Source organism: Megalopta genalis, chromosome 5 (genome assembly GCF_051020955.1).
Source record: "Megalopta genalis isolate 19385.01 chromosome 5, iyMegGena1_principal, whole genome shotgun sequence".
NCBI lineage: Eukaryota > Metazoa > Arthropoda > Insecta > Hymenoptera > Halictidae > Megalopta > Megalopta genalis.
The window spans coordinates 31,164,145-32,317,577 of NC_135017.1; the positions used below are offsets into that span (position 1 = coordinate 31,164,145).

The 1,153,433-nt window shown below is 34.5% G+C and overlaps 6 protein-coding genes and 1 long non-coding RNA gene across 22 annotated transcripts; 6 read left to right on the forward strand and 1 right to left on the reverse strand.

The window, feature by feature from the left end:
- The first annotated feature begins 12,228 nt into the window (after window positions 1-12,228).
- Window positions 12,229-14,148, forward strand: LOC143259534 (uncharacterized). The gene is made up of 2 exons (XR_013033530.1): window positions 12,229-13,401; window positions 13,492-14,148. It is a non-coding gene; the product is annotated as an uncharacterized LOC143259534 (long non-coding RNA).
- Window positions 14,149-49,809: 35,661 nt separating this feature from the next.
- Tat (Tyrosine aminotransferase) lies at window positions 49,810-144,754 on the forward strand. Its single transcript, XM_076522335.1, has 11 exons — window positions 49,810-50,207; window positions 92,290-92,394; window positions 94,574-94,641; window positions 109,586-109,744; window positions 120,131-120,322; window positions 122,496-122,578; window positions 129,274-129,343; window positions 132,973-133,101; window positions 137,652-137,735; window positions 141,380-141,478; window positions 141,555-144,754. The coding sequence occupies exons 1-11, from the start codon at window positions 50,066-50,068 to the stop codon at window positions 141,714-141,716; spliced, it is 1,293 nt and encodes a 430-aa protein (XP_076378450.1). The 5' UTR covers window positions 49,810-50,065; the 3' UTR covers window positions 141,717-144,754.
- Window positions 89,631-99,159, reverse strand: LOC117227925 (C-type lectin domain family 4 member M-like). 2 transcript variants are annotated; one of them, XM_076522336.1, is made up of 5 exons: window positions 98,875-99,159; window positions 96,426-96,673; window positions 91,352-91,425; window positions 91,150-91,278; window positions 89,631-90,909 (listed from the first exon to the last, which is right to left on the reverse strand). In XM_076522336.1, exons 4-5 carry the CDS (start codon window positions 91,157-91,159, stop codon window positions 90,638-90,640), a joined length of 282 nt encoding a protein of 93 aa, XP_076378451.1. In that variant the 5' UTR covers window positions 91,160-91,278; window positions 91,352-91,425; window positions 96,426-96,673; window positions 98,875-99,159; the 3' UTR covers window positions 89,631-90,637. The 2 variants fall into 2 exon arrangements, with proteins under 2 accessions (XP_076378451.1, XP_076378452.1); XM_076522337.1 differs by lacking the exon at window positions 96,426-96,673.
- A 24,010-nt stretch (window positions 144,755-168,764) lies between the features above and the next one.
- LOC143259535 (uncharacterized) lies at window positions 168,765-171,903 on the forward strand. Of its 3 annotated transcripts, none has more exons than XM_076522340.1 (2): window positions 168,765-169,114; window positions 169,289-171,903. In XM_076522340.1, exon 2 carries the CDS (start codon window positions 169,332-169,334, stop codon window positions 169,989-169,991), a length of 660 nt encoding a protein of 219 aa, XP_076378455.1. In that variant the 5' UTR covers window positions 168,765-169,114; window positions 169,289-169,331; the 3' UTR covers window positions 169,992-171,903. The 3 variants fall into 3 exon arrangements, with proteins under 3 accessions (XP_076378455.1, XP_076378453.1, XP_076378454.1); XM_076522338.1 differs by having other exon boundaries at window positions 168,767-169,081; XM_076522339.1 differs by having other exon boundaries at window positions 168,767-169,077.
- A 9,888-nt stretch (window positions 171,904-181,791) lies between these two features.
- On the forward strand, window positions 181,792-182,798 carry LOC117227931 (hemolymph lipopolysaccharide-binding protein). Of its 2 annotated transcripts, none has more exons than XM_076522342.1 (3): window positions 181,792-182,073; window positions 182,157-182,297; window positions 182,361-182,798. In XM_076522342.1, exons 1-3 carry the CDS (start codon window positions 181,935-181,937, stop codon window positions 182,660-182,662), a joined length of 582 nt encoding a protein of 193 aa, XP_076378457.1. In that variant the 5' UTR covers window positions 181,792-181,934; the 3' UTR covers window positions 182,663-182,798. The 2 variants fall into 2 exon arrangements, with proteins under 2 accessions (XP_076378457.1, XP_076378458.1); XM_076522343.1 differs by having other exon boundaries at window positions 181,793-182,073; window positions 182,169-182,297.
- Window positions 182,799-253,548: 70,750 nt separating this feature from the next.
- Window positions 253,549-969,711, forward strand: LOC117227927 (neural-cadherin). Of its 10 annotated transcripts, none has more exons than XM_033483477.2 (38): window positions 253,549-254,260; window positions 378,954-380,332; window positions 384,900-384,944; window positions 399,578-399,769; window positions 401,148-401,394; window positions 405,171-405,390; window positions 409,495-409,771; window positions 411,066-411,661; window positions 413,845-413,991; window positions 419,616-419,807; window positions 421,320-421,352; window positions 426,046-426,236; window positions 443,723-443,912; window positions 454,635-454,817; window positions 468,694-468,883; window positions 920,388-920,531; window positions 924,925-925,040; window positions 926,738-926,902; window positions 927,202-927,339; window positions 928,163-928,349; window positions 932,181-932,414; window positions 937,894-938,066; window positions 940,135-940,284; window positions 940,374-940,679; window positions 945,398-945,671; window positions 945,788-945,996; window positions 946,818-947,150; window positions 947,549-947,758; window positions 950,698-950,969; window positions 952,719-952,924; window positions 955,975-956,117; window positions 956,898-957,509; window positions 957,848-958,148; window positions 958,915-959,104; window positions 959,339-959,580; window positions 959,995-960,210; window positions 960,306-960,461; window positions 963,304-969,711. In XM_033483477.2, the coding sequence occupies exons 2-38, from the start codon at window positions 379,024-379,026 to the stop codon at window positions 963,411-963,413; spliced, it is 9,099 nt and encodes a 3,032-aa protein (XP_033339368.1). In that variant the 5' UTR covers window positions 253,549-254,260; window positions 378,954-379,023; the 3' UTR covers window positions 963,414-969,711. The 10 variants fall into 10 exon arrangements, with proteins under 10 accessions (XP_033339368.1, XP_076378464.1, XP_033339372.1 ...); XM_076522349.1 differs by lacking the exon at window positions 421,320-421,352 and adding an exon at window positions 427,568-427,758 and having other exon boundaries at window positions 426,046-426,240; XM_076522344.1 differs by lacking the exon at window positions 253,549-254,260 and adding an exon at window positions 340,786-340,803.
- Tert (telomerase reverse transcriptase) lies at window positions 867,643-871,495 on the forward strand. 3 transcript variants are annotated; one of them, XM_076522350.1, is made up of 11 exons: window positions 867,644-867,817; window positions 867,903-868,060; window positions 868,191-868,732; window positions 868,811-869,136; window positions 869,219-869,412; window positions 869,731-869,981; window positions 870,072-870,265; window positions 870,352-870,576; window positions 870,650-870,900; window positions 870,981-871,118; window positions 871,202-871,495. In XM_076522350.1, exons 1-11 carry the CDS (start codon window positions 867,762-867,764, stop codon window positions 871,222-871,224), a joined length of 2,358 nt encoding a protein of 785 aa, XP_076378465.1. In that variant the 5' UTR covers window positions 867,644-867,761; the 3' UTR covers window positions 871,225-871,495. The 3 variants fall into 3 exon arrangements, with proteins under 3 accessions (XP_076378467.1, XP_076378465.1, XP_076378466.1); XM_076522351.1 differs by having other exon boundaries at window positions 870,352-870,531; XM_076522352.1 differs by lacking the exons at window positions 870,981-871,118; window positions 871,202-871,495 and having other exon boundaries at window positions 867,643-867,817; window positions 870,352-870,526; window positions 870,650-870,721.
- Window positions 969,712-1,153,433: the final 183,722 nt, after the last annotated feature.

Sequence of the window (1,153,433 nt, forward strand, 5' to 3'; positions counted from 1 at the left end):
ATCTATCTATCCATTTATTGATTTATTTACATTCGTTATTCCGTTCGATTGTTAAATATTAGACATTTTTTTAGTTACTAAATAAATATTCATTATATTAATGTCATATCTATTTTTTTTTATATATCTATATGCTCAAAACGTTTCAATGAACTTTAGTCTATTTAACCTATTTATACGTAAACAAATATTTGTAGCTTGTAATGGTTAATTAATATCCAGAAATTCTTTCAAATTAACGTACTTCCTTATGCCCTGGTTTTTTGCTTTAGTCATCGATTATGATAAAGATAATATAAAGAATTAAAAATTAAGTAGTATAAACTTTGATATGGTTTTTAATTCATTCGATATGGACGATATTAACAAAGTTATCAGAGTTTAAATATTAAGCTGCTTTTATGATAGTCGTGTCCGCCTTTTCGGTTTAAATGGACTACTGTGCGGGGGTTATTATTACGGCATCACGTTAATTCTGATAATGTTTTTGCAGATGAGGAACTTTTGATTTTACACTGATTTTATATACATAGAACATATACGTGTATACCACTCGCTCACTTATACCGCGCGCACACTCGGGCATATACATACATGCGTTCATACAATACCTATTTACAGGTGTTGCGATAAGGGCAATTTCGGATTTATCGAGTTACAATTGTAAATTTATCGAGTCACAAATTCGTATAGTAACTTCTTTGATTATTTTAAAAACAACTAACTCAATTGCCACGGTATTTATAGTTACAAAAGTTGTTCGAAATTTTTGCTAACGGTAACAAAATACCCCCGAGTTCTCGAGATATCTAACAATATATAGTTTTTGTCCTCGATTTTGAGAGCAAGGCCCATTCTTTTCATCCCGTAAATGTGGATAATTTCAAATATAAAAAAATACGTGTCAAATGTCTTTCAACAAACTGTATTATACCAAACTCTATTATACTAAACGCTCCCTTGTGAGTACAATAAATTTTCCCTAATAGTTCATGTTAGAGGCTTGCTTACATTGTCCCTGCGCTATTCCTACGTCTATATGCTGTAGAAGTCCGGCATATTTCTGAGGTGTTCTGTTTATAAGCAGTCGCTCAGCAAGCAAAAGATCCGGGTTCGAATACCGGGTCTCGATCTATCTGATCGGTCGACTCCATTTTCTCCCATAATGCGTTATTCCTACGCCTCTGATGTGGCACGCGACGCCACTCCTTTGACTCAAATTGCCGGAATGATAACTCATAATACAATAACATACCTTTTTTAATTTTAACATTTCAAAACTGAATTTTTCTTACAAATTGCTGGTAGTTTTCTTATTAAAATGAGACCTAATATAACGTAGTTTGAGCACATATTTCTGATTACATACAGTGACTCGCATTAATATTCGGACACGATATTATTGGAAAAATTATTGCTCCTTTTTATTGTTTATGATAGTTCAATTGTTTGTAGAATCAATTGTTTTCTCATGTAATAAACCACTTCTTAAAGTAAGTAGGAACATAAATTTTGTTTATTTATTGCACATGTTCTTTTGCATAATAAGCGATAAGCAAGATTGTGACAAAATTTAACGACGCAAAAATATTCGAACAGATGTTGTCATCTTAGATGCCAGAGTAAAATACTGTACTACATTGACAACGCCGCTAACACACATTGTTTATAAACAAATTTTATAAACAAATAAAAATTCGTTGTGGGAACTCGGTACCACAGAAATTATTGGTAATATCATACCCTTTACTTCTGAAAATGGGACGAAAATGAAGAAATACGTCTTTTGAAATTCGACAATTGGTTATTTATCACAAGGAAAAGGGAAAATCATACAGAGATGTAGCCAAATTATTAAATATTAGCAAGATTAGTGTGGCAGATATTACACGTTGGTACATTCATGAGGATTGAATCGATTTAATCCCTCAGAAGGGTCGTCCAAAATTACTAGACTCTCGCGACCAACGCAAGATAATAAGAAAAATAACGAAAGATTCTGGACAAAATGCTACAAAATCATAACAAAGGAGTTGTTCGTACAATCTGGGAAGAAGATTCCTGAACACAGTGCGACAGGTATTAAAAACTTATGTAATTTACTTTAAAACTTATGTAAAAACTTATGTAATTTAATTTAATCTATATGGACCCGACAGTCAAAAAATGGTGTGGCGTAAAGTAAATACAAAGTTAAACGTTTCGAATTAAACACCGACAGTGAAACACGGTAGTGGGAGTGTAATAGTATGGGGTTGTGTCTTGTCTGTAGGTGTAGGTGAACCAATTTTCATCGATGGTATTATGGACAAAATGAAGTATTTGGACATTTTTTAAACAAAATTTAATTGCAAGTGCTATAAATATGGGTATACGTACAGGTTTAAGTTTTGTCAGGACAATGATCCTAAACAGAAGACCAGAATTGTATAGGAATATTTATTATACAATTGTCCAAAAGTACTGCATCCTTCTCCTCAATCTCCTGATTTAAATCCGATTGAAAATTTATGCGATCAATTGGACCGCAAAATTCGTACAACAACTACAAGGACAACAACGGAGTTAATACAACGTTTGTTAGACGAATGGAAACGGATTTCACCGGAGTATTTAAATAAAATCATGCCCAAGCGATTACATAAAGTAATAAAACAAAAGGGTCAACCGATAAAATATTAATATTATGATAACGTGATTAAAAAGATTTTCATTTTATATAAAATTAAGGTAATTCATTGATTGTCCGAATATTTTTGCAACGTTAAATTTTGTCACAATCTAGTTTGTCGTTTATTATACAAAAGAACATGTACAATAAATAAACAAATTTTATGTTTCTACTTACTTTAATAAGTGCTTTATTATATGAAAAAACAATTGATTCAATAATACTATCATAAACAATAAAAGGGAGCAATAATTTTTCTAATAATATCGTGTCCGAATATTAATGCCAGTCACTGTAAAATAAAATCAATCACGATGTAATTGAATAAATATGGTCTAAAGCATGTTGTGATTGATATCATTTGAATTGGAAGAATTTGACCAATATGTTAAACATTTTTCATGTATAAGAGATTAGAAATAAAAAAGTTAAGGCATCGTTTAATGCCACCACTGGCCACCACTGGCCACCACTGGTATTTACGTTTGTCGCTGACCCTAATAAAAACCCCCGATTTTTATTGTCTCTCTTTCTCTCTCTCTCTTTCTCTCTCTCTCTTTCTCTCTCTCTCTTTCTCTCTCTCTCTCTCTCTCTCTCTCTCTCTCTCTCTCTCTCTCTCTCTCTCTCTCTCTCTCTCTCTCTCTCTCTCTCTCTCTCTCTTTCTCTCTTTCTATCTGTCATGAAATGTCGGCAACTAAAACGGCGAGCCGCGAGGCTCGAATAATCGTATCTCCTCATCCCAAATTGTTCATTTTTGTTTAGAAGCTGAGGGACAATTGGGGAGAATTTACTGTACTTCGTAAGTTCGAAGAGGCTTGCTATAGAAAAGGAAGCAAAGGGCCTAATTGATATGCCCGAATTTAAAGCCACTTTGGATTTGGAAATTCAGAAAAGTTCATAGAATAGTATCTCGCAAGATGACGACATTCAAGACACGTTCTACTTATCAAAATATTGGCAATTTACAAGTTATCGCGGACTCGTTCGAAACCAGGAAACCTCACACCTCAACACTTTCAAACCTGGTTGAAGGAGGTATAATTTCCACATACTGATCCAAAAGCATGTTAATACTTGAACCGTGGACAGGACATTGTCCAAATCAGTTACGGTACTTGGTTCCACAAGATGAAGAAGTAGAATTGTTCATGATTTAAAAAAAAGAAGAAAACAGGGATGATACAGCCTTAAATGTGTTTGGATTCAGAATTTGGAAAAATTTCATACGGCCATTCTCTGATAGTATAAGTCTTCAAGAAAAGAATAATAATTATAAAATTATTAAACTACAGTTATTAACATATAAGCAGTTTTCTTCGCCTAGATTTAAAAATCTTTTTCGATACGCATGGTATAAAAGCAGATATTTAGCAACATGTCCCGCATTGAAAGTCGAGACAACTCAAAAAACCCCATCTGTTCTTCGAACAATATCAATCATCTGTAGCATACAGTTTCTCCGAAAAGTCGGTACTTTCTTTAGAATTTAATATTTTATTTCATTATAATCCACAGTTGATCACGAGAAGACAAGCTATCGTCTAATACACATAAATTCTTTTCTTTGCATGCTTCGTCAAGTCGAGGCATTTTACCAAGTTTATTGCCTGCTACGGTTAATACTTGAGACAAGCGAATTCTCCGCGCGTATCGCTCGAAGGTGCGAATCGTACCTGCGGTTGACCGTTAATGTGGGTGGTCATTTTTCCTTTTCATATAATTTTTAAACCAATCAATCAAGGCGACAGTTTCGCTTACCCGACCAAAAAATGTGTAATCTACGAATCCGCTTGTTCTATTTTCAATTCACGCCTACACCGAAGTTAGCTTTGTTTATTTCCCCATTTTGTTAAGTAAAAGTTTTGAAATATATATATATTATTATACATATTCCAAAACATAATATGCACTGTATATATTATATAAAATACATATTGTATATATTGTGAGTATTGTATTATAAACAAACGTAATGTGTGAGTATCAGTAACTCTGATTGTTAACCCTATCACTTGAGAGAATCATAGGGAATCGTGCGAATGTGTTCGAAATACAACGGAAAATAAGTTGGAAATATACGCGGAATACGCGGGAATATACGCGGAAAAACGCGACACATCCAGGTGAATTTGAAAATCCTGTAGACTACTGTTGTTTTGGAAAAGAAGATAATATGCAAATATGTAATGTTTGTGAAGAACCCGCATTTATGCGATGTGCTTGGTAAGAGTAGGATCAGCGTGGTAAACACGGAGTTCACTTTTGCAACATTGTTGCCAAACACAGACCATTTAATTAATCCTCGACAAGTTCACTTTCACATCACTACCACAAAATACTGGCCACTTAATTAATCCTCGCTAATCGGGAAAGATGTGCGAATGTTCTTTGGATTTCTCTCTTTGTTTTTTGCTTTAAAATTAGGAGTCTTGAAAAGTGCCAATTAAGTCCAGGGAGTGCAGTTGAATTGTCTTAACCTGCGTTAAGATTCTGTGGCCCTGAAAAGAGCCGTTTAATGTTATCTATTTGCTTCGAAATGCAATCCACTTGCTTCAAGACATACTTTGCACGTGCAACTATTTCTTTGCAGCGTATCTGTTCGGATGTTTGCGACGGCATCGTGTATCCTCGCTATCACCTCCTCGGCGCTATCGACTGGCATCCGGTACACCGCATCCTAAAATGACTGTTTGAAAAAAGTACATGAAATTAGTTTAAAGGAATATTAAAATATATAATAATAAATTGTAAATGTCATTATTGAAATTACCTTGAGGTAGCCCCAAAAATAAAAATCGTGGGGATTCAGGTCTGACAAAGCTCTCTCAAAATTATCATCGAGAAGGCTCAGATAAAAAAGTAAAAAAAACGGGAGTTTTCTTACATTTTCTTCTACTCTAAGTCATAGAAATATTTAAAAAAGTAGTATTTTAGTTATTGTACAGTGTACTAATTCGTCTAATATTTAGAAAAAAAATTGAAGTCATTTAGAACAGTTTTAAAACAGTTATATCGTTTTAAAAGGTGTGCGGACCTTAGCTATACAGATCAAAAAAGGTTTTTCGTTTTTTTTTACTCACCCCCCCCCCCCCCCCGCCCCCTATGTGCTACATGGTGAAGAAATGTGTTCCAAATTTCGGAGCAATTGGACAACGGGAACTTGTGCCGCATTGGAGTCAATGTTTTTAAATTTCTATTGTTAACGTTAATTTCAATGTAAATGTTCCACTGTTTTAGAGTAGTAAATATATTTTATTGAAAATATAATGTCTTACATGTATATAATATTATTTAAATTTAATTTCTAATTATACGTTAGAATAAAACTAATTGATTATAAATATCGGTCGTTTTGAGTGATTGGTTAAAAAATTGTGGGCAAGGGAAAAGGTGACCGCTCCGAACTAACAGTCACTTGCAGGTATGAATCGTACCTGCGAGTGAATCTCGCGAATAATCCGCGTGTCTCGAAGGTTGACCGTCGCAGGTAATAAGACTGGGGAAAAAGATATTGCCTTGGGTAATTGGTGTTGTGCTGAAGGTAAAGGGAATACGTAACGGTGAGAGAATTTTGGCGACCAGGTGTAGGCAGCGTTGAAGGAAATATTACAGGCAGGAAATAACGGCTTTTTTTTTATTATATTTTGGTAATTTTCGGAATCTATTGTATGGTAGGGACGGTGTTGGGTCGAGCGGTCGAGCCGCGTATGCTTTATTAATATAGATAGCTTCTATATACTTTTAACGCGGAACATCCGTATTGGGTCAGAATCTGATGTATGTTTTAACTTGATTTATACTCAACCCAGGGCAAAGCAGTTCAGAATCTATATTTCATTTGACTTCGAATTAGCTCACGTCAATTCAACTCAGGGAAAAGCAGTATCAGATCTATGTTTCACTTGACTTCAACTCAGGGCAGTTTAGATCTATGTTTGAAATCAACTTCGGTCAGGTCAGATCTAATGACAGGACCGAATGCCATCCGGCAGGTCACCTCGGTCCGCCCTGTTCTTCCTAATTTAGGAGGCAGACTCGAAACAGCGCGACGACTGCTCAAACAATAACACTGTCCGACAAAATCAAACTTTTTTTCTGGGTTCCTATAGCCACTATGAAATTCTTGTAGAGCTTCACTCCCTGAACAAGAATCCGAAAACCGAATTGCTCCATCACCCTCAGTTTTTTAAATAAACGAACTTTTGTAAAAACCCAAAATTTTCGACAAAAATGAGGTATTGCATGAAAAGTACAAACGCTAGAAAGTTCTAATCAATCTCAAAAGATAGAGGAAAGTTTTCCGAATATAGTGGTATGCAATTTATTAATTGTTTTTGGTCATAAATAGCAATAAATTAATGTCAAAGTTTAAAAAAGTGTCGACGTGCGCAGTTTCTGCGCAATGTTTTTGTATTTTTACGAAAAGTTTTTTGTTCGGCACGAAAACTCTACCCAGGATCGGATTCTGTAGACATTTCTGAAGAAGAAACGGCCCGGTAAAAGTGTCGGAACGATATATATTTCGAGTAGATCGAGAAAATGTTCGACGACAACATGTACACGACGTTTTGCCGCCATGAGCTTCGCTGCTCGCTTCTATCTGTCCGACAGGGCCGAAGCTATGGGTAATCAACACCGATGGAGGGATCCAATGGGGCACCCACTTAGCGTGTGGAGCGTGCCATTTTTTTTAGTACTTCAATATGCTGTCTTCTTTTACATATTTTTATGGATAATAATCACCAAACTGTGTTGGCACTGTGACGCTAAGGATCACGGCATGACGGAAATTCGTACAAAAGAAATCCGTATAATTCGAGATGTCAGCAACGATCAGGCGATTCATTCGTTGAATCTAACGAATTTTCAAACTTCGACCACGCTCGCTGTATTAGCGAAACTATTAATGGAGACAAGAAAGTTCGCGGCTGGACAGTTCAATGTTTCCGCTGAAACATCGTCAAGCACCACCTGCACCCTGCACCACGAATTAAAGTTTAAGTGCCGGAATGGGAATTACGAACAGGAGAGTTCGTAATTGATTGTGTAATCGTTAATTTGATTAGATTTGATATATTAAGAGAAAAAGCAGAAGTTAATGGTCGAAAAAAATGACAAACATGTAGTAGTTTTCAAGATATTCAAAGAAACATTTTAATGCAATAAAATTGAAGTTCTTCATTTAATTAAATTAAAATTAAAAATTGAAATTCTACGATAACAATTACATTTTCTATGTCCTTACGTTTCGTAAATCCTAACCAAATTAAGTAGATGTAATAGCTTAATGCAAAACTTAATTTTTAAATCTGTGCAAATATCATAATTCTATCAATTAAAAAAAAAAATGTAATTCTCACTGATGAATAACTTTACTAAAATTGAGTTGAACGACTTGAATGTTATTAAAATTTTTAATGGAACGATGAGTACAATTTTACAAAAATTGCAATTGGATGGAATGACAAAAGAATACAAAAATATGCTTTTCAACTTTTTTTATTCGAGCTTGTAACAAATATTTAAACATTATGTTTTGTAGATCTCGTCGTCTTAAAGGCATTTATTTATATGTATTTATTTATAATTATTATATGTATTGTTATATATGTATTTATTTATAATTATAATGTTATAGTTTTTCTTTAATTAAGTGTAATAATTTTAGTTGCATAAAATCTCAAGCGTACATTTCTCCTTTCTTTAAATAGCCAATTTCAGTGTTGTCTGTATAAATGATTATGCATTTATTTTCGAAAATCATTAGCATATTCTTATTGCATAAACGGTGATCTGAAGATATGAAAATTACAAAATACAAATATGTAGAAGTTCACTCAAGAACTACATATAAGTAGAATAATAATCCGCATTTTGTGTGTAAAAGAACGTAAATTGATACGCTCTCTCCGAGGATTCTAATTTACCGATCGAATAATTCTGATTTAGAATTTTTAAACAATCGATTTTTCTTTTATTACATTTTCTAAAAGTATATGCTGTCGAAAATATGTCTGCAACAAGATTTGTTTGAATTCGTAATACGTACGAAGTTTCAGCTGTTGCAAAGTGCATGCCATTATAATTTGTTTAGAAATCTGCGGTGTTTAAATGAACTGAAACGATGAAAAGCAACAGAATTTAGGCAATTCATACGTTATATTGGCCCAGTAGTTTTGTTGAATAATTTATGTAAAGACAGATATATGAATTTTCTTTTATTCATGTAGCAATTACCATTGTATCAAATTCAAAATATTTGGATTTTATTGACCACGCGTCTGAATTATTATATTATTTTGTTAGAACATTTAAAATATTATACGGATCTGTTTGAGTGTGTGTGTGAACATTAATATATTTCACAGTATACACAATCTTATACCCATTGCGGAAGATGTCAGGAATCATGGGTATCTTGATAATATCAGTGCATTTCAATTCGAATATTTTTTACAAACCATTTTAGAATCTATTAGAAAATAATATTATAATATTATAATAATAAAAATAATATTATTATAATAATAATCTATTAGAAAATAAAATAATATAGGTATATGGAAAAATGTAATATTTTTATAAAAGAAAAGGTAACATGCGATGAATTTCCTTTCTTTAAATATCAACATTTCAAGTGAACATTAATAAATAATATTGGAATTATCAAACGACTGTTGTACTTTCAAAAATGTGTGTATGTGGAAATATCATTCTGGTGAACAATTTAATATTATCAAGCGAACAATACACGAAATAGTTGGTAGAAAATGTTTGTTCCGTCCTTCAACAGAATTTTCGTGCTGCTCTCCGGGACGAATTACCTTTTGATCGAATTAAGTTTTTCGAGCCGTCTTCTTTCCGGCAATAAAGTCATTACTGCACTTTCAAATAATGCACACCTTCATCGGCAGCATTCTTTATAACGGTCGCTAGCACGCACCGCTTCGGTCGCCCGTCCAAGGGTTTCTTGCTGCCTGCGGCACTGCGTGCTACGTCACTTTAACATCCCCTTCCATCACGATACTGGCCAATCAGCTTCTAGTCTTCTGTCCACGAAACAGTATAAAAACTCGAAACCGATGCTTCTCTTGATCAGTTGTCACTTGTCAGTTCACTCATCAGTTGTCATTTGTGGGTTCATCGTCGTTTAGTCTTTAGTCATTCGTCGGTCATTGGTCAGTCAGTGTCAATTAAACCCAGTCATTCTCGTTCATTCGGTCTCTAGTCCGCGACTAGAGATTCATCAGGCACGCGCTGTCCATCATCTTTAATTAGACGAACGGCGATACTAATTAATTCCGTCGCTTAGCGTAATGGCCTTACAACTCGAGAGATTTTGTAATCGCGGGGTTTCAGTATCGGGTTCATTCGCTGTGCACCCTACATATTTTTGGACCTCCGAGCCGGATTCACTTAACTGTGGACGATCTGTGAACGTGAATTCCACCTCAACAACGGCAATACTGTTCGTGATAGTGACATATGGTGTTAGTGGTTCATCGTTTCAAGTTATCCTAGTCACACGACATACCGGTCTCTTGATTCAAAGGGCTGCTATTTTTATCTTTCACCCGGATAGGGGATCTTACATGTTTTGGTCCTTCGAGCCGGATTCACTTAACTGTGGACGACCTGTGAACGTGAATTCCACCTCAACAACGGCAATAGTGTTCGTGATAGTGATATATGGTGATAGTGGTTCATCGTTTCAAGTTATCCTAGTCACACGACATACCGGTCTCTTGATTCAAAGGGCTGCTATTTTCATCTTTCACCCGAATAGGGAATCCTACATGTTTTGGTCCTTCGAGCCGGATTCACTTAACTGTGGACGACCTGTGAACGTGAATTCCACCTCAACAACGGCAATAGTGTTCGTGATAGTGACATATGGTGTTAGTGAATCATCATCTCAAGTTATCCTAGTCACACGACATACCGGTCTCTTGATTCAAAGGGCTGCTATATTTTTATCTTTCACCCGGATAGGGAATCCTACAAGTTTTGGTCCTTCGAGCCGGATTCACTTAACTGTGGACGACCTCTGTGAACGTGAATTCCACCTCAACAACGGCAATAGTGTTCGTGATAGTGACATATGGTGTTAGTGAATCATCAACTCAAGTTATCCTAGTCACACGACATACCGGTCTCTCGATTCAAAGGGCTGCTATTTTCATCTTTCACCCGGATAGGGAATCCTACATGTATTGGTCCTTCGAGCCGGATTCACTTAACTGTGGACGACCTGTGAACGTGAATTCCACCTCAACAACGGCAATAGTGTTCGTGATAGTGACATATGGTGTTAGTGAATCATCAACTCAAGTTATCCTAGTCACACGACATACCGGTCTCTTGATTCAAAGGGCTGCTATTTTCATCTTTCACCCGGATAGGGAATCCTACATGTTTTGGTCCTTCGAGCTGGATTCACTTAACTGTGGACGACCTGTGAACGTGAATTCCACCTCAACAACGGCAATAGTGTTCGTGATAGTGACATATGGTGTTAGTGGTTCATCATTTCAAGTTATCCTAGTCACACGACATACCGGTCTCTTGATTCAAAGGGCTGCTATTTTCATCTTTCACCCGGATAGGGAATCCTACAAGTTTTGGTCCTTCGAGCCGGATTCACTTAACTGTGGACGACCTGTGAACGTGAATTCCACCTCAACAACGGCAATAGTGTTCGTGATAGTGACATATGGTGTTAGTGAATCATCATCTCAAGTTATCCTAGTCACACGACATACCGGTCTCTTGATTCAAAGGGCTGCTATATTTTTATCTTTCACCCGGATAGGGAATCCTACAAGTTTTGGTCCTTCGAGCCGGATTCACTTAACTGTGGACGACCTCTGTGAACGTGAATTCCACCTCAACAACGGCAATAGTGTTCGTGATAGTGACATATGGTGTTAGTGAATCATCAACTCAAGTTATCCTAGTCACACGACATACCGGTCTCTTGATTCAAAGGGCTGCTATTTTCATCTTTCACCCGGATAGGGAATCCTACATGTTTTGGTCCTTCGAGCTGGATTCACTTAACTGTGGACGACCTGTGAACGTGAATTCCACCTCAACAACGGCAATAGTGTTCGTGATAGTGACATATGGTGTTAGTGGTTCATCATTTCAAGTTATCCTAGTCACACGACATACCGGTCTCTTGATTCAAAGGGCTGCTATTTTCATCTTTCACCCGGATAGGGAATCCTACAAGTTTTGGTCCTTCGAGCCGGATTCACTTAACTGTGGACGACCTGTGAACGTGAATTCCACCTCAACAACGGCAATAGTGTTCGTGATAGTGACATATAGTGTTAGTGGTTCATCATCTCAAGTTATCCTAGTCACACGACATACCGGTCTCTTGGTCAAACGGCTCCTGTTTGGTAACAAAACTGCCGCCAATCTAAGAGTGTTCGTAAACCATGTGCAACAGCTCATGGATTACATCAACACTTCAACTTTGTGGGATAATAGGGCTATCGGCGAACTACCCACATTAAAAAAAATAGTAACGTGCCAGGGTAATACCTCATTGGGTGGTATGGAAATTTACCCATCTAATTTAAATCAAAGCAGATAAAGATTGTATGTTTTGATAACTATTCTATTTATTGCTAAACAGTGACGTATACAAAATACAATACAAAAAGTCAGTAAAGCAGTCTACAGTAATCCTCGTAATCGTACATCGAAACCGTAAAACGTGTTCATAAGCCGTATTTATTATAATATAATTCCGGATCGTTATCTGTATCTTAAACCGCAATCGTGATCGTAGCCGTGTTCGCAAATCGTAATCGTAATCGTAATCATGAGCATGATCATAAATTGCGTGTCGACGTTCATCGCGATCTCGTTCTGCTGTTGCCTGTGACCTGTGAGCGCATCCTTTTATTGGTGCGCTGATCAACCGTTACGAGTCTTCCTTCGAATTTGTCTGTTCCGTTCGACCAGTGTCTAAGGCTTGTCGAACGTCCTAGCAGCGTCGCGATGTTTAGGTCGCGAGCACCGATCGGTCAGGGTGATTTTGGAGATCGCTCCGAAATCGCAACGTATTTGCAAATGCTCTGGTGGTCAATTTTCGGCATTAGTATCCTCATTATTAGTTTCCTCATTAGTATCCTCAGCATGCATATACATATACAGAAAGGGGTGATTCCTGCGTTCATTTGAAGTAACTTTTTTCTTAGCGAAAATGCTATTCGCGGCTTTGCTTATGAGTTATCAACGAAAAACAGTGACCAATAAGAGACGAGATCAGTTGTCGCGGGGCGGTCCATCCGACGAGTGCATGAAGCCCAGTTCCGCTCATTGGCTCGGTCTTTCATTGGTCACTGTTTTTTTGTTAATAACTCGTAAACAAAGCCAAGGATTGCATTTTCGCTAAGGCAAAAGTTACTTCAACTGACCCCAAGAACCCCACATTTTCCGATTTTGACCATTTTTTGGTACACCCTGCATAATGACATCTGTCACAGTTGACTAGAGTGCTACTCAATCATGTCACATCAATTTCGTTATACTTTTCAATTTTAAACAATTACAATATAATGTGGAGTCGCCAACATGGACAGTGGTGCCTGGACAATGCTAACAACGTGGATCGCAGGAGATCTCTGCTATTGGCCGCCAATGACACAAAGTCGTTTTTAATAAGAGCTATTAAAAAATTGAAGCCTTTCCGTACGACGGGATTCCAATATAGGGTGAGAATTTTTAGAAATGCCGCTTTTGATAAGTTACAATTATTGTACACCATAAATGTAGAATTACAATATGCCATTAAATGCTTCTAGACGATTTTATGACGGCTCGAAGGAAGGCCAAAGCAGCGGAGAAGATCAGCGACCTACAGTTGGAAGTTGAGTCCAGGACACCGGGTGAATACTGGTAAGGATGACTCCTTCATTAATGAGGAGTCGGCGTTATGTCTGCCACCAAAATTAAATAAACGGGGGAAGATAGGTATGTATTCTGACGTTGCCGAAATGTGACGTCACTCTTCCGTTAGTCGCGATGGTAGAGACCGTCTTTACCAAAGGCATTGAAGGATTTAAAAACTGCAGATTTCTCACTGTTTTCGGTTAAAATCGTGATAGAATTGCGATCTTTGTGATCCTTAATTTGTTGTAACTCATAACATCGTGAACCGATTTCGATAAAATTTTCAACGTACATATAAGGTACCGAGATCTACGAAAGGCGTCTAGTAAATTTTCGTTATAGGGTCAGATAAGAGAGATATTTATTTTTTTGTCATTCGAAATAATAGCAAAATTAAAAAAAAAAATCATACCAGTCACCGTCTAGTAAACTAGTCCCTCTATCATCTAAAAAAAAATTTGAGCCATTTAGTTCAGTTTTAAAATAGCTATTGCGTCTTAAAAGGTGTACAAACACTTTTGTAGGACACTGTGTAACGAAAACAAGAAATAAATATTACGATATTGGAACTGGATTCTGGTTATATTTGTTTTTTCCTTTATTTTTCATAGAGAATTAAATTTCTGTGAAAGTCATTTTAGCACGGTCAAGCCCTGCGTTTCTTTAATTTGATGTGTATGTGTGTGTGTGTGTACCACCTCTAGTTCGACACTTTTTCACGGTTACATTTTTGTTTCTCTACATCAGGGGTGTCAAACTCAAAAGCTAACTTGGGTCAAATAAACAATGCTTAACTTTAATTAACAAATATTTTTATTTTGACTAATACATTTTAATAAACATATATAAAGTTAAATTATTGTTTACGCCCTGATACTTGACATCTCTTCTCTGATACTATCTTTCCTATTTCGGGAGAAATTTTATTGGCCGAGACTACTTTCAAAATTTCTAATTCACATTTCTATTTTATTTTTACTTTGCGTCGGATATATTGACTGGGCCGCAAAAATGTTCATCTCGGGCCGCGAGTTTGACACCCCTTCTCTACATTAGTATCCACATCGAAGAGTAAACACATCAAAACAAAGAGGCGCCGTGACACGTCGCACTGGCGCACAGTGGGCCGGATCGAAGATTTTAATGACTTTTTGACAAAAATCTAATTTTCTTATATTGATGACCAGTCAATTTTTTTTAATCGCTTGTTAAATGTCTATTACCCTCGAAAGTGGAGATATTAATAAAAATGATCATAAATTGTAACAGATACGACAATTTAAAGTTGAACACTTTGAACACTACATTTGACGCAAAAAATATACTTCTTTGTCTCGCAATGTCCTGACGAACCTAATTAACTTTTTCCTTTGCTTTCTTTTTTAACATTAGGAGGCAATATTTCTCGTTAGGAAACAGTAGCTTAAATTAAGATTTTTGTATCCCACATATGAAAAATATAATGTTTAATAAAATAGAAAAAGTGTAAAAATTCTTTACATCTTTTGACATCCAAGGAATCACGGTTTCGGACAAACTGTATATTTTCAGAATACTCTCCTCTACATAATTCTGTAAAAGTTACAAACCAAGACGAACCAGATTGCAAATTATTACGTTTTAAAGATATCAACTTTACGTTACTTTGAGGTTAAAGATATCTAAGATAATCTCTCTGTGTTCCAGTCGATATTACAGAACGCTTCTTCATCTCTAAAAATCGGCAGATATTTAAATTTTTTAATTATTCCATATAACATGAGAAATATAAGTAAACGAAACAAACTTTGTGTTTGTAAACGTTTTCCCGGTGAGATCGAACAATGAACTGTTAGATCTACGGAGGTCGTAAATCTCCGATTCAATCGTGTATGACACCGAGTCTGCGCGATTCCCTATGACTCTTTCGAGTGACACGGATGGTAGGTTGATAAAGAATGGTTTTAACACTGGCTGATATCAATAACACTATATTTTAACATAACATAACAATTTTTAGAATGAATTGAGTTGATGGTGAGACTATCGACAGAGTCGATATATAGATATATATAGATATAGATCGATATAAAGTCTGTTCGTTGTCTGATTTGCGTTTTAAGAAGATTCGTTAGGGGTGTGAAGTTTTTAATGAGACACTCGGATTTACTGTTTTTTCAAGTTTTCCGGATCTAGAAAGGGAAGCGGTCGTTTCGATTGATTGGTAAAAAAATTGCGAGCAAGGGAAAAGATGACTACCCCGTACTAACAGTCACTTGCAGGTATGAATCGTACCTGCGAGTGAATCTCGCGAATAATCCGCGTGTCTCGAAGGTTGACCGTCGCAGGTAATAAGACTGGGGAAAAAGATATTGCCTTGGGTAATTGGTGTTGTGCAGAAGGTAAAGGGAATACGTAACGGTGAAAGAATTTTGGCGACCAGAAGTAGGCAGCGTTGAAGGAAATATTACAGGCAGGAAATAACGGCTTTTCGGATAATTAGATACTATTGCTACGGTCGCTTATTTGTTTGTGGAAAGACGCTTGCAGTACAGATGGGGTCATTTGGTAATTTTCGAAATCTATTGTATGATAGGGACGGTGTTGGGTCGAACGGTCGAGCCGCGTATGCTTTATTAATATAGATAGCTTCTATATACTTTTAACGCGGAACACTGGTAATCTCTGAACAGATTCTTTACCAATTAATCATGGTAGGAGTTTTCCATCCAAGTGAACAGTTATATTTGTCGGCAAATGTCTTGGAATGCTTCACGTAATTGCACACCTTGAACTTTCAGTACCAAAAATGATCAAGTATGATTTCCTTTACAATAGTAAAGTGTCTGGTTAGTATCTGTCTGTTCGTTGTCTGTTTTGCCTTTTAAGAAGATTCGTTAGGAGTATGAAGTTTTTAATGAGACACTCGGATTCAATGTTTTTTCAAGTTTTCCGGATCTAGAAAGGGAAGTGGTCGTTTTGATTGATTGGTAAAAAAATTGTAAGCAAGAGAAAAGGTGACCGCCCCGAACTAACAGTCACTTGCAGGTATGAATCGTACCTGCGAGTGAATTTCGCAAAGAATCTGCGTGTCTCGAAGGTTGACCGTCGCAGGTAATAAGACTGGGGAAAAAGGTATTGCCTTGGGTAATTGGTGTTGTGCAGAAGGTAAAGGGAGTACGTGACGGTGAAAGAGTTTTGGCGACCAGTTGTAGGCAGCGTTGAAGGAAATATTACAGGTAGGGAATAACGGCTTTTCGGATAATTAGATACTATTGCTACGGTCGCTTATTTGTTTGTGGAAAGACGCTTGCAGTACAGATGGGGTCATTTGGTAATTTTCGGAATCTATTGTATGGTAGGGACGGTTTTGGGTCGAGCGGTCGTGCCGCGTATGCTATATACTTTTAACGCGGAACAGTTTAGTCGTGGATTCATTTTTAGAAATACGCAAATCAATTCAATCAACATCTCAAACATCGTAATAGAATCACGGAGTGTTTCATTCCGATCTACTCATGAAAGCACTTTCTGTTTGCTATCGATTTTTCAATATTTTAACAAAATTTTACATCTTGTTGTTTATGGAAGCTCATAAGACAGGTCTAAACTACACCCTTATGCAGGTGTTGCTCTTCTTCAACATCTATATTTCTGTAGTTATTAAACGTCACAAACAGAATGATTTACTGATGTCTTGTTCAATGTTCATACTTCATTAACGATTTTGTTATACTTCCGAGTTCGTCCGATTATTTCTATTGGTACCGAAGTATTCGGAAAAGATTCGCGATTACAACGGCATTAAAATTTTGTCGGAATCGTCCATATGATAGGCTTACAGCTAATTGAAATTGAAATGTCGCAGTATTTTGCGCGACAGTTCGAAGACTACAGTTTTTAATGTTATTTATTTGAAGTTTATTTGTTGTTTTTTATTATGTTATGTTATGTTATTTTGAAGTTTATTGTTTATTGTTCATTATTTGTATATCTATCTATCCATTTATTGATTTATTTACATTCGTTATTCCGTTCGATTGTTAAATATTAGACATTTTTTTAGTTACTAAATAAATATTCATTATATTAATGTCATATCTATTTTTTTTTATATATCTATATGCTCAAAACGTTTCAATGAACTTTAGTCTATTTAACCTATTTATACGTAAACAAATATTTGTAGCTTGTAATGGTTAATTAATATCCAGAAATTCTTTCAAATTAACGTACTTCCTTATGCCCTGGTTTTTTGCTTTAGTCATCGATTATGATAAAGATAATATAAAGAATTAAAAATTAAGTAGTATAAACTTTGATATGGTTTTTAATTCATTCGATATGGACGATATTAACAAAGTTATCAGAGTTTAAATATTAAGCTGCTTTTATGATAGTCGTGTCCGCCTTTTCGGTTTAAATGGACTACTGTGCGGGGGTTATTATTACGGCATCACGTTAATTCTGATAATGTTTTTGCAGATGAGGAACTTTTGATTTTACACTGATTTTATATACATAGAACATATACGTGTATACCACTCGCTCACTTATACCGCGCGCACACTCGGGCATATACATACATGCGTTCATACAATACCTATTTACAGGTGTTGCGATAAGGGCAATTTCGGATTTATCGAGTTACAATTGTAAATTTATCGAGTCACAAATTCGTATAGTAACTTCTTTGATTATTTTAAAAACAACTAACTCAATTGCCACGGTATTTATAGTTACAAAAGTTGTTCGAAATTTTTGCTAACGGTAACAAAATACCCCCGAGTTCTCGAGATATCTAACAATATATAGTTTTTGTCCTCGATTTTGAGAGCAAGGCCCATTCTTTTCATCCCGTAAATGTGGATAATTTCAAATATAAAAAAATACGTGTCAAATGTCTTTCAACAAACTGTATTATACCAAACTCTATTATACTAAACGCTCCCTTGTGAGTACAATAAATTTTCCCTAATAGTTCATGTTAGAGGCTTGCTTACATTGTCCCTGCGCTATTCCTACGTCTATATGCTGTAGAAGTCCGGCATATTTCTGAGGTGTTCTGTTTATAAGCAGTCGCTCAGCAAGCAAAAGATCCGGGTTCGAATACCGGGTCTCGATCTATCTGATCGGTCGACTCCATTTTCTCCCATAATGCGTTATTCCTACGCCTCTGATGTGGCACGCGACGCCACTCCTTTGACTCAAATTGCCGGAATGATAACTCATAATACAATAACATACCTTTTTTAATTTTAACATTTCAAAACTGAATTTTTCTTACAAATTGCTGGTAGTTTTCTTATTAAAATGAGACCTAATATAACGTAGTTTGAGCACATATTTCTGATTACATACAGTGACTCGCATTAATATTCGGACACGATATTATTGGAAAAATTATTGCTCCTTTTTATTGTTTATGATAGTTCAATTGTTTGTAGAATCAATTGTTTTCTCATGTAATAAACCACTTCTTAAAGTAAGTAGGAACATAAATTTTGTTTATTTATTGCACATGTTCTTTTGCATAATAAGCGATAAGCAAGATTGTGACAAAATTTAACGACGCAAAAATATTCGAACAGATGTTGTCATCTTAGATGCCAGAGTAAAATACTGTACTACATTGACAACGCCGCTAACACACATTGTTTATAAACAAATTTTATAAACAAATAAAAATTCGTTGTGGGAACTCGGTACCACAGAAATTATTGGTAATATCATACCCTTTACTTCTGAAAATGGGACGAAAATGAAGAAATACGTCTTTTGAAATTCGACAATTGGTTATTTATCACAAGGAAAAGGGAAAATCATACAGAGATGTAGCCAAATTATTAAATATTAGCAAGATTAGTGTGGCAGATATTACACGTTGGTACATTCATGAGGATTGAATCGATTTAATCCCTCAGAAGGGTCGTCCAAAATTACTAGACTCTCGCGACCAACGCAAGATAATAAGAAAAATAACGAAAGATTCTGGACAAAATGCTACAAAATCATAACAAAGGAGTTGTTCGTACAATCTGGGAAGAAGATTCCTGAACACAGTGCGACAGGTATTAAAAACTTATGTAATTTACTTTAAAACTTATGTAAAAACTTATGTAATTTAATTTAATCTATATGGACCCGACAGTCAAAAAATGGTGTGGCGTAAAGTAAATACAAAGTTAAACGTTTCGAATTAAACACCGACAGTGAAACACGGTAGTGGGAGTGTAATAGTATGGGGTTGTGTCTTGTCTGTAGGTGTAGGTGAACCAATTTTCATCGATGGTATTATGGACAAAATGAAGTATTTGGACATTTTTTAAACAAAATTTAATTGCAAGTGCTATAAATATGGGTATACGTACAGGTTTAAGTTTTGTCAGGACAATGATCCTAAACAGAAGACCAGAATTGTATAGGAATATTTATTATACAATTGTCCAAAAGTACTGCATCCTTCTCCTCAATCTCCTGATTTAAATCCGATTGAAAATTTATGCGATCAATTGGACCGCAAAATTCGTACAACAACTACAAGGACAACAACGGAGTTAATACAACGTTTGTTAGACGAATGGAAACGGATTTCACCGGAGTATTTAAATAAAATCATGCCCAAGCGATTACATAAAGTAATAAAACAAAAGGGTCAACCGATAAAATATTAATATTATGATAACGTGATTAAAAAGATTTTCATTTTATATAAAATTAAGGTAATTCATTGATTGTCCGAATATTTTTGCAACGTTAAATTTTGTCACAATCTAGTTTGTCGTTTATTATACAAAAGAACATGTACAATAAATAAACAAATTTTATGTTTCTACTTACTTTAATAAGTGCTTTATTATATGAAAAAACAATTGATTCAATAATACTATCATAAACAATAAAAGGGAGCAATAATTTTTCTAATAATATCGTGTCCGAATATTAATGCCAGTCACTGTAAAATAAAATCAATCACGATGTAATTGAATAAATATGGTCTAAAGCATGTTGTGATTGATATCATTTGAATTGGAAGAATTTGACCAATATGTTAAACATTTTTCATGTATAAGAGATTAGAAATAAAAAAGTTAAGGCATCGTTTAATGCCACCACTGGCCACCACTGGCCACCACTGGTATTTACGTTTGTCGCTGACCCTAATAAAAACCCCCGATTTTTATTGTCTCTCTTTCTCTCTCTCTCTTTCTCTCTCTCTCTTTCTCTCTCTCTCTTTCTCTCTCTCTCTCTCTCTCTCTCTCTCTCTCTCTCTCTCTCTCTCTCTCTCTCTCTCTCTCTCTCTCTCTCTCTCTCTCTCTCTTTCTCTCTTTCTATCTGTCATGAAATGTCGGCAACTAAAACGGCGAGCCGCGAGGCTCGAATAATCGTATCTCCTCATCCCAAATTGTTCATTTTTGTTTAGAAGCTGAGGGACAATTGGGGAGAATTTACTGTACTTCGTAAGTTCGAAGAGGCTTGCTATAGAAAAGGAAGCAAAGGGCCTAATTGATATGCCCGAATTTAAAGCCACTTTGGATTTGGAAATTCAGAAAAGTTCATAGAATAGTATCTCGCAAGATGACGACATTCAAGACACGTTCTACTTATCAAAATATTGGCAATTTACAAGTTATCGCGGACTCGTTCGAAACCAGGAAACCTCACACCTCAACACTTTCAAACCTGGTTGAAGGAGGTATAATTTCCACATACTGATCCAAAAGCATGTTAATACTTGAACCGTGGACAGGACATTGTCCAAATCAGTTACGGTACTTGGTTCCACAAGATGAAGAAGTAGAATTGTTCATGATTTAAAAAAAAGAAGAAAACAGGGATGATACAGCCTTAAATGTGTTTGGATTCAGAATTTGGAAAAATTTCATACGGCCATTCTCTGATAGTATAAGTCTTCAAGAAAAGAATAATAATTATAAAATTATTAAACTACAGTTATTAACATATAAGCAGTTTTCTTCGCCTAGATTTAAAAATCTTTTTCGATACGCATGGTATAAAAGCAGATATTTAGCAACATGTCCCGCATTGAAAGTCGAGACAACTCAAAAAACCCCATCTGTTCTTCGAACAATATCAATCATCTGTAGCATACAGTTTCTCCGAAAAGTCGGTACTTTCTTTAGAATTTAATATTTTATTTCATTATAATCCACAGTTGATCACGAGAAGACAAGCTATCGTCTAATACACATAAATTCTTTTCTTTGCATGCTTCGTCAAGTCGAGGCATTTTACCAAGTTTATTGCCTGCTACGGTTAATACTTGAGACAAGCGAATTCTCCGCGCGTATCGCTCGAAGGTGCGAATCGTACCTGCGGTTGACCGTTAATGTGGGTGGTCATTTTTCCTTTTCATATAATTTTTAAACCAATCAATCAAGGCGACAGTTTCGCTTACCCGACCAAAAAATGTGTAATCTACGAATCCGCTTGTTCTATTTTCAATTCACGCCTACACCGAAGTTAGCTTTGTTTATTTCCCCATTTTGTTAAGTAAAAGTTTTGAAATATATATATATTATTATACATATTCCAAAACATAATATGCACTGTATATATTATATAAAATACATATTGTATATATTGTGAGTATTGTATTATAAACAAACGTAATGTGTGAGTATCAGTAACTCTGATTGTTAACCCTATCACTTGAGAGAATCATAGGGAATCGTGCGAATGTGTTCGAAATACAACGGAAAATAAGTTGGAAATATACGCGGAATACGCGGGAATATACGCGGAAAAACGCGACACATCCAGGTGAATTTGAAAATCCTGTAGACTACTGTTGTTTTGGAAAAGAAGATAATATGCAAATATGTAATGTTTGTGAAGAACCCGCATTTATGCGATGTGCTTGGTAAGAGTAGGATCAGCGTGGTAAACACGGAGTTCACTTTTGCAACATTGTTGCCAAACACAGACCATTTAATTAATCCTCGACAAGTTCACTTTCACATCACTACCACAAAATACTGGCCACTTAATTAATCCTCGCTAATCGGGAAAGATGTGCGAATGTTCTTTGGATTTCTCTCTTTGTTTTTTGCTTTAAAATTAGGAGTCTTGAAAAGTGCCAATTAAGTCCAGGGAGTGCAGTTGAATTGTCTTAACCTGCGTTAAGATTCTGTGGCCCTGAAAAGAGCCGTTTAATGTTATCTATTTGCTTCGAAATGCAATCCACTTGCTTCAAGACATACTTTGCACGTGCAACTATTTCTTTGCAGCGTATCTGTTCGGATGTTTGCGACGGCATCGTGTATCCTCGCTATCACCTCCTCGGCGCTATCGACTGGCATCCGGTACACCGCATCCTAAAATGACTGTTTGAAAAAAGTACATGAAATTAGTTTAAAGGAATATTAAAATATATAATAATAAATTGTAAATGTCATTATTGAAATTACCTTGAGGTAGCCCCAAAAATAAAAATCGTGGGGATTCAGGTCTGACAAAGCTCTCTCAAAATTATCATCGAGAAGGCTCAGATAAAAAAGTAAAAAAAACGGGAGTTTTCTTACATTTTCTTCTACTCTAAGTCATAGAAATATTTAAAAAAGTAGTATTTTAGTTATTGTACAGTGTACTAATTCGTCTAATATTTAGAAAAAAAATTGAAGTCATTTAGAACAGTTTTAAAACAGTTATATCGTTTTAAAAGGTGTGCGGACCTTAGCTATACAGATCAAAAAAGGTTTTTCGTTTTTTTTTACTCACCCCCCCCCCCCCCCGCCCCCTATGTGCTACATGGTGAAGAAATGTGTTCCAAATTTCGGAGCAATTGGACAACGGGAACTTGTGCCGCATTGGAGTCAATGTTTTTAAATTTCTATTGTTAACGTTAATTTCAATGTAAATGTTCCACTGTTTTAGAGTAGTAAATATATTTTATTGAAAATATAATGTCTTACATGTATATAATATTATTTAAATTTAATTTCTAATTATACGTTAGAATAAAACTAATTGATTATAAATATCGGTCGTTTTGAGTGATTGGTTAAAAAATTGTGGGCAAGGGAAAAGGTGACCGCTCCGAACTAACAGTCACTTGCAGGTATGAATCGTACCTGCGAGTGAATCTCGCGAATAATCCGCGTGTCTCGAAGGTTGACCGTCGCAGGTAATAAGACTGGGGAAAAAGATATTGCCTTGGGTAATTGGTGTTGTGCTGAAGGTAAAGGGAATACGTAACGGTGAGAGAATTTTGGCGACCAGGTGTAGGCAGCGTTGAAGGAAATATTACAGGCAGGAAATAACGGCTTTTTTTTTATTATATTTTGGTAATTTTCGGAATCTATTGTATGGTAGGGACGGTGTTGGGTCGAGCGGTCGAGCCGCGTATGCTTTATTAATATAGATAGCTTCTATATACTTTTAACGCGGAACATCCGTATTGGGTCAGAATCTGATGTATGTTTTAACTTGATTTATACTCAACCCAGGGCAAAGCAGTTCAGAATCTATATTTCATTTGACTTCGAATTAGCTCACGTCAATTCAACTCAGGGAAAAGCAGTATCAGATCTATGTTTCACTTGACTTCAACTCAGGGCAGTTTAGATCTATGTTTGAAATCAACTTCGGTCAGGTCAGATCTAATGACAGGACCGAATGCCATCCGGCAGGTCACCTCGGTCCGCCCTGTTCTTCCTAATTTAGGAGGCAGACTCGAAACAGCGCGACGACTGCTCAAACAATAACACTGTCCGACAAAATCAAACTTTTTTTCTGGGTTCCTATAGCCACTATGAAATTCTTGTAGAGCTTCACTCCCTGAACAAGAATCCGAAAACCGAATTGCTCCATCACCCTCAGTTTTTTAAATAAACGAACTTTTGTAAAAACCCAAAATTTTCGACAAAAATGAGGTATTGCATGAAAAGTACAAACGCTAGAAAGTTCTAATCAATCTCAAAAGATAGAGGAAAGTTTTCCGAATATAGTGGTATGCAATTTATTAATTGTTTTTGGTCATAAATAGCAATAAATTAATGTCAAAGTTTAAAAAAGTGTCGACGTGCGCAGTTTCTGCGCAATGTTTTTGTATTTTTACGAAAAGTTTTTTGTTCGGCACGAAAACTCTACCCAGGATCGGATTCTGTAGACATTTCTGAAGAAGAAACGGCCCGGTAAAAGTGTCGGAACGATATATATTTCGAGTAGATCGAGAAAATGTTCGACGACAACATGTACACGACGTTTTGCCGCCATGAGCTTCGCTGCTCGCTTCTATCTGTCTGACAGGGCCGAAGCTATGGGTAATCAACACCGATGGAGGGATCCAATGGGGCATCCACTTTTCGTAAATAATGTTTGAATTCTTTTTAGTACTTAAATGTTCTGTTTTTTTTTACATATTTCTGTGGATAATAAACATTGAACTGTCCAGCCGCGAACTTTCTTGTCTCCATTAATAGTTTCGCTAATACAGCGAGCGTGGTCGAAGTTTGAAAATTCGTTAGATTCAACGAATGAATCGCCTGATCGTTGCTGACATCTCGAATTATACGGATTTCTTTTGTACGAATTTCCGTCATGCCGTGATCCTTAGCGTCACAGTGCCAACACAGTTTGGTGATTATTATCCATAAAAATATGTAAAAGAAGACAGCATATTGAAGTACTAAAAAAAATGGCACGCTCCACACGCTAAGTGGGTGCCCCATTGGATCCCTCCATCGGTGTTGATTACCCATAGCTTCGGCCCTGTCGGACAGATAGAAGCGAGCAGCGAAGCTCATGGCGGCAAAACGTCGTGTACATGTTGTCGTCGAACATTTTCTCGATCTACTCGAAATATATATCGTTCCGACACTTTTACCGGGCCGTTTCTTCTTCAGAAATGTCTACAGAATCCGATCCTGGGTAGAGTTTTCGTGCCGAACAAAAAACTTTTCGTAAAAATACAAAAACATTGCGCAGAAACTGCGCACGTCGACACTTTTTTAAACTTTGACATTAATTTATTGCTATTTAGGACCAAAAACAATTAATAAATTGCATACCACTATATTCGGAAAACTTTCCTCTATCTTTTGAGATTGATTAGAACTTTCTAGCGTTTGTACTTTTCATGCAATACCTCATTTTTGTCGAAAATTTTGGGTTTTTACAAAAGTTCGTTTATTTAAAAAACTGAGGGTGATGGTGCAATTCGGTTTTCGGATTCTTGTTCAGGGACTGAAGCTTTACAAGAATTTCATAGTGGCTATAGGAACCCAAAAATCGTGTCGGACCGTGTAATTATTGGGACCTAGTAGCGGGTACGAGAGAGGTCCGAAAGTCGAGGAAAAGTTTGGAAATCCTCCCCATTTGGAAGCATTTCGCGCTAAATAACCCGAGTCCCAACCGCGCATACGACCGGGCCAGGGCGAGCCAAGGGCCAGGCGTTTATGGCGGAATAATGAAGACCTAAAATAAATAACTGGCGACCACGTGCCCAGCTACGGCCAAAAAAATGTCGTTTCGAAAATCAGGGTGACAGGTATACACCCTAGCTATTAAGGATACAAGGCACATGGCCTCCGTCATAAGCCCCGGCTGGACAATCCTCAATACCCCACTTGGTGGCTCATGCTTCTTTTGAAGTTTGCGCGGAATATGTCCACCCGGCTCCGCTGTCCCTGCAATCCACCACTCCTTTGTGATAAAAATTATATTGCAATTTCCTCACTGTCGGCGTTTGCATTTACAGAGATTCCTCCCGTAACCTCCGCACTGTTTCGTTCGCATTTCCGCCGCACTCCACGAAAGCCCGAAAGATACGATATTGTTCCTGCGACGTTGACTCGATGAATTGTTATTGTTAACCTTATTACTCGAAAAAATCATAGGGAAGTCCGCGAACGTGATCGGTACGTAAATACTCTGGGAAACACTAATCTCTCCACAACATAACAATTATGATAAATCTTGTTTCGGCTGTAATTTTGCATTGAATTATATTGCTAATAAACTAGCTTCCGTTATCAGGAACGGTGCAAGCAAATGTGACTTTCGCGTACCTCGCGGATTGAATCTCACATTCGATATGAGTCTCGACGCAAAAAAATTTGTATGTATGCATGCATGCAGGACGTTAGGTTTAACGACGCGACGCGGAGACGGAGATGAACCTCCGACGGAGAAAATCCACCTAAGAACATCTCGTTTCGCGCAGACCGTGTAAAATGGGTTAATCTTGATTCCTGAGAGCGCAGAAACTGATTACCTTATGATTACATTCACCAAGCGCATCGATCCTGCACGGCAGTCTACCTTAGAACACAAATGCACGATCCTAACAAAACTCATTAATCATTCAAAGATGAGATTCGAATTAAGACAAAAATTTGCATTGTATTTCCTGGGCGAAATAGATCGCCTTGAAATTCGCGACGGTGAAACTTCGCGGCAATATATCAATCGTACTTGTCATCTCGTATACTGTGCGCGCGTGAGGTCGTACGCGAATTATGCGAGAATCAGGCAGAGAACTTCATCGGAGAAATGGAGAAGGATGCTGTTTAATAGCATTATCTTTGATAATTGTTTGTTCAGTTTACCTTTTCGGATTTATTTCAAGGTATCGCAAGGCGTTAAAATCTTAGAAGAAGCCTACGACGACGTATTAAATATTGACAGGAAATTAAGAAATCGTCGTCAAATATTGTAACGCGAATCATCTTTAAGGTGTTCGAAAATCGTTATTGCAACCACGATGTGACATATTCGCAGTCTCCGACTAGGTACGACCGACAAAAGAGAAACATCTGTTTCGGAAGAAGAAGAAGGACGTACACCTGCTACCACACGGACCTTACGTAACATGGGCCCCCACCACGCACCTGCGGAATAGAGCAGCATGTTTCAGAAAAATCCCTTTAACTAAAATAATATCTGACTCCAACCATATTTTCAATTGACTTCAACCAGGCAATTTACAAATACTGCAGTTACGAATACCATTTTGAACTACCTAAGGAGTATCCAGAAGCTAACTGGCGAAAGCTTGGCGAAAAGATTATAAGTTTCCGTGCATAACTATATCTCATACCACTGTCATATCTCAGGTCTCTTGTGATTTCAACACAGGTAGGGAAGACCGGGGAAAAATGAGGCCATAAAAGTTGGAAAAGGGATATAAAACGTTTTCTTAAAAAGATACTAACACGAATTTATATTATAGTCTCTATATAATTTTAAAATATCATATTTGAAAAAATATCCTTAAAGTAGTTTTAAAACTGGAGAGATTTTATTATGGTGCAATGAGAGTCTGAAAAAAACAGAATATAAAATTAGAACTTAAGCATATCAATGAATTATGCTGAATGAACTGTTTAACACATTCATCAATTTGTGAATGAGAACAATGCTTTGAAACACTTTTAGATAGTTATATTTAATAATAATATCACTAGGTCGACAAACTTTGGTTGAGACATACAGAAGTTTCAGGTTAGTTTTATTATCGTTAAATCACGTCGTTCACGCATTTTTCGTCTGCTCTCCAGTGCAGCTCAGCTTGCCCCGCTCAATTTGCCCCCAATAGCATGTTTATCATTTCCCGATTACTTTAATCATTTTTGAGTTATTATACATTATTATTAATAAAAATATTGATATTTATGGAAATCATGAACACACACAAATGAAGTTTTTAATTAAATTTTAAATAAATAATTTATTTATTCGAATTCAAATTTCTAGAAAATTATTGGTGGGAAGTACTGACACTGTATTGCTTTATTTATTTATTAAATAAAAGTATCATTATAATTCAACGGATATAATTATCAATGTATTGATCAATCAATTTAGCCTATGTGAAATCAGTCTTAATTTTTTAAATAAGTATTGAACAAAGTTCTCTGTGCCAAAAGGCTCAATATGTTACAGTATACATTATGCTAAAAAATGACTTCAGAAATTTAGGTTTGTGAAATCATTAGCAATGACCCTACTGAGTGAAAATATAGGCTGCCATATTATAAGTTCAGCGGATCTTGACTACTCTGTCGAAAAAAATACTTTTTATAATAATCTAATAATAATCTTACTGTCGTAAGAACCTCAAAAATCGTGACGATAGCTCCGTGCCAAACCGTATACAGGGTGTCCCAAAATTATCGTATTTCCGAGAAATGAGAGGTACCTGAGATCATCTGAAGCAACTTTTTCCTTAACGAAAACGTAATCCCTGGCTTTTGTTAATGCTCGTTAGTGCTTCTTGTGAGCTTCGAGCTTGGTGGAATTTTGCACGTGGTGTGCCGTCTGGTTACTAAGTTTCGGATCGAAGTGAGATTCAGGCGATAGCCGCGTCCTAACGTTACCACATATCAGGCCGGCTAGCCCGAGGCAAGAATCTTGAAAATCAAGGCGAATCTTGTGTGTCTGACTAGAGGACCGTGGTCATACCTAAGATCACCTCGGTCCTCCTTACTCTTCTTAACATAGGGTTTATGAATCTTATGAATATAATTAATATAATAATAATTTTATGAAGTTTATGAATAGCAATTATGGACCAATCATTGCAGTCCCAAAAACCGTGAGACGGCCCCAAAACGGTGAGCCGGGAGTTAGCAGAGAGAATGGCAAACGGACATCTGCGAAACATTCCGCGCTGATGGCCTACGTACCCAAACAGTGACAGACCCAACCGTACTTGACTGGACCGTAATTAAGGAACAGGAGACGTTATGACGGGGCCGCACGTGCTCGGCAACGGTCGTAAGACTGTTAACAATTCCGATGACAGACCCATACCGTTGGGTTACCTAAGCACATGGCCCTTGCCATGAATCCTGGCCACTTGGCCGCAACACTCTAATACGTCTGTAAATTTTCGTTTTCAGCGACATGGTATTTCACCGACGATGTTTATACATCGACACATTGAAATCATCGACAAATGTTGCATCGAGAATGTGTACATTTTGAGAAGAATTGTAAAAACAACCTGCATTGTTGGCACTGTGACGCTAAGGATCACGGCATGACGGAAATTCTTACAAAAGAAATCCGTATAATTCGAGATGTCAGCAACGATCAGGAGATTCATTCGTTGAATCTAACGAATTTTCAAACTTCGACCACGCTCGCTGTATTAGCGAAACTATTAATGGAGACAAGAAAGTTCGCGGATGGACAGTTCAATGTTTCCGCTGAAACATCGTCAAGCACCACCTGCACCCTGCACCACGAATTAAAGTTTAAGTGCCGGAATGGGAATTACGAACAGGAGAGTTCGTAATTGATTGTGTAATCGTTAATTTGATTAGATTTGATATATTAAGAGAAAAAGCAGAAGTTAATGGTCGAAAAAAATGACAGACATGTAGTAGTTTTCAAGACATTCAAAGAAACTTTTTAATGCAATAAAATTGAAGTTTTTCATTTAAATAAATTAAAATTGAAAATTGAAATTCTACGATAACAATTACATTTACTATATGCTTACGTTTCGTAAATCGTAACAAAATTAAGTAGATGTAATAGGTTAATGCAAAACTTAATTTTTAAATCTGAGCAAATAACATAATTCTATCAATTTAAAAAAAAAATTATATTCTGACTGATGAATAACGGTTCCAAAATTGAGTTGAGCGACTTGAATTTTGTTAAAATTTTAAATGGAACGATGAGTAGAATTTTACAAAAATTGCAATTGGATGGAATGACAAAAGAATACAAAAATATGCTTTTCAACTTTTTTATTCGAGCTTGTAACAAATATTTAAACATTATGTTTTGTAGATCTCGTCGTCTTAAAGGCATTTATTTATATGTATTTATAATTATTATATGTATTATTATATGTATTTATTTATAATTATAATGTTATAGTTTTTCTTTAATTAAGTGTAATAATTTTAGTTGCATAAAATCTCAAGCGTACATTTCTCCTTTCTTTAAATAGCCAATTTTTCAGTGTTGTCTGTATAAATGATTATGCATTTATTTTCGAAAATCATTAGCATATTCTTATTGCATAAACGGTGATCTGAAGATATGAAAATTACAAAATACAAATATGTAGAAGTTCACTCAAGAACTACATATAAGTAGAATAATAATCCGCATTTTGTGTGTAAAAGAACGTAAATTGATACGCTCTCTCCGAGGATTCTAATTTACCGATCGAATAATTCTGATTTAGAATTTTTAAACAATCGATTTTTCTTTTATTACATTTTCTAAAAGTATATGCTGTCGAAAATATGCCTGCAACAAGATTTGTTTGAATTCGTAATACGTACGAAGTTTCAGCTGTTGCAAAGTGCATGCCATTATAATTTGTTTAGAAATCTGCGGTGTTTAAATGAACTGAAACGATGAAAAGCAACAGAATTTAGGCAATTCACACGTTATATTGGCCCAGTAGTTTTGTTGAATAATTTATGTAAAGACAGATATATGAATTTTCTTTTATTCATGTAGCAATTAACATTGTATCAAATTCAAAATATTTGGATTTTATTGAGCACGCGTCTGAATTATTATATTATTTTGTTAGAACATTTAAAATATTATACGGATCTGTGTGAGTGTGTGTGTGAACATTAATATATTTTACAGTATACACAATCTTATACCCATTGCGGAAGATGTCAGGAATCATGGGTATCTTGATAATATCAGTGCATTTCAATTCGAATATTTTTTACAAACCATTTTAGAATCTATTAGAAAATAATATTATAATATATATAATAAATAATATTATAATATTATAATAATTTTCGGAATCTATTGTATGGTAGGGACGGTGTTGGGTCGAGCGGTCGAGCTGCGTATGCTTTATTAATATAGATAGCTTCTATATACTTTTAACGCGGAACACTGGTAATCTCTGAACAGATTCTTTACCAATTAATCATGGTAGGAGTTTTCCATCCAAGTGAACAGTTATATTTGTCGGCAAATGTCTTGGAATGCTTCACGTAATTGCACACCTTGAACTTTCAGTACCAAAAATGATCAAGTATGATTTCCTTTACAATAGTAAAGTGTCTAGTTAGTATCTGTCTATTCGTTGTCTGTTTTGCCTTTTAAGAAGATTCGTTAGGAGTATGAAGTTTTTAATGAGACACTCGGATTCAATGTTTTTTCAAGTTTTCCGGATCTAGAAAGGGAAGTGGTCGTTTTGATTGATTGGTAAAAAAATTGTAAGCAAGAGAAAAGGTGACCGCCCCGAACTAACAGTCACTTGCAGGTATGAATCGTACCTGCGAGTGAATTTCGCAAAGAATCTGCGTGTCTCGAAGGTTGACCGTCGCAGGTAATAAGACTGGGGAAAAAGGTATTGCCTTGGGTAATTGGTGTTGTGCAGAAGGTAAAGGGAATACGTGACGGTGAAAGAATTTTGGTGACCAGATGTAGGCAGCGTTGAAGGAAATATTACAGGCAGGAAATATCGGCTTTTCGGATAATTAGATACTATTGCTACGGTCGCTTATTTGTTTGTGGAAAGACACTTGCAGTACAGATGGGGTCATTTGGTAATTTTCGGAATCTATTGTATGATAGGGACGGTGTTGGGTCGAGCGGTCGAGCCGCGTATGCTTTATTAATATTGATAGCTTCTATATGCTTTTAACGCGGAACACTTTGTAACATTACAATACGAACGTACTTGAATTACTAGTGGGTCCTCGTAACCAGTGTGGCTGCAATAAAGTACGCGTCCCAGAAAAAGTTCTCTTTATGCATTGTATGTAGTTGGTAAATTTCAACAGTTCGAACTTTTGATAATATGTAGAGTACGTTAATTAATCTTACCATTTTGTTATTGTTTCAATAAATCTGCAGCTTCAGGATTTAATGCATACAGAGACCTTTTTCTGGGACGCGTACTTTATTGCATCCACACTGGTTACGAGGACCCACTAGTAATTCCAGGTACGTTACTATTGTAATGTTACAAATAGTTTGTAGCATTATATTTAAACAATTTTTTTTCACAAAAAATGTCAATGAAAATTAATTAAAAATTATTGTTTAACAAATGTAAAAAAAGTTAATTATTTATAGTTGAAAATAACTATTTTTTAAATATTGTTGGTGAAAATTTCATTACAATATCTTTGCAATTGTTTAAAAGTCATAACAGAATGTCACTGAATTTCTCGATCCAGCCCACTGTGCGGCGTGACCACATTAAAATGACTTTTACAGAAATTTAATTCCTTATCAAGAATAAAGGGAGAAAAATATAACCGCCGAAAAAAAATCGAACCCACATTCTCCGGATTTGTGGCCCAATGCCTTACCCACTTAGCCAGTGCAATACGTGGATTTCGTTTCTTGTTTTCGATATCTAGACACACAACATTAAATATCATTATACATAATGCCCATTCACGCAAATGCTCGAACATAACACAAGTGATTTTCAGTTTGGATTCATTAAAAAAAATTTCATTGAAATCGGTGACCAGATGTTCGTGACCCCTCCTTGCAAGACCTAATTATATGTACAGAGTAGGGTGGGAGTACGGAAGGGCAGAGCGATCGCTGCCGAAAACCGCGAGAAACCACTGCCGAGCGAACGCATGTCGCGTTCCGACGTTTTGTAAATCGCTTGCGAACTAACCCAGTGCCCAGTCAAAGTGTTGCGTGCCTTCGGGGTTACCACCAGGCCGACGATCTGTCAGGAACATGGCGAGTCGCTCTTTGTAATCTTTCGTGATTTTCCTTTCGCGTGCGATGGGTCGGAAAATATAGTGTGAGGAAAGTCGTGTGTGTGTGTGTGTGTGTGTGTCTCTCTCTGTATCTTGCGTTGCAGCGCTTCACGCCTCGCCAAAGCCGCACTTCACCGGAGGTGACGGTACGTTTCGTTTTGAATTAGGTTGTAATCGCGTTCGGAAGTTTTCCTCGGGGAATTGCGTCTCGAAAGGAGAAATGTAACATTCGCCCTCTCATTTGGCGTATCAAGAAGGTTAAGGAATTCGCGAGTACGCGTCTGCGCACCGGCGCATAGAGATTTCCTTCCGTGGGCGGAGGCGATTTCCATCACGTTCGCATTCGTTTCTTGAAGAAGTACAGTAAATTCTCCCTAATTGATGCTCAGATTGTACACAAAAATAGACAATTTGGGATGAGGAGATACGAGATACGGTTTATAGTTACCGATTGACAACAACTATAAAAATCGAGCCGCAAGGCTCAAATGATCGGATTTCCTCTTCCCAGATTGTCCATTTTTATGCACGATCTGACCATCAATTAAGGGGAATTTACTTTAGTTCCTCAAACAGTCAATTGTATTCGCGCATAACATCGGCGCTTTGCAATTTTGCGTCTCTTTGAAACCGCTTGTACCGTACCGTGTTGTATTGGAAAATGACACCTTTTCGATTGACCAATTCTGGTCGCTTTTCCTTGATCGCTGCATTCAATTTGTCCAGTTGCTAACATTCGCGGATAATAAAAAATAACATAATAATAATAATAATAATAATTTTATAATATAACATTTACGGATATCATAAAAATGGGAGTGAGAGACATGTATAACTGAAATCGGCAATTACTTAGTTGCCAACCCAATAGTGCGGCCGCAATAAATTCTCGTTTTTTTTGACAACTTTGCGCTGTGAACAAACGGCCGTCACCAAATTTGTATATAGAGCGCGGGTTCGCGGCCTCGTAGCCGACTATTTTATAAATTTGACGAGACGTCCGTAATGGCTGTGTTCGAACCCTTGCCCTTGTCGCGTCTAGTTTGATTTATAATAAGTCGGGGTTCACATTCGGAGATCGAATTTTGTGTTTCGTGTTGCAATTTTTCAATGCCTAGCCCCCTAACAGTCTTTTGTGCGTTTCGAATTGAATTTCTGAATATCGTGCATTATGTCAGGTGGACCACGTACCTACTACTGCAGTGCTTGACCCGGTCTAAGGACCTGTTTAATCCCGGAGTTGCCCTTAATTTGCGACTGGGGTGTGTATACTAAAGAAAAGCACTCTACAAACCATTGTATAATATTCACAGTTGTATAGTATTCGCTTCTTGTAATTAGTATTTCTTTGAAATCAAAGTATATATTATTTTCAGTTGCTACACATGCTACGGACGAAGCATTCTCATCAAATACATAAGAGGAAGGAAATGTGTAGCATAGTACTACTGGTAAGTTAGAGAATATAATATCTTTATTATATTTTTATATTTATATATTTTTCAAGAATATAATATCTAACAAATAATCAACAGAAAACGAAGCAATGTCAAGTAGCTGCAAGGATGCCAGTCTGCCTTGAAAATAAACAAACAATACAACAAAGTCACATGATGAGGAGCATGTTAGCAGATTTAACAGATGAAGTGCGGAAAAGTAGGTCCAAAAAAGATCTTACAACGTTTCCCGCAATTACAATTTCCCCTTGGTACAGAGGAGGATAATGTTACACACACAATTTGAAGAACATCTTTAAGATGTCCTGTATGTCCTACACCAGACGTCTTAAAGACGTCTCTGGGCTATCTGGGTATGTATTTCCACGTGTATTTCGCAAGTTCCACTTTACCGATTGATTTTTATCGCACGAACCACCGTTTTTAAAAAAACATTCTTTTTTTATATTATCTTAAAAATGTTACAAACATAAAAATATCGAAAAAATAAATATTTCAATTTCAGAGTGTCGCCATTTTTTAAATTATCGAAATTTTTCATTTATTGTGTCTCACACTATAGTCTTACTCATACTAAACAAAATATCATTTTGTTTGTTTGTTTGTTTGTTTGTTTCAAATTGACGAGACTGGCGGAATCATGCACACCAACATGACACTCTTTTCCTAAAATATTTTTGTTTAACCAAACGCAGCGTATGTAATTTTTATTACTGTTGTCAAATAAAAATAGTTTTTTTACTTTAAATGTTATTAAATATGTGTACGAAAATACATATACAAAAAGTCTTATAACTTCGTTGGATATAATCAATTCCGAAAAGACCGAAGAATCGTACTCTAGACCAGTACACCTCTTTAACAGTTTGTCTGCCATGCCATGACACGTCTTTGATTATTTAAATTTTAATATTCGAAATATTTCCTTAATCTAAAATGTATTCTCCTTCATGTAAAGGCTAATAAAATCTGTGTTCCCACTGCATCGGTACAGATCAATCAGGAAGGGTAGTTGGCAAAGACAAACAAGTTTGAAGTATTTCGTATTTCTTCAGTGTTATTTGAGAAGGGTGCAGTTCCACTCGATAAGCCAAACGCTATGGCAATTCGTTTTTCATTCGCATGAGGAATAGTTTTGGTCCTAAAGTAGAATCTGGGATAAAATTCCTAAAATTCTCTCCCAATAATACTATTAGCTCATATGTATCAATTGATGAAAAGAATACAACTTCATAAAAAGAAAAGTTTAGATCTTAAATTTTTTATGAAGTAAACACTTTCTTATCAAGTTTTTTTGTAGCAATTTGTTGCGATATAATAAAGAATCAGAAACTTTAATTTGAATAATATTTTTGTCAGTTTATTGCTTATACGTGGGAAATCGAAAATAATTATATGGAGGATTGAAAAAAATTAATTACTTCTCTCCAAAGTAAAATTAAAAAAGAAAATGTTTATCCCAAAAATTACTCATTAATTATGTTACGAGCCGAGGGCCAGGCAGCTTTACGTGACCGAAGGTTGGATGCGATTTTGGAGTTTTGGTAAGGGAATTGCGTGAACTAGCCGATGTCTATCTCATCATCGCGGGGCACCACTAGATAGGATAGATTTTTGTGAACTAGTCAACGTCCATTTCATCACCGGGGCGTCACTAGGTAGATGAGATTTAATGAACTAGCTGATGTCTGTTTCATCACCGAGGCGCCACTGTTAGGATAAATGAATTCGTGAAGTAGCCGATGTCTATTTCATCATCGGGGCGTCACTAGTAGGATAACGTGAAGTAGTCGATGTCTATCTCATCACCAAGGCGCCACTATAAGGGCAGGAGTTTGGTTACCTCGTAACTTTTTACAAAGAAGAAATGAAGATACATCACGAGCGGTAATGGTATATCTCTGTGGGTACGTATCAACTACTGCTTCGAACCAGGAAATGGGATAATTGAATTTAAAAACTTGATAGACTGATAAAAGATAGTACAGGGTTCCCCGGAAAGAATCATCCGATTTCAAAAATTTATATTCTAAAAAATTACACACAGAAAATTATAATTCAAACACGAATATAACGGGAAAATGTATGAGTTTTTGTTTACAAGTGTTCAATATGACTTCTTTTCGTTACACGTATGATATCATTGCGATATGAAAGTTCTTGCCAAACACGGTGTAATGTATCTCTGGTAATTGTTTGTACAGCATCACAAATGCGTTTTTTCGGTTCATTTACACTTGTAGGTAAAGGTGGTACAAAGACAAGATCCTTTACAAATCCCCAAAGGAAGAAGCCGCATGGGGTTAGGTCGGGTGATCTCGGAGGCCAACTGTGTAGAACCATATTATCGGATGAACTGTGACCAATCCAACGGTTTGGTACATGAGAAAAAAATAATAAAAAGTAAAACTCGCACATTTTCCCGTTATATTCGTGTTTGAATTATAATTTTCTGTGTGTAATTTTTTAAAATATAAATTTTTGAAATCGGATGATTCTTTCCGGGGAACCCTGTATATTACAAACTCTCAGTCTAATATAATTGTACGTGTTTGTGTGTAACACGGATTCTAGATCGCGGACCCAGTTTGTCGCACGGGGGGCTTACAACTTTGTAACGATGTACGTACTCGGTTGAAATGAACTCGAAACTCGAAAGAGAATCAGACTCAATCTCGCTAGCGTTCCTTCGTCAGTAGTTGACTTGAAACTAAGCTCGATTTTTAGTCGCATTTGGGTCCTTTGTATACCCAAAATTTCCTTGGAAATGGTAGTATCCATATGTGAGCCGGTTCTGGTAGGTTCGTCATCGTACCCCTTCAAAGGTACTTGACTCACAATATACTACAGAGCGAACCCGCTGACTGACGCCAGCTTGGCGTAGGAAGGAATATGAAGGAAGGAATATTCAGGAAGGAATATGAAAAAATACGTCGAAAAATTCTCCGTAATTATATGTTAACAAATTACCTCTTTTTTAAAAAATAAAACTGTAGAAAATAGCTAGGATTTTTTTGCATGAGAACATCAAGAGTCATTAATCTTGGCCCCATATGCAGGTTCAGCGTAGCTATCCTAATTTAAAACATCGCATTTGTTTCAAACAACTGTAACATAAATAATGAAAACTTAAATTGTTTAAACTGACAATATTTTTATTAGATACTTTTATGTATCCACTGTAACCATCCAAAATATTATTTTCATCGGTTTGGTAGTTCAATGGTTGTGATTGAATGAAAAAAGGTTGACACTTTATTTCACAGTACAGTTCAATTAAAAATTTAGAAAATTATTAAAATTTCGCGTGGGTCGACCCGTGTTTATGGTCGGGCTTGGGATGTGCCAAGGATTGACCGTAGCAGCTAATAAATAAGAAAAGCGTTATGTGTCAAGGTTACAAAACATGAGGAAATGAAGGACTTGATGTAAACTCACCTCTGACTCGACTTTTGACAAACAACTGTGAGCATTAATTCTGTAAAATACTAAAAATTATAAGAGGAAGTAATGGTTTCTCCAAAATACTGCTTGCTACGAGTAGATCGACAATTCATCATCGGGTAAACGAGTGTAATGCAAATCGGATCATTCGGAAATCGTAATTGCTTCTTAAATAAACCAATATTTTTATCTTTAAATAACGGTATTGAAAATAACAACCTGAAGTAAATGACTTCAAGTAGTTATTTTTTATTTTTATTTGAAATAAGATTTGATCAGGCTGTGTAATATATAAATGATGTCGAACTTTCTTGATCAAAGTGTCTTTCTGTATGAGTATGGTTGTCAGATATGCATAGGGACAACATGGAAGGATTATTTGTACGGGACTGCTCCGATAACGGAGAAGAGGCGCAACGAAGCCAATAGCTTGACTGAAGAATATCGACATTTGGCTTTTCGTACCATTCAGCATTGACCCAAAAGGCAAAAGCCAAGCCATCACTGTGTCATTAACAGTAGATTTACGGAGCACAAGAAACAGCTGTTTCATATTAGTTTATAAAAGCAACAACAAGACATTTATTCTGATTTTTAAAAAGTGTTATTGTAACATTTGCCGTAAGTAAATTGAATAAATAATTCATAAATGTATCTTTACGATATGAATAATCGTAAAATAAAAAATTAGTGTCTCGCCATTTTGACGGGTTGGCCCAATTGGTAAAAGCCAAGCCAGTGGAAATGAGCCGTGGCAAATCTACCGTAGCATTTTTTACCTTTCTCTGAGAATCACATGCGCCCTACGAAGAGTTTCCCAGAACCGCAAGTTCAGGTTCAAGTAAGGACCTCTTGGCGGTCCCCTGGAACGTATAATCAGTGGTTCCAAGGAACTATACTACGTTCAACGAGAACTGTCATAAAATGTAAACAGAACGTTCATGCAATCGGTGTTGCAATTGTAGCTGAGTGGCTGTTGGACGATGATACTCAGAGACGGATTTTAGAGGATTTCATGTAGAAGGGCCCGAAAATTCTGATTCGGTCCAGGTCCGATCACGTGTCCTTCGCGTGCAGGTGTTTATATTGTGTGCCAGTTGTTCTCGTTAAACGAAGTACATATAGTGGCGATTCTTTGATGAAATAAGCATTGGCTAGTTCACGTATATCCTACTTATTGTTAGTAGTTAGTGTAGATTCCGACAGACGGACAACACGTGACTCACAGAAATGCAGATATAAATCACGTCATTGATGACCGAATGGAATACACTGTCCGACAAAATCAAACTTTTCTTCTGGGTTTCTATAGCCACTATGAAATTCTTGTAGAGCTTCACTTCCTGAACAAGAATCCGAAAACCGAATTGCTCCATCACCCTCAGTTTTTTAAATAAACGAACTTTTGTACAAACCCAAAATTTTCGTCAAAAATGAGGTATTGCATGAAAAGTATAAACGTTAGAAGATTCTAATTGGTGTTAAAATATAGAGGAGAGTTTCCCGAATATAGTGGCATGCAATTTATTAATTGTTTTTGATCCTAAATAGCAATAAATTGATGTCAAAGTTTAAAAAAGTGTCGACGTGAGCAGTTTCAGCGCAATATTTTTGTATTTTTACGAAAAGTTTTTTGTTCAGCGCGAAAACTCTACCCAGGATCGGATTCTGTAGACATTTTTGAAGAAGGAACAGCCCGGTAAAAGTATCGGAACGATGTACATTTCGAGTGGATCGAGAAAATATTCGTCGGCAACATGTGCACGACGTTTTGCCGCCATGTCCTTCGCTGCTCGCTTCTCTCTGTCCGGCAGGGTCGAAGCTATGCGTAATCAACACCGATGGAGGGATCCAATGGGGCACCCACTTTTCGTAAATAATATTTGAATTTTTTTTAGTATTTCAATGTTTTGTTTTTTTTTACATATTTCTGTGAATAATAATCACCAAACTGTGATATATTTCACACAAAAAATCACACCAGAGTATTTGGAGTTGGTAACGAAAGTATTCTAACACTAGCATAATTTTGACTTCTACGCCATATAAGTAAATGAATATTTAAATATATATTTAACGATATGTTTCAAGAAGTTTAACGTTTTGAAAATGATTATTTATTATTTTTTTTATTTATATATTTTTTTATTTTTATAATTTAAATATAAATTATCGTTATAATTTTAATGATAAATGTATACATGATATACTTGTAATTCGAACAAATTCAGAATAAAATGAATATTTTTTGTTCATTATTTTTCTTTTATTATTTCTCCATTTTTAATTTATGATTCACAGTTTGGCGATTATTATCCATAAAAATATGTAAAAGAAGACAGCACATTGAAGTACTAAAAAAAAATGGCACGCCCCACACGCTAAGTGGGTGCCCCATTGGATCCCTCCATCGGTGTTGATTACCCATAGCTTCGGCCCTGTCGGACAGAGAGAAGCGAGCAGCGAAGCACATGGCGGCAAAACGTCGTGTACATGTTGCCGACGTACATTTTCTCGACCTACTCGAAATGTACATCGTTCCGACACTTCTATCGGGCCGTTTCTTCTTCAGAAATGTCTACAGAATCCGATCCTGCGTAGAGTTTCCGTGCTGAACAAAAAACTTTTCGTAAAAATACAAAAATATTGCGCAGAAACTGCTCACGTCGACACTTTTTTAAACTTTGACATCAATTTGTTGCTATTTAGGACCAGAAACAATTAATAAATTGCATGCCACTATATTCGGGAAACTCTCCTCTATCTTTTAACACCAATTAGAACTTTCTAACGTTTGTACTTTTCATGCAATACCTCATTTTTGTCGAAAATTTTGGGTTCTTACAAAAGTTCGTTTATTTAACAAACTGAGGGTGATGGAGCAATTCGGTTTTCGGATTCTTGTTCAGGGAGTGAAGCTCTACAAGAATTTCATAGTGGCTATAGAAACCCAAAAATCGTGTCGGACAGTGATATCAAAAAGATTTTCCTGACAGTTTCCCACTCCTCAACCTAAACTTCCTCAGACACACCCCCCGCCCAATTGTAAAACGCTACATTCCTCTATTCTTAATTAATCACGAAACAACAGAGCTGACGACGGACAGAACATGACGCGAGACAGACAGAATTCAAACGCATTATCAGAGCAGAGAAATCCCGAATCATTGTGCAGATAGACCAGACTCAGTGTCTCATATTACACTACTCAGGCGCTTACAAGGGAAGGACCCCAATTGTCCGATTTCGACTCTAACGGGTCTTTGCAAGGTGATATGATATAAGTCCCTAATGACATGTGTAAAATATTAAGTATAGATATTCAGTAATTTTAAAGATAAACAATTAAATTTTCAAAATGTACCATGAATATACAAGGTATCCTATAATTATGTTAACACCCGAAAAGGGATGATTCCTGAGGTCATTTGAAGTAATTTTTTCCTTAGCGAAAATGCAATCCGCGGCTTTGTTTACGAGTTATTAACGAAAAACACTGACCAATGGGAGGCGAGCTCGCTTAGCGCTAGGCGACCGAGCCAATCAATGGAACTAGGCTTCGACCGCTCGTTGGCTCGAAGCCTACGGAAAGGCTTCAATTTTTTAATAGCTTTTATTAAACGACTTTGTGTCGTTGGCGGCCAATAGCAGGATCTCCTGCGATCCACGATGTTGGTATTGTCCAGGCACCACTGTCCATGTTGGCGACTCCACATTATATTGTAATTGTTTAAAATTGAAAAGTATAATGAAATTGATGTGGCATGATTGAATAGCACTCTAGTCGACTGTGACAGATGTCATTATACAGGGTGTTCCAAAAATTGCTCAAAATCGGGAAATGTGGGGTTCTTGGAGTCAGTTGAAGTAACTTTTTCCTTAGCGAAAATGCAAATCCTTGGCTTTGTTTACGAGTTATTAACAAAAAACAGTGACCAATGAAAGACCGAGCCAATGAGCGGAACTGGGCTTCGTGCACTCGTTGGCTGGACTGCCACGCACCAACTGATCTGGTCTCTTATTGGTCACTGTTTTTCATTGATAACTCATAAGCAAAGCCGCGGATAGCATTTTCGCTAAGAAAAAAGTTACTTCAAATGATCGCAGGAATCACCACTTTCTGGGTATTAACATAATTATGGGACACCCTGTATATGTATACGCATGTGCTGAGGATACTAATAAACTACTGTTGGAGCCGAAGATTGACCACCAGAGCATTCGCAAATACGTTGCGATTTCGAAGCGATCTCCGAAATCACAACACCGATCGGTGCTCGCGGACTCCTGTGCGTTAACCTCACTCGACATACGTTATGCACTGGTCGAACGGAACAGACAAATTCGAAGGAAGACTCGTAACGGTTGATCAGTGCACCAATAAAAGGATGCGCTCACAGGTCACAGGCGACAGCAGAACGAGATCGCGATGAACGTCGACACCCAATTTATGATCACGCTCACGATTACGATTACGATTACGATTTGCGAACACGGCTATGATCACGATTGCGGTTTACGATACAGATAACGATACGGAATTATATTATAACAAATACGGCTTATGAACACGTTTTACGGTTTCGACGTACGATTACGAGGATTATTGTATACTGCTTTACTGACTTTTTGTATTGTATTTTGTATGCGTCACTGTTTAGTAGTAAATGGAACAGTTACCAAAACATGCGAAAAAGTGTCATCGACACAACAAACGAGCGTTGTGTCAGATATTTTTGTGTTTTAACTGTATGTATGACAATTATTATTCAGCATCGTGTATACCGCGCCTGCAATAAACTTTTACAATACAAAAAATGTGTATCACTGAATGGTAAATCCCGGATCTTGGATTTACGCCAACGCAACTTTGACATTTTTCATCTGTGTTGATGCTATATTTTGAAGTAACATTAATTGTTTATATCGCTAAATCACTGACTATCTACATCTAATATTTTACACAGATCATTAGGCACTCATATACTATCACCTTGCAAAAACCCGTTAAAATCAACGTCGGACAATGGGGATCCTTCCCTTGTTAGTACCACCTAGTGCATACTAAGAGAGGGCAACACCCAAACAAGTGCTGCCTTCGTATACAATAACCGTTCATAAATCCAAGAAAATCCTAACAAACATCGGTCATTTATAATTGCTCAGCCCACGGCTCGTAACATTCATTAACCACAACGTTATTCCACCTTTCTAAAAGGATTTCAAGGCTACTCTTCCAAAACTCGCTTGTCCGTGCTGAAAAATAGTCCTCCAGTATCGTTCTAACCTCGTCTATGGAATTCATAATCTTTTCCATTTAAATAATTTTGTAAACTCCAAAATAAGTGATAATCCCATGAGACAAGGTCCAGCGAGTACAATGGATGGGGCAACGTTTCCCATTGAAACTCCTTCCAGCTTTTGTGATGTCATCCTGTATGCGGTCGAGCGTTGTCCCGATGGAACAATACCTTGCGCCTTGAGACAAAAGATGATCGTTTTCCTTCCAACGGTGGCTTAAGTCGCTCAAGTTGCTCGCAGTAGATCTCCTTTGTTATCGTTCGGTTTGGGTTTAAGAGTTCAAAATGGATTAATCCTCTGACATCCCATTGAATCCATAACAATACCTTGCGTGGGTGAAGACCTTCATTGGCCTGCTTCAAGAAATTGAAAAAAATCGCCTTATTTATGGGATAACTAAATATTTAATCAAATTAAAATTCAGGCGTTAAATTGTATGACATCTGTTATGATTTTGCTTTAATGGGCAATGGGGACATGGCAATAAAATACATCTTAAGACTTCAGCGGCCGCTGACACAAGAGTTGTGCCTTGGCACAAACTGACCTTAATGGTCGCTGGTACCACATGTGTATCAGTGTATTCAGGAAAATTCGCTACGCAAGGAGTGGGGGCAGACGACGCATGCGTGAGATTCCCACACAGCGGCGTAACGCGTCTACAGAGTAGCACCTATTATATTGGGTTGGCAACTAAATAATTGCCGATTTGTTCAATGAAATAAAAAATTTTTTTACCTGGAATGAAGTTTAATCTGTAATGTATTTTCCATTTTGTTCGATGACCTTTTGCCATCTGACAACTTGAAAATTCCACGCTCGTAGAAAGTCTGATCCTTTTCGGCCAAAAGCTGAGTTAAGTGAGATTTTACAGCGTCATCATCATTAAAAGTTTTACCATGAAGGGAGTTGTCCAGGGATCGAAATAAGTGGTAATCCGATGGCGCGAGATCAGGGCTATATGGTGGGTGTAACATCAATTTCCAATCAATATCCATCAATTTTTGCCGAGTGGACAAAGACGTGTGCGGCCTAGCATTGTCCTGTTGGAAAATGACACCTTTACGATTGACCAATTCTGGTCGCTTTTCCTTGACCGCTGCATTCAATTTGTCCAGTTGCTAACATTCGCGGATAATACAAAATAACATAATAATAATAATAATAATAATAATAATTTTATAATATAACATTTACGGATATCATAAAAATGGGAGTGAGAGACATGTATAACTGAAATCGGCAATTACTTAGTTGCCAACCCAATATTTACGTATTGGATAAATCATGGTCTGTAAAGTGTTAATACGGAATATAAAAAATATGTTGATTCAACGGTAATAATAAAGGTTGAGACACAGTAGCGCGATGCGTCCAGCCGAACAGCGACGCGCCGAGCCGAGCAGCGAAGGGAAAAGAAATTGGTTTATATCAACCAATGCTCCCTTACGCAGAGCGCAACTGAACTCCCGACATCAAATTTTCGAGGAAGCATTTGCTGCTCGTCGCTACTCGACTCTGCGCATCGCGTTAGTGGGCTTCGGCCTTAATGCCGTGGACTCTACTTGGATTCTCACGGTAGATAAGCCACATTCCGAACAAGGTGAAAAACAGTGATATTTATAGATTGGTGATTCCGAGTTTTATTTATATACTTGTCCAGAATTTCCTTTTTTCATTGTGTCGACGGGTGACGTTACTGTTATCTTCATGTCGTCAACAACATCGATTACTTTTTCAATACCTTTACGTTTTGCGATTCCTAATAAAATTAGGAAGATATAATAGATTAGCGTAAAAATTCATTTTGAAATTTGAACAAATGATTCCATCTACCACATACGGGTGACGCGGCAGTGAACGCGTTAATGGTTAATTATAATTATAGGAGGCGCGCGGTTTTTGTTTTCTCTCACTGACTTGTTGTCTTCCCCAAGCGGCCATGCGACCCACGCATCTTTCTCATTGTTCCATAATTAATCGCTGTTACTCGTCTTAAAATTCTTTAAGTGTGTTAATAGCAAATGTGTGTTATTATTCAAAATTTTCTGGCGTCATGAAGTTTGATATTGTACACAGTTTTTCCATTAAATGAGCGTACAAATACAATTATTGTCGGGCTACTAATATCATGAAAATTCTGTGAACTTCAAACAATGTAAATATTAATAGATCGGATGTAAAAAATGACTATCGCAATAATTAGAAAACAGACATATGTAGCTTTCGAAAGTGTTCGAACATTTAGATCACAGTACTTTTTTTAAAATTGGAACTTTCTCAAAAGTGTCTTATATTTTTTTGAGATGGTCGAGGTTCTAATTTATTAGACATTATCTACAAATGTCTTTTTTAAATTGCAATTGCTTCAAATGACAAATAAAATAAGAAACTCTCGCTTTTTAACATTTTCATCTGAGCCTGTAAGAAAGAAAATGTGTTTCATAAACTTCAGTAACTTATGCGAATGCTGAAAATTTCATTGAAATCGGTCACCTTGACATGTGCCGTAAATAATTAAAGATTACGAAAATTATAGCTTTGTCACGATGCTCGATACTTTGACTGTCAGAAATGTGCAGTTTTTTAAATCTTTTAACGATCGTGGTTTGACTCTGCGTTAACCGATTTCGACTTTTCGGCGTCCATGTAAGTTACCAAGATATACAAAATGCATTTTTTAAATTTCCGTTACAGACTCGATTAAAAAAGTTTAAAAAAGTGAGTATTTTATCTTGTTTCGACATTTCAAGCAGTTACAATTTGGAGAAATAAATTTTTGGACATTTTCTAGTAAACTAGTCTCTTTTAACATTTCCAAAAATTTCAAGTCATTTAACACGAGCGCCGTGTCGATGAAATATGGATGACAATAATTTTTGACCAATTTTGAAAATTCATTTTCATTGTAATGAATTCGAACGAACTGAATTTCACTAGGATGTTTCGTATACGAAAGAGTCCTAATGTCATCCACTGTGATTAGTTTTAAATGGTTATAAAAGTTTAAATGGTCTTATGGTTTCGGTTTAATTAATTAATTAAACTGTTCTGACTTTTGTGGGAATTTTAGTGATCAATTGTGGGCGCTGAACGTGTTAAAAGGTATTCAAACACTTTCGTGAGCCGTTCAAAAAGCCAGATAAATAATGCGAGATAAACAGTATTAGATGCGAGATTTGAAAACACAACTGTAGCAAGGCCACTATCCTATGTAGTTGTTCGATAGCGAGAGCGTGATCACGTCTAGTGCAAATGATTGTAACTGGGAGTCTACGTAAGCAGCGAATTCATATGAATATCCGATAAAAGAAGGTGTGGTTCTCGGTCGACCAATCTGACCGGTTCAACCGTCCTCCATCCTCCAATGGAACACTATTTTCGCAATAGTTTGTTTGTTGCGTATTTTCCAGAAGCATCGAGCGTTATGTTCGCCAGCATCGTTTTCCATAACGTGCTGTTTCATATTGCGTTTGAAAATATTGCTTATATAAGCAGGAATTTGCAAACTGATTTTACTAACTTTCCATGACGTTGGAACATTTTATTGAAATTAATCTATGTCCACGTGTCACATATCAGGATCATGTCAAGTTTATTTAAATTCACGTGCCTCGAAGCTGCAACTAAAACGCGAACGTTCGTTAATAGAATTTCCAGAAATACATATCTATGTACCACTCGCTTTCGAGTGATATTAACAATTTTTATATTGTAACAATAGATCAATTGTTTTACATGTGTCAGCATACATGCTGTACGATCGAACAAGCATACTTTTTAACTGTTTCTAGATTGTGTTAACACATCAGCTGAAACGTATCTTGAAAATAATCAGAGAACATTTCTTATTTAATATTTTATCTATCGGAAGCCAGTTAATATTTTCAATTGCTAAACTAAGAAGAGTTTTAAACATTTTTTTCTACATAATAATCTTAGACGAAATTATTAGGTTATGTCAGTAGCAATAACTAGTTGCTGAAAGTGTTTTATTGACTTTGAAAAATCAAGATTTCTAACAATTAGGAGTTATTAATTATACTCTTAAAAATAACGAAATCATCGCTGATAAATAATGTGTTAAGATCACATATTCCAACTTTGTACTGTTTTTAGATGAAGTTAGCTGGTGATATACGAACAAATTATCAACAGTGAAGGTATGTTTTTCATTATTTATACATAGGATGAAATATTTTTTGCATATGACGGAGTGTTCAATAACACTGTTTACAGCACTCCTCATAATTAATAGTAACGAAAAAATGTTTTCGATAAAAGTCAATCAGCACGAAATTCGAATATTTAATTCTGATTTTGTGCTATTTTAGTAAACGCGAAGAGTTCAACCACTTGCAAAACTTTGATCACCAAAATGACCCTGAATTCCGGAATCCGGATTCGTAACTACGTCAACATCTTCTTAATTTATTAAAGCATTAGGTCACATTTTCAGCAATAACACGTGTAGGACCAACAGACCGTGAAAATAAGAATTGCAAATTAATTTTGTGTGATATTTTATTAATTCTGTCATTATTATTCTACATACATATATTTATATATGTATGTTATTATTATTGATTCTATTAATATTTAAATTCTTGCAAATAAATAAGTTTATTTGTTTGAAATCTTATATGAAATCTTCTATGCGATAGATATGGTTGACACAAGAAATCATGACATTTTCATATAAAGAACTTTTAGAAGTATAACAGAGATTCTCTTATTCGAAGGTTTATTTTTTCAAAATTCTGATACAAAACATTCTGTTATTTAAAAATTTCGTTGAAGTTCTCTACAAGGTGACAATGTATGTAAATAATACAATAATTAGATAGTAGAAAGTTTAGATACTAAGGAAGTCTCTATTGTATTACAGATGGTAATAATTTGTGAAAAGTAACTATCAAATATTATTTCTTTAATGTACGTTATAAAATGGCACAACAACATTGACAGTCAGCATGGAATTCTTATATGAATTAAAAATACACTGCTAATTTTTCCTTCTACATTGTTGCCGGTCGCTACGTCAAAAATTATCTTTTTTATTATTTTTGTTGTATCTTTGCAATACAATACTCTCTACTTTTATTCATATACTGTAAATGTTATGCAAATTCGTAGTTTCGATGACATTCTGTTTACAAAAAAAGATTAGTATTACACAAAAGGTTGAGTCGTACATTGAACAATTTATTAAATTAAATGTGTAGATACATGTATATAGAATTTTTGTGAAACATTGTATTGTCTTGTATTTTGTACATCAAATGCGCTATCCACAACCTATTCATTACATAATAAAATTATATTCATTCGTATTATAGACAACAATACACTAGTAAACGAAATTATAAAATTTCGTAAAATTGATGAAGTTATTATCTTCCCATCAATCGTACAAAAGTTAGAGTACAAAACGTGACTTGCTATTTAATCCGGATTTTTACAATATGATTTAGTAAACTGTAACTTGGAAAAAATGCTTGCAGTTCATTCATGAGACTAATCCCATACTTTTAATTAGACCTGGGTACATTTGAAATAACATATTTTGAAATAATATTTCTAATTACATGTTATTTTATTTCACAATAACATTACTTGAAATATTATTTTAGATAGCATGTTATTTTATAATTATTTGACATAATTATTGTAGATAAGTGTGAAATTCTTCTTGGGAATTAATAAGGTGATATCATTATCAGCTCTGAGTCTGTTTGCACTGACATTCTTGATAGCATTTTTACAAGATATAAGAACCGATCTGATTATGTTAAATAATTATTTCATACTATGTAATATTTTTCGCGATAATATTAGATGAACATGGACAAAAATCTCTTAAGGATGAACTTTTTGAGAAAAGAGTTTTTTTTGCTCCAAGGAAACTAATGTAAGGATTTCTTAAAATACTATTTTTTTGTTGCATATTATTTTGAGGATTATTTCTCTTGTCATATTTGAAGTAAGAATATAACGAAATAATTGATTATTTTAAATTACTATTATCTTACTATTATCTCAAATGGATAAATATTAATTTTTATTGTCAAATAACAGCGTTGAAGATAACGGTTCGAAATTAATTATTTCATATTTTTATATGAAATAAAATTTACCGAAATCTGCTTTTAACGGCTTAGTTGTATGTTCCGCATTGCAGTGAATGTTTTGAAGTAACACAGTCTCTCGAAAAAATCAAAATCCAATTTCTTTCGTAGTTTGAATAACAATCAGGAAAATAGCTCGCGGCTGTTTGTCTACGCAAGCAGGGAATCCGTTCAAATTAATTATGAAAGAAGGTGTGGAATCTAGTCGACCAATCAGACCGGTTCATTCGTCCTCCAGCCTCCGGTGGAACATTTCGATTATTGGCGAACCTGAAACGATCTTGTCTCAGTGATGGAGTACCACTTGGACCAGAACCGTCGTTCTTTGATCTTTCGATCATTTTTTCACACAACGACAGCATTAATTATAATTTAACTCGGCTTGATATAAGTACAGACTATATTCGGAGTGTTACATTTTGAATCGCGCGAGCATTTAAAGGCGGGATTTTTGAACAAGGCATTATCAGCTCTGGGCCCAAGATGTCCGTCTTGAGATCTCGTCAACGATGGAACGTTCAGGCGTCAGATATAGGAAGGAGCACACACAACCCCATACGATCCATTGTGGAGAACATCGTGATCGAGCCAAATTCTACGAAATCCATGATCTCATTATCTATTGGTGAGGTTTGATTTTTTTACTTTATAATGTCCGTACTGTTTTAAAACCTTTTATTTTAGGTAAAAACAATGTTTACCAAAAGGATTTTCTGTCAATAATTTTGCAAAAAATGTTTTTACCATTTTAGTATCGTTCCCGATCATTTTAAGAAGTTTTGTGCATTGATTTCGTTGAAATTTTTTTTTTATCCGGTGTTTAAAGTCGCATCAACCACCAGATGGGTTATTAGCGACTCTCGTTGAAATTGTGGAAGCAGGTACGTTTTTTGACAAAAACAATGTGCGCGAAAAAAATTTTCGGTGATTTTCAGTTAAAATAGCCAATTTTGTGAAAGATGATTTACCACAGTAATGTCACTTTCTGCGTTACCGATAGAACCCTGCTGTTCGAATTGATCCGTGAAAGCACCTTATAATTGATGAAACAATTGGCCATTAAACATAATAAGACACGAACGTGACTCGTTATTTTTCTGTTTTGGTCATAAAATTGGACTCTCTGTTGATATTATAAAGCTAGCGATTGAGTTTATTAAAAAAGCTCTTAAATGCCTCTTTCATTTTTTTTGTAATTAAGTTATGTCATCAAACATTGCTTTTATCTAAAAAAAACTGTTTCCAGAATTTCAGTAAAATCGATGAATAGAATTTTTCAAAATTACAGGGAGTGACACTAAGATGATAAAAACATTCTTTGCAAAATTTTGGGCCTTAAACTTCCAGCGATGGAAAATCCTTCTGGCAAACATTGATTTTATCCAAAATGAAGCTATTTGCAAAATTTCAGCCAAATCGGACGTGATCGGTCTTCTGAAGTTTCGCTAATGCTCACAAAATGCAACAAGATAAATGCTAAGATTATTTGGTCCTAGCTTAACTTCCTCTCGTTTCTGTCAAATAGCACAAGTATTATGTACAAGTACTATAAATTCTCCCTAATTGACGCTGAGATTATACACAAAAATGGACAATTTGGGAAGAGGAAATACGATTATTCGAGGCCTTGCGGCTCGTTTTTATAGTCACCGATGTCAACAACTATAAAAACGAGTCCCAAGGCTCGAACAATCGTATCTCCCATTCCCAAATTGTCCATTTTTGTGCACAATCTGAACGCGAATTAGAAAAGATTTATTGTAACAAGTTCTTTTATTTATTTATTGGTAAAAGAAATAATGATTTTTTACAAAAATAATTACTTTCTGATTGATTTGTAAGAATGACATAAGAAAAACAAAATAGTATTTCATATTTCACGATTTTCCTCTACTCGGTATTGCTTACGATTTTAACACTATTTTCCAAAGGGTTACAAAGAGAAAACATCTTTCAAATTCTTATTTATCACCATTTTTATTAGAAAGAAAGAAAAGATCACTCCTAAAATTTTAACTTGAAATTATTTTCGAAGTTTAATCACTTTTCCTCAATTACCTTTTCAAACTTTTCTATAATGATTGGTAAAAATAGTATTAAAGTAGAATTGTTCATTTGTGAGTAAGCTCATTTTCCACAAGTTCTACCTAGACGTCGTTTTCAACAAACGTGTCCTGTCTAGTATGCTGCTCGTTTTACAAAGGAAAATCACCGGAACGGAATTTGGCAAACCAACTCTGCACTCTGCTTTCATTTACAGTATTTTAGCCAAAAGTTTTATTTCAGTTACCGGTGATTCTTGCAACGTTGCGGCCAAGTTTGTATTTGTATAAGAAAACTATACGGGTATCGGTTAAATCTATAATTACTAAAAATTACTTACGTAGCGTAAAAAATTCAGAATTCCGAAAAACCTTTTTCAAGACAATGTAACTACTGTAAAGACGGCCATAATTGTTCATACATAAAAATCGGTATAGACATTATCCGGCAATTTCATTTACACTAACTTAAGTGTGTATTCTAATGTGAAGTGCGTATTTTTAACTTTGTTAGAGACTTCTTTACGAAGTAACTATTATACCTTTCAACGACGTTTTAAAATTTCTTACAATAAAAAAAGCTTTAAATTAGTGGCACTGCACACTCTCAACATAGTCGCTTTTAAAAAAAGTCATCTCACGGTGTCCATGACTCCGGCCATTCTGATTGTCTAAAATAAAAAAAACGTGAAAGTTTCTTAATTAATATGAATTTTGCTATAGCAGGTAGTAAAACAAAAGGAAAAAGTCGATAATTAAAAAAATGGCGATACTTTGAAATTCGATTATCGATTTTTGCATGTTTTGTTAAACTTCAGAGACCTAAAAAATAGAAAAGAAAATAAAAAATTTTCGTTGACTCTAGTAGGGTCTGTAACACTGTCCGACAAAATCAAACTTTTTTTCTGGGTTTCTATAGCCACTATGAAATTCTTGTAGAGCTTCACTTCCTGAACAAGAATCCGAAAACCGAATTGCTCCATCACCCTCAGTTTTTTAAATAAACGAACTTTTGTACAAACCCAAAATTTTCGACAAAAATGAGGTCTTGCATGAAAAGTATAAACGTTAGAAGGTTCTAATTGGTGTTAAAAGATAGAGGAGGGTTTCCCGAATATAGTGGCATGCAATTTATTAATTGTTTTTGATCCTAAATAGCAATAAATTAATGTGAAAGTTTAAAAAAGTGTCGACGTGAGCAGTTTCTGCGCAATATTTTTGTATTTTTACGAAAAGTTTTTTGTTCAGCACGAAAACTCTACCCAGGATCGGATTCTGTAGACATTTTTGAAGAAGGAACGGCCCGGTAAAAGTGTCGGAACGATGTACATTTCGAGTGGATCGAGAAAATGTTCGTCGGCAACATGTGCACGACGTTTTGCCGCCATGTCCTTCGCTGCTCGCTTCTCTCTGTCCGGCAGGGTCGAAGCTATGCGTAATCAACACCGATGGAGGGATCCAATGGGGCACCCACTTTTCGTAAATAATATTTGAATTTTTTTTAGTATTTCAATGTTTTGTTTTTTTTTACATATTTCTGTGAATAATAATCACCAAACTGTGATATATTTCACACAAAAAATCACACCAGAGTATTTGGAGTTGGTAACGAAAGTATTCTAACACTAGCATAATTTTGACTTCTACGCCATATAAGTAAATAAATATTTAAATATATATTTAACGATATGTTTCAAGAAATTTAACGTTTTGAAAATGATTATTTATTATTTTTTTTTATTTATATATTTTTTTATTTTTATAATTTAAATATAAATTATCGTTATAATTTTAATGATAAATGTATACATGATATACTTGTAATTCGAACAAATTCAGAATAAAATGAATATTTTTTGTTCATTATTTTTTTTTTATTATTTCTCCATTTTTAATTTATGATTCACAGTTTGGCGATTATTATCCATAAAAATATGTAAAAGAAGACAGCACATTGAAGTACTAAAAAAAAATGGCACGCCCCACACGCTAAGTGGGTGCCCCATTGGATCCCTCCATCGGTGTTGATTACCCATAGCTTCGGCCCTGTCGGACAGAGAGAAGCGAGCAGCGAAGCACATGGCGGCAAAACGTCGTGTACATGTTGCCGACGTACATTTTCTCGACCTACTCGAAATGTACATCGTTCCGACACTTCTATCGGGCCGTTTCTTCTTTAGAAATGTCTACAGAATCCGATCCTGCGTAGAGTTTTCGTGCTGAACAAAAAACTTTTCGTAAAAATACAAAAGTATTGCGCAGAAACTGCTCACGTCGACACTTTTTTAAACTTTGACATCAATTTGTTGCTATTTAGGACCAGAAACAATTAATAAATTGCATGCCACTATATTCGGGAAACTCTCCTCTATCTTTTAACACCAATTAGAACTTTCTAACGTTTGTACTTTTCATGCAATACCTCATTTTTGTCGAAAATTTTGGGTTCTTACAAAAGTTCGTTTATTTAAAAAACTGAGGGTGATGGAGCAATTCGGTTTTCGGATTCTTGTTCAGGGAGTGAAGCTCTACAAGAATTTCATAGTGGCTATAGAAACCCAAAAATCGTGTCGGACAGTGTAATCAGACATGTACTAAATGCGTACCCAAAATTTTGAGCATAGTTGTTCAAGTAGATTTTGAGATATCGTGGACACCGTTCTGAAAAACATAGTTTCGAGAAAAATGCCTTTAAAGTTTAGTATATCGATAATGATATAAGGTCGTCAAATTTCAAAAAGAAATTTATTTTTTTTCAAAAGTTCACAGTAGAACATAACCCCTTAACATCATATAATCAGAATTTTGGAAACTAATTGCAATACGAGCATTTGTTTGGTGAAGAAATAATTTGAATCTATGAGCAAGATTTATAATTAACACGTGTCGTGCCGAGCTGTTTTTACTCGACCCTTAAGACTGGTCACATATATGTTTACAAAATAGTTTATGACAAATTTAGAACTGAAGAATTAATTTTTACTACAAGAAAAGGGAATATATATATATACAACAACGGTTATTAATACATTTCGAAATGTATTAATAACCGTTGTTGACAATACATGATTGACATCGATCGAAGATTTTTTTTTATTTTTTATTTTTTTTTAGTTGATTACTATTCCTATTCTGAATTTTTGTTATAACTTCTTAATATAAAGCTCTATATGATCTATGCTTACATAACATTTTTTTCTTACTTTGTGCCATAGAATATACTGACAAAGTTTGAACATTAAAACCTGGGACACCCTGTATATATATATATATATATCTTATTATGCCCTTTTGTTGTAGTAAAAATTAATTCTTCAGTTCTAAATTTGTCATAAACTATTTTTTTAGCGCATTAAGTAAACATGTAGGCATGTACCATCGGTGGAACACGTGTCATAGTGTTAACTGTTGAAAAGTAATAGATTGATCCGTATGTCGAAAACTTTTTACTTTTTAGTACCAAAAGCATTTTATGTAGAAGGGAACCGTACGCAGGAATCGAACCCGGAACCTCTTTTGCTTGGCAGCCAATCGACTAAGTCACATAACTACGAAACTTCTAATTTCCCCATTTCCGTACACGTTGTTCTTGGGAGGTCCTGATCCTTACAATAATAGCGATAGGTGTGACACAGACTTCGCGACATCTCTCTCTCTCTCTCTCTCTCTCTCTCTCTCTCTCTCTCATTAAACAGCTAACAGTAAACTAAACTTAACAGATAAAGTAAACTATAAATTTAACAAGTTATAATTGTTATATTTTTCCAAAAATCAAGTGTAGCAATGTTGGAAAAATGTTCTCTTAAGGAATTTGTAAAAAAGATAAAGATACCACTTATGTATTGCAATGTCAAGTATTTGAATTAGAGAATAAAAATATAGGAATACAGGAAGATTATCATTTCGTAACACTTTAATGGTGTACCTTTTTCACAAAAAAATAACTAAGTATGCTTAGGATAATTTATAATTTTATTTATTAATTTTTTTCAAGATATTTTTTAAGGTACACCTTCTGAATGTATTAATTCTCCTATAGAATTTAATGAAACGTGTGAAAATGTTATATTTAATTGTCAGAAACTAAATAGATAGTTAAATAACAATATTTATACTGTGAAAGTGTAAATGGACCCAAGTCCCACGGTTGAGTGTTAAGAAACATTAAATAACTTGTATTAATGTCATGTACTGGCTGCAAGTCTACTTTATGGTTTCGTCTAATTAGACTTTCTCTACAATTTTTCTTTTTGTTAGATAAATTGAAAAACGTTCACTTTGTGTACATTTAACCCCTTGCACTACACTTACTTTCACAGCTATATTGATTAGCACTGTTTGGTCCTGAATAGAACAAGAAAATTTTTGTTCCCACCCTTTCATGAACTTTCATTCCTAGATTTTTATAACAGAAGACTCGAATTTTGTTTTGATTTAGAAGTGAAGAATAGCATTCATATTTAGAATGTTATGTATGAATTATTTTATCACGAGTTTGACTCGTTGTTATAGTACAAGGGGTAAAGTACCCTGTTAAACTTATACATTACACATATATCTTTTGCACTCATTATTTATAACTTATAAATATTATTACTGTTATAACATAATATGTATTTATGCTTCCAAATTTTTATTTATTTTAATTTACTCTTTTGAAAACAATACTTGAGAAATATGCGGAAGTTTCACATTTTAAAAAGCGATTAAACTCATATTAAACAGGTATGTGCTAATTGATGATCTATCGCAAATCAATATTAATTAATTATCTGTTAATAATTTGTGCTGCTGTTTACAATCAGGCGTTCATTTTCATTAAGACAATCGTGGTCGTCATATTTCATTGGAAATCATTAGTTATATTTCGCATACATAGTACATAATTAATTAAAAAATTAATTAATTAATTAATTAAGGAACATACACTCAACAATAGAATTAAAATATCACTAATTTCAGGCCGAAAAATTGTCAATCGTTGAACAACTATAACTCCGTTAATAGCAACCATAAAAGTATGACATTTTGATAAAGAGGGAATACTCGTTTTTAAACTATGCTGGACACAAACTCAACACATTTAAACAAACCGCACTTAAAATATATACTCACTTTATAATAACCTTACACTAATACACATGAAACACATACACATGAGGTATAGTCTGACCGTGCAACATTTTCGTAGTGTACCTTGTATTATTCTAATGCCAGCGGCGTATTTATTGTTTAAGCTTTGCGAAAAAAAATCGCTACCATCTAATTCGGCCTTCAAAGTAAAGGGGAATAAAGATAGACAAAGTTTTTTCCAAATTCATAAAGGGTACAACGAACATATACCCGCAAATTTAGAATTCTACAGTCATAGGGATGCATGATATTAAGAATTAGATTATGGTATTGTAAAGTAGAGACTTCAAGCTTTAATTTCAAAAGAAGCCATAATTTTATGATAGCTATTAATGGAGTTACAACTGTTCAATGATTGGCACTTTGTCGGCCAAAAATTTGCAATTTTTTAATTTCGCCGTTGAGTGTATATGTCAATTATAGTGACATATAATAATAAAACAATTATGCATTAATGAACAGAAAACGTCAAATAAATTTAATTCTTTTATTCTATAAATTTTAATGCGTTGTATGCTAATTCAGAAGTCGTTCTTTTGCGTCATCGTCAAGTTTCGAAAAATTTAATTTTGAAATCAAAGTAAGATTTGCAATGCTAAGAATTTTTAAAATTTTAACAGTTTTTTCAAATAACTTTACACACATTTAGATATGCTTAAATTTTGTTTAAAGAGAGCAAAATATCTATAATACATTAATTTTCTTGAACATTCTTCAGTTTATTTTACAAATTAATAATAGAATGAATTTTTATTCTTCTATAACCATTCAAGAAAAACAGGTTTCGATTGATAAGATAAAACGATGCAATATATTATGTTATGATTAGATTGCGGATTTTATGCATTTATGACAAAAATGAGTAATTAAAATTTAAAACGATGAAAATGTTGAAAGAACTTAAGGATATCCGTGTATTATTTTCAACTCACTTAAAATATTAAAGAAAGATTTAAATTTCTATCTGACTTCTTTTTGTTGCAATTGTCGAAACTATTAGTTATTATCAGTAATTTTCAATACCAACGGTCGTGTCATATTTAATGTAGTCTACACCTTATATGAAAACTAATAAAAAAACCCGTCTATAAATGTCAGAATTTTTTTCAGACAAATTGCGTCGGGATCCGAAAAAAATTTTAGAATTCCAGGAATAATACTGTTTTTCTAGTACCTTTCCTATAAGTCTACCAATTTTAATATTCATATATTCATGACTACTGGATTCATATCTCAATTTACAAATCCCAATTGGTACTCTGTAATTTATTATCATCGAGTTAATATCTTGACGATAAGAAATTAATATACTTTACTATGTTAGCATAAATGATGAAATGATCAAAAATTAATAATGAGAATAGAAATCAAAGCAGTTTTAGACGGACGAGTGGATTTGTCGATTCACGTATATTACTTCGTATCGATCATTCGTTCTTGCTGACAACCATTTAGTATTATTACAAAGTACAACTTTGTAAGTATATCAGCAAAACAAATACACTCTTGACTACGTAATTTTCGTCTTACTGTTAGTTTTTGTTATTTTCGAGCGGTACATTATTAATCTTTTGCACTCGGAGAATTTTTACCATATTTATTGGCGAAGTAGTAAGTAATGTTTTAATGAAAATATAAGATGTTGGAACGTTAGAAATAATTAGACAGTTTACATAAAGTCTGATAATAAAATCTTTTGACCCAGACTTTAAGAGATAAAAATTATTAATTTTGAAAGTACCATAATTAACAGCTGTTTTAGTATGTCCCCGGAGAAGAGACATCCGAGTGCAAAGTGTCAACGTTTCTAACTGACAAGAAAAGTGCAAACTCTTCGATTCAGCGATTTAGTTGAAAGCAAGGGTGGAAAAAGTTCTGGAACTTTTTAATAGGTTTTATTTATAGCTACTTATGGAACTTCCTTTCAAAAAACTTCTTGTTTTTAAATTCCAATCATTAAAATTTAATTTTTGAATTTTTCCCCAATTCAAACATTTCATTGACTTCAAATACTTAAATGTCTTCAAATTCATAATGTACTTACCATCGCTAACAACAAGTGACGAACTTTTGGAATATTATTTTCGACAAATTGAAACCGATGAATCAAATGTAGAAGATGACATTAACCTAGGTGCGGCTTTTACAGAAATTGCAAAATATAATCCAAAATGATTCCTATAGAAAGTAATTTATTAGATTATTGGGAAGAAAACAAATACTTATTTCCATATCTTTACAAGCTAGCAAATGCCATTCATAATGTCTCTGCAACAACAAGTTAGAATTTAGATAATTTAGAAAATATTTTACTTGTAAAATTAAATTGAATAACTACAGAGTGTTTTACATACATGTATGTATTTTGCATATTTTAATATTTTTGTTACTCTTACTGATACGAAAAATGTTTCGTGATAAATTCGTTTAGATCAATGCGAAGGATGTTATAATTTATGTTTTCTTAATCTCAAGATTACTTTTTATACTTTATCGTTTCGGTAAAAATAACTAAAACCTTGTTTGTGTAATATTGTCGTAGGGACGTTAAGAAATAAGAATCGCGTGCACCAAACATACGGTGTGTGTATGGATATGCGTGAGCGAAGGACGCGAGGTACGAAGCGAGTGTGTGTGAGAAAGAGAGAACGGCGGGTTTGAAAGGCGATGAGCGGTCACAGTCGTTTGGCGTAAGCGAAGGAGAGAGCGTACAATTGAAGTAAAGTGTCGAGATTTATAGTTTAACCGTTTGCGTACCAGATGGTTCTGAAAAAACAGGATCGAGAAGCGCCGAAGAGCGCAATAGCGTTCCTTCGATTACACTGTCCGACACGATTTTTGGGTTTCTATAGCCACTATGAAATTCTTGTAGAGCTTCACTCCCTGAACAAGAATCCGAAAACCGAATTGCTCCATCACCCTCAGTTTTTTAAATAAACGAACTTTTGTAAGAACCCAAAATTTTCGACAAAAATGAGGTATTGCATGAAAAGTACAAACGTTAGAAAGTTCTAATTGGTGTTAAAAGATAGAGGAGAGTTTCCCGAATATAGTGGCATGCAATTTATTAATTGTTTCTGGTCCTAAAGTAGAGAGATCCTGGGTAGAGTTTTCGTGCTGAACAAAAAACTTTCCGTAAAAATACAAAAATATTGCGCAGAAACTGCTCACGTCGACACTTTTTTAAACTTTCACATTAATTTATTGCTATTTAGGATCAAAAACAATTAATAAATTGCATGCCACTATATTCGGGAAACTCTCCTCTATTTTTTAACACCAATTAGAACCTTCTAACGTTTATACTTTTCATACAATACCTCATTTTTGTCGAAAATTTTGGGTTTGTACAAAAGTTCGTTTATTTAAAAAACTGAGGGTGATGGAGCAATTCGGTTTTCGGATTCTTGTTCAGGAAGTGAAGCTCTACAAGAATTGCATAGTGGCTATAGAAACTCAGAAAGAAAGTTTGTTTTTGTCGGACAGTGTTATGTGTCGAAAAAAGCCGTAAAACATAAAATAAAACGTTATGAATGAAAATATATATACTATTAATTTAGAATAGGTAACAACAAAATGCAAATTGGATTACTGACAGCGATGCGACGCGCGACGTATACATGCGTCTGAAAGACTGAGCACGTTTCGACAAATTTTGGGTGGGCCGTAAGTCGTCTGTTTCGGCCAAATGCTCTGGCTTTTCTCGACACAAAATCTGAAGAGCGCAAAAGTGGCTCGTGGTACGCAAACGATTAAGCAGCAAATTCGTAGTGTTTTGGCGTAATCAATTCCAAAAGCCAGAAAATGCCTACATTATTTTCTAGATTATTCTTATGTTTATGTTCAAGTAATCCAAAAAATGTAAATAACATGTATTAAATTACGTAATTTACCAATAATTACGATTTGTTTTTATTAGTAGTTCTATTTATATCGTAACAATTTTTCTAATAAGTGTTCTAAAATATGTTTTCATTCAATTTCTGTTATATGAATTCTTGAATACCTGATTCATAAGAACACTTTCACAACGATTCTTTACGACAAGAGCTAAAAATTCTACAGGAATAGATATTCTCTTAAATGAAAGATATACATAACTACTAACAGAATTTTTTCAGAAACGATAGATACTTGAATACACAGTACGACAATTAATTTTTAAGACTAACATCATACCTCAGCAAGGGATGGCGACATCTGTTGAGCGATAGCATCCTTAGAAAGGTCAATCATTTGTCTGTCTAACGCATCTACAGTTGCCCACGAAAGTGTTCGTACACTTTTTAAAACGCAATAACTTTTTTGAAACTGGACTAAATGACTTGAATTTTTTGTTTTTAGATGATAGAGGAACTAGTATACTAGACAATGACCAAAATGTCTTTTTTAAATTTTGCTATTATTTGGAATGACACAAAAAATTAGAAAACTCTCGGTTTTTAACTTTTTTTTATCTAATCTTGTAACGAAAATGAAAAAAATGGCTCTCGTAGATCTCGGTAACTTATATGCATGCTGAAAATTTGATCGAAATCAGTTAACCGAGAATCGAGCTATAGGCGTTGAAAGATTTTGAAAACTGCAGACTTCTTACAGTTTCTGATCAAAATCGTGACAAAACTGTAATTTTTGCTATCTTTAATTTATTGTAACTTGTGATAACGTCAACCGATTTCGATAAAATTTTCAGCATATAAATTACCGAGGTATACGAAAGACATGTTTCAAATTTCCGTTGTAGGCTCAAAAAAAAGTTAAAAAACGAGAGTTTTCTATTTTCTTTTTGTCATTCCAAATAATAGCAATATTTAAAAAAAAAATTTTGGTCATTGTCTAGTATACTAGTCCCTCTATCACCTAAAAAAATTCAAGTCATTTAGTTCAATTTTAAAAAAGTTAATATGTTTTAAAAAGTTATGTCAGTTCTTCCTGACCAAGTCTTTAATCGATGTTGAAATTGTATCATGGAACAAAAAGCGGTTATTAAAATGAACGCAACACTCGGTAAAAGTGCATCAGAACCATTCCGGTTGATGCAGCAAGTGTATGGCGATGCTTGTTTAAGTCGATGAAATGTTTTCGTGTGGCATAAACAATTTTTGGATGATAGAGAATCACTGAAAGATGATCAAAATACGGGAAGGCCAATTTCAATTCGAAAACCTGAAACGATTGATAAAATATGCAATTTTATTGCACATGACTGCAATGCTTTACTGAAAATAATGGAAGCGGCTATGAGCATCGACCGAGAGACGATTCGGACCATTATTCACGTCGTATCCGCCCGATTATCAAGATCCAGACAGTTGGACACTGCTGCACGACAACGCGCCATTTCACAAGTCACTCAATGTTCGTCAATTTTTGGCCAGAAATCAGGTCTGCGTGCTCAATCATCCACCATATTCGCCTGATTTGCCGCCATGTGGCTTCTCTTTATTTCCAAAATTGAAATTGAAGTTTAACGTGTGTCTTTTTGAAGATATTCCGACTATCCAAATAGCTTCAACACCGGAACTAAAGGCAATACCACAAAATGAGCTGAATCGTGCATTTGAATTTCGAATCGCTGCAAGTGTATTGAATTAAGAGGAGATCATTTTTTGAATAAAACAACATGAGATTTTGTTACTCTTAAAACTTAATTGTCACACTGTGTATAGTAGAAATGAACACAATATATACCCTTTTGAATCGCTGTAACAAGTGTATTGAAGCAAGAGGAGATTGTTTTGAATAGAACATCATAAGATTTTGTGTATTTTGTTTCGGCCGTATTTTATTGGGCCAGTCTCAAAAATTAATTATTGCACTGTGTCAGATTAGTCAGATCCTCAATACTAGTTGAACTATTTCCCCGACAGCAATTTATTTGAATTCAACGAAATATGTATGTACTTTGTGGCTATGGAATTGGGGGTGGGGGTAAAAAGAGTAATCTATATATTACGTTCAACTATCCAAATTGAACGAATTTGAATTGTCACTGGCTTGAGTCGTATCGATTGACTTGATCCTGACAGATTGGCGCGATCTAACGCGATTGGATTGGTCCCGGCCAAACTAGGACCGGCGATCTAAATCGAGCAACATACATATCGAAGCCTGTTTGCTCTTCCTGACTTGATCTGAAACGAACATCAAGTTTACAACACACAAGTTTATCGATTGAATAAAGCTGAAAATGTTTGGAGGTGCAACACTAATTATTAAACTGTAGATTTTATGAATTTATGGAAAAATATATGGGTAAAATACGTAAGCTTTACGGTATTAGAAAGATTTAAGAACATCGTTGCATTGCTTTCGACTTACGGGTTTTGCATTAAAAATTAATCCCTTCCAGGGTCATATTCATAATTTTATACTACAAATTAATCTTTCCGCAGATCATCTTCATCTTTTTGCAAATCAAATTAATCCTTTTGCATGTTTTATTCATCTTTATGCAAATAAAATCAACCCGGTCACCTAAGGAAATTGGTCGTCTTTTAAGTAAATTATTTTAATATAAATGTTATTAGAAATAATTACTTTAATCTTCAATAACTATTTATAAAACGTTATTAAATTTTTTAAAATATGAATTTTATTATAAATAATTACAAATAAGTAAACTTCAAACGAGACATTTTAGTTCGCAAAAAATTAACGAAACCTGCAGAAAGGTTAATTTTATTTGCAAAATAGTAAATACGTTATACAAGAGGAATAATTTTGAATCGAAAACCAAACAAAAATTACTAAAACGGAACATACATTTCTATTCAATTGGGAAGTTTTCATATTGCATAAGTCCCGGCTGCTGAACAAATAAACTTTAAATATCTGGAAAATTGTAAGATGCCGGCAATTAAGTTATGAGGAAAAGTTATTCATGATCGTGTCATTGACAGGGTATATTAAGATCATGATATTCGGGAGGATATTGCTTAAAATAAACAATTACCAATTTGTTTGTGTGCATTTTTGCAAGCTTTCTTTGCTAACGCACATAAATGAAATTTTACATTTTAACAATTGATTTAGCTCTATTAAAAGATCTAAATATATTTCATACATACTACGACTCCTATTAATATTCGAACACTCTTTCAAAGAGAATAATTTTTTGAAATTCTATAAAATGACTTGAACGTTTTTGAGGTATTGGAATGACTGGTTTATTAGACAGTGTGTAAAAAGCTCTTGTATAAATAATAAATAGGTGGAATGAAAAAAGCAAATTACAAAATTACGATTTACATTTTCTTTCTCCGAGCTTATAACGAAAATTTGAAAAACGTTTCTTGTGCACCTCAGAGATTTACGTGCATTGTAAAATGAAAATCTGTAAGAAATCTGGGTATTTTTACATCTTTAAATATTTACAGCTTGATTTTGTGTGAACCAATGTCGATGAAATTTTCGGCGTGCAAATAAGGTACGAAGATTTATAATGTTCATTATTTTAATTACGGTCCATCTAACATCTCAAAGAAAATTCGAGTAATTTGGTCGAATTTTCACCAATTTTTATCCTTGAAATATTGCTGGAATATCAATGAGGGTCAATGTACAGGGTGTAGGAAATTATATGTCGCGACCGTTACGTGTGACTCTACAACTTTAGATCTGCAGATATCTTATAAAATGTTGCCGCAAAATTGATCATAATCATCATTTTTAAGGTCACTTAACGTGTTACACAAACAGTGTGACTCTGCTATTATTTTATAAGAACTGTTTGGACCCATGATTCTTTTGAGTCTATTGTTCCCCCTAACGAGTACTACGCTATGAAATACAAAAAATTGAGTTTGGAATTTGTCATCAAGGTTATTTTTACGGAAATTTTTTTTATAAAATCTCCATCGATCATAAGGTGTAGAATCATGCTGCAACGGTCACAACGTATGCAAGAGGACAAAATAACCGTAATCATTCTTACCGACATGGATTTATACAGTTTTCAAATGCTTTTTTGGTTTTATTGTTTCCACGCCTCTTTGTTTCAAATAACTAATATTTTTTCATTGTTTTCTAGTTCAATACAATGTTCCTGATCAGATTAGGATTACACGGGCGTTTTACACGTTATGAGTTGCATGCCACGTTTTCTCCGCTGAAATCGAAATCGTTATTCTTTAAACGCAGGTGACTACACGATCGCTTTGCACGCTCTGACACTCGCCGATAGTCGCGTGCAGCACGCTCTGTGTAAAACGTTCTCCAACAATCTTACATAATGTTTGAATCTGGAGATCTTACGGACCGTTTTACAACTTAAAGTGTTTTATTTGTAAAATGTTCTTTTACCGCTTTCATAGTGGAGGTAAATGTATAGGACGGTCTAGTCAGAAGTAACGCTTATATCAGGGGTGTCAAACTCAAAAGCTAACTTGCGCCAAATAAACAATGCTTAACATTAGGTGGGCCGCAAAAAAAAATCAATGTTCATAGAAACAAATATTTTTATTCTGACTAGTACATTGTAATAAACATATATAAAGTTAAATTATTGTTTACGTCCTGATACTTGACATCTCTTCTCTGATACTATCTTTCCTATTTCGGGAGAAATTTTATTGGCCGAGACTACTTTCAAAATTTCTAATTCACATTTCTATTTTATTTTTACTTTACGTCGGATATATTGACTGGGCCGCAAAAATGTTCATCTCGGGCCGCGAGTTTGACACTCCTGGCTTATAATGTTAGAAATTTATAACACAAAGGACGATCTGTTCGAAATCTATAACGCCGAGGATGATTTTTTTCCAAGGAAAGTTCTACGGTAAACGTCGAGAGATCCTCTCGATCTCGATCCTCAGATCCTGCTACGGAATGTACTGCCGTATATTCCCATAATATGATCGAACCCCCGCCGTGCTTCAGTGTTGGAATCGTGTTATTCTTGTTGAACTCCTCATTCGGTTTTCGTCGAACAACTATTCTATTATCTCAATTTAATAAGTTAATTTTAACTTCATCTGAAAATATTACATTATTCCAAGAACCTTGTCGTCGCAATTAACATATTGTTTTGCAAATTCCAAATACTTGCGTCGGTTCACCTTGAAAATGTAAGGTTTCTTCCTCGCTATTCTACTGTGATATTCTTTATCACGTAGGACTCTGCGGACAGCTTCCGTAAAGATGGTTTGTTTAATTCTTAAAGACACATCCTTTGTTAATTTTGGAACACAGATTTTCGGATCAATTTTAATTTGTCTTACTATGTATCGCTCATCGGCTTCACTCATTTCATTTCTTTTGTCCAACGTTCTACTTTATTTCGAAGAATTCCACTGTATTTATAATTATTAATAATTTTCTATATTATAGAATGAGTCCCTAATTTTTCGTACAGGAATATCGGTCTCTGAAGTTCTTTTGGAAGACATGGTACTAACTTTTACTAATAAACAGTGACAAATGACAATCAAGCGTAACATAGTGACTAGAGAGACGGCTGAACAAATTCCAAATAAATAAAAATACATAACAAATTTCACAAAACTCAGTTCTTTTAATACTTAATTAATTGTACGCTCAATTTTTTTACGACGAAATGTGAGCATTTTTACACTTAGTGTGAAATATATATAAATAGATCCTTTTTAAAAACAGATTTTTAAAGAATTAACTGTTGAAATATCTAAATTACTTTTGAAAATGTCCGTTTCTGTTTATTTTCCTATTAATCATTATTGCCAACTTAAGTGTACGCTCAATTTGGTACGCTCGATTCTGGATTTTATGTAAGAAATTGTATAGCCTTTTTCTGTGCGAGAGACAAAACAGTACATTGGTCATAGTCGCAGCTTGTCAATAATACAAAGTATTTCAGAATCCATACTTCGAATTCCCAAAGGAAATACAATGTACATGTTATGTGAAATAGAATTAGAACCGAAATCCATAACCGAAACTCAGAACCGAAAATAACAGTTATCGAACCGAAACCGATATAAAACCAGAACCGATATTATATCGTATAACAGTTATGAGGACATTTCGGTTCTTCATAACTGTTTCAAGAACCGAAACCGATATCATAACTGTTTTCATTAGTTTCACACCTGACGCTACGTACATCTCAAGACCCCATCGTAAAATTATCAAAGACCCTAGTTCGGTTATTCTTTCCGAACTCTTTGTCATTTGTCGAGATGTGAAGAAAAATTAATAACAGAAGTATTTCACTTAATACAGTTAAAATGTTTGCTAAACTAATAATTTTTCGACATGCATAGGCCAATACTTTTTTTATACAAAAATATTGAGTTGCTATAATATGTAAAAAAATTCTATTTAATTCTTAACTACATAATATTGCTGGTCTGTGTGAAATTGGGAAATGACGGTTTCCTCAAGTCATTTGAAATAACTTTTTTTCTTAGCGCAAATGCAATCCGCGGCTTTTGTTTATGAATTATTAACAGAAAACAGTGACCAATGAAAGACAAGATAAACTGACGCGAGGCGGCCAGCCTCGCGGCCAGCCAATTTTGCAAATAAAATTAACCCTTTAGTAGGTCTTATTCACCTTTTGCAAATCAAATTCACTTTTTTGTAATTATTTGTAATCCAATTCATATTAGATTTAAAAATCATTTTACAAAAAATTATTGAAGATTAATGCAAATTAATTATTTGTAATGAAGTTTGTATTATTTTATAAATAAGTATAGTATAAACATAGTAAATTATAAACATATATGTATATATATATATATATATAAACAAAGTAAATTCATATTCAATTAAAATTTAAAAAAATTGAACAGAAATATTAAATTCAAAGATTGAATAAACGGCGGCCAATTTTGACTTATATGAAACAGTTAATTTGATTTTAAAAGAGATAGATTATGATCTACAAAATGATTAATTTATAATGCCGAAGCTTTATCTAATATTTTAAACATTTAAACACCTTTTTCCAACTTGTTTCAAGTCTTAGTAGCGTACTCGCTAATTACCAAACTGTGAATCTTTATGCAAAATAAACATTCTCATTCGCAAGAAACATAAGTCAAATATAAAGATTCCAAAATTGTTCTAATATATTTATTGTTTGGTTTCTTCCAAGTCAATTTTAGCGTGAATACATAAAATCCGCAGTCTGCTAAGCATACAGTTTCTAGTTATTGCGAACATTTACAAACAATTACAGATGGTAAAGTTCCTCTTTTATCCGAGTACATGATGAGCAGTGATGGGCAATCCACAATTCGTGGACCCCACTGGTCCTCCGACCACTAGTCTGCGGTCGGCAGTCTATTTTACTCTATTCTATTATATTGTATATAGGGTGTTCCGAAATTAAATGTCAACTCTTCGAAAACGTGTGGGAAATCCATAAACCAACTAAAAAAAGTATTATAGACATTTGCCCGTTTTTGTTCTGTTTTGAAAAGAGTTGCAAAAAGGATACAAGACAGATTTCGTTTGTGCACTTATTTAAAACACTTACATACACCTACGGACAAAAGTTAAGAAATCCCTTTTAAAACACAGTAACTTTTTTAAAACTGGATTAAGTTACTTGAATTTTCATTAAATGCTAGAAACACTAGTTTACTGTACAGCGTATAAAATGAATAGATGTCACGCTGCTAGGATCGATATTCTAAATCCATGATTTAGTGTCGTAATAATTAACCTTGACTAGTTTTTCAAGGTCAATAGGTTGAAAGTTTTTTTCTAATTAATAATTAATATAATTAATATTATATAATATAATAATAATATATAAATAATAAAAAATTTACTAAAATTTACTATATAATATTATAATATAATATTAATATAATTAATATAATTATATAACATAATAATTAATTTTTTTTAATGTAACGCTTTCAATCGGTATCAAAAAGCAAATTTATTAATAACAACCTGTTAACTGATCTCAACAAATTTATGAAAATAATTTTTAACTTTTTAACCTTGAAAAAACTAGTCAAGACTAATTCTGCATCTTGCGTATATCGTTTTTCACTAAATCAAGGATGTAGAATCGATCGATTGTGTATCATCGATAGTCATGATACTTATTTTGCTTACACACTGTATAATTACTGAAATACATTTTTTAAATTTTGCTATTACTGAAACGATAAAAAGAAATAGGGAACTCTCGTATTTTTTTACTTTTTTATCTGAGCCTGTAATGAAAATGTAAAAAATGTGTTTTGTAGATATCGGTAATTTCTATGCGTGTTGAAAATTTTATCGAAGTAGATTAACACAGAGTTCAGCTACAAGCGTTGAAAGGTTTAAAAATCTGCAGATTTCTCACAGCTATTGATCGAAAATGTCAAAAATCGTAGCAAAACTGCGATTTTCGCGATCTTTAATTATTTGAACTCGAAACAACGTCAATCGCAACTCGTACAACACGCAAGTTTTTAAATTTTCATTACAGACTTACATAAAAACATTAAAAAACGAGAGTTCTTTATATTTTGTATCATTCCAAATAACAGCAGAATTAAGACTAAGTATTTTTTTCATTGAACAGACCCTCGAACATTAAGAAACAATTCAGGTCATTTAGTCCAGTTTTAAAATAGTTATTGCGGTTTAAAAGGTGTTATATTATACTATAAACAGTAAATTCTCCCTAATTGACGCTCAGATTGTACACAAAAATAAACAATTTGGGTAGAAGAGGTACGATTATTCGTGTCTTGCATCTCGTTTTTGTAGTTACCGATTGTCAACCGCTATAAAAACGAGCCGCAAGGTTAGAACAATCGTATCTCCTGTTCCCAATTTGTTAATTTTTGTACAGAATCTCGGCGTCAATTAGGAAGAATTTACTGTATTCGTAACATCATTTTACTGAAGATGCTGTTCAAAATGTTGACCTCTTTCAGTAATGCAAGCATTGCGCCTAAAGTACTCTATTATAATTGCAGCTAGACACTACTCCGATGATATTCCGTGCAGTGCAGCTACTTTTCTGTCTCTCAGTTGCACTCTCGAGTTAATTAGCACCTTTCTCCACCAAAGCAGGATCTTAAAACCGGTATGATTTTGATACCGGTGTTACATTAACAAAACCTTGCCGAAACTGAATTGTCTGAATACCAAAACCAATAAACGAATTACCAGAAACCGAAATAAATATCGGTACCATTATTGTTTTCGTTTAGCATATACTAAGTTGAGTTTTTTTTAAAATACTTTTGTAATCCTCGAATTTTATTAGATATCACTTGCATAATAATAATGTGAGTATATTGTTAATACACTGTATTAACAGTATGACATTATGCCTGCAAAAAGACACTGTATTAGCATAACATAATTTTTTGTATTCGTTACGGATAATTTCTTCCATCCTTTTTATTCTAAAAAGACAAATAATAATAATAATAACAACAACAACAATAATAATAATAATAATAATAATAATAATAATAATAATAATAATAACGATAGCAAGCAGTTATGTATTATAATTGTAATATTTATTAAATTATGAAATATAAATGACCTTTTTCCGCTGCTAATTGTAGTAGTGAAAAAAGCATTAAATAATTTTGTTTAGCAAGAGCTTAGAGTCGCATCGACTTTAAGATCATTAGCGACATGTTGAGTTTTTTCTTTATATTTTGTGAAATAATTGGGTTCCTTCTAGGTAGCTGCTGGTATTATTTTGATACTTCGGAGAAGTCAAAGCGATGTTTGGGTTTAATCCATATTTATTTCGTTGGTTCTGGTATTTTCTGCACTCATATAACAGGTGCTGGATGGTTATTTGTTGGTTGCAGTTGTTACAGTAAGGTGGGTCTGTTTTGTCTAGGAGGTAATTCATGCGTGAGTATGAAATGCCCAAGTCGAGGTCTGTTCGCGGTTCTTGTTCACATCGCAAGTTGATATTACACTTGGTAGTAATTTTGTACTGTGTCATGCATTTTAGTCCTGTTGGCGTAATCCATATTCTGTTTCGTTCTACTTTTTCACGATTGAGATTAGTATGTCTTGTTATGAAATTGGGGTGCTGGTTTCTGTTAGACGATCTGTTGTTACTTCTTTTGCTATGGCGTCACAGCTCTTCTATTTTCTCTTATTCCTTGATGCGAGGGAATCCAGGTGTTTATTATTTGTTTGTGGTCGTTGGTGAATTTCGTATATGTTTCTTAGATAATTTGTGCTATTCACGTTTATTATAGCGTTAACCGAATATATAGAATCTGTATAGATTCGTAGCAGAACCGATAGTTCGTGATTATTATATAGGTTATCAAAAAGTTTTGTCGTGGTCAACATAAGTGAACTCTACATCCTCAGATATCGCTGGAGATCTGTTAAAAATACTCCTCGCAAGTGTCCTTGAGCATGATGATATGCAAGGTCAAACTTTTTTTTTATTGCATTGTATTCTACACATCACAGGAACTATGGGTCTCAAATCAATCCTTTACCAAAAAAAAATCGACATGTGAGCCGTTTATTTTGAAAGTGGCATAAGTCACTTTTTCAAACAAATCGAGTTAATGGTAACACTGATTACAATTGAACGGTATCTTTTCATTTTAAAAAAATTTGCAATCAATAAGTTGAGAACTATTGAGATTTGTTCGCTAATTAACGGCATAACAAACATGTTTATTTTGAAAGTGGCGTAAGTCGCTGTACTCAGGAAATTAATTGCGGGGCTTAGTGTAAAAGAAATAGAAACGTGTGATAAGTGTGTGTGAAGTATTGTTTTGAATTATTTTCAGTATTTTAAAAAAAATTGTGATCACTGGACTTATTTTTATAAGAGCGAAAGAATAGTGCAGTTTTGTAAATTATATTATATTGATAATAATAATATAATAATATAATAGAAAAAATGGATCCATTATACGCTGGATCTCGTCCTGTTTCTTCAGCAAAATACAAAGACATGATGGACTTGCTTAATTATATACCCCCAATATACCACAGTTATTTAAAAAATTTAAAACAAAACACGATTTCCGAGGACTTAATCACTCCTATTGATGACGAAAATTAAATTGAACTGATGTATTTTCATATAAATTACTTATACTTATGTTTCAAAATGTACTAATTATTTTTGTATTTTATGAATATTAAAATAAAAAATACTTAAATCAAACCTTTATATTGAATATGTTCATGATACAAATTATTATTATATATGTAATTTATTCAACAATTTTAGTAAATCACTGTCCTTTCAAAACGTCACTTCAGTAAAATACGTCGGACAAAATTAATATATGTGAGTCATTTTTCTGAACTATTTATTTTGAAAGTGGCTTAAGTCACTTTACCGTAATGAAAAGTGGTGATTTTTTAATGTTCATACGAAATTATTTATACTGAGAAAAATATCAGTATCCTGAGATAACAAATACAAGTAAATCTTCTCGAAAGTTAGCATCCATATTTTTAAACGTGTTAAAACGCAAAGCCTTAAATATATCGATTTAAAAACAAAGAAAGAGCAAGATCAGGTGATTTAGGAGGCCCAGAAAGTTGGTCCCACTTGACCAATTTGGGAATATTCATAGCTTTCACATTTCTTATATTTTTCATAACTTTTCAACATTTATAGACTTTTTGTTATAAAACATTTTCGTCGTATTTTTACTCGAAGAAAACACTCCTCGAAGTATGTTCGGAAATTGCGGGACACCTTGTATATTGTGTGATCGGATTTGCCATAGTTCCATATCTCTACGTCCAATTCATGAATTAAAACAGAATCGTGAATCACCAGTAGATAAATAATGTCGCAAATACACATGCAAGTATCATAAACAAGTGGACGATATAAATAACGATTCTTGGATTACTATAACTCAGGTATTTAATATCGTGTTCGTTATGGCCCAGACATTTGGTCTTGATGTTCGATTATTGACCGGTTGCACTGCGTGTCAGAGGCTGCTTACTATTATTTTAACCATGGTTTCCATTGCTGCTCGAATATTTTCAATAATAGTGGTTAGATCAATATTTTCTTGAAATTTTTGAACATTCCATTCTATTTGCATGAATATTCAAGATGGAATAGGTTTCTCATACCTAACTTTGAAGGATATTTTCTCTTCCTAAACATAAAAACGAGCAGCTATAAAAAGTAAGTGTCAAATATTTTTTGATATTTTACATACGTGCCAAGTTTTATTACGATCGTCAACTTCGAGTTGGTTGATGTTCCCTGTCAGTAGATACAATATTACTATCTATCTATCGATGCGTTTTTAAATAAATTTTGAACTTGAAACATACGAAAAAACAATTTCACATCTACACACATATACAATGAGTAATGTTAATATTCGCACCATTTTTTCAAATTGGGACAATGTCTTGAAGTTTTCTTAAATGTTGGAAGCACTAGTTTTCTAGACAGTGAATGAAAAAAGTTTTGCAAAAACTACAATTGGTTGGAGTAACAGAAAGAAATAATAGAATAAACTTTTTAAGTATTTGATTAATAATATTATGCTATACGTACTATTTATTTTCAATTCATTTTCCTCCGGGATCATAAAGTTTTCCCGCGGGGTGAGTACAAAAACATCGCATTTCCGCGAGAGCTAATTACAATAAATTCTCCCTAATTGACGTACCGATTGTGCACAAAAATGGACAATTTGGGATTTGGAGATACGATTATTCGAGCCCTGCGGCTCATTTTTATCGTTGTTGACAATCGGAAACTATAAAAATGAGCCGCAAGGCTCGAATAATCGTATCTCCTCTTCCCAAATTATCCAATTTTGTGTACAATCTGAGCCTCAATTAGAGAGAATTTACTGTATATTTATATAAATAAATATTAATTTATAAATTAATTTATAATTAATAAATTAATAGTGAGAATTTACTGTATATATATATATATATATATATATATATATATATATATATATATATTATTTATTTATTTATTATATATATATATTTATTATATATATAATAAATAAAATATCGTATAGCACAGAAAACAATATTTAAAGAATAAGTTAAGATAGTATCTCATGTAAACAGAAGGGCAATTAGCCCTTGCTTCATCATCTCTACTGATTAAGGTGGGTATAAAATAGCCAAAATCAATAGCTAAAATTTATTTAACAAAATAGCATATGGAATAAAATACCCTAGGATAAATTAGATAAAACAAATTGAGGTATTAGGTTTCATGCATAATTTTAACGACAACAAACTAGAATATATCGTCCTACATTCACAATAGAAAATTGATTCCTTTTGTCGGAAAATATTAGTTCAAACTGAAAAAATGGCTTTTTAAAATCGCAAAATGAAACTGGGCATATTTAAATTTACGTCAATGCCATCTTGCAATATCATCTTGTTCCGTCGGCAATCAAAGTACTTCACTCTTTAATGATGAGTTAATTTTAACAATCGCAAGTTAATTTGTGAAGTTATTTGTGTGTACGGGATGGGACATTTGAAACGAGATACCTGAATAACTCGCTTGTTTTTGACAATAGAAAAAAAAAGTATCAGACAAAAGAGCTTTCGAAGAGCACATTATATGATGTCAATAATTTTTATATAGATGGAGGCGTAGAGAATATGTGAAGACTTGTTTCTTTAAACTTGTTTCTTTATAAATCGGATAACTTAACTTTTTTCACATTCTGATAGAATCTTTCAAGACGAATACAATGACCTATAAGTGAGAATCATTCAGAGTCACACATATAAACTACAATGAAAGACAAATTCTTCTGTCGCGTTCAAATTTCCTTGTACTAACATGTGGATTTTGCTCTACAACGGCTAAAATGTTTTTTGCATTCATCTCATTAGCAACTCTTTTAACTCGATTGGGTGTTTTGTTTGCCACACTTCCCGTTTCTTACAACTTTTGTATAATATGTGACCAAATTGACAATGAAGGTCTAAAACGACCGGGAAATCTTTCATCATAGACACGCACTGCTTCCCTTATAACTTTACAACATTCGTAAATGAAAATCATATATACTTATCTGTATTTATAGAACGCATTTTTGAAAAGCAAATGTTAATGCAAAGTCGCAATTTAGTCGAAAGACAAACTAGTAATAGAATCCGTAGCTACAAATACTAGTACAAATGCGATTCAATGTGTTTACGTTCATGTTCTATGACTCGTAATAGCGATAACGAGAGGAACATATTAAAAACAACAGAACACGCAAGATATTTGAAAAATGTCTTGGAAGAATTTGTTTTTCATTGTAGTTCATATATTGTGACCTTGAATGACCTTCATTTATAGGTCACTGTTTTCGTCTTAAAAGGCTTTATCAGAATGCTAATAAAAAATTAGGTTATCCGATTTTAAAAAACAAGTTTGTCCTTCATATGTCACCTACGCCTCCACCTATACAAAGATTATTGACATCGTATAATGTGCTCCTCGAAATCAACCACCATTATCTGACACGTTTTTTTCTATTGTCAGAAACAAGCGAGTTATTCAAGTATCCCATTTCAAACGCTTCACTCTGGTTGCATGTATGCAATGTGCAAGTTCTATACAAAGTTAGCGAATATGCAATATATAAAATATGAAAGAAAAAAAATTTTTTCCATATCCTCTAATGATGAAATATATTTCAGTTAAAGCTTTATTTGTTTAATCCATTGTTTCTCAAATATGCACCTGCATAAACTTCCGCAGTCTAGTAATAAAGTAAGGAGTAGCGAAGGTGTAGCATGAAAAACGAGAGCAACAATATAAAATGCGAAAGGGTTATGAGTTGAAAAGTAATGAAAGTAATGAAAGAGGCGACGAGGTGCGCGAGTTACGGAACAAAAGAGCTTGGAAGCGAGTGAACAGATGAGAGGATAGGAGAGGTAGCAGTTAGGTCTGAAGCAGCAAGGTCTGACATCTAGCGGAGGGAGGAAAGGATAGGTTAGGAGAAAGAGAGAAGGAGGGATGATGAAGTGCAAAGGGAAATGCGATTAGGAAACGGGAAAAGGATAAAAGGAGCGAAGATGAGGAAACGAAAACAGGAACCTGAAGAAAGGAATAGGCCAACGTGATGAATGAAAGCACAGCGAGAAGGAAAAGAAGCAATACAAAATCAGCGAGGAAGTTGGGTGTCTTTCGAATTACATAAAGAGAAAATGGAAAAAAGTGAAATCGGAAGAATAGGAGAAAATAACGAGAAAATCTTCAAGAAAAACGAGATAAGGGGGATACTGGAGGAAACGCAACAATGGAATATTTGACAATTAACACCAACTATACTTTTTCTCACCACGTTATTTCTTTATTCTTCCAGAAAGTATAGACAACCTTATGCACGAAGATTACCTCACCGCGATCTTTTAGACTTTTCCTGATAGTCACATGCACCCTACGAAGAGTTTCCGAGGGTCGCTTGTTTATGTTCAAGTAGGGTCTCGTATTAAGAATGCAGATTGCCTCCTATACTTCGTACAACGAGAACTGGCACAAAATGTAAACAGAACGTTCGCGTGATCGGTGCTGCGGTTGCAGCTGAATGGCTGTTTGACGACGGCGCTCAGGGGCGGATTTTAAAGGTCCTCACTGAGGGCCCTTGTATACAGAGTGGCCTCATGTAGAAGGGCCTAAAAATTGTGATTCGGCCCTGCCAGCTGTTTATATTTTGTGCCAGTTCTCGTTGAACGAAGCCCATATAAAATTGAGTAAACAGAAATTCCAAGATACTAGATAGAACAAACTTTGGCAGTGTAAAGGAGCCACAGCTTCTCAAAATTGAAGTACTAACACTATTGTCTAAACTAAAATCATATATCTCGACAATAGTACTCTGACAAAATACATAAACAGAACAAACTCCCAACCCAGAGCAGTCGATGCAGAGATGTCCCACAGGGCTCAGTTCTAGGATCCATCCTATGTAACATTTACATGAATGTCATCTTAAAACCTTCTGAAACCTAACTAGCCATATAAGTATCCTGATGATACAGCCATTTTCTCCACCTCCTGGCAACTCACATATAGGTTACAAAATACGTATCAGAACACATAAACCAAATTACACAATGGGTTACACAATTTCGACGAATGAAAGCTATAGTTAAACGAAGAGAAAACATAAGCAATAATATTCCACGGGACAAACATCTCATATCTTACAAATATCCAAAATAAGATTCATAGCCATTCCTTGGTCGAGGGTTAGGTAAGGTATCTAGGACTTATCCTAGATAGCAAATTGAACTGGTCTCGATCAATAAATGACAGAACCCGAGAAACAAATCCTCTTATCAGACTTCTATATCCATTTATAGCCAAAAGCAGCCTCCTAAATACCAGTATCAAAAGAACTCATTACCTAACAAGTGCACAGTCAGTTCTCCTGTAAGGCTATCAAATATGTGGGCTGTAGCAGTCGATATCCATCTTAACGAAATCCAAATATTACAAAAAAGTTCCTAAGTATCATTCTAAATGCAAACAGACTCACTCCAACGAAACTACTACACAAACATCTAAACATGCCCACAATAAATTGGGACCGATTATGTCTCGAGTTTGGCAACACATAGAAAAAAGCTGTAGAGGAAAAAGTTGTTTTGCATGATGGTGTCTACTTTTCTGCGACTTCAGTCTTTTCCCAAGTGCGGCAATTTATCTGAAAATTATAAGAGAATTACAATGTAATTGAATTACAATGAAATTGGATTACAATGAAAATGAATTACAATGAAATTGAATTACAATGAAAATGAATTACTTTGTAATTATAATTCCTCGTGTAGTTGAATTGTAATTCTGCACAACTCTTGCCTGAATACCCTCTCTTAACCACGATGACAAAACATCAGTAATAGCAGATAAAGGTAAATACAATCCTACAACAATACTGTTGAAAAAGAAGATTAATACACCAAGGATGATCTCACTCTTATCCTATAAATATCTTACTACAAATAACACAACAGCAATTTGAAACTTTTTCATGTAATTAGGCAACACATAACTAACCATTCCAAGGCACAAGACATAAACTATTTCATATTAAATGCAGTTTATAAGATCGCATCCTCAACAAGGGGCATTTTCCACCCTATACAGAGTGTCCCAGATTTTAATGTTCAAACTTTGTCAGTATATTCTATGGCACAAAGTAAGAAAAAAATGTTATGTAAACATAGGTCATATAGAGCTTTATTAAGAAGTTATAACAAAAATTCAGAATAGGAATAGTAATCAACTAAAAAAAAAAATAAAAAATAAAAAAAATCTTCGATCGATGTCAATCATGTATTGTCAACAACGGTTATTAATACATTTCGAAATGTATTAATAAACACAGCTTACATAAACACAGCTTACATAAACACACGGCATGTGCTGATCTATTCAAGCCAATGCTCGCAGTAACAGCAAGTTGATTACTATTCCTATTCTGAATTTTTGTTATAACTTCTTAATAAAGCTCTATATGACCTATGCTTACATAACATTTTTTTCATACTTTGTGCCATAGAATACACTAACAAAGTTTGAACATTAAAACCTGGGACACCCTATACAATAGATGCCTTCTTGTGTGAGCTCTCTTACTTATTATTCATAAATTTCTAAAACCCCATTATTTGTACCTTTAGAAAAGAATTCAGGAATGTATCATTAATTGGTCGATCCTAGGTTTTAAGTTATATATGTAATGTTAGTATGCCTAGTAAAAACTCAAGGGAAAAGAAGAAAATATGCACATCTGGTAGTATCTTATGATCGATACCCACGCGAATACCGTATCGTAGAATTGAGCTCGTTACCATATAGTACACATAGTTAGGTCGTTTGAATCAGAACTCCCTCTCATTTCTCAAAGCGTAAAAAGCAAAAACGTGGAACTTAGAATCCGGGAAACACTAAATAATTAAACAATTGTAAAATCCTAAATCTTTTGGTGATGTGCTATATTTTAATACTAATATATCCAGTTCAATTCATTTGTTAAATAACATATTACGATTCCAGTTGCTATTAAAGTTCGCAACGATGCACTTTGCCATCCGAAATGATAAATATTATACTACACAGCGCGATAATTAATTTTTAAGACTAGGACTACATCTCAGCAAGCAGTGGCGTCATCTGTTGAGCATTAGCATCCTTAGAAAGGTCAATCATTTGTCTGTCTAACGCACCTAAGTTCATGCCAATCGAATGATAAATGACAAAGTTATAACAGTTCTTCCTGACTAAGTTTTTAATTGATGTTGAAATTCTATCATGGAACGAAAAGCGGTTATTAAATTGAACACAAGACTTGGTAGAAGTGCAACATTCCGGTTGATGCAGCAAGCGTATAGCGATGCTTGTATTCCACATATGTATTTCTTTCGATGATACACGGTAGTGAGACAGACACCAGCTAGGTCATCAATTTCTTTCTTTAGTGACGCCCCGTTGATGAAATAGATATCGACTAGCCCACGACATACAAAAATCCCAAAAATTAGACAAGTTTACGACCACGGGCAACTTTTTAGGTGTTATCTCGTGACAATAGTATAAAGATGGAAATGGAGAAGTAAAAAGATATGAGCACAATGAGATGAGAAAAGAAGGTGTGAAAGCAAAGACAACACAGAGAGAAGGAAAACTCAGAGTAGAAACTGACAAAAGAGCAATTAACGTGGATGTTGAAAGAAGAAATGAAACGACGGGGGAAAGGTAGAGCGATGTAGTTGTGTAAAAAGGCTGTGTAAAGACGGGTATCGACCGGAAAAGTATGTATAGGGCTGGAAGAACGTAGAACGGTGAAGAAGAGTTGTACTGACACCGTCGATTTACAAGATCTATGCGTCGAACTTAAAGCTAGAGATATGTAGAAGAGAGAGACGAAAGAATTCCTTGCTTCAAACGAAATCAGATTAAAGAGAGTATTGCGTTAAGGATTCTGGCCACCTCGAAATTTAGAAAAAAAGTCAATTTTTTTTGTTTGAAATACTAGTTTGAAGTCTTAAAAATAAATTGCAGAAGGTTCCAGCCTTTAAAACAAATTATTTTTAGAAATAAGAAGCCTGCGCGCCATAGCGTTAAACATATGAAAAATTACGTGCGGAAACTTGAAACGCGTTTTTCTTGAAACAGTATTTTCAAATACGGTGTGCAAGATATCTCGAGATCCTATCGACCGATTACTTTGAAATTTCGCAGTTACCTTTACTATAATGTATACTAGCGATTGACGATTGATTTTTGTTCAACTTTCAATCATTTCGGAAAATATGAATAAAATAGGTACAAATTTTTTGTACAAATTCGATAGTTCAAATACAAATAATTGCCGTTTTGACAATTTTCACAAAAATGAAAATGTATGATCGCTAACGTCTAGAGAATATACTCTAGTTTGAAGCACTTTTTAAATTTTTGCTCTAGGTAATTCCGTTTGGCACGAATCCTGCACATCGTCGAGCTATCTTAAAAAAAGGAATTCAGAGCGATGCCGTTTAAAACCTAAATACAGCAATTTCTTCCTAATTCGCGCTTAGATTGTGCACAAAAATGGATAATTTGGGAAGAGGAGATACGATTATTCGAGTCTTGCAGCTTGTTTTTATAGTTGTTGACAATCGGTAACTATAAAAACGTATAATCGACGAATAATCGTATTTTCTATTTCCAAATTGTCCATTTTTGTGCGCAATCTGAGAGTGAATTAGGGAGAAATTACTGTAAACGGCATTTAAAACAAAATTAACACTGTTCTGTAATAGTGTCATAGCTTTGTAAAATAAGTCATAGAAACTTATATCGATCAAATGTTTATTTCCTTTCAGCTGTCGTTTTAAAATATAAATATTAGGGCTACCGGAAAGTTCTGTCTGATAATGTCATTGCAAATTTCAATAGATATGCACATATTCATTTGAGACATATATTTTTGAAAAATGTTGCTCACAAATTGCCATCACGCTGGCAAGAGGTCATGAGTAACGACGGAAATTATATTGTACAATAAATATTACTAAATTTATGAAAAATCTATTATTTCCTTTCATTTCTCAAACGGACAGAACTTTCCGGTAAACCTAATAATTTTTGATCGAGTCAAAGTGATCGGTGAACGTGTATACCACGGGTAACTTGAGACGCGAATATGCTTGAAATTGTAAGTTAATGCTTTTTTTTATATAACAAGTAGCTTGATCGAATTAAAGTAAATTCGCAGATCGTGAAATTGAGTTGTGTGACTTTATTCGTCTACTCTCGGGCAGTGTAATGACAGGCGCAGGTGTGCGCACGGGCAATATTGGTCGTCACAGTCAATTAACTTTCCTTTTATTCTTCTCCCTTGAGCTTCACTGCAGTAGGATGCGTACTTCTGACTTGCATTTAATATGAAATAGTTTATGTTTTGCGGCTAGGGGTGGTTAGCTGTGTTATCCGCATCGTGTCTAATTACAGGAAAAAGCTTAGAAAACGTGTACACTTGTTTCGTTGATCTTGTGTTTGTGCGCTAGGGTGTTGTTACAGTGTGCGTGAAATTATTCTTGACGTAGTAATCTTTATTTTTAACAGTATTGTTTTAGGATTGTGTTAGGTCCACCGGAAAGTTCTGTCCGATAGTGTCACTTCAAGTTTCAATCCATATGTACATGTTGATTTGAGACATATATGACTATCTCTCTTTATCATTGCATTTACACACATGTACTCTCTTAAATAAAATGAAACAAAGATGTCTCATGTCATTATTAAGTGAGACGCGATCGTGAAAACATGGCTACCGATGATAATGCCAGACCACATGCTGCTTTGGCGACTCGTCAGAAAATCGCAGAGCTAGGCTGGGAAATTCTGTTACATCCACCATACTCCCCAGACCTAGCACTCTCCGATTATCACTTGTTTCTCTCTTTACAACACTTTTTACAGGAAAAAATTCAAAACTGAAGCTGATGCCAACCAAGCACTAGTTGAGTTCTTCGCCTCTAAAAATAAATCATTTTTTAAAAATGGCATTTACAAGTTGCCATCACGCTGGCAAGAAGTCATAAGTAACGATGGAAAGTATATTCTACAATAAATATTATTAAATGTAAGAAAATTGTGTTATATTTTAATTCAAAAACGGACAGAACTTTCCGGTAGACCTAATATTTACCTATGGCTGCTATTAGTGAGTTATTGTGACCGTGATTAAAGACTTTCGGTAGGAACGTGGTTATATAGTGTGTCCAGAAAGGTTGGGACCAAACTTATACTACAATGAAGTCAAATAGATGCAAAATGTTCAAATAAACTCGTGTTCGAAAAAGCTTTAGTGAAAAGATATAAGCTTTTAGAGATATTTATGATTTATTGATTATATTTATTATATTATATTTGTTATATCGGCGAAATAATTGTTGGGGATCTAAACGTGTCGGTGATATGATTATCGGACATCCAAAAGTGTCGATGAATGAATACAGTCGGCGAAATGCAGTGTCGATGATACCGTGTCGAGAAAAACACAGTCGGTGAAGTGAGTGTCCCGGGACAACATGGAAGATTTGTTTGTACGGGGCCTCCTATAACGCGAAAAGAGAAGCGACGAAGCCAATAGCTCGATTGAAGTATACCGACGTTTGGCTTTTCGTGTCGTGCAGCATCGACCCAAGCCGAAATGGAAGCAACCACCGCGTTATTAAGGCAGTGCAGCAGGCCCAATCGGCAAAAGCCAACGCAGTGGAAATGAACCATAAGTTAACGAGGTCTACAAAACACATTTTTTAAATTTTTGTTATCAGATAAAAAAGTTACAAACGCGAATTGTTTTTGCTATTGTAAGTAATAGCAAAATTAAAAAATAGTATTCCAGTCATCGTACAGTAAATTTTAACATCTCCAAAACTAAAATCTTTTAATCCGGTTTTAAAAAGGTTTTCTTTAACACTCATATCTTTTTAACACTCATTGCCCAGCCTGAATCGGTCGAGTTTTTCGTGGGGCCCAAATTCGCTAATTAGATCGTAAAAACGTAAACAGAACGATTAGTTGGAATAGCGGCAGATGCAATACGTTATTCGAAAGTTTGTAGTTACATTTGTATCTCAAATGAAATTTTTATAAATTACTTGTAAAATCTTATTTAATTAGTGACTGTCACTAGGGTGACAGGATCCCCGCGAAAGCATAACAATCACCTAGCTGTGGGTGACTGATATATCTGCCCCCATTGTATGCTTTACTAAACACAAATATTGTTTAGTAATCTAGTCCTAATATTTCACAAAAATTCCAATTTCAAAATGTTCGATTTTAGAACAGTCATTCAGCTTTAAAAGCTGTTCGAATACTTTCGTGAGCTACTATACGTATGTATTTTGATTCTTCAAACTTCGATATTGAGCGCGTTCGAATACTTTCGTAAGTTGCTGTACACAATATGATGGTAAGCGGGCGCTTTTGTGTCGGAAATGCAAGTTAGAGCGATTATACGAAACTGAACTTATAGGTGGATAACTGCGGCGAGCAGTATTGTTATTGTTATCGTTATTGCGATGTTTCTTGTTACTATTATAACTGTTCTTAGTAGAGAATGGGATGGTTATATGGCTCCCTACGTATGCTGTACTCACGTTCAGTCTCTCGGGATATCCACGTTATAGCAAAAACGTCTAATGGTACCATTCGTTGCAATCAGGGACCAGAACTGTTTATAATCAATATGAAAACAGTTATTGCATAAAAATTACGTTTTATTAAAATGTTTTTAGATATAAATAATAATTGTATCAGGGAAATTTGTATCGATTATAACTCTATTTTCAAATCCAACTATTACTTATAAAAATTTCCTAAAATTAAATTCTAGACTCTGTTCTATTCTCCCTTTGTTCAAACTAGAAGTTTATTTAACACTAAACTAACCGACCTGTAATGATGATTAGCGTGCATTGACTCATAAGAGTGAAAAGATGGAATTCACTTGGATTTTGTAAAGTTTTAATTATGAGACTTGTTTCAATAATATAATTTATTCAATCATTTTCCACGAAGAAGTCTCCAAAGTTTGTAGTATCGTAAAATAAAAAATCGGCCATTTTGACCGTGGTAGGTTTAGTGTTAAATTGTCTATCTTTATGATCCCTTAGGTCTCTTCCACCAGCGATTCGAGATTCGCAATTAATGGATACCGATCGTCCATGTAATCCAATGTGATCGTTCCGACAGGATTCTTCAGATTACGGTTCGCATTTTGTCAAACCGCTTACCCTTTCGTGTCTCATCAATATGCGCCCACTCGGTTCTCCCACTCTTCTGGCCGAGACTACCCGCGATCCAGGGGCCTAGTACTATAATTCATAATTTTGGAACAGTGTTTCCACTGCCACCTAGGGGGTAATATATTTGTACACACTGATTTTATTAGAATGTTCAGAATGAAAAAGAGTTCTCCACACACATGGTACATTTTAACAGCATGCTTTCCTATGAAGTGACTTTACAACAGAATTGTAAATGTGTGTGTGTGTGTTATTTTCTATAACAGCACTTTATACAGATTAAAATATTCCGTACGAAAAGCAAATATACAAATAAGCATTCTATAAGAGTTTAAACATCATATATGGTTTTACTTACTTTATGAAAAATACAATCCATGGACTTTGTTTATATTTTTCGTTGGTTATCTAAATTCTAGACAAAAATATTCTAGAGATACTCCAACAATTTGGAGCTGCAGAATCATCTTCTAAAATCCTGACTAATCATTTTTGCACATTCTATATTCGAGATTTTTCTTTGATCGATATGTATATAAAAAAATATTAAGCTTTCATGCCTAGATTTGCAAGCAAGGGCCGTCGACAAAGGACCGCCAAAATTTGGCACTGAGCACGGCATCCGATAGCCGACGGTAACTTTGATAACTAAATTTCAAAAATTGAAATTATAACCAAAATTTCACGCAACGTTTTTGTTCATTTTTACTGCCTCGCCTTGTTGGACAATCTATATAACAAACAATATTTGTTACTGATAGAAAACATGTTTCATGGATTAATCTCCAGTGATGTGAAAACAATGAGTCAGAAATAAACAAGGAGATCGAATTTTGGAATTGTCCCGATTCAGATATCAAAACATAAATATTTGATAAAGATATTTGAATTCAATGTTTCAAACATGGAGTTTAAAAGGAAACAATTTTTTCTGACTTTTGTTAGAGCATATTACTATCTCTTTTGTAAAGGTTCCAAAATAATCGACTTTTATAATACTTGTGAAATTCGGTTTATAATAATTTATACTATTTTTACTCTTCATCTGTGTAATCCTATTAGTTTATGCACACTTTATGTAAAAATGTAAACGAATTTACGTTACAAATGAAATTTTATTTCTACCTTTTGCTCTGACAGCGAAAGAGGATAGAAGTACGAAAAGAGGAGGAGTTATAATGAAAAGAGGAATTGATTTACGTGCCAAGATCAACCAGATTCCAGCAATTTTTCTGGTTCTACATAAGGAAAAAGTAATACATTTGTGAGTCACTTCTTTATGTTTCATGCTGTCATGAGCAATTAGGAAGAAGTAGGATCAAAATGAGTTTAACCGAAATGTGAACGTAAGAATTTGTGTATACATATAATACAAAAGTTTGCCACAAAAATATTCGAAATGTTTCAATATATGTCTATTTTTTTAATTGAATTTTTAAAGTTCTATTTCGAAATTACTACAATGTGTTAGCAAGATTTTATTGACTTAACAATGAATTGCGATCTACGGTTTTTTAATGAAAAAGATGGAATTGTCTTTAAAATTTAAGATCAAAGACAAACTTGTGTCAAGTAGGTAATAATGCATGATGAAAATTTCATCGAAATCGGCTAGTTCAGAATCAAGCTACAAGCGTTGAAAGATTTTAAAAACTGCAGATTTCTGACAGTTATTCGTTGAAAGTGAGATTTTTATATTCTTTTGTGTCATTCCAAGTAATATCATAATAACGAAAAAGCATTTTAGTCATTGTCTAGTTTGCCATTTAGTCCAGTTTTATAAAAGTTATTGCGTTTTAAATAGTGCCCGAAAACATATTTGTCCGCTACCTACACATATGATTGAAGTTTTATTAGTGCAATGAAATTCTGTGCAACTGGTGCTCATGAACTGCTGTCTCTCGAGTCCACTACCTCCACTACCAGAATTTTATTACAATAATGAAGCTATCATCGTAACTATCGAACCGAATATTGGAAGTTTGTCCATATAATGGTATATAGTTACTCACACATACAAAATTGAGCGTACACCTTTTAAAACGCAATTAACTTCTTTAAAACTGAACTAAATGACTCGAATTTTGTTTTAGGTGATAGGAGGACTAGTCTACAAAACGATGACAAAATGCATTTTTTAAAATTTTGCTATTACTTGGAATGACAAAAAAGAATTAAAAAAATTTGATCGAAATCAGTTAATTCAGAGTCGAGACATAGATGTTGAAAGATTTCTTCCAGTTTTTGGTCAAAATCGTGATAAAACTGCGATTTTTGCCATCTTTAATTTATTGTAACTAATTTGATTTCGATAAAATTTTTTAATTTTGTCTTTCTAAGTAATAGCAAAATTTAAAAAAGGCATTTTAGTCATCGTCTAATAGACTAGTCCTCCTATCACCCAAGAGCATTTAAGTCACTTAGTCCAGTTTTAAAAAAGTCCAGTGTTTTGAAACGTATACGCACAATTTTGCAAGTAAAACAGGCTACCTGAATAACTCGCTTGTTTGTAATGATAGAAAAGAAGGCATCGGGCCAAAATTGTTTGACTTCAAGGAGTACATAATGTGACGTGAATACTGTTTTTATAGCTCGAGGTGTAGAGGAGATATAAAGGTAAAACTTTTTTTTTAAATAGAAAGGATATAATTTTCTTTTCTATTTTGATTCTTTCTATTCAAGACGAACACGATAACCTAGAAATGAAGGTAACTAATGAAGGTACTAATTCATTTACTGACATACTTTAAAAGTGTTCACAGTAATGATGTATACATACATCGATGCATTTCCTAAAGCGAATCGTCATTCATCATAAATGAAAATCATACAGATATTTTCAGCTCTTGTGTCTTTGATCAATCTACAAACTGAAATTAGTAGAAAGCACAGATAATGCTATACGTGATTCAATATTTAACGATTACGAAATCGATGTGGACAAGACACCAACAAGCAGAGGAGACAATTCCAAGCAATTTATTTTCTATTACAGTTGATCTTGTGTGATCTCGAATGATCATCATTTATAAGTCATTGTGTTCGTCTTGAAAAGCACTATCAGAATATAAATATAAAAATATATTATGGCATTAAAAAAAAATCAAGTTAGATTTTTAAATCTCTTCTATGTCTGTACCTACAAAAAAGACATTTGACCTCATATTATATTTGGTTGGCAACTAAGTAATTGCCGATTTGTTCAATGAAATAAAATTTTTTTTTTACTTGGAATGAAGTTTATAATCTGTAATGTATTTCCCATTTTGTTCGATGACCTTTTGTCATCTCTCTGACAACTTCAAAATTCCACGCTCGTAGAAAGTCTGATCCTTTTCGGCCAAAAACTGAGTTAAGTGAGATTTTACAGCGTCATCATCATTAAAAGTTTTACCACGAAGGGAGTTGTCCAGGGATCGAAATAAGTGGTAATCCGATGGCGCGAGATCAGGGCTATATGGTGGATGTAACATCAATTCCAAACCAATATCCATCAATTTTTGCCGAGTGGACAAAGACGTGCGCGGCCTAGCATTGTCCTGGTGGAAAATGACACCTTTACGATTGACCAATTCTGGTAGCTTTTCCTTGACCGCTGCATTCAATTTGTCCAGTTGCTAACATTCACGGATAATAAAAAATAACATAATAATAATAATAATAATAATAATAATTTTATAATATAACATTTACGGATATCATAAAAATGGGAGTGAGAGACATGTATAACTGAAATCGGCAATTACTTAGTTGCCAACCCAATATATCTCCTTCAAAGTTAAACAACTTTTCTCTGATTCTTTTTTCTATCATTACTAGCAAGCGAATTATTTAGGTGGCCCGTTTTAGATGTCTCGCCGTCTGTGTATGGATCGGTGACGAATCAGATAGTTGCACAAGGGTATCTATCTGCTGGCGAGCAACGCAGATAGCCGACATACTCGTGAGCAGATAATGAGCTTCATAAGAACTACAGTTATCATGAAATCAGAATTTTTTAATCCAAAATACAGCAAATTCTCCCTAATAGTCCATGTGATGGGCTGGCTTGGATTGTCACTGTGCTATTCTTACACCTATACGCGTTATTCCTACGCTTATGCTATTAAGATTCGACGGAGTCGGTCAAGCGTGTGGTGAGGCCGCGACACGGCTCCTTTGACTAGGATTCCCGGAATGTCAATTCATAATACAGTAACATAACTTTTTTAATGTTAACATTTTAAAACTGAATTTTTTAAAACATATTACTGATAGTTTCCTGATTAAAATGAGACCAAACATGTTACAGTTTGGACAAATATTTTTAATGTACATAAAACAAAATCAATCAGGATGTAATTGAATAAATATGGTCTAAAAAGCATGTTGTGTTTGGTGTAATTTTAACTAAAAGAATCTCACCACACAAGATGCTAAACAAATTTTCATGTATAAGAAGTTAGAAATAAAAAAAGTTAGGCCATCGTTTCTATTCTAGCATTATTGTGTATTTGTATTAATGTACACCGATATGCTGGTTGCTGGCTTTTTAGTTTATCGACTGTCTCGATTTTCGTTCTCTCTCTCTCTCTTTCTCTCGCCTTTCCACTCTCTTTCTCTTTTAGTCTCTCTCTCTATCCCTTTATTTCTCTCCCTCTCTTTCTCTGTCTTACGATGTGTCAACAACCATAAAGGTGAGCCGTGAGGCTCGAGGTATCGTGACTGAATTGCCTGAGTTGTTTATTTTCGATTCTGAGCTGCGAGACTACTAGGGAAAATTGACTGTACATCTTAACGAATCTTAATAATTTTATTACGTAAGATATTGTTTCAAACTACGATAATCACGTCTTAAAAGCAACGTAACTGAGAGTAGTAAGGTGATTTGAAGTGTAACCCCTTGCTCTACAACCACGTCTGAGATACGTGGTCAGATAATCGGGTCAGAAATTATTACCACGTATGAGAGACGTGATCAGATAATCGAGCCAGAAATGATTACCACATATGAGATACGTGGTCAGATAATTGGGCCTGAAATGGGAGTCGTGGTGCGTCAGTCGGGCTAAATATAAACTAAGTTAGTTAGGCTCGTGTTAGAATAGAGAATATAGGTTTTGGGGTTTTTTGTTCTACATCATTTAACAATAATTATGTGCGAGGGAAGTACTCTCGCTTGTTTTGTAGAACTATAAGGGTATAATCGTATAAATGCTTATAGTATTTTGAATGATGACACATATTAAGTGGTTAACCTCTTCACGACGAAGGGAAACATTTTTCCCCATTTTAAAATTGGTGATTGTCGTATTTAATTATTGGTTATTTTTTGTATAAACCGCAATTTGCCAGCAACATGAAAAAGGCGGGAAAAATGAAAAGATGTGCAAATTGTGCTAAATGCTACATAGAAAAAGGACGCATAATATATGTACTATGTGTAATGTTCATCTTTGCTTCACAAAAGAAATTGCTTCGTAGAATATCATAATTAGCACATCATTTTGTATAGTAATTTTATTTTATAATTTTGTATTGTTTTAGTTAACATTTTGTTATAGTAAACGAATAAATAAAAGACATGGCATGGTAAGTCTAACCATAATTTGTATTACCTTTATTGTCCATTGGGAAAAATATTTTCCATAAAATTCCAAAAAAACTACACAGTGTTATGTATTTTCCTTACGATTTTTATTTATTGTACGTCCAAACGAACTAATGTAAACAGTTACAACTAATATTTACTCTTAGCAACCTTATGGTCCTGTAAGTGTTAAAGGAGGTGTTGAATGTACGCCGCGGTCTAAAAGTACCGACTTTTATAGCCAATATGCCTGCAAATTTTAGCGGTCGGTAGACCTTCGATTAAAATATACAATAACTGAAATCTTTTTAAACTATGGAACCCGACACCATTGAAATCAAAGTAACTCTGAGAAATTTGTACCAGACATAAAGGACGTAGCGAAACAGCGTAGAAGTGTAAAAGATGTAAAGTCCCATTACATACACCAAAATACTTTGAAAGATACCATACGGTCGAAGACTACTAATGTAGTGATTTTGTTCAGTATTGAAACAATACTGAATCTGTAGAGACTAGGAAAGGACTGAGCCTGATGAAGACAGAGAATATCGCGTACCGTACCTACAACTGAGATTATAACTACTCGCTCAACTCTACGACTCGTAGACTCTGCCTGCCCTTTTCTCAAAACGTGGCGATCGCATCCGCCGGGTCTCCGTCGCCAAGGGTTTTCCCATCTGACCCGGCCTTCGCCAACGTTTCTCTTTTATTACCTACCCTAAACACAAAGTCTTAGAACTACGGTCTTAAGCCTAACACTCCTCCTCGTCCTAAACATACCTAATAAATTACGATACTACACTAATTTATTGTAAATTATTATAAATTGGAGTTAAAATTTATTATATACAATTATAAGATTATTATACATATACAATTATAAGACTATTGAAACTTATATTAAACCTTTCCTGTTCACTAATAATTCGTTCGAAATTATTTAACACCTCACAAAACTAAACCAGCTTTAGACATGTATTTACATTCCGTAAGACGTGTGCGATTGGCACAACTTCAGTTTCGCGCAACCGTAAAAATGCTCGACGCGTGACTGACCCTGTTGTTTTTTGTGGCACGCGTTATTGAAACTTAAATCGTAGGGCAAGCGGTTAACACGACTTGTTTTCGCAGACGAACGCAAACTTGCCATCGTCCCCAGATGATGTTTCCGGAATTGTTGGGCTCGCCTTTAGCCCACGGATAATAGTCCAATTCATCGACCAACTCGTCGGTCACAGTCGTCCACGATCCTTCCTCAAACAGATCGTGGAAGCCTATCCAGAGAGCTTGCAATGATTTTCTAGCCAGCCGGCTTCTCAAAATGGCTTGCTTCTGCGCGGAATCTATCACGACCAACTGACCTATAAGATGAATGTCCTTTACTCTCTTCCTTTGCACACATGCCGTGGCTTTGCCATACCCAGTGCAGTCAGGAAAAGTGACTACGCGAGGCGATGCATGCGCAGGGAGTCCCGCACAGCGGCGTAGGGCGTCGTTTAGAATTACAATGTACACCCGGTAAACGCTCCACGCTGCTCTATGGGACTCCTTGTGCATGCGTTACCTCGCGTAGACACTTTTCCTGATTGCACTGGCCATACCTCCTTTCATGAGGCAAAACTTTCGAGCAGCGTTCCACGTTTTCCGGCGTTTATACAGCTTCAAAGTTCCTGCGCCCTTCGTTGCAAAGTAACCGCTCTTTTTCAAAAACGAATTTTCTAGAACCTTGGCTATTAAAAATTGTTGTTACAACGATGTAATAATCGTAATCCTACTAATTCTCGAAGCAAGTATAATATTCACCTTTGGTCCCTGTTCTTTCGTTCTTGGTTGATCCTGAAATGTCCGTGAGGACCTCATCAGTAGCATCGGAAACACTGCAATAAAAAGTGCGGCTACGGCAAATGTCAAAAACGACAGTGAAAGCTTCTGCATTTTGTCAGCGTTATGCAACGAGCCACGATCTCTCTATCGCTTCGATTATTCTAATCGGTTTAATTATTGTTCTAATAAATTCGGTTCAGCGAAAGTACATCGATCGCGATACGAGACGTTGCACTGAACTGGTTATGTTAGTCGCTTGGAAGAGATACTCTTATACTTCTATCGTCAAACTGATAATGCATAAGAAGTGATTAATTTATTACTTTGCGTAATCCCGAATGCAATTAGACAATATTTTTACGGTATATGTAGTTCGTTCTCCGAGAATGCCTGTGATTCAATGCTTATTTGCATTCAGTGATGCGCTTGAACAATTACAAAAGCGATATCCGCAAGACACCAATATGTAGAAAAAACATGTGACTTCAGCATAGAAGTGACTTGAAACGATTTATTTTCTATTATAGTTGATCTTTTGTAACCTTGAACGATGTGCATTTATACATGATTATATTTGTCTCGAAAGACTCTATCAAAATATACATAGAAAACAATATTATCCCACAAAGAATTATCCCTCTACGCCTCCACTTATAAAGAAAAAACTATTAATACGACATTATATACCCTTGAAATCGAACAACTATTGTCCGACACCTTTTTTCTATTAATAAAAATAAGCAAGTTATTCAGGTGGCTTGTTTCAAGTTTCAGGTGGCCTATAAATGTACGAAGTCTCAACAAAATCGGCGACCTCAATACCTTGTACTCTGCTTGTTAGTTTATTTTAGTTATTAAATCAGCTTTGTTTTTCTACATTCACGAATATGTTTTGATTACAAATTTTTATGTTTCAGGCGATCCAACGATATTTGGCAACTTGAAACCACCAAAGGAAGCGATTGAAGCTGTTCAAGAGAGCCTTGCTTCTGAACTGTATAACGGATACGCTCCAAGTACAGGTATTAATCAGCAACATTTTATTAATTTACGTATTAGAAATACCGATAAGTAATGACGTTTCCTTTTAGACTGAGTAGCGATTGTCACTTTGTTCATGGACGTGATTTATTATTTCATGACCTATGCACTAATTAAATGCATTGGCACATAATATGCGCATTGTGAAAATAATCTGTATTAAATGTTAAATGAAATAAAATGTTGTATAACTATTAAATAGCGACATTACTTATAGGCATCGCTGACACATTAGGTATTTGGTCCTATTAATCTAAAATTTCTGTAATTTTATTTCTTGAATTCTTCCAGCTTCATAACGTTTATCAAATCGTATATTTACGATTTGAAGAATCATAGTTTTCAAATAAGATACTTTAATGCTTTTTCAATTGCACATACTTCTCACACAACACACTTATGATACATTTATTGAATTTATTAATAAGCAATCCATAATAATAAGCTCCTCGATGAAAGTAGTCTCAAAATATTTTAGGTTTAATATTAAGAAATAGCTAATACTAGTAACATTTGAAATATCATGGATCATTCTGATGGATGTTTATAAGTAAACATTACTTTTGTGCAGACTACTAATAGTTTATATACTTTCTATGTACTTTCTACAGACTACTAATAGTCTAAATATACTAATCTTAAAATATCTTCTAAATCAATGATCCTTCGCAATAAAAAGTTTAGTACTTTTATGTAGAAAATAACGAGCTTTGATTGGTGCAACAAAAAATATGTGCTTTCATTTAGAGAAACGAAATTGACTTCCATATCTCCTTTAAGCATTGACATAGAAAAATGTTATTAACATCAGATTATGTGCTCCCTGAAATCATTCAACTTTTATTTGAAACATTTTTCAACATAATCAAAAGTTTGTAATACGTTTGACTGGATCGACTTGAATTGGTTTTACTCTGTATATACAGGGTGTCCCAAAAATGTCTCGCAATCCGAAAGTGGCGGGTTCCTCAGGTCATTCGAAGCAACTATTTCCTTTGCAAAAATTTTCTCCGAGGCACCGTTAACGAGTTATTAACGAAAAACAGTGACCAGTGAGAGGCGAGCTCAGCTGGCGCGAGGCGATCGAGCCAATGAGCGGAACTGGGCTTCGTGCGCTGGTTGGCTGGGCCGCCTCGCGTCAGCCGTACTCGATTCTTATTGATCACTGTTTTTCGTTAATAACTCGTTAACGGTGCCTCGGAGAAAATTTTTGTAAAGGAAGAAGCTGCTTCAAATGATCCGAGGAACCCGTCATTTCCTGATTACGAAACATTTTTGGGACATCCTGTATATTAAGTTTTCGTTATGGGAGACTGGGGGACTAGTCATACCATCTAAAAAAAGTTACTTGGTAAAATTTTAAGAAAGTTATTCCAGTTTAAATAGTGTACAAATATTTTTGTGTCCGATTATTTATTCGCCTCTTTCCTTTTCTCTGCAATCATTTTCTATCCTTGTCTACTGAGATGATGTCTCGTGAAATTCTAGACTCGAGGTGTTATGGTGTAAAAAGAGTAAGCAGTGTAATCAGGAAAAATAACTACGCAAGCCATCGCATGCACAAGGAATCAGAGCGTCTACTGGATGAAGATTGTAATTCTGAACTACGATGGCGACGTGACGTAGCGCCTCTGTCTGATCGTAGTGCAGAATTGTGATTACGCTCGGTAGACGCACCACGCCGCTGTGCGGGACTACCGTGCATGCGTCGTCTTGCGTAGTTATTTTTTTCTGTTTGCACTGAGAGTGAGTCTGGACAGTGTTGCTAGGGATAGTGAGATTTCGGTGCTTTTCAGGGTTGGGGGTAGGAGAGGGCTGCTATAATAGCAGCACGTCATTATCCCCTCCACCATGAGAAACACCGAAATCATACTGGATATGGCATAGGGATTTCGTGTAAAAGCTGTGCACTGCTGTACTACAACTACATTTGTATCTCTGCAATTGTAATATTAATATACTTATATAATATAATACAGCAATTAGTGAAATATTATATTATTATATTCATGGTATTGCAACATCGATATCACCTAATAAATTTTATATACAAATTTATTTTATATAGCACTAATATTTTTAGTATTATATATAGTATTTAAATTTATTATATATAGTATTAATTAACTGATAGCGTTACTAACCCGTTTCAAATTATAGGTTATCAGAGGAGTAAGGAAGCCGTTGCAGAATACAGTTCTAACGAATTTGTGAAAGTGAAACCTGAGGTGAGTGAAAACCCATGGAATTTATGATGAACCTATTATGTTACCTATTTCTGTATTTAGTATTGTATTTACATTAAGACATGAATTGTGTTTTTATGGAATAGCTTGTGCGCATAAAAATAAATTCGTGTAAATGTATATAGATATATACATGTATGTACTTATTATACTGTGGTGAAATGTAATTTTAACAAGAAGTCAAATTTTCGAATTGAATTATTTTTTGTATTTTAACTGTGAAAGGGTAAAGTAGTGGAATTTGTAAAATTCCATTATTCTAATTATAAAAATTGAATTCAATGCAAATTCAATGAATACGAGAAGATCATATATTATACATACATTGATGGTCAAAAGAGTATATCTCGTACATACTATACGTATATCTTGGAAACACAAAACTTTTAAACAGAGTGCAAAATTAAAAACTATATATCAAATAAAGTGAAGAGATTAAAAAGATGCAAATTAATGTAAAAATACGAATGAGAAGTGAGAATATGTGAGTAACTAAAACAGATTTTTCTTTATTAATTAATAGAGTTCTGCATATAATATTCTATTTGTCCGCTTTGAACTTCAATTGCAATAGCTAATTGTCTTGATGCAACCAAACTGTTATAAATTGTTTATAATCGAATATCATTCAATAAATTTATTTACTATTGTATACGTTTCAAGGTTTTCCTTGTAAATATTAATTTTTCGTAACTTTGAATCTAATGGTTCCTAAAAATTTTTAATTACCTTAACACATAACCGGTGTCGTAGTGTCTGGGAATGTACACACAAGAAGTATTTTCTCAAATAAATTAAAAAAATATGCTCGATGCCAGTTTGTATTAGAAACTGAAAGTTTAATAATATTGAATCACTTTGTTGAGGAGTCTCTCGGACTCTGCAACACCGCTTATGTAACAAAAGTGGGACAACACCGGTTACGGGTTGAAGTTGGGAGACTGTGCAGGAGAATTTAATTGGTTTGGAATGTGTTCTGTAGCGACCAATCTTTAACAATCTCCGCGGTAAGCTTTGTGTCTCGATCTTGTTACCTAATTGGAGTTACTATATTGCAATACTTGTTCGGTAATTGGAGTCTTCTAACACTTTCAGTAAATTCTCATTTTAAAATACCTAATTACCTGAATCTATCTGTAACACTGTTAATGAAAGGCAATTATTCGAAATCATAATTAATATTATAAATGATATTTACATTTTTTGGTTTTACTTTTGTGATCATCAATTTTTTGATACATACATCATATTTCGATACTTAAAAACTTGTTTATATTGTAATCTCTTACGTAAGCGAAACTTACAGTATTAAACAAGTTGCTCTGATATTGTGTACCTTTTAACTTTTATCGACACTGGAGAGCCAATGAACGTATTACACAACAGACATATTATTATGATTTGTGATAATGTGGTAGTCCATCGATTACTAACAATAATCGAGTAGTTATTTTTATTTATATTGTATGTTTCAAAATAAGTGACAATGTAAGTAAAACAAGAGAAAATTGTGTGAAATTCCTATGATAAATTGATAGAGCTTTCAAGAGTTGATCATCTGATTAGTATAATACATATAATTGTTATGCTATAATAGTGTATCTAACCAAAGTACAAATATCATCTGGACATTTAAAAATCGAAACAAACCGAAAGTGTAGATCCATTTCTATGTTGAAAACGCATTAGAAATATTTATTGTAGACTATGTATAGATTGTAATAAATGATAAAGTCGGCGACCGATCGCCACTGCGCGTTTCTCACCTCGCGCCTCATGAGATTCACGGTGGGTGGACTGATCAGCTTGTGTCTCGCAAGGAGGTTGCGGAGGACAAGAGTCGGGTGCTATAGAGCGACCACGGATCGTTGGCAGTTCGTCTTTGTTTATCGACAAGCATTCTTGTACGTCTATTTGATCCCAAGTTTGTTGTGTCGGCGTACTACAGTGCGTGTTGAATTTCTTAACAGAAACTAACTGAACTCCACTAAATGTTCAGAGGATTCCGAAGTTTCTAAAACAAATATCGTTTAACTTGGCTGCATGAATGCCAAAACAGTTTGAATAGGTTGAAATGGTATACACTCATACACGAAATTATTCGAACGCTTACGTTTATAACATTCAATTAATAAAATATATGTGATAAACTGAAGTATTTGATATAATATGACACATATGACAAGGGATGGGTCTTAAGACTGCGTAAGCAAAATTAGAAAATAATTCAACAATATATAGCGCTTTTACAGTACATTTATTGTAAACACGTACCAGAAATAGCTCACAAAAGTATTCGAACGAAACAATTAATAGTTATTTAAATTGAATAATTAAAGGTTTTAATAGGAAGTTGATCCACCTTTTACTTTTATAACAGCCATAAGTCTGTTTTCCATTGAGTGGACCAACTTAGAAGTGACATTAGCATCTATTGATTGCCATATTTCAATAATATTTCGTTTTAACGCTTCTTTCGAAGTAATAACCGTATTTCTTAATCATCTTTCTACTTCATCTCATAAATGTTCAATGGGATTTAAATCAGAACAATATATAATACCCATTCTTTGATTATTTTAGCGGTATGCTTCGGATCATTGTCAGACTGAAACCAATAATCGCTAGGTAAATTCAATTTTGATACACTGCTTTCTAAATTTTTTTGCAAAATTTTTAAGTATTTCGAATGTCCATTATCCCATCGATGAACACAAGGTTTCCCACTCCACTAGATTCCATGCAGCCCCAAACTAATACAGATCCATCATTGTGTTTTATAGTCGGTTGTAGATTTCGCGGTTCTAATTGTGTTCTTTTTCCTCCAAACACTTTCACGTCCATCGCTACCAAAAACGTTAAATTTACTCTCATCAGAGAATAATACTTTGTCCCAGAATGAATTATTTTCATAAATAAATTTTTCGGCGAATTTTAAACGTACAATTTTATTTTTCTTGCTAATAAATGGCTTTCTTCTTGGAACACACAGAATTAGAACCGCGAAATCTACGGCCGACTATAAAATATAATGGTGGATCTGTATTAGTTTGGGGCTGCATGGCATCTAGCGGAGTGGGAAACCTTGTGTTCATCGATGGGATAATGGACAAAACGAAATACTTAAAAATTTTGCAAGAAAATTTAAAAAGCAGTGTATCAAAATTGAATTTACCTAGCGATTATTGGTTTCAGTTTGACAATGATCCGAAACATACCGCTAAAATAGTCAAAGAATGGGGTATTATAGTATAACGTTCCACACGTGGTGCCACATCCACCGCAAAGTCTTGATTTAAACCCCATTGAACATTTATGAGATGAAGTAGAAACATGATTAAGAAATACGGTTATTACTTCGAAAGAAGTGTTAAAACGAAATATTATTGAAATATGGCAGTCAATAGATGCAAATGTTATTTCTAAGTTGGTCCACTCAATGGAAAACAGACTTAGGGCTGTTATAAAAGTAAAAGGTGGATCAACTTCCTGTTAAAACCTTTAATCGTTAAATTTAAATAACTATTAATTGTTTCGTTCGAATACTTTTGCGAGCCATTTCTGGTACGTGTTTACAATAAATGTACTGTAAAAACGCTATATATTGTTGAATTATTTTCTAATTTTGCTTACGCAGTCTTAAGATCCATCCCTTGTTATATGTGTCATATTATATCAAATGCTTCAGTTTAACACATATATTTTATTAATTGAATGTTAGAAACGTAAGCGTTCGAGTACTTTTGTGTATGAGTGTATATATATGAAACAGTATATTTTTTAAGTGGTTTAAGTAGTTTAATCTCTATTAGAATGTAAAGAAAAGATATATGGTTCTATTAAAAAAAATCGACGACCTTGAAATCTTGTAAAAAAAAGTCCCTTAGAAAATTGAATATGTTGAATTTTCATTTTATTTTTTAATTATAAGTTCAGTGGAGTTCAGTGTTCGCTTTGGTCGCATTTTGCCTTATATTAATAACGAAATAAAAATTGGCTGCTATTAGCTGTTACTGGAGAAATCATCTAATAATAATGCCAAAATGGCACGTGCCACGAACCATACCGTGATATATGTATATGGGCTACCGAGTTACGCTAGATGTTTTGAATAGGTTGAGTAAAATATCAATATTTCAAGTGTTCGCACTGTAGTGAAACTAATGAGAATAATTATAAAATATTTTTTTTTATTATAAACAAACTTTTGCTCACATTCACCAAGGCTTTTAACAGTTTTAATCCAACACCTCTGACTGTGAAGACGTTTTTGCCATAGAGTTTCCTCAGAAAGACGTCAAAATAGGGATTGCAAGCTGAGAGAATCAGCTTCCTGTTGCCGAAATTTTTCATTAACATACTTTCGCGTGGTTTCTCTCGTTTCTCTATATTCGCACGGTTTAAATATCACAAGAGGAAAACTTGGAGAAACAACACCGTTCCGTGCTCGGCGATCACTATCCGATCAACGCGGCTTCTTTTCACACAATAACCGTGCTGGCCCATACGAGGCTCGCCTCGTCTGGAATGTGCTACAGAGTGTTGGAGGGGGAACCCTAGTGTGCCGACGGCACTGCCATTAGAAATTGCCATTGGATTTCATTGCCACCATCCAATCCACTACTCATGACAGGATAGTCGATGTGGTGGAGCTGTATTTTCAGCATTTCGCAACGTGTGTAGAGCGATAGAAGCAGTGGCTCGCGGGTTACCTTGAAATCACCAACGATGTTTTTATTGACACGATTTCGCCGACATTGTTTGTATACCAACGCATTGAAAACACCAACAAATGTTTACATCGATTCCCGTTTCACCGCAAATGCTATTGTTAACACTTAGAACTCTTGACAATATAGAGTGACTTTGAATAATATTCTTATATCATGAGCTGTAAACAATAAGTGTGAGAAATCACAGTTTCTTAAATCTTTTAACGCTTGTAACTTGTCTTTGGGTTAACCGATTTCGATGAAAATTTCAACATGCATCGTTATGGGCTCAGATAAAAAAATTAAAAAGTGAGTTTTCTATTTTTTTTTGTCACTCTAAGCAATGGCAAAATTTATAAAACAATATTGATCTATATCTAAACAAAAGTTCAAGTCGTTTAACCTAATCCTATAAAAGTTATTGCGTTTTAAAGGTGTCCGAATATTAATCAGAGTCACTCGTACAATAATAAAGCTGTAATTTTTCCTGCGGTTTGTGTTCTTAAATGATGTTGATGAGAATTGAGTACGGTTTTTTCGATCCGGGAACTTAAACGGGACACTCGGGGCTATATTCTGCACTGTTTCAAATTTTTCAATATTGCTGTTCTATAAAAATATCACATTTCTTTAAAACAATTGCAAAACAAATAGTGAAAAAATAAATTGTTCCGACTAAAATTATTTTTCTTAGATGCACTTATGATTCTACTTTTACCACCAAAAATTTCATACACATCGGTTTGGTAATTCAATAGTTATGACTATATGCGGATGTTTATGTACATGTTGATTTGCTTAGAATAATATATAAAAATGTAGCGGACTGGCAACGTAGGAAGGAAGGAATTTTCGGACGTAGATTCTAGTCTTTCGGAGTGCATGCGGTAGGTGTCCAGGTCGTAAAATTGACGAAGTCCAAATCCTGCACCTTGTCGCTTGAAGTCCTCATAGGCGACGACTTTCTTGAATTGTTTTCTTGCAGATAATTGAGCCGTTTATTTTGAAAGTGGCATAAGTCACTTTGTTTTTGAGTCGATATATTTAAGGGTTTGCGTTTTAACACGTTTAAAAATATGGGTGCTAACTTTCGAGAAGATTTATTTGTATTTGTAATCTCATGGTACTGATATTTTTCTCAGTATAAATAATTTCGTATAAACATTAAAAAATCGCCACTTTTCATTACGGTAAAGTGACTCTTATGCCACTTTCAAAATAAACGGCTCAATTCTCCCTTCGGTTTGAAGCATGGGGAATTTTCCTTTCTTCAGCAATTCGGAAAGTCATCGACAAGGACAACCGTACAGTACATCCCTTGCCAGATGAGGGAAAACGTGCAACAGTCGAACCGTACAGATCGTGACGAACTTATCGCCGCGATATTTTCTAATTATTTAGAATCATTATCATTGTTGTCTAGTTATCGTTACTTTCCTTTGTTTACTGTTGTTATCGTTGTTTCGTTATTGTTATGTCGTTGTTACTTTATTCATTGTTATTGTTTTGCAAATATATATTTATGTTATTTCTTATATTACGCGCACTGTTGGACACACAAAATATTCACCCGCATTTACCTACAGAAAAACACAAAAATATATTTTATAATTTGCATGTTGCATATGTTTTACATATTTATGTTCAACCGTCCAGTGCACGGATGAAAATATTTCCACCCAAAATAAATGAAAAACAATATCCTCATGGGTCCGACAGACACAATCTGTGCATTTAAAGGTTAGAAACATATGCAACAACATATTGCGTATATTATTTGCCATATACATGTGGTGTATCATACTTAACTGAATCGTCCACCTTGTTAAATTAATTTAGTCAGTACATGTTTCATAATCGGATTAAGGTTGGCAGCACTTCTGTGTCAATATAATGCTGAATATACACGACAGCAAACTACGTTTACAAAGGTCAGTTGGTAATTATTCGGTTCTATTGTTGAAACGACAATATGAATTTTCTGCGAGTACGTTTCAATATTTCGAATATGCCGAAATGGAGATATAGAATTTCATTAATCAAAAATTCTCTGTATCGAAGACGATTCAAATTTCATTATTGATGAATAATAAAGAAAGTATTTATTGTCAAACATGCAATCAAAATGTGAAATGCGGTCGAAAATCATAATAAGTCGGTTATCAAATTTAGAAGAAATGCTTCCATCATACTGTAATTCAAAGTACCGTAAATTCTTTCTAATTGATGCTCAGATTGTACACAAAAATGGACAATTTGGGAAGAGGAGATACCATTATTCGTTTTTATATGTAGTTACCGATTGTCAATAACTATAAAAACGAGCTGCAAGGCTCGAATAATCGTACCTGATCTTTCCAAATTGTTCATTTTTGTGTACAAGCTGAAGGTCAATTAGGGAGAATTTAATAAGAAAAACATAAATAAAATAAATATAAAATATAAATATAAATAAATATAAATAAATATAATAAATAGAAATATAAATAATATATAAATAGATAAATGTTCTCACAGAAACTCGTTCGGAACTTTTTATAATCTCACGACCAGTGCAGTCAAGAAAATTATCTACGTAAGGCGACGCATGCGCAGGGAGCCCTGCACAGCAGCGTGGGGCGTCTACCGGGTGAACATTGTAATGCTGAACTGCGATGACGACACGATGCAGATCCTCTGTCTGATTGTAGTTCAGAATTGTAATGTTCGCCGGGTTGGCGCTCCACGCCGCTGTGCGGAACTCTCTGCGCATGCGTCACTTTTATGCTCATAGAAAAATTTGCAACCAAATTCTTACTACTGCATTATATACTTTCTTTATTCTTAACGCGTTAAGTGTTTAGTTCGTGCGTAGTTAAATTGTGGTATTTATTAAAAATTTAATCTACTTTGATCTTTATATAATTTGTAATAAGAATATAATTTATAATATAAAGACACGAAAATAATAAAGAATTAGATATTTCTACTGTTATATAATTTTCATTCTAATAAGTATTCATAGTGTTAGGGAAAGATAGTAACAATAGTACAGTTCAGCAATACAAAAATTATATATACATGTATTCTGCTTTTTACAATTTGTACAGAAAACGTTGCTACCGAAAAATTTCTCTACGAATCCAGAATAGTCCGTAATTATTTCTAATTCCGATGCCCTACGAAATTAGTGACATTCAGCATATATGTATATATAACCTTGCATTCATCATAAACGTATGTACAGTCAGTATACAAAGTATTCGTACACCTTTTAAAACGGAATAACTCTTTTATAGTTGGACCAAGCGATTTAAATTTTTTGGAGTTATTAGATAGATTAGTTTACCAGGCAATAGCTAACAAGTTGTATTAAAAACTTGCAACTGGTTGGTATGATACAAAAATAAAGAAATGATATTTTGCAACTTTCTTATTTGAGCCTATAATGAAGATTTAAGCAATGCGTTCTGTAGATCTCGGTAAGTTACATACATGTTAAAAATGTCATCTAAATCGGTTAACGCAGAGTCAAGTTATAAATATTCAAAGATTCAAAAATCTGCAAAATTCTAACAGTTATTGGTCGAAAGTATCAAAAATCGTGAAGAAACTGCGATCCCCGTAATCTTGAATTGTTTGCAGTTCATATCAAGGTCATCTGATTTCGATGCAATTCTTACCATGTCTACATATGTATATATTACCGAGATCTACGAACGAAGGCGGATTTAGGTATAGGCTAAATAGGTTATAGCCTAGGGCGTAGGTAGTTAAGTATTTGAGAAAAATCCCGCTTTAAGTTTTTCTATATACAGTAAAAAATTATATGACTTTAAGCTGTTTTACATTTGATTATTACGAATTAAACGAAAACTATTAATTATTTCCTATATATTGTATTATGAATCATTTGGTGGAGATTGACATCTTGTGAGAACGGAACAAAATTTATGTAATAAATGATAAAATGCTAAATTTAATATATTTTAAATGATTACGATTATCCTTCCTCTTATCTTTCCTTGTCATTGCGAGGCGGCAAAAATGTATTAGCCTAGGGCGACAAAAATCTAAATACCTCAAAAAAAGACTCAGATAAGAAAGTTATTAAAAAACGAGAGTTTTCTATTTTCTTTTGGCATTCCAAGTAATATCAAAATTTAAAACAGCATTTTAGCCATTGTTTAGTAGACTAGATCATCTAAAAAAATCATATCATTTAATTCAGTTTCGAAAAAGCTACACCTTTTTTCAAGTGGTTTTAAATATATGACCGCCACCGTATATAAGTTAACAAAATATATAAAATGCATTTTTTAAACTTACATTATAGGCCTGGATAAAACAGTTGAAGAAACATAATTTTTTAATTCTTTTATCATGACCACCAATTGCAATTTTTGAAAACAATTTTTTATTCATTGTATGATAAACTAATTTTTCTAACATCCCATAAAAATTTAGATAGCTTGGTCTAATTATAAAAGGTGTACTAATACTTTGTATACCGACTGTATCTAACACTAATGCCCTAAATATTTTACAACACTTTTAAGTTCAATCCATTATGTTACCCAATATGATTGACTTTTATGTACCATTGTCCAGAAACCAGAAATATTTCAAAATTGATCCGATATTAAAATTATGCATCACAGTGTATAAGATGTACAATAAGCTATAAATAACAGTTTCATTGCAATTTATTGTTTATCATGCTGTTTCATTTTGTATAAATGATTTATATGTATTCATAGCTGACAAGCATGAAACAATTGAAAACTGGTGTGGTGCCAAAGTTGTGCAATAATATTAATTCGGTAATAATTCGGTTCCGAGAATTTATCAAAAATTATAACTTTTACTATCTAAAATATTCAATCGTATATTATTGCTTTGTTTGACAAGGTAACAATTGTTACCAGGTGCAAATGCATACGCATGATTGAAAAAAAAACGATATAACTAGTTCTATTATATTCGGGATATTTATAATATCCTTATCAATACATGTTACATTCACTATTTAAAAAATGGTAATAAAACAGTAAATTGCGACATAATACCAGACATGATGTCTAGATAATTTTAGACAATTTCTCCCCTTTTCTCCACATAAACTATTGGTTCTTCTTTGCCTCTCGTGATTCTCTTCTTAGTTCTCCCTATACCGCTAGGTGTAGCTGTCTAGTTCCTTATCTTCTCCTACCTCTCGTCCCACTCAATCCCTTCCATTACCCAGTTCCTTCATTTCACATTCCTCTTGTCTCGTCCGATTTTTTATTAATCCTTAACCTGCAACTCGACATTCTTATTCTCTATTCGTTTCTAACTGGAAATCCTGTTAAATTTGTTATACTTAAAAAGTTTCTGCTATACGTTTGGTTTTATTTGGTTTTATTGAAGAGTATCGTACAATCAGTATACATTAGATCGTTCTTTGCAATTAAGTTTGTAACATTTCCTATAACTGTTGATTAATTTATCCTTCAACATGAAGTGGCGACTTTACGGCAAACCACGGAAAATATAAAACAACAAGAAAACGAATTTAAATATTTACGAATTTAAAAAATGAACTTTCTTCTGAAATAAATGGTAATACCTATTTCTTAATACAGGGTGGACCACGCAACATGATCAGCTTAATTGTTAGTGATTCGACTGGAAACGTTTTGTGCTACAATAACATGGTTTGAGGAGAGTTTTTAAGATGATTATATCAAATTTTTTGTTAACCCTTTTCCCCCCCGGAGTTGTCAAGGTTACCTTCAGTTTTTTATAGCTTGACCTACAAGTTTTTGTACCCATCGTTTAGGGGATGCTGAGATGAATTCGGCAAGCATCATAACATACAATTTTTTCAGAATGAAAACAAAAAAACACTAGGTCTACGGATAAAAAAACCGTGATAACTTCGGAAAGAAAGAAAACCATGTTATTTTAGCTTAAAAAGTTTCTCATCGAACCATTAGCATCAGAATAAATTGAGCTGATCACTTTACGTGATCCACCCTGTATATTACTGATTTTGTTTCTTTTTTATACTCTGTTTTGGTTTTTTCTCTTATACTTCTGGGTAAAGTGAAACAAACACTGCATGTCTATATAAATTTGTGTTAGTACTACATTATTACAGCGAGTATTGCGTAAACGAAAAAGATTGTACCTTATTTGGTTTCTACAGAATTAATTTCAAAAAATATTCTATTTTACACATCACGCTATATGGTCAAGTACCTGGCGTACATATTCTTAACCCTTCACTGGTATGCTGGGGTCGTGAGTGACCCTAACTTCGTATTTCTATTTTATTTTGTGGTGAAAGTTTAATTTTCTATGTTTTTATTATTTAGCTAAGAATCAAATACAACAGATAGTTCATCCAGAATTAGATTAACATATCTTTTTATGCTTTGTATATGGGTTTTATCATGACTCTAATGTACCAGCTATTATAAAATCGCCATACTGGTTAAGTGTTAAGAATTATAGTGGCTTCAAAAAATATTCACGCAATAAATTTTGAACCTTTTAAAAATTGTCGATATTTGAACTATTACAATGTTATAAAAAAGAATCGTATAATAGTAAACGTCGACTCCAATCCACATTACTTATTTAGATGATATAATGGATGGGAAACGAAACATATGCTTTTCATAAACAATGCTACAGTTTGAAACGTTTGGAACATTTTAAAACATTGGAAAATTTGTATTGCGACATATTGCTACACATATTGCTATGCCTTTGGTTTGTTTACTGGCATAATTAACTTTGTGTTTATCGAATAAGGCATATGAAAGTATTTATTCATTTGTTTTGCCTATTTTTGCATGAAAAATTTAATTCGTCGTATTCGATAAATATGAAGTTAATTACGCCCGAAAACAAACCAAAGGGACAGTAATTGTTCACACCACAATAACCGACTCCACTATCCCAGGTTTGCACATTGGAGCTTTCTCTTTAAAAACCTTTGAATATTGATCTACAATTCGTTTTATTGAGTTTTGCACGGAAGGTGTACTCTCTGCTTTTATATACGATCCCGAACATCAATTGGATATTCCGAAAACGCGGATTGCGCCAATCTCTCGATTTCTGTGGCTAGAGCAGAAATTGACTCCCCTTGCCGCTGTTTGCATGTTTGAAACAGGACATAATTCAATTTGATAAAATTTTTCTGTCCAAAACGGAACTAAAATGCCGAAACTATTTCGCGGGAGACAAAATAGTTATCAGCGGGAAGAGAAGTTAATACTTCCCGAGCTGAATCATCTAGCGAAGCGACTGAGACGGCAGCTGTCCTCGCCCCGTCTCAACCGTTTATATTCGCGACTATCTCGAATTGGATTTAGTACTCCTCCCATGACGTGGAACCGTCATAACGCGTCAGCTTTAACGTGTATCCTAAGGTAAATGTCCCAGTGATTGGACACACCCAGTGAATAGACATCATTTTACATTTTCGTTAATATTGAGCTTTGTATTAACAAGCAGGCTACTGATAAAACTAAATACAGTAAATTCTCCCTAATTGACCCTCAGCTTGGAAACAAAAATGGACAATTTGGGAAGTGGAAGTATGATTATTCGAACCTTGCGGATCGTTTTTATAGTTATCGATTGCCAACAACTATTGGGTTGGCAACTAAGTAATTGCCGATTTGTTCAATGAAATAAAAAATTTCTTTTTACTTGGAATGAAGTTTAATCTGTAATGTATTTTTCATTTTATTCGATGACCTTTTGCCATCTCTCTGACAACTTGAAAATTCCACGCTCGTAGAAAGTCTGATCCTTTTCAGCCAAAAACAGAGTTAATTGAGATTTTACAGCGTCATCATCGTTAAAAGTTTTACCACGAAGGGAGTTGCCCAGGGATCGAAATAAGTGGTAATCCGATGGCGCAAGATCAGGGCTATATGGTGGGTGTAACAACAATTCCCAACCAATATCCATCAATTTTTGCCGAGTGGACAAAGACGTGTGCGGCCTAGCATTGTCCTGTTGGAAAATGACACCTTTACGATTGACCAATTCTGGTCGCTTTTCCTTGACCGCTGCATTCAATTTGTCCAGTTGCTAACATTCACGGATAATAAAAAATAACATAATAATAATAATAATAATTTTATAATATAACATTTACGGATATCATAAAAATGGGAGTGAGAGACATCTATACCTGAAATCGGCAATTACTTAGTTGCCAACCCAATATAAAAACGAGCCGCAAGGCTCGAATAATTGTACCTTCTCTTTCCAAGTTGTCCATTTTTGTTTTCAAGCTGAGGGTCAATTAGGGAGAATTTACTGTAATGTTTTCCAAACATTTCTTTTTACAAGAGAACGGCCGTTAGTTTTGAGCTTAGAATAACGTTTGTGTAATATATATCTTTAATAATTCTGCTAAGAAAATCTAATCACACTTCTTAAGCATATAATTAATTTGTATTTTACATTTTTACAAGTATGATATTTATTAACTCGTTAAAGGATATAAAATCCTTACACCAGTCACGCCCCCACTTCGCTGCACGATACGAGGCAGCGAAGGCCGACTTATTTATTTTTGTCTACGCTGGTCGCAACTGACAAGAGCAAGTGTTTTTTATTTTCACGTATGTTCTAGCACTCAGAAAACTAAGCGACACGTGTATTTTTTATATCAGCGATAATTCGATTTAAAGGGGTGAAACCCATCTCTAGAAGTTGAACTTGTGACGAGAATAGTTGGAATTTCTCGTGAAAATACTAAACTCTTAAATTTTAATGTGTCTTTTGGAGAGTAGGTTTCATCCCTTCAAACCGAATTACCGCCGATATAAAAAAAAGACGTATATCTTAACTTTTGAGTACTACAACATATTGTTGTCGTACGTAGCGATATTTTATATATGATATTACAATACTAAATTATACACAATAGCAATTATATAACAGATATTTGATAACGATAAGTTGATCGCTCGATGGCCCGATCTCGACTCACGACTTTCCGTCGATACAATAGTTACGTTCCATTATTTCCTTAGGGGTATATTATTTCCTTAGGGGTAAATCCATCACAAGACAATATTACATTACAGCGACTTAATTTTGACAAGTCGATGTAACAATATGTTACAATGAAAATGATCAGAGAGGATCACTTGCAATGAGATACGATAATATTCGAATGCCTCTAAAATGATATAGCTTATATGCATGGTGAAAAGTTCATCAAAGTCGGCTGACCTTCATATGAGCTGTAAACGATTCAAAATCATAGAGATCGCATTTTTGTCATGATTTTTTACACATTTGGAAATCTACAGATTTTGACATCTTTCAATGCCTGTAGCTTGGCTTTGAGTTGACCGATTTCGATTAAATTTTCAGCATACGTATGTCTTACCGAGATGTACGAAACGCATTTTTTTAAATTTTCGTTTCTGGTTCAAACAAAAAAGTTAAAAAACGGAAGTTCTCGAAAATTGTGGAAATAATTTTTTAGCTATTGTCTAGTAAACTAATCCTTCTAACATCTCAAAAAATGTTGATCGTTTGGCCAAATTATAAAAAAGTTATTTCGTTTTAGAAAGCATTCGAATACTTTCTTGTCTCACTATACCGAGTGTTCCTTGTGAGTACAGCGGTACTTACTTACATAGAAAAAATGATTTCAGTACATGCACCACAAGACTTTACAATGATAAATTCCGGGAACATTTTTACATAATGTATAATAACAATAAAAAAAAACAAAAATTTTCAAGAGTCCTTAGAAAGGTTTAATCTATTAACGTATGGTAGATTTAGTCACAGGAGAAAATACCTAATGTTTCTAGAAACATTGTTTTCTAGTATTTTCGACAAAAAGCGTATTTCTAGTTTTCCACTTGCTATATGATATAAAAAGTTCTTAGATAACAATAAATAATAAATTGTGAAACTGGATGTTTTAAATTTTAAAGAGAGTCCAGTTTCATCGATATACAACGTGTCCCAAAGTTATATTACTTTCGGGAAATTCGGGGGATTCCTGAGGTTATTTGAAGTAATTTTTTCCTGAGTGCAAATACAATTCGCGGTTTTGTTTACAAGTTATTAACGAAAAACATTGACCAATGAGAGGCGAGCTCGACTAGCGCATGACGGCCGAGTCAACGAGCGGACGAAGCCCATTTCCGCTCATTCATATCGAAAACGCTTTTACAATTTCTATTTCTTTATGTTTGAAGGACGTGATCCTTTGCAGCGGATGTTCTTGCGCGTTGGATCTCTGCATAACAGCTTTAGCACGAGAAGGCCAGAATATCTTGATACCACGACCTGGATTTTCGATCTATCGAACCCTGGCAGAAGGTCTCGGGATCACCGTAAAATCATACGATTTACGTGTAAGTATAAACGTATGCTGCAAGAAATTTACACTCAGAGCTCCGAAACCTAGTTCTCACAGGGTTTCGATATAACCTTTCCGCGTGAAATATACTTGAATTAAGCGATCTTCCTTCGCATTTAGTGCCACTCTATGTATAATTCGAATGTAATTTAATAGCACACTGTTCATCTATGAAATTATAATATAGTATAGTAGTTTGAAGAAACATTGATCTTTAGCTGATACGCATTTTCAGTTTTAATGTCGTTGAGATATCTTACTCGTTATTAGAATTGAAAATATATATACATTCTCCTCCAAAAGTATTAGGACACTCACAGATAAATAAATAAATTTGAGAAACCGATAGGAAATTGTTATAATGTTTCAACTTATTTCAAAGTTAAGTGTATGAAACTGTAATAGCATATATAATATATGTATATATGTAATATATAAATTAATATATATATATAAATATATATATAATAGCATATAATATATATATATATATAAATATATATATAATAGCATATAATATATATATATATATTATATATATTTTATATATTTAATTTTGATTAAATTATTTAATAATTTTTCTAATTTTTCGTTGATATATTCACCGCATTTTTTAATTACTTCTTGGACTAACTTCGGCATCCGTTTCATTAGTTTGTCTATTATTTCCGGTTCTATTTGGTTTCATATACATATATTGTAGTAAAACATGTTTTTCCTTCTTGTTTTAAAGTATGAAATATGTTGATAATTACTTTGCATTAATAAGCATGTTATAAATCACAATAAATAATTAAAGTCTGAAAGTGTGTGTGTGTGTGTGTGTGTGTGTGTGTGTGTGTGTGTAACGTCGACAGTTGGGGTCGATTGTAAGAAATTTCTACGCCTGATTTTCTCCATCTTATAATTTAAATAAGTACCTATATTTATTAGGTTAACTAATAAATTTAAAATTGCTACAATTTAGAATCATAGATACAAAAGCATACGGAGGTGGTTAGGAATTTTATAGCGTAAGCATAAATGAAAAATGGGTCCAATGTTATGGCTGTTATGACTGGGTACATAAAGAGTGTCATGCTGTGTTACAATAATAAATTGAATATTCCTTAATGCACAATAAAACCACCGTGACTGAATAATCTCAGATAAGAGTGGGTAAGGGTTTGTACAATAATTTTCATTGCAAATACAATAGTTTATGTGTAATCGTGTTCTAAAATCAAAGTGTTACAACTGTCATCAGTCTCCCCTACTTTCAACGTTATGATGCCATAAAACTTAATACTAATGAGAATACTAAATGAGAAATTATAATTTATACTAAATCAGCAGGTGTCCTGATACTTTTGGAGGGGGATGAATATGTATTGCATAGTGGCTAATTTCGTGACTAAGGTGCGGAGGCTATTTTAAATAGGATTCTCGAGCGAGCTATGCTATTTTAACTCTCGAACAGTGAAAACATGATTGAAAACCAATATTGGATCGATTGTGACAGAAAATCGCATTATTCTTACATTGAAGCTAGGTTTCTGAGTCTCTTAATAGTAGCATTGAACAATTTGCTACCACAGAATCGAAAGCAGAAATTTATTGACCACGAATAAAATAAGTTGGTAATTTTGAAACTGATGCAACTTAAATACAAGGGGTTAAAAAAAGTATTCAATATTTATACGATGTATAGGACACACTGTACTGAGCGGAAAAGCCTTAGTAAATATAGGTCAAAAGGTCAACCGTTTCTGAGATATAAACACTTTTGTTTGCTAGTATAATGATTGACGTACTATTAACTTTTCGTAACCGAATTCAACATACTTGTCAAATATTTCGTCAGAGATGTGGAATTTTCGAGAGTAAGCACTTCTATAAGAAGATGATGCCAGATATGTATAGAAATGGAAGGAGGACACATGGAAAATCTTCTGTAAATTGATCGACCTTTTGGCCTATGATTACTAAGGCTTATTTACTCAGTACTGAATGCTCTATATACTATTTAAATATTGAATGCATTTTTTTAACACCCTGTATATTTCGTTTCGAGATATTTACACATTTCCATCCCAGCGTATTAAAAGTATTTTTCTATTATAGGACAAAATATTTTGTGAATTTTATGATTTTCCAACGTCACGTTTGTAGCATGAGAACATATCTTTTAAATACTTTAATCACTTACACCACTTTCAAAATTAATAGTGAATTCTAGTCATTGACTCACAGTAAACAAAAGTAGTGAATTTTATTTTTATTTTTATTTTTATTTTTATTTTATTATTGTACTAAAAGTAGTCAATTTTATTTAAAAATACGATAAACCAATGGATTTATTTATTTACTTATGCTTCTGCTAGTATTGTTTATTACATTTATGTTTTTTATAATAATTCGCGAGACTTTTATTTCCTGTTGCAAAACTTTGCACATTTAACTGATCACTTATTGCATATCAGTTAATATATTATCTACAGGCGATCATTTTATAATTTCCGAAAGTCCATAATTTACAGTTAAAAGTTGCTTAATAAATAGTTAGGTGCTTAGCTACTTGAGAGTTTCATTTTTGATAAGTTACATTTTCGATGCATGAAAATGTAAATGTACACTTCTCGACGAAAAAATTATCCTATTTACAAACATTCAACTCAGGTTTGAAATATTTTCCATTTCGAGAATGTTGAACCCTGGTATAGTGGATTTCAAATGCTGGAAAACTTGAAATGTGTGCTTTCAGAGCTTCAATTCTATGACTTATACCTTACATCACTGTCGAAATGAACGTGATGTCGCTGCGGATAAAACTGAAAATGATACAATCGTGTCATTGCTTACTCCACGGCTGTAATACAATTTTGTTTATAATATTGAATATATAATATTAAACGTAACATGAGACAAATGAAAATCTCGCTTGTTTTGGTTTTGTGACATATCACTTTTAAGATCATAGCCACAAATTAAGATGTGACTAAAGCTGATTGAATTCGTATATTTTAGGGGTTACTGTTACTTCGCCGACAATTACAGTAGTAAATTACTTGTTATTTTTATTTCATAAAAAAACAGCAATGCAAATGATATAGTAAACCATTTATTGTATTTATAATTTTATTTTATTCATATTTTATTAATAACAAATAAATACGTAATATAATATAAATTTTATTAACTTTACTAACAGATACATATTTAATGCGTAACATAATTGGAATCTGATTACTGTATGATATAAACATTATTAGCAAAAATCGGTGTCGGTGAAATAATTGTCGGAAATCAAAACGTGTCGGTGATATGATTGTCAATGAATAGAATATTGTCGGCGAAATGCGGTGTCGATGAAATCGTGTCGGTGAAATGATTGTCGATAAAATAATTGTTGATAAAATAATTGTCGGTGATTTCAACGGATCCCGTATTTCAGTTTATTTTACTTGTGCATTACAAATCGATATACATATACAGTAAATGCAAAAAGTCCACAGTTTCCTCAAGATATTGTAATTTTATTTACACGCTACTCCACAAAATTAAAGGTTTGCAAAATTGCTCATATTTAAATTTCTCCGTGACTTCAGGTACAAAGATTTAAAAATATTCGGGCTCTACTTGTTTTAAAGGGCGAAGTCTTTACTTTGACACCCTTGACCTCGGTTTCATCAAAGACCTCTTTTCATTGTAAAGCGGAGTGAGAAACTGAAGTTGCTTTCCTGCATTTAAAATTTGTTAAATTTAAACGATTTCACCGAGTTTAAAAACTGTTTTTCCATATTTATTTTGATGTTACCCTATAAAGCGAAGTCTTCTCTTTACAGTGATTTTTCAAAAATTGAATAATCATTTTGAAGTTATCGAATTAAAAAAGTTTTGCAAATTCCTAACGATTGTTTGAATTTGTATTTCAAAAGAACGAAAACAACCACAAGATTTTCACTCTGTTTTATAACAAGATAGGGTCTCTGAGAAAACTAATTGTAAGTTCAAAGACGTGAACTAAGACAGTCTACCGTTTATAATAAGCCCAGGTAGAATATTTTAAGACTTTTTTAACCTTTTAGGCACACGATGCGCCACTATAGTGGCTTCCGCGGATGTCATCTTTTAGAACGACACGTCACTATAGTGGCTTGCTCTAGTAGCTCACTCGCTTATCGTTTGAATCAAATAATCGTCTTCATATGCATTTTTTCACACTTCTTTCGTCTTCACATCGATTTACAACAGCCTACAGGGTGTCCCAAAAATGTCTCGCAATCCGGAAATGGCGGGTTTCTCGGATCATTTGAAGCAACTTCTTCCTTTACAAAAATTTTCTCCGAGTCACCGTTAACGAGTTATTAACGAAAAACAGTGACCAATAAGAATCGAGTACGGCTGACGCGAGACGGCCCAGCCAACCAGCGCACGAAGCCCAGTTCCGCTCATTGGCTCGATCGCCTCGCGCCAGCTGAGCTCGCCTTTCATTGGTCACTGTTTTTCGTTAATAACTCGTTAACGGTGCCTCGGAGAAAATTTTTGTAAAGGAAAAAGTTACTTCAAATGACCTGAGGAACCCGCCACTTTCGGATTGCGAGATATTTTTGGGACACCCTGTATATACAGTATCAGACTCCGTACAGTACACATCAGACTCTGCCGTCCAGAGAAATAGCCTCGCGCAGAATTCAGCCGTACCTAAAAGGTTAATGGTCGACAATTTTTCGGGGATAATTTAGTGTTCCCTTAATTTTGTGGAGGAATTGTATTATATTTATGATATGGAAAATATTGCTTATAGTTAGACCAGCAGATCTTTATGAAAATAATATTTGTTTAGAATATAGGTTAATTGATGGAACTTGGAGTGATATTTGTTTTGTCATTACAAGATTCTAAGAATATAGTTTTTATTTTGCATATTGCATACATTTTATATATTACATATTTTTTGAAATATTTTACATACAATATTATATAAACAAAGTGATCCACTTAAATTGATTCAGGCAAATATCTTGCAAACCGTAAATGATACTAAAAAATGTTTAAAATAAAATCTTAATGGTTTCAGGGGGTACATAATCTGATATTAGTATAACTTTTCTAGGCGTATGCGTAAAGAAGACACAAAGATCAATTTCATTTTTCTTTTAAATGGAATCACATAGCGTTTGTTGCATTAATCGATGCAGCTCGTTATTTACAATACAAGTGCACTAACAATGATGTATAGAAATGGAAGGGGGACACGTGGAAAATCTTCTGTAAATATCGAAAAGTCAGTAGCAATGAGATTTTGGAACAATATCCCAGATAAAACATTGAAACGTTGTTTTAACGTCTGAAATAAGACGTCTTAAAGATGTCCATTTTAGGGCGTAAGATGTTCCGACCTAAAATGGATGTAAAATGTACGTCTTTAAGACGTACATTGCTTATTGGATACAGTTGTTGAAAAATATAAAAAAATATAAAAAATAAAAACACCTGAATTTTCATATTTGCAATGATCCATATCTACGGATTAGAAAAAAATGGTTTCCACTCTCAAAGTCGATGATTTTGACCCTTAGTCGCTTGATGAATGTTCTGAAAAAGTAATTTGCTTAAATAATAATTAAAAAATAAAATTTGTATTCAGTTTTTCCTATTATTTGTGTATCCATTTTAAATTATTTTACCTCCACACATTCTTCATAATTTAAGATCTAAGAGACAATGTAGTATGGTATGAATTATGTTGTTAGTTAAATTAGAAGGAAAGAAGTCTACGAGAAACGATGGACTTATCTAAGACAGTTGATTCTTCGCTTTGTAAAAAGATTGCAAGTGAGTTATAGTACCTCGCCAGAAGCGTAACTATTTCTATCAATATTTGTCTTGTAGGTTTATAACTCTTTCAACGATCAGAGTGTTTCGATTTAAACCCTGCAAATTGTTAAACCGAAGTAAAAGTGAGTTCTCTATTCGTTTTGTCTGTTTCTTTGCTCCCCGACAGAAGTTTTAATGCCGCCCCTGTCCTCGGCACACCGCGAACTGTTTTACTTCAGAACAGTAATTAAAACCACAGTGCCGTAGCTTTCCTTGCCTACAGGAGAGTGGGTTATAATCTACAGGTTGACACTGATTATCTATGTATATGAGCCTGCTAGTACCTCGTATATATGGGAAAGCTAACACAAATACAACACTTTCTGCTTTGAAAACGGAAAATGACAATGCTTATTTTCCTTAACACTCGACTGCTGCCGATGCAAGGCTGAGTTACTTTTGATCTTTCTTTTGTGTAATGATAAACATATAACTTGCTTTTAGAGTATCGTATTTCTGCACTGCAAGAGTTAAATTATTCCACACTGGAATCTAAAGTACGTTACTCGTTTTTAGCGACGTTACAAAATTTTGTCGAACATGTCATAAATGTTTTGAAGAGACAAATATTCTGATAAAAAGCTTTTCTTTCGGATTATACAGGGTGACCCATTTAAATTGATCCAGTCAAACATTTTCGAAACCGTCGACGATACTAAAAATAAAATTTCAAACGAAATTTGAATGGTTTTAGAGTTTAGTATTTCATTTTTTTACGTGGAATCATATATTTTTTATTAGACTAGTCGATTCAGCTCGTCACTCTCTGTATAAAAATGCTAAGGCATTTATTGCGAAAAATCATTGGTTTAAAAGATATTTGAGTTTTAATATCTTTTAGAGTCCGAGTAAATCTTTGCATTCAGGCTGAAGGTTGTATTTTTGAACAGCAACTTTAGATAAGCGACTGCTAAAACTATGCATTACTAAAATTAAGATATCTTCTAAAACAATGATTGTTTAGAATTCGAAGGCAACAGGATTTATGGTGCAAACGTGACTTCGTAGCTGTTTTTTAAGCTCAAAAAGTCCTTCTCGGCAATTATGGTTAGTTTCGCATTTGGCACTATAAACAGGAAGAAACTCGAAATCGGATCCTTGGACTTTCTCCTAGCCCCTTGACTCTTTGGAACGTGAAGTGCACATGCGAACCTCAGGACAGACCAGCGGAATTAGGAAAAACACGAGGCCCCGAACTTTCGGTTTTTTAACAACCTAATGGGCAGTTTTTCCAACAAAATCCGTATTGGCTGGTGGGTGTTTCTATCGTGCTGAAACTCCAAGGTGTAGGGACAGAACTTCATCAGAAGCAAAACGAAACTAAACGAATCTCCCTCGCAGAGATCGGGTGTAGAACAAAGCACTTGACGGCCACTGTTGACAGCCATCTTTCGAAGCTCTTGCCGGCCACTGTCGACGGCTACCTTTCAAAGCTCTTGCAGGCCATCGTTGATGGCCACTTTCAACACACGATCGTGTTTTTGAACCAGCAAAATAACGCGACGCTCGAAACAATGATATTTTGCAATAAATGTCGTAGTATTTTTATGAAGAGACCGAAAAGCTGAATCGACTAGTATAATAAAAAATATATAATTCCATTAAAAAGAATAAAGTTGTACTTCATACGTCCTCGACGCGTTCACCTAGAAAAAATATTATTAATATCAGATTACGTGTCTCTCAAAACTATTGAAATTTCGTTTGAATTATTTTTTAGATTTATCGACGGTTTCGAAGATATTTGACTAGATCGGTTTAAATGGGTCACTCTGTATATTTTCTAAATACTTTTACTAGTACAGTGGAATCTCGATATTTCGAACTTCAATGAAATAAATCTTCGAGTTTCAGTTTATCGTGGACTTGGCGTAACGGAAGTTCGACAAACGAAAATTCGACTAATTTTACGACTTGAGAAAGCGTAAAGTAGGGTTCTGCAGAATTTCATTCGAACGATGGATAAGAGATAAAGATTCGTATAATTAATCGATTTGTGTAAAAATGATTACTTTTAAGAATTAAGTTTTCTTCAAATGTTGCATCGGTGTGTCACGCATATATGCTTCCCTAGCCATTGTGCATGTTGCTCGATGTCGGACATTACGCATCGGTCGATTAGATTGATATCGGAACTATTGTGACCACGGTATTAGTAGCAGAAATTGAACTGATTCTGAATATATTCGCATAACTATCTTCTTATAAAATTACGTAAAAATAAAAACCGTCATCAATTATTCGCATTATTATTCGAATAATTTTAGAATCTCTATTCTAGGAATTATAAAAAGTAAAGAACTATTGGAATAAATTTATAAGAATAGAGAGTAATTTATGACAAATAATGAGCAATTGTTATTCGAATAAAATATTCGGTCGAAGAGAATTCATTTGGAATCTGTTGTAAAAAAAGCTAAAACTCAGAGAAATAAAAGTGATGATCACAGATCTGTTGATTCTCTTGAACTGATTCACTGATGTGGTAGAGGTGAATTTCGATTTGTAAATACTAGAGTTCCTCTGAATTCAAGTTATGCAGGTAAGATAGATAATTTAACACACGATAAATGGCTAGAGTTGAAGAATTTTTGTATCGAGTTGTAGAGGTTTTTAATTTTTACAGCTAGGGGGGAGGGGGAGTAGATAAAAAAAATTTCAATTTATACAAATTTTCGTGTCATCGAAGTACAATTATGTAATTTTATTTCTTTAAACATCAACACTGATCTCACATTTAATGGGTTGATAATTTAACAAATTATCCAACATATTACTTTCACGTAAAAATATTAAAATTATATATGCAGAAATACTATAAAATAAGAAATACAATATTGAAGAGCATGAATTAATTAAATGAGGATAAAATTATTAATCTGATATATATGGAAGAGTAATTTAATAATAAATAAAGAAGATGAAGCGTTAAGTGCTAATATAATAGGAATAAATATTTTTGATAACAATGTTGGATATATAAATTGATTTATAACTACAAATGACGTAAATGCATATAACTAAAGGAATTTTGATATTAATAGGTAAACAGACTATTATAAAATAAGTTATATCTTTTATTGTTAAATATATTCAATAATATGAAGGGAATATTTCTAATTTTAATCATAATCTAAATATTAATAAAAAGTTTGTTTCTTGGATATAATTGTTTATACATAAATTATTTATAATAATTAATATAGAAGTTAATTCTGAAATAAGAAAGGATATAATTCTTAATATTTTTGAAATTATAGTGTAATATAATTGAAAAAGTTATTGAAGAAATCTCTAGTAAAATTCATAAAATAAATACATTATTTATATAAATTGTATTATATCGTCTAACAAATAGAATTAAAACATTAAATATACTAAATAATAAAAACATTGAATATTTATGTGATTTGCAACATCCAAACATATCGAAATCGAGAACAACAAACGTTAATACGAAAAAGTTTGTCGCAGATTTAATGAGGAAAGCATTAATGTTTATATGGAGATTTCATAATATCGTTTCAATCTGTGACAAATATATTATTGATGATGAGCTTTAAATATATAGTGTTAGACACTTTTTCATTATAAATAGATCATTAATCAATTCAATCTACTCTAAAATCATATAGAAAGTACACAAGATAAAGAAAGCAATTTGTATACGCGGCATGAAAGTTTAGAATACTTGTACAGCTTTTTCAGTTTAACAATTAAGATTACGTATCCTTTATTTTTAACTAACACAGTAATGAAGATCTTTGGAATTCTATACTACAGAATTAATGACCCAGAAGTTTTACCAAAACTTACCTTAAATACGTCGTCTCGTCTACTAACAGTGATTAGAGATAAAGGAAGCTACACCTAAATTACTTGATTAACAACGCTGTATCGTCAAAGAAATGTGTCGCAATAAATTAGTCTTTATTAGAAATTTTCTAAAGTTCCATGCCGCGTTTTTAAAGCTTGAATTTCAAATTGTTGTATTTTAATTAAGTGTATATTATTGAGTATATTAATGACGTGTAGACAATTATCTATTTTGTAAACATATTTTACATTATGTACGAATCAGTTTCCATAAATATTTAAGCAGCAACGATCACATATTTTCAATAGTTTTAATAATATTTCTACACTTACTAATATGCGGAAGGAAATATCTAGACCTATAAACTATACAATATCATCTTCATACGTTGATTTTAATTTTATAAAAATACCTTCAACTTTTGCTTTATTTTAATAACCAAATCTGAAAACATGTCATTTTAAAAAAAAAACGTTGATCACTTTGAAACGTTGGAACATTGACATCGAAGAGAAAAGTTCGTCTTATTGTAATATTGTATTAGCCTCTTTCGCTCGAAATATAGGTTAGCTGAGATATTTTATTGTCCTGGTTGCAGATAATAATTCACCTTGCATATGAAATGTAAAACGTTATATCTGTCGACTGCAAATGCAACGATAAAATAATTATGAGTTTGTTGATAAGTTGATTATTAATTTTCAGCCTGAGCTTAACTGGGAAATTGACCTAGATGACTTGGAATCGCAAATTGACGAATCGACAGCAGCCATCATTATAAACAATCCTTCCAATCCGTGCGGATCTGTGTTCAGCAGGGATCATATACTCGACATTCTCGACGTGGCCGCCCGTTACTATGTCCCAATTATAGCCGATGAAATTTACGAATACATGGTACGTGCTCAATAATCATCTGTTATAATAGCCAACAAATAATTTCATTTTTCATGAAAACTAACGCATATGCAGTCTCGTATAAACTAGTTTATCCAACGTAAAAGTGCGGTTGCATTCGTAATTAATTGTAATTCCATTACTTTGTGGTAGAGTTAGGCATTTCTCGACAAAATTTTACGATGACTAAAATTATGATTGACGATTAATCAGATTAAATTAGTCATTAGTTACAAATGTTTTATCAAAAGTAATTGCTTTCATTAGACGCGTTTGGCAACAATACTTTCATTAGTCATTATTACATGTTAATTCTTAGTTACGTTTATCGAGTCACGATCGTTGGTCATTCGTCATTAATAATTATATTAGTATTGAAATTTCGGGCACGATTTACCGAATAATATACCGAATAGAATAAGTTATCGGACAAGAACTTTGCAATTAGGATACTTATGAAGGCGAATTCTAATTTGTTTACTTAATGCATTCACTTATACCAGTATACTATTATGCTTATGATGTATAATTGTAAATTTATTTGTTGTATTGTATTTACATAAAATACCAATTTCTGTTAACTCCATTAAGGTAACTAAAATCATTTTCTGTTTACATGTAGGGGTACTTTACATATCCCTACGTATTATTAATTTTAGAGAATGGTTATACCTTCTCATACCTTCATATACTTTCATATACCTTCATATACCCTCATATACATTCATATACACTCATATGCATCCATACACACTCATATACTTCATATACATTCATCTACATAAGACACCAGTTTCTAACGTGAATTTTATTATGAATCAAAATGACCCTGCATTCGTCTCCCGCGACCGTCAAAAACCATTCGTCTTCCGAAAGTTAATATTTATTTTTAATCAATTTTTGCAGTATATATTAATAACTATCGATTACCCCTTATCACATTAATTAATGACTGATGACTAATTTAATCAAGTTTTCACGGATCACAAATGACTAATTAATGAATCATTAATGCGTAATTACTAGTCATCAATTACCGTGTATTTCAACTACGATTAATATTCTTTAATTACTAGTAGAGACTGCGGATTTTATGCATTTTTGGCAAGGGTAACTACGTCAAAAGGGTAAAGTTGTAAAAACAAACGAATTTGAAAATATTTTTATATTATGTACAACTTATTCAAATGATTAAAAGAGGAAAGATATTTTCACTTAGACATTAGTTAGATTTCCGATTACATTTTGTCCAACTTTGCTTTGTGGGTATTGTTTTTCCTTCTTCCCCTCACTATACCTTCTACCACCTTGTCTCTGTCTACCCCCTTCCACAACCTTTCTTTCTCGAATAGAATTAATTGGAGGACTAAAGTCAGAGATTCCGAATTAGGTAGTACTATGGCTGGTTCGAAGGAAGTCAGACTTGGTTTCCGGGATCTGAGAATGTCTAAGCTCGGGCTTCCAAACTACTAAACCTATACTGAAGAAGTACAGAGGTCCATAAGCTTGCGTCCATGGCTATAGAGTTCATCAAGGTCCTGATCTCTTAGTCCTGGTATCTGGAAACTTCGTATTTAAATATTGATAGAGATCGTCTGACGTAACAAAATCTAGGTGATTCAAATGCAATTGTAGAATTTACGTTGTTTTTACTAGACCAGGAGTTGATTTAAGGGGTCATGCTTAATTAAGAGTTTAAAAAATGGTGTTTCTTGGGAATTTTCTTCTCAAAGATATCAAATAAACAGTTAACTCAAAACTTTCAAGGTCACGATTCAACGTAAATTTTCGAGTACGAAACTTTCGAATTCGAAACTCTCGATGACTATGGAAACTTTAAAAAAATTACTGTAGAAGAAAAATATACTTGCTGGAAATAAATAATTCAATACTTTTGATTAATTACTAACTAATTTCAGCCTAACCTCACTTGTCTTCCTTAACCTATTTTGCTTATTTTGCTCCTTATCTCCAAGTCTAGTTTTTAATATTTTCTTCATTATGTCAAGGTTATACATGGCTATGTCTATATTATGTCAAAATTATAGAATTTTTTGCATTACAATGATTCAAAAAGACACGTAGGTGGCTAGCATTAGCTAAGAGTGATAGCTAAATGAAATATTATTTCTGAACTATTCCAATTAGTCGATGTTCTTTTTGCTTCTATTAGGTTTTTCCTGGGCGGAGTTTTTATCCATTGGCGTCGTTATCAAGCGAAGTTCCTATATTGTCCTGCAGCGGCCTGACAAAAAGGTAAGTTTCAATTGATTAAGTTACATCAGTATAATTTAAACATAATTACCACAATACATTTGTCAAGCTTTTGTATGTCTTATTTTATCGACTGAGTGTATTGGTATGGTCTGTACACATAGTTATCCAAGATTAATGGAATCAATAGTACTATTTGTAATGGCGGAGGAAATAAATACCAAATGACATCCATTGGTGACTAACGATGTAACTTAATGAATCTCTGCAAGGCTTACCTGTATTTGCTCAAAATTCAAAAAGCTAGAAATACGCGTTTAACATTGTTTTTAACCCTAGGGTATTAAAGGTATTGCATGGTTTAAGGTCTGCTTAAGTGTGGGTCATTTTGTATCCATGCAAGAAAAAATGCTATAAATATTATTTTTTCTGTTCGAGATATATTTATTTATACTATATTGTTAAATAATACGTTCAGATATTTATTAATGCAAAAATAAAATATAAGAAATTTATAAAAGAACATTGTTAGAATAAAAATACATGTCACTTGTGAGTGTAGTAAATTTTCCCAAATTGTTCCTCAGCTTGGAAACAAAAATGGACAACTTGGGAAGAGCAGATACGATTATTCGAGCCTCGTGACTCATTTTTATAGTTGCTGATAATCGGCAACTATAAAAACTGATAATGGTATCTCCACTTCCCAAATTGTCCATTTTTGTTTCTAAACTGAAGGGCAATTTGGGAGAATTTACTGCACTCTCAAGTGACATGTATTTTTATTCTAACAATGTTCTTTTATAAATTTCTTATATTCGTATTTCAACGACGTTTTAAATTTTTTCGGGACAAAAAAAACAGTTAAAATTGGTGGTACTGCATACTCTCAAACATAGTCGCTTTTAAAAAAGGCCATCTCACGGCGTCCACGATTCCGGTCATTCTGCTCTCCTGATATAAAAAAAGGCGAAAGTTCCTTAATTAGCATGAATTTGGCTATAGCAACTACTAAAACAAAAGAAAGAAGTCAGTAATTAAAAAAGTGGCTGATTCTAGTAGGGGCCGTAGTTAAACATGTATTAAATATGTACTTAAAATTTTTAATCTATTGGTCAAGTAGGTTTTGAGATATCATGGACACCATTCTGAAAAACATAATTTCAAAACAAAATGCCTTTAGTATATCGATTATGATATAAAGTCGTCACATTCTTCAAACAACCATAATTTCGTTAATTTTTGAAACTATATCCTTTAGGAATATGCAAAAAAATTGATTTTTTTAGAAGTTCAGACTAGAAAATCCCCTCAAACTCCATTGTTCTAACGTAAACATTAGCAGCTTAATTCTGTTATGTAAAGCGTTAAGAAACCATGTATGAAGTGCAAAGAATCCGGCGGTGGAACGTTTGTATAATTTTTGTTGAATATTTTTCGCATATAATGGTTTTTACATTATAACATTAGAAGAAAGTTTCAAAATTGAATCCTTATATTTCTTTTTTATTCTTATCAAAGAGAAGTTAATGATAACGAAAGTTGGAGAAAAAGAAAAATGGAGAGGATTATAGGCTGTATACATTGTATAAAGGGGAAATAGGCTTTTTTAGAGAGTGTAAAAAATCTTTACCACTATTGTCTTAAAAATAAACGTGACTCTAACCACAAGTAACAAACATTAATGCGCAGAATGCATTTAGTTTTCGCGGTTTATGAAATTAGCTTAATGAAATAATTCTTGCCAGTGACAATCACTGTCATTGCCGATATTTATACAAATATTGCATATTCTTCGTAATGCTTACGTTTTAATATTTAATATATATATTAAATATATATATTTAATATTTAATATATATTTTATACATTTAATATTTTATATATATATTAAATATTAAAACGTAAGCATTACGAAGAATATGCAATGTAAGATATTTAACATGTAACATATTTATCACAAAAGATAAATATCTTACATGTGTTTTACATTTCATTCAGTTCATTTTGCAACAATAGGTAAATCACGAATATACTTCACAAATCATGAAATTTTCATATTATATATCGTATCATCCATTTTGAAATCTAGTCAATATAATTTGTCTTTGTTCAGTAATATGGATGCAATCAATAATATTTTAATAAATGTAGACTGTGAAATAGAGCAATACCAAATATCAGATCTAAATTAAATTCCATCGTGCTGAACATATTGATTCCAGAATTCGGCTGCTATGGCCAGGTGACTATCTTGTGGACAAGAACAGCTTTATACAGGGTGATTCACGGAACTGTAACAAGCTATATTTTTGTTCTGTTTCGAGTTAGAAAAAAATGTTAGAGGAAGAAGATGAATGGTCTTTAAGTGATCATAATGTGAAATAAATAGTTTTCCCACAAGTGGACGCATAAAAATCATGTAAACATCATCGACGTTTTTCTAAATGGATACTTACATTTTTTTCGTATATATCGGAACCTTTTGTTATTCTGAGTAAGAAAGTGTTAGAGTAATATTATTGAAAAATGAATAGTTAAAAAAATTTTTTAAAAACATATCTTCATCGAAGTAAATGTTCAAACACCTTCCCCTCACATTCTAAACATTTAACACAACATTTTTTAATCGTTTTCATTACTGAATTAAGATGTTGCTTAGTTACTGCTCTGCAATGAACTGCAATTTGGTGTTTTAGATCTTCTACTGAATTAATTGGATTTGCGAGTACCTTATTTTTTATGTCCCCATAGAACAAAATCCAGAGTTTTTAGATTAGGCGAACGAGGTAGCCACTATTGGAGAACGTGTACTGAAGCATTTATTGGCATATGCAAGTGTAAGGAATTGCGGAACTATCCTTGTATTGTGCGCTGATGCACCATCCTGTGGAAGATATTCTAAATTTGATCGAGTTTGTAATACAACATCATGAAAAAATTTTTGTAAAAAGTCTTTGAAATTATTCATTTTGCGATAATATTACCCTAACACTTTATTATGTAGAATAAAGAAAGGGTTCAATATATGCAAAAATATGTATCTATTTAGAAAAACGTCCATAATCTTTACATTGACAAGAAATATGGTATAATCATCTTAAAGCTCTCCTTAAATAATGTTATTTTAGCTCAAAACATGTTCAATCGAACTATGGAATGGTTGATCACGTTCCGTGGTTCACCCTGTGTATTAATTATTAAAGTTAAAATTCTTAAACTTATACGACATAGAGATGAAAAGTATGTACATAATTTATGTATATATCCTGCATAGTTTCAGAATATCGTTTGTGCGTTTTCGACATATTTCTTACGTCTTCGTACACATAGTGTCCCAAAAATATTGTAAGCTTTTGAAAGAAGTGATTCCTGAGGTCATTCGAAGTTACTTATTCCTTGGCGAAAATGTCCTCCGCAACTTTGTTAACGAGTTATCTACAAAAAATACTGATCGATCAAAGAACGACTTCGATTGGTGTCCCGCCCATGCGATCAATGTTGCATCGCGCTTGTTATCGTGCCAGAACCCGCCAACCATACTTGATCTATGATTAGTCTCTATTTTTCGTCCATAACTTGTTAGCAAAGCCTCGGAGAACATTTTTGCTAACGAAAAAGTTACTTCGAGTAACCCGACGTGTCACCCCCTTCGAGGACTCACAGCAATTTTCGGACACCCTATATATTTCACCTGTATAAAAATCCCCAGTCTAGTCATCACCTTGTAAAAGTATAATAAATGAGGTTCGATTAATTTATGAAATTCTTGATTTATTTTTAAATACACATTAATATGCAGGGCGAGTCTCGCAATATGACGACATAAAATTGTTGTACGAAAAAATGTTTCAGATAGAAGTTATATGGTTTGCAGGGGGACATATAATTCTGTAATCAGTTTTACGTTGTTTTGTTTTTTCATCAAAATATGAAGGTCACCTTCAATTTTTTTAATGGAATGGTTTATATTTCTTCCTGAATTCGGTTAAAACATCGAATTCTACATAAAAAAGTATTACACCAAATAGCGTCTGAAATAAATTTTTAATTTTTTTTGTTTACATACAGAAAATATGCTATATGCTATGATGCTTGCCGAATTCGTCTCAGCATCCCCTAAACGATGTGTACACAATTATAGGTCAACTTATAAAAAATTGAAGGTGTCCTTGGCAATTCCAGGGAAGAGGGTTAACAAAAAATTTGGTACAATCATGTTAAAGTTCACCTTAAACTATGTTATTTCAGCTCAAAAGGTTTCCGATTAAACCACTAGCAACAGAATAAATGAGCTAATCACGTTGCCTGGTCCACCCTGTTTAATTTGAATATATAAATAAATAGAATCACTTTTATTTTTCTTACAAAGTATATGTTACTTTCTCATATAGATTCACCCTTCTTCATGATGTACATAGATATACGTTGTGCATATGAAAAATTAATAGTATTCTATAATTCCAGTAAGCTATCTCGTAGCTCGAAATTTAACCACTTAGCTGAGTCGATCTATTTTTAAGATCAATTTTGTATGCGTTTTATAGATCACACTGAGTGCAGTCTTTTTCGGCAAGTTGTTCCAGAAATATTTTTAAATGTTCGAAATTTATGAATATGTTTTACAAGGATTTTAACCTAAATAGTAGGAGAAGTATGTTTGTTGTAAAATGTAAAATTGCCATTTCCTTATCACACGTCGTCCGTAGTTAAAAGGTTAATACGGAATTTTACCAATTCAATGAATTACTAAAATGTTCGACGATGTTTTGTTTCTAAATACGAATGAAAGAATCAATGTCTTATTTGACATTCCCAATCATTAGTGTAAGTAACATGTAGCTGTTAAATAAAGTGGCAATCGAAATAAAATACGATTTCATTCAATATAATTTCATTACTTCAATAACTACATTACAAATATCGTAATCTACTATTATAAATATTGATTACGTATAAAATACGTAATCTTACATCTTTTTTTCAGATAGTACAAGATTATCATCAATTTTATTACAATTTTAAAGTGTTATTGTTGAATAATTACACTACTGTTCTAATCTATAAATTAATGTTTCCAGATAACGTAATGAACATTGAAATATTTATTTAATATGAATAAGAAATAATACGAATAAAGTAGTAAAATACGAGCACGGATCAGTTATGGAGTTATGGATCATCGTGTTCCATGTTCAATGTCCCTATTTTCGAATGTGCATTTTTCTCACATAAGCAACACATCCACACATATTCATAATTACAAAACTTGAAGCCTCTATTGAGTGTAAGATATGTTTTTTGTTGTTACATCTTTTCATTTATGCAGGAAGCGTTTAAATGATTAATTCATTTTTTCTTGTATTTGTTAATAAGAAACATATGTACTTTAAACTATATAACATTAACATTGTAAAAATCTATTCACTTTGGATGCAATTTTCTCTTGCTGCAATTTTTTTTTCTCCTCTCGGCTAACTTTTCTTTTCTTCCTGCAACTGTTCTTACCTTAAGGCCTTTTCCTGTTTTATTATTTGTTGCGATTCTTTTACTTACACGTATGTGACATGAACACTTGAATTTTATATACTATCTACACTCCCCATAGCGTAACAAAAAGAATTCAATTTATTTTCCATTCGCTGCAAAAAATGCGTTTAAGAAAACTATGCATGTATTTCATAAACTGGTACAATCAGTAACGACACTGTCCTTGCCTATTAAATACGAATACCAACTGTTAAAACACACGTATTCAAATAAACATTTCCTTTTACATTTGATTGTTACATAGCAGTATCTCTCTTTCTCTCTCTCTCTCTCTCTCTCTCTCTCTCTGTGTGTGTGTGTGTGTGTGTGTGTGTGTGTGTGAATGAATTACAGGTTGTTCCAAAAGTTACTCGTAATCGAGAAATGAAGGCTTCCTGAGGTTATTTGAAGTAACTTTTTCTTTAGCGTAATTGCAATCTGCGGCGGGAAACAATGGCCAATGAGAGGCGAGATCAATGAGCAGAACCGGGCTTTGTCCACTCATTGGCTCGGCCAGCTCGCGCCAGCTGTTCTTGCCTCTCATTGGTCACTGTTTTTCGTTAAGAACTCGTACATAAAGACGCGGATTGCATTTGCGCTAAGGAAAAAGTTACTTCAAATAACATCGAGAACGATTGCTAGTGACTTTTGGGACACCCTGTATAAAGAACAATGTTAAAAAATATGGATAGAATTTTTTCATACACTTTCATATGCTCTATCTATTTTTTTTCATCGTATCATTTGTATTTATGATACTGCTTGAGGATGGGGTCACAATTGGAGCGATGTTTCATAATAAATAGTTTTACCTTCATGAGATTTGGTTTCTCGTTTTATCGCTTACTGCAGTTATTGGTGTATCATAAATGCATGAAAGCCTGCCTTTATTAAGCAACAATCGATAGAGTTCAATACGAACGTATTAATCCGCCTACGCTCGACTAGTACTAAATTGTCAACTAATTCCCATTTCTGTCTGACTGTATCACGTACACGAGAAATTCACTTTTAAATACAGTGTTTCGAACACTTTAATCCGTCCTGTTAACAAATCCTACTAAACGAACTGCTAAATCGTTTTCCATTTTCTGACGGATTTCCCGTCGAGCTGTGGTCCAATCATCGTATCGCTCATCAAACGGCCGCATTACAATGGTGTTTCTGTTTCATTGAATTGTAAACGAACAATCCCGACGATGTTGCAGATTTTTAGTACCAGGTTGGCGTATGGGCTGGATAATCATCCATGATCGTGAAAACGTTCTAGAGAAAGAGGTGGGTAACAGAATGGCAAGTTATATACATGCCTACGCAACAGCTTGAAAATAATTGCTTCTTCGCTCGTATTGTTTCTATAACGAGGGCGGCCGCGTCCCGCGAGCCTCGTGCTTCTGCACGATTGGATTAAATTCCGTTGATTAAACTTTATCCCGTCATTAAAGTTCGCTTCTTGATACCATTCGCCTCGTCCTTAACTATACTCCAGGATTAATTCTGATACAAACAGAAAAAGGTTGAGTAAGGAATGGTCAGAAACAATGAATTAGGAAGCACTATATAGATGCGAAACGTAAAGACTTAAACTTTACTCTGTGGGATCTTTACGTACAGGGTGTCACAAACTTATACGGCGTGTTTCACGTAACTGTCGCCACGATTTCTCGAGCACTTCCGACAGTCTGACAAAAAAATGTTCTTAACAATAGTCAATCAGTTTTTAGTCAGCTACAGAATGCTATATAAAAAAATTCCAGAAAAAATGTTTTATTGCAAAAATCAAGGTCGCCTTCATTTTTTTAAAATTGTATTTTATATATTTTACTTCATATTATTGTAGCTTGTTGTCAAAACGAACGACCTGTTTTATTATAACCTCCCGGTGACCTTGACGTCAGACAAAGTGATCATCAATGAAGCGATGCTGCTTTAGCTGTTCCATATTTCGAATTGATACAACGTAAACTAAAACAATTTTCAACGAAAACATCACTTCAAAGGTTTCATTTTTTTTTAAGTCAAGGTCATCCGAAGGTCATGGTTCGTTCAATTTGACCTAACACGAGCTACTATAATATGAAGTAAATAATGTACCATGCAATTTAAAAAAATGAAGATGACCTTTATTTTTTTGGAATAAAACATATTTTCTGAAATTTGTTACAGCAATCTGTAGCTGATCAAAAACTGATTAACTTTTGTTTGGAACATTATTTTGTCAGATTGTTGAAAATGCTCGAAAAATTGTGGCGACAGTTACGTGGAACACCCTGTATGTCATTCGTTTGAGATTTTCCTGGCATTACTTCTTCTTGAATTATGACACTAGGTGAGAAAGTGATGTGTGCAAATTTGAAATCAATCGGACGACGAGTATTCAAATTTTTATGATTTCTTTGTATTTTCGATGATAAAGTATAAACAAAAACTTTTTTGTTTACAGTAGACGCCCGATTATCCGGCTCCGCTTTAATGGGCTACATTTTTTTAGAATGAAGACTATTCAGCTATTCATATTTCATGCATTTTCTTGCGTAATTCTTCTCATATTTATTAATCATTTTTTCATTAGTACTAAATCTCTGAGAACAGGATTCCGCATTTCTTTCCATTATTATCATCCCAAATTTAATAAGTGACGAAATTATCGAGTCTAACGTTCAACCAGAATTTATGGAAAATGAGGAATCAAATAATTTAAGAACTTCGAGTACAAATGGGGATGGCAAAGTGAGTCATGCAGAAGGAAATGAGATATGTTGAACAGCATGAAAATTCAATATCACATTAAACAGCGGAATTTTTTGAAGAATGACATTCAATAATGTAGCATTATATTAAATTTAGATGCTTTGATTTTATACATATATGTACCGTATGTAAATACATAAGTGTACACACACACACACACACACACACACACACACACACACACACACACTCGCGCGCGCGCGCGCGCGCGCGCACGCACGCACGCACGCACGCACGCACATTATTAAAAAGAATGAATATTATACATATATATCATTTTTTTCAATATACATAATCTATAAAACATGCTGTCAGATTAACCGGCCATTCGTTTATTCGGCCATAGTCTAATCCCGCAGGGAACAGATAATAGGGAGTCTACTGTACCATCAAATACAAGTAGTATATGATGCAGAATCTAATTCTCATGAAATTTTTGTGAGAGATGTTCTCCGAAAAGTACTTGACACGTATTTCTCTGATCGCCTTTTTCATTTCTTCAAAAAAAGCCGTGGAACCGTGACTTTCATTACAAGTAGCATAATTCTATGATGGGATATAAAATTCGTAATCAATTATGACCAATTCCTTAATTATAATAAAAATTGTGTAAAATAGCAATTTGAATTATATATATAGTAAATACCAATGAAAATAAAATATTTTCCACGGACCAAAACCAAGAGACATTTGTTAAGTGTTTGTAGAAAAAATAACTGAAACTTGTTTATTATTTAATTTGAGGTCATTTATCACGAAGAGATACGAATTTATATGATTAAAAAAATAGGATTAAAAAAATTTGTAATTTAGTTGCAAATAACTATTATAATCAACTGACAAAATATTTCCTTATTCGTAATAATTTGACTGCGAATTTTATACACTTATGACAAACATAAATAGATAGAATATAAAACTGTAAAAGAATAATAATAAAAGTAAAACTAATAATAATAAAACTATTAAAAGAATTTAAGAATATTGTTACGTTATTTTCAACTTATTAGAATTATTAGGAAAGGAAAGATATCTTCGTCCAATTTTGGTTTCATACAATTAAGCTAGACAAGTTTGATTTTGCATAAAGATCCGCAGTCTAGTAATCATTATTGATGAGGGGAATTATATTTCGGCTACTTATAATAGTTATTCACGAAGGAAATTTATTTCAATTGTTCGTGACATCTACTTTGGTTGCACATAACAGATATCAACGAGAGAAACTCTATTTTAGTTAGCGACGTCTAATAGTTAGCGACGAGGAAAAATGACTTCGGTAGTTGATAACAGTTATCTTATGATAGGAACTGTATTATTTATAATGTGGATACAGACACGAAACTTGGACAGAAATGTGTTTTGTCATTAAAAGGTCCTAAAATTTATTATGCATACATTTATTTTACATTTTACACGTGTATGTAATGTACTTGAACGAATTGAATTCATTCACTGTCTCAATGGTTGTATTCATATATTTCTTTTACCTTCCCAATGGTGTAACAAAAATGTTTTAGATATAATTTTATCAGTATTTGAAGATACAAGAAAGATTACAAGAAACGTTTTTTACTTAAAAACGCCGAGGTTATCTAAGATAGTGTATCTAGTGACAGTAAAAATTATATAAAACTGATTAAGTTAGAAAATAATTCTGATACAAGATGTTTTATAGCTATTTACTAGTTTCTTTAAACTGACTTATTTAATAACGCTAAATACGACAATATAACAATTTCATAATATTTATTAAAAAACTTTATGGGTCCCCTGTAGATAAGCAAGAACACACGTATTCAAGTTATAAAATCATACTTTTACAATGCATTTTGTATTGTTATTATATTAACGTAATATCATTTTATTTACAGAAAGGAAGATATTAATGAACTAACAAATAATCAGAGAGTAATATTCGTTGTGACGCATATTAATACCTTGCATTTAATTCGATAGGCGAACTGATAATTTCAATCGAATGATGTTACAAAATATTTCAATTTACAATTTGAATTAACATATCGTTTCGCGTAGTTATCTATAATGGAAAACTGGTTTATTAACATTACTTTAGCTGATGTAACAAATGTTATAATATTTTTCATTTTTAACAGGCACAAAATTTATTCAACAAAATTTATTTCTTTTTGTAGATACGAAAAGCTCTACACTGCCTCAGCCAGAGAATTATCGGTAGTAATACGATCATACAGGGTGCTTTACCTGCCATTTTGAGAAATACTCCGCAGACTTTCTACGACAACGTCATCCATACTTTATACGTTAGTATCTAATATCTCTAATTAGTGATGGATATTTAATGCATTTTGTACAAAACGTCAGTAATTTGAACTCTGCGCGTCCGAACGCCGACTATAATCGATGCTTAGAATATTATTAAATTCTGCATAATTTTACCGGATCTACGCTACTGTCTTCAGACAATTCACTTTGTTAATGTAACACACATACGTTATGGCACATGTGCCATAGGTAAATGGTTAATGTAATATTTGTCTATTGCATTGTGTTCAATCACTGTCTTTTGACATAACAAGACTTTATCAGACAAGAATTTATTTAATGTATGCAATACGTTCATATCTATAGGGTGCCCTAGAAGTCACTCGCAATCGCAAAATCAGGGCTTCCTGAGGTCATTTGAAGTAACATTTTCCTTAGCGCAAATGCAATCAGCAGCTTTGTTTACGAGTTATTAACGGAAAACAGTGACCTCCTAAACAAAGCCACGGATTATATTTGCACTAAGGTAAAAGTTGTTTCAAATAATCTCAAGAATTCCTTATTTCCCGATTGTGAGTAATTTTTGGGATACCCTGTATATATTAGGTCTTCCGGAAAGTTCTGTCTGATAATGTCATTGTAAATTTCGATAGGTATGCACATGTTCATTTGAGACATATATTTTTGAAAAATGTTGCTCACAAATTGCCATCACGCTGGCAAGAGGTCATAAGTAATGACGGAAATTATATTCTACAATAAATATTACTAAATTTATGAAAAATAAACGGACAGAACTTTCCGGTATACCTAATATATATATATATATATATATATATATATATATATATATATATATATATATATATATATATATGCTGTAGAAATCGAAATCAGTTGTGAACGATTATATTATATTTTTTTATATGTTATGTTTTATGTATATTGTAATATATTTATAGTATATTATATACAGGGTGGTCCATCTAAATAAGGCCACCTAAATATCTCCTCTAATTGTGAGGGTACAAAAAATATTTTGTATGCTATTTCAATGGTCTGGAAAAACCATCGTATTACAATAAAAAATTTTTTCTAAGGTAATTTTTAACGTAATTTTTACCGTCATCGATGTTCTTTTGCAAATAGTTGTATAATCTTTTTATTGCATCGCGTAACTGATGTAATGATATGTTTAGTTACGTACATTACACGACTTTAAAATGACCTTCGAGATCAAAAATTAAATGAAAACGATACATTTTATGTATTTTATTTTATTTTACCTTCGTCTCTATCGAGATTTTAGAGACGAAGACGTAGTTCGGGAATCTGTAAATATAAATAATTATGTTTACTATCACACTACGAATAACTTCTGACACCGCAAAAATCTGATCATTCTCGATCAATTCGTTAGTTTATCGATATTATCGTTCAGATATGATTCTGATTTATGGGAAAAGTGATTAGTGATTAAGGCAAGTTGTTCGATTGTACCGAGAGAAATTTTTTGGACGGAACTGTCCATTGCGTAGTACATATGGAAAGATGTCAAACATTTTTTTGAAAGTGGCAGTGTCAATTCGAAGAAGCGTATGCGAACCAATAGTGTTACGAACGAATTAAATACAAGATTTGTTATGGAAAAAGTTGCTGAAAATCCGCATGTTAGTACACGACAATTGGAACGGATAACTACTATTCCCAAAACAAGGATAGTACGAATAATTCCTAAAGAAAAATTTCATCCGTATCATGTGTCTCTCCATCAGGATCTTCAAGGACAAAATTTTGAAAATCGCCTGAATTTTTGTCGATGGGGTTTACAGTAGTATGAACGGGATGAATTGTTTTTTGAGAGTATATTGTTTACCGATGAGGCATCTTTCACCAATTATGGTCAATTAAACTTGAGAAACATGCATTATTGGTCATTGGAAAATCCACATTTCCATTTAACATTTGATCTCGAAGATCATTTCAAAGTCATGTAATGTACATAACTAAACATCAGTTACACGATGCAATAAAAAAATTATACAATTATACGCAAAAAACATCGATGACCTAGAAAACTTCGAAAAAAATTACCTTAGAAAAAAAATTTTTGTTGTAATACGATGGTTTTTCCAAACCATCGAAATAGCATAAACAATTTTTTTTTGTATCCCCATAATTAGAGGAGATATTCAGGTGGCCTTATTTAGGTGGACCACCCTATATAATTATATCATATTTTCATATATATTATTTGCGACTGAATCGTTCACAACTTATATCAACTAATTTCGATGAAATTTTATATATCGATATTAGTCGCGGAAATTACAGGTTTGTCACAATTTTTTATACTTTTATAACTGAAAACTATAAAAAATCTTTTTACATCTTTCAACGTCTGTAGCTTGACTCTGCGTTAACTGATTTCGATGAAATGTTTCATCATGCACATAAGTTACCGAGATCTACAAAATGCATATTTTAAATTTTTGCTACAGGCTCAGATGAAAAAGTTTAAAACGAGAGTTCTTCATTTATGTTTGTCATTCCAAGGAATAGCGAGGCACTTAGTCTAGTTTTAAAAAAATTGTTGCGTTTTGAAAGGTGTACGAATACTTTAGTTCGTTGCTGTATCTGACGACATCTCCAGTTTTTAATATTTCCAAATGAAGTATGAACGAATTTTATCCCGTATCAATGGAATCCATCTGCACTGTCAAGTTTCAATTTCTTTATATCGGAATTAATAATGTAGGAAACAATATTAAATTTAGAACATCGAATATATTATTACCTTACGATTTTAAAAATGTTTAAAATATATGTACTTGCATGATCCCAATTTCTACTCACATTCCAACAAGCGTACTCTAGTCTGACAGTTCTAAAAGCGTAAGTGCAAGCATTAATTATTATCTCATAATTTTAGTATTGCGTTTAAGAAGATGTTAAACAGTCAATCGAGAAACATCAAGTTCCCATTCAATTCCAATTTTTTGACAACTTTCAAAAATATTCTTTATAACTTCTTTTTGGACCTACCTTCCTTTCTTTTGCTTAGTATTGATAATTAGTAGAGCCTATAATTGTGCCTAGTGGAGTAAAAATAAAATTCGTAGAGATAATGGTGACTCAATAGATATAAATTGACATAAAAATCGTGTTTCTTATTATGACAGATATTTCTGTACTTCGATCCAATGATGAAGCACGCATTGAATTTGGAATCGATGTCATATTTTTGTATGTCAAAAGTTTTAAAGTATTTTAAGATAGCATATAAGGTGGCAGTTGCTGCCTTTTGCAACAATTTACCTTCGTGGATGAGGATTTTTCTCTCTCATGATCATATAAGCAGAGCAAATCTATTGGACTTTGAAGATAGTATCCAAATTGCTCTGAAATCGAAATGCTTCAATATCGATGTTGTTCTATCAAAAATGAAAGAACATCGTTTCTTCCAAAACCTGAAGTGACAATGTTTACAAAGAAATCCTTTCGTTTCATAATGAGAATATTAATTTATTTTATCCCATTCATTTTATACTTCATACATTCCTAATCGTATTCTAAAATATTCTATGATTATTTAAAGCCATGTAAGGAACGTCGGCGTAAATGAGTGGTGTTTAGGGTGTTCATTTTATTTTGAGCATGTATAATATCAATGTTATGGCTTAAATTAGAAAAAGATGTGCAAGTGAAAAATTTCATGATTTCATTCAACGAATATAACGGTGTCACGAAAAAAGTTAAAAAAATATGTCAGGTTTCACTAACATCTCAATAACTTCAAATCATTTGGTGTAATTTCAGAAAAGTTATTCTGTTTCAAAATGCATTTGAATATTTTCTATAATATGAGAAGTACAAACATCATCTTCATTCGTTATGATGTGCTTTTGAAGAGTGTCTCCTTGGAAGACCATTTGAAAGTGATTATACATGATCATATCACACATGATTGAATTTATCTTGAAAAAACCGACAATGAACATGAAATATTGGAAAATATGACCTCGTGGTAAAGATTTGTATCTGAATCACGATGTAAGGTGGATCGACTACGGTTGCCCTACCACAAAATTTCTGTGATGCTAAAAGTTTAGTTCCATGAGTTCCCGCAAGAGGTGCTACTGAAAAATCGGTGCTCACCAGTATATCACTTTCCTACATTATATTTGTATAAGTGTGATACTATTACGATAGTGTTGTAATGAGGTGGGTGCCGCATACACGCACACAATAGAAACTCTCACCAATAGTACGAATATTTTACAAAATCATCTCGCGGTCTGTATGAGAAGTAAATCTTTAAGATCACAGGGGTAAAGATGAAGTCTGTCCAGCTCTTCTTCTTATAATAATAACTCTATTAAAATAAAGATTCGTTTATGAGACAATTTCTGGTGTCATTACAAACAACGGAGATATTTCACGTGCACATGACAAATGAGTCACTCATAATTAAACTTGAAATGTTTCGGGTAGAAGAGTTTTAATTCACTAACTACATTTATTTATGTACGTAAGTTTAACAAACAATTGTTCACTTTAGTACCTTTATTCAATTTATATTTTTCAGAATCATTCTAAACTGGCGTACGATTGTGTCGTGAAAATTCCTGGATTAAAACCGATAATGCCAACGGGAGCAATGTACATGATGGTAATGTATGCACATTATAGTTAGTAGTATATATATAGTAATAGTATATATATATATATATATATATATATATATATATATATATATATATAATAATTGTGTTAGTATGTGACATACAGGCTTAAAATAACTGGTAAACGGTTTACTTAATGAAAAAAACGTCAAATGCGTTTTTATGTTTTTTTTTACGTAGAATGCGTGAACGTAAGAAAAATTTTGTTATTAATTCTTTTCAAGGTCATTTGAAGGTTATTTAAATTATTTTGAATGGAATACCGTATTTTTGTTTCGTTACAAAAAGATGAATTCAAAACATTATTTACGACTGATTTTGAAGTGACCTTCCAAGTCGTAAATCGAAAACTTTTTCGCAACAGATAAGAATAATCTTTTTTGATCATTTATTTATTTTGTTTATAGAATACGTTCAAAATTTTTTCCTTCGACTGCTAAACATTGGCGTACTTTCCTCTGAAACGATCTTTTCATAGCAACAGTATTTATTTCTGAGGAGACTACGCTAATATTTAGCAGTCGAAAAAAGAAATTTTGAGCACATATTATGGACGATCTCTAATACATAAAAGGATAGAAAAGCCCATCCTCATCTGTTGCACTAAAACTTTACCTTCTACGTCTTGGAAGGTCATTTTAAAGTCACTTGTAAATAGTATTTGAATTCATTTTTTTATGCTCTTTCATTGGAGCAAAACAAAAATACAGCATTCCATTTAAAAGAATTAAAATAATCTTCAAATGATCTTGACAAATTTAGTAAAGAATTTTTTTCTTGCGTCAATGCATTCTCCGTAAAAAAGAGCATAAAAAATATATTTGACTTTTTTTTTATAACGTCAACCATTTTTACATGTTACTTCAAACGGCATTTGTTGATGGAAACCCTGTATTTTAGCAATACCAATAGTTGAAGGGTTCGAAGGAATTAGCGCGTTTCTAGAAAAATTGTGTTTTGTGATATTCGGTAAGAAAGTTTCAATTCATTAATAAATAAAACCGTGCAATTACTTTTTCGTGTTTTTAATTCTATTATTGCGATATGGTGATTTATTGAAAATTATTTTTCGAAGAATGTCCATATATCTAAGAACTTTTTAGTTATATTTGCTCTTTTAAAGTTATATTTTGCCTATTAAATCTTCATGCTTTTTAGAATTGTTCACCGTAATACTTAGAAATGTCTGTATCGATGCATTCTTTTCTAATATAATAATTCAGTTACTAAAACCGACAAATGTAAATGGTACTTACCACTCTGATATTTTTTAAGGTAATCATACATCTTTCAATAAGTTGTTAACATTTTCTCGTTGACTTTACTAAATTTTCAGAACAGTTTTGCAGGCATTTTTTCCCCATATTAATTAATCCTCAATAATTCCGTTTGTATTCCATTATATTGATTTCATCTTTCCGGAAATATTCCGACAGTTATTCTATTTTATAATATTATTTGAATATTCTGAAACACTTATCTTGTGTATTTAATGTTTCATCTGGTTTCCTATCTTTTACAATTTATTCGTAATATGTATTCTTTGTACAAGTGGTGAAAGCTTGAAGTATAATATTACTAGACAGCAGATTTTTATGCCAAAATAATACAGCGTCATGTTAATGTTCTTTTCATTTTTCTGCTAACACATATTAATGAAGATATCGTTCAACTTATTTTAGTTTCACCATTTTATCAGATTTTTAGTAACTGACAATTTTATGTCTTTTTAGATGACGCACACTCTATAATGCATAATCGAATTGAGAAATATTATACGAATCTAAACAATACGAATTATGAGCGCCAAAGATGGAAAAAAGTGTTCTATGCTAACTGTCAAGATTCATTTGCCAGCATCGTCCTTATGCTAACATTTAATATTTTCATAAAAAATATACATTAAAACCAATATTTTATCCCCTTTCTTTGCTGGACAAAATGATTAACTTTTTTCACAGTCATTATACTCATTTCAGGAACGTAAAATAATAGTTATTTGAAAAATTTTTACGACAAAATCAGTAACAAAATTGTGTTTATTATTTAAGTTGATGCTGTTAATCGCGAAGTGTAAATGAAACTGTTCAGAAAACCACTCAAAGATTTGAATTTTTTATTACAAATGACAATTACAGTTAACCGGACATTTTACTCATTGCAAGTAATCATTATTGATGACGAAAATTCTATTTCGATCACTTGTAATAATTTTCGACTAAAGGAATTGTATCCGCTTATTAACAGAATTTATCAGTGAGGGTAATTTTGTGTTGGTCGTTCATAGTAGTTATCAGTGACAGAAACTTTATTTCAGTTGCAACAGTTGTCGACGAAGAATATTTATTTTCATTGTTCCTAATGGTCAACAATAAAAGAAATTGTATTTTACAAGGTACTAAATTGTTTCACATTCTATCAAAACGATTCCCAGTATTCGCACCAAAGCATTCTTTTGTTGCTCCAAGAAACGAGAAAATGAGAACATTATTGTGATGACATATTATGCGCAGCTGCGTAATAACTTTGTTATTGTTGTGGGATTGAAACAATTTACAACTTCAGTAACGTAGACATGAATTAACATGTCAAGCGTCAAGCCTGTTTTGTCTTCCTTTTCGATTAGCCCGCGTTATTAAATTCTGTCAATTCTTCAACCTGTATTAATAATACTTATTAAAAATTTTGTTGGTAACAAGTAATGTTTAGTAATGTTCTTTTATGATCACCAAATTATTTAAAATTTGTTTATATAAAAGAATATTATTTTTGAAATTTTTTCATTATGACTGACACGACGCTTAACGTGTTAATAAATTTATATGAACACAAAATATGCGATATGCTCCGTACAATGGCATGTTTTACTTGTTTAGTGCGTGTATTTATCCCCTAAAATATTGGCATATTTTTACGAAAAACTCTGTATAATATGTGACCGAAATTTAATTTCTCCCAACTATAACTACTATGCACGATCAAAACAGAATTTCCCTCTCAGATATTATTATATATTATGTTATAAGCATCTGAAATAAATGTTGTCCCAAGATAGCTGTTTCAAGCAAGTAGAGTAATTTCTTAAACAATAACTCTTTTAATTAACCCAAAGGAATGCTCATCAATAATGATCGTGACTAACGAAAATGTAACTACGATCACATATGACCATTACCTACAATTAAAAACTTTTGGATCAAAATAATAATTGTTCTTCGACGACTTTTTTCATATCAGTTATGACAGTTATGTTAATAGGTGCAAGAATTACTTATATTTGTACAGATCTATAATAACTATTACTCATAACCAAAACCGTTTGTATAAAAATAATAATTGTCTTCCCACGATTTTTTTTCATATTTATTGCAACAGTTATAGTTCGTGGCTAATTTGATCACACATTTGAATTTTACATTAAAATTAAAATAAAAGCATAGTTGCGCCAGGGAAAATGTTTCGTATGACTTTTTCAGTGCTAAATAAATCAATCAGAAGTGATCTCTTTCGCTGAGAAGTTTGTATAATTAACCGGGTATTGAGTGCGATTTATACGTGTTCGCGAACACGGGTGCCGTTAAGGCCGATCGGTCGCAATTTACCGGCTATAAATTATCCTATCGGTTTCCAGGTTTACATAGATCTACTCTCTTTTCCGGAATTTAATTCGGATCTGGAATTTGTGCAACGACTACTAATGGAGGAGTCCGTGTTTTGCCTTCCAGGCCAGGTACGCCGTTCAAATCCTGCATCCACTCGTCCAATGTTCACCGCTAATTACACGATTCTCGACTATTTTTTCACAGTGTTTCGATTATCCGTCCTACATGAGACTGGTCATTACGGTGCCAATGGATATGTTGGACGAGGCTTGTCACAGGATCCAGGAGTTTTGCGAAAAACATCATTACAAAACCGCCGAAGCTGTACGGAGGAACAATTTGGCCGACACAGAAATTCCTTACTGAAACGAAACACGCTTACAATGTTAACGAAACAAAGTTCTAACTTGCCAGTAACAAAGGCCTACGAAAGAACGCACGAGATAAGGGTTTGACACAGTTTGGCCAGATCTAGATATTTCTCCCACTCCACCCTTCACCTTCTACGACACTGTTCTCTCAACTTTCGGTGGCGAGCATCCCCACTCTTCATCCACATGCGCACGACGCAGTTTTAATCTATTCTCTTTCGTAACATTCTGCAATGCTGTCCTACCTTCCCTCAAAACAAAATGTAAATGTATATAGAATGTTCTAAAAGTCACTCGCAATCGAAAAATGAGGGGTTCCCGAGGTCATTTGAAATCACTTTTTCCTTAGCACAAATGCAATCCGCGGCTTTGTTTACGAGTTATGAACAAGAAATGCTGACCAATGAGAGGCGAGACCAGCTGGCGCGAGGCGGCCAAGCCCACTGGGCTTTGTCCGCTCGTTGGCTCGGCCGCCTTACGCCAACCGAGCTCGCCTCTCATTGGTCCGTGTTTTTCGTTAATAACTCGTAAACAAAGCCACGGATTGCATTTGCGCTAAGAAGAAAGTGATTTCAAATGACCTTGGGAACCTCTCATTTCCTGATTTTGAGTAAATTTTAGGATACCCTGTATAATATATTAAAATATATAAAATTCAGACGTGGCGATAATCTCAAATTTGCAATCATATCATCTCTGTCATTCACTATCATGCACGTCACGTCTTACTCCACGTGGCGGAGCCTCCAACAATTCGCGTTGCGTCTGCGCCTGCGTCTACGTCGTATTAGTATTGGGTTGGCAACTAAGTAATTGCCGATTTCAGATACAGATGTCTCTCACTCCCATTTCTATGATATCCGTAAATGTTATATTATACAATTATTATTATTATTATTATGTTATTCTTTATTATCCGTGAATGTTAGCAACTGGACAAATTGAATGCAGCGCTCTAGGAAAAGCGACCAGAATTGGTCAATCGTAAAGGTATCATTTTCCACCAGGACAATGCTAGGCCGCACACGTCTTTGTCCACTCGGAAAAAATTGATGGATATTGGTTGGGAATTGATGTTACGCCTTGATCTCGCGCCATCGGATTACCACTTATTTCGATCCCTGGACAACTCCCTTCGTGGTAAAACTTTTAATGATGATGACGCTGTAAAATCTCACTTAACTCAGTTTTTGGCCGAAAAGGATCAGACTTTCTACGAGCGTGGAATTTTCAAGTTGTCAAAGAGATGGCAAAAGGTCATCGAACAAAATGGAAAATACATTACAGATTAAACTTCATTCCAAGTAAAAAGAAATTTTTTATTTCATTGAACAAGTCGGCAATTACTTAGTTGCCAACCCAATAATAATAAGGGGGGATCTGTATTCCCCTCACTTTTCGTAATCTCTAGCCATACTGGTCTGACAAGTACTGAACAAGATAGAACGATCTCGTGAGCTATAGTACGATATTTTCTCTCATTGAGTTAGACCTTTGTGTAATTAAGATATATTACGCTGTTCAGATATAATTGTATCTTACAATTGTACATATTGGCTGAAAGAATGACCACAAATTCCTTTTTTTTCTTATTCACGTTAGCTGTATTTCATTGGTATATCATCCTAATTAAAAGTATGATACAACCGATCAGAGACAATATCAACGATTAAGATTAAGGATCTTTCTTTTTCAATGTTATATAGTTTTTTTTAATATTTTATAAATATAAAATAAATAATAGAGAGTAAACAACATTAGCTGCTGTCTTTGTTTACTTTCTTTTATATTGATCTTAATTCGTAGTTGCCAAATGATTGCTAGTGGTTTATTAACATAAACCTCGTTGAAAGTAGGTGTGACGCTGGCTTATGCTGAAATGAAGCAGCGAAAGTTTATGCACTTATGATATGTAATGAATATGCATGTATATGCAAGAATATGCAAACTGCATGCAAGATATATGTATGTATATACAGCATAGATTTGGCAAATATGCACTTACGTAGATACTAAAAAATTCGTAAAATTGTTTAATCAATGCATTTAATATTCTATACAATGTGAAGTACATAAAAATGTATTTAACATTACACGAACTAGTCTAAAAAATAATTATCTCATACATATTGTGTGTATTATTCAAATATTAACCTTATGATATTAAAAACAAAATATGATATTATACATGTTATACAAATATAACATTTGTACGTGTTTACTACTATATTAAACTCCATTAACTTTTTAATCTATTTACTGTATACATTTATAAAATATTAAACTTGGTTACCTTTAGGAAATTTTTATGTATTTGATTATTAATATTATACTATATATAACACTTCTAAAGAAACAATAAAGAATTTGTATTGTGTTTGTTAAGTTTCAAATATTGATATCAAGACGTTGTTTAATACTTGATGTACGTACCCTGATGTATATCAGGGTCATATACTACATGGTCATGCATGCATAGACGGCACAGTGATGTGATTGACAGACAACGAGGCTATGCGCGGCTTACCGGCAGTATGCGTTTGCAAGGCTATAAGGTAACAGTACCTGTTATGAAACACCGTTCAATTGTGACCCGTTTGTGAAACAGTTGCACAAATAATACAATAAAAAATAGAGAGAGCAGGTGAGGGTGGATGTAAAAATTCTACCTATATTTTTCAATATTCTTTTTTATAAATTCACTGACAACAATACTGTTACATAACAATCAACTCTAAACAAAAATATTTATTCGAATATAGGTGTTTCAAAACAATATGGAATATACTGTTTCATATTGTGTTTACTTCAATTGTTTCATTGTCCCGATTTATGAAACACGAGGACATGGTGCGAAAACAGTGTTCCACGTATATTAAGTAAATATTTCGAAGTTCATTACGTGATCTAGAAACATCAATCTATCGAACAGTAACATAAACATTCAGGAATAACACTTCTCAGTTGTAATAAAATTGATGCTGATCTTATACCTCCTGAAAAGCGTTCCACAATAAGTACTTTTAACTGTAATGGCTAGTGAAGCACGCCGCCCAATGGTACCTTATACCGAATAGTTGGCTAAAATGCCGTTTTCGAAATATTAACTGTTCGAATTCTCGCTGTTTTTCTATTGAAAAATAGAAATATTTTATTCAAAATATTATTTTGAAAATAAATTTTTGGAGACTGTAACTGTTTATCATAAAAAATGGGTAATAAATGGATTCCACAGTAGAAAAAATAGAGGTTCCATCGAAACGATCCAGACATCAACCTAGTTTTGAATACACTCGTAAGAATTGAAGTGCTGCTCAGAGAGGCCGTACTGCATGGGCCGAAACGAATGATAATCTGAAGGAGCAATGTCTGACGAATACAGTGGGTGGGGTAAGACATCCCAACCAAGTGCTTCTAACGTTTCTTAATGCTTAACCTCCACTAGAAGACGATGACTTTCAGCAGCAGACTTCTTGAGGCGGAAACAGAAAGGTAATGCTTCCCGCAAATGCTCCTTTTAGGTACGAAACCCGACATCTTTAATGGGATAGAAATTGTGTTTTATCCACTACGAACAAATGTCACGCACTGCTTATTGAAGTGCACTAACAGTACTCCATCAGCAGTAATTTTTCGCCATATTGAAATAGCAGAATTACTGACCTGTGTTAATTAACAGCGAGAATTAACTCACACAATTAATATGGAGGATGTCCTGGCATCGGTGATACAATTGCATAGTGGTTTATTCTACATGAAAACAAATCGGGGGTGCACAGCGAGTACTAAAACTCCGCGATTACAAAATCTCTCGGGTTGTAAGGCCGATTACGCTAAGCGACGGAATTGATTAGTATCGCTGTTCTTCTAATTAAAGATGAATAGCTGTTTTAATTTTGACGAATGAATTGAAGTACTATAAAGCACTCAATTCGATGGTCGAAGGTTGAAAGATTATCTGAGTAGTAGACTAGCGTGAGCTGGAGTCTACTGTAGTTGACTGAAGTTGAGTTGACTGACTAATTGAATAGTAGACTAGCGTGAGCTGGAGTCTACTGAAGTTGAAGAGTTGAGTGAAGTAGACTAGCGTGAGCTGGCGTCTACTGAAGTTGAAGAGTTGAGTGTAGTAGTCTAGCGTAAGCTGGAGTCTACTGAAGTTGAAGAGTTGAGTGTAGTAGACTAGCGTGAGCTGGAGTCTGCTGAAGTTGACTGAAGCAGATTGACTGCAATTCAGAACTTCGTTGAAACGGACAGCGCGTGCCTGTTGAAACAAAGTCGCGGACTAGAGACCGAGCGAGAATGACTGAGTTTGCCGGAAAGAAGACGGCTCGAAAAAATCATAAACTTAGAAATTGCAATGAAGAAGGCTATGGCTCTACGAAATTGAAAGCCTAACGAACATGACCTTCTGTCGATTGCACGTCGTTCGTTGAAGGACTGTTAATTTGTCTCGCTGAGCCGAAGATTCCCCGTCAATAAAATGTTTTTTAGGGATAAAAGAAAAAGGTAATTCGTCCCGGAGAAAGTTAGGCGGACACAGCACGAAAATTCCGTTGAAGGACGGAACACAGTGTGACAATTAATTTTTAAGACTCGATTAATAAAACACGATAGATACAAAATACACGAAATCTCATGTTGTTGTATTCAAAATAATCTCCTGTTGATTCAATGCACTTGTTATAGCAACTCAAAAGCAAGGTTCAGCTCATTTTGTGATATTGCCTCTAGTTCCCGTGTTAACCTTTTACGTACGGCTGAATTCTGCGCGAGGCTATTTCTCTGAACGGCAGATACTGTACAGAGTCTGATACTGTATATACAGTGGCGGGCTGAAAGTGGCGGGCAGAAAGTGGCGGGTTCTTCAGACCATTTGAAGCAACTTTTTCCTTTACAAAAATTTTCTCCGAGGCACCGTTAAGGAGTTATTAACGAAAAACAGTGATCAATGAGAGGCGAGCTCAACTGGCGCGAGGCGATCGAGCCAATGAGCGGAACTGGACTTCGTGCGCTGGTTGGCTGGGCCGCCTCGCGTCAGCCGTACTAGATTCTTATTGGTCACTGTTTTTCATTAATAACTCGTTAACGGTGCCTCGGAGAAAATTTTTGTAAAGGAAGAAGTTGCTTCAAATGATCCGAGGAACCCGTCATTTCCGGATTGCGAGACATTTTTGGGACATCTTGTAGAGTGTTGAAAATCGATGTGAAGACAAAAGAAGTGTGAAACAATGCATATGAAAACAATTATTGGTTCAAACGATGAGCGAGTGAGCTACTAGAGTAAGCCACTATAGTGGCGCGTCGTCCAGAGAGATGACATCCGCGAAAGCCACTATAGTGGCGTGTCGTTCTGAAAGATGACATCCGCGAAAGCCACTATAGTGGCGTGTCGTTCTAAGAGATGATATCCGCGGAAGCCACTATAATGGCGCGTCGTGCCTAAAAGGTTAAAGCTGTTTGGTTGGTCGGGATGTCTTCGAAAAAGCATCCCGTTAACTTCAATTTCAATTTTGGAGAAAAAGGGAAGCCGCACGGGGCCAAATCAGGTAAATATGGCGGATGATTGAGCACACAAACTTGATTTCTGGCCAAAAATTGACGAACAATGAGTGACTTGTGAGATAGCGCGTTGTCGTGCAACAGCGTTCAACTGTCTGAATCTTGATAATTGGGACCGATACGACGCGCGGAAAAGTCCGAATCGTCTCTCGGCCAATATTCGCAGCCGCTTCCATCATTCTGAGTAAAGCATCGCGGTCGTTTATAATAAAATTACATATTTTTTCGATCGTTTCAGGTTTTCGAATTGAAATTGGCCTTGCCGTATGTTGGTCATCCTCTAGCGATTCTCTACCATCCAGAAATCATTTATGCCACGCGAACACATGTGATCGACTTAAACAAACATTGCCATATACTTGATATATCAACCGAAATATTTCTAATGTACTTTTACCAGATCTTGTGTTAAATTTAATGACTGCTTTTTATTTCATGATATTGTTGCGAATTACTCCGTTTCTCCCGCGTCGCAGCATTTTATTTACAATATTTAAACTATAACACAACTCGATACAATTACAATTCAGATCTTTCAATTTGAAATGTTGCTCGTTCGATGGTCCAATCTCGACTCCTCGATTGTCCGTTGGTAACACTCTTCCGTGGCAACCCCTATCTTCTATTATTTTTAAGGAGTTGTTCACAACAGGGCAGTTTCACATTACAGCGACTTGATTTGGACAAGTCGCCGTAACAATATAATTTCAACAGTGATTAAAGGTTTGATCAGAAAGAACTGTCATAACATTGTCATTTATCATTCCATTGGCATAAACTTAGGTGAGGTAGACAGACAAATTATTGGCCTTTCAATCACGCTAACACACAACATATGCCGCCACTACTTGCTGATATATGATGCTAGTCTTAAAAATTAATTGTCACACTGTGTATATCGATTATAAATAGTACTAATATAATTAGTATCAACATGATGTTGCTCATTTCTGTCTATGGATTTACTGTGGATTGAAATGAAAATAAGACATGTAATTTAGTTACTAACTTCTTTTAATAATGCAAAACTGATTGAAAATACTCAATATTCAAAGTCGATTTCTACGATAACCTCAACTGAAAAAATTTTAGCTGTTATTTTAGAATTGTCTTTTATGTAGGATCATCTTCTCCTCGGTGGTGCCACTGTGTACAATATCAAAAGAGCTTTTGTAGCGCATATGTTGTATACATTTCAGAGTATCAAATGCCGTTTGAAATTTTCAAATATCGTGCATGGTTACTGCAAAGAGACCGTCAAAGTTGACGAATTCTCGTGCTTTGTAATACCTTAACCCTTTCGGTACGAGCGCCGGATATATCCTGCATCCATCTGATGATCAATATGGACGAGTGCCGAATACATCTGGCATCCATGTGAGCCATATTTCTGACATATTAGAAATTATTCTAATAACCGTTCGAGTCCCAAGCAGCGCTATCGCGCATTTTTCGACCGTGTTTTCTGAATAATCCCTGGGACTCAAACGGATAAAGTCTTTTCTTACAAGGATTCAGAAAAAACAGCTACAGGTATAATCGTCGTTTGATCTGAATTGATGTAAAAAATTTCAGGTTACATTTTTCTTCGAAACTTGTTCATAGATTTTAACATATTGTAGGCCCTTTACAGAATGTTTACAGGAAACAAAAGATTTAAAAACGGATTAAGCACAGTCACCACTTAACGCTTAAGAAGATCTTCGTATAATACAAAAGTGGACTGACCCTGCGTTATGTGAGCATTTTCGACGCGGCACCCCGAAGAGTGGGAGTGTCACGGCGGACAGCGCGCTCGTATCGAAAGGGTTAAATATGGTGGTATCTATCTTTAATGTGGCAAGCTAAAATTTGTCCTTGAAGAAACCATTTCTACAACACTTTACCATTAAAATATATGTTATAATTATTGGGTTCGCAACTAAGTAATTGCAGATTTGTTCAATGAAATAAAAAATTGTTTTACTTGGAATGAAGTTTAATCTGTAATGTATTTTCCATTTTGTTCGATGACCTTTTGCTATTTCTCTGACAACTTGAAAATTCCACGCTCGTAGAAAATCTGATCTTTTACGGCCAAAAACTGAGTTAAGTGGAAAATGACACCTTTACGATTGACCAATTCTGGTCGCTTTTCCTTGACCGCTGCATTCAATTTATCCAGTTGCTAACATTCACGGATAATAAAAAATAACATAATAATAATAATAATAATAATAATAATAATAATAATAATTTTATAATATAAAATTTACGGATATCGTAAAAATGGGAGTGAGAGACATCTATAACTGAAATCGGCAATTACTTAGTTGCCAACCCAATATTATACTTCCAGACTCTAAAAGTGTTATATCAGCTATAAACGATGTCCCAGCGATCAACGAAATCTTTATCCAAGTTCAAGAAACTCACCACAAAGTTTTTCAAAACAGAAATAAAATAAAACTCATGTTCCAGGCATTCCAGGAAATGTAAAAGTCGTTCGAGCTGCAAAAGAAGCCATAAATTCATCAGCTGACTTGATAATCTACAAATAATTTCACCAAAGATGACCCAATGCGTGAAACCAGAACAACTTATTCGTCTAACATTTTTTAGTATCATTAACGATATCGGAGATACTGCTTCGTATTATGATGAACATAGATGATGAATTCGTACTCAAGGTCACCTAAAGGTCATGGTATTACAGGTTATTGGATTCGTCTTGATCTTAGTTATCGCGACTTAATGGGAGAAATATGTAATTTGAAAAAACATCGATGACCTCAAATTCTAACAAAAAAGAATGACCTTGGAAAAGTATCGATGCTACCGTCACAAGTGCCCCTTCAAGCAGTGCAACTTTATACCGAAGAGTTTTCCGTAGCGTCATAAATAGGGGAGGTATTTGAGTATTCCCAATTAAGTGTCCCACCCTGTATTGATTCTTCTGTTTGTACACTAATAGATTGTACATCATTTACTTGTTTTTTTGTTACGCACAGTGATCGAACGATTCAATTGACAAACCCTATACCATTATGCGTTGAAGAGAATTCATCGCGCGATAACAACATATCGTACTTCATACAGAGAATTTTAATCGCATATCTATTTGTATGAGACGATACTTGGCGTAAATCAATATCTCATTAACCCATATGATTACTAATCTGTACGCTAGTAACTTCGGTACGCTTCAAGCACGCATTCAACTATATACTCATGCCAACGGTCTAATTAATTTCCATTTCGCACGGGCACGTTAAACTTTACACTGGCAGTCTGTCGCTAAACATACGAATTCTGGTTAATTTCGAGGCAAAATGTTTCCACTCGGAATTCTATTGCGCTGCGTGAGTAATACTGTTGCATTCCTCGTCTTAATAATTGAATTCGTCGGCATTGTCGCGCGAAATCAGTGGCACAAATTTCTCCTTGCCCTGTTAACGCGCCTTTAACAAATTATGTATACGGAACAACGAAAACGTTACAACGAACGTTACACGCCGCGTAATCGTATCACGTCTTATAATTAAAACAAACGGTGAACAACAGAGACAGGGTGCTTCGTTTGACGGCAATCAACTTTTTACCTGATCGATCGAATTTAAACAGATTATTTTGAAAACTACCAATTCAAAAAATATTGAGGAACTCTAATATGTTGTTAGCAGCGTTGAGCTCTATCGAAATAAAATATTATTCGAATAATTATTCAAAAAAAATTTTTATTGTATTGGGTTGGCAACTAAGTAATTGCCGATTTCAGTTATAGATGTCTCTCACTCCCATTTTTATATCCGTAAATATTATATTATACAATTATTATTATTATTATTATTATGTTATATTTTATTATCCGTGAATGTTAGCAACTGGACAACTTGAATGCAGCGGTCAAGGAAAAGCGACCAGAATTGGTCAATCGTAAAGGTGTCATTTTCCACCAGGACAATGCTAGGCCGCACACGTCTTTGTCCACTCGGCAAAAATTGATGGATATTGGTTGGGAATTGATGTTACACCCACCATATAGCCCTGATCTCGCGCCATCGGATTACCACTTATTTCGATCCCTGGACAACCCCCTTCGTGGTAAAACTTTTAATGATGACGACGCTGTAAAATCTCACTTAACTCAGTTTTTGGCCGAGAAGGATCAGACTTTCTACGAGCGTGGAATTTTCAAGTTGTCAGAGAGATGACAAAAGGTCATCGAACAAAATGAAAAATACATTACAGATTAAACTTCATTCCAAGTAAAAAGAAATTTTTTATTTCATTGAACAAGTCGGCAATTACTTAGTTACCAACCCAATGGTTACTATTTCTTTGTTCGCAATAATGTTTGTTCATCAATATATTTACAAATTTTTCAAGTAATTTATTTTCCAAATAATTTCGTTATTTGACGTAGTAATGCAAAATAACAAGTAACAATTTTTTGTATTAATTATATTCATTATTGTTAGTTATAACATTTTATTCAATTTAATTCTGTTCCATTCAGTTCTAGGTATTTCGTATCATACAACCATACTTTCACTACAAAGTTTATGTTTTGATGGCATAGCCTAGTTCTACGTATTCCATTTCGGTATAGCACTTGGCATCTTCTTGACTTCACTCGCAATCAGTTGCTGTTTGACAATCGACACTATAAGCAGATTAGTGTGTAACATTTCAAATATTGCAAACGGAGAAATCTATTAACGAATATAATAATGTACGTAATAATGATAACGTTGATGATTCGGAAAATAGACTTACTAAAAGGAAAGTGAAGTCATGTCACAGGATAACAGTGAACTGATAAAAATAGCACTGAGCAAACCTATTTCAGATGGAACATTTTTTCTGAAATTATTCCAGGAAAATCAGAACTACGTGGTACAGTGTCGAAAGTGTAAAAAAATGTACTGAAATCAAGGGTACGTTTGCGGCCACTTCAAATTTCTGCCAAATTTCTGTGGTTTTTCTCAATTTCACTCTAGTATACAGTGACCCAGAAAAGTGTTCGTACACTTTTTAGAACGCAATAATTATTTAAAAATTGGACTAAATGACTTGAATCTTTTCAGATGATAAAAAGACTAGTCTACTAGACAATGGCTAAAAAGCTTTTCTTAAATTTTGCTATTACTTGGAATGAAAAGAAAAATTAGAAACCCTGGTTTTTTAACTTTTTTATCTGAGCTTATAACAAAAATTTAAAAAATGACTTGCAGAACTCGATAACTTATATGCGTGCAATTTTAAAATTTGATCGAAATCGGTTAACCCAGAGTCGAGCTACAGGCATTGAAGGATTTTAAAAACTGCAAGTTTCTTACAGTTTTTGGTTAAAATCGTGATAAAACTGCGATTTTTGTGATCTTTAATTTGTTGTAACTTATAACAACGTGAACTAATTTCGATCAAATTTTCAACATACATATAAGTTACCGAGATCTACGAAAAACCTTTTTTTAAAAATCGAGAGATTTTTACATTTTCGTTATTTCAAGTAATAGGAAAATTAAAAAAGGAAGCATTTAAGTCATTGTCTACTAGATTAGTCCCTCTATCACCTAAAAAAGATTCAAGTCATTTAGTTCAGTTTTAAAGTAGTTATTGCGTTTTAGATGGTTGTGTTTTAAACACATTATTTTATTACTGAAACAAGGAATCAGCTTATAAGAAGTTTGAAAATTTAGTGTATTTGGCGGTATTGAATTTGAATACAGTAAATTCTCCCTAGAAGTCCCGGAGCTCGGAATTAGAAACGATAATCGTCAAACACACAGAGACGATTCTTCGAGCCTCGCGGCTCGTTCTTATAGAGACTCGAGGTAGTCGGCGAAAAAAGTACATAGTAATGCAATAATAAAACCGATGACTTAACTTTTTTATTTATAATTTTTTGCCACGATCCGAAGGCAATTCGGAGGCCACATACCAACTATAATTAATATGCTTATCATGTAAAAGAAGTATATGTTATCTTGCATTAATATTTAAAATAACGAAATTATTAGCAATTAAGTTATTTCTCAAATAATATTTTCGAATTTATTTGCATGTACGCTTAGTTCAAATAACCTTATTTGTTATCCTATTTGAGGTAAGTATTTTTCCTTCTTATTTGTTGTTTTCACTTAGAATAAAATATTCTGCATCCTGATTGTTAGATGGTGTAGGTGTAATTTTTAGATTTGCCAGTAGGTGGATACGCCGTAAATATTTTTATCGTAAATGAAAATAAAACAGCCTGCTGATCAGAATAAATCATCCGTGACTTATGGAATTACTCGATTTTTTGTTTTCCTACGCTTTGCAAACAAATTGATAACAAAATAATTACTATCTCTAAAGTATGAATGCTGGCGAAAATAATGAACATGACGTTTGGAGTAACGGCGGAGAAAGTTATACTTTCACTTAGTAAATTTATCTTTGATTAATGTTCATGCATTGTACAAAATAAATAATGTAAGAATATCTTAACCTGCTTTCCGACTGCAAATCATTTCTGCTTTTCTGAATCTTGAGATTGAAATTCATATTTATATGTATTTATATTATATAAATTATTATATATATTTATAAATATTTATATTATATTTATATATATTTATGATACGACATTTCCCAACGCATTCAATTTCAAAAATACGATGTATTCTGTGCACGTTACCAAAAAAAAGATTGTAATCTCGCTAAAGGGTATAACGGAATAGGATACGGAAACGTACTCCCTGAACAAATTGACTTCTGTTTAGATTTTTCGATAGACCACTGATTGAGAACCTTCTCAGGCAATTTTCAAGTCCTTACCCTTACTATAGGATGAAATCGGATTAATAAATTATGCGCCATTTCTTCCGTGACACTCAACGGAAAATTGTGTAAAAATTCATGAATTTTCTACTTTATAGGGCACAAGGCTCTAAATTTTTTAGAATTTTTCCCGAAAATATTAAAATGCTAATTTCAGAATGAAGCGATCGACATTTTTTCGCTAATAATGTCTTATTATGGTTATTAATGTGTATTTTTATCAGATTTTTCGTGGGAAGAGAGGGGGATAAACAGGATCGATAAAATTAAATACCATCGAAAATTGAAAAAATGAATGTTTTATAATGAAGTTTATTACACATCAGTTATGTATTAATTCTGTGATGAAAGGTCGACGTAAGCATCATTATTAATCTCTTTTAGATTTCTTTGAAATAATAATTCTCATTGAAAAATAAAAAAAAAACAGAAAAATAATTAAAAAAATAATTAAAAAATAATTAAATGGTATAAACTGTACATGCACAATAGCTTCTATAACGAGTGAGTCAAATGACATCAATTTTTTTACAATCAAGTAAAAACAAGTTACGTTTATTATATAGAATTTTGTTGATTATACACTTCCCCGTTCTATACTATCGACATAAAAATTTATTCGTTTAGTATTCATATAGAAACTGAAACTGTATACAAATTATGATATGAAATATTACTTGTACTTAACAATTAATATTTTTGTCGCCATAAATTCTAACATGTAATTCGTTTAATTAGAAGAACACTGTTATAATTTTTCAACTTTGTCGTTGGTCACGTTACTTTTTACATCACTATTATGACCAAGTCGCACAATATACTTTTAAATATTTATTTCAATTGATAAAGCAATGATCTCTAATCATATGAAACCAAAAAATATTATAAGTTTATTTAATAAAATTGAATTCTTTCAAATGAAATCGTAAACGTCTATCTCACTTTTGTATCGACCGTATTTTTATTAAATTAATTTGATAATAATAATAATTATATATTATTATTAATAATTACATTAATTATAATTAATATAATATAATATAATAATTACATTAATTGTAATTAATATAATATAATAATTATATTAATACTAATTCTAATTATATAATTATATATTATATAAGTATATAAGTTGAAAAGTCAATGGTGAAAGAGCTATTAAACTTAGACAATAATTTTAAATAAAAATTTTAAAACCTGTGTTTTCTTTTGATCGCTTTGGTGAGAATAGTGTTAAATTAAAATTTTTGAAGTTGTCTTTTGTCACCTTTCGTAAAAATGACGTCAAATTACAAGGTACGACTATACTCGGTGTACAGATTGGTTGGTTACATTTCTGTTAAAACAACTTTTTGTTTTTATACACAGGTCAGAACTAGAGATTTTTGAACTCCGATTGCACTACACATCACCTCTGATGGTCTGTAAACCGGAAAACGCAAACATCTCTCGCATTTCGTGTTGCATCAGTGCCAGAGGTGGTTTTATTTTCGTTGAAGACTCCACTGTAACTCGGCTGCTAACGAACGCGCACAAACCCGCTCATTTTGCCTCTCGCACCAGCATTATTATTCACCTGCGTGATACTGCTGATTACATTTGAATGACCGTAAACACTTGGCACAGCAGAATGAATTAGATCAGCAATTGCATCTTGATTTTCTTTGATTAAACAATGGAAGTGCTATTACCATCCATTAAATTATTTGTATTTTTTGTTATGATAATTCATTCGTAACGATCAATATGTCAAGGTGAAAATGATGCTTGATAGAATTTTATATAGGGTATCAATTTTTAAATACGTTCAGTAAAAAATGTGGTATAATGTGCTGTTTTATTATAATACTCATTGTATTCTTTTCAGCAACATAATTTACTGTATCCATGATTACAGTATTATTCTCTCCATAATGAACATAAAGATAGCTACCGTAACTGCCAAAATTATATCCTCACCATAGAGTAAAGAGAAATTGATACAAGCAACAAACAAAAATGTGTTCTACTAATTATAACACAAAAAAAGGAATTCTAGGTTATATTAAATTATAATTTCAATTATATTAAATTAATATTCTAGGTTATATAAGATTAATAATAAATACTTGATAAGTGAAAATGACTTTGTTATTTGAAACAATGCAAATATGTGTTACAATAATTCTGTAGAACGGAATGATAATTAGACTGCGGATTTTATGCAACTATGAAAAAATTGGGTAGTTGCAATTTAAAATAGTAGAAAGATTAAAAGAACTTTAAAATGTGAATGTATTATTTTCAACTATTGAAGAACGAATGAACTTGCTGTTTATACTTTACATTTATTTCAATTAACTCAGACAATTTTTATTTTGCATAAAAATGCACAGTCTAATGATAATAGACAGAATGATTAAATCGGAACACATAAATATCTCCATTAGCACTGGTTACATGAAAAATTCAAGAGAATAAAATTGTAATATTTCAAAGAGAATGTGTAATGATGGATAGAATTTCTTTACAAGGACATTTTTTAACAGATCTCAATTTTTTTCCAGTTTTCCAAGTATTTCTTTAAACAGAACCATATACTTTTTTGTTCATATCCATAAAAAGGATAAAATGACAAGTGTGTTATTGCATGTTGTTGCATTCAACAATTTTCAATTATGTATTCAGTTATGATATGGCGACTGTAATTGGCTTCTGTAAAACCTCTAACTTTTTTATAAGAAACATATTTTTTTACTATTTCCGCGGTAACTGCAGCAATGCATTATAGGAACGCGAGCATTACCTTGGTAAAAAAGGATTTAATGTACTTTTTACTGTTCAAATGAATTTTTAAATAAATTTTAAATAAATTAATAAATATCGCGCTGTTATAGGGTTACCGTCACCCTCGCCACCAGTAGATTAATTAGGTACATAACAGCTCTTTTTTTTTTTTTTTGGCAGTTACCGAATTCATCACTCGATTCGTAAAATTTAAGGTTATATATTCAAAAACGTCAAACTTATTTGTTCTTTTTGAATGAGATTACATATTTGCGTCAACGACCAACAATACTATGAAGAGATTCTATATTTTTCTATAGACCTTAACGAAACGTGTAAAAATTTAAATTACATAAGTGTCATAAACTGAATAGTTAAATAAGAGGACTTATTCTCTGAGTCCAAATAGATCCAAGCCTAGCTATCTGAATGTTAATAACTATTTACAAGTTAACGAACGTAATTAAAAGCACTTATTACAATAAGTTTTCCTCCAGTAATCTCTGTATTATATTTTTTTTGTAATTCGCCCCTATTATCATTTATTCGCCATATCGCCCCTATTATCTATAAGCCATATTCTCTTTTCTTCCAATCCTCTATAATTCACAGCACTGCCAAAATACGGATTAAAATTATAACCATGGTTATGATACAATCTTTCTCTCTTTCATTCCCTTTCCCGCTCTCACGTCCCACCCTCTCATTCTCTCACTCTCACTCTCTCTCTCTCTCTCTCTCTCTCTCTCTCTCTCTCTCTCTTTCTCTCTCTGACCCTATAATAATAATTAGTATTATGCGAGTGTATAATTATTGTATAATAAGAACTAATATTTGAAAGCGTAAATAGTCCAATTTCGACTGATAAAGTTCTCGAAGTTCACGAAAATGTCAAGTGTCACGTGAGAACCCATTTTATATGCGCTGACCTCATATTTACCATCTTAAGCAGTCTCTCTGCCATTTCCTGAAAGTTCCTCTATCATGACTAATGAACCTAATGTAATATATATTCAGTCAGAATGTCTTACAGTTCATCCAACTTTTTACATAATTTATGTATACAGATCATATCCGGTTATATTAATTTGCATAGATACATAGTAGATTGTAATATGATTGAACCGCAATGACGGTATTTACACTAGGATATGAATTGTTACTTGATGCACAATCAGATTGAAGTAACTGTATTGGAAAATCGATACCAACATGGAATAGGCGGCGAAGGTACATATGCATTTTAATCTACGTCACTGTATTACAATTCAGTTCAACCCGTTCCGCACATTTCCTTGGTTCTATTATACGATCAAATTAGAATTTGCTCTATTCCTCCTTTCTATTATCTGTAGCAGCAACAATATTGCTCTCATTATACATTCCTACTGTTCCATTCACCTGTAATCCATTGTTTGTTAGGTGTATGACTTTTAAATCCTATCATTTTTAGCTTCATACGTAGAATAACTTTTCGTAAATTTTCGGAAAAATCAGATAATGTCAATATTTACGAGTTGGAAATCACGTGATAGGTTTATCGATAATGATATTTTATTAATAACATTGAATACAAAATCGAATTATATATCGACTTTCTCTCACGTCGTTCGATTATACAATTATACCAATTGGACTATCTTAAGGATAGTCCTACTCAGTCAGAAATCTTGAAAGAATCAACTTTTGTGTTTTGGTTGTTAGTGAAACTATTATATTTCGAGAATATTATCATCTGAAAGTTTTATTGTAATCGGATAAAGTTTGACGGAGATATACTCGTCTAATAATTTAAGAGCTAGGACTTTAAGAACTTTACTGGCGAATATAACTGTTATTTTTGAGGAAATGAAATGATTAAAAAATAAACATTTAAGAGTAAACATAAGTTAAAACCTTAAATGCATTTTTCTCGAAACTACATTTTCCACATCGATGAAATTATCGATTTGGACGACATTTTTGCACCCTGTTTTTGATACAAAAAACATGTCTCTGAATGAAGGATTTTTTTTCTGTTGAGTATTTTGGTTTTTATAGTCTAAAAAACCAGCTATTTTTCAACAAAAATCAAAACTTTCACTTTGAATGCCTGCCACCTATTTCGAAATTTAAATTATTAACTGAAGAAATATTTTTCGTACAGGATTTCAGATAACCGTGAACCGAGTGAAGCTGGCCACCACGAGGTATATTTTTTTGGAAAGCTCTCGGGAGAATTGCCATAACTTACACATTTCTGAATATTTTTAAATAAAAACATGCATCTAGAAATAAAAAGCCTGATCTTTCAAATAAATGAACATTGGCTGAGAAAGATCTCAAAAATTTTGAGAAAACAATTCCCAAAAAACACCATTTTTCTTAACCCCTAACTGAGCATAACCCCCTAATAAAAATAGGATGTTTCGAATCGGAGCCACTAATATTTCAAATATTTATGTTATTTGTATTTCTTAGAAATTGGTTCACCTTTCAATATTATACTCGAATAAGATACTTTGAAGTTAGTAATTCACAAATCGAAAGTTCCATAACTGAATGTCCACAAACAGGAATAGACTACTTGATAATAGATCAGAATAATTGCAGTCTCCCATTACGAACAACTCTTTATGTTCTCTCTTCCTTTCTGAAGTAAATTGATTTAAGGTGCCATTGTTCTGTATACTCAGTGCGCCGAATCACAATAGGGGAAACATGGGTTGAAAATGTAGGATTACTTTCGCAAGGCATGACTTTACTCTCGGAATAGAGACTCGAAGCCTTTGTACACAATGTTTGTGCTCCGTTCTCAGAATCGTTATTTCTCGCTGAAACTGCAAAGAGGAAGGAACCCATCCTGGCTCCTTTTTCACTTGAAACTCTTCACGTCTGCCTACATAGTTCTCGGTTCTGTGCAGTTACCTACGCTCACAACCAATAGCTGTATGCTCATACACCGTGTACTCCTTTTTCCTAAACCTCGGTTTATCATGTCATTTATCTGTTTCCCTGTGGATTATGTGCTATTCGTAATTAGCTTCATCCGGTACCACGTGTTTAAAAATTATGACATTAAGGTTGATTGACGATGCTTCTGAAAGAACACATTCCAACACGCTATTATCAACTGAAAATTTACAGAAGCGATGAAATTAATTTTACATTATGTGATATATGTGTACATAGCTTCTTTAAATGTCAACGAGTCAAAATGTTCAATTTTTAACAAAAATATCAGTTTGCCCGAATAATGATTTTTATTTAGGACAGAAATACCATGAATGGGATATTACCATTATCTCAAAAATTATAAGATGTTTTATTAGAAAATTAGACTTGTTTTGTAATTATATTACGCATACCTAGTCACACGTAATATGAAACCGCTACCAGTTAATGGCAAACAATTCATTCTTTTTATGGTTGAAAGTAATTTTTTCCCGTAATGTTGTATGAAGTACTGTTACTTTTGACCGAGTTTTTATTTATTGCATTCGATTAGGTATTTCTTCAAGATTGTTACTATACAGGGTATCCTAAAAATGTCTCGCAATCCGAAAATGGCGGGTTCCTCAGGTCATTTAAAGCTACTTTTTCCTTTACAAAAATTTTCTCCGAGGCACCATTAACGAGTTATTAACGAAAAACAGTGACCAATGAGAGGCGAGCTCAGCTGGCGCGAGGCGACCGATCTAATGAGCGGAACTGGATTTTTATTGGTAACCGTACTTGATTTTTATTGGTCACTGTTTTTCGTTAATAACTCGTTAACGGTGCCTCGGAGAAAATTTTTGTAAAGGAAGAAGTTGCTTCAAATGATCTGAGGAATCCGCCATTTCCGGATTGCGAGACATTTTTGGGACACCCTGTAAGCAACCAATAGACTTTTTTTATTTTATTTCTTATTATTTCTTCTTCTTCTTATTTTATTTATTATTATTTATTATTATTATTTATTATTATTATTTATTATTATTTGTTACTATTATTTTATTATTATTTTAAACAAGTTAAAGTTTTAACGTTGTTTAATTAATAACCAAATTTATTAACAAGACGAACAGAACACGAATAAATCATCTTCTGCAATACACGATAAAAAAGACTTCAAACATATTAGAAACGTTTTTGAATCAAATTACTAAGAAAAAGCAAAAAACTAAGAAACAGGAAAATAGAAAATAAACTTTGTCGAAGAATCCGCAAAAAAGAAAAATTAAAAAGTGGATCACAAAGAAAGAAACACTCTCGAAGAATAAAAGCACAACAAATTCATGAACTATTACAGAAACTGGCTCAGGGAGGAAAAATATTACCTAGTGTAAATGTAATTCAAGAAGAAGAGCAAGAGATGATTACGTATGTCAACTTTGTAGAAAAACATATTTACAAAGCAATGAAGACTGGTGTCGGTGCAAGGTCTTTAGTAAATGTGAAAATGAAACATGCGGCATAAAATATGTCCCAAACATTTTTGCTTTATTATACTATTAATTTTTAGAATATTTGTTAAGACAATTTTTGAAATATTTTTATTCAGAAATTTGTGTTAATTTTTTTCAGTTTCTTTTTATCGAAAGTTTTATTTCGTGTCACAAAATACTAAAATCTGATATTAACCGAAGATGTAAAAAAAGATTTATGTAATTTAAGATCCTTATAAAAAACGGTACTTATAAGATTAATACCAAGATTATTTTATTTTGTTACGTTATATCATTCATGAATATGCCTATCCCATTCAATACAATCAATTGATGAATGGGAGAAAATGCACTTTAAAAAAAAATTAAAAGTAAAATTATCGTACTAAATGTCATTTGGTCATAGTGTTGTGGTCGTTGCATTGGACTTGATCTTAGCTTTTACATTATGACGATCAAAATTGCACACAAGTAAATAGATGACATTATTTTTTTATTAGATTTATAAATAAATTTGTGTGATTATTTGCCATTTTACTGTATTTTAGCTTTGCTTTTCTTTGTCACTTTGGGTAACCTTGAATGACCTTCATAATAGTTCATTGTATTCGCCTCGAAACACTCTATCAAAATGTAAGTAAAAGAACTTACTGTTCCATTTAAAAAAACAGAATTGACCTTCATATCTCCTTGACGCCTCCACCTACAGAAAAATTGGTAATACGAGATTATATATATATATATATGAGCCCCCCGATACCAAGTAAGTTTGGTCTAATGCATTTTCTCCTATCTTCAAAAACAAGCGAGTTATTCAAGTGACCTGTTTAAAATGCTCCACCCTGTATAAATGGAGTTCTACTGTAGTTCACAAACTTAAAAATAAAGCATTTACGGTGGAACCTGTTTTATGAATACCCGTTATGTAAACGTATTCTTATGTGAATTCTGTATTTCCTATGGCAATACTGTATGAAGACAAACGTCGTGTTTACTTCCTCTTGTAGGGAGTAATTATTGTTTTTTTGCTCAATTTGCTGAATATTATTGTCTTTTTTCATTTTGTATTCTACGTATGTGCAGTAAAGTCTCTCTAATTGTCCTTCAGCTTATCTACAAAAACAAACAATTTGGAAAGAGAAGATACAATTATTTGAGCCTCGCGGCTCATTTTTATAGTTTCCGATTGTCAACAATTATAAAAACGAAGTGCAAGGCTCAAATAATCGTATCTCCTCTTCCCAAATTGTCCAGTTTTTATTTTACAAGTTGAAGGACTATTGGGGAGAATTTACTGTAATTACAATTGTGGACAAAAATAAGTAGCCACATAGAAAAAATAGATGTGAATGAAATTTAAACAAAATATTATTATTCTAAATTTAAAACTTTTATTTATTCTTTATCCTTATAGTATATAGATTATTTAATAAACAATTCAAATTGATATCTATTTACATTATTGTGTACACAGACGACATTTAACGAAATAATCAGTTATTTATCGAGAGACTAAAATAAGTAGACAATGTTATCAAAAGGCAAGAAATGTAAACATGCTTTAGTAATTGGTTACGTTTGTATGCAATAACAATAAACAAAACTATTAGTAATTCAAGCCTTTTAGAGAAACGTTGTCTGTCAAATGTTCCAAAAATGTTAAAAACAAAAGAAATTTCAAATTGTTTCGGACTGCTGTAAAAAACTAAGTTGCTATGCGATATCACGAAAGTATTATGATTCTGAAGGCGCGGTAGAAAAAAAATTATAAAAAGTGTTCATTACGAAATACAGTAAATTCTCTCCAATTGTCCCTCAGCTTGTAAGCAATAAATGGACAATTTAGGAAGAAGAAATGCGATCATTTGAGCCTCGCGGTTCGTTTTTATAGTTGCCGATAATCAACAACTGCAAGAACGAGCCGCGAGCATTGGATAATTGTGTCTCCTGTCCCCAAATCGTCCGCTTTTGTTTACAAGCTGGGAGATAATTGGAGAGACAAATTCCGTGACAAATTCAAGAGATAATGAACGTAAACGATGTACCACTGTGCAAGAAGAGCTTCGAATTGTCCACAAATGATCCGCACAAGACAGGAACAATAAGTAGGAAATTGCACGAAATGCAATGCATGCCACAAAACTGAGCGTAAGTTATTTAACATAAAATTGATATTTTAATCGCTCCACGAATCGTCGACGTTGTAATCGTTACAAAGATTTCAGTACATCACGAATGCCACAGTTCACATTATCTTGAATTTCGTGTCCTTGGTTTAATAACCTTCTTTAAATGCAAAACCGTTTAACATTGCATAATATATGGTGAATGAACAAAATACTGAAGGAAAAAATGTCGAATGTTCGGTTTTTATTTGTTGTAACATTGTTCCACTCTTAAGAAAAATCAAACAACAATTGATAGCATAACTTTCGGTAATATATTTCTATAAAATTGATATGCCAAGAGCAACAAATTTTGTTTCCGATTTTTCTGTTTTTTTTTTTATTTCTTGTAACCACAGTTTAAGATGAAAAATCTTCCCGCTAGGGGAAAATTTGACCAATTTATCCAACTAGGCTCTTTGCGGTCAAAATTTGAAAATATCGAAAAAGTTTACGTTGAAAATCTAATAACCAGCGTTCCCAGCTGGTTAGAAGCCATAATCCAAGTAAAAGATGGCAACAATTATTAACAAAGTATTCACTTCTCTATATGTTTTATTTATCACGTAATTTATTGTGTGTTCACTTACTTTTGTTCCTCAGCCAAAAGCTGATTAATTATTAAATTATTAAATTATAAATAAAAATATAAATAAATATAATAAATAATAAATATAAATAAAATATATAAATAAAAATATTAGTTTAACTTTTCACTAAATTATTTATGTGTTGTAATAATACAGAATAAATGAAAATTAGATTTATAACATAAATGCAAATTCGATACAATTGTCGTTATGAAAAGTTTTAAAAGGCCCTAGGTTTTTACACACCCTATAGAGCGGTGGACAAATATGTGTGGATATCATTCAAGACGGAATAACTTTTATAAAATTGGATCAAACGCGTTGAATTTTGTTTCATATGCAAGAAATACCAGTTTACTGGGTAATGTACACAATAAAAATACCAATTGAGTGGAATGACAAAACGAATTTTTTAAATATCGTTTATAACCATTCTAGCAACTGATCGATAAGACCGTAATGTAGTGTTTCAAGACTGATTCGCTCCGTCTCTATTATTTGGAAGCTATTTCATTACAGCTGTAAGCACAAATCTCGATTATTGGAGCGCTGAATAGAGATTCCTTTGATTAGATTTATGTCTGCTCCTATTTCTGGCGTTCCAGATCTACTCTCTGTGGATGATAAATGGTAGACTTGGCTTTGTCGCAATGCCGTTTCCAGCATTTTCATAAAATTCCCGATTTCATCGTTTGAAATAACTTATCGCTACAGACTTAAAATATACCGTAGAATTTAATATTTCTGTAATCACATTATCCAAATTCCTGCATCATTTGTACCTAATAAAAAAGACATAAATATGTCAGACTACATTAATTAACGTTAATTATTTTGATGATAATAATAATAAGTCACGAAATATTTGACATAATAATAAGGAATTTTCAAATATCGATAATACTTTAGAAATAAAAGTTATTGTTTTTTAACAATATTGTAAAAATGTAAGGTTTGTTAATAGTTTGTTATTAATTACCAGATAGTCCTCAACTAACATTAATTTGTACTAAGAAAAAAAATATCACACGTTGAAGCAGAATAAGCATTGTAATGTTAATTAGTTGGAAAACTCTTACGTTAGCAAGAAGTTACGTGTGCACATAAATTACGTGTTCACAATGTGTACAATAAACTATGTGGCTGCGATCGATGCCTATGTATGTCCGTCTTGAGAATCAATTTATATGTAATTACCTACCTCAGCTTGCCAATCTCCTTAATTGAAGAACCCTCCATGAGCAGGAAATGTAGAGATGTTTAAGATAGCTGACGTCGGTATTGATGAAGGGTTGCGAGTAAAGGGGCGCGTCTTCCAGTTTTGGACTGCGCCCGAAATCACGTAGTAAGCACTAATATTCGGAGAGGCAGCTATGCAAGTCCATGTTTCATACACTTTTACATAAAGTAGTTCTGCGTTGATGGTAAAACAACTCCTTTTGGAAGCAGTTATTACATACAATGGTGTGAATAATTATAGACTCTCTCTCTCTCTCTCTCTCTCTCTCTCTCTCTCAAAGTGACTTTTACACTTCTAGCGATATTTAAACAAAACCTTAACGATATATCATATTTGTGTATTTCTATTTTTTATTATTTCAAATATAAAAATATATAAATATTTATATTTTTTTCTTGGTTTTTGTTTAAATATTCACAAAAAATGTAAAAATTAATTTGAGTTTGTAATTATTCACAGCGTTTCTCTTTTAGTTGAGTCATCCTGTATATTTAAAAAAAACTTAACAAAATGTGTTAGAATATTCCTATATTACAGAGAGAGAAATAATAGAAAATAGAAATATACAAATATAATATTTTGTTAAGTTTTCGTTTAGATATCGGTAATAATGTGAACGTTACTTTCAGTCTATAATTACGCACACTACTGCATACGGAGATGGATAACATTCGATTAGATAAAGTAATTATAGCACGATTGAATCGATACAAACTCTGCCCTTCATATTATCCGATTAGGAAACAGTTGTACCACACAGGGTGAACGACAATAACTTCATCAGTTCGAATATTTCATTTGTTCTTGAGAAAATGAAAAAAATGTGAGAGGGAAACATTGTTTGGTTTGAAGGGACCAATGTTATGATAAAGAAATATTTTTCTGAAGATCATAGTTTTCGCAATCAACGATGTCTAAATCTATTTGTATTCAACATAGCAGTATTATAGGTCATTGTACAATGATAAAAATATGTAGTTCTGTTTGCAACAAACACTTATCCTAATAACATTTGTCTCTCCGAATCTAAAAGTGTCTTACTTACTATTTTACTAACATTATTTCACATTATCGAAAACGAGTACAATATTCACAATGATCAAATAACCAGTTTTGTAGTGTTTCCGATATTCATGCTAGACAAATGTATACTAAAAATTGAGCCGTTTATTTTGAAAGTGGCATAAGTCACTTTTTCAAAAAAATCGAGTTAATGGCAACACTAATTAGAATTGAACGGTATCTTTTCATTTTTTTAAAATTTGCAATCAATAAGTTGACAACTATTGAGATTTGTTCGAGAGAAGTTTTGCTAATTAACGGTATAACAAACATGTTTATTTTGAAAGTGGTGTAAGTCGCTGTACTCAGGAAATTAATTGCGGGGATAGTGTAAAAGAAATAGAAACGTGTGATAAGTGTGTGTGAAGTATTATTTTGAATTATTTTCAGTATTTTTAAAAAAGTTGTGATCACTGGACTTAGTTTTACAAGTGCGAAAGAATAGTGCAGTTTTGTAAATTATATTATAGTGACCCTCCAGACCCGCCAGCAGATGGCTATAAAATGTTTTATAAACTAACTTTAGATGAAAAAGATGAATTTCTAACTTTGGATTTGTCACCAAAAAGAGGAAGAGCTAGGCGTTATTCACAAATAGAAATGGATCCGTTATACGCTGGATCTCGTCCTGTTTCTTCAGCAAAATACAAAGACATATATACCCCCAATATACCACAGTTACTTTAAAAATTTGAAACAAAACACGATCTCCGAGGACTTAATCACTCCTATTGATGACGACAATTAAATTGAACTGATGTATCTTCATATAAATTACTTATACTTATGTTTCAAAATGTACTACTTATTTTTGTATTTTATGAATATTAAAATAAAAAATACTTAGATCAAACCTTTATATTAAATATGTTCATGGTATAAATTATTATTATATATTATATGTAATTTATTCAACGATTTTAGTAAATCACTGTCCTTTCAAAACATCACTTCAGTAAAATACGTCGGACAAAATTAATATATGTCAGTCATTTTTCTAAACTATTTATTCTGAAAGTAGCTTAAGTCACTTTACCGTAATGAAAAGTGGCGATTTTTTAATGTTTATACGAAATTATTTATACCGAGAAAAATATCAGTATCCTGAGATAACAAATACAAGTAAATCTTCTCGAAAGTTAGCATCCATATTTTTAAACGTGTTAAAACGCAAACCCTTAAATATATCGACTTAAAAACAAAGTGACTTATGCCACTTTCAAAATAAACTGCTCAATTAGTGTTAATGAATATGAAAGTATTTAATAAACAGCAATCAATCAATCCTAGTGAGAGATAAAATCGCGAAAGTATGTAATAAATATATAATTTTGTACTGCTATTAATTAGAATCATGATCTCATTGATTTTGCCCTTGACTTATATTACCGATCTTAATCATCTGCCTTATGTAAACCATCTCATTACTACATCTAAACATCTCTGCCTTAGTTTCCGAGATATACATGCAAGCAAATATGTTTAGTCTGTCCACATCTATTCAACGCAATGCTTATTATTATGTTTATCATGAGACATCTATAAAATACACATACAGGCTGTCCCAAAAGTTACTCAGAATCGGAAAATGAGGAATTTCTAGTGTCATTTGAGGTAACTCTTTCCTCAGCGAAAATGTAACCTGCGGTTTTCTTAACGAGCTATTAATGGAAAACAATGACCAAAGAGAGGCAAGATCAGCTGGTGCGATGCAGCCGAGCCAATGAGCGGAACTGAGTTTCGTTCGCTCGTTGGCTCGGTCGCCTTGCGCTAGCCGAGCTTGCCTCTCATTGGTCAATGTTTTTCGTTAATAACTCGTAAATAAAACCACGGATTGCATTTGCGCTAAGGAACAGGTTACTTCAAATGACCTCAAGGACCCCTCATTTACCGATTGTGAGTGACTTTCGAAACACCCTATGTATACCGTAAAGGTATTTTTCCCTTGAATGTATATTTATGTAAATATATGTCGTTGAAGTCAAAGCTATACTAGTGTTCGAATACTTTCGTTAGCTACTGTACGCATTGTACAAAAAATTTGTCCAGAAAGTTGCATGCCATCGCGGCTTTGTTTCTTAAATGAGATGTCCTATCTTTTTACGGTAATTTGGAAGATCATTAATTTTCAAGTAAAAAAGCATTAGACATCTTTTGTTCTAAAGTAAATAATTAACGAGAAATTAAAGAAAGTTTTATCCGCATAAGATTGTCTTGAGAGATTAATGTCACCGAATGCTTCGCGAAGACGACGGTATTATCTAATAACATTTATCAACGTACTTTTATTCCCATACTGACGTCAACGATTTATGTGATAGAATAGCCGATAGATAAGACGATAAGAGTGCAATAAGAACTAAAATTGTTTACGTTGAACATTTTAATCTTTAACAAGTTTCTTATAGATGCTCAAAATGTTGCCCGTACGACTCTAGCACGTTACTGTATTCATGTCAACGAACACCATTTTTAACATCTATTAAACGAAACTTGATTAAAATTACAGTATTCAACATAAACAATTTTAGCACTTACCGTACTCTTATCATCTTTATCATTATCAATTTCTATCGCTCTCTATCATCCTCTATCACTTTCTACTACATTCTATCACTCCCTCTCTAGCAGTCTTATAGTTACCCTTAATAGACTCTCTTTCGACTTAAGAGCATCAAGATCAGTCCACGTTTCAGCCTTCAGTCAACATTATCTTCGATTCGACTAATGCAGTGAACTCTACTGAATCAACTAAGTCGCAAGTATTTCTGCAATTTTGTTGTTCAAATTCGATTGTAAGTATCTGTAACAATACGATTCAAATCAAGATAGTTGTGTCTCATTAATTTGACGTTCAACAGTACCGATCAATGTCGTTGCTTTCCGCAATCCGCGATCCGAACTTTTGAATCGCACTGTTTGGATATCGATGGTTTACTCGAGTTATCCAGTTTTCCTGATCTTTCCAGAATTGTCATCCCTGGTGGAAGTGATTCGTCAGCGCCAGTCACTATGGCCGCAGAAAACACACAACACCTGCAAATCCTCTGCAAGAGAAGGGCCGTTATAAAATCTCAGCTGACAGAATTCGAGGAGATCTTACGAGGATTCTGTGATTCTCCAGACATCGTGGGATTAACCTGCAGACTTCGACGTCTGAAGGAGGTTTATGCCCCCTTTAACGATATCCAAGCAGAGTTGGCCGTTCTACAAGAAGAAATCGAACAAGAAGAAGAATGGCGCACTATGGAGGAGCGATACATGAAAGCCGACATCACGGCACACAAGCTGCTGTCAGCATTCCAGACCGGAACCGAAGCCTCGGAATTTCTTGGAAACGCATATGGCGATGAGAGATTCATCGTCATACAGCACGCACATTCCATCGTGAAAATGTCGCCTATGACCGATGAAACGGCAGTCAATTTACGAAAGTTTGTAATGAACGTCAAGCACCATCTTACCTGTCTCGAGCAGTACAATGTACCACTTGAATCTTGTGACGTAATTCTTATGGCTATTCTGTTGCCCAAACTCACGAAGCGGACGAAGGCTGCCTTCATCAATACGCTCAAGGACGAGGAGGCACTAAAAACCCAGCAGTTACTGAAATTTCTCGTTCAACGTGCGAATAACATCGTCATACAAGAGCCTCACGTCTCATTCGCGTGAAACAGTATTATTTGGTAAATAAAATATGTTTATTCAACAAAGAATTGCTACAATGGTGATACTGGTACCCTAGTGTGATGTATGTACACTAGAGTGGACCTTAGCTATAGAGGTCAAAAATAATTTTGAGTTCTTCTTGACTCACCTCCCTAAATTGTGCTACACGGTGAAAAAATAATGTGTTCAAAATTTCGGAGTGATTGGACAACGGGGACTCTTGCCCAAAACCCTAAAGTTTTTAAATTTCTATTATTTACGATAATTTCAATATAAATGTGTACTAAATATTTTTTAATGAAAATATGACGTCTTACATGTACATAATATTATTTAAATTTAATTTCTAATTATACGATGTAATAAAACTAATTGAATCATCTTATAAAATAGTACATACTGGTTAATATACGGTTTGTTATTAAGGTTGAGTTGCTGGCATCTGGATGACGTCGCCGATAATCTTCTTACACTTGTAAAATGAATTGTTTATTATCTTCATTTTTCGAAAATAAGCTATTATGTGATAAGTGATATACAGTGATAAGTTTTACGCCTTATTCTGTACTACTATTTCGCTCACTCAAACGGAAGAGACTTTTTGTAAAAAATCAGTATTTATGTGAAATCTAGAAAAGAAATTGTGACTTTGTGATGAGATGAAATTTGCTATGCCAAAATATTAATCATATGCTTTAAATCATACGCCTCTTTATATCGAAAAACAATTTTGTATAAAAAAAAGCTAATATTTCACATTCTGGAATTAATACCATAAATGTCCACTATATTTATGTATTGTTACTTCACTTATACTTTTGTCAATTCCCTTATATTTGTAAAGCTAGTTGCAAAAATTGCAAATCTTTGCTTAGAGCATTTGCAGCAACTGGTGCAATAAACCACGCATAGATTTGCAAATTTTTTCAACAGCTTTACAAATATAAGGAAGTTGACAAAAGTCTAAGTGAAATAACAATATATATTAGCTATATATAAGCATATATCCATAATAAATAAATCATAAATAAATATGTTTTTAACACATAAATCACATTACCTATCCATCTTACATGGCGAAAAGCTCCACGGATATGGCATTTCCTTTTGTTAATGTTTCATCAAGGATTGATCGTATGCAAACAGAAATCCAATATTAATTTCTCAAATGAATCCAATATTAATCAAATATTAACTTTCATAAACATAAGTATCCTTTACATATGAGCCGTTTATTTTGAAAGTGGCATAAGTCACTTTTTCAAAAAAATCGAGTTAATGGTAACACTAATTACAATTGAACGGTACCTTTTCATTTTAAAAAAATTTGCAATCAGTAAGTTGAGAACTATTAAGATTTGTTCGAGAAAAGTTTTGCTAATTAACGGTATAACAAACATGTTTATTTTGAAAGTGGCGTAAGTCGCTGTACTCAGGAAATTAATTGCGGGGCTTAGTGTAAAAGAAATAGAAACGTGTGATAAGTGTGTGTGAAGTATTGTTTTGAATTATTTTCAGTATTTTTAAAAAAGTTGTGATCATTGGACTTATTTTTATAAGTGCGAAAGAGAATAGTGCAGTTTTGTAAATTATATTATAGTGATAATAATAATATAATAATATAATAGAAAAATGGATCCGTTATACGCTGGATCTCGTCCTGTTTCTTCAGCAAAATACAAAGACACGATGGACTTGCTTAATTATGTACCCCCAATATACCACAGTTATTTTAAAAATTTGAAACAAAACATGATTTCTGAGGACTTAATCACTCCTATTGATGACGAAAATTAAATTGAACTGATGTATTTTCATATAAATTACTTATACTTATGTTTCAAAATGTACTAATTATTTTTATGTTTTATGAATATTAAAATAAAAAATACTTAAATCAAACCTTTATATTAAATATGTTCGTGGTATAAATTATTATTATATATGTAATTTATTCAACAATTTTAGTAAATCACAGTCCTTTCAAAACATCACTTCAGTAAAATACGTCGGACAAAATTAATATATGTCAGTCATTTTTCTAAACTATTTATTTTGAAAGTGGCGACTTAAAAACAAAGTGACTTATGCCACTTTCAAAATAAACGGCTCATATGATCGATAACACGCTTCTCAAAATTACTTCATATACATGATGCCGGAAGGGAAATTATAATATAATACCGGCTCGAGTATTTGCTCTAAAATCACACAGATTCCTTCAAGCCGTTCCATGTTTGTCGATGTTGTGTCATAATGCTACAATCCTATCTATCAGTTTCCAATTCTCTAATAGTTCTGATATGGCGAGGGCATGTTCATTTTCAGTGCATCTTTCAATAGCAGAGATTCCTAACAGTTTTTCTTTTTCGTCATATGTGATTATAACAGATAATCTCTGAACAGATTCTTTACCAGTTAATCGTGGTAGCAGTTTCAGTTATATTTTTACAGAATGAACCGTTATATTTTTCGGCGAATCTTCTTGGTATGCTTCACGTAATTACGTTGTTCTTTCCGCTCGTGATTGACAGCGGAAGCGTCGAATTGAAGACCGATTAACAATTAAATCATCTAAATTATCCCCTAATGCTTCAGCAACAGCAAGTATGATGCGAAATGCATTTCGATCGCGTTGTCTACTTATTGGGTCCCTCTTGACTTTTTTGGTTGACTTGGTCCCGCGCTTCGTAAAAAAATGAGGCTCGTATATAACATAATCTTTGGGTATGAATTGTGTGAAAATTTCTGTATCAGTTCTCATTCTCCTTTTGAACCTCGCTCTACGAAATACATACCTTGAACTTTCAGCAAGAACAAAACCAGCAACGCTTGCTGTTACTAAAAATGATCAAGTATGATTTCCTTTACAATAATAAGATGAATTTTTGCGGAGGAAAAAGAGGAAGGGTACCTGCTAAGATTCATAAAAAAATGCATTCGTGTCTCAGGTAGGTGACACAGGTAACGGTACGGTTCAAACGCTGCAGTACATAGGAAGATAAAATTAAAAAATATGAAGTACATTATGGGAAGCAGTACATACATCGACGTTCTTAATATACATTTAAGAAATTGTATTCTTATTTTATAATCAGTAACCCCATATATTTAACATAAGGAAATACAAGAAATTGGCATGAAATCGCTGTAATTTTGAAACTTTGACGCCAATGCGGCACGGGTTCCCATTGTCCAATCACTCTGACATTTTGCACATGTAATTTTTTTCATCAAGTGGCATAATTTAAAAGGGTGAGACTAAAAAAGATCGCAAATTGAAAATTAAGGACCACCCTATTGGACAAGCATGTATATGACACGTGTCAATATAATTTGTTATCTTAATTTGTCAATGCATCTGAAGGAATTTGTATAGCTGGAATGCATTTTTAATTGAGTTTTCCCATGTTATATCAATATTAGCGGGTAAATGATTCAGAAAAGCGTTCTGATTTTACAAATTGAAGAAAGAGAAATGGTGGAAATGTCCAACTAAAGCTTGTCACCGCAGTAATAGGTGCCTTTACCCTACGTACCTATATCGATTTATATTTGAATCAAAATTGTGAATCTCACGCACCATTTGAACGCGAACGTAGCACATTCGATTTACTTGAATGTAAATGTACCCATTGTATTGATTTTCATTGTTCCACGAAAGGCACGTGATTTTTGTTATGTAAACATCTTCGTCTCCATGAAAAATTGTAGATCTGCTGCCGGCGTGTGCAAAGTCCATTATTTAAATTAAGTACAGGTAGTGCATCTCCTTTAACTCAAAATCCAAAATAAATCTAGTTAGGTACATTTCCATATCGATGGAAAATAATCGACGCAATGTACGATGCGTAACGTTAATATTCGGACACCTTTTAAAACGGAGTTAGTCTTTTTAAAAATTAGAGCAAATCGCTTGGCCAAATTGTGAAGAAGTTATTCCTTTTTAAAAGGCGTTCGAATACTTCTGTATTACACTGTACATACGATTAGAACGAATTATAGCAAAAATGCAACAGTATGTAGAATTTATTTTAGCGAAAAACTAAAAAGCAATTGAACGAAGCTGTGTATACAACTTTACAATTTATCCGTTAAGGACATTTGGAAAATTGAGTAGTTGGTATTTGGCGATAGTATCGCGTAAATGTTATTCTCGGTCGAAAACATCAGAGAAAGCATCATGTCTTTGAAGTAGGAGGTTTTTGGAGTACTTTCTTTGCAATCTTCTAGGCATGTAATGTCGTATAATTGATTTGCTAATTCGTCAAGACGACTGGTTAGTCTCAATTTATAATTGTTGCACTGTCTTGTAATTTCTCCTGTGACTGTTGTAATTTTTAGCTCTTTCATTTCTGATGTACCGCGGTGCATTTGTAATTGTTCTGAGGATTTTTGACTGCATTGTTTTTAATTTTCTTATGTGGCGTTTGGCAGCCATTAGGTTCAAAATAGGTTTCATAATTGATTTATGGATTCTAAGCTTAGCTTAGATCGTTTGCTAATAAATCAACATGAAAACAAAAGAAATTATGTTACTGTTGCAGATTCTAGACTGCGATGAAAGTATAGTATCAAGAATATTTTAATCGTCGGAAGTTGTCTTCCAGTTTAAGAAAAAAAGCAACAACAATCATTTCCATCGGAATGTGTGATATTCGTTGAAAAACTATAATTAATTGATATGAAAAAAATATATTCATTTCTTTTATATTTATGTCTATCGAGTGTAACTGTACAAAATTTTATAGTGTTGTTATTTTTAAGAATTATTTAATACAAGTTTTTGTGGCGATGCTTTTAAGAACAATACATACGAATATTTTATAACATAGGATTATTCTATTTTTATGTATACCATATAACACGTTCCAAATGTTGATTTTGAATATATAGTAATACTGCTTGTTGTAACTTCAAATAACGAAAGAAAAGAAGTGATATTTCGCGACTGGTGACCATTGGAACTTATCCAAGTTAGAATTCAGCGACGGTCTCCCTTTCGAACAGTTTCGGAAAAGCCGCTGCGGTCGATGCCTATTACGCGCCAGCCAGTTCATTTTGGCGGACGAAACAACTTGGTTCCCAGTGGTCAAATTTTCGTGAAAGTTGATATCGATGCGGTATTGATAAAACTACTATCGCAAAAAATTGTCAGCCGGATCCAATTTAGATTGCATTCGAATCGTTCTACAAGGAGACCTTTATACACTCGTGTGGAATACTATTGGTTTAACTTTTATCGGAATCCCTGAGAATGGTTACGCGTATACCGCGAAATTCGTCCGTTTCGTCACAGTCATAAAATATCACAGTACTTACTTCTGTCGTCGGGAATTTCATGATCTACAACGAGAATGTTTTACAACATTCAGTGCTAATTTTTCGTTAGTGATAATGTCAATTATCAAATCAAACAGTTTTCCTTCGTGAATTAGTACAGTGCCGAACAGAAGAATAACTCGACATTGTTTATATTGGGTTGGCAACTAAGCAATTGCCGATTTCAGTTATAGATGTCTCTCACTCCCATTTTTATGATATCCGTAAATGTTATATTATAAAATTATTATTCTTATTATTATTATGTTATTTTTTATTATCCGTGAATGTTAGCAACTGGACAAATTGAATGCAGCGGTCAAGGAAAAGCGACCAGAATTGGTCAATCGTAAAGGTGTCATTTTCCAGCAGAACAATTCTAGGCTGCACACGCCTTTGTCTACTCGGCAAAAATTGATGGATATTGGTTGGGAATTGATGCTATACCCACCATATAGCCCTGATCTCGCGTCATCGGATTACCACTTATTTCGATCCCTGGACAACTCCCTTCGTGGTAAAACTTTTAACGATGATGATGCTGTAAAATCTCACTTAACTCAGTTTTTGGCCGAAAAGGATCAGACTTTCTACGAGCGTGGAATTTTCAAGTTGTCAGAGAGATGGCAAAAGGTCATCGAACAAAATGGAAAATTCATTACAGATTAAACTTCAGTCCAAGTAAAAAAAAATTTTTTATTTCATTGAACAAATTGGCAATTACTTAGTTGCCAACCCAATATTTAAGCGTGGGAAACGTTCACTTTGTATACATGAAGAATTGTCAAACTTCACTCGATTGGGGAATAAAATTTGTATTCGTTATTCGCGAATGACGAATAAATACATTTACACGAAAAGTGTTCATTCGAATGAGAATAACATTTTTATTTGCTATTGGCCAATGACTATATAGAGTGTTCACGCTAAATCTAGTCAGCGTTTTTCTTGTAAATGTTAAACATTAGAAAAAAGTGATACAGGAAAAAGTTATAGATTTTTTTACCTACATTACTTTTCAAGAAATGATGGTGATCTACAATTTTTAAATGGAATGCTACGTTTTTTTATATCGCATGAAAACATGTGTCAAAAGGGATACATTTGTATACGATATAACGACCTTCAAGGTCACACAAAGTTTACTGATGACATTCATGCACAAAAAAATCATATTAAACATTTACTGTAATCTCAAATCGAATACATGTTCAATATGATTTTTTGTGCATGAATGCCATTATTAAACCTTGTGCGACCTTAAAGGTCATCACATAGTACACGAATGAATTCATTTCGGCACATGCTTTTATACAAGATAAAATATATCTAGCATTCCATTTAAAAAATTGAAGGACACTTTGATTTCTAAACAAAAAAATGCAGATAAAAATAATTACAGACACTGTTACATTGCTTGCAAAAAACAGTATAACTTTGTCCTCTTCCATTTTTTTCCAGTATTTACCATTTGCAAGAAAACGTTGGCTAGTGTAGCGTGAATACTCGATACAACTCTTGATTATATCGGGTGTCTCAAAATTACTGTATAAGCAGGAAATGAGGGGTTCCTGAGATTATTTGAAGTAACTTTTTCCTTAGCGAAAATGCAATTAACAGCTTCGTTTACGAGTTATTAACGAAAAACAGTGACCAATGAGAGGCGAGATGAGCTGGTACGAGGCGGCCGAGCCAATAAACGGAACTAGGCTTCGTCCGCTCGTTGGTTAGTTACTTTAAATGACCTCAGGAACTCCTCGTTTCTCGCTTATACAATAATTTTGGGGCACCCTGTATGTATACTGCATACTGTAAGCGCAATTCAATGAAGCAGTAACAACAGTTCTTTCTTTCGGAAAATAAAATAGATGTGTTTATAGTGCAACAGAAAACGTTTCTTAAAATATCGTCCTCTTTAACATATTTCAGGCCGTGCAGTTGGGTCTGTGTGTCCAACTTCGGCAAGTCCACCAATTTAATAATTTTATTGCAGGTAGAAGATAACACAATTTTAGATTCTCAAGGTATTGAAAATGTTATAAGTTTAGAAATTACACTTGATGATAAGAAAAGATAAAGCGACGAAGATAGAAAGGAAACATATAAAAAAGGTGAAAAGGAAAAGGAATGGTTGTCACTCTCGCGCCGCGAAGAAGAGCATATGCTAAATTAAACCGAGCTATTCAGAGAGATGATTGTACAACATATGACGAACATGTAGGCAGTACGCTATGATAACTAACGCCAAAAGCCAAAACAGTTGCTGAACATTTGATAAACAGCATGTTATTCGGTGCAACTGTAGGAAAATATAATATTGGGTTGGCAACTAAGTAATTGCCGATTTGTTCAATGAAATAAAAAATTTTTTTTACTTGGACTGAAGTTTAATCTCTAATGAATTTTCCATTTTGTTCGATGTTGAAATTTTAGCCTCGAACAAAAATTAATCTATAGTTTACTTAGTAAGATATCTTCAGTTAAGATATCGTTTTACATTTCGCCGGCTCCGTCAGCGGGCAGCGACGGTGACGTAATCTATATATATTAGATGCCGCGATACATCATCGCCGGTACCTTTTGATGTACTTCGTGCCCTAACCGTCACATATACAATGTAAGACGCAACAAATAAAACGTCTCTGATTGGTGGACACGACGAACCCAAAAAGAGTATAAAAGAAGCGTTTCTTCTTACCGGACAGTTAGTAGAGTTTGATCGCTCGATCGGTTTCGCTCATATACCTTCTCTCATTAAACAGAATAAATAAAGTCCTTTTTAAGCAAAGTATTAGAATCATATTCATTTTCATTCCATAATCCCAACATTCGATGACCTTTTGCCATCTCTCTGACAACTTGAAAATTCCACGCTCGTAGAAAGTCTGATCCTTTTCGGCCAAAAACTGAGTTAAGTGAGATTTTACAGCGTCATCATCGTTAAAAGTTTTACCACGAAGGGAGTTGTCCAGGGATCGAAATAAGTGGTAATCCGATGACGCGAGATCAGGGCTATATGGTGGGGGTAACATCAATTTCCATCCAATATCCATCAATTTTTGCCGAGTGGACAAATACGTGTGCGGCCTAGCATTGTCCTGGTGGAAAATGACACCTTTACGATTGACCAATTCTGGTCGCTAAATTTGCTAAATTTGTCCAGTTGCTAACATTCACGGATAATAAAAAATAACATAATAATAATAATAATAATAATTATTATTATTATTATTATTTAATATAACATTTACGGATATCATAAAAATGGGAGTGAGAGACATCTATAACTGAAATCAGTAATTACTTAGTTGCCAACCCAATAGTTATACACAGCAAGAAGCAGATTTAGTTACTGATATTTTATATATTGATAATATCCATAATGAACAACATCATTAATTAATAATAATACTAAACAAAATAGTAAAAGATAGTAAAATCTCACGCACAGTGTTTTATTAGTTAATTAAGTATTATTAATTAAGAGTGTTCACCTTTAATAGATAATTGTCTTCTTCCGCAATCTTAATTTTTTCTTCGTTTTCATCGATTACTTGAGGCTGTTACGAAATATTACAACTCCTGCTATGATTTCCAAAGATATGATGCACGTATTGCTTCGGACAAATTAGTTTCGTCTCAGTCGCATACAAACATTGATGACAGTACACGCGATATTGTGTGTCAATTTTTTTGTGCGACACCAAGATTACAGCACGATAAGATGGCACTGAATAACAAGTTTCATGTCACAGGTTGCATAGTGTTGTCTCAGTGAAGTCACGCTTTAATAGAAAAATATATGCCAAGATTGCAAATGTCGACAACAGTAGATAAGAAAGTTTATTCTAGATAGAATGAAGAAAAACAATTTTCATGCTTTACGAGTTAAACGTAAAATATTGCATTTGGATAAATTGATGCTTAATTTATTACGAGTATATCGCGTAGAGAGTCTATCTATATTAAGTTGCAAATGTGCGGCATCAGCAACATTTCGCAGGAGTGGACCAAGATTTATACTTTTTTAATTTTTATTTTTACTTTAGATTTATACTAATATAAATACTAATATAAAATACTAATAATACTAATAATACTAATAATACTAATAATACTAATAATACTAATAATACTAATAATACTAATAATACTAATAATACTAATAATACTAATAATACTAATAATACTAATAATACTAATAATACTAATAATACTAATAATACTAATAATACTAATAATACTAATAATACTAATAATACTAATAATACTAATAATACTAATAATACTAATAATACTAATAATACTAATAATACTAATAATACTAATAATACTAATAATACTAATAATACTAATAATACTAATAATACTAATAATACTAATAATACTAATAATACTAATAATACTAATAATACTAATAATACTAATAATACTAATAATACTACTAATAATACTACTAATAATACTAATATAAAATACTATTTTTAGATTTATTCATTTTTCGCACGAAGATCAGCGTTGGATACGAGAAAAAGTATCACGGTACTGCATTGGCGTCTGAGCGCTTCCATTGAATTAAGTGTGTGCGGTAGGTGTTTATCATACGCGCATCGCGATACAAGCAGCCTCATATGAGACGGGCCTTAGGGCACGCCATACTGCGTTTCCCGAGAATTGGCAGGAAATGTAAACCAAGTGTTCACGTCATCGATGCTATGGTTGGTTCTCGACCGTCGAAACTCAGGCACGCTTCCTTGCGGTTCAAGAAAAGTGCCACCGCATGATGTTTCATATCGTTCACCCAAAATCGAAAAAATTCCAAATTCAAATTGAAAAGAAGTTGAAATCCAGCAATGATTGGAATCTAAATAAATTACGTTTACGTAAGACATGCTAAAGCCTGAACTTTTGCAAATTATAAAATGGCAGAACATAAGAGATGCCTATGCAAAAGATAATGTAGCAAAGTAAAAAAATATGAGAATGCTTCCACACTGCATCCTTACCACTGCGAATTAAATCTAATCAAGATGATTTGGGCGCAAGTGAAAAATTTGGTACCAGCACATAATACAACATTAAAATTTTCGGATGTAAAAAGATATTACTTCTCGATTCTCTCGAAAATGTTACGCTTGAAAATTAGATGAGATGTGTGTGGGACATGTAATTAAAATTATTGAAAACAAATTTTGGTAACTGGGCCGCAATATTAACTCATTAACAGAATCATTTATACTTAATTTCAATTTTGACAATTTAAGCATCGAGTAGTTTTCCATATCTTAATTTTCATTTTGATTTATTTCCTTATTTATATTATTGTATTATGGCATTAATAACATTTAATTAACAATATCACATTAATATTGAGTATAAGTAATTTTTGGCCTATAGAAAATTAAGGGCCTTATTAAGCCCTACTAGGGCTTACGGCTTTAGTCTGCTAGCGGACAGCTGTAAAAACAGCTGTAAAATGTAAATTTTCTGTCATTTCTCGAACGCACTATAAATACCATACCAAGTAATTGTCCAATTGCATTCGGGATTTCGTGGAGTAATAAATTAATCACTTCTTATGCATTTAATTAGTGCATAGGTCATGAAATAATAAATCACGTCCATGAACAAAGTGACAATTACTACTCAGTCTAAAAGGAAACGTCATTACTTATTGGTATTTCTAATATGTAAATTAATAAAATGTTGCTGATTAATACCTGTACTTGGAGCGTATCCGTTATACAATTCAGAAGCAAGGCTCTCTTGAACAACTTCAATCGCTTATTTTGGTGGTTTCAAGTTGCCAAATATTGTTGGATCGCCTGAAATATAAGAATTTGTAATCAAAACTTATTCGTGAATGTAGGAAAACAAAGCTAATTTAATAATTAAAATAAACTAACAAGCAGAGTACAAGGTATTGAGGTCGCCGATTTTGTTGAGACTTCGTACATTTATAGGCCACCTGAAACTTGAAACAAGCCACCTGAATAACTTGCTTATTTTTATTAATTGAAAAAAGGTGTCGGACAATAGTTTCAAGGGTATATAATGTCGTATCAATAGTTTTTTCTTTATAAGTGGAGGCGTAGAGGAGATATATATATATAAAGGTTAAACTTGATTTTTCTTTGTGGGATAATATTATTTTCCATGTATATTTTGATAGAGCCTTTCGAGACGAATATAAGGTTACAAAAGATCAACTATAATAGAAAATAAATCGTTTCAAGCCACTTCTATGCTGAAATCACATGTTTTCTCTACATATTGTTGTCTTGCGGATATCGCTTTTGTAATTGTTCAAGCGCATCACTGAATGCAAATAAGCATTGTATCACAGGCATTCTCGGAGAACGAACTATATATACCGTAAAAATATTGTCTAATTGCATTCGGGATTACACAAAGTAATAAATTAATCACTTCTTATGCATTATCAGTTTGACGATAGAAGTATAAGAGTATCTCTTCCAAGCGACTAACATCACCAGTTCAGTGCAACGTCTCGTATCGTGATCGATGCACTTTCGCTGAATCGAATTTATTAGAACAATAATCAAACAGATCAGAATAATAAGGGGATAGAAGGATCGTGGCTCGTTGCATAACGCTGACGAAATGCAGAAGCTTGCGCCGTCGTTCTTGGCGTTTGCCATCGTCGCACTTTTCGTTGCGGAATTCCCATACGGTGAGGCTACCGATGAGGTTCTCGCGGATGTTTCAGGATTGAGCAACAGCGAGAGCAACGAAACCGAAGGTGAATATTATACTTGCTTCGGGGATTGGTATGGTAATGATTCAGTTGCCATGATCGCAACTATTGTTCAACGTTGTAATTAGAATTCTTATTAGCCGAGGTATCAGAAAATTTGTTTCTCAAAACGAGCGATGATGTTGTAAGAAACGGCGTAGCACCTCTCAAACTTTATAAGCGCCTGAGGACGTGGAACGATGCACGAAAGACATGCCAAAATGATGGAGGTATGGCAGGGTCGCGGCATGTTTGCAAGTAAGGGTAGAAAATAAAGGACATTCATCTTGTAGGTCAGTTGGTCGTGATAGATTCCGCGCAAAAAGTAGCCATCGTGAGAAGCTGGCTGGCTTCGGAGTCGTTGGAAGCTATCTGGGTAGGCTTCCACGACCTGTTTGAGGAAGGATCGTGGACGACTGTAACCGGCGAATCGGTCAATGCATTGGACTATTATCCATGGGCTAATGACCAACCCGACAATCAGTTCGGCATACAGCACTGTGCAGTTATATGGCGGTTGTGGCTACTAGATGGGGTGGACGACTATAGGTGCGATAGTAAATTTGCATTCGTCTGTGAAAACAAGTCGTGTTAAACTTCAAGTCTCCTTGCTGTCCAGATACGTTGCTCTTAAGACACGATTATCATACTTTGACCGATATTTTATGTAATAAAATTATTAAGATTCGTTAAGATTTATTTTGAATAAAGAAGTTTTGATTTCGTGATAACTGTAGTTCTGGTAAAGCTCATTATATCCGTTCGAGAAAGTAGCGGCGACCTGCGGCGCTTGTTAGTAATGATGGAAAAAAGGGATCAGACTTTGGGTGGCACATACTGCGAACTCAATAGTATTTTTGTAGGTGGAAACTTGTGTAGAGGAGATGTACAGATAAAACTGGTTTTTTGAATAGGATGAATTAGTTGATTATTTATAAAACGAATGTTCTAATAACAACGTTTATTCAAGGTAACGCATGGTCAACTGTAATAGAAAATAAATTGTTTGGAGTTACATATCTTTGCAGCTTGTTGGTATCTTGTTGATATCACACTTGTAATCGTTGCACATTGAATCACGTACAGGGTGTCCCAAAAATGTCTCGTAATCCGGAAATGGATGATTCCTGAGGTCATTTGAAGTAACTTTTTTCTTAGCGAAAATGCAATCCGCGGTTTGGTTTAAGAATTATTAACGAAAAACACTGACCAATCAGAGGCGAGCTTGACTGGCGCGAGGCGGGTCGGTCCACGAACGTATGAAGCTCAGTTCCGCTCATTGGCTCGGATGCCTCGCGACAGCTCATCTCGCCTCTCATTGGTCAGTGTTTTTCGTTAATAATTCTTAAACAAAACCGTGGATTGCATTTTCGCTAAGAAAAAAGTTACTTCAAATGATCTCAGGAACCACCCATTTTCGGATTGCGAGACATTTTTTGCATACCCTGTATAGTATTACCTGTGCATACTTTTGGTTTGAATTTATAGATTGATCAAAGTACATGACTGAAAATATTAGTTAGAGAAAACTCGATAAAATCGATAAGATTTTCGTTGAGACGCAAAACACACCTCACCAAAGGAGACCTTATCAAGGAGAGATCCTGAGGGTTGACGCTCACTTTTTGATGAGATTTGGTACAGTGATAGAGCTTATAAAACTGAATCCAATGATACCCGGTTTTTGTGGTAGACGGCTAATAGTTCTTGAGATAATTAATGTCAAAATTATAATAAAAGACCAGAAAGATGCACTGCGTCAACCCCGGGGACCTATCCTTGTAAAACACCTGAACTCGCCGCAGAGCTAGTCCACCAAAAAGTCACAAAAAACCGATCGAATTATAAATTTCATTTAATCTACGTACAACCGACTCCCGAGTATAATCCATAAGCGATACTTCATCAATTCTGTACGAGGAACATGAAAACGCTGCAAATTGCGTCTATTTCAATTTGTGCAATAATTTGAACTGTGGCCCTTATTCATTAACACTAAACCTACCAAGCAGTAATACTAACTGGCGTTTAATGCTTCATAAAAGTGAGAAGACCGAATTTATTTAGATTTTGTAAAGTTTTCATTATAAAACTTGTCCCAATAATGTAACTTATTCAAGTATTTTCCACAAAAGTGTCTCAAAACTTTGCAGAATTGCAAAATAAGAAAGCGGTCACTTTGACCGCGGTAGGTTTAGTGTTAACTTGACTGAGAAATAGTATATTCGCGTATCTAGGTAGTGCTATAGAAAGCGTATCTACCATTATCGATAGGCTATACGTCTATCGAATGTTTAACAATTTTCATTTGTAGTCGCCAAATTATGAGAAAATCAGTGCAATTGTATGCGGAACGATTTCTCGATCGTATTCATCCATCGCGTTTCCGTATCGGTACGAAATGCATCGATGTACAAGGCTATCATTTTGAACAATTGTTGTAGCAGTACGCCAATAAATAAATTGTGTAATCTTGGATATAGTTCCGTTTTTAAAAGAAGAACAAGTTTGGCCTTTGTATCTCCTGCCCGTTTCGACCTACAAGGTGTACAAGAATTAGAAACCGCCTTTCAGTTTGAACTTTCATACTCGATTTAGTAACCAAATGTCCCTCTCAGATATTGCAGCTCACGCTTCAAGGCATTCGTGCGCATTTGTTTCGGACTTTTGCCGAATTACGATAAACAACTCAATGCAAGAGGAGCTGGGCTTTAGCTACGGTCGAGTGCAGAAGTGTTTCGGTACGCTTCTGTTTACAGCCTAAATACACGTGTTTACTCTTCGATACCGCGTAGAGTCTCGTGACAGAGATTTCGATTGTGTGCCTGCTTTTCCCTACGCTTTAGAAAAGGCAGGCTTTATTACCGTCAAGGATCTCTTGCAGCGAAGCTCTACACCTGTGTACAGAATGTAACTTTGAACCGAATAGTTCAAAGTTACTCACTAATCATAATAAAATCTCTCCGAATCAATTGATGAAACTCTATCAAAGATTATATTTTTGCTGTAGGCAATCTAGTCAATTCTCGAAATATAAGACTTGCCTCACGAATCTCTAACAATCGTATCTGTGTATACGGTGGCTCCTATTAATATTCGGACAACTTTTAAAACGTAATAACCTTTTTTAGAACTGGACTATAAACGACTAGAATTTCTTTTAGATAATAGAAAGACCAGTCTGCGATACCATTACTAGAATGCTTGTTCTAGATTTTGCTATTACTTACAATGACGAAAGAAAATAAAAAAACTCTGAATTTTTAACTTTCTTATCCGAGCCTATAACGAAAATTTAAAAAATGCTCGGCAACTTATATGCATGTTGAAAATTTCATCGAAACCGCTTGACCTTTATATGAGCTGTAAACAATTAAAGATCGCAAAAATCGCAGTTTTGTTCTGATTTTTGACACTTTCGACCAATAGGTGTGAGAAACCTGGAGTTCTTTTAAATCTTTTGACGCTTGTAACTTGACTTTGCGTTAACTGATTTCGATGAAATTTTCTTAACACTATGCCGTCCGCAGATCTAAGATATGATTCTGTTGTTTGACGCCGGCATAATAGCGTGGAAATTTTAGATTTAGAAAAAAATTTCGAAGATGACGGTCATATAAATTCCTAAAATTAAGATATGTCATCCAAGAATTTTCGTACTTAATTCTTAGTTAAATAAGCACAATGCTATAGTTAGCTTGCTGCCTTTTAACACCTAAGAAATATAGTTCAAATGTTATTTCAGTTTTTTAAAATGCCACCAAAGTGGTACCACCGGCATACAACAGATAGTTTTTGCATGGCACCAGCGTGGTGCCACCGGACGGCATAGTGTTAACATACTCATATAAAAAAGTTAAAAAATAAAGGTTTTTTATTTTCTTTTGTCATTCCAAGTAATAACAAAATTGTAACAAAGTAGTTTAGTCGTTGTCTAGTATACCAGTCTCTTCATCATCTAAAAAAATTCAAATAGTTTAGTCAAGTTTTAAAAAAAGTTATTGCGTTTTAAGAAGTGTCCGAATATTAATGGGAGTCACTGTAACTAGCGGATAAAGATACTGCTGATTCGCTCACGAATTCACGTACGAAAGTAAACACCAAAAGCCATGAATTGCTAATAAGACCACTGATTATTGAATCCAAATGGGTCACGTTATCCAATGTCTGTCCCATTATCCTGCGTGAAGTGATAATCAGCAAACTCAAGAGCCTTTCAATCAACTGTACCTTGGCTATTATTTTTGTTAAAGTTTCTGAGCCTGGTTTTTCTTACGTCATGAGTTTCAGGAGACAGGTGTACATTGTACCCGAAGATGTCACAAAATTACCGGAGTGCCTATAAATTAACTGTGAACGAACAAATTACTGGATTTATATTACAACTGATAACTCTGCCATTTGTAAAAAAAGAGGGTCATATAGCCGAAGGATCACAGCCTACTTCATCAAGAAATTTAAACATCAGCGAAGATTCCATCTACATTCCAACACCATTGGCGATAACAAGAAAAAATTCGAAACCTATGTTCAGCCCTTTAAGGACAACACGAACGTTACTTTGCGACAATATAAGTTCTTTGTCTTCCTCTACTAATGCTATTGACACAACCAAGCATCAAATTGCAACTTTTGAAATAATTGTTCCGGCTTGCCATCCTACATTAAGAGAAAAGATAGTTAAGATTCAATCTAAATCACTTAAGAAGACGAGAAGAAGAGTTTCCAAAACATCGAAAGAAATTAATAGTTTAGAGACCAAGCTCCTGTGAAAAATATTCTCGGTGCTCACCCGGAATCATTTATTTTAACTTACGATAAACGCAGACTTTTTATATAAAGCTGCTGGGTACTCGAATATTCCTCAATTAGCTCGACAGTACACTTTCGAGATATCTGAACTAGTGAATATGTTGAAAGAAACTTACGTTTCTCTAACTGATAGAAACGTTAAAAACCGATTTTCCAGAATCATAAAAAAGTTACACATAAGTATGGACTGGAGAGAAGACTATTCCAGTGAGCTGGACTCTGAACGTACACTGATCGCATAGGAGGAACAGAACTCTGAACAGGTGATCGTGCTGCTCCTTCCCTTTCTTGAAGCCATGAACATCACTACCGATGTCCACAAGAAGATGTAAGTGCTCTATTCTCTATTGGAATACCCGAGGTCTCTACAAACATCGACACGAACTTCCAAATATTCTTAGAAATGTGAACATCTTTATTGTAGTTGAAACTTGGCTAAAGAGTTGTGTCTCTCTAACCTTTTCCGGCTTCTATAGGATGAGATTGGATAGAGATGATAGGCCAGGAGGTGGTATTGTTTTTTTCATTTAAATATCTATCATTTTTGATAATATAGTGAATTAAAAATAACTTTGAGATAGCAGGTATCCGTATAAATAGTTCCCCCCCCCCCCTTCAATCATCTGATAGCTTTCTACAGAGTCCCCAATTCTTGTATATCGGAATTGAATTGGGATAATTTATTTTCTGCCGTATCTTCTTTTGAATCATGCTTTGTGTTCGGAGACTTCAATATCTAATACGTATGGAATATGAAATAATATATAAAAATAATATATATATAATATAAAAATAATAATATAAATATAATAATTATATAATTTATATAATAATATAAAAATAATATATATATAAAAATAAAACTTTGAAAAATAAGTGGACAAACACCTCCTCAGATCACATCTCTAGCGCAGTCATGAAGGCTAACATTGAAAACAACCATTTCTAAAATTACCTCCCTTCTCTCCTCATTGAGCTACAACATGTCCTGATCTGAAAACAATCAAACATTAATACAAAATCCTGTGTTTGATTCCTAGATTAGTCTTTAGGAATTTAATTATGCCCCTAAAAAGTTGTAAACTCAACTCTGCTCCTGGTCAGGACTGTATTGAAGTTGATTTCCGCCTTCACTTACCCATTAAGTCAAATTAATTCTCTTTAATGAATTATATTCGAATAATGTTTACCCACTTACTGGAAAGATCACTTATCCTTCTTTATAAAGTAAAGCGACGGATAAGGAATGAGACCCGTTTCCCTTGTCTAACATATGTGCAAGCTCTCTGAAAGACTCTTAAAGACAAGACTTCAATGGTGGATTGAAACTAGAGACATCTTACCTCCATCTTAGACTGGGTTCAGAGTCGGTGGGTTATGCTCTAACAACCTTCCAGCTCTACTTCTATCAATTCAGAAAGCCTTTACGGTACAACGGGATGTTCTAGTATGTTTTCTGGATGTCAGTGGAGCATTTAATAATAGTGAACTGTATTTAGTTATGGAAATAACTTTAATACTTTTCGCTATTTCAACTTTCAATTAGAACTTTTATTTAATTAAAAAAGATATAAAATATCTTTTCTTTTCATGAGATGTCTGCGTTAACTGACACGATTCAACTCGGTAAAAACAATAATCATTAGAAAAGACAAAATACAAAATCACATGCCTTCACGATTAAATCATATCAAGTGGTAAATAAAAAACTATTTGCTAGATTGATTTTTGTATTCAACCCATTTGTTGAAATTCAACAGATAATGTCAATAATGATTTTCTCATAACCAAACTCAAAAACATCGGTTGTTCCAACAGATTCACTTCATTTGTCAAATTCCTCCTGTGAACGAAAAAGTCAAAGTGTCAAAATAACCAGTCAAAAAATTCTATATAGAAAGGTTGCTGAAGGCGTAATTTACTGAGCGATGGAAATTAAAAACTGACTGCAGTTAATGGAAGGCAGTTAAAAGTTACCAAGAATTATTAGGACGATTGATGTACCTAAGTATTTCAACGAGGCCAGACATATTCCTTAATTAAGTTATTTATTTATTTAGTATTTATTATTTATTACGCTGCTAGAACTCCGCATGGGCTCCGCGTTTTCATTTTTATTAACTTCATCATCATCACAGTTTTTTAGAATAATTAGATTCTTATATCACTGATTGTGGATGTATACGAAAAGGTAAAATTCTTTTTCAAAAAACAGATTGATATAGTTTTATATAGTCTTTCATTGTGCCATCACTAGATTGCTGATTTTATGCATTTACGACAAAACTGAGTATTTGTAATGTCAAACAGTAGAAAAAACATTTAATAATGTCAACATATTACTTTCGACCTACTAAAATTATTAAGGAAAGAATGCAACATTTAATGTGCTCCTATTTTTTTATATAGATGCATCATCAGTCTAGTAGTCATGAAGTTCATCACCCTACATACCAGGTACTCGATTTTAATTTCGAAAAAAATCTCTTCTAAATTAGAATTACTCGTACATTGCATATCATACGGATTCTCCAAAAAGTCCCGGAATAGTCGATTATTTCAAAAACAAAGCATTTTAGAAACATACAGTAAATTCTTCCTAATTGATGCTCAGATTGAGCACAAAAATGGACAATTCGGGAAAAGGAGATATAATTTTTCGAGCTTTGCGGCTCGTTTTTATAGTTACTGATTGTCAAGGCTCGAATAATCGTATCTTCTCTTCCCAAATTGTCCATTTTTGTGCATAATCTAAGCGTCAATTAGAGAGGATTTACTGAACTTCTTAACATTCTGATCACAATATTTCCTAAACTAATAGACTTTTAAACTGGAAAATCTTATTCAAAATTGGGCAAAATGATTTGAATCTTTTTGAAATATTCGTGGAAGTAACTTACTAGATAATGGCTTTAAAAAATACAGCGTAAATCGTAATTAGTGAGAATGAAATAGAATGTAAGACAGTGATGTCTTTTAACTTTTTTAACTGAAATTATAAGGAAAATTTGAACCATGTGTTTCTTGAATCTCGGTAACTTATATGCATGCTAAAAATGTCATCGAAATAAATACGTTAACGTTGTTATAAGCACATGCAATTAAAAATAGCGAAACCAGCAGCAGTTTTTCACGACTTACGATCAAAAACTCTAAGAAATCTCGAGATTTTTTACATCTTTCAATGCCTGTAGCTAGCTTCTAGGTCAACCAATTTCGATGAAATTTTCAGCATGCATATAAATCACCGAGACCTACAAGTTATCGTTATGAGTTCAGACAAAATGTTTCAGGAATATTTATTTATTTTCGATCGAATCGATTTTAACCCTTTGCACTCGTATCCAAATTAAAGAAAAATTTAAAATAGTTTTTCCACAGTTTTTTCACAGTACATATTTCCATTTCGTATAACCTAGTGCATTTTATACATATGAAATTGAATTTTGTGACTCATGCAGCAGTTACGCTTTTAACAGTTCATCAAATATAAACAAATTCGATTAATAATATTATATTATTTTTATATATGACACAAGAATTTTTAATAACGCCACGGAGACGTCACTCGAGTACAAAGGGTTAAATTATTGAACCATTTTAAATGGTGTTCGCATATGTTTATCCCAAACTGTATACATAAATAATTTACATATTAGTAAATATTACATTGCATACGTATATCAACTTAATGGTTCCAAGCGTAAGAAAAGTGCATTACGTTTTATCATCAGGCAGAATGCATCCTCGACTTACGCTTTGCATCTTGACGAGAACAGCCCCCTTCGTATCCGTGACGACAGACTTGTCCCGAATAATATTTCTCTTTTCGCATTAGAATCCCCACCAAAGTCATCCATCTTCTCCCGTAATAACCAGTGTTTCTCATGCGCGCATGCTGAAATGCTCTTGATCTTCAAAGCTAGGGACAACCCTTTACAGCGTAAAGTTTACGCGCAGACGGAGTAAGTGGATGAGGCTGCAATATTCAAATGCCGTTGATGTGGATTTTCGCGTCTGCGGTGAATGCCCCGACTTTAAGCATCCGGGATCTGCGTGGAAAATCTGGCCGTTCTGTGATGATATCAAGGCCTAACTAGTTTTAGAAACGATGCTTCCTTGCCGTCGCACGGGTTACAATATTGTCACGAAAGACAACAGCAGAAACATTGCTATTTAATGAGGAGGGAGAAAGAAGAAGGAACGGAAACGGCGAAACAACATGTTGGAGGAGATGAAGGAATTCAAGTACCTAGGATATTTGAGCCGTTTATTTTGAAAGTGGCATAAGTCACTTTGTTTTTAAGTCGATATATTTAAGGGTTTGCGTTTTAACACGTTTAAAAATATGGATGCTAACATTCGAGAAGGTTTACTTGTATTTGCTATCTCAGGATACTGATATTTTTCTCAGTATAAATAATTTCGTATAAAACTTAAAAAATCACCACTTTTCATTACGGTAAAGTGACTTAAGCCACTTTCAAAATAAACAGTTTAGAAAAATGACTGACATATATTAATTTTGTCCGACGTATTTTACTGAAGTGGTGTTTTGAAAAGACAGTGATTTACTAAAATTGTTGAATAAATTACATATATAATAATAATTTATACCATGAACATATTTAATATAAAGGTTTGATTTAAGTATTTTTTATTTTAATATTCATAAAATACAAAAATAATTAGTACATTTTGAAACATAAGTATAAGTAATTTATATGAAAATATACATCAGTTCAATTTAATTTTCGTCATCAATAGGAGTGATTAAGTCCTCGGAAATCGTGTTTTGTTACAAATTTTTAAAATAACTGTGGTATATTGGGGGTATATAATTAAGCAAGTCCATCATGTCTTTGTATTTTGCTGAAGAAACAGGAAGAGATCCAGCGTATAACGGATCCATTTCTATTTGTGAATAACGCCTAGGTCTTCCTCTTTTTGGTGACAAATCCAAAGTTAGAAATTCATCTTTTTCATCTAAAGTTAGTTTATAAAACATTTTATAGCCATCTGCTGGCGGGTCTGGAGGGTCACTATAATATAATCTACAAAACTGCACTATTCTTTCGCACTTGTAAAACTAAGTCCAGTGATCACAACTTTTTTAAAAATACTGAAAATAATTCAAAACAATACTTCACACACACTTATCACACGTTTCTATTTCTTTTACACTAAGCTCCGTAATTAATTTCCTGAGTACAGCGACTTACGTCACTTTCAAAATAAACACGTTTGTTATACCGTTAATTAGCGAAACTTCTCTCGAACAAATCTCAATAGTTCTCAACTTATTGATTGCAAATTTTTTTTAAATGAAAAGATACCGTTCAATTGTAATTAGTGTTACCATTAACTCGATTTTTTTGAAAAAGTGACTTATGCCACTTTCAAAATAAACGGCTTATTTATTCCAGTAGAATAGCGGTAGGGATGCTCGCATAAAAAGAACGTGCAAAAAGGCAAAACTGGTGACAGTTCAAACATGGGGAATAGGTCCGAGAAAATTTAGAAACAACTTCGAAAGAAGAATGACGATCTCTAAAAGTTTAGTCGAGAGCGTTCTATTTTACGCTGCAAAAGTATGGAGTAAGGGGACGAAAAAAAAACAGAAAACCTACAAGAAAAATATGCCAGTTGGACATTACGATTAATGTCCATTTGATAATTAGGTAATGTTGGTAAAAGAGCGATAAAATATGAAGAGAAAACAAGGAAATCAAGAACTCATAAAATAATACAAAAATGTTGCAAAGAGATAGACATACAAAAGGAATAAAATAAGTCGAATTGGGAAAAAACGAGAGAACAGTGCTACGAGAAGAAAGGAATGGATCTACAAGAAATTCGGATAGGAAGAAACGAAAGCATAGAGCAAGAGCTGTTCAACAGGCCTCGCAGCGGGCAAAAGTAAAGCTACGCGGCAAAGCTACGGGCAAGCGTCTTTGCGGAGAGGAGACGTGAGAGAAGAAAAAGCGAAGCATTTACGTCTTCATGCAATGCTTCCTTTCTCACTCGCACGCATTGCCGATCGTCCGATGCTCATTCTGTTTCACTCAATCTCGACGTAACCTACAATCGATCTCTGTCACCGCCTTTAGCCAACTAACGTGACGATCTTGGAGGGGAATCCCACGAGGAGCTAAGGAAGCACCGTTGCCTTCGGGAGTTGGGCCTAGAGCCCGCCGCTCGGTGTTTGCCTTGGACTGAAAATCACTGCCCGTACAGGGAAACTGTTGAACAGTCCTGACGTAGAGTATGCAGAATTCCTGACACAGCTAGTAATTATTACAGGGGTTATAATATTAATATATATATATAATATTATTATAGGGGTTATAATTAATCCCTTGACGTACAAATAAAACGGAATTTGTTGCGTCCGAGAAATACTATTTAATTTGGCTCAATTCAACAGTTATGTACAAGCTGAGAAAGAGAATGTTTTATTTTGAAATTTGGATTACTGATTTGTGGATGCAACTTTTTCGAGAAGGTGAGAAGATGGGGCATCTTGAACATTGTAAACAAACCAAAATTGACGCAAGAGTGAAGAAACTGAGTAATCTAATAGTATGTATACTATAGGTATATTGCACAGTGTCCGCCGAAAATAGCTCTTGACGAGATAGACTCGTCAAAGTTTACGATGGCATATGAAATGAATGACGATCCCAACTCGTCATCGTATGTCAAGGGGTTAAGAACAACTTCAGGAACAATACGAAATAATAACTGAGAACTAACAAATGGTATCAAAATATAAGGGAATGAGAGAGAGAGAGAGAGAGAGAGAGAGAGAGAGAGAGAGAGAGAGAGAGAGTTTCCCAAATCTCATTGGTCCAGTGATTTTCGTTAATAACTTTCGTAAACAAAATCGCGGATTGTATTTTCGCTAAGGAAAAAGGTACTTCAAATAACCTCAGCAATCCCTCATTTCCTAGAAATACCATAATTTTGGGACATCCTGTATAAAGTACGTGATTAACCTTTTAGGTACGGCTGAATTCTGCGCGAGGCTATTTCTCTGGATGGCAGAGTCTGATATGTACTGTACAGAGTCTGATACTGTATATTCTGTCTGTTTACATGAAGCAACTTTTTCCTTTACAAAAATTTTCTCCGAGGCACCGTTAAGGTGTTATTAACGAAAAACAGTGACCAATGAGAGGCGAGCTCAACTGGCGCGAGGCGATCGAGCCAATGAGCGGAACTGGGCTTCGTGCGCTGGTTGGCTGGGCCACCTCGCGACAGCCGTACTCGATTCTTATTGGTCACTGTTTTTCGTTAATAACTCGTTAACGGTGCCTCGGAGAAAATTTTTGTAAAGGAAGAAGTTGCTTCAAATGATCCGAGGAACTCGCCATTTCCGGATTGCGAGACATTTTTTGGACACCCTGTAGACTGTTGTAAATCGATGTGAAGACAAAAGAAGTTTGAAACAATGCATATGAAGACAATTATTTGGTTCAAACGATGAGTGAGTGAGCTACTAGAGCAAGCCACTATAGTGACGCGTCGTCCAGAGAGATGACATCCGCGAAAGCCACTATAGTGGCGCGTCGTGCCTAAAAGGTTAATCGATGATAGCTAGATTCAGATGTGGAAACGAGGAAAGAGGAAAAAGATATTGGACGAAAGAGGAAGAAAACGTATGTAGATTCCACAATGAGAAAACTGAAACCACCACAAATAACACTGTCCGACAAAATCAAACTTTTTTATTGGGTTCCTATAGCCACTATGAAATTATTGTAGAGCTTCACTGCTTGAACAAGAATCCGGAAACCGAATTGCTCCATCACCCTTAGTTTTTTAAATAAACGAACTTTTGTAAAAACCCAAAATTTTCGACATAAATGAGATATTGCATGAAAAGTAGAAACGTTAGAAAGTTTTAATTGGTGTTAAAAGATAGAGGACAGTTTCCCGAATATAGTTGCATGCAATTTATTAATTGTTTCTGGTCCTAAATAGCAATAAATTGATGTCAAAGTTTAAAAAAGTGTCGACGTGAGCAGTTTCTGCGCAATATTTTTGCATTTTTACGAAAAGTTTTTTGTTCGGCACGAAAACTCTACCCAGGATCGGATTCTGTAGACATTTCTGAAGAAGAAACGGCCCGGTAAAAGTGTCGGAACGATATACATTTCGAGTAGATCGAGAAAATGTTCGACGACAACATGTACACGACGTTTTGCCGCCATGAGCTTCGCTGCTCGCTTCTATCTGTCCGACAGGGCCGAAGCTATGGGTAATCAACACCGATGGAGGGATCCAATGGGGCACCCACTTAGCGTGTGGAGCGTGCCATTTTTTTTAGTACTTCAATATGCTGTCTTCTTTTACATATTTTTATGGGTAATAATCACCAAACTGTGAATCATAAATTAAAAATGGAGAAATAATAAAAGAAAAATAATGAACAAAAAATATTCATTTTATTCTGAATTTGTTCGAATTACAAGTATATCATTTATACAGTTATCATTTAAATTATAACGATAATACGATCATGAATAAATAATCATTTTCAAAATGTTAAACTTCTTGAGACATATCGTTAAATATATATTTAAATATTTATTTAATTATATGGCGTAGAAGTCAAAATTATGCTAGTGTTAGAATACTTTCGTTACCAACTCCAAATACTCTGGTGTGATTTTTTGTGTGAAATATATCACAGTTTGGTGATTATTATCCACAGAAATATGTAAAAAAAAACAGAACATTAAAGTACTAAAAAAAATTCAAATATTATTTACGAAAAGTGGGTGCCCCATTGGATCCCTCCATCGGTGTTGATTACGCTTCGTCCCTGTCGGACAGAGAGAAGCGGGCAGCGAAGCTCATGGCGGCAAAACGTCGTGTACATGTTGCCGTCGAACATTTTCTCGATCTACTCGAAATGTACATCGTTCCGACACTTTTACCGGGCCGTTTCTTCTTCAGAAATGTCTACAGAATCCGATCCTGGGTAGAGTTTTCGTGCTGAACAAAACACTTTTCGTAAAAATACAAAAATATTGCGCAGAAACTGCTCACGTCGACACTTTTTTAAACTTTGACATCAATTTATTGATATTTAGGACCAAAAACAATTAATAAATTGCATGCCACTATATTCGGGAAACTCTCCTCTATCTTTTAACACCAATTAGAACTTTCTAACGTTTCTACTTTTCATGCAATATCTCATTTATGTCGAAAATTTTGGGTTTTTACAAAAGTTCGTTTATTTAAAAAACTGAGGGTGATGGAGCAATTCGGTTTTCGGATTCTTGTTCAGGGAGTGAAGCTCTACGAGAATTTCATAGTGGCTATAGGAACTCAAAAATCGTGTCAGACAGTGTAATTAGTACTGGGGGGGGGGGGGGTCTCAGCATGAGTTGGGGATTTCGAAACAACGGAAGAAATGCGTAATATTATTGTCCGGTTATACAATCAATACAAATCGCTTAGCGAAATTGCTCGCATAGTGAATAGGCCAAGATCTACTATTCAAAGTATTATTGACTGATTTGGATCGCGAAAAACAGTTCAAAATAAAAGACGATCTGGACGACCGCGTAGAATAAACGAGTATGATCGAGTTAAACAAAATCCGTGTATAAATGCCGAACAAATTGCTACAGAGTTTAAAAACAATAATAATATATATGTCTCGGCTAGTACTGTGCATGATCACTTGCGAAGTAGTGAAAATCACGGTAGAGTTGCACGGAAATAATATTTTGTAAATGAAGTGCAACACAAGAAACGACTAGTTTGCTAAACAGCATGTTTAGAAAAAAGAAATTTTTTTTGGAAGAAGGTAATTTCCACATATGAAAGCAAATTCGAAATATTTAGGACAAAAAATCTCTTCACAGTATGAAGACAGAAAGGTATTGAGTTTAACAAAAGAAATTTGCGACCCACGACGAAATATAGCGGGGCCTCTGTATTACTCTGAGATTGCGTGAGTACAGCTGGAATGGGATCTCTATATTTTATCGATGGTATCACGAATCACAGTGTAGATTTTTGACATCCTTAAAAATCACCTTCATACTAGTGCAAATAAAATGGGACTTAATAACCGAAGCATATTGCACTTAATACTAGACAATGGATTTTATATAACACACCAAAATACTTGAAGACGCCGACACAGTTACCAGACATTAATCCGATCGAACATCTATCGAATTATCTGGAGAAAAAAATTCGTAATCGTAATATTACATGTAAAGAACTTATAATAGCTACTTTACTAGAAGAGTGGAGTAAAATAGAGCCTGCTACAACATCCAAATTAGTACATTCCATGCCAATAAGGCTCGACGATATTTTAAGATCAAAAAGCAATCCCACAAATTATTAAACCATTAAATATTTAATTTATTTTCATAGTTTTTTCGTTTGTTATTTAACTGTACGAATACTTTCTACGCATCTGTTTCTGAGCACATATCTATTTCTGCTGATATTTTTGTATTGCTGAAGGGAAATAAAATTCTGTTTACAAAAAATGTATTTTACAAACGTCTAAAAATATTTATTAGTTATTGTTTCCTCATAAAATTAACTACTAGCATAGATATACATAGTTTTACTTTGACTTGGTCACTGTACGAATAATTTCCACACCGACTGTAACTGCTATTTTTGAGGACTAGGAAATTTTCAGTTTGGTACGTAATTTAGTTTATTAGACCGAAAAAACGTAAACAAATTTTTAATCCGAAAACCACTAAGAGTGGAGTATGAAGTGCCAGTACATCAACGAACAAAAATAAATTGTAGGAAAATATTACTGTGCCGTGAGATAGTTCTCTGGAATATAGAATTATCAGTTTTTTTTACAATTTTTGCAACAATTTCAACACTTGTGAAGTATAAAGTGCATGAAGAAGAAATAAAATTTCAAACCAGCAATACACGTAGATTTGAATTTAAGATTGTTATGCTTTGAGAAACACATGCCGACCACCGCAAACATGAAGCAACGTACGAGGGTGAAATGCTTCGTCATCAAAAGGAAATAAATGTTTTCAAGGCTAGTATTTCAGCAGTAGATGACAAATATGAGCCTAGAATTGATGATTCCATATGAGTAAAAACTAAACATTTAAGAGTAAACGTAAGTTAAAACTTTAATCGCGTTTTTCTCGAAACCGCATTTTCAACATCAGTGGACAGAATATCTCGAAACGTACTGTATAGGTTTGGACGGAATTTTTGCAGTCTGTTTTGCATACGAAAAACTTGTCCTTGAACGAAGGATTTTTTTCTGTTGAGTATTTTGATTTTTATAGCCTAAAAATCGACAAAAATCGAAACATTCACTTTGAACGCCTGCCATCTTGTGAAAAATCAATATTTCGAAAAATCCTTCGTGCGAGGACAAATTTAAATAAATTTAAGAAAAGAGATATTTTTTGTACATGATTTTAGATAACCATGGACCGAGTGAAGCTGACCACCGCGAAGTATGTTTTTCTTGGAATGCCCTAGGAGAACTGCCATAACTTACACATTTCTGCATATTTTTAAATAAAAAAAAAATGCAATTAGTAATAAAAATCATGATCTTTCAAAGACAGTGAAAAGATCTTTCTCAAAACTTTTGATAACAAATTTCCAAAAAACACCATTTTTTAGAACTCCTAACTTAGCATGACCCCTTAACATGTTCAATAAAAGTCAAACGCATATATGACTATTCAATACATTTTTTAATGACTCGACAAATTTTGAAACATTTTTTCCTAGGAATTCCCATTTTCTGAGATAATTGAGTGAACTTACGCTGGATTCTGTATAGAATGGTAGTATGGAGGACACCCTATTATGTCATAGTTTATAGCCTAACGAGGCTAGGTTTATAGCCTAAAGTTCTGCAGTTTGTCAACGCATTGTTAGTCAAAAACATGTTACTAACTAGGACTTCAAGTACGTAGTCATGCAAGTTATACATTCGTCTACGTCTTGTAGACCAGTGTTGTCGAAAATTATCTTCCAAAATACAAACGATAGGACGTTTTTCAAAAACTAATCACTATTTCAATATTGAACCAAATGTCTTGAATTTGCTGATATGTTAGAAGGACTAGATCAGTAGATAGTGTTTAAACAAATTTTTACAATAATTTTAATGGGCTGAAATCACAATAAGGATTAAGAAATAATGCTTTTTAACTTTTTCTGCGGAGCCTAAAATGAAAATTTAGACCACGCATTTTGATTATAATACTTACAGCAGCGTAATACTTATAGCAGCAAATTAAAGATTAAGATGAATTGAAAGAAATTGGTAAAATGCCCAGTGATAGCAAATCTTCGCCAAAAGAAATACGATTTAACATCGATTCGTCCGAGAATACAGTAATTTCTCCCAAATTCGCGCTGAGATTGCGCACAATAATGGACAATTTGGGAAGAGGAGATACGATTATTCGAGCCTTGCGTCTCGTTTTTATAATTGTTGACAATCGGTAACTATAAAAACGAGCCGCAAGGCTCGAATAATCCTATCTCTTCTTCCAAAATTGTCTATTTTTGTGCGCAATCTCAGCGCGGATTAGGGAGAAATTACTATAATATTTGTTATGCTAATCAACGCATGAAATCATAGTGCAAGGGGTTAAACGAACTTATCTGTAAGTGTGGTTCTATAATGATTGTACGAAGCGCTTCTTCGAAAGAGGCCAATCCCCCACTCAAAGTCTAGAATAATAAATTGCGAGCGTATTACTTATGGCAAGATTTTGAGAAAATGAGTTAAAACCGGATAGTTCCAGAAGGCATGAATATAACAAGAAAAAAAGTGGCACTTTTAAACTGTGGCGCTTAATCTGCAGGAAGCGTGGGAGTACTAATAATGTTACTAAGTAGGAGTACCAATTCGAAATCAGTCGAGACCAATTTTGGAGTGTGTCTTTGATGACATTTATCAAAACCAAGCCATTTTCAAAATTTTCCTTTACGCTTTATAGAAACAAAGAAATTCAAGTGTTCTGTTTTTCGTTACTCTCCATGTACAGCAAAAAGTGCAAGTTTTCATTTAAAAATATTAATATGATCTTTGCAGGATGTTTCAAGGTGATTCCAAGGTTGAATAAATAAGGGCACCGCATGTGTCTCTTGACATTAATAACGATTGCGTATCATTGGAACATTTTCTCCTGCAATTCTCATTCTTCGAAATAGTTGAACGAACTAATTTCGTTGTTATGTTGTCGAACAAGCAAAAGTAATTTTAAAGCTTTGATATTTAAAATTTTTTCCATAAATCTTTACATCGAAACTACAAATTCATCTTATTGTACTCAAAGAATAGATATTTAAAAAAGATTGTGTGATGATCTCAGGAGAATATAAAAAATGGTTGAATGAATTATAGTAACCGAGCATCGAGTACCCGGTTGCCAACATCAGGGTTACCGGATATATTGCAGATTGTTGGACTATAAGTAATAAATATTTTAGACAGTCATTCCGTATGCCAAAATAAAACAAACAGTAAAGCTAACGAAATAACATGAATTTTTATATTTATTTTCAAATTAAAATCTGCGAGGCCAAATGCAGAATTTATTTATTAGGATGAACCACCATTTTTTAGGTATTTCCAATAATCTGTGAAGAAAATTTTTTAAATATAAATCAAATTACGTTCTTCCTAAAAAACGTAAGGCAAGTCTAACTTTAGTTAAATGACACCATATATTTTGAACTTCATATTACCTTGTGTTCAGGAATGTAGATTTGATTAACAAAAACGATAATGTGGACAATTATTTGATAATTTCTTAATCAAATTACATATTCGTAATCAATTACTAAAACTGGTAGACAAATGTAACAAAATAACAATAATACCGTCTCTGTTGATCGTATCTAAGTTTCTGAATTTAAAGTAATCTAAAAGTAATCGTATAGTAAATTGAAGCATTTCCCTCAGCTACAATATTGTGAAGTCAATTTTAAAAAATCAACATCACTGAAGAATACTTTCTTTTTAGTCTTCTTTCTGACAATTTTTCGCACATTTTTTACAGCATGTTGGTTAGGGTGTGCTACAATTCTGTTCTTGTGCTTAACCGCGTAATTGTTTACCTCTTCTGAGACCATTGGAATATTAAGGTCGTTTCATATATCTGAATTTCTTATGTACCAAGCTGCATTAGCGATATATTCTCATATTTCATAGTCCACACGGGCTTTAACTTGTTTTCCATGCCGAGCTTGGATTTTTTACTAGTCAACCAATACATTTGTCTCCTTTTTATTTGCACGTTTTCTATTACCGATTTAATGTGTTGGTTCCACGTAAGTCTTGCGTCCAGATGTAAGCATAAATATTTTGTTTGTTTTGTTTGGGGTGCAACAGCGCTGTTCAACGTAATATTTGGTGTATTCTATTTGCACAGTGTGAACGTGATGTGGTTACATTTACCAGGGTTACCTTTAAATTTTTAATCCATAAGCCATCTTTTTATTTTCTTTATGTGATTCTGAAGTATGTTTACTGCCATTTTTGGGTCAGAATGTGTAGCTATTACTGCAGTATCATCAGCGAATGTCAGTACTTTACTTAAATTTGTAATTGGAATGTCAGCTGTATAAAGAGAGTGTATAATATAGGTCCTAGGGCCTAGGGACTCTTCCCTGAGGTACGCCTGCTTTTATTATTTTTATATCTGAGTAGCTATCTTTAATATTCACAGTGAAGGTTCTGTTTTCTAGATATGATACGAGTAGTTTCTGTATTGGTTTCGGAAAATGAGTTTTTATTGTTTGCTCTATATAATAGTCCCTTATGCTAAACTTTATCAAACGCTTTCTCAATGTCCATAAAGAAGGCTGTACAATATTGTTTATTTTCTACTGCAATAATTATTTCGTTGACTAGTCTGTATAATTGTTCTATGGTGGAGTGTTTGTTTCTAAATCCAAACTGATGATCTGGCATTAATTTCTCACTTTCTATTATAGATTTAAGGCGACTGTATATTATTTTTTCGAGAATTTTTGATAATGTTGGAAGTAAAGATATTGGTCTATATGAGGCCGTTTGATGCGGATCTTTGCCAGGCTCAAACAACATCATAATCTGTGCTATTTTCCACGTGGATGGAAAGCACTGAATCCTTAGTATTGCATTGTAAATTATGGTTATTAAACGTATTGCCTTTAATGGAAGTTGTTTTAAAATTTTACCATTAATGAGATCCATACCTAATGATTTGCTGCTCTTAATGTTTTTGATAATCTGAAGAATTTCATCGTTGGTTAGTTTGGGTATAATATAGTGATTGTCCTGTAAGTCCACGTTCATGTTGTAGTTTTCATCGGTTGCATTTACTTGGTTGACTGTGTTATCGTTAATAGTCCTATGTGTGAAGTAAATACGTTGCATAAGTAGTTGGCAAATTCCTGTGCATGCTCTTGATCGCTTCTTGCCCATGTTCCATCAGTTTTTCTGATTGCAGGAACTGCTCTTGTTGATTTTTTTATTTTGTTTGTGGCCTTCCAGAGAGAAAAGTCAGTGTTTTCGTGTACTGAGAGTGATTCTAGAAGTTTTCTGAATTGGTCATTATTGTGGTTTCTTATTGCACTTTTAAGTTCCTTTGTTATTTTATTTAGATACTTTTTATTTCCAGGGTTTTCTTGTTTTTGCCAATTTGCTTTTGCCAATCTCTTTTCTTTTATTTTATCGAGAATGGTAGGTGGTGTTGCTTTGTTGTGTCTTCTATATGAGGTAGTTGCTCCAGCTGCTTCCTGTATGACATTTATTAGTATTGTTACTGCATGCTCAATATCAGCTGGTGTCTTCAGCGGGATATTGCAATTAATATTATTTTCGACTAGCAACTTGAATTTTTCCCGGTTGGTGGTTTCGATCCATAGCGAGTTCGTGTTATTAGGTTAGTATACAGGTTTACTAGTATATTCCATAATAAGTGGTATATGATCAGAAATGAGATCAAGATTAGCCTCTGTAGTCAGTTTACTCGTATTAAGCCCTTTTATAATCGAAAAATCTAGAACATCTGTAGTTTTGTTCATGTCCGATGTCCAATGTATTGGTTTTCCTACATATTAAGATTGCTATTTTATATGAATGTTTCTAATGTTCTACCTCTTGGTGTAATGATTCTATTGGGTTGGCAACTAAGTAATTGCCGACTTGATCAATGAAATAAAAAATTTTTTTTACTTGGAATGAAGTTTAATCTGTAATGTATTTCCATTTTGTTCGATGACCTTTTGCCACCTCTCTGACAACTTGAAAATTTCACGCTCGTAGAAAGTCTGATCCTTTTCGGCCAAAAGCTGAGTTGAGTCAGATTTTACAGCGTCATCATCATTAAAAGTTTTACCACGAAGGGAGTTGTCCGGGGATCGAAATAAGTGGTAATCCGATGGCGCGAGATCAGGGCTATATGGTGGGTGTAACATCAATTACCAACCAATATCCATCAATTTTTGCCGAGTGGACAAAGACGTGTGCGGCCTAGCATTGTCCTGGTGGAAAATGACAACTTTACGATTGACCAATTCTGGTCGCTTTTCCTTGACCGCTGCATTCAATTTGTCCAGTTGCTAACATTTACGGATAATAAAAAATAACATAATAATAATAATAATAATAATAATTTTATAATATAAAATTTACGGATATCATAAAAATGGAAGTGAGAGATATCTATAACTGAAATTGGCAATTATTTAGTTGCCAACCCAATACTATGACAAGAAGTAGATTTGGTATGTGATGGCCAGACGCGCCTCTTCCTATTAAGAATGTTAGTCTTCCCTAAGAATGTTACTCTTTTTCTTCGTCTTATTTTTGCGTGTAGAATCATTACTCGGCCGGTTGTGCCGTAATTTTGGATATGGTGGTCGTGACATGTAATTTTTATGTCGTTTTTAACATCGTTTTTCCTTCAAACGAGTGCTATAAAGTTAATATTGCGCGAAGTTTTTTTGACAGATCTCCACCGATCCAAAAGGGTAGAATCCCGCTGTGGTCGTGCGAAAGTCGCAGTCAACGACGTTCCGAATCATCAAGAGGAGAGAAATTTCGTTTCCATCGAACCAAAGAGAAAATTATCTCTAAGAAAACAGCTCAGGAAAATCATCGCCTATAAGGACTTTCAAACGACCAGGCCCAGGTTCTGGGTTTCATCACACATTTCTGCAGCCGAAAATTCTTTCTTTCCCACGTTGCGGATCCGCTGCAAAATCTTTATTTAATTGGTTTAAATTTCCTTGTATGTTTCAGATAAATCAATCGAGTAAAGCTATCAAACAAACGCCGAGAACGGCTCTCAAAATCAGATTAGTTGACCGTGTCGATATTTGTTGACATCAATAGAGCAAAACGGGCGCATTGAAAATTGAAAAAAGAACATGCATATCATAAATATCATGCTCATTATTACTTACCTCGAATAATGTATAACGATTGTTCTGTACGAAGCACAGTCTATTAAAATATTTAAAAGACCCGTTGGAGTAAATGGAATTAACAAATATGTTTACACCAAAAAAGCGGTTATATCGGAAGTTAGGGAATACACTAATCACAGACGAGGTATACAATTATATCTGACACCCAATGTATTAAATAACACGTTAAATGCCGAATATCAATTCGAAAAATGCACACAGTATCAAAGTCATTTAAGAAAGTGAAGCTAGAAAGTGAATAGGAAATATTAGTTCAGCTATTTTGTATTCTACAAATTCTAGTAACATTCAATTTGTTCAATATATTACAATAAAAATAAATTTCAAGATCCTAGTTAAAAATTCGGGTCTCTCATACGTGACTCACTCGACACTGAACGTATTAATCCTTTGTACTCGACTGGTGACCCTGAGGCACCACTAAAAAAAAAAAAAATTGTTACATCGCGTTCCAAAATAATTTTTATATTATCAAAGTTTAGATGTAAAAAATTGTTAAAAATCTAACTGTTGTATGAGTCACAAGACTCAATTTCATATGCACAAAATGCACGTTGTCACATAAAATGGAAATACCATAAGTCGGAAAAATTAATTTAGATTTACAGTTAAAATGGCTTCGAGTGCAAAGGGTTAATACAAAATTGGAATACACACAGACAATATCTTTTATAGGATATCTACATATAAGATGTAACGTGCCGCTATATATGGACACGCTGGTATACACAGGATTCATTGTAATAGTAATTTAAAATAAAGAATGTTGTGAGCAGTCAATAAATAATTCATTTACATCCGAAATCCACGACAAATGACAGTAGTTGCTTCGTTTTCATTTCCACGATCTATGTGTTGCTTGTACAATTTGGTACGAACTGATTAACTCCAACAATTAAATTGCTAGTAAAACAATTTAGTGCGATGAAGAAACAATGTTATCTTAGATAATGTGAACGCTGATATAATACATATCATTAAACAATAACCTTTCTTTTATTTTTAAGCAGCGTCATTAAACGCTAATATTTCTTTTATTTTTATGTGAACAGCGTCTCGTTTTACTGTTTGGGTTCAGGCTGCGGTCGATTTTAATGATTCCATGTTTGAGAGTCTTTTTAGTGTCTTTGATGAATTTATTAGTTTATGACTCGGGTACGGCAGAAGAGTATCGGCTAGTTTTCCTGAGAAAGTCAGCGTAGTCGTATCGCTCTCAATGGCACTTAACGTGGTCTAGGCCCGCACAGAGTGCCAGGGGTCCTCGACAGTATATTTTCCGTAATTTCCATGGAGTACAACGGCTGCCATTGTTCGTGGCATCACCGTTCTTGGCATCAGACTGCCGAGCCACCCCATCTCAGCCCCGGTAGACTATTTCTAATTCGTGGACCTAGTGTTCTACTATTTTAATAAAGGAACTAGCCGATTAAGATAGTCAAAATTGTTCTTAGAGGTTTTTTAATAACTATTATACCATTCGATAGCTGGTCAAGAAAAACTCATCTGTGTAAAATGTCAACCCTGTAAATTGTCTGTGAAGGTAGTTACATGGTAAACTTGAGTGTGCGCTTTTTTGTCCATTTCCTCCCTTCAGTGGCTTTTCAAAATTTTGAAAAAAATGTGGCTTATTCTGGCAATCAAGTTGCATATTATAGAATTTTTTCAGATTTTTCGATTGCAAGCTGCGGTTATCTAAAATGGCGAATGAGCAGAATTGGCTCGTTGGCTCGGCCGCCTTACGTCAGCCGAGCTCACCTCTCATTGGTCAGTATTTTTTGTTAATAACTAGTAAACGAAGCCGCAGATTCCATTCTCGCTACGGAAAAAGTTACTTCAAATAACTTCAGGAATTCCTCATTTCTTGGAAGTACCATTTTAGGATACCCTGTATATGCATGTGTGTGCGTTTGTATGAAGTATGAAAGAGTCATAGTCATGACATGAGCCGTTTATTTTGAAAGTGGCATAAGTCACTTTGTTTTTAAGTCGATATATTTAAGGGTTTGCGTTTTAACAAGTTTAAAAATATGGATGCTAACTTTCGAGAGGATTTACTTGTATTTGTTATCTCAGGATACTGATATTTTTCTCAGTATAAATAATTTCGTATAAACATTAAAAAATCATCACTTTTCACTACGGTAAAGCGACTTAAGCCACTTTCAAAATAAATAGTTTAGAAAAATGACTGACATATATTAATTTTGTCCGACGTATTTTACTGAAGTGATGTTTTGAAAGGACAGTGATTTACTAAAATTGTTGAATAAATTACATATATAATAATAATTTATACCATGAACGTATTTAATATAAAGCTTTGATTTAGGTATTTTTTATTTTAATATTCATAAAATACAAAAATAATTAGTACATTTTGAAACATAAGTATAAGTAATTTATATGAAAATACATCAGTTCAATTTAATTTTCGTCATCAATAGAAGTGATTAAGTCCTCGGAAATCGTGTTTTGTTTCAAATTTTTAAAATAACTGTGGTATAATATAATATAATAATATTATATTATATTATATTATTATTATATTATATATTATATTATTATTATTGTATAATATTATTATAGATGCGCATAGAAGCATTTCACCTGCTCTAATATTATATTATATCATATTATAATATAATATAATTTACAAAACTGCACTATTCTTTCGCACTTATAAAAATAAGTCCAGTGATCACAACTTTTTTAAAAATACTGAAAATAATTCAGAACAATACTTCACACACACTTATCACACGTTTCTATTTCTTTTACACTAAGCCCCGCAATTAATTTCCTGAGTACAGCGACTTACGCCACTTTCAAAATAAACATGTTTGTTATACCGTTAATTAGCAAAACTTCTCTCGAACAAATCTCAATAGTTCTCAACTTATCGATTGGAAATTTTTAAAAAATGAAAAGACACCGTTCAATTGTAATTAGTGTTACCATTAATTCGATTTTTTTGAAAAAGTGACTTATGCCACTTTCAAAATAAACGGCTCACATATCGAGAGAATGTGAACGAGTATTGTTAGGATCGACCCACTCGATTTGAATTCGAACTTGTGGAGGAACGGTACGGGAGGATTCACAGCCTAACCGTTAAGAAAGGGTGGATTGTATGTTACGAATTAGGTCACGATTAGAATGTATAACAACTTCGGACAAGTTGCCCTGGTTTATTTATAAAATATTAACAGCATAGACCACTGAGTCTTGCAATATTTTTAGCTGATCGAAATTACTAAAGGGTGTCGACCAAGGTTCATTCTCTTGAGTGAACCAATTATATGTCGACCGAAAGATATCGCTCACAAGGAGCGAACGAATGAAAAAAAAAGGAAATTATCAAAATCTGTCGACCGATAAACTTTAAGGTCTAATCGTAAAATAACGTAACGCTGATATCTTTAAACGAGAAATATTGCCTGTTAACCGTTTGCGTACCACGAGCCACTTTTGCGCTCTTCAGATTTTGTGTCGAGAAAAGACAGGGCATTTGGCCGAAACAGACGATTTACGGTCCACCCGAAATTTGTCGAAACGTGCTCAGTCTTTCAGACGCATGTATACGTCGCGCGTCGCATCGCTGTCAGTAATCCAATTTGCATTTTGTCGTTACCTATTCTAAATTAATAGTATATATATTTTCATTCATAACGTTTTATTTTATGTTTTACGGCTTTTTTCGACACATAATCGAAGGAACGCTATTGCGCTCTTCGGCGCTTTTCGATCTTGTTTTTTCAGAACCATCTGGTACGCAAATGATTAATGTAGAAAAGAAGCAAAGAAAAAAATTAATTAGGTTCGTCAGGACATTGCGAGGAAAAGAAGCATATTTCTTGGTGTCAAATTTAATGTTCAAAATGTTCAACTTTAAATTGTCATATTTATTACGATCACTTTCATTAATATTTTCATTTTCGAGGGTAATGGTAAAAGCAATAAAAATTAATTCGACATCTATATGAGAAAATCAGGTTTTTGTCAAAAAGTCACTAAAATCTACGATCCGGCCCACTGTGCATCGGTGTGCGAGAGCAAAGAAATAGCACGCGACTTACACAGATTCGTACGCACCACGGCGTTGTGTTCTAAAAGCAAGGGTTTGTCGAGACGACGGCCGAAAAGAAACTCAAGGAATCTGACCGCGAGCGATCGAGATCGAGCTAGGAAGCAAGCACAAGGACGTCTAGGCGTCGAATTTTGAATCACGTAAATTGGTAACACTAAAACTCGCGCTCCTGTGTTTCTGAGCGAGTTACGCGACTGACAAGACCTCGTGCATCAACCTCCGGGAAGCCCGTGCAGTCGAACGCAGAGACTGAATCTTGAGTAGTTTCGTAATATTGGGGGCCGAGAAAAGCCACGGAAACTCCCCTTAAAGAAATACTCGCACGAACCACATAAAAGCCGTTATGTAGTTCCATCAAGACGAAAGCCGTCTAACGATGGAGAGCTACGTCGGATAAGAAACTCGGTATTCGCCTAGCCTCCCAGCTTTTCCGTCTGAGCCCAGTCGAACAACGCGTTTCGATTTCTAATCGGAGGGACGAACCTGCTAGGTCGCGGAGAATCTAACAGTTTTCTCGCTAAAACAAAGGCTCGAAACAACGCGAGTGCGAAATATCGGAATGTCGGCAGCGTGAGGTGATGTTGTACTTACGGGTTGTACTTACGAACAAAGACTTGGTCACAATTTGTTATTAATACATAGATTTTTCTTTTGTTCCTGCTGAAAAGTTGTGCATTCATACCTTTATTCCTTATTTCTACATATACATACATATGTATACAGGATGTCCCAAAATTGTTTCCCAATCCGAAAATGGGTAGTTCCTGAGGTCATTTGTAAAAACTTTTTCCTTAGCGAAAATGCAATCCGCGGCTTTGTTTACGAGTTATTAACGAAAAACAGCGACCAATGAGAGGCGAGATCCAGCTGGCACGAGACGGCAGAGCCAATGAGCAGAACTGGGCTTCAGGTGCTCGATGACAAAGCCGCCTCGCGCCAGCCGAGCACGCCTCTCATTGGTCAATGTTTTCCGTTAATAACTCGTAAACAAAGCCGTGGATTGCGTTTTCGCTAAGGAAAAAGTTACTTCAAATGACCTCAGGAATTCCCTCATTTCCGGATTACGAGACATTCTTAGGACACCCTGTATAGATATATGTATACATATTATATTGTGTTGGCAACTAATTGCCGATTTCAGTTATAGATATCTCTTACTCCCATTTTTATGATATCCGTAAATGTTATATTATAAAATTATTATTATTGTGTTATTTTTTATTATCCGTGAATGTTAGCAACTGGACAAATTGAATGCAGCGGTCAAGGAAAAGCGACCAGAATTGGTCAATCGTAAAGGTGTCATTTTCCACCAGGACAATGTTAGACCGCACACGACTTTGTCCACTCGGCAAAAATTGATCGATATTGGTTTGGAATTGATGTTACACCCACCATATAGCCCTGATCTCGCGCCATCGGATTACCACTTATTTCGATCCCTGGACAACTCCCTTCGTGGTAAAACTTTTAACGATGATGACGCTGTAAAATCTCACTTAACCCGAGAAAGATAACCTACGTCGCAGAGGCGCCTGCGAAGACTGTTGATTTTTGTTAATTTTTCATAGAGGTCTAGTGATTTAAGTTTAAAATTACTTAAAATATAAAAAAATATAATATAAATGCATTTTATTTTTACAATAATGCCAAACCTTTAAAATGACTAGATTAACTTAAATAAATATCCATTGTTAGTATAAAATTGACGCCTTAGAAAAGCATGCGCCTCTGAAGCGTATGGTTATCTTTTACGTACGTTGTCATATGGTTATCTTTCTAGGGTTAACTCAGTTTCTGGCCGAAAAGGATCAGACTTTCTACGAGCGTGGAATTTTCAAGTTGTCAGAGAGATGGCAAAAGGTCATCGAACAAAATGGAAATACATTACAGATTAAACTTCATTCCAAGTAAAAGAAATTTTTTATTTCATTGAACAAGTCGGCAATTACTTAGTTGCCAACCCAATACATATACATATAATACATGTAATACTTATTATAATATTATTATGATAAGTATTACATATTTATTAGTATGACATTATTATATACAGAAGAAAATATGACGACAAAAATCATTTCGCTCTACTAAAATCTTGCTTTAGGCCACTGTATAATATATTCAAAAACATATATTTTCAGAATTCTGAAATTATAAAACACATATTTCTAGTCAGATTCCATTACTTAAAATTCCGCAGTCTATTTATCATAATTATTTAGTCTACGCGTAACATTTTTGAACTGTAAAATCACGTTCAATCCAACTGTTTGGAAATCTTTTGTAGACATCATTTCTCCCAATTAACGAAAATAAATCGCAGGACATTCATTATGTCGATACCACATTATTTGTCCTATGCATAACAGTGGGTATTCCAGTAAAAAGCCCAAGGTATTTCTAATAAAAGCACCATAAATATTGCTGGACGGGATTTCTATCGATGAAGTAGAGATCAATATATCGCCCATTGTACTACGCCATACGTTAACGGATCATTGTTTTTGGTATGTAACACGCTGCAGTCAATACGCATTTACTGGCAATTAATAGAAAATTTTATACAAATTAACGTGCCTGTGATTAGTAATCATATATGCATATATACGGAATGAAAAAGTAGACTACTTGTATTTGACGTTGAGCTTATTGATCTGAAATTGTACTCGAATCAAGTAATAACTATCGAGCTTCGATGATTGGAATAACCATTAATCCTTTGCCGTATCAGTTACTTCACAGTTACAATGCTTTAAACATTTTCGAAGAAAATTTATATTTATTTTGTTTCTATATATTTACTTGATTACTTAAATGTTGATGGTAAGAAAATAGCGTTTTCTATAAAACACGATATATTTACTAAATAGGAATAAAAACAGGATAAATAAAACCAATTGAAAACGAAACACTACATGGACAACTTAAGAAACAACTCTAAAACAACTTAACCCTTAAATGTATGATTTTTTGTTTTGAATTTTAAAAAATCGTTTTTATAGAAATGTAGTCATAGGTTACGTAAAAAATAAATAAAAAAATCTAGGTAATAATATTGAGTATTTATTGTGAAAAAAAGTTGTATATAGACTTTTGGCAACAATATGCGTTTATTACTAAAATTATTGTAGACGTAAACAAATGGTCATGTATTTATATTATCTATTAGTATAGGAATTTTCACATTATTTATAAATGAAATGCAGCAAAGCAATTGCGATTTTTGTTGTGACACAAAGCAACCTTGCATTTGATGCACTCAGTCCGTGAAACTCGAAAAAAGAAAATATCTCTGCAAGTAACACATTGAAGGTTATCACCCATCACATTCAAATGTCAAAAAACATATAACTTACTCGCCAAAAGTAATGTCAAGTCTTTTATTTCACACATGGTCTATTGTCTATTGTTATCAACGTGTGTTCGGAAACGCACATACTCAGGCTTTTGAATAAAATTAAGTGGAACTGGAATGTAGACAATTGGCAATAATATGCATTTAAGGGTTAAGAGGACTTCGAGAAAATGAACTACTCTTCACATTCGTCGCGTCGGTGCTATACTATTCAAGTACAGCCCACGCATCAACATATTTCCACCATACAGTTCCTCCTTCTTATCTGTACTCGGAGAAACCACGAGCACATCACTCGACGGACCATCATCATTACAGGTTGCAGGTTACAGGTTACTGATTACAGGTTACAGGTTTGTTTATGAATATGTGAGGGTCTTTATCAGGGCTTGGAATTAACTAGCACGCAACATGAGGATCGCGAGAGCTCCTCCTGACTTCCGTCGCATGTTTCGCTACCCGTTGATCGCCTAAATGCTGCACGCACACACGCACGCACGCACGCACACACGCACAGAGCAACAGGCACACGTGCCTGAGGTGCCCTGTGCCGAAAGAGGCAACCGCGGAGGACGAGACGCGCGACGCGAGTCAGGAGGCGTAGTTTCCGCGATCTGAATGTTGCATGCTGGTTAATTCCGAGCCCTGGACTATATCAAACCCTAATATACGAATATCTGTTACATCTCTGTTTACAATATACATCTTACATTCTAAATAACTTGTATACAAAAATATAATTATTACAATCTTGTAACATCTATTAACAAAAATATTGATATATGGAAAAATAAAAAGTAGAAAAGTATTTTTATCAAAATTAACTGTAATGTATTTTCCGCTATTTTCTTCCTTTATCTTGCTTTTTAAACCTTCATAATGTAACGCACGGAGAATTTTCCGACGAGTTTTTTCTTACTCCTTCCTGAAGGCGTACGCCAGGCTGGCACAAGCCGGCGGGATTCGCTTTGCATATCGTGAGTCAAGTACCTTCGAAGGGGTACGATGACGAACCTTTAGAATCCGGGGCACATATAGACACCCTCACTACCGTTTTTCAAGGAAATTTTGAATATATAAAGGGCCCAAAAGCGACTAAAAAGCGGGCTCAGTTTCAAGTCAGTTGCTGAAAGAGGAACGCTAGCGAGATTGAGACTGATTCTCTTTCGAACATTTCAACCGAGTACGTACATCGTTACAAAGTTGTAAGCCCCCGCCTATCCAGTGCGACAAACTGGGAGTGCGATTTAGAATCCGCGATACACTCATACGCATACAATTGTATTAGACTGAAAGCTTGTAATATACTATCTTTTACCAGTCTATCGAGTTGTCAAATTCAATTATTCCATTTCCTGATTCGAAGCAGTAGTTGGTATATATCCACAGAGATATACCTTTACAGCTCGTGGTGTATCTTCATTTCTTCTTTGTAAAAAGTTAGGAGGCAATCAAACTCCTACCCTTATAGTGGCGCCTTGGTGATGAGATAGACATCGACTAGTCCATGATTAATCCTCCCAGTGACGCCCCGGTGATGAAATAGACATTGGCAAACTGGGAGTGCGTTCTAGAATCCGCGATACACTCATACACATACAATTGTATTAGACTGAAAACTTGTAATATACTATCTTTTACCAGTCTATCAAATTGTCAAATTCAATTATTCCATTTCCTGATTCGAAGCAGTAGTTGGTGTATATCCACAGAGATATACCTTTATAGCTCGTGGTGTATCTTCATTTCTTCTTTGTAAAAAGTTAGGAGGCAATCAAACTCCTACCCTTATAGTGGCGCCTTGGTGATGAGATAGACATCGACTAGTCCATGATTAATCCTCCCAGTGACGCCCCGGTGATGAAATAGACATTGGCAAACTGGGAGTGCGTTCTAGAATCCGCGATACACTCATACACATACAATTGTATTAGACTGAAAGCTTGTAATATACTATCTTTTACCAGTCTATCAAATTGTCATATTCAATTATTCCATTTCCTGATTCGAAGCAGTAGTTGGTGTATATCCACAGAGATGTACCTTTACCGCTCGAGGTGTATCTTCATTTCTTTCTTTCTAAAAATTACGAGGCAACCAAACTTTAAATCTCTATCCTATCATACCTAGTGACGCCCCGGTGATGAAATAGATATCGGCTAGTTCACGAAACTCCTACCCTTATAGTGGCTTCCCGGTGATGAGATAGACATCGGCTAGTCCACGACTAATCCTCCCACTGACGCCCCGTTGATGAAATAGACAACGGCTAGTTCACGAAATTTCCAATCCTTATAGCGGCGCCCCGATGATGAAATAGACAGCGGCTAGTTCACGAAACATTTACTGTTATAGTGGTGCCCCGGTGATGAAATAACCATCGGTTAGTTCACGACACCTTATCATACCTAGTGACGTCCCAGTGATGAAATAGACATCAGCTGGGTCACGAAAACCTATTCTATCTCGTAGTGCCCCGATGATGAGATAGACTTCGGCTAGTCCACCCAATTCCCTTACCAAAACCTCCAAAATCACAACCAACCTCCGGTCACGCAAAGTTGCCTGGCCCTCGGCTCGTAACAACAATGACTTGAGTCTTCACAAGTCAGACACATTTTTATAGAGAATAAAATATCACAGACTGTAACTGTTGTAATGAATATGTGAAAATTCAATGGATAACAATTATTATTGTGACTTCATTTTTTTAGTTATGTTACATATCGAATAGTATTTTACATTTTATTTATTTTTCCGTCGGCTGGCAAGCGAAACGACAATGCATTTTGGGAACTCCCTAATCGCTCGTGAAAACGATCTTTGATGTAGTTATTATGAACTCCCTGGCTTTCTCCCATGGATAATTGTTAAATATTAGGGGGACCGGAAAATAATGTCGTTTCTGCGCATGTTTATCTGTTTGAATTTAATGTAAACAAACAACATAACTTTCCGGCCATCCTAATACATACCAGTCCGAAAACTAAGATAGTACAATAGCCTAAATATTCGATCGAGCGAACACCGCCGATTCTCACCCGTGGTATTGTTACTTGATTGGAAGAGAATACGCGGAATTGACATAGACAGATAGGAAGAGACGAAGAAGAAGATCCACTAATGCCCACTAATCACTCAATTAACAAATCACGGATCTCCATGCAACAAACTCGCGATCTAATTCACTAGCAATGGCATATATACAGGGTGTCCCAAGAATGTCTCGCAATCCGAAAGTGGCGGGTTCATTGAAACAACTTTTTCCTTTAGAAAAATTTTCTCCGAGGCACCATTAACGAGTTATTAATGAAAAACAGTGACCAATGAGAGGCGAGCTCAGCTGGCGCGAGGCGACCGAGCTAATGAGCGGAACTGAGCTTCGCGCGCTGGTTGGCTGGGCCGCCTCGAGTCAGCCGTACTCGATTCTTATTGGTCGCTGTTTTTCGTTAATAACTCGTTAACGGTGCCTCGGAGAAAATTTTTGTAAAGGAAGAAGTTGCTTGAAATGATCTGAGGAACCCGCCACTTTCGGATTGCGAGACATTTTTGGGACACCCTGTATATATCCATGCCAGTAATTAATTTTATGAGGAAACAATAACTAATAAATATTCTTAGACGTTTATAGAATATATTTTTTGTAAACAGAATTTTATTTCCCTTCAGCATAACAAAAATATCAATAAAAACAGACATATGCTGCTAAATAAATTAAATATTGAATGGTTTAATAATTTGTGGGATTGCCTTTTGATTTTAAGTCCTAAAATATAGCAGTTATATTCGTCTGTATCGTAAACTTTAGGAGTTCTTAAAGTTCTAGCTTTAAAATAATTAAATGATTATATCTCCGTCAAGTTTCATCCGATCACAATAAACTTTTCAGAGAATATTCTCGAAATGTAATACAAACAATCAAAACGAAAAAAGTGATTTTTTTAAGATATCTGACTGAGCATGACACCTTAAACTTCGGAACTATGTATCTTACGATGTCTTAACGATATTATCGATATATCAAATTATCGACGACTGTATCAATAGTCGCCTATACTTGGAGGCACGGAATTAATAATGTTTGCATTAAATGTGTTAGGTTGCTGTGGCAAACCGGCTATATGTATTTGATACATTCTACAGGTACATTTGATATGCAGTATTTAAATGCAGCGACTCATCAACTTTATAATTACTGGATAGAGCATTCGGTGCTCAGTTAACAGTTCGAAATAACAAAAACGTGATTTCACGTAATCTATAATTAGGTTGATTTGCAGAATAGATATTGCACATATTATACATAAGTAGACTTATGCATATTGCATACGCAAGGCAAACAACAAGTGCGATGTACTCTCGTATGCGCTATTAAACCTAAATATGCAAAACCCATGATGCATTATGCAAAAGTGCAAAATGAAAACTATATTTTTAGTATCTTAAAATCACTAAATACATTAGCATATTTAAACATCAGCTGTCTCTCCAAACATGTTAGGAGCACCCATTTGCCTTGAATACTTTAATAATAGCTAAAATTCAAAGTCAGACTTTTTCCATCGAAATGTGCAGCACTCGATGCGAAGATGAAAGGTCTCAATGGAAGCATAACACAATTGTTCTGATAAAAAGATTCTACGCTAGTTCGTCTAGTAGTTGACGCACAATACAACGCACTAGTTGTATTACGCCTGAATTCAATTTTGAAATTTACGGTCAAACCTTACCTCGACCATGCGAAGCATTTTAAAGTACACTCGGTCACAAAGATATTAAGACACTACGTTTCCGCTTTTCATAACAATTGTCAATATTTACATTTTTCTAATTTGGTAAAACGAAGTGTTTATGAAGCTTGACGCCTCCTTTTCGCAATCAATACTTCGTTTTTTTGTAACATACCTTTGCACGATATAGCCAGTAAGAAGTTGCAGACACGTTTTTATACTGAATTATTATAAATTGAAACGCTTCAAAAAACTACCATATATTTGAAGATGGAACATTCCCATTTGCAACACCAATTATATGTATACAGGATGTCCCAAAAATGTCTCGCAATCCGGAAATGGCGGGTTCCTCGGATCATTTGAAGCAACTTCTTCCTTTGCAAAAATTTTCTCCGAGGCACCGTTAACGAGTTATTAACGAAAAGCAGTGACCAATAAGAATCGAGTACGGCTGACGCGAGGCGGCACAGCCAACCAGCGCACGAAGCTCAGGTCCGCTCATTCACTCGGTCGCCTCGCACCAGCTGAGCTCGCCTCTCATTGGTCTCATTGGTGGTTGTTTTTCGTTAATAACTCGTTAATTGTGCCTCGGAGAAAATTTTTGTAAAGGAAAAAGTTGCTTCAAAGAACCCGCCACTTTCGGATTGCGAGACATTTTTGGGACACCCTGTATATGTAGAATTTTTTAGTCGTCCTGAGGTACATAAAAGGGGATTATCGCGGTTGCACAGGGTGATCTATCCAATGAATGACCCCCCAATCAATGAAAATTTCTTGTATTATATGAAAACGTAACGCGTATCATACGTGTTTTGCAATAAAATGTATACAATAGTTCTGTTATACACCTACAGATTTATGTTCTCAGAACATGTTTTGCCCATTATGGTGTGTACTATAAGCCATTAAACTTTCGGACACGTTTTTGTTAACTCCCTATATAATCAACATGCTACGAAAAATATTCCCGGAACACATTAGGATCACTTGCAACATATAATGTTGCGTGGTACATACACTCTTTTATTCTCAGATAAACAAACGGAATATAGGATCTTGCTATATCATTTAACATTTAACTACTAATCAAATACTAAATCTAATTAGCCCTCGATATTGTTATTATATTGATATTGTTATTTACACGGTTAGCCAACTTCACACATCCAAAAATTGAGAATACTATATACTGCGTCTTCTAATTTTGACTTTAGTCAAATGAACATTATACAATATAGGCACTATTACGGGCATAGATTAGAATGTAAATTTCTTTTATTTCTTTTTTCAAAATTTTTCATTTTCCAGGGCTTGCATCGCAAGTGTCGTAAAGTTCTAGAACAAAAAACCAATTTCTTTATTAATCTACGTCAAAATAGCGAAATAGGTACGTAAGGGTGCCTTAAAATATTAATTTAGACAGAAATTGTAAACAATTTTATGTGCTTCTTTTTTTTAGTGAAAATAAACTTCAGTTTTCAAACGTTCACCATTTCTGCTCCAACCAATATTTTCGAAATCTCCTACGTACTTCTCCAGCTATTTTAATGTAGATTACAAAAAAATATGTTTTTTTTTAATTTTAGAACGAAAATTACGACATTTGTACTGCCAGCCCCGGAAAACCACATGCTGCAGGTCGACTGCTGTAGTACTACCGCTATTTTGAAAAAAAGAAACAAAAAATATGTTTTCGTATTTTTCAAAACATGTACGAGAAAATCCTATAATGTTGGATTATAATGTTGGATAATAATGGATTTTCTATTTATGTTTTTTTCTACACATTGTAAATAGTTAAAGAAATACTTGATTGTGGAACTGCTACTGTGGCCTTATCTTTTAACTGTAGTTAAACAAAACTTTAAATTCATCTTTGTCAAAAATGGAAGTCCATTGTAAAACAAGCTGTCAAAGTTTTTCAGTATTGGATACACTCTACAAGATTCAGATACCCTTTCTCAAAAAACGATTCCCAATTCTAATGATTCTCTTTATAAAATTTAAAAGATTTCAAAAATCGGAGATAACCGATTCTATCAGTGAAAGGCTCAATTATCCAAAAATATTCTAAAAATTCAAACTAAATACAGTGGGTAAAAAAGGTAATGGGACTGCCTTTAGAACAGTATAACTTCTTTCAAACTGGATTAAATGACTTGAATTCTTTCGATATGTTAGAGGGGCTAATTTTTACTGTACAATTATTAAAATACTTGTTTTAATTTTGCTATTATGGGAGACCGATGAGGGTTCTAACATTTTGATGTTAGAACATGATTACATATAAACTGTCGTATTTACAATACGGCAATTATTGTACAAACCTGTTATCTACTTATCTGAGATTATTCAGTTACAGCGGTTTTGTTACATTAAGCAATATCCAAGTTATTAATAAAATACGAGAAGCGGGTGAAATGTTACAACATAGCATTCTTTATTTGCCTAGTCATTATAGCCACGACATTGGACCCATTTTTTATTTTTGCTTGTGCTATAAGGTCTATAGCCATATTCGTATGCTTTCATATCCATGGTTCCTTTTTTAGGTATTCTAATTTTTGTACGAGGCATTCTATAACACTAAATTGTAGAAATTTAAAATTTATTAATAAATCTAGATATAGGGAGGTATATAGGTACTTATTGAAATTATAAGATGTAGAAAATTAGACGTAGAGAAATCTCTTGCAATCGACGACGATTGTCGGTGTTACAATCGTAACATTCGAACGCACTTTTAAACTATAATTATAAATTGTTATTAATAACATGCTTATTAATGCAAAGTACTTGTCAGTATTTTTTTAGGACATACATAATTAGAGATTTGAAACTAGAAAGAACAATACGTTAAAAAAGCACTTGTATCACAATTTTAAAGAAAAATTAGCTTTTAGATATCGAAAAGTTATTTTCTTCCTTATGCAGATGTATATTTCATATTTACCTAAGTATGATTGATGAGTGTTCCAAATGACATGCCGATACTGCGGGATTCCCGAGATCTTTGAATTATCTGATTTGAATTTCCTGTAATGATCGCGCAACGTACAAGAATCCCCGAGATGATCGAAAGGGTTAAATATCGGCGATCGCAATACTTTTCCTTGCTATGCAAAGTTCCCAAGGAAATCTTCCGGGCACGACGGAAACAACGCGAAACTCCGTCAAACGGAGTCCAGTGTATAAGGGACTAGTTTACTGTACAATTACAAAAATACTTGTTGTAATTTTGCTATTATAGGAGACCGATGAGGGTTCTAACATTTTGATGTTAGAACATGATTACATATAATCTGTCGTATTTATAATACTGCAATTATTGTACAAACCTCTTATCTACTTCTCTGAGATTATTCAGTTACAGCGGTTTTGTTGTACATTAGCAATATCCAAGTTATTAATAAAATATGAGAAGTTATGTTACAACATAGCATTCTTTATTTGCCTAGTCATTATAGCCACAAAATTGGACCCATTTTTTATTTTTGCTTGTGCTATAAGGTCTATAGCCATATTCGTATACTTTCATATCCATGGTTCCTTTTTTAGGTATTCTAATAGCTGATCGAAAGGGTTAAATATCGGCGATCGCAATACTTTTCCTTGCTATGCAAAGTTCCCAAGGAAATCTTCCGGGCACGATGGAAACAACGTGAAACTCCATCAAACGGAGTCCATTGTAGTCTAGTCTCTCTCGTCCTCTTCCTCACTCGCGATTTTTTTCCCGACATTCTACTCTCCATTCTCGCTATGCTCCCACAACAGAAATCTCAAGACTTAACGTCACGGAAGCTCGCTCGACAGTGATCCTTTGTGATTCTTTTTTCGTACTCTTCACACTACTGATTAGCGGGTCTTAGCCCGATTGATTTGCCTGATCACGCGATACGGAATTCAGAACAGTCTCGCGAAAAGACATTACCTCTAGGCCGATTCCGACTTTTCCCAACTGCGGTCGCTCTCGGCGACCTGGAGAGTCTCCAACATCCTCTCAGGGCGCCTCCACACCACCCACGCGTCATGGAGCTCTTCCTTGCGGGGTGAGACGACTGCAGGATATCAAATGTGGACGTTATTCGGAACTCCGGTGTTTTATGGGTTGTGGTCCTGGTCATTTCCGAGTTAGTTGGTCTGCGTTTGAGGTATCCCTGGTCATTCGCCTGCGCGCGCGCAGGACGTTTCAAAGCGGCCGGCGATACAGTACGGTCCCATTGTAGCAGCAGCCCCGGGATGCCCTTTCGAGAGTTTGGGACGAGTACTTGGTTCATTCTTGTAATCTACGCTGGGCTCGGGCCGTGGAATACGAATAAGCAAGGCGCAATTACACCGAATTTTCCGCGGAGAGTGCTCTCTGGCCTGTGTCATGCTCGCGCGAATCCGGAGCAGGTGGTCCGGTCCCCTCCACTTGCGATCCCCTCCGCTAATAAAATAGCGAAGTGACGTCGCAAAAATTGTAACGTCACAGAGCCTGCAACGAAAATTAAAAAAAATACATTTTGTAGATCTCGGTAATTCATATACAGGTCGAAAATTTCACTGATATCGGTTGACGCATAGCCAAGCTATAATCACTAAAAGATGTAAGAATTACCTGGTTTTTGTTGAGATACGTGAAAAACTGCGAGTTTCGCAAAGTTTAAATGTTAACAGCTCACAATAACGTGGAATGATATGAATGAAAATTTCCATACGCATATAAGTCACTGGGATTTACAATATCCATTTATAAATTTTCGTTATAGGCTTCAAGGAAAGGTCCCCAAGTGTAACTCCGACTGTAATCCTGATGAGACTTTGCATTACGGTAGAACTTCAAATACTAAATTAATGGTACTTCCTTTTGAGAATAGACAGTTAATAGTGTTTGAGTTATTTGATGTCAAATTAATAAAGCACTGAATTTTTTCAGAAATATAGTACCTACTTCTACTTTAATTATAAGAAGCATACGAAGCAGTGTGGTACTTGTCGTAAAAATATGTAAAACACGAAAGTTGGAAGCATCGTGTACATCGAATGAAAGCTCGGCTTTCGTAGCTAGTTTTACTACAGATTCGTTTGTTCATCTCTCTCGGAAATGCCGCTTGATTTGTGTTCACAAAATGAGCTTGACAGTCGTAAGAGTGTCTACGAAAATCGGATTTGAAAAGGTTGCTTCGATATTTTGATTTGTGTGCAGTGACTGAAGAAGTACACATTCCGATTCCCTTTAAAACAGTATAACTTTTTTAAAACTCGACTAAACGACTTGAATTTTTTCTTAACATTACAGGAACTAATCACAGCAATCACTAAAAAACTTTTTAGTGACAATCAATGAACAACCGATCATCTGATAATCAAGATGCGTTCATAATAGAGATGTTCATAATAAAAATGAATAAGATATCTTAACACGTTGAGTGCCACGTCAGCCATCGGTGGCTGATAGTGAACTTTCCGTTTAGGCCACGTCAACGGTGGCTGACAGTGTAAAATATGATATAAAACTAAAAACGCGCTTGGCCTGACGGGAATTTCCTTAAGAATTGCGTGGCGTTCAACGTGTTAAATAAATGTAGATGAGAAATGTACGGACATACGTACAGATAGAAATTATACATATGAGCCGTTTATTTTGAAAGTGGCATAAGTCACTTTGTTTTTAAGTCGATATATTTAAGGGTTTGCCTTTCAACACGTTTAAAAATATGGATGCTAACTTTCGAGAAGATTTACTTGTATTTGTTATCTCAGGATACTGATATTTTTCTCAGTATAAATAACTTCGTATAAACATTAAAAAATCACCACTTTTCATTACGGTAAAGTGACTTATGCCACTTTCAAAATAAACGGCTCATATATACTTATAGAAGAAGAAATTTAATATTTACTTCAACATATCACGATAAATTGATGCTTGCAATTGATTATGCGCCGAAGATTGAATTTTTACGGCATCGAAACTTTGGTTTTGATTTGCCAAAATCAAACAATTTAATTGAAAGGTAACATTAAAATAATCAGCTGTATGTGTACCTCCAGAAAAAATGATAAAACTTTCACGTTAAATATCTCTATTAACTTCAGTATTTGAAGCGCTAGCAAACAAAACATCATTGTTTAATTTTTATATCATCTCAACCAATTATAGTTTTTGAAAACAATTTTTTAACCATTGTCTGGTACACTAATTTATCTAACGTCCCAATTAAATTCAGACCGTTTGGCCATTGCCATTTTGAAAGTTATTTAAAACTTATTTCGTTTTAAAAGATGTAGGAATGCTTTTTAGACAGACTGTATAAATTACTGTGATCTACAAAACACATTTTTAATTTTTCGCTATAGGCTCAGATAAAAAAATTGAAAAAGAAACGTGTGTTTTCTATTTCTTTTTTGCCATATCCAGTAATAACAAATTTAAAGAAAAAGTTTTTTAGTGATCGCTGTGATTAGTCCTTCTAACGTTAAGAAAAAATTCAAATCGTTTAGTCGAGTTTTTAAAAAGTAATACTGTTTTAAAGGGAATCGGAATGTGTACTTTTTTAGCCACTGCAGACGAATCAAAATATCGGAGCAGCCTTTTTAAATCCCATTTTCGTGGACAATCTTGCGACTGTCAAGCTTGAGCGTTCCATTTGTAAATTCATGCCAGCACTTGTACCCCATCATTTGCAGCGGTGAATGGTTGGCGGAGGGAACTTGAAACTCATGGTGCCCGCATCGTGACTCGTGACGCTTTGAATTTACAAGACCGCGTCGCCGCCGCCGCCGCTCCGTCTACCGGGGTGCTGAATGCGAAGAACGAAGAACACCAGCAGCGACCCCGGAAAAAGGGGAGAAGAAGGCGGCTGGGTGTTTTGCACGAGTGAGCAGACCGCGTGTGCCGCCTGCTGCATCCTGTGTTGCTGTGTTGTTTTCCATCGGCACGACGCGGCGCGGCGCGGCGTGGCGCGGCGACGTATGTCAATAATGGAAGTCGAAATAAAAGGTGGGCGGATCTCCCCGCGAAACTTTTGAATATTATCGGAATTCCTGAAGGAAAGTATATATTCATATTTACCATTGCTGAAGAGAGATTGTTACGATGTTTGTAAGCTACCGCAGAATTCTCTCTACATATGCTATTTCTTCCTCTACATAGGTATATAGAGCAGTATTTGTGTCCTCTACATATTGCTCGCAAGTATTATCAGCCCGAGGAACATATTTCTTCTGATTTCTCAGTAATATTAAAATTACAATCTAATTTTATATTAAGAAAGTTTGAAATTTTGGAAAAATTGAATTTTTTTGTCTAAAATAGCAGTTTGAAGTTTTAAAAATAAATCGCAAAAGCTCCCAGCCTTTAAAACAAATTATTTTTAGAAACAAGAATCTGATTCGTATAAGTGCGTGCCGTAGAGTTAAACATATGAAAAATTAACATATTTAAATCGGTAACATACTAAAAACGGTATTCAAGATATCACGAGATCTAACGAATCGATTACCTTAAAATTTTGCAGATACCATAATTTTTAATAATTTCAAAAAATATAAACAAAAAACATACAAAATTTTTTGTACGAATTCGATAGTTCATACACGAACTGCTGCCATTTTGATCATTTCCACACCGTCAAGCCATCTTAAAAAGAGGACTTCAAAGCGATGCCGTTTAAAACCTAAATGAACAGCGTTCAAAACGAAATTAACATTGTTCTTTTATAGTTCGTAGCATTGTAAAATAAGCCATAAAAACTTATATCAAATGTTTACTTCTCTTCTGCTGTTGTTTTAAAATATAAGTAATTTTTGATCGCGTCAAAGTGATCAGACCACTTAATCCAAATATATTATTTATTTTATTATATTTATATATATATATATTTATAATTTATATATAATAATATTATATATATAATTATATATATATATATAATATTAATATATTAGGTTTCCTGACTAGAGTGTTTCATAAAACGTAGTTCCCACTTCGTGAGCTGATTGCACACTTAGAAACAATGAAAAAAAGTCATGTAGATACATGTCCTATCTGTCTTTGTTTATGATATAAATGAATTTTATAGACAGATCAAACTCTCTAAGAATAAAAAAATAAAATAAAATATTTTTTATTGACTTTCAATAAATTCGAGAAACGCCAGATAAAAATAAGATTCGTGCAGGCTTGTCTTCAAACACATTGTGGTCATTTTGAGCATCTTCTGAATAGATAATTAAAACGGAATATTCATTATATCTCATAAACGAAGGCAGGATATAAATATTATATTTAGGGGATGGAGCTCAGATGACCTTGAAATTGAAATATGTTGTCATATGTTATCATTCGAAACAACTTTTGCCTGCAGATATTACCGTCACACAGCATTTGCTTCCGAGCTATTTACAAAAATAGTTCTATACCTATATGTTGCTGATAATGTATGAAATTCAGGCATTTTATAAAATGCCTGGCGTTTCTAGGCAAAGTATGAAGAGAATTAGCCAAGATTTATTTGCATAATAACCGGACTTATTTTGATAAAGACCCAACCCAAACCTAATCCAGACACTAATCCAGACCCAACCCAGATAATACCTAGGAAAAGTATATATAATATTAAAATAATTCTCGGATATTTCATACTTTGCCCAAAAACACGAGACATATGGTCGCGATGATGAAGCGACGAGGCGCGACGGCAGGAATGGGTTATGTCTAGCTTTGTACCGCGTATTTGTTTTACTACGTGCAAGTGATAATTTTACGAAAAACGCTACTGACTCTTATTTTAGAATGTCTGAAGAATATTTGGTAATTCTTCAGACCTATTAATAATAAGTAATTGTATCCATAAGGCAACCGGTAATTTACATATATGCAAATATATAGGATGTCACAGGATTTAATATTCACACTTCGTTTATCCTATGGCACTAAACAAGAAAACATGTTATGCAAAACATAAATCATTCAGAGCTTTATTAGGTCAATGTATTTTAGAGTAGATCAATGTATTTTACTACTTGACATGTTATTACTGCCTATTACTGGCAAAAATTACTTTAAAAATCTAAGACGATCTTAGATAGTAATTACTGCTTATATAAATACACTCAATATAAATATTGCTGATCTATTTCTGCCAACGTTCGCAGTAACAGCATGTCGATTACTATCACACTTGTATTCCATATTTTTGTTATAAATTTCTAACCCCCGAACGGCGGACTTTTCTGATAAAATATAACTATGTACACTCTCTCTTTCTTACGATCATTCATCTTTATATTTATCAATTTTTTCAACATATTTTTTATGGTATTCCTCCTAGATATGCTAGTTTTTCTATAGGCTTTGTCGAAACATATGAAAATTCCAGTCTGATTCCGAATAGACCCTAAATCCGCCATTCAAATGTTAATAAAGCTCTGAACGACCTATGTATAGATAACATTTTTTTATTACTTTGTGTCACGGAGAAAAAGTTTGAACATTAAAATCTGAGACATTCTGTAGAACTATTTCTGTAAATATCTCGAAAACGAAGGGCGTGCGACGGTAACATTTATAGGAAAGAGTTGTTTAGTGCGATGATCTTGACAACATATTTCAAGGTCATCCGAGCCGCCTCCCCTAAACGTCGTATTTACCGGTAATTGGTTATAGCTGCTCATAACTATTTTCAATGACAAAGATATTTTATTGCACAAAAATATTTTATGTACATTTCAGACGATTGTTTGCATGAAGAACTTACTGGAATAATTAAAACTCTGTTCATTGTGTAATGGCCGTAACTGAACTGGTTCTAAATTTCGAATGTCGGACATTATTTGTATTAAAATTTTAGGGTGGCTATATTAGATTGTAAAGTACGTTATATCTACGTCAAATGGTAAGATGATGTTCGAAATACGTATAAAGGTATTTGCCATTCTTTAAATATGTCATTCATGATTATGGTTGCAGTACGTAAATCTCGTTTTTGTTTTTATCAACTATATGTCTATATTTGTTCCGGCTTCGTACGTTATAATAAATTTCGTGCGTTAAAGCGTTGTAATAAAATTTACATTTCATTATAATTATGCCATTTAATAAAAACCCCATAGGTGATAACTACCTTCCGCAATAATATTATACGGTACTATATATATAAAACCATGTCAATTTGTGGTACGTAACAAAATTATGCTTCCTGTATATACAATGTTATTGTTTGCATTATGAGAAGTTATTTATCGGTAAATCGTAATTTATATCCATAAATATTATAATACTAAAATTAATGAAAATGAAAATACGTATTTAAAGCCGCGACAAAAACATAAGATATAATGTGTACGTGTACAAAGAGTAAATGCAAATGCTCATTTTTAAAATACGTTGCCAGCATGTACAATCGCATTTATTTTCTATAACCTGTAACAATCCTTTGAATATAGATCGATACTATTTTTTAATTGATTTCTGTTATAAGCAGTTTTAATTTTTTTTCATCCACATTTTTAATCTCTCGACGTTAGACTTCTTTCCATTAGAATGCGTTATACTTCATTAAACAGCATCCCTCAACAGTTTTCCATATTATTTGAATCAATAAAATTCACAGTCACGGTAAAATCTTCCGAAATCAACTTTAATATTTTTGTTTTGTATAACGCTGTATTCTGTATTATCTTGTTGACAAAATTTCCTTTTTAAAGAAAAGTAAACTAAGATCATACGAAGTCGTATTGAAAGTAATATTTTACATATTTTTAGAAATATATTTCTCAAAAAAATGACTCCATGTGTTTTTTCTTCAAACAAAATGTGTTAATTAATGGATACGTTCTAATGCCACGACAATGTCAATATGTATACTGTATATGATTATACTCGGCACGTAGTAATTTTATTTTTATTTAATTATTAGAACATTTCAAAACCAAGTTATCACAAAATACACAGTGTGTGTATATTAAATTATATATTATATAATATAATATATAATATAATATAATATAACATAATACATTATGTAATATAATTATATAATAGAATATAATATTGTATATTATATTATATTAGTATGATATCAGGCAGTTTGATCCCCACAAAAATAATTATAAGATACATTTTGAATGCTTATTTTTATCACATCTGCACAGATTCCTATTACACCACTTCATTAATGTAAATTATAGAACAACCAAGGTTGGAATTCATTGTTCGTGTGGTGAGTGTTACGTGAATGAGATGCCGTTGGAGTGCTAACGGAGAGTTGTTTATTTTGAAAGTGGCCTAAGTCCATTTATTTTAAATTCCAGATATCTAAGGATTTTGCGTTTTAATAGATTTAAAAATATTGGTAATTTTTGTGTTTCTAAATGTTATAGTCTAGAAGCTCTGCTGAAATAAGGTTATATATAATATAGTATTAAAATTATGTAGTATATATTATGTATGTAATATCAAAATAGCTAGCTCGATATTTTTGAAAATGAACTTAGGCCACTTTCAAAATAAACGGCTCAATTTTTCTTTGCATAAATTTTTTGTTGTTTCCTGATGGTATCATGTGTCCTTCTAAAATATTATATCATAATACTACTATCACCTACATGTCGCATTTAAAACACGGTTTTCTCTATTTAAACCACCAAGATAATAATTCCAATTCGGGTCCAAAATAAACAAATTCCATCCAATGCGAAATAGATTCTGCTGGAACTTATTCGAACGTTTCGTTCAACAAAATATGTGTTCCTGTGGAACGTTTACGACAAAAGTTCCTACCTCTTGAAAACTTTTTTATTAAATTTTCTCGTGGAACAGATAGTTTAGAATCTGTACATTAGAAATTCTAGTCGCACTGAAACTTTTAATTTCAAGATTTCGTTTATATCTGTTCTCATTGGAGTTTATAATATGTAAATATTATGTATTATAATGTATAATAATAATATTACATATTATAATAGTAAATAAACACAACGCAACGATTTCTTCCTAATGATTCGGAATCTGTTGCGAGCAAATGGTTTTTGTTCTTTAAAGTGTATAAATTGTGTCTACTGCAGTGAAACTTAACTTTGTTTCTTTCAGTACTTTGTGCAAATTAATAATATAATGAGTTTACTATTGTTATTAATATAACAATATAATGTTATATTAATAACATTATATTAATAACAATATTATTATAATATATATATATATAATTATATTATATTGTTATATTAATAACAATGTTACTCGTTCAGTAATAACTATTTCAATCGAAATTCCCTTCTCGTACCGTTCAATTTGACCATTTATTGGAGATAATCTATAGTTTCGCCTTTATAAATAGGAATCGTTATCGACTATTCTCATCTAACTTCGTAATTCTTGGATATGGTAATTATTAGGAATACTGCGGAAGTTCACACACTTGCGATATCTAATGAACATGCAGGCTACGGTAAATTTCCCCCAATTTTCCTTCAGCTTGTAAATACAAATGAACAATTTAGGAAAAGGTACATATGGAGATACGATTATGCACTTACGGATGGTTTCTTCTTTTATATTTCAGTATTTCTCGGTGCAAGAAATATACTTTATTTGTGGTTCTTCTACGAACCTACGATTTTTAATAACAATCTGACCAACTATGTGCAAATATTACTTTTTCTTAAACATTCTACTTTAGCATGAATGATCACTTGTACTATGAAATTTATACTAATATGTAGTACGTAATACAAACTAAAAGCTACATGGACCGTGTAAGCGACCGCCATTCATTATCACAAATTTTATGCAAATTACACGTAATCTAAATTGTAAATATCCTTGATGCAAAGATATAATTATGTCTTAAGTCTGCGCAAAGTCAAAGGCAGAATGACGATGCATAAGTACAGTGGCACAAAAAGGTCAATTATTTACATTTAGCGCACCTTTATTGTTAGAAATATTGTAAAAATTTACACTAATTTCTGCAAAACAAACGTGAATACTATTTGCACAAGATCAAGAAGAATATCATGTACTTTGTAATTATTATTGTTATACAATATTATTGTTATTGTTATGTAATATATATTTATTGTTACATATATTATTGTTGTATAATATATATAAACTCGTATCCGTTATTTCCGGTCATGTATCATGTATGAGAGGTTCCGTGAAATTACATTAATATTTAAGAATAACATCTTTTTTCTATATTTTTAAAGTAAGCGACCCTTTTACGATTGTTTTATTTGTTTATCGAATAGTTCTCACGGTATCCAAGAAAATATGTTTATTATTTACAACTTTACTGTTTGATCTCTCTAAAATAACTCTAACCTATCTCTATATAATAATCTTTGACACGCTATTGCGACACGCCATTATTGACGGGAAGTAAAATTACAATGTAATGACCAGACACGCCACTTGATTCCTATTCAATAGTATTATTTTTTCAACTTATATTTTCTTGACAACGGAGTACAGTAAATTGTCTTCAATTGTCCCTCCCAGCTTGTAAACAAGAATGGACAATTTGGGAAGAGGAGATACGATTATTCGAGCCTCGCGGTTCATTTTTATAGTTGCCGAATGTCAACAATTATAAAAACGAGGTGCAAGCCTCGAATAATTGTCCATTTTCGTTTACAAGCTGAAAGATAATTAGGAAGAATTTTCTGTACATGCAAAAATATGCAGACTGTATGCAAGATATATATGCAGCATAGATTTGGTAAATATGCACTTACGTAGATACTAAAAAATTCGTAAAATTGTGTTTAATCAATGTATTTAATATTGTATGCAACGTGATGTACATAAAAGTGTATTTGATATTGTACAAACTATTCCAAAAAATAATTATGTTAATAATTATATATATAAAATATGTATATAATTAAAATATATATAAATAATTATAATTATAATATATATAGATAAATAAATTATATATATATATTTATTTATATATATTATAGTTATAATTATTTATATAATTTATTTATGTACTTTTTAATTATATATATACATATAAATAAATAAATAAATATATTTATTTATTTATTTATTTAATATATAACTTTGTGGCATTCAAAACAAAATGTAGTATCATACATGTTATACAAATATAATATTTGTACAGGTTTACAACAGTCTTAAACTCTATTAACTTTTTAATCTATTAATCTATACATTTTTAAAGTATTAAACCTTTAAACACTATTAACTTTATACACTTTCTAAGTATCTGATTATTATTATACTAAACGTAATACTTCTATGTATTAGGTCTCACGCATAATTTAAGTGACAATACACATGTTTATTATATTTTTATATACCGGGTGTTTGGAAAATCGTGGTACAACCGGCACGAGGGTGATTCTACATGCAAAAATAAGTCGAGGAAGAGGAATAACATTTTTTTATTTAAAGTTCCGTTATCGAGAAAACTGAGTTGAAAGATGCGTTAAATTCGCGTGTCTTGTAATATGTCAAGAAGTAGAATTGATATATCATGACGGACGCACCAGTTGATTCCTATTCAATACTATTACTATTTCAACCTAATTTTCCTCAAAAACGAAGCCTTAAATAAAAAAATTTTGTTCTTCTTTCTCGATTTATTTTTGCATGTAGAATCTCCCCCTTGCCGGTTGTATCACGATTTTTCGAACACCCTGTATAAGTGACAACAAAATCAAAGTAGTTTACTCTTTAATGACGAGTTTATGTAAATTCTTACAATTTCCAAACTAACTTGTAGCGAAAGTTTGTATATGCGCGCAATATGCAACTTCTATGCAAAATATGCAAGGAATATACAAGAAAAAAAATATTTTTCAGATCCTCTAATAATGAAACATGTTTTAGGCAAAGTTTTATTTGTTTAGTTCGTTTTTCTAAAATATGCATTTTCATAGACTTCCGCAATCTAGTTATTATACCATAATTTTCAAGAACAACTCCATAAGTGAACTATGACGTACATGTATAGAACATAAAAGGAAAAAATTCTCTCATACAGCTTATTGTAGAGTTTTATAATAGTGTAGTATAGTACAGTCGCGGAGTATGTATTACCGTACAATGGAAAATCACATATTATAGAATTTACAAAAAGTAGACAATAATTAGACTGCGGATTTTATACATTTATACGAAATTGAACGTGTACAATTCAAAATGATGGAGAGAATAAATTAAATGGAGAATGCCAAGACATTAGTTTCAGTCAAATAAAATTATTAATGGATATGAATAACTTCATATTTACTTTCTACTTCCTGCAATGAATACAGAAAATTTTTATTTTGCATAAAGATTCGCAGTCTAACAATAACGTAGCTGGAAAAACGGCAATAGAAGAAATTCGATAACAGTAAAAAATTGTTTGAAAACGTAGTACTATCTGAAAAATTTTATTTTAACAATCGTGAGAATCAAATGTCGAGTATACATACATACATATCTACTCGATCATTGAATTGAAGGACTGTTGTAAAAAAAAACTCTGACAAATGTTTCGGGAGATACAAAAATATTTCCCAATGGCAAATTATATATAAAAAAAAAGTATAACAATATTTGCTATTTGTCGCATTAGTATCGAAAAAATCGTATTTGTTAGATGTGTGGAGGTATGTATCTTAAATTCCTAACTCGAATCTCGTTGAGAATTTTTCTTGCGATCAGATCACGATTACGAGAGTTCATCGATTCATAAAAACCTAGGAATATTTTACAAACGTAATTTGAGATAGGAATCTTTATATATAGAAAATATGGTAATTGTTCAGAGTAAAGTGGTGAGCCCCAACAGATGCTCGGCTAACGCGATCGACCAAACCGTTTTCAACCATCGCAATCACAACCAATGCAGTCACGAAAAGTCTCTACGCAAGGCGACGCATACACAGGGAGTTCCGCACGGCGACGTGTGGCGTCTACTGGGTGAATATTGTAATTCTGAATTACGATGGCGGCGCGACGCATATCCTCTGTCTGATCATAGTTCAGAATTGTGATGTTCGCCGGTGGATGCCCCACGCCGCTATGCGGGACTCTCGCGCATGCGTCACCTACCCCCACTCCTTGCGTCATGACTTTTCGTGACTGCACTGATCACAACCCAAACACACGAACATCACGTAGCAGAAACGAAGATTCTTCAGGAATAAATCACGGAATTGATAACACGAGACAATAAAACACTACTTCCACTGATAGTTTCCACTTTTCCAACGAAGACGATTTCAAACACACCTACACGCTAATAAGAAAATTTAATAACCATCTGTCGACTTCATATGTAACTAATTACAACAGAACCGAACCGACGACGAACACCTTATGGTAAAAAGAACTCGGAATTTGTAAGTAGAGCACAGATCACTTATTTATTCGTGAAAATGTATTTTTTCGCCTTCCAAATAGTTTCCATCCTCCCGGACTTCAAAACATTTTTCAAACGCTCAAGGAGATATAGCCTCCCACACCTTCTGCGAATTTTCTTTTATGACTTCAATCGACTGAAAGCGCCATTCCCGAAGTGGTGAATACGGTGCTCGACTTTTTGACCAAAAATTCACGTACCACGCTCAACGTGTGCGACAAAACATTATCGTGATGCAAAGTCAAAGAATTGTCTTTGCACAAATCTGGCTGCTCTCGACTAATAATTTCGCATAAATGCTTCATGACGCTTAAATAATAATCATTATTGATCGCCTGTCCATTCGGAAGAAACGTCGAATGAATTTTTTTATCATATTATATTTATTTTAAAATCGAAGATATTAATTTTTACCAGGCTCAATTGTTAAAGGATCAATAGCTGTAACTGTACGGAAAAATGCCGCATGTCATAACTTCAAAAAATTTCAGTTTATGCATGAATTAAGTTGTAGAATAAAAGATTTATGTATTTAGCAAAAAAAATCATGGAAACATATTTGATGAGGTCAAAAAAAGATAAGAAAATGAAGAAAATCTACTAATACGAAAAATTAACGATCAGAACTGGAAATATCCAACCGCAGGCAACGTGAAATTCGCATTTCAAATATTTTGTAAAATTTAGCAAAATAAAGAGAAATTTTCAAAAGGTTTTTCATCTTAAATTTAAAAAATTCTTTAATTTTGTTAGTATCTCTTCCTATATGTTTTTCAATCGAATTCGTAGGACGCATCTGCATAACAAATGAAACTTTTTTGGCGTTAAAGGGTTAAGCGATAATATCTCAGTCAGAAAGAAATCAAAACATTGCTCTTCCTTGCAACTAAAAATATATCGATTGGAAAAATGTGTCAGAAATAAACTATTTTTTACAGTTGAGAATTGTAATAGCATAATATTATTGTAATTTGTGTTAATGAATTTGATTAAAATATTCCAACTTGATATAAATATGTATGTACTCCAGTTGACGTATTATTGTGCGGTTCAATTATAACATAATTGATTGTTTTAATAGAATTACAATTTCCTCTTTGTTTTAAAATAATACTCTTAAATCGAAATTTTAATCATTACCTACATTAAATATGGTTTTCAGTATTCGATTGTAATGCATATAACTTGGTTAACGGGTTATTATATCATGCAACATAACATATTTCAAGTTATCTATTCCTTATAATTGACATAAAGTAAAATTTTAATATTATATCAAATTTTTAAGAATTAAGTTCTACTAATAGTGATGTGTTAACTACACTCTGTCACTGCTTTTGTCTGTCACGTTTTACATCGTTCTCTCTCTCTCTCTCTCTCTCTCTCTCTCTCTCTCTCTCATTTTACATACGCGAGTCACTGTAAAGTGGCATAAAAGGGACACTATCGTTTTAAACAAAAAAGATCTATATGACAATTCTACTTCTGCTTGGTATCATTAGAAAGGTTAAATAACTAACTATGAAGTCAGTGTAAAAGATATTCATAAACTGAATTTCAGATTTTTTACAAACTGTCAAAATTTATTTTATTTTCAATATTTTATATTTAAAGCTATAGGATTTATTTTAATGCTTCAAGCTTTCAGCTTCGCAATTCATCGATCTGTTCTTCCTAACATGCTCTTACAACTTGTAGCAAACGGAAGAACCAAAGACATAGATTTATTCGAAAATTTTACAAACTGAAACGTTTCTAAAACCATTGAAAAATTTATTCACGGATATATCGACAATGAATTTAAAGATCGCAGCCTCCCTTTTACAATGACCTCTCAAAACTTGGTGTACGACTTTGTTTTAGTCGTTTGATGAAACAGAAACGAGGAACAAGTTCGGTCGTGTAGAGCCCTCGTGAACCTTGTGTTATTGTAGATTAGGCAGATTAGACTAAACAAAAACTGTGTCATTATAGATGAGAGACTTTAATTTTGAAATGTATGTTAGAATTAGTATGAAAAAATTGTCCAGTGTATTTGCAGACGTTTCAATCCGTAACATTTTCCAGAAAGAGCATATCTCCAGTTTCTCACCTGTTACATGATGCAAAAACATGAACGATACGTTGCGTAAGCAGAAGTTTCCAGCTTCAAAATGAATCTGGTTAATACCAGAACGAATAATAATAACGAATAATAACGAATAATAACGAATGACGTACTTATATTCTTAGATACTAAAAGTCGATTTTCTATCGAAAAGTTTGACTTTTGGACCTATGTCGATCGGACATTTTTTACCTCTCTCGCTGAGCACCGTTTAGTCCATATAGTCTTGAAACACTTTTTTTCTAACACCCTGTATATTAAACAAAAATGATCAAATTAATAGGCTTTTTGTTCCAGATGGAAAAACATTTCGCAAGAAAGTTTACTTTTATTTAAAGTACACTACCAAAAAGGATGTTAGAAATTGTATAGATGACAGAAAAATGCACACTATTAATAATCAATAAAAAAAGTTGCTTCTATCATATTGCTCCGTTACTTCCTCAAAATCCCATTGTGAGTGGTCATTGTTTTGCATAATAAAAAGAAAAAAGTAATACTGTTTATTTATCTCTATGCAAAATCTACCGATTATTCTTGGTTTTTAGTAGCACGGAGAATGCAAGAGACAATATTATATTGTCGCGTTGTGTATATGCAAAATCGTACTAAATATTCTTGGTTTTTAGGAACACGTAAAATACAGTGGAAGTTCTACTATATCGTCACGGAGCGTACACGGGCCGATTATACTCGGTCCTGCGGCGTAGCGGCAAACGACTGGACCAAACAGCGGATTTACATAGAAAATATTCGGAATCTTTATTATTTGCTATTATTCAATTTTCAATTTGCCTGTGTTTCTAAATTCCTGTGGGTTTCTAACACGTTGCTTGCCACATCAGCCACAATTGAGTGCCAGTACGATGTGTTCAATCTTAAAAGTAGTTCACCTCTACGTTGATGGATCGAGTGTACCAAACTTGTTTGCGATTGTTGAGGATGTTTGTAACTCGCGCGAGTAAGCGGTAGCGAAGGCGATCGTAGATGACGCTGTTGTGGTCATCCGGTTCTTTCAGTAGTATTGGATACAAGAAAACGTGGCGATTGTATCGAAGCTAAAACATATTTATAATTAATATAATATTAAAAGCCTCTCTAACAGCGACCTGGGCAAATTTTATTTGAAATGAAAATAAGAAGTAACTATTTGAAATAATTCAAAATAATAATTAAATCGATATTTTCAATGTTGTTACATTTTTTTTTTAAATAAAAATAATATCGATTCATTTGGGATAATAAGATATTTATTTTCAATTCATGATCCCTCGGATTTAATTAACCGGGGGTATAGTCCTCACGCAACAAGAAAGCACTTCTGTGTTTACATTCCTTTTCTTATTAGTTGCGGCAGTGGAGCAGCTAGAAAGAGGGAGAATATGTAAACACGAAGGTGCCTTTTTGTCGCGTGAGGACTATAGATACATCAATGTCGCCTTTCGAGAGCGCTAAAATTTGATAGAATGTATTTTAACATACTGGAATAAAGTATCGAATAATAAGATAGAACAGTATCGATTAAGTTAGGTCAAATATAGTCAAATATAAAGGACATAAGAAAGATAAAATAAAGTATGATAAAATTAGTACAAAAATTGAGTTAAAATTAAAATTAAAATAAAATAAAGTCGAGTAGAGTAGATTTAAAACACAGGATGATATAAAATAGAACAAAATAAAATTAAAATAGAACAGATAAAATAGTAAGGTACAGTAAAGTACAGTAGCGTAAAGCGAGATCTAAATAAGCGGAACTAAGCTTCGTTCCCTCGTTGGCTCGACCACCTTGCGCCAACTGTGCTCGGTTCTCATTGGTCATTGTTCATCGTTAATAACTCGTAAACAAAGCTGCAGATTGCATTTGCGCTAAGAAAAAAGTTACTTCAAATGACTTTAGAAATGCCACATTTCCCGGAAGTAACATAATTTAGAGAAATTTCTGTGACGTCCATATACAATATATTTTTAATTTCTTGACAATGCTAAGAAAAAAGTTCAAATGACTTCAGAAATCCCACATTTCCCGGAAGTAACATGATTTAGAGAAATTTCTGTACCAACCACATACAATATATTTTTAATCTCTTAACAATGTATTTTAAGATGAATTTATAAATTTATATACTTTGCAATAAAGGCTTGTATTTTATTGTAATATAGTATATCAAATAACTAGAATTTTAGCGATATTTTTTATTCATTTTCATTCAGTAAAATTGTAATCTATTACGTGCATTGTTGTCAAACTCTCAGAAAAGATGAGCTTAGAATGCGCGAATTACTGGAATGGAATCACCAGATTTTCGAGTAATTTTCACAATGATGAAATGATAGCAAACTTATAAAAATAAAACTTAATTTAATCCATCAGTAAACCATGCTTATCCAATAATACTTATTTTAATACAAGAGTAATTTTCTATTATGTCAAACGTTCGATATGATAATGACATATATAATTTTGAAATTTTCTTTTGATATGAATAATTCCATTTTGATTCAACAGCTTCTTCTAGTTTACGAACACTTTAGCATTTATTATCCATGCTCATAAATCACTGAAGCAAGTTGGCATCAACAATTTTCGGTAATATTTACGGCTGGAGAATATGGAAGTCCTGGTAAAACAGATACATTTTCATTGTTAAAATGGGTTTCGACAAATTGTACAGTATGTTCTGCTGCAATATGATCTAAATGTGACCGATATGTGTCAGATATCAGTATGATCCCTTGTCAAATTCGAATAATTTATACTATTCATTTTTCCATGAATAAATTTTATTTTGGTGATATCGAACGTAGCGGTTGCTACCCAAATCATTATGCTACCAACACCAATACACACCGTACACTTGACATGTTCTCTTTTCATGTAGAATGAAAGTCGCCTTTGAAATACCATTTTGTTTCTTGCATGCCATTTTTACAAATCAATCGCAACAAATAACAGATTTTCTGAGCATTAGTTACATATTTACGCGACAGCTTAGACAATCTCACATTTCTAATATAATAAACAATTGTCAATATTGAAGTAATTTTGAAAAATGATAAAAAGCATCAAATATAGAGCATCGGGAATAAATACTGTATTTATTGCAATGAAAAATTTGATTTGTTTCTTTCAATACATATTTGTCACAGCCCTCTGGCTATGATTTTACATTTAATATACAATTAAATACAAAAATTAAAAAATAAGTAGTTTCATAAAGAACAAAAAAGAATATTTTTCTTTTCACTAATTAAATTTTTTGGTGTTGTAATATATTTTAAATAAAATTAAGTAAAAAGAAATAATTTCTTCAGACTGTGCGGTTGGGAAAACCTACCGTCTCGGTGAAAATGACCGGTTTTACATTTTTGATTTGAATTTTATTGTAATTGTGAAGATTCTTATATCTTAATTTTGGTTTTGAATTTACAACAAATTAATTATTTCCAATTTTCATAAAGTACCAGTATTCTATAATATGAGTGTAACACGATTTGTCTAAATTTGTAAAAATTACAAAGTTATAAATGTTTGAAGTACTGTTGACACGATATGTCAGTTCCCGTTTTTCAATTGCCTTGGAAATAGAGCATCTTCGACGCATATCTTGTTATTGCTTAGACCTTTAACAAGCTAAAAAGGACAAAATATTTAAAAAATCTTCAAAAATCTTTCAATTCAAAATACTATAATACCATTTTGTAAATCATCATGATCACAGTACTACTTCTATTTAGAGTCTAAATTTTAGACCATAGTTATAGTACATACACTAAAGAGGACAATTCCTTACTTTGTTTTAGATGAACAGAAACCCCGGAATAATCATGGCAATAGTCGACACAATTTTTCTAAAACGTTCTGAATAAATCATGATATAACTCACGTAATTTTGATTAATTTTACTATTAAAAAATTCATTACGTGCTTTAAATACCCATAAGTCAACGCGTCCAAACATAATGCAAAAAGTATAATAATTTTTCTTGCCTACATTCCAAGAAATTGTTTGTGAAGTGGCTTTCAAAGCCAGAATACCTCCTGAAACCAACTATCCCTTTAAAATTGAGCTTTTCTCCTCTGGAAGATTTCGTCACTTTCTTTTCAATGCACTCAATTTAGCAATATGCAATATTTGTAACATTCTTTCAATCTCTAAATACACACGAGGTGTCATGCACACCAGAAAATTAAAACAGCTGTCACGGTTAAACTTCATATTATTTCGGGTCCGAAAAATTAGTAAATATTCTTCAGAAGTTCTAAAGTAAAGGTGAACAGCGTTTTTCTTAAAAATATCACTGTTATGTAGTTAAAAAAATCCGGAAAGTTCTCGCTTCGTGACTTGTTCAATACTTCGAACGCGGCTCGAGTCCGTCCCGACCTTCTGTCAAAGCCTCGTGCTGCGGACTCTCTCGCGGACCCTCTCTCTCGCACCGTCACCTCTCATTGGCCAGTGTTTTTCGTTAATAACTCGTAAACAAAGCCGCGGATTGCATTTTCGCAAAGGAAAAAGTTACTTCAAATGACCTCAACTACCCCTCATTTTCGGCTGTTAAAATAATTGTGGGACACCCTGTATATCTCTATGTGCACTTCCCTCCAAAAGTACATATTAGGACACTCATAGAAAATTAAATAAATTTAAGGAACCAATAGGAAATTGTTATAATTCCTTCAATGTATTTCAAGTTTAATTAAGCTGTTACAAGTACATACATCTATATTTTTTATATTATAATAAAACTAACGTCAATTTTATAAAAAAAAATTAAATTTTCTTTTCGACTCATTTTTTAATTACTTTTTGGACTAACTTCGGCTTCCATTATATCAGTTCGTCTATTACTTCTGATTCTATTTGTTTGCATGCATGCTATAATATGTTTCGCATATTTAAAAAAAAGAAATACGTACGATATGAACTAGAAATACGATGCCATAAAACTTAATACTAAACATAATGTTACCTAAACTGAATGAGAAATTACAATCTATACTAAATCAGTAGATGTGCTAATACTTCTTTTTTGAGGCGGGGAGGGTGTACGTACATAGGTTAGTAGTTAATTTTAAAGATAACACATGAGTGTTGTTTTTTAGTTATGAGTGTAAATATAAGTAAAATAATGCTATACTCATACTGCATTTCAGTATTTTTCAGTATCATATATGTAATACTGTTTTATAACATAAGTCCACGTAATGGGCTCTAGTAAAATGATCGGCAAAAATAAATTTAAGACCATTTTTGTTTTCAATAAATAAAATATTACTTTCATTTATAATTATATATATATATATATATATATAATTAATAATATATATATATATTTATACACTTTCATGTTAGTATCGTTTCAGCGTCATGTTTGATAGTTGGTTCTAATATTTTAAAAGTCATTTTTAAAAGTCACAGTCAGTTTTCTATATACTTTTTCTATTCGTATGACATCCAAACACGCCATGCACGTAGGAGAATGTAACTTTTACAGAATATTTTACCCTTGCTTATATGCTCCTTCGCATAGAGTAATCTCTTTGAATTGACAGTCATACTGAAGATGTGCTTCCTCCTCGAAAATCTACTATGAAAATTATCATACTTCAAAATTCTTCTTTACACTTCAGATAACATGACATGTCTCTCATGAATAGTAATCATCTTTTACTTTGCAATCTGTTGTTTATTGAATAGAAAATGGTTATCTTTTATACTTCTCTTAAGTGTGCATCGAACCAAAATTCATTTTTCCCAAGAGTTTTTCTTCAATTTGTATAACGTTTACCCTCTTTATACGATTTAAAAATTGCTTTACACTAGTCATTCTTGTGTCTTAATCACTGGCTCAAACGTAATTTCAAACGGAATTGGACCGCAAAAACGGGATCAACTCCACTCGTGAAACAAACATTTTACCAGATTATTAAAATGAACACGTTCTCGTTGATAATTATTCTACTTTATTAAAATATGGATTGTGTGTGTGTGTGTGTGTGTGTGTCTGTGTGTGTGTGTGTATGTGTGTGTGTGTGTGTGTGTGTGTGTGTGTGTGTGTGTGTGTGTGTGTGTGTGTGTGTGTGTGTGTGTGTGTGTGTGAATAAAATATAGGTCATTGTAGTACATTACAAACAACTTTAGGTACGTAATTTTATTTAAATGAGATCTTTTCAAAGATGATAGGAATATCCATACTTGCACGAGTATAATAATAATAATAATAATAATAATACACGCATACAATTTCAAAATACTTTTTCCTAGTACTATATTTTTAACTCGTGACATTTCTCCACATGCTGGAAGTTGTCATTTAACACTGAAATAAACGAAACACGGTGGTTGGTTTTCATATAAAAAGCGGGGAAAGATCGGTTTTAAAATATATCCCCTTAATGCATAATTTATTCACTAGTAGCCAAATAAATATGTGGCTTATTTTTTACTATGACCTTTTTTACTATTTGTTCATTTTGGATACAACTACATAACTTCAATGTAGCCCATCTCCGAATCATTCTAAATTTATATCATCGTTTATAATTATTTTGTTCTTTGAAAATAAATAATTTTTACAGAATTTAATGTACTTAGTAGGTACTTAAATGATGTCACAGGACACATTTTTATCTTTCACATTTTTTGAGTTATGTTCAATTGAATATGTTGAATTTTCATTCCATTTTTTAATTATGAGTTCGGTGTTCGCTTTGATCGCATTTTGAAGAGTGATGCCTTACAATAATAATAAAATAAAAATTGGTTGCTATTAGTTCCTTTTGGAAAAATTATATAATAATAATGCCAAAATGGCACGTGCCACGAAGCATACCGTGATACCTATAGGCTACCGAGTTACACACACACACACACACACACACGCTAGATGTTTTGAATAGCTCGAGTAAAGTATCAATATTTCAACTATTCGCACTCTATTGAAACTAATGAGAATAATAATAAATTATTTTTTTGGATTATATGCAGACTTTTTTCTGCTCACATCCGATCCCGTAGATTATGAGGAAAAGAACGATCAAGAAATCGAAACCATTTCTCAAACAAACAATAGAGCTACTAGTTTCGGAATAATGTTCATAATATGAAAATAGAGAGGGTGTTCAATTTAATTGAATTGAATTGAAAACAAAAATTGTATGTTTTAAAAATTTGTTTATAAACAATTAAAACACTGCATTTTGTTTTCATTATCTTGCCCCCCAAAATAGCCTAAATATATGTACCAGTAATATGAAAAGGAAAAATAAAACTTAAATAATTAGTTGTTATGTGTTTTTTTACCACTTTTTGTATAGAAGCCAATCATTATGCGACGTTTGATCGAAAATATAACTACGTACGTATAAGATTATTTGTAATATTATTTATCAGTTTTTTTCGTCAAATTTTGTAAGGCAATTCTGGTATATATAGATAATATAATACTTATATATTTATACTCTCTGAGTCAAAATGAACTCGAGCCCTGCTATCCAATTGTTAAGAACAGAATATAAATTCTGACGTCTGCAATTTCATTTGATTCGTAGGAATAAAATTGCACAGGGTCATGTTGAAATGTAGAATAACTACAAAAGCTGCACAAATTGTCAGCTGCATTTAATAAATCATTTTTTACTGTTAATTTCGAGCGAATGGATGTACCGTTTCTTTTCATTTGCGTAGAATTGGGCTCCAACTGCATACACGCAGTTTCGTCGTTTTAATTGAACTGGTCCCGTTATTGTTTGTAATATTCTGTTGCTGCATTCTCCATTTAAATGCATGGAGCGTATTCTATTTGCATCCAAATTCCAAATTCCCGGTCGCGTTAGAAATGATAAGTTGATACGATGAGTCACAAAAGTATTCGAACATTCTGGCCTACGATGAAAGTCAAATTACGAAATTCAAAATACTTTTACTCTGGTAGTAACGTGTAAGCGTTGCTATAATAGTACATTCTAGGTATGCAAGATTTCAGACGTTGCAAATAATATATACAATACGAACGACACAGACGGATTCAAACAATTAATCCTTCACAGTGCTATGTCATGTCATACTGAACATTGACTTTTGCACTAATAGTTACACCTTTTGTTGATTTATATTATATTCATGAACAATGCAACTTTTACACGCTATACAGAGTGTCCTATTTAAGTAGACATGTGATTTGTAAAAAATAAACTCAAATGCCCTTTTTAGTCACCCCCCCCCCCCCCGCCCCCAAACAAAACATCATCTTGATTGGTAAATATCTCTTTCGGATGTTTACTGCAAAATTTTGATGAGAGACACACATGATCCTTCGATTGGAAGTGCACTTTTTGCTGATAATAGTATATGTATTTGCTTAAACAATTTCTTTACAATAAGACGTTTATTTTTACCCTTCTTGAACATTGCTTGCTTTTTTAAAGGTATTAAAACATCAACACAATACAATAATTGCGCTAAAGATTGAAATATTTAATTAGTGAACAGTATCTCTCTAAAGCCTTTAACTATACGCATAGAGTGAGCCACGAAAGTATTCGAATACCTTTCAATATGAAATAACTTTGCTGAAATTTGCCCAAACGGTTTAAATTTTTTTGGATGCCAGAGGGACCTTTTTGCTATAGAATGACTAAAAAATTGTTTTCAAAAATTGCAATTTGTTGAAGTGACAAAAAGATTGAAAACTACATTTTTTACCTGGGATTGGAATGAAAATTGAAACAATACATTTTCTAGGTCTCTGTAAGTTATATGCATGTCGAAAATTCCAGTTTTTCTCAATTTTCGACCAACAAAAATAAGAAATTTAGAGCTCATAACAATGTCAACTGATTTCGATACAATTTTTAGTATGTATATATAAGTGACCGATTTTGTTCTACGTTCAGATAAAAAAGTACAAAAATACAATTTTCTTACTTTCACAATTTCTGCAAAATTTTGTTTAGCCATAGTCTAGTAACTAGTTTGTCCAACATCTGAAAGAAATTTAGTTTGCTTCAAACCATTCATACATGAGTTACATATTCCGTTCTAAATGACGCTTGAATACTTTCATGGGTCACTGCATTTGAGGGAGTTAAAATCCCCGTAGCGATGTTAATCACATTTATAAAAATTTTGTTTGTAAACGTTAAAAATGCAAATGAAATATGTTGGATTTATAATGATTTATAATGATGTGATTTTAAAGGCTGTATACCACTCCCCCCTATAAATATTTAATTAACAGAGTTTAACATCACTCGGCACTCAGCATACATTACAATTACCAAAAATGAATAATTCATTCACATTCAAGTAGCTTCTTCCTCTCGTATCTCAAGCTACATTCTCTCTAAACATTCTTTCACGATTACTAATTCACAATAAAACACACAAAATAAGTTATAACTTGATTCTTTTGATTAAGAAATAATACACTTGATATCAGACAATAACATTCCTTGTTCCTTATGATATACGAATTTTTTCATTGAAATATGAAATGAAAAATGACATTTATGTAATTGACAAGACTTGTTGTGTTCTTGTATTTCCCTCAAATCACATATTACTTAATTTGAATCAACATTAACTTTCATTGATTGAAGTAGAAAGTATTCAAGGTACGTCCTACGAGCATTTTCGGTTAGTTTGAAAAGTACAGCAACTTCCATGAAACTAAATGGGCTAACGAAATTCTACTTTAGAGAAGCAAATGCTCGGATTCGAAATTAGCACAAGCGAATTCACATTTGTAGATCTACACAATAAACAATATTTTATTCAGTGCTATAAGATGTAACTATCCAGCGGATCTATAAACTTGTAAATATATACAATTGTAAAAATATACAATACGACTATGACAATAAATAAATTAAATATGATCAATAAGTTATAATCCTTTAAACATAATTACAAGCACCAGACATTGCGAAAGTTTCCATTAGAAACAAATAAAAGTGTTTAAAAGCGGTAAAAATATTTAAAATATTTAAAAATAAATGGAAGGTCAAAAGAGAAGGAATTTACAGAACGCCACATATTGCTTTCGAAATATTTCCTATTTGTTAGTATCTTCACTTTTTACTTTTTATGTTCTCACATTTTTGCGAATAAGGTACCGCGCATGATTTTCAAAACACATTCCCGAGATTGATGCACTGATGGAAACTATAAGATTAAATACTATGTTCATACGCAAAAATAAAAGTTATTATTTTTCAGCTTTCAAACCTTTTCAATTTTCTCTGACCGATTTACTGTTTCCCATGATTTTATTGTCTATCCAACAATTACAGGAAGAAAATTGTTTTCTCTCTCTAAATTGAAAACGATGAAAGAAGAGATATAATCAATTAGATCGTTCAAGAATGATTTTGGTCGTATTTTATTTTAAGAAGAATTATTTTTAAAATTAATAGAACCTAATTATTTTATATAACTGATAATAAAAATAGTCAATATTTTACAGAAAACTGTTAAGTTGTCAACTGTTAAGGTAAATCATATTTATGTACGTTTATAAAGAAGTATATATAAAACCATACACATTTTTTAGCATTAATACTTAAATTTAATACATATTCATTAATATTTTAATCTGTAAGTCTTTAACGCAGTCTATAGAAAATTACACAGTTTTTAAAAACTTTTAAACATCTCTCCTTTCCCCCTTTTTGTGTTTGTTTTATTATGAACAATATATTTCTACATGTTTAGGGTTATATCGAGAAATCATATTGAGCACACGAGTGTGTTAAAATACTTCAATAAACGTCACTAAAGATAATAGTAAAGAGTCTTACGTCAGGTGTGTCTAGCAACAATAGAGAAAGAGTAATCACAGGTGTAATCTACTAAAGTTCCTTTATACCATCGCTCGGAATTAACCAGCACGCATCATTCATATCGCGAGGGCTACGCCTCCGGACTTCTGTCAGGCGTCTCACTCCCTGTACGTGTGTGGCATTTAGGCGATCAGCGGGGAGCAAAACGCGTGACAGGAGTCAGGAGGTGTAGCCCTCGCGACCCTCATGTTGCGTGCTGGTTAATTCCGAGCCCTGCTTTATACCAATATGAATGGTTGTTTCGTGGAACAGGAAAAATGTAGATGTTCCGATTAAGTAATTAATTCGAGACGAACAATAATATAACCTACTTCGTGAGGTTATTCCTCCGTATTTTAAATCACTAAATTTTTATTTTAAGTCAAACATCCTTCAGATAACACAGATCATATAAAACCGAAGACAAATATCATGATAAAAATGAGGTTGTATTTTTAGAAACGTAGCCTTAGTTTATATAAATGGTAATTCGTATTTGCATTGGACAGATTTCACGCTGTACGAATTATTGGATTTGTTCTTGAAAACCATTAAATCATGTAAAACGTTTATTCGAACCACGTTTATTTGAAACATATTCATCTCAAAGTGAATCATGTTGCACATCTCCGTAACAAACTCTTTTTGCAATCAGGTAACCGTCTGATAACGCCGATTCGATGTTTCCTCTCATAAATAATCAAACGAAACGCGCCACTTTTATGCAATTTAACTGCAGAATATTTATTTCGCACGATGTGAATATTTGCTAATAGAGTGGAATTTATCTGCCGCCATTTTATAAATATAAAACCGACGGTGTTTGAAAATAATGAATAATAAAATTCTCGGAATTTATTGTGCCGCGCAAACGTGAAAGTAGAAAATAAATTGTATCAAGAAATGGGTGCTTAGGATTAAAATGAATAAGTTAATTGTACAAAATGATACTGTCCACTTGAAAATATTGTATATTAGTTTTCTCATAAAATGGAAGTTTAAATTAAACCTCGCATGCTACATAAAGCGAAAGTGTACTACGGTTAAAATTAATAATGCTTATTTCAGTAAATGTGGTCAATACACGTGTAACATAGAAATTTACTAAATTGGATTAACCAAAAATACAACTTATACAACCATGCCACGAAACGATATAAAACATTTTACTACTTTTTCAAAACACCACTAAATCCACTGCATATTTCATATTTCGATACATTCATCCATTCACACCTGCCTAACTACGATTAACTCTGAAATATTCAACAACTTTTAACCTTCAATCACGCAACGTATCGCGCCAAGTAGTTGAGCTAACCGTGTAACCTTTTCTACGACCAATATGTCCAAAAGCTTAGCGATTCAATCTTTTAATGCAGTGTATAAACAATTTTAATGATTGTACAATTGTTAAGTATCATCATGCGCATAAAATGTGCCCTCACAGGTGTAAATTGGAGAGAAAAAGTTGAGATATCGGGATATTAATTTTACGCGCAGGAATAAAACATCGTCCGACGGTGATATGTATTTTTGGCTTTCACAATTTTGCCGCTGGATTGTACTGTAAAAATACTGTAAAAATCCGTGAAATTTTGAACGGAATCGTTGAAAAATATAATAAAACCTAGTATATAGATTGAAGAATCTTGTATCAATATGCCTTAATAGGAAGAAGTTGTTACAAAAAATGAAGATATAATTGAGAATTTTATATTTATTTTTAATCTCCTTACATTTTATAATTAACCCTGAGAGTCACCAGTGTCTTCACCACGACATTCAAACCTTAAAGCTTATGAATCAAATTCTTTTAAAATTGCTTCAAGTGCTCTGTAGACCGTTCTTTTTTTCTAAAACCGTTCTTATTTTTAATTACCCTGCACTAAATTATTATATTCTTTTTATCAGGAGATGAAGCAGCATCGTTCATCAAGATACAAGAAAATCAAAGCGTTTAACCAGATTTACTCGCATACTTTTAAATTTGGAGATTTTTATTGTACATAAAGTGGAAGTAAGAATCACACAGGGAACGTAGTAGTTATTGATTCTTCTGTGTACCTATTTCCAACTGAACAAGACAAAATAATTCTACATGGATACGTGCCGATAATTGTAACATTCGTCAGACGTATTGATTACGAGGCGCCAAAGACGCTTATATGTTTATCTCAATAGACTAGTAAAAATTCGATCATGATACATATGCATAATCAGTAAGAAGAAGACACGTACACATGCTATATTGAACTTTATTGTATATAGGATGTCCCGTTTGAAGCAACGCACTCAATTATCTCCAAAATTACAGTTTGTTTCAAGAAACGCAACCTGTAATAGTCGCAAATTTTTGCTGGGTGGACGTGTTTCGGAGATTTTTTTGTAATGTTTTTTAATGTAACTGTATATTATCAAATTTATTGAATTTATAGTAAAAATTTAATTTTTATACAATTTCATAGAAAATAATAATAAAAATTGGAATTATATGTAATTCATGTATAAATTCAATTTTTGTATAATTTTATATATAAAAAAGATTGAAATTTTATATAGTTTTATATAAATTGATATCAAGACTTGATATTTCGTGTATTTTTATATAAATTTATAATAAAAATTGAATTTTTATGTAATTTTATATAAATTTATATTAAAGATAGAAATTTTATTTAGTTCTATTACTCCTTTATTAGATTCGGCTACGTGAATATTACAATTTTTCGATATTCTGACCAGACAGTAAAGTCGGACACCCGAATTTTACAAATATTCGAAGGTTTTTTTAAGGGTTTATTAACAACATTTGAATGCTTTTTGGTGTGAATAATTTTTTTGGATTAATATCTTCGCGCGCGCGCGCGCGCGCGAAATGTGTGTGTGTGTGCTTTTTTGGGTGAATTAACTTTTTTGGACATTTTTTATGGGAACAGAGTCCTTACGAATTCAAATACTTGATGCTTCCATATTTTAAATGATTTTGGGGATTATTTATTATTTTTTCCATTCTATGATAATGTACTAAAATCAATTTTTACCATTTTCTAAAATATTGATAATCAAAAAAGAATTTGCTGACTTCAGCAAACATTTGAACAAACCTTTGACGTGGCGTACCAAGCCCCTGGTTACTCATTGTCAAACTTTAAAATATAGATAGGATTACAGTTGTGCAGACTTAAAGATATTATATGTACAATAGACTTAAACAATAAATTTCAATAATACAAATATTTCATACTTTTGTCCAAGCACATTTTGGCCATACCGAAAATTTTACTTGAGAATTGATTGTAATATTCTACAAATATAATAAAAGAAGAAATAATACACGAGTTTATCCAATTTCTCCGGCTTAACGCTAAGAGGATCAAAAGTTCAAGACAATTCTATTGAAAAATTCGATTAAAAGGAGCACTATTAAAACAATCGATATCATAACAATAGTTTTTACATTGAAAAATTGTACAACTATTTCAATAATACAAGGTGTTCCATTAAATTCACTACAAAAATTTTATTCAATAAAGCAAAAAATATGTGAGATGTCAATGATTTATTTATATGAGTTTCAAGTATAGTTAATGCGATTAATGATTCAACACAATATCGTTCAAATGTCCACCATGGCTGCGTTTGCAAGAATGGATCCGTTTGAACCAAATTTTCCATGATTGCATCAGACAAATTAGCTCAAACATCACGAATAGTGGTTTCAGTGTTATTTCTCAAGTTACCTAAATTTTGTGATTTGTTGGCATAAAATTTAACGTAATCCTAGAGAAAAAAAAGTCTAAGGGCGTTAAATCGTATGAACGGGACGGCCAATTAACATTTCGACGAAATTTAGATTGAGTAAATTGATTGCTTCAGTCGTTGTATGAGATGTTGCGCTATCTTTGAAAATAAATTTGAATAATTTGTAGATGTTGTTCTAGCGTAAATTTTTTCATAATTAAATGGCAGAACACAACAAATAAAAGTCTGAAAAAAATAGAAACAAATATCAAATACATACATAACATAAAAATTTCCTAACAACATTAAAATTAAAATATCTCCTAAACTTTTAACATAAATTAATTGTATAACTCTCGAAACCATTCATTTTTATCTAAAACGTTTTTCATCACGCGTAATAACAGTGGCATAAATCTAAATGACAATATGTGGTGACCCACTCTGTATGTATATATGTGATAATAATAACGTCAATTTATATTATATATTATATAAATATATATAATATACATTTAATATATAATATATATATAATATGTAATATATTATATATTATTAATATATTATATATTATATATATATAATATGTAATATAAATTGACGTTATTATTATCACAACGTAAAAGAAAACTAAATATTATTTTCATTGATATATCACCGCATTTTTAAATTACCTCTTGAATTTATTATTTAGGAATCAGTTTTTGTAGTTTTTCGATTACTTCTGTTACTTTTTCTGTGTTTGATTCTGAGTTTCCATGCATTTCATATCATGTTTCACGTATTTAAAAAACATATCAGGAATCACACAAGGGCCGTGAATTTTCTGCCCAATTCGTAGCAAAGGAAAGTAGTTTTCGTTCAAGTAGTGTATATTACAAATAAAGACGTAAACCTTTGTATTACAAATATCCGAAAGAAAAGGTCTAAATTGTAGGAAAAAAAGGAGTCGAACCCGGATCTTTCACTTGCTGGGTTCTGCTTCAACCAATTAAGCTGTCTCGGCCGACCGACAATTAATTCTCTCTTCGTCCTCATAACCCAAACACCATAGAAATGCCGATTCCTACAAAATACCGTATTACGAAACGGTTCAATGGTACAAATTAATATGAAAATAACATTCTTAACTCTTTGCACTCGGATGTCTCCACTCTGGGGACATAACAAGGCTGCTTGATAATTATAGTACTTCTAGAATTAACAATTTTTATTTCGTATGATCTGTATCAATACAATTTTATAGCAAATTCTATATAATGTAAATACATTTAATATACATAATATACAGTGTGAATAACTTAACTCCTTCACCTGAATTTTTCTCATAAAGTACATGTTGCACAAAGAAATTTTTCCAACAAAAGTTGCTTGACATAAAAAGAAACGTACACCGCAACAATTAATTTTTTGCTATCTTCCTTCTTTATCAAAATATGAAGAATACTTGACAAAATATGAAACGCTTATGCATGTATCACACGCATTGCTTGATCGTTTATGGTGAAGAACATTTTTAACATTTTTTGCATTAAAAATCAAATAAAGAGTACCTCGACAAACATTAATTTCTGAAACGGAAGAACACTTTAATCATTTTGTATTCTGTATTTAATAGACTTTTGAATAGCATGATTAAATGTTTCACATTATGGTTAAAAAAATACTCAAAGTAACCATGATATTTTAACAAAACAGGAAAATAACAAAAAATCAATTGTTGCCAAGTTGCACAAGTTTCGGTTAAAACATATTTTTATGCAACATGTAGTTTACAAGTAAAGTTAAAGTGAAAGACTTAAATGACTCACCCTATATATTTTCTTGAAAAAGTTAATTACTACTTCAAGAATAAATACATTGAAAATGTTGATAGCTAATTTAAAGAAATTGTCCCAGTGCAAAGGTCTTAATAACATTGTTCATTTTAATAATTTCGCGATCAGCAGTCTGCATAAAGCATTTGTTTCGAGAACCCAGCTATCATAAAATGCTTCTCGACTTCTCTCATATTTCTACTCGCAACATGGACGTATGATATTGGAAAAATCAATAGATCTGCAATAAAAGGTCCGTTATCGCGCATTTCAGTGAAACCTCAAGCATAAAAATTAACCTCCCCTGGCACTGAAATTCAAGTTTTATAGTCAGCGGCGAAGATTGTATCGAGCAGTGTGGGAATGTCAATCTCCGTTCCTTCGCCGCCCTTATCACGGCCGACCGATATTTCACGAGTAACAACCTGAAATCTTTTACAGTCTAATCTCGATCATCATGAATGTGACACGGCAATCGTAAAACACCTGAACCGGCTCACGAACCCTGATCGTGGCTCCCACCCTGATTTACATAATTCTTCACGAGCGATTAACGTACCAGGGTCAGACGGTGATTCTTTGTTGGACGCATGGCGCACGCCGCACGGGGCCCGAAGCCGCCTCCTCGTGGCCCGAGACTCGGGACGCGGCATCATCATAATCTCCAACCCTAATCGCTCACGGTGGATCGAGTGACGCGCTCCATCGACGTTGACGACGTCGAACCGCGTGCATGACCGAAGCGCACGGCAGTGCACGGCAGAGGACAACGAAGAGGTTTCTCACGAGTAGACCGCGGATTTTATGCATTTATGAGCAAAATTACGTATTAATAATACGTCAACGTATTAAATTGATCCTATTGAAAAAATTTAAGAAAGAAGGAGAAATTTATATATGATTTCTGTTTTTCGAAAACGATGGAGACAACTTTTATTTTGTATAAAGATGAGACAGCCGTGCAGCCGAGTATCTCACAGATAATAACTATTTTCATTAATTTTTTTTTACAATTAAAGTACTTCGGGTCTCACCGAAGAAAATGAGTCTACGCGTGGATCTAAGCTTTGCAAAATGTTTCTATGGTAGAGATCATAATATTTTATAAATTTTTACGTGAACTAAAGCGTATACATGGGAAAATTAACTAAATAAATAAATAAATAATAGGGATGGAACGAACAATATATATCTTTTATCGTATCTGTTTAACACCTCGGATTCGTTTTACTTGTTATCAAATTTAATTTAACGACAGTCGTAATAATAATAAAAATAATAAATTTAAATACAACGAATTATTATTTACATCATTGATCACCTGGCTTTTTAAAACATCGAAGGATATCGGATATCGTTTAAATTTCATGGTTGTAAAAATCTCAGACTAGAAAAATACGGATCCGAAGTAATAAAAAAATAAACAAGTATTTTATGTTCCACAAACGTGAACATATTTTGCAGTTGAACTTTTGTAACAGATAATCGAATATTCCGGTAAAATCGACTAACTCGTGAGTAGACTGCAGATCTTTATGAAAAATAAACATCGTTTGCATCAGTTTTACTAAGTTTTAGTTAACATGCTCACATTGTTAGTTTCTTTTAATTTTTTCATTGTCCCATGCTCCACCTATACATTCTCCCCGTAAATGCATCAAAGTCGCAGTCTACTCACGAGATACACCGGTAATTTTCGTTTACCCGCGAATCTCATAAATCACAACTCTAATCCGAGCACAGCAAAGGAAATCAGAGCAGATCGAAAGAGATCGGAGCAGAGTAGAACAGATCAAAGCAGAGCGGAAACAGAGCAGGGCAAGAGTAGAGCAGAGCAGCGCAGAGCAGAGCAGAGCAGTGAGCAGAGCGTATCAGAGCACAGGACATGCGCTCGCGCGTCGCGCACCCTGCAGGGTCGAGGGATGATGATGACGACGCGGGTTCGGCGCGACTCGGAGCGGCGCGGAGCGGCGTCTGGACTGCTGGGGTGGGGAGGAAAGGCGGGGGTGCGATTGGTCGGAAAGAGAGGAAAGACGAGCGAGAGGGTAAGGTTGGAGAGGGAATGGAACATCGGTCGAGTGTAGATGGTAGGGGCAAAGAGAGAGTGGGGAGTTTGCACGCCGACCGGAACGGCCCCACCAAGTTTTATCCAACGATCCGGGAGGCTCGTCGAGGTAGTGGTCCGCGCCCCACAGCCGCGTCAACTCGAAACGCGTGTCGTTGTCGCGCTGCTGTCTGCGCTTCTCCGTCTTCTCGCTCCCTCTCGCTGCAGAGAAGCTTCCGTCTGACAGAAAAATCGCGAAACGAGTCCGGCTACGGGAACCATCGGACCCGAACGATCGGAAGTTCTTGAACACGAACCACCCCGGGGTTGGGGTGGCACGTCTTCTCGCTTTCCGGTCGGGAAGAGAAGAGCGCGCGATTCGGATAAAGAAAACCTGGCCGTACCGAGCCGCGAGGTGGCGAAGACAGGAGGCAACATCACTGAGAAGGAACATCCTCGTTGTCAGTGTCGTTGTCATCGTCGAGGATTTTCAGTTACGCTCAATGAAAATTCGTCGATGTACCGGTGCGTAGTGTGCCTGTGACAGGGCTAAGTTCTCGAACGTCCAACCCGGCATAGTAGACAGTGTACGGTCCGTCTTGTGTCGTGGTTGCGTTCGATCACATCCGACTGAAACGATCCGTTCGAACTGATCGGACTGTAAAACGGGCAAACTCGTTCGCCGAAGGGTACTCGGCACAGGTGCCAAGAGAAGTTTCCGGGAGTGGTTCCGCCAATTATTCTCCGCAGCGAAAAATTCGGCGATTAGCAGCTCCACGGCGCAAAGACATCTTCGGATACTCGCCACCTGGAAACCCGTACGTATTTTATAACACACCTGGCTCGGTAGCACCTAGTGCGGCGGTGCCATGCTATGGCCTCTCTCCTTAGGTTCTCTCCTACACCCCCAAACAGGTTATTGATTTTGCCGAAGTAAGGAGCCACGGATGTAGCCCGTACGCCCTGCGGCCTGCGACCTGCTCGTTTTTCCACCCCTTCGCCTCCTGTCCACCGTTCTCTTTATTTTACCATTTTTCTTTCTCGCTTGCGTGTCCTTGGTACTCGGCGGCCACCCTCTGACGGCGACACGAGCTCAACGCGATCTTTTTGACACAGTTTGACGAACGTGTCGAGTCTCCGTCCCTCGTTGGGACCTCCGGGGTCGTTTCGTCTTCGTTGCTTTCCGCGCGACACAGAGAGGAAGCGGCAAGCGTCGTCTTTTTCTGCTGGGGTGTTACCCCTCGGACCGTCCTCGAGGCTGCGGTGAATTCTTTCTCTCCTGTTCGCGCGATGGTAATGAAACGTAAATAGTTGCGGGACTGCGAAGTCACGCAATTCCGTAAGCATATTACGGCAATCGAGTGGTGTGCTCTTTGGGGGCACAACCGGAAACAACCGGTGTTGGCAGTCGGCACCCTGAAGCCTGGCTAAAGCCATACGTCGTTATAGTGTGTATCGCCGTGTCACTGAACTGGCTGAGTAGACTGTTGCAGTGGCAACGTGACTATACACGAGACACAAGGGCTGCGTGCGAGATTCCGACTGACAGTGGATCGATCGATCAGTGAACTTTTCGCTGCGAGGCACCGTCGTCGAAGCGATTCTTTCGGGAAAACGAAGCGTCGTAGTAAATCAATAGAAACCACGTGAAGCAGGACGAAAGATCGATCTTGGTCTCGCGCTCTCTCTTTCTCTCTCTCTCTCTTTCTTTCTCTCCCACTCTCCCTTTCTCTCGTTCTCTTTCCTGCGGATCATCCCCATCCCCCTCCCCCCTCTCGGCCTGCTTCTCCTATTTTCTCTCGCTTTCCTTTTTTCCCTCTCGTCGAATGATTCGCGCGTTTCGCGAATTTCCACGAGCCAACGGCGCGCGGCGGATCGATATGTCGGACGACTGCTTCGCGTGCATCTATCTTCCCGCCCGAGACGGAACCAAATGATTAGCGGCGATCATTCTGATAGGTCTCGTTGTGTCATTGTGTCCGATGGGGCAGACGGCTGCTGGCCTGCGTGCGACGTTTTCGAATCGTTTGAGTACCGTCGTGATCGGATTCGCTCGACTCCCGGCCGTTGTGCGCTCGTCAATTATGTAAGATTTGCCGAATTTCTGTTTATCGATCGGCTGGAACCGCGACGTTCCTAAATTCTTTATTCGCTCGTGCCCTCTCGGGGATCTCGTATTTCTGGCCGGTTCATCGAACGCCGGAGTATCGAACTCTTGGCCGGATTTTAATTGACGTTGACGTCCACGCGAAATGTCGCGTTTTCTATTCGTTACGCGCATCGATTTTTTCCACGTAAATTCGTTACTAGAAGTCGCGTGGAATTTTGATCTCGTAGTTGGATTACTTTCGCGGGGGAACTGTCGACTCGCAAAGTGTTCGAATATTATGGCGAGACTCGGGTATCGTCGTGTGTTACCGGAGTTTTGCCACGCTCGCTCGGGGAAATGCGAAGAATTTAGAAAATGGCTAGTCGTGAATATCTGAAGCCGTCCGAGCGTCTTTGACCGAAATAAGGCCAGCCGGTAGGCGTGTCCAAGCTACTCTCTGTCCACGGGGAAGTATATTTGTTTCTACACGGAAACGCGAACTGCTTTTAATACTTTCATTGTGACAACACGTTGTCATAGTAAACGATGCAGCGTTAATCTTAACCATCGAGAACAGGGAACGAACAGCGTAAGATTAATGATGATTTTAGCAGATCTTCTTGAGATATGCTTCCAATTGCCGTAATGTATTTCTATAATTGTTCCATCGCTGAACGACTTTTCTCAGATGGAAAATTCTCGCTCCACGTTAACACTAGATTTTATGGAGCACAAAAAACAGCTGTTTTATATTAGTTTATAAAAGTAACAATAAAACATTTATTCTGATTTTTAACAAGTATTATTGTAACATTTGTCGTAAGTAACGTATAAATTGAATAAATAACTCACAAATGTATTTTTACGACATGAATAATCGTAAATGAAAAAATTAGTGGCCCGTCATTTCGATGGGTCCCGTAAATCTAGTGTTAATACGTTTTCAGAAATTTTTATTTGTTTCGATTTTTAATATCATCCGGAGTCATATACTTTGTGTAGGTTCTAGTAGTTTTCAAATATTTATGTAAAATAAATTATGATAAATCTCTAGCTACGAGTTTTGTGAAATAAAATTCGAATCGACAACTATTATTGTAATATAACATATATATTAAACAGTTCTATAAAAACAATGGATATAATAATTCAAAAGTATTGCATGTGGTCAACAATGATAGCATTTGTTAACAAATGCAACATATTAACTGATAGCATCTGTTCTGTCGGTGCACGATGGAAATGTATCCTTCGGTATGTTCGAAATATCCAGAAAAAAACGAAGTAACTTTTAAAAATTATAGCCCTCGGGTTCGCGTGTCGAAATAGAGTAACAGGCCTTACTTTCACAGTAGCAGATGGCACAATACGGCCAATGACCAAGCGATGCAACGTGCTGTGGTCCGTGGAAGCCCGCCAGTCTCGAAATACGACGGAAGTAGTGTTAGGGGGAAGGGCTGTTTTCTGAGCAGTTCGTAGCCAGTGGTTCCGGCGTCTATTCGCTAAAATTCTGAAATTCTGTCAGCCGTGGAGTACCGATAAAAACTACGAACTACGTGAACTCCTTTTTTTAGTTATAATAGTTTCCTACTGACGTAATGGAAGCTGAAACAGAAACACAGAAAATTTCATGTGAGCTTCTTAGACAATTTTGTTATTTGTAGCGAAAAATTACCGCTTAACTAATTTTATTACATTAAATCAAATTTGAATAGCATAAGGAAAAGTTTGCGTTTGTTAAAAGAGAAAGATTAGTGTCAATATACAATAAAATAATTTTTGCACATAAAGAATCATATACTCGATATGACTATATCTTTTTTTTGTATTTATTTTACTTATTGTATTTATTCATTGTATGTATTTATTGTAGTCATTTATTGTATTTATTGTATTACATATTTATATATATATATTTTTTTGATATTAAGAGTTAGACTTCAGTTCTAAAAGTATTGTTGTCATTTCTCGAAGATATTTACAGTTATCGAGATGATGTTCGCTAAAGTTACAGTAATTTGGATAATATTTGTGAAAATTATGAAATATCCATTGCAAAACTGTACTGATAGGATCGTACGTGATGGAGTAAGTATATTTGTTTCGCTAAGGAACCAAGCTAGAGATGTGTCTGTAGATCAGCTATAAATTTTGATTAATTAATAAAAGAGAATTACCTGCTGTGAGTGACATAAACAAAAATATGGTTGCAGTAATGGAAGGTTCATCTCATTTTTGTGATATAACATCGTGTTTTATGTAACATTTCTGTGTTTTGTTATTAGTATGTGATTCATTACAATGCACTTAGTGAAACACATAATTATTTAAATAATATTATTAATATGGCTATTATATTAATGTTATAAAAATTTAGAAATTTTATGCGACATAAATACAAGTTGACTTAATATTATTGTATCAGCATTTAAAAGATTATCATAAATGCAATTAGAAATTTATTAATTACGAAGTAAACTTAGTTGTAAAACTTAGTTGTGTTAAAGTCAGAGAATATTTGATAGAAATAAGATAAAGGGATGATAATTCCTTTTACGTTAAAATTGAAATATTCCAGAACAGGGAAAAAATAGAGAGAACTCAGGATTTTCAAGAAAGGTTGATTCAAACGAAAAATCTAACAAAATCGTGATTTCGTGAATTTATCATTGTTTCGGCCATTGTACTTCGGCTGCAAAATTCGCTCAAACAGTTGCCAACAATGTTCATCCAGAATTATATTGCAAACTTTTACTGGATAACTATATTTCCACAGTAGTATTACACAGAAGGATTCATTAATTAACAACGAGACTAATCGTATTGAACGTTTAAAAGAAGTTAAAAGTTGTCCAATAAACACTTGATAACTTTTACAGACATTGATTTACTTTTAATTTTATAAGTTTAATCCTTATTACTTGTGTATTATCGTAAACACGAGAGTATTTTTAGAACTTGAGAATTTTTGAAAGTTTCTGGACTTTTATGAACTTTTCCCGAAAAAACGATATAGGAATATTCTGTAAATGTACAGATATATCCTTAAACTAGAAGAAAACACTTTTTAATTGCATTCGTTTAGTTCGCATTGGTCAGCGTACAATCATATCAACTTGGTCTACGTGAAAGCCCTCATTTGCGTGACGTGTAGCACCTGTCATAGTTACGCGAATGCAGAAAATGAATAATTTTCCTGAAATAGTTTATTTCTCTAACATGAAAAATGATCGTTCTTCATCGGAAAAACTGACAATATATTGCTAAAAAAATACATTTTATAAATAAAAAATAATAATATCGTTGGTGTAATAGTACCTGGACAAGCAAATAATAAATTGAACTGGCTTCGCTCGTAATTAATCGGTCAATTAGTTTTCCAGTTATCCGTCACGCTTGTTTCAATAAGCGATGTTTCGAGAAAATCACGTTTGGAGTTTCCAAGCTTTGTGTTTCGAACTCTACCGCATCGCGCTATAGCTATGGTCTGCAACTTTGTTATCTTTGCGGATTTGACCGTAAAATTTTAGCAGCTCACTTCTCAAATATTGTACTTTTCATTTATGGAAAATTTTCTCTTTAAACGATCTTTGAAGTACAGTTACACAGCGACTGTTCACTGAAAATTATGTTTATGTCAATTGAGAATATTTTATTTTATTATTTATTTTATGTCAATTTAGTGGATTTAAAAGAATGTAAAGCTGTATTGTTCAGTGCGATCCTTCTTCTTCTTTCATTTTTTATCGTCGCATTGACAGCCTGATCATTAGCGATAACATTTTAATATTTAACTTTCTCAATGAAATCCTGAATTTTTCATTGCATCCAATGATAGAAATAGTTATTTGTTTACTTGTTTATTTATTAATGCTTTAAACTAGATGGTTTATTTAGCAAATGCAGGATTGTTGCATGTACATATTTGAGTAGCTAAGGTTAAGAAACGTTATACTAATTAGGTACCCATATAAAACCATATTACCTAATATGGTATAATCAACTATAATGTATTTTTTTATTATGGTAGCCTGCATCGAATAATCGCACTATGAAATACAAATATTTTATACATGAAGTGCAATCAAAAGATTACGTGTAAGCTTAAATAAATGTAATTTATTCCCACTCATTTGAGAATGCATCTTTAGTAATTAGCTAGTCTCATTCAAATTCATTCATAATTTTCAAAAATTATAGGTACATAGTTAAATATCATTGAAACTTATAAAATCGATGGACATATATTTCATTATCACTTCCTTTATAACTGGTGTTTTGTAACATTTTCTAATAAAATTTTCAGTGTTCCATGTTATTCGTATGGTTTCTTCAGTATGAGCTGCATTGATCCTACAAAGTGAGACCAGCAGACTGAAAGTGTTTAAAAAATGTTGTTTCTGTCATTCCTCTGCTGATATTACGGGTCGTTCACGTGCAGACAAACATTCTTTGCTTAATTTCCTCGAAACGGCCTTTAGATATTTAAATTTCAGTATTAACCCCTTCCACGCCGAGGTCCATACGAAATACGGACCTATATCTTTTACACATTAATACGAAAATAACGTTATAATCTTCATAATAATACTATTATCATATAAATGCATCGATAAAAAAGTATGCAGTATTATTAACTATTATGTTACATATTGCAATATATTATTTAGGTACAATTCTTTTTCTTTATGTGGCTTTATATGAGGGGTCAAATATTTCGTTTATCTCGGCATTTTTCAGATTTTTATCAGTCTTTTTATGCCACCAGTGAGGCTAACCGCGTCAGCGAAAAACCGTAGTGCCGGCGGTAGATTATTTAAAAATATTTATTGTCACATATTCGAAATACATGATACATAGATATACTGTCGCCCTTAGTTTTTTAATTAGTCGCCCTTAGCATTTTTGCCTTATCTACTAATTTGCCATTTTTCAGGATATTTAAAAATATTTCGAACATCTAGTACATCTTTTACCGTTTAAATAACGTTATATACAACTTTATAGGTGCACTTCATAGAGTTCCAAATGCAATTTCATTTATTTGTTTCCACTTATTTAAGAATGATTTTATTAATTTAAAGCTTTATTTTTTGGATGATCAGAAATGTTAGTTAAGACAATTTAAGTAAGCAGGGCAGTTATAGTAGGTATGTACACATACATATATATTACATATGAGCCGTTTATTTTGAAAGTGGCATAAGTCACTTTACCGTAACGAAAAGTGGTGATTTTTTAATGTTTATACGAAATTATTTACACTGAGAAAGATATCAGTATCCTGAGATAACAAATACAAGTAAATCTTCTCGAAAGTTAGCATCCATATTTTTAAACGTGTTAAAACGCAAACCCTTAAATATATCGACATAAAAACAAAGTGACTTATGCCACTTTCAAAATAAACGGCTCATATAGCATATTCGGTCTTCATCAAAACGCACAAGGATCTCGAAAATTATGAACAATACGAACAAATATCTCCTGTGAACGTCTATATTTTGAAAGTGAACAATTTTTTGAAACAAGTCAATTAATGTTTTTCTTTTTTACACTTCCCAACCGGTTGTAAACCATATAATTCATATTTCTTTTTATCAGTAGTCGTTGCTCGTTGCTTGGGAGCAATTTTGTATCTGTATCGAGAATCAACAGGGATAATCGTCACGTTGCATCGCTTGAATTCTTAGCAAAATCGGTCCAAGCACGAACGAAACATAAAAAGTCGCAGGCAGAGTTATCGAGACATGAATTCATAGCCGTATATGTACAAACGCTGCGTGCTTCCCTCTCAGGCACGAGACACTGCCGTCTCCCGTCTCATGGAAATGGGCTCCCTATTTGACACTGACGACGCGCGACGCGCAACGTTGGCGTACTACACGTTCGTAGGATACGAGAGAACGAACAGAGACGGCCGACTGCGCGCGCGTGTGCCTCCGCGCGTGTGTAGCTGTGTCGAGGGCGTGCAGGCGCGCGTGTGTCGCGCGCACGCGCCGACCCGACGATTGGCGACGCTACGAGACGCTGCGAGACGTCCGCGTGGAATGCTCGCCTGCTCGCCTACCCCGAGACTCAGCCAGCCAGCCTCTCTCGTTCGCTTCCCCTTTCGTTCTTCAGGCTCCCTTCGGTTAAAGACTCTTTAACGTTTGTGTGGCGGCTAGCTTTCTAAGCGGCTACTTAGGTCAGAGTTCATCGTTTCCCGGTCGACGATCATGATTTCAACGGACGTCCGGCGAATTGCGATCACTTTGTCTCGGCTGCAGTTCGTGCTGGCTAAACTGTCCAACAATCGCACCCCGTCAAATCGAACATTTTTTGCCGTCGGTATCGTTCAATTTTAACCAGGGGCCTTAACTGTTATAATCAACATGGAAAAAGTCGTTGCACAACCATTATTATTTCGATTCAAATAACATGTAATATTTTATTGTTATTGTTATTAAATAACACGTTATTTTTATTAAATAACAGTAATAACATGTAATATTTATTTATTTATTTATTTACTAATTCATTTACTCATTTATTTACTCATTTATTTACAGGCCTTAATTAATTTAGGCATAATTAGTGCAGTAGACATTAGTACACTATAGAATGACATCCGTTCAGTTGCAATAAAGAAGAAAGTTTGTAGAAAAAGAAAAGAAATGACTCACTAAAATTTATTTAAAAAAGAAAGAAATTTCCGTTTCGCTTATATTTGTTGCAATTAATGAAGAAAATTTGTATTCTGCATAAAGATCCACAGTCTAATCATAATAGTAATCGTTCATTGGAATATTAGTCCGGTTACTTATAACTTGACAGCGAATCTTTATACAAAAAGAAAATTATCTCCACCATCTCTGAAAAAGAGAAATCGTATAGGTTAATCGATTTCGATCAAATTATCAGAATACTTATAAGTTATCGAGATCTAGGAAAAGCAGTTTCTAAATGTTTGTTATAGGCTGAGACAGAAAAGTTAAAAAACGAGTTTTTTTATTTTTTTGGCGTTCCAAATAAGAGCAAAATTAAGAAAAAGTATTTCAGTCGTTGTCTAATGGACTCGTTCCTCTATCATCTAAAAAACATTCGAGTCAGTTAGTCCAGTTTGGAAAAAGTTATTGCGTTTTTAAAAGGTGTCGAAATACTTTCGTGAACCTCTGTATGCTACCAATGTCCTCTTACGTGAGGAGAGCCAAATACATATGAGCCGTTTATTTTTAAAGTGGCATAAGTCACTTTACCGTAACGAAAAGTGGTGATTTTTTAATGTTTATACGAAATTAATTATACTGAGAAAGATATCAGTATCCTGAGATAACAAATACAAGTAAATCTTCTCGAAAGTTAGCATCCATATTTTTAAACGTGTTAAAACGCAAACCCTTAAATATATCGACTTAAAAACAAAGTGACTTATGCCACTTTCAAAATAAACGGCTCATATATCTTCTCTTTGTAATTTTCTATCTTTTTCTTCAATGACGTTTCTTTAAATTATGCTATTTGGGAAATCCCAGGACATTCGCTGGACACAGTGCACTCGGCGACTATATGCCGACTTAGATATTGGCGATTCTGAGAGATTAGTAGTTATTGAGAGGCCAAGGTTACTCGTTACGTTCTCAGATAAGGAAAGCTTAAATGTAAAATGTAATTGTTTTTATCAGAGTTCGAGATAAACTGGTAATTTCCGTCGTGAGAAAAAGTCTGTCGGAACTTACACGAATCGTTCGACAAAATGTCAGTTCATGTGGAACTTCTACGAAAAGAGTACTTACCATTCGGAAACTTTTTCAATAAACGTTCTCGTAGAACAGATATTTCAGAATCTGTACATTAAAAATAGCATGGAACAAATTCTTTTAGAACGTTTATTACAAATGTTAATATAAAATAAATAGAACGCCGCATTATTTTGTATTCGATTTATTTAGGAATATTATGTAATATTAATTGCGAATTAAAGAAACGACACGAAAATCGAATCGTAAGTATGATATTATTGTTTATTCGAAATACTGAATAAAAAAATTAATTTCATTTCGGAAGCAAAACGTTTTTTTGAATTTGTGGGACTTAAAATATTTCTGTAATAATTCAGTACAATCTTTACTTACTTCATATTTCATCTCCTCCCGATAATCTAATAAATGACTTTCGAAAAGAATTATTTTTGGTTCATAACCATTTAATAACCATTTAATATACTTATAATATTATTCATTAAATAATATTTGTGATAGTGTTTCAGACATTCTTTTATATTAATTAACAAAATATTTGTTTCTATTATAGACAAACATCTATTTTTGAATTTTATTAGATCTGGTCAAACAAACACTTTTAATCTCAAGAATTCTTTTATATCTATTTTCACTAACACATGTAACACAAAAAATAACAAAAACTACTGCATGTAATAAATTCCAATGTAGCATAAAAAGTTTCAGAACTTCTTCGAACTCTGGTACTTACGTATACTTCAAAAGTTAAAACGACAGATTCACTCACATCATTTGAGCTCAAAGTATTTGTATTTCACATACATACATTTCTTTCCAAGTAGCTGGCTCTAACTCGTGTGACATTATGTGAAACATGGCATCGACGAAGTATTCTGGGAAATTGAAGTCGTGCTAATATCACGTTTTCGTTGAAGTTGGTATGTGTGTGGTACAGGCGCAGTGGCCGCTCGATAAGTCGGAGCCCTTTAAGTGTGAACTTGTAACGCCCTGAGCTCACACGCACGCAGTCGAACAACGACGCGAGCGGAGCGTGCGTGTGATTGGCCGCTCAATAAGTACGAATCCTGCTTCGAAAATATCGAATCACTAACTGATCGAATAGGTACAATGCGTACTGATTTGGTTGAACTGTTTCGTAATAACGGAGAATGTATAATCGCCACCTATTGTCTCAAACATTATTGGCATTCGCTACAAATGAAAACCATATCAATTTTCTCTTGTACGGTACAACGCATTGTTATCACTGGACTGTGGATCTTTATGTAAAATAAAAATTGTTTTTTTTTATTGTAAGAAACATAAATTAGTTGAAAATGTCTTTTTTCCTTTAATAATTATGATAAGTTGGAAATAATATGACAATATCATCAAATTCTTCTAATGAACTTACAATTTTATATTTGAACCTATTCATTTTTGTCATAAATGTATAAAATCCGTAGTCTAGTTATCACTTTGGAGTATCGACTAGAAACACTGAGGGATTAATAAATTATCCGTCCTCGCTTTAATTATTCTAATATGCCATTGATCGTCACTTTCAACAATGTATTTCGTAGGATCATGTACAGGGTGTTCCGCATTTTTCCGTACGTACTTCGGCAGTGTGCTCTCCAAGTAAAAATAAGGCTAAAATGTTATGTAACAAAAGGTCCATAAATGCTTTGTTAAGAATTTTTGAAAAAAAATACGAAATATGATTTAAACGCTGTTAAATCTCCATTTCAAAGTGACACCCGCCTTTTTTGACATAACTTTGACATCGTCGAGATATTAAATTTATTGTTGATTTCAGTTGGTTGCGATCTAAATCCACATTTCATGCTTTTTTGATTAAAATACATAGCTGCAATTTAAAACAACGGGAACATTAGAAGAGTTGAAAAGAAAAAAGATTTCCTAAAATATATTTTCTAACACGCTCTTTATAGACATATTATTTTCTCTATAAATTCTAACGAAACATGTAGAAACGTAAATTCATTGTCAGAAACTAGATAGTCAAATATCAATATTTATACTCCGAGTCCAAATGGACCCAGGCCAGTTGTCCAATTGTTAATAAATTCAGCAAGTTGAAAATAATGTAACAGTTGCTCGAAAGTCTTCGCATGTTCTCATCTGTTTCTCATTTGATGTACTAATTTTTGCCATAAATACATAAAATCCGCAGCCTATTGATGATATTTTTTATCAATTTTGTAAAAGCTTTACCGATCGTCTGGCATCTGCCGACAACGGCAGACTGGTTATCTTCGCCAACTTCGTCTGTAATTCATGCAAAATCAAGAACAAAATTTCCATAGTTTCGCGAGTATTTCCGCTATCTGTCTTGCTGCCTCATAAACGAGCCATGGAGGACACTTTCGGAGACACAGTGTGTAGTTCCTCCGCAGGGACGCGTCTAGATATCTCCGGTGTACCGGAATGGTGGCGCAAACTTTGAGGACCGTTACCGTGAATGGCCGATTCTCTATGCGCTCGCCCCACGAGCTCACAAATTAATGTTTATTATTATTTATACGCACACGGGACCAAAGTGTTACTTCATATTACCGGCTCGCACGCTTTCGGAGGCATTTTCCGTGCTTTTGGTCCATTAAGCCTTCATGGTTCGCGTTAGATAATGGTTTCTTAGAAACATTAGAGAAAAAAACTACCATTCATACTTAATTTTCAAGTACTTAAAAGAGACCATTATTAATAGAAGTTTACATAAAGTCACAAGGATCCTCCTTAGGATGGTGCTTATTTTTCGAATTTTTTTTTACTTCTACTTTTACGTTCCTAAGTTGTGACACTTGATGAGGAAATGATGTCTGATTGTTTTACTTCGTTAGGGAATTTTTTGCAAAGAAACTATTATATCTTCTCTCCAATTGGCAAGGTTTATTTGCACGTATTTTAACGACGTTTTAAAATTGTTTGGAACAAAAAAAAAGTTAAAATTAGTGGCAGTGCACATTCCTAAAAATATAGACGCTTTTAAAAAAAAGTTTTACGGTATACACGAATCCGGCCATTCTGCTTATCTGAAATTAAAAAAAAAAAACGCGAAAGTTCCTTAATTAGCATGAATTTGGCTATAACAGGTACTAGAACAAAAGGAAAAAGTCAGTAATGAAAAAAATGGCTGATTCTAGGAGGGGCTGTAGTTAGACACGTATTGAATGTGTACTTAAAATTTTTAATCAATTGCTCAAGTAGGTTTTGAGATATCATGGACACCTTTCTGAGAAACATAGTTTTGAGAAAAATGCCTTTCAAGTTTAGTAGATCAATAATGATATAACGTTGTCGTGTCTATCATAACTTCGTTAATTTTAGGAGTTCACATATATGATTCCAGAGATGTATTTTTTAAACTATATTCTTTAAGAATATGCAAGAAATTGATTGTTTCAAAAAAATTTACACTAGAATACTTCCTTATCACTATTTTTATCGATCGTTTGTGTGCACCTATTTTTATCAAATTATTTACGTAATCTTTATAGGAGAAGTTGGACAATTAATTAAAAAAAAGCATGATCGAACTTAGGAAACAATGAAAAATTAAAATTTTATAAAAAAACTTGGTATAAATGTTAATTGGCAAGTGTCATGTGAAAGAACGTTTAGAGAGAAAGCAGCTTGAAATGAGGAATGAAGAAGATAGTTGCATAGTATTTGCAATGTAAAAATGTTATTTTCCATTGGTTAAATATTTATAGTTTATCATTATTTGAATTAAATTGTTGTAAATTCAATATTTTTGACCTCTTTGGTAAAAACAGTGTAAAATTAAAATCTTAAAAGGTGACTTTCGACTGCTTTGGTAAAAATAGTGTTAATAAGGTTAATAAGACCAAAATAAACTCAGAGAAATACTTGACCCGATAACTACGGTCCACATTGTGTCAGGCAATACGATTCACAAATCTGCCGGCGACAGGCAGATTTATCCGGTATTTTTCTTTTATCCGATATAACAATACGATAACGAATATAACTTCGCAGAAAGTGACAAATGTCAATACATAAGTCAAAGATCAAAGCATATAAGATAATTACAACATTCATTGTCATTACTCCAAATCTTTGATCACTTCTATTCCAACTGATTGCGATTCAGGCTTGGAACTTAAAACTTTCGAAGACCTCAAAGAAAAGCTAGGAACAATTGCGAGTAACTTTTCTGCTCTCTTTATACACATTTACTGGTAGTAATTGTATTCCAATAATGTTGGTCGGGTTTGCTTTTGCCCTGACCTTAATATTCACTCGAAATAAGCTTAAATAAAAATGTTCTTCGGTGTTCATTGCCAAATACGATGCTCTTGGTGCACAGGAGACTCCCTTATTTCCCTACAGAGTATTCATTCTATCAGGTTTGGTGTCAAAACTATCAGTTAAGTTCTCGATATAAAAAAGAAGTATATCACCGATCTATTGTCTGACAATCCTAGTTAACATGTCATCAAATTTTATTGGATTTCTTCTCATTTAGGGATTTGGCCTAACGACGAGGCTAATATTTTTGCGACAAGTATCACCACATCCGATTTCTTGAATATTTCCAAAATTCTACAGGGTGTCCCAGGTTTTAATGTTCAAACTTTGTTAGTGCATTCTATAGCACAAAGTAAGAAAAAATGTTATATAAACATAGGTCATATAGAGCTTTATTAAGAAGTTTTAACAAAAATTCAGAATGGGAATGGTAATCAACTTGCTGTTACTGCGAGCATTGGCTTGAATAGATCAGTATATGCCGTGTGTTTATGTAAGCTATGTTTATTAATACATTTCGAAATGTGTGTTAATAACCGTTGTTGATAATACATGATTGACATCGATCGAAGATTTTTTTTTATTTTCTATTTTTTTTTTAGTTGATTACTATTCCTATTCTGAATTTTTGTTATAACTTCTTAATAAAGCTCTATATGACCTATGTTTACATAACATTTTTTTCATACTTTGTGCCATAGAATATACTGACAAAGTTTGAACATTAAAACCTGGGACACCCTGTATAATCAGGTATTTATGACATTTCAAGAAAATAGTGTTCCTGCATATAGTTAAAATAATAAAACAAAATCAAGGTTTCTACAAAGGACAATTATTCTTTCAACATTTTCAAAATGATAAACATACATGTTTGATGATCATACACGAGCAATTAACTAACTAGTCAGTTCATTGTATCAATAAATAGAAGTTTTTTTGACCAACTGACATTGTCAATCTTTTTGTGCATATGTATATGTAACTGATCCTTCTTTTGTATGTGTAATATTTTGTAATTTTTTGTAAATCTGTAATATATTATACAATGTTTCAGTAAATCCCATATGAGATTTCAATTTTAAAAAAAGAGGCAAATGTAAAAAAGAAGAAAAGTTCAGAAAATGTCTGAAAAAAAGCAAAGTATATTGTTTAACCAGTTAGCTGTTTTTGACGAGTATACTCGTTATGAAAAAGATGGCAACATTTTTCAGAAACAGCTAACTGATTGAGATATGTAATACGCATTCGTTATAATCCTGTATACTGACCAGAATTTTTTACCGTAAAATAATGTTAAAGGATAACGTGTTCTACGCTGAAATAGTTAAACAGCAGAACGAAAAAAATCTCGAGTCCGACCGAAGCCCTAGGTTTTAAGTTTCAAAACCTGAAAATTATCGCTGAACACAGCATGCGTCCGTTATGTTGGCCGCGTTCCCTTTGTTCCACTAGCGAATTTATGAAGCCACATTTTCCATAGCCGGCTAAAATATTTCGTCGTTTATTCTGAAGTAATTAGAATGAAATGAAAGCGGAGATCCAGGAGAAACTTGTCCTTCCGCGGTGTAATTAATAGTTTGGCGAAACTGCAGTCTCTCTCTCTCTCTCTCTCATTCAATGTAAATTAAGAAGTAATCCTTTTAAGTTGCCCGTTCCGTATTTGTAGTGTAGCTACGCTATTAAACAATTACGTTTGTAGGGACAAACAGAACTTTCGGAATTCTACTTCACCTTTAGCGCGGAGATACCGGGATTTGTTCATGCGGAAAGAGATACAACAAATTTTACTTGAGGCGACGCGACGTTTGGCTCGGAAGTAGATACTGGTTTCGTTTATTCGTGCGAGGAACGTTGCTCAACGGTTCCACTCTGATTTCGATGAAATTTTGTGGGTTCAGAAAAGAACCAAATCTATAGGAAATACGCATTCTTTCCATCGGCCATTCATGCATGAGGCGAAACGTGAATGCACCTGTGAATGTTATAGGGTGAATTGTCCAGTGAACGAACGCTACGGCTGCACACTTGTTAAAATGAATATTCACAAATTGTTATTCAATCCTCAGAATGACGTCATAAACGACCTGTTTTACTACTAAATTCATGCATGAAAATACGTTAAATAACCAGTGAAAAAACAACAATTTTTAATGAAGTGATATGTTACTGGATAATATTGTACAAACAAAATCATTGTTTTATTGAACGCAACATAAAATACAAATTATAGATTTCAAGTAGCAATACGTACCTTGAATGCGTGGAACGGAAAAAATGGAAACGTGAAACAATTTATAAACGAAAAGAGTGTGATGGACGTTACTTTTTCATACATGGTATCCAAAGATGTGAGCTCTTTGAAGAGGTGAATCTTAAAGCGATTTGATATAACTTTTTCCTTAGCGAAAATTTTCTCCGCAGCTTCGTTAACGAGTTGTTAACGAAAAATGCGGATCAATCAGAAAGCGAGTACGGCTGACGCTGTCTCGCTCAAAAGTAAACGTGACTGCATTGGTTGCACCAGAACGCACCAACCCACGCATCAACGTACTCGATCTCTGATTGGCCCGCATTTTTCGTTAATAACTCGTTAAAAAAGCTGCAGAGAAAATTTTCGCTAAGGGAGAAGTTACTTCAAATCATCTCAAGAATCATCTCTTTCTAGGGCACGCAATATTTTTGAGACAACATGTGTAATACGGGAAATGTTATGTTCATTCAGTCGACAGATGATCCTAGTTTAAGTTTGAGATGTAATTTCACTTTTTTTATTTAACCCTTGGACAACAGACCATTTTCATAACTGGACAATTAACGAATGATTGCGATCGTCTTCAGCTTTATTCATCGACTTTTCAAAATATATTTTTTGTGGGCCTACTAGTCTTTCTGTTACATTAGTACAACAGCGATTTATTTATTTTTATTTAATTGTTAGTTATTTAATAGTTATTTAATTGCCGGAAATTGAGCAATTAGGTAACGATGTAAAAGCACTGGGGCAAAATATTCCGTTAATCACAGACAAGACAATTATCTTTACCACATTGTAATACGTCAAATCTACTGAACTGTATATACAGGGTGTCCATAAATAAATACTATTTGAAATAACAGGTAAATGGTTGACGTTATGAAAAAGAGAGTCAAATGTATTTTTATGTTTTTTTCTTTGTATAGGACGCGTTAACATAAGAAAAAATTGTTTATTAAATTGTTCAAGGTCATTTGAAGGTTATTTTAATACTTTTAAATGGAATACCGTATTTTTGTTTCGCTGCAATGAGAGAGCATAAAAGACGAATTCAAATACTGCTTAAAAGTGACTTTGAAGTGTCCTTTTATTTACATCGTCTATAGAGTCTGTCCAAAATGTACTTCCTTGACTCCTATATGAAGTAAATTCTCCCTAATTGACGCTCAGATTGTGCTAAAAAATGGACGATTTGAAATGAGGAGACACAATTATTCGAGACTTGAGGCTCGTTTTTATATTTGTTGATATTTGGGAACTACGAAAACGAGTCGCGAGGCTCGAATAATCGTATCTCCTCTTTTTCAAATTGACCATTTTTTGGTACAATCTCAGCGTCAATTAGAGAGAATTTACTGTATTAGTGTAGTTTTTTTAGGAATAATTATTGTTGCTGTGAAAAAAAATCGTTTGCCGAGAATACTACACCTACACCAATGTTTAGCAGTCGAAGGAAGAAATTTTGAACATATTCTGTTGAAAAAGTGATTAAAAGGTCAGAAAAGGCCATCCTAGCCTGTTGTATAAAAAAATTTTCTTTTTACGACTTCAAAGTCACTTGAAAATAATGTTTTGAATTTGTTTAGAATAATCTACAAATGAGCTTGCAAAATTTAGTAAAGAAATTTTTGTCTTGCGTTAACGCATTCTACGTAAAAGAACATTTAAAATGCACTGTACGCTTTTTTATTAAAGTAAACCGTTTACCAGTTATTTTAATCGGAACTTATTGATGGACATGCCGTATTTGAGAAGTAACTTTATGAGTGCCTATATCTGGCGGATGGTTTTATCTTTCATACTTCAGTATTTCTTGGTGCAAGAAATATTCTTTATTTGTGGTTCTTTTACTGTGATTTTTAATAACAATCTGACGAACTATGTGCGCATATTACTTTCTTTTTAACTTTCTACTTTAACGTGAATGATCACTTGCACCATAAAATTTATATTAATATGTAGTACGTAATAAAAACTAAAAGCTACATGAACCGTATAAATGACCGCCATTCATTATCACAAATTATATGTAAATTACATGTAATCTAAATTGCAAATGTCCTTGATGCAAACGTATAATTATGTCTTAAGTCTGCGGAAAGTTAAAGGCAGTATGACTATGCATAAGTATAGTGGCACGAAAAAATCAATTATTTACATTTAATGCACCTTTATTGTTAGAAATATTGTAAAAATTTACACTAATTTCTGCAAAACAAACGTGAATACTATTTTCACAAGATCAAGAAGAATATCATGTACTTTGTAATTATTATTGTTATACAATATTATTGTTATTGTTATGTAATATATATTTATTGTTACATATATTATTGTTATATAATATATATATATAAACTCGTATCCGTTATTTCCGGTCATGTTTCATGTATGAGAGGTTCCGTGAAACTGCATTAATATTTAAGAATAACAACTTTTTCCTATATTTTTAAAGTAAGCGACCCTTTTATAATTGTTTTATTTGTTTATCGAATAGATTTGTAATTAAAAAATACGCGTTTATGAAAACTGTTCTTTTACACCGTTTAGTTCTTGGGATATCCAAGAAAATATGTTTATTATTTACAACTTTACTGTTTTATCTCTCTAAAATAACTCTAAGCTAACTCTAATAATCTTTGACACGCTATTGCGTATACGAGGTGTTATGTAACTGGTGGTACGAGCGGATAGTGACTGATTCTAGGTCAAAAAAATAAGTCGTAGGAAATGAACAACATTGTTTTCATTTAAGCCTTTGTTTTCGAGAAAATTGAGATGGAAGATGCCTGGAGTTCGCTTCGCTTGTATTGTGACAGGAAGTAGCATTACAATGTAATGACCAGACGCGCCACTTCATTTCTATTCATTTCTTCATATTTCTTCAGCTTGAGTTTTCTCGTAAACGGAGTATTGAATGAACAAAATTTATTCTATATTTTCGACTTATTTTTTGTCGTAGAAACGGCGCCTATCCGGTTGTACCATTAGTCACACGACACCCTTTATATGACATGATTCCGAATTTCTGACATACTTGTTTCATTATACATATTATACAGATAAAAACGATTACAAACTGAAACGAAAGACTATTAAAACGGCGATGGTCAAACATTTAGGTTTTTATTTGTAAGAACCTCGATACGTTACTTCGTCTCAAGTCTACATTTTCGACAATTTTGAAAATTCAACTGTGGAACTCTAGGAATACATGTTTGAGATGTTAAACACTGAAAAGGTGCAATAAAGAGAAATGTAGGCTTAAATTATGGCTTCGCAATATTCGAGGTTAATTGTTAATTATTTATGTTAAAACACGATTGTGCGAATGAGTTTTCGTACGATAACAGCGTTATTCGCAATGGATCTCATTATTCGGTGAAACGAGTAAAGGACGCTGAAGGGGGAAAAGATATCACAATAAGCGACTATAAATTAAACGCCTCTGTCTTCTTGGACCTAATTGCTTATTCATCTCTTAACAACGACGGCACGCGAATCCATTGAATGAATGAGTCACTTTGTGTCTTCAATGGTCGTCATTTAAAGTATACCATAAATAATAATTTCATGCAAAGTACTTGGGAATCACACGCATCTTCTCTTGTTACATTCGAAGACAATGGTTTATAAGTGCAACGAATGTTACATATGCGTGTGGATGTTAGGTTTCACGTGCTTATTACGGGACTGTAATAACTAGGTACTAACAATAAGTCAATTCCATACAAATGCGATCAACATTCGATGCTAAATAAAACTTTCTGTGTGTAGCTTCTATGAAGTGAACCTTAAACGCACTATTTTCTTAGCTACATAAATTGTTACTTATTTATAGAAATTTACTAAAATATAAAGCTCATTATGTAAATGTAAAGTGATGAAGAAAATAGGGTGTAATGAAAAGAAATTTCGAGTTTTGACTTTGAATTTTCGTGGTCAAGATTAGTTTTGCTACAAGTTACTTACGTCAATATCTAACAAACGAAGGATGTAGAATCACGTTATGATAATCCCGACATATAATTTTGTGACACCCTGTACATGTTTGCGGTGTTCGACGCCTCAACGAAATTTTATTAACACTAGATTTACGGAACCCATCAAATTGGCGGGTCACTAATTTTTTAATTTACGATTATTCATATCGTTAAAGATTTATTAGTTATTTATTCAATTTATATGGTACTTACGGCAAATGTTACAATAACACTTGTTAAAAATCAGAATTATTGTTACTTTTATTTTACTCTCATTGTTACTTTTATAAACTAATATAAAACAGCTGTTTTTTTGTGCTCCGTAAATTTAATGTTAACATTGTCGAAGCTTACTGGCGAATGTCCAAAGCAGTGGTTTGGACATGTGAATAAGTCATGTGCCACTAAACTACTTTGTAAATACATACTTACGTATTTCTATATGTAGCCTGTTTATTTTATCCTGCACATTGGAAAATCTTCGTTATTTTTGCTAATATAAGAAAATGTGTCGGGTTAACCTTGTTTAGTTCAAGGATAAGAACATTAAGATTCATGTTATGCGAGAAACAAAATTATTTAATTCTTCGTTCAAGGACATTTAAAGTTTATAGCATCGTGTTATAAAAAATGTCGTGTTTAAACTGTGTAAAATATCAATGACATAGTCATATTCCAATTGAACTTGGATTTAGCCTAAGGAAACGTTGTATTAACTTAATCCAACATAAACATACGCAATAGTGACGCATTAGGTAACTGTTGTTCGGAACAACGTCTGGACTGTTACAAACAGTGGTAGGAGTCCCGGTTACGTTTGTGTATCTTGGATAAGTAGTGCTGGTGGTTCATTCCTCAAAGTCAGACCAAGAACATGTTGGGATCGCGTTGATCACTAACAAGGCAGAGCACTGGTTTGATTATAATTCTATACTTGATGTGTTATCCATTGCAATTATATATATTTATTATTTAATATAATAGTACTAATAGTAATAGTATTAGTACTATTACTATTACTATTAGTACTATATTAGTACTATTATATTAAATAATAAATATATATAATTGCGTAAAAATACTAAGGCATTTATTGCGAAAAAAATCATTGGTTTAGAAGATATTTGACATATCTAAAGACGGTGTTAGAAAATACGACTTTCAGCCTGAATGCAAAGATTTACTCTTGTCTCTAAAAAAAAAGAGACTAAAATTCAAATATCTCCTAAACCAACTGGAGATAACGAAATGTAGCATAAATAAAGACTGTCGCCTCTCGCTCGCCACTCGAGTTGCCCGCGAAACATCGTGGCGAGCGAGAGTCGCCGCTCGAGCGCAAAGGGCTAATTTCCTCGTATCGTTGAAGACAACAGAGTGAGACTGTTGCGTGACTTACCTTATAAGTAAATCTTCGGCGTTATGTTCATGAATTTCATAATACTCTCCCAGCAGGGTCTGTACTCTGTTCTTATATACATCCTTATTCATTGGCACATACGAACTTAAAACAGGTAAGATGGCTACCAAGGTTCATTGACCCTGTCGGCCGAGGAAATTTGCGGAAGTCGTCATCGATCCCTAATCTCCTCGAAGCGTCCGGTACGAGATGGGCTCGAGAATCGATGCTGCACTTGCATATTTTTCGTGAAGGTCCGTGACCTCGGAAAAGGTCATTGCCACCGTGGCATTTAGCACCCCATATTTCAGTGCAATAGTGCAGGACAAAGTCTTCTACATTCGGGGGGCGGGGGAGTGGATCGATTTTTCTCTTATTACATTTTCTCGGAGTTTGAATCCTTGAAAACGTGTTTGCGCAGCCATTTGACGAAATTTGTAAAATTGGCCGAGATGTAAATTCTTGAAGCGAACGGTTCTACGTGAAATATACTATACGGGGAAACTTTAAACACGTTTTCCTCGAAACTGTGTTTTTCAAAACAGTAACCATGAAACTTTGCACAAATATTCAGTAATTCTGTGGTTCGTTCGAACTAGAATTATTAAAAAATTCACATGCTCTCTGCTTTTTTCACACTCGCATAATTAAAAAATAAGTGTCCGATATTTTCTTTTCTTTTATCTAGTACCTACCATAGCGTACTCATACTCTAAAGGTATATTAGTCATTTTTTCATTTCTGGTAACAGAGAAAGTCTGAATCGTGCACACCATTAACTATGGATTTTTAGAAGGACGTTGAGGCTACGACCTGTGATACTGGTATTTTTTCATCTTTCGTAACAAAAATTTCGAGACACGTAATCCAAGGTTGTCCAAATAAACCTTATTAATTCCAAAACGCAGATTTTTTCATCTTTCGTAACAAGAATTTCGAGACACGTAATCCAAGGTTGTCCAAATAAACCTTATTAATTCCAAAACGCAGTCTTAATGATTCTTTACAAATCTACGAAGATATGAAAAAATCGAGCGAGGTACTAGAAGACCCCCTTAAACAATAAGAAAAATAGACAGTGTTCGATGTTTATCTTTATATGGTATTTGCGCATCGAGTAGCTAGGATAAACATTACCGTTTACTCAATGTTTCACTCAATGTTTAACTCGTGTGTGAAATTTAGAATGCGCAAAATTTGAGTTAAATTGATCCAGTGTCATATATTTGCGAGAAATAAGAGCATGGAATAAATTCAGTTCGTTGAATTGTTACAATTTATTGTTCCAATCACGTTTTATACTTGCACAATACAGCTTTAATATAAATAACTTTGCACTTACTCGGAATAGAAGGAAACGACTCTTCGTCAACAAACTTGCCGCAATGTGCTTCATTAGCCGTTAAAGAACTTGCGCACAACTTACGACGTTGTAATAAATGGCAAATGAAAAATGACTGTTATGTTCCCTGCTACAAGCCAATGATATCAAAACTTACTGAAAATAGTTCCACGCATTAATATTGGGACAACATTTTAAACAAAATTATTCTCTTAGAAGCGAATTGAATGACTTGTATTTTTTTGAGATGTTAGAGACTTTAATTTAGTAGGCAATCTCTACAAATTTTTTTTAAGCTGCAGTTGATTAGGATATAAGAAAAAATGAGAAATCCGCTTTTTTAGCTTTTTTATCTGAACCTGTAACGAAAATTCAAAAAATGCGTTTTTTTGATCTCGTTAACTTATAGCCAATTGTAAATTTTATCGAAATCTGTTAATGAAAAATTTTGTGAAAATGTAAAAATTTCTAGATTTCTTACAATTTTTGGTCGAAAGTCACGGAAAACTCGGATTTCGAAAAAATTTTCAGTACGTCTATTAGTTATCGAAATTAACAATACGTATTATTTAAATTTTCGTTTCAGACTCAGATAAAAAAGTTAGAAAGCATGAGGGTTTTATTCTTTTTTTGTAATTCCAAGTATGTAATAGCAAAATTGAGGAAGAGTATTTTAGTCATTGTACAGTAAACTACTCCATCTCCAAAAAATTCAAGTAATTTGGTCCAGTTATAAAAAAGTTATTCTGTTCTAAAAAGTGACTGAACATTAATGCGAGTAACTGTATGTATATACACAAAAATAGTAATCTCTTTGATCAGAAAATACAATATAAAATGCAATTAATATTAATATTTACTATACACTTGAGGATAGAAAAAAATTTCAGTTCAAGCAAAAGTTTAATTACGTGCCATTAGCCAACTCGTCGGGTGCTATAATATTTCATATTAATTTGGTGAATAAGGAACGGAGTCCTGAATTGTGGGAAGCTGCTTTACAAATTCATGAGTGCCGCCCATCGCAACCCGCATCACCTTCAGGATAGAGATATGAACAGCTGAAACGATGCACATATTTTGAGTCTTAACGCATTCTGAATGGACCTAATAGATTTAAGGTTGCTCCCTATCCCAGGAACTTGGTAGATCTGTCGAGTCCGTCTGAAAATGCGGAAAACTGCGAGGCGGCACGCGATCGATCGCGGCCATGCCACGGGTTCGCGCAGCATTATAACACGTCAAGCACAGAAACTTTGAACCCTCCTGGCAACAAAACGAAATAACGAATGAAACATGAATCCAATACAAAATATTTAGTAGTATTTTATTTTATAAAGTAATGTCTGATAATTAGGCTACGGATATTTATACAGTAAGATTTATTATGTGAGTAAGATTTTTACCCTTAAAAATCTCTTGCGCTGCTTTAATGCACACTGCATCTTTTGTTTTAAAGGCTTCGACCTTAGAAATTAATGAAAACTTTATTACTTCGTACAGAATTAATGGTACAGTTAATCTTAATTATCTAAATAAAACAATATGAATGATAGTTACGTCTTTGATAGCATGCACATGTCTGGTGTAAAACATTGCCGCCTCTAATTATGTTTCCCAACGCGTTAGAATCTAGTCAATCGAATATACAGGCTGTTCCACGATTTTTCAAGTACTTGTGATAATCTGACAAAAAAATGTTTTAACCAAAAATTGATCGGTTCTCGATTGGCTATATAGTGAAACAAAAGAAAATTGTCAAGGTCACTTTCATTTTTTTAAACGGCACATTATGTCTTTGACTTAATAGTATTGTAGGTCGTATCAAGAGAGATGAATTCAACGACCCAGTATACTATGTCCTTCGGATGATCTTGAATGCATAGAAATGAAAATCTCAACAAAAAATGACAATCAGTTTGAATGGGTGATAATAACTTGTATTTATTGTTGAGACTTGAAATTCTATCTTGACTATTAAGTGCAAAATATAAAATGCCATTTTAAAAAATGAAGGTAACCTTAACAATTAACGAAAAAAATGGTTTTAAATTTTTTGTTGCACTGTATAGCCAATCAAAAACCGATCAACTTTTGTTGTATACATATACTCGTCAGATTATCGCAAGTACTTCAAAAATCGTGAAAAGTGTAACGTGGAACACCCTATATACAAGATATGCAGAAATAAGGCACATATAATGCTATATATGACAAATAATGACAAAATATGCTATATATAAATTGTATACAATATAAATACAAAAGAAGATTATATTTTTGGGATAGAACAAATATTTGTCCAAGACCTATAAATTTATCTCTTTCCTATAAACATATGCATTTGCATGAACATCCGCAGTCTTATATTATATTATATTATATTATATATATTATATCTATCTATATATATAATATATATAGATATATAGATATAATATATAGATATATAGATATAATATATATAATATAATATAATATATATTGGGTTGGCAACTAAGTAATTGCCGATTTGTTCGATGAAATAAAAAATTTTTTTACTTGGAATGAAGTTTAATCTGTAATGTATTTTCCATTTTGTTCGATGACCTTTTGCCATCTCTCTGACAACTTGAAAATTCCACGCTCGTAGAAAGTCTGATCCTTTTCGGCCAAAAACTGAGTTAAGTGAGATTTTACAGCGTCATCATCGTTAAAAGTTTTACCACGAAGGGAGTTGTCCAGGGATCGAAATAAGTGGTAATCCGATGGCGCGAGATCAGGGCTATATGATGGTCAATTCCCAACCAATATCCATCAATTTTTGCCGAGTGGACAAAGATGTGTGCGGCCTAGCATTGTCCTGGTGGAAAATGACACCTTTACGATTGACCAATTCTGGTCGCTTTTCCTTGACCGCTGCATTCAATTTGTCCAGTTGCTAACATTCACGGATAATAAAAAATAACATAATAATAATAATAATAATAATTTTATAATATAACATTTACGGATATCACAAAAATGGGAGTGAGAGACATCTATAACTGAAATCGGCAATTACTTAATTGCCAACACAATATATATATATATATTGCAATATATATATATATATTGCACAGATATAATATATATAATATAATATAATATAATATAATATAATATAATATAATATATATATATATATATATATATATATATATATATATATTATATTATATTATATTATATTATATTATATATATTATATCTGTGCAAACTATACAGTAGAGAAAATGCCAGAACATAAAAACCAACAAGGAAAGTTACAAGCTATGTTAGGCAATACCTCGATAGCTTAACTTGTAGTTGTATAATTCCCTGCATCAATTTCGGAGAGGAGCATCTCTATAAGTTAACGCTTAACTTATTTTACTACCACTTTGAATTTGGAAGCACGCTACAATGTAACCACTAGACTGTGGATCTTTATACAAAATAAAAATCGTCTAAGTTAATTGCAATTCCGGGTCCACACTGGAACGAAGAGTTCGCGAGCACTTCGCGAGTACTTTGCGAACTGCTCGTAGATAGTTCGCGAGCTGTTTGCCAACGAAAATTTCAGCGTGTTCGCATTGGAGCTCCGGAATAGCTTGCAATCCGCTCGCAAACAGTTATAAGCTTGTTCGCTTTAAAATGCGTTAAATTGTTACAAACGCATCCCGACACATGCTTCGAGTTCGCGAACACTGCTGTTTGCGAACAGCAGTGTGTACCCGGCATAAGGAACGTAAGTTATATAAAAATCCTCTTTTAATATTAAATTAAAGTAAATTTCTCTAATGTCTCTACAGTTTTCTATTTGATATATTAGGTTAGTGGTAGTTATGAAATGTCGGATTTTTAAGTGAATATATAAAAGTGCATATCTTTTTTCAAAAGCTGTTTATTTAATCAAAATATGGTCCATTTGCTTCAATACACTTTTCCCAACGAGATTTTAATGCATAGATGCTTGTTTTAAAGAAATTCTGATCTTTAGAATCAATAAACTCTGATATGGAATTTTTCAGACTGTCTTCATTTTCACACTGTTTAGCCCGTAAAAACTGTTCTAAATGTTTAAAAAAATGAATGTCGGTTGGCGAAAGATCCGGCAAATAAGCTGGGTGCTGCATCACAAGTAATAATCCGATCGCAAAATGGCTCTCGATGAAATCGGGTTAATAATGATGAGCATACGTTCAGCCGATCCAGCTTATTTCGCTCGGTTAGTTCGTGCGGTACCTATTTATCCATTTTTTTCACCTTGCCAATTTCAGAAAGGTGTCGCAATATTGTGGTATGGTCAACTTTCATTCTGGTAGCAAGTTCCTTTATAGATACAGTTGAATTCGTTACCAGCAATGCTTTTAGAGCATCATTTTTCACAGACGTTTTGGGCCTTCCACGCGGTTCATTTTGTAGGGAAAAATAACCAGACCGAAAATTTTCAAACCAACGCTGCACTTTACGATCGTTACATTCTCCCAAAACGCCTGGTTTATATTGCGTGCAACTTTTGCAGCATTATTACCAAGTTTATACTCATATAAAAAAATTACACACGAATATCGTTTGAATTCACATCCTTACGAAATTCAAAACAAATAACAAAATGGAAGACTTTTGAGAAAATCTGCTTTGTTGAATTATGACTCTGGCAATGGACAGTACGACTATAAACGAGGTTACGCCAAAAATGAAAGCATAACGAAAACATGGAGACAAACGTTCACATGTAAAGAAAATCCGATATTTCATATGCACCATTAGTATCATCTTTCTCCGCAATTCTTTGATCAAGAATTAATGTAAACTTTATTCAATGAAACGGATATAAACAAAACTATATAATTATGTGTAATGATAGGTATATAAAATATGAAAAAGCAATGAACACGAAACACGTAATCCTCACGTGACAAGAAGGCATCTCTATGTTTACATTCCCCCTCTTACCTCTGCGACAGTGGTACAGCTTTCTTGTCGCGTGAGGACTATACGTCAATTTATGGAAAGGAACTCAGCAGCAATCAACTCGACATCTAATAAACCGCAGATCGTACAAGACGTATCGATGTATAATTAATATTGAGAACACATAACAATATTCACATCAGCTTAACACTAGAAGTGACAACATTTTGTTTGAACCATACGATTGAAAAATATATTACTGAATGACTGAATTATATAAAGCAAAAATAGCTTTCACAAACACGTGTATTTTTAATTTTCTATTATTTTATTTGGGAATATGATTAATGGAAATTTGTTAGGATTGTGTGTGAAAAACAATATGCCAATATTGATAAAATATTGCCATACAATAAAAAAAATACAATAAAATGATCACCATTTTACTGCTTACAAATACGGGCTTCTTCCACAGTATTCCCCACGATCTTAAGCAAAGACGTCGGATTTCAGCTCGAATGTTCTGCTGAAAGTCTTGAATTGTTCGAGATTTATTTACATAAACTCGTTCTCTCTTTCAAGTAGTCCCACGAACAAAAGTTTCGGAATCATCGAATCAGTTGAACGCGGTGGCCAAACAAATTCAACATTTCTTGAAATTTTCTCTGAGTTTTAACAATTGATTTATCACTGGAATAGAAAAGGTTCATCAGTTTTACTCCTTGCTAGACATCATACGTAGCCATTTTAATCTCCAAGGGGTGCTTTATAACTAACAAGAGAAGAAAATAGAGAAGATTGAAAATGAACAAGTTATGACTTCTTCAAACCATTTAGACTTTCAATGGCCACCCTGTATTATTTAAAAGTAATTTTAATTAACAGTAATCATCTGACAGTAATAGTGACTGGTGTGCAATTCCTCCTAAAAGTGAGAAGATCGAATTTAAATAGTTTCTGTAAATTTTTATTGTAAAACTTGCTCCAATAATGCATTTTAATTTGTTCAAGCATTTCCCACCAAAGAGGCACTATGTAAAACTGTAAAAAAGTAAGAAATCTTAACCGTGGTAGGTTTAGTGTTAAACATTTTCCCTGGGGCTTGTATTTAATACGATTTGATTGCTGGGCTTCTTCATTGAAAATTGTTGAGACGCTGCTATTTATGGCAACTGACTATGTAGAGTCAGTACGAGCATTGTTGTTTCAAATCGCAGCTGATGATTACGACGCAAGATTCGTCGTTTTCAGGACGTGGGTAACTACCTCCGAATTAGGACTGCAGCTCGTGTTGTTTACTATGCTTTATTCATACACGAATATTATTATAATATTTTTAAAATATATATATATATATATATATATATATATATATATATATATAATATAATAATTGTATAATAATTTAACAAAGATAAATAATTTTTTAACGTTTAACCTTTTTTTACGTGTCGTGTATATATGGTGGGACAAAACTCATAACTTAAACTCCAACTAATTTTCTATCTACGTATTCTATTACCTTCTTAAAGATAATACAAAGATACATCGATTGGCGCATACAAAATATATATAAGTTTGTTTTAAAAAATTAAAGTGATTTTAATTATTTCTAAAATAAGAATTTTTTTGACAAATACTCACTTTGTAATTTGTTGCCAATTGAATACTGATTACTTTTCGTTCGGAAACATTATTTTATGAAATCAGTGGAAATGCCAGAAAAATTGTGGCGAGCATTACAAGGTGTACGTTGTAGGTTACAAAGCTATGTAGAACACCTGAGCGGAGCACGCCTTAATTACGAATTTTACAATCTTCTTTATTTCGGTCAAATTCGGGCAGCTAAAATTGACGTCAAAATCAAATTTAATCTTCCTTAAATTAATATACCAAATACAAAAGTCTATTAACCATTACCGATGGTAATAGTTTGAAAAAATGTATCGAAAGGGACACATTTTTAATACCAGCCTTGACAACAGATTAGTGAACTTATCAACATTTTATACAAAATTTTTTTATTTAAACATTTCAGGTATTTGAATTTTATACGTTATGCGACATCCTATGCAACGGTCTGAATCACAGTCACACTCCTAATTGACCCTGAGCTTGGAAACAAAAATGTTCGATTATTGGAAACAAAAAAAAAACTTGATTATTTCAGTCTTGCAGTTCGTTTTTATAGTTGCCGATTGCCAACAACTATAAAAACGAGCCGCAAGGCTCAAATAATCGTACCTCCTTTTCCCAAATTGTCCATTTTTGTTTTCAGGCTCAGACTCAATTAGGGATAATTTACAATACTACCAACTACGTGCACTCACTTCGCAGTAACACCAACTTATAGGTCGTCTGAATTATTGCCTTTAGCTCGCATGGCCTTAATTGCTGATTCCTCCGGTATGTGCAGGTAGTTCATCGAGGAAACGAAAATCGGACGCTGGAGGACTTAACTGGCAAATAGTTGATGTTTCGATCGCGTCGAGCTGTTTTTCTTTACAGTTTTTCGCGAGCAATTTCTTGATGCGCTCCACCTTTACGTTCGGTCGACGCCTAATGGCCTCTGCTCTGGTTCCACTATCGAGCCCCTCTCAGCCAGAGCAAGCTTCAATTTGCAAGGGTAAGCTCGTCTTAAGATCAGTGAACGGAACAGCGTCGGGTCGCTTCAGCCTGCTGAACTACGTCCAACGCTGCGGACTTTCGTCAAAGGAATATTGCCTTCGAGTTGCTTCACAATCACGTAACCGCTTGTTACGCACACTACCGCTTCAGAATTTTTCTCTGAATATATTACAGTTAGTGTCGATCGAGTTGAGCAAAACGGGTTCGTAACCGGTCCAGCATCGGACATTTAGTCCGTACATTTTCACGCAATTTCTAATTGGCCTTCCAATTAGAGATGTGGCTATCGGTTGTCGATATTGTTTCGACGTTCTATCGATAATTAATGATATATCGATAATAACGATGAAATATCGTTAAAGCAAATCGGGAGACTGATCGCGTAGTTTTGACAGTATGCATAGTTTACGTATTGTAAATCGTAAATTATTGATTATGGACATAAATCCGTGCACGCGTTAATTAACCGATACTATTTTATGACGGGCTGATATATTCATAGAATTATTAAAATATCGTTCGGGTAAATGAAGGGACTGGATCATATAGCTTCATCCGGGATTTGAGAAACTTCTGGAAATTATTCGTAAGCTACATTGGAATTTATTATGTGCAATATTTTTTGAAAAAATTACTTATATTGTAGGTCAATAAGAGAGAACAGACAGAAAAATTCTTCACACTAAAAGTTTTGTTTTGACTAGGATTAATGAAATTTCGAAATAAAAGTTCGTCTATAACAAGAACAGATATTTTGTTGATGAATATAAAAAAAAGATATTTGAAACATAATAAAAAGTGTCATTAATGAATAAGATCGTGACAATATTAAATGATTATTCTGTTATACGTCAAAAGTGATTTCTTTCGACAGTAATTTATTAGATTATTGGGAAGGTAGGAAATGTAAAATACATATCTTTGCAACGCTGAAGTTTATACTGTATGACTATATAATTATTTAAGTCCTACAAATATAGGAAATCTCTTGCTTGTGAAATTAAATTGTTTTTTTTATTCAGTATTTGTAATAAAAATGTAACATTTTGATTTTTGTAGAGTTTCTTTAATCCGTAAATAATATTACATAATATCGTTAAATAAATCTAGCATACAATAATTTTGGGTTTTATTTATTTGATAGGGACGTTTGTAATGAACGTTTTCAAAAAATTTGTTTCTTTGGAACTTTTGATGCAGAATCTGTTCCACGAGAATACTTTTTGAAAAACTTTCCGAGCGGTAACAATTCTTTTCATAAATATTCCATAGGAACAGATATTTTGTTGAACGTTATTACGATATTACGTTTGAAATGTATTAGGTTGTACAGAATTTTCTTCACAACGGAAGGTACCTGTTTATTTCTAACCCCGATTCTTTCGAGATGCATACTTGCAAATTACAACTGAAATAATAAATTCATCATATTTTACTTTACTTTGATCATCTGAGCTTCGGAGCTTTCATTCATCTTAACGAAATCTTAACGATTTTATCAATATATCGAATTATCGGTAACACACCGGTATTATCGGTAAAACTTTATATCGATACAATTATCGATAAATACCGATAATACCGGTGTATTACCGATAATTCGATATATTGATAAAATCGTTGACTATCGAGTCAATAACCAAAGACTAACAGTAAGAAACAGAATTAATTGTCTGGCTAAAAGAGTAGCTACACAAAAAAATGAATCTTACAGTTCAGCTTAAAATAAATTGTTGAGCTCTGTTAATTTTTTATATTTCTACTAACTGTTAAAGAAAAGGGTCAAATGTTCCATTTAGAGTTTATATCAATCTTCTGTGAACGAATATCGACACTTCCTTTCAGAAGTTCTAAACATCTAATTTAATGATATACACAACAAAAGATTTTCTTTTTCTTATAAGCTTTTAAATTCCAGATGACATTTATTCGCTATACAGTAAAGTGAGTGTACTTAATAACATCTGGGATTGTCCGATAAACCTACTCGAAATAGGGAGAAGGCTAAATATTATAATAGTGGTTAACTTCGCAGCGATTGATCAACGCAATTAGTTGGCGGGGAAGCTTCCTTTTTATCGCTATAAAAATGTTGAAAGTACGTTTTTCCTTTATTCATACCAAGTTCAGTGATGTAGGCTTTTGTGTTACTGTTCATGATCCGCAACAAGTCTTCGCGAAAATCCGTGAGGAGAATGAGAATTTATACATTAGAGTTTATATTTATGTTACTCATTTCTTTAGTGAGAGAATCAACTAGCTAATTTACAGAAATATCAGCATGAGAAGCCACCTAATCTAATAATATATAACCAATATAACCAATAATATTTAATGCAGTCCTGTTCGTTTTATACGACAACAAAAGATTAAGATCATTTTTCTAATCATTGAAGTCTTCGACAGTCGATCTAATTCTCCGTGGAAAATATTTTTTACACTCCATACAAACATCGCCCGCGAAGCGTTGAAGATTCAAAATATTGTATTGAAATCTATTAGTTTCTCAAGAAAATCCAAAGGTTATAGCGGATGGAGAGAAGTAACATCATAATATCTATTTTAATAAAATTCTGGAACGTTGTCGCGATATTATTATTACATAATGGATCTTATTAATGGAAAGGAGGAGATATTGATCGCAATTCCTTCATGGTTCATGAAAGAAAAAGGTCGAAAACCTCACTCGTTCCTTATCACGCGACTCTTACACGAGAAAACCGCCTATAACATTCTGTTATTAAATTACTTAACGTATAAAAGCTAGATTAATTAATTTTATTCCACTTGTATGCTTACAAGTTATTTTTCAAGAAATATGAACAAACATTTATCAATATTTGCGTCTTAAAATTAGAGCTCGATGTAGCAAGCCGATTTGAACGCTTGTGGATTCGATTCAAATTAACTCGAAGCAAACCGACAAGTTCCATCTAAGTTGGTTCAAATTGACCTGAATTTTGAAAACATGTGATCACACTCAGATCTTGCAATTTTAATTCAGTTTCATTCGAAACGGCCACGCTTTAAAAGAGTATTCTAATTTGAAACGCGTATTTTTAGTATTTAAGATCTTTTTAGTTTGTACAGAAACATTTGCAATAAAAATTATACGGTATATTTATAAATATTTCAATTTAATTTCTAATTTATTTTTATCGAGAAAATATCAAACTTGAAGGACTTCGTGTTCTCGTATGCAGTCGTTTTTAAAAAATAGTTATCTCACGACGTCTGTGTTTCGGTTAACTAAAAATATTGACCAATGAGAGGCGAGCTTGGTTGGCGCAAGGCGGTCGAGCCAACGAGCAGACGAGACCCAATTCCACTCATTGGGGTCAGTGTTTTTCTCGTTAGTAACTCATAAAAAAGCTCATTTCCTGATTTATAGAGAATTCTAATTATATTATTAATTATATTATTATATAATTATATTATTAATTCTAATTATTAGAATTATAGAGAATTCTAATTATATTATTAAAGATTCAATCCTCCCAGAATTTCTCAAGTTTTTCGGCGTAAAACTTTTCCGAGGTGGTTGTTAACGTCGTCTAAAGAGTTTAAGTTCTTGTCTTCAAGAGAATTTAGCAAAGACCTGAATAAGTGGAAATCAGAAGGTGCAATGTCTGGTGATTACGGCTGGTGGGATAGGACATTCCAGCCAAACTCCAACAAGTTTTGTCGGGTAGTCAAAGAGACAAGAGGTCTGGCGCTGTCGTGATGGAACGCGATATCCCTCCTATTCGCTAACACTGGACATTCTTATTGAATCACTGATTTCACTTCATCCAGTTGTGAGCTATATTTATCTGAATTTATCGTCTGGTTGTGTAGTAAAATCTCATAATACAGGATTCCTTTCAAATCCCGCCAGACACGCAGCATTACTTTCTTCGGATGAAGAACGGCTTTTGGGGTGGGCAACGGTGGTTCATTTCGCTTATACGAGGATGTTTCTCACTCAACATTGTTCCAAGTGATGCACTTTTCAGCACTCGTGGCTATTTACTTCAAAAACGGTATGTTCGAGTTGTATTTGTACAGTGAATCGTAGATGAAAATACGGTCCAGCACATTTTTTGCCATTAAATTGCGCGGAACCCATACATCATAACGATTTATGTAACCGAGTCTTACAAAACACTCATGAATGATTTTTGATATTTTTAATGTCTTTGCCAATTCACGCGTCTTGTAGTGCGGGTTACTTTCGATCAATGCCTTTATTTGATCAATACTGGTGGAAGGGAAACAAAAGAGTTTTTAAACAAAACTGAACAATTTGGGAAAAGGACTGTTAAAACTAAATGTCTTGTATAACATATTCCGACAAGTGACACTTGAACTAAATTTACAAAAAAATGTGGTTAAGATAAATTTATTGTGCCTGACAATGGAAGAGAACAAATTACATTTTAGACAAATATTTTATTATCGCAAAGGCAAAAATGCCATAGAAACGAAAAATAAGATATATGTCATAGTAAATTCTCTCCAATTGTCCATCAGCTTCTAAAGAAAAATAGACATTTCGAGCCGCGAGGGTCGCATAATCGTATCTCTTCTTCCCAAATTGTCTATTTTTCTTTAGAAGCTGATAGACAATTGGAGAGAATTTACTGTGACACATGTCTTATTTTTTTATTTTTAAATATATGTCTAAAATGTGATTTGTTCTCTTCCATTGTCAGGCACAATAAATTTATCTTGACCACATTTTTTTTGTAAATTTGGTTCAAGTGTCACTTGTCGGAATATGTTATACAAGACATTTAGTTTTAACAATTCTGATATATTCAAATATATCCCAACGCCACTTACGAAAAATGAACACAAACTTTCGGGACAACCGAATAGTATGAGTATGAGTAGTTCTGTTGTTTTCGATTTGGTTACAGGCAGTGCACTGTCCCACAGGACCGCCATTACCCATATCTGCTTTAGTCTATGCGTTAGTTAGTCTATCCGTAGACTATGCGATACATTTAGTTTTAACAATTCTGATATATTCAAATATACCCTAACACTACTTATGAAAAATGAACACGAACTTTCGGGACAACCGAATAGTATGAGTATGAGTAGTTCTGTTGTTTTCGATTTGGTTACAGCCAGAGCACAGTCCCACAGGACCGCCTCTACCCATATCTGCTTTAGACTATGTGTTCCAAATGCATTGCCTTGACGTGCATATATATATTTGAATGTATGCTACAATAAATTAATGCTGTGACAGTAGGCTTCTCGATATATGAGAGACTCGGTACTCTCGGGGCAGAATGCACATTTATTGAGTGGCCGAGCACACATCGCATCGGTCAACGGGTGAAGACAATCTCCTTGTTAATTGTCTGTTACGTGTCACCGTGACTATATGTATGCGACATCGTATTCGTTTCAATTAGGCGATAGCGTAACGTATGTAGAAAGCTACCTAATTATCTCGTACGAAGCGAGGGACTTTGTTGCTTTCAAGAACACAAACAGGAGTTACAAATCACATTTCATTTGTAACTAAAGATACAAAATAGTTTAGCGACGGCTGTACTTGTGAACGTAAGTAGGACATTCAATATTTAAGGGATTTTGATCGCTTTGACGTGATGAAAAGTTACTTATATTTTAAAACAACAGCAAAAGAGAAGTAAAGATTCGATTGATATAAGTATTTATACAGTCAAAAATACTTTATTTTTTTTTTAATTTCAACACTAAACCTGGCACTGATAATATTTATTCGTTTCGGATGAGTAGATCTCATTACCAATTCATCTCAATGAAACCCTTATTTTCATGCTCTTTCGAGCAGATCAAATGCCGAGAATGCTATTGACTAGGTGAAGTGTCATTGTAAATTACAATGCGCTTAAAACGGTAGGATTCTCTTCGTGTTTGATGTTAGAGATGGTAGACAATTCTTGGGTGTATCCGAATAGAATTTGTTGAATTGAATGATCCTTAGAAATGTAATACGAAGGTGAGTGAACAGAAGGCTACTAAGTACTACTTAGCGATGCTATAGGTTTTCCAGGTAACGTTTAATTCAAGTAGTGTAAGTGAATGCAATTTACTGAGTGCTATCGACTTCAGGTACTAATTATAAAGTTTAATGTGCTCGGGGCGACGTTCTTGTTGCAGACAAATTTAATTTGACAACGTAAAATCAAGTTTCACAATGTTCGGGCGAATTAATCCAATTAAACTTTTCTGTTCTACGATGCGATTCTTTTTATAAAGAATTTTTTTTAAATAACAGAAATATCAATAGAAAGAAGGATTACTAAATTCTTCAATCAATCTATTATTTACACCGATCGCCATTAAAATGGAATTATTAAATTAAAATTATACAGGGTGTTCCATGCAACTGTTGCCACGATTTCTCGAACACTTTCGTTAATCAGTTCTTGGTCAGCTACAGGTTGCAATATAAAAATATTCCAGGAAAAATATTCTATTGCAAAAAGGCAAGGTGACCTTTATTTTATATTTTTTAAGTAGCATTGTATATTTTTTACTTTATATTATCGTAGCTCGAGTCAATTATCTGTTATATCATGATCTTTGGGTGACCTTGATGTAAAAAAAAAGTGAAACCAATGAAGTGATACTGCTTCAGATGTTTCACACTTCGAATTGTTAGAATGTAACAATTTTCAACGGAAACGTATCTATTTGTTGATTTCATTTTTCTTAACGTCAAGTTCATCCGAAGATCATTGTATAACATGTCGTTGAATTCGCCTTGACACGAGATACTATACGAAGTAAAAAATGTACCATGTAATTTTTAAAAATGCAGGTGATCTGGATTTATGTAATATAACATTTTTTCTGAAATCGTTTATATTGTTAGGAAGATTGTTTTCTCAGTAAAAGCCATGCAACTTTTAGCTGAAACATTTTTTCGTACAACAAATATTTTATGAATTATTTGAAGTCGTTATGTTACGAGACTCATCCTGTATAAAATCAGTTTCATAAAACTTTATCAAACCGCGTCACATTCACGTATTACAAAACCCATTGGGAATTATAATTGTGTTCATAGGACAGTAGAAATATTTAAGATAATTAGAAAATGACAGCGTTATCTTTCTGTATTTTCGTCACGGAGAAAGGAAATTGTGATACTTATCACGATAATAATCATCTAAACGATTACCTGGGGAAGAACCCTCATTATCGTTCACCCAAGAACCAATTTCTTTTTATACAATCATCTGATAGCTTTTTCAGTGCCTTCTACGATCGTGAAAGAACGGTATAAAATCCTGTGGCGTATAAAGAAGCCGCAACTTTCGGATCGTTAAGTTTTTGCCCGGTTGAAAATAGCGGTACGATTCTTGCAATAGCATTTACTTAAACGATTGCTATTGCAATAATAGTATTACATTGTAGATCTCTTTTCCCTGGAGGAGCAATGCGTTACTACAGAATTAAAATGAAACACGAATGAATTTCTGTAGTAGCGAATATCGTAAAAATCTGCAAATAAGAATCATAGATTTGGGTTTTTAATAGAAACAATGAAGTTACTTCTTTGTTTTTTTCACAAATCATTTCCTATAGATTCAAATCGAATTATAAAGAACATTGCAATTCGAATTAGCGTTCCTGTTAAAAATTGGTACATTATTAAATTGTAAGTTAACACTGGAATACTTTATAATATTCCATATTATATATAATATATATAATAATATATATAATATACCATATTCTCTTTTTTCGATTATTTAAACGTAGAGTTTGATGAAATTTTTTAAGTTTTTATACTATCTTAGATCAGTTTATTGAACGTCCTTGAAACATTTGACAAAATAAATAATGAACGTGAAAAATAGCTGAAACACAATTGTTGGCCATGAACGTATTTTGCATTTTACATTTTTTTTTGTATTTCGAACTACTTAAGAATAATCTTGATTTTTCACAATTAATGCATTTATGAAAATGTATATCACATATTACAGGACATACGAACCTTGAAACAAAATGCGAAATATATCAAATCCAAAATATAATTATATATTATAATTATATATATATATATATTTTATGTAAACGTAAATGCTTTGAATTTCTTTAGAGGATATCAACAATTTTTACAGTATAATATAGTACATCCACACGTAACGTCATCCTGTATTATCTTTCATTTAACAAAAACTGGTCCATTCACGCATTTCGTTTCAACCTAGATGGATCTAATTTTTGTCAAAAAATTCATAGAGAGTTCCTTGGAAACGCAAAGTTATCGAATGGTATGAAAACTATATTAATATATTGAACGTAAGAAGATAGCAGCTATTAACAATCGATACAAACATAACGTAGTAAAAGGAAATTCTGATATTTATTTTTTCACTAGATTGTAGATATTTACATAACTATGAAATATGTACACTAAAGTATAAGGAAACGTATAAATTAATGAGAACTAATAGAATTTGTATTTTTCGTTTAAAATGATAAATCTTTTGGCAAGTGAAAGATACTTTCTTGTAATTTTGATTTTTAGAAAATATCCTCTGAACACAGAAAATTTACATAAAAATCTACAATTTACTTATTACATACGTACGAAGTAAAGAGTTAGCATTTGAACACGGCATCGATAAACCTGCAAAGCCATCTTTATTTTCAAACATTTTTTTCGTCCACTTACAATAAAGAGTATGTAAAATATAATAAAAGCACTACACGTAAAGTTTGTTAACTTTCTTGGTAATCCTTTCAGTTATTTAGTTGAAAACAGTTATTACTTTTATTTATTTACGTCAGTTTTGTGGGAGGTGTTAAACATTGTTTAACACTGTTAAACATACTTGCAGTTAGTCGCGTTGTATCATCAACTATTTTATATTCATCGTATAACAATCAATTAAGTTATTTGCAATCTAGTTTAGTTTTTATTAACTGAATCAACGATCAAGAAATCTGTGTTCTGCGTCTTGAAAATTGTGAAAATTGTTCTGCACATTTGTTAAAAGTTTACAGTCTTTTGCCACATAAATCAATGTAATATACAAAATAGATCGAGAAACGATAATTTCATCTGTTAAATTTTTGTTGAAAATATAAAAGCATTTACTAATCTCATATTAATGTTTTGTTCATAACTATGGTTCGAGCACATGAATGTCGTTTTTGTTATTATCGATTATTTTTATATTAGCCTGGTTTTGTACGTTCGGTGCGTGATCAATTATGATAACGAAGTTCATATTATTATTATAAATAAGCCGTTTAATCAAAAGTCAATAATTTAGTTATGAAACATGTCACTTGTTATCATACATAATACATATTTTATAATTATATTTCATTCAAATCTTAATTGTCTGCATACGTCGCCCATGACCAAGGCTTTGAATATAATTATAATTTAACTGTAAACTTTTATAAATATAAGTTATTTAGTGAACTTTTAACTTTCGAATTATATCTTTTTCTGTTTTAAGTTAACTTTTACATTAACATCTTAATTATGTTATAAAAGTTCAATTTTAACAGTTTTTAACACATTTTGTACTTGTATCGATGCAAATTCTAAAGGAACATCTTATTTCGCAACAGACGTTTCAAAGTAAACTATAAAAGTTTCAGCTATTTTTTCAATTTGCTTAGCATTATTTAAGAAACTGTAAACAGAATAAATATCGATGGATAAGCAGCTCATGATTTTTATGTACTTATTCTACTGCAAATGTTTTTATACAACTAGAATTCTATGCTAACAATTCTGTATAGGGTTAGACAACATACAATAAAAAAAAACTAAAACTCTATCTGTAGAATGTTTCAAGGTTTCAATTCTAAACGATTTTGTATAAAAGTACTTTAATTTTTTCAAAACAAAATAACTGTTGCTGTCCAATTAGAATTTTTCCCATTTCCGTAAAAGTAAACATTTTCTGATCAGGGGAGACCGATGACGATTGTAACACTTTGATTTTAGTACACGATTACACATATACTATTGTATTTACAACGAAAATTATTGCACGAATCTATCTACCTCTACTTATCTGAGCTTATTCAGTTACAGTGGTTTTGTTGTGCATTGATGTGCATTGTTGTGCATTATTAAGTTACTAATAAAATATGGCAATTGATCTCGGCCCCGGGTCGGTTTTAACATAGCATGACATTCTTTAAGTGCCCAGTCATTAGAGCTATAACATTGGACCCATTTTTCATTAAATTTGCTTGTGCTATAATGTTCCTAGCCATCTTCGCGTGCTTTTATAATATATTTATGGTTCCTTTATTAATTTTTCCAATTTCTGTACGAGGCATTCTAAAAGTTTAGTTATGGTATTAAATTGTATAAAATTTAAATTTATTAGTTAACCTAATAAATATAGGTACTTATTTAACTTATAGGATGAAGAAAATTAGGCGTAGAAATCTCTTACAATCGACCCCGACCGCACTTTCAAACTTTAATCATGAACTGTTATTTATAACATTAATACAACTATCAACATTTCTTTAGGACATATGAAATTAGAGATTTAAAATATATTTGCCAGAAAAAGCACTCGTATCGCAATTTGAAAGCAGTCAGGAAAGTTAGCTTTTAGGTACTAAAAAGTTATTTTCTTCCTTATGCAGATGTACAGGGTGTCCCAGGTTTTAATGTTCAAACTTTGTTAGTGTATTCTATGGCACAAAGTAAGAAAAAAATGTTATGTAAACATAGGTCATATAGAGTTTTATTAAGAAGTTATAACAAAAATTCAGAATAGGAATAGTAATCAACTTGCTGTTACTGCGAGCATTGGCTTGAATAGATCAGCACATGCCGTGTGTTTATGTAAGCTGTGTTTATTAATACATTTCGAAATGTATTAATAACCGTTGTTGACAATACATGATTGACATCGATCGAAGATTTTTTTTATTTTTCATTTTTTTTTTTAGTTGATTACTATTCCTATTCTGAATTTTTGTTATAACTTCTTAATAAAGCTCTATATGACCTATGTTTACATAACATTTTTTTCGTACTTTGTGCTATAGAATATACTGACAAAGTTTGAACATTAAAACCTGGGACACCCTGTATATTTCGTATTTACCTAAGTGTGATTGATGAGTGTATTCCAAATGTCATTTCACAATATGTATCTCTCTCTGAACCGTGTAATAATATCTACCATATATTTTGAGATATTTAACGTGTTACAACTGTCATCGGTCTCCCCTATGCACAAATATGTGGAATAAAAGTTTCAGTGGATATATAACTGTTTTATAAGAACAAAAAAGTTCGAAGTCAAACACTAACTGTTACATCAGAACCAATTGAAAATTTAAACAGTTTCATTGAAGCCCTGTCCGTGAGCAGTATAATTAGCTCACACGCGCACATGAAATCTCTCCCAAGTCGTAAGACGCCATGTTCATAATCATATTCTTAACTTGTAATTCTCTCCCGTCTCCATTCGATCTCGCTTAGCGTTCTGCGACCTTGAACGCATCGAATAAGATCCCCATGGTAGATGTCCCATTGTCGAGTAACTAGAATGGGTAGATATTGAAACTAATTAGGGTACGTGTCCACACGCGAGCCAATAACGCGTCCGAAGGGTACGCGGCCCGGAGTTATGGGCAGGGGAGACATTTCCTAGACCGAGCTGTGGTACGTGCGATCGACAACAATGGCTAAGGGTGTCGAAGGGTCGCAGACAATGAGTCGAAGAGTCGAAGCGGGAATAGTTATTCGCGAGGGTGCCGCTGCAATTTTGTAAATAGGGAATAGTCGGATTATTCTAAGCAACGATGATTCAATCCCGGCACCCTGGCAGCTGCGCATTCTGTTGGGGTTAAAGTTACACACCATCCGAACCGTTGCGCGTTGTTAGCATTTCGACATGGACCTAACCTAGCCTACCTTCTGTGAACCGATCGTTTATCATGAGATCATGCGGGTCCACGGGATGAATGATCGTGGGAGAACAATCTCTTCCCTGGAACGTATTATTTCCCTTTTCCAGATAAAATTTTCATCCGCGAACTATGGCTTTGAACGATGCAGCCCCGGGAGTAAAAGTTCACTGGACAGACCGATAAATTGCTCACGGTAGGCGAGTCTCTTCTGTATCGATAAATCTGGGCATCCAGCGTTGCTATTGTTTTATAGAGATTTTCTGCATCCCCTAGCCTTTTTGCGAATTGGGTGGGAATGAACATTCCTTTGTTACTAATTAATTGTTAATACACATACAGGCTGGTTCAGTGAGAATTAATAACTGAATGCCCCTGTTATTTTTGTTGTTGGAAAGGACACTTTATCGACGCTGCGAGGCTCGGGTCTATTTGAACTGAAAGTATAAATATCATTATTTAACTAACTAGTTTCTGACAAGTTTATCTAAAACTAAAAACTTCTTATAGAAACATTTTCATAATATCAGGAATTGTAAAAAAAAATTAGAAACCTGTCATTTTGAGTGATCTACAGAAAAATCTTAAAATGTATGTTGGAAAAAATAATCGGAAGCATCCCCAATTATATTTTGGTCAAAAATATTCATCGTCTGAGAATTAATGGAAGTATTTTAGTTGAAGAAATTAAAACTAATAATTTTTCGACATTCATAGACCAATACTCTTTTATAGAAAATGTCGAATTCCAATTGATTTATAAAAAGATATATGGTTCTGTTTATATATATATATAAAAAGTGAAAGTGATTTTGAAATTATATAATTATATATAATTCAATTTATTTTATATAATTCGACTTTTCCAGCTGCAAAACAAATATTATTACATGTAATAAACTTCTCCATACCGAATTGCTTCTGTTAATAAAGTTTTTACATATGTACATATTCGTATCTCTGAAAATAGCTTATATTCAGGCGTTAATTCTTACTGGACAACCCTGCATATTTTCTACTACTTGTGTGAGTCGCTCACCGCTGTTTTTGTTGTTAAATAGTCATTGCTAAACTAACTGCACTAAACTAACTACACTAAGCTTTGTGGAGTTTGAATCGCAAAAGTTATCTCCCAGGATGGAGATTTATTTTTCAGAAATATATTTCATTATTGTGATCGTAATATTTAAGTATTGCATGACTCACAATTGATCTATATATGTCCTTAGGTTCAAAAGAAATCCAGTTGGGGCCTTCATTCTATCTTTAATAGAAATTAATATTTTTATCTTTTGATCCTTTATTTGTTGTTCAACAAGTAATGGTAATACATATATGTGTTTTATATAGTTCCAATTTTATTTTATTAAATAATTATTCGATTTTGCATATTGGAGTTGAATCTATCATATTTAAACCTCATTCGATCAATTACTAAGGCATTAAACGAACAACTAACAATTGTGCTGTCTGCTGAATTGAGGATAATGGTATTAGTATATTAATGTATATGTTAGTTTATTATATGTTAGTATATTAATGTTAATATTAGTTTGGATAAATTATTAATCCATTGCGCTCCATAGTATTTTATTCCTCTTATTTCAGAAATTGTTATGACATTATTTAATTTAAGCGTACTCTCATATGTAACTTTGCAACTAAATTATAACAGTTGAGAAATACTACAATTGTTGTTACATACCGCATAATTGTGACATTATTCGTGAACATAGTATGAATCGGTAAAACAAATAACTATTAATAAAAGAGTCATTGTTGAATCCAGCACAGTGCTGCGTAAAATAGTATTTTAAATGTGCATGTATTTTTGAAAATAAAATACTTTATATGCACAAAAGAATGTACTTTTAAAAATAAAATATTTCATTCGTTGTAAAAAATTGTTAAGGCAATATTGCAAAGTATTTTATGTGAAAGGCACTGAAAAAAAATGCTTGTACCAAAGTTCGGAATATTTTAGTTATTTTCTCTATTATCATAAAATAAAATATCTTTATTTTCGTAAATCATAGTTTACAACATAATTATTTTTGTAATCTAAAACGAACGAACTTTCCTCTGCATTACAAGCGAACATTCAATATAGTTCTTCAATGAATACTTCGAAAGACATTTAATTTCATTTACAAATATTATGATTTCTTGTTTCTTATATCTCGTTTTACGTTACGTTAATCGTTTTCACGATTTATTTTCAGGTTAAGAACTGTGGGAGGTATTCTATTTTATTCTTTATATTAACAAAATAAATAATATTTGATTTTATGTTTTAGATTATCAAAATAAAATATTTATTTTTGTGCTTTAGCTTTAGGTTATCAAAATGAACTATTTCAGTTTACGTTTTACATTATCAAAACAAAATATTTATTTCAAGCTTTAATTATGAATTATCAAAATGAAATATTTTATTTTCTGAAATTTAATTTTCTATTGGAAATACTATTTCATTTGAATTGTGAAGAATCTATTATTGAAAATAGTATCTCTCTCTCTCTCAAATATTTTTTCTATAAATATTATGCAACACTGGTCCAGCACGACATAAGAGCACCAAGGATTATAATTTGAAATTGATAAAGGGTAATAATTTGAAATTGATAAAGGGTAATAATATTTAAAATTATTAAGAGTGTAAGATACCAACATTGAATCCAAGTGCTGGACGAAACGCTGCGATTACATCAATGTCACTTTAACGCATCCTGCCGACAGCGACATGCAATTTCTTGAATGAAATATATTTTGACTTGATATCGTTCATTATCATAAAACCCGAACCACGATTACAATCAAGCCGCTTCTATTTAGGTACATCCATTGCGGTGCGACGACCTCGAGATATAAATACGTACTATATTTCCCGCCTGAAATACGCTGAATAGTCTGAATAACTCCAAAACGTCTCATTGAAAGGCGACTCTTTCCGTGTATTCACATCCTAACGAAAGAAAGGGTTAACTTATGCCGGGACGAGAGGTAAATATATGCGAAGTCGATTTCACGCGTACTTCTTAGTGAATTTTCGAACGGAAATGTCGCCGGAGCCACACCAGTATGCATGGGAAATAGCGTTCGCAAACCCTCGCGTCGTCTTCAGAGACCCGTGAATTCTCCTTAGGTACGTGTGACGAATAAAAATGCCATAGGAAAGTTCTCACGAGTTAAGCGAAAATACTACATTGAAAATCAAGTTTTTTTAACACTAGAACTACGAACCAGTCAGAATGACTGGTTTCTGACGTACTCCCTTTACAGTTACTCGTGTTATGAAAGTGTTTCTATATGAGATTTTAAAAAATTTAAAAAGACGATTTAATTTATCGTACGGACAAAGGTTCAGAAACATATTGCACAGATGCACATTCTTGGGTATACTAAACCTTAAAATAGGATGAAGATTTGTATTATGTCAACGAAAATATTAACTTTATCTTTTTTTACAATTTTTTAATGTGTAATTTTTTTATTTTATTTTCTTTATTTTTATTATCTTTTTAGTTGTTCCTACTAAATAAATCAATATGGCAATGTAAACAATGCACAGATTTTGGATCATGTAAAAATCTATCTCACGTGTTAATAAAATAAATTGTTAGAACGTACAAAATGCAAGTAAAATAACTGATTCGCCATGAAAATGTAACAATTGCATTATGAATAATACTACACACTACACGATAAAAACGTATAAACAAAAATTCCATGATTAGAGACAAACTTGGTTTATCATAGTGTTAGAAATACTTAAATTTCTGTAAATGTTAAAGTACTCTAGAATGGAGCTGGAGAAAGAAATATTATTAAGAGAAAAGCTCAAAGTAATTTTTACATTGTTATCGATATTTAAACAAAAACTTCACAAAATTCTATTATTTCTAATACAGAAATATACAAATGTAATAGCTTTTCGGTCTTTGTTTAAATATCTGTAAAAATGTAAAAGTTACTTCGAGTTTATAATTATACAAAGGACTGTAGGTGGATCCTTTTAGATGACGCACCCTGTATATTAAAAACAAAACTTTAAAAAAGTATCATATTTACATGTTTCTATATTAGAAATAATAGAAAATAAAAATACATAATATTTTGTTAAGTTTTCGTTTAGATATTGACAGGGCTGAGGAAAAATGGATTTTTGAAATAGTAAATGAGATATAAATATTTGTACTTTCTTATGTGATACAGAATGGCAAATAAACATTTTTTGAAATAGTAATTACATATATTTGAAATGCTATTTTCATATGTAACTACTATATCGAGGAAAGTTTATTTGACAAATTCCGTATTACATGAAGAGGTGCAAACTGTTTCAAAAACCTATTTTTCACCAGTCCTGGATGTCGGTAACAATGTAAAAATTACCTTGAGTCTACAATTATGTGTACCATTGCATGTAGTTCTTCGAAGTCCTCTTTCACAACGGCAACAGACACAATAAAATTCAATAATACAAACGCACCGAACAATAATTGCGAGGGTAATGTTGCGTTATCGCAACGTTGAGTCTTAATGAGTTAAGCGGAAACGAATTTCATACCTGCTGGAACATGATCGCATACTTTCACAACGAACAGAGTACGCGCATACATACATATTTTGGACGGCAGCATGCGCTGGCGTGCAGCAGGCATCACGCATGTCCCGTGCAGCAAGTATCACGACATCGCGGGGTACTATAATATTGGTCACGCCATATGGCGTCGATGGAGCGTAAAGGGTCGCCGGTCCTCGAGCTCCTGAAAGCAGTTCGCTTACCAGTCCTTCACCTTGGTTCTCGAGAGGTCGCCATTACAAGGAGATCCCGCTCTTTTGTTCCAGCCACATCGCTCCGGTGTGTTTCGCGCGCATTCTCATTTTGCGCATACGTGCTCTCGCGCCGCGACGAAAGATCTTCACCTCGTCCTCGCTCCCCTGGGCAATTAACGCTTTTTTCCCTAACCCTCCCGCGAAGGGTTCATGTAAATGAACGGTAAACGACCGGCTACTGCAGGAAATATCGACTACGTGACCCCTTCCTGCTTCTTGCCACTTCAACCAGAAAAAAAACATCGTTTTGGACATTTTTCTAATATTTCTCTACGCGGAGTATACACGATATTTTTAAACATACAACGACTACAAATCGTATCCATACGGATGATTATTAGGTTGCGAATGTTTATGCAAAACGAAAAATTGCCTGCACCAATTGCAAGGTGCAAGAGCTACGTAAACCGTTGCTTTTCGTTACAATCATTTCAATGAGTTGAAAATGTGCCAGTGTTTTCAAATTACTCGAATACTCGAATACGAATATATTGTCATAAATGCGTAAAAACTGCAGTCCGCTGATAATTAAGAATTAATTTGAGGAAATGTTTCTAAGAGCTGAATCGAGAAGAATTAAAATTAAATGATAATTAAGAGACTGCCTATTTTCATGCATTTATGGTATATGCAAGTTTTTAAAATGCAATTAAACGTGCATATTAATGAAACTAATAGCATTATCATTCTACGTTCGGGATAAAAAATTTTCAAGTTAATGGAAGAAACTCTTTCTTTCATTAGATTTTTGTAAAGGTATTCATAAAAATAAGAATTTGCGAAAAGAACCGCAGTCTAATAATTAGTATCATTGGCGATTTCTCGCCGATTTTGAAACGCTAAAAATATACACGTTCTTAGGGTTACCATATATTTTAAATAACATTTGTCTATGTCTATACGACTGCCCTCGCTTTTCTGAACATAATAGAAACCGCGCAATAAACGAAATCATTGATAGTGAAGCTTAATTAACAAACAGCGTGACGATTTATTCAATTGCATATTCATGGTGAACTTCATATATGCTCTGGGAGTAAAAATTAGTCTTATAAACAATATGCTAATGTTGAGGGTTAGAAATATTACTCATAATGAAGATTTCAAGTAATAACCTGTTAAGCATGAATGTTATTCCGTTCTTTTGAATTTGAATAAAATTCTGTTCTTTTCTCCACAATATTTAAGTATTCAAGAAAATGTAGATGCACAATATAATTACAAATTTTCTTCTTCTAAGAAATTATTGTAATCGAAAAACTCATCATCATAAATAGAATGAAAATAGTACGGAAGGGGTGTATTGTACATGTGATGATGAGTATTGTACATGTGATTATGATTATTGTACATTATGTAGCATTTTTGATAAACATGTTATTAATCAAATTAGTTATACGATTTTTTTCTGGTAATCTTTATTCTGCATTTTCTATGCAATACTTATTTTTTAGTAAAATGGTAATATATCCTGTTTCAAAACGTGCCGAAATGTTTCAAAACTTCCCTCAATGTCATTATGATTGCGATTGTAAATCAGACCAATACAGTGCAAACATATGGTAAAACCATGATTATGTTGCAAGTTATTGAAAATAGTAAATTAAATCCTGCAATTTGTATTAAATGATGTTTGTACTGTACCTTGTAGCTGGCATTAAACGTTTCAAAACGCTATATATTTGTGTCTTTCGCATAATTCAAATTTAACATTTACATACATATACATTACAGCGAGTATAAATGCTCAATGGCTCTTTAAAGCGTTTCATTTACGTGAAATTGAAAATGTACCACCACAAAGTGTAGAGAAAATATTTTAGTTTTTATTATTTCAGCAAAAGTTGCCAATTTTATCTTTTTAAGCTGTTGTTGAAGATTTTTAACCGGTCAATACCTATTGTATTTAGTTAAATTCAGTATTCTAACCAAAAGTTTAAAAAAAAAGATTGTCATACATATTAATTGATTCAAGATAATTAATGCTAATACTATTTAGTAAATGTTGTTTGAAAATGATTTTTATATTTTTTTATATTGCTTCAAGTAAATGAGTAATGTACGCAGAAACAAAGGGGTGACTTACAAAATATTATTTTCACAAAATGAGATAGTTTTCTTTCCACTTAGAAGTGATGTGCTTAAGGTCTTATAAATACACATTTTTAAATAATAAATCATTAAATATACACTACATTTAACCGTTTGACTGCTGAGGAGCGCTATCAGCAGCCAAACGGTTAAATAAAGCATTTGAATGGCCCCTGTGCATGGTAGTCAGAAAAATAAGCTAGATTTCAAGCCGTTGGAGGCTATCCTCGTTGATTTGCACCGTACAGTGGTAAATCATTAGTTTAGGAGATGTATTCATTTTTACGTTGTCATCGCAAGTGTTATTGATGCAGGAAGTATCACGTGATATAAATAGTTAATCACATAATTCATAATATCGTTGAGTGTGTCATGATTTTCTAACAATATTACAATTAATATACCTCTTAAACCAATGATTTTTTAACCAAGTTAATACCGATTCGGCCGTCTCGCGTCAGCAAATCTCGCCTCTCATTGGTCACTGTTTTTCATTAATAACTCGTAAACAAAGCCACGGATAGTATTTTCACTAAGAAAAGAGAGAAGTTATTTAAAATGACCTCAGGAATCACCCCTTTCCGGGTGTTAACATAATTATGAGATACATACCTTGCATAAGTTATCGAGGCCTACAAAAGGCATTTTTAGAATTTTCGTTCTAGGTTCAGATAAAAAAGTTAAAAAAACGAGAGATTTTTATTTTGTTTTGCCATGCCAAGTGGTAGGAAAATTGAAAAAAGTATTTTAGTCATTGTCTGGTGGACCAGTTCTTTTATCATCTAAACAAAATTCAAGTCGTTTAGTCCCGTTTTGAAACAGTTATTCCGTTTTAAAAGGTGTCCGAGTCACTGCATATGCTTGTTATTTTTAAGAAGAAATATAAAAAGCTGCTTTTTTTTTTAAGCAGTCGGTAAACTTAGTATCAAGTGTCGCAATAATTACAGAGTTTCTCATATTCGATATTTAATTGAAACCTCCATTTGCATTTTCCAGCGATGCGTAGATAACAGGTTGCCCATTGTCAAGTAAGGTCCATTGTCAAAACTAAACTTGCAATCGCTCTACATATTCGAGTAATTCATGTCAAACGACCGAAAAGCAGGTTTTATGTATTGTTATCCTTTCCGATTGCTCTCACTAATAAACGTAGGACATTCTCTAGCGTGGAAAATATTCACTCCGACGGACCAGCTCGGTCTCAAAGCTGACCCTTCAAAGGGTTGAACGGCAGAATAACAGGATGTGAACGCAATCAACGACGAATACGCGACGTAAAAGGCGTCAGACACAATGACGCAGTGGATACGGCTCGGCTTCAATATTGTTTTCCTTTGATCCCCGACTAGGAAGGTTAATTATTAAAAGAACCAATTTACGATATGATGTAAAACTGAGACTGTCGTTATGATACGTTTGAAGATTAAATGCCACTTCAGACACCGAAATTTCCCAGTCAAGCCTAAAAATTTTCATTCTTTTTTTTCAGTCGACGAATATTTAACCCTCATCTGGCCTTCATTTTTCCAGCCTAATGTGTCTCTCGTATGTCAAATTGATGTTATCGTAAAAAATTAATGTGACAAGAAGCAAACAATTTCTTTTGCTAAATATTTTATTGAAAATAAAGAAAAACACATTTACGCAATGCTCGTTTCACATTTTTCACACGGAATGAAACGACATGCCGGAGAAACAGTTTTTTTTTAGAGTTTCTGCTCTGTCTTTTACTGTTGTTGACAATCTAAAATGACTACTGTATTCACTCCGTCCTTTATTGTTGTTCATCGTTCAAGTTTTCATTCATCGCTAGACTGCGAATTTTATGCATTTATTGCAAAAATTGATAAGAGAAATAACAGAATAGTGAAAACATTAGAAAAATTCAGGTGTATTCTTACACTGTTTCCTATTGATTAAAATTATTAAATGAACAGACACGTCGTTATACAATTCTTGTTTTATACAATTACTTGACAAAATTTTTATTTCGCACGAAGATCCGCAGTCTAGTCATCGCACACTTTCAATTTTAAATTCTTCCGAAGGTTTAGATCTGAGATTCTTATAGCTTCTTGGTATTTCTTCGACAATGAAAGAAATACCTTCTCCTGTTCGTGAAATTCATGTGTCAAATTAACACACAAGATACTTTTCCTAACAAATATTGTCATATCTTTACGTTATACGCTTTTTCATCGATAACAATAGATACTTATGCTTCTTGTTAGAAAAATAAAAGTCATAAAGTCCGAGATTAATTTTCCTAAAAATAGTAGAATAATATACTCTGACACTTGAAAATAGTGTCAAATCGACACCAGAAACGGATGAGAGTGATGATGAAAAAAAACAGATGAAAAATAACTTGCAATTTATAAAACACTAATCGAATTTTCGTCTTGCACGCTATAATCTTATACAGCATAGTCCAAAAATATTTTGTGTCATTCTGTAAATAAATTCTTTACCATTATCGGATCCTTTCGACAACAAATATGTCAAAACGTGATATATAATATGATACATAAAGTTCGTAAGTAGAATATTCGACAAATCTGAAACAGCTGAGAGGAATGCTTACTGAATTTAGAAACTGGACAAAGTGTTGGGGTTGACGTAGGGTAGTTAGAAGTTCTAATCTCAAGTTCCAATCTTAAGTTTTAACATTAAGTTTTAGTCTTAATATAAACACTACACTGTGTACACTTGAATTTGAATTTTTTTTAGATGATGGACTAGTATACTAAAAAAAATTACTAAAATGCTTTCTTTTTAATTTTGCTATTACTTGGAATGCCGAAAGAAGAAAAACTCTCGTGTTATAAATTTTGTATCGGAGCCTATAACGAAAATTTAAAAAATACCTTTGGTAGATCTCGGTAACTTATATGTGAGCTGAAAATTTGATCGAAATTGATTAACACAGAGTTGAGCTACAAGATTTAAAAAATTACAAATTTCTTATAGTTTTTAGTCAAAATCGCGACAAAACAGCGACTTTTGCCATCTTTAATTTGTCGTAACTCATAACAGTGTCAACCGATTTTGAATTAATATTGCTATTTAACATTTAAAATGTTGTATATAGACTTTCTGCATCAATTTTATAAAGCAGGTGTTGAATGAACATATATTCCTCGTTTTAGCAGTCTATAAATAATTTGAAATTAATGTAACAATATTCTTAAATTCTTTTTATATTTTGACTGCTCGGTATTCAATATTAATTTTGCCACAAAAGCATAAAATCCGCAGTCTAGTTATAAATATTTCTACTTTCAACGATCTATTAATCCAATTTACTAATAACACTATTCATCAAATTTAAACGTACTTTCTGAGTTTCAATAACCGGTCAGCGATTTTTTTAGATATTGATGCTGTAAACACGATTACGAAAGTAATTTTTCTCTATCACCTTAAATTTCTTAGACATTTAATTTTGGGAAGTTATAATTCTGTAGTCTCTGCCAAATTCGATGGCATACTTTTTTATAACACTCTAGTGATTCAAAGATGTTTAAACAGCGTTTAAAGAGAGCGAGACGAAATTAAGAGTGCGAGGTTATGTCAATGTATAGTTCCCACGCTACAAGAAGACACCTTTGCGTCTACATTCCCCCTCGTACTAGCTGCGGCAGTGGGGCAGTTAGTGAGAAGGGGAATGTGAACACAGAGGTGCCTTCCTGTCGCGTGAAGACTATACATCACTTGCTAGCGCGGACTTCCTTTCTCAAAATTTGTCAAAGAGACCTCAGAACGTGGAATTTATTTCTGCTTAACAAGTTAAACTCCACGATATTTTGGCTTTGTTAGTTTTGTCATCTTTGTGTATATTTCTAATTTTAAACTAAAATTAGAATTAAAGACAAATTTCCTTCCTCAACTGAGAAACATTACTCTACTGTAAAATGACAGTAAAAATGCTGCCAGATGTTGATAACTTATTTTATAATTGCATTCATGAGATGCGCCATTTGTTTGTGCTGTATTAAGCATTCCAGTTACAGTTTTACAGACATTTTCAATGATCAGTTGTACAGTAATTCGATGTATGTACATAGTTCAGTTTTTATATTTTTAATGTATCAATTATTATGAGTTTGTGTATTTTAAAATAACACTTCGTCATTTTTTCATCAAATATGAATTAAAAACAATACCTTTGATACCATAAATGCTATTTTTAAAAATCTGCCTCGCATGAACGTCGACTTTATAATTTGTAAAAATATTTTAAAGAACAAATCAGTACTGTCGAAGTGAAATATTTTCATTTAGTAACAATAATTATTGAACTAAATACTGTTTCGTATATAAAAAAGATCCTGCTATAAAAACTTACTCATCATAAATTGGGATTTATGTGTCGACGTTTTTCTTTGAAACGCTGAATTCTGCTTGCAATGCAAGCAGCGCGGCGTGGGTATATAGCATTTCGAAGAAATATACATAAGTCTTGTATATGTTCCGTGAACGCATTATTCTAGAGTTTGCTTTATCCACTTACCTTTCGGATTCTTATTCCACCAATAGCACTGCGAAGACAGGAAGTTACGGTAAAGTGGATCACGAAAGTTATCTAGAGACATGGCCTGATGGTGTTCGAGCTGTGTTATTACTTCCTGTGTTTGTTTCGCGCATATTCGACGAGTACTACGTCGAGTAACATTTAAAGCGAATAAATAATTGACACGCTTGGCGTTATTAATTATTCTCCACAGAGAAAATTTAATGACTCTTCTTGGCTCCCTTGAGTGGCTCGTTAAAGTATACTCCTATTAGGCATACACACCGCAAGAGATATTCATGACGATGCAGGTGTAAAATTCACTAGCAGTTAAAGTATCAATTAATCGGACTCTGATGAATATTATGCGAACAATTTTCAGCTTCGAGTGAGAATTTTTTCAGAAAGAAATATGACTTGCATTTCGTTTAATAGAATCAATTACAATTGAAATTACTTGATCGAATATTTTTATAACAAGTCAATTCCTTTCTCTATTCTCCGTTTACACTGGAATTTATCCGGACCTACAATATCAAAATAAAGTGGTGTGAACAATTACCGTTAACGTGAACAGTAACCGTTACACTTTTAATGATATTTAAACAAAAACTTAGCGATATGTAACATTTGTATATTTCTGTTTTCTATTATTTCTGATATAGAAATATACAAATATAGTTTTTTTCTTGATTTTCTTGGTTCTTGTTTAAATATAAAAATGTACAAGTTACTTTGTGTTTTAATTATTCACAGCACTGTAGGTGGACTGTTTTAGCTGAGTCATCATGTATATTTAAAAAAAACTTAACAAAATATATATGTATATTTCTATACTAGAAATAAGAGAAATTTGGAATATACAAATATAATATTCTGTTGTTTGGATATCGGTAACAACGTAAAAGTTATTTTGATTCTTTAATTATGCGATGTTCAAAGTAATCAGATTAATCTGTGGTATAACCCATATGCTAAACTGTACAAATCAATAGAGATGAAGTCTGGCATTGTAACCAAGTAACTGGTCTATTATCAGAACATTCATATCAATCTACGTGGTCCAGATAATCCAGGTTTTACTCTATATGAACCACTCAGGAGGCAAGTTGGTTCACATAATCAGATGTTTCATAAAATAGAAGCCAGTTCAGGATAAAGTGCAGTTAACCAGAATATACTAAAAAATTCATATAAACGAAATATAAAGGTTCAATATTATTAACTTGGTATATTCCACATTCCGCATATTTAATTTTAAAAAATGCCAATGTATTCTAAATGTAATCCATATTTACCATAAGACATCGAATATAGATATCGAAATATCATAGAAAGATATCATACAGAACGTAATTTAGCCTAGATTGTCTGAAAATAAGTCAGATGACCGGTGATCTAGTACAGGGCTCGGAATTAACCTGCACGCAACTATTACATTGCAAGGGCTACACCTCCTGACTTCTGTCACGCTCCCGGTGATCGCCACTCTCGGCTCGGAGCATCTCAGGCGCATGCGCCTGTTGTTCTATATGCGGGTGTGTAGCATTTAGACGACCAGCGGGGAGCAAGACGCGTAACGGGAATCGGGAGGCGTAGCCCTCGCAATCCTCATGTTGCGTGCTGGTTAATTCCGAGCCCTGATCTAATATATCTTATCCTAATTACATATACATATTCGAGCCTACAATTAAGAACATTTTCGCGCTTGTATGCGTGCAATAGAGGTTCTTTCAATTTAAGATTTTCTTTATAAATATTTGTCAATCTACCGAAGACACATTAAAATTCTAGTAATTTGTTTGCCACATTTTCTAATTCGCTAAAGCATACTCAATGACGTATTGGGGATTGAATTAATTTAATTTTCCATTTTGCAAAGATTATCTAGTTTCTTAATTGAAATAAAAAATTCGTAAGTAACATATCGTTTCACTTGTTTTACATATTGTATTTCTACCTATTGTTTTGTTAGATAGATAAATAAATAAGCTATGAAGATATTGGATATTATAAAATTCATAAGGTGTATACGTTCACTATCACTTCCCTCAAGATATTGTAGTCTTTAACGATGTTTGTGCATCGTTCTAAGCAGTAATGTCAGAAAATCCCAGTGCAGATAAGGATCATTTAAGGAGCTGATGTCACATAGACGTATATGTATACATGCATTGGCAAAACTTGCACACACTATACGCGGTGGATTAAGGTGTTAGGTATATCATTCGTGTTAGTATGTGACGTCAGTCCTGGGAGCTTCTAGAGACTCCGATATTAAGGAGAATATTTTTGTCAAGCTTTGCGACATTTTCATGAAACGAATTCTTTTGGAACAATTAGTATTCCTCGGCAGCGGTGGACTAATTTAAGCAGTTTCATGGTAATGAGAATAATTTGTCGACATTTCAAAAAGTTTTAAACGCAGCTCACAATATTTGTATTTCACATTTCACGTGTACTTAACATTAAACCTACCAGAAGATCAAAATAACAATCCCAATCAAAATGACTGGTCAATTCCAGAGAACTTTTATTTTTAAATTCTTAAAATTATAAAGAGATTTTCGATTTAATGAGTTTCTTAATTCAAGCATACATTGTAATAAAAGTAGCAGGTTATTTAAATAAATTTAAATGAATTCTTGTAATTCTTATAAAGCAACACATGGCAGGCATCTTTAGTGCTTGGTAGGTTTAGTGTTAAATAAAAGTCTGTTATTACTTTGCTGTAACCATCACACTGAATAATAGGTACAACAATTAGTACAGTTTTTCATGTATATGAAAATCATTCAGCAGTTTATTAAATACTGAAAATGAATTACTATAAAATTAAAAGGAATATCTTTTTTTAAATCTGTCGCATTTAAAGCTTATTAGGTATTTTTTAACTATTTCTTCATTATTCATCTGGCAGATTAATATTTGTATGTATAATATTATGCCCTTTGCAGGTAAGTGGCGACTCTAAGGCGCCATTAAAAATTGTTATATCACTTTTAAAAATAATTTTAATGTTACCAAACTTGTTTGTATTTAGAAAATTGTTAAAAGTGTTACTGTTGCATGAGTCACAAAATTCAATTTCATATGTAATGAAATACCATAGGTCAGAAAATCTATTTTGAATTTCGAGTTAAAATGGCTCTGACTGCAAAGGGTTAACATGGTCCTTTGTTCAATGAAAAAGATATACAGTAATATACAGGGCATCGCAAAACTATGGTATTTTCAGGAAACGAGAGGTTCCTAAGGTCATTTGAAGTAACTTTTTCCTTAGCGCAAATGCAATCCGTGGCTTTGTTTACGAGTTATTAACGAAAAACACTGACCAATGAAAGGCCAGTTCGGTTGGCGCGTGGTGGCCCAGCCAACGAGCGGACGAAACCTAATTCCGTTCATTTGCTCGGCCGCCTCGCGCCAGCTGATCTCGCCTCTCATTGGTCACTGTTTTTCGTTAAGAACTTGTGAATAAAGCCGCGAATTGCATTTTCGCTAACGAAAATGTTACTTCAAATGATTTCAGGAACCTAAAATTTCTCGGAGGCACTATAATTTTAGGATACCCTTTATACTTTACTTCAGCCTGGCAGCTAAGAAAATATACTTAATTTACATAAACCTAACCAATACAATTCTATCTTAAGGAATATATATCTAAGGAATATATCTTAAATATGAAGATACAATATAACACGAGGTACGCACGCCAATGAATATAAGTGCAATTATTTTGAACATTATGTTGACCTTTAAATTAATTATTATGATCGAGGACACAGCGATGTCCGCTTCGGTCTGAGAAAGCTTCATTTAATTTTCTGCTATCTCACTCAAATAATTTCATTGCATCATTCGATAAATTTGTTGCTTTAGCGTTGACCGGGTTTGGAAAATTCAATAAACAGACTTTCCGGTACGACACCGTTGTATACAGCATTAAATAAAACAATAGATTGGGTTGGCATATTACAAGTGGGCACGAGTTTACCGAAATCTTTCATAAATTCGTTCATCGTTGATATGTAACGGTTGCATCAATTCAATTTTGGTGCATTGCGTGAAATAATTGATTTAATATCGAATAAATAATGATTTAGTATCGAACGAGATTGGTCTCTGGAGATTTATTATTAAAATTTCGAAATATTAATATATATTAACAAATATGACACACTATATTGCAATGATTTCAAAAGAATAAATCAGATAGTATTATTATATATGTAGATATAGGAACTGAATAATAGGTGTAAATGTTTTAGTATTGTCATTTTATTATAAACTTTTATATTATCAGAATAGCGTTATAACATGTTCGTAATAGTGAGAAAATTGTAAACAAGTAACGGTTCAACCCTATTTCTATAGAAGGACTTTTAATAATTTCTATTTAATGTTATTTTTACCAAAGGGTAAAAACCATCTCTCTCTTTAAATAATTTTTAATAAAAATTATTAATATTATTTGTATTTAATATATATGTTCTATGGTTTCTATGTAATCACTTCTCGGCTTTTTTGTAGTCATCATAAAATTAATTTGGTAAATTGTATATAATACAAAATATCGATAAAAATAGTGTTAACGTAATTTTTAACAATTTCAACTGTCCAGATTCTTTACACTTCTATCTGTTTATCTAAGTTTTAATTTCGAGGGAGCATACCCTTCATTTTTAATACGTATTTTCTACATTAAAATTTGAAGTAATCCGTGCAAACCAAATGCAGGGCAGGAGGTCACTTGTTGTTTTAGAAAATTTTGCAGCTTTTCGTTTTGAAAAGCTGATTAAAATTGAAATTTTCAATACAGTATAAAATATATTTCAGATTCCTTTCTGCCCAAATATCTTGTTCTAGATGTTTCGTCTGTACGTGGTACTGGCGCAAACTGCATTCTGTTTTGTTGCATATGTAATTTATATGAATATAATACAAGTACGAGTCATATAATCTGAATGACATTCATTTAATACGAATATGATATGAAGCTATAAAAGTAAAACAAAAAGTAGATATTTCTTCTACTATTCTTTCTAATTTTAATCAGCACTTAACTCTTCAACGGTTATACACTCTGCACAAATTATGTACAATTTCAGTAGTGTCACAAAAAAATATAAAGAAACTTACCTTCATTACGATCTTTCGAATCCACAGTTACTGACATGAGACTAACTTAATGTCAGATATTCGTCTATTTTCTCTACATTATAAAAGGACCATTGTATTCGTTAAGAACAGACTTACTATGAGTACTACAATGCATATAATACAACGATTACGACAAGAGAAGCCAACATGTATAACTCTTTTCCTTTTGTACCTGACGACAAATAATATTCTTCGTGCAAGCATATAACTTGAAAACGAGATAATATTACCTACTTCACTAACAAAAGATATCCCCTCGTTACTTGTTATTTCCGTTCGTTTTAAGCATTGCCTATTCTCTTACTTCTTTCATTTAAATTCTGTTATACTTTTTCGATTCTTAATTACTTTTTCAAGATATCTCATAAAAAATATATTTCCACCAATGTCTATATATATATATATGTGGATGGAAAATGTAATGTTACATTTAAAAGTGTCAATATCAAAGGAACTCCATTAGAGTTACATTTTCATGCACACACAACCATGTGATGGTACATTAATGAATTCGTTTCTCCACACACTCTCATATAACATGAAAAAAATACGTAGCATGCCATTTAAAAAATTCAAATTCACCTGCATTTTTAGAAATATAATGCAGATAGAAAAGAATTACAGACACCATTACATTGCTTATAAAAAACAATATTACTTTTTACTCTTTCATTTTGTTCTAATGTTTACTAAAACGCTGGCTAGTGTTATTGTGAATACCCCGTAGGTGTGTGTAATTAAACGGTGTCAATAAATATTCCGTCCAAATATACAAAAAAAAACGTATAACCTACTATATCTCGTGTTATTTGTTATTAACGCCACTAGTACGTTGTTTAAATAAGGTATGACGCAGAAGTCGTTACAAAGTGAATGAACTCGCAATTGCAGTAATTGAATCTTCACTCTGTAAAACGAGTTCAGATAGATTGTTATTTAATTCGTTCACAAACTACACTCGAACCTCGATAATTGAAATCTCAAGGGGATAACTAAAATCTTCAAGTTACAAAGATTTCGACTTATCGAAGTCTTCGAATAAGAGGTTCATTCAAAAATTCGACTTGCAGTACAAGCGTGTACAAGAATTAATAATTTGCTGACACAAACCACACAAAGTATTTTTTTGCATAATTCCGTCCGCATTTTAGAAAATAACGGAAATAGTGCTTGTAGGTGTTCGAAATTCAGTAGCAATATACTTTTTATTTTTAGCTGGAAACAAAAATGCCTTATCTATCCACCTCTTTCATCGTTCCGATTTATATATCGCGTGTGAACATAGCATAATTTTATAAAATGAATTTTTTGCAACAAAAATTTGATCCACCGTGGTAATTTCGATATTTATTTGTAAAAGGTATTTCAATTGATATTTAAACAGATTTAAAACAAAACTTCAATTTTATTGTACGAGACAAATCGGCTCACTTCAATAAAAATGGGTATATAATCAACATCCGTAAACCTAGTGTCAAAAAGGTTCGAATTATCGAGATTCGACTGTAGTAACAACTTAAGTATCGTCTTTCCAGATGTTGACATAAACCACCAAAAAAAAGCATATGGAATCTAATTTAAAATTGTAGCAAATGCGTGAAACCTAAATTGTTCAGCAGTATTAGCAGCATTCCATTAAATTGACAAAGGATATCTGCTAGAATCGTGTATGCTCTGTTCAATCTTACAGGCGTTGCTCTCGTACCCAAGTTCCCACAGACACTTGTTTTTTTTATTCCGAGACGTGCATCGTCCGTCTAATTATAGACAGTACAATCACGTTTCGGATGTTTGTCGCACGTGCGTGGCTTGTCCGGCGCGAACGTTCTAAATTCCGAAAGTTTAAACGCGACAGAGGTGCCAGGTGCACAACAACAACCAGGAACTTTGTAGATTAACTGCTCCTAACAATAACTGCGAGAGTAGTAACGGGTAGTGGCGGTAGGAACGGCGAGGGTGGCTTTAGACGCATGGAACCGTTATCGATTGACGTCCTCGCTTCGTCCTCCCTGCCAGAACCGCCATAGTAGTCGCCATAGTAGTCGTCGGAACCAGCGCGCACCATCCTCTTCTCTTGCCTTTTCTCTCAATCAATTCGGGTATTTTCCTCTTCTTTCTTCATCCTATTTCTCGGTTCGCCCCTAACGTGTCTGTCCCTGCCTATGTCTCGTGCTTTCCACCACCTTGCGCCCGGCACCCTGCACCCTCCACCCTCTGCTCCAGAACATCCGCAGCGTCTCCTTCCTCGTCCTCCGCGGCGGCGAAATTCTGCGAAGATTCCCCGCCCCACTTTCCGTTTGCCCAGAGTTCCCGACGCTCTCGCTTCATCCGTTCGCAATCCTCTTCCCTGGCTCGGTCTCTTTCCCTTCCGTCTCTTGCCGTCTGCCATGCACTACCATTTAACCGCTCCCCTATCTCCCTCTCGCCCCGGCAGTATGCGGCGCGTCTCGGCGCTTCTCGGCGCTTCTCGGCACGTCGCGGCGCGGCACGACGCGACGCGACACGAAGCGACGCGGCGCAGCCCTTATACCATGTACAGTATGCACACCTATAGACACGGCTTCAAATAATTTCCCTGCAGCGAAGATGAAATCATGTACGTGACGTTCGAATGAACAAGATGTAGAAGCTATATGCTGGTATGATGTATCTGCAGTTTCGAAAAAGTGACACACCTATGTTCCAAACGTGTTAAGCTGGGTCAACGTTCGACATTAATGAATACGCGAAAATGTTCAACTTCCAGAAAACAAATTCGATTGATTAACACGTTGAATGCCACGCCGGTTTTACAGAAATTGTCCGTGGCGCCACGATGAATTTTCTTTTATGTGATACATATAATGTTGAAATATTATCTGCAATACATAAGTTACAGTGTATAACCATGTTTGACATGTTAATTGCGACAGGGGTCACTGTTTGAATTGACGATGGTAATAATACAAATTTTTAGATATTGACATTTGTTTTAAATTATATATATATTTCTATCAATTTGGGTGCGCCGGTCACCGGTGCCCCCCATGGCGTCACCGCCAAGTTAAGTGCCGGTCACCGGTGACCCCCGTGGCATTCAACGTGTTAAAATATAAAATATGCTTGTTTGGAGAATTATGATTTCGCAGGATGTATTTAAAGTTTAATCGAGACGTTGCTAAGAACAGTTTAAAGGAGTGATAAGCACAATACATAGATGTCTGAAGGAAAACTATTTATTTATAATTATACGTTAGCAAATAAAATAGTTTTCGTCAGTCAGCTTCTTAATCTATTGTTATTTTTCTGCAAATTCTATCCTATATATTGTAATATAATCGGATGTTACAATAATGGAAACTTTTTATTTTAATTAATTGTATAATGTGATTTAATTCTACATTATCGTCATATATATTCTCAACATGGTTACTAAATACCAGGGGACGCACATTATTTAAAATTGAAAGCATCTAAGGTTCGAACTTGAAGTCTGATGCCACGTCAGCCATTTTGAATGATCATCTTTTACCCCCTGTGACATAAGAGTGAATAGTTATTGTCGCTTCACCGGACTCTTGGATTTTCTATACTCGCACTATACACATCCTGTGTCTAGTATGTGTCTTAAAGTTTCAACTGTCACCTATAATATTATTTCTTCCAACAAAAACTCAATATGTACATGGAACTATATATACATGCCTCTCCAAAAGTATTAGGACATTTGCTTATTTAGTACAAATTGTAATAGTTCATTCAGTTTATGTAACGTCTGCAAATCTGCAATATGGAATCATATTGTTGAAAGTACACGTTAAGTTACAAGTGTTTGTCACTTACGCAATTATTTTATCCATTTATTGCATTTTGTTCACTTGAAACGTATCCTGAATTCATTTCGTACTCTTCGCTCGGTATCACACGCATCGATTCCCGATATGTTTTGTTAATGCATGGAATATACTACGTAATGCATGGAGACACAAAGAGTATCAGCAATAATCGAAAAACTAATAAAACGTATGCCGAAATTAGTCCAAGAGGTAATTAAAAAATGTAGTGGATAAATCGACGAAAAGAACATTTAATTTTCTATTATAAAATTGACGTTATTTTTATTATAATGTAAAGCACATATATGTATATAATACATATAATTAACTTTGAAACAAATTAAAAAAATTAAAGCAATTTCCTATCGGGATTTCGTAATTATTGAATTTTCTGTAAGTATCTTAGACCCGATTTGGTGTAATACTTTTTTTATGTAAAATTCAACACTTCGGAAGCAAAATAACATAAAACTGATTAGAATATTATATGTCCCTCTAGAAACCATGCAACTTCTACCTGATAACATTTTTTCGTACAACAAATATTTTATGAGTTATTTGAGGTCCTCATATTACGAAACTCACCCCGTACACAGTAAATCATGACTAAGGATCCCTATGCTGAAGTTCGAATACTTGTTGGAAACAAAGTTTCTTTTTCATAAATCATACCTTATTTTTTCGATTTCTTATTATATGGTTAACTATAATATATTGTATATCGCTATTAGTGTATTCTAATGTATTCTTAGCTTTAGATTTTATAATTTCATAATTTAAATTGAAATTTCATAACTTAAAAGGAACTTCCATAATCTAAAAGGAACTTCCATAATCTAAAAGGAAAGCCCATGATCTAAATTGAAATTTCATAATTGTTATTGAATTTTAATTCGAACAAATTATATTACCTTAGATATCATTTGAAATACTGCTTCAAAATCGCATGTGCGAGTGGTAGCCCCGCGTAGCTCTCACATCTCGTGTCAGCGTTTTGCTAGGCGCCCCGCGTCTCGCGACTCTTGCGCCTCTCGCGACGCGTCGCTAAGGAACCTCTCTCCATTTCGATCCTCCGTCGCCGCCGCGCTGCGCCGTTTCCCTGAAACCAAGTCTCTCTTCCTCTAGCCGCGACTTCCTCCTGCTCCCGCTCGTCTTTCCCCTAACCCCGGCTGGGGTTCGCGACGTTCGCTCCCTTCCTATAGCTCGAGAGTTTGTCGTCCTCCGCGTAGCCGTCTCACTTGGCTCTCCGCCGCGGGATTTCTTCCGTCAACCCCGACACCGAGGGCTCCCCTTACGGCGAGAGGCAACACAGACATGGAAACAAGACGGGGGAGACGCAATGATCGAGCAATGGAACGGTGTTCGCCGGGGTTAGAACGGGAGACCGAATCGGAGTAAAAGAGACAGGCTGGGGGGAGCGCGGGGAAAGAGAAGGAATGGTACCCAGCAATGGGGAAAAGAAGACAGACAAACAGCGAGCCGTCCTCCAATCAGAATCTTCCGAAATATTTTACGAGCTTAACTGCACCGGCGGCTTCTGTACGCCTGCAAGAATCGATGCTCGAAAATCAGACACCGAAGGGTAGTGACAGGTACTCGATTCTGGCCGCGTCACGGGCTTGAAAGCAATTTAGCCGTCTCGCGAGTTCGGCTGCTAGAAACTTAAAGATTTAAATTGAAATAAACGTAATTCGCCGCTCCGTTTTTAACGGCAGAAATACCCACTTTGGTGTAAGTGACGGGGTTTCGTCGGGCAGATGAGCGTTCGTCGAAGGAACGACGAACAGCGGAGTTTGAAAGTTCATATGAAATTTGAATTTGTACTGGTCATTGTATTAAACTCGTAGTGTATGGTTTAATGAAATATTATCTTGTCGTTACTTACGACAAATGCTGAACTGTTTATTTATCGCTCAACTTGAAATATTTGATTTTACTCGTTGTTACAATTTTTGGAGGTGTTATACTGTCACATCACAACGGAAGGATTTCATAAAAATATAATGGGCCCTTGTCCCATTTATTCCGTCGTTTTATGCTACTTTTATATTTATAAACGAATTCTGCGAGCGTGGATGATGTCAAGAGATCTGTAGTCGAAAATGATTAAAAATCATTTTCTAGGAGTATCTTCTGAAAGAATCGGCGGTTATATACTTACGACCACTTAAAAAATGGTATAACTTTTTTAAAACTGTACTAAATGAGTTGAATTTTTTTTAGATAACAGAGGGATTAGTCTACTAAACAATGACTAAAATGTTTTTTTTTTAATATTGCTGTTACCTGTAATGATAAAAAAGATAAAAGAACTCTCGTTTTTTAATTTTTTTAAGTAAATTTGTAACCAAAATTTAGAAACCTCTATTCGTAGATCTCGGTAACTTATATGCAGGATAATCTTGACGTTAGTTGTAAATAATTAAAGACCGCAAAGAGCGCAGTTTTGTCACAATTTTTAAAACTTTCGACCATTAACTGTCTGAATTCTGTAGTTTTTTTTAAACCTGTAAACGTTTTCAGCTTGACTCTGCTTTAACCGCTTTCGATTACTGAAATTTAAAATCGAATTTTTAAAATTTTCGTTACAAGCTCAGATAAACAAGTCGAAAAACATGAGTTCTTTCTATTTTTCTTGTCATTCCGAGCACAAGAAAAATTTAAAAAAAGTGTTACAGTCATTTTCTAACAGGCTAGTCCTTTTGTCATCTAAAAGAAAGTCAAGTCATTTAGTATAGTTCTAAAAAAATTATACCGTTTTCCAAGTGATCTTAAGTATATGTATAAATTTAGGAATTATAAGGGCTTGTATGATAAGGTCAGAGTTACGAAGATGACATAATCACACGAAGGTTCAAATATGATACGGCAAGTAGAGCGGTAGAGGATGAAACAGAGTTTGATAATGAGTTAAGAGTGAAATTATGAGTTTGCAGAAGATTTTGGGATGTTCGATAAGAAGATAATGGTATGACAATGATATGGAATATAACGTTATCATTGATAAATGATGATCGTGGAATAACGTTGGTCGACAATGATAAGTGATGATTATAGCAATAATAATAATAATAATAATAATGAAGATGATGATAAGAAGAAGAATAAATCTGCTTAGAATTAACGTAATGTGGTAGAATGTAACAGAGATAATGACCTGGGAACGTTGTTTTTATATATACTATACAGTTAACTGTGTACAGTTGATACTATTACAATAGATCCACTCTATTAATAAATATTGAGCCTCGAGTGTTTTTAGTTGGCAAGCTATTTAATCCTTCATTTTAATCCTTTTTTATACCGGCAACGTGGTTACCCAGTAACGCCATTGGCATTAGGGATCTTTAATTCACGTGTCTGCAATTGTTATTAATCCAGGAAATAAAAACATTTGAAAAGAATTCTGAGATAGAGTCACCTGTGCAAGTAAATGAAGAGTAAATTGTTATTGAATCGTCGATTTGTTTTAGTTATAGTTTTGTTCCAAACTATGATATAAGATTTAATGAAAAATGCGTCAAACGACCAATGAATGAACAAAATTTTTAATCGACGAACAGTGCTATTCCAGTCAATGATATTGCACAATTTATCATAGTTTCACATTGAACGCACCTTAAAATACAAATGATAGATTTCAAGTAGCACAGACTAAAATAACTGCTAATCAAACAAATAAAATGTGAAACAAATTATAAGCACAAACAAAACACCGTCTGCAAGATATTTGCAGACGTCTAATACAACTATTGCATAAATAATGTGAAAAGGTTACGATTGGATTATGAAAGGTTATGAAAAATCCGCAGTCTTGTTATGATAAACGTTCCTTTCTCATATGTATAAAGCGCTTTCATATAAGATCCTTCTTAATGAAGCCTCTAATTTAATATACATGCCATAGTTAAACAAGACATCTAATGTTTAATCAGTAGACTGCGGATCTTCATGCAAAATAAAAATTGTCAGCATCAATTGCAAGACATAGGACACAAACATAAACACGTTTTCTTCTTCTATAATCATTTCATTAAGTACTAATTAATACATTAACGTTCTTAGTTTTTTTAATCTCTCCATTGTTTTAAATTATACTTATCAATTTTTTCCCTATAAATACATAAAATCTGCAGTCTACTAATCAGTTGACTGTTGCGATCTCTTTGAAAAGTGTGTATCTAAAATAAAATAGGTTGCAGAAAATAAGCGATGACAAATATACTACCTAACCTAGATACTATATACAATTTTTTTCAGAATAATCATTTATATATTTTGGTTTGTTCGCTTCATTTAGTCTTGTCCTCCAAAAATTCAAAATATCTTAAAATTCACGAATACATTTTAGTTTTCACTAAAATTGCAATTTTTCATGACAAAATATTGCTATTTCTTCATGGCGACTATTCTCGTTAAAATCAGCTAAAGAAGAAATTAAACAATTTTCGCCTTACCCTAAACAATCCATATCGCCGGCGAAGAATTGAAAGGAAAGTATGCGTGCGATTTCATTCACGATTTTGTTCACGATTTCATTGGACAGAATTTTTGAACTTCAACGAACACACATCGAACACATTCGTGCATTTCAAATTTCTCTTAGGTTCTGCAACGAAGCTTGAAAGGAAGATAAAATTCAAAGATCGCGTTTCTCCAGATCTAGATCCGCGCAGTGAAATATTACCATTAAACAATTTCATGAATAGAAGAAATCTACTTGTGGCCGCGTGTGCCAGTTCGTTCGAGGCGTTCTTCCGCTTTTCTATCAAGAGTCACAAAAGTTAACTCGATAAAGTTGGTTTCCGATTCTGGAATCCGAGGTACCGAAAAAAGTAATTTCCGAGCAAACCAGCGGGGAGAAGTGAATCGGGTTCTCCTCGGCGCGGCGCGGCGTGCCGCCGGCTGATATTTCCTCCGCAACCATCAAGGAAGATATTTTCACAGAAAGACCTACCGAAAATTACGCTTTTCCGCCTCCGCCTCGTTTTCTCGCTGCTTAACCCAGTTTCTCGACGAGAGACACGCCTCGTTAGACGGCCTCTTCCACGATCGGCAAGAGTTCCGGTCGCGAGTTGTCGGAAGGTGTAATGGGGTCGACGGGACAGCGCGGCACCACACCGCGGCCCACAATGCACAGCACAGAGCCGCAGCCCACAACCCGCAGCCCACAGGCTTGCGCTTTCGAGATAATCGGAAATCGAAAATTCCCTTTTCCCGGCTTACGGTCAAGAGGCTGCACTTTCTCCTGTAACAGGCTATCGAACGGGGTCTACGCCAGGGAACCGATGCGGCGCTGCGCGGCACGGCGCGGCGACGCAGCGACCGGACTCATCGACGGCGAGGGCTCGCGATGCTTTCCGATACGTCAAGTATACAGGGTGCAATATCTTTCGTCGAGAACTGGTTCCGCTTTTCTTATCGTATGCCAGTTTGCGGGCACACGGTAGGCTCTCGGCACTTTGACTCGTTCACATGACTGATGGTTCAACCGATTCGGTTTTGTTCTAATTTGAGGTTGAAGCAGTGAATTGCATTTTTACATGTTTATTTAATACTTATCAACTAAAGTATCAGTTATTAGTCAACAGCTGATGTAGATATGTGTCACGCAATATTTTCTTTTCTTGCGTAAATTCTCTTTAGGGGGAAGAAACTAACCTACGAATATTCGGGTATTTTTTTATTTTATTGCTATAATTCACAAACTGTACAAGATGAAAAAATAGTCCTCGAACAAAAGTTACTTCTTTTACATAAATCTATCATGTAATATACGAAAAATATCGATTATTTGTTTATAATTTTTTCCAATTGTTTGAACAATTAGTGCCAGATAATAATTGCTTTCTTGATGGAGGCGACTAGACACATTACTAGATAATAGAATAATAGTCAATATAACACATTTTCGATCTGTATAAAACTTTTCGTGGAGAAAATATATGATTTATATTAAACATTTTTATTATTTATATTTTTTTTATATTTTTTATTTCTATTTATATACTACAGTTTTCCTTCAAATAGTTTCTCTGTGCAATTATATACTATGGTCGATGATCACATGAATATTTTTAAGTTATTTTTTTCGTATCAACTTTTCGATCCATTTTCTACCAAGAACACAATAATTTTAGTGGTGTGATGGAATATTGTCCGTAAAATAACTTGTTATTAATAGTTATTTGGGAATAGGAAATGAAAATATTTAATGAATTAACATTTGAATTCATAAATTTTTAGCTAATAATAGTACTATATAATAAATGCAATTTAATAACTTTTTGTGATTACAATGATTTATTCGATTAGAAATCTAATAATGTCAAAAAAATGAGCTATTTTGTAATACTTTTAAAAAATCATATATTTACAGCGATATTGCATTCACGATTAGAAATCCAATAATGTCAAAAAATGAGCTATTTTGTAATACTTTTAAAAAATCATATATTTACAGCGATATTGCATTCACGCTCTTATGTTACATACTGTATATGTATTTTAGAATCTTTTCGGAAGTTTATGTTCTGAACTTCGTAGTATGAGAGTTGGATATCCGTCTCCTTTTTTCTTCGAATGTTTCTAACTTCCTTTTTCATGTATGCGTGGACTGTCTTTAAAATTACTAATATGTTGTATTTTGTAATATGTAGAAAATTAGTACAACAGAGTTTAAACAATCTCATTGTAGTTAGTCACCAAAAAATTCAGAATTGAAAACAAACAAAGGGAAAACGATAAAATACTATGCATTGGTTCACAAAGCCTATCGGAATTCCTTTATTACATAAAAGCGAACGACAGTATTTCTATTTATACTACAGTTTTCCTTCAAATAGTTTCTCTGAGCAATTATATACTATGATCGATGATCACATGAATATTTTTAAGCTATGTTTTCGTATCAACTCTTCGATCCATTTTCTACCAAGAACACAATAATTTTATTGGTGTGATGGAATATTGTCCGTAAAATAACTTGTTATTAATAATTATTTGGGAATAGGAAATGAAAATATTTCATGAATTAACTTTTTAATTCATAAATTTTTAGCTAATAATAGTACTATATAATAAATGCAATTTAAGACCTTTTTGTGATTACAATGATTTATTCGATTAGAAATCCAATAATGTCAAAAAAATGAGCTATTTTGTAATACTTTTAAAGAATCATAAAAAATTGTTACACAAATTATAGAAAATGGGAATCCGGGATTCTCGTTATCGATACGGGCGTTACAGATTCGTGCTTTTGATATAATTCAAAACCATATGAATCATATGGTTTTATAGATATTATCATTCTCTAATCCCATTGTGTATTTTATGGATTTACTCGTTTTGTCAGTATATTTGCAGAAGATAAAATCGTATATCAATCATACGATAACGAGATATTGTTACCGTTCTGAAAACAAGGGAAACAAATGATTAAGACGAATGTCAATAAATAGACATTAACACTAAACATACCAAGCAGTAATACTAACTGGCATGTACTGTTTCACAAAAGTGAGAAGACCGAATTTATTTGGAGTTTGTAAAGTTTGTATTATAAAACTTGCTTCAATAATATAACTTATTCAAGCGTTTTCGACGAAAGAGTGTCGGAACTTTGCAGAATTGCAAAATAAGAAAGCGGTCACTTTGACAGCGGTAGGTTTAGTGTTAAGAATGTTAATAACAACTAATAACAGTCTTTACAAATAATTTGTAACTGTTCTTTTCTGTTTGAAAATGCAAGTCGAGGCCATGATAGCCAGACGATTGAGTCAGATTTCAAATCAAAGGTGTGGGGGTCGGTCACGAGACGCGCTAGAGTGCATAACGATTGAACATTATAATTCTAAGACCAGTGTATGCTATCGAGTCGTTTGTCTAGTCGAATACGTTGTCGTAGGTATAGCTCAGCATTACGAACGCAATTGACGCTGTTCGTTGTTAACACACGAGATAAAATGCTCTCTCTTCTCTGTGTTGCATGTTCTAAGGAAAAGTAGGAAATATGGTTGCTCTAGATTTCGTCGGAGCCACGATATCTTGTAACTGATACGTGCATTATACATTTATATTATTAATTTGTACCTCGAGAAATCTTTCTTTATATAGTATCACAACGTTTCAACATCATCTCTTCTCATAAAAGAAAAAGATTTAAAGCTAGGAATTGCTAAGCTTCGGAAAATAATTGTTATACCTGGAATAATTGGTATACCTGAAACAGGTATGCAAAACCGAAGAAGTCTTGCAATTGTTATACATAGTATACAGTAAATTCTTTCTAATTGTCCCTGAACTTGTGTACAAAAATGGACAATTTGGAAAGAGGAGATACGATTGTTCGAGCCTTGCGTCTCGTTCTTATAGTTGTACGAATAATCGTATCTCCTCTTCCCAAACTGTCCATTTGTTACCGTTCTGGTAACAAGGGAAACAAATGATTAAGACGAATGTCAATAAATAGACATTAGGAGAGAATTTACCGTATCGATTCTGATTTCTCGATTTCGGTTTTTCAGAACTGATTTATCGCATTTAAAGTCAAAACAAACGTACCTTGTAACAGTTATTAAGATATTTATAAAAAATATTATATATATATATATATATAAAAAAAATTTACGAAAGACATGTTTGAATTTTCATTGTAGGCTTTGTCATTGTAGATTTTAAAGCAGTTATTCTGTTTTAAAAGGTGTCCGAAAAGTTTCATCAGTGTTTTACATTGTAGAAAAATTTCCGATAAAACATAGCCGGGAATACTTAGAAACATTTATCTTTTTATTTATCAATTTTTGTCAACGTATTTTCTATGGTATTCTTTCTAGGTACGTTAGTTTTTCTATAGACTTTAATGAAACATGTGAAAATTTAAATCAATTGTCAGAAACTTGACATTCAAATATCAATTTTACCAGTCTGAGTCCGAACAGACCCTGAATCCGCCGTTCGTATGTTAAAAGAACGAAATGCCATTCATACTTAACAGGTTCTTACTAGAAATCTCCATCACTAGTCAGACTCGTCAAAGTAGGGAAAGGTTTACTGAAAGCTGTACAAAACCTTCGCGATTTCGCAGAAAGCCTCCTCTACACGTGGTTCGCAAATCTGGGTAAATTCCGAAGCTTGGGTAGAGGACTATACATGTAGAGCGAGTATACCAGAAGTAACTAAGATGTATGGAAGCAGAGGAGAATATAGGATGACGCGGAGGAAGCATTCCTTGTCTCGAGGAACACTCTTTTTACGTTTCTCTTACCTTTTCCGCGCAATGTGCCCGTAACGGTCCAGAAGAACTGGAAATTTACCGGGATTTCGGGCGTATTTTTATTTGAAAGTTTCCCAGTGTCTGCTCGCTCTAGGACAGAGATTTAATGTCTTGAGTTCCGAGGATGTCGCACGAGGAACTTCGTGTTTTTACGCTCGATTTATCTGCGTCTGCGATACGTTAAATACTCCCGTATGGCCGAACACGACGTATTTTTCAGAAGCTTGTTCCTCACGTGTGCCGCTACAAACTTTCGAGACTTATCTTTATTGTTGCTGTATGTATACATATGTATATGTATATGAACGTATCAAGTTTTGTAGCGAGTTTTATGCGTTTCCGATTCATCGAAGAACGAAGAAGGAAAGAAGATAAGAAAGATACCAAATAAATGAAGTCGTTCCGCCACTTTAATTTAGCTCTTTTAAAACCCAATATTGAATGTATCGACCTTTTATAAAAATTGATTTGAAACTTGTTCATTTCAGAGTATGGAAGAGGCTATTGTTATTTTAAATTCATGGTTTTCCGGGTTTATGATAAATACCAAGGTATACATACAGCTCAATGCATCTACTCAATATTGGATAAAAGCTACAATGAGCCAGCATCGCGTCATGGATAAATTCCAGTTCGAGTTGAATGTTTATGTAGTAAAATATTACATAAAACGTAGTATCTATACTGTTACTCGTTTCATAAATAGTAAAATTAATGTCTGTATAATTAGTGATAATATGTACAGTGGCAAGCATATAATAAGGAAATACATATACAGGGTGGGGCATTTTAACCCGAGAAAGATAACCTACGTCGCGGAGGCGCCTGCGAAGACTGTTGATTTTTGTTAATTTTTCATAGAGGTCTAGTGATTTAAGTTTAAAATTACTTAAAATATAAAAAAATATAATATAAATGCATTTTATTTTTACAATAATGCCAAACCTTTAAAATGACTAGATTAACTTAAATAAATATCCATTGTTAGTATAAAATTGACGCCTTAGAAAAGCATGCGCCTCTGAAGCGTATGGTTATCTTTTACGTACGTTGTCATATGGTTATCTTTCTAGGGTTAAAGAGGTTACCTAAATAACTTACTTATTTTTAAAGATAGGAAAAAATGTATTAGACCAAACTTACTTGGTATCGGGGGCTCATATATATATAATCTGGTATTACCAATTTTTCTGTAGGTGGAGGCGTCAAGGAGATATGAAGGACAATTCTGTTCTTTTAAATGGAACAGTAAGTCTTTTTACTTACATTCTGATAGAGTGTTTCGAAGCGAATACACTGAACTATTACGAAGGTCATTCAAGGTCACCCAAAGTCAACTGCAAGAGAAAATAAATTGTCTCAGAGTACTTTTCGAATACTTGTGTATCATGTGTGTGTATTACGTGACACGGGTCACGAAAGATAAACAAACATTCAATCACATTGTACGCTTATCTGTATCCTCAAACATTATTGGTAATTTTAAATTATCTGTTTTAGAAAATAATTTGAAGAAAAATTCAGAGATTTATACATTTCAGCGAAGGATTAGAAATGTCGTAAATATTTCTGGACTTTTCGTAATAAATGTCATATGGTCACAGTGTTGTGGTCGTTGCATTGGACTTGATCTTAGCTTTTACATAATGACGATAAAAATTGCACACAAGTAAATAGATGACATTATTTTTTGATTAAATTTATAAACAAATTTGTGTGATTATTTGCAATTTTACTGTATTTTAGCTTTGCTTTTCTGTGTCACTTTGGGTGACCTTATTCATTGTATTCGCCTCGAAACACTCTATCAGAATGTAAGTAAAAAAACTTACTGTTCCATTTAAAAAAACAGAATTACATCTCCTTGACGCCTCCACCTGCATTTTCTCCTATCTTCAAAAACAAGCGAGTTATTCAGGTGATCTGTTTAAAATGTCCCACCCTGTATAATAACTATTTCAAATTCGACCAAATGACTTTAATTTTGTTGAGCTGTCAGATCAATTAGTTTATTAGAGAATTAGGGAATTAGATTTCAATTGGATGGAATGGTAACAAGATTAAAGAACAATGTTTTTTGAACTTTTTTGCCTATAACGAAAATTTAACGATCTGCTCTATTTTTTGTTGAAATTCCTGTAACACTGCTATTTTCATGAACTTCGAAAGCTAACGGTTCATAACAACGTTAATCGATTCAATTAAATTTTCAGCACGCATATAAAATAGCGAAATCTAGTAAACGTATTTTTTAAATTTTCATTATACTCTCGGATAAAAAAGTTGAGAAACATCACTTTTTAATTTGCTTTACCATTCGAACCAATAGAAACCTAAACAAATGTATACTCGTTCTCTAACCAAATAGTCGGTGTAACATCCAAAAAAATTCATTTCATTTGGCACAATTTTTAAATAGTTATTAAATAGGTTTACGTACTTATATTTATACATATATTACTCTATTTATATGCTGACCACTGTATGTATACGGTAAACCACGACAGTGTTCAAACGCCTTTCAGTATGAAATCAATTCTTCCAAATTTGGACCAAACAATTTGTGTTCTTTTGAGATGTTAAAGGGAATAGTTAACAAGGTAATGTCTAAAAAATTGAATTGTAATTGGTTAGAGTGACAAGTAGTATATAAAAATTCTCGGTAACATATGCATGCTGAAAAATTCATTGAAATCACTTGGCTTTCTGTCAATCAATTTCGGTCAGAATACTTACAAGTAACTGAAATCTAAAAAACGTATTGTTTACATATTTTGTTTTTTTTCTTGTTACCACCACCAATTGCGATATTTGTAAAAATTTTTGTAGTCATTGTCTAGCAAACTAATACCTCGTACATTTCAAAAAAGTTATTCAATTTTTAAACCGTTCGGATACTTTCATTGCCCAATACAGTAAATGTTCCCTAATTGACGCTCAGATTGTGCAAAAATGGACAATTTGAGTAGAGGCGTTACGAGATACGGTTTATAGTTACCGAGTGACAACTCTCCTCTACCCAGATTATCCATTTTTGCACAATCTGAGCGTCAATTAGGGAGAATTTACTGTATTTTGTATTCTAACTACTTGATCAGTTTGAGAAAGGAGTTATTAAAAAATTATTTAATAATTTTGCAATTGGCGATATTTCCAAAATTTACATATTGATCGCCAATCCATATTGCAATTTTCAAAAAGTATTACAAGTTTTATTGTAATTATCATTTCCACAAAATAATGTAGACGTATCTATATTATGTCTACAATTTACCGATCAAAAACAAAAACTATATATATACTTCTCGATATTCTAAAAAAATTCGTCATTGAAGAGTTTTTGTTGCGAATATTGTAATATATAATATTCATATTTAATATGCAATATTCTTACACAATATGCAGTATTGTAAATGTACAATATTCACAGCTTGAACTCTTGAGAAATGAACGTTTTAAAAATATTGAGAAGTAATTTTTCTTTTCGATCAGTCAATTAAAATATGTATGAGCGTCGATCAATTAGGGCCCCCTCCTGATTATGGCACGCTGCCTACTCACAGCAAGCGGGTAGGGGAATGAAGGTGGATGTCATTAACGCACAGGTAGCATTTGTTTTAATGATGTGAAAGGCTAGAACTCGTTCCAGTTGTATTATCGAGCGTTCCTCAAACAGCGTCAACGAAGTTTGTGTCCTAGCTAATTCGATAAATCGAAGTTCGGGGAAGAACAATGGCCTGCGATCGTTTCACGTCACTAATCGAATATTAGCGTAGCACAATGAACGGCATCTACTTACGTCAGTATTTTCCTTAAGTGTACTCAACAAGCACGCCTCGATACTATATAGAGGGTATGCAGCAAGTATCGGTGATTACGCAATGCCGTTCGCTTTTCCTCGGTCGTTCTCATTTGATATTGCGTGATTTCAGCAAAAATCTTACCAAAAGATTGCACATTTTCACACAAATACAGACTTTTTGAAACGATTTAATTATTTAATGGAAACGATGAATGAACGAACATGCATTTATTCGGTTCTAAGAACTTCAAAATCTTTTTGAAAATTGGTCGTAGTGTCGAATGCATATAATTTTCTGTCATCGTTGGATGCACTGATGATTAAATTGCGGATCCTTATGCAGATTCTCATTTTCATATGTGATTCTACAAAAATTAATATTAATGAAAAATTTCGTTCGTCACCTAAAAAGTTGTGTATAAGTTTTCTCGATTTTTATAAATATGCACATGTCATAAATGCATAAAAATCCATATTTTATTTTGATGTGCATTATTTGTGTACAATATTCAACATTTATTTTTACGAGCTTTTATTCTAAGCAAAATGGAATATTAATCAATTGACTTTGTATACAAATTTGGTTATTTATAAAATCCGAAAGCTGTTCACTTCCTCCGCCAATTTCGTATCTCCTGGATCAAATTTTTCTCGTTTCGTGCAATAATTTGTGAATTTTATTTCGAATGTTTTGATAATCCGTGCTCCTCGACATTTCAGCAGCAATTTTCGATACTTCCAGTACTCTTGAAAATGTTTAGCCGATCTGATTCGCGCACTTGACTTTGTAGATTTACGCTCATCAGGTATTAAAATTCTATTTACTAAACAATTCCCATTACACGGCCGTCTGTGTTGTTACAAGATTTGATTGATTACGTGCACCAATAGCGGCCGGTGAAATACAATATTTGCCAGGCCAACGAACTCGAAACGTCAATATTGCAGGATACCTATAGGGAGTCGGCTGTTATTTCAGGAGGAAGGAATCGATCGCGCGTGCCTGGTCCGATGATCGTTGTCTCCCTCATTCAGTGAACGTTGCGACCTGCGCCCCGGCTCGGAACCCCTCATTAACCCCTTTCAACGATTCGAGTACTCGCGATAATAACCCCTGTTATTACCGGTTTTTTGGCCTCCCTTCTCGTTGTCCGTTAAACGGGCATTTTGCCGGCCAGACGGCCACGTCACTTTCTTAGAAAACATTGCCCGCTTCGTTAGTATGCGGCACTACATCTTCGTAATTGGCTTAATTAAACTCCCCACGTTTATTGCTAATCACCAACACGCTGCCACTCCGCGTCCCTTGAATTCGTGCACTTTTCCGTGGACTTTTTGCAGTACGATCTCGCATATCAACAGCCATACTGGCACGCATGAAACTTCGTAGGATCTCGAAACTCATTAGCTTTTTCTTTGTCAACTACAATATAAGATTGCAATGATTGCTCCTACAAGCAGTGTACCATGTGTTCATTTGAAAACTTTAGATCTGAATATCTCGAAAACAACACATTTATCGAAAAAATATTGAATAGAAAAGTTACTCGATTTCAAGGATGGAATATAACTATTTTCTTTTTATTTTATTATTTTTTTGATCACATTGAAGGTTACTTGGAGAATCAGATTGATTCTTTAAATGGAAACCTATATTTTTATTTGTAAATTTTCATTCTACGCGGAGAAAGAATCAACTTTTGTATGGAACATTTTTTATTCAGATTTTATCTCGCAAGGATATTTAATAAAATGAGAAATTTATTTATTTATGAAAGTTCTTTATTTTTTTATCATTTTACCTCGGGAACGAGGGTAGTTTGTTCATTATTTCGATTCTTTACTTGACATCGAGTAACTTTTGTATTTAACATTTTTCGAAAAACGAAAACGTGTTGCTTACGAGATATTTAGATATACAATTTTCAAACGAACACCCCGTATAGTCTCGCATACGATATCTTAAGGCCGTAAAATTGACCGAACCATACAGTTATCGTGTCCGAAAGTGGGAACAATGGATCTATACAAAGAAATCTTGCACCCACATTAAACTCACATCAAGCTTCGTTGTCCCGACCACCGCAACATTATTCTTTTACGGCCCAATCGATTTTACAGCCTGAAGATATCCTGTACGCGACTACGTATACGGGGTGTTCATTTGAAAATTTTAAATCCAAATATCTCGTAAGCAACACATTTTCGGGAAAAATGTTAAATACCAAAGTCAATCGATTTCAAGTAAAGAATCGAAATAATGAACTACCGTCGTTCCCAAAGTAATATGATAAAAAAAATAAAGAACTCTCATAAACAAACAAATTTTTCATTCTATTAAATATCCTTGTGAGATAAAATCTGATTAAAGAATGTACCATACAAAAGTTTATTCTTTCTTCGCGCAGAATAAAAATTTACAAATAAAAATATAGGTTTCCATTTAAAGAATCAATCTGATCCTCCAAATAACCTTCAAAGCGATCAACAATAACAAAATAAAAGAAACTTCCTTCCTTGAAATCTCGAGTAATTTTTGTATTTTTTTTGAATAATTTTTTAGACTTTTTCGGGAAGTGTATACTCTACTAAATGTGCATAATCTTAGAAAAATCGTCAATCTTCTCATGTGAAGGATTACACGACATTATTCAGTATAATTTTGTTGCTGGTAATAAGAGTTATGTTGTACACTTGTTTATACAATGATTTTGCTTCTGGCTGGTTGACAAAAAAATGTTGATAAGCAAATTTTAAGCAACTCGTTTTGCACAAAATACGTACTACCCGAAACATTTTAGTAGTTTTTACTATGAACAATGCAATTTACATCAGTCAAGTAAAAGTTCAGCACAATTTTTAAATTAAGAAAGATATTTAGTTATTTTTCTATCTTTAAATACAAAACCTTGCATATGATTAGATATTAAACAGCACTACTATTGATCTTACAGGATATATTGTATTGCACGTATATTGTAATGTATGCAATCTCTCTTGCTGTTATATACAAGGTGAGTCTCGTAACACGATGACTTCAAATAACTAAAATACTATTATAACTAAAATTATAACAAAATATTTGTTGTACGAAAAAATATTTCAGGTATAAGTTGCATGGCTTCCAGAGGGACATATAGTATTCTAATCAGTTTTATATTATTTTGCTTTCTTATCAAGATATGAAGGTCGCTTTTAATCTTTTAAATAAAATAGTTAATATATTTCTACCCGAATTCGGATAAAGCGTTGAATTCTACAAAAAAAAGTATTACACCAAATAGGGTCTGAGATACATAACTACTAGGATATTAGCGAAATTTGATTGCGTTTATTAGGAACGACCATTAATAATCAGCGTGACTGTTAACACAACGTAGTGGAATAATTTTGTTCAACTAAGTAATTACCGATTTCAGTTATAAATGTCTCTCACTCCCATTTTTATGATATCCGTAAATGTTATATTATAAAATTATTATTATTATTATTATTATTGTGTTATTTTTTATTATCCGTGAATGTTAGCAACTGGAAAAATTGAATGCAGCGGTCAAGGAAAAGCGACCAGAATTGGTCAATCGTCTTTTTTTGTCATTTTCCACCAGGACAATGCTAGGCCGCACACGTCTTTTTCCACTCGGCAAAAATTGATGGATATTGGTTGGGAATTGATGTTACCCCCACCATATAGACCTGATCTCGCGCCATCGGATTACCACTTATTTCGATCCCTGGACAACTCCCTTCGTGGTAAAACTTTTAATGATGACGACGCTGTAAAATCTCACTTAACTCAGTTTTTGGCCGAAAAGGATCAGACTTTCTACGAGCGTGGAATTTTCAAGTTGTCAGAGAGATGATAAAAGGTCATCGAACAAAATGGAAAATACATTACAGATTAAACTCCATTCCAAGTAAAAAAATTTTTTTATTTCATTGAACAAATCGGCAATTACTTAGTTGCCAACCCAATACATAGGCAACAACGTATCAACCGTGCATGTTCTGCAATAAAAGCAGAAACTCTTGAAAATGTTTCTAATTCTCTAATAATAAGATTTCGAACATCGCTTAAAATAAAACTTATTTCGCTCTCAATTGTGACAATTAATTCTTATACTCTCGTCAGTTAACCACATATCTTACTTACACTACTTTCTTTATAATATCAATTTATTGTATGAAATTATTTCTGTTTCAATTAACGGTATCTTTCGTCATGTTTAAACGTTTTCTGAAACTCGAAGATCGCCTGTGCCTTGCATGAAGCGACTAATAAGTAAATGAGCAAGTGACTTTAATTCACCAGGAAAATTATACGGGCACGCTCACAGGTTTAACTCCCTTGGAGCTGGTATACATTCACGACCACTATTAAACCCTTAAAACGTTCTTTTTAATCGGAAGTCGCCTCTCCAATTGGTTCCCGCCTATACTCTCCAATTACTTTCATTTCCTTACCCTGTAATTCTTTGCACCGCTAACTGAAAAACCGTGCCCATTAATCTCCGATGAGGGAAGGTGTAATTTGCACGAAGGTAAAGGATAACGCGCTTTATCGTATACTATCATTGAAAAATTCAGTAATCCTAAAACGCTACATTTACTCCGTACTTCAGGTTTAATCGTTGTTGCCACGGTTCGGTATTACCGGAAAGAGTCTAATGCAATTCCAAACGCTAGAAGTATCGAGTAATCATAGTAAAACTATGTTTCAAGAAAATCCTATCTGATGACTTTTTCAAATAAATTCCGACAAATATATTTCTCTCATTTCGGAAACAATAGACGTGAATTACTTTCTTTATTTTGACCTTAATATTTGGGCTTTCTTTGGATCTGAGCGTAAAATTAAAAAGTCAGCCAATTTCGTTGCTATACATGCACAATGAATACGTTGTGTCATTTAATTTCTGACATTTCAAAAATTTAAAGATAACGTTTCACTTTAGAAATGTTAAGAATTCCTTTTTAATAACAAGGTCGTCTTTTCTGAATACATTTAATATTCGTTTATTGCAGTTGCCTGTGAAAAGAACCAAGTTATACAAAAAGAAACTATAGTCCTCGCGCGACAAGAAAGCACCTTTGTGTTTACATTCCTCCTCTTACTAGCTGTCCCACTGCCGCAATTAGTGAATATTACGATCTTGAATTGTTTGTAACAGAGACTGAAAACCGAAATGTTTTGAGGTATAGTTATTATATCGGTATTTGTTCCATGTTGTTATAACATAACCTACGTAACATACCGCTATATGATGTTCATATTCGTAAAAATATGGAAATATATACCGATATGTAACGTCGATACCGATTCAAATATCGTATGACGTCATACTGATATTTCGGTATTTCGGTTTCAATAAAGTTTATGAAGGTACAACCGAAAAATACCGATATGTATTTCGTATTTGGTTTGTAATTCATAACGTCAATATTTTCAGAATGCATATAGGTTACTGACAATGAGATTTACAAAACGCATTTTTTAAGTTTTCGTTATAGGCTCAGATAAAAAGGTTCAAAAATGTAGATTTTTTAAATCACTGTACAGAAGTCTAGTTCCTGTATCATCTAAAAAAAAAACAAATTGAAGTCATTTAATCCAATTTTGAATGCTTATTAAACTGACTGTATCAAAGACCGTTATGCAACATTGATCGATCTCCAGCGATTTGATAGCTGAGAAAATAAAAAATCAGGCAACCAAACTCATTAACTAGAAAGTTTTCAGTTTATTTTTTACATAAAGAGAAGGCCATCGTGATGAATTCGCGAAGCATGAAACTACTGGTTTTGTTACTAATACGTTGAGCTCCTTATTTTTAAATTTAAAATCATTGAACGTCAAACTCTTTGATAACCACAAAATATTACTATCGATCAACATTATCGAAATTACTTAGTCTAGTCCAGGTTGGTAAAGTTCTCCTTCGAACACCGGATATTGCACTCCGGATATCATCCTGATTGACACTGACTCAAGTGACTGTAATTGATTGAGAGTTCGAATTAACTCCACACTAATCTCTGTGTCGAACAGTCTCGGCTGACACTGGTTCTGTAACTCTTTAATCTGCACTGTGCGACTGTCTGATGCTAAATCAGTGGAAGAATGACTGTCTTATCGCTAGTTAAATGAATGTCTTAATATACTAGGAGCAAAGACATTATTAAAGGAAGCTAAGTTCTCCTTATTATGTTCACTAAATACTAAAAGGTGATTATGAAAGTGTTACTAATTTCAAATTTATACACAAATTTGTACATAAATTTATAAATAAATTTAATTATCTCAAAAATTTACTTAAAAATTTTATATTTTTATAATCTTATTATACATTTATATTTGAGTTTTATTATAAATCAACATATGATTCTAAAATTTATTATGAATATATATATATATATATAAATTCAAATTCTATTAGAAATTTATTTAACTCTAATCCTTTTCTATAACTTAATCTGTAACACGGCATGGGGCCAATAGTAACACAATATTTCTTCCCAAATTAAACGATTAATTAATCTGAATTGCGATAAAAAAAGCGAAATAATTTCATTTATACACTAAAAATGAGGATAAACCTCCGTAATTGCAGGCTATTCTTATTCCTTTCTTTTCTTATCGCTTTTTAATTGTCTTTCTTCTCCATTTTCATTCATATTCTGTTCCTATATAATATTAGGAACCTAGGAACCTACATAATATTAGAACCCTTTTTAGGATCCTATAAATATTAGTATAGATGGTTGATATTCGTATTGATGCTATTTGCACCATTACTTCATATAACGTTGCTTCTGTATATTAACATTTCGATTAGTATATACAAGGTGTCCGATTTTAATCTACAAATGAAAGCAACTCGTTAATTAGACGCTGCATAAAATATGTTTCCCACAGAAATTAAATGGTTCCGAGGCAGCTACAAGATGACGTAATTCATTTTTCTATAAGTGGATGCGTGCAAGGCAAACTCATACGGAATCATATAATTTTGAATATACTTGTTGGTTCACTTCATCGTTCCGTACAAAAAAAATATTAGACCTCATATGTTAAAAAATTATTAATTTACGAGATACTTAAGTGCAAATATTGCAAGGTTGTACAAAAAAGTATTCGTCAAAATGCAATATTTGCACTGAAGTATCTCGTAAACTAATAATTTTTGGACACATTAGGTCGAATATTTTTTTGTTCGGAACGATGAACTGAACCGATAAGCGTATTCAAAATTATACGATTCCGTTTGAGAAAACAAAGTTAATCTTAATTTGTCTTGTACGCGTCCACTTACAAAAAAATGAATGATGTCATCTTGTAGCCCCCTCGAAACCATTTAATTTTCGTGGGAAACATTTTTTGTGCAGTGCGTAATTAACGAGTTATTTTCGTTTATACATTAAAATCGAACACTCTTTATATTAACTGCATATATATCTGGTTAAAATAACAATGGAACTGTAGTATTGCATAATACATTCAAAATGTACAACGATAGTTGTAATAGATTTTCGATTAGTTACCATGTTACGTTCCACCCTAATTTCCCCTGTAGATTCCCATAGAAATATCTATCCAGCACGTGGATAGATAAGGATGGGAAACTCTTTACTGTCGAATACTAGGAACCGCCTTGCACTGGCACACACGTGGGTTTACGATGCGTTAACGACTATTAAGAGGCAGGAAGAGCTCGAAGGTATCCTGGCAATAAATCTTTTCAGATAGCTACAGCTAAAGGATACAACCGAAAAAAACAACGATCGAAACCTGCAAACCACGTGAACCGAAACCCGAAGTTCGAAAACAGCTGGCAGTGATACCCGACTCATAAACCGAAAGTTCTACATCAGGCATAGGCGAGTCATTTCGGCCGCGGGCCACAAGCTTCGCTACTACTACTCCATGCACGTTGCTACACGTAACATGAACAGCCGCGCTTCGAGCATAGAAGAAACAATGTCATATTGTTTCTCGTGTCGCGCGAGTGCGTGAGGGACAACCCATGACCAGATTTGGTCCACGGGCCACGACTGTTCTACATGATCTTTAAGAGGCTCTTATGTAAAGGACCTTCCAACAGAAGCTACCAATACTTTTTTGCACTAAACATACGTATGAATTTAAAAAAATCGACAAATTATTATTGTAACCTTTGGTACGATCGTTTTCAATCAAGTATGAAATACAATATCATTTAAATGACGACCCCAACTTTTTTTACGTTTCATTACCCTTTTTTCGAAATTTGTTGACATTCTCGCACAGTGGCTGCTTAATCTCTTCAATGAATTGTCGGATGTTATCGTTCAGTTATTTTTCATTTTTGTTATAGGTTCAGATAAAAAAAAGTTAAAAAACGAGAGCTTTTTTATTATTATTCGATCATTTCAAGTAATAGCAAAATTAAAAAGGAAAGCATTTTAGTCATTGTCTAGTAGAATAGTTCCTCTACCATCTAAAAAGAACTCAAGACATTTATTCCAGTTTCAAAAAAGTTATGGCGTTTTAAAAGGTGTACTTTTTTCAGTTTTAACGACTTTTATTTACCAAGAAGCTATCATTAGTTCCTATTGAAAGACTCTTTAGTAGTGAGGTTTGAGATTTGTAGTATGCAAGTGTGTGTATGTACACTCATACACGAAAGTATTCGAACGCTTACGTTTCGTCGTAGATTTCGCGGTCCTAATTCTGTGTGTTCCAAGAAGAAAGCCATTTATTAGCAAGAAAAATAAAATTGTACGTTTAAAATTCGCCGAAAAATTTATTTATGAAAATAATTCATTCTGGGACAAAGTATTAGTCTCTGATGAGAGTAAATTTAACGTTTTTGGTAGCGATGGACGTAAAAGTGTTTGGAGGAAAAAGAACACAGAATTAGAACCGCGAAATCTACGGCCGATTATAAAACATAATGGTGGATCTGTATTAGTTTGGGGCTGCATGGCATCTAGCGGAGTGGGAAACCTTGTGTTCATCGATGGGATAATGGACAAAACGAAATACTTAAAAATTTTGCAGGAAAATTTAGAAAGCAGTGTATCAAAATTGAATTTATCTAGCGATTGTTGGTCTGACAATGATCCGAAGCATACCGTTAAAATAGTCAAAGAATGGGTATTGTATAATGTTCCACACGTGGTGCCACCACATCCACCGCAAAGTCCCGATTTAAACCCCATTGAACATTTATGGGATGAAGTAGAAAGACGATTAAGAAATACGGTTATTACTTCGAAAGAAGCGTTAAAACGAAATATTATTGAAATATGGCAATCGATAGATGCAAATGTTACTTCTAAGTTGGTCCACTCAATGGAAAACAGACTTAGGGCTTTTATAAAAGTAAAAGGTGGATCAACTTCCTATTAAAACCTTTAATCGTTCAATCTAAATAACTATTAATTGTTTCGTTCGAATACTTTTGTGAGCCATTTCTGGTACGTGTTTACAATAAATGTACTGTGAAAACGCTATATATTGTTGAATTGTTTTCTAATTTTGCTTACGCAGTCTTAAGACCCATCCCTTGTTATATGTGTCATATTATATCAAATGCTTCAGTTTAATACATATATTTTATTAATTGAATGTTATAAACGTAAGCGTTCGAATACTTTTATGTATGAGTGTATGTGTGCCTGATATATGAAGTGAGTAAGAAGAGTGAAGGAATAAACTGGTTCGATAGAATGTTGTATGATTGATTAAAACTATTTTTACCGATATTTCGTTTAATACTTACGAAATATTTGATGACTACTTTTTGATGGTATAGAACGTAGGAAACAATTTTTATTAAAAATTATTGAAAATAAAAATAAAAATAGTGTTAAATATAAATTGTCACTCGACGCTATGCGTAGACATAATGTTAACGGGATTGCGTTCGAACGTTTGTACGAAAATACAACCATTTTACTTCTAACTATTACGCTTACCTTGGAATGACGTTTCCGTCATTGCGTTAGTAGCAGCATTTCGTTAGAATTTCGCCAGCATTTCACCAGTACATTTCGCATGAAATATCCGATATCCGGTTGAAATTCTTAATTACGAAATAATCAGAGCCGCGAATGGCTCTCAGGATTCTATCGCATTTAAACTGCGACGATGATCGATTCCTGTGGTGTGTGCATCGGTGTACGTCAGTTACAATAGTTTTCGCAACGTAGCCACCGTTGTATAACCGGCGCGGCGCGGCGCGGCGCGGCGTTCAATCTGCAAATTGATACTGACGCTAACGAACGATCTGTCGATTCCTGCTGCACGACCAGCTTCGTCCCCCGCATACGTATATCGTGCCAATTTGCCGGCAGCTCATTCCGTGTATCCTTCGAATTCGCTGATAACCCTTTTTCGATATCGTTGTTACTGATTTTCGACGATTTAATTGCCGGATCGTATCGTTACGTGGACTCCTCCGGGCGTTATGCCGCGCCGCTGTGTTCCGGGATTAATTTAATGCTGCATCGGTCGGAGCGATGATATCGATTAACGTGCAAGACTCGAAGAACGCGGGAGCAAAATGCAAGGGTGATTTAAAAATATTGATAAAACACGAGGGGTGTGCCGGTGTTCGGAATCGAACAAGAGCCCGGATAAAAATAAGCGTTAATTGACCTTTTTAGAATTATATGCTCCCTTTGATCGAGGAAGTGTTACCCTGCGATGTTACTCATGCATCGATATATGCGCACGTCTGTGCCTGTGTGTTGTGACATAAATCGAGTATCATTGTACAGGGTGTCCAAGGTTTTTTCGACTAAATGGTATCAGCATGTTCTATGTGCGAAAATAAGATGAAAATGTCATATAAACGTAGGCTCGGAAATGCTTCGTTAAAAAATTGTAAGAAAAATACGAAACAAGAACGGACTCATTTTCTTTCCATGTAGAAATATGTTAGTAGTGTTTCTCTCATTTGTATTTATTTATTCAAGTTAGGTTTACTAATTCGTTCAACTTTTCATAAATTTCAATGTTCTCTATTATCAAATACGGGCGAGATTTCGAAGCTAACAAATGTATAGTCCTCACGTGACAAGAAGGCACCTTTGTGTTTACATCAGCTAGCTGCCGCAGTGGGGCAGTCAGTAAGTGGGGGAATGTGTACACGAAGATGCCTTCTTGTCGTGTGAGAACTATGTATAGATAAATTTTTCCAATCAGTCCGTTGTTATTCGTGTTTTTCTTATAATTCTTTATTACAGCATTTTTGAGCCTATGTTTATACGACATTTTTTTCTTCCTTTCGCTCGTAGAATATGCTGTTACCATTTGGCCGAAAAAACCTGAGACACTCTGTGCTATAGGTACGTACTTATACATATACAGTAGCGGACATGTGATTAAAACGAAATATGCTTATCGACCCTGGCTTGTTCGATGTTTATGAACCTTAGCAAATCTCACTTTTCGATTTTTGATACTCACAGGGAGATTACCCAGATGTCCAATTAGTTTTCAAAATCTAATGATTACGAGTTATAGTATTTCATTTCCTAGTAAATAATATGAGTGTCATTAGTTCGACAAATTTGGTATTCGTTAGAAAAATGGAGTCAATAAACCATAAATAGCACCGAAAGTGGAGCGTAAATTTTGTTAACTTTTCGAATATTTCTACATTTGTGTGAGTTTAACCTTCTCCTGTTTTTTTTTATATTTAAGCAATTGAACCTCTATGGAGAGGTTATTTTGCAAAAACAATTACAAAAGTGTACAAAAGGTATAGTCGCCTTTCTTACGTAGGAGATCATTTCCGAACGTCATGTTTACTGTTGTATTGGGTTGGCAACTAAGTAATTGCCGATTTCAGTGCTCTCACTCCCACTTTTATGATATCCGTAAATGTTATATTATAAAATTATTATTATTATTATTATGTTATATTAAAATTATTATTATATTTATTATCCGTGAATGTTAGCAACTGGACAAATTGAATGCAGCGGTCAAGGTAAAGCGACCAGAATTGGTCAATCGTAAAGGTGTCATTTTCCACCAGGACAATGCTAGGCCGCACACGTCTTTGTCCACTCGGAAAAAATTGTTGGCTATTGATTGGGAATTGATGTTACACCCACCATATAGACCTGATCTCGCGCCATCGGATTATCACTTATTTCGATCCCTGAACAACTCCCTTCGTGGTAAAACTTTTAATGATGACGACGCTGCAAAATCTCACTTAACTCAGTTTTTGGCCGAAAAGGATCAGACTTTCTACGAGCGTGGAATTTTCAAGTTGTCGGAGAGATGGCAAAAGGTCATCGAACAAAATGGAAAATACATTACAGATTAAACTTCATTCGAAGTAAAAAAAATTTTTTATTTCATTGAACAAATCGGCAATTACTTAGTTGCCAACCCAATATATAGAAATCATAGTTGTCATAACATCAAAATTTCTATATTTTTAATAATATAAATTTTTAATAATATAAAAATTGTCTGCATTGATTGGAAGATACAGGTGGTCATAGAAATTTCTTTCGTTTCTTAATTATATATTTATATCTAATTATTTTAAAAGCTTTTAATGTTTTTACCGTTTCCTGTTTGGTTTACTTATTTTTGTCGTGAATGCATAAAATCCGCAGTTTAGTTATGATCGTAATTTTTGCATGCATGTAATTGTAAGTGTAGCATACTCTACACGAAATACTTGTTTGCAAGAAAGATTTATGTACTTGTCTTGAAATCATGCACTTTACAAACTATGAAGACACTGTATAAATTAGTAGTCAATGACTGGTTTCTGATCTTTTCCTTTCACAGTTCTTGATATTATAAAAATATTTATAGGAGAAATTTTTAGGTACACACTTCTTTATTGAAGTATACATTATAGTAGAAGTTGAAATAAATCCGCTCTTGGCATTGTTATAAAACAATATACGTTAGTCGCCTTTAGGCTCGGTAGCTCTAGCGTTAATGTTGATACAAAATTAAACGTTTGTCATTATTTTGTATTTACGTACGAGCTGTACAATGATTTGTTGAGATTATACTTACAGAAACGAGTGTCTTAATGTTGCCTTAACTTTCTAATTTACATATTCAAGAAGAAGCTGATCAAAATCCTTGATATCGCGTTCAAAAAATAATTGGTTTAGCGTGGATTAACGCGATTGAAATTTATGGAACCAACAACACAAAGAACAGTTTGAGTAACAACTTCAATTTTTTAATAAAAGATTAAACGTTTGCTGTCCGTACAAAGGCCGAACATAGCCTTTGAAGTTATGCTTTAATTACTTCAGTCTACTTACAAAAAGAAAAAACTTCTTGCGTCGTGTAATTTTACTTTGAAATGCCGTAAAATCTTGCAAATGTATCTTCTCGAAATGTTCTTAAAGAAAGTAGAAAATATAGTTATGGTTAAACTTCCATCACTTGAATCAAGTCGGAGAAAATTTTATTCGAATGACGAATAAGAGAAAAACTGACGAATAAACTTTTATTCGACATTATCTAGATAACAGTTTACCCGAATAAGATTTTATTCAAATAAGAGTTTACTCGAATAAAGAGTTATTCGCGCGTAAAATTCATCCGATTCGAATAAATATGATCAGGAAGTGTTTTTTTTCATAGTTTACTAATTAATTTCTTTCATGTTAATTTTTGCAATTAACTTTTCTCAAATGTTCCATCGCGAAGTTTACTACTTTTGGGTAGTTTGATTCTACGTGCATAACTAAATAATCTTTCTACAACATGTAAGTAAGTGTGCTTAACACACATGCAATATAATCAGCAGAGAAGCGGAAGTTGTACTGATTCGAAATATAGTTGTACGTATTTTTTAGAGCATTAGATAAAAATGAATTATTATTCTAATAACTTTACAATTCCTACTTGAATAATTTATTCGAATAATAATAATTCATTCAAATGAAGAAGAAATAATTATCGAGGTAAATGCTTAGAATAATTTTTTACGAATAATGAATAATCGTTATCAGAATAAAGCATTCAATTAAAAAAATTCATTCGTATAATTATTTTAGATAAAATAATTAAACAATTCGAATATTGCCCAACATAAGAATAACGATCTCGAAATGCCTTTAAATCTATCACACTGTTGTTAATTATGAAACAATAATTGTATTTTTTTTTTAATAAAATAATACAGTAGAATCTTGTCTATGGGACAAGAGAAGGACAAGAGAGTCCGGAAGATTGAGGCTCGCTTGCCTACCTTCTCACCGCTATGTTTTTTAAGTTCGGATACGAGAGACTAGCATTCGAATAATAGAAGCTCATCTGTGAATTCGGATAACCGATTCCGATCATGATTCGGTTCAGATAATCAAGTTTTTACTATACTTCTGAAATAAAATGAAAGTTTATTTTGTAGAAAAAAAATGTTCTTTAATTTATTGTACACTTTACTTTGAAAGATGTTTATGTGCAGTAGCGCAAGCTATAGTACTTGTCAACTGTTGCTGGTAGAATGAACCAAATTATACATTCGAATGGAATTTGAATAATAAAGTAGACACAGTAGCCATATTATAGTTACGTACACTTGAAAAACGATATAAGTTTTTTAAAACTGGTCTAAACGATTTGAATTTTTTTTTAGATAATAGAGGGACTAGTCTGCTAGGCAATAACTATAATACTTTTTTTTAAATTTTGCTATTACCTGGAATGATAAAAAAAATTAAGAAACCCATGTTTTTCAACTTTTTTATCTGATCCTATACCAAAAATTCAAAAAATGCCTTTCATAGATCTTGCTGAAAATTTTATCGAAATCAGTTGACCGCGACAGATGCTGTAAGCATTTGCAGATTCCGAAAATCGCAGTTTTTCACGAATTTCCACCAAAAACTGGTAATTTTTACATATTTCAGTATATGTAGCTCGATTATGCGTCAATCGATTTCGGTATAAATTTTCAGTACGCATATAAATCAACAGGACCTACAAAACGCATTCTTTAAATTTTCATTACAGTTTTTGATGAAAAAATTAAAAAGTTGAGTTTTTTGTATTTTTTTGGCATTCTAAGTACTATCAAAATTTACAAAAAGTATTATGGTCACTGTCTAGTAGACTATTATCTAAGAAAAAATTCAAATCGTTTAGTCCAGATTAAAAAATCTTATACCGTTTTTTTTCTTGTACCGCCACCGTATAGTGAAAGTAAGATAAATTGGTTAACATTGCGAGTATAGAAATTGCTTTAATACTGCGCATTGAACAACATTCATAACTGAAAGCAGCGCTGGACTTGCGTTTGATAATGTTATTGCATCACTTAAAACAGGGCTCGGAATTAACCAGCACGCAACATGAGGATCGCGAGGGCTACGCCCCTCAACTCTCGCCGCGCGTCTCGCTCGCCGGTCACCTCTTTCGGCACGGAGCACCTCAAGCGCGTGTGCCTGTTGCTTTATATGTGGATGTGGGTAGCATTTAGGCGACCATCGGGGAGCAAAACCCTCGACGGTAGAAAGCGTAGCCCTCGCGATCCTTATGTTGCGTGCTAGTTAATTCCAAGCCCTGACTTGAAAGACGGGAAGCTCTAAATGAGTGACTTAATCTAACGAATGCGTGCTATCACACTAATACAATATAGATCGGAAATTAATTCACCAATTGCTCTGACTAATATGTGTAATTATAATTATTAGACTGCGGAGTTCATGCATTTATGACAACAACGAGTAGTGCAATTTGGAAAAATAAAATAATCTCGAAAATTAGGCTGTATCAATATATTACTTTCGTTCTAATAAAATTGTTAAAGAAAGCATGATGTTTCTAACTGGTTCTTCTGTTTTGCAACAGTTGCACAAAATTTTTATTTTGTATAGAAATCCGCAGTAAAAAAGGTTATAAATCCAGGTGTAACAGGCATTGTTTAATAACACGCACATACAACAATAATTAATCGTTCCGTGTATCTGAAATCGATCGTATCAAACTGCTGCCACTTAGAGATTTTATTGTTTAAATGGCAGGTATATATTATTTTTTGTGCATTGTTTGCATTCGTAGTATCGAATAATTTTCAAAATCGATTAGTTTGATATTTATAGGTTAGAATCGGAGTAGTGACAATCGCAATAAATACAGAAAATTCTAAACGTAAACGTACGCAACATCGGTGTTTTATGATTGAACTATGGATTTTATGCATTTTCGATAAAATTGCGTAGGTGCAATTTAAAACAGTAGGAATGTTAACGGAAAAAAGCACATTTGTTTTTGGCTTCTATTTCTCGAAATTGATGCGGAAATTTTTCACTTTGCATTAAGATCCGCAATCTGGTCATGACTTGCAACTTTCAGTAACTAGAAAACTGTTTCATCGTGTTTGCAATTCACAGGAAATCAAATTGGACATGGGTGTTTGATTATGAAATTTTATGCTCGTATTGTTCTATTGCGAATTAAATTTCACGTTTCTATTGTTATATCGCAAATTAAAATTTCATACGTGTAAAGCCGAGTGAAAAATTAATTCCTTCATTTGTATCTTTTAATTAAAAACTACATCCCTTCATTTTATTAACAATTTATACATATTGATGTATATTAAAACGATTTCATTATAGAGTGATTGTTTCTAGCGGATGTAATCAAGCAAAACAATTGACGCCGGAAAACAGATTCAGAAATTATATTTTCTTTTTCCATAAATACCATTGGCATTTCGTGTGTACGAACTACGTGTTTCGTTACGGTATGAATGCAGTATGTTCCATTCGGTACGTACTATTTATACGTCACTCCACGTAACTGACTTCATATTTCCTCATACTCTGAATAAAATGAAAAATTGTATTGTATTTGATATTTTTGATGGAAACTTCAGTTGATATTTACTGGAAACATCTTTAATATCATATTTATTAAAAAGTACATTCAAGTTGAACAAAAATACTTTTTAATAAATTAGAAAGTACAGTGAGTAACGTTAATATACGCGAATCTTTTAAAATGCAATGAATTTTTCGAAATTGGATCAAATGACATGAATTCTTTTTAAATGTTAGACTGACTAGTTCATTAGACTTAGAAGTGATAAAAAGTGTTTTTTCAATGTTTTTATCAGAGCCTGAGACGAAAATGTCTTCATTTCCAACATTTATTGTAGAATAAATAAATGTATTGCTCACGGAAAACCAAAATTTTTTAATCGTTTCAATCGCTAGTATCAGGTCATCGAATTTGTCTTGATATGCATTACGATGCTACGTCATAAGCAATAAATGTTAATATTTGAAAAATGGCGGTGACCTTCAAAACTCGGAAAAAAATTACCTTGAGAGAAAAAAGAATGCAAAATAGAAATTTTGTACAACTGTTGCGAAACAGAAGAGCCAGTTAAAAATATCATGCTTTCTTTAACAATTTCATTAGAATGAAAGTAATACACATATTGATACTGTCTAATTCTCGTAATTATTTTATTTTTTCAAATTGTACCTACTCATTATTGTCATAAATGCATGAACTCCCCAGTCTAATGGTTACAATTACACATATTAATCAGAGCAATTGGAGAATTAATTTCCGATCGATATTGTATTAGCGTGATAGTACGCACTCGTTATATTAAGTCATTCATTTAGAACTTTCCGTCTTTTAAGTCAGGTCTCGGAATTAACTGGCACGCAACGTGAGGATCGCGAGGACTACGCTTTCTACCGTGAAGCATCTTGCTCACGATTCATAATATTCCTAACTTTGAACCAAACAGATTTCTTTTGACACATTTTATCGTATTAGCAAATATAGCGGAGATATTTGATTGTGCGGGATAAAAGAAACATTTATACAACATCTATAAAACACATCGTCTAAATTTTTGTTATAGTTTCAGGTAAAAGTAAAACAGTCAATGAAAACATATCACTTCGTTGACTTCATTTTTCTCACCTCAAGGTTCGCCCTAACGCATGCTACAGTAATATGAAGTCAAAAGTATACCATGTAATTTAAAGAACTGATGGTGACCTTGATGTTTTGGAAGAAAATGTTTCTTCCGAAATTTTTTGTATTACAATCTGCAGCTGACTAAAAATTGATTCATTTTTGATGGGTACATTTTTCTGTCAGACTGTCGGAAGTGCTCGAAAAATCGTGGCAACAATTACGTGGAACAACCTGTGTGTATATGTACACTCATACACGAAAGTATTCGAACGCTTAAGTTTCTAACATTCAATTAATAAAATATATGTGTTAAACTGAAGTATTTGATATAATTTGACACATATAACAAGGGATGGGTCTTAAGACTGCGTAAGCAAAATTAGAAGATAATTCAACAATATATAGCGTTTTTACAGTACATTTATTGTAAACACGTACCAGAAATGGCTCACAAAAGTATTCGAACGAAACAATTAATAGTTATTTAAATTGAACGATTGAAGGTTTTAATAGGAAGTTGATCCACCTTTTACTTTTATAACAGCCCTAAGTCTGTTTTCCATTGAATGGACCAACTTAGAAGTAACATCTGCTTCTATCGATTGCCATATTTCAATAATATTTTGTTTTAACACTTCTTTCGAAGTAATCATCTTTCTACTTCATCTCATAAATGTTCAATGGGGTTTAAATCGGGACTTTGCGGTGGATGTGGTGGCACCACGTGTGGAACATTATACAATACCCATTCTTTGGCTATTTTAGCAGTATGCTTCGGATCATTGTCAGACAATACTCATTGTCAGACCTTTGCTTTTTAAATTTTCCTGCAAAATTTTTAAGTATTTCGTTTTGTCCATTATCCCATCGATGAACACAAGGTTTCCCACTCCGCTAGATGCCATGCAGCCCCAAACTAATACAGATCCACCATTATGTTTTATAATCGGCCGTAGATTTCGCGGTTCTAATTCTGTGTTCTTTTTCCTCCAAACACTTTTACGTCCATCGCTACCAAAAACGTTAAATTTACTCTCATCAGAGACTAATACTTTGTCCCCTAGAATGAATTATTTTCATAAATAAATTTTTCGGCGAATTTTAAACGTACAATTTTATTTTTCTTGCTAATAAATGGCTTTCTTCTTTGAACACACAGAATTAGAACCGCAAAATCTACGGCCGATTATAAAACATAATGGTGGATCTGCATTAGTTTGGGGCTGCATTTCCCACTCCATCTAGTGGAGTGGGAAACCTCGTGTTCATCGATGGGATAATGGACAAAACGAAGTACTTAAAAATTTTGCAGGAAAATTTAAAAAGCAGTGTATCAAAATTGAATTCACCTAGCGATTATTGGTTTCTGACAATGATCCGAAGCATACCGTTAAAATAGTCAAAGAATTGGTATTGTATAATGTTCCACACGTGGTGCCACATCCTCCGCAAAGTCCCGATTTAAACCCCATTGAACATTTATGGGATGAAGTAGAAAGACGATTAAGAAATACGGTTATTACTTCGAAAGAAGTGTTAAAACGAAATATTATTGAAATATGGCAATCAATAGATGCAAATGTTACTTCTAAGTTGGTCCACTCAATGGAAAATAGACTTAGGGCTGTTATAAAAGTAAAAGGTGGATCAACTTCCTATTAAAACCTTCAATCGTTCAATTTAAATAACTATTAATTGTTTCGTTCGAATACTTTTGTGAGCCATTTCTGGCACGTGTTTACAATAAATGTACTGTAAAAACGCTATATATTGTTGAATTATTTTCTAATTTTGCTTATGCAGTCTTAAGACCCATCCCTTATTATATGTGTCATATTATATCAAATGCTTCAGTTTAACACATATTTTATTAATTGAATGTTTGAAACGTAAGCGTTCAAATACTTTCGTGTATGAGTGAATGTTTTAGGCAGCAGACAACCTGTAGTCTCTCACGAACCACAACCTTACCTGTCCAATTTCCTTCTAGGCCAGCGAAACCTGTAGACCATCGAATATAATCACAGTGTAACGAGTGTTTTGGTAGACTGAGGTCGGACTCCTGCCGGCAAATAAACGCTCGATACGAATCAAAAGTTAACCACGTACCATTTCGTACCCGGGGACTACGTTTCGCGTAGGCAGCAGATAGACAGTTTCGTGAAAACGGCAATAATTGATCTTCCTGCCGGTTATTAAGTTTCCCATAACTCTCGGTCACGGATCGTATTCCTCGAAACTGCACCATCTCTCTCCGTTGAAAGAGCTTACGCTTTTATTGTCGGGGCGATTGTGCGGTGCGATCCGAGTGTTCCCGAATGATCGGACTGAATAGAACGTTGCACGAAGGAAGAATAACGCACGCGAAGCGTGTGCCTTCCGACATTTCGAAAATCATTCGGGCTTGGGTGCCGTGAAATCGCGTGGGCACACGCACACAAATCCCCCATGGAGTACGGAGGTATCCTTGCTCCATGTGATAAATCTTCTTCGGTTAATAGGCTCGTGTCACGGTTTAATATGAGAAACTCGCATTCGGCCGATGCGACCGAAGGAAAAGACTACAAAGGCATAGTCTGGTAATGCGTCGTGTAAACGGATTACTTCATCGTCAGAAACTAGTTTCTTTATTGTTTTCTCTGCTGACAATTTGTCAATGCCTTCGGACGATTGACCGGTCGCGGTTTCCCGTCTTATTCACGCACGTTATTGCCTTCAGGAAAGGTAAGAATACATCTCAATCGGTGTATCAAGAACTAACGCACGTGTAGCTGCTATCTTTTTATTCAGAATGTTTGTGTTAAGTAAACAGATTTACAGTTCATAGAATCTGCAATTATAAACCAACAAGATATAAATCTTTATATATAAATCTTAAAGTAATTTCTCCCTAATTTGCTCTCAGATTGCGCACAAATATGGACAATTTGGGAAGAGGAGATATATTCGAGCCTTGCGGCTCGTTTTTATAATTACCGATTGTTAACAACTACAAAAAGAGACGGAAGGTTCGAATAATTGTATCTGCTTTTCCTAAATTGTCCATTTTTGTGCGCAATCTGAGCGCGAATTAGAGAGAAAGCCCAGTTTTTCTCATGGGTTCGGCTGCCTCGCGCGCGCCAGCTAATCTCGCTTCTTATTGGTCACTGTTTTTCGTTAATAACTCGTAAACAAAGACACGAATTGCATTAGGAAGGAGGATTTTGACTAAGGAAAAGTTACTTCAAATGACCTCAGGAATCCCTCATTTCTCGATTGCGAGTGACTTTTAGGACACCCTGTATAAGTGCATTCGAATTGAATAATAAAAAAGGTTTTTATCTGAATCTTAGGATCCCTTCATACTGATCGCACTTCGATATGTTTTAGAACTCTGAAAGCTTTTATATGACTTGTTTGGAGCAGTCCCAGGCTTTTTTAAGTTCCTGAAGTTTTTCTGGTACTGTTAGAACCTCTTAAATCAAGCAAGCAAGAAAGATCGTAACAGCTGGCGAGCAACGTCAAAAACAAAATCTGTTGAGAACGGAAGGAAAGAAGCTGCACCGGTGTCAGCAATCCATGATAGATTCACAGATTAACACATCATCGAAACACGATTAATATTAACATACAAGGTCTTTAACTCCGTATGTAAAATAATTTAGTGATTAATTCTACCAGATTTACCGTTAAGCTAATTCTATCAATTTATCATTAACTCCAGACTACCAATAATAATGCGCATAAATTAGATCATCGTTGACGTTAAAACTGATGCATCATCATGTGAGGGAGCTGGCTTACTCAATGTTACAGGTTCGACACTTCGAATTTATCATCTTGCTGATTATATTCACCTATTTCCATTCGATAGGTGTCTCGAAAGTGACACGATATAATTACAACTGGAAATATTTTTTAGAAACTGTTTCGGAGATTACGGACGTAGTGTAGTTAGTTTTATCACCCACTTTGCCATTTTGACTATCTACGATGATAACTGTGAATTGAAGCTTTTTCAGAAACTCAATTCCATGGAGAAATTACTTTTTCTGCGGGTATTATTAACCATTCCCATGCAACTATTACCAACATCAATTGTGCTAATTGGTATAAGTTAAATATATATAATAATAATAATATATATAATATATATAATAATATATATATATATATATATATATATATATATATATATATATATATATATATATATATATATATATATATATATATATATATATATAATGTATATATATACATACTAGTAATTACTAGTAGAAAAATCATTATACAGGATGTCTCATTTTAGTTGAGATTGCAAAAAATCTCGTAGACACGTATGTAAAAAATGAATTTAGTCTTTTAGTATTTCGAGTATTGTCTAGTTTTTTAATGCTTAGGCATTTTCAAGACTATCTTATTTTTGATTTATCATAAACCTATATTTTTTATTATATTTCGGAATCATATTCTACGTAAAAAACATCTTTTATTTGAAACAGATTTTTGCAATATAATGTTCTTAAATGGAATAAAATACTTTCCAGAAGAAAGTAACGTTGCAATTTTAATCGAAAAACATAATTTTCTTTGACATAAACATGAAGAATTAGCTAAATATCTTAAAAAATATTGAACTTACAAAAAAATGTTTCAAACAAAAGTTATGAATTTTTTACATAAAATATAATTCCGAAATAAGAAATATAGGTTTATGATAAAAAAATCAAGATGACCTTGAAACAACCTTAAAAACGTACACGCATTAAAAAACTAGTACTGCCATTTAATTCCCCACTCGAAATACTAAAGAACATGTGTCAGTTTGTTTTACTTAAATCACGAATCTACGAGATTTTACCAGTATATACATATACATACATATAGTTAAAGGTATGTTTACTATTAAATTAGTATTTTCAGTACATTGTCACAAATGTACAAAAAAAATGTTCAAAATTCCGAACAACACATTGAATTTTATTTTTATTTAAATTGTTAAAAAAAAGATAGGAGGACTTGATTCACAAAATAGGCAATTTGTTCTGCGAGATTTTGAATTTGATTCACGAAAGTGTGAAAATAATTTGCAAAAATATGAATTTGGAAAAAAAGAACATAATTTATAAAACGAGGAATTTAGAGTGCAAAACCATTATTGGTAGACTTTAATCGTTAACAACATACAAGCATAATCGTTACAGCAACATTGTCATTTTATTTTATATGTTTGTTATTTTTATATATTTGTTACACAGTAGTTGAACACGTTGTATTGTTAAATGCACAGATTGTTAGCCGCATTACAATTTTTTTACCAAAAATATTTTGCAGGAACAAGTACGTTCGACATACCTTCGTTAAACTATGAACTTCCCCGAACTTTGAACCCGCCCTAATATCTTCACGAATTTCGAGACCCTCTGGAGTCTAGACTTTTCAAGATTTCCTGAGCATCTTAATACCTCTAGAGCCCTTCGACCTCCACACCCTTTTAAGGCCTGCGGTACACTTTCCATGACACCGGGTAACCCCTACACCTTCGATCCTTTCAACGTTAGCCCATATCGAGTCTCACGCCCCCGAATTCGACAAAATTCTTTTAGATGGCTTCCGGAACGTCTGCGCGAAGTCCAATACGTTCTTGCACGGCTGCACAGTGTCAAATGCTACCTGAATTGTGGGTATTTACATGACACCCTGTTTAAATGATAAGAGTAGCATGACATCGTGTCGTATACATATATGTACTACTCGATTATTTTATGTTGTAACGATTGAACAAGCAATTGGAATAATACTATTTTACGTTTCTGTTATTTTAAAATATTAAATTTATTACAATTTATTAACGATATATAAAAAAAATATTAATATAAAAAATATTAAAATTAAAAATTAAATAATTTAAAATAAAATGAAATATTATAATTTATTTAACAATTTTAACCGGGAAGTTCGTTACGAATATTTTATACAGTTGTGTGACAGTAACTTTTACACTTTTAGTGATATTTAGACAAAAACTTAACGATATGTTATATATTTGTATACTTTTGTTTTTTATTATTTTTAATATAGAAATATATAAATACAGCCTTTTCTTGGTTATTGTTTAAATATCTGTAAAAATATAAAAGTTACTTCGAGTTTATAATTATTCACAGCACTATAGGTGGTTTCTTTTAGCTGTATATTTGAAAAAGACTTAACGAAATACCATATTTGTATATTTCTATATCAGATATAATGGGAAATAGAAATATACAAATATAATATATCATTAAGTTTTCGTCTAAATATCACTAACTAAAAGTGTCAAAGTTACTTTGAGTCCATAATTATTCACACCACTCTTTGTATATTTCTATACTAGAAATAATAGAAATACTTTGCTAAGTTTTTGTTTAGATATCAGTAAGTATGTGAAAGTCACTTTGAGTCTATAATTATGCACATCACTGCACGTGTTCAATGAAACCAGCTCTATGAAATGTGAAACGAATTTTCCGAACAACCTAACTGGGTTAATATGGTATATTATTATATATATACCATATATTATTATGTATATTTCCAGTTATCTTTCAAAAATAACTCATTTCGTCGTATCTGTTGCCAATCTTCGCTTCGTAAACGCGAAACTTATCTCTCGCGTTATGGATGCTCTTACAGTAATTACTAGACCGCAGATTTTTATGCATAATAAAAATTGTCTTCATCAAAGGCAACAAACAGTAATCCGAGAGAAAACTCTTGCTTTCTTGAATAATTTCAGCCAGGTGAAAGTAATGTACAACCATGCCAAATCCTCATCCGTTCCTTATTTCTGGAGCTTAATCTGTTCTTTGATAATGGTAATAAAATCAATAAGACGAAAAGATAAATTACTAACAGAGAATATAAATTATGTGAACAGAGATCTCTCTCTCTCTCTCTCTCTCTCTCTCTCTCTCTTTCTCTCTCTCTTGTGTACGACTAATAAAATTATATACACATAGAATGGCTTTTTTTCATCGATAAATTATCAACGGAGAATATAAATTATATTAATAGAGATTATTTATATTGTGTACAACTAGCAAAATGATATACATATAGATTAGATTTTTTTCTTCGATATCCGTGACAACTGTGTCAAATTGACACAAGGAACGTGGATGCATTTTAGTCATAAATGCATAAAACCCGTAATCTATTTATTAGTATACATCCATGATAAATCGATTTTCGAGAATATTTTGTATATTCTTGAAAAGGTAATTCAGAGTACTGAATAAAAATGTAATTTTAATATTCGTCTGCGTACATTCTAAAAATTTCGTAATTTTAGCTATGTGTACTATCAAATTCAATATCTTAACCATTTTTAAAAAGGGTCTAATCGTAAATAATAATGAATAACGAATGTTCCATGTTTTGAGAATATACAACAAGATATACATATTTAGGTGCTAATTTTTCGACGAAGCACTTGTGTCAGATTCCAGTTGATTCCTAGATATGAAAATTTAATAAATCTGTAGGAGATCCTCTTGATTATTTTTTGAAAATCCCATTTAATAAACGCTGTATCCCGAGATCGCATACTTTCCACGACAAGCGAGAATACTAATACCTTTAAACGACTTCTGACGTTGCGCTTTTCTAAGATTATCACTATATTCGCACCGTGGTAGTGGCTTAATCTCTTTCAATTACCTCCTATATTTCTTAATCTCATGAATGAATAATCCGAGATTATTCCTTATGGAAGTTTTTCTTGAATTATTCTGTGGATCCCGTTACTGAGAATTGAGAACGAAATTAAATTTTATCTCGAAACTGATATTCGATTAACAAATATAAAGTCAAATATTTGCTACACATTATATTAACAATTTCGATATTTATTTACATTCTACATTCTCAAAGTCCTAATCAACAATCAAACTCCATTGATTTAACTAATTTTTGAAATAATAACATGTACAGGAACTCGTGAAAGTGTTCGAACAACTTTCAAAACGAAATAATTTATTAAATAATTAAAGCGAAATCGCTGTTCTTCACGACTATCGATCAATAACTGGAAGTAATCTTGAGATTTTTATATTTTTCAATGCTTGTAGATCGTTTTTTGTATCAATAAATTTTGATGAAAATTTCGACATCCATAAACATTACCGAGATCTACAAAACGCGTTGTTTAAGTTTTAGAATAACTTGTTTGCACTATGTATTTGGTTTCTGATAAAGTGATAATGATTGAGGTCTTTCACGTCACTATGTTCCCGTTTGTACTTACAGTTTTTAATAATAACTCTAACCTGATTCCAATTTTCAACTCAACCCAAAGCTGTACTATGTTCTACGATAACTGGCACAAAATGTAAATAGAACGTTCACTTGATCAGTGCTACGGTTACAGTTAAATGGCTGTTATACGACGAAGCTCAGGGACGAATTTTAGAAGACCCTCATCGAGAGCCCTTGCGTGTAGAGTAGCCTCGTGTATTGGGTTGGCAACTAAGTAATTGCCGATTTGTTCAATGAAATAAAAAATTTTTTTTTTACTTGGAATGAAGTTTAATCTGTAATGTATTTTCCATTTTGTTCGATGACCTTTTGCCATCTCTCTGACAACTTGAAAATCTCACGCTCGTAGAAAGTCTGATCCTTTTCGGCCAAAAACTGAGTTAAGTGAGATTTTACAGCGTCATCATCGTTAAAAGTTTTACCACGAAGGGAGTTGTCCAGGGATCGAAATAAATGGTAATCCGATGACGCGAGATCAGGGCTATATGTTGGGAGTAATATCAATTCCCAACCAATATCCATCAATTTTTGCCGAGTGGACGAAGACGTGTGCAGCCTAGCATTGTCCTGGTGGAAAATGACACCATTACGATTGACCAATTCTGGTTGCTTTTCCTTGACTGCTGCATTCAACATGTCCAGTTGCTAACATTCACGGATAATAAAAAATAACATAATAATAATAATAATAATTTTATAATATAACATTTATTGATATAAATAGAAAGGCCCGAAAATTATGATCGGCCCTGGCCCGATGCTCACGTGCAGCATTTTGTGCCAGTTCTCATCGAGCGAAGTATGTACAACTTAAACATAAAATTACTGTATAAATATTTTTGCGTATAATTCGAGTGGCTGCGATATATATACAATAGAGAGAAAAGTTGTTTATAATGATGATCCTGACAACATATTTCAAACTTATTCAACGGTGAAGAATCATTAGTGTCAGTAATTACTAAATTGTGGAACTTTATGCAAAATAAAAATTGTCTGAGTTATTTATCAGAAATGTGAGTCAGATAATAGTGTCTTTTCTCTATTAATAATTTTAATAAGTTGTATATAATATAAAAATATTCTCAAACTCTTCTGATGACTTCAGAGTTTTGTTTTTGATCTAGTCAATCTTGTTAAAAATGCACCAAATCCGTAGTCTACCAATTACTAATAATATTTCGTCTCATTCTATTGAAACTTTAACTAAACGAAAATTTATTTTTTCAATCAATAAAAAGTTGAATTGGTATTCGCTATAGTTTCCTTTATTTGTACGCCTACTTCAATCTGCACTTATGTATAATATGTATAAAATCTGTATATCAATATAATAATATATAATAATATATATATATATAATATATAAAGTCTCTGATCTAATATACGACTTTCTAAACGAGTAATACCTCTGTTAAATGTTCCACAAAACCAACTGTAAAAGTGTTGATTTGCAAAAAGTGAAGCTGTCCTGCCTGTCTACTTTTTATTCATCTGCCTCGCAACGTAATCTCCCCTACATATCCCCACTTTGCAAGGAGGAAGTTGGATGTCGCTTACAAGTGCATCTCAACTCGAGGGACCACTACTGTAGAACGAGCTCAGTTTTTTTTAAAGAAGGCGAGGTACAGGGCAGAGCCCAATGTATCGTTTTTCTTACTTGAGACCCACTAGTCCCAGCTGAAGGCAGTCATTTAATACGTTCGGAAGAGGGATTGGGTGTCGCATTTCACCGGACTTAACCGTATAATTCTAACCCAGGCCGAGGAACATACTTTTCTGATTGAGCTGAATTCGCTATGAACATAAGAATATTAACATGTTTAGTGAATGAAAATGATTGCATTAATATGTAGTCTGACGAAACTGGATTATCGGTTAATTAATTTGCATGTAAAAATGAGATTCGAATTGTCAACATATGAGCGTAGTTTCGTTTTCGTGCGAATTTTACCAAAATAAAATTGTTAACATTCAGGTGGTGAGACTTGGGTCCATTTGGACCCAAACATACACACACACATATTGTGAATATTGCTATTTTCCTATGTAGTTTCTCACAGTTAATAGAAATTTTCACAGAGGAACTATCTTAAAAAATATGTTGAAAAAATTGATATATAAAATTATAAATTATCTTAAGCATGCTCAGTTGTATTTTTCCCAAGAAGTTGTAAAAAATGGCGGGTTCAAATTTTTTAAATTTACGAATATTGAAATTGTGAACGTATATTCATTGAGAACTAACTCAATAAATTTGTTTTTTTGGCACATACTTTGATCAAAATAGAAAAGATCAGACTAAATACATTCTGTTATTTTGTGTGATCAATATGAAATGTTTGCTTTTAGTTTCCAATAAATTTAGTATTAATTTTGGTTGTACTAATCTCGGAATATAAGCTTAAGTCCTCATCAAACTGATCTAAACGTTAAAATCACAAGTTTACAAATTTGTAGGTTTGCAATATAGTTATATTAATGCAAGGATAATTCGTTATTATATGTTACAAATATATATTTACAAATCCGTTGACGATTTCGAGATGATACATGTTTCATCAAAACTTTGCTGTGTGGACTGGCCGTTTATAATTATAAGGGACAAAAAATCTAAATAAGGTCATTCCGGACGCGTGGGAAACAGAGAGTATCAAATTTTCAAAGTCGATTATGGAGTCAATGTTTGCATGTTCACATGCCGTCACTGTAAACCATTATACGACAATATGCTTGCAAAGCTACTAATTTGCCCTTAATATTTATTTTCATTATATACAATAACGTGCTATTTCTGTGTTCGGTACGTAGTTGTAAATTTAAATCTACATCGAATTTATGTTCAATTTTGTTTACACTAACGCTAACAGATTTTCACAACGCGATTTTTTGTACGGAACAACAAATTTATAAGTTGATATTTATCGTAGAAAACATTATTTAACCGTAATAGCGAACAAAAAATTATATCATCCTCATGTGAGGATGTAGTAACCAAAATATTAAGAACAGATGTATACACACAACGATAGAATTTTTTAGATTTCTCTGATTTGATTAATTCGTTTACGTTTGTACTATGTAACATTTTACATTATATAATTTTACGTTATAATTTAACCCATTGGTCGGTAGGAATTTCCATGTAAAATAAATATTTACGTATTGATTTAGCACTAGATTTACGGAGCACTAAAAGTAGCCGTTTTATATTAATTTATAGAAGTAACAATAAGCCACTTCTTCTGATTTTTATCGATACATATATTGATTAAATAACTCGTAAATGTATCTTTACACACTGAATAATCGTAAACTAAAAGATTAATGATTCGTCATTTTAACGGATTCTGTAAACCTAGTGTTAATACAAAAATATTTTACACAGAATCTACTACATTTAAAGGAGCTAGTGATAAACAGCCCGAACTGTATTTGCATGTCTGATGTCAACATAAAAGTGACGTTGAACAAAATTCAAAAAGATCATTTCTCTTTAAAATTGTTAAAATTGTTAAAATAATGCTAGAGAACTAAAAAAATTGTAAACAATTTCATAGTACTTTATAGAAATAACAAGAATATATTTATTCCGATTTTTAGCGGTTATTTGTACGATTTGTTCCAAGTAACAAATTTATCGAATAAATAACTCATAAATTTATTTTTACAATCTCAGTAATCGTAGATTTAAAAAACTAACTCTTCATTTTGACCGGTACCGAAAACCTGATGTTAAACGTCTTTAGTCGTGATACTCTGTATTGATTCAACATTATGTACGTTCAATCACATCACTACTTATACCATCTGTTCGACTGCTGTCCCCACTGATTTAAAGTAGCGGATGATGTGATTTACTATGATCATTTCTCAATGCGTATTATTCTTATTTCTCTTACTTGTGTTCGAAAGGATCTTCAGACATCTAATTATATAATTTATGTTACCATAGCGTTCAGCCTTCTACTACGTTGCTAATCGTTGGTATAAAATTATTTTCCAGCCAGTAGATAACTGCATTATTTTATCTTCTGTTTTATCAATATTTACATCTGCTGACAAGAGAGAGCCCGTTCGTCCCATTTAATTTTCTTTTAAAAATTATTTTATTACTCCAATATTATATTTTAATTTTGTTCGAGGGGATGTTACTCAGACTGTTCATATCAGGGGTACCCGTAAGTGATGTAATTTTCTGTTAGATTGAATAAGCATTGTCACCTTGCTCTCGGATATGATTTATTATTACTAAATTGCAGATTTTATGCACTGACAAAAATGGACGGATGAAAATAGTACACAAAATAGTACAAATGTTAGAGAAATTTTAGATTGTTTTATAATATTATTTTGAATTTATTAAAACACTTAAGAGATGAGATACATTTTTATTTAGCCCCTATTTCTTAGAACCATTGCAGCAAATTTTTATCTTGCATAAAGATCCGCATAACATACATGTTTAACATTAGACATGAAATAAGATATATTTAATACTAGTGAAATAATTATAGTTAGGTTTAGAGTGTGATTAACATGCTGTAGATGAGTCTTTTGTATGTACAAGTGTCGTCGTAGACAAGAGATAGGAGAACAAAAGAAAAGTAAACGGATTTGAAGTAAAAACAAAAAAGTCAAAATTATACATAGTTCATAGTAATTAAAATTAATATTAATAGGCATAAATATTAACGTATTATAACTAAATATTGTAGGATTTCGCTGTACAATAGAACAAAGTTGTTAAAGTGTGAATTGAATTTACAAGCAGAAATGAAGGAATGGCTGCAAGAAATAAATGACTGCCCCTTAATCGTTAAGCATATGTATTTTTGTTGTTGGCTATAATAGTAAATCAAATTGGAAATTACGTACGTAACAGGCTTCATTCTCCTTTCTTTCTGTAACGTGTGACTACTTTTTTCATTCCCGTACAATATCTATTTCCAACAATTTGCTTTTCTTGCTTTGAAACAATATGTTTTTAAATCTATAAATTCAGAAAAATATACTGTTACTAACTCTAATAGAAAGAATGAAAAAATGAAAATGAAAATGGACGCTTGCATACGTGAAAGCTTAATATTAAATGGCGTGTGCGAGACATGTTGGATATGACGCGACCCTAATACCCTAATCAGAAATTATCAAATGTAATTGTGTCTTACGTTCTTCCATCATTATCCACATGTGTCCTAAATTCGTATTATATTTTTATTTAGTTTATGTTTTATTCAACCATTTTGGAACATGTTTAAAACTTTGACAGAATAATTGAAATAATATCCTTACGTTTATCATGTCTAATTTTGTGACGTGTCACCATGTTTTTTTTCAATTTTCTGTAATTTGTTACATTTTCATAAATATGATAGCAATATATTCTATATGACAAATTGAAAGACACAAATTGATGCATGATTTTCTTTTGGTAGAATATGTTACAATTTTAAACCAGTGACTTCATAACTTAAATTGAGGTTATTTGACATAGAATTCGAAGTTGTATAGTCATAAATGTTTGCACTAATGAAATCGCAAATTATTTATTATTTCGCAAAATAATAAACTTCTTAAAGCTTTCAAATGGAATATTTGAGACAATCACCGTGTGTGCTTGAATTAAGAAATTTATTCAATTATTTCCCACGAAAAGCTATTTATATTTTCAGCAACTAGAAAGTAAAAAATGTTATTTTATCCGTCACGATTAATGTTAAGGTTAATGTCAATTCATCATCAATTAACTTTAAATTAACTAAATAAATAAATATATACATATATATAATAATACATAGGAAATGTATTATATATAAACATTTATTATATTATATTTATTTATTTATAATATTTATTACAATAAAATTTATTATGTATATAAACGTTTATATCTCGAAAACAAGAAGAGAGCGACAATTTTTCGTTTCAGATTCTTAATTCATACATTAAACAATATACTATAGCAAAGTCGCAAAGAGATTGGTGAGGAGGACGTAATTCTAAAAAATTATCACAGTTTGTTTCATAGTCAATAGTTAGTCAAAAGTATGTTACTAACTAACGATAAAATACAACAAAATTGTCTTCCGGAAGATAAATACGCGTTAGCTTCTTTATCGTTCAGTAGTATATAGGGTGTTTCCTTAACTTTTGTCCATATTTTTCCGGGCACTTCTGTTAATCTGGCAAAAAAGTATTTCGAACAAATGTTTACCGATTTACTGTTCGCTATACGACAAAATATTTAATTTCAAAAAATTGTTATTTTTTTCAATAAAAAATCGGAGCCACTTTAATTTTTTTAAATAGCATTGCATATTTTTTACTACACGACGAATTTAACGATCTGTAATAGCATGATCTTCGGTTGACCTTGAACCGAGGAACTTCAGCTCGATCAACAGAAAAATGTGGACGAAAGTTAAGGAAACACCCTGTATACAGTAATACTGTCACTCAATAAAATATTCGGATTCTTTTTATAAAAGGATCAGGTTTTTTCTATCGAACGAAATGACTTGGATTTTGTTAAGATGTCAGAAGGTTTAATAGTTAGTATATTGCAGCGTAATCCTTCTGATAAAATGTTTATTCAAACAGAACAATTACAGCACTGTATGTAATCGCGTATTCCGCGAAATAAAAGTTTGTGGAACGAAAACAAGAAATAAGCCGTTTATTTTGAAAGTGGCATAAGTCACTTTACCGTAATGAAAAGTGGTGATTTTTTAATGTTTATACGAAATTATTTATACTGAGAAAAATACCAGTATCCTGAGATAACAAATACAAGTAAATCTTCTCGAAAGTTAGCATCCATATTTTTAAACGTGTTAAAACGTAAACCCTTAAATATATCGACTTAAAAACAAAGTGACTTATGCCACTTTCAAAATAAACGGCTCAAATACACATTGCTCTGCGGCTCGAACGAAACTGAAAAATTGACGGTTAGAAACTTCCCGTGTCACTCACTCACAGTCACTTCATCGTTTGACCGCGGCATTGCCAAAGACCCGAAATCAAACAATCGCTCCAAGTGATTCTCGCTCATACAACCATACAGCATCGTTGCCCTTCAACACAGCGTCTAAATAAATTTTTGGAAAAATTGCACATTAGTAGAAACGACAAAAAGAATTAAAAAATGATGTTTTTTTAACCCTTTGCACTCGAAGCCATTTTAATTGTAAATCTAAATTAACTTTTCTGACTTATAGTGTTTCCATTTTATATAATAAAGTTCATATCATGCATATGAAATTGAGTCTTGTGACTCATACAACAGTTAGGCTTTTAACAATCTTTTATATCTAAGTTTTGATAATTTAAAAACTATTTTTGCACACGGTGCAACAATTTTAGTGGTGCGTCAGAGTCACCACTCGAGTGCAAAGGGTTAACTCTTTTATAGGAGCCCAGAGTCGTATAACTTTTGAACCAATGATTTGCGCACCTTGAGACTAGAATTTTTGAAGTTTCCTCGAGAAAGTCTACGAGAATGTACATAAAAGAGCCAAAAATCTCTGGACCCGTAAAGTAAAGTTTAACCTAATTTTAAAACATGAGGAAGTAAATAAACTAAAAGTCTTTGTACTGAGCTGGATCTCAACTCGTATAATATGTTCCGGCTATGAGTATTCCGTTTTACGTATTATTCCAATTTATTTATACTACAGTATAAAATTTCGATTGACGTACGTCGCGTGGTCTTTTACAGCACTTGGAATGTCCCAATAAAATGACAACATTTCGTGCTGATATCAAAATTTACGATTTCTTATCGACTTGGTTTTAACACGCTAGAACTTCCGGTCATTCCAAACGCGAGTGGGTGATAATTGGCATCTAAAAATGATCGGTATAGTCACGGACATGATATTTTAGGGTCGCAAAATCGATCGGGCCGTAAAGTAATTATATTGTCGTGGCCGGAACAATGATCTTTCATAAAGAAATTTTGCACTCGAATCAAATTCAAATGATAGTCCATTGTCCCGACTACCGCAACGTGATACTTTATGACACAGCTGATTTTATGACCTCAAAATACCGTATCCACGGCTGTACATAATCAAATGCGTCGTCGCACGCTTAACGAACTCATTGACTGTCTGTGTCGTGTCTGGCGGTTCATGACACATCAATTGCTTGACCTGAAAACCAGAACTCTAGATGCGCGCGCGTTTATGACTGTCGTTTGAATACATTTTTCTAGAAACTGCAAATTTCAGTCGTAGTTGTCGTATACCTTAATTATATGAGAATTCTATAAATACATTCTTTAAGATATTGAAACAAATCAACATAAAAACATAGTGTTGGTGATTTTTGTTGGATCGTGGGCAAATGATTTGAACCAAGAAATGTATAAAAATATTTAATAAATAACAGAAAATAGATTGAATATAGACACGCTGTCTTTCTTCGCACCCGATGCACCCATTTCTCACTCGCTCTTCATCTATTGCCTATCAACTTAAATCTAGTTTCTTATGTCCTAGAGATTCTAACCTATATTCTACTGACATAACCTATTAACTAAACTTCTCTATGTAAAAATAACTTACGATCAACACATACAATATAACTTAAAAATTCTCCGGAGATTTCAAAGAAAATAGTCACTATTGATAAAATGAGTCATACATTCGAGGAATATAATAATATTACTTCGACTATTAATATGTTAACCTCTTGCACTACGATTTTTTTTACCGTTATAACTACTAGAATTTCTTCGTAGTTCATTCTTTGCTAGAAGAACAAAAAAAGTCATATCTATTGCATGCATATATGTTCCCCAATGGCTGTACATTAACAACAACAAAATAGAATATTATTTCGGTTTAAGCAAACTAAATAACACACACATTTATTAGACTCTGTACAGAATCTCCATTACGTGTCCCACACGATATTGTAGGTCAAGAGGTTAAGCGCTACGTCAGTCACCGGTGACTGGCAATATAAAATTTCACTAATCATATCCTTGTGCTTAAACGTTTATAAACGAATGTACCTAAATATCACTCGTTACCAAAAAAGTTGTAACGGATATTATCAAATCACAGTATTCGAAAATTTTACAGAATCTTATAACGTGTTAATAAGAGGTGATTTTTTGTAATTGTGCAAAGCGATCTAAATTCTTTTGGAATGTTAGAGGGATTCGTTTACTAGACAATGGTTAAAAAACTGTTCAAATTTTTCGATTAAAAATCGCGAAAATCGCAATTTTTCATTAATTTCAACCGAGAACAGGTCATTTTTACATCACTTGTTCTAATTCTATTAACTTAACTTAATATGTTTGTAATTTTATTACATGTATAGTTGTATCCATAGGTTTTTATTCAAAGTAAATTTTTGTTTTCCTAATTCAACTTGTAAGTTGAAAGCACACGGCCAATGACTTATTTTTGAAGTTTACATTTACTTTATAAAATCTATAATGTTTAACAAAGTGATGTATCATTCAATTTGCAAGAAAATTTAAAAGCGTAATTAAATAATTATTTAATTTTTTATATGTAACGTACATGTGTTGTTTTATTATTCTCTTAAAATAATCCTTATAATTCCGGTAAAACGATATCTATAAGTGTGTATTTGATATCGGTAACACGAAACGTGATTAAAGAACTGTGATGTTAACGCGTCGGTAGAAAAAACACCGTCACCTCGTATCGAGGAAATTCTAAGTCGATGATAACATTGTCGAAGATCATAATTGTCGCTGAATGCAGTTGAACGTGATAAAATGAGTGTCAATGATTTCACAACGTCGGTGAAGTGGTTGTTGACAATTTCAAATGTAACCCGATAATAATACATATATTTTAATACAAATATTTTCAGTATAGTAATTACTTTACCATACTGCAGCTGCCATATTGTTTCATTTATAAAACTACTGCAGTTACGACGATCTTCAAATTACGTGTTTCAATGAGGGATCAAAAATCTGCTCGAACTTTTTCATAAGCTACATTGGAATTTATTACATGAGATACTTTTTAGAAAAATTCTCATATTATAGGTTCCAATTAAAACAGATTATGTAATAGAATTCTTGGAATTAAAAATTTTGATTAGACTAGAATTAATAAAATTAAAAAATAGAAGTTTTTCCATAAGCAGAATAGATACTGTATTAATGAATATAAAAAAAGTTATCAACCATTAAAACAAAGGCCAAATCTTATTTAGTGAATAATATTATAATGATAGAAATGATTACTGATTCTAAACTAAAACCGATCCTTTTGAAAAGTAGTTTTCTAGATTTTAAGCAGGAAATTAAATACATGTTATATTAGATCGAGTAATGTGAAATGTCCAATTATTCGAAGACAAGGACTAATTGTTGTTTTTAAATTAAATGAATATTTTACTAATCAAAATATGCATCATTTGGTTGAACATATTTTTGCAAATTTTTTGCTTTTAGTATTTCGATAAAAAATTCCTCTTTAAAAGGAGTCGCATTTCCCTCGTATAAAAATAATTTAAATCTTATAAATTTAGTAAATGCTTCGTTTGTAAAATTAAATTGAATTTTTCAAATTCAATATTTTTTGTTTTTCTTTTAATTTGTAAACGATATTACATAATACTATTAAATAAATTTAGCATATAATAATCTGTTGTTTTATTGATTTTTTAATACTATTAAATAAATTTAGCATATAATAATCTGTTGTTTTATTGATTTTGTTGGTAATTTCTGTACTTAACTTTCTAAAAGAATTTGACCCCATGAAATTTTTGATCTACTGATTCTAAAATATATCGGTACTACGACAACGTTTATTGAAAAAGTTTCCGAGGTGTAAGAGTACTTTCCGTAAAAGTTCCACTAGAACAGATACTTTGTTGAACGAAAGGATTAAGTACGAACAGAATTCTTCTTCACATCTGATGGCACCTATTTATTTCGAACCCAGGTTTACACGATTTTATGAAATTATAACGAGGTTTGTTACACCTTTATTTATACCTTTATTTGTCGTAACAAATTAATAAAGACATTAACTATGTTTCGTTTGATACCATTTCGAATCGCAATTAAAAGTCTAAAACTAAACTGATGAAGAAAATTGCATCTGAAATTGAGATGATAAAATTTGATATGTTACGTAATGTCTTATAACACACCACGGTGGTAAAATACTACGGCGATATCTAAAACCTATACATATTCCGGTAATATTCTGATAATATGAAAACCACCCGTTATGTCAACATGTAGGGTGTTCGTGCACGAGTAAGGCAGTAGATTAACCCGTGTTGAGATAGATACTAATGTTTACGTAACATGGTACCAGGAGATACGTTTATTAATGGGAAAAATTTCTATTCTCGATACATTATTAACCAAGCAACGGCGACCGCCGGATCCATGTTGTGTTTATTTTCCAATACACATTACTCTGGAACGACATTTCCTGGCCTCCGCCCCTTGTGGCTGCTTCTACACCTGCCTTCCGAGTAGGAGGTGGAGAACTATCGATTCGACAGTACATACTATCGATGGTTATTTCGCTACCGAAAACTATCGATTGTTCGTCTTACTATCGATAGTTTCCATCGGAGTAGCCAATAAACTGGAAGGCAATACATAATAAATGAGCTTTTCGATATTTCTATGCTGCTTTGATAATATATTTATTTATAAATACTTCTATTATTTATAGGTGAATGCAAATGCCTTAAAGGAGTATTCTAGTATGAAGTGTGTGTGTTTTTTTTTAACTTTGTTATGGCATATTTTGCAAAGGAACTATTTTACCTTTTCCAATTAAATTGACAAGGTTTATTTGTGCGTGTTTCAACGACGTTTTAAAATTTTTTGGAACAAAAGAAGTTAAAATGAGTGGCACTGCATACTCTCAAACATAGTCGCTTTTTAAAAAAGTCGTCTCACGGTGTCTATGATTCCGGCCATTCTGCTTGTCTGAAATTAAAAAACGTGAAAATTCCTTAATTAGCATGAATTTTGCTATAGCAGGTACTAGAACAAAAGAAACAAGTCGGTAATTAAAAAAAAGTAGCGATACTTTGAAATTCGATTATCGATTTTTGCATGTTTTGTTCAACTTCGGAGCCCTAAAAAATAGGCAAAGTAAAAATTTTTGATTGATTATAGTAGGTGCTGTGGTCAGGCATGTACTAAATGCGTACTTAAAATTTTGAGTCAATTAGTTAAGTAGGTATCGAGATATCAAGGACACCGTCCAGAAAAACATAGTTTCGAGAAAAATGCTTCTAAAATTTAGTATATATATATAATTTTTATCGAAAATGCCGGTATGCAAAAATATTTTTTGCATAACTCCAGTAAAGGCTTATTTATATATATATATATATTTTTGCATACCGGCATTTTCGATAAAATCGAGGAAAATATTTAGCAAAGCAGAATTAAAAAAAAATATCGACACCCTAATAAAAATCTGTCGTTGTTATAAATTTTAATCTATTGCAGATATAGTTTTATATTATTATACTTTATTATTGTATGCTTATTATATTGTAAAAAGAATATAATATAGAACTTATATATTTTTGAAACTCTTTTGTGTCTCTGAAACTTTATGTTTTATACATTATACTATACGTATTTTTCACGCTATCTCTAAAGAGAGAGCATTATCGATAGTACTATCGACAGTCATCGATAGTTTTTCTAAACTAACAGAAACTATTGATATTATCGAATATCGCTAGTTCGCTTCTACTTCTGAGGGCGAATGTAAAGTTATCTAAAATAGCAAAATTTCGTGTTTGTTTTTTTTGAATAGCTGACACTTCTAAGATATTTTTTTTAAAGATGTTTCTTAGCATGCTTCAATACGAATCGAAAATATAGAATTCGAAGAAAGACGTTATTATTGCGGAAGTTGTTACATTTGCCGAGAATCACTTGACAAAATTATTGTCACATGTTATAATAATAAAAGAATGCATCATATATGTGATTCGTAAAAATATGTTCAATACACTAAAATTGCACTAAAATTCTGTCGATTATTTTGCCAATTTCTCAGTATGACTTGTCATCGTCCCAGTGCAAAATTGTTATTTTTCCCATATCTACACTTGTTTCTGTACTTTCATTACTCGTTATCGTGTATAGTATTGAATAAATTGAGTGCAGATATTCTCAGTAGTGGTACATTATTTTTATGGTTAACAAAAATGTTTGAAGATCATGAGGTTTGTGTTTAATATTATAGAAAATATACCGTATCAATATTTTTGTGAAATCGGAAAAGCATATATTTTGTTATCGATTGTTATTTTTATTTCTTAATAAGTACTGTTATTTATAAAATATATATTATAACTAAAAAAGCATTAAAAATATTTTCGCAAATCACTTATTGCATGCATTCTTCTGTAAGTATATAGGATGAGTCTCATAAAACGACGACCTGAAATAACTCGTAAAATATTTGTTATATGAAAAAATATTTGCAGTCCGAACATCGCTTAAAATAAAACTTATTTTGCTAATATCTTATTAACTATGTATCTTAGACCCGATTTGATGTAATACTTTTTTATGTAGAATTCAACGCTTTATTCGAATTTGGGAAGAAATATTAACTATCCCATTAAAAAAATTGAAGGTGACCTTCGTATCTTGATAAGAAAGTAAAATAACATAAAACTGATTTTCTAATCACACACACACACAGTTTTATGTTATATAAATATATAAATATATATAATAATATATATAATACATATATTATTAATATATAATATAATATATATATAAATATAAAAATATTTTATGAGTTATTTGATGTCGTCATGTTATGAGACTCACCCAGTATACGCGTGCCAACAATTTCTGGACTCACGTTTGTGCTCGCAATCAAGACTAGAGCTGTTGTACAATTTATGGAAGGACATTAAACAGTTTTGAATAAAAACATTTTCGTTTATTACGATATTTGTGATAAATATATTTGCGAATCATAAAACTGTAAATGGAATAAGACAGGGGAGATCGAGTTAGAAACTTTCATAGGGAGAATGCGTTATTGATGTTTCCCAAGCTTCTCTCTCTCTCTCTCTCTCTCTCTCTCTCTCTCTCGTCAACTATTCTATGTATCTTTAAAACATAGTATGTGTTCATTTGAAAACTTGTGTTAAATAACAATGTTAAAGATAAAAATTACTGGGTTTCAAGAGGGAGATAAAACTAGTTATTTATTTTTTGTTGTTGTTGATCACTTTGAAGGTTATTTAGAGGGTAACTTTGTTTCTTAAAATGGAAACCTATATCTTAATTTGCAGATTTTTATATATTCTACGCAAAAAAGAAAAAAACTCTTGTATGGATCTTGTATGGATCTTTTTTTAATCAGATTTTATCTTATAAGAATGTTTAATAAAATGAAGAAATTGTTCACTTATGAAACGTCTTTATTTGTTGTACCATTTTAGCTTGAATCTATCTTTGCGTTTTGAACACGCGTAATATCTGCTTTACAGTATGATCAGAGTTACCTTCGAAGTAACCTTCAAAAGGATCAATAAGGAAAAGATAAATAACGCAGTTGTATTTCTCCCTTGAAATCGAGTAACTTTTATATTTAACACTTCTCCCTAAACTGTGTTGTTCTTTCCAGGTACAGTAAATTCTCTCTAATTTGGGAAGAGAAGATACGATTATATATATTCGAGCTTCGCGGCTCATTTTTATACTTGCATATTGTCAACAATTATATTGGGTTGGCAACTAAGTAATTGCCGATTTGTTCAATGAAATAAAAAATTTTTTTTACTTCGAATGAAGTTTAATCTGTAATGTATTTTCCATTTTGTTCGATGACCTTTTGCCATCTCTCCGACAACTTGAAAATTCCATGCTCGTAGAAAGTCTGATCCTTTTCGGCCAAAAACTGAGTTAAGTGAGATTTTGCAGCGTCGTCATCATTAAAAGTTTTACCACGAAGGGAGTTGTTCAGGGATCGAAATAAGTGATAATCCGATGGCGCGAGATCAGGTCTATATGGTGGGTGTAACATCAATTCTCAACCAATAGCAGACAATTTTTGCCGAGTGGACAAAGACGTGTGCGGCCTAGCATTGTCCTGGTGGAAAATGACACCTTTACGATTGATCAATTCTGGTCGCTTTTCCTTGACCGCTGCATTCAATTTGTCCAGTTGCTAATATTCACGGATAATAAAAAATAACATAATAATAATAATAATTTTATAATATAACATTTACGGATATCATAAAAATGGGAGTGAGAGACATCTATATCTAAAATCTGCAATTACTTAGTTGCCTACCCAATAAAAACGAGGTTCAAGGCTCGAATAATCGTATCTCCTGTTTCCAAATTGTCCATTTTTGTTTACAAGCTAAAGAAAAATTCAGGAGAATTTACTGTACATTTAAATTTAATGTTTTCAACTGGACACCCTATATATCTGCACCGTAGTTACGCAGGTGTGTTTCTCGATTCGAAGCAGAATCGCTTGTGCAAATTATTTGCTTTCAGTTCCCAGCGGGACAAACCACAATCAAGAGGTTGCGCGTATATGAAAAATTGTGAGCTCTAGCACGGGAATTGCTCGTTATGCTAACGCGATGTTGGCTTTGATATGTGTGTGGGCATATGGGCAGCATTGCGAGCGCGCGCTCTGTTTAAAGGGAGACATAAATTCGAATCAGGGACACGAATTACACCCGTCGAAATAATTTATTGCCAGTTCAATGCTACCACTCTTCGTCTCTGTTGCAGTTTTCGTTGAATGATCGGCATGGGAACATGGTAGATCACTTGGCTGGTAATAAATCCTGTCGTAGCTTCATCCCTAAGTCACAGGGGTCCAATGGTCTTTCAAAGCTTTGTCCTTAGCTGTGTTACGTTCTCCGGTAATGGATTGCGAATTTCATTGATCTCGTACACACCGGTTATCCTGACGTACAACTCGTCCTTTGATTCAATAATTAACCAACGATGTCGAATACCCGATATCTGTGGATAACACTTAACAGCTGAACAGTGTTCTCATCTTATTTTATTATTTGTAATTTTGTAGGTTGGGCAGTTTTGTTCTTTTCGGTTTTCTATTGCAGAGGAGAGGTGGCTTTTGAAAGGGTGCATTTGTTTCGAATACGATACGAAAAAAACCGAAAGATCATTGTATTCCTAATACCGTTAAAAAGGTCAACTAGGGTAGATGCCCCAATTTCCGCGCCGTCAATTTCTGCTTTGCCGAAACGGTTGTTAAATTCTATAATTTTCATTTAATGCACTAAACATATATATATATATATCGATTATTCAGACATTTTTGCTTTAAACATATCTTTCTGCATAATAAAAATTAGCAACTTAATAATGTGTTTAATGCAATAGCAAAAAAGGTGTTTCTGACCATAATTCCATGCCCTGGTGGACCTCTGCACATGATTCCGATCCCCGTATTTCTGTGCCTGCCCATGTCCATACTTCTGTGCCCCCGATTACCACTTTATAGGTATCTCCTGCAGTTACTGTGCTTCTTGTAATAACGTTTCCGATCTGTTTTTCTTTTCTCATAATATTGTTTTCACAAAGTGGGATTAGGTTTGATTACGCAGATTAATACAAGAGGACACTGACATACAGACAGGTTCTAAAATCTGATCTTACATCTGGATTTATTTAAAACATATAAAAACATGCATGATTAGTAGTTTTTATCGTTGAAATTAATAACGTTTCCGATCTGTTCTTCTTTTCTCATAATACTGTTTCGAGTGAAAATGAGGTAAGATTAGATTACGCAGTCTAATACAAGAGGGCACTGAAATATGGCTCTAAAATCTGATCCTATTTCTGGATTTATTGTATATTAAAAATATAAAAATATACGTGATTAGTGTTTTTTTATCGTTGTTAGTATTAAATGAAACCCTCTTACGGCATGTTATGCGTTTTGTACGACGTAAATCATATTAATAATTAATTTATGCGAATACCTTCAGCAAGCGTTTTTTATGATTATTAACAAGACATACTATTAAAATGCCTCAGAATTGCTGTAGCATCAATTGCAAAATGTTTATTACATTTTGACATGTGAAAAATGTAGTATCTCTCTCTGAATCTTACATGTTGATAGGTAAACCTAATAAGAAAATAGATCATCAATTTATATATAACAATTTTCTTTTGCTATATGTTTTCAATCCGGAGGCACGGAAATAGGGACAGGCACGGAAACTGGGACATCTGCCATGATGCCATTAATCTACTTCTACATTTACATATTATTTTTCCGATCTTTTAAAAAGTGCGTTTGGCCCTTTTATAAATTGGTTGTATTGAAAAAGACATCGATATTTATGAACGGGACAGTCTGACGAAAGGGGTTAATATTAGCATCATTTCTTCGATTACTATATGACTAAACAGACATGATATGCACTTAATCTTATTGAACATCCTTTCTGTAGAATTCCGTTTACCGCATCTTGTATTTGATTTGCATTAACAAGGCCTCGTTTTCAGATGGTATGTTTAAACTGAAAAAGCTAAAGAAGAAGATATTCGAAGTAAGAGTTTTTAGTATAAAATAAATGTATATTCAAAAATTATAATAAGGTTTAAAGGGATGTCCAATTAATAACCATTCGTGTTCATCTCATTTTAGCAAGTAAATTGACAACTTAACCAATAACTGGAATAGCATCAAATGAAAGATAACGAAGTTTAACGAATTTTATTTTTTAGTTGCGTTAAAAAACGCGTTACCCAAGAAATGCTTGTTCAGTTGTAGTAAAAGTGAAATCTAGTTGTAGTAAAAGTGAAATATAGTTTAACAACAATAATTCGGGAAACGCTTCCAAAAGTTACTAAAATTACCAAAAATTGTACTTTCACCGTCAGTCTCTTATTACTCATATGCTTGATATGATTAATGATGCGGAACTTATAATTGATACAATTCATACGCATGAATGTTATTACAAAATGAAAAACGGTGGCTAATTCATAGCACCTTTCCCCAATATTTCAGGTACATGTTAGATTTTGTGCGGGGTATATACACTAAGAACATTGCTTCAGGTCATTATTGTGCTTTATCGTGACTTTTGGATTTGTTCCATCGCATAAATACGGGCACGATCTTTATGGAAGACGTCATCGTTGACATATTATAGCGCAACAATCATTGTCCTTACGGCTTTGTCTTGAAATCTCTGGATAATATTCAAATTCCTTTCCGTTTGGTACTACGCCAGAGCTCTGTATCCACGGCATGACATACACTCCCTTCCAAAAGTATATTACGACACTCACAGAAAATTAAAAGAAAATTTGGGAAACCGATAGGAAATTGTTATAATTTCTCTAATTTATTTCAAAGTCGATTATATGAAACTGTAAAAAGTACATATATATCTATATATTTTTTACATTATAATTTTTTATGTTACAATAAAAGAAAATTTAATTTTCTTTTCGACGATATATCCATCGCGTTTTCTAATTACTTCTTGGACTAATTTCGGCATCTGTTTTATTATAATAGTTTGTCTACTATTTCTGATCCTATTTTGGTTGCATACATGTTGTAAAATGTTCCACATATTTCGAAAATATATCGTACGAAATGAACTCGGCATACGTTTTAATCGAACAAAATGCAAGAAATTGCTAAACTAACTGCGTAAGTAATAAACACTTCTAAACTCTAAACATAAAACATTACCTAAACTGAATGAAAGATTACAATTTATATTAAATCAGCAAGTATCCTAACAATTTTGGAGGGGGATGTAGTACACCATTTTTTGCTTTGCACTGAGAGAAAATACGTCTACCTTAAAATGCAGTATATGTTTCCTAGTTTTAGATCTAGTTGTACCTTCTCATTATGTGATTTTTCTATCACAGTGTTTTGTCTAGATACATGGTCAACTAATTTCCATCGTTTTCTACAATAAAATTACCATTGACAACTCTAATTTTTATGCTTGCAATATGTTTTACGACAAAAGCGCCAGAAACGGTCTGTGAATTTTTTTCGCAGTGCTAGCACTAAAACTGCAATATCATTTATGTATATTGTTTATAGGATAACTTAATTTGTGTGTTACTTATTAGTAGACTGTGGATCTTATGCATTTACGATAAAAATGTGTAGTTAGTATGCGAATGAGTAAAAACATTCAAACAGTTTTAAAGTATTGTTGCGTTCTTTTAAACTCGTTAAAATTATTAAGAATAAGAATAAATGTCGATTCAATATTGGTATATTGTAATTAATGCAGACGAGTTTTATTTTGCAGAAAAATCCGCAGACTAATTATTATAAAATAGAGTCAATTGTTAATACTGATAGCACACGATACTTCGAAGAACACGGTATCGATACAATACGGAATAATTCTATTGATAATTGATGAAATTGTCATGATCTGAATTTTTTCGAGATAACTACAAAATGTACAAAAATGTAAATGTTATTTTCTAGGGTAACGTGGATATTTACTATAGAGAGAGGAATATGTCGAAAGTATTAATTAATAGTCATAGAAAACGACAAATTAATACAATAGAAATTTGTTAGAATCCTTGTCACTCTTTAGCTAGGAATCACCACGATTTTATCACGATAAATTTCATTAAAATTGGAATTTTTTGCTTGAGTGATGATACTTTTTAGTCGGTACGGTAATTATTAGATTTGGACAAATTCTCCTTTTCATACATCATTTTACAAAAATTATAGTTAAAGAGAGAAACACGTCGACTAAAATATTAATCACTGTAGAGATGAAGTAAAACTGCTATTAGATTTTGTTAATTTGTATGTTTCCTTGCATTTTTAAAATTTTACACTTGCCATTAATGCATAAGAATCCACAGTCTAGTAATTGTACGTACCAATTAAGAAAGTTACCTTCTTATTTTGATCAACTTTTTTTCTATATTTGCACTTTTCTATATTTCCATTTTGCTTGGATTAATAAATAGTCTAATTTAGATAATCACAGTGCATGCTCTCTGCACACAATCTCTCATGTCTGTATTCGTTTATTTAATTATTGGTAATTCACTGTACACATCCTGTTTTAATATTCTCCGTAAATAATTATCTAAGGCTGTTAGCTTTGATGAACGAGCGAGCCATTTCCGATTTCCTGTTCAAGCATGTAATATCGACGTTCAAGCTCACCACCGTGTACTAGAGTTCTGATATATTAGGTCTATCGGAAAGTTCTATCCGTTTTTTAATTGAAATATAACACAATTTTCATACATTTAATAATATTTATTGTAGAATATACTTTCCATCGTTACTTATGACTTCTTGCCAGCGTGACGGCAACTTGTAAATGCCATTTGTTAAAAATGATTCATTTTTAGAGGCGAAGAACTCAACTAGTGCTTGGTTGACATCAGCTTCAGTTTTGAATTTTTTTCCTGTAAAAAGTTTTGCAAAGAGAGAAACAAATGACAATCGGAGGGTGCTAGGTCCGGGGAATATGGTGGATATGACAGAATTTCCCAGCCTAGCTCTGGGATTTTCTGACAAGTCGCCAAAGCAGCATGTGATCTGGCATTATCATCGGTAGTCATGTTTTCACGATCGCGTCTCACTTAACAATGACATGAGACATCTTTGTTTCAGTTTATTTAGGAGAGTACATGTGTGTAAATGCAATGATAAAGAGAGATAGTCATATATGTCTCAAATCAACATGTGCATATGAATTGAAACTTGAAGTGACACTATCGGACAGAACTTTCCGGTAGACCTAATATTAACACGGTTTTTACCGATCTTATATACCTATTTTTATTTCATTCAATTAAAAATTTTGATTTTAATAAACACAGTGTCAAATTAAAATTTTAAACGGTATCTCTTGACTACTTTGTTAAAAATAGTGTTGAATTAGAATGTTAAAGGGCGTCTTTTGACCCTTCTGTGTGCACCATTCGGAGCCGGAACTGTTTCGACTGTTCGACGATGTTATTGTTTCAATAAATATTGCATACATCCAGATTAGTAGGTGCAAGTAAAACGTTGAAACATTGCAAACTCGATGAGTTAATAGAGGATTACATGAATTTTCAAATAATTACAATAACGTATATTAATGGTTAAAATAATGAAAAGATTAGAAAAAACTGAGAATATTGATGTATTAATTTTAATTCATCGAAATTATTTAAGGAAGAAAACAAGGTGCACATGGCTCCTAGGTTTTAAAATCAATGCATTATTATTTTCCATAAAGATTCTCAATGTAATATGAAAATAACACAACATTATTACAGTCAACCAATGCTATTGTAGTAGAACTCCATTTGTTGAAACGAAATTTAGGTCAACGCCCTTAGCGAACTTCTGCTGAACTACTGTCGAGAGCTACTCTAATTATGTGAACACCTAGGATACAAGTATTGTTATCATCTGTGAAATGAATTGAATGTGTGATACATTTATTTGTACGCGAACTCTGGTTATTCGAACGAAAAGTTACAAGTAGTGAAGGTAATCAGCGGACTTCTATTACATGAACCTACACGGTTATATGAACTGCTCGGCTCCCGCCAAGTTTCATTCCATGAAAAACAACCCCACGCCATTAATGAAGCACCTCTAAATTTAATCGTTGCTGTGATACATGATTTTACGTACGTTTCATTTGTTTTTCTCCAGACTTTTTGCTTTTCTTCGATTGTCGCATTTCAAATTTTGATTCATCAGACCGTATTATTTTTTCTTTTCCAAAATGATATAGGCATATTAACAAATTCTTTAGTAGAAGCCAAATGTTTCTTCGTGTTTACGCTTTACTCTACAAGATTTTAGTCCCATTTCGTGCAACCTCCGTTTTATAATTTTCGTCGACACATCTAATCCTAGTGCATTTAGAATCTGTCGTGAGAAGATCGTTGGCTCTCGTCGACATTCTGAAACAATTAGACAGTATTCTCGTATGATAGTAGAACGTTTTCGTCCACAATGTCTTAAATTCTCTACAGTATTTCCATATATTAGGTCTACCGGAAAGTTCTGTCCGTTTTTGAATTGAAAGAAAATAACACAATTTTCATACATTTAATAATATTTATTGTAGTATATACTTAGGAGAGTACATGTGTGTAAATGCAATGATAAAGAGAGATAGTCATATATGTCTCAAATCAACATATGTGCATATGGATTGAAACTTGAAGTGACACTATCGGACAGAACTTTCCGGTAGACCTAATATTTTCCATATTTTTTCCATCGCACTTTTTGATATTAAGACGTCTTATAAGACGACAACTTAACTTATTTCGACAGTCCGAAAGGATTAAATTGCGGATTTGGTATGATATTTCAGCTGTTTCTGGCATTTTGATACTACTCAACACTGAATTTTACTTGTACGGAGCCTGAATAAGTACTGGAAAATTCATTCCTCTCTCACAATAATATATCAACTTGAATATCCACTTATTTCTGTCTTCCTGTAATTTGTTGATTCTTTTGTTTAAACATAATTTGGGTTTGCACCGACTGTTGATATTTATTTTCAATGTTATTCGAATCATAAATGGTAAATAAAGCTTAAACATGTAATTATGATGCTATATTAACACTAGAAAGACTGAAACTTAGTATATACCTATGTTACCCAAAAGCAGTCAAAATGACTGCATTGTGAAAGAATAACTAATGTGTAAAGAAATTTGTTGAAAATTAATTTTTAATATTTTTTTATATTATTTACAGTTATATAACAGGTTATTAGTAAATATTAACAATAACAAAAATTTAAGATACGAATAACATAATGATACGAATAACAAGTACTACTTTAGCTTATTGAGCAACTGCAACTTATCTAGCATACGTCCAAATCGACAATTTATCGTGTAACGGTAATCGAAAAAAGTGAAAAATGTTATTTCATTACAGAGACGAACTGGTCATATAAGAAATTTACACAATTCAATAATAAGAGTCATTTGATTATTTTAAATTTCCCAAGCAGTCAAAACGACTGCTTGTGGGCAATATAGGTATAACACACACACACACACACACACATATATATATATATATATATATATATATATATATATATATATATATATCCCCCCCCATTTATATATATATCCCCCCCCGACTGTAAGTGGACTTTTACTGTACAGTATATCCTCCTTGTTATCGCGTATCGCTAAGCAGATCGTATCCAAAGAATGTTGTACTAACAGCGTCTTCGTTGTTTCTGTTTTCAGAAGGTGTCGGTACTCATGCTCTAGTAACAACGCGGCCGTACTGCGAGCGGAGAGGACAAGAGGCAGAACGATGTGGCGTATACTAGTCGTGACGGTCCTGCTAGTGGCCACATCGGTGGGTGACAAGGTAGCGGTTTTGCCTCACGATGTTTATCCAGGTTACGAAGTGACGCAGTTCAACACAAAACGTCCGTCGAACTTCCGTCTGATGGAGAACGATTATTCCAACTACTTCACCGTGCTTGGGAACGGTCTGGTGATGACCACGTCCGACTTATCACCGCTGGTCGACCAGCCCGTGAATCTAATCGTTCTCGAGGATCTGGCGAACGGCACCGAAACTCATTTCCTTCGTCTCTACGTGATTAATCGCAGTAACATGATCACCTTCTCGCACGACCATCTCGGCGAAGGGGAGGTAACGGAGAACTCTGCGCTGGGCACCTTGATCGACGGTTTCCCCGTTCTACGCGCAGGCGGTAGCTTCCCAGTCCATTACGCCATCTTGCCGGACGAGACCGGGGAAAGAGCATTCGCCCTTAAAGAGGAGAACTCGAATCAGACCGGGTTCAATTTGACGTTGAACAGCCAGAAGGTGGGCGTCAGGGTGGTCACCGCGAAGCCCCTGGACCGGGAGGCGAAGAAACTGTACACGGTCGCGATATACGCTTCCGACGGGAACTTTCTCAGCACCTCGCAGATCAATGGCGTGGTGCACATCCTCGACGAGAACGACAACAGGCCGGTCTTCGAGAAGGAGCTGTACACGTTCGAGATCAGACCGACGGTGCTCGGCTCGAACGAGGACGCCATCGACAAGAACGGCGTCTCTTTGACGGGATGGAAACGTTTCTCCACCGTGGGCAAAGTCCTCGCCAAAGACGCCGACGGCGATAAGGTCGCCTACAAATTGCTCACGCCCAGTCGATTGCTGGTCGTTGTTCCGCAGACTGGTGAACTGCTGTTGGCCAACGAGCCGGAAATCGCTGTGAACGAGGTCGCCGAGTACGTGGTGACCGTGGAGGCTCACGATGTACGGAGCCCGAGTCTATCGGCCGAGAAACCTGCGAAGGTTATCGTTCGATTCATAACCTTGGAACCAGAGGAGGTGCAGACCCATCGGATAGAGAAACGACGGGTAACCAGAGCCGTCAGGCCAACGAAGAAAGTGGACTTCACCGAAGCGGATGGAGATGTCCAGGGGAAGATCGCGTTCTATTTGGAGAAAGAAAACGAGAATGAAACCTATAAGCTTAGAGACGAGAACAAGTGGGTTAACGTAGAGCCTAATGGATCTGTCACCGTACAACAGAAATGGGATTACGAGGAATTAGGGTCGGAAAAGACCATTGATTTTTGGGTGACCATTTCGAATATAGGTACGAATATTTAAATCGCAGAAATCAATGACAACTGAATACTTTTCGGTTCCAGCAAAAGAGATATCAATTGATTGCATTTATACATTGGGTTGTCCTGTGGATCATTCGATTTGGACGCATTTTTCAAACGGACTCGTTTGTATTTCATATGGCATACAAAATACGGGGTGTCCATCGATAAGTGTCGTTGGAAATAACAGACAAATGGTTGACGTTATGAAAAAAAGCGTCAAATGTATTTTTTATGTTTTTTTTTTACGTAGAATGCGTTAACGGAAGAACAACATTTTTTACTAAGTTTTTCAAGGTTATTTGGAGGTTATTTTAATTCTTTTAAACGGAGTGCTCTATTTTTATTTTGCTACAATAAAACAGCATAAAAATACGAATTCAAAACACTATTTAGAAGTGACTTTGAGGCGACCTTCCAGGTCATGAGAAGATAATCTTTTGTGCAACAGATGAGGATGGTCTTTTCTAACTTTTCATTTACCTTGTCTACAAAATATGTTTAAAATTTCTTCCTTCGACTGCTGAACATCGGTGTAGTCTTCGTGGCAAACAATTTTTCCCATAGCAACATCAATCATTTCCGAGTGATCAATAATCTTCAAATGACCTAGACAAATTTAATAACAATTTTTTTCTTGTGTTAACGCATTTTACGTGAAAAGAAACATAAAAAATACATTTGACGCTTTCTTTCATAAAGTAAACAGTTTACCAATTATTTTAAACGGCACTTATTGATGGAAATCCTGTATATTTGATCAATTACGTAAATTAGAATGGAAAAGAAGGAGCAAACTTCATCGTCAATCAAAAGAAAAACGTGCACATTATTTACTTCGATTATTTCGGGCAACATGTATCATAGTTAATGTTGACTAACTAATGTGTTGATACAGGAGAAAGGTATCCAACTTCTCCACTAAATTGTTATTACAAGGAATTTACATATGAGGTATTTACATAACACATACACGATAATTGCCGAACAATTATTTGTTGGATGCGTCAAATCAATCCAAGCACTACTATTCAATCAGTTCTTGGACCATAATTTCGCAAAGAGATGTGATTCTTCTAAAGTGGCCCTTCAAATGCCAGAACTTATGATTGTGGAAGTATAATACACAGCTTGGTAGAACAACTGAAAGCGTATTAATCATTTACGAATATTTTGTATAGAACGTATTTTGATCACCTTTTTATTCAGTATGTCAACATCTTCCTTTAATATTTTTTAATGAATTACTTCTGTTAACACCTGAAAATAGGACAGGACTTAATTGTTTGATTTGGAATGACGAATATCGCGCTTCATAACTTTTTTCGTCAAAGTTATCTTTCTCGAGTTCTTGTAATGACATTTTTCTGATGGTAATTACTAGCACGATAATGATACAATGATACTTCATAGCTGATAAAAAATAAATTTCAATCATACACGGTACATTCTGCTAAAAGAAACCAGTATGAACAAGATCTCGATAACTTGTACGAAACTGAACATTGGAACATTATCTGTGTAAAACCTATCCATGAAATTGTTCATGCTAATGAAAATGAATGCTCAGATTTTTAGATTAACGTGTTCTACTTGTCGAAAAGATATTGGGTTGGCAACTAAGTAATTGCCGATTTGTTCAATGAAATAAAAAATTTTTTTTACTTGGAATGAAGTTTAATCTGTAATGTATTTTCCATTTTGTTCGATGACCTTTTGCCATCTCTCTGACAACTTGAAAATTCCACGCTCGTAGAAGTCTGATCCTTTTCGGCCAAAAACTGAGTTAAATGAGATTTTATAGCGTCATCATCATTAAAAGTTTTACCACGAAGGGAGTTGTCCAGGGATCGAAATAAATAGTAATCCGATGGCGCGAGATCAGGGCTATATGGTGGGTGTAACATCAATTCCCAACCAATATCCATCAATTTTTGCCGAGTGGGCTAGCATTGTCCTGGTGGAAAATGACACCTTCACGATTGACCAATTCTGGTCGCTTTTCCTTGACCGCTGCATTCAACATGTCCAGTTGCTAACATTCACGGATAATGAAATATAACATAATAATAATAATAATAATTTTATAATGTAACATTTACGGATATCATAAAAATGGGAGTGAGAGACATCTATAACTGAAACCGGCAATTACTTAGTTGCCAACCCAATATAAGGTTCTAATACGCTTGAAAACAGTATTTCTTTTGAAATAAACGGTTGAAGTATGTTAAATATGTGAAATACCATAACAAATTTCGGCCAAATCAATCAAGTGTGACCGTACAAAAGTACTGCAGATAAAGGAGTTCCACCGATGAGAGAGAGTATGGTTAGTACCCTAACGGACGCTGTAGCGGTATCAAATATCTCTATTGATCAGTAATCGAAACCGCGTTTGAGCCCTCTGTAGGCTCGAAAGAACTACTCTCCTTAAAGCATAATAATTTTTATCGAAGCTTATCATTTTGGTACGTTATGCCATAGAAACCCCGAGGAATGGGAAAAAATAGTTTCGAATTTAATAAAGTTTGTACGATTTAATATTGTTCTCTGTTAATTTAGTTCTGAAGCCAGTAACCGTGTGCCTATGATCTACAGAAATCAGATACTGTGCTCTCTCCTTGAATGCCATTCTTCAATTACTATGCTCCAGCTCTGAATACCGAGTCCCAATAACTGGGCACAATAGAAATTTTATGTTTAAAATACTTTAATAAATTTTATTTTCTATAAAAGAAATGTAATATTATGATAAGTAATTTAAAAGTCCACGTTAGAGATGACTGTTTTAATAAAATTTCATAGTTAAATTTCTTGTCTTTAAAAATATAACAAAAATGATTTGAGATTTGAGGTTATGTCAAGGCCCATCTTGTGATAAGCGGCAACCATTAAAATTGAAACTAAAAACAAAAATTCAAATAAATAGTCACTGTTTGTTTTTCCGTAATCTTTACACATTTTACTAATAGAATTAACGTTGTGATATATTACCTAGAACGATTTATTTTATTAAATATCGATCTTCAATCGTTAAAAATTTCGCAAATTCGCTATTAGAGAAATTGAAATAATAGAGCTTTTGTTGTAATAGAACTTCCGTCTTTTGTATCTTTAATTTTAACAAATGAAGAATTAATTGAATTTAAATACAAAAATTTAGTATGCCTTATTCGATAAATATAAATTTAATTATGTTTGAGAATATGCTAGAGGCACAGTAATTGGCTACCCCACAGTAGCTGACTCCAATACCTTATTAGATGTTAGCATCGCCTTGAAATAACTGATTTTTATTAATGCGGCATCCTGTGCCGTTCGAGCTCCTTTATCAACAGGTCTTCTATAGAATTTCCGCATTGCATATCTAAAATAAAATATATCAGTTCGGTATCGTCCACGACGTGATACAAATTGGAGTACATACATTTTGAAATTATAATATTACAGTAAATTCTCCCTAATTGACTCTCAGCTTGTACATAAAAATGGACAATTTGGAAAGAGGAGATACGGTTATTCGAGCGATTTTTGTTAAGAACTATAAAAACGAACTGCAAGGCTTGAATAATCGTAACTCTTCTCTCCAAATTATCCATTTTTGTTTTCAAACTGGAGGTCAATTAGGAAAAGAGAGAGAGAGAGAGAGAGATAGACAGAGAATTTACTGTATGTATTATTTATTTTAATCGTATTTCTACAACATATATATGAAATATCTGTTGAATGTATTAAATATTATTCTTGAATGTATGTTATGTACACACACGCATTGACATATGCATATACAGGGTGTCCCAGGTTTTAATGTTCAAACTTTGTCAGTGTATTCTATGGCACAAAGTAAGAAAAAAATGTTATGTAAACATAGGTCATATAGAGTTTTATTAAGAAGTTATAACAAAAATTCAGAATAGGAATAGTAATCAGCTAAAAATAAAAAATAAAAAATAAAAAAAATCTTCCATCGATGTCAATCATGTATTGTCAACAACGGTTATTAATACATTTCGAAATGTATTAATAAACACAGCTTACATAAACACACGGCATGTGTTGATCTATTCAAGCCAATGGTCGCAGTAACAGCAAGTTGATTACTATTCCTATTCTGAATTTTTGTTATAACTTCTTAATAAAGCTCTATATGACCTATGTTTACATAATATTTTTTTCTTACTTTGTGCCATAGAATATACTGTCAAAGTTTGAACACCCTGGGACACCCTGTATATGTAAGTTGGAAATGTACAATTTAAACAAAATTTCGTACTAGAATTATTGTTTCTATTGTACCTCGATTAAAGCTGACATAAAGAAAGAGTTGTATATTACCATAGCTGTTTATTATATTTTCTTAATTATTTATCACGATTCACATTCAGGACAACCCAATCATTAGAATTTTCTGTGGCAATTAAATTAATATTTTCAAACAGGTAAAAAAATAGTATCAGAAATACTTGAGGAAATTGTTTATTTTTATTTTCATTGAAATCAGCCGCGTAATTTTGATTGATTCATTTTTGTTTTGATGTTCCGTGGCCGAAGGTCGATGTTTACGGTACCCGCCGTATACTAGATGCCCATTTTACGGTACATTTTTAATTTTTTCTCTTACTTTCGCATATCGCATAAATCCGATCGCCCATTCATCTCTACGATCACGTATGCTATGGCTGAGTTCTGTTCTCCTTCTTCGATGCTTCGTTCAACGAGAACTGGCAGAAAACGTGAACAGGTGCACGCGAGTGTAGCGTGTCCGGACCAGGGCCGATCACAATTTTCGGGCCCTTCTACATGAAGCTACTCTGCATGCAAGGTTCCTGAGCATCGTCGTCTAACAGCCACTCAGTTGCAACGGCAGTAGCGATCACACGTGAACGTCCTGTTTACATTTTATGCTAATTCTCGTTGAACGTAGTACTAAACTATTTCTTACATGAGAGGGTATAGGAATCTATGCTTCTTGTAACTCATGCACGCTGTAATACTATTCGACGAGCATTGGACGCGAATCATTGTAGATACTTCCAACTTCACAGATTCTTTCGATTTGTAATTATTGAGGTTAATGAATCTCGTAATTACCAACAATTATAATGGTAACGATATGAAGCGATTGCATCGTCATCGGATCAAGTAGATAGCTTACTGACAGAAGTTGGGCAAATGTAAAGGGAATTTATAAAATTGAAAGGATGATGGCGAAACTGTTCAAAAGAGTTAAATGAGAAATGATTATTCAAAAGGTTATTACACAGATTCTTTCGATCTGTAATTATTGAGGTTAATGAATCTCGTAATTACCAACAATTATAATGGTAACGATATGAAGCGATTGCATCGTCATCGGATCAAGTAGATAGCTTACTGACAGAAGTTGGGCAAATGTAAAGGGAATTTATAAAATTGAAAGGATGATGGCGAAACTGTTCAAAAGAGTTAAATGAGAAATGATTACTCAAAAGGTTATGTCAAGGTTATTATATGTATGTATCTTAGATTACTTTTATGGAGACATGGAAAAACTGTTAGTATGAAAGTTGCAGTAAATTCTCTCCAATTGTCCCTCAGCTTGTAAACAAAAATGGATAATTTGAGACTCGTTTTTATAATCGTTGATAATTGGCGAATATAAAAACAAGCAACGAGGCTCGAATAATAGTCTCTCCTCTTCCATTTTTTTTTACATTAGCTGAGGGATAATTGGAGAGAATTTACTGTATACTGAGCTTGTATGTAAATTCAAATTATTTTCCCCTACTTGTCGGTCTGTAGTTTCACGTTTATACGTTCATATAATATTCAGAAATATTCTACAAAACGTTATAATATTCAGTACTTTACCTAATCTAATAAGTCTTGCATCGTCGTTTTCCATTGTATGCAACTAGCTACGCGTAACTTATTGACAACTAAGTCATACCCTTTATTTCATTTTGTATTAATGTGAATTGGGAAAAATTGCATTACACACGATATTTCGGTAGATGCTTCCGAGGCCTGTGTATGACTATTTTATAGGCATGCTAGGTCGATCTTGACATAGATGTAGAATGCAGACCAATCTAGACTGACGCCAATCTTGACCTAGATCAATCTTGACCTATGTGTGCCAATTTTGACCTCAGGATTACGCCCCCGATGTTTCTGCACTACAGAACCCAATCACAATCCTCCATGAACAGGTCGGATACATAGGAACTGTAACTCGAACGGGATGTACAGTAGAAGACAAAAGTATTTATACACATTTAAGACAGAATAACTTTCTTCAAACTGGACTAAATGATTTGAATTTCTCGAAGATGTTAGAGGGAGCGATTAGTGTATAATGACCGAAATACTTTTTTTTAAATTTTGTTATTACTTGGATTGACAAAGAGGATCAAAAGAAAACTGCAGTTGTTTAATTAACCTATCTGAGCCTATGACGAAGATTTAAAACACGCGTTTTTTAGATCTCGGTAACTTACGTGCGAACTGAAAATTTTATCCAAAGCGGTTCACGCTGAGTCAAGCTCAATGTTCGGAGAGAAATAAGTTACGCAAGGAGTGGGATTGATGACGCATGCGCCGGGAGTTCCGAACAACGGCGCACAGTAGCTCGAAATTCTCAAAATGCGGAAAAGATACGAATACATCAATAAGAAAACTGTAATTGAGGCAAAGATTAGTATCCTAGGGTTTTCGAGGTCGCTGATTACGAAACTACAGTCAAAAAAAGAAAAGAAAAAAAATTAAATTAAGTTGTCAAAATTAAATAGTTGTCTAAAAAATGTTTTATACAACGATGTTAATAGTTTCAAGGCAGACATAATTTTCATTTCTTGTCTGAGTTTCATTTTTACATTATCAAAAGGAAGAAAAATTAATTCAGTCCGCACAATAAATTCGTACCAACGTGACACAAAAAATGATCTCAGCACCAAAACCGTAAGTTTACGCAGCTGTAACTTCTTTATTTATTTAATCTAAAGTTTAATGCACCAATCAAGTCTTACATCGACGCAATCTGTCGCAAAAAAGTATGCAATTTAAGTACAATTCTTTTATTAAAAATTCATTCGTGTGAAATTCGTGTTCTACTAAAATCAACAATGGTACTATTGATTTAACAGACGTAATATATTTCCTTAATTATGTATATAATTAAAGTACAAAAGCTTCTCTGTTTCAAATTATTCAATACTGCTTAAAAGGTGATGCGGTTTATCTAAAAACGCAGTTATTTTTTTCTCTAATTTGCGTACTACATCTTTGGAATAAATTGAAGGTATTATATTTAGAGAAAATATTTATTTATTTTTTGATATCCTACTATGGAACTATAAGAAAGGAATTTGTTTCCTTAACATTAAAAAAGATTACATTTTTCCTGGAACTCTCGGCGCATGCGTCACTTACCCCACTCCTCGCGTTACTTATTTCCCTGCGAAAATGTCAAGTTACAGACATTCAAAGATTTAATGTTTTAGATTTTAGACATTTGCGATAAAGTTTTTAGTATGCATATTATAAGTTGCCGAAATATATAGAACGCATTTTTTAAATTTTTGTTATAGAGCCAGATAAAAAAAAATTGAAAAACGCGAGTTTTCTATTTTTTTTTTGCCATTCCAAGCAGTAGTAAAATTAAAAAGAAATGTTTTAGCCATTGTACAGTAATTCAAGTCATTTAGTCAAGTTTTAAAAAAGGCATTACGTCGTCCCCCACTGTACACGAGCCTTTTATTTGCCAAATCAATTATCTCTACAAACGGAAAAGTAAGGAAAATTTATAGAACAATATATAAAATTATATAACAGTATTTAAAATACATGGTCATGTATTTTAAATGTATTATTATAGTCTAATGTAGTATATGTATGATAATAAGTTATGTAGTATTTCGATGTCAAAAAATGTTCCTTATTTTGTGGCACGAAGCATAGTATTAAAGATATTCATATAAAATATGAAAACGAAAAATTAAGCAACTGTAATCATGCGAACATCCACATAAATTCAAAAAGTAGAGTTAATCGATTTGATCTGTGAACGCCTCATCCTTCGATGAAGTTCGCTATAGGTTACACCTACATGTAAAGATGTACTTACATACAATACGCATACAGTCTGATTCACCCTAACAAAAGCCTCGATTCTGTTAATATCGTATAGATTCGTAGGTTTATTTATAATGTTGTACAAGCTTTTGTTTCTCCTTCCAGTGAACACATTTTATAATAAATAACTGTGATTTTAACTGACTACTTAAAATAATAATAAGTAACAGCTATAATTAGAAGATTTTATAGTATGCCCGTAATCGTCGTCTTTACGTCGTCTTTTTCTGTCGACGCGATGCGACGTGACGTCTCGAATCGATCTGTTGATTTCCTACTCGTCAAGAAGTACTGTGTCGACCGGAAACGACAATCTCGATTCGGAAGTCGAGTCACTTCTCTTAATCGAATAGTTGCAATTTAAACCTTTACGATGTCTCCAGAACATCACTAGGATAGGCAACTTCGTTGCTGTTATATTTTCATAACTTCGTGGCTATATATATTTATGGTTAGCCTCCTTTCACAGCTACACCGCCAAATTAACTTGAAAATAGTTACAGATATGACTAATATTTCAACGAAAATTCACAGTTATATTTGTCACACCATATATGTACATAGTTTTCTTAACAGTAAGAAGAAACTTTTCCATTTCGTATGCGGCCGCTTGCGATATTAATGTTAGAGCTAGTACGGTTTATACAAGGGTACAAGATATAAGAGTGCATAAATTGATTGTGGTTTCTTAACTGGCTATTCTCGTGTGACGTTTTCCAAAAAATGAATTTTGATTTTATTTATCACAATTAGATGTATCCAAGAATGGATTATTAAATTTCGATGCTATCATTCCGATTACATATTTCAAAGTTCAGTAAATTCTCGCAGCTCGGAATCGAAAATGGACAACTGGGACAACTCGAGAGAGAGAGGTGGGAGGGAGTAGGGAGGAATAGTGAGCGAGAGGGGGGAGCGAGAGAGAAGCGAGAGAGAGAGAGAGAGAGAGAGAGAGGGAGAGAGAGAGAACTAAAATCGGGGCAGTCGGCAAACTTAAAAGCCAACGGTATGTCAATGTACAATACATTAATACAAACACACGATAATGCTGGAATAAAAACGATGACTTAACTTTCTTATTTTTAATTTCTTATACATGAAATTTTGTTAACATATTGGTGAGATTCTTTCAATTAAAATGAGACCAAATACGACATGCTTTAGACCATATATACATATGCATTCAATTACGTTGTGATTGATTTTATTTGATACAATCAGAAATATTTGTCCAAACTATATCATATTTGGCCTCATTTTAATCAGAAAATTATCAGCAATATGTTAACAAAAATTCAGTTTAAAAATGCTAAAATTAGAAGTCTGATCTTATTGTATTATGAGTTATCATTCCGGGAATTCTAGTCAAAGGAGCCGCGTCGAACCTTAGAATCGGCATAGCCATAACGCATAAAGGCATAGGAATAGCACAGGGACAATCCCAGTAAGATCATAACTTGGACTTCTAGAGAAAATTTACTGTTTACGAAGCTGATAGCTTAGCTAGGTACTTTTTTAACCATGTAGTGGCATAAGTCACATTTGCCTCATTGTGAGCTGTTATTGTTTATTAACATGTGTATTGTATACTGATCGAATTTATTGTTAAAATAATTTAGCATTAAGTTGATTTATAGCAACGTTATATCTTGGTTCACTTGTCTTTTTAACAATTTGGCACGTATAGATTATATTCTACATCGTAAGACAACACGATTTTAACACACTTACAGTGGGTGTGGAAAGTATGTATTCGTACACCTTTTAAAATGTAATAACATTATTATAATTAGGCCAAGCGGCCTAAATTTTTGGGGGATGTTGGAGTGATTAGTTTACTAAATAAGGGCTAAAAAATTATTTACAAAAATTGTAATTTGTTGGCGCGATGAAAGATTGAAAAAATGATGTTTTTTCAACTTTTTTATCTGAGGCTATAACGAAAATTTAAAAAATACATTTTGTAGATTTCGGTAACTTGTATGCATGCTGAAAATTTTATCAAAGTCTGTCGACGCATAGTCAAGTTACAGTTACTGAAAGATGTAAAAATTATTTGCTTTTGGTTAAAATTCGTGAAAAACTGCGATTTTCGCGATCTTTAATTGCTTACAGTTCATGTCAAGGTCAACCGATTTCGATGAAATTTTCAGCATACAAATTTTTTTAAATTTTCGTTCTAGGCTCAGATAAAAAAGTTGAAAAAACATCATTTTTTCAATCCTTTATCACTTCAACAAATTGGAATTTTTTAAAATAATTTTGTAGTCATTTTCTGTCTCATCCCATTATTATCCCAAAAAAACTTAGACCGCTTGGACCAATTATGAAAAAGTTATCCTGTTTTAAAAGGTGTACGAATATTTTCTACACCCACTTTATGTGTTTTTCGAAACATAATTTTTCGTTTTGATATGCAGGATAAAAGAAAAACTACTCGACCGGACGTACCGAAAGTGCAATACATTTCCTTCGTGCGCGACCGCATTCTTTATTATTTATATTCTTTACCCGTAAAAATGTTGCAAAATGTGACCATTACGACAGTCGAATGTAAAACACATACGATGATCATGCTTGTATAAAATTGAAATATTTACGAAATTGTAGTTTCTGATAGAATATTACGAGTAACAAACCTAGTACACCGCCAAAGTATAAATATTATTTTCACGGCAAAATAAATGGTTAAGAATGTCATTGAAACATTAATACAAAAATTACGTTATTTTATTTTCGAATGATATAAATATGAAAAAATTGGGACAATTATTTACTTTATCGGCACTGAACAAAATCCATAACTTCGTTAATTTTTATGTTGCCATAGTAGAATCAGCTATATTATTTATGTTATGTACCGTCATTCAAACTGTACACATTCATTACAATGATATAAAATTGTAATATTAGTTTTCATTTTCTGTCTTACTTAATTTGTAAATATAAATATAATGCTTAAAATATCGTCATAAGTTTGAATGATACGTACGTCATCGTATAATTTGAACACTTATCCGCCCTCTCTGACAATTTTACACATTTTTTACTGGCTCTGAAAAAGTAATATATTTTGCATATGACATTGGGATTTTAAAACAATGTGAAGAATCGTGTTTTAATTTTATTCCACGTAACCCAATTTTAAAAAATTTTCAAACAGTGAATTTATGACGCTGCTTCCGCTAATTTGACATATTTCTCGTTAATTTCGCAAAAATAACGTCAGAGCCAAGCAAGGAATTCCAAAGTGCAATTTATTTACATTTCCGGTGTATTGATTTTTTACGGTTATACGCCCCGCAATGGGACAAATTAAGTTGAGAAAATAGGAGATGGATGAGAGTTAAGTGTCATTGGTGACTCCCGATGAACTTCTTTTGTTTTTGTTCCCTGAAGTGCTGTAATCACGCAACGCCAAGTCCAGAGAGCGGTCGACTATGAAATTCCTCTCTCATGTAGAATGCATTCATTAGAGAATTGTCTTTAAAGTGGTGTTGGACCGTGTTGTGCATAATGTGAAAACAAACAATATGTTAGGAGCGTGTCCTATTTGATTTCAAATCCACTAACAAGACATAATTAACACTAGCTTTACAGCACCCGTTAACATGAGAAGTTACAAATTTTCTAATTTACGTCTAGACTAGATGCGCCAGGTTAAATTATTGTATCATTAAATTAATCATTCGAAAGTTCTGTTAAACATATTGACGTAACTAAGTGCATATAATGTACATTATGACACTTCGGAAACATATTTCCATCGAAAAATAATACTAAATATCTATATACAAAATTAATCATTTTTCGACATACAGTGGCCGACAAAAATGTTCGTACACCTTTCAAAACATAATAACATTTTTAAAACTGGACTAAGTGACTTGAATTTTTTTAAATGATAGAGGGACTAGTATACTAGATAATGACCAAAATGATCTTTTTTTTTTAATTTTGCTATTATTTGGAATGACAAACAAAAAATAGAAAACTCTCGTTTTTTAACTTTTTCATTTGAGCCTATAACGAAAATTTGAAACATGTCATTCATAGATCTCGGTAACTTATACGCATGTTGAAAATTTCATCAAAATCGGTTGACGTTGTCACGAGTTACAACAAATTAAACATGGCAAAAATCGTAGTTTTGTCACGATTTTGATCAAAAACTGTAAGAAGTCTGTAGTTTTTAAAATCTTTCAACGCCTGTCGGTTAATCGATTTCGATCAAATTTTCAGCACGCATATAAGTTACCGAAATCTACGAGAGACATTTTTTAAATTTTCGTTACAGGGTCAAATAAAAAAGTTAAAAAAGCGAGAGTTTTTTATTTTTGTCTGTCATTCCAAATAATAGCAAAATTTAGAAAAGACAGTTTGGTCATTGTCTAGTATACTAGTCTCTGTATCATTTAAAAAAAATTCAAGTCATTTCGTCCGGTTTTAAAAAAGTTATTGCGTTTTAAAAGGTGTACGAACACTTTTGTGGGTCACTGTATGTCGAAAAATGATTAATTTTGCATGTAGATATTTACTATTATTTTCCGATGTAAATATGTTTCCGAAGTGTCTTAATGTACATTATATGCACTTTTAGGTACAGCAATATGTTTAACAGAACTTTCGAATGATTAGTTTAATGGTACAATAATCTAACCTGATGCATCTAGCCTAGATGTAAATTAGGAAATTTGTAACTTCTCATGTTAACGGGATTTGAAATCAAATATGACACGCTCCTGACATATTGTTTGTTTTCACATTATGCACAACACGGTCCAACACCACTTTAAAGACAATTCTCTGATGAATGCATTCTACATGAGAGAAGAATTTCATAGTCGACCGAATGACTTTCGTTAATAATGTTTTTCAATATCTCCAAAAATAACAGAGATACTTTGGTGGCCTTCTTCGGCTGTGACACCTAATATATGAATTTAATAATTACGGATTATTAAACAATTTAAGTACTCTATAGAGACTCTCTTATCCGAAGGTTTATTTTTATAATATTTTACTGGGCGATAATGTATCTCAGTAATAAATACAATGATTAGATGATAGAAAATTTAAATACTAGAATATTGTAAAAATAAATGTTCGGATAAGATATTGTATACCATTTAAACGCACGTTTGGCGGAACAACTTCGGAGAGGAATAATTGTTTGGTGGTCCGTCGGAAGAAAAAATTTACTCGGAAAGCATGAAAGTGGCCGAGTTAGGTGAATCATTCTGTATACGTGAAACGATCCACTGACACACGAACGCGAATGAGAAGCGTGCCGAAAGGGGAACCCGCAGGGCCGGGTGTACACTGTGTAGAGTAAGGGAAACGCGGGAAGAAATATGCAGCGGTGACTTCCGGCGCGGGGCTCGCACGTGGATACAATTTCCTTTTGAAATGCCCGACTGTTCGAGCATTCGCTTCGTATCGTGAGTTCCATGCTAATTACAGTTTCGGCGGGCAGAACGAAAAAGGACGCGTGTTACGGACGAAGGGTCCGGAAGCATTCAATTACGCATTCCGCTCTATTCAAATGTTGCTCTCGCAATTATTACGCAAATATTACAATTACGTTCGCTCAGATTTCATCTTATTTTTCAAATAGAATTTCGTTTCTCCTTTTATCCTAGCTCGTTCTACTGCGATGAAAAAGTGTTCGTATGTCACTGATTTCTATTTGCAGGTTTAAATACAACATTTACCTCGAGCCTCGCTCGAAACAGAAACTTTTACCAACTATTTCGTCCACAGTTGTTCAACGCAATTTTTCTATGGAAATAATTTGTAACTCGGTCATTTGGAGACATTGTGTCCTGACTTTAGAAGCATATTCGAACCCGTTTTATTTCGGGAACACGCCGTAATAAATATTTATCAAACCCAAAAATATGTCACCTTTTACGCAGAACTTGGATCTGCTCTTTCTTGCCTTACGATCTATGACTATACTTATGCTTTCGCACCACTTGTACTAATAACGAATGTTTTCTTTTCCGCATCACCGGCTTCCACAGGATTTCAATGTTAGTAATAATATTTCTTATTTATATTTCATACATTCAATTTCAGTAGACTCTCGTATAACGCGATTAATTGCGCGTTGTAGGAGATCGCGTTATTCAAAATAGTTCCTCTTACAACGTGAATAATGTACATGTGTGTTGGATATTTTTTAAAAGTACGTATTAGGAACTTATATAAACAAAACAGCTCTGCTCCATGTAAATTCAACAGAAGATATAATTTAACGATTTCATTACGTAGATGTAATTAGTTATTGTTCGGGTCGTCAAAAGAAAAGCTACAATTAGTTGTTCATGTTCACTTATTTTCATATCTGTTGAACGGAACACTCTTCATTATGCGTTGTGTTTAGATTACATATATGGGAATTTGTGTTGCAGGAATGCACGTTATACAGGAGTCTACTGCGTCTACGCATTTTGTATATATCGTCATGTTTCTAGAGTAGAATCTTGATTATTGCAATACCGATCGATTATTGGAACCTCAATTATATACAAGGTGTCCGATTTTAATCTATAAATAAAAATAACACGTTAATTACGCAATGCATAAAAAATGTTTTCCACAAAAATTAAATGGTTTCGAGGAAGCTACAAAGTGACATAAAATTCATTTTTGTGTAAGTGGACGCGTACAGGACAAATTAAGATTAACTTTGTTTTCTCAAACGGAATTATATAATTCTTAATACGCTTATCGGTTCAGTCCATCGTTTTGAACAAAAAAATATTGGACCTCACATGTCAAAACATTATTAGTTTACGAGATACTTGAGTGCAAATATTGCAAAGTGATAGACGTGTAGATATTGACTGTTTTAAAGTGACTCTGACTGTTTTGTACGACCTTACAATATTTTTACTTAAATATCTCGTAAACTAATAATTTTTTCGCATGTGAAGTCTAATATTTTTTTATTTGGAACGATGGTCTGAGCCGATAAGTGTATTCAAAATTACATGATTCCGTTTGAAAAAAAACAAAGTTGACCATCATTTGCCCTATTTGCGTCCACTTACAAAAAAATTATGTCCTTTTGTAGCCACCTCGAAACATTTTTTATGCAGTGTGTAATTAACAAGTTATTTTGATTTATAGATTAAAATCGGACATACTGAATATAATATTCATCGTAGAACAATTGTATAAAGATAAATATATTTCAAAGATACTATAAAAGAGTATGAATTTTTTGAATAATTTATAAATTTATAAAAGAGAGTCTGCATTCCAGTTGTCAATGAATGCTTGTAAATTAGATTTTGCTTCAGTTTTTCAATTTTCATTTATGGATTAGATTTTGCTAGCAAATTTCATTGTATAACAGTACATAGTGATTTCAGTGATTTTTCTATATCACGAAAGACTATTCTGAAATTAGAAACTGTATTAGTAATTCAAGTGGAAATAATTACAACAATTTCTTCCTAATACGCGCTCAGATTGCGCACAAAAATGGACAATTTGGGAAGAGGAGATACGATTATTCGAGCCTTGCGTCTCGTTTTTGTGCGCAATCTGTGCGTGAATTAGGGAGAAATTACTGTATTTTGAAATTTCCTGATAAAGGTTCAGTACTGCTGTACAAGCAAGGAAAACGTTGAAGTGAAAATAGAGACATCTAGAACACACTGTTCCCTCGTTAGCGTCGCATGATCCGTAAAATATAAACGCAGCTTCCTGTTTGCTGGCTATCCGACGACGTTTCGTGGTCAGAGACGAAGAGGAGTGCTGCTGGATGTGTCATGGTATGGTGGAAATAAAAACACGCTAACAAGAGAGAAAAAGCATGCGGCGCTAACAAGAGAAAACTTGTCGTAATACGAAACCCAGAAAATGTGTGTTTAGCATAATTGTAACATTAATCATCCAGTTAACAGATCGTTGTGAGAAGAATGAAAGTAGAAACTGTAGAAAATTGCTGAAAGCCTGTTTAAACACTTTTGTTTAACAGAATTATTTATGAAATATTTCGAAACAGACGATCTACGAATAATCAAGGTTCTACAGTATGATTTTTCTGTAACTTTCTACCTACCAAATGCACCAATACGTACTTCACTCTGTTTTTTTACAAGATAAATAATCTAACAACCAGTTCCTTTATTTTACAGTGGCCTCGCTCGACAAGCGTGCAAATTTAGTGCCCTGCAGTGTCGTTTCTACGAACTATCTAGACATAGTCATACATTCTGAACACTTACTTGTTTGCATACCCGTAGAATCGCGTGTACTTAGGCTAGGGTAGATGTCCCATTTTCCGTGCACGTCCCAAATTCCGTGCCTTCGGATTAAAAATGTATAGAAAAAGAAATGTTTTATACAGGGTGTGGCACGTAACTGTCGCAACGATTTTTCAAGCACATTCGACAGTCTGACAAAAAAATGTTTTCAATGAAAGTTAATCAGTATTTAGTCGGTTACACATTGAAAGATAACAAATTTCAAAAACTATTGTCTTTCGATTAAAAATCAAGGTTATCTTGACTTTTTTAAATGACAACCAGTATTTTTAACTTCGTAGAGTTATTGCTGATGAAAAAGTGAATTCAATGACCTACTATACTATGACCTTCAGATGACCTCGACTTCAGAAATTTAGATTCGAATAACAGAGATCGTTTATTATAAAATTTTCCTGAAAGTTATGTTCTCTGAACCAATGGAGATTACTTTTAAACCAAAAATAACAATTGTTACGGCCAATTATACGATTTTTTGAAAACATCTATTGGTTAAACGATCTTATGTTAAGTTATATTAATATTTACAACTAATCGTGATTTGCTTACACGACTGGAATTGTGCTTACAAAAAGATGGACTACACTTCGAGCACTTATTGTAAGTTAATTGAAATAAAATAGTTTTCGATATTAACGATGTTGTTGTTCAACCCTAAATTACTAAAATCAAGGTTATCTGAAGATCATAGTATAGCAACTCGTTGAATTCATTTTTCCAACGGCAATAACGTTACGAGGGCAAAAATCCAAAGTACCATCTAAAAAAGTCAAGGTGACTTTGAATTTTAGTCGAAAGACAATAGTTTCTGAAATTTGTTACATTTTGTTAGACACACAGTCGAAAGTACCTATCGTAGAGACAGTTATGTGCCACACCCTGTATATATATAAATTGATGATCTATATTTTTTTATTATGTTCACTTATCAACATGTAAAATTCAGGGGGAGGTATCAATTAATATACAGGGCATCCCTGAAAGATATATAGAAGCGGGCACCAGATGATTCCTCATAAAAAAGATGTGAAAAAAAATATAGAATAACTTTTCTTCGTTTAGGTCTTAATTTTCTCGAAAACCAAGTGGCAAACAACAAGATGTTATTCTATATTTTCTTTATATTTCTCTATGCGATTACCGAGTGTCTGCGTGTACATACCATTCAGAGACAGCCTGTATAAAAGTTTTCTTTCTCTATGCATTTTTAATCCGGGGACACGGAAATTGGGACAGGCACGGAAACTGGAACATCTACCCTATCGTGTAAGCGAGAGGTTGCTTCCAGAAAGTACTTCTCTTGAAGTATCTTTTGGAAAAATTTCGTACAAAAATATTAGTTGTTAGTAAACCGCAGAAATAGGTGAACGAATACAAAATAGTAAAAACAATAGAAGAATATTCTTCTATTACTTTGAATTTACTAAAATTGATTTTTGCAACAGATACGAGAGATTTTCGAAATAATTTATTTCGAGGTTTCGAAATAAAAAGATTATGTGATTATCTGAAACTATAAAACAATACGATAGCTTTAATTGCACATTTTCGAAGCAATCTGTTGCGAAATAATAAGATTTCAAAGAAAAATGTGAAAGATCGGTGAAAAAAATAACATATTTTCCCTAAAATTATGTAAAATTTATTTATCAAATTGTAAACTTTTGATCTTTTCAATCGATTACAATAATCTCTTTCTTGTAGAACTAACGCTTGTTGAGCTATCTGAATTAGTGAATCACTTATTGGTGCATTAATAAAATAATAAAAAAATACAATTTAATAACAGCTTTGGTAGTTGGATAGTTAACGCCGAATGAAGCAATTAGTTTCGTACATTCGAATTAGGTGCTTTCTCGGTGTAAAGCCTGCGACCTAGTGCGCTGTTTACTAGATCGATAATGTTTATAGGCGGTGACGGAAAGTGATGTAAGTTAATAATTCAAATCATGTTTTTCCTGGCATATTATATTAATGGAAAACATGGCGTTAAATCGGCTCCGAAAGCACGTCAACGCTGTTGTGAACAAATTGGCAAAAAAACCGATAACACGTTGAGATTAACGAACCCAGTTTGAACAATACCGAAAGCTTGTTACCCGAGCGCTTACTGTTGTCCGAAATATTGCTTTCATACACGATGCATTTCGAAAATTAAATTCATGTAATTTGGAATAATAAAATGTTACAAAGATGATAGAATATGCGGTAATACTCGATCGAATAATTAATGGAACATTTTTTAGTTTCAATGCTGCTCATAATGAAAAATAAATGAAAAAATAAATGAAAAAATAAATGGATTAATGATAACTTAAATTAACCCTTAGAGGACCAGAAATATTTCAAGTTTACATACCCCCGAGTCTAAGTTATTTTTCATACGGAAAGGATGCACTGAAGATTTTTATATGAAATATAGAAAAAATATTTATTCGATAAAAATTCAATCTTGCAAATATTAATCTCGCATTATCTCGTCCATACGAACGTGAGTTTATCCTGTATGTATGTACTGCTGATTAGAACTTTTGTGCAGAATATTTCGACTTCCACAATATGATCTTCGAAAATATTTATAACGAAGCTATTTTCGATTCGAAGTATTCGAATTACAACGTTGACGTGTGTCAATAAGATGATGTATGTATTAGAAGCTTTTACATTGGGAAATTTCTCATCGAGGGCTTCGAATTGAACGGAGCCAAAGGTCAAGCTGTAAACGCGGATCACATGAAATATTGTTGGGTCACCGCCTCCGAGCACTATCCACCACTTCCTGTGAACGTGTGCGCACGTTGCGAATGCATATCAATAATCGATCGACAATTGCAGACACGGACAATCAGCGTGTCATTATCAACATGAAGGACGTTAACGATGAACCGCCGTACTTCATAAATCGGCCTCTGCCAATGCAAACGGTGGTGCAGCTGAATGCACCGCCAAATACTCACGTGTTTACCCTCCAAGCAAGAGATCCTGACACCGACGGCAATATTCACTACTTCATTGTTCGGGATCGGAGTACGTACCAACGTTATATTACAATCTTCTTTCCTGGGGAACCCGTGAAACCTCCGATTCCTCAAACGCGTTGCCATCTTGGGTCTTAACGCTATTTTTGCCGATATTTTGTATTTCAGAATTGAACGAATCAAATTTTTGACTATAGCAAATATCGAGAAGCGATTGCATAAAAAACATAGAATATAAGAAATAATTTTTGCTAAAAATTATTAAAAGATGTCCTTTAAATCCTTTGGTAAAAATAGCGTAAAACAGAAATTATTGAAAGATGTCTTCTGATACCTTCGGTGGAAATAGTGTTATGGCGTATTTCAAAAATACAGCAGAGCCTCGGTTGTATGAACTAATTGCGAGAGAAAATTGTATTTTCACGTAACAAAACAAAAAGCAGTTAGGACTCGATCACACTTAATAGTTAAGAAAAAATAAAATCAAATAAATATAAATCATTGTGTTTATAAATAACTTCATGCACAGAATGCAAAATTAAAAATGCAATAATATTTTGAATAATAGTAATAGTGAATAAGTGTGAATGAATTTCATCCTACGGAAGCAAGGAGACACATTGTCCGCTTGTACAGGATGTCCCAAAACTACGATACGTCCGGGAAATTAGAGATTCCTGAGGTCATTTGAAGTAATTTTTTCCTTTACAAAAATGCTCTCCGAGGCTTCGTTTACGAGTTATTAATAAAAAACGGTGACCAATGAGAGCCGGGATCAGCTGACACGAGGCGGAAGAGCCAATGAGCGGTACTGAGCTTCGGCCGCCTTGCATCAGCCGAGCTCGCCTCTCATTGGTCACTGTTTTACATTAATAACTCGTAAACAAAGGCGCGGATTACATTTGCGCTAAGGAAAAAGTTACTTCAAATGATCCCAGAAACCCCTCCTCCCCCATTTTCCGGAAATACCATAACTTTGGCACACTCTATTTACATTGTGTCACACAATATTGCAGTAGAAAATATACAATTCTTATAATACAACATTAAAACAAGAGAACGTTCACACAACGAGCATTTATATAACGGAGGTTCTGTTTATATGTTTTATGGAATTTGTTGTTAAACGATAACAACGTATTACATTCTAATAATAATGTCTTAAAAATAACTTGTGGGTATTAATATGAATTAATGCGTATTTCGCCTTAGTAGTAGAAAGTAGAAAGTACTTACTTGTTACATGAAACACATTTTATTGTTACATAGATCTAGACTATACGAGATTTTAACTTATAGCGGTGTAGCATAAATATAGAATTTATAGTAAGCAGACCGGTGAAATATAATTTCATTGCAAAATATTAATAAACCATTGGCGCTAAATGATTCGAATGGAAAATAAGTGGCACACGTTTTGCTCGCAGCTGGAGGCCGTTTCGAGGTAGACGAACGATCCGGCGTGGTACGCACCCGTGGGAACGATTTGTTTCAGTTGGACATGGAATACGTTCTGTACGTGAAAGCGGAGGATCAGAACGGCCGTCTGGACGAGAAGCATTTTCAGTCGACTCCTGAGGAGCGATTATCGATCGTTGGTGGAAAACGCCCACCGCAGTTTTATATGACCGCGTATGAGGCAGAAATACCGGAAAACCAGAAGAAAGATTCCGAGTAAGTTACGCATCACTTTTCCATCGGATCCATGGCAACACCTGGGCATTAGATTCGAAACACCACTTCGTTCGCGAAAATAAATCATTCTCCGTGAAAACTAAATGTACGCGACATCCACACATTTTCATCGATCGTTGAAAATTCGAACCATTTTCCCAAGAAAATCGTTACTGCCGTTGCAGTAGGCAGGTTCGTGCATTAACCCCTTGCCATACTTTGACGAGTTCGACATGAAAATTTCTAATAATAACTTATTGAGTATAGATGTTATTCTGTCCTTTAAAATTGGATTAAAATTCTAATTTCTCGTCATTAATAATGAAGCATTCAATTAAATTTAGGCATACGATAAGCATCAATTTTCTTTCCTTTCTAAGAAATTATTGCAATCGAAAGATTTCTAATCGCAGTAACTATGAAGAAAATAGTATGTGAAAAAGTTAAATATGTATTTATTTGATTTAAAACGTGTATTTCTATTTATATTTGCGTTATACGAGAAATTTTACAAAGACAAGAATTTAACGCAACGTTTACAGTCGTGCACTTTAACATAGTTATCATCGAACTATACATAGTTTTAAATTCATATCTTGGCCATTTTTCCTTACTATTTTTGAATGCTTCTAGTCTATGCAGATAGTCTATGACAATTAATGTTTATTTCTAAAATACTCCTAGATGGGTTGCCATATTTTGCCAGCATTCTTTTCACGATAGACCTTTTATCTCTTTATCGAGTTCATACCCGGGTTTCGTAGTGATCACAAGATGACAAAAAGCTTTTGATTTTCAAGATAAGTTTTTACTATCTTTGAGATTACCGACTTGTTGAAATATAATTTCTTCTTCATCGTATCCAATAGAACTACCAACTGACGGTAAATTCGTTCGTGAAATGTTTAAATAATGTCCCTTTTACATAATAAATTCGAACTTAATTAAGGGACAAACACCCTTACGTGTAAAACAGCCACAGCACATTATAGATCCTTACTCGAACTTTATTGCCTGCTTTATACTTGTCATTTGAAGATTTGTACTATCCGATGTTCATTACCGTCCAATTCCATCAGATTCAAATCTGCATATTTTTATTTCTTCTGATAAGAATTTTATACCAAAGAGCTGGTTTGCGTACTTTCCCTCTTTCTTTGAACACATTTTATTTAAATATCAGCGAATGGTCCATTCACTAGCATTCACATCAACTTCTTTTGCTGCGATGTTTTTTCGACGGTTTAGTACCTTCAGCCCTAATACGGCGTCCAATTTTACGCGCGTCTCTATCAGAAATCAATAGCGATATACATACCATTTCTTGCCGAACTTGATGCAAGGCCGTTAGTTTTTTTTCAATCTTGTCACTTCTCTATGGCTTATATTTTGTTTCATTGCAATTTGTCGCTGTGAAAAACATTTATCACACAAACGAGTAATATTGTATTCCTTACTTTCGCTGAGTAATTTCATGTTGTTATTCGGCTAAACGGACTAAGTATTATCGTATAGTCCTCGCGCGACAAGATAACATCTTTGTGTTTACATTCCCCCTCTTATTAGCTGCGGCAGGGGGCAGCTCGTAGAAGGGGCAATATAAACGCGAAGGTGCTTTCTTGTCGTGCGAGAACTATACAACCAGTGCAGGCATGCAATTTAACCACGCATGACAATGCATGTGCAGAGCGTCCATCGGTGAACATAGTAATTCTGAACTATGATGGCGGTGCCCGGTAGGCACCCTGCACATGCGTAGTCATGCGTGATTAAATTGCATAACTACATGCAATAAATTCTCTACAATTGTCCCTCAGCTTTTAAACGAGAATGGACAATTTAGAAAGAGGAGACACGATTATTCGGGCCTCGTGGTTCGTTATTATAATTGTTGACAATCGGCGACTATGAAGACAAGCCGCGAGATTCGAACAATCGTATCTCCTCTTCCCGAATTGTCCATTTTTGTTTACAAGCTGAGGGACAATTGGAAAGAATCTACTGCATGTCCTACGATATTAAACAATTAATACTTGTTGACAGTTTTATTCCTCCACCACCTATTTGACTTTTAGTCCGTGTCAGTTGAAATTTATAAAACTGTAAATATTGTATTACGTTCCTATCTTTTAAAATTATACCATACACTGTAAACATAAATAAAAATAAACTGCTTCATATTGTTGGTTACATCCGCTTTGCAATTACAATTGCGCTTTAAACGAATAATTAAGGAAGTGGTAGTAATTTTGTTCGTTATGATAAGTTTTATATATTTATTTCTACATATGTTTGTAACAAAAGAAGTTTTACTTCGAACAAAACATATTTTGCTCTTTTGTTTGAACCAATTTCTATTAAACCTTTAACTAAAGTGAAATTGAAATCGTGACAATTGAATACTATGATAGACGGGAAATAAGTTCTCTTATAATATAAAGGTCTTGTTCCACCGATGAGTATTGCTGTACGACATACTACGGTAGATGTCCCAGTTTCCGGGCTTGTCTCAATTTTCGTGCCCCCGGATTAAAAATGTATAGAAAAAGAAAAGTGTTATATATAAATTGATGATCTAGATTTTTTTATTATGTCCACCTATTAACATGTTAGATACAGGGAAGAGTATTAGATTTTTCGTTTATTAAACTGTAATAAACATTTTTTAATTGATGCTATTACAGTTGTGAGGAATTTAAGTAGTAGGGCTTGTCAAAAATCGTAAGAAACACTTGCTAAAGATTTTCTCGTATACATTAATTACTATTGTGATTTACGCCGTACAAAACACATATTATGTCGTAAGAGGGTTTCATTTAGTACTAAAAATAGGGGTTTCATTTAAACAAAAAGATATTAATCATGCATATTTTTGTATTTTTAATATAAATCCGGAAATAGGGTCAGATTTTAATCGAACCTAACAACATATTTATTCAAAACAATTGAAAAAGTGTGCATGAAATACACGCACCGAAATATGCAAAGACGCGGAAATACGGGGCATGGAAATATGACAAGGCACGGAAATATGGAGCACAGAATCATGCGCTAAGCTCCTGGGACGGCACGGAATTATGGCCAGAAACACCCTTTTTTATTTTAATAAAATCATTATTAAATTACTAATTTTTATTATGCAAAAAAATATGTTTAAAATCGAAAATGTCTAAGAAAGCATAAATATATTTTTAGTGTATTAAATGAAAATTCTAGTATTTAATGAGAGTTTCGACAAAGCAAAAATTGGCTTAAAGGCACGGTAAATGGGACATTTACCCTTCTTGCACGACTGTCAACTGAATATTTGAAATACGTACATTATATAACTCGCAAAATTGTAATTTTTCAGCCTGCGAACCTATACATATACCACGTATACATATATCATGTATTTTTTTATTTTTTCTGTTATTTCTATTTCTAATTCTTAAAAAAGATGTTTAAAACATTGCCTGATAAACTTCCAATTCCTCTATTAACGCAAAGAAATGAAATCATTGGATTCAATTTGAAAAAGGTTATTCCGTTTTAAATGGTGTCCTAGGCTTCATTCGAATAGAAATTCATACAAACTGGATGTAATAATGTTACTTTTTCTTTGAAAATAAGAATTTGCTAATGACTACATTAGTCATTATTACAACAATTCGCAATTGTATCGTCTACTACACTTAGATAGTTTTCTTTTTGAGTTATGTACGATTAGTAGAAATAAGTAATTAGAATAAATAAGTCACCAGCAGTGGTAACTGATATTGTTCATTTTATTACAGCATCATATCGGTGAAAGCAAAATCATTCGCTGATCGTGAGATTCGGTACACACTAGAGGCCCAGGGTCAAGGTGCAGCAGGAACATTCAATATTGGCCCGACTTCTGGTATCGTGAAACTCGCGAAGGAACTGGACTTCGAAGATCTTCGTCAACCCCATATTTATACCCTCACTGTAACAGCTACAGAGGATTCTGGTGGTTTCTCTACGGCAGTCGAGGTATCTTATTTTTATTTATCGTTTTAATATTTTTCACCTTTTAAGGCTAAGTTTACGGCATCCGTCAAACAGACGAGCTCTAAATTCTTTAATGTACGATTATCTAAATTCTAGACATACGTTTACAAAGGCGTTATTCTATAAATTTATTTCTTTGAACATCTGTATGAATATATTAATGTTATTTTCATCAAGTAATATAAAATATTGGGTTGGCAACTAAGTAATTGCCGATTTGTTCAATGAAATAAAAAATTTTTTTTTACTTGGAATGAAGTTTAATCTGTAATGTATTTTCCATTTTGTTCGATGACCTTTTGCCATCTCTCTGACAACTTGAAAATTCCACGCTCGTAGAAAGTCTGATCCTTTTCGGCCAAAAACTGAGTTAAGTGAGATTTTACAGTGTCGTCATCATTAAAAGTTTTACCACGAAGGGAGTTGACCAGGGATCGAAATAAGTGGTAATCCGGTGGCGCGAGATCAGGGCTATTTTGTGGGTGTAACATCAATTCCCAACCAATATCCATCAATTTTTGCCGAGTGGACAAAGACGTGTGCGGCCTAGCATTGTCCTGGTGGAAAATGACACCTTTACGATTGACCAATTCTGGTCGCTTTTCCTTCACCGCTGCATTCAATTTGTCCAGTTGCTAACATTCACGGATAATAAAAAATAACATAATAATAATAATAATAATAATAATTTTATAATATAACATTTACGGATATCATAAAAATGGGAGTGAGAGACATCTATAACTGAAATCGGCAATTACTTAGTTGCCAACCCAATAGTTGCTTTTAGTGCTCCGTAAACATAGTGTCAATTATGACATTTACTAAGATTGTTAATAACTGTGTTTGGTAATCTTTTTAGAATGATCAACGTTAACCTTTTATATTATACATCCCATACTTAACTATCGCTAAAAAAAATATTTGATCAGTTATTTGATGAAAAACGAAGTTGATTTTTTAATCAAGAAAATAGAAGAGAATGCTCGAGATTTTATACATATGAACAACTTCCTTCATTTCGGACCAAGAAAGTGGACATTGTTCAAGCTGAAATCAGAAATAGGACCCTGAATAGTCTATAACCCTTTAATATTTTAACACTTTGAGGATGAGGATTATTTAAGGTGCTAAAAATTTTTTCGGAGAACTAGATTATGCATCTAAGACATACAATGGAAAAAATGAATAATGTGTCCCGATCTTTTGTTGTGTACAGGGTGTAAAAAAGGTTTTGTCATAACTACCATAGACGTATTCTACACCTTTAGATCGATGGAGATTTGTTAAAAAAACTTTTCGCAAAAGTGACCTCGACCATATTTTCGAAGTCAAATTTTTTTATCATTTCATCGTGTTCTACTCATCGAGAGGAGCAAACTTACAAAAGGAACCGTATATGCCAAAGCAACCGTTTCGTTATAATTTAATTTTGAACATTTTCCGACTGAATTACGAGAATGTAAATAAATTGCGGAGATGTTACGGGACATATAAACAGCTAGTTGCTTCATAAGCGTGCTTCTATGGATACTATCTATTTTTCTTTAAGTTTGAATCCTATGTTAGCTTCACTTTATGTTTTTCGAATCGTGCTTTCGTTCAAATTTTATAATGGTTCGAAAGTACATAAATATTCGACAAATGTTTCGTGCAATTGATGAAGCATTAGAAAATTATGCTTCGGTACGTAATATCTATAGAGACTGAATGCGACGCCGAACGTACACGTCCTATTATCGCACTTCATTCTTTATTTGTTCGATTCTACTAATAATGTGCAGCGACAAATATCAAAATAATTACAATGACAGTATTGAATGTTAGCCATGCATTTAATGTAAAGTAATAAATAGTTAAAGAAATAAGATTTTTCTTACCTTCTGGGAAAACGGTTGCTTTGAAGTATATGGTTCGTTTTGCAAGTTTGTTTCTCTCGACGAGTAGAATAGTATGCAATCATAAAAAAAATTGATCTTAAAAAATATGATCAAGGTCACTTTTGCGGAAAGTTTTTTTAACGGATCTCCATCGTTCTAAAGGTGTAGAATAAGTCTATGATAGTCATGACAATATCATTTTCTACACCCTGTACTGTGCCTTGCTCAGAATAAGTCCGCCATTACGGCAGAGGGGCAAGAGGGGTATTCCACTCGCTCCGCCTCGACTACGCGTAGTCAGGTGACGTAGCCCTCAGGGGTAATAGGAATGGATCATTTCTGCCAATAAGGGAAACACGTTTACCCATCTTTTGCGAGGGGCGTTAGAATGGGCAGGTTAATGGAGATCGGACCCTACACTTTTCTAGCAAGGCACAGTACTTAATCAAATTATATATGCTTGTAACTTCTGCAACAGGATGTGTAATTCTAATATTGTTAATATTTCAATATTGGTCCTCATCTTTCGACCATCGTAAATGAGTAAACTCTTCTAATCTCTGTCTAAACATTTTTTGAATGAAGATTTGATTAAGACCATGCAAAACGAATGAAAAATAGAATAGTATGCACCTTTTTTTATGGATCTACAATATAACGCCTATGGAATTTTAACTTGATTAAATACAGATCCATAAATCATGTTGCACGAAGTATCATGGCATGATAATTGGTGTTAAACATTTCAAACATGAAACAAATCCTGAAGAATTTCGTAAACTCAAAATAACCAGCTAAGATAGGCGACTAATGTATGTACATAGTTTTTCAAATTATGGCGATGTAAACTATTTCTTTTTGCGTAATGTAGATGGTATGAAAATGCCGATGGTATGAAATCACTCGGTGAAAATAAATTTTTTTATAGTCATTTTTATGGTGTTTTCAAAGTCATCGATAGTCTTTGTAAAACAACCAGATGTAGAAATCATCTGTCTCTCTTATTGCATTGTGTAGTTGACCAAAAAATTCTAGTTTGACGAAAAATTTACATTAATTTATAAAGGTCCAAGACACATGAACTTGTGACTGAGGAGAATCTAGTGATCTTCTTGCGAACAGTATTGTGACAAAAAAAAACGTCTTAGAATAAAATTATTTGGGATGACAGAAATAAAAGAATTATTCTAGTCAAGATTGACAAAAAGACAACCATGATCATCTGAATCTGAAAAATATGCATTAGTAGTCAATTGAAAATCCGCGTAAATTTGAAGGCATCTTTGATGCGATAAGAGAAAATACAGATATTAATGATCATGAAAACTTCGAAAATTATGGTCTAATAAGAAAAATATTCTTGCCAAATATTTTGAGAGACAAAGAGAGAGAGAGAGAGAGAGAGAGAGATTCTTTGATACAAATATATACTATCAATAATAAAAATATTTGCATGATCATTAGATTGTGAATGTTTATGTAATATGAATATTGTCTGCAGTTATTGCAAGAAACAGGGAAATAATTTGAACACAATTTATTTATTTTTTTTTTAGTTTTAATGAAGCGAAAATAATATAATAATATTTTTGAATTCTTGAAAACTGCTCATTTTTCACTCATACTTCGAAGAAATATGTATCATCTAGTGGAGACACCTACAATGGCAGTCGAAAACTTTTCTCAAAATAATTATAAATCAATATAAAATAATTATAAATACGAAGTATATAGATACCAAAATAATTATGAATCAATATTTTGCATCGGCTCCTCCACTTTCCCTTAGCTCTGATGCAACATTACAACTGATCAAATATTTGCAAGCGTAATAAATTTAATAATGTACATGCATACGCGAAATTACGTTCGTTTCAAAATTTGTAAAATCGAATGAAATGCGTGGTTTATTCGTAATTATTATCAAACAAAGTGTAGTAGCTAATGAAATTCCCAGTTATTAAACGCTACTTAATTCGCTTGACTTTATCAAAACTAATTGTTATTACTTTAATATTGTGGAAATTGTCATACAAACTTCCTCCTAAATTACATTTTATATAATTTAACCGTACATCACATTATTTTCAATAAATTGTCGAATTTAACATTCGTAATTAATGAAAACCTGTATTGTGACGGTTGAGCATGTATCAGTTTATATTATGCAATGTTCGCACGATTGAAAATCTTATGTAATTTTCAGTTGACTATCCGAGTGTCGGATGTGAACGACAACGCGCCGAAATTCGAACTGCCTGATTATCAAGCGCACAACGTGGACGAGAACTTAACGTTGGGAACAAACATAGTAAAAGTGAAAGCAACAGACGCGGATTCCGGCGCCAACGCGGAAATAGAGTATCTAGTGTCGGACGATCATTTCAGCGTCAACACGAACGGGATTATAGTTAATAATAAGTACCTCGATGCGGATTACAACAATGCTTATTACGAATTCGTTGTCACTGCTAAAGACAAAGGTATTTTAATACTTACACAAATACTCGAATTAGTGTTGAGCCCCTTAAATTTCTTTGGAGCATAAAATCGTTGTAATAAAATGGGCGTGCATTATTTAAAAATATTGAATTTGTTATACTATACTATGTATGTTGTACTATAATCTGTGACCTGAATAGTGTGAAAATTTACACGATAGCGTAAAAAAAAGAACGTTGAAATATAGGACACTTATTTGTTTATTCCGTGCCATAATAGGATCGATAATATAAAAAGCTAAAGAACTAAACGTATTCATAGTGATTTCGTCGCGTGTTTTCATAGCAAAATATTTTCGAAACATTGCGACGGGTCGGTGGTTATTAAAAATTGTTAGCAAAGAGATGTGTTTTATGTTTTATTCCTTTTTCAGCACAAAATATAACGAATGCGTTTTACTTTTTTAATAAAATTCTTGTGACGATGTATTTGTGGATTTAATTATTTATTATTCCTCAATTATTAGTTTAAAAAGTCATCAATTTACTTTTTTATTAACGAAGATAGTAGGATCAAGAAAATGGTAAAGCGATTTATACACAGTTCAATATTATATTATATAGATAATAATACATTTAGAATTCATCATAAAATGAATAGAATTCATCACAATACATTAGAATTCATCAGAATCACAATTGCGACTACTATCCATGATCTTTCGTTTCTTAAATGAATACGTTATTTTTAATTGCAGCCTGTTTTTAACAACCATTGAGGCAATGCGAACCCTACATGAGAACATAATGTTTATGACTATGTAATAAGAGCAGTCTGTGCATGTAACATAGATACTTTTGTTAATACAATACTATTTTAAGGCGGTATTCTAGTGTGAAGCGCGTGTGTTTTCAACTTTATTTGGAAATCTTTTACAAACAAACTATTATACCATTTGCAATCAAATCGACAAGGTTTATTTTTGGTTGAATCTAGTAGGTGTTATGATATGTACTAAATGTGTATTTAAAATTTTGAGTCAATTAGCTTTTCAAGAAGCTTTTCAAGAAGTGTCAAGTAGCTTTTCGAGAAAAATGCCTTTAAAGTTTAGTTTATCGATAATGACATAGGGCTATCGCGTCTTCCAACAACCACAACTTCTATAATTTTACGAGTTCGCATGTAAGGTTACAAAGAAATATTTTTGAAACTGCAACTTTTAAAAATATGTAAAGAAAATTGAATTTTTCAAAGGTTCATACTAGAATACCCCCTTAATAACACAACACTATGGCACATCACAATTTTCCTTCTGACGTCGATTCGTTATTCTAGGTGAGCCACCGAAGACAGGCACAGCGACGGTACGCATTTACACGAAGAACAAAAACGACGAGGAGCCAAAGTTTTCTCAGCAAGTGTACACGCCGAATGTGGATGAAAATGCTGGACCCAACACTCTTGTTACAACTGTGGTCGCGTCGGACAAGGACGGTGACAACGTGCGCTTCAAATTCGTCGGTGGTAACACTACGTCGGGTCAGTTTGTGATCGAGGAGATCACCGGTGTGATCCGACTTCACGGGAATAACATCTCTTTGGATAGGGATAAATACGAACTAAACGTAACTGCTATCGACGACGGCGCTTGTTGCCCGAATGGGCCGTCGACTACGCACACCAGCACGGCTGTCGTCGTTGTGTTCATCACGGACGTTAACGACAACAAGCCGGTCTTCACAGATTGCAGAATGTACAATCCGAAAGTCGAGGAAGGTGCACCGAACGGTAGTACCGTGATCAAGGTGCAAGCTACCGACGAGGACAAGGGTGTAAACGGCCAAGTGAAATATTCGATTGTACAACAACCTAACCAAAAGGGGACAAAGTTTACCGTTGATGAGGAAACTGGCCAGGTTTCGACCAATAAGGTACGCTCTGATAAACGAATTTTCATAAAGAAAAAAAATTTTGGAATACAGTAAATTCTACCTTATAGACCCTGTTAGAGGTTTGCTCACATTGTCCCTATGTCATTCCTATGCTTATGCTAAGGTTCGATTATGCTAAGGTTTCTTTAATTTTAATATTTTTAAAGGGATCTTTTTAACATACTGTCGATAGTTTTCTGATTAAACTGAGACCAAACATGATATAGCTTGGACAGATATTTCTGATTATGCAAAATAAAATCAGACACGATGCAATTGAATAAATATGGTCTAAAACATGTTGTGTTCGATCCCATTTTAATTGGAAAAATTTCACCAATATGTTAAAAAAATGTCATGTATAAAAAATTAGAAATAAAAAAGATAAGCCATCATTTTTAATCTGGCATTATTCTGTATTTGTATTGCGTATTGTGTATTTGTATTTGTGGCCTGGTTTGCCCAAGTTGTCCATTTTCGATTCCAGGCAGCGGGACTATTAGGGAGAATTCACTGTAATTCGGAATCTTTATCATGTTTAACTACTATAACATCAAGCTAGTTCAGACACAGTCAATAAGTTAGTAAGCGTGGCGAGCAGCTACTTAATAAATAGTTTATAACATAAAGAAGTGTCCGAATTAGTACAGTTGATCTTTCGAAATCACGAGAGATAGACACTAACACATTAACCCCTTGCATTACAATAACGAGTCAGACTTCCAATGAAGATTTCATTTACGATTTACTAAATATGAAGGTTATTCTAAACCGAAACACACACACACACACACACACACACACACACACACACACACACACAAAGGTTTGATTCTTATGTTATCAAAATCTAGGAGTGAAAGTAAATGGAGACATACGAAACAATAAAAATAGTCTCATTCTATTGGCGAGATTATTGGGAACGAACAAGTGCTAATTAATTAACACAGTCGTACATAAAATCGTAGTGCAAGGATTTAACATTATTTCAATCCACTGAAAGCAAGTATGTTCTTGCAACTTTCATGGGCACTCAGGGTTTCTACATCAAAATATATTATCGTTGATTGATTAATGGAAAAAAATAAATAAATATCTTGTAAAATTCAATAATGAAATTTCGCTCTGGACATGAACGTCCCAGTTTGTTTACGGAGGGTTAACATTATTAACTTCTTACATTTCATAACGCTTGGTGATTTACTATATTTGTAAATAAATTTCAATGTAATCTTTTCGGACTGAAATGACGCTATCTTGGATACTAATTAATTTTACTTAAAAAATGCGGTCGGATATTAGTTTGTTATTAATGAGTGATAGGAAAAGCCTACTCGAACAAAAAAAAATCATTGAGATAGATCTGCTTGGCTAAATTGTTTAATTAACGTACTCAACTAAATTTTACCGTCCAGATACAATAAGTTCCTGAATTACTCACCACTCTATTAAACCATTGACCATATCTGAACCGACCTAAAGGCTATGTTTTATAAGTGTTACATAATTAATATAATTATTTAGCTTTTCTAAATGTTGAATTCTTATTCACGGACTCGTATATATGTAGATTGCTCATGCTAAATCCAATCAGCGTTTTTCTTGTAAATAGTAAGCATTAGAAAAAAAAGGAAAAGGAAAAAGTTATACTATTTTTTGCTATTATTGTAATGGTTTCTAAATCTTTTTAACTGCAATATTTTTGTATAAATGAAGGTAACCTTTATCTTTTAAAATGAAATGCTATGTAATTTTCAATATCATATAAAAGCGTGTGCCAAAACGAACTCATTCGTATACGACACAATGATCTTCAAGATTACACAAGGCCAAATAAAGGCATTCATGCATAAAACATCAAAGCGATCATATATTCGAGTCGAGGCTACAGTAAGAAAAAAAATAATGCAGATGAAAAAATTTACCGATATCATTATATTACTTGCAAAAAGCAGTATAACTTAATCTCTCTCATTTTTTATTAATGTTTAGAAGAAAAACACTGGCTACATTGAGCGTAAACACCCTACATATGTCTATGTACATGAACATAAATATTTAACTACACAGATCGTAATATTATAGGTGTCACAACTCACTTAAGCTGTGAAACATTTTAAAACTATGTACATTTCTTTTAAAACGAAACAAGAAAACATCTAATTATGTATTGATAATTTCAGGTATTTGATCGTGAAGGAGACGATGGAAAATTTGTATCCGTTACTATAAAGGCAACAGATCAGGGCGAACCATCTTTGGAGGGAGTTTGCTCTTTCACTGTTGAAATCACTGATGTCAATGATAACCCCCCATTGTTCGACCGTCAGGTGAGTAAATGCGTTAACGAATACTAATAAAGACTGTAGAATATTTATCCGTGGAGAAATATATTTAAAAGTATAAACGAATATCGTTATTCATGTAAACTTCGAAATAAGATACAGAACGATAATTCAATTTTAAAACATTCATACAAGCCAATTATATATAGTCCACACGCGACAAGAAGACACCTTCTGCATTTACATCCCCCCTCTTTAGTAAGAGGGTTAGTGCTTCCCCACTACCACAGCTAGTAAGAGGGGAAAATGTAAACTCAAAGGTGCTTTCTTATCGCCTGAGGACTATACAAGATGCGTAACGTACTATATATATAATATTATTATTATTATATATATTATATATTTATTATATTATTATTATTATTAATTATATATTATATATAATAATATAATATATAATACAATCTTAATTTTTACTTGAAAAAGAAAAATGAAGAAGTAGAAAAAAGAATGTATTATATAGATGAAGTTTGATGTTCGATTGTTCTGTACTTTAAGAAACTCAATTTCGAATATTTGTCTGTCAAAAAAGCGTTCGTGTAACGCTATACTGTAGCAATGAAGAGCAATTTTTTGTCACTGTCCTACGTTCCTTAAAAAAGTCGTTGCTTGTTGCTGAATGATTTTCCAATAATAAGTTTCGTCGAATTTCTGTTGCCTGTTCCTATTTGGGCCAGTAAAAATAAAAAAGAACACTAGGAAACACGCGAAAACTCATTACTACTGTCAACATGAACGAGATCTAGTGTATAATAATATGACTGCAATATTAATGTGTGTGTGTAATAATGATCTCATTACAAAGTAAATTGGAGAGTGCGGAAAACATGAATTTTTCCGACGTTCTTCTGATAAATATTATAAATATAAATATGTATAAGAAGATGCATGCACCAGATAAAAAGGAAGGTAAAAACTGTAACTGCTGATTAATGTTTTAATGTACGTACAATATGTATGGCTCTAACGATGTAAACGTTTAGTCAAATCTGTATTTTCTATTTTTTCTTTCGCTTATCATTCATAATAGTGATGGCTATAGTAGCAGGGAACAACAAGTGAGCAATAACAGTATCCGAACACTATTTAAAGTGGAATAATTTCTTGGAGATAGTACCAATCGATTTGGATTTTTCAAAGATGTTAGATGAGCACTAGTTTAGTAGATAACGTCTAAGAACATTTTTGCAATGTTTGCGATCGGAGGGAATGACAAACAAATATATCCGAAAAGTTACGTTTTCAAATTCTGTTATTTGAGCATATAACGAAAATTTAAACAATATGTTTCGTATATCTCAGTAACCTATTTGCTTACTGAGCGTTACAGGTTCAGATAAAAAGATTCAAAAACGTAGTTTATATTTTGTTTTGTCATTCCATCAGTTGCAATATCTGAAAAATATCTTTTTAGACATTGTCCAGTAAACTTTCCATCTATCATCTCAAAAAAATTTATGTCGTACGGTCCAATATGAAAAATGTTATTCCGCTGAAACGATGTTCGAATACTTTCGTTGTTCATTGTATATCAAACAAATAAGTTCAAATTCGATGTTTTACTAACGAGAACCGTAAACAAAAAAATGATAATCTACAATTTTTACTTTCCTTTGTGCGCAAAAATATCCAATTTACTGGACTACGTTATGTGAGAAATTTTGCATTTATTCAGGAGAAAAATAACATTTGATGTTATAGCGAAAATATGCTTCATGTATGCTATATGTTTAATGAATTTATTCATGATTTTATTCTTGAACGGCCGTGTTAACATTTATATTTTGTAGGCATTATTGCCCTATTACATATTTTAATTATTTAATATGATGTCGGTAGGCATTTGTGTAGATTAAATATACGTATTGTTTCCATTTGATTATTAATAATTACCTTCTAACGGCATATAAATATGTGGATAATAATCAAGAAGCATACATTTATAAACCATTATCGAATAAATTTTATTACTATTTTTTCAACTTTTGTATGTGTTAAAAACACAAGTGTAACAATATCTTATTTCACAGTCACTAGCTTCTATTCAATTTAAACAATCGCATAAACGTCTGAAATAACAAGTACATATATCTTTTATTTTGCGAGACTTCCTGACGAAACAATATATGTGTATGAAAGTGGTGTCCTATTGCTGAAAGAGATAGGCGGATGTGGAATTGAACGAAAGTAGAATTTAGCATTTCATATTGCTGCATCGCATTGTTACGTAGAGTAAGAGCTATAATTATCATACCATGAAATCCAAATAAATGGCATAGGAGATTCTATAGAACGTACAGTCGGTGTAGAAAGAATCCGTACACCTTTGAAAACAGAATAACTTTTTTATAATTGGCCCAAGCGATCTAAATTTTTGGGGATATTTTAAGGGATCAGTTTACTTCACAATTGCTAAAAAATTGTTAGGAAAAATTACAATTAGTTGGCATGGTAAAAAAATTAAAAAATGATGTTTTTTCACCTTTTTTATGTAAGCCTGTCACGAAAATTTAAAGAATGCATTTTGTAGATCCCGGTAATCTATATGCATGTTGAAAATTTCATCGAAATCGGTCGACCTTGACATTGACTGTAAATAATTACCAAGACCTATAAAATGCATTTTCAAAATTTTTGTTACGGGCTCAGATAAAAAAGTTGAATAAACATCATTTTGTGATTCATTTATCGTGCCAGCAAGTTACAATTTTTAAAAACAATTTTTTAGTCATTGTCTGATAATCTAATTCTTCTAATATCCCAAAAAGATTTAGATCGCTTGGTCGAATTATAAAGAAATTATTCCGCTTTAAAAGATGTACGAATACTTTGTACACCGACTGTACCCATATCACTATCGTTTCGTACATGTCACGTGATTCGAAAGTGACCTGTGCGAGTTAGCTGCTGCAGCGCATTTTTTTCTATCTTAAATTATAATGTGCAAAATGATGTATCTTTTGGGAACAGATGCCGATTAATCCTTTCACGTTTTATAGAAAAACAAATCATTCGTTAAAAAATATATTGACATAACGTTTTGATATTATTTTATAATATCAATAATATTTTGTAATATTATATATAAAACTTGATTGTCTCAATAGCAACAAGCTAAAGCAAAATAAAAGTTTGTTTCCTTTTTTTAATTCGTCTAATAGGTGGAAAATAACGTAACTGTATTCTTACAGTCTCTTAATCTTTGTATTACAGTAAATTATTTTCAATTGTCCCTCAGCTTGTAAACAAAAGTGGACAATTTGGGAAGAGGAGATACGATTATTTGAGCCTCGCTGCTCGTTTTTATAGTTGTTGACAACCGGAAGCTATAAATAATCGTATTTCCTCTCCTCAGATTGTCCATTTTTTTTAGAAGCTGAGAGACAATCGGGGAGAATTTACTGTATTTTGTGTTTCACTTGCTTAATGAGTTCATAAATGCATAAAATCTGAAGTCTATTTATGACGTATCAATATGAGCGGACAAGCGTTGCATCGTAGCGTATATGTATACAATTGTGTACGGATATGTACGCAACAACGATACGGTACGATGGTATGAAACAAATGAATTCGCAGCTTTAAAGATTCAGGGACTGGAAAGGTTGCGAAAATAACCGTTACACACTGTCATACAGGAAGGACCACGCAACGTGATCAGCTTAATTTATTCTGTTGCTAGTAGTTCGAATGGAAACTTTTTGAGCTAAAATAACAGGTTTAAAGAGAGCTTTAAGATGATCGTACCAAATTTTTTGTCAACCCTTTCTTCCCGGAATTATCAATATTTTATATAGGTAGACCTACGGATTTTTTGTTTACGTTCTTAAAAAACTATATGATACAATGCTTGTCGAATTCGTTTCAGCATCCCCTAACGATGGGTACAAAAAAATTTAGGACAACCTACAGAAAACTGAAGGTTACCTCGACAATTTCGGGGGAAAAACGGGTTAACAATAAATTTGGTAGAATCATCTTAAAGCTCTCACTAAACCATATTATTTCAGCTCAAAAAGTTTCCATTCGAACCGCTAGCAACGGAATAAATTAAGCTGATTACGTTCCGCGGTCCACCCTGTATATTCGTTCTTAGTGAAACAGGTATGAAGAAGCGAAAAAGATCTCATAACTGTTATAAGATGCAATGTCGGACAAAGAGATAGCACACTTTAAAATTAACATCATTTTTATTTATTCAACATTACAACCAAGGTTTTGTTTTTTACACACTTGCAAAACATCGCTAAACACATACACAAATGAGATAGAATTGATGAAACAATATTTATCGAAATATAGTGTATCAAAACGAAAATGAAAGCACATTTAACGAAAAATAAAGTATAGAAATATATCAATGAATGATACTTAATGCAAAATATTTGTTTACTCTTCCTTTACATGTATTAACAGTTGTCATTATCTCTTTGGCGAGATTTATAGAGATTTTAAATATCTTTTTGCTCTAATTACCTCCGCTTATTTTGAATATATTTTTTTCATTCGGCAGTGTTTTGAAATTGTCTGTCACTTGCATATACAGCTCGGTCGAGATTTCCTTAACAATTTTTAACGGTATAACCTTGCTGGCCAATCCAAAACGCGATTTTTTTCTCGACAAAAGTACTCTTTTACTACTTTCGCAGTGTGTGCTGTTGCATTATCCTGCTGAAAAAAAAACATGAAAAAAATATAGAATAACTTTTTTTGTTTGGAACTTAGTTTTCGAGACAATCGAGTTCGAAAATATGCTAAGATACAATTCGTCGAGCGACGTATGTATATCGCCTATAGCAACAAAGACATATGTACAAAGCAAATGTTCAAACTCGACTGTTTCAAAAACTAAGTCCTAAGCAAAAATAATTATTCTACGATTTTTTTTCATTTATTTAAAATGAGAGATCACCTGCCGCCCTCTTGTAGGTACTTTCAGGGACACCCTATTTTTTCAGCAGGATAATGCAACAACATACATTGCGAAAGTAGCAAAAGAGTACTTTCCTTGAGAAAAAAATCGTGTTTTGGATTAGCCAGCAAGGTCATATCGTTGAAAATTGTTGTAGAAATCTTAACCGAACAAATGGCAAACAATTTCAAAACATTGCCGAATGAAAAAAATGGAAAAAATTCTATAAGTCTTTGCCAAAGATAATTATGACTGTTAATAAATGTAAAGGAGTAGTCACAACGTATTGAGCATTAAATATTATTCCTTAATTTATTGCTATACATGATTTTTAGTTAAATGTACTGATGTAATACAATACAGTGATATTTTGCAAGTTTGTATAAAAATAAAACCTTGGTTGTAATGTTAAATAAATAAAAATTACGTTAGTTTCGAAGTGTGCTATCTTTTTGTCCATCAATGCACAAACAGATTAATTACAGGCATAGCCGATAGCTGAATATAGAATGTAAACTATTTGAGATGCCCATAGAAAATCCATTTTTGAAATATCTTTTAGGCATCCGTAGCGCAGACGAAAATTGCTTTTAATACCGGGTTTCAAAGGAATTGCGAAAATTGTTGTAACTTAATGTTAAGATTAATCTGTTGCTATCATTATACGTATAACTAGAACTACTTATAATATTTGCAGCGATACATTGAAAACGTGAAACAAGATGCAAGCATTGGTACAAATATTCTAAGAGTGTCGGCATCGGACGAAGATGCCGACAATAACGGGGCCATAACGTATTCGTTGAGCTCTCCTAACAATGATCAAAGCTTGGAGTACTTTGAGATCCAATCAGAGTCTGGTTGGATCGTGTTAAAGAAGCCTCTGGACGTGAGTACTCCTATTGTTAGTCATTTACTATATGTCTTTATTTAATGGTAACGAAAGTAATCATTCTCCGATGGATTGCCGTGTGTTCTCGATTTCTTAGATCGTTCATCCATTTTCGGTCGCTTTCTTTTTTGACAATATCGACGAGATTCGTCGTGCGATTTGTTCAGCTTGAATCGAATAAAATCGAAAGTTGTTAAGATTATTCCGCGTGATCGAAAAATCAATGGATAGATTTCGAATACCGAAAACACACGTTACATTCATCGCCATTGTTACGCCCGTACGCACTCACACGTATAAAATGAAAGATTTCCCGGTATACGTGTGTGTGCGTATATACAATAAAATATGATATTTATATTTATACTATACTATATAAATACAAAACTTAAGTGTACACCTTCTGCCGATATATTGTACGTTTACGTTAACTTACGTTCTTTACCACGAATCCATTTTGTTGCTAATCGGATAAATTGTCTACTAATATACGTTTTGGTCGACAATTATTTCTCTAATTATCACTAATATGCAACGACAATGAGTTTCCTTTTTACGGCACATGTATAGAACTTTTTAATTCCCATTGATATGCACAATGTGTTCACTATGGTAAATACTTAGCTATGCCTGATTTCCTTCAAACGCTTCATGTACCTGAATCGATCGACCGTTCGGGCTATTTTTGCAACAGAACACTCTCTCTCTGTCTTTCTCATTCTTTTCTATCGAGTACATACTCGCGGCGCGAGTACCTGTTTAACAAGTTCCAATTGAGCTTTTCTCGAACACACCTCTTGTCTCCAATATAATTTTGATTTGAAATCGCCGCGGTCGGTCGCCGACGAACGTCTCAATCTATTACTGTTTCTCGTTTCCCCCCTTTTGTTTGTCTGGTTTCTTTGTGTTACCGACTTCCGTCTTGATCAGTTTTTCATTATTCTTCTGTTGTTCCTTCGCCCTTTCGGTTCGATTCGTCTTTAATACGAATTCTTCTTGAAAGCGTCGACCGTTTGTATCGATTTCTTTTCTTTCGATCGGACCAATAACAAATCCGCATTGTTCTTTTTTTATTTTATTTTTTAACGAAATCATTGTGCTTTGGTTTCGTTCGATGATTATTTACGCGCGAACGAACGATCGGATTGAGAAAAATAAAGAGCAAAAAGCCGAGAAAAAAAAGTGTAGAAACGAAAAACGGTTCGCGGTTTCGAGTCGCGCGGCGCCCAGGCAAATCGACCGGTGGCGAAACGAGTGTGTGCACTTTTTCATTTTCCATAACCTAGCCAAAGGAGAACGACGTCTGCGAAAATTTTTTGTTCCCCTCTTTTTGGACACACGTGTCACTGAGCCCGCGGAGAAACAACGGGAAGGAACGAACGAATAACAGAGCAAAAGGAAGGGAAACGGTCGACTTTACCCAACTAATCACCTTTTAATTATTCTCCTTAAACTAAATACTAATGTGAATGTTTTTCAAAAGGGAAGTGATGTTTTTTGAACTTCCAGGAGCAGGTGGGAACGACATTTTTTGAGCCCCACGTACGGTGTACTTCAACCTCTACGCATTTTGTGGTGCATCAGACATAAACAATTTTTGAAAATGCTTGCATATTTTATATGAATGTGTTTTTGATTCCTTTACAGGAACGGATCTCGCTCTCATTCCTATCCTTTGTCTCTGCTCTCATCCCTATCCTTCGTCTCTGCTCTCTTTCCTATCCTTCATCTCTGCTCTCACACTCCCTCTCTCCCTGCCTCGCCCTCCCCACCTTCTTTTTCTCTCAATCTCTCTTTCTATCTATCTATTTTTCTCTCTCTCGTTCTCTCTCTGTCTTTCTCTCTCACTTTCTCTCTCTATCATCTCTCTGTCTCTTTATTTTTATTTTGAATCCCACTTTTCCATCCCGTATGTTTTGTTCTTGTTTTTCTTTCGCAGACTTTTTTTTTCAGTTTCTTGTTCTACTTTGCATCGTGACTAATTGTTCTTCCTGCAATTTCTTGCTTTGACTTTTGCGGACGTTCATAATGAATTTTTCTGAAGAAAGTCACAAATGAATTTTACCATTTGCATTTTGTTTCACCAAGCTGTGCGACAACTATTTTGAACATATGCGATTTTGAACGATCCGAGTAAACTTTACACTTTTCCTTCTCGTATTTTGCATTTTGTATTTTCCTGTTCTCTTTCGTTCGTCCTCGTTACTCTTTATCCCCCTGATAAACCATCCCGACTTTCCTCCTCTACTTTCCCGCAAACCACGACGTGACTGACAATGAGCCAAAAAAAAAAAGAAAACGAGAAACATTTTTTGCCGAGAGCGCAATAATAAACGATAAACCGTAAGAAATCTGTCCGTGGTGTGACATTTTTTCTTCTGTGATTGGGGCGGCATACCAGTGTCGTTGCGGGACAGAAAAAAGCGAAATAAAGCGGATCGATAATACAAACGACGAAGCAACGTAAAAAAATACACCTAAAAAGTTAATCCACGGTAAAAACGTCCATCGGTTTTTGAGTGTCGTTAAAATGAAAGAATCAGACGAGGGGTCGTCATAATTTTTTTCCTTCTCTCTGCAACTCCGGAATCGCCTCTCCCGAATCCGCAATCAGCTCCACTCTTACTCACGAGGAGAGGTAGCCAGGGTTGATGCTCACTTTTCGATGAAATTTGGTATAGTGATAGAGCTTGCAAAGCTGAATCCAACGATACCTGCTTTTGGGGGCAAACGGCTTATATTTTCTGAGATAATTAATATTAAAGTTGTTAATAAAAAGCTAAAAAGACGTGCTGCATTACGGCGCGAGGGTTCAGGTTAGCCGGATCGAATGTACCTACCTTTTCCCCCACTCCGTAATATGTCTAGTACTGGGCCAGTGTGATACCCCTTCCCTCGCGTTACTGGCAGCAACTTACTGCGAACGATTCGGCGCCAACCGATGATGCCCGAACCGTGTACCGATTCACACCGTGCATACGTTCCCACGTTCGATGAAAGACGAACCGTTCCGCATAGAGACGTCAGTTTTGAACGGGTATTGCATACACACATGTACACGTGTAATTAATATATCCGTCTATTAACCCGTGTACTTCTTAATACGCGGGTACATGAGCGCACGTGTGATTAACGTGTTCGTGTTTTAATTCATTCAGAAAGTATAGCAATAAGAGTTTCTTAATTTCGCGTATACAAATGACAAAAATCAATGCTATTGTTTGCTGACAAAAAAGTAAATATGGATGAGGAAATAAATCAAAAGAAACGGTTGCGAGTTATTTGGACATATTTTTAATCGATTAATGATCTGTTTTTATACGGAAAAAGAACTAAAGTGTTCACTTTTTTTTCTGAACGAATTAAAACGCGGATATATTAATTATACGTGTTCCCGTGCATTTCGAAACCCGGACCCTTGTGTGTTAATAAGTATACGGGTTAATACGCGGATATATTAACGACGCGTGTACACGTGTGTATGGAATACCTGTTCAAAACCGACGTCTCTACGCGGAACGGTTTGGCTCCGACCGAACGAGGGAGCGTACGCACCATGCGAATCGGTGCACGGTTCGAGTATCATCGGTCGGAGCCGAACCGTTTCCAATAACGCGAGTGGAAGGGTACTATAACAGCAAGGTACTAGAAATACAGAGGAAGTGGGGAAGGTGGCAGATTCGTACCGGCCTACCTAAGCCTTGCGCCGTAATCCATCGCGTCTTTCTGGCCTTTTATTAACAATTTTAACGTGAATTACCTCAAAAACCAAAAGCCGTCTGACCCTAAAATCGGGTATCATTGGATTCAACTTTACAAGCTCTGTCACTGTACCAGATCTGATTAAAAAGTGAGCGTCAACCCTGGATACCTCTCCTTGTTAGCTCCCGAACCGCCGAGCTCTCTATTTTTCTCTTTCTATCTTTTTTCTCTATCTCTCTATTTCTGTCTCTGTCTCTTTATATCTGTCTGTCTGTTTCTTTCTTTCTCACGTCAAAACCCACGATTCCTCCCGATGCCTACTTTAAACGCATTCTCGCTTGCATGCAAAATGCCTGCATTGGTTGATTTCGTAAAGGAACTAATTTGAATTTCTTATTGTTTATGTTTGTGTTCATTGCACCATTTACTTTCTTCGGATTTGATGATGACAAAAAAAAGGGCTGTTTTCCAGTAAGTAGGAACTACGTTCTTGTGTTTCCAACACTTTGCATCGAGAACACGGTATAACATTGATAAGCAATAAATGTTATACGGGCGCAACAGAGACAAAAAAAAAGAACAGAAAAAAAAGTAAACAGATCGTACGTGTAATGATATTCGTTGCAGTATATAACTAGTGCGCAATTTCTGTTCGATTAATTAAGTGTGTCTGATCCATTATGTTTATCGTTTCAATTCGTTTGTTCTCGCCTCTGTTGTTGTTCTAACTAAATGATTACTGTCACTCGGAGACGTCACTCTTTTTGTTTTATGTATTGCTCTCTCTTTCTATCTCTCTGTCTCTCTTTCTCTCTATCTTTCTCTCTCTCTCTCTCTCTCTCTCTCTCTCTCTCTCTCTCTCTCTCTTCAATCGATTACTTTCGTTTTATGTTTAATTGTGTTTTATCTTGATTACCAATTCGCGTTCTGTAAACGGGTTTGTATCTTCTTTTAATCTCTTCTCTTTTGGTTTCTTTCGAAGAATACGTTTCTTTCTTTCTTTGATAATGTACACTCGCGTCATCGCGCCTTTTGTTCGTTCTCTTGTCCTGGTCTAGGGCGTATCCGCAGGTGAAGGACCTCTTTGACATCGGGTATTGCCGATAACGATTTCCAACTTTCGATGAAGAAATTTTCCAAATTCACAATCCCACGGAAGTAGCCTTCGTTCGGTGTACAAGAAACGATTGCGTTTCAGTTCGTTTGCAATTGTCACCGTACCACATGTACATCCCCCCCCCAAAGGTATTAGGATACTTAAAGAAAATTCAATAAATACGAAAACCCGATAGGAAATTGTTATAGTTTTTAAATTTATTCCAGAGTTAATTATATCAAACTGTAACAAGAACGCACATATATTTTATGTTGTAATAAAGATAACGTCAATTTTGCAAACAAAAATTGAATTTTCTTTTCGTCGATATATCCATCGCGTTTTTTAATTACCTATTGGATTAATGTCGACATCCGTTTTAGTAGTTTTTTCGATTATTTCAGATATTCTTTCTGCTTCTGATTCTGAAGTTCCATGGATTTTGTAGTATGTTCCACATATTAAGAAACGTATTAATACGTTTTCAATGAACAAAATGCAAGAAATATCTAAACTAATTGCATAAGTGACAAACATGTACTTTCCTCCTTTCCATATTGCAGACTTGCAGACATTAATCAAACCGAATGAAATATCATAAGTTGTACCAAATAAGCAGGTGACCTAATACTTTTAGAGGGAGGTGTATATCGTTCAATTTATTCACTCCAATTTCAAGCAAACAATACTATACGTTGACTGAAAAGTGAAACGTTATCGGCACGGAAGATCAACTAATTGGTTGTTTTGTTCGTCGCTTCGAAAGTGTGCGAAGCGACTGTTTTTAAAAATTTCTTTATTTAGAACGTCGAATCTATCGCCATGTATATTGTCACTACTTTTCCGTACGCGTAGATGCAAAAAATAGTGATCCGGTAAGTATAAGTTATAGGACAACGTCATCGTGCATCATTGAAAGTTAAATCACCGAGCAAACGATCGAGTCAATCGATCGATCCAGTGACGTAGAACTGACCCCGACGATAAGAGATGGAGAATTTCAGGTCGGTCCGAGATTGGCAGACGCGTCGGAGACTGTATTATAGAACCATAGAACAACCCCGAGTAAAAGAGGTCTGGAACGGTAAAGCGGATACACACGAGACTGTATGGTCCTTCACTCTCTTCTATCTCTTTCGTTTCGTTTCGCGGTCAAAGAGAAACAAAAGAAACCCTCTTTGGGTCATCTACGACAGCCGTTGGTAACCGCGCTCGTCACTGAGTGACTTATCTTCTCGGTAAAATACCAGTAATAAAGAAAAACCAAAAACCAAAAAAAAAAAAACAAAACCAAAAAAAGTACAAAATGAAAAGAAAAGAACCAAAAAAATAATAATAATAAAAGAAACAATGAACCAAAAAAAAAAAAAATTCATCCGCCAACAACAGTCCCGAAAAAGTGTCCTGTGAGTTGACGGCCCAATGTTTTGCCACTAGCGTGACAGCTATCGCCTGCGAGTACGGGCCTCCGACAGAGGGATGCAAGTCTTGCACGCAGACGTGGACGTTGAGTTAGACGTCGTAGACAGAAACAATAAACCACCTGTGTGGGATCAGAATGTATACGGCCCCATTCACATCAAAGAAAATGTCACAGTGGGTACTATAGTGACGTCGGTGAAAGCCAGGTTTGTATGCCACGACATGACCGAGACAAGACACGTGACATGCCGTGCCGTGCCATGCAGTGCTACTCCCTTTTTTGCCTTTTCTGTCTGTCTTTCTCTTTCGATATCTGTTACGTCTGTTGTGTTCTTCGCTGTCACTTGGTTTTCTTCTACTTCCGTCACCATCTGTCTCTTAACCCAATCTACACGTTCCGTAGGCATCGAAGTTTCTACGTTTCCAATTGGGTTTTTGCGTCGTTGGGTCATTTAAACAACCCTTCTCGCTTCTGTCATTTGTTCGTACATTTTCAATTTTTCCACGGTATTATATTCCACGGGAGTTAAGGCATGCATGGTCAAGCGCGGCGCGGTAGATCGCTGATTGGTCGGACACTCCTCCTACTACTACCTACTACTACTACTACTACTACTACTACTACTACTGTTACTACAACTACTACTACCATTACTATACTATTACCACTACTGTCTATCCCTTACTTATGTTAATTGTTATATCACTCGGCGGAGTCGATTTTCTAGAGAACGTTTGGGAATCGAGTTTGCATCGGACCGAGGGTCCAACGAAGAATCCAAATTGTATTCGGCGGGCAGTCGAGGGATCTCGACGAAGAGATTGGCTGGCGAACGCGGAACGTTCGAAGCGAATGGATTCTCAAATGATCCGGGCGAATCGGCTCCGACGATTTTAGCGGAAAACATCTTTAGATGTGTACGAGTTCGGAAAGCCTGACGCTGGATTGTCCTTAGCGCGATGATCCTAATAGGGTAGGCGAGGATGTAGCGAGAGATCCAGGTCCCCTTCAATCTATCGGGGTTTTATTTTTCCTTTAACGAGTAATAATAAGCAGGTGCAGAAGCGGCCGCGAAAGCGCATCGGCGATCAGCGAGATGCCTAGCTCAGGGGCTTGGTGTCACCGTGTTCAGCACGGTCAGCTTTCAGCTGCCGCTAGTCGTGCTTTGCTTAGAGCGTGAATCATGCAACTAGAAGGCTAACAGAGCGGGCAGCGGCTAAGGCAGAGAGGGTCCGGTGAATATCCAGGCAGACCAATGATACACTAGCGTGACACAACGATTATACTGGCTACACCAGGGTGCAAAGCAATGGCTGGCAGAAACAAAACGAGAATACGTTCAGAGATTGTCCAGAGAAAAGAGATAGAGAGGGAGAGGGAGAGGGAGAAAGAGAGAGAGAGAGAGAAACAGAGCGAGCAGCATTTAATCGAGAGCGGTGCTCCTCTGGGACAAATACCAACTGCCACGAGTCGTTACGACTGACACTAACGCCATTGTTTTTTGTTCCCGTTTGTTATACACGCGGTCTGGTGTAGCGTGAGATGTACAAGCTGGAAGCAACGGCTCAAGACAAGGGTTCCCCGTCCTTGACGCGAACGGTGGAGGTTCAGATTGACGTTGTGGACCGTGCAAATAATCCGCCCGTATGGGATCACATAGTCTATGGCCCAACCTACTGTAAAGAGAACGTGTCCGTTGGGGCTAAAGTTGTGTCTGTTAAAGCCAGGTCTGTCACACTGTTAATGCTCCGTGCGGCTCTGCACGAACCCGCCCTGCACGCAATCTCGTGGCAGTATTGTTCTTGTGCACGTTAATTGATATTGTGTACGGTTTCAAACATATACATACATACAAACAAACACACACTCACATACAGACACACACACACGACACACACACAAAATCGTCCGCGCATACACGCTCGCGCACATCGGACACGCGCACACTCGCGTGTACGCATCTACGTACAGAGTTACACACTGCAATATTTAAACGCTCGCGTACGCAACACGTCTGTCGCGTCGATAGCAACGGGCTCGAAATCATTGACACCCAAGACGACGGGTCGCGAATCGCTTTACGTGTTATTCGAAGGTAGACACAGTTTTGTATCGAACGGTCCTAACCGTTCTCGCGAATCATGAATGTCCTTTGATACCCTCGCGTAGTGGTAGCCAGCCATAACAGCTGTAATTGTATCTTCTTATTCATGCTGGAAATAATTTATAGAATATTATATTACATAGTTACGTTAACGTTATTTTGGCACTTCGGTTCCATTGCATGCCATTGTGTTGTATTCGCGCCTCTCGAGGGCTGACAACACTTTAGACTTTTCGACCGTGCCCGTACTCGGTCAGGCTTCTTTCCAAGTTTATTAGCGTGTTGGATAGCTTCGAATTCGAACGACACTTGGAGTGATTCTCATTTTCGAGTAACTGCATTCAATTCAACGAGATTCAATGGACTCGCTGTTGCTGGAGAAAACGTTAATACGTTGAACGTATTTCAAATACAGCTGTTCCAGCTATTATTGCTTCGTCTACCTAGTTAGCTCCTTTTTTTTAAAGGAATTCAAGCCTTCACGGTTCGACGAAATGCTAAAATATTTATACCTTGATACACGGCGAATATTACAATATCAAAAGTTAATGAAATCCTTTATTACTAAGTTCTAATCTTGCACAGTGAGTTTGTTTAAACTCATTCGGTTGAGAAATTGCAACGATTTGCCTGAAACGATCTCATCGATATATTAAACGGATTTACTCATTTACACTTGCTAACACGTCTTATCGAATGTATGCTTCGGAAGATTTTGCAAGCTAGATAATGCCCGTTGCTACACGCGACGACACGGCGAACACCCGCACAAATGGACACGCATACACGTCAGGTGGTGAGCACGAGTATTCATTTGAAGGAACGAAGAATGAAAGAAGAAAATATGGGGGAGTACGGCGAGCGAATCATTTGTGAGAGCTCGTTCATTTTCACACGGGATGCGTGAATTGCGCGCCGAACCGATGCGTTTTCCGTTCATTCGAGTGGCGAGAAGCTCATAAAAAGGAAAATGAGATCATGCAGCGAACGTCCACGATGTGCCTCAATGATTCCTGCCACTTGGACCGCGAATCTGTAGTTTGCTAGCGGTAGAAATCGTTGAAGTAGTTGCGACATTTAGCGAATGAATGCGATAAGTATGCTCCGATTAAATTACGTTTACTTTCAAAGCGATTCGTCCGTTTCGTTGCATCCTGCGGTCATGTTTAGTATAGATACGATGGCGGTTTGGCGCGTCGCACATACGATCTGCAGTCAAAACATTTTTCCAGACTTGTACAGAATTAATCAGAGTACTGGAGTAGATTATTTACTGGTTTTATGGATCACGGTATCACAAATGTGGGTTGATAGCGTAGTGGAGCCGATTAGTGTGCCCAACTTTTCATTTATCAAACAAGTCATATTCAATTTTTTTATTTGGAAATAAATAAACTAAAACAATAAAGAATTTAGTATGTCTTGTTGGATAAATTAATTAACATAATTAACTTTATATTTATCGAATAAGACGTATTTAATTTTTTTTCATTCAGAAATAAGTAAAATAATACAATGAAAAAAATTAATATGTCTTATTCGATAAATGTGAAGTTAATTATGCCCGAAAACAAACCAAAGGTTATCGGTTTGACTACTCGTCGCCTGTGCAGGAAGATGCTTTTCCTCGTTATGATGATGTTGATTGCTTAGAAAGTTCGCATTTTGTTGTGTAACGAATAGAATGTTTTCAAGGGTTTAATATAAAATATATAGTGATTGCATCCATACGATGTTTAGCAGCTTAAAATAAGAGAGACAGATATCAGAATAACAGTATAAAGATAATATTGTTGATACCATATAACGTATCGCGCGTAATAATTATTATTATACATACACTAGGAGTCTCACTTTATTTGGACGTTCTAACTTACTCGCTATTATTGCACGTTTGAAAAATTGTTTCACATGAAAGTTAAACGGTATTGAGAGGAATAACCATATTCTATCGTTATTAGTTCGTTCAATTTTGCTTGCCCTGAACGCCTTGACTACCACGCCATCAACCTCAAAAATGTCATAAAATTAAAGTATTTTATATAACAAATTAAAATTAAAAAGCTAAATTATAATACACCAACTACATTTTCAATATTTACGTCTTGGGGAATCTAATAAAATTAGGGAAATATGGTAGATTAACGTATAAATTAGTTTTCAAGTCCGTACAAATAATTCCGCCTCCCACATATGAATTGTACATTTTTTAATAGACCAATCGATGCAGTTAAACATTCTTTATAAAAATTATTCAGCTACTTATGTCAAAAACTCAATGGTTTTTAAGATATTTCAATTTTAATGATTTTGAAATATCATTGTTCAAATGCCGAGGGATTAGTTTTCTTTATAGAAAACGTTCAATATACAGTAAATTCTCTCTAATTTTCCTTCAGCTTGTAAACAAAAATGGACAATATGGAAAGAGGAGATACGATTATTCGAGCTTCGCGGTTCATTTTTAGAGTTGCCGGTTTGAACAACTATAAAAACAAGTCGCAAGGCTCGAATAATCGTATCCCCTCTTCCTAAATTGTCCATTTTTGTGCACAATCTGAGCATCAATTAGGGAGAATTTACTGTATATCGATAATTTACAATGATCCTTCGGGTACAGTGATGATTAGAATAATTAACATAGAAATATCTTCTGAACTATTAACTTCTCGACATGAGTATTTCAACATTTTTTTTTGTAGCGAATGGCTAGCCGCATCGTTTAGTGTACATATTAAACAATACATAATTTAATTTAAACAAAGTAGGTTTATTTAAGGAACCAATAGCATTAACATAGATATGCCCCTCTCTTTCAGATGAAACAGTTTTCTCTGTGAGTAAAAATAATGACAAAATTAAGACGTTTGAATTAGATAACACACTGGTTGTTAAACAGATATCGTATAGTTTTGGTAATTGTTTATGATGACGATTGCTATTAACGTTAGTAAGGTTTTATTCTTCTAACAGTTTCAATTTTAGCGTAAGTTTATAGTGTTGCAGCATCTAGAAAACCTAGTCAATGACCACCAATTCGTTAATTTCATCTATGATTACATTCCATTCATTTGATTTCTTACTGAAAAGGTTCAAGATAATATAACGAATCGAACGACACGATGCAAATGCTTCTTCCTTAAGTTGTTGCCTCCAGTATCTGATATGTTATTTTTAAGAATAACAACGTGGAAAGAGATTCCGGATACAAATTAATCGATTAACAGTGGAAATGGTGTATGTTATTGGATGTACCAGCAACAGCCGTTACGCAAATCATATTACGCCGTTATAACGTCCAATGTTCCCCACATTTGGCAAATTATATTTTACTTATAATTGGTTACTAATATAAATTTGCAATAATTCCAGATAAAAATATTTCAAAAATATATAAATTTCATTGAGTTTTCAAGTGCAATCTACATTTTAAAGTACAACAATAATACTCGGTAATTTTTAGTATGCCGCAATGTCAATAGTAAAACTTGCAAAGATTTGTATTCCAGATGAAAATCTCCTCAGCTAATTTCTATGAAGACAGAATAGTAATTGGTACAATACAAAAACTGCAACGAGATCATATTGAACATGTTCATAATTGAACAAATTTTTAAATGTCTTAATCGAATGCTGTCGCTATAAATATTTGGCCACATATTTTGATATTCTGATACTCGTGTGTACGTACTCTCTTCGTGTCCAAATATACAGGGTGGTCCTGATGGTGCAACCGTGTGGGGGTGATTCTACTTACAAGAATAAGACAAAAATATGGAATAATATTTTGTCACTTGAAGTTCCGTTTTCGAGGAAAAATAGGTTGAAAAATTAATACTATTAAATTGGAAGTGGCGCGTCTGGATATGACATACCAATCCTACTTCGCGTCATACTACAATTTACGCGAACTTTACGTATTTTGCAATTCTATTTTCTCGGAGACAAAACTTTAAATAAAAAAATGTTGGTTTCCTTTTTTCGACTTATTTTTAAGAGTAGAATGTCTTCTTTCTCGGTTGTACCATCAGTTACTGATGACCCAGTATAAACGTACTGTGTCAAAAAATAACAAGTGTCAAGTTTATTCACTATGAAGTTTTGAAGTATTATATACCCTTCTTACGAGTTATCATTATATCTGAATCTTTCTGATGCTAATTAGATATACATAAATTTTGGTAACAAAGAACTGCTGCATAACTTTCGTTTTATTGATTCTTAACTTTGTCTTAAATAGTACATATGTAAATAAAAAATGTTGTACTTTCATAAAAGTCTAATCTTCATTCTTTATTCAAGCACATATTATAAGAGAAATCATGCGAAATTGAAATAAATTCAGTCTTGACATTGTTATAAAAAAATATACATTAGAGCGTATAGAGCTACTAATAGAAGTAACTCTGTTTATAAATCATAAAAATTTAAATCCTAATTGCTATCAATTACGAGTAAATCACAAATGATTCGAAGGGATGCAACAAAACGTTATTGATCGTCGTTCGTCGTATGGACGCGTTCTGAACAGATTTGCGTTCATTTGTCCATCGGGCAGTGGCGACTCATAAATGTATAGCATTGCACCAACCCTGAGAGGAAAAGAAGAAACCCAAATATTATCAATGTAAAACTTTCAAAATTAATATTACATCTAAATACAAATAATTTAACATTATGAGATTAAGATTAAAGTTATATCTAGATCTTGTGTCGAAGTAATGAAATGTTTTAACCCCTAAACCCTTTGCCATGTCATTATCTTCGCAGTTATAAGTATTAGGACGTTTTCGATCATGATAATTTTTCAAAGGAAAAGCAATTTTGTACCTATTATGTGCCTAGATAAAGGCTGTCCGTCCATAAATGTCCAAGTAAATATCTCGTAAATAGTTGAAGATACAAAAAAGATTTATAGGAGAAATTTGTGCACGTAAATTATCATTTTTTATTTATGACCTTTTAGATTTATGAGGATCGACTTAGTTAATAGATGTACATTTAGTTGGCAAATGTTATTTGCAATCAAAATGATATCTTGATATAATCTGGTATTATGTAGCGTTTAGAAAATAATCAACACCTTTTAACTCATTGATTGCCAACTACGAGATATCTTGCAAGCGACACTCAGTACAGGAATTTTATTCAGTGACGAGATAACTCGTAGTGATTTTTTTCATTTTCAAATTACTGTAAATGCCATTTCAAAACTGTATCTGCAACTAAATATTATTAGATTTTTATTATTAGATTCCATGTTTTCTTTAAAATAATCCTCTAATAATCGGCATCTGAACATTGTTTGTTTACTTTTTTAAGCTTCTTAATACGAATAGTAAAGATACAATACAAATTACTACCTCAATGCTTAAGATGATGATTATTTTGTAAATGATACGTAATATAGCAATTTTTAACAATATATTTTAATTGTAAATGACTTCTCTACTAGCTAAATATCTACAAAATTTATTTGTATCCATTTAAAACAATTAAGTTGACCTTCATAACTCGGAAAGATCATAAATAAAGAAAGATAATTGACGTGCACCTTGTAGCTGACCTAAAACCGTGTAAATTTCTGCTATTAAACTTTTTCGTACCTTCAAACATCTATGAGATATGTATTATTTATGGATGCAGATGTATATTTGAATGCTTAAAGATTGATGACAAAACTACAGAATTTGATTGCGACTTGAAAGAAAGGAATAACAATCACACTATAACAGGTTATTATTATCTTCATCGCGGATCGGACTCATCAAAATACGGCAAGGGGTTAAGAGTTACAATTTATCACTGAATATGCCACTAGAGTGTTTATACGTAATATATTGTGTTTCGGAACTCACGATGCACCCGTAAAGGAGCGATTCCTGAGGTGATTCGATGGCTGTGACTTCGGTAACGAATTATTAACGACAATCACGAATCAATCAAAGAGCGAGCACGGCCTCACGCCATTGACGTGCAGAGCTTGTTAAGGCGCCGAAACGCGTTAGTCATATTCGTTCTATGATTGATCCGTGATTTCATTAATAACTCTGTAACGATGAGGTAACCAACATTTTCGCTAAGGAAAAAGTAATTCCAAATCTCCTCAGGAGTCATCTCTATCCAGGTGCAACGGAAATTCTGAGACACCCTATATAATGCAAGTATATCCGTCATTCTCGTTTTACATTGATTTTGATTATAACGATATATATATATATATGATGATGATGATGATGTGATGATATGTGATATGATGATATGTGATTCTCGTAACTGTAATAAACTCTATCTTTGTTTTTTAAAAATGTTAGGGGAGATAGATGAGTGGTCTTAAAGAAGCCATAAGGGAAGTAAATAGCTTTCCCGTAGGTGCACACGTAAAGAACATATAAAGGTCATCGACCTTTTTTGTTAATGAATACTTACATTTTGTTTCACATATATCGAATCCTTTCTTAAATCCGCGTAAAGAATGTTAGGGTAACATTATCGAGAAATGAATAATTTGAAAGATTCTTGAAAAGAAAATGTCTTTATCGAAGTATGTAAATGTTCAAACACCTTTCCATCGCATTCTAAACATTTCATACAACGCTTGTTAATCGTTTTCATTATTGAATTAAGTTGTTGCTTGATTGTTGCGTATCAACAGTAAAGTTAATGCGTATTCACTTTAGACGCAGAATAAAGAAAGAATTCTATATATGTGAAACAGAATGTAAGTATCCCTTAAAAAGAGAGAGAAACGTCGATAATCTTTATGTAATCTATACACGTGAACCCACAGGAAAACTATTTATTCCATCTCAGGACCCCTCCAAGACCATTCATCTTTCTCCTCTGATATTATTTCCTAACTCGACCAAAACAAAGATATAGCCTGTTACAATTGCGTAACACGTTTATATAGGCTAATTTCGCCTACCACATCTGCAATGATAAGTAACTAACGCAATATATTTTGCTTATGCAGTATCTCCGTGTTGTCTACACAACATTTCCATCGGAAGCCACTGCCACCCGGGTCGAGTCCATCGGGAATCGAATGGCGGAACAATGCAATCGGTCGTGCGTGCAAAACGCAGATACTATACGAACGTAACAAAAACCACATTCATTTTAGCATTTACGTGGATGACTGCCGAAGTCGCGTTCAGCCGCGAAACTCATACTATTAGTGTGTGTGTGCCGTAAACAATTTTTTGGGCATGTTTTCTAAATAGATGCTTCCCTTGAACACGGTACTCGTATCGATATACATACGTTCTCCCCGACTTTGTCCAATTTTTGATCGCGACACCCCATATTTTCCGTTTCTTCGCCATCGTTTTTTCTTGTGTTTTATACGTTTCTTGCACCGGATTGGCTTTTTTCAAAATTCTTTACCTCTCATCGGTTCCGTCCTCGTTTTCGTGCGGTCTATGGCCACCCTCGTGCGTTTCCTTAACGCGAAAGGTGTCGTAGCGCATCGTTACGCTGGTAAGACCGCCGAGACAGTGACGTCGCTATGACACGCGAATCAAAGCTTTCCAATCGAAATGATTCTTCTCTCATGAATACGTGGGACGTTTGTAGTCGGTGACGATTCACCTAGTTGGAAATAGTTTGAAAACTTAACAAACACATGCAAATCATTGGAAAAGTATTAGATAGTATACCCTTTTTAGTGTTACTTGTATTATTTATTGTTATGGGTTTTATATTATGTAGCTCAAAATTGCCGGAAACCGATAAAAGTAAGTCATCTTTTTTTGCGATGTTCGAACATTTGTAAATGCTCTTCGCAGTTTTCCTAACGTTTATCAATTCATGAATAGATAACATATAAATTGAAATCTACATTTTCTAGTCTATTTTTTTTTATTTAGCTTAAAATTTGTTGTAGAAACGAATATTTAGAAATGACGATTACTAAAAGTATAGAATAATATTAGACGAATAAACGATAATATTAAACGTATAAATAATACGAGTGTCTATTCAGACATTTTTTCTAGAATGTTTTTGACGTACCAAACCTGTTTGTTATTAGGAAGAAATTAGAGCTTGAACGAATTCAACTTTATAAGTCCTATTTTTTATACGAAGCGAATTAATTTAACTTTTGTATGAATAAAATCTGGAAGATTACTACTATACAATTAACTAAGATATTGTATTTTTTAAAACAATTTAAAAGAATTTCTTCTTTGAGAAACGTTATTAGAAGAAGTATATGTACACACGCACATACGTACATAGTTATTATCTATTTGAAAATGGTTTTCAATTCATAGTTGCTGAGTAGTCCGACAGAATGTCTAGCAGATAAATTTAATTTGTATGTGATTCTCTCTGAATTAGACGTGTACGCGATTGAAATTGTAACTTGATACATAGATTTGTGTAATAATGTTCGTATGAAACGCAATCTATTTTGAGCTACAGAATATTCGCGAATATTATTTTCTTTGAGAGTCAACATTCTCGAAGTTATCAAACTCGTTCCGGTTAGAAGCTACAGGCTCCAGCTTACACACACAGTTTACCTTCGACGATGCTTTGCGTCGCGTTGTCAAGCTTAGTCCGCCAGATTTTCCGTTCTCCGAATTTTTTCGTTTACAATTCGTTGCGAGATTTGCATTAAGTACAAGATCATCGATATGTACATATATGTATATATGTATATGTATATCCAATATATGTATATGTATATACATATAACATACATCATACATACGTATTGTACATTACGTGAATGCCGTATTAATTTTTGGGCATGTTTTGTCAGTTGCTTATCTGCGGTAGACTACCGTACTGTTACTGAAAGCAATCATTTTCGTTTTTATCGTTTGATTTTTTCATTTTTCTCCCGTTTGTAAACCAAAACGTTTTTCCGTTCGACCATAATTTTTTCTATTTTGTCTTACATTCGGGAGAATAGTAGATTCTCGTAGTGGTTTTTAGCCGGTCAGACATTTTTTGCGTCACTCGCCGGAGAACTCTGTCAGGGTATCCCAAAAGTCACTTGCAATTGGGAAATGAATTTTCATCCGAAGTAACTTTTTCTTTAGCACAAATGCAATCCGCGGCATATCGTTTACGAGTTATTAACAAAAACAACAACGACCAATGAGAGACGAAATCAGCTGGCGCGAGGTGGCCGAGCCAATGAGCGGAACTGGGCTTCGGTCGCCTTGCATCATCCGAGTTCGCCACTTATTGGTCACTATTTTTCGTTAATAACCCGTAAACAAAGCCGTGAATTGCATTTCCGCTACGGGAAAAGTTACTTTAAATAACCTCGGGTACCCTTCATTTTCCGATCGCGAGTGACTATTGGGACACCCTGTATTACATAGACATTTGAAAGTTAGCTAGAACAACTCGGGAAGATTCATTGACAGACCAAAGACTAAGGTTAAGTAAAGTGAATGCTCCATTAGTTAATTTAAGTGTTTCATCGTGTTACTAGAATCGACGTCGATGTAACTGTTCGAACAAAAAAGAAAAAAGAGAAAGGAAACAAAAGAAACGTTTTTCACCCGATTAGAATCGAAGATCGGGTAACAAGGGAGGAGGGCGAAGCCTTCTTTCCACGGCGACTGTGTCTTCGAAGTGGTGTTTCATAAGATACGCTACGGTAAAAACGAAAAGGATGACAGAGATTTTCTGTCTTGCTTGACTTGTCAAGCCAGACGATGCTAGTTAACGATGATCGCGCTCATACACGGCTACCGAACACCACGCACTTATGGTTCAGGGACAGTTCAAGCACAGATTGCGGGTGCAGCAGGTTCACGTTGCTCGTTTGTGTCGTGATTCATCTCGTCCTGTTTTCGGGATCATTCGATAGTGTGTTCTCGCTTTCTTAGTATGCAATTAAGGGTAATAATATTTATTCACGTGTACATTGCACAAATGTGTAGGAACATCAGGTGAAAGGTCACGCTCACTAATTGCTAACCAACACTAACCCGATGATGTACACTGAACGTTTCATCCTTTTTGTATTTTCTTTCCAGTTGAGTTCCAATTATCCGTCCGGGCAAGAGTTTATCAACCTCTGTTGCAATATACTTCAAAGCATTCAGCGTGCAAACAGCACGAATATTATTAGAGTTCGACGTCCATCGATAAATATTTTCGCAGCAGTGCGATATCGATTTGTAAACGGACTTTTTTTACGGGTGGTCGGAATTCAGCTATTAACGTACACTACCTACAACACCAATATTCGGGGTTATGTGTGTTATGAGTAGACTGCGAATTATTATGCAAAAAAAATATCCACCTCAATTGTCAGAAACAGAAATAAAATAAAAATCTATTTCCTCTTTTAGTAATTTTAATAAAATGAAGAGAAAATAACAATGTTCTAAATTTTCTTAACGTGTTTACAGTATAATGTTTCATCTAGTCATTTTGATTATAAATGTATCAAATCCACGGTCTAGTTATAAGTTATGCGATGGAACATCGATTTTTCTCTATATAATAATAATAATAATAACAATAATAACAATAATAATAATAACAATAATAATAATAATAATAACCAACACACAAATGATAAACACTGATAGAATTTTACGTAGAAGAGAAACTCAAGCTTTTCGGCTCCATGTATACGCACGCACGTGCGGTCCTCACGCGACAAGAAGACACCTTTGTGTTTACATTCCCTCCTCACACTAGCTGCCCCACTGACCCAGCTATCGGTCGCTATTGGCCGAAAACGATGACGAAGATCACCGTCGGCCAATAGCGACTGATAGCTGCAGCAGTGGGGCAGCTAGTAAGAGGGGGAATGTAAGTACAAAAGGTGCTTTCTTGTCGCGTGAGGACTATACTTACAGCCGGTCACGAAAGTTCCCATACACCCAAAATTTTAGATATTTGGAATTCGCCCTGGCATTTTATGAATATTAATTCATTTAGTAATCAAAATTACATACAAATAAACTGTACAGACAGCATCATAAATTCTAGAGTACAGTGATCAGAATGTATATTAAAATTCAAGTAATTTGAAAAGTTAGTGTATGTAGATTTTTTGGTATCTGACTGTGAGTGCTGGTCGTTTCTTGTCTGCTCGATCCTGAATATTTCAATGACCAACATTTTCTCAAATTTAATATATTGTAGTTTATGGGCAACTGCTCGCAACTTTTTCAAAAATTTTGCAAAAATATTTCTCATTTCTCAGATATACATTTTTTTTCATATTTTATTTTAAAATACGTTCCTTTTCGTATTACGCTACGCGAGTGGTCTCCAAAATGTATTTTTGAATAAAAGTCACAGAATGCGAACCGTTCCATGACTTCAAGTAACAATCTTCGTGCGATAAAAATCATGTTAATATTTCATTTTAATATTCCAGGTTTAGTTCACTTTGAAGGGGCAATTCTTTAAATAATAGATTAGTCGCAGAAACATAAACATATTCGTACTTTTTAAATTATTTCAAAAACAGCAAAATAATTAGAAAACTGTATTAGGAATCGATTAAATCTCTTCCAGACTTTGTTTTATGCTTTTAACGTTCATTGATGTTTTAGAATGGAAAAATATAGAATATATCTTAAAAACAGTCTTCAGAAGTTTCATCAAATGAAATTATTGTAATATTACTTTAATATGGCAATAAGTGTGATAGTTTGGTTTTAGTACAAATTGCATATTAATGTTAATATATTCATATGTAAATATATATTAACACGTACACTGGCATATACGTTATTTCAATGAAATCTTTTTTGCGTTGCAGTGTTCGTCAATTGTTTTGTTATAGTGTTGCTTGTCTATCAATCACTATGTAAAACAGGGTTATTCAAATTAATAAACAGTTTTCAAAAGTTGAAAAGTTTATAAGGTAAATTTTTCTCACAAATCAATACAGACAGAAATCGAGGACGTATACATAAAATTTCACCCAAACAGTCCATTCAATAACTTTCTTCTTTCTCCAAACAATTAATTTTTACAAACACTGAAATTATTTAACTATAAAAGATGTCTACTGTTCGAAAGGATGTCATGAAAGTATATGTGGATCGCTTAAGTTATTCGGTTAAAATAACGGTTTTTTTTTATTTCAGTTCTGAGATCGACTTTTGTTAAATAGGTGTGGGATAATTTGTAACTTTAGAAGCTTTCCTGGGACAGGTTCTTCTTAAAATGATTTAAAAATGAAAGAGCGCATGCAAAATAAGATATAATATAATAGAAATTCGTATAACAACTATACATTTGCTAATTGCTTTGTTTTCATAATTAAATTATCGCTATTTAATTCAGTTTACTGGATGCTTTTGAATTTATCACCTATACCGTTTTATTGGAAATTAATTCAATTTCAGTTATCGAATCGGTACGAAATTCTCATGAGTTCTACATACGCATGTAGATTGGTTCATACGAAATTCTCTTAAATCTCTTTATAATGTTCGCGTTAGCTTAATTCAATTACTGTTTGCTTTACCATCAAAGATGTCTGCAGCATCCATGTCGAAAATTTTAAACAATGTCAATGGAGTAAATAACTGTTACGAGATTTTATGTATCCTCTTTCGAAAAACAGTCCGTAGTGTCATGAACGTATCTAACTTATTTGCGAATGTCTACTTTATTATTTGCAATTAATGTTGAAAATGACGCATCATAAAATCGTAGGTGTTTGAAACAGCTTTTCTCTGAATTTCTATATAAGAATTTGGAATATAATTACACACAGTGCACTAAATCAATCGGAGATAAAGAGCATTTATAAGAAATGATACTTATTAAAGAATTACAAAATGATGAGCAACAGTGAAAGGAAGAAATTTCTTAATTATATTTTACAATAATAATAGTAAGTAACAATAAATCGTTTAAGCTGCAAATTAGTAAACACAGTGAATTCAAAGCAACGAAATAATTACAATCATCAATAATTTATTTCTTATGTAAGTACGGTATATTCCAATCTTTTTCTATTGAAAAATATTTATATATCTTCTTCATAGAAGAATTAATTTCAGTAATAGCATTCAGTGTATCGTTTGTCTTTGTTTCTTTGTTTAATTTCGAAAAGGAATTCCAAAACTGCTTTCTGTTACTTTCCCATAGATATAATAAAATTTGTTTGTTATCAAAGAGGTAGAACATCTCGAAATGCACATTTCAAGAATCGAGCATGTAGTGTATACATGGAGCACGATAGAATATATCTTTACAGAACAGATCAGAAAATTCATGATTGTTGGATGGAAGTAAAAATTCCCTTTCCTTCTCGACGGGATTTTCTTCGTTAGAAGCCGTATAAAATTTCCCGGTTAATTCCGAGACTGCAGGCGTCCTCGGTCGGGAATCGACATCAAACGGTATTAGTCGTCGAAAAATTAATGCAAAGCTGGATTTATTTTCGCTAAGCCGCCCGCGGGGTCATCGTATATGAATCTTCTCGACCGATTTCTCTGGTAGCTGCAAGATTACACCGAAAAATGACCAATTTTATATAAAGAACTTTTTCGCAGAGAGATGTACTTTCAAATGCAAACGACGGATATTTTTTCGTGTTCCGTATACGGTCGTTCTCGTGAACGCTCGATTCCATACGCATCGTAATTAATTTTGAAACTTCTAAATAGTTGTTGGTAAACTCTTAAGGTAATTCATGGGTCGCCTAGAGAGATATCGTGGTATAAGTAATATAAACAATTACTCACTAAATTCTCTGATAATCCATAAAACGAAGTGAAGTCTATTATTGACATTTTTGTTTCAATCTCGACCTCGCTTAAGACTTTTTATTCTCTCTTTTTTTTGGATAATTAGATTTGCTTTTGCGCTTAATTGAATTGTAAAGAGTATTTATATATATATAAATAAATATACTATACCGACGTGTTGGAATAATTTCTGTTTTATTTGTTTGAGAATTCAATCGTTCAATCTTATTTCATTAACGTACATTATGAGAGTGCATCGGAATGAAAACAAGTATTAATTTAACGTAATTAATATGTCAAATGATTGAATGTTTAAGTTCCTTTTGATTGCGAAGCTTAAACATGAATTAAATTAAATATTTAGTCAGAAATGTTTACTTGTCATGTTCTCGGAAACATTAGAATTCAGCGTTTCCTGTGGTGCTATTAATAAATAAATAAACATTCTGCATAAATTACCGTCGCAAACATTACGAAATTTATATAATTTTCACTATCTGAAAGCTAAAGTGTGAATCAAAAGTGTAAAGAAATACAATTTTCGACAATTGTGTCGTTACTGATAATGGATAAAAAAAACACAAATGTAGTTATTTTTTATTTATTTATTCCTTGCGGCATTTTTGGGGCATTTTTACTTTTTTCCTAATGTCGTTCTACGATGGACAATCCACTAAAAGGTGTTTACCTGTATGTGTTAAAATTGTCGCAAAGTGGTTTATCAGCTTTAGAAAGCGGCTACTGAGGAGTAAATATTGCTATTGTTTCCCACTATTCTAGTATACTATGATTCCCGGGCGCAGCAACTGTTCAAAAACGATCAAATGAATTCATCCGAATATTCCCACGCTCTGCAACCTCTGAAAATTCTTCGTCGCGAACATTTTCATCGATTGCCCGGACATAACGGTGATATACGATGAAACCGAAGTATGTTCGTATAATCCTCACGCGACAAGAAAACAGGTTTAGATTCCCCCTCTTACTAGCTGCTCCACTACCGCAGCTATCGGTCGCTGACGACCGCCGCCGTTCTTCGTCGCCGTTCTTAGCCAATAGCGACCCAGTGGAGCAGCTAGTAAGAGGGGGAATGTAAACACAAAGGTGCCTTTAATGTCGCGTTAGAACTATACATAAAATGGGACACAGAAAAAGACACTTCAACGCAGCGTGATAAGACAATCAACCCAAAAGTTTGTTGTTAAGTAGAAAGCTATGTAGGTTATGGTGAATGGTAGGTTACGGGTATTCGTGAAATTTACAGCTCTGCAATGTAGCAAGGATGCCACTGACCGCACACTTTTCGGGATTATGGTACGCTTAGGTTTTATTGGTTAACTAGCATATTTCGATTCCGACGTATGAGTTAGACGTACACGTATACGTGTACATATGTACCGATGTACATAGACCAGAAACGGAAAAGGCAGGCGACGACGGGAAGCGTAGTTGTATTTAGGCAAATTTCGTGAAATACTAGACCGCGTCCAAGTAGATCTGTTACTGTGTGATTAGATATATTCGATTAGAAGGTATGTCGTCGGTAAAAGAGAATCAACACGAATAAATGATACAGAGGGAAGAACGCAGTATACAAATGGATGACACATAGTCGACGATTCGCATGGTGATACGTTTCGTTTTCGAGACGGTGTACTTATTATGATTCCAGTATCTCTTCTAGTCGGTAAATTTGTTCCTAGTCATGTACTTTCCGATATATACATATATATATATATATACATAATGTCTACCCTAGGAGATTTCCGTTCTCGTTTCTGTTTCCGTTTCCCGTTTCCGTTTGTTAAGTCGACTCCACTCGCAGATGGAGCTGGATCAGCGACCGGCTGGGATTTTGTAACACGTGACTCTGGTGTGTGTCGACAGCTCGGGGATCGAAAATAATCCAACGGTGTTTTACCGGCTAATGCCCGGCTCCACGGCACAGACGAACAAGCATAACACGTTTTACCTGCAGCAACGTAACGAGCAGTCCGTCACGTGGGCAGACATCAAGGTTAACCATCCTCTGGATTACGAGAGCATAAAGGAGTACAACTTAACTATACGAGTGGAGGTATGTACGAGTCATCTGGGATATCAGTTTATTCAAACAAACGCGACCACTTTTTGCGGATTTGTGCATCCTTTTCCGTGGAACCGTGTACACGGAAGCCTCTCGGTATATTCGCAAAATGCAGATTCCGGCGTTATTTGATTCTCGCGACAATGGGAATATGATAGAACTCCGTTTATGTGAACCCATTTATGTGGGACCCGCGGTTCGTACACCCTTAGCCACGGAATTATTGGAACGCTTTTCAACATCCGAATGGCGAACCTTTATGACAAAAATGGTACTGGCTATATTATTTTATTTATGAATTTTTGTCGACATGTTATTTAAGATCCTTCTTCTAGACGCATCTGCTTGATATTCAAGCAACAGTTTCTCAACCCTGAGATCTGGAAATTCTTTATAAAACGGTCAAGCGATCTAAATTTTTTTCAAACGTTAGAGAGACCACTTTACTAGGCGATAAATGAAAATATTTTTACATAAATTGCAGTTGAAGGGAAAAGAAAAATAAGAAAATTTTAACTTTCTCATCAGAACCTAAAAAAGAATTTATAGAACTAGTTTTGTAAATATCTCGGAAATGAAGTCTGTGCGACGGTAATATCAATAAAGAAATGTTGGTCAGGATGATGACTTTGACGATGTACAGTCATTTCTCTACGAGTGTCACAATTTTGCTGTGCCATGAGTCCGCGATGCTATTGTAACGTCTATGTGATTTATCGATTTTCTCGTTATGCTGATGCGAAGGTTTGTCGGAGTCAGTCAAGCGTATGATGCAGCACGCGCCGCGGCTCCTTTGCCACGAATTTCTGGTATGACAACTCGTAATGCAATAACGTAACTTTTTTCATTTTAATATTTTAACACTGAATTTTTCTTAACATATTTCTGATAGTTTTCTGATTTAAATGAGACAAAACATGATATAGTTTGGACAAATATTTCTGGTTAAGATAAAATCAAACGCGATATAATTTCGATGCCGCAGTCGAGTAAACAGGCGCTTGTGTATTTCCCCCGTCTGTGATCACTTAATTTGCTTCTATGTCGTGTCAATGGAACCAAACTTTTTCAAATTAAAGCTCCCAATTTAATAATGAAGCACGCGTGTGACATAAACGCATCTGGCCTACGAGTATCTATCGAACATAGACCCGAATAGCAGAACTTCGCTGATATTTTCCTCTGAACGACGTATGTACATAGTTTCTTTGACGTTGACTTTAATATTTCATATGTATTTAACCTTGGTGGGTTCCTCAGGCCATTTGAAACAACTTTTTCCTGCACAAAAATTTTCTCCGAGGCACCGTTAACGAGTTATTAACGAAAAACAGTGGCCAATGAGAGGCGAACTCGGCTGGCGCGAGGCGATCGAGCCAATGAGCGGAACTGGGCTTCGCGCGCTGGTTGGCTGGGCCACCCCGCATCAGCCGTACTCGATTCTTATTGGTCATTGTTTTTCGTTAATAACTCGTTAACGGTGCCTCGGAGAAAATTCTTGTAAAGGAAGAAGTTGCTTCAAATGATCCGAGGGACCCGCCATTTCCGGATTGCGAGACATTTTTGGGACACCCTGTTGACTGTTGTAAATCGATGTGAAGACAAAAGAAGTGTGAAACAATGCATATGAAGACGATTATTTGATTCAAACGCTGAGCGAGTGAGCTACTAGAGCAAGCCACTATAGTGGCGCGTCGTCCAGAGAGATGACATCCACGAAAGCCACTATAGTGGCGCGTCGTGCCTAAAAGGTTAAGAATCAATATTTCTAATGCTTTTATCGTAAATAAAATAAGTTTGAATAAATATGGTCTAAAGCAAGTCGTGTTTGGCCTCATTTTAATTCGAAAAATCTGAACAATATATTAAAAAATGTTGATGTCTAAAAAATTAGAAATAAAGTTAAATCATCGTTTTCATTCTAGCGTTACAATGTATTCAAGTAATGTACACCGGCATGGTGGTCGCTGCCTTTCCACGTAGTTTCGTTCGACCTGTGTTTCGTTCTGCCCCCCCCCCCTCTCACGAGATATCTGCAACTAGAGTAAATTCTTTCCAATTGTCCCTCAGCTTGTAAACAATAATGGATAATTTGGGAAAAGGAGATGTGATTATTCGAGTCTCGCTGCTCGTTTTTATAGTCTCCGGTTGTCAATAACTATAAAAACGAGCAGCGAGGCTCGAATAATCGTATTTCCTCTTTCCAAATTGTTCATTTTTGTTTAGAATCTGAGGGATAATTAGGGAGAATTTACTGTATAAAGGCGACCCGCGAGACACGAAAAATCGTGTCTTGTGGTCCCTTGAAATTCATTTTCAATTCAGACTCCGCGACACTCGTGGAGAAATTACTATATTTCGAGATAATCAAAATCGGTGATGAGTAGCCTTTTCTAAATGATATCAACAATGTTTTAGACATGGTGTGGTAAAGTTGTCCATCCACCATCTTAAAAGAACTTAAATCGCTTGGTTTATCTTTGCAGAGGTTATTTCGTATTAAAAGCCGTTCGAATGCTTTAGTGGTTTACTGTATGAATTTAGTGGTAAAATAGCTCGCTTGCGATAGTATCATTCAGGGGATTAAGTAACAATCATTTTCACAAACACGCAGATTAGTACCTCTTTCACATGGTAGTACACGCATGGAATAGAATTATCGTGATACGTGCATCGCGCGATGTCTACAATTACTTTCACACGACGGCACATGTATGATTGATACCGATCGATACATTGCTGATGGATGCGTTCGCATAACGATTTTTATATGACATCAAATTATGGTGTCTTTGCATACCGCCTGATTTTTGAACTTTCTCTTGTCCGCCAGTGTATCTTGCGAATATCGGTCACTTACAACGTTCTTTTTGTGTGAAGTCGGTAGATAGAACATTGAAACAAGTGGATCCTTTCCCACAGCAAAACGTGTACATACATTACGCTACAGCTCACGATAGTGTACGAGCACCTTTTAAAATGGAATACCTTTTTTCAAATTGAACGAGATGACTTGAATTTTTTGGAGATGTTAAAGCGACAAGTACACTAGGCAATGGCGTAAAATATCTGTTTTCGTTAATTGCAATTACTTGTAATGGTAAAAAAGAGAAATACTCATATTTTTTAAACTATTTATGTGCGCCAGAAACGAAAATTTGAACAATGCGTTTTGTAGCACTAAATTGTTATTGAGAAAGTATTCGTACAAAGTAATTCCGATCTTTGACAAATTGTTCTTTGACAAACAGCTATAATTTCGTAAAAAAGCGTCATATCAAAATAAAGCTGGACTTATTTTAAAGCTTGAAGCTTTTATTTGCGCATTGCCTCGTTCGTTTTCCCGTAATATATTTGTGCATAATGTAACAATATGTAGGAAACTGAAGACATGCTCTTCCTGGAAAATTTTACGAATCGAAACGTCTGTAAATACACAGGAAAATTTGTTTCTCGGCTGATCCTAACATGGATTTTAAGATTGAAATCTCTCCTTTACAACGACACCTCAATCTTTGATATACGATCTTTTTATACATTCTATTCAGCTTCGAATGAAGGGTGTACTATCTTCATTACAGTAAGACAAGGTCCCTAAGGTCTCTTCACGACCGAATTTGTTCCTTGATTCTGTTCCATAAAACAATTAGAAAAAGTCGTACATCAAATTATAAGAAGTTATTGTAAAGAGGAAGCTTGAATTTTCAAATTTGTTGTCGATTTAATCATAAGAAAAGTTTTTCATTGGAATTTTAGAAATGTTTTAATTTGTAACATTTTCGGGTTAACCTATACCTTTAGTTTTCCGTTAACTATGAGTTGCAAATGTATGCTAGGAAGAACTCATCGATGAATTGCTAAGGTAGAGGTTTAAAGCTTCAAAATAGGTCCAGAATTATTATAGTATGACTCTTTAATACGAAAATATAGCAGTTCAAATATTGACGATTTGACGAAAATCTGAAATTCAGTGTATGAATCCTTTTTACGATGATATTATATTGAAGCTGCAAATTTCATCGAAATCAGGTAACACACAGTTAAGTTACAGCCATTTAAAGATGTAAAAACTTTCGGATGTCTTGTAGTTATCGGTTGAAAGAGACGAAAATCGTGAAAAAGCTACGATTTTCACAATGTTTAATTATTTGTAACTCATAACAAACAAACCGATTAAAATCTTTGTTGTTACTTCAAACAATTACAATTTTTAAGAAAGATATTCTAGACATTATCTAATAACCTAATTCCCCTAACATCTCAAAGATGTACAAGTCATTTAGTCATGTTTTTAAAAAGTTTTCTCGTTTCAAACGGTGTTTGAAAGCAACGGTGTTTCAGCATGTGTTCCTGAATTAAATATATAGGATGAACAATAACTGATGGTACAACCTAAAAAGGCGACATTCAACATGCAAGAACAAGTCAAAAAGAAAAAGTAACGTTTTTTCATTGAAAGCTGCGCTTTAGAGTATACGGAATTGAAAAATGCAACGTGTTCGCGTAACTACAAGAAATAGAATTGGTATGTCATAGTCGGACGTATCAATATAATCCTAATCAATAGTATTATTTTTCAAATTAATTGTTTTCGAAAACGAAATATTAAATAAAGAAATATTATTCTTCATCTTTGTTTTACTTTGTTTGTAAAATCACCATCCTCCAGGTTGTACCATTAGTTACTGACCGCCCTATATATTTACGTATCACCCATAAAAGACCAAGTATTTTTCGTAAAAAATAGATGAATTTCAAATATTAACTATTTGGATTTTACGTAAAAGACGCAATAAAAAATAAAACAAAAAACATTACATTCATCCTATGAACGAAGTCAGCCATGAAAAGGGATTTTTTCATGTATTATTTGAAGAAATTCTAGCTGACAGCGACACATTTTTTAACTACTTTAGAATATATGTGAGCCGTTTATTTTGAAAGTGGCCTCAGTCCATTTGTCACTTATTTCCGGTTGCCCGTAGTTATATGTACAACTTAAAGTTACCTATCAATAAAGTATTCGAGGTTACTTATATCCAGAGTAAATACGATAATATTGGACACATTAGTTTTTAGAGTTAGTTCAATAATTGAGCCATTTATTTTGAAAGTGGCCTAAGTCCATTTATACTTAAATTGAGATATTTATTATTGATAATGTCCGAATAATTTAAATACTAATAATTAATAATTTAAAAATACTAATAATTTTAATTAATTAGTATTTAACAAGTTAACCTCAGTTTTTGGACAATAACCAGTACGTTTAATTAGTGCAGTTAAAAAAAATTTACACAATATTCATACTTACAATTAAATATAAATATAAAACTTAAAATTTAATATTAAATTTTAGAGTTATAAGAACGCAACGACAAGACCTTTTAGTTCAGATAGTGAAGAAGAACTAGTATCTAATGATTTCAAGGAAAATCGAAAAAGAAAGAGAATTATAGAACAATATTCATGGTCAGGGGATGAAGATACAGATAACAATGGAGAAAAGATTGATGAAACATACATCCAAAAAGTGCGAAAGATTAAACGGAATTCAAGAAAAAGATATTGTACTCAAACCAGAAATATTGTACCTTTAAAAGTTTTCCAAAACAAAATGTAGATGGGCAGTAAATTGTTTTGTAATTTATGTAGTTAAAAAATATTTTGAATCGCACAAATTATGTTCTTGAAGTGTTGTAAAGATATATAAAATAAATTGAGTATTGTTTTTTTTTCAATTTGAAGCATCTTAAATTATGTTGAATGGACTTGGGCTCCTTCAAATTTTATAACGAATCTGGTTGTTAATTTTGAAAGTGGCCTAACTCCATTTTTGGTAAGAAAACGCATATTATTTACTTAATAATTGCCATTATTTTGATAGGAACTATAAATTTAACTCCTTTAGATACACTTAAGCAGTATGACCCATTAGTATCCTGTACGTATATTTTTAATTGCATTGAAACACAAACCCTTAAATATCTCAATTTAAGTATAAATGGACTTAGGCCACTTTCAAAATAAACGGTTCATGTATTGCTACATTTTTCTTTATCAAAAATGCCCATCTTGTTCAACAAACTCTCGTTGTCTGAATGCTCAATAATATACTATCTACAATACGCGTTTACAAGTACATTTGTATCAATGTTTTGTGTACCAATTTTACTTGTAAAGTACCGAAGCGACCGAATTTCGTGAGGTTCGCGAAATCAGTAAAGCGATACAGAAATTGTTGTTCGAACGTTTCCATAGTGAACGATGTAACATCAGCATCCGTCATACAAATATCACAATACACGTATTGCAGTATGAATGAGTTCTACGTACGATTGTAATCTGTGTTTATTCACTGGACAGATCACCCTACATACAGTGGCGGCCATATATAGACCACTTGGAAAACGGTGTAACTTTTTTAAAACTCAACTAAATGACTTCAACTTTTTTTGGATGACGGAAGGACTAGGTTATTAGACAATGACTAAAATACTTTTTTTAAAAATTTTATTATTACTTGGAATAAAAAATAAATTAAAAAACTCGTATTTTTCAACTTTTTTATCCGGGACTTCAACCAAAATTTAAAAAAATGCGTTTCATAGATCTCTGTACTTTATATACATGCTGAAAATTTTTTCGAAATCGATTTAAAGGTTCAAAAAACTGCAGGATTCTGACAGTTATTAGTAGAACGTGTGAAAATAAAAACAAAAGTGCGATATTTAATTGTTTACAGCTCATATCAAGGTCATCCGATTTTGATGCAATTATCAGCATATCTTTAAGTTATAGAGATCTACAAAGCGCATTTTTTAAATTTTCGTTATAGATTTGAATAAGAAAGTTACAAGAGCTTCTTATTTTTCTTGTCACGCCAAGTAATAGCAAAATTTGAAAAAAAAGTATTTTAGTCGTTATCTAATAGGTTAATTCATCTAATAGGTTAATAGGTCATTTAGTCCAGTTTTAAAGATGTTATACCGTTCTTCAAGCAGTCTTAAGTATATATATGGCCGCCACTTTAAACTTTTGAAGAGATTACAAGAGTTTGGATTACGTTCAAAATTTTACGGTTAACAAAGAATGCATGATTAACTACATGGTAGTACATGTACAGGGTGTCCATCAGCAAATGCAGTTTTCAATAACTGATAAACGGTTGACTTTGTGAAAAAATCGTCACATGTCTTTTTTTGTGGCTTTTTACGTAGAATATGTTGACGCAAGACAACAAATTCGTTACTAAACTTTCCAAGGTCATTAGAACATTATTTTAACTTTTTTTATTGGAATGCTGTGTTTTTGTTTCGTTACAATGAAATAGCATAAGAAGCGAATTCGAAATACTACTTATAAGTGACTTTGAAGCAACTTTCAAAGTCGAGCATACTCGTCAAATACAGAGTAAGTGTCGCTGTTAAAATATTAGATCAAAAAAGCTCTATTTCATAAAATTAATAATTTTATTATCAATATTTACTTATTCACTTAATATTAACATACACTATATACATAATAATCGAAAAATGCAGAAAAAATGAAATACTTATAAAAGTTAAAAATTCAAATTGTTGCTGTAAAGTAGTATTCAGCAAAGCAAGGAACGATACATAAAGACATTTTGCACGTCAAACATCAATATCGTGATTCTTTTCTAATCTTATTTTTATAACAATGTAAACACCTCCGCGTAGGGTCGCCCTCAAAATATTCCAAACATCTTGAAATTTGAGAATATGTTTTTGTTTTCACTAAAATTACAATTTAAATAGCTAATGGTCACTACTTTTTACGCACGACGAGTATACTCGTCATGACACAAAATTCTGCCAGTTCTCCATGACGAGTATACTCGTCAAACATAGCTAACTGGTGAATGAAACAAATGAGCCGTTTATTTTGAAAGTGGCATAAGTCACTTTATCGTAATGAAAAATGGTGATTTTTTAATGTTTATACGAAATTATTTATACTGAGAAAAATATCAGTATCCTGAGATAACAAATACAAGTAAATCTTCTCGAAAGTTAGCATCCATATTTTTAAACGTGTTAAAACGCAAACCCTTAAATATATCGATTTAAAAACAAAGTGACTTATGCCACTTTCAAAATAAACGGCTCAAATAATGATGAGCTAACGTTGAGTTTACAAAATGCGTTCAAAATTTCTTCCTTCGATCGCTAAATATTGATGTAGTTTTCTTGGAAACAATTGCTATTGCTGTGAAAATATAGTTTTCAACGTGACTCCACCAATGTTTAGGAGTTGAAGGAGGAAAGGAACATATGTTGTAAACTAATTCCAATACTCCAATGATCTTGAAAATTTAGTAAAAACATTGGTTGTCTTGCATTAACGTATTCTACATAAAAAATCATAAAAAATACATTCGACGATTTTAACGTAAAATCAATCCTAGTTATTGTAAAAGGCACTTACTAACGGACACCCTGTATAGATTAATGTAAGTAATTCGTGAGATGATAATTTATATATCTAGTTTTCGAGTTCGATAAATCTATTTGTATACAGCAAGTTCAAAGATATTAGAAACAGTTACTAAAATAGAATTTCAATTGCATAAAAGCAGAATTAATAGGGGTTTTCTTATTTTCCAAAGTACGAATAATGTAACATTGGATACGGCTAAGGAATTTCACGGCGGGTATATTTCCCAGGAAATTTTTGTGTGGCTGTTCCCCGATTAAATAACCGACCTTCTTTAATCCTTTTAGAAACTGGGAAGGTAGCAACTTGAAAATCCGCTTATGAATCGCGGTATTATTTATATTCTAGCCCGTATCTTATACTTTCGAGGTAGTAAACATCACTGTCCTACGATGATGCATAATTTTCTCCACTTCTGCATTAATATTTCTTGCAACGAACAATATACCCTCCATTTCAAGTTGCTTCGACGAATTTCTCGTCACTTCAAGTACATGTCCGGTTGAAGAGCACGGTATATCTACCTTGAACGTCATTATTACAGAACAATAAATTATTTTCAATGCGCTAAATGATAAAATGATGGAAAATTATTCCGATTAAACAGTCCACCTAAACATTGCTCCCTGGAGATCTATAATATTGATGTTACAAGAAATGTTTTACATGGAATTTGACTGGTATCAGGAGACTAATACAATGCAAAAAGTAGCTTTTGTCAGGCTCATTCTTTTCGATGTTGATTTGCATATAAGTGTATCTTTTTTTATTGCATCCTGCAACATTGCATGTTATTGCAATGGAAGATAAGAAACTAATGACATGTAATAAATGAATAAATAAAATGAAAAAAAAATGATTTAAAACAGATTTGATTAAATCTTATTCTTTTCTTATGAATTTAATATTTTTCTGTCAATGAATTTTGTATTGTTTATCTCTCTATTATATAATAGACGTGCCCATTACTAAATTGTGGTCTTACGGATTATTGAATTCGTCTTGATCTTAATTATGATGATTTAATGACAGAAATACGTAATTCTCTTAAAAAAAAAACATGGATAATCTCGAAATTTCGAAAAAAATATGACCTCTCTAAAATATTAGTTCCGCCACAACATATGCCCTTCGAACCATACAAATTGTTAATGCTAACGGAGACAACACTTTTCGCGAGACACCCTATATATACAGCTGTAGAAAAGAACAATTACTTCAGATTATTTTATATCCCCGTCAGCGAAATAATTTTCCTTTTTTTTATAAGCATTGTGCTCATAGGATAATCCTATAATCCGTAAGACCATTCTAGATGTATAAATAAAACAATTAAAAGAAACGGTGAAACGTAGCCTTATATTAAAGTCATGACAGACGAGATAATAGAATAGACAAAAACTGTTACAAAAATTTAACGGCGTCAAGAATGAATTACATCTATTGGTATTATCAATTACGAACTTACTGAAATTTACATACTCACTGAAAGAAAGTAAAAGTTACCTTATTATTGCAAGCATCACGAAATTCTTTGAAAGATATGAGAATAATGAAAATGTAAGCGAAAGATATGAATGAATATTTGAGAGCTCAGTTTTTTTGTTTTATTAAATCTCCAACTTAATAAAATTTCTATTAATTCCATTCCTTAGTGAAAGCGAAGAGACTATGATTTACCACGGCTTTCACATGATCTTGAGTACGAAAACTCCAATAGGACATTCAAAAATGGGCACGAATAGTGAAATAACTGTAACAGAAAGATCAACAATGACAAATTTATTGACAAAAAAGGAATTAAATCTATTCGCAACAAAATATTAAATTGATAATAAAAGAAAAGGATTTAAATAAATTAATATTAATTAATTATTTTATTTATTAATTTTTTTTATTTTATGAATTTATTTTTTATTATTAAGCAGTTAAATTTTAAAGCTTGCAGTATTCGATATTCCTCGTTACCTCAATTCTTGTTCTTTAGCTACTTCTTGTTACATCAATTATCCATTGAAATTCATAGTTTGAGGTATTCTTGTGGCGTGTAATAGTAGAGTTATTTGGATTAACCGCGGCTGTCGTTTATTCAGCTGCAGTAAACACGAGTCATCATTTCGGAAAATCAAAAACAACGAACTGAACATTTGAAAATGTTCCGCCAAATAATAGTTTCCGCGATAAATGTGTGTTTCTATCTAGTTCTGCAGATTGTAATTTAATCGGGTGGTAAACGCACATCTCGTTTTCCAGAACAATGGCGCCCAACAACTCGCTTCTGAAGCAACCATCTACATCGTCCTGGAGGACGTTAACGACGAAATACCTCTGTTCACCGAACGCGAGCAAGAAACCGTACTTGAAGGCGAACCAATCGGTACTAAAGTTACACAAGTTCAGGCTACTGACAAAGATGGCACTCACCCGAACAACAAGGTAAGTGCGATTACAAGTATCTGTGCGATTACTACTACTACGCTAAGACCATAAATTACAATAGTTTACACAATGTTTCTCTACAATTTTTACGCAACGATGTACAGTAAATTCTCCCTAGTAATCCTTGCTTTGATTGTCCCTGTGGTACTCATGTGCCTATGTGCGTTATTCGTACGCCTATGCTAAAGTTCGACAGAATCTGTCAGACGTATGATGCGGTACGCGACGGGGCACCTTTGATTAGAATCCCTGAAATGACAACTCATAATACAATAATATAACTTTTTTAATTTTGACATTTTAAAACGAAATTTTTTTTTAACATACTGCTGATAGTTTTCTGATTAAAATGAGACCAAACATAATATAGATTAGACAGATATTTCTGATTATGTAAAATAAAATCAATCACAATATGTAATTTAATAAATATGATCTAAAGCATGTGGTATTTGATCTCATTTTAATTGGAAGAATTTGAACAATATGTTAAAAAAGATTTCATGTACAAAAAATTAGAAATAAAAAAGTTAAGGCATCGTTTTTATTCTAGCATTATTATGTATTTGTATTAATGTACACCGATATACTGGCAGTTGACTTTTAAGTTTGCCGACTGTCCCGATTTTCGTTCTCTCTCTCTCTTTCTCTTTCACAAGATGTCGACAACTATAAAGGCGAGCTGGGAGGCTCGAAGAATCGTGTCTGTATTGCCTCAATTATCCATTTTTCGATTCCGAGCTGTAATATTTTTAGGAAGGATTTACTGTAGTTGAAAACAAGAATCACTAGCATACAAAAGATGAACAATATTTTCACAACAAGAAATTTTACAAACTGATCACGCGATCAATATGGCATATCTAAAACAAAAGCTTATTTTCCAAATCAACTGATTTATTATCGATTTTTTGTCATTCTAACAATATAACCGCTTGCGCTACCATTTCTTTCACAGCTATGTTGATCAGCATTCTTCGTTCTTAATAATTTCCCTAATGGAACTTCTCTAATAGAAATTTAATTTTAATTCTAGATTTTGATAACAGAAGAATCAAATTTTGTTTCGATTTAGTAGAAAATGATAGCGTTCATATTTCGTAGATCATGTATGAAATCATCATCATCACGAGTCTGATTCGTTGTTACAGAGCAAGCGGTTAAACACACACATATTTTTTGTAAAATAATGATGATCTAGTGGGGATTTTATTCTAATTGTTACTAGATACACATCCTATTGATGCGTAGATGTTTGCTAGTTATTTCTTTTAGCATTAATAGTAAGGACAATAAATTAGTCATTCCACTTACGAGAGACACTCCGTTGAAGCTCGGGAAAATGCAGAACAGAGAGATTGAATTTTAATCACCAAACCTGTCCAACTACAATATCGATTGTCTGCCATGTAGTCGTGAAATCCTTATATCGTTGAATCTCGAAACCGTGTCCAAAGTGTGTCAAAAATGCTTTTAAATGAAAATAACATAATTATTCATCAACCGTTTGTGCACATTTTTAATTACATACTTTTCTTTATATTGTATAATTTCTGAATAAAATGGTACCTTTTAAAACTTTCAAATTAATTCTTAGCTTCGTACATGTCTTAATATGTGATTAATAAGAATTTTAATAATGTCAATAATAAAAATATAATAATAATAATTTTTGTATAATTTCCACTATTTTTACATGCTAAATATTTCGATACATAAGTAGCTAGTGTAGTTCTCACGGGAAAAGAAGGCACCTTGATTCACCTTTTATTAGCTGCGGCAGTGGGGCAGCTAATAAGAGGGGGAATATAAACGTAAAGATGCCTTCTTGTCCCGTGAGGGCTATATGTGTACCATCAAAATTATTAAATGCGTTGCTCTCAACTCTATGTAGTACAATTTTTATATTGGTGTAATTATAAAAATAATTCGTGTATGTTATATATTGATGAAATTAATGAGATACAGAAACTTGCAATTAATATTATAGCAATTGCATATTTATAATATCAGAGATTTCTAATCGTATGACTTATATGTATTTTAATATAAATATACGATGACTTTGATACAGAATATAATAAATATAAACGCTATTAATCTTTTTAAGTCTGAATGCGACGTTGGTCTTCTGTTATTATGTTGTTTTTTGACTGAATTAAAATGCAAGATTTTATTTTTTGGTGAATTTTGTCGATGTGCTGCTTTACCTCAGATTTTAACCCGTTGAAGGTTTCGTACATGATTTACTAAATAGGAATGAAGTACTATCAATATAATGAAAATAAATGAAGATACAATTATAAACGTTTGACGTATGTACGCACATACGTTATTTCTTAACAGGAAAACTATACAAAATTTGGTCGGACTGCGATGAAAAAATGGATTGAAAATATTGATTAGTTGGGTATAAACGCATATCTATATGAGATATACATATGTATGTGCATACTGTGTTTACGCGATTCGGTATATGCAGAAAACGTCGATATTGCTTTAGAACCCTCCTTGTTTGGCGACTTCGTTAAAAAATATGTAAATGCTTCTACAATACATTAATTGTCTTTAAAATAAATATTCCGGAAATTTGAATGACATATCCACATCTATGTTTCCATATCGTAATTGTGGACCTAGAACTAAACTCACGAGGATACATATTTTTCGCAAATGTCCAGCGGTATTTTATATTTCTTCAAGGCCATCGAGGTACCATTGAAATTTTTTCTAATTTCTTAATTTTGCCCAAAGGTCGAAAGAAAATGATTAAAAAAATCCCGTTAAAATCTGGGAGAAGGAACTTCTTCTGTCTTTTAAATGGATATTCCGTAAGGTTCGGTTTAGGTTTAGATTAGGTTTCAATTAGGTTTAGTACGTGTTTGGGTTAGGTGTGAGCCAGACCTGAGTTGGATAAATTAAAAAGACCCGTCTGAATCCACGAAAAAGTAGCTTTCACACAAATTTCCGCAGTGTTTTACGTTCTTTTCAAGGCCATTGCGATACGACCGAAATTTTTTCTCCTGTTACTTGTAGATGAAAAGGAAGTGATTAAAAAGGTCCCGTTAAAATCTGAGGGGTGGCATCTCATCAACATGTTGACCCATTTTCTCTTAAGAAATTATTAATGAGAAAAGATCTACAAGAGGCTTTAAATGACACTAGGAAAACGTGCAAAAATTGTGGCTTAAGGGAGATACTGAATTATACCAGTAATATTAACGTTATGAAATCTTCTCTTATCAATAACAAAACTATTTACAAAAACATTATTTATGTAATAAACATTAGAAATTATTTACAAAAATAACGAAAAAAATTATTCGAAATAAAGCTATGAGCAGCAAAACTTAAAAAAACTTAAACTTAAACAAAACATTTTTTGTTTAAATAAATATCCGTTGGTTTCGCGGTAAAATCAGATGCAGGTTAGTATAATTATAATAATTCCGGACGATTGAAGTAAACACGAAACAAACTATCTTTCTGATTCGTTACATAAACACAAACAAAACTCGTCGAACAATTTGCTATCTCCACTGCATTTCTCATGTGCCCATTATTGTCTCATGTCGGTGGATCATAAATAGTTTCCGCTAGAAAAAGTGCAAAAACATTTTTCCCGACTGTCCTTTTTCTAATTATATTCGAAATTTAAAAAGAATTTACGAATATGCAATGTCCATAAGTACCTCATGGACTTAAAATTTCAAATTAAAAATCAATACAGGATGAGTCATTTAACTCTTTCAACTTAATTTTTTCTTGTAAACTACATTTTGCATAGTAAATGTTTTGATCAAAAGTTGTTTGATATGAGGAGGAGTATACAAGGTAACAATTAATGTTTGCAATTTTTCTGTTTCATCAACATAGACTCCAGCTCACGCTAGTCTACTATTCAGTTAGTCAGTCAACTCAGCTTCAGTCAACTACAGTAGACTCCAGCCCACGCTAGTCTACTACTCAGATAATCTTTCAACCTTCGACCATCGAATTGAGTGCTTTATAGTGCTTCAGTTCATTCTTCAATTCATTCTTCAAAATTAAAACAGCTGTTCATCTTTAATTAGACGAACGGCGATACTAATCAATTCCGTCGCTTAGCGTAATCGGTCTTACAACCCGAGAGATTTTGTAATCGCGGAGTTTTAGTATCGGGTTCACTCGCTGTGCACTCTACAGTTTGTCATAGATGCATTTAATTAATGGAATTACATAAATACCAATTAAAAAATACTAGTTTCTCACCTTAATAATTTAATACCGTGATTTTTGTGATTTTTGTGGTTTTTGTGATTTTGTTTTATTATCCGTAAGAAGAACTTCCGAAATGATGTGTCTGCCCGCAAGTCTTGAAACTGCATTATCCGGTATTATGTTTGATATATTTCTTTTTTTACTGCTGTGTGTCATTAGTAGACTTACGATCAACACTGTGCGGAATCGCAAATGATTAACTTTTGTAATTTGACTATTTCTTTTATATACATATATTTAAACGGTATAACTTCCTTAAAACTGGACTAAACGACTTGAATATTTTTAGATGATAGATGATCTACTAGACAATAACTCAAATACTTTTTCTAAATTTTGTGATTGCTTGGAATGACAAAAAAATTAAAAAACTTATATTTTTCAACTTTTTTATCTGAGCCTTTAAGAAATGCATTTTGTAGATCTTGGTAAATTATATGCATGCTAAAAATTTCATACAAATCGGTTGATGCAAACTCAAGTTACAAGCGTCAAAATATTTAAAAAATTGCAGATTTCTCACACTTATTGGTTGAAAGTGTCAAAATTCGGAACAAAACTGCGGTTTTTGCGTTCTTTAATTTCTTACAGCTCCTGTCAAAGTCAACCGATATCGATGAAATTTTCAGCATACATGTAACTTACCGAGATCTACAAAATGCTTTTTTTTATTTTTGTTATAGAGTCAGGTCAGAAAATTGAAAAACATGAGTTTGTTACTTTTTTTCTAATTCCAAGTAATAGCACAATTTTAAAAAAGTATTAGAGACATTGTCTTGTAAAGTGACCCCCTATAATTTAAAAAAAATTCAAATCATTTAGTACGGTTTTAAAAAAAGTTATACCGTTTTTCAAATGGTCTTAAATATATATCCGCTACTGTGTAATCATACAATTTATTACTGTTGTATTCAACTGGTGATGAAATCATTTTTGATACCTTTCCTGCAAACGTTTCCTTTCGATCATAGAGCTGTGTTCAATGAAATAAAAAATTTTTTTACTTGGAATGAAGTTTAATCTGCAATGTATTTTCCATTTTGTTCAATGACCTTTTGCCATCTCTCTGGTAACTTGAAAATTCCACGCTCGTAGAAAGTCTGATCCTTTTCGGCCAAAAACTGAATTAAGTGAAATTTTACAGCATCATCATCATTAAAAGTTTTACCACGAAGGGAGCTGTCCAGGGATCGAAATAAGTGGTAATCCGATGGTGCGAGATCAGGGCTATATGGTGGGTGTAACATCAATTCCCAACCAATATCCATCAATTTTTGCCGAGTGGACAAAGACGTGTGCGGCCTAGCATTGTCCTGGTGGAAAATGACATCTTTACGATTGATCAATTCTGGTCGCTTTTCCTTGACCGCTGTATTCAATTTGTCCAGTTGCTAACATTCACGGATAATAAAAAATAACATAATAATAATAATAATAATAATAATTTTATAATATAACATTTACGGATATCATAAAAATGGGAGTGAGAGACATCTATAACTGAAATCGGCAATTATAATACTTAGTTGCCAACCCAATATTTTGATCAGGATCATAAATCGTTTGAAATTTCTTATTCAGGTGTCGAATAAATGGAAATATCTTGAATAATTTCAGTGGATCTTGGTAATTCTTTTCTTCTTGATTGTTTGTAAAAGGTAAAAATTTACAAATAAGTAAAAATCACTCTCTGATCATTATCTTCGAAAATGTGGGCGTGCGTATGACTTTTGGTAGAAAAGTATTATTTTATGGTGGGCTTATTTACAATCCCCAGAAATAATAGTAATGATAGTATCAAATATACATTTCATCTATTAATACAAGTGCCCATTGCCCTCGAGACTATTTTAACTCTAAAATGAAGGAATTTGTTTCAACCTATAGTATTTCCATTTGGTATGATTGTTTTTATTTACTGCATATGAAATTGAACGTGTACGCTTATACAATAGAAGACTTCTATTATTTGACAATTTATCGAATACAGACAAATCTAATAACGAGAAAATTTTTTCAAAAATAGTGTAGCAATTTTTAGCGTCACTCGAGTGCTTCGAAATAAAAATTGTCGTACAAAAAAATAAATTATCTTTATCGTGTACGTATTTATTTATGAGAAAGAAGTAAACGTAAGTTAACGTAACTGCGAAAGAAATCGTAGTGCAAGGGGTTAATAGACTTTCGAATGGCATGATTAAATGTTGTACATAATTGTTAAGAACACTCAAGGTGATCCTCATTTTTTGATGAAACAAGAAAATAGGAAAAAATTAACTGTTGCAGTGTATGATCCCCTTTATAAGAATTTTCGTCGGGGACAGTTTTTTTATGTAACGTGTAGTTTGCAAGAAAAATTAAGGTGACTATATTAAATGGCTCATGCTGTATTGAGTCTTGTTATATTATTAACCTTAGGGAATGGACTGGATTTGAATAAATTTATATATACATGTTAGATGATAGTAATTAAATGCACTTGACACCATAAAAATTATACCGTAAAAATGATAAGAAACGAGTCAAAGTTTTATGGATCTTACTTTCGTAATAAAGCGTGATTTTCCGTTGAAACTGTTTGCTCGACGCTAACAACAACAACAAAAAAAGAACAGTCGCGAATGCGTACAACCAAGAAAGGAGAGGAAATGGAACAAAAAATTAATTACTGTGCTCTGGTTATTCTTGAAACGAATGTTTCAAAGTCTAAAAACGTGTTCTGCATATTTTGATTGAAATATAACGGGAGAGAAAATAAAATAATAAAATAATATAAAGGAAAAAAGAATAGAGGACAGAAAAGAGTTCATAATTATTATTTTAGTGAAAAATGAATATTACAACTGCAGAAAATATTAGCGTAAACTCCTGCCTTCAACATTTCTATTTTGGTGAAAAGTAGGTTTTTAGTACAGATGAAAATATGATAAATGGTTTTATAAAATCTATTTGTTTTGTAGTTATTAATGTCGCTTGGCATTACTTTCCGAAATATTCACAAATCATTTTTGGGAATCGATTATGTCAATGCTAAATATTTTGATTAAAATTTACGATTACATTCAGTTTCTGACAACAGATATGGTAGAGTTGACACATACTCCAGTTGACACATTTCCAGCCCCGAAAAATCAATATTTTTGCCGCGTTTGTTACTTGACTATTGCTGGAAATGAATTTCGGCAGCAATGTAATCGCGAATATTCTAGATGAAAGTCTTTCTTGGAATACTATTTTATTCGCCGCATGACATTATTACAAACGATATCGATAAGTATAAGTATAAGTTGCATATTTGCGATTCAACTTGTAACAATTATAAATTTCTAATTTCTAAACGATTGTCAATATTAAAGTCAGTTCAAAAAATGGGTCATGTGCGCTCAATATGGAATTGGTGCCGAAACATGGAACACTAATAACAGGTGCAATATTTTTATAAAAAATAACAAACAAAAAGTTGTTTTTTTTTCAAATTTATTTCAGCACTTTGATTATGATATTTCATGTAATACACAATCAAATAAAAATTGAATTTAAAAAAGTAATTCTTTGCAAAAAAACACGGAGGAGCATGATTTCTCTTAATAATAATGAATGGAATACTTTTTGAAGTAGGAACAATTTTATTTTATTACTACACAATTGTAGATTTCTACTGGCACTAGACATTCAAGTATACACAGCAATGATTTGCCACGTATATTAAACCTTATCGGACATACACTTAGGACACCTTCTTATTTAATATAAATTTTAGGTTTTCATTCAATATTCAGGTAATGTCTGCCGAGTTTAATGGCATCATATTGTCGAAAGTAGGAGTATAAGTGTTTGTCACTTGTACAATTAGTTTTCCCATTTATTGCATTCTTTTCATCGAAAACGTATGCTGAGTTCATTTCATACTTCTCGCTCGGTAAGACACGCATCGATTCCCGATGTGTTTTCTCCCTTCGTTTCCGATATGTGGAACATAGTGAAAAATACATGGAACCAAATAGAAACAAAAATAATAGACAAACTAATAAAACGGATGCCGAAATTGGTCCAAGAAATAATTACGAACGCAGTGGACGGTATTGCCGAAAAGAAACTATAACTCCTTTCTGTAAAATTGACATTATTTTTACTATAAATATATTAAATATTTATTATATAATATTATTATATATTATTATATATATAATATATAATAATATATTAATATATTATAATTATATATTATAATATATTATATATATATAATTATATTATTATATTAAATATTATATAATATTTATTATAATTTACTATAAATATATTATTATACGAATAATCTACTTCATAAGATTAAGTTTGAAATAAAGTGAAGAAAAAAAAATTATAAGAATTTCCTATCCTCCTATAGGGTAACTTGCGTCCCACGTGACATTATACACTAGACCTGAATATCCGACGCTCGATAAGGGTTAACCATTCCCAACTGTTTGGAAGCAACACCGATATTGACATGGCACATATTATTCTACACCTACTATAAAAAAAAATTAATGTTTCTGTGACCCTGAAATTTGTGTAAATAGGTATTTGTTACAGAATTATTGTTTACTCGACTCGATATAGCAAAATAGACAGACCGTAAAGGGTCTGCAGTTTAAGGTTATTTCGAACAATAAAAATTTGTTACCTCAATAAATAACCTCTCATAACAACTCGTAATAATTCAAAATACCTCATTACAATTTATAGGTTACGCTGCTTCGTGTCGCGTTTTTTTTGAAAATAGAACTTCAAAATTTCGCGTACAGAAATCTTTTGCCTCGTGTCGATATTTGTAATACGACGAAACGTTGCTCCTGAACATTTACACCAAGAACTGAAAAAATTTCAACAGCTATGAAGGAACATTAATTTTGAATTAGTAAACCGTGTTCCAAAATCCTATATCAATTTATACAAATTCAAATACACGTTGTCGTAACGTACGATCAGTTGACGTTGAATGTCCCATGTAAAATGCAAATAGCGCGTTAGTGTGAGTAAATTGGGGTAGATGATTTTACTAATCGATACGTTTCAACGAACAGTCGTTTAAAAAATTCTATAACTCGACACACATTAATCGTTCTAGTTTATGCTAAAATTCGTAATTGGAAACAACGGATACGAATGGTAACAGGGCATTACGGGGTGTCTCCAAATAAGTATCATAACTGTGAATAGAAGGATACATTGTATCGACGAAAACTTTGTCAATTTCACAGGGCTGAAATTGTATTTGTCAATAACACGGCTGCGATGGAAATATCGTATAACTTCCTTGCGACGTGTAATACCGTTATACCGCAAAATGCGGTAATTAAATTTAATAGCGCGAACCTCGCCTCTAGTGTAATTTAAAACGTCCTGCAGTCTCATTGTAAATAATAGGATGCGGCTGAATATGAATGGCTCTTTGTGTCAACATATATTTATTCACCGTTATTACAACATCGCCATGCTCGTAACTGTAATAACGGTGTAATTTAGATGGAAAAAGTACGTTCATCTTTAAAAAGAATATGCTACCACGCAAATTGTTTAGATTTGCTGGAGCAAAGAAATACTGGTAAAACTAAATGAAGAAATGCAAACAAATACAAAGTACATTCAGGGCTCGGAATTAACCGGCATGAGGATCATGAGGATCACGAGGACTACGCCTCCTGAGTTCCGTCGCGCGCGTCTCGCTCCCTGATAATCACCTAAATACTACACACACGCATATAAAGCAACAGATACATGTGCCTGAGGTGCTTCGAGCCAAAACTGGCGACCACGGGGAGCGAGACGCGCGACGGGAGTCCGGAGGCGTAATCCTCGCGAGCTGAATGTTGCGTGCTGGTTAATTCCGAGCCCTGAACTACATTATTACGTGTGACAAATTTGATAGAAATAGGAAACGTCTAGTGACATGTAAGTGGTTGATAAAATTTCTCGAATAAAAACAGAGATTTTGTGAATGGTTTTAACATAACATAACACGTAAAACTGCAGACATAAAATCAATAAGCAGAAAATAACGGACCTCTTTACTTCATGAGATGTTCATGGCAACTAGCAATATACATTTGGAGCACTCTCTTCACATCATGCATAAAATACGTACACGCTCTGCCGATCATTTTCCAACGGATTTCCAACGGTTGATGGAAAATTAAAAAATGTAAACAACAATGTACGTACAGTGATTGGTTTCTCCGCGAATACGTTTTGCTCACATGAAAATAGAGTGCTATTATAATAGTATTTTCTTCGACATATTCGTCATTATTACCACAATTGAACAAGATCTACTCGACCGACTGATTTCAAATTAAGTATCATTGACAAAAAAGTTATCGATCTATCCAAAGTTGTCAGTTCTAATGTTTGGCGCATATGTAAATGAATTACGAGCAAATATTTAACAGAAACAAAAATGGCCTCTAAAGTTAGGAATAGGAAACATATCTTATGACACGTCTTGATAATCATTGAAAGAAACTACTTCATATAAAAATTGCTCACCTTTTTGTAAAGAAAAAAATGACGCAAATTAAAGTTTTAAAGATTCGTAGATGGAACGTGTACAACTCGAGTAGCTACATTCTTAGTTAATATTTATTAAATTATTGAATAAATAATAGGGACACTGTACTATAACAAAATGTACGATTGACTTCAAATTTGTTTAAAATTATTTATAAATGAGGAAAGATTTGAGTATATACAGAACATTCGACTTCCAGTAGGTGAAAAGGAAGATGATTTTTCATAACTATAAAGAGGAAAATCATAAATAGTGGATCATAGTGACGCGTGAGACAGATCTATCTTTATTTCTGGTATGGTGCTGACTTGACGACATTGACATTCCATTGCTAGTAGATCAGAACTAAATTCTAAACTAGAAAACTGCAAATCTAAGGAATAAATTTAACTACTTGTATGTCTCATTTCGTTTAAAGAATTCCCTGTTTCATATTGGGGTACAGTACGAGTGGAGATGAGTGCTCTATTGTTGTTAGACGTTGTTACATATGAAAATGAAGATCAATTCCTTAACTAATTCGTCGGATTTGAGTGATTGTGATTGCAAGGTGAATATAGTTAACAATATATATATATATAAGTACTATATAAGTACTATATATTATTATTATTTTATACTATACTATATATATATATATATATATATATATATATAAATAATATAATATATATATAAATATATATAAATAATATAATATATATATATAAATATATATAAAATAATATATATATATAGATATATACATGCATATACACATATATACAGACTGTTCCGCATTTTTCCGTACATAGTTCAGCAGTGTGCTCTACAAGTAAAAATAAGATTAAAGTGAATATAATAAAAAGTTCATAAATACATTCTTAACAATTTGTGACAAAAATACAAAATATGATTTAAACGCTGTTAAATATATCTATAGTCCCCACGCGACAAGAAGACACCTTTGTTCCCTTTTACCAGCTGCCCCACTGTCGCAACTATTGGTCGCTATTGACCGATGTCGATCCTCGTCACCGTTATCGACCAATAGCGATCGATAGCTGCGGCAGTGCGGCAGCTATAAAAAGGGAACAATGGTGCTTTCTTGTCGCGTGATGACTGTATATCTCCATTTAAAAGTCACGCTCGCTTTTGTTAGCACAAATTCGACATCGACGAGTTATTGAATTTATTATTGATTTCCGTTGCTTGTGATTTTGTCTAATCTCTTCGCAGACGATGTTGATTTTTGTAATTAATTCGCTTCTTGCACATTATCCTTATCATATCTTTCATATTTCTTATTTTTGACATAACTTCTGTACAAAGCATTTATGGATTTTCCGTTATATAACATTTCAGTCTTATTTTTACTTTTAGAACGCACCCACGAAGTATGGACGGAAAAATGCGGCGCACCCTGTGTGTGTGGGCGTGCGTGTGTGTGTGCGCGTGTTCTGCAAGTAAAAATAAGACTGAAATGTATAATATATACAGTTTTTTATAATTGGATCACGCGATCTCAATTTCTTTTTTGGAATGATAGAAAGATTAGTTTACTAGACAATGATTCAAAAATTATTTTAAAAAATTGCAATTTGGTGACATGATAAAAGAATTAAAAAATGACGTTTTACTAACTTTTTTATCTGAGCTATAACGAAAATTTTAAAAATGCATTTTATAGATTTCGGTGACTTATATGCATGTTGAAAATTTCATCGAAATCGGTTAACCTTGATATGGGTTGTAAGCAATTAAAGATCGCGAAAATCGCAGTTTTTCACGAATTTCAACCAAAAGCAAGTAATTTTTACACCACCAGTTACTGTAGCTTGACCATACATCGACCGATTTTGATAAAATTTTCCGAATGCATTGTTATCGAGATCTACAAAATGCATTTTTTAAATTTTTGTTACAGGCTTAGGTAAAAAAGTTGAAGAAACAGAGTTTTTTCATTCTTTTATTATGCCAACAAATTGTATTTTTTGAAAATAATTTTTTAGCCCTTGTTTGGCAAACTGATCACTCTGACATCCCCCCCAAAATTTAGACTGCTTTGCCCAATTGTAATCAAGTTATTACGTTTTAAAATGTGTACGAATACTTTCTACACCCACTGTACATATATTATAACAGGCGAAGACCAGTTCCGCTTATCGGTTCTGGCGCCTCGCACCAGCTGATCTCGCCTCTCATTGGTCACTGTTTTTCGTTAATAACTCGTAAACAAAACTGTGGATTGCATTTGCGCTAAGGAAAAACTTATTTCAAATATCTTCAGGAACCCCTCATTTCCTGATCTTAACCTTTTAGTACGACTGAATTCTGCGCGAGGCTATTTCTCTGGACGGCAGAGTCTGATATGTACTGTACAGAGTCTGATACTGTATATTCTGTCTGTATATACAGGCCATCTGAGGCAACTTTTTCCTTTACAAAAATTTTCTCCGAGGCCCCGTTAACGAGTTATTAACGAAAAACAGTGACCAATGAGAGGCGAGCTCAGCTGGCGCGAGGCGATCGAGCCAATGAGCGGAACTGGGCTTCGCGCGCTGGTTGGCTGGGCCGCCTCGCGTCAGCCGTACTCGATTCTTATTGGTCACTGTTTTTCGTTAATAACTCGTTAACGGAGCCTCGGAAAAAATTCTTGTAAAGGAAGAAGTTGCTTCAAATGATCCGAGGAACCCGCCATTTCCGGATTGCGAGACATTTTTGGGACATCCTGTTGACTGTTGTAAATCGATGTGAAGACAAAAGAAGTGTGAAACAATGCATATGAAGACGATTATTTGGTTCAAACGATGAGCGAGTGAGCTACTAGAGCAAGCCACTATAGTGACGCGTCGTGCCTAAAAGGTTAAGTAACTTTTGGGATATCCTGTATAAATATGTAGGTCTGGTTTTTGCCTGGGATGGTTGGCCTCGCGAGAGAGATTAGACAGACTTTTATAGAAATAAACTAGAAGAAAATTCTTCGCACGTAACAGCCATACAACGATCTATAAACAATGTCGAAGTTTTTGTTAAATCGATCGAAATAAATGACATTCGATGCGTTGATTTCTGTCTCAGGTGACCTATTACGTCGTGGACAGCAACCGAAACGAGGGATTGAACTACTTCGAGATCGACGAGGAATCCGGCGACATCTACACCAAAGTAGTGTTCGATCGTGAGACACAAGGTGCCTACGCGTTGGAAGTGGAGGCCAGGGATGGTGCAGCATCGGCGCGACCCAACAGCAATGGACAGCCAAATTCAGGTAAGTAATTTCGATTGTTCGACTTGATAATGCCGCTGTGCAGTCTGATCTCAGGACTATGTTGCTTTTATTCAACCTTGAAATCTTTTGTAATAATCAGTAAAAACTTTAACTGGAGCGCGTATCGTGGCTGTTTCCTTGAACAAGTTTCGCTGGTAAATTCAGCTACTTTGTTCGGAAAAGCCAACAGATCCCCAAAATAATATAACAATAAGACAGCAATACAACGACACTGTGAAAGAGCTTCATTTTGTCGAAATGGCAGCAGTTTGACGGTGGACTGCTACATTGAGTGGGTTAGAATCATAGTGGCGTAAGTGACATTTTCGAAAATTATTACTTATTTTAGGACATAAGTAATAATTTTCGAAAATGTCACTTACGCCGCTATGATTCTAACTCACTCAATGTAGCAATACACCGTCAAACTGCTGTTATTTATATTATGTATATATGCTGTTATATATATTATTTATATTATGTATATTCCCGTATTCGGAAAAGTTTCAATAATCATAGAAAAGGAAACATTTTGAAGAAAAAACAGCTGTGTGTGTGTGTGTGTGTGTGTGTGTTTGTGTGTGTGTGTGTGTGGTTTGATTCCTAAATACCAACTTTGAATTTTTATAAAGAATTAAATAATTGATATATATCAAAGAGAACGTACGTTACACACACATTGCAGATTACTTTATGCAGAATATCTCCAGGAAATTTGAAGTAAATCGAATGTATGGTTTCAGAGATTTCGTAACGGCCAGGCTGAGAAATGTAGTTTTCAGAAAAACGTAAAAGATATTTTAAGATATCTTTTCTGTTTGATAAAGTAAGATTTTTTAAACTTTGATAACATTCTACGCATTTGAAACTTTAAGAAAACAGAAAGAAATTGATTCTTTTTTAACCATTAAGATGGTGTTCTCCCTTAACCGGGCGGACTCAGGACCCATTCAGACCCACGTTTATAAGATTATAAACAGTCGAACGTCGCCATGCGTCTCGAATTATCTCCTTCCTACTCGTTTACCTTTCTTACATACTATTACTCGCAAAATTGAGCGTACATCTCTTAAAACGCAATAACTTCTTTAAAACTCGACTAAGTAACTTGAATTTTGTTTAGATGATAGAGGGACCAGTCTACTAGATGATGATTAAAATGCCTTTCTTTTTTAATTTTGCTATTACTTGGGATGACAAAAAAGAAATAACAAGCTCTCGTTTTTTAACATTCTTATCTGAGCCTATAACAAAAATTTTAAAAATGCTTTTCGTAGATCTCGGCCTAGATATGCGTGCTGAAAATTTGATCAAAATCAGTTAACTGATTTCTTCCAGTTTTTGGTCAAAATCATGATAAAACTGCGTTTTTTGCCATCTATAATTTGTTGTAACTCGTACTGCCAATCGATTTCGATACAATTTTAAGCATGCATGTAAGTTACTGAGAACTACGAGAGGCACTTTTTAAATTTCCGTTATGGGCTCAGATAAAAGAGTTAAAAAACGAGAGCTTTTTTATTAGTCCAGTTTTAAAAAAGTTATTCCATTTTAAAAAATATACGCACAATTTTGTGGGTAACTGTATTTCAGCTAAGGTAAATGTTCCAGTTTCCGCGCCTGTCGCAATTTCCGTGCACCCGGATTAAAAATGTATAGAAAAAGAAAAGTTTTATATATAAATTGATGATCCATATTTTTCTATTATGTTTGAACTTCTTTTTTGTCTAAACCTTTCTTTTTCTATACGTTTTTAATCCTGGGGCACGGAAATTGCGACAGGCACGGAAACGGGGACATCTATCCTACAAAGCAGTAAGAAATATGCTCGTCGTATGGGTCCGATTAGACCCTGAGCCCGCCGTGCGATCATTTCCCAGATGGTTTCTCAGATGTTCATATTGTTGCGAATTACTCCATTTCTCTCGCGTCGTGGCATTTTATTTACAATAAAGAATATTAACTATAACACAACTTGATACAATTATATCTTAGATCTTTCAATTTTGCTACAGCGGCTTGATTTAGACAAGTCGCCGTAACAATATGTAATGGTTTAAACGACATTCACTCTTTACACAAACGTGGACATTCTTTCGTGTTTTTCCGTCGACATTTCATCAATAGAGTATCCGTACGACGTAACTTTTTCAATTTCCATCACAGAATTTCTTTCGTGAAACTTCTCGTCGAAACCGAAGTAGTCGTCGAAGCTGGACGACATTTGACTTTCTCCGGGTAAAAGGTTACCATTCATGTTTGCTACCTACACATACGTGCTTAACTGAATTATACATTTCTGTTTCATCCTCGAGCTATTTCGCGGATGAAAAAGTTGTCAAATCCCAAAAGAGGGTATTAAATGAAAGTTAAAGTTAACTACATTTATTTAAGCGTCACACGAATAATCCGCAAATCCTTTTCTAAAAAATATGTATAAAATGTGTACAAAATATGTATAGATATGACATTACTTGGACGTTTCAAAAGCTAATCACAGTGCAAACACATCTTTGTGACAGGTTTTTTCAGCCGTTAAATCAATATAATCGACTTCTTCATAAATAAACAGTACATAGCAGCACTTATACGGACCATGAAATGACAAAACGAAATAAAAAAAATTGTAAAAGAAATGAAAATAAAAAAACTTGAATAAAATAATTAAATACTATATAAATATAATAATAATAAATACTAAATAATATACTATACTATATCACTACATATACTATAATATACTATAATATATATAAATATTATATAAATAATATATGTTATATATTATTATTATAATATAAATAATAAAAATATATAAATATATAGTATACTATAATATACTATAAATAATACTAAATAATACTACTAATAAACATAATAAATACTAAATAATTAATACTAATATTGTTTATTTAATTATAATAAAAACTGTGCTTCGCATTATTAGTGACATTGTTATTTTTTACATCGTTATTTTTTGCTAATTCGCAAAAGCCTTATTTACCTCAATTTTAAGGTTAATAGATTGATCAGCTTCTGAGCCTAAAGTAACTTAAAAATCGAGGATTATTGCTCGATCATTTAAACCGAAAGATTGGAGAACATCATTTCAGGAAATGACTTAAACCTGTGGGAAAAATAACTGTGGCGTGACTCTGAGTTACTCGATTTCGGTCAAATGTTCAGCACACATATAAGAGATCTGCGAAAGGCATTTTTTAAGTTTTCGTTGCAAGCTCAAATATAAAAGTTAAGAAACGAGAGTTTTTTATTTTTTGTTGTAATTCCAAGTAATAGCAAAATTAAAATGAAGCATTTTAGTCACTGTCACGCTATCACGTAAAGAAAAAATCAAGTCCTTCAATCCTTCTTAGTTTAGTTTTAAAAAATTGATTACGTTCTGAAATGTGTACGAACATTTTGTGGGCTTACTGTAAATCGTTGAAACGTTGAAATGGTTTACAAAATTGTAATCGAGATGCTCACCAGTTGCGTTTTCAGAATTAATTTATGTAAATGTGAACGGAGAGCAAGATTTTGGCTGTCGTTCCAAATGTTAACTAACCAAGAACATATCTATTAATGCTTCCATTTTCTAGTTCTTTCATAATTGCGACTACTATAAAAACGTACAAAATAAATTAATAAATTAATAAATTACAATCTAGCGATTACATTCTGCAAAGTATGATAAAATCTCGTTTCCGTATCGTGGAAATTATTCTGCGGTCGCATAAAATTCAGCCGGATCGATTGAATCTGTTGCAAATAAACGACGCTGTTACCGCGACCTGTTTTAGCATTCCGTTCCTGGTTGTAAATTTATCGGTCCACCGTAATACAGTATTCAGTTCCTTCGGTGACGTTGTACTTGCCCGGTTCACATAGAATTTTCAATCGCGCATGTCATTTACGGGGGAAATTATCCGCACGTGTGCTTAAGGAGCGAGCCAATTGGTCACGATTCCCAAACTTTTCTTGGAGAACAACATCCGTGTGTAATCCGCAGTGCGAACCGATTGTTTGGATGTTTCGCGCTAAATCGGCCGTATAATTTCGAAGTTGTAATTTCCCGTAACTCGCATTTGCCACTAATTAGAGTTGCGAGAGTTGAGCCGCGTAATTCTAAACCCAATGGAAAATTCGTAAACGAAACTCTACGAATATTATCATCATTAGGTCGACAATATTTACACGTATTCCCGTATTTCAGCATCAAGTAATGTTCCAAATTTCTGTATTCCACAAACAGCCGTAGTCCATCGTGTTGATATAACATGATCCATCGCGTTCGATGATGTAAAATATTATATTATCTTACTTATGTATGAATGGGTTTTATCTGATGCAAAATTAAGTTACAAATTACTACGTAGTTTTTTGTTACTAAAAGTCCGAAGTCCGGTGGCGGATAATTTGTGGAGTAGGTAAATGAATTTGTTTCGAGGGAAATAATTAGTGGAACGTCGCGAGCGGGAATCGAACTCGAGGCCCTCCCCCGATTCGGTTGGCACGACCCAGTTTCCGCGACCACGGTCTTCTACTTCGTGGGGAAGTTAAAATTTGGTATTTATAGAATACTTTACAATTCATTCAAAACCCCTTACACTTCCGCGTCTCACAGTTTCAATTACATGTTACCCGCTGCTACCCCCACTCATCCCGCCAAGACTGTTTGAAACCAGTGGTGGTATGTACAGTAATTTCTCCCTAATTCGTGTTCAGATTGCGCACAAAAATGAACAATTTGAGAACAGGAGATACGATTATTTCAGCCTTGCGCCTCATTTTTATAATTACCCATTACACTGTCCGACACGATTTTTGAGTTCCAATAGCCACTATGAAATTCTTGTAGAGCTTCACTCCCTGAACAAGAATCCGAAAACCCTCAGTTTATTAAATAAACGAACTTATGTGAAAACCCAAAATTTTCGACAAAAATGAGGTATTGCATGAAAAGTACAAACGTTAGAAAGTTCTAATTGGTGTTAAAAGATAGAGGAAAGTTTTACGAATATAGTGGCATGCAATTTATTAATTGTTTTTGGTCATAAATAGCAATAAATTGATGTCAAAGTTTAAAAAAGTGTCGACGTGTAGGTCGTTTCGCAGTTTCTGCGCAATATTTTAATATTTTTACGAAAAGTTTTTTGTTCAGCACGAAAACTCTACTCAGGATCGGATTCTGTAGACATTTTTGAAGAAGGAACGGCCCGGTAAAAGTGTCGGAACGATAAACATTTCGAATAGATCGAGAAAATGTTCGACGGCAACATGTACACGACCTTTAGCCGTCATGAGCTTCGCTGCTCGCTTCTCTCTGTCCGACAGGGCCGAAGCTACGCGTAATCAACACAGATGGAGGGATCCAATGAGGCACCCACTTTTCGTAAATAATATTTGAATTTTTGTTAGTACTTCAATGTTGTTTTTTTTTACATATTTCTGTGGATAATAATCACCAAACTGTGACATATTACACAAAAAATATCACACCAGAGTATTTGGAGTTGGTAACGAAAGTATTGTGACACTAGTATAATTTTGACTTCTACGCCATATAATTAAATAAATATTTAAATATACATTTAACGATATGTTTCAAGAAGTTTAACGTTTTGAAAATGATTATTTATTCATGATCGTATTATCGTTATAATTTAAATGATAACTGTATACATAATATACTTGTAATTCGAACAAATTCAGAATAACTTGAATATTTTTTGTTCATTATTTTTCTTTTATTATTTCTCCATTTTTAATTTATGATTCACAGTTTGGTGATTATTATCCATAAAAATATGTAAAAGAAGACAGCACATTGAAGTACTAAAAAAAGTGGCACGCCTCACACGCTAAGTGGGTGCCCCATTGGATCCCTCCATCGGTGTTGATTACCCATAGCTTCGGCCCTGACGGACAGAGAGAAGCGAGCAGCGAAGCACATGGCGGCAAAACATCGTGTACATGTTGCCGACGAACATTTTCTCGACCTACTCAAAATGTACATCATTCCGACATTTCTATCGGGCCGTTTCTTCTTCAGAAATGTCTACAGAATCCGATCCTGGGTAGAGTTTTCGTGCTGAACAAAGAACTTTTCGTAAAAATACAAAAATATTGCGCAGAAACTGCGCACGTCGACACTTTTTTAAACTTTGACATCAATTTATTGCTATTTAGGACCAAAAACAATTAATAAATTGCATGCCACTATATTCGGGAAACTCTCCTCTATCTTTTAACACAAATTAGAACTTTCTAACATTTGTACTTTTCATGCAATACCTCATTTTTGTCGGAAATTTTGGATTTTTACAAAAGTTCGTTTATTTAAAAAACTGAGGGTGTTGGAGCAATTCGGTTTTCGGATTCTTGTTCAGGGAGTGAAGCTCTACAAGAATTTCATAGTGGCTATAGGAACCCAGAAAAAAAGTTTGATTTTTTCGGACAGTGTTATCAACAACTATAAAATCGAGCCGCAAGGCTCAAATAATCACATCTCCTCTTCCCAAATTATCCATTTTTATGCGCAATCTGAGCGTAAATCTGGGAAAAATTACTGTACTTTCTATAGTCCTCGGGCGACGATTTTATAAAAAAAAAGTTGCCACAAAATTGACCTTGACCTTTTATCGTTGTATCGTACAGTACTCGTCAAGAGGAATAGTAGTCTCAGAGAAACCATGAGTCACAAGTCATTTCCGCTTTTACTAGCTGACCCATTGCCGCAGCTATCGGTCGCTATCGGCTGAAAACGGTGACGAAAATTGGCGTCGGCTAATAGCGACATCAGTAGTAGGGCAGTTAATAAAAGGGGGAATATAAACACAAAGGTACCTTCTTGTCACGCGAGGACTATACGTAGTAGGCCCTTCGAACTTCGAAGTCTAGAGACGTAAACTCAACAACTGTTAGTCATCTCGTTCGGGTCCGAATGGGCCCACCTTGGCTGACAGACTGTTAAACCATTACTTGAACTGATTCATACCCTCAATCTTTGCAGAAAAAAAAGTAATTTATAATTTATATTTTTATACAAATTATTTTTACTTTTGTGTACGTATGTAAAATTTATGGATTAGATTGATCCACTGTTACAACGTCGAACCTTCTGTACAGGATGCCAAAAAAGTTTTGACACAGCCAACACAGGTGAATTCTACATCCTCGGATTAATATAAAAAATATTCCCCCCAAAAGTGATCTTAAGCATGAGTTTTACGGTTAAAGATTTTTTTTATTGTATCGTATAGCACTCGTCAGGAGGAATAATAATCCCAAAGGAACCATGGATTTCGAATCAACCCTATGAATAAAAAGTGACCTTAAAAACGACACAAAAATTCTATGCCACGACTACCACGCCCAAAATCGTGGTGTCAAAAAACAGCTTTTAAGAATTTTTACCAAATGGATTAAGGTACATCTTTTATAAGATTTAGTAAAATTTATTTCCTATGTCAACGTTCTCTATGTAATCACTTCTTGATTTTTGCTATAATCATCACAAAATTAATTCATTACAAATTGTATACTCCAAAATATCGGTTGAAATAGTGTTAAGGTTATTTGTCTATTGTCCATGGAAGGTGAAAAAGTTTCCATGTCTCGTAATTTCAAAAAATCAACTACATCAATTCAAACAGTTCTCTATGTGTTAAACCGTTTAGTATGAAATAGCTGCTCGCCGTACTTATGAATTACTCATCTAAATCAGCCTTGATTTCCAAACACGAGACGTGTGACAGAATAATGGTCACCGATATACAAAAGACTAACCGTGGTATAACCACCCTTCGCAGGCCATTTGTCGATTAATACGTACTTTCTGAAGCGAGTCAGCCTTGTTAGACCAATATTATTTCACTTACGTTTCGTCGCAAGCAACGTAATGATTTTAAAACAGAGACGTTCAAAAGCGGATTTGACCTTAATGAACAACATTTCAAATGGCTTCGTTTCATCTCTTGGGATACTATCCCTCATTAATTTAAATGTCGCTCGATCAACTCATGTTCAACGATTTGCTCTCCGTCGAAATAACGTCGAATGAACGGCAAGTACAGGGTGTTAGGAAATTATCTGTCACGACCGTTATAGCGTGATTCTATACCTTTGGATTGGTGACGATTTTATAAAAAAAAAAAAGTTGCCACAAAATTGACCTTGGTTGTGATTATCGAGGACAAATTTTTTTATCGTTGTATCGTACAGTACTCGTCAAGAGGAATAGTAGTCTCAAAGGAACGATGAGTCACAAGTCAACCCTTTACATAATAAACGATGTTATAAACGACATATAAAAATGATATGTCACGACCACTGTACCCAAAACTGTGGAACAACCGGCCGGGTAGTGATTCTACATGCAAAAATAAGTCCAGAAAAAAAAGTAATATTTTTTTCATTTAAGACTTTGTTTTCGAGAAAACTGAATTGGTAGATGCGTCGAGTTCACGTGGCTTGTAGTATGACGAGAAGTAGAATTGGTGTGTGATGGCCAGATGCGCCACTTGATTCCTATCAAACGGTAATATTTTTTCAACCTAATTTTTCTCAAAGATGGAGCCCTAAATGAAAGGATATTTTTATAATCTTTTTCTCTTTGTCTTACTTCTGCACGTAGATTCATTACCTGGCCGGTTGTACCGTAATTTTGGGTGTGGTGGTCGTGACGTATGATTTTTATATGTCGTTTTTAACATCGTTTCTTATGTATTGTTCTTCTTGACGAGTATCATGCGAAATAATAATAATATATTTGATCTTAAAAATCATCCTCAAGGTCAATTTTGCGGCAACATTTTTTATAAAATCTACACCGATCCAAAGGTGTATAATCACACTGCAACGGCCGTGAAATACAATTTCCTAACATTCTGTACAACTGTCTCAACAGAACGATTATCACCGTAAATAATGTTGGCCACTTGTTAGACTTCTATATAGATTCTGTGACTTTTGCGCGTAATGATGATGCGACTCCTCTACTTAATATGCTTTTTGCATTAAATATACAGGGTGGGGCATTTTAACCAGGTCACCTGAATAACTCGCTTGTTTTTGAAGATGGGAGAAAATGCATTAGACCAAACTTACTTGGTATCGGGGGGCTCATATATAATCTGGTATTACCAATTATTCTGTAGGTGGAGGCGTCAAGGGGATATGAAGGTCAATTCTGGTTTTTTAAATGGAACAGTAAGTTTTTTTACTTACATTCTGATAGAGTGTTTCGAGGCTAATACAATGAACTATTATGAAGGTCATTCAAGGTCACCCAAAGTGACACAGAAAAGCAAAAGCTAAAATACAGTAAAATGGCAAACAATCACACAAATTTGTTTATAAATCTATTCAAAAAATAATGTCATCTATTTACTTGTGTGCAATTTTTATCGTCATAATGTAAAAGCTAAGATCAAGTCTAATGCAACGACCACAACACTATGGCCATATGTCATTTAGTGCGAAAAGTCCAGAAATATTTACGACATTTCTAATCCTTCGCTGAAATGTATAAATCTCTGAATTTTTCTTCAAATTATTTTCTAAAACAGATAATTTAAAATTACCAATAATGTTTGAGGATACAGATAAGCGTACAATGTGATTGAATGTTTGTTTATCTTTTGTGACCCGTGTCACGTAATACACACACATGATACACAAGTATTCGAAAAGTACTCTGAGGCAATTTATTTTCTCTTGCAGTTGACTTTGGGTGACCTTGAATAACCTTCGTAATAATTCATTGTATTCGTCTCGAAACACTATCAGAATGTAAGTAAAAAAAACTTACTGTTCCATTTAAAAAAAACAGAATTGACCTTCATATCTCCTTGATGCCGTCACCTACAGAAAAATTGGTAATACCAGATTATGAGCCCCCCGATACCAAGTAAGTTTAGTCTAATGCATTTTCTCCTACCTTCAAAAATAAGCGAGTTATTCAGGTGACCTGTTTAAAATGCCCCACCCTGTATGTATAACTAAAGGGGTTTCTACCCCGTTCAATAAAATATTCTTCTTCTTCTTCTTCTTCTTCTTCTTCTTATTATTATTATTATTATTATTATTATTATTATTATTATATTATTAATAGTAAAAATTAATAAGAAAACATCATTTTCGATGGGAAGTATTACTATTAAAAATATTATCACCTTTAAGTATAAATACTTCTACCAATACCAAAGTGAACTATAGGTACCTTTTCCTCTGTTGGTACAGATAGGATTGTAACTCTACATATATTAGATCAAGTTTGCAGTGCTAAGATTATTTTACATTTTCGACGCGAGCTAAAACTCATTGAACTTCTAGCTTTGTGTTCCATATGTAACGAAAATTCAGGTAGAACAGCGTTCGAAGCGTTACAACTTTCCTTTCAGTTCGTACAGTAAGCGGATTGCAAAGTGCCGAAAAGTGCAGCTAATTTGCGATTCTCTCTGCCTGTTATCCCCGTTACCGAATCCTTGCAATACCGTGCATCCATTCTTTTTCATTGTTTCTGTTCGTTTAATAATCCCTTCACAGCAGGGCGAAAAACTGACTCGTCTACTCGGGACATCGTGATTTTGAAATTCGAGCAAACTTATTTCGGATACTTCGATCGAACCACATTTGTTGACCCTTAATTAGCACGACGAGTTTCATAAAAATTACTAGCATACTGGAGTCATGGTAGACGCCAAACAAAAAGTGCACGAAAATGTGTCAATCTTTAGCTAGTTCATAAAATAATAAGAATTTGGAAAATTGAACTGTTACCACGAAATAAAATAGAAATACAATGATGGTACATATTGTCAATAACAGCAATGTAGATTTCCTATGAGATTGCCTTAACATTAATTCAATGAAAATAAAAACATGAAAATTATCATTCGACGTGCTTTTGCATATAATTCGTCGTGTATTAATTCGTGATAAATCAAATAAAAATCCAATACATAATTCGTATAAAATGGGAAAATAACAATGGTGCTGCTTTCGAATCCCTCAAAAACTACCTCACCATACATATTTTGCACTGAAACTGAATCCTTTTGTAGATTATATTTACCTTTTTGCACTACAAATAAATCCTTTTCGTAAATCATGTTCACCGTTTTGAAAATAAAATTAGCCATGTTGCAGGTTATATATATCCATTCTTTTGTAAATTAAATTAATTAAATGCAGATGAAATTAACTCTGCAACAGATCGAAACTAATTGCCATTTATTCAATTTTTAAATTTTATATGAATTTATATATTTATTTTTATACAATACAGAAATAATGAAACTTTATGAAACATTAATAATTGTTAATGAAATGTGATTGAATTTTGAAATTCAATATGAATTTTGTTACAAATAAATGAATTTCATCTGCGGAAGGATGCATTTCATTAGCATAATTGTGAATTTGATCTAGAAAAGAAATAATTCGGAGTGCAAAAAGGTGAATACGATCGACAAAAAGAAATAATTTGGATTGCAACAAGGTGAATATGACCTGCAAGTGGATTAATTTTTAGCGCAAAACCTGTACAACTGAATGAATAATCTTCTGATTTGACGTTAACTTTTGTATTAACAGTTACAGATTTTGTTGATTTTTAGATGACTATGGAAGAAGTCGATTATATTATTTGTTCTCTGTAATTTGATCGGGTTTTATGAATATAATAGTTTATTTCTTTCTTGTTTCGAAAAGCATCAATTTTATACTCTTTTCATTTTCATTTGCAATGTGTTTCTTAAATGTTTCGACAAGATCAGGGCAAAGACACATCAAACCATGATCAGAAATTTAAAAAATTAATGTCCGCATTTTATTGATTTAAAGAAGTTCAAATTTTGATTCGGCTATGAAGATAACAAATAAAGTTTTATTGAAAAAATTTGACCAGGGAGAGCACAGTAATTGGCAGATTTACTCTAAAGCGATTAATTTTCTGAAAATGATAGAGTGTCAAGTTAACAAGAATGACCATTTACGATTTAAACGGAGATGTTCACTCTTGTAATCTCGACTCATCATAGTCTTCAAAAAATTAATCGCGCTATAAAAGAAAATCAAAATTATCGAATAACCTATTAGACATTATTATTAGACAATTATCACATACGGGAAATTTAAATTTAAATTAAAATCGCGCGAACTCATGGCCCCACCCAACACATTACATCCGTGAATGTTGCCACAATTACATGATATGTACATAAACAGTTCTAAATATATTCCCCAATTGTTCTAAATATAGGATGCGGTGTAAAGTTATATACGAATAATATATCGAATTACACACAGTGTTTTAGCAAATTCTGAATTAAAAGAGAGGGAACCCTTTGGACCGTAAAGGGTTAAAGTAAACAAATATCCGAAAAAAGATATAACATTGACGTATATAGAGTAGATGTAGTATTGTCTAGATAGACGTTACTATTGTTATTGATTACGCGTAGCTGCAGCACTGACAAGTCGAGACAGACGAGTGATGGCGGTCGTAGCGCTGCAACGGTCCAGTTCACACGTCCTCATGGATGTTTTCTTGGCTTGTCCAAAATGAAATTGCATTCGACAATTTCTCTACGTGCAGACTGTTCTGGAACTTCTACAGTACACGGCACTGCGTTGCAAGTTTCTGCTGGATACAGAACTTCTGTAAAAATGCAAATACGTTGTAATACGTTGAAATATGTTACATGTTGAAGTTGAAGATACGCAGACGACGCTGTTATAACATTTGTAAAACATTTGTCTGCATTAAAATTTACGGAAAGTTCTCTCCTATTCCGTATGCTAGGCTCAAACTTTTTAGTGTTTTTTAATATTCTATGGTATATTTAAGTCTTTGGTAGATAGCAGTGCTTATAAAAGTTTGCGTTCCTAAAAAATTGAAATTTGTGCAGTAATTTTGCTTTTGGATTTTGTACGACAAACTTACGAAATACTCCCAAAGAGTGTCAGAGATTTTCAAATGATCTTGAATTTATTAGGCAGCGTAATTTCTATTATCTTCGCATTATTTGTAGTAAAACAAATACATCGTACAATTTTCTATCCATCGATCCAATAAAAAAAGTCCGTCTCGGAGGGCTAAACTTACGGTATGCGCTGTTTTGTAATAAATAAAATTTCCAATAATTTATCTTCTCAAAATTAAAGAATGCCAGACGAAGTATCACATTAACCGGGAATTAACCCTCGAATAACCGACGTAAATGAGCAGTGTACTCGCTTTGCATCTAACTCTTTGGTACAGGATGTTATCTAATGATCTTTATAACACAGAGAGGAAAGGAGTTTGTTGAAAAAAATATAAAATTTAATAAACATATTTTTAAGTTCCGAGTCAATGCTGGTCCGGTGTCGGCTACGCGAGGGTTAATAATTACAAAGTTTCCAACTCTTTGTCGAATATTATATTATTCGACTATTTGTTAAATACATTTCTATCTACCGGAATTGATAATAACGTAGATAGAAAAATACCAAGCAAGGAATTGCCTCACATTGTGTGTTGAGGATTAAAAAGAATTTTAAAGTGAATATTGATGCGATATATGCGGCGTCACGTTACGTTTGTCATATATGTTGATCACATTGGCTATAAAAATGTGAAATAAAGAATTTCATTCGCTTCGTTCCTCTTCTATGGCATAAACACGTTCGGAAGACAGGTGGGAGCTGATATAGGATATAATTATACGAGTACGTAAAAGCACGAGAAATGTATTTCAATGAATACTTTGAATACGCGTACCGTACAAGTTTATTCGGATCAATTTATATCAGTGGTATCGCGAAGTTATGACTTTTAGTAATAATGAGAGAATGGCAGAGACCATGGAAAATGATTCGAGTGAGCCACTGATACCGAAATACCGCAATTCATAAGTATCTATAGGATTGCACGGCTAATTACGCAAATCGACGATATTGATCAGTACCGCAACACATCAAATTAACGAAGTTCGGTTGTTTTGTTGATTTGAATCGTATATTTAAATACAAGTTTTTGCAATATATGTGCGCAAGAAATTCATTGAAACAATATTTATAATTTCAGCGATTGAGTTGAATATGTTTCGTTAAACGAATTGAAGTTGCTGCGATCCATTTAACTTTGAAGGTTAAACGTCTGAACTCGAAGTCTTTGATTGAAAGACTGAGTTCACAAAACTAACATCGACAACATCTCAAAGCGGCTGACTCCCAGAGACTGGCGTCAAGATTAGCTGGAGTTCAGAAACTGATATCAACTGATTGGTTGAAGTTCAACAATTTATTTTAAGATTGACTGAAGCCTGGAAGCTTGTATCAGGTTCGCCACAAGTACAGGGTGTCCAAAAATTATATGTCACGATCACTATAGCGAAATTCTACACTACTGGATCGATGGAGATCTGTTAAAAAAAGCTTCGCGTAAAATTGACCTCGACCTTGAAAATCAAGATCGAATATTTTTTGCTGTATCATATAGTACTCGTCAGAAGGTACAATAGTCTCAGAGGAACTATGGGTCGTAATTCAACCATTTACATAAAAAACGATGTTAAAAACGACATATAAAAATCATACGTTACGACTACCACACCCAAAATCTCGGTACAACCAGCCGGGTAGTGATTCTACATGCAAAAATAAGTTAAAGCTTTGTTTTTGAGAAAGCTGACCTGGAAGATGCATTTGTTTATAGTACCTTTTTTTTCGTTGTAATTTATATAACCGAATTCACTTTATGGGGATGAACGGTTACGTATAAGACACGTGTAAATATTAGGTCTACCAGAAAGTTCTGTCCGATAGTGTCACTTCAAGTTTCAATCCATATACACATGTTGATTTGAGACATATATGACTATCACTTTTTATCATTGCATTTACACACATGAACTCTCCTAAATAAACTGAAACAAAGATGTCTCATGTCATTATTAAGTGAGACGCAATCGTGACAACATGGCTACCGATGATAATGCCAGACCACATGCTGCTTTGGCGACTCGTCAGAAAATCGCAGAGCTAGGCTGGGAAATTCTGTCGCATCCACCATGCTCCCCGGACCTAGCACCCTCCGATTATCACTTGTTTCTCTCTTTGCAAAACTTTTTACAGGAAAAAAATTCAAAACTGAAGCTGATGTCAACCAAGCACTAGTTGAGTTCTTTGCCTCTAAAAATAAATCATTTTTTAAACATGGCATTTACAAGTTGCCATCATGCTGGCAAGAAGTCATAAGTAACGATGGAAAGTATATTCTACAATAAATATTATTAAATGTATGAAAATTGTGTTATATTTCAATTAAAAAACGGACAGAACTTTCCGGTAAACCTAATATAATTGATCATCTTAATTTGTTAACGCGTTTGAAGAAATTTGTAAAATTAAAATGCATGTTTGGTCTATTTACCCACTAATATTGATGTAATACGAGAAAAATCAGCCAAAAATGCATTCCAATTTTACAAATAAAATTAATGAAATAAGTTTCGTATAGGTTTATAATCTATGAAGTTTATCGGCTAATATCGCAAGGTGCAATCGTGTCGAGTAATCATTGAAACATTTCCAATGAATCTGACTTCGAATGTTGCGAAAGTTCTCAATATTTAAAAGTAGACAGTTCTGAAATCTTGAAACCTTTACAATTTATCAGAGCTGCAAGACTTTATTCATATTCACGGAGAACGAATACTGTACATGCACAATATCTTTCTTATCTATCTATGTCTTTATAAATATCCCCAGTTCATACATGGATTGATACTATTTCAAGTTATTTGTACAATTGAAAGTTTAGGATCTAATTATTTACATTTCGTTTGTTGTAAACTATCAGAAAACACCACGTATCCAGTAAATCATGAAACTTTATTGATGACGACAAAATACACGTGCTCTGCAGCGTTTTTAAGCATAGATCACGGGACTGATGTAGCATGACACAATCACAGAAACAAAGTAAGGTTCGCAGAATAATTACAGTAATAGGTCCTACTCCTGCACATCGTCAGACCGCAGCTTGATCTGTTAGTGAGGACAAATATAGAAGTTTTCTTTGTTCTGATTGGCTGACGATTCACTGCTGAGACAGGATCCACTGCAGATTGGATGCACGATAAAATGATGGGGATGTACACGCCAGCTTATGGAGTAAGAAAAGCGTGCAAAAGTAGGTCCCATTATTGTACTGGGAAGTGGCAACACCCTTGGCCACTTAATGAAACAATGTTCGTTGAACGCCACATCCTTAATCTCTCAATGAATTTTTAAAGCAAATCTTCAAAGTTCTACAACTCAGTTCATTTATTCAATATTGATCCTTGTTTAATTAGCAACATAGTGAGATTACTCAAATCTGGCAACAATCGTCAAATAATGATTAACTTCAGATTAAATAATATTACTACGGTGCTCATTAATCCGCTTAAAAACCAAGATTGGTCGAAGATAAACTCTCTGCATATCGTTCATCGTATATTTTTTGTTGTTCAGAAACAAGTATATGATTTCATACATTCTTTTAGATTTTATACAGGATAAGTCCAGTATTGAGTTTGAGCGACTTGTTAATTTTTTTGTAGAAGAAATATATCTATTCAGAATTTGCAGTTTATCGAGTAATTAATTGATTACTTTGTCTTCAATTAAATGGAACATCCAATATCTTATCAAGTATGAAATTTTAACGAATAAATAATAATTACCATGGAATCCTAAAATGAATTATCTTGAATTAGAAAATACACATACTTCAAAAATTGTTTTATTTGCAACAATAGGTTATTACGACATTACATACCTAATGAAGAGGGCGCAAAAGCTATTGGAGCGTTACAGAATCGTTCTTTTTATTGTCTTTTTTCAAAGCCTTATTTTCTACGGACATTTAACAAAATTAATGTAAATATTCATATAATTATGGAAGTATAAATCATAGATTGCATAAATCATAGGCTATAAAGAATCGTCGTTCCAAACTTTAAAGCCAGTTATCTCGGCACTAAATTTTTATGGTCGGTATATCATAAATCTCAAACGGTTAATGTACTTCCCAAAGCTCTAGAATGCCATTTTCGACGCAGTGGAATTCGGTGATGAATATGAAATTTTTACAAAATGATTTATAACTCATGAACGAGCATTTCTTTCAACAAAAATGCGGCGAAAATTATTTTGCGTGTAACGTTAACAATTTTTATCCGAATTCACTGAATGAATTCCACTTTTCAGCGTTGCGTATACAAATTACACACCCAAAAGGATTTCGCTTTCAGGTTACTGCAGTGTTATTTCTATTCCTCCATAGCTTCAACAATTTCAATATTTTGACAACTTTTTAAATTGCTTGTAAATGTGCACGTTCATGGAATTGTATGAAAGTAACTAAGTTTAGAAAAAAACGTTGATTATAGTTGCCTAATTGTACTGGTGTATTCCTTTAAACTCGTGTCAGTAAAATTGAAAGGCCATTTTGAAAGGAGATACTAATTTGATTGTGGTATTTGGTGATAGTCAGTAATACGCTATGATAATCATCTATGGCTCTATGGTACATAAATGTAAATAATAAGTAAAATCCTACGCGAATTGAATTATTTGACAATATTAAGTATTTTGATTCATTATAATTAGACTGCGGATGTTTATGCAAATACATATTTTTTTAGAAAATAGGTAAATCAATGGAACCTGGATAGAAATTCATGTCATGATTAGGTGATATATTGTATATGTTATTTGCCGTGTACATACATAGGGTTCTATTTTACGAAAATAGAATCGTATTGCTGTGGTTTTTCAGAATTTTATTGTATTAATCAAATTGCAAAAATGTTTATAAACAATATTTATAATTATATTTGTTATTATATTTTATAATTATAATTTTTATAAACGATATTTTGCGTCAAATTAAAATATATACTACCATTTTTAAGCAAAAGACAAAAATACTATAAGTGGACAATCTCACCCGCATCGCCGTGTTAGAACGTCCACATACTGCAGGTGAGAGCGACCTCGAAAAATAACCTTGATTAATAAGAGACTTATAAAAAGTATTATAAATAAATAGAGTAATTCTTATGTTATTTTTTTCTTCAGCTTTCCACATATATCACAAAAACTCTCATATTTGAAACATCCCTCGTGATACCAACGACTACATCTCACACATTTAAGCCAGTCGTCACTTTTTGTGGTTTCGAAGTAGTCCTTTCTGCATCTCTCGCATTCATTTTGGTTCCATTCTTCTAATGACGTGTCACTTTCTTGTAAAACTGGATTATCTCTGCTTGAGTCGAATGATTGTTCTAATTGTTTTCTACGTTTCTTTACGTTCTTCCCCCTTTTAATTGAAATATTCCTATGTTCCCTTATAGTTCCCTTCTTCAACTTTATCTTTAATGTTCTCTGATCTATTTATCTTTGCAAGTTGTCTACTGCGTTTTCTGACCATGACAGATGCACTTGTTTACGGAAATGCGGGTATTGTCTCGCTAAGCCAAACAGAATTCTTTGGAAATTAAGCTATTTCCAACTTGAAAAGAAAACAAATTCGCTTTGAAGAAAACCGGATAGAAGAAAAATAAAAATTCCGTTGAAAGACAGAACAATTGATGTGGTCAAACTCTTTCGGATTAGTATGGTCGGTTTATACCAGAATTACGGGAAAGACCGACTGTATTTTTAATATAAAGCAGAATAACGCGTACTATTAAGGTTATACAATAGTTTTATGCATAATATATCCCTTAAAATTAAAATAGTGTAAATAAACTTACCTATCTGTTAATTACTGCTAAGAATATATGTATATTAGTGAAGAAACTTTCAGATCCGCCTAAAGTTTTAAATGCAATTTGCAAAATTAGGATACAGTTTCGCGGCAATTGCAATACGTGATCAACAATCAATTTTTTTAAAGTGTTTCCCGACTTTCAGCACAACGCCATATGGTGTCGTCGTTTTGAGATATTTATATTGACCGGTCTCTCCCACTGGCCGAATTCTTTTGGACTTACTTTATTGTATCTCGTTGCATTAATTTAGTCTATTAGTCAGCACTTTTATTACAACCAGATAGTGTTGGTAACAATTATATATGGAGTATGGTAACATGACATTTTTTAAACGGAATAGTTAGTATTTCTTTCTGAATTCGGATAAAGCGCGGGGAATTCTACATAAAAAGTATTACACCAAATGGGGTCTGAGATCATCAGCATTGGTGGTACAAGCGAAAAGCCAGTGGTGATTCTACATAAAAAGACGAATGGAAAATAGAGAATAAAATTCTTTCAGTTGTGGCTTTGTCGTCGCGAAAATCGACTTTGAATATTCAGCATTTTCAAAAATTTTTGCATTAATAAAATAAGTTAGTAATTCAATTAAATTTCATATTTTCATTTAAATCCTTTCTCAATCTATAGACAGAAATGAATAACAGAGTACATCATGTTAATACTAATTATATTTGTACTATAAATAAATGACATATGACTTGTATCGAAGTCGATTTTCTCGACAACGGAGCCTCGAATGAAAAAACTGTATTTCTTATTTCTGATTTGTTTTTTTATTATAATCGCCTTAATACTCTAAGGTACACATACCCTTTTCTTTTTATTACATTTGTATGCAAGTGTTTCGCATTTGTGTGCAGTGTTTTATATTTTTTCAAGATCATCGCAGTCCGATCGAAAATTTTCATTATTTTTTTAAAATGATTAAAAACAGCAGGGCTAAAATTGGGCAAGAGTTGACAAATTTACCAAAATGTCGATGAAAACTAATCTCGGTGAGAATGTCAACAGGTGTTGGCAAAATGAAAACGTCAATGAAAACAATATATAACTTATTTTTGAGAAGTAGGTTTTTTTTATCACATACATGTGTATAAGCTCATAAATCTAAACGGTTGGACATATTATGGTATAGATTATCAAATATTATTAATTGTTTTAATTATCACATATTTATCTCAAGTGTTATAAAGACATAATATTACACAAGTATTCCCATGAGCGAGCAAGCTTAATCTTCGTTAGAGACGTTCGAGACAAGGTAAAAGTACCTATTATGAAACACTTTTTAGGGGGTATAAAATTATCATCGATTTTATTACAACTTAAACGTGTTATCGTTGAATATTTATACTACTTTTCGACAGATTAAACAATATAACTCAATGAACTTTGAAATATTTATTTAATGTTAATACAAAATAATACGAATAAAATAGTAGAGTACGAGTGTGTACCTATTTTGGAATACCGTTTTCGTACCATGTCCCCGCGTTTCATAATCAATATCTCTATTTTGGAAACTCCATTTGCAACGCCCGTTCCAAATTAGAGGCATCAAATATGAAACACAGATGTCAACTGCTCCATAAATCAGGGTAATGGAAAAATAAAAATACGCATTATGGAACAGTATGTCCTTGCTTGAAAACAGCTGTATTTAAATAAACATTTTACAAATAATTAACACTGTTTCACAACAGTATTTGAACGAGTAAATTTATAACATTTATAATTGATTACGTCCACTTTCGCATACTCTATCTATTATATTTTGTATTCCATTATTAGTGTTTATTATGCTATTTCAAGAAAGGGCCAGAATTGAATGGTGTTTCATAATACCTTACATAACACAATGGCCCCGTGCAATTACATACGTGTTCCATATCTATTTATTCGAAGTGGTAAAAGAATAGAAAAATAGAAAATTCATAGGACTATATTATTTGAATACATAGTTCATTTAAAACAGATTCACGGTGCTTCAGCATATTACACAACGATAAACAAATAAAATGGGTACTTTGCATCAGTAATGGGAACATTTTTCCGAGTTCTTTGTTATCGATTCATGCGAACCTGGGAGGAGACTGCATGCGCTCCATGAGGCATCCTCATCAATTCATAATAAGTTCCAGATCAGTTCCCGCACCGTTTATGGCGGTAGCGGTGAATTCCATTTTTGACCTCGGCAAGCATAAATCGACCCGCCAAAGTTTTCCAGTAGCTTGGAATTTGTTGAGGAACTCAAACTGTCGACGCCGACGGTTGTAAATTCACATGAATTCTACGAACGAAGAAAAAAGTTTCTACTTTTCATTTTACTGTGTGTTCTCATAGCTCGTGGTACAGATACACCGATTTTTAGTTGAACGATAATCAAAATCTGTTCATTCCGATCAAACAAATGTTAAAGGTATTTGTAAATTATACTTAAAGATCATGAGATTCGTTTGGCACAATTACACTGTAATTTCACTATTACAAATACAGATTTATCTGAATAATTGTAAGAAACATTATGAAAAAACTCTACACGCTAAATGTGTACACTTTTAATATAATTATAATGCTAAGGAATTATGAATAGTTTTTTCAAGTTTATTATGTTTCAAGTTTTTAATCAGTTTCTATCGATTTGTAGGATATAATTTACCAAGCTGAAACATATTTTTCAAATTGCTATTTAGGTTCTTCATAAATTACACGCTTAAATGACACACTTAAAGGATTATATGAAGGACGTACTAATAACAGTAATTAAAATCTTTTGTCTTTAATCTCCTAATTGAATTGAATTAACGCTTTGTTCACCGGGAATTTTCTTACGACCTTTTAAAAATCGAAGATCGACAGTGCGGATTTTTTAAAATACCCTTTTAAAGCGACGGCAATTTCATTTATAATTAATAGAATTGTTTAAACTAATCTAATGCAACAATCTAGTCTGAATTTATTATCTAAAAGGAATTTATCAAGCTTCTTTTACATAGAGCTCAGACTTGCGGTAAATAAAGCATTAAGAATTAGGCTTTGTTAGAATGATAAAAAAAATGTATTTTCCACTTTTTCATCTGATTCTAGAATGATAATGTAAACAACATATTCTGTTGATCTCGTTAAATTATAAGCACGGTGATGGTCATTCAAAACGATTAATATGTGAGATGTAAAAATCTCCAGATTTACAGTTATCGATCAAGACAGGCGAAAATCATGAAAAATTGCGATTTTCACAGTCCTTAGTTCTTTATAGTTTATTACCACATTTCGGTGAAGTTTTCAGCATGTATATATTAGTTTCCGAAATCTATTTATTTATTTACGTATTTATGAATGCTTCAAACCACCTGGTTTATTTAGTAAATACAGGATTGTTACATATACGTATGTTCGATATTATTTATTATTAGTTTCTAAATATTTGCGGAACATTGTTTAAGGAAACAAATAATTTATTGTTAGTCCTTCTGCATTAGGATTAGATAAGAATGAATTAATGCAAAGAGGATTGCAATATTTGCGTTTGAGAAGCTTTGTTTCTAGTGTTTATCGAGATTTATGAAACGCATTGTTTAAATTTTCGTTATAAATCCAGAGAAAAAAAGTTGAAGAAACATTCTTCAATCTTTCTTCTCATTCGAATTTAGTACAATTTTTTATTAAATTGCGTTTACTCATTTTCTAATAAAGTTAATCTAAAGATATCTAAAAAAAAAAAATTTCAGCGAACTTCGTATTTGTCACTATGCTGCTAATTATCATGGTGAAATCAATATGCTTTGTGATCACAGTTCTTCCAGCTGAACACAGAAAAGTTCTACATTCTGACGTTTATGAGATAACTTATGAAAATGAGAATTCTCGCAATAAAAAGCAACGGGACGTTCCTATCTAAGGAAAAATGTTCATTGCGCAGATTCCTTGGATTCATTACATTTTGAATCAAATAGTTTGAATCTCCGATGCGTTAAGTTTGTTCATTTTCAAATCGTTCAAATTTCTCTGTTAAATGGTAATAAGGAGGAAAGTTTCTGATTAAATATCGTCGCAGTCGTACCAACTAGGCATCCATCCCTAAGTATAAGTTTGTTCAACTTGGAGCAATTAAATCCGTCTTGTCAGAGAGAAGTCGAGCATTGAACTAGCATTAGAGGCAGATTAGTACCGTAACACAGAGTCTTAAATCGTGTCGTGTTCTGTGAAAACCGCGGAATGATGCGAATAGACGTAAGTTTCGGTGAATTCATTGGAGGGCAGGAATTCGTGAACGGATTCCGTAACAGGTTAACCGTATTTATCGGAATGCCGGTGCAAGTGGACAATCCCGTCTCGTTGCGTTATGAGGAGAGAAATACGGTTAGATTTGGGACTGTGTTTCTATTGCTTCGTGCGTTTCACGAGGGCCTCGGAGAGTTCGCAACCGCTTAATTAATTAACAATTACCGTCACGGGTTTATTCAGTATTTTCTGACTTTGACTACGTTTTTACCCGGTTACCCGTTACCCGGTATTGATATCTCTTCAAATGTTGACAAATCTCTTCGACAGAGAACACTAGAAAGATGAAAAATTTATTTAGTCGTTCTAGTTAGATCACGTATTTTCGACAGTTACAATAAATAAAATGTTTTTTGTTCACTGTATCATTGAACGTTAAAGGGTATTCACCTGAAATAGGGTAACTGTGTTCGAGAAAATATGAATAACAATTAATAATAATGATTAAATAAATTTGATGTGAATAAGCCAGTTTTTCGGTGCAATGTTGAGATTATAAATGATAACGACTACGTTATTGTGATAGCTAGATGTAAATTATTATATTTTATTGTAACTTATTATGTACGTGTATCTAACATATTTTATAGATATTTTTTACTCACTTTCCCAATATACTTTATTATTTTTTTATTCCCATATTCGAACTATCACTTTCTTATTACTGTAACAAATGTTGAACATAATTAAAAGGATAATTAAAAGAGCCATGGAATACTCTAAAAAGAAGAATGTGTTCTGGAGTTATCTGATGTGAATGTGTTCTGCCCCTAAAAACCATTCAAATTTCATTTCAAACATTTTTTAGAATCATCGACGAATCCGAAGATATTTGACTGGATCGATTTAAATGCGTCACCTTATATATCTGGTCTCCGTACAGCCTTTAAAATTGAGTAACTTTTTCCAAAGTTGCTGTAATGAAAAAGTACCTGCAATAAAAATTTTAAATATGCGTTTTGTAAATTTTTGTGTCAATTATATATCGATTTCAAAAATTTCATAGTTTTTAAGCTAGTAACTGAAGTAAATCTTAAGATTCTTATACTTTTTGATAACTGTCATTTATTTTGGCATTAATCAATCATAACGCCAGCATGAAACGATGTTGTGTATAACTAACATAAACGAAAAAGCATTTTTTAAATTTCCCTAGAAAACCAGCAATGAAAACGTTAAAAACAATGTCCAATATTTTTTCGAAAGAATAAATTATTTCGCAATTCAAATTTATTTCACATTATTTGGTATATTAAATCTTCGAATGTTTTCAAAACGGTCGAGTTGTTCGAGGATATGTTGGAAAGGTTATTTTGTTTTGAAGCCTGTACGAAGTCTTGCTCGAGTGGCTGTATGTTGTGTATTTTAATTAAACTTCCCTGTTTTATATGTATATACTGCCAGCTGACTGTGAACTTTCTACCTTTATAACTGAAAAATTTTGAACAATATCGAGGAAAGACAAAATTGTTTTTTAATTCAGGCATTCACTTCCATTGGTCTGTGCATTTTAATAAAAATGGAAGATCACTGATTTAGATACAAACTGTAATCATTCGAATATTTAATAAGAATGCGTCGCAAACTTATTACTGGATTAATTGATTGTTCGAACAGCGAACCTTTGTGACAAAAATATAACTTAGTATGCTTAGGATCGTTTATCATACCATTTATCAATTATTTTCAATACACTACGTAGTTTAAACAAAAATTAAGGTATAAGAGTTAAATGACTCACCCTATAAATGGGTCCAAAATAGGGTCCCCCTGGGTCCAAATAGACCCGAGTCCGGCCGATTGAGTATTTGCTATGATTTCAGTAAAGATGTGAAGAAATTGACAATGCTAATGAAACAATTTTAATTAAAATTCGTGTAAGAATGCTGATACGGTATACACCCCCTCGACAAGTATAAGGACACCTATATATTAGGTCTACCGGAAAGTTCTGTCCGTTTTTGAATTGAAATATAACACAATTTTCATACATTTAATAATATTTATTGTAGAATATACTTTCCAACGTTACTTATGACTTCTTGCCAGCGTGATGGCAACTTGTAAATGCCATTTTTAAAAAATGATTTATTTTTAGAGGCGAAGAACTCAACTAGTGCTTGGTTGACATCAGCTTCAGTTTTGAATTTTTTTCCTGTAACAAGTTTTTGCAAAGAGAGAAACAAGTGATAATCGGAGGGTGCTAGGTCTGGGGAGTATGGTGGATGTGACAGAATTTCCCAGCCTAGCTCTGCGATTTTCTGACGAGTCGCCAAAGCAGCATGTGGTCTGGCATTATCATCGGTAGCCGTGTTTTCACGATCGCGTCTCACTTAATAATGACATGAGACATCTTTGTTTCAGTTTATTTAGGAGAGTACATGTGTGTAAATGCAATGATAAAGAGAGATAGTCATATATGTCTCAAATCAACATGTGCATATGGATTGAAACTTGAAGTGACACTATCGGACAGAACTTTCCGGCAGACCTAATATTTGATATAAATTGTAATTTTTGCATTCAGTTTAGGTAATATCTGCGAGTTTTGTGGCATCATATTGTCGAAAGTACATATTAAGTGAAATGTGTTTATCACTTACACGATTAGTTATTCTATTTATTGCATTCTTTTCATTGAAAACGTATGCTGAGTTTATTTTATATCCCTCGCTCGGTATCATATGTGTTTTCTAGATATGTGGAACATAGTACAAAATACATTGAAACAAATAGAAACAGAAATAATAGACGAAATAATAAAACGGATGCCGAAATTAGTCCAAGGAATAATTATAAACGCAGCCGATATATTGACGAAAGGATACTTAAGTTCTCTTTTATAAAATTGATGTTATTTTCATTATACATATATATAATCTACTTGTTATAGTTTCATAATATTAAGTTTGATATGAATTGAAGAAATTATAGGAACTTCCTATCGATTTCTCAAGTCTATTTCATTTTCTGTTAGTGTCCTAATACTTTCGGACGGGGATGTATATGTATGGTATGTTCCGTATTATCTGGTAAACTCGGATCTCTAACCAAGCTTTCTATTCAAGTCATAGATACATGCCGTTGTTCTTCATTCCAGAGATGTGTAGGAAATATGATTAATCGTCGAGATAATCCACGGTTACCGTTGAGTCATAAATTCAGTGCGGAACAAAAATGGTAACGTTCAACTACTTCTACATGCATGCATAAACATTTCTTCACTAATGAAATGAGCGGGCCGTTGGCACTTTGAAAAATGATGGAACGATCCCTTGCCACCGAGTTTCCCTAATTTTTTATTTATCCATTCAGAAATTTTTAAATTTCATCATTTTCGTGAATCGTCTCCATTGTTTTCTTTTTAGAAATAAAACAATATGCTGGAATCCCTTTAAGAATTTCTGTGTTAATTTGATTTTTCACTTCTACAAAAAAATAGAATAACTATAATAGATATTTCAATAATTCTAATACTATAAAATAATACTGGTAATAAATGTAGCTGTGATTGGTAGGGGTAGTAGTATAATGTAGTGTTAAATCACAGGAACCTCTACAGGGTTATCCAAGTATCATCTATGACAATTACGTATGAAAGATAATTGATATGTATCAAATGATCACCATGACCATATTTATAAACATCAATTCGAATATCAAAATTTTCGATGACATTTTGGTATATTTGCTCGTTTAATTCATCAATTTCATTTCTAATATTGTTTTTTAGGTCATGAATTGTTGCTGGTTTGTTGGCATAAACTTTGCTTTTCAAATAAAGAAGAAAGTGCAATGGGGACAAGTCACACGAACTAGGTAGCCAATTCACATCACCATTTTTTGAAATTAATCGACCATTGAATTTCGATCGCAATAAAGTGATGTTTTCACGCGTTGTGTTTGGCTTAGCTCCGTCATCTTGAAAATAAACATTGCTTATGTCGATTCCATTTAATTTTAGTCATAAATGATTAATAATCATTTCATTATAATGTGCACCATTCACTTTAACTGTATTTCCATTCTCGTTTTTGAAAAAGAATTGTCTTGGATTTGAAGAATGGCTCTTGGATTTTCATCTCCCTATATGCGACAAATTGTGCTTATTGACGTGTCGATCCAATGTGAAATGAGCTTCATCACTGAAGATGATGTTGTGTGAAAACAATGCATCAATTGAACAATGTTCTTACAACCAATCAGAGAAATCTCTGCGTTGCAGAGTTGTCGCTTTCTTTCAATTCTTGTGTAAATTGAATTTTGTGAACATGCAAATGCAGATCTTTATGCAAAATTCACTACGAACTGCCATAAGAAATGTTCAATTCTTGAAAACGACGTGTTTTCATTCGAACGAGCTGTTTTTGGAGTGCCAGACTTTCGTTTATCATGAACAGATCTGGTTTTATCAAATTTTTTAACCAAATTTCGAATTGTTTGCTCAGGTGGCGATTATGTATGCCGAAAAGATCACCTAATTTACGATGTATGTTTTTTATTGAACACTGATTTTTAAAATCAATTTGAATACACGCTCTTTGATAATTATAAAGTGTAAATCTTTAATTATCACGCTCTTTAATCGTTAAAATTGTTTATCATTGCAGGTTAGTAAAAAAATAAAGTGACAAGAAATAAACGTGGCGTTTGACAGATATTCTCATTCCACATTCTAAATATACTTTTGGATAATCTTGTACATTATGTATTAGGGTGCTGCATTTAATATAAATAGTGGCCTATTCTTTTGTACATGCAATACATGAAAAAACAGGACAGAAGCTTTTATTTTTTTCTCAACTATGAACAAATAGAGTTCTCATCAAGAACTTTGACGGTAATAATTAAATTCGGCTCTCGTAAACGTGAGATAGTAATAACGTATTTTGACGCGATGAAGACTAATCGAATGAATGTCATATCGGTTTCATGTAAATGCAGTTTGAAAGTTTTAAGGGGCTGTGCACACGTCAATTGGAAGACCGACGCGACGTCGAGAATTGTGGTTAAAAGGGACCTATCTCGTTCTCTCACTTTACCTCTCTGTCATTCATTCTCTCTCTCTCTCTCTCTCTCTCTCTCTCTCTCATTCTCCCTTCCTCTTTCTCTATCTCTGGCGCATGACAAGTGTTAAAATGCAATTATGTTGTATCGTGTCTTCTAGCTGCGTCAAGTGAAATATGGTACGACGCGGTTTAGAAGAGGTGCCGGCGTTAACGATACGGAGAAGCGCTGTAAAATTTACGCGGTCCATGTTTCGGACGTAATTAGAGTTTCGGACGTGATATCAAACGAGAAGCAGTTAGTAATTAATCGCTTCTTCCGGATGAGCAGTAATTAAACGGCGCGACTGCCGCTTGCGCCTCACCCGTACGATATCCGAAACTAGATACATGTAAGTGTGTTTTCGTTTTCCGAGATAATTGGAAAATTAGAAAGTTTAGCTCGGCTATTATTTCTCCATTCACTGTTACGTTACTTATTTATTACTAGACTGTGGATTTTATGCATTTATGGGAAAAAATACGTCGGCACCATACAAAGCAGTGAATTTTTAATATCGTTAGATTATTTCGAACTTTCTAGAACTATTAAACGAAGAAAGCCATTTTTATTTAATTCCTGTTTCTTACAATTGATGTAGAACATTTTTATTTTACACGAAGATCCGCAGGCTAATTATCATTTGTTGTAATGATAATGATTGTTTGATTGATTATGAACATTCAGATTTATAATGCGCGTGTTTCCATTCTTCCTTCTAAAGTATTTTAATTTTTTTACTTTCTATCTAGAGCAGCGATATCTCTGCGGCAATTACGAGAAACGTTACGTTGCAAATCACGTGTCTCTGTAATAGTTATAAAAGTTGTATGCACTTCATAGTTTAAATATATTATAAGTATATTATAAAGTATATGTTGCTCAATTTATTGAAGCTAGAAATCTTTAACGACCGCTATACAACCTTCCATTCTATTAACATATGAACACTTTCGTTATTATAAAGATTTCGGATGGCCTCGTTTTACAAATTTTCATCCGATCTGTTATAAAGGATCGTCTCTAGCATGGAATGATTGTTACTCCCGTGTGCAAATATTTACTGAAGAAGTTAACTGCTAGATTAATATGAAATGTCGGATTTCTTAACCCTCACGAAGGAAATTTTTTTGCGACTTTTTTAAAAGAGAAATTTTTTATCGGATCCCTAAAAGCAAAAAATTTGCAAAAATGTGTTCAATCGAATAGTGTATATCTTGATGAAACAAGATATTCATTTAATCTAAGAAAAGAAACAATTATTCTTCGTCTTCGAATACCTTGACATTTCATATTACAAGATCTAATAAATTATGCACCGTGTGAATAAAGGTGAACAAATAGAAAATTTGAAAATTATTTTAATAAAAACTTCGGGAAATCTTTTAGCCGCCCGTCTAAAGTGTATGACAATATATCCGATTAGATCTTTTAGAAGTTATTATAGCAATTTAGGTAAAACTGAAATGGCACGTGAACATCCGAAATGGCATGTCCCATTTCGCTTTATCAGTGCAAAAATCTCGGAAAATACGAATGATATGAAAAAATGTTTCAGACAAAAGTTATATGGTTTTGAGGGGGACAGATCGTGCTGTCATACATTTGATCTTGTGAGGACCTGGGAAAAACCTACAAAAGTCAATTTTGAATTTTTGAATCAAAACTTGTATTTTTTATTAGATATTGTCGTAACTGGCACCAAGACGTTTTCAAAACGCTATTTAAATGTAAGTTCCGTGTAATTCCTTATTTATCCTGTAGATACATTAATTGACAAATAGAATAATCTATGAAATAAAATATTTCTGCATCATTTGCAACAAGAGGGAGCGAAATAGAACATATTTTAGTATGAGAGATTCAAAGGTGCAATGTTTATTTGTATTCGTTTCATCATACTTCAGCTTATATGTATTTCCGTTTGTTATACATTACTAACGAAATGGAACCATATTATAGCGAAGATAACTTTCCATGTTTCTGTAAACTGCATTTCCAGGCTTCCACTCGTGGCAGCTTTGAAGTTGTTTGTGTTTTGTTGCAACTATGTTGAATACTTGCAAACGTAGTGCGGCGAAGATAAAGAGATAGTTTGAGTTACATTTATGCTTCTCCTTGTTTTAACAGTCGAATTTAAGGTAGGAATGAGTTTAATGCAGCCGCACCTAATTGCCTCGTGAATTATTTACAGTCTTCGCAAAAGGAAACTTCCTAGGAATTCGTGAAATTTCTTGTTCCTCGATTCTCAATTTTTGAAAACTTTTTTAAAATTCTCATGTACATATTGTTTTCGAGAAAATGGATGTTAAAAAGAACGCTTTTGAGATCAGCTTGTGCATTAACAACAGTTCCAATTTGCACAGTGTTCCATCGAAACTTTTGAATAACAGATTGATATATAATAATCGAATTTTTAAAAAGAAATTTTGCATAATACGGCGAAATTTTGCAATTAATTCAGACTGCAAGAATGGCTAACTGACACGAAGGTACAGATAACCGATACGGATGTAATCATCGTTTGTCAAAACGTATCCGACGATGTAGATGTTAATGAAAGAATTTACCCTAACAAAGGTACTTCGATTCTAGATCGTGCTCTTTAATATTATATTTAGAGCAACAAGACGATATAGCGACAGAAGATTGAACGATTATAAAGAAATTGTGTAACATATCAGTTAGGAAGGCAAAACTAACAAAAGAAAAAGTAATGTAATAAAAAGTAGCTTTACGTGTATATCATAAAATAAAAAATAGTAAAAAATGCATATATATTTTTTCTAACAGAAAAAAATATTATATTTGATGATAATTTTACAATATCTTCATTTCATATTATTTTCATGATTACATATTTCTTCCACTATACTTTTCAATTTTAGTGAGCACTGAAAGAATTAATGTAAAATAGATAAGCGTACACATGATGCTATTGGTAATTAAATTGAAGTAAACTATAGAAAGATGTGGAAATATTTGAGGTATTAACCAGTTTGCCGTTGCATTCTCTTGGTAAAGTTTACGTGTAATTGTTATAATATAAAATTAAGTTACAGGGCTGGGGAAAAATAGATTTTTGAAATAGTAAATAGAATATAAATATTTTTATCTTCTCATGTAATACAGAATTTGGCGAATAAACTTTTTTTGCAATAGTAATTACATGTGGCTATTACGAAGTTAAATTTATTTGAAACGCTATTTCTATATGTAACTGCTATTTCAAAAATGTTTATTAGCAAAATGTGCATTAACAACAGTTCTAACTTGCATAATGTTCCATCGATACTTTTGAATAAAAGATCGATTATCATTGCAAGATTTGTATTAACCTGTTTAAAAGGAATCTGCTTAAAAATTGTCTAAAATGATAATCGATTTTTTTTAAGAAAAATATTTAGAAATTTATAAATATTTAAATATTTATTTTACTTTAAAAAATATTTAGAAATTCGTATCCAGAGTTTGCAGAGATCTATTATAAATCGATACCCCGAATTGCAAGTTTTCTTTAACTGAAAGTTAGAAATCCCCGGAAAGAGTTGACAAATATCGTACAACGTTGTTAAGAAAAATTGTTACGTTTGCCACACAGGTGCGTCTATATTTCTTGAAATTTGTTAGTTATTGCTTTCAATGATCGTAAAATGTAACTCCATTCAGGACGAGCTTTTCCACTTGTGCCCGGTTTTTGTAATTACTGAACGCGGACGCGAGACTGGAACATTACAAAAAAATCTGAAATCAATGTTCTTGTTAAAATGCCCTGGATGCAGCGTTATCTACGGGAACTAATTTAATACAATGTGCTCGCGATAACTTGCAAATGAATTATTACCTCTCCGTATTATAGATGCAAGATAATCGTTTGTTGCAAGTTACATGAAAGTTACATAGTAGGATCGAACGTGTTCAATTTTTATGCGGACGAATTTTTGCCATACTATTAGTAGACCGTATATAATATAACAAAAAGAAAGTAAGTGAAATACAAAATTGTAAAGACTTCAGAAAAATTTGAGGATGTAAAAACATTTTCACTTAACTTATACTTCTTTCAATTAACTTAGACAATTTTTATTTTGTATATAGATCTGCAGCCTAGTTAAACAACTCCCTAGTTCCAAGAAACCATATCACGCCACATATCAATAACTTAACAATTTCAACGTTTCTTTTAACATAATAATCAATCAAGTTCTTAAAACATATCAATTAAATCAGTGTTTTAATTGAAAAAAGGACATTGACGAAATTACTTTCAATTTTACTTTTGAATGGTCAGAAATTAGATTTTAAACAGAATTATACAATTCTAAGTATTATACAATTCTTCAGTTTTAATAATACAAGCAATATTTGGCAGACGATTTGTATGGTGTAATAAGGGATGTACCCAGTAATACAATATTGACGAAATGTTTCAATAAACGGAAGGCACGTTTAACGTTTACTAAAAAATCCTATTTTCGTGGAAGCAGTTTTCTTGTTTCTGAATATAACGGACGTCGATCGATGCTGCGTAAACTGTAGCAATGGATATTTTATAATAAAATTTAATAAAAAGTTCTACAAATATACGATGATCCTAAACACAAATCCAGGACAGTTCAGGTTCAAAATACTGCTATCTGCTATAGAGTAAACTATATATAGAATATAGTCCTCACGCAACAAAAAGGCGCCTCTGTGTTTACATTCCCCCTCTTACTAGCGGCCACACTGCCGCAACTAATAAGAGGGGGAATATGTAAACACAAAGGTGCCGTTTTGTTGCGTGAGGACTATACACGAATTGAAACGGAGCATTTTGTAATAAAATCTTGTGACATTACAAGATTATTGCCACTCAGTATGCTGCCATATATTACGAATTACTCTACAATGACGTAAAAATTGCCATTTTGGAGTTTGAAGGCGTCCTAGATAGGACTTTCTACAAACACGACTGATCAATCCCGAATTGGTTGTTAAGGTATTAAAGCGTTAAAAAATAAAGTATCCGAATACTTTGTTTCTTGAAACACATACACGTATACATATACAGTGCGGGTCAAAAAGATAGCACACTTCAAAATTGATGTAAATTTTATTTCTTTAACATTACAACCAAGGTTTTGCAAAATACCACTATAAATATACACAGGTGAAATAGAATTGAATTTCGCCAGTCCAAATAATTCGATTTAAGAAAAAAATAATTTTTATGGAAATCCAGTGGGACAAAATGATAACACATTTAACAAAAAATTATGTATAGTACTAAATCAACGAATGATATTTAATGCTTAATATTTTGTGGCTTCTTCTTTACATTTATTAATAGCCATCATAAACTTTGGCAAAGATTTATAGAGTTTTTTAATAGTTTTTCTGCTCTAATTGCTTCAAGTCATCTTGAATACATTTTTTTCATTCGGCAATGTTTTGATATTGTATACCATTTCCATATAGCTCGATCAAGATTTCCACAACAATTTTGGTTGTAATATTAAATAAATACAAATTACGTTGATTTTAAAGTGTGCTACGTTTTCGTCCAGCACTGTATGCGTGCAGTACGACCTCGTTGTAGTAGTAGGTAAACAAAGCCTCGCCTCTAATGAGAAAATAAAATCACCGCAACTCGAAATCCTTTTTGACTTCGAATTAGGTCTCGCCGATGCGTAATCTCAACCTTAATGGGATACACATCGCGGTTGAGACTAGCCGGTCAATTCGGGTCGACACCACATAAAGTAATTCCTCGTTTCGGAGAGAGGTTGCGAGCAGCTCACGTCCGATCCCTTTGTTTTTCATGTCGGGTGTGGTTACGTCGCGGGATAGTAGTTTAAGTTGCAGCCAATGATATCCGGTGCGACGCGCGACGTAGCCTCCTGTTCGTGATCCAATTGTCGACGACCGATCCATTAAGTCCGGCCGGCGGATCTCGTTCCACTGGAACGCAATCCGTGCTCGAAACGCGTACACGGAAGGTGTGAAAACGTTATTCTTCGAAGCTTTCACCGTTCGATTTACTGATTCGACTTTATGGAAATTTAGCGAGAAAGGAAATCCCGGATATTCATCTTCACGACCAGAAATCATTCTTCCTTACACTATGCGCGGTATTTCACGGTCTTAGGGACGAGCGTGTCACAAATCATTTTATCGCGAAACTACACTGGGTGGACCACGCAACCTGATCAGCTTCATTTATTCTGTTTCTAGTGATTCGATTGAAAACATTTTCAGCTAAAATAACGTGGTTTAAGGAGAGCTTTAAGATGATTGTACCAAATTTTTTTGTCAATCCTTTCGTTCCGGAGTTATCAAGGTTTTTTTATAGGTAAACTTTCTTTGTTTCCATTCTGAAAAAAACTATATGTTATCGTGCTTGCCGAATTTGTCTCAGCATCCCCCATATGGTAGATACAAAAAAAACTGTAGGTCAACCTATAAAATACTGACCTTGACAGCTCCGGGGGAACAAAAGGGTTAACAACAAATTTGGTACAATCATCTTAGAGCTCTTCTTAAACTTTCCTTTTAGCTGAAAAAGTGGTCCAACTTGTATAATTCCCAATCAGAGAAATTCACGCTGCAATCGGTTTTCCATAAAGCTTCGTTTTATAAAAAAAACTGATATTGCTACAGTTTTGGTGATTGTTATTTTCACAGCACAATGGAAAGGAAACGAAATTCTGTCCAATAGAAATATTCCACTGTGCCCACTAAAGTTTTAATCATTTTTCTGTGGGTTTCCGTTTTACATTTATATATTTCTTTTTATTTTCAGGCATTTTACTTGTGGTTCGTAAGTCGATTTATATGACTTTCCATTCACCGTGCAGATTTACTTTAGGATTGTATTCGTATGAATTCGTATGAATATAGTCATGGTTAAATTCTTCGTGGTAGTAGAAATATAATAATTAAACTACGAGTCGATTTCATGAAAGGCAGGATTGCACAAAAGAATATTTTTAATAAAAGATATCTACGTGTTCATTAATTTTCGTACAATATATGCGCACGATATCAATTTTATTATCCTTCGAATTTTACTACAATGGATTCGTAAATGCGCAAGGTCTGTGTCGTGCTTAATTAAAACAAACGATTAAATCACATATTCAAAAGAATTATTGGAATGTAGAGCAAAATTCTCCCTAATTGACGTTCAGATTCTACACCAAAATGGACAATTTGGGAAGAGAAGATTTTATAATTACCGATTGTCAACAACCTCTTCCCAATTTGTCCACTTTTTTGCAGAATCTGATCGTCAATTAGCGACAATTTACTGTCTTAATTTATAGGGCGATCCAACAAGATTTCTTACTTAAAACAATCGAAAATCGTTTCTTCTACAGAAAAATGTTTCGAACGAAAGTTGTAGGCTATGAAACGAGTTATATGTTGATCAAATTCATTTTTTCCTGTATTGCTTTTCTATCGCTTTGAATTTTTAATCATAGTGTATAAAATTTGACTCTACTATTAGAGCAGTATGCAAATCTAAGTAAAAATCTGTATAACAATATCGATCCAAAATCCAATGTTATATCCAATATAATAAATTCTCCTCAATTTTCCTTCAGCTTATAAACAAAAATGGACAATTTGGGAAGAGGAGATACGATTATTCGAGCCTCGTGTTTTATCTGTTATAGCTGCCAACTGTCAACAATTATACAAACGAGGTGTAAGGCTCGAATAATCGTATCTCCTCTTCCCAAATTGTCCCAAATTTTTGTTTACAAGCTGATGGAAAATTAGGAAGAATTTACTGTTCACGTTGATTAACTTAATAGGTGTCATTTTAAGCATCTTTTGCATTGAATATAAGTTAATTACTATCTTGGTACAGTATTGGATTTTTTACCCATGATTCCTTGTAGTTTTTTGCTTATATTTGTATACTCTTTACAGAACTAGAGTTTAAATTTGTTACATCATGATTCAGAAATTTGAAATAACATTCAAATCGCGATAAAAAGATAATACAGAAATAAATAAATTATATCAACGTATACCACATGCCGTACCCAACAACAGTTTGTTTGCAACAGTTCTCTATAAAAGAAACAGTTTTAGAGTAATTTAGACACAGAGTTGGGCATTCATCAATTACATTTTGATGATTACTGTAAGTGATACTGAAAATGATCATAATACTCATAATCACTAGTCGTGTAATCATCATAGCGAGTGATCTAGCAATCTTGCACAACGTTTGTAATCTGCAATCATTAATCAAAAATCTGTCATTATTTGAATGATTGCCGTATTCCCCTTATACTGTACTTGCATAAATAAGTATGTAATTCGTTCTACGTTTTAAAACAATATTAATAAATACGTATTCTTTATCGTTATTTTAAGTAAATTACTGATTCGATCATTAACAAAAGTATATAATCATGTCGTGATTAATGATTATTGAATTAGTCGTGACCCTTAATGGCAATGATCTTGATTACCCCTATTAACCATTAATCAATCATTACTGATTATTTAATAATCGGTAATCATGATTATTAACTCGACTTTACATTAATCACAATCTTTGCAATGCCATATTCTCTGATTTGTCAGCGCTAAATTTTTTTGTGGGGACATATTAACACTAAACCTACCGCGGTCAAAATAACCGTTCCCTTATTTTGCAATTCTGCAAACTGTAGAGACTCTTTCATGGAAAATGCTTGAATAAATTACATTATTGGAGCAAGTTTTATAATAAAAACTTTACAAAATCTAAATAAATTCGGTCTTCTCTCTCGTATGAAGCAATGCACTCCAGGTACTATTACTGCTTGGTAGATTTAGTGTTAAAGATATTGTTTACACTACTCCGTCATGAAATTTAGACAACTTGCAAACTAAAATAAAAAAGCGTGTGCGCCCATATCTGGTGACAGAAACTACCGGGAGTGTGGTTAGCAGAACTCAGAAATGCATTCTTGCTAATGGAAGTCACATTTAACACGATGTGTAGTCTTATCGCTATACGTACTAATAAATATGACATTAAGTTTATATCTTTTATTCCTGCCCTTGTATGACCCTGAAGAATTCATCTTAATGCAAATATTCATATAACGTGAAAAAATATGTAGCCTTCCACTTAAAGAAATGAAGGTCGCCATTGTTTCTCGAAAAATATAAAAAATATAAAAAATTGAGTTACACTATCATGTCGCCAGCAAAATATAGTGTAACTTCCTCCTCTTCCATTTTTTCTAATGTTTACTGTTTACAAAAAAAAATCGCTGGCACAAATTATCGGGAAGACCTTGTATATTTGAAATTTTCGATCTAAATTTAAATAACATGCACTTACATCTAAATCGTTCGGTATCGAATAAGCAATATTTTGCGACGATTTTACGACGGTGAGATCGTTCGTTTAATTTTTTGCGCTTGCAGATACAAGAACTCGAACCAAAGAGAGCAGTGAAGTAAAATAGCAAACAATCGATCGCGTTTCAGCCGCTACGGTCGAGAATATATTACGCGGATCGTTTGCTCCCGAGCTTGCGTTCAGTTTCAACGTTCACGAAGCGGAAGGTCTAGGATTATTTAACTATTCATTGGTTTACTTAAAAATTTGCAGAGAACATGTTCCGGACCGGTGTTCGACTAGCCGTTTGCGCCGTGAAATTCGTGGGTCTATCGAAATTTTAAAGCGCAAAGAAATTGTTAGCGCGCGCAACGATTCGTGAATAAAGCAGGAACCTGAAACGTTGGCATCGAGAGCTGCGAGCGACGTTAACAGAAACGAAGCCATTCGATCAGAAAAACGAGCACCGTTGGTGAATTTCATGCAACTTCGGAATTCTTCAAGATCCATATTTCAATTTTCACCGAGAATCAAGGCAAACTTTTCTATTAAAGTTAGCTTCCACCAGACCTATGATTCCACCGCTTCAACAATTCTATACTTTTACTTGCGAAACAAAGATGGCGATCAACGCTGCTTGTTTCGATTCAAATGCGACCACTGAATTTTAAATATGTAGATATATGTATATATCTTTCGCCTGATGGTTTCATTACATACTTTTTCTCTGATAAATAAAAGCTGTATAATTTCGATAATTCAATCTTGTTGTTCCGTTCGTTATTAGTGACTATTTAACCCGATAAACAAAATAATATCTTATATTTTGTGTTGAAAGCGATAAAATGGTACATGAGCAATTTTGAATTAGGTCTTAGTGACAGATATAGTTTTATTTATGTAAACTGGTTTAACAAATTTAAATAAAAATAAATACTTATCTATCGATGGTAAATTGAAGAAAATAAAAATTGTACTGAATGTTCGTTTATAATCGAGACAGTGGTATGATGCATTTGATTTAGAAATATATTTATTATAATTTGAACACGTCATATTGGTCTTAATATCGTTCATCACTTGCCAAAATTTACATTGATCATTTTATTGGTGAATACTATAACTGTATATTTCGAGCTTCTGCCGATCGATGTTATATGAGCCGTTTATTTTGAAAGTGGCATAAGTCACTTTGTTTTGAAGTCGATATATTTAAAGGTTTGCGTTTTAACACGTTTAAAAATATGGATGCTAACTTTCGAGAACATTTACTTGTATTTGTTATCTCAGGACGCTGATATTTTTCTCAGTATAAATAATTTCGTACAAACATTAAAAAAATCACCACTTTTCATTACGGTAAAGTGACTTAAGCCACTTTCAAAATAAATAGTTTAGAAAAATGACTGACATATATTAATTTTGTCCGACGTATTTTACTGAAGTGATGTTTTGAAAGGACATTGATTTACTAAAATTGTTGAATAAATTACATATATAATAATAATTTATACCATGAACATATTTAATATAAAGGTTTGATTTAAGTATTTTTTATTTTAATGTTCATGAAATACAAAAATAATTAGTACATTTTGAAACATAAGTATAAGTAATTTATATGAAAATACATCAGTTCAATTTAATTTTCGTCATCAATAGGAGTAATTAAGTCCTCGGAGATCGTGTTTTTTTCTCAAATTTTTAAAATAACTGTGGTATATTGGGGATATATAATTAAGCAAGTTCATCATGTCTTTGTATTTTGTTGAAGAAACAGGACGAGATCCAGCGTATAACGGATCCATTTCTATTTGTGAATAACGCCTAGGTCTTCCTCTTTTTGGTGACAAATCCAAAGTTAGAAATTCATCTTTTTCATCTAAAGTTAGTTTATAAAACATTTTATAGCCATCTGCTGGCGGGTCTGGAGGTAGTCGCCACATCACTATAATATAATTTACAAAACTGCACTATTCCTTCGCACTTATAAAAATAAGTGCAGTGATCACAACTTTTTTAAAAATACTGAAAATAATTCAAAACAATACTTCACACACACTCATCACACGTTTCTATTTCTTTTACACTAAGCCCCGCAATTAATTTCCTGAGTACAGCGACTTACGCTACTTTCAAAATAAACATGTTTGTCATACCGTTAATTAGTAAAACTTCTCTCGAACAAATCTCAATAGTTCTCAACTTGTTGATTGCAAACTTTTTAAAAATGAAACCATACCGTTCAATTGTAATTAGTGTTACCATTAACTCGATTTTTTTGAAAAAGTGACTTATGCCACTTTCAAAATAAACGGCTCATTTCGAGCTTCTGCCGATCGATGTTATATGTATATTGCCTTCAAAGTATGTACGGTGTAATAAGAAACCTTCCCAATTCGTCCGAAAATAATCGTCTTTTTGTTAGTTTATTAGTATTCCACTAAGGCTTTAGTGATATCCAAAGGACAAACGCATTATACTCAAACGCATCAAGCATACTATAAAAACTAGTGGTGCACCTAAAGGAATTTGTAAAATTGGAATGCAACTTTGGTTGATGTTTCCCATATTACAAGTGCATTCTAAGTTTTCAAAGTTCTTCAAATTCATTAACAAATTAAGGTAACAAATTATATTTGGTTATAAACGTTGCAACAACAAAAAAGTCATAAAATCATAAAATTGTATAATACGGGGATATAAAACGATATCGATCATAAATAAATAATAATTTAAAAAATGTCAACCTTCTTGAATGTTGAACAACAGAAGTATCAAACTAGTAATAAAATTTTTTTTTAATTTATTTTTATAACTTTTTAACTTTATTTTATAAGGCGTTCGAATACATATGTGGTATAAAAATTCGATGCTATCTTGTATTTTTTAAATGTTGAGGTCACAACGTTTTATACTAAATAGAAAGTTTTTTGTATTTTCACATTCATATACTCTGCTCTAATATACCATAAAGGATTTTTTCCCTACGATGTATATTTATTTAAATATATAGCGTAGAAGTCGAAGTTATACCAGTGTTCAGATAGTTTCGTGCATGAGTGTACATAACGGTTCACTGTATAAATCAATAAACATGAAATCTGTCACTGCGACTAAGTAAGTGTTCTACTATCCGAATATTTGTGTCACTCTGTTTAACCCGGATAATCGTGGTTGCGCTGTAATATGATATGCATGATATTCATATGTATACAGTAGTACCTCGATTATCCGTGATCTCGGTTATCCAGCTGTTTACTGACGTCAACTGTTTGTATTAGCGTTTATATACAGGGAAGGGCACTTAAATGAGGACACCTAAATATCTCCCTTATTTACGACGCTATGAAGAAACTCTTCGGAATAAGGTTGCACTGTTTGTAGGAGCACGTATAACGATAGTAGCATTGATACTTTCCCAAGGTGATCTTTTTATGAGAATTTGAGGTTCTCGCCGTTATCTTTAAAATTATATCACTTATTTCTATCGTTATATAAAGACTATATAAAAGAGATTTACTGCTTCAACTTTATTCACAGTCAAATACAATAAATTCTTCCAAATTGTTTCTCGGCTTGAAAACAAAAATAAACAATTTCGGAAGAGGAGATATGATTATTCGAGTCTCGCAGCCTGTTTCTATAGTTGCCGATTATCAATAACTATAAAAACAAGTCGCGAGGCCCAAATAATCGTATCTCCTCTTCCCAAGTTGCCCGTTTTTGTTTACAAGCTGAGAGACAACTTGGGAGAATTTAGTGTAATAATTTTGTAGCTGCCTTGAGAGAGAGAGAAAGAGAGAGAGAGAGAGAGAGAGAGAGAGAAATTCCTTAACGTTAAAGATGTTATTTACATGATTGCTAATGTGTCGAACAAGATTCGAGAGCAAACTATCATGAAGTCGTGATACAAACTTTACGAGTTTGAAATTGTTGATCCAGAACACATACGCATACAACGATAGCAGCAACGACGGCGAAATTTTGCGATTAATTCAGACTGCAAGAATGGCTAACTGATACGAACGTACAGATAACCGATACGGATGTAAGCATCGTTTGTCAAAACGTATCCGACGATGTAGATGTTAATGAAAGAATTTACCCTAACGAAGGTACTTCGATTCTATTGGGTTGGCAACTAAGTAATTGTCGATTTGTTCAATGAAATAAAAAATTTTTTTTTACTTGGAATAAAGTTTAATCTGTAATGTATTTTTCATTTTGTTCGATGACCTTTTGCCATCTCTCTGACAACTTGAAAATTCCACGCTCGTAGAAAGTCTGATCCTTTTCGGCCAAAAACTGAGTTAAGTGAGATTTTACAGCGTCATCACCACGAAGGGAGTTGTCCAGGGATCGAAATAAGTGGTAATCCGATGGCGCGAGATCAGGGCTATATGGTGGGTGTAACATCAATTCCCAACCAATATCCATCAATTTTTGCCGAGTGGACAAAGACGTGTGCGGCCTAGCATTGTCCTGGTGGAAAATGACACCTTTACGATTGACCAATTCTGGTCGCTTTTCCTTGACCGCTGCATTCAATTTGTCCAATTGCTAACATTCACGGATAATAAAAAATAACATAATAATAATAATTTTATAATATAACATTTACGGATATCATAAAAATGGGAGTGAGAGACATCTATAACTGAAATCGGCAATTACTTAGTTGCCAACCCAATAGAATTTCAAAATATCGTTCTGGTACCTAAAAATATTGTTCTGGTACCTAGCCAAATTCATACTAATTAAGGAACAAGCAGAATGGCCGGAATCATAGACTCCGCGAGGCGGTCTTTTTTAAAAGCGACTATGAGAGTATGCAGTGCCTCTAATTTTAACTTTTTTTGTTCCTAAAAATGTTAATACGTTGTTGAAACACGTACAAATAAACCTGGTCAATTTGACTGCAAAAGGTATAATAGTTTCTTTGCAAAGAATTCCATGACAGAATTAAAAACACACGTGGCGCACACTAAAACACTCCCTCAAGCGCCAATTTTCGGATATAGCACGTCCACGCTCTAGTGTTACATACACTAGTTACATCCGGTTAAGCGTGTCGCGTGTGTTACAATCCTCCATTCGGTTCCAACGAACCGCGTTCGTTTCAATCAACACGTATACATAGAATTAAAGAAGCAATCTTCGAACAAACGCGATACCCTAACGTAGCGGGGAAACAAGAACGCACCGGGGCGTTCGAATGTTGCACAGAGAGAAAAAAAAGAAAGGGAACGCAACGTACAAAAGCAAGCGCAAAGCTCAACACGTTCGGCGCACCTAGTTTTGAAGCGAAGTTACTTCGCTGCGCGAACGGGAACACGTCGTGAGTTAAGTGAGATTTTACAGCGGTCATCATCATTAAAAGTTTTACCACGAAGGGAGTTGTCTAGGGATCGAAATAAGTGGCTATATGGTGGGTGTAACATCAATTCCCAACCAATATCTATCAATTTTTGCCGAGTGGACAAAGACGTGTGCGGCCTAGCATTGTCCTGGTGGAGAATGACACCTTTACGATTCACCAATTCTGGTCGCTTTTCCTTGACCGCTGCATTCAATTTGTCCAGTTGCTAACATTCACGGATAATAAAAAATAACATAATAATAATAATAATAATAATAATAATAATAATAATTTTATAATATAACATTTACGGATATCATAAAAATGGGAGTGAGAGACATCTAAAACTGAAATCGGCAATTACTTAGTTGCCAACCCAATAGATCGTGCTCTTTAATATTTAGAGCAACAAGACGATATAGCGACAGAAGATTGAACGATTATAAAGAAATTGTGTAACAAATCAGTTACGAAGGCAAAACTAACAAAAGAAAAAGTAATGTAATAAAAAGTAGCATTACGTGTATATCATAAAATAAAAAAATAGTAAAGAATGCGTATATATTTTTTCTAACAGAATGATAATTGATGATAATTTTACAATATCTTCATTTTATATTATTTTCATGATTACATATTTCTTCTACTATACTTTTCAATTTTAGTGAGCACTGAAAGGGTTAATGTAAAATAGATAAGCGTACACATGATGCTATTGGTAATTAAATTGAAGCAAACTATAGAAAGATGTGGAAATATTTGAGGGATTAACCAGTTTGCCGTTGCATTCTCTTGGTAAAGTTTATGTGTAATTGTTGTAATATTATACAAAATTAAGTTGCAGGGCTGGGGAAAAATAGATTTTTGAAATAGCAAATAGAATATAAGTATTTTTATCTTCTCATGTAATACAGAATTTGGCGAATAAACTTTTTTTGTAATAGTGGTTACATGTAGCTATTACGAAGTTAAATTTATTTGAAACGCTATTTCCATATGTAACTGCTATTTCAAAAATGTTTATTAGCAAAATTCTGTACTACTTGAGAAGATACAAATATTTATAACCTTTTTACTATTTCAAAAATCCATTTTTCCCCAGCCCTCTTAAGTTGTAATGAAATGACTGCTTTAATTTCTCTAATTTTATTACTGATACTTACTTATTTTCTTAACATAACCAATTAGTTGTTTTTTTTTTACGAGAACACTGGTCGTAACGCAAAATGTTGTCATTTCTTCGTGACGAGTACACTTGTCCAAAACAGGGTACATTGTCTCGAAGCAACAATGGAAACCAATTTGGAAGTCGACACCGCGAAAGGAAGTTTAAATACAAAATTTCAATGGTCTCTTTCGTTTTCTGTTTGAGTATTAATAATCTCGAATCTAGCCGGATTTTGCAGCGTTCGCGTTCGCCAGATACGATAGAGTAATAGCCGGATAAATAATGGGAGCCGATGAAGTATGTAATATTTCTGGGAACGAGGATGGGGTTCCGTCGTCGGTTGAAATGGCTACGATTTCACGACACGTTTCAAGCTACGAAAATGCAATTCCGCTGTTGCACGACGACGCGCTGAATCTGAATCGCTATTTCGATCCTATTCAACCGGGAATGATAAATAGGAACCCGTTGAAATAGGGAAAGTGCCAATTTAAAATCGCGTTTCCAGGCCAGAATAAAGCGTAGGCCGCGCCCTTTGTGCGGTCTTTCGCGCGGAAGATTGCGCGCAATTGAACGCGTTGCGGCTTTCATTCATCCATAACTTTCGTTCTGTGAAATTTTTCGAAATGCCATTCTTCGCTCTCTTCGATGTTTGGAGAAGACCGCGGGTACGAACTTTCGCGGACGGTTCGTTCTCGCTTAAAAACGACAAATTAGCTTCCGCGGGTAGGTCTATGGTAAAAGTTAGGAAAATTTTCTAAGTTACGCATTCAGGCCGTGGAATTTCTTGGACGAAAATTCTGACGTAGTCTTGCAACCACGGGAATGAACACGTAACATAATAATTCTTCGCGTGGCTTCCATTCACTTTTCCTGTACCATCTAAATTTTATTTGTGAAACATATCACTTTACCGACGTTGTTCCACGTTCTTTTTTACTAAGCGCATCTTATAACTTAATGAGAAATGCTGTTGAACATTATTTTACAATGTCCAAGGAACAGAAACGGGATCAAGTTCGATGTACGGATCAAGTTCAAAACATCTTTTGAAACTCAACAACTTTTTTTTAAAAATTGCATTAAATTTTATAATTTAATAGAAAAATATAAATATAACTTGATCTTTTTTAGATAATAGAGAAACTAGTATACTAAACAATTACTGAAATGCTTGTTTTTTCAATTTTGCTATTACTTGAAATGACAAAACAAAATAAAAAATTTTCGTTCTGTAACTTTTAAAATTTTATCGAAATCGGTTGATATCGGTTGATCAAATTAAAGATAGAAAAATCGTAGTTTTGTCACGATTCTGACCAAAAACCGTGAGGAAACTAAACTTTTTGAAATCTTTTACGCCCCTTGCGTACTCTATAGATTTCTTGTGCAGTATCTACAGTAAAAGTTAAAAACATATGTAGATCTGACAATGAACTACGCTGCACCTATTTTCTGTGACGTGGTTCCTTAGTGTCGATCTGTTCGGAATCTTCATTTTCCAATGAAACTGAATTACATCTGGTAAAAATGAAGTAAACAGAATGACATCAGATTATTATTAAAATCGTGATTTTCTTTCTCCTTCCTCATGATATATAATTCGTGAAAATAAGATGTCCGATTTAATCTAAAACGAAAGAAGAACGGAACAGACGTTATGTTAACAGAACTCGAACTAGTCATGACAAATTAATAGATCGTTACGTATGATAATCTTTTCACCATGATGTTCTTGGCCCTTTTCTCAGAGTCGTGTGCACGAGGAGTTTCCCAAGTTCGAGTGTTTTATGTTCAAGTCTCTTATTAAGAATGCAGAACACACGTAAGAACGCACGTAAACAAGAGTTCGAAGGAACTAGACAGTGAGTGCACATACTCCGCCAGAATTTTTAAACGGATTTTGGTAGCATGACGGCAGCCTCTACCCAAAGCAATAGAGAGGATTCAATCCATTCCGAAATTTAAATAACAACGAAACAATTTTTAGATATCTAGAGATTTGAACATGTAATCCTCAGAGATTAAAAATTTTTTTTTATTGTTTTTTAACTCTAGGAACGGGTTGAATCCACTCCATTGTTTTGTGAAGGGGCGGCAACCCCTCTCCGCTGAAAAATATAGTCCAGATCAACTGTGATTACCTTTTTTGACTAATATTAAATTAATGACTGTTGCGAACAGCCACGTAAACGGGAGTTTATGTTTAAATTGAATTTAAGTTGAGATTGTAAGAAATCTCGTAGACGAGTGATTTAAAAAAAGAAACACATTTCTTTTAGTATTTATACTTAGTAGTACTAATAGTATTTATATTTATACTTAAATATCTTGTAAACTAATAATTTTTTGACATGTAAAGTCCAATATTTTTTTATTCGGAACGATGGACTGAACCGATAAACACATTCAAAATTATATGATTGAAATATGATTGTTGACAAATTAAAGTTCACCCTTATTTGCCCTGTACGCGTTCACTTACAGAAAAATGAATTATGTCATCTTGTAGCTCCATTGAAACCATTTATGTATAGCGCCTCCCATTAATATTCGGACACTTTTTAAAACGTAATAATTTTTTTAAAACTAGAATAGACGATTATTTGACTAGTATACTAAACAATAACTAAACTAGTTTGTTACAATTTTGCTACTACTTGGAATGACAAAACGAAATAAAAGACTCTCATTTTTTAACTTTTTTATCGAAGCCTACATCGAAAATGTAAAAAATGCGTTTTATAGTTCTCGGTAAGTTATATGCATGCTGAAAATTTCATTGAAATCGGTTAACGCAAAGTTACACACACTTATTGGTCAAAAGTGTCAAAAATCGGATAAAACTGCGACTTTTGCGACCTTTAATTGTTTACTGTTCATACAAAGGTCAATCGATTTCGATGAAATTTTTAACATGCATATAACTTACTAAGATCTACAAAACACATTCTTTTAATTTTCGTTGTAGGCTCAGATAAAAAAGTTAAAAACGAGAGTTTTTTTATTTTCTTTTGTCATTCTAAGCAATAGCAAAATTTTAAAAAAGCATTCTAGTTGTGGTCTAATAGACTGATCGCGCTATCATCTAAAGAAATTTAAATCGTTTAGTCCACTTCTAAAAAAGTTATTGCGTTTTGGAAAGTGTCCGAATATTGACCGGAGTCACTGCAGTTATTACGGACAGATACTCGCGAAATATAGTAAATTCTCCCTAATTGACGCTGAAATTGTATACAAAAATGGACAATTTGGGAAGAGAAGATATAATTATTCGAGTCTAGCGACTCATTTTTATAGTTACCGATTGTCAACAACTATAAAAACGAGCTGCAAGGCTCGAATAATCTTATCTGAAGAATTTACTGAAACTATTGTTTGAACGAAATACTGAAAAACTATAGAAAAACCCAGTCAATAATCGAAAACCTAATCTAAACAGCAATAACTTTCAATTACACCGTTTTTTGTAACTGTTTACAGAAATAAAATTATTCAAGACATTTATTAAAATTTTAAACGTTTTGGTTATTTATTGAAAATAAATACTTCATTAATTATATATTTATTTAATATAATAATGTCAATCTTCCTCCTTTCCGTTTGCCAAATAAATGTTACAATTTTGATATAATTGAAATGTATAATTAATTTATGATTGATTACATCAATATTCAGTTTCAACGATGACAATACAGAAGTCACATCAATCGAAAAAGTGTTTTAAGCTATTGAAATGTTACTAAAATAACGAAATACAATATTTTCCTTTTTCACACGACGACGTTAAAAATTGTTCGAAACTATACATTTTTATAAATTAATTTTATTTAAGTCAAATATCTTTGAAACCGTCGATGATACTAAAAAATGTTTCAAACGAAATTTGAATGGTCTTAGAGGCCACGTAATCTGATGTTAATAACATTTTCCTAGGTAAACCCATCGATGACACATGAAGGTCAATTTTATTTTTTTTAATCGCGAATTATATATTTTTTGTTATACTAGTTGACTCAACTTGTTATTCTCTTCATAAAAGTGCTAAGGCATTTATTGCGAAAAATCAAAATAAAAAAAATTAAAATAATGCGTAACATTTGCACTCGCCTATCTAAAGTTGGTGTTCAAAAATACGACCTTCAGCCTGAATGCAAAGATTTACTCGGTTTCTAAAAGATGTATCAATATCTTCTAGCATTTCCGTAGAAATTTCTTGATCTATACTCAGAATCATTTGTTTGAATCACCTGAAGTTGTGCAATTTTGTACATAAACTTTATTTTTTAAATATCTCTAATAGGAAAAAATCTAAAAGCGTTAGAACTGGTGATATTGGTGCAAATTCAGTACGCCCACCTCGTCCAATCCAACGATTTAGAAACATGTTATTCAACATAGCTCCAATTCCACGATCATATTGAACGGGAGATCCGTCCTGTTGAAACCGTATACGCGATTTCATTAGGATTAGAAAAGTATAGCATGCCATTTAAAAAAATGAACGTAATCCAAAAATCTACAAATTTCCTTCACCTATGAAAAAATTACAACCGTCATATTACGACCCTCTTTAAATCGAACAACTTTCGTTGTTAAAGTCTGACTGCATTTCAAAAACTATCTGAGGTACTCAAGGTGATCGAAGTTATTTACACACCCTGTATATGTACTTCAATTTTGTTCATTATCCCGATTGATGGAACAGTTGACATCCGTTTTTCAAATCGAGACAATGGAAAAATTGAAGTACACAATATGAAACAGTACGTTTCTGCTTAACAATACCCATGTTCGAGTAAATATTACATTTTTGCAGAATTATTGCATCCGCTCTCGCATACTCTATCTACTTTTTATTGTATTATTTGTGCTACTGTTTCATAAAAGAGTAACGATTGTGGCGGTATTTCATAATAGGTACTTTTACATTATAGCTTACTATGGATTGGACTGATTATACACTCATACACGAAAGTATTCGAATATTGGTATAACTTTGACTTCTACGCCATACATTTAAATAAACATGCATTAAAAGGTATTTTACGGTATATTAAAGCAGCGTATATAAATGTCAAAGTACAAAACACTTTCGATTTACTATAAAATGTTGTGTACACAATTAAAAGAATATGAAAAAGCATCGAATTTTCGGGCCACGTAACTATTTGAACGCCTTATAAAATTAAGTTGGAATGTTATAAAAATACATTCTTTTTTAAATTTATATTACCAATTTTTTACCTATATTGCATAATAATATGTTTCAAGAAGTTTGACATTTTTTAAATTATTATTTATTTATGATCGATATCATTTTATATCCTTATTTTACACTATTTTATGACTTTTTTATATTATGTATTTTTTTTGTTGCAACATGTTTGACCGAATTCACTTTATGGAAATGGACAGTCACGTACAAGACACGCGTAAATATAATTATCCTAATTTTTAAATGCATTGGAATGCATTTTTGGTCGATTGTTCTCATGTTACATCAACATTAAGGCTAAATGGACCAAAAATGCATTCTAATTTCACAAATTTCTTCAAATCCATAATATCCATAAAGTGGATTCGGTCAAAAATAAGGATAATTCGTATAAAATAGGGATATAAGACGACATCGATCATAAATAAATAATAATTTTCAAAATGTCAAACTTCTCGAAACGTATTGTTAAACAATAGAGGTATAAAACTGGTAATGAAAATTTTTGAAAAATTTTGTACGAATTTTATACTACGTATTTTGACAGTAGAGAATTCTGATATACCTAGGATCAAGATTCTACCGTAGTCACAATATCATTTCGGTTTTTCATAAGAATTTTCGTATGGCCTGTCACGTAACAGTTATTAACAGTTATTTTCGGAACGGTTCCAACCCTTGGTTTTGACAGATGAAAGCACATTTGGAGCATAACTCAGAGCGAAAGAAGGTAGATCTAGCTTTAAAGAGATTGGAAGGCAGTGCTTTAGAGAACGGTCGAGCTGCGCCAGTAAAAACATTGTTTCCGCCCACAAAGCTTGCGGGCTTGAGCCAAAGACGAAACATTGTAGTTCTCTTTTTGTTTACCTTTCTATCGGCAAGAATGTGCTAAATAGAACGAACGGGAACACAAAGACTAAGAACGAATTAGGACAGACTTTCTTTTCCCTGGGTGAATTGTCTTCAGAAGAGCCGCTCGCACACCCTCGAAAAGGCAAAAACACGTTCTGTAAATGTCGCGGGATTTAGGTATACATACATACATACTACGTACACTAATGTCTCCTCTTGTATAATCAACCGATGTACGCGGTACACAATAGTAACTTCTTTGTCGTTCTTAAACTTGTTTACTCGAATTCTCGTTTCGCTGACGAATTCGCAAGAAGTCGAACCAAGCAGTTATTTATTAACCCCTTCGTTGGTATGGACGAGATAGCTCGCGTTGCATTGTTATTTGCGAGGTGGTATCGACAAGACATCTCGCACTATATAATCGTTCATGCCGAAATATCTCGTCCATACAATCTCGTTAATCATTTTATAAAGCGATAAATATCTCGTCCACCACGCCAATGAAAAACTTAATGCAGAAACAGAAATTTCATACGTGTGTCGTAAATTGTGAAATATGATATCCGCGACATCTCATGAGGAACATTGCGCGATGAGATGTCTCGTTCACATCGTCGCATGAACGAATTTGCTAAGCCAGAAATCTCGTGCAAGCCAACGGAAGAGTTAAACTTTAGTGCGAGCAATAAACGATACAAACGTTACGTTATTTTCGCAAAAAATAGATACCAAGGGAATAACAATAAGAACGTGTCGCTTGAAATTACAGGAGAGACCCTCTTATCCGAAGGTTAATTTTTGGAATATTCTGATACCGAAACAATCTATTAATTAAAAATTTCATTCAACTTTTCTACTAGAGGACAATGTATCATATAAAATGATTAGATAATAGAACATTTGGCTAGCAGAATATTGTAAAAACAAATGTTCGGATGAGGGAGTCTCTATTACAATAGAGATATATTAGAATTACAACAATTACAACATATTAGAATTATAGTAAAATCTTCTTAATTGACCATCAACTTGTTCACAAAACTGGACAATTTGCGAAGAGGAGATACGATTATTCGAGCCTTGTGGCTCGTTTTTATAGTTACCGATTGTCAACAACTATAAAAACGAGCCGCAAGACTCGAATAATCGTTTCTCCTCTTCCCACTTTTCTGTAGAAGCTGAAGGACAGTTGGGGAGAATAAATGCATATTAATATTATTATGAATGCATAAAATTCGTTGTCTAGTTATAGGATTTTCGTTTTTATCGGAAAAGAATCACGAAATCAAATTCAACAGGTTCAAAGAAATAATGCAATTTAAAATGCTATCGTGTAGAATTCATGATTACAACTTTATATACAGGGTGTCCCAGGTTTCAATGTTCAAACATTGTCAGTATATTCTATGGCACAAAGTAAGAAAAAAATGTTATGTAAGCATAGGTCACATAGAGCTTTATTAAGAAGTTATAACAAAAATTCAGAATAGGAATAGTAATCAACTAAAAAAAAAATTAAAAAATAAAAAATCTTCGATCAATGTCAATCATGTATTGCCAACAACGGTTATTAATACATTTCGAAATGTATTAATAAACACAGCTTACATAAACACACGGCATGTGCTGATCTATTCAAGCCAATGCTCGCAGTAACAGCAAGTTGATTACTATTCCTATTCTGAATTTTTGTTATAACTTCTTAATAAAGCTCTATATGGCCTATGTTTACATAACATATTTTTCTTACTTTGTGCCATAGAATACACTAACAAAGTTTGAACATTAAAACCTGGGACACCCTGTATACAACACAGACGTAATTTCGCATTTGTGTTAATAATTCCGTGCAAATTATAAAACATTAGACACATTCTATGAAATTGTTCGAAAGATTTTTTTGAATAGTTAATTATTTTTAGTTTGTTCCTAACAGCTACCGCCGGTAATCTCGCGAACGCTAAATCAAAACGTTACGTCGCCAGGTGCGAAATTTCTTCCGAGCTGGACAGCGCGTGTAGTCGGCCGGTATTTGCGTTCGTTTCGATTCCAATATTGCCTTTCGATTCACGCCCTATCAGAATAATCACGGGATCCGTCGGTTTCCATCGGCTTCAATCGAGAGCCATGAATGCCCGCGTACGCGTATTTGGACGAGCACAATCTTTCGCGTCAGCTGCAGACCACAGAGCCATTTTTTGGCGTTGGTTTACGCCGCAAAACAGGAAGTCCGGTGCGTGGCACGGAACGAAGCGCGCGCGATTAGAATCATCGGGTGCGCACGGTTTCGAGAGACCGGGTCTCACGAAAACAGCTACGAGATATCGATTTCGTCCGCCGCAACTTCCGCGCAGCAGTCGTGCAACGCCTAACGCCGACACTTGCGCCCGGAAACGCGGGATATGGTGTACAGGATGCAGGATACAAGATACGGAATTCGGGATACGGGATACACAAGATTCACGAGATATACGGAATACTGGATACTGGATTCGAAATACGAATGATTCGCGCGGCGATGCTCGCGTGCGCGCCATCGAACCGGCGATTCTTCTTTTGTACGCCCGGTGTCGTTTCACGGTTTGATTGGCAGGCTTGTTTCAGAACAAAGATTTTGGAATGGAAGCTCGCGGTGTATTATTAACCCGTGGACGACGTGTTCCCGTTCGCGCAGCGAAGTAACTTCGCTTCAAAACTAGGTGCGCCGAACGTGTTGAGCTTTGCGCTTGCTTTTGTACGTTGCGTTCCCTTTCTTTTTTTTTCTCTCTGTGCAACATTCGAACGCCCCGGTGAGTTCTTGTTTCCCCGCTACGTTAGGGTATCGCGTTTGTTCGAAGATTGCTTCTTTAATTCTATGTATACGTGTTGATTGAAACGAACGCGGTTCGTTGGAACCGAATGGAGGATTGTAACACACGCGACACGCTTAACCGGATGTAACTAGTGTATGTAACACTAGAGCGTGGACGTGCTATATCCGAAAATTGGCGCTTGAGGGAGTGTTCTAGTGTGCGCCACGTGTGTTTTTAATTCTGTCATGGAATTCTTTGCAAAGAAACTATTATACCTTTTGCAGTCAAATTGACCAGGTTTATTTGTACGTGTTTCAACAACGTATTAACATTTTTAGGAACAAAAAAAGTTAAAATTAGAGGCACTGCATACTCTCATAGTCGCTTTTAAAAAAGACCGCCTCGTGGAGTCTATGATTCCGTCCATTCTGCTTGTTCCTTAATTAGTATGAATTTGGCTAGGTACCAGAACAATATTTTTAGGTACCAGAACGATATTTTGAAATTCTATTGGGTTGGCAACTAAGTAATTGCCGATTTCAGTTATAGATGTCTCTCACTCCCATTTTTATGATATCCGTAAATGTTATATTATAAAATTATTATTATTATGTTATTTTTTATTATCCGTGAATGTTAGCAACTGGACAAATTGAATGCAGCGGTCAAGGAAAAGCGACCAGAATTGGTGAATTCCACCAGGACAATGCTAGGCCGCACACGTCTTTGTCCACTCGGCAAAAATTGATGGATATTGGTTGGGAATTGATGTTACACCCACCATATAGCCCTGATCTCGCGCCATCGGATTACCACTTATTTCGATCCCTTGACAACTCCCTTCGTGGTGATGACGCTGTAAAATCTCAATTAACTCTGTTTTTGGCCGAAAAGAATCAGACTTTCTACGAGCGTGGAATTTTCAAGTTGTCAGAGAGATGACAAAAGGTCATCGCGAACAAAATGGAAAATACATTACAGATTAAACTTCATTCCAAGTAAAAAAAAATTTTTATTTCATTCAACAAATCGGCAATTACTTAGTTGCCAACGCAATATTATCGATTTTTGCATGTTTTGTTAAACTTCGGAAGCCTAGAAAATAGAAGGAAATAAAAATTTTTGGTTGATTCTAGTAGGGGCTGTTGTTGGACATGTACTAACTGCATTCTTAAAATTTTGAGTCAATTGGTCGAATAGGTTTTGTGGTATCATGGACAACGTTCTGAGAAACAGTTTCCAGAAAAATACCTTCAAAGTTTAGTGTATAGATAATGCTATAAGGTCGTCGCATCTTTCAAATAACCATAACTTCGTTAATTTTAGGAGTACGCATGCACGGTACCAGAGACGTATCTTTGAAACTATATACTTTAAGAACATGCAGAAAAAATTGAATTTCCAAAAGTTCACACTAGAATACCCCTTTAAGATACGAGAGACTGTGATAGATGAAGCATGTAGTGTTCAGAAGCCAAAAGATAAGCCTCTACCCTCAAACTAATCGACGTGAGAGGCAAAGGGAATCGTTCGCCAACTCCGCCAAAGTAAACAACGCGAGGGAAAGGATAAGCGGTCGCCCGCACCACTTTAACACGTCTTCTATCCAGCGCGTAACTTACGTTAATCAATAATGACTTAGAATCTGAAAAGTGGAAGGGATAAGATGGAGCGAGCGGCTAATTACCCTTGCCCCTCATGCCGATTACTTTGTTGGTTCAGGCATCATCTTTTGATTTTTGTATAATACATGGAAGAATACTATGAAAGTATTCGAACGCCTTTTAAAATGGAATCATCTTTCCATAAGCGCATTTTCTGAATTTTCGTTATAGGTTCAGAGAAAAAAATTTAAAAAACATCAGTTTTTTATTTGTTGTCATTGCAAATAATAGCAGAATTAAGAAACAGCATTTTAATAATTGTTTAGTAGATTAGTCCCTCTATCATCTAAAAAAAATCAAGCCGTTTAGACCAGTTTTAAAAAAGCTATTGCATTTTAAAAATCGTTCGAGTACTTTCGTGTCCCAGTTTTAAAGCGAGAGAACGTTTTTCAAATTGGGTCAAACAATTCCTCTAAAAAAAGCCAAGTCTAATCTTGTGGACGATGTGTAAAAAAAATGTTAACAAAAATTGCGATTGGTTGGAATGACAAAAAAAGAATTGAAAATTTTGTTTTTTAACTATTTTAAATATAACTGTCTCGGTGAAAATTTCAGTATGTATAAAGTTACACAGTGCATTGTTTAACTTTTTGCTACAAACACGCATGAAAAAGTTGAAAGAACATCATTTTTTTTATACCAACCAATTGCAATTTTTGAAAAAATTACTTTAGTTATTGTCAAGCAAATTAGTCCCTCTAACATCTCAAAACAGTTTAAATAGTTTAATCCAATATAGAAAAGGTTTTCTTTTGAAAGGTACTTTTTGGCCACTGTATACACTTTTCCATTACGCTTTTGTCGAGAAACTCTTAGTTTTTCGCTTGAATCACAAAATTATGTAGATATTTTCGAAATTAGAAAATTGATGATGATGATGATGATGATGATGATGATGATGATGTATTCATGTCTATGCACATACTTGCACAAGTCTCTCATTGACCATTTGTCAACAAGTGGTCGTTACAAAGCGACAAAAATGTCTACGATCTACAAAATCGACAATCAATGCGAGGGACAAAAGCTGAAGATGATAAAACGGTCTTGAAGTCTTTTCTATACTCGAACATTTCTTTGCGTAAAAGATGAACATTTTTAATAAGACAGAGCATAAATTTAACTATTGTATAATGACACTAAAACATCGATAAAAGAAAATGCTTTCATAAACGCATGGTATTAATGAGCTTCATGAAAGCATTACTTGTGATTGGAATTATGTAGATTTTGCTGACGAGTCTTCTGTTTGGATTTGGTCTCTTGAAAGTCGTATTTGGTCTATTTCTAACAAACTAATATTTCTGACAAAATAATTCAATAATAAATTGCTCATTATGGAGATTGGACACATTACTAGGTAAGAACATAATAGTAAATGAAAGACAGTTTTGACCTATATAAAACTTTTTGCAGAAAACATTATATTTACAAAGACATTCGGTCTACATTCTTATGTTATGTATTATACGTGTTGAATCAATCGTTTCTTGAGTTAAAATCGATTAAACGATTGAAAGGATGCCAAAAGTGAAATACATTCATAGTATCTATATCAAAGAATGATATTACACATAATGTTGTGCTTGGATAACAAAATATAGCTATGATATCAATAACAACAAGTTCTATACAGTTCCAAAAATTAACAGAAATTACGTTTGCCATTGTATTAGATACTGCTAACTAATGTAGAATTGTATTTTTGGTCACGTCAAATCTATCGTTACTTTAATTGTCGTCTCTAGAAAATTTTCGATCACTTGCAACCCCAATGTTTCACAAGAATCATTCTTTCGTCTTTTAGATCTAAACATTTATTCCCAAATTTTAACGAAAAGATTCAATGTTGAGCAACTACGACTACGTTGTTCTTATTTATAAATCAGAAGATAGAGAATGTCGCAAATTCAGTATATGCAAATACGAGGAGAAGGTAGAAAAGGGTAGTATGATAGTCATTTTTAATTTCCATTTCTAGCCTTGTGTACGTAAACTTAAATTTCAAAAATAACGAAGATTTCTCGATATACATTCCCCTCCAAAAGTATTAGGACACCGAAAGGAAATAAAATAAATTTGAAAATTGTTATATTATTAATATAACATATTATTAAACTGTAACAAATACGTATATCTATATTTTTTTTATTTTCTAATAAAAATAAGGTCAGTTTTATAAAAAAAAATTAAATTTTCTTTTCGACGATATATTCACCGCATTCTTTAATTACTTCTTGGATTAACTTCGGCACTCGTTTTATTAGTTCGCCTATTATTTCTGTTTCTATTTGGTTGCATGCATCTATATTTTGAAAACATATCGTACGAAATGAACTCGACATAAATTTTCACTGAACAAAATGCAATAAATAGGTAAACTAATTGCGTAAGTAACAAACATTTGTAACTTAATGTGTATTTTCGACAATATGATGCCATACAATTTAATAATAAACACAAAATATTATCTAAACTAAATGATAAATTACAATTTCTACTAAACCAGCAGGTGTCCTAATACTTTTGGAGATGGATGTATTTAGTATATCTTGATCCCTGCTTACTCATTTTGTATACACAAATGTGAGTGCCAAGAAGAATCATCCGAATAAGAGAGGTGTGTTGAAGTTTAATTTTTCATTTAAATGATAACACCTTTACATGTTTAGTTTAATAAAAAGACATGTACAGAGCCTGTCAAATATTTTAAGGCGCATTTCACATTGTTCGTTCGTCGCTGCCGACAGTATTTCATCTTCCCGTGATTTTCTGTTTCACCGGCGAAACAATCACTCCATCGTTTCTCTCTTTATCACTATCTCCCCCTCTCTCACTCTCTCTAGTTCTGATTTCATCTCGTCTGTTGGGAAAGATGCTGAAGAGAGGGGCGGGAGAACTATTTGCCCGGACACGATTGTCCGGCGTAGCGCTCGTACACAAAGGCCAACGAAAGGGTTACGTTGAGGCGCACGGAGCACGATTTGCCAGGAAACTTTCGGACCGGGGTCGCATACAATTTCGTGTTTATCTCGTCGCCTCGACAGCAACGAAGTTACGCAGCTTCGACTCACAAGCTACCGCCTGGCCCGGGACAAGGATGCGAGCCCAGGCTGCAAGGGAGGGAGATATTGCCTCGAGTTCAGAGAAATACGGTGGATGGAAGGGCTGTAACGGAGGAAGCTAGGCAGTGGTAAATAGAGAGCCAGTTAATAAGCAGGTGACGGAAGCAGAGATGCGAGCTGGGCGAGGAAGACGAGGTAGCCGAGGATGGCGAGAAATGCGACAGCAAGAGGAACACGCGGGTAAACTGTGCGCGGGCGACGGTTAATGGAGAATTAGAGTTGGGAGGAAAGGTTGGATGAACGACGAAGGCGGGACAAAAGAGAAAGCAGTACACAGCAGAGAGATTGGGAGAGAAAGAGATTCTGAGTGAGTGAATGAGTGAGTGAGAGGGTGAAAAAAGAGAGATTGTGTAAATGAGTGAGTAAGTGAGCGAGAGGAAGAGAGAGAGAGACAGAGAGAGAAAACTTGAGAGAAGGGCGGAGAAGATGAACAGGACCGTAAAAGGAAACAGAATATCATGCCAGGAGCCACAATATCTGAATTCTGATAGTGACCATACTGCTACCCTTTTGGCTTCCGGCTCCCGCGATAACGTTTGACATTATCAGCTTCACGCTCGGCATTGTTCGTAGTTCTGGTATTTATGGGTGCGAATCTCGGTCGAGGGTGTAGATTCTTAGCTGGTGAGATTGGCTATCGGGTACAGAATCTTTATATCCCCACCCTACTTGGACCGTTCTTACGATAAAAATGCACAAGTACGTTTCCTCCTACCGCGCCGCACCACACCGCGGCGCAGCGCATCGCATCGCATCGCATCGCATCGCACCGGTTGGTTGCTAGGAATGCTTTTTCCTTGTGAAAAATAAGAGGAGAAGGTAACAATCGGCATCCAGTTTTTGCCTTCGCGAAAGTAATCGAGCGATTTAGTTGTTGAAACGAGTACATCATTTTCTACAAATTATCCATAGCTCGGGAATGAGAGCACTATAAGATTCACCGCTAAGAGCAGCATCTCGAAGTTTCGTCACTTATCCACTGAAATAAATCCTGCGCTCTCATTGCTGGGACCCGTTAAGTTAGTTTTTAAAACGTCGGTTTTATTTGAAAATATTGCGTGGATATTAAAGAAACAAAGCGATAGATTTCGCGATGATTATTCTCTGACAATGAAGTGAGATTGTACTATAAAGGAGATGATATGCACAGGGTGTCTCAGCATTCGTGGTGCAACCGAGAAGAGGTAATTCTACACGAAAAAAACAAATATAAAATAAGGAATAAAATTTTGTTCATTTGAGGCTTCATCGTCGAGAAAATCGATTTTGAATATTCAAACATGAGTTTTTTAATTTTTCTTTTTGTCATTCCAAGCAATAGCAAAATTAAAAAGAAGCATTCTAGTTATGGTCTAGAAGACTGGCCCCTCTATCATCGAAACAAAATTCAAGTCGTTTAGTCTAGTCTAAAACAGTTATTCTTATACAGGGTGTTCACCGTAACGGTTGCCACGATTTTTGAAACATTTAGGTCAATCTGACAAAAAAATGTTTCGGATAAAAGTTATTCAGTACTTTGATGGGAATAAAGTGTATTAATAAAAATTGCGAAAAGTCTTTTTTTATTCAATTAAAAACTAAGGTTGACTTTTTAAAATAGCACTATGTATTTTTAACTCCATATTGTTATAGCTGATGTAAAAATAAATTCAGTGATACGCCATACGGCGATCTTTGGATGACCTTGCGCTCATAAATTGACAATAACTAAGAAACTAAGTTTCCTACGCGTTAATGAAACGTAAATGTAACTCATAGTTAATGATGCTGTATACACATATGTATATGTATACTCAGGAAGCATAGACCTCGCAATCCTCATGTTGCTTGCTGGTTAGTTCTGAGCCCTGGTTTAGATAGACGGATCTCGATAGATGTCATATGTCACTTATTTTAATAGTACTAGTATAATTAGTATTAACATAATGTACCGTGTTATTCACTTTTGTCTATGGATTGAGAATGGATTTAAATGAAAACAAGACATATAATTTAGTGACAAACTTACTTTATTAATGCAAAAATCGTTGGAAATGTTGAATATTCAAAGTCGTACAGTGTATTTCCGGCGATATTCAATAATTATGTAATTTGTAACACTTGTATTTCTTCAAAAAAAAGATTAGCCCGGGATAATGATTAAAACTTTTAAACTTACGACTTTTAAACAATATTTTGTTCGATAAAATAAACGCCTCTCTTAAAACATTTTATTGCCGTGGTAACGAATTAAATATACATATATCATGTATATTAAATATGCATAACCTTGACATAACCGTGTTGGAGGTACAATCGTATTTCCTCTTCCCAAATTGTCCATTTTTGTGTATAAGCTAAGCGCCAATTAGGGAAAATTTACTGTACCTCGTTATAATGCTTAGCAATATTAGTGAACCACTGCATCTACAGGGTGTCCTCAAAATCGTGGTGCAACCGGCAAGAAAGTTATTCCTCGCATAAAACTGAGCCAAAAATATTGATTAAAATTTTTGCATACAGGGCATCATGTTCGAGAAAATCGAGTTTGAAAACTCGTTAAGTACACACGCACTTAGATATAATGGGGTTTGATAGCCGGGCAAACGATCCAAACTGTACCTAAGCGCACGCGTATCTAATGATTTTCCAACACAATTTTTACATAAATGAAGCTCTTTATGAACAAATTTTATTCTCTATTCTCGTCTCAGTTTTATGTAAGGAATCACTCTCTTGCCGATAGATAATGAAATTAAACTTTTTAGAAATGCTGGACGGACTATTTGGCTGATCAAAGTGTAGAACAATTTATTGCAGAGTCGCTATTTGTTAGTCTGACAGAAAAGTTGAAAATACAATCCTTTTTGTCGTGATTTCAATCAATAGCATATTTCGGTCATTTGTTTAGACATTAGTTATTCAATTTTAAAAGGCGTTCGGATACTTTCTTGGCTCACTGTATGTACAGTCGTAATTTCACCTGTATAAAATATACAAATGTACAAATACACTCCAGCTTCTTGTAATTTGTCTGCTGCGTGGAATTTTCGATTACCTTTTTTCTGGTGTCGTTTTTCATTATACATACGAGGTCAGTATTGTTCTTTTTTTTTTTAGTCAAAACTGACTTCCCACACTTAGCGAACTCGTTAAGAGTCGAAACACATTCACATGCCAGGCTCGGTCGTGCTCCAAGGGCAAGATATTCTTTCATTTGGTTTACATTAGGGTGTTCATTAAGGCTCTCTGCTAGCACGTTGGAGCACAACCGAGCCTGGCATGTAGGTGTGTTTCGACCCTAACTGTCGGTGTCCCATCTGAAATGACACGTCAATCGCTATTCACCTGTGATCATCGAGAACTGGCACAAGATTTAAACAGAACGTTTCTCGCTGCAGTTGAGTGACTGTTAGACGGCGATGCTTGGAGACGAATTTTAGACGACCCTTATCGAGGACACTAGCATGCAGGATAGCTAGGAAAAACGAGGAATGGAACGAATACGTTTCGTAGAGGATTTCAGGGGCATTAGGTGCAGTGGAAGAATCTCGCTTTTTCCTACCGCCTTTTTCACCCTGCTTCCATGCAACGTTGCATTGACTTCACTGGTGGTGTCTTTCGATACGGTCGTATCGATTAAAAAAAAAAATTAAATACAAGATTAATAAAAAAAACATTATCTCACAAGTGACTTTGCTTTTTAATTTACATCGTCGCGTACTTCAGTTAACAACATTATTTAGTTTAGAACATCACATTAATATTGATTAATTATTTTTTAGGAAATTAACTTCCTCATTCCTCATATAGAAGACTCAGAAGTTCTGATTCGGCCCTGGTACGATTACGCGTCGCTCTCTCGCAACTGTTTATACTTCGTGTCAGTTCTCGTTGAACAGAGTATAGAAGTGTACGTGTTCATGAAAAACGTATAGTAATTCTTTCACTTTTAGCGACTTCTCCCCAATACCCGTAAAACTAAAAATACTGCTGGTATGCTAAAAAAATAGGGAACTTCTGTCGCTCGTATCGCAAGCCACGCTAAATACATTTTTAAACATGCCGCGCTCGTATTTGTGTTTCCTTTTTTTTAATATTTTTAATATTTTTTTTTCGACTCCTATTATTGAAAAGATACAGTTATTCTAGACAATTCTTTTCCTTTCTCTTTAACGGATTAAAGTCCCATTGACATATAGATTAGGTTTTAGTTAGAACACACACACACACACACACACACACACACACACACACACACACACACACACACACACACACACATTAGCAACATGTTCTATTGGTTGATTTTAGTTAAAAGCAATTATAAGGATGTTCATTTTTTAAACTTAAATTGAAGAGTTTCTCTCAGCATTTTTGGTGTTACGGAAGGATTCCTTAGTGATTTGAGGTGTTTGCTCTGATTTCTTGATGCTGGTTTTACAGAAAAATTTTACAGAATTTTACAGAAAAACAGTATATGTTCGAGAATTGAGCCGTTTATTTTGAAAGTGGCATAAGTCACTTTTTTTTTCTTTTTTTAAATGAAAAGATACCGTTCAATTGTAATTAGCGTTACCATTAACTCGATTTTTTTGAAAAAGTGACTTATGCCATTTTCAAAATAAACGGCTCAATTAAGGGTAGAAGAGAATTAATAAGGTAAAAGAGATCTCTTGAGGAGAACTTCATGAGTCATTCTCGTATAACCAATCAGAAATCCAGTTTAGTCATCGATGTTTAGTCGTTCATCCGACAGATCCATTTTTGTCAGCTAATCCATCAGATCCTCTTTGCCAACTAAAACAATCACATTGAGTAACCGCTACATATCAGTTTCTTAGAACGGTCTTGATCTGTTTGGCTAAATGCAATCTAGCTGATTAGATATATTCTTCTTTTTGTTAACTATTAGACATTTCCATCTTACAAAGGGACCCTACGGTAGTGGAATTCGCTTTTAAAACGGTAGTAGGTACAAGTTATAGTACATACTTAGTATCAAAAAACCCTAATACGTTTCTTTACAATGAGCCTTCGTTTTCGAGATATTTTGATTTAGAGTTTTGTACGCACCTAACATATGAATTATTTAATATTCTTTAGGACAGGGGTGTCAAACTCAAAAGCTAACTTGGGCCAAATAAACAATGCTTAACTTTAGGTGGGCCGCAAAAAAAAATCGATATTCATAGAAACAAATATTTTTATTTTGACTATTACATTGTAATAAACATATATAAAGTTAAATTATTGTTTACGTCCTGATACTTGACATCAAAAATGTTCATCTCGGGCCGCGAGTTTGACACCCCTGCTTTAGGAGAATAAGCTGTGGGTAAGTCGATAGAGCGGTTGGCTTGTAAGAGCTATTTATTATAGAGCTTGTAAGTAGGTTGTATGTAAGTTTGACCTACTGTTGTTATTATTTTTTTCTATTCTTTAATTTTTATACTTACCACCTACAGCTTTCTAGTCAACCGCCCTATTGACTTATCCACAACTTCTAGTAAAGAGTGTCTTTTAAATCAAAGTATTTCAATAACGAAGGTCCATTGTGAAGAAACGTATTAGGATTTTTGTTTCGTTTCAAAAGCTCTCTCTCCAATTGTCACTTAACATGTAAACAAAAATGAACAATTTGGGAAGAGAAGACCCGATTATTCGAGCCTCACAACTCATTTTTGTAGTTGCTGACAATCGGCGACTATAAAAACGAGTCGCGAAGCTCGAATAATCGCGTCTCATCTTCGCAAATTGTCAATTTTTGTTTACATGTTAAGTGACAATTGGAGAGAATTTAGTGTAATCGTCACTTTACGTGCAGAAACTATTAAAGGCTCAAAGGATCTTCTGATGGAACACGAGCAATGAACAAAGTTTATCTTTCCTATTGAAAATATTTTCCATTGTGCCGTGAAAGAAGTCATTTAAACTATTATACAGTTCGGTTAGTTTCTCGGAGTTCCTTTTATGATTCCATCTTTGAATAATTCATACTATGCGCAGTAACAGTAAAAGTCCACTCTAAAGATAACTAAAAGTAGAAACTAAAACTCGACGCGACGCAATAAATTGAACGAAGTTCCACAAGCGTTTTTCACAGTTTCGTAGAACTTTCATTTTCGAATGTCGTTTCAAGAGTAAACCGAGTTCTCCTCATAAGTTTGAAAGAAGTCGAAGCGGCTCGAGCCTGCTACTCGAGACATATGTGAGCCTTGGTCGTCGGTGTACGTTCCCTCTTTTTTCTCTTTCGTCTTTCTTCCTTCATCTTTTTTCTTTCAGTCGTTGTCAAAGTACTTTGAAATGCGATAATGTCTGTCGTCTAGTTTAATGCGTGTCCTTTTGCCGTTTTAAAGCTAGAGAAGTTAAAAGAAGCCTGGTACGTGCCATCTTTAAATTTACCCTTGTCCCTCCGCTGTTCGAGAGCGTTACGTTACAGACGTGATGTTCCACGTCGGCGATTGCAGTCTGGATATCCGGATTTCTTGTCGCACGTCCGTACGTACGACACTCCTTTGCCTCTCGTCTGGAATTCCAGCAAGCTTTTCCCGATACTTGCACGATTTGGCTTAAAATTGAACGGACCTAGCGTAATCGTTTCTTCGCAACTTCGAGGCGAGAATTACGTGAGATGTTTTGCCCAAAATGGAAAATTCCGCAGCAAGATTTCCTCCGAAATGATCCTTCCGAAACAAGACCACGATATTCCGCTAACTATTGCTCTGTCGACTTTTCAATTTAAATACAAACAATTATTTTAAACTGTTCTGAATAATATACGTACGTACTACAATTCTGTTGTATGCGCAGAAGTAAGAGAACTATTGCCGCGTACAATATGCAGGGTATCCCAAAAATGTCTCGCATTACGGAAATGTGGGGTAGCTGAGGTCATTTTAAGTAACTTTTTCCTTTGCGAAAATGCAATCTGCGGCTTTGTTTACGAGTTATTAACGAAAAACACTGATCAATGAGAGGTGACGGCGCGAAGTTCGAGAGCCCGCAGCACGAGGCTTTGACAGAAGGTCGGGACGGACTCGAGCCGCGTTCGAAGCATTGAACAAGTCACGAAGCGTAAACTTTCCGGATTTTTTTTACTACGTAACAGTGATATTTTTAAGAAAAACGCTATTCACCTTTACTTTAGAACGTCTGAAGAATATTTACTAATTTTTCGGAACGTGACAGCCGTTTGAATTTTCTGGTGTGCATGACACCTCATGTGTACCATATGAAATTTTTATGCAAGGTGTACAGTGAAGATTAACAAAGTTCGTAAATGACATTTTAATTTAAATAATTCGGTGTCCGAACAGAATTCAACGAATGATTTGCAAAGCTGATTTAATAATAAATAATCGCGTTAAGGGACGTAAAGTATTTGTTTCTTAGAGAAATATGAAAAATATTATCAATAAGAAACTCACCCATTTAGTTGAGGATGCATTTACTGACCTCGTACAACGCACAGCTGATCCCAGGTCGATGACCACAACATTCGAGGGATACTGTCGGAGGAACCTCTGGTATGGTTATTTACGAAGTTCACTTACACTGCACTGTCACCAAACACTGATCACTTAATTAATCACTGATAATCCAAAACACTTGTGGATATTACGAAAGATTACTCTCCTAAACTATAGGCTGCTTCTAAAAATGTTCTAAACGAAATTTAACCTGTTGGGGGGGGGGGGGATCATCTTAAGACAATCACAAATTGTCTCTAGGTAGATGTATCTCCGAGATTCCAAGGTGACTATGATTGTTTTAAACGAAACTATATATGTTTTCTTTCTAGATAAGTTTGTAGTCCATTCCAAGACGAATTCATTGACCTATAACAAGGTTATTTAACGTCATTCAATACTTACCTTTGTTATGCACCTAGAAATTGCTCTTTATCTTATGTATTCGTGACGTTTAGGTGACGTTTAACGAAGCTAAGTTTTGAACGGCATTAAATGATCTTGAACGATCTTGAAAGACCAAAGTGTTATAGGTCAATAAATTAGTCTTGGAATGGACTGCGAACATACAGTTCCATTTTTTTTTTAAATCAGGGTCACCTTTAAATCTCGGAGGCATGTCCACTTAGGGAGAATTTGTTACTATCATATGATGTGGCCCTCGAAACACACACACGCACACACACACACACACACACACACACAGAGTAAATTTCATTTACAATATTTTTAAAAGCAACCTATAGAAGCAACTAACGAATACTTATATGTGTAGTATGTATATATTGTTTTTTCATCTTGAAATATTTCAATTCATTTTTCGAGTTTTGACGAAGTTGTAGATCTTGCGATCCCCCCTGTGATATTTAAAATACTGGCTAATGGGAAAATAATTACAATGAACTTAGATGGAAATAATTAATTAACCAGTCGTTATTACATCAATAGTGTATACATATAATATAATTATGTATTTCCAAACATAATACTCGTGAGTCCGGTTGTCAAGTTTGGATACTAGATTCCAACTTTGAGAAGTGGGGGAAGGTGCTATAGTGGGGTGACACTCGCTCGTGGGGTCACTGTCTCGCCTCGTGCTACAGAATTCAAGGCACTCGGATAGCTATAGCTAAAGGGTGTCTCTGTTGTATAGCATTTCTTAGCTACGAACGCAATGCAACGCGATGCATACACGGCAGCGACTGCTATAATACAATAGGGCACCCCTCAACTCCCTGAGGAACTCCGAGTGCCTCCGACTCCATCGCCCGAGGTGATGCAGCGAGAGCCGCTTCACAATACCGCCTGCCCCCACTCCCTAACGCTGGAATCTAGCATTCAAATCTGGCAACCATGTTTGTGAGATTAATGTAATTTCATATTATTAGTTTTCCATATCTTTTGGAAATGTGTGTGCTGCATATCAAAAGAAGTAAGAGTATAAAGAGCTCTACAGTGACCTTTCATAATAAAACGTTCGCTTTGATCACTAATTCTGAGACTGTAAAAGACTGTAATTAGCTCCATGCATAATGATCTGAAATACGAAACACAAATTACAATACACAATTTAAATAGTACATTTAAATCGCACGTGTTTTTCTGCAACGTAGTTAGGTAATTTTGTAGTATGTAGCACAATTTGCGTGAGTTTGAATTGTATAATAAATGTCTCATAAAATTATATTCAATATTACAGAATATTTTTATACATTCTAAAAGATACCATCCTTTTATTAATTCCATAGTATATATAATAGAGAAATAGTAGTAATAGTTAGTTAGTTTAGTAGAAATAATGGCAAGTTAATATTTATTAGAAATAATAACAGGTTAATATTTAAATATTTACTAAAACCAATGAAAGGATACTATTTATTCAAATTAATGAAAATTTTATCGAATAAGTCATCAGAGAATTACACCATCTTTTTAATTCAATCGATCTGTAATATCTGTATGTTTTACACTTTGTACAACGTAATGTTATATTTCATTAACCTTGCTAACACACGTCTGAATAGTATAATACTTTTACAATAACATATTTGCGTATAAATTTAATGTCTGTGTCATTAACACTTTCATCTCATCGCGTTTTATTTATAAGATTTTACAATTTTTTTATTGTGGGACGTTTGCGTGACAAATAACGAATGATTTTGGAATATTTGAGCGAAATATGAAGAATTCATGGGTGAAGGTTATATTTAAAAATCATGTTCCATGAGAATTTTGTATCATCCGCCCATTTAAATTACATTGCAAAAACGGAATTCAATTGTTGCAGCTCCTATATGTACATATGTTGCACTAAGAAGAAGATCGACATAATGGTACATATTTCGTATAATTCTGTGCTAGCTATGATTTTCTCCACATGAATTGTATACAGCTACTTTTTCATTTACACGATAAATTGATTCCAACAAAATGGGCTTAAATAAAACTTGTGTAAAAAAAATGCAAACCGTACATAAAATTTAGGGAATGACTACAAATGTGAAAAGTTCGCAAGAACAATCAATAATATTTAAAATATTTATATATTGGGTTGGCAACTAAGTAATTGCCGATTTGTTCAATGAAATAAAAAATTTTTTTACTTGGAATGAAGTTTAATCTGTAATGTATTTTCAATTTTGTTCGATGACTTTTTGCCATCTTTCTGACAACTTGAAAATTCCACGCTCGTAGAAAGTCTGATCCTTTTCGGCCAAAAACTGAGTTAAGTGAGATTTTACAGCGTTATCATCACATTAAAAGTTTTACCACGAAGGGAGATGTCCAGGGATCGAAATAAGTGGTAATCCGATGGCGCGAGGTCAGAGCTATATGGTGGGTGTAACATCAATTCCCAACCAATATCCATCAATTTTTGCCGAGTGGACAAAGACGTGTGCGGCCTAGCATTGTCCCGGTGGAAAATGACACCTTTACGATTGACCAATTCTGGTCGCTTTTCCTTGACCGCTGCATTCAATTTGTCCAGTTGCTAACATTCACGGATAATAAAAAATAACATAATAATAATAATAATAATAATTTTATAATATAACATTTACGGATATCATAAAAATGGGAGTGAGAGACATCTATAATTGAAATCGACAATTACTTAGTTGCCAACCCAATATATCAAAATTACCTTCTGTTTCATACATTACATTGAAAATAATACACGGAACTATTATTATTTCTTCTTTATGTTAATTCGTCGCTATTGTAAATATCCACTTATTATTATATTTCTATTTCTATTTTGTGTTAATCTGTGACTGATATTCTAATAAACATATAGCGTAGGAATTAACACAAATTCATTTCGCAATACGTATGTATGTACTGTTCCAAGTAATAACAACTGCAACGATTACGTCCTTCTTCGTAAAACTAAATTCAATTAGGAACCATATTAAATCAAGGTATAAACAATTTCGAAGTGTTATAAAAGAAAGCCATAAAAAGAGTATTGGTCGTATATTGATTTTTGCACATGCTGGACAGATAAGGTTTTAGGGTTCACCGCATAGATTCATAACGGTCGTAAAAATGTCTGGCACGAAATATAGAAAACCGCCATACGGCGAAACCAAGCCTGAGAATTGAGAACATTAAGACAGACCCGATATCGCAGCAGAAACCGGTGACAATTCTCAGAAGTTGATTTACGAAATTTCTTATGTCTAGGCTCGGCTCGAGTTTCAGTAATGTCCAAAACGTACTAACATTTGCTTCAATAATCCTGTGATCTTGAACTGAACTGCACAACATGAATAAGCTATTATTTAAAATAAAAAATATTTCCGTTTCCAACCACTTGCCGCACTTTTACGTGTCTGACTCGTGATGAAAATTTCTATAATAATAACCTGAAAAGTATTGTTAGATCTATCTCGGTTTTCATATTTTTTAATATCATTATTAAGATTTAATTATTTTGTTTGTTAAATTGTATGCAATTTAATTATGTACTTGTGTATATACATAATTCTTATACATATGAGCCGTTTATTTTGAAAGTGGCATAAGTCACTTTACTGTAATGAAAAGTGGTGATTTTTTAATGTTTGTACGAAATTATTTATACTGAGAAAAATATCAGCGTCCTGAGATAACAAATACAAGTAAATCTTCTCGAAAGTTAGCATCCATATTTTTAAACGTGTTAAAACGCAAACCCTTAAATACATCGACTTAAAAACAAAGTGACCAACTTAAAAACAAAGTGACTTATGCCACTTTCAAAATAAACGGCTCATATAAGAATACGCGAAGATAATTGAGATAACAACTGAGAATATAATCTATAGCAGTTCGAGAACATTAGATTCATAAAATATTAATTCGTTCGTATAAACATGGTGCACATAATTTAACATGTATTACTTATATTCTACGAGAAACTAAAGAAACAGGATCAGTATGTGTTATATCCTAACGGACGCTAATAAGGGTCTACACGTGTCAAACAAAAACGGAGACCTCTCCCGATCGTTCACGGAACGACAAGAAAACGCGTCGTCCATTTCTCAGCGCGGCAAATTCAACGTGGATCACGTCGATCTCAGAAGTATGAATGTAATTTCGTTCTTTTAAGTCGGAATAAAGATCTGTTCTCGGCATGTAGTTTCACAATAAATATAAATTTTCTTTCTTTTCTAAGGAACATAGACCATTTTTCTAAAAAATATATACTAATAAAGTTTTAATCATTGCAACTGCGAAGGTAATGGTACGCAAGAGTTTAATTATAACATTTGAAATTCCTGCAATAAAGTAGGTACATATTATGCATGTATTACGTATATCAATACAATTAAATTAATTACAGTCATTCAAGATTGCAATATTGGTAATCATTGATTAAATATAATGAAATAAATAAATAAAATTATAAAATATCTCAAAATTAAAGATCCACTGTTTACTCTCTCTAAAGCTTTTTTGTTTGTGTATTTCCTCTATAAATAATAATACAAAAGGAAGTAGAAGTAGATTTATTTTATTACTGATTTTCTATAATGGAGTACGGGTTTCTATAACAATGCACGTGTAAAACGTAGAATTAATGATATAATCCGAGTGGAGGAAAATCAGTAAATATGGAATACCATTTCGTTTTCCGTATGCCATTCTCACAAACAAAAAATTTTTATAGATATTCAGACACGTTTATTTGCACTTTTGTTTGAAACAGATTTAAATTCCTCACGTTGTAAACAATCGTCGATATTGATGTAACGTTAGGAAATTGTAAAGTGCACAAATATGAAATTGATAACCAAATATGAAACTCCTGTAATAGTAGATACGACGTCTTCATAAAAAGTACATTGGTTATGATATCACGTTTAAAGTTAATTTAAATAAAAAATAATTGTTCACAACAACTATTATACATACATATATTTACGTGTCAAACTCCGTACCAGCATGTACATACTTCCGAAACCCAGTCAGCCCTAATTTGGCTGAAATTTTACAAATTATTTAATTTTTCATAAAAACAATGTTTGCCAGTGATTTTACTATTTTAATGTTATTCCAAGTAATTTTGAAAAGTTCTATTCTTCGATATCACTGAAATTCGGAAAACAGATTCTTTTTAGACAAAAACAATGTCTGCGAGATCTTTTGGAAATTTCCAGTTAAAGTAGAAAATTCTGTAAAAAATGATTTACCATTGTGATATCACTTTCTGCGTTAGCAATCGAACCCAGCCGTTTGAATTTTTTAATTCATGAAAAGCATACCTCATAATTGATAAAAAAATTAGCCATTACACGTGATACACGCCTCACTTGATATTATAAAGCCAGTGATTAAGTTAATTATAATAAACTGTTAAGTGCCTTTTTCATACTCCTATAACTATGTTAACTGGGGATTAAGTTATCAAACATTGTTTTTATCTAACACGGACCTGTTTTCAGAATTTCAGCCAAATCGAAGCATAGAACTTTTTAAAATTACAAGGAGTGACAGCAAAATGGTAGAAACATTCCTTGCAAAATTTTATAGCATAAACATCGAGTGGTGAAAAATCCTTCCGGCAAACGTTGTTTTTACGTAAGATAAAACGATTTGTAAAAATTCAGCCGAATCGTGTTCTGACGTTCTGTCAGTTTCATTGAAAAAACAAGAAGAACGATGCGAAATTTTGTTGGACGGGGAGATCTTTTACGTTGAACTAAAACCCCGTCGTCAGCAGCGATAGTTTTGCAGCCTTCGATCGCTGTGGCACGACGACCACTGGTCGCGTCGCGCCGCGCTGGCGGCGGCCACGTACTAGGAAACGGTTATATCAGATAATTTCGGCATTACAGTAAATTCTCCCTAATTTTCCTCCAGCTTGTAAATAAAAGAAGAGGAGATACGATTATTCGAGCCTTGCACCTCGTTTTCATAATTGTTGACAATCGGCAACCATAAAAATGACCCGCGAAGCTCGAATAATCGTACCTCCTCTTCCGAAATGGTCCATTTTTGTTTACAAGCTGAAAGAAAATTGGGGAGAATTTACTGTGTATGTCCGCTGTATAATTTCGTTACGGAACAATTTCGAGAAAATTTGCTCCGCTGTTGTGACGCGAGGCGGTGCGCCGCATTCAGAAATCGGAAATCAAAAATTCGTATCGCCCTTTTGGGGGGAAAACGGCGATCACGTTGATCTAGGCCACGGCAGCACTGTCTGATGCGTTTCGGATTATCTGGTTGAATATAGTCCCGATCGTTGGAATGGAGGTCGAGTATTCGGAAATGGGATCATTGGAAACTTTGCAGCGTGGAACTGAAAATTTTCAGTGGTTCCTGCCTCCGTAATGGCAGAAAAAAATGCAGTTCACGGAGCTGCATTTTATTTTTACTCCCCGTGCTAGAAGTGAATACATATTATATTTAAATAGCTCTATCGGGGAACAAACTTTACTCGTTATTCCGGGCAATGTGTCTGAAAAACTCTGATAAATAATACATCGTATTACTTTTTCACCTATCGATAGTTTCAATGAAATTGTCTGCATTTAATGAACGCATGCATTTACATTTATGATTTCCAGTAAACGAGGACAGCAGAGATGGAGAATGAAAGATTTATGTTCGAGAACTCTTCTCAGTGTCATAGCAAATTAGACATTTAACGCAAATTTCAGAACCATCTCTTTCGGCCAATTTTAATGAAATTTACGAGCGAGTTCCTGGACAAATGTATGTCGTACACCCGCCTCCAAAAGTATTAAGACTCCTGCTGATTTAGTATAAACTGTGATTTTTCATTCAGTTTAGCTAATTTTCTATGTTTACTATCAAGTTTCATGGCATCTTATCATCGCGAAAATACGTATTCAGTTGTAAGTGTTTGTTACTTATGCAATTAGGTTACCCATTTATTGCATTTTGTTCATTGAAGAGATACAGGGTGGATCACACAACATGATCAGCTTAATTTATTCTGTTGCTAGCAGTACGATTGGAAATTTTTTGTGATAAAATAGCATGGTTTAAGGAGAGCTTTAAAATGATTGTACCAAATTTTTTGTCAACCCTTTCTTTCCGGAGTTGTCAAGACTTCTTTATAGGTAAATCTACAGTTTTTTTTTTATTACATTCAGGAAAAACTATATGTTAGTACCCACCTTTAAACGGTGGGTACTAAAAGATTGCAGGCCAACCTAAAAAAAATAAGACAATCTTGACAGATTCTAAAAAGAAAGAATTAACAAAAAATTTGATACAATCATTTTAAAGCTCTCCTTAAACCACGTTATTTCAGCTCGTGAAGTTTCCAATCGAACCACTAGGGACAGAATAAATTAAGCTGATCACATTGAGTGGTTCACCCGGTATATGCTGAGTTCATTTCGTGCGATGTTTTCGAAATATATAGAACATAGCACAAAATGCACGCAACCAAATAGGATCAAAAATAGTAAACGAACTAATAAAGCGGATGCTGAAGTTAGTCCAAGAAGTAATTAAAAAACTTGATGGATATATCATCGGAAATATAAGATTGACGTTAGTTTTATTATACAAAAATATTGTTAAAAAATATATAGATGTATGTACTTGTTACAGTTTAGTACAACTAACTTTGAAATAAATTAAAGAAATTATAATAATTTCCTATCGGTTTCTCAAATTTACTTAATTTTCTGTGAGTGTCCTAATACTTTTGGAGGGAAGTGTATATTTCTTTTATTGAAAAAAATGTTTTAAAGTTGAACGCTACAAATATATCTTTTTTAAAAAATTCAAATTATAAATTTGGAAAAATTTTTTTCAAAATTGAGTGTTCTAGAACGATGAATTAAGTAGCATATGACAATTAAAACAAGTCATATGTTTAAAAACCAGGTTAACGCTTAACGGACGGGTTGTTTTTTCTGTTCTGTTTTAGAAAGTCAGAATGAAAAAAAACATAAATTTATATGTATTAACGACCTGAAATTTTTTGCAACTTTTCTTAAAAATTTTAAAATTGTTTATACAGTATCTGAATGTCATGATTTTGACTGTTCCGAAAATTATTCTGTGTTACTCAATTTTCCATTCGAAGGCACATAATCTAGTAAGGATTTACTGCTTTGCATCCTCCTGTCTCCCAGTATGAACGATGATGGGTAAAAAGAAGTATGTAGAGAATATTTATCTAAAAACTGTTCCTCACATAAGTTTCCTAAAAAACTGTTTGTGTAACTTGTATATGTTTACTTGCCCCACGCTCCAGACAAGATAGAGTGGTGTGAATAATTACTAGACCGCGGATTTTATGCATTTATGAGAAAAATGTATGGGTGAAATATGGAATAGTGAAAAAATAAAATAAAATAAAAATATTGCTATATTACTTACAACTTATTAAAATTATTTAAGAAAGAAGCAGAATTGCACTTGCAATGGATACAGACAATTTTTGTTTTCCATAAAGATCCATAATCTAATAATTACAGGCTCAAAGTAACTTTTACACTTTAGTGATATTTAAACAAAAACTTAATGATATATCATATGTGTATATTTCTATTTTCAATTATTTCTAATATAAAAATATACAAATATAGTTTTCCTCCATGGTTTTGTTTAAATATGTGTAAAAATGTAAAAGATATAATAATTATTCACAGCACTATAGGTGGTCCCTTTTAGCTGAATCATCCTATACATTAAAAAAAAACTGAACCAAATATCATATTTGCATGTTTCTATGTTAGAAATAGCAGAAAATAGAAATGTACAAATATAATATTTTGTTAACTTTACGTTTAGATATCGTTAACAATGCAAAAGTTACTTTGAGTCTATAATTATAGACACCACTGTAGGTGCAAGAGTCATTAGCATCATCTCAGAGGAGAAAAAATATATTTTGCTCAACATTGCAGGAAGATCAAGTACGACTTGTGCGTGTTTTTTGGTATTCGTCAAAAGTTTCAGTGCTTCTGTTTTGAATAAAGTAAAGATCAGAAAGTAGTGTTCGAAAGTCAATTTTTATGAAAGGTAACGCAGTCGTGCGTAAATTGGACCGTAGCTTCCGCTGCTTTTGCACCGGTTCTCCGGGGTGAATTCAAACAAGGTATCCTAGTTTAGAATTTTGTTAAGAAATCAAAAATACACGGAAGACGTGATTATTAAAGCATGAAACAAGGGATGAAAAACTAATAAAAAATTTCAGTTCGTTTATTAAAAAGAAATTTTTTATTTAATTCGCAGAGAAAGAAGCGTGAAAAATTATTTACGTGGTATCGATCAATTATTAAAGTTGATATAGTTAGGTACCAACAACTGAATAACATTTTGATTATACGTTTAACACTAACTGTAGCAGTCGTCGCCTTATACAAATTACAGTATTGAATTTATTTAAATTTCTTCCAATTTTTATGTTAATATGTGTTGGGATGAATCAATTTAGTGAATGGTTTCCGGTGGACGTCTTCGACTCATCAATATGATTAAACGAAAAGAAAGAAATTCCTATTTGTCACCTGTTTGTAACAATTTATAAAGAAAGTTCGTATTTTGCATAAATATTCACGGTGGCGTTTTTAGATTTTATCACAGAACCTATATTTTAAAAAAATTTTTATCGTTACCAATTTTTTACTGAATTGGAATTTTCAATCTGAAACTCGTAAAGAATGACATGTACAATTTTCTCATGTAATTAAACTGACTTTTCAATTTTGTCTGTAACTACCCTTCCTGCCGAGATATAGGATAAGATGCTTGCTGTAACATATTTTCTTTATGTAAACTATGCAACGAACATCGATGTTTCAATTTGTTAGAAGTACATATTTTCATAACGATACTTTTCATGTATCTTACAAATAGAATTTTTCAGTGTTACTGGCACGTTATGAGTTTCTCATTTGATATACATTCCCCTCCAAAAGTATTAGAACACCCACAAAAAATTCAATAAATTTGAGAAACCGATAGGAAATTGTTATAATTTCTTTAATTTATTTCAAAGTTAATTGTTTTAAACTGTAACAAGTGTAATATAAATTTGTATATTAAATATATAATATTATAATTTATTATTTATATTTATATATATATTATATATTTATATATTAATATTATATATATATATATATATAATATACTAATAATATATATATATAATATATATTATTATCATATTAGCAAACAAATATAACGGATGCCAAAGCTAGTCGTTATTAAAAAACGCGGTGGATGTATCATCATTTTATATATATATAAAATTTATTTACTTATTTTATTTATAAAATTTAATTTTCTTCTATAAAAATAACGTCAATTTTATAGAAGAAAATTAGATTTCCTCTTCGATGATACATCCACCGCGTTTTTTAATTATTTCTCGGACTAGCTTTGGCATCCGTTTTATTCGTTTGTCTATTATTTCTGATTCTATTTGGTTGTATATATGTTACAGTATGTTTCACATATTTCGAAAACGAAATGAATTCGACAAACATTCTCACTGAATAAAATGTAATAAATGGGTAAACTAATTACATAAGTGACAGACACTCCTAACTTAATGTGTACTTTCGACAATGCAATGTAACAAAACTTAATACTAAACGTAAAACTGAATGAGAAATTACAATTTATACGAAATCGGCAGGTGTCCTAATACTTTTGGACGGGGCTATATATTATATAGATATTAGTTTAACTTTATAACACTTTGTTTTCTTGTACCTTGCAAACTCTTCCGGCGAAATGTTCGCGAGTAAACTGAGGTTAACCTGTCTTTAAGCCGCCGTTAAATTTGTTGGCTCCAAGTTATTTTAGTGGAAGGTTAACTTTCTTAAGCTTAACTACTTAAGTGTAACTATAACAACATTCCCCTTAAACGTAACCACTTCTTAGTAATTACATTCGACACTTTGCGCTTTAAAACCCATTAATGCATCCATCGACGAAGTCAATGAATAAAGCCTTTTATGGGTACACGAGAACCTAAATCTTTGAAGAGGTTCTACGAAGCGAAAATTAACCGCATCGTATTTTTCAGATTAACCCTCGAATGACGGATGATTTTCTCAATTATACAATCGCCGATGTTTTTTCATCGTTTTCAACTTTATTCATGAATCTTCCAAAACATATTTCTGAAAATATTTCTGTTGTTTCTTGTAAAATAGTAATTTATATATTTTAATTGCCGAAAATTGATTAATTAGGTGACGATATACAGTTAGGTAACGATATACAATTTATTCTGTTGCTAGCGGGTCGATTGAAAAGCTTTTATTAGCTTATTTTTTTAGCTTATTTTAGCTTATTTTAGCTCGTCTTTTGAGCTAAAATAACATGGTCTAAGGAGAACTTTAAGATAATTGTACCAAATTTTTTGCCAACCATTTCTTTTCAGAGTTATCAAGGTTTTTATAGGTTTTTCTTTTGTTTAAATTCTGAAAAAAACTATATATTATGATGCTCGCCAAATTCGTCTCAGCATCCCCTAAAATTTGGTACGATCATGTTAAAACTCATGTTATTTTAGCTCAAGAAGTTTCCGATCAAACCACTAGCCACAGAATAAATTAAGCTGATCACATTGTATGGTTCACCCTGTATAGGAGCAACTCCAGTTTTTTAAAAATAAATAATACAAATATTGATTTACTTAGATCTTCTTTGCATTAACTACAAGTTAACACTCTTAGAAATTAAGTTCAAACTACAATAACAAAATAGCCAGCATTGTTATAATACTTAGATTAAATACATATAAATTTAGTTTGCTGATTTGACAGAAATGTGGAACAGCACCAAATATCGGACGCAGCAAGCATGTTTAAAATGATTCACGACGATCACATACGTAATCATCGGATCATTCAAGTGTATCGATACAAACTTTGTAAGTCATTAATGGTCCCCAAACAAAGCACACCTTTTTTTTCATTTATATCATCCAGCTTCACTGCTCTGAATTTTCCATCTTCATTGCTCCAAAGTTTTCTGAAATGTAGTCCAGTGTATACAAAAAACAAAAAGTAAAGGAAAAGTACTTACCAGAATTTATAACAATGCTACGCAGATGTTTTTTGTTCACAAAAATTGATATTATATAAAATCATAATATAAAATAATATTTATAATATATCTAATTATATTTTATAAAATATTATAAAATAATATTATAAAAAATTTTATTATATAAAAAAATTACTCTCTTTACTTTACACGATGCACCGATTTCAGTTGGAACGTCAATGTCCTACGAATTTTGGTGGATACGTGATAGAAGCGAGCGAGAAGTCTCACGTACAATAGGTACAAACAGCATTCGTACACCTTTTAAAACGGAATAACTTTTTTATAACCAGGACAAACGATCTAAATCTTTTTTCGGATGTTAGAGGAATTAGTTTAACTGACAATAACTAAAGAATTGGTTTAAAAAATTGCAACTGGTCGGGATGATAAAGAAATTAAAACATGATGTTTTTTCAACTTTTTATATAAGTTTATAATGACAATTTAAAGAATACGGTTTGTATAGATCTCAGTAACTTATACGCATACCGAAAATTTCCCAAAGAAATTTAGACCGCTTGGCCGAATTGTAAAAAGTTATAACGTTTTAAAAGGTATTCCAATATTTGTAGACCAATTTAAATTTGTATTACATTTTCCTATATTTTGACAATAGACATAACTTCGTCGCATTTCGTTCGTTAGCAGTAGGGTCAAAACTCTTACAATCTCTACAAGTCTCTTACACTGGGTCAAAATGACCTGGTAACCGCAGTACGGGGGTTAATGAAGATAAAAAAACCCGCGTGTGTTGAAAATGTTTGTGAATGCAAAGAAAAACATTGCGCATCACATATTTTCACGTTTTAGATATCAAATTTGTTTTTATGATATCTATCTGATGGAAACGTAAATCTTATACTGTCCAATTAATGCATAAATTAAAATTTTTTGAATTGTTATATGCGGCGGTTTTCCCTACAGCCAGTGATATATCTATAGACATCCTCGTATTAACCCTTTGCACTCGAGTGGTGACTCTGAGGCACCACTAAAATTTGTTATATCACGTTTTATGATAATTTTTATATTAACAAAGTTTAGATATAATAAATTGTTCAGAGTGTAACTGTTGCGCGAGTCCCAAGAATCAATTTCGTATGCATAAAATGCATTTTGTCGTATAAAATAGAAATACTATAAGATAGAAGAATGATCTTATATTTACAGTTAAAATAGCTTCGAGTGCAAAAGGTTAAGTAATTTTCGTGTAAATGCAGTTTTTCGAATATGCGGTACTTTTAGTTGGGAGGTATTGATCGATTTACGTTGAATTACTTAAGCGTGGATACTCTGTTCATATAGCATTTGCATTCTGAACGTTATTTTTGTACGCAGATTTTAGCATTGCTCTTGTATAGATCGTCGTGTAAGTGTACGTTCATGTTGGACCTGTCATAAAACCTATAAGAGCACCGATCGTAGCGGAGGTAAAACCTGCAAAAATGCTTTTATCGCGTTATTTATAACGGAAAATTCGTCGAAGATGATTCATTTTGGAGAAGAAAAATGATTCTCTTCGAGTTCGTCAATATGCTGGTATCGAAAAATATGTGGGCGTGGCTCTGCTCGCTGTTCCAACGTAAATATTCCCATATAAAACAATAGAATGTATTTCTACGCTTCGCTTCCGTCCCTTACAGCAGCTCCAATATCAACCTACCCTTATGCACAAATATTTTTTCGAAACGGTGGCTTTGGAAAAGAATTCCATCCGTTACCTGGTTACTTTAAAAACGGAAAATGGTATTAAATTCATAAATAAATACATTAAAAGCGGGATTACATGAACCTTCGAAGAGGAAGAATGATAACTCCGTTGACCGTATAATTGTCGTTTCATTTTCATTATACGTAGTTTCAAAACTTCATTATTTTTCATTATTTATACGTGTACTGCTATATGGCAACAGAACAGGAAATTTTACATCGGAGAAGTTACAAAACATATTTCGGTTCAAGCTTTTCATTTGAAAATATATTTGACAAGTCCGAGATATAAAACATGTTAATATTGGTAGCGTCTGGATTAGATTTTGGTCGAGCGTAGGGCGGAAAGAAAGCGGTTGAAGGAATGGAAAGAACTTATTGGTGTGCGTTCCAAGGGATTCCAATTTTCTTCTGGATCCGCGTAACAAGGAAGCCTCAGGTAATGAAAAATTCGATATTAGGTGAGGGAAACATTTGGACGTTGGCCTTGACGAAGTATTTTAATGTTTTGGACGTCGATTGTGAGCTATTTTTATTAATTATTAGTTATTATTAATATGTTCTGGATGCTTTTTTGGTTGAATTAAATTGTTTTTGGTGATTTTTCTTTGGATTAATTTGTTAGGAATTTTTTATGGAAGCCAGAGCCTAGACCGAACTCAATTACTTGATATTTTTACATCACTCTATTATAGACATCGACCGCAAAATTGAAACTTCGATGGAAAGTTTACGAGTTATCCATCCGAGAGAAGACTATGGGGAACTTATTGAACTATATATAATGATTATTTTTCTGCGTGGAACACCACCCCGGAGTATTAAATCTAAAATGCCCGGGGGAAACAACCATGCGAGATTCATGGCTAAAGCTTTATATTATTTAAACATATATATTTCGAAACGAATTTCCCTTGAGAAATGAGGAGAAACTAGGAATTCTAAGTATTTACATTTTTCCAGAGAATTTATAACTCGGATACGCACTACTATACCAGCAATAGTGCCATGCTTAGATTTAAAATTTTTTAATAATTTATGTCAATGTAAACGTATAGACAATATGCAAAACATCTAAAAAAAATGTTAAAGTGCCAAAACTATAAACGTAGCGTTAAATTCCTAATTTTGTAAATTATTCCGTATATTGTTAATGTAAATAAAAATAAACTATGACATAATTTTAATTAGATTCACTTTGTAGTTACAGTCACCTAAATTCGACCTATTAATGAAGGAAGTGTGTAGGGTGCACAGCGAGTGTGAATCCGACACTAAAACTCTGCGATTACAAAATCTCTCGGGTTGTAAGACCGATTACGCTAAGCGACGGAATTGATTAGTATCGCCGTTCGTCTAATTAAAAATGAACAGCTGTTTTAATTTTGAAGAATGAATTGAAGAATGAATTGAAGAATGAACTGAAGCACTATAAAGCACTCAATTCGATGGTCGAAGGTTGAAAGATTATCTGAGTAGTAGACTAGCGTGGGCTGGAGTCTACTATAGTTGACTGAAGCTGAGTTGTCTGACTAACTGAATAGTAGACTAGCGTGAGCTGGAGTCTACTGAAATTGAAGAGTTGCGTGTAGCAGACTAGCGTGAGCTGGAGTTTGCTGAAGTTGAAGAGTTGCGTGTAGTAGACTAGCGTGAGCTGGAGTCTGCTGGAGTTGACTGAAGCAGATTGACTGCGATTCAGAACTTAGTTGAAATGGACAGCGCGTGTCTGATGAAACAGAGTCGCGGACTAGAGACCGAGCGAGAATGACTGAGTTTAACTGACACTGACTGACCGAAGACCGACGAATGACTAAAGACTAAATGACAAAATGACCACTGACCACTGACAGACAAAATGACAACTGACGAAATGACGACTGATAAAATTACCAATGACGAATGACAAAGAGAAGAATCGGTTTCGAGTTTTTATAGCGTTTCGTGGACACAGAAGACTAGAAATTGATTGGCCAGTGACGCGATGAAAGGGGATATAAAAGTGACGTAGCACGCAGTGCCACAGATAGCAAGAAACCCTGGACGGGCGACCGAAGCGGTGCGTGTTAGCGACCCTGTTATACAAAATTGCTGCCGATGAGGCGTGCATTACTCGAAAATGCAGGAATGACCTTATCACCGGAAAGAAGACGGCTCGAAAAAATCATAGACTTAGAAACTGCAATGAAGAAGGCTATGGCTCTACGAAATTGAAAGCCTAACGAACGTGACCTTTTGTCGATTGCACGTCGTCCGTTGAAGGACTGTTAATTTGTCTCGCTGAGCCGAAGATTTCGCGTCAATAAATATTTTTTAGGGATAAAAGGAAAAGGTAATACGTCCCGGAGAAAGTTAGGCGGATGTAGCACGAAAATTCCGTTGAAGGACGGAACAAAGTGGTAGCATGATTTTCATTTTCAAAAGACATGCTGCAAGTGTATACACTTGTGCTCGAGAAATTACACGATCAGATATCATTCCTAGAAGAACAAGATTTAATACATTGAAAACCACTCCAACGCTGAACGGAACTTGTCCTAAAATCTTTCATTCTCTTCACAGGCTACTCCAGACCATCTTTCATATTTCGTCAGCTTACACAGTATTCCACTTTATGGTTGCGACAGAGGGTTTGCTATTACTGTACTCAATATCCCATGGCGTCGCTTTGTGCTACGGACAATTATTTGATTCTGATGGGTCATTGTGCAGATGACAATGTATTCTTATTACAACTGATAGAATATGCTGACGTTAAGGAATCGTTACCTATTACAGTATTTCACATTGACGAGTAATAACGAATTTCCGTTAATATTTCCACTGTTATTGAAATTTTCTTTTTTCTTCTTTGCTTAAGTTCAAGATTACATCTTATAATTTACATATTTTGTGAACAATATAATTTTCGCGTTAACAGAACGTTTTCTCTTCTTGTATAACTTTCTTATAAAGCGTAACTAATAAAATTTTTCAGTCGGGATAACATAAATTTGTTGACACGTTAAATATAATTTCGGCGTAACGCAGTTAATACTTGTTCACTCTTATCTATGAAACGCGCTTGAAACTATTTTTGAATTTTATTTTTTAGGAACGGAAAATAATAAAATTTGTTCAACAGTCTTTGCCTGAGCGAACCGGTTGTTATAGAATCAGTAACTAACAATACTACATATATCGTTGTAATACAATAGTGTCGATTGTGTTACATCAGTTTACGAATCGTGGATCAGAATTGCGACGCTTGTTGGTAAAAAGTTATTGCAAAGTTTAGCAAGGTTCACGATATACGTTTTGAAGAGATCGATCAAAGTAGCTGGCTTCAAACACAACACTTTTTAGATAATCCCAGTTTTTCAAACCTGAACTGAAGTAGTTGATAAGTGGAGATGAATAATTTCACTAAAACACGTCACGAAGTTTGCAAGCATTGTATTATTGCACTCACATCGAAAGTTACATTTTTTAACACGATTTCTTTATAGAACTGATTTAGATTGACGATCGAAATCATAAAAATAACGGAAGAATTTGTTTCTCTTGGAAACGAACTGTTGAATAATATAACGTTTGCCATCGTATTTAATTTAATCCTTACGCGACAAGAAGGCAGTCTGGTATTTACATTACTCCTCTTACTAGCTGCCCCTCCGCCACACTGATGAAATTGGTGATGGTCGCTAGCAACCGATAGCTGCGCCAGTGGGGCAGTTAGTAAGAGAGGGAATGTAAACACGATGGTGCCTTCTTGTCGCGTGAGGATTATAGATTTTGGCAAGTTCAAACACTGTGAATGTCAAACACTTGACTTTCATCTATACATTTCAAGATTCGCATTTCCATATATGAGCCGTTTATTTTAAAAGTGGCATAAGTCACTTTACCGTAATGAAAAGTGGTGATTTTTTAATGTTTATGCGAAATTATTTATACTGAGAAAAATATCAGTATCCTGAGATAACAAATACAAGCAAATCTTCTCGAAAGTTAGCATCCATATTTTTAAACGTGTTAAAACGCAAACCCTTAAATGTATCGACTTAAAAACAAAGTGACTTATGCCACTTTCAAAATAAACGGCTCATATAGAGATATCATCTTTAAAGTCTAGGAATTGGATGCTTTGCGCGCCTATAATTTCTTATATAATAATTTCATAGAAGCAAATATAATATGCATATTCACGAAAAATATATAAACAATTATTCCTGTTTCATGTAAACGCGATGTAACATCTGTTCTTAGAAAGTATAATGAAAGAGCACGAGCCAGAGAAAGAATTAAATAAACAAAAGAAAAGCTTTTTCACACTGACTGAGATACACTTGCGGAAACGTTTGTTCATTAATCATGTATTACTGCAATGATTATTTGTTCTCATAAAATATTCTACACTCTGCAACTACTCTGAATATAATAATTTAAAAATCATTACTATATTGCAGATTTCATGCGCTTTCAACGAAAATGGCTACATCAGAAAAAAATGTAAAGAAATTAGGAGAATTTGAGAATATTCTTATAGTATGCCACTTATTAAAATGGTGAAAAGAGAAATGCCATTTTCATCTGACTTATATTTCTTACAATTAACTCAGACAATTATTATTTTATCTGTCATATTGAATCATTACTATTGAAACATTCATTTCCTTCATAGAAATATCGACGGCTCAATTTTATTTTTCTTTCGTACTGTGTTCGTTAGTACCTTCTACAGTAACATGATCGACGAATTAATCTTATCTGTTTCTCGTTCAGTAGCAATCTACGATAGTAGGTCGATCGTCAGTATCGGTGAAATTTTATGAAAGTATGCAACATGTGACAAATATATTGAAAATTTGATGCTATTTGTGTCGCGAGCTGACGCAATTGATGACTACTATTCTCTCTTGCCAATTTGAACGATTCCGTTGAAGCTGGTAATCGATATTTCGTTGAAAATTGGAAGCTAATTTCATTGTTATTCAAGTTACCGTTGCCATTCGAATTGCATCGTTCAATTTGCAATAATTGAGGATATTTTATTGGAAATTTCTAGTTAAATTCAAACTTGCAATTCAATCGTGCATGTTGTTGTCGTAGTGAATGTATGAGCTGGAAGTAATAACGCTGTTAGCGTTTTACTACAAAATTATGGTTTTCATCTAGAAAACTAATAATTGGCTTCCATTTCCTCTCCTCCCCTCTCTGGCCGTGTAAGTTTCCTTCTTATTAAACTCCGCGAACTTTTAAATTGTTATCAAGTACGCATTTCCATTGAAATCAAATGTTACTATCATCTTCAACGATATTTTCCTCGAGATTTCAATGTTATGAAATAATGGTTCTCCAAAGGAAGATTACCTTTAACCATATATATTTTTTATTTTCAATATTTAATACGACTCCGTCCTTTGATAGCAAATTGACACAATGGTAAAATATTAATAAGGTGGAACGATAAGTAATGAACACCATAAATATCTTCTCTGAGAATGAAAACTGATGCGAATTTGCCACACATACCTTACCGAGTAAGCATCGAGTGTTGCAGCGCGTGGTGGCGTAGTGCAAGCATATACAGAAAAATGCTGACCAATGAGAGACGAAGTAGCCAAGTCAACGAGCGGACGAAGCCCAGCTCATTCGCTCGGCCGTCCCGCGCCTGCTGATCTCGCTTCTCATTGGCCAGCGTTTTTCGTTAATAATTCCTAAACAAAGCCGCGGATTGCGTTTGCGCTGAGAAAAAAGTTACTTCAAATGACCTCAGAAACCCCTCATTTCTCGATTTCGAGTAACTTCTGGGACAACACGTATATTCACTTATGTATTAATATTAATACTGATCGTTAAACATTTACATTGTATAACCTAACAAAAACTTAAGTTGAGGTGAGACCTGAAGGTGAGTTTGATGTCACATACAAATTAATCAGGTTTTCGATCTAATTTAATTTTTAGCATTAATGTGACAAAAATATCTTATTCTGTTATTTTTTCTTCGTAATCAAGGCAACAATGTATTACAATTTTCAACGTTCACTTCACACATCAGTAAGTTCGACATATTTCTTAATTGTGAATTCATTGTTAGTTTAAATCCCGAGGTTGATATTTACTGGTTTCGAATTATATAAATTTTGTACACCTATTTCAAAGATTCAGATCATAGAGCGTTGATACAAATATGCCGGTTTATATTTTTTCTCCGGAACTGCATGTTAAAAAATGCATGTGAAATGAAAGAAAGGAAAAGCTGACGAAGAAAATCAGATCACTCCACCGTACTCGGTCGCATAAAGGAACTGCCATCGAAGACACACTGCGCAGATCTTCCATTTGAAATCCCGACTTCCATATTCACCTGATCTAGCTTTCAACGATTATTATCTGCTCCGCAATTTAAGGAAAGTGTTACGAGGGAAGAAATTCGATAGAAATTCCTAGGAAAAATTCCAGCTTACGAGCTTTTAGATTACAGCCGAGAATTTCGAGTGCTGGACTTCGAAATTAGCAGGAAGAAAAGTTCTCCATTTTACATAAAATTTCAGAGTCAATATAGAATATTAATATTAGAACTGAAAAATGATCACACGTCGAATCACACGTTCACTTTTGCTTCGAAAAAAATGTGGTAAAACAGTTGCAATTATTGTTGCACAATTTTTAATTAGAAACGTCCGTAGGCAGGAATGGATTAGACAATTTAGTTGTTTATTTATTGTTGCTAGCAGACCTAGGCACATTCGAAATGACTTTATTTGAAATATTATTGTAACGTGTTACTAAATAACATGTTACTAAGTAGCATTAAAATAACATTTAGATTTCTAATAAATTTGATGAATAAATTTATGAAAAAATTAAAATTGATAAATTTTTGATAAATTATAATAACATGCCATTAGTAACGTGTTATTTTATTATAAAATTAGTTGAAATAATTATTTGACACAATTGTGAAATTCTTTTTGGAAATTATATGATCTAATTCTGAACTAGAAGTGTGAAAATAGGAAAAATAAAATTAAGATGTAACTGTCTGAAATAAAAATAAGATGTAATTATGTAAGATAAGTCATTTCGAATATAATATTATTATTATTTTCGAATAACCGCATTGGAAATGACGCTTCGAAATGAATTATTGCACATAATTACGTCTTACTTTTGTTTAAAATAGTTATCTCCTACTTTCATCTCAAATAGTTAACTTTTATTTTGATTTCAAAATTCGAGCAGTATGAGTGACTTATAAATCGATTCTATCTGCCATGAACATTGCTAGAGAGCATCCTTCTGTTACCGAACCTCGACGAGACTTCTTTTATGCAGATCGTCCTGAATTTAGAAAATGGCGTTCGTTACTCGGCTCTTTGTTCCTGTTCCAGTGCCATTTGTCCGACTTCAATGAACGTCTGACCTATCGCTACTTAGTTTGCATAGGCTAGCTCTGCATTTCGATTTCACGATCTGCGAGCAGTTTCTCTGATAGAGTTGGTCGTTCCTTCGAGTTCGCGTTCTAATCTTCGCAATCAGCCCGACAAATACACGACGGACCGCTACTGTACCCAGTACCAAATCCAATTACGTACCACGGTCAATGCTTGAACTTTGACTTTGCTTAACCGTGAGAAAATATGGTACGTTTACCTTGTAATTTTACTTTTCATGTTCATCGAAATTACAACCGAATATTTCTTTGTCTTCGGAATCACTGTTACCAACTCTACGAATTTGTAGAAATCAACTTAAGAGTATGTATTTTTGTCGTAACTAAAGAAATAAATTTAACATTTCGTAATGTTGTATCCCCCGATTTGTGACCGCTAGATTCTTTTTTAGAGGCACATATTAGAAACATTGTTTACACTACACCACCATGAAATTTAAACGACTTGCAAATTAAGATAAAAGAAGCGTACGCGTCCATATCTAGTGCAACATTGACCGAAACTACCAGGACTGTGGTTAACAGAACTCAGAAATGTATTCTTCCGGAAGTCACACTGAACACGGTGTAGTCTTATCACTACACATACTGATAAATATATTAAGCTTATTTCTTTCATTTCTGCCCTTGTATGATCCTGAAGATAACAGTATACTATTGGGTTGGCAACTAAGTAATTGCCGATTTGTTCAATGAAATAAAAAATTTTTTTTACTTGGAATGGAGTTTAATTTGTAATGTATTTTCCATTTTGTTCGATGACCTTTTGCCATCTCTCCGACAACTTGAAAATTCCACGCTCGTAGAAAGTCTGATCCTTTTCGGCCAAAAACTGAGTTAAGTGAGATTTTACAGCGTCATCACGATTAAAAGTTTTACCACGAAGGGAGTTGTCCAGGGATCGAAATAAGTGGTAATCCGATGGCGCGAGATCAGGGCTATATGATGGTCAATTCCCAACCAATATCCATCAATTTTTGCCGAATGGACAAAGACGTGTGCGGCCTAGCATTGTCCTGGTGGAAAATGACACCTTTACGATTGACCAGTTCTGGTCGCTTTTCCTTCACCGCTGCATTCAATTTGTCCAGTTGCTAACATTCACGGATAATAAAAAATAACATAATAATAATAATAATAATAATAATTTTATAATATAACATTTACGGATATCATAAAAATGGGAGTGAGAGACATCTATAACTGAAATCGGCAATTACTTAGTTGCCAACCCAATATAATATATGATTGAATTCGTTTTAATGCACGTACCCATATGATGTAAAAAAAGTATATGTAGCGTTCCGTTGAAAAAAATGAAGGTCACTTATGTCTCACGAAAATTATTAAAAGTATAAAAAATTGAGATACACTACCATGTTGCTAGTAAAATATATAACTTCCAACACTTCCGTTTTTTTTCTAATGTTTACTGTTTACGAAAAAACGCTGGCACAATTTATCGCGAACGGAATAACTTTTGTGAAATTGGACTAGACGAATCGAATTTTTTTAAGATGTTAGTTGACTAAATAACGTGAACAAAAATGTTGCGAAAATAGCAACTGAGTGAAATGACAAGAAAATAAGAAAATTATATTTTTTCCAGCTTTTTAGTCGGATCATATGAGCCGTTCAGTGCACACATCGCTTAACTCCATAAAAGAAAAAGTTGAGAAACGCGATGAAACGATGTACATTGTTTTTTAAAATTCCTGTTATATAATAGATTCACACATATAATGTAGAATCTGACGCTGTATAAAATTAATAAGAAAGAAAATAGCCAAAAAATAATCGTCAGTAATGTTACAGCTTTTATGTGACTGGTGGAGTTAATCAATTTGGCAACTGAAAAAAAGTAGTAAAGTTAAATTCAGTCTTTAAATTTTTAAGTTTTTTATTACAGAAAAAGTTAGTTATTATATATTTTTATTACAGCTTTTGCATAAAAATGAATGTTGACAGTTCTGTTATATTATATTATTTGTAATTAATTCATCAGAAATATTATAAATAATGTCTTCTTCATCAGCTGGATATGAGGATTCGTCATTTCGATTTGTTGTCAAGTTTTTATAGTAATCATGTTCAACAGGAGGAATGTATTTTAGCAGGTCCATCATGTCTCTCCATTTTTCCCTTGTCACAGTTCTGCCTTTAGGATATAATAAATGCTGATATATATTTTTCAAACTTTGCGGTCTACCTGATACAGATTTTCTTAAATTAATGGCTTTAAATTCTGTATCTTCATTATAATCACATTTGAATTGTATGAGATGGGGTTTGGACCTTTCTAACTTTATCCAGCGTATTTTTATCAACGTGTTTGTTGCGAAATTTGTACTGTTGCAATCAGATGAATCCGAGGAAAACGATAAACGTCTTCTTGAACCACATTTTCTGTTAATAAATCGTATTGAAGAACCATCACTCTGTTTTCGTCATCCACGTTGTTATTAGTCTCACTCATCTTGGTTATAACGGTATAATATTTATTTATTTAATAACAATCTAGGAGTAATGATGAAAAGACCAAGAAAATATGTAGGCCGTGCAATAATAGTGAAGTATATAGTAACATTCAGCGTGCGAGATCATTGTTATACTAACTACCGTTTGCGTTGCGCTTTTTTTTTAATCTGTTTGTCGATGCGATTTTATTACCAATATTATTGAGAGGGGGCAAAGCATCTTCGGCTGTTTAAAACAAAGCGTTGATGCATGACAATAAAGCAACGATTACATTAGGGTATGGAGTTAATCAAAATGACTTCTGAAATAAATTACTTATTTTTCAATGGCCAAAAAAATGTTGCCGTTTAATGGTGTTAATTTTTATTATTCAGGGAAGTTATTATAAATATAAAAAGTTATGACTATAGCAAGTGCTTTGACACATAAATTTAAGATTTTTCAAAAGGTGGAGTTAATCGATGTGTGCACTGAACGGCTCATATAATCTATTACCTACAGATTTTTCAAAAGAATATCTACGGAATGCTGTGGAATTTTTAGCTGCCCCTATGGATTTTCGAAAATATTGCTTAGCAACATTATTCATTATTGAAACATGTCGTCAACGATATTTTACGAATCATTAAAATCCTTTAACTCTATTGTGACACTAAGCAATATATGTAAACAGTTTTATCGAAATTTATCGATTGTTTTAGAATGTTTGAATAAAATTATTATTTTCTTTGTTCATACGCATCATCCGTTTTAACTAAATTCTCATTAATATCTTCTTATGAATAAAAGGAGAACATCAATCAATTTATTGGTAATTAAATTTGTTGGAATAAAATAGGAAACGTATGCACGGCATACTTATTAGAAAACGAGTACTCATATTGGTTCTTGAAAATGTTTTGCTATCTATTTCTACCGATATCACGTTTAGTTAATATGCTGCATGGATATATCAATATTTCTTATATTTGGTCATTAAGTATGAAATGTCCGATTACCTAAAGCATCAAAGTTTGATATCCGATGTTTCCGATATTTCACTTCGACCATCCTTTGTTTTATTTTGCAGTGAGAAGGGATACGCTATCTGGCTTTCAGACGCACCCTTTTGTTTTTAATAGTCTATCGTATTGTCGTCTGAGGGTTAAATATTGTAAGCCATGTATAAGTCAAAAATTCGCGTTATTTTCGAATATGAGTTCCGTCGTGGAACTAATGCAGAGCAGATAAGTCGAAATGTTAACGAGGTATTCGGTAAGGATGTGGCTAATCCATTCGATGGTTTGATAAATTCTGATATGGAGATTTTAATATCCAAAATGAACCACGCGGATGACCTGAGAGCAAAATCCGAAATATAATAAACCAAACTTTCAGTCTCAAAATCGAACATGTCATACTTAAATGACCTAATAGATTAATATTAACTAATTTTCTTTCATTTACACTACATTCTGCCCAATTGTCTCTCGGCTTGTAAACAAAAATGGACAATTTGGGAAGAAGAGATACGATAATTCGAGCCTCGAGCCTTTTATAGTCGCCGATTGTCAGCAACTGTAAAAACGAACCACAAGGCTCGAATAATCGCATCTCCTCTTCTCGAATTGTCCATTTTTGTTGACAAGCTGACAAGCTGTTGGCAATTGGAGGGAATTTACTGTACATCTTTGTGAAATTCTTGACTAGAAAATAAATATACAGGAAAAGACTCGAAAGGTACTTTTACATACTTTTAGTACTATAATTAAATTGTACAAAGAAAACATAAATTTAAAAAATAAATATCAATTATAATACAGCAGTCGAACAAATTCGTAAAAATTGTTCCTTTGAATAAATGGCTTTTTATATAAAATAACCGCTGCCCTGTAACTACTTTTGACGAGTTCACGGCAACACGATGTAATTTGTACGCGCTTGTGCCATTCCTGATATGAGAGTAGATAATTTGCGGTTGTCTCAATAACGAAAATGTAATTAACGCGAGAAAATTATGCAAACCCGCATAAATATTCGACATAACTCGAATACCTGGAACGCTAAAATGAAAATCGACCGGCGTGAATTAGCTGTTAGACTATAGGTTACTCCATTCATGGAATCTTCTGAATGTCACTGGGGTTCGTGTAGAGGCAATATTAATGTGTATAATTATTAATGTCGTTACTTTCTAACGAATGTGTTGTCACCATTAAATATTACCACGCGGGAATAATTTGTTTAATGAATATGTGTAGTTATTTAAATACATTCGATATGCGTTTTGCGCGGTGAAATAGTAGTAAGGATTATTGAAACTCGCAATTTAATTATGATGCATCGTAACTTGTTATTACCAATGTACAACATTTGTCATTATCTTGATACATCCGGATAATTCGGCGCTATACACAGATAGTGAACAGTCTATAACAATGCAATCTAATAGTCTCATTAAACTATTTGTCATGACCGGAATAAATTCAATATTTTTGGTATCGAGTAATTGTTATATTATTATATTGTTATCGATATTATTTGAACAGTTTCTATTATTTACGATATCGCATTTTTAATGAATATTTTCATTATTTTTGTGCGGATTAGAAGGAAGAAAGAAATGATCAGAAGCAGCTTATACGATTTAAGATACATTTGATAATCGTTATTTCGATAAATCGTGGAAAGCGAATCAAATCTCATCATTTGTTCTCGAGTGTGCTAATAAGTTATGATCGAATTGCTCGAGCGGTTGCGATCGAAAGTTGATACAAAGTTGATGCATAAAGGTTGTAATGTCCACGAATTCAATGACTCATATTATCTCAAGTCTCACGGGGTTGTAAATTCCGCTACATTTGGTTGCGGACGAATTCGCGTAAGCTGTAGTACAGTTGATGATTAACTGCACTTGCAAGAAGTGGTCCCCTGGGGTGACGCTCACTTTTTGATGAGATTTGGTAGAGTGATAGAGCTTGTAAAGCTGAATCCAATAATATCCGGCTTATAGTTTCTGAGATATTTAATGTTAAAGTTGTTAATAAATCGATACCAGCACAGTGCTAGAAATATTATGGAGTGGGAAAAGGTGGAAGGTACGATCTAACTTGCCAGAACGCGACGCGCTGAGCGACCACATACCACACGGTGCCACGCACCGTAATCCAGCGCGTCTTTCTGGCCTCTTATTAACGACTTTAACATTAAATATCTCAAAAACTATAAGCCTTCTGCCTCCAATACCGGGTATCATTGGATTCAGCTTTACAAGCTCTATCACTGTACTGTATCTCATCAAAAAGTGAGCGTCACCCCTGGGAACCTCTCCTTGTTAGTTGAAATGAAATTCACCTTTGAAAGCTTAACACTTCGTTTATTGGTGATAACAATTATACAGTTTCGTTTGGTCTTTCACGATTATCACTGTGTCACGATGCCTTGACTCGATCACTGTGCCTTGACTCCCTCGAATATGTCTTCAGAATTTGTCTTTGCTGTTACTGGCGCATAGAAAAATGTATGATGTAGTGAAACAGTTTCTAATTGGATCGGATCCGGAATCAATTGCGTAATAATAATGAGGGTAATATCAGTCAAATTAAAATTGATAGGGAATTAGAAAATTTAGCATACAATGTATCTGATTTCGGAGACTGTCATAGCAACGATAATCAAATATGGACGAACATAGAAAAAAATAATTCAGCTTTTGAAACTATGAGCGACGACGATATTATTTTCATCTGAGCTTGAGACAAGTGATAAAAGAATGTCAGTATAAATAAAGGTACGATGGGATGTAGTCCTGTAGTCCCAGCAAACAGCGAAGTTAAAAATGCATTGTGTATTGCATTGGAAAAGCGAAAACATCAAAATGAAACAGGTGCTGTACAAATATGTATCTTGAATGGAATTCACACTTTCACAGTATCCAAGAATATTTAATTGTTGATATTGCATTTTTCTTAATAATAGGTACTCGGCCCTCCGAAAGTATTAAGACACCGGCTCTGATTCAGTAAACATTGTAATTTCTCATTCAGTTGAGATAATGTTTTACATTTAGTATTAAGTTTCATGGCATAGTATTGTCGACAGTATATATTAAGTTATAATTGTTTGTCACTTATGCAATTAGTTTACCTATTTATTGCATTTTGTTCAGTGGAAACGTGTGCTGATTTCATTCTATACGATATGTCATCGAAATATGGGGAACATATTACAACATGTTTGGAAATAAATAGAATTAGAAATAACAGAAAGACTAGTAAAACGAATGCCGAAATTAGCCCAAGAAGTAATTTGAAAAAGCGAAAAGAAAATTTAATTTTCTTTTATAAAATTGACGTTATTTTTATTGTAATATAAAAAAATATATAGATATATGTATTTGCTACAGTTTCATACAATTAACTTTGAAATCAATTGAACGAATTATAACAATTTCCTATCGATTTCTCAAATTTATTTAATTTTCTATGAGTGTCCCAATACTGTTGGAGGGGAGTGTATGTATTCGTTTACGTAGAAACCATTCAGATTAAAAAATTGCTTGACTTCTAATCGATTTATGAAATAATTAAAAATTTGATTCTCTCTCTTTCAGACCGATTATCCGCTAAATCGATTATCGAAACAAAATCTCCTAATGAAGTCGAATAATTGACGATCTACTGTAATAATAAATCGGTTTGGAACGTTCTGAAATTCTTGGCGTTCTGCATTCGATGCATGGAAGAAGGAAACAATCAACAATACCCACAGGTTATACCGATTATAGGAATATTCCCTTAAACCCGTATAATGACTGCATAAACCGATAACCATCGATCCGAATATTTCCAGTGTCAAATCCAAACAATCGCATTTTATCCGGCACGGATGCGAATATTTGGGAAGAGAAAACGAGATATTAAAAAAAAAATCCGGATTATTTCCGGTGACCTATATTGGCGCGTCCAAGTATCATCGTACTCGTATAAAGGCGAGCCCACATGCGCCGTGATCCGGCCTGAATAAAAGAGCAAAATACCTATGTATAGACAGGAAGGATATGAATTTAACGAACCGTTGCGTGGTTCGAGGTCCCAGGCCGGTAAAATCGTAGTCACCGACCGGATCGAGTCCTAGGATGTGATAGTGGAGAAATTTTCTCAATATCCGCAGTGTCCAATATGGCTATTACTTGCCCGTGAGCACGGTGTTGCCGATACGCGTAGAAATCGCTAGGCTAAATGGGCTCTTTTACGGCCGTTGTAATTTGTTTTCGATTGGCATGCGTATTTTGAAGTTCGTCACAGGGTCTGCCGCGAACCGAATGTTTATATTAGGTCTACCGGAAAGTTCTGTCCAATAGTGTCACTTCAAGTTTCAATCCATATGCACATGTTGATTTGAGACATATATGACTATCTCTCTTTATCATTGCATTTACACACATGTACTCTCCTATATAAACTGAAACAAAGATGTCTCATGTCATTATTAAGTGAGACGCGATCGTGAAAACATGGTTACCGATGATAATGCCAGACCACATGCTGCTTTGGCGACTCGTCAGAAAATCGCAGAGCTAGGCTGGGAAATTCTGTTACATCCACCATACTCCCCGGACCTAGCACCCTCCGATTATCACTTGTTTCTCTCTTTGCAAAACTTGTTACAGGAAAAAAATTCAAAACTGAAGCTGATGTCAACCAAGCACTAGTTGAGTTCTTCGCCTCTAAAAATAAATCATTTTTAAAAAATGGCATTTACAAGTTGCCATCACGCTGGCAAGAAGTCATAAGTAACGATGGAAAGTATATTCTATATTAAATATTATTAAATGTATGAAAATTGTGTTATATTTCAATTCAAAAACGGACAGAACATTCCGGTAGACCTAATACATGACACAACGCTTATCCTCTTATTGTTCACTGCATCGCACTTTATTATAAGAGGTTATATGTGTGTGTTGTGTCACTCGTTCGCGACTCAACTGTCTGATTCCCGCGAAACGTTTAGCGAGCGCGCGCGCGTGCGACGTAGCTAATAAACTGTATATCTGCATCACACGTCGTTAACGCGAGTTTTAAATACGACTGCAGACTGCAGCATGTACAGTCGCCTCAGAAAGTATATTAACGCTTTTGCAAACGGAATAATTTTTAAAAAATTGGTTCAACGGACTTGGATATTTTTGATATGTTAGACCGACTAGTTTTATATAGAATGAGTATACAAAAAGTTTTTTAAATTGCAATTGATTGGGATAATAAAAAAATTACAAAACGATGTCTTTTCAGCCTGCAACGAAAATTTAAAAAATGCGTTTTGAAGATCACGGTACATACTGAACATTTCATCGTAATCGATTGATCCATAGTTAAGCTACAGCCATTGGAAGATGTAAAAATTAACTGTTTAACACACCTGTTTAATATCTCCAAGCAACAGCAATCGATTTCAATGGAATTCTCAACGTGTATATGAGTCGTCAAGATCTGAAAAACATCATTTTTTAATTTTTGTATCATTCCAACTAATTGAGATCTAAAAATGTGTTTGCTTACTCATTCTATAGGAAATTAGTTGGGCTAACATTTCAAAAAGAGATTGAAAAAGTGTCAGCATACTTTCCGATGCGAGTGCATGTTATTTTTTTTTTACTAATTTAACTGGATTAATAGAATTTTGTTGATCTTCTTTATATGCGCGGCACCGTGTTGTATTCTTAATATGCGTATTACATTTGGAGTCGTGCTCTGACTATCGTTGCGAAAAAATGGATAACTTAAACCTTTTTCATAAACGTTATGATCGTTTATAAACTTGTAGAACGATATTATATTGTGTAACTGTGCACAAAACAGTTTTGTCTTATTTCTTGAAGCTATGGTAGACTCACCGCGGAATGCGTGAGTTGTGAAACATTGTTTCTGAAACTACAGCAATTTGTTTGAGTAATGTCGAAATATAGAATTTACAGTGCTGCTTAGGTACTTTGACTGCCACGCCAGCAACCTCAAAAATTTCATGAAACTAAGGTATTTTATTTAATCAAATTAAAATTGAAAAATTACGTTCCACAGCGTTAATTACTTTTTTCAACATTCTAACGTTTCGAGGATCCTAACAAAATTCGGAAGATACAACAGAATAGCACAAGGCTTAATTTTCATATCTGAACAAGTAATTCCGTCACCTACGTATTGATGATGCGACAGTTAAAGTGTTGAAGTACTTGGGAAAGTTAGTCGTTCCAAACGAGTATGACACTTTATGCTGTGTGATTTTACTTCATGCGACATTTATTGCAATGCTTATTCAATTTTTTAATGACTTTTAGGTAACAACGAAAACAGTGATTGATAATGGAACACAAACGACATCGTACGCCGCTTTTGAATATTTAGATCCGATTGTGAGATATTCTTGTCATCAATTAATACTGTCGCATGCAAACGAATATCTAATTCACAGCAGTAATATTACATGAATGGTGCAATTGATTGATTACCAGTTTAACTGAAATTAATGTATTAATAGAACCGTGATTCATTAATCGATTCCATTTCGGAAACGTCCAGTGCGTAGTAAATATCGGATAATTGGAACGTGGGCACGCATATCACATGGAAATCAATCGAGTGAATAAAACTGTAATTGTCTAGGCTATACCGATGTAACGATACGAAACGCTGCTTTTGTTTAATGAGAATTTAGTATTATTTTCTTCATAAATTAACCATGAAACGGAAGTTGCACCATTTTAAAAGTTAAATAATTTGTCTAGTGCTGATCTTACGTTTCTTGAAATATAAAATATCTACTATACATATACAATATTTATCTCATTTTTATGTAGATTCAGATTCAAACTCGAGTAATCAGATAAAAAATCTATTACATCGCACACACTTCTTTTAATTGATGTATCTTCTTCTTTTTTTAACATATTTTCCCCTCTTTTTCTTTTCCTATGTATGCACTATTTTTTTTGTATCTCTATCAAAACTAATGGATCACATTCATCCATATATAATAAATAAATAGATAAATAAATAATAATACAGTTGTTTTAACATCCTTTTCAAAATGCTAATTGTTTAGTAAAGAATACGATATTTTCTAAATTACTCTGATTAGCTGATATGCTTGTTTATAAACTTTATTATAATACTCAGATTGGAAAATGTCTTTATATTTACAACAACATCATATTTCCAACTAATAAATAAATATAAATTTTTCAATGTTGCGACAATTGTAACTTTTTTTATTCGCTTTTTTACAAAGGAATATATCGTTCTATAGAAAGATCCTTGATCGCACTCACCGATGTTTACGATGCGCATGTTACAATTATTTGCCAGAGACGTTCAAAATGTTAGGGATTTATTGATCGCGTACCAGAATTCAAGAAGGTAGGAACTAGGCTGGCTGTCTGCAGCACCTTGCGGTTTCCGGCTCGTAAGCCGCATAAGTGTGCCGGAACCCGCCGTTTTGAAAACGAGCAACGCGCCTGCAAGCTTTCTCGAGTGCATTTTCAGCCACGTGTTTTACTTTGCTCCTGTCGACCGAAGAATTACTGCCGCGACACTATTACCGGTATATCGCGTAATTGCGGTACCAAGTTCGCATCACTTAATCAAAGCTGCGTAATTTTATAGGATTTTATGTGCCACCGTTACTGACGAACGGCATAATGCTGCAAAATCAAGTTGCTGTTGTCTGGGAATTTGTTTTCTGTGTTTTTAAGTTTTGCGGTTATAGCACAGTATATTCTTGAATTAGTGTTGACACCAGCTAAGTGGAGACCCGCATTTTTTATGAAATATTGTTTTCTCTCGCAAGTTCTTATATTCTAATTGGTAGAATAGTGAATACTGACCAACTTTTGCTGAAAACATTTTTTTGCCAGATGACTGGGAACGTCTGAAAAATTGTGATTTGTCGCTTCACTGCTTACCCCAGCCGTTGAAATATTGATCGCATCTATTTGTTAAAATTATTATAAGATCTATCTATCTAATCTCATGTATTTGTCAAAATTATTATAAAATCTATTATTATTAAATTATTATAAACTTGATATCTTCTCCTTAGCGATTGTTTAGGCTTTCATAAAAAGAACATCTGATGCTTACAACTCTTTATAGTTTTCTTAAAACTTTTCTCAAAGTTTGAATTATTATGAATTTGACGCTATATTTGTGTATGGATTCGAAAGTCATTAAAACTCGATTCAACACTTCAAGTGCACTATCTAATATAATATATACAAAACCGCCATTAAAACCTGTTTTCTAAACATACAGTAGGACTCCCGTGTAACGCGAATTCCTATAACACTATGTTACAACTATTGTTTTCATATAATGCGATTCTTCGTACAATACGCCAAATAAGAAAACATGAACCACAGTGCTAGTTCCAATTCCTGCACGTTTTTCTTACTCTCTAAGCAAGAGCTTGTATCCCCACCATTTCTTGCGCACCCAACCCGCAGTGAATCCTGTCTTAGCATCGAATCGTTAGCTAACAGAAGCAAAACTATTTCTATTCCAACATTCGCTAATTGATTAGGCTACGGTCCAGTGTGACGTCAAAGTTGGAGCTAGTACTACATTGCATTTAAGAATTGAATCTGCTTTAATTAAGTATTATATTGATTTAGTCATCGTTACACGCTTCTGTTGTTTCACCTTTTTTTTTTATTTTTAACGTGGTCATTCTTAACCAGTTACGTAGTTATTGCAATCTCAAAATTGTTTTCATTTCCTTCATTACACGAATTATTAGAAGCATAAAATTTATCATCGTAGATATTTGTCGAAATTAGTTGCGAACGCTGTAATGTTATTATTGTTCTTATCGTTATTAGTACTACTACGATATATCAAATTAAAATTCATATGTAAATCGCCATGCTATGTCGTTCTTACATTTCGAGAATGCATTTCTTATGCACTGACTATGTGATTAAACTCTCTTTCGTGGCATTAAGAATCCTTTTTAATTGTTAATAGTCGATTGCAATGTTTTATTAAGTACCTGTTTACTTTAATAAGCTTGTTCTAAATGTACGAGTTTCCGTAGAGGAGGATCCAAATTATATCGACGATAATAACATTTTAGACATCGCAGTTGAATAAGGAGATTGCATCGATTTTACATTTAATTTTAGTTCGCACCAAATTTTTAGGTAACTGGGAGTTCTTGTACTGTCGCGATGCGTATCTTGTCACACCGTCTGATCTTACTATTAGGCTTTAGCCTGTGGTCGATTTGGATGATGCCATTTTTGGGAGTCCTTTTAGTATCTCTTTAACGAATTTATTAGTTTATGACTCGGGTACGGCCGGGGGTATCGGCTGGTTTTCCTGGGAAAGTCAGCGTAGTTGTACCGCTCTGAATGGCACTTGACGTGGCCTAGGCCAACACAGGGCGCCAGGGGGCTCGATAGTTTATTTCCCGTCATTTCCATAGGGTACAACGGATGGCGATAAATTGTTCGTGGCGTCACCGTCCTTGGCATCAGACTGTTGAGCCACCTCCATCGTCTCAGCCCCGATAGACTGTTTCTAATTGGTGGATCCTGTGCCCTTCTATTTTAATAAATTTTGGTGGAGGGATTTGTCACCTCCACGTTTTAGCGGAGCGACGAAGTCAGCATTAAAATCTCGTCAACCGTCATCAGAATCTCATCGTTCGTGTTATCTTGTTTATCACAGTTTTTAAAATATACCAATTTATTTCAAACTACTGCTTCAATTCCTTTCTGTTACGTTACGATAACTTCGCTGAACATTGCATTCAATAGAAGCCGCACATATGTATTTCTCCCAGTAATGTTCGGAAGTCGGAATTGAAACCGGCAGATCTGAGAATACTAAATCGCGATTCTTCGAGGCTTCGCGGCTCGTTTTTATAAAAACTCGAGGCAGCTAGAATAAAAAGATGACTTAACCTTTTTATTTCTAATTTTATTCCACAATTCGAAGACAATTCGGAGGCCACATGCCACGATTCGAAGGCAATTCGGAGGCCACATGACACGATTCGAAGACAATTCGGAGGCCATATACCACGATTCGACAGTCACATACCTAATACCTACCACGTATCTTGTAACGCCGCAGTTTTTCTTACCTGACTCACATGCAAACAGACCATTTTGTGTTGTCTTTCGAGAATTCGCGTCGCGTGTTGCATCACACGCTTGATCAACTCCGTCGACTCTTAACCCTTTTAGTGCCGGGCGAAAAAGAGGCGCTTATGCGAATATAACCGGACGAATTTCATGATTTTACTAGGATTTCGAAAAAGGCTCATAAAAACCAAAGGAAAAGCAATATTTACATAATTGAAAAAGCAGTGTATCAAGGACAAAATAGAGAATAAAACGGTGACGCTAATTTTTTCTCTCGCAATGAAATTAGGCTATTTGTAACGTATTTATTTATTTATAACGCTACAAGCTGCGGGCCGATATATCGGCCTCCGACACTAAAAGGGTTAAAATCGATTAGTACAGGGAAATTCACAACAGCCCGAAATTTGGTATTTCCGGGAGAAATTACGGTACTTTCAAAAGCGTTTCCTTTACGTATGTTAACACTGATCAATTCTAATATGCGAAGTGATCTGTCTAATTAATGAACATCTCTCAGTGAACGAACATTTCCTGTTTTATGCAAAAAAAAAGTAACATTTATTATACCCTTTTCACATTCATATTTATACAGTAGTTCTATTATACAGCTATAGCTGTTCTGTAGACGCCATGTTGTTTTTGCTCACAATTTGATTCACTTTCCATTTGTTTAATTAACAGCTGACTTAGCGACGTCCCATACGTTCAATGTAAGTACTCTTACCTGAAATCTGTAATTTGTATTTCGAAGTACGTTCAATGGAACTATGATAAATTTGTTTGCACAATATCGTTCACTGGAATATTACAGCGAATGTATATTATATTATGCAGACCGTCGGCCAATCATGGCGGATTGCTACCGACTTCAACGCGATCATATAAATCGCAATTAGCGGTGTGATGCTCCGGCGTTGCGGTGCCATGCGGAGGGAATGGGCCTGCCACCTCTGAGTAGACACATTCCTTAATTATAGCACATCCTTATTGTGCACAGGACGCTTTCTGAGTTATGTAGCTACATGACGGGTGTCAGGTATCCTTCTTACACATGGTCGTAACCGTAAGACCTAGCAGGCAAGATTTGTGCAGGCACTACCGCGCCGTTGTTGTTTATAATTGGTGCTATTAATTTTGTGCTTATTGTTATTGCCTCATCGTTAGGTCTATTGTTGCCGTACAGTTTAATCACAGCGTTTAGTGATTAAATTGTGTACAAGTTATTTCTCCGTATACCTTCGCGACAAGAAGAACATCTACGCGTCGTGCTTTGAATATTTGGGATTCGATGATTTCATCGTATTGTGCCTTTTCAAACGCTATAACTACCAGAAAATGCTATAAATTATGTTCAGGAATGTATGAACTTAGTAGTAAGACAGTTCGCGTTCAATAATATTCAAAGGATTAAATAACGATCGATAAATCAATATAATCGATTTCTTCGATAAATACACGATAGATTGCTGCACTTATATTGGCAACCTTGAATAATAAAAACAAAAACTAAGAAAATTATTTAAAAAATGAAGACAAAATAATTAAGTAAAATAATTAAATATTGATATTCATTTCTTAAAAACTTTTTTATAATAAGAATAGTGCTTCGCGTTATTTTCTTGTGTGTGTGGTATTGTTATTTTCTTACCATTAATTTGAAAAATCCTTATTTATCTCAATTTGTACTTACAGTGACCCGCATTAATATTCGGACACCATATTGTTAGAAGAATTATTGCTCCTTTTTAGTGATTATGATAATATTATTGAAACAATTGCTTTCTCATATAATAAAGCATTTCTTAAAGTAAGTAGAATCATAAATTTTGTTTATTTATTCCACATGGTTTTTTGTATAATAAGCGATAAACAAGATTGTGACAAAATTCTACGTCGCAAAAATATTCGGACAGTGAATGAATTACATTAATTTTATATCAAATGTAAATCTTTTTAATCATGTTATCATAATATTAATATTTTGTCGGTTGACCCTTTTGTTTTATCATTTCATGTAATCGTTTGGGCATGTTACAGATGTATTTATTTAAATAATCCGGCGAAATCCGTTTCCATTCGTCTAACAAACGTTGTTTTATCTTTCTTGTTGTCTTTGTAGGTGTTGTACGAATTTTGCAGTCCAATTGATCCCACAAATTTCCAATTGGATTTAAATCAGGCAATTGAGGAAGAGGATGCAGTACTTTTGGACAATTCTTTAATAAATATTCCTGTACAATTCTGGCCTTGTGTTTAGGATCACTGTCCGTATACCCATATTTATAGCACTTGTAATTAAATTTTTTTTTTAAATGTCCAAATACTTCATTTTGTCCATAATACCATCGATAAAAACTAGTTCACCTACACCTACAGAAGAGATATAATCCCGCACTATTACACTCCTACCACCGTGTTTCACTGACAGCCTTAAATTTGCAAAAGAATATTCTGACAAAGACAACTGGTGGTGGAATGATGTAATATTTTCGGATGAAAGCAAATTTAATCTTTATGGATCCGACAGTCAAAAAATGGTGTGGCGTAAAGTAAATACAGAATTAAACATTTCAAATTTAAAACCGACAGTGAAACACGGTGGTAGGAGTGGAATAGTGTGGAGTTATATCTCGTCTGTAGGTGTAGGTGAACTAGTTTTTATCGATGGTATTATGGACAAAATGAAGTATTTGGACATTTAAAAAAAAAATTTAATTAGAAGTGCTATAAATATGGGTATACGTACAGTTTTAAGTTTTATCAGGACAGTGATCCTAAACACAAGGCCAGAATTGTACAGGAATATTTATTAAAGAATTGTCCAAAAGTACTGCATCCTCCTCCTCAATCGCCTGATTTAAATCCAATTGAAAATTTATGGGATTAATTGGACCGCAAAATTCGTACAACATCTACAAAGACAACAACAAAGATAAAACAACGTTTGTTAGACGAATGGAAACGGATTTCGCCGCATTATTTAAATAAAGTCATCTGTAACATGCCCAAACGATTACATGAAATAATAAAACAAAAGGGTCAACCGACAAAATATTAATATTATGATAACATGATTAAAAAGATTTACATTTGATATAAAATTAATGTAATTCATTCACTGTCCGAATATTTTTGCGACGTAGAATTTTTTCACAATCTTGTTTATCGTATATTATACAAAAAACCATGTGGAATAAATAAACAAAATTTATGTTTCTACCTACTTTAAGAAGTGCATTATTATATGAGAAAACAATTGTTTCAATAATATTATCTTAATCAATAAAAAGGAGCAATAATTCTTCTAACAATATGGTGTCCGAATATTAATGCGAGTCACTGTACATCGATTGGAAGACGATCAGTTAGGCAAAATTACTCAAAAACTTGTAATTCTCATCGATCTAACGGTTTTGTTCAGTGTCGATTGTATGTTTCCTACGTCACTTCTTATGGAATTATTCAGATAACTCAACTGTTGCACATGGTTTTCGTTGCATCGATATTTGCAAATAAAAAGCATTATCGTTGCGCGTTCTTACTATAGCATTACAGATAGACATTCCCAGGGTCGTTTTATACGCTTCATCGTACACACATCCGTATAGCTCATAAACAAGCAAATCCGTAATTTATTGGGGGTTATCGAATCTACCGCGTTATCGCGATCAAACAGCAGTAATTAGCTGCTGAATTTGTACACGTTATTAGCTTAAATAAGAGTACACAAGTGGGTTAAATGAACCATTGGCGAGACTTAGCAAAGGAAACGATTGCAACCATAGCGTTCGATATACCGGAAGAGCTGTGTAACACCGCACAACTGTCCGGATAGTACCTAGAGAAACTCGCTAATTGAACTTGAGTTGCTGAAGCCCGTGGGAGTCGATACGGGTTCCATGAAATTAATATTGCGGTACTCAGTACCCTTTAAGTATCTGCTCGTCAATCTCCGTAAATTAATTATCCAGAGGAGGGACAGTAAGCACAACGGTTGCTAAGATATTCGAAAAGGTATTAATTTTGCTAAATCCGGATCTGAACAAATTCATATTAATTAGCAAATTACTAAACATTCTTGTGCCTCGCAACTGTAACTTATTATTATAACCTGTTGCACTCTAACAACGAGTCAGACCCGTGATGAATATTTCATAAGCAGTCTACTAAATATAAACGTTATTCTTCTATTTTAAATCGAAACAAAATTTGATTGTTTTTTTTATAGCAAAGTCTAGGAATAAAAGTAGGCGAGAGTACAGTAAAACGGAACACTTAACTTTGGAGCATAATAATAAAGAGCAGAAGGTAGAAAGAAAAAATTACTTTCAAAGAGAAGTATTAAGTAAACCTTCGACTACAATAAAGTGAAACAGTTTGTTAAGGAAAGTATGTAGCCACAGAGAAAAAAGATTTTCCACAAGAATTGCAATATCCGCTTCGCTCAAGTGGTAAGGTAAAACGGAGTACAATGATTTTTCCCTAGAAGTCTCGCAGCTCGTAATCGAAAATGGACAACTGAGGCAACTCAGTCACGATTCCTCGAGCCTCAAAAAGAAAGAGAGAGAGAAAGACAGACAGATAGCTAGACAGATACGTACAACGAAAATCAGGGCAGTCGGAAAACGTGAGAGCCAGCGGCTAGCATATAAGTGTACATTAATACAAATACACAACAATGCTAAAATAAAAACGATGTCTTAGGTTTTTTATTTCTAATTTTTTATACATGAAATTTTTGTATCATATTGAACAGATTCTTCTAATTGAAATGAGACCAAACACGATATGCTTTAGGCCAGATTTATTCAATTACATCGTGATTGATTATATTTTACGTAATCAGAAATACCTGTCCAAACTGTATTATGTTTGGTCTCATTTTAATAAGAAAACTATGAGAAATGTAAACAATATTAACAACGGCAATTCGATCCTACTATTTACAGCTTTTTAGAACCACTCTATCGACTTACCCTCAACTTGTGCTGCTAAAGAGTGTTAAATAATTCATTTATCAGGTCGTCAAGGATAATATTTGTAGAAAAGAAGGCAAAGTTGGTTGATAACTTACAAATATAAGGAATTATTTTATTCATGAAAGTATGCACCCATATTGTCTATGAACTTTTGTTATTTAAGCGACAAATTGTGTTCAGGCCGATGGTATAAAATCCTGGCGGACGAGAGTCAATAAATTCCTGGAAGGCCAGTTTTACAGCATTGTCGGAATTAAATTTTTATCCTATTAAAAAGTTGTCCAAATTGTGAAAGAAGTGGCAGTTAGTGAGGGCGAGGTCTGATGAAGTTACAACTCCAATTCCTGTAGTTTTGCCACAGTCATTTCTGCAGTGTGTGGTCTAGCGTTACCATGCAATAAAATAGAAGTCGATCTGTTGACCAATATAGGCTGTTTTTCTTTAAGTTTTTGCTACATTTCGTCTTGTTGGTGTAGTATATTTCTGCTGTAATCGATGAGCCAGGTTTCATGAAATCATAATGGATCACACCTGCGCTAGACAGATTTGATTCTGGGCGACCGCGTGGCTCATTTGTGAAGTCAAAGTTATCTGTACGAAATTTGGCGAATTTGATACTGTCTGCTACGTAGTAACATTAGAGCGAAATACATTATTACCGTTCCGCGTGGTCTGCGATCCCGTAGATCCACGTAAGAACTCATACTTCATAATAGTGCAAATTTCCAACCGTTCCATTTTCAACAAAATTAATTTTCAGAAAATGTTTTTAATATTTTTTAGAGCTTACAATGATTTCTTTAAGCAAGCGAGATGTGTAACTTTCCAACAACAAAAAAACAGAACGGTAAAATATTAAGCCAATGTCAAATGATAAGCTGTTAAAGTTGGTAATATTATTGACTACAAATTTCATCCTTGCCAACCTAATATGTACTAGGTGCGCACAAAACTATAAATCAAAGTATCTCGGAAACAAAGGCCCATTATGGAGAAACGTATTTAGGTTTTTCGATACTAGGTATGTACTATAACTTGTATTATACTTTCTGTCGTTTCAAAAGTAATTTCCACTATCTTAGGGTTCCCTTGTAAGATCTAGGACTGTCCACTAAATGAAGATATACAAGTAAGAAAAGTGATCTCGTTCTATTAGGAAAGACTATTATGAATAAATAAGTGCCAAACTCGACATAGCTGTGAAAAGAATCGTGATGTTAGAGTTCAAATATAGTCGTCAAATATAGTTACGCGCTATTTATTTATTCGTGATTATGCATTTTAAATGTCAAGATTCATTATATCCACATTATTCAATGGCAGAGATTCGATGTGATTCGAAAATGATTCGAAATATGTATGTTGCCCCATAGTCTACTTGCTTCCGGCTATTAGTCAACCAGCGTCTATTGCATTGACCAGACTCATTGGCAAGATTCGCTTTATCTCGATGCTGTGCGCATGGTATACGAGTTTATAATATTGGGTTGGTAACTAAGTAATCGCCGATTTGTTCAATGAAATAAAAAATTTTTTTTACTTGGAATGAAGTTTAATCTGTAATGTATTTTCCATTTTGTTCGATGACCTTTTGCCATCTCTCTGACAACTTGAAAATTCCACGCTCGTAGAAAGTCTGATCCTTTTCGGCCAAAAACTGAGTTAAGTGAGATTTTACAGCGGTCATCATCATTAAAAGTTTTACCACGAAGGGAGTTGTCTAGGGATCGAAATAAGTGGTAATCCGATGGCGCGAGATCAGGGCTATATGGTGGTCAATTCCCAACCAATATCCATCAATTTTTGCCGAGTGGACAAAGACGTGTGCGGCCTAGCATTGTTCTGGTGGAAAATGACACCTTCACGATTGACCAATTCTGGTCGCTTTTCCTTCACCGCTGCATTCAATTTGTCAAGTTGCTAACATTCACAGATAATAAAAAATAACATAATAATAATAATAATAATAATAATGATTTTATAATATAACATTTACGGATATCATAAAAATGGGAATGAGAGACATCTATAACTGAAATCGGCAATTACTTAGTTGCCAACCCAATACTTCCATTTCCATAGAGAATTAATGAGAAAAAGCACGATACATAATTTGAATTTGTAGATTCGCTCTTCTTTTTATTATTAAAAATGAAGGCTTGGTATTGCCCGAATATATGCTCGGTCATTGTTCATCAAATATTTTCTTGCCTGATGCTGATGTACATAGAACCATTGATATAATAATAATAACTAAATTTAATTTCGATGGTAATAAGTCGCGATTTAACAAGGTACCACAAATTAGGTTATACAGTCAGCCATATTAACATACTTTCGTAGAAAATTTTACTTACTTAAGGTGATTGCCGGTTGAATCTCTAATTACTACCGATTGGCACGCACAATGACACGACCGTTTTTATGGTTTCAATTGTTTCTTGCATCGCGAATTTGTTTATTGTGTTTCTATTTGATTATTATTGCGATATTTGAATCGTGCATCAATTTTGTGGGAAACTATCATAATCCCATCTTCAGATTTTTGTCATTACTGTTGTTTTTATTTGTGTATAACAATTTATTAGAGCGACATGAAGACAAATTTTGATAACAAAAATAAAAAGACATTTAATTAAGGGGGCACACCAACGTAACGGTGAAAAACACCGATTTATTTTTATTTTCTTAAAGTTTCGAGTATGTAGTGTGTTATGCCGAAGTGATATTTTGAAATTCGAACAGTTAGCGACCTTAGCTAAAGTTTAAAAAATCTTATTATATCAAAGAGAAATGTTATTTTGAAACTTCTTTTTATGTTTTCCTCGAAATTACATTTTGCAACCTGGCCGCCACGAAATCTCCAGAAACATTTACTTCAAATTTTATGGAGATATTCTGCATAGAGCATTCTACAATGTAGCATATGACTTTCTTTGACATATGAGTTATTTAATTTTTCATATGCATTGAAAGTTGATTTTTTTTTATAAAACTAGCTGTTTTCTCTTCAAACTGCTGTCGTTTCTGCAATGATTAAAATTTTCGAAAACCCGAATGTTACATTTTAGATAATAGTTTCTAGTTTATGGATCAACGAAGCATTTTAATTCAAACGTCCCTGTACTTGCCAACTGTGACGGCCAGCAATCAATATTCTACGACAGGCATGAGCGAGTGCTTTCGTCCGCAAGCCCCAAGCTCCTACCATCAATCCCTCTCGTTCCCCACTACTTGTGTTCAGTAAACACTACTACTGTGCCGTAAGCGATGGTGTCGCGAGAGTGTGTGAGGAATGTCTCAAGGTGCATAGTGGGAACGAGCCGCGGAGCACGTAAGAGGAGCCACATTTGGTTCACGACTCGCCCAGGCCTAGTCTACGACTAGGAATTTCGGAAATAGCAATTAATTTTGATATTTTGTACGATTTTTACTTTCAAAATATTGAAAACCAAAGCTGAAATTTACATTTATATACTCTTAGAAAGACTAAATCTTTTATGTAGCAATCATCAATCATAAATATTCCCTAACTTTGCCTATGATACTTTACTTTGGTGTCCCTCTCTCTCTCTCTCTCTCTCTCTCTCTCTCTCTCTCTCTCTCTCTCTCTCTCTCTCTCTCTTTATTTTACTTTGGTTCGATGTTTTACTTTGCCCGCCCCCCTCAGATCACATCCACCCTTTCCATCATTATTCACCCCTACCCTCTCCCTCTGTCACCCATTCACTCATCATTGACAACTTCCAAAAAACAAATTACTGCCCAACCTACTACCGATGTCATGCACAAAAGATTATCCTTTGTGCCAATTACATTATCTGACATGATTTTTTATTTCCTATAGCCACTATGAAATTCTTGTATTCTTCATTCCCCGATCAAGGATCTGAAAACCGAATTGCTTCATCACCCTCAGTTTTCGAAAACAACGAGCTTTTGTAAAAACCCAAAATTTTCGACAAAAATGAGGTATTGCATGAAAAGTAAAAACGTTAGAAAGTTCTAATCGGTGTAATTTATTAAGTCTAATCATGCAATTTATTAATTGTTTTTGGTCCTAAATAGCAATAAATAAAAATATATTAATATATTAATATAATTAATATAATGTATTAAATATATAATATATTAATATAAATATATTATAAATTAAAAAAAAAAATTATACTTTTACGAAAAGTTGTTTGGTAAAAGTGTCGGAACTATGTGCATTTCGAGTAGATTAAGAAAATATTCGTCGGCAACATGTACACGACGTTTTGCCGCCATGTCCTTCATTATTCGCTTCTCTCTGTCCGACAGTGCCGAAGCTATGTGTAATCAACACCGATGGAGGGATCCAATGCGGCACCCTCTTTTCGTAAATAACATTTGAATTTTTTTAGTACTTCAATGTTCTGTTTTTTTTTTACATATTTCTGTGGATAGTAATCACCAAACTGTGATATATTTCACGAAAAAAATCACACCAGAGTATTTGCAGTGGGTAACGAAAGTATATTCGTACACTAGTATAATTTTGACTTCTACGGCATATAATTAAATAAACATTTAAATATATATTTAACAATATGTTTCAAGAAGTTTAACGTTTTGAAAATGATTATTTATTCATGATCGTATTATCGCTATAATTTAAATAACTGTATACATGATATACTTGTAATTCGAACAAATTCAAAATAAAATGAATATTTTTGTTCTTTATTTTTCTTTTATTATTTCTCCATTTGAAAATTAATAATCTTACTTCCATATTCCTAAAACCATGTTTATTTGTGATTCACAGTTTGGTGATTATTATCCACAGAAATATGTAAAAGAAGATAGCACATTGAAGTACTAAAAAAAATTCAAAGTAGCACGCCCCACACGCTAAGTGGATGCCCCATTGGATCCCTCCATTGGTGTTGATTACCCATAGCTTCGGCCCTGTCGGACAGAGAGAAGCGAGCAGCGAAGCACATGGCGGCAAAACATCGTGTACATGTTGCCGATGAACATTTTCTCGACCTACTCAAAATATACATCATTCTGACATTTCTATCGGGCCGTTTCTTCTTCAGAAATGTCTATAGAATCCGATCCTGGGTAGAGTTTTCGTGCTGAACGGAGAACTTTTCGTAAAAATACAAAAATATTGCGGAGAAACTACGCACCTCGACACTTTTTTAATTTAAACTTTGACATTAATTTATAGTTATTTAGGACAAAAAATAATTAATAAATTGTATGCCATTATATTTGGAAAACTCTCCTCTATCTTTTGACACCAATTAGAACTTTCTAACGTTTTTATTTCTCATGCAATATCTCATTTTTTTCGAAAATTTTGGGTTTTTACAAAAGCTCGTTGTTTTCGAAAACTGAGGGTGATGAAGCAATTCGGTTTTCAGATCCTTGATCGGGGAATGAAGAATACAAGAATTTCATAGTGGCTATAGGAAATCATAAAAAAAAGTTTGATTTTGTCGGACAGTATTATCAACTGCGTATGCTATACGTAGTACGAAATGATGTGAATGTTTTGATATTTTGCTGAAATATAATGAATATTTTGAGATCAACTAATTTCAAAGTAAATTTTAACACATTGCGGACGGGGCTCTGCGCGTTCAACACGCCCTCAAAGACCGCACATTTTCGAACGCTCCAAAAACATGCTTGGCAAGTAACAGGAAGCGGATACGCACATTTCTAATTTGCATTTAGTATTCTTAAATAATACTATATATACATAGTTTATATATCTGTTTATTATATAAGATTTTTTACATTTTAACTATTATTTATTATACAAATTTGAATATTGATTTAGAGTGGCTATAATGACTGATCATTTCTACATGCTTGGAATGATTCATTTGTTTCGCTAAAATTACTTAGGAATGCGGGAGGCTTCGTTACCATGGTTACGTAACAGAAATATTTGCGGCTGGTTGCTTGTTGCCGATTAAATAAAAAAAACATGAAAACGAGATATCTCGTGACCCGTCCGCAACGTTCAATTTGCTAAAAACGAGATATCTCGTGAGCCGTCCGCAATGTGTTAATAATATTTAAATTTGAAATTTAGTGAATAAATTGCCCGTCATTTTCAATATAAATGGATTGAGTCGTAACGTAGTAAAGGTTTTGGAAAATGTTTTCGATATAATTTTAGTTTAAGTTAAAATTTAGTTTAATATAATTTTTGTATATCTTTTTATTGATACTAAAAGTAATTAAATATAGGTTTGTTTTAGTATTTATTTAAAAATAAATGATATAAAATTCAATATGTATTGAGAAAGAATATATTAATATTAATAAAAGTAAAATTTATATATATTTTTCTACCTTTTGTATCAGAGTTTATTAAAATAGTAAAAAATAATTGCTTATAAAGGTTTATACAGAACGTTTGACATTAACGTACCTTTTTAAGTATACGATTTAAAAACGTGTTCCAAGATTTATCAAAGTCCATTCATAACTATATAGAGCTGTACGATTCCAAAAATTAGTGACAGCTTTTTAGGTGAAACTTCATGTTTTTCAACATTAACGGACAGCTTTAAACTTTAACTACAAAATCCTGGCAGTCGTGACGTGTTAAACATATGACGGTGCATAATTTTTTTACTCTTACTGTATCTATACAGGGTGTCTTAAAAGTCACTCGCAATCGGTGACTTTTGGGATACTCTGTACATACTTGTACTTCTATAAGCATTTCATACACCGGACGCGCTACTTATTCATTTATCTAATTATTTAAATATTAGTAAAATTATTCTCGTTATTATTTTGGATTTATCGTTAAAACTCTTGCTGCTGTTTATAGATGAAAAAGATTGACGAAACTTCGATGATAATAATGTGTATCAACTGATTTATGCAATTTAAATGCATGTAAATAATGTCGGAGCATTCTCATTAAAGACCTGTCCATTAGTTTATTAATAACAAACATCGTAAAATACACTACTAAAAGTAAAGCTCGTTCATTACTACCGAACAATGGACAGTATGAATTCTATTATGTATAAAAATATGCCTCGTTAGCAATAATGATGAATGGAAATACGACTCATATCTTATGGTGTACTCGTAACAATGAAGTTCAATTATTTTCATAAATTACAGTACAATATATAGGTATATTTCGTTGTTCCTAACAAAATAACATAAGTAAATCAAATATTCTTATTGTTGTACCGAATGTACTTTCTTTCTGGTTTAAGACATTTTACCTAGCGTTTGTCACTTATAAATACACTGTGGATTTTTACGCAAAATAACAACTGTTTCCATTTATAACAAACGACAGGAGTTCAATTTAAACATGTTTCTTATCTTAATAACTTTAATAAATTGAAAACAATGCAATAGTTATTTCAAAGTCTTCAAATGTTTTCGTTATTCTGTATTTGATGTACAAATTTTTGCCATTGACATACAAAATATAAGCGTACATATAAAACTTTGTTCAACAACCTTTTTTGCTGGAGAAAAATTCATTCTCTACTCTCACACATCGTCCGTTGTATTACGATACCATAAAGCTGCTAAAAGTGGAAAAGTTGCACTTCTACACGTATAACAGAATGTATTATCTCTCGCTGTATCAGGTCCGGGTTTTTTCGGACCCAGAGCTGGAAGCCTGCCTTGACTGACACCTGATACCGTCTGCCGTTTGTTTATGTTACAGCAACGACAACAAATACAGAAACAAATGTAGCAAATATAATAACTATGCAAAAGAAAGTGCGGTAAAATAATAATAATAATAAGAGTCATAATAATAATGATGAATAATAACACAAAATTTTAATTAAAAATGTTTGTATACATAAAGTCGTGGGTCCGTCTGGAATTGAACGTGGGGCTGCCTGTGAGAACGCTGAATCGCCGGTGCTGCGAGGGTTAATCCTAGAATTGCGCTAACCAGGTCATTCTGACCCAGAGTATTTAAATCTTCAAACAGTTTTCAAAAATGAAATAAAATAAATTGTAAAAACATATTTTGAAAAACTGCTGAAAACAGCTGATAATGTTTATAAGTACAATACGGGGTCTTTATGCAAAATAAAAATTGTTTATACTAGTTGTAAGAAATAAATACGCAAGATTCACGATAATATGTTGGCGTTCCCAAATTTGTTTTTAATCTTTTTAATGTTTTAAATTTGACTAGTTATATTTTTCCATAAATTCTATAGTTGTGAAACGGTTCGTTGTCCGGGGGTTAAGGAACTCGGTTCGGTCGTAGACAGTCGTTTGCAAGACATGGTTTTCTCGATGTGCGCGTTGCTGTAACACAAAAGGTGATGTTACACTCGTCTGTACAATATGTTGAACGGCTGACCGTAACGGTCCTGCACTCGTGCATGCACTTCGAAACACTGGCTTCCTCATGGAAACTCGTAACGTTACGGCTTAATGGTACTTGTCCGGTTGCTGTTATTAATTGTCATTGTGATACAAGCAAGGTAGCATGAACAACGCGAAACCTCACGGCTGTCATTCACTTTAGACCGCGCCATTAACCGCAAAGGTGTTGGCTAGCGCCGACTGTTCGTCAATGTTACGCTGTCCAGTTTGTTTGAAATATTCCATTCAAAGTGGAATTAAGGGGGTTTTCTAGTGAGAAGTAAGCGCTTTTTTAACGTGGCTAGGAAATTTTTTGCGAAGAAACTATTACAGCTTTCGCAGTCGAATCGACAAGGTTTATTTGTACGTGTTTCAACGACGTTTTAATATTTTTTGAAACAAAAAAAGTTAAGGTCAGTGGCACTGCATACTCTCAAACATAGCCGCTTTTAAAAAAGATCGTCTCACGGTGTCCACGATTCCGGCTATTCTGCTTGTCTGAAATAGAAAATCGCGAAAGTACCTTAATTAGTATGAATTTGGCTATAGCAGGTTCTAAAACGAAGAAAGTGGCGATACTTTGATATTTGATTATCGATTTCGGCATGTTTTGTTAAACTTAGGAGGCTTAAAGAAAATGGACAAAATACATTTGGTCGAGTCTAGTTGGGGCAGTAGACAGACGTGTACTAAATGCGTACTTACAATTTTGAGTCAATTGGTCGAGTACGTAGGTTTTGAGTCATCATGGACACCGTTCTGTAAAAGCATAGTTTCCAGAAAAATGCCTTTAACACTCGAACGGCGAGTTCTTTCGACGAAAATGTAATTGTGCATAATTAGGATTATTTATAACTTTATTTATGAATTTTTTTAACGTATGTTTTAGTCCTCCTAGACACATGAACTTTTTTATAGACATTAATGAAACATGTGAAAATTGAAATTAATTTTTAGAAACTAGATAATCAAATAACAATATTTATAATCTAGGTTCAAATAGACCCGGGATTCGCCATTCAAGTGTTAAAGTTTAGCATATCGATAATGATGCAAGGTCATCGTGTTCATCGAGCAACCATAACTTCGTTAATTTTAGGAGTTCATATGTAAGGTTTCAGAGATGTACTTTTGAAATTACATATGTATATCGTTTAATCTTTTCGTGACAATTTTTTTTCTACGTCAAAATATTTTGTTAGTGTTTTAATATTTTTATAAGTAAAAATTATACCTATTATATTGGAAAACGTCGATAAAACATCGAGGGGTTGGTGGAGATGGTGATACATACAGAGTGTTTTATAATTATGTTATAATACTCGGAAAGGAGTGATTCCTGAGGTCATTTGAAATAACTTTTTCCTGAGCAAAAATGAAATTCGTGGCTTTGTGTTTACGAGTTATTAACGAAAACTACTGACTAATGAGAGCCTAGCTCGTCTAGCGCTAGGCGGCCAAGCTAATGAGCGGAACTGGATTTCGACCGCTTGTTGGCTCAACCGCCTTGCGCCAGCTGAGCACGCCTTTCATTGGTCAGTGTTTTTTGTTAATAACTTGTAAACAAAGCCGCGGATTGTATTTTCGCTGAGGAAAAAGTTACTTCAAATGATCTTAGGAATCACACCTTTCCGGGTGTTAACATAATTATGGGACACCCTGTATATGTACCACTAATCTTCTTTTGTGGTTCTTGTATGTACCTTATCAGTATTTTACAAAGATTCTGTTCGAAAATACTTAAGTACTTTATTGGTGTATAGGGTGTACCAAAATTATAATACTTCCGGGAAATGAGGGGTTCCTCAGATCATTTGAAGTAACTATTTCCTTAGCGAAAATACAATCCGAGGCTTCGTTTACGAGTTATTAACAAAAAACAGTGACCAATGAAATACTAGATAAATTGGCACGAAGCGGTCGAGCCAATGAAAGAAATTGGGCTTCGCCCATTCGTTAGCTCGGCCGCATTCGCACCAGCCGTGCTCGCCTCTCATTGGTCACCGATTTTCGTTAATAACTCGTAAACGATGCCGCGGATTGCATTTCCGTTGAGGAAAAAATTACTTTTCAAATGACTTCAAGAATCCCTCATTTCTCGTAAATACCATAATTTTTGGACATCCTGTATAATACAATAATTTTTCTTTGTTTAGATCTGATGTGAAACTTGGTGGTGCATATATGTACCAAGAGTCTCGAATGGATTGAAAAGGCTAGTTTTTCAAAGAATCAAGGACACAAAATAACTGATATTTAAAACATTTTTCTGAAACGAATTAGTAATAAAATTGTGTTTGCTATTCAAGTTGAAGCTATTAATCGCGAAATGTAAAACATTTCAATTATTGGTTAGAAATAACAATTACAATTGAGTGAAAACTTTCTGCACTGCCAATAATAATTATTGATGGCGAACGTTCTATGTATTGGGTTGGCAACTAAGTAATTGCCAATTTCAGTTATAGATGTCTCTCACTCCCATTTTTCTGATATTCGTAAATGTTATATTATAAAATTATTATTATTATTATTATGTTATTTTTTATTATCCGTGAATGTTAGCAACTGGACAAATTGAATGCAGCGGTGAAGGAAAAGCGACCAGAATTGGTCAATCGTAAAGGTGTCATTTTCCACCAGGACAATGCTAGGCCGCACACGTCTTTGTCCATTCGGCAAAAATTGATGGATATTGGTTGGGAATTGACCACCATATAGCCCTGATCTCGCGCCATCGGATTACCACTTATTTCGATCCCTGGACAACTCCCTTCGTGGTAAAACTTTTAATCGTGATGACGCTGTAAAATCTCACTTAACTCAGTTTTTGGCCGAAAAGGATCAGACTTTCTACGAGCGTGGAATTTTCAAGTTGTCGGAGAGATGACAAAAGGTCATCGAACAAAATGGAAAATACGTTACAGATTAAACTTCATCCCAGATAAAAAAAAAATTTTTATTGCATTGAACAAATCAGCAATTACTTAGTTGCCAACCCAACATTTCGGTCACTTATAATAATTTTGTTAATGGGAATTTATTCGAGTTATTCGTTAACAGTTATCGGTGAAGGAAATTTTGTTTTGCTAGCTTACAATAGTTATCAAGATCGGACCTTGATTTCGGCCAGCGATAAGAGTTACAAACGGAGAAACTTTATTTCAATTGTTCGCAAAAATGATCAATAAAAGAAATCGCATTTTTTAATACATTGCTGAATTGTTTCTCATTCCACTGGAACGATATCCAATATCCATATTAAATCAGTGTTATTGTTACTCTAAGAAACGAACCAATATGAAGAAACACAACAATATCATCTTAACATTTACTGGGTGTTGAAAAAAGAGGTTCAAGACTTTAAGGATTTGTAGTACTGAGCGAGAGAGAGAGAGAGAGAGAGAGAGAGAGAGAGAGAGAGAGAGAGAGAGAGCGAACACGGGATCAAAAGTCAATCCTTTCGACAGAATACAACTTTCAATATCTAAGAATATTCGATAACGTGAGCGAGTTTCTCTGTGAAGCATTGGATGTAAATAGCAAAATTGATTCAGAAATACGTTTGTGGTTATCAATACAAGATTATAAACTAGCATCAACAAAGGTTCTTTCATAAATGTAAATTTAATGCAAACCTTCCTCTTGAAAAGCGTTCCATGATAGGTCCTTTTACCTTATACTCGAAATTTCTTGGAAAAATGGAGGTGGGGGGTGTGCATACGTGTCCCGATTCCAGAAAGTTCGTCGTCGTACCCCTTCGGGGATACTTTGTATATGCCGAGAGAACCCCGTGGTTGGCGTACACTTCCAGAAAGGAGCCAAAAACTTGACGGAAAATTCTCCGCGTACGTTACAATGTATACAACTTCCTTTAAAATGCAATAACTATTTAAAAAATTCCACCAAATGACTTGAATTTCTTTTAAATGTTAAAAATGGTAGTTTGTTATACGATGACTAAGATACTTCTTGTTAATTTTGCTATTGCTTGGAATGAGACAGGAAAGTAAGAAACATTTGTTCTCCAACTTTTTTTATTTGAATCTGGAACAAAAACTTAAAAAAGTTAAAAAAATAAGTGATTTTTTATCTTTTTTGTCACTTTATGTAATAGCAGAATTAAAAAAAGTAATTGTATCGTAAACTAGTCCCTTTAATAATTAAAAACAGACCAGACTTAGACCAGTTTGAAAAAAGTTATTGTGTTTTAAAAAGTGATCGAATATTTCTTGCCAGGAGTTGTACGATGCAACGTAATCAGACTTGGACAGTAATCGATTAACCTGTGATCACTTTTGTCATTGATTACGAAAAGTAATCGTGGTAATCGTAATCATTAACCATTTAATCGTTATTAGAATAAATCAGTAATAATGATTACATTTGGTAATTTGTAATCAGTAATCAGTTATCTGTAATCGTAGAAGAATTACTAATTTGTTTTTTCTCATCGCTCGATATTGAGAGCCCGGATGAGGGGTCTAACTGAAAAAGATCTTCTATTGAATTATGAAATACATGCAGATTTTTTACACTATTCAGAATTATTATTATCTACCATAATACCAAATTTGTTATTTTTAATAATCAGAAACAGTAAACGTTACATGATTAATGAATACTGTGTTAATCATGACCATTTGCTTCGATTACTTAAGTTATTCATTAATCATGCTTACTTAATTACTTAGTAATCCTAATCATGAATCATAAACGGGATCTCATGTTAGTCATAATCGTTAATTATTAATTAGATTACATTTTGCCCAATTCCATGCGTAATTACTTGGTTAGTATTGTGTGATTGAAACAATTTACAACGAAATACACTTTGTTATCCATAATACTGAACTTCATTAACATGAAATGCACCGTTCCACAATGACAATAAATTTACAAAGCAGAAGATGTACAACGCATAGTTACACATATTATGTTCGTATGACATTTTTTAATTGTTTCGATGTGTAGAGTTAACACCCGAGGTATCTGCATGCATTTATTAAACACCGTGTATAACATGTGATCGAAATACAAGTTTTCTTATCTATGGCTATTATTAGTGATCAAAATAGAACTTCTGCCTTCAATGACTGTTATACAAAACGACTGTTATACGACTACGAATAAAGACTAAATGAAAGTTATTAACATCAACTGCATGAAAAGACAGTTAAGTTGTCGTTAATTCTCGTTTAAATAATTTTAGTAAATTGCAAATAATATATTATGATATTATTACTAATTAGTAATATTTTCTTGTGATGCTACTTTTATTATGTGTTTTACCAATTCAGTTTTCTCATGAACAACTAGGATACATTACAAACAACTAGAATAGTGTTTCTGCCAACGATAACTGTTACGACCAGACTGCGGATTTTTATGCAAAATAAAAATTGTCTGCCTCAATTGCAATAAATAGAAAGTAAATAGCAAGTTTATTCATCCTTTAATCATGTTGGTAAATTAAATATAATACATTGGCATTTTTAAATTCTTTTAATCTTTTTACTATTTCAAATTATTACTAACTCATTTTGTTATAAATGCGTCAAATCCGCAGTCCAGTTTCCAGAGTAACTGAAATTAATTTCCATCATCAGTAATATCTACCAACAACGAAAAGGGAATTTCGAATTTCGGTTACATGTAACTAGTTACTACCTATAACTAAAAACATCTCAACCAAAATAATAATTGCTGTACAACGATTTTGTTCATAAAAAGAATTGTACACAATTGAGATTTACTTGTAATTCTATATTTTACACATACACATCAATCCTTGCACTTGGTGAATTTTCTTGGATTGCCTATCAGAAATTCGAAGATTGTTGTTCGCGTGAAATAGAAAGTAGAGATTTATAGAAAACAAAATGATAGAGTATTGGAAATAATTAGACTGTTCAAATGAGATTAGATAGAAGATTGTATTAGTACAGATTTTATGAAACAAAAATTGTTAATTTTAAAGGTACCGTAATTATCAACAGTCTTATCGCGTTCCCTGAGAGGGAACATCCAAGTGCAAAGGGTTAAATTGTGATAAAATCATAGACAATAATTAATAGTCAAGAAATATGAAATTTACAGTATCTAAAAATAAAACATGGGTTAATACAATAATATTGGTATGGTTAGAACAAACATACACACACTACTATTATTTATATTATTATTACTATTATTATTATTTTACTATTATTCTACTGTTCTCAAGGACAAAACTTTTAGAAGATGATTTCAGTTTCTACTGATCACACTTAACACAGCTAACAAAATAAAAAGATATCGAAATAATTGCAAGCATATAAAATATAATGGCATGCTCATCTATAATCGCTGAGCTTTATGATATGATTACTGAATCTAATTGTAAACTGATTTAATTATACATTGGTCACACTTTTCGAAAATTTTCTGTAAGTTTTCGATATACCAGTTGAGTCTCGTAACATGACGACCTCAAATAACTCATAAAATATTTGTTTTACGAAAAAATGTTTCAGATAGAAGTTCCATGACTTCTAGGGGGACATTCTAATGTTTCATGCTATTCGGTTTTTTTATCAAGATATGAAAGTCACCTTCAATTTTTTAAACGGGACAGTTAATATTTCTTTCCGAATTCGGATAAAGCGTTGAATTCTACATCTAAAAGTATTACACTAAATAGGAACTAAGATACATAGTTATTGAGATATACATATGGTTACTATATGTCCCTTTAGAAGCCATACTACTTCTATCTGATACATTCTTTCGTATAATATTTTACGAGTTATTTGTATATGTCCCTTTAGAAGAGCCATACTACTTCTATCTGATATATTCTTTCGTATAATATTTTACGAGTTATTTGTATATATCCTTTTAGAAGCCATACTACTTCTATCTGATACATTCTTTCGTACAATATTTTACGAATTTTTTGAGGTAGTCATGTTACGAGACTCAATATGTATGCACTTATTTATCATATATTAGCTACGGATTATGTATGGAAACACGAAACTAGGACAGAATATTTATTCCATGATAATTCACAAATAACCTTCGAAATAGTTTTTTAGCTCCTAAATATTCCGCATGGATACTGCAGGAATTGGTTATAGAAAACTTCTTTTTCCCTGAAGAAAATATTGCGAAGATAATAAGGGATCGTGCATGCTGACTAAACAGTATCTATTCGATGTATGTATACGTATTGTGCATTGCAGAAGGTGTTAGTACTTTACAGTACTCTACCTTTTTCATATCAAGAGGGGAAAAAATTTAAAAGCTGGACGCGAGTATTACAGTAAAGGAACTAAAAAAACTACTTACTTTAGTAAATTCTTAAAATCTTATTTAAGTAAAGTCTTATCAGCGTTCACATTTTCCTCGAAAATATTAATAAAATTCTTAAATTTTGCTGGTAACAAACATGAAAGATATTTTTAAAGAATTACAATGAAATTTTAGCTTCTCCTGATTATTCTAATAGACTCCCTGCTAATTACATGTTAAAATTTTTCTGTTACAGGTAAGGAACTTTTATGACTGTCGTCCTCCGTCTTTCTTGGAAAATTCCTGAAAGTTTGACTTCACCAACCAAAATTTCATTAAGTAAGTAAAAAACTTAGCAAAGGTTGCTGTTTGACGTTTACAACGTAATATGCGTTAGAGCTTTTCACGTTTTATGTGTATCAAGTTAAAAAATTCGATGCATATGCATTTGTGTACGTCACTGACCATATGTCGGTATATTAATAACAAACGTTTTGTTCTTATTATAGCATCGGTGTGCTATAGAAAATCTGTATTGTATTTGGATTTAATAGGTGAATTCTAAATTGCCACAGATTTTCACATCTCTTTTCAGATGTTTCAATGATCAGGATATAAATAAATTACTAACTACCGAATACTTATGGGTTTAGTTATTATACCGTATTGGATTCAGTCATTTCCATTATTCGATGTTATTTTATTAATACGATTTAACTAAAATATTCAAGAGTACTCCATATTTTATCTGGAAGTTTCGATGTCCAAATACTTCTGAACGGTAGTACACGCAAGTACTGAAATCCACCAGAAATTAGAGAACCCGGAATTAAACATTAAAAGAAGGGCTTAGGGGAAATGTGGTATAATAAAATTTCCATGTTCAATGCAAGAATATTGTAAGTAAAGCTGAATTTAATAGTAGAATTTCTGCATGTATCAAAGCTCGATTGACTGGATATTACTGATATTGTTAAAGAGTTCTATTTATACTGTTTCCGAAAAACTTTACTTTCGCCATTCGTCCATTAAACTTTTCAAATAAACAAAACTCGTCCTGCGAATATGGGGTTCAAAATTTGATTAAAATGGTAAATGAATTAGGATATAAAACATATTATTTTAACATAAAGTATTATTTTGTAACATTCACTGATCATCGTGGACATGAAAAATAAGCAGCAAAATATAAAACGAGTATTTTAATTTGAAAAATGAGCTGCTGTTATTTTTCTTCAGTTTACTATGCAGTTTGAAGTACATATTTTTGACTGTCGCTTTCATAATAGGCAGAGATATATTTGGTATGCTGTACATTTGGTAATTAGTTTAATAGAAAGGACAGTTGCCCTTAGCCTATCAGCGTTTCATTTTACCTTATATGGCAAATAATACGGTACCGTGCTTTCATTAAATTCAGAGGGGAGGGGGAATATTTCATCGCAGATTTTCATTAAAATTCACCGGCCCGTTTCACTTTCCATTAAAAGCAAAAAATTAATAGAGATTACTTTGCATAAAGCGTTGAAGTTTTCACAGAGAAATGCGTACCTCGTTCGGGGCTTTAGCTTGCGGCATAATCTTTCCATTTGCACGTGCAGATTACGTTTGAACATGATTCTCTGCGTTATGCGAATGCGCGATGGAAGCTGAATATTCGAACGTTTGATTTATTTTCCCAAACTTCGCGACTATTAGACAGACTTCACAAGAGAAAGGATTTCACGAAGACAGATGTTTAATTATACAGAGCGTCTAGGTTAAAAACGGGCCACCTCAATGTTGTTACAAATAATATTTCATGTAGAAGTTGATTAGTATCGAGAGACGAATGCGATGCAAGAACTAGTTTTATTTCAATGCTATTTTCTTCCGGAATTTCCACGGTCTTTGACTTCGAAGATCGTTTGTCAGCTACGAGATGCGACAAGAAAAAATGCACTTACATGCAAGTCAATATCGTTGACCTCAAGAACTCCGAAGAAATGATATCGAAAAAAATTACTTTATATATCGTATTTGTTTCTTGATACCAATCAAATTCCATATGAAACTTCTGTTGCGACGTTAATATTCGAGGATACATCGAGGTGGCCTGGTTTAATGAAAACTTCCAATATTATTTTCATTTCTACATTCAGTTTTTCTGGAATTAATGTTTTACTATATAATGTAAGAATAAAATAGATTAAAATAGTTCTGATTTATCCAATAAAAAGGAGGATCGATGACCATAGACGGGCACGATCATTGAATACAAATCGGTAATGTTGGATGTTAACGTCTAAAAATATTTCTTACTTGTCATCATTATTCGTAATATCAAATGTAGTTCATAGAAAATTAGACAAGACATAAACGATGAATGTTAATGTTTTCGGTTTTTTTACAAAAAGATATCATAAACGTTGATGCATGGTGTATACCGTAAATTCTACTATTTCAAAGCGTTAACTTATTTCTTATCACTAGACTGCGGTTCTTTATGCATTTATGACAAATATGCAATAGTCAAAACATTAGAAGAATTTAAAGATAAATTATCATATTCTTTGTAAATATAAATTTACAACGAATTCTCAATCTAAGACAGAATACAATTAATCCTTAACGTATAAAAGTAAGAATCGAATACCATCGTGAAATTTAATGAAGAAACATAATAAAACAGTGTGCGACTGCAAAGTTACACCGAGCTATGGAAAATTATTGAAGTTAGTAAAAGCAGAAATTAATTTCTGTACAGTGCTGAATTCTTGCAGTTATTGCAGACATTTTTCATTTTGCATAGAAACCTACAGTCTAGTTATGACAGAACGATTCTCTTAATAAAATTATAAATTAATCATTTATATTTGGGGAAGGGGTGACATTTTTCAAAGTTCTGGACGAAATAATATATCTTTCGGACAGTGTCCCGAAAAATATTCAGTCCAGAAAAACACGGTTTAAACTTTTAACTGGTGAATTAACTTTTCTTCAACTTCTTTCACAATAGGGACATTTTTCTTCGTAGTACGAAGTTATACATATTGTTACGCTTTAAGTATCAAGAAAATATGGATTTTCACTCGTTGATTATTTATTTTGACAAAAAATATTTCATGATATATTTAAGAAATATACAGGATGGATGAAAAATCGTGGTACAACCGGTAAGGGATTGACATGGAGAAATAAGTCGAAAAAAGAATAACATTTTTTAAATTTAAAACTATGTTTTTAAGAAAAATAAGTTTAAAGATCCGTCAGATTTATCCAATTATTGTTTGAACCTATTTTTTTCCGAAAACGGAGCCTTAAATGAAAAAATGTTATCCTTTTTTTTCAATTTATTTTTGCATATAGAATCATCCCCTGGCCGACTGTACCACGATTTTTCACCCACCATGTACAGAGTAAATATTTTCAATATCCTTTAGTTGCATTGCTATTGAATATACGTATACAGGATACTCGCGATAATTTGTACCATTGTTTTCTTCGTAAGCAATAAATATTAGAATAAGACGCAAAAGGAAAAAATTGTACTATATTTTACTGGCAATATGATAGCGTATCTTAATTTTTTATATTTTTAATATTTTTCGACGAACAAAGGTGATCTTCATTTCTTTAAATGAAATGCTACATATTTTTTTTACATCATATGAAAGCATGCATTATATTAAGAGACGAATTCAACCATGTAGTATATACTGTGATCTTCAGGGTCATACACGCACAGAAGGGCAGAAATAAAAGAAATAAATTTAACATTTCGTTATGTTGTATCCCCCGATTCATCATCGCTAAATTTTTTTTCTGAAGAGATATTAAAGATATTGTTTACACTACACCAACGTGAAATTTAGACGACTTACAAACTCAGATAAAAGAAGCATGTGTGTCCATATCTAGTGCAACATTGTCATAAACTACCAAGAGTGTGGTTTGCAGAACTCAGAAACGTATTTTTGCTAATGGAAGACACATTTGACACGATATTTAGTCTTATCACTGTACGTACTAAAAGATATAGCATTAAGTTTATATCTTTTATTTCTATCCTTGTATTACCTTGAAGAATTCGTCTTAATGCGCATATTCATATAATGTAAAAAATATGTAGTGTTCCATTTAAAATAACGAAGGTCACCTTTGTTTCTCGAAAAATATTAAAAATATAAAAGTTGAGTTACACTATCGTATCGCCAGTAAAATATATTGTAGTATAACTTCCTTTTCTCTTTCGATTTTTTTCTAACGTTTACTGTTTACGAAAAGATTGCGGACATCCTGTATATCTCATTAATTGTTACACCGTTTTCTTTAGTACATCCTGACACCTTCAGTCTACTATAAATAAAAAAAAACGTTATAGTCAAGTTTGTGCCGTTTAGCGCCGACAATCAGACACTAAAATTCCCTCAAAGTCAAAGCAATTTAATTAGTTAAACCGAAACTAGAAATTAAAATTTATCACAGTGGATGACACTGGAACTATTTCGCATTCGAAACATCTTAGTCAAATTCAGTTTGTTCGAATATATTACATTATATTAGTAACATTACTATATTAGTAACATTATTCGAATATTAATATGTATAATATGTTACTAATATTATAATGTTACTAATTATTATTAGTTATAATGTTACTAATATAATGTAATCATTATATTAGTAACATTACTATATTAGTAACATTACTATATTATATTAGTTACATTATATTACATTATATTACAATATATTATTGTCACCCATATGTGACCGACGCGGCACTCAATGTGTTAATGGGTAACAACGACGTAAAATGTAATGCGCTCCACATATGTAATACTCTTAAACATTTCCACGACGAAACAAGTCGTCACATCGTCGTCATAGAATCGTCACTGTAAACAGTCATTCCGAATCATTTGGGTCAGTCAATTCCGTGAAATGTAAAAATAAGTGTTTGTCCAATTATGTACAATTTAATGCACCGCTCCCTATAGACAAGTCAAATCCGGCCACTATCGATCACACCGAGAAATAAACTTTTTCACAGAACGTTGCGGTAATTGGCTTCCGAATATATGTTAATGTAATTCAATAGAAGCACAGCAAGGGAAGGAATCGAAAATAAAAAGCTCGAAACTTTCCGTGCAACCACGCGTAAATGAGTTTTCCAATTTTCGTTGAAGGGGAAGCGATACGGTAGAGAGGATGGACACTCCGGAAATCAGAAACGCAAAGAACGTCGGTACATATTTCTCTATGGTAATTCTTCGTTCCTTCTTTTTCTCGAAAGTCGCTTCTTCGTCTCGACTATTCGACTTCTTGACTTCAGGAAAGCGTGGCTGTAGGATATCCTTCTATCGGTGCAACGGCACCTGTTCTCCTTCTTTTCTTCCTTCCTTAACGAAGGGAAACGAAGTACTAATTCTCTTTCACTACGCAAAAAGAATTTTACATTTAACACGTCCGAAAGTCTACTCGAAGATTTTCCTCTGTTTTCAACTAAGCGAGGTAACAGCTGCGCTCGAAAATTCTTGCCTTTTTTCTACCTTGGCCACGTCGAAAAGACCGCGCAGAAATGTTCATCTCTTTTTTCACCGCATGCTGATGATTCTTTCCTACCCACGACGTTACGATCTCGACTCGAGCTGTCGTTTCACCGTTGACCACGTTTTCGCGGGAAACGAAATAAAAAAATGCGCAACATAATGGAATCGAAATACTTGCACCAAATTTGTAGCGAAAGTAGTGTGCTTTCTGTATTTAAAAAAATTCTTAGCAAAATTTTATAAAGTCTCAGGTTCCGTACGTCTAGACTTGCAGTTTATTCATAATTATAATTTTTTAATCTTCCGCACTCGGAGAATTTTCTCAAGACGCCTACCAAAAATCCGAGAAAGTAAAATAATGGTTAACATAAATAAAATAAATAACGCTTTATAGAAAACAAAATGATAGAATATTTGAAACGATGAGACTGTTCAAATAAGATTTGAGAGAAGATTCTATTGGTACAGATTCTATGAAATAAAAATTGTTAATTTTAAAGGTACCATAATTATCAGCAGCTTCGTTTTGTCCCATGAAAGAAGACATCCGAGTGCAAAGGCTTAAATTCAGCTTTTCATATCTGAAGATTCATATAGATATAAATAGCACATAATAATATATAACATAATAATAAATAAATGTTCTTTGACATCAGATTGAAAAATGTTTTGTAATTGCGAGGGAATAATAAACTCACACGGTTCTCCAACAATTATTTATTAAATATTATTAAAACGCTGGACAGCGTAATTACACGTTATACATATAATAATGGAGATCTATTAAGATTAACAGATAGGTCATTTTGTTTTTATCCAAAACTAATTTGAAAATTTCGATTAATTTTCCCCCTTCATGTTGTGTTTTATACGTTAAAATTAGTAAGCCCCAGTAAGAACCAGGAAATAATAATGTTCATAATTTTATAATTGTTATGATTTTTTACATGCAACGCGTAGATTTTGAGAAAAATACTTAAAATAAAACTTCAAATATGCACATATTTGCAGAAAACGGTCTCGTTTAATAAAACGAACTCGATTATTTTTCCATGCGACACGCACGAATATAACAAAAGCGTATTGAACAGGACCCGTGAACAAATTTAATTTCGAATGAACTCGTTGCATCTTACTCAGTTTGTTTCCGATCCAATGCGTTATTAAACTCCGGCCTCCGCTGTGTTGTCAATCTGTATCGGTTGCAGGTAGCGCCTGAATCAACAACTCCAATGTTTCCTGAACAGTTGTTGATCTACTGACGTTGTTAGTCGATCATTATCGAATTCACCGTATCGCGGCAACAGTTGCTGCTTATTACTGAGAACAAAAATAAATTCTACTTACACCGTGTGTCTGTCCATGTCAATTTATTATATCACACGGATCGCTGAACCGTGCGCGGACCGATATAAATTCCATTGGAATTAATTAGTAAAGCAATTTCGTTGCAACGACGAACGCATAGGTTGTCACATTAACATGGTAAAATGGTGCCAATTACACAGCAGTATGCTGCACGCTATAATTATATTACGTTTATAAATTATTCGCTCACCTTCGAAGCATATATATTCGATATTGCATTATAAAACACAAAAGGAATTGCTCACTGAACTTGATATTGTCGAGTGATCCCAACTTATTCTGAATTACGTTTCGTTTTCCACATCATAATTTTAACCATTTTTTCACTCGAATATCTCCGCTCAGGGGACATGCAAAAAACGGCTGACAATTATAACACTTTAGAAAACAACGATTTTTGTTTTATGAAATCTTTATCGATACAATCAAATATCTAAAATCTGGAACAATACAGTCAAACATCTGAAATCTGTATCAATACTTTTATCAAATATGTAGGTTTTTATTTAAACGCTATATATATAATAATATTATAATATTATTATAAAGTAATATATATAATAATTTGATAATATTATATATATGAAATAATTATATATAATATATAAAATATAAAATATGCTTTAAATAATATAAAATAATAATATATATATAAAAGGTAAAACAGAATAAATAAGGCTAATTAAGAACGAGAAACTAATACAGACTATATACATATTTATTACTATATATTTATTACAGCTTAGAACAACTTTTAAATTTAAAAAATACAAATCAAAGATGACTTCAACTACATATACAACTACGCTTCATGCTCGCCACTGCCATACTGTTGACTCTCTCAAAACCAGCTCTCGCATCAGCACCTCCGCATTATACCGTCCCCATTATCTTTATCCGGAAAAATCCTGGTTGCCGCCCGGCGGATCACCGCAGTGACCTTTCATTCCGCTTGACAGAAACCATATGCTCATTCTCTTTCTCTCTCATCTCTCACTCTTCCTCTCTCTCTCTCTCTCTCTCTCTTTCTTGCTATTTCTCGAAACCTAAACTACGTTTCAAGTCTATACACAAAGTTCTTCTCCGATATTACAAGTATTATTTAAACAGACTAATCACAGTAATTTCTCCCAGAGAAGTTCGGGGGTCGGAATTGAAACCGGCAGATCTGAGAGTTCTAAGTCGCGATTCTTCGGGCCTTGTGGCTTGTTTTTGCACAGGGTGTCCCAAAAATGTCTCACAATACGGTAATGAAAGGTTCCTCATGTCGTTTGAAGTAACTTTCTCCTTAACGAAAAACAGTGATCAATGAGATATGGTCGAGCCAATGAGCGGAACTGGATTTCGTGCGCTCGTTGGCTGGGCCGCTTTGTCGCCAGCCGAGCCCGTCTCTCATTGGTCACTGTTTTTCGTTAATAACTCGTAAATAAAGCCGCGGATTGTATTTTCGCTAAGGAAAAAGTTGCTTCGAATGACCTCAAGACCCCCCCCCCCCCATTTCCGTATTACGAGACATTTCTGGGACACCCTGTAAAAATTCGGGGCAGTCGTGAAAAAAAGACAGTGACCGGTGTACATTAATATGAATACATAGTAATGCTAGAATAAAAAGATGACTTAACTTTTTTATTTCTAATTTTTTTCCACGATTTGAAGGCAATTCGGAGGCCACATGACACGATTCGAAAGCAATTCGGAAGCCACATGACGCGATTTGACGGTCACATACTTAGTACTTACCACGTACCTTGTAGCTCCGCGGTTTTTCTTATCTGTCTCATACCCAAAGAGACCATTTTGTGTTGTCTTCCGGGAATTCGCGTCGTGTGCCGCATTACACGCTCGAGCGACTCCGTCGACCCCTTAGCATCGACGTAGCAATAAATTACATAGGCGTAAGACTAGCACAAGGAAATTTACAGCAACCCGAATTTTGGCATTTCCGCGAGAAATTACGGTATTTTCAACGTTCCATTATCTTATATTTTCTTTACAGTATTCTTTACAACGTTTGCCAATAAATACGTTCGAGTTGTTGGTAGACGATGCAAGAAAATTCTCCGAGTAAACAGGGTTTACCGTCTGTATTTACGATGAAGATGCCCGACTGGAGAGGTATTTGGCTTGGTAGAATAATTCTGCGGTTTTAAAAAGATGGTGGAATTAGGTCAACGTAAAGCGTTATTCAAACTTGTATCGGATAATTAGGAAGCGGAATATTTATCATTATTTCGCTTCTCCGAACAACCACTATCTATTATCGTGCATGCAGTTCCAGTAGTACCGTAGGGAGTGACTGGGTGAACAATACAGAATTTCAGAGTAAAGCTTCTAGTAGCGTGTAACAAGACAGCAAACATTTGAACGCTCCAGCTTCACGAACAAAATGATAAAATAACGTTTAAATGAAAAAATAAAATAACGATCATTTTAACCATTCTAAATATGTATAAACTAAAAGTTTCGCTTGTACCTCTCGCGTATTTAACTTGGTCCTGAAACAATTATGACAGAGGAAACTGATAACACCTCCTTCAACTTCAACAAATATTTAATGAACTTTAACTTGGGTTAAACACAAATTCGTACCATTTTTTTTAACTATGTCATTCCACGCATCCGCCGGAGTTTCTGGCATTTCATGCCACCATCATTTCTATTGTAATCTTGTATACACATTTTGGTGTACCATATGTTCTTTCTTATTCAATAATTAGCATTCTTACCGCGTTTACAATCAAGACAGGTTTAAAATATTACAATTATTAAATATTACTATATTACAATATTATCTTAAATATTGTAATATTGAATATTACAATTTTACCTTTCGATGAATTTTTACGTTAAAAATATTGGAATACATAACGGAAATAATAGAACACAACGTTGAAATATAACACTATTCACTCGAGAGGAACAATCAATTTCTTGCTACTTTCCAGTTTTATTAAAATATAAGGATCACCATGAATTTCATAACTATAACGTGCTACATTTAATCATGCCATTCGAAAGTCATTAAATACAGGACAAAATTATTAAGGTGGAAGGGTTCAGAAATTAACGATTACCGAGAAGCGAGTATGTAAGTGTTTCACATTTTGTCATGTGACGTTTCATATTTTGTCAAAGACTGATAAAACACGGATGCTGAAATTAGTCCAACAAATAATTAAAGAACGTGGTGGATATATCGACGAAAAGAAAATTTGATTTTCTTTTATAAAATTCACGTTATTTTTAATATAATATAAAGAATACACAGATATATGTACTTGTTATAGTTTCATACAATTAACTTTAAAATCAATTGATGGAATTATAACGATTTCCGGTCGGTTTCACAAATTTATTTAATTTTCTGCGAGTGTCCTAATACTGTTGGAGGGGAGTGTATACATACTATGACGTAACGACGAAAATTAATGAGAACTCTATTGTAACTACACTCGAAACTTAGGAATAAAGACGTCGGTATCGGATTTGCTGAGGCCTCAGATGATGGCAGCGTGTTGTCGCGTCCTAGATGCTTGATATCGGGTTATTCAGTTCTAGGTCGTCTGTATCAGGCTGTTGACTTCTACAAGCCGTCGGTATTCCTGGGTCATTGGATCTATTGATTCCCTTGAATCTAGGATCATCGTTACAGATTCTAATAAGGTCATGTAACAGTTCTTAGTTGTGACTAAACAATAAATAGACAATAATATTTTTGATCGATCACGGTGAAAATCACGCAATTCGTTATAATATGAAGGTCTACACGGTCTACAAGGTTGTAGTTTATTCGCTTCAATTTATTCATGGTACGTAACCACGAAATTTGTGTTCATTTCAGTTGTTTCTTAAAAAGCTATAAAATACTTATTTAAATGTATAAAATAAAGGTTGGGAAAGGTATGAATATTTTGATTTTTATAATTTATATGTGTACCTACGCGCATACAATTATACGTACATATTGCAAAATTTTCCTCTTCGCTGCTTTCGAAACAGGACAGATATATGTATCTGTTGCTACAGTAGTGAGAGACATACTTTTTGCATTCGAATCGAGCTCCTATATTACATTTCATCGTAGTCGTTACATTTACACGTTGTTAAATGTAACTACCATAATAATAAATTTTAATAAAATGATTATTATTCCTATTATCAATTATCCGTTTTTCATATAGGAACGCTTTCACAGTAAACTCGAATACTGTCATCGTATATTATTGTGTGCAAATTATCATTTATAAAAGAAAAGGACGTTTGTTTCATAAAAAACTGAAGCGCGTGTATTTTTTACAAGTATGCGTCCGTCAATGGGTGAACAATAAAACAACGAAACTAGTGAAAATCATGACTTCGAAATTCTTTATGTTATAATTATTGAGACTAGAAAGATGCTTTTGTAAGCAATGCTTGGATGTATTTATTTTTCAGGCGTATTAAAATGAAACTCCCGCAATATCTTGATAATTCTTTGATGATATTAATTGATAATATTTGCTATTTTTAAAAGCCAATGCGAACTACTCACTTTTACTGCTCGGTTGCTCTAATGCAGAGCTCGAAATTAGCAAATACGCAACGTGAAGATCGCAACGACTACGCCTCCAGACTCCCGACGCGCGTCTCGCTCCCCATAGTCGTCACTTTCGGCTCGGAGCACCTCAGGTTCGTCTGCCTGATGCTTTATATGTGTGTGTGCAGCATTTAGGCGATCATCGGAGAGCAAGACGCACGATGGGAGTTAAGAGGCGTAGCCCTCGCGATTGCCATGCTTTGTGCTGGTTAATTCCAAGCCTTACTCTAGTATCAACGGTACTGAGAAATATTTGCGAATCGATACCAAACTTTCTACTATTAGGTCTACCGAAAAGTTCTGTCCGTTTGTGAATTGAAATATAACGCAATTTTCATACATTTAATAATATTTATTGTAGAATATACTTTCCATCGTTACTTATGACTTCTTGCCAGCGTGATGGCAACTTGTAAATGCCATTTTTAAAAAGTGATTTATTTTTAGAGGCGAAGAACTCAGCTAGTGCTTGGTTGACATCAGCTTCAGTTTTGAATTTTTTTTCCTGTAAAAAGTTTTGCAAAGAGAGAAACAAGTGATAATCGGAGGGTGCTAGGTCCGGGGAGTATGGTGGATGCGACAGAATTTCCCAGCCTAGCTCTGCGATTTTCTGACGAATCGCCAAAGCAGCATGTGGTCTGGCATTATCATCGGTAGCCATGTTTTCACGATCGCGTCTCACTTAATAATGACATGAGACATCTTTGTTTCAGTTTATTTAGGAGAGTACATGTGTGTAAATGCAATGATAAAGAGAGATAGTCATATATGTCTCAAATCAACATGTGCATATGAATTGAAACTTGAAGTGACACTATCGGACAGAACTTTCCGGTAGACCTAATACTTAAAGAGTGAGAAATTTTTGCGATATATTATGCTATTTACAGGTCTGACATTATAAATTAATACAAATTTAAATGTTTAGATTCATACAGATGACGCTTAAGCTTTCAGGTGTATATCTTACTTTATAGTTAAAACAATTAAAGAATAGTGTTTATAATTACTTTAATCATTCCAATGTGTTTATTGTGTTTATTGTGTTTATATTGTGTGTTTATAGACTATGTCTGATTATCGGTAACGATTTTTACATTTTAAATTGAAGGTGTGCCTGCTGAATTCGATAAATTGTGTTAGACGAAATTCTATTTTGAAGTTGACTGATTTTATCAAGAAATTTGTCACTTGTCAGAGGTGGAAACAATAAGCTGATTTTTATTTTAGCAATGCATTATTCAAACAGCGTCCGTTATATTTTAGAGCTCTGCTAATTCCAATGTCCGTGTCAATTTGCGTATTTCATACTGAAAGTATATTACGTATCCTTCCATTGTTAATTTCCGACGTCGTGCTCGGAATGCCAAGGCGAAAAATATTATACAGTGCGCAACTCGTTTTATTTCATGACGATATAGATGAAACGAGTTTACACGGACCGTAGACTAATTGCATTTCGTCAGAAGCGCATGATCGATTGTATCGTATTATCGCGCGAGAATTTGTCGTTAAAACCGGCAGAGGCTTTACGTTATTCTTGCATAAAAATACGCCAAGCGATTATTAATGATAATGAATGCAATTCAAAATATAATTCGGACTTGAATTATTAACAAGGCGGGATTATTCATGAATTTAGTGAAAGCGAAATATTTAAAAAAAAAAACATGAAATTAAGCAGAATGCATTCCTCGAATTTTGATGCTCGAGCTATCGAAACTATTGAACCGAAATGACCGAAGACAATTGTTTTGTTGTATCGTGATTGAAAACGTAAATGCACTTTTGTTGTACGTTACTGAATAGATTCACTTATACATGCGCGTATTACAATATATGAAGAAGCAGTCGTTTCCTGAATAAATAAGTTGGTTATTCTGTTTTCTCAGTTTAAGTTAGCTATTTTCTCCTACTGTTAAATGATATTTCCTAATTTCAATTAAATTTCAGGAGATTTTTTGAAATTTTTAAATTTCCGGAGAAATTTCAATAGATTTCAGGAGAACAATAATTTTCGATTTTGTTTGTATAGTACCGTAGATTTTGACAAGGAAATTGAGTGGAAATTCTCGGAAACTAGGCATACAGGAAGTTCGATTTTCGTGGAAAAATATTTTCCACAGAAATTAAATGATTTCGAGGGAGCTGCAAGATGATATAATTAATTTCTCTGTAAGTGGAATCATATTATTTTGAATACACTCATCGATTCAGTCCATCGTTCCGTACAAAAAAATATTTGACCATATATGTCAAAAAATTATTATTTCCGTTTGAAAAAATAAAGTTGGCCATCATTTGCCCTGTACGCGTCCACTTAGAAAAAAAATGAATTACGTTATCTTGTAGCCTCCTCTAAACCATTTAATTTCTATGGGAAACATTTTTTATGTAGTGTGTAATTAATGTTTTTATTTATAAATTAAAATAGAACACCCTATAGCTGGTAACACGAATATGAACGAACAGTCATCTTTGAGAGGTAATTCGAATTCGAAATACATGCAGGATACGTACGAATTATATATACAAGCGGGCAGAAGGTGATTTCTTATGAAAAAACATGAAAAAGACATAGAATAACTTTTTTTTGTTTGGAACTTAGTTTTCGAAAAAATCGAGTTTGAAAATTCGCTTTGTACATACGCTCTTGCTGCTGTAGGCGATATACAGTGACTCGTATTAATATTCGGACACGCGATATTGTTACAAGAATTATTGTTCCTTTTTATCGTTTATGATAGTATTATTGAATAAATTGTTTTCCCATATAATAAAGCACTTCTTAAAGTAAGTAGAAACGTAAATTTTGTTTTGTGGCAAAATTTAACGTCGCAAAAATGTACGAACAGTAAATGAATTACATTAATTTTATATAAAATGAAAATCTTTTTAATCATGTTATCATAATACTAATATTTTGTCGGTTGACCCTTTTGTTTTATTACTTCATGTAATCGCTTGGGCATGTTACAGATGACTTTGTTTAAATAATCCGGCGAAATCCCTTTCCATTCGTCTAACAAACGTTGTTTTATCTTTGTTGTTGTCTTTGTAGGTGTTGTACGATTTTTGCGGTCCAATTAATCCCATAAATTTTTAATCGGATTTAAATCAGGCGATTCAGAAGGAGGATGCAATACTTTTGGACAATTGTATAATAAATATTCCTGTACAATTCTGTGTGTGGTCTTGTGTTTAGGATCATTGTCCTGATAAAATTTAAAACTGTACGTATACCCATATTTATAGCACTTGTAATTAAATTTTCTTTTTAAATGTCCAAATACTTCATTTTGTCCATAATACCATCGATAAAAACTAGTTCACCTATACCTACGGACGAAATATAACCCCACACTATTACACTCCAACCGCCGTGTTTCACTGTCGGTCTTAAATTTGCAAAAGAATATTTTCACAGAGACAACTGGTGGTAGAATGATGTAATATTTTCGGATGAAAGCAAATTTAATCTTTACGGATCCGACAGTCAAAAAATGGTATGGCGTAAAGTAAATACAGAATTAAACATTTCAAATTTAAGACCGACAGTGAAACACGGCGGTAGGAGTGTAATAGTTTGGGGTTATATCTCGTCCGTAGGTATAGGTGAACTAGTTTTTATCGATGATATTATGTACAAAATGAAGTATTTGGACATTTTTTAAACAAAATTTAATTACATGTGCTATAAATACGGATATACGTAGAGTTTTAAGTTTTATCAGGACAATGATCCTAAACACAAGGCCCGAGTTGTACAGGAATATTTATTAAACAATTGTCCAAAAGTACTGCATCCTCCTCCTCAATCGCCTGATTTAAATTCAATTGAAAATTTATGAGATCAATTGGAACGCAAAATTCGTACAACACCTACAAAGACAACAACAAAGATAAAACAACGTTTGTTAGACGAATGGAAACGAATTTCGCCGCATTATTTAAATAAAGTCATCTGTAACATGCCCAAACGATTACATGAAGTAATAAAACAAAAGGGTCAACCGACAAAATATTAATATTATGATAACATGATTAAAAAGATTTTCATTTTATATAAAATTATTTATATTATTAAAATAATTTATATAAAATTATAATATATAATTATAATATATATATAAAATTATTTATATAAAATTCATTTACTGTCCGAACATTAAATTTTGCCACAATCTTGTTTGTCGCTTATTATACAAAAGAACATATGCAATAAATAAACAAAATTTATGTTTCTACTTACTTTAAGAAGTGCTTTATTATATGAGAAAACAATTGATTCAATAATACTATCATAAACGATAAAAAGGTGCAATAATTCTTGTAACAATATCGTGTCCGAATATTAATGCGTGTCACTGTATGTACATCGCTCAACGAACCGTATCTTAGCCGTAAGTGCGTATGTTCCAAGTTAATTTTCAAACTCGATTTTTTCGAAAACTAAGTTTTAAACATGAAAAAGTTATTCTATATTCTTTTCATGTTTTTTCATGGTACATACACATTATTTGGACGGTCAATCTTTTGATCACTATGGGCGACCTGCTTTTTTTTTAAATTATAGGCGGCGTTCTACCAACATCGTATTTGTTAAGTGATCATAAGAGAAATAGTAATCTAAAACCAAAAATGAATTTAAATTTAAAATAAACATAAATAACATCAGACATATGGTCGATTAGGAATAGTTACGCGGTCGATGCTATGGCCACCCCTGCTGTACACGAATGCTTATGCAAGTAAATGAGAACTGAAGATAAAACCCTCATCTGGGTCACAGTTTCCGAAAAAATGTTCTCCAGTCGAAATCCTGGATGAAAGTTTATTAGCTGACCTTTTAATTATTTTCTGCTGCGTACTTTTATGATACTTTCGATCGCATTTTATAATACATAGTACTAGATAAGCGAATGATGGTCTCACAAACAGAAGGATTGAGTTAAAACCGAGAACTTAAAAAAATTAATCTACTGCTTTAATGAAATATATTAATATAATAATAATAATAATAATATTTTATTTTAATTATATTTATAAAAAATATTCGCTGCATAGTAAATTTGAATCTGTTCTGGACTTCTTTGATAGAAGTTACAACTCACGTCTCGGTTTCAAAATACAAACGAAGTACAGTTTCCCAAAGCCGGGCAAGTCCGCAGTGGTGTCCAACACTGGCTCGGTGGACGAAACACATGTTGCGGAGAGATATTATTGTATCTAGAGAGATGTAACTCACCAATCTGTTACATTATAATCAAATAGTTCATAATGAAAATGTGCATGCAATAGTGAAACGTGCTACCGTAATCACACGTGTTTAACAGTTTCATTACGCTGTTAATGAGCGGCAGCACGAGTGCTGACCGTGAATGCGACACGCTTTGGGAAACTGTTTCGTTTGTATTTTGCAAACGGGGCAATTAGATTTTCTTCTATATTTTCAGTTTTTGAAATAAATTGAGAAATGTTGTAAAAAACAAGAGCTATGAATCATATTTTCACGTGCCAATTTTGACTTATTTTGCTGTGTAGGTTTACCCCCTGAAGCATTGACATACATTTACGAAACACCTTGTATAATACGTCATCAAAGTACAATTTCTCTCATCTATAACTACGATGAGTGATCAAAATAGAATTTTCCTCTGCGACAATAATCGTTACAAGCAACCGAAATCACATTTTCTCATTGACAATGATTATGAACATTTCGGTCGTATGTAGCTATTATTTATAAGTAAAAATATTTTAATCAAAATTGTTACGCAATGATTTCAATGATTTTTGTATATGTATATATGTAGATGCTTTTATAAATTCGAAACCCAACTCTGATCTCACCGAGACCTTCATATTATCCAGAAGTCCAAACCTATCTTAAGATTGATTATGCTTATGATAATTTATAACTGCAAGAAAACTCTATTTAAATCGGAGTTGATAATGCAATATCGTAACTTGTAAAAAAACAGTTTGTTTAGTTTTTGAGATAGTCGCAAATATATTTCCAAAACTTAAATAGTTCTTTTGATTAATGTTCTTTTTTAGAACACTGGTAGATATAATATATACCTTGTCATAGAAAATATAAATAAATAAATTAAATGAAACAAAAGAAAACGTCGTTTAATAATATTAAAATAGAATAATATAAATTTAAAATAGAAGAACAATCAAGAGCAGCCAAGTGAAACAACAATACTCAAGATTACGATCTTGATGATAATGTACTGCGATAATTAATTATAAATAATTAGACTGCGAATTTTATGCATTTATGACAGAAATTATTTGCCTCGATATGAAACAAAAAACTGTTAAATAAACACGACCAAAGTTTTCAGTTCATAGACTTGAATCATAAACCAACAAAATACAAATCTTTATATAAGAGACAATAATATGTATAATAATTCAGCTTGTGGGCAATTAGGAACGCTCTTAGAACCTAACCTCTTTACTACGACACGTGATTCGAGCAAGCTACACCAGAGGTTGACACACCCAATTGGGTGCAAAAGTGTTAAATTAATAAAGTCACATAATCTCTCTCATTCAACAAGAACATTTAAACATTCAAACAATTTAAACTGATTACAATTCTTAATAAGGTCAGTGTTTTTCGTTAGTAACTTGTGAACAAAGTTGCGGATTGCATTTGCGCTAAAGAAAAAGTTAGTTCAAATAACCCCAGGAACCACTCTCTCTCTCTCTCCCTCACACACACACACACACACACACACACACACACACACACACACACACACACACACACACACACACACACACACACACACATCACGATTTTGAGTAACTTTTGGAACACCCTATATATCGGTAAACATGAACGCGTTATCCTTCTCGCTGCTCCAACGTAAACATAACAACATCATTATAAAACAATAGAATGTATATCTATGCTTTAATCTCATCGTCGCTCTTATCGTTTGCAAACTCCAAGATATATATAAACGTACCCCTAGGAATCCTTTCCGGTTTGACCACTGTTAACAAATATTTCCGTACACATGGGTGTATATCAAGAAATTATTTACCGTTTTGCATTCAGCTGATAACAAATTCATATGTATTGTACAGAATAATTAATATGACGTCGCTTTCCGCACGTTTAAATGTAACTTGAAACAATCAATACAGTAGGTGAACACATGAGGTTGAACGGTGCTTCGGTTAACACATGAACAAATAAATGTTTATCATGGGTATAACACGATAGATCATTTAACATATGTCTATACACTGAATTTCACAGTGTAATGTGTCATTTTCATTCTCCCGGTCGAATAATGAATGAAGTTGAATATGCGCAGAAGTATCAATATACAAACTATATACAATCCTAATATGTAATATATAATATTGTATAATATACATTCCCAAAGTTCATGGAAAGTTGTTAGTACTTTTTCAACAAAATAAATTTTATTTCGTCACGCCTTCGTGATTTGGATTAGTAGTAAAACCCATTTTATGGTACTCGTATAAAATATCCATCTATTTTTTCCAATTAAGATATTTTCAGATCACAACGGAGACTTCTTTTACAAATTATTGATATATTAATTCTATATTCCCGATTCATTTTTTTTATTCAAAATTATCTCGTTTCCGATTGTATCAACTCGGTATGGTATCCTGCACCTTAATGTTAAATGATGCACAATATCAAGTTGTGCCTATTTCGAAAACTTGCGCTTGTACGAGGAATAATTATTGCTTCTTGGGGTATTAAAACACCGTAAATTGTCTGCGAAAATTGATCGCGCTTAAATCGAACTTTACTACGGTATTGGTTATTGTGGTTTATAGCTGGATTACGAAAGACTTGGTAATAAAAGATTTGCTATCAGTCGATTAAGTAAAGCATAAATTGATATTGTAGGTAGGCTTACAATTGAAATTTTGAAGAGTATTATTTTATTAGAATTGTAAAAACGAAGAAAGTATCATCTTTGACAGTACCGTCTTTGCTGTATAATTGTCTTCTTAGTATAAAATAATATAAGATAATAGATGAATATCGTTATACGAGTTATGAAATTTCTGTTTTCTTTACTACAGTTACATAACGAATATCAAATTATTTTTCGATTATTTTATAAATTACATTATTTTCAATCGCTTGTGTCACGCGCGTTTAACTTTCGCCAATTTACAATTTAATGCAATATTTTCACAAAATATTAAAAATTTCCCAAATATGGAAATTAAACTTGTCAGTGTCATGGAATTCTAGGTTTTTGCCGAGAACAAATGGTCGCCTAACGATGCCGTTATAATGGGAATCGATAATACGACTATTACTTCTTTTGTTCCCCTTACTTTGTAAACCAGCCTGGCATAAAACGAAATATTCACACAATTCGAACGGTTCACATCATAAAACAGAAAGTTCTAACCGATAAAAATTTACATTTCGAAATCCAATAACGTACTTTCGTGTCATTGGAATCCCATTTCGTAACACCCTTTTATTTTCATAGAAAACACGGTTAGAACTGGAGCATAGGCGAGTAGACGGTTCCTTGTTGTTTCATGTTTTATGTAAGATGTATCTTGTCGATCCGGACATGGATCCAGATATTTAAAATGTGATATTGAGCGGCTATAGGTACATTTATCAGAACGTACTTTCGGTGCTTTTCGTTCTTCTCCAATGACAATTCAACCATTTCCTAATTTATAAAATATTTATATAATATTTTTTATATAATATTTGATATGTTTTAATTACACTGTTATTTGACAGACTTTCACAAAATATAAATACATCAGATTTTGTCAAGGTTTCCACTAAATTTGACTCTAATTATACTGATATTAAACAATTTACTTCCTAGATAGTACAAAAAAGTTGTAGTTAAATTAGAACATTTATTGCGTTTTCAGGAAATTAATGCTACGGCAAGCAGATTCTTTGCAAATATTACGGCGTGGTTTAAGAATAAAGATAAAGATGCATAAAGAAACACTAATCATGCATATTTTTATATTTTTAATATAAATTCCAGAATAGGATCAGATTTTAGAACTTGCCCGTATTACAGTGTCCTCTTGTATTAGACCGCGTAATCAGACCTAACCTCACTTTGTGAAAAAAATATTACGAGAAAATAGACAGATTAGAAATGTTATTATAAGAAGCACAGTAACTGCAGGAGATACCTATAAGGTAGAAATAGGGGGCACAGAAATACTGGGCACGGAATCATGTGCAGAGCACTTAGAAGGGTACGGAATTATGGCCAGAAACACCTTTTTTATTTTATTAAATACACTATTAAATTACTAATTTTTATCATGCAAAAAATATATTTAAAATAAAAAAAAATCTGAAAAATCGAAATATATTTTTATTGCATTTAATGAAAATTGTAGTATTCAACGACAATTTCAGCAAAGCAAAAATTGGCTTAAAGGCATGAAAATTGGGACATCAACCCTGAATTGTCATTAGACTCAATCTATCCTGTAAATTAAGGTAGGCAATATTTAAATCAAGGTATTTCTTAAAATAATGATTTAATAGCTCTTTATAGAGAATGTCGAGCCACAATGAGACGTGCATTAAAAGATGTATGATTTTATTTCAAAAACAGGATTAACCTTTATATGACCTTCACCTGTCTACCTATAAATAAACTAACATCGTAACGTGTGCCCTTCGAAGTCATTAAAAAATCACTGAAAATATGGTCGTCCTGTACGAGTAGCATTAACGTCACGGGAAAACTGTGTGTGAGAAAACAGCACGAAAACCCAGCTGGAAATTGGCAGAAAATGTCTGTTTTCGCGTGTGGCATAATACCAGCCAGTGAGAATCTGGTTACCGGATGCGGAAATCACCAAGGGCCGGATTAGCTTTAGACTTCGGGAGAAATCCAGAAAACGTACAAAAAAGGCAGGGCGTGTTCTTTAGCTGCGAACGAAGCAACGGTAGCGCGATGTTGTCGCTACAATTTCTATGGTGTAGTCATACTATGAGACCAGTTCGAGGTACGGAAAAAAAGACGGTGTGAAAATTTCCAAAATATTAGAAAGAAATCGTTGCGTTGTGTTTCATTATTTCAAATATAGCATGAGCTTCCTTTAAACATTTTCCAAAAAAATGTAGCCTGTTCCGCAGCCTAAGAATTCAAACGTTCATACTCGATGATCCTATGATCCTATGTTCCGTAGATTTTCGTGGAAAAATTCAATAAAGAGGCGTGTCTTCATTTTCAGTAATTGTCTCTCATTGCAATTTCAATGTGTGAAAGTTATTGGCGCAGTATTAATGCCGCTAATTAAAGACAATTCATTAGGACAGTGGTATCATTTCCAGTAGCTTGAACACACTGGTTTGGTATGTCAACGTTGCGAGACAAATTCACGTGTTTTGTCACCGCGTCTCCTCATTTCTTACAATCTTATGAGTCAACGAAGTTCTAGCTGCAGAATCATGTCGCTCATAAAATATACAGGTGAAGAATATATCACGAAACGAACGGTAAAACGTAAATAGAGAAACTTGCGTCCTAGATAATAATTTACAGAAAATTGTGTTAGACGCGTCGAATGCACGACGCGTCAACAGATTGCGACGCTTCGCGTTAAATCATACGACCCTTCGAACGAAAGGTAGAAACCTGATTAAATTCGTGTGCCATGAATGTGAACTTCAGTCATCTGCTTCTTAACTATAAAGTTTCGAATGAAATAGGAATTGTAAAACAACCTGTATCAAAAACTTTTCTCTACGCAAAATTTCGATGCCATAAAACTCATAGACATTACCTAAACCGAATGAAAAACTATAATTTATATCAAATAAGAAGGGGTGTGTATGCAAGACAATTTACTGTACAAATAAATAATGTAATGTAATCTGGCTCAGTAATTAAGTAATTGTTTTATAATGCGAAAAGCCTTGTGTCACAATGCTTAGCCCGGATAATCGAGCCTCTAATATGTCTGTTTTCCAACCAAATACAATAAAATATTTCGTCGAAAATACGCGAGAACTATGCTCGTGACATTATAGTCGAAAGTACGGCTGATTGATATGTCAATCGAGCAGCATAGAGTGCGTTCGCATTTCGTTTCGTATTACGCTCTAGCTGACCGAAAATTCGTTTTGTCCAGCAAGCGTGCGTAAAAGGTGACCTGCCTGACCAGATTAACCTCCGCGAATTTTTGGCGGCGACGATGTCACGCACGCAACGGTTGTTGCAGTTGCTGGGACGGAATGAATACTGTATCGACGGTGAGCAAATTCGTTACAAACCGAGTTTCATCGACCGGTTATACTGCAGCTTTTCATTCCAACGTGAACCGGACTGATGCTCGACGTCGAACCTTCCGACCTATGTTTTATCGCTCTCCAATAAGGATCCATGACTCGCAGATGCTCGATATGAACGTGACCGGACTCCGAGCCCTGAAACTCAAGAAACTGTTTCATATTACATACAAAATTGCCGCCACAAATCTGTGATATCAGTTTTCGGGGAACACATGAACTGAAATACAGTGGCACTGAAAAGTACTTTTGGAGCAGGGGGGGGGGGGGGTGTATTTCGCAAAATATCAAGGGTACCTATCAGGAATAACCCGAGTTCATTATTTTGGTCCATTAAGGGGGTATTCTAATGTGGAGTGTGTTTGTTTTTATCTTTGTTGGGGAATTTTTTGCAAAGAAATTGTTATACCTTTCGCAGTCAAAATTATAAGGTTTGCTTGTACATGTTTGAACGACGTTTTAAAATTTTTTGCAACAAAAAAAGTTTAAATTAATGGCTCTGCATACTCTCAAACATAGCCACTTTTCAAAAAGGTCGTCTAACGGAGTCCATGATTCTGGCCATTTAGCTTGTCCGAAATAAATAACGTGAAAGTTCCGTAATTAATGTGAATTTGGCTACAGCAGGTACGAGAACAAAAGAAAAAAGTCGGTAATTAAAAAAGTAGCGATAACTTTGAAATTCGATTTTTGAATGTTATGTTAAACTTCGGAGGCCCAAAAAATATTTAAAAAATACAAATTTTTGGTTGATTCTAGTAGGAGCTGTAGTCGGACATGTGCTGAATGTGTGCTTAAAATTTTGACTCAATTGATCAAGTAGCTTTTGAGATATCATGGACACCATTCTGAAAAACATGGTACAGTAAATTCATCTTAATTGACCCTCAATTTGTACACAAAAATGAATAATTTGGGAAGAGGAAATTTGGCTCGTTTTTATAGTTATCAATTGTCAACAACTACAAAAACGAGCCGCAAGGCTCGAATAATCGTACCTCCTCTTTTCAAATTGTCCATTTTTGTTTTCAAGCTGAGAGTTAATTAGGGTGAATTTACTGTGCACCAGAAAAATGCTTAGAGTTTAATATATCGATAATGTTATTATCGTCGCGTCCTTCGAACAGCCATAGCTTCGTTAATTTTAGGAGTTCACATGTAAGGTTCCAAAGATGTATTTTTGAAACTATATCCTTTAAGAATATGTAAAAAAAATGATTTTTTCAAAAGTTCACACTAGATTATATAAATTCTCCCAAATATTCGTTCAGCTTATAAACAAAAGTGGATAATTTGGGAAAAGGAGATACGATTATTTGAGCCCCGCGGCTCATTTTTATAGTTGCCGATTGTCAACAATTATAAAAACGAGGTGCAAGGCTCGAATAATCGTATCTCCTCTGCTCAAGTTGTCAATTTTTCTTTATAAGCTGAAGGAAAATTAGGGAGAGTTTACTGTACTCGTCTTTGAATACGGGAAGCATCTCGAAATGCTAAAATGCACCCTAATTGACACCCTAATGCTTCGTTTGGCTTTCAACCAATCAGGTATTTCCCGACGTCTAAATGCGTCCGCTATTCTTTGCATCCTTGGCGCACTTTCTCCGGAACGCGAGGGCGATCGTGGAAAATTGGCAATACAGTGGAATTTCCTTCAGGTCTGCGGTGCACGACGTGGTCGGCTACTGCTTGTCTGGCTTGCGTTACGGTCCCATGGGAAACTGAGGTTTATGGTACCCGCACGATTTGTGTTGAGGTCGAAATTGAAAAGAAACTCAAAACATGCCATAACACGAATTCTAGAACGTTCCAGCAGCTTGCTGGACCATATGCACATAAAATTGTACTAATTTTACTTGGCGATGATCGCTACAATTTCAAGTTTAGTCCATAATACTCAATTATTATTACTACGAATAGTACATACAGTCGCCTCAGAAAGTATGTTAACGCCTTTTCAATTGGAATAACTTTTTTAAAATTGCTTCGAAGATATTTTTTAGATGTTTTCAGTTTTCTATGAATTGAGTATACAAAAGGTTTGTTTAGATTGCAATTCATTGGAATGATAAGAAAGATTAAGAAATGATATTTTTTTATCTTTTTTATGTGAGCTCATAACGAAAATTTATAAAATGCTTTTAGTAGATCTCGGTAACGTATATGCATGCTGAAAATTTCATCGAAATCGGTCGACACATAGTCAAAATACATCCACTAAAAGATGTAAAAATGACCTGTTTATGCTTGAAATCCGTGAAGAACTGCGACTTTCGCGATCTTTAATTGCTTACAGATCATATAAAGGTCAACCAATTCCAATGAAATTTTCAGCATGCATATAAGTTATCGAGATCTACAAAATGCATTTTTTTTTAACTTTTCGATATAGGCTCAGAGAAATGTTGAAAAACATCATTTTTTATTATATATTATTATATATTAATATTATTATTATATATATTATATATATTATTATATTTTATTTTTCATGCAAATCAAGTGCAAGTTTTGCAATTTTAAACTAATCCCTCCAACATCCGCAAAAAATTTATATCGCTTGGCCAAATTATAAAAAAGTTATTCCGTTTTAAAAGATGTACGAATATTTTCTACACTGACTGTAGGTCTCAACCAATACTTTCTTATCGTGTTACATAAATTCAAGTTGCATATTAGTTTGAAAGATTCAACATACATATTCATATTACAATTAATATGCAATTTCTACGATCGGACGGTTAAAGGAGAATGGAAGACTGAATGAATCAGCCAGTGGAAATTCTTCATTGGAAATTATTCTGCTATTAAATGGACGGAAGTAAGTGCAAACAAAGGAACGAACGTTCAAATTGATATTTCCGTCTGTGTAATTAAGAAACTACTAATTCCTAGAGTATACATTATACGTATCTATATACATATCCGTGGTTGCAAGGAAGAAGTCTTTCAAATAGCATATTTTTTCCAGTCCATAGAATTTGTTTTTACGATGTTTTCTTTTCTGATAAATACGTAAATCCTGTATGCCAATCCTAATGCACCAACTTAAATTTTTTGAAATTGTGACAATTTATATTAACATCTACTATAATACATTCGTGTTTATCTACAAACGCACACATCATTCGGAAGTTTTATCAATATTTTACACACATTACAAGTTTAAATAGAAATTATGCTTAAACAATTAAACAAACGCAATAAGTTTCGTATAATCACAATTACAACGCATATTTGTAATCTTCATTGACTTGCTCGTGTTTAACTTTTTCTGTGCACTAAAGCAATGTGTATGAATGTAAGACCAAACGATACTGATATGATCAGTGGACAGTGAACTTTAAATGAATAGTTAATAAGGAAATGTAGATAATAAGAAAACAATTTTTCGAAGAATATCCAAATATGCTTTACAATATTTTACACGCATTATGTTCTCATACAGGCAGACTTTAAAAAGCTACATTTAAGTATTGATCCGTGCTTGAATAATTTTGAATGCGGACGAGGCATTCGTATTTTAATAATTAGCTTTAAACATGAACAACATGTTCGCATTGGTAGGGAACAAAATTCATAATTATTATGAACGGGTAACACGAATTTAAAATAATGCTAAATTAATTTAAAACAAAGCTGTTGGCGTTTCGTCTTCACTGAAATAATGTATTATTCATTCTGCTACATACAAATTCCATTAAACCCACACTGATTTAATATCTCGCTTTATCCTAGAGGCTGGACCGGAATTCGTAGTACAACCGAGCAGAGAGTGATTCTAGATCAAGTAATAAGAAACAAATTTCATATAACATCTGTTTATCCTGGGATCCATTTTTGAAAAAATCGACTTTAAAGTTTGTTCATCCTTTGTAAAGGATTTAGAGACAGTGTTTACAAACATTAATCGTTGCGAACTAGTACTGTCCATTACTCAGAACAAGTCCGCCGTTTCGGCAGAGGGATAAAGAGAGAATTACGCGCGCTCCGCCTGACTTACACGTCCGTAGTTCCCACTTTTCTATGACCTCCCAAAACCTATTTCGACTGATAAATGAGAAGACCCACAAGCTAATCGACGCGTGGAACAAGGGGGATCTGTCGCCTGCTCCACCTAACACGTCTCTTGCTCAGCGCGTATCTTAGCCAAAAATAATCCAAAGTCTGAAAATTGGAAAAGACTAGGTAGAACGGGCGACCGATTCCTCTTGCACCTTGCCCCGTGCGTCATTTAGTTTATGCTTAGTGTTTCATTTTCTCGTTTCCCGATATTACGTTAACGTAGGCGTAAGATATCATGTGATACCACATACAGTAATATCTCTCTAATTGACGGTCAGATCGTCCACAAAAATGGACAATTTAGGAAAAGGAGATACGATTATTCGATCCTCGCGGTTCATTTTTATAGTCACGAATTGTCAACAACTATGAAAACGAGCTGCAAGGCTCGAATAATCGTATCTCCTCTTCCCAAATTGTCTATTTTTCTGCACAATCTGAACGTCAGTTAGGGAGACATTACTGTAAATATAAACGATATGTGTATAGTACAGCAGGTTTGCTGCATAATCCAATAAAAAGTTAATCAAGATACTAATTAGTAATTGTTCATGAGAAGAATCTGAAATTAATGCTTTAGGGATAAGTCAACGGTGTTGCATCTTATAATTGTTGCGTCTCTTTTACTTTGTCCGTGTTGTTCTACGCCTTCTGACTCTCGTCACGCGTCTCACTCGCCTGCGGTTGCGTAAATAACACACGCACGCACGCACGCACACACACAGAGAGAGAGAGAGAGAGAGAGAGAGAGCAAGAGAGCACAGCACATGCACATGTCTCTGATGTTTTCCTAGCCGAAAATGGCGACCACGAGGAAACGAGAGGGTGACGAGAGTCAAGAGGCGTTGTTTGTTTTTATTCGACCGAACTCGAATCCTCCGTTTCATGGAAATTCAGTATTGCGGCTACTAATTTGAAGTTAATAGGAAGGGATCCTTTCAGCCAATAAGGAAAACGCTTTTACCCTACTTCTGCGAGGGCGTTAACATAGATGGATTGACGGGAAACGATCTTAAACTTTTCTCAGCGGACTTCTTCTGAACAACGTGTAGTAGTAAATTGTGGAACAACTCTCTGCTCGGTTGTGCTTCGAATTCCGGTCCACCCTGTATAAAAGAAAGGACGGCTCGTATTCTTTGAAATTAACTTCAGGTTCCAATATAAAAACATACCGGTCGAAATTCTATTTGCGTCAAGCAAAACCACGCATTAGGGAAACGATCGTACCTTTAAACTGGATTTACGACAAACAAAATAGAAAACTGCTTGAATTCTAATGAATCTATAATTTTCTTCTGGGATTTAATTGCACCACACGTTCCTAATTGCAATTGAAATGGCTCTTGCCGTACCGAAGTCTCATCGCGGCCAATCGTTTGAATCTTTGGAGTTCATGCTTCAGTTTTATCCAGGTTTTTACGTCGTTTCCCCGACGGCAGCAAAAAATTCAGGTCACAGGATCACCGACGAGAGGAAGCGTGTGAAACCAAGAGGAAGAAAACTTTCCGGTGTGCATTCAACCATCTACGAAAGTCATCGTGACACGTAGCAATTAGTGTTTTCAGTTTAATACACTGCCACCTCCAAAATGTGTTTGCATGGGGCAATATTTATGTGGCAACATGTACTTCGTTGTTCGATATACTATTATGAACAAATACCGTAGACGGGATTAAAAAGTAACTTTTTAACAACATTCTAAGTTACCATGCTTCCTCTCGTTTTAATACTATTTCTAAAGCAGTGAACGTTTTAGAGTATTTAACGAAAAAGATAAAACCCCGTCTAGTCTTCTTGCTTGTTCTTTTCCTCCATTGTCACGACTCGCAGTGAACCAAAATGCCGTTTCAGCGCTGGAAAATTAGTGTTTGGACGGTGTGGAATAATTCCACGAAATTTCGGTTAGTGTGTGGTCATACGTGCAGCTTCAGTTTGCCAAGTAATTTTACAGAATTTAATAACCCGAAAAATCTGCAAAATTCCATTGAAGAGGAGAATAACATATAAAAAAAAAATATTATTACTTGCTTTTCATCTTCGCATATAACTTTTTAACTGTTAACAAAAAATATAACAAATCCGATATCATTTCTGGACTTTTTATTGCAATATCTTGTTTCCTGTGTCAGTACTCTGAAATTACCAGTTATGATGATCCTCCATGATCCTGTCTGATCCTCTTCCTATACTTTATACAGTGTTCCACAAAAGTGTTCGTACACCTTTTAAAACGCAATAAATTTTTAAAAACTGAACTAAATGATTTGAATTTATTTTAGACGACAGAGGAACTAGTCTACTAAATGATGGCCAAAAAGCTTATGTTTTTAATTTTGCCATTGCTTGGAATGAAAAGAAAAAATTAGAAATCCTTGTTTTTTTAACTCTTTTATCTGATCCTATAACGAAAATTTAAAAAATGCCTTTTGTAGATCTCGGTAACTTATATGCATGCTGAAAATTTGATCGAAATCGGTTAACCCAGAGTCGAGCTACAGGTGTTGAAAGATTTAAAAAACCAAGTAATAGCAAAATTACAGAAAAAACAGTCTAGTTATCGTCTACTAGACTAGCCCTCTATCATCTAAAAAAAAATTCAAGTCATTTAGTTCAGTTTTAAAATTAGTTACTGCATTTTAAAAGATGTGCATACACTTTTGTGGGGCACTGTAGGTCTCAAAAATTAATAATGTAACGTTATAAATACATTTCTCATAACCATAATTTCTAGTGACCACCAATGCCTTTTATAGAGGTACAGAGATTGCTTTACCGAGGGTTTTATCATACTTTAATATTTAATAAATAAGAACTTTTGGAACAGAATACTAATATACGTATATGGGGTCACGTTTGAAAGGTTCGAATATCCGGAGTTCGTGTTCAAATAAATGGATTTAACTAAACGAACTATTGCGACCACGCAAAAATAAATAAATTTATAAGTAATAAAAATAAGAGAAAATGTGCTGCGTTTACATTTGTTTACGTTTGCAATAACTAGGTGTTCGCATAATCGGAGTTATGCTCGACAGTAATTCAGATAATAGGAGTACCGCAGAAGTTCATTACATTGGACTTTGCCCAAAATTTCGTTCCAATAAATGGAGTTCTTCAATTAATTGAAGCAATATCTCATTGTACGTGTCTTAAAGAGAGAAATTGACCTTCGTTAATCGATTTCCAGCAGCATTAGAACAATGTAAAAGGTGTCCCATTTTAATCACTACATGCAATAATTTCTAGAACTATATGTTATTTGAAAAAATGTTTCGCGTGAAACTTTTCCTATTTCGGGAGAGACATAATCTTGTGTCACTGTCTTCTTATTTGTATGTGTACAGTTAAAGAATACGCGTAGATTATAGTTGGTTTATAAATGTAATCATATCGTTTCTTATGCACGATTCAATGCATTTTGGAATTTTGAATGAAAATGTATTAATATATTTATGTTGGAAAACTGTTACTTTAGGAGATACGTTAATTTTAATAATGCAAATAGAGATATAATAATGCAAGAATACCTAATACATTCAAAAGTGCCACTCTGGAAACACTAATAAATGTGTGAACTGAGATTAGTGAAATACATTACTGAAATACATTAATATGTATTCGATGTTTGCTGGTCAACTGTTTTAATTTTTTTTTTAGAATAGTGTTGCAAGACGTAAGTTGTTGCAATTATATCATTATCCTCTACATCCTAAAAATAAAAACGTCACATGTCATTGAATATTACGCGGCGTGCACTTATATATAGTCCTCACGTAACAAGATGGCACTTTTGTGTTTACTGTCCCCCTCTTACTAGCTGCGGCAGTGGAGCAACTTGTAAGAGGGAGAATGTAAACACAGTGGTGTCTTCTTTATACTGATAATAGGGATCCGCAATATTAAAATTAAAATATCTCCCAAAGTAATAGATTTTCGACATAAATATCTTAATACATTTTTATTCAGAATTCCAAGGTGCATCGAACTGTGTATAAAATATTGTATGATTCTACTTAAAAAGCAATGGTGACCTTTTGCGTTTCTCTCAAGCGTACACATACGGATAAAGCAGCGACATTTGATTATGTCCCCCTTAAAAGAGAAAAAGTTTCGTATGAAACATTTTTTTCAAATAATTAATAGTTCTCGAGATAATCCCATCTAATGATTAAAATGGAACACCCTGTATAACATTAAATCATCAATGTCACATACAATCATTCACTGAAATGTTGTTACTTTTCAAAACGGAATAACTTTTTAAATATTTGACCAAATGACTTGCATTTTTTTAAATACTCGTATTATGATTTGTTTGGACAAACTAGTTTACTAGACAATATCTAAACACATTTTTGCAGTAATTGCAATTTGTTGGAATGACAAAAAGAAGATGGTTTCTAACTTTTTCGATTGAGCTTAGAACGAAAATTAAGACATTACGTTTCGTAGACCTCAAAATTTTACGAATAATTATGATTATTAATTACGAATAAAGATAAATAAATCAATGCCTTTCAATGCCTTTCAATGCCATCTCTGCGTGAACTATTATGGGTGCAATTTTCAGCATGCATTTAAGTTACCGAGAACTATAAAACGCATTGTTTAAATTTTTGTCTGGTAAACTAGATCATCTCGTATCTGAAAAAGTTCATTTCATTCAATTTTTAAGACGTTTTAAAAAGTATACGAATATTTTAGTAATTGATAATAGTTGCGCCAGTAGGCAACATTAATCATGAAATATATTATAAAATATTATATAATATAATAAAATTCTATCGTAATGTTCGGGTCGAAATGTCCGTTGTTTATGTTCATCACCGTTTAAAACTGGCTGCATGGACATGTTACTGTTTTTAATGAACATATTTATATTTTTGTTCAATTGTTGAATTTGCTACATTCTGTCGATTATTATAGGCAAACGAATTTGTTACGTACTACGAGAGGATGCCACAAAGAAACTTATAGGGATCTAATTCCCATCACCTGATATCCCATCTACCTACTACAGGGTGTTCCAAAAGTCACTCGCAATCGGAAATAAGGGATTCCTGAGATTATGCGAATTAACTTTTTCCTTAGCGCAAATGCAATCCGCGGCTTTGTTTACAAGTTATTAACTAAAAACAGTGACCAATGAGAGGCGAGGCTGGCTGGTACGTGGCGACCGAGCCAACAAACGGTCGTTCGGAGCCAGTTCCGCTCATTGACTCGACCGCCTCGCGTCAGCTGATCTCGCCTCTCATTGATCAGTGTGTTTTTTTAATAACTTGTAAACAAAGCCGCGGATTGCATTTGCCGTAGGGAAAAAGTTACTTCAAATGACCTCAGGAATCCATCACTTCCCGATTGCGAGTGACTTTTGGGGCATCCTGTATACACGGATTATACCTAAGAGGGAGGTCTCCCCGCAACATACTGTCGACATCTGTGCCATCTTCTCGTGGACTTTTTATACCTGTTTCATCGCCAACGCTTCTCACTGTATCTTTCCAACTTCTTCAAAGACGTGAACAATCCTATCGTGTCAGAGATTAATGTCACGATAAAGCTCTGAACCTATGACAGTTATCCAAGCACTGCATGTTCGTATTTGTGAAAATCGTAAGTACAGCCTATTACTGCTCAAGCAAAGACGTGACTTTCTTGGAACCGTTTCACGTACAGAGAACCGTTTCTTCCGACTCAACAAAATCCGACAGACGCCAGTTAACTTTCGCGGAACGACGGAACCGTCCTTGGGTAGTATTATTAAGGTACAGGCACGGTGCAATTCTCATTCTGGCTTAGTGTTCCTTTAATCCATAAACGGCCATCCTTATGTATGTCACGGGTACATTAAGATACCGAAGAATCCTTTTAAACGGTATGAACTTTATTCATTTGGAAACTGCGTTTCATTTTCTATTCCATGCACGAGAGCTTATACCACATGGAAATCGCATGACGTCAATTTCTTTTTTAGTAACAAAGTGAAAACGAGTTTAAAAATTGATTTGGAACTCTGGAGTGACGCATGTAGACAAGTGTATCCGATGATATTCTTAAAAAAATTAATTATATCCGTACGTAAAAGATATGTTTGCTATAAGAACACATATTTTCAAAATTCTATGTTAAAAATTACTGGTAGTTGATATCCACAAGATTACCCCCCCCCCCCGTCCAAGGGTAGTTATTTTGTAATTGTCCAAAATTAGCAAGAAATGTTGTACATTTTAACGTATAATTTTGCGTTTCTAATTCATTTATATTTTCTGTCAAATATATGCAACAATATCGTTATTTTTCGGAACTGATATGTTTTTTTAATTGCTCGTAAAAATGACAAAAGCGTGTTTCATTACAGCGTTTTATCAAAGAATGATAAAATGATTTTATAAAGTCATTTGTCAAAAGTAGAAGCTTTTGTGTTTCAGTGATCATAGTGTCCAGTGTTTTTACGAACGCTAGTAAATAATAGTATCGTTTTGAAACGTAGACGTGTCATAAAGAGCATTAAATACGCATAATCATTCGAGGTCGAGGCTTCTCTAATGAACTAATTGAAAGTATACTATACAGGATAGAACATAAGATTGAACTACGATCGACAGAAGAAGAAACTCTGATTATAATCAGATAATTACCGATCGGAGGTCTTCGCTGATGGATCACGTTATTGACAATGCGTGGTATACCAGAGTAAGTTTGCGATAGCTATGGACTAGGCCTAATGACTCGGAAGCAGTCGAGGCTTGGTTCAGTTCTCGAGAAGCACCGACTGTATGATTTCCCGAAATTCAGCGTACACACAAATTCGGTGCACACGTGTGGGTTACATATGTACGTACTTTATGTACGAACATCGAACGTCGCGTCGTTGGCTGTAGTTTATTACGCGCAACAGCTCGAGCCTCGAACGCCTCAAAATTGAATTTATCGTTGCGATAAATATTACCAGTAGAAAAGTGAAATAGTACGATGAACTCCAGTGACATTTCCTACAGAGGAAATTCTTTCCACCTCTGTCGACGTTTTCCGATTTCTATTTCTGCCCGCTATACATCGCGCTCGTAACGAATGAACACAAAATTGAACGTTCCTCTTTCGAATACCTCTGCTCTTCATAAAGTTTCAATGCCCGTATTTATTTCGACCTTTCGCCATTTTTATTGTAACGCATGCTTCGATTAAGAAGTTTCTTCAGTCTTATTTTATGAAGTGCAGCCTTTATAATTCTGGGAACTTCATAACAAAAAATGTGAAACCAATGATTTTTTTTTAATGTGATTTTAATTTTAATCGCCGACAAGCCGCGCGCTGTGTGATACTCCTCGAGTGTATTACAAAGTTTTATGGGAACCTCGAATATCAGTCTTTTGCATTTATGACTTTTTGAGATAACTTGGTTTACAGTTCTACTCAGAGCTGGCTAAAATAGTATTTTAATTGACAAATAGTAAATAGATATTTTATTTTAGATCGTGCATGTATTTTTGAAAATAAAATATTTTATTTGTTGTAACAAATTTTTAAAATAATATTTCAAATACTATTTTATTTGAAAACCAGTGAAAATATTTGTGCCGTAGTTCGGGATATTTTATTTATTTAATTTACCACAACAAATAAAATAATTTCTTTTTACTAAATCATAGCGTAAACTTTATTTTGGTATCTAACACAAACAAAGTACTCGTCCTCTGCATTATAAATGTTTACGTAACTTTGTTACATGCGAATAGCTATACTTAAGAAGACAATTCATTTCATTTGTTTTTATGTTTTATGTTATTAAAATAAAAACTATTTTATTATATTTTACGTTTTACATTATAAAAATGCAATATTTATTTCATGCTTTAGCTGTGGATTATCGAAATAAAATAATATATTCACTGAAATTTTATGTCCAACTTGAAGTACTATTTTATTTGAATTGAGAGTCTATTATTTAATATGGTATTTTAAATATTTTCTCTGTAAATATTACCCAGCTCTGGTTATACTGTATTTGATGATGAGTCTTTCGGACAGTCTCCAATAACATAGCCCCTTATTTTACTGAAACATTCAATTTATTTCAACATTCCTTACTATGAACGGAAATAGTTAAGAATGACGATAAACACAACTACTCCATGAAAAAATATGCGAATTTAATAGGTATTTTAATTATAATACAAAATAACATAATACAATAGCTAACTAGTAACTACGATCCGACGGGTGTAAACAATGAGACACACGTGACATTAATACGGCCTGCTTTAGTGCTGGAACGTGACATAAACCCCTCCACCATAAGTTCCAAGCATCCAAAGTGCTTCCTTTCCTTCTATTTAACATCGACTACTTACGGAATATTTAAACGGTCTAGAGCAAAGGCGGCATAAGCAAATCTTTTTGCGGTTAATTTAATGCCGCCATTTGCAAGCTGGTCCTTTAAATTGTTTCGCGCAGAAGTTACATAGATACATTGGTTTCACCGTGAACAGCAGAACGAATAAGAACTAGCGAACAGCGTTGGAGTTATGTACAAGGGTGGTCATTATCCACAAATTAACTTTTTCGACTTACACTATTTCTTCTTTCAACGGCTCATTTACAACTAGTGTACACTGAAGTAATCCGCAATTGTTGTATTACAAATACCATCATATTCATTTTCAATTCATGTTCCCCCGAAATCACAATATAGTAAATTCTCAATTGTCCCAAAAATGGACAATTTGGGAAGAGGAAATACGATTATTCGAGTCTTGCGGCTCGTATTTATAGTTACGAATTGCCAACAACTATAAAAACGAGCTGCAAAGCTCGAATAATTGTATTTCCGATTCCCAAATTGTCCATTTGTGTGCACAATCTGAGCGTCAATTAGGGAGAATTTACTGTAGTTTCCCGGGGGTGAATACAATAACGTCACCATTCGCGGAGGCTAACATTAAATAAAATATAAGAACAGGATAACATCTTTTCGTGTATCGCTTTGACAAAATTGAATTGGAAAATACGTTAAGTCGCGTCGCTTGTAGTGTGACGAGGACTGGAATTGGTATTTAGTCGTCAGACGTGCCATTTGATCCTTATTTAATAATATTATTTTTTCAACCTAACTTTTCTCGAAAACGGGGCCTCGAATGAGGAAATGTTAGTCTATATTTTCGGCTTATTTTTTGACGTAGAATTAGCCCTTATTCGGTTTTACCACCAGTTACATGACACCCTGTATAATCGAGTACACTTGGAATCATTTATCATATTATTAATCAATTCTTTTCAACACATTTTCTTAAGACACTCCTTCTAAATGGAGGTCACTCCTCCTTTACTTAATGGAGCATGTGAAAATTTCAAGTAACTATCAGAAACCAGATAGACAAATAATAATATCAATAGTCTGGGTCGAAACGAACCCGAATCCCTCCGTCCAACTCTCCAAACTCTCTGTACTATAGAAATAAAATTTATATTTGAGTGTAAATCGAATTTAAATGTCACTTTCATGTAATTATTAATAAAGTTTGAACTAAGTATTAAAATTTTTAACTAATTTGTTGTGTACAACAGTAAATATGTCTTACGTATTTTTTATATTAATTTTTAACGAGTATCGGTTTCTTTTTGATGCTTGAAATTTTCCTCTGAAGTGATTAATTAGTAATAAAATATGGATTAAAATAGGTATCGTGAAACAGACTAAAATAAGATATACTTGACTAGAATGGTGAAGAATAGTAAAAGTAGATGATAAATGGTAAAGGTTAATGAATAGAAAAAGAAAATAGGTAATAAATGATAAAATAAGACAAAATTAAAGAGAAAGTGTAATAGGTTGGGATACATATTTGGATAGACAGGAAATTTCTTTTTTGCACATAACTCATTGAGAATAAGGTTAAGATTAAAATTTAAAAAAAGAAAGCAGTTTGAATGACAGATGTTTAAGTCACAAGATAAAGCTAAGTAGATCAGTATGCCATGCGATAGGATGCAATAAATAAAATGGATTAAATAAATAAAATAGAATAAAATGAGGATGAGGTAAAATTGGTTAGAAGTGCCACACGATAGGTAAGAGTTACTTCTGAATTGTATAATACAATTATACGTTTCCATTTAGATGTTTCCGAGATTGCTCGAATTGAATCTCGTATTTATAAAATGAATCTAAACAAATTTTGTATGTGAACGTTACGAGTCGATGGCTGAGGAAGTTGTGCGTGGCCGAAGGATTGTTTGCTTTCGGGATTTGTTTGCGTGGACTAGCCAACACTTGTTTATCTCTGGGAAGGTCTCGCTAGCAGGTGTCACCAGGAACGTATGTGTGCATTAGTTGATGACTGCTTCATCACCGGATACCGCTGAAAAGAGATGTGTGAACTAGCCGGATGTCTGTCTCGCCCAGAGACTAAAAATAACAGTTACAGTGGCCCACGAAAGTGTTCGTACACCTCATGAAACGCAATAACAATTTTTAAATTGAACTAAAATGACTTGAATTTTTTTTTAGATAAGAGAGGGACTAGTCTACTAGACGATGACTGAAAATGCTTTTTTTTTTTTAATTTTACTATTACTTGAAATGACAAAAAAATAAAAATCTCCCGTTTTTTTAACTTTTTTTTTATCTGAGCCTATAACGAAAATTTAAAAAATGTCTTTCGTATGTTAGTTACAACAAATTAAAGATCGCAAAAATCGCAGTTTTGTCACGATTTTGATCAAAAACTGTAAGAAATCTGCAGTTTTTAAAATCTTTCAACACCTGCAGCATAACTCTGGTTGTAGCTTAACCGATTTCGATCAAATTTTCAGTGCGCGTATAAGTTACCGAGATCTACAAAAGGCATTTTTTAAATTTTCGCTGTAAGCTCAAATAAAAAAGTTAAAAAACGGGGGTTTTAATTTTATCTTTTCATTCGAAGTAATAGCAAAATTAAAAAACAAGCTTTTTAATCATCGTCTGGTAGACTAGTCTTTCTATCACCTAAAAAAATTCAAATCATTTAGTTCAGTTTTGAAAAATTTATTGCGTTTTAAAAGGTGTACGAACACTTTTGTGGACCACTGTATGACAAAAATTTGATAGGAAAAGATCGTCGATAGATGATTGATTTTTATTCGCACAAAGAGTAATCAACGTTAAATTTTCAAGAAAATTTGAAAAAATGCAATGATCAGAAAAAATTAACATTTTGTGTGTCGTAGTTACCGATAGCCATTGTAAGTGACGGAAATAGTTTTTGGTTACAAATTACTATTATAGATGACGAAAATTGTTCTTTGTTACAAATAACAATTATCGGTGACAAGAATTTTATTCATTAGAGATAATCATTGTAAGTGACGAAAACAGTTTTTGGTCCATGAATAATCAAATTTAATTCACGAAAGAGTTAATTCCATTTGCAAAAAGGTGAATGTGATCTACAAAACGATTGATTTTTAAAGCAAAACCTGTGTAACTAAAAGACAATTAGAACTTATAGACAATTATTTAAGATTATCGTCTTATATATAACACTAATTAAAATTCAAATTAGACATATTTGTGTCAGAAGTAAAAGTTTGATGTTATAAATATTTAAGAATTTTTCAAATCTTATGATCCAGGTGGGTGTAACGAATGTCAAAACGACAACTTTTCGTCAGAGCTGGTGATCTCATTGTACTTTCGAGAATTTAAACAGATGTTAAAATGATCTGCAGACCTGGTTAATGATCCACAGATTCGAACTTTATCATGGAATTTTTCTATTAATCGAAATACGTTGTTATATAGGGTATAAAAAAGATTACAGACTTCTTTGTGTAGAAAAAACTATAGTGTATTTATCAATGTACACGCCAATTTAGATCTTCAGAGAATTTAATGCCGTTGGAGTAGGTGTATGGGAAAAAGCATTTTAAGAATGATTCATTATGCATTACTTATTTATTTCTTAAAATAAAATGAAAACATAAAATCTTTTCATTTAGAATTACACTCTCGAGTAATTTATTAAGAACTAGCTGCAAAGTGGTATACATTATACAATCAATTAATTAAACTCTGTTTAATTTCTCTATAATTACTCATTGGTTACTTTAGAAGAAAATTTCAACCATCAAGAAGTAACCGATATTCGTTAAAAACTAATATAAAAAATAGGTAAAACCTTTACTGCTGTACACAACAAATAAGTAAAATACAGTTTAATGTTCATACTTTTACTTACAAACTTTATTATTAATTACATGAAAGTAATATTTAAATTTGATTTCTATATTTTATATAAATTTTATTTCTATAGATACTATACTAGTTCTATGTAAAGGGCTTCTTCAATGTTTAACATTTGAACGGAGGGAGTCGGGTCCATTTTGACCTAGACTATTGATATTGTTATTTGTCTATCTGGTTTCTGATAGCTACCTGAAATTTTCATATTCTCCATTAAAATCGATAGAAAATCCAAAGCATTTAGGAGAAGTGCCTAAAAAAATTTGTTGAAGGAAAGTGATAAATAATAATAAAAATTAGGATCATAAATGATCTCAAGCATACTCGATTATACAGGGTGTCATGGTAAAACCGAATAAGTGCTAATTCTACGTCAAAAAATAAGTCGAAAATATAGACTAACATTTTCTCATTCGAGACCCCATTCGTTTTCGAGAAAAATTTCAAGTCTCGCGCTACACTACAAGCCACGAGAACTTATCACATCTTCCAACTCAGTTTTCTCGAAAACAAGGCCTTAAATGAAAAAATGTTATTTTTTTCTCCGACTTATCTTTTGTGAAGAATCAGCCCCTATCCGTTTGTAGCATCAGTTACATAACACCCTGTATTTTTATCAAAAAGGTTCGCTGTTCGAGCGTTAATATTCTCGAGATAATGAACAGCCGTACACTTCTGAGCTGAAGGGATTCAGTAGTTTCATTGATTGATATCTCGATTCTACCTCATTTGTGTTGAAGATATAAATAGATGTCCGCATAATTTCTAAAATTTCTAAGATTTGTCTTTGGCTCGTTTCGTTCGGTCATTAAAATATCTATATCACGGCGCGTCCCCGTATCCGTTTACGGATATTTTGAGTATGATAAACGTGTTCGGCTTTGGCATAATCGTGAGAATTTAATGAAGCGGATTCAGGTAACGACGCTCGGAAACAATTATTCCCGTTAAGCAACGAATTCAGGGATGTCACGCTGCTCTGTTATTGCACCGACGAAACTCATTACCTACCAATCGTGGCCAAAATGAGTTAAATAGTTGAGTGATCGTACGGGTCGCCGACTTTCCTGCTACGCACGGTTCATTTGTTGCAATTTACGACGATATATCCATATAAACAGCGACGGATAATGAATTTTCGAGTTCAACGTTCATTCTTCACCAGACTGGCGAGCAGGGTAATAGCATTCCTTCGTTTAAAACGTGAAATGAAATTTTCTCAACTCTCCTGGACACGTTTCAGGAATCCACCCTCCAACTTTTGTATAGTAGTTCTCCGAGAATTAGTTTAGTTCGCGTCTCTGGTGTAGCGAACTCTGTAGCTGACACAATGTATTCAGTCATAAATTGATCATTACAATGATTCAGTTACGTGACTTACATGCACATGTCATAGATATGCATGTGCACGTACATATCTATACGAAGAAAAATATATACATTTTTTTTTAGTCTGTATTGATAAAAATACGATTAACACACGATTTAGTTTCCAAAATCGTGAAACAAAATTATTTATTTTCTTTTAGACTTTTCTCATTTGTTTCGAAAATCGTTCGATGTGAGATAAGTGTATATTAAACTCACAGTTCAGTAATTAAGAAAGCGTATATTTATTTAAAAATAACCAAATAATAGAAAAATAGTTCTTTGCCTCTTGCACTCGCTTTCTCGCTCACACGCTTTTCCATTGCCTCTTTCACCCCGTATCATACCATATCACACGCATATTATTGGAACTGAAAATCAATCCTCCCACGATGTACAAAAAAAGGGAATAGGGCAGAAAAGGACGTAGTTTATCCAAATCTATAAGTTTTGTTAAACATATATTTCGATGTAATCAATAATTTAGTAGACATTCGGGAATGTCGGTTGCATCGACTGTTTTGATGCTTAACAGCTCGGACACGCATCCTCCTGTTATTTTTTTTTATTAACTAGAACCATTTTGGAGGGTACCACAAAAAATTAAAAATCGAAAATAACGGCTATCCTAATGTATAGTTCTCACGCGACAAAACGTACCTTCTTGTCACGTAAGGACTATACAGTATCTTCATATTGCCTTCAAACGCATTATCTTCAAGATTTTCGAAATAATAGACTTTTACCAAATTTAATATTAATTAGTATACAATGCTCAGTGCTCGAATTAAGATGAATATAAATTTACGCATATAAATTTACGTATATAAATATGTGTATATTTATAATGTATACAAAATATTACAAATGTATAAAGAACATCAATTTATAGTCGCTTAGCCATGTTTTGAGGGGTGTGGACTGTACTTTATGCACTCTTACGTAATTATACTTACACATTTACCGAATATGTAAATTATGCACACATAATTAACGTTGATGTCTAATTCTGAGTATTAATCAAAGATAGCCCAACTATTATAATCGGAATCGACCGCTGTTAATTCTTTTCAGACAATTAGAACAAGTTCTTAAATACATCTTTTTGTACATTATCAAATTTGTTTATATTTTTAAAAAACTTTTAAAAGTGCGACTGCTTTATGACTCACAAGAGTCAATCTTAAATGCATTAAATACGCTGTCAATAAGTAATGTAAAATGAAGATACTGTAAGTCGGTAAAAATCGTTTGGATTTAGAGTTAACATGGCCTCGAGTGGAAATGGTTGAAGTCGCATCGACATCTAAGTCATTAGCGGTATGTTCTGATGATAGATTTCAGTTAAAAGAAACTGTGGTTCATTTTTAAAACTGAAGTTGAAGAGAATCTCAACATTCTTGGTATTACAGAAGGATTATTTTAATGATTTGGTGAGTTTGCTTTGATTTTTTTCTGTTGATGTTGCAGTTACTCTTTAGAAAAGAACAGTATATGTTCGAGGATTAAGGGATGCCGGCATGTGTTCGAATAAGATAAAAAAGTTTTCTCGAGAAGAAATTCGTGGGTTATCAGTGTGCTGTCAATCAGGGTACACTTTCCACTTACTTGGTTTTTCCTATTGAAAATATTTCTCTCTCTTTTATCGCGTCGTGAAAGAAGTCATTTGAACTATCACTAGACTGAAGATCTTCATGCAGAATAAAAATTTGGTGCACCCGTTGCAAGTAACAAGAACTGTATAAACATTTACTTTCGTTTTGTATCGTTTTAATGACTTATAAATGGTATAATCAAATTATTAAATTTTTATAATAGCGTCAGTGTTTTCTATTTCATCTGAAATCCACAGTCCGGTTATTTTAATACTTGATGAAGGAAGACCTGTCGCGTGCTTTTTCGGCTGCCTTGCCTGCAGCTTCAGTGCCCGCTATTTCTTGACGGGATGAGATCTGTGTTATTGTAATTTGTGTCCCGTTCTTGAATAGGTCAGTGTATAGTTGTAACACGTCCCATCAGGCTGTTTGAGACACAGTCGGTAATTTAATAAAGCGCAACTAGCTATAGACCTCACGCGACAAGAAGGCACTTTTGTGTTTACATTTCTCCTCTTACTAGCTGCCCGAGCTATCGATTGCTATTGGTAGAAGACAGTGACGAAAATCGACTGGGATTAATAGCGACTGACAATTGCGCCAGTGGAACAGCTAGTAAGAGGGGGAATGTAAACATAAAAGCGCTTTCTTGTCGCGTAAGGACTATACTCGCTATTAAACGGTTTAGTGCCTACAAGAGTGTTTAAGTAATCACAGTTGATCTATCAAAATGGATCTGCTCCATTGTTTCAATAACCTAGTCGTCTGAATCCTAGTGGCTACACACAATAATTTGTTATTAATGAGTGATAGGGAAAGCTTACACTAATATCCCTAATTACCTTAATTTTATTTAGTACCTTGCTGGGAAAAATCCTACTATCCATACATAGTAAGTTACTAAATTATTCGCCACTTTATTAATTTACTGGCCATATCTGAACCGGTCTTTATGATAGTGTTTTTGTTTGCATTGTATACATATAGATATATAAATTGCATCTGAATTGTTTAATTTACAGTGTTAATTTCGTGAATGTGTCAACTGGTCGCGTTAGCACGATTTCGTTCCAGGGAGGAACTGCAGATCTTCGGTCGGTTTAATCCAAAGTGTTGATGGAATTGGAAATAAAGCACCTGGGTGCTGGACACCTCACTGACTCCCACTGTTTCATGCGTTCCAAGATTCAATTCCTCGTTCGCTAAAATCGCGACGAATTCCCACCGTCGAGTCACGCGCGCACACGACACGAATAAATAAAATGAAACTCGAAGGCACCGGCTGCGAATTCGATTCTATCCGCCGAAGCAGCTAAACAGAAATGAACTCAGGCGTGCAGTCGATTTGCTTCCGGCTTTTCTGCGTTCAAGCCTTCAGAGAGAAGATCCCGAAATATCCTCGGCTCGGTCCATTCGGAGAGTCTGTCATTGAGGTCTCTCTGCCATTTTAGACCCAATCTTTAGCAGATGACGCGACTAAACCGGCACTGGTGCCTCCCGGAAACGTCAAAACTTAAAAAATTGAAAATCCATCGAGGTGTCCGAGGCTGTACCGGTCTCATCGATCGATGAAGTACGTGACGAAAGCTTTGAGTTCTTTGACTTTGGTTGGATACGTTGCGTTCCTGAATAAAAACCTTCCGCTCAAATATTCCATCAGAATGACAGCTCTGTATGTATGCAGATGAGAACAGTATTTTTTCCTCGAATGTCTATCAACCGACTGGAGATTCCTTTCGAATCTTTCAATTTTTCTTATATGTATAATTTTCGATATAATATAATATAAATAGTTATCACATTGAATTCGTAATTTTGTCGAGTGTGTCATGACTAAACTGCGGAATTTTATGCAAAATAAAAATTGTCTGCACTAATTACTAGACACAGGAGCTATAGAAATATTCATTTCGTTTCGTGGTCATTTTAATAAGTTTAAAACAATTTAACAGTATTTTTAAATGTCTCAAATGTTTTTACTGTTTCGTAGTTGATCAACTCGTTTTTGTTATATAAATGCATTTTAATCCGCAATCTAGTCATGAACATTAAAATTCACGTATTTCTTAAACTACTGATTTCTTAACATAAATAGGTTAATACTTTTAAAGGATATCAATATGCATCAACTGATGCGATCGTAAAATATATGATTGCGTTTGAAAAAAATGTTAATGACCATCATATATCCTCTACACCTTCACCTACAAGAAAACTAATATCAGCAGAATGTGCCTCTCGGGAAGCCATTTTATTTCATCTAAAACATTTTTCGCTACGCTTAATAATAATGACGTAAATCTAGACGGCAATATGTAGTGACTCATCCTGTATAATATATTTAAAAACATTTCTTAACCCTCGGACAGCGGATGTCCTGATGCTTGTACGTACGGATACAGGGTCAAATGTGACTCAAGAGAGCGATATTGTTTTAAAACATTTTGAAAAACAGCGGTGTTCGTCATAATATGTACGTAATACGTACAAAACGAAAATTAAAAACTTAGAAATTGAATTAAGCAATATTTTTAGGTAATATGAATGGCATCGAAGAATCAATGAACGACAAGAATATTGCGATCGGTGTTTTTTGTTACAGGTCTTCGATGTCTTTTTTACGTGTAGGTACCTAAAAAAAGAATGTTCATAGCGAAATTATCAGTGTTTATGTTTCAATGGTTGCTACTGTATCAGTAAATCCTTTACAATGGCTAAAAAGTTGTTTCATAAATTGTAATCGGTTAGGTTGACAAAAACATTGAACAATGATATTTTCCAACTTTTTTATTTGAGCCTAGAACGGAAATTTAGAAAATTAATAATTGTTATTTTCACGAACTTGAGATGACAACAGATTATAACAACGTCTACCGATATCGGTGAAATTTTCTGTACGCGTATAAGTTGCCGAGGTTTACGAAATGCATTGTATAAATATCCTTTATAGGCTCGGAAAAAAGTCGAAGAAACAACACTTTTTAACTTTTTTATCATGCCAATCGGTTGCACCTTTGAAAACAATTTTTCAGCAATTATTTAGTAAACTTTGAGATCACAAAAATTGAGATCGTTTGGACCAATCAGAAAAAAGTTATTCCGTTTCCAATCCTGTACGAATACTTTTTTTACACCGACTCTAGCTGGTCAGCGAAAATTACACTTCAGCCACCTTCTGGTCGAAAATCTTTCCAATTAGCGTCTTTTAGTGACCGTTCTACGATGCGGCGATCAACTCCGTCAACGTTAAACTCGGATACATGTTCTTAAATGAATTTGAAAAGAAATTCGTTTCGAGTACAGCCTGTTCGAAATGCACAGTAGGAAACGTCGATCTACAGCTCGTTGTATGAGTCGCGTGGAATCGGGAACGACGTGTTACAGTGTTACACAGTGTACGAGCTGTAGCCGAGCTTTCGATCGGCACAGAAAATCAGGAATTAATTCAGCCCGCGATTACCGAGCTCCGGCGTTGTCTGTCGACGCCAAGCAATTGCGGAGCAACGCTCACCGGTTTCGCTGATTTCCGGGGAGATGCGCCACAGCGCGTCGCGCTGCGCCGTGCAGTGCTGTGCTGTGCTGTGCAACGCTGTGCCGCGGGGACTATTCCTCTTATTGCACGTACTTCCTGTCACCGCGTATTGACCTAGAAATCCATAAATTCCAGCGACAATATCGATGCCGATCACCGGGGAGTGACAGACGGAGAAAGAGGGCGATAGATGGGACAGATACTCCTCGTATGTTTCCAGATAATGCGCGGATTGCTACCCTATCGGGTGTAACGTTTATCGTACTATTTGGAATCGATGAATTCACGTCTGTCTACGCGATCCCTGGCTTTCGATTCTTCGGTGTTCATATTCAGAAACGCGACGGCGAGGATTGGAGAGTTCAAAGCCGATTACTCGGTTCCCCGCTGAATATCAGAAAACGTAGAGACTGCGGTTGAATCCGTATTGCCTGCCAAAGAGAAATGGACACTAATGGAAAACTGCGAAGAATAGTTATATGAGAAATTCACTTGAAAACTCAATCTTTGTCATTCGTAAATTATATACTATTAATCGTTTTCTGTGCTGTACCTTTTATGATTTTCTCAGTGATTGCTTCAAGCAACACCAGCAACACTTACTTATCGAGATTATATTAGATTTCGTCAATAGTCGGATTGCATTTTCGCTAGGGAAAAAGTTACTTCAAATGACCTCAGGAACCCCGCATTTCCCACTATAATTTTAGGATACCCTGTATAGGGCTACCTGATTCTTTTGTTTATCCAATGAGAGTTTAGTACTGCGATATTAGACACCGATTGATGGACACCGACACTGAGAGGAGATATAAAAGCCACATTTGCCATACATTGTTATCATTCTCGTTAGTGCAGACATTAAACTGATATCAGCAGTTCAAATTGTGCTCTAATGGTTAAAAATAATAACAACGATACAGATTGGTATTGAAACTGGATGTGCTTTTATCACACTTAGGGAAGGTTATTCTTTGCGGGATACTGCAAGCAAATTGAAGATGTCATACAAAGGAGTTCAAAGTGCGGTAAAACTGTTTTCGTTAAAACTTGTGATGATTCAAAAATTTGGAAAACATGTAATATTAAATAAATGCAATGGAACAAATAGAGTGACATGAGTGTGTTCGGCTAATAGAATGATTTTACTTAGTTTCAATGCCAGATTTCGTTTCCATTTAAAATTTGTTGTATTTTCAAATTTACTTTGCTTATACGATTATATTAGATTTCGTCAATACGTCATTGTGTTTTTCTGTATTACCGTCTGTGGGAGAAAATGCAATGACTTATTGGACAATCTAATAGAAAATTAAATCCATAGTGGAATCTACGCTTACATTTTCATCGCGATTGTTTATCAAGTATGTAAAATTTTAGTCCAAAGCTAATATACAGAGTGTCCAACGTAATAGTTTTCACGATTTTCGCAATATTTGCGATAATCTGACAAGGAAATGTATTAAATTATTATTATTATTTGATCGGCTTTTGATTGGCTATATAGCATAACAAAGAAATTACAAAAAATTTTCTTCTTTCAATAAATGTCACGGTCATTTTTTAAAATGGCACATTATGTTTTTCACTTAATAGTCAAAATATCATAGAAATGTAATTTCGAGTCTCAATAATAACCAGAAGTTACAGTTATAGTTAAGTTAAAAACCTATACATTTTTAGTCTTTTGTGTAAAACAAGTTCGGTGAATTGTTTCAGTAGAACCCTATTTGGTAGATTTAAACCTCTTTTCCATCGAAAGTGTAAATATACCTTGTTCACGGAATCTGTTTCAAATGTTGAAAAAGTAACAGTTGTCATGCTACTTAACTTTACGACTTTCATTTGATTAAGTAAAATACTTGATTAAATAAAATAATTTCATAAAATTTATAAGGTTGCTGGCGTGACAGTCACGTTGAATTTATAATACTTCAAATCAAATAATAATAGACTACAAATATTTAACCAATGGAAAATAACATTTTTTACACACACTTAACATACATTGCGAATACTATAATCAATGATTCATTCACATTCAACTAATTTCTTTATTTCTCATTTAGAGCTGCATTCTCTCTAAATATTCTTTTACACGACTCTCGCCTATTAACATTTACGCGAAGTTCTCAATTCTCAACACAACATAATCTCTTACGTAAGTGAAAGTGTTAATTCGTGCAGTTTTCTAAATCTTCATGAATCATCGGTTCAAGTTCATTCTTAAGTCGACAAATGTTGTTGCTGCGTTTCTGTCAATCGTAGCATTAGCTTCGCTAATCAGTCTAACAAAGGAAACCACGAATAATTATATTAGATCGGAAATATTTGCCACCACAATTGCATTGTCATGGAATAACGCGCATTCTTTTTTAAAGATAAAAATCATAAATAAAAATATAATATAATATATAAATAATATAATAATTATATATATATATATTATATAATTAATTATAATAATAAATAATTATTATTATTATATATTAATTATTATAATTTATATATATAATTATTATTATTATATATTAATTATTATAATTTATATATATAATTATAATAATATAATATATAATATAAATAAAAATCAAAAATAAAAACATTTCGTCTACCATGTCACTCATATGTGGGCGACGGAATTTATTTGCTTAGATTTGAAAATTAATTCTTACGCTAATCTATTGTCTTCCCAATTATATCAGGATACGCGAAAGGTAGTATGTTGAAAATATAATTGATGTAATGAAATTTAACTTTTCAATTTTAAAATTTAATTCAATACAATACTTTAATTTTATACAATTTTTGAGACAGTGGCATGGCAGTCAAAGTTTTATGTAATCTAAAAGAGAATTGAATTCCTGTACGGTACAGGCACAGGTACGGCGTTCATTGTGATTCATAGATGCATACAGCGGCGATGCTACGTCGTTAATAACTTCGTTAGATGTTCCTCCCGTGATTTTTAACGAAAGATAAGCGTCGCTTAGTTATACGATGGATAGTGGTTAAGCACAGACGAGTCCGACGAACAGCGCGTAAAGTGATACTAAATTTAATTCCGGGGATACGGAGACAGGGTGAAAAATATTACCCTGCGATCGTTCCCAGAGATTGAGGCTGGCTTGTCCGACGCGTCAACGTGTTTCTTGCGAAGCCCAGCGCCAGTGGATTAAAATTTTCTTTTTCATTCACGTCTTTTTCTGGATTACTGCAAGCCAGCTCTTTGCTTCTTTTGCTGGCGGCACGCAACCTCCTGCATGCGTTTGCAAACTGCATTTATAAATGTTACTGTTCCGCTTAAATGCCTGACACGTGTGATAAATGCATTTTGCAATAACCATTTTATGCACTTTATACAGGATGTCCCGCGTAACACTTCCCACGAGTATTCAAGTACTTGACCTAATCTGACAAAAAAATATTTTAACCAAAAGTTGATCAGTTTTCAATTGGCTATACGGTGCAACGAAAAGATTTTGAAAAATTTCTTTTTTTCGCCAAATGTCAAGGTCACCTTTACTTTTTTAAATAGCACATTATGTTTGTAACTTAACTATAACTGTAACTTGTGGTTATTATTAAGACTCGAAATTATATATATACATTTCTATTTTGACTATTAAGTGAAAAATATAATGTGCCATTTTAAAAAATGAACGCGACATTTATCGAAAGAAGAACATTTTCTGTAATTTCTTTGTTATGCTGTATAGCCAATCAAAAGCCGATCAACTTTGGTTTAATACATTTCCTTGTCGGATTATCGCAAATATTTCAAAAATCGTGAAAACTATTACGTTGGACACTCTGTATATTAGCTTTGGACTAAAATTTTACATACTTGATAAACAATCGCGATAAAAATGTAAGCGTAGATTCTACTATGAATTTGATTTTCTATTAGATTGTCCAACGGCGATATAGAAAAACACAATGACGTATTGACGAAATCTAATATGATCTCGATAAGTAAGTGTTGCTGGTGTCGCTCGAAGCTAATTATTGACAAATGAGATCTTACCAACGATTTCGGTGAATTCTCCAATATCAGAATTCTCCGTTATTCAAATACGTTCCACCTGTAATTAACTCAATGTATAAGCAAAGTAAATTTGAAAATAAAACAAATTTTAAATGGAAACGAAATCTGGCATTGAAACTAAGTAATCATTCTATTAGCCGAACACACTCGTGTCACTCTATTTGTTCCATTGCATTTATTTAATATTACATGTTTTCCAAATTTTTGAATCATCACAAGTTTTAACGAAAACAGTTTTACCGCACTTTGAACTCCTTTGTATGACATCTTCAATTTGCTTGCAATATCCCGCAAAGAATAACCTTCCCTAAGTGGGATAAAAGCACATCCAGTTTCAATACCAATCTGTATCGTTGTTATCATTTTTAAATATTAGAGCACAATTTGAACTGCTGATATCAGTTTAATGTCTGCACGAACGAGAATGATAACGATGTATGGCAAATGTGGCTTTTATATCTCCTCTCAGTGTCGGTGTCCATCAATCGGTGTCTAATATCGTAGTACTATACTCTCATTGGATAAACATAAGTATCAGATAGCCCTATACAGAGTATCCTAAAATTATATTTCTTCTGGGAAGTGCAGGGTTCCTGAGGTCATTTGAAGTAACTTTTTCTCTAGCGAAAATACAATCCGCGGCTTTGTTCACGAGTTATTAACGAAAAATACTGACCAATGAGAGGCGAGCTTGGCTGCCGCAAGGCGGTTGGCTCAGCCGCCTTGCGCCAGTTGATCTCGCCTTTCATTGGTCACTGTTTGTCGTTAATAACTCGTAAACAAAGCCACAGATTGCATTTTCGACAAGGAAAAAGTTACTTCAAATGTCTTCAGGAATCCCTCAATTCCCGGAAGTAATACAGGGTGTCCCAAAAATGTCTCGCAATCCGAATTTTACGAGTTATTAACGAAAAACAGTGACCAATCAGAGGCGAAATCATTTGGCGCGAACCAATGAGCGAAACTGGGCTCCGTGCGCACTCATTGGCTGGGCCGCCGCGCGCCAGCCGAGCTCGCCTCTTATTGGTTAGTGTTTTTCGTTAATAACTCGTAAACGAAGCCTCGAAGAAAATTTTCGCAAAGGAAGAAGTTGCTTCAAATGACCTCAGGAACCTCCCATTTCCGGATTACGATTTCGGGGTCACCCTGTATAACGCGAAAACAGATTGTTATTTTATGCGATAGGGAGGTTCGCGTTTAACGTTACTTCAAATTGGCATTATAATCTATACAAGAATATTTTCAGTAGAATAATACACACACACACACAATGGAATATTTTAAAATTTGTTTAAAATTTTTTGTTAATACCTAATACTTTACTTAATTTAATACTACACAATTTAATATATGTATATATATATATATATGTATATACACAATATATACATGTATATATATACACACACATATATATATATTAAATATATTGTGTATATACATGTATGTACACACAATTTAATACCTAATACTACTATAGCAGTGTGTATCGGTAAAGAATGTATAGAAATATTCGATTTCGATTTTGCAAGTGATACCAAAATTTTAGCTGGCAGTGTACATCTATTATATACCTGGTCTATGAGACATCCACTGCAAGACGTACGATATCATAGTTTCGGATCAAATCCATACTTAACCCAGACGTTCGTGCCCCCATAAATTATCTTCTTCCGATTTAATCAATTTTATGATCACCGATTTAAGCAAAGTTGCCTTCCAGCGACAAAACTATAATCAGATCTGAAGTAGTTTCGGGCTAGTAATTCTCGGTAATATGAAGCTATGGACTATTATTATATGGGTTAGATTTGGGTCGGAAACTAAGGCAGAGCGGTAGCTACGTGAATAGTTAGGGTAAAAGTTTTTGCTTTATGATTTTCTGTAGAAGACGTTACGTAACACAGAGGCTGGAGTATTTAAAGCAAGTCAGCTGAATTCCTTGCTTATAATCTCATGTCATTGATGTTCTTATATATGGAGGCGTAGAGGAGATACGAAAAAAAATTTTTTCATTGTTTATATTTCATGATCTATCTATATCATCTATTGTAATATCAAAGAACTCGAAATCGTTTAAGATTTTAATGTGCAACAGATTCGTCCTTTATCGGTCATGGTCCATACTAACGCTCCAACGGCGAACTTTTTTAACAAACATGTAACTGAACATGCTTAGAATTATTTCTGAGCTTATTTATAAATTTCTTCAGCATATTTTAAGAGGTACACCTTCTAGAAACGTTAGTTTTTGTTTAGATCTTAAAACATTAAAAAATTTTAATTACTCGTAATAAACTAGACACTCCTGTGACAATATTTTATAGTCTGTGTCCAAATGGATCCGAGCAGCCCTCAAATTGGAGGGTGAAATGTATAATTTCTTCAATATCTCGCGATCTAAATTGTGCAGGATGGAAATTAAAAATACGCGGTTTTTACCACCTAACTAATTATGCATACACAATTTACAAATAATATGTCTAAAATTTACAGTCTATTGCAAATTTTTTTCTTAAGCTTTAATCCATTTTTGCTATAATTTGCATGAGTGCTTCGTGAACCGAAATAGCAGATAGATGTTTATAGAAATTTCTGGTTTTTACTATATACCAATTATTATTAAGTGTACAGTATTTTTCTACTTCTTGCGAAGAAGGATATTCCAACTTGTTTATCGAAATTAATTAATTTAATAAATTTGTGAAATAGCTTAAACAATCAACGTTAACTATATGTTAAATTTGGTTTTGTATTAGTCGAAAATAAAAACGAACATGGAAAAGTTGTTCAGAATAATAAGGTAAACAACATATTTCAAAGTTACTGAAGTCGGTGAGAAAATCACAAAGAATAATATCTTTCGCTTCTAAGAAATATAATTTGTAGAATATATTATCTTAGAACATTATTATTAATTAATTTACTGCATGTCAAAAATATTATTAAATCTTTGCTTTGACGTGTACAACATCCCAACGAAATTTGATCGTAAAACAAATCACTTTTTGTGATCGACTTCTGTGTTTTTTCTACTTTAGTATGTCCAACTTAAGTTTATGGAAAATAGTGTTGACCGTTATTTCAGATTGTCAAAAGAATATTCAATTCTTTTTCCGGTCTAAAATGTTAAATGGTTCACACCTGACAATAAAGGATAATGAATTAATACACTTCCGATATACAATATATATATATTAAAATGTATCATAAAATGTACATATTTATAACCTATTAATAAATTATAAATTATAATAGAACATAATTTAAGTACATTTTTAATATATACTTTGGTTTCAACGTACATGGATTCATGTGGTTGAAACAAGTAATTGATTAAGAAAATGTGATACAAATCCATATGAGTCTTTTAATGTTTGTTTAAGTCGCATGACTTCAAAACATTCTGTTTGTTGTTACAGTCTTGATATGAGGGTAATAGTCAGGTTAATTTGCATCTCACGGAAATTAATTTTCATTCGTGGAATAATTAATTATTCATAGCGAACCGACGCGATGTTCAGTTGATAAATTTATATCTAGACGAGAATTAAAAATGTTGCGGTCTAGTAATCGAGTGACACGAATCTGTGGGTCTGGACTAATTATACTAATGTGGTATTTCGTATCATTGTAATTACAACTGTATTATTAACCTCAACTGAATCAATAATTAAACGTAATCCTATTCAATTGTAATAAATAATTTTTGAATTGCAATTACCTTATAACTTATTCATGACTTTTAAGTCTCCCTTAAAAAAATTTTCAATGTATATACAATAAACTAGTGAAAATATGTCTTTCGCATTTATAAAATCTTCTAACACAGCATTAATTTGGCCAAACAGTTTCAATTTCCATGTCACATCTACATAATCTATAAAAGGTCATTAAATAAGAGATAAGATTTTTCTGTAATCGAATAAACTATCATCACGAAGTGTAAACAAATTCTGTGGTCCATTTAAAGCTCTTTCATCGTTAATTTTATAATTATTATTAACTTATGTCTAACTACAGCATTACGTATTGCATGCATTCTTTAGATAAAGACAAAATATAGGCATAATCTTAATACCACTACAATTAACATTGTAATATCTTATCTAGAACGATTTTTTTTTAATATTGATCTTCATTCGTTCAGTATTTTCTTCAATTTTTTCATAAATTTTACAGAAAATTTCGCGAATTCAGTATCAAAGAATTGAAATCATCTCTATGGTATTTTAAGAACTTCCGTCTTTTATATATGTTTAATTTTAGTAAATAAATAATTAATTAAAGTTAACTAAAAAGATTTGATATATCTTATACGTTACATATAAAATTAATTATACTTGAAAATAAACAAAAGATGCAGTAATTTGCTACCTTCTAGTAACTGGCTCCACTAGCCTAAAGCGGTTTAGATCCATTTAGTCAGCTATAATAGCCTAGATCCATTTGAGTAGCTCTCCACCTAGTGTCTTAGGGTGATTTAGATCCATTTAGTCTCTTAGAACGACCTAGATATCTAGTTTGGCAGTCGTTATCTTGAAATATTTTAAAACAAGTTATTAACTATATAGCTTGTTTTTACAATCTTAATCATTTTGATTCTCCTGAACGGGAGATGGTTCTTAGAAGGTGCAAATAGTCTTTAAAACTTGGTTAAAATTTCACTATCTTCAATTGTTTATCGCTCGTAACAAGGTCATCCGATTTCGAGGAAATTTTCAGCATTCATACAGATTACCGTGACCTTACAAGATGCATTGTTCTTTAAACCAACTGCAACTTCTGCACAAATTTTCTTACACAATCTTCTCCCAGCATCTCAAAAAATTCCTGTTGTTTTGTCCAACTTTAGAAAAGTTATACGACTTCATAGTGTGTACCATCTTTTTCTGCTGGATGGAGCATCTATAAACAATGAAAGTCGGGAAGCGATTGCAGAATTTCAAGCGGTAACGCAGTTTGAAAAGATTGCGGAATATACAGGGTGATTCACTTAAATCAAACGTCAAAGTTATTTTCGTATTGAAATGGTTTCTGATGGCAACAAAAGATCATTCTACTAAGGTCGTTTTAAATATTCTTTCAAGGTCATAGACATTTTTTTCCATATCAACGTTTATTTTTTATGATGTGACGTTATTGCTTATGTCTTGATTTATTTATATACAATTAAAAAATCAATTGAAATTTAATGGACACAGGAACTTGCCTTATTTTATTACAAATGCCCAGAGCGCCGAGTACCGTTTCTGTGTTTTTCATATTTCAACTGATTGTTTAATTACCAAGGTCATCCCAAAGTCATGATATTATAGGTCATTGAACTCGTTTTGATGCAAGCAACAACATAAAAAATAAACGTTAACGAGCAAAAGAATGTCGATGATCTTTAAAGAATCATTCAAATTGCCTGGATAGAACGACTTTGGTTATCGTCAGATGCACGCTTCGAAACCATTTAAATATCACTTTGTCAATTTTGCCTACCTTTCGCTATTACGGAAATAACCTTGATGTTCAATTTAAGCGAATCACTCTGTATGTATGTCCAATCGTCAAAGAGTTTCAACCTAGAGGACTTGACACGGTTCTGAATAAAAGTACGATCGAGTTTCGAATCGATGTCTCTTATCTGAAAAATAAGATGAATAGAAAGTTTCCCTAAATTGATAGCGAAGAGGCCAAATAAAAACAGAGACGAAATGCGTTGAATGGGACGACGATGTTGCGGGCACACTTTTCTCTGGCGACGAACAAGCCGGAAACGTCGGTTCATGCCAGACGCTTTGAAAACAGTTCTCTATCCTCGTATTCATTACGGGGAACGGAAAAATCGATCCAAGTACAAGTGGCTTAAGGCCAGCTTCCGGAGACAACGAGTACCGATCGTACGTTTCCCCGTAACTGGCTCTACGTTATCGTGTAATACTGGAAACAACTTGTTAAAATAGAGAACGGGGCGGCGACGGTGGCGGTTTCATTCCCTGCCCCAACGTGAGTTAAGGCGTAAGCTGTAACTTGATGACATTCTATGGCCCTCGGCTCTCCCGATCAACTTTGCCCTCCGTATTCCATCCAACATTATTGCAATTGCTTTTGAACCGTGCGCTCTTAGAACTTTTCTCCGAAGAAGTCTTTTCTTGCCAACGGTAGAAAAGAAATTCGTGTTTTAAAAGCCGAACAGAGTGAACTTTTATCATGGAAAACAAACCGACAGATAAAAGTTGAAATTTTAGATCGTAAAAAATTTGGATTTTTTCAAATTGTACCTCATTAATTTTCTCTCTTCGTGTAACTTAATTTAAACTATAATTACTCTTACTCTTACCATTAGTATTCTTATTATTAAACTACAGAAATGGGTATTCTACAGAAATTTATTCGTTCTTTTATTAACTTTAACAAATTGCAAAGAATATAATAGTATCCTCAAATACTTCTAAAGCTTTCGCTATTGCACATCCCTCTTCAAAAGTATTAGGACTCTTACAGAAAATTCGACAAATATGAAAATCCGTTATTAAATTACTACAATTTTAAAAAATTTCAAAGTTAATTATATTGAACTGTAACAAGCACATTCATAAATATATTTTACATTGCAATAAAAATAATGTCAGTTTTATAAAAAAAAAATTAAATTTTCTTTTCGTCGCCTAATTTCTGATTCTATTTCCATGCATGTTGTATTATGTAGTAAGAAAACGTATTAGGAATCGATGCTTGTCGTAGCGAGCGCAGAATATGAAATGTACTCCGGAATCGATTTCAATGAACGAAATGCAAGAAATGGGTAAACTAATTCATAAGTAACAAACACTTGTGAATGAATACAGTAAATTCTCTCTAATTGTCCCTCAGCTTGTAAACAGAAATGGACAATTTGGGAAGAGGAGACACGCTTATTCAAGTCTCGCGGCTCGTTTTTATAGTTGTTGACAATCGACGACTATAAAAGCGAGGCGCACTGCTCGAATAATCGTACCTTTTCTTCCCAAATTGCCCATTCCTGTTTACAAGTTGAGGGACAATTAGAGAGAATTTACTGTATCTACTGTCGACAATATAATGTTATATTGCAGGCTTGCAGACATTACCTAAACTGAGTGGAATGTTACAATTTATACTAAATAAGCAGGTGTCCTAATACTTTTGGAGGGGATGTATACTTAACACATCTATTTTTGTCATGAAATCCATAAAGATCCGCAGTCTACTTATTACTATCATTCATCATCGTTCTTATTGTTCATACTATTTCTATTTTCACCATCTCCATCATAATGTCATACTATCTACTTCCATCAGAAAATAACTTTGTCACCTGCTACGTATAAACGCCACATATTCCACGAAACTATCGCTTACTTGTAAGCCAACATGTTGTACATCTCAACTTAAAAATAGCTCACAGTTCCACATCCAGTTCCAAGACTTTTCCTTATAAGAACACCGAATTTCCCATTTAAGTAATCCCGAGGATTTTTTTTCTTATTTCATAAATACATAGGGTATCCTAGAATTTCCGTTACATCGCTTTCTGGATGATCCTTGAAGTAATTTCAAGTAACAATTCCCTTTGACAAAATACTCTCCATGGCCCTGTAAATGAATTATTAACAAAAAAAGACGGACCAATCAGAGAGCGAGTACGCTGAAGCCCCGATGTCGCAGCCAATGCCGTGTCGAGCTCGCTATCGAACTAAAACGCAAACAGCTGCACTCGCTCTCTAATTGGTTCGTTAACCAAAACTTTCGCTAAGGAAGAAGTGACTGCAAATCTCGTCAGGAATCATTGTTTTCTAGGTGTAACGGCCGTTCTGGGATACCCTGTGGGAGAAAATCAGAATCCTTCTGAACACACATCCAACCAGATCTTTCCCATCGCACACTTGATCAGAGTATTTTCTGACACACTACCGACACTATCAATTTAACCCTTTGCACTCCGCTGTCTCCTCTCGTGGGTCATCGTAATTCTAGCATATCACTCGGATGTCCCCTCTCGTGGGACATTAAAGTTTATTAATGATTACAGGAAATTGAGTTATTTCAGCACAACTTGTTGAGACATGCATGTTTCCCTGAAGTTTTCTCTTGAAATGGCACAAGAAATCAAATCAAAGTATAATAAAATTACTAAGATATATACAAGAAATGTCAGCGAGTTTTGACGAGAACGTGAGAGGCGTGCTCACGACGGTCCGAGCACTTCAACGACGCCACTTGAAAAGAGCGATAAGGCAAGTTTGTAGAAGAAAGATCGGTATGCGAACATAGCACGCACTGTATAGTGAGATTTATAATCATAAAATCTGGAGGAAAAGATTTTCAAAGCTGAACTCAGTCTGGTTTGAAGCGTCGTGCGGTATAGATAGATCTAACGAGTGAGAAAATTGTAAAAGTGATTCTTCTCTTGATAAATAAATTGTTTGGTAAAAGTTTTTTTGGTAAATATCATCTTGTGAGTTAGTAATAACAATTAGAAATTTGCAACCTATGTATTTATTCATATTTTTTATTAGAACAATGGCAAAACGTTCAAACACGAATGAGTCTCATGACACAAGTAGTAGGGAAGATGAGCTCCAGATAGACGTTTATACAGATATGTTAGAAATGTTACACAGAAAAATGTTACTACAGATATGTAGAAGATTTTCTTCTACAGTTAGTCTATCGTTTTGATAGCAGTGATAGTAATATCGTCCAAGCAACAAGGCGACGAGAGAAAGAGTTCGCATAGATAGCGATTACAACAACAAAACAAAATTATAAAACGAACAATATCAAAATTATAAAAAATAAAATATTGTCTTTTTGCAAATTTCTCGGTTTCAGCCAAATTCATATAAGTCCAATATCATTATAATATGTTAGTTAGTTCCAAAACCATACTAAATAATACGAGGGTCTGTAAATGCCTGTTTCTGCCGAAAAGTGGCGCTGAGTAGCTGGTAGCCAACGTCCAGAATGGTTCGGAGTGCTAAGGGTTAAAACCTATTCCATCTCGGACTTCATAGATACAGTAAATTCTCCCTAATCAACGCTCAGATTGTGCATAAAAATGGACAATTTGGGAAAAGGAGATACTATTATTCAAGCCCCGCGGTTCGCTTTTATAGCTGCTGATTGTCAATAATTATAAAAATGAGACGCAATGCTCGAATAATCGTATCTCCTTTTTCCAATTTGTCCATTTTTGTTTCGAAGCTGAGCATCAATTAGAGAGAATTTACTGTAGTTGGCAAAAAGATTCTACTGTACCTGTAGAATAATTTCTTGATTCTAATGACCTGTATTGGATTAATCTTACTACTCTGGGCGTCGTTTTTGTGTACAAGCTGAGCATCAATTAGGGAGAATTTACTGTACAGTCGACGCTCGTATAAACGGGTCGTCATGTAAATGCTCGTAATGGAGAAATTAAAACCTATTCCATCTCGAACTTGTCAGATACATTTTAAAATAAAAAGGTTTAAAGTAAAATCTGTCTCGAGTCTTTTCCGATCAGGACAGAAGCTTAACCTCATTTATTGCAATTAACATTATTAGTGATCCACAGAACTTTTTATTACAACTTCAATGTCATATTTCAAAGCGCAGACAAGTCTTTTTGAACATTTTAGAACGGAATAAAATCATCGACGAAATATAAATAATGGTAGAAGTTTAAACCAGCGAATCGATGCATTTATCAGGTGAGGACGTGTCAAATGCACATATAGTCGATAGGAAAAAATTCTATCCCACACCGTGATTTATTGCTTATCCTTTATTCGCGAAAGATTGTCCGCAATATGGTGGAAAATGATTTATGGCATCAGATGTTATAAGAATTAATCGAAAATACGTCGACTGAAGTAATAAAATACAGGTGTTACAACAAGCTTGTCCAAGCTAGTATCGGTTCGATTCCATTATCAGTTTCGGTGAACCGATTGCAGAATTACGCGTTGTTGTTACAGCTATGCACCAATCAAGTCAGCGTCTCGAGTGGACGAATCTGTCAATGCAACGCTGTCGCGAATATTACTACCGCGCGATCCTAGAATATTCATTCCTGTTCTATGAGATTTATTCGCCACGCAGGTCAAGGTTAGCTATATGACCTTTTAAATCATCTTCAGGTTTTGAAGAAGCTAAGTTTCAAAAAGAATAATAATTTCGTTAGGAGGGCGATTCTGTAGAGACTTTCCTAAATGTAACAACAATTTCTTAGAACCTCGTGAACTTTTAAACACGTTTGAACAATGTTTAAAGAGGACGAGCCGCTCTTAATGCACCAATTTTTCTGAACATTTTTCAAGTTAGTTTGAAAATAGAGAGTGTAATGCAAAAATCTAAGTGAATCGTGCAACGGGGCTCATCTTCTTCTTTCGAACGCTGCCAGAAAAAGGTAGAACACAGTTGTTAAATAATTTGCTTCGTCTGCAAAACATGTTTCAGTGATCGAAATTTTGGTGAATACGTCCAAATGAATTTTACACACGGTACAGTGTAGCAAAGCGCGCTTTCAATTTATAGCCCCCTACAAAATTAACGCGGATGGTTTCATCTTGTTCATTATTCAGTTTTGTGAACCGTGAATTGGATCATTTCTACGCGCGTTACAGGGATAAAATAATGTCGCAAGTCATAACGAAAGTATTTAATGACACAATTTTCACGGATCTAATGAACCTTACCCGTGTAGGATATAAATTAGAGATTCGTTTTCCGTAGAGAAATAGAAAAATATGTACCATTGCTCATTAAAATATTCGGACACCTTTTAAAACACCGGAACTTCTTTTTTTTAATTGCGCCAAACTGGCTGAGTTTTTTTAAAATCTTATACTACTATATGATATATTATATATATATATATATATATAGTAGTATAAGATTTTAAAAATTATATTTATATAATAAAATAAATTAATAAAATAAAATTATATTTATATAATATATATGATTACTTTGTTAGACAATGAGCACAAAATATAAGGGAAATGTTTTTTAACTTTTTTATCAAAGCCTAGAAGGGCAATTTAAAATAATAGGTTTTGTAGATCTCTATAACGTACATGCATGTTGAAAATTTCATTGAAATCCTTCAATGTTTTATCAATTCCGAATAATTGAAAATTGTAAAAATCGTAGTTCGTCTGTATGCTCGTTAACCTGCCTCTGCATAACCGATATTCATTATTTTGTTATTTTCCCCGTAATATTCTGGTATAAGAGAAGAAATCATAAAATAATTAATTTCATCGTTGGATAATTCAACAGCGTTTCTTTACATACATAATAAATATATTATACGATACAAAAATTGTACAAACAATTGATACATGTAATATGTATATTGCAACTTTATAATAGCCATTAGCAACAATTAACATTTTAGCGAGTATTTATCTTCAGAGTCGTGCCACTTTTACTTTGAACTGTTTCATTCCATGCATTCTAATTCTTGCAGGCGATGCAAATGATGAAGTTATAATACAACTAATCCATATTATATTTAGTATAAACTATTATAATAATACATAATAAATAACTAACAAGGAGAGTGTAAGATCTGGGGTTCACCGATTTTTTAGATCATAGTTATAGATATCGTTCTATTATTTAAGAATATACGGGGTGTTTAAAAGATGCATTCTATATTTATGGTATACACCCTGCACTGAGTAAAAAAGCTTTAACAAATCGTAGGTCCAAAGATCAATCGTTTCTGAGATACAAACATTTTCGTTTACTAGCATCATGATTGATAATAATAATGTAATACTAATAGTGTTACACAGTATTATGGTATATTACGGTTATTACGGTATAATATATAATACTAATACTAAAATAGTGTAATACTAATAAGATCCATAATCACGATTTAAACTGACTGATTCTCGACGAGATCTACTATCTGCAATGAAACGAGGGCATTTTGCGCAAAATTTACATTGAGCTTGAAGATATAAGGTCAAAAACCAAAAATTTTTATTTAATTACATTATATTCTACTAGTGGGAGCTGGAAAGAATGGCCCTTACCTACAAATTAAACGATGCGACGAGCAAAGGGAATCGGTCGCTATGCTTCACCGAATCCCTCCCACTTTTCAAATTCTCAGTCGTTATTGGCAACAATAAGTTACGCACTAGATACAAGCCATGTTAGATGGAGCGGGAGACCAATTCTTCTTGCCTTTTACGTTGTTTACTTAGTCAATAATGATCCGAAATATGAGAAAGTATTGGGTGTCCCATAAGTTTCTTCCCTTTTTTTGATGCGAAATGAATACACGATATTTTTTTTGTTTAAGATGGATTTATTATGATATATATGAACCGTTCTGTTCTATAACCTTCTTCCATCTCTCAGGAAGCCTCATTATGCCCTCTTTCCAAAATTGTTGAGGCTTATTTGTAAAATATTGTTCAAGGTGCGTTTTTATTTCCCTTACGAATTTAAACCGTTTTTCATGGAGAGAATTTTTTAACGAGAAGGACAAGTAATAATCGGGATGGAACAATGTCTGGAGAGTATGGAGGATGAGGTAGAACGTTCCAATCGAACTGCAATAATTTTTGTCTTACGAATAACGCAACACGCGGTTTTGCGTTGTCGCGATGAAAAACGACGCCGCGTCGGTTCGCCAATTCTGGCCGTTTTTCTGCTATGGTGGCTTTCAATTCATCGAGTTGATTACAGTATTTAGCCGAATTGATCGTTTCACCTTGAGAAAGGAGCTCGTGGTAGATTACGCCTTTTCAGTCCCACCAAACGCACGAAAGAACTTTCTTCGGATGAAGTCCTGACTTCGCAACAATTGAGGGACTATTTCCTTTTGACCAAGTTCGTTTTCGATGCACATTTTGGTATAAAATCCAAGTCTCGTCTCCAGTGACAAGTCTCTTTAGGAAAGGATTTCTTCCATGTCGTTGGAGAAGCAAATCGCACGCAGAGACGCGGTTCATAAGGCTGGTGTCAACACCTATCAACGGTGTGGAACTTCGAATCGATTCACATATCGCATCTTGATTAAATGCTTATGTACCGTTGTCCTGGGTATGTTAGTGGCATTCGCTATCTCGCACACACTATATCGCGAATTTTCAGCGAGCATATCTTTGACAAGGTCCGCATCCGTCGTTGTTGGTCGGCCGCTGCGGTCTTCGTCTTTCAAATCAAAATTGCCAGCTCTAAATCTCTCAAATCAATTGCGGACTGTCCTAATAGTCGTAGAACCATCACTGTAAACGGTACAAATCTCGTTTGCAGTGTCCTTTGCCCTATCACTTTTTTTAAAGCAATAAAGCATAACATGCCGGAATATATATATATATATATATATATATATATATATATATATATATATATATGTATGTGCTTATTTTGGCTATCCATATCGAACGGCGCAGAAAAAATTTGATAAGGAACTTTATCTCCAACGAAACATACTCTAAAAGAGCTCTGGGACGACTGCAACCGATACCCTAAACAGCCAAGAGATAAGCCTTCGTGTTTATATAAACACAGCCAGTTAAAGTCATTCGTAGCGCGGCGCGGAAGGAACTTATGGGACACCCTATTAAAAACAATTAGGTGGACCAGGCGTCCGGATCCTCTGGCTCTACGCGTCGTTTAGTTTGTAGGTATGGACCATTCTTTTCAGCTTCCAATAGTACAAATCACGATAATCAACTTTGCAAAAGAACCCATAAGTCCAAATGATCCGTTTTCCCGAAAAATGAAAAATTTTTTACAGTTATTGTGTAATTGTAATACGCTTTTATTCCATGGTTAGGTGAAGCTAAATAAGACATTTCATGTTATACCGGTAACATCTAACCAGGGTTTACAGGAAAAGTCACTACGCAAGGAGTGGGGGCAGGCGGCGCATGCGCGGGAGTCCCGCACAGCGCGTGATGCGTAGTTCAGAAATACAGTTGCCTACAAAAGTGTTCGTACAACTTTTAAAAAGCAATAAATGTTTCAAATTCAAAATTGAACTATATAATTTGAATTTTTTTTAAACGACAGAGAGACTTAGTCTCTTAGACGATGGCTAAAAAGCTTCCCTTAAATTTTGCTATTACTTGAAATGAAAAGAAAACATTAAAATCCCTTGTTTTTAACTTTTTTTCTGAGCCTATAACAAAGATTTTAAAAATGTCGTTTGTAGATCTTGTGTCTGCGTGTTGGAAATTTTATCGAAATCGATTGACCCATAGTCGAGCTACAGACGTTGAAGGATTTTGAAAACTGCAGATTTATTACAGTTTTTGGTCAAAATCGTGATAAAACTGCGATTTTTGCAATCTTTAATTTGTTGTAACTCATAACAACGTGAACCGATTTCGATAAAATTTTCAACATGCATATAAGTTACCAAGATCTACGAGGGACATTTTTTAAATTTTCGTTATAGGCTCAGATGAAAAAGTTGAAAAACAAGGGTTTTAATTTTTTTTTCATTCCAAGTAATAGCAAAATTTGAAAAATGCTTTTTAGCCATCGTCTAATAGACTAGTCCCTCTATCATCTAAAAAACATTCAAGTCATTTAGTTCAATTTTAAAATAGTTATTGCGTTTTAAAAGGTGTACGAATACCTTTGTGGGCCACTGTATGTAATCTCAAAAAATATGTCTTTAAAAAAATTCGATTTCCGGCACAACATGTGTCTATTTGAATCGAACAATTTGTCTTTTAAACATTTCCGCGTATCATTATAGATAACGGAGATATCGTTTTGTAACAGAGTTACTGAGACACCCTGTATATTAGAGCATCAATGTCTGCATCAGTGTGACTTTAAATGAAATTAGATGAAATTTGAGGTACTATCGACTTATGTTAACGAAAGTGGCGCTCCAAAATGTTCACAGGATAGAGATTAATAAAGCAAAGTGGAAGGAATGTTCGTAAAAGACAAAAACAGTGCGGCGAAAGGACACTGGTAAATTATACGGCAAAGAAACAGCAGTCGCGTTGTTTCTACGGTAAACGAAAAAGTTCCTCTCCACCTTAAACAAATTGTCACACGCTCAGACTTCTAAATTGCGGTTGCTAAGCCGGCAATGATATTACCGAGAGCGTAATCTCCGCTGGGCAAAAGAATCCTGTGAAAATTTAGGTTTGAAAATTTCCGTGAGCGCGACTTTCGTATACGTGACCGACCACCGCCCAACCTTGGTTTATCCCAATGGCATGTTAGCAGTTTCAACGCGTTTATCGGGAATAGAATCGGATAACCGGATTAACTAGTAACCCGTACGAAGGAAAGAACTTGTATCGCACCGCCACGCCGTTAACAAGGTAAACAATGTTTTCCTATCAACGACGTCCGCATTCCTTTTAAAGATACGCTGACCTTTGTTGTATCGAAAATGGGCAATGCGTGCATACAGTTACCCTCATTGATATTCGAGTACTCTTTTTAAAACAGAATAATATTTTTTTTAAATAGAACGAAACGACATAAAGTATTTGGAAATGTTAGAGGGACTATACTCCGTTTCCTGAGAATTGACAAGAAATGTAAGCGAAGCGTTCACGTCATCGATACGGTCATGAATGATTGGTTGTCGACCGTCGATTTTATTGTACAACGACTAAAACACATCTTTTTAATTTTTGCTATTACTTGGAATGACAAAAAATAAAAAACTCATGATCTCTAACTTTTCGATCGGAGCCTATAACGAAAATTTAAACAATACGTTTTTTAGATCATGGTAATTTATATGCTTATTGAAAACTTTTTCGAAATCGTTTGATCGGTTCTTATGAAACAAACAATTAAGGGCAAAACAATCGCAGTTTTCCATGTTTTTCGATCAAAAACTGTAAGAAATCTAAAGATTTTGACATTTTCAACGCTTATAGCGTGATGAAATTTTTAAGATGCATATGTTAAATGGTAACGTAATGTTATGTATAATATAATGGTATGTTATGTCGGTAATTACCGACGTCTACAAAATGCATTTTTTTAATTTTCAGTATAGACTCAGATAAAAAAGTTAAAAAGCGCGAGTTTCTTATTTTTTCTTCCATTCTCTTTTCCTTTCATTCTCTTTCATTTTTTTATTCCATTACACACTCTGCATGAATGCTGAAAATGTCAAAGGAAAGTAATTTAGATACGTTTTCAAATTATGAGATCGGAATCTCAAGCCGGTGCAGGCAATTGTTAACACTAACTGTACCATAATATCCGGTTTGACAATTTTTATTTTATAACTACTGAAATTATAAAAACATTCTCACCGGAAACAAGTTATTAAATTTATTCATCCGAATTACATATCGTGGAAGTCAGGACTCCCCAAGAACAACAACAGCGGAAATAAAAATTGGGATGTATAATGTTACAATAAATGTAAAAGATGAATGTAAAAGATTCTAAATTGCAACCTATAATCCAATTTCACAATATAGTTTAATACTGAATCTTTCAGTTTTTGTAAAGTACAATATCCACAAAAGCTGAATATAACGATATTGTCATCATTTAATATGTGGATTTATAAACGGAATTTATAATTTCAAATTTATAATTTTATTGGCTCTTAACGTTCAATTATGATTCTTCTTTTATCCTTCAAGAATTTAGTTTGAATTTAGGGCACGAAAATTCGCCGCACTTTTTCATCGGCTTGTTTCTCTTCTTTTTCTTGATTTGCTTCACACCGCTTCTCTACATTATCCCCGAGATTACGAGTGTTACATGTAATTCAACGTAATAACTTTTAGAGTGCAGTCGCGGCCTCGGTGGGGAGTTATTGCAGCCGAACATTGCTCAGTGAATTTCCGTACGAAAAATGGAGAATGTGCTCGGGAGAGAGATCCAGGTTAAAGGAAACTTCAAGCTCCTTTCCTCATGCAATGTCCAAAGATAATATTATCACGGTTATGCTACTCGTGAAACGAATCACATTTCGATGCTTGATGCAAATTGATGATTTTTCTCTACCCAAGAGAATTCCTCTAGGAATTGAAATCATGGTTTTTTGACTGAGAACGAGCGAATGCATTTGTACTGAAATTATTTTGTTTGTTGAAAGTTCAACGCTTTTTATACGATTCAAAAATAGAAACATTGTTTCGTCCGGGTAATGTGATTTTTCTATCCTTGTTTATTACTTTCGGTATCTTCGGTATTTCGGTATTATCTTCGGACGTGAATGTTTTTGTAAAGCAATTGCTGTGTGTATATGCAGTTGAATACAGGCATCCGTATAAGTTCAGAAGCGGAACGATTTTAATAAGTAGTATGTATACGCTAACGTAGAGGAAGGGAAAATAGTTCTGTTGGCTTGGAATACCTTCGTTATTTTCACGAGTATGAACAAACTTCATTTTCAAGATTTGTAGGACGTTATCCTTCCTTTCTTTAGTAGTGTTTTCTTACTGAATATTGCAATATGCAAACTAAAAAGTCAAAGTTCATCTGATATCGTACGAAAACTACAGCGTGCGATTTAACCGTTTACAATCCAGAATGCTTTACTTCCTCTATTTCAGGATTTACATATATCATTGAACAACCCATTCAAAACTGTTGTGAGATACTACAATTGTACTTGCATACCATGATTGTGGTACTAGTCACGAATATAACGTAAATCTACAGATTAACAAAGAGGAGTTACTCACCAAGTGACTCAATTGAGGAGTGAAGCTCACTTTTTGATGAGATTTAGTACAATGATAGAGCTTGTAAAGCCGAATCCAATGATACCAGGCTTTGGAAGCAGACGGCTTATAGTTTTTGAAATATTTAATGTTAAAGTTGTTAATAAAAGGCCAGATGCGCTGGATTACGGCGTGTGGCACTGTATGGCAAGAAGTGGTGGGGACGAGCCGCGCGTCGCGTTCTGGTAGGCCAGATCAAGCCTCCCCACCTTTCCCCACTCCATAATATTTCTGGTACTGTGCTAGTTTTGGTGGGAAGCTCGATCGGGTATACCTGTACGTGATGCGGCGGCGTACCCCCACCTCCTGCTGTGCAGTGCCTCGCGTCCTAATCCAACGCGTTTTTCTGGCCTTTTATTAACAACTTGAACATTAAATATCTCAAAAACTATAAGCCGCTTGCCTCCAAAGCCTGGTATCATTGGATTCAGCTTTACAAGCTCTATCATTGTGCTAAATCTCATCAAAAAGTGAGCGTCACCTCTGGAGACCTCTCTTTGTAAGAAACTGCTATGTTACCAGAACACAACAGAAGAATTTCCAAAAATGTGCGGACTTTTGTCTTGATGAGAAAATTTTACAAGATTTGTATTTATTAAAATTGTAACATTTTAAAATATATTTCGCAATTCCGAGGAGGATTTTCTTTCGAATTTACGTAATAAGGAAACCTTTCGAAATGGGGAAATCGGATGTTAGGTAGGGGAACATTTCGGCCTTGGCGAGAAATGTTACGGGTTGAAGTGGTCTAAGGATCTGGACGTCGAACTGTGAACGATTTTGTAGTTGACATGCAGAGGATGTTGGCTTTCAAGTAAACATACACATGGCCATATTGGTAGTTCCGTGGAAAATGTGTATTTATACGTAAGTAGTTGATGGAGATATTTCCAGATAGACGCAGATATTGAATATAAAAATAAAGTTAACAATAATAATAACGATAAATAATAGTAATAATAATAATAATGCTGATAGTAATAATAAAAGTAATAATAATAATAATAATGATAAGAAGAAGTAGATTCAATCTAATTAGAACTGAAGTACGCGGATACGGTGATATAGTGGGATAGGTTGTAACTATTAGTGCAAAATTCAATGTTTATTGTTCGGCATAGGATTGCAAAATTTTGAAATATGTATGGTACATTATGATTAGAGCTGAGATCATTTAAATTTTGAATTATTCGAACGCGAGCTTATTATTTCAAACAATTTAAATAGTTCGAACTGAGGATTGTATTTTACATGATACAATCAATTGTAAGTATAATATACCCTTCAACTAACGACAATGTTATCAATGTTTCATATTTCATAATTGTTTGCTGTCGCGTTTGCAACATGTGTTTGCTTGAAAATCACCACTCGATACAATTCAAAATTCACTCTTCTTCAAAATTCGAATTGTTGGGAACTACAATTTACTTATGAATTATTTATGAAATACTATTTAATACTGCTACAACGTTCAGATTTGACTTATAGATTCTTAGTTGCAAACCCAGACAATCAAATTTGCGTACACAACGATTTTCTATAAATCTAAACATACGAGACTTATTTTCAAATAAATCATATATCAAACTTACATATCGTCAATGTAAATTCCTTAGACATACAGTAAATTCTCCCAAATTATTCCTCGGCTTGTACACAAAAATGGGCAGTTTAGAGAGAGGAGGTACGATTATTCGAGCCTTACGGCTCGTTTTTATACTTGCTGATTGTCAACAACTATAAAAATGAGCCATAAGGCTCGAATAATCGTATCACCACTTCCCAAATTGTCCATTTTTGCTTATAAGCTGAGAGATAATTGGAGAGAATTTACTGCATTTCTATACATTCTGTTACAGTAAAAATGTTGAGCATGACAGTTTCCTCCATAAATAAAGGAAGAAGAGTGCAACATTGAAAGGAACAGTAGAATAATTTACGTCTTATGTAATCGATTTTATTACAACAATTGAATCTGAAAGTTATTAAAGTTATTACGTATAAATATTAGACCCGGCAGTAAAGTTAGGTTTACGTCAACAAATTCCTTAAGATTATTTTTTATGATAAGGTTATTTTTATTTGTAGGATTATTTTTTACGTTAGCTGCGATAAATAAATATCGAATATAAGAGCGTCAAACGAATAGTCCTTAGTATCAGTCAGTTCTTTTCGAGTTTTATTACAACGAAGTAAGATTTATATGTGAACGAGCAAAATATAATTTTTCATTAATTAAAGCTTTTGATATTCGAAGAAAAGAAAATGATTACAGGAAAGAATCTGTGGGCTCTATTTAGTGATCGTATTTCTAATTGACTTACTTTCAATAATGGCTTGAAAGGCTCAATATTGAACATTTCAACCTAAAAGCTAAAAAACAAAACTTGACCATTTTATCTCTGACGCTAATGGTGTAACTTTCACTGAAAAATGTTTTCGAATCGTCAATATTGAATGAAAGAATTAACTGCACCATCAAACACGGACGCATTGTACACAGCACTGCAGCACTGTTATTATTTAATTGTTTTGGTTTTCAACTTTTCTCCTGGAACATGCATACATATATATAATGTACAGACTGCGACATAATTTCAAATGTCCGAAAATTTAGCATATCAATTACTTTATTCACACATATTTCTTTTTAAATACTTCATTCTAACTGTATCGCAGATCTTTATGCAAAATAACACTTTTACATAAAAATTAGATTAAGTGAAATATTAAATGCTTGTTACGTTCCGATTATTTTCGGTTTCATTGACACATTTCTGTAACATCATCATACAATACGCCATTCAGTTATGACATAAATGCTATAAATACACATGGAAACGGATGAAATTGTAATAAACGTCGTACACATGTTGTTTCGTAATGTAACATTGAATATAGAGCTGTATTTCGAAATAAAAATTAAAAAATGTAAATCATATCCACATTATTTATATGGATTGTAAATGTAAAAATCTCGATATCTTAAGTAATATTAATATAAATTTTTTCATCATTTCCATGCTCATAATAACGTGTATAGTTATTATGTCTTATTAGAATTGGTTTCTTTAAATTATTTTTATTTTACTAATTCTTTATAATACCTACCCTACTTTATAATACAGTAGGGACTATCTCATCCAAAGGTTCATTTTCGTAATACCCTGATACTAAAATATTTCATTATTTAGAAATTTCATTCATGTTCTCTACTAGGCGATGATGTATCTAAATAATACAATGTTTAAATAATGGAACGTTTGGATACCAAAATATTGTAAAAATAAAAGTTCGGATAAGGGGGAATATGAAATTCTGGTATTATACAACGTTGGTATGTGAAGTCCTTTGATGCTCAAAGACCATTATAATATGATTATACTTTTGGTGACTTATTTATCATTGCTTCAAATTTTTATGAATTAGTCTCTCTCTCTTCTCTCTCTCTCTCTCTCTCTCTCTCTCTCTCTCTCTCTCTCTCTCTCTCTCTCTCTGTTGAAAAATCCATTGCAATCGCTCACGTCAGGACGTCCTTTTTTTCAGAAAACAGTTTGAGGAAAAGGTCCAAGTGCAATAAAACGGTGATTTGTACGATTTGCTGCGGCTTTTCGCGACCGGGTTATGCAGGACAATAAAATTTTACAACTTTGGCAATTATCAATGCCCCAGCAGGAAATTTAGGTGGCAATAAGAGAGACCCGAGCAGATACTGCAGAATAAATTTCATGTCGATCCATGCACTCTCTTGAGGTCACTTCTGAGCTTATAAATTGAAATCATTGATGATTCAAACCTTTAAACCCCAACGTAATGTGTTTCATTCTTTTTTATTTAATTTTGAATTTTTGTATACAGGGTGTCCCAGTTTTTTCGGCCAAACGGTATCAGCATACTATACGAGCTAAAATAAGAAGAAATACGAGCATAGGCTCAGAAATGCTTTATTAAAAAATTATAAGAAAAATACGAAATAACAACGGATTAATTTTCGTTCGCTGTAAAAATATGTTGTCCAAGCTATGTTTACAAAGCTGTTTAATTTCTAATAGACGTCATTGCTGTATTTTCAAAAACAAACGTATTTTTCTTATAATTTTTTAATAAAACATTTTGATATTTTCTTCTTATCTTAGCTCGTAGAGTATGCTGATACCGTTTGGTCGAATAAACCTTGGGCATGCTGTATACTATGCCGGTTGTTTCAGGTTACTGTTTGATGTTTTAAAGGAAGCTATTGTTTACATTTTTCGATCTTGCGGATCTGTATGCATGTCATTTTAGAAAAATCTGATTTAGAAAATCATTTCCTCCATTTATAAAATTACTCATAGTGAAAATAAAATTAATGTTATTGTACTAGAGCGGTCAAATGAAATAAATTTAAAATTTAATGTTTTCGCTTTTGCTCATCTTATTACACGACTTTTTCTGAAATATATAGGATAGATGTTCCAGTTTCCATGCCCCCGGATTAAAAACGTATAGAAATTTTCTATACGGAAATTGAGACAGGCACGGAAACTGGGACATCTGCCCCACCTACTTCATTTTTCAATGTCTAATCTCTCTCTTTTTTCGTTTATTCCCTGATTTATGTAGTCTAGCATTATCTATCGCGAGGGATTATTTGATCACTGGAAAAATCTATAAACATTTATAACGATATTCTGCACCAATTGTGTTTTGGGCAAAAGCCATATACTTATATACAGTTTCATATTTGCAACGCGATTCAATTTGAAATAATAATAGTGCATAAATTTCCAATTGTGCGTATAAAATTCCTAATTCCAATTAAAATTTCAGGGCAAGGAAAATGCACAAGAACTAAGGATAGTAGAACCCCATCAAATATTAAGATCCTCGGGAATAAGAAACAAAAAACAAAAAGTATAGAAGGAACATCAACAGGTTCCGCTACAATTTCTAAAAAAACGACAAACGTGTCAAATTGAATATTGCAAGAAAAAGATAAAACCACAAACGTATAATAAATTTTAGTTTAATTTTAATAACAATATCTAAATTACTGGAGCAAAATATAATTTTTCCAATTTCTGGAGTATTTTTTTCTAAAGAATGAACATGTCTAAAATGCAAAAAGTAAATGTTTTCTAATTATTACGTAAAAGTTATTTTGCGTTTTATTGACCATAGTAAATTCTCTATTACTTGTAATTAACCGAAAACGAATATAATGTTTATTTAAAAAGCGATCGTTCGAGTGCTATATTACAAAATGTCGGTAGATTTTGAGTTAAATGGATAAAGATCTGCAGTCCAACTATAATTTATAGAGTAAATAATATCGAAAAATGAATAAACGATAAATAATAATACTGATACTGATAGTAACAATAATAGTAATAATAATAATAATGATAACAAGAAGTAGATTCGGTCTGATTAGAACTGAAGTACACGAAAAGGATGCAGTAGTGAGGATGGGGTGTAACTATCAGTGCAAAATTCAATATTTAACCTGGCTTGACATGAGTCCAAAAGTGTGATTAATTGGCATGGAAAAGTGCTATAACATTACTTTTTAAAGTTCTTACATTTAACAGTATACAATAACGAAAAGGAACAATGGATTTTGTTGTGAGCGTGCATTTCGTGGACTGCTACGTATGGATGTTTAAATAAATTGGGCAGGCGAAGCGCTGTTAACTTCGTGCAAATTAGCATTTCGTAGGCAAACTAACAATAAGTCGCAGTTAACTTTAGGAATGGGTCGCGTACAATTTTCCTATTCATCGCAGAACTCCAGCATATTCCTATCGAGTTCTCTGAAATGTCCCACTACATCGTTCAATACAATTACATCGTAATGCTTTCAGCTATATTTCCATTATTGTGGGATAATTCAAGATGAACATTTATGGCGAAATGAACAGATACAGTCACGTCGGAAAGTATGTGTTGATACCTTTTAAAATGTAATTACTTTTTTAGAATCGGACTAAAAGACTTGAATTTGTTTCGGATGACAGAGAGATTAGACTACCGGATAATGACAAATACTTTTTCAAGAAACAGCGGAACGTGCATCCGATGATAACAAAGAATAAGGTCGTCGACACTTTGTTGCACATTAACGTTTATTTTTTATAATGCCATGTTGTTGTTCGCGTCAAGACAGGTTCAATGACATATAATATCATGACGTTAAGATGACCTTGCAATTAAAGAATGAGGTGAAATTTGGATAATACAGAAACGGTGTAACTTACTTCATTTTGTTACAAATGCTTAAAGTGTCGAGCACCGTTCTGCATTTTTCTTTACAGTTGCAACTGATTTTTTAATTGTCAACGTGATCCCAAGATCATCATATTCTACGTCATTGAACTCGTCTTAACGCTAACGACAAACGTGTCGCACTATGAAAAATAAACGTTAATGTGGAAAATAATGTCGACGGCCTTGAAAAAAATCATTGAAACGACCTTGATAGAACGATTCCTTGTTACTATCGAATGCACGCATTGAAACCATTCAAATACCTCTTTGTCATTCTTTCATACTTTTCGTAGTAATAACTTAGATGTTCAATTTAAGTGAATGTAGATGCGTTCTGAAAATTGTATCGAAATCGGTTAACGTAGGTTCAATCTACAAGCCTTGAAAAATTCAGAAAACTACAGATTTTTTGCGATTTCTGATCAAGGGTGTCAAAAATCGTTAGTAACTCGTAACGGTGACAATTGTCGAGATCTATAAAATGCATTTTTTTTAATTATCGTTTTAGGTTTAGATAAAAATAAAATTTCTCGGTCATTCCCAGTGATAACAGAATTTAAAAAAAAAAAAGTATTTTGTCACTGTCTACTAGACTAGTCGTTCTATCATCTAAAAACGAATTCGAGTTGTTTGCTCCAGTTTTAAAAAGTTATTGCGTTTTAAATAGTGTCAATATACCTTCCGGCGCGACCGTATATGGATCAATATCGACATACATAAACTCTAAAGAGAAAAGCTCGCGATATAAGTTAACTGGTATGTCTGAGCAATATCGGCCACTTCTACTTGCATCAAACTTTACGCCGTAAACGCCGCCGCGCTGCGTCAGTGTTATAGTCCCCGTAATAGTGATTATAAACTATTTGAAATTTCATTTTGCAAGGGAGTTATAATTATGTGAAGATTAGTTCCAAAATTGTAGAACAACCTCACTGCCGGTATTTATTATACTTCAGACCAGTTGACGATAATTATTGAGAACTGCAGTGAACTCACTCATTTCAGTGTATTATATAGACGCCTTACCATTGCAGCGCTGAACTTTAAATTGTCAGATACACCTTAAAATATTATCAATGTTATACATTATTATACATTGTTCATTACGATTCTTACATTTTTGATAGCTCCATGAATTTCATCGATATAGATGGCACAGGCTTGGGTTAGATATTTCAATTTGACAACGCTTGTGTGAAATTAAAAGTCAGTGGTAAAAATAATAATAAATAGTTTAAAAAACCAAATTACAGTTTATATTCCGTATTGTTGCTATTATTTTTGTAATTGATTTGTTATTACTTAATGCAAGCATTGTCGGTAGTGAGTTTAAACAGATATAACTTAAAATGAATTCTAATTTAATTTAAATCGAATTTAAAACCCCAAGAAGTAACACGCTATTACATAATATGCAGTTTCCAAAATATTTTTACGGAAATCTCGGAAACTAAAGCCGAAAGACAGTGGCGTGCATAGAAAAAAGTTATTAAGAATGATGACCTAGATAAGTGATCGACAAGATCACCTCTATTCCCAATAATAATCAGAAAATACTTAACTAATATAGAAAATAACGATAAATAACGTTCGATATAGAGTACAGCCAACGAGGAACAAATTTGTACAGCCTCAGTGAAGCTGATACAGTAGCCGAAATAACGATGGATTCATCTTATTGTTAACAGGTTCTCGTTAGTTAGTTCACTTAAATCGATTTTTTTTCAAAATCTTGCAGTGGTAGATCAATTTTGAAATCTACAATTTTGTTGGTGTATTTAAAGTTTAACAGTAAAATTTCAAGGTTTTAAATGTCTATACTACACTCTTTCTATGTTTCCCTTATTCTGCAACATTTCAGCTTTGACGTATCAAAAAATCATCGCTTTATCTCAATTCTACCAAACATTCTTTTATTTCGACCCAAGCACGTCGCCTTGTCAAAGTGTGCACCGCAAAGGATATTTGAGGTCATAAAAAACAATAGAGGACTAACTAAATATTACGTTTCCTTCGTAATTAATTAATTTTTAATCGCATTTACGATGACTTTATAAATAAAAATACAAACCTTTTAACTGAATCTATGTTTATTTCGCACAAAATTTCCAAATTGTTCTAATATTGATATAATAACAGTATTAATAAAAATTATATTACTTAAATAATTGTGTTTTGCTAAACAATTGCAAGAAAACAGACATGTTATACAAAACACGTTACATCACAAAAACGAGATGAACCTATCATTATTCCGACCTATGTAACACGCATTTTAAAATGAAATAACTTTTCTTAAATGAGACAAAATGATTCGAATATCTGGGAATGTTAGCACTAGTTTACCAAACAATGCGTAAAAAAATGATTGCGAAAGTTGCAATTGGTTGGAATGACAACAAAAAATACAAACAACATTACTTTTAACTTTTTAATGTGGACAAATGAAAACAATGCCCCTACCGAAAAAGCATAAAAAGGTTGTAAAAACGTTTTATTATATACACAGTATCTTTTATTGTTTGCAGCTCATAATAAAGTCAACTGATTTTAATGAAATGTTCAATATACCGAGGCCTTCAAAATGTGCATGGTTTAAATTTTCATTACCAGCTCGGGGAAAAAAGTTAAACGCAAACGCTGTTTTATCTTTTTCGTCACTCAAACCAGTTGCAGCATTTCTGCACAAATTTTCAAATACACAGTATAATAAACTAGTCCTTCAACATCATCAAAAATATTCCATTCGATGGATCCAATCTCAGAAAAGTTATTCCGTTTTAAAATGTGTGATGTCATTTTCTCCGAGGGTGCAACAATTGCTAACTGGCGTAGATTCCAACAAGAGATTATTATTCATTTCTCATTATTCTGGTTTGCATCCTAGAGTGAATTACCTGTCTGATTACCGTTCGGACAGCGGCTTTCGCGTCTATTTTACCGCAGAGTATGAAAATTGTCATTCACCTATTTAGTTTCTGGTGATTAATTAGCCGCAGCCTGGTTCAAATATATTTGAAATAATGTTGACGATTGGACAGTTAGTTTGTGAACGATGATTCAAAATTTATTAGCCCGACAAAAAGCGTTAGCTTAATAATCGGATTTCAATTAAGTTTGTTTCGAAAGTAATCAAATGAAGATTCATACCATCGGATTTGTATTATACACAATATCCTAGATAACACTGGATCTCCTTAGTTTTGCAGTAAGAACGCTAAATATGTCGATGTTAAAAGAATCTGTCGGTGGACGGTCATGTGTGACGTCACGCTTGGTATAGGAGCCTCACGAGAGACAATATGCTGCCGAATATTAGAAATTAATATTATCGTCTGGCACTATCGCTTCATAAGGTTCATTTCTAAGCTGTTTGGGTATAATCTTACGAAGTGTCGAATGATACCCTCCGAAATGACTCTAAGATCTTATCTCAAATTAATTCGTAATTGCAGTTCGGACTCCGTCTTTGGCGTTAGTTCGAACTTGACAGTCGTGACGATAGGAATATTATACTCAAAGCTTTTGAGTCCTATAAACATAGAAGGTGCTAATGAAATTAGTTTAAGTGAGGATGAGTTTGATTTTTCGTTGTTGAAGAACGAAATTACGTCTATGTATACATATAACACTTGACGATAAAAAGGAGGAAAGCAGTGAAGAAGACAGTGATGAATTAAAAGTGGTGTAAAAAGGCGAAAAATCAGGGCACTTTTTTAGGGTTTAGAGATCTGTTCTATCAATCATTATATCGTTTATAAATCAGCGAAGAAGCGGAGAAACGAAACATCTGCAGTATGTAAAAACTTTGGTTGACCAATTGAGAGGAGATTTTCGTCAGACGCGATATCGAGTTTCTACTTCGACCTGCAGTTTTGATGAAGTTCGATTGAATGGGAAGCTACGTGTTATGCTAACAGGAGTTAGGAAGGATTGCAAGGTTTGTTCTCAACGGAATAATCCTGGCGAAAGACACCAAACCACGTGTTATTGCGATACTTGCCCCGACAAACCGAGGATGCACCTCGGAGACTGTTTTATAAAATATCATACGAAGCAACGATAGAGACATCTTTAACAAATTTTCTTCCATGATGTATAAAGATACATAAAATACTAAAATATAAAAGTTTTATAGGTTAAGTTACGTGTGAAAGCATTTTAAGTTAGCTGTAAGAAATTCACCAAATATGCGGAAAATCGTCTCGAGTTGCTGGTTTGCCCGAACGAAAAAGGACTCGAATGCAAATGGTTAAGGCGTATGTTTTGTATTTTCTAAACCTATACAAGTTTCGTATATTTAAAAAATCTCTATCACAATCCTCTTACCAGAAGGCACCCATGCTTTCCCACTCCATGATTAGATCCTTCGGGCAAACTATAATTGCTTTTCAAAATAGCGATAAAAACTCGGCTCGCCTGTCATACTTAGACATCGCTAACTTTCTAAATATATGTTAACAAATGGGCCCCATCGAGTATCCGCACAACTTATAGTTACTAAACTCATCCGGGGTCTACCCATTGACGAAATTACGCCTGCAAGGGCTATGCTTCGTTAAAATTTTGTACTCGCCGCAATCAAACTAAGCATACGTTCCTATCCAAAGTTCTGGAACTCCAAGAACCCCTGGAAAACCCAACGTGGTCGCCAACCATCGCTCGTCGCTTGGTCTGTTTCGTTTCACTCGTTCATCTTTTAGGCCGCTATGCGTTTATTCGCGTGTACCTGAGACAGCTGCATCCCGGATTAAACGATCTCCCAAGAGGTTTAGTCTTTGCGACGGCATGTTGTTATTGTGATGAGTTGCTTACAACGACGCGACAAAGGAAAATAAATGAAAATTGAAGCAACCGTCTGCAGTTAATAACAAGAAAAAGAAAGAAAAGGAGAAGGGAGGGAAGGAAGGAAGAAAGAAAGGATGGAAGGTCAGATAAAAAACAGTTTCTAGCTCGGCAGCTGTATCGCGGAGAAAGATCCTCGCTGGTCGTTTTTTCGAGGATCAACGTTTTCTACGGGGAACGCTTTGTCGCGACTCGCTCTTTAATTCCTTTTCAAGCTTTAAAATTATTTTATCCGGCGTGGCGGGTACCGGGCCGATGCGATGCGATGCGATACGATGCGACGCGATGCGGCGCGGAGTGGCGCGGCGCGACGTTCGCCGGCGTGGGCGTCGACACGGTATGCGCGGGGTGCGGTCGCGGGGTGCGGGCATCCGCATTTGCATAACAATCTCCGCAGCCTTTGGTCTCCTGTTTACGCGGACACGGGCGCACCACCAGGGACCGGCCATCGTAAAAGATGGAAGTGTTTTTGGATATTTGTTCGCGCGACCTATTTCGGCGAGTTTGATGGGCCGAGGACTTATCCAGTGAATTATATACTGCGAAAGTTCTCCCCTGTGATTTTTACTCCCGGATCGGTTTGTCATTCCTTTTTCCGGGCGCGGCGGCGGCGGCTTTTAAGCCAAGTAACTTTTCCGCTCTTATAGCGACGGAATTCAGTTCCGAAGCGAGAAACCTTCGATCCCGATCGCCACGGTCCGACGACTCGTCGCTTTTCTTTTCGAACTCCGCCGACGCAACTGGGCTCGAACGGATTTTCTACGATCGTTTCGAACTCTCCGTTCACCGCCCGACTGCAATTAAGGTCGCATTCTTACGTTAAAGTACACGCTAGCACGTCGCCCCTTTTCTCGAGCCAGCAGCTTTTTTAACTTCATCTCTCAAGCTACGTATAAATAACCCGGTACACCCGTTACCCGTTGCCCGTTGCTCGCTGCCCGAAGATAATAATTAAAACTTGTGTATTATCGCGAATGTATAATGTCCTTGGGAATAGGGCGAGTGTCATTACACCCTCGTTACGTTTCTTTCAGTGAAATAACTGGAAGAGTTTAATTATTTTCATCCGATGTAGAAATGGGTAAGATGAACTTGCAGGCGGAAAATATATGCGTCTACCGTTCGCACAAAGAATTCTATGTAAGCTCCACTACGGATATGGAAGCACTGTGTTTAACCCTTAAATGACATAGTGTTGCCAATTGTCTACATTTCAGTTCCACTTAATTTTATTCAAAAACCTGAGTATGTGCGTTTCCGAACACACCTTGATAACAATAGACAATAAACCATGTGTGAAATGAAAGACTTGACATTACTTTTGGCGAGTAAGTTATATGTTTTTTGACATATGAATGTGGTGGATGATAACCTTCAATGTGTTACTTGGAGAGATATTTTCTTTTTTCGAGTTTCCTATAAAGGAGTGATTTATCTAATTGAAAAAAGAAATTACTTCTCATCTGTTGTCAGATAAGCTATGAATGTTTGATGTTGCATTTGATTCCTATACTAATAGATAATATAAATACATGACCATTTGTTTACGTCTACAATAATTTTAGTAATAAACGCATATTGTTGGCAAAAGTCTACATACAACTTTTTTTCGAAATAAATACTCAATATTATTACCTAGATTTTTTTCTTTATTTTTTATGTAACTTATGACTACATTCCTATAAAAAACGATTCTTAAAAATTCAAAACAAAATATCATGCATTTAAGGGTTAAGTAGCAGCGAATACGGTTGTTCCGTTCTTCGTCTTCACTCGGTATTTTTCGTAATTATTATCCGATCGTAAATCACTTAACCAGATTCGTATACAAGACGCGTTTGTATCCCGTAAACATCTAGACAAGCAGCATTTTCTTTCTAAAGAATTCCGATAAACGTTCTCCGTAGGATGCTCGATCCAAGATTATAATTACGAATATTTTAAAAAACACGCTCCGCTATTTCAGGCATTTGTTATTCGTTTCAATGGAATTGCTGTACTTTTAATCATTGGAACGTATTCGTAACATGCTTTCGCGAAATGATAATGTAGGATTGTAATTAAGTTCGCACGCATTTCAAACAGACGTTACTATATTTTAGTTTTGACTGGGTTACTTTGAAAACATCGGCAATCACTTCGCCGACCATGTTTTCCTCGATACGTGTTCAATGGACATCGAGTTTCACCGACAACATGGCCGATACTATGAAATCATCGACACTTATTATTCTGTGCTAAGTCTGTCTTAGGTCTGTGTTAGGTCGGGATTAGGGTTGAGTCACGGTTGACTCAAAACCTAATCCAGACTTAAAATGGATCGTCGATGACAAATGAGTTTCAATTGCGAAATTCGTCGATGCTTCTATAAGCATCGGTGAACTCGTGTCGACGAAAACATAATCGATGAAGTGATCATCGATGATTTCAATGTAACCCGTTTTAAAACGGGTTTTAAAACGACGATTGCGAGAGATTATTAAAATCGATGAACTTCATTTTTCATAATTTTGATTCTTGTGAAATACAAAAATACTATATAAAAGTTAAAATGACTTTCCATATCTGCAGTAATAAACATATAGGAATCGGATACAAATGCATTGCTAACGAATGAAAGCAAAGTAGCAGCTATTACTGTTGCGTCCTCCGATATCGAAATTCGTGAACCGAATATCACGAGACCATAAATCCTGTTTCGCTCGAGAGCGACGATATTGAGAGCTTCTTGAAATAAATGAGCACTTTTCGGTGCAACAAATAACAATAAATTTGAAACTTCAACAATTTTAAAAGTTTCGCGTGTACATTACGTAAAAGAAAGTATCCAGTATTTCTGATACTAAAGTTCCGCGGTGACTGTGTCGGAGCAATTTTTTTCTATATGAACAGGCACCACTCTAATCGGTTGTGATGCCAAGTTCGATCGCGATTCATGAACCATTATGTGTTCTACGATCGATATAATGGAAAAGCTGCCGAGCAAAGAATTTTTGTCTTAATTTTTGCGTTCATAATGCTAATTCAATTACATTCTAACTCAGTTACGTAATTTAATTATATTATATTTCAATTACATTGTAATTCAATCACGTAATTTAAACCTTTTAGTTAATTCAATTCTTAATTATTTTAATCTCGAGAAATACAATGTAATTGAAATACAATATAAATGAAATGTAATGTAATTGTGTGTGTGTGAAATACAATATAATTGAAATATAATGTAATTGAAATACAATATAATTGAAATATAACGTAATTCAAATAGAATGTAATTGAAATGCAATATAATTGGAATATAACGTAATTCAAATAGAATGTAATTGAAATATTGGTATTCAAATTGTTGCCCGGATATTTGAAGAAATGAGATAAATTTTTTATGTTTCGATTAAATGATTTTTTAATGAAATAACAAATTTACTCATTATTTGCAAATGAAATATTAATTTAATTTGTAAATAGTTATTTATAAGAGTTACCGCTTATAGACAAATACAAGGCTGAAATAATCGTATCTCCTCTTCCCAAATTGCCCATTTTTGTTTACGAGCTGAGGGACAAGTGACAAGGACATTGACAAGATTCATGTCTTAAAATAAGACGTGAACTATAGTATCTAATTGAAAAATATTATCTATTTTTCAAATATCCTTAATATTAATAGTGTACAGTTTTCAATGACTTTCTTAATTACTAATATTAAAAACTGAAATAGCAACGTACTAAACTTAAAAAATTTCATTTGTTACTCAACAAATATCAAAGAGAGTGTACAAATGAAAGAGGAAGATATACATATGTATTACTACAGACGTACAAGGTGCGTCCGAATAACATATACCAGCCGACAGAAGGTGATCAATTCTTATGAAAAAACATGCAAAAGATATATAGAATAACTGTTTCTTGTTTAGGAACTGTTCCTTCTTTTAGTTTTTCTTGTTTAGCTTTCTCAAAAACTAAATCCCAAACAGAAAAAAAGTTATTCCATATTTATTCATGTTTTTTCATAAAAAATCACCTCCTTTATGCTTGTACAATACATGTTATTCGGGCGCACTCTCTATGTAACTGTGTAAATATGTATAACTCTTAATATACATCACTGTATCAAGTATAACTACAAATATAATTTTATAGTATAAATGGAAAAAATGATTTCAACTTCAAATAGAGTTTTATCCGTAAAGTGTCATGTTTTATTGCTTATTTTTATTGTTTATTATTACATTATTTGTGATTATATAGTTTACTACTCGTCAGTTTGCTTTATTACTTCATTTTGAATTTTGCATGTTTTACAACACATTCAAAAGCAATCTCGAATACATGAGAGTACCAATTTTCATACAAAATCGTATGAAGTTGTGAACTGTGGCCAATTTTTGGGGAAAAGATACCACCGTGTCGAACACGGACATAACCCTGCCCGAGAACGAATAATTACTTACAATTAGTATAACCATTGCCATCAATTCAATTGGTTTAATTACAAAATTGCTCGGAAAATCTTATCGGATGGTCGCAAAATTTCCGCGCATGCTAACGACGTCTTTGAATCAAGAACTCAGTCGTATAGACCACTAAGGAAGATAGATCGTCCCGAATTCAGCACGGCAAAACGACGGCGCGACTATGCTAACCAACCCTGCTAGGTATTTATCGGTGACCAACGAAACCGTAGCGGGTTTATAGCTACGAATAATTTAACAAGCAAAATTACTAAATAGCGATTAATCCTTAATAGAATGAAATAGCTTTCGCTACGTAAACCACTAGATTAACCATCCTAATGGGTCACTGGCGCGTTCGACGTGGTCGCTAAGTAATTCTTAAAATTTCGGATTAGATGTTCAATCGAATTCTGTGCAGTAATTTACTATTGGGTTCCGAAGTTAATCGAACTAAGCCGTTTGTATTTCTACAAATTTCGTACTTATCAGAGTTAAATAAAAATATTGCAGATTATACACAAGATGCATAAGAAGTAAAGTAAAACAATCACTTTGTTAATTACTTCCTGTTCCGTACTGTAGGGATTATTTTAGAAAATCCTATGAGGCTCCGTGGTAAAATGAAACAACGTACGCACTTAAATAATAATAATAACAAGTGCAGTTTATTAACATAACTAACAACCAGTCTACAGAACGTAACAGCTTCTCACGAATAACAATAACAACCACGACGATAACAACGTACGACTTTGCTTGCTTACGGCTCTGCTTCAAATGCTTCGATCTTTTCTTTCGTTTCTTCCAGTCTTACCGATCTACTCCTTCGTTACTTTTTTCTCTTCCCTATATTATCTTAACACACACGCTCTCTCTCTCTCTCTCGCACACACTTTATCTCACTCTATCTCACTCGTTGTCTAAGCTTATTCATTCACACATACTCTCTCTCTCTCTCTTTCACTCACTCACTCACTCACTCACTCAATTTCTGTTTTTCGAATACGCAGGACTTCGACCAACCTAAGCAATAACTCAGGTGATTTGAAGCTGCTCCCAAACACTCTGCAGACATACGTCCCATTCATTCAGTATTTTACGACACTCACTCTTTATCATTCTGCCTTTCATACTGAGAAAAATCCTACAGTACATACTTTTGACTAGCAACATAATTCAACAGTTCAACGAAACTGTAGTACGGAATAGACTGCAGAGTTTACATATTTATGACAGAGATGAACGATGACTACGTTGATTAACATGTTTTCGTCCATAATAATTTCCCTAATGGAACGAAATAATTTTTGTTTCCCATATATCTTCATTTACATTCATTCGTAGATTTTAATAACAGAGAAATAAAATTTTGTTCCGATTTTGAATAAACGAATAACACCCATATTTAGTGGATAAAAATGTGTCCATTAAAACTGGTTTTTACAAAGTGAATTATCTTTAATGTCGTTATTGCAAACAGTCATAAATGATACTTCCTGTTAGGACAAAGTTTGTTTCGTTGAACTTGTAGATTTCCACGCGCAATACTTTCAAAATTGTAAAAATAACATCTAAATAAATAGTTAGACAAATGAATATATAAAGATGATGCTTGATCGTTGCATTTCATATTTTCATAGAATTATATTTAGCAAAGTATGTTTGCTGTAACGTCCCAGTGGGGGCGAAAGGATCAAACGCTTTTCTTAACGATAATTTGAACTGCGACCAATCCGAACTCAATTGAGTATGCGAACGTAATTTCAGTACCAACCCCACGACGTGTTGAACCACACAATACATGTGTTCGATCTCGGCAATAACTGTCGCCTACAACCATTCGCATTTATCAAATGGACAAGTGACGGTCTAACAATATTCAACGACGCGTTCGCGTTGACATTGCAGACGTTTCGTAACATTTACAACCACCGTTGTGAAGGAACATGCAAACGTATGTACAGGTGAACCGAAATAGTAGCACTGAGATAAATCAATAAATCAAGCAATGCGTACAGCGTGTTCTTCGACGTGTACTTTAAGCAAATATCGTTTATACTAATATACGTAATCTAGTGTTAAGTTAAAAGTTGCTTACTTTCTTTAACAAGTTTCTTGTTTCAAAAAAATAACGATGTTCTGTGTCTTTAAGCGGCGGCGGGTCTTGCTTCGGAATCCCCCCCCCCCCCCCCTCCCGAACCCGTAGAACCGTACACCACAACACGGCGTAAGTGTAAATATTGCAGTGACTGTAATCACCGGTCGTGTGTTACCAACTGTTTCGTAATTCGGAAATGGAGGGTTCCTGAAGTTATTTGAGAAAACTTTTACCTTAGCGAAAATACAATCCTTTTTACGAGTTATCAGCGAAAAACATTCACCAATAAGAGGCGAGCTCGGTTGGCGCGAGGCGGCCCAGCCACGAGCTCGCGAATTCCAGTTCCGCTCATTGGCTCGGCCGTCTCGTGCCAGCTGATCTCGTTTCTCATTGGCCACTGTTTTTCGTTTATAACTCGTAAACAAAGCCACGGATTGCATTTTCGATAAGAAAAAAGTTACTTCGAATGATCTCAGAAACACCCATTTTCGAATTGCGAGACATTTTTGGGACACGGCGTGTAGATGGCGTTTTATGGCGGATAACTATACTATAGTCCTCGCGCCACAAGAAGACGCTTTTGTGTTTACATTCCTCCTCTTACTAGCTATGTCAGTGGGGCATAGAAGTGCTTTCTTGTCGCCTGAGAACTATACGTTCAACAAGAACTGGTACAAAATGTAAATAAAACGTTCACGTGATCGTTCACGGTGCTGTGGTTGCAGTTGAGTTGCTGTTAAGCGACGACGTTCAAGGACAAATTTTAGAGGATCTTCATCAACGGCCCTTGCATGCAGAGTAGCCTCGTGTAGAAGAACCCAATGATTGTAATTCGACCCTGGTCCGATCACTCGTCGCTCGCGTGTAGCTGTTTACATTTTGTGCCAGTTCTCGTTCAATGAAGTACAGCCGTCATAGCGAAAGTGTTAAAAGCGTCGAATTTGATAAATAATAATAATAATAATAATTTACTCGTGTTCATGTAATACAACTAACGAAAACGTAATGAGATATAAAGTCGGTTAACGATTACTATCGGAATACTTGTGTCTTTTTTAATTAAAAACTTGACTTGTCGGCGAACCTAATTATCGAGCTAACATTCAGGAACAAAATTATAAAGGTTCGGATACGGTTAAATCAATTTATAATTAATATGCTGTAGATTTATTTTATTCGATCGAATATGTGAAATTTATCATTTCGATATGAGTAATTGAAGTGCTCAGAAACGATATCCGTCCCGAAATAAGCAATATTATTTCAAAATCGTTATGTGTAGCATTTTATATAAATATGTGAGAAATTTTCCGATATCTGGTACAACCTCAACCAATAATATTGATTTTTCAGATTTTTACGTACCCTTTGAAACTTTACAGATTTGTATACGACTGCAATAAAATTATATTGGACACCTTTTTTGTTATCTTCGGTTTCTTTCGGATAAAATATTGTATCTCTTCCATTTATTTTTCGTGTTTAAACAAAATTATGCAACAACAGGTTATACATACATACCGCATGCATACACTCAACAGCAAAATTAAAGCATCGTTACTTTTTGACCGACAAATTGTCAATCTTTCAGCAGCTGTAACTCTGTTAAAACCTATCATAAAATTATGATTTTCTTTTAATAAAATCTTTACTTTGCGACGCCATATTTTAATTAACATTGTTAGAAAAAGTCGTAATGACTTGATTCGCCACACAGAGAATTCGCCAGGCAGCTTTGCGTGGCCGGAGGCTAAATGCAATTTTGGAGTTTTGGAAAGGGAATTGCGTGAACTAGCCGATGTTTATTTCATCATCGGGGCGTGACTAGTAGGATGGCGTGGATTACCCGATGTCTATTTCATCACTGGGGCACTATTATAAGGATTGGAAATTTCATAATCTAGCCCCTATCTATTTCATCAACGTGGATTATTCGTGGACTAGCCGATGTCTATTTCATCATCGGAGCGTCCCTAGGTATGGTAGGATAGAGATTTAGAATTTAGTTGCCTCATAACCTTTCTAAGAAAGAAAGTGAAGATACACCTCAAGCGGTAAAGGTATGTCTCTGTCGGTTTGTCCGAACTACTGCTTCGAACCAGGAAATGGGATAATTGAATTTGACAACTTGATAAACTGGCAAAAGATAGTATATTACAAGCTTTTAGTCTAATGTAATTTTGTGCGTGTGCGTGCGTGTGCGTGCGTGCGTGCGTGCGCGCGCACGCGTGTGTGTAGGGAGGGGGCTGTCGCGGATTCTAGATCGCGGTCCCAATTTGTCGCACTTGATAAGCAGGGACTCATAACCTTGTAACGATGTACGTACTCGGTTGAAATGCTCGAAAGAGAATCAGGCTCAATCTCGCTAGCGTTCCTTCGTCAGTAGCTGACTTGAAACTAAGCCCGTATTTTGGTCGCGTTTGGGCCCTTTATATACCAAAAATTTCCTTGAAAAACGGTAGTAGGGGTGTCCATATGTGTCCCGGTTCCAGAAGGTTCGTCATCGTACCCCTTCGAAAGTACTTGACTTAAGATATACAGAGCGAAACTCGTCGGTTGACGCCAGCCTGGCGTACGCCTTCAGGAAGGAGTAAGGAAAAACACGTCGGAAAATTCTCTGCACGTTACATTAGATATCTTACCATGTTTATTATACTGTTTGCTTGAATTAAGATATTTATACAATCACTACTTGCGAAAATGGCTCTATAATACCAAAACTGTTTAAATGAAAAATGTGCAACCGGTCATTTTGACTGTCGTGGTAGGTTTAGTGTTAAAGGGAAAAGTTCGAACTTCGCGATGTTGTAGACGACGTTATTATTAGTTTCTTTCGCGAGTGAACGCGTAAAGGTCAGACAATAGTCAACTTGGTGTTTTTAAATGGAATTATGTATTTTTTAAAGATGTTTCAACCTACGTGTGTCAAATTTTGTAACCCATTTATATGGATTTAAGGCAAATCTGAGTACAATTGTCAATGTATTATTCTCAATCTTCAAAAGTTAAAAAAACGAAGAACTTTCTGTTTTTCTCTATTTTTTATATTTGATGTAGACAATTTCTATTTTGCATAAAAATTCGCACAACGTTAACACCAAATTTTTTTATTATTACAGTCAATTGCAATTTCTGCAAAATCTTTTCTAGACGTTGTCTAGTAAATCAGCCCAGCTAATGTCTTAAAAATATACAAGTCAATTGATCCAATTTGAAAAACGTTATTTCATCTTAAAAAGTGATCGAATACTTTCGTGAGCCACTGTAGTTTCCGAATACGAACTTTCTTTACTCAGTATACATTCAATTCACACATGCACACACTCTCACACGCACTGTAATTTCTATAAAAATAATGTCGGGTTGTATGCAGCGATATGAAAAGCTAGAATAGAGAAGTTTCCATAGAATTTTTCAAGCTTTAATTGTATAATATGTGAGATGACCGGATACGTTCATGCTCGACCTATCCTAACGAAAATATTTTTCCGACAGAAATGGAACAAATTGCAAACACATTATCGGTAAGACATTCCAGGTCTATCCTTAGTGGCAGAAACCTTAGGGTCTCATCCTCGTTTGAATGATTATGCACGCGTATCGAATTCCGCATCTAAACGAACCGCGTTTGCTCGTCTGCTCTCGAACTCGAGTAATTAGTTCGGCTGATTGAACATTTATGAACGTGGCGCGACATTCCTGAAACGAAATCGCACCTCCCTGTGCTTTTCGCTACTCGATCTCGATGGCACATGACTGCGCAGCTAGGAAGAACAATCTGCTGAATCCGGAAGGTAGCGTCAGACATGTACCCGCCGGAATTACGTTGCCCCCGGCTACCATAAAATGTAACCGGTAGACAAACGTTATGGGACTTTAACGTGAATCATTTACTTGCATGAATCTCTTTTACGCATCTCCCCGGTGCCGTTCCGATCTTATGGTCTCCGAGATATGGTTTCCCGTTCTTTCTTTTCTTTTTTCTTCCTTTATGTTCATATCTGTATTTTTTTAGATAAGCCAATTTCAAGCTCGTTAGCTTATTTACTTGTATACGTTAATATTTGATGCGTGAAAACTCATCTACATATTGGGCATTAGTCAGGAATCATATCTGTCGTTCCTTAAAGATGATTATTTTGATCCAAATGTTCCTAGTTATAAATAATAGCTGTGTCCCAAAAGTTACTCAAAATCGAGAAATCAATTATTGAAGTAACTTTTTCCTTAGCGCAAATGCAATCTGCGACCTTTTTTACAAGATATTAACGAAAAATAGTAACCAATGAGAGGCGAGATTAGCTGGCGCGAGGCGGTCGAGCCAATGAGCGGAACTGGGCTTCGTCTCCTCATTGACTGGGCCACCTCACGCCAGCAGACCTCGCCTCTCATTGGTCACTATTTTTCATTCATATCTCGTAAACAAAGCTGAAGATTGGATTTGCGCTAAAAGAAAAGATCGAATGATCTCATTTCTCAGTCTTGAGTAACTTTTTGGACACCCTGTAAAGTCACTGTAAAAGGTATTCGTACACTGAATATTCGATTTTTGACGAATTGTCGATATCTGAACCGTTATAATTTCATAAAAAATAGTCATACCATAATAAATCTGAATTTATTTTAAAGCTACCATGCTTTTGCAAATGATAGCAAACGAAAAACTGAAGACATAGGTTTACTAAAGAATATTACAAATTGCTATGTCTCGCAAATCATTGTGATCGATCACGAATTTGAAGATCGAGGGTTCTCCTTTACGATGGCTTCTCAAAACTTGGTGTACGACTTTTTTAGTCGTTTTATGAAACAGAAATGAGGGACAAGAGCCCTTGCGAACTTTGTGTTACTGTAAAGTAGGCAGTACACCTTTCATTCGAAGCTCAATAGGTTGACATCAAAGTTTAAGTGGCCATTGTAACGTGGAGGTTGCAGTCTTGAAATCTGTGTTAGGATGAGTCGTAAAACAAATTTAGCGATATATTTATAGACGTTTAAACATGTAGCATTCCCCAGAATGAGCATGTCCCCAGTTTTTCGCCTGTTACATTGTACAAAATCATGTTAAAGAATAATGAACGGTACGATGTTTAAGTAGAAGCTTCTAGCTTTAAAATGAATCCAGGTTCATTGTTGTACGATACGCTGTTACGAAATTATAACAATTCAAATATTGATAATTTGTCAAAAATCGGAAATACAATATACGAATACTTTTTACACTGACTGTCTGTGACCGAAATTTTATTTTCGTTCTGCATAATCGTTATCGATGAGAGAAATTTGTTTTGGTTAATCACAGAATTTATCGTTGAGGGAAACTATATTTTGATCGCATATTATGCAAGTTGTTTCGAAAGTCAAAAATGTTATATGTAACAATGTTCCGATTTTTTACGATAACAGCTTCGACAGATGAACAAATATTGTGCTTCAAAAATCCCCAATCTAATTGTTAATGGCAGTTAGTGATTGCATTCCACGTGTACAGTATACACTAGAGTACAATCAATTACACTGTCCGACAAAATCAAACTTTTTTTCTGGGTTCCTATAGCCACTACGAAATTCTTGTAGAGCTTCACTCGCTGAACAAGAATTCGAAAACCGAATTGCTCCATCACCCTCAGTTTTTTAAATAAACGAACTTTTGTAAAAACCAAAAATTTTCGACAAAGATGAGATATTGCATGAAAAGTACAAACGTTAAAAAGTTCTAATTGGTGTTAAATTGATTTGGTGTGGATTACGTGTAACTTCGGCCCTGTCGGACAGAGAGAAGCGAGCAGCGAAGCTCATGGCGGCAAAACGTCGTGTACATGTTGCCGTCGAACATTTTCTCGATCTACTCGAAATGTATATCGTTCCGACACTTTTACCAGGCCGTTTCTTCTTCAGAAATGTCTACAGAATCCGATCCTGGTTAGAGTTTTCGTGCTGAACAAAGAACTTTTCGTGAAAATACAAAAATATTGCGGAGAAACTGCACACGTCGACACTTTTTTAAACTTTGACATTAATTTATTGCTATTTAGGACCAAAACCAATTAATAAATTGCATGCCACTATATTCGGGAAACTCTCCTCTATCTTTTAACACCAATTAGAACTTTCTAACATTTGTGTACTTTTCATGCAATATCTCATTTTTGTCGAAAATTTTGGGTTTTTACAAAAGTTCGTTTATTTAAAAAACTGAGAGTGATGGAGCAATTCGGTTTTCGGATTCTTGTTCAGGGAGTGAAGCTCTACAAGAAAGATATAGGCTATAGAAACTCAAAAATCGTGTCGGACAGTGTTATATGCGTATGCCAATTTCTTTGCATTCCGATGTACGTTTTTAATTGTTTAAAATGCGATAAAAGTTTACTTGATATTACTTCCATTACTCGACATTAACAATTATCTTATCATTTGCAACTAAGGAATCTATTGTGCTAACGCGGCAAGAAGAAAGCTTGGTGTTTACATTCCCCCTCTTACTAGCTGCCTCCCTGACGCAACTATCAGTCACTATTGGCCGACAGCGATCTTCGTCACCATTTTCGACTAGTAGCGACCGATAGCTGCGGCAGTGGGACAGTTAATAAGAGGAAGATTGTAAACACAAAGGTGTCTTCTTGTCGCGTGAGGATTGTAGTAACTACTGATTTGTCTCTTCCACCCAATAAAGTTAAACTGATGTTTTGTAAAAGGATAACTGTACATATAACAGTACATAATGACATTATTCCAATCTCACTATTGCTAGAGGTAGCCTTCATGTATTTTAAGTTTTTTAATTTTCACGAACATAGTACGATTTTACAAAGTAGGGGCAGTAAAATTCACTGAAAGTTTTGGAAAATCGTTAAAAATAACAGCGGTTATGTCACTGATTGAATATATGTATTTACCTCCCTTATTGTTTTCATACGAAGTTTTATAACAAAAACAAAAAGGCTTTCCGTCCGCCTGATAGATTCACGGTCTTATATTGTCTTATACGTATCGTACACAAATCTTAAATTTTGTTTCCACTATGTTTAAAATTCCTTATTAGATATTTCTTTCATAACTTACTGGATATTTTGAAAGTGTGCTTACTACTTCTATAAATCATTTTGAGATTACACACTTTGAGATTTTATACGCCACCTAATTTGTAACTCTCGGTTGCATATAATAGAAAATAATTTTACATGTAAATTAAATGTAATAATTTAGATGTAATTAAGATGTAAATTAATTTTCTAATGTTTGGAACGTAGAAAATTAGTTACGATTGAATTAAAAAAATTATCGTCTGCTCAACAAAAACATGAAAATGTATATTACTGTAGAGCTAGCCATGCGATACGTTTGCACATGTATCTTTTGGTTTGCGAACGATACAAATGACTTTGATATGTGAATACAAGTTGAAACTTAAAATTGGCGAATATTTTGTTAAACGTCTTCGTTAAATAAAAGTATCAAATTGAAGTATGGCAAAATTAAGGTATCAATATAATATAAGAAACAGATAATTTCTATTTGAACGCTGAGTTAAATAAGTTCTAATTAGAAGCGTTCAACTGCAGCATAAAATTAAGAGGTGAAGTAATTCGTGTAAACGTTTTATTAGCACGGATATTCAATTAATTTCCACGAAATTTGATTTTGAATGATATGTCCGATCTCCTTGTTCAACTCACGTGTCCAGTTTAGCAGATAATTCAATGGAGATCCGCGCGGTGATGTATCAGTATGTAAATGATGTCCATTAATCAAATGACATTGTATTAGATCGGACACAGAAACAAAATGGAGCGTTCCGCGTAACGGGGCGTAATCGATTCACCGATCAATAATAAAAATTGATTGCGACGCGAGGATAAACTGAATTTATGGCGAGCGAATGAATTCAATTTTTTAAAAAGCTCGTCTCTGAAACACAGTTTTCACTGATCATGATACGTAGTTGTAAAATCATAATCCTTCAGAATTTTTAACGGCAATGTTCTTCTAACTAATTAATCTTTTATTTATGTCACCGAATCGAATATGCCGAAATATTCGATATCGTATATTAATCAATTATGCTAATTATCAAAGCCTATTTGCGTTTATACATTAGAATAATTTATACATATATGTAACAAATACCTTATGTATATTAATTATTTATACTAGTTAGCAATAGTTAGCTGTCTTTGCTTTTAAATAAACTCCTATAAATTGAAAGTTACGCAACATTAAGCAGCGTTCTTAATACGTAAACATAATGATTGAGGAAATTTCAGTAAATTAATAATTTCAATAAAGTATTAAAAAATCGATAAACTGATAATACTCTTTGATGTTACATGCCATAATCTATAAATATATTCGGTCTGATATGGTATCAAAAGTAGATACGTAGATTGATGCAATAAATAAACTACTAACTATTAATTTTACGTATAAACTATTAACTATTAACTATTAATTGTGCGCACAATCTTTCAAACAAAAATTACACTATTATTTAACTGTAAATAGTATTGGTAATAGTATTAAAATTAAATTATTATTAATAATAATATAAATTAAAATTAAAATAGGGTTATAAAACGACATCAATCATACAAAAATAATAATCTATTTTTAATAAATACAAATTTATTTTTATAACTTCTTAACTTAATTTTATAAGGCGTTCGAATACTTATGTGACGTGAAAGTTCAATGTTCTTCTACATTTTTTCAATTATATAGGTAACGTTTTATACTGAATCGAAAGATTTTTGTATTATATTTATTCAAATATATGGCGTAGAGATCAAAGTTATACTAGTCTTCAAATGCTTTCGTGTATGAGTGTACAAGCGAAATCAACATAATGAATAGACAACATATTTCAAGGTCATCTAAATTCATGAGAATGACTCTTTCCAAAATAATTACCATAATAATTTTTCGATATCTCGAAATTTTCATTGCAAACGAAATTGGATGTAATTAACGCCGGCTACTTGACCAGATAGCTGTACTGTGTTGACAGTGGTATCGAGCATCTAACAGAAACAATATCTACGGATATAATTGACATTTGCGTCCACAAGGATGCGTAATCGAACAAAAATAGCTTCAAGTTAAACTAATGTAACTCCGAAACCATTTTACTAAATGGTATAACATTTTATTAGTTCCAAGGGACATTGCCTAAGCATAACATGCCGGTTTAATAAAATTAATGTGTGGCATAGTTTGTTGAAAAACGTTTCACACTTATTTATTTTAACAGTCTATTGTAACAATAGTTTTAATCCTAATTTAGATTACAAAATTTTCTAAATATGGATCATTGCATAAATTGTCTACATATGGATCATTGCAAATGTAACGAAAGTAAGTGCGAAATATTTGTCAACAAATTATATTAAATGTTAATTTTATAAAATCGACGTTTTACACTTAAGAGATTGTTGGCAATCTCCATTTTTCAATAAAACTGGAGAATACTAAAAATTGAATTGTATCACGATCTTTTTAATACGATGCAATATTTATTTGAAATATTTTTTAATTCAATTAAAAATTTGCTAACAATTTCAATTATGTTCGCTACTTTTGCTGTCAAGCAGACTGTGAAAAATCAATGAATCATTGTTTCGAATGTAATTTAATTTATACGTTTCGATGTGGAAATGATATGCAGTAATATTTCATTCCGCGCAAATACCATTTTACAAGAAATATTAAAAAAATTTTACTATCGAATATTAATCCGAACAACGAAGTGATACAAATTTTCATAAAATAAACGTGGAAATGTTCAAATATTAACCGGAGCATAATGTCAGATACTGTGAACAGTTAAATGCGCAAAATGGAATCGTTGTATGGAATACATTTTCTTTCACTAATCTTTTCATTTTATACATTGTTCATTTCATAAAAAACGTTTTCAAACGCACTCTGATCTCATGAGCCTTATACCTTCCGAGTGATGCAATTGTTTTATCACGAATATTTTTTCGTATTTCAAAAACCAAACTATACCTATGTTTTATACTTTTGCAATATTAATCAATGCGATACAATATTAATCAACGCGGTTACTCCGTACTGAGTAAAAATACCTCGGTGGATATACATTTTTGTAGGTCAAAATCTTAACTCTTTTCGTAACGCGACGACCTCAAATATCTCATAAAATGTCTGTTGTACGAGAAAATATTTCTAATAGAAACTGCATGGCTTTTAGAAGGATATATAGCATCCTAATCAGTTTTATGTTATTTTGCTTTTTTATCGAGATATGAAGGTCACCTTCAATTTTTTAAGTGGAACAGTTAACATTTCTTCCCGAATTCGGATAATGCGTTGAATTCTACATGGAAAAGTACTACACCACATGAAGTCTAAGATACATAGTTACTGAGATATTAGCGAAAGTAAATTACGTCTATTAGGAGAGACCATTAATGAACTGTTAACACAACGTAGTCAGACAACTTGGTTTACGAGCAGTCGATCAGTATTGGAAAACGAAGTCCTAGATGCTTCAAAGGGGGAACAACGTATGCAACAACGTATTAGTCGTGCATGTTCTGCAATAACAGCAGAAACTCTAAACAATGTTTCTCGTTCTCTAATAATAAGGTTACGTAATTTTATTAATTGTAAGGAGCAGCTTAAGATAAAACTTAGTTTGCTAATATCTCAATAACTATGTATCTTACACCCGATTTGGTGCAATACTTTTTTATGTAAAATTTAACGCTTTATCCGAATTCGGGAAGAAATATTAACTGTTCTATTTTTTAAAAATTTGAGGGCGACCTTCGTATCTTGGTAAAAAAGCAAAATATCATAAAACTGATTAGGAACTTTCCTGGAAGATATGCAACTTCTATCTGAAACATTTTCCTACAACAAATAGTTTATCGATTATTTGAGGTCGTTGTGTTATGAGGCTGACCCCGTATATCCCCTATGCTTATGTATAGTATAATACAGGACAGTAAAACAAATCGATACCAATCATGATTCTATTTAGTGTAACTGATGTATTCGGATGCTTATTCTATACAGGATGTTTAAAAAAAATCATTTAATATTTACATCGTACACAGGATACATTGTACTGAATAAAAAAGCTTTAGTAAACATAGGTCGAAAGGTCAATCATTTCTGAGATATAAACATTTTTGTTTGCTGGTATCATGATTGACTTACTACCGAATTTTCGATGTTTTCAGAAGATTTTCCACGTGTCCACCTTCCATTTCTACACACGCTTTGCATCTTCTTGTTACAGAGTCGCGAACTCTCTCGAAAATTCTACATTTCTGTCGAACTGTTTGACAAGCATGGTGGATTCGGTTACGTAATCCTTCTAAATCATTTATCGGCGAAGAATACACTAGGCATTTTAAATATCTTCACAAGTATGTCAATCATGATACTAGCAAACAAAAATGCTTATATCTCAGAAACGGTTGACCTTTCGACCTATGTTTACTAAAGCTTTTTTACTCAGTACAATGTATTCTATATGTCATGTAAATATTGAATGGTTTTTCTTGAACACCCTGTATGTACACTTTTCTATCAATATTTAGGTAGATACTAAAAATCAATCCCACGAACCTGCAGAACGTCTTTAGTTATATCCCCGGGCTGTCCCGTTTATGTGGAGTCAGCATTACAGTAGTTTGTGTACGAAATTCAAGCGACGGATTAACGGAACAGCAGAGGAACTTCGTTCGATACTTCGTCGCTGGCGGCCACTGACAAAAATCTCCAGAACTAAGTTTTGGTACGACGAAACTGGACCAAGTGATCTTACGGATATCGAGATTATTAGATTACCTAACTACATTTGGACGGCGACAGAGCTGGTTTACTTGGAACCAATATCGAGAGAATTTTCGTATACGAATCATCTAAGTAGCTTTCCTACTTTTTAAAGGATTGCATGCGTTGGTATGTGCAATTTAATCTAAGGAGCAGTCCTTTTTCTTGTTCACTCTGAGCATAAAAATTCTTTGAACTACCGTATATAGATATGGCAAAATATTAGGTCTACCGGAAAGTTCTGTCCGATAGTGTTGTGGCGGCTACCTCCAGACCCGCCAGCAGAGGGCTCCTCTTCCCGCTAGTAGCCGATCCGTTCCGATCCCTATATATACACCGAGACTTCGTCCTACCCTTACGTCTAAGGCAAGGGCCCGCTAGGATAGCCTTACTGATGAGTCCTCCAGCGGGCCCCGGACGAAACGTCTTCCCCTCTCCTTTTCCTCCAAACAAACGCCGCATCATCATCAACCGCCAAATTGATGACCCCGACGACGAACACAACAACGCAACCTTCTGATCGACCTACAGCATTACCTGGAGACGACACGACAACCGAGAGAGGCCATGCTAAGACCGCAGCATCTACGACTCGATTCTGGTAAAAGGCGACTCACTGCCTCGCCACGACGACTGCACGAGCAACGAGTTCACAACCGACGGAGCAACGCGCTCACGACAAGGATGACACTGCCTCATGAAAGCCTCAGCATCAAAACGCGTGTCAGGTCGAGTAGAGCAATGAAGGCTCCTCCCTACGACCGCGTCGATGCCTATAAGGTACAGCAAAAATGAACGAGTCGCAACAGATAAAAGTTCAGGCAGCTTCAGTAGAAATGCAGCACATCGTCATCGAGTAGGCCAACGAAGGCGATCGTCCTCCTGGGATCAGGATCAGGTAACGTTTGCACTACCTCGGGCATTAAAACGCGGTCAAGTCGAGTAGAGCTACGCAGGCATCCTTACGACCGCGTCGATGCCCACGAGGTATAGCAAACACCTAGCATGGAGAGGACCCCCATCTTAGATATCGTTATCACTGGCAGGGGGGTATGTGGCGGCTACCTCCAGACCCGCCAGCAGAGGGCTCCTCTTCCCGCTAGTAGCCGATCCGTTCCGATCCCTATATATACACCGAGACTTCGTCCTACCCTTACGTCTAAGGCAAGGGCCCGCTAGGATAGCCTTACTGATGAGTCCTCCAGCGGGCCCCGGACGAAACGTCTTCCCCTCTCCTTTTCCTCCAAACAAACGCCGCATCATCATCAACCGCCAAAGTGTCACTTCAAGATCCAATCCATATTCACATGTTGATTTGAGAAATATATGATTATCTCTCTTTATCATTGCATTTACACACATGTACTCGACTAAATAAACTGAAACAAAGATGTCTCATATCGTTATTAAGTGAGACGCGATCGTGAAAATATGGCTACCGATGATAATGCTAGACTACATGCTGCTTTGGCGACTCGTCAGAAAATCGCAGAGCTAGGCTGGGAAATTCTGTCATATCCACCATACTCCCCGGACCTAGCACCCTCCGATTATCACTTGTTTCTCTCTTTGCAAAACTTTTTACAGGAACAAAAATTCAAAACCGAAGCTGATGTCAACCAAGCACTATTTGAGTTCTTCGCCTCTAAAAATAAATCATTTTTAAAAAATGACATTTACAAGTTGCCATCACGCTGGCAAGAAGTCATAAGTAACAATGGAAAGTATATTTTACAATAAATATTATTAAATGTATGAAAATTGTGTTATATTTCAATTCAAAAACGGACAGAACTTTCCGGTAGACCTAATATAAGTTACCCATATAACCGAGTTACTGTGAATGGATTACGGCACAATTAAACAATTTATTTGTAATGAAGCATTTTTTTCTTTTAATACTCCCAATTCTCTCACTAATTAATTTCTTAACGCTCTTTCGATACTCTCGCAGTTCCGATCGTTCTCTCACTCACGCTTTATTCTCTCACTCCTTTTGTCCATTCTCTCACGCGCATATTACACACGTTCTTCATTCTGATTGACATTCATACAAGTCACACCAAATTCTCTGTCATATCCCAATATTTACATTTACCTACTCTCATGCCATCATACTCTGTGGTTCTTGTAAACATACAAGATACTGTAAACATACATGCTACGAGAAATATGTACAATAATTTCTCCCTAATTCGCGCTGAAATTGCGCATAAAAATGGACAATTTGCTGCTCGTTTTTATAGTGTTTTTGTATGCAATCTGAGCGCGAATTTTTGTTGGCATTATGAAAGAATTTAAAAAGTGTTGTTTCTTCAACTTTTTTTATCCGAGCCTGTAATGAAAATTTAAAAAATGCATTTTATAGATTTCGATAACCAATAGGCATGCTGAAAATTTCATCGAAATCGATTGACCTTGACATGAACTGTAAGCAATTGAAGATCGCGAAAATTGTAGTTTTTCACGAATTTCAACCAAAACTAGATTAATTTTTACAGGTGTACGAATAATACTTTCTAAACTCACTGTATGCATTTCTTTAAACAGAGCTACGTGACCCAAACACCACTAGTGAAAGTTTTTATCAACACAGTAGGAGGGCTAAGCTTAAACGGTTTCATTAAACTCTTTGGTGTCATAATTATAAGACAAAATCGTGAGCTAAATAAAAGCGAACTGTCGGTTCCAAATAGAAAATATCATAGACTCGTTTATTAGGATCAGCGACATTCGTCTAATGAACGTCTCTAACAGAGTGCCTCACTGAAATAAAATTCTAGCCCCAAGAACGCTGTGTCGCCAGTATGTCCCCCCCTCTCTCTCTCTCCCTCTCCCTCTCTGTTGCACCTCAAATGCCCTAGGGTTTCCTGGAAGGAAAAGCATCGCATTGTTGAGATGCATGCACATGGCCAACTCTCGGCATTCCTTCCGTCGAATTTTCTCACGCTAGTTTCCGCTCCTTGAAAGACCGTATTTACCGTATGTACTACAAGAAAAGCGATGATTTCTGCTGAAATTTGTCCCTCAATTCACTAGAATACCAATACAGTAATGTTTCCCTAATTCGCGCTCAAATTGCGCACACAAAATGGGCAATTTGAGAAGAGGAGATACGATTATTCGAGCCTTGGATCTCGTTTTTATAATTATGGACAAACGGTAACTATAAAAACGAGTCGCGATGCTTGAATAATCGTATCTCCTCTTCCCAAATTGTCCATTTTTGTGCGCAATATGAGCGCGAATTAGGGAAGAAATTACTGTAACCTGCGATAAGCGAAATATCTGTATATCATTATCATTTCTGAAAATTTCGAGAAATCTTCGAGTCCTCCGCAATAAACGCGTAAAACAATAAAGCATTGTTCTGTATCGCACGAGCAATACACCTCCCCCGACTATTGTAAGCGGGACACCGGGCAACCATTGAGTCCGACCCGGGAAACCCACCACTCGCGTTACACCGCAAAGCTTCACAAAGAAACCCAAACTCAAATTCGTCATAGCTTTTAGTATAGATATAGCCGTGCTGACAGTGTCCATTCACAATACCACGCTGACAATATCTATTCACAATTCACAATCGAGTTTCGATGAAATTTTCAGTGTGCATATATGTTACCGAGACCTATAAAACGTATTTTTTTAAATTTTCGTTATAGGCTCATATGAAAATGCATAAAAACATAAGTGTTTAACCTTTTTTATATTCCAACTAGTAGTGAAATTGAAATGTGGTTTTTTGTCATTGTGCAGAAAACAAGTCCCTCTAATGTTTAAAAAAAAATTGAAGTCATTTAGTCCAGTTTCAAAAAAGTTATATCGTTTTAAAGGAAGTCCACATATACTGGGTTGTTGTCAAAGTAATTTCGGTTTTCCAAATAGGAAATTAGTTTTTCCAAAACAGCTGAAATTAGTTTTGCAACAACCAAATAGTGTCACCCACTATACAAGGTGGACCACGTAACGTGACCAGCTTAATTTATTCTGTTGCTAGTGATTCGATTGGAAACTTTTTCAGCTAAAATAATATGAATTAAGGAGAGTTTCGAGATGATTGTATCAAATTTAACCTTTTTTTTCTCGAAGTTGTCAAAGTCACCTTGAACTTTTTATAGGATGAGGTTACAATTTTTGTAACTATCGTTTCGGGGATGCTGAAACGAATTCTGCGAGCATCATAACATATAGCTTTCTTCGAATCTAAAAATACAGAAACTGTAGGTTTACCTTTAGAAAACCTTGAAAACTACGGAAAAAGGATTGACAAGGAAATTGGTCAACAAATTTCAGAAAATTTTTAGAGCTAAAATAACATGGTTTAAAGAGAGCTCTAGGATGATGTACTTAATTTTGTGTCAACCCTTTCTTTCTGGAGTTATCAAAGTTTTTTTATAGGGAAACCTACAGTTTTCTTTGTTTACATTCTAAAAAAAGAACTGTATGTTGTGATGCTGATGTTGTGATGAAAAATTTATAGGTCAACCTATAAAAAACTGAAGGTGACCTTGACAACTCCGGGGGGAAAAAAAAGGTTTAACAAAAAGTTTGGTACAATCATCTGAAAGCTCTTCTTAAACAGTATTATTTTAGTTCAAAAAGTTTCAAATCGAATCTCTCTAGCAACAGAATAAATTAAGCTGGCCACGTTGCGCAGTATACCCTGTATAAATATTAAAAATTTCATTGAAATCGATTGTTGTTGTTATGAACAGTTAACATTTAAAATTCGTGAAAATAGCAGTTTTTAACGAATTTTTACCCGAAGCAAGTAATTTTGATATGCGTCAAACCGATCTCAATGCAATTTTTCAGCATGTAAGTAACTTACTGAGAAGTATCAAGTGTATTTCTTAAATTTTCGTTATAGGCTCAGATAAAAAATAAAAAAAAACACGAGTTTTTTATTTTTAAAGAAAAATAAATCAAAGATTCCAAGTAACAGCGAAATTAAAAGTAGGATTTTGATCATTGCACAGAAAAGTGATTCCTCTAACATTTCATAAAAATGCAAGTCATTTAGTCCAGTTTTAAAAAGGTTCTACACTCACTTTTACGCCTTGCTTCATTCAATAAACAAACCACAGTAGGCTATGGTATAAGGTGATAATAGGTAATTCAACAAATTCGTGACATAAAAAATCGTGTCACATGAAAATTTTCTACTGATAACATTTTGATTTATATAAATTCAACGGAAATAATAATTCAACCAATCCGTTGCGTAGTTATAATCAGATAAACGAAACTGGGAAAACACGTTTTCGGTGTCGGTCGTTAATCACTGTCCGGCTCATCCGAAGTTGCGTTCTAACTATATTCTCATCCTATTGTGTAGCGCGTTGTACGAAGAATCGTGTTAAATGAAAATGTTGATCACAACATTTTTAACGTACAGTAATTTCTCTCCTTCAACCTGGAAACGAAAATGGACAACTTGGGAAGAGGAGATACGATTATTTGAGCCTTGGGGCTCGTTTTTATAGTTTTTTTAACATATTTAAGATATATAACTAAATTAAGAAACAATATGTACAAAAATAAGTCTAACAAATTGCATTGAAAAAAACATATAAGTAGACAATATGGTTAACAGCGGTCGAATTACACAAATTAAGAATAAGTACAGTGCTGCTTTAAAAATTTAAAAATAATCATCAGCGGAGGGATAATTTTATGTCTGGTAGATGACCCAGTCGCAATTTCCGCGCTCCCGGATTGAAAACGTATGGAAAAAGGAAAGTTTTGTACGTAAATTGATGATTTATATTTTGTTTTCATTATGTTTACTTATCAGAATGTAAGATTTAGGGAAACGTATTGATTTATGTATCAAACTTTTCTTTCTCTATACGTTTTTAATCAGGGGCACGGAAATTGAGACAGGCACGGAAACTGGGACATCTACCCTAGTTTTTAATAATTCCAAGTTGTCCATTTTCGTCCTCAAGCTGAGGGACAATGTAAGAGAAAATACTGTACAGTAATTTCTTCCTAATTCGTGCTAAGATGGGGCACAAAAATGGACAATTAGGGAAGAGGAAATACGATTATTCGAGCCTTGCGGTTCGTTTTTATAGTTACCGATTGAAAACAATTATAAAAACGAGACGCAAGGTTCGAATAATCGTATCTCCTCTTCCCAAATTGTCCGTTTTTGTGCGCAATCTGAATGCGAATTAGAGAGAAATTATTGTATTGTGAAAATTCGTGTTGCAAGAACTTATGTTATTTAAGAACTTATGCAACTGATTGTGTTTCAATTTCAATAATCATCTCCCCGACTTTGACGTTGAGTTGCAGCAGTGGATTCCCAAAAGAGGTGTATTTGAGCGTCTGACAAATCCCATTCATCCGTCGGACGCCTCAAGAATTTCTTTCAAACGGATCTGACGATATAGTATACGGTTACATGGTAAATCAGTGAACTTTTTATCGTTGCGGAGCCGCCGATTGTCAGATATCCGATTATCCGGGTATCGATCACTTCCTTCTGTTACTATGTTACATGGTAGTCGCAATTGCGCGTAACATTATCTAGAACCTGATCGACTAGACACCCGTCTGGCGGCATCGTATTCCGAACACGTGCGCGCGGAAATTCTCGGAGAACGTATCATCATTGTATATGCCATATGCGATGCTCGTATTATCGTGGCCGTGGAGTTTTCGGGCGGGCCGCAAATCCCTCGGGGTTCGGCCAGATGGAAATGTGGAAAAATGCTTCGTTTATACGGGTCGTTTCACGGTGTTCGAACACGTGGACCGGTCAGGTTTCTATGTGCCCGTCGGAAATTGTACGAAATTCGTGAAAATGCTTTTGGGGTTGGCGAGTTGCGATCACCTTCTAGACTGGGACCCACGCTGAACGTTTTGATTGCTATGATACACGAAATCATAACTCGCATGTTTACGGAAGAGAGGCTGGTCAACCATTTGGGTTTCCATCGTAAATCTATTACTGTACGTTTCAGCTTATCACGTTGGACGCAAGAAAAACGAGGCAACTTGATACTGTATTACGGTTATCTGTTTCCGCATCGGGAACGGATTGCAGATCCCGATAGAATCTATTACGGTTACACTAAATTTTGGTAACACAGCGAAGCCTATGCCATAGTATACCCTCCAAACGTTAATGGATTGTATCCCTCCCTTTCCGTAAACTAAGGAGCAAAGGTGACTACAAATCTTTTAAAACGGTATAACTTTTTATATCTTTATCTATAAATTTTATATCTAGTTCACTGTACAATAACCAAAACACTTTCTTTCTAATTTTGCTATTCTTTGGAATCAAAAGAATCTAAAAATATCTCCTTTCTTCACTTTTTTATCTGAAAAATTACCTGTTTTTGGTTAAAATTCGTCAAAGTCGCGTAATACTGCGATCTTCGTGATCTTCAATTATACACAGCTTACGTCAAAGTTATTTCGACCCGATTTATTGTAATACTATTTTATCTAGAATTCAACGCTTTCTCCGAATTCGGGAGGAAATATTAACTATTCCATTTAAAAAATTGAAGGTGACCTTCATATCTTAATAAAAAAGCAAAATAACTGATTGCAATGCTATATGTCCCCCCAGGAGCCATGCAATTTGTATCTAAAACATCTTTTCGTAGAACAAATATTTTATGAGTTATTTTCAGTCGTTGTGTTGTCAGACTCACCCTGTACGTTGAGTAAATACGCGACGTATAATTAATATTTTAGTGTATCGTTTTGAAAAATATAGCGAGCAAAGAAAACGGTGCTTCGAAAAAAGTATTTGGCCAAGCGGGACTCCGGAAGAAAGTATTTGACCAAGCAGGATCCTAGAAGAAAATATTTGGCCAAGCAGGATCCTAGAAGAAAATATTTGGCCATTCAAGTTTACATAGGGGCGAATAATAATTTGCTTAATATTCGCAGTATCCAATATTTTAGTGACATATTTAAGTGTGTATGTGACTGTTTTGACGAGTGCTGATGATGATTTTATAAAATTTTCCATTTATTGATGAAACTTTCTTACTCTTATCTTGTGCTTTTGTTAATTTCTCTACATTTTTCTCAAAGACAATGATAGAAATTAACCAATTTCGACCTCAACTATGGCAATGAAAGTTTTGTACCGGATATGTTCTGAGGAGTCCGAAATGCATAATTATTTACCCTGGAGATGATGAGAGGATTATAAATTTTTAACAAAGTCGAAGAGGATACAGCAGTTTAATTGTGCCTTTGACCGCAAGAGTACTGAACTAAAGAAATTTTAAGAGCGCGGGCAAACATGGAGCAGTTCGCTTATGGTTTCTGTGGTCAGTTTGTCTGAGTACGCTTCCAGATGCGGTTGGGTCAAAGAATGTCTAATATGTAAGAAACTACTAAAATATATCAATTTTAGCAGTTATATTTTAATTGAATTAAAAAGTATACATTAACAACGTATTTCAAATCGATGAAAATCGGTGAAGTGCGATAATTACCGGATATTACCAAATAATTGCCGGAATTAAGTTATATTGGTTGACTTGAAAATTTGAAAATAAAACTGTTCGATGTAAAAACGGATATTAATTTCGCATGCTGGAAAGATTGGAACAATTGTTAGTGTTCGTAAATAATGTATGATTTTGTTTACTTGGCCAAACGAATTCTGTTTGTAACGTTTTAATACAAAATGTTATCGTTTCATCATCCGGAACAGCGCGGAGAGATATCGCAATTTTGACTACATAATTTTTCGAGTTTCTCTCGAGAACACGGCTAAAATTCAGGATGCTGTGACCTATATAGCTAATCCGATAGGTGACCTGCATGCAAAATCTCGCATTGATTTGTCAACTGGTATCTACATGACTCGGTAATCAAGAAACGAACGAACGGAAATATTTCTCTTTTACTTACTAAATATGAATTATTGCGTTAAACATTTATTTAATTTAGACGCTGCGAAGATGTACGATCTATAAACATTTTAATACAGGTATATTCTATGTATTGAATGATTTTAGTGTTTTATCTGCATTTTATAGAATTGAAATAAATTCTTAATTTCTTATCTGCTTTGTATGGAATTGAAGTAAATTCGGGATTAATAAAACAAACAAGCATAAAGACTGTTTAATCTAATATTTATTAGATTCGATTTAAATATACGGAATTATCATTAATTTTATACTATGACAGCGTATAAATGATAGGAAAGTGAAGGTAAAGAAAGAGAACGTTTCGCACTTTGATAACGTTAGGGTGGGGTATTTGAAAAGGGACACCTGAATAACTCGCATGTTTTTTGCAATAGAAAAAAAGGTTTCAGACAAAAGTTGTTGGATTTCGAGGGGCACATAATGTGATGTCAATAATTTTTTTATTGATGAAGGCGTAGAGGACATATGATGGGCAAACTTGTTTTTTTTAAATGGGATGACCTAATTTTTTATTCGCGTTCTGATAGAGCCTTTCAAGGCGAATACAATAACGCATAAATGAAAGTCATTCAGGGTCACAATATATGAACTACAATGAAAAACAAATTCTTCTATCGCGTTCAAGTTTCTTTGTACTAACATGCGGATTTTGTTCTACAGTGGCTAAAATATTTTTATCGCATTCGCCACATTAGTCATTCTTTCATCTCGATTGGATGTTTTGTTTGCAACACATCTCGTTTCTTGAAACGTTTTTACAATATGCAACAACATTGGCGATGAAGGTCTGACACGATTGGGAAATCTTTCACCATAGATACGCACTGCTTCCCGTATAACTTTACGGCATTCACCGTAAATGAAAATCATATCTACTTTATCTGTACTTGTACAACGCATTTTCGAGAACCGAATGTTAATGCAAAGTCGCAATTTAGTCGAAGAACAAACTAGTAATAGGATCCGTAGATACAGATACCAGTACAATGTGATTCGATGTGTTCTATGACCTATAATAGTGATAACGAGAGGAACATATTAACAACACCAGAACACGCAAGATATTTGAAGTATCTTGGAAGAATCTTTTTCATTGTAGTTCATATGTTGTAACCTTCAATGACCTTTATATATAGGTCATTATGTTCGTCTTAAAAGGCTCTATCAGAATGTGAATAAAAAATTAGGACATCCTATTTAAAGAAACAAGCTTGACCTTTATATGTCCTCTACGCCTCCACATATAAAAAGATTATTGACATCATATAATGTGCCCCTCGAAATCAAACAACATTCGTTTAACACTTTCTTTTCTATTGTCAAAAACAAGTGAGTTATTCAGATGTCTCGTTTCAAATGCCCCCACCCTGTATACAAATGTATACAAATCGGAAAGAATCCAGAATCAGTGCTGGTGAGCACTGGAGATAGCCGTCACAATACTATTCGACGAAATAAGAAAATGTTAAAAGAAGTCGCATAATGCGATCAAAAAACAGTTTTTAAAATACAGTCGTCAACAAAAGTGTTCATACACCATTTAAAACACAGTTACTTTTTTAAAACTCGACTAAATGACTTGAATGTTTTTTTGGATGATAGTGGGACTAGTTTACTAGGCAATGACTATACTGCGAATTTTATGCATTTATAAGAAAAACATGTATATGGAATTTGAAACAGTGATAATGTTACAAGAATTTAAAAACATCTATGTATTATTTTCAACTCACTGAAATTATTAAAGATAGAAAGGAATATCTATTAGGCTCATGTTTGTTGCAATTGACAAAATGATACTTCTTATTTTACATAAAGATCCGCAGTCTAGCAATTACTGAAATGCTATTTTTTAATTTTACTATTACCTTGAACGACAGAAAAAATAAAAAAATGTCTCATTTTTTAACGTTTTTGTCTGAGTCTATAACGTGTGGATTTAAATAAATAGATTTACAGCCTGTATTGTTGCGTTCTGAAGATAGACGTGTAGTATACAGTGGATTAGAATCATAGTGGCATAAGTGACTTTCGAAAGTTTTGACTTATATCTTAAAATGTAATCTATACACGTCAAAGCGTTAAAAAGACAAGTGAAATAAATTATAAAGTTACTATAAATTAGCTTAACTCTAAATTATCTTAACAATGAAATTATTCAATGAACAATAGACATATTATTAAACAATAACACTCCTTGTTTCTCACAATGAAGAAAACGTGACTATTACTTTGACCCCCTCATATCACTTTAATAACCATTTCGCATGGCAAAGAGACCGTTCTGTTATCGCTGCACATGTTTTCCAGACGCGTACTGTATCGAATAGTAACATCAAAAATAGATTACAGTTTTGAAACGAAAATATTTTGAAGTTTATCCTCGAAGAGTCACTTTCCAGACCACTTAGCATTGTCACACGATTTTTCAAACATTTCCAATAATCTGGCAAAAATATATTTCAAATAAAAGTTGATCCGTATTCGTTGTATAAAAGATTTGGAAAACAAATATTGTTTATGAAAAAGTCACCTCGATTTTGGAAATGTTAATATAGGTTTGAAATAACGATAAAATAATTTTGGTCAGCGGTTTCACAGGCTACTGTGCGCTAGGGAAATATCGATTTAATAGTAATCAGAAGTGGAGCACTTCGTGTACAACTGATTTGGGCAGAATACTCTACGCCCTAAAAAACTGGCATTAGAGAATTACTAACCTGGTAGCGGAAGTATGTAGATTGCTATAGAATAATATAATGATAGTAAAAAACAACTAATTTGTATTTTTAGGAAATTCGTCCCAAATAGAAAATTAAACAAATATCCGGTTCATATTCGGCTGCTCTTTCGAATAGCCTTATTTATATCTGGACACGAAGTAAAGATACACCTGAATCTAAACGTGTAGCTGAAATGTGATATAATTGAGGGTCTCACCCTATTGAAACGACGTTTAAAGGGCTGAAAAGCATTGCAAGGTATAGTCCTCGCGCGACAAGAAGGCATCACTGTGCTTATTTCCCCCCTCTTACTAGCTGCGGCAGTGAAGAAGCTAGAAAGGGAGGGGGAATGTGAACACAAAAGTGCCTTCTTGTCCCGCGAGGACTATACATCGCTTTAAGGCAGGCCCGAACCAAACAGTTTTTTTCCTATGTCTACCTAAAACTAGGATCACTGGTAGTATGACACAAAGCGAATGTTTTCTGACGATCAAATTTTAATATGCATGCAAGTGGTAGCGTCGTCAAAGTCACAACAGTTTTTAATATACAAGATTTAATTTATTATACATTAGCGCGAGTCGAGCTGTTCCCATATTACATTCATAAGAGAATAATATAGTAATTACTATTAAATTATCGTTTTCCTTTGTAAAAAACGGGAACTACTGCTTCCGTTTGTCGCATTAAATTCTCGCTCGTCAACCATTATTATTCGCACATTTTTCTCAGTTCGTTTCTTACTTTATAAATTTCTTTCTTTTGTACTAAGTAGTGTTACAAAGACTTGTTCGACGTGAATAGCTAATCAATTTCTACGAACCTTCCACTGGAAGGACCTTCGAGAACGTATTATCATTGTAATAATGTATATGCAATTTGCTGCCACCTATTTAATATTGATTGTCGCAGGTGAATATAATCAGTGAAATGGACCTCGTCAGTAGATTGTTAATTCTGTATGCAGCTGCATCCAATTAGATTTGAGTAATATGTAACACATGCAGTTGCTATCTACGTAAAACGATTTTTTATGAAACTTTCAGTGAACAAAGGGGAACTGACATCGTTTTAAATTTATTAATAAACGACTGCTCGTGCGACTTAAAAATCGTCTTAAACAATTGTAAGAAACACGAGTTAAATAAACATGTATTTCTGGTTTTAATAATGTCAATGTATCAAGGAGAATGTGAGAACATTCTTAAATTCTTCTAATGTCTTTCTGGTTTGGTATTCAACCTAGTAAATTTTATATTTAACATATGTATGTACATAAAATCTGCAATCTATTTACTATTTTAATGATTTACAACCTTCTCTAAAATAGTTTCTACATTTTAAGAATTTTGCTAAGTAATTATTTTAGTCTTGGAACTTTTTCAGACCCTGCTTTTTTATTGCTACTGAAGTAGAATTTTTAGTTTTCATTTCCACCTTTTCCATGTCGAAGGACTCATAAAATGACTTCATAGTACATGAACCGCATTTACACGACTGAAAATATCTCTTTTGAACGTTTGCTAATTGTTTAGTTAAAAATACTAGCACATCCATTTTCTTCTTCTTGCATTATAAGTAAAAATTTGGAAAAGTATACATGAAATAAAGACTGTTATTTTTTAAAATGAAAAATACTATTTACTTGCGTGATGTCTACATAGCGTCTTGGTACAACTTTGCACAACTAGGTTTATTAATTACAATCATCATTTTAATTCCGCTGGTAACGTAATTAGAATGTAACTTGCTTTTCTGAAGTCGTTTCAGAGAAAATTGGTATCGAATAACAATAGAAAAATTAACGTTTCTAGTGTGAGAAAAATTCCTGAATCTGATTAACGATTACTTAATAATATCTTGTAAATTACATGTATGTTTCAACTGTGTTTAATAATAATGGACCCCGTCCATTGCAGACAAGTCTATGTGAAAACATCTTGCGATATTTAATAAGTTTATTCTTGTTCTTTTAGTTAAACATACTTGATAGAGAATATTAAAAATATTCGACAGTTATCTTTATGTCACTGTCTGTTTGCTTATATAGATAGTAAAAATATTCGCCAAGGCTGCGGGATAGATTACGCTTTGTGAAATATCTTGAGAATAAATAGCAATGGAAAAAAGTGGAACAATAATTTCTCGTCTTTATTTAAAAAATGGAGTGATGCAAACAAAATTCTTAGAAATTCACTGATTGTAAACAACCATGTGAACAACTTTATCTTGATAACTTTTTTGAAAATAATGTACCATAATAATTAACGCGTTTTAACTGCTTCATATTACTGATAAACGAGAAAAAGAACAAAAATTGTTGTATTCATTCTGCATTCAGAAATAAATCGAAAAAGAAAGAATAACATTTTCTTCATACGACGCCTAAGAAACCTTTATTTTTCGTATAATTTGTATGATATAGTACTATGAGTTCATTATTTTTCTGGTTATTTTAGGTATATCAGGTTATTCCTGTGTAATGTGAAATCTACATCTAAATTTAAACATATGTTAGTTTCGCGGATTCTAGTCTAGTAGAAACGGCAGGTCACGAACAGACGCGTCAGCTGATTGCTATTTTATAGTACGCGTATTTGTCAAATCTTTAAACTCGACTTTGTCAAAAGCGAAATCTTAAACGAAAGGATGTTATTCTTTTTACATATTTCTGGATCCAGCATTAACTTGCAATCGGTTATATCACGATTTCAGAGACACTTTGCATATATTTGAGAAAATTTAATGCATGATTCTCTTCAAAAACATAAAACGAAAGTCACTAATAAAAAATATCGAAAAAAATGTGGATTTCATTATTAGCTACGTAAGGTACAAATACAGTGGTGTAAATAATTATAGACTCAAAATAACTTTTACACCTTTAGTGATATTTAAACAAAAACTTAACAATATATTATATTTGTATGATATAGAAATATACAAATATAGTTTTTTCTTGGTTTTGTTTAAATATCTGTAAAAATATAAAAATTAGTTTGAGTTTTTAATTACCATGATTTTAGTTTACTATGATATTAATTACTATGATTTTAACCCACTCATGTTTAGGCAGTGTCCATTATCCAGTGCGATAATCAACCGGCGAAGTGGTTGTCTTGAACTTTAGTTCGCTACTGTTTATACAGGGTGGGTGAAAAATCGTAGTACAACCGACCAGGGGATGATTCTACATGCAAAAATAAGTCGAAAAAGACTTTCGTTTAAAGCTCCATTTTCGAGAAAAAATAGGTTGTACAAATAATACTATTGAATAGAAATCAAGTAGCGCGTCTGGTCATCGCATACCAATTCTACTTCTCGTCATACTACAAGTCACACAATTTATTTTCTTAGCCACACAACATATTTCTCTAAAGTACAGTCATTAATAAAAAAGAATGTTACTCTTTTTAGTAGACTTATTTCTCCATGTAGAATCAAACACTAGCTGTTGCACCACGATTGTTTATCCACCCTGTATATACTAATCGGTGACGGATCAAGTAGTTGCGGAAAAGTATCCACCTGCTGGCAAGCGCTGGAGCTAACCGCCATATATAGAATAGAAATTAAGTGGCATGTCTGGCCATTACATTCTAATTCTACTTTTATTTCCAATTTCTACTTCATTTTCCATCTCAACTATTCGAAAACGCAGCCATAAATGAACAAATGTTATTCTTCTTCTTCTTCAACCTATTTTTTGATGTAGATGTTTTCACAGATGATTTCAGTTATAGATGTCTCTCGCTCCCATTTTTATGATATCCGTAAATGTTATATTATAAAATTATTATTATTATTATGTTATTTTTTATTATCCGTGAATGTTAGCAACTGGACAAATTGAATGTAACGGTCAAGGAAAAGCGACCAGAATTGGTCAATCGTAAAGGTATCATTTTCCACCAGGATAATGCTAGGCCGCACACGTCTTTGTCCACTCGGCAAAAATTGATGCATATTGGTTGGGAATTGATGTTACACCCACCATATAGCCCTGATCTCGCGCCAACGGATTACCACTTATTTCGATCCCTGGACAACTCCCTTCGTGGTAAAACTTTTAATGATGATGACGCTGTAAAATTTCACTTAACTCAGTTTTTGGCCGAAAAGGATCAGACTTTCTACGAGCGTGGAATTTTCAAGTTGTCAGAGAGATGGCAAAAGGTCATCGAACAAAATGGAAAATACATTACAGATTAAACTTCATTCCAAGTAAAAAAAAATTTTGTATTTCATTGAACAAATCGACAATTACTTAGTTGCCAACCCAATATTTACAAAGTCAGTAGTTCAACTAACTAATTTGCCGTTCCCTCTCCTTCTCTCGTCTTCTTATTATATTCTTCATCCAGATTGTTCCGTCCAGATGATCCTCTCAGTAAACCATACATTGTTCCCTTTTCCTCTTCCATTTCTTTGCATTCGTTAATTATGTGTGACGACGTCTCAGTTTTTTCATTGCAAAATCTACATACGTTTCCTCCCCTATTACCCGCAGTGCTGATCTTCTGCTGAACCTCTTTTTCTGCCAATCTCCTATGCTTTTTGTAGATTTTTCCACGTTTAATCAAATTTTAATTGGCAGCTGTTTTTAACAGGCGTGTCTCTCGTCACGAGTCCGTACGATCCTTCTAATGTTTATACAGTGTACATAACTTATAACCAAAATCCAACGACGGAAATCTAACGACGGAACTTGTGCGAGGAAAAACTTGACTGTGATAGATAGAACTGAGAACACATTAATCACCATTTTTAAAAGATAGATTATATCATGTTCCTTCTTTTCCCCCGTTGATTCTAGGATTAACGTTCCGCGAATCGGCGAACGTTCTTCGTGAGAAGCCTCCTTAACATTTTATCTAACTGTATTACATTAATCCCCGATAAACGTTTCTCTTCGGACGACTCGAATCTTCTTACCTTCCGATTAACAAGAAGAGCCCGCCCCCAGCCAGCAATCGACTCAATCGAGAAATTAACTCCCGCGTTTACGCCGTAATCAGCCACTTCGTAAACGTCAACCAGCCCAGAGAAATTTGCGGAACAATCAAATTATCTTGATCACCCCGAATCGGGATGCCTCGTTAGTAGAAGACGCAAATAAAATACCTTTAACAGAATCGAATCGATCGCCGCTACGCTTTTCCTTGAAAGAATTCAGAATCCGGTATAACAGTGTTCTCTCAATGTGTGCAGAAACTCCGGCTCTGCAGAGTTTCTTGTAGTGCAAACTTTGGTATAGTTGAAATGGCATTATTCGAAATAATTCATTGAGATCGTTTTGAAATTCTTCTTCAAGGTTATATCGTGGGCCATCCCAAAACAACCGATAAATTATAATAGTTAAATAATTATCCAATAGTAAGAAACATATTTCTGACGAGTAACTATCCTTTTACATCTTTTGTAAGTTTTCCACAAAGCAAATTGTTGTAATGATCTCTTCGAATAAAATCTACATGCTGCATATCATTTCAAGAATTATATCTTTATAATAAGATGACAATGAGAGAGAGAGAGAGAGAGAGAGAGAGAGAGAATGTTTTGCTTAAAGTAAATCGATGGACAGGCTCCTTAAAATAAAATCTTTTTATTGCACATTATTTTGAAGATTATTTCTTTTGACGTAGCTATTTAAAATCAAAAAATAACGAAATATTTCATTACTTGAAATTGCTATCATTTTAAATGCATCGATATTATTTTCATTTTCAAATAATATCATTGAAATTAATTGTTCGAAATTAATTATTAGAACCAGTTATTCTATATTTTCATTCAACAAATATTGCCTAGACCTGTTGTAGCATTTCGAATGTAAATAATAGCGATTGAAGGAGGAAGAGAGACTGAATTTTGTGGCGCTTGCCAAGTATTCTCGTGCAAGCTGAGCTTTTGAAATTCGAAAATCAAAATTTCTTATTTTTGATTTTTAGTCGACGAAACTTTTACCATCCATTACGATTATAATTACTGGTATAATAAGCGATTAAAGCTTCGGACGTGAAAGCAGGCGATGAATGGAAAACAACGACACGCGGAGAATCGAAACGCTCGGAGAAGATGAAAGACTTGATTCTCTTTCTTTTGAATTCGCCGTTCTCTTTCAGAAACTTTAATAGCTTGTTATTACACCGGAGATTTTTATGGAAAATAAAAATGTTCTCCATCCATTGCAGAAAACAGGAGTTCAATGGAAATGTACTTCTTTTCTTAACAATTTTATTGAACTGAGAATAACACAATAATGAGCTTTGAATTCTACAAATATTCCTCTTGCTTTATATTTGATCTGCTCATACAATTCGCAGTCTAAATATTAAATAAATAATTATAATCGTAATTATAATGTATTTAGTGTTATTCTGATCGGATAAACGATACTAATCGATGATGAAAATATACGCCGATCGCTTTCACATCCGATACATTATACGTTTATTTCACAAGTAATTACAATCATAATGGATGTATACGAAAAATACGTAATAGACTTTACACACTATACAAAATGTTATCAGAAAATAAATGGATAAAAAGGAATAACGTTTTCCGTTTGAAGCTCCATTTTCGAGAAAATCGTGTTTGAAAATGTCTAGATAAGACATTTATTATTACTTACTACCTATCCGGTAACCACCCTGTATAATCAATAATACACGTATTATCTAGACATTTTCAAACTCGATTTTCTCGTAAACGAAGTTAATTTTCGCACGTAGAATTACCCCCTATCCTGTATACAGGATGGTTAGTAACTAGTGGTACAGTCGGGATGGGGATGATTCTGCATACAAAAATTAAAACGAAAAATTAGAATAATGTTTCCATCATTTTGGACCCCTTTCTTGGTCAAAAATTTGGTTGAAAAATAATACTACTGAATAGGAAGCAAGTGACGCGTCTGGCCATGTCACACGAATTCTATTTCTCGTCATCGTAGAAGCCACGTAAATTTTACGTATCTGCAAACTCAGTTTTCTCGAAAACACAGCTTTGAACGAAAAAATGTTACTCCCTTTTGTTGGCTTAATTTGCATGTAGAATGTCTCCTCATCTAGTTTTATCATCGGTTACCGACCACCCTGAATATACTTTATTATCATGCAAAAGTGAAACTCGTATAAATCGTTCAGTGTACCCGCGTGTAACAGAAATTAGTAGACTGCGAATTTGATGCATTTATAGCATAAATGGATAAACGGAACGCGGAACAATGAAGAGGAAAAAAGCATTTTAAAATATTGTAGCATTACTTTCACTGTGTTAACATCGTTAAAAGAAGAAATACATTTTTATTTAATTCCTGCTTGATACGAGAAACGATGAAGATATTTACCTTGTATAATTACTCGCAGTCTAGTAATCAGTGACGAAGAAATTTATAATGCGTGCAAATAACCGGAAGACTATAAAAGAGACTGCAACAACTGTAGACTGGTTAAATGGAATTTCTGTTTGTGCACTTTTGTCGACTGCCTTTTCTGGACTGACGACGTTTTATGGACCGTGAGAAAGAAAACCAGCCCGTTATACCTAAACGTCTTATGGCGGCGCTGTAAATAGTAAGAGAATGAAGGAAAAGAAAGGAAGGGAGCGTTTTGCGTTGGTCCCGCTAAAGGACTCATCGGTGAGGCTTTCTAACGGGCCCTGCCTTACACGCGAGGATATCGGAAGGACGGTTAAGGACGGTGTACAAGGTGTCCCAAAATTATGTTACTTCCGAAAAATGAGGAGTTCCTAAGGTCATTTGAAGTAATTTTTCCCTTAGCGTAAATGCAATCCGCTGCTTTGTTTACGAGCTATTGACGAAAAACAATGACCAATGAGAGGCGAGATCAACTGCCACGCGGCAGCTGAGCCAATGAGCGGACAACATCCGCTCGTTGGCTTCGGCCGCCTCGTGCCAGCTGATCTCGCCTATCATTGGTCACTGTTTTTCATTAACAACTCATAAAGAAAGCCGCGGATTGCTTTTGCACTGAGGAAAAAGTTATTTCAAGTGATCTTAAGAACCCCTCATTTCCCGGAAGTAACATCATTTTGTGACACCTGTCACAAGTGTGTTATTTTAATCAGCGGAACGAAACAATTGCGATGGTAAAAATGTCATAAAAAGTAATAAAAGCCTGAACAAATCGGAGTCTTTAATTTCGATTGTATTAGTGCGAGTCTCGCCGACGTTCGATCCATCGCTAGGTCGGACATCGAACGCGTTTAACACTCGGCTGACTCCAAAGGAAATTCCTCCAGTAGTGGAGACACAATTTTTCCAGATACGATGGAGATCTTTTTACCAGTTATAGACAAAATACTGTCGAAACAGTCGGACAGGAATCCATCGCGACGACGTAGTGACCCTCGGGTGGCAGGATTAGTGTCTCGAAAAGTAATTTGTACTTGGCAACGGGACACCATTTGCCTAAGTGCCAGTTAACTGTAATCAAATCGTTCAGACAAATACCAGACCGGAGATTCCCGGATTAAATAGGGAACAATTATTCGAGCGATCGTATCCTACGGACGATATCCGATTACCATTTGTCTGATAATCACCGTGCAGGGCTAATTCTGCTCTTCGTGTATCTGCTCGCAACGAATCAGAGGGAGTGCCGAACATAGATGCGGCCGAAATTGTCTGGGGGCTGGTTGCGTAATGGAGTTTTGGATCAGTTGGTCCGGATCGTGTCGGCAGTTGTTCCCGTCAACGTCGTCAGACGTGAAAACCGCATTCCCGACGTTCCGTGTATCATGCACTCAGTGGCGCAGTAAATTGAGCAATGATGATTTACGTTGCTAGGTTAGAAATTCGATGCGGCACTTTCGCTCGGAACGTTTCGGCGAGATTTATTCCGTAATTCACTGTGACCGATGCGTATTTCATTGGAACTCCTTTGGACCTCTTTGTCGTATTTTAACGAGTCAGATTTTTTTTTCGTAGTGGAGATTTGTAGTAATGTGCAGGTAGGCATGTACAGTGGCCCACAAAAGTGTTCGTACACCTTTAAAAACGCAATAACTCTTTTAAAACTGAACTACGAGACTTGAATTGTTTTCAGATGATAGCAGGACTAGTACACCAGACGATGACCAAAATGCTTTTTTTAAATTTTGTTATTACTTAAAATGACAAAAAAAAATAAAAAAAACTCTCGTTTTTTAACTTTTTTAACTGAGCCTATAACGAAAATTTAAAAAATGCTTCTCATAGATCTCGGTAATTTATATGCATGCTGAAAATTTTGTCGAAATCAGTTGACGTTGTTGAACGTTATAACAAATTAAAGATGACAAAAATCGCAGTTTTATCACGACTTTGACCAAAAACTAGAAGAAATCTGCAGTTTCGTAAATCTTTCAACGCTTGTAGCTCGACTTTAGGTTAACCTATTTCGACACAATTTTCAGCATGCATATAAGTTACGAGAGGCATTTTTTAATTTTCGTTACAAGATCAGATAAAAAAGTTTAAAAACGAGAGTTTTTTAATTTTTTTCTGCCATTCCAAATAATAGCAAAATTTTAAAAAGACATTTGGTAGTGGCTAGTAGACTAGCTCCTCTATCATCTAAAAAAAATTCAAGTCATTTAGTCAAAAACACAAAAAAGTTATTACGTTTTAAAAGGTGTACGAACACTTTTATAGTTCCTTTACTTTGGAATGAGATTCTATTTATATATATAATTTATAATATATATATACAGGGTGTCCCAAAAATGTCTCGCAAACCGGAAATGAGAAATTCCTGGGATCATTTGAAGTAACTTTTTCCTTAGCGAAAATGCAACCAATGGCTTCGTTAACTAATTATTAACGAAAAACACTGACCAATGAGAGGCGAGCTCGTCTAGCGCTTGGTGGCCGAGCCAATGAGCGCACGAAGCCCAGTTCCGCTCATTGGCTCGGCCGCTTTGCGCCAGCATATCTCACCTCTCATTGGTCACTCTTTTTCGTTAATAACTCGTAAACAAAGCCGTGGATTGCATTTTCTCCAAGGACAAACTTACTTCAAATTACCTCAGAAACCTCCCATTCTCGGATCGCGAGACATTTTTGGGACACCCTGTATATATATAATTTATTATTCCTTTACTTCGGAATGTGAGATTCTATTCTCTTGTCATCAATACTTATTCATTCAAGTAGGTGTAGAATGAATGAATAATTATAGACTCAAAGTAACCTTTTACAATTTTTTATGATATTTAAACAAAAACTTAACAAAATATCATTTTCTATATTACAGTTAATAGATAATAGAAATATACAAATATAGCTTTCTTTTTGGTTTCTGTTTAAATTATGTAAAAAAAGTGTAGAAGTTACTTTGAGTTTATAATTATTCACAGCACTATCGGTGGTCTCCTTCAACTGAAACATCCTCTATATTTAAAAAGAACTTAACAAAATATTATACTTGTGCATTTCTATATTAGAAAAAATAGAAAATAGAAATATATAAATACGATAATTTTGTTGAGTTTTCGTTTAGATATCAGTAACAACGTAAAAGTTATTTTGAGTCTATAATTATGGACATTATTGTACACAATAAATACAAAGTTACATTTTATTCTAAGAAATTATTGCGATCGAAAATGTTCTAATCATGATAATTGTAATGAAAACACTATACGGCTAAATTGTTTGCGATTGTAGCCAAGGATCTATTATTGTAGAGGAGACTGTTCAAAGAGGGTAGTTACACGACTGATGCTAATCTCTGGTGATAAAGATGAAGGTAATTATGCAAAAAAAAGATCGTTATTCGATTGACTTCCCTTTGTAAATTCTTTTAGGGTTATGGTAAACGAGTCATCGTTAGTTTTCATCGACCATCACTTCACTGATACGATTTCATCGACACCGAGCTTTACCGGCATTTATTACCGACATTATCTGTTCTACGTAATTCTACATTATCCATGGCTGTTTCAGGAAGTCGATCGACTACGATACGATTTTTTCTCTCAATATCCTACACATACACCCCCATCCAAAAGTATTAGAACATTTACAGAAAATTAAATAAATTTGAGAAACCGAAAGGAAATTCTTATAATTTCGACAAACCAAATTTTATGAAATTGTAACAAGTAGATTATATACAGGGTGAAATGTAACTGCTGATACAACCGAATAGAGGCTGATTTTATATCAAAGAACACTATTCAATAGTGTACTAATTTTTCAATCTACTTTTTCTCGGAGACGAAAAAAGAATGAAAAAATGTTATTGTCTTTTAATTCGACTTATTTTTGTTTTCGTAGAATCAGCCCCTATCCGGTTGTATCACCAGTTACATGAATTAAAATTTCTTTTCGACAATACATCCACCACGTTTTTCATTATTTCCTGGACTAACTCAGGCATCTGTTCTTATTTGGTTCCATGTACAGTAAATTCTCTCCAATTGTCCCTCAGCTTTCAAGCAAAAATGGACAATTAGGGAAGAGGAAATATGATTATTCGAGCCTTGCGGTTCGTTTTTATAGTTACCGATTGAAAATAATTATAAAAACGAGACGCAAGGCTCGAATAATCGTACCTCTTCTTCCCAAATTGTCCATTTTTGTGCGTAATCTGAGCGCGAATTAGGGAGAAATTACTGTATTTAGAAAACACATCGGGAAACGATGCCTGTCTAACCAAACGAGAACTGTGAAATGAACTCAGCATACTTTTTTAATGAACAGAATGCAATAAATGGCAAAACCGATCGCATAAGTGACAAACACTTATAACTTAATATGTACTTTCGACAATATAATATCATAGAACTCGCAGACATTACCTAAACTGAATGAAAAACTACAAAATTTATACTAAATAAGGTACTCTAATACTTTTGGAGGAGAGTGTTTGTCTTCAATTAGCTTCATCCCTAGATTCATATTTAGTGGATTATGTGTAACGCGAGTTCTTGTCGTTGTTATAGTAGAAGGGGTTAAGGAAAATATGCAGGATTTACTCACTGTTCTACCCTTAGAGTTCAAACCTTCCACTACCGAAAGGGAATCGTATCGCATTTCCTTCCGGTAGTTCTTAGTCTCTCTCTCTCTCTCTCTCTCTCTCTCTCTCTCTCTATCTATCTATCTATCTATCTATCTATCTATCTATCTATCTATCTATCTATCTATCTATCTATCTATCTATTTCTCTCTCTCTCTCTCTCTCCACAATCATGAAAGATGTGAAAAGTTATATCCCGTCGTAATTTCTCATTGCTACCGTCTGTAATAGTTGACGAGGTATTATTATATTTTGGATTTCAATCTACTTCCGACTTTCCAATGAATCAGATACGAAAAAATAATGCTAGATCATACGCGACAGCGAGAAGAATCGTATGACAAGACCCAAGTATTGGAATCTGAGGAATACATTATCGCGAGTTGAAACTTTTCAACCGTGAAGGTGGTTCGAGCATACTGACTTTATAAGAATCCTTCATAAAGTGTCGAAAGTGGTATCGTAAGACGTGCCCATCGCAAAAGTATCAAAAGTATTACGCTTTTATAAAGAGAAACGCTTTCCTTGTAAAATCTCAGAAACACCAAAGTGGTATAAAGAGAAGTACTCCTTGTACGACGTCAAAAGTCGACGATTACCATGAACGTAACTATCACGATCTCCTTAACGCTACGATGCTATTGCGAATGCACTTCACAAAGCATCCTTAACTCCATTGAAAGTGATCCATTCGTTACAGGGAATAAAAACAATGCAGACGAGAAAATCCTCGAGTACAATACAATTGACTTTATCATTGAACAAATTCATTTTTTCGTTAAAACATTGGAAATGTTTCGAAAAATTGAGATCACGTTGATTTTGTTGGATAGGTAATTGAGAGCGTGATGCGTGAAGAGAATGAAGTTAGAACTGGTTAAAACGATGATGAAAGTAGAGAGTGAAAGTTATGTTTGAAGTTTAGAAATGTATTTTTTATTTATGTGAAAGTGTGAAATAAACTATATCGGAAAACCAACAGCGTCGGTTTTCTTATCAAATATCAGATTTTTTCTAATGAAATCGTGATTTATTTCGTCCGCCAATCGATGCGTCTTTGTGTTCCTTTTTAAAACGTGTCAAAAAATATCATGTCGAAAATTGATAAATAAATAAATGTTGTTCTGGTCGCGTATGTAACTCGATACACCGTGCGTTGCGTTGGTTATAAAAAAGAGGTAGCGGGAAGAAACGAAAAACACGGTGTACAAATAAAAAGTAGCAGCAGGTACAAACACATTCTGCTTTATCCACACACTTTTTCGTATACCGGAATCTCGCTGTGCAGTTGTCGAATTGTGCTATTCCAAATTTCAACTGAATACGAACAGAAAGTGCTGGGATTGCTATTGGTCGAAAGCTTATCTGCATCATATATGACGGGTTCATGTTCCACTTAATTAGTTAATGAATTATACGAAACGATTTATGCGTAATTTAGCGTATAGGAAATAGCGTACTGAAAATATACCGGCTTGTAAACGTGGAAAACAATTTCAAACTTAAAAGATATTTTTTGTGAATTGTAAAAAAATGTTTAATTAAAGAATGCTTTTTAATTTACAAACACTATAGATGAGAAGATATTAGATAGGGTCGACAGTTTTGTAACCTGTTCACGATGGAACAAAATAAGGCACATTTCAGACATTTTATGTTATTTTATTATCGCAAAGGTAAAAGTGCCACACAAACAAAAAATAAGATATGTGGTCTTCACAGAGAAGTTGCTTTAGCTGAAAAAAACCGTGCTCAAGTGGTTCAGCGTAGAATTAGCAGACATTAAAAATGTAAAAAGCGATTCATGAGCACTTTGTAAAACTTGGTTACGTAATTGGTTACGATGGATGGGTTTCGCAAAACTCGACAAGAAAACATTTGCTGCACCGCATATCCATTTGTGATTCTCAGAAAAATGCAACTTAAACATACCGTTTTTTAAAGCAAATAGCCACGGGTGCTGAAAAATGGATCAGTTACAACAATGTTGAGCGAGAAGATCCTGGTGTAAGCGAAATGAGCCATCATTCCCCATCCCAAAAACCACTCTTCATCCGAAGAAAGTAGTGCTGTGTGTCTGACGGGATTCCTGTATTATGAGATTTTACCACACAACCAGATAATAAATTCAGATAACTATTGCTCACAACTAAACGAAGCTCATATCCGTTCACTGACTCGACCATCTTGCGCCAACCGAGCTCGCCTCTCATTGGTCAGTGTTGTCTGTTAATAATTCGTAAATAAAGTCGCGGATTGAATTTGCGCCGAGAAAAACGTTACTTTAAATGACCTCAGGAACCCCTCATTTCTCGATTTTGAGTATCTTTTGGGTCGTCCTGTAGAAATGTCGCTATTGAATTTTCCTGAAAAATCGCTACAAACCTTCCGGACCAACAAATAACTTTAAACATTTGATACAGTGAAACATTTTATTATATTGAAATCAATAAACATTCGGGCACCAATACACATGCAACAAAAATCGACACGAAGAAGTTAACTTCCTTTTTAAAAATTTCACTAAATCCTCTAATCCTGTGTGAATCGCTGTGCCTCTCTTCACAATTGTATGGCGATTATCACGTAGCAGATTAAATCCGAAATTTTTATATTCGAGACAGATCGTTACAGTATAGTCGACTGTTAGAACTTTCTAAAAATATATTACTTTAACGATTTCAGCATCATATTAAATTGCGTACTTGAGCTATAATTGGTACATCCACTTTTGAAATACAACGAAAGTATTGCATCTGACAAAAATGATACGATCCGACAAGTAACTCTACATTCAAAGATATACAGGGTGGGGCATTTTAAACGAGACACGTGAATAACTCGCTTAACAAGCGTGGTCGCTCGTTTTTGACAATAGAAAAAAATAAATGTCAGAAAAAAGTTGTTTGACTTCGAGGGGCACATTATTATGATGTCGTTAATTTTTTTATACATGGAGGCGTAGAGGACATATGAAGATTTTTATGATAATCTAACTTTTTATTTACATTTTGATAAAGTCTTTAGAAGTCTTAGTCTTGAAGATCATTCAAGGTCACAACAAATGAATTACAATGAAAACAAGCGAGTTATTCAGGTGTCTCGTTTCAAACGTGCCACCTTGTATACAATCGTTTAAGAAAACATTCGAACACTCCTTCGATGAAAATTATTTCTTTCAAATTGAATGAAATGTTTTTTGCCGAAAGAAGTGTCAAAAGAAATTTTTTAAAGTTACAATCAATAGAAATAACGAACGAAATAAAAGAATTATGTATGTCAACTTCTTCATCTGGGTCTATAATAAAAACATACACGTGTGCATGCTATTCGAATTCGGTTGACGCAGAGACAATCTGCAGGGATCGAAGGATATAAATATCCCCAGATTTATTACAGTTACCGATTGAGAGCCGTAAAAAGCTACGATATTCACTATCTTTGATTGTTTGTAGATCATAACAATGTGAACCAATTCCGATGTTTTCAACATGCATATAGATTATTGGTATCTATAAACGCATTGTTTGATTTCTCGTTACAGAAAAAGAGGTTAATAAAAATTGTAATTTTTTTCATGCTTTATCGTCATATCGACAAATTACAGTTTCTGTTCAAATTTATTCTCCCATTGCCTAGGAAACTAGTCTATCTAAGACTTGAAAAATATGCAAGTCATTCAACGCAATTTGAACAAATTTATTCCGTTTCAAAAGCAGTCCAAATATTTTCCCGACCGACTTTTTGACGAATTTCCGGTACTCTACACTTTTCGAAATTTATTTTGTCCTTTCTAGCGCTAAAACCAATCTAATCAAATCAATATATACAGGGTGTTCCACATAATTGTCGCCACGATTCTTCGAACACTTTCGACGGTCTATCAAAATAATGTTCCCAATAAAAGATAATCAACTATATAAAAAATTTCAGAAAAGATGCATTTCAAAAAATCAAGATCATCTTTACTTTTTCTAAATTGCATTTTTCACTTCATATTATCGTAGCTAGTGTCAAGAAGAATTCAAAGACCTGTTATGCCATAACCTTCGGACAATCTTGACGAAAAAAAATGAAATGAATGAAGCGATATATGTTTTCGTTCAAAATTGTTTTAATTCATATCGTACCAATTCGAAGTGTGGAACACCTAAAGCAGAATCGCTTCATTGATTTCATTTTTTTCTTACATCAATGTCATCCGAAGGTCGTCGTATAACAGGTCGTTGAATTCGTCTTCACACTAGCTACAATAATATGAAATAAAAAATATACCGTGCAATTAAAAAAAATGAAGGTAACATTGATTTTTTGGAATGAAACATTTATTCTGAAATGTTTTATATACGCGATCTGTAGCTGACCAAAAACTGTTTAACTTTCCTTGGGAACATTTTTTTGTGAGACTGTCGGAAGTGTTCAAAAAAGTTATGTGGAACACTCTGTATAATCACATTCATCTCGGAAACCATCCAACGCTTTATAAAAATCCGCTGATTCTACAACGTTCTAGCGTTGAAATTTTATCGTTGGGGAGCGTTTCTATATCGTGGCCGGTCAATCTCGTATTGGACCGGCGTAGAATGCGAAACAACACTCGACATAATCCGAGCGCAGGAAATACGCCAGTCAATCCATTTCACTGCGATTTATGTGATAATCACCGGGCACTGTCTAGAACCATTCTCTGTGTCTCGGCTCCGGTAGATCGTGGTCGTGGTCGTGGTCGTGGTCGTGTATGAAATTGTTCTCGGACCACGTAACGGGACATCTGACTATAGGGACGTCTTGCCTGTCAGCGTTGTCGGTGTCCCTGTTGTCAGCTTCCACGCCACGGTCCGACAATATAGCGTTGTTTACGTACACACCGGGGGTGTACACTCGTGAACAAAAGTGGGTCGTCGGCTGTGAAAAGACCGGCCGGGCCGGTTTTACAGTTTTTAACTAAAATTGGATTGAAAGTAAACACGATGGGGGAGTATCGGGTAAAGCACGGTTGACTTTCGCGATGGCTTAAGATGGATGGATAGACTCTCGAGGCTTCTTCGCGGCGTTTACTCAACGACCTGCGATCGATTTTCGATCATATCGGAAGGCGATACGACGTACAGACGGGTAACAATGCTGACCATAATACCGCTCGGCGATTTTGTATCGTTGGGAACTAGAGCGATCCAGGGAATAAGATCTCATTGTCGGTGAAACTTCGAACGTTAAGAGCACGATAATTTTTCGGCATTATTCTTCTCCGCGTCTTCTTCGAGGATTCGGAGAAATTTGCATCGGTGTAACTTTTTTTTGCTGCTCGCAACCCCTTTCAATGTTTACAGCATTTACAGGGAAATTTGATTTACCATGGTCTTTATATGATTTATAATATGAATATAATATAAATGAATATGGGTATAATATAATATATGATCCGCATTATATTTATATATCGCTAATACAGCGAGGGACGAAATTGAGTGGACACCCTTTAAAACGCAATAACTTTTTTCCAATTGGACTAAACGACTTGAATTTTTTTTTAGATAATAGAGGGACTACCCTACTAGACAATATGACTGAAATGCTTTTTTCTAATTTTGCTATTACTTGAAATGGCAAAATAAATAAAAAGAACTCACGTTTTTTTTTAACTTTTTCATCTGAACCTATAACGAAAATTTAAAAGATACGTTTTCTAGATCTTAATTACTTATATGTATGCTGAAAATTTCATCGAAATTGGCCGATGTTGTTAAAAGTTACAAACAATTAAAGATCGCGAAGATCACAGTTTTGTCCCGATTTTTGACACTTCCGACCAGTAAGTGTGAGAAGTCTGCAGTTTTTTAAATCTTTTAACGCTTGTAACTTGACTTCGTGTCGAACTGATTCCGATTAAACTTTCAGCATGCATATACATCACCGAGATCTACAAAACGCATTTATTTAAATTCTCGTTATGGATTCAGATTAAAAAAGTTAAAAAAACGTGAGTTTTTCATTTATTTAGTCATTTCGAGTAATAACATAATTAGAAAAAAGTATTTTAGTCATTGTCTACTAGACCCTCTGTCATAAAAAAAAATTCAAGTCATTCAAACCACTTTTAGGAAAGCTATTGCGTTTTAAAAGGTGTCTACTTAATTTTGTCACCCACTGTATAACGCAGAATCGTAAAAATAATAAAAAAGAAGTAGATAATTCTTGTATTATAATTTTCCATTTTAGTCAGCACTGAAAGGTTTAACCCAACGCGGCTGATTCTCATTAAAATCGATACATTTTGGTCAACGGGCGAGTGACGTCGTGCGGTTGAATATTCATATTCATGTGTAATATTTTTATTCTGGAATCTATCAGAGAATTCAATATTGAAAGCAAACCGAAGTTTATACAAAGTTATGAGGTATTAAATATTAGCTCGTACGAAAAATTTTTTCGTTTTTCAAAATAATTTCATCCAGCAAGAGTGTTATAAAAGCACTTGATTCGGTATTTTGTCAATAAAAAAACAGGACTTCTACCGGCATAAGATCTGAAAACTATAACGGAAATGGCAAAAAGTGATTTTACTCTAAACATTCAAATATCGTCTCTCATTTTCTCGTGAAAGAGCGAAACAACTTTGCAAACGACCCGGTACAATTTTATGCCTTGCTTGCCATAGCTATGAAAAAAGTTGTTTCTTGTCAATAAAAGTTCATCTCAGTCTGTTCAATGAAATAATTATTTACTTTGCTCTAATATTTTTTGCATCATCACATGGTTTCAATTAACGGAAAGTTATTTATGCATGATTTACTTGTATCAATACACAATCATTACATACGGTAGTGGATTTTCGTGGATCGTGGTTTAAGAACCATAATTCACTATTTTGGTCCTTTTAACTATCTATTTCCCCTTGCAATTCCTTACATTATGAACGAACAGTCTGTTAACTATCGCACTGCGGTTGTCGGATTATTTTGTTATTTTGTTACATTAGAAACAACGGAAAGGGTAATATGTCTGCAAGAAATCTCCTCAAAAAAATATTTAAAAAAAAATTGCTGAATAAAACTCAGAATTGTATTGAAGCTTTGTCAATAATACAATTGCAAAAATGGTTCGTCGCACAGTGGGGAAAAATGACCAAGTTTGTGTCAAAATCGTAGAACCTTTGAAAGAAATAAAATAGTGAGATGATTTTATTTAAATTAAGCTTGAAATATTCTGGAATAGGGGAAAATTATAGAGAATATCGTTAAATTTGATATATGTATTTCGATAAACATTTTGGTTTATCCATTATGAAATGCGACTAAAAAGTGACTTTAAAATCTAGACTCTTCATATGATGCAATTCAGAATAGGCATGTATTCTATCGGTTTGTCTACATATATATTTATATATTCTCTCTCTCTCTCTCTCTCTCTCTCTCTCTCTCTTTCCATTATGTATATAAATGTATATAAATATGTATATAAAAATGAATAAATGCATCAAACAAAATGGCTCTGAAACTGAAATGAATTAAAGAAAAATGAATTAAATCGTTTTTTCTCCAACTCTGATGTGTTATACAAGTTTTGCTACGAGATTTAAATTTGGAATATCCAACATTTTATCCAAAAATATCTAGAACATTTTAAGCATAATTAAAAAAGAAAAAATCATGTCTCCATCTCATTTCTGTCAAACGTTCCAGAATATTGATACAAACATTTTTCCTCAGTCTGCCCGTTCCGAGGGTTAATGAAAATATCAGTTTTAGCGAGCGTATTTTCACAAGGGAACACGCCAATTTTAATGAGATTCTGGTATAATGTAGTTTGTTGAAAAATATTTGACACGTGATCTTTTATATCCGCAATGATCCGTATCTAGAGGTTGAGGAAATATGGTTTGTGTCCTCAAAATCGAGGGTGAAAGCCATAGTTCTTCTATAACAATGAATTTCTTTTTACAATGCGTGTTTTTGATAAGAAAAATTGTACTTTTTAAAAAATGTTTAAACAAATAACTTCTTCGGAACATTTCTCGCGCGATTAAATGTGTCGATCAAAAATACATATTTAAAAAAAAATCATTGTTCTACACCGAGCTGTTGAGAGCAAAAACCATTTATTTTTTACCCCCCAGATATGGATCATTGCAGATATAAAAAAATACCTGTCAAAACTTTCAGAAAACCATATTGTACTAAAATTTCATTGAAATCGGCGTGTTACACTTGGAAACATTTCCTCGTTAGCCTATAATACAGATTTGATCGATATAAGTTTTCAAAAAATCCGCTGGAAAGTCTTCCCACGCTACCAATCAATCATCGGACCATCCGACAAATTGAATATTTTTTGCACCGGTAGAACTCGCTGCGAACGCGCTGATGCGAATACCATAACCAGGGGATACGTCACCGATACCTCGAAACGAAATCCTTGAAACCAAATTGTTCCTTCGGAAATTCTCACGAGGCCGAAACCTGTTAAAAATCGCGTGGCCGGTGGCGGTGGTCGAATCAAAATTCCGCCGGAAGAGACAAACAGATCCGCGTGGCCGCGGGCTGAAAAACTCGATGATTTCAATGTTGCAAGCCGGGAGGCGACTTTCAGTAGGACACCGGGCGGACGAAAAGCGTGCGGGCGGTCGACGTTCATCGACACGATAATGTACCGGGTGTCGCAATAACCGGCACAGCTCCGCCGCGGAGTTTCCATAGACGCGGCATTCCGACGATTTCGGATGTGCTCGAGGACACAGTATATCGACGGGAGAGGGTGGATTGTGCGCCCCCGACCGATTTGCCGCGGCTGCGCAAATCCGGGCTCGAGCTGCAACTTCGGTACACCCGCTGGCCTGTTCGTGCCGCGTTCATCCTGTACCCTCGTGGCCTCGTGGCTCGCTCCGTGCCCTCGACGGTGTCCGTACCCGCGGCCGCGATTGTACCGATACCCGCGCACCTGTACCGGGACCGAGACCAGGACCAGTGGCAGAGCGAGTGCCGGTGCAAGTGCCGGTGCAAGTGCCGGTGCAAGTGCCTAGTGCTAGCAGAGAAGTGCTCGTACCAGTGCCACGCGCACCAGACTTAGCTCGCGTCGTCGGTCCTACTGCCGTCGGCTCCGACGCCGACGCCAACCCCGACGTCGACGCCGACGCCGACGCTCGGCGGCGCTCGACGGCGCTCGACGGCGCTCGACGACGCTGCCGCTGCCTCCACCCCCACCTCACCCTCGCATTGCTCCTTCCACTTTCTCTCGGTTCGGACATTCACTGGCGCGCACACTGACTCGCTCGCTTGCTCGTTCGTTTGCTCGGCCGTTCGTTCGCCGCACGAAATACACCGCGATAAAAACATGTCGATGACAGGCGCCGCGCAGGACGCACCGATTCATCAGTGACGGCCCGTTGAGGGACGACGGTGTCGCGCGACATAGAAAGTCACCGGCGAATAAGCGGCGGAATACACGCTCGGGTAACTGCGGCCGATGACACATTCCTTCGCGGTGTCCACAGTGGATGGTGTAACGAAATAGTACGCGAACTTTCTTTGAAAAAACCCGCAGAGTGCCGGAAGGAATTCGCGCATGCGATCGTCTTCCTTCTTCGTCTCTTCCGTCTGTTGTTGTTCTTTTCGCTTCTCTAACTTTTTTTTCGGTCTGTTCGCCGAGTACTTAGGGTGCGCTGGTTGGTGTCTTTTATTTTCTTTCTTTTTTTTGTTTGCACTGTGATCGCGAGTGACGAACGTGGTGTCGGTGATTTCGACGGTGGAGAATTTTGACGGTCGTGTGTGAAAGAATCGGTGCAGTGTTGTGTCAGCCAGTCCAGTGTTCAGCAGCGCGGTTTACGGTTCACGCTTGACGATCCACGATTGATGATTCACGGCTTCTCGTGGTCGAATCGACGAGTCGTTCCGATACCGTACAATCACGCGTTCTCATTCCAGTGAGTCGTTTATGCGATGAAAGTGGTTTAATGGTTGATCCGCTAAAACTCTTCTGGGTTATTACCAACAGCACTTATCTAGGTATGTGAAATCCGTGCTGTGCACGGCCGATATCGCCGTTCCCGGTTGCGCGATCACGTGTGGTCGTTCCAAGTCGCGGGATTAGATGGGAACCCGATGCTTTTAAATCCCAGCGCGGAAAACAACTGCCCGACGGGGTTGTAGAGTTTCCGTGTCACGATCCCGGCACGGGCGCCCGGCCTTCGGGAAATTTCATGAGACCCGAGCTACGTTCGTGCTTCCCGAAGTCATCGCGAAGATCGTGTCGTTCGGTTAACGAGCCCGTTCTTCGCTAATTTTTCGCGCTTCTAATAAAAAGAGAACGAAGTTGATGCAATCCGCGCAACTTGACAGGAGATAAATCAATGTTCCAAACTATATTGCGAGATGGACGTAAAAAAGCACAATGTACACTTTGAAAAGTTCTCAAAGCGTTTCGCCGACGGCCGTTGAGCGATCCTCGCAGTGGAATAGCCGGTCGCACGGCAAAAGAAAACGATCGTCGCTGGACAAGTACACATGATTTAGACGTCGTGTTATGCACCGGTGCACAAATTGCTGGGACAGCTCGATGGATGCGTGTTTGTAAATTCGGAATTCCGCGAACCTCGATGTGCTTTCCCGTGTGTAACACTTTCGCGCGAATACTCCGTTTAAGTGAAAGATATTAAGCTTTCGAGGGTCGGAGTTCCGAGCAGAGATAAGATCGAAGAAATATGCTGTTGCGTTGTCGAGCGTTGACAAAGTCGGGATGTGATCGTCGAAGTTTCGTTGTCTCGGTGCCGTCGGTTAGAAATGCGACGATTCAGAAGATCGACCGAAACAGAAATCCGTGTCTGCACCGTCGTATCAGGATAACGACGCCTCGCGAACTATGAGAATTCGGAAATGATACCGATTTTTCGAAATTCCTTTCATTCCGGTGAAAATTTGATTATCGCTTACGGAAAACAGTTTCCAAGAAATTGATCGTACGTTTAACGTGTTCCGCTTGCCCAAAATTTTGCACAACTATCGTGGAAAGCGGGGTTGATTGAAGCAATATGAAGTATACAAGATACAACGCGATGGTCCGATGATAAACTGTTTCTACACACGGCCGATGCAATGTGTGTATACAAAAGTGTGGAGTCACAGTTCGGGGACTGCAATTTTCTTGAACGCTCGAGGAGAGAAGGACGTGCAAAAAGATGGAATCTTTTTTTTCATCGCAAGTTTATGTTTTCCCCGTTGGTTAACGCTTTGCTCTTTGGGTGCACCTGTGGCGTGACAATAACATATTTTGATAGAAGTTCTTAACTCACCGACGACGCGACGCTACGCTACGATATTAAAGCAGAAATAGATTAAATCGCAGTTATCTGAGAACAATATCGGGGTTAGTTATTTTCGATTCATGTTCCCCCGGGATCACAAAGTTTCCCCTGGGCTGAATACAATAACATTGCTTTTCCGCGCGAGCTAATTACATATGTGTTAGTATTAAATAAAATATCGTACAGCACATCGATTAGCCCTTGCTTTATCACCTCGACTGATTAAGATAGACATACAATGAAATAATTGATCGACAGCTGAAACGGATTTAGCAAAGTTGCAAATGAAATAAAATAGTCTAGGATAAATTGGATAAAATAAATTGTGGTAAAATTACATAAAACAGTTCGACTAGAACGAGGTAGAGTGAGATAAAGCGGAATTAAATAAAGTGAAATAAACAAAATAGCGTAATGAAGTAACAAAATAAAATAAAATGCAGTAGGCCGAGATAGCGGTTTCATAAAGTTGCGCTATTGATATCGTAAAAGAAAAGAAAAGCGTATCATATATAGATACACAGTGAAACGTCGATTATCCGAGCTGAGCAAAGTAACGAAAATGTTCGGATGACGGAACAGTTGCTTAGCGGCAGTCCTAGATTTCATTTTTATTCGTTTCTTATCTCGTTTCTATATCCTTTCGCATACAGGCTGCCATAAATCGAGCTGATTGCATGCGAAACGTATTTGAACACTGTATTCGTACGAATAGTACCTTATCACGATAAATCGAAACGAGTAGCACTCGTATTTATACGAAGTGCTGCACCAATGTTCCTTTCCAATCTAATCATCGTCCTAAAGCGTCCACCCGGTAGTTTCATTAGGAATGATTTAATCTTGGAATTGGACTTTGAGAGGACGGGATTCGCGACAGATGGAGAGCTACCGTTACCAAAACGATTTGTGCGGGTGACAATGTTTCGTTCGTGGTTCGACTGTCGACGAGCCGTTGCAGCCGAGGCAAAGTAGCGGCAAAACGAACGCGCGACGGGAAACGTGTGGAATGCTAGTGAAGTGTTCGCGTAAACGCTGAAATTCTCGTTACGTTGTTGTTTTCTACGCCGAAAACAGGACACTTGGTGAACAATCATCTGATGCGGCAGGAATCCCGTAGTTTCCGCGTGCGGCGATCGATCGGCGGGCCGCGTTATTTTGAAAAGGCGCTAGATGCATATACATTGTACGTGTATAACGACACCTCGGCCGACCAGCTCCGGTGTACGCGCACAATTGGGATATCGTTCCATTCAACCGACGGAAAATCAATTCGGCTTGGTAATTACGACGCTCCCCGACGGCGAAGGCAGCTGCGACGGCAACGACAGCGTTTTCTGTGCAACGCGTGCACCGCCCCACGCACCCAGGGGTCCTTTGAGTTTTCTCGTGTGTCGTTCGGCCGACATTGCGACTCGCCGGGAAATATTGAAAACATTGCGGCCAGAACAAAGGTCGAACACCGTGTAAACGTATGAATTGCGCCGGGTTCCGGATAATAGTCGAAACTTAATATCCTGCGCCGGTATGCGTGTTACCCTCGGCGACAATCTCGCGAAACGCCCTGCCCTCTTTAACGACATTCAACGAGAATTTGCCCGAGCGCCAGAGCGAACGAGGATTTCGAGATTTAATTTGACGATGCGACGATAAAAGTGCACTTCTCGTAAACAGAATGGGCTGGATACTCAGTTTATCGCGGTGTCTTTCAAGTAGCTGAAAGATATATGGCATGCTTAAGCAACGAAGTGGGTTGTTGTGTATCGAGTCCTTGCTTAAGTAGCGTCTTTATTGAAAAAGGGTTTAAGTCTGAAACATTAATTCTCCTAGCTATACTGAAAATATTTATTACTTTTTCTCTCCTGTTTACGTACCATAAGCACAGGGATTTTATGCAATTTTCTGGGCACTGAATTCTCATTGGGAAACCACGAAACAGTTTATTTTTAAAAAGTAACCGAAGTGCTGTGGATAATTTGCTTAATACTTAATAAGATGCAGTTAATATTTTTGCCAACACTTGTTCACATAATAGTTGAATACCTTTTATCCGGAGAGATTTTAAGTACTTCCGAATGAATTTAATATGATTATTTTCACTGAGGACAAGGCGTAATACGCAGCTTTTTATTTGAGAATTAGTTGTAAAACTGACAAGGTTTCACTCATCAAAGTAAGAAACGCAATTAAACGCGCAACAATGTTTCAACTTCGAGTGCATTTCAAGAAAAATGTGTAACGCTGCAATAAGTACAAAATCAAATCCAATTAGAGTGTCATAATTTTTTATATTTCTATTAGAAATTTCTAACCCAATTTAAAAAGAAATAATTTCGGCAAAAATATGATCAAAGCGAGAGTAGCATTTATGATTACTGTGAAAACAATTATTCTCTTCGTAAGAATTGTTTTCACCCTTCTACCATTACGATTTCGATACATCAATAATTTATATTAATTACAAGCTGTCAAAATTATTTATTTGTCAGACGGATGAAAGAAAATCGAGAGGATTATACAAAATAAATCAATCAATATTTATTTCACAGTTGCTACTTCCACGTTTACCAGATGTTAACAGAATATTATAATAAAATGTGTGACCGTTTTATTATTCACGTAACCATTTCGAAACATCTGCCAATGGTTACTGGCAATAAGTATTGATCAAAGGCCATCATATTTATCAAGGAATTTATTAAAGTGGAACAGATGCTTTACCGTTAAAGGTTTTCCTTTTAGACAGGTTTTAGTATTTATAGTTTTATTGCGCAGAATTTATAGTTTTGGAACAATTGTAATTAATCAGAAATGAAAATAGCAGTTTTATCAATTGGTTTTATTTTCTAAATAACTGAAACATATTTTATTAAAATGTGTCTATGTAAATACAAAATTTGTATATGATAGAAATAATAGTATACCGTAGTGAATTTTCGATTGATCTCTAGTTAATATTATAAATAGAATATTAATCATATAAAACAATAGATACAACATTACTAATGTTATGAATAATATCTAAATACGAGGTTTCATGTAACTGGTGGTACAACTGATGCGAGAAGGCGATTCCACTTTCAAAATTCAGATGAAAATGTAGAATAAAAATTGTTCATTTCCGGCACCGTTATCGAGAATAATCAGTTTAAAGATTAATCGAAGACGCGTACTATTGTATGGGAATCGCCTGAGGCGTCCGATCATGGCCAGTCGATTCTACTCGTATCGAGGCACGTGAATCTGACGGATTCTCAAACTGATTTTTCTCGATAACGGTGCCTCAAATAATAAAATTTTCTTTTATACTTTTACCTTATTTTTTTTATATAGAATCGCTCCCTCATGGTTCTACCACCAGTTACGCGCGCGCGCACACTCTGTATCATATCCATTTCAAACTCAATTAGGAAACATGATCGATATATTGTTACTTAGCTGGTTATTGTCTACATTTTCTATAACAATTATGTGGCTTCATTTTAATCAATATCTTCTCCGGTACTATCATTTCTACGATAATTAAAATCGTTTGAAAAAACATATAGTGTGCTCTGTCCAATGAATTAACATTTCTTGTATTATATACATTATTACATATATTACATATTATTAAATATTTAATAAATATTAATAATAATATGATAATATAATATATATTAATAAATAATAATATTATAACATTTATATAATATTATTAATATTAATTATAATATTATAATATAATATAATAATATAATTATATTATTAATATAATTAAATAATAATATAATATATATTAATAAATATTAATAAATATTAAATATTTAATTAATAAACATTAACGTCACTCGGCACTCGGTACACATTGCAATTACCAAAATTAATAACCCATTCACCTTCAATCTATCTTCTTTCTCTCGCATTTCAAGCTACATTGTCTCCAAACATTCATTCACATTCACTAATCGATATTTAAACCAAGTTTACAATTCACAATACATCAATATCATACATATCGTAATACGCAGCTTAGGTGTTCATTTACAGTCCTCGCGCAACAAAGAGGCACCTTTGTGTTTATATGTTCTCTCTTACCAGCTGCTCCACTGCCGCAAATATGAATCGCTATTGGCCGACGATAATGTTCGTCAAAGGTGTCTTATTATTGTTGCGTGAGAACTGTACCTGTTATGATTTCTATTTCAGACGTTGCATAAAAAAGACACTACTTATTTCACAGGCATATGTAATTTCTATATAGTGGTATAATTCCACCCTTTGATGGATACGGATCACCATAAACGTCTAGTACAGAGCCCAACTCTAAAACGCGAATATACGCATGTATAGTCCTCACGCGACAAGAAAGCACCTTTATGTTTACAATTTCTCTCTTACCAGCTGTCCCACTGTCGCAGGTATGGTCGCACTATTGGCCGAAAACGGTGACGAAGGACGGCGGCGGTCGCCAGCGGCTGATAGCTGTGGCAGTGGGGCAGCTAGTAAGAGGGGGAATCTAAACACAATGGTGCCTCCTCGTCGCGTGAGGACTATACTTGACAAGTCATTTTAACGAAGCGGTGTTGTTCTCACATACCAAAAATAGAATTTCTGGCCGTCGTACCTCTCTCCTGCTCTCACTACAACTTGAATCGTACAGGATTGAAAATTGTAGAAGTCAACATAATTGGAAAATCGTGGCAAGGCTTCTCCAGCATATCAAACTAAGATCCTGTTTATTGAAACCTCCAAAACTTTCTGACATTTATTTTCGTTGTAACCTTTTCCTGGACGCAATTTTATTTTACGGCACTGCGATACGGTTGAAAGCGTCACTATAATGTAGCCATGTTTGCAACAAGGGAATGCTTAATGCAGAGGTCAAGTTGGTAACATAACAGCAAAGAAATCTCGAGAAAACACGCCATCGCTTTTAAATTGTGAGTCTCCGGCAAAAATCGATTAGCGCGCACATTGGAACGGCAACTTTCACGACTTGACAGCACGTAAACTGTGCTTTAAATTTTCAGCGAGCTAAACAAACATGCCATATTTTACAAAGATGGCGCCACTAAAATGTTTGGCCGAGCTACATACATACATCAACGTCGATTACTGTGATCAGTAAAATGAACGCTCGCGTGTTATCTTATTGAAAGGAGCAGTGTTATTATAATATTGGTTTGTTCGGAAAGTTCTTTCACGAGAATATGAAAGACGATTTTTTAATGTTTAAAGAAAAAGAAGAAAATTTTTTTGACATCTTTCTGCTAGCTTCGAAATCTTATTCTTGTAGAAGTTTTGCTTTTTATTGGTAAAATACTGAATGAAGTGCTTTTTTTAACACCCTTTGCAAAACGAAATTTTTTTGAAAAGCGATTTTCCGCTTTAAAATTTAATATTTAAAGTGGAAACATTTCACAGGCAATTGTGTAAGTTGAACATATTTTCTTTAAGAAAGTTTTCTTAAGAATTATAGAAAAAGTAAATCGTGTATTAATCAAACGATGCAATTATTTTGTACAGTTAATTGAAATATACCATTACATAGTAACTTGGCGTAGGATCTTCTTGTGCATGTACAGTTTCTGTTTATTCGGCATATTTTGTTTTTTTCGAAATAAAAATGATTTTTAATTATCGCACTTTTCATCTGAAAAGATTTTCATTTATCGAAAAACTGGAATTTTCAACATTATTTACGAACTTATTAACCGTATTCGATTATTATAAATAACTAGCAATGTGTGATTAATTCGGTACGGCCCACCAATTTATTAATTAAATAGTACAATATTTGATTAAGCGCAACATGAAATTTATACGATATATTACTAAATATAACGATGAAATCTTTATACCACTAAATAGAAATTACATATGCTTATGAAATAAGTAGTGTCTTTTTTTATGCAAAGTTTGAAATGGAGATCGTAACAGGTACAGTCCTCACGTAACAAGAAGGCATCTTTGACGATGATCGCCGTCGGTCAATAGCAACCAATAACTGCTGCAATGTGGCAGCTAGTAAGAGGGAGAATGTAAACACATAGCTGGCTTAGTCACATGAGGACTATACATTAATGCTGACAATGAACGTTAATTAACTTCGTAAGCAGTACATCGATTGACTTTATTCAGTGATAGCAATGAAATTAAATAATTGTACTTAAAAATGTTATACAATATGTAAGGAAGTCCTTAAAAAACACTGCGTTTACATATTATTTATTTATTAATACACTATCTAATTGTGTAATCCTTTGACATGCATAGCGGAGTACAACACAAAAGAAACAAAGTGCGAGAGAAAATTGTTATCGATTGAAGCATAAAAAATGGCATTTTATCAAGTACACACGCGCTGGCGGAAAAGTCGAGAGATTGAGAAAGAGGAATTTTTAAATAAGGAACGAATTTTCCGATAACTTAATTCATAGTTGTGGCAAGCTCTAGACAATGGAAATAATCCGCGTGACAGATTGACAGACGCGTGAACCTTTAATTAACATGTTAATTCTTCGGTGGGTTATTTTTATGCAGCAGTCGTATAGAAATAGATGTTCTACCTGATAAGCAAACTTACCGTGGACATTTGCATACAGGGTGACCAATTTAAATCGATCCAGTCAAATATCTTGGAAACCGAAAAAATGTTTCAAACAAAATTTGAATGGTTTTAGAGGGCACGTAACCTGATATTAACAAGATTTTTCTAGGTGAACGTGTCGAGGATCTATGAAGGTCAATTTTTTTTTTAACGGAATCATATATTTTTTATTTTACTAGTCAATTCAACTCGTCATTCTCTTCATAAAAATACTGAGACGTTTATTGCGAGAAATCATTGGTTTAAAAGATATTTGAATTTTAGTACCTTTTAGAGGCAAGAGTAAATCTTTGCATTCAGGCTGAAGGTGGTATTTTTGAACACCAACTTTAGATAGGTGTTTTATTACTGGCACTAACACTGACACTATTAGTTTTTTAATGCGTGAGCGATTTCAAAGTTATTTCAAGGTTGTCTTGTTTTTTTTTTTTATTAACCTGTATTTTTTATTCCGGAATCATATTCCACGTAAAACAAATGCACAACTTTTGTTTGAAACACTTTTTTGTAATATGATATTCTTAAATGAAACAAAATACCTATCAGAAGAAAGTAATGTTGTCATTTTAATAGAAAAGCGAAATTATCCTTGACATAAACATGAAAAATCAACTAAATAACTTTAAAAGTATTGATCTTACGAAAAACTGTTTCAAACAAAATTTGTGCATTTTTTACGTGAAATATGATTTCAGAATAAAAAATATAGCTTTATGACTTTGAAAACGCCCACGTATTATAAAACTAGTAGTGCCATATTTGATTCCCCACGCGAAATACAAAAGGACATGTGTTACTTTTATTTTTTAATTTGTATATTTCGAATAATTGCAGTTTCACGAATAGACTGCGAATTTTTATGCAAAATAGAAATTGTTTGCATCAATTGCATGACGCAGGAAGTAAGTGCAAACTTATTTCTCTCTCTCTCTCTCTCTCTCTCTCTCTCTCTCTCAAATAATTTTAATAAATAGTAATTAAGATATCAGCATAAATGGATAAAACCCGCGGTCTAGTCATGAATAAGTATGTAGTACAGGAACTATCTGTGTCAAGATCCTTCGAATATCGCATATGTATAGTCCTACTTATGTGGATGATCTTTAACATATTATAAATATATTTAGTTATTTGAACGAAACGCAGTTAATATCATTAATAAAATTGAGTAGAAATTTTCCTAAAATGAATACAGTGAGGAGCAATAACACTCGACCACCTTTTAAAACGCTAGAACTTTTTCAAAACTTTCCGAAATGACGAATTACTTGGAATAACAGAAAATATAAAAAATGTCTTCTTTCTCACTCTTTTATCTGAGCGTATAACGAAAATTTAAAAAATGCGTTTTGTAGATCTCAGTAACTTACATGAAAATTTTATCGTTTGTTGACATTGTTGTGAGTTACAAACAATTAAAGATAGCGAATATCGCAGTTTTTCATGACTTTCGACCAAAAATTGTGAGAAATCTAGATATTTTAAAATATTTCAACGATTGTAGCATAATCCTGCATTAGTCAATTTTGATAAAATTTTCAGTATGCGTATAAGTTATCGACATATACAAAATGCATTTTTTAAATTTTCGTTACAAGCTCAGATGAAGAAGTAGAAAGACAGTTAGTTTTTCACTTTTTCGTCTTTCCAAGTAATATAGCAAAATTAAGAAAAGGTACTTTACTTATCAAATTTAAGTTATTTAGTCCAGTTTTTAAAAAGTGATCGATTCGATGTCAAGTTGAAAATCAGATTCAATTTAGTCAGAGGAATTCTGATAATAGTTAAAAAAATGCGTATATAATGGGTGTCCCTGATTTTACGTTAATGGTCCTTTTTTTACAAATAAAAATAAGGAAAAAGTGTTACGTGATGGCTTTTAAACTCTTTATTAAAAAGTTATAATAAAAATACAAAATGATAACGAACTAGTGTTTCGTTGACACAGCATATGCTCACGTTATTGTTACTTGTACATTTTCATAAACTCTAATGTTTACTACGCTTCCAATTACTAATAATAAAGTAGAATCAATTTTCCATAAATGTCAGGTTATTTTGAAATGGATTTCAAATACGACATTTTGAAATGGTTTTGTAACAAAAGATAATCGATCAAGGATGCAATCCATTATAAATTTGGATTTTTGTCGTAACTTTTTAATAAACCATTTAAAAATCTATGTTCATATAATACTTTTTTTCTTACTTTTACTTGAAGAATATGTTGGTAAAGTTTTGGCGGAGAAAATCTGGTACACCTTGTATGCGTAGTCCTCACGCGGCAAGAAGGCACTTTGTGTTTACATTCCCCCTCTTACTAGTTGCCTCACTGCCGCAGCTATCGGTCGCTAGCGACCGTCGTCGATCTTCGTCACCGTATTCAGCCAATAGCGATTGATAGCTGCAGCAGTAGGGCAGCTAATAAGAGGGGGAATGTAAACACAAAGGTGCCTTCTTGTCGTGTGAGGACTATACATACATTCACGTTTTAGAGCTGGTGATCCGTATCCATCAAAGGGTGGAATTAAAAAGCATTTCATATTTCGAATTATAAAAAAACATTTGTTACAAAGATTCATATAATATAAAAAATATAGATAAAATACAAATAAATATAAATTTGATTAGTTAAGGATACACTTCTCACTGAAGAATAATATTCCACTTTTTCATAATGAGGAAAATGTGACATACGTCGTTCTGATATCGCTATCAGGATATTCCGGAAATTACTTAATACACGTTGCAGTAAACTCCCATAAAACACGAGTCCCTACAACACAAAAGTTCTGCGACCATCGACTTTATGTAACAACTGTATTATAAAATTAAAATTATAAAAATGTAGAGCTAATTACACTGAAATAAAGACGTTAGAACATAACATTTTTATTCGGACAGTGATTAACGATCAACACTAAACAAGTTTTTATATTTATATTAAAGAACTAGGAGCGAGAGAGAGAGAAAATTCCGAAAATCGGTCTCACCCGATTTCGCTGAAATTTTGCAAATAGCTTCATATTACATAAAATCAATGTTTTCCATAAGGATTGCCAGCGACTCGAGTGACATTACAGTGGCAAACCATTCTTCACAAAAGTTTGTATTTTAACTGAAAGTTACCAAAAACTCTTCTCGTAAACATTGTTTTTATTTAAAAAGAATCTGTTTGCAATATTTCAGCGATATCGAAGCATAGAACTTTTCAAAATCACAGGCAGTGACACACTAAAATGAAAAAAATATAGTTCGCAAAATTTTGAGCTTTAAACTTCAGCGTTTTTGGCAAATATTGTTTTTATGTAAAACGAAGCTATTTTCAAAACTGCAGCCGAATCGTGTGTGGCTGGTTTTCGGAAGGACAACCTAACTACGCAACTTTGTTAAACTATTTCTGTGGTTGAATTTATATGGTTAACATGTCTCATCCATACACAGTAGCAATATTGTCCGTATTATAGGTGGAAAATTTTCGCGTAACACCAAAACCCGTAATACGCGAGTGTAATACAGTTAAAAATAATATTTAATTTCAACAACGAAGCGTGCAGAGATACCGTGCAAAGATAACACTGTCCGACAAAATCAAACTTTTTTTCTGGGTTCCTATAGCCACTATGAAATTCTTGTAAAGCTTCACTCCCTGAACAAGAATCCGAAAACCGAATTGCTCCATCACCCTCAGTTTTTTAAATAAATGAACTTTTGTAAAAACTAAAAATTTTCGACAAAAATGAGGTATTGCATGAAAAGTACAAACGTTAGAAAGTTCTAATTGATGTTAAAAAATAGAGGAGAGTTTCCCAAATATAATGGCATATAATTTATTAATTGTATTTGGTCCTAAATAACTATAAATTAATTTCAAAGTTTAAATTAAAAAAGTGTCGAAGTGCGTAGTTTTTCCGCAATATTTCTGTATTTTTACGAAAAGTTCCCCACACGCGCTAAGTGGGTGCCCCATTGGATCCCTCCATCGGTGTTGATTACGCGTGGCTTCGGCCCTGTCGGACAGAGAGAAGCGAGCAGCGAAGCACATGGCGGCAAAACGTCGTGTACATGTTGCCGTCGAACATTTTCTCGATCTACTCGAAATGTATATCGTTCCCATACTTTTACCGGGCCGTTTCTTCTTCAGAAATGTCTACAGAATCCGATTCTGGGTAGAGTTTTCGTGCTGAACACAAAAACTTTTCGTAAAAATACAAAAATATTGCGCAGAAACTGCTCACGTCGACACTTTTTTAAACTTTGACATTAATCTATTGCTATTTAGGACCAAAAACAATTAATAAATTGCATGCCACTATATTCGGGAAACTCTCCTCTATCTTTTAACACCAGTTAGAACTTTCTAACGTTTGTACTTTTCATGCAATACCTCATTTTTGTCGAAAATTTGTTGTCGGATTCTTGTTCAGGGAGTGAAGCTCTACAAGAATTTCATAGTGGCTATAGGAACCCAAAAATCGTGTCGGACAGTGTAATAAGAATAGCATGTAAACGTTTTAGACATGGACTCGCCTTGGATGGCCCGTTTTGGCCGCAGCTTCTATTCGATTGGCGTTTTCGACGATCGTCATCTATTAATTCTCACGTTTCTCGTTTCCATTTCCACGTACACACTGCACGCAAACAGGTTTCAATACTGCGATCAAACGTCGATTAATTGCTATACGCTATTCTCATTCCTGCACATACATATACATGTACGCATAGGAATTACGCAATTTTGACTGCTTTTCCATTTTATTTGTAACGCGTTAACTGTTGTTACATTTAATTAGATTTATTAAATTTCAATAGTTTCATTGGTTGTTTCAGTACTCGTATTTTTCATTCGAGTATTTATTGTCATACGTGAAAGTTATATACAGAAAATAGGTTGCATATTTGCCTGTAAAAATGAAGACGTTTTGTGTATTATTTGAGAAAATAATCGTAAGAAGGTACAAATTTTCGTCATTTAAATTATTTCTTTAGCAGAAGTGGCTACCAAAACATTTTATGTAATATGGTTTCCATTCTCATCTTTGACAGCTATCTTCACTTTCTCAATATGAATGATGGCCGATAAAACAAATATTCATAAAACGTGTTTATTAAAACTATGTACTTCCTTTCAAAAGCTTATTATATGCCACGTTAATGTGTTTCCTTCTAAGATATAATACGGTAAACTAAATAAGAAGATTAGACACAATTTTATAAAATAGAATGGACATAAATCTTGACTGATAATATTGAATTCGTAATATTTACAAGTTTTTTTCTCAGTGGGTTAGACATACTTAACATATACTTGTTAATACCCTCTTATATGTATGTTTTATAATGTTATTGATATACTGGGTGATTCGCTTCAATTGAACATCAAAGTTATTTTCGTTATTACGTAAGGTAGAAAAAAATGGCAAAGCAATATTTAAATAATTTCGAAGCGTGCACAGATTGTAACATAGAATCCTTCTACCAAGGTAATTGCAAGAATTTTTTCAAGGTCGTCGACATTTTTTCCTATAATATTCTGACCTTGGGATAACCTTGATAATTAAAAAACGAGTTGAAATTTAAAGAATACAGAACGGTGCTCGGCACTTTGAATGTTTGTGATAGAATAAGATAAGTTTCAGTATTCTTTAGATTTCAACACATTTTTTAATTGTCAGTCATTCCATGAGCACGCTATCATAGGTCATTGAACTCGTCTCGATGCAAACAATAACATCGCGTAACGAAAAATAAACATTAACGAGAAAAAAAAATATCGATGACCATGAAAAGGTCATTAAAATGACCTTGGTGGAATTCTGCGGAACTATTGAAATACCGCTTTGTCATTTTTCCTATCTTTTTTAATAACGAAAATAACTTTGATGTTTGATTTAAGTGAATCAATCTGTATATTATATTGTATTATATCATGTTATTGCTATATTACTGGACTGCGCGCATTTATGCACTTGAAAAATTTACAATAAAACGAAATAAGGGAAGGAATCATAAAATGAAAGTTTAATCAAGATTTCGTTTTACTCGACAGTTTCCGAATCTGTAATTTTCGTTTCCATAAAATAATTATTACATAAGATCTATATTTAAATAACGATTCGGAGTTCAGTTAATATAAAGGAATCTTCGTGGTACCTTATGCATCTAAAGTAGCTCATTAAGAACTTATTTGATGGTGTCCAATACTAAATACCGACTTGTTAGCGAAGAAATATACAATCTCAACATTTTATGAAAAAAAGAACCGTTAAAGTTGTTCGAACTGTATTTTGAACTGGTCCATAGAGTGATTATTCAAGCTTTGCTACCGTGAAAATGTATGCCTGAAATAAAATAAAAATAAAATAAAATATACCTGAAAAATGGATCGAAGTGGATCAAATGCATTCACAGCGGACGAGATATCTCTAGTTCTCTAACTAGATGGACGAAGTTTTTATTACCGTTGCCATAACGAAACTTCAAAGAGCTTGCAAAAACTACGATCTATTAGAAAATTATACCGACAATAATAGTACTAAAAGGTTTGGTAAGCCTCTTTTTATACTCAATTCATACTATATGCAAACTCTCAATGCATTAAATTTTTCACGTAACAATATCTAGTTACTGTAACTGTAGTTTTCATACACATAAACTAAAAGTGCAAGAGGACCCAACGTTTTTCATGAACGCATATAGTGCGTCAGTATATCTGCATCTGTGCACGACGCAACTGAAAGAAGAAATTCAAAATGTTGCTGCACTCTCGTGTACAGACAAACTTCGCGTAATGGCATAGCAAACTCTATAGGACGTCCCAAAAGTTACTCAAAATCGAGAAAATGAGGGGTTCCTTAAGTCATTTGCAGTAACTTTTTCCTTAGCGCAAATGCAATCCGCGGCATTGTTTACGAGTTATTAACGAAAAAAGCTGACCCATGAGATGCAAGCTCGTTTGGTTGCTAGGCGGCCAAGCCAACGAGCGAACAAAGCCTAGCTCAGCTCATTGGCTCGGCTATCTCACTCCAATTGATCTCGTCTCTCAGTGGTCAGTTTTTTCGTTAATAAGTCGTAAACATGCATTTGCGCTAAGGGAAAAGTTACTGCAAATGACTTCAGGAATCCCTCATTTCGCGATTTTGAGTAACTTTTAGGTCGCTCTGTATAATATCGATTGGTTTTAACTATTAAGCTAGTTTGAGAATCGAGATAACATTGATACAACATGTCATTTACACTTTTGTGAGGATCTCCCAAGTGAAAATAAAGGTAGGTAATCACTGCAGAAGAGTTATGGTAAATAATTCATATAAAAAAATGTAATGTAATATAATATAACGTAACGTAATGTAAGAGTGGTCGCTATGAACTCTGAAACTGATGCGACAATAAATAAATAATTATAATAGAAACAACTGAGAGTTTGCTCATATGCTATTCACAAAAGTTTATGTCACGACAATGATATTCCGCATTTGACGCTAAGAAGAAGACAAATCGAGTGGAATAGCGATTAATAATCGACGCTAGACAACTGGATACCTCATAACTGATGATTACTATTCCGGTTCCAAGAATTTTGCATGAAAAACCTGTCTTTGTTGAAGTCGCACATTAGCTCGACGTTGACAGCGAATTCATTAAAAAGAGAGAATCCTATCCCAATTGGACGCATTGTGTTCGGCGACGTCCTCGAAATGAAATCCGTGATGTTCGCGACGATCCAAGATATTAAATTCTGTATTCTCCGCTTAAACTAAGCTTAACTTCACTTCTATAAAAAAAAAGGTGTGATGAGTGCAACACTATCTCGTTCGATATGTATACGATCTCCATTATTTATTCCTGTTTGCAATGTCATTTGCACAAAACATAAAAGGACAGAACATAATTTATGCGAATAACACGGGGCAAATTGAATCGATATTCACGCGCTTCAAATTGATTTGAGCCAATTCAACTAATCTCCACACTTAAACAAATTTAACGATTGTGTACGTTCAGTTTTGGTAAGAATTGAATTTTGTTGAATCGTTTGCAAAGAATTAACAACTTCGCTTTTTTATTGAAATAGCAAGCCACTGTATTTTCCTCGTGAAATAGTATTTTTCAAATTTTTTTAAAATAGAGAAATATTGAAGTTTTGTAAAGTTTTTGACTCTTGGAGTATTTCTGAAGTAAACAACTGTAGGTAATCGTCCGACCTAATCTCTTCAGTTATTTCAAACACGCTTTTAGAATACATAGTTTGATAGGTATACGGGGTGTCCTAAAGTTATGGTACTTCTGGGAAATAAGAGGTTCCTTAGGTTATTTGAGAAGTAACTTTTTCCTCAGCGAAAATGCAATTTGCGGCTTCGTTTACGAGAATTATTAGGAAAAAAAAACAGTGACCAATGAGAGGCGAAGAGCTCGGCCGCCTCGCACTAATTGATCTCGCCTCTCATCGGTCTCTGTTTTTCGTTAATAACTTGTAAACGACGCCGCGGATTGCATTTTCGCTAAGAAAAAAGTTATTTTAAGTGACCTCAGCAAGCCCTCATTTTCCGGAAATATCATAATTTTAGGACGCGTCCTGTATAATTATTATATAATATATTCTTCATTTTATGACGAATTTCGAATTTGCTTCCACTTGTTTATTACATCTAGCCTAGAAAGTGCTAGAAAATAGAGGCAGTAAATTGTTTGCGAATCATTTAGATTGTAGCTGTTTATAGAAATATATATTTTCCTAAGTTTATTTATACTTATTTCCGTATTTTTTGTACTTATGAGAATTACACTTAACAAGCATTGAAACATTTAACAGCGTATGAAAGAATATAACTCAATAGGTTATCGGGATAACGTTGTTAGATAATAGCTTATGTAAGTTGTTGTTCGCCTTGATTATCTAATCACTAATTAATTTAATATCGCCAACACTCCGCAGCAAACAAGTGGATCAGTTGAATGTGTTAATACTTATAATATTCATAAGTTATTCCGAAATATATTAATTTTGCAGGAACGTAGATCAATACCTCACAATTTCTTCTATTCTTAATAGAACACTGTACCGGTACAGTATGAACCTATTATTCGGACCTGCACTCCTGCGAATTCTATATTGACTGTTTCTCTATCTCTCCAGTTGTCTTCAAACGCTCCACTATTTTGGCTATTAAGGGTAATTAAAAATCTTAACCCTATCTTTAAATATACAAGGTGACCCATTTAAGCTGAAAGTGTAAAAAAATCTCATATATATATATATATATATATATATATATATATATATATATGAGATTTTTATATATATATATATATATATATATACACGTACATATATATATATATAGACACGTGGTTTAAAAAAAAGACAAACTGACACATGTCATTTTGTACTTCGATTGGATAGTCAAATGACACTACTAGTTTCTTAATGCGAGGGCGTGTTTTCAAGATTATTTCAAGGGCATCTTGCTTTTCTTATCATAAACCTATATATATATATATATTTTTTTTTTACTTCAGAATCATATTCAACGTAAAAAAAATTTTTGTAATATGATCTTAAATGAAATAAAACACCTTCCAGAAGAAAGTAACGCTGTCATTTTAATAGAAAACTAAAATTATCTTTGATATAAACATAAAAAATCAGCTAGATATCTTAAAAAAATATCGAACTTACAAAAAAATGTTTCAAACAAATGTGCACTTTTTTACGTAGAATATTTGTATTACCATATTACTGTCACCGTAAGAAACTCGTTGTATATAATATTTATAATTATACTTGTAATGGAAAAATTTTCTTCCATCAATAAAATAAATTATATTAAATATTCGCTACCAACACGAGTACAATAGACGAAGTATCACGATTTCCATGGATACGATGATTACAGCGGTCTGGTCGGGAAAAATATGCGGTAATGCTCCCGCTGTAGCGATAAATCCTCGCAAAATGCTCTCGGAAGATCCGTTGGACGACTTTCAAACGACGAGATAAATCATTCATATGTTCGCGTTTGTCCGGATACGAGTGGGACGCCGCTCTCGAGAAGGGATCAGTTTGTTGGTTGGTCGAAACGTTTTCCCTTTCCGGCACTCGTATTTCCTACGATGCGATGGCCACTTCGTACCGTGTTCGCGATCGTATACGTATACGGAAATATCACTCCTACAACACTAGCATCTTTGGAGTTATAAAACTCAAGAGAAATCTCCTCATGTTCGCACTCCTCTAAAAATTATTACATGCCACTTCTACCTTTTTCATCCTGTTAGCCATCAATCATTGAATTCAAAATGTGAGAACAGCTGACATATCTATTAGACCAAAATGTATTTATTTCCACCGACGTTGCATTCTTAATTTAACAGATAGAAAGTCATTTTCGACTTATTTTCGCACGTAATCTCCAGATGCCCAATGGTACCATCCGTCAGGTAACACACTGTATGAAAGGTATTAGCAAAGCCGATGGAGGATATAAGGTCATATAAAATAGAATTTAAGAAAGCATCAATGGATATTCCAAGATAAGATTGCTGGAATATGATACAGTAGTTAATAAAATTGGAAGTTTGCTATGATTCTATTTGCCGTATTATGATGATGCTTGCAGTAACATTTGTGAGTCTTACACGCAAAATTGACCCTAATTAACCCTATTCTTATACTGTTATTATTATGTAGATTATCTCCTTTTTGCAAGCAAAATTAACTCTCCTGCAGGTTCGATTCATTTTTTTGAATAACATGTTAGAAAGATTGAATAACATTTTATAAACAATTATTGGAGATTATAAAACTTATACTATTTTATACTAACTATATGAGAGAGAATTCATATTCAGTTGAATATCGAATCAAAGATGGCCAATTTCAATCTGTGAAAAGGTTAATATTGTTTGTAAAGAGGTCAATATTTGATTTGCAGAAGATTGAATGAAACTTGCAAAAAAAGGTTAATTTGATTTGTAGAATAGGGGATATGATCTACAGAAGCATGAATTTGGACGGTGAATATAATGTGGAAAATGATTAATTTTGAATGGAAAACCTGTATCTCAAAGTTAGATATTCATAAAATTGTCATCTGATATCATATTGCAGATCATAAAATGCTATGAGTAAATAAACACGTGTATGCAGCCCCGGCGTTGGTTTCACGAACTTAATATCCCCACGTCCGTATGGTGCGTTTCGATAGCGACATCAGAGAGGCAAATGTTTTGACTATAACACCCCAGCCAACAATCTAGCTTGTACTTTGATCTCGATGCCTACAGTCAACGTTTACCGTAAACACTGCACGTTTCCGCCCGTGAACGTCCAGTTTCTCGTCGTGCTTCTCTGCAAAATAGCATCCGGGCACACTGTCGTTGCTACGATAGACCACAGGGATTGTGCTACAGGCGCTTCCGAGTGAAATTTTTATATCTAATATAAGTGGGGAGGAATTCGCCATTTCTACGAGACCGAGCGAACCAATCGATCCAAGCTACAACCGACGAGAACGTTTTCCCTATTTCTTACGTTCTTTTACTCGGAGACACAATCTTTTCCGCGTATTTCCGTCGCGTGCTCGTACCTTCTGCCTCGAATATCCAGTCAAATAGTTTCATTCACCGTTCCGAATGTGAAACCACTTCTTTCTACTAGTAGATCGCTTCAGACCATCGAGATATCTTATATTCAAGCGAATAGAATGTTTAAGAGCATACGCTGTGATTCTCATTATTTGTGTCATAGTTCAGATGAAATATACTGGATATTCAGAGACTTACTAGTCAAGTACTGGAAACAAATGTTAGGAAGGGCAAGTTTTGTATAAATTGAAAAACGGAAGTGACGATTAGCTCTTTAAATATAACATAATATAATATAATATAATATAATAATAATATAATATATATATAGTATTTAAAGAGCTAATAAAAAAAGAGCTAACAAAGGGATATATATATTTGTTTAATATAATATATTTAATATATAATAGCTATTATGTATCCAAAATGCGCGCCCGATAGGTTGCGAGCGTGACGCCCTCTTGAGTCAAGGGAGGCGAACGCAGTGAGTGCGATGCCAATATATGCCAGTCTATACATTGTATTAGAGTAGGTAAGATTAGGTATCGTTCAGAACATATCGAAATATAGACTTTGTGAGGTTAGCATTGTGTAAAGATTGAAATAAAATTCAGAAACATTCTAAACAATAAAGCCAGTATATTATAATTATTATTTCGATTGCAATAATAAAGGCGAAATATAACAAAAAGATGTATAGTATTATATTTAAGAAAACTAAAGATCGCCTACATTTCTTGAGAAATATAAAAGATTCGTGTACATCATTACGTAGCTTGTACGAAACAGAAGAACTTTTTTCTGAGATATTTTTTCTAGCATTTTCAGTTTACAAGAAAAACGCTGTCTAGTAAACCTCTGAACATCTTGTATACGTACATATATTATATAAAAACAAAGCTTGAGCGATCTTGCTCTTCCGGAGTTTTCTCTTTATTTTGTTTTCTTCATTTTACATCTCTCTCCGTTCTCAGACTTGAATATATTACAAATTCTTTATTTCTCATTTTCAGTTATTTTTTATTTTTCTTTCCTCATTAGTTTTTAATATTAATATCTGACAGTATTCGCACAATATAATTACATATATTTAATGTAACACAATTAAAATGATAAATAGCATAAATATGATACATTAAACGAAACGCGACATCCAGTGAGTCAACAACAGAGGTAACCGACTACGGTTACTTCACCACAAAATTTCTGTGACACTAACAGTTTACTTCCTTAAGTTCCCGCGAAAGGTGCTTGTGAAACATCGGTGCTCACCGATACATTACTTTTTTACATTATATTTATGTACGTGTGGTACTGCTACGGTAGTGTTACTGTAGTAGGTACTTACTGTATCAGAAGTAACTAACGAATATGTCAGACGTATATCAGAAATAGAGAAATCTACCTCTCCTCCTCCTCCTCTCTCTCTCTCTCTCTCTCTCTCTCTCCATCCCTCTCTCTCTCTCTCTCTCTCTCTCTCTCTCTCTCTCTCTCTCTCTCCCTCTCTCTCGTGCACCGTGTACGATTGCAGTATCGATAACGAAGACGACGTGCAGATAACAATTTTCAAACAACGATACGACGTATTGACGATTACATAACAGCGTTCGTCGATTATATGATAACATTATAACATATTTCAGCTAACAGTATTTTTATCTGTGGTTTCGATTTATTATATAAATTCATTCGTTACATTCTAAATAAATCATTAAGCCCAATAAATCGAGATTCGATAATATTGGATGCCACCTCCTCGGTGTAGACTTTCTAACGTATCTTTGATTCAAAATATTTCAATTTAAATTGTGATATTACTATGAAGAAAATTCATATATTTGGCGATCAAACTCGAATGCCAATTTTGATAATGAACGCTTTGAAACGCGTGCTTTCGCTAACAACACGATACAATGCGTTATATTTACTTCCGCTACGTTATTTATGATAATTAAAATTGGACTAGTGTGCGATGTGAGTGTGGCTTAACTACTCCAACACGGATGGAAAAAGTGAAACAAAAATCAAAGGCCCTAGAATTGCGACACGAGCGTCATTTACACATGAGAGATACTTAAATAAACAGCAAATTAGTTGTAGCGCGTATAGAAAAATAATTAGCAGAAAGAGGAGCATTTTCAACCCTTAGCAATAACATACAGCTTCACATCATCATGCATTACGTTTCTTTGAAGCTAAAAATTTAAATTTGCGTCCACTTATCGCAGATCATACCATATTTATTGAGTCATAAAAGTGAATATAACTTAAAATATTATGTGTTTGAATAAATCTTGGACAGACAGAATCAAGTAGAGGAAGGAAAAACTCAAGAGAATGCAAACAAATTATAATTAACTATGTTTCTTTTAAACTTTTAGTAAGATTTGGAAGTCAATTTGTGCTAACACACACACAAAAAAACAATAAGAAATACATTTCACTGAGTTATTAACGAAAAACAGTGACCAATGAGAGGCGAGCTCGACTGGCGCTAGATGGCAGAGCCGACGAGCAGACAAAACCCAGTACAGCTCATTGACTCGGCCGTCTCGCGTCAGCTGATCTCGCCTCTCATTGGTCACTGTTTTTCATTAATAACTCGTAAGCAAAGCCGCGGATTGCATTTGCGCTAAGGAAAAAGTTACTTCAAATAACTTCAGGAAACTCTCATTTCCCGATCTTGATTAACTTTTGGAACACCCTGAATATTTCTATATATAAGGGCTGCGCTTGCTCCCGACACCGCAATTTTTAGAAGCGGTTCTCCCTGCGAGTCATCGGTGATGACTTATAGTTATCACTACCGGTAGGATTGCTTCATACCGGAGTAATGTATTTGCGAACAGAGTCGCTGTAGCAAAAAGGTTAAAGTAACAAATTTCAACCGGTTACGTTGTAAACGTACCAGGAGTTCTTCCATGGTAGAATGAAAACATTGCTTCATATTTTACACCGGCAGATAAATTCACATGAAAGAGACAGTACTGCAACCAAAGACTTCTATTTGTCATACTTTCAATGTCACAATAAGAGCTTTACTAGTCTACCGAATGGTGTTGTATACTTAAGGTTTGTAGAGACATTCGTGAGAGAGGGACATACGCAACAGCAGTACTCTAGTCCAATACATTCACATATTACCGTATCGTGATGTTGTGTCTTGTTGTACCGGGGTCAGCTGTACTAATATGCGACTTTTAATGTTTGGCTTAGCGACGGTGCGTCGTATGTATCAGGAAAAGCTTGAACACGCTAAGTCTGGACCAGTGTGTACCACCAATACGCCCTTCTTCTCATTCATTAACCAACTGCAGATTTTGTCCCGTTGAGACCTTAATTTTGGTATACCATCAGTATTAGCTGTATGAATAGTGTTTTTGTGAATTCTAGCGAATGGTCTCGCCAATGGTCTTGCCAATAGTCTTTACTTTCATTATAGAAACAAAATTTTCATCATCTGGACCTGTCGTGTATTCAGTACATTCATATGGTCTTATTGGCTGGTTAATTCAGCGCTTTGTCCCAATGAAACCAATAAACAATGAACTTATCAGTGCTAAGAGACTCGCGAGACTGTGGCTGTTAACGTGGCATTTCATTTTTACTCGCTACTTGTTGAATTGAGTTTGCACAAGCATCGGCATGAACCTACATCCCCCTCCAAAAGTATTAGGATATCTGCTTATTTAGTATAAATTGTAATATTCCATGAAGTTTAGGTAATGTCTGCAAGTCTACAGTATGGCATCATATTGTCGGCAATACATATTAAGTTACAACTGTTTATCACTTATGCAATTAGTTTACTCATTTATTACATTTTGTTCATTGAAATCGATCCCAGGGTACATTTTATACCCTTCGCTCAGAACGACACGCATCGATCCCTAATACGTTTTCTTAATACATGAAACGTACTACAAAATGCATGGAACCAAAAGGAATCAGAAATAATAGAAAAACTAATAAAACAGATTTTGAAATCGACGAAAAGAAAATTTTCTTTTATACAATTGATGTTATTTTTATTACAACGTAAAATATATTTATATACTTGTTACAGTTTACTATAATTAACTTTGAAGTGAATTAAAGAAATTATAACAATTTCATATCGGATTTTCATATTTATCTAATTTTCTAAAGTGTCCTAATACTTTTGGAAGGTTGTGTACTTATACTTTGCACATATCCAATTAACTAATATAGTAAATTCTCCTTAACTGATGCTCAGATTATACACAAAAGTGGACAATTTCGGAAGAGGAGATAAGATTATTCGAACCTTGTGGCTCATTTTTATAGTTATCGATTGTCAACGACTATAAAAACGTACCGCAAGGCTCAAATAATCGTATCTACTCTTACCAAATTGTCCATTTTTGTGCACAATCTGAGCGTCAATTAGGGAGAATTTACTGTAATGTGTTCTAAAGTAACAATAATAGCAGGATCTTTATTTTTCGGCTAAAAATGTAACCAGTTATGTATATAATTGTGTGTATAATTATTACTCAATGTTAATCATTAATTCCATACACAGTTTTCATTCGTACATGCGATTACTAACCTACTTTCCATCATCTATCGTGACTAACTTACCTATACATAGTTGTCTCTTTCCCCTTAAATTGCACTTTCTTTTCTTTGGTTTCTCAATTCTTCTAGTTGGGATCATCTCTCCCTCCTTCCTCTGATTTATAAGCTCCCTTTGCCATCTTGTTCCCTTCTTATCCTTTCTCTCACTCACAACATCCTGAACCTAATCCCTCTTTCTGTCTCCCTATATTCCCTTACTATACAGGGTGTCCCAAAAATGTCTCGCAAGCCGAGAATGGGAGGTTCCTGAGGTAATTTGAAATAAGTTTGTCCTTGGCGAAAATGCAATCCACGGCTTTGTTTACGAGTTATTAACGGAAAAGAGTGACCAATGAGAGGTGAGATATGTTGGCGCAAGGCGACCGAGACAATGAGCGGAACTGGGCTTCGTGCGCTCATTGGCTCGGCCGCCAAGCGCTAGGCGAGCTCGCCTCTCATTGGTCAGTGTTTTGCGTTAATAACTTGTAAACAAAGCCGCAGATTCCATTTTCGCAAAGGAAAAAGTTACTTAGAATGACCTCAGCTACCCCACATCTCCGTAATGCGAGACATTTTTGCGACACCCTGTATGTTCCAATGTTCCGTATTTATCATGACATTGTTCGCAAGTTCTTCAGTCTGCTCTCTCCCTACCTAAAAGTAAACATTTTTATAATGATATATAAACAGACTTTATAAAATCCTACATCTGCACAAACTCATTACAAGGCAATAATACAATTTATTTTATTCATATTATAAATGGGGTCATTTCTTGCAAACTAAATGCAATAAATTTTCTGTAAGTGACGCTCAGATTGTACATAAAAATGGACAATTTCAGAAGAGGAGATACGATTGTTCGTGCTTTGCGACTCGTTTTTATAGTTACCGATTGTCAACAACTATAAAAACGAGCCGCAAGACTTGAATAATTGCGTCCCCTTTTTCGAAATTGTTAATTTTTGTGCGTAATCTGAGCATCAATTAGGGAGAATTTTCTGTATATTTATTGAAACACTCAGTTTCTATTTCCGAACTGTCTCTACAGGATGTCTCAGGTTTTTTAATGTTCAAAATTTGTCAGTATATCAGATTTGCTATTACTACGAGCATTGACTCGAATAGATCAATGTATTTACTACTTAACATCGTCACTTTTACTATTAATAACTATTATTGGCGAAAATTACTTTTAAGCTCTTAGACGATATTTGCTTACATAAACACACTCAATGTAAATATTGTTGATCTATTTGAGCCAATGTTTGCAGTAACAGCTGGTCGATTACTATTTTACTTGCATTCCGTATTTTTGTTATTACTTTTTAATAAAGCACTGAATGACCTATGTTTACACATTATTTTCTTCTTACTGTAGAATATACTGAGAAATTTGAAATGTATGTCAAATATTTGGTTCGTGGTGTGTTTTTTAATGATTGCTTGCATTTGCACAGCTATCTGATGTATATTCCTTAATTCAAAGCAATATATCGATGGCTTCTCTCAATAGAATACCTTTGAAATTTTAGCAATTCAATTTGCTGACAACTAGCAACTTGTTCGATCGCCTTTCCGTCGTGACATCATTCCCGAGTTTCCTCCCTCAGGAATTAAAAGCTTTCATCGAGGATGTTCCTTCAGGGATTAATCCTTCTTATGTTTCTCCGGAGTTCTCTCAGATTTGCATAGATTTTCATCGCTCCTTGTACGTAATCGCGATAAGAATTACACAGCATTTAAATTCGATGAAATTATACACGGTTACGGGTAGGAAAAAATTGTCATCAAACGTCTTCAATCCGTTCTTCGCTCGTGTACCCACTTTTTGGTCGACGAGCTGACATTAACGGAAATCTTTGAAACGGTTGATCACAACGATCACAAACAGACTTCTTATCCGATAATGCATTTCATATTAAAAAGGAGATCTTAGCCCGTAACACGTGGCGCGATCGAAGAAGTCCCTATAATTGCATTCGAAATAAACTTTAACCCTAAACGGAGGGGCCATTTTTAACCTATGACAAAATCTCTAATCAACAGTTTTTTTGTGGATATAAATCCAGGGTCTGGAGTGACATATTCGCCCGCGTGAGTTAATTTGTTGTCTGGAACTTTTCTCAAATAGTTACTTAAACACATGGTTACAATTTTCAGAGTGTTTTTAAACGGTTCAATGAGTAAATCAAACAGTTTATTAAGTTGTTTAACATTTAACAATGCAACTAACAACAGTGGTATACTCTATCAGAAATACCAACAGAAAGTTATTGATAAACATGTTAACTCGTTGTTGTACCATTTTCTTTACTGTTACAATTCTTAGAACGTTTTCGATCCTAATAATTTCTTAGGCTGAAAAGAAAATTTATATTTATTGTTTGCCTACATTTACTTGAACGCCGAAAGATTAGTGGCAAGGGGACACAATTTTATTTTGACTTAAAAGGTCGGAATAACATTCGTATTTATAAGGTTATTAGTAAAAATCTACATCACGAGTTAGACACGTCAATACAGGGTGACCCAATTTAAATCGATCCAGTAAAATATCTTCGAAACCGTCGATGACACTAAAACATATTTCAAACGAAATTTAGGGGGCACGTAATCTGATATCAATAAAATTTTTCTAGGTTATATTAGGTGAACACTTTAAGGTTATACAAAGATCAACTTAATTTTTTTTAATGGAATCATATAATTTTTATTATACTAGTCGAATCAGTTTGTCATTCTCTTCATACAAATAATAATTACCTTAATTAATAACTTAATTTATTGCAAAGAATCATTGGTTTAAAGGATACTTGAATTTTAGTAATACATAGTGTTAACACTCATCTATCCAAAGTTGGTGTTAAAAAATACGACCTTCAGTCTGCATACAAAGATTTACTTTTGTCTCTAAAAAAGATATTAAAATTCAAATATCTTCTAAACCAATGATTTTTTGCAATAAACGCCTTAGTATTTTTATAAAGAGAATGGCTAGCTGAATCGACTAGTATAATAAAAAATATATGATTCCATTTGAAAAAATAAAGCTGACCTTCATATGTCCTCGATGTGCTCACCTAGAAAAATCTTATTACATCAGATTATATGCCCCGTAAAACCATTCAAATTTCGTTTGAAACATTTTTTAATATTATCAATGGTTTCAAAGATTTTTGATTGGATCGATTTAAATGGGTCACTCTGTATACGTCCAGGAGTTAATTCAAATGTAGAAATTCTATTAGTTCATAATAATAAGAAATTTCACGAAATTTCATAATGACAATCATAAATAGCAAGCGAAATAATTTTACAACTTAAATCCTGTTTCTAATACTAATAGTCTTGCTAAAAATATACATACAACGAGGAACAGAAGTATTCGTATACCTTTCAAAACGCAATATCTTTTATTCAAACTGAACGATATAATTTGAACTTTTCGCAGATGTTAAAGAGACTAATTTACTGCACAATGACTCAAAAACTTATTTTTAATTTTACTATTACACTCGTGACTTTTATATGATCATGAGTAGACTGCGGATTTTATGTTTTCTGACAAAATTGAGTAGCTAAAATATAAAATTGTGGAAACATAAAAACAGTTTAATAATATCCTTACACTATTTTCAACTTATCAGTATTATTAAAAGGAATAATTTATTTATATTTAATTTCTATTTTTCGCAATAGCTTTGGATAATTTTTATTTCGCATAAAGATCCGCAGTTTAGTTATGACTTTTGCGAAATTCCGCCCCAGTTTACGAGGGGACGGCCTCCTGACTTTGGCTCCTCTTTGGCTGCCGACCAATTCCACCTATGATGGGTGGAATGGCCTCTGCACGCGAGGTGATACCTGCTTGGGGGGGGGGGGGATTTTCGGGAAGCCGGTGTGAAGGGCTTCGAGTGTACATGGATTGGCAAGAAACGAAAAAATTTACGTTTTTTCAACTTTTTTATCTGAGCCTATAACAGCGATTTAAAAAATGCGTTTTGTAGATCTCGGAAAGTTACGCGCATGACTGAAAATTTAATCGAAATCAGTTGACCTTGCTAGGAGTTACAAACAATTCAAGATTGCGAAATCGCAGTTTGACTGCGATAAATCAAGAGATTTGATATCCTTCAATGTCTATAACTTTACGTCAACTAATTTCGATGACATTTTTAGCATGCACATAAATTACCGAAATCTAGAAAACACACATATATATTTCTTATATTTTCATTATAAGCTTAAATAGAGAAGTTAAAAAAACGTGTATATTTATTTTTTTTGTCATTTCAAGTAATAGGAAAATGGTATTTTAATGATTTATATTAACCCCTTGATGTACTATTTTCTTCACAGTCACTACGAATAGAAATTTTTCGATTGTGATAATTTCTTAGAAGGGAAAGAAAATTGATAATTATTGCGTGTCTAAATTTTCTTGAATGCTTGAATGTTACTGACAAGGAATTAAAATTTTAAAATATTATTAGAAGGAGGGGGGAGGTCAAAGATCAAAATAACACTTCTAACATTTTCAAAAAATTCAAGTTTTTAGTCCATTTATGAAAATCTTATTCCGTTTTAAAAGTTATACGAATGCTTTTATCCTGCACTGTACATGAAATTTCATGGAAATCAGTAGCGGCAACTTATTGTGAGACATCGTCGTTCGTTAGGTGCAATCAAAGATCTTCACTAGAATGTACTCGTTAAACTATAGTTTCCATTTTACATTGAAGCATATAGAATTTTCATCGATGCTTTTGCCTATAAACTAACATGGGTTACCGGAAATTTGAAAACTGAGAGGACGTGTAGCAATTGAATCCAAGTGAACCTCGACTTGACTCGCGAAAAGCCAAATAACGAAGGTTGGAATATTAACATCTAGGAGTTCCATGCCTGCACAGTGTCAATAACGTTTATCTGGGTCACTTTTGAATGGACTCGACAACGAGTTTGCGTGTATGTTCATTCTGTACGTAATGCGCGTATGAAACAGGACATGGACGGCTAACATTTCAAAACGACCAGAATATGTTGCTTATGTGCTCGATACAATGACCAAATTTTCTGTTATTGTGCAAGAACACACGGTTTGGCCAAATATGTATCTACACTTGCGGCCATCTGTTTAAGGATACTTGATAAACGGTGTAACTTTTTTAAACTTGGACAAAATGACCTAAATTTTTTTTAGGTGACAGATTAAAATTTCGAGAACTGAAGATTTCTGACAGTTATTGGTCGAAAGTGTAAAAAGTCGGGACAAAACTACTATTTTCACGATCTTTAATTGTTTCCAGAAATTGTTTTCAAAACGCATTATTTAAATTTTCGTTGCAAACTCAGGTAAAAATTTTGCTTTCTTTTGTCATCTCAAGTAATAACAAGTATAAAAAGAAGTATTTTTTAGTCATTGTTTGAATAAAAATTGTCCAATAAAAATTCATTTTGTCCAGTTATAAATCCAAGGTCCAGAATAAAAAAGTTATTTCAAGTATTCTTTAGTACATGTTACGGTGGCAGCAGTCAAAATAACTGTCACCAAGGAACGGGGCTTTAGAGTGATACCGGAAAAATGGTTTGTGACAACTACTGTTCGATGTGTCGCGAAAGTTCAATCCGGGAGCATCTGTTGCATAAAAGTCTTACTTTGATTGTTTTGGCATTTTACAGCTGACTTGATTTTCCCCATAAAACGTTTAAGTGTACTTCGTGCAAAATACATTTAAAAGGAATTGCTTTTTCCTTTTTAAATGAAATAAAAGGTAAAACAATATTAACTTTCCATTTGTTATTGAAAGAATCTGCTAAATTGATTGGTCTGACGAAATTTTTATGATATACTTTTATTAAACTATACAAATATTTTGACTTTACGGTAGTCACGATTTAAGAAATGGTATTAAACCTTACCTTTTTTTTAATTAGCAAAAGTTCGGTTAATTTTTTTTTAGTAAATTCGAATACATATTTGGATTTGAACAGTTGCCAGTTTTCTAAAAAACTTCTTTTACTGATTGTAGGTTACCACCATCAGAATTTTTTATATGACATTAACCTTAAAGAGGTCGATATTTTTTATCAGAGGGAGGCAATTTCCCCCTGAAATGCACGCAATTGATGACAGAATCTGCAGGATTCTTTGACCCACTCGAGCAATAAAAATGCTCCGTTAGACGCCCAATGTCATATTACCAATCATATTACTAGTTTTATGAAGAATTTTGTAAAAGTTATTCCCCGTATTCTTTAATGTTTCATAACGAGAATGAGAGGTTTCTACATTATTTTACCAATAGAAATATCAATGTTCTTTGGCTTCCGTTTGCAATTTTTGATATTCCTCTTAACAACAGAATAATTATACAAATGTTTTATTCTTCTTTATATTTCTAAAATGAATGTGCAAATAACCAGGAATAGCAAATCAATAACAAAGAAATTCGGATCATTTTACTGAACATATAGAATGGTTTCAGACCTTAAATCGACGATCAATATAATGTTATACCTGCGCCCAACTTCTGAACTTGTTTGACACCTCCAGTAAAGTATCGGTATTCTAACTTTAAGACACGTAGGTTAGCATAATGTCTTGATAAGTCACAAAGTTTCCGAACTAAAGTTACCACTGGACGTTCGGAAGAATTTAAATTAGACAGATTGACGTTATATTCAACCCACGTGTTTCCGTCATATACAGGTTGTCTTAGGTATTTCCGGTCAAACGATATTAGCATATCTTACGAGCGTAAATGCGACAAAAATGTCATACTAACATAGGGTCAAAAATGTTGTACATATTACAAAATCTTAAGAAAAGTACGAAATAACGACGGAGTGAATTTCGTTCGACGTAGAAATATGTCAGTGGTGTTTTTCTTATTTGTGTTTGCTTGTACAAGCTATATTTTCTAATACAAGTCGTCTTGATGAGAATGGTGATTGTTGTCACTCGTGGATCTCGTTCGCGACTCAACCGTCTGATCTCCCCGTAACGCCTAGCAAGCATGCGACATAAGCTCGGTCTATCGGTATAACTAATAAACATATGCACGTCTACGTCATACGTCGTTAGCGCGAGTTTTAATTGCGCCCGGACTCCAGTAATAATACCAATAATGCTTATACCGGCTACTATTATCGTAAAATTAATCTTATTACAGTAAAGTTTAAAAATTTTTCATAACACGTTTTACAAAAATTAGTTTATTCTTTACTTCTTCTAAATGAATGCTTCAAATGCTTATAGCACGTTATGCTTTAATCTGTTACGATATGAACTGGCTGGTTGATTTTAAATTGAAAGTTCGACAAATTGTATGGGGGTACTATTGATAAAATAAGGTTTCAATTAAAATTGACGTTAGGATTTTGGAATTTAAGTATCTCTTCAATTGATCAATACAAATTTTATAGCTTTGTTATTACTTGCTGACTTGAGCTAGGTGTAAAGCCATTGATGTTAAATTTGGTTGTTTTAATAAAACAATGGTTTTAATTAGCAGTGTAGATTTATGCCAGTAATTTTGGAGTTTTGTAAAGATTTTAAAATTTAGCCTGTTTTCACACAAAATAACAATAAAGATGTCTAAAAATACATAAGTATGCTATTAAGAACAATTATACATTGCGGGACCTTGGCAGCCGGAGGTAACTATTAGTAAAATAAATATCGATTAAAATATAATCTTGTCTAATTGTATTACCCGATTATTTGTCATTGCATGTTTATAACGTCGAAATGGTAGTTAATGTGTTAAAAGAATGAAAGAAAATCTTGACATCTATAAAATAAAGATTGAACGGGATAACAGTGAGAATGTCTATTTAAATCACTTGGTTCTATGCTGTTAAAATTACCATTGAAAACGATTTGATTCTTTGTTAATAAATATACGCAAATACTTTATATATAATATCCACCGGTCGTCTATTAATATAATTTTCAATTATCTTACTATGCTAAGAAGTACCTTAAAATTATTTTTCTAGATGACAATTTCTATCAAAATTGTTATTTCGCATCCATGAAGGTGACTTGCTGGTACGTGACTGAAATTGCTGTACGAATTGAACAATTTATTAAGAAAAAATTATGAAATCATCGCTGATGAAAGATAATGTGTTAATATTAAAATTAACAAATATTGACCAAATAGATCACTTAAATAATATTCGATTACTTACGTTACCGCGAGCACCATGGAATTTGCGTTCTGAATATTTTGTAAAATGTAGCAAAAAAGAATAAAATTTAAGAAATTTCAAATCTTTACATTTTTCAATTTAGAAATTTTTTTGTTTCTCTTTTTATATTCATTTCAATGTAATTCTTGAAACACATCTGCATAACAAATAAAACTAGCCCGCGATTTCATACCGAAAAATCAAAAATTCGCACGCGGTTAGAAGATTAGTCAACAAAAAACACATTCAATTTGAATTTCCTCCACAAACTAAACCATAAATATGATCGCTTTTCTATGTAAAAGTTTCCTTATCGAAGCGATATCCTGTTATACATTCGAATGCTAAACGTTCTATTATATTATACTTCCAGCGGTGCCGAGTTCCGTTCACGTTTAATCGATTAATATCACTGGGAAAGATTTTACAAGTAATTTCGGAGTCACCTCGATCCATAGCAAATACGCTTGAATGCTCGCCAGTTGGACTAGCTGGATATTATAATAACTAGAATGTCGTTTTTTTTATAAAGAAAAGTTTATTGCATAGTCGACAGTTCCACAGAATTTTTCTTTCAAATTAGCAATTTAAATATCTGGAAAACAGTCGACGATCAAATTTGCGCATAATTTTATAATCCGTACGGAGGAGATAAAAATCGACGAATGTAAAGAACAAGAAACATCAATTCGATTTTTTATTTTGTGCCTATATACTTACATGTATACGTATACATACATACATATATATAAAGATATATACATGCATATGCATAAAGATCCGCAGTCTAGTTATGTCACTCGGTACAGTTTCATACAATTAACTTTGAAATAAATTAAAGAAATTATAACACTTTCCTATCGGTTTCTCAAATTTGTTTAATTTTCTCTGAGTGTCCTAATTCTTTTGGAGGGGAGTGTACGTATTCTGAGAATATCACTGAAATCGTTTAACGCAGAGGCGAGCTACATGTATTAAAATATGTAAATCCCTAGATTTCTTAATATTATTGGTCGCAAGTCGTAGCACTGCGATTTTCATTATCTTTAATTGTTGTATCAACGTTCACCGAGTTCGATGATATTTCCAGCATGCACATAGCGTACCAAGACCTACGAAACGTATTGTCTAAATTGTCATTAGAGGCTCAGATAAAGCAGTTGGAAAAATGTTATTTTCTCTTGTCACTGCATTCAATTGTAAGTTTAGCAAAAAAGGGTACACATTGCCTGGAAAACATTCTCTAACATCTCGAAAATCTTCAAGTAGTTTCATTCAATTTGAACAATGTTACTCAATTTTGAAAATAAGTGCTAATACCTTTTCGCGGTACTGTTTTCTTTACTCACAAAATATAGGCACCGTTCAGAATTTAGATAATTGCTTAATTTACGTAGTGTAGAAGTCACGCAACTAATTTCTTAACAACACTGTGTTAACTTCGAGTTGGGGAAACAAGGTGTCTAAGAAGCAGCAGAACTTCCAAACCAAACAACATACTATTATGCATATATATTTTCCAGAAAATGTTAGTAGCGTTTCCTGTGATAAGACACTTAGTAAAGCAGTTAAGATTCCTTACTTTGTTGAAGTTGTCAAAACTATAATCACTTTTTTACACTTTGAAAAACTTCTCTTACTAAATTTCTTTTCACTTTTAGAAACTTTACACGTTTTATTTTCTTGCCATTAACTAGTTGGAAAAATACAAATTTCAATGTTCAGGATGTCAAGAAATTATGTGTCATGACCTTCATAGCTTGATTCTACACATTCGGATCGGTAAAGATCTGTTAAAAAAGTCGACCGGAAAATTAACCTCTACCGGGTTTTTCAAGGTCAAATTTTTTTTTTCTTGTAACATATCTATTCAGTCATCTTTCTTGTGTATCATATTCTACTTATCGAGTAGATAAAATGTCCCAAAGGTACCATGCGTCGGAAATGTTCTTTGGGATATTTTATTATATCTTCTACGATGTGCAATCACAATAAAATTTGACCTTGAAAAACCCGGTGAAGATCAATTTTGCGGTCGAACCAAATTGTGTGGAACAAGTGTAGGAAAACTAAGTTTCCGAGGAAACTGGTGTAAGATTGCACAAACGTGCGCATTAGCAATGTCTCTAGAAGTTTTCGAATGTTGCTAATGAAGTGAAACTAATTGAATATGCAATCCGCAACCATTCTCTTTTTGGCGATGTGTTATCTGGAAATCCGGTTGAATGTGGCGCCTCCAATCCTTTTCTATAGATATTAATGTTTTGTGTTATAAAATATCTATTCGTCATGCATATTATAATTTATTTCGTCGCACTATGAGGCGATCAGCTATTTTCGACCAAAAATGCCTTAATAATTTGTCGAAGAAAATACGAAGACGCATCGATTTGCATAAAAAAAATTATATAATTTCATAAAAATATTCTTCTCACCTTTATTTTTCATTGAATAAAAACTTTTTATGCAGATTTTCGTTAACACAATTTACTGTTAGACGAATACCGAATAACTTTTGCCGGTAAGATTCTTTCATTAATTTTACGTTAATGCCAGAGAATTCGTAGCGATCCCTTCGTTTTATAAAAACATTATTTGAAGTGTAAGAAAATAAATCGAACTTAATTATTTCATTTCGGGTCAATTATTTTATTGCATATAAGTATTATAAAATTCCTACAGATTAATTACAGTCATATAATCTCTGGTCATCATTTGTTATAAAGATTACTTCGTAAAGTAACCTTATGTTCATAAGACAAACAAGCTGCATTGCGAACTAACGTACTATTGGATCTTCCTAATGTTCGTTCTGAGAACTTACTTGAAATTAATCTCTTGCTCAAATTTTGAAAATTCTGTTGCTAAATATGATTATTTAGACATAGTACATATAGTGTACACATCATTTTGAATAGATACGAAGCAGTGACTCTTTTTCGGATTGCGAGACATTTTTGGAACACCCTGTAGAATTCTCTGAACTGAGTGATTGACGTCGTCTATACATATACCTCGTACATTTGGTCAATAAAGTTACATAACACTAGAGCTGCTGCCTACTGATTTGCGTTGATCTGAATAATTCGGATCTAATTATAAAGAATTAACATGAGTTTAATGTCTCCTTAACACGCTATTATACATATTTATAGGAAAATTGTTTATGCCGTTTAATAGCCTTCTACTCAACGAACAACTTCTTTGTGTACGCTAGATATCCTATCATTCCCAATTAAATGAAGCATCGTATAGATAAGTCTTTTAGAAATACATCAATCGATTTGTTATGACGACAAAATAAAAATGTGAATCGATTTAATCATAAAATGATAATTATTTTCGCAAACATATTGCACACGACTAACTTCGTTTGGGATATAAGGACTACATTACGTAGTGATCACGATGATTCATAGCATCAACTTGAAAGTAATCGGTTTCTGTATTGCAAGTACATTGAAATCGAAAACATTATTTTCGAAAGGTGACTCATTTCCGTGACATCGTTTTCATGATCAGAATATGGCAATTACCGTTTTAAATTTTCAAAATCTTTTCAAGCGGTAATTCGTCAAGCAAACTCGTAAATTGCACGGACATTGAGTTGTATATGAGAAATGTGGAATAATTTATATATTGGATAATATGAAGGAATTTTTAATCTATAACATGTAAAACATGTAACAGTGCAAGATGTTGAGATATCAATTATTTATCATTTATATCAGCGTATGAAAAAGATTAAAAATTTCTTCATATTATCCAAGGTATAGATTATTCAACATACAATTATACTAATATTATTAACTATTAACTACTAAATATTCAAGTAAAGAATCTTTTGAATCTTTAATATACAGTGGATATTGTGGTAGCATACGATATTATGGGGATGTACTTTTTCGTATGGTCAATTTTAGCATATATCACATTTCTCTACTTGCACCTTTTAAGCGATGCAGTATTTAATTGAAATTGTTCGTAAATTATTCACAATTTAAAAATTTTCGCTTTTAAAGTTTGTATCGTGTATTATGTTTGATATAATCACAAAATTTCCAAATTGAACAAAACATGGAATGTTTTAAAAAAGATGTCATAACAGCATTTCTTTGCTTGGTACAAAGATTTAAAATAAGATACTATGAAAATGTCATATGCTAAATGTTACCTATGAATGTGTAATAATATAATATTAATCCGAAGACCAGTATAAAAATTAATTAATTATATATAGCATAAAATACTATGAAAATATCATATGCTATTTGTTACATATACGCATATATACATATAATAATATAATGTGTAATAAATACATGTATAGATATCTAACAAAATTTATTTTTATTATATTACAGGTAAGGAGTTTTTATGTTCATCGCTTTCAAAAACCGGATTTGAGAAAGTACAGAATCTAGTTTTCGAGTAAGTAAATTCAAAAATATTTTCGATTACATCAGTAACAGATATCAATTGAAAACAATTAAGTAATTGAATCGCAGATTTATTTTTAATAAACTAACATACAGAGTTTTCATACTTTACTTCGTAGAAAGTATGAAATATTCCTATTTAAAAATACAACTACAATGGTTCAGGAAAAACAAAAACTGCTACATCCATAAAATGCATCGGTCGGAATGGATTTTAAAAAATAATATAATAAAATGCTAGAAAGTCCGAGGATATATATCTTCATTCGGTGGGATGTAATCTCTGTGCAGAAATGTAATTTCTTGCGTATTTGCGAGTATTAGTAAATGGAAGCAATTTCCTCGCTTCCCATGCACACGCGCACGTGGTTCTGTTTTGACAACACCAATTTGCTATTTCGATTCAACGTTAATTCCCCTGATTGCAACAGTAAACATTTGTCCCCGTATCTCTACACCCTTCCGCAGAATTCTTTAGCGGACTAAAGACCGTAATTTCGACTTATCTTTTCGCCTCGATCAAGTGACGCCGCATTCGTCTATTTTCTCCTCGCCGTTTAGGTTTCAACCTCCACCATTAGTTTCAGTGGGGAAAGAACAATGCGGGAAGAGCCTCGAGCCAACGAAAAATAAAGTAGACAGTAAATCACTGATGAACTATAAAACGTTCCGCGATTTATTTCAGCGTTTGACTCCTGAATTCGAACTTTTTTATTTTTATTTATTTGTTTAATATTGGAATTATGAATTTCACAGCGAAAATATTAGACACGTCGAAATAATCTGGATTCACGATTTCTTTTTCTTTCACTCTTGCATTTAAAAAATTGTCTCAGATCACTTACCAAAAACTTGAACGTATTTATTGGCAAAGTAGTAGATAACGCTTTAAAGAAAATATAAAAAATTTGATAAAAGGTTGTATTGATACAGGATTTTTGAAACAATAATTGTTAATTTTGAAAATGCCATCTTTATGACCAGATTTCTACGTTCCCTTTTGTTGTTAGCAAACGTTTGAGTACAGAAGATTTAAATTACTGTGATTTTGTGATTATGTGAAATATATTCAATGAACTAGTAGTATACAATAAAATATTAAATAAAAAAACACTTTTTCGAACGTCAAATTATTAATATAAGTATGTATGTGTCATAATAAAAACAAAATAGATTCCAGTTTACTAAAACAATAATTTTGGACACCACATTTATCCGTTTATGCTTTAATGTTTCCTTTATTGTTACTTAAATTGGCATACATAAGACCAATTTCATATTTACTATGCATTTATTTTAACTGGTAGAAAACTCTAATTTAAATGATAATTTATAACAATCTGTTGTTCACTTTTCATATAATTCAACGTTGCTTCCAATTTCTTAATTGAACATTGCGTGTATTATATTACTGTAATTGATTAAAACAAATGAATCGATATTCATAGTATAGTGACATATTCCAGTGTCTAAGCATCATTGATGTACACAACACTCGTTATAAACGCCAATAGTAGACGTCTATACAGTCTTCGCACGTTTTTCAAAATTAACGAAAAACAGAATAATATCTTAGGTCGCACGTAAATCATGAAATAAAAATGTTCTACATTATTTTCAAGAAACAGGAGCTCAGTAGATGCTTCTTTTTTTCTTCAATAATTTTAACATGTTGATAGAAATATATCGACATTCTTGAATTCTTTAAATTCTTCTTCTCTTTTATATGCCACTCACTCTCATTTTTGTCGTAAATATATAAAATCTATAGTCTAGATACAACATATAAAGTATGTATTAAAGGGATCATCGAGGAAAACGTAAACAGGACGTAATTTACGTGTGCAATCTGGAAACCTCAGTCGTCGTTTCCTGTTAATTTTAAAAGAATATATAGCATATTTTAACCTTTAACTTTACTGTTTAACTTTTATTTAATTCTCGTACATAATGTATTTTTATTTGTATTATTTATTATTTGTTTATTATTATTTAGTATTTATTTTTTATTTGTATTATTATTTGTATTATTTATTTGTATTTTTATTTCTATTTTAATTTATTGCAATAAGTTGTTTGTTACTTACGTAGTAAAGATTGAACGATAATTTGTATTTTTCACAGAATTTTACGTATAAATATAGTCCTTACGCGACAAGAAGGCACCTATGTGTTTATATTCTTCCCTTTTACTAGTTGCGGCAGTGGGGCAGCTAGCAAAGGGGAGAATATAAACACAATGGTGCCTTTTTGTCGCGTAAGGACTATATTTATACGTAAAATTCTGTGAAAAATACAAATTATCGTTCAATCTTTACTACGTAAGTAACAAACAACTTATTGCAATAAATTAAAATAGAACGTACCAATGCGAAAGACTATGTAAAGAAACTTGAAAACAAATAAAAATCATTATGTACGAGAATGAAACAAAAGTTAAACATTGATCAGTTTAGACTAGACCTGTATGGAGTGATATTATACTTTTTTTATATTCACCTATTTTTATCGGTACAGTGTAGAAAATCTATAATACGTACAGATGTAAGAACTTGAGTCTAGCGACAATCAACCAAGCACAACATCCTGTTAATATTAATTATAAGTACCCAAATGTGTACCCATCGTTCGCAGACTATTTCCAGAACACAAAAGTACAGATTTACGAAATTCATGACAGAGGGAAAGAACGTGTTCTACTCGTATCAGAACTTTCAAATGAATTGCTGAGATAAACTTTTTGTGTTATGTAAGGCGATAACGTACTTTCCTCAAACGTTCTTTGAAATTTTCGATACTTTGGTACTTCGATGCCCCATAACGAGAAACGTTATAGCCGACTAATTTCAGGAAAGTACCATTGAAAGTTTGAATGAAACAATCACGAACAATGGCTCGGACACGAATAAGCAACTAAACGACTCTAATCTTTTATAGATTTCGAATTTAGTAATCTCTTTAGAACCGTGTTTCTTAATGCAATTTGCTTTCTGCAAAGTAAAATTGTTATAAAATTTACGGGAAACTCGTACTCCGCTTTCCTTCTCGCAGACACAACGTTGTTTTAGGGTTTCTGGTACAGCGATGCTTTCGTTTCTCGAATAAAGCAAGCATATGATTCAAGAACTTCATTAGAATACGCGGACGTCGTGTATTTTTAATAATTTTGTTAAATTTCATTCGACCATTTTATCTTCAATGTCCTCGAATTTACACCCTGAAGAAGTTTATGCTGTGGATTGAAAATGCATTTTCTATATAATTAGATATACTTTTCAATGACAGCAGAAATTTGTGCTAATACTTAACATTATTAAGTCCTTTGATTATTTTAGTAAAATGAATTTTCTATTATTATATTCTTTGTTCGTAACAAGTATAGTTCCCACGGGACGAGAAGACACTTTTATGTTTACATTCCTGCTCTGTCCCACTACCGCAGCTATTGGTCGCTATTGATCGCCGTCGATCTTCGTCACCATTTTCGACCAATAGCGGCAATGGGGCAGCTACTAAGAGCTTCTCTGAGGATTGTACTCATGAATATATTAAATCATGTATATATCAAAGTGGCATTTGTCACAATTTTATATATATAATATAATATAATATAATATATATAAAATAAATTGTGACAAATGTCACTTTGATGACTACGTATGGAATATATAAAAACTTATTATAAAAAAAATATAAATCTGCTTGAATGAATTGCAAAAGTACTTATAGATCTCAATATCAGCTAGTTTTCTGACATTTTGTTTTCAATTGATCTAAGACAAAAGTATTAATAATATCTGCAGTTTTATATTCAATCTTTTTATACATTTTTTATTTTTACTTCTTTTGTATTCGCTATTTACTTTGATGCCGGTTGCTGCTGCTTGCGGAATACCAGAGGTGATCTGCTTTACAAAAATCTAAATAAAAGTGAAACGTGTAAGGCAACAGATAAATATACGTAGCAACGTACAATGATAGACTGCAAAAACATGTTAACAATAATATGTAATACTCTAAATATCTATCTAAATATGTGATAAACGATAAACATCAAGGAAACTGAAAAGAAACTAAAGAATAGAGGTCATTTAATTTATTATAATGTTTGCTTGAATGATATTCATACGTAACAAAATTAGTTGGTTCGATAGAGTCAATTGAAAATATCACACAATGATAAAGAAAAGGGAGAAAACAAAGCAAGAAAAAATTAATTCTAACACAGTATGAAAAAATTGTTCAAATTTTTCTTATACCTACTACATTGAAACAACTAAAACTCTTAATACTAGAACTATCACACCCTTAAAAATTATGAATTTTATATTTTTTATTTTAAAATTATCGCGATTGCCAAGATATTTTGTGGGTACAGTAAATTCTTCCCAATTGTCCTTCAGCTTGTAAACAAAAAAATGGACAACTTGGGAAGAGGAGATACGATTGTTTGAGACTTGCGTCTCATTTTTATAGTGTTGATAATCGGCAACTACAAAAACGAGCCACGAGGCTTGTATCTCCTTTCCAAAATTGTCCAATTTTTTTCAGAAGCTGAAGGACAATTGGGGAGAATTCACTGTAATTACTGGATATATCTACTTGTTGAAGTGTTTTTTGTTATAAAAATTGAGCAATGCTATTTAAAAGGCAATATAAACTAATCGCTTTTAACAGTCGGTAAGTCTTAGTGTTAAACCTTAACACAGAGTTTTAATATTTTATGAAAACTGATTTCAACTGCTTTGTCTTGTATTGGCCATTGCTATTTTTCAATAGAAGATGCTATTGAAAAATAGCAATGTATTATTTTAGGGGATAGCTTTTATTCAATATTTCTGGATATTATGCAAAGAAATAATTACAACGAAAAATCTCTTGGGAACGATACACGTGTAATAGAAGTATGTATCCTGATGGAAATTCAGTTAGCGATTGATGAAACGAAACATTCCCGGCGATATTTACGATATTCTGTTTCTCGTTTTTCTTTCTCTTTTAAAAGCGAATACACACGAGCCAAATCGATTCGGAGCTCGGGATAACTAAATCAACGACCATTCATTCATGGGGGTTGTATTTGGACTGTCAATAAAGGATCTCAAACGTTTCGTTATATTTTATAGACAACGTTATCCGGATTCGTCCAGAATTTTAGTCCGCACAAAAAATTCTGACCCCGTGGTTTACGATAACCTTAAATTACAAGCGATCGTTTGTTTCGACATTCTTTATATTTGCACACATCAAATCTTTACAGAGTATACATTCATATATCTTCTCCGAACACAGTTTATTAAACTTTTTAAAATGTCTACAGTGACCCACAAAAGTGTTCGTGCATCTTTTAAACACAATAACTTTTTTAATACTGGTCTAAGTGACTTGAATTTTTTTAGATAACAGAGGGACCAGTCTACTAAGCAATCACTCTAATACTTTTCTAAATTTTGCTATTATTTAGAATGACGAAAAAAAAGACTCTCGTTTTTTAACTTTATTAACTGAGCCTATAATGAAAAATCGTAGACACAAGATTTGAAAAAACAAATTATCACATGTCCTTCAATGTTTCGAGTGAGAAATCATATAGCATTACTAGTTTTTTAATGCGTGAGCGTTTTCAAGGTTTTTTCAAGGTCACCTTGTTTTTTTTATCATAAATCTATACTTTTTATTCCAGAATCATATTCTATATTTTATAAAAAAATTGACGCTTTATGTTTGAAACATTTTTTTTGTAATATGATGTTCTTAAATGAAATAACATATCTTCCAGAAGTAAAAAAAGACAATATTAACAAAAATTAACTTTAATCAAAAATAACCTTGACATAAACATGAAAAATCAGCTAAATATCTTAAAAAATATTGAACTTACAAAACAATGTTTCAAACAAAAGTTATGCGTTTTTTTACGTAAAATATGGTTCCGAAATAAAAAGTATAGGTTTATGATTTATAAAAAAGCTAGACGACCTCATTATTTCACAATAATCTTGAAAACGTCCACGCATTAAAAAACTATTAGTACCATTTGACTCCCTATTCGAAATACTAAAAGACATGTGTCAGTTTGTTTTTTTAAAATCACGCGTCTCCACGAGATTTTTTACAATCTTAACTTAAATGGGGCACCCCGTATATAGTTGATCAAATATATTTTGATGCTACTAGGAATTTTTACTTTCTTCCTAATGTTGTTGTACGATGGACATATTTTTAGAAGGTGTTTAACTATAAGCTCAACGTTACAGTTGCTACAAAGTGTTTTATCAGTTATTGAGGGTATGTGGGTTATTTTAGTATGTCCAATCTTTAGTTGATATAGTATCAATTTCTTTTCTTCTTGTTAAACATACAGCGTGATTGTTAGAAAATATACTTCCCCCGTGTTCAAAACAGATTTTATTCTACTTATTTTTCATTTGGAATCAGATTATGCCCGTGGACAGATTATTATTCGGTCAGATACTATATGTAAATGAACTGAAAATATTTAAAGGAAATTTTTTACACAATTACTAACGAAATACAAACGAGGCTAATAAAGTGATATATATTTTGAAATTTTAACGTTACAGAAATTCTACATTTCCTACAAATAATGTTTATGATTTTCATAATAAAATACTTCAAAATCTTAATAGACTTGTGGTGAACAGTTACGTTACTTAATTTTCTTTATAGTTGAAACATTATGTAATCATTTCGCTCGATTCTTTACCAGCACTTTATCTATTGAAGTGTAAATCAAGTAAATTCGACGATGACGCTTTATTCTATACAAATAAATTTTTAACTGTTTGCTCAGTTAACGAGATTTTTTAAAATGTACTACAGAAATCGTGGTTTTGCGATATCACTGCACCATTTATTCTGTAAATCTCTCAAACACAATTCAGTAACATAATAATATCGTTTCCCCACGAGACAGCTGTGGGTTTAATATCCTCTGATCGAAAGAGCCTTCAAACATTTTACTTTATCGTTTCCGGTAGCTTCTCGCTTCAGAAATTCATTTGGATAACATTTGTTAACAATAAGATAAAATACCTTTCTTAGAACCAAAGCTCACAGACATTCTGTCACTCTGCAACCGCTTAATCGATATTGATACCACATTTGCCATTTCACTGCCGCCGAAATTCACTGTTAGTGATAATAAAATGATGAATGCGGCAACAATATTGATCTTCGTGGCTCGGATGTGTTTTGTTTCGTAAGATATCCCATATTTTAAAATTGTATGCAAAAATAATTTCAAATTAAAGATTTAGAAATCGATATGCAGTAAATTCTGTCCAATTGTCCCTTAGCTTGTAATAAAAAATGGACAATTTGGGAAGAGGAGATACGATTACAGTAAATTAACCGCAATTGTCCTACAGCTTGTAAACAAAAATGGACAATTTGGGAAGTGGAGATACGATTATTCAAGCCTCGCGGCTCGTTTTTATAATTGCCGATTGTCAGCAACTATAAAAATGAGGAGCAAGGCTCAAATAATCGTATCTCCTTTTCCAAAGTTGTCCATTTTTGTTTACAAGCTGAAGGACAATTTGGAGAAAATTACTGTATCCGAGTTTCACGGCTCATTTGACAATCGGCAACTATAAAAACGAGCCACAAGTCTCGAATACAGTAATTTTCTCCTCTTCCCGAATTGTTCTTTTTTGGTTACAAGCTGAAGGACAATTGGAGAGAATTTACTTGTACACCTCAATTCATGTATTTGTTTCATTTAATCTCGCTAAAATTTCGGCAACCCATGTGCTATGTGTTCGTTGTTCGACGACCGAATCTATTCTTTTACACCTTTGAGTGTAGATTTATGTAGAGGATAAAATATTTATTAACAAGTACTATTTTGTATTTAAATGATACAAATGCCTTGAATATTTTGAAATGTTAACTAGTTCACAAGATTAACTAGTTTACTAGAAAATGAACAAAAAAAAATTTTGCAAAATTTAAAACTGGTTATAACGATGAAAAATTAAGAAAACAATGTTCCTCCAACTTTTTTATCTGAGGCTATAATGAAAATGTAGACTATGCGTTTTATGGATCTCTAACTTCTAGAGTACACTCGAAATTTCTTGCAGATGTTGGCCTAAAATTGTGAGAAATTGTATTTTCTGTAACAACGTTATCCGATTTCGCATTATTTAAATTTTCTACATAAATACAGATTAAAAACTTGAAAAAGACATCACCTTTTTATTTTTTTCTCCTCATTCTAACCAATTGCAATTTTTGAGAATAATATTTTATTGATTGCCTAGTAAACTATTCTCTTGTTGTCCCCTTGTAGTCCATGTGGTCCAATTTGAAAAAGGTTCTTGTACTTTAAAGGCGTCCATGTATTATCATTATTCACTGTACGTGCGTCGCTCGATGCTTATATTTTAGCTCCGGCAGTAGAGAGTCTGTTTTCATTAAAAACTTGCAGTTTAATTATACAACCTAAGGTTATGTGCCGAAGTTAAGTGCTTTGAAAAGTTAAACTGCGTTTGAAATTGTCTTCGGAATTGTTTTCCTTATATTTTTCCGCCATCCATGATTGATAGCAGTTTTGTTTCTTCAACGACTGAGAACCACTGCAAGCTTATTTTGCTCGCATGCGTCGCAGACGGAAAATATGTATACATGTACCTACGAATAGTTTACAAAACCAGAGGGAAAGGTTGCCCGTGTAATGAGCGTGTTTTATTATTTAATCCCCTTAAACTCTTCTGGATTATGACACTTATGCTGGGGTCCGTCCACCCTCCGGTGGCATCTCCGCGCTAATTAGCATCCATCCTGGTTTCACCTGCTGCGAGACTTGCTTTAGAATCCGTTACATCTTGCGACAAGCCCCGTGCGTTTTTTACACTTTCAATTCAGATTTTGTAGACCTGTATACTTTGTAAGCCGTTTAATGGCTTTTTCATGATCATAAACAATTTACCAATTCGAATTACGCTGGAAAATCCTTGGTTTCATAGCGGAGCAGATTTCGCAGATTTATGAGCATTTAAGGTGTACCACCGAGTGGTTTATAGAAGTAACGATGACCGTGACGTTCATGCGTCCACAATGTATGTATCTCCGTCCTATCAATTGCGCTTACTTATAAATAATTCTACTTACCAATACGATCAAACATAGCTTACCCAAACAACACTTTCACATTTCTTTCATCGATTCTAAAGATAAATCTGCATCTTCGAACGTCAACGTATCTTTCGGAAATAATATTTTCGTAAAGCTGCGAATTTTTACGGAAAGTAAAAATTTTCTTCACGAATTGTAAAGAACATACGTTAAATAAAACTGGATTACTTCTTTCAATAATTTCAATAAGTTTAGGAGAACGTAAGAACATTTTTTAATTCTTCTAATGTCTTCACGGTTCGATATTTAACGTAGTTAATTTTAGTACAAATGCATGAAATCCACGGTCTAGACATTACAAAATACGCGTCATAAACTCTCTGTTGCTGCTGTAACATTATTCACTCGCTGGAATTCAAATAACATGCAATGCCGCAAATGCCATTTGTCACCAAGTACATATCTTTATCCGTGCTACGCCTGCTATTTCTGCTAGCAGATTGTCCAATCATTTTATCTATTGAATTTTAGTTTAATATACCTAACTGCGGTAATAGCAGGTAATTGAGCTACAGATAAAAACTTATCGATAGTCCCGACAAAATCGTAAAGTAGTGCGCAAACAAACTTTATACGAGTCGTTTGTTAGAAAATGAAAACTATGTTTTTTTTTATTTTAATGGACTGTCGGTATAGAAATGAACTTTAATTGAATCGAGCAAGCAATACGTACGTGCATACTAAAAGTAGCAGACAAAAGAAAAGTTCACAAAACTTATGTTGCGTCTTGTATGTATGTCGGGAAAAAAGATGCCACAGAATTGTCGCGTGCCGCTTAGTATGCAGAGTGTCCCAAAAGTCAAAAGCTGCGTAATTCTTTATGTAGAATATGATTCCGAAATAAAAAATATAATTTTATGATAAAAAGAAGCAAGATGATCTTGAAATAACCTTGAAACGCCCACCCATTAAAAAACTAGTAATGCCATTTGACTCCTCACTAAAAATACTAAAGGACATGTATCAGTTTTTTTTTTTTAAATCAAGCATCTCTGAGATTTTTTACAATCTCAACTTAAATAGGGATCCCTGTATATAGCGTGTCCCTAAAAGATATTTACAAGCAGGAACCAGGTGATTCCCCATAAAGAACATGAAAAAAATGCAGAATACCTTCTCTTCGTTTGAGGCATAGTTCTAGAGAAAATCGAGTTTGAAAATTCGCTTTGAACTGTGTACGCCCTTGCGGCCATAATGCAACATTACGTCGCTCGACGAACCGTATCCTAGCCGTAAGAACTTGTGTACAAAGCAAATTTTCAAACTCGATTTTCTCGAAAACCAAGCCCCAAACGAAAAAATATCGTTCTGCATTTTTTTTCATGTTCTTTGATGAAAAACCACTTGGCAACCACTAGTACATTTCTTTCAGGAACACCACTGTATATGCACTTGCTACAGCTTGATATGGTTAACTTGAAAATAAATTTAAGGAATTATAACAATTTTCTACCGGCTTCTCAAATGTATTTCATTTTCTCTACAAGTGTCCTAATACTTTTGGAAGAGGGTATACGCACTAATTGTCTGCGAGTAAATTAATTATTCTACAGCTTTGCAAAATTTGACATGTAAATTACTACTGAATTCGGAGTTCGTATGCTAGAATTGTACCCGTTTGTTAAATGTTTACGATAACTCCGTCATGTCTGCAATAATAGATACCAGAAGAATTTCTCTCATGCGTATGTTGCGTAGCATTTCGCGATCGATTCACGAATGGCTTACGCTACGCATTGCACATGACGTGCGCCGACCGAAAATCCACAAAGTACCACCCACTTGCCGCGAGCATAAACTATACAGTATAGTTTGTGTAATTATATTTTTACACTTTAACGCTAGTGGTATACGTATACGCGGTACCGGAATATTCAACGCGATCGCGAAACAAGATTCCACCGATATAAAATCTGATTATTAACCTTTTTTGTCTCAGCTTAAAACGAAAATTGAAAAAATGTCTTTCGTAGATCTCGGTGCCGAAAATTTGATCGAAATTAACCCACAGTCAAGCCACAGGCGTTGAAAGATTTACAAAACTGCAGATTTCTTGTAATTCTTGGTCAAAAATGTCAAAAATCGGGACATAATTTTCACGATCTCTAATTGTTTACAGCTCATGTCAAGGTCAACCGATTTTGATGAAATTTTCAGCATGCATACAAATTACCGAGATCTACAAAACGCATCATAAAAAAGAGGAAATAAAGTAAACTAGAAGCGAACGTATAAAGATAAAGAAAATTGAACATGAAAGTATAAAATTTCACTGTAATTATAGTAATTACTAGCTTAAACTAGGGAGAGCAAAAAATCAAAACACGAAAGTCTGATCTTTCGTTTCAATTGGAGCTCACAGCGTGAGATTGATCACTGCAATAAATCGTTAGTGTTCTGTCCCTAGAATTCGTCACTGACAATGGGAGTCCTTATCACGAAGTTGCGAATTTTTTCTTTTTTTCGATGCGATGACCTTACGTTTGAAAGGTACGAATTCACATGTGTATTCAATTATGCAGCATCAATGATACATTGCATTATGATTGCAAATCAGGTGGCCTTTATTGAAAAATAAATAGAATGTACACAAAGTATTTACATTATTAAGAAACTTCGTTGGTATTAAACTCTCCAATAAGTACGTTTATGCAAATTTTCTGAAATTCCATATTCACTTCTAACGGAATCGCAAGCCAATACGTTATTATAACAATATTCGTTTGTAATTTCTAACATCGGCCATTAATTTCAAAGAGAAAGCTTATGAAGCTTCTATATAAAACTATCATTCCAGTTTATTGAAACAACGAGTGAATCACTTATTGATGTATCTTCTATAAGAATTAGAAGTAAGAACTATATTGTTATTGTGCATTTAACTATTTATATTTAACTATTGTGCACTACTACTATATTTAACTATTGTGCATTTAACATATTTAGTAATCAACGTTTACACACAGAATCTAATAACTCAATAATTTCAAATAAAACCGACACTCGTTCCATCTCTCTCACTTCGTACATACGCAACTATATACAGGGTGTCCCAAAAATGTCTCGCATTACGGAAATGTGGGGTAGCTGAGATCATTTTAAGTAACTTTTTCCTTTGCGAAAATGCAATCTGCGGCTTTGTTTACGAGTTATTAATGAAAAACACCGACCAATGAGACACAATGGCGCGAAACACAACGTAGTCAACCACTGATTTTGACAGCTGAAGGGGGACTCTGTGTCGTGTTCAAATTAATGAACAAGTCACGGAGCATGAACTTACGATATTTTTTTTACCACGTGGCAATGATAATTTTAAGAAAATCGCTGTTCATTCTTATTTCAGAATGTCTGAAGAATATTTACCAATTTTTCGGACCCGAAATAATAAGTATGACAGCCGTTTAAATTTTCTGGTGTGCTTGACACTTCATGTGTACCATATGAAATTTTTATGCAAGGTGTACAGTGAAGATTAACAAAGTTCGTAAATGTTAATTTATTAAATTTTAATTTAAATAATTCCGCGTCCGAACACAATTCAACGAGCGATTCGTAAAATTAATTTAATAAATAATGATCGTGTTAAAGGACGTAAGAGATTTGTTTGATAGAGAAATATGAAGAATATTATCAATAAAAAACTCACTCATTTAGTTGTTAATCCACTACATGGTCGGAAATGTGTGCTGGAAAATAATGCATTGACCTCATACAATGTACGATGAACTGCACAGCTGATCTGTATCCGACGGCGACGAATAGAAGGATGTTTCCAGGCAGGCTATGCAAATGGTCACTTTTACTACATTATCACTAAACACTGACCACATATCAATAATATTTGCGGACGAACTTTCCTGGGTTAATATGTATGGCCCCGAAAAGAGCTGATTTTTTAATGCGACGCGTTCAAGGGAGCCAAACTAGGTTATATTCGAATTAATAAATAAATATATTAAAAAATATACAGACTAAGTAACGGTAATAAAACACACTGTTTTTTTTTTACTTAATTACTTTTATTTTTACGCTCAACCTAATCTCACTTTATCTTTGGTATTTGTTACTTCTACCTTGCAAGTACTCGCTATTTCAATCTCACACACTCTGTGTACATCACATGCATTTAAACCTAACCATATAGCCAATTGGAATTTTTTGCACAAATTTGTTTACTTATTGTCTAGTAGCAAATTAGTCCTTTTAACATCTCAAGAAAATTCAAATCATTCGGTTCAATTTGAAGAAAGTTATTTCCTTTTAAAGTGTCCAACCGTACTTGAGAATAACAAATTTAAACGGTTAATTTAAGAACCGATCGTTCAAACAGTGGTACCTGCTTTGAGACAGCAAAAAGATGTATAAAGAAATCTCCGAAAACTTTCCTCGTTTTAAAAAAACATGACACTTATCAAACATATAATAGGAACAAACATGTGTATTTGTAATAATCATTCCAATTTGAATCTACCAAACAAACTCTACTTGTGTTTTTGTATTGTGAATGATATTTTGTCCATCTCTTAATCTCACTGTTTGTTTCGTGAAATATTCAACGTGCTCCGTCTAATTTCTGGACGCGATACGCTGATCTGGTGCATTACGTACACATGACAATACAACGAATTTGTTCATTCGCTTTTCAATATAATCACAATCCTAATTACTCAATTCTAAACTGTATGCATCCATGATCTATGTTGCAAGTCTCCTGTATCACCAAATACGGAAGAATAGATTAGTACACTACAAGAATTCATAATGATGTTGTAACGAAAACGCTACTGTTTGTTTCATAGTTAGTGAAGTTTCAAAGTTTAGACCACCACTTACGTAGTTATTTTTGTCCTTGTACTAGCAAGATAGTTTAGGTAAACCAGAAATTTAGAAAATTATAGGACTTTGTATGCGAATATAATAACTCATCCGTAGCACAAACATTTTTTTTCGTACCGTAGTATTTCTTGAAAAGGATATTATCTTTTTAAAAGAATGTAAGGTGGTAAGAGATAATAAAGGAAGTTTTAAAAAATTCATTTTATTATTATACTTACAAAATCATGTAAATATTAATTGCCCCGTTTTTCAAGGTATATCATGGTCAATTTATAAAACTGAGCTCTTTTACTTTGCAAATTCATGTAATAATACTTGCTGATTTGTTTGTGAATACATATATAGATGAAACCGAAACCACAATGTTATCAGGGACTATTTCTATTTTAGATTTGTGTTCCTGAAATTATTTAGAATATTTGATTTATTTTAATCAGAACCTCACAATATTGATCAAAAAGATGACTATATTTGTACAAATTTTACTTACTACATACGCTGTATTTTAGTATCACTTCAAAAGTAATGTTACGATAAACTGATAAAAGTCATGTATGTCCTATTTCAAGTAAAACAGTTGTGCATACAGATGGCTAGACTGCGGATCTTTATGTATCTATGAAGAACAATGAGTAGGCGAAAAGGTTAAAAGACTTTCAGAATACTGTTACATTATATTTAACATAAACAACATAAATAAATTTCTAGTTTACTTCAATTTATTGTAGTTGAGGTAGAAAATTTAATAATTACCAAAACATTAATTATGCATAAAGATCCGCAGTCTGGTGATGGCTAGTGAATATTTTCAGGACGAACTTGACAGGTCGGATTTAAATTATCTACAATAAATACTGCTTGATTCGACGTTCCCAGATCTCCAGCTCTGTTTTGAAATGCAAAACTTTTGCAAACTTTACGCCATGTATTTTTACAACCACTGTGAATCTTGTTCTAACTGCTCGTAATGCGATATCCGGTATCACTCGTTCAAAGAATGTACACTCGCACCGTGTCGACTCTCGATTCGAACTCGTTTATTGATTCGAAAGATTAAACTAAGTTGGTGTGACTCGAACGCTTAATCGACTCGGCACAGACCGCGCTGGGAAGGGGTTTGATCGATGGCTTCTTCAAATCAGTCCGTATCGAGTCGGCAAGCACTTGCCGGTTAGCTAGTTTGATTCAGCTTGCTGTTTAGTGATCCACCACAAGTCGTATGCTTCGCTACTTCAATCGGCTATTCGTACCACTCGAAACTCACGTTACCTATAACGGTCTGAAAACAATGTCAACAGGCATTACACCAGTTTCCAGGTCTCCTTTGTACCTAAACTAACTTAGCTAGCTACACATAGCCAATGGCATTTGTTACTTTTTACAGAATTATAAACAGTTACCAAACGAGTCTGTCGTTTGTGACGATTGCTACCGTGTTACAATAGTTGACTGTGTTCTACTTACCTAGGTGTACAGTTGATGAAAAGAGCTAATTTTATCCGATTCTACACAATCTGACTACGCACCAGAGAAACACGTTTGTCCACAATATATGGATATATATTTCACTACGCTTGTACTTAGACACACTTGTTCGCTCGGCGGTTGAAATACAAAAGGTAAAAGACGATGCCTCTTCGTCCCGAACGTATTGGGTTGGCAACTAAGTAATTGCCGATTTGTTCAATGAAATAAAAAATTTGTTTTTACTTGGAATGAAGTTTAATCTGTAATGTATTTTCCATTTTGTTCGATGACCTTTTGCCATCTCTCTGACAACTTGAAAATTCCACGCTCGTAGAAAGTCTGATTCTTTTCGACCAAAAACTGAGTTAAGTGAGATTTTACAGCGTCATCATTGTTGGTACATGCAACGATACTCGCACGCACGCACGCACGCACACACACACACACACATACACACACGCACGCACGCACGTCTACATAGGGGCAATAAATAAAGGTACAAACCCGAGCTTCATAAATGCAGGTACAAGCCCGAGCTTCTCGGGGAAACGGGTATACATTAGGACTCTCATTTACCTGGAATTTACCTGATGGAATAGTATAAAAGGATTGCACGTTCCAGTGCGAGCTACTTCCCACAGAACTACAGAGGCGTTCATCAGCCTAGAAGACGATCAGTCAGACAGTATCTCCGCGACTTCACATACAGTTACTCTTCTTCACATAAAGTACATTTTATATCCGCTAGGTGCTTTTTTAAACACTGTATTATATTTCTATTGCATTATTAGTAAATAAACAATTACACATTCCAACAATCATCATTAAAAGTTTTACCACGAAGGGAGTTGTGCAGGGATCGAAATAAGTGGTAATCCGATGACGTGAGATCAGGTCTATATGGTGGGTGTAACATCAATTCCCAACCAATATCCATCAATTTTTGCCGAGTGGACAAAGACGTGTGCGGCCTAGCATTGTCCTCGTGGAAAATGATACCTTTACGATTAACCAATTCTGGTCGCTTTTCCTTGACCTATGCATTCAATTTGTCCAGTTGTTAACATTCACGGATAATAAAAGATAACATAATAATAATAATAATAATTTTATAATATAACATTTACGGATATCATAAAAATGGGAGTGAGAGACATCTATAATTGAAATCGGCAATTACTTAGTTGCCAACCCAGTACATAGCGCGACCTCGCATTCAAGATATTTAATTATAAATATCTAGATGCCGCGATCACATTAATTACGCAGTCGATAACAGTAAAACTTAATTTCTACGAACTATACATATGTACATACTTTGTTCAACGAGAACTGGCACAAAATATAAATATATAGGGCCTTTATTTTCGGTCCTTCCTACATGAGGCTATGTGTTCCGCAGGGAAGGGCCCTCGCTGAGCATCGTCGTCTAACAGCCATTCCGATCACGTGAACGTTCTGTTTACATTTTATGCCAATTTTCGTTAAAGATGTCCCCATTACCGTGCCTTTAAACCAATTTTTGCTTTGCCAAAACTCTCATTAAATACTGGAATTTTCATTTAATGCACTAAAAATATATTTCTATTTATCAGACATGTTTGATCTAAAATTTTTTTTTAGCATGTGTGTGATAAAATTATTATTTAATATAATTATTATTATTATATATAAATTATTATTTAATAATGTTTTTAATAGAATAAAAAAGGGTGTTTCTGGCCATAATTCCGTGCCCCATATTTCCACATCTTACCATATCCCCCTGCACGCTTTTTCAATTGTTTTGAATGAAAATAAGGTTAGGTTCGATCACGCGGCCTAATGCAAGAGGGCACTGAATTACGGACATGTTCTAAAATCTATTATCGTTGTTAGTACTAAATGAAACCCCCTCACAAGACATAATATGCGTTTTGTACGACATAAATCACATTAGTAATTAATTTATACGAAAATCTTTAACAAACGTTCAGAACTGCTTTAGTATCAATTGAAAAATGTTTATTACATTTTAACGTATGAAAAATGTAAAACCCCTCCCTGAATCTTACATATTAGTAGACGAGCATAACAAAAAAAATAAATCATCAATTTATATATACATAACACTTTTCTTTTTCTATACGTATTTAATGCGGCGGCACGAAAATTGGGACAGGCACGGAAACTGAGATATCTACCCTAGTTGAGCCCAAGCAGTTTACGTCAAGGACAATAGTTGTTATAATCGATATGAAAGAAATTGTGTACTTATGATGAGATATACTAATAACATCTCCTTTAACAACAATGAATATTTAATAAACTAATTGTAAGATAACTAGTTGAAGAGGGACAGCAATCATGCTTTTTTATACATCCTCCAGAGTCATTCTTTCACATTCCCTGATTTACATTCAAAATCTGTTTACAATGAAACAATCTCGTAAAATTTTTGGATATTAATTGTCATTCTGATTCAAATATTTTCAGTTATACTTAATAGTTGTGTGTAATCAAAATTTTCTATTTGTTGTCCATGATCATTACTGATTACAGAAATTTGTATCAGTTAATCGTAATAGTTACTATTGAGGGAAACACTAGTCCACAATTGTTTATAATTGTTCTCATTGAGAAAATTTATTTCGTTTTTTTATAACAGTTATCAACAGACAGAAATTCTATTTCAATCGTTCATAATATATTGTTACAAATAAGGGAAATTGTATTTCGATTACATACAGGGTGTTTCATATACCTATACCTATACTTCAGAAAAAGAAAAATACAATAGCAAAATAAGTAAAAAATGTCATATGAATATAACATGTTTGAACATACGTTTTGCGGGACACATATCTTATCTTGTCTTTATAAATTCAAGAAGGTTTATTTTGTCTTAATGAAGTACAGTGTTATGAGGAAAACAAAGCATTCGTTGTAAATTGTTTCGATTCCACAGCACTAACCATGTTATTACGACATAATATTGTTGCGTTTCTTCTTACACTCATGTCTAATAAAATACAATTGCTTTTATTCATAACTTTTATGAACCATGAAAATAAATTTTCTTCATTGATAACTGCTATTGGCGCCCGAAATAACAGGAAGTTCCTCGTCCGTAACTGCTACGAATAATTTGAATAAATTCCCATTATTAAAATTATTATAAATGAGTGAAATAGAATTTTTCTGTTATCAATGATAATTACTGACAACGAACAAAATGTTTCATTTTATCCATAAATTAAGATCTTTTAATTATGCGATTTTGTGCATTTGTAGATTTCGGGATTAATAATTTCAACCTGAACAATAAACAAAATTTCGTTACTCGTACTTTTTGCAACAAATTTTCAAACAATTATTATTTTAGGTTTCTGGTGTATATAACTACATAGGTAATTATACTATACTACTTGCAAATTTACGTTCAAATAACTGAAACTACGCATGTCTTGCGTAGTCCTCCGATTACATATTTGCGTTCGTAGCAGACTTTCATATAATTGGAGTAACGCTCGGTACTGGTTCAGATAATAGCAATTCCGCTATGGTTCAGAAAACCGAGCGCTGACGACAATTTCGTTCACCTAATTGGAGTTCAGATAAATGGAGTTCCACTGTATTGTTCTTTGTGTGTTACCTTTTATCGTTCAGCTAACTGGAGTACGGTTCAAATAATGCTTGTTAGAAGTCAAACTTGCAATTAATACACTTACAGATAAAGGTTAAGAAACTTTAAATTATCGAGACATGTCATTAACATTTGAATACAATTTGATATTTAAATAAGTATACGTCTTATTAAAATACAAGTCAATATTATAGTGAAGTTGTTTTATGTGATGAATATGACATGGTAGATATACATATAAGTCAAGAGACATTTATAAACGTGAAGGACTCGCTGTGTTATTGTTCACATAGATCTTCGCTTTTCGAGTTTATAATAGAATTAATATTTTCGTTAACACAATGCAAATTTTTATCCTATGTTAAGAAGATTTACTATGATCGAGAATATGCATTTGTCAAACATGATTCTTAACGTAAGTGTATCCCGGAATATCACTGTATATAATGTACAATATTATGCCTCTGAAATATTTTAGTTTAATATAAAATAGGATAAAAAAGTTAAAAATGAGAGGTTTTATTTTTTTTATCACTCCAAGCAATAACAAAATTTAAAGAATGTATTTTAATCCAGTCAACTAATCCCTCTAACAACTCAAAAAAGTAGAAGTAATTTCGTGCATTTTTAAAAAGGTTATTCTACTTTAAGAGGTGTGCCAATAATTCGGAGACACAATGTATGTATTCATTATTGCCGTTATTATGACCTGATAACAAAGCCCCGATAATAATAATGATACTGCAGGAAGTGGATTAATGAGAAGAGATTTTACGAGGGTTGGTGCAAAATTATAGTGAAAAATGTTCTTTACTTTTTCTAAACGGGAGCAACGGTAGTGGGTAATCAAACTTTTAATTGTGACCGACTCCCGTACTATTTATCGCTCGTAACTTTTAATCACACCGTCCACTTTCTCATTCCATTCCGCTGTGATATAAATGAATCAGACCGTGCAATTAGTCGGCGTTGCCATCGCGTCACGAATTCACGGATGATTAACAAACACGTAGTTCAACGGCGAATTAATCATTCAGACAAGTGTAGTATAGTAAGCGCTGCGTTTGATATGGTAATTGTAGGATTAATTCAATTACTGTTGTTGAAACGTTACTGCACAAATTGCTATTATTTAGTTAATTCGATGAAATTTCATGGTAGTATGACGTTCGGTAACCACGAATGTTTTAAACAGACTCCTTTAATTTTTATCTGGGTTTTAGTATGAGCTCGTTAACCTAATTCACTGATTTGGATACACATATTAAACGCAACAGATGTCAACTTCTTAAGAAAAAGTTCGGATTTCTTGAAATTATTTTTCAACAGTATTTCGGACGATCTTTCCACCAAGAAAGATTTGACGATTTTTCCACCAAGAGACGGAATAGCGTATTTGCATCCCCACTTCAGCTGCAATCCGCTGTCCCACCGAAGACGATGATAAAGATCAATGGCACCGACGCCAATATCAAGCTTGTTCTGTGTCAACCAATTTCGATGAAATTTTCAGCATGCATATAAGCTACTGAAACCTAAAAAATGCATTGTTTGAATTTACGTGTTGAGATTAAAAGGTTGCAAAACCTTATGTTTTTATCTTTTTTTGTAATTTTATCCAATTGTTGTTTTTGGAAAAATTTGTTTACACATTGTTTAGCATACTAGTCTTTCTAACATTTCCCAAAAAAAGTCAAGTCATACGGTCCAATGGTTTAAGATTTGTTCCGTGTTAAAAAGTGTGCGAGTATTTTCGTGATCAACTGTACCTTGAAATCGCGAATGATTAGTAACACTTTATTGCGTACATTTTATCCTACGATTGATACAAGTTGTCCGCGATTCCTCCTGACCAGTGCAGTCACGAAAAGTCGCTACGCGAAGAGTGGAGGCAGGCGACGTATGCGCGGTTGTCCCGCAGAGCGGGGGAAATGTTACAATTCTGAACTACCATTAGAGGCTCTGCATCGCGTCGCCGTCGTATTTCAAAACTATTGTATAATGTTCATCTGGTGAACGCCCCACGCCGCTGTGCAAGACTCCCTACGCATGCGTCGCCTCCCCACTCCTTGCGTAGTGACTTTTCGTGACTGCACTGCCCGCGACATCGATTCCTACTTATGTCTCGTTGTGTTGTGTCAAGATATCAAATATGTATCGTACCACTTCAGTGGATCAATCTGCCACATAAATTCCATGCTTGTATACATAAATAAATGTCATTTTTACTAAAAAAAAGCAGATTGTAGGTTTCTTTTCTTCCTGCAAAGATTATCAATGTTTATTATACATTTGAGGATATGAAAGAACTTCACTTCAAGTAATGATTTAATAATTCGTTTGCTTAATAAATTAATGTTGCTAATAAAAACCGCAAATATTACAAATGTAAGTATTGATATTATGTTTTATAAAAAAATAAATTATTCATACAACATTTCGACGAGACTGCGTGCAGTCGTGCAATTCGTTCAGTATTTAAATCACGACAATGCTACACAACGCTACTTGCACGTTCCACGAATCGATCGGATACTGTTAGATTTCCACTGAAAAAAATCCGATACCCCATTAACTAATAGGATTCCATCGATCTCTCAGAAACTGTTACAAACAACGAGCTGCGATTAAGTCCTGTCGAAGAGGGGAGAAGCGGGAGTTTGATCTTCAGCGTTCGATGATCGAAGTACTTCAATGAGAATAGTTGGATAAAAGGAAAAATGTTGGGGGAAATTTTTCAAGTGAAGTTGGTCCTCGCAGGAAAGTGGTAGGATCTTTTTCTGAATCTCGTAAGTAGTAAGTCTGCGATGATCGTAGTTGAGAGATAGTAAAAGAAAACGGCGGAAAATAAAAGAAGAATCGAACAAGTGGATCTTATAGACTGCGCTTGAAATCGTAGATAGCAAAGTTCTGCATTGGGAAAATGACGTCATTAATTATGTTTATTCGTCACATTAAGCTCCCAAAAATTTTATGAAACAGTTGTGTAGCCGAACTTTTTGGGGAATAGTTGGTTATATCTACAATCTATGTTATAGTTTAATCTATTGTATATCGAGCCATAGGAAAGCTTCACAATTACAATTACAGGATTCTTAATATTTCATACAATATTCTGAAATATACTATGTTCCCTCGGCAATTTACAATTATCACAGTTGGTAATAGTTAACTCATTGCATTCGGATGTCCCCTCTCATGGGACATAACAAACCTGCTGATAGTTATTAGTTATTATATATCCAAAATTAATCATCTTTTTTTCAAGAAATTGGTATCAATACTCAATACAATTTTTCATCAAATTTTATTTAAACAGGCTAGTTATGTCTAACATTCTACATATCTACAACCTTGTTAAATTATTTTCCTATCGATTTAATACGTATCTAACTAAAAAAAAATGAACGAATTAGAACACCGTAGAATATTAACCCTTTGCACTTGTTAGTGCACAGCTCTAATGTCTTTATGATACGGACGTGCCTAGCCGGCTGTTTTTTGAGATCAGGTTTTTGGGACTTCGTTTCTCTCGGTCTCGATGGCCGGGACTAGTCATAAAGAAGGAAAAGTTCCAAAGGGTCATGCCTGGAGGAACTTTCCTGTCCTTGCCGGGGCCTTGCGGCCGTCTGCTTTGGAACGGACTCGCTGATTGGCTATTGCCAAAATCGGGCAGGGCCAATCGGCGAATATTGTAGGTGCGTTGGAGGGATGGCAGCCTACTACGAGAGAGGGTATTCTCTGATAGAGCAGCAGAGTTGTAATAGAAGTTGTAGCATCAAGACATCCTGACCCAGGCTGTACTGTAGTCGGGGGCTCAATACAAAATAGCAGGCAGAATCCGGTTCTTTATTTTATACAGTCCACAAATATAGCGTCATAATTCGTCGCTATTATTGACGACGTTGTGACGCCCCAACAGCACTCGAAAAATTTTCTCGTGACATTTGACAAAATATTGAACGTATTTATTACCAATGAGAAGCGAATTCAGCTGGCTACCGCTCGGCTCGCTACTACCCGTCGTTGACCTTCGTTACCGTCTTCGGCCAATATCGATCACTCTCTGTGATCATTAGAGGGACAGCGAAGTGGCAGTATGGCAGAAGTGGGGATGTAAACACGTTGTGCTCTCTTTTCGTGAAAGAATAATACTTATTCATAGATGGTTCGACTACATGCATGAAATATTTTAAGCCATGATCTTTCTATACAACAACGTTGTTTTCTTATAATCTCTTACAGCTTCATAATCATCATAATATTTCATACTTCATACATCATAATCAACTTCATAATCACGTTGCGTGAGAATGCACATTCACTCGGAAGGCTATGTTTACGTGCACGTTTTAGCATTGTGACGTCATTCGTTCATTGTATCACTTGCTATTTGAACTATACATATCAAAATACAAAACTGTAATTTTTAATCAGTTATAAGTTATGAACACTCTTCCAGGATGGATTATGATGGAAGACTTTCTTATTGTTTATTATAATCGTTGCCAAGAAGGCTTCGGATGACTTCATTTGTGTGATACATTATATACATTCGGGTCGTTTATTTTTTGAAAGTGGCGTAAGTCACTTTGTTTTTAAGTCGAGATATTTAAGGGTTTGCGTTTTAACACGTTTAAAAATATGGATGCTAACTTTCGAGAAGATTTACTTGTATTTGTTATCTCAGGATACTGACATTTTTCTCAGTATAAATTATTTCGTATAAACATTAAAAAATCATCACTTTTCATTACGGTAAAGTGACTTATGCCACTTTCAAAATAAACGGCTCATTTATATTTTTAGATAATTCTTCTATACTTCTTTTAACACTAAAACTAATACTTTAAACACCTACCTTGTTCTGATTTAAACTGGCATTCCTACACATTCTAGACCATCCTGGCTTCCTATATTGCACTATTTCTTTAGTTCTGTTCCTAATTTGTTCGCCGTTAGTTGTTCATTGTATTATTTCCCTGCACTCTGTTCACTCCACTCCCTCCATTTCTCCTTTTCTTCACTCCCTGCTTCCTTCTCTCTTCTTTTCCTCTCTATCATCTTCATCTCTTTGCAGATCCCACATTCCCTGTCTTCCCATAGCCTTCAATCTTGACTCCCCTTGATCTCGCTGCTATATCTGAATCTGGAAATAAGGATTCTCTTTTTGCTGTTCATTTTACTTTCTAAATACTTCGGCTTCTCTGTTAATAATATCCTGCTGTCAGTCTCATTACATTTAAACTCCTCAATTTTCTTCCTTCTCTTTACTTTCTCTACCTCTTCTTTCTTTTCCCTATCTTATCCACTATCCTCACCATGCTTCCTCTTTCTTCTTCTCTTATTCCTTCCGTCTGGTTCCTCTCAAGGCTCAGCTTCTTTCGCACCTTTCCCTCCCTTCTCTTTGCATCACTCTTAAGCATTCTGGATGGAAGACTTTCTTACTTATTTCCGCACAAAAAAGACTTGAGTTTTCCTTGAGATTTTCCTTGAGTTTCGTTAGCATAAAACATCAAAACATAGTGAACGTTAATAAAAAAACATACATAAAATAAACAATTTTGATTTGATGAAATGTATTTTTATGGAACTATAATATTAAGTACCTAAACCAATAATTTTTGGGTATCTTATAATTTTGTCCGCCAGTGTATTATCGGTTCAGCTATTACTGTATTTATGATTTATCGATGAGCTGGCTGTGTTTTAAATAGCATGTGTCGATGGTAAAATCTAATAATCTTTAACCATGAAAATCTCAGAAAGAACTCGTTATTTACACATTCTATCCGCTTTGGCGAATGTATTTTTATTTATGCACTCGTGACAATAATATGGTCATGTCGTTTCGAAATATTTCATCTACGAAAGGCAGGATGTATGAGAACAGATTACATATGGAACGAAAACGCTTTTACGTCTATCGTAATTGTAGTTATGTAGAAAATTCAATCCTAAGTTGCAAAGAAGTGTTATATGCATATGATCAAAATAGAGAAGAAAACATATCACGGCAATTATTTACGTTTGAGGCGACCTCGCCGATTTCTATGACCTTGAAATATGTTGTTAAGGTCAACATTCTTAAATTTCTCTTACACGTGTTGCCGTCGCTCGGCTTTAATTTCCGTCATATTTGCAAAGTAAAATATGCGTGCTTTCTACTTACGACATGAATTTTATTAGGCTATAGTGTCCTACAATTCACAACGCACAGTTTTAACACTGTGGAATTTATTTACTTTAGAGATCACCTTTCATCCGACCATACTTACAAAAAACCATGCAAAATGCTGAACATTGCAAGCATTGGGTAGATGTTCCGTGCTTTCGTATTTCCGTGCCTCTGGATTAAAAACGAATACTAATATATTAAAAAAAAAATTTATCTATAAACTGATCCCTCTTCCTGAATCTTACATGTTGATAAGTAAACATCTGACAAAATTATATGTTGCTAACTATAATAAAAACTGTGAAAATATGGAAGTGGTCACTTTAAAGCACTAACTGCAATCGAAACATCTGAAAAAATTCTTAAATGTGTATTTAAAGAAGTAGAAACCTCATGATTTTTTACATAATTTCCTGTTGAATAGAATAAGAGAAATACAGCTACAATCGTAAATCACGACTAATTCTGTAACTACGACAATAGTAGAGATACCAAGCTGGCACTTAAGGGAAAAAGTTTTTTTTGGAGAACCTATCGATTGGTGCATAACAAGTTAAATTTGATTTGGGGACACTTTTACCATGCTTATTCGGCTATACCCTTTCTCGAGTATTATTCAGGGTAATTCCTAAATGCATGTCGACACCTCAGTGGGAGAATCTACACATAAAAACAATTAAGAAATGTCATGGATATATGCTCGATTTCGGTTGGTCTTCGAAGATTAATCTATATCTTATTATTAGCACATGTAGATATTAACTCCGAGTGATCCAGTTAACTCCGATTGGTGCAGAAAGAGACAAAGAAATTATATTAAGTTTGACATTGACATCGAGACCGAATAACTGAGACCGCGGTCAATCAAGACACCGCGTATATTCGGAGCCCGGTTAATTGAGGTTCGATTATATTTCTATTTGACGTCGTAATCGAGAAAAATAGAGGAACAGAAGTAAGAGGGGATCCAGTAATGATAAGACACGCGACTGGGGGACTGCAGACAATCTAATGGTATTTATAATTATTGTAATATTTCGGAACTACGTGTGCAGAATACCCGTGTATACCACGTCGTTTTGACGGTACTTGCGAAATGCTACGCCTTACTACCGTATAATTTTAGTGCTATACATTTACGCTCGCGGCTAAGGTGGAACCCGGCAAGAAGAACTTTGCGAACTCTACTCTCCAGTCGAAAATGACGGCGGGATATTAACCATAAACGTAACTCTGGTCGATTCGTATTCGCTAACTCGTTTCGAAGGTAATTAGAACGCTTGTGCAATCTCGTGTCCTGTGTCGATTAACATTTCACGGTCGATTCGAGGATGAACTCGCGATAGTGTTCGCCCAAATGTACTTACTTCCGCAAATTATAGACTCCCCCGCAAGATTTGTGCCACCTAGCCTGCGAATTTTGTGCGCATATGTCAAATAAGACGCGTCAAAAATTCTATCTACGAAATGCAGTCAAATCTCCCGTGAACTTGATGTTACTTACTATATGCGAAGATATTTGAACATTTCCCAGGTTATATAATAAGCATGTTATACAGTACTTACAAAAATATCATTAATACTATATGTAGATATGACTACCTAGATTAAATAGGTAAAGTTTCAAACAAACCGAGAAATATACCAAATATTTATGAATTGTTTTTCACAAACGTAAATTTTTCTGATGCCACAAAAGTGTTTGAATACACAGAAACCACTCAAAGAATCAATGACAACAAAGTCTTCAGTCATGCAATATAAGCAAACACTGTGTTGTTAGTCTTCGCACGTGTGTCAGTAGATTCACGGTGGTCTAGCATATTATATCAAATATGTGTCTTAAGGTGTCCGAATAGAAGTATGTATTAGGTAACTTTTTTTACTGAAACTCGATTTTTCAAAGTTAAAATATCCCTTGAAGATACATAGGTGTTTCCATGTATTATCCAAATGAAGTATTCATTCATGCATATTTTATTTCAGCAAAAATTACAAATCGAAGATGAATTCATTCAAAAAGTGCATACGCACCGTTCTTGAATTTTTATCGATAGTACCAGAGTTGTTTAACATTAGTATTAGAACGTTGAACTTGATCCGAACTCTATTTCAAATTCACGGCATCAAAGTAATTTTCATCGCGAAAACTCCGATCCCGAGTTCAAAGCGATTAAACGTGCCGACCATACTGCCGAGTCTCGTCAAAAAATTGTTAGTTGACGGCTGTTGAACAGAATATGTGTCAAGTTTGATTGTTATCCAAACAACGAACCTAATGCGCGCGGTATAACTTTGCCGTTTTAACTTCTCGTTTACATTTTTCTCAGCGACGAGGATCTAACTTCGTACGATCGACGAATTTCACGGTTTTCCCACAAATTAATTCGTTTCGAAAAACTGTACCGGTGGTGTTGTGGTATTGATGGTATCAGTGATTATTGTTGTTTTATACAAATCTAACATAAACAGACACATGCTATTTAAATGCGTTTTCTATAACGGTTATTAAATATTTTCATGCATTTAACGAATTATTATTTAACAAGTTCGCTGCGTCGTCAGCATGATGGATGTTTTACTGAGTCGCTAGTGCGACAAATAATAGTTTATGATCTGTATCGACGTTAAGCCGCAGCCAACGTGTTAAAGTAATATAGCAGAGACCATAACTGTTATAATCAAAACGAGAAAAAATTGAAGTGTATTCATTAAATTTTGTTTAAAATAATTTTGAGTTCCAATAACGATTTCAAGTGACGGAAATAGTTATTGGTTACAAAAAATCATTACAGATGACGTTAATCGTTTTATAACAGTTATCCTCGACTAGAATATTAGTTCATTACAGGTAACCATTATATATGATGTAAACAGTTTTTGGTTGTCAATAGACTACGTTTCTTTTTGCATTTATGGGAAAATTGTATAGTTGCCATTGAAAACACTGTAAAGAGTAACGGAAATGAGAAATTTCAATGTATTATTTTTAATCTATTGAAATGATTCAAGAAAGAATGAACATGCTATTTAGTTTGTATTGCTTGTAATTGATGCGGACAGTTTTTATTTTGCATAAAAATCCACAATCTAGATATGAATAACCATTCCTGAAAATCGATATTAAGACACTTTGTTTTCTTACCTTTGACCATTCTCTGTTATTGTTACCATTATTAGAGTGTGCATTTGCAGTTGTATGTAAAATCGTAGTGAAAAAACTTATACAGTTTAAAAAGTATCAGATTTTTCGGTATGCCGAACTTCTCTTCTAAGCAGTAAATCTGTTAACATATTACATTCTTCTGTACATTCCTCGCTTCTTCTGCCGAGAGTTATCGACTGACCGTGAAGTATATAAAGTTTCGTGGAGGTACATACATTTACTGCACATGTATATATGTATTTATATATGTGTATGTGTGGGCGTGTCAGCCAACAAGCGTCCCGTCGGATCGGCGATCATTGGCCATAGTCGGAATTACATATTAGGATCCTTGTGTGCGCGAACGTGAGTGTGATACTCGTGCAAGAAGATCTGATAGCTATTTTCTTTTTTATTTTGGAAGAGAGTTTATTTTAATCGATAACTTCCACTATATATAAATTGGAAGTTATCAATTTATATACTTCTGCCCGACTTATGCTTCAAGTGCGATATAACCTAATAAATTTATATTATAAACATTTCTTATTAGAAATTTCAAAAATCGGACGTTACCAAAATAAAATTCTGACCGTCGATAATGGATAACCGTAACCAATATATGTATAATTCTGGTTATCCGTAATGGTTATTCGTAACCAGAAACTGTTTACGTCAATTATAATGATTATCTGTAATAAATGAACTTTCTTGTCATCGCTAATTATCAACTATAATGGTTATTGGTAACCACCATCAGTTTATTAACAAAATAATTACCAGTCAATAGACCGCAACAACTTCTCACGAATAACAACAACAATGACGACAATGACAATTACGCAACAATAACGATAACGACTTCGACAACGTACAATTTTGCTCGCTCACAGCTCTTCTTCGAATGCCTGCATCCTTGCAATCGGCTCTTCCATCCTTACCAATCTTTTCCTTCGCTACTTCTTTCTCTTCCCTACATTATCTCTCTCTCTCTCTCTCTCTCTCTCTCTCTCTCTCTCTCTCTCTCTCTCTTCTCTTGCACACACTCTGTGTGTTTACGAAAAGTTCTTTACCCAACACGGTATCTGACCACTCCATCTGATTCTGTAGACATTTCTGAAGTAGAAGCTATCGAGGAAAAGTGTCGAGAAAATATCCGTCGACGACGCGTGCACGATGTTTTGCTGCTACATAGCCATCACTCGCGTATCTTGACTTAGCAGTTTTTAGATAGATTTTTTGTTATATAACATTTTAGTATTATTTCTACTTGTAGAACACACTCTCGAAGTATATACGGAAAAATGCGAGGATCCTGTATGTGGACACCCTTTAAAACTTTTTTAACAGTGGACTGTGCATAACTTGAATTTTGTTTAGAAGATAGAGGGTCTAGTTTACTAAACAATGACTAAAATGTTTTATTTTCATTAAATTTTTCTTTTACTTAGAATGACAAAAAAAATAAAAAACTCACGTTTTTTTAACATTTCTATGTGAACCTATGACGAAAATTTAAATGCTTTTTGTATATAAACAATATATATGCTGAAAGTTTCGTCGAAATCGGTTAATCTTGGCATGAGTAACAAATAATTGAAAATCGGGAAAATTGCAATTTCGTCCCGATTTTTGACAGTTTCGATCAATAACGATCAGAAATCTACAGTTTTTTAAATCTTTCTCTGCTTGTAGTTTAACTCTAAGTTAACCGATTTTGATTAAGTATGCAAGTTATCGATATCTATAAAATGCATTTTCTATATTTTCACTATAAACTCAGATACAGAAGTGGAGCTTTTTATCTTTGTCTTTCATTTCAAATACAGTAAATTCTCCCTAATTGATGCTTAGATTTTGCACAAAAATGGACAATTTGGGAGCAGGAGATACGATTATTTGAGCCTCACGGTTCATTTTATAGTTAACGATTTCAACAACTATAAAAACGAGCCGCAAGGCTCGAATAATCGTATTTCCTCTTCTCAAATTGCCCATTTTCGTGCACAATCTGAGCGTGAATTTGGGAGAATTTATCGTAATAGCAAAATTTGACAAAAATACTTTAATCATTTTACAGTAAACTAATTCCTCTAACATCGAAAAACAATTTAAGTAATTTAGTACAGTATTAAAAATGTTATACCTTTTTAAGGGGTATCTGCATAGATTTGACCCTTACTGTATATACGCTTTTGTGAAAACAGTGTGGACGTCAACAATGGGAATATTCGAGAGAAGGTTTGAAGTTACTTTTAAGTTTTTCGATCACATATTTCATGGAAAAGTCGATGTTCCGGTGACGTGTCACATAGAGAGAAGATAGCCCGACGGGAAAGGCGATAAATGGTCGACACTTTGCCGCCGTTGTCGTGGAATTAAACTTTATGATGGTTCCGTCGGTGACTCTGTAGATTTGGAATGCATAAAATTTTATGTGCCTCGAGGAGGAATGGAACGGATATCTTCAGCGAGTGGCACCACTCCTCCGTCGAATTTTGAAATTTTATTAGGGACGTTGGATCGACAGTCCGAATCGTAAAATGGAAATGAATTCCATACTTACGTTACTATGGGATTTGTGTTACGGAACTCGATTCATTTCGTGAAATTGCAGAAAGGGATATTTCTGTTTCAACCACGACTGAACGAATTCTTTCGTTTCGAATTGTTTATCTACTCTATGTAACATAATAGAAATCACGGAAAATTAGAATTTACCATACAATAGCTAGGATCATAACGATATTACAATTATTATTATTATTATTATTATTATTATTATTATTATTATTATTATTATTATTATATATAAATATATATAAAATATTATGTATAATGTATAATTATTATATATTCATAAGCTTTTATAGTGATACTAAAATGTCATATTGACATTTAAATTCCGCATCTCAATTGTCTTTATATACTCATTACAGTTCATGTAATAAGTAATTCTTGGAAATAGAGGCGACCTCAAAATAGGTTGTAGAGGTTATCATACTGGACAACTTTTACCTGTACCAATTACCACTGCTCGGCATTAGCTATTTCCGGATAATAAAAATTGAAGATAAAAATGTCTCGTAATACGGAAATGGGGGGGGGGGGTAGCTGAGAACATTTGAAATAACTTTTTCCTTAACGAAAGTGCAATTGCGGCTTTGTTTACGACTTATTAACGAAAAACACTGACCAATGAGAGGCGGGAGCGCGAACTACAATGTGGTTGATTGCCCGAGCGTAACGTGCCCCGATCGTAGAGTGTGACAAAAGAAGGGGAGCTTCGTGCCGCGTTCGAATCAATGAGCAAATCACGAAGCGTGAACTTTCCGAATTTTTGTTACTACGTGACAGTGATATTTTTTAAAAAAACGTTGTTTATCCTTATTTCAAAATGTCTGAAGAATATTTACTAATTTTTCGGACCCGAAATAATAAGTTGTTAATTTTCTAGTGCGCATGATAACCTCATGTGTACCATATGAAATTTTTATGCGATATGTACAGTGAAGATTAACAATAATTAAATAATTCCGTGTTCGAACAGAATTCAACGAACGATTCGCAAAGGTAATTTAATAATAAGTAATCGTGTTAAAGGACGTAAAGGATTTGATTGTTCGAAAAATATGAAAAATATTATTAATAAGAAACTCATCCATTTAGTTGTAAATCCACTTCATGCTCGGAAATATGTGCAGGAGGATGGTGCATAGACTTCGTATAATGTTCGATGAACTGCACAGCTGATCTGTATCCGACGGTAACGAACATAAGGATATCTCCGGACAGGCTATTCCAACGTTCATCACTTTTATTGCGCTATTATTAAACACTGATCACTTATTCAATAATATTTACGGACGAACTATCCTGGGTTAATATCTAAGACCTTGAATAGAGCCGATGTTTTATGTGATGCGTTCGAAGTTCGCACCGTTAACAGTAAACTGCTTAACAGTTCTTCTTCTTCGTCCAGCGTTCCAGTTCAGCTTTGCGTCGTGTCACGTCGCCATTATAGTTCAGAATTATAATGTTCACTCGGTAGAAGCCCTACACCGCTACTCTACTTCATGCGTAGTGACTTTTTGTGACTGCACTGCACATAACATAAAACCATATCTGTGATCATACCTTCTATCGCAAAATCAATAAAACACTTTCTTGTACATTTATCAAGTGATCGTATTCATCCAGCTATTAATCGTATCTCAGTATCGATCAAGTTACCTACGAGTAGTAAATCTTGTTAACAGTGCAGCGTAGCATGAGTGATTTAATGATAGAAACGGATTGCGTAAATAATACGTAATAGATCTTGTCGTTCCAACATCTATGGATGATACTGAGTTAGTCAACAGTCTGCGTTCAATGCATTAATTAAACGCCGCCCATCGAATACGCCGGCAGACACGTTGAATTATACATTTTCCATGCGCTTGAAATACGGCCGCTCAACTCGAGCAGGTTATCAATGATTCAATTAGAAGGTACACATTATTGTTAGTTCTTTAAGCTGTATACTTCAGGATCACAATTGATTTTCACATTTTCTTGGAACAATTAAAACCGTTATCCTTAAATCGTACCGTTTAATGTTTTAATGTTTTAAGTTTTATTGTGCATTTAGCAAACGATTATACAGGGTGTCCCAAAATAATGGTACTTCCGGGAAATGAGAGATTCCTGAAGTCATTGGAAGTAACTTTTTCCTCAACGAAAATGCAATCCGCGGCTTTGTTTATGAGTTATTAACGAGAAACAGTAACCAACGAGAAACGAGCTCGGTTGGTGCGAGACGGCCGAGTCAATGACTTATGACTATTTCTCATTAATAACTCGTTAACGATGCCTCGGAGAAAATTTTTGTAATGGAAAAAATTACTTCAAATGACCTCAAGAATCCCTAATTCCTGGAAGTACCATAATTTTGAGACACCCTGTATAGCGTGTCTCTATCGAGAGTACGAAAAGCCGATTATGTACCACAACTATTGAATTTATAACTAAGGTTCTGGTAGAAATTGAAAGGTTCAAAGAGCTAAATCGAAACGATATCATACATGTAATATCATAACTTTTACGATATTAGTAAGGATTGCGTTGTCGACAGTGTTCATTTCCTTTCATTTATTAGTAAACTAATCACATCTCAAGGCAAAGATCTAAAAAAATGTACTTATATGATTACACTTAAAAATGTAGAAAAATTATCGCCTCGCTAAGAAGTTTGTTTGTATACCACATACTTTCCATTTAAAGACTTTTCTGGATTTACATTACTTTTACAGTAATCAATTTTGATGCAGTCTGTCACTGATTGTTAATACGTATTTTAATTATTATTTCCAGTCCGCGTTCCTCATTTTGAAGATCAAACAAACAACGAAATTTCGTATTTTTGTTTTTGCGTTTTTCTCGATTGTACTATACCATTACTATACGTATACAAACTATACTAGATTTTTCTGTTAAACTTTACCAATGAATTCTACAAGAAAGAAAATATAAACATAGGCCCTCAAATGCTGTATTAAAAAATCGTAAACAAAAATATGAAATTATAATGGATTCTTAGGCGGCGCTGTAAATGATGGTGAAGAGGAAGGAAAAGAGAGAGAGCGTTTCGTCCAGGGCCTGTTGAAGGATTCGTCGGTAAGACTATCTACAGGGCGTCCCAAAAATATCTCGCAATACGGAAATAGGAGGTTGCTGAGGGCATTTGAAGTAACTTTTTCCTTAGCAAAAATGCAATCTGCGGCTTTGTTTACGAGTTATTAATGAAAAACACTGACCAGTAAGACGCGAGCTCGGCTGGCACGAGGTGGCCCTAAGCAACAAGCGCCGAAACCCAGTTTCACTCAATAGCTCGGCTGCCTTGCGCCAGCCTAGCTCGCCTATTATTAGAATGTGTTATTTGTAAACTATAACTATAACATATAACAAATAACAATGTTTGTTGAACAAATGTGCTGATTTTCTAGTAATCAGATAACTAACTGGTAACTAATTGAAATTAGTTTCTCTCAAACCAGAAAATGGTCTCAAACCAAAATTTCTCTGTCAATTTTCCAGGGAATTTATGTTTACATTTATATAGTTTACTTATGGATCGATATCATCGAATAATAAGTTCAAAATCCAACAATTTCTCGATTTTGTCCACAGTGGGTCGCACTGTGCAATCTACAGTAAATTCTCCCTAGTGATCCATGTTACGGCCTTGCTTGGATTGTCCCTGTGCTATTCCTACGCCTATGCTAATGTTCGACGGAGTCAGTCAAGCGTATGATGCGGCACGCGACACGGCTCTTTGATTTGAATTCCCGGTCGAAAGATCCATATTTGCAGATATAATTGAAAGTTGTATGTACCATAGCAGATATGTTATTTTATTCATTTAAAAAATGATAAAACACATAATACTCTTTTCAGTACACATCTATAGCATTTGTTCTAGAAAAAAATTCTACTTTATGCTGCACACTGTCGAAGAATAAAGTAATCATAAAATACTGGATTCTATCCTGAATTTATTATACAAGCTTCATGGAAAGTTAGATTCTGGTCATGTGATAGTGTAGGAATTTTCTGATATTATATTATTTGAGGAATAATAAATCAAAATAAATAAAATACTCCGAACTTGTTACTTAACTTCGAATCTCTCTCTCTCTCTCTATCTATCTCTCTCTCTCTCTCTCTCTCTCTCTCTCTATCTATCTCTCTCTCTCTCTCTCTCTCTCTCTCTCTATCTATCTCTCTCTCTCTCTCTCTCTCTCTCTCTCTCTATCTATCTCTCTCTCTCTCCCTCTCTTCCTCTCTTCCTCTCGCCCCCTCTCCATCTCTCCCTCTCTCCCTCTCTCCCTCTCTCCCTCCCTCCCTCCCTCCCTCTCACATGTACACCGTATGTTTTTGTTTTGCCCAACGTACGGCTAATTAACCACCTCTTTCAAATTCTTATTTCCTAACGTCCCTACAATAGTTTCCACAAAACAATTTTAATGTTAATGTTATGTAATTATTCATTACTCCAGTTAGCTATAATCGTGTACAGGCTATGACCGATAGCAGTGTCAGATAAAATTATTAGAGTGACAATAGAATACATACGATTCTCAAATGTGAATGATTACAAATTTTCGCAGTTTAATCAGGAAATGAGAACTAACTATAATAATTTCTTCCTAATACCCGCGCGCGCGCGCGCTCAGATTGCGCGCAAAAATTGACAATTTGGGAAGAGGAGGTACGATTATTCAAGCCTTGCATCTCGTTTTTATAATTATGGACAATTGGAAACTGTAAAAACGAGCAGTAATGCTCGAATAATCGTGAATCCTCTTCCCAAAGTGTCCATTTTTGTGCTCAATCTGAACGTGAATTAAAGTGAAACTACTGTATGTAGCTTTCAATTATACAGACTTTCCTGTTTCGGTTATTCAAATTACCGAGACATTTCCTATATTAATAAACATTCAGTTCGCCCATAACTTTTGGAAATCGTTATTAAATAAGCTGATTAGTTCATTTCAACGTCAATTAGCGAGAATTTGAAACTTTTAATTGCCATACAAAGCTGAAAATTCGTGCAATTTCTATTTGATAACATAGGCTGAACTTCGATGATTTTCTAGTAGTAGACGCGATGGAGAATTATAGATACTTGTAACTTTAACGTTAGAATTCAAATTAGTAGCGAAATTCATGCTGAAACGGCAAATTTCTCGTGGAATAAACAGTATTTGGATATCAGCAGGATCTGCGATCATGAATTTCGGATTTCGTTGAATTAAGCGCATCAGTTTTGCTGGAACAAATCGGATTTCCCGAATGAATGTGCAATAATATCGTTCAACTGACACGTCCGATTAAATTCGGATATGCAACAATTTATCGTGACTTTATTAGTATCTGTCTAATATGTACATATGGTTCCATCGATTAAATAATACTTGCTTGTAGGAGTAGAAACTTGACTAGAGTTTGCTCAGCTTGATAAATGTTTCTTTCTCGGATTTCACGAACAGGCGGACAAAACGTGCGAACTAATCTCCGATTTGTTGTAACTCTATCTTAGAACTATGATTATTGAACTTGTCCATGTTATATAAACCACGGCGCACTATTAACCATTTCAGTTCATAATCTACCTATATTTTACACCGTGCCTGTGATTCTTAGTCTGTTCATTTCGATATTTTAAAATAAATTTTATTTCTTGCTCGCAACAAACTACGTAACGTTCGAGTGTTGCTGTGCGACGAGAGCGAAGGAATCTGGCATCTCTGAGCGAGCACATCACACCATTAACCCTTTCGGTACGAGCGCGTTGTCCGTCGTTGTACGCAGTGCCGCGCCGAAAATGCGCACATAACGCAGGGTCAGTCCACTTTTGTACGAAGATTTTCTTAAGCGTTAAGTAATGATTGTGCTTAATCCGTTTCTAAATCTTTCTTTAAATGTTTCCTGTAAACATTCTGTAAAGGGCCTACAGAAATATGGCTTACATGGATGCCAGATGTATTCAACACTCGTCCATATTGGTCATCAGATGGATGCCGGATATATCCGGCGCTCGTACCGAAAGGGTTAAGACAACTCTCTTTGCCTCAAGCTATGGCTTTGTTTGTGTGATGTATCTGCGCGACGAATGCCTTCTTGTATCTTGGCGTAACTGTAACGATCGAACTCACGTTCGTTACGAAGCGTGCAGTAGTATACACGTACCATGTTTTACAGCAACACAGAGACTCTTTAAGTTTATTGTTATTTAGTACATAAGTGAATTACAGTTCAGTTAGTCCACAAACAGTTTAACATATTTATTTAGAAGATAAGCTCGTCAATCCCTTTCATTCCTTATCTCGCTATTCGGTGATCTTTCTTGCGCTATGTTTGAAACACTTACAAGATGAAAAACTTATCAAAGTACAAATATACAATTTCATAAAATACGATTTTATGTACAAGAAAGTAAGTTTATTAATCGTAGAATAATTATTGAAGAAGTAAAGAAGTACGTTGTTAATGAGCAAATGAATTTAATTGATTTCGTTTTACTTCGCTTTTACGATATTTTAAAATTGTATGCTCCTGCCTAAAAATGTATATTTCAAAATTTCCGAAATTTCCATCTTCAAAAAAAAAAATGTAAATATTACATTTTTAATTTCGTTATAAAAACAATTACAGCTGTAATTGTTGAATTGCGTACGAACAAATACACGTGAACGTATGTTTTGCAACGCTGATACACTTTAACGCACGTAGTACATAATGTTTGATTTATTAGTTTTCTCTGGCATTCTACTCTTTTTTGGTTTATTAGATGAAATACGTGTTCCCGCGTTCTCCACGCATCGTTTCGAATAAAATGCAAAATTTCCTGAATTCTGCGTCAAACATTAACTCAAAATGGCAAGTGCATCTGTTCCAGCGAAAAAAAACTGCAGGCGTTGAAACATATATGGAAATGTGTTTCGGAAACAAATGCGCGCAATTCCGAGATTAATAGTTTTTGCATTTTCACCAGAAAGTGGGAAAATACCAACGCGAGGATAAACTTTTTAAATACGAAGTTTTGCGACATAGATTTTTTGTGACCAATATTTTGACGTCATAAAATTGTGTTAAATAATCAGTTGGCTATGGATCTTTTTGCATATATTGATTTTTATATATAAAACTCCTAGAAAATGAAAGAAAAATAGATTTTGTTAATTTACATATACATTTCCTCGTATTTGCAAATGAGGTTAAATCATTTATATTTCAAAATTATTCAAAAACTCAATCAAAAATTACTTTAAACGATTTCTATGAAATTAAATTTAATATTTTATCTTGGCTGGACAATGTCTTTCGAACCGTAGAGTTTGATGTAGCCAGAGGATTTTGGTTAACAAATTGTTAGTATGATTCTAACTATTAAGGAGTAGGTGCACGAACAAACCAATGGATGAGATACGGTCAAAGACCAAAGATAATATTACGTCAAAACTTTGATAGGACAAAATCATCGATTGAAAATTGATTTTTATTTACATAGAAGAGATTTACATGTGTGGTTATAGCTAATAATCATTATATGTGATGTAAGTAAATGACGAAAATTATTTTTTGTTACAAATAAAAATTATTGATGACGAGAATGTTAATTCGTCACAGGTAACCATTATAATTAACGAAAACAGTTTTTGGTTATGAGTAACCATCACGGATAAGTCAGAATTATATTACGAACAACTATCATTGACGATCAGAATTTTTACTTTCGTTGGTTATACTACGGTTATTATCGTCTGTAAGTTAAAATATGCAGTGGAGCCGATGTATGCTGTTACTGGGATTTACAAAGTAGTGACGCGTCACCGAATTAGGACTTGTTTCAAGAGAAAGTCATTTCTTTAGTATAAATGAGTAATTCGTTGTTTGAAGGGTACTTATGAGAATCTAATTCTTCATTATGTTTGTACAATCAAGGCAGCATATACAAATAAAAGGTAATGCTCAAAAGAGAATTGATACTAAATCTCATTGATGTAATAGTGCTGCGTGTTTCGGTCATTGAATTCGAAATCCTTTGTTCGTTATTTCTTTTATACCTGAAATTCGAGTGGAAAATGTGAATACTGATTTATGTAATGTAAGATATTCCCAATAAACTACCAACTTCGCATTGCTTCAGAAACAAAATTTTGATACGTACGTTTTAACGAAACTATAACGAGTGTAATAATCTAATTTCTAATTATTGGTAATCTTCTTTCATTGCGATACGATGATTCAGACACTGCTCGAACACAATTAAACATAGGCAACCGATATCTTTGTTCACAGTCTCTTTTTCATTGTAAAAACTATATTCAATAAAATAATGAGAAAATATTTATCTAGTTTTCATAACAATTGAAGCAAAAAATTTATTTCTTTAGTAACTGCATGTGACATCCGTCATGAAGTATTCCGGTTAATATTTATTTCATTCTAGCTTATTTTATTTACTATAAAATATATTCTTAATTGTTCTTGTTTTTATTCTTAAACATAATTTGTGAGAGTACCACTCTTTTTGATACTTATACAGGGTGTTGCATAATTATGTTAACACCCGGAAAGGGTATTGTGATCAATGCGAGGCGAGATCAGCTGACGCGAGGCGGCCGAGCCAATGAGTGGAATTTGGCTTCGGTCGCCTCGTGAACCAAGCTCCGGATTGCATTTGCGCTAAGGAAGAATTTACTTCAAATAACCTCATGAACCCCTCATTTCCCGATATTGTCGGGAACACATATGTCAGCATATGTGATCCTTTCTTTTACTTAGAACAGTAACAAATTACTGGTGTGAAACTTGAAAAAAATGGTTTCATTTTTCATCTCTCGAATAGTAGTTAATGCAGCATAAAAAGCACGTTACCAAACAAGTACAGTAAAGTCTCCCTTTTTTGTGACGCCTAGATTGTGCACAAAAATAGACAGTTTAAGAAGAGGAGATGCCTCGCGACTCGTTTTTATAATTGTTGACAATCGATAACTATAAAAAGGAGCCGCGAGCCTCGAATAATCGTGTCTCTTCTTCCCAAATTGTCCACTGTTGTGCGCAATTTGAGCGTCAATTACGGAGAATTTACTGTATTTCGTGGATTCTCGTAAATAAGGTTGTATATTGTAGTATCAATAGGGAATAATGATCAAACGATCATTAAAATAAAGGAGATATATTAAATGTATCAGAACTTCGGGATATTTTTAATTAATTTCAACAGGCAAACATGTAGGAGATAATCTAATCGTTCCACGCAATAGAGCGAACCTGATGTCGTTGGTTGCAGTTGAAAATCAAGTTTCGTTTTTAAAATACGTACAAATGAAATAATTTCCTAAGTCACGCTATGCTTCACGTCGCGCCAGCAGCGTTATTCAATGTTGGCGCGCTAATCAGTCCTCGTATGACAACAAAATATTGTTATATCTTTGGAAATATTATACTTTAATTCCTTATTATGCTGTTCAGCAGTTTACAAATAGAAAACACGACAGTACAGTATGCTGACATTATCTCTGATATACGGCAGTTTTATTACGCTGTTACGTACGGAGATTTACCTAATCTCCCCTTTCGTAACCCCTGTCCTTTCATAGAATTACGTGCGAATACAAAAGGACTATCATTAATAAAGATAGTTGCCATTTCGAACTACTGTAACGGGTTATGCAACATTTCCAAGAAATTACATAATGGATTTTTGTACGCACTACCCCACCGGCATTTTTGGATTAACAATAAATATGAGAGTATAAATAGCTCATGAATTTGTGGGCTATTACTAGTTATTTACTTTCATCGAAAAGATCATACGATCATAAACATTTTTGTTTTTATATTGAAAATGTTGCTGGTTTCGTAACTCCAGGCAACGACATCATGAACTAGGCTATCACCTATATGTTTTCTTTTTGAAATAAATTGATTTTATATATAGGATGTTATGTAACTTGTGTTAAACACGGATAGTGGCTGAACCTACATTAAAAAATAAGACAAAAAATAACATTTTTTCATTTAAGGATTTGTTTTCAAGAAAATTGAGATCGAAGATGCGCCAAGTTCGCGTCACTTGTAATGTGTCGAAAAATAGAATTATAATATAATAACCAGACGCGCCATTCGACTACCTCCGGTGCTCACCAGCAAATTAACACCTTTCCCACAATTACCTGATTCGTCACCGATTTGTATATGTACCGTCCTCACCGTCCTTCCAATATCCCCGCATCTAAGACAGGGCCTGCTAGAAAGCCTTACCGGCGGACCAGGGCGAAACTTTCCCTTTTTTTTCCTTTACTCTTCCATCCTTCCAGCATATAGTATTAATTTTGCAGCCTATCTTTTCTCGAATACGGAACCTCGAATAAAAAATGTTTACTCTATATTTTTGACTTATTTTTTAAAGCAGAATCAGCGGCTATACGATTGTACCACCCGTTACATGCGTTACATGACACCCTGTATATTGTATATAAGGTACAATGAATCTTTTCCACTTGAAACGTTTACCTAGTACCATTAACGCTACCCTAAAAACTTCTGCCTAAAAAACCAAGTTAATTACACCATTACATTGTTAGTGGATGCATTGCGACATTTTGTATATTGACACCGTATTATTTCATATTAATAGTATGCCAACGTAATTAAAAATCTAATCACATTTTTGAATGTCAATTACCTGCAGTATGGAAAAATATTTCTTGATATTATGTGCCATTTTTTCATCTTACGATCGTAACTTTTGGTCGGACTGGAACAAAACTTTTTTTTTAATTCTACTTCGCAGCTCAAAAATTCCAATGGTTCTTGTCCTTTCGGTAAAAGATTTTTCTAGTTTGACAGTCGAAAAAGAAGGAATAGAGAACGTCCGTGAAAAGATGGCACAGACTTCAACAGTGGGGTGCGATGGGCTTCTCCTATGAAGTATTGTATGTATATGTATACATATAGTGGGTAGATGGGACATCAGGTGGTGGGAGATAGGTCTCTACAAGTTGTTCTGTGCCAGGCAGTTAGTTATTACTTTTATAAGAATGCAATGCAGAAGAATACGAAATACAAATATTTGTTTTTACGTCTTAAAATGCATAGTGTTCAAACAGGCGACTTTCTCATGACAAATAATCGAGGGTTAAATTTTAATGACGATAGTATATACACTCATACACGAAACTATTCGGAAGCTTACGTTTCTAACATTCAATTAATAAAATATATGTGTTAAACTGAAGCATTTAATATAATATGACACATATAATAAAGGGATGGTTCTTAAGACTGCGTAAGCAAAATTAGAAAATAATTCAACAATATATAGCGTTTTTACAGTACATTTATTGTAAACACGTACCAGAAATAGCTCACAAAAGTATTCGAACGAAACAATTAATAGTTATTTAAATTGAATGATTAAAGGTTTTAATAGGAAGTTGATCCACCTTTTACTTTTATAACAGCCATAAGTCTGTTTTCCATTGAGTGGACCAACTTAGAAGTAACATTTGCATCTATTGATTGCCATATTTCAATAATATTTCGTTTTAACACTTCTTTCGAAGTAATAACCGTATTTCTTAATCATCTTTCTACTTCATCTCATAAATGTTCAATGGGGTTTAAATCGGGACTTTGCGGTGGATGTGGCACCACGTGTGGAACATTATACAATACTCATTCTTTGACTATTTTAGCGGTATGCTTCGGATCATTGTCAGACTGAAACAAATAATCGCTACGTAAATTCAATTTTGACATACTGCTTTTTAAATTTTCCTACAAAATTTTTAAGTATTTCGTTTTATCCATTATCTCATCGATGAACACAAGGCTTCCCACTCCACTAGATGCCATGCAGCCCCAAACTAATACAGATCCATCATTATGTTTTATAGTCGGTCGTAGATTTCGCAGTTCTAATTCTGTGTTCTTTTTCCTCCAAACACTTTTACGTCCATCGCTACCAAAAACGTTAAATTTACTCTCATCAGAGAATAATACTTTGTCCCAGAATGAATTATTTTCATAAATAAATTTTTCGGCGAATTTTAAACGTACAGTTTTATTTTTCTTGCTAACAAATGGCTTTCTTCTTTGAACACACACAATTAGAACCGTGAAATCTACGACCGACTATAAAACATAATGGTGGATTTGTATTAGTTTGGGGCTGCATGGCATCTAGTGGAGTAGGAAACCTTGTGATCATCGATGGGATAATGGATAGAACGAAATACTTAAAAATTTTGCAGGAAAATTTAAAAAGCAGTGTATCAAAATTGAATTTACCTAGCGATTATTAGTTTCAGTCTGACAATGATCCGAAGCATACCGCTAAAATAGTCAAAGAATGGGTATTATATATATAATGTTCCACACGTGGTGCCACATCCACCGCAAAGTCCCGATTTAAACCCTATTGAACATTTATGAGATGAAGTAAAAAGACGATTAAGAAATACGGTTATTACTTCGAAAGAAGTGTTAAAACGAAATATTATTGAAACATGGCAATTAATAGATGCAAATGTTGCTTCTAAGTTGGTTCACTCAATGGAAAACGGACTTAGGGCTGTTATAAAAGTAAAAGATAGATCAACTTCCTATTAAAACCTTTAATCGTTCAATTTAAATAACTATTAATTGTTTCGTTCGAATACTTTTGTGAGCCATTTCTGGTACGTGTTTACAATAAATATACTGTAAAAACGCTATATATTGTTAAATTATTTTCTAATTTTGCTTACGCAGTCTTAAGACCTATCCCTTGTTATATGTATATATTATATCAAATGCTTCAGTTTAACACATATATTTTATTAATTGAATGTTAGAAACGTAAGCGTTCGAATACTTTCGTGTATGAGTGTACATATATATACATATACATATATACTATCGCCATTAAAATTTAACCCTCGATTATTTGTCGCATATATATAGTATTCAAATAGAACCAGGTATGTTCATTAACGCCTCATTAGAATTTAAATGTTGTTACTATGATAAAAGTCATTTCTAAATAAAACAAACATTTATTTGTGTAAGTCATGATTAAAATGAAATAAAAATACTATGAAAACTATTAATTGCCAATACGCGAAGTATCTCGAATATACGACGAAATCTGTTTGACCTGAGTTACCTGAGAGAATCACAACTGATATTGAAAAGAAAAAATCTCCACTGCACATGGCTAGTATAGTCCACGCGCGACAAGAAAACACCTTTCTGTTCACATTCACCCTCTTACTAACTGCCCCCCCCCCACTACCGTGGCTATTGGTTACGATTGGCCGCCGTCAATGTTTGTTACACTTTTCGGCTAATAGCTACCGATATAGCTGCAGCAGTGGGGCAGCTAGCAAGAGGGGAAATGTAAACACAAAGGTGCCTTCTTGTTGCGGAGGATTATACATGCTTAATACACTTATGCACACCAACAACTAGATAAATTAAGAAAATGACTGCACTGTAAATAACAATTTTATTTTTCAGTCAATTTGAAATGAGTATCTTTCATATTGTGTACCTGTGTTAATAATTAATGAAAATGGAGGAAAAAATTATATCATATTGTTACTCAAATGTTCATTTAACTATACTTATAGTATTTCTTTAATTTTGAGAACATTTATGAAGCGGACTTAATTCTACTTTTGGATGCCTTGCCCCACTGTGCGCCGTTGCGCTGCCTAGTGTCGTTTTTACAAAATAAAATGCTTGTTGTTCACCTCAAAGTGGTAGCTTCATAACTTTTCTCTAATCCACGCTGTAGATACAGAAGTAATGTTAATAGCAGTGGCATATTACGTTTAGAAAATTCTTTCGCGACATCAAATTGTGCGCGAGCACAAATGTTTAGTGTTTCGTAAATATCTCGATATCATCTACACAAACACTTTCACAGGACTTTTTCACGACCATCGCAAGACCAAATAAATAAAAACACGACATATGCTCTTTGACGTTGTAGAATTTCTATCGGAAATATTTATTCGTATCTCTCTCATTCATGTTTCTCCAGACATTTGAATGTAGCTGTTTGAAACCGGATAAATTTTATGTGAAAACGCTTCAATATCCATAACCTGGTCTATACTGCACTATTAACGCTGAGCCTTCGTGTTTTGAAGCTTCCGTAGATGCAAGGCTACCAATATATGGAACATATGCGAGCTCGCGTTTCCCGCGTCATCGTTTGATCACTTTATTGACAGCTGTGTGAAAACAACCCGAGCGTGAACTCGAAGCTCTGTATAATCAGGATTGAAAGCCTTACTTAATGATTGTTGATTCGTAGCTGCGTTGTTGTACGTGTATGTCGAAACGAAATTGCTTTGAGACTCGCTAGCCAAGATTTGTTCAATGATCGAATTTCAATTAACATTTTTGGAGCTGTATTGTCAATCGATGAGACCCGCCTAAGCCTAGGCAATTTATTCTAAGTTGAAAGCTTTTGGAGCAGAGTAGTATCAAACGTATATACAAAAATTGGTTTATTCAAATACCTTTTAAAGTGGAATAATTTCTTGAAAATTGGATCAAATGACTTCAGTCTTTTTGAGATTTAAAGGAACCAGTGTATTAAACAATGTTTACAAATTTTTCTTGAATTACCCTCGGTTGGATAGATAAAATAAAATAAAAATATCACGTTGATTAACTATTTTATCTGAATCTAAAATGAATATTTAAACAAAGCGTTTTACAGGTTTTCTAATCAAAGCGATTAACGTTGTTGTGACCTACAATCAAAAATATTTCGAAAATCGCAGTTTTTCACAATTTTGGACAGTCTCATTAACTGTAAAAAATCTCGTGATTCTGACATTTTTCAATGTCTGTAGCTTGAATGCGTTAATCGATTGCGATGAAATTTTCAGCATGCGTATAAGTTAAAGTCTACAAAATACATTGCTGAAATTTTCGTTATAAGCTGAGTTATTCCAATTTAAAAGCTTTGTGTTTCCATCTTCCCGAGTAGTCGTGACGTATCATAAGCTCGTCACGATCAAAGGGAGAAGATCTACAAAATTGCAAAAAGCTTCAAAGATTCCACGTTCATGCGAACTTAAAGCTGGTTCAGACACGACCAGTAATTTATTATATTAACGAGTAATTTGGCAGCTTGAATAGAGGTAGTAGTTGATCAAAAAGATTAAATCAATTTAGTCAAGGAGATACATTTCGATGGATTTTTCTGGTCGAGAAGGATTCCTCCACCGCTCACTGGCAACGAACTAAATCTACAGACTGGTCCATACACAGTTAGCAGTTTAGTAGACTGATGTAAATTACTTTAGTAATTAAATTATATACTCTAGTAAATTATTACAACAAATTAGTTAATTAGATCTATTTCGTTGGGTCAATTGTTGTATTTCTTTATCGACTCGACATTAAGAGAAATTTCGGAAACGTGCATTGTGAAGCCAGGTGCTCAGTTTCACGAACTCTAGTGAGACACGTAGCCAAGGCGTGACAAAAAATGATCGAAGCAACTACGGTTGCAACTGACTTCTCTGGCGTCACACTTCTCATCCATTGCGCGCCCAAAAGTGCTGCAGCATTTCGTGAGAGGGAGAGAGTAAGAGAGAGAGAGAATTAAAATACTTGCTCGATGTCATTCCGCTTTGCCTCTGATCACTTATTTATTTCCCTCCCCGGAGCAGTATGACGCTGCGCTGTGTTCCCAGAATGACGTGACGCTATATAGCGGATACCGGACAAGATCATCCGGTTGTCACGAGAGAGTGCAATTCAATTTATGCCGGTGTAATGCTTGAACAATTTAAATGTTCCCAAGTAAATAAAACTAAATAATTCGCAATTTTCTGCAATTATCTTAATCGACGTTACCTATCCATATCATTCAGCATTAAACTGATATTACATGATATCAATTGCAAGAGTTACACGAATCAAATTCACAAATTTTCATTGCAACCAAATATTGAAACCAGATTAATCTATAAACTAAAATAATTAATAACATTAACTCTTTGATGGCACTGTGAATGATGGAGGATTGGAGGACAAGAGGGCGGGAGTGCTTCGTCCTGGGTCCGCTAGAGGACTCGGGCAGTATGGTTACCTCGTGGCCTCTATCTTAGGTGTGAGGATATCGGAAGAACAGTTATTTAAATCGTACATTATTTAAATCGCAAAGGCTTTTCAAAACTGAACTAGGGTAAGTATATCAATTACTGTGACCCCCCCCCCCTCCCACGGATCTGTAATTTTTATAACAGAATCAAAACTTTTGTCTTCTTAAGACCTATAAAATGCGGTGTTATGAGCCGAGTGCTAAGGCAGTCGTGCGTGACCGAGGATTCGTTTGATTGACTGGTTGTGGACGAACCGATAGTTGTTTCACCATCAGGACTCACATGACACTGTCGAAACCCACGAGAAACCCACGCTTTTTACATACAATTACGGCTAAGATACGGTTCGTTGGATAATGTGTATCGCCCATAGCCGCCGGACCGTACCTACAAATCGAATTTTCAAGCTCGATTTTTATGAAAACTAAGTCCAAAACAAAAAATATCTTATTGTATATTTTTTTCAAGTTATTTTTAGGAAGAGTGACACGATCCCCGTTTGTACATGTCACTTTATAATGGGCACAGTAATTGACACACTTACCCTAACCGACTTCAATTTTTTGGACATGTTAGAGTTGGTATGCTATACAGTGACTAAAATACTTTTTCAAAATTTTGCTATAAGTAAAAATAAATAGAAAGACTCACATATTGTTTTGCTGATTTATGGGATATTAATAACGCGTAGGTGAGACTGATAACGATTGTAACACTTTTATTTTAGTACACGATTATGCATAAACTATCGTATTTACAATGACAATTATTGGACGAACCTCTTATTTTTTATTTAAGATTAGTTAGTTACAATGGTTTTGTTGTGGATTAAGGAATACCCAAGTTATTAATCAAATATGGGAAGCGGCTAAAATGTTACAACTGACCCCGACCGCGTATTATGTCAAGGTTATCACAGTCACAACATTCAACCCATTTTTCATTAAATTTGCCTGTGCTATAATGTTCCTAGCCATCTTCGTATGCTTTTATATCCATGGTTCCTTTATTAGTCTTTTTAATTTTTGTACAAGGCATTCTAAAGTTTTAATTGTGATATTAAATATTATAGCAGTTTTAAATTTATTAGTTAATCTAATAAATATAAATACTTATTTAAACTATAAGATGAAGAAAATTAGGCGTAGAAATCTCTTACAATCGAACCTGACTGCCAGTGTTACAATCATGACTCCGACCGCGCTTTAAAACTTTAATTATAAATTATTGTTTATACCATGCTTATCAATGCATACTAACTATCGGTATTTCTTCAGGACATATGAAATTAGAGTTTTAAATCAAGAAGGAAAAATATATTTGCTAAGAACAGCACTTATATCACAATTTTAAAGCAATAAGGTAAGTTAGCTTTTAGGTGCCGAAAAGTTATTTTCTTTCTTATGCAGATGTATATCTCTATATTTATCTAAGTATGATAGGTGGGTGTATCCTAAATATTATTTTACATTTTATATCTGAACCGCGTAAATATATCAATCATATATATTAAGATATTTAACGTGTCACAACCGCCCCCGTGTTACACAACCGTTTTCGGACTCCCCTACAATAATCATTTGGATCAATAAGAACAATTAATTGTGAATTTATAAGTTTTAAACTGATATATGGTAATATGATTGAATTACATAATATGCCACATAGCGATTCTTCAATTATACTTAGGAATTAATGCGCACAATATGTAGCTAAAAGGAAATCATATTTATTGGCTACGTAATGCGATTAAGTGTTGAATGTCGGCTCGGTGGCTATTCCTTTGACAATTGCGTGGTCGAGAAATGTTTCTCGTTTACAACGAAACATGCTCCAGCGCGATCCTATGATCCCGCGATCCCGCATCACTGCAAACCTGCAATACATAGCGGGTTTCGCATGCCACGGACAGCGGGTCGAGCAAGTTTGACGGCGTCTTAACTACGTGGTAAAGGAACAGGGCCCCTCTGTTCCGTTAATGCATCTCATTATCATAGTCACGTCCAAGTCTGCTATGAGAATTCTATGATATGTTGCACGCGGACTACCACCGATGAAATGTGACAGTGCCGCATTAGTAGTAATTTCACGAGTTTCTCACCCATTGGAATTGTTTGTCAAACTGTTCTCCTGTGCTTACCGAGTGCAATCTCCAACTGGTTCAAGCAAATCAATGTAATCTACGCTTAGCTGCATTGTATGGCAGGATGTAGATCATGAAACATGAAGTGGCTGTACGTCCATTTATATGAAAATATCTACTTCATGATAAATTTACCGTCTTAACAATTTATCTACCAACAGCCTATCAATCGAGTATTCGATTACTATTCTATATCTACTAAAAGAAATTTGAATAATAATCTTTTTCTACATGATGTTACCAAATGAAATTATTAAACATATATATTGGTATTAGTTTTTTTCCATCAGTTGATTACTCTTCTAAGTAAACTTTCTTGCAGAAACATCAATTCTTTATTTTTTCACGGTCTTTGTCTGTAAAATTTGAACATCGAATATTTTAAATTTGGACTACGGATCGAAATCCGTCTAAGAATTTCTTTCATTTCTGTCACGATTTTCTATTTTCTATACGCTTGGTAATTTCAATAATATCGAGAAAATTTCATGTTATAGAAATATTGTAATGTATACGAAAAGTTTACAGTAATATTCAAATTATAATCCTCTAAGTAAAACGACTCTTGCTATTCCATACTCCGACTGGTAAGAACATTGATCGGGTCATCCTGGAAAGAAAATATTTTCGAAGACTGTAGGATCTTGTATGGTATCGGGGCAATGTTCACTTTCGGGCAGCCCGGACTCGCTTGAAAAATGTAGTACATATTCGAAATTTTTAAAATTAGAAATTAAACTATAATATTAAATAAAATTTTATATTTATTATTATATTTATTTTTATTTATAAATCAATATTAAATTTTTAATTATTTTAAATTAGAATCATTTGAATAGTATCGTTGTTTTGTCGAGATATCGGAATAAGCCATGCGGTCCGGGCCAACAACGTGCTGTTGCCAAAAGATACATCATTTTACGACTCCGTGGCCAAATCTTTTCAAAACGGAAACACTTTCATCACCCTAGGCATACCTTATTGTTACATAAGGTATGCGTATGTGTACGATACAAGATGTTCGCAATAATTTGTAACAGAATTCTTTCGTTTTTTTTTTAGAAAAAAATAAAGAAGGAGAAAGTTGTAGTATAATTTGGTAGCAATACAAGATGATATCTCAATATTTTGTCTTTTTGATATATCTTCACAAACGATGATGAACTTCATTCTTTTTAGTTGGAATGCTACATATATTTTTACATCATGTGAAAGCGGTTATTAAGACGAGTTCAACTACATAGTATACTATACTGTTTCGGGGTCACACAAGAGCACAAATAAAAGAAATAAGTTTAATATTTCGTAATATTGTATTTACTAACATGTTGTAGTGATAAGACTTCCATTAGAAGCAATGCATTTCCGAGTTCTGTTCAGTGTAAATCAAGAATATCAACCACGAAGGGCGACGCATGCGTAGGAAGTCCCGTACAGCGGCGTAGGACGTCTTCGGGGGGACATTAAAATTCTGAACTACGATCATACAGAGACTCTGTGTCGCGTCGCCATCGTAGTTCAGAATTACAATGTTCACAAGGTAAACGTCCCACGCCGCTGTGCAAAACTCCCGTGGGACATGCGTCGTCTTGCGTGGTTAATTTTCTTGACTGAACTGGTTCTGCTCACCACATTTCTGGTAGTTTCTGTCAATGTTGCATTAAATATGAATACACAAGCTTCTTTTATCTTAAGTTGTCTAAATTTCTTGGTGGTATAGTGTAACGATATTTTTAATATGTCCTCACAAAAAATTGCTGTTTCCGCACAAATATGCTGAAATCAAAGGAGTAAGCTTGTCTTATGAAAATATAAACACTCGTAGTCAACGCAAGTCACACTAAACACGACATGTAGTCTTATCACTACACATGCTAGTAAATACAATATATTACAAAATATTCAATTTATTTCTTTTATTTCTGCTCCTATGAACATGAATAGCATAATCTCGTATTCTCTTATCTTCGAAAAACAATCTCACAACTCGACGCCACTACACGATGGCTCACTCCGTCGATGGTAATGCATGCATTTTCATTTGTTTCGTTTCACAGTAAAACTGGTGAATACAGTAATGGGACCTACTCCTGCACGCTTTTCTTACTCCCTAAACTGATGCGCACTTCTCCACCATTTTATTGCGTATCCATTCCGCAGTAGTCCATCTTCCAGCAATGTAACGTCAACCAATCAGAGCAAAAAAATTCTTATTCCGATCCTCGCTAACAGATCAAACTACGATCTGAAATAGGTCCCATTACTGTAGTTCGTAAAAGGGCCAGTTTTTTCGTTGCGCAGCCTCTATTTTTCTTGCAACATTCCATAACAGTATTAACAATATTGTTAAATAGTACACATGTCAGAAATACCGACGAGACATACAGTCCTTGATTTTTGAAACACATAAGTATTATTTCGAAGCAGTAGTACTCGTCGGACTTCACCGTGCAAAAATACGGCAACGCGGAAAGTTTAATCGTAGCTAGGTTAATCATAACATATATAACTACATATATGACTAATATAACCTGCAATAGCAGATAGTTCACTGAACTGGGACAAATTTTTTTTTTTTGATAGCACATTTAATTAAAAATTAATAATAGCAATAAATCAACGAATCATATTTAATGCTTAATATTTTTTGACTTCTCCTTTACATTTGATAACATTCTCTTTGACAAAGATTTATAGAGTTTTTTAACAGTTTCTTGCACTAATTGCTCCCACTCATCTTGAATACATTTTAACATTCGGCAATGATTCGAAATTGTCTGCCATTTTCGTATATGTATAGCTCGGTCAAGATTTCCCGAAGAATTTTCAATTGTATTTGTAGCTCTATATTTTTCTTCTCAAGAAAAGTACTCTTTTACTACTTTCCCAAAGTATGCTGCGTATTATCATGCTGAAAAATGCATGGCGTCTCTGAAAGTATGTACAAACGTGCAACAGATGATTAATTTTCGAGAAAATTTGCTTTGTACAATTTTATTCGATTCGTTCATGTTTAGTGTGGTCCTTTGCAAATTTGTATAGAAACATAATCTTGGTTGTAGTGTTAAATAAACAAAAATTACGTTAATCTTAAAATAATTTTTGTTTATTTAACACTACAACCAAATCACGTTAATCTTAAAATGATTTAAAGTGATATCTTTTTATCCTACACTGTGTGTGTTTATATTCTGATGCCATATAGTCATGACATCATTCGCGAATATGGTGTAAATCTGCAAAATAAGTACAATAAATTCTCTCCAATTGTCCCTCAGCTCGTAAACTAAGATGGACAATTTGGAAAGAGGAGATACTATTATAATTTTATAATTGTTGACAATCGACGAGTATAAAAACGAGCCGCGAAGCTCGAATAATCGTATCTCCAGAACCGCAAAGGATTAAAAGACAATTTAAGGACACTTAAGTTCACCCACTAGCACTCCTTAAAATCTTAACCATGATACAGTGACTCGCGTTAATATTCGAACACCTTTTAAAATAAAATAACTTCTTTCAAAATGAACGAAATGAGTCGAATTTTTGGAGATGTTAGTCCGCCTAGATCGTTGGAGAATAAGTAAACAAAATTTTTTAGATTCCAATTGGTTAGGATAATAAAAAAGTAAAAAGCGATGTTTTTACAACTTTTTTTATCGGTTAACGTAGAGTCAAGCTATAGGCATTGAAAAACATATGTTATTTCCGTTATATTTAATTGTTTGTAATTCACATCAACATTAGCCAATTTCGATTAAACTTTCAGCAGATATTAAATGTAATTTTTTTGTCTTTTCAATCAATTACAATTTTTGCCAAAAATTTTTTCGACATTAAGTTGCTTCTTTCAAACGGAGTTCTTTCATGAGCCACTATACATATTTCAAAATTTATTATCGAACTACGGAAGACTTTTAAATAAACTGAATTGAACAACAGAAAATTATATATATTTTTTTAAAAGTGTTTCCATCACTGAAATTTTTTCTATTTGGAATCTTCTCGTCAAGTGACGATAAGATCCAAACAAAATTTCTTATTTAGGTAAATTCAAACATCGTACGAGCTAAATCAAGGCCATCGTTTGAAGCGGCACGGCATGACACCGGGGAAATCTTTTAGCATCGCTACGTAAAAACGTTACGCTTTTAGTACATAGAACTCTCGCCTAGAACACATTTGAAATAATACTGTTCGAAACACTATGATATTTTATTTCATAATTATTTGGAATAATTATTTGGAATAATTATTTGGAATAATTGTTTGGAATAATTATTTGGAATAATTATTTAGAATAATTATTTGGAATAATTGTTTGGAATAATTATTTAAGAGAATAATTATTTGGAATAATTATTTGAGATAATTGTAAAATTCTTCTTGGAAAATATACAGGGTGGTACACCTAAATAAGGCCACTTAAATATCCCCTCTAATTGCGGGGGTACAAAAAAATTGTTTATGCTATTTCAATGGTTTGCAAAAACCATTGTATTACAAGGAAAATTAAAATCAAAAGTTAAATGGAAACGTGGATTTTCCAATGACTAATAATGCATGTTTCTCAAGTTTAATTGACCATGATTGGTGAAAGATATCTCGTCGAAACGAAAAAAACGATTCATCGCTTCTTCATCAATATATTGTCAATATATTGCAATGTCAATACATTGCTACCTTCAAAAAAATGTTTGTCTATCTTTCCATATGTACTACGCAATGAACAGTTCCGTTCAGGAAATTTCTCTCGGTACAATCGAACAACTTGCCATAAACACTGATCACTTTTCCCATAAATTAGAATCATATCAATTTTCTCTTGAATTGAATAACTCATCGTGAACGATAATATCTATAAACTGACGAATTGACTGAGAATGATCAAATTTCTGCGGTGTCAGAAGTCATTCGTAGTGTGATAGTAAACATGATTATTTATACTTACAGATTCCCGAACGACGTCTTCGTCTCTAAAATCTTGATAGATAAAGATTTGTCGTTTCCATTTAATTTTTTATCTCGAAGATCATTTCAAGGTCATGCTATGTACATAACTAAACATATTTTTACATCAGTTACGCGATGCAATAAAAAAAATTATATAATTATACGCAAAAAAACAGCGATAACCTTGAAACTTCGAAAAAATTTGCCTTAGAAAAAAATTGTTGTTGTAATACGATGGTTTTTCCAAACCATTGAAATAACATAAACAATTTTTTTTGTAACCCCACAATTAGAGAAGATATTTAGGTGGCCTTATTTAGGTGAACCACCCTGTATACTAATCTAACTGTCAGCTCTAAGTCTGATTTATAATGACTTTCCCATTGATATTTCTGCAGGATAAATGATTCGGATAACAAGAAACATTTTTCTGAAGAATAACTATCCTTTTCCATCTTTTTTATTTTATTTACTTTACTTTCGCGACAGTATTAGATAAACCAAGACAGAAATCTCGTAAGGATGAACTTTTTGAAGAAACGAGTTTTTTTTTTGCTCGAAGGAAACGGCTGTAAAGATTTTTTGAAATTAAATCTTTTTGTTCGTTACGAGCCGGGGGCCAGGCAACTTTGCGTGGCTGAAGGTTGGATGCGATTTTGGAGTTTTGGCAAGGGAATTGCGTGGACTAGCCGATGTCTATTTCATCACAGGGTAGGAATTTCATGTACTAGTTGATGTCTATTTCATCACCGGGGCGTCACTAAGTATGGTAGGATAGAGTTTGGTTGCCTCTTAACTTTTAAAAAAAAATGTAGGTACACCTCGAGCGGTAAAGGTATATCTCTATAGGTTTGTATCAACTACTGCTTCGAATCAGATGGGGTAATTGAATTTGATAACTTCATAGACTTGTAAAAGATAGTATATTACAAACTTTTAGTCTAATACAATTATGTATGAATTAGTGTATCGCGGATTCTAGATCGCGGTCCCAGTTTGTCGCACTGGGTAGGCGGGGGCTTATAACCTTGTAACAATGTACGTACACGGTTGAAATACTTGAAAGAGAATCAGACTCAATTTCGCTAACATTCTTTCGTCAGTAGTTGACTTGAAACTAAGCCCGTTTTTTAGTCGCGTTTGGGTTTTATATACCCAAAATTTCCTCGGAGAACGGTAGAAGGGGTGTTCATATTCATATTTATATTGTCCCCGGTTCCAGAAGGTTCGTTATCGTGCCCCTTCGAAAGTATTTGTAAAGTACGCCTTCAGGAAGGAGTAAGAAAAAACACGTTGGAAAATACTCCGTACGTTACACGTTGTATATTATTTTGACAATTTCGTCACATTTGAAATAATAAAAAAAAAAGAAATAATTAATTTCTCGAAATTGCTATTATTTAGAAGCGAATCGATATTATCTTTATTTTCAAATAACGTTTCGAAATAAATTACTTCAAATAGTTATTTCTTATTTTCATTTCAAATAAATTTTTCCCACGTCTGCTCCCATTCCATAGATCCCTTCTCGATACATAGTTCGCATTCTCTCTCATCGCATTCGCTATACGAACACATTTGTGGGACACTGAACTGTTCAAATTCGAAATACTAATAATTACGCCTAATGTTCAATTACACTGTCCGACACGATTTTTGGGTTCCTATAGCCATTATAAAATTCTTGTAGAGCTTCACTCCCCGAACAAGAATCCGAAAACCGAATTGCTCCATCACCCTCAGTTTCTTAAATAAACGAACTTTTGTAAAAACCCAAAATTTTTGACAAAAATGAGGTATTGCATGAAAAGTACAAACGCTAGAAAGTTCTAATCAGTCTCAAAAAATAGAGAAAAGTTTTCCGAATATAGTGGCATGCAATTTATTAATTGTTTTTGGTCCTAAATAGCAATAAATTAATGTCAAAGTTTAAAAAACTGTCGACGTGAGCAGTTTCTGCGCAATATTTTTGTATTTTTACGAAAAGTTTTTTATTCGGCACGAAAACTCTACCCAGGATTGGATTCTGTAGACATTCCTGAAGAAGAAACGGCCCGGTAAAAGTGTCGGAACGATATACATTTCGAGTAGATCGAGAAAATGGAGGGATCCAATGGGGCACCCACTTTTCGTAAATAATATTTGAATTTTTTTTAGTACTTCAATGTTCCGTTTTTTTTTTTTACATATTTCTGTGGATAATAATCACCAAACTGTGATATATTTCACACAAAAAATCACACCAGAGTATTTGGAGTTGGTAACGAAAGTATTCTAACACTAGTATAATTTTGACTTCTACGTCATATACTTAAATAAATATTTAAATATATATTTAACAATATGTTTCAAGAAGAGTAACGTTTTGAAAATGATTATTTATTCATGATCGAATTATCGTTATAATTTAAATGATAACTGTATACATGATATACTTGTAATTCGAACAAATTCAGAATAAAATGAATATTTTTTGTTCATTATTTTTCTTTTATTATTTCTCCATTTTTAATTTATGATTCACAGTTTAGTGATTATTATCCAGAAAAATATGTAAAAGAAGACAGCAAATTGGATCCTTCCATCGGTGTTGATACCCCTGTCGGACAGAGAGAAGCGAGCAGCGAAGCACATGGCGGCAAAACATCGTGTACATGTTGCCGTCGAACATTTCCTCGATCTACTCGAAATGTATATCGTTCCGACACTTTTACCGGGCCGTTTCTTCTTCAGAAATGTCTACAGAATCCGATCCTGGGTAGAGTTTTCGTGCTGAACAAAGAACTTTTCGTAAAAATACAAAAATATTGCGGAGAAACTGCGCACGTCGACACTTTTTTAAACTTTGACATCAATTCATTGCTATTTAGGACCAGAAACAATTACCAACGTACAGGGTGTTCACTCTAACGGTCACATCGAATTTTGAGGCCTTTACACTGATCCTACACACACACACACACACACACACACACACACACACACACACACACACACACACACACACACACATAAAAGAATATGTGTAATAAAAGTTAATGAGTATTTTAAGGAGAATTATTCAAAATTTAATTATTTTTAAAATTATTCACTTTTAATTATTCAAAATTCAACATTTGAATAGTTGTTAAGTCATTAGAAATACGTAAGCTGTGCACTAGAAGAAATTAACTTCCGTCAAACAAATTTTTATGTTTTGATTTTTTTGAAAAATGAAAATATAGAAAGTAAGAAATGTTTTCATAACCGAATGGGATACACGCTTGCGAATTTATTTTCTGTTGCATTAAGATTCTTTTACATCACTAATTTGGTTTACGTGTGTACAAGTTTGATGCATTTAACGAATTTTATTCTGTACAAACTACCATGTAATCTATGCAAGATCTAAAGTAAAATATATCGCTTTTATCTTAATCTGATAATGTTGAAAGAAAAGAGAATATGTAACAGAATTTGATGATGGCGTAGCGTATGCACTTAAGAAGAAAAGATAGTGTATGGAGGTTACTTACATCAATCGATATATGCATCGTGAAATTGAGATGGATCTGGTTAGTGAGAAACTAATGCACTAAACATATTTTGATCGATAGCTAAACTGTGCTGACCTCACAATTTATCTATGCACATTTGTCAGGCTCGAAAATTCAAATTACCTTAAACGTCGATAAAGTTGCATAATTAAGAATGTGGCTCAGGTAGAGTGCTTTGAAAGATATTTAAATATTTTCGTTATATAGAACAACGGGTCACAAATTTTGGCATTGACAAATTTCTTTTTATTTAGTAGTTTAACCTTGTGTCAATAACCTCATCAATTTCTTCAACAAAATGTTTAAGATAATAATTTTAATAAGGAAATTTGTAATTCGAATAATACATTTGTCAATAATGTTGTTACGGCGACTTGTCCAAATCAAGTCGCTGTAATGTGATACTCCTCTGTGGTGAACAACCCCTAAATAAATAATTGAAGACAGGGGATACCACGAAATTGTTGTATCGACAGACAGTCGGCAGTCAAGATCGAATCTCCAAGCGATCAACTTACCGTCATTTGAACAGCTGTTGTATAATTGTGTTCTGTTATTACATCGGGTTATTGTAAATAAAATGCTGTGGCGAGTTGTGCAGAGAGTTAATGAAATTCGCGGCAGTATTATAAAAAACACAAGGAGACACGCGTTATGCATTATTAGTATTATTATTGTAACTTTGTTTAAAGCAGGTTGATAATTCAAAAATTGATGGAGTATGTCATGCTTTACCATACGACGCGACGCCGGATTAAGGGATGCGAGATTCAAATTACATATAATACACAATATCATATAACGCATAATATTTTGGATGTACCATTATCACATAGATTTCCTGAACTGATGCTAATAATTTCTAACCGTAAACAGAATTTGTGACATTTAAACAAAAACTTAACGAAACAATAGAAAAAATAGAAATATACAAATATAGCTCTTGGTTGGTTTTTGTTTAAATATCAGTAAAAATGTAAAAGTTACATCGTGTTTATAATTACTGACAGCACTATAGATGACCTTCTTTAGTTGAGACACCCTATACATACACTTACCGACAAAAGTTAAGAAACAACGTGATCGTTTGATACATTTCGGTATATTCTCTATCTTCTAAGATACATAGGTTGGAACTAAAAATAGCATAATGAGATAGCATCCCGTACATCAATGATCAATGAGTTTTTTCTCAAACATACTTGTACACAAGAGCCATAATTAAATTGAATCGAAGAAATAAGACAAAAGCTGCGCGACATAAGTTAAGAAACATACATCGATTAAGTTATATAATCACTTTTAATGAAAAACAGTGAAGTTCCAATGTTTGTAGATTTCATAACAGTCTAATAAGATGTTGGATAACCCTTGAATTTGAAGACTGCATTGCATCTGCGTGGTATAGATTCAATTAATCGAACACAAAACTCAGTTGGTATTTCTGACCATATTCTCGTGATGTATAGAATGCTATCTCATTATGCTATTTTTAGTTCCAACCTATGTATCTTAGAAGATAGAGAATATACCGAATTGTATCAAACAATTACGTTGTTTCTTAACTTTTGTCAGTAAGTGTATGTTTGAAAAGATCTTAACAAAATATCATATTTGTATATTTCTGTGTTAGAAATAATAGTAAATAGAAATATACAAATATAATATTTTGTTAAGTTTTCATTTAGATATAGATAACAATTTAAATGTTACTTAGAGTCTATAATTATGCACATTACTGTATTGAAATATAAATACTTTTCTCCTTCGCATACAAGACGCTAAAATTGATAAATTTATTACAGTACAGTGTTCAAAATTGTCAAATATAATTCAGTGAACTATACTATACTAATCAAAATAAAGTGGAAAAATATTGACAGAAACCAGACAAGATATTATATGCGTTTAAGTAATGTATTTTGCAATTCATTTGTCTGTCAATATTATACATTCTTACGAATTACTGAGTGACAATGATGTCACTTAGAAAAGAAACTAGATGTCGGGAGAGTAAATAATCGATTTTTGTTTATTCTTTTTACAATATGGCCGGCTGAGTGATGACACAAATAGGAAAGTAATAATTCATTTTTTAAGAAATCCAAAAATTTGTAGATAACGATGGAAATGTTAGGTTCTGAACAAAATTAAGAGTTTCATTTTTCCTTCCATCATATCGGGTGGAAACCGAGTCGGTAATGCCAAGCATTCTGGGTGTTCCCTAAAAGCTCGTGGAAACGGTCTCTCATACGCATAGCAACTTTCAATACTTTATTAATGCATATAAAATATTCATTTCTTCCTTGCAATCAATATGACGGTCTTCCATCCGCGTTCACTCGTATGGATTGCACGTCAGCCAGTTCCATGTATCCTCAAATTGAACTGATCAATTTTCATTACGATAGAATTCCAAGTTAAAATCTAATAATATATTTGTTTACTTCGTATTTTTAACTTAATTCGAACAATGTTTACTTTTGGAAAGTTGCAGTATAAATAAGGTGAACCAAATAGTGAGTGAATCGCCATTTTCCTTTACCCTAGAAGTAATTAATTTAAAAGGCAATACTGTTATAATTAATTAACTATTGTATTTAATGAGCAATTTCTGTTTCTTTCAATATCGATTTTCACGTGCAGGTGCAAACTGATGCTATAAATCAATTTTTATGTAATATATCTTTGAACATTAATTTTATATTAGAATCTATATTCTAATGTATGGCATATGCTATAATTAAGACTGTGTTGACAACTAGATCACTAGTGATATATTCTGTTGGTAGATGTTTGTTAAATAGAACTACAGTAATTTTTCCCAAAAATTTTCGCGATTTTTTAGAACGTCCAGCATGCCGGTATACATTAATAATGGATACATAGTAATGCTAGAATAAAAGAGATGACTTAACTATTTTATTTCTAATTTTTTGCCACGATTCGAAGACGATTCGGATGTCACATACCACGATTAGAAGGTCACGTATCTAGTACCTACCATGTACAGTAAATTCTCTTTAATTGACGCTCAAATTGTACACAGAAATGGACAATTTGGGAAGACGAAATACGATTATTCCACTTTCGCGTTTCATTAAAAACGGGCCGCAAAGCTCAAATCTCCTCTTCCCAACTTGTCCATTTTCGTGCACAATCTGTGCGTTAATTAGGAAGAATTTACAGTACCTTGTAGCTCCGCGATTTTTCTTACCTGACTCAAACTTAAACGGACCATGTCTTCTGGGAATTCGCGTCGCGTTTAGCATCGACGTAACAATGAATTATGTAGACGTAGGACTAGCACGGGGAAATTCACAGCAACCCGAAATTTGGCATTTCCGGAAGAAATTACTGTGTAGAAGTGTTTGTCTTTTTTTTAACGAAATTTAACAGAATCTCTATTATATACGTATTCCTTTAATGATGTGGAGAGATATGATTTCCCGATATTGCTGTCACCCGTTATCTCTCTCTTTGTAAAGCTCTTGAATTAGCTAAACAATTGGGAAGTGTCGTTGTAGACATTGATCCAAACATTCAACGAGCCTTGAAATTTTGACAACACTTAATGAAATATTGCAGTGAATACCAACAAATTTATAAAAACTTAGTAAAAGAAAATATTAACTAAAAATCATCCAAAAATTTTACATTAAAAATGAAAATGAAGTCATACTTCCAAATATTTCAAACGATAAAAATAATGATTTTGTGCCAATCAAAAAGGAAAGGTTGATTGTTTTAAATTACAGTTGCGATAGCGACACTGAATAAAATTTCATTTTGTTTTTTGAAATGCTGTAACTATTTTTTTGTTAAGCTGCGTGAAATAAGTATGAATTTCTGAAACTTATGTATACCTTTTATTTCTAATATATATTTTTGTACTTATAGATGAAAATTCGCGTAAATTGATTTCGTATAAAAAAATGCAGTTATATGCAAATCAACATCGATGATCTTGAAATCTCCAAAAGAAATAACCTTGAAAAAAACTACTTTTTGCATTATATAGGTTTCTTAATAGCGGTCACATTCCATACAAAATATTTTTTCTGTTACGAATGAAGAAGATGTTTAGTTGGCAATGTTTAGGTGGGCCAACCAATATATGCACCACTTTGTAAGTCAAATTTATCCTTTCACAGATTGAATTGAGGGGGAATGTAAACAGAAAGTTATTTCCATATATTTGAATTTTTGAAGAAACTAGAATTGAATCATCATTAAAGATGGTTGAGCCTTGTCTGTCTGAAAAGATCACGTGCAGTTCCTGAATTTTGTGAAGTGTTATATTGTTTTGTGGTAGCTATACTTTGTCCGATTGTCTTCCTTCAATTTTTACAGGAGTCCCTGAAGCAATTTTTAAAGAATGTGATGTTATATTTATAAATTTATATTGTTTGATTTGCAAAAGAATATATTTCATTTGATGAAGGGGGTGAGTATAATTCCAAAAGGATGAGTTTGATTTAAGAAACAGTGAACATGATCTACAAAAGGATGAATTCAGAGTGAAAAACCTGGACAATGCATACTATTATGCTAGCGTTACGATGTTAAATTAACTCATCGCATATTTTATTTATTTTTCTTCTTTATTGTCTATGTTGGGTCACATGGACATATGGTTGCAATGAGGTGACCACGTTTAGGAAGTAATTTAGAATAGAAAATTTTAATTAACCAAAAAGGTCTTGAAAGCCTAGGAGAGCAAATTAAAAAATCTCTGGCGTACCTTGAAAAGTTTCGACGAAATATGAAATGGAAAAAAGGAAAATGGAAACTCTGAAACGGCACCAAAAATGCGAAAGAGAGTTGGGCTTGTATAATCTAAAGATTTGAAATATCAAAGGTTATTCACATTTTTGCCTAGCATTTTAAAGTTTAAAAAGTTGGTTCGAGAATCCTCGGAATATATAAGTTCAGACAAAATTATTTAAAGTTGAATGTAGAGGAATAAAAGAATAAAGAAACTAGGAAGAATACCATAAGAAGAAATGTTAGAAGAAAACTTTTGTAACTCGAAAATTTTGTTTCTTATAAAACTTTGCTTAACTTCCCGACAACAAGCTTCACATGTCGTATAAAGTGTGGTTTCTTTAGATACCGCTGCGCTATCCTTCATACGTTGCAATGAGTCAAGCATTCTTAAACTGTAAATTCTCACTAGTAGTCTCGCAGCTCGGAATCGAAAATAGACAACTGAGGCAATCCAGATACGATTCTTCGAGCTTCGCTTTTATAATTACCGACATCCCGTGAGAGGGAGAGAGAGAGAGAGAGAGAGAGAACAAAAATCGCGGCAGTCGGCAAATTGAAAAGCCAGCGGCCAGCGTATCGGTGTACATTCATGCAAATACACGATAATGTATAATAAATAAATAAATTTTGTAATAAATAAATTTTTTATTTCTAACTTTTTGTACATGAAATTTTTTTAGCATATTGGTTAGATTCTTCCAATTGAAATGAGACCGAACATGATATGCTTCAGACATAATCAGAAATATCTGTCCAAACTATATAATGTTTGGTCTCACTTTAATCAGCGTCGCGTGCCGCATCATACGCTTGACCGATTCTATCAAACACTAGCATAGGCGTGGGAATAACACATATACAGTGCCCTAAGTGTTCATACACCTTTCAAAACGCAATAACTTTTTCAAAATTGAACTAAATGACTTGAATTTTTTTTAGATGATAGTGGGACTAGTCTACTAGACGATGGCTAAAAAGCTTTTTCCTAATTTTGCTATTGCTTAGAATGGCAAGAAAAAATTAAAAACCCTCGTTTTATTAGGTTGGTGCATATGAAATGTCGGATTTTCTTTACATGTGAACGTATGTCTTCCTGTTTTCGTTATGCTTTTGTTTTTGGCATAACCTCGTTTATAGACGTACTGTCCATTTCCATAGTCACATTTCAACATAGAAGATTTTCTTGAAAGTGTTCCATTTTGTTATTTGTTTTGAATTTCGTAAGGATACGAATTCAACCGATATTCGTGCAATTTTTTTATATAAGTATAAACTTGGCAACAATGCTGCAAAAGCTGCACGCAATATAAAGCAGGCGTTTGGGGAGAATACTGTTACCGATCGAAAAGTGCAAGCGTTGGTTTAAAAATTTTCGGTCTGGTGATTTTTCCCTACAAAATGAACCGCGTGGAAGACCAAAAACATGTGTGAAAAATAATGCTCTGAAAGCATTGGTGGAAACGAATGTGACTGGAGTAATTCACTATTCGTTCCTTCGAACTGGGGAGACAATTACAGCCTAAACGTACTCCTAGTACATTGATCAAATGCATGAAGAATTGAAAATTATACACCCGTCACTTGTGAATCGGCATGGCCCAATACTCTTCTTTACGACAACGCATGGCCGCATACGTCGTACAAAACAATTGCGAAATTAAATGAATTAAAATATGAAATTTCGCAGCACCCAGCTTATTCGCCGGATCTTTCGCCAACGGACATTCATTTTCAAACATTTAGAACAGTTTTACAGCTAAACAGTATGAAAATATCTGAAAAATTCCATATCAGAGTTTATTGATTCTAAAGATCAGAATTTCTTTAACACGTTGACTGCCACGCGTATTTACAACAAAATCTCCTACAGGCCACCCGTGCCGCTATAGGAAGCGTGCGCTGTTAATTCATGTCTGTTTCTGTTGCTGCATGAACAGTTGGAATCTTTGCCGAGTATCGAATGGTATAACTTAAAATCTCTGCCCTTATTTTTTTTCAATAATGAAAAGAGATCGGATTGCCTGGAAGGAGAAGCATAAATCGAATTACATCGTCAGAATCTGATTCGGATACTGATAAATACAATCTTAGTGATAATGAATGTTATGAAGATACTATTGACGAGATGTTACGAGAATTGGTCATGGAAGAAGAAAGAAATGTTGATGATACCGAGGAGAAGCTACAGTTCAAATAAAAGCTCAAATAAAAGATACGAAATGGACCGATCAGAGGCACGAGCAAATCTGAAAAAACCAACAACTTTTTGTCCAAGCTGTCCCGATCAACCTCAACTTTGCAGAGAATGTTTTAATGTTATACACTGCGAATCATTTTTTTAATAAACCATTTTTATAAGAATTCAATAGTTTCATTACCTCCTGTAGAATATTTGTCCAAATATTTTCGGAAATCCTTTGTAAGTAGTCGAATCAGCGTCACCCGAATTACGGGTGACGTGGCCTGATGAGAACTTTTGCTGTCACCCGAATACGGGTGACGCGGCAGTCAACGTGTTAAGACAGGCATCTATGCACTAAAATCTCGTTGGGAAAAGTGTATCGAAGCAGATGAAGCATATTTTGATTAAATAAACAGCTTTTGAAAAGAAGATATGCAGTATTGTATATTCGCTTAAAAATCCGACATTTCATACGCACCAACCTAATATAAACCTTTATATTTTTGAGCCTATAACAAAAATTTCAAAAATGCCTTTTGTAGAACAAACCAACAAACTAACCAATGCGTTAACTGATTTTGATGAAACTTTCAGTTGTGCAAATAAGATACCAAAATCTATAAAACGCATTTTAAAGAGATTAAGCTTAAGTACAAGTTTAAAAACGATTTTTCATTTTTGTTTGCAATTCCAACTAATAACAAAGTTAAAAGAAAGCATTTTAGTCATTGCATAGTAAACTAATCTCCTATAGCATTTAAAAAAATTTAAACCGATCGTACATGTGTTCGCGTGATTTTCAAAAATTCCGCGTTTTATTTCGCTGAATTTGTTGTGGAAATAACAATTATGCGTAAACGAATAAAACATTGAATTCCATTTAAAAGACAAAGATATTCGTTTTTTCTCATTAATTTTCTGTCAAGATGCTGTACAATTTTCGAGAAAACTATACATACATTTCTTATCTAGTCGTTAGTGAAACCATGTGGTTCTATCGATAAGTGGAGATATGCGCTGTAGGTAGACTACACCAGTTGAGGTTTTCCGGTTAATTCATGGGAAATTTCCGGGCAACGGAGCGGCAAGGTCGCTTTGGTTTACAGGATTCTCTCGGGTTTCCCTCTTTCCAATTTCCTGTGGGTTCTGCGATAGCAACAAAAGTTACGCGTCGCGCTTCCTGGTCAAAGCGAAGCCGGTTCACTGCTTCCACGACTCCAGTCTGCCAGAAGATTGGTCCGTCACGTTCAGTTTGTGAGCAGCTTGATAAACGTGTCTTCAAACGAGGTTTTTTTAACATTTTTCTGAATTCAAACAATCGTACTAATTCCCTCGAATTTTTATTACGCAGAAACTACAAACGTCGCTAAACTTTGTCATTCTTTTACAAATCTATCAAAAATGGTAGTAACATACCTACGCTCGCCGCGAAAACTATGTTGACAGCTTTTCAAATGGAATAACTTTTTTAAAATTGGTCCTAATGACATGGATTTTTTTTATACAACACAGATACTAGTTTCCTAGACAATGCCTATACTATTTTTAAAAAATTTTGTTATTACATACTTGGAACGACCAAAAAACTAAAAAACTCATGTTTTTTAAAATGTTGAAGATAAGAGTTCGGATAAAAAAGTTAAAAAAGAACATAAGTTTTTTTTATTATTCCAAATAATAGAGAAATTTTAAAAAAAGCATTTTAGTCATTGTCTAGCAGACTAGACCCTCTTATTATTTAAACAATATTCAAGTCATTCAGCCCGGTTTTAAAAAAGTTATACCGTTTTAAAGGGTGTCCGTGAATATTTATCCCTGACTGCATATGTTCGTCGCAAACAGTATTGATGTGTTTTATATTAATGCATAATTAAGTCACATGATATTGTCAGTTACGCAATGTTAACAGAAATATGTACACATATGTCATATTGAAATATGACTTTGAACTTCTAACATACAATCTTCAGTTAACTTAAACTGCAGTCGTATAGAACAAGGTGTAGCACGACATTGCCCTTCTTACTAGCTGTCCCACCGCTGCAGCTATCGGTCGCTATTGGCCGAAAATGATGACGAAGATCGACGGCGATCGTTAGCAACCGATAGCTACGGCGGTGGGGCAGCTGATAAGAGGGGGAATGTAAACACAAAGGTGCCTTCTTGTCGCGTGAGAACTATACCTTATACATGACAAACATATTCATATTAAATTGAACATAAACGGGACTAAATTTTCTAACGCTGAATTTTGCGGAAAATATAATAATAAAACTCTGCCCACATATTTTATTCGGTGAAACAGGACATTCCAGATAACCAAATATCTATATTGTTTAAAAGTGACATACAATTTACTTGTACATATAAGGTACATGTAAGGATCGTCGAATTCAAGTTCTAAATATTTTGTAAAATTTAGCAAAAATACTAAATTTGAAAAGTTTTAATTTGCAAAAAATATATGTAATGTATGTACTTTAAAAAATGGCATACTTCTTTTTCTCTTTTTATATCCTTTTTAACATGATTCTTAGAACGCATCTGTATAACAGGTAGAACTAAATATAACAAATACTTATTATTATATTTGGTCACAATTTTTATAGTTATCTCAAGATAACCTCCTCCTTTGTTTCTACCATTTTTCGATACTGTTTAAAATTATTGACATATTCGAAAACAAAAAATTTGAAATCTGAACTGAAAACATAAACATAAACACATAAAAAATGGATCGTCTTATACTAAATATTGATTATTTTTTGTTTCAGGTAAGAGACACATACACTTACAAAGTCTTAAATGACGTCGTGGAGTTATAATTGGAAAAGTGGAACTTTTCTTCAGTGAGTAAGTAAATCTAATGAAATTAAGAGCTTGAGTATTTGTTTATCGTATCATGAGTTTCATACAAGTTCTTAAAGTTGAACAAACAGTTCCAATCTTCGTTCTAGCTTCGTTCCTTTGACTTCGTCATAGTTTTTCATCAAGTGAAAGCCCCATCTACGCGAATAATAACCTTAACTTTGGTCTGCTTCGGTTCTCAATGAATGGTGCTGATCTGGAAAGATATTTTGTGAGGGAGGAGACAGATGGACGAGAGAAGTATAGGTATTTCAATGAATTCTCCTTTGAACTTTGCTAATCGTCTTTAGGCAACAATATAATACGACGACGAAACACAACGGGTAAGCGAAATAAAACAATGCTCAAATCCGAGCTTTCAATGAGACCATTAGTTGCAATTGAAATTGCAAACTATCTGTTCCACTTGTTCCTAATTAATATTAGGTTGATAAAATATCGGACTTTTTCTAAAAATAACAACAGCCGAGGTATCCGTTTATACAGCTTCCTAATCTTGTCGATTGCAATAATATGTTAAACTCTCTCTCTCTCTCTCTCTCTCTCTCTCTCTCTCTCTCTCTATTCTTCTTTTTTAGTACGTTATAAAACCCGCTACCGGGTTATTAGCAGCATACACATTACTGTGCATATTAACAATGCAGAGAATAAATTGGCATAGCCTTGTCTTAAGGATTACATGAACATGCAATTATATGACATAAAATAATATACAACACGGTACATGTTCTTATATTTATAACTAGAATTTAGATCTACTGTTGCACATATGCTAGATCATATGTAAGTTACTAATTACTCAGAACAAATTAATTCGAGATGTAGACTGTGGATTTCTTAGAAAATGAATACGCATCAAAGGAGTAGTGTATGCATTTGCATAAATTTCCATAGATAAACATAAACCGACATTTCATTGGCACCAACCTACCAGTAAAAGTACATTTCATATCTGTTATCTATTATAGTTAACCTTGAGTGATCTTGAAGTACTTTCATAATAGGACATTTTTTATCTCATTTGAAACACACTCTCAAATTGTGTATAAAAACCCACGTCGTTCCATTGAAAGAAACAGAACTGACTTTCATATATTAGAATTCGTAAATATTACTTTACATAAATTAATAACATCGGAAAATATCTTCGGAAGGACAAGTAATATATTTGATATTTACTCTAATCGAGTAAAAGTTCGAAATATATTACGACTTTCTGACCGGACCGATCTTCGTTGGCTTGGCAGATCCGATCGGCTTCAAACATCAAACAGATCGATTCTCGATCAACTTATTTTATCTCGATCAGAATTGAATTTCAAGTTGATCGAATTTATCAGCCGAAGCGAGCCACAAACACTTGAAAACACATAATTTGTATTTCCTAACACAATAAATGTTAGAGCTAAATAACGAACTTTGAATGAACTTTTGAAACTTAAAGTATATACAGGGTGGCCTATTTAAATCGGCCCAATCAAATATCTTCGAAACTATCGATGATACTAAAAAATGTTTCAAACGAAATTTGAATGGTTTTAGTATATTATTTAGTATAATATATTTAGTATTTAGTATATTATTTTATTATACTAGTTGATTCAGCTTGCCATTCTCTTCGTAAAAGTGGGAAGGTATTTATTGAGAAAAATCATTGGCTTGGAAAATATTTGAATTTTAGTAATGCATAGTGTTAACACTCACTTATCTAAAGGCGATGTTCAAAAATACGACATTCAGCCTAAAGGCAAAGATTTACTCTTATCTCTAAATGATACTAAAATTCAAATATTTTCTAAAACAATAATTTTTCGCAATAAATGCCCGAGTATTATTATGAAGAGAATGACTAGCTGAATTAATTAGTATAATAAAAAATATATGATTTCATTTTAAAATATAAGGCTAACCCTCATATGTCCTCGACGCGTTCAACTAGAAAAATCTTATTAATGTCAGATTACGTGCCCCTAAAACCATTCAAATTTCGTTTGAAACATTCTTTATTATCATCGATGATTTCGAAGATATTTAATTGGATCGAATTAAATGGGTCTCCCTGTATTCGTTTCGGGCACTCTTCATTTCCGCTTTTTTTGAAATATATATGTATAGTTCGGGACAAAAGTATTGATACACATTTAAAACGCAAAAACTTTTTTAAAACTGGTCTAAATGACTTGAATTTTTTGTAGATGTTAGAGAAACTAGTTTACTGTAAAATAATTAAAATATCTTTTCTATCTTATTATTACGTGGAATGACGACAAAAATAAAAGACTCTCATTTTTTAACTTTTTTACCTGGACCTATAATGGAAATTTTAAAAAATAGCTTCCGTAGATCTCGATAACTTATATGCAAATTGAAAATTGTATCGGATTCATTTGACGTTGTTATGAGCTAGAACTAGTTAAAGATCTCAAAAATTGCAGTTTTGTCACGATTTTTGACGTTTTTAACCGTAAATTGTAAGAATTTTCAGTTTATCGAATTTTTCAACGCTCGTAGCTCGACTCTGCGTTTACAGATTTCAATGAAATTTTCAGCATGCATATAAGTTACCGAAATCTACAAAGCGCATTTATTAAATGTTCGGTATAGGCTCAGATAAAAAAGTTAACTAAAATTTCTTATTTTATCTCGTCATCCCAAGTAATAGCAAAATTTTAAAAAAGTATTTTAGTCATTGTCTAGTAAACAAGTCCCTCTATTATCTAAAAGAAAATTAAGGCTATTTAGTCCAGTCTTACAAAAGTTATATCGTTTTAACACTAAAAATGACTCGTCTATGTTGCCTTATACAGATTATAATATTAAATTTATTTAGATTTTTTCCAATTTTTATATGTATTAATATATGTTGGAATGAATAAGAATTTTCGAACCGGTCAGATTGACCGACGATGGTACGCTTAGTGTTAAAGAATGTCCACATATATTGGTTCCCCACTATATCAACAATCTTTCGATCGAATTGATCATTGTAACGTCAGAATTGAACTCTGAAATACAGTTTCACTTCCAATACGTTTTTGGTCATTACTGCTATCAAGTTTACAATTCGCAGTATCTATACATAGCTCCTATATTCAGGCATGATAGTATAAGCTTGAATAATGGGCATTAACTCATGACAACAATAATCTCGGTAATTAATAACATTCGGTCGATTGTTGTAGCAGTGGAATATTAAAATTCCCGGAGTCTCTCACGCAAGACCCATTTCTCCAGGCACTTTCTTCTTCACTCATTTCTCTTGTTCGTGTCTTCTTCAATAATATCTTTGGCAGCTCAATCATTGGAATATCTGAGTCACTTAATTTCTATGTACATATATGAGCCAGAGCTCGAAATTAATCAGCACGCAAAACAAAACATAAGGATCGCGAAGACTACGTCTCCTGACTCTCGTCGCGCGTCTAGCTCCCCGATGTCGTCTAAATCAGTGCTTGGAATGCTTTCAAACGCAACATTGAGCTCCGCCTCTTGACTTCCGCCATAGTGACTCGCTCTCCGCGTTGCTTCCTTCTGTTGCGGAAGGAAGCGGTTGAAACGCCACGGCAGTAAGTCAATTGAAGCAACGGGGAGAGCGATACGCTGTAGCGGTAGTCAGGAGGCGGAGCCCAATGTTGCGTTTTGAAGCATTCCATCTATTTAGGCAACCACGAGGAGCGAAACGCGAGACAGAAGTCATAAGCCGTAGCTCTCGCGTTCTAGATGTTGCGTGCATGATAATTCCGAGCCCCGTGTTAGATGATTCTAGACATTAAAATTGTGAACGATTTTATAAACGAATATATTAAAGTTTAATATACTGCTGGATAAAGATATTTATAAAGCAAAAGCCCATTTTATTAACAGAATAGAAACACAATGAAAATATTAGATAAAATTCAATTCTGATTAAGTTTCATTAACGCTCAAACGGAGGACATTTTTGACAAAAATATAACCGAGTACACTTAGAATCATTTATAATTTTATTTATAAATTGTTTAACATACTTTTTTAAATTTCTTCTTTTAGATACGTTAGTTTTTTTTGCAGACCTTAATGAAATATGTGAAAATTTAAATTAATTGTCAGAGAATCTAGACAATCAAATAAGATCCAAATGAAACCGAATGAATAATTTTTTCATCTGCGAAATGTCAAGAATAGAAAATTGTATGTCAATATGAGAATCTGAACATTTTTAGCAAAATGTCATTACACTTTTTAATCCGCTCTACAATCTTGCAAACGGTAATATGAAAAATCGTATCATCAGAATACATATATCCATTAGAGTGTCATTTAAGAAATGTTGTTACCATCGCGAACGTTGCTCTAAATTATAAGCTTGAATTTTAATACGGTTCTTCGACGGTGGATTATCAATCAGGTAGGAGATTTTAATATGGCAGAATTCATGAATGAAGAAGATGTAGAAAGGCGGCAATAGCGTTAAGAATTCAAGTAAACTTAAAAGTTCGATACATCTTGAATCGTGGCGCTATAAATATTACACTCCCCTCCAAAAGTTTGGGAATAAAGAATACAGAAATTAAATACATTTGAGAAATCGATATACACAGAATGTTCGCGTTAAATTTAACCAGCATTTTTCTTGCAAACGGCATGTATATGAAAAAGACGAAAGAGGAAAAAGTTTTAATATTTTTTATATATAATAAGCTGAATCATACTGATTTTTGATACATGCAATATTTTTTGCAAAACGAAGGTGACCTTCAATTTTTTAAATTGAATAATATACATTTTTGTACTCAGCATGAAAGCGGTTGTCATGACAAATTCAAATGTGTCACACACTATGACCTTTAAGGTCACGTAAGGTCAGGAATGAAGAAAATAAATTGAAAAATGCTGAACAATGCCGTTATTAATAATGCACTCCTGAGCTTTTTTAATTACGTTCCCGGTACTCTTTGTTAACATCTCACTACATATGGATACACACATATTAGTGATCCTCGTTTTCAGAAAGTCAAAATTTCTTACCGATGTGGTGTAAACAATGTCTTTATTGTGGCCCCATAAGAAAAAATCTGTTGGCGTTAGATCCGGAGATCTTGCGGACTTATAGGTTTATACGTACTGATTCACTTATTTTTGAATGTATTATTTAAGACGTTTTTTACCGGCCTGCAATTGTGAAGCGGAGTGACATCCTGCTGAAACCAATAACAGAATGTCCATAATCTTGAAACTCTCGCTCTAAAAATCGTAAATGGTCAATTTTTCAGTATAAAAATAAGGGTCTAGTAACATGTCAATAATTCCGCAACAAACGTTGATTCTAAATTGTACTTGAAACTTTGTTTCTTTTCTAATTTTTGGATTTTCTGTTTTACACAGATGGACATTATGTAAATTGCACATCATGTTATTGTCAAAACTTGACTCATCACTCCACAAAACTTTTCTATAAAAATTACAGTATTCCAAATTATTTCTTATAAGCCACTCACAAAATTCAATACGCCTCGAAAAATCAGATTCCTGTAGACCTTGAATAGTGTGATATTTAAACAACTAATAATCATACAATTTAAAAATCTTATGGACCGATGGAAAGGAAATAGTGGATAGTCTGGTCACTTTTCTTGTGGATGCACATGGATCTTCTTGAAAATACAAAAATACTTCCAAATGTTTGCCAATTTCTTTTGTTCTCTTTCGAGAAGTTTCACTCGAGTACAACATTTTCTTTGCACGGATCCTTCCTCAATAAAACGCTTATAAACATTGTCATAGTGTTTTTCACTTGCTTGTATTTTATCCGGTTATGTATATTTGATTGTGCATCAATTTACTCCGCGACGATTTTTGAGGCACTTTCGACAGTCTGACGAAAAAATGTTTCCAATGCAAGTTAATCAGTATTTAATCGACAACATATTGAAATATAATAAATTTCGAAAACTGTCACCTTGACATTTTTAAATGGCAGCCTGTATTTTTGGCTTCGTAAGGTTATTGTTGATGAAAAAATCAGCAGGAATCCTAGTACTTTTGGAGGGGATGTACGTCGACAACGCGTCACTGCGACACATAACGCATATCGATGCTGTTCATTTCATATTTGACTCGATATTAATGGCCAATTGATAATCACGTTTGACGCGGATGTGGTCATAATTTTCCATGTATAATTAACACCCGGCATGCTTACTTTGTCGGTCAAAGAGGAGGATTTCACAATGCCGGTAATTAGTGTAATTAGCAGAACGCGCTCTTGCCGTAATAGCTTTTCTACCAGTCTTTTGCCGCGTTCGTGGTTACTGCGGGATAAATCGTTATAACATTATAACGCGGGCGATATAACGAAGCCCGTTGCAGATATTTTGTAGCTAAAACGAATTTATCGAAGAATATCAATGACAATTGAATTAGAACGATATTAATTGTTCGAAAATCATCGTATACAGTCGTTCGAAATACTTTTCTAACAAAACATTATAGTCAACCCTTGTATATAACACGGTATAGTAAATTCTTCCCAATAGTCCATGTTAGGGGCTTGCTTACATTGTCCCTATGCTATTCCTACGTCTACACGCGTTATTCTTACGCCTATGCTAAGGTTCAACGGAGCCAGTCAAGCGTATGATGCAGCACGCGACATGGCTCCTTTGACTCGAATTCCCGCAATGACGACTCATAATACAATAACATAACTTTTTTAATTTAAATATTTTACAACTGAAATTTTTGTAACATATTGCTGATGCTTTTATGATTAAAATGAGATCAAACATGATACAGTTTGGACAGATATTTCTGATTACATAAAATCAATCACAATGCGATTGAATAAATATAGTCTGAAGCATGTCGTGTTAGGTTGGAAGAATCTTATAAATATGTTAAAAAAATTTCATATATAAAAAATTAAAAATAGAAAGTTTAAGGCATTCTCTCTCTCTCTCTCTCTCTCACTCTCTTTCTTTCTCTCTCACTCTTACTTTCTCTGTCACACACGCACGAGATGTCGGTAACTATAAAGGAGAGTCGCGAAGCTCGAAAAATCGTGTCTGGAATATCTAAGTTGTCTATTTTCGATTCCAAGCTGCGAGACTATCAGAAAGAATTTACTGTACCTTGTCGATACAACACGAAACGCGTTCATCTAATTTTGATCAATTTATGATTTCGCTTGTCACGATTTCGATACAAGGCGGAACGCAACTACCTCGTTAAGGTTAATTTATACTATACATTCAGACACGGGACGTTTTGAGTCAGAAAAATACTTGCGAGAGTTGTTAAATGCGACTATTCGCGTTTCTGTTGAAACTTGGAATGTTCCAAACGTTCCAGACAAATGTCGTCCAACATTCTCCACAAGAATGTTTCTACTGAAACGATTGTTATTTTTCTTAATGTTACCTTGAATAGATTAATTAATCGTTAACGAACTATATGAATAATAAATTTATGAATCGCTGAACGACATTTCCTTTTCCTAGTTTTTCCTCTTAACCTAATAATAGCATTATGAAGCACAAAACTATCTGAAATACATGTAAGAACATTTTGAAAAGGTGTTCAGTTATGTACGTCTGTCGCCCATCGTTGTCAGACGTGATCTGATATAAGTTATTATTAAACTGGGGATTATTATGCAAAATAAAAATTGTCTTCATTAATTAAAGATGTAGATACTACATAGACATTTATTTATCGTCTTAATCATTCTCAGTTGACTATAATATAATAACATTTTCAAATTGTATAAATGTTTTTTCTGTTTTGTCTTTAATCTATTCCTCTTATCATAAATGTATATGTATAATCTCCAACCTAGTTGATATAAATATGTTCGAAAGAATATAAAAATCATATCGTGGACCACGACGTTCTCCCACGGTAGATTCTGGCATAAGAGTCGTGGAGTTCGCCATTGTTACAGGCCTTTTATCAAAATCTCTTCCCCACTCCGTGATTAAATCCTCCAGGAACAAAGCCCATATTCTTTAGCAATGCAATGTCGGTTCGTCTGTCTTATCCAAACATACTTTCTTTCAATAAACAGCCTTCGATATTCGTTGGCCGGAAGACCCAACGTGGTCACCAATTGATACCTGTCGCCAGGTCTGTTTAATCTCATTCATTAATCCTTTAGGTCTGATGCATCTAGAGAATCTATCATAAAGCTATTACAGACCAACCATCGTATTAAGATAAGCTGTAAATCGGAAACAATGCACGCACTTAATAACAGTATGTAAACTGTTATGTTACTAAAAGATTTATTAAAATAATATATGTATGTATATGAGTAGTTTATTTTGAAAGTGGCATAAGTCACTTTTTCAAAAAAATCGAGTTAATGGTAACACTAATTATAATTGAACGGTATCTTTTCATTTTTTAAAAATTTGCAATCAATAAGTTGAGAACTATTGAGATTTGTTCGAGAGAAGTTTTGCTAATTAACGGTATAACAATACAGGAATACAGCGTAAGTCGCTGTATTCAGGAAATTAATTGCGGGGCTTAGTGTAAAAGAAATAGAAACGTGTGATAAGTGTGTGTGAAGTATTGTTTTGAATTATTTTCAGTATTTTTAAAAAGAGTTGTGATCACTGGACTTATTTTTATAAGTGCGAAAGAATAGTGCAGTTTTGTAAATTATATTATAGTGATGTGGCGGCTACCTCCAGACCCGCCAGCAAATGGCTATAAAATGTTTTATAAACTAACTTTAGATGAAAAAGATGAATTTCTAACTTTGGATTTGTCACCAAAAAGAGGAAGAGCTAGGCGTTATTCAAATAGAAATGGATCCGTTATACGCTGGATCTCGTCCTGTTTCTTCAGCAAAATACAAAGACATGATGGACTTGCTTAATTATATACCCCCAATATACCACAGTTATTTTAAAAATTTGAAACAAAACACGATTTCCGAGGACTTAATCACTCCTTTTGATGACGAAAATTAAATTGAACTGATGTATTTTCATATAAATTACTTATACTTATGTTTCAAAATGTACTAATTATTTTTGTATTTTATGAATATTAAAATAAAAAAATACTTAAATCAAATCTTTATATTAAATATGTTCATGGTATAAATTATTATTATATGTGTAATTTATTCAACAATTTTAGTAAATCACTGTCCTTTCAAAACATCACTTCAGTAAAATACGTCGGACAAAATTAATATATGTCAGTCATTTTTCTAAACTATTTATTTTGAAAGTGGCTTAAGTCACTTTAGCGTAATGAAAAGTGGTGATTTTTTAATGTTTATACGAAATTATTTATACTGAGAAAAATATCAGTATCCTGAGACAACAAATACAAGTAAATCTTCTCGAAAGTTAGCATCCATATTTTTAAACGTGTTAAAACGCAAACCCTTAAATATCTCGACTTAAAAACAAAGTGACTTATGCCACTTTCAAAATAAACGGCTCATATAATGGCACATGGAACATGGCTTACGGCAAGTGTAGGAAGAAGAAAGGTCGAGGTAGAAGCCGGCTCCGATCGACAGCATCGATGACGAAATCTACACGCCGCGTTCTCAACGCGTCGAGGCTCGCTACGGCTACCAGATGGCAGTACCAACACATTGTTCGGTCATCCTCTCTAAATTCTCTTTAAAAATGTGTTGTCGATAACAAATATTACATCATTTTTTGCTAAAGATTAACGGTCGGAACGACCGTGTCTAAACGGATAATATAAATTGACCTTTACACGAGTGTTGACTCTATTACAGAATTTCTCAAGTGGTACGTTTCTTCGTAGCATACGATTTCGAGCTATAAAATGAATATTGATTGTATTACACAGTTGTCGGCAGCTTGATAAACAAGTTTTTCAAAATTATAATAACGAAAATTATGTTCCACAATAGGTACGCGCTCGTACTTTGCTATTTTATTCGTATTATTTTAAATTCGTGTATTAAATAAGTATTTTTAAGTTCATTACGTTATATAGAAACATCAATCTATCAAACAGTAGTATTAACATTCAATAACAAACACTTTTAATTGGAATGAAATCGATGATAAAATGTTGTATCCCCTGAAAAGCGTTCCATAATAAGTACATTTAATAAGTACTTAGCTGAAAATTCGTTCTCGTCTTCTTAAAAAAAATTTTTTAAATGCCTTTCGTAGATCTCGGTAACTTATATGCGTGCTAAAAATTTGATCGAAATCAGTTAACACAGGGTCAAACTACAGACGTTGAAAGATTATACAAATTGCAGATTTCTTCCAGTTTTTGATCAAAATCGTGATAAAACTGCGATTTTTGTCATCTTCAATTTGTTATAACTCATAACAACGTCAACTGTTCTTTGATAAAATTTTCAGCATACGTATAAGTTACCGAGATCTACGAGAGGCATTTTTTAAATTTCCGTTATAGGCTCAGATAAAAAAGTTAAAAAACGAGAGTTTTTTTAATTTTTTGTCATTCCAAGTAATAGCGAAATTTAGAGAAAGCATTTGGTCATCGTCTGGTAGACTAGTCTCGCTATCATCTGAAAAAAATTCAAGTCACTTAGATCAGTTTTAAAAACGTTATTGCGTTTTAAAAGGTGTATGAACACTTTTGTGGGCCACTGTACATCGTCGTTGGCATAACCAATACTACACATGTTTGGAAAGTCATTTCGTTTTTTTTGGTGAAAATGAAACACGATTTTTTTAGAGTGTATAAACATTTTATTAAATTATATATTCTCCATTTTGGTCCAATACCTTTTGCCATCTTTCGGGCAGGAGATTGATTCCACGCTCATGAAACTTCTGATCTTTGCTGGCAAAAAACTGGTCCAAGTGATATTTGACGTCCTGATTTGAAGTGAAGGTCTTCCTGTCCAAAAAATTTTGCAAAGACCGGAACAAGTAATAGTCCAAAGGTGCTAAATCTGGAGAATATGGTGGGTGTGGTAGAACATCCTATTCAAGCTGTAAAAGCTTTCGGCGAGTTACCAAACTTGTATGAGGTCTCGCATTATCGTGGTGGAACACTATACCTCTTCTATTGATCAATTCTGGCCTTTTTTGTTTGAGTGAATCATTCAATTTGTCTGTCAGAATTAATCGTGGTATTGTTCAGTAGAAGCTCAAAAAAAAAACGATCCCCTTGAAATCCCACCAAACAGATAGCATAACCTTTTTTGGTGAATATCGGCCTTCGAAGTGGTTTGAGCTGGTTCATCTTTATTACTCCATCGCCAGTAACGATTCGCTTCAAAAATGATCATTTTCTTGACGTTTGAGAAGGAAATCACAGTCGTTAATGCAACGAAGCAAATTTCGTTCTGTAAGAACACATGGAATCCATATGTCAAGGTTTGAAATTAAATCAAGACGTTTCACATGATCATGAACGGTCGAATTCGACAAATTTAACCTCTCAGCAATCTCATAAGTTGTTATTCGGCGGTTTGCATCTATCAATGCCTTTATTTTGTCTTCATCGGCTTCAACGGTCCTTCCAGAACGTGGTGCATCTTCAACATCGAAATTGCCGGAACGAAATTTTGCAAACCAATTTTGGCATTGTCGTTCGGTCAATACATCTTCTCCATACACATCACATAATTTTCGCCTTGCTTGAACTGCATTTTTACCTTTTCGATAGTAAAAGAGTAAAATATGCCGAAAATGCTGCTTTCGCGCGCGATTTTCCATCTTTGATAGGGCACCAAACAAAAACTATTGCAAAGAAACAAACAAAATTTTTAACAAGCAAGCCTTACTATATCTGCTGTCAAAATATATAATGATTATGTGGCTTAAGTGTGAAGTTGGCTGTGAAAAAATACAATTAGGTCCTGTGTTAGGAAAAACAAAATTACTTTTCGAACAACCCAATATAATACCACTATGTAATGATAAATAATAAACATCATTTAGTTTCGCTTGCTTGATCCAGCAATAGGTCTGTTTGAGCCACTCGTGCAATTCGAACAGCTTGAGCCTTTACGTTAAAACTACATGAGCGTTTCATACACCGCATGTGGCACACCGCGTGTTGCACACCGTGTGCTGTACTCCAGGTGTTGCACGCCGTGTGTCCTCCGCCGAAGTATAGGTGGACGTTTTATCGGCGTTTTACACTACTAAAGAATACATTGCAGTGCCTGTGTTTTTGTCTTTAGACCGTGACACGCTGACGAAGCTTGTCAGAGCATTTTGCACCCCATTGCAGTCAACTATGTTAACCCTTCAACACCGTTGCCACCTAAAAAAAACTACTTGTACTCAAACATTACCTTGACGTATGTATGTATACATTCCCTGTATGTATACATACAGGGTAAGGAACAAATTAGTCTCCACGATTTTTCAGCCCCTTCCGATAGTCTGACAAAAAAATGTTTCCTATCACAAGAAATTGCAATTGTTGAAATTTAAAAACAAATTGATTTTCGATAAAAAAACAAGGTCACCGTTATATTTTTAAATAAAACTAGATGATTTTAACTTCATAGTATTGTAGGTAATGTCGAGACGAATTCAACAACCTGCTACATGATGAGCTTCAAATGATATTCAAGGAAAAATTACTATGTATCGATTGCCATAATATTTGAAATAATTCAGCGATACATAACAACAATACCTCGCATCTAAACATAAACAAATGCTCATTTATTCAACTTCGCGTTACAGAAGGTGGAACATTTAATTTAATTACGTCGATTGTCAACAACTATAAAAACGAACCGCGAGGCTCGAATAATCGTATCTTCTCTTCCCAAATTATCCATTTTTGTTTACAAACTAAGGGACAATTGGTAAGAATTTATTGTATATATACTTATCTGTTGTTTATAAATAGTAATATTCACATTGAAAGCCGAAAGAGGAAGATATTTGGATTCAACTTTTAATTAAAATAAAAATATATGCGCTTCATTATATAACATTCTTTCGCCATTGGAAATATCAACAAATAAGTTTCAACGCCGCCGTCCTATTAATACTGTTTGTAGAGATTCATTGTTTAAAGTCTATAGTCTCTAATCTTCGTTATTTAAAAACAATTCCTTTTCCAGGTCATTTTTAGATCGAAATTGGAGATCTCTATATTTGAGGGAATTGTTGGATTCGAACTATAATCAATTTTTTGTAAAATTATTTCAAATATATGGCGCACAGTTCGTACAGTTACAATTTAGAGATATGTTTGAAATTGCACAAAGTCTAATAATTTATGTACCGTATAATGCGATTTCCTATAACACGGGATATATTCCCCGCATTGTACAGAAGGTTACTGTACATAAGGCACATACGTATATAATGCATATAGTGTGATAAACATTCTAATTATAAATTATACGAATACTGCATAATGATCTTAATTTTATTAATTCTTCGATTCGTATATTCTTCTGTACTTTCAGCATTATATTTAATTAGAGTGAATGCATCAATTACTGAGTCCTTACAATAATTTTATATTTCAAAACAATATTATTACAGTACAGGTATTCAATTTTTTAAATAAAATTTGTTCCGTAATTTGATAGCCAAATCAAAACTGTAACTTTTTGAGACCTATCAAATGCGGAAACTAATTTTTTAAATCTTCGATAGCGGTGTGACATATTTTTCTCTAGATTTTGTTAAAAAACTTCAGAAACAGGTTGCAAATAAAGGTGAAAATATTCAAAAACGATGCATTCCAAAATAAAAAAATAAACAATTATATTTATAAAACTCGTCTAAATTACAGAAAAACAATAATATAATCAACATCATAGATATACTTTATTTAAAGTAATCCAATAATTTACGTCCTGTTTCAATATCACTGTACACTGTATCTGGATTAAGTTTTCACATCTTTTTCGATGCGTACGTTAATTATTGAGCCCTTCCACGGTAAACTGCGTGTTACATCTAACCTCTCTTTCTTGACTGTGAAATGTATGTATGTTGTTAACACACTTTGCTTTCTTTTTATGAATAACATCATAAGTATCGAAACATGTATAATAAATTATGCTAAATTATTTAATAAGGATTTCATGTTTTTACATTTTTGTTATAGAATTATCTAGCTATAACTGATCACAGTAACTGAAGCACAATAATTTGATGAGTGCACAGAAATTGATTTTACAAAATGATATTCTCTAACATGTTAACACCGCAATCCTATACTCTTCATTTTCGTATTCTATTATTGTATTCTCGTAATGCCTGTTCAATTTCCTATACTGATATGCCAAAATGTATCTTAGGTACTAAATCGAAAATGGGTATCACCCTTGTTCTTCCAACTTACTTCAAAAACCTTAGCGCTTCCTCACTTTATACACAGATTCTCCCAGTTCCCTTGGCTTTCATAATCCGAATGAATTTTGAGCCACGTGAAAATATAAGTTTCGATCTTATAACGGCCAGCCCCCTGGCCATATTCCATTCCGCATTGGCGTTATTCCAATACATAACAAATGTTAGCACAATGATCTCATGATAGATCAAAGCCAGCAATCGTAGCTTGTGAAATGGCATCACCATTCTTTTTAGCTTTTGGTAACCTTATTCGCTAAACGATTGTTTCCGATTTAGAACGCATCGGTGAAAAGCACTTATGATATCGCATGACATTGAAAATCGCGAATTGAAACTTTAATTTTATTTATTAATCTTTTATAAATCACAGCACATACATTCATATTTTGCGAAAATATCAGAATAATAATAATAACTGCTAATACTACGAAATTCTACGAAATTTTATTCTACGAAATTGTCGCCTTTCTACTTACACTGTCCAACATATTATGGATATCTTTTTTGCATTTCAACGAACAGTAGACTATATTAATAGATATTAATACATACACTGAATACGAATCGAAAAGTTATTTTTCTCTATTACCTTCAATTTTTGGGAAATGTAATTTTGAAAAGAAAAAGAAAATTTTCAACTTAAAGAATTTGTTCTGCTTCAGCTATTAAAATTACACAAATGGCTCTTACAAAGAACGGTTCTGCTGATTTATGCTATACATATATACTGTAGGAATTCGAACATCATTTAGAACGGAATAACTTTTTTTATAATTGAGCCAAACGCCCTAAATTTTTGGGCTGTTAAAGGAATTAAAAAATGATGTTTTTCAATTTTCCTATCTAAGCTTATGAAATATCTAAGAGCTTATGAAAAAGTAAACAAACAATGTTCGGATTCCGATTATTAGAGACAACTTTGCTATTTAAGATGTCGATTATATTCTGAACGATGCATAATAGCAGTTTTTAACAAAATATAATTTTGATTGCAAATTACCTCTACTAACTATATGCAAAAAATTATATGTATCCATTTAAAGAAACAAAGTTAACCTTTACAATAAAGGTCAGGAATAAAAAAAAATTTACATGCATCTTGCTACTAACTTAAAACCGTGTTATCTTCTATTAAATTTTTTTGTATCTGCAATCATTTTCGAGATATTTTCTTCGACATTTATAGACGCACACTCTGTATAAGTCACTGATAGTCTAAAAAATTATACTGAACGAGAATTTTGAGAACTTTTATTAATTTTCTATTCATTTCAATAAATATATGCATATATGTTACCCCCGATTACATGTACCTAAGCTTCATTTAAACAGTTTTCTACAGCAATGAGAAAAATATATTATGTTATTTTATTATAATTACTGGAGTTCCGCTTCAGTATAATAATTGTCGAAATTGAAATCATTACCCAGATGTTATCATCTTCCTACTACTTATTATACTTATTGTATTCCATTCGAGTAAAAAATCGCCGGTCTGGTATGAAGTTTTCTGGTCGATTTTTAAACATCCGAACGAGCTAGAGCTCGTAAAGCACTGGCAATTGAGACGCAATTCAGTGCACCTGATTTTAACGATCTCATCCAAAAGACAAGCCTGAGTTTGTCTCTCGAATGATTATCTAGACTCTAGCGGATTGCAAACGGGCGTGGCTCAGACATCGTCCGAATTTATTAGCATCTCGGTAGCAGTAGCAACAAGGTTAACAATACGCAGGGATCTCGGAATAATGCCATGACCTCAATACCACTTCAATATAATCAACTAAAGTCTATCCCATCGCATACTAATAAGTCAGATCAGGGTAAATATGTTGAAATTCAGAAAATTATACATATAATGTGGTGTATACAATTATAGTATGTTTGTCTTAATATAAATTGAATTTTATTAGTGCTATAAGTCTCCAAGTGTGAAATCACATTTTCGAAGAGCATGTAAAATTGTCGATACTCTCAAATATATTTTTAGCCTCTATTTATTCTATTCTGTTTATTTTTCCAGATATTAAGTACTTATCAAGTTATCCCGCTAACCTACTTTAAAATTGACGTTTCGTCTTTGCATGATTATATAAAATAGTTTTCCAGGTATGTAGCTCTTTTATAAAGCATGTCCGACAATTATGATACTTCCAGGAAATGTTGGGTTACCCTCAAAACAATAACCAATGAAAGGCAAGCTCGGCTGACGCGGGCAGCCGAATCAACGAGCAGACGAAGCCCAATTCTGCTTATTGGCTCGGTCGCCTCGCGCCGACTGATTAGTAGTATAGTATTGGGAATCAGTAAATTCGAGTTAAATTGATCAGTGTCACATGTTTGCAGAAAATAAATTCAATGAATAAATTCAGTTCGCTTAATTGTTACATATAATATCATTTTAATTAAACTGACCTCGAAATATTGTAACAAGTGGCAAACGAACGTCGTGGTGCTAACATATCTGTTCGATTAACAACACCGAACGTAACGAAGATCCATCAAAATCTCAAACATTCAACTAGAGTCGGTCACTCCAACCCACAAATTCCATGTATGTGTACGCGTAAAAAAATAAAAAATGAATTTTATTAAAAATAAATTATAAATTACTTTTGTTTTTGTAAAGACTATTAATATTTACTATACATTTGAGGATACGGAAGAGTTTTAGATCAAGTAATAATTTAGTAACAATAAAATATTAAGTAGTTTCATCTTGGATCAGATAACAATTACATACGAGAGTTAATGGTTTGTACAGATGACTCCGAACATTAACTTGTTAACATAAACCAGGTGTAATTAAACAAAATTCTAGTTTACATTTGATTATAAAAGCGTTCGAATACTTTTGCTGTCCGCTGTATGTTCAAGTGATAAAATAAACCATAGATATGATTTTAAGACAATCATTAAGATTATTCAGAGTATTTAAATGGAGAATTAATATTTTCAAAAGAAGTAACAGATGGCTAATGGAGAACAATTTATCCAGGAGTAGTTTTCACCGGTTTATCGGCGAGTTTAAGCGTTTACGAGCGTTACACGTTGCTTATATTAATTAACTTTATGACGTGCCTTGCGTTTACACAGAGTTTCGCGGTAACGGGAGAAATTACGGAAGAGAATACAGCTCTTCGCAGATAGCCATAAAGGAACCGAAGAAATGTTATTTATGCGAAGAGGGAAACCGTAAGTTGGATTACAAAGTTTGTTCCGCTCGGTGCCTGGTCATTCATCTACAATAATAAATGAACAATGCGCTACAAGCAACGATCCTCCTAGGAGCGATTTCTTGTTAATTCTATAATGCGCGGTTTATTAAAGCGATGATAAAAACGACGAACTTCGCGGTGAGCTTGAAAAAACCCTATCTATTCGGTTTTATTTTTTTATGAAATATAGAACCAAGTAACCGTTGTTTCATGTTATCGGTATAAGAACAGGCCAGTGTAATATTTACAAAATACGAATGGCTGGATAATCTTTTTACGAGACAAACTTGTTAACCCTTTCAGCAGTGACTAAAATAAAAAAGTAAAGTATTACCTATTATATTATTTCTATAAGTTTAGATTATATTCTTGTTTTTATGAACGTCATTTAAATCTTACTCGTGTTTATATTATATTAATTTTATAAATTGTTAGATCCGTTTGTTTCTTATAAGGAAACAGTAACCTTAACACTTCCACGACCGCGCTAGAAACCTCAAAAATTATCATAAAATTAAAATATTTCATTCAATTAAAAATTATTTCTTTCGATTAAAAATTATAAAGCAATCTTATATGCCATCGATTACTTCTTCAGCATTCGTACCTCTTGCAAATATTAATAAAATTAAGCAGTCATTTTTAATTTTTCATTAATCATCCATTCGGTCGTCAATCGACTGAATTTAAAACGGGGGGATCTCCCCGATCGGTTGGCTAAGTGTTAATATACATATACAAGATAAACCTTTGGTAATCGTAGATAAGGAAGCTGGTAAAACAAGTGAACCGGATCTCCACGCAGATATCGATTTTTATACCATGTTCAACGAGGACTGGCACAAAATGTAAACAGAACGTTTACGTGATTGGTGCTACGGTTGCAGCTGAGAGGCTGTTAGACGACGATGCTCAAGGACGATTTGAGGACCCTCATCGAGGGCCTATGTATGCAGAGAAGTCTCATGCAGAAGGGCCCGAAGATTGTGATTTGGCCCTGGCCCGATCACGCGTCGCTGCAGATGTTTATATTTTGTGCCAGTCTTGTTGAACGAAGTGTGTCTAGTTACAGAAGTTCCACGAGTTTAGTCTGAATCTGTCTTTTCAACATAATGCACATGTAGATCGTGTTTCGGAGGATCGGGCAATGAATAATAATAATAATAATAACAATCCACAGGGATGATTCTACACAGTCCTTTCATATTTCCACACAGGGATACTGAGTCCTTACTAACGAATAATTTGGTTTCACTTTTAAACAATTATTTATTAAAATGATAAACAAAAGGTGAACTTCAATCATTGATATAAAAGAAAGAAATTATAATATTAGTTTTACAATTAGAACACACGTATCTTGCCACCTAGTTCTCTGTACGTATATTGCCCACTTAGTCTAAGAGGTGTCATTAGTAGTATGTATACCTTTTAGATATAAAGCGAATACAAATGCATGATCCAACACTTACACATGATAGATAAAATTCTTCAGAACCATCACAAATTGAACAATGTAACTAACAGTAAACAACTGCTTCGTATTAAAAGAAGTGGCAAAAAGAATCATTTCGTTGAAAAGCATATTGATAGAATATATGTATAGTTACAGTTCAAAAGTTGAGTATCTTCTCGGAACCGTGCATTTTAATGACTACCATAAGTAAATTATTAATTTTATGCATTTGTTAATTCCATCAATTTAGCACGCAGTCACTTGTGCCCAGTTACTCGCACATAATTAGAATGCTTGAAGCTTAGAATTTTAATTTTTCGTCGGAATAGGCATCTTCACTTCGTTACTCTTTAATATTCTGTCTTTACGGAATAAGAGCAATCATTACTTAGGAGAGATAAATAAAAACGCTATCGTTAACAAACAAATTATTGTTTGTATTGCATCTAAAAAACAATGCTAGGCGAGAATACACAAGAATACACAAAAATATCGCTAAATTGTTCGATTCGTACAGCTGCGCCGCGTTACAATCTTATCGCGGTTAAGATTTTAACGCGTAAATCGAGACACGAAGTACATAATAACTTCTGCGGTGGATAATTACTTCGGATTCTCAAAAGCATTGCAGCTTAAGTTAATATGAAATAAACTTTAATTACCGTTAAGTTGGGTAAACACGGTAAAGGTTAAAGTTTCGATCCTCCTGAGAAATTAATCTTCTCGCGACGATGATGGAGTGAGATTCGCGGAAAGTTTGCGACCGTTAGTTGCTCCATACTTTCTGTGGTCACGGCTGTTCGTTCATTAAGTTATTACTACTTGTTCATGCAAGATCACTTATTCGTAGCTTTCTTGTTCAAATCAATTTAGTCCGCCTTTTTCCTGAAACGTTGCTTTTTTTCTAACCAAACGTTTATACATATTCCGACTTCGATTAAAAAAGTTATCGATATCGAATTACACATTTACACCTACGGACAAAAGTTAATAAACTTTACATATCGTCTACGTATAAGTAAAATTTGATATTTTAGCAAGTATATGTCTCATTGATGTACGTCTCAATATTGTTTTATTTAGTGCATGCGACAAATGAAAAAAAAAATTAAAAGTAAACAAAAATAGAAAAGATGAATAAGAAAGTTTACTATACTAAGTTTACTTTACTATATTAAGAAAGTTTACTACAACCAACAATATGCATCTATGTTGGAATTCTGCATCTATCTGGAATATGTTTCTTAACTTTTGTCTGAAAGTGTATATTTGTGTAGTATCTTTTATAAATTTTTGACGTCTGCGACTGTCTTGTGTAACTACTGTTTTGTCTTGTCTAATATTTCACAAAATTCAAGTCATTTGGTCGAATTTTTAAGAAGTTGCTCATTTTTAAAAAAGTGTCCGAATATGATAGAGAGTAACTGTATATCGCTCGATTTGAACGTTCATGCGTGTTGACAAACATGAAACAACGGATAATCGAAACACAGACGACCTCGGTTTATCGAGATACTGGATAAACACGAACCGGTTAATCGAGGCCCGTATATTGCAAACAGTATATAATTAATATACATAGATGATATATATTACTAATATTGATAATATGTACACGAATTTAATCATTCAATTTTTCATTATATCATTATAATTTTCTACTAACTAGCATTTTTGTACTCGTATAGTTCTTGCAGATAGTACTCCAATGGCACGTATTAGAAAGCTTACAATTACAACGATTAGAAATTTTTCGTTCGCAATAATTTCTTAGAAGAAAAACAAACTTTGTATTTATTATGTGTTCACATCTACTTGAATGTTTAAATATTGGTGACAAGAGAATAGAATTTGGTTCCGATTTAAAGGGACGGCAACATTCATACCTAACAGCTTATTATTAGAAATCTCCAGCACAAGTACGGCAAGAGGTTAAATAATACTCATTTTGTCACAGAAGAATATTTCGACATATACATACATCATTAAAGGAATACAGTATAAGTAGGAAATACGTTTAACAATTTTTATTGTTAAAATATCGATAGCTAACAGATCTGCCGAGCTGAAATTTCCTTTTCCTGTCGGATTTATTCTTTTCCCTTTACAAATCTTCAATACGGATGGAGTATAGTATAGAACAAATTTGCATCTTTTAAAAAATTTCTTCCGTTTTACTACTTAGTTTCAACACAGAAATTTTCATATATCTTCAATAGTTTACAAAGTGATCAACTTTACAAAGACTTACAACTTGCAATAGATACATCTTGAAGTGCGTAGTATTTTCGGTTAAACTTTTCTTTACGAGATCAAAAATTTTCGATTAGTTTTGTATAAACCCGTAGATTTTAACGAGCAAATTCCCAAAAATTCGAAAGATTTGAAGTTGAGGATTCATTGATTCAAAAGTTCGACGTGTGCGAAGTTGAGGGATTTTAAGTGTCTCTGACAGGTAAGGGTGACAACATGGGAATGTAACAAAGGTCATCTTTGAGAGGTAATTGAAACTCCAAGTATTTTCTAGTTGATACAAAAATGGAGAACGGGAAATGTAACTTTTGCAATTTACCCTGTTCGAAGTTGCACGTTCAACGAAATATCTGTTCCTGTAGAACTTTTGCGAAGAATCGAAAATTTTCCAATATTTTGGAACTTTTTCAATAAATGGAACAGATATTTTAGGATATGTACATTGCAAGTTCCTTGCAAACAAATTACTTTAAAACATTTATTTAAAAGATCCTTATAAAATAAATGAACCATTGATTTATTATACGCGTTTTCAAACATTAATTATAAATTATTATTTATAACAAGCTTATTAATGCATAGTAACTATCGGTATTTCTTTAGGACATATGAAATTAGAGATTTAAAACAAGAAGGAAGAATATATTTGCTAAAAAAGCATTTATGTCACGATTTTAAAGCAATAAGGAAAGTTATCTTTTAGGTACCGAAAAGTTATTTTCGTCCTTATGCGGATGTATATTTCGTATTTACCTAAGTATGATAGATATGTGGGTTCAAAATGTCATTTTACATCACACGTCTGGACCGTCTAATAATATCTATCTAATATACATATTCTCAGATATTTAACGTATTAAAAACGTCAATGGCCTTCTCTACTATATTTATAGTAGGGACAATGTATTTACATTGTTTCTTTTTCACGATTAGATCTTTTTCTTCTTAGATGAATATACGAAAAATCAGGAATTGAAAAGATTTCGAAAATAACTGTTTCAAGCTGCTATGTATGTATATAGGAGCCGAAGATTGACGACCGGAGCATCCGCGAACACGTTACGATTTCAAAGCGACCTCTGATATCACAACACCGACCGGTGCTCACGGACTCGACATATAATACATTTTCGTGCATACATGAGCGTCGCGATCTAAACATCGCGATGCCGCTACGACGATCGGCAGTCGTTAGGCGCTGGTCAAAAGAAACGGCCAAATTCAAAGGAAGGTTCGTAACAGTTGTCCAGCACATCTATAAAAAAATGCAGTCGCAGAGCACTAGGGAGAACGCATATTGTTTTATAAAATTCATTTCGATTATATCAATCGAGTAATAAATAATTATTAATTATTTCTACCACGCGCGGGTAGCTTCAAGATTCCCTAACATATAATATAATTGAATCAGAACTTGTGAGAGAGAGAGAGAGAGAGAGAGAGAGAGACCGTGATTGAAATTGAACTGCGTTTCGAAACGATTAAGTGTAGTATTATAGAGTAATAATTAAAACAAATGAGACGTCTGATCAAAGATGCCGTTAAGAAAGAAATTCACACATGATGTTCGCGACGTGAAGTCCGTTACCAGGAAACTGGCGACAATTTACAATTCTTTCAACCAGTTCTGCCAGTCGTGCATAACTGCATGGCGATTTATAGAGCTACAAATTTCAACTTCAACAGTGCAGTGACAGCGTCGTTTTTCTTTTGCCCGAGAGACAGCATTTTTCGCAGGGGTTGTAAACAGTTATGATATCGGTTTCGGTTCTTCAAACAGTTATGAAAAACCGAAATGTTATCATAACAGTTATGAGGTACAGCGGTTCTGACTTATATTCGTTTCGGTTCAGCTTATTGAGAACCGATATTATATCGATTCTATAACTGCTATTTTTCAGGATTTCGGTACTAATTCTATTTCACGTAACAAATACATTGTATTACCTTCGGGGATTAAAAATATGGATTCTGAAATTCTTTGTATCATTGACAAGCTGCGACTCTAAATATGTACCAACGAATGCGCCCCATAAAATAATCATGACTCTACTATAAATTGACCGTAAGCGAAATAGTGTCAGGTTATCTGCTTTTGGTTCCTTTCAAAAATAAGCTATCGCTAACATGTACATTCTGTCTACCACACAGAAATTGGAACAACTGAAGAGTAACAAGTTCCGTTTGTTAGAAATAGCATTGTCGTTTCCCAACACAAAGTACGTATTATCTCAACCAGCGAAAAGTAACATCATAGAAGTTGTATATACATATACATATAATACAAAGATGTAAATTCGAAAAACCATTAAGCAAGTGTCGCATTCATGCGACAAGTAAATAAAAGATAGCGCAGAAGGAAACAAAAACCATCATTGGTTCCGATAACCGATTTTACTGCATAATGAATTTATTATATTATAAGTAAACTGCGGATCTTTATGCAAAATAAAAATGATGTGCATCAATTGCAAGACGTAGGAGTCAAGTGCAATTTTGTTTTTTTCTTAAATAATTTTAATAAGTTGTAATTAACATATCCATATTTTTAGTTTCATTCAATTTTATCACTGTATAGAAGTAAAATGTGTATTGCATGTAGAGCCTTAAATTCGAAATATGTATAACCGAAATACATAATCGAAATACATAACTGAAATCCAGAAACGAAAAATAACAGTTATAGAATATATATAATATCGGTTCTCAAGAACCGGAATCAAAACTGATATAAGTCAGAACCGATATACCTCATAACTGTTACGAAACTTTTTCGGTTCTTCATAACTGTTTCAGTCAGAATCGATTGTATAACATGTATGTACATACAGGGTATTACGTCTAACTGAGAACAGTGAAATATCTCGGAATAGATCGAAGCTACGAAAAGAATGTTTATACAAAAAGTGTTCAATATAAAGAGCTGTTTTAGGTAGTATTAATAATTTTTTTATTGACACAATGGCGAATGATATTTCAAGGTCAAGTTGATGTTTTTAAATGGAACCATACATTCTTTAGTCATATTACGATAGCTGGTTTCAATACGAATCCAATATTGTATTATTTCTTTCAGATAATTCCATCTCCCGCTGTTGCAAATTATCTTTCGGTTCAGGTTATTGAGAACCGATATTATATCGATTCTATAACTGCTACTTTTCAGGATTTCGGTTCTAATTCTATTTCACGTAACAAATACATTGTATTACCTTTGGGGATTATAAACATGGCAGAAAGATAATTTGCAACAGAGCGGTAGATGGACGGTATTATAAAAGGTGTAAGGAAACATACAAAGGTTCGATTTCTGTTTACATTCAGTGCAATGTTTACGTGACATTGTTGCTGTCGTCCAGTGCAGACACAATGTGGTGTAGACAATACATAATGACGATGAGCATAAACAAAAGACGAATCTTTCTGCGATGTTCGTCGCACAATAGCGACCAATAGTTGTGACGTGACTTTATAATTAACATTTCCGTAGCACAAGCAGCTTGCATTATCAACGAAAAAATCCCACTTAGATTGGTAAAAGACAGTAATAATAAAAGCCATAAGGAAATCACAAATAAGAATACAAATCTTAAATTATTTATCAATCTAATTTTTATGTCCTATATTTAGTAATAATGGAGAAGACAAAAGACAAGATCTGTTCTTTACTCTGTTCTTTTCGGTATTGGTATTCTTTCGAATTGGGGACGGAAAATTGCAAGATGCTTTTCGCTATGTAATTCTTTATCAATAAATGAAAAACGAAAATACCACTGCATGATAATCCATGGAAAGTGTCCTCGCTGCTCGATTTTGTGAATTTGCAGATAACGCGATCTACTCCCTTTCACGTGTGTAGTTGCGTGAGCGATCGTGTGTGGTCGCGTGGGGCGAACACGCGGAACATAAACAAATGGGGCAGGAACAAAAAAGTACTTCACTATTCCGAGACAGGATTTTACAGCATGAAACGCGTTTACCCGACATTTAATTTTCCTGGCGAGGCAACCATCTCTTTCCTTTCTCCGTACTCCGCATTCAACCGTGCTCGAGCTCGAGCTCCAACTCGGGCTCACGCTTGGACTCACACTCGGCTTGGGTTGTTTTCCCTTTCGAAATAGAAATGCTACGCGGATCGGGACGCACATACATACGTACGTATATTCACCAATGAATTCTTTTAAAATCGCATGAGACGAAGATACGCGATGCCGAAGCTTCACCGACAAGCACAGTTCATCAGGCCAGCTCTGCTGTGAATCTGTCGGGCATACGTACACATAGACGCATCCATGAATATAATATGAACGAGCACAGCTTGGAATTTTTTTTCCGCCAAATAAAAGAAATGTTACGGGAGAAATTGATCGGTTTACAGGTGGTAAATGCCTGATCCAAAAATTCTTATTCTACAATTAATTATTGAAATTATATATTTTGCATAATAAGATATTTCCATCGGAAACCATGAAAGAAATTTATTTATCCGTACACATATTAATATAAAATTTGAAAATAATTTAAATAAATTTAATCTGGTAATTATTATAAGACAACACGGACGAGTCACTTTTAACGCCCGGTATGGTTAATGTTAATTTAATAGTAGTGTTAATTTACGGTTAGTCTAAATTGTACTGAAAATTTAGTGACCCAGTTACTTCATTAAATTTCATTCGGAATATCTGCTTTCGTTGATTAACCCCTTAACCGCGGGCGAATTTCTGATTTTTCTGTACGTAATTGCGAGGTAGTTGTGCATTTGTCATGATGCACCCTAAGAATGAGATTTAAAAAGATATAAAAGGAGAAAAACAAATAAAAAAATTTTTTAAATTTAGAATTCAAAATTTTTTGAACCTATCCGTTTTGTTAAATCTGACAAAAAATTTAGAACGCAAATTCCATGTTATCCGTAACTAGAGGGTTAAATAACGGATAGAGGGTTAAACACGCACACGCGCGCACGCACGCACGCACACACAATTACTTGATAAATCAAGTATTTGAAATGATAGAACGTGTGCAGTGCTGTAGAATCGAAATATTGAAGACATGTTCGAGTTTGAGTATCGATAAAATGGAAAAATTGACTCTACATTAAGACTAAACCTACCACGATCATATGACCGGTTACACAATTTTTAATTATAAAAATTATAAAGACTCTTTCATTAGAAACGATTGTATAAATTATATTACTCAAGCAACTGTTATGATAAAAAATAAAAACTGTACAAAATCTAAATAACTTTTATAGGGCAATGCACATCAATCAGTTTTACTGCTCGGCAAAAGTGTTAATATAAGCGGTGCATTCGTCTGAACATGCTTTTTTATAACCAGAAATATTCATAGTTTCATTAAACCCTCATTAAACTTACAATATAAAATGTTAAAATAATAAAATCCGTTTTCACGAAATAAAAAAGAAGGACATAATTTGAGGATTAAAAGTGGATATTTTTAGTCAGTCAAATCATTAGTTATGGCAAATATACAAACTAACTATCGAGACTTAAACGCACCTATCTGCCTTAAAATATCCTAACCGATTACATACATCGACGAATTTTATTAGAAAGAAATGTTCAGATTTTTCAGTCTGTTCATCGTTATTCTTATTATTTCGCTTAAAATTAATTCATAAGAGAGACAGATATGTATTGTGTATACGTGTATAAAGTTGTGGTTATACGAACAGAAAAGCTCCGGATGATAATTGGCAATTTGAAATTGCGTAGATATCAAATGTCTTGTATAAAGAGCAGGAATTTTTAGTACTATCGTTCATCCAACATCGTATTGTTTTTTTAAAAAAAGGAGATGTTGTACTTAACCCTTTTGTTTCCTTAACTTCAACAAGGATGAGGTACTATAGGCAAGATATCTCCCTTATATTTTCTTACTATGGATAATAATAATCAATTATACTATCAAAAATAATACAAAAGAGAAGAGTAATACCTTTATTTTTCAGTCTCATAACTATGAAAAAAACTTGGCTCACATTTACCTACGCACAATTACCTACTTACCACACCTATTTTCTTTATCATTAAATTGCACAGTTTGTTGTAAGTAATGAATTTATAAGATATTTTGTCGTTGGTGATAGCGTGAAAGATATTTGAAGTTGATCAATAAAAAATGGTCTATATTTAATGGCAATTAATTTCCTTATTTTTACTTTGTATGAAAATCGCAAAAACGCAATGCAATGCGTAATGAAACAAACAGTACAATTTTTTTTGTAAAAGTAAACAATGTATAATGAGGAGAATGTAAATATTTTTATAGAAATTGTAATGTCTTACGTAAATAATAAGTAATGACCAATGTTTTTGCTTAATGAAAACTCAAGAATTGTCATACTTCTGAGAATATCAATTATTTATCTTATATATACCCGCGCTTCAAAATAATTGGATGTTACGACTTTCTGTTTCGAAGTTTAATTAAACGCCATGTCTAAAATTGGATCTGTATTTTCTGAATTGCTGGTCCGCCAGGATCGCAATATTCGTACGGCGGAAGTTCCGGTTGTTTCTGTATAACAAGCTAGGCTATGTGTATCTGTTCGTTGAAATACATCTCCCAGTAACGAGTGGCGGTCATACTATGATATCGTAGATAACACTCTCAAGTATTAGGATTGTGTTATTAGCATCGCACTGACTTCTCACTCCGGTGGAATTATATGCAACTGTTTATAGGTGACCAAACATTGAAGTAGGAAGCTGTGGGTTTAAAATCAAAACTAAAGCAATGAAATGTTATAATAACTTCTATAATAACTTGTATTTACATTATAATTGTATTTTCATATGCAAAATTCCGTACAACTTTTTATAAATGTTTGTGACTGATCCAAAACAGGGTAATATTTATAGAGAAAATATTTGAAATACTATTTCAACTAACTAAATTATAACTAAATTATAAAATACAATATTGAAAGTAAATTGCGAAGATGATTAACGTAACGTGAAACGAGATAACATCAGAAATCATGTTTGCAAATGAAATTTGTTGTCTTTTTAAATACAGCTATTGTCATATGACAAAGTGCATCATTTATGTACGATTATAATGCAGAGGACAAGTACTTCGTTCGTGTTATTTTTGTTGATTATAGATTGAATAAATCAAATACTCCAAACTATGGCTTTTCAGTGCTTTTCAAGTAAAATGCTATTTGAAATATTATCTCAAAAGTTTGTTACAACGAATATTTTATTTTTATAAGTCCATTCTTTCAAACAAATAAAATATTTTATTTTTAAGAATATATACATGATCTAAATTAAAATATCTATTTACTATTTGCATTTTAAAATACTATTTTACCCTGATTGGTAGTATTGAGGATCACTAGCAGTAACACATAACATGCAAAATTCTTTAATTTGGCAATTAGAAATAAAATTTGCGTTTTTAACATTTCTCCGCGAATTTTAAAAGGAGAAGTAGTAATAGTATATATAATCAACAATTTAGTACGATAAGAGAAAATCTAATACATATAATCGTATCGTTTGTATTTAAACGTTTCACCAAATGGTTCCACTGAACGATCATGTTCAGATTTTTTAAGAGACGAAGCAATTTTAAAAAAATGGATGGTAGGTAATGTCTATCCATTTTTCAATGAACCGACTGATTCTTTCTTTTTAATTTTATCGGTAAATAGAAGGAATGTTATATTGAAAATTAAACATTTATCTTAAAATATTATCGCCAATCAAATTAAGGAAATAAGGAAAAATCGTCTGCGCTGACGTTGATTCTACGTCAAGAAATAAGTCGATCCGTTATCCGTAATATCCGCCTTCAAGTATAAATAGGTTGAAAAAATAATACTATTGAATAGGAACCAAGTGGAAAACGCAGTCTTAAATGAAATGTAGAATCAACCCCGATTCGATTGTACCACTAGTTATATGACATCCTGTATATTGATTATTGCCAATATATTCTAACTGAAATTTTTCATATTTACAACTGTTTGAATGATAAGCATTCGCTTCTGCTTAAACGCAAATGACGCAAATGACTGACTGCCCGGAACAGAAACATACATATAAATTACACGCATATTAAGAACGTAGAATTTTAATGTACTAATACATGTTACACAGACCTTATGTGCATGTAACCCTTTAATACCTGAAATTACCCTTGAAATTATAACCTCGGACGAACCTCCCCTAACGAACGTAGATCCGCCTAAATTAGATGGACCCTTTTCACCGTAAATTATCTTTTTATTACTTTTTCCTGACTAGTATATGTTTTTATTTACCCTTGTCGATGCCATAAAATAAAGTAGCATCTCAATTATCCGAATTTTGCGATATCCGAGTTCCTCATTATCTAATCACATTTCGGAGATCGAGACGCGCGACGGGACTCAGACGACGTAGACATGGCGATCCTTTAGTTGCGTGCTGATTAATTTCGAGCTCTGAATACAGAGTATACCAAAATTATGAAGAAACTTTTACCTTAGCGCAAATGCATACCGCGGCAATGTTTACGAGTTAGTAACGAAAAATTTTGAGCAATGAGAGGTGAGCTCTGATTGGTTGGGTGAGCGCTGATTGGCTCGGTCATCTATCGCCAGCCAAGCTCAACTTTCATTGGTCAGTTTTTTTCATTAATAACTCGTAAATAAATCCGCGGATTGCATTTGCTCTAAGGAAAAAGTTACTTCGACTAACCTCAGGAACCTCCCATATCCCGGAAATAACATAATTTTAGGACACCCTGTACAAGTCACCGAGACCAACAAAACTCATCCATTATATTTTTGTCCTAGGCTCAGATTACAAAACTGAAAGACGTGATTCCAAAATTTTTGTTGGCATTTCTACTAACTGCAATTTTTGATAAAAATATAAAAATTGTTTAGACATTGTCCAATAAACTAGCATTTCGTTGATATAAACAAGTCATTTCGTTTAATTTTGAAAATATTATTCCGTTTTAAAGGGTGTTCGAATACGTTCGTGGGTCTGTACATACCCGCTGTCCTAAAACCTATAATGTTCTTCGAGACCGGATTTTCACATGGTTAATGTGGAAGCATTGAATGTTATATAAAATGTGCTTGCTGTTTCATAAAACCATTCAATTCACGTTGAACTGACTCCCCGTGACCATGGCGCATGGCATTGCGCTTGAACGTCTCTTCAAGCCAGTTCAAGCGACACAGCTTATAAAACAAATTAAAATGCAACGTTCGTCAGCGTGCCAGTTCAAAGCATTACGTGCAGATTCTGCACGGGCTTACGTGCTTACATGAATGGGCTCCTGGGTTTCGCAATGTTTATTTAACATACGTACATACGTATTTGAAAAAGTAAATGTAGTGTTAAAAAGTTAAAAGTACTATATTACATTTGTAAATGGTATGCAAAAAGAAATATTTTGCCGTGTTACATTTTTTTTAATTCTATAGTCGAACAAGTAAATTAGAACAGTGTTACAAACAGAAGTTCTACAGTTAGCATACTTCTCTCTGCGAAATGGTCACCGACCGTTGCACATTCAAGTCGTGGCCCGAATGGTATTTCGGATAAACCCGAGGATTTCTGAAAGTTCATTAACAGACTGCGGATTTTATTCATTTATGAAAAAAATTAAGAGATCGAATAAAAAACAATTAAAACATTTAAAGAATTTAAAAATACGGTTGTATTACTTCCAGATCATAAATATGATTAAAGAACGAAATTTAATTACTACGAAAAACATTTACGTAGCTCCTGTATCTTGTAATTAATGAAGACAAATTTTATTTTGCATAAGAATCCGCAGTCTATTCATTAATAAAAGCACGTATTTATAAATGGTTATGCTAAGTGCACCCAAAAGTTCACAAGAATGTAATCGAGGGCAAAGAGACTAGTATGATATTTCCTCAAAAGAACAATATTGCGATTAATCTCGGACTAGGTATTCGGCTGATTTATTAAAAAGTAACAACACCGAAAACGTACAGATTCTTTCTAAAGTTTCAAATTGTCTCTGTTAGTTTTAACAAGGATATTTCCTTTATAAAATGAATCCTTTATTAAATCCTTTATTGTGGTCGATGAAGTTGCATGCAGACACGTCAGCGAAACGTATACTATATAGAACTACCAACTACCAACTTAAGTTAAAATCAAAAATACACACATTTTTAATGTGGAGTATACGAAATAAGACTCTTAACGAAGTAACATACAAACTGTCCCATTTCAGTTGTGTTTGTAAAAAATGACACATGTTCTTTAGTATTTCCAGTGGGGAGTCAAACGCCGTTAATAATGCGTTATATTCTACATAAAAGAATGCACAACTCTTTTTTGAAACATTTTTTTTATAATACGATGTTCATAAATGAAATAAAACACCTCCCAGAAGTAACGTTGTGACTTTAATAGAAGAACAAAATTATCCTTCACATAAATGTGAAAAATCTGCTAAATATCTTGAAAATATTGAACTTACAACAAAATGTTTCAAACAAAAGTTATATATTTTTTTACGTAGAATATGATTCCGAAATAAAAAATATAGGTCTATCATTAAAAAAGAACAAGATGATCTTGAAATAACCTTGGAAACGTCCACGCATTAATAAACTAGTAGTGCCATTTGACTCCTCACTCGATATATTAAAGGACATGTATCGGTTCTTTTTTAATCACGTGTCTACGAGATGTTTTGCAATTTTCATAAATGGAACACTTCGTATATAACTATACGAAATAAGAATTAAGGAAATTAGTTTTAACAATTCCGTCGATATCTTTCTTTGAAATTAGCTATATCTTATCTACGGTGTATGTAAGAAGAAGAGAAGGACCGACTACGGTTACTGGTCACAAAATTTTGTCACGCTAAAAGTTTACTTCCACGAGTTCCCGCGAGAGGTACTAATAAAGCATCGTTGCTAATCGACACATTATTAAATTATATTTGTATAAGTACGGTACTACTACGGTAGTGTTACTATAGTTGATACTGTCAACCAGTCAGTGAAATTTTTGTCTAATTTCGTGGATCCGTTGATGTACAAAGATTGAAGCACGCCGATTTAGGAAATATGTACAGAAGTCTGTAATTCTCCGAACAAATAGTAATCACGTATGTGATGCTTAGTATTTTGAGTGTGATTTTAAAAAATTTTAAATCGTTAAAAAAGATTTGGCACAGTAACATTTACTTTAGAGAAAGTAGCAGTGAAATCTGCCTGAACTCGAGAAGAAAATTATAATATAAAATTGAATTGAAATATTTTCAATATTTGCACTGATCAAAGTGCAGCACATAAAGAATTTGTACATGCATATTGCATGAAATATAATATTATCTAAATGGTTCTATTATAAAATTCTATTGTATACACATATGATATTCTCTAAATATGATATTCATGAAATGGTGAACATCATTTACAACATACGATTTACATAATTTTACTTATACCGTTATTTGGACCGCATTTTATTATACTTTCAGAAAATATATAACATTGTTACACGCAACGAAAGATAGTATTAAAAGATAACGTGGTGCAACATATCCTAATCGTAACTATAATTTAAATTATACTTACATTCGTATATTACCCTTAATCGTGTAAATGTGTTTTCAATATACTGGATGGAAGTACTATAAAAATATTATCTATTACAGTCGTATTTTTAAGAAGATAAGGATTTCAGAACTTATTTCCCTAGTATAATATACATATAGTTTCCCAATATAGTTCGAGCGAATTCCATTAACACGTAATTTCGCACCACCCTGAACGTCTATGAAAAAACTCTCGTTACTCTCCATATCCAGAAACTTTAGAGAATTGATATATCGAAAGTTACGAACTCTTCGATAAGACGACAAGTCTGCAAAGTCTATAATAAGATGAAGAACGTCGAACGTCTCGATACCGTTGCGCGTTTCGAGTACGGCTCTTCAAGTCTGGCTAAACTTAAGAGAATCCTTCAAAAACGCCTCTGGGTCACTTGGCCGCTCAGCCGCTTGTCGTTATAGGGTGATCCGTTTAACTGGACTTGGTGGAATATTTCTCACAAAAGTTGTTTGGTATTGAGGGTGTTGTTAGATGATATAAACAATATTCTTGAAGGTGTAATGGTGGGAAAATATTGAAGTCAAATTAATATTTTTAAATGGGACCCTGCATTTTTTTATCCATAATATAGCAGCGTTTGCTGAGACGAATACAATGACCTACCACATGATATCATTCCATGTACAACCACCTCGGAAAGTATGTTGACGCCTTTTCAAACGGAATAACTTTTTTAAAATTGGTTCAAAAGACTTGAATATTATTGAGATGTTAGAGCGACTAGTTTTCTGTGAAGTGATTATACACAATGTTTTTTGGGTTACGATTGATTGAAAATGTAAAAGATGTATTTTGTAGATCATAATAACCAAACTACAGCCACTGAAGAATGTAAAAATTACCGGTTCTTGCTTGAAATTCGTGAAAAACTGTGATTTTCGCGATCTCTAATTTATTACATCTCGTGTCCAGGCCAACCGATTTCGATGAAATTTTCAGCATACATATAATTATATAATACATATAATTCAGCATACATATAAGTTACCGTGATCTACAAAATGCATTTTTAAAATTTTCGTTACGGGCTCCGATAAAAAAAGTTAAAAATCATCATTTTTTAATTTGTTTATCATTTCAATAAATTGCAATCTAAAAAACTTTGTGTATACTCACTTCATAAAAAACTACTCGGTCTAACATCTCAAAAATATTCAAGTTCTTTGAACCAATCTTAAAAAAGTGTTTGCATTTAAAAAGGCGTCGATATACTTTCCGAGGCGACTGTAGTAGAATGACATAAATGAAATTCATATGAGAGAGATAAACGCAAGTCGCTAGCTGAACTGTGTACGTGACTGTATCAGTTAGCCATATCGAATGAAGCTCTGTATACAATGATCGAGCATCTTACCTTTTGGTTTCTAAGCGACTATGCTATCCGTTTGTATCAAACCGATTCTTTTGTTTCATGTTAGGTGGTCCTTCTATAGAGAAGATGCGAATATTGTAACAACTTGTTCACACATAAATCAATTTTAATTTTCACTTACCGCTATTCAATTTGTATTAGTAAGTATTTATCAATTCATTGTCCTTCAGCATCTTTAAAAATTCTCTTCTGACACGTTTTAGCGTCTTCTCTGTTTTCCTTTTGTGTTTTCTCTGTTTCTTTTTGTGATTTCTTGACTTATTGAAGGCACTTCTCAGACCCAAGAAACCTAAAAGGGATCGAAGAGATTCGAGATTTGTTTATAGTGCACAGTTGAATTGGCGTCATTCGATACGGCTAGCTGATACAGTGACGTAGATTTGCGTTCATTTGTCTCATATGCATTTCATTTGTGTCGTTTTACTACATGGAATGATATATGCGATAGATCATTGTATTCTTCTCAACAAACGCTGCTATATTATGGATAAAAAATACAGGCTCTTATTGTCTTCCCCACCACTACACCTGTACGAATATTTCTTATACCATCTAATATCCCCCTCTATACCAAACGACTTTTGCGAGAACATGTTTTTGATAACTTTAATCCCTCGCAAAATATTCCACCGAGTCCAATTAAATGTATGTATGTATTTAGATGAAACAGTTGTCGTGTAAACATGACTTCTTAGACCAGATGGATCAGTACGAAGTACATAGTTCTTAGAGCCAACACATACTAATGAGTCACTACCGCTGGAAGTGAGTATTATAGAATACTTTATAATTGGGCCAAGCGATTTAATTTTTGGGGGAATCTCAGCAGAATTACTTTTACTAAACAATGGCTAAACAGTTGTTTGGAAAAATTGCAACTGGTTGGTATGCTAAAAGAATTTAGAAATGCTGTCTTTTTTCATTTCTTTATGTGAATCCACAACGAAAATTTAAAAAAATGCATTTTATAGATCTCGGTAACTTATATGCACGCTGAAAATTTTATCGAAATTGGTTGACTTTGACAGGAGCTGTAAACAATTGAAGATCGCGGAAATCACAGTTTTCACGAATTTGAACCAAAAAATAGGTAATTTTTACATCTTTTAATGGCAGTAGCTTGACTATGCATCGATTAATTCTCGTCTAACAATAAGTGTCGCAATATAAGGGGGTAAGATTAAAAAATCTAGAAAAGAATTCTCGACTCCTTGATTACGACCTTAAAAATTCAAGATCAAAATTGATAATTTCTTTTATTTACATAAATTACGTTATATAGGGTGGTCTACTTAATCATTTTCAAGATACCTAAATGTCTCGTCCAATAGCGATGTTACAAAAATTGTATACAGTGGGCCACAAAAATGTTCGTACACCATTTGAAACGCAATAACTTTTTTAAAACTGGACTAAGGGACTCGAATTTTTTTCAGATGATAGCGAGACTAGTCTACCAGGCGATGACCAAATGCTTCCTCTAAATTTTGCTATTATTTGGAATGACAAAAAATTAAAAAAACTCTCGTTTTTTAACTTTTTTATCTGAGCCTATAACGAAGATTTAAAAAATGCTTCTCGTAGATCTCAGTAATTTATATGCGTGTTGAAAATTTTATTGAAATCGGTTAACCCTGAATCAAGCTACAAGCGTTGAAAGATGTATGAAATTGCAGATTTCTTCCAGTTTTTGGACAAAATCGTGATAAAACTGCGATTTTTGCCATCTTTAATTTGTTATAACTCATAACAACGCCAACTGATTTCGACAAAATTTTCAGCATGCATATAATTTGCCGAGATCTACGAGAGACATTTTTTAAATTTTCGTTATAGGCTCAGATAAAAAAGTTAAAAAACCACCCTTATATTGGCAAAAATTGAAGTAAATATAAATTTGGCAATGTTGAAGGATAGAATTCGATGTAAAGGAAGAAAATTTGTGGAATGTAGACCGAGGTTATAGAATTCTGATGAACACGACATATGATTCTGTGAGAGTCTGTATGTTCCTTGGACTAAGGCGATTCGAGAAAGTCCTGCTGGCCACGCAAGAAGGCTAACGGTTTCCATTGGAGACCGGAAATACTCCTCCGAGTTTCGGTCCTTACACGTGACAGCCGGATCAGCACGTTCCGGATATGGTTCGGATTCGTAGAAACCGAGATGTTCGTGAGATTCTCCTGTTTCCGGTTTCACCTCTTAGGCATAATCTTTGTCCTCCGGATAGGAAGCCCGATTCTTCCCAGTTTTCCATAGCTGGTTCACTAGCAATCGGAAAATGAGGATTTCCTCAGATCATTTGAAGTAACTTTTTCCTTAGCGCAAATGCAATCCGGAGCTTTGTTCACGAATTATTAACGAAAAATAGTGACCAATGTGAGGCGAGATCAGCTGGCGCAAGGCGGCCGAGCCAATGAGCGGAACTGGGCTTCGTGCACTCGTTGACTGGGCCGCCTCGCGCCAGTCAAACTCGCCTCTTATTGATCAGCGTTTTTCGTTAATATAGAATTTATGGCGTACGGAATTCAATAACGATGAAAGGTACAACTATTTATGTAATTACACTTTGTTATTTAATTTTAATAACACTATTTAATGTTCTATATTAATGAAGGTATCAGTTGAAATATATTAGAATTATTTATAAATCGAACTAAATATTTTCACGGCGCTTTATTCCTTATAAAACAATATGCAGGTTTCTATTTAAACATAGAAACTAACAACTGTAAAATAATAAGTGCTGAATATTTCTTAGCAGCCTGTATTTATGACAAATATATTATGAATTATGTCATTTAATTCAAAAAAGCGAGGTACTAATAAAAAATTGTCATGTTTTCATAGCCAAGAGCTAGTATGTACATGCTGTACAATAGTTTCACCATTGTCCTCACCAGAGGTTTGTAGCCTGTATCTATAATACAAGTAGATTACCTACACCGATCCATAAGGGCAATTCCGCGTCAGCAAATTAGCAGTATGTACACATTGATGTATTATTAAATTCTGCTATCCATATTAAACGTATTCGCTATTGTATTCAAACGGCTGGAAATAAATTTGCGTTACTCTTTCATTGTTCACTCTTTTCAAAGTCAATATGTTGTTATTACTATCATTACTATTATAGTTATTATAGCCGTTGGAATTGTTATACTATATGTAAACATTGCAATCAAGAATATATATATGTTCAGTGATATATACAAGCACATATCTTAAAGAATTTGTCGAAGTTTTAAAACTCTTATTGATTTTATATACACTTTAAAATGAAGGATCAACCAGTTCGGTGAAAAAAATTTTATTTACCATTCATTTTGCAATTGTTTTTAATAAATGCAATTTAAGAATATTAAAGGAATCGTGAGCAATGTTAAAAACATTGAAGACTCTTTAGAAACCATTTTCCAAAATATAGGCACTTTAAAATTGGTTACATAAATTGTAACTATACTGTTCCTATATCAGCAACCACCAGAAGGTCTAATTCCGCCAAAAGTTATTGGAAAAATTTCAATAATATCAATTAACTGTTGGAGGCATTTAATGTCACTGTTAATTAGGAACTTCTAGATGACGATATCTCTTGTTGCGAGAAGATGAGATGTGCTGGAAATAGCTTAAAAACTTATTTATTTTTTCAAAATAAGCAGTTATTGACAAGATTTATTATCTTGTAATTTTCTGTGTAAAAAGTTTATCTTTCTCAACTATGGAAGAATGTTAGAAAAAAATTTAACAGAAATAATATTATATATAAAATCCCTAGAATCATGTATGCTTGAAGGTAAGAATAATCCTTTTGGTAACGAGAAGTTTGATAAGGATATAACTATATCATCTTTTTCGATTGCGACTTCCACAATCTTTAATCGTTTGTATCTCGTAACAGCGTCAATAAATATTGATCAAATTTTATATATGTAAGTCGTCGAAATCTATAACATGCATTGTTAAAATTTTCGTTCTAGAGATAGAAATGTTTAGAAATGTGACATTTTTATTTTTGTTTTTATTCCAATGAACTGTAATTTTTGTAAAATTTGTTTTAGACGTTGTTTAGTAAATTAACCCATCTATTATCTTGAAAAAATTCAAATCATTTGTTCCAATTTTTAAAAAATTATTCCGTTATAAAAGTTGTTTCAATACTTCCGTGAGCTACTGAATGTAGAATGTAGAGCATTGTAAAGAAAACGAAAATGTGCGACGACGAAGAGTTGCTTGCTCTCTATGGAAATGTTCACAACAACCCGCGAAGCAGAATTTTCAACCTTTATACGACACGACATTAATTTTACTTCACACAGCAATATAACACGGGACACGTGTTTACATACATTATCGTTGATACGTGTGCCAGAACGTAATTTGCAGTTATATAGGGAAAAATTTCGTGACGTAAATGTTCGTGTTCCAGCAAATATTTTCTTCTTATTACGCAAAATATATTTCTGTAAACTCACGTTACCGCAGTTTACTTCGCGAAAAGAGGATTAAAACGAAATTGATTTCATTGATTGAGAGGGATGCATTACATCAATAATAAAACGGATTATATTTTAATATTTTTGGTATATTTAAATATTTTAAATATTTATAATGTTAGTACGTTATATTAATTCTTACATATTTCATACATCTACCGTTTCTGAAAAAATTCTGTTCGTAGTTATATCTTTCACTTTCAATTTTTAACTCTTCCCGTGAAGAATCGTTATAAAAGTGTTCTTATGGAACAGATATGTTAGAATTTATATGTATAATAGAGGTTCCATGAAAACGAGTTATTTTAGAATATCTATTAAAAACAGTTTTACGATATAAATAGAACTACTAATGGAAAAATATGAAAGTCGTAATTTTACATACATTGAGTAATTAATATATTTTATTTACATTTTCTTTAATGGCTTGAATTATATATTCCGTTATACATAAATGTATATAGGTCACACAAACAAGGTTTTGCATATCTTTATTAATACCTTAGATATTTTTGCTCAGATGAAAAATGTGAAAAAATAATCTTGAGAAGAAGAAAATATAAATTATAACATTCTTAACTTTGCAAGATATATGTATGTAGAACAATAATAGTATAGTAATATAGTAATATATTAATATTATATAATAATAAAAAAAGTAATATAGTAATACAGTAATATAGTAGTATAGTAATACTGACGTAGTTATTACACTTAATTTTGCAAGTAAAATGTTTTCTGAATTTGTAGAATTTATATTATAACTATTAGTTTAGTACATACTTCAACATTGAATGAATATTACGAAAGTATCATTTTTCTTCCTAATAATTTTTGGTTTATATTCTACAATTGTTCTACTCTACACCTTCTACATCAGATTCATCGGTTTCAATTTATTGTAAATAATTTCCCAAAAGTACGTCACTTGTTGTTGGCAATGATAGCTCAATAGCAGGAGTGCATTCTGAATTTAAAGACACTTTAGTATCTGAAATAGTGAAATGCTTGAACAAAGGGAAGAAAATTCGACAGTTTTTGAGAGCTTGAGAGCAGTAAAATCGAATGATGATAACGAAGAAGATATTGATGACTTCTGAAGAAAATGTCTATTCCTATTATAGCAGAATTATCATATCTTCAACTTACAAAATTTTATTTGACTCAACATTTCTATTTTCAAGGACTTCTTTCTATGTATTCTCATTGGAACTTAAAGGCAAGAAGTTTTTTGACACAAACTTCCATATTTACAGTTATAAATTGAACCTATTAGAGAGTTTCAGAACATTTTCTATTTCTAATTTTATAAAATTCTACTGCATCACTGTTTCGGTAAAATCATTTTCACGTTTTTTTTTCGTTTTAACGATCGCATAGCAGCATCGAGTTGTTTGAAAATAGGGAACGATGGGAATCGAATGTTTAGATGTTACTTGATATTGTAATGGATCATTCTTTCATAAAGCCATCCATCGAAAAGGATATCTCTATTGTAGCACGTACTGCACGCTTAAAGAAATTCGCTTGATTCATTCGTCGATTTATGTCGAGAAGGCATGAATTATTCCGCGAAGTACTGCGTACTACGTGAAGTACTGGAAAAGTGGATCCGGTAACTCAGATTTGAAATTGAATTCCCTACCGCTTAGGAAGTAAGTCGAAGTGCCGTATAACGTAGTTTCGGATCCCATCTTTTATTCGCAACCCTGAGAGTTGTATTCTTGCCGACATACATAGAAAAGCATTAAGCTCGAATAAGACAGTTGAAGCACGTATCAACAACTGCTTTAACATACCGCTACAACCTATTTCTCTGCTCTTTGCTTTGGTAGAGTATAATACGTTAAGTTCAGTAGTAACGTTCTACATTGTCATTTCAATTCGTAATGATTTCCTTTCAACACCAATTGTATGACTGCTGCGAATCTACTGTGGGTATCAGCATCCTCAAAGAAGGATGGAAATTTGAAAAGCAAGGGTACTCCTTGGGTGTTTGAGGAAGTTCGTCGGCTACGATGCAAGAGCTTCCGGATTCGAATTCCGCGAACGGGGTTCTCCCTTTTCTCCCAAGATCCTACATTACCTAACGAACTTCTTTAAAGAGGAGAATTTATGGATATTTAAATCTATTTCAGAGCCGTATCAAACAATAACAGTAGTCGCACCTTATCGATGCATCATAAGATCTGAGAATAGCATTGATGGACAACCGATTTCAAAACTTTTGTTTTAAAAAACAAAACAACAAGAATATAAAAAGATTCTCTTATATTTAAATCATTCTGACACACCTATCTACAGTGAGCCCCGAAAGTATTCGAACGCTTTCTTAAAACAGATTAACTTCTTCATAATTGAATCAAGCGATCTGAATTGTAATTTTGAAACCAATCTTTCAGGCACTGTCTAGTAAACTAGTCTCACTGACACCTCAAAAGAATTTAAATCGTTATTCCATATTATAAGGCGTTCAAATACTTTTGCGGTTCGTCGTAGGGATGGAATTCTACAATAAGTTAAATGCAACAATTCAAATATATACAGAGTGTTCCAAAATTATGGTACTTCCGAGAAATGAAGTACCCTCCAGAAGTCATTTGAAGTAACTTTTCTCTTAGCGAAAATGCAATCCACGGCTTTGTTTACGAGTTATTAACGAAAAATAGTGACCAATAAGGGGCAGTTCCGCTCATTGACTCTGCCGTCTCATGCCAGTCAAGCTGGATTGCATTTTCGCTAAGGAAAAATTTACTTCAAACGACCTCAGGAACCTCTCATTTCCCGGATGTACTATAATTTGGAACTCTCTATGTATATTAAGAACTATTATTTGTTAAAGTCTCTGTTAGTGCTCGTGGTTGATCTTGCGATCGTTCGAGCTTTGTTGTAATTTACACGTTAGTGTGCCGACTAAAACTCTATTTTTGCTAACCGGGTGCTGCAACAATTAGCTTCCCGGGAGACCGCTGTATCCACTAACGGCTCAGGACGGATCAGGACTGTCGAATAACCGTGTGACATCCACTAGGTCACCTCGGTTATCCCTACCTTTACTTAAGGGTGGGCGGCGAGGAAAAACTGCCCAATCACGGCAGGCTCAAAACCGAACGCTAATTGGTTACAATGAAGATGGTTGGGACCTTTGGAAAGGGTACTGCGAACGCCTCCAGATGAGATTCCTCCTCAAGGGAAAATTTGGAAATCTACCCCATCTGGTAGCAATTACGCCGAGTGGTCCAAGTCCCAACCCCGCTAACGGCCTGGTCGTAAATCAAGGATAAGTCCTTTACGGAGGACCACTAAAGAACGGTCGACGGGGCCCATGAGTTTTACCATGTCGAAAACTAACGTTTCCGCCACCGGGGTGACAGGCCCACACCCTAGCCATTAAGGACCTATGTGCCTGGCCCCCGCCGTGAAGCCCAGATGGGAAATCCCTAAGAGTCTCAAATTGAAGGAAATCCATACGATCCGTTCGTGAACCGTGAGCCTTGTTTCGAGTTAATTATCTCTACTATTATCCCTGCAAACTACAGCTACATACACATACATATGTAGATGGTTGCAATAAGTGCAAAATATTTACGCTGCATTTGAACTATGTTTAGCAGTTGGCAGCCAAATTTCTTATTGATCAACGTTTCTCGTTAATAACTCATAAACAAAACTATGGATTGCATTTGCACTAAGGAAAAAGTTATTTCAAATGACTTTAGGAACCCCTCAGATAATTAAGGTTGGTATAGATATAGTTCGGTAACGGATTAGGTAGTACCAGGAAAGGTATCCATCTGTTGGCGAACGTCGGTGGTAGCCATCACAGTTGTAATGAACCGTATTAGAATCTCCGACAAATGGCGATAAGAGGGAAATCCGAAAATAACCTGTATATTTACCTGTATTTATATATACCTGTATATTTTATAGCTTTTTTGTATATTTTCATTCAGACGCAATAGCGTAGAATAGGCAAAGAGATAGCGGGAGAGAAAGTCTCATGAAATTGGTCGCAGAGAGTTTAGTTGGCGAGATTAATTGTGGAATGCACAGGAGAAATAACGTAGCCTCTTGAAAGATAATCTCCAATTTCATATAGAGTCAAAGCTCTGCACCCCTCAATCAGGGACCACTTGGACTTCTTTCTCTCTCTTTCGTTCAATTCCCAGAACCCGAAAATTTCGTGCATAGTACCTCCACAACTCTCGTTTTGGCTGGCTTTTTCCCCAAGAAGGAACAACTCTAGGCGACGTTTGGGACCGTGGTTTAACTCCACCTATGTTGATCACAAACTTGTACGAACTAAAATTCAATATGGCAGCCTATCCGCATCCGGTAGACCACATGCCGACGCGACGCGTGACGATATTCATTTTAAGTCCAGTCATCTGAGAGATTTGTTCGTGAGTATTGCACAGTCAAATTGACGATGGATGATTGTACGCTGCAAGCCGTAAGAAAATTTTTCGGGAAGTGGTTTGAGCAGTATGTATTTCTTTTTTGTTACAGTTGTCGCTATTATAAATCTCTCATTACTTCAAATTGTGTTTCTTATTTTATTTTTAATTAGGTATTGCATAAAACATAATATAATATTACGGAAACAAGAGTCTGATATTTTTATGGTACAGAACTTGAAAGAATTGAAGACATGCGTGAATCAAATTGATACGTATAAGGCAAATTTAGACAGCGCATTAAAGCGTATACAGTACGAGCAAAGAAAACGTATTAATATTTGATATTTTTTATCATTTATATCTTTATATTAAAAGGTTGATTTTAAAACGTTCAGGTCATTGTATGTTTCAAATGTAGAGGTCTAGGACAAATTAATGTATAAGATTGTTCATTTTAGGAACACGCAAACAAACAAAAAGGACTAAACAAATATATCATACAGGATCAAAAAATTTTATTTTTACTGGTTTCTCACTAAGAGTACGATTATTGAACACATCTGCCATTATTCCTTCTTGTTCAGTTAATGCAGTTTCAACAATATGCATCTTAAACAATATAAAGAGAGGGGATGAGATTTTCGATCATATTATTAAAAACACCGCGAAAGATGTTGTGGTAACAAACTATGAGTTATCTATACCATTGATTTCCGATCTTTTAAGCCAATTTCAAAGAAGGCATAGGAAATTTGATTATAACAGTGTTCTAATGAGCTTAATTGATAAAAATCCTGTCAGCCAAAATTTGAAATGTGAATATGAAGTTCCAGTGAAACAATTAATGTCGTTCTATGAGATCATATTTACCAAAGTAGTTCCCCTCGCAATATTTGGAAAGTTGAAGAATCTTAAAAAAGCAAAAAAAGCTTTAAAGTATCTTTTAACTACACCACGTTATAGATCCTATGATTTGTGGTTTCTTCTTGAGAAGCTAGATGTATGTAATGTGTTTATTTATTGAAGATGCAATTTATATTAAGAAGTATATCTTAATGCTAAGATTTATGTATTTTAGATTTCTAGTATTACGTGGTTAAGAAATATACCATATCCAGAAACACAGTGGCTTATTTTAGCAAAATTTATTAAATGGTTCTTTAAAGGATATCTCATAAAAATATTATTCAAACATTTCCATATAACATCACTTTCTTCGGGCAATAATGAAAGATTATACATTGCGCGCTCAACTTGGTTTTCCATTCAGAAGAAATTTGTAACTAAAAAAATACGTTCAAATGCCCTACACCCTGATGTGGAGTACGATGAATGGAGTCCACCAATAGGAATCTATAAATTATATCCGAAATATTCTGGTGTACGTCCTATATTAGTATCAAAGTAAGTGAAATATTGGAGTAGATTATTGAAAGTATAAAACTGATATAAACATTATTTTTCTGTATAACTTTTTCTGTATTAGACATGAAAAGAACGATGAACATAATTTGTATATAATTCACACGTTTTTAAAACAGTTAAAAATTACTGCGTATGGATTCAGTAATTTTCAAGAGGATTGGAAATCAATTGTTCATTATACACATAATTCAAAAATTCAAAAACCCTATCTTGTATCCTGTGATGTAATGGATGCATTTGGTTCTATAATACAAGGTATGGTCTTTTCTAAAATTAAATATTTAAAGCAAAATGTACAAATTTTAATACATATTAATTCAGTTAGCTCATTGGTCATGTTACCAGCCCTGGTAACAGTAAAATTCATTGCATCATGTTCTCTCACATTGTTCCTCAGCTTGTAAACAAAAGTGGTCACCTTGAGAAGTGGAGATATGATTATTCAAAAATATAAAAACGAGTTGCAAGGCTAGAACAATCGTATCTCCTCTTGCCAAGTTGTCCATTTTCATGCCTAAGCTGAGGGACATTGTGAGAGAAATTATTGTATATAACATTGTATTTTTCATTCAGGAGATTTGCATGATATTATAATATCATTATGTGAACAACTACCAGAAGTTTTATTACTTCATTTGTACATAATTAAAAGTAAGAGACGTGTAAAAGATGATCCATTATGTTACAAAGAATTTTTTTCCAATGAAAATTTACAATTACCTTTGTCTCCTGGGACTTTATATGTATGTACAAAATCTGCAACGTCTCCTATCCAAAAAAGTTGGCTATTAGACAAAATTTGGGATTATATTTCTTATCAAAGGGTAAATTGCAAATTTTACATAATCTAAATAAATAGTTTATGTGTATGTAAATGTTTATAACATTATTTAAATAATATAACACATTTTTAGGTAAAAATAGGAAACAAGACACGTATTATAAGCAAAGGAGTGGTTCAAGGCACAAAGTTATCACCCATTTTATCGGATATATATTACAATTACATACTGCAAAAAGAAATGTCGTCATTTCTGAAATACGGTAAAATTATAAAATATGTGGATGATATTTTATACATTACTCATGATGAAATGCAAGCAAAACAGTAAGATATATGTATACCTGGAATACTTATATCTAGAAGATATATAAACGGAATTTGTATACTGTATTGATCTATATGTTTTATAGATTTCTTCAAGTGATAAAGAAGGGATTTCCCAAATATAACTGTTATTTTAAAGATTCAAAAATACAAACTAATATTACCAGTACATCAATTACAGTTACTAATAATATTAATTATATAGGTTACAAAATTAATTGTAACAATTTAGAGATAATGCCTAAATTTTCAAATACACATGTACGGTATTTATTATCATTTAAGTCAAAAGATGATATAACTCCTTTAAAGTGAGAAATTGTTTTAAAAACTATGTAGTGTATTGTTCAATGTGTGTAAACTTTAATTCATCAAACTTTTTAGGCTCTTTCAAAACCAGGTCTGTAATGTTAATAGTTTAAAATTGTCTAAAATTGTCTTTGACACTTCGATTAATTCGAAATTGACTATAATAAAAATACTCGAAGAAGTAAGTTTAATGCAAGCTAAACGTGCCCAAGTTTTAATAAATGAATTACTCGACAATATCAAGTATATTGTTGAAGATATAATTAGAATTATTGAGTTTAGCAACAGAAGAGTTACCAGATATATTATAAAATTGTTGATGAAATGTAAGATTTTTGATATCTATGATTTATTTACTATTCTTAATTTATGCATAAATAATTGATGCATCATGTATTTATTTCAGGTAATGAAAACATGAGCTATACAAAAGCATGTGCATGGGACAGGAAAATTAGTAACATTATATGGATGTCTTATAAACGTATCTTTAAGAGGGACAGGATTTTGCGGAAGTATTTTATGAAAGTTCCGTTTAAGCAGGGTAATATTACATGAAAGACAAAAGTCCAGTCAGTTTTTTCTATTATATATATTATATGTTTTCTCGTTTTTTGCTTAATCTAGCTCGACACAAACATGAGAGGTAGATATAAGGCTATTCATTCATGAAGCGTCGCATCCGAGAAGTGACATTGCTCGCGATATACTTTCATGCAGCGTTCAATGTAAAATAATGGATGATCAACTGTGAAGTGACAGTAACTCGCTGTCGTCACGAATTATATTTATCATGACACCCTTAATTCATAAACACATAATTCAAAAATCCTATCTTGTATCTTGTGATGTAGTGGATGCATTTGATTCTATAATGCAAAAATAAGTAAATATAATTAAAAATAAATGTTTAAAGCAAAATACACATATTTTAATACGTATTAATTCAGTTAGCTCATAATTACCAGCCCTGGTAACAATAAAATTCATTGTGCCATGTTCTCTCATATTGTTCCCCAACTTGTAAACAAGAGTGGACACCATGGGAAGAAGAGATATGATTATCCGAAACTATAAAAACGAGGTCCAAGACTTAAATAATCGTAACCGTACATCCTGCCCTTCCTTAGTTTTAAAAGCATTTGTGAATATAGTCTTTATACGACAAGAAAGCACCTTTGTGCTTACAAAGTCCAGACAAAAGGAACGATTCGTTTAAACAAAAGATTCTTCAAATTATAAGAATTGCGAGAAAGCTATTCGTACATCACTAATGATATCCTTTTAGAATACAATTACTCTATGTAACCCCTTTTGCTTCAATCTTCGACCCGAAGCGCTGGTACGCTCGTGTCTTGATCCATATTGGTGAATGCCACCTTGATAGCGGTCTGAGGAGATATCACGTCGGGATGTCTCGACTTGTTGGTCATTCGTTCAATGACGGTCCACACGTAGTAGTCCAACGGATTCAAATCTGGACTGTTCGGAGGCGAGAATTTCTTGAACATTATCCGACAGCAAGTTCTGAATTAAGTGACTCGTGTGTGCTGAGCTCTTTAGTGAAGGTTTCTTTCTTTTGAAAGAAATGTGTTGGCATGACGTGACCCTTAATGAAAACGACGTTTAGGACATTAACTGAGGCCGGCGTCTTCGTCTTAGCTATTATTAGGATATCTTTGAAATCGCGAGCAAGCCAACGATTGTTTCTTCGGTTCACTTTGACATCGACAGAAAATATTTTCTCATCCGAAAAAAATGTGATGCGCCCTGCAACTTCGTTTTTCAAAGAACACAGAAGCAAATTACAGTGATGAACTCTCTTCATCCTGGCAGTCTCAGAGAGCATTTGTCGAACTTATATCACATAGGATTTCAAATGTAGGTCTTCTTCAGCAATTCGACGCATTATAGTGTTACTGACAGCCAATGTTTTTGCCAGTTTCGCCAGAAACTGCTCTGGATCCTCTGAGATGACTGCTGGAGCTCCTACAGACTTTTCTTTCGAATGGCTCTTTCTCGTTGGATTTGCAGATCCTTTTTTGGATCCTTTTTTTCTCACAACCAGAATATTTAGCCGCAACATCATAAGTGGATGATCTCGAGTATCCAAAGAACCAAGTAATTTCAGTCCACGAATGCTCAGCGCGAAGTCCTTTGATAATCGCCGCTTTTCGGTTGTGAATAAATAAAATACCAACGGCAATCTACCGACAAAGTGAAATAAGACAGGAAATTAAAATTTTAGTTTGTCCGGATTTTGACGACGGACCCTGTATATATTCCCTCTCTTATTAGCTGCTCCACTGCCGCAACTAATAAGAGGGGGTATATAATAGAACCTTGAATACACTCTGATTTACAGTTTTGCCTGTTTCTGAGAAATTCTCCATGATGGTAAATGTTTCCATTATCCATGGTAGCAATTTTATGGAGATATTGTTTAAGTCGAAAATTGAAAGACTTTGATAATTTGGGTTTATTCGTACCAGTATTTGTAGATACATAGGATGTCCCAAAATTATGGTACTTTCGGGAAATGAGGGATTCCTGAGGTTATTTGAAGTAACTTTTCCCTTAACGAAAGTGTCATCCGCAGCTTTGTTTATGAGTTATTAACGAAAAACACTGACCAATGAGAGGCCAGCTCGGTTGGCACAAGGCGGCCGAGCCAATGAGCAGACAAAGCCCAGTTCCGTTCATTGGTTCTGCCGCCTTCACGCCAGCTGATCTCGTCTCTCATTGGTCACCGTTTTTCGTTAATAATTCGAAAACAGTACAGCAGATTGGATTTGCGCTAAGGAAAAAGTTATTTCAAATGACCTCAGGAATCCCTCATTTCCCGGAAGTACCATAATTTTGGGATACCCTGTATATTTGGGATAATTAACTTTTTCGAGAAGTATCCATTGACCCGCACAGAGATTCATTCGTTGTTTAAAAAATCATATATGAATTGGAGCATTTTTCCATTGACATTTTGTTGTAATAAGAGTTGATACCATACCATGTCATAAACCTTTTCAATATCGATGCTATTGGCTATTAAGTGCTGTTTTTTATGGATTACTTCACATATGCTATAAAAGCGTTTTTCTTTTCCTTTATTGTGTCCTAAAATTTTTGGTTCCACCATAGCAAGTTCTTGTTACCTTCACTGCTAGTTGTTTTCGGGATGGAATCCAAGGCTGCTTGGATAATTTTGAATTTCCATCTAAACGTCGTTACATTGAAAATAGGGAAATGATCGCTATTATAAAGTTCAAAAGTACAACGTGCACGGAGTTTAGGAAATTAGGATGGTTCCGTAACTGTGACTAAGTCAATTGACTACCAAGCGGAGGTTCCGGGTTAGATTTCCGTGCGCTATTCTCATTTTTTCCCCCAATATCCTATACGTATTAAAGTGAGTAGGTTTCATATTGTTCAGTAAAGTTGTGACAAGTTAAATATTATTTTTTCAATTATTTTTCCTCTGACGTTCGTATTCATTCAGCCCCAGATGACAGTTAATGTAGTTAATGATAGCCTCATGTAGTGACAATTAAAATCTCCAATTAGCAGAAAAAGCTTAGGGAGTTGGTATATTAAATTGATTAATTCATCTTCTTGAAGAAAATAATGTTTGGTATATAAATGCTTCCGATGCAAAATTTTGTTTGGTTTAAAGTAATTGTAACTGCTACTCAACAATTTTCTTATCAAAACATTATCACAAATTCATGTTCGGATCTTACAAGCTTTTCCCACTTATTGGTTCCATATTTTGGAAAAATTTACTAAACAAATCACATTTTATTGTCCCTGTTTGAATCAATGCTCTTCAACAAATCAAAGAAAGTCTGAAGGTTGCCAGCAACTTTGCTGCATATTGTTATTGGTTTTATATCCATTATTGTAGAATTAAAGTAAACATAGATCTAGATTTTGTTCTTAAAAATTCCCTGGAACCAAACTATCTTTTTCTCGAACATCTAAATAGTAGACCTTCAAACTTAGTTTCCTTTTTTATGGATGAAAGCAAAGGAGGTGAATGGGGTAGTGTAGGTGCGGCGTTTTTGTATTCAGTGTTAAACACCTCAGGTTCGTTTGGTCTGCCGAAGAAAATATTTATTTTCTCTGATAACTGTTTCGCGATCAAAAAAGCCATTGAATCAGCGCTGCCACTGAAGTTGCCAAGAGAAAATGTTATTACTTATTCAGACTCCCTAAGTGCCCTACAGTCACTATTAAACCTATCCATCGGTACCGGGACTAATCCAGCACCGCTTAATGTAAAGAAAACCATAAATATAGTAGTTTCTCCCTAAATGACGCGGGATGTGTGGTATTAATAACCGATAGGTATAAGAATACTAAGTCGCGATACTTCGAGTAATTTTTCCCGGAAATGCCAAAGTTTGGGTTGCTGTGATTTATTGCTACTGTCGGTACTAAGGGTCGAGGGAATTGGTCAAGCGTGTGATGCAGCACGCGACGCAAATTCCTGGAAGACAGCACAAAATGGTCTGTTTGAATATGAGTCAAATAAGAAAAACTGCAAAGCTAATCGTGGTATGTGGCCTCCGAATCGTAGCAAAAAATTAGAAATAAAAACTTAGTATTCTCAGATCTGCCGGTTTGAATTCCGACCTCCGAACATTTCTGAGAAATTACTGTAGTTGCTGACATATCATAAGAGAGAGAGAGAGAGAGAGAGAGAGAGAGAGAGAGAGAGAGAAAGATAGAACGAAACTACCTGGAAAGGCAGTGGCCAGCATGCCGGTGTACATTACTATGCATACAGGTTATCCCAAAATTATGGTATTTCCGAGAAATGAGAGATTTTCCTGAGGTGATTTGAAGCAACTTTCCTTTACAAAAATTTCTCCGAGGCATCGTTAACGAATTATTCATGAAAAACACTGACCAATGAGGGGCGAGTTCGTTCGGCGCTAGGCGACCGAGCCAATGAGCGGAACCGAGCTCCGTGTGCTCGTTGGCTCGGCCACCGCACGCCAGCCAAGCTCGCCTCCTATTGATCACTGTTTTTCGTTAATAACTCGTAAACAAAGCTGCGGATTGCATTTTCGCCGAGGAAAAAGTTATTTCAAATAACCTCAGGAACCTCTCATTTCCCGGAAGTACCATAATTTTGGGACACCCTATATATTGTAATGATAGAATAATGATAGAATGATAAATATGATAGAATAAAAACGATGACTTAACTTTTTTATTTCTAATTTTTTATGCATGAAAAGTTTTTTAATATATTGGTCAGATTTTTCCAATTAAAATGATACCAACTACGATATGCTTTAGATCATATTTATCCATTATATGTAGCAAGGAACTTATCTTATTTATGAAAAAGCATCAGAAAAACCGATTCTTAATATAAGAAGGTGTGTATGTCGTTCGAAAGAAAATATCAGTGAAGTTATGCTATTCGAGCCTATATTCAGCTATCACTCGGAGAAGAGATGCCTTCATTCGACGGATATTCGACGAGCTTACACGTTTGACGGAGTATGTGAAGGAACAGTTTATTGAATTTTTTCCATTGCATTGACACTTCATCGGATTTCTGGTTGGAAATTACAGAAAGTAATATTAAAAATGCGTGGAATAAACTTATTCCTTCCATTTAGTCAAACACAACAAATTTAGAACTTGTTTGGCCAAACATGATAAGTGCAATCACAGAAGAACAATGCACGCCAGCACGATTTTTATTAAACTGTGAGGAAGAAGAAAGAAAGAACAAAAATGAAAAAACAGAAGTAGAAACGGAAGAACTTCAAGAAGTACCGCTTGAGAACAATAAATTACGTACGGCCTTTGAGGAAGCAACATCTCACAGTGCAAGAGAAACATCTTACATACAACACATGGTGCAGAGATTAAAATTATATTTCTTGGACAAGGAAAATTAAATAAGTAAATTCGTATTCATATGATGCTAAAAATTTGCAGCCGATTTTGAGTATGAATTATTTATAAATTAATTTTTTTTTTACATTTGTATTTGTTATTAGGAAATGGAGGAATACCATCACCGTAGGTCACGATACTATACGATTCCAAGGATGATATACACCACAAAACAATTCAATATAGAATATAATTTTTTACAATGTTAAAATTAAAAAGGTTATGTCATTGTATTATGAGTAGTCTGTCGGGAATTTGAGTCAAAGGAATCGCGTCCGCGAGCCACAGCACACGCGTTCATCAACTCCGTCGAACCTTCGGCGAAGCGAGAAAATCTATAAATTACAGGGCAGTAGCAATAACATCACTTCATTCATGGCATACCAAGATTTCGTCATTTAAATTACTGTACTACATTTTTCGGAAACAGGAATTTGTTTCTTTACTGAATGTCTGCTCATATCGATATAATCTATAATAAAAGAGTGGACACTATTGCAAAAGAAACGACTTTTCTTGGAATGCATTCTGATTCCCTTTACCGATTTGTCGAAAAACTTCAGAAAACAAGCTTGGTCTGACGCTTCTTAATTAGATGAATTACGAAGGCTTAAAATTTTTCAAGTATTTTCATCATGCTAACACAAGGCAATGGTTCGCATTCAAGGATCTCACCAAAGCTTTCACGTCATGGATATTAATCCATGACTTATCATATTAGTCTATTAAGACTAATATTGTTTTGAATGCGAGATGTCCTTATGTTTGAAATGCCCACTATATGAAGATGATAGAGAGAACATACTATCCAGTCTTAGAACGAAGGACATTACTCGCCTTATTCGATGGACACCTTTCTGGCAAAACTGTTCATTACACCGCTATCAATAAATATTGCAAATATGATCACCTTTATCCATGATTAAAATAATACGAGTTCCTTATAATATATAAATTAAAACCTATACCCTTATCTGCATGAGAAAAACTGATCTTGATTATGGATTGATTACATTGTAAGAATGTCTGTTTGTTTGAAACGTAATTTGCGTTGAAATACGGTAAATGAACGCAATAAATACTATTGGCTAGAGTTATATTAATATCAGAGAATCAGCAGTATCCAGATCAAAAAATTAACAGATGTTATAGTAAAAATTTTGAAAGGAACTGTCGTCTTTATAATGGTATACCAACTTTTCTATGTACATACAGTCGGTCACGAAAATATTCGGACACCACTATAATTTTAACTATTATAATCCGTACTTTAGACAAATATTTAAAAAGAACAAAAAGAGGCTTCACGTATGTTACTATGCAGTATGTAGTTAACAAAAACATAAAAAATATTTATTTACGATACGTGGTTATATAAATAATTAATGAAATATAGAAAGAAGGCCTATTTTAATGTCACGAAAATATTCGGACACTTGCTATACACCGCAAGTTTCCACGTTCCAGGAAGTAACCGAAACAATGTAACAAAGTAACCAAACAAACACACCATTTATACTATCTACAGAGTGTGTTAGAGATCAAATATTTATCAGTCTTGTTCGAAACATATGCGAAATGGGTCGGAAAAGTATGAATATATCGTTTAATATGCGACAATTAATAATTTTTCATCGGGAAAAGGGGAAATCGATTCGCGAAATCGCTAATTTATTGAACATTAGCAAGAGCACCGTATGGGACATTGTTCAACGTTACAAGAACGAAGATAGAATTGAATCTATCCCTCAAAGCGGACGAAAACCGATCTTAACTGTTCGCGATAAACGCTCTATAATTAGGAAAATCAAATGTGATCCTCGAATAAGTGCTCCAAAATTAGCAACTGAATTAAATGAATGCCGTGGGATATCAGTGCATCCAGAAAACAGAAGGAGAGTGTTACGATCGGAGGGCTATAATGGAAGAATCGCTCGAAAGAAGCCGTATATCAACGCAGCGAACAGAATGAAAAGATTGAGATTTTCACAAAACTACATTGCAAAGGACAGTGAATGGTGGGAGGACGTAATTTTCGCGGACGAGTCCAAATTTAATGTTTATGGAAGTGATGGAAGAATTAGAGTCTGGCGAAAGTCGAAGGAAGAATTAAATCCGAAACATTTGCAGCCGACTGTGAAACACGGTGGTGAATCTGTGATGATATGGGGCTGTATTTCGGCCCATGGCGTAGGAGAACTTGTTTTTATCGACGATATCCTCGATAAAAATAGATATTTGCACATTTTGCAAAAAAATTTAAAAAAAAGTGCAGAAAATATGGGTCTTAAAAATGGGATAAAGTTTTATCAGGATAACGACCCAAAGCACAAATCGCGAATTGTGCAAGAATTCCTTTTATATACTTGTAAAAATGTCCTCCACCCACCACCGCAATCACCAGATTTGAATCCCATTGAAAATTTATGGGATGAATTGGATCGTAGAATTCGGACAACAACCATAAACACAAAAGAAGAACTCAAACGACGTCTGCAAGAAGAATGGCTACGTATTGGGCAAGTTTATTTAAAAAAAATAATTTGTAATATGCCAACACGATTGCGACACGTCATAAAGCAGATGGGATATGCAACGAAATATTAATTTATAAAAGTAAGATTTATGTACAACAAAATAAATTTAATTTTCATGGTGTCCGAATATTTTCGTGACATTAAAATAGACCTTCTTTCTATATTTCATTAATTATTTATATAACCACGTATCGTAAATAAATATTTTTTATGTTTTTGTTAACTACATACTGCATAGTAACATACGTGAAGCCTCTTTTTGTTCTTTTTAAATATTTGTCTAAAGTACGGATTATAATAGTTAAAATTATAGTGGTGTCCGAATATTTTCGTGACCGACTGTACATGTATAGAAATAATAACTATAATAGATTAATCCTTTGCGCTATGGTTTCTTTCGCAGCTGTTTTTTTTGTGTTTTCATTTACTTTCAGTCCTGGATTTTGATAACAGAAAAATAAAATTTTGTTTCGATTTATAAGACGCGAATTACTTATATTTAGCAGATTATCTGTGTAATCTTCGTTGTTATGGTGCAAGTGGTTGAACTTGTAATATATTATTCTATTCTATTTTAGTAATTGAACGTTTGCATAATAGAATATTTGGATGTAGAGTGTTCGAAAAATGAAACTTCGGATTCGGGAGGTTGCACTGTATCTCTAAATGAGACGGCATTGTATCAAGTTAACTAGTTTCAATTTTGTTGACGGAGTAGAACATTCGTCTCGTGTAGCTCCAACGAATTTTATTCCCGAATATTTTTTAATTGCCCACGCATTATTAGAGCACCTATTACTAGCATTCATAATATTCACCGAAACTAATCAATTCGTTCGAGGGATGATTTTCCACATTTTAATCCTCATCTGTACATCGTTTCTACAGTTTAATTTGTCTTTTCATATAAAAATTGGCACAATGGTGAAAAATGAATAAGGTAGACCAATAAATAATTAAACATATGTAAATAATTTACGTATGTAAATAATTCATATAAAACATATGTAAATAATTCCATTTTTGAGAATACAAATCCACACACAAGCTGAGGTGAGACAAAGAGCAAATCTTGTTTAGATCTTTCTAATGGGATTGAAAACCCACTCAGTCAATTTTTGAGATCTTACCTCCACGATAAGGTTAAGTTACACGGTGAAATCGGATTAATGGAAGATGCGCTATTTCTTCTGCTCCAATCAACGGAAAATTCTGAAAAAAATTATGAATCTTCTACCTTAACAGACACAAAACTCAGATTTTTTCAGCATTTCAATTTAGCAAAATCAGTATTTAAGAAACACATTTATATGTTTACCCTAATGGTGTAAATAGGGTCAACAAAATTGAAAATCGCCAAAATTGAAAAAGAATGCTTGGTTCAAATTGAAGTTTGTTAGACATGAATCTTTTATTAATTCTGTAACAAAAGTATGTCGTAGAAGTTGAAATTAGAGTCTATCTCTGACTAAAAATTAGTTACTCGTTCATCACTAGCAGATGCTATCTACACACCGCGATTTCGCACATCGACCTCACTCAACATAAATCCGTAAACCAGGCTAAAGATTCATAGGCCGAGAAAGACCATGGTCAAAGATCTCAACATTTCGAAATTACAAAAAAAATTGAATATTTACTATATTACGTGGCCGAATTCCCCATTAAAAGAAACATTATCAGAAATTCAATTTTTCCAACCAATAATTTTCGAGATATCCAAAAAAAACGTCTTTTTACCTCAACTTTGAGGGCTGTTTTTACCTCTTCAATGGTGACGATGTTCGATAAAATAAAAATCACTTGTAAATTATACTTGAGTTTGTCCGTTCAATAAATATATCATACAGCATTTAAAGAAGTAATTTTTGAATCTATGAAATGAAGCTTAAAATGAACCAATCTCAATCATAAAATCTTCACTTGTTTTTAATTTGATAGTATGAAATCATTAAAGAAAAAGTATGAAATCATTGAAGTCAATCTTGCGAATATCGAATATTGTAACAGCGTAAATCCACATTGAGGACGATGCTAGCCAAAGAAGGTGTGCGATGCGTGCAATGGCCATAATCATCGTCAGTTCAGCGGAGACCGGGCAAGCGTCGTGAATTCGTTTAAAATTCCAAATTAGTTCCGTTGAAAAGTTTGCTCGTAAGAGACGCGGTTGTCGGTATTCGGTAGTCCGTAGTCTCTGTAGTCTATGTACAATCGGTAGTCGGTAGCCCAGAGTCGATTCTTCACCCGAGAAGGCTGCTCATGGCTTTACGATAGCCCGTGTTGGCAGCTGGTGACACTTTTACAGTGTCCTAATTCATTCGATCAATGCGGCCGTAATTAGGCGGCATTATGCAAGAAGATGAGTCGTCAAGTTTGGAGTTCCCTGACCCGGATCTGTTTGAAAGACTCGTCAGAGATAGGAAATGTTGGGGGAAGTTCCGAGAGAGCCGAAGCTGGCGCTCAACTTGCGAAAGTGGATTTCGGGAGAGACTGATGACTGAATGGGAAATTCGAAGAGAACGCGCTAAATTGTTCACGACTTTTATGCTCGATTTCCTCGAGACATTTAGATTACCGTAATTGGATTTATTAGGTTTATATAAATAGCAACGAACCTTACTCTTTCATTAAATTCAATGCCCACCAGCTTTTAATTCAATACGTTCTCTTATGTTTCTACCTGGATACTAAACGAATGAAATATTAGAAACTTGTTTTCATTATCGCCCAATAGTAGAATTTACATTAATTAAAATAATTTACGTATTAACCGGGACAGGTGAAAGCATACACACATGGATATCGCTGTGATCAAGAAAATATTTGTAAAAAAATAATAATAGAGAATGAATATAATACTTAAACTAATAACCTTGACTAAGAAGTTCCATAAATTCGAAAGCATTTTGATTACAATTTGTCAACGGATCTGTATGAATTTCTGGATTGTATAATTAAAAAATTGAAGATACATTCTGTGAAGTACTTTTATAAAAATTCTAAAAGTATAATTGGGCTGCAAACAAATTAAAAACAAGCACACTGAAATGTTTAACTCAATTGAGGAAACATGTATATGCAGAAGATCGATACCTCTTAAACAGAAAACAATATACAGAAATGTCTATTTTGAAAATAATATATATTTTAGTATTATCTTTATCCACACACACACACACACACACACAAAATATCGACATCAATCAGAGAAGAAATTAAATTAAATTTATTATCAATTTACTTTTAATTTAAAGTATACAAGAAATTTACAAAGTGAAACATTTCGAAACATCTCTAAATCAATTAATGCAACTTCTACAATTCATGCGATTTGTAATTTGGAATTATTAAACTTGTAATCGCTTACTTAAATGAAAACACATTTGTGCTGTCTAATAGAAATTCGAGCAGACGATACGCTCCAAACTAACGTTAGTTGTAGCTCTTTGAGTAAGCACCACACATAAATTATGCGCTTTCTCCGCTTGACATCTTAATTACTACACAACGCTTGAAATTGTCCTTTAACAATGTGCCTGTATCTCACGCTCAAACATATCTTACGCTAAATACTAACCATAATCTTATATAAACATAAAACGATTTAGTTGAAGTAATTTGATACCTTCGTACTTAGAATTACATAGTCTGCATTAAGCGAACATTGCATTCATGTTCACAATGCTGTAATATATTTATGAATTTACAATGAAATTGTTACATTAACAATTAAAATTTCTAAAAGATGAGAGTTAAAGTTTAACTTCTTTATAGTAAAATAAGAAATGCTAAAATCGAATGAGATATACATATACATAGAAAATTGAATAGCGTTTAGTACATTTAGAAGATACGTTCCGTGACGTGAGTAGTGTGATCAAGAAAATAAGTTATGCAAGGAAGGGGATAGGTGACGCGTATGTGTCGGGCATCCCGCACAGCGGTGTGGCGTCTCTACCGGGTGAAAATTGTAATTCTGAATTATGATCGCGACGCGACGTAAAAGGTCTCCGTCTGATCATAATTCAGAATTATAATATTCACGCGGTGGACGCGGCACGCCGCTGTGAGGGACTCCCGCGCATGCGTTATCTACCCCTACTGCTTGCATAACTCATTTTCGCAACCACACAATGTGTGAGGCATCAGAAGAGGTAGTAAAGTAACAAGTCACATTTAGGGTCATGACACACTTACGAGCTAGGCTTGGGTCGTGCTCCAAGATCGAAACATTCTTTCATTTGATTTACATTAGAGTGTTCACACTATGCGCGCCGCACTCGTGGTTTGCCATGCCGTCCGGCACCATCAAAATGTGTTTACACTTGAAGACAACCCCGATCCAGGCTTGCTTCGTCCGTGAGTCACACTGTTCCAAAACAAAGCCAGACGGAATTATGGAACTGGTACGATGTGGACAGAATATGTAATCTTTTGTTCTAGCGTGTTGATAGCCAACACACAAGACAAAGAATGTATGTGCAATATATGATTTTTTATATTGTTTATTACTTTATGATTTCATATTCATTTAAAAACTTCATTTTACATAAATGGCACAGTAAAATATAAATTTTAATGTAACATTCATTTACACAAAGACTAAAAATGGGGAAATAGTAGCAGCCGTCGACACGTACAATCCCTTTGGCATGCAGGTAGTTGGGTTAGTATATGATACGTATTGCAATGGCAACACCGAGAATCATGTATACAGTACCGAACTAGTACTAGACAATTACTAGAATGCTATTTTTTTAAATTTTGCTATTACTTGAAATGACAGGAAAGATGAAAAAAACTCATCTTATTTTTATAATAATCACACGTGTGTGTACCAGTCCGAGTTACTTTTAATAATTTTATTAGCGAACGAATTTACGTAACAAAATTATTTACATTCTACTAAATACTTTGAATTCATAGCATCAATACATTTTCAAAAAGTATAACTGTATTGTTCAAGACGACGTACAGTGACTCACATTAATATTCGAACACGAATTGTTAGAAGAATTATTGCTCCTTTTTATTGTTTATGATAGTATTATTGAATCAATTGCTTTCTCATATAATAAAGCACTTCTTAAAGAAAGTAGAAACATAAATTTTGTTTATTTATTGCACATGTTCTTTTATATAAGCGATAAACCAGATTGTGACGAAATTTAACAAAAATATTCGGACACAACATCTTAGATACCAGAGTAAAATACTATACTATATTGACGACGCCGCTAACACACGTTGTTTATAAACAAATCTTATAAACAAATAAAAATTCGTTATGAGAACCACAGAAATTATTGGTGATATCAGACGCTTTACTTGTGAAAATGGGACGCAAAGGAAGAAATACGTCTTTTGAAATCCGACAATTGGTTATTAATCACAAGGAAAAGGGAAAATCATACAGAGATATAGCCAAATTATTAAATATAAGCAAGAGTAGTGTGGCAGATATTACACGTCGGTACATTCGTGAGGATTGAATCGATTTAATCCCTCAGAAAGGTCGTCCAAAATTATTAGACTCTCGCGACCAACGCAAGATAATAAGAAAAATAAAGAAAGATTCTGGACAAAATGCTACAAAATTAACAAAGGAGTTGTTCGTAGAATCTAGGAAGAAGATTCCCGAACACAGTGCGATGGGTATTAAAAACTTATGATTACAACGAAAGAGTTCCTCGTAGAAAGCTATACGTAAATAAAGCAAATCGCAAGAAAAGATTGAGCTTTGCAAAAGAATATTTTCACAAAGACAACTGGTGGTGGAATGATGTAATATTTTCGGATGAAAGCAAATTTAATCTTTACGAATCCAACAGTCAAAAAATGGTGTGGCATAAAGTAAGTACAGAATTAAACATTTCAAATTTAAGACCGACAGTAAAACACGGTGGTAGGAGTGTAATAGTGTGGGGTTATATCTCGTCTGTAGGTATAGGTGAACTAGTTTTTATCCATGGTATTATGGACAAAATGAAGTATTTGGACATTTAAAAAAAAATTTAATTACAAGTGCTATAAATATGGGTATACGTACAGTTTTAAATTTTATCAGGACAATGATCCTAAACACAAGACCACACACAGAATTGTACAGGAATATTTATTATACAATTGTCCAAAAGTATTGCATCCTCCTTCTGAATCGCCTGATTTAAATCCGATTAAAAATTTATGGGATCAATTGGACCACAAAATTCGTACAACACCTACAAGGACAACAACAGAGATAAAACAACGTTTGTTAGACGAATGGAAACGGATTTCACCGAAGTATTTAAATAAAATCATCTGTAACATGCCCAAGCGGTTGCATGAAGTAATAAAACAAAAGGATCAACCGACAAAATATCAATATTATGATAACATGATTAAAAAGATTTTCATTTTATATAAAATTAATGTAATTCATTCACTGTCCGAACATTTTTGCGCCGTTAAATTTTGCCACGATCTTGTTTATCGCTTATTATACAAAAGAATATGTGCAATAAATAAACAAAATTTATGTTTCTACTTACTTTAAGAAGTGCTTTATTATATGAGAAAACAATTGATTCAATAATACTGTCATAAACAATAAAAAGGAGCAATAATTCTTCTAACAATATCGTGTCCGAATATTAATGAGAGTCACTGTATTATAGTTATTGGATCGCAGATGAGGTTATTGAAAGTGGATTGCATTGGTACTCACAAGTCTGATTGTTTATTGCTCCCTCCGTATCAAAATGATCGCACTATTTGTATAAATCATTTGCATCAAAATAATTGTTTCACATTAAATAATAATGTTTTACATTTGCTCTTTGATTAATTTGCAGACGTAAACGTAATTTACTAAGCATGATACAGCTATAGAAGTTATAATAACTTTATTTAACTTTTATTTGATATAATTAAACGGCGCATGTTAATTTGTTGCAAAATAAATCATACAATCATGTCGATACAGAGAAAGTATAAACTATAAAAATAAAAATTTTGTCTCGGATGACGTTTCACTGGTTTCCTAAAATATTTAAATCGATATTAATATGAAAAGTATATTTATAATTTTTATAAAAGTCAATATAATCTTACACAAAAATTATATCGTGTTTGAACTTATTTTAATTTTGAAAGTTCATAATTGCCTTTTCACAATTTGCCACAATAACCTTGGCAAAAGTCTCATTAAGCAAAAATAAAATTTTTCATATTGTGTTATTATCTGTCCTTTATTTGTTGTCCTTTTCTACGTTCGGAAAAGTATAACGGTGAACGACTTATCTTGGCCTAAGACACTTTAGTCCCGAGGTTATCGGTCCTGCCTGGCGCGATGCACGTGTCACGGGACAGATTCCCAAATAGACAAAGTATTTTCCACAGAGAATACAAGTATAAAATAATACGTAGAACGACGGCGATACTGACGGAGGTCTAGAGGTACGGAATAATTTAGATACAACTGGGTTGACACTGAATCTAGAACTGCTTTATTGGGTTTCTGTGGCTTTTTATATACGCGATTTTATCTTAGAGTATAGGAGTAGGACTATATCTGGGGCCATGTTCCAATGGTGACACACCAAGCAAGATAAGAGAGTCTGGTTTCACACCCCCATTGTTTTAGAGATGACTTGCTCCTGGAAGTCAAGGGCTAATTCTGTAGAACTTTCTTTTGGTGATTGGAAGGATGGTGTTCTTTCGGTCCTTTGGTCAGTGTAGAGCTGTTGTAGGTTCCGATGTGGGAACTCTTAGTTTAGGGGTATATCTTACGGTATCATATGTGTTTGATTCGTTGGTTTGTACATTATTTTCTTGGCAAAATATTTTGATACAAATGTTTGTTGGTGTTAGTTTTGAAAGAAGGGTAAATAGCCCTATTTTATGAAGTATGTACAGCAATACTAGACATATGGAACCATATCCTACATAAGTTAGAATTGATACAATGATTTCTTGTATTGTCTTAATTCTTCTATTGGCTTGAATTTCTGTGAGAGATGCTTCCATACTATCCAAGTTCGCGAGGTATTGGTTGAAATTTGGAGTTACCTTTGGAGCTATGGGTATGTCATTTAATTTGTCAAAGTCTAAGTGTGCAGTATGCGAGATAGTGAAATTCTCAGAAGTAATATTGATTTCCTTTGTTGTACGTCCAATTTTCATTACATTATTTGCATAAAGTAATGTGCAATCGTTATTGCTACTAATTTTTGCTGGTTTGTCTAATTTTATGTGTGGTGTTAGGGGTTGACATGGGTATAAAAGTTAAAAATCTTGGATTCTAAATACTGAAAGTGGACATTCTGTTGTTTTACAATTCATAAAGTTGGAATGCGGAGTGGGCTGTGTTCTCTTAGATTAGTGTAGTTTCTAAGTTTTCTTTAATTATTTAAGAGTGGTCAAGTGGGGTTATGTCGAACCCTTCAGATTCCTGGAAGGTAAATGATAAGGTTTTAGTCGATTTCCGTGAACCAGTAATATCTTGTTAGGAGTTATTTGTAGAGTGTAGTTGGGTTTATTAGTTTTAACAATGGTGTAGGGTCCGTTCCATTCGGGTGATAGTTTGACAGTCTTATGGTCGTTATGAAGCAGTACTAAATCTCCTGTGTTATATAAACTTTGTATTTTGATTTTTCTGTCTTGTTCTGCTTTGTATCGTGCTTTGTTAGCTTGTGTCGTTAGTTTAGCGTATTTTAAATAGTCGCCATGTCGCTGTTTCCAGAGGTGGAAGAGTTCGTTTTGTGAGAGTGTGAGTGTTAGTGATGTGGAAGATGGCATATTGGTTAGTTCGAATGGAGTGTATCCAGTAGTAGAGTGTACCGAAATGTTATAAGCCATTGAAATGAGTTTTAAATGTTCGTCCCATTGATTTGAATTTTCACCGATGCTGGTTCGTAAGAGATCTTTAACTGTGCCGTGAGTTATTTCGAGGCTACCGTTGCTTTGGGGGTGAAAACTTGTAGTTTTTATGTGTTGTATTTTGAATATTTTTTCAAATTGTACTATTAATTTGCTAACGACATTTTGTCCTTGGTCGGTAAGGATATGTTTTGGAGAAGAAAATATGTATATGTAATGATTTATAAGTTCATCAATTATAGTTGCGGCTCTTTGGTTTTGGTATGAGGATTGAATATTTGGTAAGGTAGTCTTGAATAGATAGGATAAACTGGTTTCCGTTATTGGTGAGGGGTAAAGGGCCTATACTGTCCATGACAATCTTGTCGTTGGGATTGGAAGGAGTATCAGTTAAGATAGCTTCTTCCCGTGGGCGTATCCTAGTGAGTTTGTTGCGTTGACACGTGTCGCATGTTTTTATAAAGTTCTGTACGTCGTTAGTCATGTTGGACCATAAGTGTCGTTTTCGGATGGCTTCTATAGTTTTGTTTTCCCCCAAATGTTTTACATTTTCGTGTGTTTCTTTAATTATGTCAACTTTTTCTTGTTCTGTACATTCGCGTAAAGGTGTCGTGGCTAAAGTAATCTGAGCATAAGCTGCATGGAAACAATTTCGTAGTTTGTAAATCCGTTTGCGAGTCCAAACTGTAAAGTGTTCTTAGATGAGGCTATGTTGTGTAATTTAATTAAGCAATTAACCTCGTTGTAGTTATCTAATTGTGTGGGGCTAATTTGTATATATGAAGGTTTGTTATAGGTTTGCTTTATAGGGGATGGTGTTGGATTTGTTTTCCAAGTTTCGTATAATTTATAAATCAAAAGGTGTTCTGATTCATTGGAGGGTGTATTGTCTGTAGAGTCTGGACTGGTTTCGTTTATGTCGGGTAATAGATTTTCGGTTAATTCAGGAGAATCTTCCAGGATTCTAATTTGTATGTTTAAATTGATCGATCGTTGATCTGGAATTTTGAGGGGGTAAATCGGATATCTTGAGAGAGCGTCGGCGACATTTTCTTTTCCTTTATTATATTCGATTTCGAAGTCGTATTTTTCAAGTCTTAGTCTCCATCTCATAAGACGTGAAGAAGGATCTTTAACATTTTTCAACCACACTAATGCTTGATGATCAGTTTGAATAATAAATTTTCGTCCGAGTAAATATTGTCGTAAACGTTTAATTGACCATACTATTGCTAGTAATTCCTTTTCGGTGGTGGTGTAATTTTGTTCAGCAGGGTTAAGGGTTCTCGAAATGAAATTGCAAGGTAGGTTATCTTGGGATAATACGGCTCCTATTCCTTCATTACTCGCGTCTGTAGTTAAAGTGAAGGTTTTGTTGAAGGCAGGGTATTTTAGAATGGGTGCGTAACATAGCTTGTCTTTGAGTTTGTCGAAAGCTGTCTGTTGTGTTTCAGTCCGTCTGTACGGTTTGTCTTTCTTAGTGAGTGTAGTAAGCGGTTTAGAGATTTTTGCGAAGTTCTTAATGAATTTACGGTAATATCCTGTTAGTCTTAGGAATGTTTTTATTTGAGTTGGGGTTTTGGGTATAGGGAAGTCTTTTACGGCTTGGATCTTTTGAGGGTTAGCTTTTACTCCATCTGCTGTTACAATATGTCCTAAATATTCTAACTCTGGTTTGAGAAATTCGCATTTGTCGATTTGTAATTTTAATCCGGTGTCTCTGAGTCTTTGAAATACGATGGCTAAGTTTTTGTTGTGTTCTTCTATTGTATTTCCGAAAATTATTATGTCGTCCATATAGACAAAGCAATGTTTTGATATTAATCCACCCAATGCTGTATCTATCATCCGTTGAAATATAGCAGGGGCATTCTTTAGTCCGAAGGGCATTCTGTTATATTGAAAGTGTCCGTTGTTTGTCGAGAAAGCTGTATATTTTTTACTTTGAGGATTCATAGGGATTTGTTGAAATCCGGCTGATATATCTAATGCAGTAAAGAATTTCGCGTTTCCTAAGTGTTGAATGATTTCGTCTACGTTGGGTAATGGGTAAGCGTCTTGCTCAGTCTGTTCATTAAGTTTCCTAAAGTCAATAACTATTCGCCATTTTTTCTTTCCTAAGGCATCTGATTTTTTCGGTACTACCCATATTGGTGAATTGAAGCTGGAGTCTGATGGTTCTATTATTCCTTTTTGTAACATTTCTGATATTTGTCTTTCTACTTCGGTTTTGTGGCATTCAGGTGATTTGTAGGATTTGATGTTTATAGGTTTAGGATTTTTCAGGATAATTTCGTGGTCTGTAAGTGATGTACAAGGTAATGGTTCATTCTCCAAGGAGAAAATGTCGTTATAGCTTGCTACTATTTTTTCAATTGTTTCGCGATACATGGGATCAATGTGGTTCAAACGTAATTTGTTGATAAGATCAATGGTTCTATTTAAGTTTAGTTTTTCAGAAGAAATTGAATCGCGGCTGTAGTTAAAGAGTGTTCACCAGTATTGATGAATAGAATGCGATAAGGCTGTTTTGATCGTAGTAGTATGTGTTTGAGCTGTCCGGGTGTATAGTGAATTCTTGTGGCTCTTGGTCGTTTCCCAGATATAATTGTTGGTCGGGAGTCGTTATCTCTTCGGGTTGTTGGTTGTGACTCAGTTCTTGTCTTTTCTTTTTTCTTTCTTTCTTTCTTTCTTGTCTTTTTTTCGGTTATCTCTACGTGGTTGATCCGACGTTGGAGTTTTCCGTTCTGACGCATTTGAAAATTTTGATACTGGAAACATTTATCTTTAGTATGTCCAGGTTTCTTGCAGAAATCACACGTTATTGTTCTCGACTTATCGTAAGGTATCTCTTTCTTGATGGTGGGTGTTGGTTTAGGCGTGATACGTTGTAAGTTTGGTCTAGGCGTGTTAGATTGCGTATTTATGGGTTTTCTATTGAAACGATCTTTGTTCCATAGTTCTAAATCTGTGGCCATTATCTGGGCTTCATTCAGTGTTTTAGTTTTGGCTGAAATGATTAATGGGCTTATTTCTCTGTGTAAATTCATGGTGTATGTTCTAATTGCTTCTTCTTTCTCTTCTGCTAAAGCGGCTCTTATTGCTGTAGCATTCGCATGCTTGTTTTGTACAGCGTATTGTAATTCACTTAGATTTTGTCTGAAACGTAGACTGTATGATGCGACCGATTCTCCTGGGGTTTGATAAGTACTTTGTAATTTTGTACGGCATCCACTTGTTGAAACTAGCGTAGATACTTGAGATCTTAGAGTCTCATATAATTGTTTGTAGTTTTCTGTCCGGTGATATCGGATGCTCCGTTTTGCATTTTCGGTTATTTTTTCAGCGAGAATAATTCTTAGGAGTAAATTTGGTTCATTGCACATACTTCGTGCTATTTTTATTTGTCTAATAAAACCTTCTACACCGTTGTCATCTCGTCCTCGCAAGGTCTCAATGGTTCTAACGATGTCGAACGCTGAAGAAAGCCTTTCTAGTCTTTCATTAGGTATACTTGCTTCAAGATTAAGTCTTGGGCGCGGAAATGTGGGAACGCTTTCGTTTCCATTGTCACCTCGTTTCGCGGAGTCCGGGGTATCGTCCTCGTCCTAAGTGACGACGTGTAGTCCCAATTTCTTGAAATTGTTGGCAAATTCTTGGTTTTGCCTGAGTTGATCTGCTTCGCTTTTCGTAAGACGTGCATTATTTTGGTCTATAGAATTTTTCAGTGTCTGTTGCGAGTCTTGGATCTGATCCATACGATTCAAGATTGCTTCCGACGCTGCCGCAGTAGACATTGGTGTAGGCGAGCTTGTTCGTGGGTGACTCATTTCGTCAGTGTCTTCGTCAGTTAAATATGCAGGTATAGGGTTTCTATATGATGTGAAACTCTTACCAACAGATTTTTTTTTCGATCCGGTTGTCCAGGGTGAATAGGCACACGCAGTCCCTACGTTGATGTGTCCGCAGATCACACGAAGGTAGTTTCTTCACTCTTGCATGAGCTGGATCCTGACAGGATCGCCAATTTTATGTCACGGGACAGATTCCCAAATAGACATAAAGTATTTTCCACAGAGAATACAAGTATAAAATAATACGTAGAACGACGGCGATACTGACGGAGGTCTAGAGGTACGGAATAATGTAGATACAACTGGGTTGACACTGAATCTAGAATTGCTTTATTGGGTTTCTGTGGTTTTTTATATACGCGATTTTTATCTTAGAGTATAGGAGTAGGACTATATCTGGGGCCATGTTCCAATGGTGACACACCAAGCAAGATAAGGGTGTTTGGCTTCACACTCGCACGGTTAATATGAACACTGTTAGTCTAATACGCTGCAAGTACGACGTGGTACGTAAATGTTCACGACCCTTATGATGACGCGATGCGCAGCGTCGGTGTGTACTACCACTTAAATGTCCCATTGGCCGCACAATGGTCTAGCAACCCGTTTTTTTGTTATCAAAATGATTTTAATGGTCGAATATTATGAAGTCAGAAATATTTAAAAAATATAATTGACCTGAAGTTAATAAATTCTTTTATTTTTATTTGTTTACATTAGTCGATTCCTCGTGTCATTTTCAACAAAAAGTTAAACAAATTAGTATTTCGAGAGATATATTGGATTGGCAAGAAAGTAATTTTGGTTTGCACCATTAGATAGCATTGTCATTCTTTTGTTAAGGTTATAACTTTTTGGCTTCGGCTTTGGTAGTTGACACGTTAGGTTACTATAGAAACAAATTTCGTGTAGTTTTGTTTACAACTAATAGTTTACTGTTACTTTTAACATGGAGTGCAAAAATGAACATTTTTGACACATTTTACTTTTTTTATTTTTATAAAGGCAAGAAAGCGGCCGAGGCTCACAAAGAGATATGTGAAGTTTATGGCGTCGATTATTTAACAGAGCGTACGTGTCAGAATTGGTTCAAAAAATTTCGTTCTGAAGATTTTTCACTTAAAGGTGACCCACGTTCTGGTCGACCTTCTGATGTTGATGATGACAAAATCAAAGCCATAATTAAATAGAATTTCCCCTCTTTTACTTCATAAGTGACGTCCCGCTGGTGAAATAGGCATCGGCTAATCTAGGAAACTTGTATCCTACTTAGTGACGCTCTGGTGATGAAATAAGCATCGGCTAGTCCACGCATTTCCTTATCGAAAAACACTAAAATCATATCTAACCTCCAACCACGCGAAGCTTCTAAGCCCTCGATTTGTAACAGATTAGTAATATAAAGGGTATATTTTGTGATAAAAATTTATAGGGAAATGTTCTGTATAACAAACTCTACCGTCGAATAGTATTAGTTTGTGCAGAAGTACATCGGTGCTGTCGCAAATTCAGTGACACTTGTTTTCTTAACGGAATCCTATTTTGTTTACATTAGTCGATTTTTCGTATCATTCTCAACAAAAAGTAGAACAAATTAATATTTCGAGAGATATATTTCAAAATAGCAGTCAGAATGAGGAGGAATGTAAATACAAAGGTGTCTTCTTATTGCGAGAGGACTCTACATTGGTTTTGGCAGAATGATGTACCCCAGTTGAATAAGGCTATTCCGGATGAAGACCGCAAATTGTATTTAATTAATCGTGTATCGATCGTTTACTTTTTTGTGCACTACATAATTTATCTGTCTGTTACTGTGTCTTAATTGCCAATGCTTCCTGTAAAAAATCAGATAACTTTATAAAACTATTAATTATTATTAAAATTATTTACTATTATATATATATATATATATATATATATATATATATATATATATAAACTAATTATTAACTATAATTATTAAAATTCCATATAAACGTTGCATAAAAGGTTACTAGAAAATATTGAAACTATGAAGCCTCCAAGCCTTTGACTTGCGACGATAGCAGATTTATCTCCAAAAGTAGCATTACTAACCAAATGAGAAAAACTTAATGAATGTGAAATAATTTATTGACAAATGAAATAAAACTAAAGAATGATCTAAATACGAAATTTTAATAATGATCAACTCTCTATTTCGAAGTTCTTCGTGCAAAGCACTACCTCACCCAACTGTGAGGTGAAACCGATACTGTGTCTCAGGATTTCCAAGAAAACGAATTTCTTGTTCCAGACACAAGATTTATGGAAAATTTTTCCGACGTCAAGAATTCTGAGCGAATTTTTCTCTTCGAACATATATACATATATGCATTATGTACATCGTGTACAGTGTACATACTGACATACATTCCACTTCACCATATTGAGCAATTCTGCTTCTCATCTTAATAACTAACATCCGAAACGTTTTAGAAATTTTTCCTGTTTTTTGTTGACTACGATCTCACAATAGTGTGCACAATGATAAAAGACGAATAGCATTTTAGTTAGAGCGTTAAAGTCTTTAACGTCTCATTCGAACGGCATATAGAACTGCCCAATAAAGACTGGATGTATGAGTACAGTAAATTCTCTTGCATTGTCCCTCAGCTTGTAAACAAAAATGGTTGATTTTGGAAGAGGAGATACAATTATTCGCTCATCTTTACAGTTGCCGATTGTCAATAACTATAAAAACAAGGCGCGAGTCTCGAATAATTGTACCTCTTCTTCCCAAGTTGTCCATTGATAGACATTACTGTTTACAATTTTTTAACCCTGGGACGGTTAACCATATCGCAGAGATACAGAAGAGCAACTATAGACCATACATGATTCATACTACATGCATGTTCTAAACTAATATATTCTAGAATTCATTTCTCTGTTAAAATTACATGTCACTAGGAATGATTTGGTGAGTGATGACGAACAGATTTTTACAATATGATTCAGTCTTTGTTGTCCCAGGGTTAACATTTACTGCACTGTCCTTTGCATTACCTCCAACGGTGAGTTTCACTCTTCATCTTATATTAATTAGAAAATTGTATATCTACTACAGGTAATTAGTGTAATCTTGTCGTGGTATTAGAACGTATTAATTAATTGATTTCGTTTCAAGAAAAAAAAACTCGCGGGATCATCTTTGCAATTCAACTACACATATTATGATCTTATTTTATTTTTCTATAAAAATATCACAGAGTTGTTGGTTCTCCAATGAGTGCAAGAGAAAAACCTGTTTTGAATTATGGTATGATAATTTGTAGCGGCATGTTAGTGTTGCCATTTAGGTGTCAAGGGATTGAAAATATTCACAGTAAGTATAAACATGAACCAATCAATATTGACAACAATCATTCCATCACACTATACCAGCAAATGCAAACATTTAACACGTTCATGACGGGTTAAACCACCGATGACACATCCCGTCCTTTGGGACAAATATGAATATACCACCATCATAGCAATTATAAAACAGATTGCAGTAATAAACAAATTCATTTACATCTTCTCCAAACATATTCTTTGGTAGATAACAAAAGAAAGGTGTAACCTAAGATAAATTCACGTTAATCTATCGCGGGGCCACCACCCTGTCCTGGAGTCGCGAGTTCTCGCGAGGCTCGTGAGCCGACGTCGCGTTGGTCCTTGCCGGTTTACTCACGGTTTGCTATCGGCCGGCCGTCTCCGCGTCGATTTCTGCGATCTGTAATGGAACCAGACAAGTGTCAATCTATCGCTCGATCAAGGAAAGGAGGACGGAGTAATTTATTAATCCCCTCGGGGTAATCTTCGTTCTGAAAAGGACGCGCTGTCACTGCGTTCTCTCCACGCGCCTCCTCCGCACTGTTTCCCTCGGTGACGTACCCAAGAAGCACCTTGAGTATAACCCAATCAGCTCCTGAAGCACTGCCTAGAAGCACCTGGGTTGGGAAAACGCCTAGTTCGTGCCAATCCTGGATCAGAACCAGCAACCTCAGATCAGCCACGCGGGCTGTGTTTGCAACACCGCTTACTCGTTTACGTTTATTACGCTTTCGATAGACTGGAGGAGCGATGAAGGCACTGCACACCTTCACCCGGGCATCTCGCTCGTGCCACGAGATATACAGTCCCCGCGGAATCAGAAGCACCTGGGACCCGGAAAGGGGCGGCAGCGTAATACCCTTCGGAAGCAGGTTAAGCAAGAAGCACCTTACTCCAGGCGAAACGCTGACAAGTGACTATCGTGCTCGCTTCCTCAATTCCAAAGCGCGGATCATGGAAAGGCGCGCACGTTGGGCCGATTTTCGCGTACGCGAGTTTTTTCCTCGACGCGAAGTCACGTATACGCCGCATATAAATATACTTTTCATATTAACACTTTAACGACCGCTCACACAACATGTGTGTGATAGCCGGAATAACCGTTACCGACCGCTCACACAACATGTGTGTGATGCTGCCGCCGAAGGTTGTTGGCCAGTACCACACTCTTTGTGTGATAATTTATGAATGTAAACAAGTGTGGATATTGCTATTGGCTTCATATTTCATTGTCACGTCTTTGATTATAGGTAATTATTGCCTATTTTTAATTATTGCCTATTTGTTTTTTGTTTTATGTTAACTTTTTCGTGAATTTAATAAAGTTCTTTAAAATTAATTCTTCAAAAATACTGCCGGCCCCTGGCGACGTTTGACTGCGTAGACGTGCGGTCTCTCGTTAAAGTGTTAATATTAATTTAAATATTTTAGAAAACCAATGAAATGTCATGCTAGACAAAATTTTTCTTTATGTAGTTTGGAATTGCTCCGTATCGAACACTCCTCCGTATCGAATTGATTGCCTGATTTATAAATTTGCAACAAATAAAAATAAATACTTATTATATTCGTATAGCTGTTTCATACTTATTAAATTATACTAATTACACATTTTTTAAATCTCAATTGTGGGCTCAAATAAAAAAGTTAAAAAACATGAGTTTTTTACTTTGCTTTTGTCATTTCAAATAATAGCAAAATTTAAAAAAAAAGCATTATAGTCACTATCTAGTAGACTAGTCCTATTATCATTTTAAAAAAATTTAATCGTTTAGTCCAAGTTTAAAGAGTGTCCACTCAATTTTGTCCGATGCTCGATTCTCGGTGTTGCCGTTACGATACATATTCTATACTAGAACGAACGAGCCTGGCATGTAAGTGTGCTTCGACCCTAATTATTACAGAGATTACATTTTATTTTCCGACGATAGAAACAGACTACTTTTATCGGAGAAACTCCTTGGAACTATTATAATGTGATTCTAGATTCTTAGTTTGGAGGATATTAACATTTTTTTGTATTAACATAAATTATGTTATTTATTTGCAAAAATTTTCGTAAGTATATTTTCGTATATTTTACAAAGTTCGTCCACGTGATGTGTAGAATACGATAAATAAACAAAATACGATAATAAACAAAATTTTCAAAAATATTTTCATAACTCATTGCATGTAGACTGCAGGCACTAGTGATTGTAAGTAATGGTTTTCAAAATGTTTGTAGGTACCCCTTGTTATTGCATGTGAGTCTTTATCGGAGAGGTCTTAACGCCCATTCTTTAATTAGTTCTAGCAACATCGAAATTCGAGAACAAGCTCAAAGAGCCATCGGCAATAGTAGAAAAGAAGTTGGGATTGTTTTCTGGTAGCGGGATTGGTGAAGACTACATCGAATGAGACGATACACGATAAGTGTATCAATCGCGTTAGTGGGTTATGTGTAAAAGATCGATGAAGCTTCCACCCTATCCTTGAACCTTATTTTCAACCCCTTCACAGTCACTTTCTCAGTTTCTACGGATTGGACAATCCATTTCGTAGCCGCACCCTTCCATTCACATGATTGCTTTCCAAAATACTTCATCTCTATTGTCTCGACTAACTCCGTGATCAACTATTCAATAGGGGTGAAGACAGTAAGAAGGTTGACAGCGGGATTTGGAAATGTTACCGGTTCTGGAAACTCAAACCCTTTTACGACAACGCACGTGTTCGATCCTGTAGGCGATTTTGGGACAAAATTAATAACCCCTAAATTAATTCATTTCAATCTAAAACCTCTAATACTTTTTTAATGAGCATACGAAGATCTATAAATTTATGAACAAGCACATACAATTTTATTTTTAGAAAAGGGTAAATAATTTTAATTGTTTCATTAAACATAAAGTATCTTACGAATTATAGTATTACTATTTGTTGTTTAAACAAAAGTTACTCATTAATTATGTCATAACAAACTCCAGCAGAAAAATTTATAAGGAACTTTTTATCGAATAACAAACTTAAGTTTATATTTAGACTGTTATTAATAAAATTGTATTTTTCTATGAATTGATAATGAATTAGTTTAGGAATAATTAATATTGTCTGAGAATGACCTATAGAGTGGAACACTGTGCGCCTTCACGCCATTTGTGCCTGTGCGCTATTTTAGTTAATATTATCATTTCAAACGAACTTAAGGAAATAATGTAATGTTTACTTTTTAATCCTCATTCTAAAATTTTCTCTAAAGTTGATAAACATTTTACATGAAAAATTATGAACATATATTGTCAGTCTTATAAAATGACTTACTCTTTTTAATGATCCTTTTGCACTACATTCAACTTATGTAAATCAGATTAAAGTAAGAAATATTCAGCCAATGGCACGTGATTGAAGAAATGCATTGATTTCTTGGATTGAGCTTCAGTTATTGCAACTACAAATTAGTACATATACTCGGCACATATGCCGAGGAAATATACTCTGGAAATCGATATCTTTTTAAATCTTATGCCTCGAATTATTAACTTTCTTTCTATGGATCGAACACTGCGCGTCGCGTCGTTCTTCGTTTTATAACAATCAAGAAAACGATTAACGCAAATTATTACATTGATTTGGGTTCGCGAGAAATTTAGTTGGACATTATTATTTTATTAAACCCCTATTAAATCGCAACATTTAATCGGTCGCAATAATTTAATCGGTACATTCGAGATTCGAGACTTGTTTCCCTTTCTATCACAGATGTACTGTTTTATTCCTCTGCATTCGAAGAATTTTCTCCAATCACTTACCAAAAACTCGAACGTATTTATTGGAAAAGTAGTGAGCAATACGGAATACTATAATTTGCTCAGATTTGAAAATTGATTTTTACCCTAATCTATTTCATTAGGATCTATAAAACGTAAAGACGTTATAAAAATAATTGGACAGAGAGAAGCGAGCAGCGAAGCACATGGCGGCAAAACATCGTGTATATGTTGCCAACGAACATTTTCTCGACCTACTCAAAATGTACATCATTCTGACACTTCTATCGGGCCGTTTCTTCTTCAGAAATGTCTACAGAATCCGATCCTAGGTAGAGTTTTCGTGCTGAACAAAGAACTTTTCGTAAAAATACAAAAATATTGCGGAGAAACTGCGCACGTCGACACTTTTTTAAACTTTGACATTAATTTATTGATATTTAGGACCAAAAACAATTAATAAATTGCATGCCACTATATTCGGAAAACTCTCTTCTATCTTTTAACACCAATTAGAACTTTCTAACGTTTGTACTTTTCATGCAATACCTCATTTTTGTCGAAAATTTTGGGTTTTTACAAAAGTTCGTTTATTTTAAAAAACTGAGGGTGATGGAGCAATTCGGTTTTCGGATTCTTGTTCAGGGAGTGAAGCTCTACAAGGATTTCATAGTGACTATAGGAACCCAAAAATCGTGTCGAACAGTGTTATCAAATCATGGGGAAAAGAAAATTTATGATACTGAAAGTGAAAATACCGATACTGAAAGCGTTTGCGACAAACAGTAACGTGCTTAAGATCACAAAAATCTGAATATATTTGGACAACGGAAAACTTGGAACGAGAAATACATTTCGTACTTCAGTGTCAACTACTCAATAATACGCTCCGTTCACAGCGATCACATTTTGACGCAAGCGCTCCGTAGCGAAAGGGTTAAACAAAGTAAAGAAGGATAACGTTGTTTTTTAACATTAAACGATAATTAGATCTTCGTGTACGTATGCAATTTAACTTTGAAGGAATTAAACTATGAACAATGAAGTATTTCATAGTAATTTTGGTTATGAATGAATTTGGTTTGATTAAGTTAATATTTAAATAAAAGATATAGTAAATAAATCATAAGTGAATGTGATTTCAACTGAAGGTCAGGGACCAAGCATGCTTATTAACTCAACGTATTTGGATGTAAAAAGTATGTGGATTTTTTCTAATCTTTTGTATTAGTCACATTCTCAACTATTTTAGACAATTTCAATTAAACACCCTTAAAAATTTGACGGGAAATACAATCACTAATTATGATCTTATTTGTAGAAAAAATATGTGATTTTTGCATTTACACATTTATGTTCAACAAAATAAGTATCACACAGCTCCCACGCTAACAGAATTACGTGGCTCGTTAAATAGACTGCGAGGAGACATGGTCCTAAGATGCGTTTAATATTTCAAGACAATGTGCACCTGCTGTACCATTAATTTCATTTCACATCATACACTGTGACCGTAAATAATATCGTCCTCCTCCGTTACTTTCTCATTGTCAATGTTTTCCCAGTTACCAATTCTATTTTACGGATCTAGCCTGTCAAACAAAGGTATCTAGAAAACAATTATTTCATACATTCACGCTTGCTTTTAATTGTTATACAAAGTGAACATACATCGTGAATGTTTCACGTTCAACAGAAATCTATTTCTTTTGTAAAGAATATTGATGTATCAAATGTGAGATATAAATATTAGTCTTTATGAAGTAAACTATAAAGGGTGAGTAATATAACTTGCACATCTCAAATAATTTTTAAAGTATGCATGTAATTAGAAATTTCAAGGTCAATTTCTTTCTTTTTTAATGAAATGGTATATTTTTCTCATCGTAGATCGAAAGAATATTAAATTTTAAGTAGAAAGGTATAAACCTATATTGATCCTAAACCTTATTAGGTTATTAACGAGATTTTAAAATAAGTCAATCGGAAGATGTTACGCCGCGTGGCATCATCAGAGAAATTCTTCACTGGCTAATATCTAGTTAACCGTTCACTTTCAGATCGGCACGGGTTTATACTTTTCAACTTAGAATTTAACATTCTTTCGATCTATGATGAGAATAATAAACCTTTCGGTTGCAGTTTATTCCTTATAATGAAATGTTTACTGAAACTGAACAATCATAGCACAGTGTGCACTCGCGTATTCAATGAAATAGTAATATAATATATATATAATATAATATAGCATAAAGTAAGAAAACCACAATAACTTTATTAATGCAATAACTTTTTTGAAATTAAGCGACCTGACGTTTTTTAGATAGCGGGACTAGTCTATTAGACGATGACCAAAATGCTTTTCTCTAAATTTTGCTATTACTTGGAATGACCGGAAAGAATTAAAAAACATTTTAAAATCCGAATAGAATGATATAAGCAATGAAATTACTTACAACTTAATGCAATTAAAGCAGTGACGATTACAAGCTGTAATTCAAGCAAAAGATTACCCTAGGAAGTATTAATAGTCTTTAAATTTTTTTATATTATTATCAAGTGTTTGTGATCATATATATTTGTATTATATTTACCATATTTGTACCATACAGTAAAATATACTCTATTTACTTAAAGGAAAAGGGTTCATTTTTATTTACCCCTACACAGTCTTGAAAACTAAGAAATTTTCTTTAATCATGTGTAAACACATTCCAAAAAAGACGTCGCATAAATATTAACAAAATTGAATTAAACAAATTTCGTTCTGATGAGTAAAAAACTTTCGTTTTTTAACTTTTTTATTTGAACTTGTAACGAAAATTTAAAAAATGCCTCTCGTAGATCTCGATAACTGGTAAGATGGCAAAAATCGCAGTTTAATCACGGTTTTGACCAAAAACTGGAAGAAATCTATAGTTTTTTAAATCTCTCAACATCTGTAGCTCGACTGTATAACGTTTTGCCTAAGCGATGATTCAGACAAGAGTTATGAGTCGATCCTTGTTTTCCTCTTCCTCGATCCCCTCCACTGCAGAATCGTTGTTATTTTCTTTAGACGACTTTCCCAGACAAACACGGCTTCGCTGCCAGCCCTTGTCTATCGACACTACATCCGTAAGCCACCTGTCGCGCTATCGACGCTGAGTTGACGGGGACTTAGTATTTGGAGCAGGGATTGAATGTCGGTATGTGTATTTTGAGGTATCGGTATCATACCGGTAATAGCTAAATCGTTATTAGTTAAAACGGTTTTAATTCCGGTATTTTCAAACAAATTTTGCCGGTATTTTACGTCTACACCGGTAATAATACCAAAATATATGTATACAGGTATAATACCGGTATCACTGAAAAGAATATAAGCTCCAAAGATTCAATCAAAATTATAGTATTAAAATTGTATTGTAATTGGATAAAACATAATGGTACTTATGCACTGTTGCCCACAAAAGTGTTCTTACATCAGAACGAAATTTGTTTAATTCAATTTTGTTAATATATATGTGACGTTTTTTTTTGGAATGTGTTTACACATAATTAAAGAAAATTTCTTAGTCTTCAAGACTGTGTAGGGGTAAATAAAAATGAACCCTTTTCCTTTAAGTAAATAGAGTATATTTACTGTATGGTACAAATATGGTAAATATAATGCAAATATATATGATCACAAACACTTGATAATAATATAAAAAAAATTTAAAGACTATTAATACTTCCTAAGGTAATCTTTTGCTTGAATTACAGCTTGTAATCGTCACTGCTTTAATTGCATTAAGTTGGAAGTAATTTCATTGCTTATATCATCTTATTCGGATTTAAAAATGTTTTTTAATTCTTTCCGGTTCGAGATCGGTGTACTTCTGATTTTTCGGTCCAATTCTTCCCACAGATGTTCAACTGGGTTGTGATCCGGAGACTGGGGAGGTGCTGTTATCACATGGGGAATATAGATAAGCTATTGTTGTATTTGTTGAGGACTCATCAGATGGATGACGGAGATCCTCTGAATATTGCACTTGGTGCCGACTACCTCGAAGGACCACCCACTGTAGTGGGACTATTTGTAACGCGCAACCTAACCGTTACGCGTATCTCTCTATGTTTTCTGTTCTGTTCTGTTTGTCTGCTGAGAATGTTCTGTCTGAAAGTCTGTACTTCTGAGAATGTTCTGTCTGTGTCTGTACTCTCTGTATGTTCTGTCTGTCCCTGAGACTGTTCTGTGCGTCTAAGGGTGTTCTGTGTTGTAAGACTGTTCTGTGTACTTCTGAGAATGTTCTGTCTATACTGTTGAGAATGTTCTGTGTTGTAAGAATGTTCTGTCTATACCTTTGAGAATGTTCTATCTGTCTTGTCTGAATGGTCTGTGTTCTAGAGGACCGGAGTCATGTCTCATATCACCTCGGTCCTCCCTACTTCTCTTAACCTAGGGTGGGCGGCAAGGAATTACGGTCCAATCACTGCAATCCCAAATCAGCGAGACTGCCCCAAAACGGTGGGCCGGGAGTTAGGAGGGAGAGTGACAAAATCTGCTCCTGCGAGACATCCCGCGCTGATGGGCCTACGTGCCCGAACAATGCCAGACCCAACCGTCATTGACTGGACCGTAATCAAGGACCAGGAGACGTTATGACGGTGCCACATGTGCCCGGGAACGGCCCGGGACAGACCCATACCGTCCGGGTACCCAAGCACATGGCCCCTGCCATAAATCCTGGCCACTTGGCCCTAACAGTATTAAATACGATTTATGTTTGGAATCATTATCTTGGTAGAAGTTGTAGTCATCCAAAATTCCAAATTTCTCGGTAGTAACTTTTAAGTCATCTTTAAGTATATTTAGATAAACAAATTTATTCATAATATCTTCAATTATGTGCAAATTGCCCGCAATTCCATACCAATTCCCACCACCACTTTTTACACTCGCTCACAAATTCTTCTTATCAAAGGCAGTTACTGATCTCCTCCACATCTTTTTCTTTCCATCAATGTGTTAAAAATGTTATATTTACTTTCGCCACAAAATATAGTTTTTCCCAAAACGACGTGGATTTATCGACGTCTTGTGATACATGCATAAAAATTATTTTAATGTAATATACGACGAATCGTTTCAGCATGCATATCAATTCCATTGAATTCTCGTAATTCTTTCGCAATACTTTGTCGCACTTGTAGTAGGTTCTGCTTTTATTTTTCTGAAAATAAAATTGCCTTCTCTAATTCCTAACTTCTTGGGTCTTTCTAAGATCCTTCTTCTTTATATTTTCTTACAATGTATTGAATTGTGGAATGTGATTTCCCATCCATGCTTGCAATCCCCTTAACGATTTTTATTTCTTAAATAAATTAATAATAATTTCCCGCTCTTGAATAGACGTTTCTCTTCGTTTTTGATTGCGACTCATATTTACAAACTAATTTTATAATTGAACTTATTGCACTAGTTGCTAACAGACTACTGAGGCATTCTACAATTAATATTTAGTATTCAGATGTTTCAGTTTGTTATTTGTTTCAATAATAGAGCATTTGCACATCTTATAAAAGAAGACTTTTGTGACCCAATGTTTGTACCATATAATAAATATGCTCTATTTACTTAAAGAAAAAAGATTCGTGCTTATTTACCCTTATACAATTTTGAAAACTAAGAAATGTTCTTTAATTATGTGTAAACACATTCTGAAAAAAAACGTCACATAAATACTAATATAATTGAATTGAACAAATTTCATTCTGGTGTACCAACACTTTTGTTGGCAACTCGAACGACGTGATGATCTCTCTCTCTCTCTCTCTCCCTCTCTCTCTCTCTCTCTCTCTCTCTCTCTCTCTCTCTCTCTCTCTCTCTCTCTATGTGATTGCTGGAACGATTTACCTTGCTAGGATACTAACAAATAATGACACCGTTATATTCATCTCATTCAGTTTTTTGTATTTCACGACGAGAAATTTATTTAACACCAGAATATTTACTTACATCGTTTGTTCGTTATCTATACTGACACTATTTTTTCGAACGAATTCACAATAAAATGAATATTTTTCGTTAATTATTTTTCATTTATGCATTTAAAAATTAATAATCTCACTTCTATATTCCTAAAACCATTTTCTTCATACTTTTTAATTTGTGATTCTTTTTTCCATTCTAGTATACCGGTATTATACCGGCATTATATCGAAAAACATCTATACCGGAATTACGTAAATGCGGTGACATCATACCCGCATTCGCAGCATTCGGTATTTTTGAAGGTAGTAGTATAACTACCGAAAAATACCGGTATTTCACCAGTTCCCTGTTGTTTCTTACACATAATTTAAAGGTTGTTTGGGGTGTGCAAGTTACATAACTTACCGTTAATTAATTTTAATTAATATTCAATTAATATTTAATTCGTTTAATTAGTGGAGCCCCCAACTTAACCAATAGCTAGACACGAGTAAATCCGTAAAGAGAAGAATCCGTGAGTAAACGTGAAGATTTAACATCACCATTCGTTCTCTCTAGATAGTGTAAAGCGTTCAGTTTCTCTCTAATTACATTGGAATTCTATTTATTTAAACGAAAAAATTATAAACAAAATAGTATCGACCAAGACAAAGTGTAAAGCGATATTAGATTTCATTTTTTATTATTATTTTTTATTCCCTCGGGATTGCCTCCATAAACCAATAATCAACATCTTAGCCTTGAACTGCAGCAAACCACTTACGAGATCCTAGAAAAAGTTCGAGATAGTAGGAACCTTGTAATTAGACGATAACTTCCTTAAGTGGATAATCACGGGGGTCGAGAATTCTCTCGGGTTGGTTTGGTCCAGTAAAGCAGGAAGATGGATCGCCCGAAGCTGGAACAAGCGTAACGTCGTGGAGAATTTATAGCTTCCCTGAGATCGTTTACGTAGGTGTGAATCTTTAGATAGCGCGAACGTGAAATTCAGTGTTTTTATAGAAAATCTAATCTAATCACGTCTTAGATAGAGGCTTACGAAAAAAAAGACGTTGGTTGACGGGGATAGAATCCAGCGGTTTAGGAAGAACGAAGGTGAAAAGGAAGTCAAGGTACCTGACTTAATTTCCTTCCTGTTCTCTGCAGAAATAAATCCCTAGTGATTAATTAATGGCAATAAATCCTGGAGGAAAAATAGTGTTGGTTTACCGCGCTCTTGGCTCACGACTGCGAGTGATGTTCACCTGTGTATTCTTCTGTTCATACGTTGTTAAATGTCCACGTGTATGATGGAGTGTGCCGGGAATACTCGTCCACTGATTTGATAACATCATTATATGCAAGGAGAAACTATTTTTCTATAATTAAGGAACATATGCCAGCTTAAACTAATCATCCGCAAGTTTCGTCAAATAAAGTAGTTTCTTTAACTTCTTTTACATTTTTCTAAGAATTATATTGCACTTTAAGATTTTTATAGTTATTATAAACATTCTTTTCAATTAAAATATTGAAATGAATTCGATATATTAATCGAAATAGAAAATAAGTTTATGAGTTAGTTACTTTGCTCTGATCATCAAAACATAATGAATTATTGAGCCCCGTCTATTATAGACTGTAGACATGTATACAGGGCGATTCATTTAAATCGATCCAGTAAAATATCTTCGAAACCGTTGATTATACTAAAAATGTTTCAAACGGAATTTGAATGGTTTTAGGAGACACATAATTTGATATTAATAAGATTTTTCTACGGGAACGCGTCGAGGACATATAAAAGTCGACCTCCTTTTTTTAAATGGAATCATATATTTTTTATTATACTATACTGATTCAGCTCATCAGTCTCTTCATAAAAATACTAAAGCCAAATCTGTACTTAAGATTTAGAACATCTCCTATATCTTTAATGTTATTGCAGTATACACTAATAATAAACGTCAATATAGAAGTAGCATTCTTGTAAGTCGGAATAATATTCTGTTTCCTTGTTATCGATATTTACGTCGTCAATTTAGTAAACGTAGACATATAATAAATGTAAATTTCCTTTTTCTTTTAAGAAATTATTACAATCGAAAAAGTTGTGAAGATAATGGTACGGCCTTTATCCGATTATAAAAATGGTTATATGTATAGAAATTTTGCATTTTGTTTTTTTGCTTAATTTTTTCCTTGGGTTCTTCTGTAAATAAATGTTATACATATTTAGTTTTTGAAACCGATGTATTCGCAAAATGGTATTAAGCAGAAAATTTTTATTGTTATGAAACAATGATAAGAAATCAGCAAAAAAAGGTGACTTTTCCCTGCTGTAATAGAATATACCAACTGGTACGTATTTTGCTGGTAATGAAACGACTTGTATACACTGTAAATTTTGCAAACGGTTGGTCGTAACTCTTTTTAAACACCTACCGCTCTGAATAGATAGATAGTCATGACGCACCAGCCATTTAGATATCCCCTATATGGATTGCCGTCCTGTTAAAAGTTAACACTGCTCTTCGTGAAAATTTATTTCTGTACCACCTACTACCGTTGAATTTTAGATTATATGTGTAGTGCCGATGGTATATTTATTTTGATATGGCCAATATGTTTTCTGGGTAGCGTAGATCGTTATACGGAGTGTTTCATCACACGTGGGATCCACCTCGGGTGCTGACTCCTGAAAACAACAAGAAAACGCCATATACATATGTGTCCTATCCGTCTTCGTTTATGAGATATAATGAATGTGTAAACAGAGCAAACTCTCTGAAAATAAAAATATAAGATAAAATATTTCTTATTGAAAATGCTGGTATAGAATGGAGGAATAGGATGCAAGGTGATCATTTTGAACATCTTCTGTAAACATAATAAAAAACAGAAAATTCATTATATCTCATAAACGAAGTTAGATAAAATATGTATTTATATGACTTGTTCTTCTTGGTTTTAGGCATACAATCAGCTCCCGAAGTGGGTTTCACATGTAATGAAATATCCTACATACATAATCATTGGAAATTCCGTTCTATGCCACGGAAGTGGTTGAGAAGTGGTAAATTGGCCAAGAGTCAAGTTACAAGCGTTGAAAGATTTTAAAAACGGGAGATTTTTTACAGCTTTTGGTCAAAAGTGTCAGAGATCGTGACAAAACTGAGATTTTTGCGATCTTTAATTTATTGTAATTCATAATATCATACCAATTTCGATCAAATTTTTGCCTTTCAAGTTTTCGTTGTCAATTTTTGTTTGCCTTCGAGATCATACGCAGGTGATGGTATACTAGGTCATTGAATTCGTCTCGATACAAGCTGCAATACTATTATATTAAAATATAAAGTGCAATTTGAAGAAATGAAGGTGGCCTTGACAATTATCGGAAACAAATTGTTTTGTGATTTTTATGTTGTGTTGTATAGCCAATCAGAAACTGATCAACTTTTGCTTGAAACATTTTTTTGTCACATTATATTTTGCTGTTGATAAATCATGAAAAGTGTTATGTGGGGCACCTTATATAGGGTGTCCCAGCATCAATGATACAACCGAGGCGGGAGTGATTCTACATAAAGAAACAAATCAAAAATAAAGAAAAGTAGTGCATTTTTTACGTAGAATAAAATATAGGTCTATGATAAAAAAAAAACAAGATGACCTTGACATAACCTTGACATAACCTTGACATAACTAGTCGAAATACTAAAGGACACGTGTCAGTTTGTTTTCTTTAAATCACGTGTCTACGAGATTTTTTATAATCTCAACTTAAATGGGACACCCTGTATATATATTTTCTTTTCTCAAAAATACAGAAATGTTTTGAATAAATTAAATGTATATTTAATAAAATAAAAGAAAGAAATCTAAGAACATATTGAAAACATTAAATCGTAGAATGTCATTCATATTGTCGAATTCCGATAAATATATTTGAAACTTTGAAACATTTAATTGGTTTGTGGGTATGTTTGTAATTGATTAGTTGGAGGAATGGGAAACTGTCGATGGAAACAGGGTCTTATTCTCTCGTAATAAAGAGTCTCCGATATGAAGAATCTTCGTTTAGGTCTATTACGCGTGATGTTTGTATACATTGGGTCGTGACCATTGCATACTGGAAAATAAGTTATGCAAAGAGTAGGGGCAGTCGACGTATATGCGGAAGTCTTGCACAGCGGTATGGCGCGTCCACAGCGTGATATCGTACAATAACAGGTCCTATTCTTGCACGCTTTTCGTGCTCCCTAAGCTGGCTCAGCCTATTTTACTGTTCATCCAGCTCCCCGTAAGTACTGTAGAAAAAGAAGGAGATACAATAGAGAGTAACAAAATGATACCCACCAGATTCTAAGCGACTGTGCACACGAACAGGAAATCTGGCTTGTCTTACATTGCCGTGCTTGTGGCCTTAACTTCAACTTTCAAATAAATAAAATCTGTTCCATCTTCGGATGCTCGATCACGTCATCCAGTGTATTTGCGAAAGATGTTCGACGTACTTTGAGATAAATATATTCCCTGGAAATGTTTTGACAAATTGCACAGAATCTGGCTAGGGTTATCATTATATTGGTGTGAACCCTAGGGCGAGAAAATGTAAAATGTTAAAAATTGAGCGAATGTTGGTTTGATGTAACAAATGTCTAAATATACAAAAATTACTTTTTATACTTATTCCTGAAATACTTAAGATAATATAGCTTTGTAACTCTTGATTACCTTTTCGTGTTATTAAGAACAATGATGTCTGTGTATGCGTTGTATATATGCACGTAAAATATTTAATTTAACGGCCTTATTTCCCACAATGAAAAATAAAATGTACTATCGAAGACGTTGGGAGTGGGGGTGATTACAGTGGCATTTAAAATTGGCTGGAAGTACGAAAAATTTTTATGCCATGTTTTGAGCTGAACTAGTAGTGTGCTAGCAATGTTAGCATCCAGGGGATGCGACATGAAATCGCAGTGTAGATAGTAGAGATGTGTCAAGTGTCATGGAGCATTGTCGCACAGCGTGCAGGAGTTAGACCAGAGTGCACGAAAATGGCAGGAGATTCTAATGCAGAGGGAGGGGGGAGGATAAAAGATTGCACATTCCGTGAGCTGATCAAGCAGTGTGCAGCCTTGAAGCGACATCACCACACAGTGTGCAGGAGTTGGTCATTTTGACCGGCTCGATATATTTACCGTTAAAATGTATATTAGAGACTCGACTTTCATTTTAATTTATGATAGGTTTAAGGGTTTAGCGTAGCCTTTCAAGATGTAGCTAGTTGTATAGTAATCCGATGGAACGCATATTTCGTACATGTCTGATATTTTGGAAAATGACGAAAATTCGTCATTTGTATATTACAGAAAATAATTGATTTTTGTTCTTTTAATTCTAAATAAATTAAATGCAACATTCCCCTTCATACTGGAACATGTTTCGAACAGTACCATTCGCTGAAGAAATATTAATTATTTATAAAATTAAAGATTCTGTGGCGGACCAGACATAAAAAGCCATGTCCTCCAAAAGCGGGGTGTGCAGATGCCTTTTTCGGCTTTTCCCGACGCAAGGCGTACACACCGTCATAAAACAATAAAAACGTTGGGACACAGCTTCGGACCTTAGGTTCCGGATCACCCCGGTCGGAAAAACTTCGGGAAAGGCCTTCGCCCTTCCCAAGGACCTTCCCTTACCAATTTCAATACGCTCTCCCCAATAAATACGAGGACCTCTCGACCGGGAGACGTTAGTTAGCTAGTTTTCCTCCGACTCTCGACGTGTTCATATTTCTGTCTCATCCGTCACTCGTTTAACTTTACCTTTTACACACTGTACCCCATCGCCTTTTTGTTACAAGTTATATTAAAGTTCTCGTTATATAAAAACCAAAAAAACTCTCTCGGATTATTTTATATAAACCGTCGCAGTAACCCCTGCGACAAAATTCGAAAATAATTTGCTTCATCTAATAAAAAAGAGAATAATAACTTTGTGTTTTCAGTAATTCATTTCAACTTTTTTATGGATTTAATTTTCTTTTAACTTCAGAGAGCAAAAAAAAAATAAAAAATTTATATATAAAGACAAATTTATTTTACATCATTTTCCAAAATTTCACTGAAAAATACATGTTTTTATGAAAAATACATGATACAAGTTACGTTGTTTTTATATAGACCATATCATTTCTACAGATAGTGTCAAAAAAATGCCGGCATTTTGTGGATAGCGGTGCAAAAAATTACCGGACGAATATGTGTTAAGGTATAAGGATAATCTTCCTGTAATATCTGGCTACGAAATGGAGAAGTCAGGGGTACCTTCGAACCATTAAGGGGAATGCCTATCTTTAATTTCTTGTCTAATTAATAACATGTAAATAAATAAAATTAATTTTTTTTCTTTCTGTCTCAAGGTTTATTCAAATTAAAACACAAATTTATAAATTTCGAAAATAAAAGAGCTAATTGAACACAAATTTTACATGTAATAACATAATTATTAACTCTCCCTTGTCACACTGGTTTAAAGTGTCTAACATTTATTATCAAAAAAGTGATATTATCATGAGAAGAATGAAAGTGACAATTAATTCAATATATTTGAAAATGAAATATCGAGTTCTAATAAAGGAAATAGTTAGTTAAGTAACAGTTTTGAGTGATAGTTATTTAAAAACTGAACTGCGTCTGAATGATCCAATATGATATGCATGTTACGCATAGGAAATGTGACAGCGAAGGGTTAATATTGAATTAGATATCTAATAGCTACCACGTCCCGCATCTTCGATAAAACATTTTATTTCTTAACATATCCCAATATGTATTGAACATTCTTCGCAAATATGCTTGGCGGAATATTCGAGATTCCTATGAGGTAACCGATTTTATTATTAAGACCGCAAGCACGGTAGAGAGAGGCAAGCTACACCTTACGTCGGTGTGACTTGTTCCACATGTGATTCAGCTGATTTCATGCTGTCCTGCTCACTCGCTGTTTTCTCTCTTTTTCTTTGACTGTGAAGGCAGCACTGTCTTACCAGTGAATTGTCAGCCAATTAGAGTACAAAAATTTCTATATTATTGTATTTCTGAACTACGAATGCAACCTATCCCACTTCTTGCATAACTTTCTTTCGTGAATACGCTGATCGTGTCTGCGGAACTGTTGTAAACTGTTTGACTGACCGCACTAGCTGAACAATTTTTACATGCTTCAAGAATTCTGTGTTTCATTTCTTCGAATGTTGTTGGCTCAATTTTTCGTTACTTATACAGAACTATACCGTTTCTATCTAAACTATTTTTCTTATCATTCCTATATTTTGAATATTGTATATTATTAAATATTATTATTATTATTATTATATATATATATATATATTGAATATAGGAATTATTCAGTTTTTCAACTTCACTGTACATACAAGCATCGAATCAACAACAATTTAAGTTCAAACACTACAGAAAAATATTTCATAAAATCTTTATCTTTAACTATACTAAAATTTCAGGAAACATATAACCATCGTTCGTCATAATATTTTATAATTTTCGAAATTGTTACCGAAAATGTAACAAGCATATACAATGATACGAACGATAAGGTAATACCCCTTTGAAAAGGAAGACACATATTCTCTTATTACGACCGTCCCATTCTTCGAATATAAGAGAATCTTAAAATTAGTCGAAGCGCACGGAAAACATTCAGATATTAGCAGAGTATCTATAACCACCGGGTTCTTTGTAAGAGGAACGACACGAAATCCTTCCTATCGCCTCCGGTTAGCAATAAATCGTTGAAAGCCGCGCATTAAGAATTATGGTCGAGAGAAAGTGGGTCGCGAATCAATCGAGGGAAGGAAACCCCCGAATTGTTGAGACTCGAACGAGACGGTTTTGCTCGTTGGAGAGAGTAATCACTGCGGAACGACCTACCAGCATAATTAATCCTATAGTTCAGCTTCCACGTCGCGTCGTTCCTCGCTCAAATGTTAACGCGGTTCCTCAATTTTTTTCATTCCTGAATTTTGGACGAAAATTAAACCAACGTAACCTCAAATATACGGGGGTTGGCAATCGTAACTCGAGAATCAAAACTGTAATGTGGATGGATGGATCTGAACTTTTTGTACCATGATCACTCTCGTACGCATGCTATCTTACATATTCGAGATATTATCGTACACTTTTTATATAGGATTTATTTTTTTACAACAAAATGGCAGTTTCTTCAAGTATTATCTTTACATCAAAGAGAATATTGTACAGAGTGTTTGGCTTAAAATCGGCCACCTCAATGTCTGTTCCAATATTGATATTACAAAAAATATTTTATATGGAATGTGACTGATATCAAGTTATTTTTTTTTGGAGTTTTCAGAGTCATAAATATTAATTTGCATATAAGTACATTTTTTTATTACTTCGTGTAGCATTGTATGTTATTCCATACGTCCCTATATCTAATTTTAAAATTTAATATGAATTTAATATAGTAATAATAATTTAATATAATCTTCGTCTTCAATAATTATTCAATTTCGAAGCTTAACTCTAGGTTTACAGAGTACTAACAGCAACTGTTTTATATTGCTTCATAAAAATAAGAAACATACATTTATTCAGATTTCTAGCGCTTTTAAAATTTCAATAATCGTAAATTAAAAAATTTGGTACATGTAATTCGGTACATGTAGATCGCGCTTCGTAAATCTAGTAATAATATGACTTTTAATACAATTAATTACAAATAAGTAAATTTTATTCGCAAAAAGGTGAATACGTGTTAATTTGATTTGCACAAAGGTGAATATGATCTATGAAAGGAATAATTTGGAGTGTAAAACCTGCATTGTTCATTTTACGATTATCTAAGATTTTGATACATAATATACTAAGGGAAATGTTCCAGTAATTGTACGATTAAAGAAAGAAGCTCCGTTATAAGTCACTTATTAGACTACTAAGAGTTATATTTGCATGTGTATAGGTTTATCTGGAAGGGTGTATCGTCTATTTTTCAAAATGTATGTCAAAAGAAATCTTTCTATAGACTGAAACCCTTTCATTGCAAGAACTGTGACACCCTTTCGATGGCCCAATGATTGGACAGATGCGCCCGGATTGAATAACCTACTCGATTAAATCCTATTGTCCACGCACTACACAGTTACTCAAGATTGGGAAATAAGAGACGAGAAGGGTCCGCCTGATCGCGACGTGTGGGACACTCCCCCACTTGCTGCCGCGTATTGCTTCGCGTCGTAACAAAGCGCATCTTTCTGACCTTTTATTAGCAACTTTAACATTGACTTCAGCTAAAAACCCTAGAGACCTCCCCTTGTCAGTAGAAAAAGAATAACTTTTTTATAATTGGATCAAACGATTTGAATTTTGTTAACATGCTGAAAGGACTAGGTTACTAGGTGATGACTCGAAATGAATCTACCAGTGTATATGATGAGCGACGCAGGCAGTGTGAAGAATAGATATTTTAAGCGGAAACGATAGACAGTGACAGTGTCACTAATTACTCAGTGAAGGAATACGAGCAAAAGAAAAGATATCGTTTTACTTATAGCCTACAGCACCAGTTTAAAATTTTTATATTTTATATGTTTATAATTTTGTAATCCTTCGTTATTATATAATATAATACTATATTATATCTCAATTCATTATAATGACGAAAAGATAAAAATTTGATATTTTTTTTATCTGAAGTTAGAATGGACATTTAAATAATGCATTTTGTACATCTTGGTAGTTTTTTGAATGCTGAAAATTTTGTCGAAATTTGTTAACACTGTTACGAGTTACAAGCAATTAAAGAATAGCGTTAATCGCATTTTTCACAACTTTTGATTACAGAGATTTTGTCATCTTTCAATGCCCATCGTTTATCTCTGCGTCAGAGGATTTCAATGAAGTTTTTGGCATGCATATAAATTACCGAAACATACGAAGTGCATTATTTGAATTTTGGTTATAGATTCAAATAAAGAAGTTGAGTCCTTCTGCTAGTCCATCTAACATCTCAACAAAAATCTATCTACTATCAAAAATCTAAAAATAATAGTGCGTATGTGCACTCGTTATCTGGTTTCTTAGTGCCCTTGATGACTCGACCTGAAGAGCGTCTGCAATCTTTAATAATTCTCCGTAGGTTGCACATGGCTTGCACAAACAAAGACAAACGCTACGGTAAGAAAATACCGTACATAACGAAGAGAAAAGTGATTTTATACGTCACCACACACGGATACGCAAATGCAATGCACGGCGTTGTTTATGAGTTATCAACGAAAAACTGTGACCGATGAGAGGCGAGATCAGCTGAAGCGAGACGGTTGAGCCAATGAGCGGAACTGGACGGCACAGGTCCAGTGCAGATGTCTGTAGTGGTTGTCTCATGCAATACACGCATTTTGCCCATTGTCTTATAATTAATCTTTCTTATTGATTTATAATCCATTAACCTTTTAGGTACGACTGAATTCTGCGCGAGGCTATTTCTCTGGACGGCAGAGTCTGATGTGTACTGTACAGAGTCTGATACTGTATATACAGGGTATCCCAAAAATGTCTCGCAATCCGAAAGTGGCGGGTTCCTCGGGCCATTTGAAGTAACTTTTTCCTTTACAAAAATTTTCTCCGAGGCACCGTTAACGAGTTATTAACGAAAAACAGTGACCAATGAGAGGCGAGCTCAGCTGGCGCGAGGCGATCGAGCCAATGAGCGGAACTGGGCTTCGTTAATAACTCGTTAACGGTGCCTCGGAGAACATTTTTGTAAAGGAAGAAGTTGCTTCAAATGATCCGAGGAACCCGCCATTTCCGGATTGCGAGACATTTTTGGGACACCCTGTAGACTGTTGTAAATCGATGTGAAGACAAAAGAAGTGTGAAACAATGCATATGAAGACGATTATTTGATTCAAACGATGAGCGAGTGAGCTACTAGAGCAAGCCACTATAGTGGCGCGTCGTGCCTAAAAGGTTAATGTATGATAATAATGCAAGTGTGTTATCTCTTGACGGTATAAACATTTTAATTTCTAGACTATTAGGTCTACCGGAAAATTCTGTCTGATAATGTCATTGTAAATTTCAATAGATATGCACATATTCATTTGAGACATATATTTTTGAAAAATGTTGCTCACAAATTGCCATCACGCTGGCAAGAGGACTTAAGTAACGACAGAAATTATATTGTACAATAAATATTACTAAATTTATAAAAAATCTATTATTTCCTTTCATTTCTTAAACGGAGAGAACTTTCTTGTAGACCTAATACATTCCATGTTTCATGCATGCGCAAGAGCTCTTACCGCGAAGGGATTCGAATGATGTGCGAATAGTCGCCGACTGTGAACAACTATAAAAACGAGCCGTGAGGCTTGAATAATCGTATTTCCTCTTTCCAAATTGTCTATTCTTGTTTATAAGCTGAGGAATAATTGCTGAGAATTTACTGTAAGCATATTGACAATTCCTCTGAACGAATCTCCTACATCAGGCCTGAGCGAATCGCAGCTTGTGAGCCACACGTGGCTCTTTCCTCCTCTTACGTATTCCGTGGCTCGTCCCCACTATGCACCCCTACATACTCACGCGACACTATCGCTTGCGGCGGGGAGTAGTAGTAGCGTTTACGGAACCCAAGTAGTGGGGAAAGTGAGGAATTGGTAGTGGGAACTTATGGTTCGCGATCGAAAGCTCTCGTCCAGGTCTGACCTACATCATATATAGTCTCACAGTGATTTGATTTGAGGTCGGACAACTGCAGTGGGTAAAAGAAAGTATTCGCATACCTTTTGAAACGAAATAACTTTTTAAAAACTGCACTAAACGACTTAAATTTTTTTGTATGATAGATTACACTAGACAATTACGAAAGTGCTTTCTTTTAAATTTTGCTACTGTAGTGACAAAAAATAAAAACTCTAGTTTTTTAACTTTTTTATCTGAGCTACAACGAAAACTTAAAAAATGTCTTTCGTAGATCTCGATAGCTCATATGCATGTTGAAAATTTGATCGAAGTCGGAATTTTTCACTGCAGTTTAGCTGAATACAGACCTCAAATGCTGCATTACGCTTACACACTTTAACTCGTTTCAATAAGATTCCGCACATTACGCATCGTTATAAACCAAACATTCTTAAATTTATCAATTAGATCATTAAATAGTTATATTCAGTTCAGTATTTTTTGATATACAGTTACTCATTAAAATATTCGGAATGATTTTGTGGGGACTTTTACAGGACAATGTTCTAACAAACTTGTAGTTGTTCGAATGACAAAAAAGATCACAAAATGTTTTTCACTTTTTTATGAAATTCTCACGAGATCTACAAAAAGAATCATTTATATTTTCGTTATAGGCTCAGATAAGATAGTATAAAAAGGTAAAACTTTTTTACTTTTCTTGTCCTTCCAACTAATTGTATTTGTCGAAAAAAATTGTTTACAGTTTGTATAGTAAACTAATTCCTCGAATACCTCAAAAAAGTTCAAGCTGTTTGGTCCAATTTTAAAAAAGTTATTCTCAATTTTCGTACCAGGCACTGTGGTTTTGTTCAGTTTTCAGCCAACTTTTCATTGTTCCAAGGGAGGGTTTATTTTTGTTCTGGAAACGAGAAAAGAGGGGTGAACGTTTTCGTGGTGCGTTCATCGTATTTCGCCGCCAATTTTGATGAAAAAATACCTTGACGTAACATTGTGAATCTGTAAGCTATCATAAACCATTGTCATTTTTAAAAGAAAATTGAGTCGATTTGTTGAAAATTTTCTGCGTTTATCGCATTGGCAATAAATCGTAGTGGCAGTATCTACCAAGTATTTATCATGCAAAGAGAATGATACGAATTAAACTTCGAGTTTCCCTCCGAAGATACTCCGCTACCGAGCCAAATCGTGGCAAATTGCCTGCAGCAGTCAGCATTCCGGCATCCACTAAATTGACGGGGGAATTCATCTTAATAATCCGCCTATTAATGGTGCATAGATATTTCGAACAAAGCGTCTCGCCGATTACGTGTTCTGCCAGCTTGCCGAGACCTCGTGAATCCTAGCTCTCTGAATATGGAGATGCAACTGACATCCTCTGTCGTCGAGCGTGTGGCGCTGAGTTCAATTTGAACAGTTCTTCTCTTTAACTCTAAAAGACAGGGTTTAATTGCCGGTTTATTTTTAATGATTATTCCTACGAAACCTGCAATCGCCTGCGTTCCAAAAATTGTAAGAAGACAATTTCTCAATCGGCAAGGAAAGAATGTGTAAAAATGTAGATAGGTTCATTTCATTCTTGTGATATAATGCGTGTGTTACGTAACATTTCTGTGTTTTGTTACTAGTTCTCACTTCGCTAAGACGATTGCCAGTAGCTTTGCCCTTAGCCCGTGGCTTTGTCCTTGTTCGTTGCGAAACCTGTTGAATAGCTATGGTTTAAAGGTTAAACAGGATCCCCTGAATATGTATCTACATCATTTATTGCCGTATCAAAGAACTTTTCGTGGCACCATTGAGTACCATACAAACTCAGCGATCTTAATAACAAAATTATTTCGATTACAGTCAAACCTGATTTTTTGCGGTAGAAAGGGACCGCAGAAAAAAACACACAAAAAATATTCAGAAAGTTCATAAATATCTATACAAAATAATTCTTCACAACATATCAAAGAAAATTTTTTTTATGCAGTGAAGAGGGACCCCTTAAAAAATGTCTCACTTAGAAAATATGTCAAAGCTTTACGAAATAGTGAGAAAGTGCTTTCCAAATAAAATAAATAATTAAATGACAGATAGAAACATTTTGAAAAATTTTAATTTCTCATTTTAAACATAGAGAAATTTTCAAAATGCATATAATTCAATTCTATTCATCGTAGTCCAAAACGCGCATATTCTTGTGATGAACTGGTACGTAATGGCTTTCGTCACTTTTAGATATTAGAGATGATTTATTTTTTATCATGTAGTCAGTTCTAAATCCTTCAGCTGACTGAAATATTGTTTAGCTTCCTCTTTAATTAAATCTCCTTCAATAGGGATTCGTTTTCGTGTTGAGTCTTTAATCCAAAATATGGGGGCCTTTTTCGTTCTTTTATTAAAATATTTCTTGAATATGAAATAATATGTTCTTTTACCACCTTCCTTTGTTATCATCTTCATTATTAAATACATTTATTTTACTTGCATGTTTTTACATGCTTCTTATAGTGAATTCACCTAATTTAAATTCCTTTTCCAAGAGCTGTGGATCCTTTACCATCTGCTAGTCTATTTAATATTGCAATTTTAGTTTATAATACAATTATCTTTCTTTTCACTTTCTTTTGGTTATTTATTCATTTTAAGGGAGTACTTATGTCTAAAAATAAAATAAAAATCATAAAAAACTATATCTAAATAGAAAAAAGTAATTAATTTACCTGTAATCTCAGTATAAAATTAATCCTATCTTAATGGTCAAAAGATATGTAATGTACGCATCGCGAAGGTCGATAATTATCTAATGTTACATTAGATGGTGCAATATGTATTGAAATTGGCTGATGCAATATGCACATAAACACAAATATTCAAAAGGTGATGCCAATACTGTTGAGATTGACCTAATTTCACAGCAAACTTACATATGGCGAACAGAATCTTGATACGTATGTATTCATATACCGCATAAAAAAATCGCATAAAATAGACCGCACAGAAACAGGTTTGACCGTATTTAATGTGAAGATATTTGTATCTGGTTTTTAGCAATTAAACGAGTTGTAACAACTTCAGCTAGTACAATACGTTACAATGGGAAATTTGTTACCGCGTATTTCACGCGTGCAATATGTGTTTGCTTACAACTCTGCAATAGAATATTTATTGCAAAAACTTATGTAATTCTTCTTTTCTTATTTTCGTGTAAAGAATAAATCTCCTCATTTCACCTGGAAAATTTTGAAATATCATGTGTAATACATGGAAATCTGTTGTGTTAAAAAATTTAATTTATTGTATCCGAAAAAATTAATAATATTTAATACTAAAAACAATATTGTATGCGAAATATTTAGAAGGAAAATAATAACGATGATAGTATTAACAGGAGCATTGCTTTTAATTTTTTTATTACAATACTTTTTTTCAACGAAATTCAATTTTCAAATAGGGAAAGATTATTTCTTCAACGTATTCTACCAACCATTTTGAAGAATATTTATTCTCTCACTCATGTATATTAGAAACGCAAGCAAGTTTGAAATTATAAAAGGAAACAATGAAATGTCAAATTTCAAATACGCGAAACTCGGTTAAATCACTCCTGCCTCGCACATACATGCATACATACGCACATGACGAAATATAAAACTGTAACAAGATGTAGGAAACGAAGGAAAATTGAATTTTTACTTCGAAGACATACATCGGAAGGAAATCTAGGAAGCTTTACATGTTTCAAAAGTACTCTGTGTGACCCACATTCGTTGCGAGTGATTTTCCTATCTTGTGTAACGACAGACATTTGTTCAAATTCGCAGTTCTAACTCTAACAGAATGATTTTTCCGTTTGTTACAGTAACGAAATTCATCCGTATTGGAATAGCTGACAAGAACGACAATCCGCCATACTTTGATAAAGGCCTCTACGAGGCTGAAGTAGATGAAAATGAGGACATTCAGCACACAGTTCTCACTGTCACCGCCAAAGATCACGACGAGTGTAAGTAAATCTGAATAAAATCATCACAAATTTTTCTAATTTCAACTAGTTACATATCTAGTTAGATAAAAAGTCAAGCTGAAAATAACAAATATGTTATCGATGATAACACTGTTCGACACGATTTTTGGGTTCCTATAGTCACTATGAAATCCTTGTAGAGCTTCACTCCCTGAACAAGAATCCGAAAACCGAATTGCTCCATCACCCTCAGCTTTTTAAATAAACGATCTTTTGTAAAAACTCAAAATTTTCGACAAAAATGAGGTATTGCATGAAAAGTACAAACGTTAGAAAGTTCTAATTGGTGTTAAAAGATAGAAGAGAGTTTTCCGAATATAGTGGCATGCAATGTATTAATTGTTTTTGGTCCTAAATATCAATAAATTAATGTCAAAGTTTAAAAAAGTGTCGACGTGCGCAGTTTCTCCGCAATATTTTTGTATTTTTACGAAAAGTTCTTTGTTCAGCACGAAAAGTTCTTTGTTCAGCACGAAAACTCTACCCAGGATCGAATTCTGTAGACATTTCTGAAGAAGAAGCGGCCCGATAGAAGCGTCAGAATGATGTACATTTTGGGTAGGTCGAGAAAATGTTTGTTGGCAACATGTACACTTTTCGTAAATAATATTTGAATTTTTTTTAGTACTTCAATGTTCTGTTTTTTTACACATTTCTGTGGATAATAACCACCAAACTGTGATATATTTCACACAAAAAATCACACCAGAGTATTTGGAGTTGGTAACGAAAGTATATATATATATATATTCTAACACTAGTATAATTTTGACTTCTACGCCATATATATTTAAATATATATTTAACGGTATGTTTCAAGAAGTTTAATGTTTTGAAAATGATTATTTATTCATGATCGTATTATCGTTATAATTTAAATGATAACTGTATACATGATATACTTGTAATTCGAACAAATTCAGAATAAAATGAATATTTTTTGTTCATCATTTTTCTTTTATTATTTCTCCATTTTTAATTTATGATTCACAGTTTGGTGATTATTATCCATAAAAATATGTAAAAGAAGACAGCACACTGAAGTACTAGAAAAAATGGCACGCCCAATACGCTAAGTGAGTGCCCCATTGGATCCCTCCATCGGTGTTGATTGCCCATAGCTGCGACCCTGTCGGACAGAGAGAAGCGAGCAGCGAAGTACATGGCGGCAAAACATCGTGTACATGTTGCCAACGAACATTTTCTCGACCTACTCAAAATGTACATCGTTCTGACACTTCTATCGGGCCGTTTCTTCTTCAGAAATGTCTACAGAATCCGATCCTGGGTAGAGTTTTCGTGCTGAACAAAGAACTTTTCGTAAAAATACAAAAATATTGCGGAGAAACTGCGCACGTCGACACTTTTTTAAACTTTGACATTAATTTATTGATATTTAGGACCAAAAACAATTAATACATTGCATGCCACTATATTCGGGAAACTCTCCTCTATCTTTTAACACTAATTAGAACTTTCTAACGTTTGTACTTTTCATGCAATACCTCATTTTTGTCGAAAATTTTGGGTTTTTACAAAAGTTCGTTTATTTAAAAAACTGAGGGTGATGGAGCAATTCGGTTTTCGGATTCTTGTTCAGGGAGTGAAGCTCTACAAGAATTTCATAGTGGCTATAGGAACCCAGAAAAAAAGTTTGATTTTGTCGGACAGTGTAACATTTCCGATTTATGCTTTTATACGTATAATACATCAGAAGATCAATTATTTGCTTTCGCCTGTATCTCGGTAACTTAAACATCATTTCCTATTAATTCATTTTAATATAGTGTTATTAATGAGTTCTTCTGAAGAACCAAATATGCATTAGACGCATATATTAGATATTGTATGAAATATAGAAAAATATCTCTATATGTATACATATTTTTCTATATTTCATACAATATCTAATATATGCGTCTAATACATATTTGGTGTATATATATATTATATAATATATATAATACATATAATATATATAATACATATATTATATGTAGTATACATATAGAGATAAACTATAAGTATAATGTATAAAAATAACGTAGGTATTATGGTGTAATAGTTTGTTGGTGGCGATCAAAATACAAACTTAATATACGGAAATATATATACGGAACGATATAAATGATGAGTAAAATTTAATAGACAAATAAGTTGATGTAGAAAAATGTTTTTGATTTTATGTTTGTTAAAGTGATCATTCGCAAATCGTGACTTAATCTGAATGAAATTATCGTAAGCGAGCTACTTGGATGATCTTTGCTACTATCGTCATAATACACGAACACAATTCTAGCATTTTTTGATAGTTATATTGTATTTTTGAAACTATAATATACAATTTTGTGATAAATACGTCAAACGACCAATGAATGGATAAAAATCGTTAATAAATCATATTCTAGTGATTGTATTATAACGGAATTAATGATCGAATGTCGTGAAAACTTGCCATATTTACAATCTTTAATTGTTGTAGCACATATTAACGGCAACCAATTTCGACGAAGTTTTCAACATGCATATAAGTTACAGATATTCCTAAAATAAATTGTTTAAATTTTTATCGTAAGCCTGGATAAGAAAGTTGGAGAACATAATTTTTAATTTTACTTATCTTGAACCAGTTAATAAAACTGCTAATTAAATAAATGAAAAGTGAAACCAGTTATAGATAAAAACAAAATGATGTCTACACACATCTATAGGTATACAGGGTGTCCCATAAGTTACTCAAAATTAGGAAGCGAGGGGTTCTTGAGGTCATCTGAAGTAACTATTTTCTTAGCGCAAATGCAATCCGCGGCTTTGATTACGAGTTGTTAACAAAGCCGCGGATTGCATTTGCGCTAAGGAAAAAGTTACTTCAAATGACATCAGGAACTCCTCATTTCCCGATTTCGAGTAACTGTTGGGACACCCGGTATACTAAAACTACCATATGTGCCGCATACCGATGGGGCACGAAACAAGTATTCCGCGACGCTGTAACTGCATGGCGTGAAAAATAAATTTTCAGTCGAATAAGCGAGTTCTTAACAATTGATCAAACTTCTCCAGCGACAGCTACGTATTTTCGGTCTGTTCCGCGTAATGATTTTATCGCAGCCCGAAGTTCAGTACCCTTAACCTTAACCCGAGAAATAAGTACCGTCGAGTAACAAAATCTATCCGCCTTTCTGCAGTCTCTGCAGGCCGAAGCTCCCAAGACGCATAAACTGTTTACAGAAGTTTAAATACTAGATGGTTATGTGTAATCACGAAACATATTTATCTGGCGGCTCTCAATTAAGAACTTGAACGTTCGAGACGTTATTAAATTGTCATAAAACTCGTTTAACGGTTACGGTTCTGCAACTTCGAACCTGTCGTTCTAAGAGTGGAAGAGGTCGGACGTAAACTAATTTCTTCGGTCTTTATGATCAAATATGTTTCCCGAGAGAATTCTCCAAGGATGTTCTTCGGAAGAAGTCTTCTGGAATATTTTCCAGGAAAGCAACAAATATTCGAAATATCACTGGTTTAATAAATATTGCACAGCCCAAAGTGTTAAGTATCGAACGCGGCGTAAAAGAATCGCCGAAGAGTCGGCTGGGAGGTTTGTTGCTTAGTTACGGAATTGTAACATCAAATTGAAGTTTCGAAATTTGATCAACAAGCATAAAATGACATTCAAGCATTTTTAATCATTTACGGTACTTTACGATAATTCGGTTTTTGTTAAACAAATTCATTATGAACTAGAATAGTTAAAACACTTCTGTCGACTATAAGGATCAGAAAAGTTATGTGAATTAGTATTAAGACAAATTGTGGTTTCTTCTAACAAAGCACAAATTCTTAATTTAGTGTTAAAATATTTTTGTTGAATGTGGTGAATCAACTTCTTTTACAATCTTCTTTTAAATTCTACCGATGATCATCGACACATCGATAGCTCGGAACATTACGATTATAATAAGCAAATATTGCACGAACGTTCTCTGTAGAGGTTTACGTAAAAGCCGTATAAAGCTCTGTGTAGGAGGAATAGATTGTTCGGTAGAATTCAGGAGAAAGTTCCACAGCGAAATTCGATTTCCACGTTTTGTACTCCTTTAATGAAACGTTATTTAAGTATGAAACGACGCGAAGGGCGTAAGAATTTAATCTCCATCGTTTAAAGTTTAAACCAAAAATGAAATTATTTGAGATTTAATCAAAGCCACGCTTCTTTTACCGTTAAGAATCAAAATTGATCGAAATTGAAATTTGCTGATATAAGGTCAATCGAATCGTCATAATCGTAATTTAAGCGACACGACGTAACCAAACGAGAGCAGCAAACAATAGATGCCTATCTGAAGATATGTTTTTCTTGATTTTACAGCCTCGCGTATTCGATATGAGATCACGAGCGGTAACGTAGGCGGCGCATTCGCTGTGAAGAATATGACTGGCGCCATTTACGTTGCGGGTGCATTGGATTACGAGACGAGGAAAAGGGTAAGTACATTACTCTGTGACTGAACAAAAGAAAATAAAAAGAAAAGGAAACAGGAAACCCTGTAACACTGAACCTTGCAAAATGTAAAAGGAATATACTTTTACATAATATACTAAATAATATATTATTTCTAATATACTTAATATATTCTTTTTGTGGCACAAAACGGCGAGCATAATACCACCGTGAAATAGTATAGAAAGCATTTATATTCATTGTACGGTTGCTTCCGTCATATTATTTATCGTTACTTTAATCCATTCCATTTATAGTGTCACCTCTCAGGGTACATAACAAAACTTCTGATAATTATGATAATAATCAAAATTAATAACTTTGCCAGATTTTATTTAAAAAGACTAATTATTATTCTTTAATATTCGCACAAATCACAATCTTGGATCTTACTCCTGGCCTTTCCACCTGCTTAAACACAAGTGTAGTTGTATCCCCACCCTTTCACTGCGCATACAATCTCAATCAATGAATCGTGAGCTAATCAGAGCAAATCAATTTCTATTCCTACCCTCGCTGACTGATCAAACTGCGGTTTGAAGCCGTGCAAGAGTAGAAACCATTGCTGTATCAATTTTGTAAGCCGCAAAAATTCTCCCAGTGCGAAGGGTTAATATTATTGCTACTGAATTTGCCAAATTGGTGGCAAGTATTATTGTATCAACCGCATCATGTATACCATATTATTACTTTTACAATGTAATTTTATGATGTTGATTTCCAACATTTTACCAACCACCTAAACTTAGCTGTTTAGTGTAAAGGCTCATTAACTCCTTGTAACCGTTATTTCTTATACGAGAAACGATCATAAATTTACCATCACATTATTAGTCGCGTTCACATATAGTAAATTCTCTCCGATTGTTCCTCAGTTTGTGAATAAAAATGGACAATTTGGGAAGAAGAGATACGATTATTCGAGCCTTACGACTCGTTTGACAATCGGCAACTATAAAAACGAGCCGTGAGGCTTGAATAATCGTATCTCCTCTTCCCAAATTGTCCATTTTTGTTTACAAGCTCAGAGACAATTAAACAGAATTTACGATAGTACGGTAAAGGTGGCGCAAAAGGGACAATTTTGTTCCGAACACAGTAAACAAAAATTATCATAGGAATTATCATTTGACTATATAAATAAACGTGGTATAGTCGTCTATACGACATTTTGAGATCGTAAAATCGGCCATGCCCGTATGAATAAATCATGTTCGGGAGTCGAAATAGTGAACTTTTACGGAGAAATTTTGAATCCAAATCGTATTCAAATTAAAGTCCATTGTCCTAACGTAATTACTTTATCCCTTTCACAAATTGATGGCACTGAAAGGGGCATTGATATTTCTGAATGGGACAGCTTAATAAATAAGTATAGTTAAAATATGCATCCAGTACTTTACTTGCGCTAAAACGATCTCGCGTTTTAAAAGGACATTCAAGACAAAAATGTTTGAAGATGAAATAAGTGTGTATTCTTGTGGTGAAGTTTTGAAAGCGCTAATATGGAAAGGATGTTAGATTCATGACGATCTTTTGTGTACCAAGTTTACTATGCATTCGTTAGATATTTGTTTTTTTTTTTAATATGTCAGTATTCTCAGGAGTCATTTTAAATTTCACTTATTACGGACGCTATTACTCCAATATTATGTGTTCACTTGTTCCTTGAATCTTGCAGTACGAGCTTCGACTTACTGCTTCCGATAACTTGAAAGAAAATCACACGAAGGTCGTCATACACGTGAAGGATGTAAATGACAATCCACCTGTCTTCGAACGTCCGATTTACGGAACGCAGATCACGGAGGAAGACGATAGAACGCTGCCGAAAGATGTCCTACGGGTAATTTACTCTTTTAACTCCGGAGAGAGTTTATACTCTCTTAGATTATTTCGTAAACTGTTAGAAAATACCGCATGTATGAAGAGTAATCTTGAATAGTGTAGTAACAAAAAGTTTTTAACAAGTCGAAATATAACAATGTATTTTCTAAATAAATACAGAGTCTGACAACGATTGCTTAAATATTTGTTAATTTTTCAAGGAAGTCTCTTTACATATGATTACAACACATCGAATATACATATGTACATACGTTCAATATACAAAATATGTTTTTATTTTTATTTTGTTTTACACAGGTCACGGCTACCGATGGCGACAAGGACAGAGTACAAAGTATTGTTTATTTCTTAACGGGTCAGGGAATCGATCCTGATAATCCAGCAAATAGTAAATTCGACATTAATCGCACCAGCGGAGAAATCTACGTATTACAGGTTTGTATAATTTGTGATCTGTACTGTCATCCAAGTTCATAATCTATTGTAAATTTCCAATTCTGTTATGTTGTTCTCCTTCGATTTATGTCGTTTTACTTCTTATTAATTTATGTATTTTCAAACAATATTTTCTAAAATAAATTATGAACAACTAAGATCATGAATAACATTATATATTTTGTTATAATAATCATGCATTACTATATTTTTTATATTATATGTTTATAGTCTGTCAACTATAATGTAATTTGTAGTAACTTTCGTGGAAAAATGAAACGTAAATTATCTGTTCACGATGATTACTAGACTACGGATTTTCATGAAAAACAAGAATTTTCTGCATCTGAACAAACAGCAGTCACTTAGAAGTTTCATTTAGTTTTTAAGATTTTCAGAATGAGAAAAATATTACATAGATATTATGAAATGTTCTTAATTTTTCAATTGTTTCAAATTAGAAATACACATTTTTATCATATATACATAAAATCCTCAATCTAATGATTACAATTCAGTTCAAGAAAAGGCAACTACACAGACCAAGAGAGACAATACAGCCAACTTTGACATTATATTTCGGGGTCATTGGAAGCCAAACTTCAAAAGTGTCTTTTGTGATTTCAATAGTTACCAAGATAATATACCATTCGTGTAAATATTTTGTAGAGTTCTGTGATTTTTCAAAAAATCTATAATCGGTTAAAAGCCAATTTCTTTGGCGCCATGCGTTCAGAATCCTAGTTCCGTATTTTATTAAAATTTCCTCTTGTGGTCAGTTGTTAAAGCTTCAAACATGCAAATTATTATTATATTTTTCCAGCCATTGGATAGGGATCAACCGAATGGGAGGCCTCAGTGGCGATTCACTGTGTTTGCTCAAGATGAAGGCGGAGAAGGTCTGGTCGGCTACGCTGATGTTCAAGTGAACTTAAAGGATATTAATGACAATGCGCCAACCTTCCCACAGGGAGTTTACTTTGGCAATGTAACGGAAAATGGCACAGCAGGTACCGTACTTGCTAAACACAATTTAATGTGATATGACAGGAGTGACAAACTTCTTCTCCGTCGCAGGCCGTATGCTTTCTCATTTCAGCTAGTTAGTTCTCCCACAACCAAAAATGTGAGTGACGAGAGGAATTGACATGTGTGCGGCATGTGAAGCATGAGTGTGAGTGTGGTGACGTGTACACGTGGGCTACGAGTGGTCCGCGGACAGCCAATTTGTCATCCCTGTCATGTGAAAATACAATTTTTTTTTGGGTCCTCAACGTGGGTCCTCTAAAATTCGTCTCTGTGCATCGTTGTCTAACAGCCACTCAGCTGCAACCGCAACACCAGTCACGTGATCGTTCTGTTTACATTTTGTGCCAGTTTTCATTGAACGTAGAATAGTATTGGGCATTCTAATGACTTGTATCTATATACAGGTCGAATCTGGAAGTTTGTTCCAAAGCGCTCGAGCCAGTCAAACATATACATACATAAGTTGACTTATTAAAACAAGGCAAAACTGTCGAAATAAAGCGTACACTCCTAAACCGTACAACCCTTCAAGAACAGTATCCTCATTCCTTTATATAACGCCTGTCATTTTTGGACACTTTTTCATAAATTTAATTTCGTTCCGCCTTGTTGCAATTTGATTCTGATTTGGCTTGAATTGGCTTGACTTATGATCAAGCTTTAAACCAAAGATTCACTTGATTGTAAGTACTGGTCGTTCAAGCTAATTGGAGGCTTGAATAAGCTTGTTGGCTTGATTACCAAACATTACCTATGATTATAGTCAGCATCAACAGTTGATGCTCATTGGTAGTGCTGAGTATACAAGTCCACTATATTCAGATGAGTCGTTGGCTTGAAGCTTGATTGTGAGTCAAGCCAAACCTGGAACAAAGCAAAACGAAATTGAATGTTCGAAAAACTGTCCAGATATGTAAAGTGTTATTTGAAGGATCTACGCGGACATAGGCCGTATTTCGACCGTCTCGCCTTATTTCGACAATTCGACTTGGAACAAGCATCAAGCTGACAAGCTTGTTAAGCACAATGATTCCATCTGTACATAGGTACAAGTCATTAAAATTAATCGAATTCTTGAATAGACTTATTGGCTTGAGAATCCAACACTACTCATTGGATAATAGAGTAGAATTGTTCCGTGTTGCGGTAGCGCATTCGCAAGTAGAGTCACCGTAGCGGAAAGGTTACGAATATGTAACAGCAATAATGTTTATTACCAATTGACAAGACCTGCTCATATAAATGAGGAATCTATGATAATACTGTCCAACATGATTTTTGATATCCTATAGCCACTATGAAATTCTTGTAGAGCTTCACTCCCCGATCAAGAATCCGAAAACCGAATTGCTTCATCACCCTCAGTTTTCGAAAAAAACGAGCTTTTGTAAAAACCTCAAATTTTCGATAAAAATGAGGTATTGCATGAAAAGAGTAAAAACGTTAGAAAGTTCTAATTGGCGTTAAAAGATAGAGGAGAGTTTCTCGAATATATTGGCATGCAATTTATTAATTGTTTTTGGTCCTAAATAGCAATAAATTAATGTCAAAGTTTAAAAAATTGTCGACGTGCGCAGTTTCTGCGCAATATCTTTGTACTTTTACGAAAAGTTGTTTGTCCTGCACAAAAACTCTACCCAGGATCGGTTCTGTACACATTTCTGGAGAAGAAATGGTAACTAATTATTCATGATACGATCATATGAATAAATAGTCATTTTCAAAACGTTCTTCTCGAAACATATTGTTAAATATATATTTAAATATTTATTTAATTATATGGCGTAGAAGTCAAAATTATACTAGTGTTAGAATACTTTCGTTACCCACTGCAAATACTCTGGTGTGATTTTTTGTGTGAAATATATCATAGTTTGGTGATTATTATCCACAAAAATATGTAAAAAAAGCAGAACATTGAAGTACTAAAAAAAATTCAAATATTATTTACGAAAAGTGGGTGCTCAATTGGATCCCTCCATCGGTGTTGATTACGCATAGCTTCGGCCCTGTCAGACAGAGAGAAGCGAGCAGCGAAGCACATGGCGACAAAATATCGTGTACATGTTACCGACGAATACATGTACATCGTTCCGACGCTTCTATCGGGCCGTTTCTTCTTCAGAAATGCTACAGAATCCGATCCTGGGTAGAGTTTTCGTGCTGAATAGAGAACTTCTCGTAAAAATACAAAAATATTCCGGAGAAATTGCGCACGTCAACACTTTTTTAAACTTTGACATTAATTTATAGTTATTTAGGACCAAAAACAATTAATAGATTGTATGCCACTATATTTGAAAAACTTTCCTATATCTTTTGAGATCGATTAAAACTTTTTAACGTTTGTACTTTTCATGCAATACCTCATTTTTTTCAAAAACTGAGGGTGATGGAGCAATTCGGTTTCGGATTCTTGTTCGGGAAGTGAAGCTCTACAAAAATTTCATAGTGGCTATAGGAAATCAGAAAAATAGTTGATTTTGTCGGACAGTGTAATTGTTCACTTTAGCGGATTTTTCAAAATTTTGCTAAATTATTTTATCTTCTGTTTAAAGTGAAAGTTTTACACTGAAACCAGATACATATACATAAATTATCCAGGAAAATTTTCATTAATCATACCAAAGATGACAGAGAAAAGTCAAACTAAAAAATCAAGGCTACATAATCATTATCTTCTGTTTAAAGTGCTTTAGTTCTACACTGAAACCAGATACGTGTACATAAATTATCCAGGAAAATTTTCATTAATGGTGCCGAAGATGAAGGAGAAAAGTCTAAATAAAAAATTAAGGCTACATAATCATGTCCGGTAAAGTAGGGACTGGATGAAAAAGTGAAAGTCGGAATTCCCGCACTACTAGTACATGCGCTAAACTTTTATACGTAGACTCGGCTGTAGGGAAGTATACAAAGAACTCGAAACAAATGAAGATGAATCATAGATATCTGGGTAAAGACAGATTGGAACTGCCTTTGACAATGTGGTACTCGTTACTCCGAAGTTGTAACCTCTTTTATATCATAATAAGAGTTGCATTTCATGAAGCCCATGTGCCGAAAAAGTGGTAATTTTGATCTATTAAAGTAAAGGGATCTATTAAATTCTGGCATGCTTGTCTTGCAATTGACATCGGTTCGCAGTCTTAGAAATTATAAGCGGAAACACAAACACAAACATAAACGTAGTTCTGGGTTAGATCTCCTTAAACACTCAAATCCATTGACAAAGAAGCAACTGCGGTAAATCAGTACTGTAATTCGGATGTCTTGACTTTGAATTTCAGGTGATACCTATCACAAAAGCCAATAAACAAATTTGTATACTTCCATTTAAATTTCAAACAAGCCCCATGAATAAAACTAGTAGAAATTATGTTAACAAAATAAGAAAAATTTATATGTGGTTTTTAAACAAAATAAAATGATTTTATTTTCTCAAAGTTCCTGGTATATGATGAACTTCTTAAACTAGCTTTCTCAAATGTAAGTCGATTGAAATAGGCAAAATTCGAAAAAGTACTACAATAAATATTTACCAAATAATTTGAGTAAATTTTTAGAAAATGGATAAGAATGAAAAATACATATTACTAGAGACTCGCAGTAATGCAACAAGAGTAGCATAGACAAAAGAAAACAGCAGGATTTACAGGAAAACAAAGATTTGCATAAAGATTTGCAGTTTACTTACTATCTTGACATATTGTGATGAAACATAATACTTATTTTCGAATGAAATGGACTATTGTAATCTATCTCCATGCTTTAAACGACCGACTTTATTTACTTCTTAATGTCCATTTCAGGAATGGTTGTAATGACAATGACAGCGATCGATTACGATGATCCAAATGAAAGCACCAACGCGAAACTGGTTTATTCGATTGAAAAGAACGTCATTGAAGAAGAGACTGGTTCACCGATTTTCGAAATCGAATCAGAAACTGGCGTCATAAAGACTGCGGTATGCTGTTTGGATAGAGAGCGCACCCCAGATTATTCTATACAGGTCGTTGCAATGGATGGAGGGGGGTTAAAGGGTAAGTATTGAAGCAATTCTCTATTTATCGAAAAATTAATCTCTTGTTTATGAAAACTTTCTTTCCCATAAAATTTCCCTTAAAGGAAAGAGCAGTAATAGTAATAAAAAAAGTAATAGTACATACTCTCCATAACTAGCGCAACTTCGGGCATTATAAGTGCAGGGGATAACTAAAAAGGAATGAGGAACTGATGGTCAAGGTGTTCGGCAAACATTAAAGGATTCAAGCGAGCTCAGTCTTTTAAATTAAAAAATCAAAGTTCCTTATTTTTTGTTTTTCCTTTAATGAAACGTTTATCATCCATTTCTCGTGCTATCCTAATTAAAATACTAAACACGAAGTAATTACGATTATATGTAATAAGTTGAAGTCCGAAACATTAAAGGAGATGTCACACAAGCAATTATGATCATAATTATATCGTGTTCAGTGTTATGTTAAAAAATTCATAGAAAAGAATAAAAAATGAGAGAAATTGCAATCGTTGGCTTTGCTTGCTTTAGTGTAAATTTCACAGATACTCAACATCTCGTTAGCTCTGTTGAATATGTTTAACCCTTAGCGGACGAGAAGCGAGTCTCGGTCCTATTATGTTAGATCTTGCCTTTATGTTAGATATCGTTATCTCCAATATTGTTCAACGTACTGTTTTATGAGAAAGTCCCTGAAGTGGTGGCGCAAATTATTTTTTTGGGGACTGGAAATTTGTTTAATCAATTCATACATTCTCTACAAACATGTAAAAAGGTAGAGAAACGAACAACCAGTTATACATTTGGAATTTCGCAAAATTTTGATCAACAAATTGAGAGGAGATTTTCGTCAACCAGGAGATAGATCTTCAAGTTCGACGTCCAATTCTGACGAAATTCGTCTAAATGGGAAACTGCATGTAATTGTTACTAGCACAAAGAGAGATTGCAAAGTTTGTTCCAATCGAAACAAACCAGGGGGAAGACATGAGACGACTTATTTCTGTGATACATGTCCAGATAAACCAAGAATGCATCTTGATCAATGTTTTATAAACTATCACACCAAACGAAATTACAAATCATAATTTTTGTAAAATTATATTCATAAAAGTGTGAATATAGATAAACTAACGAAATATAACGTTTTTGTAAGATAATTTATATGTAAGATCATTTTATTGTATCATATAAGACACTTGTCATATTTGCAAAAATCGTCTCGTCCTGCTACCCGACTCCGCCAAACAAGTCGTCGTCCGCTAAGGGTTAAGGCATGATCAGTGTGACACAGTGAGTGGTTTGTAGAAGATTTTGGGGAAATGTACGGACGCGAGGGGCGCTGTATAAAATGAGTTATGCAAGGAGTGGGGCCATGTATGTGCGTAAGTTCCCCACAGCGACGTGGTGTGTCTACCGTGCGAACGTTATAATTCTGAACTATGATCAGACGGAGGTCTTACGTCGTGTCGCGAACGTAGTTCAAAATTATAATGTTCACTCGGTAGATGTTCACCGGTTCACCCGGTCACACGTAACTTATTTTCTTCACTACGCTGGGCATTACTGGTTTCGAGGAGGAGGATCGCCTCAATACTATGGACACAATTTTGCCAATTACAGTTGTGATCTTTTTCGCAGTTATGGAGAAAATATTCTAGTCACCTATATATGTATATCTGGAATACATTGTACAGCGTTGAGTATCGCACCGTACTCTTTGTGGTGGTATCTTTTCCCAAAAACAATCCATAACTTCATACGTATCTTATAAACATCGAAACTCTTATATTTTTGAAGTTGCTAAATTTGAATATGTTATCAAAAATGCAAAATTCAAAATGGAAAATTAGACATTACTGACATAAGCATTGTTTCGAACGTATTCTTTGTAAATATCAATAATTTTCCGATATTTACTTATAATTATATATTTGGAATATCAAATTTAATATGCCGATCTTAAGGACCCCGATAATGAAGGAGACATCGGCTAGTGCACGCATTTCCTTATCAAAACATCAAAATCATATCAGACCTCCAGCCACGTGAAGTCATTAGGCCCTCGACCTGTAAGATGAGCTAGACGACTAACGGAATGTAACAAAATTTATTTTTTGAGAGAAGCAAGAAATGTGCAACCTTGAAACTTTGTAATATTACATGACATTGCTATTCGAGTTTGTTAGATGTATAGAAAAGGAATGTGACACTTCAACACGTTCCACATACAACTTATTTGTTTTCTTCTATACTGCATTTTTATAATGTCTTATTCTTTTGGGTGGAAATATATCCTTCAGTTTTAAACTTAGTATAAAATATCTCTTCACTGCACTAAATAAATACATAAGCGTGTACCATCGGTGGTACACATAGCATCGAACCTGTTAAACTTTAAACATGAACGTCGAAATGCAACGATAAAGAGGAAAGTGAGGATCATCCTTAGTTCGGAAAGTACATTTATAGTCTTACAGTTTTGCAATATACTGTTATAGTTATCCGGTTTTACACATTTTTTATAAGCTTATTTAACACTGCTTGTTGCAGTAGATATACAGGACGCTCCTTATAAGTTTTAAGTTTTGACTTATAATATATGTGTTACGAACCGAGGCTCTAGTGGCATCGCGTGGCCGGAGGTTTGTAGCGATTTTGGTGTTTTGGTAAGGAAATGCGTGGACTAGCTGATGTCTATCTCATCACCGGGGCGTCAGCTATGAGAATAGGATTTCGTCAACTAACCAATGCTTATTTCATAACCGGGGCATCACTAGGTAGGTGAGGGTGTCGAAATGAAGATACACCTTAAGCGGTAAAGGTGTATCTCTGTGGGTTGTACCAACTACTCCTTCGAATCAGGGAATGGAATAATTGACTTTTAACAAATAAGTAGACTGGTAAAAAGTAGTATATTACAAACTTTAGAACAATTACAATTGTATATGTATAAGTGTAATGTGGGTTCTAAATTGCGTCCTAAGTTTGTCGCACTGCGTCGGCGGGGGCTTGTAACCTTGTAACGATATACAGTAACTCGCATTAATATTATTGCTCCCTTTTATTGTTTATGATAGTATTATTGAATCAATTGTTTTCTCATATAATAAAGCATTTCTTAAAGTAAATAAAAACATAAATTTTGTTTATTTATTGCACATGTTCTTTTGCATAATAAGCGATAAGCAAGATTGTGACAAAATTTAACGACGCAAAAATATTCGAACAGATGTTGTCATCTTAGATGCCAGAGTAAAATACTGTACTACATTGACAACGCCGCTAACACACATTGTTTATAAACAAATTTTATAAACAAATAAAAATTCATTGTGAGAACTCGGTACCACAGAAATTATTGGTGATAGATATCAGTTACTTGTGAAAATGGGACGCAAAGGAAGAAATTTTTAGAAATTATTATTATTAAATATAAGCAAGAGTAGTGTGGTAGATATTACACGTCGATACATTCGTGAGGATTGAATCGATTTAATCCCTCAGAAAGGTCGTCCAAAATTATTAGACTCTCGCGACAAACGCAAGATAATAAGAAAAATAACGAAAGATTCTGGACATAATGCTACAAAATTAACAAAGGAGTTGTTCGTAGAATCTAGGAAGAAGATTCCCGAACACAGTGCGACGGGTATTAAAAACTTATGATTACAACGAAAGAGTTCCTCGTAGAAAGCTATACGTAAACGAAGCAAATCGCAAGAAAAGATTGATCTTTGCAAAAGAATATTTTTACAAAGACACCTGGTGGTGGAATGATGTAATATTTTCGGACGAAAGCAAATTTAATCTTTACGAATCCAACAGTCAAAGAATGGTGTGGCGTAAAGTAAATACAGAATTAAACATTTCAAATTTAAAACCGACAGTGAAACACGGTGGTAGGAGTGTAATAGTGTGGGGTTATATCTCGTCTGTAGGTATAGGTGAACTAGTTTTTATCCATGGTATTATGGACAAAATGAAGTATTTGGACATTTAAAAAAAAATTTAATTACAAGTGCTATAAATATGGGTATACGTACAGTTTTAAGTTTTATCAGGACAATTATCCTAAACACAAGACCAGAATTGTACAGGAATATTTATTATACAATTGTCCAAAAGTACTGCATCCGCCTACTGAATCGCCTGATTTAAATCCGATTAAAAATGTATGGGATCAATTGAATCGCAAAATTCGTACAACACCTATCATCTGTAACATGCCCAAGCGATTGCATGAAGTAATAAAACAAAAGGATCAACCGACAAAATATCAATATTATGATAACATGATTAAAAAGATTTTCATTTTATATAAAATTAATGTTATTCATTCACTATCCGAATATTTTTGCGACGTTAAATTTTGTCACAATCTTGTTTATCGCTTATAAATAAACAAAATTTATGTTTCTACTTACTTAAGTGCTTTATTATATGAGAAAACAATTGATTCAATAATAATATCATAAACAATAAAAGGGAGCAATAATTTTTCTAATAATATCGTGTCCGAATATTAATGCGAGTCACTGTACGTATTCGGTTGAAATGCTCGGAAGAGAGTCAGACTTGATCTTGCTAACGTTCCTTCGTGAGTAACTTAGTTGAAACTAAACCCGATTTGAATCGCGTTTGGATCCTTTATGTACCCGAAATTTCTCTGAAAAAAAAACGGTAGTGGGGGATGTCCATATGTGCCCGGGTTTCAGGAAGTTCGTCTTCGAACCCCTTCGAAGATACTTGACTCATAATGTACAGAGCGAACTCCCTGGTCGGTGCCAGCCAGCGTATGCTCCCGAGAAGGAGTAAAAAAAAAGATACGTTGGCAAATTCTCCGTACGTTATATATGTATAGTATATGAAGTGTCTATCAAGTAATAAGTATCGCAACTGTTGACCGTTAATCGTGAGAAAAATACTACCTCTTAAGTCTAAACGTTGAAATAGCAACCGTTGTATTCCAACAATGTTGTTAAAGTACGCCATTAAATATATTATTAATTTTTGATTAACTATGAAAGTATGTGTGGGCGTCAGGATCCCCCCCCCCCCCTCTCTAGAATAACGGAAATCGAGAAAGTAGGAGGATTTCGTGGCTATATGAGGAAGTCAATCGGCTTCGAAGCAAAAGGTTCCGAGTTCGATTCCCGGTTTCTTCTTTTTCCCCAAGAACCTACATATGTATATTAACAAACTTTGCAGATCACATTAAGACAGTAGAAAACTTAAAAATTGTATGTTTATTAATGCAATCTATCAATGTAAAATGATTGGCAATATGAACTTGGTTAGCATTTTTTCATTATGCATGAGATGATAACATAACACCACACAAACATCAAACTTGAATAATATTTAGTAAGATATTTTTCGATAAATACAACGTTCCGAAGAGGTAGCTCGGATGTCCTCGAATGAACTAACAATAGTGATACTAGCCTATGATATCGCAGAGATTGTAGAAAAGTAATCAAAATGTTCTGTTTCGTTCTTAGGGACAGGGACAGCATCTATACGAGTGAAAGATATAAATGATATGCCTCCGCAATTTACAAAGGAGGAATGGTTCACCGAAGTGGACGAGACAGAAGGTCCAGATTTGCCGGAAATGCCAATTCTTACGGTCACCGTACACGATGAAGATGAAACCAATAAATTCCAATACAAGGTACATACTTTCTATAATACCTCGAAATTAAGATTTTGAAACATTTATAACATTGGTTTTGGTTCTTGAAAGAATTATGAAGAACTTTTATTCTGAATAACTGTTTTGTGGAACCAATATTTCTAAGCACATTGATTTCGGTTGCGGTTCTTTAGGACCGATATTTTATCAGTTCCAAGACAGTTACATAACGGTGTCTCAGCAAAAATGTTACAAAGCAATATCTCCGTTATCATGAATGATACTAAAAAATGCTAGAGGAACAAATTGTATGGTTCGAAGACACACATATTGTGATGAAAATAATTTATTTGTATAATCATATCTTTCGAGATTTCAAGGTCATCGATGTTTTTTTTAATAGAATTACATATTGGCATGTTAGCTAATATCAAGACGAAGCCAGTGACTAAATTAATTAATTAAATAATTAAACAAATTTTTAATTTAATATCTTTTTTTATTGTTTTTTACATATTTACTTTTTTTGTCAATAAATTTTTCATTGTTGATCTTTCTGTTTTATTTTCATTATTCGTGACTATTTTTAAATGTTTTAAGATATTCCGTACTCAAGGTCAATTGAAAGTCATTGTATTACAAGACATTGGATTCGTCTTCACATCAACTACTATGATATAATGGAAGAAATATGTAATCCCATTTTAAAAAACACTGTTGACTTTGAAATTTCGTAAAAAATTACCTTTAAAAATAAATTATTTTTGCATCACGATATGTATACCTATGAACCTATTGTTAACGGTAATGCAGATAGTGAGATCCCGTATGTGTAGTAAATATGAATTTTGGGATTTACGATGACTCCCTTTGCATCCGAAGGAAGATTATTTAGTTATGCATCAATGATGAATCTACCCAAACGTAGTAAACTTCATTATGCAGCAGTTGGTGGAATAAAGTTAACATATAGACGAAATTATTTGATAAAGAAAGGAAAAACAGTGGAGAAACACTATATTCTATAATTTTTTATCCGCGTAAATCCCTGTACAAAAGGATTCTGATATAAATAACAAATAACTTTTTATTCAAATAAATTTTTAGTCGAATAAAATCTTATTCGGAATAAATTTTTATCTAAATACATTTTCATTGGATCAGATATGCAGGGTGTCCAAAAAGGTTGGAACCAAACTTAGACTGCGTGTTACTGAGGTCAAATAGATGAAAAAAGTTCATATAAACTTATGCCCGAAAATGCTTTATTGAAAAGATTAAGCTTTTAAAGATATTTATAATTTATTATGATAGTTATAAGAAATGTTCGAAAATTCCTCCTTCTGCAAGAATACAGGCTTCCATTCGTCGAATTAGTGATTCTCAAACTTTTTCAAATATTCCATTTGTATTGGAAATAATAGTAAATGCATTTTGAATACATTCCCAAAGTTGATCTTCTGTTTCTGTCTTATTTTTATAAACCAACTCTTTTGCATAACCCCAAAGATAGAAGTCGAGAGGCGTTAGGTCAAGTGACCTAGCTTATATCTTTTCAATAAAGCATTTTCGGACATAAGTTTATATGAACTTTTTTCATCTATTTAACCTCAGTAACACGTAGTTTAGGTTTGGTCATCAACCTTTTTGGACACCCTGTATATACGATAATATCGAATAAAATTTTATTCGATAATCCTTATCTCTTATCTACCATTCAAATAAAAGTTTGTCTTATCTGATTGATAGATGTAGAACCGCAAAATGACAGATACAAAATCGACATACAATCGAAACAATACTGGTTCGAAAGAAACGGAACCGAAACCAATATATGTACCCGGTGATATCAATTCTAGATAGCAGTTATTCAGGATAAAGGTTTATCCATAACACTTTCTGCCAGAGCAGAAATACAACAGCTTCTGCCAGTTATTCTTAGAACTTTTTGAACTTCTGTCCAAAATACTGTAGTTTCGATCAGTTCAATTTGATGAGAAAAAATGTTTTTCTTTAAACTTGAATGTGGAAACTTAATATACGATTCTTTATTATTTCTTGTTTATGTTGGATGATAACAATTGTTATTGTTTGTAACTTGTAACAGGTAATAGAGAGCAGTGCTTATGGTGCTGACAAGTTCACTATGGTAAGAAACAATGACGGTACGGGATCTCTGAAGATTGTGCAATCGTTGGATTACGAAGATCAATTACAAAGCAACGGTTTTAGATTTAGGATACAGGTCAATGATAAGGTAATTAATACTTAAGATAATTAATAGCGAATGATCCTTAGAACAAACTTAAAAACAAATTTCTATTATTCTCGATGTTTTTTTTGCAGGGTGAAGATAACGACAACGATAAATATCACGTCGCCTATTCATGGGTGACAGTGAAATTACGCGATATAAACGATAATCAACCACAATTTGAAAAAGCCAATATCGAGACTACCGTTCTAGAAAACACATCCATCGGAAACACGCTTGAAACGTTCAAAGCTACTGATCCTGATCAGGGTGGGAAGAGTAAAGTGTATTATTCGATCGACAGATTTTCTGATCGTAAACGGCAATTCTCGATCAATGAAACCGGCACGGTCTCAATCCAAAGGAGTTTAGATCGTGAAGAAACTCCACGACATCAAGTAAGCTATCGAACAATATGTTTTACAATTTTCCTTTACTATTTAATTTACTACCCTCTTAGATTCGCAATATAATGGTGCATTTAAACTCTAAACTTACAGCTGAACTGCATAAGCGAATGCTTGCCCGAATACTACAATCCAATAAATTTTAAGCATTCAATTAATTCGATGTTGTCGAAATTACAGATTTCGTTAACTCTCTGCACAACTCATCGCGACATTTCATTTACGATAACACAGCATAATAACACAACACAAACAGTCGCGCTGTCCGTTTCAATCTAGTACTGAATCGCAGTCAGTCTGCTCAGTCAATTCTAATCGACTCGAGCTCATGCTAGTCTTCTAGTCAACCGTCCATCGTAGTCTTTCAACCTTAGACCATCGAGTTGAGTCTAGTTTATAGTGCTCCAAATTCAATCCTTGAAGTTAAGACTAACCAAACTTTTCTATACTGCTTCAGTCAGTCGATGAGTCTGCATCAGTCTGCATCAGTCCGCTTCAATCTAACTCTGAATCGCAAATCTCTGACTGCTTCAGTCAACGCTAGTCTTCTAGTCAACCGTCTATCGTAGTTTTTCAATCTTAGACCATCAAATTGAGTCTAGTTTATAGTGCTCCAAATTCAATCTTCAAGTTTAAGACTCGCCAAAACAGCTGTTTCTCTTTAATTAGATGAACAGCGATACTAATCAATTCCGTCGATTAGCGTAATCGGCCTTACAACCCGAGAGATTTTTAGAATCCCGGAATTTTGATATCGGGTTGACACGTGAAACACCCTACAACCAGTGAGAATGATCGATGGGGTGTTCTTCATCGTCTCGTATCTGGATGAACGATAGGATAATAAAAACAACGATAACCAATCATCCCAGTCCCGTTAACGATCCGCTACAAACATCTACAGATACTGAACAGGATGAAACTGATTTCTTCATCTTCCTTCTGCTTTCTTCTCCATTCTTCAAAATCCAATGTTTCGCAGAGTGTCCGCAAGATCACATTACCAGTCTTCCCTTCCAGACGCATACAATTTTTGCGATTTGCAAGATCTGCGAGAAAGACCATCCGCGTTATGATGGAGTCTTCCTTCCCGATGTTTCACCTCAAAATCATATCTCTGGAACCGCTCGATCCATCGCGCTACCTGCGCTTCCGGATTCTTAAAGATCAGCAACCAGCGTAAAACAGTGTGGTTGGTTCTCAGAAGGAAGCTACGCCCATAAAGATAATAGTGAAAATGTTCGCCAATAATTCCTTCCGAGTAACGCAATATTCCTCTCAGTCTTTCCTAGCATCTTGAAGGAATAGATAATTACTCTCTCCCGGCCTTCTTGAATCTGAGAAAGAACTGTTCCAAAATAAATTCCACATCAACCGATGCAGAGAAAAGAACGGGAGACACCATCAACTTTCTTTTTAACAACTCGAATGGGCGCTTTGTTTCTTCCGTCCACACGAAGCACTCCTTGTTCTCGGTTAAACGATGTAAGGGTCTCGCAATATCGGAGAAATTCGTCGCTGAAAGAACATGTACTTACATAGTACATAGTTCGTTATCTTTACAAGCTCAAAGTTTTTCTAGCTGGGGGCTATATTTGTTTTAAATCTGCGTTCTCTATCATTATCCTCATCAATCAAATTTTTTGCCACAATATGATTATGATAAAATTTTTTAATGTATCAACTGAAAATGGTGTTTCCCTTCCGTGTCACATTTTTCTATAATATTACTTTTCTCGAAGTTTATTAAACAATAATATAGCAATGTAATATAGCAGAGTCTCATAATAACAGTTGTTTGACCTTGTGAAAGGAATCAGTAATTAGGATTGTAACTTATTCAAGTTGAAGTTGTAGGTTAAAGGCGGGTGTGAATAAATAATAAGTGTCTAACAGTGCGTGATCTGTAAGGTTCGACTGTTCAACGTTTTCTTCTCGAATCGACTGGCAAGGGATGTACGGTTGTCCTAGTCGATGAATTTCCGAATTGTTAAAAGGAAGGAGAGGGAAATTTCTTACCCTTGAAACCGAAGGGAAAATTATCTTTCATAAAATAACTTTGGAAAAAATCGTCGTCTGAGGGCTTTTAAACGACAAGGCCCAGGATCTGAACTTCGTCACTTTTACGTCTGGTCCTTGAGACCCGGCCGCGTACGGCACACACATGCAAAGGTTAGAATTTCCGCGACCAAAAATTCCTTTCCTCTACGATGCGAGTCCGCTACAAAGCTGTAATGGCTTAAAAAGGTTTCATGATTAAAATGTTTCAATTTTTGGTTGCAAATAACAATTACAGTTAATCGAAAATTTTGTTCAGCGTCTATAACCATTATTAGCGATAGAAATTCCATTTCAGTCACTTATAATAATTTTGATAGGAGGAATTTATTCCAGTTATTTGCAACAATTCTGTATTAATTAATTAATTAATTCTGTCAAGGAAATTCTGTATTAATTATTCATAATAATTATCAGTGACGAAAACTTCGTCGCCAATAACGGCGACGGTCACCAATAACTCCATGGACGAGAATAATTCATGTTAAATGATCATAGAAGTGATGAAGTAAAAATAATTGTATATAATTATGCACACCAAGGCAGTGATCTTATTGCCCAAAGAAACGAGACCGTAAGAAGAAACACACAATGATACGCGCGCGCGATAACATGTAAATGCAAACGCTGCTGTGTAATAGTTCACATTATTAGTTAGTGTTGAGGATTTGAAATATCTTTAATAATATATGATCGAAATACAATTTCTCTTATCTATAACTGTTAAAGTGATTGAAATAGAATTTCCCTCTCTGATAACTGCTGTTATGAAAATGTCTCGCAATACGGAAATAAGAGATAGCTGAGGCCTTCCTAAGTAACTTCTTTCTTAGCGAAAATGCAATCTGCGGTTTTCTTTACGAGTTATTAACGAAAAACACTGACCAATGATAGACAAGCGCGCGGACTCGGACGTGGTTGATTCGAGCGCAACGAGCTCCGACCGCAAAGCATGACAGAAGAAGGGGGACTCCGTGCCGCGGTCGAATCAATGAATAAGTCACAGAGCGTGAACTTTCCGAATGATTTTTTACTACGTGACAGTGATAATTTTAAGAAAAACACTGTTCATCCTTATTTCAGGATGTCTAAAGAATAGTTACTAATTTTTTGGATCCGAAATAATAAGTAGTTTAACCGTGACAGTCGTTTTAATTTTCTGATGTGCATGATACTTCATGTGTACTATATGAAATTTGTATGCGATATTACAGTGAAGGTTAACAATAAGTAACCTCGTCGAAGTAAGTAAATGATATTTTAATTTAAATAATTCCGTGTCCGAACAGAATTCAACGAATAATTCGCAAAGCTATTTTATTGATAAATAACTCCGTCAAACAACGTAAAGGATTCGTTTGTTTAAGAAATGTGAAAAATATTATTAATAAAAAACTCACCCATTTAGTTATAAATCTACTTCATGCTCGGAAATATGTGCAGGAGAATAGTGTACTGACCTCGTCAATGTGATGAACAGAGGGATATCTCCGGGCAGCTTATTCTAACGTTCATTTTCACTGCACGATCACTAAACACTGATCACTTATTCAATAATAATTAGGATCAAACTTTCCTGGATTATTATTCCAAGGATGCTGTAAAGTGTTCATGAGAACATTAGAGAATGCGTCTAAGACAGGGCCCGCTAGAAAGCCTTGCGTTGTGACTGTTATAACCAACCGAAATCATTTTTCTTGTGGACAACAGTTATTAGCAACAGGAGTAGTGTTTCTGTTAACGAACTAAACGATTAAAAACATTCGAGAGAAAATAGTAATTGTTATGCAATGATTTTGTTCATACTGGTCGTAATAGTTATGGTCCCTGCAATTTAGGTAGATAATTCTGACACTGGGGCTAATCGAGGGTTTAATGTAATAGTTAACAAAGATTACTACGTAACGTGTGCACGCATATGTATATCACGGCTCCCTTAGACACAAAGGGATTCATCCGATTTCCGATACAATCTGCGTGAGCGATTTTCTAAAATGAGCTCTCTTATAGAAAATTACTATAAAATCTGATTACAATGATCATTTAACAAATGAGTGTCCCTGAAATAAGAATTCGTGTCGATTGAATTCAGACGCATTTTTCTCATCTACACGTATGCAGCATCGTGTGAAAAATAAAAAAAGCGCATGGTGCGATAGATGCCAAAATTTTTCGTTAGAAATAAGTAATAAATAGCTCTTACTACGGTTTTGCAACAGTATATTTTTATGTTATTTGTTACCCTTTAAAATTCTTTTAATAGTTTTTATAAAATTCTTTTATAATAGTTTCATTTTCTTATTACAGTAGTATTAAGCTGATAATGAGTAGCAGAAAGTACAACATCGGCTGTATGTAACTTTTGTTAATATATGGCTCGACTTATTTTGTCAAATATTTTCACTTCTATTTATTTTGATATTACGTTACACGTAGAAACTTTCATTACTTATACTTATAGCAATATATACTTAATTTTCTGCACGATTGCCCTATTAAATTGTTACTTTCGCATCACATATATGCTACTATAAAAAAGGCAAGAAAGAGGAAAGAAAAGAATGATTTGCGGAATCTACAAAATCGAAATAAAATGTAGAACTTCATAATTACAATGGATACTGGTTCCAAGACAGCAAAAATGATTACAGGTGAAAATCTTAGCTATCGATGACGGTATCCCGCCGAAAACCGCGACGGCTACGTTAACCGTGATCGTTCAAGATATCAATGACAATCCTCCAAGATTTTTAAAAGATTACCGACCAGTGCTGCAGGAGCATTTGCAACCGAAAAAGGTTGTGGAAATTTCGGCAACCGACGACGACGACCGATCAAGGGGCAACGGACCGCCATTTACTTTCCGTATGGATCCGAAGGCGGACGACGTGATACGAGCCAGTTTCAAAGTTGAAAGTGACACCAGTAAGTTCTGGAATAATTCCGTTATTTTCGCAAAATGAGTTACTTAATCTTACCATAGTACTCTTATTGCTAGTTTGTTAATTCCTTTAACAAACATTGCATTTTTTTGTCTATAGATGGAGCGAACGGAGACGGTATGGCTATTGTATCTTCGTTGCGAACATTCGATAGAGAACAGCAAAAGGAATACTTGATACCGATCGTTATAAAGGATGTTGGGACTCTTCCAATGTCTGGGACCAGCACCTTAACAGTTATTATTGGAGACACTAACGATAATAAAATGCAGCCTGCCTCGAAAGACATTTTTGTATATAATTACGCAGTACGTACTTTGAAAGCTTCTTAAACACTCTGTGAAATCTTCATTTTATATGTAATTTTAATTGACATATTTATCGGATTAGAAACATATGTATTGTTCTTTTGTACTTAAAGGTAGCTAAAATAATTTCGTACTAATTTAATTGCACATGGTTATGTTTTTTCGATTTAATTGCATATTGACATTAAGTAGTAGTTTTCCAGTAGCACATAGTTCAATTCATAGAATTAATTAACGCATACGAGTTTGATAGACTACATCTGTCGTTCTTCTTTGGTACTAAAAAAATTCCACTTGCAAAGTGCTAGTAATGTAAAGCGCACAAAATGCATATGTATAATAAAATGTGCAAACAAAAAGGTTCTTCGATTATGCAATGTTCGGCCAATCGATGTTCCATTGTGCACGTATTAATTAACTATCTCCTCCGTTAGTGTTTAGAGTAATCAATGAATTAAAACTCTGATTAGATCGTTCCATCTCCTTTGGTAAATAAATTATAGAAGTAAATGTATGAAATACATATAATAAATTGTTCAACGAAATGCTGAAATATACTATTAGTATACTGATTAGATGGAGATCGTGTTTTAAATGATAAAAGTGAACTGAAACTGAAAAAGTATAGATTTATACATCATACGAGAATAGGATGGAAAATATTCGATAAACTACCAAAGAACAGAAATACCATATTTTGAATCATTGTGGTTATTTATCCTTTCAATTTTTGCAACATTTTCATCAAGAAACTGTGTTTATACGTTAAGTCAGGCATACCAATAAATAATAAGCAATTATAAATAAATTTATTGTACCAGGGACAATCGCCAGACACGGAAATAGGGAGGGTCTATGTCTATGATTTGGACGATTGGGATTTACCGGACAAAAAGTTCTACTGGGAAAGTCTGGAACATGATCAATTTAAATTGGATGAGGATACTGGAATGATTTATATGAAGTCTGGCACGGCCGATGGTAGATACCATTTAAGGTTCAAAGTTTATGATAGGAAGCATACGCAAACCGATATTTTTGCAAATGTAACTGTCACCGTTAAAACTATTCCTCACGAAGCAGTATTAAATTCTGGATCTGTTCGAATATCTGGCATAACCGACGAAGACTTCATTCGCGTTTGGGATTATAAGGTAAATGATTCCTCTGTTAAATCCCCTATTCAATGTTGATGCTAGCAATAGCTGTATTTATAATTAATACTACTACTAATAATGAAAGCAAGAATTTCATGCAGAGAATAAATGCTTCTATGATTCCGATTTTTATTAGATAGTATATGTTAGAAATGGAATCTCATAAAACAACTGTAGTTTATTCGGTAACGTTACTCTACAGATTTTAGGTTGTAATGCAAAAAAATGTATTTGTTATCAACTGGAAGCATTCATTGAAATAAAAAAAAAGCAGTTGATGTTTCCCTAAAAATCTATTCAGAAATCTAATTAGAACTTGTTGAAAGATTTGAAATCCGATTTTTTCTATTACAATTTTCGTCTGGCGAGGACTGATTCTTAATATTGTTTTTCAGTATCAAACGTTATCACGAAGCAAAGCAGAATTATTCCGGGAAAAATTGGCGCATTTATTAAATATAGACGATAAAAACAATGTCGATGTGTTTAGTGTTCAATTACGCAGAATGCATCCACCGTTAACCGACGTTAGATTTGCAGCCCATGGGTCACCGTATTATAAACCTGTCAGACTGAATGGAATCGTGTTGATGCACCGTGAGGAGGTAATTTGTTAATTTTCATTATGATCCTTAATTTTTAGTTAAGAGCAGGGAGATTTATGAAATACCTTGTACTGAATGGTATATGCTCAGACTGTTTGCTAAAGTTTTGTTTCCATCGAAGAAAATTTCCTTTGAAACTTGTTATTACCTTTTACACGAACTCACTTTAGCTGTAACAATGCACAGTGTATCCCAGCTAAATGTACAGAATTCGATTACATATTTCGAAATGGTTGAAGACACAAAAACGGTTTCAATGCGTTTAAAGGTTTTAACAAGTGTATGCTGAATTTTTTATCATTTTCAAGATGAGAATATCGTTAAGTGCTCCTGATTGGGAGTAGTTGACATGAAACGCCAATATTATCGATTTTTCCGTTTTTAGCGATACTTGTTTCATTTGTTTGTATGCACGGTATCTCGAAAGCTGCTCAAGAACAAGGGTGTAATACAAAAATAGTACAAGTATACGTAGAATGTACGCTATACACATAATTTCAGTAAAATCACATTGCATATTGTAAAGAAGAGATTTCAGTCTTCAAACTCGCGGTAGCTTCAGTACCGAGAAAGCTTTTCTTAACTTCTCAGACACGTTTAAATCTATAGTAGAAACATGGATAGACTTGTCAATGAGCTACTTCCTCTTCCTCGCCGACTTTGATAATGTTGAAAACTGTTATAAATCATGATGTTTTGAACAATCATGATCCTTTGAAAAAATTGGCGGTTTCACAGATATTTGCAAAAATATATTGCCACTACTAGGTTAAATTTCGCTTATACATGCATGTCGCGACAGCATGCACCCGTTAGCAAGCGGCCACCGCTCGTCCACATTTTCTGTATAGAATACGTCACAGTGATCAACACTTATACTTATGGTCAGGTCCTCTCCACTCCATCACTTTCCTAACCACAAACCAACCCTAAATCGGTGAGATCGTAGCTTTTCAACAGGTCTACCAAAAATATAATTTTTTGCAAATATCTCAGAAACTAAGGTCAACTGCCAGAAACTGTAAAGGCAAATGTTCACATAATTCAAGATCATTAATATCGGCGAGGAAGTACCGGAACATAATCCTATAAGATGAAGTCAAAGAGATTATCGTCCATCTTTTTTCATGAAAGCATTACAAGTTAATCATCGACAAATCAGAGATCCCTTCCTTTTACTTCAATTTTTAAAAGGTACTGATATTTGTAGATTTTAATTCGCTTACAACGAATTAAACTTTCTCCCCTTAACGTAGGCGTAAGACATCATGTGATACAACATAAATATAAATATGTTTGCTGCATAATGCAACGAAAAGTTAATCAAGATACTAATTAGTAATTAGTAATTACAAATAATCATGTGTTCATCAGAAGAATCTGAAATTAATGCTTTAGAGATAAGTCAACCTCTTGTAATCTTGCGTCTGTTTCACTTTACCGCGATTGTTCTACGCCTCCTGACTTCCATCGTGCGCCTTGCTAATAATACTCACGCACATCCACATCTTTATGGGCACAAGGGCACACGTTTCTAGCAGAAAATGACGACCACGGGGAAGCGATACAGTGACGGGTGTCAGGAGGAGTTGTTTTTAATCGGCCGAACTCGAGTCTCTTGTTTCTTGGAAATTCAGTGTTGCGGTTAACTTAAGGCTGATAGGAAGGGATCATTTCTGTCAATAAGGGAAACGCGTTTATCCTACTTAGGCAAGGGCGTTAGAATGGGAGGGTTGCTGGGGATCCGCCCTATACTTCTCTCAGCGAACTTCTTCTGAGCAACAGATAGTACTTAAAGTCGGGAGATGAGAGGTTTCTGAGGTCATTTGAAGTAACTTTTTCCTTAGCGCAAATGCAATCTGCGGCGAGTTATTAACGAAAGACAGTAACCAATGAGAAGCGAAAAGAGCGGAAAGAGGGTGCTACGATCAGGCTTCGTGCTGCGTTCGAAGCAAAAACAAGTAACAGAGTGTGAACTTGTTTAATCTTTTTACTACGTGTCAGTGATAATTTTAAGAAAAAAGTGTTAGCCCTTATTGTAGAATGTCTGAAGAATATTTGGTTATTTTTCGGATTCGAAATAATGAGTAATTTAACTGTGACAGTCATCTTAATTTTCTGGTGTGTATCACCAAATACACACCAATAGATATAAGAAATTTTTATGCGGTAGTTACAATGAAGATTGACAATAAATAACCCCAACAAAGTACACGAAAGACATTTTTGTTTAAATAATTTCATATTAAAAAAGAATTTAGCAAGCAATTTACAAAACTATTTTATTGATAAAAAAAACCATTAAAGGGCGTGAAAGATTTGTTTGTTTAAGAAATGTGAAATAAGAAACTCACGATTGTTCAAACATTCTACAATAAGGGTTAACGCTTTTCCCTTAAAATTATCACTGACAAGTAGTTAAATAACTTGGAAAATTCACGCTCCATTACTTGTTCTTCTTCAGCTGATCTCGCCTTTCATTTGTGCTAAGAAAATAGTTACTTCAAATGATCTCACTTTCCGGATTTAAGTACCTTTTAGGACACCCTGTATAGACAGCATTTCATCTCTACCTTTATAGTTTAATATTTAATTTCGAATAATACAATCGGATTTTATATACTTAGGAAGGAACACAATAATACTATTGTATTAACCAAATTGTGTATGATGCAGCGAATAAAGAGTATAACTAGAAAGTTAAATAAAATAATGGACAAAATTATTACTCTTTGGAATTGTATGAAATACTCTCGTATTAAACTTTGAAATAAACTTTGTGCTTGAACACGCAGCTTTTGAAGCTGTTTCAGGAGATTTTGATACAGAGATAAAAAAAATATTTTTTTACAAAAAAACATAGTACAATATGTTGGCATATGTCACAAGAAATGAAATGAATGAGTCCAGTACTATAAACTAATCTTTAAATTGTTTAGATCGAGAAAGAAGTGGGAATTAATATAACAATGGTGGGCATCGATGAGTGTTACTACGAGAACGAGATGTGTGAAGGTAGTTGTACAAATACCTTGGACATCAGCAGTTTGCCATATATGGTCAACGCAAACAAAACAGCCCTTGTCAGTGTCAGGGTAGATGTAATTGCTGAGTGTACATGTGGAGCACGCAATTTCAGCAAAGGAGAATCTTGTCGTAGCAGTCCGTGTTACAATGGTGGTCGTTGTGTAGAAGGACGATTTGGATTATCGTAAGCATCATTTTCTAAACCAAAAAATCATATTCTAAACTTTACAACAGTTATGAATCAGTCTTTATAGCAAACTCTCCCACAAATGCACATGCTAACGATTATTTACATGTTTACAATAATTTCTCTCACATTGTCCTTCAGCTTGGAAACGAAAATGGACAACTCGGGAAGCAGAGGTACGATTATAGGCGTCGAGTGTCAATAACTATAAAAACGAGCTGCAAGACTCGAATAGTCGTATCTCCTCTTCCCTAGTTGTCCACTTTTGTTTCCAAGCTGAGGGACAATGTGAGAGAAATTACAGTATAATAACAACAAAAAATTTGTCTTTTAACCATGAGAATAGTTTATCAACAGATTTCACAATGTATACAATTCATGTCCAAGAATCACACAATTAGGAAGTATTTACGTTCATTAGAAAAAAAAGTAGAATTCATGAACTAATATCAATTGAAAAACATTTTTACACATATGTATACAGAAATATATGCTTAGTACAAAAATCCGATAAAAAGATAACGAAATTGATTTAAAGCTTCAACTTAGGGTACTTATGAAATTCTGTTAAAAGTGTTCTCAGAACCATTAACCGCTGACACAACATGTGTGTAGTGCTACCGCCGAAGGTTGTTGGAAAAACAAAAAAATGAACAAAGAAACTTTCTTCCTATTTAATAAATCGTATACATATATTAACATTTGAATACCGACCACATTCGGAAATTAAATTACCACGATTTTTTACTTAAATTACCAAGTGCGTGGATTAAAACTAATGATGGTGATCCTACTACATCTCGCGTCGTTCGCCCCGATCCAGTTGAAAGATTAGCCGAAGAAATAAAAATGTCATGTTTGCTATGCGAATATAATTATAAAGCCTACATATTTTATATCTAAAACTTGCCAAGTACCGTTACATGTAGGTGTTTGCTTTGGCGATGTTTAACTGCATAGACGTGCGACTATATTATTCTACACGATAAGTTTGATTTTCCTAATACAGCACGATGCCTCTATCATATGAACCAAAAATTTGCATTTATACGCAGTCATAAAATGAAACAGTTTAACATTGCTGTTGTTTTAGAATAAGATTAAATGCATATTACTTTCTATTACATTAAAAGAAACCACCTATTTAGTTCCACCTTTTTGCGCTCATAGGTAGAGAGATCTTAGGGTAGAGAAATTAGATAGGGTAGAGAAATCTTTTAACTATCTAACAATAATTCAATGTAGCAGAATCTCAATAACTTGGCATTAACAGACATTGAGTGCAAACAGATACATACATATGCATGTGCCTTGATCTAAACTCTTTAAACAAATGCTTTAATATTTCTAATCATGTCTACAAGACTATTTAAAAAGAGTTTAAAGTTACACGTATATGTATATGAATAAAAGAATGCCTCCAGCAATGTTTATTATCATGTATTTCTCGAGAGAAGGAATGAAGGTGGACAATTACGATGACAGATACTGATATATGTATATATCTTTAAATTCCTTTCTTTGAAAAGCAGAGTGTGTTGTATAGAGTATGTTTTAAAGCAGGTCTCGGAATTAACGGTACGCAATGTAATAGCATTTAGGTGATTATGGAGGAGCGAGGTGCGCGACGGGAGTTAGGTGGCGTAGCCCTCGCGATCCTATGTTGCATGCCGATAATTCCGAGTCCTGCTTTAAGGTATCCTTAACATCATAGGTTAGAAATTAATTAATGTTTCTATCGTGTAGATGTCAATGTCCCGCTGGATACAATGGTCCAAGGTGTCAACAAACTGCGAGAAGTTTTCGTGGAAACGGTTGGGCTTGGTACCCTGCTTTGGAAATGTGTGACAATAGCCATTTGAGTTTCGAATTCATTACGAAAAAACCTGATGGCCTACTTTTGTACAATGGGCCTATTGTTCCTCCTGAAACTGATGAAATTATGGTTTCTGGTAAGTTATTATGTATTGTCATTTTATTTTATTTGTAATTATTTTCATATTACTTTGGAACAGGGTTGAGCATTATTCGAGTAACATTTATCTAGATAATTATTCGAATAATCATATTCGCAAATAATTTACTATAACCTTATTTGTGAATAAGTTATTCGCTAATAATTTATTCACGAATGATTTATTTACGAATAGTTCATTCACAAATGATTAATTCGTGAATAAAATGTTATTCGTTTTCTCGACTAGAAATTACTTATTTTTAAGCTATTATAGGGACATTCCACGCGAAATCGAACATCTTTTGGAATACTGTTTTAGATTTTGGTCAAATTTGAATATGTCGTAATATTTAGCGATATATAAACAAATCTCGGAGGATTTTCAAAAATTTTGAGAATTATTAATTTTACAGGCCTGCACTATTTATTTTGCAATCATTTTAAATAAATGCGGTGTTTTCGTGGTACGGAACTATTTAGAAAATTTGAAAGCAATGAAGAATATAACCTCACGTGTCCCCTTTGCGGTCGATTTTTAAAAAATTTGGACATTTTAAAATTGACGAAATTAAAATTATTTGAAGTAAACGCTGCACCGGCGGCGTATGACGCTGGCGTGCTGCTGCGGTTCGGGCAGCGACATTACGGTGATGCGTTTACTTTGAATAATTTTAATTCTGTCAATTTTAAAGCGCCCATATTTTGGAAAAATCGTTCTTAATCCTCCAATATCCTGCATTGTTTTCAAATTATCTTTAGATAATTATAAATTATTTATTTTAGATAATTATAAATTATAAATTATTTATAATTCCGTGCTATGAAAATATATTGATACTATTTTGCAGACCAATAAAATTAACAATCTCCAAAATTTTGAAAGATCCTTCGAGATTTGTTAATATATTTCTAAAGACTATGACGCATTCAAATTTGATCAACATCTAAAACAATACTCCAAAAAGTGTTTATTTCACGTGAAATGATCCAATTACTGTAATTTCTCCCGGACTCGTGCTACTTCAGTATTCTCAGGTTCGCGCTGTAATATTGCTACGGCAAACAACTCAAATTCCCAGAAAACAACTAATAATACAACGACATAACTTTTTTTCATTCTAACATTTTAAAACCGATTTTTTAAACGTATTGCTGATAGTCTTCTGATTAAAATGAGACCAAACATGATATAGTTTGGTATATAATTTAAATTACATTTATTTACTTAATACTTAATGTGTAATTCATTTGATTCTATTATCGCTGTGATTACATAAGTAAAATACATTGTTATTCATATTAATAATAACTAAACATTAAAAAGCTGCACTGACATTGTGCATAATTATATTCTACATTAAATTGTCTTTTTGCGTATCATCCTTGGAATTGACTAGTATTGTGGCCTTACGGGCGAGCGTCGCGTCGGCGGACCGCGGATGGCCATGTGCAACTCTTTACCTGTTTTCTATAGGCTATTATCTCATATTTTTATGAAATTTTGTTGTATATAGCCATCGAGAGAGAGAGGTAAATTGACTTTTACTTTGGTCATTGTTTTATTGCTTTATGAATTTACCGTATTCGGTCAAAAGTAACGAGTCTTGTCCGCACAGGAAAACGTGACTTTGGTTCCAGTCCTTCTGCAATCCATCCATCCAGTTTCGAAGATCTCGTATCTAAACTGTGTCGTTCTTCCTTGACGTTCGACCACCCTTACTCTAAAGCCTCTTAAAATTTCAGAATTGGTGGAAAAAGTACAGTTCCTTCACAATCTCTGTAAAACACGTAGGATTATTCCACCGGATCTCTGAGGAATCATGGCATGGAATTGTAGTCGAATCGTTGCAAACTCCCCGAAATCGCAGTCGAATCTTTGCAAGCTCCCCGGAATCGCAATCTCAAATTGTCGCAAGCTACCCGGAATTACAGTCGAATCGAGGCCCGAATAGCATAAATCCACTGATATTTTCTTTTAAACGACGTACATATCTTGATGAATAAGTATGGTCTAAAGCATGTCGTGTTTGGTATCATTTTAATTGGAAAAATGTGACCAATATATTAAAAATATTTTAAGTCATCGTTTTTATTCTAGCATTACAATGTATTCATAGTAATGTACAACGTCGTGTTGGCTACTGCATTTCCAGTTTCCTCGTACATAGTTTTGTTCGACTCGAGTTTCGTTCTATCTCTCACTTTCTGTCACTAGATATCGGCAACTATAAAAACGAGCCGCGAGGTTCGAAGAATCATTGTCTTACGATTCTCACGTCCTCATGTTTCGATTTCGACTAAAAGCATCTATGGGAGAAATTATTATATTCGTTGATTGCAACGACACATATAAAAAAACTATTGTCGTTCCATTGAATAATATTTCAAAAGATATTAGATATTTATTCTTTCCTCTACTATTATTTGCTATTCTAATGCTATAAATTATAACCTATTTTCCCTCCTAAAATGCGATAACTTTCTTTTCAAACATTTTTTGTAACGTTACAAAAATATGAGACTAATTAAGGGTGGGACATCTTCTATAATATCGGTGTGGGTAATATTGTTGGTTTGGAGTCGAGCATACCTTTGTTAAAATGCTGTGCGAAATAAGTGTGGGAATAAAATACGGTTATTGCGTACATAATGTTTATTTTAAGCCTTAATATGTACAATTTACTAATGACTAACAACAAATCTCTCGTCTAATACCTAATATTTCGACCAACTTATCTCTTGACTGACAACTTTTCGTGTATGTTACGCCACTAACCTGCGCTAATTTTATAGTAAGCTATCTCTTTGTCTGCGCGGATTGTGATCGCACGTCATTTAGCTAGAAACGATATGAACGTGTCGTTCTATAAGACTTCAAAATAATAGAAACAAGATACATATGTATATAGTAATATGTGGAGAGAAATAAAAGCTGTTACAGTCTTCAGCATTTTGTTGTACTGCTATAAATGCAATATGCATACAGCTTTTGAAATAAAAATATACTTCTCCTACTGCTAATTATGAATATTTTTTAATTGACAGATTTTATATCCGTCGAGTTGGAGCGTGGAATACCCCGACTGTTAATAGACTTTGGATCTGGTACCCTGGAATTGAAAGTGAAACCAAAACGTACGTTGGACGATGGGGAATGGCATAGACTTGACATCTTTTGGAATACAGAGGTCAGATCTATCTTTCGTTTGTTCTACTATTACATCATGTAATACTGAATGCTGTAATTTGAATCATTACAAATGCAATGCAAATGCATTGCAAATGATATTATATGGATGACAATGCCCAAAAATATTTTAAGACTTAATTCTAGAAGTCCATATAATAAAATAAATAGCAGTTTTTCTCTCGGTTTGTTACGAATTGACAGTCAACCTCATCAGAAAATTTCAGTCCACCTACTTCCGCATTGAATTCAGTATATTTGAGAAAAATTTATCTACCCATATTCATAGCAAATCTAAGACAAAGTTGTTCCTGCAAGTGGCATGTTCGCCTAGTTTTTGTCAGCTTTTCTCTCACAATTTTTTCCTCAGTCATTCTAATTACATATTGTCTGTGGAATTCGTTGACAAAATTTAGTATGCAAATTCATACACCAGTGGTGTATACACCAATTTCTTGCATGCCAGTTTTACAGATTTTACTAGAAACTACATATTATAGTTCTCATAAGTGAATATCTTGAACAGTTTAGACGTTTCTTTTCTTTTAATGAAATAATTAATACTTATAAATTCGTTCAACTTCTAATTTCTACAGTACAACTATATTGAAAACTATAAAAAATGAAGCAATAACGAAAAAACTTATGTTCGTTTCTGGAAAGGGAGTAAATAATAAATACGACACTATTTATTTGGATAATTGGTAGATAAGACTTTATCTTGACATGCTTTAGAAATTCTGTGCAAATTATTTTGCTAAAAAATGTATTAATTTTGCAGACCGTGAAGTTGATCATTGATTACTGCAAATCTGCTGACATCTCAGAACCAGAAGATGGTACACCACCAGAATTCAATGACACTAGTTGCCAAGCGCAGGGTACCATACCACCATTTAATGAGTACCTAAACGTGAACGCACCTCTTCAAATCGGCGGTTTATATGTCGAACAGTTCGATCCAAGCCATTACAAATGGAAACACATGCCAGTTGGGAAAGGTTTCGAAGGCTGCATCAAGCATCTGTTCCATAATAGCAAGCTTTATGACTTAGCTCATCCTGGTCTTTCAAGAAACAGTGTAGCTGGTTGCCCTCAAACCGAAGAAATCTGCAACAACCAAGAATCCACTTTCCGCTGCTGGGAACATGGCACCTGCGTGGGCAACTTCACAGAGGCAAGATGCCAATGTAACCCAGGATGGACTGGTCCAGGATGCATGACACCCACTATTCCAACAACGTTCAAACCACATAGCTACGTCAAATATGCCCTGTCCTTCGAACCAGACAAATACTCTACTCAAGTGCAATTAAGATTCCGTACCAGAGAGGTTCGTGGTGAACTATTTAGAGTCAGTGATCAACACAACAGAGAATACGCTATCTTGGAGGTTAGTATCTACTCAACCATTTCTATCTCTCGAATTAATCCTGATCCATTTGTATCAGTTGTTTTACAATCACTTTAGAACCTACTCACTCTGTTAAAATCTTTTAATTCTTTACCACCTGTAAAGCTCCTTACAAACTATACATATAATGTTATGCAGAACATAAATGTTCAGTCATAAAAAAATACTTCATCTAGATCGTGTTTTCTTCTTGAATGTTAAGGAGATTTTCCTATTAAAATTAAACTGCATTAGAACTGTTCTGTCGAAATGTTTCATAGAATTTGTTTGAATCTAAAAGTGGATAGCGAGATGTGAATTGACATTTTGATTCACAGATCAAAGATAGCAGGCTGCATTTCCGGTATAATTTGAATAGCTTGAGAACTGAAGAGCGTGATATCTGGCTGACAGCAATAGCTGTTGACGATGGACAGTGGCATACTGTCAGAGTTTCAAGGTATGGGTCTGCTGCTACTTTAGAATTGGATGGCGGTGAAGGAAGAAGGTTCAACGAGACCTTTTCCTTCGAAGGCCACCAGTGGCTACTGGTTGATAAACAGGAAGGCGTTTACGCGAGTGGGAAAGCAGAATACACGGGTCTTCGGACATTTGAGGTGTACGCAGATTATCAGAAAGGTAAAACCTTACTTTTGCATTACGTCGCATTATACAGCTGATCGCGCTGTACTTACATATTAGAATTATCATAAAGTACAAATTAAACTGAACGAATTTCTTGTGTGGAACACGTATAGCGCATAGTATACATATTCGCTTACAATTATGTAATATACATCTAAGAAACATAAGAATCTAATCAATACACAATGAAATAATAATATTTTGCTTAATCTACAAGCTGCGTTAAATGTTTTAAATGGAACTGTTTAATTTTGTCAATCAAAAATGAAATATGCATTTCATGTAGTCACTATATATTAGATCCTTAATTTCCAAAATAATAGATAAATATCTATGAAAATGAATGCACCAATGGTGTCTCGATATCTTGGAACAGTGGTTATACATGTTTAAATATACATATAATATTTAATTTTCAAAATTAAATTTCTCGATAGCTGTGGGTGATGAGATTCTCATTGAATATTAAGTAGCTAGAATGCAATTGAATAGTGAAATTAGTGACAGTATGTACACATTTTTTCTGTTTCTTTCATTTAGCAAGAGAAATTGGCGCACATTTTGTGTAAAAATGATGTGATACAAACATTTCATATGTATTACATATGAAATGTTTGTGTGAAAGGTTTCTCACAGTGTAATTTAAAATTTATGAATCATCAAATATTGAAGGGATCGCATTTTAATAATAATAATAATAATAATAATATATAATAAATAATACTAATATGTGTTTCAATATTTTCATTGTTTCATCTAGGATGTCTTGATGATATAAGATTAGAAGGGAAGCATCTTCCACTCCCACCAGCAATGAATGGAACACAATGGGGTCAGGCTACAATGGCTAGAAATCTAGAACGGAATTGTCCGTCTAATAAACCCTGTAACAGTGTCATTTGTGCGGAGCCCTACGAGTGTATCGATCTTTGGAATGAATACGAATGCACGTAAGTGTTACTTAATAAGAATTATGAGACCCGATTTCAGAAAACTGTACTGTACCATGTCTATTTTACATTTGGTACATGACAGCAACAGGAATTTTTTAATTAAAGGACAGGGTCGAAATTTGGTATTTTAACAATAAAATTACTTTTGCAATATATATTATATTGTAAGTTTTGAAAAAAAAACTAGATTACTTACTATTATTTGTGAACATGTCTGATTTTTGTTCATAGGTGTGGAGAAGGAAGAATCCCATCGCCAGATAATAAAGGATGCATGGATAAGAACGAGTGCATTGATTATCCATGTTTGAATGGTGGCAGATGTATCAATCAGGATCCTCGGTTCCGATACCGATGTGTTTGCCCTGACGGTTTCTGGGGTGAAAATTGTGAACTTGTTCAAGAGGGTCAAACACTGAAACTCAGTATGGGCGCTTTGGCAGCCATTTTGGTTTGTCTCCTGATTATTTTAGGTACGTTTTACTTATTAGTATTGACTAAGCAATTGCGAATAATATATGTACTTAGTTACAATTTTCTTTTATTTTCGAGACTCATTACAAATATGCAACCTAATTATATATTTTTTTAATTAACTCAACAACATTAATCATTTTTATATACATTTTTGAAAAATCTTGTTTCATTTGGATACTAGTTCTTGGATTTTGAGCGAATCGGATTAAGCTACCGGATCAAGTTTGAAGAAAAATTAATACAATTATTGTTTTTCTTTTATCTAAAATTTCTTAATTGATAAAATTAAATTTGTTACATTACTAACATTCGTGAAATAGACACCAAAATAAGTGAACATTTGTAGTTTTACAATTACAAATTGTTAATTGAGTAACGCAGGAAGTACGAATATTATGCATTTTTTACAGTACTCGTTTTAGTATTTGTCGTGTACAATAGAAGAAGAGAGGCTCACATCAAGTATCCTGGCCCTGACGATGACGTCAGGGAGAATATTATTAATTATGACGACGAGGGTGGTGGAGAAGATGATATGACTGCGTTTGACATTACACCGCTTCAAATTCCTATCGGTGGACCGATTCCGGAAATGGGTGGAAAGTTGCCACCGTGCAAAGTACTTTGTAAGCTGTGTTATTTATTCGCTGTTCCTATTTTGCTAATATCGTAATTGTTATATATTGAAAGACTGGTTATTTGAAGGAAAATCTTTTTTCAGATCCACTAGGACCGGAGCCAAATGTGGGAATCTTTATAGAAGACCATAAAAAGAGAGCTGATAGTGATCCGAACGCACCACCATTCGATGATTTACGAAATTACGCTTATGAAGGTGGCGGAAGTATTGCGGGCTCATTGTCATCGTTAGCTTCTGGTACATAGAAATATTATATAGATAATTGAAATTTAAGAGAACCGTTTTGAACTTCAAATACACTATTACTACGCCATACCGATTCACATGATTTTGCTAGTGACCGAAGTACCTACGCTTTATAGTACGATTTACTTATTTTCACGGTAATTACAACAGTTGAAGTAAGCCACTTATACACACATAGTCCCCCTATTCTGCATAATTCTCAAAAATTCTTTTTACATACTGTTCTGTAGGAGATCTTAGGAATCGTGGCCACCGTACTAACTTTTATGACTGTATTCATTATGACCCGTCATAATCAATAACTACGAAAAATTAATGGATTATAGAGCGAGTTAAATTAATATTTTAACACAAATTAATAGCATAAAAATACAATATATAATATTCTACGGGTGTTTCAGAATCAGTTGTAGGATCCGGAAAGGGGGAATTTCTGACACTCTGAACTAATTTTTGCTTAACGAAAATGTTGGTTTCGACTTTGTTAATGAGTTTTGAACAAGAAATTAAAAATTTTATTCTTTACAAATTCTGATGTGATGGCGGGTGCATGTGCAATCACTCAAGGTCACGTAGACATGTTGAAAAAATGAAACATAAAAATTTCAAAATTTACTCATTCGATGCGAGCCTTAAAACACAATATAGTTCATTCAAAAAATGTTGGATACGACGAATATATAGAGTATCCCAAAATTATGGTATTTCCGAGAAGTAAGAGGTTCCTGAGGTCATTTGAAGTAACTTCTTTCCTTAGCGCAAGTGCAATCTACGGTTTTGTATACGAATTATTAACGAAAAACTGACCCATTGGTCAGTTTTTTCATTAGAGGCGAGTTCAGCTGGCATGAGGCGGCCGAGCCAATGAACGTAACTCGGTTTCGTCCGCATTTGCTCGCCTCTCATTAATCCCTGTTTTTCGTTAATAACTCGTAAACGAAGCCACAGATTGCATTTTCGCTAAGGGAAAAGTTACTTTAAATGACCTCAAGAACCTCATATTTCCTAGAAGTACCGTAAATAATAAACACTCTGTGTACCGGGTTATTATAGATTATGGTTCTTACCGATTCACCCTTTATTGCGTAAATCTTAATGTCTTCGATGATCTGAAAATGACAGAAAATCGTCTATGTATATTGTTACGGTCGGATTTTTAATATTTATTCCCAGTGATGTAACTGTGGCTAATTAAGATACTATATGTATAACACAAATAGGGAAAAGTTATGTTGAATGGAGGTTATTTTTTTTAAGGTTATTGAAATCAGTGATGGTAAAACAAAACGTCTGAAACAATCCTAGTTTTTTCCTAAATTATAGTAAACATGATGAAAAAGCCGACATTAAACGATTCACAGGAATGTGTACTATACACTCGTCGACCGTTAAGATAGAAAAATAAAAGAAGTATAATCTTATGCCATGCTTGAAGGGTTAATTAAGATCTTTTTAACACTAGATTTACGGAGCACAAAAAACAGCTGTTTTATATTAGCTTATAAAAGTAACAATAAGATATTTATTCTGACTTTAACAAGTGTTATTGTAACATTTGCCGTAAGTAACATATAAATTATGAATAAATAATTCATAAATGTATCTTTACGATATGATTAATCGTAAATTAAAAAATTAGTGATCCGTCATTTTGACGGGTTCCGTAAATCTAGTGTTAATTATTATATGATACAGGCCATCACACACTAACGGGATATATAAGATAATAATTTAAATACGATATTAAGATCTTAATTATTTATTCACGATTTTCTTCATATTCTCATGATTATAACCTGTTGCATTTTCTCTCATTTTTGTGAAATCATCATTTTTTTTTAAAATGGTCTACATTTATATTATTTTACATCATATAGTGTGCCCATTTTAAATCGATTCGCTGAAAATGATTAACAATCGGAAAGTATGATTCTTATATGTTTTACTCGGTTTCGAGTAATCGAGTGGTCACATACCCTTGTGTTCGCATACTCTAAAAACACGATAACTTTTTTAAAACTGGACTAAATGACTTGAATTCTTTTACATGATAGAGAGGCTTGTCTGGTAGACAATGACTAAAATGCCTTTTTCAAAACTTTGCTCTAACTTGGAATGACAAAACAAATACTCGTTTTTTAACTTTTTTTTTATCTGAGCCTATGACGAAAATTTAAAAAATACCTTTGTTAAATGTCGGTAACTTATGTGCATTCTGGAAATTTGTTAACGAAATCGGTGCTCAAAATTGTGCTTGAAATCGGTTAAGCCATTGTCAAGTTATAGGCGTTGAAAGATTTAAAAAACTGAAGATTTCTTACAGTTTTTGGACAAAAGTGTCAAAAATTGTGACAAGACTGTGATTTTTGCGATCTTTTATTTGTTGTAACTCATAATAACGTCAACCGATTTCGATACAAAAATCGAACATCCGTATAAAGAAGTTGATGAATTAGAAAAGGAGGAACAACACAACAATCACATAGGAAGTACTTAAAACTATTGTAACAGAATTTGTAAAACGTTCTGCACAAAACTTACATTTAACAAAACGAAAAACGCGATAGAGATTTATCTCGAACAAATCACTAAAGCATTTCGTTAGATGAAGCAAATTAGTTGCTGTAGTTGATTCCTGCAAATTGAAATCAAATAAAACACTCTATACTCTGTATTATCTGTATTTTAGCATTTAAGAAAAATTCGTTAAAATTCAAGTGTAGTAACTGAAGTTTTGTCTTTGTTAGAAAATTAGTATTTAACGAAGTATTTTTCGTGTTTCCATAATCCAAATATCTGAAGGAAAACTAAACAAAAACTTTCCACTTGTTAGGTACGGACGACGAGCAACACGAGTATGAGTACTTAACAGCCTGGGGTCCCAGATTCGACAAATTGGCCAATATGTACGGTCCAACGGAGGAGAGCGAGGAAGAGGAATAAAACAATACAAGGAATCTTCTAAAAACTCGTTTGAATTTGCACGATCGATGCACCCCAGGGGAAGTTTAGTGACTGTGTAACCTTGTAGGACGTAATTGACCTTTATGGAATGTGAATTCGAACAAAACTTTCCAAGGACAATAGAAGAGAAACGACAACCTAAAAATTTACACAGAAATTTACGTGTTCACCGGAGGCGATGTGTTTACATTAGATGAGTAAAAGAAAAACTACTATGTTCCGTTTAATAAACCTCGACCATGTCGTCCACAAACTGCGATCGTTTCCGGTACATGGATGTAATGTTTCGATATCGATAAAGAAGAAGATCGGGGCATGGGGACAGTCATAGGGGGTGCGTGAACAAGACAAAGAAACAACGTTTCCTGGCCGGCAAACGCAGCCGTTTGTCGATGGTGATCTCAGCAAAGAGCTTTCTTTTGGCCCATCGTATTAAGTACGACGCGCAATGTGTAACGTTGTTGCAAACGAGTCGAGTCACGGTCAACCAACGACATCACACGCGTTAGAAAGCACTGTGTAATGCGCGTGGAGATGGTGCACACCTAACTTGTATAGCACTTTTACGCGTATACATAGGGAAGTTGCGAACGCGCTTGTGCGTCCCTACACGCAACAAGGACTTTTCTATTGTAATACGGTAAATCTATATACGAATATAGATTTATTATAAATATTATATATATACATACGATTCATTATTTTTAGTCACAGTCATAATTACTATTTATCGGTACCGTCGACCTCGATGTTTCGGCATTTGCTCGATTATTATCATACACTGTGACAATTTGGTTAATTGAACTTACTTGTAAAGGTTTTACTACTGCCAGTATCATTGACGCACGCGTCACCGTCATTACGTTTTCTTATTAGTGATCGTGCGACCCAAAGACAAGGTCGAGGCCACGGCGATTCTTAAAGGGCATTTATCATTTTTTGTAACTGTTAGTATTTCCCGTACCTATCGATACACAATCTGAAGTTCAGTGATCAGATCAACAAAGTGAAGTTCGAACACGATTTTTCAGTTTCTTCCAGCGAATAGGTTCCGGCTCTCGGTCCCATGTGCACGGACTCGCATCATTGTTAGGTGTAATGAATCCTGAGAAACGACACATTCGCGGCTCCTTTCTCGTTCGCGATATGCCGACGATCCTACAGTAATGCGGTCTGTCGTACTAGAGTTATTTAAGATGCGTTAGCTACTGTTAGCGAGTCGAAAACCATCCTCATCGTTGTCACTGTCACCACCATCCTCATTAATGATTAATAATATTATTGACATTATATACATATATGTATTACGTATCTGCATATGTAAGACGTACATATATATATGTGTATAGAAATATATAAATATGAATATATAAATATGAATTTATAAATAAAATATAGAATATATAGACAGAGGGAGAGAAGCGCATAGTGAAAAAACAAAGGGTACAGCAAACGTGGAACATACGGATGTCCACCTAACAAAGAGAGTTACCGCATATGTAATTATTATATTTAATATTATACAGATATAAATATATACATATATATATATACATATTAACATAACGTGATATGTATAAATATATACATATTATATATAATAAGGAAGTGCACACGACCGAAGGCCACTAAAGCATAGAATAGAAAGTAAAAAAGTCAAATAAACCGTAGAGCGAAATACGAAACGTTGGCCGCAGAGTGAAGTTAAAGATATTTGTCATAGTATTCATATTTATTTTCTGTCAATAACAAGCGCGGCCGACAAATACAATTATTAGAATGGAAGGATGTTCCATGAGAACGAGAAAAAACTCGGGAAAATGTTTAAACGGCAAAAGAAGAAACTTAGAAGAAGGTGAAGATTCCCTTTTTCGTTGGGTATACTGTGAGTGAGTTTGACATTATTCTTGAATCAGATGTGGTCACTTTCGAATGAGCATCGATCTGTCCGTTATCGAGCAACCCATTCGTCACGGGGTTACGGGCTTACAGGATTGCGGAGTTAAGAGGTTACCGGATTACTGGGTGACGTTAGGTGGGGGTCAACTGTTGTCGAGAACATTTTTCCGTACGCGTGTCTCGACTGATTTGTAAAATTCTCTACGGAAATATTAATAGTCAATTTATCGGTTAAGCGATACCCCGACGGATCTCTCGAGAAATCCGAACGTAGTGTAAGCACTTGTACGAATATTGTAAGTAACGTGTATCTCGATATGCCAGTGCCGCTCGTATTGCGCCGCGATCGGCACCGAGCATCGTTGTATATTCGTCCTACCAATTTATCGTCTTGTGTACTATTCTCCTCAACGAGTTTGTGATATTACAGTTCTCGCGATCATTTATTCGGCGTGTTTTCTACGACACAACGATGCCTCGCGAACTCTGTCAATATCAAAAGACGCGTCGAATACATATACCTCCTTGCTTCATACTACATTTTTCTGTTACGCTAGTTTTACATTTGACAATCATTTGTTTACTTTAATTACACGTCTACATTTCTTTGTATATAATGACCAGATAGTTTTTCAATAACGATGCTCATTCACATCTGTTTTTGAGTGTATGAAGTAATAAAACTGATTGTGCATTTACCGAGCTAGTCCTCCACTTTCTCGATCTTTTTCGGTAAACGATTTTCAAGAAGGATTGGATGCTGGTTCCACTTAGTAACTGCAAAAGTAACATTGCATTTTATACTACATATAATCAATAAACATGAAATAAATTAGTGAAAATTTGAATTTCTATTTTTTAGAGAAAACAACAGTATCAACGCTTGAACGATTACTTTTGGTTCGTGAATAACGTAGTTGTATACGGTATATTATATTTCCAAATATCATTGTCGCATTCATTTTCATTATGTGTTTCTCTTCAACAAAAATATTTGAAAGTTCCTGGTGTTCGTAGATTCGTCCCACTCACAATCACAATCCATCTCCGTACTTTATTCTCTCACGGACCATCTTCGTATTATCCTCTTTCGTTACTTCAGCCATTTTAATCACTGGTTTCATCGTAGACTTTAAGCAGATTCAGTATTCAACGGATTGACGTTCTCTGGGGACACGTGGTTTATCGTTTAGTAATGTAATTAACTAATGGGTTGGGTAGTGTGCATGGGCCCGATTACATTTGCGTGTGTGCACGCGCGTGCGTGTATGTATGTATGTGTACAGTGGCAAACTATGGGTGCCGACGATTGTTCATGGCAACGAATCTCATACGAATCACAAAATTAAAATGACTAAAATTTCGAAATCTTGGAGATTGGCTTTGTTCAAGGAATCAGAGCTCTTTGTGTCTGATGAAATCGTTCAAAAATATTTCTGATTGTGAGTGACTCCACTAAAATTATTTCTACAACAGAGACGTATAAAGTAATAAACGTAATATATTTCTAAATGAAATTAGAATTATTTTAAATGATCTAATTGTATTCAAACATGTCACAGGTTTTGTTGACTAAAATATAATTCGACACCAGAAAAGAAAGTTGTAAAATGTTACGCATAGTTATTTTATATAATACATGAATTTGCAATTCCAAATGCGACTTCGTATAGCGAAAATGCTATGACAATCTCCGAGATTTCTGTTCTACCGAGCGTCGATTGTGTCAGACACAATTCGATGACTCACCATCATCGAAAATCAATTTGATCCATTCGCTGGACGTAGACACGTCGAAAAGTTTACGTATATTCCTAATACTCAATGAATACAGAATATGACCTCTCACGACTTATTACAAATATTTATACGGGGTGTTTCATAGTGTATTTCTATATGTATTTAAAAAAAATACAATAAGAAGGAAATCATTTAATTTATTCATAAATAGCCTATAAATATCATTCTCATTACATTGCACATTACAAACGACACGTGGTGACTTAAGTCTATTGAATTATTTATTTCAACTTTCTGTATTCTTTTTCTACCTAACAGAAGAACATTGTTTAATATTGCGTAAGTGGTACTTAGTCTGATATCCATATTCACGAAGCTCATTGTTTTGCTGATAGATTTGTACACAAAAGATACGTTTAAATTTTCACCGTAAATGAATGTTTAATGATCCACCCATTGTTTTAAGTACACATTTATATATAGTTTCTTCAGGTATCGTGTATAGTATATATGTATCGTGAAATTTTAATATAAACGAATTTATGGGACACCTAGTATTATTCGTAAAATAGGAAATAAATGAAAAATTTGTATACGAAGAAATCATTGATGCAACAAAATACGAAAATATGGGAAATCATACTTCAATTCGGAAGACGAAGGCAACTCGTAAGATCGCATAGAAAGAATTTTCACCGTTGCCAATTAGCGTACGAAACAAAGTCTGCGAGGACATGCTCAAATAATGTGAGTTGAAGTTTTATTTGCCACTGATGTTAAATACTTACTAATAAATGGGGAATCGAACATAAAAAAAAAGAAAACAGATAAGATCATTGCGACGGAAACATTTCTTATCCTCACCCTTAAATTCGTTTCTACTAGTCTAATCGTGACCCCTACTCGTCGGATTTGGAAGCTCAGGTAATTTATCGTCTTATTGCTTTCTCTCTCTCTCTCTCTATATATATATATATGAAATATTTGCAAAACACCATTATTTCTTTTATTTAATCGTACCCATCATACTCTGTGAACTATGCACTCCGATTGAACAAAAGGTAGAATGGGTTCTTAGCGTGCATTGTAACCGTTCGATGACAAACAAACGAATTATAAGTAAGTGGAGTTGAAACTTCCGTAAATGTGAATATCTATCTATTTCTGAAATGTCTATCTATTTCACATAAATAATAATCTAATTTACATCTTAAGGAGACGATGATTCAATCAAATCAATCAATGGTCTGTACAAATGAAAAATTTTCAACGATATCAGTTATCATCGACTCTAGCTCATTTACTATGCAAATAAGGGGCTTTTTAGCAATACATGTACTATACACAATAGCTGAACTTATCTGACAAAAAAAAAGATCAATTTGCAGCTGAGCAATCGATAATTAATTTAAGGTACTAATTTTTTGCACAAAATGCAAAAACGGCTGAACTCTTTTTATGAAAGAACATACGAAGAAATGCAAGGCGTTCTTTCCGTTAACAGAATCTTATAAAAAGCCGAAGAAAACTTGTTTTTCAGCGTGAGACGAGTAACTAAAGAAGAACGACAAATACGATGGTCCGTGAATGAGAAAATGTTCATGCGAGCTCATTCTACACATCTGTAAACTTATTCTAAGTACTGCCTGATCATGCACAAAAATGCAACCAAAGTAATTTAATACGAAAAAATCAATTTGAAGCAACAGTTCATTTGATAACCGTATCGAATCGATTGTTTAAATGATACGACGACAAAGGTTCGTTTTCGTTAAGTTTTAACTCTTTCCTATTCTCGCTTCCTCTCTCTCTCTCTCTCTCTCTTTCTCTCTCTCTCTCTCTCTCTCTTTCTCTCTCTCTCTCTTTCTCTTTCTCTTCCTCTTTCTCTCTTTCTCTCTCTCTCTCTGTCTCTTTCTTTATTGTTATATTTATCAGACGGACGCTATTAAGTTTGTGTTGCGATCATGAAAGTGCAAGATACTGTACATACTAAAAATGAAGCTTTGCTCATGTTGACAGAAAGATTCGAACGGGCGCAGGTAAAACTATAGAAATTCAATACAATTTCAACATTTATATTTTGACCACGTTTGTTGACTCCTATGTTTTATGTTCCTCTACTGTTTAAAAACTGGTTTTTAGTTTTATGATTATCAGAGAAAATGACTTTGTTATTATTTATTAATGCATAATATCCTACTTCGTATATTTCTGGATGCTCAGCAAACGTTTCTTTGTAAAATCAGTGCGCGCCTAATTAGATAATAAATATGCCGGAAATACATCACCGATTTCAAATAGAATGAAGGAAAGGAAAAACAATATCACAATGAAGAAGAGAAAATTACGAAAGCACAATCGAGTAGCTGACTTGAGTCGACGACCAGCGAGAATGAAAAAGTAATTGTAATATACACCCTTTTTGATCATAGCGATGTAACACTGCCACTGAACACATCCCGTGTAGTACAATTACCGTACATATAATCCACAATATACTGGTACACATCGTATTATTAATTGAATTGATATTTATTAATGATTAATTGTTACATTATTACTACTATATTATCCATGCAATTTGTACTTTGCATTTCAGTTCGAATGAAATAAATGCCTTCTTTTTCATAAAAATAAACTTCTTTTTGCGTCGTTTCGATTTATTGATATCAAATCACCTTTGATTATACTTTGTATAGGGTATTGTAAGTTTTTGTTCTATCTAGACAACGGACAAAGTCTGCTGTTCAGCATTGGCTACTCTAGAATATTCGTATTCTAAAATAAGCCACGCGTGCTCATAATTTAAATACAAACTAACAAACATAACAAATACCAACATTTCATTATCAAAGTCGACAACCGTTGTGTGCATTCTACTGATAGTGCAGAATTGTTTTATAGTTAATTAATATTTATACTTTATTATATGTGTAATTCACTTGTGAATTTAATTTGACAAAAGTACACTAATTATGGAACAGAAAACACTATGTAATATTGCAACAATTTTCCGTTGCAATGCTGTATGATCTCTTCATTAAGATCAACTGAAATTTTTAGGAAATAGAGTGAATAGGTAAGGGTCATTGTATATCAAATCTTGACTGCGTGTCTTTAGTCATTTTCGAGACGTCAAAAAAGAGCTTTTGATATCATAGATTAAGTTTTGTCGACACACAGTTTGGTGGTCGGAATCTCCTAACGACTTCACCTGCCTTTTACGTTCCGGGTTAGTTCTGGGAGATATGACGGGTATGGCTCACTCGAAGACCCGATCCGCCTGCGCACCGTCCAGTCTTATGACCTTTTTCCAAGAAACTAGGAATGAGAGAATTTCCCATACGCGGCCGATACATGCGTGGCATAGAGGAGTTTTGAGAGTAATTAATTTATATAAATTCATAAGAGAAAGTCATTTATTTAAATTTATAGTAAAAAGTAGAGTGGTGGAGGGGAGACCTCACAAATGGAATTGGATGATGCCAATGGATTCCATTGGCAATCCATTGGAATTATCTAATCCCATTTGTGAGGTCTCCTCTCCGTCACTCGGAGCATATTCCGACCAGAATTCCTGACACCATTGGACACCACTAGTTTTGAGTCGAAATTCCAAGAACGGTAGGTTGTCTGAGATCCCTGGCACCGCCTGTACTTGGTCCTACTACACGAAGACTCAGATGGGTTTTCCTGTATAGCAAACACGACCAGAGCGGGAACTTACGCTTGTTCCTCAAACAAGATACGGCGTCACAAGTAGAGTTCTCAGACAAATAATAACACTGTCCGACACGATTTTTGAGTTCCTATAGCCAGTTGGTGATTATTATCCACAGAAATATGTAAAAAAAACAGAACGTTGAAATACTAAAAAAAATTCAAATATTATTTACGAAAAGTGGGTGCCCCATTGGATCCCTCCATCGGTGTTGATTACACATAGCTTCGTCCCTGCCGGACAGAGAGAAGCGAGCAGCGAAGGACATGGCGGCAAAACGTCGTGTACATGTTGCCGACGAACATTTTTTCGATCTACTCGAAATGTCCATCGTTCCGACACTTTTACCGGGCCGTTTCTTCTTCAGAAATGTCTATAAAATCCGATCCTGGGTAGAGTTTTCGTGCTGAACAGAAAACTTTTCGTAAAAATACAAAAATATTGCGCAGAAACTGCTCATGTCGACACTTTTTTAAACTTTGACATTAATTTATTGCTATTTAGGACCAAAAACAATTAATAAATTGCATGCCACTATATTCGGGAAACTCTCCTCTATCTTTTAACATCAATTAGAACTTTCTAACGTTTGTACTTTTCATGCAATACCTCATTTTTGTCGAAAATTTTGGGTTTTTACAAAAGTTCGTTTATTTAAAAAACTGAGGGTGATGGAGCAATTCAGTTTTCGGATTCTGGTTCAAGGAGTGAAGCTCTACAAGAATTTCATAGTGGCTGTAGGAACTCAGAAAAAAAGTTTTATTTTGTCGGGCAGTGTAATTCATCGATGAGTTGGAATAGGTGATGCATATACTGGGAGTCTTATTTAGCGCTGCGGCACTAGTATGTATAGAGGGTTTCTTTCCTCGAGTCAAATAATTATGAATGTTTGAACATAACGTAAACGTAGAGTTAGCGGTAGAGGTATAGATGTGTAAAAGTAGGGGTGTAGTCGTAGAGGTGTAGAGATGTAGAGGAAGAGATAGAGGGATAGAGCTGTAGAGGTAGAAGTAGTGGCGTAGAAATAGAGGTAGAGTAGAAGAGGGAGAGGTGTAGAGGTGTAGTGGTGTAGAAATAGAGGTGTAGAGGTGGAGATATAGCTGTAGAGGTGATGAGCTAGAGTTATTGGTGTAGAGATAAAGGTAGAGGTGAAGAGGTAAAGATAATTGTAGAGATGTAGTTAAACAATATAGAACAAGTTTGTATCGTTGTCGTAATGTTAACTCTAACGCAACGATAGAGAATTATTTTATCTTCTCTTTTAAACCTTTTAAAATGTAAATCCGAACTTTACGGCAAAGATAACGCTAAGCTGATACACTTCCGAAAACAAGGACGCCATTACTACACGAACATTTCGAGAAAACGATATATCTATGTAGACATGTACATTATATAAAATATATATATAATTTAAATTTTTTAAGATGGAAGAGCTTGTTTGATAGACAAATTGGGTAGAATAACCAAAAAACAAATTAAAAAATCACATTTTTCAATGAATTCATTTGAGTATGAAAATTTGAACAACGCATTTTTTAGATCTCGGTAGATGATATGCATGCTAAAAAAAACCAAATTTTTTACGAGTTTCGACCAATAATTGTAACCAATCTAAAGCCTTGGCATTGTTCAATCCTTGTAGCTTGTCTCTGTGTCAACCAATTTCTATGAAATTTTCAACATGCATATAAGTTACTGAGATCTAAAAATGCATTGTTTGAATTTACATTATGTGTTGACATAAAGAGATTGCAAAACCTTATTTTTTTATCTTTTTTTGTGATTTTATCCAATTGCTGTTTTTGGAAAAATGCAAGAGTTAGAAAGTCCCCCCCCCGTGTCTGCTATCTTGTCGTGGTGGGGGGGGGGGGGGGGGCGTTGTGCCCTAATGATCCTCAAGGCTGTGCCGGTGGGGAATTTATTCCCTGGCAGGTTCTACCATGCCGGAGTGGTTTGAGGTGAGGAGCCAACTAAAGTCGGACATATACCGTAAACCTGTGGTCATGTTTTACAGGAACAGGGGTCTTGCCTTAACCGGCCGGGCCGCGAGGATGACAACCTCTATAAAAAATCGCTAGCCCCAAGCAGCGTTGCGCGGTGATGAGGGCGTAGCTGGAGTAAGCGCCAGCTATGGTTGGTGGGTGCACCAATCTTTAGCGGACAACATCGGGGTACCTGGCGACCCCCCGGGAGTATTAGCCTTCCCCGGGTACCGCGGCTCTGCCCGGGGTGACCTTCTTTTCCGACCTTACTCGTGGGACTACTATGGATATGTCACAAATAAAACAAACCGGAGAGGGGGGTAACGAGGTGAGGGAGGAGGCGCACGTACTAACCGTGCGCCTCGAAAAGTGCATAGCGCCGGTGTTGCAGGGTGTATCCGCAACACGCGGTCTAAAAAGGTCTGCAGCGGGTTTGGGCGACTGTGACGAGGGGGAGGAATCCGATTACTCGGTTTCCTCAAACCACTCGTCGCAGAGCGTGCCGGGCACCAGCTGTGGCAGAAAGAGGGGCCGACCGCCAACAACTGGCAAGTACGTTGGCCTCGCTGAGGCCAAGCGGAAGTTAACAGAGGCCAAAAACAAACTGGCCAAGATCTCCCGGCCGGAGGACGACGAGGAGGAGGAACTGGCGGCCGTGTTTGATTCGGCGGCCACGAAGCCGAGAACATATAAGTCGAGTGTCCCGCTCCCCGACGAGGCCCAGGTAGCGGAGACATTCCGTAACCGCCCGACGCGGGACGTGGAGGCCACGGTACTGAAGAGTCTGGCCGAGGTGGCCAGAATCTCAGAGGTTTCAAAGGGGTTAAGGGGCAGTCTGGCCCGCGCCCTGAGGGAGGCAACAATCAACAGCAGGCTGGGGGTCTCGGAGTTGGCCGTTAGGTCATCCTCCGAGGCCACCCGCCTGCTAGAGGCGGAGAATGCCCTCCTACAGGGACAAATGAAGGAGCTACGGGCAGAAATAGCCCGGCTACGTCAGGCGGTGGAGGGGAGGCCGGCTACTGTCGCGTTGCCTCCGCCGCTGGTCCTCAGGGAGGATGTGGTGCCGCCATCGGTCGCCGGTAACCAAGCGCCTCAATGCTCGAGACGAGGAAAATCCTCGCCCCCACCTGCGGCGGTGCCAGCGGATCTGCTGGCACAGTTTGGGGCTCTAATTGATGCCAAATTGGCATCGTTTAGGAAAGAGATCACGCCGTGGGTGCAGGGCCCGCGACCGGCGGCATCCATACCATCCGTCCCCCCTCCGTCTACGGACGGGGAGGGGCGGAAGAAAAAGAAAAAAAGAAGGGGAAAGCTGGGGTCGCTGAGGCAGACCAGCCGGTGCCCGCTACCCGGGCCACCCCCAGCGCTTTGCCGCCTTCGGCCACGCCTAAAAACCAGGGGGCGTGGTCGAGGATAGTTGGCCGAAAGGCCAAAAAGGTGGCTGCCGCGGTTAAAACTGTGGCGGCCGTCAAGGCCTCACTGGCCGGGAAGAGGGCGGGGCGGGTGGCCCCAGCGTCCCCGAAAAAAGCTCTCCTGCCTCCGCGTCCGCCCCGTACAGCCGCGGTGACCATCACGGTCCCGGCTGGCGGGGCTATGACGTATGCGCAGGCGATGGCCACCGCGAGGTCGAAGATCGACCTCGCGGAGATTGGCATCGCCTCGCTAAGGCCGCGAAGAGCGGTGACCCGGGCAATCATCCTGGAGGTTCCAGGCGCTGATGGTGTTGCCAAGGCCACCGCCCTCGCCACGAAAGTGGCCGACGCACTAGCGGGAACCGGCGTGAAAGTCGCGCGCCCAGCCAAAAGACCGATTTGAGGGTGCGCGGCCTGGTCGATTCGACCACGCCGGCGGAGGTTGCCGCGGCCGTCGCCCGGGTTGGAGGGTGCTCTGAGGGGGATGTTAGGACCGGCGAAATCCGGTCTTCCCCCTCAGGACTGGGCACCATCTGGGTCCAGTGCACTGTTGCGGCCGCTCGTAAAGTTGCGGTCGCAGGGAAGTTGACTGTGGGCTGGACCCTGGCGACGGTCGAGGCCCTCAGCGCCCGGCCCCTGCAGTGCTACCGCTGCCTTGGTGTTGGTCACACCAGGGAGCGGTTCACTGCCGTCGAGGACAGGACCGGCTGCTGCTATGGATGCGGCAGCCGGGACAATAAGGTGGCTAGCTGTTCAGCCGCGCCCAATTGCACGCTTTGTGCGGACGTGGGCAGGCCGGCTGGCCACTGCCTCGGCAGCCGGGCGTGTCCCGTCGGTGCGAAGAGAGGCAGGGGAGGCGGCAAAAAGCCGCATAAAAAATATAATAATAACAAGGAGAAGAAATCCACGGTGGCCAAGGCGGCGGCCACCGTGGCTAACAAAGAGAATATGGCATCACTTGATGCCACCGTCGCGCCCTCGGGGGCGGATGGAGCAAATACAGCTCCAGACGCCACCGCTCCCGCGGCCGCGATGGACATCGAAGTGGGCGTATAATGGGGCCTAGTGGCAACCTGAACCGCTCGGCCAGGGCACAGGACCTACTTGTGCAATTCCTGGCCCAGCGGGGTGCCGGGTTGGCCGTGGTGGCGGAGCCATATAGGGTCCCCGACCATCCTCTTTGGATGGGGGACTCAAGCGGCTCCGCCGCCATATACTGGGTAGGTAGGCCGGGATCCCCGGCGTGCTCGGTCATCGAGCGCGGAGAGTAGGGAGATGCGTCTCCCGCTGCCTGCCCCGTCCGGTGCTGATCCTGGGGGACTTCAATGCCAAGGCTACGGCCTGGGGGTCCCTCAGGGCGGAGGCGAGGGGCCGGGAGGTGCTAGAGTGGGCAGCGGGACTCGAGTTCCGTCTCCTAAACACGGGCTCGGTCCATACGTGCGTGCGGCATAACGGGGGCTCTATTGTTGACCTCTCGTGGGCAATAACCCCGGCCGCGCGCCGTATTACGGGGTGTTTTACACAAATCTAACATAAACGGACACATGCTATTTAAATGTGTTTTCTAAAACGGTTATTAAACCTTTTCATGCATTTAACGAATTATTATTTAACAAGTTCGCTGCGTCATCAGCATGGTGAATGTTTTACTGAGTCGCTAGTGCGACAAATAATAGTTTATGATCTGTATCGACGTCAAGCCGCAGCCAACATGTAGTGCTAAAGTAATATAGCAGAGACCATAACTGTTATAATCAAAACGAGAAAAAATTGAAGTGTAGCCATTAAATTTTGTTTAAAATAATTTTGATTTCCATTAACGACTTAAAGTGACGGAAATAGTTATTGGTTACAAAAAATCATTACAGATGACATTAATCGTTTTATAACCGTTATCCTCGACTAGAATATTATATATTCTATATTAATATGTGACGGAAACAGTTTTTGGTTGTCAATAGACTACGTTTTTTTTTGCGTTTATGGGAAAATTGTATAGTTGGCATTGAAAACACTGTAATGGTGAAGGGAAATAGGAAATTTCAATGTATTATTTTTAATTTATTGAAATGATTCAAGGAAGAATGAACATGCTATTTAATTTTTATTTCTTGTAATTGGTGCGCACAGTTTTTATTTTGCATAAAAATCCACAGTCTAGATAATCTATGATAATCGATATTAAGACACTTTGTTTTCTTACCTTTGATCGTTGTCTGTTATTGTTACCATCATTAGAGTGTGCATTTGCAGTTGTATGTAAAATCGTAGTGAAAAAACTTATACAGTTAAAAAAAAATCAGCTTCTTCGGTATACCGAACTTCTCTTGTAAGCAGTAAATCTGTTAATTTCTTTAAAATTCGTTAAATTTCGTTAAATTCTTCTGCCAAGAGTTGACTGACCGTGAAGAATATATAGTTTTATGAGGGTATATACATTTATTCCACATGTATATATGTGGTTAATCCGATCGGTGATCATTGGACATATAGTAAAGAGCATAACTGAACCAATAACTACAAGTTTTATATTATAATATATATTATATATATATTACAATATAAATCATTATTTATTGCTAGGAAGATAGGAGAATATTAAAAAATAAACATTATAGTCATTTTTATAACAGCCAAAAGTATCACAAGAAATTTTTTCAATAATTAATCTCTGTTCTCGTTCAGCAATGACAATAATAATAGATTGACTCGGTTTTGCATCGGTCCAGCAGTGTATTTATATCTAGCAGTTTCGTATGTTTACAAAATGTTATTGCACGTCTTAGCATTCAGTTTCTCGCAATCAGTCGATCGGAAAAGCATATAAGTGAAATAAGAATAAATATGAAGTCAATTGCACCACATTGTTTAAAAATAGTAATTTCTCTTTTGAATGACGGCGTGTCAACGTGCCAAACTGCGAGAAAGTGTAGAATTAGTCAATCGACAGTGCAGAGAATAAGAAAAAAATACTGTAAAAGTATATTATTAAATTGTAACGTGTGTTGTTTGGAGTACAACGGAAGGACACAGGGTGAAACTCAACTGGACTTTATTCGGCGAGGTATATTAATGACGCGCGGTGCGGATAGTTACAAGATGAAGCTCGGCGGAGTAGTTAAACGGGAAGGAGCTCGGCGGAATATTTAGACGAGACGATGATCGCGCAGTTTCTTGCCTCTGTTATTTATATTATGTGGCCTTTTTGGGAGACTTGCTATCTTCTTTTACCCCCGTTCAGTTTGACGGGGGAGACAGCCATCGTCGAACCCTCGCTGTGGGGGCGCGCTGACCGTTCGGCCGGGTAGCGGTACGCAGTACATGTGGCAGTGATAAAAAATAAAGAGACAAACGAATTTCCGGTTCTTGCAAACGTCAAGGACGTTTTCTCTCTGCCAAACCCTTGACATCTGCAAGTGGACAGTTTTATGGTTATTACGGTCGCCGGCCGTGTGCCGCTACAAAATGTTGGAAGAAGACAAAAAAAATTATCACTGCAGGATGAACGAAAAATTATACGGTTTGTCACATATGGTGAAGCTTCAAGTGCCACTATGGCTGCAAAATTATTAAAAAAAACACGAATATACAAATAAGCAAGTGGATAGTACGAAGAAGCCTCAATGTACCTGAGTTTGGAACCCTTAAAAAAAGGAGAAGCCAATCTTATCGAAGAAGAATATTAAGCTCCGTTTGGAATTTGCCAAAAAATACCAAAACAGGACAACTATTGAATGGGAACGGGTTATTTGGTCATATGAGACCAAAATTAACAGAATTTGTTCAGATGGCATGCTTGGTGCTGGATTCATAAAAATGAAAGGCTCAAACCACGACATGTAAAGTAAACGGAGGCGGATCTCTAATGTTTTGGATGTGCCTAACAGCATTTGGTGTTGAATCACTGCACCGAATTAATGGCATCATGGATCAGTACATATACAAGGACATTTTACAAGATTATCTCATAGAGGCTGTTGAAAATATGCCTTTTGAAGAAGAAAATGTAATTTTCATGCATGACCGAGATCCTAAGTACACTACTAAAAGTGTAAAAAATTAGCTCAGTACTAAAAAATGTTATGTAAACATAGGTCATATAGAGCTTTATTAAGAAGTTATAACAAAAATTCAGAATAGGAATAGTAATCAACTTGCTGTTACTGCGAGCATTGGTTTGAATAGAATAGCACATGCTGTGTGTTTATGTAAGTTGTGTTTATTAATACATTTCGAAATGCCTACCGTTGTTGACAATACATGATTGACATCGATCGAAGATCGAATTTATGACCGTGCGAATTTCGTTTCTATTCTCTTTCATTTCATTGAACGCATTATTAATCTTTTGAATCAATTTTTGTTATAACTTCTTAATAAAGCTCTATATGACCTATGTTTACATAACATTTTCTTCTTACTTTGTGCCATAGAATATACCGACAAAGTTTGAAGATTAAAAGCTGGGACACTATATATATACAGGGTGTTCCACAATTATTTTAACAGCCGAAAATGAAGGGTAGCTGAGGTCATTTGAAGTAACATTTTCCTTTGCGAAAATGCAATCCTCGACTTTGTTTACGAGTTATTAACGAAAAACATTGACCAATGAGAGGCGAGGGCGCGAGTTACAACGTGGTTGATCGATCGAGTGAAACGTGTTTCGATCGTGGAGCGCGATAGACGAAGGTGGGATTCGTGCTGCATTCGAATCAATGAAGAACTCACGATGCATGAACTTCCGAATTTTTTTTACTATGTGACAGTGATAATTTTAAGAACAACAGTATTCATCCTTATTTCAGAATGTCTGGAGAATATTTACTAATTTTTCGAATCCAAAATAATAAGTAATTTAACTGTGATGGTCGTTTTAATTTTCTGGTATGCATGAGACCTCATGTGTACCATATGAAATTTGTATGCAAGGTGTACATTGAAGATTAACAAAGTACGTAAATGATATTTTAATCTAACAAATTTCGTGTCCGAACCCAATTCAACGAACGATTTGCAAAGCTAATTTAATAATAAATAATCGCGTCGAAGGACGTAAGGAATTTGTTTGTTAGAGAAATGTGAAGAATATTCATCAATGATTGTTATTTGTAACAAAAAATAATTTTCATCACCTACTTCCGTTATTTATAATGGTTACTGATAACTACAATACATAAAAAGTTCATTTTTTCTAATTATTACATTTTTTAAAATTTTCTTTAAAACTATGACTACTATGTAAATAAGGATCAATTTTCTATCGATGATTTTGTCCCATCAAAGTTTTGACATAATTGTTACTTTCAGTCTGTGAATCTCTGCGTTAGCCATCAATCTGTTTGTTCGTGCACCTACTTCTTAATAGTTAGAACCGTACTAACAATTGGTTAGTCAAAATTTCTAGGCTACATCAAACTCTACGGTTCGTAAGACATTATCTGGCCAAGGTAAAGTACTAAATTTAATTTTATAGAAATCCTTTAAAGTTTATTTGCCGTATACGTATCTAAAATATTGTTTGAATTTTTGAATAATTTTGAAACACTAATGATTAAACTGTAGATTTTTATATATTTATTTTGAAAATATGAGAAACGTAAATTAACAAAGTCTATTTTTCTTTTATTTTCTAGGAGTAAATTTATGTATTAAAATGAGAATTTGCAAAAAATCTACAAAGATCAAAATTATCTATGTTGAGGTGCGTCGTGTGAGCACCTGATATCGTTATTCCGCGATATTAACTATCTATCGGGTTGTAAGGCCGACTACGCTGCGCGACGGAATAAGACGATATCGTTGTCCGTTTACTTAAAAATGAACAACTGTTTTACTTAATAGTTCGTGAATTGATAGACTGAATGAGACGTAGACTAGAGTGACGAGCGATGTTGAACGATATGAACGAGGTTACGCAGGAGTAAAAAATGACTGTCCGAGGTGGTCAAGAGTTCTCGTTTTTATATGTTTCTCGCCGAGAGAAAACTTGAAGATCATTGGTTGATCGCGAGGTGGAAAGGGACCTTAGGAGTCCCGGTCGTACCCAGTGTCACAGGTAGTAAGAAATCCCGGAAAAGGCGACCGAAGGGATGCGTGCTGGCGACCGAAGGGATGCGTGCTGGCGACCCTGTCATAAATTAAGGAAATGTTGCCGATGAAGTGTGCGTTATCCGAAATTGCAGAAATTACTTTATTGCCGGAAAGGAGACGGCTCGAAGGAATTAGACATTTAGAAACTGCAGGCGAAGGCTCTACGAAATTGGAGGCCCAACGAACGTGACTTTTGTCAACTGCACGTTGAAGGACCGTCAATTTGCCACGCTGCACCGAAGGTTCCCGGTAAACAAACTGTTTTTTAGGGATTGAAGAAAGGTAGTCCGTCCCGGAGAAAGTCGGGCGGACACAGCTGGAAAATTCCGTTGCAAGACGGAACAATCTATGTCGCAGAAATTTTCCCACATTCTGGTGAAAATACAAAAACTATTAATCTCGAAATTGTCGTCGTAGTCCCTTCGTAACTTTCGCGACCCGCCCTCTGCACGGTTGCCCTTCTGGCCATTAAACCTATACCTGTGGCGCCGTCGCTGCCGCTCCAGCCCTTTGGTGTGTTGTGGAGGTGAGAGAACCAAGTCGAGTTGAATTAGGAGTGTGTGTGGCATTGTAATGGAGAGCGGAGTTAACTATTAGTTAAAGGCTCGAGAAATAGTAGATTTCTAGGCTATAATGAAGTATGCTGACTAAAGGAGGATAAGGGATGGGAAGGGAAGGCGGATAAGTGGTGTTCGTTGTTATGTATGTTATGCGTTGAATTCGTAGTTCCTGTAGTGTTTGTTGCTATAAATGAAGTGAAAAAGTTGTTAATATTGTTTGAGAATATGTCAAGGACGGAAGTTAGAGAAGAAAGGTATTTATTAGAAGTGCAGGTTTCAGGAAGAGGTGATGGTAATGCAATGCAAGCGACACGCGCAGAATAAATCAGCACTGGCCGCTAATGGAGAATAAGATGGAATTTACGTTTAATTTTTGTTTATGTTGTGAGATGAGTCGTGGCTCCTGTGGTGGTGATGCTGTAAGTGGAGTGGAGACTTCTGATGCGAAGAAAGCAAGCTAGAAGCTCTAGTGTGTGTTGGCTTGAAAGTTGCTGCAATTTGATTGTTAGTGTTGCCTGGAAGTAGCAGTATGTACAAGAGAGAGGTGGGATGTATTGTAAGTGATTATTAGTGTTAAAATAAGTGAGAAAGAAAAGTTAACAGAAGCGAAAAGGATAAAATGGAGGGAGATCTAAAACCCTCTGCGGACGAAAAGATGAGTAGGAATCGTATTGTGAACAATTGTGATTTGATTTGAGCCCAGCATACCGGCTTTTGGGTTGAAGGTAAAACATTGACCTTTGTTTAGACATGGTCTAGCCATTGATTGGATATGTCGAATCGAGCTTTGGCTTCGTGATCGTTGAGGAAGGATAATGGGAATTGAATTTTGGTTCTATCCGGAATTTTATATATGTCATAAGTACCGGTGAGATAAACTAGCGGATTATTGTGCGTGGCAGTTTGAAATTTGGCTATTAAATTATACAGATAGACGTTGATGTTTAGAATTTCGGTGATGCGGAGAAGATCCTTGGTGGAGAAACGCCGGCGGAAGCCGATTATCGTCTTAATGATCTTATCTTGAGTTCTTGAGGGAAGTCTAGGTTACCATCAAATATCAAATACCTCCAAATGTGGGCCCCATATGTCAGGACGGGTCTGATACAGTCTTATTTTAAGTCTGTCATAATTGACTTTCTGGCCAATCTTGAGTCCAAGATAAGTGACAGATATAGACCAGAGGAGTGGATGTTGCTGGATTTGAAGTTGGGGCAAACGGACGACCGGGTTTCTATGTTTAAGTGTAAAGAGAATAGCTTGGGTTTTAGCAGGATTTATTTGTAGTTTCCACGTTGTGAAAAAGTGATCGATAGTGTTGCAATATTTTTGTATCCGAGATATGAGTACTGAGGGTTGCCAGGATGATGACAACAAGGCGGTATCATCAGTGAACAAGGGCCGGAGAAGAAGACCGGACTAAGGATAGAATCTTGCGGAACTCCAACGGTAATTATGTGGTGCCGTGATTGGTAACCGTTTAAGTTGACAAAAAATTTCTTATTAGGAAGGTATGATTGAATAACTCTTATTATGTGAGGGTGAAAGCCAAAAAGATGCAGTTTATATAGCAACGCGTCGTATCAGACTGTGTCAAAAGCTTTAACAAGGTCTAAAAGAATTACTACAGAGTATCGGCGAGAATTCATTTCATGTGTGATTGATTGGATTAAGCGGAGAATTTGGTGAATGGTAAAATGATTTTTACGGAAATCGAATTGTTGCGAAATTAGGATATTACGAGATTCTGTGGTGTTTTGAACTAGGTTATGTCAAGGTTATGTCAAGGTTATGTCGGCCGGATAAGGGACTGTCATGCGCAACTAAGGCCTTTGGCCATAGCCTCTGCAGTTCAAGTCTTCCCCACCTTCACGTGGTACCGGCTGTTTTCGCCGAAGGGGTTCAGGCTCTCGAATGACGCAGCCATAGTGGTAGCTGTCGACGGGCACAACCACTCATACCCACCCTACACACACTTATCTACGCGCGCTTCCGGGCGCCCTTTGTCTCGGGGTGTATGTATGGGAGGCTTTCCTCTTTTTCCGGGGAGCCAGTGGGTGAATTGAGGAACTCTATAAACGGGTTTACTCTTGAGTGAAGGGGGCCTACCTATAAACGGGAATGCCCCGGCGGGCTATGAATGGGCCGGGTACCTGGTCAATAGGTACACTGGATTATGAATGTGTCTCCGAGTTCGAAGGGCTGCTGTCTGGGAGTGCGGTGCAGTGATCGTCGGGGGAGGGAATGACCGGGAGTCTTGAGGGGACTCCCTCGTGTCCGCGTGCGCCCCCTATCTGGAGGGTACAGCGGTTAACACCGGTGGGCACTGCCGGGCCGCCATTAGTAGGGGGGCCCGAACCCAGCCCAGCCAGTTGGGAGGCAGCCCTGCACAGTGGTAGGGCGTTTACGCTAAATCCCGCTTCCCGTAGTAGTGCCGAGTGGCGTCCGGACGGGTACCCTGCTGCGGGGAGCGGGGAGGGGGGGGGGGACCGACGAGGCCACCGGATTGTAGGGACGCTCGGACATCGGGGGGGGGGGGGGGTCCAGGACGGGCTGCCGGTGCCCCTTCTTTCGGCGATCCTCCTGACCATTTTATACACTTACACTCCTTTTCACACTATTGTTTTGTCCCTTCGTGTTTACAATTCTTTCATAATGAATTTAGACAAGCAAAAAAAGCAGGTTATTTCAGTGCCGCCTGCACCTCTCGGCTCTGCCGTGCCAAGGGTGATTCCCGTCACCCGCGCAGCATCCAAGTCGGTAGGCAACCTGGCCGGCGTGAACGAGTTGGCTACAGGAAGTCAACGCCTCGATCTCGTGCAGGAGGGCTCGCCCTTTCTGCCGAGAAAGAGTTTGGCACGGTCTCCGCCGTCGGGATCCCGTGATCCCGTACGTGAGGCCGACTACGACGAGAGTTCCCGGACGGTGGCCGTTACGGCCTCCTCTCCGGTGCCTAATCCCCCCTCTCCACCCTTCTTCTCTCCGCTCCCCCCTTCCTCTCTCTTTACCTTTCCCCCTTCACCCACCCTCGGCACTGGTAAGGGCGCCTTGGGGAAGAAAAAGACCAAGCGGAAGAGGACCGCGGTTTCGTCGCCCGAGGAGGCGATTGACTGCACTTCAGACGAGTCGACGACGATGAGTGGCTGCGTGAGCCCCCTGCCTGGCCTGGAGACCCAGGTTAAAAAGGCGGTCGCCGGCACGCGAGCTCTCGGCAAAAGGCTGGGCGCCTCCATAGAGCAGGAGGGCACGCGCAAATTATTCAACTCCGTAATTAGGAGTTTGATCGAAGTGCAGCACGCAGTAAAGGCGATGAGGAGGAGTGACCGCGCCTCCCCAACCTCAACCTCAGCCTCTCGGCTCGCAGCACGGAGCTCTCCAGCTCCGGCCACGAATTCTGGAGGTCGTGGGGTTACGACCGGCACGCAGACGGAGGCATTTGAAATTATGGACACCGATTGTACTGCTGTGCCGAAACATAGGTCTTGCGGCACCCAGACCTGCGATCCGCAGGAAGTCGACGACCATGACGTCGTGCAGTGAACGCAAGGGACCAGAGACTGGCCATCATTGCGCGCTCTGGTTGACAGGAGGTGGTCTGAAGCTGCCTTCGTGACGACCGCCATTGTCGAGGGCAACCCCCTCATTAGCTGCCCGGACGACGACCTGGCGTGCTTCGCCCCGGCGGATTTTGAGGTGGGAGCTGGTCCTGCTCACTTCCTCATCGACCGTATTCCGGGGGTTGCGGACCTGAGGGCGGACCCTCCATCGGTGGGTGAGTCCACTTTCCTCACCCTTAGGACGTCCATACCGCGCCGCGATGCCCCCCCCGAATCCGCGAGAGGAGAATATTCTTTGCGGCCGACAAGGTTTCTGGGGCTGGTGTCTTTGTCGCGGAGAACGCGTTTAGGGCTCTCGCGCGGGAGTCAAGGGAGTTGGGAGTCAAGATGGCATGTAAGTGCATAGCCATTGCCTCCCACCCCGACATTCCTCCCGAGCCTTTTCGTAAGATGCTCGAGGCGGTGTTTATGGGAACGGGGGTCGCGATCAAGATCTGGGGGATTCCGGCCGGCCAAGTGCGTCGCCCCCCCGAGCCGCCCTCCGACACGGTCCTGGTGAAGGGCGAGAACCTCACGTACGCACAAATGCTTCGGGCCGTTAAGGACAAGGTCGACATTGACGGTGCGGGGATCCTTGTCTCCGACGTCAGGACCAGCCGGGAGGGGCATATGCTCATTCAAGTGAGGGGTGACGGGGCTAAGGCCAGGGCGCTCAGCTCTCTTGTTAATGAAAAGGTACAGGGGCTTAGGGCGTCGGTCGGTGTGGGGAGGGGCCCTCTCCGCACCTTGCACCTTCGCCGTGTCGAAGGCGATGCGACCGCCGACGACATTAAGGCGGCCATTCACCGAAGGCTGCCCGATTGTCCGCCCGACAGCTACAAGATACGCGCCCTCCGTCCGGCTTTCGCCGGGAGGCAGAATGCATCCATTCTGGCTCCCGCGTCGGTAGCGGCGCGTATCCTTGCTCTCAGCCCACTGCGCGTGGGCTGGAGCTGCTGTTCGGTATCTGAACGCGAGGAAATACTCCAGTGCTTCAGATGCCGGGGTTACGGGCATCGGGCCGCCGAATGTGAAGGGCCAGACCGTTTTAAGGTCTGCCGCAAATGCGGTGCCGATGACCACCGGGCTGGCGAGTGCAAGGGGCGGGAGAGATGTGTAGTATGCGATCAGGACGGGCACCGGGACGGGGGTCTCCGGTGCCCTGCCTATCGCAAGGCCCTTGAGGAGGCCAGGAACAAAGGGGGGAAGCCCCCCCCGAACGAGCGGCGCCCTAAGGCAACTCCGCGTGCGCGGCCTTCTCCCCCTTCGGTCGCGAAGGGGGTTCGCTCGCCTACGGGGCTCAATACATCATCCGAGTCGGTTCCTCGCCAGGGGCAGGCGAGCGTAGCACCGGGGGTGGCATCGCTCGCGAGGGTGGCTGTCCGCAGCCTGCACCGCGCGGTGCAACGGCTGGGGGGGTGTCCTCCGCGCCAGCGAACGTGCCGCCAACGCGCAGCGATGTCTGCGCAGATCAAGGCGCAGACTCGGCCGCCCATCGCGACACGAGGCGAAAAGAGCCGAAGCTCAGGCTGAAGAGAGTGCCGGCTCAGGGACGCGCGGGGGGAGACGGGCCGATGTGTCAGGATGACGTCGCTCCGCGGCCGCGCAGCACGGGCCGCGCAGGCGGCTGCGCAGACGCGGCCGAGCGAAACGACAATACACGACCGGAGCCGACTGGCTCTACGAATACCTTGGAGCAAGGACGTGCGGAGGGGGACGGCCCTCTCCGTCAAAACACGGGAAACACGGGTGACGTCACGTAGCGTCTGCGGTAACTCCTCGCGACCGACTCGTGACAGTTTTTGTGTACACGTTTTTCTGAGGGTACAGTTTTTGCCTTTTTACTTTTAGTACCTTTTTCACCACACAGTTACCGTTAGTTTATCGTCCGATTATCGACAATTTTTAAATTTTAAATTTTCGGTTAAGTGCAGTTTGTTGTGCAACGACTACACTGGATTTATATGTGCTTTACTGGATTTACAGGAGCTTACTTCATACTTCCAGTCTACCACCGACGTCTTATTTACGGTAATACTCTTATTTTCAGGGTATACTCTCCTATTTACTCTTATTTTTAGATTACTCTTAGTGCATCACTACGCAATTATTTATTTCACTGTAATGGCTAGTATGGCCAATTCTCAAAGAATCCGGTTGGGGGGTCTTAACGTCCTCCAGATCAACTTGCATAGGTGTCGTCTAGCCCACGACTTGCTCCAGCAGGCCGTGTGTGAGCTCGAGGTCGACGTTGTCCTCGTGTCGGAGCCCTGGACCGTTCCAGGTGACTGGCACAGGGACGAAACCGGAAAGGCGGCCATCTGGGTCACGGGGAGGGGCGCTGCGGGGGCGGGAGTTAGGCCTGTTGGTGCCGTTCGGGGGGCGGTGGCGGTCAGCGTGGGTAATCTCACCCTCGTTGGCTGCTATTTCTCCCCGAATATCCCGCTCACCGAATTCGGCGCCCTTCTCTATGATCTCGAGGCCCTAATTGGAAACGTTCCTCTGGGCCAGATTGCAGTGGGCGGGGACTTCAACGCGAAGTCCCCGGCCTGGGGATCGGTCTGCTCCGATGCAAGGGGGCACGCCGTCCTCGAGCTCATCAATAGGGTTGGCCTCGTCCCGGTCAGAAGCTCCGGGGCGTTTACTTTCGAGCGGGGGAGCCAGCGCTCCCTCATTGACTTTATGTTTTGTGGCAGGGGCGCCTATGCTAGGTTGAGGGAGAGCAGCATCCTCGACGTTGAGACTGCCTCCGATCATCGGTATATTTTACACAAGTTTGTAGATTGCACTGCCGGGCGGGGACCGTACTGTGGTCCACCGCGCCGGAGTGTAGATACCAAGCGTTTCTTAAACTATTATTCCAGATATGCGCATGAAGCTAACCCTCTCAGTATTGTTACTGTTGAGGACGTGGACGCGTACATAGACATGGTTGTCGACCTGGCCGGACGGGCATCTCGCATCCTCCACCCCGGGTTGCGCGATAAGCGGCCCGTGTGGTGGTGGAGTAATGAGATCTCGACGGCCAGGAAACTGGTATGCAAGGCTAGAAGAAATATGCAGAGGGCTAGGCGCGGCCATGACGCCAGCGTCCTTGAAGTAAGGATCGCGGCTTATAAAACCCTTAAGAAGGACTTGGCTCGCACTATTGCGATAGCCAAGTCCTCTGCGTGGAGGTCCTTCACGGATAAAGTAGAGGCGGATGTGTGGGGTCAGCGGCAGGGTCAAGGGACGCTCTCCGCCAGCATCCCTTAGCGCCGACGAGGTTGCGGGCGTCGTCCGCAAACTTTTTGTAACGGAGCCTCCTAGTGGGGCTCCTTTCCCTCGAATTGAGGATTTTGTTGCAGAGTGCCCTGCCTCTTCAAGGCAGTTATTTACAGAGGGTGAGGTCGAGGCGGCCATCAAAAAGGTCAAGAGGAAGGCGGCCGGCGCCGACGGTATCGCGTCCTGCGTGGTCTGGGCTCTTGGGAGAGAGGCACTTAGCCACATCGCCCACCTTTTCAACACATGCCTCATATTGGGATATTTCCCGGAGGCATGGAAGGTGGGCCGGCTTGTGCTGATCCCCAAGAAGCCTGGACCCGGGGGCGGGGTGTCGTGGCGCCCGCTATGCCTCCTCTCAAACTTCTCCAAGGCGTTCGAGTACTGTCTCAAGGAGCGCCTGGCGTCCGGGGTTGCCTTCGCAAGCAACCAATTTGGCTTTGTCAAGCGCAAAAGCACGGTTGATGCCATGTGTCGTCTCATCGACACATGGGACGCTGCTAAGCGTACAGGGTTGCATTGCGTGATGATGGCTTTGGACGTCAGGAATGCCTTTAACACCATACGGTGGGACGGTATTCTGGGCGCCTTGGCGGGGAAAGGGGTCTCGGCTCCGCTGCTGCGCGTGCTGAGCAGTTATCTCAGCGGGCGCGTGGTGGAGGCGACGACCCCGACCGGACCTGTGCGTTTTTCAGTGCATGCCGGGGTGCCTCAGGGCTCCGTTCTCGGCCCCTGGCTCTGGAACGCCCAATATGATGGTCTCCTCGAGATGCCTCTTCCCAGGCACTGTAGTGTTTTAGGTTTCGCGGACGACGTCGCCCTTCTCGTCGGTGCGCGTAGTGCCGAACGCGTGGTTGCGCTGGCCGAGCAAACGCTCGCCCGCATCCACGCGTGGTTTCGGGATAATTATCTGGAGCTGGCGGAGGAGAAAACCGAGGTCCTGCACCTGACCAGCAGGAAGGCTCCTGAAGCCCTGCATTTGGCCCTCGGTTCGGCGTCCCTCCGAAGCAGCGGATGTGTGCGTTACCTCGGGCTGTTGATCGAGGGAAACCAGTGCTTTCGTGCGCATGTCAGGCGGAGCTGCGAGAAAGCAGCTAAGTACGCGGGCCTGCTAGCCCGAATCCTCCCCAATATCCGGGGCGGGGGCTACTGGGCTCGGCTGCTCTACTATAGGGTGGTCGAGTCGGTGGTCCTCTACGCGGCCCCTGCTTGGGCGCACGTGGCGTCGAGGTGTGGCAATGACAAGGCCATCAACGCGGTCCAGCGTTCGATCCTGGCTCGAGTAGCCAGGTCGTACAGGACCGTGTCCCTCGACGCCGTTTGCGTCCTGGCGGGCGTGCCGCCTCTGGTGTTGGTGGCGGAGGAAAGACTTCGTATCTTTCGCAGGCTGTCCGCCCTCGACAGTGGCTCGGAGGGCTTCGTGTCGGAGGTTGGGCGGGTGAAGGCTGAGGAAAAGCGTGTCACGCTGCAGCGTTGGCAGGCTAGATGGGATGCTGCAAGGCATGGACGCTGGACCCACTGCTTGATTCCCGATATCAGCGAGTGGATCCAGTGGGGCCCTAAAATACTCAGCTTTCACCTGACCCAGTTTATCTCCGGGCACGGATGCTTCGCTGAGTACCTGTTGAGGATGGGATTTTCGAATAGTGATCTCTGCCTGGCATGCGGGCGGGGGCCTCATGGCCCGTTCACGCGCTCCTGGAGTGCGGGCATTTTGCTGCCGAGAGGGGCGCCGCCGAAAGGGCGATGGGGACCGCTCTGAGACTTGGGAATTTTATGGCTCTACTTAAGGACGACGCTAGCAGGACCACTCTCGTTAGCTATGTCACTGGCGTGGCAAAGCAGCGAGAGGAAATGGACAGGCGGGAGAAACGACGGCACCGCAGGGTGCGAAGCAACCCTACGAGACGCAGGCCTGAGTCTCAAGGCTAGGCGTTTTTTGTTTTTAGGTTTTGTTTTTTAGGTTTAGTATAGGCTTACCGTGGCCTTAGTTAAACGGTTCTGACTCGTGATCCAGACACCCACCGTGCAGGAATCCCGAGAGGGGACACCGCGGTGGGTGTTCTGCGCAAAGGCTGACGCCTGAGGAGGGGTTTAGTGGGTATACCTGGTATTGCACCCTTTCACCAGGGAGTCCCACACTCCCGCCCACCAACATCTTAGGGCGGCGTGCGCAATGCATTCCCCTCCTCCTGGAAAAAGAAAATGTCAAGGTTATGTCAAGGTTATGTCTAGGTGTAGTATACATTTTTCCACGATTTTTCCACATATTGGTAGGAGACTAATTGGTCTGTAATTGCTAGGTATGCTAGGTGATTTGTTAGGTTTAGGTATAGGAATGATTTTGGCTAGTTTCCATTGAGAGGGGAAATAGCACGCATTGTATGCTGATTTGATAATATATAGTATAATTGAAATATTACTTTGAAGGATGTATATTCAACCTTTTAGGTACAGCTGAATTCTACGCGAGGCTATTTCCCTGGACGGCAGAGTCTGATATGTACTGTAGTACAGAGTCTGATGCTGTATATTCCGTCTGTATATTATTAACACTGTTGTAAATCGATGTGAAGACAAAATAAGTGTGAAACAATGCATATGAAGACAATTATTTAATTCAAACGGTGAGCGAGTGAGCTACTAGAGTGAGCCACTATAGTGGCGCGTCGTGCCTAAAAGGTTAAGCATGGGTACTGTAACGTGATCCGGCCCAGGAGCTTTCTTGGGTTTCAGTTTTTTAATAGTATTGCTGATGAATTTGGGGTTGATGTGAAAAAAAATGAATTATCAGCAGCGTTGATATTGGTAAGCTTGGGGATGAATTCTTTTACAACGGGATCCTTGGATGAATGTATTGAAGATGTTTTGATGTTTTGTATTTACTCAAATGTGTCGGCAAGAATGTCAGATTTAGCGTGATTATCGTAAATAGTGGAGTGGTCAGTAGTTAATGGGGGGTGATACGAGGTCTGTTGTAGGTTCTATGGTTGCGTCGGAGTTTGATAAATGCAACTAAGTGCCTGTCGTTGGAATATTCAGGATGTTTTAGTTTTAATGATAGTGGATTTAGTCCTACAAGAGATTAGTAAAAGATTGAGGTCGGAAATGGCCCTGTTAATGTTGGTTGTAGATTCCATGTATCTGAGCAGATAACTTGGAGTATACGTCCCAATCTATTTCGGGTAAGTAAGGAATAATATGGCAAGAGTTATACGGGAGAATTATGGCTGGTCGGTGAATGATAGCAAAATGGTCAGTGATGTAACAGTTCGGATTGTAATTGCAGTTGTTCCTTAAAAAGTCAATGGTTGACGGATTGCGACGACTGGCAAAGCAGGTGGGTTCGGGAGGAAAAATGATCCTGTAGTGTGCCCCTAGCATGTGGTTGTACACTGTCAGACAAAAAGATAGCACACCAGTAAAGATTTTAAATTTCTGTATTTACACTCAAACTATTACAAATTCCAAATGACATTCGTAAACATTTTCTCGGGAAACATAATAATTAAATAATATATGTAAATAATAATTGGCAATTACCAGCATAAACAGCTCGTGAAAACTCTCCCAACAATTTTCAATAATACTTAAATCAGGAGACCTTGCAGGCCAGTCAAGAATGGATATATTTTTGGATGCGAAAAAGGATTTTACAATTCTTGTCTTATGAAAGGAAGCGCTATCCTGTTGGAAAATAAAATTTACACCACCAATACGACTGTCATGCTTCTTGTTGCGACGGCAACACCGAAGGTCAAACGTCCCTGGCCATCCCTTGAGCAATTAAGCGATATACCTGCGACACTAAAAAATACACCCAAACGAAAGACCCTTCGACCCGACGAACGGACAACACGACCCATAAATTCCATATTTCCCAAAACGGAAAATTTACAACCCGAACTTTCGAATAGTTTCCCACTCCTCAAGTTCCTTCCGACACACCCATCTCCAATCAAAAACACTTCATTTCCTCCACCAAAACCCACCATACACCAATCAACAAAAAAACCGAGGCGACAAGCGAAAAGGCGCCTAGAACGTTAGACAGAATCGTTAGAACCACCAGAACTGTCAGAACTCGTATAGAACTCTAAGAACGCAGATAGAACGCAGATAACGCATCGCTAAGACACATCGCGCACATACACTTCTTAATCTGCTTTTCAGTTAGTTTTTACATCCTTCGGTATTCATGCGACAGTCAATGAAGATTATATCAGTTCGTCCGTTAAAGCCAAAACCGGCCTACACCATTGTAGTACCTCCACCCATTTGACAATGACTTTCTGATAATTGTTCCTTTCTAATATCATGGAAATAATGACTATAACCATCCGGGCCATCTAAATTAAATCTCTTTTTGTCGAAAAATATTATATTCTGCCACCTCTTCTTCCATTGGACGTGCTTCTTCGCAAAATTCAAACGATCCAATTTGTGCTGTGCTGTTAGTGGCGGTTTTCTTTGAATCTTCTTCCCTATAAGGTGCTCACACTTTTTAATTACACGATGCACATTTCTGACATTGGTCTCGATGCCAGTTTCAGCAGCAATTTGCCTTGCCATCAAATACGAATTCGATGCAGTTCGGAGAATTGCTCGTTTCTCGCGTTTAGTCAGTGCTGATGGTCGGCCAGTACCCTTTTTGTGTCCATAATTTTGAACGTTCTCGATTAAATTATAAATTGTTTTTTGACTTTTCTTTACAGTTGACGCAGTCTTTGATATTGAAAAGTTTTGGTCTCTTAAAACAAGGATTGTGTGAACTTCTTCTTTGCTCAATCTTTTCCCTCCCCCCACGATTACAAAGATTTCAATATAATCCAATTACTTAAAATCACACCTATATATCGATACACCGAACGAAATGGTACTTGAACTCTCGCAGAAAGCTCGTTAGAGACTGAGAATTGTTCTAAAAATACTAAGTGTGCCATCTTTTCGCCGCACTCTTGAACTTACTTCTTCCAAGAAACTATAATGTAAACGAATTCTGCCAACTTCTACACTGTTTACTTCGCTTTTAAGTCATATTGTTTACGTACTATCTATTTATGTACTATCTTTTTGTCCGACAGTGTAAATTATTGAACCAGACTGGTTGACAGAATGATTATTCCAGAGTCGATATCTGGCGTTCAAGTCCCCACCGATAGTGTAGATGCTACCCGCACCGATCCTGACCAAGCGATCCAGGTCGCCCGGGCTGATCCGAATACCGGGAGGACTATAGACAGTACAAAAGGTGGTTTTGTGTTCGACAAGTGTGACAGTTACTGTTTCTATTGAGGAAACGTGTGAAGTGTTAGGGATGTGAAAGATAAAGGAGTTGAGTAAAAGGATAGCGGCTCCCCCTTGACGTCTATTGTCATCTTTACGAATGACAGCGTAACCAGGAATGGTGAAGGTGGTGGATTGGTCAAGCTAAGCTTCAGAGATTAAGGCAACTTGAATCTATTCGGACTGTAAAATGTGGATTAGTTCTTGTCTTTTGTATAGGACAGGGTTGGCGTTCCAGATTAGTATTTTGGGGAATTTTTTAATCTAATGTGGAGAGAACTTGGAGACAAGCTTGAAATTTTTCTGCATTGGTGTTACATGTTCTAAGTAACTTTTTGAGGTAAGTGATGGTGGACAACATGAGTTGTATATTAGATAAATGTTTGAGTTCTTAAACGGCAGAAAGTAGATTAGAAAGGTCATTCAAATCGAAAGAATTATTGGAATTAATGGGCAGCTGAGGCGGATGTAGTTAACTTAGAAGTTATCTAAGCATATGATGTATACCGTACTGGGAACATCGCTTACATTTTTCCTGATATTTCGAATCAGGGTTTTATCGTCCTGGGAACGTAGTATGATTTTTTTTACCCGTACGCTGAGTAGGTATCGATTTTTTATCGAGGTATTTGGAACACTCATGGAAGTTGGCCGTGTGAGGACCATTACAGTTGAAGCACTTGAAAAGAAGCAATCTTTAGCAATCTTTAGAAAAATGTAGCCCTGTGCATTTGACGCATGCCGGGGGCAGATTACAATTGGAAGAAGAATGGTCAAAAGCTTGACATCTGTAGCACTGTGTATGCTTGGTCCTAGACATGTATTTATTCCAGTACACTCTGACCCTGAATAGTAATTTAATTTTATAGATATCCTGTATTGAGATGTCCATTGGGAAGTTGACTCTGTAGGCATTGGTATCTTTGATGAGGTAACAGGCCGTAGTGGTTATGTCTTGCGAGGAAATTTGCTGAATTATTTCCTCGGGCATTTCCTTGGCAGTCCTTTGAGGATCATCGGCAATACTCTTTCGTTCTTGATTGTGAATGTGTAAAACGGAATATTTTTTGTTTGGAGTCCCGATTTTAATTCTTTAAAATTTTTGGTAGATCAGAGTTGAATGTGAACATTATTTCTATTGTATTTTAATGAATAATTGTTGTCATACGAGACAGTTAATTCTTTTTTGAATTTAGCGACTGAATATTCAAAATTGTAAATATAGATGGGAGGTGGTTTTTGTGTTGTGGCCTCCGGGTTGGAAACAAGTTCTTGTCATTTATACTACCAACAGTAGATATGTTGGCCGCCGGCTTGTTATTGAAAGAGCTACCGTTATTAGGGTCTCTGTTTGAATTGTCGAACGCGGTGAAAAATGCGAAACGGTAATGAACAGGAATGTTGGAAAAAGTGGGGAAGTTGATATTGAAGTCGCTCGAAATTTGGGCTGGACTGTTACGTGTTGGTTTGAATTTCGAACTGGATTCAGTTATGATATATGGTTTTTTAGAATTTTTGGGTTTGTTGCTAACAGGCGATTTTTAAGATCTACTCTTGACTGATTTAATTGTTATTAACTCCGAATTCATGGGTACCTGAGAACTAGGAGATTTGTGAACTAAAACTTGGGTTGAATTTTTTGAGAACGACAACTCATGAGGAGAGGGTTCTAGTTTTGACATGCTGAGTTCGTTGGTGTGAAGATTAGTGATATCATCACCCTGAACTGGGTCAGTGATAGCATCGAGAGATGGATTCACCGTTTCCTGCGAAGAGTTGGGGTCCTCGGAGCTGACGTTCATAAACTCGTGGACACCCAGTTCGGTGCTGTACCGGAATTCCTGCTGTGTGTACGAAAGAGAGAGAGAGAGAGAGAGAGAGAGAGAGAGAGAAAGAGAGCAAGCATGGTTGCGTTTGAAAGGCGACGAATAGCATAGAGACAATCCAAGCAAGGCCTTAACATGGATCACTAGGGAGAATTTACTATAGATTGCACAGTTCGACCCACTGTGGACAAAATCGTGAAATTGTTGTTGGATTTTGAAATTGTTGTTCGGTGATATCATCGATCGATAAGTAAACTATATAAATATAAACATTAATTCTCGGAAAAATTGATAGAGGATTAATTACAATTAGTTACCACACGATCTGGTTACTAGAAAATCAGCAGATTTGTTCAACATACATTGTTATTTCTTGACAAGTGTTAAATAATGTTTGTTATATCTTATAGTTATAGTTTTCAAATAATACATTCCAATAATAGGCGGGCCGGGTTTGGGCGAGGCTGCTGAGCCATTTAGTGAAACTGGGCTTCTTGCTGTTGTTGGTTGGGCTACCTTGGTTGGCCAGTGAGTCACTGACCATTGGTCAGTGTTTTTCGATAATAACTCGTAAACAAAGTCGCGGATTGTATTTTTGCTAAGGAAAAAGTTACTTCGAATGATCTCAGAAACCCCTCATTTACCGGTAGTTTTGTTTTGGTACTTCCTGTATAATCGTTTGCTAATTGTATGATGAAACTTGATTATTTGATAATATTCAGTAGATTGCAGAACATTAAATGGTATGATTTAATGAAAACGGTTTTAATTGTTCCAGGAAAATGCGGAAATCAATTGTGATCCTGAGCGGCCTTAAGCGGCCGTGTTTCAAGCGTATGGAAAATGTATAATTCAGCGTATCTGCCGGCGTATTCGATGGGCGGTGTTTAATTAATGCATTAAACGTCAGACTGTTGACTGAGTGTCGTCCATAGTTGTTGAAACGACAAGATCTATTACGTATTATTTGCGCAATCCGTTTATATCATTAAATCACTCACGCTATGTTGCACTGTTAACGAGATTTACTACTCGTAGGTAACTTGATCGATACTGAGATACGATTAATAGCTGGATGAATGCGATCACTTGATAAATGCATAAAAAAGATTTTGCGATGGAAAGACTGCAGATATGGTCGTATGTTATGTACTGTGTAGTCACAAAAAGTCTACCGGGCAAACATTACAATTCTGAACTACAATGGCGACACGACACGGCGCAGAGCTGCAGATACAATACAATATAATAGGTGCCACCCTGTAGGTGCGCCACGCCGCTGTGCGGGACTCCCACGCGTGAGTTGTCTAGTTCCACTCCTTGCGTAGCGACTTCTCCAGAATACACTGTGCAGGATACAAATGTTGTATAAGCCGCCGTTAAAGTGTTAAAGTAAAGCTACTTCCCTTCGGTAATTATTCTGAAAAGAGGCCACCTCACCGACATCAATGATCACAAAATACGTTGACAGCAGAGATTCTCAAATGTTGTGATTTCCAGAAACCCTCTGATGCGATATTCATGTTAAAAAGCATTTTCAAAATTACAAAATATAAAATAAAAAACAATATAAAATATTACTAAAATACGAGTCGGGTTCAGAAATTCTGTTAGGAACTCGATTTACGATTCAAAGAATAATTTTTCAGATTTATCTCAAAGTTTTAAGTTTGAAAGTGTTTTTATATGTGTCCTGTAATCAAATGCAGAATTGAAGATAACAATTCTTTTATAGTATCCAGACGTGAATCGTAAATCGGGTCCCGCAATTGCGGGTAACCGAACATATTTATGTGTAATTTTAGGTCTCCTAGAAGTTCTGCTTCTACCCGTGAAACCTAACTTGAAATATAATCAAAATTCTTTTGAAATCACTGCAAAACCCAGCACGTCTATGTGATTTACGTCTGTGCTATTTAGTTACTACTACAATAAAATTTTGGTTGGAATTTGGGTTAGATGTATCGATCGAAGTCTACACAGGACACTGCCCCTGTCCTGACTTAACAACGAGTTCTGGCAAGTTCAGTTTAGTTAAATGTACCAAAATGTATTCAAAGTTTTACACACCTGTACACCTCTTTGTTTGTATGTATAATCTCTTATGCTGTCACTATGCTTGCACCTGTACGTAATCTTGTCACATATAATTTTAGATACATATTATTAATGATTATATTGATGCGTAACACTAATGATACTACTTATACGTAACAATCTCACTTATTCCACATTTAGTTATTAACTGATAAACTGAGACCTGTAGGATGGCAAGCTCGCTGATGCACAGGAATATAATATCTCTATAAGATTTATGCTATACATGGAGTCCCAAAAGTGTCTCGTAATGTGGAAATGGGGAGTAGGTGATGTCATTTGAAGTAACATTTTCCTTAGCGAAAATGCAATCTGCGGCTTTATTTACGAGTTATTAACGATAAACACTGATAAATGAGAGACGAGCGTGCGAACCACAACGTGGTCGATCGCTCGAGCGTAACGTGCTCCAATCGCGGAGCGTGAGAAAAGAAGGGGGGCCCCATGCCACGTTCGAATCAATGAATAAGTCACGGATCGTGAACTTTCTGAATTTTTTTACCACGTGACAGTAATAATGTTAAGAAAAACGCTATTCATCTTTATTTCAGAATCTCAGAAGAGTATTTTTTGAACCCGAAATAATAAATAATTTAACTGTAATAGCCGTTTTAATTTTCAGGTATGCACGGTACGTCATGTGTATCATATGAAATTTTTACGCGATATATACAAGGTGTCCCAAAAATGTCTCGCATTACGGAAATGTGGGGTAGCTGAGATCATTCTAAGTAACTTTTTCCTTTGCGAAAATGCAATCTGCGGCTTTGTTTACGAGTTATTAATGAAAAACACCGACCAATGAGACGCAATGGCGCGAAACACAACGTGGTCGATCGATCGAATGCCATGTGTCGTTGGTGATAGTGTGAAGCAAGGCGACATTCCGATGTCTCCGACGCCTAATTTAATTGCACCGGATATGCTCTTATAAACACTTACATGTATAAAAACGCGCGGACCTCCAAATAAAGCAGTCATTGATCAGTTCGATTCTAACCACACCTTGCCACACCAAGCCATACCTTGTTCGTCTCATTAAAAACCTTCATTATTCGCTCCGTGTTCTAAGCGTTACTTTGGTATTTTCTACGGAAATACTTAATTACTTTCATTCAGACAAGATCTTTTGTGAACCTTAAGTAATAATTCTAAGTTTCGCGATTATATTTGAACTTAACCTTCTTCATACGAATCGGTGAATTCGCCCGTACGATAGAAGAGTATAAAGGAGCATACGTCATTTCTTCAAGACCTGATATGGTCCCGTGACATATAATTGGCGATCCTGCCAGGATCCAATCAATTCAAGAGGAGGAAACAGCCTACTGTGCGATCTACGGAACACCTACCGCTGGGACTACGTGTGCCACACTCACTCTGGACGATTGAAACGAATCATTCAAAGGTAAGGAGTATCCTCAGTATCCTAAGTATCCTCAGACGACGAACTATACCACACCACAATGAGCAACCCAAGAGCAAGCTCACCCACACCAAGCTTGACGAATACCCTAGAATCCATAATGGCTTAATTAAAACTTATCCAAGATACGCAAACTCAAATGCAGGGAACTGCAGGAGAGAATCGAAACTACTGATCGAACATTCGAAGTGGAAACGAGCGTATTTCGACGAGCATTCGCCTCGCTAGGAATCAACGCACTTTCTGATGGAGCAGGCATCACTGAAGACGATGACGAAGAATATCGCGAGGTACGACCATCCGTACCGTTACCAAGGAACGGACCAGCAGCCCAGCAAGAACAAAGCACGTTGAGCAGAGTCAACGAAATACTTCGCACCATCAAGATCCTACGAGGTAAGGGCGACATGGGAGTGGCAGAATTTATCAAACAGGTAAAGTTTGTCCGTACCACCTGTAGCGAACCAGTCATCCTGCTAAAACTCATTATGACGGAAAAAGTCACCAAAAATGCAGGACGATGTATTCGATACCACAATATCGAAACATACGAACAACTGTACCAAGCTTTAAGAACACAGGTGTCTACACCAGTTACCACCAACGGCTGCCGCAACAAACTGCTTTCCACCAGATAAGGATTTGGAGAATCAGTAACACAGTACAGTGTAAGATTCCGACAAGCACTGAGCGAACTTCTCTATGCAGTTCAAGCGAAGCATTTTAACGCCACCGCGCGACGCATTGCCATCGCAGAAAAAGAAGAAGAAGCAATCCGCACGTACACTATGAATCTTCAAGAAAAGATCGGAACTATGGTCATAGCAGCCAACCCAAAGACGTTAACCGAAGCACAGTCAAAAGCAACCGACATCGGACTTTGGACTCGAGACAGAAACTCGCGTAACAACTTTACCACAAAACCAGCTGTCATTAACCGCCCACCTCAACCAACTAGACATATCCCACGACCAAACCTTGCCCTTAACAAACAATCGGAAAGATTAGATCAACCACGTACGCTCACCTGCGACTTTTGCAAACGAAACGGACATACCAAAACAACTGTTTTCAGTACAAAAAGTTTCAACAGCGACAGAACGGAAAACTCCCACCGCGCGTGAATCACCTAAACGAAGTAACACAGACCGACACAGTGACAGAAACAAAACAGTACGACGAGATACAGCAAGAATACACTACATACCAGGGAAATTACGACACATACAATGCAAACGACACACTACAGGAAGAATGCGACGATTTTTACTCGACACTGGAGCAGGAGTAAATCTCATAAAAGAACGCGACGCCCCGACAAAACTAAAACTTAAAGAAACCAGATATATTCAACTTGGACGAGATAAACATCCTATCCATTACATGACACACGTTCTCTTCCTACAAATCAAACACCCTTTCCTAATAATACCGAACGACTTCCCAGTAATAGAAAACGGAATATTCGGACTGCCATTCCTCGAAAAATATCAGTTCAAAATTACTAACGAATCTCTAACATTAAACGGTACTACAATAAAATTACAGGAAACATCCGAGGAAATAGAGGTACAGCCAGGCAAACATGTACATCACATCAAAATTGTTGACGATCATCCTTGCCGCGTATTGTTCATCAACACTGGTAAGCAACCTTTGATCACGTCTACTATTGAATCAAAAGTTTCAAACTCTAATCGAATACCTCAACTTATCGACAAATTACGGCTTAATCATGTCGATAAAAATTACCGCGACACAATCGAAAAAATTATAGCAACGTATAACAAAGTTTTTACCTTAGACTCAGATCCCTTACCCTGTGCCTCCATTACCCAACATGAGATCACTCTAAAAAATCCTCGGCCCATTAACATCAAGTCCTACAGACCATCAGAATGCCATAAAACAGAAATCAACCAACAGATTCAAGAAATGTTAAACAAAAATATCATAGAACCGTCAGACTCCCCTTTTAACTCTCCGATATGGGTAGTTCCCAAAAAACTAGACGCATCAGGCAAAAAGAAATGGAGAATCGACTTTCGCAAACTAAACGAACAAACGGAACAAGACGCGTATCCTCTACCCAACGCCGACGAAATAATTCAGCAACTTGGTAATGCAAAATTCTTTTCTGCACTCGATCTATCCGCTGGATTCCACTAAATTCCTATGAACCCCGACTCGAAAAAGTTTACCGCCTTTTCTACATCCGAAGGACATTTCCATTACAATCGTATACCATTCGGTCTCAAAAATGCACCCGCAACCTTCCAATGAATGATGGACACTGCTTTACGTGGACTAATAGACAAACACTGCTTTGTATATATGGACGACATTATTATTTTCGGGCAGACGATTGAAGAACACAATAAGAATCTAGCCATCGTATTTCAAAGACTGCAAGACCTAGGAATAAAATTACAGATCGACAAATGCGAATTTCTGAAACCGGAACTCGAATATTTAGGACACATAGTAACCGCAGATGGAGTAAAGTCAAATCCTAATAAAATCAAAGCCATCAAAGATTTCCCTCAACCCACAACACCTACCCAAGTAAAAGCTTTCCTCGGACTAACCGGATACTACAGAAAATTTATTAGAAACTTTGCGAAAATCTCCAAGCCCCTCACGATCCTTACGAAAAAGAACGAACCATTTAGATGGACAATTGATCAGGAAACGGCATACAAAGACCTCAAACAAAAATTGTGCTCAGCACCAATCCTCAAATATCCCGACTTTTCCAAACCATTCACCTTAACCACAGACGTCAGTAACGAAGGCATAGGAGCCAACCTTATAATTTCATATCCCGAACACTCAATCCTGCCGAACGAAACTACTCAACGACGGAAAAAGAACTCCTAGCGATTGTGTGGGCAACAAAACGTTTACGACAATATTTATTAGGGAGAAAGTTTATTATCCAAACAAACCATCAGGCTTTAGTCTAGCTAAAAAATGTAAAGGACCCCTCTTCTGGACTCATGAGATGGAGATTGAGATTCGAAGAGTATGACTTTGAAATAGAATATAAAAAAGGTAACTATTAAGTAACTATTAAATCCAACAATCCCTGTAAAATTAAATGTAAAGGTCAAAAACCCGGATAATTCCCCAGAAACCATTAACGACATGTTACCCGACATCGAAGAAATAGACTCTCCCTCAAATTCGGAAACCGACACCCTATACGATCTCTATAACGATTGGAAACTTGATCCTACACCGTCCCCTTTATGCTTAAAACCCAAACGAAAATCCTATACCCAACTATCGCCTACATTATTCGGAACGTATAACGAAAAAACATGGCTTAGCAGATTACATTTGATAATGCTTATGGAAGACGAAATAGAACTCGGAATAGAAACAGGATTCTCTAACTATGAATTAGCTTCACTTCAGTTAATGATTAGATTTCTCTTCCATCACCTGAAACAACCCGTCACCCTAGCTACAAACCCTATTAAAGAATATACGCGAGAAGAAAAACGAAAGATCATCGAAGAAACGCATAACAATCTGAAACACATTTGGGAGAAAACAAAACCATTGATACAATTAAACGAGAACATATTTGGCCCAACCTGGAAACCGATGTTCAAAATTACATAAAACATTGCGATACCTGTTAACGTAACAAGCTCACGCGTATTAGACCTAGGGAAGAAGCTATTATAACTGAATCCCAACGACAAGATAGCAATGGACATAATCGGACCCCTCCCACTAACGAATAAAGGAAACTAATTTATCATCTCAATCCAATACTATCTTACCAAATACCTAATGCTAATCCCTTTACAAAACCAGAGAACAGAAACACACCGAAACACATCCTCACTGACCAAGGGCAAAACTTTGTTAGCAAACTCATGGAACAATTCGAGAAAATATTCAAAATTCAACATATTAAAACAACCAGCTTCCACCCACAAAGCAATGGAGCTCTCGAAAGAACTCACGGCACGGTCAAAGATTTACTGCGGATCAGTATTGACGAAACACGAACCGATTGGGATGAACATTTCAATCTAATTTCAATGGCATTTAATACCTCTGTTCACTCAACCACAGGATACAAACCCTTCGAGCTAACATTCGGACGAAAAGCCAATCTACGCTCCTCGATCGCGTTAATACCCGCTTTATCCCATAACGAATTATTTAAACTTTGGAAGCAATGGCATAACGACTATCTCAATTATGCAAAAATCAATATCGAAGCCAATAAGAAACGGTATAAACAAGACCAAGAGTGAAAGATCAGAATCCAAAGTTTATATAATATCGTCGACTTAGTATTCTTACACAATGACCACAAGCGAAACAAGCTACTCCCCGGAATTCCTAGGCCCTTACAAAATACTCGAAGTACGAAAACCTAACTACCTCATACAAATCTCAGACAATAAAACCTTGCTAACACATGGAAACCAATTAAAACCTTACCATTTACCTTCCAGGCTAAAGCCCACGGATTAGAAATCACCAACCTCAATCACTCACAAATCATAGACATGTACCATAACGAGATAAAGATTAACATGATTATTAATCCATCCGACATTAGCAGCGATCTAGACAAAGCAAGTCAACTCATGACCGAAATAAAAAACACATGCAAAGTTTGTAACAACATTAACACGGCATACCTCATAGAAAAACTGCGCAAATTAAACATAGAATACAACCGCTTGAGTAACCTTTTACACCAAGCGAGGAATTCTGAACATAATAGGTTCAGCTTCCAAAGCACTTTTCGGAACCCTCGACGAAGACGATTTAATCCTGATAAATCAAAATATTGACAAATTATTCGATGAAAACACAAAACTTTCCAAGATCATACAAAATCAAACTGCTATGTTCAGAACCATCCTCAATAGTCAAACTTTCCCACACTTTATACAACAATATGAAGAATTTGCTCACAACACGCACAGTACCGAAAGAACACTTGGATTACTTTTATTAGCCGAAATTATAGTTACAGACATTAGAGAAAACATCGACAACTTACAAGAAACAATCACTCTAGGAAAACACGGTATTATACGACAAGAAATTATTGACTCAGTACAATTTGTGGACGCTTACGAGAAAATCTTGAAAACACATTCAATTATATTACATATATCACCTAAATTGCATAACTTCCAAACATTGATCGACATCAGCCAACTCAAAATCTATATAATCAACCGCTAAATTATCTATTCGGTTATTATACCCATATTAGAAGAGAATGAATGGACACATACTAAATTGTACACCATCCCTTACAAAAAGGGATCCACCTTCGTAGCGCCCCTGCTTAAACACGAACACTTGCTAAAATCACGAGGGCAATTCATACCAGTTGACATCACTTACCTAGACCACTATTGTAAATCCACCAGCCTTGCGGAAATCTGTAAACGTACTCAACCCACACAACATACTAATGCTATAAAATGTGCAAATCACAATGAGTGTATGCTAACCCTCTTCAAAATCCACGAACTTATGTTTTTACCGATGTACGCGCCTAACACATACATTGTCATACCGGAACACACGATCACGATTACCTCACTTTGTAACAGCGAAAAACAATTTGTGATTGACCAACCCGTCAAGATCACTAGCAACGAAGATTGTACCTTATACCTATAGTACCCAAAGTAACTCCAAATTTTACAGCTTATACCAACAGCCTAAATAACATAGAATCACAACTCATTATCATCTCACATAAACACGGAATCAAATCAGCCGGGGAAATATCCGTCTCAATTATCACGTACCTTAGTTATGGAACATTAGTTGCTACTGTTCTATTTGTACTATATAAATGTAAACTCTTCTCACTCCTAGGAAAGTGCATACCTTCGACCATTTGTGTAAAAATATGCTGCCAGGAAAATGTTCAAACCAATAGCCCTCAATAGTTCGAAAGCGTACGGTACTCAACCGTCCCGGAAGACAACACTACACAAATCTCGTGGCCTAGCGATCTACCAGCCGTGCTCTAAGCGTTACTTTAGTATTTTCTAAGGAAATACTTAATTACTTTCGTTCAGACAAGATCTTTTGTGAACCTTAAGTAATAATTCTAAGTTTCGCAATTATTTGAACTTAACCTTCTTCATGCGAATCGGTGAATTCGCCCGTACGATAGAAGAGTATAAAGGAGCATACGTCATTTCTTCAAGACCTGATACGATCCCGTGACAATAGCGTGAAAGATATTTAAAGTTGATAGATAAAAAATGCTCTGTATTTAATGCCAATTCTTATTTTTACTTTGTATGAGAAGCACGAAAACGTAATGTAATGTGTAATGACACAAAAAGTACAATCTTTTTTTATAAAAATAAACAATGTATAATGAGAAGAACGTAAATATTTTTATTGAAATTGTAGTATTTTATGTAAATAATATTTAATGGTCAACGTTTTTTTGCTTAATGAAAGCTCAAGAATTACCATACTTCTGAGAATATCAATTATTTATCTTATCTGTTTCAAAATAATTAGATGTTACGACTTTCTGTTTCGGAGTTTAATTAAACACCATGTCTGAAATTGGATCTGTATTTTCTGAATTGTTGGTCCGCCAGGATCGCAGTATTCATACGGCGGAAGTTCCTGTATAACAAGCTAGTTTATACAGGGTGTTCCACAATTATTTTAACAGCTGAAAATGAGGGGTAGCTGAAGTTTGAAGCTGAGTCGTTTGAAGTAACTTTTTCCTTTACGAAAATGCAGTCTGCGACTTTATTTACGAGTTATTAACGAAAAACACTGACCAATGAAAGGTGACGGCGCGAAGTTCGAAAGCCCGCAGCAAGAGGCTTTGACAGAAGGTCGGGACGGACTCGAGCCGCGTTCGAAGTATTGAACAAGTCACGAAGCGAGAACTTTCCGGATTTTTTTACTACGTAACATTAATATTTTTAAGAAAAACGCTGTTCACCTTTACTTTAGAATGTCTATAGAATATTTATTAATTTTTCGGACCCGAAATAATATGTAGTTTAACCGTGACAGCCGTTTTAATTTTCTGGTGTGCATGACACCTCATGTGTACCATATGAAATTTTTATGCAAGGTGTACAGTGGCGATTAACAAAGTTCGTAAATGATATTTTAATTTAAATAATTCTGTGTCCGAACAGAATTCAACGAATGACTTGAAAAGTTGATTTAATAATAAATAATCGCGTTAAGGGACGTAAAGGATTTGTTTATTAGAGAAATATGAAAAATATTATCAATAAGAAACTCACCCATTTAGTTGAGGATACATTTGCTGGCTGGAATTATGGCTCACGATGTCGAAGGGCACTGATCTCGTCCAACGTACAGCTGATCTTTCACTGCACTGTCATCAAACACTGATCACTTAATTAATCACTGATAATCCGAAACACTTGTGGATATCACGAGGGATGACTGAGACTCGTTCGCGGATTCGGTGGAATTATATGCAACTGATGTAGGTGTCCAAACATTGAAGTAGGAAGCTGTGGGTTTAAAATTAAAACTAAAGTAATGAAATGCAATGAAGCACTTCCCAACCAAGCTCCAATAATTTTGTACGTGTTGCTAAAGATGTGTGAGGCCTCGCATTGTCGTGATGGATTCCTTTTGATTTGTCAATTCTGGCCTTTTCACTTTGATTGCTTCCTCCAATTTTATAAGTTGTTGACAGTAAACGTCTGAGTTGATTGTTTGATTGCTTGGAAACAGCTCAAAATATACAACACCTTTATATTCCCACCAAATTGACAGCATGATCTTTTTCTGATGCAATTCGATATGGTTTGTGCTGGTTCATCACGATTGGACCATGACCTTTTCCGATTAATGTTATTGTAAACGACCCATTTTTCATCATCAGTGATAATTCGTTTCAAAAAAGGGTCGGTTGCATTACGTTTAAAATGCGTATCGCAAATACTGATTCCTTATGTTAAGTTAACTTCTTAACTAGCCCAAGACATCTTATGCGATATTCAATTGTTGTGTGTGATGCATTATGGCTTTGATTTTGTCATCAAAATCAAAAATCGAAAGTTCAGTCGTCTCTAAGTGAAAAATCTTCAAGACGAAATTTTTTGAACCAATTCTGACACGTGCGTTCTGTTAAGCAATCGACGCCATAAACTTCACATATCTCTTTGTGAGCCTTGGCTTGATTATTATGAAAATATCATAAAAAAGAGTAAAATGCGTCAAAAATGTTCATTTTTGCACTCCATATTAAAATTCACGGCAAACTATGAGTTGTAAACGAAACTGCACGGAATATGTTTCGATACTAACCTAAACGTATCAACTACCAAAGCTGAAGACAAAAAATTATAACATTAACAAAAGGATGACAATGCAAACATAACGCTATCTATTGATGCAAAACGAAATTACTTCCTTGCCAACCTAATATAAAAATAAATATTTTATTTTAATAATTTAAATCATAAAATAGAACAGTTTTTATTTTAACAACTTAAACTATAAGATACATTATTGAAAGAAACTTGTGAAGATGATTAACGTAACGTGAAACGAGATAACATAAGAAATCATGTTTGCAAATGAAATTTATTGTCTTTTTAAATACAGCTATTGGCATATGACAAAGTGCATCATTTATGTACGGTTATAACGCAGTGAACAATTACTTCGTTGTTGAATTGCATAAATCAAATATTCCGAACTATGGCACAATCCATTAAAGTCCATTCTTTCAAACAAATAAAATATTTTATTTTCAAGAATTCACGCATGGTATAAATTAAAATATCTATTTACTATTTGCATTTTAAAATACTATTTCACCCTGATCGGTGGTATTGAGGATCATTGGCAGTAACACATGACATGAAAAATTATTTCATTTTGACAATCAGAAACAAAATTTGCGTTTTTAACATTCCACGTTTTTCACAGGGGAGAAGTAATAATAGTATACGATGTTAAAAGGGGCCTGAAATCTATTAGACACAATGTTATAGTCTACAATTTAGTACGATAAGAGAAAATCTAATACATATAATGTATTCAAACGTTTCACCAAGTGGTTCCACTGAACAAGCATGTTCAGATTTTTTAAGAGACGAAGCAATTTTTAAAAAGTGGATGGAAGGTAACATTTTTTCATTTTTCAAAGAACAGACTTATTCTTTCTTTGTGATTTTATCGGAAAGTAGAAGGAATGTTATATTTAAAATTAAACATTTATCTTAAAATATTATCGCTAATCAAATTAAGGAAAGAAGAAAAAATCGGCTGTGCTGACGTTGATTCTACATCAAGAAATAAGTAGATCCGTTATGCATAATATCCGTCTTCGAGGATAAATAGATTGAGAAAACAATATTATTGAATAGGAACCATGTGGAAAACGCAGTCTTAAATGACAAAATGTTACTCTTTATCTTCGACTTATTTTTTAACGTAGAATTAGCTCCTATTCGGTTGTACCACTTGTTACATGACATCTTGTATATTGATTATTACCAACATATTGCAACTGAAATTTTTCACATTTACAACTGTTCGAAATATAAGCATTCGCTTCTGCTTAAACGCAAATACACTTGAACATCTGATATACTGGAACGTAAACACACATATTAAGAACGTATAATTTTAATGTACTAATGCATGCTACGTAGATCTTATGTGCATGTGATCCTTTAATACTTGAAATTACTCTTGAAATTATAGTAATAGATCCATCTAAATTAGATGGACCCTTTCCTACCCTAAATTATCTTTTTCCCGTTTCGTGTATGTTTTTATTTTCTCTTGGCGATGCCATAAAGTACAGTAGAACCTCGATTATCCAAATTTTGCGATATCCGAGATCTTTATTATATAATCACATTTTACATATAAATAATCTCTAAGGTAATCCACACACAACTTAATTTATTGTGCGTGACAGTCAAGATATAATCTAGCAGAGTAACTAAGTAATTATATTCTTCATCAGTTTGAATTGTTGAAGTTCTGATGTGCAATAAAATAATATAGCATAACTTATCAATAGTTGAGAATTAATGACATCTTTAACACTCGGATGATGGTCCTTTTCGTCAAAAATAGAATTTATTATGCTTAGACTCATTTATTTGCCAATTTCTTTAAACTTAATTTTTAAGGTGCTCATACTGGACACGCGTTATTTTGTTTATACACCTTAATGAAATTTGTGAAAATTTCAATTATCCGTCACAGAAATAGGTGGTCGAATAATAATATTTATAGTCCGGATCCAAATGTGCCGCCGTCCAAGTGTTAACTTACTTTCACTAGAAATACGATTTTGTAAAACAGCTTTCAGTAATTTTTTAAAACATATTGTTTTTGTTGGTATATACAACGATACTCACACACATACACACAAACATGTCTACAGGGGCAATAAATAAAGGTACAACCCAGAGCTTCATAAATGCAGGTACAAGCCCGACCTTCTGAAGGAATAGTATAAAAGGGCTGCACGTTCTAGTGCGAGTAGCTACTTCCCATAGAACTACAGAGGCGTTCGTCAGCCTAGAAGACGATCTATCAGACAGTATCTCCGCGACTTCACATACAGTCACTCTTCTTCACACAAAGTACATTTTATATCCGCTAGATGCTTTATTAAACACTGTATCATATTTGTATTGCATTATTAGTAAATAAACAATTAGCAAATTCCAACAGTTTTTAACAACAGAATGTACGAATGAATTTATGTAATTAAACCATTTTGCGAGGCAACGAAAACTAGAATTTGTATTCGGTATATCGCTCGCTAAAATATTCGGACATTATTTAAAAATGACTTATTTTTTCAAATTCAACCAAATGACTTATATTTTTTAAGATTCAAAAATCCCAATTGATTAGAATAACAAAATGAGGAAATTGTGTGTTCTTAAACTTCTTTATCTGATTGTGACAAGAAAATTTGAACAATATATTTTGTAGATTTCGATAACTAATATGCATGTTTCTTGGATTGATTATGGTTAAGAACGCCATCCGATTTCAAGTTTGAAATATTCAACCAGCACGCAACATTCAAATCGCGAAGGCTACATCTCCCTCCTGACGCGCTCACTCCCCGTGGTCGGTTCTTTTGTCACGGAGCACCTCATGCGCGTCTCTATTCTCGTGAATTTTGCGTAGCGAAGAGAAATGTAGCGATCGTCGATATCTAACTTTTTCGGTCAGCTCGGAGATTTCTCTACGTTTCACGACCATTAGAGGAAATTCGGATTTGTTATTTCGAAGTTCTTGGGAAATCTTGCAGTGTCGGTAGATGCATACCGACTTCTAGTAGGTCGTTACAAATTGTAATCGCACTGACCATCTACGTTTTAACGACTCGTGATGAAATCTATGATACCGAATTGCAATACTGTTGCGAAGAGGAATTGCGACAACTGCGCGCTGCGAACGAACATCTTCTGCAGAAAATTGTAAAGAGTGCGGACTAACGGGTGCAGCTACGTAGCTGCCTGATTTGTATCATTGGACACGATTAAAGATTAATTCAGAGCCAATTCTGGTGTCGTAATTATGTCCGCGAAATCCATCCGCCCGTGCAGGTTACCCTCCGCTATTCCCGTGATCGAACGCTTGGTTCCTTGTTGCGTCGATCTATCTCGCGTGAACCGGTTTTCAACTTACTTACGGAGAAACATTTCGCGTGGCACCCTTCTGGCGCCCGGAATTGATATCATGCTACACGTTGGCTTTCCAGGAAATCGCTCTTCGTGCTGCGTGGACCACGCACGTACGGCGGTGCGTGGCTTGGCTCAAGGGTCTTAGAATCTCGGAGATTGTTTTACAAACTCAGAGAAATCGAATAAAACTAAACGAAATATAATTTTGTTAAGCAATCACATTAGTATTTTGGATGTGATAAGGTGTTAGTGTGATGAATCGTACAAGGCCCCCCAATGGTCCCGAAACGGCCAATTGTCTTAGAAAAGAAGAGTTTTTGATGAACAAAAGTGTTAAGATCTAAAAAGTCTTATTAAATGATCATTTCCATTTGGCTTTAAGCGAGCGCGTTAAGGTTGGCTACATAATTCCAGAACTCATAACTCAGATAAGATTCAAAGATAGTTATCAATATGTATCAATATGTGACATCAAATACAAAATCATTAACTTGAAAAATGCATTACAACGAAAGCTAAAAATAATGTTTTACAAAAATGTTTTTTTATAAAAAAATTTGCGAGAATAGGTTTTCAAAGAAAATACATAAATGTTGCCTTGTCTACATATCAGGGATGAACGGTAGTCTATCAAGAAAGATCCATGTCAAGGTAGATTTTCGACATACGACGCTGCAGAGGGAACAATATTTTGTTACTCGACTAGAACTGCAATTTTGTCATCATCCATGCAGGGTGACGTAAGTACAGCAAACGGTCAACTAAACGCGAAAACTATATCTGTTTACATATTGTATGATTTTGAACGTCTTTAAACTTGCACAAAAAATTAAAACGTATCTTCACATTTTGTATTTAGATGTTCTCTCCCAGGGAACATAACGTAACTAACTAATTTGAGTACGTTCAAAATTAACAATTTGTGCATCATAAAATCCATATCAATACAATCTGTTATCAGACATTATTTAAACAATTTGACTATGTATTTCCAACGTTCTATAATTTTATATTTTCATTAACACTTTGACTGTCACTTAACATTATCAAAAATTTCATAAAATTAAAGTTTTATTTAATCAAATTAAAATTGTGAGAAGTTATATAATAACAATTATTTTTATAACGTCTTTACGTTTTATAGATCCTAATGAAATAGATTAGGGTAAAAATCAATTTTCAAATCTAAGCAAATTATAATATTTCGGATTGCTCACTACTTTTCCAATAAATACGTTCGAGTTTTTGGTAAGTGATCGGAGAAAATTCTTCGAGTGCAGAGAGATAAAACAGTACATCTGTGATAGAAAGGGGAACAAGTCTCGAATCTCGAATGTACCGCTAGGAATTGAAATGTTGTGATTTAATAGGGGTTTAATAAAATAATAATGTCCAACTGAATTTCTCGCGAACCTAAATCAATGTAATAATTTGCGTTAATCGTTTTCTTGATTGTTATAAAACGAGGAACGACGCGACGCGCAGTGTTCGATCCATAGAAAGAAAGTTAATAATTCGAGGTATAAGATTTAAAAAGATATCGATTTCCAGAGTATATTTCCTCGGCATATGTGCCGAGTATATGTACTAATTTGTAGTTGCAATAACTGAAGCTCAATGCAAGATATCAATGCATTTCTTCCATCACGTGCCATTGGCTGCATATTTCTTACTTTAATCTGATTTACATAAGTTGAATGTAGTGCAAAAGGATCATTAAAAAGAGTAAGTCATTTTATGAGACTGACAATATATGTTCATAATTTTTCATGTAAAATTTTTATCAACTTTAGAGAAAATTTTAGAATGAGAATTAAAAAGTAAACTCTTTACATTATTTCCTTAAGTTCGTTTGAAATGATAATATTAAAACAGCGCGCAGGCACAAGTGGCGTGAAGGCGCACAGTGTTCCACTCTACATAGGTCATTTTCAGACAATATTAATTATTCCTAAACTAATTCATTATCAATTCATAGAAAAATACAATTTTATTAATAACAGTTTAAATAAACTTAAGTTTGTTATTCGATAAAAAGTTCCTTATAAATTTTTCTGCTGGAGTTTGTTATGACATAATTAATGAGTAACTTTTGTTTAAACAACAAATAGTAATAATATAATTCGTAAGAAACTTTATGTTTAATGAAATAATTAAGATTATTTACCCTTTTCTAAAAATAAAATTTTATGTACTTGTTCATAAATTTATAGATCTTCTCTCTCTCTCTCGTATGCTCTTTAAAAAAGTATTAGAGGTTTTAGATTGAAATGAATTAGTTTAGGGGTTATTAATTGTTCCGTCCTGGACAGATCAACACCAGGCAATCTGCCAGGTCATTCGAGGACCTACGGGGCCTAATCTACGGCCCTGAGAAAAGGTGCCTGACAGAGCAATAAAATAAACCGAACCCTACGGGACAAGGTTCAATAAATCGGCGGATTTACAACGACGACCCGCTATAACTACATTTTTATACCGTTTACTTTAACGGTTAGTACCGGTAAAGTAAAAAATAAGGAAATAGTTTTATTTTACTGCACTTTAGCCGGAGACCCAAGGTGGTCTCCAACTGCCTTCCGTCGACTTGCCCTTTTCTCAAGGCCCTAGAGCAACGTCTTCGGAAGTGGGGGCAGGTTGGGGGTGAAGCCAATCAGGCTTCAAAAATGGGCCGAACAAAATTGACTCCACCCCGAGCAAGTAAACCTGCAAAACAAAACTTGTCGAGACCAGGAGTCTTTCGGTAACTCTCACGAGAGACGTGTCAAGCACTCTCACACAATTGTAAACCTGGACCTTCTTTAAATAAACTGTGTTGCTTTGCATTACGACACAGTTTGAGCTTTTTTTTCAAATCAACTCCACTGCCATTAAGTTGTCGTTGGAGGCGCAGCATCTGAAGGAGCAACTTTCAATCTGCGCACCGTGCGATATATACAAATTTTGTATATATATATATTTTGTCCCAAAATTGGCTACAGGATCGAACACGTGCGTTGTCGCAAAAGGGATTGAGTTTCTAGAACCGGTAACATTTGCAAATCCCGCTGTCAACCTTCTTATTGCCTTCACCCTTATTGAATAGTTGATCACGGAGTTTGTCGAGACAATAAAGATGAAGTATTTTGGAAAGCAATCACGTGAATGGAAGGGAGCGGCTACGAAATGGATTGTCCAATCCGTAGGAACTGAGAAAGTGACTGTGAAGGAGTTGAAAATAAGGTTCAAGGATAGGGTGGAAGCTTCATCGATCTCTTACACATAACCCACTAACGCGATTGATACACTTATCGTGTATCGTCATTCGATGTAGTCCTCACCAATCCCGCTACCAGAAAATAATCCCAACTTCTTTTCTACTGCCGATGGCTCTTTGAGCTTGTTAAACTTTTCCCTCGTCAATTCTTTTGCGAATTTAATGGTCGAGACGAGATAATGTTTCGAGTTTAAGAAAATTTTGAAGTTACGATTTTAAATGTTAATTGAAAGTTCTCGAATTTCGGTGTTATTAGAACTAATTAAAGAATGGCGTTAAGACCTCTCCGATAAAGACTCATATGCAATAACAAGAGGTACCTACAAACATTTTGAAAACCATTACTTACAATCACTAGTGCCTGCAGTCTACATGCAATGAGTTATGAAAATATTTGAGCTCTTTTAATTCGGAATAACTTTTGTAAAATTGGTTCAAGAGGTTAAAATTCTTTTGAAATGTCAGAGACTAGTTTACTAGACAATGTTTAAAAATTATTTTCAATAATTGCAATTTGTTGGAGTGGCAAAACAAATTAAAACAATATTTTGTAGATTTCTGTAACTTACAAGTTTAGAAATCCATCGAAATCGGTGGACCTTATTGTGAGCTACGAAAAAACTAACAACGATATATACATACAAAATTTATTATTTGGAGACTTTTAAGATGTATCACTGACAATAATCTGTTTGTTCTTGAGTGTTAGAAAAACTAGTCGTGGATGCTATACTTTATTATTGCTTACATTGTACATGGTGTCACAAAATTATATATTGTGACCTACTTTCTCGGTTCGGTGAATGCTGACATAAGTAATTTACCAGAAAAATGACCTTGATCCTAATGAGTCAAAGTCGAAAAACAAAAATTTTGTTTATTATCGTATTTTGTTTATTTATCGTATTCTACACATCACGTGGACGAACTTTGTAAAATATACGAAAATATACTTTTGAAAATTTCTGCAAATAAATAACATAATTTATGATAATACAAAAAATGTTAATATCCACCAAATTAAGAATCTAGAATCACATTATAATAGTTCTAACGTATAATTTTGGGAAACCCTGTATAGGAGTTTCTCCGATAAAAGTAGTCTGTTTCTATCGTCGGAAAATAAAATGTAATCTCTGTGACAATTAGGGTCGAAGCACACTTACATGCCAGGTTCGTTCGTGCTCTAAGGCCGAGACATTCTTTCATTTGATTTACATTAGAGTGTTCACACTCTCGTTCCGTGTCATGCCGTCCGGCACCGTCCAAATTGTCTGCACACTGGCAGACAATCCTGGTCCAGCCTTGCTTTGCCCGTAAGTCACACTGTACCAAAACAAAGCGAGACGGAACTACGGAACTGGTATGATATGGACCTAGTGCGCAATCTTTCGTTCTAGCGTTGTTGACAGTTAACACACAATGCAAAGAATGTATGTGCAATATAAGTGTTTTTATATTATTTATTACTTTATGAAGTATGCCTAGTTATTCATTAAAAAAAAAAATTTTAGTGTTTACTAAACTTACACAAAGTCTAAAATGGGAAAATAGTAGCGACCGTTTACATGTTTAATAATCCCTCTGGCGTTCAGGTAGTTAGCCCATTATAGAATATGTATTGCAACGACAACACCGAGAATCGAGCATACAGTACCGGACAAAATTGAGTGGACACTCTTTAAAACTTGGACTAAACGATTAAATTTGTTTTTAGATGATAATGGGACTAGTCTAATACACTGAGGGCTCAGAAAAACTAAACTGAAAAGTACCGACTGACCCCTTGACTGACTGGGGTCTCTTATTTATATTACGTCCCCCAAAAAGGCCACGCCTGTTTTGGGGGACTCGCTGTCTTCTTTTACCCCCGTTTAGTTTGGCGGGGGAGACAGCCATCGATGAACCCTCGCTGTAGGGGCGCGCTGGCCGTTCGGCCAGGTAGCGGTACGCGGCCGGCGGCTTTCTCCGCGACCAGGCATGCAGTACATCTGGCAGTGATAAAAAATAAAGAGACAAAGGAATTTCCGGTTCTTGCAAACGTCAAGGACGTTTTCTCTCCGTCGACCCCTTGACATCTGCAAGCGGACAGTTTTATGGTTATTACGGTCGCCGACCGTGTGCCTCTACAACACAATGACTATAATGCTTTATTTTAAATTTTGCTATTACTTGAAATGACAAAAGTAAAATAAGAAATTAATGTTTCTTAACTTTTCTACCTGAACTTATAAGGAAAATTTAAAAAATGCGTAATTTAGTATAATTTACTAAGCATGAAGCAGCTATATGAATATAATAAATATTTATTTTTATTTGTTGCAAATTTATAAATCAGACAATCAATTCGATACGGAGGGAATATAAACTATATATTATATATAAAAATTTCATCTAGGATGTCGTTTCACTGGTAATATTTTAATATTTAAGTTATAAAATATTTAATTTAATTAAACATTCAAAATATTTTTGAGTTATTGGATTGCTCGGAAGTAATTTCGTTTTTTTTGTGGAAATGAAAGACAATTTTCGTATAATGAACAAATATTTTATGAAATTATATATTGGCCAATCTGGTACAATACCTTTTGCCATCTTTCTGGTAGTAGCATGATTCCACGCTCATAAAATTTTTGGTCTTTGCTGGCAAAAAACTGATCGAGATCAGTTTACAAAATTTTGCAGTGACCGGAACAAATCTGAAGCATATGGTGGGTGTGGCATTGTATTCCATTCAAGCTGTAAAAGTTTTTGGCGAGTGACCAAACTTGTATGATGTCTCACATTATCTTGGTGGAACACTACACCTTTTCTGTTGATTAATTCTGGCCTTTTCTGTTGAAGTGCATCATTCAGTTTGTCCAGCTGATGACAGTAAACTTCCGAATTAATTGTTGTGTTATCCGGTAAAAGCTAAAAAAAAACGATTCCTTTAAAATCCCACCAAACAGACAGCATCACCTTTTTTTGATGGATATTGGCTTTGGAAATGCTTTGAGCCGGTTCATGTTTTTTGCTCCATGATCTCTTGTGTTTGACATTGTTATATACAACCCATTTTTCGTCCCCAGTAATGATGCGCTTCAAAAATGGATCATTTTCGTGACGTTTGAGAAGCGAATCACAGACGTCAACGCGACGACACAAATTTTTCTCCGTGAGAACATGGGGAACCCATATATCGAGCTCTGAGGTTAAACTCAGGCCTTTCAAGTGGTCATAAACAATTGAATTTGATAAATTTAACCTCTCACCGATCTCACGTGTTGTTATTCGCCGGTTTTCATCAACTAATGCCTCTATCGTGTCTTTATCAGTTTCAACCGTCCTTCCAAAACGTGATGCATCTTCGACATCAAAATTGTTGGATCGAAATTTTGCAAACCAGTTCTGGCACTGGCGTACTGTCAACACATCTTCTCCATACACATCGGTTAATTTCTTTCTGGCTTGAACAGCATTTTTACCTTTTCTATAGTAAAAAAGTAAAATATGACGAAAATTCTGTTTATTGCTCTCCATATTTAACATTTAACCCGCCACTATAGTGGCTTCCGCGGATGTCATCTCTCTGAACGACGCGCCACTATAGTGGCTTTCGCGGATGTCACCTCTCTGAACGACGCACCACTATAGTGGCTTACTCTAGTAGCTCACTCGGTCATCGTTTGAATCAAATAATCGTCTTCATATGCATTGTTTCACACTTCTTTTGTCTTCACATCGATTTACAATATACAGACTTATCTTAACAATATAACTTTTAACAATATACAGACACTCTGTACAGTACATATCAGACTCTGCCGTCCAGAGAAATAGCCTCGCGCAGAATTCAGCCGTACCTAAAAGGTTAAAAGGGCACCAACCAAAAACTACTGCGTAGAATCAATTGGACTTTTCCACACACAAGCCTTGTTATATCAGCTCTCAAAACATATAATGATTATGCGGCTTAAGTGTGAAGTTGGGTGCAAAAAGATACAATTAAATCCTCTGTCGGTAAAAAACGAAATTACTTTCCGAACAACCCAATAATATTAATATGAAAAGTATATTTATATGCGGCATACGTGACTTCGCGTCAACGTGCACGCATTTCCATGGTCCGCGTTTTGAAATCGAGAAAGCGAGCACGACAATCACTCGCCAATACGAGGTCGGGACGTCGGCTCACGAGCGTAGCGAGAACTCGCGACTCCAGGACAAGGTCCCGCGATAGATTAATGTGAATTTATCTTTTCTTTTCTTTTGTTATTTACCAAAGAATATGTTTTAATTTCCTACGTTCGTACTCTAGATTAAATCAAATATATTATATGAGTTTCGTTATCTTAAAAATAGCATATCGGGATTTATTTCGGTTCCTGCACCGATTCGAACACCGATGTTACAAATTATATCGTGTTTGGTCTCACTTTAATAAAAAAAACTCACAATCGCATTGGCAGTCTTATTAAGAAAATATAAAAAAGTCTCTCGTTGCGTTATATTATATATATATATATATATATATATATATATATATATATATATATATATATATATATCGTCCATTTGCTGGCCTTTTCTACGTTCGAAAAAGTACAAAGGCGGACACCAAATAATAATATTTAAAGTCTATATATATTTTTGTTTTAGATTCTTTTAGATTGATCCATCCTATCGTCGATAACGTAGTAGCAAGGATATCGCAGCCAGGAGCAGCAAGGACATCGGAGCGAATATATTTATTTAATAAACGCGTATACGTATACACTTCATTAAAAATGGATTTTTTGCTGTATATCACTATAAAATAAAAGATAAAAGAAAATAAAAGATTTTTTCCCATATTAATTCTTTAATTTTGATTATTTCCCTTTTTAGGCTATTAAGGGTATTGAGTATATTTTTTCGAAATTAGGTTATGTACACCATTATATTGCTTCTTTTAGTTTGTACGATAATTATATAATTATTAAAAAAAATGTATTCAATACATTGTGGCTCTAGAATCCAGGATTTGAATTCCCGCTTCTAAGCCGCCATATTGAACTTTAGTTCGTCTGTTGCGTGGGGTTCTAGTGAATTTTAGTACAGACAAAATCGAAACTCAAATCATAATAAAAGTATATTTAATAAATCAGTACGTCTGTCCGGAAAGAGGTGCGGGATATTCTTCCGAAAGGCCCCCCTGGCCGATCAGTACCAGCTTTTGAGAGGTCTATGGAATTTTAACTTCTAACAAAGAACTAACAAAGAGTCCTCTGCCGGCGGGTGGCGGGAATTTAGACCTAGCGTAAGTCCTCCCACCGCCTGCTACCCTCAGCTATCCGGGAGTCCTTGCATGTGTACGCCGCCCCCGGACACGTCGGGCGGGATCGGCTCGTTCCCGACCCCGCTCGGCAGCCTCTTTCCGCGACATTATCTGTTCGCAGAAAGAGATTGCTGCCGCCCACTTCCTCGGGCTCTCTTGGTCAGCTATCGAACGGTATAAAAAACGGTCATTAAAAAACCTCTAAGGACTATTTTGACCATCTTAATCGGCTAGTCCCTTTGGGGTTTTCCGTTTGTTACGACGTTAGAACGTCTTTATCGAGGACCGGACCGCCCTCCAATAGGGCACATACACACTAGAGACAACTGAGAGGAATTCCTCAAGGAAGATTAGAGATAAGATTCCGATTAACGATTGATTTAAATTACACGCCGAGTATGGCCGAGCCTTTTTAGCACATCTTGTACCTGATCGCACAGGACCACTGAGGGTTGACTACTCCACACAGGCTAAATAATTCGGAGACGGCTAGGACCCGGGAAACCACAACCAAAAACGGATCTCCCATTATCGCGGACTTCTCAGACGAGATCCTGCGTCGTCTCATTTCGCCAGGAAGAGGTTTCAACAGACGTAGGTGGTGAAGTGGAAACCCGAAGACATTTTGGCGTATCCTCTGTCGTCAGGGGCGACAGGGAAGAAAATCGGATGCGGCCTGAGGTTCGCGGCCATCCGTGAGACGGTTCTGTTAACCCCTTGCCGTACTTTGACGAGTCCGACTCGTCATGAAAATTTCTAGTAATTACTAATTGAGTGTAAATGTTATCCTGTCTTTTAAAATTCGAATAAAATTCTAATCTCTTTTTATGAATATTTAAGCATTCAAGTAAATTTTGGCACACAATAAACATCAATTTTCTTTCCTTTCTATGAAACGATTGCAATCGAAAAATTTCTAATCACAGTAACTACGAAGGAAATGCTATGTCAAGGGGTTAATAGAGTTCAACGCGCGACAGATCCATTGAGCTAACAAGGAGAGATCACGGACTTCGAGTCACAGATTTCAGTGAAATTTTTTTGATGACTGCAGAATGAAAATCTTTTGAGTCATGTTCGAGCGTTTGTGTGAATTGGCATTATTTATGAAAATATTTAATGTTCAAATTTCATCGGGCCGACTGTTGCATATACAGTGGCCTACAAAAATGTTCGCACACCTTCTAAAACGCAATAATTTTATCAAAATTGAACTAAATAACTGGAATTTTTTTTCATGATAAAGGTCTACTAGATGATGACTAAAAGCTTTTTTTTAAATTTTTCTTAGAATGAAAAGGAAAAATTAGAAACTAGAGATAGTAGATCTCGGTAACTGATATGAGTGCTGAAAATTTGATCGAAATCTTTGATTCTTGATCAAAAAATTTAATTAATTAATTAAGATTATCAATTAATTTGTTGTAACTCATAACATTATGAATCGATTTCGATAAAATTTTCAACATGCATATAAATTACCGAGATCTACGAAAGGCATTTTTTAAATTTTCGTTATAGGCTCAGATAAGAGAGATATTTTTTTTGTCATTCCAAGTAATAGCAAAATTAAAAAAAAAATCATTTCAGTCATCGTCTACTAGACTAGTCCCTCTATCATCTAAAAAAATTTCGAGTCATTTAGTTCAGTTAAAAAATAGTTCTAAAAGGTATATGAACATTTTTGTGGAACACTGTATACCCACTGGCTACGTAAGTTATGTATTAGAACTACAAATTCGGAGGTTGTATAGGTTCGATTCCTTTACCCGCAGTTAATTTCTTTTTCCTTCATTTTTCATCAAAAATTAAATTTCTATGAAAGTGATTTTAGCACGGTTAGGCCGCGGCGTTTCTTTATTTTGATGTGTGTATACCACTGATGGTTCGACACTTTTTCACGGTTACATTTTGTATTTTCTCTACATTAGTATCGACGTCAAACAGTATACACATCAAAACAAAGAAGCGCCACGGAACGTCGCGCAGGCATGACCGCGGTAAAATGACTTTTACAGAAATTTAATTCCTAATCAAAAATAAAGGAAGAAAAATATAACCGCCGAAAAGAATCGAACCCACAATCTCCAGATTTGTGGTCAAATGCGTTACCCACATAGCTATTACAATACGTGGAATTCGTTTCTTGTTTCCGAATCTATACATAACATTTGGTCCAATGAAATTTGAACATTACATATCTTTATAAATAATGCTATATGCATTATCATCTTTATAAATATATGCGAACATAACTCAAGTGTTTTTTAGTCTGAATTCACGAAAAAAAATTTCATTGAAATCGGTGACCAGTGTTCGTGATCTCTCCTTGCAAGACCTAATTGTATAGAGTAGGGTGGGGGTACAGAAAGGCAGAGCGATCGCTGCCGAAAACCGCGAGAAACCACTGCCGAGCGAACGCATGTCGCGTTCCGACGTTTTGTAAATCGCTTGTGAACTAACCTAGTGTCCAATCAAAGTGTTGCGTGCCTTCGGGGCTACTACCAGGCCGACGATCTGCCAGAAACACGGTGAGTCGCTCTTTGTAATCTTTCGTGATTTTCCTTTCGTGTGGTGGCTCGGAAAATTCAGTGCGAGGACGAGTATCTTTTCGGGTCGTTTCTCTGTATCCGGCGTTGCGGCGCTTCACGCCCCGCCGAAGCCGCGCTTCACCGGAGGCGACGGAACGTTACATGTTGAATTAGGTCATAATCGCGTTTGGAAGTTTTCCTTGGGAAATTGCGTTTCGAAAGAAGAAATGTAACATACGCGCTCTCATTTGCGTGTCAGGAAGGATGAGGAATTCGCGAGTACGCGTCCGCACATCAGCGCGTAGAGTGCCGCACATCCGTGCATGGGCGGTTGCGATCTCCGCCGCGTTCGCGTTCGTTTCCTGGAAGGAGTATGTACAGTGACTCGCATTAATATTCAGACACGATATTATTAGAAAAATTATTGTTTCCTTTTATTGTTTATGATAGTATTATTGAATCAATTGTTTTCTCATATAATAAAGCACTTCTTATAGTAAGTAGAAACATAAATTTTGTTTACTTATTGAGCATGTTCTTTTGTATAATAAGCGATAAACAAGATTGTGACATAATTTAACGTCGCAATAATATTCTGACAGTAAATAAATTACCTTAATTTTATATAAAATGAAAATCTTTTTAATCATGTTATCATAATTTAATATTTTGTCGGTTGACCCTTTTGTTTTATTACTTCATGTAATCATTTAGGCATGTTATGTTTTTCCATAACATTTTTCCATAACCGTTTCCATTCGTCTAACAAACGTTGTTTTATCTCTGTCATTTTATCTCGTTGTCGTAGGTGTTGTACGAATTTTGCGGTCCAATTGATCCCATAAATTTTCAATCGGATTTAAATCAGGCGATGGAGGAGGAGGATGCAATACTTTTGGACAATTTCATAATAAATATTCTTGTACAATTCTGGCCTTGTGTTTAGGATCATTGTCCTAATGAAACTTAAAACTGTACGTATACCCATATTTATAGCACTTGTAATTAAATTTTTTTTTAAATGTCCAAATACTTCATTTTGTCGATAATACCATCGATAAAAATTAGTTCAATTACACATGTGTGTTAGCAACGTCGTCAATGGAGTACAGTATTTTACTCTGGCATCTATATAAGATGTGTCCGAATATTTTTGCGACGTTAAATTTTGTCATAATCTTGTCTATCGCTTATTATACAAAAGAATATGTGCAATAAATAAATAAAATTTATGTTTCTACTTACTTTAAGAAGTGCTTTATTATATAAGAAAACAATTGATTCAATAATACTATCATAAACAATAGAAAGGAGCAATAATTCTTCTAATAATATCGTGTCCAAATATTAATGCGAGTCACTGTAAAGAGATATTATTATTAGTTTCGTATTCTATTGGTCCCCGGTTTGAACAAACCTGTGCTGCTTGGTGCCCGTTTGATCCCACGAAAGGGCAACGCGAACGCTACCTATTTCTAATTGGAAGGGCCAATTTAACCTTGGCAAACTTCCTCGTTGGTTGACTAATGCTGTTTGATTCGTGTTCGATCCTGCTTCCTGTGCTTTCTGTATAGAGGAGGATTCGCTATTTCGACGAAAAACTACAGTAACTTCTCCTGGAAATGCCCAACTTCGGGTTGCTTTGAATTTCCCTGCAGTGGTCCTACGCCTATGTAATTTGTTGCTATGCCGATAATAAGGGTCGACGGAAGACAAGATAAAATGGTCTTGTGGCCTCCGAATTGCCTTCGAATCGTGACATGTGGCTTCCGAATTCCCTTCGAATCGTATCACGTGGCTTCTGAATTGCCTTCGAATCGTAGCAAAAAATTAGAAATAAAAAAGTTAGCTAGCAGGGATTGGAATTAAAATCGAAAATTTGTTAAAATTTATTTTCCGTAGCGTCGACCTTGGTCGCTTCAGATCGCGATAAAGAAGAAAGACAAAATCGTAGATTGAAAACTTTAACGTCATACGAAAGACTAGACTCTGATATTGAAGGTCGTGGTAATCGGAATCGTGGAAAAAATTTTTCAGACCCTAGAGAGACGTTCGAATGCAGAGCTTCCGAGGAGAAGAAACCGAAGGAGGAAAATTCACTTTCGCTAATGAAAAAATATTTTTCATTCGAAATGATTTAGGGAGATTATAGTAGAGGCGTTTTGATTGATTGATCTAGACGGCATAGATTATTGCACAATTATTTTTCGCCGACTGCCCCGTTTTTCTATAAAAACGAGTCGCGAGGCCCGAAGAATCGCGACTTAGTATTCTCGAATCTGCCGGTTTCAATTCCGACCTTTGAACATTTCTGGGAGAAAATATTGTACCCTGACAATATTCGCATTCCAAAAGCAATCGATGGATACACGGTTTAAGCTGATTTAGGCTCGTTTGAAATCGTTTTACGTAAATCTGAGGTAACATTTTAGCGACATTAACAAAAATATTTTTAAGTTATTACCATTTTATTCTGTTGGATTCAGATTAGGTATAGATTCGTTAGGTATAGATTAAAATTATTATATCGTAATTATTTCATTCGCACGGGTCTAAGTTAGGGCTAAATTGTACTGGAAGAATCTAGACGTCTCACAATGAAACTAAATGGTCGGAGCACGTGTGCCAGTGAACGAAAAAAGTTGCAGCTAAACGAGCAGCGAGCATGATGAAGTTCTCATTAAGCCTGTACTGTTCTCTGGGATTCTCCGAGTCTCGTTAAAGTTAAACAACGAGATCGAGAAGCAAACGCGATTTCAGAGTTGCCAGAAGATCCTGGGTGAAAAAAAATGGTCGGCACATGATGCACGTTGCGTCCTGTTGGGTCTTCGTCGCGGAAACTTGGAGAATTTTTACGAAAATCGAACTGTGATCCCATCGATGTCCTAATGTTGATACGTTTAACGTTTCTTGAAAACAGTAAAAAGCGTGTCGCGAATAATGAAAATAGATGAAACTGTGTTTTGGATATAATTAGTTAAAACAGTGAAAACTGTATTACAATTAGTAAAAATAGTTGAAACAGTATTTTAAATATTAAGAATAGTAAAAATAGTATTTCAAATACTAAAAATAAATACTTGAAACAGTTTTAGAGATTAAAAAGAATTGAAACAGTATTTTAAATATGAACAATTGGACAAATGAATAAAAAACAATCCTCGAATGCATATTTTATCGATCGTCTATCGATTTCACTATCGACCGATACTTTACATTTCTACAGTGAATTCCTCGATGTCGCACGATGTCCAACCTCGATATTCGTGTTCCGGTGAACCGGTGAGAGCCCACTTTCCTCCCCCGTGGTAATCGCCAATTTCGCATCGAGGGCAAATTAATCGGGCGACACTCGCGCCTTTATGAATACCTTATCCGTCGAATAAATGTTTCTCCGATTTTTCAAGCCGTTATCGGCCGGATAGACGCGATCGTCGCATAAAATAAGCATCGATCAGAATTGCCATATTTCACTGGTGGACGATGGCCGCGCGCGGATAACGGCGTTCTCGTATCGGGAGCTATCGGCGTAATTAATTAAATATTAAACGATGATTCGGATCGCCGGACCGCCTAGACCGACCGAATATCTGACCTATTAACTCGTCACTTAAACAGTCACTTCACCAAATTGCGACACCGTCGATTCAACATAAACAATTCATATAGCTGAAACACACTATCTAGATTCAAATTCAACCGAAAAACACGAATCATCTTCAAATTCTGCCGAAACACAAATATTTAGTTTCAAATACAGCCGAAACACATGATGTTGCTTTAAATTCAGCAAAAACACACGATATAGCTTCATGTTCAGCCGAGATTCAATCCAGGCGAAACAGGAGGTATAACACATAATTTGGCTTCGAATACAGCCAGATCATACCATTTGGCTTCGAATTCAGGCAAAACACATGATGTAGCTTTCAATTCAAATGTAACACATGAATTGTCTTCGAATTAAGCCAGAGCATACGACTTGTCTTCGAATTCAGCAGGCACACACGATGTAGCTTTAAATTTAGCCGAAACACATGATGAAGCTTTAAATTCAGCAGAAACATACTATATAGCATCAAATTATGACGAAACACACGGGCTAGATGCTAATCCAGCCGAAACACAAGATATAGCTTCCAATGAATGTGAAACATATTTGGCTTCGAATTCGGGCAAAAAACATGATGTAGCTTTCATTCCAGGTATAACACATGATTTGGCTTCGAATTAAGCCAGAACATAAGATTTAGCTTCTAGTTCAGCAGAAAAACACAATATAGCATCAAATTGAGACGAAACACACGTTTTAGATTCAAATGCATATGAAACAAAATATTTAGCTTCAAATCCGTGAAAAATTCACGATTTAGATTCAAATCCATGCGAAATACACGACTTAGCTACAAATGCATGCGAAATACACGATTTAGCTTCAAATGCAAGCGAAACAAACGATTTAGCTTCAAATCTATGCGAAATATCAGATTTAGCTTCAAATCCAGGCGAAATACATGATTTACCTTCAAATTCAAGGCGAAACACACGTATTGGTTTCAAATCAATGCCATATTCACGATTTAGTTTCAAATTCATGCGAAGTACACGATTTAGCTGCAAATGCACGCGAAATACGCGATTTATCTTCAAATTCGTGCGAAACAAAAGGATTAGCTTCAAATCAATGCATAACAAACGATTTAGCTTCAAATGCAGGCGATGCACGCAATCTACGTTCAAATCCATGCGAAATATATGATGTAGCTACAAATTAGAACTTAGCAAACGATTTAGCTACAAATTCGGGCGAAACACACGTATCAGTTTCAAATCAATGTGAAACTCACGATTTAGTTAAAAATCCAAGCGAAAACAACGAATTAGCTTCAAATCCATGCAAAATGAACGATTTAGATTTAAATCTATGCGAAACAAACGAATTAACTTCAAATTCATGCGAAATTTACGATTAAGCTACAAATTTTGGCGAAACACATAATTCAACTTCAAATTCAGGCGAAACAAATGATTTGGCTTCAAATACTTGCAATATAAATGATTTAGCTTCAACTGCATGCGATACAAACGAGTTAGCTTCAAATCCATGCGAAAAATATGATTAAGCTTCAAATGCATGGGAAACACATGGTTTAGCTTCAAATCAACGCGGAGTAGAAGGTTAGCTTCAAATCCAAGCGACACATATTATTTAGCTTCACATACTTGCGATATAAATGATTTAGCTTCAACTGCATGAGAAACAAACGAATTAGATTTTAATCCATGTGCAACACATGATTTATATTCAAATACATGCGAAACAAATGATTTAGCTTCAGATACTTGCGATATAAATGATTTAGCTTCAACTGCATGCGAAACAAACTGGTTAGCTTCAAATCCATGCGAAACATATGATTAAGCTTCAAATTCATGCGAAACATATGATTTAGCTTGAGATACTTGCGATATAAATGATTTAGCTTCAACTGCATGCAAAACAAACAAGTTAGCTTCAAATCCATGCGAAACATATGACTAAGATTCAAATGCATGCAAAACTCATGATTGAGCTTCAAATTCATGCGAAGTAGAAGGTTTAGCTTCAAATCCATGCGAAACAAATGATTTAGCTTCAAATACTTGCGATAAAATGATTTAGGTTCAACTGCATGCGAAAGAAACGAGTTAGCTGCAAATCCTTGCGAAACGCATGAATTAGCTTCAGATCAATACGAAGTAGAAGGTATAGCTGCAAATCCATGCGAAACAAATGGTTTAGCTTCAAATACCTGTGATATACATGATTTAGCTTCAACTGCATGCGAAACAAATGAGTTAGCTTCAAATCCAAACGAAACACATGATTTAGCTTCAAATCAATGCGAAGTAGACGGCTTAGCTTCAAATCCTTGCGACCCAAATGGATTAGCTTCAAATACTTGTGATATTCATGATTTAGCTTCAAATGCAGGCGAAACAAACGAGTTAGCTTCAAATCCATGCGAAACACATGATATAGCTTCAAATTCATTCGAAACACATGGTTTAGCTTAATAACCATGCGATGCAAATGGTTCAGCTTCAAATACTTGTGATATAAATGATTTAGCTTCAACTGGATGTGAAACAAACTTGCTAGCTTCAAAATCAAGCGAAACACATGATTCAGATTCAAATCAATCCGAACTAGAAGGCGTAACTTCAAATCCATTCGAAACAAATTGTTTAGCTTCAAATACTTGTAATATACATGATTTAGCTTCAACTGCATGCGAAACAATCGAGTTAGCTTCAAATCCACGCGAAACCCATGATTTAGCTTCAAATCAATGCGAAGTAGAAGGCATAGTTTCAAATCCATGCGGAACGAATAGTTTAGCTTCAATTACTTGTTTTATACATGAATTAGCTTCAACTGCATGTGAAACAATCGAGTTAGCTTTAACTCCATTCGAGACACATGATTCAGCTTCAAATCAATGGGAAGATGCAGGCTTAGCTTCAAATCCATACGACACAAGTGATTTAGCTTCAAATACTTGCGATATAAGTGATATTGCTTCAAATGCTGGCGAAACAAACGAGTGAGCTTCAAATCCATTTGAAACACATGATTTAGCTTCAAATCAATGCGGGATAGTAGGTTTACCTTCAAATACATGTGAAACAAATGATTTAGCTTCAAATACTTGCGATATAAATGATTTAGCTTCAACTGAATGCGAAACAGACGAGTTAGCTTCAAATCCATGCGAAACGCATGATTTAGCTTCAAATCAATGAGAAGTAGAAGGTCTTGCTTCAAATCCATGCGAAACAATTAACTTAGCTTCAAATACTTGCGATATAAATGATTTAGGTTCAACTGCATGCGAAACAAACGAGTAAGCTTCAAATCCATGCGAAACACATGACTTAGCTTCAAATCAATGCGGAGTAGAAGGTTTGGCTTCAAATGCATGCGAAACACACGATTTAGATTCAAATCAATGCGGACTAGAAGGTTTAGCTTCAAATCCATGCAAAACAAATGATTTAACATCAATTATTTGCGATATAAATGATTAAGCTTCAACTGGAAGCGAAACAAATGAGTTAGCTTCGAATCCACGCGAAACGCTTGATATAGCTTCATATCAATGCGAAGTATAAGGTGTAGCTTCAACTCCATGCGAAACAAACGAGTTAGCTTCAAATCCATGCGAAATACATGAATTAGCTTCAAATTAATGCGTAGTAGAAGGTTTAGCTTCAAATGCATGCGAAAAACATGATTTAGCTTCAAATTAATGCGGAATTGAAGGTATAGCTTCAAATGTATGCGAAACACATGACTTAGCATCAAACCAATGGGGAGTAGAAGGTTTAGCTTCAAATGCATGCGAAACACATGATTTAGATTCAAATCAATGCGTAGTAGAAGGCTTAGCTTCATATCCATGCGAAACAAACGATTTAGCATCAAATACTTGCGAATCAAATGATTTAGCTTCAAATCAATGCGGAGTAGAAGGTTTAGCTTCAAATGCATACGAAACACATGATTTAGCTTCAAATACTTGCGATATAAATGGTATAGTTTCAAATCCATGCGAAACAAACGAATTACCTTCACATTCATGCAGAACAAAGGATTTAGCTTCAAATCAATGCGGAGTAGAAGGTTTAGCTTCAAATGCATGCGAAACGCATGATTTAGCTTCAAATCAATTCGAATAGGTAGGTTTAGCTTCAAATCCATGCGAAACAAATGATTTAGCTTTATATACTTGCGGTAAAAATGATTTAGCTTCAACAGCATGCGAAACAAACGAGTAAGCTTCAAATCCATGCGAAACACATGATTTAGCTTCAAAACAATGCGGAGTTGAAGGTTTAGCTTCAAATGCATGCGAAACACATGATTTAGCTTCAAATCAATGCGGAATACTAGGTTTACCTTCAAATGCATTCGAAACGCATGATTTAGCTTCAGATCAATGCGAATTAGAAGGTTTAGCTTCAAATCCATTAGAAAAAAATTCTTCGGCTTCACATACCTGCGATATAAATGAATTAGCTTCAACTGAATGCGAAACAAACGAGTTAGCTTCAAACCCATGCGAAACGCATGATTTAGCTTCACATCAATTCGAAGAGGAAGGTTTAGCTTCAAACCCATGCGAAACAAATGATTTAGCTTCACATACTTGCAGTATAAATGATTTAGCTTCAACTGAATGCGAAACAAACGAGTTATCGTCAAATCCATGCGAAACACAGGATTTAGCTTGGATCAATGCGGAGTAGAAGTTTGGGCTTCAAATGCATGCGAAACACACAATTTAGCTAAAAAACAATGCGAATTAGAAGGTTTTACTTCAATTCATTTCGACTTCAATTCAATTCGATTCAGGTTCACATACTTGCGATATAAATGATTTAGCTTCAACTGAATGCGAAACAAACGAGTTAGCTTCAAATCCATGCGAAATACACGATTTAGTTTCAAATCAATGCAAAGTGGAAGGCTTAGCTTCAAATACATGAGAAACAAATGGTTTAGCTTCAAATACTTGTGATATAGATGATTTAGCTTCAACTGCATGCGCAACAAACTGGTTAGCTTCAAATCCATGCGAAACATATGATTAAGCTTCAAATCAATGCGAAGTGGAAGGCATAGCTTCAAATACATGAGGAACAAATGGTTTAGCTTCAAATACTTGTGATATGCATGATTTAGCTTCCACTGAATGCGAAACGAACGAGTTAAAATCATATCCATGCGGAACACATGATTTAGCTTCAAATTCATGCGAAACACCTGGTTGATCTTAATATTCATGCGAAACAAATGGTTCCGCTTCAAATACTTGTGGTATACATGATTTAGCTTCAACTGCATGCGAAGCAAACGTGTTATCTTGAAATCCATGCGAAACACATGATTTCTCATCAAATCAATGCGAAGTACAAGACTTAGCTTCAAATACATGGGAAACAAATGATTTATATTTAGATAATTGCGATATATGTGATATAGCTTCAAATGTACGCGAAACAATCTTGTTTGGTATAAATCCATGCGAATCACATGATTTAGTTTCAAATCAATGCAAAATGGAAGGCGTAGCTTCAAATACGTGAGAAACCAATGGTTTAGCTTCAAATACTTGTGATATACATGATTTAGCTTCAACTGCAGGCGAAACAAAAGAGTTAGCTACAAATCCAAGCGAAATACATGATTTAGCTTCAAATCAATGCGAAGCTGAAGGCTTAGCTTCAAATCCATGCGAAACAAATGATTTAGTTTGAAATGCTTGCGAATGTAAGTGATATAGCTTCAAATGCAGGCGAAACGAACGGGTTAGCTTCAAATCCAAGCGAAACACATAATTCAGCATCAAATCAATGCGAATTAGAAGGCTTAGCATCAAATCCATGCGAAGCGAATGATTAAGTTTCAAATACTGAGGAATATAAGTGATGCAGCTTCAAATGCAGGCCAACCAAACGAGTTAGCTTCAAATCCATACGAAATACATGATTTAACTTCAAATTCATTCGAAACACATGGTTTAGCTTAATATTCATGAGAAACAAATGGTTCAGCTTCAAATACTTGTGATATACATGATATAGCATTAACTGCATGCGAAGCAAACGAGTTATCTTGAAATCCATGTGAAACACATGATTTAGCTTCAAATCAATGCGAAGTAGAAGGCTTGGCTTTAAATCCAAGCGAATCAAATGGTTTAGCTTCAAATACTTGTGATATACATGATATAGCTTCAAATGCTGGCGAAACAAACGAGTTAGCGTCAAATCCATGCGAAACACGTGATTTAGCTACAAATTCGTGCGAAACACATGGTTTAGCATCAAATCAATGCGATGTAGAAGGCTTGGCTTCAAATCCAAGCGAAACACATGATTTAGCTTCAAATACTTGCGATATAAATGAAATAGCTTCAAATGCAGACGTAACAAACGAGTTAACTTCAAATCCATGCGAAACACATGATTTAGATTCAAATCAATGCGACGTAGAAGGCTTAGCTTCAAATCAATGCGAATCAAATGGTTTAGCTTCAAATACTTGTGATACACATGATTTAGCTCCAACTGCAGGCGCAACAAACATGTTAGTTTCAAATCCAAGCGAAACACATAATTCAGCATCAAATCAATGCGAATTAGAAGGCTTAGCATCAAATCCATGCGAAGCGAATGATTAAGTTTCAAATACTGAGGAATATAATTGATGCAGCTTCAAATGCAGGCCAACCAAACGAGTTAGCTTCAAATCCATACGAAATACATGATTTAGCTTAATATTCATGAGAAACAAATGGTTCAGCTTCAAATACTTGTGATATACATGATAAGGCTTTAACTGCATGCGAAACAAACGAGTTAGCTTCAAATCAATGCGAAACACATGATTTAGCTTCAAATGAATGCGAAGTAGAAGGCTTAGCTTTAAATCCATGCGAAACGAATGGTTTAGCTTCAAATAGTTGTTTTATACACGGTTTAGCTTCATCTGCCTTCGAAACAAACGAGTTAATATCAAAACAATGCGAAAAATATGATTTACCTTTAAATCAATGCGAAGTAGAAGGCTTAGCTTCAAATCTATGCCAGTCAAATGGTTTAGCTTCAAATACTTGTGATATACATGATTTAGCTTCAACTGCATGCGAAACAACCGAGTCAGCTTCAAATCCCGGCGAAACACATGATTTAACTTCAAATTCATGCGAAGTAGAAGGCTTAGTTTCAAATCCATGCGAAAAGAATGGATTAGCTTCAAATACTTGTTTTATACATGGTTTAGCTTCAACTGCATGTGAAACAAACGAGTTAGTTTGCAATCAATGCGAAACACATGATTTATCTTCAAATCAGTGCGAAGCAGAAGGCTTAGCTTCAAATCCATGCGAAACGAATGATTTCGCTTCAAATACTTGCCAATATAACTGATATTGCTTCAAATGCAGGCGAAACAAACGAGTTAGCTTCAAATCCATGCGAAACACATGATTTAGCTTCAAATCAATGCGAAGTGGAAGTCTTATATTCAAATCCAAGCGAAACAAATGCTTTAGTTTCAAATACTTGTGATTTACATGATTTAGCTTCAGCTGCATGCGAAACAAACGAGTTAGCTTCAAATCCAAGCGAAACACACGATTTAGCTTGAAATCAATTCGAAGTTGAAGGCTTAGCTTCAAATCAACGAGAAACGAATGATGTAGTTTCAAATACTTGCGAATATAAGAGATATAGCTTCAAATGCAGGCGAAACGAACGAGTTAGCTTCAAATCCAAGGGAAACACATGATTTAACTTCAAATCCATGCGAAACTCATGATTTAGCTTCAAATTCATGCGAGTCATATGGTTTAGCTTCATAGCTTCATATTCTTGCGAAACAGATGGGTTAGTTCCAGATACTTGTGATATACATAATTTAGTTTCAAATGCATGCGAATCAAACGAGTTAGCTTCAAATCCATGCGAAACACATAATTTAGCTTCAAATCAATGCGAAGTAGAATTCTTAGCTTCAAATCAATGCAAAACAAATGGTTTAGCTTCAAATCAATGCGAAGTAGAACGTTTAGCTTCAAATCCATAAGAAACAAATGATTTAGCTTCAAATACTTGCAATATAAGTGATATAGCTTCAACTGGAAGCGAAACAATCGAGTTAGCTTCAAATCGATGCGAAACACATGACTTAGCTTGAAGTCAATGCGGAGTAGAAGGTTTAGCTTCAATACCATAAGAAACAAATGATATAGCATCTAATACGTGCGACATAAATGATTTAGCTCCAACTGCATGCGAAGCAAACGAGATAGCTTCAAATCCATGTGAAGCAAACGAGATAGCTTCAAATCCATGTGAAGCACATGATTTAGCTTCACATAAATGCGGAGAAGAAGGTTTAGCTTGAAATCCATAAGAAACGAAAAATCCAAGCGAAACAAATGAGTTATCTTCAAATCCATGCGAAATACATTATTTAGCTTCAAATCAATGCGGAGTAGAAGGTTTACCTTCAAATCCATGCGAAACAAATGATTTAGCCTCAAATACTTGCGATATAAACGATATAGCATCAAATGCATGCGAAACAAACGAGTTAGCTGCACATTCATTTGAAACACATGATTTAGCTTCAAATCAATGCGAAGTAGAAGGTTTAGCTTCTACTACTTGCGACGTAAATGATATATGATTCAAATGCATGCGAAATAAACGAGTTAGTTTCAAATCCTTGCGGAACACATGATTTACCTTCCAAGCAATGCGGAGTAGAAGGTTTAGCTTCAAATCCATGCGAAAGAAATTATTTAGCTTCAAATCAGTGCGGAGAATATGGTTTAGCTTAAATTCCATGCGAAACTAATGATATAGCTTCAAATACTTGCGATATAAATGATTTAGCTGCAACTGGAACCGAAACAAGCGAGTTAGCTTGAAATCCATGCGAGACACATGACTTAGCTTGAAATCAATGCGGAGTAGAAGGATTTGCTTCAAATGCATGCGAAACACATGATTTAGCTTCAAATCAGTGCGACGTATAAGGTTTAGCTTCAAAGCCATGCGAAACACATGATTTAGCTTCAAATCAATGCGGAGTAGATGGTCTAGCTTAAAATCCATGCAAAACAAGTGATTTAGCTTCATATACTTGCGATATAAATGATTTAGCTGTAACTGGAAGCGAAACAAGCGATTTAGCTTAAGATCCATGCGAAACAAATAATTTAGTTTCAAATACTTGCGATATAAATGATTTAGCTGCAAATGGGAGCGAAACAAGCGAGTTAAGTTCAAATCCATGCGAAGTACACGACTCTACTTGAAATCAATGCGGAGTAGATGGTTTAGCTTCAAATGCATGCGAAACACATGATTTAGCTTCAACACAATGCGAACTAGAAGGTTTAGTTCCAAATACTTGCGATATAAATGATTTAGCTTCACCTGGAAGCGAAACAAGCGAGTTAGCTTCTAATTCATGCGAAACAAATGATTTAGCTTCAAATACTAGCGATATGAACAATATAGCATCAAATACATGCGAAACAAACGAGTTAGCTTCACATTCATTGGAAACAAATGATGTAGCTACAAATAAATGCAGTATAGAAGGCTTAGCTTCAAATGCATGCGTAACACGTGATTTAGATTCAAATCAGTGCGAAGCAGTAGGTTTACCTTCAAATCTATGTGAAACAAGTGATTTAGCTTCAAATACTTGCGATATAAATGGTATATCTTCAAATGCATGCAAAACAAACGAATTACCTTCACATTAATGCAAAACACATGATTTAGCTTCAAATCAGTGCGACGTATAAGGTTTAGCTTCAAAGCCATGCGAAACACATGATTTAGCTTCAAATCAATGCGGAGTAGATGGTCTAGCTTAAAATCCATGCAAAACAAGTGATTTAGCTTCATATACTTGCGATATAAATGATTTAGCTGTAACTGGAAGCGAAACAAGCGATTTAGCTAAAGATCCATGCGAAACAAATAATTTAGTTTCAAATACTTGCGATATAAATGATTTAGCTGCAAATGGGAGCGAAACAAGCGAGTTAAGTTCAAATCCATGCGAAGTACACGACTCTACTTGAAATCAATGCGGAGTAGATGGTTTAGCTTCAAATGCATGCGAAACACATGATTTAGCTTCAACACAATGCGAACTAGAAGGTTTAGTTCCAAATACTTGCGATATAAATGATTTAGCTTCACCTGGAAGCGAAACAAGCGAGTTAGCTTCTAATTCATGCGAAACAAATGATTTAGCTTCAAATACTTGCGATATGAACAATATAGCATCAAATACATGCGAAACAAACGAGTTAGCTTCACATTCATTGGAAACAAATGATGTAGCTACAAATAAATGCAGTATAGAAGGCTTAGCTTCAAATGCATGCGTAACACGTGATTTAGATTCAAATCAGTGCGAAGCAGTAGGTTTACCTTCAAATCTATGTGAAACAAGTGATTTAGCTTCAAATACTTGCGATATAAATGGTATATCTTCAAATGCATGCAAAACAAACGAATTACCTTCACATTAATGCAAAACACATGATTTAGCTTCAAATCAATGCGAAGTAGAAGGTCTAGCTTCAAATCGATGCGAAACATGTGATTTAGCTTCGAATCAATGCGAAGTAGAAGGTTTAGCTTCAAATCCATGCGAAAGAAATGATATAGCTTCAAATACTTGGGATATAAGTTATATAGCTTAAAATACATGCGAAACATACGAATTATCTTCACATTCATGCAAACCATATGATTTAGCTTCAAATCAATGTTAGGTATAAGGCTTACCTTCAAATCCATGCGAAATAAACGATTTAGCTTCAAATACTTGCGATATAAATGATTTAGCTTCAACTACATGCAAAACAAACGAGTTAGCTTCAAATTCGTGCAAAACAAACGAATTACCTTCACATTAATGCAAAACACATGATTTAGCTTCAAATCAATGCGAAGTAGAAGGTCTAGCTTCAAATCCATGCGAAACAAGTGATTTAGCTTCAAATCAATGCGGAGTAGAAGGTTTAGCTTCAAATCCATGCGAAAGAAATGATATAGCTTCAAATACTTGAGATATAAGTGATATAGCTTAAAATACATGCGAAACATACGAGTTATCTTCACATTCATGCAAACCATATGATTTAGCTTCAAATCAATGTTAGGTGTAAGGCTTACCTTCAAATCCATGCGAAACAAACGATTTAGCTTCAACTGGAAGCGACATAAACGAGTTAGCTTCAAATCCATGCGGAACACATGATTTAGCTTTAAATTCATGCGAAACACATGGTTTAGCTTAATATTCATGCGAAACAATTGGTTCAGCATCAAATACTTGTGATATACATGATTTAGCTTCAACTGCATGTGAAACAATCGTGTTAGCTTCATTTTCAATCGAAACACATGATTCAGCTTCAAATCAATGCGAAGTAGAATGCTTAGCTTGAATACCCCGCGAAACAAATGGTTTTGCTTCAAATACTTTGCTTCAAACAAACGAGTTAGCTCCAAATGCAGGCGAAACAAACGAGTTAGCTTCAAATCCAATCGAAACACATGATTTAGCTTGAAATCAATGCGCAGCTGAAGGCTTAGCTTCAAATCCATGCGAAACGAAAGATTTAGTTTCAAATACTTGCGAATATAAGTGATATAGCTTCAAATGCTGGCGAAACAAACGAGTTAACTTCAAATCCATGCGAAACACATGATTTGGATTCAAATCAATGCGAAGTAGAAGGACTAGCTTCAACTACATGAAAAACAAATGATTTATATTTAGATAATTGCGATATAAGTGATATAGCTTCAAATGCATGCGAAACAAACGATTTAGCTTCAAATCTAAACGAAACATATGATATAGCTTCAAATCAATGCGACGTAGAAGGCTTAGTTTCAAATACATCAGAAACAAATGATTTATGTTCAGATAATTGCGATATAGTGTCAAATGCACGCGAAAGAAACGATTTAGATTCACATCCAAGGGAAACACATGATTTAATGCGAATCAAATCAATGCGAAGTAGAATGCTTATCTTCAAATCCAGGCGAAACAAATGGTTTAGCTTCAAATGCTTGTGATATACATGATTTAGCTTCAGATCAATGCGAAGTAGAATTCTTAGCTTCAAATCAATGCAAAACAAATGGTTTAGCTTCAAATACTTGTGATAAACATGATTTAGTTTCAACTGCATGCGAAACAAACGAGTTAGTTTCAAATCCATGCGAAGTAGAAGGATTAGCTTCAAATACATGAAAAACAAATGATTTATACTTAGATAATTGCGATATAAGTGATATAGCTTCAAATGCAGGCGAAACAAACGAGTTAGGTTCAAATCAATCCGAAGTAGAAGGCTTATCTTCAAATCAATACGAAACAAATGGTTTAGCTTCAATTACTTGTGATATACATGATTTAGGTTCAAATGCTGGCGAAACAAACGACTTAGCTTCAAATCCATGCGAAACACATGATTTAGCTTCACATCAATGCGGAGTAGAAGGTTGAACTACAAATCCATGCGAAACAATTGATTTATCTTCAAATACTTGCGATGTAAATGATATAGCTTAAAATGCATGAGAAACAAACGACTTAGCTTCAAATCCTGCGGAACACATGATTTAGCTTCAAATCAATGCGGAGTAGAAGGTTGAACTTCAAATCCATGCGAGACACATGATTTAGCTTCAAATCTATGCGGAGAAGAAGGACTAGGTTAAAATCCATGCGAGACAAAAGATTTAGCTTCAAATTCTTGCGATATAAATGATTTAGCTGCAACTGGAAGCGAAACAAGCGAGTTAGCTTCAGATCCATGCGAAACACATAATTTTGATTCAAATCATTGCGGAGTAGAAAGTTTAGTTTCAAATCCATGCGAAACAAATGATTTAGCTTCAAATACTTGCGACATAAATGATTTAGCTTCAACTGGAAGCGACACAAACGAGTTAGCTTCAAATCCATGCGCAACACATGATTTAGCTTCAAATTCATGCGAAACACATGGTTTAGCTTAATATTCATGCGAAACAATTGGTTCAGCATCAAATACTTGTGATATACATGATTTAGCTTCAACTGCATGTGAAACAATCGTGTTAGCTTCATTTTCAATCGAAACACATGATTCAGCTTCAAATCAATGCGAAGTAGAATGCTTAGCTTGAAATCCCCGCGAAACAAATGGTTTTGCTTCAAATACTTTGCTTCAAACAAACGAGTTAGCTTCAAATCCAAGCGAAACACATGATTAAGCTTCAAATCAATGCGAAGTAGAAGGTTTATGTTCAAAGACATGCGAAACAAATGGTTTAGCTTCAAATACTTGCGACATAAATGATTTAGCTTCAACTGGAAGCGACACAAACGAGTTAGCTTCAAATCCATGCGCAACACATGATTTAGCTTCAAATTCATGCGAAACACATGGTTTAGCTTAATATTCATGCGAAACAATTGGTTCAGCATCAAATACTTGTGATATACATGATTTAGCTTCAACTGCATGTGAAACAATCGTGTTAGCTTCATTTTCAATCGAAACACATGATTCAGCTTCAAATCAATGCGAAGTAGAATGCTTAGCTTGAAATCCCCGCGAAACAAATGGTTTTGCTTCAAATACTTTGCTTCAAACAAACGAGTTAGCTTCAAATCCAAGCGAAACACATGATTAAGCTTCAAATCAATGCGAAGTAGAAGGTTTATGTTCAAAGACATGCGAAACAAATGGTTTAGCTTCAAATACTTGCGACATAAATGATTTAGCTTCAACTGGAAGCGACACAAACGAGTTAGCTTCAAATCCATGCGCAACACATGATTTAGCTTCAAATTCATGCGAGACACATGGTTTAGCTTAATATTCATGCGAAACAATTGGTTCAGCATCAAATACTTGTGATATACATGATTTAGCTTCAACTGCATGTGAAACAATCGTGTTAGCTTCATTTTCAATCGAAACACATGATTCAGCTTCAAATCAATGCGAAGTAGAATGCTTAGCTTGAAATCCCCGCGAAACAAATGGTTTTGCTTCAAATACTTTGCTTCAAACAAACGAGTTAGCTTCAAATCCAAGCGAAACACATGATTAAGCTTCAAATCAATGCGAAGTAGAAGGTTTATGTTCAAAGACATGCGAAACAAATGGTTTAGCTTCAAATACTTGCGACATAAATGATTTAGCTTCAACTGGAAGCGACACAAACGAGTTAGCTTCAAATCCATGCGCAACACATGATTTAGCTTCAAATTCATGCGAAACACATGGTTTAGCTTAATATTCATGCGAAACAATTGGTTCAGCATCAAATACTTGTGATATACATGATTTAGCTTCAACTGCATGTGAAACAATCGTGTTAGCTTCATTTTCAATCGAAACACATGATTCAGCTTCAAATCAATGCGAAGTAGAATGCTTAGCTTGAAATCCCCGCGAAACAAATGGTTTTGCTTCAAATACTTTGCTTCAAACAAACGAGTTAGCTTCAAATCCAAGCGAAACACATGATTAAGCTTCAAATCAATGCGAAGTAGAAGGTTTATGTTCAAAGACATGCGAAACAAATGGTTTAGCTTCAAATACTTGTGATATACATGATTTAGCTTCAAATGCAGGCGAAACAAACGTGTTATCTTCAAATTCAATCGAAACACATGATTCAGCTTCAAAGCAATGGGAAGTTGAAGGCTTAGCTTCAAATCTATGCGAAACGAATGATTTAGTTTCAAATACTTGTGAATGTAAGTGATATAGCTTCAAATGCAGGCGAAACAAACGAGTTAGCTTCAAATCCGTGCGAAACTCATGATTTAGCTGCACATTCATGCGAGTCACATGGTTTAGCTTCATAGCTTCATATTCTTGCGAAACAGATGGTTTAGTTTCAGATACTTGTGATAAACATGATTTGGCTTCAAATGCATGCCAAACTAACGAGTTAGCATCAAATACAAGGGAAACATATGATTTTAATTAAAATCAATGAGAAGTAGAAAGCTAATCTTGAAATCCAAGCGAAACAAATTGTTTAGTTCCAAATACTTGTGATATACATGAGTTAGGTTCAACTGAATACGAAACAAACGAGTTAGCTTCAAATCCATGCAAAACACATGATTTATCATCAAATCAATGCAGAATAGAAGGTAGATCTTCAAATCCTTGCGGAACACATGATTTAGCTTCAAATCAATTCGGAGTAGAAGGCTTAGCTTCAAATACATGCGAAACAAATGATTTAGCTTCACATATTTGCGATATAAACGACTTAGCTTCAACTGAATACGAAACAATCGCGTTAGCTTCAAATCCATGCGAAACACATGATTTAGCTTCAAATCAATCCGGAGTAGAAGGTTGATCTTCAAATCCTTGCGGAACACATGAATTAGATTCAATTCCGTGCGGAGTAGATGGTACCGCTTCAAATACATGTGAAACAAATTATTTAGCTTCAAATACTTGCGACATAAATGACATAGCTTCAAATGCATGCGAAACAAACGACTTAGCTTCAAATCCTTGCGGAACACATGATTTAGCTTCAAATCAATGCGGAGTAGAAGGTTGAACTACAAATCCATGCGAAACAATTGATTTATCTTCAATTACTTGCGATGTAAATGATATAGCTTAAAATGCATGAGAAACAAACGACATAGCTTCAAATCCTGCGGAACACATGATTTAGCTTCAAATCAATGCGGAGTAGAAGGTTGAACTTCAAATCCATGCGAAACACATGATTTAGCTTCAAATCTATGCGGAATAGAAGGCTTAGCTTGAAATGCATGCGAAACACATGATTTAGCTTCAAATACATGAGATATAAATGGTATAGCTTCAAATGCGTGCGAAACACATGATTTAGCTTCAAATCAATGCGATGTAGAAGGTTTAGCTTCAAATCAATGCGATGTAGAAGGTTTAGCTTCAAATCAATGCGATGTAGAAGGTTTAGCTTCAAATCATTCCGATGTAGAAGGTTTAGCTTAAAATCCATGCGAAACAAATGATTTAGCTTCACATATTTGCGATATAAACGATTTAGCTTCAACTGAATACGAAACAATCGCGTTAGCTTCAAATCCATGCGAAACACATGATTTAGCTTCAAATCAATGCGGAGTAGAAGGTTGATCTTCAAATCCTTGCGGAACACATGAATTAGATTCAATACCGTGCGGAGTAGATGGTTCCGCTTCAAATACATGTGAAACAAATTATTTAGCTTCAAATACTTGCGACATAAATGACATAGCTTCAAATGCATGCGAAACAAACGACTTAGCTTCAAATCCATGCCAAACACATGATTTAGCTTCAAATCTATGCGGAATAGAAGGCTTAGCTTGAAATGCATGCGAAACACATGATTTAGCTTCAAATCCATGCGAACCATTGATTTAGAATCACATACTTGCGATATAAACGATTTAGCTTCAACTGAATACGAAACAAACGAGTTAGCTTCAAATCCATGCGAAACACATGATTTAGCTTCAAATCAAAGCGGAGTAGAAGTTTGATCTTCAAGTCCTTGCGGAACACATGATTTAGCTTCAAATCAATTCGGAGTAGAAGGCTTAGCTTCAAATCCATGCGAAACAAATCATTTAGCATCAAATACTTGCGATATAAATGAAGTAGCTTTTTTAATGCAGGCGAAACAAACGGGTTAGCTTCAAATCCATGCGACACAACTGATTTAACATCAAATACTTGCGATATATGTGATATAGCTTCAAATGCCGACGAAACAAACGAGTTAGGTTCGAATCCATGCGAAACACATGATTTAGATGCAAATCAATGCGTCGTAAAAGGTTTAGATTCAAATCCATGCGAAACAAATGATTTAGCTTTAAATACTTGCGAATATAAGTGATACAGCTTCAAATGCAGGCGAAACAAACGAGTTAGCTTCAAATCCATGCGAAACAAACGAGTTAGCTTCAAATCCATGCGAAACACATGATTTAGCTTCAAATCAATGCGATACACATGATTAAGCTTCAAATGAATGCGAAGTAGAAGGCGTATCTTCAAATCCATGCGAAACGAAAGATTTAGCTTTAAATACTTGCGAATATAAGTGATATAGCTCAAATACAGGTGACACAAACGAGTTTGCTTCAAATCCATGCGAAACACATGATTTAGCTTCAAATCCAAGCGAAACACATAATTTAGCTTCAAATCAATGCGATGTAGAAGGTTTAGCTTCAAATCTGTGCGAAACAAATGATTTAGCTTCAAATACTCTCAATATTAATGATATAGCTTCAAATGCAGAAAAAACAAACGAGATAGTTTGAAATCCATGCGAAACAAATTGTTTAGTTTGAAATCAGTTCCTAGTAGAAGGATTAGGTTCAAATCCATGCGAAACAAATCATTTAGCATCAAATACTTGCGATATAAATGAAGTAGCTTTAAATGCAGACGAAACAATCGGGTTAGCTTCAAATCCATGCGACACAACTGATTTAACATCAAATACTTGCGATATGAGTGCTATAGCTTCAAATGCAGGGGAAACAAGCGAGTTAGCTACAAATCCATGCAATAAACGTGATTAACTTAAAATCAACGCGATGTAGAAGGTTTAGCTTCAAATCCAAGCGAAACACATGATTTAGCTTCAAATCAATGCCATGTAGAATTTTAGCTTCAAATACACGCGAAACAGATGATTTAGGATCAGATACTTGCGATATAACTGATATAGCTTAAAATGCAGGAAAAACAAACGAGTTAGCTCCAAATCCATGCGAGACAAATGATTTAGCTTCAAATCAATGCGAAGTAGAAGTATAGCTTCAAATCCACGAGCAACAATTGGTTTAGCCTCAAATATTTGTGATAAACGTGATTTAGCCTCAACTGCATGCGAAACAAACGAGGTAGCTTCAAATCCAAGCGAAACACATGATATAGCTTCAAATTAATGCGAAGTAGAAGGCTTGGCTTCAAATCAATCCGAAACAAATGGCTTAGCTTCAAATACTTGTGATATACAAGATGAAGCTTCAAATGCAGGCGGAACAAACGAGTTAGCTTCAAATCCATGCGAAACACATGATTATGCTTCAAATCAATGCGATGTAGAAGGCTTGACTTCAAATTCAAACAAAACAAATGGTTTGGCTTCAAATACTTGTGATATACATGAATCAGCTTCAATTGCATGCGAAACGAACGAGTTAGTTTCAAATCCAAGCGAAACATGTGATTTAGCTTCAAATCAATGCGAAGTAGAATGCTTAGCTTCAATTCCTTGCGAATCAAATTGTTTAGGTTCAAATACTTGCCTTCTAAATGATATAGCTTCAACTGCATGCGAAACAAACGAGTTAGCTTCAAATCCAAACGAAACACATGATTTCGCTTCAAGTCAGTGCGAAGTAGAAGGCTTAGCTTCAAATCAATGCGGAACAAATGGTTGTGCTTCAAATACTTGTGACATACATGATTTAGCTTCAACTGCATGCGAAACAAACGAGATATCTCCAAATACATGCGAAACAAATGATTTAGCTTCAAATCAATGCGAAGTAGAAGGCGTAGCTTCAAATCCATGCGTAACAAATGATTTAGCTTCAAATAATTGCGATATAAGTGATATAGATTCAATTGCATGCGAAACAAACGAGTTACCTTCAAATCCATGCGAAACACATGATTTAGCTTCAAATCAATGCGAAGTAGAAGGTTTAGCTTTAAATCCGTTCGAAGCAAATTATTTTGGAATCACATACTTGCGATATAAGTGGTATAGCTTCAATGCAGGCGAAACAAACGAGTTAGCTTCAGATCCATGCGAAATACATGATTTAGCTTCATATCAATTCGAAGTAGAAGGCTCAGCTTCAAATCCATGCGAAGCTAATGGTTCGTCTTCAAATACTTGTGAAATACATGATTTAGCTTCAACTGCATGCGATACACATGGTTTAACTTAATATTCATGCGAAACGAAAGGTTCAGCTCCAAATACTTGTGATATACATAATTTAGCTTCAACTGCATGTGAAACAAACGTGTTAGCTTAAACTCCAAGCGAAACGCATGATTAAGGTTCAAATCAATGCGAAGTGGGAGGCTTAGCTTCAAATCCATGCGGAACAAATGGTTGTGCTTCAAATACTTGTGACATACATGATTTAGCTTCAACTGCATGCGAAACAAACGAGATAGCTCCAAATACATGCGAAACAAATGATTTTGCTTCAAATCCAAGCGAAGTAGAAGGCGTAGCTTCAAATCCATGCGGAACAAATGATTTAGCTGCAAATAATTACGATATAAGTGATATAGATTCAATTGCATGCGAAACAAACGAGTTAGCTTCAAATCCATGCGAAAAACAAGATTTATCTTCAAATCAATGCGATGTAGAAGAATTAGCTTCGAATCCATGCAAAGTAGTAGGCTTAGCTTCAAATCCATGCCAAACACATGATTTAGCTTCAAATCCATGGGTTGTAGAAGGCTTAGCTCCAAATCCATGCGAAACAAATCATTTAGCATCAAATACTTGCGATATAAATGAAGTAGCTTTTTTAATGCAGGCGAAACAAACGGGTTAGCTTCAAATCCATGCGACACAACTGATTTAACATCAAATACTTGCGATATATGTGATATAGCTTCAAATGCCGACGAAGCAAACGAGTTAGCTTCGAATCCATGCGAAACACATGATTTAGATGCAAATCAATGCGTCGTAAAAGGTTTAGATTCAAATCCATGCGAAACAAATGATTTAGCTTTAAATACTTGCGAATATAAGTGATACAGCTTCAAATGCAGGCGAAACAAACGAGTTAGCTTCAAATCCATGCGAAACAAACGAGTTAGCTTCAAATCCATGCGAAACACATGATTTAGCTTCAAATCAATGCGATACACATGATTAAGCTTCAAATGAATGCGAAGTAGAAGGCGTATCTTCAAATCCATGCGAAACGAAAGATTTAGCTTTAAATACTTGCGAATATAAGTGATATAGCTCAAATACAGGTGACACAAACGAGTTTGCTTCAAATCCATGCGAAACACATGATTTAGCTTCAAATCCAAGCGAAACACATAATTTAGCTTCAAATCAATGCGATGTAGAAGGTTTAGCTTCAAATCTGTGCGAAACAAATGATTTAGCTTCAAATACTCTCAATATTAATGATATAGCTTCAAATGCAGAAAAAACAAACGAGATAGTTTCAAATCCATGCGAAACAAATTGTTTAGTTTCAAATCAGTTCCTAGTAGAAGGATTAGGTTCAAATCCATGCGAAACAAATCATTTAGCATCAAATACTTGCGATATAAATGAAGTAGCTTTAAATGCAGGCGAAACAATCGGGTTAGCTTCAAATCCATGCAACACAACTGATTTAACATCAAATACTTGCGATATAACTGATATAGCTTAAAATGCAGGAAAAACAAACGAGTTAGCTCCAAATCCATGCGAGACAAATGATTTAGCTTCAAATCAATGCGAAGTAGAAGTATAGCTTCAAATCCACGAGCAACAATTGGTTTAGCCTCAAATATTTGTGATAAACGTGATTTAGCCTCAACTGCATGCGAAACAAACGAGGTAGCTTCAAATCCAAGCGAAACACATGATATAGCTTCAAATTAATGCGAAGTAGAAGGCTTGGCTTCAAATCAATCCGAAACAAATGGCTTAGCTTCAAATACTTGTGATATACAAGATGAAGCTTCAAATGCAGGCGGAACAAACGAGTTAGCTTCAAATCCATGCGAAACACATGATTATGCTTCAAATCAATGCGATGTAGAAGGCTTGACTTCAAATTCAAACAAAACAAATGGTTTGGCTTCAAATACTTGTGATATACATGAATCAGCTTCAATTGCATGCGAAACGAACGAGTTAGTTTCAAATCCAAGCGAAACATGTGATTTAGCTTCAAATCAATGCGAAGTAGAATGCTTAGCTTCAATTCCTTGCGAATCAAATTGTTTAGGTTCAAATACTTGCCTTCTAAATGATATAGCTTCAACTGCATGCGAAACAAACGAGTTAGCTTCAAATCCAAACGAAACACATGATTTCGCTTCAAGTCAGTGCGAAGTAGAAAGCTTAGCTTCAAATCAATGCGGAACAAATGGTTGTGCTTCAAATACTTGTGACATACATGATTTAGCTTCAACTGCATGCGAAACAAACGAGATAGCTCCAAATACATGCGAAACAAATGATTTTGCTTCAAATCCAAGCGAAGTAGAAGGCGTAGCTTCAAATCCATGCGGAACAAATGATTTAGCTGCAAATAATTGCGATATAAGTGATATAGATTCAATTGCATGCGAAACAAACGAGTTAACTTCAAATCCATGCGAAAAACAAGATTTATCTTCAAATCAATGCGATGTAGAAGAATTAGCTTCGAATCCATGCAAAGTAGTAGGCTTAGCTTCAAATCCATGCCAAACACATGATTTAGCTTCAAATCCATGGTTTGTAGAAGGCTTAGCTTCAAATCCATGCGAAACAAATTATTTAGCTGCAAATCAGTGCGAAGTAGAAGGCTTGGGTTCAAATCAATACGATTCAAATGGTTCATCTTCAAATACTTGTGAAAGACATGATTTAGCTTCAACTGCATGCGAAATAAACGAGTTAGCTTCAAATCCATGCGAAACACATGATTTAGCTTCAAATCAATGCGATGTAGAAGGTTTGGCTTCAAATCCATGCAAAACACGTGATTTAACTTCCAATTAATGCCAAGTAGAAGGCGTAGCTTCAAAACCATGCGAAACAAATGGTTTAGCTTCAAATACTTGTGATATACGTTATTTAGATTTAACTGCATGCGTAACGAACGAGTTAGTTCCAATCCATGCGATACACAAGATTTAGCTTCAAATCAATGCGATGTAGATGGTTCAGCTTCAAATCCATGCGACACATATGATTAAGCTTCAAATACTTGCGATATAAGTGATATAGCTTCAAATACAGGCGGAACGGACAAGTTAGCTTCAAATCCATGCCAAACACATGATTTGGCTGCAAATCAATGCGATGTAGAAGGTTTAGCTTCAAATCCATGCGACATATATGATTTAGCTTCAAATACTTGCGATATAAGTGATGTAGATTCAACTGGAGGCGAAACGAACGAGTTAGCTTCACATCCATGCGAAACACATGATTTAGCTGCAAATCAATGCGATGTAGAAGGTTGAGCTCCAAAACCATGCGATACACAAGATTTAGCTTCAAATCAATGCGATGTAGACGGTTCAGCTTCAAATCCATGCGACACATATGATTTAGCTTCAAATACTTGCGATATAAGTGATATAGCATCAAAAGCTGGAGGAACAAACGAGGTAGCTTCAATTCCATGCGAAACATATGATTTAGCTTCAAATCAATGCGAAGTAGAAGGCTTAGCTTCAAATCCATGCGAAACAAATGGTTTAGCTTCAAATCCATGCGAAACAAATGGTTTAGCTACAAATACTTGTGATATACATTATTTAGCAACAACTGCATGCGAAACAAACGAGTTAGCTTCAAATCCAATCGATACACATGATTTAGCTTCAAATCAATGCGATGTAGAAGGTTTAGCTTCAAATCCATGCGATACACAAGATTCAGCTTCAAATCAATGCGATGTTGTAGGTTCAGCTTCAAATCCATGCGACACATATGATTTAGCTTCAAATACTTGCGATATACGTGATATAGCTTCAAAAGCAGGAGTAACAAACGAGGTAGCTTCAATTCCATGCGAAACAAATGACTTAGCTTCAAATCAATGCGAAGTAGAAGACTTAGCTTTAAATCCATGCGAAACAAATGTTTTAGCTACAAATACTTGTGATATACATTATTTACCTACAACTGCATGCGAAACAAACGAGGTAGCTTCAATTCCATGCGAAACAAATGATTTAGCTTCAAATCAATGCGAAGTAGAAGTCTTAGCTTCAAATCCATCCGAAACAAATGGTTTAGCTTCAAATACTTACGATATAAGTGATATACCTTCAAAAGCAGAAGGAACAAACGAGGTACCTTCAATTCCATGCGAAACACACGATTTAGCTTCAAATCAATACGAAGTAGAAGGTTTAGCTTCAAATCCGTGCGAAACGAATGGTTTAGCTACAAATACTTGTGATACACATTATTTAGCTACAACTCCATGCGAAACAAACGAGTTTGCTTCAAATCCATGCGAAACACACGATTTAGCTTCAAATCAATGCGATGTAGAAGGTTTAGCTTCAAATCCATACGACACATATGATTTAGCTACAAATACTTGTGATATACATTATTCAGCTACAACTGCATGCGAAACAAACGAGTTAGCTTCAAATCCATGCGATACACATGATTTAGCTTCAAATCAATGCGATGTAGAAGGCTTAGCTTCAAATCCATGTGATACACAAGATTTAGCTTCAAATCAATACGATGAAGTTGGTTCAGCTTCAAATCCATGCGACACATATAATTTAGCTTCAAATACTTGCGAGAGAAGTGATATAGCTTCAAAAGCAGGAGGAACAAACGAGGTAGATTCAATTCCATGCGAAACGAATGATTTACCTTCAAATCAATGCGAAGTAGAAGGCTTAGCTTCAAATCCATGCGAAACAATTGGTTTAGCTACAAATACTTGTGATATACATTATTTAGCTACAACTCCATGCGAAACAAACGAGTTAGCTTCAAATCCATGCAAAACACACGATTAAGCTTCAAATCAATGCGATGTAGAAGGTTTAGCTTCAAATCCATGCGATACATAAGATTTAGCTTCAAATCAATGCGATGTAGAAGGTTCAGCTTCAAATCCATGCGACACATATGATTTAGCTTCAAATACTTGCGATATTAGTGATATAGCATCAAAAGCAGAAGGAACAAACGAGATAGCTTCAATTCCATGCGAAACAAATGATTTAGCTTCAAATCAATGCGAAGTAGTAGGCTTAGCTTCAAATCCATGCCAGACACATGATTTAGCTTCAAATCCATGGGATGTAGAAGGTTTAGCTTCAAATCCATGCGAAACACATTATTTAGCTGCAAATCAGTGCGAAGTAGAAGGCTCGGGTTCAAATCAATGCGATTCAAATGGTTCATCTTCAAATACTTGAGAAAGACATTATTCAGCTACAACTGCATGCGAAACAAACGAGTTAGCTTCAAATCCATGCGAACACATGATTCAGCTGCAAATCAATGCGATGTAGAAGGTTCAGCTTCAAATCCATGCGACACATATGATTTAGCTTCAAATACTTGCGATATAAGTGATATAGCATCAAAAGCTGGAGGAACAAACGAGGTAGCTTCAAATCCATGCAAAACACGTGATTTAACTTCCAATTAATGCCAAATAGAAGGCGTTGCTTCAATTCCATGCGAAACAAATGGTTTAGCTTCAAATACTTGTGATATACGTTATTTAGATTTAACTGCATGCGCAACGAACGAGTTAGCTTCAAATCCATGCGAAACACATGATTTAGCTGCAAATCAATGCGATGTAGAAGGTTGAGCTCCAAAACCATGCGATACACAAGATTTAGCTTCAAATCAATGCGATGTAGAAGGTTCAGCTTCAAATCCATGCGACACATATGATTTAGCTTCAAATACTTGCGATATAAGTGATATAGCATCAAAAGCTGGAGGAACAAACGAGGTAGCTTCAATTCCATGCGAAACATATGATTTAGCTTCAAATCAATGCGAAGTAGAAGGCTTAGCTTCAAATCCATGCGAAACAAATGGTTTAGCTTCAAATCCATGCGAAACAAATGGTTTAGCAACAAATACTTGTGATATACATTATTCAGCTACAACTGCATGCGAAACAAACGAGTTAGCTTCAAATCCATGCGATACACATGATTTAGCTTCAAATCAATGCGATGTAGAAGGCTTAGCTTCAAATCCATGTGATACACAAGATTTAGCTTCAAATCAATACGATGAAGTTGGTTCAGCTTCAAATCCATGCGACACATATAATTTAGCTTCAAATACTTGCGAGAGAAGTGATATAGCTTCAAAAGCAGGAGGAACAAACGAGGTAGCTTCAATTCCATGCGAAACGAATGATTTACCTTCAAATCAATGCGAAGTAGAAGGCTTAGCTTCAAATCCATGCGAAACAATTGGTTTAGCTACAAATACTTGTGATATACATTATTTAGCTACAACTCCATGCGAAACAAACGAGTTAGCTTCAAATCCATGCAAAACACACGATTAAGCTTCAAATCAATGCGATGTAGAAGGCTTAGCTTCAAATCCATGCGATACATAAGATTTAGCTTCAAATCAATGCGATGTAGAAGGTTCAGCTTCAAATCCATGCGACACATATGATTTAGCTTCAAATACTTGCGATATAAGTGATATAGCATCAAAAGCGGAAGGAACAAACGAGATAGCTTCAATTCCATGCGAAACAAATGATTTAGCTTCAAATCAATGCGAAGTAGTAGGCTTAGCTTCAAATCCATGCCAGACACATGATTTAGCTTCAAATCCATGGGATGTAGAAGGTTTAGCTTCAAATCCATGCGAAACACATTATTTAGCTGCAAATCAGTGCGAAGTAGAAGGCTCGGGTTCAAATCAATGCGATTCAAATGGTTCATCTTCAAATACTTGAGAAAGACATTATTCAGCTACAACTGCATGCGAAACAAACGAGTTAGCTTCAAATCCATGCGAACACATGATTCAGCTGCAAATCAATGCGATGTAGAAGTTTTAGCTTCAAATCCATGCAAAACACGTGATTTAACTTCCAATTAATGCCAAATAGAAGGCGTAGCTTCAATTCCATGCGAAACAAATGGTTTAGCTTCAAATACTTGTGATATACGTTATTTAGATTTAACTGCATGCGCAACGAACGAGTTAGCTTCAAATCCATGCGAAACACATGATTTAGCTGCAAATCAATGCGATGTAGAAGGTTGTGCTCCAAAACCATGCGATACACAAGATTTAGCTTCAAATCAATGCGATGTAGAAGGTTCAGCTTCAAATCCATGCGACACATATGATTTAGCTTCAAATACTTGCGATATAAGTGATATAGCATCAAAAGCTGGAGGAACAAACGAGGTAGCTTCAATTCCATGCGAAACATATGATTTAGCTTCAAATCAATGCGAAGTAGAAGGCTTAGCTTCAAATCCATGCGAAACAAATGGTTTAGCTTCAAATCCATGCGAAACAAATGGTTTAGCTACAAATACTTGTGATATACATTATTTAGCAACAACTGCATGCGAAACAAACGAGTTAGCTTCAAATCCAATCGATACACATGATTTAGCTTCAAATCAATGCGATGTAGAAGGTTTAGCTTCAAATCCATGCGATACACAAGATTCAGCTTCAAATCAATGCGATGTAGTAGGTTCAGCTTCAAGTCCATGCGACACATATGATTTAGCTTCAAATACTTGCGATATACGTGATATAGCTTCAAAAGCAGGAGTAACAAACGAGGTAGCTTCAATTCCATGCGAAACAAATGACTTAGCTTCAAATCAATGCGAAGTAGAAGTCTTAGCTTCAAATCCATCCGAAACAAATGGTTTAGCTTCAAATACTTACGATATAAGTGATATACCTTCAAAAGCAGAAGGAACAAACGAGGTACCTTCAATTCCATGCGAAACACACGATTTAGCTTCAAATCAATACGAAGTAGAAGGTTTAGCTTCAAATCCGTGCGAAACGAATGGTTTAGCTACAAATACTTGTGATACACATTATTTAGCTACAACTCCATGCGAAACAAACGAGTTAGCTTCAAATCCATGCGAAACACACGATTTAGCTTCAAATCAATGCGATGTAGAAGGTTTAGCTTCAAATCCATACGACACATATGATTTAGCTACAAATACTTGTGATATACATTATTCAGCTACAACTGCATGCGAAACAAACGAGTTAGCTTCAAATCCATGCGATACACATGATTTAGCTTCAAATCAATGCGATGTAGAAGGCTTAGCTTCAAATCCATGCGAAACAATTGGTTTAGCTACAAATACTTGTGATATACATTATTTAGCTACAACTCCATGCGAAACAAACGAGTTAGCTTCAAATCCATGCAAAACACACGATTAAGCTTCAAATCAATGCGATGTAGAAGGCTTAGCTTCAAATCCATGCGATACATAAGATTTAGCTTCAAATCAATGCGATGTAGAAGGTTCAGCTTCAAATCCATGCGACACATATGATTTAGCTTCAAATACTTGCGATATAAGTGATATAGCATCAAAAGCAGAAGGAACAAACGAGATAGCTTCAATTCCATGCGAAACAAATGATTTAGCTTCAAATCAATGCGAAGTAGTAGGCTTAGCTTCAAATCCATGCCAGACACATGATTTAGCTTCAAATCCATGGGATGTAGAAGGTTTAGCTTCAAATCCATGCGAAACACATTATTTAGCTGCAAATCAGTGCGAAGTAGAAGGCTCGGGTTCAAATCAATGCGATTCAAATGGTTCATCTTCAAATACTTGAGAAAGACATTATTCAGCTACAACTGCATGCGAAACAAACGAGTTAGCTTCAAATCCAATCGATACACATGATTTAGCTTCAAATCAATGCGATGTAGAAGGTTTAGCTTCAAATCCATGCGATACACAAGATTCAGCTTCAAATCAATGCGATGTAGTAGGTTCAGCTTCAAATCCATGCGACACATATGGTTTAGCTTCAAATACTTGCGATATACGTGATATAGCTTCAAAAGCAGGAGTAACAAACGAGGTAGCTTCAATTCCATGCGAAACAAATGACTTAGCTTCAAATCAATGCGAAGTAGAAGACTTAGCTTTAAATCCATGCGAAACAAATGTTTTAGCTACAAATACTTGTGATATACATTATTTACCTACAACTGCATGCGAAACAAACGAGGTAGCTTCAATTCCATGCGAAACAAATGATTTAGCTTCAAATCAATGCGAAGTAGAAGTCTTAGCTTCAAATCCATCCGAAACAAATGGTTTAGCTTCAAATACTTACGATATAAGCGATATACCTTCAAAAGCAGAAGGAACAAACGAGGTACCTTCAATTCCATGCGAAACACACGATTTAGCTTCAAATCAATACGAAGTAGAAGGTTTAGCTTCAAATCCGTGCGAAACGAATGGTTTAGCTACAAATACTTGTGATACACATTATTTAGCTACAACTCCATGCGAAACAAACGAGTTAGCTTCAAATCCATGCGAAACACACGATTTAGCTTCAAATCAATGCGATGTAGAAGATTTAGCTTCAAATCCATACGACACATATGATTTAGCTACAAATACTTGTGATACACATTATTTAGCTACAACTCCATGCGAAACAAACGAGTTAGCTTCAAATCCATGCGAAACACACGATTTAGCTTCAAATCAATGCGATGTAGAAGATTTAGCTTCAAATCCATACGACACATATGATTTAGCTACAAATACTTGTGATATACATTATTTAGCTACAACTCCATGCGAAACAAACGAGTTAGCTTCAAATCCATGCAAAACACACGATTAAGCTTCAAATCAATGCGATGTAGAAGGTTTAGCTTCAAATCCATGCGATACATAAGATTTAGATTCAAATCAATGCGATGTAGAAGGTTCAGCTTCAAATCCATGCGACACATATGATTTAGCTTCAAATACTTGCGATATAAGTGATATAGCATCAAAAGCAGAAGGAACAAACGAGATAGCTTCAATTCCATGCGAAACAAATGATTTAGCTTCAAATCAATGCGAAGTAGTAGGCTTAGCTTCAAATCCATGCCAGACACATGATTTAGCTTCAAATCCATGGGATGTAGAAGGTTTAGCTTCAAATCCATGCGAAACACATTATTTAGCTGCAAATCAGTGCGAAGTAGAAGGCTCGGGTTCAAATCAATGCGATTCAAATGGTTCATCTTCAAATACTTGAGAAAGACATTATTCAGCTACAACTGCATGCGAAACAAACGAGTTAGCTTCAAATCCATGCGAACACATGATTCAGCTGCAAATCAATGCGATGTAGAAGTTTTAGCTTCAAATCCATGCAAAACACATGATTTAGCTTCACATCAATGCGATGTAGAAGGTTTAGATTCATCCATGCGATACACAAGATTTAGCTTCAAACCAATGCGATGTAGTAGGTTCAGCTTCAAATCCATGCGACACATATGATTAAGCTTCAAATACTTGCGATATAAGTGATATAGCTTCAAAAGCTGCAGGAACAAACGAGGTAGCTTCAATTCCATGAGAAACAAATGACTTAGCTTCAAATCAATGCGAAGTAGAAGACTTAGCTTTAAATCCATGCGAAACAAATGTTTTAGCTACAAATACTTGTGATATACATTATTTACCTACAACTGCATGCGAAACAAACGAGGTAGCTTCAATTCCATGCGAAACAAATGATTTAGCTTCAAATCAATGTGAAGTAGAAGTCTTAGCTTCAAATCCATCCGAAACAAATGGTTTAGCTTCAAATACTTGCGATATAAGTGATATACCTTCAAAAGCAGAAGGAACAAACTAGGTACCTTCAATTCCATGCGAAACACACGATTTAGCTTCAAATCAATACGAAGTAGAAGGTTTAGCTTCAAATCCGTGCGAAACGAATGGTTTAGCTACAAATACTTGTGATACACATTATTTAGCTACAACTCCATGCGAAACAAACGAGTTAGCTTCAAATCCATGCGAAACACACGATTTAGCTTCAAATCAATGCGATGTGGAAGGTTTAGCTTCAAATCCATACGACACATATGATTTAGCTACAAATACTTGTGATATACATTATTCAGCTACAACTGCGTGCGAAACAAACGAGTTAGCTTCAAATCCATGCGATACACATGATTTAGCTTCAAATCAATGCGATGTAGAAGGCTTAGCTTCAAATCCATGTGATACACAAGATTTAGCTTCAAATCAATACGATGAAGTTGGTTCAGCTTCAAATCCATGCCACACATATAATTTAGCTTCAAATACTTGCGAGAGAAGTGATATAGCTTCAAAAGCAGGAGGAACAAACGAGGTAGCTTCAATTCCATGCGAAACGAATGATTTACCTTCTAATCAATGCGAAGTAGAAGGCTTAGCTTCAAATCCATGCGAAACAAATGTTTTAGCTACAAATACTTGTGATATACATTATTTACCTACAACTGCATGCGAAACAAACGAGGTAGATTCAATTCCATGCGAAACGAATGATTTACCTTCAAATCAATGCGAAGTAGAAGGCTTAGCTTCAAATCCATGCGAAACAATTGGTTTAGCTACAAATACTTGTGATATACATTATTTAGCTACAACTCCATGCGAAACAAACGAGTTAGCTTCAAATGCATGCAAAACACACGATTAAGCTTCAAATCAATGCGATGTAGAAGGTTTAGCTTCAAATCCATGCGATACATTAGATTTAGCTTCAAATCAATGCGATGTAGAAGGTTCAGCTTCAAATCCATGCGACACATATGATTTAGCTTCAAATACTTGCGATATAAGTGATATAGCTTCAAAAGCAGAAGGAACAAACGAGGTATCTTCAATTCCATGCGAAACAAATGATTTAACTTCACATCAATGCGAAGTAGTAGCCTTAGCTTCAAATCCATGCGAAACACGTGATTTAGCTTCGAATTAATGGGAAGTAGAAGGCTTAGCTTCAAATCCATGCGAAACAAATGGTTTAGCTTCAAATACTTGTGATATACGTTATTTAGATTTAACTGCATGCGCAACGAACGAGTTAGCTTCAAATACATGCGATACACAAGATTTAGCTGCAAATCAATCCGATGTAGAAGGTTTAGCTTCAAATCAATAAGAGGTAGAAGGTTTAGCTTCAAATCAAAAGAATGTAGAAGGTTTAGCTTCAAATCAATGCGATGTAGAATGTTTAGCTTCCAATTAATGCGAAGTAGAAGGCTTAGCTTCAAATCCATGCGAAAAAAATGGTTTAGCTTCAAATACTTGTGATATACGTTATTTAGATTTAATTGCATGCGCAACGAACTAGTTAGCTTCAAATCCATGCGAAACAAATGGTTTAGCTACAAATACTTGTGATATATATGATATAGCTTCAAATGCAGGCGGAAAAAACATGTTAGATTCAAATCCATGCGGAAGACATGATTTAGCTGCAAATCAATGCGATGTAGAAGGTTTAGCTTCAAATCCATGCCAAACACATGCTTTAGCTTCAAATCCATGGGATGTAGAAGGTTCAGCTTCAAATCCATGCGAAACATATTATTTAGCTGCAAATCAGTGCGAAGTAGAAGGCTCAGGTTCAAATCCATGCGATTCAAATGGTTCATCTTCAAATACATGTGAAAGACATGATTTAGCTTCAACTGAATGCGAAACAAACGAGTTAGCTTCAAATCCATACGACACATATGATTTAGCTTCAAATACTTCCGATATAAATGATATAGCTTCAAAAGCTGGAGGAACAAACGAGGTAGCTTCAATTCCACGCGAAACAAATGATTTAGCTACAAATCAATGCGAAGTAGATGGCTTAGCTTCAAATCCATGCGAAACAAATGGTTTAGATACAAATACTTGTGATATACGTTATTTATCTACAACTGCATGGAAACAAGCGAGGTAACTTCAAATCCATGTGAAAAACATGATTTAGCTTCAAATCAATGCGATGTAGAAGGTTTAGATACAAATCCATGCGATACACAAGATTTAGCTTCAAATCAATGCGATGTAGAAGGTTCAGCTTCAAATCCATGCGACACATATGATTTAGCTTCAAATCCTTGCGATATAAGTGTTATAGCTTCAAAAGCAGAAGGAACAAACGAGGTATCTTCAATTCCATGCGAAACAAATGATTTAGCTTCACATCAATGCGAAGTAGTAGCCTTAGCTTCAAATCCATGCGAAACACGTGATTTAGCTTCGAATTAATGGGAAGTAGAAGGCTTAGCTTCAAATCCATGCGAAACAAATGGTTTAGCTTCAAATACTTGTGATATACGTTATTTAGATTTAACTGCATGCGCAACGAACGAGTTAGCTTCAAATACATGCGATACACAAGATTTAGCTGCAAATCAATCCGATGTAGAAGGTTTAGCTTCAAATCAATAAGAGGTAGAAGGTTTAGCTTCAAATCAAAAGAATGTAGAAGGTTTAGCTTCAAATCAATGCGATGTAGAATGTTTAGCTTCCAATTAATGCGAAGTAGAAGGCTTAGCTTCAAATCCATGCGAAAAAAATGGTTTAGCTTCAAATACTTGTGATATACGTTATTTAGATTTAATTGCATGCGCAACGAACTAGTTAGCTTCAAATCCATGCGAAACAAATGGTTTAGCTACAAATACTTGTGATATATATGATATAGCTTCAAATGCAGGCGGAAAAAACATGTTAGATTCAAATCCATGCGGAAGACATGATTTAGCTGCAAATCAATGCGATGTAGAAGGTTTAGCTTTAAAACAATATGAGGTAGAAGGTTTAGCTTCAGATCAATAGAATGTAGAAGGTTTAACTTCAAATCAATGCGATGTAGAAGGTTTAGCTTCAAATCCATGCCAAACACATGATTTAGCTTCTAATCAATGGGATGTAGAAGGTTTTGCTTCAAATCCATGCGACACAAATGATTTAGCTTCAAACACTTGTTGTATAAGTGATATAGCTTCAAATGCAGACTAATCAAACGAGTTAGCTTCAAAATCCATGCGATACACATGATTCAGCTTCAAATACTTGCTGTGTAAGTGTTGTAGATTCAACTGCAGGCGAAACGAACGAGTTAGCTTCAAATCCATGCGAAACACATGATTTAGCTTCAAATCAATGCGATGTAGACGGTTTAGCTTCAAATCCATGCGATACACTAGATTTAGCTTCAAATCAATGCGATGTAGAAGGTTCAGCTTCAAATACATACGACACATATGATTTAGCTTCAAATACTTCCGATATAAATGATATAGCTTCAAAAGCTGGAGGAACAAACGAGGTAGCTTCAATTCCATGAGAAACAAATGATTTAGCTTCAAATCAATGCGAAGTAGATGGCTTAGCTTCAAATCCATGCGAAACAAATGGTTTAGCTACAAATACTTGTGATATACATTATTTAGCTACAACTGCATGCGAAACAAACGAGTTAGCGTCAAATCCATGCGAAACACTCGATTTAGCTTCAAATCAATGCGATGTAGAAGGATTAGCTTCAAATCAATAAGAGGTAGAAGGTTTCGCTTCAGATCAATAGAATGTAGAAGGTTTAGCTTCAAATCAATGCGATGTAGAAGGTTTAGTTTCAAATCCATGCGATACACTAGATTTAACTTCAAATCAATACGATGTAGCAGGTTCAGCTTCAAATACATATGACACATATGATTTAGCTTCAAATACTTCCGATATAAATGATATAGCTTCAAAAGCTGGAGGAACAAACGAGGTAGCTTCAATTGCATGCGAAACAAATCATTTAGCTTCGAATTAATGCGAAGTAGATGGCTTAGCTTCAAATCCATGCGAAACAAATGGTTTAGCTACAAATACTTGTGATACACATTATTTAGCTACAACTGCATGCGAAACAAACGAGTTAGCTTCAAATCCATGTGAAACACTCGATTTAGCTTCAAATCAATGCGATGTAGAAGGTTTAGCTTTAAAACAATATGAGGTAGAAGGTTTAGCTTCAGATCAATAGAATGTAGAAGGTTTAGCTTCAAATCAATGCGATGTAGAAGGTTTAGCTTCAAATCCATGCCAAACACATGATTTAGCTTCTAATCAATGGGATGTAGAAGGTTTAGCTTCAAATCCATGCGACACAAATGATTTAGCTTCAAACACTTGGGGTATAAGTGATATAGCTTCAAATGCAGACTAATCAAACGAGTTAGCTTCAAAATCCACGCAATACACATGATTCAGCTTCAAATACTTGTGATATAAGTGATGTAGATTCAACTGCAGGCGAAACGAACGAGTTAGCTTCAAATCAATGCGAAACACATGATTTAGCTGCAAATCAATGCGATGTAGAAGGCTTAGCTTCAAATCCGTGCGATACACTAGATTTAGCTTCAAATCAATGCGATGTAGAAGGTTCAGCCTCAAATACATACGACATATATGATTTAGCTTCAAATACTTCCGATATAAATGATATAGCTTCAAAAGCTGGAGGAACAAACGAGGTAGCTTCAATTCCATGAGAAACAAATGATTTAGCTTTAAATCAATGCGAAGTAGATGGCTTAGCTTCAATTCCATGCGAAACAAATGGTTTAGCTACAAATACTTGTGATATACATTACTTAGCTACAACTGCATGCGAAACAAACGAGTTAGCTTCAAATCCATGCGAAACACATGATATAGCTCCAAATCACTGCGATCTATAAGGTTTCGCTTCAAATCCATGCGATACACTAGATTTAGCTTCAAATCAATGCGACGTAGAAGGCGTAGCTTCAAATCCATGCGGAACAAATGATTTAGTTTCAAGTCAATTCTTAGTAGAAGGATTAGCTTCAAATCCATGCGAAACAAATGAGATAGCTTCAAATACTTTCGATACAAATGATGTAGATTCAAATGCAGACAGAACAAACGAGATAGCTTCATATCGATGCGAAACAAATGATTTAGCTTCAAATCAATGCGAAGTAGATGGCTTAGCTTCAAATCCATGCGAAACATATTATTTAGCTGCAAATCAGTGCGAAGTAGAAGGCTCAGGTTCAAATACATGCGATTCAAATGGTTCATCTTCAAATACATGTGAAAGACATGATTTAGCTTCAACTGCATGCGAAACAAACGAGTTAGCTTCAAATCCATGCGAAACACATGATTTAGCTTCAAATCAATACGAAGTAGAAGGCTTAGCTTCAAATCCATACGAAACAAATGGTTTAGCTTCTAACACTTGCGATATAAGTGATATAGCTTCAAATGCAGGCGAACAAACGAATTAGCTTCATATCCATGCGAAACACATGATTTACCTTCAACTCAATTCGAAGTAGACGGCTTAGATTCAAATCCATGCGAAACAAATTGTTTAGCTATAAATACTTGTGATATACTTTATTTAGATTCAACTGCATGCGCAACAAACGAGCCAGCTTCAAATACATGCAAAACACATGATTTAGCAGCAAATCAGTGTGATGTAGAAGGTTTAGCTTCAAATCCACGCGAAACCAATGATTTTGCTTCAGATACTTGCGATATAAGTGATATAGCTTCAAATGCAGGAGAGTCAAATGAGTTAGCTTCAAATACATGCGAAACACATGATTTAGCTTCAAATCAATGCGATGTAGAAAGTTTACCTTCAAATCCATGCGAAACAAATGATTTAGCTTGAAACACTTGGGATATAAGCGATATAGCTTCAAATGCAGACGAAGCAAACGAGTTAGCTTGAAAATCCATGCGAAACACATGATTTAGCTGCAAATGAATGCGATGTAGAAGGTTTAGCTTCAAATCCATGCGAAACACATTATTTAGCTTCAAATCCATGGGATGTAGAAGGTTTAGCTTCAAATCCATGCGAAACACATTATTTAGCTGCAAATCAGTGAGAAGTAGAAGTCTCAGGTTCAAATCGATGCGATTCAAATGGATTATCTTCAAATACTTGTGGAAGACTTGATTTAGCTTCAACTTCAAGCGAAACAAACGAGTTAGCTTCAAATCCATGCGAAACACATGATTTAGCTTCAAATCAATGCGATGTAGAAAGTTTAGCTTCAAATCAATGCGATGTAGAAGGTTTAGCTTCAAATCAATGCGATGTAGAAGGTTTAGCTTCAAATCCGCGCGAAACAAATGATTTAGCTTCAGATACTTGCGATATAAGTGATATAACTTCAAATGCAGGAGAGTCAAATGAGTTAGCTTCAAATCCATGCGAAACACATGATTTAGCTTCAAATCAATGCGATGTGGAAGGTTTACCTTCAAATCCATGCGAAACAAATGATTTAGCTTGAAACACTTGGGATATAAGCGATATAGCTTCAAATGCAGACGAATCAAACGAGTTAGCTTGAAAATCCATGCGAAGCACATGATTTAGCTGCAAATGAATGCGATGTAGAAGGTTTAGCTTCAAATCCATGCCAAACACATGATTTAGCTTCAAATCCATGGGATGTAGAAGGTTTAGCATCAAATCCATGCAAAACACATTATTTAGCTGCAAATCAGTGAGAAGTAGAAGTCTCAGGATCAAATCGATGCGATTCAAATGGATTATCTTCAAATACTTGTGGAAGACTTGATTTAGCTTCAACTTCATGCGAAACGAACGAGTTAGCTTCAAGTCCATGCGAAACAAACGAGTTAGCTTCAAGTCCATGCGAAACACATGATTTAGCTGCAAATCAATGCGATGCAGAAGGTTTAGCTTCAAAATCATGCGAAATAAACGATTTAGCATCAGATACTTGCGATATAAGTGATATAGCTTCAAATGCAGACGAAACAAACGAGTTAGCTTCAAATCCAAGCGAAACACATGATTTAGCTTCAAATCAGTGCGTTCTAGGAATCTTAGCATCAAAACCCATGCGAAACAAACGAGTTAGCTTCAAATCCATGCGAAACACATGATTCAGCTGCTAATCAATGCGATGTAGAAGGTTTAGCTTCAAATCCATGCCAAACACATTATTTAGCTGCAAATCAGTGCGAAGTAGAAGGCTCGGGTTCAAATCAATGCGTTTCAAATGGTTCATCTTCAAATACTTGTGAAAGACATGATTTAGCTTCAACTGCATGCGAAACAAACGAGTTAGCTTCAAATCCATGCGAAACACATGATTTAGCTTCAAATCAATGCGATGTAGAAGGTTTAGCTTCAAATCCATGTAAAACACGTGATTTAACTTCCAATTAATCCGAAGTAGAATGCTTAGCTTCAAATCCATGCGAAACAAATGGTTTAGCTTCAATTACTTGCGATATAAGTGATATAGCTTCAAAAGCAGAAGGAACAAGCGAGGTACCTTCAATTCCATGCGAAACACACGATTTAGCTTCAAATCAATACGAAGTAGAAGGTTTAGCTTCAAATCCATGCGAACCATATGATTTAGATTCAAACTCTTGAGGTATAAGTGATATAGTTTCAAATGCAGACTAATCAAACGTGTTAGCTTCAAATCCATGCCAATCACATGATTTAGCTGCAAATCAATGCGATGTAGAAGGTTTAGCTTCAAATCCATGCGAAACAAATGGTTTAGCTACAAATACTTGTGATATACATTATATAGCTACAACTGCATGCGAAACAAACGAGTTAGCTTCAAATCCATGCGAAACACATGATTTAGCTTCAAATCAATGCGATGTAGAAGGAATAGCTTCAAATCCATGCGATACATAAGACTTAGCTTCAAATCAATGCGATGTAGAAGGAATAGCTTCAAATCCATGCGATACACAAGACTTAGCTTCAAATCAATGCGATGTAGAAGGTTCAGCTTCAAATCCATGCGACTCGTATGATTTAGCTTCAAATACTTGCGATATAAGTGATATAGCTTCAAAAGCAGAAGGAACAAACGTGGTAGCTTCAATTCCATGCGAAACGAATGATTTACCTTCAAATCAATGCGAAGTAGAAGGCTTAGCTTCAAATCCATGCGAAACACATGATTCAGCTGCAAACCAATGCGATGTAGAAGATTTAGCTTCAAATCCATGCCAAACACATTATTTAGCTTCAAATCAATGCGATGTAGAAGGTTTAGCTTCAAATCAATGCGATGTAGAAGGTTTAGCTTCAAATCAATGCAAAACACGTGATTTAACTTCCAATTAATGCGAAGTAGAAGGCTTAGCATCAAATCCATGCGAAACAAATGATTTAGTTTCAAATACTTGCGATATAAGTGATATAGCTTCAAAAGCAGAAGGAACAAACGAGGTACCTTCAAATCCATACGAAACACACGATTTAACTTCAAACCAATACGAAATAGAAGGTTTTGCTCCAAATCCATGCGAAACAAATAATTTAGCTTCAAACACTTGGGGTATAAGTGATATAGCTTCAAATGCAGACTAATCAAACGAGTTAGCTTCAAATCCATGCGAAACACATGATTTAGCTGATAATCAATGCGATGTAGAAGGTTTAGTTTCAAATCCATGCGAAACAAATGGTTTAGGTACAAATACTTGAGATATACATTATTTAGCTACAACTGCATGCGAAACAAACGAGTTAGCTTCAAATCCATGCGATACACAAGATTTAGCTTCAAATCAATGCGATGTAGAAGGTTCAGCTTCAAATCCATGCGACACATGATTTAGCTTCAAATACTTGCGATATAAGTGATATAGCTTCAAAAGCAGAAGGAACAAACGAGTTAGCTTCAAATCCATGCGAAACACATGATTTAGCTTCAAATCAATGCGATGTAGAAGGTTTAGCTTCAAATCCATGTAAAACACGTGATTTAACTTCCAATTAATGCGAAGTAGAAGGCTTAGCTTCAAATCCATGCGAAACAAATGGTTTAGTTTCAAATACTTGCGATATAAGTGATATAGCTTCAAAAGCAGAAGGAACAAACGAGGTACCTTCAAATCCATGCGAAACACACGATTTAACTTCAAATCAATACGAAATAGAAGGTTTAGCTTCAAATTCATGCGAAACCAATAATTTAGCTTCAAACACTTGGGGTATAAGTGATATAGCTTCAAATGCAGACTAATCAAACGAGTTAGCTTCAAATCCATGCGAAACACATGATTTAGCTGATAATCAATGCGATGTAGAAGGTTTAGTTTCAAATCCATGCGAAACAAATGGTTTAGGTACAAATACTTGTGATATACATTATTTAGCTACAACTGCATGCGAAACAAACGAGTTAGCTTCAAATCCATGCGAAACACATGATTTAGCTTCAAATCAATGCGATGTTGAAGGTTTAGCTTCAAATCCATGCGATACACAAGATTTAGCTTCAAATCAATGCGATGTAGAAGGTTCAGCTTCAAATCCATGCGACACATATGATTTAGCTTCAAATACTTGCGATATAAGTGATATAGCTTCAAAAGCAGAAGGAACAAACGAGGTAGCTTCAAATCCAAGCGAAACAGATGATTTAGCTTCAAATCAATGCGAAGTAGAAGGCGTAGCTTCAAATCCATGCGGAACAAATGGTTATGCTTCAAATAATTGTGATATAAGTGATATGGATTCAAGTGCAGGCGAAACAAACGAGATAGCTTCAAATCCATGCAAAACACATGATTAAGCTTCAAATCGAAGCTATGTAGAAAGTTTAGCTACAAATCCATGCGACACAGATGATTTAGCTTCAGATACTTGCGATATAAGTTATATAGCTTCAAGTGCAGACGAAACACATGATTTGGCTTCAAATCGAAGCGAAACACATGATTTAGCTTCAAATCAATGCGATGTAGAAGGTTTAGCTTCAAATCCATGCGAAACTAATGATTTAGCTTCAAACACTTGGGGTATAAGTGATATAGCTTCAAATGTAGACTAATCAAACGAGTTAGCTTCAAATCCATGCGAAAGACATGATTTAGCTTCAAATCAATGCGATGTAGAAGGTTTAGCTTCAAATCCATGCGACACATATGATTTAGCTTCAAATACTTGCGATATAAGTGATATAGCTTCAAAAGCAGAAGGAACAAACGAGGTAGCTTCAATTCCATGCGAAACAAATGATTTAGCTTCAAATCAATGCGATATAGATGGTTCAGCTTCAAATCCATGCGACACATATGATTTAGCTTGAAATACTTGCGATATAAGTGATATATTCTCAAAAGCTGGAGGAACAAACGAGGTAGCTTCACTCCATGCGAAACAAATTATTTAGCTTCAAATCAATGCGATGTAGAAGGCTTAGGTTCAAATCCATGCGAAACAAATGTTTTAGCTACAAATACTTGTGATATACATTATTCAGCTACAACTGCATGCGAAACAAACGAGTTAGCTTCAAATCCATGCGAAACACACGATTAATCTTCAAATCAAACCGGTGTAGAAGGTTCCGCTTCAAATCCAAGCGAAACACATGATTTAGTTTCAAATAGTTGTGGTATAAGAGATCTAGCTTCAAATACAGGCGAAACGAACGGGTTAGCTTCAAATCCATGCGAAACACATGATTCAGCTGCAAATCAATGCGATGTAGAAGGTGTAGCTTCAAATCCATGCCAAACACGTGATTTAACTTCCAATTAATGCCAAGTAGAAGGCTTAGCTTCAAATCCATGCGAAACACATGATTCAGCTGCAAACCAATGCGATGTAGAAGATTTAGCTTCAAAACCATGCCTAACACATGATTTAGCTTCAAATCCATGGGATGTAGAAGGTTTAGCTTCAAATCCATGCGAAACACATTATTTAGCTGCAAATCAGTGCGAAGTAGAAGGCTCGGGTTCAAATCAATGCGATTCAAATTGTTCATCTTCAAATACTTGTGAAAGACATGATTTAGCTTCAACTGCATGCGAAACAAACGAGTTAGCTTCAAATCCATGCGAAACACATGATTTAGCTTCAAATCAATGCGATGTAGAAGGTTTAGCTTCAAATCCATGTAAAACACGTGATTTAACTTCCAATTAATCCGAAGTAGAATGCTTAGCTTCAAATCCATGCGAAACAAATGGTTTAGCTTCAATTACTTGCGATATAAGTGATATAGCTTCAAAAGCAGAAGGAACAAGCGAGGTACCTTCAATTCCATGCGAAACACACGATTTAGCTTCAAATCAATACGAAGTAGAAGGTTTAGCTTCAAATCCATGCGAAACATATGATTTAGATTCAAACTCTTGAGGTATAAGTGATATAGTTTCAAATGCAGACTAATCAAACGTGTTAGCTTCAAATCCATGCCAATCACATGATTTAGCTGCAAATCAATGCGATGTAGAAGGTTTAGCTTCAAATCCATGCGAAACAAATGGTTTAGCTACAAATACTTGTGATATACATTATATAGCTACAACTGCATGCGAAACAAACGAGTTAGCTTCAAATCCATGCGAAACACATGATTCAGCTGCAAACCAATGCGATGTAGAAGGTTTAGCTTCAAATCCATGCGAAACACATGATTTAGCTTCAAATCAATGCGATGTAGAAGGTTTAGCTTCAAATCCATGCGACACATATGATTTAGCTTCAAATACTTGCGATATAAGTGATATAGCTTCAAAAGCAGAAGGAACAAACGAGGTAGCTTCAATTCCATGCGAAACAAATGATTTAGCTTCAAATCAATGCGATGTAGTAGGCTTAGCTTCAAATCCATCTCAAACACATGATTAGCTTCAAATCCATGGGATGTAGAAGGTTTAGCTTCAAATCCATGCGAAACACATTATTTAGCTGCAAATCAGTGCGAAGTAGAAGGCTCGGGTCCAAATCAATGCGATTCAAATGGTTCATCTTCAAATACTTGCGATATAAGTGATATAGCTTCCAAAGCAGAAGGAACAAACGAGGTAGCTTCAATTCCATGCGAAACAAATGATTTAGCTTCAAATCAATGCGATGTAGTAGGCTTAGCTTCAAATCCATCTCAAACACATGATTTAGCTTCAAATCCATGGGATGTAGAAGGTTTAGCTTCAAATCCATGCGAAACACATTATTTAGCTGCAAATCAGTGCGAAGTAGAAGGCTCGGGTCCAAATCAATGCGATTCAAATGGTTCATCTTCAAATACTTGTGATATAAGTGATATAGCTTCAAAAGCAGAAGGAACAAATGAGGTACCTTCAATTCCATGCGAAACACACAATTTAGCTTCAAATCAATACGAAGTAGAAGGTTTAGCTTCAAATCCATGCGAGACAAATGATTTAGCTTCAAACACTTGGGGTATAAGTGATATAGCTTCAAATGCAGACTAATCAAACGAGTTAGTTTCAAATGCATGCGAAACACATGATTCAGCTGCAAATCAATGCGATGTAGGACGTTTAGTTTCAAATCGATGCGAAACACATTATTTAGCTGCAAATCAGTGCGAAGAAGAAGGCTCGGGTTCAAATCAATGCGATTTCAAATGGTTCATCTTCAAATACTTGTGATATACATTATTCAGCTACAACTGCAGGCGAAACAAACGAGATAGCTTCAAATCCATGCAAAACACATGATTAAGCTTCAAATCGAAGCTATGTAGAAAGTTTAGCTACAAATCCATGCGACACAGATGATTTAGCTTCAGATACTTGCGATATAAATTATATAGCTTCAAGTGCAGACGAAACACATGATTTGGCTTCAAATCGAAGCGAAACACATGATTTAGCTTCAAATCAATGCGATGTAGAAGGTTTAGCTTCAAATCCATGCGAAACTAATGATTTAGCTTCAAACACTTGGGGTATAAGTGATATAGCTTCAAATGTAGACTAATCAAACGAGTTAGCTTCAAATCCATGCGAAAGACATGATTTAGCTTCAAATCAATGCGATGTAGAAGGTTTAGCTTCAAATCCATGCGACACATATGATTTAGCTTCAAATACTTGCGATATAAGTGATATAGCTTCAAAAGCAGAAGGAACAAACGAGGTAGCTTCAATTCCATGCGAAACAAATGATTTAGCTTCAAATCAATGCGATATAGATGGTTCAGCTTCAAATCCATGCGACACATATGATTTAGCTTGAAATACTTGCGATATAAGTGATATATTCTCAAAAGCTGGAGGAACAAACGAGGTAGCTTCACTCCATGCGAAACAAATTATTTAGCTTCAAATCAATGCGATGTAGAAGGCTTAGGTTCAAATCCATGCGAAACAAATGTTTTAGCTACAAATACTTGTGATATACATTATTCAGCTACAACTGCATGCGAAACAAACGAGTTAGCTTCAAATCCATGCGAAACACACGATTAATCTTCAAATCAAACCGGTGTAGAAGGTTCCGCTTCAAATCCAAGCGAAACACATGATTTAGTTTCAAATAGTTGTGGTATAAGAGATCTAGCTTCAAATACAGGCGAAACGAACGGGTTAGCTTCAAATCCATGCGAAACACATGATTCAGCTGCAAATCAATGCGATGTAGAAGGTGTAGCTTCAAATCCATGCCAAACACGTGATTTAACTTCCAATTAATGCCAAGTAGAAGGCTTAGCTTCAAATCCATGCGAAACACATGATTCAGCTGCAAACCAATGCGATGTAGAAGATTTAGCTTCAAATCCATGCCTAACACATGATTTAGCTTCAAATCCATGGGATGTAGAAGGTTTAGCTTCAAATCCATGCGAAACACATTATTTAGCTGCAAATCAGTGCGAAGTAGAAGGCTCGGGTTCAAATCAATGCGATTCAAATGGTTCATCTTCAAATACTTGTGAAAGACATGATTTAGCTTCAACTGCATGCGAAACAAACGAGTTAGCTTCAAATCCATGCGAAACACATGATTTAGCTTCAAATCAATGCGATGTAGAAGGTTTAGCTTCAAATCCATGTAAAACACGTGATTTAACTTCCAATTAATCCGAAGTAGAATGCTTAGCTTCAAATCCATGCGAAACAAATGGTTTAGCTTCAATTACTTGCGATATAAGTGATATAGCTTCAAAAGCAGAAGGAACAAGCGAGGTACCTTCAATTCCATGCGAAACACACGATTTAGCTTCAAATCAATACGAAGTAGAAGGTTTAGCTTCAAATCCATGCGAAACATATGATTTAGATTCAAACTCTTGAGGTATAAGTGATATAGTTTCAAATGCAGACTAATCAAACGTGTTAGCTTCAAATCCATGCCAATCACATGATTTAGCTGCAAATCAATGCGATGTAGAAGGTTTAGCTTCAAATCCATGCGAAACAAATGGTTTAGCTACAAATACTTGTGATATACATTATATAGCTACAACTGCATGCGAAACAAACGAGTTAGCTTCAAATCCATGCGAAACACATGATTTAGCTTCAAATAAATACGAAGTAGAAGGCTTAGCTTTAAATTCATGCGAAACGAAAGATTCAGCTTCAAATACTTGCGATATAAGTGATATAGCTTCAAATACAGGCGAAACGAACGAGTTAGTTTCAAATGCATGCGAAACACATGATTCAGCTGCAAATCAATGCGATGTAGGACGTTTAGTTTCAAATCGATGCGAAACACATTATTTAGCTGCAAATCAGTGCGAAGAAGAAGGCTCGGGTTCAAATCAATGCGATTCAAATGGTTCATCTTCAAATACTTGTGATATACATTATTCAGCTACAACTGCATGCGAAACAAACGAGTTAGCTTCAAATCCATGCGAAACACACGATTTAGCTTCAAATACTTGCGATATAAGTGATCTAGCTTCAAATACAGGCGAAACGAACGAGTTAGCTGCAAATCCATGCGTAACACATGATTCAGCTGCAAATCAATGCGATGTGGAAGGTTTAGCATCAAATCCATGCGAAACATATGGTTTAGCTTCAAATACTTGTGATATACGTTATTTAGATTTAACTGCATGCGCAACGAACGAGTTAGCTTCAAATCCATGCGATACACAAGATTTAGCTTCAAATCAATGCGATATAGATGGTTCAGCTTCAAATCCATGCGACACATATGATTTAGCTTCAAATACTTGCGATATAAGTGATATAGCTTCAAAAGCTGGAGGAACAAACGAGGTAGCTTCAATTCCATGCGAAACAAATGATTTAGCTTCAAATCAATGCGAAGTAGATGGCTTAGCTTCAAATCCATGCGAAACAAATGGTTTAGCTACAAATACTTGTGATATACATTATTTAGCTACAACTGCATGCGAAACAAACGAGTTAGCTTCAAATCCATGCGAAACACATGATTTAGCTTCAAATCAATGCGATGTATAAGGTTTAGCATCAAATCTATGCGAAACAAATGGTTTAGCTTCAAATACTTGGGATATAAGTGATACAGCTTCAAATGCCGACGAATCAAACGAGTTAACATCGAAATCCATGCGATACACGTGATTTAGCTTCAAATCAATGCGAAGTAGAAGGCTAAACTTCAAATTAATGTGAAAAAAAATGATTTAGCTTCGGATACTTGCGACATAAGTGATATAGTTTCAAATGCAGGGGAAACAAACGAGTTAGCTTCAAATCGATGCAAAGTAGAAGGGTTAGCTTCAAATGCATGCGAAATGAATGATTTAGCTTCAAATACTTGCGGTAAATATGAAATAGCTACAAATGCAGGCGAAACAAACGAGTTAGCTTCAAATCCACGCGAAACACATGATTTAGCTTCAAATTCATGATAAGCACATGGTTAAGCTTCATATTCTTGCGAAACAAGTAGTTTAGAATAAGATACTTTTGATAAACATGATTTATCTTCAACTGCATGCGGAACAAACGAGTTAGCTTTAAATTGCATGCGAAACATATGATTTAGCTTAAATCAATGCGATGTAGAAGGTTTAGATTCAAATGCCCCCGAAACCAATGATTTTTCTTCAGATACTTGCGATATAAGTGATATAGCTTCAAATGCAGGAGAGTCAAATGAGTTAGCTTCAAATCCATGCGAAACACATGATTTAGCTTCAAATCAATGCTATGTAGAAGGTTTACTTTCAAAACCATGCGAAACAAATGATTTAGCTTGAAACACTTGGGATATAAGCGATATAGCTTCAAATGCAGACGAATCAAACGAGTTAGCTTAAAAAAATCCATGCGATACACATGATTTAGCTTCAATTCAATGCGAAGTAGAAGAATTAGCTACAAATCCATGCGAATAAAATGATTTAGGTTTAGATACTTGCGACATAATTGATATAGCTTCAACAGCAGGGAAAACAATCGAGTTAGCTTCAAATCGATGCGAAACACATGCTTCAGCTTCAAATCAATGCTATGTAGAAGGTTTAGTATCAAATCCATGCGGAACAAATGATTTAGCTTCAGATACTTGCGATGTAAGTGATATAGCTTCAAATGCAGGCGAAACAAACGAGACAGCTTCAAATCCATGCGAAACAAATGATTTAGCTGCAAATCAATGCGATTTAGAAAGTTTAGCTTCAAATCCATGCATAACACATGATTTACCTTCAAATCAATTCGAAGTACACGGCTTAGATTCAAATCCATGCGAAACAAATTGTTTAGCTACAAATACTTGTGTTATACGTTATTTAGATTCAACTGCATGCGCAACAAACGAGTCAGCTTCAAAGACATGCGAAACACATGATTTAGCAACAAATCAATGCGATGTAGAAGGTTTAGCTTCAAATCCATGCGAAACAAATTGTTTAGCTATAAATACTTGTGATATACGTTATTTAGCTACAACTGCATGCGAAACGAACGAGTTAGCTTCAAATCCATGAGAAACACACGATTTAGCTTCAAATCAATGCGATGTAGAAGGTTTAGCTTCAAATCCAAGCGATACACATGGTTTAGCTTCAAATACTTGCGATATAAGTGATCTAGCTCCAAATACAGGCGAAACGAAAGAGTTAGCTTCAAATCCAAGCGAAACACATGATTTAGCTTCAAATCAATACGATGTAGAAGGTTTAGCTTCAAATCCATGCGAAACAAATTGTTTAGCTATAAATACTTGTGATATACGTTATTTAGCTACAACTGCATGCGAAACGAACGAGTTAGCTTAAAATCCATACGAAAGACATGATTTAGCTTCAAATCAGTGCGTTCTAGGAGGCTTAGCATCAAAACCCATGCGAAACAAACGAGTTAGCTTCAAATCCATGCAAAACACATGATTAATCTGCAACTGCATGCGAAACACATGATTTAGATTGAAATTCAAGCGAAACACATAGCTTAGCTTAATTTTAATGCGGAACAAATGGTTAGCTCAAATACTTGTGATATACATGATATAGCATCAAATGCAGGCGAAACGAATGAGTTAGCTTCATATCCGTGCGAAACACATGATTTAGCTGGAAATCAATGCGAACTAGATGTGTTAGCTTCAAAACCATTCGAAACGAATGATTTAGCTTTAAATACTTGCGAATATAAGTGAAATGACTTCAAATGCAGGCGAAACAAACGAGTTTGCTTCAAATCAATGCGAAACACATGATTTATCTTCAAATTAATGCGAAGTAGAGGGCTTAGCATCAAATCCATGCGAAAAGAATGATTTAGCTTCAAATACTTGCGAATATAAGGGATACAGATTCAAATGCATGCGAAACAAACGAGTTAGCTTCAAATACTTGCGATATAAATGAAACAGCTTCAAATGCAGACAAAACAAACGAGTTAGCTTCAAATACTTGCGATATAAGTGATATAGCTTCAAATGCAGGAGAGACAAATGAGTTAGCTTCAAAACCATGCGAAACACATGATTTAGCTTCAAATACATGCGAAACACATGGATTAGCTTCATATTCTTGCGAAACAAATGGTTTTGCTTCAGATACTTGTGATAAACATGATTTAGCTGCAACTGCATGCGAAACAAACGAGTTAGCTTCAAATTCAAGCGAAACAATGATTTAGCTTAAATCAATGCGAAGTAGAAGGCTTAGCTTCAAATATATGAGAAACGAATGGTTTAGCTTCAAGCACTTGCGATGTAAGTGATATAGCTTCAAATGCATACGAAACAAACTAATTAGCCTCAAATCCATGCAAAACACATATTTTATCTTCAAATCAATGCGAAGCAGAAGGCTTGGCTTCGAATTCATGCGAATCAAATGCTTTAGTTTCAAATACTTGTGATATACATGATATATATTCATATGCAAGCGGAACAAACGAGTTAGCTTCACATCCATGCGAATCACATGATCTACATGCAAATCAATGCGATGTAGAAGGCTTAGCTTCAAATCCATGTGAAACAAATGATTTAGCTTCAAATACTTGCGACATAAGTAATATAGCTTCAAATGCAGACGAAACAAACGAGTTAGCTTCATATCCAAGGGAAACACATGATTTAGCTTCAAATCAATGCGATGTAGAAGGTTTAGCTTCAAATCTGAGCGAAACAAATGATTCAGCTTCAAATTCTCTCGATATTAGTGATATAGCTTGAAATGCAGACGAAACACACGATTGGCTTCAAATCCATGCGAAACAAATGATTTAGTTTTAAGTCAATTCTCAGTAGAAGGATTAGCTTCAAATCCATGCGAAACAAATGATTAAGCTTCAAATACTTGCGATATAAATGAGGTAGCTTCAAATGCAGACAGAACAAACGAGTTAGCTTCAAATCCATGCAAAACACATGATTTAGCTTCAAATCAAAGAGAAGTAGAAGGCTTAGCGTCAAATACATGAGAAACAATTGATTTACCTTCAGATAGTTGCGAGGTAAGTGATATAGCTTCAAATGCAGGAGAAACAAACGAGTTAGCTTCAAATCCATGCAAAACACTTGATTTAGCTTCAAATCCAAGCGAAACACATGATTTAGCTTCAAATCAATACGATGTAGAAGGCTTAGCTTCAAATCCATGCGAAACAAATTGTTTAGCTATAAATACTTGTGATATACGTTATTTAGCTACAACTGCATGCGAAACGAACGAGTTAGCTTCAAATCCATGCAAAACACATGATTTAGCTTCAAATCAATGCTATGTAGAAGGTTTACTTTCAAAACCATGCGAAACAAATGATTTAGCTTGAAACACTTGGGATATAAGCGATATAGCTTCAAATGCAGACGAATCAAACGAGTTAGCTTAAAAAAATCCATGCGATACACATGATTTAGCTTCAATTCAATGCGAAGTAGAAGAATTAGCTACAAATCCATGCGAATAAAATGATTTAGGTTTAGATACTTGCGACATAATTGATATAGCTTCAACAGCAGGGAAAACAATCGAGTTAGCTTCAAATCGATGCGAAACACATGCTTCAGCTTCAAATCAATGCTATGTAGAAGGTTTAGTATCAAATCCATGCGGAACAAATGATTTAGCTTCAGATACTTGCGATGTAAGTGATATAGCTTCAAATGCAGGCGAAACAAACGAGACAGCTTCAAATCCATGCGAAACAAATGATTTAGCTGCAAATCAATGCGATTTAGAAAGTTTAGCTTCAAATCCATGCATAACACATGATTTACCTTCAAATCAATTCGAAGTACACGGCTTAGATTCAAATCCATGCGAAACAAATTGTTTAGCTACAAATACTTGTGTTATACGTTATTTAGATTCAACTGCATGCGCAACAAACGAGTCAGCTTCAAAGACATGCGAAACACATGATTTAGCAACAAATCAATGCGATGTAGAAGGTTTAGCTTCAAATCCATGCGAAACAAATTGTTTAGCTATAAATACTTGTGATATACGTTATTTAGCTACAACTGCATGCGAAACGAACGAGTTAGCTTCAAATCCATGAGAAACACACGATTTAGCTTCAAATCAATGCGATGTAGAAGGTTTAGCTTCAAATCCAAGCGATACACATGGTTTAGCTTCAAATACTTGCGATATAAGTGATCTAGCTCCAAATACAGGCGAAACGAAAGAGTTAGCTTCAAATCCAAGCGAAACACATGATTTAGCTTCAAATCAATACGATGTAGAAGGTTTAGCTTCAAATCCATGCGAAACAAATTGTTTAGCTATAAATACTTGTGATATACGTTATTTAGCTACAACTGCATGCGAAACGAACGAGTTAGCTTAAAATCCATACGAAAGACATGATTTAGCTTCAAATCAGTGCGTTCTAGGAGGCTTAGCATCAAAACCCATGCGAAACAAACGAGTTAGCTTCAAATCCATGCAAAACACATGATTAATCTGCAACTGCATGCGAAACACATGATTTAGATTGAAATTCAAGCGAAACACATAGCTTAGCTTAATTTTAATGCGGAACAAATGGTTTAGCTCAAATACTTGTGATATACATGATATAGCATCAAATGCAGGCGAAACGAATGAGTTAGCTTCATATCCGTGCGAAACACATGATTTAGCTGGAAATCAATGCGAACTAGATGTGTTAGCTTCAAAACCATTCGAAACGAATGATTTAGCTTTAAATACTTGCGAATATAAGTGAAATGACTTCAAATGCAGGCGAAACAAACGAGTTTGCTTCAAATCAATGCGAAACACATGATTTATCTTCAAATTAATGCGAAGTAGAGGGCTTAGCATCAAATCCATGCGAAAAGAATGATTTAGCTTCAAATACTTGCGAATATAAGGGATACAGATTCAAATGCATGCGAAACAAACGAGTTAGCTTCAAATACTTGCGATATAAATGAAACAGCTTCAAATGCAGACAAAACAAACGAGTTAGCTTCAAATACTTGCGATATAAGTGATATAGCTTCAAATGCAGGAGAGACAAATGAGTTAGCTTCAAAACCATGCGAAACACATGATTTAGCTTCAAATACATGCGAAACACATGGATTAGCTTCATATTCTTGCGAAACAAATGGTTTTGCTTCAGATACTTGTGATAAACATGATTTAGCTGCAACTGCATGCGAAACAAACGAGTTAGCTTCAAATTCAAGCGAAACAATGATTTAGCCTTAAATCAATGCGAAGTAGAAGGCTTAGCTTCAAATATATGAGAAACGAATGGTTTAGCTTCAAGCACTTGCGATGTAAGTGATATAGCTTCAAATGCATACGAAACAAACTAATTAGCCTCAAATCCATGCAAAACACATATTTTATCTTCAAATCAATGCGAAGCAGAAGGCTTGGCTTCGAATTCATGCGAATCAAATGCTTTAGTTTCAAATACTTGTGATATACATGATATATATTCATATGCAAGCGGAACAAACGAGTTAGCTTCACATCCATGCGAATCACATGATCTACATGCAAATCAATGCGATGTAGAAGGCTTAGCTTCAAATCCATGTGAAACAAATGATTTAGCTTCAAATACTTGCGACATAAGTAATATAGCTTCAAATGCAGACGAAACAAACGAGTTAGCTTCATATCCAAGGGAAACACATGATTTAGCTTCAAATCAATGCGATGTAGAAGGTTTAGCTTCAAATCTGAGCGAAACAAATGATTCAGCTTCAAATTCTCTCGATATTAGTGATATAGCTTGAAATGCAGACGAAACACACGATTGGCTTCAAATCCATGCGAAACAAATGATTTAGTTTTAAGTCAATTCTCAGTAGAAGGATTAGCTTCAAATCCATGCGAAACAAATGATTAAGCTTCAAATACTTGCGATATAAATGAGGTAGCTTCAAATGCAGACAGAACAAACGAGTTAGCTTCAAATCCATGCAAAACACATGATTTAGCTTCAAATCAAAGAGAAGTAGAAGGCTTAGCGTCAAATACATGAGAAACAATTGATTTACCTTCAGATAGTTGCGAGGTAAGTGATATAGCTTCAAATGCAGGAGAAACAAACGAGTTAGCTTCAAATCCATGCAAAACACTTGATTTAGCTTCAAATCCAAGCGAAACACATGATTTAGCTTCAAATCAATACGATGTAGAAGGCTTAGCTTCAAATCCATGCGAAACAAATTGTTTAGCTATAAATACTTGTGATATACGTTATTTAGCTACAACTGCATGCGAAACGAACGAGTTAGCTTAAAATCCATGCGAAACACATGATTTAGCTTCAAATCAATGCGATGTAGAAGGTTCAGCTTCAAATACATACGACACATATGATTTAGCTTCAAATACTTCCGATATAAATGATATAGCTTCAAAAGCTGGAGGAACAAACGAGGTAGCTTCAATTCCATGCGAAACAAATGATTTAGCTGCAAATCAATACGAAGTAGAAGGTTTAGCTTCAAATCCATGCGAAACAAATTGTTTAGCTATAAATACTTGTGATATACGTTATTTAGCTACAACTGCATGCGAAACGAACGAGTTAGCTTAAAATCCATACGAAAGACATGATTTAGCTTCAAATCAGTGCGTTCTAGGAGGCGTAGCATCAAAACCCATGCGAAACAAACGAGTTAGCTTCAAATCCATGCGAAACACATGATTTAGCTTCAAATAAATACGAAGTAGAAGGCTTAGCTTTAAATTCATGCGAAACGAAAGATTCAGCTTCAAATACTTGCGATATAAGTGATATAGCTTCAAATACAGGCGAAACGAACGAGTTAGCTTCAAATGCATGCGAAACACATGATTCAACTGCAAATCAATGCGATGTAGGAGGTTTATCTTCAAAACCATGCCAAACACATGATTTAGCTTCAAATCCATGGTATGTAGAAGGTTTAGCTTCAAATCCATGCGAAACACATTATTTAGCTGCAAATCAGTGCGAAGTAGAAGGATCAGGTTCAAATCCATGCGATTCAAATGGTTCATCTTCAAATACTTGTGAAAGACATGATTTAGCTTCAACTGCATGCGAAACAAACGAGTTAGCTTCAAATCCATGCGAAACACATGATTTAGCTTCAAATCAATGCGATGTAGAAGGTTCAGCTTCAAATACATACGACACATATGATTTAGTTTCAAATACTTCCGTTATAAATGATATAGCTTCAAAAGTTGGAGGAACAAACGAGGTAGCTTCAATTCCATGCGAAACAAATGATTCAGCTTCAAATCAATCTGAAGTAGATGGCTTAGCTTCAAATCCATGCGAAACAGATGGTTTAGCTACAAATACTTGTGACATACATTAGTTAGCTACAACTGCATGCGAAACAAACGAGTTAGCTTCAAATCCATGCGAAACACATGATTTAGCTTCGAATGAATGCGATGTAGAAGGTTCAGCTTCAAATACATACGACACATATGATTTAGCTTCAAATACTTCCGATATAAATGATATAGCTTCAAAAGCTGGAGGAACAAACGAGGTAGCTTCAATTCCATGCGAAACAAATGATTTAGCTGCAAATCAATACGAAGTAGAAGGTTTAGCTTCAAATCCATGCGAAACAAATGGTTTAGCTATAAATACTTGTGATATACGTTATTTAGCTACAACTGCATGCGAAACGAACGAGTTAGCTTCAAATCCATACGAAAGACATGATTTAGCTTCAAATCAGTGCGTTCTAGGAGGAATAGCATCAAAACCCATGCGAAACAAACGAGTTAGTTTCACATCCATGCAAATCACATGATTTAGCTTCAAATAAATACGAAGTAGAAGGCTTAGCTTTAAATTCATGCGAAACGAAAGATTCAGCTTCAAATACTTGCGATATAAGTGATATAGCTTCAAATACAGGCGAACCGAAGGAGTTAGCTTCAAATTCATGCGAAACACATGATTCAGCTGCAAATCAATGCGATGTAGAAGGTTTAGCTTCAAATCCATACGATAAACTAGATTTAGCTTCAAATCAATGCGATGTAGAAGGTTCAGCTTCAAATACATACGACACATATGATTTAGTTTCAAATACTTCCGATATAAATGATAAAGCTTCAAAAGCTGGTGGAACAAACGAGGTAGCTTCAATTCCATGCGAAACAAATGATTTAGCTTCAAATCAATGCGAAGTAGATGGCTTAGCTTCAAATCCATGCGAAACAAATGCTTTAGCTACAAATACTTGTGATATACATTATTTAGCTACAACTGCATGCGAAACAAACGAGTTAGCTTCAAATCCATGCGAAACACATGATTTAGCTTCAAATCAATGCGATGTAGAAGGTTCAGCTTTAAACACATACGACACATATGATTTAGCTTCAAATACTTCCGATATAAATGATATAGCTTCAAAAGTTGGAGGAACAAACGAGGTAGCTTCAATTCCATGCGAAACAAATGATTCAGCTTCAAATCAATGCGAAGTAGATGGCTTAGCTTCAAATCCATTCGAAACAGATGGTTCAGCTACAAATACTTGTGACATACATTAGTTAGCTACAACTGCATGCGAAACAAACGAATTACCTTCAAAACCATGCGAAACACATGATTTAGCTTCAAATCAATGCGATGTAGAAGGTTCAGCTTCAAATACATACGACACATATGATTTAGCTTCAAATACTTCCGATATAAATGATATAGCTTCAAAAGCTGGAGGAACAAACGAGGTAGCTTCAAATCCATGCGAAACACATGATTTAGCTTCAAATAAATACGAAGTAGAAGGCTTAGCTTTAAATTCATGCGAAACGAAAGATTCAGCTTCAAATACTTGCGATATAAGTGATATAACTTCAAGTACAGGCGAAACGAACGAGTTAGCTTCAAATGCATGCGAAACACATGATTCAGCAGCAAATCAATGCGATGTAGGAGTTTTAGCTTCAAAATCATGCCAAACACATGATTTAGCTTCAAATCCATGGGATCTAGAAGGTTTAGCTTCAAATCCATGCGAAACACATTATTTAGCTGCAAATCAGTGCGAAGTAGAAGGATCAGGTTCAAATCCATGCGATTCAAATGGTTCATCTTCAAATACTTGTGAAAGACATGATTTAGCTTCAACTGCATGCGAAACAAACGAGTTAGCTTCAAATCCATGCGAAACACATGACTTAGCTTCAAAGCAATGCGATGTAGAAGGATTAGCTTCAAATCCATGCAAAACACGTGATTTAGCTTCCAATTAATTCGAAGTAGAAGGCTTAGCTTCAAATCCATGCGAAACAAATGGTTTAGCTTCAAATACTTATGATATACATGATATAGCTTCAAATGTAGGCGGGAAAAACGAGTTAGCTTCAAATCCATGCGAAAGACATGATTTAGCTTCAAATAAATACGAAGTAGAAGTCTTAGCTTCAAATTCATGTGTAACGAAAGATTCAGCTTCAAATACTTGCGATATAAGTGATATAGCTTCAAATAAAAGGCGAAACGAACGATTTAGCTTCAAATGCATGCGAAACACATGATTCAGCTGGAAATCAATGCGATGTAGAAAGTATAGCTTCAAATCCATGCAAGACACTAGATTATGCTTCAAATCAATACGATGTAGAAGGTTCAGCTTCAAATACATACGACACATATGATTTAGCATGAAATACTTCCGATATAAATGATATAGCTTCTAAAGCTGGAGAAACAAACGAGGTAGCTTCAAATCCATACGAAACACATGATTTAGCTGCAAATCAATGCGATGTAGAAAGTATAGCTTCAAATCCATGCGATACACTAGATTTAGCTTCAAATCAATACGATGTAGAAGCTTCAGATTCAAATACATACGACACATATGATTTAGTTTCAAATACTTCCGATATAAATGATATAGCTTCAAAAGCTGGTGGAACAAACGAGGTAGCTTCAATTCCATGCGAAACAAATGATTTAGCTTCAAATCAATGCGAAGTAGATGCCTTAGCTTCAAATCCATGCGAAACAAATGCTTTAGCTACAAATACTTGTGTTATACATTATTTAGCTACAACTGCATGCGAAACAAACGAGTTAGCTTCAAATCCATGCGAAACACATGATTTAGCTTCAAATCAATGCGATGTAGAAGGTTCAGCTTCAAATACATACGACACATATGATTTAGCTTCAAATACTTCCGATATAAATGATATAGCTTCAAAAGCTGGAGGAACAAACGAGGTAGCTTCAATTCCATGCGAAACAAATGATTTAGCTGCAAATCAATACGAAGTAGAAGGTTTAGCTTCAAATCCATGCGAAACAAATGGTTTAGCTATAAATACTTGTGATATACGTTATTTAGCTACAACTGCATGCGGAACGAACGAGTTAGCTTCAAATCCATACGAAAGACGTGATTTAGCTTCAAATCAATGCGATGTAGAAGGTTTAGCTTCAAATCCATGCGAAAAAAATGATTTAGCTTCAAACACTTGGGGTATAAGTGATATAGCTTCAAATGCAGACTAATCAAACGAGTTAGCTTCAAAATCCACGCGATACACATGATTCAGCTTCAAATACTTGCGATATAAGTGATATAGCTTCAAATACAGGCGAAACGAACGAGTTAGCTTCAAATGCATGCGAAACACATGATTCAGCTGGAAATCAATGCGATGTAGGAGGTTTAGCTTCAAAACCATGTCAAACACATGATTTAGCTTCAAATCCATGGGATGTAGAAGGTTTAGCTTCAAATCCATGCGAAACACATTATATAGCTGCAAATCAGTGCGAAGTAGAAGGATCAGGTTCAAATCCATGCGATTCAAATGGTTCATCTTCAAATACTTGTGAAAGACATGATTTAGCTTCAACTGCATGCGAAACAAATGAGTTAGCTGTAAATGCATGCGAAACACATGATTTAGCTTCAAATCAATGCGATGTAGAAGGTTTAGCTTCAAATCCATGCAAAAAACGTTATTTAGCTTCCAATTAATGCGAAGTAGAAGGCTTAGCTCTAAATCCATGCGAAACAAATGGTTTAGCTTCAAATACTTGTGATATACGTTATTTAGATTTAACTGCATGCGCAAAGAACTAGTTAGCTTCAAATCCATGCGAAACACATGATTTAGCATCAAATCCATGGGATGTAGAAGGTTTAGCTTCAAATCCATGCGAAACAAATGATTTAGCTTCAAACACTTGGGGTATAAGTGATATAGCTTCAAATGCAGACTAATCAAACGAGTTAGCTTCATAATCCACGCGATACACATGATTCAGCTTCAAATACTTGCGATATAAGTGATGTAGATACAACTGCAGGCGAAACGAACGAGTTAGCTTCAAATCCATGCGATACACTAGATTTAGCTTCAAATCAATGCGATGTAGAAGGTTCAGCTTCAAATACATACGATACATATGATTTAGCTTCAAATACTTCCGATATAAATGATATAGCTTCAAAAGCTGGAGGAACAAACGAGGTAGCTTCAATTCCATGCGAAACAAATGATTTAGCTTCAAATCAATGCGAAGTAGATGGCTTAGCTTCAAATCCATGCGAAACAGATGGTTTAGCTACAAATACTTGTGACATACATTAGTTAGCTACAACTGCATGCGAAACAAACGAGTTACCTTCAAAACCATGCGAAACACATGATTTAGCTTCAAATCAATGTGATGTATAAGGTTTAGCTTCAAATCCATGCGAAACAAATGATTTAGCTTCAAACACTTGGGGTATGAGTGATATAGCTTCAAATGCAGACTAATCAAACGAGTTAGCTTCAAAATCCACGCGATACACATGATTCAGCTTCAAATACTTGCGATATAAGTGATGTAGATTCAACTGCAGGCGAAACGAACGAGTTAGCTTCAAATCCATGCGAAACACATGATTTAGCTGCAAATCAATGCGATGTAGAAGGTTTAGCTTCAAATCCATAAGATAAACTAGATTTAGCTTCAAATCAATGCGATGTAGAAGGTTCAGCTTCAAATACATACGACACATATGATTTAGTTTCAAATACTTCCGATATAAATGATATAGCTTCAAAAGCTGGTGGAACAAACGAGGTAGCTTCAATTCCATGCGAAACAAATGATTTAGCTTCAAATCAATGCGAAGTAGATGGCTTAGCTTTAAATTCATGCGAAACGAAAGATTCAGCTTCAAATACTTGCGATATAAGTGATATAGCTTCAAATACAGGCGAAACGAACGAGTTAGCTTCAAATGCATGCGAAACACATGATTCAGCAGCAAATCAATGCGATGTAGGAGGTTTAGCTTCAAAACCATGCCAAACACATGATTTAGCTTCAAATCCATGGAATGTAGAAGGTTTAGCTTCAAATCCATGCGAAACACATTATTTAGCTGCAAATCAGTGCGAAGTAGAAGGATCAGGTTCAAATCCATGCGATTCAAATGGTTCATCTTCAAATACTTGTGAAAGACATGATTTAGCTTCAACTGCATGCGAAACAAACGAGTTAGCTTCAAATCCATGCGAAACACATGACTTAGCTTCAAAGCAATGCGATGTAGAAGGATTAGCTTCAAATCCATGCAAAACACGTGATTTAGCTTCCAATTAATTCGAAGTAGAAGGCTTAGCTTCAAATACTTATGATATACATGATATAGCTTCAAATGTAGGCGGAAAAAACGAGTTAGCTTCAACTCCATGCGAAAGACATGATTTAGCTTCAAATAAATACGAAGTAGAAGGCTTAGCTTCAAATTCATGCGTAACGAAAGATTCAGCTTCAAATACTTGCGATATAAGTGATATAGCTTCAAATACAGGCGAAACGAACGAGTTAGCTTCAAATGCATGCGAAACACATGATTCAGCTGCAAATCAATGCGATGTAGGAGGTTTAGCTTCAAAACCATGCCAAACACATGATTTAGCTTCAAATCCATGGGATGTAGAAGGTTTAGCTTCAAATCCATGCGAAACACATTATTTAGCTGCAAATCAGTGCGAAGTAGAAGGATCAAGTTCAAATCCATGCGATTCAAATGGTTCATCTTCAAATACTTGTGAAAGACATGATTTAGCTTCAGCTGCATGCGAAACAAACGAGTTAGCTTCAAAACCATGCGAAACACATGATTTAGCTTCAAATCAATGCGAAGTAGATGGCTTAGCTTCAAATCCATGCGAAACAGATGGTTCAGCTACAAATACTTGTGACATACATTAGTTAGCTACAACTGCATGCGAAACAAACGAGTTACCTTCAAAACCATGCGAAACACATGATTTAGCTTCAAATCCATGCGAAACAAATGATTTAGCTTCAAACACTTGGGGTATAAGTGATATAGCTTCAAATGCAGACTAATCAAACGAGTTAGCTTCAAAATCCACGCGATATACATGATTCAGCTTCAAATACTTGCGATATAAGTGATGTAGATTCAACTGCAGGCGAAACGAACGAGTTAGCTTCAAATCCATGCGAAACACATGATTTAGCTGCAAATCAATGCGATGTAGAAGGTTTAGCTTCAAATCCATAAGATAAACTAGATTTAGCTTCAAATCAATGCGATGTAGAAGGTTCAGCTTCAAATACATACGACACATATGATTTAGTTTCAAATACTTCCGATATAAATGATATAGCTTCAAAAGCTGGTGGAACAAACGAGGTAGCTTCAATTCCATGCGAAACAAATGATTTAGCTTCAAATCAATGCGAAGTAGATGGCTTAGCTTTAAATTCATGCGAAACGAAAGATTCAGCTTCAAATACTTGCGATATAAGTGATATAGCTTCAAATACAGGCGAAACGAACGAGTTAGCTTCAAATGCATGCGAAACACATGATTCAGCAGCAAATCAATGCGATGTAGGAGGTTTAGCTTCAAAACCATGCCAAACACATGATTTAGCTTCAAATCCATGGAATGTAGAAGGTTTAGCTTCAAATCCATGCGAAACACATTATTTAGCTGCAAATCAGTGCGAAGTAGAAGGATCAGGTTCAAATCCATGCGATTCAAATGGTTCATCTTCAAATACTTGTGAAAGACATGATTTAGCTTCAACTGCATGCGAAACAAACGAGTTAGCTTCAAATCCATGCGAAACACATGATTTAGCTTCAAATCAATGCGATGTAGAAGGTTCAGCTTCAAATACATACGACACATATGATTTAGCTTCAAATACTTCCGATATAAATGATATAGCTTCAAAAGCTGGAGGAACAAACGAGGTAGCTTCAATTCCATGCGAAACAAATGATTTAGCTGCAAATCAATACGAAGTAGAAGGTTTAGCTTCAAATCCATGCGAAACAAATGGTTTAGCTATAAATACTTGTGATATACGTTATTTAGCTACAACTGCATGCGAAACGAACGAGTTAGCTTCAAATCCATACGAAAGACGTGATTTAGCTTCAAATCAATGCGATGTAGAAGGTTTAGCTTCAAATCCATGCGAAAAAAATGATTTAGCTTCAAACACTTGGGGTATAAGTGATATAGCTTCAAATGCAGACTAATCAAACGAGTTAGCTTCAAAATCCACGCGATACACATGATTCAGCTTCAAATACTTGCGATATAAGTGATATAGCTTCAAATACAGGCGAAACGAACGAGTTAGCTTCAAATGCATGCGAAACACATGATTCAGCTGGAAATCAATGCGATGTAGGAGGTTTAGCTTCAAAACCATGTCAAACACATGATTTAGCTTCAAATCCATGGGATGTAGAAGGTTTAGCTTCAAATCCATGCGAAACACATTATATAGCTGCAAATCAGTGCGAAGTAGAAGGATCAGGTTCAAATCCATGCGATTCAAATGGTTCATCTTCAAATACTTGTGAAAGACATGATTTAGCTTCAACTGCATGCGAAACAAATGAGTTAGCTGTAAATGCATGCGAAACACATGATTTAGCTTCAAATCAATGCGATGTAGAAGGTTTAGCTTCAAATCCATGCAAAAAACGTTATTTAGCTTCCAATTAATGCGAAGTAGAAGGCTTAGCTCTAAATCCATGCGAAACAAATGGTTTAGCTTCAAATACTTGTGATATACGTTATTTAGATTTAACTGCATGCGCAAAGAACTAGTTAGCTTCAAATCCATGCGAAACACATGATTTAGCATCAAATCCATGGGATGTAGAAGGTTTAGCTTCAAATCCATGCGAAACAAATGATTTAGCTTCAAACACTTGGGGTATAAGTGATATAGCTTCAAATGCAGACTAATCAAACGAGTTAGCTTCATAATCCACGCGATACACATGATTCAGCTTCAAATACTTGCGATATAAGTGATGTAGATACAACTGCAGGCGAAACGAACGAGTTAGCTTCAAATCCATGCGATACACTAGATTTAGCTTCAAATCAATGCGATGTAGAAGGTTCAGCTTCAAATACATACGATACATATGATTTAGCTTCAAATACTTCCGATATAAATGATATAGCTTCAAAAGCTGGAGGAACAAACGAGGTAGCTTCAATTCCATGCGAAACAAATGATTTAGCTTCAAATCAATGCGAAGTAGATGGCTTAGCTTCAAATCCATGCGAAACAGATGGTTTAGCTACAAATACTTGTGACATACATTAGTTAGCTACAACTGCATGCGAAACAAACGAGTTACCTTCAAAACCATGCGAAACACATGATTTAGCTTCAAATCAATGTGATGTATAAGGTTTAGCTTCAAATCCATGCGAAACAAATGATTTAGCTTCAAACACTTGGGGTATGAGTGATATAGCTTCAAATGCAGACTAATCAAACGAGTTAGCTTCAAAATCCACGCGATACACATGATTCAGCTTCAAATACTTGCGATATAAGTGATGTAGATTCAACTGCAGGCGAAACGAACGAGTTAGCTTCAAATCCATGCGAAACACATGATTTAGCTGCAAATCAATGCGATGTAGAAGGTTTAGCTTCAAATCCATAAGATAAACTAGATTTAGCTTCAAATCAATGCGATGTAGAAGGTTCAGCTTCAAATACATACGACACATATGATTTAGTTTCAAATACTTCCGATATAAATGATATAGCTTCAAAAGCTGGTGGAACAAACGAGGTAGCTTCAATTCCATGCGAAACAAATGATTTAGCTTCAAATCAATGCGAAGTAGATGGCTTAGCTTTAAATTCATGCGAAACGAAAGATTCAGCTTCAAATACTTGCGATATAAGTGATATAGCTTCAAATACATGCGAAACGAACGAGTTAGCTTCAAATGCATGCGAAACACATGATTCAGCAGCAAATCAATGCGATGTAGGAGGTTTAGCTTCAAAACCATGCCAAACACATGATTTAGCTTCAAATCCATGGAATGTAGAAGGTTTAGCTTCAAATCCATGCGAAACACATTATTTAGCTGCAAATCAGTGCGAAGTAGAAGGATCAGGTTCAAATCCATGCGATTCAAATGGTTCATCTTCAAATACTTGTGAAAGACATGATTTAGCTTCAACTGCATGCGAAACAAACGAGTTAGCTTCAAATCCATGCGAAACACATGACTTAGCTTCAAAGCAATGCGATGTAGAAGGATTAGCTTCAAATCCATGCAAAACACGTGATTTAGCTTCCAATTAATTCGAAGTAGAAGGCTTAGCTTCAAATACTTATGATATACATGATATAGCTTCAAATGTAGGCGGAAAAAACGAGTTAGCTTCAACTCCATGCGAAAGACATGATTTAGCTTCAAATAAATACGAAGTAGAAGGCTTAGCTTCAAATTCATGCGTAACGAAAGATTCAGCTTCAAATACTTGCGATATAAGTGATATAGCTTCAAATACAGGCGAAACGAACGAGTTAGCTTCAAATGCATGCGAAACACATGATTCAGCTGCAAATCAATGCGATGTAGGAGGTTTAGCTTCAAAACCATGCCAAACACATGATTTAGCTTCAAATCCATGGGATGTAGAAGGTTTAGCTTCAAATCCATGCGAAACACATTATTTAGCTGCAAATCAGTGCGAAGTAGAAGGATCAAGTTCAAATCCATGCGATTCAAATGGTTCATCTTCAAATACTTGTGAAAGACATGATTTAGCTTCAGCTGCATGCGAAACAAACGAGTTAGCTTCAAAACCATGCGAAACACATGATTTAGCTTCAAATCAATGCGAAGTAGATGGCTTAGCTTCAAATCCATGCGAAACAGATGGTTCAGCTACAAATACTTGTGACATACATTAGTTAGCTACAACTGCATGCGAAACAAACGAGTTACCTTCAAAACCATGCGAAACACATGATTTAGCTTCAAATCCATGCGAAACAAATGATTTAGCTTCAAACACTTGGGGTATAAGTGATATAGCTTCAAATGCAGACTAATCAAACGAGTTAGCTTCAAAATCCACGCGATATACATGATTCAGCTTCAAATACTTGCGATATAAGTGATGTAGATTCAACTGCAGGCGAAACGAACGAGTTAGCTTCAAATCCATGCGAAACACATGATTTAGCTGCAAATCAATGCGATGTAGAAGGTTTAGCTTCAAATCCATAAGATAAACTAGATTTAGCTTCAAATCAATGCGATGTAGAAGGTTCAGCTTCAAATACATACGACACATATGATTTAGTTTCAAATACTTCCGATATAAATGATATAGCTTCAAAAGCTGGTGGAACAAACGAGGTAGCTTCAATTCCATGCGAAACAAATGATTTAGCTTCAAATCAATGCGAAGTAGATGGCTTAGCTTTAAATTCATGCGAAACGAAAGATTCAGCTTCAAATACTTGCGATATAAGTGATATAGCTTCAAATACAGGCGAAACGAACGAGTTAGCTTCAAATGCATGCGAAACACATGATTCAGCAGCAAATCAATGCGATGTAGGAGGTTTAGCTTCAAAACCATGCCAAACACATGATTTAGCTTCAAATCCATGGAATGTAGAAGGTTTAGCTTCAAATCCATGCGAAACACATTATTTAGCTGCAAATCAGTGCGAAGTAGAAGGATCAGGTTCAAATCCATGCGATTCAAATGGTTCATCTTCAAATACTTGTGAAAGACATGATTTAGCTTCAACTGCATGCGAAACAAACGAGTTAGCTTCAAATCCATGCGAAACACATGACTTAGCTTCAAAGCAATGCGATGTAGAAGGATTAGCTTCAAATCCATGCAAAACACGTGATTTATCTTCCAATTAATTCGAAGTAGAAGGCTTAGCTTCAAATACTTATGATATACATGATATAGCTTCAAATGTAGGCGGAAAAAACGAGTTAGCTTCAACTCCATGCGAAAGACATGATTTAGCTTCAAATAAATACGAAGTAGAAGGCTTAGCTTCAAATTCATGCGTAACGAAAGATTCAGCTTCAAATACTTGCGATATAAGTGATATAGCTTCAAATACAGGCGAAACGAACGAGTTAGCTTCAAATGCATGCGAAACACATGATTCAGCTGCAAATCAATGCGATGTAGGAGGTTTAGCTTCAAAACCATGCCAAACACATGATTTAGCTTCAAATCCATGGGATGTAGAAGGTTTAGCTTCAAATCCATGCGAAACACATTATTTAGCTGCAAATCAGTGCGAAGTAGAAGGATCAAGTTCAAATCCATGCGATTCAAATGGTTCATCTTCAAATACTTGTGAAAGACATGATTTAGCTTCAGCTGCATGCGAAACAAACGAGTTAGCTTCAAATCCATGCGAAACACATGATTTAGCTTCAAATCAATGCGAAGTAGATGGCTTAGCTTCAAATCCATGCGAAACAGATGGTTCAGCTACAAATACTTGTGACATACATTAGTTAGCTACAACTGCATGCGAAACAAACGAGTTACCTTCAAAACCATGCGAAACACATGATTTAGCTTCAAATCCATGCGAAACAAATGATTTAGCTTCAAACACTTGGGGTATAAGTGATATAGCTTCAAATGCAGACTAATCAAACGAGTTAGCTTCAAAATCCACGCGATATACATGATTCAGCTTCAAATACTTGCGATATAAGTGATGTAGATTCAACTGCAGGCGAAACGAACGAGTTAGCTTCAAATCCATGCGAAACACATGATTTAGCTGCAAATCAATGCGATGTAGAAGGTTTAGCTTCAAATCCATAAGATAAACTAGATTTAGCTTCAAATCAATGCGATGTAGAAGGTTCAGCTTCAAATACATACGACACATATGATTTAGTTTCAAATACTTCCGATATAAATGATATAGCTTCAAAAGCTGGTGGAACAAACGAGGTAGCTTCAATTCCATGCGAAACAAATGATTTAGCTTCAAATCAATGCGAAGTAGATGGCTTAGCTTTAAATTCATGCGAAACGAAAGATTCAGCTTCAAATACTTGCGATATAAGTGATATAGCTTCAAATACAGGCGAAACGAACGAGTTAGCTTCAAATGCATGCGAAACACATGATTCAGCAGCAAATCAATGCGATGTAGGAGGTTTAGCTTCAAAACCATGCCAAACACATGATTTAGCTTCAAATCCATGGAATGTAGAAGGTTTAGCTTCAAATCCATGCGAAACACATTATTTAGCTGCAAATCAGTGCGAAGTAGAAGGATCAGGTTCAAATCCATGCGATTCAAATGGTTCATCTTCAAATACTTGTGAAAGACATGATTTAGCTTCAACTGCATGCGAAACAAACGAGTTAGCTTCAAATCCATGCGAAACACATGACTTAGCTTCAAAGCAATGCGATGTAGAAGGATTAGCTTCAAATCCATGCAAAACACGTGATTTATCTTCCAATTAATTCGAAGTAGAAGGCTTAGCTTCAAATACTTATGATATACATGATATAGCTTCAAATGTAGGCGGAAAAAACGAGTTAGCTTCAACTCCATGCGAAAGACATGATTTAGCTTCAAATAAATACGAAGTAGAAGGCTTAGCTTCAAATTCATGCGTAACGAAAGATTCAGCTTCAAATACTTGCGATATAAGTGATATAGCTTCAAATACAGGCGAAACGAACGAGTTAGCTTCAAATGCATGCGAAACACATGATTCAGCTGCAAATCAATGCGATGTAGGAGGTTTAGCTTCAAAACCATGCCAAACACATGATTTAGCTTCAAATCCATGGGATGTAGAAGGTTTAGCTTCAAATCCATGCGAAACACATTATTTAGCTGCAAATCAGTGCGAAGTAGAAGGATCAAGTTCAAATCCATGCGATTCAAATGGTTCATCTTCAAATACTTGTGAAAGACATGATTTAGCTTCAGCTGCATGCGAAACAAACGAGTTAGCTTCAAATCCATGCGAAACACATGATTTAGCTTCAAATCAATGCGAAGTAGATGGCTTAGCTTCAAATCCATGCGAAACAGATGGTTCAGCTACAAATACTTGTGACATACATTAGTTAGCTACAACTGCATGCGAAACAAACGAGTTACCTTCAAAACCATGCGAAACACATGATTTAGCTTCAAATCAATGTGATGTATAAGGTTTAGCTTCAAATCCATGCGAAACAAATGATTTAGCTTCAAACACTTGGGGTATAAGTGATATAGCTTCAAATGCAGACTAATCAAACGAGTTAGCTTCAAAATCCACGCGATACACATGATTCAGCTTCAAATACTTGCGATATAAGTGATGTAGATTCAACTGCAGGCGAAACGAACGAGTTAGCTTCAAATCCATGCGAAACACATGATTTAGCTGCAAATCAATGCGATGTAGAAGGTTTAGCTTCAAATCCATAAGATAAACTAGATTTAGCTTCAAATCAATGCGATGTAGAAGGTTCAGCTTCAAATACATACGACACATATGATTTAGATTCAAATACTTCCGATATAAATGATATAGCTTCAAAAGCTGGTGGAACAAACGAGGTAGCTTCAATTCCATGCGAAACAAATGATTTAGCTTCAAATCAATGCGAAGTAGATGGCTTAGCTTTAAATTCATGCGAAACGAAAGATTCAGCTTCAAATACTTGCGATATAAGTGATATTGCTTCAAATACAGGCGAAACGAACGAGTTAGCTTCAAATGCATGCGAAACATATGATTCAGCAGCAAATCAATGCGATGTAGGAGGTTTAGCTTCAAAACCATGCCAAACACATGATTTAGCTTCAAATCCATGGGATGTAGAAGGTTTAGCTTCAAATCCATGCGAAACACATTATTTAGCTGCAAATCAGTGCGAAGTAGAAGGATCAGTTCAAATCCATGCGATTCAAATGGTTCATCTTCAAATACTTGTGAAAGGACATGATTTAGCTTCAACTGCATGCGAAACAAACGAGTTAGCTTCAAATCCCATGCGAAACACATGACTTAGCTTCAAAGCAATGCGATGTAGAAGGATTAGCTTCAAATCCATGCAAAACACGTGATTTAAGCTTCCAATTAATTCGAAGTAGCAGGCTTAGCTTCAATCCATGCGAAACAAATGGTTTAGCTTCAAATACTTATGATATACATGATATAGCTTAAAATGTAGGCGGAAAAAACGAGTTAGCTTCAAATCCATGCGAAATACATGATTTAGCTTCAAATCAATGCGAAGTAGATGGCTTAGCTTTAAATTCATGCGAAACGAAAGATTCAGCTTCAAATACTTGCGATATAAGTGATATAGCTTCAAATACAGGCGAAACGAACGAGTTAGCTTCAAATGCATGCGAAACACATGATTCAGCAGCAAATCAATGCGATGTAGGAGGTTTAGCTTCAAAACCATGCCAAACACATGATTTAGCTTCAAATCCATGGATGTAGAAGGTTTAGCTTCAAATCCATGCGAAAAAGATGATTTAGCTTCACACACTTGGGGTATAAGTGATATAGCTTCAAATGCAGACTAATCAAACGAGTTAGCTTCAAAATCCACGCGATACACATGATTCAGCTTCAAATACTTGCGATATAAGTGATGTAGATTCAACTGCAGGCGAAACGAACGAGTTTAGCTTCAAATCCATGCGAAACACATGATTTTAGCTGCAATTCAATGCGATGTAGAAGGTTTAGCTTCAAATCCATAAGATAAACTAGATTTAGCTTCAAATCAATGCGATGTAGAAGGTTCAGCTTCAAATACATACGACACATATGATTTAGTTTCAAATACTTCCGATATAAATGATATAGCTTCAAAAGCTGGTGGAACAAACGAGGTAGCTTCAATTCCATGCGAAACAAATGATTTAGCTTCAAATCAATGCGAAAGTAGATGGCTTAGCTTTAAATTCATGCGAAACGAAAGATTCAGCTTCAATTACTTGCGATATAAGTGATACAGCTTCAAATACAGGCGAATGAACGAGTTAGCTTCAAATCCATGCGAAACACATGATTTAGTCTGCAAATCAATGCGATGTAGAAGGTTTAGCTTCAAATCCATAAGATAAACTAGATTTAGCTTCAAATCAATGCGATGTAGAAGGTTCAGCTTCAAATACATACGACACATATGATTTAGTTTCAAATACTTCCGATATAAATGATATAGCTTCAAAAGCTGGTGGAACAAACGAGGTAGCTTCAATTCCATGCGAAACAAATGATTTAGCTTCAAATCAATGCGAAGTAGATGGCTTAGCTTTAAATTCATGCGAAACGAAAGATTCAACTTCAATACCTTGCGATATAAGTGATATAGCTTCAAATACAGACGAAACGAACGAGTTAGCTTCAAATGCATGCGTAACACATGATTCAGCAGCAAATCAATGCGATGTAGGAGGTTTAGCTTCAAAACCATGCCAAACACATGATTTAGCTTCAAATCATGGGATGTAGAAGGTTTAGCTTCAAATCCATGCGAAACACATATTTAGCTGCAAATCAGTGCGAAGTAGAAGGATCAGGTTCAAATCCATGCGATTCAAATGGTTCATCTTCAAATACTTGTGAAAGACATGATTTAGCTTCAACTGCATGCGAAACAAACGAGTTAGCTTCAAATCCATGCGAAAACACATGACTTAGCTTCAAAGCAATGCGATGTAGAAGGATTAGCTTCAAATCCATGCAAAACACGTGATTTAGCTTCCAATTAATTCGAAGTAGAAGGCTTAGCTTCAAATACTTATGATATACATGATATAGCTTCAAATGTAGGCGGAAAAAACGAGTTAGCTTCAAATCCATGCGAAAGACATGATTTAGCTTCAAATAAATACGAAGTAGAAGGCTTAGCTTCAAATTCATGCGTAACGAAAGATTCAGCTTCAAATACTTGCGATATAAGTGATAAGCTTCAAATACAGGCGAAACGAACGAGTTAGCTTCAAATGCATGCGAAACACATGATTCAGCTGCAAATCAATGCGATGTAGGAGGTTTAGCTTCAAAACCATGCCAAACACATGATTTAGCTTCAAATCCATGGGATGTAGAGAGGTTTAGCTTCAAATCCATGCGAAACACATTATTTAGCTGCAAATCAGTGCGAAGTAGAAGGATCAAGTTCAAATCCATGCGATTCAAATGGTTCATCTTCAAATACTTGTGAAAGACATGATTTAGCTTCAGCTGCATGCGAAACAAACGAGTTAGCTTCAAATCCATGCGAAACACATGATTTAGCTTCAAATCAATGCGATGCAGAAGGATTAGCTTCAAATCCATGCAAAACTCGTCATTTAGCTACCAATTAATACGAAGTAGAAGGCTTAGCTTCAAATCCATGCGAAACAAATGGTTTAGCTTCAAATACTTGTGATATACGTTATTTAGATTTAACTGCATGCGCAAAGAACTAGTTAGCTTCAAATCCATGCGAAACACATTATTTAGCTGCAAATCAGTGCGAAGTAGAAGGATCAAGTTCAAATCCATGCGATTCAAATGGTTCATCTTCAAATACTTGTGAAAGACATGATTTAGCTTCAGCTGCATGCGAAACAAACGAGTTAGCTTCAAATCCATGCGAAACACATGATTTAGCTTCAAATCAATGCGAAGTAGAAGGCTTAGCTTCAACCCCATACGAATCGAATGATTTAGCTTCAAATACTTGCGAATATGAGGGATACAGCTTCAAATGCATGCGAAACCAACCAGTTAGCTTCAAGACCACGCGAAACACATGATTTACCTTCAAATCAATGCGATTTAGATGGCTGAGCTTCAAATCCATGAGGATCAAACGATTTAGCTTCAAATACTTGCGAAACAAATGGATTTGCTTCGGATACTTGTGATAAACATGATTTTTATTCAACTCCATGCCAGACAAACGAATTAGCTTCTAATCAATGCGACACACATGATTTAGCCTCAAATCAATTGCGAAGTAGAAGGCTTAGCTTCAAATCAATGCGAAACAAATTGTTTAGATTCAGATACATGTGATAAACATGATTTAGCTTCAACTGCATGTGAAACGAAGGAGTTAGCTTCAAATCAATTCGAAACACATGGTTTATCTTCAAACCAATGCGAAGTAGAAGGTTTAGCTTCGAATCCAAGCGAAACACATGATTTAGCTTCAAATCAATGCGATGTAGAAGGTTTAGCTTCAAATCCATGCGAAACTAATGATTTAGCTTCGAACACGTGGGATACAAGTGATATAGATTCAAATGCAGACGAAACAAACGAGCTAGCATCAAATCCAAGCGAAACACATGATTTAGCTGCAAATCAATGCGATGTAGAAGGATAAGCTTCAAATCCATGTAAAACAAATGATTTAGCACAAGTACTTGCGATATAAGTAATATAGCTTCAAATGCAGGGGAAACACATGATTTAGCTTCCAATCAATGCTTTGTAGAAGGTTCAGCTTCAAATCCATTCGAAACAAATGATTTAGCTTCAAACACGTGGGATATAAGTGATATAGATTCAACTGCAGGCGAAACGAACGAGTTAGCTTCAAATCCATGCGAAACACATGATGTAGCTGCAAATCAATGGGAAGTATAAGGCTTAGCTTCAAATACATGCGAGACAAATGGTTTAGCTTCAACTACTTGTGATATACATGATTTAGCTTCAACTGCATGCGAAACAAACGAGCTATCTTCAAATACATGCAAAACACATGATTTAGCTTCAAATCAACGCGAAGAAGAAGGCTTAGCTTCAAATCTATGCGAAACGAAAGATTTAGTTTCAAATACTTGCGAATATGAGGGATACAGCTTCAAATGCATGCGAAACAAACAAGTTAGCTTCACATCTGCGCGAAACACATGATTTAGCTGCAAATCAATGCGATGTAGAAGGGTAAGCTTCAAATCCATGTAAAACAAATGATTTAGCACAAGTACTTGCGATATAAGTAATATAACTTCAAATGCAGGGGAAACACATGATTTAGCTTCCAATCAATGCTTTGTAGAAGGTTCAGCTTCAAATCCATTCGAAACAAATGATTTAGCTTCAAACACGTGGGATATAAGTGATATAGATTCAACTGCAGGCGAAACGAACGAGTTAGCTTCAAATCCATGCGAAACACATGATGTAGCTGCAAATCAATGGGAAGTATAAGGCTTAGCTTCAAATACATGCGAGACAAATGGTTTAGCTTCAACTACTTGTGATATACATGATTTAGCTTATACTGCATGCGAAACAAACGAGCTATCTTCAAATACATGCAAAACACATGATTTAGCTTCAAATCAACGCGAAGAAGAAGGCTTAGCTTCAAATCTATGCGAAACGAAAGATTTAGTTTCAAATACTTGCGAATATGAGGGATACAGCTTCAAATGCATGCGAAACAAACAAGTTAGCTTCACATCTGCGCGAAACACATGATTTAGCTGCAAATCAATGCGATGTAGAAGGGTAAGCTTCAAATCCATGTAAAACAAATGATTTAGCACAAGTACTTGCGATATAAGTAATATAACTTCAAATGCAGGGGAAACACATGATTTAGCTTCCAATCAATGCTTTGTAGAAGGTTCAGCTTCAAATCCATTCGAAACAAATGATTTAGCTTCAAACACGTGGGATATAAGTGATATAGATTCAACTGCAGGCGAAACGAACGAGTTAGCTTCAAATCCATGCGAAACACACGATGTAGCTGCAAATCAATGGGAAGTATAAGGCTTAGCTTCAAATACATGCGAGACAAATGGTTTAGCTTCAACTACTTGTGATATACATGATTTAGCTTCAACTGCATGCGAAACAAACGAGCTATCTTCAAATACATGCGAAACACATGATTTAGCTTCAAATCAACGCGAAGAAGAAGGCTTAGCTTCAAATCTATGCGAAACGAAAGATTTAGTTTCAAATACTTGCGAATATGAGGGATACAGCTTCAAATGCATGCGAAACAAACAAGTTAGCTTCACATCTGCGCGAAACACATGATTTAGCTTCATATCCATGCGAAACACATAATTTACCTGAAAATCAATGCTATGTAGAAGGTTTAGCTTCAAATCCAAGCGAAACAAACGATTTAGCATCAGATACTTGCGATATAATTGATATAGCTTCAAATGCAGGGGAAACAAACGAGTTAGCTTTAAATCCATGCAAAACACATGATTAAGCTTCAAATCAATTCTATATAGAAGGTTTAGCTTCAAATCCAAGTGAAACAAATGATTTAGCTTCAAACACTTGGGATATAAGCGATATAGCTTCAAATGCAGACGAATCAAACGAGTTAGCATGAAAATCCATGCGTTACGCATGATTTAGCTTCAAATCAATGCGAAGTAGAAGGATTAGCTTCAAATCCATGCGAATCAAATGATTTAGGTTCAAATAAAGAAGATGTAGAAGGTTTAGATTCAAATCCATGCGAAACAAAAGATTTAGCACCAGATACTTGCTATACAAGTGATATAGCTTCAAATTCAGGGGATACAAACGAGTTAGCTTCAAATCCAAGCGAAAATATGATTTAGCTTCAAATTAATGCGATGTAGAAGGTTTAGCTTCAAATCCATACGAATAAAATGATTTAGCTTCAAATATTTGTGATAAACATGATTTAGCTTCAACTGCATGCGGAACAAATGATTTAGCATCAGATACTTGCGATATAATTGAAATAGCTTCAAATGCAGGCGAAACAAATGATTTAGCTTCAAACACTTGGGGTATAAGTGATATAGCTTCAAATGCAGACTAATCAAACGAGTTAGCTTCAAAATCCACGCGATACACATGATTCAGCTTCAAATACTTGCGATATAAGTGATGTAGATTCAACTGCAGGCGAGACGAACGAGTTAGCTTCAAATCAATGCGATGTAGGAGGTTTAGCTTCAAATCCATGCGAAACAAATGATTTAGCATCAGATGCTTGCTATATAAGTGATATAGCTTCAAATGCAGGGGAAAAAAGGAGTTAGATTCAAATCCATGCAAAACACATGATTAAGCTTCAAATCAATGCTATGTAGAAGGTTTAGCTTCAAATCCATGCGAAACACACGATTTAGCTTCAAATACTTGCGATATAAGTGATATACCTTGAAATGCAGACGAATCAAACGAGTTAGCTTCAAAATCCATGAGATACACATGATTTAGATTCAAATCAATGCGAAACTCATGACTTAGCTTCAAATCAATGCGAACTAGATGTCTTATCTTCAAAACCATGCGAAACAAATGATTTAGCTTCAAATCAATGCGAAGTAGAAGGGTTATCTTCAAATCCATGCGAAACGAAAGATTTTGCTTTAAATACTTGCGAATATAAGTGATATAGCTTCAAATGCAGGCGAAACAAACGAGTTAGCTACAAATCCATGCGAAACACATGATTTAGCTTCAAACCAATGCGATGTAGAAGGTTTAGCTTCAAATCCGCGCGAAACAAATGATTTACATTCAAAAACCTGCGATATAAGTGATATAGCTTCAAATGCAGGAGAGACAAATGACTTAACCCCAAATTCATGCGAAACACAAGATTTAGCTGCAAATCAATGCGAAGTAGAAGGCTTATCTTCAAATCCATCCTATACAAATCGTTTAGCTTCAAATACTTGTGATATACATGATTTAGCTTCAGCTGCATTCGAAACAGACGGGTTAGCTTCGAATCCAAGCGAAATAAATTATTTAGCTTCAAAAGAATGTGAATTAGATGGCTTAGCTTCAAATCCATGCGAAACGAACGATTTAGTTTCAAATACTTGCGAATATGAGGGATACAGCTTCAAATGCATGCGAAACAAACAAGTTAGCTTCACATCTGCGCGAAACACATGATTTAGCTGCAAATCAATGCGATGTAGAAGGGTAAGCTTCAAATCCATGTAAAACAAATGATTTAGCACAAGTACTTGCGATATAAGTAATATAACTTCAAATGCAGGGGAAACACATGATTTAGCTTCCAATCAATGCTTTGTAGAAGGTTCAGCTTCAAATCCATTCGAAACAAATGATTTAGCTTCAAACACGTGGGATATAAGTGATATAGATTCAACTGCAGGCGAAACGAACGAGTTAGCTTCAAATCCATGCGAAACACACGATGTAGCTGCAAATCAATGGGAAGTATAAGGCTTAGCTTCAAATACATGCGAGACAAATGGTTTAGCTTCAACTACTTGTGATATACATGATTTAGCTTCAACTGCATGCGAAACAAACGAGCTATCTTCAAATACATGCGAAACACATGATTTAGCTTCAAATCAACGCGAAGAAGAAGGCTTAGCTTCAAATCTATGCGAAACGAAAGATTTAGTTTCAAATACTTGCGAATATGAGGGATACAGCTTCAAATGCATGCGAAACAAACAAGTTAGCTTCACATCTGCGCGAAACACATGATTTAGCTTCATATCCATGCGAAACACATAATTTACCTGAAAATCAATGCTATGTAGAAGGTTTAGCTTCAAATCCAAGCGAAACAAACGATTTAGCATCAGATACTTGCGATATAATTGATATAGCTTCAAATGCAGGGGAAACAAACGAGTTAGCTTTAAATCCATGCAAAACACATGATTAAGCTTCAAATCAATTCTATATAGAAGGTTTAGCTTCAAATCCAAGTGAAACAAATGATTTATCTTCAAACACTTGGGATATAAGCGATATAGCTTCAAATGCAGACGAATCAAACGAGTTAGCATGAAAATCCATGCGTTACGCATGATTTAGCTTCAAATCAATGCGAAGTAGAAGGATTAGCTTCAAATCCATGCGAATCAAATGATTTAGGTTCAAATAAAGAAGATGTAGAAGGTTTAGATTCAAATCCATGCGAAACAAAAGATTTAGCACCAGATACTTGCTATACAAGTGATATAGCTTCAAATTCAGGGGATACAAACGAGTTAGCTTCAAATCCAAGCGAAAATATGATTTAGCTTCAAATTAATGCGATGTAGAAGGTTTAGCTTCAAATCCATACGAATAAAATGATTTAGCTTCAAATATTTGTGATAAACATGATTTAGCTTCAACTGCATGCGGAACAAATGATTTAGCATCAGATACTTGCGATATAATTGAAATAGCTTCAAATGCAGGCGAAACAAATGATTTAGCTTCAAACACTTGGGGTATAAGTGATATAGCTTCAAATGCAGACTAATCAAACGAGTTAGCTTCAAAATCCACGCGATACACATGATTCAGCTTCAAATACTTGCGATATAAGTGATGTAGATTCAACTGCAGGCGAGACGAACGAGTTAGCTTCAAATCAATGCGATGTAGGAGGTTTAGCTTCAAATCCATGCGAAACAAATGATTTAGCATCAGATGCTTGCTATATAAGTGATATAGCTTCAAATGCAGGGGAAAAAAGGAGTTAGATTCAAATCCATGCAAAACACATGATTAAGCTTCAAATCAATGCTATGTAGAAGGTTTAGCTTCAAATCCATGCGAAACACACGATTTAGCTTCAAATACTTGCGATATAAGTGATATACCTTGAAATGCAGACGAATCAAACGAGTTAGCTTCAAAATCCATGAGATACACATGATTTAGATTCAAATCAATGCGAAACTCATGACTTAGCTTCAAATCAATGCGAACTAGATGTCTTATCTTCAAAACCATGCGAAACAAATGATTTAGCTTCAAATCAATGCGAAGTAGAAGGGTTATCTTCAAATCCATGCGAAACGAAAGATTTTGCTTTAAATACTTGCGAATATAAGTGATATAGCTTCAAATGCAGGCGAAACAAACGAGTTAGCTACAAATCCATGCGAAACACATGATTTAGCTTCAAACCAATGCGATGTAGAAGGTTTAGCTTCAAATCCGCGCGAAACAAATGATTTACATTCAAAAACCTGCGATATAAGTGATATAGCTTCAAATGCAGGAGAGACAAATGACTTAACCCCAAATTCATGCGAAACACAAGATTTAGCTGCAAATCAATGCGAAGTAGAAGGCTTATCTTCAAATCCATCCTATACAAATCGTTTAGCTTCAAATACTTGTGATATACATGATTTAGCTTCAGCTGCATTCGAAACAGACGGGTTAGCTTCGAATCCAAGCGAAATAAATTATTTAGCTTCAAAAGAATGTGAATTAGATGGCTTAGCTTCAAATCCATGCGAAACGAACGATTTAGCTTCAAAACCATGCGAAACATATGATTTAGTTTCAAATCAATGAGAAGTAGAAGGCTTAGCTTCAAATACATGAGAAGCAATTGATTTAGCATCAGATAGTTGCGAGATAAGTGATATAGCTTCAAATGCAGGGGAAACAAACGAGTTAGCTTCAAATCCATGCAAAACACTTGATTTAGCTTCAAATCAAAGCGAAGTAGAAGTTTAAGTTCAAATCCACGCGAAAGAAATGGTTTAGCCTCAAATATTTGTGATAAACATGATTTAGCTTCAACTGCAAGCGGAACAAACGAGTTAGCTTAAAATCCATGCGAAACACATGATTTAGCTTCAAATCAATGCGATGTAGAAGGTTTAGCTTCAAATCCATGCTATACACATGATTTAGCTTCAAATCAATACGATGTAGTTGGTTCAGCTTCAAATCCATGCGATATAAGTGATATAGCTTCAAAAGCAGGAGGAACAAACGAGGTAGCTTCAATTCCATGCGAAACAAATGATTTAGCTTCAAATCAATGCGAAGTAGATGGCTTAGCTTCAAATCCATGCGAAACATATGGTTTAGCTACAAATACTTGTGATATACATTATTTACCTACAACTGCATGCGAAACAAACGAGTTAGCTTCAAATCAATGCGATGTAGAAGGTTTAGCTTCAAATCAATAAGAGGTAGAAGGTTTAGCTTCAGATCAATAGAATGTAGAAGGTTTAGCTTCAAATCAATGCGATGTAGAAGGTTTAGCTTCAAATCCATGCGAAACATATGGTTCAGCTTCAAATACTTGTGATATACGTTATTTAGACTTAACTGCATGCGCAACGAACTAGTTAGCTTCAAATCCATGCGAAACACATGATTTAGCTGCAAATCAATGCAATGTAGAAGGTTTAGCTTCAAATACATGCGAAACAAATGATTTAGCTTCAAACACTTGGGGTATTAGTGAAATAGCTTCAATTGCAGACTGATCAAACGAGTTAGCTTCAAATCCATGCGATACACATGATTCAGCTTCAAATACTTGCGATATAAGTGATGTATATTCAACTGCAGGCGAAACGAACGATTTAGCTTCAAATCCATGCGAAACACATGATTTAGCTGCAAATCAATGCGATGTAGAAGGTTTAGCTTCAAATCCATGCGATACACTAGATTTAGCTTCAAATCAATGCGATGTAGAAGGTTCAGCTTCAAATACATACGACACATATGATTTAGCTTCAAATACTGCCGATATAAATGATATAGCTTCAAAAGCTGGAGGAACAAACGAGGTAGCTTCAATTCCATGCGAAACAAATGATTTAGCTTCAAATCAATGCGAAGTAGATGGCTTAGCTTCAAATCCATGCGAAATAAATGGTTTAGCTACAAATTCTTGTGATATACATTATTTAGCTACAACTGCATGCGAAACAAACGAGGTAACTTCAAATCCATGTGAAAAACATGATTTAGCTTCAAATCAATGCGATGTATAAGGTTTAGTTTCAAATCCATGCAATACACATGATTTAGCTTCAAATCAATACGATGTAGTAGATTCAACTTCAAATCCATGCGATATAAGTGATATAGCTTCAAATGCAGGAGGAACAAACGAGGTAGCTTCAATTCCATGCGAAACAAATGATTTAGCTGCAAATCAATACGAAGTAGAAGGTTTAGCATCAAATCCATGCGAAACAAATGGTTTAGCTACAAATACTTGTGATATACATTATTAAGCTACAACTGCATGCGAAACCAACGAGTTAGCTTCAAATCAATGCGATGTAGAAGGTTTAGCTTCAAATCAATAAGAAGTAGAAGGTTTAGCTTCAGATCAATAGAATGTAGAAGGTTTAGCTTCGAATCAATGCGATGTAGAAGGTTTAGCTTCAAATCCATGCGAAACAAATGGTTTAGCTTCAAATACTTGTGATATACGTTATTTAGACTTAACTGCATGCGCAACGAACTAGTTAGCTTCAAATCCATGCGAAACACATGATTTAGCTGCAAATCAATGCAATGTAGAAGGTTTAGCTTCAAATCCATGCGAAACAAATGATTTAGCTTCAAACACTTGGGGTATTAGTGAAATAGCTTCAATTGCAGACTGATCAAACGAGTTAGCTTCAAATCCATGCGATACACATGATTCAGCTTCAAATACTTGCGATATAAGTGATATAGCTTCAAATGCAGGCGGAAAAAACGAGTTAGCTTCAAATCCATGCGGAAGACATGATTTAGCTGCAAATCAATGCGATGTAGAAGGTTTAGCTTCAAATCCATGCGATACACTAGATTTAGCTTCAAATCAATGCGATGTAGAAGGTTCAGCTACAAATACATACGACACATATGATTTACCTTCAAATACTTCCGATATAAATGATATAGCTTCAAAAGCTGGAGGAACAAACGAGGTAGCTTCAATTCCATGCGAAACAAATGATTTAGCTTCAAATCAATGCGAAGTAGATGGCTTAGCTTCAAATCCATGCGAAATAAATGATTTAGCTACAAATTCTTGTGATATACATTATTTAGCTACAACTGCATGCGAAACAAACGAGGTAACTTCAAATCCATGTGAAAAACATGATTTAGCTTCAAATCAATGCGATGTATAAGGTTTAGTTTCAAATCCATGCAATACACATGATTTAGCTTCAAATCAATACGATGTAGTAGATTCAGCTTCAAATCCATGCGATATAAGTGATATAGCTTCAAATGCAGGAGGAACAAACGAGGTAGCTTCAATTCCATGCGAAACAAATGATTTAGCTGCAAATCAATACGAAGTAGAAGGTTTAGCTTCAAATCCATGCAAAACAAATGGTTTAGCTACAAATACTTGTGATATACATTATTTAGCTACAACTGCAGGCGAAACGAACGAGTTAGCTTCAAATCCATGCGAAACACATGATTTAGGTGCAAATCAATGCGATGTAGAAGGTTTAGCTTCAAATCCATGCGATACACATGATTTAGCTGCAAATCAATACGATGTAGTAGGTTCAGCTTCAAATCCATGCGATATAAGTGATATAGCTTCAAAAGCAGGAGGAACAAACGAGTTAGCTTCAAATCCATGCGAAACAAATGATTTAGCTGCAAATCAATACGAAGTAGAAGGTTTAGCTTCAAATCCATGCGAAACAAATGGTTTAGCTACAAATACTTGTGATATACATTATTTAGCTACAACTGCAGGCGAAACGAACGAGTTAGCTTCAAATCCATGCGAAACACATGATTTAGGTTCAAATCAATGCGATGTAGAAGGTTTAGCTTCAAATCCATGCGATACACATGATTTAGCTTCAAATCAATACGATGTAGTAGGTTCAGCTTCAAATCCATGCGATATAAGTGATATAGCTTCAAAAGCAGGAGGAACAAACGAGTTAGCTTCAAATCCATGCGAAACACATGATTTAGCTTCAAACCAATGCGATGTAGAAGGTTTAGCTTCAAATCCATGCGAATCAAATGATTTAGATTCAAATACTTGTGATATACATGATATAGCTTCAAATGCAGGCGGAAAAGACGAGTTAGCTTTAAATCCATGCGAAAGACATGAGTTAGCTTCAAATCAGTGCGTTCTAGGAGGCTTAGCATCAAAACCCATGCGAAACAAACGAGTTAGCTTCAAATCCATGCGAAACACATGATTTAGCTTCAAATCCATGCGATGTAGAAGGTTTAGATTCAAATCCATGCAAAACAAGTGATTTAGCTTCCAATTAATGCGAAGTAGAAGGCTTAGCTTTAAATCCATAACAATCAAATGATTTAGCTTCAAATACTTGTGATATACATGATATAGCTTCAAATGCATGCGGAAAAAACGAGTTAGCTTCAAATCCATGCGAAACACATGATTTAGCTTCAAATAAATACGAAGTAGTAGGCTTAGCTTCAAATTCATGCGATACACTAGATTTAGCTTCAACTCAATGCGATGTAGAAGGTTCAGCCTCAAATACATACGACATATATGATTTAGCTTCAAATACTTCCGATATAAATGATATAGCTTCAAAAGCTGGAGGAACAAACGAGGTAGCTCCAATTCCATGAGAAACAAATGATTTAGCTTCAAATCAATGCGAAGTAGATGGCTTAGCTTCAAATCCATGCGAAACAAATGGTTTAGCTACAAATACTTGTGATATAAATTATTTAGTTACAACTGCAAGCGAAACAAACGAGTTAGCTTCAAATCCATGCGAAACACTCGATTTAGCTTCAAATCAATGCGATGTAGAAGGTTTAGCTTCAAATCAATAAGAGTTAGAAGGTTTAGCTTCAGATCAATAGAATGTAGAAGGTTTAGCTTCAAATCAATGCGATGTAGAAGGTTTAGCTTCAAATCCATGCGAAACAAATTGTTTAGCTATAAATACTTGTGATATACATTATTTATCTACAACTGCATGCAAAACGAACGAGTTAGCTTCAAATCCATGCGAAACACATGATTTAGCTTCAAATCAATACGAAGTAGAAGGCTTAGCTTTAAATTCATGCGAAACGAAAGATTCAGATTCAAATACTTGCGATATAAGTGATATAGCTTCAAATACAGGCGAAACAAACGAGTTAGCTTCAAATCCATGCGAAACACATGATATAGCTTCAAATCAATGCGATCTATAAGGTTTCGCTTCAAACCCATGCGATACTAATGATTTAGCTTCAAATCAATATGATGTAGTAGGTTCAGCTTCAAATCCATGCGATATAAGTGATATAGCTTCAAAAGCAGAAGGAAAAAACGAGGTAGCTTCAATTCCATGCGAAACAAATGATTTAGCTTCAATTCAATGCGAAGTAGTAGGCTTAGCTTCAAATCCATGCGAAACACGTGTTTTAGCTTCCAATTACTGGGAAGTAGAAGACTTAGCTTCAAATCCATGCGAAACAAATGGTTTAGCTTCAAATACTTGTGGTATAGGTTATTTAGATTTAACTGCATGCGCAACGAACGAGTTAGCTTCAAATCCATGCGATACACAAGATTTAGCTTCAAATCAATGCGATGTAGTAGGTTCAGCTTGAAATCCATGCGATATAAGTGATGTAGCTTCAAAAGCAGGAGGAACAAACGAGTAGCTTCAATACCATGCGAAACAAATGATTTAGCTTCAAATCAATACGAAGTAGATGGCTTAGCTTTAAATTCATGCGAAACGAAAGATTCAGATTCAAATACTTGCGATATAAGTGATATAGCTTCAAATACAGGCGAAACAAACGAGTTAGCTTCAAATCCATGCGAAACACATGATTTAGCTTCAAATCAATACGAAGTAGAAGGCTTACCTTTAAATTCATGCGAAACGAAAGATTCAGATTCAAATACTTGCGATATAAGTGATGTAGCTTCAAATACAGGCGAAACGAAAGAGTTAGCTTCAAATGCATGCGATACACGTGATTCAGCTGCAAATCAATGCGACGTAGAAGGTTTAGCTTCAAATCCATGCCAAACACATGATTTAGCTTCTAATCCATGGGATGTAGAAGGTTTAGCTTCAAATCCATGCGAAACACATTCTTCAGCTGCAAATCAGTGCGAAGTAGAAGGGTCAGGTTCAAATCCATGCGATCCAAATGGTTCATCTTCAAATACTTGTGAAAGACATGATTTAGATTCAACTGCAAGCGAAACAAACGAGTTAGCTTCAAATCCATGCGAAACACATGATTTAGCTTCAAATCCATGCGATGTAGAAGGTTTAGTTTCAAATCCATGCAAACCAAGTGATTTAGCTTCCAATTAATGCGAAGTAGAAGGCTTAGCTTCAAATCCATAACAATCAAATGATTTAGCTTCAAATACTTGTGATATACATGATATAGCTTCAAATGCATGCGGAAAAAACGAGTTAGCTTCAAATCCATGCGAAAGACATGATTTAGCTTCAAATCAGTACGTTCTAGGAGGCTTAGCATCAAAACCCATGCGAAACAAACGAGTTAGCTTCAAATCCATGCGAAACACATGATTTAGCTTCAAATAAATACGAAGTAGAAGGCTTAGCTTCAAATTCATGCGATACACTAGATTTAGCTTCAAATCAATGCGATGTAGAAGGTTCAGCTTCAAATACATACGACACATATGATTTAGCTTCAAATAATTCCGATATAAATGATATAGCTTCAAAAGCTGGAGGAACAAACGAGGTAGCTTCAATTCCATGCGAAACAAATGATTTAGCTTCAAATCAGTGCGAAGTAGAAGGATCAGGTTCAAATCCATGCGATTCAAATGGTTCATATTCAAATACTTTTGAAAGACATAATTTAGATTCAACTGCAAGCGAAACAAACGAGTTAGCTTCAAATCCATGCGAAACACATGATTTAGCTTCAAATCCATGCGATGTAGAAGGTTTAGATTCAAATCCATGCAAAACAAGTGATTTAGCTTCCAATTAATGCGAACTAGAAGGCTTAGCTTTAAATCCATAACAATCATATGATTTAGCTTCAAATACTTGTGATATACATGATATAGCTTCAAATGCATGCGGAAAAAACGAGTTAGCTTCAAATCCATGCGAAAGACATGATTTAGCTTCAAATCAGTGCGTTCTAGGAGGCTTAGCATCAAAACCCATGCGAAACAAACGAGTTAGCTTCAAATCCATGCGAAACACATGATTTAGCTTCAAATAAATGAGATGTAGAAGGTTTAGCTTCAAATTAATGCGATGTAGAAGGTTTAGATTCAAATCCATGCGACACAAATGATTTAGCATCAGATTCAAGCGATATAAGTGATATAGCTTCAAATGAATGCGAAACAAACGAGTTAGCTTCAAATCCATGCGAAACACATGATTTAGCTTCAAATAAATACGAAGTAGAAGGCTTAGCTTCAAATTCATGCGATACACTAGATTTAGCTTCAAATCAATGCGATGTAGAAGGTTCAGCTTCAAATACATACGACACATATGATTTAGCTTCAAATACTTCCGATATAAATGATATAGCTTCAAAAGCTGGAGGAACAAACGAGGTAGCTTCAATTCCATGCGAAACAAATGATTTAGCTTCAAATCAGTGCGAAGTAGAAGGATCAGGTTCAAATCCATTCGATTCAAATGGTTCATCTTCAAATACTTGTGAAAGATATGATTTAGATTCAACTGCAAGCGAAACAAACGAGTTAGCTTCAAATCCATGCGAAACACATGATTTAGCTTCAAATCCATGCGATGTAGAAGGTTTAGATTCAAATCCATGCAAAACAAGTGATTTAGCTTCCAATTAATGCGAAGTAGAAGGCTAAGCTTTAAATCCATAACAATCAAATGATTTAGCTTCAAATACTTGTGATATACATGATATAGCTTCAAATGCATGCGGAAAAAACGAGTTAACTTCAAATCCATGCGAAAGACATGATTTAGCTTCAAATCAGTGCGTTCTAGGAGGCTTAGCATCAAAACCCATGCGAAACAAACGAGTTAGCTTCAAATCCATGCGAAACACATGATTTAGCTTCAAATAAATACGAAGTAGAAGGCTTAGCTTCAAATTCATGCGATACACTAGATTTAGCTTCAAATCAATGCGATGTAGAAGATTCAGCTTCAAATACATACGACACATATGATTTAGCTTCAAATACTTCCGATATAAATGATATAGCTTCAAAAGCTGGAGGAACAAACGAGGTAGCTTCAATTCCATGCGAAACAAATGATTTAGCTTCAAATCAATGCGAAGTAGATGGCTTAGCTTCAAATCCATTCGAAACAAATGGTTTAGCTACAAATACTTGTGACATACATTATTTATCTACAAGTGCATGCGAAACAAACGAGTTAGCTTCAGATCCATGCGAAACACATGATTTAGCTTCAAATCAATGCGATGTATAAGGTTTAGCTTCAAATCCATGCGAAACAAATGATTTAGCTTCAAACACTTGGGGTATAAGTGATATAGCTTCAAATGCAGACTGATCAAACGAGTTAGCTTCAAAATCCACGCGATACACATGATTCAGCTTCAAATACTTGTGATATAAGTGATGTAGATTCAAATGCAGGCGAAACGAACGAGTTAGCTTCAAATCCATGCGACACACATGATTTAGCTGCAAATCAATGCGATGTAGAAGGTTTAGCTTCAAATCCGTGCGATTCACTAGATTTAGCTTCAACTCAATGCGATGTAGAAGGTTCAGCCTCAAATACATACGACATATATGATTTAGCTTCAAATACTTCCGATATAAATGATATAGCTTCAAAAGCTGGAGGAACAAACGAGGTAGCACCAATTCCATGAGAAACAAATGATTTAGCTTCAAATCAATGCGAAGTAGATGGCTTAGCTTCAAATCCATGCGAAACAAATGGTTTAGCTACAAATACTTGTAATATAAATTATTTAGCTACAACTGCAAGCGAAACAAACGAGTTAGCTTCAAATCCATGCGAAACACATGATATAGCTTCAAATCAATGCGATCTATAAGGTTTCGCTTCAAATCCATGCGATACTAATGATTTAGCTTCAAATCAATACGATGTAGTAGGTTCAGCTTCAAATCCATGCGATATAAGTGATATAGCTTCAAAAGCAGGAGGAACAAACGAGGTAGCTTCAATACCATGCGAAACAAATGATTTAGCTGCAAATCAATACGAAGTAGAAGGTTTAGCTTCAAATCCATACGAAACAAGTGGTTTAGCTACAAATACTTGTGATATACATTATTTATCTACAACTGCATGCGAAAAAACGAGTTAGCTTCAAATCCATGCGAAACACTCGATTTAGCTTCAAATCAATGCGATGTGGAAGGTTTAGCTTCAAATCAATAAGAGTTAGAAGGTTTAGCTTCAGATCAATAGAATGTAGAAGGTTTAGCTTCAAATCAATGCGATGTAGAAGGTTTAGCTTCAAATCCATGCGAAACAAATGGTTTAGCTATAAATACTTGTGATATACATTATTTAGCTACAACTGCATGCAAAACGAACGAGTTAGCTTCAAATCCATGCGAAACATATTATTTAGCTGCAAATCAGTGCGAAGTAGAAGGCTCAGGTTCAAATCCATGCGATTCAAATGGTTCATCTTCAAATACTTGTGAAAAACATGATTTAGCTTCAAATCAATACGAAGTAGAAGGCTTAGCTTTAAATTCATGCGAAACGAAAGATTCAGCTTCAAATACTTGCGATATAAGTGATATAGCTTCAAATACGGGCGAAACGAAAGAGTTAGCTTCAAATGCATGCGAAACACGTGATTCAGCTGCAAATCAATGCGATGTAGCAGGTTTAGCTTCAAATCCATGCCAAACACATGATTAAGCTTCAAATCAATGCTATGTAGAAGGTTTAGCTTCAAATCCAAGCGAAACAAATGATTTAGCATCAGATACTTGCGATATAATTGATATAGCTTCAAATGCAGGGGAAACAAACGAGTTAGCTGCAAATCCATGCAAAACACATGATTAAGCTTCAAATCAATTCTATGTAGAAGGTTTAGCTTCAAGTGTAAGTGAAACAAATGATTTAGCTTCAAACACTTGGGATATAAGCGATATAGCTTCAAATGCAGACGAATCAAATGAGTTAGCATGAAAATCCATGCAAAACACACGATTAATCTCCAAATCAATGTTATGTAGAAGGTTTAGCTTAAATTCCATGCGAAACAAATGATTTAGCTTCAAACACTTGGGATATAAGTGATATAGATTCAACTGCAGACGAATCAAACGAGTTAGCTTCAAAATCCAAGCGAAACACATAATTTAGATTCAAATCAATGCGATGTAGAAGGTTTAGCTACAAATCCACACGAAATCAATGATTTTGGTTCAGATACTTGCGATATAAGTGATATAGCTTCAAATATTGACGAAACAAACGAGTTAGCTTCAACTCCATGCGAAACACAAGATTTAGCTTCAAATCAATAAGATGTAGAAGGTTTAGCTTCAAATCAATGCGATGTAGAAGGTTTAGATTCAAATCCATGCGACACAAATGATTTAGCATCAGATTCAAGCGATATAAGTGATATAGCTTCAAATGAATGCGAAACAAGCGAGTTAGCTTCAAATCCATGCGAAACAAATGATTTAGCTTCAAATCAATGCGATGTAGACGGTTTAGTTTCAAATCCATGCGAAACACATGATTCGGCTTCGAATCAAAGCGAAGTAGAAGGCTTAGCTTCAAATCCATGCCAAACGATTGATTTAGCTTCAAATACTTGCGGTATAAATGAAATAGCTTCAAATGCAGGCGAAACAAACGAATTAGCTTCAAATCCATGCAAAACACATGATTTAGCTTCAATTCCATGCGAAACAAACGATTTAGCTTCAAATCAATGCGAAATAGATGGCTTAGCTTCAAATCCATGCGAAAAAAATGGTTTAGCTACAAATACTTGTGATATACATTATTTAGCTACAACTACATGCGAAACAAATGAGTTAGCTTCAAATCCATGCGAAACACATGATATAGCTTCTTATCAATGCGATCTATAAGGTTTCGCTTTAAACCCATGCGATACTAAGGATTTAGCTTCAAATCAATATGATGTAGTAGGTTCAGCTTCAAATCCATGCGATATAAGTGATATAGCTTCAAAAGCAGAAGGATAAAACGAGGTAGCTTCAATTCCATGCGAAACAAACGAGTTAGCATCAAATCCATGCGAAACACATGATTTAGCTTCAAATCCGTGCGATGTAGAAGGTTTAGATTCAAATCCATGCAAACCAAGTGATTTAGCTTCCAATTAATGCGAAGTAGAAGGCCTAGCTTCAAATCCATAACAATCAAATGATTTAGCTTCAAATACTTGTGATATACATGATATAGCTTCAAATGCAGGCGGAAAAAACGAGTTAGCTTCAAATCCATGCGAAAGACATGATTTAGCTTCAAATCAGTGCGTTCTAGGAGGCTTAGCATCAAAACCCATGCGAAACAAACGAGTTAGCTTCAAATCCATGCGAAACACATGATTTAGCTTCAAATAAATACGAAGTAGAAGGATTAGCTTCAAATTCATGCGAAACGAAAGATTCAGCTTCAAATACTTGCGATATAAGTGATATAGCTTCAAATACAGGAGAAACGAAGGAGTTAGCTTCAAATCCATGCGAAACACATGATTCGGCTGCAAATCAATGCGATGTAGAAGGTTTAGTTTCAAATCCATGCGATACACTAGATTTAGCTTCAAATCAATGCGATGTAGAAGGTTCAGCTTCAAATACATACGATATAAGTGATATAGCTTCAAAAGTAGGAGAAACAAACGAGCTGGCTTCAATTCCCTGCGAAACAAATGATTTAGCTGCAAATCAAAACGAAGTAGAAGGTTTAGCTTCAAATCAATAAGAGGTAGAAGGTTTAGCTTCAGATCAATAGAATGTAGAAGGTTTAGTTTCAAAACAATGCGATGTAGAAGGTTTAGCTTCAAATCCATGCGAAACAAATGATTTAGCTTCAAATCAATGCGATGTAGACGGCTTAGCTTGAAATCCACGCGAAACACATGATTCGTCTTCGAATCAAAGCGAAGTAGAAGGCTTAGCTTCAAATCCATGCCAAACGATTGATTTAGCTTCAAATACTTGTGAAAGACATGATTTAACTTCAACTGAATGCGAAACAAACGAGTTAGCTTCAAATCCATGCGAAACACATGATTTAGCTTCAAATCAATACGAAGTAGAAGGCTTAGCTTTAAATTCATGCGAAACGTAAGATTCAGCTTCAAATACTTGCGATATAAGTGATATAGCTTCAATTACAGGCGAAACGAAAGAGTTAGCTTCAAATGCATGCAAAACACGTGATTCAGCTGCAAATCAATGCGAAGTAGAAGGCTTAGCTTCAAATCCATACCAATCAAATGATTTAGCTTCAAATACTTGTGATATACATGATATAGCTTCAAATGCAGGCGGAAAAAACGAGTTAGCTTCAAATCCATGCGAAAGACATGATTTAGCTTCAAATCAGTGCGTTCTAGGAGGCTTAGCATCAAAACCCATGCGAAACAAACGAGTTAGCTTCAAATCCATGCGAAACACATGATTTAGTTTCAAATAAATACGAAGTAGAAGGCGTAGCTTCAAATTCATGCGAAACGAAAGATTCAGCTTCAAATACTTGCGATATAAGTGATATAGCTTCAAATACAGGAGAAACGGTGTTAGCTTCAAATCCATGCGAAACACATGATTCGGCTGCAAATCAATGCGATGTAGAAGGTTTAGCTTCAAATCCATGCGATACACTAGATTTAGCTCCAAATCAATGCGATGTAGAAGGTTCAGCTTCAAATACATACGATATAAGTGATATAGCTTCAAAAGTAGGAGGAACAAACGAGCTGGCTTCAATTCCCTGCGAAACAAATGATTTAGCTGCAAATCAAAACGAAGTAGAAGGTTTAGCTTCAAATCAATAAGAGGTAGAAAGTTTAGCTTCAGATCAATAGAATGTAGAAGGTTTAGCTTCAAAACAATGCGATGTAGAAGGTTTATCTTCAAATCCATGCGAAACAAATGATTTAGTTTCAAACACTTGGTGTATAAGTGATATAGCTTCAAATGCAGACTAATCAAACGAGTTAGCTTCAAAATCCATGCGATACACATGATTCAGCTTCAAATACTTGCGGTATAAGTGTTGTAGATTCAACTGCAGGCGAAACGAACGAGTTAGCTTCAAATCCATGCGAAACACATGATTTAGCTTCAAATCAATGCGATGTAGAAGATTTAGCTTCAAATCCATGCGATACACTAGATTTAGCTTCAAATCAATGCGATGTAAAAGGTTCAGTTTAAATACATACGACACATATGATTTAGCTTCAAATACTTCCGATATAAATGATATAGCTTCAAAAGCTGGAGGAACAAACGAGGTAGCTTCAATTCCATGCGAAACAAATGATTTAGCTTCAAATCAATGCGAAGTAGATGGCTTAGCTTCAAATCCATTCGAAACAAATGGTTTAGCTACAAATACTTGTGACATACATTATTTAGCTACAACTGCATGCGAAACAAACGAGTTAGCTTCAAATCCATGCGAAACACATGATTTAGCTTCAAATCAATGCGATGTATAAGGTTTAGCTTCAAATCCATGCGAATCAAATGGTTTCGCTCCAAATACTTCGGATATACATGATTTAGCTTCAACTGCAGGCGAAACAAACGAGTTAGCTTCAAATCCATGCGACACAACTGATTAACATCAAATACTAGTGATATAAGTGATATAGTTTCAAATGCAGACGAAACAAACGAGTTAGCTTCAAATCCATGTGAAACAAATGATTTTGCTTCAAATTCATGCAAAACACATGGATTAGCTTCATTATTCTTGCGAAACAAATGGTTTAGCTTTAGATACTTGTGATAAACGTGAATTAGATTCAACTGCACGCGAAACCAACGAGTTAGCTTCAAATCCATGCAAAACACATGATTAAGGTTCAAATCAATGCTATGTAGAAGGTTAGCTTCAAATCCATACCAATCAAATGATTTAGCTTCAAATACTTGTGATATACATGATATAGCTTCAAATGCAGGCGGAAAAAACGAGTTAGCTTCAAATCCATGCGAAAGACATGATTTAGCTTCAAATCAGTGCGTTCTAGGAGGCTTAGCATCAAAACCCATGCGAAACAAACGAGTTAGCTTCAAATCCATGCAAAACACATGATTAAGCTTCAAATCAATTCTATGTAGATGGTTTAGCTTCAAATCCATGTGAAACAAATGATTTAGCTTCAAATACTTGGGATACAAGCGATATAGCTTCAAATGCATACGAATCAAACGAATTAGCATGAAAATCCAAGCGAAACACATAATTTAGATCCAAATCAATGCGATGTAGAAGGTTCAGCTTCAAATACATACGACACATATGATTTAGCTTCAAACACTTCCGATATAAATGATATAGCTTCAAAAGCTGGAGGAACAAACGAGGTAGCTTCAATTCCATGCGAAACAAATGATTTTGCTTCAAATCAATGCTAAGTAGAAGGCTTAGCTTCAAATCCTAGCGAAACACATGATTTAGATTCAAATACTTGCGATATACGTTATTTATATTTAACTGCATGCGCACCGAACTAGTTAGCTTCAAATCTATGCCAAACAAATGATTTAGCTTCAAATCAATGCGAAGTAGATGGCTTAGCTTCAAAATCCATGCGAAACAAATTATTTAGCTACAAATCAATGCGACGTAGAAGGTTTAGCTTCAAATCCATGCGATACACTAGATTTAGCTCCAAATCAATGCTACGTAGAAGGTTCAGCTTCAAATCCATACGACACATATGATTTAGCTTCAAATACTTGCGATATAAGTGATATAGCTTCAAAAGCTGGAGGAACAAACGAGGTATCTTCAATTCCATGCGAAACGAATGATTTAGCTTCCAATTAATGGGAAGTAGAAGGCTTAGCTTCAAATACAAGCGACACAAATGGTTTAGCTTCAAATACTTGTGATATAAGTTATTTAGATTTAACTGCATGCGCAACGAACGAGTTAGATTCAAATCCATGCGATACACAAGATTTAGCTTCAAATGAATGCGATGTAGATGGTTCAGCTTCAAATCCATGCGACACATATGATTAAGCTTCAAATACTTGCGATATATTAGGTTCAGCTTCAAATCCATGCGATATAAGTGATATAGCTTCAAAAGCAGGAGGAACAAACGAGGTAGCTTCAATTCCATGCGAAACAAATGATTTAGCTTAAAATCAATGCGAAGTAGAAGGCGTAGCTTCAAATCCATGCGAAAGAAATGGTTTAGCTACAAATACTTGTGATATGCATTATTTAGCTACAACTGCATGCGAAACAAACGAGTTAGCTTCAAGTCCATGCGAAACTCATGATTTAGATTCAAACCAATGCAATGTAGAAGTTATAGCTTCAAATCCATGCGAATCAAATGATTTAGCTTCAAATACTTGTGATATACATGATATAGCTTCAAATGCAGACGGAAAAACGAGTTAGCATCAAATCCATGCGAAACACATGATTTAGCTTCAAATCAATACGAAGTAGAAGGTTTAGCTTCAAATCAATAAGAGATAGAAAGTTTAGCTTCAGATCAATAGAATGTAGAAGGTTTAGCTTCAAATCAATGCGATGTAGAAGGTTTAGCTTCAAATCCATGCGAAACAAATGGTATAGCTACAAATACTTGTGATATACATTATTTAGCTACAACTGCATGCGAAACAAACGAGTTAGCTTCAAATCCATGCGAAACACTCGATTTAGCTTCAAATCAATGCGATGTAGAAGGTTTAGCTTCAAACCAATAAGAGGTAGAATGTTTAGCTTCAGATCAATAGAATGTAGAAGGTTTAGTTTCAAATCAATGCGATGTAGAAGGTTTAGCTTCAAATCCATGCGAAACAAATGGTTTAGCTATAAATACTTGTGATATACATTATTTAGCTACAACTGGATGCAAAACGAACGAGTTAGCTTCAAATCCATGCGATACACTAGATTTAGCTTCAAATCAATTCGATGTAGAAGGTTCAGCTTCAAATACTTCCGATATAAATGATATAGCTTCAAAAGCTGGAGGAACAAACGAGGTAACTTCAATTCCATGCGAAACAAATGAGTAGCTTCAAATCAATGCGAAGTAAATGGCTTAGCTTCAAATCCATGCGAAACAAATGGTTTAGCTACAAATACTTGTGATATACTTTATTTAGCTACAACTGCATGCGAAACAAACGAGTTAGCTTCAAATCCACGCGAAACACATGATTTAGCTTCAAATTCATGATAAGCACATGGTTAAGCATCATATTCTTGCGAAACAAGTAGTTTAGAATAAGATACTTTTGATAAACATGATTTATCTTCAACTGCATGCGGAACAAACGAGTTAGCTTCAAATGCATGCGAAACACATGATTTCGCTTAAATCAATGCGATGTAGAAGGTTTAGCTTCAAATCCCCCCGAAACCAATGATTATTCTTCAGATACTTGCGATATAAGTGATATAGCTTCAAATGCAGGAGAGTCAAATGAGTTAGCTTCAAATCCATGCGAAACACGTGATTTAGTTTCGAATCAATGCGATGTAGAAGGTATAATTTCAAAACCATGCGAAACAAATGATTTAGCTTGAAACACTTGGGATATAAGCGATATAGCTTCAAATGCAGACGAATCAAACGAGTTAGCTTGAAAATCCATGCGATACACATGATTTAGCTTCAATTCAATGCGAAGTAGAAGAATTAGCTACAAATCCATGCGAATCAAATGATTTAGGTTTAGATACTTGCGACATAAGTGATATAGCTTCAACAGCAGGGAAAACAAACGAGTTAGCTTCAAATCGATGCAAAACACATGCTTCAGCTTCAAATCAATGCTATGTAGAAGGTTCAGCTTCAAATCCATGCGAAACACACGATTTAGCTTCAAATCAATACGAAGTACACGGCTTAGATTCAAATCCATGCGAAACAAATTGTTTAGCTACAAATACTTGTGTTATACGTTATTTAGATTCAACTGCATGCGCAACAAACGAGCCAGCTTCAAAGACATGCGAAACACATGATTTAGCAGCAAATCAATGCGATGTAGAATGTTTAGCTTCAAATCCATGCGAAACAAATGGTTGAGCTACAAATACTGTTGATATACATTATTTAGCTACAACTGCATGCGAAACAAACGAGTCAGCTTCAAATCCATGCGAAACACATGATTTAGCTTCAAATCAATGCGATGTAGAAAGTTTTATCTTCAAATCCATGCGATACACAAGATTTAGCTTCAAATCAATGCGATGTAGAAGGTACAGCTTCAACTCCATGCGACACATATGATTTAGCTTCTAATACTTGCGATATAAGTGATATAGCTTCAAAAGCAGAAGGAACAAACGAGGTATCTTCAATTCCATGCGAAACAAATGAATTATCTTCAAATCAATGCGAAGTAGTAGGCTTAGCTTCAAATCCATGCGAAACTCGTGATTTAGCTTCCAATTAATGGGAAGTAGAAGGCTTAGCTTCAAATACAAGCGAAACAAATGGTTTAGCTTCAAATACTTGTGATATACGTTATTTAGATTTAACTGCATGCGCAACGAAAGAGTTAGTTCCAAATCCATGCGATACACAAGATTTAGCTTCAAATCAATGCGATGTAGATGGTTCAGCTTCAAATCCATGCGACACATATGATTAAGCTTCAAATACTTGCGATATAAGTGATACAGCTTCAAAATCTGGAGGAACAAACGAGGTAGCTTCAATTCCATGCGAAACAAATGATTTAGCTTCAAATCAATGCGAAGTAGAAGGCGTAGCTTCAAATCCATGCGAAAGAAATGGTTTAGCTACAAATACTTGTGATATGCATTATTTAGCTACAACTGCATGCGAAACAAACGAGTTAGCTTCAAGTCCATGCGAAACTCATGATTTAGATTCAAACCAATGCAATGTAGAAGTTATAGCTTCAAATCCATGCGAATCAAATGATTTAGCTTCAAATACTTGTGATATACATGATATAGCTTCAAATGCAGACGGAAAAACGAGTTAGCATCAAATCCATGCGAAACACATGATTTAGCTTCAAATCAATACGAAGTAGAAGGTTTAGCTTCAAATCAATAAGAGATAGAAAGTTTAGCTTCAGATCAATAGAATGTAGAAGGTTTAGCTTCAAATCAATGCGATGTAGAAGGTTTAGCTTCAAATCCATGCGAAACAAATGGTATAACTACAAATACTTGTGATATACATTATTTAGCTACAACTGCATGCGAAACAAACGAGTTAGCTTCAAATCCATGCGAAACACTCGATTTAGCTTCAAATCAATGCGATGTAGAAGGTTTAGCTTCAAACCAATAAGAGGTAGAAGGTTTAGCTTCAGATCAATAGAATGTAGAAGGTTTAGTTTCAAATCAATGCGATGTAGAAGGTTGAACTTCAAATCCATGCGAAAGAAATCATTTAGCTTCAAATACTTGCGATATATGTGATATAGATACAAATGCATGCGAAACAAACGAGTTAGCTTCAAATCCATGCGATACACTAGATTTAGCTTCAAATCAATGCGATACACTAGATTTAGCTTCAAATCAATGCGATGTAGAAGGTTCAGCTTCAAATACATACGACACATATGATTTAGCTTCAAATACTTCCGATATAAATGATATAGCTTCAAGAGCTGGAGGAATAAGCGATGTAGCTTCAATTCCATGCGAAACAAATGATTTAGCTTCAAATCAATGCGATGTAGATGGCTTAGCTTCAAATCCATGCGAAACAAATGGTTTAGCTACAAATACTTGTGATATACATTATTTAGCTACAACTGCATGCGAAACAAACGAGTTAGCTTCAAATCCATGTGAAACACATGATTTAGCTTCAAATCAATGCGATGTATAAGGTTTAGCTTCAAATCCATGCGAATCAAATGGTTTCGCTCCAAATACTTCGGATATACATGATTTAGCTTCAACTGCAGGCGAAACAAACGAGTTAGCTTCAAATCCATGCGACACAACTGATTTAACATCAAATACTAGCGATATAAGTGATATAGTTTCAAATGCAGACGAAACAAACGAGTTAGCTTCAAATCCATGTGAAACAAATGATTTTGCTTCAAATTCATGCAAAACACATGGATTAGCTTCATTATTCTTGCGAAACAAATGGTTTAGCTTCAGATACTTGTGATAAACGTGAATTAGATTCAACTGCACGCGAAACCAACGAGTTAGCTTCAAATCCATGCCACACACATGATTAAGCTTCAAATCAATGCTATGTAGAAGGTTAGCTTCAAATCCAAGCGAAACACATGATTTAGCGTCAAATCAATGCGATGTAGAAGGATAAGCTTCAAATCCATGCGATACTAATGATTTAGCTTCAAATACTTGCGAATATAAGGGATACAGCTTCAAATGCATGCGAAACCAACGAGTTAGCTTCAAGTCCACGCCAAACACATCATTTAGATTCAAATCAATGCGATGTAGAAGGTTGAACTTCAAATCCATGCGAAAGAAATCATTTAGCTTCAAATACTTGCGATATATGTGATATAGATACAAATGCATGCGAAACAAACGAGTTAGCTTCAAATCCATGCGATACACTAGATTTAACTTCAAATCAATGCGATGTAGAAGATTTAGCTTCAAATCCATGCGACACAAATCATTTAGCTTCAAATACTTGCCATATAAATGATATACTTCAAATGCAGGCGAAACAAACGAGATAGCTTCTAATCCATGCGATACACTAGATTTAGCATCAAATCAATGCGATGTAGTACTCGTAGCTTTAAATCAATGCGAAACAAATGGTTCATCTTCAAATACTTGTGAAAGTCATGATTTCGCTTCAACTGCATGCGAAACAAACGAGTTAGCTTCAAATCCATGCGAAAAACATGATTTAGCTTCAAATCAATGCGATGTAGAAGGTTTAGCTTCATATCCAAGCGGAACACATGATTTAGCTTCAAATACTTGCGATATAAGTGATATAGTTTCAAATGCAGGCGAAGCAAACGAGATAGCTTCAAATCCATGCGAAACACATGATTTAGCTTCATATCAATGCGAAGTAGAAGTTTAAGTTCAAATCCACGCGAAAGAAATGGTTTAGCCTCAAATATTTGTGATAAACATGATTTAGCTTCAACTGCAAGCGGAACAAACGAGTTAGCTTAAAATCCATGCGAAACACATGATTTATCTTCAAATGAATGGGAAGTATAAGGCTTAGCTTCAAATACATGCGAAACGAAAGATTTAGTTTCAAATACTTGCGAATATGAGGGATACAGCTTCAAATGCATGCGAAACAAACGAGTTAGCTTCAAATCCATGCGATACAAATGATGTAGCTGCAAATCAATGCGACGTAGAAGGCTTAGCTTCAAATCCAAGCAAAACAAACGATTTAGCATCAGATACTTGCGGTATAAGTGATATAGATACAAATGCAGACGAATCAAACGAGTTTGCTGCAAGAACCATTCGAAACACATGATATAGCTTCAAATCAATGCGAAGTAGAAGGCTTGGCTTCAAATCCATGCGAAACAAATGGATTCGCTTCAAATACTTGCGATATAAATGAAATAGCTTCAAATGCCGGCGACACAAGCGAGGTTAGCGACAAATCCATGCAAAAAACATGATTAAGCGTCAAATGCATGCGACACAAATGATTTAGCTTCAAATACCTGCGATATAAATTATACAGCTTCAAATGCAGGCGAAACAAACGAGTTAGCTTCAAATCCATGCGAAACAGATGACTTAGTTTCAAATCAATGCGAAGTAGAAGTTTAGGTTGAAATCCACGCGAAAGAAATGGTTTAGCCTCAAATATTTGTGATAAACATGATTTAGCTTCAACTGCATGCGATATAAGTGATATAGCTTCAAATGCTGACGAAACAAACGGGTTAGCTACAAATCCATGTGAAACACATGATTTAGCTTCAAATCAATGCGAAGTGGAAGGGTTAGTTTCAAATCCATGCGAATCACATGATTTATCTTCAAATTCATGCGAAACACATGGTTTAACTTCAAATCAATTCGAAGTAGAAGGTTTAGCTTCAAATGCATACGAAACACATGATTTAGCTTCAAATCAATTCAAAGGACAAGGCTTAGGTTTAAATCCATGCGAAACAAATGATTTAGCTTCAACTGAATGCGAAGTAGAAGGCTTAGCCTCAAATCCATGCGATACGAATGATTTAGCTTCAAATACTTGCAAATATAAGGGATACAGCTTCAAATGCATGCGAAAGCAACGAGTTAGCTTCAAGTCCACGCGAAACACATGATTTAGCTTCAAATCAATGCGATGTAGAAGGTTGAGCTTCCAATCCATGCGAAAGAAATCATTTAGCTTACTATTATATACTTGCGTTATAAATGATATAGCTTCTAATGCAGGCAAAACAAACGAGATAGCTTCAAATCCATGCGAAACACATGATTTAGCTTCAAATCAGTACGAAGTAGAATGCTTATCTTCAAATCCATGCGAATCAAATGTTTCAGCTTCAAATCCATGCAAAACACGTGATTTAGCTTCCAATCAATGCAAAGTAGATGACTTAGCTTCAAATCCATGCGAAACAAATAATTTAGCATCAGGTACTTGCGATATAAGTGATATAGCATCAAATGCAGGGGAAAGAAACGAGTTAGCTTCAAATCTATGCAACACACATGATTAAGCTTCAAATCAATACTATGTAGAAGGTTTAGCTTCAAATCCAAGCTGTACAAATGATTTAGCTTCAGATACTTGCGATATAAGTGATATAGCCTCAACTGCAGACGAAACATACGAATTAGCTTAAAATCTAAGCGAAAGAAATGATTTAGCTTCAAATCGATGCGATGTAGATGGCTTAGCTTCAAATCCAAACGAAACACATGATTTAGATTCAAATCAATTCGAAGGACAATGCTTAGATTCAAATCCATGCAAAACAAATGATTTAGCTTCAAATCAATGCGAAGTAGAAGGCTTATCTTCAAATCCATGCGAAACAAATGGTTTAGCTACAGATACGTGTGATATACATTATTTAGCTACAACTGCATGCGAAACAAACGAGTTAACTTCAAATCCATGCGAAACACATGATTAAGCTTCAAATCAATGGGAAGTAGAAGGTATAGCTTCAAATCAATGCGAAACAAATGGTTTAGCTACAAATACTGGTGATACACATTATTTAGATACAACTGCATGCGAAACAAAAGAGTCAGCTTCAAATCCATGCGACACATATGATTCAGCTTCAAATACTTGCGATATAAGTGATATAGCTTCAAAAGCAGGAGGAACAAACGAGGTAGCTTCAATTTCGTGCGAAACAAATGATTTAGCTTCAAATCAATGCGAAGTAGATGGCTTAGCTTCAAATCCATGCGAAACAAATGGTTTAGCTACAAATACTTGTGATATACTTTATTTAGCTACAATTGCATGCGAAACAAACGAGTTAACTTCAAATCCATGCGATACACATGATTTAGCTTCAAATCAATGCGAAGTAGAAGGCTTATCTTCAAATCCATGCGAAACAAATGGTTTAGCTACAAATACGTGTGATATACATTATTTAGCTACAACTGCATGCGAAACAAACGAGTTAGCTTCAAATCCATGCGAAACACATGATTTATCTTCAAATAAATTCGAAGTAGAAGGCTTAGCTTCAAATTCATGCGAAACGAGAGATTCAGCTTCAAATACTTGCGATATAAGTGATATAGCTTCAAATACAGGCGAAACGAACGAGTTAGCTTCAAATCCATGCGAAACAAATGGGTTAGCTATAAATACTTGTGATATACATTATTTAGCTACAACTGGATGCAAAACGAACGAGTTAGCTACAAATCCATGGGGAACACATGATTTAGCTTCAAATCAATGCTACGTATAAGGTTTAGCTTCAAATACATACGACACATATGATTTAGATTCAAATACTTCCGATATAAATGATATAGCTTCAAAAGCTGGAGGAACAAACGAGGTAGCTTCAATTCCATGCGAAACAAATGATTTAGCTTCAAATCAACGCGAAGTAGATGGCTTAGCTTCAAATCCATGCGAAACAAATGGTTTAGCTACAAATACTTGTGATATACATTATTTAGCTACAACTGCATGCGAAACAAACGAGTTAGCTTCAAGTCCATGCGAAACTCATGATTTAGATTCAAACCAATGCAATGTAGAAGTTATAGCTTCAAATCCATGCGAATCAAATGATTTAGCTTCAAATACTTGTGATATACATGATATAGCTTCAAATGCAGACGGAAAAACGAGTTAGCTTCAAATCCATGCGAAACACATGATTTAGCTTCAAATCAATACGAAGTAGAAGGTTTAGCTTCAAATCAATAAGAGATAGAAGGTTTAGCTTCAGATCAATAGAATGTAGAAGGTTTAGCTTCAAATCAATGCGATGTAGAAGGTTTAGCTTCAAATCCATGCGAAACAAATGGTATAGCTACAAATACTTGTGATATACATTATTTAGCTACAACTGCATGCGAAACAAACGAGTTAGCTTCAAATCCATGCGAAACACTCGATTTAGCTTCAAATCAATGCGATGTAGAAGGTTTAGCTTCAAACCAATAAGAGGTAGAAGGTTCAGCTTCAGATCAATAGAATGTAGAAGGTTTAGTTTCAAATCAATGCGATGTAGAAGGTTTAGCTTCAAATCCATGCGAAACAAATGGTTTAGCTATAAATACTTGTGATATACATTATTTAGCTACAACTGGATGCAAAACGAACGAGTTAGCTTCAAATCCATGCGATACACTAGATTTAGCTTCAAATCAATTCGATGTAGAAGGTTCAGCTTCAAATACTTCCGATATAAATGATATAGCTTCAAAAGCTGGAGGAACAAACGAGGTAACTTCAATTCCATGCGAAACAAATGAGTAGCTTCAAATCAATGCGAAGTAGATGGCTTAGCTTCAAATCCATGCGAAACAAATGGTTTAGCTACAAATACTTGTGATATACTTTATTTAGCTACCACTGCATGCGAAACAAACGAGTTAGCTTCAAATCCACGCGAAACACATGATTTAGCTTCAAATTCATGATAAGCATATGGTTAAGCATCATATTCTTGCGAAACAAGTAGTTTAGAATAAGATACTTTTGATAAACATGATTTATCTTCAACTGCATGCGGAACAAACGAGTTAGCTTCAAATGCATGCGAAACACATGATTTCGCTTAAATCAATGCGATGTAGAAGGTTTAGCTTCAAATCCCCCCGAAACCAATGATTTTTCTTCAGATACTTGCGATATAAGTGATATAGCTTCAAATGCAGGAGAGTCAAATGAGTTAGCTTCAAATCCATGCGAAACACGTGATTTAGTTTCGAATCAATGCGATGTAGAAGGTATAATTTCAAAACCATGCGAAACAAATGATTTAGCTTGAAACACTTGGGATATAAGCGATATAGCTTCAAATGCAGACGAATCAAACGAGTTAGCTTGAAAATCCATGCGATACACATGATTTAGCTTCAATTCAATGCGAAGTAGAAGAATTAGCTACAAATCCATGCGAATCAAATGATTTAGGTTTAGATACTTGCGACATAAGTGATATAGCTTCAACAGCAGGGAAAACAAACGAGTTAGCTTCAAATCGATGCAAAACACATGCTTCAGCTTCAAATCAATGCTATGTAGAAGGTTCAGCTTCAAATCCATGCGAAACACACGATTTAGCTTCAAATCAATACGAAGTACACGGCTTAGATTCAAATCCATGCGAAACAAATTGTTTAGCTACAAATACTTGAGTTATACGTTATTTAGATTCAACTGCATGCGCAACAAACGAGCCAGCTTCAAAGACATGCGAAACACATGATTTAGCAGCAAATCAATGCGATGTAGAATGTTTAGCTTCAAATCCATGCGAAACAAATGGTTGAGCTACAAATACTGTTGATATACATTATTTAGCTACAACTGCATGCGAAACAAACGAGTCAGCTTCAAATCCATGCGAAACACATGATTTAGCTTCAAATCAATGCGATGTAGAAAGTTTTATCTTCAAATCCATGCGATACACAAGATTTAGCTTCAAATCAATGCGATGTAGAAGGTACAGCTTCAACTCCATGCGACACATATGATTTAGCTCCAAATACTTGCGATATAAGTGATATAGCTTCAAAAGCAGAAGGAACAAACGAGGTATCTTCAATTCCATGCGAAACAAATGAATTATCTTCAAATCAATGCGAAGTAGTAGGCTTAGCTTCAAATCCATGCGAAACTCGTGATTTAGCTTCCAATTAATGAGAAGTAGAAGGCTTAGCTTCAAATACAAGCGAAACAAATGGTTTAGCTTCAAATACTTGTGATATACGTTATTTAGATTGAACTGCATGCGCAACGAAAGAGTTAGTTCCAAATCCATGCGATACACAAGATTTAGCTTCAAATCAATGCGATGTAGATGGTTCAGCTTCAAATCCATGCGACACATATGATTAAGCTTCAAATACTTGCGATATAAGTGATACAGCTTCAAAATCTGGAGGAACAAACGAGGTAGCTTCAATTCCATGCGAAACAAATGATTTAGCTTCAAATCAATGCGAAGTAGAAGGCGTAGCTTCAAATCCATGCGAAACAAATTGTTTAGCTACAAATACTTGTGATATACATCATTCAGCTACAACTGCATGCGAAACAAACGAGTTAGCTTCAAATCCATGCGAAACACACGATTTAGCTTCAAATCAATGCGATGTAGAAGGTTTAGCTTCAAATCCAAGCGAAACACATGATTTAGCTTCAAATACTTGCGATATAAGTGATCTAGCTTCAAATACAGGCGAAACGAACAAGTTAGCTTCAAATCCATGCGAAACACATGATTTAGCTTCAAATCAGTGCGAAGTAGAATGCTTATCTTCAAATCCATGCGAATCAAATGTTTCAGCTTCAAATCCATGCAAAACACGTGATTTAGCTTCTAATCAATGCAAAGTAGATGGCTTAGCTTCAAATCCATGCGAAACACATGATTTAGCTGCAAATCAATGCGATGTAGAAGGTTTAGCTTCAAATCCATGCGACACATATGATTTAGCTTCAAATACTTGTGATATAAGTGATATAGCTTCATAAGCAGAAGGAACAAACGAGGTATCTTCAATTCCATGCGAAACAAACGATATAGCTTCAAATCAATGCGAAGTAGTAGGCTTAGCTTCAAATCCATGCGAAACACGTGATTTAGCTTCCAATTAATGGGAAGAAGAAGGCTTAGCTTCAAATACAAGCGAAACAAATGGTTTAGCTTCAAATACTTGCGATATACGTTATTTTGATTTAACTGCATGCGCAACGAACGAGTTAGTTTCAAATCCATGCGATACACAAGATTTAGCTTCAAATCAATGCGATGTAGATGGTTCAGCTTCAAATCCATGCGACACATATGATTAAGCTTCAAATACTTGCGATATAAGTGATATAGCTTCAAATACAGGCGAAACGAACAAGTTAGCTTAAAATCCATGCTAAACACATGATTTAGCTTCCAATCAATGTGATGTAGACGGCTTAGCTTCAAATCCATGCGAAACGAAATATTTAGTTTCAAATACTTGCGAATATGAGGGATACAGCTTCAAATGCATGCGAAACAAACGAGTTAGTTTCACAACCGCTCGAAACACATGATTTAGCTTCACATCCAAGGGAAACACATGATTTAGCTTCAAATCAATGCGATGTAGGTGGTTCAGCTTCAAATCCATGCGAAACAAATGATTTAGCATCAGATAGTTGCTGTATAAGTGATATAGCTTCAAATGCAGGGGAAAAAGGAGTTAGCTTCCAATCCATGCAAAACACATGATTAAGCTTCAAATCAATGCTATGTAGAAGGCTTAGCTTCAAATCCATGCGAAACAAATGGATTAGCTTCAAATACTTGCGATGAAAATGAAATAGCTTCAAATGCCGGCGACACAGACGAGTTAGTCAAATCAATGCAGAGGACATGAGTAAACTAAAAATGCATGCGAAAAACATGATTTAGGTTCAAATTCATGGGAAACACGTGGTTTATCATCAAATACATGCGAAACAAATTGTTTAGCTTCAGAAACTTATGCTTTAGCTTCAACTGCATGCGAAACAAACAAGTTAACTTCAAATCCAAACGATACACATGATTTAGATTCAAAACAATGCGATGTAGAAGGTTTAGCTTCAAATCCATGCGAATAAAATGATTTAGCTTCAAATATTTGTGATAAACATGATTTAGCTTCAACTGCATGCGGAACAAACGAGTTAGCTTAAAATCCACGCGAAACACATGATTTAGCTTCATATCCAAGGGAAACACATGATTAAGCTTAAAATCAATGCTATGTTGAAGGTTTAGCTTCAAATCCAAGCGAAACAAATGATTTAGCTTCAAACACTTGGGGTATAAGTGATATAGCTTCAAATGCAGACTAATCAAACGAGTTAGCTTCAAATCCATGCGATACACATGATTCAGCTTCAAATACTTGCGATAAAAGTGATGTAGATTCAACTGCAGGCAACACGAACGAGTTAGCTTCAAATCCACGCGAAACACATGGTTTAGCTTCAAATCAATGCGATGTAGAGGGTTTAGCTTCAAATCCATGCGAATCAAATGATTTAGCTTCAAATACTTGTGATATACATGATATAGCTTCAAATGTAGGCGTAAAAAACGAGTTAGCTTCGAATACATGCGAAAGACATGATTTAGCTTCAAATCAGTGCGTTCTAGGAGGCTTAGCATCAAAACCCATGCGAAACAAACGAGTTAGCTTCAAATCCATGCGAAACACATGATTTAGCTTCAAATAAATACGAAGTAGAAGGCTTAGCTTCAAATCAATGCGATGTAGAAGGTTTAGCTTCAAATCTGCACGAATTAAATGATTTAGCTTCAAATACTTGCGATATAAGTGATATAGCTTCAAATGCAGGCGAAACAAACGAGTCAGCTTCAAATCCATGCGAAACACACGATTTAGCTTCAAACACTTGGGGTATATGTGATATAGCTTCAAATGGAGACTAATCAAACGAGTTAGCTTCAAATCCATGCGAAACACATGATTTAGCTGAAAATCAATTCGATGTAGAAGGTTTAGCTTCAAATCCATGCGACACATATGATTTAGCTTCAAATACTTGCGATATAAGTGATATAGCTTCAAAAGCAGAAGGAACAAACGAGGTATCTTCAATTCCATGCGAAACAAATGAATTATCTTCAAATCAATGCGAAGTAGTAGGCTTAGCTTCAAATCCATGCCAAACTCGTGATTTAGCTTCCAATTAATGGGAAGTAGAAGGCTTAGCTTCAAATACAAGCGAAACAAATGGTTTAGCTTCAAATACTTGTGATATACGTTATTTAGATTTAACTGCATGCGCAACGAAAGAGTTAGTTCCAAATCCATGCGATACACAAGATTTAGCTTCAAATCAATGCGATGTAGATGGTTCAGCTTCAAATCCATGCGACACATATGATTAAGCTTCAAATACTTGCGATATAAGTGATATAGCTTCAAATACAGGCGAAACGAACAAGTTAGCTTAAAATCCATGCTAAACACATGATTTAGCTTCCAATCAATGTGATGTAGACGGCTTAGCTTCAAATCCATGCGAAACGAAATATTTAGTTTCAAATACTTGCGAATATGAGGGATACAGCTTCAAATGCATGCGAAACAAACGTGTTAGTTTCACATCCGCTCGAAACACATGATTTAGCTTCATATCCAAGGAACACATGATTTAGCTTCAAATCAATGCGATGTAGGTGGTTCAGCTTCAAATCCATGCGAAACAAATGATTTAGCATCAGATAGTTGCTGTATAAGTGATATAGCTTCAAATGCAGGGGAATAAGGAGTTAGCTTCCAATCCATGCAAAACACATGATTAAGCTTAAAATCAATGCTATGTAGAAGGCTTAGCTTCAAATCCAAGCGAAACAAATGATTTAGCTTCAAACACTTAGGGTATAAGTGATATAGCTTCAAATGCAGACTAATCAAACGAGTTAGCTTCAAATCCATGCGATACACATGATTCAGCTTCAAATACTTGCGATAAAAGTGATGTAGATTCAACTGCAGGCAACACGAACGAGTTAGCTTCAAATCCACGCGAAACACATGGTTTAGCTTCAAATCAATGCGATGTAGAGGGTTTAGCTTCAAATCCATGCGAATCAAATGATTTAGCTTCAAATACTTGTGATATACATGATATAGCTTCAATGTAGACGTAAAAACGAGTTAGCTTCGAATACATGCGAAAGACATGATTTAGCTTCAAATCAGTGCGTTCTAGGATGCTTAGCATCAAAACCCATGCGAAACAAACGAGTTAGCTTCAAATCCATGCGAAACACATGATTTAGCTTCAAATAAATACGAAGTAGAAGGCTTAGCTTCAAATCAATGCGATGTAGAAGGTTTAGCTTCAAATCTGCACGAATTAAATGATTTAGCTTCAAATACTTGCGATATAAGTGATATAGCTTCAAATGCAGGCGAAACAAACGAGTCAGCTTCAAATCCATGCGAAACACACGATTTAGCTTCAAACACTTGGGGTATATGTGATATAGCTTCAAATGGAGACTAATCAACGAGTTAGCTTCAAATCCATGCGAAACACATGATTTAGCTGAAAATCAATTCGATGTAGAAGGTTTAGCTTCAAATCATGCGACACATATGATTTAGCTTCAAATACTTGCGATATAAGTGATATAGCTTCAAAGCAGAAGGAACAAACGAGGTATCTTCAATTCCATGCGAAACAAATGAATTATCTTCAAATCAATGCGAAGTAGTAGGCTTAGCTTCAAATCCATGCCAAACTCGTGATTTAGCTTCCAATTAATGGGAAGTAGAAGGCTTAGCTTCAAATACAAGCGAAACAAATGGTTTAGCTTCAAATACTTGTGATATACGTTATTTAGATTTAACTGCGTGCGCAACGAAAGAGTTAGTTCCAAATCCATGCGATACACAAGATTTAGCTTCAAATCAATGCGATGTAGATGGTTCAGCTTCAAATCCATGCGACACATATGATTAAGCTTCAAATACTTGCGATATAAGTGATATAGCTTCAAATACAGGCGAAACGAACAAGTTAGCTTAAAATCCATGCTAAACACATGATTTAGCTTCCAATCAATGTGATGTAGACGGCCTTAGCTTCAAATCCATGCGAAACGAAATATTAGTTTCAAATACTTGCGAATATGAGGGATACAGCTTCAAATGCATGCGAAACAAACGAGTTAGTTTCACAACCGCTCGAAACACATGATTTAGCTTCACATCCAAGGGAAACACATGATTTAGCTTCAAATCAATGCGATGTAGGTGGTTCAGCTTCAAATCCATGCGAAACAAATGATTTAGCATCAGATAGTTGCTGTATAAGTGATATAGCTTCAAATGCAGGGGAAAAAAGGAGTTAGCTTCCAATCCATGCAAAACACATGATTAAGCTTCAAATCAATGCTATGTAGAAGGCTTAGCTTCAAATCCATGCGAAACAAATGGATTAGCTTCAAATACTTGCGATGAAAATGAAATAGCTTCAAATGCCGGCGACACAGACGAGTTAGTCAAATCAATGCAGAGGACATGAGTAAACTAAAAATGCATGCGAAAAACATGATTTAGTTCAAATTCATGGGAAACACGTGGTTTATCATCAAATACATGCGAAACAAATTGTTTAGCTTCAGAAACTTATGCTTTAGCTTCAACTGCATGCGAAACAAACAAGTTAACTTCAAATCCAAACGATACACATGATTTAGATTCAAAACAATGCGATGTAGAAGGTTTAGCTTCAAATCCATGCGAATAAAATGATTTAGCTTCAAATATTTGTGATAAACATGATTTAGCTTCAACTGCATGCGGAACAAACGAGTTAGCTTAAAATCCACGCGAAACACATGATTTAGCTTCATATCCAAGGGAAACACATGATTAAGCTTAAAATCAATGCTATGTTGAAGGTTTAGCTTCAAATCCAAGCGAAACAAATGATTAGCTTCAAACACTTGGGTATAAGTGATATAGCTTCAAATGCAGACTAATCAAACGAGTTAGCTTCAATCCATGCGATACACATGATTCAGCTTCAAATACTTGCGATAAAAGTGATGTAGATTCAACTGCAGGCAACACGAACGAGTTAGCTTCAAATCCACGCGAAACACATGGTTTAGCTTCAAATCAATGCGATGTAGAGGGTTTAGCTTCAAATCATGCGAATCAATGATTTAGCTTCAAATACTTGTGATATACATGATATAGCTTCAAATGTAGGCGTAAAAAACGAGTTAGCTTCGAATACATGCGAAAGACATGATTTAGCTTCAAATCAGTGCGTTCTAGGAGGCGTAGCATCAAAACCCATGCGAAACAAACGAGTTAGCTTCAAATCCATGCGGAACACATGATTTAGATTCAAATCAATGCGATGTAGAAGGTTCAGCTTCAAATCCATGCGATACACAAGATTTAGCTTCAAATCAATGCGATGTAGTTGGTTCAGCTTCAAATCCATGCGACACATATGATTAAGCTTCAAATACTTGCGATATAAGTGATATAGCTTCAAAAGCTGGAGGAACAAACGAGGTAGCTTCAATTCCATGCGAAACAAATGATTTAGCTTCAAATCAATGCGAAGTAGAATGCTTAGCTTCAAATCCATGCAAAACAAATGGTTTAGCTATAAATACTTGTGATATACATTATTTAGCTACAAATGCATGCGAAACAAACGAGTTAGATTCAAATCCAAGCGAAACACATGATTTAGCTTCAAATCAATGCGATGTAGAAGGTTTAGCTTCAAATCCATGCGATACACAAGATTTATCTTCACATCAATGCGTTGTAGTAGGTGCAGCTTCAAATCCATGCGATACACAAGATTTAGCTTCAAACCAATGCGATGTAGTAGGTTCAGCTTCAAATCCATGAGATATAAGTGATATAGCTTCAAAAGCAGGAGGAACAAACGAGTAGCTTCAATTCCATGCGAAACAAATGATTTATCTTCAAATCAATGCGAAGTAGATGGCTTAGCTTCAAATCCATGCGAAACAGATGGTTTAGCTACAAATACTTATGATATTCATTATTTAGCTACAACTGCATGCGAACAAACGAGTTAGCTTAAAATCAATGCGAAACACATGATTTAGCTTCAGATCAATGCGATGTAGAAGGTTTAGCTTCAAATCCATGCGACACATATGATTAAGCTTCAAATACTTGAGATATAAGTGATAAAGCTTCAAAAGCTGGAGGAACAAACGAGGTAGCTTCAATTCCATGCGAAACAAATGATTTAGCTTCAAATCAATGCGAAGTAGAAGGCGTAGCTTCAAATCCATGCGAAACAAATGGTTTAGCTACAAATACTTGTGATATACATTATTCAGCTACAACTGCGTGCGAAACAAACGAGTTAGCTTCAAATACATGCGAAACACAAGATTTAGCTTCAAATCAATGCGATGTAGAAGGTTTAGCTTCAAATCCATGCGACACAAATGATTTAGCCTCTTATACTTGCGATGTAAGCGATATAGCTTCAAATGCAGACGAAACAAACGAGTTATCATCAAATCCATGCGAAACACATGGTTTAGCTGCAAATCAATGCGATGTAGAAAGGTTTATCTTCAAAGCCATGCAAAACAAAAGATTTAGCAAAGGAACTTGCGATATAAGTGATATATCTTTAAATGCAGGGGAAGCAAACGAGTTACTTTCAAATGTATGCGAAACACATGATTTAGCTTCAAATCAATGCGAAGTAGAAGACTTAGCTTCGAATCGATGAGAAACAAGTGATTTAGCCTCAGATACTTGCGATATAATTGATATAGCTTCAAATGCAGTCGAAATAAACGAGTTAGCTTCAAATTCGTGCGTAACACATGATTTAGCTTCAAATCAATGCCAACTAGAAGGCTTAGCTTCAAATCCATGCGAAACAAATGATTTAGGTTCAGATACTTGCGATATAATTGATATAGCATCATATGCATGCGAAAAAAAAGAGTTAGCTACAAATCCATTTGAAACACATGATTTAGCTTCAAATCAATGCGATGGAGAAGGTTTAGATTCAAATCCATGCGAAACAAATGGTTTAGGTACAAATACTTGTGATATACATTATTTAGCTACAACTGCATGCGAAACAAACGAGTTAGCTTCAAATCCATGCGAAACACATGATTTAGCTGAAAATCAATGCGATGTAGAAGGTTTAGCTTCAAATCCATGCGAAACACACGATTTAGCTTCAAATCAATACGAAGTAGAAGGTTTAGCTTCAAATCCATGCCAAACACATGATTTAGCTTCAAATCCATGGGATGTAGAAGGTTTTGCTTCAAATCCATGGGAATCAAATGGTTCGGCTTCAAATACTTGTGAAATACATGATTAAACTTCAACTGCATGCGAAACAAACGAGTTAGCTTCAAATCCAAGGCAAATACATGATTTAGCTTCAATTCAATGCAAAGTAGAAGGATTAGCTTCAAATCCATGCGAATCAAATGGTATAGCTGCAAATCAATGCGACGTAGAAGGTTTAGCTTCAAAACCATGCAAAACAAACGATTTAGCATCAGATGCTTGCGATATGACTGATATAGCTCCAAATGCAGACGAATCAAACGAGTTAGCTGCAAAATCGATGCGATACACATGATTTAGCTTCAAATCAATGCGATGTAGAAGGTTTAGCTTCAAATCCAAGCGAAACACATGATTTAGCTTCAAATACTTGCGATATAAGTGATATAGTTTCAAATGCAGGCGAAACGAACGAATTAGCTTCAAATCCATGCGAAACACATGATACAGCTGCAAATCAATGCGATGTAGAAGGTTTAGCTTCAAATCCATGCCAAACACATGATTCAGCTGCAAATCAATGCGATGTAGAAGGTTTAGCTTCAAATCCATGCCAAACACATGATTTAGCTTCAACTCCATGGGATGTAGAAGATTTTGCTTCAAATCCATGCGAATCAAATGGTTCGGCTTCAAATACTTGTGAAATACATGATTAAACTTCAACTGCATGCGAAACAAAGGAGTTAGCTTCAAATCCAAGGCAAACACATGATATAGCTTCAACTCAAAGCAAAGTAGAAGGCTTAGCTTCAAATCCATGCGAATCAAATGGTTTAGCAGCAAATCAATGCGAAGTAGAAGGCTTAGCTTCAAATCCATGCGAAACGAATGATTTAGCATCAAATACTTGCAAATATAAGTGATATAGCTTTAAATGCATGCGAAACAAACGAGATAGCTTCAAATCCATGGAAAACACATGATTAAGCTTCAAATCAATGCTATGTAGAAGGTTTAGCTGCAAATCCATGCGACACAGATGATTTAGTTTCAGATACTTGCGATATAAGTAATATAGCTTCAAATGCAGACGAAACAAACGAGTTAGCTTCAAATCCAAGCGGAACGCATGATTTAGCATCAAATCAATGCGATGCAGATGGTTTAGCGTCAAATCCAAGCGAAACACATGGTTTAGCTGCAAATCAATGCGATGTAGAAAGGTTTATCTTCAAAGCCATGCAAAACAAAAGATTTAGCAAAGGAACTTGCGATATAAGTGATATATCTTTAAATGCAGGGGAAGCAAACGAGTTACTTTCAAATGTATGCGAAACACATGATTTAGCTTCAAATCAATGCGAAGTAGAAGACTTAGCTTCGAATCGATGAGAAACAAGTGATTTAGCCTCAGATACTTGCGATATAATTGATATAGCTTCAAATGCAGTCGAAATAAACGAGTTAGCTTCAAATTCGTGCGTAACACATGATTTAGCTTCAAATCAATGCCAACTAGAAGGCTTAGCTTCAAATCCATGCGAAACAAATGATATAGCTTCAAACACTTGGGATATAAGTGATATAGCTTCAAATGCAGACTAATCAAACGAGTTAGCTTCAAATCCATGCGAAACACGTGATTTAGCTGCAAATCAATGGGATGTAGAAGGTTTAGCTTCAAATCCATGCGAAACAAATGGTTTAGCTACAAATACTGGTGATATACATTATTTAGCTACAACTGCATGCGAAACAAACGAGTCAGCTTCACATCCATGCGAAACACATGATTTAGCTTCAAATCTATGCGATGTAGAAAGTTTTATCTTCAAATCCATGCGATACACAAGATTTAGCTTCAAATCAATGTGATATAGAAGGTTCAGCTTCAAATCCATGCGACACATATGATTTAGCATCAAATACTTGCGATATAAGTGATATAGCTTCAAAAGCAGAAGGAACAAACGAGGTATCTTCAATTCCATGCGAAACAAATGATTTAGCTTCAAATCAATGCGAAGTTGTAGGCTTAGCTTCAAATCCATGCGAAACACGTGTTTTAGCTTCCAATTACTGGGAAGTAGAAGACTTAGCTTCAAATCCATGCGAAACAAATGGTTTAGCTTCAAATACTTGTGATATAGGTTATTTAGATTTAACTGCATGCGCAACGAACGAGTTAGCTTCAAATCCATGCGATACACAAGATTTAGCTTCAAATCAATGCGATGTAGATGGTTCAGCTTCAAATCCATGCGAAACACATTATTTAGCTGCAAATCAGTGCGAAGTAGAAGGCTCGCGTTCAAATCCATGCGAAACAAATGGTTTAGCTTGAAATACTTGTGATATAGGTTATTTAGATTTAACTGCATGCGCAACGAACGAGTTAGCTTCAAATCCATGCGATACACAAGATTTAGCTTCAAATCAATGCGATGTAGATGGTTCAGCTTCAAATCCATGCGAAACACATTATTTAGCTGCAAATCAGTGCGAAGTAGAAGGCTCGCGTTCAAATCAATGCGATTCAAATGGTTCATCTTCAAATACTTGTGAAAGACATGATTTAGCTTCAACTGCATGCGAAACAAACGAGTTAGCTTGAAATCCATGCGAAACACAAGATTTAGCTTCAAATCAATGCGATGTAGATGGTTCAGCTTCAAATCCATGCGAAACACATTATTTAGCTGCAAATCAGTGCGAAGTAGAAGGCTCGCGTTCAAATCAATGCGATTCAAATGGTTCATCTTCAAATACTTGTGAAAGACATGATTTAGCTTCAACTGCATGCGCAACGAACGAGTTAGCGACAAGTCCATGCGAAACACACCATTTAGCTTCAAATCCAAGCGAAACACTTGAATTAGCTTCAAATCAATGCGATGTAGATGGATTAGCTTCAAATCCATGCGAAACAAATGATTTAGGTTCAGATACATGCAAAACACGTGATTTAACTTCCATTTAATGCGAAGTAGAAGGCTTAGCTTCAAATCCATGCGAAACAGATGGTTTAGCTTCAAATACTTGCGATATAAGTGATATAGCTTCAAAAGCAGAATGAACAAACGAGGTACCTTCAATTCCATGCGAAACAAATGATTTAGCTTCAAATCAATGCGAAGTAGTAGGCTTATCTTCAAATCCATGCGAAACACATGATTCAGCTGCAAATCAATGCGATGTAGAAGGTTTAGCTTCAAATCCATACGAGACACATGATTTAGCTTCAAATACTTGCGATATAAGTGATCTAGCTTCAAATACAGGCGAATCGAACGAGTTAGCTTCAAATCCATGCGAAACACATGATTCAGCTGCAAATCAATGCGATGTAGAAGGTTTAGCTTCAAATCCATGCCAAACACATGATTAAGCTTCAAATCCACGGGATGTAGAAGGTTTATCTTCAAATCCATGCGAAACACGTTATTTAGCTGCAAATCAATGCGAAGTAGAAGGCTCGGGTTCAAATCAATGCGATTCAAATGGTTCATATTCAAATACTTGTGAAAGACATGATTTAGCTTCAACTGCATGCGAAACAAACGAGTTAGCTTCAAATCCATGCGAAACACATGATTTAGCTTCAAATCAATGCGATGTAGAAGGTTCAGCTTCAAATACATGCGACACATATGATTTAGTTTCAAATACTTCCGATATAAATGATATAGCTTCAAAAGTTGGAGGAACAAACGAGGTAGATTCAATTCCATGCGAAACAAATGATTCAGCTTCAAATCAATGCGAAGTAGATGGCTTAGCTTCAAATCCATGCGAAACAGATGGTTTAGCTACAAATACTTATGATATTCATTATTTAGCTACAACTGCATGCGAAACAAACGAGTTAGCTTAAAATCAATGCGAAACACATGATTTAGATTCAAATCAATGCGATGTAGAAGGTTCAGCTTCAAATCCATGCGATACACAAGATTTAGCTTCAAATCAATGCGATGTAGTTGGTTCAGCTTCAAATCCATGCGAAACAAATGATTTAGGTTCAGATACATGCAAAACACGTGATTTAACTTCCATTTAATGCGAAGTAGAAGGCTTAGCTTCAAATCCATGCGAAACAGATGGTTTAGCTTCAAATACTTGCGATATAAGTGATATAGCTTCAAAAGCAGAATGAACAAACGAGGTACCTTCAATTCCATGCGAAACAAATGATTTAGCTTCAAATCAATGCGAAGTAGTAGGCTTATCTTCAAATCCATGCGAAACACATGATTCAGCTGCAAATCAATGCGATGTAGAAGGTTTAGCTTCAAATCCATACGAGACACATGATTTAGCTTCAAATACTTGCGATATAAGTGATCTAGCTTCAAATACAGGCGAATCGAACGAGTTAGCTTCAAATCCATGCGAAACACATGATTCAGCTGCAAATCAATGCGATGTAGAAGGTTTAGCTTCAAATCCATGCCAAACACATGATTAAGCTTCAAATCCACGGGATGTAGAAGGTTTATCTTCAAATCCATGCGAAACACGTCATTTAGCTGCAAATCAATGCGAAGTAGAAGGCTCGGGTTCAAATCAATGCGATTCAAATGGTTCATATTCAAATACTTGTGAAAGACATGATTTAGCTTCAACTGCATGCGAAACAAACGAGTTAGCTTCAAATCCATGCGAAACACATGATTTAGCTTCAAATCAATGCGATGTAGAAGGTTCAGCTTCAAATACATGCGACACATATGATTTAGTTTCAAATACTTCCGATATAAATGATATAGCTTCAAAAGTTGGAGGAACAAACGAGGTAGATTCAATTCCATGCGAAACAAATGATTCAGCTTCAAATCAATGCGAAGTAGATGGCTTAGCTTCAAATCCATGCGAAACAGATGGTTTAGCTACAAATACTTATGATATTCATTATTTAGCTACAACTGCATGCGAAACAAACGAGTTAGCTTAAAATCAATGCGAAACACATGATTTAGATTCAAATCAATGCGATGTAGAAGGTTCAGCTTCAAATCCATGCGATACACAAGATTTAGCTTCAAATCAATGCGATGTAGTTGGTTCAGCTTCAAATCCATGCGACACATATGATTAAGCTTCAAATACTTGCGATATAAGTGATATAGCTTCAAAAGCTGGAGGAACAAACGAGGTAGCTTCAATTCCATGCGAAACAAATGATTTAGCTTCAAATCAATGCGAAGTAGAATGCTTAGCTTCAAATCCATGCAAAACAAATGGTTTAGCTATAAATACTTGTGATATACATTATTTAGCTACAAATGCATGCGAAACAAACGAGTTAGATTCAAATCCAAGCGAAACACATGATTTAGCTTCAAATCAATGCGATGTAGAAGGTTTAGCTTCAAATCCATGCGATACACAAGATTTATCTTCACATCAATGCGTTGTAGTAGGTGCAGCTTCAAATCCATGCGATACACAAGATTTAGCTTCAAACCAATGCGATGTAGTAGGTTCAGCTTCAAATCCATGAGATATAAGTGATATAGCTTCAAAAGCAGGAGGAACAAACGAGGTAGCTTCAATTCCATGCGAAACAAATGATTTATCTTCAAATCAATGCGAAGTAGATGGCTTAGCTTCAAATCCTTGCGAAACAGATGGTTTAGCTACAAATACTTATGATATTCATTATTTAGCTACAACTGCATGCGAAACAAACGAGTTAGCTTAAAATCAATGCGAAACACATGATTTAGCTTCAGATCAATGCGATGTAGAAGGTTTAGCTTCAAATCCATGCGACACATATGATTAAGCTTCAAATACTTGAGATATAAGTGATAAAGCTTCAAAAGCTGGAGGAACAAATGAGGTAGCTTCAATTCCATGCGAAACAAATGATTTAGCTTCAAATCAATGCGAAGTAGAAGGCGTAGCTTCAAATCCATGCGAAACAAATGGTTTAGCTACAAATACTTGTGATATACATTATTCAGCTACAACTGCGTGCGAAACAAACGAGTTAGCTTCAAATCCATGCGAAACACAAGATTTAGCTTCAAATCAATGCGATGTAGAAGGTTTAGCTTCAAATCCATGCGACACAAATGATTTAGCCTCTTATACTTGCGATGTAAGCGATATAGCTTCAAATGCAGACGAAACAAACGAGTTATCATCAAATCCATGCGAAACACATGGTTTAGCTGCAAATCAATGCGATGTAGAAAGGTTTATCTTCAAAGCCATGCAAAACAAAAGATTTAGCAAAGGAACTTGCGATATAAGTGATATATCTTTAAATGCAGGGGAAGCAAACGAGTTACTTTCAAATGTATGCGAAACACATGATTTAGCTTCAAATCAATGCGAAGTAGAAGACTTAGCTTCGAATCGATGAGAAACAAGTGATTTAGCCTCAGTTACTTGCGATATAATTGATATAGCTTCAAATGCAGTCGAAATAAACGAGTTAGCTTCAATTCGTGCGTAACACATGATTTAGCTTCAAATCAATGCCAAGTAGAAGGCTTAGCTTCAAATCCATGCGAAACAAATGATTTAGGTTCAGATACTTGCGATATAATTGATATAGCATCATATGCATGCGAAAAAAAAGAGTTAGCTACAAATCCATTTGAAACACATGATTTAGCTTCAAATCAATGCGATGGAGAAGGTTTAGATTCAAATCCATGCGAAACAAATGGTTTAGGTACAAATACTTGTGATATACATTATTTAGCTACAACTGCATGCGAAACAAACGAGTTAGCTTCAAATCCATGCGAAACACATGATTTAGCTGAAAATCAATGCGATGTAGATGGTTTAGCTTCAAATCCATGCGAAACACACGATTTAGCTTCAAATCAATACGAAGTAGAAGGTTTAGCTTCAAATCCATGCCAAACACATGATTTAGCTTCAAATCCATGGGATGTAGAAGGTTTTGCTTCAAATCCATGGAATCAAATGGTTCGGCTTCAAATACTTGTGAAATACATGATTAAACTTCAACTGCATGCGAAACAAACGAGTTAGCTTCAAATCCAAGGCAAATACATGATTTAGCTTCAATTCAATGCAAAGTAGAAGGATTAGCTTCAAATCCATGCGAATCAAATGGTATAGCTGCAAATCAATGCGACGTAGAAGGTTTAGCTTCAAAACCATGCAAAACAAACGATTTAGCATCAGATGCTTGCGATATGACTGATATAGCTCCAAATGCAGACGAATCAAACGAGTTAGCTGCAAAATCGATGCGATACACATGATTTAGCTTCAAATCAATGCGATGTAGAAGGTTTAGCTTCAAATCCAAGCGAAACACATGATTTAGCTTCAAATACTTGCGATATAATTGATATAGTTTCAAATGCAGGCGAAACGAACGAATTAGCTTCAAATCCATGCGAAACACATGATACAGCTGCAAATCAATGCGATGTAGAAGGTTTAGCTTCAAATCCATGCCAAACACATGATTCAGCTGCAAATCAATGCGATGTAGAAGGTTTAGCTTCAAATCCATGCCAAACACATGATTTAGCTTCAACTCCATGGGATGTAGAAGGTTTTGCTTCAAATCCATGCGAATCAAATGGTTCGGCTTCAAATACTTGTGAAATACATGATTAAACTTCAACTGCATGCGAAACAAAGGAGTTAGCTTCAAATCCAAGGCAAACACATGATATAGCTTCACTCAAAGCAAAGTAGAAGGCTTAGCTTCAAATCCATGCGAATCAAATGGTTTAGCAACAAATCAATGCGAAGTAGAAGGCTTAGCTTCAAATCCATGCGAAACGAATGATTTAGCATCAAATACTTGCAAATATAAGTGATATAGCTTTAAATGCATGCGAAACAAACGAGATAGCTTCAAATCCATGGAAAACACATGATTAAGCTCAAATCAATGCTATGTAGAAGGTTTAGCTGCAAATCCATGCGACACAGATGATTTAGTTTCAGATACTTGCGATATAAGTAATATAGCTTCAAATGCAGACGAAACAAACGAGTTAGCTTCAAATCCAAGCGGAACGCATGATTTAGCATCAAATCAATGCGATGCAGATGGTTTAGCGTCAAATGCAAGCGAAACACATGACCTAGCTTCAAATCAATGCGATGTGGAAGGTTTAGCTTCAAATCCACGGGAAACAAATGATTTAGCTTCAAACACTTGGGATATACGTGCTATAGTTACAAATGCAGACAAATCAAACGAGTTAGTTTCAAAATCCATGCGATACACATGATTAAGCTTCAAATACTTACGATATGAGTGATATAGCTTCAAATGCAGGCGAAACAAACGAGTTAGCTTCAAAACCATGCGAAACACATGAATTAGCTTCAAATCAATGCGAAGTAGAAGGCTTTGCTTCACAACCATGCGAATCAAATGGTTCAGCTTCAAATACTTGTGATATACATGATTTCGTTTCAACTGCGTGTGAAACAAACGTGTTAGCTTCAAATCCAAGCGAAACAGATGATTTATCTTCAAATCAATGCGAAGTAGAAGGCTTAGTTTCAAATCCATGCGAAACGAATGATTTAGCATCAAATACTTGCGAATATAAGTGATATAGATTTAAATGCAGGCGAAACAAACAAGTTAGCTTCAGATCCATGCGAAATACATGATTTAGATTCAAATCAATTCGAAGTAGAAGGCTTAGCTTCAAGTCCATGCCGGAACAAATGGATTAGCTTCAGATACTTATGATATACATAATTTAGCTTCAACTGCATGCGAAACAAACGAGTTAGCTTCAAATCCATGCGAAACACATGATTTAGCTTCAAATCAATGCGATGTAGAAGGTTTAACTTCAAATCCATGCGACACATATGATTAAGCTTCAAATACTTGAGATATAAGTGATATAGCTTTAAAAGCTGGAGGAACAAACGAGGTAGCTTCAATTCCATGCGAAACAAATGATTTAGCTTCAAATCAATGCGAAGTAGAAGGCGTAGATTCAAATCAATGCGAAACAAATGGTTTAGCTACAAATACTTGTGATATACATTATTCAGCTACAACTGCGTGCGAAACAAACGAGTTAGCTTCAAATCCATGCGAAACACAAGATTTAGCTTCAAATCAATGCGATGTAGAAGGTTTAGCTTCAAATCCATGCGAAACAAATGATATAGCTTCAAACACTTGGGGTATAAGTGATATAGCTTCAAATGCAGACTAATCAAACGAGTTAGCTTCAAATCCATGCGAAACACGTGATTTAGCTGCAAATCAATGGGATGTAGAAGGTTTAGCTTCAAATCCATGCGAAACAAATGGTTTAGCTACAAATACTGGTGATATACATTATTTAGCTACAACTGCATGCGAAACAAACGAGTCAGCTTCACATCCATGCGAAACACATGATTTAGCTTCAAATCTATGCGATGTACAAAGTTTTATCTTCAAATCCATGCGATACACAAGATTTAGCTTCAAATCAATGTGATGTAGAAGGTTCAGCTTCAAATCCATGCGACACATATGATTTAGCATCAAATACTTGCGATATAAGTGATATAGCTTCAAAAGCAGAAGGAACAAACGAGGTATCTTCAATTCCATGCGAAACAAATGATTTAGCTTCAAATCAATGCGAAGTTGTAGGCTTAGCTTCAAATCCATGCGAAACACGTGTTTTAGCTTCCAATTACTGGGAAGTAGAAGACTTAGCTTCAAATCCATGCGAAACAAATGGTTTAGCTTCAAATACTTGTGATATAGGTTATTTAGATTTAACTGCATGCGCAACGAACGAGTTAGCTTCAAATCCATGCGATACACAAGATTTAGCTTCAAATCAATGCGATGTAGATGGTTCAGCTTCAAATCCATGCGAAACACATTATTTAGCTGCAAATCAGTGCGAAGTAGAAGGCTCGCGTTCAAATCCATGCGAAACAAATGGTTTAGCTTGAAATACTTGTGATATAGGTTATTTAGATTTAACTGCATGCGCAACGAACGAGTTAGCTTCAAATCCATGCGATACACAAGATTTAGCTTCAAATCAATGCGATGTAGATGGTTCAGCTTCAAATCCATGCGAAACACATTATTTAGCTGCAAATCAGTGCGAAGTAGAAGGCTCGCGTTCAAATCAATGCGATTCAAATGGTTCATCTTCAAATACTTGTGAAAGACATGATTTAGCTTCAACTGCATGCGAAACAAACGAGTTAGCTTGAAATCCATGCGAAACACAAGATTTAGCTTCAAATCAATGCGATGTAGATGGTTCAGCTTCAAATCCATGCGAAACACATTATTTAGCTGCAAATCAGTGCGAAGTAGAAGGCTCGCGTTCAAATCAATGCGATTCAAATGGTTCATCTTCAAATACTTGTGAAAGACATGATTTAGCTTCAACTGCATGCGCAACGAACGAGTTAGCTTCAAGTCCATGCGAAACACACCATTTAGCTTCAAATCCAAGCGAAACACTTAATTAGCTTCAAATCAATGCGATGTAGATGGATTAGCTTCAAATCCATGCGAAACAAATGATTTAGGTTCAGATACATGCAAAACACGTGATTTAACTTCCATTTAATGCGAAGTAGAAGGCTTAGCTTCAAATCCATGCGAAACAGATGGTTTAGCTTCAAATACTTGCGATATAAGTGATATAGCTTCAAAAGCAGAATGAACAAACGAGGTACCTTCAATTCCATGCGAAACAAATGATTTAGCTTCAAATCAATGCGAAGTAGTAGGCTTATCTTCAAATCCATGCGAAACACATGATTCAGCTGCAAATCAATGCGATGTACAAGTTTTAGCTTCAAATCCATGCCAAACACATGATTTAGATTCAAATCCATGGGATGTAGAAGGTTTAGCTTCAAATCCATGCGAAACACATTATTTTGCTGCAAATCAGTGCGAAGTAGAAGGCTCAGATTCAAATCCCTGCGATTCAAATGGTTCATCTTCAAATACTTGTGAAAGACATGATTTAGCTTCAACTGCATGCGAAACAAACGAGTTAGCTTCAAATCCATGCGATACACAAGATTTAGCTTCAAATCAATGTGATGTAGAAGGTTCAGCTTCAAATCCATGCGAAACAAATGGTTTAGCTTCAAATCAATGCGAAGTAGTAGGATTAGCTTCAAATCCATGCGAAACAAATGGTTTAGCTACAAATACTTGTGATATACATTATTCAGGTAAAAACTGCATGCGAAACAAACGAGTTAGCTTCAAATCCATGGAAACACATGATTTAGCTTCAAATCAATGCGAAGTAGAAGGCTTAGCTTCAAATCCATGCGAAACAAATGGTTTAGCTAGAAATACTTGTGATATACATTATTCAGCTACAACTGCATGCGAAACAAACGAGTTATCTTCAAATCCATGCGAAACACACGATTTAGCTTCAAATCAATGCGATGTAGAAGGTTTAGCTTCAAATCCAAGCCAAACACATGATTTAGCTTCAAATCCATGGGATGTAGAAGGTTTAGCTTCAAATCCATGCGAAACACATTATTTAGCTGCAAATCAGTGCGAAGTAGAAGGCTCGGGTTCAAATCAATTCGATTCAAATGGATCATCTTCAAATACTTGTGAAATACATGATTTAGCTTCAACCGAATGCGAAACAAATGATTTAGCTTCAAATCAATGCGAAGTAGTAGGCTTAGCTTCAAATCCATGCTAAACACGTGATTTAGCTTCCAATTAATGGGAAGTAGAAGGCTTAGCTTCAAATCCATGCGAAACAAATGGTTTAGCTTCAAATACTTGTGATATACGTTATTTAGATTTAACTGCATGCGCAACGAACGAGTTAGCTTCAAATACATGCGATACACAAGATTTAGCTGCAAATGAATGCGATGTAGAATGTTTAGCTTCAAATCAATGCGAAGTAGAATGTTTAGCTTCAAATCCATACGAAACAAATGGTTTAGCTACAAATACTTGTGATATACATTATTTAGATACAACTGCATGCGAAACAAACGAGTTAGCTTCAAATCCATGCGGAACACATGATTTCGCTTCAAATCAATGCGATGTAGACGGTTGAGCTTCAAATCCATGCGATACACAAGATTTAGCTTCAAATCAATGCGATGTAGTAGGATCAGCTTCAAATCCATGCGACAAATATGATTTAGCTTCAAATACTTGCGATATAAGTGATCTAGCTTAAAATACAGGCGAAACAAACGAATTAGCTTCAAAACAAAGCGAAACACATGATTTAGCTTCAAATCAATGCGAAGTAGAAGGTTTAAGTTCACCTCCGTGCGAAGCAAATGATTTTGGCATCAAATACGTGCGATATAAGTGACATAGCTTCAATGCAAGCCAAACAAACGAGTTAGCTTCAAATCCATGCGAAACAGATGATTTATTTTCAAATCAATGCGAAGTAGAAGGTTTAACTTCAAATCCGTGCGAAGCAAATGGTTTAGCTACAAATACTTGTGATATACATTATTCAGCTACAACTGCGTGCGAAACAAACGAGTTAGCTTCAAATCCATGCGAAACACACGATTTAGCTTCAAATCAATGCGATGTAGAAGGTTTAGCTTCAAATCCATGCGAAACACATGATTTAGCTTCAAATCAATGCGAAGTAGAAGGCTTGGCTTCAAATCCATCCGGAACAAATGGTTTTGCTTCAACTACTTGTAACATACATGATTTAGCTTCAACTGCATGCGAAACAAACGAGATAGCACCAAATCCATGCGAAACAAATGATTTAGCTTCAAATCAATGCGAAGTAGGAGTATAGCTTCATATCCACGAGAAACAATTGGTTTAGCCTAAAATATTTGTGATACATATGATTTAGCTTCAACTGCATGCGAAACAAACGAGGTAGCTTCAAATCCAAGCGAAACACACGATTTAGCTGCAAATCAATGCGATGTAGAAGGTTTAGCTTCAAATCCATGCGAAACAAATGATTTAGCTTCAAACACTTGGGGTATAAGTGATATAGTTTCAAATGCAGACTAATCAAACGAGTTAGCTTCACAATCCATGCAAAACACATTATTAATCTTCAAATGCATGCGAAACACATGATTTAGATTGAAATTCAAGCGAAACACATAGTTTAGCTTAATTTTATTGCGGAACAAATGGTTTAGCTCAAATACTTGTGACATACATGATATAGCATCAAATGCAGGCGAAACGAACGAGTTAGCTTCATATCCGTGCGAAACACACGATTTAGCTTCAAATCAATGCGATGTAGAAGGTTTAGCTTCAAATCCATGCGAAACACATGATTTAGCTTCAAATCAATGCGAAGTAGAAGGCTTGGCTTCAAATCCATCCGGAACAAATGGTTTTGCTTCAACTACTTGTAACATACATGATTTAGCTTCAACTGCATGCGAAACAAACGAGATAGCACCAAATCCATGCGAAACAAATGATTTAGCTTCAAATCAATGCGAAGTAGGAGTATAGCTTCATATCCACGAGAAACAATTGGTTTAGCCTAAAATATTTGTGATACATATGATTTAGCTTCAACTGCATGCGAAACAAACGAGGTAGCTTCAAATCCAAGCGAAACACACGATTTAGCTGCAAATCAATGCGATGTAGAAGGTTTAGCTTCAAATCCATGCGAAACAAATGATTTAGCTTCAAACACTTGGGGTATAAGTGATATAGTTTCAAATGCAGACTAATCAAACGAGTTAGCTTCACAATCCATGCAAAACACATTATTAATCTTCAAATGCATGCGAAACACATGATTTAGATTGAAATTCAAGCGAAACACATAGTTTAGCTTAATTTTATTGCGGAACAAATGGTTTAGCTCAAATACTTGTGACATACATGATATAGCATCAAATGCAGGCGAAACGAACGAGTTAGCTTCATATCCGTGCGAAACACATGATTTAGCTGGAAATCAATGCGAACTAGATGTCTTAGCTTCAAAACCATTCGAAACGAATGATTTAGCTTTAAATACTTGCGAATATAAGTGATATAACTTCAAATGCAGGCGAAACAAACGAGTTTGCTTCAAATCAATGCGAAACAAATGATTAAGCTTCAAATTAATGCGAAGTAGAGGGCTTAGAATCAAATCCATGCGAAACGAATGATTTAGCTTCAAATCCTTGCGAATATAAGGGATACAGATTCAAATGCATGCGAAACAAACGAGTTAGCTTCAAATACTTGCGATATAAATGAAACAGTTTCAAATGCAGACAAAACAAACGAGATAGCTTCAAATCCATGCGAAACACCTGATTTAGCTTCAAATCTATGCGAACTAGAAGGCTTGGCTTCAAATCCATCCGTAACAAATGGTTTTGCTTCAACTACTTGTAACATACATGATTTAGCTTCAACTGCATGCGAAACAATCGAGATAGCACCAAATCCATGCGAAACAAACGATTTAGCTTCAAATCAATGCGAAGTAGGAGTATAGCTTCATATCCACGAGAAACAATTGGTTTAGCCTAAAATATTTGTGATATACATGATTTAGCTTCAACTGCATGCGAAACAAACGAGGTAGCTTCAAATCCAAGCGAAACACACGATTTAGTTTCAAATTAATGCGAAGTAGAAGGCTTAGCTTCCAATCCAAACGAAACACATGATTTAGCATCAAATCAATGCGAAGTAGAGGGCTTGGCTTCAAATCAATTCGAAACAAATTGCTTAGCTTCAAATACTTGTGATATACATGATTTGGCTTGAACTTCATTCGTAATAAACGAGTTAGCTTCAAATCCAAGCAAAACACATGATTTAGCTTCAAATCAATACGAAGAAGAAGGCTTAACTTCAAATCCATACGGAACAAATGATTTAGCTTAAAATACTTGCGATATAAGTGATATAGCTTCAAATGCAGGCGAAACAAACGAGATTGCTTCAAATTCATGCGAAATAAATGATTTAGCTGCAAATCAATGCGATGTAGAAGGTTTAGCTTCAAATCCATGCGAAACAAATGATTTAGCTTCAAATTAATGCGAAGTAGAGGGCTTAGCATCAAATCCATGCGAAACGAATGATTTAGCTTCAAATACTTGCGAATATAAGGGATACAGATTCAAATGCATGCGAAACAAACGAGTTTGCTTCAAATACTTGCGATATAAATGAAACAGTTTCAAATGCAGACAAAACAAACGAGTTAGCTTCACATCCGTGCGAAACACATGATTTAGCTTCATATCCAAGGGAAACACATGATTTAGCTTCAAATCAATGCGAAGCAGAAGGCCCATCTTCAAATCCATACGAAACAAATGGTTTAGCTTCGACTACTTGTGATATCTATGATTTAGCTTCAACTGCATGCGAAACAAACGAGCTAGCTTCAAATACATGCGAAACATATGATTTAGCTTCAAACCAATGCGATGTAGAATGTTTAGCTTCAAATCCATGCGAAAAACACGATTTGTCTTCAAATCAATACGATGTAGAAGAATTAGCTTCAATTCCATTCGAAACAATTGATATCGATTCAAATACTTGCGATATAAATGATATAGTTTCATATGCAGGCAAAACGAACGAGTTAGCTTCAAATCCATGCGAAACACATGATTTCGATGCAAATCAATGCGACGTAGAAGGCTTAGCTTCAAATCCATGCGGAACAAATGATTTAGCTACAATTACTTGTGATATAAGTGATATAGATTCAACTGCAGGCGAAACAAACGAGTTAGCTTCAAATCAATGCAAAACACATGATTAAGCTTATAATCAATGCGATGTAGAAGGCTTAGCTTCAAATCCATGCGATACATAAGATTTAGCTTCAAATAATTGCGATATAAGTGATCTATCTTCAAATACAGGCGAAACGAACGAGTTAGCATCAAATCCATGCCAGACACATGATTTAGCTTCAAATCCATGGGATGTAGAAGGTTTAGCTTCAAATCCATGCGAAACACATTATTTAGCTGCAAATCAGTGCGAAGTAGAAGGCTTGGGTTCAAATCAATGCGATTCAAAACGTTCATCTTCAAATACTTGTGGAAGACATGATTTAGCTTCTACTGCATGCGAAATAAACGAGTTAGCTTCAAATCCATGCGAAACACATGATTTAGCTTCAAATCAATGCGATGTAGAAGTTTTAGCTTCAAATCCATGCAAAACACGTGATTTAACTTCCAATTAATGCCAAGTAGAAGGCGTAGCTTCAAATCCATGCGAAACAAATGGTTTAGCTTCAAATACTTGTGATAAACGTTATTTAGATTTAACTGCATGCGCAACGAACGAGTTAGCTTCAAATCCATGCAAAACACATGATTAAGCTTATAATCAATGCGATGTAGAAGGTTTAGCTTCAAATCCATGCGATACATAAGATTTAGCTTCAAATAATTGCGATATAAGTGATCTATCTTGAAATACAGGCGAAACGAACGTGTTAGCTTCAAATCCATGCCAGACACATGATTTAGCTTCAAATCCATGGGATGTAGAAGGTTTAGCTTCTAATCCATGCGAAACACATTATTTAGCTGCAAATCAGTGCGAAGTAGAAGGCTTGGGTTCAAATCAATGCGATTCAAATGGTTCGTCTTCAAATACTTGTGAAAGACATGATTTAGCTTCAACTGCATGCGAAATAAACGAGTTAGCTTCAAATCCATGCGAAACACATTATTTAGCTGCAAATCAGTGCGAAGTAGAAGGCTTGGGTTCAAATCAATGCGATTCAAATGGTTCATCTTCAAATACTTGTGAAAGACATGATTTAGCTTCAACTGCATGCGAAATAAACGAGTTAGCTTCAAATCCATGCGAAACACATGATTTAGCTTCAAATCAATGCGATGTAGAAGGTTTGGCTTCAAATCCATGCAAAACATGTGATTTAGCTTCCAATTAATGCGAAGTAGAAGGCTTAGCTTCAAATCCATGCGAAACAAATGGTTTAGATTCAAATACTTGCGATATAAGTGATGTAGATTCAACTGCAGGCGAAACGAACGAGGTAGCTTCAAATCCATGCGAAACACATGATTTAGCTTCACATCAATGCGATGTAGAAGGTTTAGATTCAAATCCATGCAATACACAAGATTTAGCTTAAAATCAATGCGATGTAGTAGGTTCAGCTTCAAATCCATGCGACACATATGATTAAGCTTCAAATACTAGCGATATAAGTGATATAGCTTCAAAAGCTGGAGGAACAAACGAGGGAGCTTGAATTCCATGCGAAACAAATGATTTAGCTTCAAATCAATGCGAAGTAGTAGGCTTAGCTTCAAATCCATGCCAAACACATAATTTAGCTTCAAATCCATGGGATGTAGAAGGTTTAGCTTCAAATCCATGCGAAACAAATGGTTTAGCTTCAAATACTTGCGATATAAGTGTTGTAGATTCAACTGCAGGCGAAACGAACGAGGTAGCTTCAAATCCATGCGAAACACATGATTTAGCTTCACATCAATGCGATGTAGAAGGTTTAGATTCAAATCCATGCGATACACAAGATTTAGCTTCAAATCAGTGCGATGTTGTAGGTTCAGCTTCAAATCCATGCGACACATATGATTAAGCTTCAAATACTAGCGATATAAGTGATATAGCTTCAAAAGCTGGAGGAACAAACGAGGTAGCTTGAATTCCATGCGAAACAAATGATTTAGCTTCAAATCAATGCGAAGTAGTAGACTTAGCTTCAAATCCATGCCAAACACATAATTTAGCTTCAAACCCATGGGATGTAGAAGGTTTAGCTTCAAATCCATGCGAAACACATTATTTAGCTGCAAATCAGTGAGAAGTATAAGGCTCGGGTTGAAATCAATGCTATTCAAATGGTTCTTCTTCAAATACTTGTGAAAGACATGATTTAGCTTCAACTGCATGCGAAACAAACGAGTTAGCTTCAAATCCATGCGAAACACATGATTTAGCTTCAAATCAATGCGATGTAGAAGTTTTAGCTTCAAATCCATGCAAAACACGTGATTTAACTTCCAATTAATGCCAAGTAGAAGGCGTAGCTTCAAATCCATGCGAAACAAATGGTTTAGCTTCAAATACTTGTGATATACGTTATTTAGATTTAACTGCATGCGCAACGAACGAGTTAGCTTCAAATCCACGCAAACCACACGAGTAATCTTCAAATCAATGCGATGTAGAAGGTTTAGCTTCAAATCCACGCGAAACACAAGATTTAGCTTCAAATCAATGCGATGTAGAAGGTTCAGCTTCAAATCCATGCGACACATATGATTTAGTTTCAAATACTTGCGATATAAGTGATATAGCTTCAAAAGCTGGAGGAACAAACGAGGTAGCTTCAATTCCATGCGAAACAAATGATATAGCTTCAAATCAATGCGAAGTAGAAGGCTTAGCTTCAAATCCATGCGAAACAAATAGTTTAGCTACAAATACTTGTGATATACATTATTTAGCTACAACTGCATGCGAAACGAACGAGTTAGATTCAAATCCATGCGAAACACATGATTTCGCTTCAAATCAATGCGAAGTAGAAGTTTTAGCTTCAAATCCATGCAAAACACGTGATTGAACTTCCAATTAATGCCAAGTAGAAGGCGTAGCTTCAAATCCATGCGAAACAAATGATTTAGCTACAAATACTTGTGATATACATTATTCAGCTACAACTGCATGCGAAACAAACGAGTTAGCTTCAAATCCATGCGATACACATGATTTAGCTTCAAATCAATGCGATGTAGAGGGCTTAGCTTCAAATCCATACGACACATATGATTTAGCTTCAAATACTTGCGATATAAGTGATATAGCTTCAAAAGCTGGAGGAACAAACGAGGTAGCTTGATTTCCATGCGAAACAAATGATTTAGCTTCAAATCAATGGGAAGTAGTAGGCCTAGCTTCAAATCCATGCCAAACACATGATTTAGCTTCAAATCCATGGGATGTAGAAGGTTTAGCTTCAAATCCATGCGAAACACATTATTTATCTGCAAATCAGTGCGAAGTAGAAGGCTCGGGTTCAAATCAATGCTATTCAAATGGTTCATCTTCAAATACTTGAGAAAGACATGATTTAGCTTCAACGGCATGCGAAACAAACGAGTTAACTTCAAATCCATGCGAAACACATGATTTAGCTTCAAATCAATGCGATGTAGAAGTTTTAGCTTCAAATCCATGCAAAACACGTGATTTAACTTCCAATTAATGCCAAGTAGAAGGCGTAGCTTCAAATCCATGCGAAACAAATGGTTTAGCTTCAAATACTTGTGATATACGTTATTTAGATTTAACTGCATGCTCAACGAACGAGTTAGCTTCAAATCAATGCAAAACACATGATTAAGCTTATAATCAATGCGATGTAGAAGGCTTAGCTTCAAATCCATGCGATACATAAGATTTAGCTTCTAATAATTGCGATATAAGTGATCTAT

Excerpts from the sequence above, each read along its gene's own strand:
- LOC117227931 (XM_076522342.1), top strand. The coding sequence starts at position 181,935 with ATGCAGAAGCTTGCGCCGTCGTTCTTGGCGTTTGCCATCGTCGCACTT. Across the intron at positions 182,074-182,156 it reads CGAGAGCAACGAAACCGAAG|AATTCTTATTAGCCGAGGTA; the intron begins GTGAATATTATA and ends CGTTGTAATTAG. Across the intron at positions 182,298-182,360 it reads GACATGCCAAAATGATGGAG|GTCAGTTGGTCGTGATAGAT; the intron begins GTATGGCAGGGT and ends TTCATCTTGTAG.
- LOC117227927 (XM_076522349.1), top strand. The coding sequence starts at position 379,024 with ATGTGGCGTATACTAGTCGTGACGGTCCTGCTAGTGGCCACATCGGTG. Across the intron at positions 380,333-384,899 it reads GGTGACCATTTCGAATATAG|GTCGATGTTTACGGTACCCG; the intron begins GTACGAATATTT and ends CCGTGGCCGAAG. Across the intron at positions 938,067-940,134 it reads CCAATAAATTCCAATACAAG|GTAATAGAGAGCAGTGCTTA; the intron begins GTACATACTTTC and ends AACTTGTAACAG.
- Tert (XM_076522350.1), top strand. The coding sequence starts at position 867,762 with ATGGATGATTGTACGCTGCAAGCCGTAAGAAAATTTTTCGGGAAGTGG. Across the intron at positions 868,061-868,190 it reads ACAGTACGAGCAAAGAAAAC|GAACACGCAAACAAACAAAA; the intron begins GTATTAATATTT and ends TGTTCATTTTAG. Across the intron at positions 870,901-870,980 it reads TATAAAATTGTTGATGAAAT|GTAATGAAAACATGAGCTAT; the intron begins GTAAGATTTTTG and ends TATTTATTTCAG.
- LOC143259535 (XM_076522340.1), top strand. The coding sequence starts at position 169,332 with ATGGCCGCAGAAAACACACAACACCTGCAAATCCTCTGCAAGAGAAGG.
- Tat (XM_076522335.1), top strand. The coding sequence starts at position 50,066 with ATGTCCGTCTTGAGATCTCGTCAACGATGGAACGTTCAGGCGTCAGAT. Across the intron at positions 94,642-109,585 it reads TTGTGAAAGTGAAACCTGAG|GACGTGATCCTTTGCAGCGG; the intron begins GTGAGTGAAAAC and ends TTATGTTTGAAG. Across the intron at positions 122,579-129,273 it reads TGCAGCGGCCTGACAAAAAG|ATTTTTAGTACCAGGTTGGC; the intron begins GTAAGTTTCAAT and ends ACGATGTTGCAG.